The sequence below is a fragment of the Schistocerca gregaria genome, chromosome 1 (genome assembly GCF_023897955.1).
Source record: "Schistocerca gregaria isolate iqSchGreg1 chromosome 1, iqSchGreg1.2, whole genome shotgun sequence".
In the NCBI taxonomy this organism is placed as follows: Eukaryota; Metazoa; Arthropoda; class Insecta; order Orthoptera; family Acrididae; genus Schistocerca; species Schistocerca gregaria.
The window spans coordinates 627,226,373-628,151,270 of NC_064920.1; the positions used below are offsets into that span (position 1 = coordinate 627,226,373).

Sequence of the window (924,898 nt, forward strand, 5' to 3'; positions counted from 1 at the left end):
ATATAACATGTTGCTTTTGTCACGAGACGTCTATAATTTTCTTCCTGATTGTCTTTCATCTAAGTGACGTAGTGTTTTATGCAACACATTTTCCAACTTTTCAGAACAAAAGCAGTGACATCCCAGCGGTACGTGCATCTTATAAGATTGCATTTAACAAGAGCCGGAAAATATTAAAATTAAGTATTACAGTCTCGATAGCAACAGATGCTTATTATAGTTGGCGACTAGTTTCGTTATATGGTTTAGACCATCTTCAGGCCGTAGGTACCGTAAGGCAAAAAGCTACAATAATAAAACAAGACGCTATACCCAAGCTAGGGGCTGGTTGTGGTTGATGGAGCAAGATCCGCAAGAACACGAACGTCAACTGCTGAGTAAGGCAGCTTTTCTCGACACTATGTACTGTGAGCTCTGCCTATCGCGAGCGGCATTATAGCACAGGCAACCAACAATGTACTCATTACATGAGGTACGTTGCAGTAAATGGTATAGCTGGAAATTAGAAGTAAATTTGGTACGAGAATACATACAAAAACTACATACATAGTAGCTCACAACAAATCCTGTGCAATCTATTTAAAATAACGAAACGCAATAACAGACATAATTTGAACAGCTTTTTCGGTAGACTGCCCTCTATGGGCATATGTGTGAACTCGTTGCATATATAAATAAATTTTGTGAGAATTATCATAAAAATAAGGTCGTCCAGATGTTTCAAAATGAACAACACGAAGTATGAAAGCATTACTGCGTTTACTGGCGACAGAAAATCGTGTAATAAAAGCAGCACATTTAGTATAAGTAAAATCTGAGTCATTTACATAAGTACAAGAATAAATGACTCTTTCCCACGCCATTATTTATTGTATTAGAATTATTAAAATCCTAAATTATTTGGTTGAAAGGAATGAAAATCAAGGGGCCATCCATGGGTACATCGATGATACGATGACCCCAGTTATATGATTCTTAACTAGTATTGTTTGCCCCAGTGGTAAGTGACAATGTATGGAGCTCCTGATTTTTGTATCAAAGTGTAAGGAGCAGACTTCATCAGTCTTGCAGTAAATCAAAAAATAGTTCAAAGAAATAGATTTTAATGAATCTGTTCATTCAACAATGATAGAGGTTTATTTTCCAAATGTGCATAAATTTCCATCTTCTTAAGGCTGTTAAGTAGTAATCCCTTACGTGCATTGTGAAGAATTCTCTGCATGCTTGTTCTGTCTCAAATGTTGACATAATAGTGATTTGTTGTTCAAATGGCTCTGAGCACTATGGGACTTAACTTCTGAGGTCATCAGTCCCCTAGAACTAAGAACTACTTAAACTTAACTAACCTAAGGACATCACACACATCCATGCCCGAGGCAGGATTCGAACCTGCGACCGTAGCGATCGCGCGGTTCCAGACTGTAGCGCCTAGAGCCGCTCAGCCACACCGGCCGGCAGTGATTTGTTGCTAGAAACACCTGCTATTTTTTGGTCATCAGTCTACTGACTGGTTTGATGCGGCCCGCCACGAATTCCTTTCCTGTGCCAATCTCTTCATCTCAGAGTAGCACTTGCAACCTACGTCCTCAATTATTTGCTTGACGTATTCCAAGCTCTGTCTTCCTCTACTGTTTTTGCCCTCTACAGCTCCCTCTAGTACCATGGAAGTCATTCCCTCATGTCTTAGCAAATGTCCTATCATCCTGTCCCTTCTCCTTATCAGTGTTTTCCACATATTCCTTTCCTCTCCGATTCTGCGTAGAACCTTCTCATTCCTGACCTTATCAGTCCACCTAATTTTCAACATTCGTCTATAGCACCACATCTCAAATGCTTCGATTCTCTTCTGTTCCGGTTTTCCCACAGTCCATGTTTCACTACCATACAATGCTGTACTCCAGACGTACATCCTCAGAAATTTCTTCCTCAAATTAAGGCCGGTATTTGATATTAGTAGACTTCTCTTGGCCAGAAATGCCTTTTTTGCCATAGCGAGTGTGCTTTTGATGTCTTCCTTGCTCCGTCCGTCATTGGTTATTTTACTGCCTAGGTAGCAGAATTCCTTAACTTCATTGACTTCGTGACTATCAATCCTGATGTTAAGTTTCTCGCTGTTCTCATTTCTACTACTTCTCATTACCTTCGCCTTTCCCCGATTTACTCTCAAACCATACTGTGTACTCATTAGATTGTTCATTCCGTTCAGCAGATCATTTAATTCTTCTTCACTTTCACTCAGGATAGCAATGTCATCAGCGAATCGTATCATTGATATCCTTTCACCTTGTATATTAATTCCACTCCTGAACCTTTCTTTTATTTCCATCATTGCTTCCTCGATGTACAGATTGAAGAGTAGGGGCGAAAGGCTACAGCGTTGTCTTACACCCTTCTTAATACGAGCACTTCGTTCTTGATCGTCCACTCTTATTATTCTCTCTTGGTTGTTGTACATATTGTATATGACGCGTCTCTCCCTATAGCTTACCCCTACTTGTTTCAGAATCTCGAAGAGCTTGCACCATTTTATATTGTCTAATGCTTTTTCCAGGTCGACAAATCCTATGAACGTGTCTTAATTTTTCTTTAGCCTTGCTTAGATTATTAGCCCTAACGTCAGAATTGCCTCTCTCGTGCCTTTACTTTTCCTAAAGCCAAACTGATCGTCACCTAGCGCATTCTCAATTTTCTTTTCCATTCTTCTGTATATTATTCTTGTAAGCAGCTTCGATGCATGAGCTGTTAAGCTGATTGTGCGATAATTCTCGCACTTGTCAGCTCTTGCCGTCTTCGGAATTGTGTGGATGATGCTTTTCTGAAAGTCAGATGGTATGTCGCCAGAGTCATATATTCTACACACCAACGTGAATAGTCGTTTTGTTGCCACTTCCCCTAATGATTTTAGAAATTCTGATGGAATGTTATCTATCCCTTCTGCCTCATTTGACCGTAAGTCCTCCAAAGCTTCCTTCAATTCCAATTCTAATACTGGATCCCCTATCTCTTCTAAATCGACCCCTGTTACTTCTTCTACCACATCAGACAAATCTTCACCCTCATAGAGGCTTTCAATGCATTCTTTCCACCTATCTGCTCTCTCCTCTGCATTTAACAGTGGAATTCCCGTTGCACTCTTAATGTTACCACCGTTGCTTTTAATGTCACCAAAGGTTGTTTTGACTTTCCTGTATGCTGAGTCTGTCCTTCCGACAATCATATCTTTTTCGATGTCTTCACATTTTTCCTGCAGCCATTTCGTCTTAGCTTCCCTGCATTTCCTATTTATTTCATTCCTCAGCGACTTGTATTTCTGTATTCCTGATTTTCCCAGAACATGTTTGTACTTCCTCCTTTCATCAATCAACTGAAGTACTTCTTCTGTTACCCATGGTTTCTTCGCAGCTACCTTCTTTGTACCTATGTTTTCCTTCCCAACTTCTGTGATGGCCCTTTTTAGATATGTCCATTCCTCTTCAACTGTACTGCCTACTGCGCTATTCCTTATTGCTGTATCTATAGAGTTAGAGAACTTCAAACGTATCTCGTCATTCCTTAGAACTTCTGTATCCCACTTCTTAGCGTATTGATTCTTCCTGACTAATGTCTTGAACTTCAGCCTACTCTTCATCACTACTATATTGGGATCTGAGTCTATATCTGCTCCTGGGTACGCCTTACAATCCAATATCTGATTTCGGAATCTCTGTCTGACCATGATGTAATCTAATTGAAATCTTCCCGTATCTCCTTGCCTTTTCCAAGTATACCTCCTCCTCTTGTGATTCTTGAACAGGGTATTCGCTATTACTAGCTGAAACTTGTTACAGAACTCAATTAGCCTTTCTCCTCTCTCATTCCTTGTCCCAAGCCCATATTCTCCTGTAACCTTATCTTCTACTTCTTCCCCTACAACTGCACGTACTTCGATGCGAGATGCCTTTAATAGGTTCCACAACGAAACATTGTCTCGAAATTTGGTAGAAAATCCGAAGAAATTCTGGTCGTATGTAAAGTACACAAGCGGCAAGACGCAGTCAATACCTTCGCTGCGCAGTGCCGATGGTACTGTTATCGACGACTGTGCCGCTAAAGCGGAGTTATTGAACGCAGTTTTCCGAAATTCCTTCACCAGGGAAGACGAATGGAATATTCCAGAATTTGAAACACGAACATCTGCTAGCATGAGTGTCTTAGAAGTAGATACCTTAGGGGTCGCGAAGCAACTCAAATCGCTTGATACGGGCAAGTCTTCAGGTCCAGATTGTATACCGATTAGGTTCCTTTCAGATTACGCTGATACTATAGCTCCCTACTTAGCACTCATATACAACCGCTCGCTCACCGATAGATTTGTACCTACAGATTGGAAAATTGCGCAGGTCGCACCAGTGTTCAAGAAGGGTAGTAGGAGTAATCCATTTAACTACAGACCTATATCATTGACGTCGGTTTGCAGTAGGGTTTTGGAGCATATACTGTATTCAAACATTATGAATCACCTCGAAGGGAACGATCTATTGACACGTAATCAGCATGGCTTCAGAAAACATCGCTCTTGTGCAACGCAGCTAGCTCTTTATTCGCACGAAGTAATGGCCGCTATCGACAGGGGATGTCAAGTTGATTCCGTATTTCTAGATTTCCGGAAAGCTTTTGACACCGTTCCTCACAAGCGACTTCTAATCAAGCTGCGGAGCTATGGGGTATCTTCTCAGTTGTGCGACTGGATTCGTGATTTCCTGTCAGGAAGGTCGCAGTTCGTAGTAATAGACGGCAAATCATCGAGTAAAACTGAAGTGATATCAGGTGTTCCCCAGGGAAGCGTCCTGGGACCTCTACTGTTCCTGATCTATATAAATGACCTGGGTGACAATCTGAGCAGTTCTCTTAGGTTGTTCGCAGATGATGCTGTAATTTACCGTCTAGTAAGGTCATCCGAAGACCAGTATCAGCTGCAAAGCGATTTAGAAAAGATTGCTGTATGGTGTGTCAGGTGGCAGTTGACGCTAAATAACGAAAAGTGTGAGATGATCCACATGAGTTCCAAAAGAAATCCGTTGGAATTCGATTACTCGATAAATAGTACAATTCTCAAGGCTGTCAATTCAACTAAGTACCTGGGTGTTAAAATTACGAACAACTTCAGTTGGAAGGACCACATAGATAATATTGTCGGGAAGGCGAGCCAAGGGTTGCGTTTCATTGGCAGGACACTTAGAAGATGCAACAAGTCCACTAAAGAGACAGCTTACACTACACTCGTTCGTCCTCTGTTAGAATATTGCTGCGCGGTGTGGGATCCTTACCAGGTGGGATTGACGGAGGACATCGAAAGGGTGCAAAGAAGGGCAGCTCGTTTTGTATTATCGCGTTATAGGGGAGAGAGTGTGGCAGATATGATACACGAGTTGGGATGGAAGTCATTACAGCATAGACGTTTTTCGTCGCGGCGAGACCTTTTTACGAAATTTCAGTCACCAACTTTCTCTTCCGAATGCGAAAATATTTTGTTGAGCCCAACCTACATAGGTAGGAATGATCATCAAAATAAAATAAGAGAAATCAGAGCTCGAACAGAAAGGTTTAGGTGTTCGTTTTTCCCGCTCGCTGTTCGGGAGTGGAATAGTAGAGAGAGAGTATGATTGTGGTTCGATGAACCCTCTGCCAAGCACTTAAATGTGAATTGCAGAGTAGTCATGTAGATGTAGATGTAGATGCATTCCAGTCGCCCATGACTATTAAATTTTCATCCCCCTTTACATACTGCATTACCCTTTCAATATCCTCATACACTTTCTCTATCTGTTCATCTTGCGACGTCGGCATGTATACCTGAACTATCGTTGTCGGTGTTGGTCTGCTGTCTATTCTGATTAGAACAACCGGGTCACTGAATTGTTCACAGTAACACACCCTCTGCCCTACCTTCCTATTCATAACGAATCCTACACCTGTTATACCATTTTCTGCTGCTGTTGATATTACCCGATACTCATCTGACCAGAAATCCTTGTCTTCCTTCCACTTCACTTCACTGATCCCTACTATATCTAGATTGAGTCTTTGCATTTCCCTTTTCAGATTTTCTAGTTTCCCTACCAAGTTCAAGCTTTTGACATTCCACGCCCCGACTCGTAGAACGTTATCCTTTCGTTGATTATTCAGTCTTTTTCTCATGGTAACCTCCCCCTTGTCAGTCCCCTCCCGTAGATCCGAATGGGGGATTATTCCGGAATCTTTTGCCAATGGAGAGATCATCATGACACTTCTTCAACTACAGGCCACATGTCCTGTGGACACACGTTACGTTTCTTTAATGCAGTGGTTTCCATTGCCTTCTGCATCCTCATGTCGTTGATCATTGCTGATTCTTCCGCCTTTGGGGGCAATTTCCCACCCCTACGACAAGAGAGTGCCCTGAACGTCTATCCGCTCCTCCGCCCTCTTTGACAAGGCCGTTGGCAGAATGAGGCTGACGTCTTATGCCGGAAGCCTTCGGCCGCCAATGCTGATTATTTATCAAAATTTAGGCAGTGGCAGGGATCGAACCCGAGACCGAAGACGTATTTGATTATGAATCAAAGACGCTACCCCCTTTTTTTTTAAATCTCATTTTGTTCGCTTTTGTTCGTTGCATCTGCTCGGGGCGGACGTCGTAAGACATCCATTTATGTTCGTTGTTGATCGATTGACTCAGTTTTTTTATTACAGAGGGCGAGAAACCCTCTGACCGAACACGCTGAGCTACCGTGCCGGCTACCCATAGACTTGCTATATGTTCCTTAAACCGCAACTCGAAGTACATGAAATATAATCGAGATGCGAATAGGACAACCAGCGTGTGTGTTATGGAATGACGGAACTGAAAATTTTTTGCCGGACTGTAACTCGAACCCGCTTCTCCCGTTTATCGCGAGCGTATTGATCAGCCGACATAGGTGAAGCGACCTAAAATTAAAATGTCTCCCCTGTACAGTACGTACGTAATGGATTTACGAGTGTACGTTGTAGGCACATGGTTGGTGACATATGGAAGTTTGGGGCTGCCGTTGAAGCTAGCCTAATGGCAGCCGGTCCAATAACTCAGCGTATTCGGTCAGTGTGTGAGCTGCCCTCTGTGATAATAAAAAAAACTGAGTGAACGGATCAACGATGAACTTGAACAGGTGCCATAGGGCGCCCGCGCCAACCAAATGCCAGGAACAAAATGAGCGGTGTAGCCGAGCGGTGTGACCGAGCGGTTCTATGCTCTTCAGTCCGGAACGGCGCGACCGCTACGGTCACAGGTTCGAATCCTGCCTTGGGCATGGATGTGTGTGATGTCCTAAAGTTAGTTAGGTTTAAGTAGTTCTACGTTCTAGGGGACTGATGACCTCAGATGTTAAGTCCCATAGTGCTCAGAGCCATTTTTGAACAAAATGAGATAACAAAAAATGGGTAAGACTACCGCTCGCGATAAGCGAGAAATCCGGGGTCGAGTTCTGCAGAAATTTTCAGTGTCGTCATTCCGTTATACAGCTGATGGTTGTTTATATTCAAAACTACGGATACATTTCCTAACGGCTGTAGTCGCCGCAGTGACTGTTCCTTCGGGCATGTTTGCATGTCCGAAGGAACATTGCATCTTACTTCTGAACAACACAGACACTGCATTATCATAACGCAGAGTTTCTTCCTGTCTGGCCAAGATTGTAATATGCAATGTATTGGCCATACAGAAAGAATACGTTGCGGTACAAGGAACGTACAGTACATGTCTCTCGCAACAAATCACTGTATGGTCAGCGTTTGACGGAGAATAAGTATGCAAAATGTTACATTGAAAGTAATTTGAAAATTTTTCACTACATACTTAAGGGATTACTACTTAACAGTATTGAGAAGATGAAAATTTATGCACATTTGAAAAATAAACCACTATCGTTGTTAAATAAACATCTAGATTTTAGGGAAAGGTACTACTCTGAGCTGTTTTATGATTTACTGTAAGACTGCTGAAGTTTGCTCCTTACACTTTTATATAAAACTCAAGAGGTCCATTCATTATCACTTACTAATTGTACAAGTTACGAATCGTTTCGCCTACGTATTGTCATACAATAGTTATGCCCATTGATGGCCTCTTAATTTCGCTTTCTTTCAACAAAATATTTTAAGATTTTAATAATTTTAATAGAAATAATAATGGGGTGACAAATTGTTATCTTTAGCGGTAGCTTATTCTTGTACTTACGTCAATGAGTGTATTTTATGTATGCTAAATGTTTGCTTTCATTACACGATTTTGTGTCGTTAGTAAACGTGGTAATGCTTTCATATTCTGTATTCTTCATTTTGAAACATCTGGAAGACCTTACTTTTGTGATATTTCACACAAAATGTGCTTATAAGATCGTTATACTATTACATTATAGGAAACATCCTCCCCCCATGAACCATGGACGTTGCCGTTGGTGGGGAGGCTTGCGTGCCTCGGTGAAACAGATGGCCGTACTATAGGTGAAACCACAAAGGAGGGGTATCTGTTGAGAGGCCAGACAAACGTGTGGCTCCTGAAGAGGGACAGCAGCCTTTTCAGTAGTTGCACGGGCAACAGTCTGGATGACTGACTGATCTGGCCTTGTAACAATAACCAAAACGGCCTTGCTGTGCTGGTACTGAGAACAGTCGAAAGCAACGAGAAACTACGGCCGTAATTTTTCCCGAGGGCATGCAGCTTTACTGTATGGTTAAATGATGATGGCGTCCTCTTGGGTAAAATATTTCGGAGGTAAAATAGTCCCCCATTCGGATCTCCGGGTGGGGACTACTCAAGAGGACGTCATTATCATCATCATCATCATCATCATTTAAGACTGATTATGCCTTTCAGCGTTCAGTCTGGAGCATAGCCCCCCTTATAAAATTCTTCCATGATCCCCTATTCAGTGCTAACATTGGTGCCTCTTCTGATGTTAAACCTATTACTTCAAAATCATTCTTAACCGAATCCAGGTACCTTCTCCTTGGTCTGCCCCGACTCCTCCTACCCTCTACTGCTCAACCCATGGGTCTCTTGGGTAACCTTGCTTCCCTCATGCGTGTCACATGACCCCACCATCTAAGCCTGTTCGCCCTGACTGCTACATCTATAGAGTTCATTCCCAGTTTTTCTTTGATTTCCTCATTGTGGACACCCTCCTGCCATTGTTCCCATCTACTAGTGCCTGCAATCATCCTAGCTACTTTCATATCCGTAACCTCAACCTTGTTGATAAGGTAACCTGAATCCACCCAACCTTTGCTCCCATACAACAAAGTTGGTCGAAAGATTGAACGGTGCACAGATAACTTAGACTTGGTACTGACTTGCTTCTTGCAGAAGAGAGTAGATCGTAGCTGAGCGCTCACTGCATTAGCTTTGCTACACCTCGCTTCCAGTTCTTTCACTATGTTGCCATCCTGTGAGAATATGCCTCCTAAGTACTTGAAACTGTCCACCTGTTCTAACTTTGTTCCGCCTATTTGGCACTCAGTCCGTTTATATTTCTTTCCCACTGACATTACTTTCGTTTTGGAGATGCTAATCTTCATACCATAGTCCTTACATTTCTGATCTAGCTCTGAAATATTACTTTGCAAATTTTCAATCGACTCTGCCATCACAACTAAGTCATCCGCATATGCAAGACTGCTTATTTTGTGTTCACATATCTTAATCTCACCCAGCCAGTCTATTGTTTTCAACATATGATCCAAAAATAATATGAACAACAGTGGAGACAGGTTACAGGCTTGTCTTACCCCTGAAACTACTCTGAACCATGAACTCAATTTAACCGTAAAATAACTGCTGCCTGACTATCCATGTAAAGACCTTTAATTGCTTGCAAAAGTTTGCCTCCTATTCCATAATCTCGTAGAACAGACCATAACTTTGTCCTAGGAACCCGGTCATATGTCTTTTCTAGATCTATAAAGCATAGATACAATTCCCTGTTCCACTCATAACACTTCTCCATTATTTGCCGTAAGCTAAGGATCTGGTCCTGACAACCTCTAAGAGGCCTAAACCCACACTGATTTTCATCCAATGGGTCCTCAACTAATACTCGCACTTTCCTTTCAACAAAACCTGAGAAGATTTTAACCGCAACGCTGATTAAAGACATACCTCTGTAGTTGTTACAATCTTTCCTGTTTCCATGTTTAAAGATTGGTGTGATTACTGCTTTTGTCCAGTCTGGTAGAACCTGTCCCGACTCCCAGGCCATTTCAATTATCCTGTGTAGCCATTTAAGACCTGACGTTCCACTGTATTTGATGAGTTCTGACTTAATTTCATCCACCCCAGCTGCTTTATTGCACTGCAATCTATTGACCATTTTCTCCACTTCCTCAAATGTGATCTTATTTCCATCATCATTCCTATCCCATTCTACCTCGAAATCTGAAACATTACTGATCGCATTTTCACCTACGTTGAGCAACTCTTCAAAATATTCCCTCCATCTTCCCAAGGCATCCACAGGATTCACCATCAGTTTTCCTGACCTGTCTAAAATACTTGTCATTTCCTTCTTACCTCCTTTTCGAAGACTGCTAATTACACTCCAGAATGATTTTCCAGCAGCTTGACCCATAGTCTCCAACCTGTTTCCAAAGTCTTCCCAAGATTTCTTCTTGGATGCTGCAATTATCTGTTTGGCTTTGTTTCTTTCTTCAACATAACTTTCTCTGTCTACCTGAATTCTAGTATGTAGCCTTTTTTGATAGGCCTTCTTTTTTCTTTTACAGGCTGCCTTGACTGTGTCATTCCACCAAACTGTTTGCTTCATCCTACTTTTACACACTACTGTTCCAAGACATTCTTTAGCCACTTCTAGTACTGTGTCCCTGTACCTTGTCCATTCCATTTCCAATGACTGTAATTGACTACATTCAACTAACTGGTACCTTTCTGAGATCATTGTTATGTACTTGTGCCTGATTTCCTTATCCTGAAATTTCTCCACTCTTATCCTCCTACATATGGACTTGACCTCCTGCACTTTCGGCCTCACAATACCAATTTCGCTGCAGATTAAATAATGATCAGTGTCCTCAATACACGTGTGTCCCTCACAGCCTCCCTGAATTCCTGATCTTTTATTATATAGTCAATGACAGATCTGGATCCCCTGTCTTCCCGAGCATACCGGTGAATGTTCTTATGTTTAAAAAAGGAGTTTGTGATTACTAAGCCCATACTGGCACAGAAATCTGAGTTGTTTCCCGTTCCTGTTGGCCTCCATATCCTCTCCAAATTTACCCATAACCTTTTCATACCCTTCTGTTCGATTTCCAATCCTGGCGTTAAAATCACCCTTGAGCAGAACACTGTCCTTGTCTTTTACTCTAACAACTACATCACTGAGTTCCTCATAAAAACTATCCATCTTATCTTGATCTGTCCCTTCACAATGCGAATATACTGACACAATCCTAATTTTCTTGCTAGACACTGTCAAATCGATCCACATCAGTCGTTCGTTTACATACCCTATTGCAACTACGGTGGGTTCCATTTCTTTCCTGATGTAAAGCCCTACATCCCATTGGGCTATTCCTGCTTTGACTTCTGACAGGTAGACCTTGTATTCTCCCACTTCCTCTTCTTTCTCACCCCTTACCCGAATGTCCTAACAGCTAAAACGTCCAGCCCCATCTTACTTACAGCCTCTGCCAGCTCTACCTTCTTCCCAGAGTAGACCCCATTGATATTAATAGCTCCCCATCTCATTACCATTTCATTATCAGGAAAAAGAAAACTGGCGTTCTACGGATCGGAGCGTGGAATGTCAGGTCCCTTAATCAGGCAGGTAGGTTCGAAAATTTAAAAAGGGAAATGGATAGATTAAAGTTAGATATAGTGGGAATTAGTGAAGTTCGGTGGCAGGAGGAACAAGAATTTTGGTCAAGTGAATACAGGGTTATAAATACAAAATCAAATATGGGTAATGCATGAGTAGGTTTAACAATGAATAAAAAAATAGGAGTACGGATAAGCTACTACAAACAGCATAGTGAACGCATTATTGTGGCCAAGATAGACACGAAGCCCACGCCTATTACAGTAGTACAAGTTTACATGCCAACTAGCTCTGAAGATGATGAAGAAATTGATGAAATGTATGATGAGATAAACGAAATTATCCAGGTAGTGAAGGGAGACGAAAATTTAATAGTCATGGGTGACTGGAATTCAACAGTAGGAAAAGGGAGAGAAGGAAACATAGTAGGTGAATATGGACTGGGGCTAAGAAATGAAAGAGGAAGTCGTCTGTTAGAATTTTGCACAGAGTGCAACTTAATCATAGCTAACAGTTGGTGCAAGAATCATGCAAGAAGGTTGTATACATGGAAGAATCCAGGAGATACTAAAAGGTATCAGATTGATTATATAATGGTAAGACAGAGATTTAGGAACCAGGTTTTAAATTGTAAGACATTACTAGGGGCAGATGTGGACTCTGACCACAATCTATTGGTTATGAACTGTAGGTTAAAACTGAAGAAACTGCAAAAAGGTGGGAATTTAAGGAGATGGGACCTCGATAAACTGACTAAACCAGAGGTGGTACAGAGTTTCAGGGAGAGCATAAGGAAACAATTGACAGGAATGGGGGAACGAAGTACAGTAGAAGAAGAATGGGTAGCTCTGAGGGATGAAGTAGTGAAGGCAGCATAGGATCAAGTAGATAAAAAGACGAGTGCTAGCAGGAATCCTTGTTAACAGAAGAAATATTGAATTTAACTGATGAAATAAGAAAATATAAAAATGCAATAAATGAAGCAGGAAAAAAGGAATACAAACGTGTCAAAAATGAGATCGACATGAAGTACAAAATGGCTAAGCAGGCATGGCTAGAGGACAAATGTAAAGATGTAGAGGCTTAACTCACTATGGGTAAGATAGGTACTTCCTACCGGAAAATTAAAGAGACCTTTGGAGATAAGAGAACCACTTGTATGAATATCAAGAGCTCAGATGGAAACCCAGTTCTAAGCAAAGAAGGGAAAGCAGAAAGGTGGAAGGAGTATATAGAGGGTCTATACAAGGGCGATATACTTGAGGACAATATTATAGAAATGGAAGAGAATGTAGATGAAGATGAAATGGGAGATACGATACTGCGTGAAGAGTTAGACAGAGCACTGAAAGACCTAAGCCGAAACAAGCCCCGGGAGTAGACAACATTTCATTAGAACTACTGACAGCCTTGGGAGAGCCAGTCCTGACAAAATTCTACCATCTGGTGAGCAAGATGTATGAAACAGGCGAAATACCCTCAGACTTCAAGAAAAATATAATAGTTACAATCCCAAAGAAAGCAGGCGTTGACCGATGTGAAAATTACCGAACTATCAGTTTAATAAGTCACAGCTGCAAAATACTAACACGAATTCTTTACAGACGAATGGAAAAACTGATAGAAGCCGATCTCGGGGAAGATCAGTTTGGATTCCGTAGAAATATTGGAACACGTGAGGCAATACTGACCTTACGACTTATCTTAGAAGAAAGATTAAGGAAAGCCAAACCTACGTTTCTAGCATTTGTAGACTTAGAGAAATGTTTTGACGATGTTGACTGGAATATTCTCTTTGAAATTCTAAAGGTGGCAGGGGTAAAATACTGGGAGCGAAAGGCTATTTACAATTTGTACAGAAACCAGATTGCAGTTATAAGAGTTGAGGGGCATGAAAGGGAAGCAGTGGTTGGGAAGGGAGTGAGACAGGGTTGTAGCCGCTCCCCAATGTTATTCAATCTGTATATTGAGCAAGCAATAAAGGAAACAAAAGAAAAATTCGGAATAGGTATTAAAATCCATGGAAAAGAAATTAAAAAGTTTGAGGTTCGTTGATGACATTGTAATTCTATCAGAGACAGCAAATGGCTTGGAGGAGCAGTTGAATGGAATGGACAGTGTCTTGAAAAGAGGATATAAGATGAACATCAACAAATGCAAAACGAGGATAATGGAATGTAGTCGAATTAAGTCGGGTGATGTTGAGCGAATTAGATTAGGAAACGGGACACTTAAAGTAGTAAAGGAGTTTTGCTATTTGGGGAGAAAAGTAACTGATGATGGTCGAAGTAGAGAGGATATAAAATGTAGATTGGCAATGCCAAGGACAGCGTTTCTGAAGAAGAGAAATTTGTTAACATCGAGTATAGATTTAAGTGTCAGGAAGTCGTTTCTGAAAGTATTTGTATGGAGTGTAGCCATGTATGGAAGTGAAACATGGACAATAAATAGTTTGGACAAGAAGAGAATAGAAGCTTTCGAAATGTGGTGCTACAGAAAAATGCTGAAGATTAGATGGGTAGATGAAGTATTGAATAGAATTGGGGAGGAGTTTGTGGCACAACTAGACTAGACGAAGTGATAGGTTGGTAGGACATGATCTGAGGCATCAAGGGATCACAAATTTAGCATTGGAGGGCAGCATGGAGGGTAAAAATCGTAGAGGGAGTCCAAGAGATGAATACACTAAGCAGATTCAGAAGGATGTAGGTTGCAGTAGGTAGTGGGGGATAAAGAAGCTCGCACAGGATAGGGTAGCATGGAGAGCTGCATCAAACAAGTCTCAGCACTGAAGAGCACAACAACAACATCATCATATGAAACATTTTGTCTAATACTAAACAACACCTACAGATTTTGACCCCAGCACTTGTTCATGTTCTGTAATCAGATTCTTTGATAGTAGTGCGCAGTACTTGCGATCCATTGCTTCGGTTATTTCTTCTGGCCATTTGAGGCCGATTTGTGGCAGTTAGTTTCCGCAACTATAGCCTGTCAGAGCAGAAACAGGACGATGCAGTTCCAAGCCGTTGGATGGCCGCCTCCACAGCGTTCCGCCTCTGGTGGATCTCAGTGGAGCGTTTAATTATCGACACCGGCGAGTCTTTGCTGTGGTAACTAACACAACCGTCTCTGCTACGACTACTTTCAACGAGTTCGCACAGATGCCCGTAGAGTGCCGTCTACTCATGAAACAGTTCAAATCATGTCTGTTACTGAGTTTCCTTATCTTAAATAGATTGTCACTGAATTTGTTGAAAGCCATTATGTATGTATTTTCATATCAATTTTTCTTCTAAATTCCAACTATCCTCGAGTAATGGGGAGATAACTGGTTGTCAATGATTTAATGCTATACGCGATGGATGGAGCTTACAGTGTATATTCTCGGGTAATCTCGCCTTATTCAGCAGATTTCGGTCCGTCCACCGCCACCAGCCGCCATCTTGAATATAGCGTCTTATTTTGTTATTATTGTAGCTTTTATTTTAGATATTTTTGGCTATGTTAGCATCCCTCTGTATAGAAATTCCTCTGACTATGTATCATTACTGAATTGTAGTGCTTACAGCCTGAAGATGGTCTAAATCATAGACCGAAACTGGGCTACCTATAATAAACACCTGTTGCGATCGAGACTGCTTTACTGAATTTGAATATTTAATACCGATCGCTGTTAAATCTACAGCGAAAGAACGCTTTCTAAAATTTTAAGATGGAGAACAGTTTGCTGATGGTGAGTTCGTCAATCACGCTGCAGATCTTTTGTGCTCACTGAATCTGAATAGGTTTCGTGCAATGCGACTTTCTTGGCGAACTGCCCACCGTCGCACAAGTGCCAAGGCTGGTGGCGTTTACTAGCAACTAATAAGGAAAGTGCAGGACTTCATTGCACTTTCCATCGCACTTTATAAGTCTACAGATATATCAGATACTGCGCAGTTGGTTATTTATGTCCGAAGCGCGGACGCTGATCTGCATACAACTGAGGACATGATATCTTTAAACAGCACTACCACCGGCGCAGACATCACAAAAGTCGTGGAAGAAGCTTTCTGTTCTGTTGGTTTACACTGGGAACGTTTGGTGCCAGTCAAAAAAGGCTTTGACTACTATGGGACTTAACATCTGTGGTCATCAGTCCCCTAGAACTTAGAACTGCTTAAACCTAACTAACCGAAGGACATCACACACATCCATGCCCGAGGCAGGATTCGAACCTGCGACCGTAGCAGTCGCGCCGTTCCGAACTGAGCGCCTAGAACCGCTAGACCACCGCGGCCGGCCCAGTGACAACAGACGGAGCACCTGCAATGAAAGCGGAGCAAATGGGATTTGTTGGACTGGTTCGAAAGAACTTGCAGCGCACAGGAGAATCATTGCATAGCATTCACTGAATTTTGCACTAAGAGATACCTAGTGGAAATCAGCAAAATTATGGGATTTCATGCAAATGATTAGTCGGATAGTTAATTATTTGGGATCCCATGGTTCGACACATCGACAGTTCTACCATTTTTAGCTACATTTGGAAAGGAGTACGGCGACATACTATACCGCGGTGAAGTGCTCTGGCGTAGCTGCGGAAACGTACTGAAAATATTTGTTGAATTGAGAATGTCAGTAAATCAGCTTTTAAAGGACAAAAGAATGAGAAGATCCCACATTAGAAGATCCAGACTGGATTGCTGACCTTGCATTTTTAATGGATATTACGGGACATTTGAAAGCTTTGAATATTAGCCTGAAACGTAAAAATCAATCAGTGTGTGAAGTGGCTGAAAAAGTGCAAGCTTTCACGAGAAAATTTGTGCAGTGAAAAGGTCAACTTTCGTGAAAGAGCCAGAGCACTTCCCTATTCTGTTTTCTGTTCTTGAAAAGAATTACAAGGAGAACGTATCCCTAGTTCGTACAGTGAAAGATGAATTTTCTCAAGCGGTTAAGGGATGTATTAGAGCTATCTCAGCCTGTCGAATTTGTTTTCGAGATCATCTGCTACTTCTTTAGATAGTTGGCGAAAGACGCAACCAGCTGGTGCCAATGTAGTGAACGTTTCAGATAATCTCTTAACATAGCACAGTACGTCTTTTCACTCCCTGCCCAGAATGAAAACGTTGAAAGTGTTTCCAGCTTACTACAGTCGCAGCGGACAAGAAGAGGAACAGATTTACTACGAGGAGCGTTAGGTGTATTTTACTGACCTTTTTAAACTTCAGTAGGCCAACTGATGTCTCTAATACCTATTAAGCAAACCTGAGTTGCCGAGTGAAATTTCATCTTCAAAGAAATATGACGGCATAATGGAATCCAAAAGAACATAAATTCCTTATGTTCGTTCAAACCTTTTTTGTGTCATGATTGTTACTGCACGTCTTTCTACATTTTCTATTATGAATGTTACATTTCTTAATAAGTACATATCTGAAAACTTGAAATGTTCTTCGTTACAGTTTTGTAGAATTAAAAGCGATATTTTACGAAAGATTAAAAGCTGCCCCACTATCTGGCCAATAGAATGTATGCAAGTCCCACTTTTGTCCAAAGAAATTATGGTCACCTTAGATAAAAGCCCTAACGTATCTTAGTGTGATTAAATTTGTGTGAAGACAGCTCTCATACACGAGTAACATGACGAGATATGCAGATGTTTCTACATCTAGCACTCACTTCTAGGTCCGAGCCAGGTGACATGGACCTTGTCTCTTGCCCTTGCAGCCATCGTTTGTTTGTTCTGCTAACGCTTTGACCTGCGAGTCGATCTAATATCCGCATAGCCAAGCATCTCAAACCAACATTCCTCTCCTCGCTGCAGTCGGTTTCACTGACGGTTCGTCCCGAACTACATCCCTTGGTGGCCGTTGTCTCCAGCTTTGGGCGATTTAAATGACCTCTACGGGTCCACGCCTAAGGGGAACCAAAAAAGGCCATATTTCACTTTACGTCTTAATATCGTGTACGAAACGGACATGGAGCGTAAGTGATGACGCTCCAAAGATTCGGCCTGCCGGTGTTCCTTTATCTCCCACTAGCGACCCGTCCGGTATACCGATACGCGGTACAAAATATTAAATCGTGCGACGACAAGTCGGACACAAAACTAAGTAAAACGAACATTGTAAAACTTTAAATTATTGAAAATAACAAGCAGGGACTCTGAAAACGCGCGTGTAATTAACTGTCAGAACGGTAATATGTAATGAAACGAATTAATAACGAAGCACAAGGCACTACAGCTGTGCAGAATGTATGTAGCAATGTTACTGTTCTTTTAGTCGCTGTTGCAAGAAACCAAAAAGACTAGCGTTATTACATCACTCTCTGTTCTAGCCTTGAAGAAAAGCACACTACGGCGGCCATTTCGCATTGTAAGTTGTGAATTTTATAGAATACATTGTAATTTATGCTACCTGCGCATTTTTCTTTCATGTATGTAGTGACCTTCATGCAAAAGTAAAGATAAGGTTTATTTTTCAAGGTTTCCAGTACGCTGAATAAACAACAAGAACTGCCGTACAATCGACCATTCTTGGCAAACATCTTGCTTAGGCATAATTTCATTACAATTCGTTGCGTTCCGTCATCAACAGACGCTTTAAAAGATCCGCAATCATAACCAGCAAAGAAAAGAAAGTGCTTAAATTAATTTATTCATATTCAAGTAAAAACTAAAAACTTCCAGTTGAGTGTAGATATTGGCCGCTTCTCGGCAAAGCAAAAATTATTTCGTTTAAAAAGGGAATACCTTCTTTAATTCAAAGGTTTCTTTTAATTAATTTCACTACGGTAAAGATATCCTGCAGCAATATTTTAATGTGATAACACGAAATATAATCCCTGAGATGAAGTCTACGTTTTTGTCTCTATGGACGCTTCACGTATACATCAATTTTGCAACAGATTCTAAAAGTGCCTCACGCAATCTTATATTAACAAGGCGGTGAGTCGCGTCCTGTTAAATAATCAGAGCTCAGAAAACTATTTTATGAAAATTTAGATTCCGGTCCCCCATATTATCATCACTCTTTCTTGTGTCCGGTCCATCAAATAAGTGCTCTATTCACGCTCTTGTAGGGCGTAAATATCAATAAAGTTAGGCGGTAAGATTTTCTTACACCCTTTTCGTCATATTCGTTGAGGACACCGCAAGTATACTTGAGAAGCCGTCCGGACCTGGGCGGTAGCGGTACATCAGGCTTCGCACTTATCTGGCGTAGCGGTAATAAATATTGTCACAGACGAAGCTGAGTAGCACCGTGGTGTAGTGGTTATGATACAAAACTGGTGCATGGAGGGTAGTGACTACAAAACTCACCTGGACTGTACAATTTTAATTTCTATATTCGGTTCGAGTACTTTCTAGAAGTATTCACAAATGTCAACAATCATAGTACTGGTATGTTGTGTAGCCGTATATATACCGTATGTGTTCTGGCCGGAGGCAGGTCGCTCCGCGCTCTTGTATGTGCAAGTGCTGGATAAAGTTTCGTTATGCGAAGTTAGTGTTCGTCATCCATCTAATTACGCAATAAACTTTCGTTAAGCGAAGTTAGTGTTCGTCATCCATCTAATTACGCCTTCTTCTACGTGACATTATTCTGGTGGAGGCGCTGGGTACTGGAAGACAGAGCCGCCGTTTACGTGGGGAAAAACCGGAGTTCGAGCCATATTCAACAGATCGCAATCTATCGGAGGCAGAAGAAGGAGAGGACGTTAAGATGACAGCAACGGTGTGCCACCGCATAAGACATCCTTCCGGGTTATCTGGTGACAGTGGCCAACATCCAAACAAGTGGCTGAAGGTATATGTGTGTATAGCCAAATTTATGAAATGGGATGACACGGTGTGTTTGGCTAACGTATTTTTCTACTTAGAGGGCACTGCCACGCACTGGTATGAGAACAACGAGGAGAAGTCCACAAGCTGGGAAATATTCCAGGTGGAACTGCGCAGGTATTTCGACGACACACAATGACAGAAGTGCAAGGCTGAAGGTAAATTAAAGTGCAGGACACTGCGTCCAGGAGAAACTACAGCATCCTACATTCAAGACGTCTTGCAGCTGTGTAAAATAGTGGATCCTATAATGAAGGAGGAAAATAAGGTTGCACATCACATGAAGGATGTTGCTGAGGACATGTATCAAGCCGTTCTCCTGAAGGAGATTTCGACAGCAGAAGACTTCAAAAAAGAATTACACGCAAGAAGTTTGAACGGCTTCCAAACTACGTATCGATGTCTGTGATTTAGGAAGCAACTGATTTCGCAAGTGTTCTTCGTCAGATATTGAGAGAGGAAGTTCAGAAGGCACTTGCATTGCACGGAGAGCAAAATAGCGAGACGCTTCAAGAGATCATAAGGGAGGAAGTGGAACAGACATTGAACCCATTCTCCCGTCCTTCATTTCCCTTCAAAACGGTGAAGAAGTCGAGACCCAGGCGAAGTTACGTTCCTACAATGCCGAATGAGGAACCTGTTTGGGCACCAAGGAAGACTGACGTCTGGAGGACCCAGGATAACCAACCAGTATGTTTCCACTCTGGACGACAGGGACATGCGGTGCGCTATTGTAGAGAAAGGCGACGGATATTTGATGACACCAGCGCCAGAAGACAGCAGACCGATCTTAGCCGACGCCAACTCCGGGACGACGAAAATGAACAAGAAGATGTGGGTGCAGGGCGACGTAGGTCACCATCGCCGCAAGCTAGCCGCTGGAGAGCGCGCTCCCCAACCCGCCGATCAAGGTCTCCATCGCCGTTTAGAAGCTGCAGCCGATCACCTAGCCGCCGCAAGCTGGAAACCTAAAGGGTGCGACCTTCCTTGGAGGTGAGGCTACCGAAGATAAAAATCCTCCACCGTCGATCACTACAAAAATGAAAGGAAACTACGTCGCTACCCTCATGGATGGGTAACCAGCCCAAGCTCTTGTGGATTCTGGAGCATCCTATTCAGTCATTTCGGAGAAGTGCCGTTGCCAGTTGCAGAAAATGGTATTCATCGACAGCAAAACATCTCTGCTGAAGGTAGCTAATGGGAAATATGTAAAACCTACAGGAAGATGTACTATTCGTGTGGGTATAAGTGCCCATACACAGCCCTTGGAATTCATCGTCTTTCAAGAGTGTAGTCATGACGTCATTCTCGGATGGGACTTTTTGAGAGTTTCTCGGGCAATTATAGATTGTGGGCGCTCGAAGATTATGCTAGACGAGAGGAGATACTGTGGACAGGAAGACGCGCATCCGAGTGTGTGGAGACTGTGTGTGCTGCATGAAGTGATCATTCCTGCAGTCAGCCCTAGTAAGGTAACTGTCACGTGTCATGCCATGCATCAACCCATGGATCTTGTAGTGGAATGTGAGAGAAGCATACCACTGAAGAATAACTTGGTCATCCCAGCCTCTGACGTCTCATTTAAGAACGGCTTCAGTGAATTGTGGTTAGTTAACTGTTGCCCAGAACCGCAGATCCTTCCAAGACTCATGTGCGTAACAAACGCTGAGCCGTTAACTGAGGAAGCAGCTGAATGTCATAGAAACCTCCCATGACGAGTCTGTGGGCGAAATTAGCGCTACCACTACGACACAAGATCTTCTAGCTCGACTATCATCAGATCTCACTAAGGAATAACAGAAGAAGCTACTTGTCATTCATCAAGAGTTCTCTGAATGCTTCAATCCACAGGTGAAGAGCAAATTAGATAGATCAACGGTGAAGCACCGGATTAGCACTGGAGACCATCAACCTATAAGCCAGAGAGCATACCGTGTGTCAGCAACGGAACGTCGAATAATTCGCGACGAGGTATAGAAAAGATGACGAATGACATGATTCAGCCTTCGCAGAGCCCATGGTCGTCACCAGTGGTCCTTGTCAGGAAGAAGGATGGCAGTTCACTAGATTGTCTGAAGGGGGGTAAGTTTTTCTCAACCATGGACATGTACTCGGGATATTGGCAAATCGAAGTAGATGAGGCTGATCGTTATAAAACTGCACAAGGGCCTGTATGAATTTAAGGTAATGTCGTTTGGTTTGTGTAATGCACCAGCAACTTTTGAACGGATGATAGATAATCTTCTAAGGCACCTAAAGTGGACGATGTGTCTTTGTTATTTAGATGACATTATAGTGTTCTCAGAGACATTTGATGAACATATAAAAAGACTAAGGGCCGTTCTTAAGTGTCTCCAACAAGGCGGACTGAAACTTAATCCAAGAAAGTGTCTCTTTGAAGCAAAAGAAATGAAAATACTTCGACACCTTGCGTCAAACGAAGGTGTGGGGCCAGACCAGGAAAAGGTGAGATCTATAACGAAATTTCCTATTCCTAAAAATATTAGAGATGTGAGAAGCTTCCTCGTATTGTGTGCTTATTACCGTCGTTTTATCAAAGACTTTTGTATCAAAGCCAGGCCACTCCAATAGTTGTTAAAGCCGATGCTAAATTTATCTGGAGTGGTAATCAACAAGATCCTTTCGATGTGCTGCGAAAAGCTCTGACGACTGACCCTGTACTTAGTCTGTATGATGAGAGAGCAACTACAGAAGTACACACAAATTCCATTGGGTATGGGATCGGTCCTGTTCTGCTGCAAATTTTGGATGGAAAAGAGAAGGTTATAGTCAATGCTTCTAGGACACTTACAAAATCCAAGATAAAATACTCACCGACAGAAAGAGAATGTCTTGCTGTGATCTGGACCATGTGCAAATTTCGACAGTATCTCTATGGAAGGCCATTCACAGTTGTTACAGACCATCATTCACTCTGTTGGTTGACAGGTCTTAAGGATCCAACAGAACGACTCGCCAGGTTGGCACTACATATTCAAGAGTATGACATTATTATAGTGTACAAAAGTGGAAGAAAACACCAAGATGCCGACTGTCTCTCAAGAAACCCTGTGCAAGATCATCAAGACTTTGATGAAGACAGTGATTGTCTCGCTGCACCTTAGGATCTCTCTGCTGAGGAGAAGAAAGACGCGACGATATCTCAAATTATGCTTGCCTTAAATCGGTCAGAGTATGTGGAATGACAATTTAAGGTAGTTAATGGATTACTTTGCAAGAAAAATTTTGATCCGTTTGTAAAGAGGTGGCTACCAGTGATTCCTAAACACGTGCGTTTAGATGTTCTACAGAAATTCCATGACACACTTGAGGCTGGACATTTAAGATTTATTAAGAGATACGATAGAATCCGCACGCGTCTGCCTGTTAACGATCACAAACACTTTCCGTTAATTATGGAGTAAACTTCTGCCAAAATAAAGGAAAGTGGAGGAGGAAATTACGTCTGCAAGTAATACGTACTTTCACCAGATAGCACTTCCATCCACTTCCCTTCCGTCCAAAAAGTTTCAAGATTGTTTTAATAAAAAACAAAGTAAAGAAAAGATCATGTTTTCAGTACTTCAGGTGTTCCACACACTACAACGCACTGAATGCTCATACAGCCATATGAAACTGTTAGAAACGCCCTTCTTTAGGATGTTGCTCAACTTGGCTTGAATGTCAATTACGCCGTCGAAGTGTTGACCCTTCATGTTAATTTCACACTTTTTCTTTTCGTGGTAAATTCGTGTTGATAACTCCAAGTCGCATCATGCGCGATGATTTTTCTCAGAAAAGAGTAGTCCGCATTTTGTATTTCAATCGAATCGCTGCTATAGTTGACGCGTCGGTGCTATTGTTCGGGAGCGTGGCATGCAGGACAAACTTTAAACACAGTTTTGTCTTCTACAAGAAATTCTGGAACGTGTGTTGGCCACACCTGAGTTCGTGGTTGTTATTTTTATCATAAAAAACGTTGATACACTCAGCCGCTCGCCCATTACTTGGCAGTGCCTGTTCATAACTGTGTGGTCGAATGTTCATCTGTAGTTTATAGCTGTTTAGACTGCCACCGTAGTTCCTGTGTTGACGTCGCTTATAAGCCAGGAATAAAATTAACCTCGGAACTCCTTCGAAGGACAGTGTTTACAGCTCTACGCTCTCTTCTAAGAGTTCTCTCTGGTGTTTCGCTCAGATATTTGCAATTTCGTTTGTTCGTCCTGTGTTTTATGCAGTACCAGTGTCAAAAGAGAACGCCGGCTTCTTTCTCATTGGAATCAGTTTTTAAGAGTAACAACTTTTTAAGTATAATATTTCGTCACCTCTCCATTTAGCGGTTCAAATTAGTCTAGTGGAGTATGCGGTTTAACGATATGTATTAACAAGAACAGCAGTAGGCAGTGGTTAGCACACTAGACTCGCATTCGGGAGGACGACGGTTCAATCCCGCGTCCGGCCATCCTGATATAGGTTTTCCGTGATTTCCGTAAATCACTCCTGGCAAATACTGGTATGGTTCATTTGAAAGGGCACGGCCGACTTCCTTCCCTAATCCGATGAGACCGATGACCTCGCTGTTTGGTCTCTTCCCCCAAACAACCCAACCCAGCCCAAAAGCAGTAGGCGAAGAGTAATCAATAGTGAAGCAGCGACTGAGGAGCGCCGCTCTACGGCCGTGGCAACACAGGAAGTGGAGCGCGAGCTGACAGGCGTAACATCTTACGTCGTGAAATGAAGACATAGTGAATAAATGTTAATCGATCTTTCGTTCTCTTTTAGTTTTCGATTGTCTTAGAGAATGATCGAGAGTTTTCCGTATAGGTTCGGTACTAATATAACGTGGTACAGTACCACTTTCAATAAACTTTCATAGAAAGCGCAGGTTTTCCACTGTCCGCATGTCCACTTAACCCCGTCTCGTGTGCCTGCCCGTCAGTCGGCCACCGCCACGATGCGTCGCTACCCAATGGATGTTCTTCTTCGTCTTTGCTTTCATTTTTATTACATCTCGTTAAAACGAATATTACGCTGAAGTAATCGGGAGCACTCCATGGCAAAGGAGCATAATTTTTACTTGACAAAATATTTTGTGAGTAACGAAAAACAGACGGTCGTTTCTGTTAGATCTTAGTGTCGCGTCACGTAATGAGTAGTATCTGCATGGACTGACTGCATATACACATCGTAAGAACTAAATATGGAAAAATCTGACGAAACATCAAACAAAGTGCCCCTGTCGACTCGAGAGAAGATTGTCGACAGTATAGCTGGATTTCATTTCTGAAGCGATGCGAAAAGCTAACAACGGTGATGTTGGAGAAACGTTTAGAGATATTTGAGGAAACGATTAGAGACCTCGGAATCTGCCCAAAAGCATTTCAGATTCATGAGAAGTTAAAGGTGTGTGGAGCCAACGGCGTTGCCGCAGTGGTAACACCGGTTCCCGTCAGATCACCGAAGTTAAACGCTGTCAGGCTGGGCTATCACTTGGATGGGTGACCATCTGGTCTGCCGAGCGCTGTTGGCAAGCGGGGTGCACTCAAGCCTTGTGACACAAACTGAGGAGCTACTTGATTGAGAAGTAGCGGCTCCGGTCTCGGAAGCTGACATACTGCCGGGAGAGCAGTGTGCTGACCACATGCCCCTCCATATCCCCATCCAGTGACGCCTGTGGGCTGAGGATGGCACGGCGGCCGGTCGGTACCGTTGGGCCTTAATAGCCTGTTCGGGAGGAGTTTAGTTTAGTGAAGATGTGTGGTACACAGGTAATCTGTCATACGCCTGTCTTTCCTTGGCAGTCCTCATCTAATTGAGCTATGGGAGTGTGATTCGCAGCCTGAATGAAACTTACCACATTCATCTCTGCATTTGGTACCATTGAGGAAAGGAAATGGTACTGTGAACTTTCGAGTCGATGGAGAGGAGATAGTAAAGGAATGGAGATTTATGTCTGTCCATCCCAAAATGTGACAATAATAAGTGGAGGTAAAAATTAAAATATTTCGTCGTACTCACATAAAATACAAATTAACATGTGAGTAACACGTCGTAAGGAGGTACATTTTCTCAGACTTTCGCGAATTCATAAGCATTAGACACGTTTTAAGAGTAGGAATCGTTATTGTAACAGTTTCAAAAGAAAAGTAAGTAAAAAACCATCACGCACTGTCATTAAAAAGCACCTCAGATAATAATAATAATAATAATAATAATAATAATAATAATAATAATAATAATAATGCACACATCAAAAAAGTTTTGCATCACCTCGGATCAGAGAGTTCCGGAACCTTTACAGAAAAGTGGAATAGAGATCACCATAAATATCATTTCCGCCCTATTTATTCCTCATGAAAACCACTCATTACGTGTTGTACCACCATACAACGAGACTTTGAAAGGTGGTGGTCCAGATTTCTGTGCACACCGGTACCTCTAATGCCTAGTAGCATGTCCTCTTGCATTGATGCATGCCTGTATTCGCCGTGCCATACTATCCACAAGTTCATCAAGGCACTGTTGGTCCAGATTGTCCCACTCCTCAACGGTGATTCGGCGTAGATCCCTCAGAGTGGTTGGTGGGTCACTTCGTCCATCAAAAGCCCTTTTCAATCCATCCCAGGCATGTTCGATAGGGTTCATGTGTGGAGAACAAGCAGGCCACTCAATTCGAGCGATGTCGTTATCCTGAGGGAAGTCATTCACAAGATGTGCACGATGGGGGCGCGAATTGTCGTCCATGAAGACGAATGCCTCGCCAATATGCTGCCGATATGGTTGCACTATCGTTCGGAGGATGGCATTCACGTATCGTACAGCCATTACGGCGCCTTCCAAGATCGCCAGCGGCGTACGGCGACCCCACATAATGCCGCCCAAAAACAGCAGAGAACCTCCACCTTGCTGCACTCGCTGGACAGTGTGTCGAAGGCGTTAATCCTGACTGGGTTGCCTCGAAACACGTCTCCGATGATTGTATGGTTGAAGGCATATGCGACACTCATCGGTGAAGAGAAAGTGATGCCAATCCTGAGCATTCCATACGGCATGTTGGGCTCATCTGTACCACACTGCATGGTGTCGTGGTTGCAAAGATGGACCTCGTCATGGACGTCGGGAGTGACATTGCGCATCATGCAGCCTATTCCGCACAGTTTGAGTCATAACACGTCCTTCTGTAGCTTCAGGAAAAGCATTATCCAACATGGTGGCGTTGCTGTCAGGGTCCCCCGAGCCATAATCCTTAGGTAGCGGTCATCCACTGCAGTAGTAGCCCTTGGACGTCCTGAGCGAGGCATGTGATCGACAGTTCCTGTCTCTGTGTATCCCCTCCTTGTCCGAACAACATCACTTCGGTTCACTCCGAAACGTCTGGACACTACCCTTGTTGAGAGCCCTTCCTGGCACGAAGTAACAATGCGGACATGATCGAACTGCGGTATTGACCGTCTTGTTTTGGCTGAACTACAGACAACACGAGCCGTGCACTTCCTTCCTGGCTGAATGAGTGGAACTGATCAGCTGTCGGACTCCGACCTCTAATAGGCGCTGCTCATGCACGGTTGTTTACATCTTTGGGCGGGTTTGGTGACATCTGTGAACAGTCAAAGGGACTGTGTCTGTCATACAATATCCAGAGTCAACGTCTTTCTTCAGGAGTTCTGGCAACCAGGGTGATGCAAAACTTTTTTATGTGTGTAATATATTCACATTTAGCTATAGTATTCCAGTCTAAGACAGCATTATTAGCTGGAAATTACAGTTCATAAAATAACCACTTGTAATCTTCAAATCAGTCGCAAAACTAAACAGTTGTGCTAACAATGTATATGTTTTAACACTCGCAAAACGTATAAGCTGATAAACATAACCTAACTTATCTACAGTCATTTCTTTTTCAGTACAGTTACATTTTACAGCAAATAAAATGAACAAAGAGATGTTGGTAAAACAGCTTCGAAACACGTATGGCTAAAAGATAAAAAGAAGAAATTTTATTTTGCTGAAGACAGCGTTCTTCTGAATGAAATTATAGCAAAAATCAGTTAAATGATAAATTTATAATGACAATATACGACTGTTCTGAGGGGCCAAAACATTATGACCACTGCACACTACGAGATCGAATGCCGCCTAGTGCGGCTGCAGACACGTGATGCATAAGGAAAGTGTGTAAGTCGAGCAGAGACTCATTTTAGCAACGATACGAGCCGCAAATTGAGAAATTTGACGAAGGGCGGGCCTTTAAGGCCCAGGACCTGGGAGAGAGCATCTTGGAAACGGTGAGGTTGATCGGTTGGTTGGTTTATTCGGGGGAGGGGACCAAACAGCGAGATCATCGGCATCGGTCCCATTGGATTAGGGAAGGATTGGGTAGGAAGTCCGCTGTGCCCTATCGAAGGAACCACCTCTGAATTTGTCTGAAACTATTTAGGGAATTCACGGAAAACATAAATCAGGATGGCCGGACGGGGGTTTGAACCGTCGTCCTCGCGAATGCGAGTCCAGTGTGCTACCCATTAGTTCGCGTGGCTCTGTAATGAGCATCTACGTAAAGTGGGTGAAGGACGGTGAAACACCGAGGAGGCAAAAAGTTGCCGGATGTCCACGTTTCATGTCAGAACATACGGGTCGGAGGCGTGCCCGTTCTGTAAAGCACGACAGGCGGCGATCTGACGACACAGTACAATTTTAGTGCAGGCACAAGCGTTTCACAGCACATCGTTCTACATCTAAATCTACATGGATACACTGCAAATCTCATTTCAGTGCCTGGCTAGAGGGTTCATCGAACCACCTTCATAATTCTCTATTATTCCAATCTCGTGCAGCGAGGGGAAAGAATGAACACCTATATCATTCCGTGCGAGCTCTGATTTCCCTTATTTTATCGTGGTGATCGTTCCGCCCTATGTAGGTCGGTGTCAACAAAATATTTTCGCATTCGGAGGAGAAAGTTGGTGATTGGAATTTCGTGAGAAGATTCCGTCGCAACGAAAAACGCTTTTCTTTTAATGATATCCGGCACAAATCCTGCATCATTTCTGTGACACTCTCTTTTGTATCCCGCCTGGGAGGCGGGGCGTGGGTAAGAACGGAAAAAGGTAATACAAGTCGGTACTGCACGAAAGTGGTTTACTGGTGCAAACACAAGATGATAAACCATTACATCAGTTTGTACGTAGGTGCGATGCTGAAGCGAAGTGTCCTGGCTGGCTGCACCTGAAGAAATGGGCTCAAGCAGTCGCGGAGCTCCTAGACCTCGGCAGCACCTGCTAGAGGGCGCTGTCGTCGGTGTCTCTCGTAGTGCCAACTTGAGAAACTATTCTGTGGCGTCGTTGCTATCGATACCACACTCTCTCCCATATTTTGCGATAATACAAAACGTGCTGCCCTTCTCTGAACTTTTTCGATGTACTCCATCAGTCCTACCTGGTAAGGATCCCACACCGCGCAACAGTATTCTAAAAGAGGACGTACAAGCATAGTGTAGGCAGTCTCCTTAGTAGATCTGTTACATTTTCTAAGTGTCCTGCCAATAAAACGCAGCCTTTGGTTAGCCTTCCCCACGACATTTGCTATGTGTTCGTTCCAATTTAAGTTCTTCGCAATTGTAATACCTAGGTATTTAGTCGAATGTATGGCTTTTAGATTAGACTGAGTTATGGTGTAACGGAAGTTCAAAGAGTTCCTTTTAGCACTCATGTCAATGACCTCTCACTTTTCGTTATTTAGGGTCAACTGCCACTTTTTGCACCATTCAGATATCTTTTCTAAATCGTTTTGCAGTTTGTTTTGGTCTTCTGATGACTTTATTAGTCGATAAGCGACAGCGTCATCTGCAAACAACCGAAGAAGGCTGCTCCGATTGTCTCCCAAATCGTTTATATAGATCAGAAACAGCAAAGGGCCTACAGCACTACCTTGGGGAACTCCAGAAATCACTTCTGTTTTGCTCGATGACTTTCCGACAATTAATACGAATTGTGACCTCTCTGTCAGGATATCACAAATCCAGTCACATAACTGAGACGATATTCCATAATTTCAGTACGAGTCACTTGTGTGGTACAGTGTCAAAAGCCTTCCGGAAATCCAGAAATACGTTCTACGCACATTGCTGGAGCGCCATGTTGACCATCAGTAACGTCAGTTACGATTGTAGTTGGCGCAGAATCATCGAAACTGGACGGTGAATCCTATTTCTTTTTACAGTTGGTCGTTCGTCATGTCCAGCTACACCATCATTGAGGCGAAGGGTTTCTCGAAACATGTACCGCGTCGCTGAGTCAGGCCGGTGGGGACGTGCCGTGCTATAGCTACATTCATATCGGCTTCCATGAGACATAAGACAGTAATCGCAGGCAATACGACAGCTACAACACATGAACATTATTGCTGACCACATGCATCCTTTCATGTCTGATATCACCCTCGACGATGATGGCATCTTCCAGCAAGATAACGGTCCACGTCGAAAATCCAGAATCGTGTTATAGTGATTTGTGGAGCATGATAATAAACGCATGTTATCCTGGTCACCAAATTCGCCTTTTCCGATTCTGAAGGAGCACGTCTGGGTTGCTACAGCCCGCCAGCTTCGCGTCAACTAACCTCCGACCCGTAATCTGCGGGAATTTAGCGACCTATGCATGCACATTTGCCGCCACATACCTCTGGAAAGATACCGAGTACTTGAAGAATCCACGCCACGGAGAAAGGCTGCTGATATCTTCTCCTAAGATTGATAAACACGCTATTAAGCAGGCGATCATAACGTTTTGGCTCACCAGCGTATATTTTTTTCTATTACTTCTGAATTCTGTTATCCATTTCCCTTCCTGCATCATTGTATGACAGCGGAATCGATGAGATGGTAAACACGTACTCCCTCAAACTGTAATACAGTCGCAGCAAAGTTCACAATGATCCATGAAAGTGTTTAAGTCTTTATTCCACTTACGGACCACAATTTTACACAAAATACACTCCTGGAAATGGAAAAAGAACACATTGACACCGGTGTGTCAGACCCACCATACTTGCTCCGGACACTGCGAGAGGGCTGTACAAGCAATGATCACACGCACGGCACAGCGGACACACCAGGAACCGTCGGTGTTGACCGTCGAATGGCGCTAACTGCGCAGCATTTGTGCACCGCCGCCGTCAGTGTCAGCCAGTTTGCCGTGGCATACGGAGCTCCATCGCAGTCTTTAACACTGGTAGCATGCCGCGACAGCGTGGACGTGAACCGTATGTGCAGTTGACGGACTTTGAGCGAGGGCGTATAGTGGGCATGCGGGAGGCCGCGTAGACGTACCGCCGAATTGCTCAACACGTGGGGCGTGAGGTCTCCACAGTACATCGATGTTGTCGCCAGTGGTCGGCGGAAGGTGCACGTGCCCGTCGACCTGGGACCGGACCGCAGCGACGCACGAATGCACGCCAAGACCGTAGGATCCTACGCAGTGCCGTAGGGGACCGCACCGCCACTTCCCAGCAAATTAGGGACACTGTTGCTCCTGGGGTATCGGCGGGGACCATTCGCAACCGTCTCCATGAAGCTGGGCTACGGTTCCGCACACCGTTAGGTCGTCTTCCGCTCACGCCCCAACATCGTGCAGCCCGCCTCCAGTGGTGTCGCGACAGGCGTGAATGGAGGGACGAATGGAGACATGTCGTCTTCAGCGATGAGAGTCGCTTCTGCCTTGGTGCCAATGATGGTCGTATGCGTGTTTGGCGCCGTGCAGGTGAGCGCCACAATCAGGACTGCATACGACCGAGGCACACAGGGGCCAATACCCGGCATCATGGTGTGGGGAGCGATCTCCTACACTGGCCGTACACCTCTGGTGATCGTCGAGGGGACACTGAATAGTGCACGGTACATCCAAACAGTCATCGAACCCATCGTTCTACCATTCCTAGACCGGCAAGGGAACTTGCTGTTCCAACAGGACAATGCACGTCCGCATGTATTCCGTGCCACCCAACGTGCTCTAGAAGGTGTAAGTCAACTACCCTGGCCAGCAAGATCTCCGGATATGTCCCCCATTGAGCATGTTTGGGACTGGATGAAGCGTCGTCTCACGCGGTCTGCACGTCCAACACGAACGCTGGTCCAACTGAGGCGCCAGGTGGAAATGGCATGGCAAGCCGTTCCACAGGACTACATCCAGCATCTCTACGATCGTCTGCATGGGAGAATAGCAGCCTGCATTGCTGCGGAAGGTGGATATACACTGTACTAGTGCCGACATTGTGCATGCTCTGTTGCCTGTGTCTATGTGCCTGTGGTTCTGTCAGTGTGATCATATGATGTATCTGACCCCAGGAATGTGTCAGTAAAGTTTCCCCTTCCTGGGACAATGAATTCACGGTGTTCTTATTTCAATTTCCAGGAGTGTATAAGTAATTTCAATCTACGATGACCATATTCAGGACATGGGTACAAAGGCTTTTCTGTCAGTAACTCACTTTCGGATGTTGGCTGGATGTGTTCGAAAAGCGTTTGTACTGGGATATGGAAGAAATTAACTACCTGTTGTATAAAGCTGTGGTCTGAAAGTGGAATAAAGACATAAATACTCAAATTCCCGCTTCCTTCTAGCTCCTTATTGCGTATAATGATATTGCCTTATTGCGATTTATTCTACGAGAATATGTTCATGTTAGATGAAATGACTTCCACAGCCGGCACAAAACTCACCTCCACAAACTTCCATGTTTTATTGAAAGAATCCTCGTAAACCATTTTCGCAATATCAAAAATAAACTCACTTTCATGAATGTCAACTTTCTTACGACAAAAAGATCATCGAAAACGTACCGAACTCACTTCATCTGACTTATTAGACAAAGTATAGTTTGAAGTTTTCCACCTTGACTCATGCCCGAAGGCACTCTGCATCGTAACTCAGAATAACACAGGCACTTGCAAGATCGCCTTTATCCACCAACACCGGACAAGCGACTTTCAAGTGCAATGTCTCCCCTGTACGGGAATATACATAATGGATATGCGAGTAGACGTTGTAGACACGTCTTTGACGACATATAGAAGTTTGAGGCTGGTCGTGAGTCGTGCACGGATAGCCAAGTGGTAAGGCGACCGCTCGCGATATGCGAGAAATCCGGGCTCGAGTCCCGGTCCGGCACAAATTTTCGTTGTCCAGCTGATGCTTGTCCACATTCACAACTGCGAATACATTTAACGAATTAAATTCGAAAGATGCTGTCATAAAGCAAATGAAAACCAGTTTTCCGTACAAATAAGGTGAAACCTTATTCATAATGAGCGGCCCTGTAAATATATGTTTGCCACTTTCGGAGTGTATAAGCTTGCATGTATCGAGTGTAATATAGGTTACAGCGGTCATATGGAAAGGACCTTTAAAACTGGATTTCGAACATTTACTCACAAGGAGGCATGTAAAATATAATTCCGCCTTTGTTGAGCACCACAAATCTAGTGTCCACCAGCCACCCGTGCTCGGTCACTTAACGATTTTACACAGCGCTCCCAAAGGGAGGGGATTTGACCTTCTGAAAGAAATTGAAATCGTTAAGCACTCATATATTAGGAAGGATGTCTAGCTCGATTATCAATTTGACAGCAAAAATCAAGTTTTTTATGACTCTATGTTACTTATTTTTAAAGGCTTTTAGGTTCGGCAGTTACGTTTAATCAATAATGATTAATTAGGGTTTAGTTCTCTTTGTGCTTTTTACCTTAAAAAATTCTGGTTTTATAATTACATAATTGTCTATGGCTGGGCTTCCCAACGTGTGGTCAGCGGACCCCTTAGGGGTCCGCCGGCTCTTTCTGTGGGGTCCGCGGCCACCTTTAAACCAAATCGTGGAAAGTAATGAGTAAAATTATTGAATAAAAATGTGAAGATCAAATTCATCACTATTTTTTTCGTGTGAGAAACATGTCTACTTTTGCTTCATCTACATCTACATCTACATTTATACTCCGCAAGCCACCCAACAGTGTGTGGCGGAGGGCACTTTACGTGCCACTGTCATTACCTCCCTTTCTGTTCCAGTCGCGTATGATCGTATTCCCAAGCAGCCTTTGCGGCTCCTGAGTGAGAACGCAAACACAGTTTAGTGCCGGAGAATGCGGCTTCTCTGATCGACTCACGACGCTAGATGCGCTGAAACCTTTTCCTTTTACACATACGCGGAGCGACCTTTGTCGACCAGTCACAGTGCTCGCTGGCACGTATGCGGCCGCAGGCATCATTAAATGTCAAACTTGCTTTGTCAGTGCACTATCTATTTCAGAAGTCGATTTTTGGCCAGTTTATTACTTCTAACATGGATCGGTGGCTGAAGTCAGGATCGTTGAAGAAGGGTGCAGTTTTCCATCGCCTTCACAACAAGCGAAGTTTCCAGTTGAAATGAATGAGGAGGGAGGACGACCGAACAATCACAAGAAGCTCCACAGCCGGATTTATTATGTGAAAACACTGTAAGGTTGCAATATCCTGTAGTAGTGGAATAACCGAGAAGCGTAAGTACAACGAAAGCTATTTAGAAATTGGTTTTATGGAGACAAAGGAGGGTAAAGCTCAGTGTGCAATTTGTGCGCGAGTCCTTCCGGACACTTCAATGGTTCCAGTTAAACTGCGCCGTCGTTTAGAAGGTACTCACCAGAATTTCCAGGCTAAACATATCGATTTTTTTCAAAAGAAGAGTGCTGAGCTAGCTGCTGCTCAGCATTGCATGAAAACTCATGCAAAAACAATTAATGAAAATTCATTAAAAGCTTCTTTCTTGGTTAGTTATCGAGTGGCAAAAACAGGCAAAGTTCATACCATTGCAGAAAACCTCCTAAAGCCGTGTGTTAATGATATTGTTTCTTGCATGCTAGACGAAAAGGCAGTAAAGCTTGTATCTTCGGTGCCATTATCAAACAATACTGTCAAGAGACGCATTGTTGACATGTCAAATGATGTGAAAGACACTCTTGCTTCTCGCATCCAATACAATTCATTTTCTCTGCAGATAGACGAATCCACTGATGTTGCAGGATTAGCGATTTTTTTGGCTTTTGTCCGTTATGAATATTCTAGATGTTTTGAGGAGGACCTCTTATTGTGCAGACCACTACCTGCCAACACAACAGGTGCTGAAATATTCCGTCTATTGGATGATTTTGTAAGGACTAACGGAGATAGATGTGTGCACAGATGGTGCAAAAGCTATGACGGGTCCTATAGTCGGAGCAATAACGGCTTTATAAAAGCAGATTTCCATAATCGATTTTGAAGTGTTTACCTGACCAACCAAAAGCGGAACTGGGACATCGCCTTACGAAATCCGGTTTTGGAAACGCATTTAAGCTGAGTGAATGTATTCCCATACACATTGCACAACAGACCCCACTATAGTCCTTTAAAGGCAATTTCTTGGCCTCTTTTCTTTCGTGATGTGTTTGTATCCCGAATCATGGGTCTGCCTCTTTTCTTCACAGTCGCGCGGAATGGCCGCGCAGTCTAGGGCGCCATGTCGTCGTGGATTGCGCAGCCGCTCCCGCCGGAGGTTCGAGTCCTCCCTCGGGCGCAGCGCGCGCGCGTTTGTGTGTGTGTGTGTGTGTGTGTGTGTGTGTGTGTGTGTTGTCCTTAGCGGAAGTTAAACTTAGGTTAATGTGGTGTAAGACTAGGAACTGATGACTTCAGCAGTTAAGTCCCATAGACTTTACATACATTTGAACATTTTTCTTCGGATTTCACGAATCCGCCCGCCCCCTCCCCCCCCCCCCCCCCCCCACACACGACTGTTTCAAAATATGCATGCTCCTTACACAACAGTACCCAAACAGTAGAAGTGAACAGACCACAAGCGGCAGCTTGTCAACAGCGAACAGTTTGGACGTGACGTTGATATCTCTTGGAGGAAGGCAGTTCCAACGTGTAAAATGTCAATTACCAAGTAATCACGCTATAGTGTGTTCAACAAAGGGAGTAAATCCACTATTAAGTGTCTGGATACAGTGGGAATTCAAATTGGATTGTTAACTTCAAGTTCTTTTCATTCATCTGTAAACCAAAGACTATTGATACTTTGGGGGGGGGGGGGGGGGAAAGGGAGGGGAGGTCGTTGGGAACATGGCACTTGCATTAAGAAACTTTCAGTTCCCATGGGTTTCGCTCTGAAATTTAAAGTTACTGTGCTCTTGACTGACTAGCGGTCCGCCGTGGATTTTCGAATGAAGAAGGGGTCCGTTAGCTGAAAAGTTGGGAAGCCCTGGTCTATGGTATACTTGGGGTGTAGTTTGTCTTGTTTTATCCTGAAAGTTACTCCTATTCGCAGCAGTGTCTTATAGCAATTCTTATGCCTATATCTGCTTCACAGTCATAGTTTGTTTTGTTTCAAGCATGTTACTAATTGTAATGGTGTGCCCTCCCTTATGTGCCCTGTAACTCGTCATAACACTTTATTATGAATGTTGTTGTTGTTGTCTTCAGTCCTGAGACTGGTTTGATGCGATTATGAATGTACTGTTTTTAATTTTAATTTTAATTTTAATTTACATTGTTTGTTTTAGGTTTCTTTTGTGGTTTTTCCTTAAAAAATTATAATGTTCTAATTGCATTATGTATTTACGTTTTTGAATTTCACTTTTGAGCATAGTAGTAGTTCAGGATAGAACCACGCACGATTATTAATTATGTTCATTTTCTATTGTATTTCCAGATTACCTGATGTTGCCCTACCCGGGTTAAACGCGTCGTTTTTGTACCAATAAAGAACACTGGGCAGCCTGGCACTGTTTTTTTTTTAATATTAAACACTTTGTGAAAAACAGCCGAGACGGTAAACTTTAAAATATCCTATAACAAATATAGTGCTGTGGTACGCCACATGAAAAAAATTACGTATTAGACGCACGTATCAGTTCTACAGTATCTAGCTTACACATTTTAATTCATCAAGTTTAACCGTCAATAATGTGTTTAAACTTTTTCTTGCTTAAGGTTCTGCAACCACAATAAATTACTTTAAATAAATCATTGTCTACTTCTGGCCGTAAAATCTTCATTGTTCTGTACAGCTGCCTGGTTTCGACTAACGTATTTTTCAGGCGTGCCTCTTGAAATGCTTTAATGCATTGCATATTGCCATTTCATACATACTGCAGACGGAATTTGGTATAGTCATACTCTTGTCCAATCTTGCAAGCGACACAATACTTTACGACAACAAGCTTACACATGTCAGTGTGCATACTGAACTCCAATATGTTTGCCAGTACGTGAGCAAACATCGTACAAAAACTGGTCTCTTTGGGGTATTCTACTGTGCTGAATATGTTTTTGAATGATGTCTTTGAACTTTACACGCAACCGCTCAAACTTTCGCCCACCTACGTCAGCGGAAAGCCTTTAAACAACTCTCCTTGACATATCGTGACCTCTATTCATCCACCTCGCCTCCAGGCAACCAGTGAGTTATTTGTTTAGCCAAATAATATCTGAGGATTATTTCAAACCTTTAATCGTGGTGTAATTCTAGAGAAGTGACGGGTTTTAATTAAAAGACCTTGAGCGGCGATTGTCGGATCAATTACGGTATGTAACTAGGTCAGGCCGTCAAAGAGCGGAAGGATAATCGATTATCAGCTTGCACGCGCGTTCTGAATAATTCATTTTAAGGCTGACGGTATCTGTGGATGCTATCTCGGAAACGTGCTGATTATCAGCTACCTCGTAAAATTAAGTTGCTTGTTAACTCCCACCATTAGTTTGCTTCCGTTTCTTAAGCTAGAAAAATATAGCTCCTCCCGGGATGCGTTCATAAAATTCCACTACATTTCTCGATGCAAGAGTTTCTCGACTTCCGTTTGAGTTATTCTCATACCGTCTTCTTTTTCTTCTGTGTTCATTATACTCTCAGTTTCGTATTTACATTTTTTGTCATGAATATTTCGTATTTTTGCTGCTGTATATTCGATCCGAGTAATCCTCGGTTGACTACTGAATTATTCATACATCTACAGCGCTATCTGTTGTCTAACATACGGCAGTCACAACTGTGAAAAGAAAATTTGTAACGTAAATATTCTTCCCCCGAATTCCTCTTTCACTTAGACCTGCAGTCTGAATGACTGGTTTGAAATCACAGTTCAATACTCTACCAGTACTTCAAAATCATTGCTTAGACTGATATTATTAATGCGGTTTTTGAAGTATTTCCTAACGCAGTTTGGGTTTAGAAACTAAACTGAGCACCTACAGGATATTATTCTTGCGCTTATATGCTAGACAAATGCGTATCTGCTCACCTGCCCAGCTCTCAGACTTATCGAATATTTCAAACTTTTGGCACTGATTGGCTATAAGGAAAACATTATGCCGATATTACACAACACAATTTTGCACATTGTCCCATTCCCGAGTAAGTATTGATATAATTTTCTCTGATTTTTGCTGCACCCCCAGCTTTGTTGTATCTAGCTCACAGTTCTGACAAATGTTATCGTCGAAGGGGTCATTTATAGTATAAACAATCGAAGCCAAATTCTAAGCCCGGTGCGATCGAATAAGGTCTAAATTTCATCAGCTTCTTCTTTCACAGTCAGTTTTCGTTTGAACCTATACCACAGAAAAAAGATAGCCGCTCGTTTATTTTCACACCGCACGGCTAAAGTTCTGTTGTATGTCCTAGGAAAGGAACGTGAAAGTATGTGTTTTGACTTAGTCAATGATGTGTTCGATGTTTTGAATTCTAGAGTTCCCTTTGAGTATGGCAGACCTCTACGTAGTAGCTTCGGTCTGAATGTTCCAAGCCAAATGAACACTTTAAGAACGTTTCGAGACGTTTTCCTTGATATGCGCTTTGGAAACTGAAAGTGTTCGTTGCTGTTTCAAAAGGTTCTTATCAACTCCGTCACATACATTCTAAGACTGTTTGAAGAAATAAGAAAAGATAAAGAAAGGTATATTCTAATATCCCCACTAAATCAAAACTGTCTGGAAAATTATTTTTTCGAGAATTCGAGGACTTGGTGCTTTCTGTAACGACCCTGCCGCAGTGGACGTCAGGCACAGATTTCTGTTTCTTGTTTTGACGGGAAATGGAGACGATGTACCCTTATCAAGCACTGGATCGGTTGCTGATGATAGAATCATCACAGCTCTGCAGGCACCGCAAGACACTGTGAGGAACTCATGACATTCATTACCCGTCAGTTTCTATTGACGTGACAGAAGAAAACCAAGTGAAAGCTCAGTGTGCAAGCAGTTGTAACATTGCAGACAATATGGAAGGGGAAGAAGAATTCCTGAGAATAGTCCACGAAATACAGGGAAAAAATCTGATGCAGAAGGCGTTTCGCCTTACTCTGTTCATTGCATGGCAGGCTACCTTACACTGGTGTCGGGCCGCTGACAAATTCTTGGGATCACGAATGAAATGTGCTTAATTCCCGGAACAAGTTTTGGATCAAGGGTATCTACTGTTTCTCTAAGAGGGCTTTTACATCCCACAACAGACAGCGAAAGCAGTAAGAATGGTTCAAATAGTTCAAATGACTCTAAGCACTATGGGACTTAACATCTGAGGTCATCAGTCCCCTAGACTTAGAACTACTTAAACCTAACTAACCTAAGGACATCACACACATCCATGCCCGAAGCAGGATTCGAGCCTGCGATAGTAGCAGCAGCGCGGTTCCGGACTGAAGCGCCTATAACTGCTTGGGCCACACCGGCCGGCTCGCAGTAAGACAGTTCGAAATTATATCTTCTGGTTTTCACGGACATACCATTTCTAAGTGTGACGAAGTAGTCAAAATTCTGACATCGATTATTACAGCAAAGTTTCCTCTGGAGCAGAAAGATATAATTAGTTTGTATATAGAAACGAGAACATTTATCAGCGTTAGGCATTAGAATAAAGAAAACCAGTTGCACACATGGAAAAAGAACGCTGCAAGGAAAAGAATTGAATTTCCGTTTCCCTTCACCCAAAACAAGCGACTCATACATTTAAAAATTATAGGCTGCAGGTATTATAGTTTTCTGAAGAGTTGCATCTAGTGTGGAATTATTTTTAGTTATATATTTCTTAGTACCTATTTATATATTTCTGATTCCCGCAACTTTGTTTTCACACAGTGAGCTGCCTGGCCCGACAGGCGATGGTCTGTCTGCTGATGTCGCGCGAGAGCGACCAATATAGTCAGCTGCAGAGCTTACAATCACACTGCTTGCAATGTCAGATATCGGAGCCTAATCGACTGGGGGCCATAAGGAAATATTCCCTTGCATCTCATACAGCAAGTGCGCCGCAGTTTAATAGGGTTAGTGGGCGGGATAGCTGCGCGGTCTAGGGCGCCTTGTCACGGTCCATGCGGCTCTCCCTGACGGAGGTTCACGTCCTCCCTCGGACATGGGTGTGTGTGTGTATGTGTGTGTGTGTGTGTGTGTGTGTGTGTGTGTGTTGTCCATAGCGTAAGTTATAGATTAAGTAGTGTGAGTAGTGTGTAGGCTTAGGGACTGATGACCTCAGCAGTTTGGTTCCGTAAGACCTTACCACCAATTTCCAACAGGGTTAGTGAACAAGATCGTGATGTGATGAAGTATTGAGTGAAAGTGGATATTAGAATACTAGGAACTGAGAACGCATATTGGTTAACAACATGCACAAAGGGGCCTTCGTGTAATCATCTACCTTACATTAGGAAGAACTGAGGCATATGGCCGACCGCGGTGGCCGAGCGGTTCTAGGCTCTTCAGCCCGGAACCGCGCGACTGCTACGGTCGCAGGTTCGAATCCTGCCTCGGACATGGATGTGTGTGGTGTCCTTAGGTTAGTTAGGTTTAAGTAGTTCTGAGTTCTAGGGGACTGGTGACCTCAGATGTTAAGTCCCATAGTGCTCAGAGCCATTTGAGGCATATGACTGCACTGCCACTGGAAGAGCGTGCTCTCAGCCTCCTCGTGATCCCACTTAGGGAGCAACTTAACCGAGTAGTAGCAGCTCCAGGTCACTAAGCCTGGCAAAGGGCTGGAGAGCAGCGTGTCTGCATACCGCATCCAATGACGCCATTGGCAGAGGATGACAGGACGGTCGGTTGGTACCGATGGGCCCGCCAGGGTCTGTAACGGAGTTCACTTTACTACGCCCTGTGACACAGCAAAGTCGTTCTTGCCTCATTCTGAATGGCGCCCCATGTTTAAATAGACTGTTAATGTTGTGACCGTAGGGAGCAACACGTTTTGATTGATACGTCCAGATAGCAAAGAACAACAGCACGTTTATTGATGCTTAATAAACATAATACAACAACACTTAATTAGGACGCGAGTCAAATCCCACGAGGCAGTGTCACTACAAAATGACGTCTTGACTGCTCAAGGGTAGGTTGAAGACAGAGTGCAGCGAGGCAGTGATCGCATGTGAGCGATAGCTACACACGACATTTTGATTACTCGTGGAACGTAATGAAGACAGTCCAATGAGTCAGTGGTTCGTAGTGAGCAGAAGCTGCACATGAAGACGTCTTGGCTGCTTGAGGACTGCAAGATGTAGGCCCAGGAATGGCTCCGCAAACTGAATTGGCTTGCAAAGCCGCTAGTGTCCATTTACGTACACTACACTGACGGACACTTGCTCCACATCCAGGCGGACATATAATTGGTGAAAGCAAAATATTCTGCGACTGTACCACTGCCAGCAGCAATGCATGCGCAACAGGTGGTGATGCTGGCACTGCGAGTTTTCGTGGAGCTATCTGCAGACTAGCTTATAAACAGCTTGTTATATCAACGTGCGCACAATAACCGATGCATTTATTTACAAGTCATGTACGCCAGCTGGGAGACAACTATTAGTGTAGCAAGCGTTCTGCCTTAGTTGTACTGCCATGTAACAGTCTTCCTCGGACAACCATGGGAATTCAACACCCTCACCCCTGGGGCAGAGATTGTGGAGCTATCTCGATGCCAGATGAGGATACAGCATCCCTCCCCTCCTAAGGAACAGACGATGAAGCCACCTCAAAGCTGGGCGTAGACTGGTGTCAGTGGAGGTGTCCAATTGGATGAGGCAGCCCGGAGTTATCGTAGTCAACATCCATTGGTGCGATTGCCCTCGGCGGCCATGTCCTATCCCTGGAGTTGTGGTGAAGAGTCCATCGGTGATGCTGTATCCAGTTAGAACGTGTCTGTGAATACTGAGGTTGGGATAGATGGAAACCATGCAGAGCGGATCTGCAAATAGAAACATTGCAGAATATTTGTCACGGAAGACAAACTCGTCGCAGACGTCAGCAATGGATGTGCTTCATGGCGTAAGCCAGTGTTTTCGTTTGAATTTTCTGGAAGGAGCAATCAAAAATCTGGGGAAGTCCAGCTGATGGCCGTTGTAGGTCGTCCTGGTGAGCAACGGTAGCAACCCTGCAACAATGGGTCCCCATGGTCCACTGTATTGAATCTTGAGAGGTCGACCGTGGAGGTGTGTTTGCAGGGCGTGGACAACCGGATAGAGTTCTTACCTTGTCAGGGTACTGAGATCAATGGTTTTTTCATCGAGGATACTTGCAAAAGTTTTTCGAAGGTCCCGAAGGTGCATAGGATTAAATGGTGTCCACTCTGGAGCTACAGAGTTGTGGTGTGGCTAACTCGAGTGAACAGTAGAAGAGACATGGCTACAGACTGCAATGGCTTCTGTACTGTCACTGGTCAATGTGAATGTTTTACAAGCGCCGTTCCGACTTCGGTATAATTTGTTTACTTTGTTTGGCGATCCACTGGAGAGTATGTATATTTATTTCTTGGTTTTGTAGGGTGGTCTAGTTGGGCATTTGAACACATATCGAGGGAACTTGCCTAACAAGCTTCCTTTCAACGTGTTTTTCTATCTCGTCCGAAATGCAATCGGCGAGGTAGAGTTTTAACAGTTTCGTTGATTTTTGCTTGTTCAAAAGCTAAGAGGCTTCGGTCATCTGAGAGTTAATCATTTTTCCCTATATTTGAGTCTGTGGTGCTAAGCTTTTCAGCAATATAATCTACTGAAGTTAAACTTTACTGCAAGAGAATCTACTGTGCTTATCTTTTCTTTGACGCGCGTTGTTCTTCCCGCATACTGGTTTTGTACAGAAAACTCTGTTCTTGGTTCTTACGAGCAACAACACTTACGATTGACTAATTTTGCAACATGCCAGTCACTTTTTTCTTGCGCTATCCGTACTGATTTGCTTTCTAATGTAAATTCAAGTTCGAAAGCTAAACCATCATCGTCATCCGATGCAGTACAAATATGCAAATCCATGGTAAAATTGGTATACTAGTCAGTGTACAAACATAGCTGAAAAAATCTCTTTATAGTATTTAATGTACTGTACTTACAGGGTCTGAATGCCGTTAAACTGGTCCTAAATGCTAAGTGGAAGCAACAATGGCTGATCAATTTATTGAAACAGTCTCGTTGCGCTCTGGAGAACAATGAAATGTATACACTACCTACGCTCAATAATCTATTTCAATTCACAAAAAGGTGAAAATTTCTACAGATAATTAAATTCTGCACATTAAAGCTATTTCTAAATGTCAATGTAACAAGAAGGTTTCTGCTGTTACGACTCACTTGTCAGTGCTGAATTTGCTGCTGTTAAGTTTAAGATGAAAGGAAATTTTCTTTCAACTTGTATGCCGATTCCAGGCTTGGTCGTTGGATTTTACTGTCCCCGTTCAGATTTTTATACCTCTGGTCCTCGTCCGGATTCGTGTTGTCCGTATTACAAAATTTACAAAATGGACTAATTAGTTGTCCAACAATAAATTAAGCCATTCTTTAAACATGGAAACAGAAAAGATTGTAACAACTAGAGAGGTATATCTTTAATCAGCGTTGTGGGTAAAATCTTCTCAGGTATTGTTGAAAAGAAAGTGCGAGTATTAGTTGAGGACCAATTGGATGAAAATCAGTGTGGGTTTAGGCCTCTTAGAGGTTGTCAGGACCAGATCTTTAGCTTACGGCAAATAATGGAGAAGTGTTATGAGTGGAACAGGGAACTGTATCTATGCTTTATAGATGTAGAAAAGGCATATGATCGGGTTCCTAGGAGAAAGTTATTGTCTGTTCTACGAGATTATGGAATAGGAGGCAAACTTTTGCAAGCAATTAAAGGTCTTTACATGGATAGTCAGGCAGCAGTTAGAGTTGACGGTAAATTGAGTTCATGGTTCAGAGTAGTTTCAGGGGTAAGACAAGGCTGCAACCTGTCTCCACTGTTGTTCATATTATTTATGGATCATATGGTGAAAACAATAGACTGGCTGGCTGAGATCAAGATATGTGAACCCAAAATAAGCAGTCTTGCATATGCGGATGACTTAGTTGTGATGGCAGATTCGATTGAAAGTTTGCAAAGTAATATTTCAGAGCTAGATCAGACATGTAAGGACTATGGTATGAAGATTAGCATCTCCAAAACGAAAGTAATGTCAGTGGGAAAGAAATATAAACGGATTGAGTGCCAAATAGGAGGAACAAAGTTAGAACAGGTGGACAGTTTCAAGTACTTAGGAGGCATATTCTCACAGGATGGCAACATAGTGAAAGAACTGGAACCGAGGTGTAGCAAAGCTAATGCAGTGAGCGCTCAGCTACGATCTACTCTCTTCTGCAAGAAGGAAGTCAGTACCAAGACTAAGTTATCTGTGCACCGTTCAATCTTTCGACCGACTTTGTTGTATGGGAGCGAAAGCTGGGTGGATTCAGGTTACCTTATCAACAAGGTTGAGGTTACGGATATGAAAGTAGCTAGGATTATTGCAGGTACTAGTAGATGGGAACAATGGCAGGAGGGTGTCCACAATGAGGAAATCAAAGAAAAACTGGGAATGAACTCTATAGATGTAGCAGTCAGGATGAACAGGCTTAGATGGTGGGGTCATGTTACACGCATGGGAGAAGTAAGGTTACCCAAGAGACTCATGGGTTCAGCAGTAGAGGGTAGGAGGAGTCGGGGTAGACCAAGGAGAAGGTACCTGGATTCGGTTAAAAATGATTGTGAAGTAATAGGTTTAACATCAGAAGAGGCACCAATGTTAGCACTGAATAGGGGATCATGGAGGAATTTTATAAGGGGGCTATGCTCCAGACTGAACGCTGAAAGGCATAATCAGTCTTAAATGATGATGATGACAATAAATTAACTATAATGCAATTAACTAAAATTACAATAACAAATAAATGCTCTATGTACCAAGGTCCTCGGAACAGACCGTTTCTGTGCTGGGTGGTGGTAGAGGATACTGATACGTGTGGGTGAGCTCGCGGTAGAGGCTGTAACCGAGACACCAATTTTGTTTACGGTGGACAAGGACGTCCAGGAACGACAACGAACCGTCATTCTCTACTTGCTTCAAGAACTTTATATGGTCGTGGACTTTTTTGATGTGTTCCAGGAACTCTTTCAGTTTTCCATGTCTGCGAGGCCATATGACGAAGGTATTGTCCACGTAGCGATAAAAACAGCTAGTTTTTACAGAAGCCGTGTCCACGGCGATGTCCTCGAAATGCTCTATAAGAAGGTTGACTACAACTGGAGCAACTCGAGGCGGTTTGAAACAAGAGAATATTTCATTAACGGATATCGTCACGAGAGCATGCATGTGTAAACAATATACACCCTTGCAACAACGTCCACACTCTTGCTGAAGAATAAAAACTATTGCAGATAGTTCCCTTCGAGCTCACGCTCACTGATCTCAACGCTGGCCATACATCACTTAGTAGTCGGTTATTTAGAAAAAGCTTTCCTCCTCAAGTGCGTCTTCAACAGATCGAAATCACTAATATTCTCAATTTCTCGGAAACATTTAAATAGCAGGCCTGACATGCATTAAAATGTTTCTGTATTTTCAAGTACCCTAACGGTTCTATCTCGTCCGAAAGGAGTCCTGGTCTAATATTTGACCTCCCGTTTTTCGAAAACGCAAGCGTAATAACCGAAATCTTTTTGCAGGAGTTACTTTCGAGTGGCTCTCGACTAGTACGCCGAAGCTCGTCGAAATAGATTTGTCACAGCTGGTAAGATCTAATAATACAAATTATTTCTCACTTAAATTCACGTTCTATACACAGAGTTTTATTATTCGTCATAGTTCAGTGTTCCCAAACTTCGAATTTTTAGAGCTCGTGTATCTGCTTTGATATTTTTAACGCTAATGAGTTGGATAAAATCTTACTATGAATTTTTCAAGACGTATGATTTCCGTCGACGAAACGAAAATCTTGCTTTCACAGACTTGATTCTCTACTGCAGAATAACTCGCAAATCATTAGTGGTGTTTAAGGAATCCTCGGACAATTCCTCAGCTCGTAAAGGACCCCACACACGAGCGAGGTATCGCAACAGTCCATCGCCACGTCGCGTGATGCGTTCCTAGGTCTCACGTTATGGGCAAATCACAGCGATTGATCGCTACTTGCTCGTGACTCCCAAGTAATCTGATGAATTGAATGCGACGAATTGGTCGTGTGTGGCAGGATGACCCCGAGATGCGAGTGTTTGTCTAGTAATTAAGCCGTGGATGTGTAGTTTTGTTTCGTTTCACAATTCCCACGTGGAGTAAGGACTTCGCTTTAGAACCTACAGTTATTCAGAGAGCACAAATCACCCTGAAAAGTGAAGTTTACGGCGGAGTTGCGAGTTATATTAAGAAGGAGTCAAATCTGAGAATACTGGTAATTACCGGAATGAGTTTTGGCTTTGGAGCGGAGTGTACATTGATTTGAAATCACCTGGTAGACTGAATCGTGTGCACGGCCTGGGCTTGAACCTAGCACCTTTGCAGGAGGTATACCGACTGAGCTATCCAAGCACGGTTCACGACCTCACTCACAAACCTCTGTGAAATTCGGAAGATAGGAGAAGAGACACTGGCGATAGTAAAGCTGTGAGGTCTGGTCATTAGTTGTGCTTGGATAGCGCAGTCGGTGAGCACCTGCCCACGAAAGGCAAAGGTCCAAGATACGAAACTCGGTCCGGCACATATATTTAATCTGACAGAAGTTTCAATATAGACACTCTTAGATTTTGAAGCGAGGGGAATTTTGAACTTTGCTGCGTAAAAGTGGCAATTCGTGGGAAGTTCACAGTTATAGTGACGATTTAGATTTATTTATGAAACAACCAGGCTTATTATAAATGGATATTTAATTTAAATGTTTAGACACACCTATATCAACATTGAACTCCTTTGCTTTTTTATGTAACCTGACTCTTCCACATAGAATTTACAACAAGAGTTATGAAAACGGTACTGTACTGATGACATTTCTATAGACATAAATAAACTGCGAACCCACACGTACATACCTGAATTTAAACTATAAAGCTGAAAGACTTAGAAATGAAAAAGGAATTGAGAACCTTAAAGACATATTGGCGAAAGACAAATCAGAAAGATGTACACAATTAAGACTGTAATATAGCCTACAATTCCCGAGAAAAGCCTACTAAAACAAGTTTAAATAATTTAAATTCCTGTTCTTTTAAATTATTTTTGTAAGTTTTGTCGATGTACTGGCATCAGCTGGCAGTGGTCCTAGACATAGCAGGTTAAACAAACGACTATCGGTAATCAAAGATGTAGAAGCAAATCCCGAGACATAATATCTTTGAGCATTTCAAAATTTCAAGTTAGCCAAGAGCACCTATTTTCTCTTCTTATCATATCAGGTAAGTTACTATAAAGCACATACTGTACCTTGTGATACTCCGTCTTTTTGCAAATTGCTACATTGTGTATGTGGCGCTGGCAATGTCAGTTGAATGCTATCTATTTTCCGGCGAATGTATAATTTGTCGTACTTGCTAGATCGTACCGCCAGTGTTTGCCAGTAACATTTAACTGCTTATTGCATCTCGTGTTTTATTATTCCTTCTTGAGGGGGATTCAGTATGTGAAAATTAAATAATGCGGGAGTTACAAATAAAAGACACAGATGCAGCCCATATTTCTGAATTGGTTTAAGAACTGATATTGTTGCACACTTACTTTTTAAATGAGCCGAATTTTTACCACTGTGTACAATGCACATATTGCGTGTAAGGCAGACTAGGAGCGGTATCAATCGGTGGTCACTAGCTTTCCACGCGCCAAGGAATGGGCTGCGAGCGTCATACAGCTTACTTTCAGTAACAGTCTTGCAATAGTGTACAATCTAAAATACTTCATTCCTCTTTGCTTGTTGGATGAACCCTCGACAAAGAACTACAAACATTGTTAGTTACAATGCCAGACGTTTGTCTTCCTTATAGGTAGCTGTTTATAAAGAGAATTTGATTTCATGTCGCCCCATTACATTCCACATATTCGACTTCAATGCCATCTTCATACTAGTTTAATCATTATGAAGTAGACAAGAGACTACATTTCTTATTGGGTACACATTATCAGCTATATTTATCATCACACGTGAAGAAGACTACTAGCCCTTGAAAACAGGCCTTTGATAATTACAGCTGGTGAATTCATACGATCGTCTGTGGTGAATTCACACGATATAATCTGCGTCATCGTCTGGTGTCTGACAACTTCTTGTTGTTGCTGTCTTGACTTCGAAAATCGGTTTGATGCAGTTCTCCACACAACTCTATCCTGTGCAAACTTCATCTCCAACTAACTACTGCAGCCTCCATCCTTTTGAACCTGCTTACTGTATTCATCTTTTGGTCTGCCTCTACAATCCTTACCTCACAAACTGCCCTCCAACTTCAAACAGGCGATCCCTTGATGTCTCAGAATGAGCACTGTCAACCATTCCATTCTTGTAATCAAATTATGACAATTTTCTCTCCAATTCGATTCAGTACCTTTTTGTTAGTTACGCGATCTACCCATCTAATCTTCAGCATTCTTCTGCAGCATCACATTTCAAAAGCTTTCAATCTTTTCTTGTCTGAACTGTTTCACTACCATACAGCTACGATCCATACAGATACCTTCAGGAAAGACTTCTTAACTCCTAAATATATATTCGATGTTAACAAAATTCTTTCGATTGCCAATCTACATTTTATAACCTCTCTATTTCGGCCATCATCAGTTATTTTACTGCCCAAATTGTAAAACTCATCTACCATTTCTCGTATTACGTTTCCTAATCCAATTACCTCAGCATCGCTTGATTTAATTCTGCTACATTCCATTACTCTTGTTTTGCTTTTGTTAATGTCCATCTTATACTCTCGTTTGAGGATACCGTCCAATCCTTTCAACTGCACTTCCAAGTCCTTTGCTGCCTCTGCCAGAATTACAGTAACACCGACAAACCTCAAAGTTTTATTTCTTCTCCCTGAACTTTAATTCCTTCTCCAAATTTTTCTTTGGGTTCGTTTACTGATTGTGCAGTGTACAAATTGAACATCAGGGGTAGGCTACAACCTTCTCGCACTCCTCCCTTTCATACCCCTCGACTCTTACATGTACAATTGCTGTCTGGTCTCTGTGTATGTTGTCGTTAACGCACTCCTTGTATTGTACCCCTATTACCTTCATAATTTCAAAGGGTATGTTCCAGTCAACATTGTCAAAAGCTTCCTCTAAGTACAAAAGCTATATTTTTCACGAATCCAAAGTGCTCTTCCCCGAGGTCAGCTTCTATCAACTTTTCCATTCTTCTGTAAACAATTTGTGTTAGTGTTTTGCAGTCGTTAGTTATTAAACTGATAGTACGGTAATATTCACAGGTGTCAGCACCTGCTTTCTTTGGAGTTGAAGTTATTACAATCTTCTGAAGTCCGAGGTTATTTCGCCTGTCTCACATATCTTGCATACCATATTGAATAGTTTTGTTACGACTGGCTCTCCTACGCCTATCAATAGTTCTGAAGGATTGTCGTCTGCTGCAGCAGCCTGGTTTCGACTTAGATCTTTCAGTGCTCTATATAATCCTTCTCGCAATATCATATATCCCACCTGATCTTCATCTCCCCTTTCTTTGCCTTCAAGTTCATTTCCCTTGTATAGCCGCTCTACATGTTCCTTCAATCTTTCAGCTCTGCCTTCTTTGAGCGGGATGAGTGGAGAACGGAGTCGTTATTTATTTATGGATCCATCTAAAATATCTCTGTAAATATTTGTGGAAGCCGAGGAGAACCTGATCAACGATGATCGGACAGAGAATGGTATCAGCTCCTTCCAAGTGTGAAATCAATGCAAAGCTCACAGTCAGTTTTAGAAGAAAAGTCACAGTTTCAGATGTGTTAAAATGTAGTGTGACTAGGTACTAGGGCCTCCCGTCGGGTAGACCGTTCGCCGGGTGCAAGTCTTTCGATTTGACGCCACTTCGGAGACTTGCGCGTCGATGGGGATGAAATGATGATGATTAGGAGAACACAACACCCAGTCCCTGAGGGGAGAAAATCGTACCCGGGCCCTTAGGATTCACATTCTGTCGGGCTGGCCACTCAGCTACCGGGGGTGGACTTAAGATTTGTTTTGGAAGTTTTACTGTGTGGTTGCTGTTCCACCACCATGACTAACACAAAATGTACAAACTCTAGATCTCAGTATATAGCTGCTATGATTTTCCTTTCAGACATATTTCAGCAGATCATTTTTTATTTACTCTTGTACACTATTATTCTTTGGCAGCCCTCGTTGAATACATAATTTCAGAAAGTATATAGCATCGGGCAGAATAAGAAATATCTCTTAAAATTTTACAGATGCTGTGGTAACAACAATAATCTTAATCCTAGCTTTACAGTCAGTTCTAATGTCACACCAGACTTCGCGGTTTTCTCCTAGTTGTAAGGCGAAAGCCGGGACGTGACGCTATCAGCCAATAAGGAAATATTAATCCAAACTAAATGAAAAAAAGGACCTACAACTAAATCTTCAATTGCAAATAAGACCCAACAAAAGTCCATATTGTAGGCTGAAAAGGTGCTGTGCATCTCAGCAGTGGGCTCATCAAATATATACACTCCTGGAAATTGAAATAAGAACACCATAAATTCATTGTCCCAGGAAGGGGAAACTTTATTGACACATTCCTGGGGTCAGATACATCACATGATCACACTGACAGAACCACAGGCACATAGACGCAGGCAACAGAGCATGCACAATGTCGGCACTAGTACAGTGTATATCCACCTTTCGCAGCAATGCAGGCTGCTATTCTCCCATGGAGACGATCGTAGAGATGCTGGATGTAGTCCTGTGGAACGGCTTGCTATACCATTTCCACCTGGCGCCTAAGTTGGACCAGCGTTCGTGCTGGACGTGCAGACCGCGTGAGACGACGCTTCATCCAGTCCCAAACATGCTCAATGGGGGACAGATCCGGAGATCTTGCTGGCCAGGGTAGTTGACTTACACCTTCTAGAGCACGTTGGGTGGCACGGGATACATGCGGACGTGCATTGTCCTGTTGGAACAGCAAGTTCCCTTGCCGGTCTAGGAATGGTAGAACGATGGGTTCGATGCCGGTTTCGATGTACCGTGCACTATTCAGTGTCCCCTCGACGATCACCAGAGGTGTACGGCCAGTGTAGGAGATCGCTCCCCACACCATGATGCCGGGTGTTGGCCCTGTGTGCCTCGGTCGTATGCAGTCCTGATTGTGGCGCTCACCTGCACGGCGCCAAACACGCATACGACCATCATTGGCACCAAGGCAGAAGCGACTCTCATCGCTGAAGACGACACGTCTCCATTCGTCCCTCCATTCACGCCTGTCGCGACACCACTGGAGGCGGGCTGCACGATGTTGGGGCGTGAGCGGCAGACGGCCTAACGGTGTGCAGGACCGTAGCCCAGCTTCATGCAGACGGTTGCGAATGGTCCTCGCCGATACCCCAGGAGCAACAGTGTCCCTAATTTGCTGGGAAGTGGCGGTGCGGTTCCCTACGGCACTGCGTAGCATCCTACGGTCTTGGCGTGCATCCGTGCGTCGCTGCGGTCTGGTCCCAGGTCGACGGGCACGTGCACCTTCCGCCGACCACTGGCGACAACATCGATGTACTGTGGAGACCTCACGCCCCACGTGTTGAGCAATTCGGCGGTACGTCCACCCGGCCTCCCGCATGCCCACTATACGCCCTTGCTCAAAGTCCATCAACTGCACATACGGTTCACGTCCACACTGTCGCGACAAGCTACCAGTGTTAAAGACTGCGATGGAGCTCCGTATGCCACGGCAAACTGGCTGACACTGACGGCGGCGGTGCACAAATGCTGCGCAGCTAGCGCCATTCGACGGCCAACACCGCGGTTCCTGGTGTGTCCGCTGTGCCGTGCGTGTGATCATTGCTTGTACAGCCCTCTCGCAGTGTCCGGAGCAAGTATGGTGGGTCTGACACACCGGTCTCAATGTGTTCTTTTTTCCATTTCCAGGAGTGTATATGGTGTTTGTTTTAACTTAAAACAACTAAATATCTCGAAAAGATGCATCGTGTAAAAAAAGTAGTCTGTGAAAAGTTAATGTCAGTAATGGGGACATCTATCTGAGCTACGACTTGCCACCTACAAACAAGCGCTAATGCGTAGGCGGAGTCAGATTTGTATGTTCAGATGAAAATCCCTTATTTTTATTGAAACTTCGGAGTCTACGCCAAAAGATAAGTACAGTTTACTCATACCACTGTTTCCCACTCGTCGTAGATGGCGCTGTAATCGACATATATCAAGGGTGCCTCTTTTTGTACTTAAGAACCGACGAATTTGATTCTCCAGTTCATTTACGATTTAAATGTAAACCTTCGTGTTCTAATGGCTCAAACGTTACTTGAGTGTTGTAAATGTGATTGTACAGTACAAATAATGTGAATAGACATTGACACGTCTGAAAAATAAGCTAGTGTATGGTAACGTAGTTTTTTGTTCCCTGCAGGTTGACTGGTGGTGAGTCCCCAAACCACCGAAATATTCGATTTCGACGGCCACCCTCGAACCCCGCTATCAGTCACTGATTTCAGTGTGTGTTTCCTTCCAACCGACATTACTCTCGTGCTGGGCGCTACGCGGCTACCGGCTGAATACAAACCACAACCATTGTAATAACGTAAAATGTCCATGAAGTGATAGTGACAGACGCACCTGCCATGGATACTCAGCGAAATCAAGGACAACAATGGAGTGAGAGAAGGGGGCTCACCGACATCAAGCATTCTGATGGATTAGATTATTACTTGTCCCATAGATCATGAATACGACACTTCGTAATGATGTGGAACGTGTCAGGTTAATAGAAAGTGTCTATACAAGATATTACATTACACAAAATATTACACGACACTAAATATTTTTAATGTTTTTTTTGGGTGCTGGGGGGGGGGGGGGGTAGGGGAAATTACCTACTTATTATATCCAAAAGTTCATCTAATGAGTAGAAGCATAATTTACCCCCTTCTGAGCCAAAGTTAGATTTAACCTTGAGTAGTGAAGATCATTCTTTCTCCTAGTGTTGTAGCCATGTACACTGCTATTACTTTTGAATTCGTTCGGATTGTTATAACAAATTTCATAAGTGAATAAGATGGGAATATCTAGGTCGTTGTTTCGGATCACGCTAAATGTAGTTTCTAACCAGACATTGAAACGGCTAGCCATGTTGTACTGTACTATCAAATTGCAACACTGAAGTAAATTTAGAACATTAATATCAACAGTTAGAAGACAAAAGGTTACATTTACATTGTAAATGAAATGTAAAATCAGATACATCTTTTCTTAATCTCAAAAACCGGTACACTTGATATTTGTCGATTACAGCGTCATCTACCACGATTGGAAAATAATGATTTCAGTAAACTGTACGTATTTTTTGGCGTAGCATCCGAATATTCAAGAACAATATGGCGTTCCCATTTGAAAATAAAAAGCTTACCCCACCCATGCAGGAGGGTTGAATAGGAGGTGGCCAGCTGTAGCACAGACAGATGTCCCTTTTACCAGTATCAGCTTTTTACTTATAGCTTTTTCGTACGAGGCTTCATTTTCGAGATACTTAGTTGCTTCAAATTAAAACACACATCCTCTACATATACGCGTACATATACACCAGCTATCTTTTCTAAGACTCGTCAGACACATTTTCTCTGGTGTTAAGGCAGATATTTTCAGTTTCGCTTTTGCAGTGAGTACCTAGAGTCGGTCTAAAGAAATATTGCTCAAAATGTCTTTCAAGCGACACTCAGGGTCAGCGGAAAGCGTTGGTTTGTTCCGCGTTAAGAACAGATTTTTTTTCATGCGGAATTTTATGTACCCATTAGACAGTGCGATCCCACATCAGCCCTGTGGGATATTCGGTGTATGTGTATTAACAGTGACAGTAAAACGTGAAGAATAACCAGTTCCCCAACAGCGACTGTATATACCGCCTTGTCCCGTGCTTTCTGCCGCCGTCATGCATCAGCGCTAATCAGTTTCTATTGGAGTACTCGTTATTCTACGTATTTTTCTGTCCATGTTAACTCTTACAGATTAAGATTCAAAAAATATCGCACTAGACTTACTTGGGACGGCTTTAACGAATACACTCATGAAATTTTGCTACAAAAATGATTTTGTTCTTAACGAGAAACAATATCGACGCTTTCCGTTCCCATTGGACCTCATATGAAGCATGTGATGAGCAAATTTCTTTGGGCCGACTCTATCTACGCACTGAAAAAACGAAATTGCTAATGTCTGGTGACACACAGAGAAAATGCGTTTAACGACTATTACGAGAGATACACCTCATCTTTACGTAGTATGTATTTACCGATACGACTGCATTATTCCATTCAAACCAGAGTTTGAAACGTTGTTTGTATACTGATGTTTTCGTATGGCCGAAATCGTCTATTCGTCGATTAGTTAACTGTGTGTTTTGTTTTAAATGTTCACAGGACGCTCTTGTTCATTCTATACAGGATAATGAATTCTAATCAAGAAAAACTTTGTGAAGCGCTTGCACTTTCTTTTTATTCTGAAGTACGTTTTTCTATTCAGACGGAAATAACAAACCCAGAAGAAGCGAGCAGTTATTTTTACCTGTGTGAGAGCCGCATACTACCATTTTGTAGAACGTTCCAGAACTAAAATAGAATTAATTTTGACTTACTTTTAATATCTGTTGCTAACAACGATTTTTTAGATGTCTAGGATTAGCTAGTCTCTCAACCTCCATTGGTTCCATGTTTTTCAGATTTGATTACCTGCAGTAATTGTAAGAATGGGACACAACGATCCGGAGAAGTCAGACGCCGCAGAAGAAGTGACACCGTGTTCACATCCTCCAGAGCAAGAGTAAGTCTAAACATAAAAACTGGAAGATCTAATAGTTATTTGTCATTACAACTCTTTTGCTTCGTATCTTTAACGTAACTCGTGGTTCAGCTACACTTCATTTACAACTAACAGTCTTCACGTCGCAAAATTCTGTGATGTGTACACAAAAAGAGATCTGTATTCGTAATTAGTACTTGCTTTGCTCCAGTTACACAGTGTCTTGTAATCGAATAATTCTAATGTAAAATTTCACCGAATCGCTGTTCGAACATGGTGCCCCCAAACTCGTGAAAAATTTGAGCTGATAATTCATAAGCTTGTGCAACCGCCAGGATAGCCGTAAGCACTAACGCGCTGCTTCCTGGACTCGGGTAGGCGCGCCAGCCGCGGATCGAATCTGCCCGGCGGATTAACGCCGAGGACCAGTGTGCCGGCCAGCCTACATGTAGTTTTTAGGCGGTTTTCCACATCCCACTAGGTGAATACCGGGCTGGTCGCCACGTTCCGCCTCATTTACACGACTCGCAGACATCTGAACACATTCGCACTATTCCATGGATTACTCTAAACGCAGACAGTTGTAGTGCACTACTTCCTTTCCTCGGGGAGGGTGTGGGGGGGGGGGGGGGGGGGGGCAGGCGACAGGAAAGGCATCTGGCCACCCCTTAAAATTAAAATGCCACATCCGATTGACCAGCAGACCCCGCCAGTCGGGATTAATGCTTGGAAAGAGAGAGTGAGTTCATAAGCTTATGCAATTAGAAAATTATAGGGCGACATCTCACTATGAACAGGATGTAAATGATCACTTTGATTATGTACAGTATTGGCAGCGATGGAGTAGTTGTAGTCATGCTGATTCATATGTCTTCTTATGGTGTCATATGAAGTGTCCTCTTTCGGAGTGTCTAGACGGCATCAGGTTGCACCAAGTTGCCAGTCGCTGAGGTTTTATGTTCATATCATGGAATGACCCAATGCCTTCGACACTCGATAAATTTTTGTTACAGAGTCTATCGAGATAAATGTTTAGAACAACAGATTTCAAGAAAACATTCTGCGCAGTCTCCAGATAGGTGAAACTTTGCGACAGTTAAGGTGAGTGCCGAACTTTTTCTAACTAGCTTGGCCTTGTATTCGAGAGGATGGAGGCCCCAGTCTCCATTTGGGCATTCTTATTTAGGTTTCCCATGGTTTCACTAAGTTGTTCTTCAAGAAATTGCAGCAATGGGTCCAATTAAACCGCGAAACAAAGTTAAAGGATCATTTTTTCAAACCCCCGTGCTTGTCTCCCGTTCCGAAGCATAAGTTTGAAATTTGGCTCAAAGATGCCTGCAACCTTCCTCTGTAATGGTGGAAGAACGTGGCTCCCTGCGACGTCACCCTCGGACTCGGCGACGTTTCAAATTGCAAGGTGTCTACACGTTCAAAAAAAGGTCACAGCTAGGAAGTTCATGCGAATAGCAAGATGGGTTGATGACGTCACTTTGGCACCAAATTTCACCACAATTCTGACCAACTGCACCACATGCGTGTCAAAGGATGGTAACGTCGTCATACCCTCTCTTAACAATTTCACCCCTCCTTTTTAACACTGTACGAAGGAGGTCAGCCGGCCGCTGTGGCCGAGAGGTTCTAGACGCGCTGCTGCTACGGACGCAGGTTCGAATACTGCCTCGGGCATGGCTGTTTGTGCTGTCCTTAGGTTAGTTAGGTTTATGTAGTTCTAAGTCTAGGGGACAAATGACTTCTGATGTTAAGGCCCATAGTGCTCAGAGCCATTTGAACCATTTTTGATGGAGGTCAGAACCGCGACTCCCAGCGCTGGAATCACGCAGTTTTCTTGTGGATGGGCGAGGAAAACATTTCTGGCTCACATCCACTCAGAATCGACGCAAAAGCTTCTCAAGGGGTTGTATAAAGGGCGTCAATGAAACCACCTCTTCGCCTGGGGCTCTGATTCCCACACATTTCGCGCTCGAAAACGACAGCTCACTGTGTGACAACCAACAGGACGACGTTCTTGACAACGTTCTACACTGCTGCCACCCCCTGGGCGTTTCAGCCCCAGTCTATGAACGTCATTGGGCTGCAACCCCATTAAACATTATTTGACCCCTTTGGAACGTAGTGCGACTGCAATTTTTGTTCTGTCATTCAGGGTGTATCAACTAGAGACAGCTGAAAATCATTCGAAAAAATCTTAACATGATCCGAAGCAGAAATACGTTTTTCACCCATTCTTTTTCTCGCCCTACTATGGCAGTGATCACCGGGGAGAGGGGGTGGGGTGCAACATTAAGATTTGCTTGAATAAAAAGGCAAAGGGTCCCTTTTAGACCCCGTCAGTTCGACATCATCGGTGCAACCTACACACCTTAGTTGGATACATTAGGTATGTACCTGTCAGGACATTGGACACACATTCTGCCTTGTGGCTGCTCTGGCGCCTGAAGTCAAGCAAATTCCAGCTGAGGAGTGTCGAAAGGGTTGCCTAACCCATAGGCGCTAGAGTAGCCACGCGACTGATGTGTGTCGAAGTTTCTACGTAGTAGGTAAATTCGTGACGTGCCCAAATTGTGCTTAGATGGCACTGACAGGGTTGCCCAACGGAAGAGGGGGAGGGGGGGGGGGGGGGTCAAGATAGTCTGCATCCCCTCACCCCGCCTCCCCAAGACACTCCACAGTAGGGCGCAAAAAAGAAGGGATGGAAAAGCATAAAAAACTAATTTTCTGCTTCGGATCAACTTATTTAAATTTTACACGCATATGTTACTTGTACGAGTAGGATACCTTTGAATCTCTGTAACTGGGAATGGAATCAAAATATAAAAAAAAAAATGTAAAGGTTGTGTGAGATCGGGATCTTAGGAATATATCGTAAGAATTTCAGTCATTCGCTGTGCATAGCGGCTGGGTTGTGGTCCGCTGATAACGGCGAAAATATAGTAAAAATCCTTTTTTGGGGTTTTCGAAGAACCGCCCTCGAACTAATGGTTCCTCCATAAGTCCCATCAAGCCCACTGCAGACCACGCCAAGTGCAAAAAGAACCAACTGCTTTGCTCCATTTAACTACGCAGGAGGAAGTTGTAATGTTCGTACTTTGATCTTGTACTGTAGGATAGTGACACTAAGACGATCCTTCCGTTGGGTATATAAATGGTCGGTAGTGCAAGCTCTATCCAAAATACTCGCCATAGAAACCGAGTTATAAGCACAGGAAAATTCCTGCTTTATGCGTAGCTCTTTAGAACATACTGGTACGCATGCTGTCGCATGAATACCGATTATGTCGTTTTCTTTGTCCTTAAACACTAATATCATAACTTGTCCTACATCTAGGAATGATTATTATTATTATTATTACTACTACTGCTGCTGCTGCAATTACCACTATGACACAGAGTGAGGTGATGGAGTTGTTAAGACACTGGACTCTTATTCGGAAGGCGCACGAAAATTACCTGAGTCATCAGAAGGCAATGAACGGTTAAGTGGTATAGTTTGCACAAATCATCTGACACATATTTGCTTCAAGTATGACTGATTTCGACGTTACGATGGCTTCGTAGCTCATCTCATTTCTGTGTGATGGTGGTATACTAAATAAGTTTGTCCATACTGTTTACTTCCCTACAACTTTGTAATAACAATAGTGTGAATGTACATAACTGGCGCATACTCGTTTCATCAGCATAATCTTTACGAACTAGTACAAAAGTGGTTCAAATGGCTCTGAGCACTATGGGACTCAACTGCTGTGGTCATCAGTCCCCTAGAACTTAGAACTACTTAAACCTAACTAACCTAAGGACATCACACAAATCCATGCCCGAGGCAGGATTCGAACCTGCGACCGTAACAGTCGCATGGTTCCGGACTGCGCGCCTAGAACCGCGAAACCATCGCGGCCGGCGAACTAGTACACTGACCGCCGTTTTGGAGATTAGGATTATATGATAGGACCTAATGGACAGAAAGCTGTGTACTACAATACTCTGTACATATAGCTAACGGGAATGCAGCAGGGTGACTTCTTAGACAACCGCCGATTTTTGGGCAGGTGAACACCTTGTCATTTTCAAGACACAAATGCAAAGAGAGAGCGCTGTGCAGGGCTACACAGACCAGAAACCGAAATACATTCACTGTAAAACCAAAGATGATCAACGTCAGTAAAAGTAATGGGATAACTTCGTAATGACATACAGATGGTAGTAGTAACGCCTGCACAAGATATAAAAGGGCTGCATTGGTGGAGCTGTTATTTGTACTCAGGTGAATCATGTGAAAAGGCTTCCGACGTGATTCTGGCCGCACAGCAGTTATCAGACTTTGAACGCGGAATGGGAATTGTAGCCCGACGGGTGGGACATTTCGTTTCGGAAATTATTAGGGAATTTAATATTCCTGGACCTACAGTCTGAAGAGAGTGCCGAGAATACCAAACTTCAGACATCACCTCTCACCACGGACAACGCAGTGGCCGACGACCTTCACTTAACAACCGAAAGCAGTGGTGTTTGTGTAGACTTTCTAACATTCTGCGTGGTGCCTGTTGGTTCTATATCGTGTCTACCTACCACTTTCGCGCAACGACGCTCTGAGCGTGCTTTTTAGGGAATTGACTAGTTTGAACCTGGGACCTGTTGCTGGTAAGGAGACGCCAGACCACACATGACATGTAGAGTTCAGAAGAGTTCAGTGAGACTAGCGATGATTTAACCAAATACTTAATGATTTCAGCGTCAGCTCCACTGCACTCCAGCAACCGTTTGTTGCTTATCTAAGGGCTCCAGCGGCAACAATATTTTGATTTTTCAGTATTTCGGGTAGTTATTGAACGGATTTAAAATGCTATCATAATCTATTCATTAAGACGCATAGTCTTACGTTAAAAGTTAATCACGGTAAGAGAAGTATTACAGTTGGAAGCTGTGTGTTTGCCTTGTGGCAAGTAACCGAAGGCGCACAAATACCCGGATATTATTGTTTCAGTATTTGAGAATGAGAGCACTCAGCGTATTTCAACAAACTTTAAGTATAATTTCAAACCTTTTCTAAACTTTATCTCGCTTACGTGCTTAACGTGAAATATTTAACACATTAACTCATTTATAAAATAAACAGGCGTCGGAAACTGTTTTACCCAAGGGAGTTCGTTTCTTTAAAAAAAGGCTAAACAACAAAAGCATCGCCTACATACAGCAATCGGGTTAATATGCCGTCGGCTCCGGACGTTTCTCGAAACCTTCCATAAAGGGTTGGTAATAACAGATGACAAAAGACTGCCCATTGCACCCCCATCTATCTGTTCAAGAAACTAGTCATTGAATGAAAAGGCAAGTGGAAATAGACATATCACACCCCGCAAGGAAAGTGACATAGGTTAAAAAATTGCAGTTTTTGGTCTATGTCACTGAAAAAATACGTCTGACGTACCTTAAGATGCACGAAAAAGGTCGCGTCTCTAGCTCGCAATTTGTCTACTTCAACACAGTTGTGTCAGTTTCGTTGTAGGCTAGTTCATGATTCGCCAAGCCACGAACTGTGTCTCTTCAGCACTGCTACTGCCAGGTCAGCATAGTTAATTCAAGAAGAGCAGCACATTCTGAGTTGTGACACTTTTTGTGTATAAGGGAAGTTGAATGTAATTTTTAATATAATTGATTATTACAATATCTGTAGTTATAAAGTGTCTGTATTCAGCAGACATTCATGCATGTCTGAAGGAAGACACTGTTTTGCCGATTACAGCTGTTGTAAATATAACTATATTTCATGCGTTGCGGTGTACAAGAAAAAAATGGAAATTTCTGTTATAAACATGTTGAATATAATACTATTTATGTTTCTGTGTTTTCGTAAATAGTGCTCCTTACAATATTCCTAATTGACGTTCCTCATTAAATTCTATTGTCATAATCTGTCATTTTGTATTTTTATAATAAAACTATTTCAACATGTTTTTCATTTTTTTTGTTCTAACGTAAGTACTAATTTTACCTGACGAAGGTCCGAATGTCGTATAATGTTACAGTAAGTAAAAAATTAATATATGGTTTTTGGGTTGGAAACGTGGCAAACGTATCACATGAATGCTCATAACAAAAACAAAAAGTTTTTAGGAAAGCAAGAAAAGTGACAACTCACAGAACTAGTTAATAATTACCTGATAGAACCTCGCATTCGATTAGAGCAGACATTTCCATATTACAGTTGTATAAAATATAATGGAACGTAGTGGCAAAAATACTAGGAATTTAAAGGAAGCTTATACTATTTCAATCTAAGTGTAATAGAATTCTTTAAATCGATGGTAATCACTTATTGCAATTTTGAGTTGTCAGTGTTCTTGCTGGGATGTGATATGTCGAAATAGGTTCCTTGGTTCAACACCAAACTTGACCTCAATCGACTCCATTTAATCAGATAGAGGAATGAGAATGAAGGGAGAGACATCAAAACTCACTAAAATATCATAATCTTTCAAACGCAATCTCTTTAATCGACGAAAGAAATCCACCTAGTTCGTTGTGACGCACACACCAACCTATTAGTATGCTAAATAGAGCAACAAGGTGTTTTGCTACACGGTGTGTGCTGGTGCATTCCCATAAATTATTTGCACATTTCATACGGCGGGAAAAAATCTTACGTAAAATTTTGAACTCATAGCTCGGAGACACATTCAGAAATGATATTCTACGAATACATTGTTGTTACTCTATAAGAAAAGCGATCACTGTTGGGCAGTGTAGAAACACAACAGCGAATGTGGAAACAAGTAATAGCGCGATGTCACACTTCAGGATGCCTGATAAATGTTTGCAATATATATTATATTTTGACTGAATTTATCGAAACCAAGGGACTACATCTGCAATACTTAATGATTTTATTCGATATATATTAGTCGTACAACTCGTCACCCGATTACGTAAACACATGTGAACGTCATTTGTTCATTTCCAAATGTGGAAGCAAACAATACTGCATTAGCAAAAGTTGTGGGTTATGCTCTGCAGTCCTGCTGAGAAATTCCTGGTCACACACGATCTTGCACTACTTGCATATCTGTCAATATTCACTTTTGTTTGAAATAACAAAAAAAAAGCAAAGATAAAAACATGAGATTGCGCCCCAACGTTACCATATGACTTCTGTTCGCTTTAAACACAAATGGTAGCAGTCACACGCTGCCGTTATTGAGCGTTAAAATGGTTTATAAACCATCTTGTGTGGGACACATTTAATTTGACAACAGATCAGAGTATTCACCAAGCCCCGCCAGTAATATTTCAGCAAACTCCATCTTGCGGCCGCAGACTTCTAACTAAGGGTTTTAGAAGTATTGGAATGTTTTCAATGAAAAAGACTTTCATCAATGTGTTTCGAGCAGTATATAAGGATTTCTGTGGGCCGCTTATGGGCATACCTTTATCTTATCAGTGTTGCCGTATATTCTTAGTGTTGATGGCCTCGTTCAACATCAAAGAGAAATTCTTGAATAGAAAGAAATAAGTTGTCTTTTTTACAGAAAGAGCTGTAAATAATAGCATGTACATACTAGATGCGTTCTTCAGCTGACACGCTCCGCATCATAACGTTTATCACAGATACGATCAGTGGAACAAGTAACTAACTACCTCATTAACTCTGCAAATCCGTAACACTATCCTTTTTTTGTTTTGTTTTGGCATCTAGTGCACCATTAATTCCACGTTAATTCCTCCGTCACCTTTTCCACGCACCATAGATCCTTAAACCTCAAACAAGGTAGTTCATTGGCTTTCTCGAGCGCTTAGGAGCCATATTCATGCGAAAAGACATGAAAAAAGACGTCTCAAACAAAAGCGCACATATATGTTTTCAATGAAGTCTGTCAAACTATAAACAAACTGAAGTCATAGTAAGTTCAGTAATGACTTGTCAGGCGATCTGTAAAAGTCAGATTAGGGTTTACCATCCAGTCCACGATAAAGTCATTAGAGGCGGAGAAAGAGTTCAGACTGGGCAATACAAGGGAACGAAACCGGGCGCGTTCTTTCCAAAGGAATCATATCAGCATTTGCCGTAAGAAATTTAGAAAAACCACCGAATACCTAAGTCTGCATGGCCCGACGGGGATTCGAATGGCCATCCTTCCGATTGCGCTACCTTGCTCGGTAAATTCTTTGTAGTTTGGCAAACTCCTAGAGAGAAAAGTAAAAAGAATTAAAAGCATGCAGTCTCGGTGACTTTCAATGATAAATTATGGCGATATATCAGCCGAGTGATCGGGGTCGCTTCATGTTCGTCGGCTTGTTCTCTCTTGCTGAAGCATGGAAGAGTGTAAGGCTAGTCGCGACTTATTGTTTATACAGACCCGGGTCTATGAGGGTCAAACAGGGGTATTTGCGTGGGCGGCAATTTCAGGGGGCGCCAAATTCATATTCTTGAATGCCTAGCATTCAGCGCACGTTGGTCTATCGATTATTCATATGATTTTGAAACGTGTCCCAGTTTGTTTTTGAACATTTTTGAACACATTCTACGTTGATTTCTGAATGAATCATATGTTGATTATTGAATGCGTGCAATGTCTCTGCCAAGAGAATCTCTATTCCCGATTCCTGCATACGAAAGGGGATGAGGCTACACGAGCTGAGGCCGGCTGGTGTGACCGAGCGGTTGTAGGCGCTTCAGTTTGGAACCGCGCGACCGCTACGTCGCAAGTTCCAGTCCTGCCTCGGGCATGGATGTGTGTGCTGTCCTTAGGTTAGTTAGGCTTAAGTAGTTCTAAGTTCTAGGGGACTGATGACCTTAAATGTTAAGTCCCATAGTGCTCAGAGCCATTTGAACCATTTTATACGAGCTGAGCCAAATAAGCCGGAACGGGTGAATGCCAATCGCTGGTTATTTATGTGGTTGATTGGGTGTGCGAATGATCCATAGATTCAGACTACCAGAGTGGAAATAAACGTCTAACAGAAGTAACAGGTAAGAACGATTACATATTATCTTCCCAGTGTATCTAAGAAAATGAAATTTTGACAGAAAATTTTTGCCAGAACTCTACATTACTAAGGGCTAGTTGTACAGTCCTCGCTTAGCAACCGCTTAAGTTCTATTCTCGGAACAGCGCGGGAAACGCGTTGTACGAACATGACCGACGCCTAACCTGAGAATAAACGGGGGTAACTGAGCCAATGAGTCTGGCACGGATAATGAAGTTAACCGGAATAAATTTCGACGGTGGCAGGAATGGTTACAGAATTAGTGATGATAAGATTGTTTGTTAGAACGAGAAAGGAGAATAAATGGGGCCATCACACAAATTATGTGGAAGAATATGACGATTCCAAATTTATATAAAAATTTCGTACTACAGTAGAGCGTCGATTATCCGAACGTCGATCAACCGACCGCTTAAGCGAACTGTGTACTCGCTCGCACCTGTTACTCTCCCACCCTACCGCCCATCGTCCCCCTCACTCCCAAACCAAGTTTACCACAGTAGTCGCCGCACTGGGCCACCGCTGGCTGAACATTGCTTCTAATGGGGCCTTCACAAGGTGCTGCTGATCGGCCAAGCTGTCAGTCGCTGTGTTTCAACAATATGCACACTTCTGTCGGCTTGGCACTGGCAGTATCAAAAAAAGTATCAAAGCTGTTCACAGCAACAGAGGCGCCAGCTTAGAGTTGAAGCGTGCCACTCCGCGCAGTTTGAAGGATTGCGCGCCCCCAAGAAGAGCTTCTCAGTCACCTTCTGTTTTCTGTTACGACCACTTGTGTGCTGCTGCGTGAAGAAGTGAACTTGACGATACAAAATGCATAAACGTAAACGTGTTGTCCATTCTATGAGGGGCAAGTACGAGATTATTAAAAGGTTAGAAGAAGGTGAATCTGCAACCACTTAATCCAATTTTAATTTTGTATACTGTGTGTATTGTTCATGCAAAATGCGTGTGTAATATGTATATATTTTTGTTTAATAAACTGTGCCACATACTATATATTCCTACTGAAGTTGCCTTTGTACGTTACTTTGTAACACTAAAAGAGATGCCTGTTTTTATGAATAAATTTACTGTACAGTACTTCTTTTTGGCAAATAAACATGTACAGTTCGATTATCCGAACAAACCAGTTTTCCGAACACCCATGTCCCCCAATTACTTGGGATAATCGACGCTCTACTGTACTACATTTCGGTCTCATGCTTGAGAAACTGGAGTATATGAATGAAATGTGAAACAATTTCCTATCATAAAACTTTTTGCTCGTAGTACGCTTAATAGGCATTTGATATTGGTACTTCGTGAATTATATTCTGTCGTGTTATTTATGTAAATGAGGTATATAAAAATGACCATTTGTGCCAAAACAGACACGCTTATTTGGCGTGTGTTCCAATTGCTGCAATATTAGAAAGACGTAGTTCATTTTACCTAGCAGACAGTGACAAAATAGACGTAATCAAATCGATAAATGACACCAGTCTTGAATACTATATGTATTAACCGTTTTTTTCAGTATTACTCAACAACATGTAGCAACACGTTTAACGAACTTTCATGAGGAGGTAACAGATTCTTTGGCAGAAAAGAAAGCATGCCGTTTTAAGCTGTAGCAAGATTAGAGAGAAAAAAAATGCTGGGACCTAATGAATGAAGAAATGTGTACTGTTTTGCTTGTCTCTTGCTTTTACTGGTTTTATGTTTCGGCGTCACAGGACATTTTAATTTCCACTGTCCTGAATTTAGATTTGATGGCTTCCATTACAAAATATTCAGAGGGAAAAACAGTGACGTGCGATAGAAGGATTCTGTGTGAAGAGGCGTGAGACTGCAGTTTGGCACACCTAAGACAAAATAAAATGTCTTACATTTCCGCAAACATATTTGTTTTATATATCAAACTCTTCAGAAAGATGTGCGATACAAAATGGACATATTTTTATTGAGGTGCCACTATCAAGTTTTTTCCCTGGTTCGGAAATACCGTTGACCCGGAGCTGTGTTAGTACAGAAGGTCAGTGCTGAGAAGTAGCACTGACAAGGCAAAATGACCTATTGTCGGTATCATTTGGCCTTAAACCAAGCTGTGTTTTGTGAAACTGTAGAAGGTGTAAGACAAAAATTATTAATTGATGCGAAGCACACAATTGCAGGTGTGTTCCATTAAAGGAGCCGTGATACACGTTTCGTCCAGTGCAAACAAAATGGTTGTATTCTTGTTTATCCCATCTCCTCCCTGAGAAAACATGTGTTCTGCGTCAGACGAAAACTGGGCACAGAGCAAAGTCTTTGTTATATTCCTCCGATGAAAAAGTGCGCTATTTCTTTTATTCACTTTATCATTGAAACTTGTTTTTGTAAGCTAACAGCGAGTTGTATAACCGATCATTCATTTCTGTAATTTGTTTTAATAAATAATTACCATTTAGAGATTGCACTTCGTCCTCGTGTCATGTCTTCTGTGTGTGTGTGTGTGTGTGTGAGTGTGTGCGTGCAAACTGTAAGACATTCTCTGAATAAGTGTTAATCTACAGCATTCGGCAAAAGTTTTATCTTTGTACAAATATAACAATATTCACTAAAAACCCAGTCAGTCGTTTTATTCCTTCTGTCATTCAGGCACGTCGGCCATTTTGTGACATTTCAGCTCACACTTGAGAATGGGTACAAAGACGATATCATGGGCTAAAAGCAACTGTACTCTAACTTTATCCATTGCGTTTCTACCTCTGCAAATTCTTTAAAATTTCCTACAATGCTTTACTTAATTTGATGCAACACACTATGACGAATAACATAAAGAAATTCTGTTCTTTATCGAACAAAGATAACAAACTGTAAGACGTGCAAAAATCAAATTTTCACTGAATAGTTTTCTAAAAATCGGATCAAAAGTATTTCACAGCAGCCAGAATGCTGTCTCTGAGCACAGGTAGCAGTATTATGCGGCAGTACACTGACAGCAAAGCCTCTCTTAGCACAGGGTGTAGAAAACATGTTTGTAGCAGTCAAAGGGTTAAATTTTATAATTAATAGTTCCAAGGAACAAAATAAAATGGAAACAATTATGTTTGCAACATGAATCAAACCTGGACCAATAAATTCCCAGTCGGTGCACTTGGCCACTTTTTTTTTTTGTTAAATCCTCATTGTTGTTGGTGATCCAGTAACTCAGTTTTTTTTTTGTTACAGAGGGCAGGTTGCCCTCTGAGCGAACACGCTGACCTACCGTGCCGGCGCCACTGGACTATGGCACCAATATGTCAGTTACTCCTCCAAAATCCCTCATACTCTACGCTTGCACATTACTTTACATACAGTGCTCAAAGAAATATACTGACCTGCTGCTGCGAGCAACGTAACACCCTCAGTGGTGCCAGCGATGACATCACATCAAAGCACGCGCAGTTGAAAATAAGCAGTTACATCCCTTCACTGAGCTGATCATAGTGCAGCTGGCTCATTTCCCTCTAGTTACCAGTGAGAGAGTGCTACTAAACATATTTTCGTCCTTTTTATTAGCATACGAGCACGTACCGGAAGAGAACTGACATAACTTTATTGCGTTCACTGGCTCATATTCGAAGAGAAATGGCATAATTTTAGAGCGATACTTACTGTGTGCCGCAGCACATTAGCACACGATCATTGGCAGCCACTGGAATAAACGTCATACCATGGCATGACCTCTGCACAAACGGTAATACTTATCAAGACCACACCTTACATTTTCTAGAAACCTATTTTCACATTACCAGTGAAAATGAAAGAAGACTTTCTGCAATAAGTATTATAATCCAAATTACAGAAACAGTTCCCGTATTTAGGCTGTTTAACTACGAAAAAAGTGCACAATCTACAGGCACAGCTCTAAGTTTGGAAGTCTGTAACTTAATAAATGTTCGCCATTTCCTCATGCCTCATCCACCATTCTTGCTTATTTGCTTGTGCAAATATGAACTCTGATTAACAAGCCAATTCCAGTGCCATGTATGAGCAATTATCCACCCCACACTGTCTTTTATTTTCTTCTGTTCACGTTGCCCCTGATTTCTTATTTTTTCTGCCTTGAAAGCATTCTAAATTTAGTATTTTATTATTGAAGAAGTTATTTCTATTATTTGAAATTCAGTGATACCATATTGTTTCTTTTTAGTTCATTTCTTGTTTCTGCTTCATTAAATCACATTCTACATGATGAAGATGTCTCTGGCTTGTGACAGTATTGAAATAACATGCTGTCGCTGCCATCTGGCTGGAAACCCGTGAGCTTTGAATCCGTAGTACTGGTATATGCCATGAAAGTACAATCTACATTTACATGTATTTTTCATTTTTCAAAATTTGCGCCACATCCAGATTTCGCACCTATCATGAATGGTCATCTCAACCACCTCAGTCATCCCTGGATGTTCTCAGGACTGACCCAAACTTCCACATACACTGTCTGCACCCTTATATCACAGTCCTCTAGTCTGCTATGCATTATTAGTTATTACAATCTTGCGTCACTTCTTTCAAACTAGATAGAGCAATGCAGGTTATTGTAGGACTTTGTCCTTTGTAGCTAAATAACGCAACTGGTTGGGAGAGGGGCAGAGGGAATCCTAACTGGGAATCTTTGCAAACGGAGTTCCAGTTTGCCTGATGACCAAGGGAAACTTCTGGAAAACTTTGGTTGGAATTTAATTTATTTCTGGGACAATGTTTTTCATTGCCTCCGACAAAAATTAAAATGTTATGTGTACATGACAATGACATATCTATTGTCAAATGACTGTATTTGCTTTACATTTTTGATTAATATTTTGTAACAATCATTTGTTCTTAAAAACTCATATTGAATGTCATACATCACTAAATGAAACAAACAACCAGAAATAATTTGAATTAAGGTTATTGAGAATCTTGCTCTTTGCAAGATTGTCAATCTTGTGAACAAGATTGTAATTTAGTATTTATAAACTTGTTTTCTGACTTTTTTGGTCAAGTAGCATACTCAAACCTGGTCGCTTGACTGTGCTGGTTGTTGATGGGTAGTGGACATGTCACCATCCTTACACTGTAATGTTTCAGCAGATACCTGTGTTTATAGCCAAAATGAAAGGCAGACCATCTTTTGAAGACAAAGCAGGTAGTTCTATACGTTTTTGGCAGGGTAATGCATGATAAGCCCTCTTCATAACTTTCATTTGGGTTCCTGAAAAACTAAAAAAAAATTTATTCCTGGCAGCAGAAACATGGACTTGAAAATCAAAATATTTCTCAAGAATGTCTTTAATGGCACAATAGGAGAGGGTCACAAGTTCACATGTAGGTGACAAATTCTGCAAAAACTGAAATACAGTGGGGTCTGAATAAATGAGGAAAAAAGATATGCATTCCACATACTTGATGTTTGATGTGGGATGAAATGCTGCTCCATACACTGAATATAGTTGCTTCAGGTCTCAAGTTTCTAATCATTACCAATTTTCACTTCTCCTCATTACCATTGTTGGAATACTACTCTTAAACCATTTACCCTGACCATGTTGGAATGTTGTAACTGACTGTTGCTATCAATTCAGTTCAAAATCCACAGTAGCAGAAAGTGTACTTCCACTATAGTTCTAATTAAGGTGGCAGTATGCATGCTAGTAATATCTAATTATATACTTGCTTGATGGAAAGTCAAAAGAACAGAAAAGTGGCAACTCAATAAGAAATAATCTATAAAATTTATTAATAGTTGATGATGCATTGTTTTACTTAACTTTGGTAACAGTTTGAGGCATGGCATTTTATGTCCTACACCTAATACAATGACATTCAAAATAATTGTGCTCTCTCTTGACAGTCTATGATTTAGTCACTAAGACAAAGTATTATGCAGACATTCATAGTTGACTTTCCTATTGCCCTGTAAATGCAACTGCTGAGTTGGAACTGTAGACTTCTGAATGTAACTGCTATAATTTGCAAAACTCTGTAATGCAGGCAGTGTGGTATTGTAGGAACTGCAGGAAGTGGCAGACTGTTGGTGGTGCATCTTCTATTGTGCCTGTTGGCAGAAGGACCTCCATTAGTGTCAGTGTTAGCAGAAGCTAAATAGTCCACTGTTGACAGTGCTCTCTCAGGTGACTGGTAACACTATCAGTGGCTGAATGTGAAACAGTGATGGATGTTGCTGGAAGCAGAAGATAGTCTTTATTTGTTAGTGGTGCATACAGTGTCCAATCAGAACTAATAGCGTGTGTTGTGGCAGCCTCTTGTGGTATTGCTGTGTATCTCTTAAGCCATGTACACAGCAATGAACATGAACATACTGCCAGAACAGAACTGAAATCCGGGATAGTGTGTGCTGCTATTTATACAAACATCGATCATTCCACAATACACAAACATTATAAGCAAAGGAAATTTCAAGAACCTTCCAGAAATGATCAGTACTACATAAAAAATGCTGGTGGTGGTTGGGTTTCATATGTGAGCCAGGTGTCTTGCTATTTGATCCTAATGATGAGGTGCTTCACACAGTCATCTTCATGATCATCCAATTCAAACAGGAATAGTGTATCAATTCCTGTTTTATCCTCATGACCGTGAAGCAGGAAGAACAGTGTGAAGCTTGTGATGCCTTGTTTCACTGTGTTGCAAGCAAATGTCATTACAGGATGTACTGTGACCCAATCTCTCTGTTTAGCATCAATGCACATTGAGAGAATATCTGCCAATGTCTTGTTAAACCATTCAGAGGCCATACGTTTGTGGATGGTAGGCCATTGTCATTCTGTGGATGATGCCACAAAGTGAAATTACCTCTCGCGCTAATCCTGATTGGAAAACTTTTCCACAATCCTGAATCAACAAGTGGGGGGTTCCGTGCTTCAGAATGACATTGTCTACAAGGAACTTCGTGATTTATGGAGCCTTAGCACCAGAACAGCTTTGGTTGTAACATAGTGAGTGAGGAGACAATACAGTTATTAATCAATTTCCTTTTGTCGACTTCAGGGACCTCGCTAAGAGGTCAATTCCAATTCAGTGGAATGGCGCTGCAGGAGGCAGAATTGGTACCAGATGCCCAAGACTCATTTGTGGCACATGCTTCTGTCACTGGCATTCCTTACCATTACTATCATAGTGTCTAAAGAGTCAATAGAGACCTGGCCAGTGACAGGTATGTCTGATTCTGTCAGGAGACATCAGGAATTGTAGGTGTCCAGAAAAGAATAAGAAGAAAAGAAGAAGAAGAAGAATTGTTTTTTAAAAGCTATATATTTTCAAATGGTTTACAAAATGACCTTACCCCCTTCAAAATACTCTCCGTTACAACTAATACATTTGTCCCACTGCTGGTGCTTCCACTGTTTGATACATTTTTTGTAGTCATCTTTAGAAATAGCTGACACCTCCTACCACATGTTTTTCTTGACTTCTGTAGTGTTGTCAAATTGGTGTTCTTTCATGCCCCTTTCCACACACGGAAATAAGAAAAAGTCACACAGAGCCAGGTCAGGCAAGTATGATGCCCGGGCCGATAGAACCATGCCATTTTTTGCCAAAAACTGTCTAACAGATATGGCTGTGTGTGCAGGTGCGTTGTCATGGCAGAAGAACCAGTCTCCTGCCTGTCACAGATCAGGTCTGTTTTGATGAACAGTGTTGTGCAATCTTCTTAAAACTCCCAAATAAAAGGTTTAATTAGCAGTCTGACTGGGAGAAACAACCTCTGAATGAACTATACGTTTGGCATCAAAAAAGCAAATCAGCATTGTTTTGATGCTCGATTTGACTTGACGACACTTTTTTGGACAGGGTGATAATGATGTCGCCCAATAGCTTGATGGTTGCTTTGTTTCTGTGTCATAACCATAGGACCATGACTCATCACCAGTCATGAACTAGGACAGAAAATGTGTATCAGTTTCAAGTTGTTGTTTCAAAGAGCAACATGTTTCAACTCAATGTTCCTTTAGATTGTCAATCAGAGCCCGAGGAACAAACTTGGCAACAACCCTTTTCATTCCCAAATCTTCCTTTAAAATTCGCTGAACAGAGCTCCAAGATAACCCACTAATCTCTGACAGCTGACCAGCTGTCTGTCGATGGTCTGTGAGCATAAGCTCTCAAATTTTTCCAATATTTCTCGGTTCAAATTAATGATGATGTAAATAAAATAGAAAGAAACTTCCACATGGGAAAAATATATTAAAAACAAAGATTCCAAGACTTACCAAGCGGGAAAGTGCCAGTAGATAGGCACAATGAATAAAACACACAAACACACACACACAGAATTTAAGCTTTCGCAACCAGCGGCTGCTTCGTCAGGAAAGAGGGAAGGAAAAGGAAAGATGAAAGGATGTGGGTTTTAAGGGAGAGGGTAAGGAGTCATTCCAATCCCCGGAGCGCAAAGACTTACCTTAGGGGGAAAAAAGGATAGGTATATAATCGCGCACGCGCACACACACACACACACACACACACACACACACACACACACACACATCCATCCATACAGCACTGCTTGTGTCTGTGTATGTATGGATGGATATGCGTGTGCGTGTGTGTGTGTGTGTGTGTGTGTGTGTGTGTGTGTCCTAAGGTAAGTCTTTCCGCTCCCGGGATTGGAATGACTCCTTACCCTCTCCCTTAAAACCCACATCCTTTCATCTTTCCTTTTCCTTCCCTCTTTTTTGACGAAGCAGCCACCGGTTGCGAAAGCTCAAATTCTGTGTGTGTGTTTGTGTGTTTTATTCATTGTGCCTATCTACCGGCGCTTTCCCGCTTGGTAAGTCTTGGAATCTTTGTTTTTAATATATTTTTCCAATATTTCCTTTGATTCGAACAGTTGACGGACATCCAGAAGAGGTATGTCATCAATCAACATGTCGCCAATTTTCAATCAAGCAAACCACACATACACTTGAATTTTCCCATGGCATCATCTTGGTAAGCTGTTTTCAACGTTAAAACAATTTAAGTAGCATTTTTCTCAAGTAGAAAACAAAATTTGCCAAGTGCATGTTGTTCACTTAAACATGCCATCATAAAAAACAAAACAACAACAACTTAGCTTTAGCAAAAACAATCACTGCAGATGAACAGACCAAGTCAGGTTGACAATACAGGCAACACTGGACTGGTAATGAGTTGCGCTATAGGTTCATAGCAGCAGAAATGCATACCACACAAGCTCCACCCACGGCAGTGTTATTCCCTTTTTTTTTTTTTTTTTTGTTTTGGGGTGGAGGTTACCCCCTAGTATACATCATAGATGTTCAACACTTGTAGTCTCCAGAACCATATAGTTTCATTTGACATAGATTTCTTTAGTGAGCTTGAATAGCATGTTGCAATTTTCATTGATGACTGGAGCTCATGTTGTTTCTGACAGTGCAATAACAACATCCTCAATGGCAAAAAACTGACCAATACAATCTTTGTTATGTGTGCTTGTTGAAATAGCTTCATCAACCTGGAACTCTGACCTTCCACAGTCTTTGACTATTTGTAATGCCTGCAAGAAGCCACATTTGGGAATATTATTGCTACATTTTTCTAAAATGACAAATTCAGAGAGCTATGTTCTGTCATTGATAATTATTCTTGGAATACATATTCTTGTCAGTATTTCCAAATTGCATCCTTCAGCATAATAACTTTCATATAATGGAATATAGTCTTCTTTAGCTGATGGCAATAAGGAATTGACACTAAAGAAAACAAAGTCTATGAGTCAACTAGCACCCAGATAGGCTGGCCATCAGTGATGATTTCAGTTAAGTTTCCTGACATCTTGGTGACTGTTGTCCATGGAGGATTCTAATCTATGGTACCTTCTTTTCTATTGATGGTCACCTTACATTGTTTTCCTGAATTTAATAACTAGGTGACCAGCTGGTACCTTTGTTCGATGATAAGGGAAAGACTACATCAAGTTGTGGGAGTGATCTCATCCAGGGTAAGCTATGGGCTTTATCCCACAGGTTGACCATAATCACTTGTAGTCAACAGGAATGAATAGAACTTCTGTGATAGTTGGCATCTAGTGGCATAGTAATTGTTCAAAACTTTCCTTCTTTCTCAGAAATAATGTACCAGTGGAAACGCACTGGCTTATTGTCCTTTGAACTTTAAAACTGTGCTTTTGTACACAGCATTATATTTGGCAGAGGAACTGGTTACACATGCATGGATTGGGTGCTGGGTTGTCATTTGATGCCTGTGGCATAATTCTGAGTTGGTCAGGTCCATTTTACCTTGTGCATTCATTTGGTGGTGTAGGTTGGTGCCAAAAACTGATATATATATTCTTCAACATTCTCCATTACCTCCTGGCATATCGTATTTTCATTTGTGGCTAATGTTTCTTGCTTACTCAGGATATATCAAAAGAAGCAGCCCAATATTTGCTGATAGTGATTTAAGGAAAAAAGAAAAAGAAGGAAGATGAGAATTTAACTTTCTGTCAACAGTGTGGTTATCAAAAATGGTATTTGAGGGACAATCAGTAAATCTAATGATTATCTCTTAACTAGAAGTCTGTAAATGTATGTGTATACAAATTAGCTTATTTGAAATTGGTCTAAACTTGTAAATACTTTGATGTGTCCTATATCCTTGTAAAAAGAGATCTATGGATGAATAAAGCTGCTGCTACTGCTGCTGCTGCTGCTGCTACTACTACTACTACTACTACTACTACTACTACTACTACTCTGCGAACAATTTCCAGATGTTATTGTATATGTTGTAAAATAGTTGCATAGATATGTATCTTTTAAAATTATTAAGTATGGCAAAAACAAATCCTAGATGCACAACTCATTCAAGCAATGGGCATTTTAACACACATTCCAAAAGTGGGGTTGCTTTTTCATATACTGTATTTAAAACTAGTCGTAGTATACATAATATGTGTACAGACTGCAAGAAAACTATCATTACAATGAGTAATGATTTTGGGACATTCCATTGTTCAATGTGTTCGATTCTAAACAGCTGCTTTCATGATGCAGTAGTTATACAAGGTACACTGGTGCCTGAGGTTTTCCTCCTTGATTCTATTAAAGCAATATGATTATATCCACAGGCAGAGCACACTACCAAAGGTGGTGCATACTGAGACCACAAAAGGCGCAGACCCCACACACTGTGACTGCGAGACTTGCCGACATGAAGCCGTAAGTAGATCACGTGTTCTTCAACATGACACAGGGAATAACCCTGAAATTATTCCAAGTATCTTTAGTCCATACTGACAAACTTTCTGTATATTACTATTATACTGCTGCATAGTCACTTAGTTGGTTATCTTCCGAATTTTATTTCTGCTCTTACACACAATAATTATGAAGAATATGGACAAACTGTGGGAAAAGATCCATGACAGTATAAGCCTTGGAAGAGGTTGGTAATCAAGCAGCATTTATATAACAAATGTACTGTCAAGATCACACTTCATCTATCCACTTCAATTGTAATCTGTGCATTCAGCAGACGAATCAAATCTGTCTTACAATTGTGAAAAAAGGAATTAACATTTTTTAAACTGTCTACAGCTAAGGAGTCAAACTTCTTCATGAAGTATCAGAAACAGTGAAACAATATTTACCATAATAAAGAAGTAACCAATGCAGAAATAATCATCAAATTGTGTACTAAATATGTACTATAAGAAAGAAATGATCAACGCAGAATGTACCATAAAATTATATACTGAACTGCAACATATACAAGAGCAAATAGACTGTCAACATCACTGCAAAAATAAGGCCAAGCAATCAACCCACCCCTAACTGGTGCTCAAAATATACAAAAAGCACACACTACTTTTTAAAAGTGTTAATAGGCATAAATTGGTGTAAAATGATAAATTTCAGTGAACTTATAGTCTTACATGACACTTTCATATTTCAATTAACAACTCAGAGCACATCTATAAGGAAGAATTTACTAATATATAGTGTCCACTGTAACAATGGAATTTTCATTTGTCTACAGTTGCTTTCCTCTGTAGAACCATCATCAAAGTGTTTGAACTTCATATATACAATTTTTTTCCTGTTGTAATGACTTCTTCTCTATTAATGTTGGACTGTTTGTCTGACTGTTCTGTGCAAGCAAGCCTTGGATGTTATCTATTTCAGTGTTATCTTGGTATGAAAATCTTTTACTATGTTATCAATTTGGCTCCTTTCCTTCCTTCAAAATGATTCCTGATGTGATCTGCAGAATGAAGTCTCAACTTTCAATTGCTAATCTAGCTGGGTTTTTATGGTCATTTATGTATGATCTTCAGTAAAAAAAATTTTAAATATGAAAAAAACAGGTTAGTTGTACTGAGCTTGAGAGTTTGTTCTAATATGTTTCACCTTTAAAATTGTTCACTGGTCATTTTAACCTCAGTTGATAATGTTTGTGTGAACACTACATATCAGTAAATTCATCCGTATGGAAGTGCTTTAATTGTTAATTCAAGTATGGAAGTGCAGTTGTAACAGCATATGTTTAGTGAAAGGCGCATTTGTACATTTTGCATCATTTTGTACAATGAGAATGTATGAAACACAGTGAAGTGGTCTTTTAGATGTTCAGGTTTGTTGTTGTTGTTGTTGTTGTTGTTGTGGTGGTGGTGGTTTTCAGTCCAGAGACTGGTATGATGCAACTCTCCATGCTTCTCTATCCTGTGCAAGTTACTTCATCTCTGAGTAACTACTGCAATCCACAGCCTTCTGCAACAGTTTAGTATGATCATGCCTTGGTCTCCCTCTATGATTTTTACCCTCTGCTCTTCCCTCCACTACTAAAGTAATGATCCTTTTTTGTCTCCCACCTGGAAGGTGGCACATAGGTCTGCTACTGTAACTGAAGGATCGGCCGAATGTAGGAAGCTAGGAGAAGCAGGTGAGGTAGAACTCTTGGTACTGCAAATAAAAGTGGTTTTACTATATCACAACACAATAAGTTGAATACATAAATAGTAACTTAACTTTGGCTTAGATGAGCACATAGGTGTGAAGCTGTACATCAATCAAATCTAACATCAGCTAGAAGTTACAAAGGCAAAATCTGCAGTGGCTCGCCCACTAGGAAATAGAAACAATATTGCTTGGTCATCTACTCAGAATCAATTGGGCTGAATCTGGAGCATCACTCATAGAGCTGCACAGCACCAGCTAGAAGGCGCTGTTGTTGGTGTCTGTGTCGTAGTACCAACCTAAGAACTTGTACCTATGCCGTGGCATCGTAGCTATCGATACCACACCCCTCCCTCCTGAAGCAGCGTACCGTCATTGAGTAGGGCTTCCGACGGCAGGTGGAGGGACCCATGGGCGGTGCAACTGAGGGGGCAGACAGCAGAACTGCAGTGGTGTGCTGCCCACCCACAACCCTGAATTGCTCGTGAGGGGGCGAGGAAAACGCCCTGTGAAAAACCTGCCCAGGCTGTGCGCCACCACTGGGGATACTCTGATGAGGAGGCGGAGCAATGAGTTCCATGTGAGACAGCGGCAGCCAGAAAACAACCAGCGGCAGAAAACCAAGGACAGCACAAACAGATATGGTTCCGGTGTTGCCTGACAGTGCCAGAGGGACCAGAAATGACAAATAAGGCGAGGCCAAGCTGGCGAAGAATGCGCCCCTGCTCCCAGCACTGCCTGCCAGAGAAAACACAATAGAACACCCAATCATGCAGCGCCAAGCCAGAATGAGGTGAAGCAGTGGGAGCGCATGGCAGTGGGTGCAATAGCTGCAGGAGTGACCAATTGGCGTGGCCATGCAGCAATTTCACTGGGGAACAGGTGCTGCACGGCTGGGAGCGATATGAAGCAAGGAAAGTCCAGAGTGCACACTCATGAGAGTTCATGTTGCTCAACTTGCATATCTACGATTTAAATGTACACACAAAGCGCTCAGCCTCACCATTCGACTGGGGATGGAATGGGGCTCAGGTCACATGAAAAATGCCATTACCAGCACAGAATGCTTCAAACTCGGAGGACAAAAATTGTCGGAGACAAGAACTTCAGGAAGGCCCTCAATGCAAAAAATAGATGTCAAAGCCCAAATAGTACTGGCAGATGTAGTAGAAGACATAGGTACAACAAAAGGAAAGTTGCTGTATGCATCAATAACTATCAACCAGCAGGTGTCCCAGAAAGAACCCGCAAAATCAAGATGAACGTGCTGTCAACGCACAGTAGGAGTCGGCCACGCAAAGAAGCGCTGGTGGGGAGCAGAGTGATGCTCCATGCAAGAGCAACAATTAGCATGCAAATACTCAATTTGTTTATCAATGCTGACCCAAGTGAAGTGATAACGTGCTAATTGCTTAGTCTGCACTATACCGCAATGACCAGCATGCAGCAATTGGAGGGTTTCCGACTGCAACGAACGAGGTACAACCACACAAGACTGATCATTCTCAGTTCGTAACAAGATAACACTGTGATGTACAGACAAGTTGTGACGTTGCGCAAAATAATGTCGAACAAGTGGATCATGAATCTGCATAGCAGATGGAGGCCATTGAGTACAAATATACTGCAAAAGAATCTGCAAAGAAGCATCAGCGGCTGTCATGGAAGAAATGCAATGAAAATCGACAAGAAAACCATTAGCTAATTCCTTATCTTGTGAATCATTAAACATGCATGACAATTTGGAAGAATCAATTACTGTGTCAGGACCAATAGGTACATGAGACCAAGCATCAGCATTGCCATGCTGGGCCATAGGCCGAAACAAAATTTCGTAATTGTAGTTAGACAAAAACAAAGACCAACGTTGCAACTTTTCTGCAGTATGGGCCGGAACTGGCTTTGACAGGTGAAACAACGATGTCAAAAGCTTATGGTCGGTGACCAAAGAGAACTTGCATATACAATAGCTAAGGCTTCTTTCTTGATTTGAGAATAATTTTGCTGGGCAGAACCGAGCAACTTATATGCAAAAGTGATTGGGTGATTGACAGAATTAATGCGGTGCGAGAGAATCACTCTGATGCCGTGAGAAGACGCATCGACAGCCAAAACAACTGGTTTGGAGGAATCAAAAAGCAATCACTCAACAAAGCAGATCTGAGCTTGTGGGAAGCAGCGTCACATTCTGAAGAGCAAACAAAAGGAACATTCTTACGCCAAAGGCGATGCAAAGGTGCTGAAATCTGCTCTGCATTTGGTATAAACTGAATACAATATGTAATTTTGCCCAACACAGACTGAAGTTCTTTCAAGTTCCTGGGTGCTGACAAGTCTCTAATTGCACTGAGATGTGACAGCAAGGGGTGGATACCCTGTCCGTTAATCATATATCCTAAATAATGAATCTCACTTCAAAAAAATTTGCAATTGTCTCTGTTACACTTTAGTCCTCCATGCAAAAGTACAGTAAATAAGGCATCCAAATTCTGCAAATGTTCATCAGGGGTGCAACCTGATACAACTATATCATCCAGATAATTGGAACAACCAGGGACAGAGGCACACAACTGCTGCAAATAAGACTGAAAATTAGCAGGAGCCGAAGCACAACTGAACGGAAGGTGGCGAAACTTGAACAATCCAAAGTGGGTGTTGATCACAAAATAGTGCTGTGACTGTTCGTTGAGTGGAATCTGAAAGTATGTGTCCCACAAGTCAATTGTGGGAATGAATCTTCCCACACAAAGCTTATCAAAAATGTCTTCAGGACGCAGTAAGGGAAACGTAGCTACCACTGTCTGGGGATTTATTGTAGACTTAAAGTCTGCACAAATACAGAGAGAACCATTTGGTATCTTCACACACAGCAGAAACAGGTCCAATGTCAACACTGTCTTGCAAATGCGTAAGTTCAGCAGCTACAGCGTCGCGAAGTGCATGTGGTACTGGGCGTGAGCAGCGGAAAACAGGCATGGCATTGTCTTTAAGTACAACAAGGGCTGCATAGTCTGTGGCACAACCTAGGCCATCAGAAAAAGAGTTCAGCAAAATCATGTCCAGTAAATGCAGTCAGTGTGGAATGTGGATGATGAAGTGGGGGCGAACCAAGTAAGTCATATGTTGATATGTTCAGTAAAAAAAACTGAACACACCAGTGTCCAGCTGCATGAGAAACAGAACGTCCACAAATGTTCAGAGTCACAAAAAGTTTCCTCGCATCACTCGGAATTCAAGAGGAAGTGTCTGGTAAAACTTGTTTATCCACACGATGAGCTGTAGAGGCACATGGAGTAGAAGGCTTTGCATAAATGCCATTAATGTCCATAGGCTGATGGGAATCATGATCGCGGTGGTTTCTGTTGCGGTGACGCCCACGCAAGTCACACAAACAGGAGACTAGTTGTGAATTAGAGTTTCTCTTACTGCAGACAGCTTGTACAAGTCCTTTCTTATTACAAAAATAACACTGCACTTGATCGGATGGGCAACTGACCCGTAGGCGAGTATGAAAGCAGTTCGGACAAGATTTCAGTTTCTTAGTGGGTGCCTGGTTTGAAACTTGTTTAGTTGTGCATGAGCGGCACAGCAAGGCGTGCTGTTCTGGGGCTGGGTGGGAGGGCACCTGTTGTGCCGCGCTAACAGTACACACACCTGGTGTCACATCGAATGCGGGAATAGCCATGTCTAATGTATCTTGTCTGTCGAGCAAGTCCACTACTTCCTACAAAGATGGGTTTTTAAATTTGAGGATTTTCTCGTGGATGCGGTGATCCGCCACATTCTGTGCAGTAGCATCTCTAATCATTATATCAGCATATGAGTGTCCACATGAGCAATTTAAGTCACAATCAGATGTTAGTCCCTGAAGGTCCGATAACCATGATTTATTGAACTGGGTAGGGCTACGCCAGAGACAAAGGAATTTGTAGCATGCAGCTACCACATTTACACTGTCATGGAAGTGGGAGTTCGAAGCATCAATCACTCCATCGTAAGTTTTAGTTTCTGGGCGGGTGGTGGGAAACAATTTTACGGGCACACGTTATAACACAACACCCACCTTGACAATGAAATAAGCAACCCACTCTGTTCCTGGTATGTTGTATGCTGTGAAGTGTGCCTCGAGCTGGGCGAAGTATTCTGGCCAGTGTTCAACATTCGGGTTGAAGGCACAAAATTGTGGCACTGGAGGCATTGTTGGTGGTGGTACAGGTGGAGGTGCCATAGTAGCTGCAGTTTGTAGTGTGACTAGTCCATTTATGGCAGCAAGCAGCTGCATCATTTGCTGAACCTGAAAACATACAAGATCAGACAGTGAAGCCTGTTCCTGTGACGAAGCCATGGTTTACACAAATGAAAGTCTTCTAGCAAAAGGTGGGAGCACTCAGATACAGTCACACTGGGCAAGCACAAAAAGAAAGCAGTACCAAACACGAAAGACTCAACGCCAGTTTTTATATCCCACTTGGAAGGTGGCACGTGGGTCTGCTCCTGTAACTAAAGGGTAGGCCAAATGTAGGAAGCTAGGAGGAGCAGGTGAGGCAGAACTCTTGGTACTGCAATTAAAAGTGGTTTTGCTATATCACAACACTATATTGTGAATACATAAATTGTAACTTAACTTTGGTTGAGATGAGCATGTAGGTGCGAAGTTGTACATCAATCAAATGTAACATCAACTAGAAGTTACAAAGGCAGAATCTGTAGTGCCTTGTCCAGTAGGAAATAGAAACAGTGTTGCTTGGTCGTCTACTCAGAATCAAATGGGCTGAATCTGGAGCTGCACTTGTAGAGCTGCACAGTGCCAGCTAGAGGGTGCTGTTGTCGTCGTCTGTGTCGTAGAAGAACTTGTACCTACGCTATGGCATCGTAGCTATCAATACCACTCCCTTGATGCATCATAATGTATCCTATGAACCGATCCCTTCTTCTAGTCAAGTAGTGCCACAAATTCTTCTTCACCCCAATTCTATGTGATATCTCCTTATTAGTTACGTGATCTGCCCATCTAATCCTCATCGTTCTTCTGTAGCACCACATTTCGAAAGCTTCTATTCTCTTCTTTTCTAAACTATTTTATTGTCCATGTTTCACTTCCATACATGGCTACACCCCATTCAAATACTTTCAGAAAAGACTTCCTGACACTTAAATCTATACTCAATGTTCATAAATTTCTCTTATTCAGAAACGCTTTCCTTGCCATTGCCAGCCTACATTTTATGTCCTCTCTACTTTGACCATCATCAGTTATTTTGCTCCCCAAATACCAGAATTCATCTATTTCTTTAAGTGTCTAATTTCCTAATCTAATTCCTTGAGCATCACTTGATTTGATGTGACTACATCCCATTATCCTCGTTTTGCTTTTGTTGATGTTCATCTTATATTCTCTTTTCAAGACATTCTCCATTCTGTTCAGCTGCTCTTCCAGATCCTGTGCTCTCTCACACAGAATTACAACGTCATTGGCAAATCTCAAAGTTTTTATTTCTTCTCGATGGATTTTAAGTTCTACTCCAAATTTTTCTTTTGTTTCCTTGACTGTTTGCTCAATATACAGATTGAATAACATCTGAGGTAGGCTACAACCCTGTCTCACTCCCTTTCCAACCATAGCTTCCCTTTCATGCCTGTTGGCTCTTGTAACTGTCATATGGTTTCTGTACAAATTGTAAATAGCCTTTTGCTCATTTTATTTTACCCCTGCCACCTTCAGAATTTGAAAGAGAATATTTCAGTCAACATTTTCAAAAACTTACTCTAAGTCTACAAATGCTAGAAGCATAGGTTTGCCTTTCCTTAATCTATCTTCTAAGGTAAGTCATAGGCTCAGGTGTCCCAACATTTTTATGGAATCCAAACTAATCTTCCTGAGGTCAGCTTCTACCAGTTTTTCCATTCATCTGTACAGAATTCGTGTTGGTATTTTGCAGCCGTGACTTATTAAATTGATAGTTCAGTAATTTCTGCATCTGTCAATGCCTGCTTTCTTTGGAATTGGAATAATTAAATTCTTCTTGAAATATGAGGGTATTTCACCTGCCTCAAACATCTTTCTCACCAGATAGAAGAGTTTTGTCAGGGTTGGCTCTCCTAAGGCTATCAGTAGTTCTAATGGAATGTTGTCTACTCCTGGGGCCTTGATTCGACTAGGTCTTTCCATGCTCTGTCAAACTCTTCATGCAGTATCATATCTCCCATTTCATCTTTATGTACGTACTCTGGCCATATTAACTGTGTGTATTTGGGTGTTGTGAACAGTGAAAGTAAAGAACTGAAACTCAACTGTGCATCTGTCAGCTACATCACTTACAGTAGTCAGTATTGAACTTCCACCCCCCCCCCCCCCCCCCCCCGCCCACCAGTTTTCAGCCAGCATCACAACTTAGTACGTCAACACAGAGGACTATCAACGAAGAAATAAAGCAGGTGAACGTCACATATGGTGCCCCCGGTGAGGATTATTGTAGTTGGGCACAATAAACTAGGACTCGCGAACTTTGAACAGTGTACTCAAGAGTGGTTTATAGCACATTGATTTTAATAAAGGAGATGCAACAGCCACTCAGTGTTTGGGTTTCATGGTCACAGTAAGACAGCAGCCAATCAGTGAGCGGTTTCTATGGAAGCAGCCATTGAGTACAGGAGCAGCCAATCAGCATAGCCCGGATAAACAAGACGCTTCACTGAGAAACTTACAACTTGCAGTAGTTGCGCAGATGATGAATCAAGATGAGAACCACAGTAGCAGGAAGTCAGTGAATAAGAATAAGGTAATTTCATAGCAAAAGCTGTTTTACATTATTTATATTAAGTGATACATAATGAGTGGCCTTAATGAACAAGACAGTGTGGTGGGAGGCAATAGACAACAGGGGACTGGTTCTGTAGACGATAGTGTTTATAAGTCAGACATGAATGTAACTTTGAATGATGGGGACAAAACTCCTATTGTAAATTAGATGATAAAAGCATCATCTACATTGTATGGTGCTGTGAGTGAATTGGACAAAAAACAGTACTGAAGCAGGTGAAATCACTAACGTTAAGGAGGAGGAATCTAGTAGCAAAAGCCAGCAAGGGCAACAGTTTATGGCAGATGGAAAATTGGAAGCGATGTTAAGGCAAATTATGAGTAATATTTGTAATAAAGAAGACATTAGTAGCATGAAAAAAGACATTAGCACGCTGAAAAAGAAAACTGATAGCATTAGAACTGACATGGTTAGCTTAAAGGATGAACTGGAGAAAGAAATTAGAAGATTAAGGTAGTCAGCTCTAGTCTTTCAGAATTAAATAAGAAGGTTGGGGTGGTAGTTAAAGGTTGTGATGAGAAGTTGAAGAAAGTAGAGCAGAATAGTAATGAGAAATTAACATTAATAAGTAGTAAATGTGTAGAAGAGAGAAAGCAACTTTGTGATGACTATAGTAGGAGAGTGGCGGCTTCTGAAAAACAGTGTAAAGATAAATTCAAAGCAACCAGGAAATTTTGAACTGAAAATAGGGTTAAACTTAAGAGCAATAAGATTAAAAATGATTTTAAAATGGAGGTAGAAACAAAGTGTGCAGTAGTGGTAGAGGAAAAGCTGGTAAAAGTAAATAAAAATGTAGATTCAAAATTGGCTGAAACAGAGAAAAAGATGAAAGAGGTACAAAATCTAAAGTATAGAGTATGTAGTGTCCCAAACAGCCCTTCATTTGATAGTTGTCAGAAATTTTTAATAATTTTGAACCATATGGGGAAGTGCATACACTGGATTTCATTAGGGAATTTAATGATTTGTCTGAAACATGGAATTGTAGTGCCTCAAGAATTTCGGGGTAAATTCTAGAGACACTCAATTTTCCACCACTCAAACATGCATTATATTAAAGATGAGTATGTGAAAGTGAAACTGTGTCTACTGAATCACGATTATGTGTGTGCAAGACTGGTGTGGGCAGGTATCCACAGTGCACGCTTCGGAAGTTACACACCCAGTACAAGGAGCAAGCGTGCCATACTCCGCGATGGTGTGACATCAGTCGTTATTAGGAATGGTTGAAGTGTGTAAAAGAAAAGAAAAGACACTAACTATTACTCACTTACTTTCATGGGTAGCCGCTGTTGTACTTGCAGAAGTCAAGACGCATGTTCACGATTTTGGGAGAGAAGGAATGGTTGTTAAACCAGCTTTCTCATAAATGCTATTGAATGGGTCTCTGGAAGTTATATGTTTAAGTCAATGTAAAGAAACTTATTGTAATTTGAGTCAACTACATCGCTAATTGACAAGTATGTCAATAGTAAAGTTTGTATATGTGATCATCTGATTACAGAAAATAAGAAGATATTTTTGTTTGCCACACATGTCACAAAAAACCACCAGAATGTGGTGAGCGAAGTGATCAGGGCTCAAAAAATGGGAAGTTTTTGGAGAAAATTGAGATGGTAAAAAGTTTAGAGTTGCCATAGCAACCCTTAATAACAAGACAAAGAAATTGGTCCACAGAATTCGATTAAGAAGACTTGGGTGTGGGAAGGAAGCAATCCTCACACACACAGTAACCAGCCAACGCTGACGCAGTAACCAGCCGAAGCCGATGCAGTTATCAGCCACCAATGTCGACACAGTAACCAGCCGATGCAGTAACCAGCCACCAACATCGACATAGTAACCAGTTGCTGATGCTGATGCAGTAACCTGCCACCATTGCTGACTGCAACTGCTGCCATTTGAGTTGCTGACTCGCATCCACTCGCCCACGTCGATGCCGCGACCAACATTTGACGCTGCTAGCGACTGTGCTTTTCACTGGTGCCGATTCTACAAAACTCCATGCTGGGTGAGCTAAATACAATAACTATTTGACTGTAAAGTAGTGTGATCATTATTCTAAGAGGTGAATTTCTTAAATGATCACAAGGTCAAAAAAGATTAAAACTATGGAGCAGGAACAACAGAAACTGCAGAACCACCCATGGCTATAACAGTGATTTGTCTGAAGAAATAAATTTAATCAAGGCCCAGAGCATATAATTAAATGGTAGATTAGATGCAGATTTAGCTTCTTTAAGACAGGAACTCAGTGTTACATTAAGAAAGGAATTGGATGAAACCTTAAATGATAAAGGTCTTAAGTTAGATTCAATAAAAACACTACTGAACATCAGATTAGATGCTCAGAGTGAGGTTTTAAGTAGCCAAAGGGAAATCTTAAAACATCAAGCAACAAATATAAGTCTGCTGAAGATTGAATTTGACACTCTGAATATAAAGTCAAGAATCTGAAGGTAGATTTAAAGAGTGAACTATCCAGTTCATATCAATGAACTATTTACTGAATTTAACCAGACAGGAGGAGCAATTACAGAATATGACATGTGTAGGTTTGTTCCATGTCAAAATAGATGCTCAAAGCAAAGAATCTAGTAATCGATGTGAAGGCATAGTTACTTTGGAAACTGAATTTGATGCCAAATGTAATAATAAAGAACCCGATCTTAATGAAAAATTAGAATCTTGTGAAAATGTATGTAATTTTAAATTTAATTCTGTATGACAGGAAATTAATTCTTTGGAAGAGAACACAAATCAGCCTAAGGAATTAATATTGATTTATCAATCAAAAATTCCAATTGTTAGTATACGAGCTGTCAGTTTGCAAGTAAATAATGTAATGCAAAGTTTTAAAGAAAAATTAGCCAACATTGACTAGATAAAGGAAAGCAGTCTGGCAGAATCTTTTGAGATAATTATACATTGAGAAAGTTCTGAGAGTATAATCTCTGGAAACATTGTAACTGTTACTTTTTACAAACCTAATGATGCTAACAAGGTTATGGAGGAAGAATTCAAACTTTTCCACAACAGATTAGAACACATAATAACTTTACTTAATGTAAAATGGTAATTGTTTTGTTGTGGAGAGTCTTTCACACAAAATTTAATGAGAAGTACTGGTATGCACTTGCTCAAATGAGGTTAATATGAGATCCATGGGATCCGGGCGGAGTCACATCTATTCCCCAGGGACATTAACATTCTGTGTTGAGTGACGACTGTCTGTTTCCGAGTTGTTTTTCATCTTACTTCCACATTAGCTTTCCTACACTGAATTCCCTTCAAATCTTCAACTATTTTGTAATCTGTTCATAACCTCTTAAACTATCCTATCATGTTACTATTTAAGTGACTGAATATGACTACAAGATGGTGACTAATTTAAGAGAATCACAAATAAACAGAGATCTCTAAACATAAAATGGAACGAACAGAATAATATTCTGGTAGAAATTATAATATGATGGTGTTATATAAACAGAGTGACTTTAAGATGGAAGGAACAAAATAGAGTATTATATTTAAGAATAATGTAATATGAACTGACTGATTAATTAAATATTTGATTATAGTGTATAATTTTCTATTTTTATAGAATATTTTATACTTTTTGTGAGATATGATGTGAATGGGGAGGGGGCGCGCGCACGCGCGCGCACACACTCACACACACACACACACACACACACACACACACACACACACACACAAAAACCATTTTCCGTAGGAGTTGCTAAGATCTTTCTTCAAGGACAGTGAAGGTGAGAATCTCTGTTCTGCAGGAGACGTATAACATCATACCTCCCCCTGCTTCTCACTCAAGTAGTGGCGAATTAGGGATCCTGGGGAAGGCAGCTGGGAAGGATTTCCTGTCTTTGGGGCTATCTCCTTTCACTTCTTCGATCTTAGCAACCATTTCTATTTTTTCATTTCTTACTTCTCATCTGAGTACCAGTCTATCTTTCCCTCTGTCCATATGAATAAACTTCTATCACTGAAGTCCTTCTCAATTTCCAAGGTTTTCAATAACCTTCTACTTATTTTACATAAGCTGGCGAAAGAATCAGGCTGCATACACATATGCATACACACAATGAAACACAAAGACGCAAACAGAAAATATAATGTGAGAACCGTCATGTAATGAGGGGGAATGTTGTGCACATAATGATGGGTATGCACACATGGTTATTTGAGGTGATGGTGCTAGGGTATGGACTATGAAGCCTACTCAGGAAGGAGGAGGAGGGCGCACCCAGCATTTATTGAATGGAAAAAATGGCAGATAGGCAGACCAAAGAGAGGCTGACCTATACTGTGTGGACAAGGGCGCCATGAAGGGGATCAACCTGTACCATAGATTAGGAAGTTAAAAGGGGCATACCTACCAAAACAGGAGGAGAAAGGGTACGCCTAGGATCAACCCATATAAGCTATAGGTACTGTTCCTAAAGCGAAGGACAGTATCATGACAGAAGCCACACAATTTGATAGAGGTTATTCTGGTAAGTTTGAATTCTCTATTCCACTAACCTTGTCAGGTTTGCAAATGTCCAAGAAGGGAATACTCTTATTCTACCCAGAGTTCCTCCAGATTACACTACGTAATGATGAAGTACATACTGAGAAAAGGTAGAATGGGGAATGAGAACAAAGCAACACAATATTCATGAGTTATGTGCACCTAGTATTTATGATTGGAAAGGTCATGAATTTTAGATTTTTTAAAGAGCTAACTCCAACATTGATCAAAAGGTTCAAGTTTTATAGTTGTGGTAGATAGGAAAAAAAGGGGAGTTATATTAATTACACAATTGTTAAAAGGAATGTCATGCAAACTGATTGAAGCATAAATTAACGTTATATGTATACGATATTGATGTACATAGAGAACATGTACAGAATATCATGTGTTCGAACTAAGGGGAGGGATATGTAGTGCCTTGAGAATTTCAGGGTAAATTCTAGAGACACTCTTATTTCCACCGTCTTATTTTAAAGACGAGTGTGTGAAAGTGGAACTGTGTCTACTGTGCCATGATTATCTGTGAGCAGGACTGGAATGTACTGGGTGGTTGATCGGCACAGGCAGGTACCCACAACGCTTGCCCAGCACAAGGAGCAAGCGCACCGCACTCTGTGATGGTGCAACGTCAGTCATTATTAGGAACAGTTGAATTGTGAAAAAGAAAAGAAAAGACACTTACTTTTACTTACTTATTCACTTACTTTCATGAGGCCCGGATGGTGGACTAACAAGAACTTTGAAAGATTTATAATACTGTGTTTATGGTAAAGCTTATGTACTAGTATCTGAAGGACCAGAAATTGTTGAACTTACAAAAAAGATTCCTGTATGTGAAAACTGTTATGTGTTGTGAAAATATAGTGGGATTGAGTTCAAAGTATTTTGAGTGTACAGAGTTATTTTATGAGTACAGAAAATTCCTCCAAAACAGCATCTTATTTTCGGAGAAGAAGGAGGGCAGATCACCGCAGCCAGGTATCCTGAAAAGAATTGTGTTGATAAAGTGGAGAGAGTGAAGCACTCAGTGGAAGATTTTAGGAGGAATTTTGATGACAATAATCAATCGGGGAGAGAATTTCAGGTAAATAGGATGATCACAACTAATTATAGTAGAAAATAAGGAACAGTTGGGTGAAGGATAGCCAGAATGGACATGGAAATGGTAGGAGAAATTCAAGTAACAAAAATGGAAGAGATGATTTTAATTCTGTATCAAGCCATTTAAACTAGATACTGCTCCAGTTTTGGCTCGCACTAGAGCAGGTAGTGATGAAGAGCCACTTGTATATAAATGTGCTGTAATCACAGGTAAGAGCAATGTAAATGATAGTAGTAAGACGAGTGTAATTTCTAATTCTAGTGAGATAAGAAGTTTTGGTTTTGTACATGTGTAGGTTCTTAGCTGAAGTGCACATAAGGGATAGGATATATTGTGAGGTTATTGTTAATATTTTGTGTGTTTTAAAAAGATTTCTGCATGAATGAATCCTGTTAACTCCACTTATAATTCAAATTGCTCTTTTCTGAGTTACAAATACTTAATTTGCCATTGGTTGGTTACCCAAGAATATTAAGCCATAGGATAACAATGAATGAAAATAGCCAAAATAAGCAGCCTTAACAGCAACACTATTAGCAGTTGTTGCTATAATATGTAGAGCATAATTTTCTGAACTAAGTCTTTTTCTTAAGTCCAAAATACAGCAAGACCAATTTAATTTATTGTCAATGTGGAGGCCTAAAAATTTTGTTGAATAAACTTGATGTATATCTTGATGATTACAGCTTAGACTTATGTCATCGTCAACTTTGTGAGACCCATGGAAATGTATGAACTGTTTTTTTTTTTAAATTATTATTATTTTTTTTTTTTTAATTTAAAGTTAGGACGTTGCATCTGAACCACTTATGGAGGTCATGTAACATCATGTTGGCAGATGATGCAATATCATTTTCAGGTGTTTTTTTTCAATTACAAGAGATGTATCCTCTGCAAAAAGAGTAAATTTGATGGTAGCCTTAGATCAGTGAGGAAGGTCATTAATAAAAATAAGAAAGAGCAAAGGGCCAAGCACTGAAACTTGCGGCATGGCTACACGAACTGTTCCCCAGCCATATGAAGCTATTGAGCCATCTTCATGATTCAGTAATACCCTCTGCTCTCTGTTAGTCAGGTACGATCTGAGCCACATTCTCACTGTGTCTGTTAAACCATAATAGGCTGCTTTTGAAAGGAGGATTTCATGGCTCACACAGTCCAAGGCTTTGGTTAAGTTGCAAAAAAACCAACTAAAGCCAATTTATTGTCCAGTGCTTCTAGAACATTATTAGTAAAGGAGAATATGGCATCATCAGTTGACACGCCTGATTGGAAACCAAATTGGCACTGACTAAGAGCCTTGTGGAAATTCAGGTGTTCTACATTTCTCCTATGCATCAGGTTCTCAACAACTTTGGAGAAGCATGTTAAAAGGGATATAGGGCAGTAGTTAGAAGCATCAGTTTTTCCCCATTCTTGAACAGTGGTTTCACATTGGCATACTTCATTCTATCAGGGACAATACCTTGTCGAAGAGATTCATTAAATATATGGCAAAGTATTACACAAACAGCATTACGACAATGTTTGAGTACCTTAGTGGAGATATTAGCAAAGCTAGATGACATTTTGGTTTGCATTTTATTGATGATCCTTTTCAGTTCACTGACTGTGACTGGGATTATGAGCATTTGATTAATTTTGCACAGAGCAGATCCTTTCAGTAGGTCCATAGCCTCATTAACTGAACCCCTGCAGCTAGTTTTCTCAGAAGCTGTTAGAAAGTGCTCATTTAAGACTGTTGCAACTGCATTCATTTCTTTAATTAAATTACCGCACTGTCTTATTTCTATGCTGGATGCACTCTCCTCTTTTTTTTCTCAGCTCCCTTTTGATGACATCCCAGATGATGATTATTTTGTTGTTAGAGTTGTCTATTTCACTTTTAATATGTAAGGTTTTGGAGCACTTTATAATTCTTTTCAGGATTTTACAGTATAATCTGTAGTGTTCTTTTATTGCAGGACCTTCAGAACATGTTTGTGACATATATAACCATTTTTTTTAATGTAAATAAAATATAAAGAAACTTCCACATGGGAAAAATATATTAAAAACAAAGATTCCAAGACTTACCAAGCGGGAATGCGCCGGCAGACAGGCACATTAACAAAACACACAAACACACACACAGAATTACTAGCTTTCGCAACCGATGGTTGCTTCTTCAGGAAGGAGAGGGAAAGACGAAAGGATGTGGGTTTTAAGGGAGAGGGTAAGGAGTCATTCCAATCCCGGGAGCGGAAAGACTTCCCTTAGGGGAAAAAAAGGACAGGTGTACACTCGCACACACATACACACACATATCCATCCGCACATACACAGACACAAGCAGACATATTTAAAGGCAAAGAGTAAGGGCAGAGATGTCAGTCAAGGCGGAAGTACAGAGGTAAAGAAGTTGTTGAAAGACAGGTGAGGTATGAGCGGCGGCAACTTGAAATTAGCGGAGGTTGAGGCCTGGCGGATATCGAGAAGAGAGGATATACTGAAGGGCGAGTTCCCATCTCCGGAGTTCGGATAGGTTGGTGTTGGTGGGAAGTATCCAGATAACTCGGATGGTGTAACACTGTGCCAGGATGTGCTGGCCGTGCATCAAGGCATGTTTAGCCACAGGGTGATCCTCATTACCAACAAACACTGTCTGCCTGTGTCCATTCATGCGAATTGACAGTTTGTTGCTGGTCATTCCCACATAGAAAGCGTCACAGTGCAGGCAGGTCAGTTGGTAAATCACGTGGGTGCTTTCACACGTGGCTCTCCCTTTGATCGTGTACACCTTCCGGGTTACAGGACTGGAGTAGGTGGTGGTGGGAGGGTGCATGGGACAGGTTTTACACCGGGGGCGGTTGCAAGGGTAGGAGCCAGAGGGTAGGGAAGGTGGTTTGGGGATTTCATAGGGATGAACCAAGAGGTTACGAAGGTTAGGTGGACGGCGGAAAGACACTCTTGGTGGAGTGGGGAGGATTTCATGAAGGATGGATCTCATTTCGGGGCAGGATTTTAGGAAGTTGTATCCCTGCTGGAGAGCCACATTCAAGGTCTGATCCAGTCCCGGGAAGTATTCTGTCACAAGTGGGGCACTTTTGGGGTTCTTCTGTGAGAGGTTCTGGGTTTGAGGGGATGAGGAAGTAGCTCTGGTTATCTGCTTCTGTACCAGGTCGGGAGGGTAGTTGCGGGATGCGAAACCTGTTTTCAGGTTGTTGGTGTAATGGTCGAGGGATTCAGGATTGGAGCAGATTCGTTTGCCACGAAGGCCTAGGCTGTAGGGAAGGGACCGTTTGATATGGAATGGGTGGCAGCTGTTATAATGGAGGTACTGTTGCTTGTTGGTGGGTTTGATGTGGACGGATGTGTGCAGCTGTCCATTGGACAGATGGAGGTCAACGTCAAGGAAAGTGGCATGGGATTTGGAGTAGGACCAGGTGAATCTGATGGAACCAAAGGAGTTGTGGTTGGAGAGGAAATTCAGGAGTTGTTCTTCACTGTGAGTCCAGATCATGAAGATGTCATCAATAAATCTGTACCAAACTTTGGGTTGGCAGGCTTGGGTAACCAAGAAGGCTTCCTCTAAGCGACCCATAAATAGGTTGGCATACGAGGGGGCCATCCTGGTACCCATGGCTGTTCCCTTTAATTGTTGGTATGTCTGGCCTTCAAAAGTGAAGAAGTTGTGGGTCAGGATGAAGCTGGCTAAGGTGACGAGGAAAGAGGTTTTAGGTAGGGTGGCAGGTGATCGGCGTGAAAGGAAGTGCTCCATTGCAGTGAGGCCCTGGACGTGCGGGATATTCGTGTATAGGGAAGTGGCATCAATGGTTACAAGGATGGTTTCCGGGGGTAACAGACTGGGTATGGATTCCAGGCGTTTGAGAAAGTGGTTGGTGTCTTTGCTGAAGGATGGGAGACTGCATGTAATGGGTTGAATGTGTTGATCTACGTAGGCAGAGATACGTTCTGTGGGGGCTTGGTAACCAGCTACAATGGGGCGGCCAGGCTGTTTGGGTTTGTGAATTTTAGGAAGTAGGTAGAAGGTAGGAGTGCGAGGTGTCGGTGGGGTGAGGAGTTTGATTGAGTCAGGTGAAAGGTTTTGTAGGGGGCCTAAGGTTCTGAGGATTCCTTGAACCTCCGCCTGGACATCAGGAATGGGATTACCTTGGCAAACTTTGTATGTAGAGTTGTCTGAAAGCTGACGCAGTCCCTCAGCCACATACTCCCGACGATCAAGTACCACGGTCGTGGAACCCTTGTCAGCCGGAAGAATGATGATGGATCGGTCAGCTTTCAGATCACGGATAGCCTGGGCTTCGGCTGTGGTGATGTTGGGAGTAGGATTAAGGTTTTTCAAGAATGATTGAGAGGCAAGGCTGGAAGTGAGAAATTCCTGGAAGGTTTGGAGAGGGTGATTTTGAGGAAGAGGAGGTGGGTCCCGCTGTGATGGAGGACGGAACTGTTGCAGGCAGGGTTCAATTTGGATAGTGTCTTGGGGAGTTGGATCATTAGGAGTGGGATCAGGATTGTTTTTCTTCGTGGCAAAGTGATATTTCCAGCAGAGACTACGAGTGTAGGACAGTAAATCTTTGACAAGGGCAGTTTGGTTGAACCTGGGAGTGGGGCTGAAGGTGAGGCCTTTGGATAGGACAGAGGTTTCGGATTGGGAGAGGGGTTTGGAGGAAAGGTTAACTACTGAATTGGGGTGTTGTGGTTCCAGATTGTGTGTTTTGTTAATGTGCCTGTCTGCCGGCGCTTTCCCGCTTGGTAAGTCTTGGAATCTTTGTTTTTAATATATTTAACCATTTTTTTTGTATTACATGAAGTTTTTATCCCTTTTGTAATCCAGGGTTTGATTTTGCAATTCTGGGGGTTAATTTTAATAGTTTTCTTGTGAATTACTGCTTCAAAGAGGGACATGAATTCATCTGTGAATAGGTTGAGTTTAATATTGTCATATGATTTGGTACAGTAGCAGGATTATTACATTATTTTAGTCGTTAGTAATGGAATCATAACTGGGTGGAAAAATTATAGCGGTCTATGGTAAAAATCTATGAGATACAGTGTTTATTCTGGTTTTTAGGAAATATGATGAAAGTAAATTGGTGTCGCAGTTTAATAATTCCTTCAAAGAGGAAAGGAAAACAGAAAATGGAAAGTGTTAGCATACCTGGAGGAGAAGGTGCAGATTATCTGAAAACTATAACATCAGAAGTAATCAGCTCATGAGTGCAGCAGCAGAGGCAATATGCAGTAAAAACCATCTTCAATTCCAGGCCTTTAATATTAATTATGGTATAATAGAAGTGTCATGGTACAGCCTTTTCTAAAATTGAGGAACTACAACTTTAAACATAGTTGCCTGGAGTAATATGTGTGGAAAGAATAAGCAAGATCTGTGTTTTAAGGCTAGAATCTCAAGCAGTTTGACGCAGTACAGTGAAATAATAGTTCTTCTATGTGATAATTTTGTTAGATTAGTAATGACAGTTAAGTTTTCCTTAGTATAAGGATATGTTAGTGTGAAGTGTGTTTCAGTAGAATCAGTCTTGCTTTAGATAAGTAGAGCAGCTGTTTATTTATTAGATAATGAAACAATAATGAAATAATAAAATAATGAATAATCTTATAGTCTTAATGGTTACGGAGCCTGCCTCTGCAGTAGGGATTTTTTCGAGAATGCACTCCACTAGCTAATGAGGTAAGAAAGGTAAATAAAATAATGGTGCTAGCATACATGACCAAGTAATGAAAAAGATTACTGTATACAAACAAATGTGGTGTAACTGTATTGATGATATATTTGTGAACTAGGCAACCTTGGGCACTGTGTATATTGTGCAATTCATGACACTGCAGCTGGGAATCGGAGCTTAACAGAAAGACCAATATTTTAGTGATTTACAAGTTGCATTTTCAGATCTATAGGGTATCTGAAAACTTCTATTCGCATTCTGAGGAATTACAAGCTTATAGTGGTAAGATGAAGAAAGGAAATTTTGCTGTTTAACTGATAATGGTGGTGCCAGGGCGATGTGAAGGTTCTGACAGGTCAACAGTTTGGTGTTATTTTGTGAAGATTTAATTTTCTGGTTGAATGAGTGTAGTACTCAGAGATGAGTAGAGAAGTGGGACAATGAGTTGGTACAACTTCTATTCCCTTAATTTTGATTTGAGTGGTAATTAAGTTATCTGATGACGACCCTATTCTTTTTTCATACTGTAATGATTATTAAACCTATGCTACTGTACATCTTGAGTTTTTGCTAGAGTTAATGTACATATTTTAGACACTAAGGTGATATTTTGCAAATGGGAAAGACACAAAAGTCTTTCAAGTTTAACCAGTTTGAGACAAAGTTACGACTTAGAGTAATGCTTTGTAGTGTAATGTGCAATTGATTTTAAAATTTTACTAGTCCACACCTTTCGTACTATAGACAATTTTAGTGCTGATTATTGTGATTTTATGAGAATTGTGTATTGTATCTATTTATGGAGTACTGACTATCATTTTTAGTGTTAAACATTTTTCTTCAACTTAGAAGTAAAAGTAAGTGTACCAAAGAAGGGTAATTTTATCTAATTTTTTCATGTATTGTGGCAGAGGAGAACCCTCTCCAAGGGAACTGATACCAATGCATTAGCTTACTAACTGCCACTTGGGCCTGTTGAAGGCATGGACGACTTGGTGAGAAAAGTGTTAAAACTCATTCAAAAAGTGAAAGTGCTTGTGAAAAATACTGAACAATGAGCAAGTGAAATTTTCTGTCAAAAAAGTGAACTGCAATGCACAGTAATTTAACTTTTTGCAACCCATGAGGACCTTTTTTTTAAGCAAGACAGGATTTCCATAAAGTGATTTGTATCTTAGAATGTAGTCCTTGTTTACCAAAAAAGAACATCACTTATGATGAAGATGACTAAATTTTATTAATAGTATAACTTGTAGGTATTTTGTGCCATTGTACAATACACTGTATGTAAATATCAGCCACCATTTCCCTTCACCCTGGCCGTCCCGATCACCTGATCTTAATCCGTGTGACTTCTGGCTGTTGGGCTACCTGAAAGATGTTGCGTTCAGTGTTCCGATTGCAAATTTAGCTGCATTGAAGGCACGCATTGTGCAACACATTCTGAACATGACCCCGGAAACATATTGATCAGTTGTGGAACATGCTGTTTCTCGATTTCAACTTGTTGCAGAAAACTGTGGAGAGCACACTGAACATGTTTTGTGCCCGTCACATGGGAATTAATAATCCAATTTGATTCTGATTTATGCTTTTTATGCGTTTTTTGGCCTCAGGACAATTAAAACCAATGTGATTGATGCTTTTTATGCAATTTTTGGCCTCAGGACAATAAAAAACTGCTTTTTCCCATCCGATGTGATATGACCTTGCCATGGTGGATGGCCTAATGTAACTTACAGCATCACACCTGTACACCCATGCACACCTTAGGCATTGTTGTATGATTCATTTGCATTTGTAGTTGGCCACTGTTAAATTATGATGCTTACTGCACTATCTTAAGTACATAACAGTGATCTCAGAAAGGTAAAAGTTAGTTCAATGTAGTCAATTACAGTCATTGGAAAAGGAATGGACAAGGTACAGGGACACAGTACTAGAAGTGGCTAAAGAATGTCTTGGAACAGTAGTGTGTAAAAGTAGGATGAAGCAAACAGCTTGGTGGAATGACACAGTCAAGGCAGCCTGTAAAAGAAAAAAGAAGGCCTATCAAAAATGGCTACATACTAGAATTCAGCTAGACAGAGAAAGTTATGTTGAAGAAAGAAACGAAGCCAAACAGATAATTGCAGCATCCAAGAAGAAATCTTGGGAAGACTTTGGAAACAGGTTGGAGACTATGGGTCAAGCTGCTGGAAAATCATTCTGGAGTGTAATTAGCAGTCTTCGAAAGGGAGGTAAGAAGGAAATGACAAGTATTTTGGACAGGTCAGGAAAACTGATGGTGAATCCTGTGGATGCCTTGGGCAGATGAAGGGAATATTTTGAAGAGTTGCTCAATGTAGGTGAAAATACGATCAGTAATGTTTCAGATTTCGATGTACAATGGGATAGGAATGATGATGGAAATAAGATCACATTTAAGGAAGTGGAGAAAATGGTCAATAGATTGCAGTGCAATAAAGCAGCTGGGATGGATGAAATTAAGTCAGAACTCATGAAATACAGTGGAATGGCAGGTCTTAAATGGCTACACAGGATAATTGAAATGGTGTGGGAGTCGGGACAGGTTCCATCAGATTGGACAAAAGCAGTAATCACACCAATCTTTAAACATGGAAACAGGAAAGATTGTAACAACTACAGAGGTATCTCTTTAATCAGAGTAGCTGGTAAAATTTTCTCAGGTATTGTTGAAAGGAAAGTGCGAGTATTAGTTGAGGACCAATTGGATGAAAATCAGTGTGGGTTTAGGCCTCTTAGAGGTTGTCAGGACCAGATCCTTAGCTTATGACAAATAATGGAGAAGTGTTATGAGTGGAACAGGGAATTGTATCTATGCTTTATAGATGTAGAAAAGGCATATGACCGCGTTCCTAGGAGTAAGTTATTGTCTGTTCTACGAGATTATGGAATAGGAGGCAAACTTTTGCAAGCAATTAAAGGTCTTTACGTAGATAGTCAGGCAGCAGTTAGAGTTGACGGTAAATTGATTTCATTGTGCAGAGTAGTTTCAGGGATAAGACAAGGCTGCAACCTGTCTCCACTGTTGTTCATATTATTTATGGATTATATGTTGAAAACAATAGACTGGCTGGGTGAGATTAAGATATGTGAACACAGAATAAGCAGTCTTGCATATGCGGATGACTTAATTGTGATGGCAGATTCGATTGAAAGTTCGCAAAGTAATATTTCAGAGCTAGATCAGAAATGTAAGAACTATGGTATGAAGATTAGCATCTCCAAAACGAAAGTAATGTCAGTGGGAAAGAAATATAAACGGATTGAGTGCCAAATAGGAGGAACAAAGTTAGAACAGGTGGACAGTTTCAAGTACTTAGGAGGCATATTCTCACAGGATGGCAACATAGTGAAAGAACTGGAAGCGAGGTGTAGCAAAGCTAATGTAGTGAGCGCTCAGCTACGATCTACTCTCTTCTGCAAGAAGGAAGTCAGTACCAAGACTAAGTTATCTGTGCACCGTTCAATCTTTCGACCAACTTTGTTGTATGGGAGTGAAAGCTGGGTGGATTCAAGTTACCTTATCAACAAGGTTGAGGTTACGTATATGAAAGTAGCTAGGATTATTGCAGGTACTAGTAGATGGGTACAATGGCAGGAGGGTGTCCCCAATGAGGAAATCAAAGAAGGGGAATTAACTCTATAGATGTAGCAGTCAGGGCAAACAGGCTTAGATGGTGGGATCATGTTACACACACGGGAGAAGCAAGGTTACCCAAGAGACTCATGGGTTCAGCAGTAGATGGTAGGAGGAGTCGGGGTAGACCAAGGAGAAGGTACCTGGATTCGGTTAAGAATGATTTTGAAGTAATAGGCTTAACATCAGAAGAGGCACCAATGTTAGCACTGAATAGGGGATCATGGAGGAATTTTATAAGGGGGCCTATGCTCCAGACTGAACACTGAAAGGCATAATCAGTCTTTAATGATGAGGATGATGATGACTGCACTATCTATTACTACATTTTGTAACTATTTACTCTTCTTCTGACATATGTTTTTTTCCTTCTCCGATAATCTCTCTCTCTCTCTCTCTCTCTCTCTCTCTCTCTCTCTCTCTAATTTCTCAAAATTCTAGTCAACACAATCTGAAACCACAACACCCCAATTCAGTAGGTAACCTTTCCTCCAAACCTCTCTCCCAATCCGAAACCTCTGTCCTGTCCAAAGGCCTCACCTTCAGCCTCACTCCCCGGTTCAACCAAACTGCCCTTGTCAAAGATTTACTGTCCTACACTCGTAGTCTCTGCTGGAAATATCACTTTGCCATGAAGAAAAACAATCCTGATCCCACTCCTAATGATCCAACTCCCCAAGACACTATCCAAATTGAACCCTGCCTGGAACAGTTCCATCCTCCATCCTTGCCTCTCAGTCTTTCTTGAACAACCTTAATCCTACTCCCAACATCACCACAGCCGAAGCCCAGGCTATCCGTGATCTGAAAGCTGACCGATCCATCATCATTATTCCAGCTGACAAGGGTTCAACGACCGTGGTACTTGATCGTCGGGGGTATGTGGCTGAGGAACTGCGTCAGCTTTCAGACAACTCTACATACAAAGTTTGTCAAGGTAATCCCATTCCTGATGTCCAGGCGGAGCTTCAAGGAATCCTTAGAACCTTAGGCCCCCTACAAAACCTTACACCTGACTCCATCAAACTCCTGACCCCACCGACACCTCGCACTCCTACCTTCTACCTACTTCCTAAAATTCACAAACCCAAACATCCCGGCCGCCCCATTGTAGCTGGTTACCAAGTCCCCACAGAACATATCTCTGCCTACATAGATCAACACCTTCAACCTATTACATGCAGTCTCCCATCCTTCATCAAAGACACCAACCACTTTCTCGAACGCCTGGAATCCTTACCCAGTCTGTTACCCCTGGAAACCATCCTTGTAACCATTGATGCCACTTCCCTATACACAAATATCCCGCACGTTCAGGGCCTCGCTGCAATGGAACACTTCCTTTCACACTGATCACCTGCCACCCTACCTAAAACCTCTTTCCTCGTCACCTTAGCCAGCTTCATCCTGACCCACAACTTCTTCACTTTTGAAGGCCAGACATACCAACAATTAAAGGGAACAGCCATGGGTACCAGGATGGCCCCCTCGTATGCCAACCTATTTATGGGTCGCTTAGAGGAAGCCTTCTTGGTTACCCAAGCCTGCCAACCCAAAGTTTGGTATAGATTTATTAACGACATCTTCATGATCTAAACTCACAGTGAAGAACAACTCCTGAATTTCCTCTCCAACCTCAACTCCTTTGGTTCCATCAGATTCACCTGGTCCTACTCCAAATCCCATGCCACTTTCCTTGACGTTGACCTCCATCTGTCCAATGGCCAGCTTCACACATCAGTCCACATCAAACCCACCAACAAGCAACAGTACCTCCATTATGTCAGCTGCCACCCATTCCATATCAAACAGTCCCTTCCCTACAGCCTAGGCCTTCGTGGCAAACGAATCTGCTCCAGTCCTGAATCCCTGAACCATTACACCAACAACCTAAAAACAGGTTTCGCATCCCGCAACTACCCTCCCGACCTGGTACAGAAGCAGATAACCAGAGCCACTTCCTCATCCCCTCAAACCCAGAACCTCTCACAGAAGAGCCCTAAAAGTGCCCCACTTGTGACAGGATACTTCCTGGGACTGGATCAGACTCTGAATGTGGCTCTCCAGCAGGGATACAACTTCCTAAAATCCTGCCCTGAAATGAGATCCATCCTTCATGAAATCCTCACCACTCCACCAAGAGTGTCTTTGCGCCGTCCACCTAACCTTCGAAACCTCTTCGTTCATCCCTATGAAATCCCCAAACCACCTTCCCTACCCTCTGGCTCCTACCCTTGTTACCGCCCCCGGTGTAAAACCTGTCGTATGCACCCTCCCACCACCACCTACTCCAGTCCTGTAACCCGGAAGGTGTACACGATCAAAGGGAGAGCCACGTGTGAAAGCACCCACATGATTTACCAACTGACCTGCCTACACTGTGACACTTTCTATGTGGGAATGACCAGCAACAAACTGTCCATTCGCATGAATGGACACAGGCAGACAGTGTTTGTTGGTAATGAGGATCACCCTGTGGCTAAACATGCCTTGGTGCACGGCCAGCACATCTTGGCACAGTGTTACACCATCCGCATTATTTGGATACTTCCCACCAACACCAACCTATCCTAACTCTGGAGATGGGAACTTGCCCTTCAGTATATCCTCTCTTCTCGATATCCGCCAGGCCTCAACCTCCGCTAATTTCAAGTTGCCGCCGCTCATACCTCACCTGTCTTTCAACAACTTCTTTGCCTCTGTATTTCCACCTCGACTGACATCTCTGCCCTAACTCTTTGCCTTTACAAATGTCTGCTTGTGTCTGTGTATGTTCAGATGGATATGTGTGTGTGTTTGTGTGTGTGTGTGTGTGTGTGTGTGTGTGTGTGTGTGTCTGTGCGAGGGTACACCTGTCCTTTTTTCCCCCTAAGGTAAGTCTTTCCACTCCCGGGACTGGAATGACTCCTTACCCTCTCCCTTAAAACTCACATCCTTTCATCTTTCCTTTTCCTTCCCTCTTTCCTGACGAAGCAGCCGCCGGTTGCGAAAGTTCGAAATTCTGTGTGTGTGTTTGTGTGTTTTATTTATTGAGCCTATCTACCGGCGCTTTCCCGCTTGGTAAGTCTTGGAATCTTTGTTTTTAATATATATATAGACGATTTCAAACAAACAAAGTACTATAAATGACACAGAGAATAATAAAATTAATTATGACAGCAAAAACATATCAATACGAATTAAGACAAATATTTTGTATTGGATTTTCTTTGGTATTTTGGTCCGGACAGTCTCTGTACAAGTTCCAGCAGTAGTTGGCCATCACATGGTGAACCCCATAGTCTTAATAACTTTACTCCATAATCTTGATGTGCTGGTGCAACCAATCCCTTTGTTCTATGTTTTAATCATCCAAGTTGTCAGCAAATTTATCTAAATGACTGTGCAAACAGTGCAATTTGTTATTCATATTACCTCCTAGTTTTTTGAAATTTTGGAGCATTTTGTCTACTATTTCAGAATTTTCTTCAGCTTTGTGATTACTTAGTTACTTACTTTACATAATCCGTCCAATGGACTGCATGCTGCTTTGAGAGACTGCCCCCATTTCAGCCTGTCTTCAGCTCCTTTCTGTCATGCTTCTAGCAGTCCCACTCTCTGATGGTCTTTGGATACGCAGTCACTCCATCCAGTTCTAGGTCTCTTCCTATGGGCCCTCTGCTGGTTGGCTTGGTGTTGAGCACAGTTTTCGGCCATTGGTTGTCCTGCATTCAAGCAACATGCCCTCCCCACAGGAGTCATCATGTCTTCATTATAGCCACAATGTTTGGCTCTTTATAAATTTCATAGAACCCTGCACTCTGATAGAGCCTCCATTTTTCACTCTCACTCCAAAAATAATCTGAAGGACCTTCCTGTCTAATATCATCAGTCTGTTCAGGTTTTCCTTGGTTGTACTCCAGGTGGCACATCCATGTAGTATACTGGCTGTAGGAGTGTTTTGTAAATGTTTATTTTGAAATGTCTTGACAAATTTCTGGTTTTGAGGAGCGTATTAAAGCAGTGGTAATGGCAATTACCTGCCTGTAGTCTTGCCTGTATTTTCATTTTACCTGATGGTTCATCTCAGAATACTGCACCTAAGTATCTGAACTCCCTGACTTGGCAACAAGAACTTTCAGTTGTCTATAAGGGCGGAAGTGGTTCTTGAGTTTCATTATGTCTGTGGTGTAGAACCATGTATTCCATCTTGTCATGATTGATTTGAAGTCCAATTTTCCTCACTGTTGTTTCCAGAATGTCAGCCATTCCCCCTAATTCTTCTTGCCACCCAGATAGTAGCACTATATCATCAGCATATCTGAGGCACTTGATGTTCACATACCCGGTCTGGACTCCTCCGAAGTCATTAGATGACATCTCTCATATTACCTTCTCTAATCGAGATTGAAAAGAACAGGTGATAGTTCATTGCCCTGCCATAGTCCAGTTTTTATTTTGAATGCTTCAGTCACCTTATTTACAATTTTTGCCTTTGCTGTAGTATCCATCAGACAGGCCTTCATGAGCTTTACTAGTTTCTTGGCAAAACACCTCAGCATACTTTCCTGATGAATGCAATCATATGCTTTTTTGAAGTTGACCAATAGCATGTATAGTTCTTGACCAAACTCTCACCTTTTTTCTACGATGTGGCGTAGGACAAAGATTTGGTTGATAGTAGATCTCCCTTGTTGGAATCCTCCTTGATAGTCTTCAATAATGCAATAATGGTGTCTGCCAGCAGTTGGATTTGATCTAGAAGGCAGTTTGAGAAGATCTTATAACAAATATTGAACAGAGCAATACCACAATATTTTCACATGCCATTTGGTCATTCTTCTTGTGGATGGGATAGATTAGTGCATTTCTCCAGTCTTCTGGAATGTTTTCGGTGTTCCAAATGGTCTCTAATAATTTGTGAATCCTTGCGACAAGGTATTCAGCCCTTCCCTGAATTATTTCAGCATGGATGCCATCATCTCCTGGGCTTCTGTCCTTTTTAAGCTGTTTTACCTGCTTCTTCATCTCTTCCACAGTTGGCAGTAGGTATTCAGGTATGCTGTCTGTGGTAGGGGGAAGTTAAAAGAGTGTCGTTGGGTCTTCACAGTTTAACAAGTCACTGAAATATTCTTCCCATCTCTTCGCAATTTGATATTCATTTGTCAGCACCTCTCCTTTGACATTTTTATCAGTGGGTTCATAGGTTTTCCTCAGATAGTTGCCCTTTCTGTACATGTTCTTCATCCTCTTTCCCTGGAAGTCTTCTTCTGCTTCTGTAATAACCCTACTCATGAACTTACTATTTGTCTTGCAATACTACTTGTGTTTTTCTTTGGACTCTGTCAAATTCTGCCTGACTGCTGTGGCCAGTTGCTGATGATAACCACATGTCATGGGCTTCTTTTCTCCTGTTGTCCGCCTCTTCGCAGACTTCATTGAACCATTTCTTGTTCCTCACCGATCTTTTCTAATGACTGTTCCTGCAACCTTTGTAACCACATTTTTAATTTCTTCCCATTGCTGACTTACATCTGAGTCCTCTGTTACTGGTAGTACTGTAAAATGATTCCTGATCTCAACTTGAAGTTCATTTCTGGTTTCTTCCTTGCTCCTTTTTCTATTTCTAAATGTGTCACTTTCTTTAGTTTACTTCTTTGCTTTGGTTTCAGGGTGACTCTGAATTGACTTTTAACCAAGGATTGGTCGGAACCACACTCAGCCCCATCAGAATTTCTTACATCCATAGTCCAATTCCTGGCTTCTGTGTTAATTGCTATGTGGTTTATTTAGTTAACTGTCTTTCCAAAGATAATTAGCCTCATTCCGTTGTCATACTGTTTTCATGCAGACTATGAAGGCCTATTGTGGGAGGAAAGCTGGTCTCCTCTCCAATCTTGGCATTAAAATCGCTGATGAGAATTCTGCAGCTGTTTTTAGGGATGGAATCCATAACATCTTCCAGCTATGCACAGAATATATCCTTTACTTGATCTTCACTTTCCTCTGTTGGTGCATGACAGTTCACAAAGGTAAGTTGGTGGTTTCTCACTGATAAAGTTAGACTTGAGATTCTTGGGCTCACTGCAGTAAAATTCTTTATCTTTGGTACAATCTCTTTGTTAATTCAGAAACCAGTTCCTAAACTGTGCTTGATTGCTTCCCCATAGAAAATTGTGTAACTGTCTATGTCTATTGTCCCTATACCTTCCCATCACACTTCCTGCAGGGCAACCACCAATATTTTCTGCTTTTCCAATTCTCTAACTAAAGTTACTGCTGCCCCAGGTTTGTAAAGAAGCTGTACATTCCATGTACCAAATCACAGTCCTTTTCTATGCTTAGTTTGTTGTATTGGGCATCTGTTCTGTATCCGAGGCTTCTCGCTAGCTTTTGTAACACGACTGGTTTTACAAGGTGGGGTTGTTAGCCTTATGCCCAACACCCCGACTGGAGGACCAGGGTATCTCATTTAGTCTGGATCATCCCCTTTGACCTGTCTGGCTTGGGAGGCCTTACTGGTAGCTAAGCTACAACTGATACAAAGCTTTAACATGATTCCAATTCAACTTGAGACATGTGGTTTGTGAAATAATCATTGTTTATAAGGAACAAATTCCTGCTTTTCACTTTTCTATACTGAGACCAGGAAACAATTGACAATTATATTTGAAGCAAATGTCATTTCTATCTAAAGGTGCAACAAACTGTTTTATAAGCCCAAGTTCAATATGTAGGGGTGGAAGAATGATTTTTTTTCCCCAAATGACCAATTGTTCATAATGAAAGTATCTTTTCTTATAGTTAGGTTCAATCTCGGTCGCCAGTCTTTCCTGCTCCAATGTTCATTTTTCACATGACTGTTCCATAGGGATATTTAAGAAAACAGGGATATTTAATGTATTCATTTTGCTGACCCAATAAAATATTCACCATTTTTAAACCTGTACACACTGACCACTGATGATGATGAAATGAAATGGTTGCTAAATCAAGTTTAACATTTTAATATTCTTGCTCGAGAGTCATTCAATGAGCTATTAGGATTGAAGCTAATTTATTTCCTTTATGCAGTAAGACAGATTTAAAATTTTTTTTTCGAGCTGTCTAGGAAAAGTCACCAGTTTTTTGTTTGATGCAGCAAAAGACCCATTAAATTTAAAAGCCCAAATATATCACAAGAATGTAGAATATCTTTTATCTCATTAAACTATGGAAGAATGTTGTGCTCTCTAGATCAATAGGATGTTACTGACATGCCAGGCTGAAGGCAATGTTTTTCTTTTAGTCTTGACACAAGCTGCTCAGCTGATTTCTTAGATAAATTTAAATCTCAAATCAAGTCGTTTGGCTCTCCTGAGAAAAGCCTTGTAGCGTAGGACTGCATTCTTTGAATTAACTTTAACTATTGCTTTTACACTGGCTGTCTAAATGGATGCCCTTTTTGTCCTCCATGACTCCAATATCAAAGTGACTCCAAGCAAGTTTACAAACGAATTGTGGGGTCCAATGTTTATCTTGTCATCCAAGTTGTTTTACAAAATCATTTATATTCTATTGTTGCCTTTCTTGACAGTATTTACCACATATGTAGCAAAAATAGTCGGGGTTTGTGACGATGCTCGCCAGCTGTGTTTCTTCACTTGTTGTCCTTGGTTTTGATGTACTGGCTAAAAAAAGTGGGAGTGGAAGTGCAGTGCTGTGTACTACAAATGATGTAACCAACAGATGCACAGTTATGGCCGGTGCACTATTGTTTAACTTTCAATATGCTTCATTAATAGTTTTCAGGCAAACATCCACAATTGCTACAATAGTTTACTACAAGCAGTAAAAACCTAACCATAAAGTTCACAGTTTTTGGAGAATAGAAAGGTATGTGTGGAGCAGTCACTGCCATTGTTTATTAAAAGAAGACTTCCATCAAGAACTCATACTTTCTGGAACAAATGCCCAAATGTGGCAGCTGCATGACGTAACTGACACAGTATCACATTTGTAGAATAATTGTAACAAATGAGTACTGCAATAAGCTTACCTGCACAAAATAATAACAAATGAATGGCAAGCAACAAAAGATCATCTGTGAAATGACTGATAGTCATGGCATTCTGTGAGAAACAGAGATAGATAACATAGTTTTCCAAATGTGCATGAGGTGCCATCTGTTGGATACCTGTTATAGTTACCAAGGCAAAGGCACTAGGGCATATTGAGTTACAGGCCATTCTGAATCACAGGCCATACTGAGTCCCAGGCTACACTTAGTACAGCTACCTTACTTCAAAATACACACATCAATGAGAGTAGATTAGTAAAAAAAACGTGTACCTTTTAAAGAATGGTTTATCATGAGAGCCAGAGTATATTCAAACATAATAATTTATTGGCTAAGTACTTCATCATCATATGTATCTAAATATCCTCCATAAACTTATGCTGCAGAAAAAAAATTTCCTCTGTGTCATTTATTTTCAAATGTAATAAAATTTAGGTTTACTAGATAGGTATAGACAAATGTGTAATGCTTTATTAATTTAAGGCAAAATGTGTACCTAAATTTGAAAAATACAGCTCATGGGAAAATGTGAATGAAGGTAAGAGTCATCTTACAGTGACCCTCACAACATTTCTGGAGCATAGTCGTCATCCTGCTGCATTTCTTCATTGTCAAGCTTCCTCTTAGCATTCCTTTCAACGCTTCTGGCTTCTTTGGTGAATGTATATTGATGAAATTTATGTCCACAGAGTTCAGCAAAAGTATCTACCTGTATTAAAGTCCTATTTGTAAATGAGATTGTTAGTGAGATAAATGACCAATGTACATTATATTTTAGAGTTAAGATCATGTACAATGTCATACCTTGTTTGTGTCAAGTATAGAAAGCCATTAATATTTTGCAAAACTGTGAGAAAATCTTTGCTTACTGTAATTCTGTTGAATATATTTGTTTATGTTGGTAACATTGCTGGTTTCCAGCAACTGTAAATTACTGTCTTTGCTCTTGTTTATTTGGATTTTGTGATTTTTTTTCATCCTGTTGAAAGTTTGATGCTACAGATCATTGTTGGAAGTGCGTCTTTTCTTTAGTGTGCAATAAGTACTAAAAATACTACATATCAAGGAACTCAGTAAAAGAAAATTCAGGGGTAACGAGTTTCATTTGTAAACTACATACTATTGAGATACACCCATGTATCTGTTCTCCAGTGAAGAAAATCTCACATGGCTTGCCTCCTGATGTTTCAAATCTTCATGTTAACAGTGATGCTGTTAGTAGTGGATGCCAAACCCTTCCTACTACTCTGCTGTTCAGTTACTTCCTGCCAAATGACACCAGCACATTTTTTACATTTCGCCATTTCCTGTTTCAAAGAGGATGCTTCGATAATCAATTATGTCAGGACAACCCCCAGAATTTTATACATAGTGATAAATTAAGTTTACAGCTCTGTTGCTAGTCATATGTAATTTGTTTTAAGCAGATAGGCCTGTATATATTCATTTACGCAAATTTCATTTTTCTCCCTGGTAATGTCATGGTAAAAAAAAGGAATATTTTTGTGGAATACATGCACATTATTGTAATTAATATACATTCCCCAAAGAAGTAAGAAGTGCTTAAAGGAATGCCAAGAGGAAGCCTTAAGATGAAGAAATGCAACAAGATGAAGGCCATGCTTCATGAATATTGTGAGGGACACTATAATATTGTGACGTTCACTTGCTTTATTTCATCGTTGATTGTCCTCAGTTTCGACGTACTGTGTAGCTGTACTGGCTGAAAAATGAGGGTGGAACCTCAACATTGACAAGTTTAAATGATGTAGCTGGCAGGTGCACACTTGCATTTCACAGTGCTTTACTTTCACTGTTCACCACCCCCCGATATACACAGTTATATGGCCAGTGCACTATTGTTTAACTTTCAATAAGCCTCACTTATAGTTTGCAAGCAAACATCAGCATCCTGCTACAATATTTTACTGTTGAACATCTATGAGCAATAAAAACCTAATCCCACATTTCACAGTCTTTCAAATAAATTGAACAGAGACTGCCATTGCTTTAACAAATGGCCTATTGGCATACCACTTATTTAACCAAAACAGGTTCCTTGTCTGAAACTCAGCCATGGTCTGACTTATCTCAGAATCAAAAATCAAGCCCTTATATATCAGCAAAATAATAAGCACTGAAACTACACACTGTATGATGTTTAATTTACAGAAATTATAATTAAAACTTAACTCATTAAATTAATGGAATACATCAAAAAATTTGTTCCTTTTAATAGTTTCTACTACTACAAGGTTTAGGCTGAATTATTTGTTTAAATGATGAAATTAACAGATATAGTTATGCAAAAAATGCTCTGGACGAAACTGGTAATTACTTTGGAATTAATTAAGAGCTGCCTTTGCTAATATGTTTTTGAATATAGCCAAATAAATACTTTAATAATACTATTATTTATTCCTCCAAATTTTTATAATTATTATAGAATTTATATTTGTTTATAAGTCAACAATAGAAATTAGGTTACGAAACAATTGCTGATTTCAGCCTATGACAAAAAATGCTAACTAGGCATAGTCAAAATAAATTAGAAAATCAATTACATGCATAAAACTAAGCACAAAATTAGACCTGGTTTTATATTCTTTAAAGCTCAGGGCCAACCTTTCTCTTTTATGAAAATGCAGATCATACATATGTGAATGGTAACTAGTGGAGAAAGAAATGAACTTAAGGAGGCAGATGGCAAAACAAGAGGGGAAGTAAAAAATTTCCCAGATTGCTTAATCTCAATAGGGGCAGGAATTCCAGTGTCAACAGATGAACCATAATAAAAAATCCACACAGCCCCAATTAACGTAACTGTAAAACTGATGGAATAACTTTTAGCTACATCCTGGAACACTGGTTTTTTACACACCCTAGCTCGTGATAGTAACCTGAGAGACAAGAGATCATCAACAATCAAGGTGACAAAAAGGAGACATGAAAATAGTTTTGGAATGGCATTCACAATCGACAGAGAGGCAATTGTGTTACATATCACTCCAGAAGAATGGCGCGTAATCTTACATTTACTTTTCCAACGAATGATACGTGTGAACAATAAAACAACATAATAAATTATTAAATAGGTGAGTGTACTTGCTGCATGAATTTGTAATTTATTTTCATCTGGTGAATGCTTGTCTTCAGGGTGGGCTGGCGATCACAGTAACATCACAAGAAGACGTACGTGCAGCAACACAATACTGACATTCTGTGTATCACCAGCCCATATTGGAGAAGTGAGTCATCGCAGGTTACATACTGTGTTAAAACAATGACTACATAGACTTTGGAAGACATATCGAGATTGTATTGTAATTATTAGTCTGTGCTGTCAATCAGATCTGTCAAGTTAACACACCTAATTCTGATTTTGAACCTTGAGGTTGTAATAATGCCCTCAGTTCTATTATGAAGATGAAAGATTTTGTAATCGGAAGATTCTTGTATTGAAATGGAAGAATATATTTGCACAAATATAGGGTATCCCAGGAGTAATGGTCAATATTCAGGGATATGACACCAATGATCATTAGAAGCAAAATTGCCTAGAAAACATGAGCTCTAAAATGCATATCTTACAAGCTATGAGCACTTTTTCAGTAGAAGAGATGTGTTCCACAGTAGTGATGGTATGTCCGCAATATGCTTATTAAGCTACAGTTAGGAAAGCTATAAATTACCAAATTTACAATTAAAAAACTCCCTGCAGTTGAAGAAAATATATTTTTCTGTACAAGTTCATCAGAGGACACTTGTCAAAATTGACACAGATACAAAAAATGACATTTGTCTATCCAGGAATGAGCCCATTAGCTACATCTTTCTTATCTACACTCTGTCATTCCTGTTTTGTATTAAAGAGATCAGTAGTGGTACAGGTATAACCTGGTGAAGCTTCCATGATATGTGGGCAATGAAGAGGTAAGTCATCAATGAAGCTTTATTCCAATATTTTCCTATAAATAAATTCTATTGACTGAACATACTCAGTTCAGAAGCAGCAAATTTGCAAAACTTTTGAAAACTAATATTGCACTGCAATATGTAGGCATCTAATATCTGTATTTGGATAAGGAAATTTATTAAACTAGTTGAGGCACTGAGAATCATATGGGCCCAAAACACAGAAATGCCATTTTGAGAAAAATAAATGCTTGTAAAAGTCAAATTTATAGACAAACCACCAGACTCATGGGTCCAAACTGTTTTTTTTATCAGGTCTAAATATCCTACACTTCCTATGAAAAAGTAATATACTCAGTTTATTATAAAATGTTAATTAATATTTAAGATTATATTTATTATTATTGTTAACCCACAATATTTCCATATACAGGCTGGTGACAATAATGTTGTAAAGTTTATAATTAATAGGCAATTAGAATCAGAAAATTCTCCATGAGAAATGATCTCAAAAATTACTAATAAAGAACAGGTACTAAATACACCACACACATACTTATGACCTATTCGAACACTTCACAGTCCTCGTTATAATCATTTTCATTACGTACATTCTGTGGCTTCAGTTACAGATAAAACTGCCTCAGATTATGAGGTATAACTACTGCATACTTGATGTGTACATTAAATTATGTTATCTGACCAGTGCAGAGCAACAAAATTATTCTTTGTGGTTTGTACCCTTACAGAAATGAATATTTGACAAATTAGTTAGACAGCTTTTTGTGAATGTTCATATTCAAAATGTGGGGCTACAGCTGTAGCTAATTCACCACAAGATCAGGTGATTCATACATACTACAATCTCAAAATCAATGGTGATGTGCTTGAGGCCCCTATGGTTCTCACCATCTCATTTAATCCAAATTGGGTTCTTGTCTGCTACCCTACACTGCTCTGTACCATTGAGATTTCTTCCAAATCAATCAATATATTGTAAACCTGTTTCAGAAACGGAAAACACTGATAAACATCCAGCCTCCAACAGATGCCAACCGCATGGTGACAACTTGTCAAATAAGCTATGGGAAAGGTATGTGAGCAATCATAATGAAGGATTATAGGGTGTAAATAAATGCACTGAAGCACATAAGAAACTGGTACAGGCATGCATATTCAAATATTGAGGTCGGAAATGCATATATATGACAACGCAGTTGTTAGGTCAGTTATTGCTACTACAATGGCAGGCTATCAAGATTTAAGTGAGTTTGAATGTGGTGTTACAGTCAGCACATGAGTGATGAGACACAGCATCTTTGAGATAGCAAGGTAGTGGAGATTTTTCCATACGATCATTTCACGGGCGTACTGTGAATATCAGGAATCCAATAAAACCTCAAATCTCTGACATCACTGTGCCCTGAAAAGATCCTGTGAGAATGGGACCAACAATGACTGATGTGAATTGTTTAAGTGACAGAAGTATGACCCTGCTCCAGATATCAATGCTGTGGTGTCAACAAGTGTCAGCATGCAAACCAGTCAATGAAATATCATCAATATGGGCTTTTGGAGCTGAAGGCCAACTCACGTGCCCTTGATGACTGCATGACACAAAGCTTTGTGTCTCACCTGGGTCCATCTACATTGACATTGGACTGTTGATGACTGAAAACATGTTGCCTATTCGGATGAGTCTCATTTCAAACTGTATCGAGCAGATGTATATGTACAGGTATGAAGACAACCTCATGAATCAATGGACCCTGCTTGTCAGCAGGGGATTGTTCAAGCTGGTGGAGATTCTGTAATGGTGTGAGGCATGTGATATGGGACACCTGATATGTGTAGATACAAGTCTGACAGGTGACACATACATAAGCATCCTCTCTGATAACCTGCATCCATTCATGTCCATTGTGCATTACGATGGACTTGGGAAATTCCAGCAGGACAATGCGACACCCCACACATCCAGAATTGCTACAGAGTGGTTCCAGGAACAGTCTTCTGAGTTTAAACACTCCCGCTGGCCCCCAAACTCCCGAGACATGAACACTATTGAGTATATCTGGAATACCTGCAATGTACTGTTCAGAAGAAATCTCCACCCCTTCATACTCTTACAGTTTTATGGACAGCTCTGCAGGATTCATGGTGTCAGTTTCCTCCAGCAATACTTTAGACATTAGTCGAGTTGATGCCTTGTCATGTTGCGGCATTTCTGCATGCTCGTGGGGAACCTATACAAAATTAGTCAGGTGCACCAGTTCTTTGACTCTTCAGTGTAAAATACACTCCTGGAAATGGAAAAAAGAACACATTCACACCAGTGTGTCAGACCCACCATACTTGCTCTGGACACTGCGAGAGGGCTGTACAAGCAATGATCACACGCACAGCACAGCGGACACAACAGGAACCGCGGTGTTGGCCGTCGAATAGCGCTAGCTGCGCAGCATTTGTGCACTGCCACCGTCAGTGTCAGCCAGTTTGCCGTGGCATACGGAGCTCCATCGCAGTCTTTAACACTGGTAGCATGCCGCGACAGTGTGGACGTGAACCGTATGTGCAGTTGACGGACTTTGAGCGAGGGCGTATAGTGGGTATGCGGAAGGCCGGGTGGACGTACTGCCGAATTGCTCAACACGTGGGGCGTGAGGTCACCACAGTACATCGATGTTGTCGCCAGTGGTCAGCGGAAGGTGCACGTGCCCATCGACCTGGGACCGGACCGCAGCGACGCACGGATGCACGCCAAGACCGTAGGATCCTACGCAGTGCCATAGGGGACCGCACCGCCACTTCCTAGCAAATTAGGGACACTGTTGCTCCTGGGGTATCGGCGAGGACCATTCGCAACCGTCTCCATGAAGCTGGGCTACGGTCCCGCACACCGTTAGGCCATCTTCCGCTCACGCTGCAACATCGTGTAGCCCGCCTCCAGTGGTGTGGCGACAGGCGTGAATGGAGGGACGAATGGAGACGTGTCGTCTTCAGCGATGAGAGTCGCTTCTGCCTTGGTGCCAATGATGGTCGTATGCGTGTTTGGCGCCGTGCAGGTGAGCGCCACAATCAGGACTGCATACAACCGAGGCACACAGGGCCAACACCCGGCATCATGGTGTGGGGAGCGATCTCCTACACTGGCCGTACACCTCTGGTGATCATCGAGGGGACACTGAATAGTGCACGGTACATCCAAACCGTCATCGAACCCATCGTTCTACCATTCCTAGACCGGCAAGGGAACTTGCTGTTCCAACAGGACAATGCACGTCCGCATGTATCCCGTGCCACCCAACATGCTCTAGAAGGTGTAAGTCAACTACCCTGGCCAGCAAGATCTCCGGATCTGTCCCCCATTGAGCATGTTTGGGACTGGATGAAGCGCCATCTCACGCGGTCTGCACGTCCAGCACGAACACTGGTCCAACTGAGGCGCCAGGTGGAAATGGCATGGCAAGCCGTTCCACAGGACTACATCCAGCATCTCTACGATCGTCTCCATGGGAGAATAGCAGCCTGCATTGCTGCGAAAGATGGATATACACTGTACTAGTGCCGACATTGTGCATGCTCTCTTGCCTGTGTCTATGTGCCTGTGGTTCTGTCAGTATGATCATGTGATGTATCTGACCCCAGGAATGTGTCAATAAAGTATCCCCTTCCTGGGACAATGAATTCACGGTGTTCTTATTTCAATTTCCAGGAGTGTACCATCAAATCAATAGACTTTTAAAATTCTGCTGACAGTGTCTAATAACTGATATTGCAAGAAATCCTAAAGTAAACCATGTACAATAGCTGTTCAAAAATTCTATACAAGTCACGTGCTTTTATACACAGTCCTTTGGCTCATCACTACATTATTTATGAACCATATTTCTGTTTACAGTGGTGTATGTCTGTTTTATTTTATTTATTTATTTGTCTACATAAATCTCTTTTTCAGGACATGTATCATACATACGATATTGGACAGAAAACCCTTTTATCTATTGGTTTTTCAAACATCAAACATACACTATTTAAATTTTTATAACAAATTGGATCTAAACAGTTAATAACTACAATTTTTTTTAAAATTACTGTATATTTATCACTTATTTCTACAATTAAAGATACAAATTACATCTTTTCTTACATAAGATACTGTGAGATTGAATAGTAGCAGTTTTTCAGAAGGTAGGCTGTCACAGACTTTTCAAAGCTCTACAGTTCAGGAAAAGATTTTATATGTCTTGGTAATCTGTTATATAGTTTTGTTCCTGCATGATATAAACATTTTTGGCATAATGTGGTGTTATCAATGACTAACATGTGTGTCACTGTCTGACCTGGTACTGTAATCAGGGACGCTTTTGTTTTGAGAAGAAAGGTTCTCTTTTCTCAGTATACGTTTTTGATATACATGACTACTTCTGGTATATAAATGTAGGGAAGGAGTAAGGTATTTAAAGAAAGGTTTGCATGGTTTTGTGATGCTCACTTGTTTCATTATCTTTATAATTGCCTTTTGTTTCCTGAAAAATATTATGGCCTAGTGTACATTTCCCCAGAAAATGATACCATACTTCAATACTGAATGTACACGAGCAAAGTATACAGCCCTCACTATTTCTGCACTAGTACTGTTGCAAATAATTCTTACTACATAGCTCATTTTTGCTAGTTTTGAATTTAGGGACGTGATGTGAATGCTCCATTTAAGATTTTCATGGATATGAATCCCAATAAATATAGTTTCAGTGACAGCACTAATGTTTTGGTTATCCATACATTTTACAGGTTGTGCTCCATTTTTATTTTGATCTGTTTGGAAATTCATGAGTACTGTTCTTTGGGGATTAACTATTAGCCTGTTTCTGGTAAACCACATTTTTGTGTCAGGAGATAAACCAAGTTGTAAATGAAGTACGAGCACGCAGCAGCCTTGTCTTAAAAGACAGTCCCACAGAGCATGACTGTACACCTCCTTTTTTTAGAGAAAACAACATTACTGACAAAGGAAAGTTAGAAACCACATTAAGTGGAAACTGCAGCAGTCTAATTCATTCAGATAATTGTGAAACCCTAGATCATGTAGCGAAAATAAATGAATACAGAAGGTTCTGTGAAAGTATAATACCATTATGTAACAGTGACAGTTTCCTCCTCCTTCATATAAATGTACAATCTCTTATGTGTAAAATCAATGAATTACAATACTGGCTTGATAAAATCAACGGCAGTGTTCTATGCATCAATGAACACTGGATGAAAGACACTGAAATAGACTTGTGTGTTCCTCTTGGATATTCGCTAGTTACAAGCTACTGCAGAAAAAGTATTACACATGTTGGGATCGCAATATATGTCAAAAGTGACCTTCAATTGCATTACTCAGTTATAGACCTTAGTAGAATATGCCTTGAAGCTACAGCAGAAGTAGCCGGTGTGGTAATGCATGAACAGAAAACTGTAATTGTCTCAATCTATCGAATCCCAGGCTCTGATGAGATAGTATTTATAGAAAAAATTAATACTTTTATATTGTTGTTGTCAAAATATAAACATCATAGAATTGTAATTGTAGGTGATATTAACATAGATATAAGGGCAAAGAGAAAAAATGTAATTCGTATGATTAACACTCTGAAGTCATTAAACTATTACTGTCTCAATGAAAAACCCACTAGACTGAACGCATGCCTTGATAACATAATTAGCAATGTACAAAGAGACTCCATACAATGTGATGTGATAGAATTAGGAATATCAGATCATGCAGGGCTGTGGCTTCAAATAGAAAAGTCAGCCTTCAGTTCTACAGAGAGAGAAGTGACATATAGAATTCTAGGTGAATCCAATGTAAACAAAATGATAAACCAGTTAAAAGAAATGGATTGGACTCATATAATGGATAACAAGAAAACAATTAATAAATGTTTTTCCATTTTCCTGGCAGAGATCAAGCATATAGTAGAAATGACATGCCCCTTGGTAACCAAAAGGTACCAGAGTAATATTACTCGTAAGCAACAAAATATTAACAAGTGGTATACCCCACAACTTAACAAACTCAGAATACTACTGATGATTATGAAAGACAAATCTCATAACAGTGATAGGGACAAGGGAAATTACACTAAAATGAGAAACCTTTACAGATTAGAAATAAAAAATTATAAGTGCTGTGCAAATGATGAATATATTTTAAATTCTAAAAATAAATGTAAAGCTGCCTGGACTGTCATTAAAAGGGAAATAAATAATACCAATAAAGAAAGGAGTATCCCTACTGACTGCAATATTCTCAATGAATATTTTGTAAATAGCATCTCCACCCCACCCATCAATTCTGCCTCTGATGCAGAAGCATTGCTCACTTGCGCAAAACAGACAAGAAGTGAGAAGTTCACTTGGACCTGAATCACATTAAATGGTATTCATAAGTCAATAAACAAATTAAGTAATTCCAAAACAGAAGATTATTATGGACTCAGTAATCTCATCATTAAATGTATAGCAAAAGAAATTGAAATGCTACTTCTCTCACTATCAAACAGAGTACTTGATGAAGGAATATTTCCCGACTGTGTTAAGCTCACAGTTACATTGCCTGTGTATAAAAAAGGTGAAAGAAACCTCCCAAATAACTACAGACCCATTTCAATAGTGCCAATCATATCCAAGTTAGTAGAAAATTGTGTGCATAAGCAGATATACAGGTATTTTGAAACCAACAAAATTTTAAATGAACAACAGTTTGGCTTCAGGTCACACATATCAACTGTAAAAGCAGTAGAAGCTTTGGTAAGCAATGTTTATGAAGGGTATGAAAAAAAGAGTATCAATGTCTGGAACACTTATTGACCTAAGTAAAGCTTTTGACTCAGTGTCACATGACATACTCATCAAAAAGTTAAAATACTATGGCATTGAAGATGACACACTCCGACTAGTCAGATCTTATTTAAGCAATAGGTTACAACTTGTATATGCAAATAAGCAGAGGTCAGAAATACTCCCTATAGAAAGAGTAATACCCCAAGGCTCTGTTCTTGGACCTTTTCCATTCATTGTCTATGTTAATGACTTCTCGAATTACATGCCGTGTAAGAACATACTATATGTTGATGATATGACATTAATAAGTACAGGAGAGAACTTACAGAGTGTACTGGATAAAAATAGAGAAATGATGCAAATGGCTAATTACTGTTGTCAGGCTAACCAGCTGTGCATAAATCAAACAAAAACAGAAGAAATAATATTTCATCTCAAAGTAACTAAAAATGAAAACAAAACAGTGAAATTACTTGGACTAATCATAGACCAAAAGCTCTCATGGGGAGGACACACCAATTATCTATGTAGTAAACTAGCATGAGTACTTTTCTTATTGCACAAATTAAGAAACAGTGCGAGCAAGCAATTGCCATTCCTCTCATACTATGCTTTTTTTCATTCCCAACTGCAATATGGAATATTGCTTTGGGGTAACTCCCCAGGGGCTGAATGTATTTTCAGATGGCAGAAGAAAGCAATCAGGTGCATGGAGGGGTTAGCACCCAGAGAGTCCTGCAGAAATTATTTTAAATCTCTTGGCGTAATGACAGTGCCAAGCATGTACATATATAACTGTCTAATATATGTCAGAGAAAATCTGAAAAAATTGAACATAAGATGTGATGTGCATGCACACATTACAAGAAACAGTCACCTGCTGGACTTGCCTTCCACAAGACTTGCTGTAGTCCATAATAACTATAAGTATTTAAGCATAAAATTTTTAAATAAGTTACCATGCTCAGCCCGTACAGTACCACTAAATAAATATAAGAATACTTTGCAAACCTGGCTAAAAAACAACGAATTCTATACAGTTGAAGAATTCTTAGAAACTAACCATCAAAATATATATTTTACCTAAGTTATGAAGCAAATGTTGTGATACTATATAAGCTAGTTGTTTACTGTGATTCTTTTCTTATGTGTGTATTTAATTACTGTATAAAACATTGTTGTACAATGAAGAAAAGGTCTTTAGTTCCTTTTCTCCCCTTTCTGTAACTATTTGAATATCGTACTGAAACTAAAACTTTGATGAAGCCAATTGTATGAAAAATACTGAAAGGCCAATAAAAATATTCTATTCTATTCTACACTTCTTTTGTAATATCTTTTGCAGGATGCACTAATATTTTCTCCTTTATTTCCTTCAGTCAATAGACAGGTGTCATCTGCAAACAGTACTGGTTCAGAATCCGTAATGTGTGATGGGAAATCATTAATGTATACCAAAAATAAAAGAAAGGGACCTAAAACAGAGCCCTGTGGAACACCTGGACTTAGTCTACATGGTTCTGAAAGGTGTACCTGGAGTTGACTTCCTACCACGTACTTAATTTCAGATACCTGAGAGCGGTATTCCAAATAGGATTTAATCCACTGATTTGGCGCACCTAAAGTTTTTGTTAGGCTCAAGAATAAACTCGAGATTTTTCTGTGGTTGCCCACTGTATTTAAGACATGGTTTATCAGTTTGAAAGTAGCTGTTTCAGTGGATCGCTGTGATCTGAAGCCATGCTGACATCCAGAAATAATATTAGTCTTGTTGAAGAACATAGTTAGTTGTGAAAGGAACACTTTCTCAATAATTTTTGAAAACCCCGACAGTAGTTACGTATACATTGCTGATCAGCTTTTTTATATAGCAGTATTACTTTTGCCATTTTCAGTCACTGTTGGAAGACATCGCATAATAAGGATTAACTGCATATTTCTAATAAAGGAGAGAGAGTGTGTCTTGCTGTTATTTTTATTGTATAATCTGGAGTATCATCAATACCAGTTTGAATAAGTACTCTTCAGTGAATTAATGGTATTTAGGAGCTCTGTTGGGCTTATTAGACTGAGGAACATGGATATATTATTTATTGCAAGAGATGAAAGCTCTTTCAATGTTGCTTAAGGTGAACTACCAAATTTTTGGCTCACTAATTTTATAGAAACAGGTGCATAGTAAGAACTGAAGCTGTTTGCAACTGCCCTAGGGTCAGTGACATTCTAGCCATCATGTGATATCACAGCATTTTTGTGAGTTGTCTTCTTCCCATAAAATCCTGCATCGCTTTCCACATGGACTTAGTTTTATTGGATGACTTCATAATATATTTATCATTTTCCTTAATTTTTGCCTCTTTTTATGACACATTCCAAAACTAGATTTATTTTTTTTAAATAACTAAGAAATTCTGGACTGCTGTAAGTTTTTGACTCAAGAAAAAGTTCCTGCTTCCTTTTACAAAATAGTCTAATACCTAATGTAACCCAGTTTTTGGACTCTATCTGTGCTTCTGAAAATCACTTTCCTTTGCAGAAAAGCTATGTCAAAGTTATGCTTGAAAATGTTCAAAAAATTTTCCACATTTTCATTGGTAATAGTGGTATGACATACTTCTTTCCAAGATTATTTGCTGATTATATACTGGAAGTATTCAATATTTTTCTGACATTAACTCCTTTTACGGATAATATTTTGTACACTCGTCGAAATGTGATTTACAGGTATGGTTAGTAATTGCAGTCCATAGTTAAACATACCTGATGAAGGTGAGTGACACAAGTTTTTGTTACATGTTTTGGAGAGCTGACAGCCAGACAAAATATTTTAGGCTTTCATAAGTTTAAGAACTTCTCCATGTGAGGGCTATAGCTCAGGAAGTCAGTATTAAAATCTCCACACAGTACTACTGTTTTCCCAGTTGTCTTGAGTTTGCCTAAGGCAAGGTTGAGTTGTTTGAAGAAAACACTTACATTGCTAACAAGAGATCTATACACACACAAAATAATAGTTTTTTCAGACATTTACTCAACAGCTGAGATTTCAAAGTCTCTTTCACAACCTAATTTGCGAACAGATGCTGTACTCTTATAATCTACATTTTCTTTTACATGTATACAAGATCCGCCATGTTTTTATTCCATTCTACAAAAGCAGTTTGCAGGGTTAAAATGCAATATTTTTAAGTATTGATTTTGTAACCAGTGCTCATAAAAACATAAAACTGGAACATCTTTCTATTCACTATTAGGAGTATATTTATTTCATCATCTTTGTTTGTTAATGACTGTAGATTCTGTGTACAATCTTCAATGTGTATTTGCAATTTAGTTCTCCATCACATTTTTTTGTGAAACAATTACTTCTTTAAAAACTGTTTTTCGCCCTTTTGTAGAACATTTCATCCTTCTGTATGACCCATTTGTCTAAATTACTTTGGTCTGTTTCTATACTATGCCTATTGTGACTCAAATTTGCTAAACGGCAGATTTCTTCAACCAAAAATTGTTTCCCACTGTGATTTAAATGAAGACCATGGCTGGTATGCATGGATCTTACATTTATTAAGTTCACATACAGAAAGTTTTTGCATACTTCATCTGTCTCTTTGTTCACTCTTCCTATTAATTTATTTACACATGATCAAAGAGGTAGGCCGTGTCTGTGTGGTTGATTTACAACAGCTACATTTGTGTTGGCTAATTTGGGTGGCACACTTTCAACAACAGTGTTGAGTTCACTACCTTTATCTCTGGCAACATAATTTGCACCTGCATGAATTACGACAGTCTGCATCAATGTTTTCAGCACTGTTTTTGTCACTTCTGCAGTGCCAGATCATGGTTTGACAATGACCTGGACACTTGCTTTAGTTTTGTATCTGCCACCTTTTCTGCTATCTGGCACTCATGATTATGAGCACAAATTATGATGCAACATGCTCAAAAAGTTTACAGAGTATAGCTGTTGTTGTTGTTGTTTGTAATTATAATCTGGACTCTCATATTTCTGATGTTATAGCTATTTGATACACTTACTTTTATATTTCCAAGTTTTGTGCTGGCTTCCACTGTTGTTCTTCATTTGTTTCTATATTTATTTGAGGTTGAGTCGATGCTCTGTTTGTTGAGTTTAACAACCAAGATTTGGTAGCTATTTTTACAATAATACTACAGTCCTTTTAAGTTCATTGATTTCACTGGTTTTTTTTTTTTTTTTTTAATGACACGAAGAAAGTCATTGCAATGTTTACATATGGATGTCACTGAATTTACATTTGCCATAGTTTTTTCACTATATTTTCATCTTGTAATGATTTCATTTGCATTTTTTGCTTTAACTTCACAGCAGGAACATTTTCCAGGTTTAACCACGATACTTCTTTAGCAGAGAACACAGCTGGATTATAATTAATGTTAAAGTTTCAAAACGCTGTGGAAATAACACCATTGGTCAGAATGACATCAAATTACAATGGAATATTATTTGCAAAGGGGGATATCATATGGCAGAAGGAGAAAAATAGTGTGAAAATTGATCAGTAGATGTACATGTCACTATACATAAATGAAAACACTTGTCATGTGCACTGCACATTGAAGTTGGTATACACACTCTGTGTACATGGCTTTTCCTTCTTTCACATTTGCGATGTTCACCATGACAGTCTCAATGCAGGATTATGTTCTGCTTGTCTGCTTGGAAAATTTTAGTGCAAGAATGAAGACTGTGCACTCATCATTCTGCAGATGTTCCAGACACTGAAGGGTTTGAAAAAAAGGTCCAATGACTGCCATGGGTCTGGAGAAAATGATTAAGAAATATGAAAATACGGGTTCTTTTGGTATGCAACCTGCTACAGGGGTGAAATGAACTGATTCGACGTCAGTGGAAGCAGTGGCCACAGCAATGTAGGCAGAGACAAGTGGTGGTGTGCAAACACATAGCGCACAGAGAATTGCACGAACATTGGACATACCCGCGAACATAGTGCATAAAATCCTATGAAACATCCTTCTTTGCTATCATTCAAAATTACCCCTGTGCACAATTTGCTTCCTCTTGGCCTGCCAGTAAGAGAGACCTTTGCTTTAGAATTCTGTGCTCGCATGGAAGTGGACAATGATTGACCGTGGAAGATTTTGTGGACACATGAAATCCACTTCTATCTGACAGGATATATCAATACACAAAATGGTCAAAAATGGGCAATGTAAAATCCTCATGCAAATCAACCAGTACCACTTCATCCTGAAAAGGTCACTGTGTGGTGCTGGTTTATAGCATCTTTTATCATAGGGCGATATTTTTTCGAAGACACAGGTGTTTCCGGTCCTGTTACCTGTACCATCGCTGGTAAGTGCTATGAGTGTCTTTAGCGCAACCACATCATTCCAATTCTCCAACAGCATGGATATGTGGATGGGCTCATTATTATACAAGATGGCACACCTCTGAACATTGCAAATCCAGTTAAGTAGCTACTTAAGTGCCATTTCAGAAATGCTAGAATTATCAGTCACAATTTCGCTACTGCCTGGCTATCCCAATCACTTGATTTTAATCTGTGTGACTTCTGGCAGTGGGGCTGTCTGAAAGATGGTGTGCTCAGTGTTCCGATTGTAAACTTAGCTCCATTGATGGCACGCATTGTGCATCATATTCTGATCGTGACCCTGGAAACACTTCAGCCAGCTGTGCAACATGCTTTTTCTTAGTTTCAATTTGTTGCAGAAAATGGTGTACAGCATATTGAACATGTTTTGTACCATTCACACGGAAATTAATAATTTGATTTGATTTTATTGATGCTTTTTATGCAGGTTTTGGGCTCAGGACAATTAACAATAGATGTGATTGATGTTTTTAAGCAGTTTTTGGTCTCAGGGCAATTAAAATGCTTTTTATGTGGTTTCTGGCCTCATAACAATTAAAAACTGATTTTTCCCAACCAACATGATATGACCTTGCCATGGTTGATGGAGGTTACATAACTAAAAGTATCACACTTATACACCCATGCACACTGAGTAGTACAGTTTGTTTAATGTCAGATGTACACCTTACACATTATCGTAGGATTCATTTGTCATTTGTAGTCAACCACTATTAAATTATGATGCTTGCAGCACTATCTATTGCTACATTTTGTACCTATTTATTTTTCTTCTGCCATACATTTTCCCTCTTCTCTGATAATATTCTGTTGCACTTTGATGTCGTCCTGTCCAGTGGTGTTATTTCTACTGTGGTTTGAAAGTTTAACTTTAATTATAATCATCATGTACATAAACACTTAATTTTTTTTAACTCAAATTTAGTGTACCTTTTTCACTGCCATCTTCTTGATCCTTGAGCCTTGTATCTAAACATATCATTTATGCAATGAAATGAAACACTATTTCTCACTAAGTACCAGTATTAATATTAAAAAGAATTTGTTGTGAATAATGAATCTGAAAGAAATTCATAAGAGCTTGCTCAAGCCCTTATTTATTAGCAAGCTGCAGTTGTTAAGACAGTGGACTAGTACGTTGGAAGATGGCAGCTGAAATCCCATCTGACCATTCAGATAGAGGTTTTCCTTAGTTCTCTAAACAGCTTAGGATAAATGCTAGGAACAGTCTGTTGAATAAAATATTTTTGATTACCTTCCACACCCTTCTCCAGTTCCAGTTTGTGTTGTGCCTTTAATTACTTTGTTGTCAACAAAACATTTTCCTAATATTTATTCTTCACCTCCCAGGTGTGTTAAGCCAGTAATGACATCTTGGCTTCCTATTAGAAATATTCAAAATCTCTCTGACACAAAGAAATGATACCAACAAATACTGGAGGCATATCTTTGCCTTTGCTGAACACAACTGAAAATGCCTTTCACATTTTCATTGTTCAAGCGCAGTAGTCAGTCATTTCTGATCCAAAAATAAAGTAACATTTACAGTTTAGGTGAAACAAATTTTTCATCAACAAAAACCAAGAGCACTGCATAGAGTATAAAAATGTCTCACATATAACTATAATGGGAAAAAATACAGCCTCCTGCTGACATTTCTAGAGTTATTTTGAAGCTTACTATTTATTTGTAGTTCATCTGAAACATCCCCAACATTTTATAATTCTCATCTATCTGTGGGTGACAGCTTCTCATAAGTAATTGACTATATGATGCATTCATGTTTTGTTTAATCATTCTTTCTTGTGTTTAGCATTTCATTTCCAAGTATCCTGAATATTTTTTTTAAGTAGAATACAAACAAAGTCTTTCAGCTCTTTTAATGAAAGCTAATATGCAAAAGAGCCTCTTTTCCATGATTCACACTTTCTAGAAAGCAAGGGAAAGTCAGAGAATTTTACAGAAATCAGGGAATACATTACAAAATGCCAAGAGTAAGGGAAAATAGATAGCCCCCCCCCCCCTTTTAAGAAAAGTCAGGAAATATTTTAAGTTTGGTTGTTTGTGAGCTTTCAATTACATTAAGGTAAGAACTGTTGATAAATCTACCAATACCATATTAGGTCTCATTTTCATAATCAAGCATACTATTCTAAATTATATTAAAAACAAAGATTCCAAGACTTACCAAGCGGGAAAGTGCCGGTAGACAGGCACAATAAATAAAACACACAAACACTCACACAGAATTTCGAGCTTTCGCAACCGAAGGTTCCTTGTTCAGGAAAGTGGGAAGGAGAGGGAAAGACGAAAGGATGTGGGTTTTAAGGGAGAGGGTAAGAAGTCATTCCAATCCCGGGAGTGGAAAGACTTACCTTAGGGTAAAAAAGGACAGGTGTACACTCGCACACACGCAGATATCCATCCGCACATACTCAGACACAGACACAAGCAGACATTTGTAAAGGCAAAGAGTTAGGGGAGAGATGTCAGTCGAGGCAGAAGTACAGAGGCAAAGAAGTTGTTGAAAGACAGGTGAGGTATGAGCGGCGGCAACCTGAAATTAGCGGAGGTTGAGGTCTGGTGGATATCGAGAAGAGAGGATATACTGAAGGGCAAGTTCCCATCTCCGGAGTTCGGATAGGTTGGTGTTGGTGGGAAGTATCCAGATAACCCGGACGGTGTAACACTGTGCCAAGATGTGATGGCCGTGCACCAAGGCATGTTTAGCCACAGGGTGATCCTCATTACCAACAAACACTGTCTGCCTGTGTCCATTCATGCGAATGGACAGTTTGTTGCTGGTCATTCCCACATAGAAAGTGTCACAGTGTAGGCAGGTCAGTTGGTAAATCATGTGGGTGCTTTCACACGTGGCTCTGCCTTTGATCGTGTACAACTTCCGGGTTACAGGACTGGAGTAGGTGGTGGTGGGAGGGTGCATAGGACAGGTTTTACACCGGGGGCGGTAACAAGGATAGGAGCCAGAGGGTAGGGAAGGTGGTTTGGGGATTTCATAGGGATGAACGAAGAGGTTACGAAGGTTAGGTGGACGGCGGAAAGACACTCTTGGTGGTTCAGGGATTCAGGACTGGAGCAGATTCATTTGCCACGAAGGTCTAGGCTGTAGGGAAGGGACCGTTTGATATGGAATGGGTGGCAGCTGTCATAATGGAGGTAGTGTTGCTTGTTGGTGGGTTTGATGTGGACTGATGTGTGAAGCTGGCCATTGGACAGATGGAGGTCAACGTCAAGGAAAGTGGCATGGGATTTGGAGTAGGACCAGGTGAATCTGATGGAACCAAAGGAGTTGAGGCTGGAGAGGAAATTCAGAGTTGTTCTTCACTGTGAGTTCAGATCATGAAGATGTCGTCAATAAATCTGTACCAAACTTTGGGTTGGCAGGCTTGAGTAACCAAGAAGGCTTCCTCTAAGTGACCCATAAATAGGTTGGCATATAAGGGGGCCATCCTGGTACCCAAGGCTGTTCCTTTTAATTGTTGGTATGTCTGGCCTTCAAAAGTGAAGAAGTTGTGGGTCAGGATGAAGCTGGCTAAGGTGACGAGGAAAGAGATTTTAAGTAGGGTGGCAGGTGATCAGCGTGAAAGGAAGTGCTCCATTGCAGTGAGGCCCTGGACGTGCGGGATAATTGTGTATAGGGAAGTGGCATCAATGGTTACAAGGATGGTTTCCGGGGGTAACAGACTGGGTAAGGATTCCAGGCATTCGAGAAAGTGGTTGGTGTCTTTGATGAAGGGTGGGAGACTGCATGTAATGGGTTGAAGGTGTTGATCTACGTAGGCAGAGATACGTTCTGTGGGGGCTTGGTAACCAGCTACAATGGGGCGGCCGGGATGTTTGGGTTTGTGAATTTTAGGAAGTAGGTAGAAGGTAGGAGTGCGAGGTGTCGGTGGGGTCAGGAGTTTGATGGAGTCAGGCGTAAGGTTTTGTAGGGGGCCTAAGGTTCTAAGGATTCCTTGAAGCTCTGCCTGGACATCAGGAATGGGATTATCTTGGCAAACTTTGTATGTAGAGTTGTCTGAAAGGTGACACAGTCCCTCAGCCACATTCTCCCGACGATCAAGTACCATGGTCGTGGAACCCTTGTCAGCCGGAATAATGATGATGGATCGGTCAGCTTTCATATCACGGATAGCCTGGGCTTTGGCTGTGGTGAGGTTGGGAGTAGGATTAAGGTTTTTTAAGAAAGATTGAGAGGCACGGCTGGAAGTGAGAAATTCCTGGAAGGTTTGGAGAGGGTGATTTTGAGGAAGAGGAGGTGGGTCCCGCTGTGATGGAGGACGGAACTGTTCCAGGCAGGGTTCAATTTGGGTAGTGTCTTGGGGAGTTGGATCATTAAGATTGGGATCAGGATTATTTTTCTTCGTGGCAAAGTGATATTTCCAGCAGAGACTACGAGTGTAGGACAGTAAATCTTTGACAAGGGCAGTTTGGTTTAACCTGGAAGTGGGGCTGAAGGTGAGGCCTTTGGATAGGACAGAGGTTTCGGATTGGGAGAGAGGTTTGGAGGAAAGGTTAACTACTGAATTGGGGTGTTGTAGTTTTAGATTGTGTTGACTAGAATTTTGAGGTGTTGGGTGGAGTGGAGCTGGAAGTGGGAGATTGAGTAGTTGGGAGAGACTGAGTCTGTGTGCAATGAGAGAATGTTGAGGTTTGTTGGAAAGGTTGTGGAGGGTGAGTAAGTTGCATTTCTGGAGGTGGGAAACCAGGAGATTGGATAGTTTTTTGAGGTGGAGGGTGGCATGCTGTTCTAATTTGCGGTTGGCCTGTAGGAGGATGCTATGAACAGCCGGTGTGGATGTGGGAGAGGGAAGATTGAGGACTTTGATTTGGGATAGGAGTTGACGGGAGTGTTCATTGGCCGAGTCGATGTATAGGTGAAGGATTAGGCGGGTGAGGGCTATGGATTGTGCAGTTAGGAACTGGTATAAGGACTGATTCAAAGAAGGATTGCAGCCAGAGATGGGAACTTTAAGTGTGAGGCCTTTGGGGGTAATGCCAAATGTCAGACAAGCCTGAGTAAATAAAATGTGGGAATGTAATATGGCTAGGGTGAAGGCATGTTTGCAGAGGGAATGTAAATAAAATTTAATGGGGTCGTCGTAGGGATGTTGTGAGGTTGACATGGTATTAGAATGTGGAAAGGGTAATATGAGGTTAAAGTGAAAATAAATAGAAATATATATAGAGAGAGATAAAGGTGTGAAAAAAGTCGGAAAAGTGTTGGTTTGACATGAGCTTGTGCTGAACTTAGGTTGGTGAACAACAATGGGTGCAAAGGTTAGGTAGTTGTGTTGTCTCCAAAACACATTAAAGGGTGGGGAAATTCAGGAAAACAGAGACAACAATTACCTGCCACCCTACCTAAAGCCTCTTTCCTCGTCCCCTTAGCCAGCTTCATCCTGATCCACAACTTCTTCACTTTTGAAGGCCAGACATACCAACAATTAAAGGGAACAGCCATGGGTACCAGGATGGCCCCCTCGTATGCCAACCTATTTATGGGTCGCTTAGAGGAAGCCTTCTTGGTTACCCAAGCCTGCCAACCCAAAGTTTGGTACAGATTTATTGACGACATCTTCATGATCTGGATTCACAGTGAAGAAGAACTCCTGAATTTCCCCTCCAACCTCAACTCCTTTGGTTCCATCAGATTCACCTGGTCCTACTCCAAATCCCATGCCACTTTCCTTGACGTTGACCTCCATCTGTCCAATGGCCAGCTTCACACATCAGTCCACATCAAACCCACCAACAAGCAACAGTACCTCCATTATGACAGCTGCCACCCATTCCATATCAAACGGTCCCTTCCCTACAGCCTAGGCCTTCGTGGAAAATGAATCTGCTCCAGTCCTGAATCGCTGAACCATTACACCAACAACCTGAAAACAGCTTTCGCATCCCGCAACTACCCTCCCGACCTGGTACAGAAGCAAATAACCAGAGCGACTTCCTCATCCCCTCAAACCCAGATCCTCTCACTGAAGAACCCTAAAAGTGCCCCACTTGTGACAGGATACTTCCTGGGACTGGATCAGACTCTGAATGTGGCTCTCCAGCAGGGATACGACTTCCTAAAATCCTGCCCCGAAATGAGATCCATCCTTCATGAAATCCTCCCCACTCCACCAAGAGTGTCTTTCCGCCGTCCACCTAACCTTTGTAACCTCTTCATTCATCCCTATGAAATCCCCAAACCACCTTCCCTACCGTCTGGCTCCTACCCTTGTTACCACCCCCGGTGTAAAACCTGTCCTATGCACCCTCCCACCACCACCTACTCCAGTCCTGTAATCTGGAAGGCGTACACGATCAAAGGCAGAGCCACGTGTGAAAGCACCCACATGATTTACCAACTGACCTGCCTACACTGTGACACTTTCTATGTGGGAATGACCAGCAACAAACTGTCCATTCGCATGAATGGACACAGGCAGACAGTGTTGGTAATGAGGATCACCCTGTGGCTAAACATGCCTTGGTGCACGGCCAGCACATCTTGGCACAGTGTTACACCATCCGCATTATCTGGATACTTCCCACCAACACCAACCTATCTGAACTCCGGAGATGGGAACTTGCCCTTCAGTATATCCTCTCTTCTCGATATCCGCTAGGCCTCAACCTCCACTAATTTCAAGTTGCCACCGCTCATACCTCACCTGACTTTCAACAACTTCTTTGCCTCTGTACTTCCACCTTGACTGACATCTCTGCCCTAACTCTTTGCCTTTACAAATGTCTGCTTGTGTCTGTGTATGTGCAGATGGATATGCGCGTGTGTGCGAGTGTACACCTGTCCTTTTTTCCCCCTAAGGTAAGTCTTTCCACTCCCGGGATTGGAATGACTCCTTACCCTCTCCCTTAAAACCCACATCCTTTCGTCTTTCCCTCTCCTCCCCTCTTTCCTGAACAAGCAACCGTCGGTTGCGAAAGCTAGATATTCTGTGTGTGTGTTTGTGTGTTTTATTCATTGTGCCTGTCTACCGGCGCTTTCCCGCTTTGTAAGTCTTGGAATCTTTGTTTTTAATATATTTTTTTCCATGTGGAAGTTTCTTTCTATTTTATATACTATTCTAAATTGGTAGATAAATGTTCCTTTTCTAATTTTTTCCCATGTATATATGTTATGAAAATGTCATCTAAGAAAACTATTCTCAGTGAGCAATGGTTAGACTCTGAGGTTAACCCTCAATTTTTTGTCTATTAAGAAAAGTACCTATCAATGCAACATATGCAAAAAATATTTTGTTTTATTCGAATTGGGATGTCAGGCAGTAATATATCATTTATGTGTAGTAGGAGTGAAGTAAAAGTCCAGCCAGCCACTCAGTTCCAAGCAAGTATTAAAGTTTCCAACAAACCTGAGATTATTATTCAATGCCTTAACCTGCTTGTCAGTCAGCTGAATTATTTTGCCGTAGGGGCAGTGTTACAAAAGCCGAAGCAATATGGGGTTTGGAAGTTTTATGTAATACGCTTTCATTTAATTAATATTTATATGCTGTAAACACATTCAAATTGATGTTTCCAGGCAGCTGAGGAGCTTCTAACTTCAGATAGGTTCAACAAATTACAGATATATTATTAAATACCGCTTGCTTCCTATTTTTCTGATGAACTGAAAAATTAGCTATATTGGTGTGATGACTTTGTCTTATGTTTTGATGAGTTATTAAATAAATTGCACAGAGAGGTCAGATGGATATACGTTGTGCAACAGAATTAAAGGTTCAAACAATGAACACTTCAGGTGGGAATATCAACAATGTAGGAAAAGACAGATTGCTACTTACCACAAAGAAGATATGTCAAGTTGCAGACAGGCACAATTAAAAAGACACTTACATGAAGCTTTCAGCCACAACCCACATCAGTAAAAGAGTTGCCTGGTTGCAACTTGATAGGTCTCCTTGACGGTAAGAAAGAATTAAAGGGTCACTTTTTCGAAACCCATAATTTGCACCCATTGTGATGCTTATGTTTGACATTTGGCTCAAGGGTGTGTATAATCAAGGTGTTCATGCACGCAAAAACAAAAGGCCACAATTAAGAAGTTCATGTTAAGTAAATGACATCACATTGGCAGCCAATGTCACCACAGTTCTCCCAAATGCCACCATGGATGTATCACGTGACTGGAAGGTTGTCACAACCCCTCTTACCCAAATTTCATCCTTTCCTTTGACACCTGTGTGAAGGAGTTCAGAACCATGATGCACAGCACTTAAATTATGTGGTTCTCTTATAAGTGGCCAAGGAAAACATTCCGGACACACCACTGCTCAGAATTGGCACGAAAAGGCCACAGGTGGTGGCATAAAGGATGTCCATCAAAGGTCGCCTTTCCCTGGAGTATGGATTCCCAAATATTCCACAGTTGAAAATGACATCTTGAGGTGCAACAAGCAACAAGAAGATGTTCTTGATAATTTTTGACACTGTTGACACCCTTGGACACTTCAACCATTCTCTAAGGTAACTGCAGGGCTGCATCCCCATTAAATGTGGTACTACTCCTTTGCACCACAGCATGACTGGTGTACAGGTTGGAACAACTACAGAATGTTAAAATCATTCGACAAAATTTGAATGTGATCCAAAGCCAATAAGGGTGCTTATGCTTTTTCATCCCTCCTATTCCATCTCCTGCCATGGTGTGACAGGGAGGGTGAGAGGGCGGGTGAAACATTGACATTTGCATGGACAAAACTGCAAAGGGTCCTTATAAAACTGGCCAGTTCAGCAAAATCCTCGGTGCCATCCACCCACCTTTGTTGAGCACCTTAAAAATGTAGCTGTACAGCCAGAACCCATGACAAGAGTACAAGGTGTCTGCAGGCAAGGCACACGGCTGCTTATTTGTCACTACACTGCTGTTCTTGCACCTGAGAGTAGGCCATCCAGAAGTGGAGAGTGTTGAAGGAGTTTCTAGTCTATGAGTGCTGAGGACTTCATTATGGGTTCTGTCTGTACTGGTACATTTTTAAAATTCTCAGTGAAGGTGGGTGTGTGTCACCGAGGGTTTTGACAGACTGGGGGTCTTAGTGGGACCCTTTGCCAATTTATTCATGCATGTGTCAATGTCACATTCCCCATAATCATGGCACGGGAGGGTATGAAATAGAAGGGTTGGAAAAGCATAAGCGCCATTAGCTGCTTTGGATGATGTTCAGATTTCATCAAATGGTTTTGAACAGTCACTAGTGGTTCTAACTGTACACAAAAGCAAAAATTGCAGTCATGCTGCACTCCAAATACATGTCATCATGTTTGATGATACTTAACTAAATCAAAGCAAATGATTGTTGTAACCAAAAGTTCAGATGAAGTGTCAAAGCATGCTAATTAAACCAATTGAAAAGTTGTTAGAAAAGTGCCAGCAAACTACAAAACTGTTAAAGGTTTATTATCATTAGTCCCTAATATTATATTTAGCCTGGAAGAACAAAGAAAACTGTATTGTGAATTGTGGTTTATTAGTCTCATAACGTACATAATCTAAATCATTTGATTTAGGTACAGGAGACAAGTCAAAATTTTGGTAAAGTTTTATGATATACATACAACACCTGATTTTAACAAATGGTACCATAACAATAATACAATATAAAAATACACATACAATAAAAAACTAACAATTAATTACAACAACTTATTTTAACAAATGGTATAATAATAATAATACAATTTTGTTACAGATACAATAAAAGACTAACAATTAATTACCCCTTGCTCAAATTATCATGTCATCCTCTATGAATTCATCTACTGAATAGTAGCATTTATCCCACAGAATCTGCTGTAGCCTTATTTTTAGACACTCTGGCTTCATATTAAATATATTTTTGCCCATTATCTTTTTATATATTGTCATCCCCATCTACTGTGGAGTTCGTGCATATAATTTCAAATGGTGTGTGGGTAACATAAAATTATTTTTATTTCTTATGTTATATGTGTGGTTAAAATGATTTTCCTCAAATAATTTTGGTCTGCTGTGTACAAAGCTTATAATTTCATAAATGTATATGGAGGGAACTGTTAGAATTTGCAGGTTCCGAAATAATGGTCGACAAGATTCAGTTTGTTGTGCACTACACACGTATATTATTATTTTATTTTGCAGTTTCAGTATTCGAGATACACTTCTTGAATTTCCCCAAAAACTGATACCATACCTAATGACAGATTCAAAATAACTATGATATGCTACTTTTCGTGTACTCATGTCAGTAGTGTTTGCTAGTATTTGCATTGCAAATGCAAAGCTGCTTAGTTTATTCGATAGGAACTCAATGTGTGTACTCCAGTTTAAGTTGTTGTCCACATTTAGTCCTAGGAATTTGACTGTGTTAACTTCTTCCATAGGATGATTGTGATGATGTATTTTAAGATCCACACATTTCAAATGTTTGGTTTTGAAATTTACCATATTGGTTTTTTGCAATGTTCAGTTTCATGCCATTTAACTGGCACCAGTTTTCTAGATTACCCATCGTGCTCACAATGGAGCTCTGAATTTGTTCTGCATCATGTTCTATTAAAACAGAAGTGTCATCCACAAACAGAACTGACGGGGAATTTATATTATGGGCAAGTAATTTACATAGAATAGGAACAGGATTGGCCCCAAAATGGAGCCCTGAGGCACACCTTGTGATACTGTACTCCATTTAGAATAATAATTCATTGCATTTGATGTGACACTTACCCTTTGCTTTCTGTTGTGCAAGTATGATGCGAGCCATTTCAGAGCTTTGACCTTAATCCCATATTTGTTTAATTTGTAGATAAGCAAGTCATGGTTCACCGAGTCAAATGCTTTTGAAAGATCGCAGAAGATACCTGTGACTTTACTCCTCTGATCCAATGATTTGCATATCTTCTCAATAAAGTTATTTACTGCATCCAGTGTATTTTTTCCTTGTTGGAATCCAAATTGGTGACTTACAATAATATCATTTTTTACAATAAAATTTTTTATCTGATTTGCAGCTACTTTCTCTGACACTTTTGACAGGATTTGGAGAATAGAAATAGGGCAATAGTTTCCCATATCTTCCCTTGACCCTTTCTTGAACAGAGGTCTCACTTCGGCATATTTTAACACATCAGGAAAGCACCCCTGTTCAAAAGATTGGTTGATTATTTTAGCTAGCAGGGGTGCTATTATGTCATATACTGCTTTAATCACTTTACTTGGTGTCCCATCCCACCCAGCAGAATTTTTATTTTTTAATGACAATATGACATTTTTCACAACCTTTATTGTGACTTTTTTAAATCTGTGAGATACTCAGCTTCTTGGTCGAGTTCAAAGGGATTTACTTTACTCTGATATCCTGCTACATCAACTTCTGACTTGGCTACATCTATGAAGAATTCATTTAAACACTCTGATATTTGAGATGGGTTTACAACAACATTATCATCTACTTTAATCTTAGTTATTTCATTACTGCTGACTTTAACACCTAACTCCGATTTGACAACAGACCACACTGCCTTTGTCTTACTATTATTTTGTAAAATAAACTTATTGTTTGCCATTTGTTTTGCTGCCTTTACAACTTTTTTGAAGATGGCTTTATAATCTTTTACATACACAGCAAAATGTCTGTTTTTGTTATATTTCAGTTCATTATGTATCTGCCTCTTTCTGGCACTAGAAATTTTTATACCCTGAGTTATCCATTTAATCTTCCTAGTTGTTTTGTTACATTTGGCTTTAAGTGGAAAAGTTTCATTAAATATTTCAAGAAAGCTACCAAGAAATTTGTTAAAGTTAGTACTACTTGAGATACAGATGTCATAAGGCCATTCAACCTCTCTTAACTTATTGCTAAATATAGTTAGGTTTTTTTTCATTGAAGTTCCTTTTCATGTGGCTTTTGTTACATGAAATTTCTTTATAGAGTTTTGGTAGTTCAATGTATAATGCGGAGTGGTCATAGATTCCTAAATCCAAGCAAAATTTATTAACATCTTCAAACACATAATTTGTCAAAATATTATCAATACAGTTCGCTGACTGTGCATTTATTCTAGTGGGTTGCATGAAGTTTGCTTTGAAGCCAAAGTTTTTATTAAGTCATTGAATTTGAACACATCATTTCTGTCAGCTATGATATTAATATTGAAATCACCAGCTATTATAATATTTTTCCTTTTTTCTTTATTAAGATTTTCAAGAAGCCACTTAAATTTTAGCAGGAAAACTTCAATTGTAGTTTTGTCTGGTACTCTGTAAATAGAAACTACTAAGACATTTAGGTCCCTTAACTCGATACAACAACTTTAAAATATACATTCTTCATTCAAATGATTAAAATCGTTCCTTACTTCAAATTTCATGTCAGAGTGAGTAAGTATGCAAGAACCTCCACGTGATTTCTCTCTTCTACAAAAACTGTTAGCTAATTCGAAATTTTCGATTTTATTGAGAATTTTTATATTACCACATGTAAGCCAATGTTCATTGAGACAGATAACTTTAATATTTTTAAATTCTGAAAGAATAATTTGTAAGTCGTCAAGTTTATGATTTTTGTTTGAAAAGTTCGCACTGAGACCGTTTATATTCAAGTGCATTATACATGGACACACATTTTTATTTATGGGTTCAGGCATAGGCCTACTCTTTCTTGGGTACTGTTCCAGTCTCACCGTTTTTGTTAGCAAACACTGTTTCCCATCCCCATCATTACTTACAAGTTTCCCTTATTATTCAGAATTTTACATCTATCACTAGAATCATTTTACACTGCTCTGATATCATTGCTGAAAAAGCCAAAGCCAAGTACAGTAATCTTTGAAGTGAAGTATATACAAGTTTTGGACTAAATGTTCAAACTAATTTGGACAGTGAAAGTTCTCCAAGACTAAATGACTTATTCAGGTTTCATGATAGCTAACCAAAGATAACAGGAACTTCAGCTAGTTGTTAAACTGAGTTTAGTTTTTACAAATTGGAATGAAACAGTAGAGTGTGTTTTTTCAATTAATAAAAATTTACTAGTCAAAAACCAATGTGAACAAGGTTTAGCTGCTCAGAATACAGTAGAAAATGTGGCAAAAATTACGAAATAGTAAAAGTTTGTAACTTAATTTTGACTAACTTGAGCTTTTTGTAGTTCAAATCCCTTAATGGCACATTTTTTTGTGCTTCATCATCTATAAACATCTGTAGGCCCTAAGGTTACCACTGCAATTTGCCATATGAAATAGCTTTGCTTAAAAGCACTCTCAAATTGTAAAGTTTACCTCAAAAGTGTAAATAAGGTGTGACTTATACAGTAAAGTCAAAATATTTCGTTCAGTATTTGTATGTTGAATATTAATTGTGATGTTACTAATATTTCACAAGAAGGATGGAAATAAGGATAGAAAGTGCTGGTTTAGCATCAGATCAGTGACAAGTTTATTAGCGGGAGAGGAATGAAGAAGAGGTTATGAAATCCTGCCATGAAACATTACACATCACAGCAATATCCACAAATATATTTTATATCACCCTTAACTGAGATCCAGGGATTGTATTTACAATTGCTTCATATCCTTATACATATAGATACAGAAGCAAAATTTTGCATTATGTTACTCTTGGAGATATGATGGACCAGGAGATCCTGGTGTTACATTCATTGCAGCAGAATATATGCCTTTATGCCATATAATGACAGAACATGTGCCCTCAGAATGAAATAAAGATTCCATAATATGACTTTTGTAAACATTTTTTCTCCAACAGAAGAATCAGATGAGGATCTGGTGGACAGCTTTTATGAACAGATGCATGAAGTCTGGAAAGGATACCTGCACATGATTAAGAATAGTCCCGGGGGATTATAATGCAAAGCTTGGAAAAAAAGAACATTTCCACACCCTTTTTGGTAAGGAAAGCTTACATGAGGAAACGAGTACTAATTTTGCCTGTTTTGTGGTTGCCAGTGATCTTAAAGCAGTAAGCACATAAAGAAAAAAATATTTACCAAGGACCCTGGAAAATATCCTGAACAAATTATACACATCAAATTTACTCATATCCATGGGAACGTATTAAGAACAGTATTATAACTGTAGCAAAGGACACAACAGTGGGATACAGCAGACCTAGAAATGAGGCTTGCTAAGATGATACGGTAAATGTAGATAGATGATGCAACAGAAGAAAGGTGCAAGACTACAGTATCTCCAACAAAATATGAGAATTAACCATGAAACTTATAATGAAAAGAGGATGGAAGCAGCAAGGGTATGCAGAAGAAAAAAAAGAGAAGCCTGAAAAAAAAAAGAAGATAGAAGGCTTGAAAGAGCATTATAATAGGAATTAGAGCAGAAAGTTTTATACAAAGTTAAAAAAGGAAAACAAGGGTATAGACCTAAAATATTGGCTCCAAGGATAAAGATGAAAACTTGTTGACAGAAAAGAGGAAAGTGATGAACCGAAGCAGACAATATTTTATAGAAATGCTGGAGGGCAATTGTGACAATGGGAGGCAACTGATATATCATATAGTAGAACCAGAAGTAGAAGAATCTACCCCCACAGAAGTACAGAAGGTGGTGAATTGCCGAAAAAAATCAAAAATCTCCAGGAAATGATGAAACAACTGCCAAGCTGTTAAAGAGATGAGGCATTACATTACACAAATGGATATGTAAGGTTACCTGTTTAATGTGGAATCAAGAAAGAATTTCAGAAGAATGGACTATAGGTGTAATCCAGACCATACAAAAGGAAGGTGACAAAGCATGTTGCTCTAACTACAAAAGGATCGCCCTGTTGAATGTGGAATGTAAGGTTTCATCCATAATCCTACACAATAAACTAATCCTACATGTGGAAGATATATTGGGTGATTATCAATATAGATTTAGGCCTAATTGAGCAACTGTGGATCAAATATTCATACTGAGACAAATACAGGATAAAGCACATGAATGTAATATAGAACTCAATATTATGAGAAGTAAGTTGCTTCTCACTATATAGCAATGATGCTGAGTTGCTGATAGGCACAACAAAAAGATTCTGCAGTCATGTACGTGAGTTGATGATGGCCTTAATGGTTGAAAGCTATAATTGAGAGGATCTTTATGTTGTGCCTATCTGCAACTCTGCATCTCCACTGTATGGTGAGTAGCAACTTTCCTTCTCACAATATTGTTACATTTGATCCTGGATTTTCCATTGTTTGATTTAATATGCAACTCATTAACATTTACGTGGACTTCTAATAGAGCTTCAATAGTGTAAATAGGGAAATGATGTAAGATAATATAAAACTGCTTTGCATCTAAATATTAAGTTATTAAGGCAATCTTGGTAGGTTACAAGACAATGATGGGAGTGAATGGGGAATTAACCGACTGTTTCAATATCAACAAAGGAGCTAGACAAAGTGGTGCTCTCTCGACAATGCTTTCCTACTTGACCTTAGAAGCAGTTACATGAAAACTGCAAATATCTGGACACATAGGTGTTTGCTTTTGTTTTGGTATAGGGCCCAATAACAACTAGGTTCATAGGCACCCATGTCAGAACTATAGAACACAAAGACAATGTGAGGAGTTAAAAATGACTGCAAGTTAATCCCAAACGACAGAAGAGAAGACAGCTAAAAACAGGGACATGGAGAAATGTTTATAAAATATGCCATAGAGAAACAGAGGTCCTGAACTAAAAATTAAATGGCTATCATGGATAAGAAGTGCAAAGCAGTCGACAGTCTATACATCATTCACTATAATGAACAAAAACTCAGATGGCACACATAAACAAGAATGTAAGGAGTCAAAAGAAGGGTATTCAATCAGGAAATGGCGGCCTGCGAAGCTGAAGCACAGTGCTGCTCCACAGCATTTTCCGAATCTCATTATTAATCCACAGTGGATCTTTTCCATCCTTCATCCACTTACTAGAAACACAATTCTCCAGACTACATTTTACAATCTGCTTAAACTGTGTCCATAATTCCTGTTAGTCCATCTTACTGGAAATAAGTGATGTCATTTCATTGTCTAAGAGAGATGCTAACAACTGCTTATCAGCTCTCTCTAGCAAAACCACTTTCCTAGCTTTCTTAACTGATTTATTGTCTTTCATAACCATAGCTGCTACAGTGACATCGTGACAGTCATTTCATTGTCTAGAACTGTCACAGATGAATTGGGTGGCCAGTAAAAACATCCAACAATTAGCTTGCTTTCACTTAGACATGGCCAGATAACTTCGATGTCACACTCAGCTTTGACCTCAATAGAGACAGGCTCAATTTCAACCTTGACAGCACAATATTTTCATGACAGCAGTGAACACTACCCCCTCCTATGGCCTCTAATCTGTCTTCCTGATATATATTCCATGGCATGCTAAATATCTCAGAGCTTTCCACTTTGATTTTCAGCCAGTTATTGGTCTTGAGAATAATTCGAGCATGAGAACTTTCCTGGAGAGAAGTAAATTTGGGAGCTTTGTTACAAATACTTCAACAATTTACTGGTAAAATTTTGACAGTCAAAATGTGATTACTCTGAACATGGTCTGACTTTGCTTGCTGTGTATTGACTGATGAGCGTTTACCAGAGTACCTCAAACTACTGCCTAGCCTAAAAAGTCCTCATGTGCATTCCACAAGGCTCAGCTACCTGAGTAGCTGCTTCCTTGGTGTCTTACAAATCCCCAAATGATAATGCAGGTCTAGAAATCTGCAGGCAAGACCATCACAGAGTCAATGAAGCCTTTGGTTGAGACCCTTCACTGGGTTCCAGACTGAAGCCCCGGGTCAACTTTGAGTACAATTCTGCAAATTGTGAGCTCTGCTTGCACCCCATTCATGAGGCCAGCAGCCTTCACAGCTTCCACCAGCCACTTGTATGAACTGCAAATGGCCTCTGAAACCATGCAACATGTCATTTGTGCCAATGTGAGCCACAACTTGCAGACGACTGTACCCTGCATTCTCAATAGCTGCAAGAAAGGCCATTTCCAAATCTTGGATGGAGTCACCTGGCAGGCATATCGAGTGTGCATTGGCTTTCTTTCCAGCCCTGAACACTATGTCCCTAAGCGGCTCCATAAGTCACCTAATGTTGGAGCCCCTGATAACTAGTAAACACCTCCCCGCATACACCTGCTTGGACCCTGCTGAAGGAATGGTCACCTGTCTACTTATATGGTGAGTGGGTAAGGCCAAACGACCAGTCTCCACATTGGCCCTCCACCTGAAGCAGTTTGAACAAGTTACTACCTGCCGATCACTCTGCTGTGAGGGCAGATCCACCGTGTCGAGTACATTAGAACGTGCCACAGCAGCAGAGCCTGCAGGCAAAATAAGTGACACCATAGGTGTCCTGTGTGATGTGCCAGATTCTCCACCACTGCTATACCCCAAGGCAGTAGCTTGAAGGCAATTGACTGACTAGCCAAAAGCACATTCAGCTTTTTCTAAACTGTGGCCAGCTTCTCCTGTGTGCACACATTCTACTCATCCTAGCAGGGCTAACTGAAGAAATAAACCATAAAAGGAGACAGAATTCTAGATATGAAGCTTGTTACTCTCCTGATGTGTCGTCAATGTACGCTGATTCCTCAGTGAACAATGTAGCTGGCTGTTCAGAAGAAATGAAAACTGTGCTATAGACTTCCCATATTTACATTACAAGATGCAAGCTTAAACCTCTTGAACAGAAACATGCACAAAATTTAATAAATATACTATGAGGAAAAGACAGGAAAAGATACTCACTTAACTTACCACTCTGTAGATCTGTATCCCTGACTGGCTTACTAAGTGAATAGATGCTTGTATTAAAAACAAAACAAAAAAGCAATTACTGTGGTACAGACTGAATGAATTTACACAAGAAAAGTACTCAACTTGCCACTCCATATGTCTGTATCAGTTGAGATCTGGAGCTTCACTCTTGTTTCAAAAGAGAACATAGTGAAAATAGGTGTTATCATGCATTTAAAATGCTAATGCCATCTAGAGTGGTAAACTAACAGCTCAAAATGACTATAAGGTTATGAATTGGCCAGTGGTTAAATACGGATGCAAAGCATGAGTGCTAACCACCACTGATGAACAACAACTCAGAGTATTTGAACAAAGAATACTACAGAAAATTTGTGGAGAGATTCAAAATAATAATGGTACTTGGAAAGTATGGAACAATTATGACTTATCAGCTCATATAAGGAGCTGATATTGTAAGGCTAATTAAAAGTAAAAGATGCTACAAATAGAGCACCATTCTTATCCATCATCTATCAGAGATCATTGGAACACGGAACTGGAAGAAGGCCCAGGTCATAGCAATCTATAAAAAGGGTAGAAAATTGGATACACATAATTACCAGCCAATTTCACTGATATCGATTTGTTGTAGAATCATTGAACATATTCTGTGTTCAGACATAATGACCTTTCTAGACTCTGAGAAGCTCATCTGCAGAAACCAGCATGGTTCTAGCAAACAGCTGTCATGCGAGACACAACTGGCCCTCTTTGTGCATGATATACAACAGGCTCTAGATACTGGCTCCCAGGTTGATGCCATATTTCTTGACTTTCGAAAGGCGTTCGAATCAGTTCCGCACTGTCGTTAGCTACAAAAAGTGTGCACATATGGTCTATCCAATGACATATGCGGTTGGATAGAACATTTTCTAACAGACAGGGAGCAGTATGTCATCCTGAAGGGGGTGACTTCAACAAAAACAAGCGTAACTTCAGGTGTGCCCCAGGGCAGTTTAATAGGTCCTCTGCTTTTTACGATTTACATAAACAATCTGGTTGATGGTACTGACAGTGGCCTTAGACTGTTTGCCAATGATGCTGTAGTCTACAGGAAAGAAGTATCAAATGAAAGTTGTGAACAAATCAATGTGGTTTTGGAGACAATAAATGCATGGTGTAATAACTGGCAGTTATCTCTCAATATTAGTAAGTGTAACCTATTGCATATAACAAGGAAAAAATCCCCATTAATGTACAAGTACAAAATAAATGCCCAGTCTTTGGAAGCGGTAACGTCCATCAAGTTTCTGGGTGTGACAATTCGAAATGATCTCAAATGGAATGATCAGATTACACAAGTAACGGGTAAGGCAAACTCTAGATTTCGGTTTATTGGTAGAATCCTGAAGCGATGCAGTCCTTCAACAAAGGAAATTCCTTACAATACGTTAGTTCATCCAGTCTGGGAGTATTGTTTGTCTGTATGGGACCCCTACCAGTTGGGTCAGATTCAAAAGATTGAGAAGGTCCAAAGAAGAGTGGCAAGATTCGTGACTGGTGTATTTAGCCATTGCAAGAGCATTAGAAACCTCATAGAAAGTTTTAAGTGGGACACACTTGTAGATAGATGGTGTGTTAAACAGAAGGGGCTGCTCAATAAATTCCGAAATCCAATCTTCACCGGAGATGTGGAGCATATATTATTACCACCAACTTTCAAATTGCGTAATGATCACCATTCAAAGATAATGGAAATAAGAGTTCTGGTACTGAGCGATCCACGAGTGGAACAGAGGGGGGGGGGGGGGGGGGGGGGGGGGGAATATGACTTTGGCGCGAATTGTACCCTCTGCCACACACCGCTTGGTGGCTAGCGGAGCACTTATGTAGATGCAGATGTAGATGGCTGAGAAAAGTAAATGAGGTGGTAGAATGGAAGGAAATTCTTAAGAAGACAAAGACACATGCAGGGTTGTGAAACCACAAGAAGAAGAAGGAGAAGAAGGAGAGTATTATCACTATAGTTTTCCATGTGAAATAGCTTTATTTAATAACTTTCTCAGATTGTAATGTTGACATCAGCAGTGGAAATAAAGTGTGACCTGTACAGGAAACTCAAAATATTTTTAAAAAATATTTGTATGCTGAGCATTTCTTTTTATGTTTCTAATGTTTCACAATAATGAGGGAAATAAGGATGGAAGGTATTGGTCAACCCCAAATCAATGACAGGGTCATTAGAAGGAGATGGATGAAGAAGAGAATGTGGAACCTTGTCGTGAAACATAACTCATTACAGCAATATCCACAAATATATTTTATGTCATCTTTAACTGAGATCCAGAGACTGTTTTACAAATGTTTCAAGTCCTTATAAATTTTGCAGTAATTGGTTGGTTGGTTTAAAAAGGGGGGAGGGGGAAGGGACCAAAAAAATTTTCCAATGTGTCCCTGGTAAATGCCAGCAATCTAGAAAGAGACCTACACACAGCTCATAGTATACACATAAATAAAAGAGGCAAAAAGACTGTCAGAAATTAATTGTCAAGGAAATTAGACTAAATTCTCCACAAAGTGTTGTAAGTAAATGCACTGCCGTGGAATGGCAAAATCCACCAAATCAGAATCTGCCACACAAACAGCACTGCAGGCAAGCCTGGGAAACTTGTAAAGCCTGCTGGACAGTTTGGTAGTCCTAAATCATCCTGAATAGTCCAGCCAGAGAAACTCAGACTTAATGTCATATGGCAGAATGTTAGTAGCCTTAAAAACAAGCACAATGATCTGCATATTATTACATGTCTTGATAAACCTAATATTTTAGTCATAACTGTACATTGGTACACTGAAGACCTAATTATCATCAGTCAACCATTCTCCATGACATTTTGTTCTCCATTTAGTAGAAAAAACAAATCTGTGGGTGGTGGGTGGTGTAGAAGCCTCCATGGTTAAAGCAAGTAATATTATTGTTATTGACTTAAGTGCATTATGTGTTGAAGAAATCACAGAATTTGCTGCAATAAATCTAAACTGGGGTAGGGAAAATATAGCAATTATCAGTGTGTGTAGGCCACCTGGGACATGAATGGATACATTTTTCAAAAATATATTTGACTTGCTGATTTTATATACATGATGATGTAAATAAAACAGAAAGAAACTTCCACATGGGAAAAATATATTAAAAACAAAGATTCCAAGACTTACCAAGCGGGAAAGCGCCGGCAGACAGGCACATGAACGCTTTCCCGCTTGGTAAGTCTTGGAATCTTTGTTTTTAATATGATATATAAGTACATTTTCTGGGCTAAATGGCCTGTAAACACTATAATAATGGGGGATATAAATACATACTTATTAATCAATGATGTCAACACCAAAAAGCTACACCATCTACTTGATGAATTCAGTCTGATCCCTTTTATTCATAAGCCAACTAGAGAGATTGGTACCAGCAAAACATGTCTTGATAATATAACAACAAACATGACCCAGCTGTCCTACAGTATATCTGTTCTAAAACAAACCTTCTCCAATCAATATACAGTACAGTATCAATTGGAAGCAAATGAGATGTCCTTTGTCGCTAAAAAGTAACTATATTCAAGCAAAAGAATTATGTATAATGATAATATCAATTGAATGAACTGTGTGTTAGTACACATTCAGTGGTTTGGGAATGATAACTTTTCCTATGATAGCTTTGCTGCTGACTTCTAGTACTGTTTTAATGCCACATGCTCTGTGGTACCCCCAAAAGTTAAACTAAAAATATAAACAGAAGTATCTGGATCAATAATGACATCACTGAAGCAAGGGAAAAATTAAACTTATTCCATAGTGGAATGTTGAATAACAGACAAAATCTGAAGCTAGAGGAGGCCTTCAAAATATATAGAGAAGATTTATCGGTGCAGACCAGGAGCAACCACATTGCAAGCAAGCTTCAGGCTTCATACTGAGTCACTACTGATGTCTGGGGTGTGATAAACAGTTTTAGAACAGGCAGAGACAAATCCTGTATGGATTTTATTATTGGCCACATTGGGATGGTAGTAAAAGATCAACTTGAAATTGCTAATATATTTAATGAATATTTTTCTTCAGTAGGGGAAACTATCAATGACAAACATAATATCCTGCAGTATAATTTTAAAGGCAGTTCATCTGAGCATAGCATATATCTAGCCTCCACAACAGGAAATAAATAATTAACATCACTAGCTCTCTAGAATCTTCCAGTTCCACATGACATGATGGCCTCAGTATTAATGTGTTAAAGGTGTGCAGACAAAATGTCTCTGTACCTCTGCCTGTAGCAGTAAATATTATAATACAATCAGGCACCTTCCCAGACAGACTAAAATTAGCTCAGGTAACACATTCTTTAAAGAAGGAGACAAACTCAAAATTCAAAACTGCAGACCAACCTCAATAATTCCTGCGCTTTCCAAAATATTTTAAAAAAGTTATATACAGTGAAATTATAAGCTTTCTCCAGATGCACAATCTAATGTTTGAAAGTCAAAATGGCTTCTTAAAATATAAATCATCTAGCGCAGCAGCTGCTCAGTTAATTGAAGAGATAATAAGTGGCATCAAGAACAAGCAACATGTGCAGGTGTATAACTTGACCTTGAGAAACCTTTTGACTATGTGAGTGCCACAATCCTGCTAGAAAAGCAATGGAATACTGGCATCAGTGACACTGCTCATGACCTAATAAAACATTACATGAGTGACTGAAAACAGTTTGTACTGCTTAAAACTGAAATTACTGGAGGCAGATGATACATCTGTTTTGTGTAAAAAGGAATCATTTAATGAACTAGAGACCCAAAGTAATGACATGACAAATGAAATTGTTCAGTACTTTAATGAAAGCCAATTAAATGTTAGCAGTAGTAAAACATGTCTTGTGGAGTTTAACAACAGTAGTTTTAATGACGAAGTTAAACTATACATAGGCAATGAGTAGTAAAAAAATGAGCTTAGTGTAAAATTCCTCAGTTTAACAATTCAAAGCAATCGAAAATGGGATACACATGTTGACAGTCTAGCACATCAGTTGTCTAAGAATATATTTGCAATTAATATGATTACCAAGTTCGGCAAAGACACTGTTGTCCTAAAGACTGCATACCATGCTCTATTTTCCTCTCACTTGAAGTACGGAATATAAATTTGGGGAGCAACAACCAAAGCGAATCTAAATAAATCTAATAGATGGTGCACTGAATAAATCAGGTAGGTCAAAATCAGTAAGTAACACAGAAACTGTAGAGAAACAGACAGATTCATGACAATGTGAAAACAGCAACATACCAATTTTTTTCTTAAGAATTTCAGAATTTAATTAACTTGTTGACTTGGTCCACTTCCAGTACAATATGGAAACATTGCAATAAATGAATTGGTAAAATCTCTAAAAATCCAAGTACATTTACTCATATTAGTGGCATATTTAAAAAAAAGTGGAAACATCTGAAGATCACATTTGAAAAACCATTTGTGTGGAGCTCTGACAATAGGAAGGTAAGTCAGTGACTCAGAACTCCAAGCTGTGGACTGATTATGAAATGTATAATGAGTTAAAAACACTAAGTGTATAACAACTGAACCTGGCTTGCAGAAATAATAGTTTGATGTTGTAAGCATCAGAACAGAAGAGCACAAGTCATGCCATTCACTAAAATTCAGACAGATCATATAGTGGGCTCAAGGTGGACACTCTATCCCAATGATTTCCTAATGCACAGTTATGATGTGTGAACAGTATATTAACATTAGTGACAGTGTTGCAAAGCATTTCACATGCTTGTCATCCTACTTTTGGATGGTAACAGCACTCATATTCATATGTTGACTGTTGCATAAGAATATTCACTGCTGATTACACAGTGATTATGAAACAAGTGAGGACTCATGTTCCATACACTCTGTCAAGCTAGGACCATCAGGATCCATTTGTTGCAAACTGGGCTACATGGATTGGTGCCATTCAACAGGCTTCCTGTCAAATGTTATCACTGGGCAACATACCTCTAATACTGAAAAGAAAGATGAAGTTTTAGAGATGAACAGAGAAAAGATATTATTCATGACTAGAGTACACATTTACTTAATGTTGATGATGGTCACTAGTGAATGGTCTTGACTAGGAGAGCATCACCTGTGATAGTGTATCAAGCTGTGGAGAGCTATAACCATAAAGAGAGCATCAATGATGTTTCTAAGGAAACACTGAACAGTGACGTAACAGCATTCAGACCAGTCTCTTGTCACTCACAAGACATTAGGGAGTTGGGTTAGTGCAGAGGATGAGACGTACGCACACAGTTCTTGCATTACCCAGTGTGACTAAGATATTCAACTCGTCTAGCCACCACAGTTGCCAGATCTGTCCACCAATGAGCAGAGTGGACGTGATGGCATGATGTCTTGTCTGGTCTGAAATAGCAACACCAACTCTGGTAACAGTTGAATCTGCATGCAATACTATTTTTCACAATGACATCTGACATCTCTGTACCCCCTGTCCTTTCACAAGATTACAGGACTGCTTTGAAGGTAGGTGAAGCTATACCAAATAATGAAATTGTTGTCAGATACACATTGTTTATAGGTGTATGATCCTGCAATTATAATCATACATGGAGTAAAAACTATAAATTAGAATGGAACTTTATGGAAAACAATTGCTGTAAGGTGTTACTTTTCCATCAGCGAGAGTTGCACAATTCCGATACATGTTTTTCAATATATTTTACATGTAAGTGTTCTGTTGTATCATAGGTCATCCCCAGTACAGGTCACTGATGGCAGCTTTGACTGGGGCACCAGCAGAGGAGAGGGAAGGACTGGGGCCGGAGCCTCTGACATACCGCTTGGTGCGGGCACTCTGCCCCTCAGCACATCCTGGACAGGCCATCTGCTCTCCATACATCCCTTCTGTTTGTAAGCAGCCTGTCTTTCATTACTTTTCCCTTTGCTCACCCAAATAAGTTTTATGTGACAGTTTTGTTGTATGAGACAACTGAAATGGATAAAGGATGTAGAGAAATTAAATCTTTTTGTTAGATATTAATGATACCCTCAGACTTCAAGAAGAATATAATAATTCCAATCCCAAAGAAAGCAGGTGTTGACAGATGTGAAAATTACCGAACTATCAGTTTAATAAGTCACAGCTGCAAAATACTAACACAAATTCTTTACAGACAAATGGAAAAACTGGTAGAAGCGGACCTCGGTGAAGATCAGTTTGGATTCCGCAGAAATGTTGGAATGCGTGAGGCACTACTGACCCTACAACTTATCTTAGAAAATAGATTAAGGAAAGGCATACCCACATTTCTAGCATTTGTAGACATAGAGATAGCTTTTGACAATGTTGACTGGAATACTCTCTTTCAAATTCTGAAGGTGGTAGGGGTAAAATACAGGGAGCGAAAGGCTATTTACAATTTGTACAGAAACCAGATGGCAGTTATAAGAGTCGAGGGGCATGGAAGGGAAGCAATGGTTGGGAAGGGAGTGAGACAGGGTTGTAGCCTCTCCCCAATGTTATTAAATCTGTAGATTGAGCAAGCAGTAAAGGAAACAAAAGAAAAATTCGGAGTAGGTATTAAAGTCCATGGAGAAGAAATAAAAACGTTGAGGTTCGCCGATGACATTGTAATTCTGTCAGAGACAGCAAAGGACTTGGAAGAGCTGTTGAACAGAATGTACAGTCTCTTGATAGGAGGATATAAGGTGGACATCAACAAAAGCAAAATGAGGATAATGGAATGTAGTCGAATTAAGTCGGGTGATGCTGGGGGAATTAGATTAGGAAATGAGACACTTAAAGTAGTAAAGGAGTTTTGCTATTTGGGGAGCAAAATAACTGATGATGGTCAAAGTAGAGAGGATATAAAATGTAGACTGGCAATGCCAAGGAAAGCATTTCTGAAGAAGAGAAATTTGTTAACATCGAGTATAGATTTAAGTGTCAGGAAGTCATTTCTGAAAGTATTTGTATGGAGTGTAGCCATGTATGGAAGTGAAACATAGACAATAAATAGTTTGGACAAGAAGAGAATAGAAGCTTTCGAAATGTGGTGCTACAGAAGAATGCTGAAGATTAAATGGGTAGATCACGTAATTAATGAGGAGGTATTGAATAGAATTGGGGAGGAGTTTGAGGCACAACTTGACAAGAAGAAGGGACCGGTTGGTAAGACATGTTCTGAGGCATCAAGGGATCACAAATTTAGCATTGGAGGGCAGTGTGGAGGGTAAAAATTGTAGAGCGAGACCAAGAGATGAATACACTGAGCAGATTCAGAAGGATGTAGGTTGCAGTATGTACGGGGAGATGAAGAAGCTTGCACAGGATAGAGTAGCATGGAGAGCTGCATCATACCAGTCACAGGACTGAAGACAACAACAACAACAACAACATTAATGATTCACAAAGTTGTACATAATGGCCTGTTGTTTATCTTGCCCTTGTCATCATTGTCATTACTGTTCATGTTACCATTACCATTGTAACACTACCCTTAAGCATGCATTTTCACTGTGTAAAGGGTTTTCTTTGGTTGTATTTTATCTCCAAAGTTGGAGCAGATAATGCCTATGTGTAGGGTAAATTTATACTGTTCAACAGGCACCTGCTTAAGACATTTTTTGTTCATGTTGCATGTAAGTAACAAAATGGTTTTGTCTTTCTGTCATTGGTTTAATTCCTCCTCAGGCATACCAAAACTCTTCAAATTACATGTTTTGCAGTCATCAGTATAAAATACAGGTGATTTAAAAAAGGAAGAACAGATCTGAGTTGTTTATTACAGAAAATCTCTGAAAGATAGAAACACGTTGTGCATATCACTGGATAGAGGAAGGTTCAAAGTGTTACATTTGTGCCAACACTGTACTATACACATGACACAAGCACTAAGTGTTGCTCGAGGAACATCAGAACGGTTAATCATTTCATCCTACATGTGAATCAACAGGTCTCTTTTTATTGAATTGACAGCTTCAACAATTCAATTTCTCATCTGTTGAAGAGTAGCTTCCATACGTGGGATAAAGACTCTGTCTTTCATGTACCCCCACCAAAAAACTGCAACTTTTAAGGCTTCATATGCAGGTGTCATTTCAGAACATGCAGCACCATTGTTTGAGGAAGCTGAAGTTCCTGGCTTGCCCATCTTGTTGACTTTTGAGAACTTCATTTGGACCATCTCAGATACATTTGACGTCTTGACCAGATGTGCTTGGCTGATCAGTGTTCTTCAATTTGCACATGTAACCAGCTTCCAAGAATTTTGTATGCCAGTCATAAATCTGCTTGAATAGAGGTCTCCTCTTGTTGAATCAACAGCAGAATACATGTTGCACTTTAAGACTGGGTTGTTTTCACACAAACTCCCACACACAAAATTATTTCTTTTATGATATAGTTGTGATGTTGCTACAAACAAACAACAGTGCATCTATGCCGAAATTATGAACCTTTCTCTCTCCAGTGATATGCACAATGTGTTTATATCTTTTATAGTTTGTCTGTAATGAACAACTGAAACCCATTGTTCCTTTTGAATCATGCAGTATATTTTATTACCTGCCATGTATCATTCATTTGAACTGTTAATTACTCAGACTTTCTATTTTTTCTGTTTTCTTTATATTACACACCACAAAATCTGCAGTTTCATTAACTTCACCACTCATACTACTTCTGTCACTTACAACTATATGTGGTCTGTAGAAACCACTGATTTTTATTAGTCAAAACAAATCAGCCGCAATCCAGCAGATTGTGTTTGGTTTCCTGAACAGGAACAGAAGTGTCTTCGTAATTCAGCGATACATCCATGGAAAAGGCTGGGAGACATAGGAAGATTTCAGCTAGATTACATCATGGTCAGACAGAAATCAGATACTGGATTGTAGGGCATACCCAGAGGCAGATGTAGCCTCAGATTACAATTTAATAGTGATGAAGAGCAGATTGAAGTTTAAGTGGTTAGTCAGGAAGAATCGATATGCAAAGAAGTGAGATATGTAAGTACCAAGGAATGAAAATATATGCTTGAAGTTCTGTACGGTTCTAGATACTGCAGTAAGGAGTAGCTCAGTAGACAGTTCAGCTGAAGACGAATGGATGTCTCTAAAAAGGGCAATCACAGACATTTAAAAGAAAAAGATAGATGCAAAGAAGATAACTGTGAAGAAACCATGTGTAACAGATGAAATAGTTCAACTGATTGATGAAAGACGGAAGAACAAAAATGTTCAGAGAAATTCGTGGAATACAGAAATACAAGTCACTGAGGAATGAAATAAATGGGAAGTAAAGAGAAGCTAAGACAAAATAGCTGCCAGAAAAATGTGAAGAAATCAAAAAAGAAATTATTTTTGGAAGGACTGATTCAGCATATTGTAAAGTCAAAATAACCTTTGGTGAAATTAATACAAGGGTGGTAACATTAAAAGTACAATGGGAATTCTACTATTAAAAGCAGAAGAGAGAGTATATAGGTGGAAAGAGTACACTGAGGGCCTCTATGAGGGGTAAGATCAGTCTGATGTGATAGATGAAGAAACAGAAATCGATATTGGAGCGATAGGCGATCCAGTATTAGAATCAAACTTTAAGCGAACTTTGGAGGACATAAGATCAAATAAGGTTGAAGTGATAGATACCATTCCATCAGAATTTCTAAAATCATTGTGGGAAGTGGCAACAAAAGACTATTTTTGTTGGTATGTAGATTGCATAAGTCTGGGGATATACCATCAGACTTTTGGAAAAACGTCATCCACACAATTCCGAAGACTGCAGGAACTGGCAAGTGTGAGAATTATTGCACAATCAGCTTAACAGCTCATGCATCCAAGTCACTGCTGAGAATAATACAGATAAGACTGGAAAATGATGTGTTAGATGGTGATCTGTTTGGATTTAGAAAATGTAAAGGCACCAGAGAGGCAATTTTGGCATTGTAGTTGATAATGAAAGCAAGACTAAAGAAAAATCAAGACACATACATAGAATTTGGTGACCTGAAAAAAGTGTTCCATATTGTCAAATGGCGCAAAATGTTCAAAAACCTGAGAAAAGTAGGAGTACTGTATAGGGAGAGAGAGTTAATATACAACATGTACAACAGCCAAGAGGGAATAACAAAAGTGAGAGACCAATATCAAAGTGGTTGGATCAAAAAGAGTGTAAGACAGGGATGTAGTCTTTCACTCCTACTGTTCTATCCATACAGAAAAGAAGCAATAATGTATATAAAAGAAAGGTTCTAGAGTGGAATTAAATTCCAAGATGAAAGGATATAAATTTTAAGATCCACTGATGACATTGTTGTCTTCAGTGAAAGTGAAGAAGAATTACAGGGTCTGCTGGATGGAATGAACAGTATAATGAGTACAGAATGTAGACTGAGAGTAAATACAAGAAAAATGAAAGCAATGAGAAATAGCAGAAATGAGAACAGTGAGAAACTTTAACATCAGGCTTGATGGTCATGATGTAGATGAAGTTAAGGAATTCTACTACCTAGGAATCAAAATAACCAATGAAGGACCATGCAAGCATATCAAGGGCATTCATGGCCAAGAGAAGTCTACTAGCAGCAAACTTAGGCTTTATTTGAGGAAGAAATTTCTAAGAGTGTGTGTTTATAGCACAGCATTGTGTAGTGGTGATGCATGGAGTATGGGAAAACAGGAACAGAAGAGAATCAAAGAATGTTGAAAATCAGGTAAGGAGTAAGGAAGTTCTGTGCAGATTCAGAGAGGAAATGAATATATGGAAAACACTAACTAGAAGAAGGGACAGGATTATACAACATGTGTTATGTGGGAATAACTTCCTTGGTGCTAAGGAATTCATGGTGGGTCGCTTCAGACCAATCAGAAGACTGATGAGTTATGTCTGCCAAGAAATGCAGCTCCCTGAAGTATTTGTGCTCTTCTGGTTCACTTACTGACACTCATTTTCTGCATCTGTCAGTCACTTTTACCATCAGGTTGTAATTCTCACAGTTCAAAGTCATGATCAGCTTTTCTTGACTTGGCACGACATGTTTCATCCTCAAGGTAAAAAATGTTATTTGGAAAGCTCTGTAAAGAAGAATGATAGTTGACATACACTCCTGGAAATTGAAATAAGAACACCGTGAATTCATTGTCCCAGGAAGGGGAAACTTTATTGACACATTCCTGGGGTCAGATACATCACATGATCACACTGACAGAACCACAGGCACATAGACACAGGCAACAGAGCATGCATAATGTCGGCACTAGTACAGTTTATATCCACCTTTCGCAGCAGTGCAGGCTGTTATTCTCCCATGGAGACGATCGTAGAGATGCTGCATGTAGTCCTGTGGAACGGCTTGCCATGCCATTTCCACCTGGCGCCTCAGTTGGACCAGCGTTCATGCTGGACGTGCAGACCGCGTGAGACGACGCTTCATCCAGTCCCAAACATGCTTAATGGGGGACAGATCCGGAGATCTTGCTGGTGAGGGTAGTTGACTTACACCTTCTAGAGCACGTTGGGTGTCACGGGATACATGCGGACGTGCATTGTCCTGTTGGAACAGCAAGTTCCCTAGCCGGTCTAGGAATGGTAGAACGATGGGTTCAATGACGGTTTGGATGTACCGTGCACTATTCAGTGTCCCCTCGGCGATCACCAGAGGTGTACGGCCAGTGTAGGAGATCGCTCCCCACACCATGATGCCGGGTGTTGGCCCTGTGTGCCTCGGTCGTATGCAGTCCTGATTGTGGCACTCACGTGCACGGCGGCAAACACGCATATGACCATCATTGGCATCAAGGCAGAAGCGACTCTCATCGCTGAAGATGACACGTCTCCATTCGTCCCTCCATTCACGCCTGTCGCGACACCACTGGAGGCGAGTTGCACGATGTTGGGGCGTGAGCGGAAGACGGCTTAACGGTGTGCGGGACCGTAGCCCATCTTCATGGAGAAGGTTGCGAATGGTCCTCGCCAATACCCCAGGAGCAACAGTGTCCCTAATTTGCTGGGAAGTGGCGGTGCGGTCCCCTACGGCAGTGCGTAGGATCCTATGGTCTTGGCGTGCATCCGTGCGTCGCTGTGGTCTGGTCCCAGGTCGACGGGCACGTGCACCTTCCGCCGACCACTGGCAACAACATCGATGTACTGTGGAGACCTCACGCCCCATGTGTTGAGCAATTCGGCGGTACGCCCACCCGGCCTCCCGCATGCCCACTATACGCCCTCGCTCAAAGTCCGTCAACTGCACATACGGTTCACGTCCACGCTGTCGCGGCATGCTACCAGTGTTAAAGACTGCGATGGAGCACCGTATGCCACGGCAAACTGGCTGACACTGACAGTGGCGGTGCACAAATTCTGCGCAGCTAGCGCCATTCGACGGCCAACACCATGGTTCCTGGTGTGTCCGCTGTGCCGTGCGTGTGATCATTGCTTGTACAGCCCTCTCGCAGTGTCCGGAGCAAGTATGGTGGGTCTGACACACTGGTGTCAATGTGTTCTTTTTTCCATTTCCAGGAGTGTATTTTCTGTGCACAATATTTTTTACATGTTGTTCTCTCTTGCTCATTTGGCAGTTTAGCTTCCACAGTTGTGAGGACAAGTGAAATGTTGTCAGTCTCCATAACCTTCTTCATGAGTCCATCTTCACCTTCAAGAAACTTCTGTTTCATTTAATTTTTCAAACTCCTATAAACCTTAAAAATATTTTTATGTTGAGTACATTTGTCAATTTCATTCTGCATTTATCTGTAATTTTGTGATTTCATTTTTATTACTGTTAAAAATGGCTCATGTCTGGAATCTCAATGGCATACTGGTAGTATCAACACGTTTCCCTGTAATTATGAAGGGCAAATTTAGGTCAGTCATATATAAGAAATGTGTAATTTTCTTACTGGTTTAAAATTTTTGCATCTGTCAGTAGTGTTGATAAAGTATTTAAGCCAACTAATGAAGTCAATAATGAATATTCTTGAAACTAAGATGATAATTATGATTAGTGTTTTTGGATATTAATGATTGAGGTCATCGTTGTCCTTCCTGTAACTAAGAGCATACCCAATATCTGTGAGGAACAGCGCAGGTGAAGAGGAGTGGTGGGGGATGGGGGGGGGAAGGAAATTGGGAGGGTGGGAGCAACACTCACATCAGTTTCGTGATGAATGATGTAATTGTTTTGAAATGCTATGACAAGTGGCTATGGGTATATTTGCTGTTAGTAAATATCCATTATATGTTCTGGCTTTCCTCAAACTTATACTAAATTGCTTGCAAGATCAGTTCATCTTCCAATTTTTTTCGCCTAAGGAGGGGGTGGTAGCTGGCTTTCTCTGTCCCTCTTGCTGAGTATGCCTTGCCTGAAACATTCTGCTTTCTATAGGAATTTGATGATCTCATTTCTGAAGTAGAGATTTTTCCTCTGTATGTTCACAATTGTTTCCAGGCAGCTAAAAACCTTTGAACATATGCAGTAAATTCTGAATGTTTTAAGGAGCAAAACACAAGGAATGGAGTCAACAGCCCTGGTGTACGCAATATTAAAAGTATACAAATTCTAACCTGAATATGTTTCAAGATGGTAGAATCAATATAGAGTTCATATTTATAATCCCTGTGTACTCCAATCGACTTGGTCTGAAACACCATTTCACTTCTTTTCTTCTTGTCCTCCTCCAGTGACTGTAGATGCTGTCACATATTGCAGCTGTTATCAGTTTGTGCACAACAAGAGATACGTTATTAGTCAACAGTTATTAAAGTTCGCAGTAGTGCCATTTTTATCTGATAATTATGAATTACATTTGATTAAGTAATTTGATTTTGGAAGAACCTTTTATTGCTTCTGTGGGGCATTCCGCTAGTGCTATGGCTCCATATGACAATTTTGTATTTTACCTAGGTCTGGTGCCTTCCAGTTATGCAACCTTTTTGCTGCTTTTAAAGATATTAACAGTAGTGATTCTTCCAGTCATGTGCATCTGTCTGTCTGTCTACAATGATCTATGAATTATCTGTCCCAGCATCACATAATCTCTCCCATGGTATGTTGGAATGGTCTGAAGAATATTAAGATGCTCATGTAGTGCCCCATTCCTCAATTTCACCTGTCCTCAGTCTTACTGGCTACATCTGGAATGCTGAATGCCATCAAGCATGATGTTGGCTTCAACAAATCTCCTCAAGTTGTGGACCACAGTGAAGCAGTAATATCTCAGGATGTCTGCCATTAATTTTGGGGTCCATGGAATGACATTATGCCATTTTCTTCATGACAGGATGGGGTCCTACACTCCTCAAGGTTGGTGTCAATATGGTACAAAATTCAAGCAGCCTCTACAATATGACAAAACCTGTGACATCTTAATTTGATGGATGTTAGTTAAATACTGACATTGTAAAAGCAAGGGTAGCCACCACTGATTCACAATTCAGGTGTGCCAGCACAGTGGCAGAGATCCTTCTTCTCATGCTATTAAGTTGAAATAAGGAAGAATTTTAACCAGACACAGTGAATATGTCAAAATGATCATTTAAAAACTGCCTCATAAAATTAAGTAATACCAGTTTGATGTTCATTTGTAAATTCTCAGTGGATCATTTTATACCTGTTGATTAAGGGATTCATTCTGTACTTTTATTGGTGACTCTTACAGGCCACTGGGCAGAAATTCATCATTTGTAGCTTGGACTCAAATTGACTAGCAGCACTGAGTGAAATGCCTTGTAATGGTAGAGTGCAGAAAAAAGGGTAGCAGCATCTTATAGAAGCTTCTCCATGGACAGAGAGACTCTTATACACTTCCTTACCAGTAGATATACTCCCCAATTATATGTGTGATCAATGAATGGCAAGAGTGAAATCTGAAATTCACCAGCACAAACTAGAAGTAAAAAGAGTTACTGTATGTTCTATACCTCCATATCTAGGGCTCATAACAGGGTTTTATACTCTGGTGCAAAAGTCTGCAACAGGTCGCCAGTTGACTTCATATAGTAAACTGAATATTCCAGGTATTCAAAATCAGAGAAAAAATACCTTTTTTACCACTACGACTTACAAATTAATAACAATATTTGGTCTAAGGGATATATGACGTGCAAAACTATATTTTTGATATTAAACAGCTCTTAACTTTTCCAGTGTACAAAAAGCCAAAAGGAAGCTGTGTGTGTTACACAAATGCTTTGTTATAAGTCTTTAACATAACTAGCAGTTGAGTATTATAAGTAAAGAAGCAGTGGCTTTCTCCTAAGTGGGTGTTTTTTCTGGTAATTTAGAAATAATTTTCATAATTATCAATGTGAGCAATTAGTGCCAATAAGAATTTGTTGTCAGAATACTTTTTGTAATAGCCTGCTGTGGTTACTTCTGTCTGTTACTTCTTAACTTGACTTGTTCCACATCCCTGAAAGCTCTTCTTCATTACTGGGCTTATAGAATACAATTTGTAAATGAATGAATGCATGCATCTGTCACATTTTCAGTGTTGTCCATCATGTTTATTGATGACTGGCACGAGAAATACTACATCTATATCTATATCTACATTTAGATACATATTTTACATTCAAATTTTTAGGGAAAGCTTGCAACAGTTAGACTGGGATGAGGAGTACAGGGAACATGAAGCTAATTTGAAATTTAACCTATTTCATGATGCCTTTGTGAATATATTTTAAAACGGTTTCCCTGAGAAAACAGTGAAATATAATTTAAAGAAACCATGTAAAATGCCATGGCTTACTAAAGGGATAAAAATATCTTGTAAACAGAAAAGAGAAATGTATCTTATAGTTAGGAGGAGTAATGATCCCAAAACAGTAACAATTTGGAATATTGTTAAAAGGGAAACAGGGCAACTGAGAGCACAGGAAGATTGTGTTTCTGTCAAACACAATGAAAAGTTTGTTAAGAAGAAGTCAGAAGTAGAAAATATTTTTAATAACCATTTTTTAAATGTTGTAGAGAAAATAGGATCCAGCTATTCATTAGAAAACGCAAGGCAGTATAGGGAAGAGGCAGTACCTACGCAGTTTGATAAAATTGAAATTCAACCCACCTCTCCTACTGAAATTAGGAAAATAATAAATTCACTCAAAAGTAAAAGCTGACATAGAAGTGATGGCATTTCCAACAGAGTACTAAAAGCTTGTTCCCAAGAAATAAGTAGAATTCTCAGCCACATACGTAGTAGCTCACTGAAACAGGGCATTTTTCCAGATAGACTGAAATACGCTATAGTTAAACCATGTCATAAAAAAGGGGATAGATCTGATGCTAACAACTACTGCCCAGTCTCACTTCTGACAGTTTTAACCAAAATACTTCAAAAAGCAATGTATTCAATAGTAGTGTTACATATTTGTAAAAATGAAGTACTAACAAAATGTCAGTCGGGTTTTCAGAAAGGATTTTCAGCAGAAGATGCTCTATATGCTTTCACTGACCAAACATTAAATGCATTGAATAACTGAACATCACCCACCTGGATATTTTGTGTTTTCTCAAACGCTTTTGATTGTGTGAATGATGAAATTCTTCTAGATAAGCTTAAGTATTGTGGTATGAGTCAGACAGTGCACAAATGGCTTAATTCATACTTACCTGGAAGAATGTAGGAAGTTGAAATTAACAGTACACATAGTCTGCAAAAACCAGCGGAGTCATCTAACTGAAGAGATATCAAGAATGGTGTCCCACAGGGTTCAGTCTTGGGTCCCTTATTGTTCTTAATATATATGTTAACGACTTACCACTGTGTATTCACGAAGATGCAAAGCTAGTTCTTTTTTCTGATAATAAAAGTATAGTAATCACACCCAAAAAGCAAGAATCAGCTGAGGAAATTGCAAATAATGTCTTTCAGAAAATTATTAAGTGTTTCTGTGCAAATGGACTCTCACTAAATTTTGAAAAAACACATTTTATACAATTCTGTACTGTAAATGGCATAAAACCATTGATAAATATACACTACAAACATAAGTCTGTTGCTAAGGCAGAACACTCAGATGTTTTGGGTGTGTGCATTGATGAGAAATTGAATTGGAAGAAACACATCGATGATCTGCTGAAATGGCTAGGTTCAGCTACTTATGCTATTAGAGGTATTGCAAATTTTGGTGATAAACATATCAGTAAATTAACCTACTATGCCAATTTTCATTCTCTGCTTTCATATGGCATCATATTTCTGGGCCATTCTTCTTTAAGAGAAAAAGTATTCATTGCACAGAAGTGTGTAATCAGAATGACAGCTGAAGCCCACCCAAGATCACCTTGCAGACGTGTTTTTAAGTAACTTGGGATATTCACACTACCTCACAATACATATATTCACTTATGAAATTTGTCATTAATAACCCACCCCAATTCAAAAATTGACAGCGAAGCAAATAGATACAACACTAGAAGAAAGGATGATCTTCACTATTCTGGATTAAATCTCAGTTTGGAACAGAAAGGGGGTGAATTATGCTGCCACAAAAATCTTTGATCTTTTGCCAAATAGTATTGAAAGGATGACAGATAGTCAATAAACATCTAAAAGCAAATTAAAAGAATTTCTGAATGACAACTCCTTCTACTCAATAGATGAATTCTTAGATACGAAGTAGTAACTGTTACAAAAAAATTGTGTAAAGAAAACTTATGTTAAAGTGACACGTTCCACATCATTACAAAATGTTGTATTCATAATCTATGGAACAAGGATTACTGTATGTATTTATATAAGCCACTGCAAGGTGCAGGGCAGAAGGTACCTTTTGCCACTACTAGTCATTTTCCTTCTTGTTCCACTCACAAATGGAATGAGGAAAGAATGACTATCTATATGCCTCCATACATGTCTCTCCTAATTTCTGTTGTCTCATTTTCATGGTCCTTACATAAAATGTTCATTGGTGGCAATAGAATTGTGCTGCAGTCAGCTTCAAATGCGAATTCTCTACATTTTTTCCAATGGTATTTCACAAAAAGGAAATCATCTTCCATCCAGAGATTTCAATTTGATTTCAAGAAATATATCCATAATACTTGCATGTTGATTAGTAACAGATCTGGCAGCACATCTCCAAATTGCTTTGATGTCTTTCTTTAATCCGACGTAGTGGGGATTCCAAATACTCAAGCAGTACTCAAGAATCGGTTACATTAGAGTTCTACATGCAGTCTCCTTTATAGATGAGCTACACTTCCATGTAGTTCTTCCAAGAAACCAAATCCAACCAATTAGCTTCCCTACTATTTTCCTTGTCCTGTTTCATGCCACTTTGCAATGTTACAGCTAGGTATTTAATCATTGTGACTGTGTCAAGCACCACACTGTTAATGATGTATCAAACATTACAGGATTGCTTTAGCTTCTCATCCACATTAACTTACATTTTTCTCTGTTTACAGCAAGCTTCTATTCATCAAACTAATTAGAAATTCTGTCACAGTCTTCTTGGATCCTTCTACGGTCACTCACCAATGACACCTTCCCGTACACCACAGCATCATTAGTAAACTGCTGCTCACACCATATGTCAGACCATTTGTGTATATAGAGAACAGGAACAGTCCTGTCAACACTTCCCTGGGGCACTCTGGATGGCACCCTTGTCTTTGATGACTACTCACAAACAACAGCAACATACTGGTTTCTACTACTTAAGATGTCTTTGAGCTGTTCATATGCTATGTGGGAATCTAATCTGTACACTCAGAACTTTGTTAACTGTCAGCAGTTGAGCAATATGTCAAATACTTTCCAGAAATCTGTAAATAAGGAATTGGCCTGTTCATCCATGGTTTACAGGATACTATGTGAGAAAAGGGCAAGCTGAGTTTTGTACTAATGTTGCTTTTTAATTCCAAGCTGATTAGTGGACACAAGCAGTTCCAACTCAAGTTAATTTATTATATTCGAACCCAGAATATGAATGAATTCTACAGCAAACTGATGTTAAGTAAATTTGTCTGTAATTTTGCAGGTTCATTCCTTTACCTTTCTTATTTACAAGAGTCACCAGTGCTTTTTCCAGTCACTTTGGATGATGTGCTTGGTGAGAGATTCATGACAAATGCAAGCTATGTAAGGAGCCAATGCTGTAGAGCACTCTCTGTAAATCCGATTTGGGATTGCATCCAGACCTGATGCCTTAATCATTTTCAACTCTCTCATTTTTCTTTCTACAGCAGGGATTACCATTACTATCTCCTCCATAGGGAAGTATGTATGACTGTCAAATGGTACTATGTCTGTACAATCCTACTGTCTTAATGATTTCTAAGATTGTTGTTATTGTGGTCTTCAGTCCTGAGACTGGTTTGATGCAGCTCTCCATGCTACTCTATCCTGTGCAAGCTTCTTCATCTCCCAGTACTTGCTGCAACCTACATCCTGCTGAATCTGCTTAGTGTATTCATCTCTTGGTCTCCCTCTACGATTTTGACCCTCCACGCTGCCCTCCAATGCTAAATTTGTGATCCCTTGATACCTCAAAACATGTCCTACCAACCGGTCCCTTCTTTTTGTCAAGTTGTGCCACAAACTCCTCTTCTCCCCAATTCTATTCAATACCTCCTCATTAGTTATGTGATCTACCCATTTAATCTTCAGCATTCTTCTGTAGCACCACATTTCAAAAGCTTCTATTCTCTTCTTGTCCAAACTATTTATCGTCCATGTTTCACTTCCATACATGACTACACTCGATACAAATACTTTCAGAAACGACTTCCTGGCCATTAAATCTATACTCGATGTTAACAAATTTCTCTTCTTCAGAAACGTTTTCCTTGCCATTGCCAGTCTACATTTTATATCCTCTCTACTTCGGCCATCATCAGTTATTTTACTCCCTAAATAGCAAAACTCCTTTACTACTTTAAGTGTCTCATTTCCTAATCTAATACCCTCAACATCACCCGATTTAATTTGACTACATTCCATTACCCCCCCTCCCCCCTCCCCCTCCCCCTCCCCCTCCCCTCCCCCTTCCCCCCTCCCCCTCCCCCTTCCCCCCTCCCCCCCTCCCCCCTCTCCCCCCTCTCCCCCTCTCCCCCCTCTCCCTCTCTCCCTCTCACACACACACACACACCAATATGCAGGGTGACAACTGAGGAGGCTGGGGCAGGGAGGAGGACGGATAGTATGGTGGGAGTGGCGGACAGTGCAAGTTGCAGTTTAGACAGAGGGCAGGAGAGAAGGTGCGGAAGGGGGAGGGGGTAAGTAGCAGAAAGGAGAGAAGTAAAAAGAAATTAAAAGATGGGTGTGGTGGAGAAATGACGGCTGTGTAGTGCTGGAATGGGAACAGGGAGGGGGCTGGATGGCTGAGGACAGTGACTAACGAAGATTGAGGCCAGGAAGATTACAGAAACATAGGATGTATTGCAGGGAAAGTTCCCACCTGCACAATTCAGAAAAGCTGGTGTTGGTGGAAAGATCCATATGGCACAGGCTGTGAAGCAGTCATTGAGATGAAGGATATCATGTTTGGCAGCATGTTCAGAAACAGGGTGTTCCACTTGTATTTTGGCCACAGTTTGTCGGTGGCCTTTCATGTGGACAGGCAGCTTGTTTGTTATTATGCCTACATAGAATGCAGCACAGTGACTGCAGCTTAGCTTGTAAATCACATGACTGGTTTCACCAGTAACCCTGCCTTTAATGGGATAGGTGATGTTAGTGACCGGACTGGAGTAGGTGGTGGTAGGAGGATGTATGGGACAGGTCTTGCATCTAGGTATATTACAGGGGTATGAGCCATGAGGTGAGGGATTGGGAGCAGGGGTTGTGAGAGGATGGACGAGTATATTGTGTAGGTTCGGTAGACGGCGGAATACCATGGAAGGAGGGGTGGGAAGGGTAGTGGGCAGGACATTTCTCATTTCAGGGCACGGCGAGAGGTAATCAGACCCTGGTGGAGAATGTAATTCAGTTGCTCCAATCCCAGATGGTACTGGGTTACGAGGGGAATGCTCCTCTGTGGCTGGACTGTGGGACTTTTGGAGGTGGCAGGAGACTGAAAAGATAAGGCATGGGAGATTTGTTTTTGTACAAGGATGGTAGGATATTTATGGTCAGTGAAGGCTTCGGTGAGACCCTTGGTATACTTAGAGAGGGACTGCTCATCACTGCAGATGCGACAACCATGGGTGGCTGGTCTGTACGGAAGGCCTTTTTGGTATGGAATGGGTGGCAGCTGTCGAAGTGGAGGTATTACTGGTGGTTAGTAGGTCTGATATGGACAGAGGTACTGATGTAGCCATCTCTGAGGTGGAGGTCTCCATCTAGGAAGGTGGCTTGCTGGGTTGAGTAGGACCAGCTGAAGCAAATGTGGGAGAAGTTGTTGAGGTTCTGGAGGAATGTGAATAAGGTGTCCTCACCTTCAATCTAGATAGCAAAGACGTCATCAATGAATCTGAACCAGGTAAGGGATTTAGGATTCTGGGTTTTTAGCAAGGATTCCTCTAGATGGCCCGTGAATAGGTTAGCATAGGATGGTGCCATGTGTGTGCCCATAGCCGTACTGTAGATTTGTTTGTAGGTAATTCCTTCAAAGGAGAAGTAATTGTGGGTAATGATATAGTTGGTCACGGAGACTAGGAAGGAGGTCGTTGGTTTGGAATCCATAGGGCATCTGGAAAGTTAGTGTTCGATAGCAGTAAGGCCATGGGCATTAGGAATGTTAGTGTACAGGGGGGTGGCATCAATAGTGACAAGCAGGGCACCGTGTGGTAAAGGGACAGGAACTGTGGAGAGTCAGTCGAGGAAATGGTTGGTATCTTTTATATAGGAGGATAGGTTCCGGGTAATAGGTTGAAGACATTGGTCTATGAGAGCAGAGACTCTCTCAGTGGGTGCACAATAATTGGCTACAGTGGTGTGTCCTGGGTGGTTGGGTTTATGGAGTTTAGGAAGCATGCAGAAGGTGTGAGTGCAGGGAGTGGTAGGGGTAAGTAGAGATATGGACTCTGGAGAGAGGTTCTGGGATGGGCCTAAGGATTTGAGTAGTGACTGGAGATCCTGCTGGATTACTGGAATGGGATCACTGTGGCATGGTTGGTAGGTGTAAGTATCTGACATCTGATGGAGTCCTTCTGCCATGTAATCCTTGTGGTTCAAAACAATGATGGTGGAGCCTTTGTCTGCAGGTAGGATTAGAAGGTCAGGATCAGTTTTTAGGGGGTGGACTGCAGTTCTTTCTGCGGACGTAAGGTTAGTTTCCATGTTGAGGGTTTTGGGGAATGATGGTGAGGCAAGGTTTGAGGTTAAGAAATTCTGGAAAGTTAACAGGGGGGGGTTTGGAGGCAGTGGGGATGGATCATGGTTGGATGGAAGAGTGAGCTGAGTTAGGCAAGGTTCAATATTGGTCTCTGGTTGAGTCTGATTGGACGGGTTGGTGGCGTAAAAGTGTTTCCACTGTAGAGACCAGGAGAAGGAGAGGAGGTCTTAGGAAAGGTCTGATATTTCTGTGGAACTAAGGCTTCTGGAGAAAAGGTTCATAACTGTGTTTCGGGTCTGTGTATGTTCTGTGTGGTGGTGGGAAGGAGTTTTGGACAGTAAGGTAAGTGTAGTAGGTGTGCAAGACAGGGTTTGTCAGCTATGAGGGGGCGTGGGGGAGGTCTGGAGTTTGTTGTAGAAGTGGTGGACAGTGGCATTCCGAAGCGGGAGTAGGAAATGAGCAGGATTTCTCCAACACACCCAGTCTTTCAATTTCTTTTTATTTCTCTCCTTTCTGCTACTTACCCCCTCCCCCTTCTACACCTTCTCTCCTGCCCTCCGTCTAAATTGCAACACTTCACTGTCTGCCACTCCCTGTCCCAACCTCCTCCTTATCCCCACCCAGTTGCCACTCCTATCCTGCATTGGTGCTGCTGCTCACAGTGTGGTTTCAGTTCTCTGAGACTGTAGATGGGTGTGCATGTTGCATTTGTGTGTGTGTGTGCATTTGTGTATATGCGTGTACTGCTGACAAAGACCTTAATGGCCGAAAGCTATAATTGTGTGACTCTTTGTTGTGCCTATCACAACTTAGCATCTCCGCTATATGGTGAGTGGCAACTTTCCTTCTTTGCTATTGTTACATTCAATACTGGATTTTCCATTGTTTAAATATGTAACTAGTTACTCTTCTGTTGTGTCACCAGCAGAGGCTGGCACCTGACTGAGCTGTGTGCAGTCGTAGCTGGCCAATCAAAACAAATGATACCTGCACTACAGATTGCATGAATCTACACTTTAAAGTTACTTCACCCTTTAAACACAAAAATATGCAAGTAATTTAAGAATTAAACTACAAAGTCATGCAGAAAAAGCTTAAAGTGTAACTTACTGCTGAGGTATTGAAGCAACTGTCTCATTTTTAAATGGAATGAGGTACTACTTTTAATAACTTATTGTGGCTCATGAGAAGAGGCATTCAGGTATGTGGAACATGTCAATATTTGCAATACAACTCTTCATAAAATTAGCTGAAAAGTATGATTAAAAGGAAGTAGGACTAAAGCTACATTGTGCACACAAACTTTGGCATTACTGAATACTATCATTTTCCAAAAATATGAAATGTTATAAGGCAGAGGTAAGGGGGAGGGGAGACAGAAGAGACAGAAAATCCCTGTATTTTTCCCAAAATATTGCATCATATTCCACTGTTAAGATTGACACTTGGATACAGAAATGAGGTATGTTGCACACTGACACCTGCTGGGACATTTTCTTACAGGCCCAGGACCAGTAACTGAGCGATTTGGACCATTCCCAGGAGTTACAGAGTTCCAGGACACCATCAGCAGCAATGGCATGCACATATGGCTATCATCTCAACAGATCCGTGCTGCACGCCCACCCACTTGTGTTTGCTCTCCAGAGCCTCAAACTGGCAGCCAACCTGTGTGCTGCCAGCCTGAGGGCAAGCAAAGTGTTGCCTGTTAACAGAGGTCTCTAAAGGTTTTGTTTTGCATTTGGTTCTGATTATTTATAATTCTATGCTTTTCAGCACTGAGAAAAAAAGTAATTCCTAGAAATTCATTTTTCAGATATGTTTAATTATATAATAAGTATTATGTTTTAATTTATTCACTATTCATAAAATTTGAATGCTGTGATGTTGAACAGCATTTGCATAATAGCAATGATATCATTTTCTCACATAGCTCTATTTATATTATTATTATATTTGCAATAATTTAAATAGATCATAACAAAATCAGTAATTTTTATTGTCCTCAGAACTGCAGATATTATAGACAAAGTGATCTGAACTCAGTAATTATGTTTACTTAATATAATGTAATCTAATGATGGTCCCACAGGCAGGTTTTGCAGTAAAATTACATACTGTCTGTCTGTCATGTATAGAAATGGGTATGTGTCTCCATATTTGATTGCCTTCTTATGTGTGTAGTTTGGTTTACTCACACACATTTTATCATAATGAAGCTGTATGTAGGAAGAAATTACCCATTGAGATCTCAAATGGGAGCTCTGTGTACACAGCTGGATATTAATGCTACTTTTGTTGTAGTGTGAGATGATAATCTTTATTTGTTCCTGAATGAAGAAAACTAACAAAACTTTAATCAGAAGTTAAATAATCAATTTAGTTAATTTTTTTTTCCATGCACTTATGAGTAACATTAAAGACACAATTTCATACACCATAAAAATATACTGCTGCCAGAGATATTTGGTACATACAAAAAGTTCAAATGGATAGAATTTAGGTATTTCTATAATGAATTTTACAGTCTGCACTGAGGTATGAACAGTTTTGAAACTTCCTGGTTTACTAAAATTATGTGCTAGATGAAGGCTCAAACATGGAATTCACCTTCTGTGGGTTATGTTCTTATTAGCTGGACTATCCCTGCATATCTCACAATCTGTCCTCACTACTGCTGTCAAGTTTGGAAAGCATGATTAGCAAATTATGTATATCCATAATATCTTTATACAACAGGTACAATATGGTAGTGATTGGTGGAATTGTATCATGTAACCATAAAGTAGCATTATTATAGGCAAAGTGATACCATAGCAAACTCCATGCCAGCATAACTGCTGTGATGGTGTGAGCTACCATTGCCATGCATTGCAGTAAATATTTTAGTAACACGGTTTTGAGTATGATGTTGACTGACCACATAACCAAAGGTGATCAACATCAGAACCTAACCTAATCTATTAATATTGTCCCTCTATTTTTTGGCAAGGGTGAGAGTAGGATTCCTTGCAGAATTTAAGCAAAAACATCAATGTCTATTTATAAGGGCACCTGCCCATTTAATTTCAGTTGCTTCTGTAATGACACTTTCCCATTAGCTGGAAGTGCATGACAGAATCTCTCTGTTGTTATATTTCATAGGATGACCGGTGCCACTGAAATATTCCACAATACTTTATTTGCTCAGCTATTATAATAATGTGTGACACTTATGCTCATCACACTGGTCCTCAATGGTCTGATCAGTGAGTAACATTGCACAGCTGGAAGGAATACACTTCGACATCAATCTCAGATGTTGGTAAAAAAATGCATTTCACATCATATTCCTAAAGAATACAATCAATCCTGTTAGAAACGCGTCCTATTTAAGGCAAAAGGCTATCACCTTTGATATTTATCATCACTCACTGATTCATGGTTGGTTGATAGAACACCATGTGCTTCACTACAACCACTCTTATGATAGTCACTTCAAGATAGGCCAACTCAGCTGACAAACTTAAAGGGTCTGAGATGACATGGGCCCTGTGAACCAAGATACAAAGTGCCCCTTCATGTTGTATTGGATGGTGACAACTATTAGCCTGTAGATACAAATCAATGTGGGTTGGCTTCCTATAAATGACATGTCCCAGTGTACCATCAACATTTTTCCTGATGAACACATCAACAAAGGGAAGGCAGCCACCCTATTCCACCTCCACAGTGAAGTAAATATTTAAATTCTCACAACCATGAGGCCAAACAGTGAAAGTACCATCTATATATCTGAATAAACACACAGGTTTGAGTGGTATTGACTCCAAGGCACATTCCTCTAAATCTGTCATACATAAACTGGCAATGATGGATGACAACAAGCTCCCCATCACAAGTCCATCTGTCTGTTCATAGAATAAAAAGTAAGTGGAAGTCAACAAATGTTGACGTTAACAGTAATAAATCAGACAGGGAAATGTAAGTGGTGTGTGTGTGTGTGAGAGAGAGAGAGAGAGAGAGAGAGAGAGAGAGAGAGAGAGAGAGAGAGAGAGAGAGAGAGAGAGAGAGAGGCTACATCAAAACTTGCTAAAATATCAGTTATTAAAATGCAGTCCTTCCAATCAATGTAAGAAATCCATCAAGTTCTTAATATGATGCACACTTTGATCAATCAGCGGGCTCAACAAAGAAGCAAGGTGCTTTGCTAATAGTATGTTGGAACTCCAGTATTACTGAATTACTGACAATATATCTAAGATGTACCCCAACCTTGTGGAGCTTTGAAAGGCCATATAGTCTAGGGAGTACAGTGCAGTAAGAATTAAGACTCGTGATAGTCTTCTATGACAAGGAACTTATTTTAGGGAGGTTGTTAGTCTTCCTCTCAACACTTTATTGGGTGAGCATTGATACTGTGCCACACTGAACTGTAGTAAACATGGCCTCTTTTGAATGTCCTGGGCTGGTCAACCAACTCAGCAGTAGCATTGCCCTTGTCTGTGTGTAAAATAACAATATCAGAATCCACACTGAGTGAATGGGTAGCATCTCTCTCAGCTGCTTTTATATTACTCATAGGTTTACCTGCCCCAGTCAACATATCACATGCTCTCAGCAGCATCAGCAGATAGACTGAACACAGAAAATAGACACATGGTATTTGACCCCAAGCCACAGAAAAATTTGAACTTCACTGAATACCAGGCTTTTACAGAATAGAATTACCAGTCAGATTGCAACTAAGAAGCACATTCAGCCAATCTAAAAACATTTGCCAAAGTTAAGCATCATGTTAATTCTCTTGCCACTAATCACATCAAGCAATGTGCTGGTTCATAAAAGGATCTATTACATGCACCAAGAGATGAATTTTGTTTCTGAGATATTATTTTAGCTTTATTTAATGACTGCTTTGAAAATTCATACATTTTCTTGGGGTTGAGTGGGCTCTGTTTCTAGGATGCAGTCTGACTGGGAATTTCGTTCCATAAGTGCCCAACATTTGGTAACATTTGAACCTTTATGATGCTTTGAATCTAATACTGGTCTTAGATCATCAAAAACCCAAGCTGGTTGGAGGGCCCTACCCGTAATGCTCCAAATGCAGAACTGATGAGAGATATGGGGTAAGTGCTGGCCAAGACAGGGTTTGCCAAGTACAAAGAGAAGCGGTGGAAAGTCTTTCCATGTGTAGGCAGGCTTCAGTTTGCTGAAATGTAATTACAGGATGGCTTGCCCTCAAGGGCAACAAATCAGGGCATAGGATATATGAACATACCACTGTGGTGTAAGTGTCTCATGGATAGCAACCAAAGTGGTGCTGTTGTGAAAAGAAATGGCACTGCAGACCATCATCCATGGTGGGGTTGAGCCTTGTGGGATGTGACAGTCAGATCAATATACCACCACTATCCAAGGCATCCCCAGACACATCTACAGCCATGAATCTCATTGACTGGAAAAGAATTGTCTTCATTGATGATTTCTGCTTTGAATTGAGCCCTGATGACAAGCAAAGAAGTGTCTAGAGATGCCACAAACTGCAGTGGGAACCAGCTTGAATGGAGCCACCACATGGTCTGACAACCAGGAGTGACTAGCTTGGTTGCCACTTCTTTTCGTAGCAGGACCCCTTTAGTTGTCACCTATAGCACCCTTACAGCACACAGTGCATCAGAGTATTCTACATCCTGTTTTGTTGCTCTTCATGGTGAGCCAGCCTGGGCTTACAGTTCAAAAAGATAACAGTCACCCACACATGGCATGACTTTCCACTGCTTGTCTTGGTATTTGCCAAATCCTACCTTCACTATAAGACCACCGAGTCTGAGAATGTTTGGAGCATTATGGTCAGGGCCCTCCAAACATCTTGAGATTCTGACAATTTAACTGCCAATTGGAAATAAGTTGCCATGATATCCCTCAGGAGGGCAACAAACAACCCTCTCAATCAAAGCCAAGCTGAATAACTGCTTGTGTAAGAGCTATAGATGGACCAATGTGCTTAATTTGGGAAATTCATTCCATTTCTGAAATTGTAATTATTTGTTTGACTGTACATGTAAATGTACATCACATTTACCAATTTGTTCCACTTGAGAAATTCCTTCATGATGGATCAATTTTCTTGTATTAGAGAGTGTAACAGCAGCTGAAAGGGTTGCTTCGCATTCACTCAAAGTGGATCCTGATATTGTTATTTTATACTGAGGCAATGGCAATGCTATAGTTGTATTGGCCAAGCAAGATTACATTTAAAAGACGTCATGTGTACTCTCTGATTCTGTATGTCACAGGATCTGTGACTAACAAAAGTGTTGAGAGAAAGACTAACAACCTCCCAAAAAATAGTTCCTTATTGCAGAAAACTATCAAGCATCTTAATTCTTATTGCACTGTCCTCTTAGATTAATATGGCCCTCTGAAGATTCACAAGGTAAGGGTTCCTCTTAGAGTTATTGTCTGTAACGATGGTACTGTGACATACCATGTAGCAAAACACCTTGCTACATTGTTGAGTCCACTAGTAGATCTGTGTGTGCCTCATATTAAGAGCTTGGTGAATTTATTATGTTCATTAGATAGATCAAATTAGAACAACCGATATTTTAGTCAGCTTTGATGTGGTGTCTCTTCACTCACATCCCTCTGTATAGTGCTGAATTAGTGAAGTGATTTTGACATGTGTTGAATTCAACTAACTTTTTATTGAATGAAAAGTACTATGAACAGATAGATGAAGTTGTGACGGGTAGCCTGTTGTCACTTATTGCCAGTTCGTGTATGGAAGATTTCAACGAGCAGGACCTGGAGTCAAAGCCATTGAAAACTGCGTGTTTTTTTCAGATACGTTTTTTAGTATGTCTGAATTCAATCCACCCAAAAACTTGCCTCACTGTGAAAGTGGAAAAAAGGATGGCTGCCTTCCTTTCCTTCATGTGCTCATCAGGTGAAAGGTTGATGGTACATTGGGACATGCTATTAATAACAAGCCAATATATATTGACTTATATCTACATTCTAATAGCTGTCACTATCCAACTCAGCATGAAGGGATACTTCGTACCTTGGTTTTTAAGGCCCATGTCATCTTTCATCAGAACGGTTACAGTAAAGGTCAGGTACCTTGTATGCTATTGACCAACCATGAATTACGTGACTGACAATAACAACAGGGTGGCACCATGTCTACAGCATTTTTGCTTGCCTGGAAGCATTTCCCACAGGACTGGTTGTATTCTGTGCCAGTATGACAAGAAATGTCTATTTTGAGCAACATCTAAGATTATGGCTCGAGTAGGTCCATAAATGATGAGCTTCATTTGTGTTAGGTGGGCGTCTTCTATTTTCTTTCCAGTTGTAGAAGGTCATTCCTTGGTCATACCATCAGGACCATAAAGGACTGGTTTATTGACCATTAGACTCATATGTGTTTACAACAGCCAAGCAAATCAGCTATTGTAGAACATTTCCTTCACCCTGGTCATCCTACAGAATATAAGAACACAGAAATTCTGGCATGTACTTCCAACTAATGGGAAGTACTATTAAACTAGTAGTTTAGCAGTTGAGTTAAATGACTTTACCTTATAAATAGAGATTAATGTGTTTGCGGCCAGTACGAGTGTGTGTGTGTGTGTGTGTGTGTGTGTGTGTGTGTGTGTGTGTGTGTGTGTGTGCATGCAGACTCATTGAATTTGTACCTTAAAAATGGCAGGGTGTGCATCTCTTTAAGTATCGGCAGTTGTCGAAAATCCGCTTGGCTGCATTCTCGACAATTTTTTTGAACGTTTTGTACATTGAAAGAAACTCATTTAACATGTTGATTTATTCATTACCTTGTACAACATTTTGCTTTATGCAAGTTAATAATAACATAATCAATTCTGTCATTAAGTACGCATTAACATATATAACAGAAATTTTCGTTTCCCAATAACTGGAGGTAAGGTCAAATGAGTTTTATTTTATCTCTAGCTTTCAGAAATTCCTTGTGAGATTCTGATTTTCAGAGTTTTCAGAGCATTTATGATGATATAACTGTGTAATTATCAGAATGACCATATAATGGGGTAATTATCAGAATTTCTTTCACTGCGTGATACAAGATTCCTTGCAAGCCCTCAAGTGCTGTGTTTATGTAAAATATTGGCTTTTGCTAAAGATTCAATCATCTTCTCAGACAACAATAGATACATTGTTTACCAAAGGCCACAATCTGTTAAAATATTTACCTCTGTAGGTGTAGCATCTTTCCAAGTGGACTAATCATCCAAACTCTTATTTTGATGGGTATGTGCACTTTTCAATAGATCACCCAAACCACTGGGAGTATCTAACTTAAAAATTGTAGCCTCTGTGTGATTCCCATTAATAGCTGGGCATTTGTCTGTCCAGCCATCACCCCACTTCATTTGGACAATATAACAGCACAGAAGTGTGGCAGGTGCCCCAGAACTTTCCACTAGCAGCTGTTCTTCTTGACTTTTGTTCTTAGAGGTTTTTTCCAGATTCTTAAGTCAAGACATCCATTCCCTGTGACACAATGTTTTACACTACTGCATTGGAATCAAGTCAATGCAGTTTGCCTGGAGTATATGGCCACAGAAGACAAGTAGTGCTAACCAGTCCCCAGCCCAGGCACCCTAGGTTTACTTAATAGATAGACAGCCTAGACTTTGTGATTTTCTTGAGGTATTTGCCATCTGACATGGCTGAATGAGCCACACATGATTTGCCAAATGTCATGGACATGGTATTATTTTCAGATCTTTTTCTCTTCAGTGAATAATGCACATTCTCTGCTCCATACTAAATGTTTCCCATAGCTATGTATGCAACTGAGAAGATGATTTAGTATCCTAAGTTTTAACTGCATCTGTACACATTCTCTGGCTTATACACACCATGATGATAACTATCAAGTGAATGAAATCTACTGGAGTGTAGTTGGCTGATTTTGGTACACTGTAAGTAAAAATAAAGACTACCCCAGGGAAGCATGTTTGGACTCTGTTGTTCATATTGTGTATTAACAACTATGCAGACAATATTAACAGTAAAATCAGGCTTTTTGCAGATGATGCAGTTATCTATAATAAAGTAATATCTCTGCATAAATATTGTTGGGTCTTGATAAGAATTCAACATGGTGCAGAGGGCAACATGCTCTAAATATTCTTAAATGTAAAATTTTGCACTCCACAAAGCGGGAAAAAAAAAAAAAAAAAAAAAAAAACATGGTATCCTGTGACTATAATATCAATAAGCACTGTCGGAATTGGCCAAGTCACACAAATACGTGGGTGTAATAATTATAAGGGATATGAAATCGAATAATCACATAGGTTACAGGCATGAATAAAGCAGGTGGTAGACTTTGGTTTATTGGTAGAATAAAATCACTCACGAGACCGGTTCTAGAATGTTTCTCAAGTGTGTGGAACTAACGGGGGATATTGAATGTATACAGAGGAGGATAGCATGAATGGTTACAGGTTTGTTTAATCCATGGGAGAGTGTCACAGAGATAGTGAAGCAACTGGACTGGCAGACTCTTGAAGACAGATGTAAACCATTGCAAGGAAACTTATTAACAAAGTTTCAAGAACAGGCTTTAAATCATGACTCTAGGGATGTACTACAACACCTTGTCTACCACTCACATAGGGACTGTAATGATAAGATTAGAATAATTATTGCACACACAGAGCCAATCAAACAATCATTCCTATAATTTAAGATACTCCAGATACATGTGAAGATAGCATTCATAGTAAGCTAATAAGTAGTTCTGACTGAAGTGTTATATCTCATGTTAAAGCTCTTGTGCCCCTCTTCTCAATAAACAGCTTACTTTTCCCAAAAACCTCCTATTTCAAAAATTATTTATAATCAAAATACTATTTCTCCAGAATGCTCCATTTTCAGCTGGTGCTCATTTCCAAAATGCAGTTACATAGTTTTGCAGCACAAATTTTTATGATTAAAAAGTACCCTCTTGCACTAGGGAAACATGCTACTCTACTAATTATTCAATGAAAAGATTTCATATTTACCCCCTTTTTTTAGAGATTTGAATCCTCACAGGAGTATGCATTCCAGTTATCCTACCAACAGTTAAACCAGATTACACCTTGGTTTCTTGTATTTCCATATCAACCAATTTTGTTAGCTTTCCTATTATAAATTAAAACATAATAACAGAGTTTTGTTATTATTTGTGCATAAATCTTAAGTAGATGTGCAGTACAATTATTCAGTCAGTCTATAGTTTGTCCTCATCTCTTTAACATTATGTAGCAAGTCAGTCAGCACCCAGCAGCTGAACTGCAGATATCCATGTGTAAATCCTTTTGTGAACTAGTCTCAGTCAGTCCACTCCTTATAGCTTAATGGTTAACAACTTGCGGCCACTCCCAATCAAAAATATGTCATCAGTCAACTAAATGATACCATTTGAAGTTTACAAATCTGTTATGATTCTCTTTGCGATTACTTTGTGAACATCTGATACACACAGTGACTTTGGTACCAAGTTTGAAGACAAAACTGTTCAGTAAATATGCTGCTAATGTTAAGATTTGTTAACTGTATGTTAAGGCCTGCCCACAAAAAAAATGGTTCAAATGGCTCTGAGCACTATGGGACTTAACTTCTGAGGTCATCAGTCGCCTAGAACTTAGAACTACTTAAACCTAACTAACCTGAGGACATCACACACAGACATGCCTGAGGCAGGATTTGAACCTGCGACCGTAGCGGTTGTGCAGTTCCACATTGTAGCACCTAGAACTGCTCGGCCACCCCAGCCGGCTCTGCCCTGCATCTCACTATGGTTTGCCAAGTACAGTTGTAGATGTAAATGTGAATTATATAAGTAAATTAGAAGAAGCTAATCATGTCAAAGTGTTACATATCAATAGATATGAGAAGATATCAAGTTAATCTTTAAGTATGTTGAAGTTGCTAAGTGATATAATTTCAGGAAGACTGATATAAAAAAGAACAGCTACTGAGGGCCAGGAAACACAGGTAACTACTCTTAGAAGATAATATCAAGGATCTCTACAGGGAAAAATTACTTTGCAGTGTCAAGCTGCCACAGGAGCTACAAATCAGAAAATTAAGCTTCTTAGCTCTTTGACTGCTTCCTGCCAACAGGACCATTGTGCTGTGTTAGCATCAGCTGGCCTCTAGTGCCACTCAGTTCCTAGTCAGCCCATTGACTCCTAGCAGTATGCTTAGCCATCAGAGATGGATGTCCACTGTCGCTACACTGATACAAAGGTACATGGCTTGACACCAGGCTGTGTCACTAGACAAAGGCGGGAACCTACATCTGATCTAGCTGATGAACACTAAAGAATTTCCTTCCACTTGACAACTCATCAAGCCCACTACTTGGGAGCACTGAATATCATCCTGATAAACTCACAGAATGGCTTCTTTCCACTCACTGTTGAGATCAACACACCCAAGGCCTCTACAGATAGTATCAGCAACATGACTGAACATGACTGGCCGACATGACTGGCAGCTGAGCTCTTTTTTTTTTTTTTTTTTTTTTTACCAGTTTAAGATTGACTTGCCCATTCTTAAACCATACACTTAAAATGTATAATCAATTAAGTGCTTATAATATGGACGTGCCAACCATATGTAAATATTTCTCTATCACATGCACCTTGCAATTTTTAGGTGTGTTTCAGAATGGGCGAGTCAGTTCAAAACCAGTAACCACTGCAGCAACAATATTATATATTCATGCATTTGAGACAGACAAAATAAAAATTTAGCAAATGTTCCTCAATAATATACAGTTGCAGATGTACGAGGGTAATCCCTAAAGTAAGGTCTCCTATTTTTTTTTATAAGTATATAGTGTTTTTTTTTGCCTATGTCATATCAGCTCACCACCATGATGATCAGAAAGTTATGAACCTCTTCTTTCACCTCGTCGTTGGAGCTGAATTGCTTTCCGGCCAAATGTTCTTTTAACCTAGGGAACAGGAGATAGTCACTGGGTGCCAAGGTGGGTGGGTGATTATGTTCCACTGAAACTGTTGCAGGAGAGCAATGGTTTGCTCAGCAATGTGTGAACGAGCATTGTAATGGAGAATGTGTATGTCCTTGCTCAACATTCCTCTCTCCGGTTCTGAATTGCTCGTTTGAGTTTTTTCAAGAGTCTCAGAGTGCCTGTCAGCATTAATTGTGGTCCAAGTGATTCAGCTCCAACGAAGAGGTCAAAGAAGAGGTTCATAACTTTCTGAACAGAATGGCGGTGAGCTGGTGTGACATTGGCATACAAAAACTGCCACAATGCCTACAAAAATGCAACAGAAATGGCAATTATGTCGAAAAATAGCTAAATGTTCAAGCTATAAACTGACGTAAACCATTGTAGAAATAAACATGTCTATGTACTTATAAAAAAATAGGAGACCTTACTTTTGGGATTACCCTCATATCATCCTGAAGCAGCATGTAACGAATCAAGAAAGATGAACTACTATCATTGTCAATAGCATCGAGAGCAGCAGAATATGTGTTTTGCAGTACCTTGTAGGTTCCTTGACTGTATTGTTCTGTCTGTCTGTCTGTCTGTCTGTCTGTTTGTCTGTCTGTCCTCTTCGCTGTGGCCTATTGATATGTCATAATTATGGCAGGAATAGATGTGACTGTGGTACCAGGGAAGGGTCTAAGGAATGATCCTATGAAATCAGTTATATGTTCTCAGTGTAACCTGTCAGGTACTGTGGCTCGTGTATTAAATTGCATGATGTAGTACATTGGACATGCTAGCAAAGAGAGCTTTACTCCACATGATGTTGATAAAATTCATGGCTAAGATATGGCAAACTATTGATACTGAGAAAGTTTAGATGAGCATAAATGGTAAGAGAGTGTAGACTTAATTTATTGTTGTCCATTAAGTTATATGAGGGTTGTTCCGAAAGTAATGCCTCTTTTTTTGTGATGACTTTGGATGGCTGCACCAGATGTTAATAGTATAGTGCTAATCCTTGAACATTCCTCTTTCATTTGCAGGTGGTTCCATTGTTCTATAGTAGTTGACACCAGCAGAGGAGTGTTCCAAAATGGTGTCTGATATGGATGGGCATATAAACCAGCGATGTGCGATTGTATTCCTCCCTGCTGAAGAAATTGTGCCAACTGAAATCCATTGACGCATGTTAAGGGTGTATGGAGTTGACACAATAGATGTGAGCAATGTCAAGGTAGTGAAAAGTGTGTGCATGACAAGCCCTGGCCCAGTCAACCCTACACAACTGTCACCCCTCACAGTGAAGACTGTCTTGACCAACTCATCTGTGCTTATCAGTGGATGACAAACAGAGAATTGTGTGCAAAGCTGAATGTAGGCTGTAATACCTTCAAAACGATGTTGGAATATCTTGGTTATCACAAAGTCTGTGCAAAATGGGTCCTGTGGATGCTTACAGCAGAACAAAAAACTCATGAAATGGAAATTTGTCAGGACCTGCTGGACCAATATGAAGCTTAAAGTGACAATTTTCTGAACAGAATTATCACCAAAGATGAGACATGGCGTCACTACTACAATCCAGAATCCAAAAGACAGTCCATGAAATGGTGACATGCGAATTCTCCGTCAAAGAAGAAATTCAAGAGACATCCATCTGCAGGCAATGTGATGTGCACAATCTTCTGGGATAACCAGGGTGTGGTTCTTTTGGATGCCCTGTAGTCTGGATAAACTATCAATTCAGCGTGCTACAACACATCACTGACTAAGCTAAAAGCCCAAATTTCCAAGGTAGTGCCAGAAAAGAAGACCAAGTTTCACCTTCAACATGAAAACACCAGGACCCACACCAGTTTTGCGACCACAAAACTCACTGCAAAATTCGGCTGTACGGTCTTACCACATCCACCGTACAGTCCCAATTTCATGCCTTCAGTCCTCCATCTCTATGGGCCTCTGAAAGATGGACTGTGTGGCAAACATTTTCAAGAGTCAGACACTGTTGTCAAAGCTGTAAGGAGTGGTTAGCCTCAGCTGGTTCCAATATTTACAAGCACAGTATGTGGGCTCTGGTTCATCATTCACAAAAGTGAGTAATAAATAGAGGTGACTATGTGGAAAAATGACAGTCTGTAGCTGAAACATTGCCCTGTTTAGCTGTGCTGTTGTGATTTACGTATCTGCTGTAGTTTCTATGAATAAAAATATGAGGCATTATTTTCGGAACGATCCTCATAAATTTAGAGTCCTCCAGGGGTCTACACTAGCAGGTATGTAGTTTGATGTCCACAGTGCCCAAGTCATATGCAGAGGTCCTCTTTTCCTTTCCATTTCTGCACTGCATTCCTACTTCTCTGTTGATTCTACTCTGTTGTGAGAGAACTGAAACACACGGGCAGTGCTGACAAGAGAATAAAAAAATAGATCAGTGTTGCAGTAGTTTAGTATGTTTGAGATTTGTGTCTTATCATGGAATGCTGAGTCAAAACATAGTAATAGGGTACTAAGGTACCACAAAGGTGTGAAATGGGCCACTTGTCATAATGTCATCATTGTACTGCTTCTGGTCCCTTGAATTTCAGTTGGCATTATAGCAAAGAATCTACCAAAATAACTTTTGTTCTCACTGTAAAAAGCAATGGGAGTCATAGTGGAAGGAAACATCAAGTTTCGGGAAAATATCAGGAGAAAGTTTTAGTTGCACAATATGAGTTGAAAATAGGTTGTACAGGTTAAAGCTTGTAGGACAACTGTTGCTAAATAAATGTGTTAGTGGTATCACAGAGCTGATGAAGCACAATACACTGAATGGGTCTGTCTCAGATGACAGGGAAAGTTGTAAGATTTGAACCATAGTACTCCAGACATTATGATCAGTATTGTGACTTTAATAACTTTATCAAGAATCCATTCTTGTAAACATTTAATGTTTAAGATCATCTTGCAAATTCTTGTGCTTGTACTTTAAGTGGCAGATTTCACAACATAGTGATAAAACAAAACAGGCCAAGAGGATGATGTTTAACATGGGGGATAGGATGAATATGTTGGTGAAAACGAGTGATATGTTGATGAAGCTAGGTACAGATTTAAGGGGGATAAGCCATGGGAATGAGCAGGTATGTAAGTCTGTAATTTTAGATGGGTTAAGCAGAACTTTGGTGTGGAAATTATGTAATCATGAGAAACATCCCAGAATCCTAAGATCCTATCCCTAAGAGATGGTTTAAAACTTCTGCTGAAATGACAAGGAATGTAGTAGACTAAGTATTTTATGGACTAGGTTTGTCTCGAGATTGAATGAGAAACCCTAGTGAGTCCTGTATGAAGTGGTGTGTGGATTACATAAAAATGGACCCAAGTGTACTTACACTCTCAGAATGAAAGTGTAGCAAAATATGTTAGCTATCCTCATGTCTCTTCACAGGACTTGGCACAGTTTACAGAACTAGCCAGTAACTAAATTATACAAACAACAAAATACCAGATATTCCTAATTGTATCCATGTGTCTGTTCTAGCTAGCTTTTATCAGAGCAGCAGGGCCGAGCCAAATCCAAGGACTGAATTTCTCTGTAGAGAGGAGGTAGAGTGCAGTATGGATGAGGAATGATGGCACCTAGGAAATTCTAGATATGATGTTGCAATTACCATCCTGAAGGCATGCAGTTGATGTCACACCCAACATGCAAAACACCCACGTGTTATGACAACGTATGCTGATCAGCAGCGTGTTAGCCGCCAACCTGGTTTTCTCCAACCTAATTGCCTCCCCAGGAACATATCATACTGTTGTCTTGAAGCTAAAAATCTTGTTCAGTATTTGATGCTAATTGCTAAAATATCATAATAAAAAAATAAAACTAAAAATTAAAAAATGAGCACAACACTACAATTTTGGAGAACCTCTCAGATAAATTACTGAAGTACAAGTTAATGAAACAATGTCCCATAAATACTAACCACGTATCAGCTCATGCAGATCATACTTACTAAACATCACAGTTCACATTGAAGTACTATCTTGTAATAAGCCATCAAGTAAAAATACAATGCAAAAATTTACTTTGCTCACTCACTAATGAAAGTAACCATGCTCAACAATAGTTTGTTCGAATGACAATGACTGTCCGAACATCCTACCAACCATTCAGGCAAAATATTCATTAATTTTCATTACAGAAATCACTAGAAAGCTTTTAGAAATCAGTATTAATGAGTTTTTGTGGATACTGGTACATGTTTATCCAAATAACTTTCAAATAGTTACTGCGTGAGCAAATACTGGGAGCAGGCTCGACATAGATGTTACATGTTTGTTAGCTCGGCCAGGATTGGACACAGACCGCAGACTGCAAAGGGCACCTGACTATTTCTGGATAGGCATATGAACAAACTTACTCCAGAAACTCCACAATCATTTGCTGCTCAAAATGGGCAACAATTATTGACAAAAGCTTTTGCTTATGAAAAATAAGGCAAACCAGGAATTCTGAAAAAATTATGGAAATATTTATGCATCCACACTGGGAATACCTTACTTAATTAGTATAAGTGCCATACTGACATTTATTGTACATTATTCAAAAATCTTAATTAATGACTCAAACACTTAATGAAGTACATCCTCGAGTGGATAAAATTTAGCTTAACAAAAGTACAGTGGTAAAGGTCAGAATTTAGCAGCTACCAAAGCAAATTCTACAATGGAAAATTTAGCTACTTCAGAAACTAAATATTAATTATCCATCAAATTAATTAGTTTCACAAAATTTGCAATATGGTATTTAAAAGTTAAATTAGCAGGCTTTATAATTAGTGGCATCACTGTGTCCAGAAATACATATTACCTCACAATGTTTTTGTTATTACAACATATACTATAACCTTCATTTAGGAATATTTTGTAATTGACTGATTAATCAGTAAAACCAAGAGAAGCCTTAGACTGAGCATACCAAAAACCTTACTGCAAATAATAAAACTAAGTGGGAAAGGGTTTAATTGATGTTTTAAAATATTCAAACCCCTCCCACATGTAACACACTTAGAAAAAACATAAAATTTCATAAATGAGGCAAAAGGAAGAAATTAGTTATTTACAGGAATTTAAATCATAACAGATGGAACAGTTCCAACTTGCTGTGTCACATGTGCATGCCTTTGTTGCGAGACAGCCAAACCGTCACCACAACATTATTTATACACTGCAATCTAGCCACCAGGCAGGCTTCAGCTATTGATCATAACCAGAAAGCTTCTGGGCTGCTGGACCTCCCAGAATCCACTGGACAGACAAGTCCAGAGTTAGGGTCATCATGCCACCCCACCTTCTCATCACAGTCCTCACCTAACACCACCAGCTGTGAGAGGCACAATCACTACGGTCTGAAGAAATTAGATGTTAGACTCAGCTGGTTGGTGGTGCTGCGGGTCAGGGCCAGGGAACCAGGGGGCATGGAGGCCATCCCCCCCCCCCCCCCCCCCGTCCCCCCGACATCCATGGGAAAGAAAAGACTGTACTGTAGTCACAATTATTTCTTTCAAGAAAATGAGTTAAAAGTCAGGTTTTTAACAGAATCATAACTGGAACTTTTTCATGGCTACTTGCTAGTCACCATCTGTCCTCCAAAATATTAAAAATACACCATACCCTCAGGTCAACCATACCCCTCACCCCCTTCCCCACCACCATCAACACCACAAACTATTGAATGGATGCCCTTGTGAACAGGTGAGGATGTGCACCTATATCTGAACTAGCTAATGAACAATAAAGAGTTTTCCTGAACGTTATCTGTCCTGCTGGACTCAACATTACCTTCAACAGATTCCTGCAGATCCTCATCACACCACTGAATCCTCTGTGCCCAGATGAGGACAGCTGAATGCTATCCTGACAAACCCAAAGAATGGCTCTTCCATCACCCACCAAGACTGCTATAATAATACACCACAGCTAGATGCAGCAATAATGTCAGTGCTGTCCAAAGGGCTTAATTCTGCACCAACTCCAAGAACCATGCCACAACAAGAGATTGTTAGTGGTCTGGAAGAAGCCATTATTGGTCTGTCCAGAGAGTCAGTGAAAGAGAGAAAGCAAGAAATGTGCAGGATCAATAGCATGACAAAAACACTGAAAACAAACATCACAGCAGCACAACACAGAGCATGCTGCAAGAGGATAATGTCAGTATCATGCGTATAGGGAGCAATTTTATTATGTACCATTGAGTATCAACAGAAAATCTGCATTCTCCTTCAGGATGCAGCATAGGAGGTATTCATGAAGGCTGTATCAGCCATGAGGCACTTCTGAAGAAGGCTGATATGCCACTGGAAAGGATAAAAGCACTAAAATGTAAGGCACCAACATCACCACCTTTGTATGGACTGTCAAAAGTACGTAAGGAAGGAATGGCCCTTCCTCTGTTAGTAAAACCATTAGCTCATCAACGTATTGACTAGTCAAATATCTGGCAAAATTTTTGAAGCTTTTACTAGGGCTCTTTGTCCACCATGAGAAGTATTTGTTTGAATTTGTGAAATAGTTGAAGGTCATTCAACTAAAAATAAGATGATGTTATGGTGAAGTTTGATGTCATATCATGTCATGTAATGTCATGTCATTATTCACCCAACTACCCATGGTACAACATTCTGAGCCACAATGGAGAAACGTTTACAACATGCACCCACTACCAGTTATTTTCAGTTTGGCAAGCAGTTTTATGAGCAGGTGGTTGAAGGGGCTATGGGGTTTCCTCCTGGCATCAGGAATAGCCAATCTGTATATAGAATGCTTTGAGACAATGGCTCTAGAGACTACACTCTTCAAACCCAAACACTTCTGCAGAAATGTGAATGACAGATTCATTGTGTGGCCACAGAGGAGGGAAGCCATTGATGAATTTCTTGGACAAATCAGTGCTCTCTACACAGACGTGAGAAAGATGGTTTTTCTCCCATTTCTAGAGATTCAAGTATGGAAGAAACAAGAGGGCACATTAGGGTGGCTGAGTACAGGAAACCAAAGCACACATATCTGTATTTGCATGCATCTAACTGCCCCCACCCAGCCCAATACAGATTGTTTTGAGGAGTCTATTTCACAGGGCTTAAACCGTAAGTGACCAGGAGAACCTGACTACCCAAAAACACCTGATGGAAGTCTTCCAGAGGAATGGGTGTAGTGTCACACAAATTAAGAAGGCAATGCATACAATATGCAGCTCCAAAATAATGCAGCAAGAGGACAAGCAGCCATAGGTTGACTTCCAGCAGCAAATATCACAGATATCCAGAAGAATTATGATTTTAAAATAATCTTTAGGCCGTTGCACAAGATTTAAAGATCTAGTTGGCTTGACAAAAGATCCTGTGGAATTGCACACGCCTGGCATCTATAGTACCCAATGTGAATTTGGGCTGCAGTACACTGAGCAGTCACAATGCTGCATTCAGGAGCACTGCTTGGAGCATGGCAGATATGTCTTCCTGGAGCAGAAAGATGGATTGGCAGTTACTGAGCGCAGCTTGGTAGAAAGCCATTTTCTGAATTGATGAGAGTGCTGTATAGAGTCAATGGATTTTGGGACAGCATAATAAAGGAACCTATCAACATTAGGACCAAACAGAGATGATGACTACAAACTAAGTCCTTCCTGGGACACACACTGGCCACAAATTGCTGTGAGCTCTTCCAACCAAGAATCACACATATGGTACACAAGATGGAGACAAACCAACAACACCAGGACTTGAGTGTGGTTCTTTTCTCCACTCTGGGGTGAGAGAAAAGGGCAACCCACCAAAATGTAGTGCCTATATAAGGATAACAAAGACATGGCTCAGCACTTTGCCAGAAAATGAGTGGAGTGACACGCATCAAAATCTCGTGTCATTTCAACGAACTCGCTTAGCTGGAAATTATACAGGTTTAAAAATTTTTGAACCTACAAGATTAAATATAAATGTCAGTAACTGTCAAAGTTTGCATTGTTTACAATCTTGAGAGTGACAGCATTACAGTGGGTGTCACATATATACTTTGACACTGAAGAGTAGGGATGTTCCCATTTTTGGCACTTGATAAAAAGCATCTGCAATGTATTATTCTGTGTTCCTAAAATAAACTGTGCTAGTCAAAAATGCACTAGTATGTAAAATGAATCAAAGTATTGCAACAATATCATCTTAGAGGAGCCCTGCTAGAAGCATTCCATGGAGACATATGCGAGTAGTTTGAATAATAGTGCTGTACTTTTCGAGCCCAGTAATGGTTTAGAAAATTTTGAATGTTTTAAATGCCATTCTAAGTGTGTACTTGCCATTGCATCAACTACCATGCCATCTGAAATAGTAAGACACCTCTGTTCCTATCACAAGCATCCTCAAGGTATCACTTTGTGGGTGCAAAATAATTATCAAATCAGTAAGTTTCATGTGAGTCTTCACTGGCTCACCAAACCAGCAAATACTCCACTGCATAGTGAAAATTCATTCTGCAAACAGTCGCCTATACTGTGGCTGAGCTATTTCTCTGCAACATCTGTTCTTCCAGTGGTGACAACCCTATCAAATAAGCAAGAGAACTTCTATGAAGTATAGATGGTAGTAGAAGAGGTATTGGCAGAGATGAAACTATGATGGTTGGTTGTGAGTTGTCCTTGGATATCTCGATTGGGAAAGCATTTGCCCACAAAAGGCAAAGGTCCCAGATATGAGTCCCAGTCTGGCACATTGTTTTACTTCATCATCTAGTTTCAATAGAAGAGTTGTTTATATATTATGAACATGCCATTTCTGCTAGTTTTTGTATTGTCAATTGTTTGCCCTAGAGATAATTTCAGAGTTCAGTTAGCACAGCATTTGTTAACAGCTATAATAATTCTCAAGTACATGTACTTAAAGTAAAGGAATAATTTTCTGTCAGATGAATTTGTCATTGTTATGCTATATCCGTAAGTGTCAAAGGCATGAGCTTCAGTTAAGAAAGTAATTCAGATTACACTGTATGAAATTATCTAGTTTCAAGTCAAAAATTTGTTGAGTCATTTAAATACCATAAGATATTATAAATGATTGGTCATAAAGTGAAGACAAAATAATGCTAAATTTGACATATTTAACAATTCATTGTGCTAACAATTTCTCACAAATTTTAGTAGTATTCAGTATTTTTAATTTTTGAGACATGCCTCTATGGAGTAAAGCACTTTGTGATGTCCGGAATTAAAAAAAAAAAAGGGGAGGGTGGTAATTTTTTTTGTTTTTGTTTTGTTGAAAGGAAAGAAAGAAAAAAGGGGTGAATAAAGGTGAAGGGAAGTGGTTCTATTTTTACTGGAATGAACTTATTGATGGACATCACAAAAATTTATTTTACCTATATTTTTTTTTTTACTCATCGAAGAAGACAACACAACACATATAAAAGAAATCATCACACTAATATTATTCACAGAATGATCGTTTCACAAGACACTTTCTAGCTCGACTGACTCTTAAGACTGAACAAGACTCGACTGACTCTTAAGACTGAACAAGACTCGACTGACTCTACTCTCTCTCTGGACCACAGCCTCTTCACGTCCCTCTGGACCAGAGATTTCAACTGTGATTAGCACGCCGATTATTTAATTAATTGTACAGCCACTGGGCGCGCACTTGGCGCGTCATTTAAATGGGGTTAAACGCACACTGCGAGAGGCGTGGGCTAGCGGTGTCTTACAGGTATCGCCACAACTTTTCTTATTTCTTAAAAATGAATAAGAACAGTCACAACTGCAAAAAACTTTTTTTTAATATGAGTTTTCTGGTTTTGGCCTGTTTTAGACCATTTTCAGACCTTACACTGAAATATGTATGTAAAATAGAATTAGAGGTATGTATAGTATATAAAATACATTTTAATTAAGAAATAATGAAAAAAGAAAGTATACTCATGATGACAGATAGTGGCTGTGAATGGAGCAGGCACTATAACTCCACAAATGCTGAATGCTGAGGAGAATGATGCAACTATTGTTTAAATCCACAATGCTCCGCCCACTGCATATCAAATTACATCAGCAATAGCCAATCACGTTGTTACAATAAAGAATATACAAAATAGTCACACAAAATCTAACAACAGATGAAGAAATAGGTGGCACCTCCACTAGGATCTTGCCTAGTAATGCGGCACTGGTCTCCTGCGTCGCTCCCCTACGCTCTGTAAAGGAGTACGGGACACATTATCATCATCATCATCATCATCATCATCATCATCATCATATTCATCATCATAATACAGGGTGTTACTACTTTCAAGAAACATTCCTCACACACAAATAAAAAAAAGATGTTATTTGGTCATGTGTCCGGAAATACTTAATTTCCATGTTAGAGCTCATTTTAGTTTCGTCAGTATGTTCTTCCACCTACGCTCAATGAAGCACGTTATCATGATTTCATACATGACTCTCTACCTGTGCTGCTAGAACATGTGCCTTTGCAAGTACGACACAACATGTGGTTCATGCACGATGGAGCTCCTGCACAATTCAGTCTAAGTGTTCGTACGCTTCTCAACAACAGATTCGGTGACCGATGGATTGGTAGAGGCGGACCAATTCTATGGCCTCCACGCTCTCCTGACCTCAACGCTCTTGACTTTCATTTAAGAGGGCATTTGAAAGCTCTTGTCTACGGAACCCCATTTCCAAATGTAGAGACTCTTCGTGCTCGTATTGTAGACGGCTGTGATACAATAAGCCATTCTCCAGGGCTGCATCAGCGCATCAGGGATTCGATGCGACGGAGGGTGGATGCATGTATCCTTGCTAACAAAGGACATTTTGAACATTTCCTTTACCAAAGTGTTTGAAGTCCTGCTGGTACGTTCTGTTGCTGTGTGTTTCCATTCCATGACTAATGTGATTTGAAGAGAAGTAATAAAATGAGCTCTAACATGGAAAGTAAGCATTTCTGGACACATGCCCACATAACATATTTTCTTTCTTTGTGTATTAGGAATGTTTCCTGAAAGTTTGGCTGTACTCTTTTGTAGCACCCTGTATAATATAAAGTAACTGAGAACATCAAAAGCCATCTGTGGACATTTATTGTAAATTTGTAGACTGTGTGGCAGCAAATATTGTGGTTAGGCAATGCTAAAGGTTCCCATGGAGAGGGCATGGTCATATCAATATGTGCCATCCACCAGGAGAGAATATCAAATACGTACTGGCATGCAGGTTGACATTTTAGGAACACATGCGAGTGATTGTGTATTCCTCTTAGATTGTAATCCCAGTGGAATACTGCTTGACCGACACCGTTATTTATCATTGAAGCGGAATGCAGGTGACAATGTGCTCATTTCGCAGAAGTCAATTTCAAATGTGCGAGAGTGACTCTATGTTAGGAACTATCGGTATGCAAGCAGGATGACTGTTGTAATGAGTGTCAAACTCCCTGATGACATTAACCATGTAACTAACAAGATATCAAATAAAATATGATACCTAAAGCATTAAAAAGGAAAAAAAATATGTAAGTCACATCAAAAGAGGTACTGCACAAAGTCTCATTTACCCATCAAGGTCATAATAGACATAAAGCAATGGGCATAAGGAAACTGAAGTTTAAAAAACTGCATAGTTGTTTACAGTCATTCCATAAAATAGGCATACAAAATGCCTGATTTACAGAAATACAGGTTACAACAGTATGATACAATACATCATGGACCCATGTAAATAGTCGTAAACCGAAAACAATTGCATAAGCAGTCAAAAGTTAAATGATACCGTGACTGTAGTTGTTTACAATCACAAAAATATCAATAAGAATGAAGTTACGGTTATTATTTAGAGAAATAAATGAGGAATAAATTCACCTTTGCCGCCACACAGTTTAAGAGTTTATGATAAATGCCCACAGATGGCTTTCAATGTTCTCACAACAGATTTTTGTTGGTTCTCTCTTTTATATACATTTTTTTACAGATTGATGTAATGCTGTTTATAGCAGTTACTTTATATAACATAAGGCACCTATTTATTCATCTGTTATTAGCTTTTGTGTGACCATTTTGTAAATACTTTACTGTGACAACTGTTTGACATCCTGTATGCCTGACTGGCTATTGCTGATGTAATTCGGTGTGCAGAGGGCAGAGAATCACTTATTTAAGCAACAGCTGCATCACTGTCCTCAGTAGTCAGTGTTCATTCTGTTGAGCCTACTCCATTCGCCGCCATCATCTACCATCATGGATATAATTTCTTACGTAAGATTTATTTCATGTATTACTATATCCCTCTGATTCTACTCTACATAGATATTTCTGTGTAAGGTCTGAAGACGGTCTAAAACAGACAAACCAATAACCTCATACAAAAAGCAAGTTTATTGCAGTTATAACTGTTCATATTCATATTTATTTAATCTACTAACAAAGAGATAGAGGGGCTGGCCAGTACTTACCTCAGCTCAGTACAGCCGATAGAAACACAAAAAACAACCAAAAATTTAAGTTCCTATCTTTCGGAATAAATGTTCCTTCATCAGGGAGGAGAGAGGGGAAAGAAATGGAAGAAGGGAAAGTGGACTTAGTTACTCACAACCCAGGTTATGAAGCAACAGGGAAAGGAAAACAGGGAAGGTAGCAAGGATGGAGGCAATAAAGTGGATCTCTCTCCAGTGTTTCTCTGTGTGCTTAAAGGTATTAATTTTTTTTAATTTTTTTTTATTTTGCTGATATTGTTTGAAAGGCAGCTGAATAGGTAAATCCCCGTATTTGTTATAAGTTTCTCATAAAGACTTGTTATGTGTTGGATTGTTCTCAGTGTGTGACATTTTCTTGTTTTGATTTAATAAACCACCTCATTTTTCTCAAGATTACTAATCTTGTTCTTAGTGTGAATGAATATCTTATGTTTAAATATTTAGCAATATGAATTTTGTTCTGCAGGCTCATTTGTAGTTTTACAATGGTCATTAAGCATGAGCCATTTTCTGTGTGATGAGTACCTTCCTCATATTTACTGAGCTGCTCTGTAGTTTTATTCTATATGAAATTATGGATTCAAAGAGGGAAAAGTAAAACATTTTGAGTATTTCAATAGTAATGATTTGGCTAACTTTTGTAGTTCATAACAGCCTGAATTTAAGTTACTGCTTATGCTATTGAAGTGCTCTACCCATGTTAAATTACCACCAGGCTGGAGAATCAGAAATTTTACACAAGGTACTTGCTCAAGTTGCTCATCACAGATTTTTTGCACAAACTCATTATTCAGTCAACTGTTTTCAAAACCATTGATTTTCTTTAAATTTAATTTTAGTTTATTATTTCTAAACCAGTTACTTAATCTATGTAATACACTTCCAGCTTCCATGTTTAACTTCTTCTGGATGTGCCCCTTTAATTTAAATATTTGTGTTATCTGCAAATAGTATGGATTTCAGTTTGATTTGATCAGCAAGGTAATTAATATATTATAATCATAAGAACAGTGGTGGCCTAAGATGCTTTTCTTAGGCACTTTGTTTAGGATCTTCCCCATGTCTGAGTAGTATTTATTACTCTCCTCATCCAGTATATCTACTTTGAACATCTGGTCACTGAGTAGGATTTTATCAGACTCAATGCAATACCTCTCACTCCATAGAATCTTAGCTCTTTTCAGAGCTTTTATTGAATCAAAAGCTTTTGATAGATCTCAGTAAACATCCATTTATTGATTTTTCACATTCAAGTGTTTGTGGTATGTAGTACATAAGTTCTTGTGTTGCTGAGTAGCATATTATTATTAATTAGCCAAGATCACTTTATGTGATGTAGTTTATTTCATGACCAGTTTTGACTATAACTAGCTGTCATCCTCAGATTCTCAGATCTACAGTGTATGGATAAAATGACATTAATTTAATAATCTGAATGATCATGTAACAATCATATAGGAGGACCTATATTATCTGAATAACAAAAATTGCATAACTTCTAGAAAGGTAACTCCACATCAGCCTCCATCAATGTACTGTGGACATGATTCCTTCATAATAATAAAACCCAGTACTGGAATGAATTTTCGCTCTACAGCAGAGTGTGCACTGATATGAAACTTCCTGACAGATTAAAACTGTGTGCCGTACCGAGACTCGAACTTGGGACCTTTGCCTATCGTGGGCAAGTGCTCTACCAACTGAGCTAGCCAAGCACAACTCATGCTCTGTCCTCACAGATTTACTTCTGCCAGTACCTCATCTCCTACCTTCTAAACTTCATAGAAGCTCTTCTGTGAACCTTGCAGAACTAGCACTCCTGGAAGAAAGGATATTGCAGAGACATGGCTTAGCCACAGCCTGCTGGATATTTCCAGAATGAGATCTGCACTCTGCAGCAGAGTGTGCATTGATATTAAAGTTCCTGGCAGATTAAAACTGTGTGCTGGACTGAGACTCGGAGCTTCTGTGAACTTTGGAAGGTAGGAGACAAGGTACTTGCAGAAGTAAAGCTGTCAGGATGGGGTGCAAGTCATGCTTGAGTAGCTCGGATGGTAGAGCCTTGCCTGCGAAAGGCAAAGGTCCTGAGTTCGAGTCTTGGTCTGGCACACAGTTTTAATCTGCCAGGAAGTTTCAACCCAGTACTGGTTTGTCAAATAGGTAAAACTTGCTAAATAAAACGTCCATAGCACCAATTAGGAGTACAGAAGCAGAAACTGGTACTTCAGTAAAGATGTTGTGTCAACGACAACTCTGAGCTGAGCCATTGTGCATTGGAGCCCATGTTAAGTGGTTTCCAGGCACCATGCTATGGTAATGATGTGTCAAGATTATTTTGAAGATTGTAACAACCAACTATTTTACATAAAATTTGTTTAACTGTCTTACATAACACAACTATACACAGAAATGTAGTCCCATGTGGACAATAAACACTGAATGACTCACATCACAAAACAAGTACATAACCAGGCATAGGGTCAACTAGATTACAGATATCTGTGGTTACTATATATAGGTACTGGCAAACCTGGTGATGATTCCTAATTACTAAATATGTATGGGAATAGTATATATGCCCTGGTTGTTGTCTTTGTTCTCCCCCCCCCACCCCCCCCCCCCACCCCCCACCCCCGGGCCCGGTCTCCTTATGCCCATTTTCCTCCTCCTCCTCCTCCTCCTCCTCCTCCTCCTCTATTCATCTCCTCTTCCCTTCCTCCTCCGAACTTGAGCCTCGATTGGGATATGAGGTCACTTGAAGAAAATGGTTAAATCAGTTGGGATCATTAATCTAATGGGAACAAGAGAAACCGCTCCAAGTGCTGCATTTGAGAGAATAGTACTCTCAATGACATTTTTCCTCGTAATTTTAATCTGTGAATGAATAGGATTACAAAGTTTCGGAAGATTCAGATTTCATGGTAGTTTTCTAATTATCAGTTGACAAGTCATAAGTAAAACATTCCTCTTTCCTCTTAAAACTGACTGCACTGCAATGAAGAAAACAAAAGAGCACAATGTTGTGTATACAATTTTTACTTAACATAATGTATGAAGAGTAAGAATATATATGGGAAGAAACAGTTTGTCCAAAGGTTTACATTGCCTGATATAAAAGTTAAAACTGACAGTGAGAAATAAAATGTAACTGCACATTTTCCCCAGCACTATGTTTCTTTCTTGCAGTCTATCAGAAAATTTGTACACCATTGTTTAAAAGAAAATGTCTATGTCCATCTGAATGTTAGTAGAGTATCATGCAACAGATTGAAGTAAAACAGTCAAGAACTTTTCGAGACTTTTGCTAACAATGTTTTCCCTTTATATATTAAATACATGTTTCTACCTCTACATCATACTCTGCAAGCCACCTAATGGTGTGTGGCAGAGGGTTCTTTCATTACCACTATCTGATCCACTCTTAATAGTGCATGGGAAGAAAGTTTGTCGGTAAGCCTCTGTATTGGCTCTAATTTTTCGAATTTTCTCTTCGAGGTTAATACACAAGGGTCGTGTGTGTGTGTGTGTGTGTGTGTGTGTGTGTGTGTGTGTGTGTGTGTGTGTGTGGGCGCGCGCACTATATGTTCCCAAGATGAAACGCGCCCCTCTTCATTGGATCTTCTCCATCTCCTCTATCAGTTCTACTTGACAGGGATCCCATATAGATGAACAACAGTCACAAAAAGGGTGAACAAGTGCCTTATAAGCCACATCTTTCATGGATGTGTTACATTTCCTTAAGATTCTTCCAATGAACCTGAGTCTGGTGTCTGCTTTTCCCACTTCCTGTTTTATGGGGTCATTCCATTTAAGGTCACGCTACATAGTTACGCCTAGATACACTCCTGGAAATTGAAATAAGAACACCGTGAATTCATTGTCCCAGGAAGGGCAAACTTTATTGACACATTCCTGGGGTCAAATACATCACATGATCACACTGACAGAACCACAGGCACATACACACAGGCAACAGAGCATGCACAATGTCGGCACTGGTACAGTGTATATCCAGCTTTCGCAGCAATGCAGGCTGCTATTCTCCCATGGAGACGATCGTAGAGATGCTGGATGTAGTCCTGTCGAATGGCTTGCCATGCCATTTCCACCTGGCGCCTCAGTTGGACCAGCGTTCGTGCTGGACGTGCAGACCGCGTGAGACGACGCTTCATCCAGTCCCAAACATGCTCAATGGGGGACAGATCCGGAGATCTTGCTGGCCAGGGTAGTTGACTTACACCTTCTAGAGCACGTTGGGTGGCACGGGATACATGCGGACGTGCATTGTCCTGTTGGAACAGCAAGTTCCCTTGCCGGTCTAGGAATGGTAGAACGATGGGTTCGATGACGGTTTGGATGTACCGTGCACTATTCAGTGTCCCCTCGACGATCACCAGAGGTGTACGGCCGGTGTAGGAGATCGCTCCCCACACCATGATGCTGGGTGTTGGCCCTGTGTGCCTCGGTCGTATGCAGTCCTGATTGTGGCGCTCACCTGCACGGCGTCAAACACGCATACGACCATCATTGGCACCAAGGCAGAAGCGACTCTCGTCGCTGAAGACGACACGTCTCCATTCGTCCCTCCATTCACGCCTGTCGCGACACCACTGGAGGCGGGCTGCACGATGTTGGGGCGTGAGCGGAAGACGGCCTAACGGTGTGCGGGACTGTAGCCCAGCTTCATGGAGACGATTGCGAATGGTCCTCGCCGATACCCCAGGAGCAACAGTGTCCCTAATTTGCTGGGAAGTGGCGGTGCGGTCCCCTACGCCACTGCGTAGGATCCTACGGTCTTGGCGGGCATCCGTGTGTCGCTGCAGTCCGGTCTCAGATCGACGGGCACGTGCACCTTCCGCCGACCACTGGCGACAACATCAATGTACTGTGGAGACCTCACGCCCCACGTGTTGAGCAATTTGGCGGTACGTCCACCCGGCCTCCCGCATGCCCACTAAACGCCTTCGCTCAAAGTCCGTCAACTGCACATACGGTTCACGTCCACACTGTCGCGGCATGCTACCAGTGTTAAAGACTGCGATGGTGCTCCGTATGCCACGGCAAACTGGCTGACACTGGCGGCGGTGGTGCACAAATGCTGCGCAGCTAGCGCCATTCGACGGCCAACACCGCAGTTCCTGGTGTGTCCGCTGTGCCGTGCGTGTGATCATTGCTTGTACAGCCCTCTCGCAGTGTCCGGAGCAAGTATGGTGGGTCTGACACACTGGTGTGAATGTGTTCTTTTTTCCTTTTCCAGGAGTGTATTTTACGGCAGACACACTCCAGCTGTTTGTCATCCATAGTGTAACCGTTCGGTATTGGATTTCCTTTTCTTTTGTATGCACAGTATGTTACATTTATTTACTTTCAGGGTCAACTGCCAGAGCCTGCACTAATCATCACTTCTCTGCAGGTCATTCTGCAAATTCTTACTATCTTCTGGCATTGCTACTTGGGTATAGGCAACTGCATAATCTGCAAATAGCCTTACAGAGCATCTGAAGCTTTCTACTTTATCATTTATAAATAACAATGGTCCTATCACACTTCCCAGTGGTACTCCGGATATTACCTTTACATCTGTTGATTTAGTTCTGTTAAGAGCAACATGTTGAGTTCTACCTGCAAGAAAATCTTGAACCCATTCGCAAGCCTGCTCCGATACTCTCTAAGCTTTTTTTATTTTTTCCCCTTCATTAAATGGCAATGCAGGACGGTGTCAAATGCCTTACTGAAATCAAGGAACACAACCATACTGCCATTGTCCACTGCACTGTGGATCTCATGGAGGAACAGAGCAAGTTGTGCTTCGCAGGATGTCTGTTTGTGGAATCCATATTGATTTTTATAGATGAGATGTTCGTTTTTCTAAAATGTCATAATTCTTAAGCATAAAACATATTCCACAATTCTAAAACAGATCGACATCAACGATATAAGTCTGTAATTGTATGGTTCTGTCTTAAGCCTTTCTTAAAAACGGGAATGACCTGAACTTTTTTCTAGTCATTAGGTACCTTTCATCACTAAAGCAATGTACGATAAATTACTGCTGGAAGGGGAGCAAGTTCTTTTGTGTACTCTTTATAGAATCTTCTAGGTATCTCATCTGGTCCTAACACCTTTCCACTATTAAGTGATTGCAGCTGCTTTTCAATTCCACAATCAGTTGTATTCGGTGCCAGTATGGTTGCTGAGAGAATGAATAGATGATTTGACCCACTTGCTGATTTTACACATGACCAAAATCTCTTAGGGTTTTTACTCAGGTTGGCTGACATTGTCTTACTTTCAAAATCGATGAACACTTCTCTCATTGCTCTCCTTACACTCATTTCCACATTGTTCAGCTTTTGTTTGTCTGTCAGATAGGTTTTTACTTCTCTGTGATCTGAGATGAAATGCTCTTTGTTTACGTAGTGCTTTTCTAACACAGCTATTAAATCATGGGGGATCTTCCCCATCCCTTAAAACGTTACTCAGAACATACTTGTCTACATGTTTATATATTACATATATTTACAAAAATATATAGCCAATGTCTGTCTGAATAGTTGTTAGAGCAACATGAAAAAATTTGAAATAAATTGGTCAAGAACTTTCTGAGGTATTTACTAATAACATTTCCCCCTTGTGTATTACATACAGGGTGACTCAGGAGGAATCGCCCATAATTTGTGAGGTGATTCTACATGTGAAAATAAACCAAAAAAGCCCTACAAACGTGCATGATTTTTGATCATTACAGAACTGGAGCTCGTTCAATACTAGTATGAATATTACTTACCAAAATGCAGTGTAAGTGCTGTGGTAGACAGAATATTGGTAGGACAGGTGACTGATCCATCCTACAAGAGGTGTTCAGGAAGTCCCCCACCCAACTCAATGCACTTTCAACACATTGAAGGCTGGGCTGTGTTGCACATCAACCATCATCTTAGCAGGCTCTAATGCGGGCAGAAGTGTCAGTTATGCAAATAACAAATTCTTCATGAGTACTCTACTCACCTTCATAGCATATACATCCGCCTTTAACCATCCCCACAAACAGGTGTCTAATGGAGTTATGATGGGTGATATGGCAGGCCAGTTAATGGGTCCACCATGGTCAATCCACCATTGAGGAAATGTGTTATTCAGATATTGAGATACTTGTCTGGTACAGTGAATTGATGGTCCGTCATGCTGCAGGTACAGTTTTTGTTGTTGCTCTAATGTCATGCCTTCCAAAAGGGCATGTAGGTCTTCTGTTGAGGACATGTGCGTATGCTTCAGCTGTTGTGCAACTTTGTAATAACACAGGTCCTATCATGAGGACACCAATCATACCTCACCACAGTCTCACTGAGAATTGAACGCAGAATCTTGTTTCTCTACTGTCATGGGTTTTCCATCACCCAAATATGAGAATTGTGTGTATTCATGATTCCATTGTGTGTAAATGTAGTATCTTCAGTAAATGAAGTGCATTGCATGTCTCCTCTATGTTCAGCCAACCATTCACAAAATTGTTATCTGTTTACTGAGTCACCTGGATGCAGATGCTGCATGGACTGCATGTGAAATGGGCACAAGTTATCTGAATGTAACATATGCCACACTCACATTTGTAGAATATCAAGCTGGTGGCTAATTCACCACCTTCTGGTGGTGGGACTCCTTTGTACCTTTGCAATAATATCTTCCCTTTCCTGAAGTGACTGGACGGCCTTGTTTTGTAATGCTACGAGTATACTGAGTAGAGTTTCAGATACATGTAATGTTTGAAAAAACCTGGGAAATACACTGGCACAGGGGGTTTGCCAATTAAGGAAACCTCTCTGGTATTCTGCCACAGCCACATATGTACTACCATTACAGTACCCGTATGCAGACATGAGTATTCACAGATGCAACGGACTCACTTAATTAAACAATACTTGAGTATGACATGCACACAGGCCCATAACTGCTCACTGAACCAACCCACGGTTGCACACTAGGTATGCTTACAGCTGTTGCCTTGGTGTAACTTCACAGTGCTACCATCGGTTGGAGAATCCCCACACCTCTCATAGGATGGCTCAGTAATCTGTCCCACCATTATTCTGTGCACCACAGTGCCTATACATCATTTTGATAAGTAATATTCACACTTGTCTTCATATTCATTCGTGGATGTGTGTAGTCTTCCACCCATTCCAGTTCCATAACCTTTCAAAATTGCACATATGTTCATAGGATTTTTTTAGTTCACTTTCACCTATAGAATCACCTCACAAATTGTGGAATTTCTTCTGAACTACCCCATATATATTTACTTGCCACATATATTAAAACAATATAGCCTATGTCTGTCTGAATGTTTATTTGAGTAGTGTGTAAAAATCTGCAGTGAATCAGTTATAAACTTTTCGAAAATTGTGGTAACAATATTAAACTATAAGTTCTCTTCATATACCAGTATACATGATGGTTGGTTCATATCTAGAGCAAAAGAGACTTATGTTATGTAACTGACCTCCAGTAAATGGAAGCATATAAACATAGCTCGGTGCTGTGTAAATTCTTAGATACAACACGGGCACATAGCGTAGTGTAACAGTTATAATGGGGAAACTAATAAAACAACTGGACAAACCTAAAAACCAACACCCTGAGAATGGGGTGGGTGAGGGTAAATTAGAAAACAAAGTTAAAAGGACAAGTCAAATAATGAAATTACAGACAGGAGCAGAGTTCCAACTCAAAAATGAACATTGACATAGCTCAAAATATAACAAAAGTTGTCTAAAAAGTGGACATAGGGTCATGTGGATACAGAAATTATTACATTACATAATTGACAGCTAGTAAATCAAAACATATGAACATTCTTTAGTACTGAACATATTTTTAGATATATCGTAAGCATAGCAATTCACACAATACATTGAGAGCAAGAGTAATCTCTTTTGTTCTAGTTTGGAGCATATAATTATGTATATCTACATCTATATGACCCTACGTCTGTGGACACAAATGTTATATTTTGAGCTGTGTTGAAGTTCATCTTTCAGTTCGAACTCTGTTCATGTCTGTAGTTTTATTATGTCACTTGTTCTTATACATATTTTTTCTAACTTACTCTTTCCCCACCTCTCTCATATCCCTCCAGGATGTTGGTTTTTTATGTTATTTCTCATACAAAAGTACCATGTACCACTTACAATTTTCCTTATGAATCCACTCTTAGCTATCTGTTGTGTTAGTGTAATGGTTATAAAGTGCAAACTATGTTATGGCCCAAGTTGTATCCAATTGCGTTTCTAGTACCAAGCATTATTTTATATAGTACCTACATATGTACATGGGGTAGTAATCATAGATATCTGTAATATGGTTGACCCTATGCCTGGTTATGTACTTGTTTTGTGGCGAGGGCCAAGTCAATGTTTACCGTCCAATTGGAACTACGTTCTTCTTCATAGATTTGTTACGTAATATGGTTTAAGAAATTTATGTAAATAGTTGGCTAACACAATCTTTGAAATAATTATGAACACATTGTTGAGTTAGCAGCACAGTGGCACCGCCAGCTGACCAAGCTTGAAATTTCTTGACATGGGTGCTAAAGTGCACTGGCTCAGTCTTCCTGAGTTTTCAACATCATCATCTTTATTAATGTACTTGATTACACTCCTATACTTCTTACTAATGCAATGGATGTTTTATTTAGTAACTTTTACATATTTGATAAACCAGTATGGACCTTCATTATTATAATTGGATCATGCTCTCAGTATGTCAACGAGACTGATGTGTAGTTTTACTTCTGGGAGGTATGTAAAAATATGATTCCTTCTGTATACTTGTTATATGATCATCCAAATTACTACATTAACATTAGTCTATCTGTACATTGTAAATCTGAGAATGACAGCTACTTAATGTCGAAAATAATCACAAAATAAGCTATATCACATCAAACGACCTTGGTTTCTAACTATATAGAAGATGTTTAGTCGCATACAGATACAACAAAAAGACTGCTAAACAAGTTAAGTGTTTGGCCAAGAGGCATCCGCCTAAAGTAGACAGGACACACACACACACACACACACACACACACACACACACACACACACACACACACACACACACACACACACACACACACACACTCGAAGCACAACTCTCACACGCAGGCACCCAATGTCTCCGGCCACCGAGGCTGGACTGCAAGTAACTGCACATGATGGGAGAAGCAATTTTGATGATGGGGGTAAGGTAGAGGCCAGAGTGGGGAGGTGGAGGGATTGCAGGGTAGGGGTGGAAGATAACAAAGTGCTGCTTGTGAGAGTATACTGGGACATGGTGGGGACTGGGTAGAGCAGCTAGGTGCATTTTGGAAGATTGGTGTGCGAAGGACAGTGACTAACAAAGGCTGAGGCAAGGGGTTACAGGAATGTAGGCTATATTGCAGGGAGAATTCCCAGCTACACTGATGAAGAGTTGTGTTGGACATCATGCTCAGCGATTGGCGAGCCAGCTGTCTCTTGGCCACAATTTGCTGGTGAACATTCATGCAGACAGATGGCTTCTTTGCTGTCATGCAAACACAGAATGCTGCATTGTAGTTGCAGCTAGGTAGTAGATTGCATGACTGCTTTGATAGAATAGGTGATACTTGTGGCTGGACTGAAGTAAGTGGTGGCGGGAGGGTGTATGGGAGAGGTCTTGCATCTATGGATGTGAGCCATGGAGCAAGTGGTTTGGAGCAGGGGTGGAGTAGGGATGGACAAGGATATAGTGTAGGTTCAGTGGGAGGTGGAATACCACTATGGAAGGGGTGGGGAAGGATAGAGGGTAAGATATTCCTCATTTCAAGGCATGACGAGAGGTATTTGAAACCTGGGTGGAGAATATGATTCAGTTGCTCAAGTCCCTCATGGTACCAAGTCATATCCCCTCACAGCTGACAAATCCTGTCTTGCAGACGTATTACATTTAATACACCCTCAGAAACTAACTCCCATCACCACATAGAATCCAGAACCTGAACAGGTTTGAGACAGTGTCCTGAACGTTTCCTCCAAAAGCCTTAGTCCTGCAGAAGTCTTTGTCCTTTGCAAAGGTCTGACCTTTTGCCCCACTCCCAAATTCGATCATACTGTAGTTGTTAAAGACCTTCTTGCTTTCTCTCAGGCCCTTCAGTGTATACTCCTTTTTGTCACCAACAATACCAAAGAGACTCAACCCAAAACTAATATTAACCCCGTTCACTCCTCCATCCACCTGTAATCTACCTCCACTGCCCCAAATTACATCCTGTTAACATTCCAGAATTTAATTATCTCAAAGCTTGCCTCACCATTCTTCACCAAATTCCTTCACATGCAAGTTAACTTTACATTTGTAGAAATAACTGCACTCACCACCTAAAAACTGAAACTGATCTTATACTCCTACCTGCTGACAACGGCTCTACCACTGTCATTTTGAACTGTATGGATTACCTGGCAGAAGGCCTTTACCAGCTATTGAATTTGTTCATCTGTAAATCCTGCCACAGTGACTCCATTCCAGAAATGCAACAGGATCTCTAGTCTCTCCTCATATCCTTTGACCCATCTCAGAACCTATCCTGTGAGTACCTCTCCTCACAGCTGCCTTCTAGCCTTCTAAATGCTTCCTAATAAACCCAACCCCTTAGGACACCTCACTGTGGCCAGTTACTGTGCTGCCACTGAGAGAATCTCTGCTCTTGTAGACCAAAACCTTCAGCCTGTTACCCAAACCCTGCCCACCTACATGTTGTTCTTGTTGATGTTGCTGTTGTGGTCTTCAGTCCTGAGACTGGTTTGCTGCAGCTCTCCATGTTACTCTATCTTGTGCAAGCTGCTTCATCTCCCAGTACTTACTGCAACCTACATCGTTCTGATTGTGTTTGTGTATTCATCTCCTGGCCTCCCTCTACGATTTTTACCCTCCACACTGCCCTCCAATGCTAAATTTGTGATCCCTTGATGCCTCAAAACATGTCCTACCAACCAGTCCCTTCTTCTTGTCATGTTGTGCCATAAACTCCTCCCCAATTCTATTCAATACCTCCTCTTTAGTTATGTCATCTACCCATCTATCTTAAGCATTCTTCTGTAGCACCACATTTCGAAAGCTTCTATTCTCTTCTTGTTCAAACTATTTATCGTCCATGTTTCACTTCCATACATGGCTACACTGTATACAAATACTTTCAGAAACGACTTCCTGACACTTAAATCTATACTCAATGTTAACAAATTTCTCTTCTTCAAAAACGCTTTCCTTGCCATTGCTATTCTACATTTTATATCCTCTCTACTTCGACCATCATCAGTTTTTTGCTCCCCAAATAGCAAAACTCCTTTACTACTTTAAGCGTCTCATTTCCTAATCTAATTCCCTCAGCATCACCCGATTTAATTTGACTACATTCCATTATCCTCGTTTTGCTTTTGTTGATATTCATCTTATATCCTCTTTTCAAAACACTGTCCATTCCATTCAACAGCTCTTCCAAATCCTTTGCTGTCTCTGACAGAATTACAATGCCATTGGCGAATCTCAAAGTTTTTATTTCTTCTCCATGGATTTTAATACCTACTCTGAACTTTTCTTTTGTTTCCTTTACTACTTGCTCAATATACAGATTGAATAGCATTGGGGAGAGGCTACAACCCTGTCTCACTCCCTTCCCAACCACTGCTTCCCTTCCATGCCCCTCGACTCTTATAACTGCCATCTGGTTTCTGTACAAATTGTAAATAGCCTTTCGCTCCCTGTATTTTACCACTGCCACCTTCAGAATTTGAAAGAGAGAGTTCCAGTCAACATTATCAAAAGCTTTCTCTAAGTCTACAAATGCTAGAAACGTAGGTTTGCCTTTCCTTAATCTTTCTTCTAATATAAGTCGTAAGGTCAGTGTTGCCTCACATGTTCCAATATTTCTATGGAATCCAAACTGATCTTCCCCAAGTTCAGCTTCTACTAGTTTTTCCATTCGTCTGTAAAGAACTCGCGTTAGTATTTTGCAGCTGTGACTTATTAAACTGATAGTTCGGTAATTTTCACATCTGTCAACACCTGCTTTCTTTGGGATTGGAATTATTATATTCTTCTTGAAGTCTGAGGATATTTCACCTGTCTCATACACCTTGCTCACCAAATGGTAGTGTTTTGTCAGGACTGTCTCTCCCAAATCCGTCAGTAGTTCTAATGGAATGTTATCTACTCCCGGGGCCTTGTTTCAACTCAGGTCTTTCAGTGCCCTGTCAAACTCTTCACGCAGTATTGTACCTCCCATTTTGTCTTCATCTACATTCTCTTCCATTTCCAGAATATTGTCCACAAGTACGTCGCCCTTGCATAGACCCTCTATATTCTCCTTCCACCTTTCTGCTTTCCCTTCTTTGCTTAGAACTGGGTTTCCATCTGAGCTCTTGATATTTATACAAGTGGTTCTCTCTTCTCCAAAGGTCTCTTTAATTTTCCTGTAGGTACTATCTACCTTATCCCTAGTGAGATAAGCCTCTATATCCTTACATTTGGCCTCTAGCCATCCCGGCTTAGCCATTTTGGACTTCCTGTCGATCTCATTTTTGAGACTTTTGTATTCCTTTTTGCATGCTTCATTTACTGCATTTTTATATTTTCAACTTTCATCAATTAAATTCAATATTTCTTCTGTTAGCCAAGGATTTCCACTAGCCCTCTTCTTTTTAGCTACTTGATCCTCTGCTGCCTTCACTACTTCATCCCTCAGAGCTACCTATTCTTCTTCTACTCCTGTCAATTGTTCCCTTATACTCTCCCTGAAACTCTGTACAACCTCTGTTTTTTCAGTTTATCCAGGTCCCATCTCTTTAAAACTGAAGAAACTGCAAAAAGGTGGGAATTTAATCTACATTTCATAACCAATAGATTGTGGTCAGAGTCCACATCTGCCCCTGGAAATGTCTTACAATTTAATACCTGGTTTCTAAATCTCTGTCTTACCATTATATAATCTATCTGATACCTTCTAGTATTTCCAGGATTCTTCCATGTGTACAAATTCCTTTTATGATTCTTGAACCAAGTGTTAGCTATGATTAAGTTATGCTCTGTGCAAAATTCTACCAGATGGCTTCCTCTTTCATTTCGTACCCCCAATCCATACCCTTCACTACCTGAATAATTTCTTTTATCTCATCATACATTTTATCAATTTTTTCATGATCTGCAGAGCTAGCTGGCATATAAACTTTTACTACTGTAGTAGGTGTGGGCTTCGTGTCTATCTTGGCCACAATAATTCATTCACTATGCTGTTTATAGTAGCTTACCTGCACTCCTATTTTTTTTATTCATCATTAAACCTACTCCTGCATTACCCCTATTTGACTTTGTATTTATAACCCTGTATTCACCTGACCAAAAGTCTTGTTGCTCCTGCCACTGAACTTCACTAATTCCCACTATATCTAACTTTAACCTATCTGTTTCCCGTTTTAAGTTTTCTAACCTACCAGCCTGATTAAGGGATCTGACATTCCACGCTCCAATCCATAGAAAGCCAGTTTTCTTTCTCCTGATAACGATATCCTCCTGAGTAGTCCCCGCCCGGAGATCCGAATGGGGGACTATTTTACCTCCGGAATTTTTACCCAAGAGGATGTCATCATCATTTAACCATACAGTAAAGCTGCTTGCCCTCGGGAAAAATTACAGCTGTAGTTTCTCCTTGATTTCAGCCGTTCGCTGTACCAACACAGCGAGGCCATTTTGGTTAGTGTTACAAGGCCAGATCAGTCAATCATCCAGACTGTTGCCCCTGCAACTACTGAAAAGGCTGCTGCCTCTCTTCAGGAACTACACATTTGTCTGGCGTCTCAACAGATACCCCTCTATTGAGGTCGCACCTATGGTACGGCCATCTGCATCGCTGAGGCACGCCAGCCTCCCCACCAACGGCAAGATCCATGGTTCATGGGGGGCCCACCTACATAAAAGACACCAATTGCTTCCTCTATGAACCCTCCATGGGTCCTGTTCCTTTACTATATGGTGACCCTCTTGTCACTGTTGCTGCCACATCTCTTTACATTAACATCCCTAATGTTCATGGCCTTACCATTACTGAACACTACCTTTCTGTATGTCTGACTCCAAACCTACAACCTTCTTCGTAATCACCATGACCAACTACATCCTAACCCACAATTACTACATATTAAAACAATCACTCACAAAAAAATCTGTGGTATGGCAATGGGCACCTGCGTGGCACAATCTATTCATAGGCCATCTAGACAAATCCTTCCCAACCACCCAGAATCCCAAATACCTCACCTGCTTCACATCCATTGATGACATCTTTGAGATCTGGATTAAAGTTAAGGACACCCCATCTACATTCCTCCAGGACATAACACCTTCTCTCCCATTTATTTTACCTGGTCCCCATTTCTTTCACCCGGCCTCCCTCAACCCAAAAAGCCATCTTCCTTGATGTTGATCTCCACCTCGAACATGGCCACATCAATACCTCTGTCCATATCAAATTTAACAACCACCAGAATTACCTCCACTTTGATAGGTGGCACCTACTCCAGACCAAAAAGTCCTTTCCATACAGCCTAGCCACCTGTGGTCATTACACCTTCAGGACAAGCAGTCCCCTCTCTAAACATACCAAGGGTCTCACTGATGCCTTCACAGACTAAAATTATCAACCCAATGTTGTATAGAAACAAATCATCTCTCTGGTCACCCACCACCTCCTAAAGTTCCACCATCTGGCCATTTCCCTTGTGACTCAGTATCACCCAGAACTGGGGCAACTGAATCACATTCGCCATCAATGCTTCAACTACCTCTAATTGTGACCTGAAATAAGGAATGTCGTGTCTTACCCACTATCCTTTGTGATAGATCTTATTTTGGTTAAGCCACAAAGTACATGTCGCTTAATAAGTATATTGCTTCTTTGCCCTGCACCGTCTTCAAAGAAGCATGCCCATCCTAAAAGAGGAAAGGAACATATACCTCTATTAAAATGTTTCCTTAAGCCAATACAAAATTTTTCATTCTTCAACTCTCTGTCTCTTCCTATCTGTGATTCTGAGTGGACTTACTGCACATGTGTATGTGTGACAACAATATATATTTGTATAAAAGTTTTTCCAATGTATCATCTGGAAAGATAGGCAGCTACATTCATTTTTAAATTGCTTCATCCTGAAAATGATACCTGAAAATACCATAGCCTACGAGCTTCAAAAACTTGGCAACATTATGTATGAGTGTATTATACTGCACTCTTAATCATGGAGATGGATGGTTCAACTTTTTCTTCAAGAAATAAGATGAAAGTATCACTCTTCAAAGGAAAGTTAATATAAAAATCAATTTACATTGTTACAGCAGTAATCGTAGCGAGAGACTGTGGAGGTGCAAACTTAGATGTATGAACTGCTGCTGGTGAAAGTATCCTCTAGTCACACACCTTGAAATAATCCACATTATTTAGACCTCCTTATAGCACCAATACTTAAACACCAGTATACCTTCCCCCCTGTCCCAAACTGGTATCTGATGTCCATAACACACACACACACACACACACACACACACACACACTCACTCACTCACTCACTCACTCACTCACTCACTCACTCACTCACACACACTCACACACACACACACACACACACACACACACTCACACACTCACACACACTCACTCACACACACACTCACACACACTCACACTCACACACACTCACACCACTCACACCACCTATCTCATTGAAGCAGGGCTACCTGTGAAAGCAGTCACGTGATCATGTTTGTTTGTTTTGCCCTAAAAGGAAACAAACACACAATCTACAAGATAACCTGCAATCACTGTGCTGCTTTCTACATGGTCGTGACAAACAAGCTGTCTGTCAACGTGAATGGCCACCGGTGAACTGGCCACAAAACAGCTGGACCACCCAGCTGTTAAGCATGCCTTCCAACACAACTATCTTCACTTCAATGACTGCTTCACAGTCTGCACCACCTGAATCCTTCCTACCAACACCCACAGACTTTCTACTTATCTCCTCCTCTGCTCCTTGCCCTAACCTCTCCCCACTATGTACCTGTATGCTCCCACAAGCAGCAATTTTCATTCCCCAGCCCTAACGTGGTATTTAATGTTCATAAAATTTTGTTAGTGACTGTGTAAATGGCATTCTTAATAGACCAGTACTTCTGAAATCCAAACTGTGAATTACTGAGAATTTTACTGTTGCGCAGTTGAGACACTATTCTATAATGTATCACCTTTTCAAAAGTGTTGAAAAATAATGACAGTAGTGAAAAATGTTTGTAATTGTTGACATCTATCCTGTCACCTTTCTTACAGAGGGATTTAACAATGCTGGCCGAAGTGGCCGTGCAGTACTAGGCGCTACAGTCTGGAGCTGAGCAACCGTTACGGTTGCAGGTTCGAATCCTGCCTTGGGCATAGATGTGTGTGATGTCCTTAGGTTAGTTAGGTTTAGTTAGTTCTAAGTTCTAGGCAACTGATGACCTCAGGAGTTAAGTCCCATAGTGCTCAGAGCCATTTGGATTTAACAATAGCATATGTCAATCTCTGTGAAAAAGTGCCCTAAGTGATGCAATATACATTTCAGGTACAACGGGGCTTATTACAAGAGAACAAAACTTTAGCGCTATATTAGAAGTATCATCAGGTCCAGATGATGTTTTCTTTTTGAGAGAATGTGATTTTCTTCACTTCAGAAGGCAAAGTTGGTGACACAGTTATATGAATGAATTTTACATGAGTTACTACTTCAACTTACTGCTGCGATTTTACTGTCTTTGTCCCTATATTTTCTATTACATTTAAGGAATCATTTACAGCCTTTTCCTTCATTTAAATAGTGATGTGATTCTGTTTTGTGGCCAGCTGTCCTGCCCCTCATTTCACAACATTCATTACAGCCTTAAGTCTGTTGTTAAAGTTACTGATTTCTGACATCATATGCACGTTCCTTGATTTTTCTTAATAACTGTTCTTAGTAATTTTGAATAGTTTTTGCAGTGCCCAACTACTGATGGACCTATATCTGTTCTTGCCAAAAAGATACTTTAATCTCCCAAGGTTTTTTTACATGGCTGTTTAATGTCCTTCCTGATTAGCTTATATGTAAAGATATTTTCAAAGAATGATATGAATTTCTCAGAGAATGGCATGAATTTGTCATGGAATAGATAAAATTTTATATTAGCTTTTGGTTCACTATAAATTTCATTATAATCCATCTCTTGTAAACTATTCTTAAAAATGTTTGTCCCATAATCATTATTTACTCAAACTGATTTCCATACAGCAAAGTATTACGTTATTTCCCTAACAGTGCATCATGATCAGAGACAGAATTTGCTTCGAATTTTACCAAAGAAGACATTTATCCATACATTTTGGAGAAAGTTGATTTCTGAGATCAAATTTTAGGACCCAAATAAGGTTTCCAAATCATTTTTCCCAATCACAACCCTTTAGAAAATCTACACTGAAATGACTACAGACTACTAACAGCTTGTTGCTGTCTGGCATAGCATAATAAGGAATCCAAATTCCTCATTACAGTTCAAAATTTCCCCATTGGGAGCTATAAACAGTAGCAATTGAAAGTGCACTACTTTTTTAATTAGCAATTCATGAGCACACACAATCATGTGCTGATCACTACAAAATCTACATCAACATTTTTTAATTTTTGTTCGGTCATAATACATATGAAAACTCCTTTCCCCATACTGCTTCTATATCAGTAAAATGCTGGGGTGTAACATTTTGTACGTAACTTGTCTAACACGTTGCAGTTATGTGGTGCTCAGACAGGTGCAAGATGTCCATTTTTATTTAACATAATTATTGTTGAGAGTAGTTCAGGACAATTCATTTGTTAATATACATTACAGAAGTAGTCTGCTCTCCTTCATAATGGGGTTTATGGAACACTGCGTGGAGGGATGTTCCGCTATGATACTGCATGCTCACTGCCACAGCACATTTTGTATATAAAATAATAGCAATCTGCTCTTTTCACACAGCTATTGCTGAATGATAGCACATACAAAGACAAGGTAATATTTAAAATATTTTAATAAAATAAAAAACTGTACAAAATAGTTTTCTGTAGCAGCAGGAATAAACACATGTGTTTCAATGGGCAATATACAAGTCTGTGAGCCAACTGCACAAAAAATACTGAGTGCATCATTCCATGCCCACATGGCTGTTTCTCTTCATTCCTGTGGGACACATGAAATGAAAGCAAATATTTAGTGGCAAAGCACAAAACATTTGCACTTTTTCCACAGTTCTCTTAGAGAAGCAGAAGGAAATTCAAGTGAGTACATTTTAGGAATAAATAGTCTTCTCAACCCATTCTTCCAGTGAGAAAGTTGCACTGTTTGTTCCTTTGGGGTCTCTTTCACGGAACATATCTGTAAAACAAAAGAAATATGAAATCATTTTATGTACATATTTGAATATTTCAAAGTAAACCTTAATCAGTAATTAGTGCACAAACAATGAATTAGTGAAATAGAATCAGGAGTATTCAAACAGGAAACAAAGTGAAAGAGTACTGTCATAGCACAAGATTCTGTTTTGGTGAATAGTGGATTTCTCACACCTCACAGAAATTGTCAATAATTACTGATGCCAAAAGAAGATAATCCTCTTAGGAATACCAACACATAAAGAACATAAAATAACAGGAGTTTTTGGATGAAAAACAAACAAAAATGAGCAAAGGCAGTTACTCATCTGTAAATCATTGATGGGAGCAGGGCCAGTTTAAGGCACAAGTGGCACAAGCTGCTGCTTGGGGCACCAAGCTGAGAGGGGCATCAGAGGTGCCACAACCATTTCTATATGGGATATGCCACAATTAGTAACCCACCAGGTTAGCCAAGGGTGCTAATGCGCTGCTTCCTGGACTTGGGTACACGCACCGGCCCCAGATCGAATCCGCCCGGTGGATTAATGACGAGGGCCGGTGTGCCAGCAGGCCTCTAGGTGAATACTGGGCTGGTCCCTCTGTCCTGCCTCAGTTACAAGGCTGGCAGACATTTTAAAACATTCACACTATTTCATGGCTTATACTATGTGCAGACAGCTGGGGTGCACCACTTCTGTCCCGGGAGGGGGATAGTGTGTGGCGACAGGAAGGGCATCCGGCCACACTTCGACACTGACATCGCCAAATCCGTAGAAACAAGGCTGACCCCACATTGAAGCAGGACAAAGGCCCATGAAAATGATGATAGCGAGAATCTGATTGAATTATTAAGGTATGTAGGAGAGGTAAAATTGTGGCATTAATAGTAATGTTGAAGCCAAAGTTGAAAATAAGTCAAAGAAAAGTAAATGTATATATGCTGGGCTGATATGCAGGTCAGAGCAGACAAGGGGTCTCCCAGGGCCCTCATATGGCAAGAGAAACTTCAGCACATCTGACTCCTGCCAGCATGATTAAGTGCAAAGACAGTTACAGAGTCAAAAATGCCTTCTAACTGGGAGATTTGTGATAATACATGTAAAGAGACTGAAAATGCTATGTATGTCAGTTGGACTGACAATAATACAACAAGGTGAGAGAAACAGTAATATCAGCAAGTATATGGGACCAGGTGAATGCACGAGATAAGGGCCATCCTTTCCACAGGTGTCTCAACTGCGATCTGTCATAGTTAATTGTTGAAGATAGGAACAGCACTCACTATCTCAGAGGAAGCATAAAAACCTGTTCAGCTGTTCTTTCATCAGCAGCTAGTATCAAGAATAAGGAATTCTCGAAGTCGTGTAATGTAAAATACAGTAGGGCAGAAAAAAATTGCAAACCACATCCAAAAGCAATTAAAAGAGAATTCAAAGCAACTGGCAGAGGAGGTAAAGGCCAGGGGGCCCCATACCCAACATTGATGGTCCATCCATATGCAGTATGTGGCAGGAGATGCTCCAATTCCAACCATCCTGCCCCGCCCCAAAAGTAGCTCGAAACTTTACATTCAAGAGTAAAAACCACGAAGAGAAAGCTGAGAATCAGTTCAACCAACCATATGTCACACACCAAAACTGGAGACAATCTGGAAGATCATGCTTAGCATAGAGAGCCAGAAGGAGGGAGAGGGGAGGGGGCGGCAGCAACTCATTACATAACAGAACTACGGATTAATTTGGTATTATCAGTATGCAGGGAACACACAATGATGGATACATTCCAGGAGAAATGGATGGAATACAGTGGAACTTTGATTATACGTGCTCTGATTTTACATTTTTTACAGTTCTCCACCATAAACTCACAGCACCAGTAAAAAACCCTTAAGATCAATGGTAAAAACTCCCAGATTTTACATTTCTTCATGGTAAGGTTTACCTCGATTCTAAGTTCTTACTCGACATCTCGCTTGACTTCGTCCTGTTTTCTCCCTACTGACATTCGACGTGACTGAATGAGTTTAAGTGACAAAGGCCAGAAGGTTCATAGCACAGGTGGTTGCAGAGTTAAGGGAATATTTTAGGCAACTGTGGAAAATGGAGAGGGGAGATGTCAAGAGAAAATGTTGATGTAATCCACGACTGATGTTGCCAACACAATTTGCAACATTTTGCTTCACCACACAATGATGATACACCTACTGCTTGGTTGCAGTGGTGATGGAAAAACAATGTGTTTGACATGATGTGTTTGACATGATGTGTTTCAGACCAAGCCAATACATAATGAAGGGGCACAGGCAACACCTTTTCTTATGCAACTTATAACTGTATCTCATCGTTTTGCGTATATTTCCGATATACTGTATCCAGCAACAATGTCAATTATCAACCTTTTAAATTCAAACACTGAACCTTTAAGAATATGCTTGGCCATAACTGAGGAAATGTCATCCATTTCCAGCAAGTGAGCTCTTCTTGGCTGGTGACTTGTTAAGTTACCCAGCACAGCCATCACACCACACTAACACTGTAAAATGAGCTCGCCTACTGGATGTTTGGAGTGGGAGAATGGCCCTTCAATGACATGAATGGAGGTAGAAGTGAAAGCATTCTGTGAAGCGCTGAAAATATACTTTTAGTGCAGATTATGTGCTATGACAGATGTCACACAGATATAGATAGCACATTTTTAAGTATTTCCTGTTCAAATCTGACACGATGTAATCACAACAACTACATACACCAATCATGTATATACTTTGTTCCACAAACACTACACACTGTAGATTGTAACGACTGGAACAGTGATAGAGGGCATGAAGTGAAATTGTAGTACTTTAGCTTTTTTTCAAATTTACATTTTGAACACTATACATAAATCCACTAAGCCGATTTCTAATAGGCTTGTAACAACAGTTGGGGAAATAAACTCATTTTTTCACTTCTATGTTTCTCTCATCAAGCCTAAAATAATAAGTTAATGGTGGTGAGCATATGAATTGCAGCTTGTAAAAAAAGCACTAAACAGTAACTGCAGTGGTGAAAAATTTGTCATTAAGAAGATGTCTGCATTTATACTTATGGTTTAACCACTCAGCTGCAGTGATGTTTTTGGTTTAATTCAATATGTTAACCAATTTTTACTTTTCTCTGGGTGGGCACAAAGGATGATCTCTCAAAAATGTGTGTTTTTAACATGTAATTTGTGGTTGTAGCATGTCAGAAAATAGCCCGATTATCTTGCACCCAATACCAATTTCAATTTTTTGGCGAGTTTTCACTTGCTATTATACATCTGTGGTAATTTAAGAACTGATGAAATTCATTAGCACAAATTACTGTAAAAACATTGTACATTTAATTTCCTACGCTTAGGCAGATTTTATACAAAGTATTAGAGAGAATTGCAATTTTTAATAATTTATGCTAATTACATGTGATTTTGCTTGTCTTTTGGGGGTCTTAACATTTTTCTTGCTTCTACATTTTCCTCAATTTTGCATTTTTTAAGTCTAGACCACATGGAAACATAAAATAGGAGTTTCATTGTAGTGCCATACAGCATTAGTCTGCTCAACAGTGTGGAGTTCATTAAAAAGGACGGGCGAGTAACCAATTCTCTAACCAACTGTTCATTCCCAGGGATACTCATGGCTTTGGACCCACAAAAAGACAACTGGGCATACAATAATTAAGGGCAGATCAGTGAAGAATAGCGTATACCACAGTGAGACAAGAGTAACATCTATCAACTGCTCATGACAGTTATCCAATTGAAAACACAGTCAAGGATTGCATGTTTAATAAAAAGTAGAACTCCGTTAGTGATCATCATCGCGGGGTGTCGGGGGGGTGGGGCACAGAATAGCTATCATCAATGTGTATGAAGTGAGTCACGTACACTCAAAAGGCTTATAACCACACATTACATGACCTTAGCATGTACACAGCTGAATTCAAACTAATTAGTCTAATTAACCCCCAATTACTGTAGGCTGGCATTGATGGAGTAACATGTCAGGTACTGCCAACAGCCTGGCCGCAGTAGTGGCAAAAGTTGATATTGTGGAGACAGGATATAAACAGCTGTATTTTTTCTGAGCTTCAAAAGGAGAGGTGATTGGAGACAGTCTTGTATTTTGCATTTATTAATTAGGGTAGCACACACTGGGGATGACGGTCATTTCCACAACAGACACAGACAGATGCTACCACACACCTTATGAATGAATTTTCTTAAAGTGACTTGCCATAATCTCCATAAATAAGGTTGTATATATACACCAGGAGGGCACATGTCTGAAGTGCTGGCATTTAAAACACAGTACTGGAGGTCAGAAATAAAGCTTCACATTGCAGTGGTAAACCAAGTGCATCTGTGTGCAGCATTACACCCTGGTGAAAAATAAAATCCAGCACCATGTTTAGGTTCTTATGGCACCTTATGTTAACTTGTACATATCCAGGTTGTTTATGAGACATTAATGACCAGGACTGGGTAGAATTTGCTATCTTAATTGGAACCACTTTTTAACTTACTGTAGGGAGAAAGTTCACCAAAAAAATTTTCCAGTGAACAGATGGTGTGTTGTGGGGCGATCACTGGTTTTAAAATAATTGAAAAGCCACCACCACTTCAATATCATTTACTAGATGACTGGTTTCAGCACTCTGAAGGTGCCATCATCGGATCTGCAATGTGGATTAACATTTATAAAAACAGATTGTCTACCTCATGTGCCATGATGTCCATATGGTTTTATAAATGTTAATCCACATTTCAGATTCGATGATGGTACCTTCAGAGTGCTGAAACCAGTCATCTAGTAAACAATACTGAAGCGATCGTGGCTTTTCATTTATTTTAAAAACATTTTCAATATTTTTCACACAAAACACTGGCTTAGCAGAAGAAAGGACCCTCCGTCTGTTCGGTACAAACAAGGAACTGAGGGGAGTAAGTATCCTTGTTTCATTATCTTCCTATGGAGTGACCAAGGAGAGAAAGTTCTGAAGGTTATAATGATCTGCATTGAATTGCTATCTATCTGAAGAGACTACTGGAGCCTCACAGCCATCGGCTCATAACTGATCACTTCATTATACCAAATATCTGCTGTGGAACTGCATACTTCAAATAAGGCCTCTTCTCATGGCCAAGGGTACCATCCTGCCAGAGCAATACTCCCTGGAGCCTCTATCTCCCTAGATAGACAGGCACTTACTCCTCAGCATGGACAGGGATGTGGCAGCTTGGGCATCAATAGTACAATCCCTCCATGGTCAGCAGGCTACTAACATATGGGTACCTGATGACCTCCCACATGAACTGGCTACCTTGCTTGGTATTGGATGACCTTCCCCACATGGTTTACATTTATTTTTTTACAGAATTTGAAGAAGTGGAGGTGAAACCCAAGTACGGGGACCAAACAGAAGTTAATCATAACATGATGTCATGTACAAAACACTAACAATGAGATAAGCCAGAATCTACATCCTACAAGCAAGCTAGGTCATCAGCAGAGAATCTGACTTTGAGAATAAGTCTGAGAAAAGACATAGCCAGAGAATAAAATTACAACACAAGAAAGGAAGAAGTACTGCAAAAAGGAGGGGGTGGGGAGGGGAGGGGAGCGCAGGGTTCCTCACCACACAAAATCCTACAAGGGTTGTGAACCTTTTTGAGGCGCGGGGAGGTGGGGGGGGGGGGGGGGGGAGGGGCGAGGGGGTGAGGGGGGGAGACCAGGGGCAACAGGGAGAGTGAACGTAAACAAAGATTGCAATGTAAAGTATGGGACAGGAGAAGAATGGAATTGATATAGAATACAGCTTAGTATATTATTTCTCTTGTCTCTGTTCTACTATTCATGAAGTCTTCTGTGATGCAGTAACAGAGTTTGAAGCAACCAGAGAATGACATTAAGAGACCGGGAAGGTCCAGATATAGACATTAATGTGGCCCACTTCTGCAGCAAACAATATTGGTCAAAAAATACAAAACTATTTCCATATGCCAAAAATATGAAACTTGGTACACAAATAAAAAACACACACCAATTTCACCATATCAATATATGAGTGCAGCAACCTCAAGATGATCTCTGTCCTCTTAAAATTCTACAAGTTACACGCAATTAAATTTAATTATGTATTATTTTTAACATTCATATTTATACTCTGTAATGAAAAATCAAGGTTTAACAAATTTCTGGAGCCTAGTAAACAATACTAGTACCAAGAAAGGTCATAAGAATCGTTATGTTTCCTGAGATTCTTCTCCACTGCTACTTTTATCTTTCATTTTCAAATCACGAAAAACCAAGCCAGAAAGGAATAATGAGGCCGAAGAAATTAATGTAAATTAAGATCAAATGGGTGGCGGGAACTAAGGACATGTAACACCAGTTTCCACCTGTGGAGTTCTGAGGAACTGGTGTCTGGGGGAACACTCCAAATAGCCCAAATAGCATATGTGGTGAAACAGGCACCGAGGTCACGACTACGATGTTGTACAGGATGCTCTGCGACATGATACTGTTTGTTGCCAATGTACAATGTCTCCCTATTCCTATTCTTCCTAACTGGTAACTAAGCAGTAGTCATGCCAATGTAAAAGGCCAATGGTGTTTGCGTAACAGCTGGTACAAGACCTGTGTTTTTTCACAGGTGGCTCTCCCTTTGAAAGCAAATGTTCGCCAGTTACAGGGCTGGTAGGAAGGTGCAGAGATCAAGTCTTGCAGCAGGGACAGTCACAGGGTTAGTAGCCATAGGGTAAGGATATGGGTGTAGAATGAGCATAGGGTCTGACAAGGATATTGCGATAGTGATGAAAAGCTATTCTAGGTGTGGTGAGCAAAATGTCCAACACAGTGGATCTTATTTCAGGCCAAGATTTCAGGAAAACATAGCCTTGCTGAAGGAGCTGATTAATACGATCAGGCAAACTCATGAATTAATACACTAATCAGTTACTTTGAAAAGGCTAAGATCATATCCTAAAATGAGGTCCATCCTATCCAACATTTTATCACTAGACCTAGAATAGCTTTTCATCACCCTCTCAATCTCTGCAATATTCTAGTCAGAATCATTGCTTCTACACCTATTTCCCTACTCTATAGCTCCCTGTTGTGAGACTGCCCTTATGCACCCTCCTATCACCACATATATACCAGCACTGTAACTGGCAAAGTATATACCATTAAAGGGAGAGGTAACTGTGAAACAACACTTCTTGTACCAGCTGTCATCTAGGAACTATTGGGCCTTTTACATTGGCATGACTACCATCAAGTTATCAGTTAGCATGAAACATTATAGGCAGAGGGTGTGTATTGGCAACACACAAGATCCTGTTGCAGAGCATGATCTACAATGTGACAATTGTGGCCTTGGTGCTCATTTCACCAACATGCCATGTGGATTTCTCCCCCAGACACCAGTTTCTCAGAACTCTGCAAATGGGAGCTAGTGTTGCAACACGTCTTTGGTTCTCGCTACCCAACTCGCCTTAATTTGTGTTTACTTCTGCAGTGTCAGCAGTAATTTCTTCACTCCTTTTTAGCTTTCTATTCTTCCCACCTCTACCACACATAATGCACTTAGCTTTTCGCTCTTATTAACTCGTGCACATCATTTTGTGAGTAATCTCTGTCCAGTGTATTACCCTTTCTTCCACCTTTAAGTTCTCAGGTTTTCAAGTCTCATTCAGTGCAGTTCCCAAATCAATCAATCTTGCCTTCTTATCCCACGCCACAAGTCTCTTCCCCTCTGCGGCTCTGGCTGACTTCCCCGAATTCTCCCGATCCCCTAAACCTCATCAATCCTATTTGTTCACCCTCTTCCTTTCCTTTCCTTTCCTTTCAACCCTTCTGCCAGGAAGAGTATCCAGTAGCTCTAAAAGGTTGCTAATTTCAATATTTTTATACATGTTTTCTCCTTCCACTGCTTGGGGCGTTGTTTTTTTTATCCATGCAATTACATTTGAATTGTATAGTTTAGTTTTGAAAATCTCAGTAGTTAATGCCTGCTCTAAAATTTGTAAAAGTTGGTTTTTCAAAACCAGCATGAGACCTTTCACTATAATGAGCTTTTATTTCAGTTTTTACTCAGAAATTGTCTTTAACAGTATGCCCTTCAGAGATTTAAAACCAACCTGTAGTGTTATGGGTACATTTTTGTTTGTTGTTTCACTAATTCTGAACTTTGGGGTTGGATTCCTATACTAAAACAAGAGAAGTAGACCATAAAATATATATTCAAGAAAGACATTAGCTCTGCTTTCAAGAAGTGTTAATATGTGACTGCTGACTACATCCTCTAAAGTGCTATGTCATTTGGAATAATATACAGCCACATAAAATTTTTTGGATAACAAACACTAAAAAATAGTATAAAAATTGTATGGTATCTCAAACCACACAGAACATTGTTACCCTCATTATGTAACAAAATTTATGAAATACTTAACAGTGTGAAGTTCTTCTTACGGTATATAATTCATTTTCTCAACAGTATGTTTGTGTTTGATGTTGTCAGATAACATGGTGGACTACAAGAGAGTGGCAGTGATTTGAACAATGGGTTTATTCGTAACACTTAACTGAGAAAAAATGTTAATCAGAACTATTTGAAAATCAAATGATATATTTTTAGTCTCAACGAATATTAAAAATGAGTTGTAGCAGTGCCAAGAGAAGAAAAGAAGTATAGAAAATGATTATTAAATATTACACATGGTGTAATATTTAATAATCATTTTCCATACTTCTTTTCTTATCTTGGCACTGCTTCTGAAGTTAACATGTGCCACAATGGCTAACAATTAGCTATAAATGGTGAATTTGGTATTGCCGCAATCTTTGATGCATAATACAGACTTACTTAAAGAAAATTAAACAGTTTTTATATTTACAAATTGTTACTGTATCATCATTGTGGGTAGAACCTCCACCTGCTGCAACAGTGAAGGACCAACTCATGAACGAAACAAAGAAACTTAATTTGCTCTCCAAGAAGCCCCATATAGGTTACAGGATAGTAAATACACCATCCTATAACCTAAAAGGGAGTGACTTTGAAACAATAGTTCATAGTATGGTATGAGATTCCTGAGATAAGTTGCCTTATTTTTGCAGAATATGTCTCATGATATGAAGTTGACTAACATTTATTTACCAGGTGTATCTGTTTCACATAAATCAAAGTTTTAATATTACTCATACGAAAGTGGAATCATTAACCAATAAACTGGCTGTTGTAGAATATGTCAGAATCCTTTGAAATTAGGCAAGACAGACTTCTGCTACCTGGAAAAAGCCACGCATTACAAATACAAAACAGTAACTAGAAGTCAAGGCAGATGTGTGATCTATCTACAAAGGGATTAAGTTGGAAACCTTTGAGAAAGTAAATCATTTGACAGTTGAAATATTATGTGAAATGGCAGCAAATAGGACAACAGATTAAAATATCATGGCTCTGTAGTTATCAAATACAGAAGGGGCAGCATAACAGACAAGACTGCTAAGCAATGGAAATCCTAGGTTGGGTAGCTAAATGTTTAACTGTCTTTTCATTGTGCCTGTCTGCAACTCAGCATATCAGCTGTAAGATGAGTGTGTTAGTAAGTTAATTTTGTATGTTGAAGTAAATATAGATACAGGGTAATTATTTGTGGCATGTTTACTTTAAACTTCCAGTTGCTTACTAATTATAGCTCTTATGCAAATAGTTTATTCAGCTCTTTTGGGCTTTATGTTACAACTAGTAAAATGAAAAGGTTACAAGCCAGAGCCATACAGACGATACATTTGTCTCAATTGAATTAAAATATCTGAAGTTAGACATAAGCAAAGACTTATGTACCTTACAAGAAACATTAAAACTAATGTTCATCATGGAGAAAATACATATGGGAAATGAGCACATACATTTGTTCCATTTAGATGATAGTAAATGACTACAAATGCAATACCTGACAAAAAAAGTGAAGCATCCAGGAAACCCAGCTGAATGTGAATGTAACGTTTATAAATGAATAGAGTTGCAATTCTATATGACAGGTAGAACAGCCACCAGAGTGAATTACTGTTGTCCATGTTTTGTGTTGTTACCAGGCTTGGTATCATATACTGCAAAAGGGGCATGGACAGCATCACATGTTCAGCGATCACTGAAGAACATGGAGATATCACATAATTGTATGAGACAGCATTATCAACACCTGAAGGAATTTGAAAGGTGCCTCACTGTCTAGCTCCATTTGGCCATCTGGTTGAATCCTATTTGGCCAGCTTTCAAGCCCTGCAGCATTGAGATTTATGAGACACTTTGGATGTAACAGTGACTTTATGTTTGACTGCATAGGAGCATAGTGGTAGGTATATTCACATCAAGGTTCTGGTCAACCAAGTATGACCATCACAAGGGAGGGTCACTGTATTGTGTACCTAACACATCATAACCCATCATAAACCCTTCATGTCTGTATCTTTATCTGAGAAAAGGTGAGGGACTCTACACCATTCCATCTCATCCAGTACCAGTTGCTGAAGACTAGTAGTTGCTGGACTAGGGGATTAAGGTCTCATACGTAGCCTGTCAGTAACACCACAGCACAGATTGTTGGATTTGGGGTTGTGCTGTGATGGGGAAGCATGGGCTTCTGATGAATGGTGTCATTGTGTTCAGCAATTAATCGCAGTTCTGCACTATCCCAGATGACCACCCCATCGGGAAATATGGCAGTGACATGAGGAGATGTCCCATTCTCCCAGTGTTCTGGAGATAGACAGTGTTATTCCTGGCATGATAGTAGGATGCCGTTGGGTATGACTTCAGGTCACAACTGGTGGTGCTCAAGGGAACTCTGACAGCACAGTGGTATATCACATACATCTTGTCCTTGTGTGTTTTTCCTCTTATGCGACACTATTGTTGGGCCTTTTTTTTTCCAGCAGGACAATGCTCACTCATACGTGGTACATGACTATTAACTTTCTGTATGATGGTGAGATACCCCCATGGCAAGCAAGATCACCCAGATCTGTCTCAATATAACGGACAACCAGCTTACATGTCAGCTACATCCCAGTGGCCAGTATCCAGAATATTTTGGGCCAGTTACAATAGTTGTGGGATAGCTTGTCACAGGAAAGGATACAAAAGCTTTATAACACTCTTCCCAAACCGTGAATCAGTACATACATCAAGGACCGAGGCAGTGCAATGGGATACTGTTAAGCAGGATCATAATGCCAAGTTCTGACTTTATGATGTTATCACTGAAATAACATTGAATGCCCCTCAGCCCAAGAAGTTTCAGATCATTTCCCCTCTCCTCCTGGTTGCTTTGCTTTTCGTGTTAGGCGGTGTATAACAAGAACTTTCAGCTGATAAGAAATTCTATAATCTACTAGTCATTGTCTTCAAAATTGTTAACATATTCTTGCCTCATAAGATATCAAGTGAGAAGAAGACAAATAGATTCAATAAGGTGCACGTTGAAGACATGTTAAGGAGAGTCTTAATAGTATTATGATTTGTGTAGCTTTACCAGCTCTTATGTAATAAAAGGAATATATGTAAGCAAGTAGAAAAGATTCAGCAATGCCTTAAAACAAAACAAAAGTAAAAAGACCTATGCTATAACATCTATATTTGACAATAAGGTGCAAACCATCTGGAAGACAGACTGCAGTGAATGTAACAGCAAAAGGAGTATATGGAGAGAGAGTATTTTCTTTACTGATATGGCATAGGAAAAAATAAAGATCAACATCCACAATGATCAACACCCACAATGTAGTCACTGGCCTTAAGTATTTTTTGGGAAACACTACACAACCAGAAAGTTTGGACTGACTGAGGTGCAAAATGTGCTTGATGTGTTTAAAAAAAAATGAGCAGGTTCAGTAGGGAAATTTATGGATTGAATGTGACAATGTTAAAATGTGGACCAGATCATCTAGCAAAATTGATGACATGTAATGAATATATGCATCCTGGAAGCCTGGTTCAAAAGAACACTTAAGTATGCAAAAGATCCCAGGCTTGTTGCCATATTGATTGGACCACAGATGACTGGAAATCTGTGGCCTGGTCATATGAGTCCTGAGTTCAGTTGGTAAGAGCTGATGGTAGGGTTTGAGTGTGGCACAGCTCCCATGAATCCATGGACCCAGATTGTCAATAAGGCATTGTGCACATTGGCGGTGGCTCCATAATGGTGTTGTCTGTGTTTCCATGGAATGGACTGGGTGCTCTGGTCCAGTTGAACTGATCATCAACTGGGAATGGTTATGTTCAGCTACTTGGAGTCCATTTGCCACCAAAAAATGATGGAATTTTTATGGGTGACCGTGCACTATGTCACCAGGTCACAACTGTTCACAATTGGTTTGAAGAACATTTGGACAGTTAGAGTGAATGATTTAGTCATCCAGATTGCCCAGCATGAATCCCATTGAAAATTTATGGGACATAATCTAAAGGTCAGTTCGTGCACTAAATCCTAGCCTGGAAATACTTTCACAATTATGGACAGTATTATACAAGCAGAGTGGCTCAATATTTTTGCAAGGGACTTCCAACAACTCACTGAATCGATGCCACATCAGCTGCTGCATTGCATTGGGCAAAAGGAGGTCCAACATATTAGAAGGTATCTCATGACTCACCTCAATGTATTTCCCCTTAGGAAAGTATGTCTTTGTGTTGGTATTCCAATGCTGAAAGTTGTCAATTATGCCCCAATATATATTCATAGAGTGTATGGTACCACTTGAAAAGAGGGCAGTGGTGATAATATGTAGCATGATACCCAAAGCTCATTGTACACACAGCTTCAGAAAACTGAAGATTACACCTCTGTCACCCTTATGGAATTTGCAGTACGCAAGGCACATGAATGAGAACTAATAAGACATGTACTATAATTATAATACCAGGTACAAAGATCAGGTATCATTCCACTATGACTATAAAAAAACAACAGACGCATTCTGTAAACAAATCAACTACACACTTAAAAGTCATACCTCAGTGTATCAGAGAGCTGCCAGATCAATTCGAAAGAGAAATTCAACATTATCTACTACAACGAAGTACTTACAAAACTGATGAATTTACAGTTTAGAATAAGAAAATGGCATGATAATACTATATTTCTTATTACACTTTTAGTATTACGATATGATACATCAATGAACAGAAACATAGAGCATACTTATTTTAATGTTGGTATCAGTAATATATTGACATATTTAATGCCACAACAATTAATAATTTATTGTATATGTATGTATAGTAGCTGTAAAGACACGTAATGCATTGCATGACCTCTGCAGGTGTCTAACATAGTAAAAATTCAATTCAGTTTAGCAAGCTCCTTCTCACTCGAAAGCAATTTTAAATAATGAAAAATTCTATGTATTCAGTAATAATACTTACTCAAAACCTTGTGAAAGGTACTAACAATTACAAGATCAAATTATCTGAATACTCACCTATCATTGCTTTTAGCTTGACAGCACACATCATAAAATCATCAAATGTTATTTTCCCATCTACAGTTCCATACCTATGCATCAGTATGTTCAGTATGTGGTTGTTTAACCTGTAACCTGCAGCATTTAGTGCCTGTCTCAGCTCAAAAGCACTGAATACACCAGAGTTTTCTTTATCATGCATTTTGAATATGGTCTGCAAGAAAAAATTCAGTTCTGTTAATTAGCAATACCAAGTAAATTTTTAATTTTGAACAGTAGTCTATGTTTAAGCACATGGACATAATTCTAATAAATGCACGTATGATTTAGTGAAAAAAATACAAAATGGATTATATTAAGAATGAACATGTTAAGTGTCTAAGACTTTGCAGTAGCCACCAGACAGAACGTGGGAAACGCACATCAGCACGGCGCATCACGGACAGTAGTTGCTGCAAGTAAAGTCCCGCCCACCAGAGGGCATGCAAGAATTCGGCCACGCCCTCTGCCGGCGGAACAACAACTACTCAGGCAGCACGGGCCATGCCCAGCCAGTTCACATCAGGCATGCCTAGCAGACAGTCCCGGTCTACACTAGGTGAAGTGCGACGGAAACGTGAATTGTGTTACTACACAATTGGCGTGTTGCATCGTCGTTCTGGTTTCGCAGCAGACGGAGCTCATGGCAACCATGAAACAAGTGCTTCCGGCATTGCTCTCCCTGCAGTCTGCTCCAGCGCCGTTGCCTCCTCCCTTTAACCTGTATGACGAGATGGCGGAGGATTGGAACACACATGAACATCGCCTTTGGCAGCATTTCCAGGCGTGTCATGTTGCCAATGTCGAGGTATGTCGTGCTCTTTTCTTGTCTTGGATATCTCCCTTGCTGTATGAAGTTTTGCGGCAGCTAGCGCCGTTGCAGGAACCCTCGTCCTCCTCCCTATTATCACCACCGCATGCATGTTGTGGCAGCTAGGCTTGAGTTTTATCAATGCAAGAAACAGTCCCATCAGTCTTACCGGGTGTGGGCCGCTACACTGCACGGTCTTAGTCGGCTCTATACCTTGCAGGTGGGGGACCGGGAGGTACGTCATCACCAAAATCAGCTACGTCCACGTTTGGGCACCCACCATCTGACCCCTTGGTCGCCGGCATCCCCATTGCCGGCACCCGTGTTGTTTTCTCAGGAGACACTACCGCCCCTCCCACCTGTGACTCCGCCACACTGCAAGGGTTCTCAGCTTTGGCGGCCTCCAGTAGCTCCAGCACCGGCATCGCCATCATTAGAGATGCCACGGCGAGAGCTGGCTCCCCTCGCGGGCCCAGTTCACCTGTGGTCATCCCTTCTCCACCGTCCGCGCCATTGGGTCTTGCCCCTCCTGAGGTGGACTGGGATCCAGTGTTCAACATCTCGTCGCCCGTTCTGCCCCAGGCTCCGGTGGTGGGACGACTGGGGCCTCTTCGTGTGGGTCACTTCCAACCGTATTCGAAGGTTCCGGCTCGAGGGTTGGCAGATCCTCCTGACTCCAGCCTTCCAATGGACATGGAGGTCATCGCTACTGCATGACGCTCCACCGAAGGAGGAGGAGTGCAGTAGCCACCAGAAAGATTGCGGGATGCGCACATCGCCATGGCGCGTCACGGACAGTAGTTGCCGCAAGTGAAGTCCCGCCCACCAGAGGGCACGCAAGAATTCAGCCGCGCCCTCTGCCGGCAGAACAACAGCAATTCAGGCAGCACGGGCCATGCCCAGCCAGTTCACATTGGGCATGTCAAGCAGACAGTCCCGGTCTACACTAGGTGAAGTGCGACGAAAATGTGAATCGTGTTACTACAGACTTTTAGAGTGAAGTGCAATACACAGATTTAACTTGCCCCTGAAAAACATGCACACCATTATTTGTGATGAAATGTCAAATTCACTGAATATTCGGGTAGAGCTGATAAACTGATTCACACTTGTTTGTAAAGAGTGAATGGAGGAAAAATGGATGACAAAATGTCTGTTGCATGAATCTCAATTAACATAGGTCTTAGGAATATACATTATAAGTGCTTGTGTTGTATAGTTCAAACACAATACTTAGCATTGGATTGAAAAATTCTTAAGCAGCTACCCATAAAAGCCAAAGAAATAATCAAGGAAAATGTGTGCTGTATTGCTTAATCATGAGACATTCCAAAACGTTTAAGTGAAATCTACAATAAATGAAAAAAATAGTTATTGAAAAGTTGACTTTCACAGCCTTCCATTCCAACGAGTGAAATAAACATTAAGAAAAAAATTCAAAGAAATGAATACTCTAAAAGAATAAATTCTTACTCTCCAGTGCCTGATGTCTGTCCACAATGCTTTGAATTCTTCATACCCAAGCTTTCCTGATCTGTCTACATCCATCATGGCTATCATGCTGCGACAAGTATCTTTAGAGAAACCTTGCCGCTTGACATCTGTAGAGAAATTAAAGAAGGTATGTACAGTTAAGTATTAGCTCATAGTGGAGTATAAGTGAAATTAAGTTTTTCCTAGTGAAAACATAGTTCTCAGAATAGAATACATACTATCTCCAGAGAAAAATCAGGCTAGTACTGCAATACACTAGTCATAGCTTTATTGAAGAACTCGTGTAGATAAGAGCAAAGTAATCTAAGAAAACTGAGTAATAGACCTAATCACTTCCCACACCAATATTTGGCCCTTTTTTTCTATGAATTAGTTTCATGCCATTTTATTCTGCATTTTAAACAAAAGGAATCGTGCTGCTGTTGAGGACAATAATGATGATGATGATGACGACGATGATGATGGTGGTGGTGATGGTGGTGGTGGTGGTGGTGTTAGGAGGGGGAGGGGGAAGATGAAGCAGGTTCTTTGCAAGACCACCACCATTTTTATTTAGTTTTAGTTTGAAACAACATGTAAAGCATGTTTCATCCTATACTGAAGCATTTATCTATTATGAGCTTGCTGAAGGACATCTCAAATATCTGGGAAGAAATAGAATAGACAGGATGAACACTTTTCTGGTGCTGTTTAAGTACATTCACAATTTTCCTGAACTAATGACATAACATTTGCACAGCTGTATGCTATTTGTAATCACATACAGGTTTGCAAAAGTTATATATTTTTTGCAAGATTCTTGAAGCAGTATATTACTACCGCATCAGAACTAAATCCAATATTATTCTGACTGTTAAAGAAATTCAAATCATCATACCATGTTTTCCATCTGTCAATTACTTCTTTTATTTCTTCCTTTAAGCCAATGTCACTTAAGTAATACACATGTTGTGGCTCCTGATAAAACAGGGGAAATGAGTAGTCTGAAAAAGTTATAAGACTCTTGAACTGAGAGACTGAAGAGATTGCTAGCTTCTAGTCAAGTTTCTTGCATATGCAATCTATTAGGCAATGCTAAAAATTTTATTTCCTGGCGATACGAATGATTCTGATAACCTAACCTATGCTTCCTGAAGAGTTTCAGGGGTACCCACCCAGATAACTGACTGATTTAGCCTTTTAACATTAGCCAGCATGGTCTTGTTATGCTGTGAATGGCTGGAAATAAGGAGAAAGTATAGTCATTATATTCTCAGGACAGGTAACTCTATGTATGTCGTAATGAAGAAAAGAAAGGTTCAGGAGCGGGATTAAAACTCAAGGTGAAATGATATCAACAATATGATCGATGATGACATTCCTATCCTGAGTGAAAGTGAAGAAGAATTCCATGACATGCAGAATGAAATGAACAGTCTAATGAGTACAGAATAGTGATTGAGAGTAAATCGAAGAAAGACTAAAGTAATGAGAAGTAGCTGAAATGAGAACAGTGAGAAACTTATCAGGATTGATGGTCACAAAATAGATGAAGTTAAGGAATTCTGCTACCTAGGCAGTAAAATAACGAATGACAAATGGAGCAAGGAGAACATCAAAAGCAGACTAGCAATGGCAAAAAGGGCGTTCCAGGCCAAGACAAGTCTACTAATATCAAATATCAACCTTAATTTGAGGAAGAAATTTCTGAGAATGTATGTCTGGAGTACAGCATTGTATGGTAGTCAAATATGGACCGTGGGAAAAATGGAGCAGAAGAGAATCGAAGCAGCTGAGATGTGGTGAAAATTAGGTGCGCTGATAAGGTAAGGAATGAGGAGGTTCTGAGCAGAATTTGAGAGGAAAGGAACTTGTGGAAAACATTGATAAGGAGAAGGGACAGAATGATAGGACATCTTGTTATGACATGAGGGAATGACTTCTGTGGTACTAGAGGAAGCTGTAGAGGGCAGAATCTGTAGAGGAAGACTGAGATTGGAATACATCCATCAAATAATTGAGGACGTATATTGCAAGTGCTACTCTGAGATGAAGAGGTTAGCACAGGAGAGGAATTCGTGGCAGGCCACTTCAAACCAGTCAGAACACTGATGATGGGAAAAAAAGAAATTTAAAAAAAGTGAAGGTAGAATGAAAACTACAGAACAGAATCAGTACACTGCCTGCAGCATACTGAACTAAGCTCTGAAAACAAAAACATGGCTAGTTACTGATGCTGAAACCAAGTTTCAAGAGAAGTTCTGCAGTCCTGTGTTTGAACAGGTGACAGATTAAACTCACGGTAGGACTAACGACTGGCCATGAGGACCTTAAGAAACGCCTTTATATGATGGGTATCGAGAAAGGTGTATGTTGTGTGGTTAGAAGAATGAATGCACATCGGGCCTAATATTTCAATGTGCAAATCAATACTAAAGAAAAAAGAATGGATATATAGATGAGGTATGAATGGGAAATTAATATGAAGGCAATATTGTAGGAAGGGGAGGGGTGTGGATGAAGTTGAGATGGGAGACAATACCCCCCTGAGTAGACGACACTTCCTCAGAATTATTTAGCCTGTTTGGTGAACATAATCTCAGAACTATTTCAACTATAATGCAAGATATATCCTACAGCTGAAACAGCCTCAAACTTCAAGATAAATGTAGTAATTCCAGTTCCAAAAAAGGTATGTGCCGACAGAATGAAATATTACTAAACCAAGAGTTTAATAAGACACGATTGTAAAACAATGATTCAAATAACTCACAGAAAAAGGATAAAAACTGGCAGAAGCTGACTTCAGGGAAGATCAATTTAGGCTGCAGAGATATTTAGAAACACTTTTGGCAATACTTACGCTACAACTTCAAAGACAGTTTAAGAAGGACAGACTTATGTTTGTAGTGTTTTTAGATGACAATGTTGACTAAAAAACAGTTCTTGAAATTCTTTAGTTATCAAGGATATAATACACCAAGCAAAAGGTCATTTAAAACTTAGACAAAAGATTACAGTTATAAGAATCAAAGAACATGAAAGGGAAGCAGTAGGTGAGAAGAGAGAGAGGTTTGTAGTTGGGCCAACATTATTCAGTCTGTATATTGGGCAAGCTGTGAAGGAAAGTAAAGAAAATTTGGAAAGGGAATTAAAGTTCAGGTAGAAGAAATAAAAACTCTGCATTTTGCCAATGACATTGTATTTCATCAGAAATAATAGCAAATTACTTGGAAAATGAGTTTAATGGAATTGTTAGTGTCCTGAAAAGAAGTTGTAAGATGATCAAGTAAATTAAAATACGGTTAATGAAATTCTCAGGGAATTAGATAAGGAAATGAGGCACTAAATGTAGCAGATGGGTATTTTGCTTTTTGGACAGCAAAATAACTGATGACAGCAGAAGAAGATGTAAAATGCAGATGGGCAATATCAAAAAGAGCATGCCTGAAAAGCAGAAATTTGCTAACCATTTCACTTGTGCATTTTTTTGTAGCAACTCAGTGAAGATAAATTTTCTGCTTTCCTAATTGAATTGTGATCTACTGACTATTTATTTTTTGAAAATTTTATTTTTGTGATTTAGGACCATCACCATGGCATCTTTGTGAGGTATTAAAACTATAGTGGTAAATGGATTTCCCATTGCCCTTTTGTGAGCTGTTACGCATTGCCGTTACACTAAAAATATAATGAAGTGTTTACTGCTTTTATTTTATGTTTTCTTTTACTTTACCTAGAAAATAATTCTTACCGATATGAAACTTTACTTATCACAATGTGAAATAATCCTTGAAACTTTATCACACAATAAAGTATGAGGCAATAAAGGTATGAGCTGATACAGTTCACAATAATGTGCACTGCAGTAGCAAAGCTGTGTGTTCTGATCACAGTAATGATCCCATGACAAAAGAAATTGATTGCTGTAGCAGTTTTCATACACCTGGTGTAGCATGCTACTGCAAGATGTCAGGCATAGACAAAAGTGGTGAGACATATTCCCAAAAGCTTTGGCATATCCCTCATAAGCTGGTAAGCAAGCTTCCCAAGGAGCACAAATGCCAGATTGATTGTGTCGTAAGTGTACTTCCCAAGTCCCTTCCATAAACTACTTTAGTGACAACCATACTTCCCAATAATCATTAAAAGATCATTATTTGGTGGGATGTATACTCCCACAGTCCTGAAGGCTATATTTCACAACAAACAGAAAGTACAGCTGTTGCAGCAGACTGCCACTAGATGCCAGGAGCGTATCAAACTGGTAACATATATTTCCTTAAATGCTGTAAAGAGATACATTTGGTGGGAAGTATATCCCCCACTGCCCATGAAAGAGTTAACATGTAATGCACATTTATCTAAAACAGGAGTTATTGTAGTCTATTGACAACTTTTCAATCGTGATTACAGAGAGTGGACAAAATAATAGTTTTTAACTGTTTATGAACAATTTTCTTTATAAAGAAATTATATGTAATATGATAAATTATTTAACTCTGAAGCAGTCTGTCTAGTCATGACTGGTACACAATGAAGAACTAACAACAATAAAAATGTTCTCTGAAGCAATTTATTTGGAGGGTAGCCTGATGGGTGAGCTGAATAAGTGATCAGGAAATACTGAACCATATTTGTGGGGGGAGAAAAAAAAAATAAAAAAAATTACGGTTCAACTTGATTAAAACAAAGTATCAGTTGATAGGATACATGCTGAGGCATCAAGAAATCATCTGTTTGGTAATGAAGGAGGTAAAAACTGTAGAGGAAGACTAAGGCAACAGTAAACTAATTCACATATCATCATCATCATCATCATCATCATCATCATCATCATCATCATCGGGGGTGGTTGTGGTGCTGCTGCTACCACCACCACCACCACCACCACCACCACCACCCCTGCCGCTGCCGCCAGTGTTCTTACTGGTGTGGTTGCTTAAATTTGAATAAATGACTACTTTTCGAACTTTAGAAGGTATTATACATCACCTTACCCATCAGTAATGTGAAAGAATTTGCATTAAACTCCGAGTATTTGAAGTCAAAAAGCTTTTACTCTGCAAGTGAACTTCCCGAAAGACATACATGAACCTTTAAAGCTATGATACGCGTGTCTTTGGTGTGAATTTCTTGCTATAACTTCTTTGATGGATCAAAATCTGCATAAGAAAGTCTAATGAAGGGTATAAAATGGACGGTGTAGTAAGAAGACAACTCTTATTTCTTTTCTAATGACATTGTTTCATATCACTTTAACTGACCAATAGAAAAGATCTTAAAGTCTTCATTCCCATATGTGACAGCGTTATTTGTATTTGTAGTAGTAGTAGTAGTAGTAGTAGTAGTAGTAGTAGTAGAAGTAGTAGTAATAGAATTTGATTATTAGTAGCAGGAAGGGTGAACAATATAATCTTCATGGTGTGTTTTGTTTGTAAGAAACAATTACTATACAAGTCACACAACACACATTCTAAATCCAATACAAGCAGAATATTTAACCTACATTATGACCTACAGAACCTTAACATGCTGCAGGATGGCATGCATTGCACCAGCACGAAAGAGTTCAATATTCTCTCTTGTCACATTACATTTTCTGTCAGTGAAACATCAATACGTAAATAGTTTTTTTAAGCAGTTCCTAATACAAAAATATCCAAACCAATAGGAATATTCTCTCTAACTGTTGAAACATATGCAGCTCTATTGTCATCAGCAACCTATTGCTTAGGACTTTGTTTTCTGTCTGTATTAAGTGTAAGCAATCTGATACCAAAATAATTTTGACCATAATCTAGATAACTATTTAACACGATGTAATCTAGTTTTATCCAGCAGAATCTGAGAATTGTCAATGAATATTTTTGATCACTTATATTCTTTACTTTATAACAGCTTTATTTTCTTTTTAATCTCTCTTCATTTATCTTATTTGCTCATGTTCCACTCATTATTTTAGAAGAATTGTGATAAACTTCAGAAAATACAGCACTTGCTGTTGAATTAACAGTCATTTGTAAGTATTTCTTATATCTGATGTCTTTTAACAAATTTCGTATTAATCTTTATAGCCTTCTTTTTTTTATATATATCATCCATCACCGAAACAAATTATTAATCGTATCTACAAAATTCAAAATATAAAAATAAAACCATCCAAGAAATTGCTTGAATGGCAATTTTATGTTTCCTTTTCCCTAAACTCTTTTTCTCACAATTTGAATTTCTGGTATTTTAGTGGAAGCAAGAAACTGGTTTGTCTGATCACCTATCAGTCTGCTATTGGATGCATTCTTTAGGTCTCACACTTTTCAATAAAATGACATGCTAACTGCAATTAATAAACAATTTTAATAATTAATGAGATCTTACAAATTTTGCACACAGTCTCAAAGAATCAAATGAAACATCATGACAGCCAAAGTCGTGAAATATTTTCCTTTCATTTTTGATGCTATTTTGCTAGAAAGATCTGACTAAAACAAAATTTCAAAGAAAACTTCATATAACGGCAAATTGTTTACCTGTACTTGCTTTCATGGCATAGCCAAGATAAAGACACTTCGTGTACATGTATTTTTTATTGTACCTGGAAGTTATTAGCTTATGAAAGTCATGTTGATTGCTTTTGATTTATAGTTTTTTTACACTTCAGTGAGTTTATTTTTAATACAGAGAAATTTTGTAATAATGAACATTTTAAGAATGCATTTTAACCTTGCAACATTTCTGCATATTAGTTTTCTTGTCATCTCATGTTTCAATTCTAACTCAAAACTGTCTCAGCAATAGATCTCAGAAAATGTTATCCTAATGAATAATTTAGTAATGTTGTCTCTGACTTAAATAATTGCAAGAAACTTTCTCTAACAAAGCACATATTGAAATTTCATTAACTCTACCATGCCATAAACTTGAGCTGAAGCTATTCAAAGAACTATATTAAAAACCTCTAACCATGCACTTCATATATGTAATTTTGTACAATAACCATGCACTTACAAATATAATTCCATATCTACAAATGGCATGATTACTGGTGTGGTCATTATAACAGAATTTGAGAGTGGATCTTCCATTGAAAAGATGCTGCCCTCAAAATTTATTTATGGGTCGTTATCCTAATATTTCATTAAAACAACCACGTTGTCAACACAACTAAGCACATTATTATCAATTAAGTCACCTCTCATTATATTCTATTTAAAAAAAAAACCATTTCACAGTTATTTACTTTGGTCAATCAACATTTTATGAAAAGCATGGGAAGAAGCCACACTTAACCATCACCCTTAGGAGAACATAACATAAAATCAAAATTTGGCATATCAACCCTGTCCTGTAAACTGCTTACCAAATGCCTGAGCAAGTGGGGTGTCACGACACACTAATCCACACAGGAGTGAAAGTACTGTGGTGATGATATCCTGTGATTCTGAACTATCCCTAGGCATCTCTATTAACAATAAAGAGGAATTATGATCAGCATATTACAAAACAAAAAAACAAACAAAACATTATAAAATATTTGCAGACACAGCTCACAAATGTAAAAACAAAAACATGGTAAAGCAAAATGCAAAACTGCAGACTTTAAAACAAGCATTCCAGTTAACACATATCACTATTTTTTTCTTGAATACAGCTAAAACACATACATTAATCACAGTGTTACATTTAGCCACAGAGTTTGGGGCAGTTTCATGAGAATACAGTTTTAACTGCCTACCATTTAAGAACTTCACTATTCACAATATGTGTACTTTGTTAAATTACACAAGTTGTACAGTATGTGTATTTTTAACCATGCTCCCCAGTCAAAGGAAAAGGCAAAGTGTAGGTAACAGTTCATGATTATTAATGGAATGACATTTTATACTGTAGTGGAAACAAAATACGTTACAATTCTTCAGGGCAGTTGTATGTAATGTTTACACTGTGTTAACACATTTTTGAAAAATATGTACTGCCTTCAGTGGTTTTAAATACCACATTAGGTGGATTATGAAAAAAAAATAATACTGATTTTTTCTGTTATTTAAGAATGAAAAGATGTGAAAATAGATAAGTAGAAATTAGAGTGTTGTTTGTGCCTGCTCTTTATGTGTAGTAGTAGTAGTATTAGTAGTAGCAGTATATTTTAAGAAGAAGCAACTTACTTATCACATAATCATTTAAAGTGCTCATCAAAATTACTGTCAATACTACTTATACTCCACAGTTCACTTCCTTCAAAACTTCACCACAGTTCCTGTGTCATTACCACCAAGACTTCTTGCTGGTCACTGTAGATGCCATATCCTTGTACACCAACCTCTCCCATGCCAGTGTCCTTGTGTCCATGGAAAACTATCTTTTCCCTACATCATTCTGATGCCAAATCCACCAATTCTTTCCTAACCCTCCTAGCCAGCCACATCCTCATTCACTTTTGAAGGACAAATCCATAAATAAATTGGATGTGGTGCCACAGGTAATCACAGGGCACACTCCTATGCAAACTCATTTATGGGCCCTCTCGAGGAATTCTTCCTATCCACTGAACACCTAAAATCACACCAATGTTCAGGAGTTGCTTCCTGCTAACCTGCCAGCAAGACACATTCGCTCTGGAATTTCTCACTCACATGGAAGTGGACAATGAATGGCCATGGAACATTCTGTGGGCAGGTTAAGCACTTTTCCATCTCCAAGAACATGTCAAGTACGCAGGATTGCAGAATATGGGCAACGAAAAATCTGCACACACATCAACCAGTACCACTTCATTCTGCAAATTGTGAGAGTATACAATACCTAAAGCCATCCTAATGATTTTATTTATTTTGTTGCAACCAGTTTTGGCACTGCAATGTGCCATGTCCAGGTTGTAGTTTATGTGGAAGAGGTTGATACAATCCCTATATATATCACATCAGTAGCCAGCATAACTGGATATGCAGATAATCTGAAAACTTTGGTGTCAGTAAACCAACCATCAACTACCAACTGGCAGTTAAGAAACAGTGCCATCTATTGGTAAAATTTTCATTAATTTTCTTTTTCTACCCTGCATCAATAATACACTGCCTGAATTTGATATTTTGATCTGTAATTCTTTTTATAGAGTGTTTTGAAACTGCACCTTTAATCATGGACATCTTTTACATCTGTTCATATCAAATGTACCCACCTACAGAACTATCTTCTCTTAGACAACCGTTAACTGTACCATGTTAGAAAGTCTCGCCCTCATCACCTCACCACCCAAGGATGCAGCAGCAGGAGTTATTCAAATATACCAGAAACTTTACCAAAGCCTTCACTGATTGGCAGTATCCCACCTAGCTCATCTAACCAGATCTTCCTGTCATTTCCTCCTCCAACACCAATAAACTTGTTAACCAGCCACTGACCAGCTCTCATCTTATTGCCCAGTATCACTACGGGCTTGAAAAGCTCAAACCATATCTGTCACCAGGGCTTCGACTAACTCTCGCCATACCCTGAGATGAGGGTATCCAACCAAAATTCCTACCTCCATCACTCAAAGCAGTGTTCCATCACTCAGACACCTTATATGATATCATTGTTCTCCATATTCCAATCCTGCTACTGATCCTTCCCCCTGGGTCAGTCCCTTGTGGTCAGCACAGGTACAAGATCTGCCCCTTACACCACCCACCACCATCTACTTCAGTCTAGTCACACAGGCATTCCCTACTCAACAAAAGGCAGAGCCACATGTGAAATCAGGCAGATAATGTATCAGCTATGCTGCAACTAATGCACAGCATTCTATGAGGGCATGAGGAATAACCAATTTTCTTCTTGTATGAATGACCACTGCCAAACTGTTGCAAATCAAAACTTAGCATCCAGTTGCTGAACATAAATGACTCCAACAGCTGCTTCCATATGTTTGCCATTTGGATACTCCCTTTCAGCCCAAGTTTCTCTGGATTACACCTGTGATAATGCTCTCCAGTACATCCTACGCTCTTGCAATCTCCTGGCCTGAACCTCCACTAATTTGTTTTGCACTGTCTCACCTTTTCCATTCTCCCTTCTGTCCTCACCACTACTCCTCTATCCAGATTGTGTACTGCCTTCTCGCCTTCTCCTATCACTCTTAACACCCCCCCCCCCCCCCCCCTCTCCCGCAATCCCCCAACATACACCACATGTGGGCCCTCTCTCTCTCTCTCTCTCTCTCTCTCTCTCTCGTGTGTGTGTTTACCTAGTGGGATAGTGTTTCTGGTTATGTGTTTCTATGTTCCACACATCAGTTCATGAGTGGTTGCCTCTCTCTTATTCTATGTATCATTCCTATTTTTAAATTAGAAATAAAGCAGCATAATTCATGGCAGTTCTCCTCAAACACATCTTCAGTTGTTCTACATTGCACATAAAGGTCACTCAGCAATGCTTGAAAACAAAGATTTCCATGCATTCCATGGACCAGTCCTAATTTGGATGGGTGTCACAGGAATGCTCTTCTTGCTAATAAACAACACAGCACAACATACCATAGGCATGCAGTCTGTGACAAATTACAATATAAATATGTTGCTTTAGTAAGTGGATTTTTCATATTTTTAGAACAGCTCTTTAACTGAAGTGCCCCACAGTATATCACAAAGGCAATCTCTAAGTTACAGGTACCTGCTCATTCTGCACACGATTATTAATAAGAGGCTTAGTGACAGTATTCATTCATGGGAAGTGAAAAAGATGTGTCCTTGGTTAATTTTGTTTTATGGTTTCGATACCTTTGTGACATGTACTTTCCTTATAGCAGACACACCTGAGTCACAGATAGGCACAAAAAAGACTGTCACAGTAAGGCCTTTGTTGAAAATAGACGACACATGCACACAATGTGGCTTCAGCTGCCAGAGGCTGCAGTCACGTGTGTGTGTGTGTGTGTGTGTGTGTGTGTGTGTGTGTGTGTGTGTGTGTGTGTGTGTGCACGCGTGCAATTTTCAATAGAGGCCTTGTTGGCCGAGAGCTTATAGTCTTTCTATTGTGCCTATCTGCGACTCAGCATATCCACTATAAAGTAAGTGGCAACTTTCCTTTTCATAATATTGCTACATTACATCCTGGATATTCCATTGTTTGATACATACTTTCATTACACAGCAAAGCAACTCTTAGAATTTCTAAATTTTATGAAGGATACTAATTTTAATGTGAAGTTTGTTGGCAAAAATTTCAATTTTGAATGTACAGGTACTCAAAGCCTGAGAGAGAGAGAGAGAGAGAGAGAGAGAGAGAGAGAGAGAGGAGTGATCAAAACATTGGTGAATTGGGCTAAATTAATCTGAACCACATTAATTTTAGAGTGAGCTCTATCTTTTAATAACTGCTTCCAGAAGAAACAGTTACTATGACAAAGAGACATAGCCACTGTATTGTAAGAGATCTGGAGTTTCTAGTGAAAAAGAACTAACTTAAGGAAAAGTTTTCCTCTCATTCATAAAAACAGTCAGAGAGTGCATCAGAACATTCTAACACAAGATGGTATTGACACAGTGTTCAAACAAAAATGAAAGGGGGGTGAATATGTGAACCTTGTGAAAGACCTACACCCACCATTTACCACAGCAGGAGTGTACAAAATCCCTAGCACATGTGGTCAAGTGTATGCGGGAATTAGAAAAAGAAGCATTAACACACTGCTTAAGGTACACAAGAGCAACTGTTGTTTGGGAAATATTGATGAAATGGCAGTAGTATGACATGCACTGGAACCAGGGACCCCCAAATTTGTGTGTGTGATATGCATTAAGATTAAGATCCTACCACAACTATGCTATGATGTACAAAGAAGACAGACATTCAATAGCACAAAAACAATGTTGACCAAAAAGGAGGGGGACTGAAACTAGACAAGTTATGGTCTTTAATGCTAAATAAAGCAAACAATGCTACTTCTTCTCCACTGCACACTTTGTAACATACATCAATGTGAGCCCACTATCTCAGGCAACTGTCTGATGACATGGTGACTTGACAGTTGTGTGAGTAAGTGGAAACAGTTTGGCTTGCTAAGAAGTTTGAAACTGCTATCTAAGTCTTTATAGCCTCTGATGATTTCTCTGACATTAGGAGAAAAATATTAGGCACAGAAATACATGTTGCACCACAGCCTAATGCCTACGAGATGAAATTGACAAATGACAAATACCAGCTGTGAAAGCCTGCACTGAGTAAAAATGGTGTCTTACTATGTGCTGAACGTACTGTAGGAATTCATTCTCTCTTTGTGTGCTACAGTTTGCAAATCTGTAGAGAAGGAAACAACCTGAATTCTACAAGCTATTGGATTTCTAAGATATTGTATGAAGTACATGTGTCAAAGACATACAGATTGAATATGACAGAGTCCAAAAGAATTTTTTTGTTTAAGGTGAACCATGGCCAGTATGCTAAAAACATTTCTTTATTTAGCATTCAGGAATTGTGAACTCTTGAATTAGATCAGTTTTGGATTTTTGTACACTCAATCTCAGGTCTATTCTTGTTACAAAGCCACTTTTAAGTTTCAAAGCATAGTAGTAGTCAAGCAAATAGAGACCGAATACCCAGTAATATGAAACAACATTTAGAAAAAACGAGATACCACATTTCTATACAAATGTGTGATTTGTTTTTTTTTATTTTAATTTTTCATGTGATGGCAGTTTCAATATGCAATTGCACCATCAAAGCGGTCATGTTTAGAGTGTGTCATTAACGGTATGGGCAGCATTAACATTTCAGAAGAAATTTTTTTAACTACTCAGCAGTCATGTCACAAATCTGTGGGACTTACATGGTGTGTGTGTGTGTGTGTGAGAGAGAGAGAGAGAGAGAGAGAGAGAGAGAGAGAGAGAGAGAGACACCCATTGTAATATTTTATTCAACCTTGCACTGTCTGAACAATATGCAACAAGTAGCACTGTCTTCCAAGTGCTCTTTGCTTACAGCTGTACATTCATTATAAAAACACATACGCAAACAAGAACAACAAAGATTCATAAACATTAATAGAAAACTTAATTGGTAACTGTGAATACAAAGATTTCTTAAGAGTTAGTCTGAAAACATATACACAGAAGCATCACACATGTACACATAGAAGAAGCAAGTTTTTTTAGCCACAAAAAAGAGTATGTTAGGTCTCCATTGAGCTCTTTGGAACCCATTTCTTCCATAATGCTAAACTTGGATAGTATAACTGCTTCTTACTGCTTTAGTCATTTCAGTTGTTTTTTTTTGTCAGGAAACAGGTAAAGTATACTTTTTTCCACACAATACTTTGTTCCACAAATAACTCAAATCCAAAATGCATTATATATGTTAATACCAAACACTATGAATAAGTTATTTCAGGAAAAACAGATCTGTTTCCATGCGAAAAGGAAGATCAAACTAACTGCCCTCCATCCATATAGAGAGATTGCATTCTCAGTTGAGGGAATTGTACTTTTGTCTGACACAGTACCAGATGGTATTCAAGTAGTATTTTTCTGCTGTACATGATTCAGACACCACTTTGTACACTACACAGGTTCCTATCTAATTTATCAGTGTTCCTATCTTCTTTCTATGCTAAAGAGCTGTGTCACTATTCTGACAATATACTCTAGTAAATACAACATTATGTTATCTATTTGAAACCACTGGCTACCCTAATGCACCCTCATTAAACAACAGTGGAGTTAATTTTATCCTTGAGTCTCAAATTCTCCTAGATACAGTGAAAGTAGACTTTTGAGCTGTGATACAATTACATTTGGGTTGGTTTTTGTTTCTAATCTGGTTAAGCACCTGAAGGTTTCTGCTTATCTTTTGAGAGATTACAATTTGATCAAAGTATTACAAATTATATTAAGCATATCAGAATTAAAAATCCTTTTTTTTTGTATGGATATCTAGAATGGCTACACACATTTTGACACAAGTATCAGGAGTTTGAAGTACATTTCTACTGTAGTCACATCATTGTTTCTTTCCTTAAAGAGGAACTTATATTATTTCTACTTCTCACTGATATAAATCTTGCTAGACTGTGATGACACTTTTCAATCTGTTGCCATCTTTGTGTATATATATGTCACTTTGCTTTTTAATTTAAACAATCTCTCAGTGAAGTTCAACAATACAATATTATGATATTGCAGTGCCTTTGTTACTCCAAATTACAATTTAATGTCCCTTTGAACATACAGGCATGTCTGAAGCAACAGGCATTGCAGCAATTACAGCCATTATGAAATAGATGAAATGTATTAGCAATTGGGAATATGGACAATCAGCTGTATAACGGAATAATGGCAATGAAAATTTGTGCCTGTCTGGGACTCTAACCCAGAGTTTCCACTTCTCAGAAGCTGCCACCTTAACATATCATATATTTATCTGCCAACACTAGGCAAGCTACTTCCAAGTAAAATGTCTTCCCTGTACAGGAATATACGTAACTGATGTGCGAGTACAGGTTGTACGCACATGGTTCGTAACAGCGAAAATGCACATAAAATATCTTCTGCACCAACCAAAATTTTCACCTTTTAATACTCGTTGATAACTTTTACTGTACTTCTGATTCTGTAAGCCTTATTTCGAAATTATGTTTAATATGTAACTGATGTAATAATGTTTTATGATTCATTTATTTTCTCTCAAATTTCTGTGCCTTTGGAAAAGTGTGACAACCTTCAGTTGCCATGCCAGTGATTATTTGCTTAAATTTCTTTGCCATTGCCTTTTTTAAGATTCTGGAGAATTTATTACCCTGGCAGGCTGGTGACCATTTAATTATGCCCTTTTCAGCTTATCAATGTTTTCTTTATACTATCAGTAATTTTTGTAGTAAATATTAAATGGTACCCTTTTCTCCCCATGTGGTTCATGAGCGATCACAGTATATTCCAACCGTTTCAAAATTGTTATTAGTATTTAGTTTAGAGTAGATTATTACTTTGGAAGAGTCTGTTGTACACTTTCCTCCAACCTAGTGGTGTTATTTTCCTTTGGTAACAATAGCCTTACTCGCTGTAAAAATTTCATTAGGCATATGCGATCATGGTCAGTTATATTGAAATCCAGTAGGACAATTAGGAAGGGGGAGGTTACAGGAAGTTTGGGTCTGGGCACGACTCTTGCTCTGATAGCCTAATGGTAAGGCAACTGCTCACAATAGGTGGGAAATCTGGTTTCGAGGCCCACTCTGGCACAAATTTTCATTTTCATTTTTCCAGTCTACAGCTGACAGTTGTGCATATTCACAACTGTTAATATGTTTCATGTAGTTCAATAGTTTCAAACTTTCAGATTTTAGAACAAAAGCAATACAAATGAATCATATAATATACTATGCATGCTTGTTACTAGCAAAACTTACACTGCACACAATGTAGTGGAGTGTATGCTAATGTTAATCCTCTCATTTCACTACCAACAACAGCTTTCTATATTCATTCACAAGTATCATCTATTTACACTCTTGCTCATAAATTAAGGATAATTGCAGAATGTAGTGCCATAAAACTGGCTCTGATAGCATAGACATAGGGAACACACGACACGGATCTGTAAGTCCACAATATTGGTGATAAGTTGAGAAAACTGTCCCAAAACACGTGCTACAAAGCACCACTGTTTCCTGCACATGTACACCAACATCAATATGAGATATCACCACCACGTACACGTACACAGGTCACACAACGGGTTGGCATACTATGGATGAGGTGGTCAAGCAGTTGCTGGGGCACAGCCTCCCATTCTTGCACCAGTGCCTGTCGGATCTTTTGAAGTGTCCTAGGGGTTTGAATACATGCAGCGATACATCGACTGAGAGCATCCCAGATGTGCTTGATGGGGTTTAGGTCTGAAGAACAGGCAGGCCACTCCATTCGCTTGATATCTTCTGTTTCAATGTTTCTGTTTCGGTGGGTCTGTGCGTCGTCATCCACCAGGAGGAAGGTAGGACACACTGCACCCCTGAAAAGGTGGACATACTGGTGCAAAATGATGTCCCTATACACCTGACCTGTTACAGTTCCTCTGTCAAAGACATTCAGGGGTGTACGTGCACCGATCATAATGCCACCCCACACCATCAACCCAAGACCTCCATAAAGGTCCATTTCAAGAACATTAAGGGGTTGGTATCTGGCTCCTGGTTCATGCCAGATGAAAACCTGGCGAGAATCACTGTTCAGACTATACCTGGACTCATCCGTGCACATACCCTGAGACCACTGTTCCAATGACCATGTACTGTGTTCTTGACACCAGGCTTTACGGGCTCTCCTGTGACCAGTGGTCAGTGGAATACGCCTTGCAGGTCTCGGAGTGAATAAAGCATGTCTGTTCAGTCGTCTGTAGACTGTGTGTCTGGAGGCAACTGTTCCAGTGGCTGCGGTAAGGTCCCGAGCAAGGCTATACCTGCAGTACTCTGTGGCAGTCTGCGGGCACTGATGGTGAGATATCGGTCTTCTTGTTGTGTTGTACACTGTGGACGTCCTGTACTGTAGTGCCTGGACACATTTCTTGTGTACTGGAATTGTTGCCATGATCTTGAGATCACACTTTGTGGCACATGGAGGGCCCGTGCTATGACCTGCTGTGTTTGACTAGTCTTCAGTCACCCTAGTATTCTACTCCTCACAACATCATCAATGTACTCTTTGAGCCATTTTCAACACACAGTCACCATTAGCATGTCTGAAAACATCTGCACACTTACTCGCTGTACCATACTGACATGCACCAACACTCCTCTGTGTATGTGGACTGCTGCCAGCACCACTGTGCGACGAGTGCAGGTCAAATGCACCATATGGTCACACCCCGAGGTGATTTAAACTCACAAACCACCCACCAGAGCATTGTTCACCTGTATCAGCATTATCCTTAATTTATGAGCACGAGTGTAGTTCCGTGTCTCTTAATAACCAGAGTCAAAACACAAATCACAAACAAGTATTACTGACTGGAAATAATTGTTCTGAGTATTTACTAGGCACCAAAATAAGGAAGATGGAGATCTGTTATTGGCACATTGAACGAAATGTAGGCAAATATTTAAATTTTGAAATAAATTTATATTACACTGAAGTTCACTGATCAAAATATCATCATCTTGGTAGTACACTTGCTGCAACACGCTATTTCTGTGTTTTATCTATCCAATGTTGGAATTGTTTAAACATGATTTTGTATGTACAGGATTTATTTGTTAGTGAACAACATTTTATTTTGTCTAACACTCATCCCATCTCTTCAAGCTGCCCTAACAAAATTATCTGGGGAGAAAGGGTGCAGAACTCTTTTCATGCAAATCCTGTTCTCGAGACGCATGACAAGACACTATATAAATTTTGGAGACATTTGTGCAGAATGATTGATACCAGTATTATTCTGGACATTTGCTGTTACACATTTGGCAACGACAATTTATACCCTAAGTGAAGTTAACCTTAATTGCTCATGATAGGAAGCCATTGCTCCAAGTTGCTGACAGAGCACACATCTTGCTCGACTCACTTGCCGTAGTGGCCACATCCTCAACCTCTGTTCACTCCATCCCATACAAGCCTGATGTATCAATTCGATGCAACACTGCCTCTGTTCAAAGGCCACAGAGTGCTCCTGAGGTCTTACAAAAGCTCCATGCTACCATCAAGAGGCTCTCTCACCACCACAGTCTCTTAGTCACAATACCACTCATGCACATCCATATGATGCCTACAATTTAAGAGCAGCCTGCACTGTATGTCAAAAAGGCATTGTACGACTGCTGATCATACTGCATATTGTCTCACTGTCTCATGCTGCTAGCAAATAAGTGATCAAAACACTAGATCACAAAAACTGCCCTTCACCAACCACCATTCAAGCCTAGTCTTTTTAACTGACATGACAATGGATGTCCGCAAACTGCTGGGCACATTCCACCCATAGGTAAAACAACACAGTAAAGTGTCTCTAATTGCAGTTAAAGATTCCGTCATGTGCATATATGGTCACACGACTTTGGAGTTAGACATTGGTCTCACTGAGAACTGCAGTTGGACTTTCATGTTAACCCACATTGATCCACTTATTTTCAGCACTTATTTCCTCAAGCAGGTCCCTCTGACTGTGGGTTTACTAAATGACCGAATAGTACACACTGCTAACAGTCATACTACTCCTGGAGAAAAGGGTTGTTCAACAAAACATAACACACCCAGCAAGAATAATTAATTGCTATCACATCAAAGGAAGGCAAACTCCAAGCATCCTGCAAAACATTAGAACAGCTTAGAGTACCTCCAAAATATGACTGTGCTCCACACACAACAGTATCTGTGTGCAAACTGCAACCTGTAAAGCTACAGGGTATAGCCACATACAGTACAGTGCACCACAACTGAACCAGCTCTGGTCCTCCAGTTTCATCAAGCAACCATCAGATCATGCTGGAATAACTACCACCGACTTCTGGTGGCTACCCAATGACACCAGGTGAACCAATACCTCACACTCATCAACTGCTGTCTCCTACTCATGGCCACACTACCAAACCAGATGTGTCACTGCAGTTAAATGTCCCCCATGCCCAGCCACCAACATGGGGGCTAGGCACAACATCAAACTCAGATTCTATCTCATCTCCAGTGCTCCACACTTTATGAGGGGGAGGACTGTGTGGGAGTGACATAATTGACTAATCGATATGTGACAAGTGATGTGTGTTTACAGCTTCTCATATTCTTTATTGCTGACTGTTCTGCTTGTTTATTACTGTGTATCCAAGTTTTCTTGTATCTATTCACAATAAAGTGGAATTTATTACACCATTATTCCGTATGTGTCCTCCTTATGTAGGCATTAGTGTCCCTACACACACATTTTAGCATACAAAGTGATCATTTGTCACTTCTACAGCTGCATCAAACAGTTCATTAATAACATAAGCATAAATTATTGAAGCATGACTAACTAACTTTCCCAGAAAGCTGTAATATTTTGCTTAGCTCTATAGCAAATTGCAAGAGAATTTATCATGTGTAAATCGATCACTGAATAAAAAATAAATAAAAATAAATACAAAATTAAACTACTCTGTAAACTATTCTGTAAAATTGCTATTTATAGCAATGTAATTTTCTTCTTCACAATTGTTTATGTAACACATTTCACCCATAAGAAACTTCTGCCTATTAAGCGTAATTTTACCATGAAATTATGTAAAGGTTGTTATGAAAGTCATTAAATCAACATGCACAAGAAAATGTTGTCCTAAGTTTGCATCCAAACATTAAGTCAAACTATCCATCTGAAATAGTCACATACAAAAATTAAATCTTATTTTTATAGTACCATTGCGCAGTGCATAGTCAAGTACTTCTTTCAGTTCCATCCAGTCCACTTCCATGTCATCACCAGCAATTTGTTTAAAGTATTCCTTAATTTTGTCCTCAGACTTGTGCTCCTCTGGTACAGGCTCATTCTTTACCTAACAAAAATAAAAACACATGTACCAAATAAGTATGTATAATCTACCAAAATCAAACATTCCTAAAAATATTAAGACAACTGCTATTAGCCAACATATTTACAAACTTCTGACTTGACATAGCACACATCAAAAAATTTAATGTCCCTCTTCAAAGGTAACTTTAATTCCCACTAATATTAGTGCAAGCTATTATGCTACATGAGAAACTGTCATGACACAAACATATAACAGGCAAAAATCAAAAGCACGTTCATAAGACAACTGTACCTAATATTATAATTTCTGATTGAAAGATTTTACGCAAGTTGTTAGTGTGAAAATGTTAAGGGCTGTCATCAGAATGTCACACTGCATTACCATCACTGCTTTCTGATAGCCATCTGCAATGGCATATCCCAACAGCATTTGTGCAGTCACTAACCTGATATAAATTGTGCAAACCAAAGTGCTTCAATACACCTAATTCTAAAGTCTTAAATAATACACCAGGTAGCTCAATCCAGTGTATTAACAAAGATCATATCAGTACTTTATTTCTCAACTTATTTTAACAGATTTTGTTGGAACTGAATTAAATTATCTTCAAAATCCTGTTAAGCAAAATAACTACAACACTTTATCAGTATTATGAAACTGTTCTCCACCTTATAGAGTCTGTAAATTATTTTTTAAAGTTAATTTTGTATAACAATTCTTCTGCATGTATACTGAATCACAATTAAGTTTCTTGTTTCAGACTTACAATGCCTTTATAAATTTAATCTGTCATTACTTTCATAATGTCACTCTTTTCATCCTTAACAATCTAATTCACCTTGACAACACACGCATGATATTTCAAGTCCTGGAAGAATGTAAAACACACACACACACACACACACACACACACACACACACACACACACACACACACACACAAAATATCTGCAGCTAGTTCTGAACTACAGATGGCTTTTACTACAAAAGAGCCAGTACTGCATTCGTCACCTGAATTTCAACCTACAGTTTCAGTTTATTTTTTTAATACTTCAATTATCCACTTTAACATCTCATCTTCCTTCAGTTATCACAACAATGTCTATGTTTTAATGCCAGTGACAGTTATTCATTTTGAAAACTGTCTCTTAACCAGAATAATCAAATGTGTGACACTAATTTCTTGACCAAATCGACTATTACATTATCAGAGCAATAATTCATTTAATTTTTTTTAAATATTCCATTTCTGTAGAAGTTATTAGTAGAAGAAGAAATCAAAGTGGTTACTATGGCCTTTCACCAAAGTTTTCCTATCTAGTGATGTTGTTGTTGTTGTTGTTGTCGTCGTCTTCAGTCCTGAGACTGGTTTGATGCAGCTCTCCATGCTAATCTATCCTGTGCAAGCTCCATCTCCCAGTAACTACTGCAACCTACATCCTTCTGAATCTGCTTACTGTATTCATCTCTTGGTTTCCCTCTATGATTTTTACCCTCCACGCTGCCCCTCAAATGCTAAATTTGTGATCCCTTCATGCCTCAGGACATGTCCTACCAGCTGATCCCTTCTTCTAGTCAAGCTGTGCCACAAACTTCTCTTCTCCACAATCCTATTCAATACCTCCTTATTATCTACGCGATCTACCCACATAATTCTTCTGTAGCATCACATTTCAAAAGCTTCTATTCTCCTCTTGTCCAAACTATTTATTGTCCATGTTTCACTTCAATACATGGCTAATACTTTCAGAAACGACTTCCTGACACTTAAATCTATACTCAATGTTAACAAATTTCTCTTCTTCAAAAACGCTTTCCTTGCCATTGCTATTCTACATTTTATATCCTCTCTACTTCGACCATCATCAGTTTTTTGCTCCCCAAATAGCAAAACTCCTTTACTACTTTAAGTGTCTCATTTCCTAATCTAATACCCTCAGCATCACCCGACTTAATTTGACAACATTCCATTATCCTTGTTTTGCTTTTGTTGATATTCATCTTATATCCTCCTTTCAAGACACTGCCCATTCCATTCAACTGCTCTTCCAAGTCCTTGGCTGTCTCTGACAGAATTACAATGTCATCGGCGAACCTCAAAGTTTTTACTTCTTCTCCATGAATTTTAATACCTACTCCGAATTTTTTTTTTTCCTTTACTGCTTGCTCTATATACAGATTGAATAACATCGGGGATAGGCTACAACCCTGTCTCACTTCCTTCCCAACTACTGCTTCCCTTTCATGCCCCTCGACTCATTACTGCCATCTGGTTTCTGTACAAATTGTAAATAGCCTTTCACTCCCTGTATTTTACACCTGCCACCTTTAGAATTTGAAAGAGAGTATTCCAGTCAACATTGTCAAAAGCTTTCTCTAAGTCTACAAATGCTAGAAACGTAGGTTTGCCTTTCCTTAATCTTTCTTATAAGATAAGTCGTAGGGTCAGTATTGCCTCACATGTTCCAACATTTCTACGGAATCCAAACTGATCTTCCCCGAGGTTGGCTTCTATCAGTTTTTCCATTCGTCTGTAAATAATTTGAGTTAGAATTTTGCAGCTGTGACTTATTAAACTAATAGTTTGGTAATTTTCACATCTGAAAACACCTGCTTTCTTTGAGATTGGAATTATTACATTCTTCTTGAAGTCTGAGGGTATTTCGCCTGTCTCGTACATCTTGCTCACCAGATGGCAGAGTTTTGTCATGACTGGCTCTCCCAAGGCCGTCAGTAGTTCCAATGGAATGTTGTCTACTCCGGGGGCCTTGTTTCAACTCAGGTCTTTCAGTGCTCTGTCAAACTCTTCACGCAGTATCGTATCTCAATTTCATCTTCATCTACATCCTCTTCCATTTCCATAATATTGTCCTCAAGTACATCGCCCTTGGATAGACCCTCTATATACTCCTTCCACCTTTCCGCTTTCCCTTCTTTGCTTAGAACTGGGTTTCCATCTAAGCTCTCGATATTCATACAAGTGGTTCTCTTTTCTCCAAAGGCCTCTTTAATGTTCCTTTAGGCAGTATCTATCTTACCCCTAGTGAGATAAGCCTCTACATCCTTACATTTGTCCTCTAGCCATCCCTGCTTAGCCATTTTGCACTTCCTGTCGATCTCATTTTTGAGACATCAGTATTCCTTTTTCCTGCTTCATTTGCTGCATTTTTATATTTTCTCCTTTCATTAATTAAATTCAATATTTCTTCTGTTACCCAAGGATTTCTACTAGTCCTCGTCTTTTTACCTACTTGATCCTCTGCTGCCTTCACTACTTCATCCCTCAGAGCTACCCATTCTTCTTCTACTGTATTTCTTTCTCCCATTCCTGTCAATTGTTCCCTTATGCACTCCCTGAAACTCTGTACAACCTCTGGTTTAGTCAGTTTATCCAGGTCCTATCTCCTTAAATTCCCACCTTTTTGCAATTTCTTCGTTTTTCATCTACGGTTCATAACCAATAGATTGTACAGAGTCCACATCTGCCCCTGGAAATGTCTTACAATATAAAACCTGGTTCCTAAATCTCTGTCTTACCATTATATAATCTGTCTGATACCTTTTAGTATCTCCGGGAATCTTCGATGTATACAACCTTCTTGCATGATTCTTGAACCAACTGTTAGCTATGATTAAGTTGCGCTCTGTGCAAAATTCTAACAGACGACTTCCTCTTTCGTTTCTTAGCCCCAATCCATATTCACCTACTATGTTTCCTTCTCTCCCTTTTCCTACTGTTGAATTCCAGTCACTCATGACTATTAAATTTTCGTCTCCCTTCACTACCTGAATAATTTCTTTTATCTCACCATACATTTCTTCAATTTCTTCATCATCTGCAGAGCTAGTTGGCATATAAACTTGTACTACTGTAGTAGGCATGGGCTTCGTGTCTATCTTTGCCACCGAGCGAGGTGGCGCAGTGGTTAGCACACTGGACTCGCATTCGGGAGGACGATGGTTCAATCCCGTCTCCGGCCATCCTGATTTAGGTTTTCCGTGATTTCCCTAAATCGCTTCAGGCAAATGCCGGGATGATTCCTTTGAAAGGGCACGGCCGATTTCCTTCCCCATCCTTCCTTCACCCGACCTTGCGCTCCGTCTCTAATGACCTAATTGTCGACGGGACGATAAACACTATTTTCCTCCTCCTCTATCTTTGCCACAATAATGCGTTCACTATGCTGTTTGTAGTAGCTAACCCGCACTCCTATTTTTTTATTCATTATTAAACCTACTCCTGCATTACCCTTATTTGATTTTGTATTTATAACCCTGTATTCCCTGACCAGAAGTCTTGTTCCTCCTGGCACCAAACTTCACTAATTCCCACTATATCTAACTTTAAGCTATCCATTTCCCTTTTTAAATTTTCTAACCTACCTGCCCGATTCAGGGATCTGACATTCCACGCTCCCATCCGTAGAATGCCAGTTTTCTTTCTCCTGATAACGATGTCCTCTTGAGTAGTCCCCTTCTGTAGATCCGAATGGGGGACTATTTTACCTCCGGAATATTTTACCCAAGAGGACGCCATCATCATTTTACCATACAGTAAAGCTGCAAGCCCTCGGGAAAAATTACGGCTGTAGTTTCCCCTAGTTTCCCCTTGCTTTCAGCCGTTTGCAGTACCAGCACAGCAAGGCTGTTTTGGTAAGTGTTGCAAGGCCAGATCAGTTAATCATCCAGACTGTTGCCCCTGCAACTACTGAAAAGGCTGCTGCCCCTCTTCAGGAACCACATATTTCTCTGGCCTCTCAACAGATACCCCTCCGTTGTGGTTGCACCTACGGTACGGCTATCTGTATCGTTGAGGCACGCAAGCCTCCCCACCAACGGCAATGTTCATGGGGGGAGGTATATAGTGATATGAGGCTCAAAACCTGTGTCACAGAAGGTGTTAATGTTAATAGTTAGGGGTCACATATGGATAATTGTGACTATTGTGGAATAGCTTCCGCTCTCATTAATTACAAATAGTATCTCATTATTTAAATTACAACTGTCAAATAGCTGCAGAAATTGATACAAGATATAAATTAGGAAAATTAAAGCCTTTATTTCGTCATGAGACTTACTTTTTCATCTATTTCACCCATTCCAACTTCTTCATCATTTTCCCTGGAAGAAAAAAAGTAAATGTAAGACACATAAATTTTTATTATTTACTTTTGAACAGCACTACCCCCACACACTTTCAAAATGAGTGTGTAGCTACTTAACTTTGGCAAAATAAAAAAATGATATTGCAATGGCAACAATGATTATTAAATTGGTAAACACACATTTCATATATATTTGGTTCAATTAGGCATTAATTTCTTTTACTGCTCTACAAGTAGAACTAATTACAGGCACAATAAATTAAAGAAAGAGTTCTATGCAATGTCCATTTTCATTTACTTAAATACATTACATTTCCTACTGTGATGTGAACAGAATCAGTACCATTTAATACACACTCGAAAATACTTACTCCATATTGTTTTTGTTCTCTGAGAATACACGAAGAATAAATTCTCCTTCTTCATTTGGTTCAAAAGTTGATGGCACTATGCAGTAAACACCAGGAGGAAGCTTAAATCTACAACTCACTTCACGGAGATTGATGAATGAGGGTGACCTTGCAACTGATGCATTGAATTTGAAAAAGTCCATTCCAAGTGGTTTTGGTAGATTATCTGGATCTGGAAGCTGGAAGGGAACCATTTCATTTTAACCAATTTTATATACTTTATTAATACTCAACAAAACAAATCAGGTTGTATACACTACTTGATTATTTGAATATAATAGAAGGAAACATTCCACAGGGGAAAAATATATCTAAAAACAAAGATGATGGAACTTACCAAATGAGAGCGCTGGCATGTTGATAGACACACAAACATACACACAAAATTCAAGCTTTCACAACCATTTTCCTTTACAAATGGGCACGGGCGCGCGTCCTCTTTTCCCCTTAAGGTAAGTCTTTCCGCCTCCAGGATTGGAATGACTCCTTACCCTCTCCCTTAAAACCCACATCCTTTCGTCTTTCCCTCTCATTCCCTCTTTCCTGATGAAGCAACCGTTGGTTGCTACAGCTTGAATTTTGTGTGTATGTTTGTGTGTCTATCAACATGCCAGCACTTTCATTTGATAAGTTACATCATCTTTGTTTTCAGATCTACTTGATTATTTGTTAGATTACAAGGAATTTGTGTGTTTAGCACTATTCAGATAAGGTGTCAGAGTATAATTGCAGTCACTTAACTGATTTAAGTGTAATTTTTTAAAAAGTTTTACTACTGTTTCAATGAAGCACATGTGACAGTGCCAAAGCCACAACTTCACAAAATGTATGGTCTCTAACAAGTGAAAACTAATCTTAATAATTAACTACTTTGTTACATTTTTGAATTGTAGGTCCCTTCTAGAGGGGAGAAAATATGGAAGTTTGAAGGTGGCCGACTAAGGAGCAGGCACATCAATCAGAACCAAGCTTATGTGTGTGTGTGTGTGTGTGTGTGTGTGTGTGTGTGTGTGTGTGTAAGTAAGTCATTCAAAATGTTCATGTGAAATTTCCATTTTTTCAAAAATCTCTTTCTTTAAAATCTCACTGAACACAGATCACACTGCCAGTTCTGGAGTTGTTGTTGTTGTTGTTGTTGTTGTTTACAAATTTAAAACTATAGCAACATCACAACTTAATAGCTCTTAATACTCTGTTTCTAAAAACTTAAAAATATTACTCTCACATTCCTAGCCTTTCCCTTCAACTTTTCCTCCCTTCTCATTCATACAAACTGGATCCCCATTAGCATCTTTTTTTTACTTTCTCCCATAAAGGAGGAAAATGTGGTTCTCAGATGATGAGTATTATTCATTTTCTTCTGCTTGTACTCAGTATACTGAGAGTTGTGCCTCCTGAAGGTAAGTGATGGCTACCTTATCTGTGAAACAATCATCTGAATTGATTTTTTTTTTTTTTAATTTTTAATATATGACGCTTCATTTATGAAAAAGGTCTTTCAGATAATTAGATCTGCATCTCATTGGTTACATTTATTTTGAGATTTATCTGCTTAGCAGTCACTGGAAGAGATGCAAAATGCTCAGTTATTATTGTATTGACAAAAAATTAAAAGCTCAAGCTTAACCTATTTGTTTTGAACTGGCTTTAAAACTTCTTCAGCAAGAGCAAGAATGAGGCAGAAAATAAGAGTGATATATAGCAATATAACAAAAAGGGTAGAGTGCTACTCCCTATATAGAGGAAACTTAAGGGCCATAGACAGGCACAACATACATGTCAAAAGACCTTCTTAATTTCATTCACCACATGAGATGGTCCAGGAAAACCTGTGACTGACATTCATGACCTAAACAATGAAAACTTCACCAGTTACTTATTTCTTTAGACTTTGCACACATTTCGAGAATTTATTCTCATTTTGAAGGGCATTTGTGGACATGAATACATTTGGTGATGTTCGAACAGGTGATTTTCTGCCTCTCTCGTGTCTTTTTGAAACTCAAACTCTAACCTCAAACACTTGCAAGAGAGGCAGAAAATTACTCTTACAGACATCAGCAAACATATCCATATAAACAAATGCACTTGCAAGTGTGTGTGTGTGTGTGTGTGTGTGTGTGTGTGTGTGTGTGTGTGTTTCCTACTTTCGAACTTTCAAAGACACACTTCTGGCTGATAGCTAAAATGTGTATCAGTCCATTTGTTGTGTTTGTCTGCGACTCAGTGTCTCCTCATGTGGTGAGTAGCAATCTACCCTTTTCATAATATTATTATTATTATTGTTATTTCATCCTGGATTTTCCAGTGATGTATAGTAATGTCTACCTATATCAGAGGAAAACAAAAAACACTCCACGCCCTGATGGAATATAGATGCAGAGATGGAGACTGGGTGGGTGAGAAGTTGAAAATGTATTCAGAAATTTCATAGGACTTTGTGAATGCTACTATCAGGCCTGAGATGATGAAGTTGCTAGTCCTAAGCTACTGGAAATTTGCAAATTGACTCACTGACTTTGAGCACTGTGCTAGTTGTTGGTCTATGGAATGGGTCATACACTCATTTGCTTGCAACAAATTTGAGGCACATTTGCCACTGAAACTGAGGTAGTGTGATACACCTCACCACGTATGTCCTGTGCCAAAGTGAAACAAGTGCAGAAAAGTAGGCTTGTTAACTCTCAGCAGTTAAAACCTGCAGCAAATCATGGTACCCTTTTGGGAAACGGCAGCAAGATCACTCTATGTATGCCTGGGGAGTGATGGGAAGGGGGAGTGGCAAGGTGGGTGGGAGGGTCTTTCAACATGTTTAAACCTGCTGAAGGAGCTTGGAACTGTTCCAGAAGCCACTGATGGAAAACGGTGCAACCAGCTATAGACCGGAACAAAATATGTCCATCATTTGCAATCCAATGTCATACTTTGATGATTCCTGCAACTTGCAGAGATGGTTGAGAAGACCAGCTTTGCCAACAGAATTTCAGAAGCTTACAATCTGCAGCATTGCCCCCAGAACTTAGTGTAGCCCCCTGGTTCCAAGATGAAAGACTGAAAGGTTCTGTCATGAACTAGTCTGTGACTCCCTGAACTAGTGCCATACACAGTGAGAACTGCGTGGTATCCTTAACAGGGTCAGGGATGCACTGAACATCAGAGGCTGCTAGCCAAATAGCTGACTGTGGAGTACACCCAAGAGTTATTCAGGTTAGTCCAGACAATCATAGCTGTACAAGGCCTCAAGTATTAGTGTAAGAGCCACATACATACAACTCCACCATCTCCCCACAAAGGGAACTTCCTAATGACAACTGACAAAGGATTCACAACAAAGCCCAAGATCTATAAGTAATCTCAATAATGAATAGAGGCCACATATGTACAGAAAGCTAGTCAAAACCTGAAATTGACAGCAGAGAAATTTGGGTACATTTAAGAGCATGTCAAAAGGACTCGATAATGGATGACTGGGGTAGTGTATTCTTTGCAGTAGACAGGAAACTCAGGTCCACAGAGACAGAAACTAAAGTTGCCTGCAAAATAGTTTGTACAAGATTCAACATCAAGGGTAGGCACAAATTTATAACTGGATTTCTATCAACACTAGAATTACTTAAAAAACTTTAGAGAAATCCTCAGCTTGTTAATACTTATGCCCATCGTACTATCATGGAGGAGACCTTAATCACACAATTTGAGTAATTACAGTTTTGTTGGTACTAGACACAATGAAGAACCCTGAGAAACAATGCTAAGTTCTCTGTAACCTATTTGAATCAATCAGAAAGTCACCCATGACAAAAATATATATGATCCAATGGCAGTGAACAGATCTGACCCCTCTGAGAATGTTCAAAATAATACACGTGTAACAACACTGATTATTGAAGACAAAGGGCATTTAAAAGAAATAGGAAGTTTACATATTTAGAAAGTCATCCAAAGAGGTGGTGATTTCATTTTTCAAGGAGAAATCTAAACATGTAGTACAAAAGCAGGTACAGTAATTAGAATACTGCTTGACTGAACATAGGACAGAACTAAACATTTTGAAGGCCAAAGATGAAGTTCATCAGGCAGATGATATGCAGGGTGAAAAACCTGCTTGAAGTACAAACTTTTCACCAGTTATGCATGAATTATTGTGCACCATGAGCAGATACAACAACAAATAGATAAACATGTAATAATTAAAAATAATAAACAAATAAGCTAATGCAAGCAACAGCTCTTTGAAACAATGGATGACAACTGGTGGGTGACAATGGGGCCATTTCTTTGTGCACCACTCTGTATTTCTCAACATCTAAAAAGCGTCTAACTCGGTGCCATACCCAAAACTTTCAGTCATATGGGGTACCAAATAAAATTTGGGACAGGACTGAGGAGTTCTTGATAGGGAGGGGCAGATTATCTTTTAAGGAGAGTCATCAACAAATGTAGAAATAACTTGAGATGTGTCCCATGGCATTGTGTTGGGACTTTTGTTGTCCATGTTGTATGTTAATGATTACATGGAAAACAATAGTAATGGTAACCTCTGACAGCAAACATATATAGGCACAACTTTATAATTTTTTTTAAAGTAAGAAACTTGCTTTAAATGTAAAACTGTGCACTTTGTAAAATGAAGAGTAGTAGTATTTCATGACTATAATAGAAACAAGTCATAAAGGGAAAACTACAACATAAAAATTAAACCATAAGCTTATGTTACAATTTTTTAAATGTAAGTAACTTTTAACACTACACTTCTCAAAAATATAAGCCAAGCATGCTCAAGCACACAATGCAAATAAATTTTCCAATTTTAAAGCAAGATGCATGAACAGGCAAGGTAATTTTACATGGGTACAATTAGTGCTTCCTGACGACCTGAAATGTTACTTTCATGCCAAGTTACTTTGTATACTTTTATTCTTTGGCTTTTTAATATTTTTATTTTTTCAAAAGTTTTAGTTCTAATGACAACTCTGGTTAACTCTAATGTATCTATTACATGCAGTCAAGATGTCTGTGGATAAAAGATTCTTATAATTATAACAGTATATAGGCATTTAAGCAGTTGTTCTCATGCTCCATACAGGAAGAAACTAATGTGTGGTACAATTGGAAGTACCCCTGTGCCATGCACTTCACAGTGCTTCACAGAAATGAGCATCAATGTCAGAGGGTTGGAACTTTAATAGTGGCAACTATTTATTTACAGCTTGTACAAAATAGATAGGTGGTTCAAAGTTTTACTGACCTTCAAAGTAGTCACCAGCATTGTATATAACCTGTTGCCAGCAATGTGGAAGTCATAGTATACTCGTAGTAGTGCCAGTTGTGTTGACAGTTTGAACATCGTGGTCTACTGCGTGACAAATTTGTAGCAGTTCTGAAGCGTACGCCATGAAATGTTTCCTTCAGTTTAGAAATCTAGTTGAACTCAGAAGGGCTTAAGTCAGGGGAGTGCAGTAGGTGGTATAGCACTTAGCAGCCCCATCAGTCAAACAAATCAGTAAAAGCTTGCACTGTACGTGCTTGAGCGTGGTCCTGCAAAATGGTCAGATCCTGCAGAAAGTGTCATCACTTCTGTATCTAAGCTGGTTTCAGGTTGTGTTAAAAAAAATGAGCAGCATAGAGACAGAAATAATGACGCTTTCTGCAGGATCTGATAATCATTTTGTAGGACCATACTCAAGCATGTACAGTTCAAGCTGTTACTGATTTGTTTGACTGATAGGGTTGCTAAGTGCTATACCACCTACTGCACTCCCCTGACTTAAGCCCTCGTTAAGTTCAACTAGATTTCTAAACTGAAGGAAACACTTCACCGCATTTGCTTCAGAACTGCTACTCATTCATCAGGCAATAGACTGCGTCACTCAAACTGTCAACACAATTGGCACTGCTAAGAGTATTCTATGACTTCAACATTGCTGGCAATGGGTTATACACAATGCTGGTGACTACTTTGAAGGTCAGGAAAACTTTGAAATACGTATCTACACTCCTGGAAATGGAAAAAAGAACATTGACACCGGTGTGTCAGACCCACCATACTTGCTCCGGACACTGCGAGAGGGCTGTACAAGCAATGATCACACGCACGGCACAGCGGACACACCAGGAACTGCGGTGTTGGCCGTCGAATGGCGCTAGCTGCGCAGCATTTGTGCACCGCCGCCGTCAGTGTCAGCCAGTTTGCCGTGGCATACGGAGCTCCATCGCAGTCTTTAACACTGGTAGCATGCCGCGACAGCGTGGACGTGAACCGTATGTGCAGTTGACGGACTTTGAGCGAGGGCGTATAGTGGGCATGCGGGAGGCCGGGTGGACGTACCGCCAAATTGCTCAACACGTGGGGCGTGAGGTCTCCACAGTACATCGATGTTGTCGCCAGTGGTCGGCGGAAGGTGCACGTGCCCGTCGACCTGGGACCGGACCGCAGCGAAGCACGGATGCACGCCAAGACCGTAGGATCCTACGCAGTGCCGTAGGGGACCGCACCGCCACTTCCCAGCAAATTAGGGACACTGTTGCTCCTGGGGTATCGGCGAGGACCATTCGCAACCGTCTCCATGAAGCTGGGCTACCGTCCCGCACACCATTAGGCTGTCTTCCGCTCACGCCCCAACATCATGCAGCCCGCCTCCAGTGGTGTCGCGACAGGCGTGAATGCAGGGATGAATGGAGACGTGTCGTCTTCAGCGATGAGAGTCGCTTCTGCCTTGGTGCCAATGATGGTCGTATGCGTGTTGGGCGCCGTGCAGGTGAGCGCCACAATCAGGACTGCATACGACCGAGGCACACAGGGCCAACACCCGGCATCATGGTGTGGGGAGCGATCTCCTACACTGGCCGTACACCTCTGGTGATCGTCCAGGGGACACTGAATAGTGCACGGTACATCCAAACCGTCATCGAACCCATCGTTCTACCATTCCTAGACAGGCAAGGGAACTTGCTGTTCCAACAGGACAATGCACGTCCGCATGTATCCTGTGCCACCCAACATGCTCTAGAAGGTGTAAGTCAACTACTCTGGCCATCAAGATGTACGGATCTGTCCCCCATTGAGCATGTTTGGGACTGGATGAAGCGTCGTCTCACGCGGTCTGCACATCCAGCACGAACGCTGGTCCAACTGAGGTGCCAGGTGGAAATGGCATGGCAAGCCGTTCCACAGGACTACATCCAGCATCTCTACGATCGTCTCCATGGGAGAATAGCAGCCTGCATTGCTGCGAAAGGGGGATATACACTGTACTAGTGCCGACATTGTGCATGCTCTGTTGCCTGTGTCTATGTGCCTGTGGTTCTGTCAGTGTGATCATGTGATGTATCTGACCCCAGGAATGTGTCAATAAAGTTTCCCCTTCCTGGGACAATGAGTTCACGGTGTTCTTATTTCAATTTCCAGGAGTGTATTTTGTACAAGCTGTAAATAAATAGTTGCCACTATTAAAGTTCCAACCCTCATGGTTGTATATTTGTATCTACTAAAAAGCTGCATAGGGCAGCAAAAATTGAGGACACGGGGTTAGAGGGTAAGAAGCGCATGAGTTTTGCTGCATAACCGGCACAACACGATAAGACGCAATACACAAAATAAAGGGAAGGCAACCATTAGTCTATAATTGAGTGACATGTGACACACAAACACTAAACAGAAAACACTATTCACACTAGCTTTTCAGCTCTTTCACTTTTTCTAGAAAATGCACACACTAACCCAAAAACACAACCACACAGATACCTAAATGCACACACCCGCAGTCACAGCACAACTGTAGCTATGGATGTCAATGTGTGCATATTTTCTATTTTAGAAGAAGGCCTTTTGTCTGGAAGCTCAAATGTATAGTAATTTTTTTGTTGTGTGTGTCTGTGACTCAACGTCTCCTCCACATGGGGAATAGCAATCTATACTTTTCATAATATTGTCAAAATTTATCATATGTAATGGTTAAAGCAATGGCAGCTAATAAAAAGTCCAATGTCTAAGGTTATTAATAATAACGTCTTTGAGGCCATGAATATACAAATGAACAACGGGGGTCCCAATGCAGTTTCCTGGGGTATGCCTGGAGTGACTTCTACATCTGTCAATGACTTTCCATAGAAGATAACATGCTGCGTCCTTCCTACCACAATATCCTCAATTGAGTCACAAACTTTGATAGTGTAGACAATTATACTTTTGGTAATAAGTATATTTTCATGGTATGTCAAATGCTTTTTGGGAGTCAAGAAATAATGTATCTATATGGTTCAAATGGCTCTGAGCACTATAGGACTTAACTTCTGAGGTCATCAGTCGCCTAGAACTTGGAACTAATTATACCTAACCAACCTAAGGACATCACACACATACATGCCCGAGGCAGGATTCGAACCTGTGACCGTAGCAGTCGCTCGGTCCAGACTGTAGCGCCTAGAACTGCACGGCCACTCTGGGCGGCAATGCATCTATACAATTGCCTTGATCCATAACTTTCAGGATGCCATGTGAGAAAACTGCAGGTTTGATTTTGCATGATCAGTGTCCACAACATCTTTTCTGGTTTGCAAGGAGGGGGTCATTCTGTTTGAGACAGTAATTAAATTTGAGCTCAGAATAGGTTTTAAAATCCCACAGCCAATGGACATCAATGATAGTCAACAGTAATTTTGTTGACTTCTGCTATACTCCTTGTATGCTGTGAGACATGTGTTTTCTTCTATTTACTGGGCACAGATGATTTTTTTTTTTTTATTTTTTTTAATATATAGAGATCTGCTGTATACTATTGCCATAAGAGACGTCAACATTGTCACAGATTCTGATTTTGACTGCCACTGACACTAACATCTACACCACAAATCTTTACAGTGTGGCAATACTCCTGTATTGTCCTTTATAAAGGCACTTTTTAAAAACCATATTTTAATGGGATGACTTTTACAATTTTCTTGAAGGTTTAACTCAAAATCAGTACTTCAAATCTCTTCCTTCAATGTCTGGCAATCAATTATCTACAGAAAAACTGTCTACTATTATTTTGCAGAATTTTGTCATGCTGCTCCTTTCATCTGTGTTATATTTTGTGAAGGTTGACCAAAATTGATTGCTGTTATAGTACACATCAATTGTGTGTGGAAAATGACTGAAGGGAATGAGTTTTTGACTCCCTTTGGGATACAAACATTCTAATGCCTATCAAAGGTTGCAGTACATTAATTTTTGCATCAACTTTTTAACTGCAATAAAAATTTGTTCCTACAATACAACTGAGACTCAAAAATGAGTTCACATCAATTAGCGTAAGTAAATTTTCCAAAAATTTGACTGAAGAAATGAAAATCTGTATAAATCTGCATAGAACATCAAAATCAAAAACAAAATTGGGATCTTTTCATTGGAGATGGAGACTAAGGATCTCTCAGCTATTCAAGTATTCCAACAAGGTAAACCAAAATCAACAGAAATGGTTTGATCTCCGAGGACTTCTGAGAAAATTATCACATATTCCTTTAGTTACAGTGGACAAGTTGTGACCATTCCTTTAGAGCACTGAAGAACAATGAATGCTGAATGATAAGCTATAACTGGTCATCCACGGATCAGTGATGATGAAATCAAGAAAACTATTGAAAACATCAGATCACCCTTCTTCCTGACAGTGCCACTTGTCACAGTACTTATCAAACAATGAACTACCTGACACAGAAAAACGTCAGTTTAAAGTTTCATTACCTGTAGTCATCCAATTTATCCCTTATGTCAAACAAAACATGTATTTTCCACCAGTTCAACACAAAATCAATGGACATCAAGTTTCATCACCTCAAGAAGCTGTTGCATCCTCCCAATATCACAATTATGAGATATCAACAGCGTTTTCTAGAATCAGATAAAACACATGGAAAAATGTATAGATTTAAAGATCTATATTTTGAGAACCAAAAGAGTGAATTTTTTAACATTGTTTTTGTAAATCTCAAAAGAAGCCCCTTCTTCCTACTCTATTGTAACTTCTGCAAATGCTTTTAAAATGGGGAAGTCCATTAAACAGATGTAACCTGAATGAATGGCCAATGCTGACTGTGGCCAAGATCAAAGTTAACCATCCACTGGCAGAGCTTGCTGCTGACCACAACATGCTCAGTCATCAAACTTCAACAATTACTTTACAATCCATATCTTCCAGAAAAAGATAACGAGTTTACACCCTACCATATGCTTAATGTAATTTAGGGAAACTGCACATATCTGCATAGGAATTTGAAACTCTCTTCCAACTGTTTGTCAGTGTCCATTGCATCATATTTCAAGGTAAGTAACAGAGGAAGGAAATAAACACCACAGAAGTGCTGATGACAGGCCTGACCTTGCCTTATTGACTTTACTTTACTGGTTCCAAAGGTATGGCTGGTCTTTGCCGATATGCTTCAGTTTAAATATACCACAGAAATCATGACTGAGTAATGAAGAACTGGATAACACATGATACAGGCAACAAATTGATGATGAGATGCAAACTGGGTTGTTGATGACCTGTCATTATCTAAATCCTAAGTCTGAACTTCACACAGCTTGTGAATCAACAGCTTTATATTTACAGTCCTATTAAACATATTACCACTATATACTGTCAGTTGTATCACAGTTAATGCCTGTGAATGACTCAAGCTGATACCTAGTCACTGTCCACCCTCGTACATCAGCATAGTTAAACTAAACACATCATAAGAATGAATATGAATTGAGAGAGTGTATACAGTTAAGACTTGATATGTTCTCACACAATACGCTCTGCATAAAAGAAGTTATACTGCAGAACTTCTAAACTCAAAGTTTTTGTTTCTCACAACCCAGATCTTAACCTCCCCCCCCCCCCCCCCCCCCTCTCTCTCTCTCTCTCTCTCTCTCTCTCTCTCTCTCTCTCTCTCTCTCTCTCTCTCTCTCTCTCTCTCCCCCCCCCCCTTCCTTTTTTCATGTAATTCATTTTTTGTGACACCTGTTGTCTCCCCAAACTTTCCTCCCTCCCAGTATTTCTGACAAACATCAAATTCTTGAGTTTTTAATTTCATTACATCTCATTTGATTGTTTCCTTTTCACACTAGCTTGTTCTACTCCTTTATCTTGGTGACTTTCATGCCTAGTTCTGAACTGGCTTCGTTTCTCCCAACAGCTTAATCTCTTTGTAAATAAAATTGCATTTTTAGCCTCTGTTGATTTATCATGACTGAACAGCTCAACATGAAAATACATACATGGTACATTGCAAATCCAATTGTAAGACACTCAGCTCCCATTTTCCTTTGCAGTCTACGATTCTTTTGCATTAATCCAACAATTACTGTACACTTATTGTCCTCATCATCTTCATCTGGATCTTCCAATGTTATCCTGTACTGTGGATTGACCCAAAACGTCTCTGCAAAATAAAACGTGAAACTTTAATTATAAAAAAATCTTACAGCTCAGTACAAAGTTCTACAAATACGAAAATAAACAAAAATGTTTGTGTTTTCAGTTTGAAATAGGAATCTCAGGGGGAGAGGAAGGGATGGGGTGTCTCTTTGGAGGCTTTAGTACACTTTCAGCAAATACTGAGATGGACGCATATGACCTGGCATGGGTATCACAGTGAAATAGTGCAAAATGCTGTCACTGATGTCATACGCAAAGCATTGCATGTGCAGAGCCACTGACCTAGGTGTTTATCTGCTGGCAGCAATAGGCTTGGTCCAGCATTTCTCATCCAGATATCAACTACATGTGGGACCTGGCCTTCGCCTCACACCATGCTCTGTTTTCTGTGTGCTTAGTTTATTCTGTTGCTTGCACTGGGTTGTTTTGCTCCACACTCATCTCTACATTGTGTTCAGACACACTGCTCCCCTACACACTGACCCATACACTTAAGTTTAGTTCCCTCTTCCCAGTTCCTCGAGCCTGTTGTCGAACCACTGTGTAGTTATATTTTGTTTCAACAGGGGCAGATCACAGCCACCAACCTGCTTTTCCAGAAAACAGTTTCAGCAGTACAGATGAGATGTCCCAAATGCATTACTTCAGGAGCAGATTCTGTGTTGTGTATACTTTTTTGTGTTGTGGGATTAACTCAGTATTGTCCAAGATGTCCTCAAGCAGGCTAAGGAGGAGCAAAGCTGTCAACTGGCGGTCTCTCTGGCACTGCATCCTAGCATACTCCAGATGCTGCACGAGTTGCACAGGGATATTTTTCACATGAAGGCTTTAGTGCAGCTTTGTGTCTACTAGCCAACAATCAATTGTGACATGGAACAGCTTGTGCATGATTGCACAGCCATACACAGAACCAGGCTGTACTGCTGAGTTAGTTTTCCCCTCAGTCAGTTCTGGAGAACCCTTGGAAAAGTGTGCATGTTGACTTCGTGAGCACATTTTTGCGGAGCATCTGGCTGTTGGTGGTCAATACACTGCCAAACATGTGACCAAATTGTTCTCCATATTGATTGCAACTAATATTGCATTGTTGGTCATTTTTGCTATCAAGGACTTTACCCAGACCATTGTCTCATAAGATTCAGCAATTTTTGTCACAAGAGTTTGCAGACTTTTATATTCACAGTGATCTCAAGCATATGACTACCAGCTCACATTAAATGGCTTCTAACTCATGAGGTGGAGCAATTTGTATGAATGTTCAAAACCCAAATGAAGTTGATAACTGCCTCGTCCCATGATGATGCGCTATTTGGTTTTCCTGCCTCATACCAGGCAACACTGGTTAATGGTGTGCAATGTGGCAGAATGTTTGCATGGGCATCAACCACAGGATATTTTGGATCTGTTGCACCTTGAAACGCACATCCCAGACCATTGCAGCCTGCCAAGTTTCTCTCATGGGACTGCCATTTGGGCCCGATCGTCCAGACACCAGCAGGAGTGGCTACCGAGTGTCACGAAGGTTGGCAACTGTTTGTGGTGGATGTTGGTTGCAAGCAGCTGACCCTCCACTGTCCTCCCTTCAACTGAAGAATAAGGGGCCACTGATGGCAGCTCCTGTGATTACTGATGTGGAGCCAATGGGTTCTGAACTGCCACTCCCCTCCTTGCACTTTGGTTCTTACCCCAGCCTCTGCCATCTTTCAACCCTCCAGTGGAGCCTGTCTGCACTGTCTTCTTCAATGGTCAATCTGCTGCAAGCTCATGCCTACTCTGGATTTGCACCAGATGCCTTAGTATGAACCTGGTCATTTTTAGCTCTACTAGGCCTTTTGAAGGGGACAGAATATAGTATCCCCAGATATCAAATGGCTGCAGATGGGCTAGCATGAGTATCGTAGTGGAATAGTGCCGAATGCTGTCATATGTAAAGCACCGACAATGCAGAGAGAGAGAGAGAGAGAGAGAGAGAGAGAGAGATTGAGATTGAGAGAGAGAGAGAGAGAGAGAGAGAGAGAGGACGGACGGACGGACGGAGGGAGGGGGTCAAGGAACATTAGGTGGTAATGTCATCAGAAAAGGTGTAAAATGATGTTCAAACAGTGTTCATACAAAAGTAATCATCCAAGATAAAATTCAGTACATTTGTCTGCCGCGCATAACAAAGGAAATCAAGAAAAGACAGAGCTTATGCCTGCAATAATAATAGCAGCAGCCCTCTCCATAATGTCTAGTCCAATCATAGTAGCAAATAAACACTGTAACGGTGTGACTCAAGCAAAAATGTATATGTTGGATCTAAATAAATGCAATTTAGAAAAATTACCATGAGTATGTGTGTGTGTGTGTGTGTGTGTGTGTGTGTGTGTGTGTGTGTGTGTGTGTGTGTGTGTGCTTTACAGTTTTTTTGTAAAACTTGCTCATGAAAGTGAGTGCATTAAAGCAACTTCAGTAGTGCTTCTTGCCCAATTAGGTTCCATGTTGCAAAAGGTTAGTAAAATATTAAATCTTGGAGTGAGTGGGAAATCGTTAAGCAGGTACCAACATAGGTTCTTCATTGTCTCTACAGTGTACAAAGCCAACCATGATGTAGTTACTACAGTTTTCTTTGTTATGGAAGAAAATTATTTTTAATAAAAAAGGAAGATGCATATTTTAGTAAAGGATATACATATGTACCATAGAATTGGTTTACAAGTCCCAATGAACTCATACATTTAACTTCATATACCGAGATGATTTACTCCACTAGGTCTTACCCAGATAGTTTCTACAGCCACCGGCAGTAACACCTCTAACCCATTCTCCCTCAAACATACTCATTTCCCATCTTCTTTTCCCTTTTTCAGTTATGTCCTCTTCTGTCAATGAGTCTGGATTTAAATTGCAAATTTCAAGGCGGTGAAAATATGTCTTGAAATCATTATAGGACATCCAGAATTCTCCATCATCATCAAAGGTTAATCCAATTTCTTCTTTCTCACTATCAGGTATAAATCTCCATTCAGGGGACCTACAAATCAGAACAGAGAATTACTGTATTTTTCTTCTATAATGATAAACACCCAAAATGTTTTACGGACAATTTAAACAGGTAACCCAGCAAATAGTTGAGGTACGACACTTGCATGGCTAATTACACTGTGTTGGCACAGCACTTCAACTGGAGTGAAGGAGTTATGTGAGGTGTAATGAGTGTGGGAAGAATGGAGGTGGCAAATGGGAGGGAAAGTTGAGGAAGGTTGGAAACAGTGACAGGTAGGAATGCTGCACCCAAGAGCCCATTCTGGTTTCACATAGACAAATTGGACACAGTGCACAATGACATGGAGACACAGTCTGAGAGGGAGGTAGAACAGAGGAAGAGGATGATTGCAGCAATGAGGTTGTGAGTTCAGGATGAGTGAGGTCAGAGTTTCCATTTCAAGTTGTTTTATGTGAAACATTTGGCAAACAAACAGTATAACATCATGTTTATTTCTTTCAAACAATACTGCCAACCAAAACTGTGTGCAATTGTAGTCACTTGCCATTACAGTATGAGAAGTTTCATTTGTCTTACACTTATGTAATTTTAAAATAGGAACAGAAAAACGATGCCAAAAATATATTGTTTGAAACCAGAAGATGTAAAATGATGTAACAAGCATCCTTTTGATACTGAATCTAATATCCAACTTACTGTTTTCTTGACAGAAGCTTTAAAGTGAAAACTAACAGGACAGTTTACTAGTTAATTAACAATACATTAAATATTTGAACTATTTTTGGCAGAACATAATGAATGAATGAATATAAAACTAATATAGTATGACAGAAGCTAAACAAACTGCTTTACCAAAAGACTTAACATGTACAAAATTTCATTTATTTCTGCAACAGCAGCACTATTGATCAAAATGGAAAACAATAAGAAACGTGGAAAACGAATTAATGTTAAGGAGAGAGAAACAAAACCTTTAAGGTTTGCCTTTGATAATATCATTTTGTCAAGAGTATCAAGGGTCATGAATATCAACTGATAATGTTTTGAAACAAGGTTATAAATTTAACACAAAGCAGAGTAAAACAAGGATTATAGAATGCAGTCAAATTAAACCAGGTGAAATGAGGGAGTAGATCTGGAACTGAGACATTGAAACTAAGTTGGTTCTTATTTTTTGTGCAGCAAAATAAAGATGCTAATAAGCACTAAAAACTCAGGTGTTCCAAAGTCTTTACAGAAAGGATTTGAGTGGAGTGTGGCCTTATATGAACAATAAGCAATACAGCAATGTGAGAGTAAAGTACAGTACAGTACTACAGAAGAATATCGAAGACTAGATGAGTATGTTGGAAAGCTAATGGTAAGGTGCTCAATCTAAATGAGGAGAAATGAAATTTATGGCACAATCCAGTTAAAAGGACAGATTGATTGATATGACACATTCAGAAGTGATCTTCTAATTGATGGACCATGTAGAAGAACTGAGGCTCAAGTCTGGCAGTTTAATTGACCAAGCACTGGATCATGGTTACCACAAGTCTCCACATGTGACATTCCATGATATTTTCCTGATTTCCATGGAAGTTTTAGGATTTTTCCCTGACAAATTTTGAGATTTCAAGGGTAAGTCTTTGCAGGTATGGTACAAGAAACAGTAGTGCGAATTAGGAAATATTTAAAAAACTTGCAAGCTGATGGCGTTTCCTGATGTGAGAAGAAATCTTAAGTGCTAACATTAACATCTTATATGATGAACTGTCTTTAGATGGAGAAAGCAAGCCAAATGGTGTGTGTGTTTCATTAAGACCACTGGTGATGTTTTATTTCAATAAAACTAAACACATTTGGTGACAAAAATGTGCATTTCCTTGGAGTCACAAGACAAATTTAAAATATCTTCACTGGTTTCAGAAATAATCTCAGAAAAAAGTATGTCTGTTGAAAGAAGTGTATAAGGCAGGAAATAATTATGTAAACCAACACTATAGTGACCACTAATAAAATGTTAGTTCTACTGTTTGTTATTGTCAGTTATTACCCACCGAGTTATACCTATTATTTTACAGGTATTGTATGATTTGGCCATCGAGAAATATGTGAGTGCATAGTGTACAAACTGCCAGTGAGCGACACAATTTTCCCCTTCTTATCGTCCAATCTTCCTAACATATAAACTACTTTTGAAGTGTCAAAATGTACTAGAAAAAATAAAATGTCTATAAAACACCATCTGTACAATGTACTTGTGGTGAGAGAGTCACAACTCTTGAATTCCATAACCCATGGCCTGAGGAGCACGACAGTCCAGCCTTTTTTTTTTGTGTGTGGTTTTAGGGCGCACAACTAGAATGGTCATTAGCGCCCTAACTAATTTAGGAATGTACCGCGAGGCACAAGGTTAAAACAGCAATTAAAAGGAACAACACTATAAAAGACGTATTAACAGATATAGGATTAAAAAACTACAGCATGATCAAACGTCCTTAGACAGGTGTGTCAAGTTGATAAAACGAAGAAAACGAGCAGCAGCTCCTGGGTCATCCGCTAAAATGGCATCCAGAGTACATGGCAGGCCAAGATCAAGACGCAGCGTAGTAAAATCCGGACAGGACGTTAAAATGTGGCAGACCGTCAGCAATTGCCCACATGGACAGAACGGCGCCGGCGCTGCCGTCAGCAGATGGTGATGGCTGAACTGGCAGTGTCCAATTCGTAGCCGGGCCAAAACGACCTCCTCCCGCCGAGAAGGATGTGAGGAGGACGTCCAAGCTACGGGAAGAGGTTTCAAGGCCCGAAGCTTGTTGTCCCTAAGTGCAGCCCAATCGGCATGCCACAGCGATAAAATGCGCCGACAAATGATCGTGCTACAATCTGATGAAGGGACACAACAAGAAGCCGTTCGAGGCTGGAGGACCGCAGCCTTGGCCGCGGCATCTGCAGCTTCGTTCCCAGGGATACCGACATGGCCAGGAACCCACATAAAGCTAACTGGAGACCCGTCGTCCACAAGCTGCTGAAGACGGATCACTGAGGCTCTGGATAGTGATCAGAGAATCGGAGCAGATGACATAAGCAGAATGTTGATGGCGGCAGACGTAAAGAACAGCCTGGTAGAGGGCAAAGAGCTAAGCTGTGAAGATCGAACAATGGGCATGTAGCCGGTATTTGAAACTTTGTGCACCGACAATAAAAGAACACCCGACCCCGTCATTGGTCTTAGAGCCATCTGTATAAATGAAGGTCATATTAATGAACTTCAAACGAAGTTCGACAAAACAGGAGTGGTATACTGAACCGGGGGTAACATTCTTTGGGAGCGAGCGGAGGTCAAGGTGAACGCGAACCTGAGCCAGGAGCCAAGGTGGCGTGTGGCTCTCGTCCACTCTAAAGGTTGCAGGGAGTGAAAAATGAAGGTGTTGGAGGAGGCGACAAAGCGAACTCCAGGGGGTAGCAGGGCAGAGACATACAACCCGTATTGATGGTCGAGAGAGTCGTCAAAAAAGGAATGATACGATGGGTGGTCGGGCATTGACAGTAGCCGACAGGCGTAACGACAAAGCAGCATATCGCGCCGGTAGGTGAGTGGCAATTCACCGGCTTCAGCATGAAGACTCAACGGGACTAGTTTAAAACGCTCCGATCGCAAGACGTAAACCCCGATGTTGTATGGAGTTGATGCGGCGTAACATGGATGGACGGCCGTGCAGAGGAGTATACAAAGCACCCATAATCCAGCTTGGAGCGGACGATCGACCGATATAGGCGAAGTAGGATGGTTCGATCCGCTCCCCGCAACGTGCCACTGAGAACACGGAGGACATTTAGAGAACGGGTACTAAGGGCAGCCAAATATGACACATGTGGAGACCAACTAAGTTTCCTGTCAAATGTAAGACCTAAAAATGTTGTTGTCTCCACGAATGGGAGAGCAATGGGACCGAGTCGTAAGGACAGTGGGAGAAACTCTTTGTAGCGCCAGAAGTTAATACAGACCGTCTCCTCGGCAGAAAAACTGAAGCCATTGGTGACACTCCAGGAATAAAGACGGTGAAGAGAACGCTGAAGACAGCGCTCCAGGAAACATGTACGCTGGGCGCTGCAATAGATGGTAAAATCATCCAAGAAAAGGAAGCCTGATACATCAGCTGGGAGGCAATCCATTATTGGATTGATCGCTATGGCGAAGAGAGAGACGCTCAAGACTGAGCCCTGTGGCACCCCATTCACCTGGCGAAAGGTGTTGACAGGACAGAAGCCACACGTACCCTGAACTGTCGATCCATTAAAAAGAAACGAATAAAAAGAGGGAGGCGACCGCGAAAGCCCCATGTATGCATGGTGCAGAGAATGCCTGCTCTCCAACAGGTGTCGTAAGCATTCTCCAAATCAAAGAATACAGCCGTGGTCGGGCGCTTCCGCAAGAAGTTATTCATAATGAAGGTCGACAGGGTAACCAGATGGTCAACAGCAGAGCGGCGCCTACAGAATCCACATTGTACATTGGTAAGTAGGCATCGAGATTCGAGCAGCCAGACCAACCAAGAGTTAACCATTCGCTCCATCACCTTACAGACACAGCTGGTAAGCGAGATGAGTCGATAATTGGAAGGCAAGTGCTTGTCCTTCCCCAGCTTAGGAATTGGTACAACAATAGACTCGCGCCAGCATGCAGGAACATGTCCCTCAATCCAGATGCGATTGTAAGTACGAAGAAGAAAACCTTTACCCGCAGGAGAAAGGTTCCGCAGGAGAAAGGTTCTTCAGCATCTGAATATGAATAGAATCAGGCCCTGGAGCGGAGGACCGTGACCGGGCAAGTGCATTTTCGAGTTCCCGCATGGTGAATGGGGCATTGTAGTTTTCACAATTCGAGGAATGGAAATTAGGTGGCCGAGCCTCCTCTGCCTGTTTTCAGGGGAGGAAGGCAGGGGGATAATGAGCGGAGCTCTAAACCTCTGCGAAAAAGCGGCCAAAGGCATTGGAGACATCCTCAGGGGCCACAAGGACGTCATTCGCGACCATCAAGCCAGAAACTGGTGAGTGGACCTTAGTGCCAGATAGCCGGCGCAGGCTACCCCAGACAACAGAAGGAGTAAAACTGTTGAAGGTGCTTGTGAAAGCAGCCCAGCTGGCTTTCTTGCTTTCTTTAAAAATACGACGACACTGCGCACGTAATCGTTTATAATTGATACAATTCGCCACTGTAGGGTGGCGATTAAAGGTGCGTAAAGCACGTCGACGAGCACGTAAGGCGTCTCTACATGCTGCGGTCCACCAGGGGACCGGTACGCGGCGTGGAGAAGAAGTAGTGTGAGGGATGGAATATTCAGCAGCAGTGAGAATGACTTCCGTGAGGTGTGCGGCCTGACTATCGCAGCTTGTGAAGGTTTGATCCTGAAAGGTCGCCCTGGAAGTGAAGAGCCCCCAGTCTGCTTTGGAGATGTTCCAACTAGTTGAGCACGGAGAGGGGGTATGATGCAGGAGATGGATAACACACGGGAAGTGGTTGCTCGAATATGTATCAGAAAGTGCATACCACTCAAACCGGCGTGCAAGTTGGGTAGTACATACAGAGAGGTCTAAATGGGAACAGGTGTGAGAGGTGTCTGAAAGGAAAGTAGGGGCGCCAGTATTGAGGCAGACAAGATTGAGCTGGTTGAAAACGTCTGCTAACAGGGAGCCCCTCGGACAGGATGCTGGAGAGCCCCAAAGAGGATGGTGAGCATTGAAGTCTCCAGTTAACAAAAATGGTGCAGGGAGCTGAGCAATAATTTGTATCATGTCTGCCCTGGTAACAGCAGACGACGATGGAGTGTAAACGGTACAGATGGAAAATGTAAAAGTGGGGAGAGTAATGCGGACGGCAACTGCCTGCAGGCCGGTGTGCAATGTGATGGGATTATAGTAGATATCATCCCGGACCAGCAACATAATCCCTCCATGAGCTGGAATACCTGCCACAGGGGGTAGGTCAAAACGCACAGCGTTGTAGTGTGCCAAGGCAATTTGATCGCATGGGCGTAGCTTCGTTTCCTGGAGGGCTACGACGAGCTGACGGTGCGAGCGGAGCAGCAATTTCAAGTCATCTCGGTTGGAACGAATGCTGCGAATATTCTGGTGAATAAGTGCCATCGTGAGATGAAGAAGATGCAAGTCACCTCTAAGGCCGCTGAGGGACCGGCTTCGAGAATGCACTGCCGCCGCTAGCAGGAGGCGGACAGTCATCGTCCATTTGTTCTATAGGTTCATCGGCCATCTTGTGAAGATGGCCGGAAGGGGGAGCTTCCTCCGCTGGTGAATGTCCAGATGTTCGGCTACCAGCGGTGCGGCCAGGCGAAACGGATGACGTCCCGGGGCAGCAACCGCTGGGGAGCGCAGGAGGAGAAATGCGCTGTGGCGGGGAAGGATAACTGTGCTTCCTACGAGCCTTCTTGGAAGGCCGTTTTGTGGAAGGATTGGTCGATGGCTGAGGGTTCGAGGTACGTAGAAGGTCTGCACGAGACGGTTCTTTCTTGAAGGCCCGTGCTTCCGACTTCTGGGGCTTCGTCCTGGCAGAAGCTGATAAAAGTGCTTGTGTCGAAGGGGCGACAGGAGGAAGAGGAGACGTCGACCGGGCGATCTTAGCACTGGCCGAACGGACGACCGTAGTGCTCAAGGTCAGATCGCATGTCTGCGGCGCCACCTCCCTGGTAGTCAGAGGAGAGGCGAGGACAGTACTGCACTTCCCCGCTGGGAGCAACGTGGGCTTCCTCCTAGCGAATCGCTTGCGAGCAGCCGAGGTGGAGACTCTCTCTTTGACCCGAATTTCTTGGATACAGCGTTCTTCCTTGTAGACGAACAGTCGCGGGAGGGCGCTCCATGGTCACCGCGACAGTTCACACAACGAGGAGACGGAGGTGGACAGTCACCCTCATGGGCATCCCTGCCACAAGTCACACATGTAGCCGCATTGGAACAAGAATGGCGAGTGTGATTGAAACGCTGACACTGGTAGCAGCGCGTAGGTGTCGGGACATAGGGACGAACAGAAATAACCTCGTAGCTCGCTTTGATGCGCGACGGCAGCTGAACACTATCAAAGGTCAAGAAAAGTGTCCGGGTCGGTACAAGGTCATTGTTGACCTTGTTCATGACCCTATGGACAGCCGTCATGCCCTGCTCAGCGAGGAAAGATTGAATCTACTTGTCAGTCAGTCCGTCGAGTGATCTAGTATAGACCACTCCACGTGACGAATTCAAAGTGCGGTGAGCCTCCACCCGGACAGGGAATGTGTACAGGAGTGTGGCCCGAAGCAGTTTTTGTGCCTGAAAGGTGCTCTCAGTTTCTAGTAACAAGGTACCGTTACGCAACCTGGTACAAGACTTGACCGATCCGACTATGGCATCTACGCCCTTCTGGGTAACAAAAGGGTTGACAGAGGAAAAATCCTCAGATCGAGAAACTAAGAGGAACTGTGGGGCAGGCGGTAGTACTTTTGTCACTGGTGGCTGGTTAAGTTTCCGTTTGTGGGCAGAAGTCGAGAGAGAAGAAGAAGAGAAATCCATTGTGGAGGAATCCCCCATGATTGCCAGTGTCTCCGATGGCGCGCTCCTTCCTTATGGGGACCCTCTCAGAGGGCACTCCCGCCTTAGGTGATTGTTCACACCTCAGGTCACACCTCCCGAGAAACGGACGGAGGGACCAATCGGCATGGTCGGAAGGTGTCAGCTCAGGCAATCGCCCCTCCCTGGGTCTGGCCTTTACCAGGGGGTACGTGTGTGCCTTACTTGTCTACACAGGGCGGGGAATTACGCATTACCCCGTCACCGGCTACGCGTGCGAACATGTGGGTCGGCCTTCAGGCACGCACAGGGAGGACAGAACAAGAGGAAAAAGAAAGGAGAGGGAAAGAAAGGACATACTGTCTCAAACACCGAAGCGGAGACCAGAGGAGGAGGAGGAGGCGGCAAGGAGGAGAAGGAGGCAAGGAGAAGGAGGCAAGGAGAAGGAGGCAAGGAGGAGAAGGAGGCAAGGAGGAGAAGGAGGCAAGGAGAAGGAGGCAAGGAGAAGGAGGCAAGGAGAAGAGTAAGTAAGACAGTGAGATGGAGAAGAACAAAGAAAGGAACCAACCAAAGGAAGGAAGAAACCAGAAGAAGTGAAAAACCAAAATGAACGCAAATATAGGTCGTGAAACCGTCCATCTCTGGACGCAGGCACTAACTACCTCCTTCAGGGGGAGGGACTCCTTTTAGTCGCCTCTTACGACAGGCAGGAATACCTCGGGCCTATTCTAACCCCCGGACCTGCAGGGGGACCACAGTCCTGTGTCTATGGACAAACCAAGAAAATGGGCAGGGCCTGCACGTTAGTGGGAACCAAATGGCTTCAGATTGACAAGCCCCATCCATTTCAGATACCTGCAGAAACAGCTTGCGGTTTTGGCCCACTGTGGGTATCCACTCATGTGGCAAGCTATTCATGAGTCACAGACATCCTGTCAAAGACTGCTGTGATCAATCCATGCAACAGACAGCTTGTTCATGAAGATGACTGCTAAACTACAGACAGGAATGTAGAAAAAAACAGTCATCCTCTCACAACTAAATTTTCTGCCATAGCTTTTGTCAGAAAACGAGCCACACACATTCACACAGTAGCTGACACACAACTCGTGCACACACAACTACTGTCTAAGGCTGCTGTGTCTACAGTCTCTGAGAATCAGATCCAAACAAACCACTCCTCGTGCCTCCTGTTGGCAGCTGCTAGGCTAGTGACAAGAAGTGGTGGCAGCACTGACTGCAAGCTGAGGAGTGGTAAGAAGGGGAGTAGCAGTAGTAATGAGGAAGTAGGGAAGTGGCCTGCACCAAGCCAGTGACGATTTATGACACCCCAGTAATAAAACAATTTCATCTACTGAGACAAAAACGAGCTTTTTCCAGTATTTTTTTCCAAATTTCCATGATATTTCCCTAATTTTCCTGATGTGTTTGAAATTCCCTGATATTCCCTGATTTCCAGAACCTATATAATGTCACATACACTCTCAATCTGTGAAGTTTCCTCTCCTCCTCTCCTGGGGGATTCACTTCTCTTATGTCAAGTAATTTAAAAGCGTAAAGCTGTTCTCTAGTGCTGTTTATGAACTAAGTAAATTTTCACAATGAAGCTTCCAAGGTGTATGAAGCAGAATGTTAAAAATCGATATGTACCTTGTAATACAGTTTCTGATAAGAATGACACCACACTACATACTTCTAAAGCAGTGGTTCCTGATCCTGGATGAGATTGTGTGTCACGCAATACTGGAAACAATATTTAGGATCCAATGGAACATTAGATTGTAAAAGAAATTAATATTCCTATTTTCAAAGTGAAATAATTTATAATACCTAGTTAACATTCAAACAGTAAACTCAGGCTTTTAATACTCTTTTCACTAAATCAAAAAATTATGAGTCAATGAGGTGTTTGGTTAAGCTTATTTATAATAATTCCTTTTATATTTTGTTTGTCATCTGCCATGGAACATTGAAAGTAATATATCAGTTTCATTCAGATCTTCAATTGCCACCATATTCAAAAGTCATCTTTCACACCTGTAAGCCCTGGCAAATGGAAACAGTATTCTTAAGAGTTCTTCCAATAATAATAGCTGCTAAAGACAGACTATTCACTAGAACGATACCAGTTCTGATGTATGAACATCTGTTTATAATGTGTTTCTTTTTCAAGATCCAAGAAAATTTTATCTTTTCTCACTACCAGAAAATATTTTTTCATCCACTGAAACTGGTCTTATTACTCAGACCAAATTTTCAAATCTGAGAAGAAATGTACTATGAGAATTTTTCACTGAAGGCTAATGAATTCTACCATCGGATGGGCACAAAAGGCAATAAATACACTACCTAATAAAAAAAAGTGAAGCACCCAGGAAACATGGTTGGACATCAGTGTAACTTCGTACATTACACACCATTGGCAGGTATGTAAATTATCAGACTGCATTATCTCCGACAAGCTGAATGTATGCAAGAGTGCATTAGTGTCATTCATGTTGAGTTTTGTTAGCAGGTCTGGTATGGTATATAAAGGGCATGAACAGCATCATACATTCATTGGTCACTGTGAGTAACACACAGATGCCATGTACTTGTGTGATGCAGAATAATCAGCACCCAGTCGAATTTGAAAGACCCTCAGTGAGAGTCTGCACTTGGCAGACTGTTCTCCTTGTGTAACATCCAGACTTGTGGGGCATTTAGAAGTGACAGTGGCCCGCATATTTGTCGCAAGGTTCCAGCCATCTGCATCCGACCACCACTAAGAAAAATTGCTGCACTGTGCACAAAGCACACAATAACTCCTTCACATCAGCACCTGCCATCTGAGAACAAGGAACTGACTCCCTGCAACTTTCTGTCATCCTACACCATTGGTCAGTGACTAGCAGGACTAGGGGTTTACCGTTCTATCCATAGGCTGCCATTAATGCCAATACAAAAATGGCTTCATTCCAAGTGTTGGCATCACTGGGAAGTAATGGCTGCTGCTGAATGATGTGGCTCTGTATTTAACAATTAATCCTGGTTCTGCACTACTACAGATGAAAATCACCAGCAATAATGGTAGTGACATGGAAGAGTTCCAGTTCTTCAAAAGTTTTGGAAAGGCAATGCATTGTTGCTCCTGGATTCAGTGTTTGGGGAGCCAATTGGTACAACTTCAGGAAATTACTCATAGTGATTTAAGGATTTGTGATGGCACAACAGAACTTCATGAACATCCTACATCCTTGTTCATTACCTCTCATGCAACAGTATGATGGTGCCCACAACAATGCTCACCCACACATGGCACATGCCTATATGAACTATCTGCATGATGATCGGGTACTCCCATAGGCAGCAAGATCCAGATCTGTCCCTGATAGAACACACATGAGATCAGTTCAAACAACTCCAGCACACCTCCAGTATCTATGTTATCAAGTACCAGTGATAACAGTTGTTGGCCAGCTTCCCTCAGTAGAGGATACAATGGCTTTCCCAAACCCTTCCTCACCAAATCAATGCCTGCAGCATACAGGCCATAATGGATGCAATATGGTACAAATAAGTGAGGTCATACTGAAAAGGTCTTTGTAAATTTAACTATTTTTGTTCTCATTGAAATAATGTCACATACACTCTCAACCTGTGAAGTTTCCTCTCGTCCTCTCCTGGGGGATTCACTTCTCTTTTGTTAAGTAATTTAAAAGCGTAAAGCTGTTCTCTAGTGCTGTTTATGAAGTAAATAAATTTTCACAATGAAGCTTCCAAGGTGTATGAAGCAGAATGTTAAAAATAGATTTTTTATTAACTGTTTTGACTCATGAGAGAGAGAGAGAGAGAGAGAGAGGGAGAGAGGGTTTCTTCAAATACAGTGATCCCTATGAGAGTGGTGCATCTGGGGCTAAAGTATACTCATAGATTCCAAGTAGCATTCATCTTCAAGCACATATCAAATCAGATGTTTCGGCACCTCTGTGATGTTCTCTAGAGAGTCTAACAAATCTGTGACCATTTGTGGTGCCTTTTTATGTATGTCTTAAATATTGTATTTTACTCCTATTTGGTATGGCTGCTACAAACTTGAGCAATATTCTAGGGTGAGTAGCATGTCATTTTGTAGATTGCTTGCATTTTCATATCTTATCAGTGAACCATGGTCTCCCACCTGCTTTACTTAAGAGTGAATCTCTGTGATCATTCCCTTTCATATTCCAAAAAATTAATAAATACGGATATTTCTAAAAGTAGACCGATTCCAGTTGTGAACACTTCATTTCTTCATTTTGTGAGATGAACAATTTTACTGTTGGTCTTTGCAGCACTCTGAAATCTTATCAAGATCTGACTGAATATATGTTCAGCATTTTTTCAGGTAGTACTTCATTTTAGACAACTTCATCATCTCCAAAAGTACTATTAATATTGTCTGCCAGGTTATTTTACTAAAACATGGCCAAGAAGGGTTGAAATAAACTTTCTTGTGGTGTGTCTGAACCTGTGCCTATTTCTATTGAATACTTCTGGCCTCCATCTCTGCTAGCTTCATGCCCCACATCTATCCCTTTCCCCATCCCAAGAGCCTAACCACTCTCATCCTGCATGTACAACCTCTTACCCACAGTCTCCCCTTCTTGTGTTCTGTCTCCCCCTCTCAAATCCACTCCTTCACATCACTGCGATCAGGCATTGCATGAACTCACTTGTGCTGGTGTCCATGTCACATCCCTTCTCCATTCATCTACTGCCTCCCCCTCCCACATTCTTATCATATATACCTGCTGCCTCTCCTTCTCAGCTGGTGTTCAGTATATCATTGGGGGAAAGTGCAAGTTGGTCTTGGATGACCAATGTTGTAGGTATCCATGTCGTTTGGCATGCAGGAGGTCATTCTCTTTGTGGTACCTCATTATGTTTGCTCATGGAATATGTTCAGTGACTCTGCAACAGGTATCCAGGATATCGAACGATAATTTTATGGACCACTTCTGCTACACTTCTTGTAGACAGATGTGACATACTTTCTTCCAACTCCTGGGCGATAGTGTTTTGTTAAAGTTAGCTAAGTCCAATAGTGTGTAAAATCTGACAAGGCCTCAATCAAGTCCTTGAGCCTTATTATTTAGTAAAAACTCTACAGTAACTTCTCACAAATAATCTCGTTCTCAAAATTTCAGTAAATTGTGATGTAACCATCATCAGCCATTTGGTATCCACTTCTGGGTAATAACTGCCCCCAGATATTTCCATTAACTACAGTCTTAAGCAATGTGAATCAACATTGGCCCTACATGCCTTCTAATGTCATCTACCTACCTTCCATAAATTTGTCTTCTCCTATTTCTTGGAGTCCGAAGGGAACTTCCTTTTTCCAATCTATCCTCCATCTCTGTGAGTAATGCACAACTCACTTCCACCATTATTTCATCACTCCGTTATTTATGGCTCCCATTCCATAATCCTTTTTTCATTTATTTGCTCCCCCCCCCCCCCCCCCCCCGCCTCTCTCTCTCTCTCTCTCTCTCTCTCTCTCTCTCTCTCTCTCTCTCTCTCTCTCTCTCTCTCTCTCGAACATCACAGAGGTGCCGAAACATCTGATTTGATATGTGCTTGAAGATGAATGCTACTTGGAATCTATGAGTATACTTTAGCCCCAGATGCACCACTCTCATAGGGATCACTGTATTTGAAGAAACCCTAAATCTTCTTCCTTGTAATGTGTTAGTATATGTTTCATTTATAGCAGGCTGGCATTTCCTTCTCCATAGTATTTTTATTGATCATTAACTTATTTTTAAATCATGAAGGACAATGGCAGTACATAGTTCAAGGTCATACAAGAAGAGTGGTCTTACAATTTGAGCACATTTTTTCATTGTACAGATATGAGAAAAAGACATTGATGGTACGTTTATTGGTGAACCTAACTCTGCCATTCACCTAAAGTAAGTAAAAAAACTAAGGCAACTGACTCTATCCAAACATGATCAAAGGAGATTAATGTTCAACAGATCAATATTTTCAGTGTATCTCACTGCACTGTACAATTCTTGTTAGAGATATAAATTCAAGAAAATCTTGTTTTTCCTGGAGCTCTGCCACCTCTATGAAGTAGTCAGATGAGCCTTGTTGCATGCCATATCACTCATGTGGGAAATGAAATATTGCACAGATAGCAACATTGCAATGTATTGTGTTGTATAATTTACCACCCTGATGAGAAAAGCACTTTAAAAATTCAAAATATTATTAGCCTGATCATTATGCAGAAATATTTTCAGTTTCTTAAAGAAGACCCATGTCTTCCATTTCTGAAGTGTGTGTAGACGTTGTTCCAATTTGGTCAGTGAACTTCCAGTGTCACAAACAGTTTCTCTTATCTTACTATCTTGCCTTGATGTACAAGCAAAATCTATTTGTTTAATCTGATGTACTGTTACACATACCAGAGAATGGGAGAATGGTTTAGTCTTGTTCTAACCTACACTCTCACCTTCATTTTCAGGGACTTCAGACATACGTGGCTCAGGTATGTAAGTTCAAGATTCTGTCAGATATTTGATGCTCACAGTCAGCTCAACTGAGAATCTCCAAGTTTTCTTCCTCTGTACAACTGCAATGGCATGACATTTCTTCACAGAAACAAGTCTTAACCCAACACAAAGATGGAAACCTCAACTGAAGACCACAGAAGACCACAACAGCCAACATAGACAGGAATTCCCAACTGAGCAGACCAAGTGTGTAACAGCTACTAGAAGAACTGAGTACAAATACAACTCTACATGTTAACAGAGCTAGGGCAACTGGGGACAGGAGCGTTGCCACAATTTAACACACAATAAGCAGTCCAAGGGTTAGTGGAGACCTCAGTCAGAAGACAGATTCTGTTAGACAACTGCAAATAATGATGAAGACTGTGAAAGCAGAAGACAGTGAGACAATAACTTAGCTTTAATTTCAAATGAGTAGGAGATTTTGTCCTATTTGGGAATGATCCAGTTCAACCTGGGTTAGTAATAAGTATGATAAAGACATCTTCGTTTTGGTAAGAAGAAAAACAGGTTTTTTTTCATATTCAATTCTAAAGAAAAATTAAAGTTGATTTTTTATTACTGCACTAGTGGTAAACATTTTTAGATGATGGCTAGCATTCACCATCCTGTGGAACAATGAAATGAAAATGCTACAAGCATTCAAAAAAATGTAGTAAACCTTGAGCAACACTGAAAATAGAAACCAGAATCTTCACTTTTTAGCAAAAATAGCTGGTCTTGGAAGAGGTGTTTAATAAAAAACTAGGACAGTCATACAAAAGATAAGTTTTTCTGTCAATTCATTCTTTCCTGCATATATGTTGCTCTTAGCTGACTATTGCTTTTACTTTCACAGTTGTTCTGATTTTGTGTAGTCACCTTCTCACCTTCGCCCACATCTTTATCTCTTTTTCCTGCATCCCCAAAGTTCCCTTAATTTTTTTTCATTTACAAGTCTTATGTATTTATTAGGTATTTCTCTGGATTTTTCATTGGTCTTATTGTTTTTTAATAAAGAACTTTTATTTATAAGAGGACATTTAGTGGTAAAGGGTGAGACAAGATGGTTCAAAAATCATACATAGTACATACTTGTCACTCCATGGTCCATTCCACTCTGCTTCATTTCCCCATGGATTACGGAGACGTATGAGAGGAATTTTTCCTGTCATACGTGGAGTAGCTATGTCAAGATATTTAATTTTTGTTATGCTGTATGCATGGCCTTTCACCAGTCCTTCTGCAGTCTGTGCTTCTGTAATATTTGGATCTGGCTAAAACATAATATTCAATATTTGGTGACAGTTTTTTGAATAATACAAAAACACTAGTTAACAGAACACATTGATATTTTTAAGTATTAGATAAAAAATATAAATTAAAGTTCTTGCTACTGAAAATCACACACATGCAATAAGGGCATTTCAACATTAACTGCAAAATTTACTGTAAATTTTACATGACCATATAATTCGTTTACACAGATATGACAAGCTGTCTCTAGAATACTATGTCTGTCACAACATTACTCCATACTGTACAGAGCTGTTGGCAATGTAAATTACTTTGACTTTATCATTCAATATGTTAGCTGTAATAGCTGTTACTAGAATATTCTTCAAATGATTAAATACATATTAGATTTTAGGATTAATCTTTTGTGCCACTGTTAATATATGCTGTTGTGAAACTAGAAGTTGTTATCTCGCACAACATGCAGACTCTGGTCCAGAGAGCTCACTTCATCTCTTATCCTGGTAACAGCCCAATTGAATTTCAATATTTTGATGACAGTTTCCCCAATCAGTAAATCCATCATGCATTCCAACTGCAGTAAATCTTAACTGAGAAATATAATCTAGGAAATGAAGCACCTACCACCACAAATTATGGGAAGAGCTGTACAAAAATTGTAAACAACAAACATTTGTCTCACTGGTTTATCTTAAATGTGGTGGTTCATTAAGCAGCAAGGTTGTTTTATATGCCTAAGGACACACCTATACATATGCACTGTCTCATCAGATTATTTGGTAATTAACTCTATGGACTATCAAGTGGCATCCATTTAAAGGGGGAGGAAAGCACATAAAAACTGGCAAAAATATCAGTGTTGTGAAATTTGAAATGGCTATGTTGTTTTACTAATGCCCCCAAGTTATGAATAAAGTGTTCTTGTTAGTCTACATAAGTACTGAGAACATTTTTCAGATACTAGCTCAGATCATACATTCATTCAGTCTCCAGTGCTGTCAACAATGGGTTCCAGTAATATACCTTTACCAATCTTAGGAGGTACATATAATCTTGGTGGCACCAATTTTCATGTATATAATTTTATGAGAGAGACTACTGGCAGGCCAAAGGCTCTAGAAGTGTTAGCATTTCTTCATGTAACTCATTTTCGCTGTTCAGGGCCCTTGAAAAGCAGGATTAATAGAGGAGATCCAAATAGTAGGAGAAACTGTCAAGGGTTTGTTTAGTAAGCATGAGATCATTACGGAAACATTCATCCAACTCAAGCAGCAAATGCTACAGGATGGGCAAGATTTGTCACAAAGGTTTACCATTAACATTCCAAGGACCGTGCAACTTAGTACTTCCTCCCTCAGAAATCACACAAAATGGCTATGATGGTAGAATCACAGGAATGCTATCATTCCTTCTGGGCTCATTTGAAAATTTAATGGGAAAGTGGCAAAATGACAATGATACCCAAAGTATACTCCACCATGCGACATAAGGATATTTGTGCAGAACAAATGCACACAGCATGTTATCTTGGTTGCAGAGTCATCATAAGATAAACTAACTTCAGGTGTACCCCACGGAAGTGTGTCGGGACCCTTGCTGTTCATATCGTATATTAACAATCTTGCAGACAATATTAACAGATGAGACAGTTATCTATAATGAAGTACTATCAGAAACAATATCAACAGTAAAACCAAGATTTTTGCAGATGAGGCAGTTATCTATAATTAAGTACTATCAGAAAGAAGCTGCATAAATATGCAGTCAGATTTCAACATGGTGCAGAGATTGCCAACTTAATCTACGTGTTCAGAAATGTAAAAGTTTGCATTCTGAAAGTGAGAAAACGTAGTATCCTATGACTGTAATATCAATAAGTCACCACTGGTCCCAGTCACCACTGGTCCCAGTCACCACTGGTCCCAGTCACCACTGGTCCCAGTCACCACTGGTCCCAGTCACCACTGGAATCGGCCTGGGCGTACAAATTCTTTGGAATAACACTTTGTAGGGATATGAAATGGAATATGAGCAAAGCAGGTGGTAGACTTTGATTTATTGGTAGAATACTGGGGAAGTGCAATCAGTCTACAAATGAGAGGGCTTTCCAATCATTCATGCAACTGGTTCCAGAATATTGCGCAAGTGCTTGGGACATGTACCAGGTAAGACTAACGGGGGGATATTTAACATATACAGAGAGGTGCAGTATGGTCACAGGTTTGTTTAATCTGTGGGATTGTGTCACAGAAATACTGAAAGAACTGAACTGGAAGATTCTTTAAGATAGACAAACTATCCCAAGAAAGTCTGTTGAAGTATTAAGAACTAGCTTTAAATGATGACTCTAGGAATATACTACAAACCACTTGCGTATCACTCGCATAGGGATCATGAGGATAAGGTTAGCATAATTGCAGCACTATGCACAGATGCACTCAAACAGTCGTTCTTCCCATGTTCCACACGTGAATGGAACAGGAAGAAACCCTAGTAACTTGTACAGCAGAATGTATTCTCTACCATGCATCTCACAATGATTTGCAGAGTATAGATATAGATCTAGATAACTTCTGCAGACATGCCAGTTGAAACAGCTGCTCTGTGTATCTTGAACCGAGTGAAGATAGATTGTACTGTGGCTAATACTTAACGTAACTAGAGTTATTACTTTACTAGTGCCTGGTTAACAGCAGTGGGTACATTCTCCCTTAATCAGTCAGCATTCAGTAATTGCTAAAGATGTTCTTTACAGCAGTTTCTCAGACTTATGTGGCTAAGAGTTTTAGGTAAAGAAGAAAGATTAAGCTGTAGTATGCCATTGAAGATGAGATCATTGAAGTTAGAATGCAAGTTCAGGGTGGGCAAGGATCTGAGAGGAATTTGGTTATGTTCTTTTTGAGGTAACCATCATGACATTCAGCTTAAGCTACTTAATGGAACTAAGGAAAACTTAGATCTATTTGACCTTACAGTTGTTTGAATCCAAGTCATTCTGAATGTGATTTCAGTGCGTCACCAACTGTGTCACCTCACTCATCAGAGACACAAGTCCATCCTTAAATACAATGGGAAGTTCTCCATGACTTGGTGGACCATATGCAGGGTGCCATAAATGTTTTTATAAACTTTAATGGCTGATTCCTTGCACATAGGCGACAAAAAAGTATGTGTTCAAAAATCCTTACTATTTCTGTTATTAGTGAAAGAACAGAAAGTTGTAAGAAATGTTTAAAATACCCTCTGCTTGCCTCTTCTAGAATTTTGAAACCCTTTACAACACATGTGGACACTGTCATGTGTTTTGCATGGTTTCATGATACACTGCTAAATGTGCCTGCATTAGAAATTTCTGACGCATACACAGTTGTTTCCTGAGGTTCAGCAGATAATTCAAAGGATTGAGGATGGGAGTTGCACAGGCCATAGAACTCATCCTCCTGTACCTATACATCCATCATTGTAAAGATCATTCACTACATCTCAAACAATGTTACTTTTATGTGCCTGAGTTCCATCTTACATGAACACTGCTTGCTTCTTTGTGTATGTAAAGGCCCATCCTATAGCAAGTTCAGGAATGTTTTTCTTGAAAATTACATGTAAGACATTGATGAACAGCAAATAGTGGTATAGAAGTCTCTTACAATTGCAGGGCATATTTTAACAACAAATTTCTGCTAGTGTCAAGGATGCAATGGAAGCACCAAGAGATTGACTTGTAATAACAATATCACTTGATTATCTAACAAAATAAATTGTAATTGGTAGCTAGAAACTACACTAGTAGTTGGTCAATTTTAAGAGGTCAACATTAAGAAAAGAGCAAAAAGGGGCAAGGTGTGTGTATTGCAGTATCTTATTGTAGCTCATGTTTAACATTTTGAGAGCATTTAATAACAAATAGGTCAATAGGTTTTCATACTAGAACGAACTGTCTTACTTTTGTTACCTTAGGAGGATGGAGTGAAAGGAAATTGTGGGAGGGAGGATTGGGGTTGGTAAAGTGGGTGGAGTCTTTGAAACCTTGTACTTAGTACTCCCATGAGTATGTTAAATGAATATTTAGACTTCATAAGAAATTAAAAAAAAAAAAAGAAAAGAAAAAAAGAAAAAGGAATACAAACCTCAATTGAGCATGCCATTAAAGAGCTGCGTTCATAAGCTTTCAGCATGATTTTGTACAAATTTGGTGGAGCTTCTTTCAGCTCAAACATTTCTGTAACACCACCTGTAAAATCTTCCATTGCCTCACATGTTGTTCCACCTTTAAGTGCCTCATAAGAACCATGTAACCTACAAGAAAGAAAACTGCCACATGAAAGTTTTGAACATGACAGATTTAATTACCTGTAAGTAAAAGGAACAGTTAGCTCATTAAATCTGCTGATAAAAGGTGAATTGAGGTCTCACAAGCACAGACTCTGAATAAAAATTCTAGTTTATGATTGCTCCCATGCCTCAATATCAGAAGTTAACATTTACCTGCAAGACCCATTTTGTCATTCTAGTAATGAAGGCCTTTTTAAAAAATTATGCAGATAACATTGCCCACTTATGTGGACCTAATAAGACCAAATATAAAGATTACGAACTAACATACAGCTAATGTTTAGATCTGAATGACAGGACAGTGAATGATCACTGTATACTATTTCATGTCCCACTAAAACTGTTTAATTTTTGTCATTTACAGTTGCTTAGTATCTACTGCTAGTCTCCAGACTCTACCTTGGGTCTGAACCCAGTTCCTATACGCCAGTTGCTATAAAAGACCACAGTAGCATAACTGAGATAATATCCTATTCAAGCTGTGTTGCAGAAGAATCTATGAAAATACAAACATTGTGCAATGTTGCAGCTGCTCGAAGTAAAGTCTGTTTCTGCATGCATGCAAATCAATTTTTTCAAAAAGATGCAGTGATATTTTGGCACCAGGCTGTATAACAAGATAGCTACAGTAGACATAACTGTTATTTTTAGTGCCTCAAAAACATGACAAAATAGTTATCAAAAACTTCAGATTTTAGTAAAGAACTGTTTTGCCAGTGGCTATCTTGTGCGAGACTATCAAAATTTTGAGTGTGTTGAGCACTATAACTGTTACGTAAGGCCAATCACTATGTCATCAGGAGCCCATGAAAAATTCCTGACCAATGAGGAACATGACTAAATATATCTTATTTCCAGATGAAGCCTTGGGCCAGTTTAAAGTCCCATGGGACCTTTCTCACTATGAGCTGGAGGGTCTGTATTCAGCAATAAGAATTCATAAAATAATAAAATTTTATTTTACTAATTTGCTCTACTCTGATTTTTGAACCATTGTCTGACCAGCGTAATAAACATTAGTTGAGACACAAAAGCTAATGTCACAGTCTTTTACTGTCTCCTTTCACAAAAAAGCCTCATCTAGTACTAGCACCAACAGTCAGTCTTTCCTTCCCCTCTGGTACAATATGTCTCTCTTGACCCAGGGTTCACATGTCTTTCCCAATACATTTCTCATTTCCTAAAGTGCACTTGTCCTTTTCCATCATCCCTCTTCCTATCCCTTCAAACTGTTTGCTGGAAGAAAGAGCCGCTGGCTTCGAAATCTCATGTTTCCAAATCTTTTGAACGTTTCCTCCTGCCGCCAGTTGACAAGTAGTTTTTTTTTTTTTTTTATCAGTCCTTGTTATGTTTAGATGGGCAGTTATATGTCACCTAGGCACTGAGTCACTTCCCCATAAGAACATTGTTAATCTGCTGAGCTGGAAATTTCAGTAACACATCCCAAGACTGTCCAAGTGGAGGTGAGCGACGACTTGTCATTTTGAAGTGATTACTCTCACTAACCTAGGCACGTTATATGTCACCTAGGCACTGAGTCACTTCCCCATAAGAACATTGTTAATCTGCTGAGCTGGAAATTTCAGTAACACATCCCAAGACTATCTGAGTGGAGGCGAGCGACGACTTACTCTCACTAACCTAGGCACTGGTGGACAATCCAGTGTTTTTGTCCCAGTTATACTTTACACAAGCAGGAAGAATATGAAAATGCAACTGTTGTGCCAATGTGTGAAACATAAAATCTCATTTGGTGAAGTAGAATTATGCGATCTATTGTTTCCAGTACTTTGACCCTTAAGTACCACGGAATGTTTCTCAGATTACTATAATTTTCTCTTTCTGTTCCATACATCCCAGAAAAGTGAAATGAACTCTTCTGCATTACCTTCCTGTTGGATGGAAAGCTGCACATGCCAGAAATCTTGCACTGTTGCTGTGCTTTGTTTCTTAATTTTGGGCCTTCAGAGGTCTCACAAATGTACCACAGCATTTGTGTGCCGGGATTTTGTTTAATGTCAGTGTTTCTCCATGGCAGAAAAAGCTGTATGTTCTATGCAACATGTTTTATGCGAGACAGATGTGGATGTTCAATAATGACTTAGTGAAATCTCAGATGAAGACTGACTATATCGGTAATGACCCTGATTTCAAGATTTCAGTGATTGAGACCATGAGCCATGAAGCTTCCCCCAACTCAACCCAACCCGCCTTTCCCTTTAAAATATGGCAATTATTAGTTGTAATCAGAATGATATAAAATTTTGTCTATTGAACACTTACAATGACAGCTACATTGCGAAGTTTTGCAGCAGTGAGCAGTGACACTTTATCTACAAGTTGCAATATTGAGCTGAGCTTTGGATCTCTGCTTGTTACTAGTAAATGTCAATACACTTCATGTCAACTGTCTTGTGTTTATGACTGCTGCCCACTCTAGTGATCTAAACACTGTAGGACTTTAGTTGTGTGGCACACTCTTGTGTGTGACAAGTGAAAAATAAATAGCATAACGAGTGTGTTTCCACATGAACAACTCCATGATATGCTTTCACACAACCTTGTTACTCCCCTGTGTAATTTATATCAGCAGCTGCTGATTATCTGCAGGCAGGTATGCCATAAGTGACACCAGTGTTTAGTAGACAGATAAGGTTCTCACCCTTACATCCCTCCTCGACATGGGGAAAAAATTCTCCTTTCTACTTTTGCCACACACCATATTCCACTTATGTCGAAGCTTAACTTAGCACCAAAACTTAAATCAATTTTATGAATATCTATGGAGTATCGCATCAGATCACAAAAACTTGAAATGGAAGAAACATTACTTAAACAAGACAATGCTTACCAAATTCAACTCTTACAATGCTTTAGACATTAGAGTGTTTCACAATTTAATTTGTAGTGATTTAACAACAGCACACCCATAGGCATCAGCAAGTGAATGCAATAGTGGGTGCTTGCCAACAGCTCAGAGAAGACCTTTGCAAGGATCAATTAAATCATTTTTTCAGAGTAAAGTAGTAAAACTGGAATCACCCAAAGAAGACATTAATGAAGGTGGTGAAGATATGTCTGAAATACAGGAAGTATGCTCTAGTTTCACTTCATGTTCTCAGTCTGCACATTCAATACAGAAGATAGGTAAGTTTGTGTTAGTGTTTCCCTAAATTTCAACTCCAACTGCAAAAAATGACACTGCTTCATTTATTGACAGAAGCAACTTAAATTGATACTGACAGGGTTGAAATATTAGGCAATATATGAATAACTATGCTGAGAAAGAACCATTTGAAATTGGCTCTTGCTTAACATGCAGTTTACAGGCACCAAATGCTCATGATTTATAGAGCAGTTTACATGATCGGCAATAAACATTAGAGATGAACCAACTCACTCAACTTTGGAAAGCAATTCACTGGTGAGCATTCATTTTTGGAAAACAAGTTTTTACTTATTCACTGTTATCTAATTGTGGGCTATGCAGATATCAGATAAATTGCATGAAAAAGTATCAAGTATGCGCAAATATTACTGCTGCCTGATAAATTTGTTGATTTTCTTATGCAGATAGGTCGTTTACTTCAATTTCCTTAGCGGAATGTGTTCTCTAAGAACGCATCATATTAGTCAGGTGATGTAATGGCGAATAAGAAACACATCATGCAGAGAGAGCCAGGGCAAGCTGAAAAAAAAGTACAAATTATGGAATCTGTTTATGACCCAGTGTGGACAAACAGAATCATCATTAACTTTTGAGGGAGACTCACAGTTGTAGCAAGTACAACTCTGTTTTTAACTCTTTTACAGAAAATTACACACATGTGTGTTGGTGTTACATGCATGAAATAACATAATGCATTGGAGAGACCACCTGTAAACTCTAATGGCCGTGGTGATTTTGGAGGTCCACCAAGATATCTTCTGACAGTGTGATCCTGAAGAAGAGGGGATCACTGAGTCAGTTCCTGATACAATGGCTCCAGTTGTACTGTGGACAATTGCAAAGTGTGATGACTGTTGTGCAAGCATCCTAATCAGCTTTGAGCCCCTCGGGGTGAGCCCATCGCGGTGAGCCCATCGCGGTGAGCCCATCGCGGTGAGCCCATCGCGGTGAGCCCATCGCGGTGAGCCCATCGCGGTGAGCCCATCGCGGTGAGCCCATCGCGGTGAGCCCATCGCGGTGAGCCCATCGCGGTGAGCCCATCGCGGTGAGCCCATCGCGGTGAGCCCATCGCGGTGAGCCCATCGCGGTGAGCCCATCGCGGTGAGCCCATCGCGGTGAGCCCATCGCGGTGAGCCCATCGCGGTGAGCCCATCGCGGTGAGCCCATCGCGGTGAGCCCATCGCGGTGAGCCCATCGCGGTGAGCCCATCGCGGTGAGCACCCAGGCAAGTGAAACTGAGGGGTACTCCAAAACTGATCACTGTCACACATGTCATCATAGACAATCCAATGAAAGGATAGGAGAAGACCTGGGCTGAAAATTGGAAGGTCAATCGCCAAATAAGATCCCTATACCACAATGAAGTGTGTAAGAACAACAGTACTCAAAAAGTCGAGCTTTGCAAATAAGTTTTCAACTACTTCACCCTCAGCCTGTTGTACTTCCACCCGACTACAAGTTGTATGCCTTCAAACCACCCAATGTTATGAAATTAGGGGAGGGGGGAGGGGGGTGGGGGATGGGGGCAGGGGCGGGGGGGGGGGGGGTTGTGGGCCTTGAAATACCCAAGTTATGAAATTTGGGGGGGGGGGAGGGGGGGAGCTGAAAGAAACAGTGCAAACCAACTATTCTCAGACACTTAATTGTTGAGAGGGAGATACATTTTACAGATGGTAAATACCAGAAATACCTTCAAACAAACAGCTACAGCCTACAAAATTGTGTTGAGTGGAACATGTTTCCTGTAGACAGAGTCCAGAAACTACAGACAGCCACCACTCAACACTTCTTCACAGCCAGTGTGATTCTTAAAATAGTACCAATTGCCACAGAAGGTAGGGGTCCACATTGCTGGGAAACAAGTTTCCTGGAGGTTGAAGCAAGAAACAACAGAAGTGCACACATGATGTCACACCTGAGCCAAATTGTGGAAAAAACCACTACAGTTCCATACTATCAGTATTCTGTAAGGACATGAAGGGACAAAGTAGGCAAATCATATCTCAGAGCTGCCTGTTGCCAGTGGTGGTGAATATACATCATCAAAACACATTTATTCTGAGTCAGGGTGCAGGGTGTGTGTGTGTGTGTGTGTGTGTGTGTGTGTGTGTGTGTGTGTGTGTGTGTGTGTTTTTGGGGAGGGGGGGTGTAGATGGATAGTTGGGGGGGAGGGAGGGGGGGCGCATTCAGGGCCATAGGGGCCACCAGGAATGCTCCATCAGATACAGAGGCACAATATGGGAGGGTCTGGCAGCATGGGGGCCAACAAAATCTCTCTCCTTTTTGGAGTGCTACTTGTTGTCCTTGTTCTTAGACCATTTCAACTTCTGTGAGGGCTTGTCAGTTCCAGATTCTCAGACAGAGGAGTAATATACAGTCATATGATCCAGTTATATGTCCTGCAACCTGTGGCTCCTTCAGTGACTGGCTGGTATTTGGTAGCCCATCAGCAGAGTCCTGGAAAGGGAGTGTCCCGAGGGATCCGTGCCTGGTAAAGGATGCCAGAGGAGGGCTTTGCTTCTCTGGCTGGGGTTTGGAACTGACATCCGTGGGGGTTAGGGAACTGATGCTCTGGAAGGACTCAAGAGGGTCACAGGGAATCAGTAGAAGTTCCCCCCCACCCCCCACCCCTCCCCAGACAACCAGGGGAGCGTACGCAGTCAGGCAGCCCCAAAGGCCAGATATAGAAGACACAGGATGGCAGTACAGTCACTGAACAGTTTTTTTTCGCATTTGGAAGTGGTGCAGTCTAATAAATGGGGGGGGGGGGGGGCATTGTACTCCCCAAAGCTTATATAGAGATGGAGGGAGGGGCCCCAAGGAGCTTTTGTGTGCAACTGGTGGCCACAATCCCTAAAATGGTGCAGGCACTGGGTGGAGTAGTATATAGCTCTACATCACCATCACCTTGACCTTCTCATGAAATGAGTCCTTCGAAGGCCAAGATGAAGGCTCCAATATCCACTACCCACTCTATTGTCTTTCAGTCTCTGCTGGACAAAATTGACAAAATGCACACTTGGCCTCTCCAAATTAGCATGCAACTCATCACTAGTCTGTTATACAAGAGCTCAGTGCAAAATGACACCCTGTAACAGATTCATCACAGGCAAGCAGTGCCCATGACTGAGTGAGGGAGGGCATTTTAAGCCACTTTTTGTTTTTGGAATTGCTGCAAACTTCCTCAAACTTGTCCTCAAGATGTTAAACTAAGAACAAAGGCTTTGTAGTCAGAAGGGAATCCCCATCCATCCTAGAACAGAACAAGTACTGGGAGGGTTATTTCTCACCTTGTCTCTGTGGCATATGTTCCTCCCATGCAAAAGCCGTGAAATTTAATGTCCGAGAGTCATAACACTCTGCATTGTAATATGTCTCAACTTCAGAAAAGATTGCTGGGGCTATGCAAGTACTAGTAGAAGAAAGTTCAATTTGCTTCATGTGCAAATCTTCTACCACGGTACCACCCATTCTCTTCCCCAAGATGCCACCCAGCCACAGCAACAATCAGCTGGCTAGTAAATCATTTATCAGGAGCCTCTGTGCCCAGTCACAGCAGGCACATACTCCTTGGCTTGCATGGAGAGTTTCCAGCTCAAGCATGAACAGTGCGATCTCTGAAAGGTCAGGGGGCTACCACACAGGTACTTGACAACCTTCCTACCTCCGCAACCAAATGGCTACAATGCTGGGTTTTAGGCATAGTACCATTGCAAGAAAGAAGGGAGAAAAGCACAAAGGTGGAATATGTGTCATACTGGACGACCTTCCCTGCATGATCCACACTTATGTAAAATTTAGAAAAGTAGCAGCAGGTCAAACACCACAAGAGAACAATATAGTCGACAATTGAAAGTTGTAGAAAGATGGCAGATAAGAAAAAAAGTGTCCAAAACACATACTGGATCCAAGCACAATCCATATCAAGAAGACCATCCAGTGGTAAGGTAGAGAGGAAAAAAGAATAGTAGAAGGTTGGACTTGCAGCATGGAAAGAGAAGTAGCACTGGAATGGCTGGAGCCCCATGGTGGCCTAACACATACTCACAAAAGAGATGTGAGCCCTCTTGGAGAGGGGGGGGGGGGGGGGGCGTAAGAGTTGAGTGAGAATATCATCATAAGAATGCTAAACATAAAAGAAGAGCCTCAAATAAAACGAACTGTTTGAAACACTTGCCTTTGCTCCCCTCACTTGATGAGGGAAACAAGATATCTACATCAAAAGTGTGGTGTTCTGATATGTTTCTAGCACTGTAGGAAGGTTCGGATGAAATACATGAGGATGAAAGTGATAATGTATTATTTGGGGCCTCATAACGATACAAATTACTTTTTATTTCATCTTTAAAATAAAAATGTGGCAAAGTTTCTCCCTTTATGTAATTATGGACTGCAGTAGTCACCCTAGGGTGGAAAGACAATTATAAACTCTAAGCTGATTTCACGTACAATTTCTCTTAAATGAAATTGAGTCTTTCTGTATAATTATACTGTAAATCTGCATTATCATCTCCCTGATCTGTTATTTTAGCAAAAATTAAAATCAAAATATACTGTAAATATTGTGTTTTATTTATCCAAATGAGTTACATTCTGAATTGTTTAAAAAAAATTAAATTTGTGAGGTCTTTTGCAAGAAGGTTAATGAGTAACAGAAATCATGAAAATACATATTCATTAAAACAATGGTTTTATATGTAACAAAAAGGTGGTATGAGAACCCCTCCATAGCAATTACGTTCTTATCAACATCCACAGTACTTAAGGATTTGAAATGGAGGAGGAGGAAGAGATTAAGTGTTTAACATCCCATCAACATCAAGGTCATCAGAGATGGAGCACGAGCTCAGATGAGAGAAGGAAAATAGCTGTGCCCTTTTCAAGGAACCATCCCAGCATATGCATTAAAGAATTTATGGAAATCACAGAAAACCTAAATCATGATGGCCAAATGTGGAACCGTCGTCCTCACAAATGCGAGCCCAGTCAGTTTGAAATGTATAAATATATGATCGTTGGGGTACATATGACATTAAGTGTAGACCTCAGGAGTCAGGCTGCCACATTTACAGACTTATGTAAAATTTGAAACATTCTTATTACATGATTTTCTAAAACATATTGTTTGCAAACATATTTTGTAAATTTTGGTACTAAAAAGTAAGTAATCTTTTTATTCCAACATAAAAAGGAAAAATTACTATGTAATATTCTGCTCTCAGTTTGTGAATGCCAACATTATTTTGACAGTAATCGTCAAATATTCTGTCTGTAATAATGGATGACGAAACCTATAATTATCGAAACAATACATAAGCAGTGGCATAACAGCAATTGGGGGGGGGGGGGGGGGGGTCATCCATTTTATAACAGTTGTGTTTGAAACCTGTGCCAGCGTAAGCAATATTCTGTATATGTAATTGTAAAAGCTAAATTTAATGTAAACCTTATTATGTAAAATATCTCTTGGCATTGCCAATCATTAACTTTGTTGTGAAGAGCTCAGGAAGTGGCAGCAAATTTGGTGCAGCAGATACGCTTGGATTCATTTACAGCCACTGCAGCAAACAAGTGCTGCAAAAATGAATAGGAGTATTTTCTAGTAATTGTTAACACCCAGAAAAACAGTGCATTAACTTGAGACAAATCGAGATTGCACCTCCTTTGTCCAGTTTATTTCAGGTTAAAAATACTGTGTGACCATATGCATATAAACCATATAAAATATTATATTTTCAATTTCAAAAGACCCAGGCCTCACTGACCAACATCGATACCTCTCCTCAGTGCAGCACCCCATGAAGAATGGGCTGCCATTCCCCAAGAAACCTTCCAGCACCTGACTGGGAAATTACAATCATTTATAGATTGAGTGGAAGATGCTCACTAACAGAGCAAATTAAATTGGAACTGTATAATGATCATGTAGGTTCAGATCAAGAATGAATTTCATAAATTATGGTAGTCTGCAAGTACAGACTAACTCATGAATATGGGCACAAAGATGTGTCAAATATACAAGAATGAAAGTATTAAACACATCACAGGGATTAAAAGCTTAAAAAATTAGGGAATCCTTTTTCATAAGTAAGTACATGTAGTTTCTTCTGACACTCTTTCTATTCTATTATTAAGTTTACATGTGAGCTGCACGAGTTATTTGTGTGTGAAATGCATCTGCTACCAAATATTTGTAACAATGATCTTGATATGTTCTTCATCCAGAACTAGCTCAGCACTGTAAGTATATATGGAACATGTTTACAATAAACAAACAAAATAAAACTTAAATGAGTTACTGTGTAACAAAGTACCAACCTACAAGTTCTCATTGAAATGCTTTCAGAAGGCAGGCATGCAGGCTACCTGAAGGTTATTAGAATTATAAATTTTCTGGTTGAACTAAATGAAAAGTAGAGCAATGTTTGAGAATGGATATATTCCATGTTATTCACTTACTTTGCATATGCTTTTTCAAGCAAAGCACTCCAGAATTCATTACGTTCTGAGGAATGCAAAAACACAAGCTGCCCATAACAAGTAGGAAGTCTGTCATCTATAACAACATCCACCCAACGTCCATATTGCCAAAATCTGAAAAAGTGTAAAAGGTATCTCATTTTTATTTCTTAACATCCCTGAGGAAATTAGTCATTGCCACAAATACTCTTACTGCTTAATGCTAAAACATTTATTCAGATGCATGAAAAATTGTTTTTGCTAGATTACACAGGGCACTTTAAAGAGAATACCATTTACTTAGAGGAACTGCTGATCTTTAATGGAGATAGAGGCCGATTATTGCACTGCTCATCCCAAGTCCAAAATGGTTACATTCAGAATACAACAATAAAACTTAAATTATATGCAATGTTAGTGGGATATTTTACCCTGTTTAAAATAACTTCATGGTTGACATTTCAATGAGTGGTAGAGGTCACACAATCTTAGTTCTTTCGAGTCCCGTGTACTGATTGTTTTTCCACCCCCACCTCTTTTTTAACATGCTAAGCCATGTAAGGCATGGCTCACTGTTTAACAGTTGATTTTATTCCAGCTATAATGTTGTTTGTCCTGTTAAACTCAATAATGATGACACATTTCATCAATTGCTGGTTTCAAGACAAAGTTATGTGGTGTGGGGATGGTGTGTGGCAAGCAAGTAACTGTTAACAGTAGTTTGGCTTTGACAAAGTAGTTAAGATTTGAGATCAAACAAGAGAGCAACTGCTACTGAAATGTTTGTGGAGGCATTAAATTTCAATAACAAATTTGAGGCCTTATGAATGCTCCCGATGTATAAAATCAATGAAATAAGTTATGTAGAATGAGATTTCCAGAGAAACATTATCACATGCCCAATGAAATCACAGCAACACTGTAAGGAAACTATTGAGCTATCATCTATTTGCAAATTTATGCATATAAATCAATATCTGTAATTGCAAAAAGTGAATCTAATGAGATAGTAGTTAATAAGTAATGAAAGTACAGTTACGACGAAACTTATTTCACAAATTATTCTGATTTTATGCTAATAATTTCAAGAAAAGTATTTATAATGTAATTCTATTATGATGATGATGAACATTTCAGGAGGATGGGAATGTAATACAGAGCTTGACAATTGCAAACATGTTTAAATGGAACTATGGTTACTAAGTGGGCAGATACACAAAAATTTGAAAAACCTAGTAAATGGGACGAAAATTTTGCTTAATGAAAAACTAAACAAAATGAATGTAAAAAAAAGGGTAACAAAAATAAAATTGCCCTGAACTAAACATCGAAATTAAGCACAGGAGGAGAGAGAACATTTAAGAATTTTGCTAACTAGAAAAAAAAATTACACAAGTAAAGGATTACAAGGGGCAGTCTGTATGAGCCAAACAAGCTTTCAACAGAAATATTTGACAGTATCAAACAAAGCCATGACACTGAAGTAAGAAACCAAAAGTCAATATTTTAAACTAAAATGTGGAGAGTGAAATAATAGGGCACATAGATATGGGAGTATTTTAACTTTAGTGTTGCAGAAGGATGAAAAGAATGAAATGGACATATAGCATGAAGTAGTGTTGTGATCAGCACTTGAGAAAAAAAGACATTTGGTGAATGCTTGCCAAGCGAAGTGGCTGTCTGGTTGAACACATGCTTAATTGTCTTGGAATGATTACTTTGAGAATGGAAGGAGCTGTACATAAAAGTATATTCAGGTATGATACAAATTGGGTGACATGTACAATGACACCGGTGTAGCAAAAATCTACCTCCTGCTGGCCATCCAATATATGTTAATCATATGAGAAATTTATCATGACATTTTTTCTGATATGAGTGACAAGTTTGTCCAGACTGGATGACATATAACCAGTCTGATGAACTTATAACTATCTTACCGAAAATGGAAGATACCAGCATATTTATCTCCAAAATCTTGGTCTTCAGGAACAATCTGGGCAAACAAATTATGGTTTAGTGTAAGGTTGGCAACAGCAGCTAACAACCAGCAGTCACCTACAAATAATATTGAACAAATTAGAGTAGAAAACAAGTAACTGATTATTATACATCATTGTTAACTCATTCATTCATGTTCAATAGATTCCCTCAAGAAAGCAAATCTTCAGACATGTGGAAGAAGTCAGTGTATATGTATAGTAACAAAAGACAACAAAATCACAAAAAATTTTGAAGAATGTGCTGATGCAAGTACAAAGTAAGTTAGTAAATCTGAGATAAAGCTATTACTTTGAAAAACGCAGCTGCTTCCTCACCTGCATTATGTAACTTGTTTATCTTTTATTGGCACCTTAATATTTACTTGATAAGGTTTGTATTTTTTTGAAAGATAATAATCTACATTTCCAAAATAAATAACACAGAACTACTTTTGATTGAGTTTTGAAATGAACAGTTACATGTTACGTAGTCAAAAGGAATTTTCGGTTACTGAATTAGATTTTCAGACAGTCTATAAGAGTGATGGCTAATGAGAACTTTTTTCTCCAGTTTGTCTTCCCAGTTTCTTTCTTTATGTTAGATGTCAGCTTCCTGACTATCTTTGAAGGAGATGTCTATTTCCTTTCTGAATGCTACAAATGGAGACAAAGTTTACATGAAAATTATTTTTATGACCTGGTGACTTCACAAATTACAGTGTCACTAATACTGATTTTTTATTGGTAACAACAAAAAAAAAACATTAAGGAGTAACAGCATTCTGAAGTGAGTATAAGAATTCCAAGATGCTTTAAGATACCTCTGCAAGATGTACGATTATCTCCTTCATACAATATTCGTACTGATTGCTTCTACTTGATAAATACTTCATTTACTTCAGGTGCACTTCCTGAAGATAACATGGAGCAAAAACAGGCATTATCAGCTGACACACTTTTCTTTAAATCACATAGTGACATGCTTCTAAGAGCAAAAGAAAGTGATTAGCCATAGGAAACCTATCACCAAGGCAGCCATGCAGAAACAAATTCAAAGAATTACAAGTACTGACAGTGCCTGGTCTGTACACATATGAAGTTATTACGTTCTTAAAAATAAACTGCACAGATTTGATGACCAAAAGTATGTACAATTACAGTACAATTTACAGAGAAAACCACCACATATATACAAAAAGACTTAACTGACAAAGGACCTAAAATATTTTATAACACACTTCCAAGCAGTATAAAGACCTTAAAAAACACTGTCAAAAATTAAGGTGCAATTTGGTGTCAGCCTGTTTCAGTGTAAACAAGTTTATATGCAATTATACAAACTCCTTAGTAGGAGATTCTTCTATAAATTCTGAGTAAATAATGTGAGACATTGTGCTGGCCACAGTATATATGCTCAATTGTACATATTTTTCTTAACACCATCTGATACTACTCTGTAAATGTGCGTATAAGATTATTTATAATGGTGTAAACTATTAATCCTTTTTACACATGCCTGAGTAATTTGAATCTGCTTTTATGCAAATACCAAATACTTTGTAACACATCTAAATGTAACCTGGCATACCCAATATCACTACCAAAGTGATAAAAAGATGATTGATTAATTAATTAATTAAAGCCATACTGAACTTAACTTCTTTATTAACTTATCAGTGCATTTGCTCAATTTTAACTTGTTACCTAGTAGATCACCATGGCATTTTGCAACCAGTGCTTCATTCAATGTCTTACTACTAATGTCAACTATCCTGTGCAAGGTTCTTCATCTCCCAGTACCTACATCCTTCTGAATATGTTTAGTGTATTCATCTCTTCGTCTCCCTCTATGATTTTTACCCTCCACACTGCCCTCCAATACTAAATTGGTGATCCCTTGATGCCTTAGAATATGCCCTACCAACCGGTCCCTTCTTCTTGTCAAGTTGTGCCACAAACTTCTCTCCTCCCCAATCCTATTCAGCCCCTCCTCAGCATTCTTCTGTAGCACCACGTTTCGAAAGCTTCTATTCTCTTCTTGTCCAAACTATTTATCGTCCATGTTTCACTTCCATACACGGCTACAATCCATACAAATACTTTCAGAAACAACTCCCTGACACTTAATTCTACACTCGAAGTTAACAAATTTCTATTCTTCAGAAACACTTTCCTGGCCATTGCCAGTCTACATTTCATAACCTCTCTACTTCAGCCATCATGAGTTATTTTGCTCCTCAAATAGCAAAACTCATTTGCTACTTTAAGCATCTCATTTCCTAATCTAATTCCTACAGCATCACCCGATTTAATTAGACTACATTCCATTATCCTTGATTTGCTTTTGTTGATGTTCATCTTATATCCTCCTTTCAAGACACTGTCCATTCCGTTCAGTGCTCTTCCAGGTCCTTTGCTGTATCTGACAGAATTACAATGTCATCGGCGAACCACAAAGTATTTATTTCTTCTCCATGGATTTCTCTTATGTATGAGAAATTCCACTCATGCAAGAGGAATGTCATGCATGTCTTAACATCTTTGTTCATCCTATAGTACTCTGTGCCAAAGCTTAAACAATGTAATGTAATGTATCAAAGGACTTCATCTACAGAGACTTTTACAGCTTTCTCCTTGAACAGTCTTCTACAAAAGCCAGGCAAAGACAGTTAACAAACTGTTCTTATGTAATTAATTCATAATTCTACCATGTTAGGTTTGTAATATAAAGAGCAATTATCTTCAGTATTATAAATGAGTGAAAGAACACCCTGTATCAGTATCTTGGGTAACCTACCCCTAGTCTTTGATTGATTACATAGATTGCTTAAGGGTAGTGCTCTTAAATCAGTACAAAGTTTTAATACTCTGCTGGAAACACCAAGACAGTATTTAGAATTCTTACTTTTTGGTGATCTGGTGAATTTTTGTAATCTCCATACAGTTTGTCTGTTGATAGTGCATGTAGCATCAACACAAATAAATATAATGCATCTGTATTTGTTTGTTTCTTAATGATTGCAATGTTTTCTGTCACCATGAGGAAGTAATCATTGAATTTGCTGGCCAACGATTTGAATGTGTCAATTTCTTGCTTTGTTTACTGTTTCATTTGTACTGCCTTTTTGTGCTTCTCATATAATAATGTTCCACATTGTTTCTGTCCTGTTCTTGGATAATTTTATTTTTTATCATAGTATACAGGTCTTCCTTTTTGTCTTAACACACTTGAGAAATTTACAATATTATTCAGTCCCAGGTGTTAAGAATCTACTGTCTGAGTTTCTGTTTCAAAACACTGTAGAAAGAAAACAAGTGTTGTGAATGACATCAAGTTTGAACAGCATTTTATTGACACAAAGTGAATCACAAGGAGGGGACAGAAATGTGACCAGTAGATGGCACTGTGTCAGAATGTGCATATCAACATATGCATGACACACACACAGCTGTTCCTCAGTTTGCATATGAGAAACCCAACACCACTACCTCCACAGAGGACTATATGCTGCTGGTAAAGCTCTTTTGCAAGAATCTTAACTGTGCATCAGTAGCCCTGTAGAATTTTTTGTCACTCAAGGGTATGAATAAAGGCATTGGTCCAATGTCTGCTAAGGGCCTGGAGGTAATGATTACAAAATTTGAAAACACATGTGCTTTTCAAGTGGAATGTGGCAGAGGGAGGAAAGCAGTTGATCTGATGTCTGTCAAAGATGTGGGCACAGCACTGCAGTAGGGGTCGAGCAGTAGCGTGCAAACATACAGTGCAAGGTGCATAAAATGCTATGAAACAGCTTTCATTGTTATCCATACAAAATCACCCATGTTCAGGAGTTGGTTCCTGCTAACATGCCAGCAAGACAAACATTCACTCTGGAATTTCGTGCTCACATTAAAGTGGACAGTAAATGGCGACAGAACATTCTGTGGACATATGGAGCGCATTTCCATCACCAAGGGCATGTCAATAAGCAGAGTTTTAAGATATGGGCAATGTTAAATCTGTATACCGGGTGATCAAAAAGTCAGTATATTTTTGAAAACCAAATAAATCACAGTATAATGTAGATAGAGGGGTACAAATTGACACACATGCTTGGAATGACATGGGGTTTTATTAGAACAAAAAAATACAACAGTTCAAAAAATGTCTGACAGATGGCACTTCATCTGATCAGAATAGCAATAATTAGCATAACAAAGTACGAAAATGCAAAGACTATGTTCTTTACAGGAAATGCTCAACATGTCCACCATCATTCCTCAACAATAGCTGTAGTCGAGGAATAATGTTGTAAACAGCACTGTAAAGCATGTCCGGAGTTATGGTGAGGCATGGACGTCGGATGTTGTCTTTCAGCATCCCTAGAGATGTCGGTCGATCACGATACACTTGCGACTTCAGGTAACCTCAAAGCCAATAATCACACGGACTGAGATCTGGGGACTTGGGAGGCCAAGCATGACAAAAGTGGCGGCTATGCACACGATCATCACCAAACGACGCGCGCAAGAAATCTTTCTTGCGTCTAGCAATATAGGGTGGAGCGCCATCCTCCATAAACATCATACGTTCCAAGCAGGTATTTATCAGCCAATCTGGGGATGATGTGATTCTGTAACATATCGGCGTACCTCTCAACCGTCACGGAGCAGTTACAAAACCAGAATCACGTACTTCCTCAAAGAAAAAGGGCCCAATAACGGTAGATGTGGTAAATCCAACCCATACAATGATTTTCTCGTCGTGCAATGGAGTTTTCACGACAGTTCTAGGATTTTCACTAGCCCAAATTCTGCAGTTGTGAGCGTTGACAGACCCTCGGAGCGTGAAATGAGCTACGTCAGTCCACAATACGATACTCAACCAATCGTCATCTTCCGCCATCTTTTGAAACGCCCACACCGCTAATGCCTTCCGCTTCACTAAATCGCCAGGTAACAGTTCATGATGCCGATGGATTTTGTACGGATAGCATCGAAGGGTACGCCTCAGTGCCAACCAAACAATAGTGTATGGAATGCCGGTGTGACGTGCGACTTCACAAGCGCTGACTTCCCCGTGCATAGACGAACCCGCTAGAGTCTCCATTTCGTCCTGAACTGTCTCAGCAGCATTACGACTTTTGCTCGGTCGGCCACTATGGCGTCTATCGCCTAAACAACCCGTGGTTTCGAACTTCGAAATCATTCTCGCCAGAGCTGCATTTGTCGAGGGACCTTTACCCCGTGTCATTCCTAGCATGTGTGTCAATTTTTACCACTCTATCTACATTATTCCATGGTTTATTACATTTTCAAATTTATACTGACTTTTTGATCACCCGGTTCAGATCAACCAGTACCAATTCATTCTGCAAAGGTGATTGTATTGCGCATGAATGTGACAACCTCCCTCCCCCTCCACCTCCTGAGACACTTATGTCTTGTGGAATATACTGTTTCCCCAATTTCTACTTGTGGCAGAAAACAATGGACAGCATACTGAACATGTTTTGCACCAGTCTTACAACAATTAGACACAAATGTAATTTTGATTTTTGTGTGGTTTTTGCCGAGGACAATTAAAAATAGGTTTTTGGCATCCAATGTTGGATGACCTTGCCATAGAGGATGGGCTTCCCTAACAGTGCCACAACTGTTGACCGCTAAACTTGTGCAGTCACATACACCGAACAGTAGGGTTGGTGTAATGTGCAACTCAAACCATTGTTGTCATATTGCAATTCATCTGTCATTTGTGGCCAACTCCATTTACGTTAAATATGTTTGCAGTGTAATCTATGATAAGATCTTAGTTTTTTGTTTTTTTTTATTTTGTCCATGATATTTTCCCTTGTGTCAATAATATTCTGTTCAAACTTCACATCATTCTGAGCAGTGGTTCTCTTTTTACAGAGTTTTAAAACTGGCACTTGAATAATGGACAACCTGTATTTGTTTCAGAGGAAAACAACATTAAATACTGCAGAAATTTGTTTAAGAAAGAGTAACATCTCACAATGTCATATCATCTATGTCTCATCATCGAATTCCTACTTTAACACCTCACCCTTCATCCTCGTTTCCCCCCTTTCTCAAAACAGTTGGGTCCATCTTGTCCTACTATCTGAATGAATGGACCCACCTTTGTAAGGTGCCTCTTCTGTCCAGGCAAGGATCCAATTATTCCAAAAGTTGGAATAGGTTTTTTGCTCTGTTATGTGTTTCTATTGGCAGTATTCTGTATTATGTCCTCCTGGAGGTAACCATGTACCAGCCATTCTGTTTCCTTGGGATATTATTCTAATGTTAAATTATGATATCTATATTTTTTTAAAAAAATAATGTGAAAACGTAATTTGAAATTTACCAAGTTCTCCTTGTTGAACGTCAAATCTTGATGCACCCTCGACAAAGAGCTGGGGATCGGAAGCAATTTCCTGTTGAGAAGGAAGAGGCGAATTAATGCAGTACCACACGAAAAAAAAAAAAATTTAAAAAATTAAAAAAAATCCAGTCAACCTTGCATGGATTTATTCAAACAGTTTGGAATCTTCATCATGACACACCAATACTTATCTCATTGATGTCTTTCACTGTAGATATTGAAGAAAACAAAAAAATGGACAGAATGTATGACACCCATCATACACACAATAAACAAGACTTAACATAGAGGAGAAAACCTCAGCAAGATGCACAAAGAAGGACATAACTTAAGTATCAGGAGACATAATCCCTACAGTACCATGTCAAACATCTTAGTGGTGACCTATCCAAATTTTTACAAAAAATATGCAAAATATTATCTTTTAGTGCACACAATTTTTTGAAATCAAGAAATATTGCATCCTCATTTATGGTGTACTAGAAATGATCTGTATATTGTAATTTAAAATCTGTGAGTAATATTAAAGATAAATTCCTTCCATTTCTGTCTACGAGTACAGAATTTTTAGGTCCTTAAGCCACTGGTTCTGCTCAGCAAGAACCATCTTCATATCTGTTTTAAAACATGTCCTATTGCAATGAAGCCATATTGCCACCATCAAAAGACACACAGAAAAGCAGAATAGCACTGAATGTATCTTTCTATGATGTCACTATGGCTTCATTATATTAGGACACATTTTAAAACAGACCTGCAAATACTTATCTCTGACCAAAACCAGTAGTCAAGCGATCTAACAATTTTGTTATCATAGAAATAAAAGAATTTAATCTAAACTTTGTGGATCACATTCCCATCTATGTCGCAGCTTGTGTAATGTTAACAATATACACAACCAATTTTACATATTATGATAAACCACTAAAAACTAAGCCACATCTGAACAGGTCTCTCAAGACCCTACGGCACAAATCGAATGCTGTGTCATTCTCAGCTGACAGGCATCAATGGCTGCAGATATGGAGGAGCATGTGGTCAGCACACAGTTTTCCTGGCTGTTGTCAGGCCACAGCTCCTACTTCTCAACTAATCAACTCCTCAACTGGACCCACAAGGGCTGAGTGCACCCTGCTTGCCAACAGCACTCTGAAGCCCTGGACAGTCACTCATCCAAGTGCTAGCCAATCCTGACAGCACTTAACTTCAGTGATAAGACGGGAACTGATGCTACCACTGTGGTACAGCCATTGACAATGAACCACTTACTATCACTGTAATATCCTGTAGGTGAAAGAAATATCCCAGCTTTTGTATTATGATTTGAGAATTCAGCATACTGTTTAGTGAAAGTTCATAATTATTAGCATCAACAGAATATGAAATAAATAAATTAATAAAATAAAAAGGTCCTGACTACTACTCAAATCAGAACGAGATTTACACCCTGTAAGAGTGATAGAAAGGAAGGCAGTGGGAATGTAGATAACAAAAGCAACAAGTTTACCAAGGGTGAATGTTTCAAATGGCTTTCAAGATCATCCAGATTGATTGTATTTGTCACATTTGTTTCATGTCCTGGTATAGGTCATCAGCCACTCATTATGCCATCTGCTGCACTGCACTGATGAGAATTAGATGAAAATACATATCAGTACACATTGTAAAACAATGGGTAATTTTCATTGTTTACAATGTTCTGATTGTTATCAGTAAGTACCATTCCTGCCACGATTTCTACACTAACCAATCTAATATAATATCAATTTTCTCCATTCAAAAGTATTAAAGATGTTGCACAGTGCTGAAGTGTTCCAGTTTGGGTTGGGCTCAATGGTGGTTTGTTATACTTCACCTCATTCATCGAACACCTAAATAAGTTGTCCCTGAACACTCATTTTATATACAATGAATATTGTTTGCTGAATATTAGGTTGCCATTAATTACAGTTAGTCAGGGTCCAGTTAGTCTGTCCCCTTAATCCACATGGCTTCTTCCTCCAACTTGGCTCAGACTTTGCCTCCCTACAGGCTGCAGATAAAGATGCTCAAAATTAACTTCATTCTCATTCATTCCACCACATAATCAAGAGGTGAAACTCAATTCACCTTCTTATACTTTCTTAAAAATTAAAACTCAGTGCTTGATAAATGAGGACAGCTACCAACTCGTATCCTGCCTGTCTGTACCGCATACTTAACAAATTGATATTCAACGTCATAATTAACAATTACAATAAATTTATTATCTTTAACATGTTGCAGTCTTAGACTTCATTGAGCTCTTTCTTCTGCACCACCCACTCCATGGAACTCTCTTCTCTATTTCAACAGGTAGGGTCATCTGACTGCTACCCACTTCCGTATGGTCACTGGATAGTTAGTTCCCAACAGTCGGGTGCTCACCCCTTAACTACTCTCAGTCATGAACATCTTTTCCCTGACATATGTCTTTGGGGATGTGATACCTCTCACTCAAAGAATGGGATGTATCACTACCCTGCTTAGTTACAACTTAGGTACATCCTACATCTTCAGGTACTTATGCTCCAGAAAAGTTTCATTATTTTACTTCCACCCACAGTTCTTAACACTTGAACATATGGTAAATATTAACAAAGAGAGAGAGAGAGAGAGAGAGAGAGAGAGAGAGAGAGTGGGGGGCTGGCCAGTACTTACCTCAGTTCTACATCTACATCTACATCCGTACTCCGCAAGCCACCTGACAGTGTGTGGCGGAGGGTACCCTGAGTACCTCTATCGGTTCTCCCTTCTATTCCAGTCTCGTATTGTACGTGGAAAGAAGGATTGTCGGTATGCTTCTGTGTGGGCTCTAATCTCTCTGATTTTATCCTCATGGTCTCTTCGCGAGATATACGTAGGAGGGAGCAATATACTGCTTGACTCTTCGGTGAAGGTATGTTCTCGAAACTTTAACAAAAGCCCGTACCGAGCTATTGAGCGTCTCTCCTGCAGAGTCTTCCACTGGAGTTTATCTATCATCTCCGTAACGCTTTCGCAATTACTAAATGATCCTGTAACGAAGCGCGCTGCTCTCCGTTGGATCTTCTCTATCTCTTCTATCAACCCTACCTGGTGCGGATCCCACACTGCTGAGCAGTATTCAAGCATTGGGCGAACAAGTGTACTGTAACCTACTTCCTTTGTTGTCGGATTGCATTTCCTTAGGATTCTTCCAATGAATCTCAGTCTGGCATCTGCTTTACCGACGATCAACTTTATATGATCATTCCATTTTAAATCACTCCTAATGCGTACTCCCAGATAATTTATGGAATTAACTGCTTCCAGTTGCTGACCTGCTATTTTGTAGCTAAATGATAAGGGACCTATCTTTCTATGTATTCGCATCACATTACACTTCGCTACATTGAGATTCAATTGCCATTCCGTGCACCATGCGTCAAGTCGCTGCAGATCCTCCTGCATTTCAGTACAATTTTCCATTGTTGCAACCTCTCGATACACCACAGCATCATCTGCAAAAAGCCTCAGTGAACTTCCGATGTCATCCACCAGGTCATTTATGTATATTGTGAACAGCAACGGTCCTATGACACTCCCCTGCGGCACACCTGAAATCACTCTTACTTCGGAAGACTTCTCTCCATTGAGAATGACGTGCTGCGTTCTGTTATCTAGGAACTCCTCAATCCAATCACACAATTGATCTGATAGTCCGTATGCTCTTACTTTGTTCATTAAACGACTGTGGGGAACTGTGTCAAACGCCTTGCGGAAGTCAAGAAACACGGCATCCACCTGTGAACCCGTGTCTAAGGCCCTCTGAGTCTCGTGGACGAATAGCGCGAGCTGGGTTTCACACGATCGTCTTTTTCGAAACCCATGCTGATTCCTACAGAGTAGATTTCTAGTCTCCAGAAAAGACATTATACTCGAACATAATATGTGTTCCAAAATTCTACAACTGATCGACGTTAGAGATATAGGTCTATAGTTCTGCACATCTGTTCGACGTCTCTTCTTGAGAACGGGGATGACCTGTGCCCTTTTCCAATCCTTTGGAACGCTTCGCTCTTCTAGAGACCTACGGTACACCGCTGCAAGAAGGGGGGCAAGTTCCTTCGCGTACTCTGTGTAAAATCGAACTGGTATCCCATCAGGACCAGCGGCCTTTCCTCTTTTGAGCGATTTTAATTGTTTCTCTATCCCTCTGTCGTCTACTTCGATATCTACCATTTTGTCAACTGTGCGACAATCTAGAGAAGGAAGCACAGTGCAGTCTTCCTCTGTGAAACAGCTTTGGAAGAAGACATTTAGTAATTCGGCCTTTAGTCTGTCATCCTCTGTTTCAGTACCATTTTGGTCACAGAGTGTCTGGACATTTTGTTTTGATCCACCTACCGCTTTGACATAGGACCAAAATTTCTTAGGATTTTCTGCCAAGTCAGTACATAGAACTTTACTTTCGAATTCATTGAAAGCCTCTCGCATAGCCCTCCTCACACTACATTTCGCTTCGCGTAATTTTTGTGTGTCTACAAGGCTTTGGCTATGTCTAAGTTTGCTGTGAAGTTCCCTTTGCTTCCGCAGCAGTTTTCTAACTCGGTTGTTGTACCACGGTGGCTCTTTTCCATCTCTTACGATCTTGCTTGGCACATACTCATCTAACGCATATTGTACCATGGTCTTGAACTTTGTCCACTGATCCTCAACACTATCTGCACTTGAGACAAAACTTTTGTGTTGAGCCGTCAGGTACTCTGTAATCTGCTTTTTGTCACTTTTGCTAAACAGAAAAATCTTCCTACCTTTTTTAATATTTCTATTTACGGCTGAAATCATCGACGCAGTAACCGCTTTATGATCGCTGATTCCCTGTTCTGCATTAACTGATTCAAATAGTTCGGGTCTGTTTGTCACCAGAAGGTCTAATATATTATCGCCACGAGTCGGTTTTCTGTTTAACTGCTCAAGATAGTTTTCAGATAAAGCACTTAAAAACATTTCACTGGATTCTTTGTCCCTGCCACCCGTTATGAACGTTTGAGTCTCCCAGTCTATATCCGGCAAATTAAAATCTCCACCCAGAACTATAACATGGTGGGGAAATCTACTCGAAATATTTTCCAAATTATTCTTCAGGTGCTGATCCACAACAGCTGCTGAGCCCGGGGGCCTATAGAGACATCCAATTACCATGTCTGAGCCTGCTTTAACCGTGACCTTCACCCAAATCATTTCACAATTCGAATCTCCATCAATTTCCTTCGATACTATTGCACTTCTTATCGCTATAAACACGCCTCCCCCTTCACTGTCCATCCTATCTCTGCGGTATACATTCCAATCAGAGTTTAGGATTTCATTACTGTTTACGTCTGGTTTCAGCCAACTTTCTGTTCCTAGTACTATATGGGCGTTGTGACCGTTTATTAATGAGAGCAGTTCTGGGACCTTTCTATAGACGCTCCTGCAGTTTACTATTAGCACATTAATATTGTTATTCCTTGTTGCATTTTGCCTACTCCTGCCTTGCCGCGTCTCAGGAGGCGTCTTGTCGGGCCTAGGGAGGGAATTCTCTAACCTAAAAAAACCCCATGTGCACTCCACACGTACTCCGCTACCCTCGTAGCCGCTTCCGGCGTGTAGTGCACGCCTGACCTATTCAGGGGGACCCTACATTTCTCCACCCGATAGCGGAGGTCGAGAAATTTGCACCCCAGCTCTCCGCAGAATCGTCTGAGCCTCTGGTTTAAGCCTTCCACTCGGCTCCAAACCAGAGGACCGCGATCGGTTCTCGGAACGATACTACAAATAGTTAGCTCTGATTCCACCCCGCGAGCGAGGCTTTCCACCTTCACCAACTCCGCCAACCGCCTGTACGAACTGAGGATTACCTCTGAACCCAGACGGCAAGAGTCATTGGTGCCGACATGAGCAACAATTTGCAGTCGGGTGCACCCAGTGCTCTCTATCGCCGCCGGTAGGGCCTCCTCCACATCTCGGATGAGAGCCCCCGGCAAGCAGACAGAGTGAACACTGGCCTTCTTCCCCGACCTTTCCGCTATTTCCCTAAGGGGCTCCATCACCCGCCTAACGTTGGAGCTCCCAATAACTAATAAACCCCTCCCCCCGTGTGCCTGCTCGGACCTTGCTGAAGGAGCAGCCACATGTCCACTCACAGGCAGAGCGGGCGATGCCACACGGCCAGCCCCCACATTGACCCTCCGCCTCGTGCGCCGCGAACGCCGCTGAACCCGCCACTCCCCTTGGGGAGAGGGTGGCCCAAACGCGCCCGGTACCCGCGAAGATGTCTCGACAGCAGGGACAGTGGGTGAAGAATGTAACACCTGGGGTGTACCTTGCGACGCACCAGACTCCCCACTGCCGCTACACTCCGAGGCAGCAGCCTGAAGACGGCTGACCGCGGACATCAACACGCTCAGCTGTTCGCGAAGAGTGGCCAGCTCCTCCTGCGTCCGTACACAGCAGCCACACATCCTAGCCATCCTAAGAAATCAATTTACTATAGAGTGTTAATCAGCTTTTAACTAGACTGCTAATTCACTAAAGGCGGTTGATTATTGACTAAACTGTGATTGCTAACCACTTCTTGTAGAAACAAGGAAAATAGCACTACCTGTCTCTGGACGGTATTGAAAACAAACACTAGCACTACTAGCACTATGGCTGACTAAAGGGACTCTCTGACTGTATTCAAAACAAACACGAGATCTATGGAACACTTAATAGCACTCTACTATTAAAGCTTCCTAAAAGCAAAAACACGCAGAAGAAGTAGTGACAAGTAAGAAAAATACAGATAATACTTAAATTAAGGTAGCTCGCTGCACAGAAGACGTGAAGCAGACGGCGGTTAGGGCGAAAGATACACAAAACAGAACAGAAAATTTATGTAGCCTAGTTTTCAGAACTTTGTTCCTTCGTCAGGGAGGGGAGAGGGGGGGGGGGGGAAGGAGAAGGGAAAGTGGATTCAGTTACTCACAACCCAGGTTATGAAGCAACAGGGGAAAGGTAAACAGGGAGGGGTGGCAAAGATGAGTCATGGGTGTCCGAGGGAAGCCAAATATATTCTACTGTAAGTACTGTGCCAGCTTCAAACCAAAGAGGATGCATACAGAAGTAAAGAGGTATATAGTATAAAGATAAACACAACAATGTAGGATGAAAAGATGTGTGAATGGCTAAAGGGGAAAGGGGACAAGACTCAAGAGTAAATGGGAGTGAGGTTTGTTAACATAGGTTCAGTCCAGGGGTATGGCGGGATGAAAGGATGTGTTGAATGCAAGTTACAGTTCCAGGGGACTGATGTTGGGTGGGAGAAGCCAAATGGCATGTGTGCTGTAGCAGGTTCCTAGATCCCTAGAATCATGCTGGAAGGCATGCTCTGCTACTGGGTATTGGACTTCTCCTAGGCGGACAGTTTGTCTGTGCCCGTTCATCCGCTCAGCCAGTTTAGTTGTCATCATGCCAATGTAAAAGGCTGTGCAGTGCAGGCATGTCAGCTGATAAATGACGTGTTGTTTCAGATGTGGCCCTGCATTGAATTGTGTATGTTTTACCAGTAGCAGGGCTGGAGTAGGTGGTTGTGGGGGGGATGCATGGGGCAGGTTTTGCAGGGGGGTCCGTTACAGGGGTAGGAACTGCTGGGTAGAGAAGGTGGTCTGGGAATATTGTACGGTTTGACAAGGATGTTACGGAGGTTAGAGGGGCGACGAAAGGTAACTCTGGGTGGTGTGGGGAGAATATTCAAGGGATGATCTCATTTCAGGGCTTGACTTGAGAAAGTCATATCCCTGGCGATGTAGTTTGTTGATGTATTCGAGGCCAGGATAATATTGGGTGACAAGGGGGTTGCTTCTGTGTTGTTGGACGTGGAAGAATGTATTGCTCGGGAGATCTGTTTGTGGACAAGGTTTGCAGGATAGTTGCGGAAGAGGAAAACACTGGTCAGGTTATTGGTGTAATTGTTGAGGGATTCGTCACTGGAGCAGATATGTTTGCCATGAATACCTAGGCTGTAGGGAAGGGAGCGTTTGATGTGGAATGGATGGCAGCTGTCAAAGTGAAGGTACTGTTGTTTGTTTGTGGGTTTGATGTGGACAGAGGTGTGGATGTGAGCTTCAACAAGATGAAGGTCAACATTCAGGAAGGTTGCTTTGGTTTTGGAGAAGGAGATGGTGTTTGTTGTGTCATCATTTCATCATCATTCATGAATGTGGCGAGTTTGGACTGATCAAAGGTTGGGAATTTGTATGGGCGCTGATAACTGCGCAATTGAGCGCCCCACAAACCAGACATCATCAGCAGCAGCATGTATAGAAATTTTAGTAAATGCACGCTGCCGCGAGGGGTAGCTGTGCGGCTCTTGTGACTGGATTTGTGATTTCCTGTCAGAGGGATCACAGTTTGTAGTAATTGACAAAGTCATCGAGTGAAACAGAAGTGATTTTTGTCGTTCCCCAAGGTAGAGTTATAGGGTCTTTGCTGTTCCTTAACTACATAAACGATTTGGGAGACAATCTGAGCAGCCATCTTTGGTTATTTGTAGACAACACTGTCGTTTATCGACTAGAAGTCATCAGAAAACAATTAGAAAAAATATTTGAATGATGCGAAAAGTCACAGTTGACCCTAAATAACGGAAAGTCTGAGGTCATCCTCATGGGTGCTAAAATGAATCCATTGAACTTCGGTTACACTATAAATCAGTCAAATCAACTAAATACCTAGATATTACAATTACGAACAACTTAAATTGGAAGGAACACACAGAAAACATTGTGGAAAAGGCTAACCATAGACTGTGTTTTATTGGCAGGACACAGACCTACTACGGAGACTGCCTACACCACACTTGTCGGTCCTCTTCCAGAATACTGTTGCGTGGTGTGGGACCCTTGCCAGATAGGACTGCCGAAGTACACTGAAGAAGTTCAAAGCAAGGCAGCACGTTTTGTATTATCGCGAAATATGGGAGAGAGTGTCACAGAAATCATACAGGATTTGGGCTGAACATCATTAAAAGAAAGGCATTTTATGTTGAGACAGAATCTTCTCACGAAATTCGAATCACCAACTTTATTTATTTATTTATTTATTTATTTATACATTTATTTTACGTGGCAAGATTAGGGCCTTCAGGCCCTCTCTTACACCTAACCAGGCCTAACCAGGCATACTCAGATTGAGCGAGTTACAGTTTCTACAGAACATTAAGGACATATAATGTATTATGCAGTATTGATGTTAAAGAACAAAAATAGAGATTATAACAGTAGTACAATGATAACTATAACAATAAAAATAATTATAACAATCAAGAATAATAATAATAATGATAATAATAATAATAATAATAATAATAATAATAATAATAGTAATAATAGTAATGAGTATGTATATGAAAGTAAACATACTTTTCTTTTGTGAATGTCAGTCCTATTGTTAGTTGGGAATTTTTTCGTTATGTTCTTGCAGCTTGTGAGTTATTCTCATCGAGCAGACACATAAGACGATAGAATGAGGTAAAAGAGATATATAAGAGGTAGATAGGTTAGAGGAAGAGAAATAGAATGGGAAAATTCGAAGCTGTGATGGAGAGGAGAAAGAAAGAGATGAGAGGGGCACAACAATGGTGGCTATACCGTCCCTAATATATAAGTTTTGAGTTCCCTCTTGAATGTTGAGTAGTTCTGGATAAGACGCCGATCACAGGGGAGCGCGTTCCATAGTCGTATGGCAGAGATGGAGAATGACACGGAGAAAGATTTTGGGTTATGTAAAGGTAGAACCAAGATGCTAGACGTATCCGTTCCGTATTGCGATTGTGGAATGATGATAGGTGTTTAATTTGAGAAGATAAGTATTGTGGGCACCAGTGGCTAAGAAATCGATGAAGTAAGCACATCGTGTGGAGATCGCGTGCCTTATGTGGGCGTATCCAACCTAGCTGGGAGTATGAAGGACTGATATGATCATACAACCGAATATTGCACACGTATCTAACGCAAGCATTCATCACTAGCTCGAGGCATCTAAAATTTTCACTATTTGTGCCGTGTTGAACTACATCACAGTAGTAAAGATTAGGCAAGACTAGTGTTTTGACTAATTTTTGTTTAACATGGGTTGGGAATATTTTTCTAAATTTTTGAATTGCATGTAGGGAGGAGAGCGATTTCCGGCAAGCTGTGACTGTTTGTTCTTCCCAGTTTAGGTGTTCATCCAAGATTATTCCAAGGTCTTTTACTGTTTTTTGGTATGGTAGTTGGGTACCATTGAGGAGTATTTGAGGAACTGTTTCGCGAAAGTACCGGCTGATTAACTTTGGATGAGATATAAGTATGACCTGGGATTTCTTGGGGTTTAGTTTCAGACCTAGGTTCTGTGCCCATCGAGAAACAGAGCAAAGATCTGCATTCATACTCGCTACTGCGTCAGCAATGTTTTTGGGGCTTGCGCTTATGTACAGTTGGATGTCGTCGGCATAGAGATGGTAGTTGCAGGAGTGAATCACTGAAGAAATATCATTAGTAGTAGTAGTAGTAGTAGTAGTAGTTTTATTCATCCGTAGATCTCTTTTTACAAGGATATAGGACATGTCAAAGTATTTACAAGCTTAGATCAATTTACAATAAGCTAATTCGTATACACATATATTTACAGACTTCTAGTTAGAGACAATCATTAGATTTTACTCCTGGTATACAATAATTTATTTACAAATAACTCATTAAATAATGTAATGCCACACTATTCACTCATATTTCACTATCAGTCACTGCACACACTATACACACATTGTTTCATAACACTTCACTCACTACACACACACACACACACAAGTGATCCTTGGGCCATTTTCTGTACTGCAAGTTCCCATTTGCTATCCTGAAAAACTGAGTCAGCATCCCTTCATAATGAGTGAGAAGAGTAGTGGACCAAGGACGGAGCCTTTGGGAACTCCAGAGCGCACGTTTTTCCATGATGACTTTTCCGACCCACAAATGACTTGTTGACTTCTGTTTTTGAGGTAGCTGTCGAACCAGTGAATTGTGCTGTTTGAGAAATTCAGCTGTTTCATTTTAATTAGTAATATATCGAAGTCAATTGTGTCAAAAACCTTGCTAAAGTCAAGCAGTGTTAGGATAGTAGCTTCACGTCTGTCCACAACATGTTTAATGTCATCAGTTACTTTGATTAATGCAGTTGCTGTACTATGGTGCTTTCGAAAGCCTGACTGATATTCGTCATGGATGTTATGAGTTTTGAGGTAATCCGTCAGCTGTTCATGGACGATGTATTCTAGGGCTTTAGATATTGCAGGTAGTATGCTGATCGGCCTGTAGTCACCTGGCGACTTAGGGTTGTCAGTCTTGGGTATAGGTTGAATTAAACTTTGCTTCCACTCAGTAGGATATGTACTACTGACAAGAGAGAGGTTGAAGATGTCTGTGATAACTGGAATAATGGTGTCTACGACGTTCTTAATCATGCCAATGCTCACTCCATCATTTCCTACTGCCTCGGAAGAGATTTTCATAATTGCCTTGTGTACTGTGCCGGTAGTGACATGTTTTAGGAAAAACTTGTCTCTCAAGAGATTGATATCTTGGGGCTGGTAATTTGTCGCTGCGTGGCAGTTTACAGCTGTAGAGAAGAAATCGTTTAATTCTTCTGCAGACGCTTGATAAACAGCGTCGGATCTTCGCTTCCCTATACCAAAACTGCGCAGCTTTTTCCAGTGCAGCAGGTTTTGATATGCCGCATACGACAGAGAGGGAATGTCTGATTTTGGCATTCCTCACGCTTTGCTTGGTTCTGTTTCGGAGTTTCCTGTAAGCTTCGTACGCCTCGGGAGTTGGGTTACGCTTGAAGGCCCTATGTGCAGCATCACGTTTATTCATTAACTGGCGTAATGCAGTGGTGAGCCACGGAGCGGGAGCTCTCTTTACCTTGACAGTGCGTTGAGGAGCATGTTTATCGTACAGTGCAATAATTTTGCGACATAATTGCCGAATTTTTCCGTCTAAAGTCGGTTCATTGCTTATATCATGCCAAGGGATGTCTGAGCAATCCTTTTGAAGAGCGTCATGGTTAACATTTTTTAAGTTTCTGTAGGTTACCAGGTGAGATTTTTCTTTGGTAGTATGCATTGAGTAATTTAAGAATATCACGTCATGAGCAGAGAGTCCCGGAGCGGATGTCTGATTGGCGCGGATTATTTTATCTGGTCGCTTTGTTGCTATTATATCTATGAGTGTGTGGCTGTGTGGCGTGTGATGAGTTGGGTCCAGCGGTGTTAAACTCATATCATGGGAGTGGAACAGTCGCCTTAGTTTTTCGGCAGAGGGAGATTTTACCTGTAAGTCGATGTTTGTATCGCCCATAATGATTATGTGTTCATACTGTGTCACGAGTGAGGACAGGGCAGACTGAAAGGAGGACATGGCACCGACGTTTGGAGGTTTATAGATTACCCCAATTAGCAGTTTCTGGTTTGATGTATTTATTTCGAGAAACAAGAACTCTGCTTCTCCTTCGCCCTTGCATCCGATGTGCATAGTACAGTAGGTGTCAGATCAGAGCGAACATAGGCACCTACACCACCCCCGCGTCGTGTTTCGCGATCTGCCCTTAGGAGAGAGTAACCAGTGATTCGGATAGTGTCGGAAGAAATGTTTGGTTTCAACCAAGTTTCAGAGCCGAGGATAACATGGAACAGCGATTGGCAGAACAGGTCGCAGAACTCGTCGAAGTGGGCCCCCAACCGGTCCGTCCCATTGTGGCCTCCGAATACGAAAACATTTTGTTGACACCGACCTACACAGCGAGGAAGGTCACCACAATAAAATAAGGGAAATCAGAACTCGTACAGAAAGATATAGGCGTTCATTCTTCCCGCGCGCTATATGAGATTGGAATAACAGAGAATTGTGAAGGTGGTTCGATGAACCCTATGCCAGGCACTTAAATGTGATTTGCAGATTATCGATTTAGACGCAGTGGATTTGTGATTTAGAGAGAGTAACCAGTGATTCGGATAGTGTCGGAAGAAATGTTTGGTTTCAACCAAGTTTCAGAGCCGAGGATAACATGGAACAGCGATTGGCAGAACAGGTCGCAGAACTCGTCGAAGTGGGCCCCCAACCGGTCTGTAGTCAATATGTGATAAAATAAAGATCAACCACATTATGTCACTGTAACCATTTTTTTTTTCTAGCACAATTTATTTCTAGCTCTGGAGGAGGCATCTTAAGGGTTTGAAACACATCGAGCATTGAAATGAAATCATGTTTGTGACGGAAGATGATTGTCCGTTATTTTACAAGAGTCATCAAGTCACGTGAGAAACACCACAGCAACGGATAAAATTATGTCTACACATAATATTTTCATATGGGATACCACATTTATTTGTGTTGGGTTTTGCACAGGGCCACATATGGTATTCATAATTTTTTTTGTTACAATTTAATTTCCTTGCCAGTTCCTATTGCCCAATGACTTTTAGAGCCTTCTCTATGTTATCATTTGTAACAACAAAACCCATGTAACCAGCATGTGGCCAACTTACATTTTGAGCATTGATGTTTAGCGCTCTTAGCTACTGTGCCAGAGTGTCTAGCAGAGATTCTAATGGAATGGCAAACAAGGCCATTGACATTGGAGAGCCTTGCCCAACTGTACTACCACAATTGAATGTCCTCATTAGATGACCATTTATTAGAATTCTGGATGAACACCTGCTTAATATTCGATTATTACGGTGACAAAATATTGTCAACTTACTATTGCTTTCATTGTTTGGAATAAGTAATGATATTTTTCTCTGTCAAAAGTTGTTTGAAAGTCTAGTGACATTACAGCATATTTTGAGAACATCTGCAAGAACTATTACATCCCTATAACCACACACAGTCTGCGTAATCAATCTCTCCTTGGCCATGCTTGTTTTGTAAATGCCGGTTTTAACAAGCATTGTCTTTGAATTAGTAGATGGGATATAATGTTGTTATCACTATTTAGCGATGTTACGGATGCGAGGTTTTCAATGAACGCACTGCATGGGTTTTTGGATACTAAAACAACAATTCCTTTAACAAAATCTTTTAGGATTTCTGTGTAAGGGTTCAATAGTTCATTGTATATGCATAATAATTTGGTGTTCATCTCAAACTTCCTGGCAGATTAAAACTGTATGCTGGACCGAGACTCGAACTCGGGACCTTTGCCTTTCGCGGGCAAATGCTCTGGTTCTGCAAGGTTCGCAGAAGAGCTTCTGTAAAGTTTGGAAGGTAGGAGACGAGGTACTGGCAGAAGTAAAGCTGTGAGGGCGGGGCGTGAGTCGTGCTTGGGTAGCTCAGTTGGTAGAGCACTTGCCCGCGAAAGGCAAAGGTCCCGAGTTCGAGTCTCGGTCCGGCACACAGTTTTAATCTCTCAGGAAGTTTCATATCAGCGCACACTCCGCTGCAGAGTGAAAATCTCATTCTAGTGATCATTTGTTCATAAAAAAATCTGGAAATTTTAAGGGAATTCCATCAGAGTCTGACAATTTAGTTTTAGGCCACTATGCTATTACAGTTGCCATTTCTTCTTTGTTGATATCCAATTTGGGACTTTGTGTCAATACTGCCAAGTTTTCTTTTTAAAAGGTCTTTCTGTGCAATGTTTTCAACAAATTCAGCAGACATCGAAATAGTGAAGTGACAGTAGATGCCTGCCTTTATTTCACTGTGCCTCGACAGTCTTTTTCCATCTTTCCTTTTAATTTCTGCTAATAATTTCCTCTGTGCGCTCTTGTTTTTGTGTAGGATGTGATATACGAAGTTTCTTCATGGTGAACACTATCTTGCATCCTCGGCTGGATTTTATATCCAGGTAAATGCTTCCGTTTCAGTGCCGAAACTTGGAATTGTGCAGGTTAAGGGAGGAAAGAGACTGGGAACTGGGAAAAGGTAGCAATCAAAGGATTAAAAAGGGGAAACCGTTGAAAGAACTCCAGAAATTCAAATAGTAAATCAGTTTGGCTTGCTATCTGAAGTGGAGGAAGGGTCTCATCCAGATATAGTTTAAAGTAGATTGAAGCAGAATATTAGCTTAATGAAAAAAGGACAGGTCGGGATCAAACCAGAAGAGGAAAAGAAGAATTCTGTTAAAGCAGCAGTCATGGGAAGGGTGTGCGCCAGCAGCTTCAGGAGAAATTAGGTCCAGGGTACCACATCAGAAGTTTTGTGAAACCAAGTGCTAGGCTTAGCCAGGTGACAGAAAACTTAGGTCAGTTATTAAGGGACTTTTAAGACCAGGTAATTATAGTTCAGGGAGCAGGAAACAGCCTGGCTATGAATCCAAGATACAGTATTAGGAGTGACCTGGATAAAATAGGAGCAGAAACTAGGCACACAAATGTGGTGTTTGTGGAGGTCTTTCAGCGCCATGATCAGCCCAGGGTAAACACTGCTGTAAGGCATGTTAACACTGAGCTAAACAGGTTGCTCCAGACACAAGTAAAATCTCACATAAGTGTTGTTCCAGTTTGTGAATATTCTACTTTGTATGTTGTCTCTAATGTTTGTTGTATATATGATTCTTTCAAATGGTTCAAATGACTCTGAGCACTATGGGACTCAACTGCTGTGGTCATCAGTCCCCTAGAACTTAGAACTACTTAAACCTAACTAACCTAAGGACATCACACACATCCATGCCCGAGGCAGGATTCGAACCTGCGACCGTAGCGGTCGCGCGATTCCGGACTGAGCGCCTAGAACCGCTAGACCACCGCGGCCGGCTATGATTCTTTGGTAAATTACTTAAATATCTAGTCCTTAGGAATGCAATACAAACTGTATTATGTCTTGTAAAGACATAACCTTGTCCAATATCCTTGTATATATTCTATACACATAGGATTAGAAGAACTAAATAAATAAATACTATTGGTATGTGGGGATACACTACACATGGACTGCACCTGAATAGAAAGGGGGACACAGTCCACAAGGGGGTGATCCCTGTGGTTAATGGGTCCAGGCAGACAGTCTTTTTTTCTTTTTTCTTTTTTTCTAGCTTAATGCCAACAGCCAGACAGACAACAATCAAGATAAATAGAATAAAAGAAACTTCATATACAGTAAATAGGGGCAAAGCAAAGGGCAGCATCAACCGACTTCAGCAAAATATCAGGGGAATAAAAAATAAAGTAGGTGAGCTATTAGTGTGTTTAGATGAACTCAAAATTAAGAATGAGATTGATGTACTCTGTGTGTCTGAACACCGTGTAGTTGTGGGGATGGATAGTGTCAGTATCAATTGATATAATTTAGCATCTTACACTTGCAGATCTAGGATGGATAAAGGAGAAGTTTCCATTTTCTTAAAACAAGGGTATAAATACAAAACTATAGAAGCAAACAAATTTTGTATTGATCAGCACTTTGAGGTTTGTGCATGTGAACTTCAGCTTGATAATATAGTACTGATATTAGCAACAGTGTACAGGTCACCATTAGGAGACTGGGAGCTATTCATAAAAACGTTTGACTCCGTATTATGCTGTCTGTTATTTCAATTCAATTCAATCTCTCTATCTGTTAACAATATACATTCTATGGATGCAGTCAATTACAATATAGTTTCTTATATTTAATTTGTTTCAAAAACTTGGATAATAAATACAAATATTTTACATCAGTACATATAAATAATATTACTTTTCCATATTCAGATATTCTTCAATGTCATAAAAACTGCGTGTTGGTAAAAATTGTTTGAGATCTACTTTCAGTTTACATGATTCTTTAATTTTCGTTATTGTAAAACGCACTAAAAAGTATTTTGGGCTGGTAAGTGCTCCTTTGTTGGTGTGTCAAAATTATCCCTGTTCCATGTTCCATGGTTATGAACATGATTATTTAATGTTGAAAATTCCTGGTGAGTTTTCAGAAAGCATACACATTCATAGATGTATAAGCTAGGAAGAGTCATTATTTTAAATTCTTTAAATATTTCCTTGCATGACACACTGCAGGGAACCCCTTTGATTATTCTAATAGCCTTTTTTGAGGTTTGAAAGCTCGTTTTGCCATACTTGTATGGAGACTTTTTTCTATTTCTAAGAGTCAAAACGGCGGTCAAGAGACCATTTTCAAGCATAAGATGTCCAAAAAGCTGTGACGAGGGTCTTTGAGGATATTACAGATGATGAGTTCCAGAAATGTTACCACCAATGGCAGAAGCGCTGAAAAAGTGTGTGCAATCAGAAGGGAAGTACTTTGAAGGAGACAACACTAAACTTGATTAAAACGGTAAGCAACATTTTTTTTTCACATTAGTCTCATTGCTTTAGTGTCGCACATCGTATATTGCATTCACAACAAGCTATCGCTATACTTTCAGTACTAAGTAAATTTGAAACTTGAGGGACCAGAGAGTTCAAATAGCCAAGAGGGATGCAGGAAAAATTCAAACAAACGAAAATTTGATTTAAAGTAAACTTTAGTACATACATATGTTCATTCATCTTTATTTCAATAATGTGTAAGATAATGTATCATATATTTATACAGTACATACAGTATAAAGTATGTGAAAAACACACCAATGAGAATGTTATGTCATTTTAAAAATTAGTCACAGATTTTCTTTTGAGAGAGCGACTACCACCTAGAATTGTCCAGCGAATTTTCGATAGTGATGAGAGCTGAGGAGACATCACTCGCTACCATTCTGAGAACGGAGGAGTGTAAGAGATGGACAGATGACCTTGCCGCGCTCAATGTGACTGGAGCTGGCGATTGTAGTTCATTATCTTGCTCGTCCTTATCTTGACAGGCCAACAGTTCTGTTCCGGTTAGATCATGGATACCAACGTCATCGTCCACCTGAATGAAATCCCGAAGGATTTACTCACCACAACCGGGTAGAAGTCTCCACCTTGAGTCTGGTGGTATTGAATTCGTCAATTCTCGCGACTGACGGTTGTCCCCGTTAACCCCTTGCATTTCAAACCCGAACTTTCTGAGGCAGTTATATAGTGTGGTAGGGCTTATTAATCATGCCAACAGCAGTCAAAACTATTACATTATCTTTCCCACCTTTTTCACTGCTATCCAGCACAGATGAAATAATTGCTCTGCGTTAGAGTACTATACTTTAAAATTTTTGTTTTATATCCTGGTCTAATGATTGCGAATAACATTTTTGTTTTGTGTTTAGCGGCAACTTGTAGGAAGCGATTTCATTTCCTTAAAACAGATTGGTTTCGCATGTCTCCATTGTGTATGGTTTCAACCTCACAAAGTCCGTTATTCTGTCCTTTTGCTTCACAACACTGTCTTTGAATGCCAGGCTATGATATGTTGCATTTATTAACATCATTGCTACAAAAGATGTTCAAAATGATCCTGGTGATCCATGAATATTTGTGCTTGACTTATTACATTGAGATCCATCTGACGTAAAACTATCCCAACTCCGTTGATTTGTCATCGAACGTTCACCTTCAGGTCCTCAGCATTGTGGAGACTAGATGCATACTCTCTCCTTTGAGTGGCGCCAAAGGGGGAAAAAAAATCGCTACTACACAACTTTGGGAACGTGGAGGGCACACTTCACTACTGACAACTCTTTCATTTGTGAAACCTAAATGAATGCGATCCGGTGAAACGTTTGATGTTTGACACGTTGCTCTGTCTTGTTAGAACAAGATCTTACTTTTTATTATCAGTTAACTGTGTGTACAATTCATCGAAAAAATGAGATGAACTTGTGTATTGACACTACTGTCTAAAAAAAATATCTGTTATCGATTCACTATATGACTACCGGAAACGGCACACGGAACACCGATTTTCTCATCGTGAAGTAGACGCTCTAAAATCTTTTGAGGATTCGTCATCGAATACCTAGTGCAAAATAAACTGCACCATACCTTGTCCCACATGGAATACGACATCGGGGAACACTTGATATTTTCCCTTCAAACAATTGAGAACGAGCATAGGCCTGAATATGACATTTTACACAAGCACAACTACATTTTCAATACCACACTGCAATGAAACGTATATTTCACTAACACGTAAGCACCTGACAACCGGCAGCAACAATCTGTAGTAACACACAAATCCGCCTGTCGCGCTAGTTGCGCGAGAGACTGTCAGTGTGTGTGTGTGTGTGTGTGTGTGTGTGTGTGTGTGTGTGTGTGTGTGTGTCGGGTAAGGATTTTACTGACTTCGGTTTTATGTAGCTTACTCTGTATAGGGTATCTAGTGGAAGATAACACATAATGGGATGATATGTTCGAGAACATTTATAACTTGAGTTGGGGACATTTCACATTATTTTGCCCTTCAAAAATTACATTTGTATAAGCTGAAGAGCTTCTTTGAAGGGACCATATTTGCTGTGTTTACTGTCACACAGCTGTTAGCAATTTGAGTGTATTAGCGTAGATATGATCTAGATTAGGGCCTATTTTCATCTAGTCTTTTGTTAAATCTATACTTTTTATTTATGTTACAAATTTAAAACTATGTGATACTTTGGGATACTAACTGGCCGTGTGTGCGCTTTACGCATATCGCTACGCAAAAGTAGTTTACTTCTTTCTTAGATGTTTTTCCATTGTATTTCACTAGCTTTGTCGACCTAGTTGCATCTAGGTCTGACTCATTTTAGTGTTAGCATGATTCTCATTGTTGTAAATGTTGTTTCACAGAATAGTACTACTTTTCGTGCATTGACAGTATTGAAAGATGACGAAACTCTTGCAGCTCTTCTGAGATTTGCCAGAGAAAATAATGTTGCGGAAGTAGACGATGATGTAGTCTGTGTTGTTGAAGTAAGTGATGCTAATAGGCCTAATACTGCAACTTTAAGTTTTGACGACGTTTTAGAAAACTATTTATGTTTTGATTCAATTTTTAAAAGATATTTGATGCAATCAAGATCGAAATCAGTTTACCTGAAACTGTTGAGAAACGGAACAAACGAGATGTACTTGGTAACATGAAAAGCCTGGCAAAAGTAGAAAGGTACCTTAGTGCGAACGTGACAGAGTGGAGGAAACCGAGATGATTCATTTTCTTAAAAGGTAGAAATTCATTCAAACAATATAACCCAATGACACCTGTATAATGTGATTACAAACTGTTGTACTGCAGACCAGAAAGGCTACGTTTTTTGTTGTGTCACCGCCAGACACCACACTTGCTAGGTGGTAGCCTTTAAATCGGCAGCGGTCCGTTAGTATACGTCGGACCCGCGTGTCGCCACTATCAGTGATTGCAGACCGAGCGCCGCCAAACGGCAGGTCTTTATCTAGAGACACCCTAGCACTCGCCCCAGTTGTACAGCCGACTTTGCTAGCGATGGTTCACTGACTACATACGCTGTCATTTGCCGAGACGACAGTTTAGCATAGCCTTCAGCTACGTCATTTGCTACGACCTAGCAAGGCGCCATATTCAGTTACTATTCTGAACAGATAATATTGTGAATCATGTGCCGTCAAGAGCGACGTTCATCATTAATGGATTTAAGTTAAGTATCAAAGTAATTACGTCCGCTTTCTGAATTCTAATTCCCTGTCATGTTCCAGACCTCACATCAGTATAGTTCTTCCTTCACACGCCGGCCTGCGTAAGCTAAAACGCGTGTATTTCGGCCTTCCACTAGTAACACGGTGTTGGCTCTTCTGCCAACACAACATTTTTGCCCTTTACATTTAGAGTGAGAAATGAATCTCAGGAGAGGCGATTTCAAAAATTACACATTAGGAGAAAGTGTAGTATATGGTTCACAAAAGAAGCCTTAGGAACTGAACTTTGTTAACTTTTATTTACTTACTTTGCCCTGCCTCAAGGCTGAAAGTAGAGAAAATTTTTGGATTTTAGCATAATGGCTATAAACAGGAAAAGTTTCTAATTTGGCCTTTCACCTACAGAAATGAAAGAGTAGAGTTTGATTATAGGATGTCACCCTCTTAAATTCTGATATTTCTGTGGTAAGACTATAAAACTGTGTTTGCTTCCACTCACTATGGAACAGAAGTTATTGTGTGTAGAAAGCAGAAGCAGGATACTAAAATCAACAATCATTTCTCTTCTGTAGCAAAGGTCAAGAATTGTAATGTGGGAGGTGTGAACCGTGTTACTCTCTCACATCTGCTTTTGGACCGGGAAGAAGATCCAATGAGTGTAAATGCTTATGAACTGTGCGGTACAGTGTATTTCTCCACGCCTGGAGCTGATGAATAACGTTGCTGAGGGACTGACAAGTAAGATGAATGTAAAACATGCCAGTCCCAGCGCTTCCAAGGCCAATTTTACAGAAAGCAATAACAGGAAAAAATTTAGTCCCAAAGAATGTAAGTTCAGAAAATAAAGGTGATCGTTTCGTCACTTTTGCAGCAAAAGCAATAATACGAAGTATGTAGACGAAAAGATTCAATCTATACCAAACGCAAAATGTTTATTTGTTGGAGGATTTCTTAGCTGCAATAAAAACAAATATTTTTACTGAATTACATTTAGTAACAGTGTAATTATCTACCTGAAGTTCACCGTTTTTTAAGCCTTTGCGCATTCTGACACTTATTCATTCATTACTTAGGACGTGTGTGATACTGAGAACAGTTTGTCGCCTCAACACTGAAGAGTGTTATGGAACTAATCAGTAGTCCTATTTTCGTTACGTTTTGCACTTGATACATTAAGAATTTGCTCACCTGATAACATTTTTTTCTGAAATAACAATAATTTTAATTCCTGAGTGAACAAATAGTAAAACATTTTATTTATATCCAAACAGAAATTTATGGTCAAACGAATCTAACATAAGTATTATTAATTCAATTATTTTGCAAGTGACAATTATCTTTCGTATTTTTGATGTACTTCAAACTTACATTTCAAGTTATCGACGTTGGAAGTGTTAAATAGGAACTCTGAAAACAATATTGGAAAAATATTGTTAATACGTGCTTTCTTAAGTTAAAGTAGATAGGACGAGTTGGCTTGCTTGAGTTGCGAGTAGAATGTTGAAAGCATCGAATTGAAAGTAGTCTTATGACCTAGATGAATTGATTCCATTTATGCAATAAATGGGTTTATGAGTGAACTGAAAAACCTGCAACGTCTTAGTATCGACTTCAGTGTGTGAAATAAACACGCTTTGAAAACTTTTGAAGGCAGAAAAATAATTTGCTACAAGACTACTGTGCAACGATTTGAAGTAACTATTATGGACGTCGAGACAGAAGTTAAAATTAATATTTATACCATTTTACTGCGAACGAGCAGCTAATTGTCCTCCTCATCTTCAGATTTACTGAAGCTGGATAAAATTGATTCCAACGGAATCACAGTACATACATGCGAGATTTGGGAAGAATTTTAATTTGTAAAAATTACTTAGTAGAACTAGAGTAAGGGGGCTTGCAAGGACAAGATGGTACTTTAAAATACAACCTTTGTAATATGATGAAAAAATAAAATTAGTATTCCAAACAACATTCACTCTTATTTTGTTACTATTTACTACTGTGATCCATAGCAAAACTGGAAAATGTTGCCTAAACTTTCAAAAACACCCACAAAGGGTTATAGTCTGTTTAAATATGTTCGTATTTGTTTGGTTATACATGTAACGGCATCTGTGTGGCAGGGCTTATTTTTCGAGTAGTAAACACAAGCACCAAATTATTAAGTAGTGAACTGCCCATCTAATGATACGAAAGCAAACGACAGTAAAGCTCCTAATGGCCTGGGAGTTAACTTGGAACACAGGAAAATATGGCGCGAATTCTCATTTTTGATTTGCGAAATACATGAGTATTAGATGATATTTTTCGTTTATACTTTGTGTGGGTGTCCAAGTCAAAAGCAAAGTGCATGACTGGAAACGTTTTTGTGACATTCCGAAGTAATATATATGAGATGTCACAACTAAAAATTAAGACTAACTTCTCATTTAGCTGGGAGGCCGATACTCGTAAAATTTTGTAAATGACATCGTGATCACTTTTTACTGGAAAATAATTTGTCTGTAAAACCCAAAATTGTAATTTAGACTGTGCGGCCATTACTGTATAGAAATAATTACGCTTTAGCACACTTAAAAATCAAAAAATCATCTTACATGACATGGAAGCAGGTTTCATCGCACTGTGTCACTGATTACGCTTCTTGTCTGTACTGAACTCTTAATTGCATTTAAGTATGTTGCTCATATTCTGGTTTACTTTTGCACGGCATCCGTAATTTTGGGTGAAGTAAACGATTCCATATGTGGTTTTGTTTCATATAAAACAAACTTGTTTCGTCATATGGTCTTCTGTTGACTCATGAATACATGGTGTTTAAAAGGAGAATGTTAAGTATTGCAAAGTATTATGCTGTATAATTATCGATCGCTCCGCCGCAACTCTGTAATTGGGGGAACTAATAAATTTTCTAGTTCATATTTATTGCCCCTAGATATTTGTTGTCTTCTGTTTTCTTGGTTACCGTCACATGTTGGACCCGCAGCAGGAATCATCGTGTGTTCTCGAGTTTACGAAGTGTCATTACGTGATTATAGTGTAAAGATGTTTCAAGGTGAGGTACGAAACTGAACGGATGGTATAGACAGTCCGTAGGAGGAAAGACGAGTATGTCGCACTAATGTAAACCGCTTTCTAACGCAGTCCTGCAAAATAAACTGGTAGTGCCAATCGGAAGTTACAACTACCTACTAAAGCAATTTGTAGGGTTTTGAGAGGCGACTTTCCACCTCAGTGCGAAAGTAAACAAACACAATTCTCTAATTTGGGGCCTATTGAATGCTCACGCACACATTGAACTTTAAGGATACTCTACCGGGCCGTTGGATTGGTCGTCAAACAACCGGCGAATAAGCACTTCTCAGTTGGCCTCTACGGTCACCAGATTTGACGCGCTTTGACTTCTTCCTGTAGGGTTTCATTAAGGACAAAGTTTATGTAGCAACACCACCGCAGAATCCAGAGGAGTTGAAGAACCGGATCCATACTGCCATATCATCGACGATGGACATGCTTACGCGAATATAAGAGGAATTCGAGTATCAGCGTGACTTTTTCGTGTCTCTTGTGAAGGATGTATTAAACATAAGGGAACTTAACTGGCGCCCGGGGCACGACACTTTATTGGCGACCGTCACCATCGACTCCCAGAGTACAATACTTCCCTGTCGCAACCCCCCCCCCCCCCCCCCACCCACGCCCCGGCGCCCAGTGTACGACACTACACTTCATTGGCGCCCCTCCCTCCCTCCAGAAACGCACAATAATGCAATACATGGCATTTACTCTAATGATATGATATGTTGTTGTTGTCTTCAGTCCAGAGACTGGTTTGATGCAACTCTCCATGCTACCCTATCCTGTGCAAGCTTCTTTATCTCCCAGTACCAAATGCAACCTACATCCGTCAGAATCTGCTTAGTGTATTCATCGCTTCGTCTCCCTCTACGATTTTTACCCTCCACGCTGCCCTCCAATACTAAACTGGTGATCCCTCGATGTCTCCGAACATGTCCTACCAACCAATCCCTTCTTCTAGTCAAGTTGGGCCACAAACTCCTCTTCTCCCCAATTCCATTCAATACCTAATCATTAGTTACGTGATCTACCCATCTAATCTTCTGCAGTCTTCTGTAGCACCACATTTCGAAAGCTTCTATTCTCTTCTTGTCCAAACTATTTATCGTCCATGTTTCACTTTTATACATGGCTACATTCCATACAAATACTTTCAGGAACGACTTCGTGAGTTTCCGTAAAATCTTGCTCGTCTTGGTAACCATTTGGCGTTCTTCTGCCAGTGGCAAACAGGGCATGATAGGCCCACTTGATCCCCTCGCTACGCCAGTTTTTTAATAAGTGTGCGTGTGTGCGTGCGTGTTCATAATATGTATATTCTTTTTGAAACATCCTGTATTTGTTCCTGCTTAAGTATCCTTCAGTGAACCGGTCAATTTAAATGCACTGTAAGTATATTGCTTATGTTACTTTTTATGTTTACTCAATCCATTTTTTTATATTTCATCGCCTTTAATGGAGACTGAAATTTTCAATGAAGGGGATGATTCAAGTATATTGATTTCTACTAAATTGTAATGTTCGCAGTATCTGTTAAAAATATGTGAACATATTTGCATACTTACTGTTTACATTTCCAGTTATAAGGAAGCATGTTCTATTCACCAAGACAGCAATACACACTCAATGGCAAGAAATAACATTCGAAGCAGAATTACATAGTCATCCTGTAACAAGATGTAATAATGTTGAATACTAGTTTTCTCAAAAGCTGCTAACAAGGGATTCTCCATCAAACATGAAGTACAGAGAACAGATGCAAACAAAAAATGAAGAAGAATGTAATCAATATACTTACAATGCATTTAAATATAGCAGTGCACGAAGAGATTTATAAACCGGAACAAATGTAGATAAGTCCACGGAACACCTTGCAACGAAGCCATCTTCTGTTTTGTATGGAAACAACAGAACAAATATGGAATCCCACCAATTATTATGGATACGAGCAAAAATAAGCAGAAAGCGAGCGACATATTTACAATGCAATTACAAGAGTGCAATTAACACAAGTGGGCGTGATTGGGAACAATGCAATGAAACCAGTTTCTGTTTACTATGAAAGTGAAAAAATCATGGAAGATTATTAATCACCCAATAAGAAAACGACATGAATGGCCGATGAACTTTCAGCACTCCAAGTGGCCTGATAACGCACCAGGGTCATGGTTCTGGAGGTCTAGCATGAGTTTCTTAGAAGTAGATACCTTAGGGGTTGCGAAGAAACTCAAATCGCTTGATACGGGCAAGTCTTCAGGTCCAGATTGTATACCGATTAGGTTCCTTTCAGATTACGCTGATACTATAGCTCCCTACATAGCACTCATATACAACCGCTCGCTCACCGACAGATCTGTACCTACAGATTGGAAAATTGCGCAGGTCGCACCAGTGTTCAAGAAGGGTAGTAGGAGTAATCCATTTAACTACAGACCTATATCATTGACGTCGGTTTGCAGTAGGGTTTTGGAGCATATACTGTATTCAAACATTAGGAATCACCTCGAAGGGAACGATCTATTGACACGTAATCAGCATGGCTTCAGAAAACATCGCTCTTGTGCAACGCAGCTAGCTCTTTATTCGCACGAAGTAATGGCCGCTATCGACAGGGGATCTCAAGTTGATTCCGCATTTCTAGATTTCCGGAAAGCTTTTGACACCGTTCCTCACAAGCGACTTCTAATCAAGGTGCGGAGCTATGGGGTATCTTCTCAGTTGTGCGACTGGATTCGTGATTTCCTGTCAGGAAGGTCGCAGTTCGTAGTAATAGACGGCAAATCATCGAGTAAAACTGAAGTGATATCAGGTGTTCCCCAGGGAAGCGTCCTGGGATCTCTGCTGTTCCTGATCAATATAAATGACCTGGGTGACAATCTGAGCAGTTCTCTTAGATTGTTCGCAGATGATGCTGTAATTTACCGTCTAGTAAGGTCATCCGAAGACCAGTATCAGTTGCAAAGCGATTTAGAAAAGATTGCTGTATGGTGTGTCAGGTGGCAGTTGACGCTAAATAACGAAAAGTGTGAGATGATCCACATGAGTTCCAAAAGAAATCCGTTGGAATTCGATTACTCGATAAATAGTACAATTCTCAAGGCTGTCAATTCAACTAAGTACCTGGGTGTTAAAATTACGAACAACTTCAGTTGGAAAGACCACATAGATAATATTGTGGGGAAGGCGTGCCAGATGTTGCGTTTTATTGGCAGGACACTTAGAAGATGCAACAAGTCCACTAAAGTGACAGCTTACACTACGCTCGTTCATTCTCTGTTAGAATATTGCTGCGCGGTGTGGAATCCTTACCAGGTGGGATTGACGGAAGACATCGAAAGGGTGCAAAAAAGGGCAGCTCGTTTTGTATCATAGGGGAGAGAGTGTGGCAGATATGATACACGAGTTGGGATGGAAGTCATTACAGCATAGACGTTTTTCGTCGCGGCGAGACCTTTTTACGAAATTTCAGTCACCAACTTTCTCTTCCGAATGCGAAAATATTTTGTTGAGCCCAACCTACATAGGTAGGAATGATCATCAAAATAAAATAAGAGAAATCAGAGAAATCAGAGCTCGAACAGACAGGTTTAGGTGTTCGTTTTTCCCGCTCGCTGTTCGGGAGTGGAATAGTAGAGAGATAGTATGATTGTGGTTCGATGAACCCTCTGCCAAGCACTTAAATGTGAATTGCAGAGTAGTCATGTAGATGTAGATGTCTTTGTGTGGTTTAACCTACCCTGGTACTGAATAATGTTTGTATCATTTAGAATACCGAACAAATTATTGCCTAGGAATAATGTACTAAATAAATATAATGCTTCACAGTCACGAAACAGTAAGGGAATACTCTGATCGAAGTTTAGGGACTGGTAGTTGAGTCTCAAAAAATGGAAATGCGTTATACATACGGTTCCCATCCGCTCCGATGTTTCGGAACTGCCACCGTTAAGGACCTAAACCCAGTTTTCTCCAAATTTTGCAAAATATTGTTAAGAGCTTAGCTCGAGTACTGAAGTAACGCCATCTGTTAACGACACATTTAATGTAAATGCAGCCCCAGTTAGTCTTATTTATGTCAATAAATTTATGTTGACAAGGTCGTATCACAGAAGGGCGAAATCTTCAGAATAATATGGCGTACCAACTATCTGTACCGCAAAAAGTTCCATATAACTGTTTAAAATAAAAAGTAATTATATTAAATAGATTTTTTACTTCCTTTCTACACCTCCACCTCAGAGGGTCCAAACGAGCCCCCAGCTAGATTTGGCAACCGCAATTATACGTAAACAGGTCGAAAGGTGCATTACTAGATTACAAGTCTGAAAATTAAACACTGGAAATTGTACAAAGAAGCATCCAAGACGAAGTACTTAGCGTGACTTGACATGGGAATATAGCAAAATTACACTGGCGTGCAAACTCCAAAACGAAACTAATTTTCGTGTGATGGCTTATCGTCAATTAACATAGCTCGATGGAACTTTGACCATGTGTATAAGTGGCAGTCAGACGAAAACGAGAAAAAGTGAACCGTTTGTATTTCAGAAGTCATCGCCACAACTGTTAGTACATTTATCCCACAGTGAGACACGACGGTTAATGCCTTCATGGAAAAATTTTTGCGGTTGTCGGCGGAAGCATAAGTTTACACAGGGGCGGGTGGTGGGGGGGGGGGGGGGGGGAGGGGCTGCACATCTTCGTCCGAAGCACATGACGGCCACGAATTCCTTCGTTCACTGCTTCAAAAATATGGAAATCGCATGGGGGTGAGATCGGGACTGTATGTAGGATGTGTAAGGGCTTCCCAGCGAAACTTCTGCAGTCTAGTCCACATAAGAGATGACTTTTTTGACTGCAAGAGCCCTTCTCACGGACTTCCTGGAACACGGTGCCACTATTAAGGCACAGGGGTACGTGGTCACTTCGCAAAAATTGAAGCGCACCGTAAGTCCAAACGCCCAGGACTGTTGACAGACGATACAATTCTGTCGCAATATAATGGGCGTTCAGATGTTGCCGACGTTATTTATTGTACGCAGCAGAAGTTTCGCTGGGAATCCCTTATACATCCTCTAGACAGTCCCGATCTCTCCCCGTGCGATTTCCACACTTTTGGTGGGGTGAAATAAAGCATTCGTGGCCGTCTATTTGCTTCGGACGAAGATGAGGAAGCGTGCGTGCAATCGTGATTCTCCAGGCAACAGCAAAAATTTTTCCATGAGGGCAATGATTGTCTTGTTTCAGTTACAGCGATTACTTTAGAAGTACTAAACAGTTTACTTACCCTTAACCACCACCACCACCACCACCACCACCACCACCACCACCACCACCACCACCACCACCACCCCCCCCCCCCCCTGCTTCATTTACATTTGACTGTCCCTTATAGAAAGAACTGCTACAGTATAGCACAGAAGTTAACAAAGAAACACGCCATGAGACCAACAGAAATGACACTTATTGAAGAGCATTAGTTACACTCAACTCATCGCGTTTCATGATAGTGTCTGGACATTAAAAACGGCGGCACGTGCTTTAACAGGGTGTGCGATCACCGCGGACGGCAATGCATACTCTGAAAGTGCTCCCTTCCTCGTCATAAGGTTGGTAAGGAATTTACCATGTGAGCAATCATACCACGCAAAAACAACACCACGCTGTAAGATACTGGAAGCCACTGCACCATTCAGTACCTCTGCTGACCGTATTGCACGGGTTGCAGAAATGATTATGGGCGTAGGAACAACGTTACTGAGCTGTAGGTGTTATGTCGTGGATATGTTTATGTCTAAGATAGTTGCTTTATGGATATCTACGCTTTACGCATAACCTGGGCGCTTCGGACTGTATAGCAATAATTCTGAGCCCGTACTGAGTAGACCTACATTCGAGATGGCGTCAACGTATACACGTAAGCATATACTAAACAAAAGCACTTACCATTGGACGCTTCCATTCGAACGGCTTCGGCGGACTCTTGCTATAGAAGATGGACGAATCTTGAGCAGGAAATTCCGGATCCTCAAACAGCGAACCCTGGGCCAGACACTCCTCCCGTAGCTTGAAGAAGTCTTGTACCTCTCCCCGCGCTCGCAGGCCAGAGCCACGCTCCCCGAGCTGCAACAGGGAAGAAAACGAAACTTTAGAATCTTATGACTATCTACATCTAAATGGATGTTCTGCAAGTCACACTTCAGTGCCTGGCAGAGGGTCATCGAAACACCTTCAGAATAATGCTCTGTTATTCCAATCTCTGAGCTTTCAGAGGACTTTCCCTTACATTCTTTCCTTCCTCTCTAATATGTCTGCAGAGGATTGCATAAACATAAGCAAGCATTTAGTCGCAGGCTCGTCACGTTGGTTTGTCACAACCTTGTATACTTTCCAGCGGGACTGGTTTAGGGCCCTGTGTGGAAAAAAAACTTTCTCGAACCGGCCCTGCCTGCCTACCTACCTAAGGTCCACTGATTACTCTGACTTCTCTTTGGGAGGAATTAATCATTAGCTGTTTTGAGTTGAGTGCAATAAACAAAGTTTACGATTACTATTACGTGCACTTTGCTGTGAACAATTTTTAAAGCGCTGGAAGTGATACTTTTATGTTCGCACAATTTAAGAATATATTTAACGTAATTCTGTTTATTAAACCACATTTCATGTACTACGAATTTACACTACAGTTTTATTTCCATGTTCTGTTCCACTGTAGTCTGCTGTGTGATTACACTGATGATGAAGTACGCCTACAATTGATGCTGATATACCCCTTGTACTAACCATTGTAGTCCCCTCAGCGAAAACGGACCGAGAACCAGTAAACTCCCGAACTCTGACAACGTTCGTTTGAATTGAGAGATAACGACACTGGCTCATTTACAACTGTGAACATGGCCCTAATTGAACTTCCTTTCACCAATTCTGAATCCAGCCACAGAGCATCTTTACACTAACGGCTTTCTGTAAAATTTTCACGCTTTCTTCACTTTTTAACCCATTAAGATATGCCATTGTGCCCATTCTCTCCCGCCGAATATGGCAGTGTTGTTTCCAGCACATACCATTGAGGAAAACTTAAACTAGCCTCTTCCAACCAAACTGTCGCAACGTTTACTATATGACATAACTATCAAGTAAGTCACTGAAGTTTATTCCGGCCCGAACTGTAAACTTTACAGTTGTCCATTTCGCTCCCAGGTCTATGCCGATCCTTTGAAACGATGCTGAGAATGGCCGATCCGGTCATTTGGTTTGAAATTAGTGTGGTTGTACCGAACAATAAATTAAATTATTTTCCTCTGAAACTCATTGGTGACCGGGACACAATAGTCGTGGTCCAACAGACGATCATAAAAGCAAGAGCTGGAGAAAAAGAACTACTGGGGCATAGATTATATTCCAGGTAAAGAAATGCGGAACAAACAGAATACACTAGATCATCATGATTTCATATCACTCACACATTAAATCTACGTATAAAACAGCTCTACAACAGCTACGTTTATCACCACGCATAAACTATAGGCCAATGATATTTTTGTTGAGCTCCCTCTGGAAGTTAATTATGTTAGCAATTTATTATACTGTCCAACCTGAGTAGGTAATTTACAATCATCACAGTTGTTACTTACATATACTGTTACACTTGGGTGTGCCACTTGGGATCAGGAACGAAGAAAATGACTAAGTGTTCCAGCTGCGAGGCAATTATTTTGAATTGTAATTTCGCTTATTTCCACAAGATATTTAGGTTTTGGATCAGGACTTAGTGGAATTATGCTTTACAAAAACCTCGGTTTCGAGAAGAATTTTCATTCAATCACACATTACCCGTTGTATTAATTATCTCAGGGTCACCTTTCTGAGTGAGAGTTATTACTTTCAGGCAAACGTAACAATGGCAGTTCGACTGCTACAGAAATAGTTCAGCGCATGTCATTGTGTGGCGACAGCAGGGTCGGTAGCCAGAGCCGCTTGAAGGACACTTGCTAGTGAATCTACTTCAAGAATTCAAATTTGTCTTCAGTCTTAATATTTACAGTTTTGTGAACAAAATGGTAGTTAAATTAATTGCTTCGGACATCAGGAACATCTTTAAAAACAAATTTAAATATATGTCGGTAGGCGGCGGCGGCGTCGTTTCCGCGTCGGTCGGATGTCAAATGGCGTCATTATTTTGCCACTTCGGAAAGATACACTGCGTATTGGTTTTCCGAGTTGGCAGCCCTATTAGCATAACCGCTTTCCGATGCTCCTTTGTTTTCTTTTGTGTATCTATGGCTTTCGAGAGTTGTTTGTGTTCAAACTGTTGTACGTTGTTGAGTTGTTGGTGCTGTGTCATTCTCTCAAGTAGTTACGCCTCCAAAAAAGTGTTCTGAGCGGAAAAACTTAAGTTTTATGGTAATCGGTTTACTTCGTTGGAAAGTTGACACTGTGTAATTACATCCACAAACCAACTGGGTGTTATGTCGACTCCACCATGTGCCTCCAAGACAGAAGCTAAAATATTTGAGCACCCAGAGTGACATTTCTATAAAATATTATCCAAACACTGTAATGGAATGTGTTTCCATATTTGCTGAATTGAGTGCTTTATGTTCGCTTCCAAAGAAAGGTGTTTTGTTATTTCAGTGGGGGTGACTAAAACTGGGTATTCTTCTGGATTCTGCAAAGGAAGAGTTTATAATACAAATATAAGACTTCCATATGGAATGAGGTGTACTGGGAAAGGTAGAAAGGCAGCTCAGACATTTTGTGCTATCATGAATTTGCCCCCACCTAAAAGATTTGAGAAGTACACACAGTTACTTCTTGAAAGGCTTTGTCAAGTGACTTCTATGTCAACAAAGAAAGTAGTAGAAGAAACTGTGTCATGCAATGAAGGTGACACTGATATAGCTGCAGCCTTTGATGGGACATGGTAAAAGTGTGGTCACCTATCACTGAATGGTGTTGTCACCGCAACATCCCTAGAAAATTGAAAAGTGACTGACATAGAATTTATGATAAAGTACTGTTATGGTTGCACAGGAAATAACCAGAATCAAGTTTGTTTCAGAATTTTTATGGGTACAGTGGTGGAATGGAATCAGCTCTCAGAATATTTCGAAGGTCAGAAGAGAAAAATGGTGTACAGTATGTGAAGTACTTGGAATCGGAGACTCCAAAGGGTTTGCAAATGTGTCGGAAAATGTGCCTTGTGGAATAACTGGAAAAGTTGTAAAGTTAGAGCGCGTTGGTCATGTACAAAAGAGGATGGGCACACGTTTACATAAGCTAATAAAAGATAGGAAGGGGGGAGGGGGGGGAACTCAGTGATGGCAAACCAATTGGTGGTAGGGGGTCGACTTACTAAGGAAGAGGTGGACAAACTGCAGCTCTATTATGGTTTAGCGATAAGAAGGAATCGAGACAATATTGAGGCCATGAAGAAAGCAGTGTCTGCTACCTTTTACATAAAGCTTCTACGGATGACCATCCACAGCATGCTCTCTGCGACACTGGTGTAGACACATGGCGTGGATACAAAAAAAGCAATTGCAAATGGTGAGACTTAGGTACACAATCACTCCCTGCCATTTGAGGTATTTGAAGCAATTAACCCAATATTCAGGGAACTAAATGACACTAAACTATTGTCACAGTGCTTACATGGAAAGACACAAAAGTTAATGACTGTTTCAACTATGTGATATGGGAATGCTTGCTTAAAACTGTGTTTCTTAGTTTCAATACCATGCATTAAGCGTATTAGATGCAGTTGTTTGCTTTAATCATAGGACAGTTAGCAGAAGTGACGTTTTAGAGTTGTTGGGACCAACTCCTGGTTTCAATGAGACAAGCACAGATGGCAATTGATTCCTCTAAATGGCCGAAGGCGACAAATCGGTTCTTGAGGCAACTAAAGAAGCCAGAATAGCAAAGAGGGGCAAGAAAAGGAAGAGAGAAGATGAACACACAAACCATGAATATTACGCAACTTAATGGTTTTGAGAACAATAAAGGTGAGTAACAGATGAAATGAACCTTCGATCTGAATTTCCTGAGAATCAAATTTTGTGACGTTTATTTTATGCGGAAAAAAACTATTTGAGCTAGCGGTCTGAAATTTTATATGGTATTTGAGGCTTCCATTTGTACAAAAGTAGACTAGACACCAGCTTACTATCACCAAGAGGAAAAATACTCTTATTAATTATAAAAAATTAATTTTGATTGTCTAATTTATGTATTTATAGTATAAAAACTATTGATTGAAATTATTTGATTGCAGTTTACTTCTTAGATAGCAATGCCATAAATGTGTGCACAAAGTTTTAAGCATCTATGAAAAGTACCTAATAAGTCTATAGACTGGCAGAAATTTTTTTTAAATTACTGACCGACATAAATGTTTATATAATGAAGTTTATATCAAAGCTAATCTGATTATTCTTACACCAAAATCCTCATCCTTAAAACACTTTCATTGTCCTAAAATTTCTTCGTATTCAGAGTTCACATTATGTAGTTCGACCCTCATAAACTTTATGAAAATTCTTACTGTTTCTCCGACCGTTCACTGGAAAATTACCTTAAGACCCGCTGTTGTAAGATTTCTGTACAGGACGTATCACTATCAGCAGTGGCAGCTTGTGACTTACACCCCTGTCAGTTGCCACTATCGACTGTGATGCGCACTGGATACAACTCTTGCATTTGGAGGCCCGAGTCAGTTCGGCGCCCAAAGCGGCCGCTACCAATCGTGATACGTCCTGTATAGAAATCTTACAGATGTGGCCCAACAGGTGCGATTGTCAGCATGACGCCCCAAGAGGTGGCTTGTGTAGTTTGGGCCTTAAACTGGCCCTGCTTGTGGCATCTGATTTTAGAGATGACTGGTATCCGATAAGAGTAGTCTTAAAATAGAGTGTACCCCGTGGACAGTGCGGCAGTAGATTGAATGCGCGGTTGGGGCTTAGCTGGGTACTTCTATCTACAGCGTTTCTTGCGGGAGCCGAGCGAGTAGTGAGACAGCAGCACAAAAGCATTAGCGGTCGCTCCCGGTTACAACGGAAGAGATTTCAAATACTGTTCTGAAAGCTAAGTGTACTGGCAGACTTTGGCTAACTTAGATATACAGCGGAGAAAACAGGATAGACTAAGTACAAAGTTTCATCATTTGCACCTGGTTCATAATTGGGTTAGGCCTTGACAGTGTTCTTTTCCCCCTTTTAATGGACGTGGAATGAAATGTAAGTACTTGCGAGTAAAGAAAACTGGTGAGAGTAAAGAAGGTAGAAGGCTCTTATTCGAAAAGAGGCCACTGCAATTTGTCAACCCTGCGAGGATGAGCTATACTAGAATTGTGCTCACGTATGTGGGATCGCTATCAATATTAAAACATTTACAATGTAATAAGTTGTGTGCGCTATGCAGGTATAGAAGCAAGCCTGTCCCAAACAGCGCCCTTTAGTCTTATTTTGATTCAATTTGTTTTTCATTCTACTGACGATTTTTCAGTTTGTGTGGATCCCGGCCTTCTTTTGTACTTATGCGGATACAGTCAACGAACTGACTAGCCAAAACAACATGAGCATTGCCCAAAGAAGCACTGAATGCCGCAGCAGAGTCTAATGAGGAAATCCGCCGACATAAGCGACTTTGATAAACGGTCGGTTGCTGCGGGCCGGCGACTGGGAACGAGAGTCTCGCGAACAGCGAATCGTATGGTGCTGTCTTAAGAATCTATTGAAAGTTGCTTAAGGACGGTAAAGCCGGGATTGGTAATAGGGAGCAGCCTTGTGTCCACTGTTCAGTGGTCTACCTTTGGCAGCACCGGCAGTACGGACACGTCTAGTCTCGCGATCCGCGGCGATATTGCTGGCACAACAAACGACATCTTTACAGATATGTTCAAACTACGACAGGGTTCTTTACACGATAAATGCATATAGAGGAAAGCTGCTCAACAATATTTACAAGGGAAAGAATCGTGAAGATAGAACCACTGAAATTACGTTGTCAAATAGAGCTCACACAGTCAATCTTAATGGAATGGAAAGGGTGTAACTATCATGCTGATGTGAAAATACTTCCTCCCCAGCTACAACGGAGGATTGCTTCGTTAGGAAACAAAGACTGAGCTGCAGGAAGAGGGCAGAAATATACTTATGAGAGTATAGTCAACATTCTCCGCTATGGAATTTAAAGAGTAACTATATGCCTATGCAGACATTAACACTAACCCCGTAACTGCACAGAGGAATACAAGGCAGCTTGAACGGCAGTTGAGCAGTACATGAAGAGCACAAAGTTGTTGACTCAAATGTTACGAGCGAGCTCACCGTTGGTTTCACAGGCTCAGCTTTGTTTGCATAATGTCAGACTGACATTTAAACCCCTGTCCCCTCAGTCTTAACCGATACAATTACTAAGCGGCTTCTCGTTACTGAACAAAAGATAAATAGTAATAGCTACTTGTAGCTCACATTTCAAGTAGACCAAGCACTTAGTATGACATGCAGCAAGCTATCGAATTTAAAATGTTTGCTAATGCAACTGTAATGGTGTAGTACATTTAACTAAAGCATGGCACGAGGAAAAAGAAAGTCTTATAGGGTGCGACGAACGCACATGGAAATCACCGATGAGTGGTTCAAATGGTTCAAAGGGCTCTGAGCACTATGGGACTTAACATCTGAGGTCATCAGTCTCCTAGAACTTAGAACTACTTAAACCGAGCTAACCTAAGGACATCACACACATCCATGCCCGAGTCTGGATTCGAACCTGCGACCGTAGCGGTCGCGCGGTTCCAGACTGAAGGGCCTAGAACTGCTCTGCCATTTCGGCCCGGACCGAGGAGTGTCTCATATTCCTTCAACCAGACAATCGTCGGAGAAGTGTTAGGAGGCAACTCGCTCAGGCTGAACGCCTTAGACAAACTGCCCGGCGAGTGCAGCAAGGTGGATGTTCCCTGCTGTTTTGGGGTGGCATTATGTGGGGCTGATGTACGCCGCTGCTGGTGGTCACGGCAGACGCCGTAATGGCTGTACGATACATGTATGCCATCCTCCGACAAATAGTGCAACCATATCGGCAGCATATTGCGGAGGCATTCGTCTTCATGGGCGACAATTTGCGCGCCGCGCCTAAATTTCTCAGGACTTGCAACCTTCCTATTATCACTATATCACTGAAACATTTCACTGCATCTAGTACACCAACTTTTAATGTATTTAGTCCTACAAAAACATTCTTGGGTAATGTTTTCCATATGGAATGGTTGAAACTTTCATTTGTATTCTGAGTGCCCCATGCAGACATTTACTAAGCAGAACAAGGTCACTCACGACTCTAAAAATTAATTTTATTTCATGACAGGCTCAGGAAGAGAATGTTTATGTTGGTATATTTGACCACTTTCTTTTGCTTTTTGTAACTACACCGAGATTCTGCTCCTTTAGGGCGAACTCCAAGAACAGGGTGGTCATCTGTGGACAACTTATGAAAGTAGGTGGCCCATACAGCTTTTCTCATTGCTGTAGCACTATTCAGATGTGCAGTTCGTCTAATGGCCAGTCCACAATAATTCTGAAGCAGGTCTGTTTCAATTTGTCAATCTGCCTCGGCCAGACAGTTGCTATCTCATGGAAAATCATCTCTCTTCGTAGCTTCCTCAATCTAGCACCCATCCCCTTTTGCCCATGTCCACAACACTCCAGTTTTGTTACCAAAGAATCGCCATAAACATTTAACTCATTAATTTTATTGAAAGCTTTAGAGTCCCCAACGCCTAGGTACTTCGTATATCTAACGTCATAAACGGGCGCTGACCTCTGAAATATTTTCAGAGCTCCATCACACTCCATACTTCCACTGTAACCATCATAATTCTTAGAACACTGATGTTCAATATGTCCTCCAGTGTTACCGTGGTAGGTGTGGCAGTACTTAGATAAGCACTCAACATCAACAACTTTTCCATTCTCCAGGGAAGTAGCAGTTACAACACCATTCAATGAACGATGTCCTCGACGTTGCCATGTCCCACCAAGCGCAACAAAAATGTCCCTGATTCCACTAATATTTATAGTTTCGTCTACTACACGTTTCATAGATGATTTAGATACAAACCTGATGGCACCTAAAAGTATTTTTATGTACTTGTTGAACCTATGGGAGGAGGAGGAAGGTCCATCAAACCACAAAACGGTTGAGCAGCCTTTTTTTTCTTTTCCTATTGCACGCATTGTATACACTAACTTCAAATTCACATCATATGAATTATGCACAATATTAGAAGTCATTTTTGAGGTAGATTTATTGCTGGATCTACACCAAATAACTAATTTTGACGCTAAACCCTTCCTGCTACCTTGTTGTTCAGTTATTTCCAGACCCCCTACACCATCACATTGTTTACATTTTGCCACTTCCTTTATCAAAGATAAGATGTCCACGTTAACACAAAAATCTGCTATGTGGCAATTTCTTCCCTGAAGAACTGAGGCATAGGATACTTTCAACGGTGTGGCTTGCTTTGTTTGAACTGGTTACCACGGAATTTCCTTTTATTGAATTTCTTGATGTGTGGCATAGTTAGTATTTAATGCACACTAAAGGATATGTACTTCCACAAATATATGTAGCACTTGGGCAACAAACATTCAGTAGCACGCGAACAAACTGCTTCTGACAAACAAAAGGTAATCATTTACAGATATTAGAAATCTACAATGTTACCAACATATACAGTGTATCATACGTATAATCGCTGGAAACAAAGTTCAGTTCTTTTCAAAAAAAAAAAAATTATGGTTTCTGTAACAGAAACAAAGGAGACGTGGCGGCATACATGACCGTAACTTTAAAATTTGGTGTATATAGGTCATTTTTCATTTGAAACCCTATAATGTATATCAATGTAATCATGAAAGACTATTTTAATAAAGTCATAAAATATTTCGATTTTTCCGCAATTTATAAGTACCGTTTATCCCTAAGGGAATTTAGCGAAGGCATTTGTAACTGACTGCACAGCGAGTCCATTAGCAGCAAAGTGCATTTCGCTTCAGAACCACAGAGAAGATAAATCAGGACTTGCACGGAAACATATAGGCATTCTTTTTCTTATCTATCCATTTACGAGTGGAATAGGAAAGGAAATGTCTAGTAGTTGTAAATGGTATCCTCCACCATACACACTACAGTGGCCTATAGAGTATGGGTTTAGATGAAACTAGAAGTTTTAACGCTTACTTAAGTCTTTAATGGCGTGCGTCACACCACAATATACTTAATGTATAGTGGAGCTTGCTTGTAGTAAAGGTAACATCGCACATTGGTGCATCGTTTTACACTGGATACGTACGGCACTTTAATGATCGTTTCTCTAGCCGTCAAGGCAAGTCGTCTCACTATACAGACTAAGACTACAAATTTCGACCATGATTGTGATTGTGATTTGCTGTAGTAATTCGCTAAATGTCTGACAATTGTTTCGTCCGATGGTGTATATCATTTCATATACCTGTCGACTGAAATGTCAATGTCATCAAGTCAATGTTAAATTGGCAGGTAGTTCGCGTATCGTAGGAGTCTGACACTTCACTTCCACCTGCCCAGAAAAACTCGGAGTCGATAAAATCCAAATATTGCCTGATTCTCCGTAAACAGTGAAATAGCTACGTACATTTAATCATACATGGGTAGATTTACTGCCAAACCAGCTGCTTGGGGCCCCTTTCACCAATGCAAATACTTTGCGTGCAAAGGCAAGGATTAAATTCCTCATCTTGACAGAGGTGGTGAGTACATATATAAAACTTTGCTTTTGTTGTGATGGTCTGTATGGCGCAGAAATTCAAATCAAACGTCAACCTGATTTGTTTGCACAGATTCTTAAACTCTGTAGTCGCCAAACTATAAAACACTGTTTTGAACCTTTTACAAACAATCGAAATTAAGTTGAATTTTGTGGGAATTTATAAGGAGTCTGCTCCTTGGATGGAGAATTTCAACTTGGTCATACTGTTCCTGAAGACTTCACAGAAGAAGGAAGTCAATCGGAAGGTTTCAGGAAGTGCAGAAGACGGCATTGGAGATCAACGATCGGAAGAGTGTCTTCCTACGCGTATCAGAAGAAACAGAGAGGCTACTTAATTTTTTTTATAATCGCGAGAAAGTTTTCCAATATAAGTGGAGCATATTTTGAACGACAACCGACATAAAATGATACTAATTTCTCAACACTGATGTTTCGTTAATCCTACTTATTTTGTGCTCCGGTTTCATGCTGTGGATGAAACGCGGCTAGATACTCAACGCCGGAATGGAACAGCAATAGAAGAAATTGGTGGAAATAGGTGGGCTTGCTCCGAATTTCATCTGTCAGAAAGCCTATGACTAGTATTATCTGGGATGCAGAAAGGAATCTATTTATTGGGTACCTTACAAAGGGTAATACAAAACTGCCGGCCACAACGAAGTATTTTATTAACAAATAAGGCGAAAAGTTAGGCTTGTAAAAGGAAATAATCATCTTACATCAGAACAAAACTGCTTCGGCAATGCGGAAACTTCGGGATCTGAGTCGGAACCCCTATCAGAGCATATTTGGCGCCTTCTGAATAACAGCTTTTGATGCATCTGAAAAATCAATGTTTGGAAGACGCTTTGAACTCTTCGAAGGGCTTTAGCTAGCAGTAGATGTTGCATCCGTGGGTGTCTGTAGAATACCCTTCAGGGACACGTTCCATCCCTTTGAAGTGCACTGACCTAAAAAGTGACTACACAGAAAAACCGATTTTAGCTTGAAAACAGTGTCACTGTCAAGGTGACAACTTTTCAGCTACATGTCGCGCTAGTGGAGCTGCAGTGAGCGACGAGGGTGAGCGGAAGTGGGTCGGCGGTGAGCGTGGCAGGGTTCGTCGACCTCTGGGCGTCGGTGGGCGGCGCGCGTGGCCCTGTCTCCTTACAGGGAAGCCGTCCTTTCCGTTCTAAACGCGTCCGTGAGTGATAAAACAATGTCAGAATTTACCAGCTTTGTCAAATATTTGACAATGTGTGGCTTTGATTGACGTGTTTGTCAAACATGCACTATGTTTAAAATGTTAGAGAGAAAGTTTGATAGACAGCAAATCTGACAATATGACGGACGTGCATGTTTATTCTACACTTACCATACAAGCGGGTGAACAATACAATAAAAGTCTATCTGTACTTTATGTATATTGTATTACCATTAACACCATTGCACTCCTATCTAAGTAACTTATCCTTGATGCCACAGGAAATTAAAAAAATTGAAGGACCAAGTAGAGGAGAATACATACTTGTCTTATTTTTTCAATGCAAGGGCGAAATAACTAAGAAGTTGATGAAATCAGGTTTTGAGTGTAATATAACCTTTGTCAGATTTTCAAAGGCGTAGTTCTCATTTTCGACCATTCCCGGGACCAGCGCGTCATTTTCTTTTTTGTTTAAACACAATGCTGAAGTCAATGCAAGAAAGGCTATCTGAATCGGTAGCCATTCCCACTAGGGTCGAAATACACCGTGACACCAAGTGTCTTCAGAAGTGAGGTTAAACTAACAAACTTACATTGTTCAAAATTGTTCAAATGGCTCTGAGCACTATGGGACTTGACTTATGAGGTATCAGTCCCCTAGAAATTACAACTACTTAAACTTAACTAACCAAAGGACATCAAAAACATCCATGCCCGAGGCAGGATTCGAACCTGCGACCGTAGTGGTCGCGCGGTTCCAGACTGTAGCGCCTAGAACCGCTCGGCCATCCCGGCCGGCCTAGCAACAGCTGTCAAAGGTACCAAATGAAGTTGGCAGTACTCTATGACCTTACTTGTGTGGAACAGCCAACTCTATGACATCGATGCTTGTATGCTGTTTCATGATTGAATGCGCTGTTACACCTGCCTTTGCTGCAGAAGACGGTCTTAGGTATTGCTTTGACATACTGAACGTGTACCCGAAAGTCAGTTGGCCATCAACCTAGAACCATTTTCACAGTGAGACTGCATCATCGTGTTATCTACTTTATGTCAAACGGCTGCTGAGGAACTTCTGTGCATGTGACTGGTAGAGCTAACCGTGTTTAGCGATCTCCCACATCCACTGATCGCGCACACTTATTTATTTGCCTTGGAACTATGTTAAACATAACGTTTACACAACTTACTTCAGACATCGTTCTTCTGGGGTTCAGTGTCAACAACGCACCTTTACTTATGACACACTGTTTCGTATGTGAACTGTGTTACAATTTGTGTCAAGTATTAAAGTGCGACAAAATTTGTGGACCTGAGTTGGACTGAAGACAGTCCAGATGTTGAAAATGTGCTTTTGTGTTCTTCGAGTAAGTAGTGACAAAACATTGTCTTTTCATTTTCAAAATATTGTTTATTGACCATTAGGTAGTTTCCAACATGATGAACAGTATTATTACCTTTATGTTCTCACTTGCAGCCCACTCTGACACATGCAAACACTTTTAGAGGACTCTAATATTATTTCAACTAAGTATATCTTGAATATGGCACACTTTGTTAGCTTATGAGCTTGTGTCTCTGTTCCAATTGCCGTTATACCACATTATTAATATTTCGTCCATAAACGACGGCATTACGAGTGCTGTGACTGTTGACAAATACAAATGAAATATTTTTTCTGCGTCAGTAATTTATTTTGTCGCTAGGCATTGCGATGGTTGCTACCAATACCTTCAGGTGGAGAGTAGATTAGTTACATAGCTGGTGTTAGTGAAAAGCACTCACGTCTTGTCGCAGTAGCAGCAGCAGCAGCAGACCACAGGCAACGTACACTGATCAGCCAGAACATTGTGAACCCCTGCCTACTAGGCTGTATGTCCATATTTGGCGCAGTTAACAGCGGTCACGAACTGTGGCATGTAAGTAATGAGGCCTTGGTACGGCGCCGGCACCGTATCTGCACACACAAGTCACCCAATTCCAGTAAATTTCGGGAAGGGGGGCGATGAGCTGACGTTCACTCGCATCCCAGGTGTGTTCGATCCGATTCAGATCTGTTGGGGAGTTGCGAGAAGGGGGGTGGGGAGAGCACATCAATTGGAACTCTCCATCTCACTCCTGGCCTTGTGACATGGTTCGTTAGCTGGTTGAAAAATGCCACTGCCGTCGGCAAGCATTTTCGTCATGAAGGGGTGTACGTGGCATGCAACCAGCAGACGATTCTCATTGACGTCATGGTGACTTTGCACGAGCTCCACAGAACTGCTGGATGACCGCGCGATTGTTTCCCAGAGCATAATGGAGCCACCGAAAACTTGTCTCCGTCCTACAGTACAGGTTTCAGAGAGCTGTTTGCCTGGAAGATGACAGATTTGCGCCCTTCGATTGTCAGTATTCATCAGACCATGCAACGCTCTTCCACTGCTCCAACATCCAGTGTCCTTTCAGTCGTCGCCGATGTCGTGATTTTAACATTGACACGTTGATGGGTTGTCAGCTGCGGAGGCCCATCATTAGGAGTGTTCGGTGCACTGTGTGTGTTCACACACACACACACACACACACACCACACACACACACACACACACACACACACACACACACACACACTTGTACTCTGCCCAGCATTAAAGTCTGATGTTAGTCGCGCCATAGTTCACCGTCATACCTGTTTTACCCGTCTGCCCAGCCTACGACGTCCGACATCTGTAATGACGGGTGGCCACCCAGCCCCACGACGTCTGAATGTGGTTTCACCTTGGTTTCTTCTCTTGTTGGAGACACCACAGCACTCCTCGAACACCTGACACGTCGTGCAGTTTCCAGAAAGCTCGTGCCGAGCCTCAGGGTCATCGTAACCTGTCCAACGTCAAACTCGGATGGATCGCGTGTCTTCTCCTTTATACACACCGACAGCCGTTCACTGACATTGCATACACCGTATTTGTGTTTTGACGAGCAGTCATTCCTCGCCAGATGACGCTGCGGTCTCCTGGACGAGTTTACCGTAAATCGTAGGTCAGCTGTCATAACGTTCTGGCTGTTACGTCTTTTGAGGGGCAGTACAGCTACTAAAGGGTCTGCACACTGCTACTTGTTGCAGGTCCTTTCCACTGAACATTAAATTTACACTGTCTCTGAAACGACAGTGTAAGCATAACGTCCATCGGACAGTAGCAGAATGCCGAGTTTTTATAATTCTGCTGCCCCAAAAAAAGACGCAACATTGTTCTTGGTCTGCTGCTGGGAAAAGGCGTCAGTGCTCTTCACCAACACAAGCTATGTAACTAAATGACATTTCACCTGATGGTGGTGTGCACCACTGAAATGCATAGTGGCAAAATATAAATATATGACTACGCAGAAAACTTGTGTACCACATTGTACGCCAGGCTTCTGAACTTTCTGATGCCATTCTGTTAATACAGCTGTTGTAAAAAATACCTGTATTTGTGCCTGAATGCTTATCACACTCAGCCTGCTATCCTGCCTATGGTTTGCTTCGATTGTTTCGCCCAAGACCATGTGAAACGTCCCCTTTGAACAATTATACATGACTGTGCTTAAACTGACACACAATATTTTTTAGCGGAACGCAATCTCACTTTCAATAATAGGCTACAAAAGAATGGCCCTGACTAACATTAACCTATACCTTTCACAAATCACTTACCTCACAAAAATCTTCGTTACTCTAACTACAGCAATACAGCGAGCACCACTACTGCCAGCTAAATAAAAGATTCAAACTGATGAACGCATAGTTAGCAAATGAAAGATTTTGATAGAGAACGAACAATGTATTTACCTTAATAGTATTCAAAAGTCATTATATATATATAGCAGTTCATGACATCCAGTCTTACAAATTTCAAAACTCCGCCATCTCTCTCCCCACATCCACCACTGCTGGCCGCTCACCTCCAACTGCGCAACGGTACGCGCTGTTCACATCCAGCTGCCCAACACTACAATGGCGGACAACAATGCAAACTAGTCACAGACTGCACACAGCACAGCCAGTGATTTTCATACAGAGCGCTACGTGGCGTTACCAATATAAAAAACCTAAACAGCCTACTTACACATGACGCTGGCAGGAATGTACAGGGTTATTGAATAAAATGGGCCCAATTTAATTAATTTTTATTTCATGAAAGAACTGGATATGATCAATCTACTCACCACTGGTGAAGGGAAGATCTGAAGGTTGAACAGAAAATTTGATGTCCGATTATTTGTTGATCAGTCACTTCCTGAACTATGGACATATCGCAAGGGAAAAGAAGATCTGGCTCGTACGTCCTGGCCGCCGAGTTCTCCTTATCTTACATCACGTCAATTTTCTTTTCTGGGCTTCGTAAAAGACGCACTTCGCGCTCCAACTCCACCTGCTACTCTGGCAGGCCTGCGACATCTTATTACTGCTGTGATGAACTTAGTAACACAATTCTTCGCATGTGGGATGAGCACCGCTGTAAAGCTAGGCTGTTTGCCCCGCAGCAGGAGGGAGGGAGGAGAAGGAGATTAGTGTTTAACGTCCCGTTGACAACGAGGTCATTAGAGACGGAGCACAAGGATGGAAGGATGGAGAAGGAAATCGGACGTGCCATTTCAAAGGAACCACCTCGGCATTTGCCCGAAGTGATCTAGGGAAATGACGGAAAACCTAAATCAGGATGGCCGGACGCGGGATTGAACTGTCGACCTCCCGAATGAGAGTCCAGTGTGCTAACCACTGCGCCACCTCGCTCGGTGCAGCAGGAGGGGGCATATTCAACAACATTGGTAGCCAAGGGCGTTCATACGATGGTTTTTTTTTTTTGGGGGGGGGGGGGGGGGGGCGGCAGAGAGTCAAGACCTGTAAGGTATGGAGTATTTTTAATATTTTGGTAGACGAATGGCGACTTTTAAGTAGCCATATGAAAGTTCAGTTCAGACACTGTTAAAAATGAGTAATACCAACTTTTAAAATTTATTCTTGAGATAAAAACAATTGTCTAGTCTATTTTTTCCCTTTCCCTAAGCCGACCTCATCTGATTCCCCCTACCCCGGTACGGCTGCCCTTGTTTGTAATCTGTGTTTCTAAAGTTCGTAACTTCTTGTTTCCATCCGTATACAGAAAAATCCACCTAATTTATATTTCACGAAGTGAAAATTAATTGAATTGGGTCCGTCTTTTTTGAGAAATACCTGCTTTCTACCATTACGGCAAGAAAACTTTACAAGTTCCGACCATCTCTTTAAGTTTCATTATTATTACATCTTTACATCGTATGTGACTAAGCTTCAGGTTGGAGGCTCACGTATTGTTGCCTGAGTCATCTCTCGTGACAATGTATCCGTACCAAACAGCAGACGTAGTTTGCCGCTTGGGGCGCGAAGCTGTGGAGTGAAGTGGGGGGGGGGGGGGGGGGGGGCGCAAGAGGCGTCACAGCTTCCAGACTAGTACAGGCCGCATCACAGTATTACTAGTGGCTCTTGGGCACCGCTCTCAGCTTGGCGCCCCAAGTGCAGGATTTGTGTTCAGTGCGCACAATTAATAGCGAAAACTGATACGGGTCAAATTGTAGGAGGGAAATAGGGGGAGGGGGGGGGGATGACAAGTCGCTTGTACGTGAAAAATTTCTCGAACCGGTCCTGATGTCAAGTTTGCGTTTAGAAAGTACGCTTGGCATACTGTTGTAATTATTTATACTTGATATTTACGAACCGTAATACCCTTCCGCAAATATGACTAGACATCCTATCCGAAAAATTTACTTGTCAACCCAGAAGATGATACGGGATAAAAGCCAAGAAAAAATTATGAACAGCCGCTTCCCAGTGATCTCTCGCTATGAATATGTAAAACAGCTTTACTGACTGGGGGACATAAAAATATTACAACTATAGTCCGTGCAGTGTTCTAATTCGTTCCATATCAGAAATGGAACCAGATAGCTAGGAGCTTGTACATAACCTCTACTCTCTGCCAGAATGTGAAGTACTACGTATTTTCATTCAATTTCTTTCTGTTATTGTATTGAGCTTGTCCACAGTTCCCCTATCGAACCTGTTTTTAAATCGCAATTAAAATTAGAAAGCTACATTCTTCACTTCTTGATATACATGCAATGTGTACCCCCAGTTTATCCAGGCAAATACTGCAACGCTCATTTACCGGTCTTTCAACTCGAAAATTCGGCAGGTTCTAGTGAAGTTGATTAGGTGCTTGTAGTATTGCATCCGTCTTTCTACCAAGAGTAATTATCTACTAGCCCCCTAAGTGTAGCAACTACAGAAGTATTTCTACTAACCACAAGATTGAGAACCACTTGAAATTTGCGTAGAATACAGTCAGTCACGTCCGTAATTACTGTCTTCATTTCAAATGTATGGTTTAAAACAGTCATCTACGGCAGATGTTATATACGCAAATTAGTTCTTTGTCCGTTACAATCCTCTGTTGCCACTACAATTTATCTTACTCTGTATTACATTCAATGCTTCCCAAGATTGACATCTCAAAAGGAAAGATCCTGTTCCATGATTTAAAACAGTCTAAGTTCGCTTTTACTCCTTGGAACAACTGCAAAGCGCATCTAATAGCTTTTTCTGAAGGTCCACTGATACTATGGCAACGCGACTCATACGGTAACTGGACGGAAACCGTATCTGATTAAGAGGGGACTTACGTCCGAGTTACTGCTGCGACACCTTCACCGTGACAAGGCCGCAGCCGGCGAAACAATTATATGTTGCTGCAACTATTTTCGCGGGCGTGTTCGAGTACCTGTGTAGAACGCTGGCACGATGCAGCACCTGGCAAAACAGACCGAAATAACACTGTCCCGTGTGGCAACGGGAGGCATGACTCAGTGTTGGCGGACGACACAGAGCCCCACGTGCACGGCGCCCCGTGGTACTTACCCAGCTGATGTCGTAGTGGCCGAACCTGTACGGCATGCTGGCAGTCCTGCAACTAGTAACGCCTCCTTGCCTACCCCACCTACCACAGACCTCCGACCACGCGCCCCGGCTATCGATCCGGCGCAACGCGCCATCTCAGCACGCGACCTCTTCCCGCCAATCAACAACGCAGCGCGCGGAGTACGAAATGGGTCAGGGCGTGGACAGTCTCTCACTGTTCTAGCGACAAAAGGCAGCACTCACATCAAATACGTATTTCTGTCATTCACGGAATCTAAACTGAACAGTAAGAAATATTTTACTTTCAGGAGACTATGAAAATACTGACAGCTACAGGCTACAGCTGTAATACTTCAGTCATCCGATAAAGGCACCAGATACCGAAGAGAGAGCAGAATGGGGCGCTCCGAGGAACTCACGGACTTCTGACATGGTCAGCTGATTGGGTGTCACTTGTGGCATACGTCTGCGTACAAGATTTCCACACTCGTAAACATCCCTAAGTCCACTGTGTCCAATGTGATAGTGACGTGGAAACGTGAAGAGAGACCTACAGCACAAGAGCGTACAGGCTGACCTCGTCTGTTGACTGACAGAGACCGCCGACAGTTAAAGAGGGTCGTAATGGGTAGTACGCAGACATCTATCCATATCATTACACATGAATTCCAAACTGCATCAGGATCCACTGCAAGTACTATGACAGTTAGGCAGGAGGTGAGAAGGCTGATTTCATGGGCGACCGGCTTCTCATAAGCCACACATCACGCCGATAAATGCCAGATGACGCCTCGCTTGGTGTAAGGAGCTTAAACATTGGACAATTGAACAGTGGAAAAACGACGCGTGGAGTGACGAATCACGTACACAATGTGGAGATCTGATGGCAGGGTATGGGTATGGGTATGGCGAATGCCCGGTGAACATCTGCCAGCATGTGTAGACCAACAGTAAAATTCTGAGGCGGTGGTGTGGTTGTGTCCTTCATGGAGGGGGCTTGTACCCCTTGTTTTGCATGGAATCATCACAGCACAGGCCTACATTGATGTTTTAGGCGCCTTCTTGCTTCCCACAGTTGAAGAGCAATTGGGGGTGGCGATTGCATCTTTCAACACGGTCGAGCATCTGTTCACCATACACGGCCCGTGGCGGAGTGATTACGAATAACATCCCTGTAATGGACTGGCCTGCAGAGTGTTGGCCTGAGTCCTATAGAACATCTTTGGGATGTTTTGGAACGCCGACTTCGTGCCAGGACCTACCGACCGACATCGATACCTCTCCTCAGTGCACCACTCCGTGAAGAATGGGCTGCCATTCCCCAAGAAACCTTCCAGCATCTGACTGAACGTATGCCTGCGAGAGTGGAAGCAGTCATGAAGGCTAAGGGTGGGCCAACACCACGCCGAATTCCAGCATTACCGATGGAGGGCGCCACAAACTTTAAAGTAATTTTCAGCCAGGTGTCCGGATACTTCTGATCACACAGGGTACTTTTTCAGCGAACTTGCTCTGTTGTGACGAGGAGTTGTGTTCCCACATTTGTAAGACCTATATCTATGTAGAAGAAGAGTACATTTCATTTCATACGGTCATCCTCTAGTTGATTGCCCATCCTGTTGTTGCCTGACACTATTTCTTCACGCGCTGATTTCGACTTAGCGAACAGCTCTGCTTAATGCTCGAGTAATTCTTATTGTTTTCAAGGATGAATGAGGTGACGGCAGCTGCCGTGGCGTGTTGCTGCTTTCACATTGCTGGGAGTTGTCTGGAACCTGGCAGCGCCTCAAGTTTCTGCCAGTGAGTGTGGCGAGCAGTGGGGTCGCTCCACGGACATTGTCTGCCCGTTCGTGAGCAAAGGCTGCATACCACCACCGCAGCAGCATGATCAGTATGCTATCGATGGACTTCACTTGACAGGATATAACAGCCTCTCCTGTTAAAACGAGCACCCGCCTTACTGCTTACTGCCCTGACTGACCCAGCCATCAGGTTCCTCTCGTAAGGAGGAGGAGGTTAGTCCTAAACGTCCCGTCGACAACGAGGCCATTAGAGACTGAGCACAAAATCGATTTGGGGAGGGAAGGGGCCGTACCCTTTCGAAGAAACCATCCCGGCATTTGCCTTAAGCGACTAAGGAAAATCGCGGAAATCTGAATCGGGATGGCCGGACGCGGCTATGAAGTCAGCTTTCTATTTTAGTTGCATGCATATTTTACCTTACATGAATTTAATAGTGAAGATAGCAAGTGATCATCATAAAACGGGTAGTTAGAGTATACACCCACCTTTAAACCTGGAATGATAATATAAAATTGCACGGTGCACCAGACTGGATTACGTAAATGTATGTAATAAAAACGAGAGGTCAATTACATATCAATTATTGAAACATGTGTAATGTCAAGCAAACCATATTATGTACAGGAATATTAGTGGATCCAGTAATTTGTCGCCCATTCAGAGTTTTAAGCACACCAATCGACTGTGTGCGCTCGCGCAGGTCCACAATGGTAGAAATGGCAAGAAAACACACACAGTTACAATAAATAAAAACATGTAATAAACGTAATAAAATGCAACTAAACAGTGGACAGAAGAAATAATATCTACCTACATATTTGATTAACTTTAGTCTCCACTATAATTTTCATCAGACTACTAATAGAAATTAAGGGCATGTGGGGCATATTAAAAAGCTACGTGAATAAAGATCTTAGTCTCAGAAACATTCAATGAAACCCCAAGGTGCATATACAAAAATCCCCATCAGTTGATAGGGTAGCACTGAAACGTGTGCCGAGGTGCCTCTGAACGGCTTTGGCAACAAGAGAAAAATCACGCACAATAAATAGTGAAATAAAATTAGAAACGAAAGTGAGGAGGAGAGATTGTGTCAAACGAAGCTACGACGACTATACGCATTTTGGCATCATGTGGGCAACAGTATGACCAACTCAGAAGTTCTGGTGCAGTCCTACTTTCGAGATATCGTGGTAATATGTATTATCTAGTTATCGGGAAGAGTGAGCAACAAGATATTTAAAGGAATTGAGTCCTGAAAACAGGCAATCTTACGTAAAGCTTAGGAGCTTCAGCACTCAGGAACGCTGTTACAACACGGCGCCTAAACTGTTGGTATAAGTGGACCGGAGGCTAGTCCCAGTTAATAGATACGGACAAAACAGATACCGCTCCGTCGAACAGTCGCGTAAAATTTCGCTTTAAAAATAATTTTGTTTCCGACGGGAGACAAACCGAAGATTTCTGTCGACACTGCGCGTCGAATGAAAGACGTGATGAGCAGTGTTTGTTTGTGCTGACTCCAGCTATATAATGCAAAACCGAAACTGCAAATATCTGCTGAAACACCAGAGAAGATGCGCCTGACGAACTCTTAGCAGACGAAACTTGTGCATAAGAAGGACGTGAAATTGGCCCTTATTAATGAACAGCACAACTGCCCATCCCAGAAATGCTAGAACCATCTTTCCCATGCACCAACTGCTTGCTGTTACATGTCTGCGCATGCGCATCTCCCGCATGCTCTGACTCCAGTATCTCGCTGTGTCATTACGTCTGAGCGAGTAGGGCCGACTTGTTTAGTGACCAGTTGCATTAAACAGAAAATGGTGCTCACAAGGGAACAGCACGTGCCCATTGTGGAGTGTTATGTGAAGCACAATTCGCTGAATACGTGCGAATAACTATATGCGTAAGACTAAGAGTGTAAATGTTTTATCAAAACTACTGCAATGCAAAACTTGGTGGCAGAATGGTGTGAAACGGGTTCTGTAGCTACTAAAAATCTTGACTATCGGAAGAGAGTTCTAACAACAGAAAACATTGCTCGATTGAAGGAAAGCTTGAAAGGAAGTCCCATAAAATTGCAATGCAGTTTATCTGTCCAAGTGGGAATCAAGAAATCATCGTCCCGAAACATCAAAAAGGGCATCTGTATCATTATAAATTTGCTGTACGGCCCGAGTCATAGCTTCCAGACAACTTCCGCGAAGTGTGTTCTGCCAGTGGTTTCTGATTAACTAAACTCGTAGTATCCGATCCTGAGTTTGATTTCTTGAGATTCCTGAATTCAGCCAGGGTTTGAACTCGCAGAATGTGCGCCCTGATGCGTCAGGAACTCCCAATCAGTATTTTTTCAAGAAACGCTGCATAATCTCGAGACATGTGATTGGTACGTAATATCTCGCGGCCGCATCGTAACACGATTCCTTTAGCAAACTGTTAAGGGTAACCGATGGCCGGTCGTTGTGACCGAGCGGTTCTAGACCTTCAGCCCGGAACCGCGCTGCTGCTACAGTCGCAGGTTCGAATGCTGCCTCGGGCATGGATGTGTGTGATGTACTTAGGTTGGTTAGGTTTAAGTTCTAACTCTAGGGGACTGATGACCTCCGCTGTTAAGTCCCATAGTAGTTAGAGCAAACCGGTGTATCGAGAAACTGTTTAATCCACATGTGGATCAACTCACGGAAGATGATCGCCTGTATGAACATTTTCAGCAAGATTCAGCAAAATACGTACCACCTTGACTACCTCGACACGAGTGTATGTAGAGTTCGGTTAGGAGATGGCAGTTAGCAGAGGTAGTGCAATCTCCTGGCCGTCTCTCTCTCTCTCTCTCTCTCTCTCTCTCTCTCTCTCTCTCTCTATCTATCTATCTATCTATCTATCTCTATCCCCCCCCCCCCCCCCCATGCGACATTCACCCGCAAATTCAAAGGTCAGATGCATTCAAATAATTCTCAGACACTGAAGGAGCCACGGCAGTACGATGCGAAACGACATCAATCGTAGCTGTTTCCAGCATCTTGCGTGAAGTTTATTAAGAGGGTTCAATCCAGCGTCACTTTTTACAAATATCTGCCAAGTCTATTTTACTTTTCCCATCCTGCACATGTCATTAGACATTTACGTATCGTAAAATAACTCTTGAAACGATGCTGCGTTTGCCTACTTTTGATATGCGCTGAAGGGTGTCAGTCGTTGTGTCCAGCTGATAGTTTAAAGTTTGTTGATCACCTACACTGTAGAGCCGAAGAAAGAGGTACACCTATTTAATATCATGTAGGGCCCCCGCGAGCATACACAAGTGCCGCAACACGACATGGTATTGACTCGACTAATGTCTGAAGTGGTGCTGGAGCGAATTAACACAATGAATCCTGCAGGGCTGCCCATAAATCCGTAAGAGTGCGAGGGAGTGGAGATCTCTACTGAACAGCACGTTTCAAAGCAGCCAAGATAGGTTCAATAAATTTAATGTCTGGGTAGTTTGGTGGGCAGCGGAAGTGTTTAAACTCGGTAGAGTGTTCCTGGAGCTGCTGTTAAGCAGTACTGGACGTGTGAGGGTCGCATTGTCCTGCTGGAATTGCCCAAGTCCGCCGGAATGCACAATGGACATGAATGATTGCAGGTGATCAGACAGATTCTTACGTATACGTCACCTGCCAGATTCGTCTCTAGACGTATCAGGGGTCCCGTATCACTCCAACTGCACACGCCTCACACCATTACAGAGCCTCCACCTGTTTGAACTGTTCCCTGCTGATATGCAGAGTCTATGGATTCATTAGGTTGTCTCCAAACCCGTACACTTTCATCCGCTCGATACGCACTGAAACGAGACTCGTCCGACCAGGTAAAATGTTCCAAGTCATCAACAGTCCAATATCGGTGTTGACGGGTCTAGGCGAAGCATAAAGCTTTGTGCTGTAGAGTCATCAAGGGTACACGACTGAGCCTTCGGCTCAGAAAGCCCATATAGATGATGTTTCGTTGAATGGTTCGCACGCTGACACCTGTTGATGGCCCAGCATTGAAAAATTAAGCAATCTGAGGAAGTATTGCACTTATGTCACGTTGAATGATTCTCTTCAGCCGTCATTGGTCCCGTTCTTCCAGGATATTTTTGTAGCCGCGGCGATGTAGGGGTTTGATGTTTCACCGGATTCCTGATGTTCACGCTATACTCGTTGAATGGTCGCACGGGAAAATTCCCACTTCATCGCCACCTCTGAGATGCTCTGTTCCATCGCTCGTGCGCCGACTGTAACACGACGTTAAAAACTCACTCAGATCTTGATAATCTGCCATTGTTGCAGCAGTAACCGATCTAACAACTGCGCCAGACACTTATGTTGCATAGGCGTTGCCGACCGCCGCGCCGTATTCTGCCTGTTTACATATTTGAACACGCATACCTATACCACTTCCCTTGACGCAACAGTGTGTAAGACTATGAAAATTTTGTCTCTGGTACTTCTACTGAATGGAACTTCTGAACAAAATTGTTAATTTATAGTATTAGTCTGGAAGTATAGGATTAAATAAAATATTTTACCTTATATTAAATGAAGCTAAGTGCACTGTAGATCGCAGGGAGTCTGCCACTCGCAGCGCTGTCAAGCAGCATGCAGCATTTACGAAGCGACTGCTGAGACACCCTGCTCCTAAATCCACATTCAAGGTCTGCTGGGTTTTTCTTCGAATCAGACGAAGTGTTTATCTGCCGGAAGTTATTTTAGAAGTCAGAAATAGGCACCAAGGGCGCAGCGCACGCTTACGCTTACGCTTCAGCAAACGTGAACCAATTCGTATTCCATGGCCTCTCGTCTCATCAGGCAAAAATCAAACAGCCAGAACTCATAAAAAAATAACGCTGACAGCACGCCTAAGCATCTATGAAATGACGTAAGTCGCCATTTGTATTTCGTTTTGCTGTTATCTGTTCAAAATGGCTCTGAGCACTATGGGACTTAACTTCTGAGGTCATCAGTCCCCTAGAACTTAGAAGTACTTAAACCTTACTAAACTAAGGACGTAACACACATCCATGCCGGAGGTAGGATTCGAACCTGCGACCGTAGCGATCGCGTGGTTCCAGACTGTAGCGCCCAGAACAGCTCGGCCTCTCTGGCCAGCGCTGTAATCTGTCTTTAAAACTTATGTTTACCAATGATGACGACGAAATTTCGCAGCAAAAAAACGCTTCCAAGGTAAGTGGTAATGAAATCAGCAGTAGCGTTCTTGGAAAGCAGCTGAAACTCAAAGGTCGAAGCGCCCAGCGTAGTCCGTCATTTTCCTACAGATTTTGCAAATAGACTAGCTCCCCTCTTAATTTTCCGTGGCTTTCTTGAGTACAAACATGTTCCGAACGATTGGGAAAGAGCATAGGTCATATCCATTGACAAAAAATTGCCTAACAGTTGTGATGCACGTAAATGTTTTATTTAGTGAGTCACCTCCGTTTGCTACAGAAGTCTGTAACGTAATTCAGAGTTCAAACATAGGGAGTTTTGAATGAAGTAATTTGCATCGGATAGCTAACCAAGATTGCTACTGGACTGAAAAAAAAACTGACAAGCAGGATGCAATACAATCCTGGATGGACAGGATTTCTTAAGATCCACGAACGTTGCAATTCATCGTTTATCTTCTACAACTACACAATCTCTTATTAGGTTAGGAAGATCTTCCTCCACAATATACTATAATAATTAAATGTAAGTGCTGCAATATTCATTGTTGTCACTGGACTGTAAGCCCCCTTGTCTCATTTGCTTTGCGTACCTGTGAGCATCAATATCAGCAAGAAGGTACATGTACCGCTTACCAGCATCTATTTACTGTGTGGTCTGCGGTGTTTTGACAGGTTCTTAAATTTACGCGTGTCACACACAGTGTGATTTCCAGGTTTGTATGGTCTATCTCTACACATAAGTTTCAGGTGTTTCTGCATAAGCTCACGTTCAGTGAAGAAAACTGCACCAGAGTTCGCTTCGAGCACGTTCTTGGACTGCAGATCTACTCAGTTGCTATCAAGTCTTCGAATGAAGCACAATTGTAACGATTGAGTTCACGACATTTTCGTTCATTTGGAGAGATGCATTTGGGGCCTGAAGATGGCTTAGTGACGTGCTGAAACTGGTAGCCTTCAAAATAAAATAAGATCTTAAGATACACGGCTGTTGGTGAATGTCAGTAAGATTGACAACTGATATAATGATGTCGGGCGTTAAATTAATGACTGTTTGTAAGATTTCACATTGTAATTTGTAAGGGTTAACTTAACGAATACCGTTTACTCCTGTAGTAAATTATATTACATTCAAATAAAGCATCGAAGCGAGAGAAAAAAAGAGGAAAAAGAGGAAAAGTTGGAACGCCTTGCACTGCAGTCAAATGTGGCATAAAATTTACACGCAACTGAGAGGCAGGAATAAAAATGGGATCCACTGCTGGAGAGACTACTCCCCACACCTTAATAGATAAGCGTTCATCTCGATCTAGTATGTTTTCTAAGGTTATATGTCCATTAAGAGAGCTGCATCAAACCAGTCTCAGGACTGAAGACGACAACAACAACACGTCCATTAAATCATCATGTGTCAGTTCTCCTCTCCTAAAATACAATACAACAGCGCTGTTCCATCTACCGTCCATTCGCCTTTTTACACGGCCACCGCACTACATATTCTTATTACAGTCAAAATGATTTGTGCGATATCTCAGTTGATCCCGTAAGTGTTTGAACACCATTTCCCCTCTGGCAGCGATGTCAGACGACGATGATGGGACGCATTGCCTGATGGCCCGCCTGCTGGCACGCTACCCCGGGCTGGTGAAAGCACACCGGAGAGTGGCCGGGCCCCGCACCACGCTGGCAGCGGAAGTAGGGCGACAGTCGCGCTGCAGACGCGTCCCACACACTTCCTATACAATGAAGAGCAGCTCTGCCAACATTCTGAACACTAACGTCCTGATTGTCTCGCAAATCGTACTCAATGAAACGACGAATAAACAGAACAGCTTACCACTGTAGAAAGCTCTATAGTTGTCGTCGTCAAACTGAGGCCCGAGTCAAGTGTTCGCGCGGCCCGCGGTTCTCAGCCGAATTTTGCAATAACGCACTTAAGCAACCTACAGTGAAAGCCAGCAACGGCACCTAACGTTATGAGCTTCGTAAGAGTAATTTTTATGCTCAGTAACACACAAAAATATTTACATAGGCATTAATATTTTAAGAAGTGTTTCATTTTAACTGACTTCGGTAAATTCGGCGGCGAGCTAAGTTAAATTGGTCGCTTACCTGACATGCACACGAGTAAGCAGCTCGCCAGTTCGAGGTTAGAGGATGGGAGAGAGGGGGGGGGGGGGGGGGGGAGAGGGGGGGCGGGAAGTTTTTTTTTTCGTCGTCTCGTACTGACAACTCACGGGCGCCCATCACACTTACGGATCTGCTGCTATGCTCTACATTTTGACACAGAAGTAATACGCATTCGTGAATGCACATTACAAAAACGGTCATCTTCAAATGCGGTAGTTGTTTGTAGTAAGGAATATTAAATTAAGATTATCGTAATGCAACGTAACGATCAGAAGAAAAACGAAATTCAGAACATATAATAAATATATGAATAGTGGAAATGTGCAAGTTTCTTAGTACCGAAGCTAACATTTCTCAAGATAATCAGGAAACAATATAACTAATTTTTCATAACATCTTTGTGTCCACTTTATTATGCTGCTTCCTCAGAACTGAAAAAAAGAGAAAGTAAATAATTTATTAAGAACATTCTAGGAACCACAACGCAAACAAATTGATTCTAAGTGACAATAAAGTTTTTGTTGTAAGTGCCATTAATACAGAGGCAATAATATTTTAAACTAGTAGAAATGTAGTCACCCAAAATAATCTCATGTCTTAAGTTTTTGCAAGAGAATAACGCAATTAAATTCAAGAAAAAAATCACAGCTTTGACTTCTATTTCTTACCCCACTCGATTCTTTGGTTCAGACATTGCAAAGTTTAAAACACCCTACGCTTTTTTAAGAAATATGAAGTTCCTCGACAGATCTGTTTTGCAACAAGTCTAGGACATGCGGTATAGTGAAAGGAGGCTACACTGAGTCACAGCGCCAAAGATTATTAATTATTCCGCCGCCTCCACTGGGCAGTAGTAGTTCAGAGGATGTCGAGGGCAGTAGTTGTGTTGGGTGAGAGAGTAAACACTGTTCGGTTGGTGTAATGTATAGGTGGAAGAAGTTGCAATTGTCAGAATATTTTTGAGAAAGGAGGTGGGCTTTTGATTTATGATGCTGGTGTAATGGAATATTTTCGTCAATATATAATGAGGTAAAAAGGTAGTACAGTTTTCTTTAATGACAATCCCTCTTGCTCACAGGTACAGTCAACAAAGCATCTGGCTCGTGTTCATTTATTAGACTTATAATTCTGGTTTCTATGTGCAGTTATAGAATTTCTGGTTTTTCTATTAATTGTAAATGGCGTTTAAAATATTTTGTCGTATTGAGAAAGAACCGAGCCAGATATATGTACGTTGAGTCACACTACCACACACAGAACAGTTACACTTGTGCTTTGTTGTTTCGTAGCTTTTATAGCTGCACAGAACTTAATTGTGTTAACTACTAAAATTATTGCATTTATTCATTAATATTTCACCTTTTCTTTTTAATTAAGCCCCCATGCAATAGTACCGAGAACACAGTAGCACTAGAAAAGCGTATTGTGAAGAATGACATGTTTCCCATCTACATTCATCATTTGTTACCGTGTCTGACAATGCAGGATGCCTTTAAATATAAGTACAATTGAAGGGTGTCAGCAATCTTCAACAGAGGACAGTCGACACACTGCAAATTGTGGTTACTTTTAACGATCAGTACTCGGGCGCCACAGGTAACACGGTGGTGACGGTATAGGTAGTCAATTGAGGGCTCATAACACAGCAAAAACAGATACCGTTGATTACAATGTAAGAGAATGTATTATGCCATAATTTTTGCAATATATAGGCAGGTACAGACAAAATAGGCTGACTCTTAGTAAAGAGAAATGTAACTATGAAACTTCGCGAAAACCTGTTAGTCTACTATTAGCAGAACGATGAGTTAAACTGTGGTTACTACTAGGAATCTGATGGGAAATGATATACAGCCGCTTTGAAGCTGAGGTATTGATGTCTTGATGTCGGCCGTCGAACAAAAATAGTTCAGATTATTATACAGCACTTAGCTCGTAGCCAAAATTCTTGAACAGCTGCCTATTGCTAAGCGTAGGCACGTCTACGCAAGAGGGACTTTGGTATAAAAAGGTCATCGTGAATGGCTACAGCCTTGCATGCCTGGGCATAGAGTTTTGACAGAAATGCTGAAAATCATCAACTGATAAATTAAAAAATAGCTAAATTGGTCTGGACGAAGTTTTATTATGCTGTTCCCTGCATTTATTGTGATTCTTAGTGTGTTAGATGTAGTTGCAAACAATGGCATCTACTGAAGTTTCCAGATGACAGCAGAGACCGTAGGGCAACGGACCTTTCACATGAACGGCTGTGCTTACAGTGGTTATTTCTCTTCAAACAATGACTATCTACAAATCACATTGACTCGTGGTCTGCTTTAAGGTAAGCATTTAGTGTAGCCTTTATTAAGAGCCGCTGTTACGAACAAAAGAATTTGTCCGTCAGCCGATGATAATGAACTGCCTCGTTCTAACGTAGTTGACACGCCACCCACGAAAAATGTGTAATGGAATAAAATTTCTCGTCTGGTCCGACAAGTGAGACTGTTTATGTGAACCATCTCCTGGGCTGTAGCTAAGCCATTTCTCCGCTACGTCTTTTTTTGCTGCTGGTCTAGCAACGTGCGTAGGAAGTTGTCTACGTAATCTGGAAAGTATGAGAGGGGTAATGAGGAGAATGAAGCAGTGAAGTTGGGTCTCTTGTCTGAAAGGAAGGGTTCCCGCTTCGCATCCCAGTCTTCCATCTGACAGCTTCAAGAGCGATTGTATTCGCCAAACATACGCGATTATCCTATTACTAACAGAAACGTAGACGGAATAATAAACCTCAATCGATTACGGAATAAATTTGCACACACTATTTCGTTTGACAGGACCTTTGATACGACCACTGCGCCTCGGGTTTCTCAACTGTACCCTCTTTTCCCATTATTTTCTCACTTCGCAATTACAACTTCCTTCTAACGTAATAACAGCTACCACACTCCAGTCACCGAAACCATGTATAAACGACTTTAACTTCAACAAACGGTAACTAAATTGTGTCCATATACACTGAAGCGCCAAAGAAACTGGTATGGAAATGCATATGCAAACAAACAGAACACGGCGCTGCGGTCGGCAACGCCTATATAAAAGACAAGTGTCGGATGTAGTTAGATCTGTTACTGCTGCTACAATGGCAGGTTATCAAGATTTGAGTGCGTTTGAACGTGGTGTTATAGTCTGCGCACGAGCGATAGGACACAGTTTCTCCGAGGTGGCGATGAAGTTGGGATTTTCCAGCACGACCATTCAACCACTGTACTGTGAATACCAGGAATCCGGTAAATCATCAAATCTCCGGCATCGTTGCGGCCGGAAAAAGATCCTGGAAGAACGGGACCAACGACGACTGAAGAGAACGGTTCAGCGTGACAGAAGTACAACCCTTCCGCAAAATGCTGCATTTTTCAATGCTAGGCCTCAACACGTCAGCGTGTGAACCATTCAACGAAACCCTTGAAGACTGCACGACACTATGCTTTACCCCTCGCCTCGGCCGGTCAACACCGACGTTGGGCTGTTGATGACGAACCACGATGCCTGGTCGGACGAAACTCGTTTCAGTGTGTATCGAGCGGTTGAACGGGTATGGGTATGGAGACAACCTCATGAATCCATGGAGCTTCATGTCAGTAGGCGACTGTTCAAGCTGGTGGAGGCTCTGTAATGGTGTGGGGCGTGTGCAATTGGAGTGATACGGGATCCCTGATACGTGACAGGTGACGCATACGTAAGCATCCTGTCTGATCACCTGCATCCATTCATGTCCATTGTGCATTCCGAAGGACTTGGGCAATTCCAGCAGGACAATGCGACACCCCATACGTTCAAAATTGCTACAGAACAGCTCCAGAGACACTCTTCTATGTTTAAATACTTCCGGTGCCACCAAACTCCTCAGACATGAACATTATTTCACATATCGGGGATGCCTTACAACGTGCTGTTCAGAAGAGATCTCCACTCCCTCGTACTCTTACGGATTCATGGACAGCCCTGCAGGATTCACTGTGTCAGTTCTCTCCAGCACTACTTCAAACATTAGTAGAGTACATGCCACGCCGTGTTGCGGCACTTCTGCGTGCTCGCGGGGGAGGGTGGGGGTGCTACATATATTAGGCAGGTGTACAAGTTTCTTTGGCTCTTCAGTGCAGTTCCCTGTAGAAAACGACGTCTCCATCTACATCTTGCACTCCCAAGCACCAAAAACTGTAATATGAGCGTTAGCAACAGACAGGAGTTTTCGTTAAATTCGTCACAGGGGAGTTTTAATTACATTTTCAGAACACAAATTATTGTTTCCGTCGATGGTTTAGTCCCATCAATACACAGCACTTCGTGAATCATCTGTAGAGGACGAGGTGAATGACATATTGTTAGATGCTTTGTTATAATTGTAAGTAAGTAATGGCATCTTGAAGAAACACGTACAGAAAACGAAAAGTCTTTATCCTATCATCTTGACCCCTCTCCATTTACTCTCATTATGAATGGTGTACTCTAAAATTATTAAGAAAATATGAATACAGTACTTGCAAAATCAAACATTGGAAAATCCAGGATGGAATGTAACACACACACACAAAACTGCAGTCTCAAGCAACTGAAACCACACTTCCCCTGGTTTCAGTTGCCTGAGACTGCAGTTGTATGTGTGAGAGTTGCGAGTGTTTTTTTGTTTTGTGGTCAATTTTCGACAAACAGCATTGGCCGAAAAAGAGTGTGAAAATCTTTTTGTTGTGCTTATCTGCAACTCAGCATTTCTGCTATATGGTGGGTAGCAATTTTCCTTATAATATTGTACTTGCGAAACGTATGTTAGAAGAATAACAAAAACGCTTATTGCATTTTGCCTTCTACTCTTACTAATCTATGTTTTCCAAAATTGCAGTTAGGTCCAACGTATCACTCTCCTCATATTGTACAACGTAATATCCAGGCTTAATTTTTTATAATCTAGTGAGTACCTGACAAATAAAATTTAGTCGAGTACTGGTTTGACGTGACCTGTTTAAATTCTGGTACCTAAGTTTAAATCGTGCTCTTGCAGCCATCCTGTGACTTACCTCTAACTCAGCCTCCGTATGACGCACATCCTGGCACAAAAGCCACAAGGATCTTAGTCACAGAGAAAATCTACGACGGGAAAGAGGTCGCACTATTCAGCGAAGTGCATAATCGAGACAAGGGTTAGCACACAGATACGCAAACATTTGTTCCACCTCTGAGAAAAAGGCTGGTGAACGCAGGCCACTGTAGTTTCACATGACGCAAAGACTGCTGGTTCGAATCTAGATGATGGCAAAAAAGGTTAATCCGCAGAATTTGGTTTGTATAAGGAGGAGAAATTGAGATATATAGCTCACGAGCATCAGATTGAGCGTCTGTGCTGTAAGTTGAATTTCTGACATCTCATTGTTTCGCTGAGTCAGAGTGCGTGAATATGCTGATGGTGAACCACCTGATAGGGACTACGGAAGTCATCTTGGTGTTTTTTTGGGAAAACGCACTACTCTAACAAGTGCTACGTCGAAACGTAGAAGTGAAGGAAAGGAAAGGAAAGGAGATGAGATGAGAAGAGAACCGGACTTGCATATAAGAGTAGCTGCGCACTTGTGCAAACACTCATCACAGTGTAAACTTATCACACAGGCAGAAAACTCTAAAATAAGGAAATTATCACTTTATCAGAGAAAGCCAGAAAAATCAGATGGTCCAGTACCTTCACTGTACTGCGATTACTACTTCCAAAGAGCAGCTTCGTACTGATCCGTGAAAATTTCACAACCCATCTACAGAAAGCTCCTTGATGTCTTCGAGCGAGTACTTCCAGAAGCTAGTAAGATTTCAGAAACAAATGAGTGCAGTTCTTGCTTAAGTTCTCTCTTACCTCTTCGACTGACTAAAAACATCATCTGCTGTGGGCGAACGAACGGTTGATTAGTGGGGTTAAAAGGGACTAACCAGTGAAGTTCTCAATCCCCTTTTTCTTAAATAAATGAAGAGTACCGGATTCCACGAGGAGAAAAGAGCGGAAAGGTAATTTTATCTTCTGTGGTACTATCCGTGATAAAACAGCTAAGAGGCAAAAATCAAGACATATCAGTTTAGATGGCATCTAATGTTTTAAGTTGCGATGTTACCGCGACCAGTACTTTCTTCTCATATATCTCCGCGCCTGTAGAAAAAATATTAAATTTGAGTATAGTATGCTGTAGTGTCTTTAAGCAAGTTAAAAATGTTAATTAGAACCTGAGTCACGTTTTCTTCTTCTTTGAACTAGGGGAAACTTTCGCGGCCGGTAGAGTTTTCTACTATAATTGGCTGCAACGCAGTGGAAGACAACAACGGCAGGCTTACATCCGGGTACTGCAGGCGGAAGTGTCCTGCCTACTCTCCATCAAATGCCAGAATACGACCATAATCCTAAGTCTATTTCCGTAAACTAATGCTAGAGTAGCGGTAGAAGCCCGTTCGATGCTTCTAGTACGACAAATGAGATGCAGCCAACTCGTTAGTAGTGTTTTAGGAACTCAAAACTGATAGAAGATTGTTGCAAAGTATTAATTACTCCGATTTGACGTAGAAGTTATAACAACTTTGAGGGGAATGAATTTGAACAAGGGTGAGACCCGAAGACTATTTTCAGCAATGACCTTGGCTCAAAACAGTGCGCCAATACCAGGAAAGAGGCATGTAACGAACATCAAATAACAGACAACTCTGAAGGTGGGGGAACCACAGCTACGAGTATTTGTCTTTTAGCAGGGTTTTGTTTTGACAGACAACGAATGTTGGGATAGAGAGATTCCGTGCATTTCCGCGCTAATATTTAATCATATTTTCACCTGAACATGTGGCTTTCAGTGCCACGAAGCCGGTAGTGATCCAATAAATAATAAAGGACTAAATACAGCTGAAGCTGTTAACACCAGAGAAGAATCATCAAACAGGCATGAAGTGTAGTACACGTTGCGTATGAAAATGATTAACATTTTAGGGCAACCGTACAGAGCAGGTTGGATTAATATTAGATTTCTACGGAAAGATTAAGCAAAGAGTTTCTCATTCACAAATAGCTTTTGAATAGTTGTTGGCTGTGCTGGGAAGTGACATCAAAATGACGTCTCACTCGGTGCGACCACCAAACTCTACAACAGTCGCAGCGAACGACATTAGTTTTTCCCGCGTAAGAATTCCGAAAAAAGGGCTAAATGTTTCTGATAACCAAGAGTGTAAATGCGATTGCTGGTCGTTTCACTCGCAGCAATCGTATCTTTTGATTTTTTAATCCGAAGTCATAAAATCGAAGAAACTCAGTCCTGATTGACAGCGCTGTTACAAGTAGATAGCATCAATTGCCTTTTTCCTGAAACTCTACGTTGTCGTAAAACGGAAATTACAATTACGGAAACAACGAACTTCAATATGGCGTCTCCGAAGCACATTTCTCGTCACAGCTAGCCGTTGTGGCCGAGCGGTTCTAGGCGCTTCAGTCCGGAACTGCGCTGCTACTACGGTCGCAGGCTTGAATCCTGCCTCAGGCATTGATGTGTGTGTGATGTCCTTAGGTTAGGTAGGTTTAACAAATTCTAAGTCTAGGGGACTGATGACCTCAGATGTTAAGTCCCATAGTGCTCAGAGCCAGTTGAACCATTTATCGTCACATCGAGTGATACAGCATTTTGAAGTCACTTCCCGGTAGCCAGAGAGACATTAGCTTCTAGCATTCAGGTGAGCTTTGCCCAAGCCATGCGGGATATCAGTAGCCTTGCGCAGGATCGTGCGGCTATGTCCGGAGCGCCGCTGACAAGACAGTGACCGTTGCTGCAGCTTCCCTTGACGCGTCGTTCTTTCGGACGACTCCCGGTTCTACGTACATCACGATGGACGTGTCCACGTGTGAAGGCTCCGAGGCGAACAAACATGCCAGTGTACATTCGTCATCGTCGCATGGGCCCTGAATTAGAGGTGATGATGTAGAGTACCATTCGGTATACAATACGATCACCACCGATCGCACAGCCGGCAATTTTGGACAGCTGCCGTAACATACCTAGAATGTTAAAGGCAGTTCTAGATATACGTTAAGTTATCTTGCAGCAACATAAAAACATAATCGCATGTTGCCTATGCTGTCCTCACCTATTTCTACAACGAGGGTGTCTGACTTTCCATGGCCAGCACGTCCTCCAGATTCAACACCAACTGAAAACATCTGGTCGCAAGTTATTGGGAGACGCACGCCCCAACTAGCCAGCCCTGCGTTTGATGAACTTGTGAAGCCTCATGCATGGAACAACAGATCTGGATGTATCGTTCAAGCTCACATCGACTCTATGCACAGCCCGTTAGAATCATCATTTCTGCCAGAGGTCGAAGTTCTGTACTGACTATTGCACCCTATTCTGTTAGGAATTTAATTAAGATCTCTTCCTGTTTTACCGAATATGTATAATAATTAAAATTTCCTTATTTGCTTTCCTTCCTGGATTTGCAATTTTAATGGTCGGCAATGTAGTCTCCACTGCACCTTAATATTGGCCATTCTTGAAATAATTAAATGTAAAATAACGGAATTTCTTTTTGCACTGTATCATATGGCTAACTTTGCACAACAAGGGCGTAGCCATTTATTGAAGTGGTTACACTTTCATAGCCCCATAATCTACGAGCAACAAAATGATTGAATCCTTTTTCATACTCTTAAGTGCTTCATTCAATATAACTAAAGTTGCCTGAAACGAGTCTGGAGGCGTTTCAGGTCAATTCTACCAACTTCTTTATGATCGTCACATACTAAGTGGTAGAGAAATTGCTGCCATATAACCATGACATTTGAAATATGGTGTGTAAGTTGGAAACCCGTCACCGCTTAAATTTTGATTAATAATAAGCACTGGCGGCCGAAGGCTTCCGGCATACGAATTCTGCCAAAGGCCTTGTCAGGCGGGTGGAGGAACGAACAGAGTTTCAGGGCACTGTATTGTCGTCTGGGTGAGGACCTGCACCTACCGGCGGGAGAACGCAGAAGGCAATGGAAACTACCGCATCCACTGCATTAATAACTTGTATTCAGAGGACATGTGGCCTGTAACTGAAAAAGTGTCATGTATATCTGACTATTGGCAAGAGACTCCGGTACAGTCCCCCCTTCGGATCACCGGGAGGGCACTGCCATACGGGGAGGTGACCATGATAAAAAGAGTGAATAACCAACGAAATGATAACGTTCTACGAGTCGGGGCATGGAATGTCAGAAGCTTGAACGTAATAGGGAACCTAGAAAATCTGAAAAGGGAAATGCAATGGCTGAATGTAGATATAACAGGAAGTGAAGTGAAGTGAAAAGAAGACAAGGATTTCTGGTCAGATGAGTATAGGGTAATATCAACAGCAGCAGAAAATGGTGTAACTGGAGTATGATTCGTTTTGAATAGGAAGGTGTGGCAGAGAGCGTGTTACTGTGAACAGTTCAGTGTTAGCAAATCAACACCGACAACGATGGTTGAGGTATACATGCCGACGTCGCAAGCTGAAGATGAAGGGACAGAAATAGTATATGAGGATATTGAAAGGGTAATACAGTACGTAAAGGGAGATTAAAATCTAAAGGTCCTGGCTGACTGGAATGCAGCTGTAGGGGAAGGAGCAGAAGAAATGGTTACAGGATAATGTAGGCTTGGGACAAGGAATGAGAGACGAGAAATACTAATTGAGTTCTGTAACAAATTTCAGCTAGTAATAGCTAATACTCTGTTCGAGAATCACAAGAGGAAGAGGTGTTCTTGGAAAAGGCAGGGAAGATTTCAGTTAGTTTTCATCCGAAATCAGATACTGGATTGTAAGATATAGACTCAGATAACAACGTAGTAGCGATGAAGAGTAGGTTGAAGCTTAAGAGATTAATCAAGAGGAATCAATACGCAAAGATGTGGGATACGAGAGTACTAAAGAACGACGAGATGTGATTGAAGTGCTCGAAGGCTATAGCTGCAGCAATACGGAATAGCTCAGTAGGCAGTAGGAATGGACATCTCTACACAGGGAAATCACAGAAGCTGGAAAGAAAATCATAGGTACAAAGAAGGAAACTGCGAAGAAACGATGGGTAACGGAAGAAATACTTCAGTTAATCGATGAAAGGAATACAAAAATGATCAGGAAAATTCAGGAACACAGAAATACAAGTAATCGAGGAATAAAATAAATAGAAGGCGCAGTGAAGACGAAATAGTTGCATGGAAATTGTGAAGAAATCGAAAAATAAATGATTATCGGAACGCCTGACTCAGTCTATAGGAAAGTTAAAACAAACTTCGATGAAACTAAGAACAAGAGTACAGCAGCGAGAATTCCATTGTTAAATGCAGAGGAGAGTGTGTATAGGTACAAAGGGTACGCTGAAGGCCGCTATGAGGGGGAAGATTAGTCTGATGTGGAAGAAGAAAAAGAAGAAGAAGAAGAAGAAGAAGAAGAAGAAACAGGAGTCTATTTAGAAGAGATAGGAGAACCAGGTGTACCCGTGGTCTAGGGGTAGCGTCTTCGGTCCCGGGTTCTATCCCCGCCACTGCCTAAATTTTGATAAATGATAATCATTGGCGGCTGAAGACTTCCGGCATAAGAAGTCAGCCTCATTCTGCCAACGGCCTTGTCAAAGAGGACGGAGGAGCGGATAGAGGTTCAGGGCACTCTTGTCCTAGAGGCGGGAAATTGCCCCTAAAGGCGGAAGAATCAGCAATGATCAACGACATGAGGATGCAGAAGGCAATCGAAACCACTGCATTAAAGACACGCAACGTGTATCTACAGGACATGTGGCCTGTAGTTGAAGAAGTGTCATGATGATCTCCCCATTGGCAAAAGATTCCGGAATAGTCCCCCATTCGGATCTCCGGGAGGGGACTGCCAAGGGGGAGGTTACCATGAGAAAAAGATTGAATAATCAACGAAAGGATAATGTTCTACGAATCGGGGCGTGGAATGTCAGAAGCTTGAATGTGGTAGGGAAACTAGAAAATCTGAAAAGGGAAATGCAAAGGCTCAATCTAGATATAGTAGGGGTCAGTGAAGTTAAGTGGAAGGAAGACAAGGATTTCTAGTCAGATAAGTATCGAGTAATATCAACAGCAGCAGAAAATGGTATAACAGGTGTAGGATTCGTTATGAATAGGAAGGTAGGGCAGAGGGTGTGTTACTGTGAACAGTCAGTCCCGGGTTGTTCTAATCAGAATCGACAGCAGACCAACACCGACAACGATAGTTCAGGTATACATGCCGACGTCGCAAGCTGAAGATGAACAGATAGAGAAAGTGTATGAGGATATTGAAAGGGTAATGCAGTATGTAAAGGGGGATCTAATAGTCATGGGAGACTGGAATGCAGTTGTAGGGGAAGGAGTAGAAGAAAAGATTACAGGAGAATATGGGCTTGGGACAAGGAATGAAAGAGGGGAAAGACTAATTGAGTTTTGTAACAAGTTTCAGCTAGTAATAGCGAATACCCTGTTCAAGAATCACAAGAGGAGGAGGTATACTTGGAAAAGGCCGGGAGATACGGGAAGATTTCAATTTGATTACATCATGCAGAGATTCCGAAATCAGATACTGGATTCTAAGGCGTACCCAGGAGCAGATATAGACTCAGATCACAATACAGTAGTGATGAAAAGTAGGCTGAAGTTCGAGACATTAGTCAGGAAGAATCAATACGCAAAGAAGTGGGATACGGAAGTTCTAAGGAATGACGAGATACGTTTGAAGTTCTCTAACGCTATAGATACGGCAATAAGGAATAGCGCAGCAGGCAACACAGTTGAAGAGGAAAGGACGTCTCTAAAAAGGGCCATCACTGAAGTTGGGAAGGAAAACATGGGTACAAAGAAGGTAGCTGCGAAGAAACCATGGGTAACAGAAGAAATACTTCAGTTGATTGATGAAAGGAGGAAGTACAAACATGTTCCGGGAGAATCAGGAATACAGAAATACAAGTCGCTGACGAATGAAATAAATAGGAAGTGCAGGGAAGCTAAGACGAAATGGCTGCAGGAAAAATGTGAAGACATCGAAAAAGATATGACTGTCGAAAGGACAGACTCAGCATACGGGAAAGTCAAAACAACATTTGGTGACATTAAAAGCAACGGTGGTAACATTAAGAGTGCAACGGGAATTCTACTGTTAAATGCAGAGAAGAGAGCAGATAGGTGGCAAGAATACATTGAAAGCCTCTATGAGGGTGAAGATTTGTCTGATGTGATAGAAAAAGAAACAGGAGTCGATTTAGAAGAGATAGGGGATCCAGTATTAGAATCGGAATTTAAAAGAGCTTTGGAGGACTTACGGTCAAGTAAGGCAGAAGGGATAGATAACATTCCATCAGAATTTCTAAAATCATTATGGGAAGTGGCAACAAAATGACTATTCACGTTGGTGTGTAGAATATATGAGTCTGGCGACATACCATCTGACTTTCGGAAAAGCATCATCCACACAATTCCGAAGACGGCAAGAGCTGACAAGTGCGAGAATTATCGCACAATCAGCTTAACAGCTCATGCATCCTAGTTGGTGACAAGAATAATATACAGAAGAATGGAAAAGAAAATTGAGGACATGTTATGCGAGTAGTTTAGTTTTAGGAAAAGTAAAGGCACCAGGGAGGCTATTCTAACATTGCGATTGAACACGTCCATAGGATTTGTCGGCCTCGGAAAAGCGTTCGACAATGTGAAATGGTGCAAGATGTTCGAATTCTGAGAAAAATAGAAGCAATAGGGAGAGACGGATTAATTTACAGTATGTACAGGAGCCAAGAGGGAATAATAAGACTGGACGACCAAGAACTAAGTCCTCGGATTAAAAAGGGTGTAAGATAGGGATGTAGTCTTTCGCCCCTACGTCGAAGAAGCCATGATGGAAATAAAAGGGAGGTTCAGGAGTGGGATTAAAATTCGAGGTGCAATAATATCAACGATACGATTGCTTATGACATTCTACATCTACATACATACTCCGCAATCCAACATGCGGTGCGTGGCGGAGGGTACCTCGTACCACAACTAAAATCTTCTCTCCCTGTTCCACTCCCAAACAGAACGAGGGAAAAATGACTGCCTATATGCCTCTGTACGAGCCCTAATCACTCTTATCTTTGTGGTCTTTCCGCGAAATATAAGTTGGCGGCAGTGAACTTGTACTGCAGTCAGTCTCAAATGCTGGTTCTCTAAATTTACTCAGTAGCGATTCACGAAAAGGACGCCTCCTTTCCTCTAGAGACTCCCACCCGAGTTCCTGAAACATTTCCGCAACACTCACGTGATGATCAAACCTACCAGTAACAAATCTAGCAGCCCGCCTCTGAATTGCTTCTATGTCCTCCCTCAATCCGACCTGATAGGGATCCCAAACGCTCTAGCAGTACTCAAGAATAGGTCGTAGTGGTCGAGCACCACATCTCAAATGCTTTGGTTCTCTTCTGTTCCGTTTTTACCACAATTGATGTTTCACTACCATACAATGCTGTGGTCCAAACCTACATTCTAAGAAATTTATTCCTCAAATTAACGCCTGTGTTTGATACTAGTAATTTCACTTTACCAGGAATGCGCTTTTTGCCAGTGGTAGTCTGCTTTTGATGTCCTTGTTCCGTCCGTTTATGGTTATTTTGCTGCCTAGGTGGTAGAACTTCTAACTTCACCTACTTCATGACCATCAATCCCAATGTTAAGTTTCTCGCTGTTCTCATTTGTGCTACGTCTCATTACTTTAGTCTTTCTTCGACTTACTCTCAATATTCTGTACTCATTAGACTGTTCATTCCGTTCAGCACATCATGTAATTTTTCTTCTCTTTCATTCAGGATACTCAGTGTGCAACGTGTAACAATTGAAGCAGCAGGTCGTGAGTGGACGGCAGAAATACTTCAGCATGCTCATGGGGTACGGAGAATCTAGGAAGAATGCAGTCCGTTCTTGTACGGTGTATGCGGCAAGATATCCCAACGGACGTCAAAGATCTCGGCAATTATTTTGTCAAGCTCTTCAACTAGTTACGTGAAAGCGGTAGACAACGTAACGGAAAGAAACGAGTGACGACAGAATAGGAGAAAGTAATGTTCCTGTTGCTGCTGCTGTCTCAGTTGATCTGCACGTTAGCTTCCGCGCAGTCGCACGAGAAAGTGGCATGAGAAGTAAAGTGTCCTACACATTCTCCATCGACAAAGGTTCCATCCATATCATAGATCTCTCCATCAAGAGCTGCATGGAAACAATTATGAGAATCGTGTTAACTTCTGTACATGTATAGCATTACGACAGGATACTCCAGAGTTATCATGTACCTTGTTTAGTGATGATGTCAGGCCATGTACACCGCCAAAACATCCACTATTAGTGTGAGAGTCTTGATAATACCCGTCGGCTTCGTCAGGCGGAACGTCAGAATCCATGCAGTGGTACAGTTTGGCGTCGGATAGTGAACCATCAGCTCATAGGGCTGTTTTCCATAGGCGGGACACTGAACATGCAGAATTATCGCAGCCTCCTAACAGACCATCTTCCACGGATGCTGATATCAACACGATGGTTGTCCTGCCCATACTGCACGAAGTACTACAGCATATCTTCACGAATTGTTTCCAGTTGTTTTCAAATCGTTGGACTGGGCGCAAAGGACCTGTACATTGGGCGGTCCGTTCCCTGCATTTGACGCCTGTATACATTTTACTGTGGGGAAAGACGCCTCCTACAAAGACATACCACCTACACCTGGCGTGTAACAACGTATTACTGCAGCCTGCTAGGACATGTCCGCTGAAGTGCTAGCACGTGTGCAGCAGTCATTCTATACCAGATTGGAAGCGCGTATTGTCGCTGTCGTTAGCCATTTTGAACACAACCCAGCCGGCCGCGGTGGTCGTGCGGATCTAGGCACTGCAGTCCGGAACCGCGGGACTGCTAAGGTCGCAGGTTCGAATCCTGCCTCGGGCATGGATGTGTGTAATGTCCTTAGGTTAGTTAGGTTTAAGTAGTTCTAGGCGACTGATGTCCTAAGATGTTAAGTCCCATAGTGCTCAGCGCCATTTGAACCATTTTGAACACAACCTACGATAGTTGTCTCGTTACTCATCAGAATCCTAATTACAAATGTATGCACTTGTGTTGTTCTTTAGTGTGTGCTACCACAGATACTGTAAAAGCATCGGTGTGGCAACTTTTCAAAATACGATCTCGTGAACGACTCTCACTAGACTCCTGCAACAAACACCACAGAGATTCAAATTTACCCTACCTCTGGTTTGTTAATGGCAATAGGCATCGTCCCATCAAAGAAGTGTGTGTTTTCACAATAAATAAACTTACTAAGTATTATTACATTCTGTTGATTGGCTAACACTACTAGAACCTGACTACCAATCCATTCTGTGGAAACAGCATATCAATAGCGTTTTCCATTTCCGCAGTATATGCATTATAAGTTTTAGACCATTCACCTCAGTAGTAGACTTGCGACGAAATTCCGTTGTGAAAATATGTCTTCCATTTAGACCGATTCAACCGACCGTACCCTATTAGTTGCATTTGATCACTGTCTTATACTCTGGCCTTTTGCGTCATTCTCTGATTTGTGACGTCTGATACGCTGCTTCTGGAGAAGAAAAATTGAGAAAGAATGAATGTTGGTAATGTAGCGCAATATTTTACTGAGAGAGAGAAGGAAAGCATCCATAATCGATTATTTGTAGTAACCTTAAACTGTGACTCCTAACCCGGATACCCGCCCACAGGCACTGCACCACTATTTGTTCTACTTGAGCATACCTCATTGCAGACCGGAAGGCACCAGCACCCCCCCCCCCCCCCGTCACCACCACTAACACTACCACTATCAAATCTCAGTACACAGTTGCACAGCTTTCATTTGTCACAAATTTGATCCTAGCTTATATTCCGCCAACAGTAAGTGTTGTTATTCCATTACAACGTCGCACAGACCCGACACATTTGGAAGACCCGCCAAATAACTGACAGTGACATTGCTAGTGACAAACGATGTGTCTAGCTCGAATTTGATTATCTTAAGTGGCTGCAATGGCATTAGGCGGCAGGGTTGAAAGGCGCTGAAAACCTATGTGTTGGACGCTTTCCTATCAGATACCTAGTCACTGTCATTTTGCTAAGTCATAACAGTTACAATGACTAAACAGCAGGGGCGATTAACGAGAGTAAAACATGAAAGATGTCGCGGGACACATCAGGGAACGTAGTTCCTACAAGGGAACAGCGTTCAACAAAAACATACAATAACGAGTGAGGTGGAGCAGGGGACAACAGTTAATAATCACTATGTTGGTGTGCGTGAAGTTCTACCACCTTCTGCTGGCCTTTAACAACTACGTTAGTTCATTATTTTCAGTATTGCTGGAAAATTTCCGACGCTGGAGTGATTAACGTAATTACCTACAGGATTTTATTTAACATACTCAGGTACACCACGCAATACGGTAGTCGCTAATAGTGAATTCGTACGTAACTGATCGGAAGCATACGTCTCTATCAGCTGTTTTGGCAAATAGTCGGCCCACATGTAGGAAGTCTTTCGCCTGAGTTTACACTGCATCCAGTGACAGCTCCACATTATCAAAATTTAGTAAGAGACCAACTGATCTGTAACATCTCACCAGTTAGATCGAGATAAACGAACTTACTCCTTTCACTATGGATCAGCCAAGGCCGTTACGGTATCCACAGTTCATCTGAACGTTTAGTAATAAAGAAGAGAATTGAATGATAACTGTTCAGAATACTACGATCGCAGCATCTGATGCTTGGATGATCTATCGGGTCAAAACAATTGGTTTATCGGAAAGCAGCAGCAGACTTTGTGAAGTTACATCAAATACAGAAAAAAATACTTTTATATACAGTCTGGTTTATACATATGGAACTATAGATGTGGGAAATAACACCACCCTGAAGTAAACAACGAATCAAGATTTATTAACACATTACACAGCTTGTGTAGCTTAAATATTGTTAATCACTCTTAGCCCTATGGTTGAACCATCGTAGCTAGTTTCAATTTCTTTCACAGCATACTATAGCTACACTTCTTGGTTACGCTGCAAGCTTTGTGTGGAGATACAATTATGGAGATTGGTGTCATCGTTGGGTACAGTGTTCGGCACACCGCTCCCAGCTGCAGCAAAATGTCGCTGGTAACGATAACACTACCGGACGACATCCCATCATGTCTCAAACACGCTCAATGGGAGTACATGTACAGTTATATTAAGTTGGAGCATTGCTAATCAGACTGTTTAAGTTTACAACTCTAATATGATTCGTGTGGCAGTTTCCCTCCTCTTCTATTAATTACTAGAGGTTATACTGCACGCTGTCCCAGTCAACCGAAGATGGATCACGATATCGAGAATAGTAAGACTCCTTACTATATAAAACAATACTACAACATTACGTATGTGTTGTCCACAATTTTTGTGGCACTAAGAAGAATATGTAGAACTCAAAAAGCGAAGTGAATTGGTTTTATCATTATCTCAATGACATGAAAGATTGCGCTTCGCTTGGAGCTGTACGCTATGCTCTCTGAACAGTATTATTCCTCCTTTTCATACAGTGGTCATGTGACAAAAAATGAATACTGCACGACAGCTATCTTTCCACTTGGCTACATAGCTAGAAGCGACCGAGGCCTCAAAGTAAACCGAGGTGGAAACTATCTGACATAATATATTCTCTGAAATTGCTTCAATACCGAATGCTATAATACTGTAACAAGTTCCATCAAACCAATACAAAATTGTATGTTAAGTTACCCTTAAACGGCAACATAGGATAGTTTTAGTCACTGAAGTATACATCTGAAACGTGTTTGCCGAGTTTCTTTAATATGGTCAAAAGCTTCGAAAGATACGTAACACACTATTTCCTTGTTAAAGGACGGTATGTGGCATCATTTGGTACCATTCATCTCTAAACAGTGGTGGCGGTAGTTGTACTAGTTTGAAAACGAAATCGGACATTTTCCTGTAGTAGATCTTAACTCACTCTATAATTAAATGCAGCTCTACCTGAACGAAATTACTAGCGTGGATTAGGAAGCATTTGGACGCTTATTGGTGACTAGCCTCTGGCCACATCTATATCTACGTAATTACTCTGCTATTTACAATAACGTGCCTGGCAGAGGATTCAGTGAACCACCTTCAAGATGTCTCTCTACCGTTCCACTCTCGAATGGCATTCGGGAAAAAAACGAGTACTTAAACTTTTATGTGGGAGCCCTGATTTCTCTTATTTTATCATGATTATTTCTCGCTATGTAAGTGGGGGCCAACAGAATGTTTTCGCAATCGGAGGAGAAAACTGGTGATTGAAATCTCATGAGAAGATCCCGTCGCAACGAAAAACGCCTTTGTTTTAATGATTGACACTCCAGTTCACGTATCACGTCTTTGACACCATCTCCCGTACTTCGCGATAATACAAAACGAGCTGCCCTTCTTTGTACTTTTTCGATGTCATCCGCCAGTTCCACCTGATGCGGATCCCACACCGCACAGCAATACTCCAGAATAGGGCGGACAAGCGTGGTGTAAGTAAGCTGTTTAGTAGACCTGTTGCACCTCCAAAGTGTTCTACCAATGAAAAGGTCCAGGCAGAAGGAGGGCAGTGGGGAAGGGGGGTTGGCCTTGGGAATGTTTTCGTGGCATTCCCTGAGGGATCTCGTCAGTCTGGAAGGCTCAATGGATAAACGCAAGCAAGTAACTATCCTTGGGGGAACATGTCCATCTCCGTGCAGTTTGTTTTTCCTCGGCACGATGGCATCTACCAGCAGGATAATGCAGCGTGTTCCACAGCTTGCAGCGTACGTGTGTGTTTAGAGAAGCACCAGGATGAGTTAACCGCACTTCCCTGGCCAACAATATGCCCCGATTTAAACACAGTCGAGAATCTGTCGGACCAGCTCGATCGGATTGTTCGCGACACGGATCCTCAACTGAGAAACCTTGCTCAGCTGACCATGGCACTGGAGTCGTGACTCAAAGAGTCCCTATCGCTACCTTTCTACACGTCTCGCAGCGGCCCGTGCTGCAAAAGGTGATTATCTGAGCTTCTGACAGGTGGTCACTTTAATGTGACTGGACAGTGTGTGTGTGTGTGTGTGTGTGTGTGTGTGTGTGTGTGTCCTTAGGATAACTTAGGTTAAGCAGTGTGTAAGCTTAGGGACTGACGACCTCAGCAGTTAAGACCCATAAGATTTCACACACATTTGAACATTTTGAACTCTATGGGCACATCTGGTGGTGCACAACCGTGAGAGTTGAAGTGACTTACTGGTAACGTTACCAAATACGAAAAGTATGCTTCCGTAACTGTGATCAGGAAACTAAAAATGCGCTCTGTTAAAGGTAAAACAGTTTGTGAATCGACCGCCCACTCAGTGAGGTATGCAATTCGTTATTTTAACCTTTTGTTTATCAGCAACAAAAAATTTTATAATTACTAATTTCTTAAACATCGGTACAACGAAATACTCGTACATGAAAAATTAACGCAAGTACAAGTATTTTCAAAACGAATGTTTTAGGGCATTTTTATCGTATGTTGTTTCACTGATAACAACTGATAAATCAGGGATTGTTCACTTTGTGTTCCTCTGCAAAAATTTATTACTTAGAGTCCAGAACCACTTTCTGGTGCATCCCATTCGCACGATGAGTGGCACCTCGTTGTGCTGCAAAATGCACACTTCTTGTGTTCCTTTGGCAGGTATATGTTCTGCTTCGTTTACATGTTTGGATTATTGGATGTAGGGTTTGTAACAGCTGATGCGTAGCGATTTGTTTGCTATTGTTGGTGAACACTTTGATGCCGTCCTAAGTCCTGCGATGACAGCAACTCTGAGCTATTTCAAACTCGTTCTATCTTCTGCATAAATTTCGCTTAATATTATGCTGGCATTGCTTACAGTCACACCAGGAAAATGCCACATTTTGCAGTGCCACAATTCGTCACTACTTGGCAATTCGTCATGTAACGGATACAGCGTGATACTGGCAGATCAGCAACCCATGAATTCCGCGACTCCACAGCTGAGAAAGAGGGACTCGACTTTTAGTTAGAAACGGCTACAGACGAACAAACATAGGATTATCTTTTTTAGTACGAAAGTTGACGAAGTGAGACCTCGCAGTGAACAAAACAAATCTGAAGGCTGTCCAGTTACTTGGTGATTCATCCAACAGCTGATGTAACAACATACTGGCCAAGTCAGCAACCCTCTGCTACAGGTTACTGGCAAGTTTCGCGGTTCCGTTCCACACCAAGGTAAGCTAGACAATCGTCCAAAAAAAATGTTGTTACGCATAGTAACTATCGGTGAACAAAGGGTTAACTAGTGGTAAGTGTTACTGGTTCGTAATGGAGATCATTCTATCTTAAAACCTGATTCCTTAATCCATCACGGCTGTGTAGTGGTTCCGTGTGCCTCGCTCGACGTATAAAACGGTTGCGTCGGAAAGAGAAGAATTCTTTGTTGTTCCATCGTGAGATCTCATGTAGGCAAGCGAAGTCTGCTAGCACAGTGACACTTGAAAGGCGAGAAACAGAAAGTAAAGGTAGAATACAGTGATATCTTCCTCCTTATCAGCTGGCCATTTCCTTTGCTTCTGTTGCATCCTGCCCGAGATCCCCGTTCGAGATCGTCCTGCCAGATGCTACAGTTCCCTGTGACTTACTCTTCTTTGAACTAATTTAGACTCATGTGGGTCGAACTGCTAGCATAAATGCACGAGTTCCTTTGGTGTTACGTGTGCTCGCGTTCTGTCTCTGCCACGTACAGTGATACTGCTGAATTGGCCGACTCAGCGATTCCTTTCACCACATACATCAGTGACGCACTGCAGCATCTAGAGGAGTGGTTCCGACCCTGGGGTTAAATACCTCCTGAGGGGTAAAATTAAACGATTCGCTTATGTTTCAGTCATGAAACAAAATTATTTTCATAAGATCATTACGATTATCACTATTTTGTAAGACTCGAATACTGATTGTTATCAATAATTACTTTTTTCAATTAGCAGCATTAATGCGGTGGAGATTACAGGTTTCTCACATAGTCCACCCACTATACACTATGTACTTTGTGCCGTAGATCGCTGATAAAAGTGAGACTTACGTAACAAATGCTAAATCTCAGAAGAAAATCTCTTCTCCAACTTGTAGGTAGTACCTGCAGTAGTCCAGAAGTAGTTTCATTGCTCACTTCGAAACAGAAGAATGAACTGACAGCACGAGACAGCAGTAACAACGTAAGGGCTACTATAGTGCTGTACACAGTATTTACTACTACTACTACTACTACTACTACTACTACTACTACTTTGAGTGTGTGTGTTGTGTGACAGCATTAACGGCGTGAACTACAATTTCTGCCAGTTCAGAAGTAAGGAGTGCAGCAAAGAAGCTATTTACGAATACTAAGTACAGTGCACACATTTGAAATTGTTTGATTTTAAACGGGATTGCATTTTGCAAGTCAAGCTAGTGCCGCAATGTAGAGGAGTAATGCAGGGGCAGTATGTTTTGTAACAAGTGCGTAACCCTTGTGGATAGTTAGCTTTCTTTTATGAGAAGGAACTGTGGGTACCACTTGCGACGCACCATGAATTCCTTTCACACACACACACACACACACACACACACACACTATCATTCGTCTTTCATCATCTTAAAAATAAACGTCTTCCAAGACAAGCCTTTAATTCTATAGTTTATTTAATGTTAAAAGTTGGTGATAATGTGGGGGAAGGGACAACTGATGGCGGGGAGAGGGCGGAGGTACTAGCTAATGTCTGACTGCACCCAGGGGTAATAATCTAAGAAAGGTTGAGAACTACTAACCTAGAGACTTTCAAGCCACTGAGTTCGCAATGTTAAAGAGAAGGAACACTATTTAGACAGTTTCGCCATTCCTTCGGTGACAGTACAAATTCACAAGAAAGAAACGGAAAACACGAAAGAGATTCACTTCACGGGATATTCATTAACTTTAACAGAAATTAAGAAACGTGTTCGCTTAATATTGTAACAACTGCCACCGATTTTTAACGGACACCACAGTTTAAAAAGATAATACCAAACAGTCGTTTTAAACGTAATCATTGGCCCTGACAAACAAATTATTCGAATTGAAAACAGCTATCAAAAGGTCAATGAGACATTCTTTTAACGAATTTGAAAGCAATATTTTATCTGCAGGTTCTAAAAACAACCCAAAAAATTTTGGTCGTGCGTAACTCCATGAACACTACAAATAATTCAATACCTTCTCTTGCTGACAGTACGGGTAATGCAATGGATGATAAATAGAGGCCGAAATTCTAAACCTAGCTTTCAAAAACTCGTTTACGGAACAAGACTGCAGCACCATCCCCCTTTTCAATTATCTAACAAACGCAAGTATGGCGGACAGTGTTTATCTGGGATTGTGAAACAGTTAAGATCCTTAGACGCCAGGAAGGTTCAAATGGCTCTGAGCACTATGGGACTTAACATCGGAGGTCATCAGTCCCCTAGAACTTAGAACTACTTAAACCTAACTAAGGACATCACACACATCCATGCCCGAGGCAGGATTCGAACCTGGGACCGTAGCAGTCGCGCGGTTCCGGACAAGCGCCTAGAACCGCTCAGCCACCGCGGCCGGCCGACAGGAAGGCATCTGGCCCTGACGGTATCCGCGTAAGATTTTATATTGACTGTGCTACAAATATAGCACCATTCTCATCCATCATCTATCAGAGAACATTGGAACAGCGAAATGTTCCACGGGACTGGAAGAAGGCCTACGTCATAGCAATCTGCAAGGAGGATAGACAGTCAGATGCACATAATTACCGGCCAATTTTACTGACATCAATTTGTTGTAGAATCATGGAACATATTGTGTGTTTAGACATAATGACCTTTCTTGACTATAATAAGCTCATCTGCAGAAGCCATCAAGGCTTTAGGAAACAGCGGTCATACGAGACACAGCTGGCCCTCTTTGTAAATGTTATACAACGTGCTCTAAGATACCAGCTCCCAGGTTGATGCCATATTCCTCGACTTTCGATAGGCGTTCGACTCAGTTCCGCACTAGCGCTTGCGACAAAAAGTGCGCGCTTACGGTCTACGCGATGACCTATGCGGTTGGATAGACGAGAGAAGTATGTCGTCCTGAATGGGGAGACTTCAACAGAAACAAGCGGAGCATCAGGTGTGCCCCAGGGCAGCGTAATAGGTCCGATGCTTTTTACGATTTACGTAAACGATCTGGATAGTGGTATTGACAGCGGCATTGGACTTTTTGCTGATGCTGCTGTGGTCTACAGGACAGTAATATCACACAAAAGTTGTGAAAAAAATCAATGAGGTTTTACAGAAAATAAATGCATGGTGTAATGAGTGGCAGATATCTCTCAATATCAGTAAGTGTAACCAACTGCGTATAACAAAGCGAAAATCCCCATTAATGTAAGAGTACAAAATAAATGCTCAGTCTTTGGAAGCGGTAACATCCGTCAAGTATCTGTGTGTGACTATTCGAAATGATCTCAAATGGAATGATCATAGTACTCAAGTAACGGGCAAGAACTACTCTAGATTGCGGTTATTTGGTAGAGTCCTGAGGCGATGCAGTCCTTCAACAAAGGAAATTGCTTACAAGACTTTAGTTCGTGCAGTCTTAAGACTATTGTTCGTCTGTGTGGAACCCTTACCAGCTGGGTCTGATTCAAGATATTGAGAAGTTCCAAAGAAGAGCGGAAAGATTGGTGACTGGTATATTTAGCCATCGCGAGAGCATTACAAATCTCATAGAAAGTTTGAAGTGGGCTAGACTTGCAGATAGACGACGCAATAAACGAAAGGGGCTGCTCACTAAATTCCACTTAATTCCAAAAGCCGATCTTCGCCGAGTATGTAGAGCATATATTATTATTACCACTAACTTTTAAATCAAGCAATGATCACCATTAAAAAATAACAGAAATTGTAGCTCGTACTGAGGCGTTCAGACAGTCTTTTTTCCCTCGCGCGATATGCGAGTGGAAGGGGGGGGGGATATGACTTTGGCGCGATTAGTGCCCTACGCCACACACCGGTTGGTAGCTAGCGGAGTATATATGTAGATGTAGGAAACAGACGTAATCGCTTAAAATACTGCGAGTACAAAAGATACACGTCAATGGCAGTCGCGAAACGAAATTATCGATTTCCTGTCTACTAAAAGGCGCTCAATACCACCAGCAGAGTGCCAGATCGAGAGGGCAGCCAACAGTTTGGATTCTTGAGCAGACTTCTAGAAAGTCAAAGGCGGCTGCGGTCACCTCGGCTGCAATTAAGCGCAGACCGAAAGGCCGCCGCGCTGAGCTCACAGCCGGAAAATGAGATCACCACGCACTGCCGGCGCGGCGGATCAAACGTAGCGTGGAGTCTGCAGGCTGGCGGGTAACCGGCCGCCTCCTGTACGCTGAGATTCTTAACAATGATGGCCGAGGACGGCTGAATTTTAAGTAATTTGTGTAGGAGTACAGGACTGTTCGTGTCTTCACTAACCAATCATGATAAGGAGTCACTGACCGTAATTAGTACAACCAGCTGTGTAATGAACGTAGAAGCAGATATGCGTTGGAAGTACCTAGCAGGTTAAAATAAGTGTCCGGACCGAAGACTAACTCGATACCTTCGACTGTCGCGGGCCAGTGATCTACCGACTGAGCTAGCCGAGCACGACTCGGAACATAACCTGCCTTTTGTGAAGTTTCGATGGGAGAAGATGCACTGGCGGAAGTAAAGCTGCGAGGAGTAGTAGTGCGTGATGCTTGTGTAGCTCGCTCGGTAGAGTAGTTGCCCACGAAAGGCAAAGGTCTCGAGTTCTAGTGGCACACACTTTTAGTCAGTCAGGAACTTTTATATCAGCGTACACACACTGCGATCTGTGATTCCACCGAACACTGTGTGTCTCCAATCGTGAATGGGTCAGTGCGGCTTTTCCACACTGTTCAACCCGTCAACATCCTTCGAAGGTTCATTCACAGCTTTGACCGTTCGCATATATTCACCTTACCGCCGAGTAGTATTTTCAGCGTAGAACTCTGCCGGGATATCAGCGTCCACAACGGCACCGCGCCAACCCCGAGAACACCGTACTCCAGGAGGCTGGCACCAAGAACGGAATCGTCTGCGATATCTGCCGACATGGATCCAATTAAGTAGGACTGGAACCAGTTGAGACTTTCAAGGCGTCGTCACACGCTGGATGACGTCGCCGCCGAAGACACTGACAGTCTCGACTACCTGGGGGACGGCAGGCAAAGTTTTCAAAAATACTTCAGTGCACGGGCTGGTGGAACACCGTAGCGAATGTTTTTCAGCAGCACACTTATTTCAAATGTATGTACTTAGAAGCACTTTCGAAGAAACTGCTTTTATTTTGGTTGTTGAGTTTTCTTTATTTTACTGTTTTTCCCCTAGGGCTTACTTCTTCATTTCCCACTCTCCTTGAATCTAGGCTCACACACTTTCACAGACCTGTAGCAGGTGAATAAAATGCAGCAGTTTACATGTTCCTAAAATAGACCTCTTGGATCTCGTCCACTACATCTCCAGCACCAGGTGGAATACATTTTTTAAGTTTTATCCCTATCTTGAAACTTCCTTACAGTGTCTCATCATGGTCAGCAGTTTATCAAGTTTCATGAAAGATTTATTTCTCAATCATCTGGAAAGTAATTTCTTTAAAAAAAATAGTAGGCTCAAAAGTAGAATAGTATATTACTGGATGTATGTTGATAATATATTACTACTATGTGGTGGCACGACAGGAGAGACTGAGGAACTACTTGCAGCACTCAATTCTTTCCATAAAAAATATAAAATGGCAGAAGAGCATGAAGACAACGAAGGTATGGCATAAATTTCCTTGATCTTACGTTTACAGAGATAACAATGGCAAGTCATTGTGCCCACTATACACAAACATGCTGCCTTTAGGGCCATGCTACACATAGCACACACACTTCAATTTGAGGAAAATAGCCTTAGATACGGAACTGGACGCAATAGAAAGCTTTGCTATGAATAGTGGCGACGCAGTAGACACAATTGATAATTTGGACACACACAAATACAAAAAAGGCAACATAGCGCCACACTGAGAAAGAAAACTGGCGTTCTACGGATCGGAGCGTGGAATGTCAGATCCCTGAATCGGGCAGGTAGGTTAGAAAATTTAAAAAAGGAAATGGATAGGTTAAACTTAGATATAGTGGGAATTAGTGGAGTTCGGTGGCAGGAGAAACAAGACTTCTGGTCAGGTGACTACAGGGTTATAAACACAAAATCAAATAGAGGTCATGCAAGAGTAGGTTTACTAATGAATAAAACAATAGGAATGCGGGTAAGCTACTACAAACAGCATAGCGAACGCGTTTTGTGGCCAAGATAAATACGAAGCCCACACCTACTACAGTAGTACAAGTTTATATGCCAACTAGCTCTGCAGATGACGAAAAAATTGAAGAAATGTATGATAAAATAAAAGAAATTATTCAGATTGTGAAGAGTGACTAAAATTTAATAGTCATGGGTGACTGGAATTCGGTAGTAGGAAAAGGGAGAGAAGGAAACGTAGTAGGTGAATATGGACTGGGGCAAAGAAATGAAAGAGGATGCCACCTGGTAGAATTTTGCATAGAGCACAACTTAATCATAGATAACACTTTGTTCAAGAATCATAAAAGAAGGCTGTATACATGGAAGAAGCCTGGAGATACTGACAGGTTTCAGATAGATTATATAATGGTAAGACAGAGATTTAGGAACCAGGTTTTCAATTGTAAGACATTTCCAGGGGCAGATGTGGACTCTGACCAAAATCTATTGGTTATGAACTGTAGGTTAAAACTGAAGAAACTGCAAAAAGGTGGGAATTTAAGGAGATGGGACCTCGATAAACTAAAAGAACCAGAGGTTGTAAAGAGTTTCAGGGAGAGCATAAGGGAGCAATTGAAAGGAATGGGGGAAAGAAATACAGTGGAAGAAGAATGGGTAGCTTTGAGGGATGAAGTAGTGAAGGCAGCAGAGGATCAAGTAGGTAAAAAGACGAGGGCTAGTAGAAATCATTGGGTAACAGAAGAAATATTAAATTTGATTGATGAAAGGAGAAAATATAAAAATGCAGTAAATGAAGCTGGCAAAAAGGAATACAGACGTCTCAAAAATGAGATCGACAGGAAGTGCAAAATGGCTAAGCAGGCATGGCTAGAGGACAAATTTAAGGATGTAGAGGCTTATCTTACTAGGGGTAAGATAGATACTGCCTAAAGGAAAATTAAAGTGACCTTTGGAGATCAGAGAACCACTTGTATCAACATCAAGAGCTTAGATGGAAATCCAGTTCTAAGCAAAGAAGGGAAAGCAGAAAGGTGGAAGGAGTATAGGTGGTCTATACAACGGCGATGTACTTGAGGACAATATTATGGAAATGGAAGAGTATGTAGATGAAGATGAAGTGGGAGATACGATACTGCGTGAAGAGTTTGTCAGAGCACTGATAGACCTCAGTCGAAACAAGGCCCCGGGAGTAGACAACATTCCATTGGAACTACTGACGGCCTTGGGAGAGCCAGTCCTGACAAAACTCTTCCATCTGGTGAGCAAGATGTACGAGACAGGCGAAATACCCTCAGACTTCAAGAAGAATATAATAATTCCAATCCTAAAGAAAGCAGGTGTTGACAGATGTGAAAATTATCGAACTATCAGTTTAATAAGTCACAGCTGCAAAATACTAACGCGAATTCTTTACAGACGAATGGAAATACTGGTCGAAGCCGAACTCGGGGAAGATCAGTTTGGATTCCGTAGAAATGTTGGAACACGTGACGCAATACTGACCCTACGACGTATCTTAGAAGCTAGATTAAGGAAGGGCAAACATACGTTTCTAGCATTTCTAGACTTAGAGAAAGCTTTTGACAATGTTGACTGGAATATTCTCTTTCGAATTCTGAAGGTGGCAGGGGTAAAATACAGGGAGCGAAAGGCTATTTACAATTTGTACAGAAACCAGATGGCAGTTATGAGAGTCGAGGGACATGAAAGGGAAGCAGTGGTTGGGAAGGGAGTGAGACAGGTTTGTAGTCCCTCCCCGATGTTATTCAATCTGAATATTGAGCAAGCAGTGAAGGAAACAAAAGAAAAATTCGGAGTAGGTATTAAAATCCATGGAGAAGAAATAAAAACGTTGAGGTTCGACGATGACATCGTAATTCTGACAGAGACAGCAAAGGACTTGGAAGAACAGTTGAACGGAATGGACAGTGTCTTGAGAGGAGGATATAAGATGAACATCAACAAAAGCAAAACGAGGATAATGGAATGTATTCGAATTAAGTCGGGTGCTGCTGAGGGAATTAGATTAGGAAATGAGACACTTAAAGTAGTAAAGGAGTTTTGATATTTGGGGAGCAAAATACACTCCTGGAAATGGAAAAAAGAACACATTGACACCGGTGTGTCAGACCCACCATACTTGCTCCGGACACTGCAAGAGGGCTGTACAAGCAATGATCACAAGCACGGCACAGCGGACACACCAGGAACCGCGGTGTTGGCCGTCGAATGGCGCTAGCTGCGCAGCATTTGTGCACCGCCGCCGTCAGTGTCAGCCAGTTTGCCGTGGCATACGGAGCTCCATCGCAGTCTTTAACACTGGTAGCATGCCGCGACAGCGTGGACGTGAACCGTAAGTGCAGTTGACGGACTTTGAGCGAGGGCGTATAGTGGGCATGCGGGAGGCCGGGTGGACGTACCGCCGAATTGCTCAACACGTGGGGCGTGAGGTCTCCACAGTACATCGATGTTGTCGCCAGTGGTCGGCGGAAGGTGCACGTGCCCGTCGACCTGGGACCGGACCGCAGCGACGCACGGATGCACGCCAAGACCGTAGGAGCCTACGCAGTGCCGTAGGGGACCGCACCGCCACTTCCCAGCAAATTAGGGACACTGTTGCTCCTAGGGTATCGGCGAGGACCATTCGCAACAGTCTCCATGAAGCTGGGCTACGGTCCCACACACCGTTAGGCCGCCTTCCGCTCACCCCCCCAACATCGTTCAGCCCGCCTCCAGTGGTGTCGCGACAGGCGTGAATGGAGGGACGAATGGAGACGTGTCGTCTTCAGCGATGAGAGTCGCTTCTGCCTTGGTGCCAATGATGGTCGTATGCGTGTTTGACGCCGTGCAGGTGAGCGCCACAATCAGGACTGCATACGACCGAGGCACACAGGGCCAACACCCGGCATCATGGTGTGGGAAGCGATCTCCTACACTGGCCGTACACCTCTGGTGATCTTCGAGGGGACACTGAATAGTGCACGGTACATCCAAACCGTCATCGAACCCATCGTTCTACCATTCCTAGACCGGCAAGGGAACTTGCTGTTCCAACAGGACAATGCACGTCCGCATGTATCCCGTGCCACCCAACGTGCTCTAGAAGGTGTAAGTCAACTACCCTGGCCAGCAAGATCTCCGGATCTGTCCCCCATTGAGCATGTTTGGGACTGGATGAAGCGTCGTCTCACGCGGTCTGCACGTCCAGCACGAACGCTGGTCCAGCTGAGGCGCCAGGTGGAAATGGCATGGCAAGCCGTTCCACAGGACTACATCCAGCATCTCTACGATCGTCTCCATGGGAGACTAGCAGCCTGCATTGCTGCGAAAGGTGGATATACACTGTACTAGTGCCGACATTGTGCATGCTCTCTTGCCTGTGTCTATGTGCCTGTGGTTCTGTCAGTGTGATCATGTGATGTATCTGACCCCAGGAATGTGTCAATAAAGTTTCCCCTTTCTGGGACACTGAATTCACGTTGTTCTTATTTCAATTTCCAGGAGTGTAATTGATGCTCGTAGTAGAAAGGATATAAAACGCAGACTGGCAATGGCAAGGAAAGCGTTTCTGAAGAAGAGAAATTTGCTAACATCGAGTATAGATTTAATTGTCACGAAGTCATTTCTGAAAGTATTTGTATGGAGTGTAGCCATGTATGGAAGTGAAACATGGACGATAAGTAGTTTGGACAAGAAGAGAATAGAAGCTTTCGAAATGTGGTGCTACAGAAGAATGCTGAAGATTAGATGGGTAGATCACATAACTAATAAGGAAGTATTGAATAGGATTGGGGAGAAAAGAAGTTTGTGGCACAACTTGACCAGAAGAAGGGATCTGTTGGTAGGACATGTTCTGAGACATCGAGGGATCACCAATTTAGTATTGGAGGGCAGCGTGTAGGGTAAAAATCGTAGAGGGAGACCAAGAGATGAATACACTAAGCAGATTCAGTAGGACGTTGGTTGCAGTAAGTACTGGGAGATGAAGCTTGCACAGGATAGAGTAGCATGGAGAGCTGCATCAAACCAGCGCCCACACTAAGGGAAGAAAAACATATTTGCTAGCATCACATTTGCCAATTCAAGAGCAGTGGAGTGCGTGTACAATTATGTCCCAGTTGTCCTGCCTAATATGTGGGGAAAACAGGTAGAAATTTCAAAATCAATTTCCAGCAACACACAAATGTTTTTAGAATTAACCACTCTGAAAAATCAGTTTTTGAACAACATATGCTAGAAATCAAACCTCAACAAGACAGAAAACAATTTTGTAGTCTTACACTATCAACCCAATGCTAAGACCCTAAATCCGCTGGGACAATTGGAAATACATCGCCACAAAGTCCGAAAGCCTGAACCTATTTTAAACTAGCTAGCCACAGCTATTTAATAATTTTGAAGACTTATTGTCAATTTGTTCCCTGGATATATGAACTACTTAAAAACATCGGACACTATGTGATAAACATCTTTGATCACATCAGGTTAAACTACGTGTGCCGGTCAGGGAGGCCGAGCGGTTCTAGGCGCTTCAGTCTGGAGCCGCGCGACCGCTACGGTCGCTGGTTCGAATACTGCCTCGGGCATGGATGTGTGTGACGTCCTTAGGTTAGTTAGGTTTAAGTAGTTCTAAGTTCTAGGGGACTCATGAGCTCAGATGTTAAGTCCCTTAGTGCTCGGAGCTATTTGAACCATTTGAAACTACATGTGCAAAGTGTTTTAAAGAGTTGTAAACAAATGTGTGCCTTGAGTGAAGTGATGTGCGACGACAATGTGAATAAACCAACGTATGCCGACCTTAAACGGTTAAGGTGTTTTTCTTTGTTTGTTCAGAAAGTTTTTCACTGCTTTTTCAGCCGTTTTTCGGATATTTCAGCACTCAATTCACGAAATACGAAACCTAACACCCAACTTCTTCAGAACATGGAAAATGCAGTTCAAGTCACAAAGAGCAATTATTTAAAACACGAAAAAACTGACGCGAGGAGTTTTTATTCTAAATTCCTGTGTATGGAATAGTTTTGTCACACCATGTTCTCCTAAGAACCTCAATAATTCTGAGAGGATGTTACGTACTCTAGTCGCGTCGTTTCGCGTTGTGTGCTAATACACGCCGAAAGGGCTGCACCTGTCTCGGATAAAAGACATAACTAGAAATAATAATAATTCCACAGGCGGCAGAATCACAAGAAAGATATCCACGGGTCAGTTCGTTGCTACACAGGTGAGCACATCATTACTTCACTAGCTGGCTACACGTGTAAGGAAGGGTGTACGTGCCTTGAGTTGCCCGCCGTTTGTACTGCGCCTCACAACGCAGGTGTGATTCACGCTGGAACTTGCCAGTGGCTGCACCGCGGCATCCTCGCGATAAGCCGACCGTGTCGCGGCAGTGCCGGCAGCGCGCCAGCACACGCCGCCCACGCAACCCTGGCCACGTCTCGTCTTGTTGCCGATGCTCTACTCCAGAGCAGCGAGTAGCTGCCGGTCGGCCACCGCTTCTTTTGCGCACTCATTTGTCTGCCACCCTACAAACGTACAGCTGCTGCTTTTCTTTATTCTTTTTCACTTCATGGAGTAGGCTCTTAGCCTGTTCTGTATTCAATAAAGCTTTTAGCCTGTTCTGTGTTCACTGAAGCTACCAGATCCTCGGTCCTCCTACATCCCTCTTTCCTAGTGGTATATAGTTAGTTACTTGTCTAGCTGATCTTTCTTCCCCCCATCCTGATCGTTATTGTTCTGTATTTGATATCTGAGTTACAGCCTTCGACTTTCCTTAAAAATTTCAGTTTAGCCGACTATGTTCATTTTTTGACTTTCAAAGTTAATATCCAAGATTTGCTACCACATTTTCGAATGCGGGTAGCGATTACTGTGTACAGTTCCTTGAAACATGATTAATGACATTTTCATATTCATTGCTAACATCGTAGGCCAACAGCGTAAAATGTCACATGTTCTATTGATTGTTCATCTAGTATTATTTTGGAGCGTACTGAAAATTTCTCTTAGTAAGCCGTTAATTTGACAAATTTGTAAATGATACTCCTTACAGATTTTATTTAGGTTTTGTATTGTTGCTTGGGATCATTTTCTGCAACGAAGTATACCATATATAAGGCAATATCTTGAAACTGAATCGTCATGGCCCAACCCAAACCGCTATGGATAGAAACCTGAAATTTGAAGAGGATGTTGATCTTATGCTTTAGGTGTCGTTTCAGAAGCGATTTTTCGAAATTCCACTTTTTTGAAAATGTGTCGTTAAGCCAATTTTGAAGCTATAAGTGCGAAAATTGGTATTTGGTTTCTCAAACGGAAATTTAAAAAAAACTTGTTTCAGTGTTTTTGAAAATTCAACCACCTAAGGGAATGAAATAGGCGATGAAAAGCTTTGTGAAACTATTTCACTATGAATGTATTTTCAAAGATAAATCTATTAAAAAATACTTGGCTTCTCGGTTGGAAATAAAAAAAGTACTTGTTTTACCGTTTTTGGAAATTCAGTCCCCACGGAGGTAAAAGAGCATGAAAATCTTTGGGGAAATATTTTCTTATGAAAACGTTTTTTTAAGCTAATTGAATGAAAATTTGCATTTGGCTTCTCCGTTGGTAATAAAAACAGGTGTTTCACTGTTTTTGAAAATTCAACCCTTAATGGGGGTGAAATAGTGGATGAAATTTATGAAAATTTTCGTTATATTAAAACATTTTAAAGTTAAATCTGTGAAAACTGATTTGAGTCCTCGGTTAAAAATAAAGAAACGTGTATTGGGAGATGAAAGTTTCTTTGGAAATATCAGCAAAAGAACGCACGTCCCAAGTTTCGTAGTTATTACCTTCAAAATCAAATCATTCTTTGTTAAACACCCTGTGTATGGGACAAACATAAAAATAACCTTAACCATCTTTGAGCTTCAGCTGTGCTATACACAGCTAGCAGACTCGCTTTATGGTTAGAAGCACATTCGGAAAAGACCACGCTTCTGTGGCCTTAACTAGCGTGGAAAGTATGGAAGATGTCGCAGTTTATAAACAACATAAAAATTCGATTAAAGAGAAACAAAACAAATCTGAACAGATTATACACACGGTCTAAGCGAGTGAAGCAGATGGCGCTAAGCTAACATGTTAAGCTAGCTTAGCGCCTTCTGCTCCGCTAGCATGCCAGCGACCTTAGCAGTTATTAGGCATCGTGAGAGGGAGCAGATGGGACGCTCCGCGGAACTCGCGGACTTCGAACGTGGTCAGGTGATTGGGTGTCTCACATGTCGTGTCAGCGAGGTTTCTACACTCGCAAACATCCCTAGATCCACTGTTTACGATATGATACAGAAGTGGAAACATGAAGGGACACGTACAGCACAAAAGCGTACATGCCGACCTCGTCTGTTGACTGACAGAGACCGCCGACCGTTGAAGAGGGTCGTAATGTGTAATAGGCAGACATCTATCCAGACCATCACACAGGAATTCCAAACTGCATTAGGATCCACTGCAAGCGCTATGAAAGTTAGGCGGGAGGTGAGGAAACTTTAATTTCATGGTCGACCGGCTTCTCATAACACACATCACGCCGGTAAATGCCAAACGACGCCTCGCTTGGTGTAAGGACCGTTAACATTGGACGACTGAACAGTGGAAAAACGTTGAGTGGAGTGGCGAATCACGGCACACAATGCGGCGACCCGATGGCAGGGTGCGGGTATGGCGAATGCCCGGTGAACTTCATCTGCCAGAGTGTGTAGTGCGAACAGTAAAATTCGGAGGCGGTGGTGTTATGGTGGTCGTGTTTTTCATGGAGGGGGGGCTTGCACCTCTTGTTGTTTAGCGTGGAGCCTATCACAGCACAGGCCTACACTGATGTTTTAAGCACCTTTTTGGAGAGTTACATTTTAAATGCTTCCAGTTTTTTCTTCGCCGGATTTCCTTCTGGCTGCAGTTCACTTCTGCACATTGCTGTGTTCCAGATGAACACTTTCAGAAACTTCTTGGCTGATTCCATATCACAATTTTATGCCAGTACGACTCCTAATGAATGTATTCGTGTCCGAGTCAATGAAATTCTAAGCGTTCGTATTTTCAGTCCTATTAATTTGCTTCCTAAATAGAACTGTCTTTTCAGTGCAGTGTAACTCATATTTTATATTCGTTATCTAGTACACAACATTCATCTCCTGGCACGTGTAACCTTAAGCCAACTTCGGTCTAAGGATGTTGACTATTTCACTCAAGATGGGTTGTGTGTTACATGCTAAGTGTTTCTTACTTCAGGCCATAAGGTTTATAGCCTTGTAGATCCTAACTACGGTATCTGTTTTCCTTGCACTTACATTCATCTTGCGAAATATAGTTCCGCTTCCTTCAAGTTACGCGTTCAGCAACCAAGGTATCAAACTGTCATCTTAATAACCACACCTAGTTATTGCAGCTGTTTTAGTTTAACTGTTTGTGTCTGTACTTCAATCTGAAACGTCTCAAGTTCGCTAACGTTACATTCTGTCTTAAATTTTAGATGGTTACAGTTAAATACACAGAGTACATGAGAGGTATACTGATTTTTCTTGACTTTTCTTTCATTAGTAATCTAAGCCACAATTTTTTGGTAGTACGTGTTTCTTTTTATGAAAGCAATTTAAATTAAGATAGCGCAAGCAGAGCTGCATTTTGATATTACGATCTTGGTAACGACTACTTTTACATCGCCTTCTAGAAGTTTCTGTATAGGCTCTTGTGTTCCGTTAGTAATCTAACATTGCGGGGAAATTCTTGTGAGGACTGATTCATCTATATATTTTAGGAAAATTGTTACCGGAATGCTACACCGAGTTTCCTTTTGTCACAACTTTCGGAAATGAATACGTGTTGATTCTGGTTTCAGGAGTAACTAGTCCTTCGTGGCTTTCAAGCCATCGCTTGCGACCAAACACGGATAATGGTCTCTACTGTTCATGTTAATATTGTTCTGAACACATGAAAAGGTCTAACGGGAACTAACATTCTCGTTGAAACAGGTAAAGCAATATGAGCTATTGTCGATATTCATCCTCTCCGAGAATCCACCATACATTAATTGCCTTAGAGAACATGTCGGTCGCACAAACAGGAAAATACACGAGTCCAACGCATCGGGAATTCACCTACAGTTGCGACTTCCTTGAGGATAAGCTCGAGATCTGTATTCGAGCGACGTGAGAGATGCTTGCAAGGCGTGGGAAGCTGCCCACACCGCTACGAGACTGTGGCGTCAGCGCCGTGGGGCGCGTCTGGGAAACGAAAAGAAAAGTAGGGGCTCGCAGCGCTTGCAGACACTTCCAGCACTGCGCGTCAGCTGTACAGTGGGAGAAACAGGACTGTTTGGTTCAATCTGGAAACTCTAATTGGACCATGAAACAAGAAACCTGATGTCTACGAAATCTGGTGGTATATAAGCTACGTAACACGACAGTGTCATGGTAGAATCGCACGCAAGACCACATCTCTCACCGCTGCCTTATAATCCCGTCACTAGTTCCTGTGAAGAGCAAGCCGGACCAAGCGGCAGTCTCTCTTCGTAGCGGAGCCATGGAAATGTCAAGGTGAGCCGCATAGATGGGTCTGAGCGGCCGCTTTTGGATACATAACCATTATGGAAACTGTTCTCCGTGGCGGCCGAAGCTATATTTGAGGAACACGTAATCGTGCGAAGTACGTCTGTGAAAAAGCCACAGAGTGTGTGGACGCAAAGAGCTACTCGATACACTGTTCAGAAAACTCGTCTCTAAAAAAAAGTAGTGCTACTTTGGAAACAATCTTACGTCGATTTTGCACCTGAGAAATCCAGGGTATCTATTCATGACACGTTAAATATGTATTGCCCCTAGCTCTGTCTTTTACTTAAAAGCTTGAAGTTTATTTAGTGCAAAAGTGATACATAGTTACTCTTGCTGTAAAAGGAAAAAATTCTATTACGACCAGCATACAGTCATATCTAGAAACAAATTAAGTCCATAACGTACAAATTGAAGCGCTGTGCGTCACTGCCTCATGTTAGTAACTGACGTACTTGTTATGATAAAGTACTGAATATGGATTAGTGAACAGCGAAAGATATCCATTATATGTGGAAGGTATCTGATAACATTCCACGGCATAAGGTAACAATTTATCACGTAATCCCTAATGGGGTACGGGGATCTTCCTCTCATGGTGCGGCTGCTCCAGGAACACATTACTCAAACCTAAGAAAAAGAAAGGAAATAGTTATAGTTCTTGGTCAGATGTAAATGACTTGTGTCATTTCGAACTGAGGTGTGATCCCGGTCCATTCTCCACGGACAAATAATAATAATAATAATAATAATAATAATAATAATAATAATAACCACTTCTACAACCCTTTAGATCACACATTATCAACAGATACGAAGAAAGTAAATTGGAAAAAAACACTACATGGCAAGCACCCGTATCATCTAACACAGCCACACATCGATCAAGACGCATCGAACACATGGCTAAGAAAAGGCAATATATACAGTGAGACCGAAGGATTCATGATTGCAATACAGGATCGAACAATAAACACCAGATATTACAGCAAGCATATTATTAAAGATCCCAATAACACAACAGATAAATGCAGACTTTGCAAACAACAAATAGAAACAGTAGATCACATCACAAGCGGGTGTACAATACTATCAAATACACAATACTCCGGAATACATGACAATGTAGCAAAAATAATACATCAAAAACTTGCCATACAACATAAACTAATAAAACAACACGTTCGCACATACAAGTATGCACCACAAAATGTACTGGAGAATGATGAATACAAATTATACTGAAACAGAACCATTATAACAGATAAAACACCACCATATAATAAACCTGACATCATACTCACCAATAAAAAAGAAGAAATTAACACAACTAATCGAAATATCCATACCCAATACAACAAATATACAGAAGAAAACAGGAAAAAAATTGAAATATACATCCAACTGGCTGAGGAAGTCAAGGACATGTGGCATCAGGATAAAGTTGACATTGTACCAATTATACTACACAATATCCACCAGTAGATCAATGGAATACAGCTACATCCAAACTTATATATACAACTACAGAAATCCGTAATTATTGATACATGTTCAATTACCCGAAAGTTCTTAAATGCAATATAACATATACCGTACAGTTAAAAGGAAGTCACGCTTGATCAAGGCCGCGTCACTTTCTACTTTTGACCAGACATAACGTCTGAGATAAGAAAGAAACAATAATAATTATAATAACAACAACAATTCAGGGGGAAAGATATCATTCAAATAATTGGCGAATCACGTTTTAGAGATCTACACGATTTAAACTGAAAACAGAATCTCAGAAGGTTTTTAACAGTCTACAACTAATCTACACCCAACTACAATCTGAACTTTAATTAGCGGAAAATACCGTGGTAACTACACAGTTGAGGAACAGACATTTGACCAATTACACACAGATTCCTTCTCTCGATCCCTCCTCTATCACCCAAAACATCCAGTGATGTTATCAAGGAAAAGGCCACACTACGCTTAGAGAGTACCTGTTATAATTAAAGTTTCATTAAACTACCTGTCTGAAGTTATTGTTCTACTGTCTCCATTTACGTATTTTGCTCCCATAGATTTCCTATTTAACCAATAAGAAGAGGCTACTTCGTAGGAAAAAAGCTATGTGACAAATCCTGTTAAAAACTTGCTTATATTATTCATATTCTACCCTCTAGACAGTAGAATTATCTACTAGAAGTAAACAGAGTATCGTTGTAAAAAAATTTCTCTCTCTTCTACGCTTAATGTTCCCACTGACAACAGCATAAGACTTAACTATAACAATTTCGTCTCAACGTGTAACAACTTTAGTGCAACATTCCTCTGTAATGTTTTAACTTATTCGTGCTGCTTCTTGTTCAGCTTCATAGTAAAGCTGCCATCTCTCACCCTAATAGCATGTAATTGGTTTTTTGGGGTTCTATTTAATGTTGCTGTGGTGGTGTGTAAGTGTTATTGTAAAAGTATGAAAATGTAGCAGCAAGAATAACAGTAGTATTAGAAAGAAAGAAAGAAATAATCTCCGATAATTTTTATTTATGTGCTGCTGAGACCGACTATAATGAGTTTCAATAATTCTTTACGTGACTTTTAATGTCACGTACACAAATAATATATCACACCACAACCTCTACCCATAACAACACTAGTGTTGTGAATATTTTTATTTAAAGTCAATGATAAATTATTCAGAGAAAAATTAATCTTACGCACCAGCCATAAAAATTATTTCATAAACGTTAACTCTAAGATTGTTCTACTGAATGTTATTTTCACTGTTAAAATAGAAAAATAATAAATTTCTGTGGGTTCTTGTCCTTGGAGTTCAAATATTGTAATATCGATCGAAAGAATTAGTGTGATTATTTCTGCAGTTTGAAATTGTCGCTCCATACGGTCACGTAATGGCGGCAGACAAGCACAGTCTGGACTGCTGCGGACACAAAACATTAAGAGTTTGTTATCTAATTATAAATAAAAGTCCGTTCACTGGAATTCAGTTTGGTAAATTGTACTTTATATTTTTCTTTTGACCAGTTATGACTACCTTTCACAATATTCAAAAGAACAGACCTCCACTTATCTTCGATCTCATACGCTTCATTCATCATAGAAAACAGATGAAGGAAGATTTCACGGACCATACAATACCAATACATTCTTTTAGTGGTATTATATTTTGTTTGATTATTCTTTGCAGAAAACTGGTTATAAAAATAATAAAACGTTATTTCACAATGCAATAATACATCAGAATATAATAGTAGGTCTTTTCTTACTTCCTCTCATACAGGCTTAAAAGTCATTTCTGGAAAAATATTCGGTAAAATCTCGAGCACTGTCGCATACACTGGCGACACAAAATATTGACGTTGATATTACAAGCACCAACTAAACAGCACACTGCCTGCCTCTGCCGACTCATGCCATTTAACAACGACAAAACTGCAGTGCTGTACGGAATAAAAAAAAAGTGTGAAGTAACCGAATGTACAAAAAACGTACGTAAGACAGAATCGACAAGACTAATTTAAACTTTCAAAACATTACACGTAAAAATCTGTATTAGTCTTACAAGTACTATAGCAAAAAATTTCCACTCACAGTTAAGAACAGACTTTTCTATGATTTTGGAAGGTGTAATATTATTGCAGCTGCCTAAGACAGCTACCTTCAGTTATTATCCCTTACGAATTAATGAAAAATTTTGGGAGTTTGGTCTCTAATTTTCAGTTTATACTCTCTTGTATACGGTGGTTACTAAACGCGGATCTTTTAAGATATCAGGTGAAAAATTTCTGCTCTATTATCACTCTCAGAGACTGAGAAAATAACATTGTGATCACCACTTTGGCATGGAACCTATTAATAATTGCTTGTGGAACTACTATAGGTGTGTAATAGATAATCGTACAAGTCGTACGACAGACTAGGAGTGAATAATGGAAGTTGCATGTTCAAATCACCAGTAAAAGCCTGGTTTTAGCTTTCCGGCGGATTAGCATTGAATATCTCAAACTGTGAGACTCGTTAGACTGTCATTAGGGTCAATCGGAAGTTGGCCAGTGGCACAGATTACTGGAAGACAAAGAGTCTTCCGTTCCTCATCAATTCCAAGAACGTACAGGTCCGGGGCTTGCCTACTTGACACACCATACGTGACAGCAGTCTATGGCTAAATTAGCCGCACATCTTTGCAAACAACGCTACGCAGGTTTACTGTTTTCCCAACGTCGCTGTTCGTCCAAGTGCGGCGGCAATTTAACATTCTGAGTGAACGATGCGAACGAGTGGTCCAGTGAGATGAATCTCGCATAGTATATCACATAGTGGTTTGTGGCAGGGCATACCGTAAAACAGGAGACGGCTTTTCTGTTACTAGCCACCACAGGACGCTGGTGTTAGTTTTATATTTTGGGCCAAGTGTGTACTCACTCTCATCTATGAGGCGGATTGTATTCGTGTCGATGACTGGTCCCGAAATACAGCTACTGCATCAAAAAAATAAAAGTTTCCGCTCTGAGCCTGGCCTAAGGCATGTCATATGGTTTTCAACGTGGCGTTATTGAAACGAAGTGAATACATAATATGCCGTTAAAGTAAAACGATGGATACATATTTTTTAAGAGTGCCCCCCCCCCCCCCTCATCGACAAGAGGTTTCCCAGTAGGACAATTAATGTTACAAAGTGGAACTCTTCCTCCAGAATTACAAGCTGTCAGTTAAACTCTCACAATCGCCGGATATCAACCCTACAGCGCACATTCGAGCTGTTATCAAATGCCATAGCAGAGATAAATACGCAACTCTCTCTAATCCGCAAGAACTGTGTGCACATATATGGCCATCTACTTAGGAATGTATCGCAAACTTCTTATAACCCATACCAGCGTCGCTGACTATTGACTACATATTTTTCTTTGTTAGAAAGATTTCGAAAGGGAGCCACTCAGTCTCGTATAGCTAAGATTCGTGGGCCATATTAAGTATTAACTGCCGCTGCATTCCTTACATTATAAAATTAATAACGTAAAAACGAACGTGGGAAGACTAGGGATATGAAAGAGTTGATATCAAAATTTAAGAATATTTTGAAATATTGTAAGCCGTTGAGTGTTAACTGCCGTACTAACTATAGGGTGTTTCAAAAAGAATGACTTGATTTCAAAACTCTACATTTATTGATAAAATACTACGAACATGGTATAAATCGCAAAATACAAAATTTTAAAATTTTAGCCATGCTGTTACAAATACCTTGTGTGTTCCCCAGCAGCAGCACGAACGACATCTAGACGATAGCTGAATTACTCAGAAACTTTAAGCACTGTATCTGCTTTTACAGAAGTTGTGGCGGCTGTTATTCTGCACTTCTTTATGTCACGAAGTAAAAGGAAAATGAACACATTTTCTATTCTCACAAGAATAAAATCACATGGGGTCACATGTGAGCGATCTTTGAGGCCAAGAATGTAGGGCAGTACCTCGGAGTCCCGTGCACCCTATATAGCGCTGAGGCAGTGTGTCATTGAGGAACTCACGTGCGTTGTGTCAATGTGGTTAGCTCCAATCTGCTGGAAAATAAAGACATCCGAGTCCTCCTAAAACTGTGGAAAGAGCCAATTCTGCAGCATTCTAAGATAACTTATTAAAGTCACTGTTTTCCTCAAAGAAAAGAACGGTTCGTACACTTTTTCACGAGAAATGCCACAAGAAAAGAGAAACGTTCACTGTATATTAGTCTCTTTCGTGCTCAATAATGTCACGAGGGTTCTGGAGTCCCCATATACGAACGTTATGTCTGTTTACTTTGCAACTAACATGAAATATTGCTTCATCACTGAAAATTAACCGTGGGAAAAATGTATCCTTTTCCCTGTCCTTTAGCGGAGCTTTGCTGAAGTCAACCCATTTCCTTTTATCGCCAAGCCAAAGAGCTTGCACTAATTATTGTCGGTATGGTTTATAGACCAAGCGACGCCGTAACACTCAGCAGATAGTCTTATGAAGCATTGCCTGTTCTCTGCTTGCGTGATGAGTAGAGTTTCGTGGACTCCGCTCAACCATTTGCCGAATTTCTTCCACCATGTCATCAGAAGTGCATGGTCAAGCTGGACCTTTACACAAGCAACCTGTCTCTTCCAATTAACGACACCAAAGACGAATGTTTTCGGGTGCAGGCGGATCAGTGCCAAATCTCCAACGAAATGCACGCTGGATCAAAATCACCGACTCATTCTTTGCAAACTGCAGCACACAAAAAGTCATTTTACTTCTGACTGCCCACTGAGAAGACGAATTCACAGCCATCTAATGACGATTTTGTGAAACTCTAGGCCACGCCAATTCAAACGACACTCATTTCCTTGCCGGCACGTCCCATGTTTCATAGTTATTAACCTAAAAAATCAGACCATTCTTTCCGATACGCCCTATATATGGGACAAGCATAAAAATAACATTAACCTTCTTTAAGCGTCAGCTGTGCTATGTACATTGCTGGCGAAGTAAGATGCAGTATTCATTAAGCCTTCAAAACATCTAAAATCTTTAAAGGTTATGAAAATCAAAGCAAAAGAAAGCGTTCACTACATACCTTTTCAACTATAAATTATGGTAAACGAAATTTTAAGGTTATTATCGGCCTTGTGATACTGTCTGACAACTTAAGACTGTGTGCCGGACTAGTTCACGGACATCTGACTCTTCGCTGCAATCTTGTAACCCAGACAAACCCACGATGCCGCCTCGGTTGGTTCCGTTGACAGTATTTCTCCCTGAACAACGGAATAGCTCCAAAGATACATTCTGGGAACAAACCATAGCTTGTGGCTCAAGCATATTCTTTTTGCATGTAGTGGTGGACCTACGTGATATGCAAGAGAGAACCTTTGAGGTATTTGAAAGTAGATAAATAGCGTCTTGATGTGCATCTACATATACGCTCTGTAAGCCCATCGCATTACATAGTGGTGTCTACTTCGTACCCAACAAAGAGAGATTTTCTTATTTCTTTTGCGCGTAAGGAGAGAGGAAAATAGCAGTGTGTATGCTTCGGAGCCTGCTCTTATTCTCACTATTTTTTCTACATTTACTTACTTTAAATTCCCCTATCTCTGTTACACTTTGGTATGGATTGCACCTTCCTGTTGTGATCTTAGCAACGCCTCTATGAGCACTTCCGATGTCCGGAGAGACGCCTACTTGAAACGCTGGAGCAACCATATAGAATTCAACCTCGTGGAGTTTTGTACGGTGTTTCCTTTACAAATCCGTTTTAGTTCGCGGAAACCCTCCCAGCAAATCGTCCATTTGCCTTCCTTAATAATTATTTCAAGTGTCTAGGCTATTTTCAAATCTCTTTGTATTAAACAACGCAGGCTTCAAAAGCTTACAATATCACCGGTGTTCAGGTACTACCTGAGTGTCTGTCTCTCTCATGATTTTGCATCTACCGGATGTGAAGGACCGCAATTCAGTGCACCAAGCTGAAATGCTGGCCAAGAAATTCTGCACTTCATTACAAATTTCTAACTACAGTTTCCTTTAAGCATCAGCATCCTAACCGCACAATCTGTTACTGAATCTGATTGTCAAAAATCTTTTATGCACACTGGGAACAGTATCGGTCCTATCACGCACCTGACGTTACTTCGTGCCTGCTGTGTAAGACGGGAAACGTTTAACAGACTGTCTGTGAAATATTCGTCTGGCCAGTGTCTGAAGGTAGTCCAAATATCTTTGCTGTAAAGATAGGAAGAAAATAAAGGGTTCGGTCTCGAAGCCCAGTCAACTATCCAGTTTTAGCGAGCCAAGAAGTTTTCTAACAGCGCCTACTCCGTTGAAAAAGGGAAGATCCACTCTGGAGCCTTAGCCGTTCTTTTTCCCAGGTACATATTCAGTGTTAGCTACAGAGGGTTACCACAAAATGTAAGCTTCTCTATGATGTACACAAATACTACTACGCAGACACAAAAAAGCATGGTGAACAACGTTTTATAAACAGACTGAGTATCCTTCGGGAATGTCCTCTACAAGCGTCTAAATTTTGCCAAACATGTTCAAAAACCCGAACGAAAGAAGCTGCGAAAAACTCATTCTTTCAAGCAACACACAAATGGTTCAAATGGCTCTGAGCACTATGGGACTTAACTTCTGAGGTCATCAGTCCCCTAGAACTTAGAACTACTTAAACCTAACTAAGGACATCACACACATCCATGCCCGAGGCAGGATTCGAACCTGCGACCGTAGCGGTCGCGCGGTTCCAGACTCTAGCGCCTAGAACCGCTCGGCCACCCCGGCCGGCTCAAGCAACGTACAGTAATCGACTGAAGCATCAGTGAGAGAAACTCGGGCAGCGAAATAAGAAAATTGCAGCTGGTTTCCACCTGATTAGTTTGAAACAGAACAGAACGGAATACGTTAATAGCGCAAGAGCGTGTTGGTTGTCTGTAATTGTGGGTAAGAGAGAGAAACATGTTCTATTTCCGAAGGACCGGCGTCCGCGTGGATCAGCGGCTGGGTGTATGAATTGCTCGGGCTCGTAGCGAGAATTGGAGTTAAGTGAGATAATGGGCTTCTTTAGTGAACGAGACGCGGCTAAGCTGTCCGTGAACACGCCATACGACTGCGAGGCCACCTTAAAGTGGGGTAATTACGTCACAGCCAGATAACATTTCCCGCTCTGTCTTCGTCCATTTAGGCATGAAAGTTATACGCTTCCGTAATCCACTACGCGAAAGAGCATAGTCATACTGCCACTGTTCGAGGCGCTTGCTGTATCCAGATGATCGCAATACTAAATCAGCTGGATATAGTTTTTTCCTATTACAAAGTAATGTAAATGGAATCTTAATACTATCACAGGTGCAGTGGAATTTATTTGCAGATGCAGTGACTATTTGCCGAAACTTTTTCTGAGCCAGAATATTAAGCTATTCAGTTGTTTGCTTATTGTTACACTCTTTTCAAAGAGTGAAAATGTCCAGACCACTAAGATGACTAATTGCGCTGACGTTACGCAGAACGACAAATATGAAACATGAGATTTCAACGTTAACCTCCTTTTCAACGTAAACTGGATGCAAGTATTCATGCCCATTTGTGTATATGTATATTCTCAAAGCAGATGTCGTTACAGGCTGGAAAACAGCTTCTCTCCTGAATAAAAGTGTTTCGAGCAAACTTGAAGAACAATGGACTCATGACTGCTGACAGGAGCGCCTAATTGAGAAATTAGTTCAGTAGTACTCTGACGAAACTTCGTCCGTACGTTCTTTTGACATACACGAACAGCATCAGGATAGAGTGTGTGTACGGGCACAGTGAAACTTCATTTATCCGGACCAAGTGTCACTAGAGTTCATCTGGATTATCTAAAATATATATATTCGGAAAAAATTGACGTGACATTGGTAAACTACCATAAACATATGTATTACATTTGTTTCTGTGCAAACTCAGATTTTTTTCATGTACTGTGCCCCAAGATTAGTACATCTCCTGAAATAACCATTAAGTTTCTTTTGAGCCAAATTCGTGTTTCATTTACGTTCGTGCACCGTATCTATCTACAAGGACACTATCCAAATCACACTTAAGCGCCTGGTAGAGGGTTCATCGAACCACTTTCACATTAATTCTCTATTTATCCACTCTCGAACAGCGCGCGGAAAACTAACACCTGCATCTTTCCCTGATGGCTCTCATTTTCCTTATTTTATTATTATGATCTTTTTTTACTATGTAGGTCGGAGTCAACAAAATATTTACGCATTCTGAGGAAAATGTTGCTGACGAATTTCGTGAGAAGATTCCGCCGCAACGATGAGCGCGTTTGTTTTAATGGTGCCCATCCCAAATCCTGTATCATGTCCGTGACACACTGCCTTACCCCGCGATAGTAAAAAACATGCTTATTTTCGGTGAACTTTCTCGATGTACTCCGTTTGTCCTATCTGGTAATGATCCCAGACTGCGCAGTAATACTCCAAAAGAGGACGGACAAGAGTAGAGTAGGCAGTCTCTTTAGTAGATCTGAAACACTTCGTAAGCATTCTGCCAATAAAACGCGATCTTTGCCTTTCTTACAACATTTTCTGTGCGCTCTTTCCAATTTAAATTGTTAGTAATTATAATTCCTAGGTATTTAGTTGAATTTACAGCCTTTGGATTTGACTGATCTGTCATGTAACGTATGTGGGTGACCTCTCACTTTTCGTTGTTTAGGATCAATTGCCAATTTTTTATTACACAAATATCTTTTGTATATCTTTTTGCAATTTGTTTTGATTTCTGTTGACTTTACTAGTCGATAAACGACAACATCATCTGCAATCAACCTAAGATGGCTGCTCAGATTGTCTCCCAAATCGTGTGTATAGATAAGGAACAGCAAAGGACCTTTAACACAACCTTGGGGACAGCCATAAATCATTTCTGTTTTACTTTAAGACTTTCCGTCAATTACTACGAACTGTGACCTCTCTGACAGGAAATCGCGAATCCAGTCACATAACTGAGACGAAGTCCAAAGTAATCACGCCATTTCACTACAAGCCGCTTGTGTGGCACGGTATCAAAAGCTCCCGGAAATCCAGAAATATCAAATTCATTTGAAATCCCTTGTCAATAGCATTCTACATCTAAATTTATACTCCCAACGGTGTGTGGCGGAGGACACTTTACGTGCCACTGTCATTACCTCCCTTTCCTGTTCCAGTCGCGTATGGTTCGCGGGAAGAACGACTGTCTGAAAGCCTCCGTGCGCGCTCGAATCTCAAATTTTATATTCGTGATCTCCACGGGAGGTACAAGTAGGGGGAAGCAGTATATTCGATACCTCATCCAGAAACGCACCCTCTCGAAACCTGGCGAGCAAGCCACACCGCGATGCACAGCGCCTCTCTTGCAGAGTCTGCCACTTGAGTTTGTTAAACATCTCCGTAGCGCTATCACGGTTACCAAATAACCCTGTGACGAAAACGCGCCGCTCTTCTTTGGATCTTCTCTATCTCCTCCGTTAACCCGATCTGGTAAGGATCCCACACTGTTGAGCAATACTCAAGTACAGGTCGAACGAGTGTTTTGTAAGCCAACTTCTTTGTTGATGGACTACATTTTCTAATGAATCAACCTGGTACCCGCCTTACCAACAATTAATTTTATATGATCATTCCATTTCAAATCGTTCCGCACGCATACTCCCAGATATTTTACAGAAGTAACTGCTACCAGTGTTTGTTCCGCTCTCATATAATCATACAATAAAGGATCCTTCTTTCTATGAATTCCCAATACATTACATTTGTCTATGTTAAGGGTCAGTTGCCACTCGCTGCACCAAGTGCCCATCTGCTGCAGATCTTCCTGCATTTTGCTACAATTTTCTAATGCTGCAACTTCTCTGTATACTACAGCATCATCCGCGAAAAGCCGCATGGAACTTCCGACACTATCTACTAGGTCATTTATATATATTGTGAAAAGCAATGGTCCCATAACACTCGGCTGTGGCACGCCAGAGGTTACTTTAACGTCTGTAGTCGTCTCTCCATTGGTAGCAACATCCTGTGTTCTGTTTGCTAAAAACTCTTCAATCCAACCACACAGCTGGTCTGATATTCCGTAGGCTCTTACTTTGTTTATCAGGCGACAGTGCGGAACTGTATCGAACGCCTTCCGGAAGTCAAGAAAAATAGCATCTACCTGGGAGCCTGTATCTAATATTTTCTGGGTCTCATGAACAAATAAAGCGAGTTGGGTCTCATACGATCGCTGTTTCCGGAATCCATGTTGATTCCTACAAAGTAGATTCTGGGTTTCTAAAAACGACATGATACTCGAGCAAAAAACATGTTCTAAAAAAACACTTCGTGCGAGTAAAGAACTAGTTGTGTTTCACAAGAAAGATATTTTTCTTAAATCCGTGTTGGCTGAGTGTCAGTAGACCGTTTTCTTCGAGGCGTGCGCGTGTGCGCGCGTTAAACCGGGGACCTAGAAACAACGGAAAGGCTTCGTCCCACCCTACAAAAGGCCACAGCAGCCCAGCACCCCACCGCCGCCCCACTCCGAACTCAGGGCTGTTGTGCGACTGAAGTGTAATTTACGAAGTCGTCCTGGATTACTGGAACACAGGAAATAACCACTTTTGTTTGTAACTGTCGATGAATGGGTTGTTTGACGGATACATGTCAGGCTACACACCCAAAAATTCGATAGGTCCTGGACATTTTATCACGACGGTTACGGCCACCGCTGCTTCCTTCAACGCTTAATGCCACGTTCTACCGGTCTTCCGATAGCCATTTGTAACTATAGGTGCCCCCCTAATTTGAGTGAGCTGGTTAACAGGTGGAAGCACAGGAACGTCCGCCGCTTACAATACTACCACTCTTTTTGTTAATGATTACTTGGTTTGTTCCATTACTTTGACAGGATTAATTACAGGCGGAACTTCTCGCCTGAGTAACGGTAACACCAAAATTTCCGGTGCATTTTACACAAGGGAATCACATTAGTACGTTCGAATACCTCTTCTGCTCCTCTAAAGTAAATCGACGGTATTTTATTGGTATTCAATTGTTTCGAACAAGCCGTCTTCTTTTCCTCGCACACTGTGGCTTGCGATACCAGATAAAGCCTTGAAAGTTGAAAAAAAAATACATAGTAATGACCGCAAGTACTACTGTATCGTTTTTATAATACGACGACTTATTGAGCGACTACGTTCGAAAAGGGCCCAGGAAGACCAAACGGCACCGACCGACCGCCATGTCATCCCCAGCCGATAGGCATCGCTATATACTGATGTGGAGGGGCGTAAGGTCAGCACACAGCTCTCCCAGTCGATGTCAGTTCCTGACCTGATTTCATAAAGCGATATCCCGTAAAATTCCCGCTGTTTAGCTTGTTAGTGATTAGATATTTCCGTTTTTCGAACTTTCAGTACATGAGAGACTACTGATAACCTTCATTTTTACTGTTCAAACTTTCAAATAATTTCATGAAATGATAGTCAAGCTCCACACTATTTACCAACATTGCTTAGGGAGACGGAAGCCACAAGCTCTCAGTTCTGAAAAAGCCTTTCTTATCAAGTTTGTTCCTCTGGAAATGTTCTGGAGACTAACAACATGGTGCTTGTTTTAAAAAAATGGCTCTGAGCACTATGGGACGTAACATCTGAGGCCATGAGTCCCATAGAACTGAAAACTACTTAAACCTAACTAACCTAAGGACATCACACACACATCCATGCCCGAGACAGGATTCTAACCTGCGACCGTAGCGGTCGCGCCATTCCAGACTAAAGCGCCTAGAACCGCTCGTCCAGATGCTTGTTTATCGGTGTAGACACTACGCTAAAGTACTCCATATAAGAACGAGTAATCAGTACTCTGGAAAAAAATTACCATTGATGTAATGTAGAGGTATTATTCAAACATTTTATTGCTAGACCGTGAAGCGAAAGGTACCAACAGAATTAGCATTTTATGCTGCTTCATTGTCATTCATTGTCATGTCTGTGACAAAAAGTTTGTGAGATGTAAATAAGCGCCCTAGTAGTCGCTTGATTGGCTTAGGAAAGATAGATAAAAAAAAGGATAACTGCATCACGTTTCCCATTACAGTTCTCACGATTGTATACCCCGTTTTCCATTTCCATTACCTCTATTCCAATCGATGAAAACTTATGTTCTACGTTTTATCTGAATATTGTTTGTGATGTTAGAGACTAACATGTTACTGCCAGGAGAAACCGTTATACGACCTTTATTTATTTCTCGTACTACTTTCTTTAGAACTGCTCTGTGTTTATATAATAGGTATTTTAACATTTTTTTAAATCATTACACGTTTTGATTACAATGTTATATCTCAGGATAACTACAGAGCCACGGGGGATTAGCCGAGCGGTTTAACGCGCTGCAGTCATGGACTGTGCGGCTGGTCCCGGCGGAGGTTCGAGTCCTCCCTCGGGCGTGCGTGTGCGTGTGCGTGTGTGTGTGCGTGTGTGTCCTTAGGATAATTTAGGTTAAGTAGTGTGCAAGATTAGGGACTGATGACCTTAGCAGTTAAGTTCCATTAGATTTCACACATATTTGAACATAACTACAAAAGTAATAATGTTAACAATAACAGCAATAGCAATAAATAGTTAAGAAAAAGGAAAATGAATGAATGTATATGTAGCAGTACCAAATTAATTGAGACTTTAAATGGGTTGCGGAGCACCAAATGTAAAGTCACGTGTTGATGAGAGGATATACAACCAATCAGCAGTGAGTTTAAACCGGCAGTCAGTAAAACGTTACATGATCTTTTCGTACTCTCTTCGCTAGTTATGAATATGAAACACGGCTTTTGCTCATTAGTTAGAAGTAAGTTTGACATATTAATAAAGCCCTATTACTCAAAAATTTATTGGAATATGACAACCACAAAAACAAAAAAGACAACCACAAAAACAAAAAAGACAACCACAAAAACAAAAAAGACAACCACAAAAACAAAAAAGACAACCACAAAAACAAAAAAGACAACCACAAAAACAAAAAAGACAACCACAAAAACAAAAAAGACAACCACTAAAACAAAAAAGACAACCACTAAAACAAAAAAGACAACCACTAAAACAAAAAAGACAACCACTAAAACAAAAAAGACAACCACAAAAACAAAAAAGACAACCACAAAAACAAAAAGACAACCACAAAAACAAAAAGACAACCACAAAAACAAAAAGACAACCACAAAAACAAAAAGACAACCACAAAAACAAAAAGACAACCACAAAAACAAAAAGACAACCACAAAAACAAAAAGACAACCACAACACAAAAAGACAACCACAACACAAAAAGACAACCACAACACAAAAAGACAACCACAACACAAAAAGACAACCACAACACAAAAACAAACAGGAAAGCTACTTTGCGAGCTTTAGTAATCACAAAATCCCACACAATCTAATTTCAATACTACTTAAAGAAACGCCCAATAAAAAATGCGAGTCACAATTGTTTACAAGCCTGTTTCATAAACCGCATCTGTTTGTTGGCTGTGATCATATGTAAAATGAAACTACTTGTAGTGGCTTTGAGTACAAATTATTAATTAGCTTATTTACAGATTGTGCACTCAATCCCTGTCTTGAGCTGGTGCGCGGTTACGGTGTACCCACTGAGCCTCTACTCAGCAGTGTGCTGCTCCCGGGCTACTACGTTCGAAATTGTAACACCGTTGCACCATTTCCAGAAAGGCGACGTCCTCTTAGAGACGACTGTTTGACAGCACATCGTTAACGGGATTCGCGAGTACACATCCAAGGTCGTCGCCAGGAGTGTGTCCACAGCGGCTGTTCAACATTTGCCGAGGCACCCGTGCCGCGCCAGCTACAGGAAGCAGCCGCCAAGGCCGGACGGGCGAGCGAGCGCCAGTGACGTCATCACAGCCTAAGCCGTTGGGCACGAGTAGCGACGTCGTAACTGGCGCGTCGTACCTGAAGCAAACGTCTTGCGCGCAGACAGCCCCACAACCGGTACGGGCGTGGATTCTTAAGTTGCTTTGGTACAAATCAACACAGCGAATGGAGTGACACCCTTTTTTACAGGATGCGTTCAAATTTTCAGCATAATCTTGTCGTTCCAGGAAGACAGTCTGACGCCTCGTATGTAACATGGTCAGATTTCACTCTTTCCTTTCATTTTCAGAAGCTCAAAATTTGAATAAGAAGCACTTCCTGGGCCGATATGGTTAGGCAAGTTGGGGAGTTTTTCACCAGGTGGTACTTGATTCGAATCATGGTTATTAATAAAAATTTCTTATACTTACTGTAAGTGGAGGATCGTCATACTAACAAGGGAAGGACATCAAACACTGCCAAATCAAATAGGTTAATTTTTGACAGGTCGATGGTTTATTAACAAAGCGTGAGGACTAAGATATTTTGGCTCACTACCTCCCACATTCTTAGAAAATCGCCCAATTTGTTCATGACACTATATCGAACTCAGAATTATCTGGACCGATAGACAGATGTAAACTGAGCGACATTTATCGTTGCGTATGTTGGCCGAAAACGCGGATTTTCCGAGAAACCGATAAACCAAGAAAAGAAACTATTACGCCTGTCGCTTATACACACATGAAGGTAAAACTGCTTCAGGGAAAGCGGCGCTAGCCGAGTGATCACGACACCTGGTTCGTGAGCGGAGGTTCCGCGTTCGATTCCTCCATGGATGCTGCATTTTTTTGTTTTGCATACGTAACTTTCTCAGTTTCGGAACTGCTTTGAATTATAGGGTTCATAAGGTAAATAAATAGGGAGTGTAACTAATAAATATTTCGATCACTCCGATTATTGAGTAATTACAATTTTCATCCTAATCGTTTTGCGAACGCTCTTATGTTCAATGTTACATATACTCACAGTTGTTCGAGCAACTAGGTGGGTGGTACTTACCACACAAACATTCGAAGCAAATACATTCCCTGCACCAAGCACATCTAATGAATGTATTTTGAGAACAACTACTACATTTCTTCCCCAGATTCGGCAGAAAACTTGGTTAACATTAAAAAAAAGTCATGTTCAGAAAAATTGAATATCTTGAATCATTAGAGATAGGACGCTCATAGTCACGATTAGAATTTGAACCTTGACGGCCCGCGGGTTCAAGGCTAACTTCGATATCGCGGCGGAACACCACCTACCGGTAAAATACGCTTGTGGCTGTGGCTGCCTGCTTATTCTCATTCTTCGGCGACGTCGTCTAACAGATCGCCTCGTCGCACAAAATCGTGTATTCGAGTAAAATGTATGGTATTTTCTGGTGTGTTTTATTTGCTATTTGAATGTGTTCTTCGGTTATTATCGTGGAACACATGACGTGATCAGATCCTCTTCGGTCAAATGCTGTAAACATGAATCCAGCGCCGTCTTCGATCTTCGCTTCGACGCATCGCTGTGGAGGCCGTTATCTTCGGGCTCCTATTCTTTACCTATCGTTGTTACCATTTTCACTTTTGTCAGATATTTTCGATCTTTCCACAATATTTTCCTGCAGTGTTCGGTATAGTTGTTTTGTCTGCAATGATTGCGGTATTTCCCAAAATATTCTCGTACTAATCTCGTAATACTCACGTTACCCGGCCAAGAGCGAGCAGGTGAATGAGTTACCTGGATAGCGTTGTCCCTTAACTATTGTAAATCATTACAACAAGACGTTGTCTGACGATTAAGGTACACGTCAACGGCAAAGTTCACAACATGAACAGCGATACCAGTTCAAAGCACGGTCACAATAAGCGTGAAAATAACCATGTTTTGAGAGGGTATCCACGAGAGAGTGTCCGGTACTCCGAGCACAGCAATACAATCGGCAGCACATTGCGTGAACGGAACCTGAATGTATGGTGACGGATGATCTGTTGTGTAGTCGCGGCCTTTATACAGTTGCCCATCATTCGGGCTGCCCGGTTGGTGTTATTTGTGCAGACAGCGTCACCAAGGTCATATTCATCTCACTGTACACGATTATTCGTGTTTGCACCTTATGATCGTTCACAGCTCCAAGTTTGCAAGATAATGCACCTGTTTTAAAGATTGACGTTCCATGCTGGTGTTGTACACATAGAAATACAAAACAACCTATATGATGTTGCGGTTAATTGTGGCGTCAGTAGTGTACGCATTGCCAAGGAGCACAAAAGTATTTCCCGCTGGGCGGAGTCGAACCCGCGACCCTTTCAATACAAATCTGTTATCGTACCGCTTAGCCAAAAACCATTTCACACTGTCACAGCGACAATTGATAAGGTGCACATGGTCATAGATCCGTACGAAAGTTCGTTTTATTTCTTAAACGCTTGGCCATCTGAAGTTCCCACTTAGGGTACTATCTTGTCTCACCACGCCCTACATGTACCATGAATTTGGACGAATTCGGCGATGACGAGTAAGCGTCCTCTCCCTGTCAGTGGAAATTCCCACAGATGAACTTTGGAACCAGCATGGATGGCTGTACCACAGGGCACCACCCAAGTCTTATACGCGTCAACGCCATCACGCATGGAGCAAGTTATCACGGCCTTGGCTGGCCCTGTGCATTCTAGGCAACAGGACACATGATGAACCTAGGTGACTGAAATACTAATCATTTCTGCAGAACATACTAATGTACATGTCCTGTGAATATGAACACTCTGTCTCAAGTCATTCAATGTGTTCTTTTTTTTCTGAACGTGAGTGTATGATGGTGTGATTCCCGTTTGGTTTCCAGAGGCCGGTGGCAATTTTGAAGCACTGAAATGTTTTTAACTTTGCGATGAAAATAAACGTATCGGTGGTACATAAGTGTACCATCTGGTGGTATTACTTTTGCCGTGTAAGTCTGTTAACGCTTATCTACTGTAACTATGTGTCATACATAACAGTACTTGTTTGTGTACCAAACGTCCACAATATACCTTTTTAAAATCTCCGATATTTTTTATCACAGTGTTCGAGACGTATTTCGTAGCGTGCCTTTGACGAATTTTATACTCTGGTTTGGGATTCTTTGCCCAAGATAAAAAAAACAAAAATTGTAAAATCGTTGTTAGTCGTAAACTGAAGCGCTGCACCTGACCTGCAGCCCACTGCTGGAGCATTCTCGTTGCCACATAGTCTTAACGACGGCGAGATTTGACAAATCGATCGGATGTTTATTTATCGACTGGTATTTGTCGTACCTATTCCCTCTTTGTTAATGACCTCTTTTTCCACTATGTTTTTTTTTTTTCTGAGCCGTTGTTACTCCTTTCTTTTGCAGATTCCAATGTGGATGCTTCCGCTTTTACTTTAACTGCAAACAGTATTGTTACGTAGCTCCAACTGTTTAATTTCCAGCTCATAATTCTCATCCGCAACTGATGGAGCAAACCGTGACTTGAACGTCACTGAAATGTAACAAGTTTCAACATATTCCATTTAATCACTTTCAGCTTCGCGATACAGTTCTGCAGCATTAACAGAAGCCATTTGTTCTGCGGCTCCAAAAATCGCTCTACGATAGCCTCTCCTATTTGGAACGTCGAGAAACTAAATTACCATGGTCCACCTGCTTGTAATTCTTGCATAAGCCAAACCGTAGCTTCGGTCACTTCCCTCTTTTCTTCTGTGTCAAACTCTCAAATACTCATTTCAATGCTGGTCGAAGGCAGAGCGTCATCCACTACTACAATTGTGCAACTACACAATTATGGTAAATAATATATTACTACATAATGCAACACGGGATTTACTTACTGCACATTTATTACTTACGAAAGATCACTGTATTGTTTCACAAAAAGTATTGTATTCCGCGGAATGCAATAACTGTTCACTGCAAGTACGCTCGAGGCTTCCGACAGACTAACCATGGAAAGCAACTCCTTCATGTTGGAAATCCTTAATCTTCGTATCACAATCAATGACAAACAGGAAACAAGGGCAATGCACGTGGAGTCTTATCTGCGTGTACTCAATGTAGCTCCTCGAAATAAAGCGTCCCATGATAACTTGCTATAGTTCCTCCAAGAATTCACAGCAGTCCTTGTAGATCCGGTTTTCACACAATAAGGCTTATAAGGTTACTTCTCCACTATTCAAACTGCTTTGAGATAATTAATTCACTTAACCTCTTATTCCCTACTGATTCATTTACCTTATGAACCCTTTAATTCGAACCAATTCCGAAGTTTCATATGCAAAAACAAGGAAAGCATTTCCTTGTAGCATTCAACCGCGGGATCTCCGCTCACGAAGCAGATTTACCTGTGTGTGTGTGTGTGTGTGTGTGTGTGTGTGTGTGTGTGTGTGTGTGTGTGTGAGCGACAATCTTAAAAGTTTTACTTTATTTCTCAGACAACGTAAAAGATGAAAAATTCTCCGTTTACAACCAGCTATCGATTCGGTTAATTTGGGAGTCGATTTAGTGTCAAGAACTTTAAGGGCTGTTCTCTCAAGATGTGGGAGGTAGTGAGTCAAAACAAAACACAGTCTTTACCTTTCTTTCATACACAAGCGATCTGTGAAAAATGAACCTAATTGGTTGGCCGTGTCGGACGTCTTTCTCTTGTAAGTGCCAATGGTATAGCTTAAATCGCAGAATCTTTCCGGACTCTCTTATGGAGGAAAGCCAAGTGACACATTCAGATTCTATTGTTGTTATTATTGTTTCCATAGCGATAGAAGAGATCAGCTTGTTAAGCATTTCACGATGGAAAATAAAAAGATAAAAAATAAGCCAATAAATAAAATTTACGTCTAAATATCTATATTTATTTCCTCTTTAATTGCAACTGGTTCCAAAATCACAAAACTTCATGTTTAGTTACATGACTAAGTTATCTACACATTTGTATCCGAAAATTTTTCATGTCACCGCGAGGCACCACTACCTGTCAACGCTTATGGCTACATGGGAATATGCCGCCTTAGGGTTACATGGTAGATTTGCGGAATCAACGACTACGGCATTATGTGACAGAGAATGAAAACTTGTGACTTTGAACCCAATTGCAATTAAAGAGAAGAACGACAAATAAAGCGTTCTGGACCCGAAAGTATGAAAAGGAAATAAATAATAATTTTTGCGTCTGGAAACAGTAACATGCTGCTCATCGGATGGGAGCTTTGTGCTCGGTGTGGCTCTGTTCCTGAAAAGCATCCAAGGTACAACCACTGAGTTTCGCTCTCTTCCTAGCTTTCACAAAAATTGCGAGTCTGCAGTACTGTTGCTACGAGGCACCCGAGGCGTTATTCTAGCGCCAAACTGTAACGGCTTTCCTTGCCCCCATAAAATGGCAACTATCCTTCGCGAAGTGTGAATGCTTTATATCAAGTGTAAGTGTCTATTGTTGGTAATAGATGAGTCGAAGAAGACTTTTTGCGGAATGATGGTGACAGAGAAACCCACTGCCGGTAGATAGCCTACTGCTATCTAATAGCCGAAGGGGGCTGTGGAACTTCCGTCCTCATCCTACGGACATCTCCGTAAGCGGTGCCTCATGTCCTCATCTCATGAAACACTGCGGAGAGTTGCGGAATCTAACCCATGACAAGAGCACAGTATGGTGATGAGGATTCCTTAAGAATCCTAAATATGATCACTACTTCAATCTCATCCTCACAGATGTAAGCGAGTTGAGAGTTTAACATCCAGACCACGACGTCATGAGCTCGCTGGCAAGGGCGGGAAAGGGAAACATTCGTGCGACCTTGTTGAAGGAAACAACTTTGCTTTAAGTGATTGAGGGAAATCAGACGGAAAACATTCGACACAGGATGATTAGGGAATAAGATTCTAACCTTCGGATACCAGTAGGCAGCACAACTATTCGATAACATCAGTGCCGCTCGTGTTCGAAGTAATGTCTTGTTTGTGTAGTCTCGTCCAGAAATCGCGGTGCCACTCCGAAGTCGGCAACGCGAATCAATACCACAGACGTTGTCGACGTCTCACGGCAATCCGAAACGATGTATAGAAGGCCCTCCTGAAGACCACGCCTCCCAGCACCTTTACACTGACGTCAATAAAGTGTCGACCGTATGCAAGAGCTCAGCCTAGTTCGAGACCTCAGCTACAGCAGTCTACATCAACGTGTACGATAGTGAAAGTTTAATGTTTAAGATGAACTTGCACCGTTGTAAATGTCCAACATTGTACCTCAAGAGAACAGCTTATTACTTAGTGCATCAAGTGATGCTTTCATCACGAATGACAGTTGTAAATTACCCAATACTCCTGTGGCAAAGTAAATCTTTTATTCATTTATGTAATAAAGTTATCTATTATTACATCTGTTGTAGTTAAAAATGAACGATCTCCCAGAGCACTCAAAAAACCCACAGCTGTGGCCAGAGCATTGTTTCGTCTCGTCACACTTTGGACATCCTATAGGTGAACAAGCAACCATATGGCGCTTCGACTGTTGTGGTCTTCTGCGTTGAGTGTCTTCTATATCTAACTGCTTTCTACACACAGAATCGACATAAGCCTTTCAGTTTATGACGACTTGGCAACTGGGCTGTCAGTGGCATTAAAATATAACCAACTTGAGCCTAAGCAATCTGGAAGCCAATATCTCATCAACTCATTCAACATCTGATTCGATCTCTCAGCGTGTTTACTACCTGATTGTAGCCGATGGTAGGAATGCTGCTTATATGGCAATGCTTACGTCATTCTCATGTGAAATTCTCCCTTACGTTTCACCACTACCACCGTTTAACATTACTTTCAAAGTGACAAGCGCTTGGTGAAAAGGAAGAAGAGGTGCAGGCATGTGGAGGGAGCTGAGGTTTCAGTTTTTTATTATAAATTGTCCTCACATTTGGTCTAAGGTACTGGAAGCAGCGTCATCTAATAGATGGTATGTGTGCTAGCACGCAACTAGACAGCATTCGCTCGCAATCGGTACAACTAAGGATTCGAAAACTTGTGCGATACCTAGTACAGCAAGCAGAGAGCCACGAAGACGAGTCTGTCCGCTTTTCTCCACGGAGGTGGAGGGGCTGGGGAAGGAGGGGTTGAAGGTGGGGCTACGACAGACGAAGTGGGTGTCTACCGCACGTTGGGGGGGGTGTGGCGAGTTGAGGTGAGTGAGGTAGGTATGAGCAGTGTGGGCGGCTAATAACGGCTGCGCTGTGCCACGCAGCACAGCCCGCTGGAATTTCCGTTCACCGCCCTTGTAGCACTGCCTCCAAATTAACACGGCGTTCCATTCTGTCGGCTGTAAGCTTTGACTGACTTATTCTGAGCCTCATCCAGCAGCAGTCAATTTCCAGGTTCCGATAAGCCACACTCCTCCATCGTCATACTAAAAGATACGTTTGACCATGATGCTATTCCAAAAATCCATGTTCGATAAAGAAAACTAAACTACATTCCCGAGTGTATGACGCCACGCGGTATCGACGAAGCGCTGCCGTCACCCCTCTATTACCTCCTTCGATTTCATTATGGAGGACCATTCACCCTGCCATTTATGTTCGCTTTTCCTAGCCGAAGCAATCACTTCTCCTATAAGCGGTTCCTCACTTCTTGTCCCTTCTAAAGTATTGGGACCTTGAAGCGTCAGGTGTCAAATAATACTGTTACGGAGAAAAAAAATGATAGTCTATTTTTCCTCAGCTGAGTAACTTTTTAAATGGCTATCGATTTTGAAGCAGTTACGGCTTCTGTTTCACAGTGTTTCCAGATCGATAGCAAATAAATGAAAAAATAGATAGCTGAGTGGAGGCAAATAGCAAGACAATAGCCTTTGTTCTCCAAACAAAATGAAGTTCCTCGGCAGTCCCGGCGAAGACCGTGAGCACACTTTCGACAAAGAGTCCTTGGCTGTCGAGAGAGTAGAACCTTAGACCTCCACATGGCAGTCCGACACGCTAGCCGCTTTAATTAGGACGCTTACGTTGCTCAACTGCTTATTTAATGGAAGTTACTTCGATGTTTTATTTTTAAATTAAAAAATATTTCTCTTGTAATGACAATCTCATTCCGATCAGCTAGTTATCCAGGCTACGATCGACTCAACAGAACAACAGCCTTCTAAATAAATTAGCTGCAAGCATTAGCAGATCCACTTCTAATAAATTCGTTTTACCTAATAGTTTACCTGAGTCGAAACAAGGCCCCCGGAGTAGACAACATTCCATTAGAACTACTGACGGCCTTGGGAGAGCCAGTAATGACAAAACTCTACCAGCTGGTGAGCAAGATGTATGAGACAGGCGAAATACCCTCAGACTTCAAGAAGAATATAATAATTCCAATCCCAAAGAAAGCAGGTGCTGACAGATGTGAAAATTACCGAACTATCAGTTTAATAAGCCACGGCTGCAAAATACTAACGCGAATTCTTTACAGACGAATGGAAAAACTGATAGATGCAGACCTCGGGGAAGATCAGTTTGGATTCCGTAGAAATGTTGGAACACGTGAGGCAATACTGACCTTACGACTTATCTTAGAAGAAAGATTAAGAAAAGGCAAACCTACGTTTCTAGCATTTGTAGACTTAGAGAAAGCTTTTGACAATGTTGACTGGAATACTCTTTTTCAAATTCTAAAGGTGGCAGGGGTAAAATACAGGGAGCGAAAGGCTATTTATAATTTGTACAGAAACCAGATGGCAGTAATAAGAGTCGAGGGGCATGAAAGGGAAGCAGTGGTTGGGAAAGGAGTGAGACAGGGTTGTAGCCTCTCCCCGATGTTATTCAATCTGTATATTGAGCAAGCAGTAAAGGAAACAAAAGAAAAATTTGGAGTAGGTATTAAAATTCATGGAGACGAAGTAAAAACTTTGAGGTTCGCCGATGACATTGTAATTCTGTCAGAGACGGCAAAGGACTTGGAAGAGCAGTTGAACGGAATGGACAGTGTCTTGAAAGGAGGATATAAGATGAACATTAACAAAAGCAAAACGAGGATAATGGAATGTAGTCAAATTAAATCGGGTGATGCTGAGGGAATTAGATTAGGAAATGAGGCACTTAAAGTAGTAAAGGAGTTTTGCTATTTAGGAAGTAAAATAACTGATGATGGTCGAAGTAGAGAGGATATAAAATGTAGACTGGCAATGGCAAGGAAAGCGTTTCTGAAGAAGAGAAATTTGTTAACATCGAATATAGATTTATGTATCAGGAAGTCCTTTCTGAAAGTATTTGTTTGGAGTGTAGCCATGTATGGAAGTGAAACATGGACGATAACTAGTTTGGACAAGAAGAGAATAGAAGCTTTCGAAATGTGGTGCTACAGAAGAATACTGAAGATAAGGTGGATAGATCACGTAACTAATGAGGAGGTATTGAATAGGATTGGGGAGAAGAGAAGTTTGTGGCACAACTTGACTAGAAGAAGGGATCGGTTGGTAGGACATGTTTTGAGGCATCAAGGGATCACAAATTTAGCATTGGAGGGCAGCGTGGAGGGTAAAAATCGTAGAGGGAGACCGAGAGATGAGTACACCAAGCAGATTCAGAAGGATGTAGGTTGCAGTAGGTACTGGGAGATGAAGCAGCTTGCACAGGATAGAGTAGCATGGAGAGCTGCATCAAACCAGTCTCAGGACTGAAGACAACAACAACAACAACAACAACAACAATAGTTACGAGATAGTCAAACACGCAGAAGAAGACACCAGTAGCCCTACATATTTGTTACGATGGAATGATTAGTTTTAACGGCTTATTAGCTCGTAAAAAATCTTTTTGCCCGAAATTGGTTGACATTACTGAATGGATGAAGGACAAAGGCGAAAGTGAAAAAAGAACAGTAACAAGGCAGACAAACGTAAAGCTAAAACGGAAACGACACAGTAGAAGCGAACGAGCTCTATCAACGAAACATATTATTCCACATGAGCGTAGTAATGGAACTGCTACAATCTGATTGCCGAAGGAGAAGAATGTGCTTCAGACCAATGGCGGACAGTAGTGTCCGCGTGGTATGGTGTACTGTTACCCATAAAATCCAATGTTTGGGAACATCAAGTCCATGAATGGCTGTAAAGAGTCTCCAAGTAGCCCAGCGTAACCATTTCCAGCCAATTATCTGTTCAATTGCACCAGAGGTCCCAGTCCTTTGAATGTAAACACAGCTCACACCGTCCTGGAGCCACGGCCAGCTTGCACAGTGCCTTGTCGACAGCTTGGTTCAATGGCTTCATAGGGTCTACGCCGCACTCCAACCCTACCAACGGGTATAGGGGATCATCTGATTAGACCACTGTCTTCCAGGCATCTCGGGTCCAACCGACATGGTCACGGGGCCCGGAGAGACACTGCAGGCAATGTGCTGTTAGCAAAGGCACTCGCATCGGTCGTCTACCGTCATAGCCCATTAGCGCAGAATTTCTCCGTACTGTTCTAATGGATATGTTCGACGTACCCCGGACATTGATTTCTGCTGTTTTTTATGTAGCGTTGCTTGTCCTATTAACACTGACAACTCCAGGCAAGCGCCGCTACTCTCTGGCGTCAAGTGAAGCGTTGTCTGTGGTTAATGCCTAAAATTTGTTATTCTCGGCGTACTATTGACACAGTGGATCTCTGAATACTGAATAGCTCAACTATTTCCAAAATGGAATGTTCCATGCGTCTAGCTCCACATATCATTCCGCGTTCAAATTCTTAATTCCCGTCGTGCGGCCGTAATCATGTGCGAAACAGTTTCACATGAATCAGTTGAGTACAGATGACAGCTCCTTCAATGCACTGCCTTTTTATACCTTGTGCACGCGATACCACCGTCATCTGCAAACATCCATATCGTCATCCCATGACTTGTCACCTCACCTCAGTGTACATCGAGGATTGTACAATCAGTTCTGCAATGTTTACAGTGATTCTAGTGGAGAGTAGGAAACGGACGAGATCCCAAGTGGAAACTGAGGTGACTCATCACAGCGTCTGTCTGTTGCGTCCACGTGCCATGTCGCGTGGTAGCGTGGAAAGCGCTTTCACCCGCCGGGTCGTCGTACCTGAAAGCAACCACGGCCTCACGGGACACTTGTTGCTGGTGTTCTGGCGGCGACAGCTGGGGGGTCTGCGCGTTCTATTAATAAGCGGTGACGACGCGACCGAGGGGGAATGCTGCCAACCTGGAGGCGCCTACCCAACCTGCTGGCCCGCCCCACAACACGGCGCAGTACGAGGTGTCTACAGGTTCGTGTTCAGCGTCTTCTCACTCCCCTCTAGCTACAGCAGGAAACTCAAATCTTCATGAAGATACAGGGATTTGAAGCACTCTCTTCCTGAAAATGCATTCAGTGCACTAAGCATTGAACCATATCCTCTCAATTGGAGCTATAAAGTCTTACAAACGTGTTTATCAGCTTCTGAATATTGGCAGATGGGCGATAAATTCAGGGCCATGAGAAACAACTGAACGACGGTTATTATGCATTGGATTTCGAGTAAAAGCTCTTGTTTGTGGCGCTACAAATCATTGGTCAATAATGAACTTCTAAAATGCATATTGAACGATGAATCTATCACTCCCCAACTCTGAAAATTTATTGATAAACGACACCTAAACGGTTTATTTTAGTCTGATACAGAATTTCATTGGTCGCAGCAGGCACTTCAAAAAATGGTTCAAATGGCTCTGAGCACTAAGGGACTTAACATCTCTGGTCGTCAGTCCCCTAGAACTTCGGACTACTTAAACCTAACTAACCTAAGGACATCACACACATCCATGCCCGAGGCAGGATTCGAACCTGCGACCGTAGCAGTCGCGCACTTAACTTCAAAGACTTCGGCATCAAACAGGTATCTGACAGCTTTGAAGGAACTTAGAAACACTGCATGATGTCCATATGTTACCATGAAGAAAGAAAAACGGTATTTACTGTTCGCAATTTGATGATAACTGATAAACTGAAGTTCCTTCGGAGAATAAATCGACTGATATTTATCGTTCTCATTATGCAACATGAGTGTTTACATAGTGCAGGATTTCGCTATAGTCTCAAGACAAGCGGGCCATGGAAATGAAATAGGGAGTAATTAAGAGATTTTAAGTGCATAGGGGAATGAATGAGACAACACAGCTCATGTGTCAAGAAGGTATACACTATGTACGAACTCTAAACGTCTGCTACTAAAAATCGACTTGAAATTATGGAAGGGCAATCACTATAACAGCGTCAGACATCAGATCGTCATTAAGCTGACGAATCTGCCTCTCTGAACAGAAATGCCTACTGGCCTGGACCAGGCGAAATCTTACAAACATGGACAGCTGGGAACAGCAAGTAAGCGTACTGTAGTGAATGAATATATGGAGGACTTAACGGACTGACTTAACGAACGCTAAGGTTTACAAACTCCGACTAGCAGGAAATAAGCAGATAACTCGTCAAGAAGCCCACTGAAAAACTAAAAAAGTATTGGGCTGATCGAAGGAGTATTCTGAAACGTGAAGTGATTAGCAGCAGAAAAAGTTCCATATCAGCGTGTCCACTTTTCGTGGCGGATATATTGTACATATTATTGGGTGCCTAACTTTACTGGCAGTACGCAGAACAGAAGTGTATTTTATCTCTTCAGAAAGTAGGACTAAAGGCCTGCTGTAGGAACAACAGTTGGTCGTAACACTGAGGGATCCATAACAGTTAACAAGTCTAGCTTTATTACACGGGGAGTGCCAGAAAAGGTGGTGTGTCTTAACTAATCAGTCATTTCCATGTCATGTAAATATCATTGATAAACTTGGTCAAAAGAAACTGCCATATAGGGGCATAAGCACAATCAGCAGTAGAATAGAGCATGCGAAAACTGAGGTACTTCATGCGCTCAATACTACAGAACTTTTAAATCTTCATTAATACTCTTCAAACCAGTGTTAAGTACATGGTAGAGGTTACTCCCCAACATACAACACAGTATCTTTTCCCGTTCCATTCGCATACGGAGCAAGGAAATGTCTATCGCTTAAATGCTTCTCTCCGCTCTGTAATTAGTGTGATCTTGCCCTTGCGCTACGATGCATCAGAGAGCTGTTACATGTAACAGCTCAATGTAGGCTCCTGAAACTTTGCAAGTGGATTTTTTTTTCTAGCATTCAGATTGTTTGGCGTTACTGTGAACCTCTCTTGATAGTCATACTAACCTGTGATCATTCGTGATGTCCCTTTTAGGCGTTCCATATCCCTTGTTCGTCCTACTTTACAGTCGCTTTGACTCAAATTTTAGGGTGTATTAAGTACAACAACTTACTGGTCATAATGTTTGGATTAGCAAATATTTTGCTAAATGTGTTTCAATATCAGATCAGATCAACACGGCTACACCTCAGGAAACTTGAAGCAATCGTAAGTGAACTTCAGATTCAAGAAAATTACCCCATAAATTCCGAAAACAGACAATACATATAGGTGCTGGTTTATTCATGCGAACAGATACATCAGAATAGAGTTTAAATTCTCATTTTTATGAATTATCAAGAACGAATGTAATACTTACGGCAGGCTATTTACAGCTACTAGTTGCGAAGTGGGGTGGCTTGTAATTTTTCGGACTAACTAGACCGACTACGGGTATTAAACTAACGGAAAGGCAGACAACAGACTTGCTTCAAAACAGAGTGACTGGTAGCCGCTGTGTACCGCCCGTTTAGCGGTTTAAATACGAGCAGTGGGTGCTGGGCTGTGAATGGCGACCTGCCCACGCACGGAACTAGGAAGCGCTCCGGGTGATATGTGACGCAGTGGTGCGAACGTAAGCGAGATCAGGACTGTGCCACTTGCACACTGTAGTCGCCAGGGGCCAGTTAACGCAGCAGTTAGCGAAGCGCCCACTGGCGCCAGCCGGACGCATACGTAATCCACAACAATACTGGACGCGATAAAGATAGGAGGGCGCCACGCTTTCGTCAGGGCTAGCGGCACTACGAGTTTTCCAAAATTATGGAAGTACTGTTCTGCCTCGTGCAAACGAATTATTATTCTTTAATATGCAAACATCTTTCGATGAAGTTTCACCATGGTCAGTGGATTCATTTATTTTCTTGGTATCACATACTGACATTTATGTGGATATCTATTTCCAGTAGAGTTAATATTTTGCTCCAGTTTGTCATCTTTTGTTGTTGCCTTGTTTCAGTTTTCATGCCATTGCTTAAAATTTACTTTTCTAAGACGCACTGTGCCACTGTCTATTAGATATTCACGTGTTCTGTCATCCTGATGTGTTCTTAGTGCAATGATTAAAAGAAGATTTAAAACCTCGCCGCCAATGGCATGATATGGCACATACTCGTGTCGGCCAAGCAAGAGATCGGAATTCAGTGGCGCTAGTTCCAAAACCGCCATTGTGGCATTTCGGCTTAAATAGTTTAAATAAATCACAAAAGACAGATACGGATATTTTTGGGATTTGAACCCGTTCCTTAACTTCCGTTGATTGTTCCTTTGTATATCGACTCAGCCTGATCTTGTTTATGTATGAAAAAGAATTTCATGCTTCACTGAGGTTAGTTATTGCTTCCGATGCAGTTGAGGTTTTGGTATCTTTTTTAATGTTCAAAGCAGTAAATCAAGAGAGGCCTTTGATGAAAACATCAATGCCGTTGTTGCGTTAAACTTCAGTAGACTAGATATAAACACACTAAAAATCACCTGCACACAATACGAACAAAAATGGCTACAAAATATATACTCTGACGTAACGAAATTTTAATTTACTGCAACTATATAAAGTCGTTTATATCATATTTGTTAAACCGTGTAACGAACACTTAATGAAAGATAACGTAATTTGAGTTCAGTACTAAAGTAGTTAACTGCATTACTGACTTTAATAAAGACTAGAACGAAAGGCTACCTTAAAATGTTTGCTCGTACGGGAGAATTGCATTTATTGAAAATAGTGTCTATGAAAGACTTAGTAGTAGCGATTACATCAAGCCAAATTAGGAGCGGAAACACAAAGGGTCTTCGTAAAAAAGGAAATATATATGAGAGAGAGGTGGGGGGCGGAGGAGGGGGGGGGGGAGAGAATAATAACTGAATGATGTATCTGTGGATGTGATGAAAACGGCACTATACAGAAAAATTAAATAACCTTGTTTAACATTCCACGCAATCTCTACGTAACGAAATGGTCTGAGCAATATCTGGCTACCAGGCTTACATTATCAACATACTGCCCATAACGTAGCATGGGAAGGTAATACCAGCAAAGATGAAATAATATTTCGTAATGCGCGGTGGTCACTTTTAGGGGAAAATGGATGCGTGGGCGTGGTCTTATGCTGTCGGATGGCTCTCAGCGCTGCCCTGCGTGGGGCTCCGTCAGGGTGCGCAGCCGTACGCGAAAACCAAAACAACTGCACGCGGCCTGGGCTGGCTGGGAGCTGGCAACCACGCGCATCCTCCGATGAATCGCATTGCGCGCGCGTCACCCACATCGGGCCCGGCAAAACATGCGCCCTATCCGCTCACTATGTCGCTGCTAACTGTCTGACTGAGGGTGTTTTCGCATTACTACCTACTACTGGTTTTCCTTGCTATGCGCGGGATTTCATCAGAAATTCTATGCAATTCTCCCGCAATCCCGTTTCATTCCGTATTCGGATAGAAACAGGACAGTAATCGCATGTATCTTAACACTCTGTCACAGTACAGTGCATGGCGAAAGGTATCCCAGTAACGTTATCAATTTTATTTCCTAATCCATTCGCGTACTGAAGAGATAAATAGGGCTGTCTAAATGCCTCTGCACATGCACTAACATTTCTCATTACTATCATCCAACAACGATATTTTCCTGTATACGACAGCATCGCAAGTGAAGTCACATTGCTAATGATTTTTGCCAACCTTACGGATCCTATTACGCTTCCTATCTGTCGCATATTCTTTTTTCAGAAACTGTGCTGGGTTTTGTCAATCAGATATTCCTTGATTAAAGCATTTGCTACGATACTCCGTATGATCGTATCTCGATTACAAGCCAATGTCGCAAATCTAGGAAGACCGCACCCACCTGTTCAGCTGCATCTATCGTTTGCAAGAATTCGGTAACGAATAAGCAAGCTATCCACCGCGAGAGTGGTTTTCTCTCAATCAACGCACATCTGCATTTCTGGAAGTTACCCAAGTTATTTCTTTTACTGCTAGTAAATATCAACAGATCAGTGCTGATGAAACAGACAAATGACACTTTGTACTGATACGCTATCAGTCCGTTTAATCCCACATTATCCCCAAATTCCACCTCTTGCCCATTAATATTGCTTCCCGCACTTTATTTTTGAGCCAGGAAATTTAGTCGAAAATTGCTAAAATGTGTGGTTTTCACTCAAGATGTGAAAAATATGATTGCAGAACTATAGCTGCCCACAGCTGTCTAAAGACATGTTTCAGTTGAAGACTAAGTAACGTCAAGCCAATCTGACGAAATGGCGTGGTGGACAATGCAGTTTTGTTCTGGATTTCCTGCTAATTGACGCATCATAATGCGTTTCCATGTTTTGAAAAAAGCTGTCATCAAATTAAGTGCAATATCGTAATTTTAATTGTAGCACAAAAGCAATGAGCATTAAAACTACTCTCGTAAACGTATTACATGACTACCCCAGTATTTCAGGAGTGGGGCGATTATCAAATACACAGGTGGAGCTACGAATGGCAGGAGAACGATATAATTCCTAACTTTTTAGTTCCATTTCTTATTTGTGAAGTACTCTTCATTTTCGTAGGAAAATGGACACGCTTCCGCTATATTTGGTTGAGCACAAAAGTATATAGAAACATCGGCTGTTGACAAGTGAATTACAAGTTGTCACGAATCTTTTAAGATTTTACTTTCAAGATCGCGTGATGCAGAATCCAGTATTAAGCTTCGTTTGCTATATTAACAGAATACTTTAGTACTTTGGGTACCCATGAATGCAATCTGTCGAATGTTGTGTATCCTGTTACCCAATTTAAACAACAAACACAGAGAGACAGACACAGAGAGAGACAGACACATAACTTCAGAATATCTAGGATTGATATGTTTATTTTCATGGTTGTTAATAACACACTGTAACTTATCATAGAGAGTAACTATCTGTTTGGCTGGGATTGTAGATAAGAAATTCTCTATTTTTCTGTATTCCAGGTTACAGAAAAATAGAGAAAATTTCTAATCTGCAATCGCAGCCAAACAGGTAGTTATTCTCTATGATATAAGTTACAGTGTGTTATTAGCAACTACACAGATCCATATTTATCTATGAAACTGCTTAAGATGTGAAACCTCCATCAAAATATGGGGCCAGAGAGTCAGACATGGCATTTGACTAACCGCATTTTCGAGACAGGAAAAGACGCACGCTGTATACCCCAATTACGAGAACTAATATGTTCAGATTATGAGAAAACAGCGAATTGGCAACTTAGTTTTCCTTGATTTAGCTGTCAACAGAAACAACTTCTGAGTAGAGATGGAAAAATCTAACAGAAATGTAAGGTTTTAATTACGAGTGCCGAGAAGTTAAAAAACTAACAAACTTCAAGACAATCCGAATGATTAGTACGCCAAGTGCAAAATCAGAACTAATGACGACGAAGAGCCATATGAAGAACGTCAATGGAATATACTAATAAGCTCTTTGGGAAATCTAGCAATGAAACCGATTTATACCATCGTAAAAATCTCATCTGATCCTCATGTCCCTATCATTCGCCTGTAATCCCCTCCGAAATGCTTTAGCTCAATAATTTAGCAAAGCAACTGGACAAAAAGGACCATTCAGTAAATACTGCAGCCAAAATTTGGCCACCACATTCACCATTATAAACGAATTCATTACGAAGAAAGCTTTGTACTGGAACCTTGAAAGGAAGCTTCTTTATTCTAGCCTGCACTAAAATACAGTAAATGGTTACCAGTTTCAGGTGACCACGACCAGCTTCCGCTTCAGATCTCTGCAATGAACTAAGCTACCGTGAAAGTGCATTAAAATTATGCTGACGCGGCAAAGTCAGTCGACATAGCACCACAGCGACAATCTTCAAAGCCCACACAGCGTGTGCGCGTGAGTATTCTGGTGATATTTCAGAAAAAAAATTTAATGTGTTTTCGTTAGTGCATCTGAGTACACAGATCTGAAGGGGTCGTCATCGACCGAAACCTGTCGTCACTTACTGTAATTTCCAATCCAAAACTGGAATAGTTACACGGGCTGCAGATACTCAATCGCTAATTATGTACTGGTGTCACTACTTCCAGAGGAATGCAATAGCTTTACTTTACAAATTAGGTCAAGGATACCAGAAGAAAGGCCTTTCAAAGAACTGTTGTGAACATAACATGAAGACGTAAAAATATTTCAGGACCACGAAGGGACACCCTGTATTTTCAGCACAATAAGACTATTCCAGTCACTGCTGAGGGAAGCAGCCGTTGATTCTGGTCGTTTTCGTTAGATGCCATCTTTATTAGTTGCGTATCTACTAGCTATTGAATCTTCACCATCAATAGCTGCATCAACATTGAAACACTGATGATGGCCTCTATAGGCAGAGGCCGTCAACAGATCTGCATCATCTCCACCTGTGACATAAGTAATGCGTTTCAACCAATTAAAAGTTGCTCTGTCTCTAAGACAATACGTCCGTCATTATTCAATACAAATGCGTGCACCAATCATACGTAGAACCTCTGACCACAGTATCATTCTTTTCTTTCACACAGACAGCATTAAGGATTATTGTAGAGATCACTAATGTACTCTCCCTCGGTGGTTCTCGAAGGCATAATTTCGACACTTTCCATGATTCGAAGTTAATATCACCAAGTACATGGACGGCATGAGAGGTTTAAATGGTGGCGTTAAGTTCCCTATCGGCGAACAGTTCGCCAACACCCCAAGTGACGTTGTAGATGGTGCTTCATATGTAGAGTAAGTGCCCATCGATTCACACCACCGTTTATGGTGGGCGTTGCAGAGACTTTGCATCGCCATTATACTGCAATCTAAGCCACCTGTAGCAAATTGAGGAATCGCTCCTTTAGGCTAACTTCGAATTAAACTTCTCTCGACAAATCTAGTTTTAGGACTGAAGCTCCCTTCAAAAATTAGTTCAGATCGAGCAGTATCACAAAGGATAAGGGGTAGTCGACGGATTTGCCGAAGTAAGTTACGGTGTCAGTAATCCGTATAACGGTGATTTGTATGTCAAAACATGTCTAATGGCGTTCACTGATCCCACGAACTTGAAAATCAAACTATGCAGTACAATACAAAGCACCTCCGGGGAAAAAAAAAGCAGGAACATGTTTTGCTTGCTGTGAGTCTTATCCATCACTACTTCTGCTTTCAACAGAGAGAAACAAGGTAACTTAATTAGCCGGCTACTTTTTATGAACAACTTTTTGGGCCCTGCTCCATGTATAGGGGATGCGTGAATTTTTTTTTAATTAGCAAGGTGAGTGAAAGGACAACGCCAATTATTTTTCATTAACCGCGGAGGGATCAAAAGGCTCCAAAGCGCTTTTAGCTTCAGTAAAAAAAAAAAAAAAAAAAAAAAAAAAAAAAAAAAAAAAAAAAAAAAAAAGTGATTGGTTACAATTTCCTCACACTTCGTTGGCAGAGGATCTATTGAACCATGTAAAATTTGATTTGCCTTTTGTAACTACATACATTTCATGTAACGTTCAGAAACCGCGCCAGAGCCTTTCTGCAAATTGCTGGTGGCGTCCGACAACGCAGCGGAGATAGCATAGCAGCGGCGAACAGGTTTCTGGATAAGAACCGTGGCTGATTCTTTGTTCGCCACGCTTGTGCAGTAACTGTAACTAAATTTCGAGATGGTGTAAGAGTTAACACAGCTAATAAAGTAAAGACTCCTGTTAGAAACTTTACTTTAGAAGTTTATTTATTCAAACTTCTTAATCGTATTTCCTCGAAACTGTGATATCACGCAACTTTTTTCTTTTTTAATAATTATAACTTTACTTGTACGTGAAGACTGAATAAGAAATCATCTTTGGTACGAGTGTAATCTTGCAGCTAGATTAATTAGTGTATACATCGCATGAAATATATACGAATGGAATTAAACGTGATGACCGAATGAAACTATATTCAGGAAGTTACATTGCTAGCATTTTGACGTGTGTTTTTCTTCCTCGCGGAGCGTTAAATTCGTTGACCACAATATTTGCACGGAGAAACCTCGTACGAGGTGATTCCACATGTCAGTGGCAATACTCACCACTTTGAGCCTGGCGATCGACGGCAGCACCCTGGTGAGATCAGTCGCCTTGCGGATGAACGTGTCGAGGTTTTCGCGGATGCCGTTGAGGTCCCTCATCATGGGAAACGTGTCTTCGCCGCCGTTCTCGTAATCGCCCTCACCCATCTCCGCTGAGACGTGAGCACGAAACTTGTACAGCGACTGAGGAGCACAGCACAGTCGGCAAAAAGCAGTGACTCACAGCTTGGCAATGCCAAACTATGTGCAGATCAGCCTCTCAATCTTTCGCACAATCTCTGGTGCAAGAGCAGGATTAGGAGCAGCACACGGGGGGCCCGGGTCGCGCCACGTCCACGTCCTCTCTGCACACGAACGCGGCCGGAAGAGAAGACTGGCTCACCTCCTGCGGGCGTGACCGGCTGGTGCGCACTGCCACTGACTGCGAGCCGCCGCCGGCCGGCACCGCCGCAGCCGCAGACGCGGCGCGATGGAAGCGCTGCCGCCGCCGCCGCCGCCGCCGCCGGTGGCCTTGAACTGCCGCGGGGCGCGGCTAAGCTATCCGCCGCTATGGCATGAAGCCCTCTTAACGAATAACTATCTTGCGTCTATCTCACAAAAGGGAGGCCACGGTGTTCGTACCACGGATTTACTTCATACTTTGTACATTTTGAGTAGTGTACCAGGACAACGTAATGTACTCTACAACAAAGCACATTAGCTTTATCGCTAACCACATGACGGCCGCCAGCACGTGCTCAGGGTCGCAAAGCACCTGTACATCACTGTCGCATAAAACTTCTCTTGCAATTTGCTCGAAATGGCCCAAGTAGTATGCCTTACTACTTACAATTTATGTTGTCCCAAAGGACTACTACAAGTGTGCAAATTTTGAAGTAAATCCGTGATTTGAACGTCGTAGCCTCCTTTCGTCAGTTGACTACTAGTGGTAAATTAACTACTGCAGCGCCTTTGGCGTTTATTTCCCATACTGACCTCTTCTGTCACGAGTGGTCGTTTCCGTTCACATGTCAGCATCTATATCTGATGGCAATCAACAATTTCTTTGCTATTCTAATCTCTTGTCCTCCCCTAAAGTTTTTTTTTTAAATATTCTAACACTTGTCCAATTATGTTCCTTCTCATCAGAGTTTGCCACCATGGGCGTCAGCAAAACTTTACCCAAGAGGGAGCAAAACTCTAAAATTTTCTATTTTTTATGTTAAGCGACTATGACTATGAGAGCAACTAACTTTGACAAGAAGTACCAGAAACTTTATCTCAAACGTTTAATATTCACTGAACAATTTCTTATGCTAGATTACTTGGATACTTAAAAAGGTAACAATTTTTCACCAGTATATGCAAAGTACATAGTCCTTACATTAAGATCAATATCGCTGCTTACTCCTGGTATTTACCATTTGAAATTACGTCCTTATATTATTAAAATGAGTGCATCCATCGAGTGATGGTGGTTGTTGTCTTCAGTCCTGAGACTGGTTTGATGCAGCTCTCCATGCTACTCTATCCTGTGCAAGGTTCTTCCTCTCCCAGTACCTACTGCAACCTACATCCTTCCGAATCTGTTCAGTGTATTCATTTCTTGGTCTCCCTCTACGATTTTTACCCTCCACGCTGCCCTCAAATGCTACATTTGTGACCCCTTGATGCCTCAGAACATGTCCTACCAACCGGTCCCTCCTTGTCAACTTGTGCCACAAACTTTTTTCTCCCCAATTAGTTATGGGATCTACCCATCTAATCTTCAGCATTCTTCTCTAGCACCACATTTCGAAAGCTTCCATTCCCTTCTTGTCTAAACTATTTATCGTCGATGTTTCACTTCCACCCATGGCTACACTCCATACAAATAGTGTCAGAAACGACTTCCTGACACTTAAATCTACACTCAAAGTTAACAAATTTCCCTCCTTCAGAAACGCTTTCCTTGCCATTGCCAGTCTACATTTTATATCCTCTCTACTTCGACCATCATCAGTTATATTGCTCCCCTAATAGCAAAACTCATTTACTACTTTAAGTGTCTCATTTCCTAATCTAATTCCCTCAGCAGCACCCGACTTAATTCGACTACATTCCATTATCCTCGTTTTGCTTTTGTTGATGTTCATCTTATATCCTCCTTTCAAGAACTGTCCATTCCCTTCAACAGCTCTTCCATCGAGTTAGTAAATCAAAAATAATAAAAATATTTTGTGTATGATATGTTGGATTGAGACTGAAACTTAAAAATCTGCAACAGAAAAGGTCTGGTCGACTCACGAAATACTGTTAAGATATCAACTCGCAAAAAATGCCACTAATCAGTTCTCCGCAGAGCGAACAACTAGGGGACGTACTTTCATACCATCTTCAGAACTTCTTTCAAAACTTGCCATTTTGTCATGTTAACAGGCTGATGCATTATTTTCAGGTCTTCTATATGTTATTGCTGACTGTCGTAATAAAATCCGAACCAAAATGTGTTTTGAACATTACTTTTTGTTGTCGTTTTCATCGTCGTCGTTTTATGGTCAGTTTAACCTAGGACCAATATTCGATGAGATGAACGTGGAGAACCTCTCGAAACAACTCTTAAATTGGCCTACGCCTGAACCAAGGTCCAACACTCCCCACTTTGATGCTTATTGTGAAGCTTTGCTACATGATCTGCAGAATTTGGAACAATATGGCGGTATGTTGCACTGTGTGCACTCCGTAGACTTACGAATGTTCCAGTTCCTTCACATGTCACCTATTCCACTTTTAAGTTCAATTTTTTCCCAATCCTGTAGTGCAGAAAATCTTATTGCTCATTTTCGTTTGATTCATTTGGGTCCCTATATGGAGTATAAACAAACGATCCCACAATGCAGGATTGCAGTGTACTTTAGAGTCCATAATCACTCCGAAATGAATTTTCAGCATGTCTCGTCAGGTCGTCTTTATGGAAAGACAAATGGTAAATTATGCTTGTGATTAAGTTGTACAGCTAGGGAAGGTTGACTGAAGCCGTGTTTCCTTTCTGAAGGTTGTTTAACTGCCCTTTCCTGCAACTTGTTAAAGGATGTATGAGGAATCGACAGAGAACGCAGGGGATCTCATTACGGCAAATATTTACATGAAAGGTTCAAGGCCGTCATGCTTGAAAAAGAGCCGAAACCACCGCCAGGACAAGAAAACTGTATGATTTACCGTGAACGGCTGGACAACTGAACAAACTGAAGTTACTTAACGCTTGCTAAAGTCACAGTGATTCCAGATGCATTCGGTGATGCTATAAGAGATAGTCGAATCGCAGATTGCCATTTATTCCTTTTGTAAGCTTATACAGAGTGTAGCCCTTGAATCTCGAATCGGTGGATTTCTTTTATCAGACACTTCAATTAAATAAATTAATCTGGCTCTGTAACATTTGATTCAAGTAAATCACCAGTCAGGCTCTGTAAAATTTGATTGAAGTAAATCACCAGTCATCAAATCAATGATTAAGGAATGCAAATGACTGCTGTGTAAAACAATGGTCTCAGTAGATTCAGTTTATTACTCAAAAGAGGTCTAGGGGTAGCGTCTTTGATTAGTAATCAGACCGTCCTCGGTCCCGAGTATGAAACCCGCCATCGCTTAAATTTTGATTAATAATAAGCATTGGCGGCTGAAGACTTCCGGAATAAGAAATCGCCCTCATTCTGACAACGGCGTCCTCTAAGAGGGCGGAGGAGCGGCTAGAGGTTCAGGGCACTCTTGTCCTTGGGGGCGGAAAGTGCCCACGAAGGCATGAGGATTCAGACGGCAATGGAATCCACTGCATTTAAGACGCGAAGTGTATCCACATGACATGTGGCCTTAATTGGAAAGTGTCTGGCAGCATCGAGCCAGAATACTGGTGACTCAAAAAGAACTCAAATAATCAAATCTTACAACAAACGAATTCAAAAATAACTGAATTTGATAAACTAATGTCTTGACAAACTTTAAAAAGGATCTGGAATTGTAATTCAAAGTTAACGCGTATTAGAACAAAACATTTACGTTAGCGGCGGTTGCACCATGAGTGCTACAGTTCGGTGCATAGACAAAGATTGTGTGTGTGTGTGTGTGTGTGTGTGTGTGTGTGTGTGTGTGTGTGTGTGTCAACTACCGCCCCCCCCCCCCTCCCTTTTATAAGACAATCCGATACCAGGGCCGAACGCAAAGATGTTAAAGGAATTTACTTGTGTTTAATTCTAGTAAATCTCTTATCCTATTCTTCCCAAACTCCAATTATTATACAAATGTTTTAAATTACTTTATTTCAGACGTTCCAACTCACCAACGGTAAAGAACGTTGTCGCTAAAAGTGGTACAGCACTTAGCGAAACATTGTTTTTTGTCGTTTGTGGCATGTCGACGTGGCAGAGACACTCCAGCACACACAGAACTCAAGGTGACAGGCTGCTGATTATCGCGCTCAAAGCCCTAGGAATTTTCTCACGGGCTAGTTGCCACAATCCGGCCCGCCTTGACCTGTTTTGGCGCCGTCGGCTAAGAGGAGAGTTGCGTAAATTCAACTCGCGTCCAAATGTGGTGCTCGACTCAGCTGCTTTACATTCTATTCTGGGTGTTCTATCGGCAGTTTATCAAGCGTTTCTGCCTATCACTTTGAGCATAAGCAAGACCTCCAGCTCATCCGTGCGTCGACGGTCCACGGCGGTTACGGCATGAGGCAGCGCCTGGTGCGTCACCGTGTACTGCATACGTCACTGTAGTGACGCCATCTCTGGAAACGGACATTCTCCACACGAGCAGGCGGCAGTGGGGAAACTCCCGTAATCTCAAGTTCGGCCTCGGGCACCTTTCTAACGAGGCAACGCTCGACGCCCGCAAGCCGCTACGTGGAATTATTTCGAAGTTAATACTCGTGGCAGTTAAGATGCACGACAGCGCATTTTTTTTTTTAATTTACGTCCTATGGGTAGCGATGTAGGCACACGCTTAACACCTGATTCGCGCGTCTCAGCTTCCACGATATATTTGCTACACACTAATACCCAGTGGAATGAAACCAAGGCATCATTAGTCCCAAATGATATGAAACTACAAAATCGAAGATATACAAGGGACGATGTGCGAATCGTAGATATCACGATTAACCCTCGTAAATATTTGACAATGAGAACTACAGCGGAGTGATTTCTAACTTCCGACACAAAAGCTGCTGGTAGGATTTCCAGGGAACTGAGCACCCACAGGCGACTGCTAACTAATGTAACACGAGGCCAGACGCAGCTTTAATAAACATCCTGCCGACTTCGGTGGCCGAGCGGTTTTAGGCGCTTCAGTCTGGAACCGCGCGACCGCTACGGTCGCAGGTTCGAATCCTGCCTCGGGCATGGATGTGTGTGATGTCCTTAGGTTAGTTAGGTTTAAGTAGTTCTAGGGGACTGATGATCTCAGATGTTAAGTCCCATAGCGCTCAGAGCCATTTGAATAAACATCCTACCTACGTAATCATACGAGACTTGGCTGTGATACTAACGAAGATCTTGTCACACACTTAGTTTACATCTTCCTAAATATCTACAAAGTAATGTGATTTGCATATTTCTGCCAAAGTTGAAATTTTGTAACGAATTACACTTTTTGATCACTAAATACCACGGACGGTGTTCTGCAGTCGCTACTACAATTATTGTTAATTTTTATTGCTATTGAAAAGTCACAATTTATCGAAAGTTCCTGACAGATTAATACTTTTGTGCCGGACCGAGACTCGAACTCGGGACCTTTGCCTTTCGCGAGTAAGTGCTCCAGCATCTGAGCTACCCAAGCAAGATTGACGACCCGTTAGTTTCAATTCCACCAGTACCTACCTCGTCTCCTATCATTAGAAGTTCACAGAAGTTCTCCTGCGAACCTAGCATAACTAGCACTCCTGGAAGAAATGATATTGCGGAGGCATGGCTTTGCCACAGCCTGGGTGATATTTCCAGAACAAAAGATTCACTCTGCCAGCAAGTTTCGTATTAGCGCACACTCCGCTAAATTTCATTCTGGAAACACCCTCCAGGCTGTTTGCAAAGGCATGTCCGCCCCAATATCCTTCCCTCCAGGAGTGCTAGTTCTGCTTTGTTCGCTGGAGAGTTTCAGTGAAGTTTGGAAGGTAGGAGACGAGGTACTGGTGGAATTAAAGCTGTGAGGAAAGGTCGTGAGTTGTGCTTGGGTAGCTCCGATGGTAGATTACTTGCCCGCGAACGGCAAAGGTCCCGAGTTCGAGTCACTGTCGAGCGCACAGTTTTGATCTGCCAGGAAGATTCATATCAGCGCACACTTCGCTACAGAGTGAAAATTTCATTCTATCACAATTTATTCTTCACCTTTTTAACACGACATTATGCAATAACTTTTCGAAATTTATTATCAGAAAATAAAATAATTCATCTTGCACTCATCCGAATTCGTACTGTAACCGAAACAGTTCTACCATTCTGTAAAAGGAAAGTTGTTTAATGCAGTTATGATCTTCTGAGTTAAGGGTCAATTTTTAACAGTTCAACTACACAGCTGTAACCAATTATGCGAGTAGTATATTTGGAGGAGGAGGAGGGGGTTTAATGCACTGAATATTTAAACGGATCATTAGTACAGCCCCTTCACATTTTGTTGACAGAATATCTCTAGTCCTCAGAACTAGTATCACACGTCCTCAGGTGAACAGCCTATCTGCGCCACACGGGACATACGAGCAGCCACAACACCACTGCTCAAAATAATTTTTTGTGTGAAACGATGTCTATGATACGGCATTATACACCAAAAGCGTTTAAAAAATTATCCCATATTCGCACAGGAAATAGTACAACATTCCTGTCAACCCCTATGTCGGGAAATATTGAGACATGAACCACTGTCTTATGCTATCCATCTGTCGCTTGACTCCACACCCTCGCATTTGGTAATGTTCACACGTTGTCGGTAGGTGTGGAGTTCACCAGAGCCTTTAATCGTCGCCAGAAATTTAGGGGATTAAGGTCACGTGTACGGGGAAGCCATGCTACCGAGACATAGCTCATAAAACGTCGGAGTTTTGTACTGGGGCAGGAAGTGCGGTAGAGCTGCGTCGTGCATAAACCATGTGTGTTTTCTGCAAGGTTAACGCTTTCCAATAGCGCTAGTAATCAAGCATTTTCTGTGCCCGCACAATCTCAGAACTCTGTTTGTGGGATGGCTGTGTAGGAGACAGTTTTAAATGGTAAGCCTAAGAACAGTGTCGCAGTCAGAGAAGTAAGTACAGAGAGAGAACCAACAGACAGCAATGAACACCAACAAGAAGGCGGCCTACAACGCAGAGTACTGACCTTCCACAACGCAAGTGGTGTGGTCCATAACTCAATGAGCATTTATTAACGGTCTTAAGCGGGACTTGTTTTCTAGTTTTCAACCAGCACTGTCTCCAGTAAGAATTAGGGCACTTTTTTTAAAGATATTATCGTTAATCGACAACTATATGGAACATTTAAAAGAGGTTTACCTTTGTAGTTCAGTCCTCTTGTCGGTAACTAAATATGGAACCACAGCGAATTCCCACCAGTGTCCGCTTCTCGCAGCGTTCGCTTATCAGCTACCTCTTATTCAATTGCTCGCAACTGTGATCATGTTGAACTCTAAGGGATCTGCACTGGATGATTAGTAGATATCTGTAATAGGAGAGCCGGCCGGAGTGGCCGAGCGGTTCTCGGCGTTACAGTCTGGAACCGCGCGACCGCTACGGTCGCAGGTTCGAATCCTGCCTCGGGCATGGATGTGTGTGATGTCCTTAGGTTAGTTAGGTTTAATTAGTTCCAAGTGACTGATGACCTCAGAAGTTAAGTCCCATAGTGCTCAGTTTTTTTGTTAGAGGTCAGGATGGGACGTACATTAAGGCAATGGAAAGACAAGGATGAAAATTAAGAAACAACGTTAATCTATGTATCGTTGCCAATAGAAGGAAAACGACGATAGAACGAAAGATTTCAGCTAGGCCTTTTACATTTTTACCGGAAACACTCTTTCAGCAGTGAATTCGTAAATGTTTCATACGTCGAAATTCTTATGAAGGAGACCATCCCTCTCGCACAGGGTCACCTTGACCGACATGAATTACTGACGTTCTGTATGATAGGACAATACTTTGCTCTATGTTAAACCTACCTTGAAGACCCAGAGGAAATACTAAAAACCTTTCAGACCGTTCTACATGTTCTTTGAACAAAATTCCTGTCGTTCATGGTGTCTACGGAGTGAACCTGTACTACTATATACTCAAGAGTGCGTAGCTAGTTATCTAGTTCATTAGAACTTCAGTCTGGCAATGGTAATGCCTTGATGTCTAGATTAATCTGTCTCCCCTCTGCTCCCTTCTGGCAATCTTTGGCTTTCCGTAATACTTCCGCGAGTTAAATGTTCACAGAATACTGTCGCTGCAATGGATTTTCATTTGATTATTATTGCAACACCTGTAATTAATGTAGAAGCAGCTCTGGTCGCGGTTATATGTAAATGCTTCTCAAATCTTTAAGGTTCCCTACTCTCAACGTAAAGTAATGAACTCTATACAGTAATTCTGCTCTTAATACAGACCTTAGCACTCTACTAAAAACATGACGTTAATAAATAATTTTCACTACTCTTAGTGCTGATCTTAAATTACAATCCGCACAGTATGTACTGGCGATGACAAGCTTGATGTGGCTTCTTGCTGAGTGACAGCTACTGCTATGCGAAACCACAAACACACAATAACGAGGAAAATATTGCTCATTGCCTCAGGAAATACCGGGAGGTAACTGCGTGCCTTTTTTCCTCTATCTATACTGATAATTCATTACTCAAGAGAGATGAAGTAGGTATTCCGAAAATCGCAATACTGAGAGATGCATTACTAATGCCAATCAATCTTTACATATCAACGTAAGATTGTCAAGATAAGAGCAGATTTTCATGCAATCTCTGTTAAACTGAATAACGGCGCACCACGTTAAGAGGAAGTTGCGTATTAATCTAAGAAATAATACTCGCGTCCATAGCCGGTGTCACTAAGATTTAGAGGTAGTCAGCACTAATTCAAGCGGTGAAAGCAATTTCCATCACTGATTTGGCTGGTGAGAACAGGACAGGGGTGCACAGTTTTTGATCACGCGGCTGTGTGTTAATGTGTGGCCTAAAGGCCAGGATCCTTCGCAGTACCATCGTGTGAGAGCATGAGACACTGTTCATAACGATCCCTGAATTGGGTACACACATTAAGAGGCTCCTTTACTACCATCCGAGAAGAGTCGTGCATATGCCAGCTACATGTTTTCCACTATCTTTTCAATTTTTTTTAATGCCCCGTAACATATCACCCCCACAGAGTCATACATCATTGTCATCCACATAACAGATTAACGTTTCATACAACGCCGAGAACAGAAGTGCGATCCTACCCAGTGTTTCATACGTCCCAGAAACACGGAAGTAGGCAGTGTTCACGTTCACCGAGGTGACAAATGTCGGGATATCGATATGCACATGTCTATACGGCAGTAGCATCGCGTACACGGGATATGAAAGGGCAGTGCTCTGGTGCAGCTGACATTGGTACTCAGGTGTTAGTGTGTAATGATTCCCGACGTGATTATGGCCGCACGACGGATTTAACAGACGTAGAGCGCGGAATGGTAGTTGGAGCTAAATGCATCGGACATTCCATTTCGGAAATCGTTAGGGATTTCAGAGTTACTAGATCCACAGTGTCACGAGTGTTCCGAGAATATTACATTTCACCATGGACAACGCAGTGGCCGGCGGCCTTCACTCAACGACCGAGAGCGCAGAGTTGTCAGTGCTATCAGGCAAGTAAAACAAAGGTGAAATAACCGCAGAAATCAATGTGGGACGTACGTCGAACGTATCTGTTAGGATAGCTCGGCGAAATCTGACTTTAATGGGCTGTAGCAGCAGATGACCGACGCGAGCGCCTTTGCTAACAGCACATCGCTTGCAGCGCCTCTGCTAGACTCGTCACCATATCGTTTGGACCGTAGACGACTGGACAACCGTGGCTTGGTCAGACTAGTCTCGGTTTCAGGTGCTAAGAGCTGACGGTTGGGTTGGAGTATGCCGCAGACCCCACGAAGCCATGGGCCCAAGTTGTCAACAAGGCACTACGCAAGCTGGTGCTGGCCCCATAAAACTGTGCGCTGTGTCCTGTAATCCACCTGAACCGTTCATTGCCTGGAAATGGTTATGTTCGGCTATTTTGAGCCATTTGCAGTCATTCATGGACTTCACGTTCCCGAAAAACTACGGAATTTTTATATATAACAATGCGCCACAGTTGTTCGCAATTGGTTTGAAGGGCATTCTGAACAGTTCGAGCGAATGATACGGTCGCCGAGATCACCCGACATGAATCTCATTGGTCATTTATGGCACACAATCAAGATGGTTGGTTGATTGGGGTTGAAGGGACCCAACAGCAAGGTCATAAGTCCCTTGTTTCAAAGGTGGTCCATTCAGACGGATTTACATCTAGAAAAGAGTCATAACGAAAAAGGTAAAAGGTTAAAAAACGTAAAAGTGCAGTCGTGTTGTCAATGGCGAAAACATAAGGAGGGAAATCAGCATGTGGGAAACCCCAAAGCTACGCTAGAGGCAGGAGATATCCCACCTCCGATGCAATACAGGCAATACCACCAGCTATTCAAGAGCGTTCAACCGCTAGAATGTAAAAGCGCGTATTGTAGGAGGAGACTAACCAAATCTAAAAAGTGACAAAAACAGAGTAAAATGGAGAGAAAAAGAGGATCTTGGCCAGAGAGGGGAGTCAGGAATCTCCAAACACAGCTTACAGTGGGATACTCCTCGATCCTCACTGCCCTGCCCCTACTCCAGAGAGATTAAAAACCTTAGAACTGAAAATAAAAACCACTTTCACGGAGGAAACTGAGGACTAGTTCAACCATCCGGGAATTGTCAACCGTACTTACTACGCTGAGCCAAAAGAAGGGGGCATTTCACCAAAATGTGGACTACTGGCTGGAAGGACCCACAACCACAAAGTGGGGGTGGCTCATTACGCAAAAGAAAACCATGGGTCAGCCTGTCATGGCCGATGCGGAGACGACACAGGGTGGTCGAGTCGTTTCGGGAGAGGCGGAAAGAAGAACGCCACGGGACAGGTGTCACCTTAATCGCACGAAGTTTGTTAGACAGCGAGGTACCCTCCCAAGAGTTGGCTCGTGATTGTGCGAAATGGGATTTGATATGAAGCCGTAAATCCGCCGCAGGAGGGGTTGCAGAGAAGGGAGGTAAGTGACTGCTCCCCCAGCCAAACGATCAACAAGGGGTATCTGGGGTACCTACATGGCCAGGGAACCAAAGGAATGACCGAGACCATGGGATGGCGGGAAAAACATAAGTCAATAGCCTGAAGGCCACTCATTGAGTCCGTACATAACAAAACGCGGTTGAGTTGGGACCGTTTAATAAAGTTAAGGGCCTGGGAAATTGCCATCAATTCCGCAATAAACACCTCATATGCAGGTGGAAGGAGATGATTTTCCACGCCAACAGAGGACGTGAAAACATATCCCACACGATCAGCAGATTTAGAGCCATCGGAGCAAAAAACCAAAAACATTCCGAAACTCCCATAAAATTCTGCAGAGAAAACAACGGAACACCATCGGGGGAACAGAATCTTTCGGACCTCGGCGGAAATCCATCAGAAACCGGGGCCGAGGAACTATGGCGGGGGGGGGGGGGGGTGTTAGGGAGGGAACCTGGGAGACAGGACAAAGAAGGAAGCTCAAAATCACGGCGAAGAGACGCAAGGCGGAGCCCAGCCGGTAAACCCGCCCGAGGGCGAGACTCAGGTGTTGGTCCGGAAACAGGATAGAATAGGAAGGATGAGTGGGAGAGGAACGGACAGCGATTGAATAAGAAACCAGAAGCTGGGACTGCCGAAACGAAAGGGGGGAGGGGGTTCCCAGCTTCAGCCAGGCGACTATGAACAGGGCTAGTTGGGAAGGCAAACTGACACCACGATGGTGGACCGGATCCAGGAGGCGCAGTGTGGAAGGATAAGCCGAACCATGAACTTGACAACCATAGTCCAAGCGAGACAGCACTAAAGTCCGATAAAGGCGCAGAAGAGTGGAACGATCCGCACCCCAAGAGGTGTGGGCAAGGAACCGAAGGACACCGAGTTTACAGAAACATCCAATCTTCAGAAGTCTGATATGAGGCAGCCAAGTGAGCTTGCTGTAGAAAAGAAGACTCAGGAAACGGAACTGGGGTACCACAGGTAATCGTTGTGCATCGAGGTAGAGCTCCGGATGGGGTGGACTGTAGTACGGCGACAGAAGTGGACCACCCGCGATTCTAAAGGAGAAAATTAAAACCCGTGTGAGAGGGTCCATGCAGAGGCACGCCGTACAGCATCCTGGAGATGCAGCTCTGTAGAGGCCATCGAAGAGGAACCAACCCAAATGCATAAAGCATCCATACACAGAGCAGGGGTGACCAAAAAGACCGACGGAGGCCACAAGTCCATCCACAGCAATGAGGAAAAGCACTCAATACGGAACCCTGTGGGATGTCTTTCACCTGGGTCCGTGAAGAACTAAAAGCAGTACCAACCCGAACCCTGAACGATCGGTGGAACAGGAACTGGCGGATAAAAATCGGGAGTGGGCCCCAAAGACCCCACTCATGAAGTGCAAGTAAGATACGATGGCGCCAAGCCGTGTCATAGGCCTTGCGAAGATAAAAAAATACTGCAACCAAACGGCGGCGCCGAGAAAAAGCCTGCCGAAATGCGGTTTGCAGCCGAAGAAAACGATCGATCGGAGACAGTCCCTCTCGGAAGCCACACTGGTAAGGAAAGAATACGAGATCCCCAGATTCGAGGACCCAATTGAGCAGACGGGCTACCATCCTTTCAAGTAACTTGGAAACAACGTTTGTCAGACTAATTGGCCGATAGCTTTCGACAAACAGGGGGGTTCTTACCAGGCTTAACGACGGAAACCACGATGCTATTCCTCCGTTGAGAAGGGAAGTCACCCTGGAGCCAAATACGGTAAGGAACCGGGAAGATGTAGTAGTTGAGGAGCACTAAGATATTTAAGCAATTTGTTACGGATGGAGTCTGGGCCAGGGGCCGTATCATGAGAAGAGGAATATGCGTAAAGAAGTTCTCAATCAGTAAAAGGTTCGTTATAAGAGTCTGACTGACAAGGGGTAAAACGTAAGGCGGAAGCTTCCTGGTGAAGGAAAGCAGCCGGATAGGAGATTGGTGCTGATGCTATTGCAAAATGGGTCGCAAGATGTTCCGCGAGAATCATTGTGCCCGTGCAAAGCCCATCCAGGAGGGCAAGGCCCGGAGGGTAGACTGCCGATGGCAACCTTGGACAGAGCGAAGTCTAGCCCATACCCGTGACATAGGGACAGTAGAACAGAGGGAAGAAACAAAGCGATCCCAACACATCCGTTTGCTCCGTTTGATTAAGTAACGGAGTTTGGCGCGAAGGCGTTTAAAGGTAATAAGACTGGCAGCGGATGGGTGCCTCTTAAGGTGGCCGGACTCCATCACCGGACTTGCCGGCGGCGAAATGGTCCAGATGAGCGGGGGATAGCAAAGCTAGCAGCGCGAACAATCGCATCAGGCACGTCCGTAGGACGTAATTAATACAACCCGACAAAGAGGGAGAAAAAACGACCTGTGCAGTGTATATAGGCCAATCGACGTGTTGGAAAGACCAACAAGGAAACCTGTCCATGGGGTGCGGAAAGGGAGCGAGAGAACCGACGGGAAGTGGTTACTATCGAAAAGGTCGTCGTGTGGCGACCAGTGTAATGAAGGGGGGAGGGAGGGAGGGAGGGAGGGAGGGAGGGAGAAGAAAGAAAGATTAATAGCAGAAAATGTACCATGATCGGCACTGAAGTGGGTAGGGGAGCCATCATTAAGTAGGCACAAGTCGTGGTCTGCAAGAAACTGGTCTATGAGAAGACCCCGACGAGATGGAAATGCATTGCCCCACAAGGGACGATGAGCATTAAAATCCCCGAGAAGGAGGAAGGGAGGAGGAAGTTGGTGAAGGAGGGCAGTTAAGGCAGCAGGTGTAAGAGTCATGTCAGGAGGGAGATAAAGGTTGGAATCTGTGACTCAGAGTCCAGGTGGGCTCTAACAGCAAGGGCTTCCAATGTAGTTTGAAGAGGAATCCACGTGCTAGCAACGTCTGTACGGACCAACGTACAAACGCCACCAGAGGCCCGCAGGGGGCCGACCCGATTTCGACAGAAAGCACACGTAATCAAGAGGTCAGTTCGCGCACAATTGGGCAATTATGGACGGCTACAGAGGCAGCACGGCTCGGTACCTCTGCAGGGGACTTCCAACGACTTGAAGCGTCCGTGCCACCTAGAGCTGCTGCACTACCTGGGGAAGGAGGTATCCACGGCTTTTGTCACCTCAGTTTAAATGCTGGACTACATTAAGAGAAAGCCACCGACTTTTTAAAATAGTATGTTCCAAATTAAACCTGTGTGCTTTGTAATCTCAATTAAAGCTTGTAACAGCAGAACACACGTTACTGTGCCCCAGTTTCCCTTTATTACATGGCACTCATCATGATTATGTGAGCTCCACCTTGCACTGTGAAAGACTACACAAATTCTGTCTACTGTTGAAATGCTCAATTGTTAATATTACTTACAGCGAAAGGAAATTCTCTCTCTCTCTCTCTCTCTCTCTCTCTCTCTCTCTCTCTCTCTCTCTCTCTCTCTCTCTCTCGTTCCGTAACTATTACACCATCTTCAGTAAGCTGATTATGTAAGCCAATCATGTCTGGTCAGTAAATAGGCAGAAATGTGTGTTTAGTTGCAGATGGCTCACAACCGGACCATTGTTATTCAGTGAATACATAAGCAGAGTGAGAATATGAACACACTGTACTCTGCCCACTGCAGATAGACACAAATCTGCTACGTGGCGCAGTACGAGCTTCCGTGACCTCCCGACGTGAGTAACGCAGCGGCCGCCCCAACACGACGCCTTTTCAATCAACGTGAGCCACACCCACAACAAGCGAGCAAAGGACAGGTTCGGCGCCACAGACTGACGTCACATACAGCTGTTAACGAAGAGTAAATTTTCATGTAAAGATTTCTACCAGGTCCCAAGTAGTAGTCTAAGATCTACCTTTAAGTCATTACTTCCACGAAAAAAGTAAACAATAAGACGATCCTTAGTCTCGGGAATCAGGGTTACAATTTCTCATTCTTTGTGTCAACAAACATCCGTAAGTGTAGCTCGTACCTCAGTTAGTTCGAGCAGTACTCAAGAATGTGTCGCGTAAGTGTCCTGCACGTCGTCTCCCTTACAGATGAGTACACTTTCATAGAATTCGCCGAAGTTGACAGTTCTCTTCCTTCCCTACGTGCTCGTTCCATTTTATGTCACTTTGCAACGATACGCCTGTACTCCTATACTGCGTATTTCAAAATGAATATCGGGGTTTTAAGGCTTTTTATTACATCCAAACTGGCACCCGTGGTCTTTGATTCATAATCAAAAACGTCTTCGGTCCCGGGTTCGATCCCCGCCATTGCCTAAATTTTGATAAATAATCAGCATTGGCGGCCGAAGACTTCCGGCATAAGAAGTCAGCCTCATTCTGCCAACGGCCTTGTCAAAGAGGGCGGAGGAGCGGATAGAGGTTCAGGGCACACTCTTGTACTAGGGGTGAGAAATTGCCCCTAAAGGCGGAAGAATCAGCAATGATCAACGACATGAGGATGCAGAAGGCAATGGAAACCACTGCATTAAAGACACGTAACGTGTATGCACAGGACATGTGGCCTGTAGTTCAAGAAGTGTCATGATGATCTGTTCACTGGCAAAAGATTCCGGAATAGTCCCCCATTCGGATATCCGGGAGCGGACTGCCAATGGGAAGGTTACCGTGAGAAAAAGATTGAATAATCAACAAAAGGATAACGTTCTACGAGTCGGGGCGTGGAATGTCAGAAGCTCGAACGTGGTAGGGAAACTAGAAAATCTGAAAAGGGAAATGCAAAGGCTCAATCTAGATATAGTAGGCGTCAGTGAAGTGAAGTGGAAGGAAGACAAGGATTTCTAGTCAGATGAGTATCGAGTAATATCAACAGCAGCAGAAAATGGTATAACAGGTGTAGGATTCGTTATGAATAGGAAGGTAGGGCAGAGGGTGTGTTACTGTGAACAGTTCAGTGACCGGGTTGCTCTAATCAGAGTCGACAGCAGACCAACACCGACAACGATAGTTCAGGTATACATGCCGACGTCGCAAGCTGAGGATGAACAGATAGAGAAAGTGTATGAGGATATTCAAAGGGTAATGCAGTATGTAAAGGGGGACGAAAATCTATTAGTCATGGGCGACTGGAATGCAGTTGTGGGGGAAGGAAAGGTTACAGGAGAATATGGGCTTGGGACAAGGAATGAAATAGGAGAAAGACTAATTGAGTTCCGTAACAAGTTTCAGCTAGTAATAGCGAATACCCTGTTCAAGAATCACAAGAGGAGGAGGTATACTTGGAAAAGGCCGGGAGATGCGGGAAGATTTCAATTTGATTACATCATGCAGAGATTCCGAAATCAGATACTGGATTGTAAGGCGTACCCAGGAGCAGATATAGACTCAGATCACAATATAGTAGTGATGAAGAGTAGGCTGAAGTTCAAGACAGTCAGGAAGAATCAATACGCAAAGAAGTGGGATACGGAAGTTCTAAGGAATGACGAGATACGTTTGAAGTTCTCTAACGCTATAGATACAGCAATAAGGAATAGCGCAGCAGGCAGCACAGTTGAAGAGGAATCGACATCTCTAAAAAGGGCCATCACTGAAGTTGGGAAGGAAAACATAGGTACAAAGAAGGTAGCTGCGATGAAACCATTGGTAACAGAGGAAATACTTCAGTTGATTGATGAAAGGAGGAAGTACAAACATGTTCCGGGAAAATCAGGAATACAGAAATACAAGTCGCTGAGGAATGAAATAAATAGGAAGTGCAGGGAAGCTAAGACGAAATGGCTGCAGGAAAAATGTGAAGACATCGAAAAAGATATGATTGTCGAAAGGACAGACTCGGCATACGGGAAAGTCAAAACAACATTTGGTGACATTAAAAGCAACGGTGGTAACATTAAGAGTGCAACGGGAATTCCACTGTTAAATGCAAAGAAGAGATCAGATAGGTGGAAAGAACACATTGAAAGCCTCTATGAGGGTGAAGATTTGTCTGATGTGATAGAAGAAAAAACAGGAGTCGATTTAGAAGAGATAGGGGATCCAGTATTAGAATCGGAATTTAAAAGAGCTTTGGAGGACTTACGGTCAAATAATTGGTGTGTAGAATATACGAGTCTGGCGACATACCATCTGACTTTCGGAAAAGCATCATCCACACAATTCCGAAGACGGCAAGAGCTGACAAGTGCGAGAATTATCGCACAATCAGCTTAACAGCTCATGCATCGAAGCTGCTTACAAGAATAATATACAGAAGAATGGAAAAGAAAATTGAGAATGCGCTAGGTGACGATCAGTTTGGCTTTAGGAAAAGTAAAGGCACGAGAGAGGCAATTCTGACGTTACGGCTAATAATGGAAGCAAGGCTAAAGAAAAATCAAGACACGTTCATAGGATTTGTCGACCTGGAAAAAGTGTTAGACAATATAAAATGGTGCAAGCTGTTCAAGATTCTGAAAAAAGTAGGGGTAAGCTATAGGGAGAGACGGGTCATATACAATATGCACAACAACCAAGAGGGAATAATAAGAGTGGACGATCAAGAATGAAGTTCTCGTATTAAGAAGGGTGTAAGACAAGGCTGTAGCCTTTTGCCCCTACTCTTCAATCTGTACATCGAGGAAGCAATGATGGAAATAAAAGAAATGTTCAGGAGTGGAATTAAAATACAAGGCGAAAGGATATCAATGATACGATTCGCTGGTGACATTGCTATCCTGAGTGTAAGTGAAAAAGAATTAAATGATCTGCTGAACGGAATGAACAGTCTGATGAGTGCACAGTATGGTTTGAGAGTAAATCGGGGAAAGACGAAGGTAATGAGAAGTAGTAAAAATGAGAACAGCGAGAAACTTAACATCAGGATTGATGGACACGAAGTCAATTAAGTTAAGGAATTATGCTACCTAGGCAGTAAAATAACCAATGACGGACGGAGCAAGGAGGACATCAAAAGCAGACTCGCTATGGCAAAAAAGGCATTTCTGGCCAAGAGAAGTTTACTAATATCAAATACCGGCCTTAATTTGAGGAAGAAATTTCTGAGGACGTACGTCTGGAGTACAGCATTCTATGGTAGTGAAACATGGACTGTGGGAAAACCGGAACAGAAGAGAAACGAAGCATTTGAAATGTGGTGCTATAGACGAATGTTGAAAATTAGGTGGACTGATAAGGTAAGGAATGAGGAGGTTCTACGCAGAATCGGAGAGGAAAGGAATATGTGGAAAACACTGATATGGAGAAGGAAGAGGATGATAGGACATCTGCTAAGACATGAGGGAATGACTTCCATGATGCTAGAGGGAACTGTAGAGGGCAAAAACTGTAGAGGAAGACAGAGATTGAAATACGTCAAGCAAATAATTGAGGACGTAGGTTGCAAGTGCTACTCTGAGATGAAGAGGTTGGCACAGGAAAGGAATTCGTGGCGGGCCGCATCAAACCAGTCAGTGGACTGATAAAAATAAATAAATAAATAAATACATAAAATAAAAAAATAAAAAAATTACATCCAACTTGTAATTATAAATAATGTGTCAAATGAAACACCGTATTTCCTGCAAGTGTTAAAATGTCAGCTCCAGTCGTCACATGGCACACAGAGCCGATAGAGTTCTTAGTAGCATTATTCAGTGCGTCGTGTGTGTGTGTGTGTGTGTGTGTGTGTGTGTGTGTGTGTGTGTGTGTGTGTGTGTAGTAATTGTAGAATAACTGTTTCAATCCTGTTTCTCGAGTACGGTATATCAGCTGGTAGCGGAGGCACATAGACATGGTATTTTATAAGTCCCCAAAGGTAAAGTGATGATTTTACGTGAGAGGCGCTCAACATCATTGTCATCAGCGCCCTGACGAAAATTCAGCATGTCTGTCTCATAGGTGGGGACGAAACGGAGCAGTTTCTATTGCATTAAAGTCCGTCTCCCTTCCCCACCAGTTTAACAACGAGACCTGACAGTTCACAAAACATCACCACTGTTGTAACACTGGAATCAGTATCGGCGAGGATGGGGGGCAGATCCCCATCGAGACTGATGGCTGCCCTAATATCAGTATACAAGACACACGTTGCCAAAATATGCTGAACTGAAAGTGGCACACCATAAGTCTCAGAGTGTGAGATTCGCCCGCCAGAAGAGGAAGCCATGCGTTGAAGGCTATGTCCGATGCGCAGCATAGTAAGCAGAACCTCCTTCGAGCGCTAAGGCTGACATGAAGCCCGCTATGGGCGTGTGGTCATTTCGAGCGACTGCAGTTTGTTTTTGCCACCTTCAACCAGTCAGTGTCCCACTGACGGATGACGTGTCTATCAGAAAATGAGATGACGGCGTGCAACGGGATGGAACATTGACAGACAACACCATCCTGACATTCTTTCTTGGCCGCTTTGTCAGCCATCTTTTCTCTGTATCCCGATGTGGCCAGGTATCCTTGCCTCGGTGTTGGAGCGGCTGTAAGGAGTCAATGGATGAACTGAATCAACTGGTCTACTGCTTACATGTGAAGTGCTTGTAGTGCGCTAAGTGAAGTGCTTGAGGGCGAATTCCATAGAATTCTGGTGAAATCCCTGCGCATAGCAAGGAAAACCAGTAGTATGTAGTAACACAAACACCCTCTACCAGACAGTGAGCATGCAACTTTACGTTGGAATATGGAGGAAAAAAACGAACTCTTAACTGCAGCATCTTGTGAGGATCTGTTGACCCCCAGATGGCTCTGTGTGTGTTCACATTTCCACTTCGGAGAAATGTCGATTCACCACTGAAGGCGACCCGATCGGCAAAATCTTCCAAAGTTGGCATGTTAACTGTAGTCTGTAGGCTTTAGAGCTTATGACAAGTATACAAACAAAATTGAATTGCTCTTTCATTTGGTATAGCGCATTATTTATAATTTAAGTTTAATCTAGTAATTACTACGAAGCTTTAAAACCATGGTATTGATTTTGAAACACACTGTATTTAAACGACGTGACTGTATCAATCAGCACGCCAGTAACATTATGTTGGATCATTAAGAGGACTATTTTTCCTACTCGCTTGCATTAACTAACATTTTTTCACGTGGAGGGCAAGCTGCCTTTTCTCATACTAGATAGAAATTCTGTATAGGTTATCCTGTATCATCCTACAGTCACCCACCGACCACACTTTCCCGTTTACTGCTTTGCTTCATCAGCGAACAGTCGTAGGTTGTTGCTCACCCCATCAGATAGATCGATTTTGCATGTAAAGAACAAGAGCGGTCCTTTCACACTTGCCCAGATCACTTCTGACGATACCATTTCCTCTGATGAACACTAGCCATATGCAACAAAGTACTGTGTTCTGCTATTTAAAAGGTCTTCACGCCACTCACGTATCTGAGAACCTACTGTGTTCGCTCGTGACGTTCATTAACAGTCTGCATTGTGGCGCTCTGTCAAACACTTTCCGGAAATACAGGAAAATAACATTTCCCTGTTACCTTTCATGCATTGTTCGCTGGATACCGTGTGAGGAAAAAATCTTTCGTGAGAGCTATTCTTCCTAAATCGGTTCTGATTTGTGGATAGCTTCCCCCCCCCCCCCCCTCTCTCTCTCTCTCTCTCTCTCTCTCTCTCTCTCTCTCTCTCTCTCTCTCTGTAGTAAATTTACTATATCCAAACTTAGAACGTGCTCAAGAATTCTCGTTTCGCAGTCTTTATTAAAAATATGGGGTATGTATACATACGATTCTGCAGACCACATATTTATTCCTTAATTGCTACGTGACCATGAAATACTACGTAATACAAACTTCTTTTCTTTAAACTGCACGTCGCCAAAAACCAAATTTAGCGTTTAACGTAATTTTACCTGAGGAAGTGAGAAAATGTTTGCGCTCACGAAAAGTTTTCTGCGGAGGGTTTTCGCTAATAGGAAACGCTAGTAGTCCACTACCTAGTAATTACATAGCGTGCTGTGAACACAGGGTATAGTTAATGATACAGGGTGTTTCAAAAATGACCGGTATATTTGAAACGGCAATACAAACTAAACGAGCAGCGATAGAAATACACCGTTTGTTTGCAATATGCTTGGGACAACAGTACATTTTCAGGCAGACAAACTTTCGAAATTACAGTAGTTACAATTGTCAACAACAGATGGCGCTGCGGTCTGGGAAACTCTATAGTACGATATTTTCCACATATCCACCATGCGTAGCAATAATATGGCGTAGTCTCTGAATGAAATTACCCAAAACCTTTGACAACGTGTCTGGCGGAATGGCTTCACATGCAGATGACATGTACTGCTTCACCTGTTCAATTGTTTTTGGATTCTGGCGGTACACCTGGTCTTTCAAGTGTCCCCACAGAAAGAAGTCACAGGGGTTCATGTCTGGCAAATAGGGAGGCCAATCCACGCCGCCTCCTGTATGTTTCGGATAGCCCAAAGCAATCACATGATCATCGAAATATTCATTCAGGAAATTAAAGACGTCGGCCGTGCGATGTGGCCGGCCACCATCTTGCATAAACCACGAGGTGTTCGCAATGTCGTCTAATGCAGTTTGTACCGCCACAAATTCACGAAGAATGTCCAGATAGCGTGATGCAGTAATCGTTTCGGATCTGCAAAATGGGCCAATGATTCCTTTGGAAGAAATGGCGGCCCAGACCAGTACTTTTTGAGGATGCAGGGACGATGGGACTGCAACATGGGGCTTTCTGGTTCCCCATATGCGCCAGCTCTGTTTATTGACGAAGCCGTCCAGGTAAAAATAAGCTTCGTCAGTAAACCAAATGCTGCCCACATGCATATCGCCATCATCAATCATGTGCACTATATCGTTAGCGAATGTCTCTTGTGTAGCAATGGTAGCGGCGCTGAGGGGTTGCCGCATTTGAATTTTGTATGGATAGAGGTGTAAACTCTGGCGCATGAGACGATACGTGGACGTTGGCGTCATTTGGACCGCAGCTGCAACACGGCGAACGGAAACCCGAGGCCGCTGTTGGATCACTTGCTGCACTAGCTGCGCGTTGCCCTCTGTGGTTGCCGTACGCGGTCACCTTACCTTTCCAGCACGTTCATCCGTCACGTTCCCAGTCTGTTGAAATTTTTCAAACTGATCCTTTATTGTATCGCGTTTCGGTCCTTTGGTTACATTAAATCTCCGTTGAAAACTTCGTCTTGTTGCAACAACACTGTGTTCTAGGCGGTGGAATTCCAACACCATAAAAATCCTCTGTCCTAAGGAATAAACCATGTTGTCCACAGCACACTTGCACGTTGGGAACAGCACACGCTTACAGCAGAAAGACAACGTACAGAATGGCGCACCGACAGACTGCGTTGTCTTCTGTATCTTTCACATCACTTGCAGCGCCATCTGTTGTTGAAAATTGTAACTACTGTAATTTCGAAAGTTTGTCTGCCTGAAAATGTACTGTTGTCCCAAGCATATTGCAACAAACGGTGTATTTCTATCGCTGCTCGTTTAGTTTTTATTGCCGTTTCAAATATACCGGTCATTTTTGAAACACCCTGTATATAGTCAACGACGATACGAAGTATTCACGTTCATGAGATCATACTGTAAGGTGGCTATAACTTTGCACCTTACAAGCACTCATCTACATACTTTGCCGTGATTTACGATGGGAATTAGGTATCATTTGGTAGGTTGCACATCGTATATACGAATATTTAAACATTGTCACGTACACCTTGTCAATAATTGTTAACGATTATAGCATGATAGGTGACGGAGTGTCTTTATTATCAAAACGGCGTAATGATTGAGGTTGGAACGCCAGTGCAAATGAAACGGCAGGCGTAACCCAAGCCCTGGGTGCAAAAGCCCGCACAGGTGTGTTGGTCCTGCTTCACACAAGAAGTGCCAAGACGGACGGTCTGGGCACCTGAGCGCGGAAGCACAATACAATGGCGGCCGGCCGGTATTGTAGTGGGGTCGAAAGGATAACCGGATAATTCTTCGGAAACTCTGAAATCTTGGACGCAGCAGAGAGGAACTAGGGAGCGTTACCTCGTAAATCGCACGCTGCGTTATTTCCGAGGATTTTTTACTCGGAGAAGCATACCATTGTACGAGCACAGATATTTCCTCGCAAACTTCCCGCACTGGACAACAAAAGACTTAAAGATGGTTGGTCGGCGTTCGAAAGAATCTGTAGAGAGGCAGAATATTCCGCGGTTTCGAGAGTATGATTCGCCTTCTGAGTTAGGGGAGTCGAGCTTTGCTGGGAAGCCAGCAGTGGAGAGGTCTTCCGTTTTGAGCACCCAGTTTTGATGGTCGCTCAGTATCAGCTTGTTTGGTACAGAGGACTTGCTGTTTCTGCTCTCAGGAGATTTTATAGTTAGTACGGTTAGGCTCTATACTGTTGCGAGCTTATACGATTCAGAACTTCGCCTCCGGCGGTGTCGTCGTTGAGTACGCAGCGTTCAGTGATTGAAAGCACTTCTGCCAACACTCACGTTGACACGTTATCTGAACTCCGTCCTTGTGGCTGAGAGTTCGCGTTTCTCGTCTGTAGAATACAGAGAGGAGAAGACAGTATTATATTGTACCAATCAGAGAACCGTCTTGTGCCGTACTAGTGTTTGAATGAGTTTTTTATGTATATTTTGTGGCTGGAGTTCTTCCGTGGTCGAAGACGTGTGCAGAAGCATCACTCCGACGCACTGGACGCAACACGTAAGGTGATATTGCTGATTGCTTCAGCTTATTAGGGCTATGACGTAAATCAACTGTGATCACGTAAATTTTATTTCCACTGAGGCTGCACTCCCCTGTAGATCATCTTTGAAGGTAGTGTCTTCTAGTGTTTGGTATGTAGATGATGACAGTAGTCTCGCATTATTTGTATTAGATCGCGTAGCCGTAATAAGAAGCAGATTTGGGCAACTGATCAATCGAATTGGTAAGAAAATTCACTTATATCTATTTATGTCCATTGGACATTGGTATATCAACAAATGTAATATAAAGCGGTTTTAATCTACAATAAATGTATAAGCTGAAACAGCATTTATCATTTTATAGTTACTAGTTCCCTTAATAATCCATTTATGTCTATGTTGTAATTTATATGTTAAAGGGCAAGAAGGTGGAGATACATTCATTAAGAGCTCCTAAGATCTGCTTCAGGGGGTAGTCAGACAGGGCCACACCTTCATTTTAGCGTTCATTATTTTCCGTTGCGCACATTAATTTAACACCCGCCTGGAGTAGCATCTTGGAATAAACTTGCACAGGAGATCATCCTTAACATTTATTATATCTGGTTATATGTTACATTTATGGTATGTTCTTGGTGCAACAATCTTGAGCACAGAACTGAAAACATCAGCAGCATGCTTACTAGTGGAACAACACCGGATTTGGAAAAGGAGGATCAATGACTCATGCAGTTACTGAAAAGCAAGGAGAGTCTAACAAAGATACTTATTGATTTGTATATTTTAAGGAGACTTTTGATAAAGTTGTTAGAGAAAATTTATAGAGGATAATGCAGCACAGAGGTTATCCTTTACAGCTATTATCTATCAAAAATCCATATAAGAAAAATTAGTAATGTTAGATGTAGAAGGCGTTTGTAGAGTACACAAAGGAGTGAGACATAGCAGTAGCTTATCCCCTGGAGTACAACTCAACAATTCGATATAACTTAATTAGCTCTTACGCACTGATGATCTTGCAATGATTTTTTTCAAGGAAAATTATTTACAAAATGGCCTTTCATAAACTAAATAACATGTGCAGAATAGAAAAACATTTTAGCAAATCTAAGTAAAGTGCATTTGTGGAAACATTCAGTGATAAGAGTTAATGAACAACAGATTAAGTTGGGCAGATTTGAAAATCTCTGTGGAACAAGTAATAGAACTTTGAAACACAACATACGGAAAGAAACGACTGAAATTTATTTAACATGCGCACTGTCAACCCCATTATATGGAAATGAATCGTGAATATTGAATGAAAGATACGATGAACAAATAACAGGAATGTAAAGAGGTTCTAGAGCGATGAAGGGACGAGAAAGAACATATAATGTACGAAATTAAGATATTCGAAATGAGGGGAAACTTAGGAGTGTGGAAGAAAAACTGGATGAAAACAAAAAGGAATAGAATGAAAGTCTACAACGAATGGATCCAGAGAGACTGCAATGTCAGATGAAATTTAAACCAAAAGAAATGAGATCCTGACAAACCGAGAAAAAGATGGTAACCATAACCGGCCAGATATGACCTAATACGTTAAGTACAAAAGAAGAAGAAATATTGACGTTTGGTAACACTTCACTTCATCAGACTACTTGTCGAACCAACTAAGTTCAACACGAGGCCAAACTGCAACTTTATTGTAGCGGTAACCAATTTTCTCTTATTCCTGGAAGTTATGTATTTGTTACTATTCAAAATTTGTGACATATTGTGTGTGTATTTTCCCGAAGTGCCTCACTTTGTAATTTACATTTACCAGGTGTAGAAGTATGAATCTGGAATTTCTCTATAGATGGTGCTAGCCGTCAATGTAGGGCCCGTGAGACCGCGTCTGCAGCGCCATCTGCTTCCTGTACGGCTGACGACGAATGTCAACACACAGTAACCCAAGTTCCATACATCGGTATCTGTTTCAAACCCATAAACATGTCGAGTTTTGTGTCTACGTACTAACACTTGTGGACAGAATTGGTTTTCTGTTATCATGTGGAGAAAATTGCTGCAGAATCGCATCGTATGCTTGTCGAAGCTTTCGACGAAAATTTTCTTGGGAAAACAGTGTTTCAAGTGGTTCAAAAACTTCGAAAGTGTTGAGTTTGACGTGAGGAACGGCAAGTGCGGGAAACCACAGGAAAATTTCGAAGACAAGGAACAGGAGGCCTTATTGGATGAAGATGACAATTAAACTCAATAGAAACTCGCGGAACAATTGAATGTGACCAGAAAGCCTTTTCTCTTTAGTTGAAAGCTATGGGGAAGGTGCAGAAAGTGGGGAAAATGGGTCCCGCATGAACGGAATGAAAGATAACAAGTACTTGTGAAATGGTACTCGGCAGGTACAAAAGAAAGTCGTTTCTCGTTCGAATAGTGACGGTTATGAAAATTGATATATTTTGAGAATCCTAACCGTCGTAAATCATGGGTGAATCCAGGCAAACCATCGGCAACCACTGCAAGACCAAATCGTTTTGGAAAGAAGAGTGTTTTGTGTTTGGTGGAATCGGAAGGGCCTCTTCTATTATGAGCTGCTAAAACCTGGTTAATCGAATGAAAGAGCATTACGTGAAAAGCGACCGGAATTCGGAAAAGGTAACACAAAGTCATATTGCTCCGTGATAACGCCCCATCTCACACAGCACAACGGGCCAGGGAAACGATCGAGGCGTTCAGTTGGGAAATACTAGGGTATGCGGCTTATCCTCCAGACTTCGCTCCGTCCAATCGCCATCTGTTTGCATCACTGGGACACGCTCTCGCTGAACAACGATTCAATTGGTATGAAAATGTACGAAAGTGGCTCGCTGACTAGTTCGCTTCGAAAGAAGGACTGTCTTTTTGGCGCTACATTCATAGTCTGCCGGAGAGGAGGGAGAAATGTATAAATAGCAATAAAGATAATTTTTAATAGAATATTCTTTATCAATTTCAAACAACAAACGTGTAATTATTGCAACCAAATTCGGATTTCATACCTCTATACCTGATATAAGCAACAGATGGAGTGATTCGAAGCGTCTTAAATTTACAGCCTTTTCGGTCTGTTTGCTTCATCAGCCTGACCTTGGCTGGTTGTACCTCCAGGCCTCTAAGCGTACGCTGTTAAGACGGCGGTCATCCCACGTTGTGATCACCTAACAGTCCAATACTCTGGAATATAGCATGATGATATAGGGAAAAGAAGAGATATAGAGCTACTCATGCCGTCATTTGTGACGAGTTTGCTGATGCTACGGCTATTACGCAACTACCAGAGTTCTCCCCCCTCCCTCCCTTTATTCATCGTCTCACACCACTTTCGTCTCCTCTATCAAACATCCACAAATTCTTCTGAATCCAAACCCTCAATGTTAGATATTTCACTTTTTTTTTTTTTTTTTTTTTTTTTTTTTTGAGAAGATGTCTACCACTGCTGCTGCAAATTATCCGCTTAACTAAAATTAATCTTCATAGTGCAAATTTACTGCAGACTTATATTTTTACGTCTCCTATTCGTTCGTTACGAAGGCCACTTTTTCCTTTAATGTACCGAACACAGGAGATTTCGGCAGCAAAGTGGACACCGTTCAGTTTGCCTATATGTCATCGTTTTACGTTTGCTACGATACAGTGGCTCTGTGGTAATGTCAGATTACAAATCCGAAGGTCTCTACTCCTATCCCCGGTCTATCATTGGACTTTTGTCTGTTACATGCTACTACTACTTTATTTCTGGCAATATTCGCGGTTATGAAAAATGCCGAGTTGCTCCCTGGTTCGCAATCCACGTTAAACTATAGGTCCCCCTATAACTGGCTGGTCGAGTCTGTTCAGAGAAAGGCAACGGCATACAACGTTGAACAAATGGTACAAATGGCTCTGAGCACTATGGGACTTAACTTCTGAGGTCATCAGTCCCCTAGACGTAGAACTGCTTAAACCTAACTAACGTAAGGACATCACACACATCCATGCCCGAAGCAGGATTCGAACCTGCGATCGTGGCGGTCGCGTGGTTCCAGACTGTAGGGCCTAGAACCGCTCGGCCACTCCGCCCGGCTCAACGTCGAACAGGAGAAAGCCCAGGACAGCCCTACCTTCTGATTGGTGACCGCTTTACCCTTGTCAGTTTGTAGTTATGCATAATATCGCAGTGATCATGTCTTCCATTAGAGTGGCCCGCAAACTCTTGGCTGGAGTCAACCGTCTTCGCTCCCCTTCCCCTCAACAGTCCCACGCACCGCCCATTCATGCGCTTGAGTACTACAGCGATGTCATGTCTTCACTTTATGTTCAAGTTTCCGCTTCGAAAAGCGGAAGTTTATACGTATGGTAGAAATACAGCTCGTATTTGTCACTAAGATTAAAAAGTAAAGTTTGCTAACAAAAGCAAAAATAAGTAGTGTCAAAACAAGCTTGGAATTCAGGAAAAGAGAAGACTCATGATATTGTGCAGATCACTTCTAAAGTGAGTGTGAAATTTAGCATACACAGCTGCCACCTCTTGCAGTAGCAATGTCTCTATCCGGATGGCTGTCAATTCGAATTAAGCTTGGCTGACATAAGTGTATGCCGTTCCATGCTCCTTCAACTCTACGCCAGAGCTCGTCAATCTTAATTAGTGGATGACCAGTGTTGGTGTACTAGTCTATCAGCAATTTATGATCAAATTGTTTTCAGGATCTTGAGTACGTGGTGGACAGGACAACAGTAACCATTTCTGCACCAAGGCAGGTCAGGACAGCACGGGCAACATGCGGTATAACGTTATCTTTTTGAAATGCTATTATAAAATTACGGATACCTCGTAGGTGGGGCACCACCATCGGCCTTAAAGTATCAGGCATGACAGTATTGTGTACTCAATGACGTTTCGGAATACCACGCCAAGTGCTGAGCCCGTAGAGCGATGACGAATGCAATCTGGCAAGCCGTTTAACCCCTGAGCCTCCACACACTGGTATTTCAATTGTAATACTACAAATAGAACTCTGCCTGAAAATGCACTGTAGTTCCACTGCTTAGGAGTGCTGTCATTGGGCTGAAACTGTCGGTAAACCTATCTGGCTGTAAGGTCGTGGTCCACGAAACTCTTCTGCGCTGGAGACCTTCAAGAGGCGTTGCTCCTCCGTTGTTATCTGGTTTGTGAGGCGCTCAACTGCACGGTTATCGGCGCCCGTACAAATTCCCCATCTTTCCACAGCCCAGTCTCACAGCTTTTCCCGAATGATAATGAAATGACGAGGACAACGCAAAGGCCCAGTCTCCGGGTGGAGAAAATCCCCGACCCGACCGGAAATCGAACCCGGGACCCCGTGATCCGCAGGCAGCAACGCTAGCCAGTAGACCATGAGCTGCGGACTCCTCCGTTGAGTCTTGCTGATTCAAATGAAACCGCAGCAGTGGGGAAGGTTTTGGGGGGAAATACCATGCAGTAAAACTGGTAGGTCGGAAGTACCGCGGTACCTGGGCATCTACAAAGGGGCCTGAAACGGCAAGGTGCCACTCATACTTGTCTTTGGTATTGATCGCGTGGAGCCGTTGAGATTCTGCACAGAGTCGCGTATGGGCCTCCTGAATCCATCGATTCCATATTCCTGCGACAGCCGCAGGTTTCCGACCGACGGGCGCAGCAATGTTGTGGAATGATTAACATCAGTCCCTGCAAGCTACGATCGACTGTCGACTTCAGACCCTTGCTGACAGACTAGTCTCCACCTTATGCGAAGCATGGCTTCTGATAAACATCCAAAAGGAATTCCTGAATGAGAAACCTGCCGTATAACCTATCCCTATTTACAGTATGCAGATGGCGTTACTACTGCCACAGTTGTACGTTTCTGCTAAAACGTTGTAATTTGCATAGCCAAGCTTGTTTTACGCTTCTTGCCAATTCGACATTAGTTGGATGCAGTTTTCATGGTGTTGCAGTTTTTATGTCCAGCTTACACAATTCACTTCTGCAGTGGCGTGAGAATGTCTTATTTCTGCTATCTCAGTTCATAAATCTGAATACATGGTTTAAATAACTTTTCAGTTTTTACTTTTAACGCCATTATAAGATAGAGGTTAAAAGGTTTCAAATCCCGTCTGTGTCAGTGCAATTAGAACCGCTATAATTTGAGATTATTCTTTGGGCGCAAATCACAAAGCACGCTGACATTAGGCAGTTCTCGTCGACTGTGTTAACTGCATACCTGTCACTTCGTCTCCCCTAGCCCATAAATACAGTCCTTGTGTAACAGTTTTCCCTTGTCTGCTTCCTAGTATTAATAGTATTCGTTTACTCTGTCTTGGTTCTGGAACGAATGTCCTTTCTGAATGCCTGATACATGGCAGTACGTCATCTTCATCTGAACACCTTTGAATTTTGATTTCACGAAGAACGCACGCCTCTCGTGATAACTGTTTAGATTAAGGGAGCATGGCTGCTGTTACATAATACTACCCCACCTATTCCATCCCATACGAGCAGTACAGGGAAAGAGGTTGGTTGTCGTTCACAGAAGTGGTACATTATGCTAAAAATTCACTGTTGGGTACCATGTTACAGATACTTCCAATACAGAGTTTTTAGCACGTCTATCCAGACCTTACTTTTCCGCGTCAGGATTAAATTCTTGATCAGCTAGTATTTTATTATCAACAATGAATCTAAGATTTCGCTGAAGTTTCCATATGATGGCTCGTATAATGACTTGTGCCTCTGGCAGCCTGCATTTTGATCCGAACTATTTTTATTTCTGTATAGTTCAATCTTGTAGCACGTATTTCATATCTTCGGGTTATGCCTATCGATGAAAATTCTTTCAAATGACCAAAAATATAAATAGTGTATTTGGCACCCAAGCATTGTAAATACGATTAATTTTCTACAATATAGTAAAGTTAGTAACCTCCCAGCGAGATGTACATGCTGCGACCCGCATGCAGTGTCCTGTCTTCACTACAACTGTGTGTTCACGCGTGCTATTCTGAACGTGGTCTGTCCTTACGTGAAAGCGAAACACGACTGAGTCTTTCACTGAATTCTACAGATCTTCAGTCTGAGCATTCATGGTGGTAGTAGTCATTGTTGTGGTTAGCATATTACAATCGTCTCTGAACAGTATTATCGCGGCAATGCTTGAAAGTTATATACAGTGTATTTCCGCCTCAAGCATGTTTCTTGGCACAAAAATTGGAAAACAAACATTTGTCGAAAGAGATGTGGAGGTGGTTACCCGCCCAGACAGATGCTGATTTAAAATGTTTTATTCAGTAATGGATTAGAATCCGCGTGCGATAAATCAATGAAAATTGGCACAAAGGATAACATTCAAAAATATGTTACTAGACAACATGGCTTATCGAAATCGCCCCATCATGCGCAAACCATATGTTTGCACCCTGAAAATGTTCAGAGGTTTAAATTCTAAATGTGAAGCAAATTCGGTAGACGTGGAAAGAAGCAACACGGAAAACCAATAAAGTTCGATGTAGTATTAAACGCTAGTTTTCACCACTAGTGCAGAAAAATATCTTATGTGGAAGCGAGTAAGCAGTTGTTAGGGAGTTACTCAGCCAACACTACTGTCGCGCATTTCGTGTCAACTGATGGCCTGTATCATTTTTTTTCCTCTTTCTGTCATACCATGCAGCAGCGAGGTTGCTTGCTTGTTACAATAGTTTAAACAAAAGACTGTTATTCAGTAGCAGAAACATTGAGCGGAGCAACGAAGAACTAAAAAACATAAAACGCATATGCTAATGTGCAGCTCATATTTCGAGCATAAGCTGTAACCCAGTAATTTCTTGTATTTGCAACAATGTGAATAAACCGCTAATACTGTAAATAAGATTAGTTTCGCTTCGTCCAACCCGCACTACCACAAACTTTAAGAGATTGGCGCATTTGGACAAAAACTTCAACCAGTTTGTCGCTTTGTGTCTGCAGCGGTCACTGCCTGGGTGTTCGTTCACACGGCGTACGCAGCAGTAGTGTGGGCTGCCTAACTCCCAGGCAATTGTTTACCACTTCTAGCTAGAAAGTGCTGTGTTAACAGTGCGGCGTAATTTATGACAAAGGCCTTTTTAATTGTATGAATTCATGTTGTTTCCTAGAACTTCTTGTGAACTTCCCTCAGGTCCTGCGGCACAAACTTCTACATAATTACATGGTGCCAATCCCCGTTTAATTCTTTGTAATGCCGTGATGTGTGTTTTGAACGTCTGGCCGGAAGCCAATTTTTGTTGCCTTGTGGTAAGAGGTTTCCCATTTATTGTTGAACAACACATTTCAAGTCGGCACTTTTCCAGGGCGGTTAGTTCGCTCAAAATCTCTCTGGACCCTACACTGTAATAGCGTTTCCCGGTGTATTTATCTAAAAGTATCTGCTCATGGGGGGTTAGCATACGACAATGAACCCCCCTCCCCATGTACTCTGCATCCAAGAACGAATACGCTGTGTCTAAGTCTTCGATAGGTACTTACAATCGGGTGAGAGACAAATTTCTACTAAGTAAGTCTGCTTAAATCCGTTGCAGTACCAGTCAATCATGTGTGCAGCGACAACGTCTACAGGGAATAGGCAAAATAATGTGAGAAGTGGTATTAATGGGATGGTTGTGTTTGACGGTCAACAACGCAGGTAAGGCACGTGTCGCGCTGGAGTATGCGTGTTCAGTACGGCCCAGGAGTCAGTGCAGGTTGTTTAAGAGTAGTGTACACTTAGTACATGCATTCAGAGGCCGAAGTCGAGAGCAATGAAAGACCGAACATTTCTAAAGAAGGCATGTTGTGGAGTCCCGATTAGCTGGAGCATCAGTAACCAAGACAGCCAACTTACTGAAGGTTTCAAGAACAACTGTTTCACAGTCATGACAGCCTACACAAAACATGGAAAGACATCATCGTGTAAACGTAACAGAGGGAGCAAATCAAAACTAATTGACAGAGATCGTAGTACGCTAACACGAACTGTGTCAAAACAACGCAAAACTACGGCAAATGAAGTGACTGCAGAGCTAAGTCATCTTCGAGACCCCGCAACTATCGACAAAAAAACGTGAAATATCATACTTTGATAAAATGGTTGAGTTGAAAGGAACCGTGACGTGAGAAAACCGGCCACTTGACTGGTCTTGCTACGTTGCGTTATCTTTATAGAAAGAACGACTTTCTCTGAAAGACATGGACGCATTAGTGTGAAAAGCATCCTTCAGTTTGTCCATTGGCGGAGCGTAATACTCCAGGAAATGGCTATGCCTTTTGGATATAAGTGAGAGTCATACAGAACAATAGCTCCGTTTGACCTATTGACGCTGCCATTTATTATTCCTTCCTTGCAAATTACTCGCGTCGGCAGTTAGTCGAAGTTAGTATGGGAAGGACCGGTCGCTACCAACTGAAGCTACGATACTGTCACGTGTCAGCTTCCTTTTAGAAATGTTGGGCATTAACGCTACAACAGCTTTTGTGCTGTGAAAGCTTTCAGTGTCCGCTAATTTACCATGGGCACAACTGTGAAAGTCCTGAACCATGAGTCCAAGGCCGATTTCCAGCTTCCAATCAACAGGAGGGACCTTTATAGTCACAAGGACCTCCTGGCTCGCAACAGAAAACTGTATCACACACAAACCCCCTTGCGTAATATATGATGCAGATAGCCTGCCGAAATCTTCGTAATATATGATAATGTGGCTTCGCTATCGGCGATCGTTAAGAGGGCACTTAAATTTTTGCCTCAGCTTCACTAAACATGCTGAGCGATTATCTTTAATGAGTTCAGCAGTCGCAACCGAAGCAAAGAATGCAACACCTATGGATGTTAGACTAAGTTCTCAAAACACAGGAAATTCAGATTCCTGTCCCTTCTGCCAGACTTTTCAGTCTTCATTACATATTCAATTTTATACATTTTTCACGAAAATCCAAACATTTCATGGAAATTCCCCGGCAGGTTAAAATTGTGTACCAGACAGATTCGAAATGGGGACCGTCTTTCGCTGTCAAGTTCTCTACTAAGTGAACTATCGAACCTGGCGGAAATAAAGCAGTAAGAACGGGTCGTAAGTGTGTTTGGGTAGCTCAGTTGGTAGAGCGCTTGCCTGCGAAAGCAAAGGTGCCGAGTGCAAGCCTCGGTTAGGCACACAGTTTGAAAGTGCCACAAAATTTTATATGAGCACGGACTACTCTGCAGTGTGGAAATTTCATTATGTAAACATTTCATCGTTTACACGCTCTTCACAAACAAGTGACTAAATGATTAGCAGATGAAATATTTCGCATCGTCTTAGTATATTAAACCTGTAGCTTTTCTTCCGGCTTCAATTTTCAGTTTGTCCACGGACACACTGCAAACTGACCCTGCAAGGAACCAGTTTTTTTTTCTTTTTTAAGCTGTTATCCGTTCGTCTCTTCACACAGTAGTATTCTAAGCCATCTGTTCTAACCCTAAAACTTGTTAATGCCAGTTGCGAGGCCACACATTTTGATGAAATCTTATAAAAAAGAACTACTTTGTCTAGACAATTTTATAGAAAAATTGTCTGAAAAGGTTAGCAAAAAAAATCGCAAAACGTGGTATCACCTTATTTACTGAGACGCTAATGGCACTACTGATACAGTTTTTGTTTTGGAAATAGAAGTTTCTCACTAAATAAAACCATTCTTTTTAAGTTTCACTACTCACCCTTAAATACTGCACGTGGTGGGAGATTATGATTACTTTTATTTAGTTATATCAAAGAAATCCTACACTAAACTGGAAAGTGCTTGTGCTGTATCTTTTGTCAAAAAAGTACTCTAGAAAGTTTTTTTTCGTGTGAAATTTTAATGAGATAAAACATTACAGCATTTCATAGTTTGTGTTAGTAAATGTCTTTCATACAGTAGGTCCAATGCAAGTCAAAGTTCTCTGCGATTCTGGCTTGTAGAATTTAAACAAGATCCCTCAAAATATTTCACCGTGCCGCCTGTAAGGAAAATCATCCAATCTTTTTAACGTGATGTCGAAAACTGCAGACTGCTTTTTCAGGTATACAGAATGGTTAAATGTCTGAATCCGACAGAAGACTCTCCCACAAAAACCTCGCCTTTAACATGTGTCACTTGTGTCTCAATATTTATGAAATTAAGTTGTGACAGACTGCATAAATAACACAAATGATTCTGAATAACTCTTAGCTTTCAAATTCTGTTTTCAGCATACACTTTCATTAATTCAGCAATGAACAGCAATAAGGACTAAATCAGCACCGGAATGCTATGCGAATGAGAATGCAAGAGTCTACGTAAATCAATTGTGAAAAAATATTTTCGTCACGTTATGACGTAATTTGTATTATGTCTCTACGCTTTCGTTTCTCCTTGCCCTTTATATAATTTTATCCACTGTGCTTTAACGTTAACTATTGTTGTTTGTACGTAACTAAGAAACCATAGAAACTAACTGAAAACGCAAACTCAAGAAAAGGGGCGCACAATTTCCACAGAACATTTTTATTTCGTTTATTTAGAGTTCACTTTTCATAGTGGTTTCCAGTTGCAACGCCATTACCGCACATGAACAGTAATAACGCCAGATCCCAGTTCGACATACTGGTCGTACACAAGAAGGAGCGTTTGAGGATGGGTCTGTGACCCGGAACGAGGCGATAAATACCTTACGTACACCCGTGAAAAGCCCTTTTCCAAAAAGAATATATTATGATAAACGGGCCTGCAGATGGATTTCTTCTACGAAAATAACGGAGAAGATGATAACTACAGATTTTGTAAACAGAGTGAGCGAAGTCGGTTACCTTGTATATGGTGGCGGTGCTGATGCTAATCCGGAGGACCTTGCAGCCGTCCATGGGGCTGTCCTCGCGGTCTGCCTACCCACCCTTCCGGCTGTGGCTATGCCTGCAGGATCCGTTTGGCGCTGGCAGCGGCGCCCGACTGCCGGAGAGCGTCGCGTAGCGTCGCAGAGGAGCGCTCTGGCTCTGCCCTGGCGCTGCGTTAACGATCCCCTGACCCGGGACAACCGCATTTCAGCGGAACCGATGCGAGTCGGCCGGCCCCGTTACTCAGACCGGAGATGTATTGAATACTTATATGGTCAAAGAAACAATACCGCGTAACTCACTTTCCCAATTTTACGAATTACCGTCAGTTGCCGTGCTTTACTCGGCGACTGGGCGTCAGCAGAAATTCATCCAAGGGAGGGCAAGATCCTAAAATTACCATTTTTTAAACGATTGTGAACTTATACTGAACCAAGAACTAAATCTGGCTGGAATCATACAAAATTATTTGTATCGCAAGCGACTGATTGGTGTTCAATCTGAGCTTATAGCTTTCTTATTATTATAACGAAACGGTAAGCATACTTTAGTGTTACATATTTCAATAGCTTGAATACGGACATAAATACCTCCATTTTGCTTCAAAGATCTGAAATTGCATCCTCCGTAAGATTGTATTCAGGGTATTCAACGAGTTTGTGATAAATTTTTTCTTCATAAACGTATAATGCGAGGATTTTACTCAAACAGAAAATCTGAAATAGCGAGAATCGAAAGACTGAAAGGTCCTCTTGAATAACAAGAGAAAAAAATCAAGAAAACCGCCAAATTAATTCTTCTAAAAGTTGAGAAAGAGAAATTTCAAAAAATACAGTATTTCCTATCGCGCTCGGCGATGCTAAATCAGCAATTTTGTATTATCACAGAATTCAAATATATTTTAACAAGATGGTGCACAAGAACTCGTAAACGTTATAAAAAGCCACGACCCCCTGTCAAGTGGTGCTGATAAAACACTAAGACAACCAGTTTCGGTCCACAGACCATCAGACATCATAAAATAACACAGCAGTGACACAGTCATGAGGGGTATGCGACCATGTTGAAAAAATGTGTAATCTGCAAAATTAATTAGCAACATAGGCTTAAATATGGCATAAGATGAAAATCGTACTACAAAACATAAAAAGTGTAATGCTTAATATGTTCCAAATGAAACGCGGTGACAGTTAAGGTCCAGTGCCGATACGTGGGCTGAAGGGCATTATTCATTAAAGGTAATTACATTTAGTGTCGACATACTGACATACCACAGTGAAACAGTTTTTATAAGAGCTGCACACGCATAATAAGAGTAAGCGCCAAATGCTACCCGGCATTACAATTAAAATAGTTACTACATAAACACTATTTTAAAAGAAAATGATAGTAAAAATGACAAAATTACGTATCAAATCATGAAGGCTCCATAAAAAGAACCATTAGTTGTGATGGGGGTAGACATGGTTCAAATGGCTCTGAGCACTATGGGACTCAACTGCTGTGGTCATTAGTCCCCTAGAACTTAGAACTACTTAAACCCAACTAACCTAAGGACATCACACACATCCATTCCCGAGGCAGGATTCGAACCTGCGACCGTAGCAGTCGCACGGTTCCGGACTGCGCGCCTAGAACCGCGAGACCACCGCGGCCGGCCGGGGTAGACATGCCGATTGCAGAAAATAGAGGGGTGGGAGGTGGGAAAGACAATCACTAAAAGAGAAGAGACACATTGATGCAAGGAAGAGAGAAAACTATGAACTATCCAATAGGTCACTACAGATGTCAAAGAACCACTGGCGATTCGAGCTGATATTCCCGTTCGATCAACTCGAATGGCAGATGGTTGTTTAACGTCTTCATTAAGCTACAGGATAAATAATTTTTTACGTCTATATACAACATGATGTTCCAGAGCACGTGTATTAATGATTTGTAATAATTTTGATTGCCCGGTTATGTTGGTTTTGTACTTCAATTTTATTTCACATGCCATTACGTATTTTCTTTCTTTTCAAGAGCTATCTGATTATGGCGATGTACGTAACGCATGAATCGGAATAATAAAGTCAACTGGTTTCCAGTACACTTTCTCAGCGACCTATTCAGCATTTTGCAGACTACACATTTTCATCATATATTTGCAACAACATACAAAGCAAGATAAAATTGATGTATTATTTGACGTGATTGATTTTATATCTTCTCGACTTTTTCAAATCACGAAATTATCGAAGGAAGTGCGCGATAATTTTTTAAGAAAGTTGAAGTGCATAACAATAAGTTTCATGAAAAGGCAAGCGCTCCGTCTTGCCCCACCTTGCGGACGCCTGTGCCCAGCTGACACTTAACACCAGGAACGACTAATTTCCAATTTTCTACAATGGAAACTGAAACAATATTGCTTAGGTTAAAAAACAAAAATGGGAAGCTAAAGAGAATAAAATACAGCGTAGCTAGTGCGACGACGTTTGCCGACGATGGCGTTGATTACAGTATGGTTGCAACGCCAGAAGACTAGCGTAATGTAGGGAGATGGGCAGAGAATCTGCGATTGGGGGAATCTGCTAGTTTCAAATCAATTATTTCTATGTTGGTGAAAATATAGTCTTTTGAAATGCTGTCCAGTTTCCAACATATAGAGCCATGAAAACTGCTTTCAATCGAGGAAAGATAAGCAACAAACACTAGTAATTCGCTGTGGCTGCGCAGGCTTTCCGCATTTACGCGGCAAACCAACGAAAAGACGGTGGAGTATTATAGAGTATCGATTCAGATTATCAGCCATCGTATGTTCCTACGAGCACATAGTACTAACTGTCGCTTTCATACTGTCTCCAATGCTGTTGCACGAGACATCGCCGAACGTACAATATCTTCATTTGTAACGGTAAGCCACCGTACCGTTTAACATCACATCTTCACACTTTTGCTGGGAGAACATTCCCTTGAAAGGCTAATAGAGACATCTGGATCTGTTTGATTATCCATAGAATCTTTTTGGACGCGTCCGACAAAATGACACTTCGCTATTCGATATTAGCGCATGGTTCCTCGTCTATTTGGAGCGTCAGGTCTCCGTAGGAGATCATTCCTTGGACCTTAATGTAAGTTCTGTGCGGGAAATTGTCACCAGGACGCCACCTAGACGTTCACTTGCCTGAAGAGATGCACGTTTCGCAGAAGCGGCGGCTTTAATCAATACCATTCCATTGAGCATTTTTCCTGATGATTCAGCTTCTCCAAATTAATCTTCATTATGTTCCACAAGAAAGAGTAACGGCTTTGTCGCAATAAAAGCATCCCCAACAGTTCGAACACACACTAAGTACTGGATAAATCGTTTACCTCCCTGACTTCTGGGTCGTTTCTCTTCCCACTAGGTAGAAATGCTTCAAATGCCTCTAAGTACTATGGGACTTAACAACTGAAGTAATCAGTCACTTAGACAGAAAACTACTTAAACTTAGCTAACGTAAGGACCGTAGCAGCAAACTAGGTAGCCAGGGTAGGGAAAGAAGTAGTTTTACGACTGATCGCATTGAAATCACAGTATCTGATGAGACCACCGGATCAGAATGGCTATTGTTGTCGTGTAATTTGATACGTTTCATTTGGGAAATCTGCGCCCTGATGCCACTTACTCCGATCAAGGGCTCTCACCAGCCGCAAAGGAGGTTATGTGACACGATGGCTGTTTCCTCCAGGCCTGATGCCCCGGTAATTCTTTTTTTTTGTGGTTTTAGGGCGCACAACTACAATGGTCATTAGCACCCAGACTAAGTTAGGAATGCACCGCAAGGCACAAGGTTAAAACAGCAACTAAAAGGGACAACACTATAAAAGACATATTAACAGGCACAAAGAAAACGAGCAGCAGCTCCTGGGTCATCCGCTAAAATGGCATCCAGAGTACATGGCAGGCCAAGATCAAGACGCAGTGTAGTAAAATCCGGACAGGGCGTTAAAATGTGGCGGACCGTCAGCAATTGCCCACATGGACAGAACGGCGCCGGCGCAGCAGTCAGCAGATGGCGATGGCTGAACCGGCAGTGTCCAATTCGTAGCCGGGCCAAAACGACCTCCTCCAGACGAGAAGGACATGAGGAGGACGTCCAAGCCGCGGGAAGAGGTTTCAAGGTGCGAAGCTTGTTGTCCGTAAGTGCAGCCCAATCGGCATGCCACAGCGACAAAATGCGCCGACAAATGACCCTGCTACAAGCTGATGATGGGACACAACAAGAAGCCGTCAGAGGCTGGAAAAGCGCAGCCTTGGCCGTGACATCTGCAGCTTCGTTCCCAGGGATACCGACATGGCCAGGAACCCACATAAAGCTAACCGGAGAACCGTCGTCCACCAGCTGCTGTAGAGAGCGTTGGATCCGGTGCACGAAAGGGTGAACCGGATACGTATCACTGAGGCTCTGGATGACGCTCAGAGAATCGGAGCAGATGACATAAGCAGAACGTCGGTGGCGGCAGATGTAGAGAACAGCCTGGTAGAGGGCAAAGAGCTCAGCTGTGAAGACCGAACAATGGCCATGTAGCCGGTATTTGAAAGTTTGTGCCCCGACAATAAAAGAACACCCGACCCCGTCATTGATCTCATAGCCATCTGTATAAATGAAGGTCATATTAATGAACTTCGAACGAAGTTCGACAAAACGGGAGTGGTATACTGAACCGGGTGTAACCTCCTTTGGGAGCGAGCTGAGGTCAAGGTGAACGCGAACCTGAGCCTGGAGCCAAGGTGGCGTGTGGCTCTCTTCCACTCTAAAGGTTGCAGGGAGTGAAAAATGAAGGTGTTGGAGGAGGCGACAAAGCGAACTCCAGGGGGTAGCAGGGCAGAGACATACAACCCGTATTGACGGTCGAGAGAGTCGTCAAAAAAGGAACGATACGATGGGTGGTCGGGCATTGACAGTAGCCGACAGGTATAACAACAAAGCAGTATATCGCGCCGGTAGGTGAGTGGCAATTCACCGGTTTCAGCATGCAGACTCTCGACGGGACTAGTATAAAACGATCCGATCGCAAGACGTAAACCCCGATATTGTATGGAGTTGAGGCAGCACAAGATGGACGGCCGTGCAGAGGAGTATACGAAGCTCCCATAATCCAGCTTGGAGCGGACGATCGACCGATATAGGTGAAGTAGGACGGTTCGATCCGCTCCCCACGACATACCACTGAGAACACGGAGGACATTTAGAGAACAGGTACAACGGGCAGCCAAATATGATATGTGGAGACCAGCTAAGTTTCCTGTCAAATGTAAGACCTAAAAATTTTGTTGTCTCCACGAATGGGAGAGCAACGGGACCGAGTCGTAAGGACGGTGGGAGAAACTCTTTGTAGCGCCAGAAGTTAATACAGACCGTCTTCTCGGCAGAAAAATTGAAGCCATTGGCGACACTCCAGGAGTAAAGACGGTGAAGAGAACGCTGAAGACAGCGCTCCAGGAAACATGTACGCTGGGCGCTGCAATAGATGGTAAAATCATCCAAGAAAAGGAAGCCTGATACATCAGCTGGGAGGCAATCCATTATTGGATTGATCGCTATGGCGAAGAGAGAGACGCTCAAGACTGAGCCCTGTGGCACCCCATTCGCCTGGCGAAAGGTGCCTGAGAGGTCAGAACCCACACGTACCCTGAACTGTCGATCCATTAAAAAGGAACGAATAAAAAGAGGGAGGCGACCGTGAAAGCCCCATGTATGCATGGTGCGGAGAATGCCCGCTCTCCAACAGGTGTCGTAAGCCTTCTCCAAATCAAAGAACACAGCCGCGGTAGGGCGCTTCCGCAAGAAGTTATTCATAATGAAGGTCGACAAGGTAACCAGATGGTCAACACCAGAGCGGCGCCTACGAAATCCACATTGTACATTGGTAAGTAGGCGTCGAGATTCTAGCAGCCAAACCAACCGAGAGTTAACCATTCGCTCCATCACCTTACAGACACAGCTGGTAAGCGAGATGGGTCGATAACTGGAAGGCAAGTGCTTGTCCTTCCCGGCTTAGGAATCGGTACAACAATAGACTCGCGCCAGCATGCGGGAACATGTCCCTCAATCCAGATGCGATTTTAAGTACGAAGAAAGAAACCTTTACCCACAGGAGAAAGGTTCTTCAGCATCTGAATATGAATAGAATCAGGCCCTGGAGCGCAGGACCGTGACCGGGCAAGTGCATTTTCGAGTTCCCGCATGGTGAATGGGGCATTGTAACTTTCACGATTCGAGGAGCGGAAGTTAGGTGGCCTAGCCTCCTCTGCCTGTTTTCGGAGAAGGAAGGCAGGGTGGTAATGAGCGGAGCTCGAAACCTCTGCGAAAAAGCGGCCGAAGGCATTGGAGACGTCCTCAGGGGCCACAAGGACGTCATTCGCGACCGTGAAGCCAGATACTGGTGAGTGGACCTTAGTGCCAGATAGCCGGCGCAGGCTACCCCAGACAACAGATGGAGTAAAACTGTTGAAGGTGCTTGTGAAAGCAGCCCAGTTGGCTTTCTTGCTTTCTTTAATAATACGACGACACTGCCCACGTAATCGTTTGTAATTGATACAATTCGCCACTGTAGGGTGGCGTTTAAAGGTGCGTAAAGCACGTCGACGAGCACGTAAGGCGTCTCTACATGCTGCGGTCCACCAGGGGACCGGTACGCGACGTAGAGAAGAAGTAGTGTGAGGAATATTCAGCAGCAGTGAGAATGACTTCCGTGAGGTGTGCGGCCTGACTATCGCAGCTTGTCAAGGTTTATCCTGAAAGGTCGCCCTGGAAGAGAAGAGCCCCCACTCGGCTTTGGAGATGTTCCAACTAGTTGAGCACGGAGAGGGGGTATGATGCAGGAGATGGATAACACACGGGAAGTGGTCGCTCGAATATGTATCAGAAAGCGCATACCACTCAAACCGGCGTGCAAGTTGGGTAGTACATACAGAGAGGTCTAAATGGGAATAGGTGTGAGAGGTGTCTGAAAGGAAAGTAGGGGCGCCAGTATTGAGGTAGACAAGACTGAGCTGGTTGAAAACGTCTGCTAACAGGGAGCCCCTCGGACAGGATGCTGGAGAGCCCCAAAGAGGATGGTGAGCATTGAAGTCTCCAGTTAACAAAAATGGTGCAGGGAGCTGAGCAATAATTTGCATCATGTCTGCCCTGGTAACAGCAGACGACGATGGAGTGTAAACGGTACAGATGAAAAATGTAAAAGTGGGGAGAGTAATGCGGACGTTAACTGCCTTCAGGACGGTGTTCAATGTGATGGGATCATAGTAGATATCATCCCGGACCAGCAACATAACCCCTCCATCAGCCGGAATACCTGCCACAGGAGGTAGGTCAAAACGCACAGAGGTGTTGTGTGCCAAGGCAATGTGATCGCATGGGCGTAGCTTCGTTTCCTGGAGGGCTACGACGAGCGGACGGTGCGAGCGGAGCAGCAATTTCAAGTCCTCTCGGTTGGAGCGAATGCTGCGAATATTCCAGTGAATAAGTGCCATCGTGAGAAGGAGATGCAAGAAGGGGTCACCTCGAAGGCCGCTGAGGGCCCGTCTTCGAGTGAGCACTGCCGCGGCTAGCAATTAGGAAGGTGCTTGTGTCTGACGGGTGACGGGAGGAAGAGGAGACGTCGACCGGGCGATCTTAGCACTGGCCGAACGGACGACTGTAGTGCTCAAGGTCAGATCGCATGTCTGCGTCGCCACCTCCCTGGTAGTCAGAGGAGAGGCGAGGACAGTACTGTATTTCCCCGCTGGTAGCAGCGTGGGCTTCCTACTAGCAAATAGCTTGCGAGCAGCCGAGGTGGACACTTTCTCTTTGACCCGAATTTCTTTGATACAGCGTTCTTAGTTGTAGATGGGACAGTCGCGGGAGGACGCTGCATGGTCACCCTGACAGTTCACTCAACGAGGAGACGGAGGTGGACAGTCACCCTCATGGGCATCCCTGCCACAAGTGACACATTTAGCCGCATTGGAACAAGACTGGCGAGTGTAATTAAAACTCTGACACTGGTAGCAGCGCGTAGGTGTCGGGACATAGGGCCGAACAGAAATAACCTCGTAGCCCGCTTTGATGCGCGACGGCAGCTGAACACTATCAAAGGTCAAGAAAAGTGTCCGGGTCGGTACAAGGTCATTGTTGACCTTTTTCATGACCCTATGGACAGCCGTTACGCCCTGCTCAGCGAGGAAAGAATCTCCTCGTCAGTCAATCCGTCGAGTGATCTAGTATATACTACACCACGAGACGAATTCAAAGTGCTGTGAGCCTCCACCCGGACAGGGAACGTGTACAGGAGTGTGGTCCGAAGCAGTTTTTGTGCCTGAAAGGCGCTCTCAGTTTCTAGTAACAAGGTACCGTTACGCAACCTGGTACAAGACTTGACCGATCCGACTATGGCATCTACGCCCTTCTGGGTAACGAAAGGGTTGACAGAGGAAAAATCCTTTCCATACTCAGATCGAGAAACTACGAGGAACTGTGGGGCAGGCGGTAGTACTTTTGTCACTGGTGGCTGGTCAAGTTTCCGTTTGTGGGCAGAAGTCGAGAGAGAAGAAGAGAAATCCATTGCGGAGGAATAGCCCATGATTGCCAGTGTCTCCGATGGCGCGCTCCTTCCTTATGGGGACCCTCTCAGAGGGCACTCCCGCCTTAGGTGATTGTTCACACCTCAGGTCACACCTCCCGAGAAACGGACGGAGGGACCAATCGGCATGGTCGGAAGGTGTCAGCTCAGGCAATCACCCCTCCCTGGGCCTGGCCTTTACCAGGGGGTACGTGCGTGACTTACTTGTCTACCCAGGGCGGGGAATTACGCTTTACCCCGTCACCGGCTACGCGTGCAAACGCGTGGGTCGGCCATCAGGCACGCACAGGGAGGAAGGAAGAAGAGGAAAAAGAAAGGAGAGAGGGAAAGAAAGGACAGACTCTCTCAAACACCGAGGAGACCAGAGAAGGCAAGGGAAAGAAGGCAAGGGAAAGAAGGCAAGGGAAAGAAGGCAAGGGAAAGAAGGCAAGGGAAAGAGTAAGGAAGATAGTGAGATGGAGAAGAACAAAGAAAGGAACCAACCAAAGGAAGGAAGAAACCAGAAGAAATGAAAAACCAAAATGACCGCAAATATAGGTCGTGGAACCGTCCGTCTCCGGACGCAGGCGCTAACTACCCACTTGAGGGGGAGGGACTCCTTTCAGTCGCCTCTTACGACAGGCAGGAATACCTCGGGCCTATTCTAACCCCTGAACCCGTAGGGGGATGATGCCCCGGTAAGACAGTCATCTACTCCTCGGCGTGCGTGGGGAGTCAGCATCTCCGGCATCAAAAGTGTGACTCCTATGAAGTCAGGGGGCTCAACCGAAAAGATGCGTAACGACCCCACCACGTCGGATTGGGTACTGCGATGGCTTTGAAGTGCCTATAATAACCTACTCACGTATTTTGCGAAGATCATCACTGCATGCAGTAGGAGCTATTTAAGGTGTTTTTCTCCAATTGGTCCACACTATAGAAAACAAAATTGGAAAACTAATATCAAACCTAGGAGGGCACACAAATTACTTCAACCAAAAGACGACGAATGAAAGAATATTCCAAGAAAGGAAGGCAGGCAGGCAGAACCTAAGAAATAGTCACGTCGACATCATAGGCTGCCACCACGAGAAAGAGAACAAAAGAAGGAAGGATAATCAGAGATGAGAGATTGCAGCACAGGAAAAGATGTGTGCTGCCATAGCTGCTTCTTTACTAGAAAGTACCTGATATTTATATTCCATAAGCATATTCTTTTGCCATAGGTTGAAAATTCCGTTACAGTTGTAAGGTTCTTTTATTTAGAACACGACCGGTTTCAGTTGTACCGTAAATAGCAAGAGACCGGATATAATTTTTATATGCATCAATACACATGAAAAACAAAAAAATCATAAAAATGAACAAATTTAAAAATCACCGATCGGGCTAGGTGCTGTAAAACCTAACTCAATGCCTAAGTGACACCAGACAGTACCACATACTGCTGCCGTTGTAAAGAAATATGCAAAGAATACCAGGACACACTTGGTGCTGTGACTCCGAGAGCCGCGGTGGGCGAGTACAAGACGCTGTGTGCTACCAGCGAGCGCAGTGCGTGGAGTAGCGTTCACGAAGGAGGAAGCAAAGTGGTAAACCACGGTGCAAAAGTACTGCCATCTCTTGACGCGAAGAAGAGCGCGGGGCCACAAGTCCAGCCGTTCACAATTTGAATTAGTGATTTACATTTGAAATGAAAGTGTCCTGATAATCTTTGCATATTTTTTTACCCAGGCAGTCGTCAGCAGTACTGTCTGGTGTCACTTTTGCACTGAGTTAGGTTTTACAACACCTAGTCCAACCGATGGTTTTCAAATTTTATATGGAATCTATTCATTGTTTTTCATGTGTATTGCTGCGTGTAAAAATTATCTCCGGTCTCTTGCGATTTTCAGTGCGACACCTGAAGATGGGCGTATAACAGCCCGAAACAGAAGAACCTTACAATTGAAGCGGAATTTTCAACCTCTGGTATAATACACAGTTGTGGATGTTCTTCAGACAGGATTGCTTGTCATTTTTTTTATATATCATGCGATATTTTGAACTGGAACAGAGGTTAACGATTAGCATGGTTAACTGGAGTCTGAGGGGTAGCTTGAGCCGCCTACCTTTCAATATCAACCGCAGACATTGATATTACGTTGTCCTCAACCTTTCTTTCAGAAGAATAACGAGTATATTACGTTTTTAGCCCAGAGGAGTCGTCCAGAACGGACACAGCTGTCCAAATTTTGTAGAATTCTTTTAGAGACTTTCTTTCTTATTTGTCCTTCCTTTGCTTTACTTCTTATTTTGATTAAAATTCGTTACGAACAATTGCTGCTTGTCTGTTGAGTTTAATACCTCTCCGCCCCGAAAGAGCTCCACCATCATCACAAATAATTTATGCTCGCGTAAAAGGTACGCGCCGTCTAACGGCTTCACGCGTATTTACGATCTGAAATCACGTCTGGATGTCTAATTAAATACTTTTCAGCCGTCTAGTTTCCGAACTTATTTTGTTTGGCCACCAGTTTCAGCGTTTTACTAGGCCATCTTCAGGCGCCTGACCGACGTGTAGGAAGATTTTACCTAGGTTGTGATCAAAACAGGGGCCAGCAGTACTGATATCAGTAGATTTCTTGTTGCTATAGCGTCATCTGCCGAGTCGTCCCTGTTTTGATCAGAACCGAGGTAGAATCTTCCTAGACGTCTGTCAGGGGCCTGAACGTGGCCTAGTAAATCGCTGAAACTGGTAGCCAAGTGAAATAAGTTTGGAAAGTAGACGACTGAAATGTATTTTATTGACATCCAATATCGAACAGCCGAGTCCCGCAACCATCTCTAACAAGATGGACATATAGAGAAATCTTGTCTGTCTCTCTACCGATACATGTCACACCACATTACATACTCAGCGCCAAAGAAAAGAAAATGTAGATTCATGACAACACTAAGACTGGAACTTCAAATGACAAGCCTTCAAAAACGAATCCTAGAAGTGAAAACACTACTCAATGAGTAATTGACAAGTGTCAGGTATGTTAAATCAATTTACACACGAAGCAACGTAGACGGCGGTGTAGGGATGTGTCAGATTCTCAATGCATAGGCGTCAATCACGAGACTTGTTAGCTCCTCTTTCATGAGGTACCTGCCTTGGCTCAGAGTCATGGCCGGAGTCACGGACTACCGCCGGAACTTTGTGTTTTCCCCTTCCACAAAATCGGCTATGACCACGGGCATTTTAACTCATTTTACACAGTCCGTGAGTGTTCTAGATGTGCACAATCACATTAGATGTGCAATCGTTCTTAAGATAACGTCGTCACCACCTTTTTTCTCGCTAGCGTCATCTCTATGACAATAACTGGACAATGTACCGATGATATCCATCTATCACACGACTTACTTACTAGTTACCATTTTTTGGGTTGTCGCGCCCAAGATACATTTCTTCATCAGTTCCATTTTAACGTTTCCATTTCTCAAATTGTCCAGGCCAGATATTAGCAGCACTAATATTTGTAGCCACAGGTAATTTAGTAATACATTTTCTTCTAACGGACGTTATTGCTCTGCTATATTCTACGTCTGAGAAAATTTATCATAATAGTTTTAGCTTTTTGGGAGAAGGGGTTTGGCTCTTCGCTGAGAAAAAAATGCTCCTTTTTGATAGCATTTTACTATAAAGGACAGTCAAATAAAAACCGAACACCTGCTACAACGGGACAATGGAATGGTTCCAGTCAAAAGTAAACACTACTCGCCAGACATTTATCTCACTGGCAGACAAACGTGGTCGGCCGCTGAAGGATCCACAACTACAACCTCTCTTGCATTTCCTTGTCAGACAGACAGACAGACAGACATTCACGCACGTCTTTCTTCAGGTCTCCAAAGATGTGAAAATCACGCGGTGAAAGATCCGGGCTGTACGGAGGGTGTTTCATATTTGCCAACCAAAACGCTGAAGCGTAGCCGTTGTCCGATTGGTAATGTTTGGGCGGCTGTTGTCGTACAATAGAATAATCTGTTCGGCAGCATTCCTGGGCGTTTTGACTTTATGGCAAGTCGCAGTTTCTGCAAAGTGTCTTCATAACGCTGCCCATTGATTGTGGCTCCACGCTAGGTGAACTCGACGCACACAGCCCCTGGAGTCGAATATGGTGGTTATTATGACCTTAGGTCGGGCTACCATTTCGACCCCAAAGGCAAACGGCAAAGCCAGCACTAGAAACATCCACCATTTCCCCCACCAGATAAGTCCAAAGCTGATCACACATGTTCCAACAAGCTCGTGATAACTCCTTCCGTCGACTGCAAGAGTCCTCTGCACGTCGAGTCGCTCGATCGTGAAACCACACCAATGCACAGCGCTATGAAGACTGAAGAAACTGCGATGCGGCATTATCTGTTGCACGATAATGCCCGTCCCTAAACTGCCAATTTGACGAGGGCTAACTTCAATGACTTGGTCGGGAAACAATGCAACATCCTCCGTATAACCCTGATCTTTAACCGCGTGATTTTTAACACGTTTGGCGACCAAGAACGACGTGTCGACGCCGGTTTCATTCGCACGAGGCCGTCGATGAGTGCGTGTGGCTGGGGACACGTCAGCGGCCGACCGCATTCTACGAAACAAGAATTTATAGTCTCTTCTCCAAGTGGGATAAATGTCTTAAGGCGTTTGGTGATTGCTTTTTAATGGAACCATTCCATGGGTGATCGGTTTTCATTTGACTGCCCCTCGTAGATACTTTAACATCTACAGTTTCTGAGCAATCATCTTTCATACTATAAGCAGTGGGCAACATTTTTTGTCATTACGTTTTGTTCTTTAAAATTTAGAGTTATCGTTCTTGTTTCTTTCTGTCAAGATTTACTTAAACTTTTCCTCGGGAGAATTCCGGACACACACACACACACACACACAGTTGCTTCAGGCAAAAAGGAAACTTATTTATCACACTGTGTGTGAAAATTACATACGTTAATGCACTTTATCCAAGGAGTTATTCTTTCTCTGGGTTTGAATCAATGCGAGACACCAACGTGATCGCAGTTTGACACATTGTTCTAAAGCGTTTTCTTGCCCAGTAACATTAAGCTACTGACTGTTCCTGTTATTGCATCTGTATTCTGTCCAAAATTAATTGAACACATTAATTCATATAGAAGACATACTTAGTTTCATTTTAAAGGAGATGAAATTTTATCAGGGTCGAGAAAAATTACAGTCCGAAGCAGAGTCTTTGCTAGAGAAAAGTTTCAATTTCAGCCCCAACACATTTTTAGCTCGGCTTCCGTGTTCTAGTTTGACTTCTTCTTCTTCTTCTTCTTCCGCCGCCGCAGCCGCCTCTGTTGCGCATCGGCGCAGGGTCGGCACGGTTATTAACGGATCTGACAGTTTTACGGGGTAGCCGAGATGCACTTCCTGTCGCCGCCCATCACTCCCCGGAACGGAAAATGTGTACCCCGATTGTCTGGCGAAACTGAGCGAAAGTTGTCGAATCGTGTAACGGATGCGGGACTTCGGTACCAGCCCGGTATTCGTGTAGTGGAATGTGGGAAATCGCCTAAAAATCACTTCAACACTGGTCCGCACAGCGTCTGCCGTTGTTAATCCGGATGGCGGATTCGATCCGGAAGCGGCAGTAACAGGCACAGCTATACTGACACGTTCGGGGCCCTGCTTCACTTCTCCAATGGAACAGTACTTCTCGTGTTTTTAAATCATCAGTGGCGATGTCATTGGCTGCTGCGAATGACTGACAACGGTAACCACGTGGTTCTGTGTAGGACTCCGATAAACAGCCCAGTGGCAAGAAGGCAGAAAAATCGCGTTTTACGCCGTCCTGCCGGACAGTAGTTAATCGCAGACTGTTCAGATTTAGATACCGACTCAGACTAGTCTCCCTAAGAACATCGATGAACTGTTTGTTTGCAGTCTGCCGGTCTGGGAGCCTTTCAACATTTTATAGGACTAATATTTGGACTGCTTTTTTCACTGGTGTCTGCCTGACTTGTCCAAGAGCGCTGTAAGCTATTCGGTACTAAAAGTTGCACAGTTTGTTCCAACAACAGCAACGGCGCGTCGTACTAAAATGTTTAATGAGTATTTTTGTTTTACATGTAATACTTTTGTGCCAAAATAAATTTTACACTGAAACATGGTCAATAATAACCTAAATATATATCTACAAAATATTTGTTGCTCAGACGGCTTTTCGAAGTCGTCGTGTTATGTTTCCTTCTAGTGGATAAACTGACATGTCGTTCCGTCACAAATTCTTTGATTAAGGTAGTTTATCACTTAAGAAAATCCATCTAATGGAGTTGATGGGCTTTGTAGCAGAAGGTTCTTCGTTTCTAACAGTTCAGAAATGGCCGGCTGAATTCAGATATAGTCGTACTTATCTATAAGTTATTCAATGTGAAGGACGTCTCCAAACAGCAACTACATAAGAAGACTTTGGTAAGTGCACTAAAAATGTGAGAAAACGTACGGCGAAACTGTCAGAATACATTCTTCACAAACAGCACAAAGATTTTTATTATTTAGACAGGAGACCGAAAATCCTTTATTTACATCTTAGCATTCATTCTCTACAACTCCTCATAGTACATTAATCAAGGAAAAACTCGAGAAGGTTAAATTTGTCGTTTTCATTTTTGGTGCCGTTTGGCTACTAAATAATTACTCCCCGACACACTGATACAAAACTGAGATGCAGCAAATCCCTGGCCACCAAGTTCTCCGGACTTAAACCCATTACACTTAACTTATGGGACGTTAAGATTGTGTGTGTCGAACCTTGCTACAAGTTACAAGTGTCTTTGTGTCTATATTATGGAAGGCTGCGAAGTTACATGCACTACTCCAGGGTTACAGCCTCTTCATCTCTGAATAACTACAGGAAACTACATCCATTTAAACCCATCATATTCATCATCCCACGGTCAGTCTCTCTCTCTCTCTCTCTCTCTCTCTCTCTCTCTCTCTCTCTCTCTCTCTCCCCCATATACACCCCTGAATTCCCACAGCACAAACTTCTTTTTACATTTCAGTACCTCCTAATTAGTTATTCCATCTACACTTCTAATTTTCGTCATGCTTCTGTAACACCACAGAACTAAAGGTTCCATTCTATCATTCTAATCTTGTCGGAACTACTTAATATCCACATTTCAATTCCATAAAGGACAACAATCCTTACTAACAGCTTGACAAAAGTCTTCATTTTATATTCTCTCTACCTGTACCATTGTCAGTTGTATAGACGCCAAAATCGCTCAGCTTCTAGTTTCTCGTTTCCTAATTAATTCCCTAAGAATCACCTGTTGATTCATCGACATCCTATTGCCACTGTTTCACTTTTGCTGATGTTCCTATTAGTCTCTCTTTTCAAGACAGTGTTCATTCAGTTCATCTGCTCTTCCACTTCCTTTGCCGTCGGACAGAATTACAGTGTCTTCAGCAGATCTCACCGTTTCTGATTTCTTCTCCCTTATCTATAATTCACTCCCCAGGTTTCTCGTTGATTTCCTTTACTGTTTGTCCAGCGTACACTTTGAATAATATCGGGATAAGCTACAACCCCGTCTCATTCCCGTCTTATCCACTGCTTCCTTTGACGTCCTGCTCGTAACTGCAGTCTCGGTTCTGTTCAAGCTATATAGACTCTTTCGTTCCTTGTATTTTATCCCTGTTACCATCAAAATTTCAAAGAGAATAGTTCAGTCAATGTTGTTAAAAGAATTCTCTGCTGTAAATGTAGGTTTGCATTTTATCAACTTATCTTCCAAGGTAATTTGTATGCTCGGTATTGGCTAACATACGTTTCTCCGCAACCCAATCTCATGTTCGTGCGGGTCCGCTACCAGTTTTTCCATTCTTCAATTCGTGTCAGTATTTGCAACACTGACTTATCCAACTAGTAGTTCGGTAATACACACACCTGTTAGCATCTACTGTTTTGGTCTGGAATTATTACATTCTGCTTTAAGACTGGCAGCGTTTCGCCTGTCTCATTTTGCACGTGGTATGTATAAATGTTCTGTTCCTGTGTTTTCCATGATTAATGTCCATGAAGAGTAGTATAGAATTATTTCCTACAAAGAACTGAAACACTGCTCTGTTCGTATCCACGTAACATTTTGTTCTTCTAAGAGGCTTGCCCAGAAAAGTAATGCACCGCATTTTTTCTTCAATAATTATTTATTGAACAGAATGAGAATTACATACACAAAAGAATGGTGTTTCATCTCCACACCGTATTTCTCCACGTAATCTCCATCCCGTTCTATGGCCTTCCTCTAGCGCGAACCAAGGGCGTGTATGCCCTGTCAGTAACAACTGTACTTTCTGGCTACAACCGTTACATGGTTCTGGGCGATCGGCGGTTAAAGACGCACGAAATAACTGACGGTACATTCTATCGACAGCTCACTATATGACATGTTTGTACAAGGTGCGTGCCGCATTTAAGGTGAATACTGCCAAAAGCAAATGCTATACCTAGTTAGTAATGCGCGGTAGTTTTAAAAGCGTCGGTCAGGCTTCGTACGTCATTTCCGACGGGAGGAGACGTAAAGCACCTTACTCAGATTTCATTTTGTCAGCTTGTTGAAGTCTGACGCAGCATGCAGAGAGGCCGACATAGCGTCTGATTCTCTCAGTCGACCCGTGGTTTCTGTGGAGAACACAGGTGCATGGGCTGCTCCCCTGTTTTATCGAAAGACAAGAGAATCACAACTGCGCTGGTAATACTTTTACGCGTGCCCAATGCAATAAAAACTACGTATGCTCAAAATGACTTTAAACAAAACCAGATTAGTCATCTGACATCACTGAAAGAAAAAGGGGTGACAACTTTCGGAGTTATCCAGAGAATCTACTACGATAATTCCATTTCTGTATTTGATGACACCATTGACAGTGAAGCAGCACAGTGTCATGAGAGAAGCAGTTATGGATAAGACGGATTGACACTTCAAGATGTTTAATACTGGAAAGGATTTCATAGATCTAAAATACAGCACTAAAATTCATTTGCAGGTACCGTACTTTCGGAAACTTTTAGATACTATTTCTGTTAATAAAAACCAATGTTAATGTTCATCTTGTATATCTTTATCCGCTATGTTTTGCGATGCAATACTCATATTGTCAAGTTCCTTTTACACTGTTGCTGCAGTAGTATGGAGTTTCCTTCGTTTTTGCTGTCACCTGGTCAAGCACTCGGTTCTGTACATCATTATTGCAATATTATTCTCTGATTGGTCACTCACAGACTGACTGTTCTCTTCACATGAAAATGTTTTTTTATAATATACTGATTGAATCTGTTTGAGATGGGTATGAAAGAACTAAAAACATACAACACGAAAAATTACCACAAAGGGTCAATATAAGAGCTACACAATGTGGCTGGTGTACGTAACAAAAGATCTGATTCATAGATTACAAATCAGGATTCCTATCTTTCCAGCAAAACTATTTCGCAAATTATCGATATTTTAATGAACTGACTTAATGAAAACAGTCTTTTTCGATAAAAAGCAACATGTATCGTGGTATATCAACCTTTTCATCCACTGTGATACTTCAGCTGCTTCAAAATACTAACTTCACTCTACTAAGACATTCTTCAGATTTTCAATAAATGTTGGTAACGCTAGGGACAATTTCTAGAAGAAGAAAAAAATAGAACTTTAAATTCTATACTAGTACTAACAACAGCAATATGGTATCATTCGATGGGTATAAAATAAATGGCGAATATGACTAATAATTATTGAATTAAACGAGCAAGGTCTCAGAATAACAATGCTAAATCACTGGAAAATGGCGGTTTGAAAAAATACTGACAGTTAAATTAGGAACCTCTATAGATTTCGGTAAGAAATCCAAGAGGATTACAACGTGTTACTGGTGTAATGCTAGTTAGACTGGTGCTATTCGTGGCGACAGTTAACTGACTGCAGTGCCAGTTCGAAGAGATAGGAAGATATTCAGGTCAGTCAGCAAGAAGTCAAATAGGACTGCCAAAAAGAACCGATTATCGGTCATGAATCGACAAAGAATTTGAAAACCCAGGCGCCAAGTGGTGAGATGTTCTGAACAAGAAAAAGCGTACATAAAGAAGCATAAGGCTTTGGAATCTGTGGAGTCTAACTAATGGTTGCTTGTAAAAGTACCCTTAATTTTAAAAGGTCGCGATGCTAGATAGTGTTGATGTCCTGTAACACCACGAAACACGGAATCTGCTGTTCGTACAATAGAACGCTCTAATGAGATTGGAGTTTACTCTGAACTCCAGCCCCTACAACTGCATTTGGTACACATTACTATCCAGTGTATCAAACTGGCGACGGATATCGTGCTCTTATAGACTGCTATTGTTTCCACTACCTCATATAAATCACACCCAAAATCCTACCAAGATTCTGCTTTTCTGTGATCTTCAATCTGAAGCCTGATTTGATGCAGCTCACCATTCTACCCTATGCTGTGCAAGCCTCTTCATCTCCGAGTAACTATTGCAACCTAGTCCATCTGCATAAGCTTGCTGTGTTCATCTCTTTATCTCCCTCTACGATTTTTACCACTCACACTTCCGTCCAGTAATAAAATGACCCTTGACGTCTCAGAATGTGTCCTATCAAAATACTCTTATGCTTTGTTCTAGGCAGGTTGTGCCACATATTTCTTTTCTCCCCTATTCTATTCAGTACGTCCTTATTAGCTATGTGATCTACCCACCTAAATTTCAGCATCACACCTTTCAAAATCTTCTATTCTCTTTTTGTCCAAACTTGTTTATCATTCATGTTTCACTTCCATTATGGCTACGCTCCATACAAACATTATCAGAAAAGTCTTCCTGACGCTTAAATCTATATTCGATGTTAATAAATTTCTCTTTTTCAGAAACTTTTTTCTTGGCATCGAGAGTTCAAAATTTATATCCTCTCCACTTCGACCATCACTTATTTTTCTGTCCAAACATTGCAACTCATCTACTACTTTAAGTTTATCGTTTCCTATTGTAATTCCCTCAGTATCACCCGACTTGACTACATTCTATTACCTTTGTTTAGCTTTTGTTGACGATCACTTTATATCCTTTCAAGACACTGTACATTCCGTTCAACTGCCTTTCCAGGTCTGTCTGACATTTACAATTTCATCGGCAAACATCAAAGTTTTTATTGCTTCTCCCTGAATTTTAATTCCTACTCCAATCTTTTCTTTGGTTTCCTTCACTGCCTGCTCAATGTACAGACTGAATAACAATGGGGATAGGCTACAATCTTGTCTTACTCCCTTCTGAACCACTGCTTCCCTTTCATGCCTCCCGACTCATAACTGCCGTCTGGCTTCTGTACAAATTGTAAATAGCCCTTCGCTCCCTGTATTTTTCCCCCTGCTCTCTTCAGAATTTCAAAGAGAGTATTCCAATTGACATTGTCAAAAGCTTTTTCTAGGTCTACAAATAGTCCAGTCAAATAGTACATATACCTTGCAAAAAGTGGGGTAGAAGAGTTTATTTTTTCAACTCGTTCATATGGTTGGAAAGATTAGAAAACCGAGTTTTGCCAACAAAATTTCGCTTGGGAAAACTTTCTGCAGTCAAAAAACTTTGAAAACTTCGGACTTTTTTCAATTTTTTCTAACTATCGCAGTTTCATTTGCTCCTAACGCTTTAACGTCTATTTTCTTTTTTAAAGAGCACAAAATTCCCTACAAATTTGATTCTTGCCATTTTTTTCTACTCTCAATATCTAAGGCGCTACAGCGCCTCAAAAACTACCAAATTTTCAAATTTTGAGCATAGTGGCAATATACCTTATTTTTTAACACTACTTTTTAGTTTCTGTTTGTGTCGTATAAATACATTACTCATCATGTTATATGTTGGAATTTACCCCTTCACTTCCAGGTATTCAATTTTTCTGTATGCAACATGAAGATTGTTGGGCACAACTATTGTGATTCTTACATCACTACCAGAAGTTCGCTATGGGCCACTTCAGCCCTGGTATTTGTAAAGCTATAAATATAAAAATACATCATTAAGAATTTTGGTAAACATTTTTGGAACACAGTGGTCAATAGATTATTATATTTTAACTAAAGTTCAGTCTTGATCACAACATTTGTGTCTCAATAACATAAGTGACCGGCTTCGGTTATTTTTACAGAACCATCTTCAGACCCATGGCTTCCTTGGAGGATGGTAGGCGGAGCTCTCCTCAGCTGCTACAAAGTCAACTGATCAGTTGACTTTGTAGCAGCTGAGGAGAGCTCCGCCTACCATCCTCCAAGGAAGCCATGGGTCTGAAGATGGTTATGTAAAAATAACGGTAACCGGTGGCCTATGTTATCGAGACATAAGTGTTGTGATCAAGACTGAACTTTAGTTAAAATATAACATCATTAAGACTCACACACACACACACACACACACACACACACACACACACACACACACACACACACACAAAATAAATTCTCAGGAAACTGAACAATTATTAGCTGCAATAGGCAACCTAATTAGGTAGGTAATTATTCTTGTGTATAAAAGCCACACAGTTGACATTAAAAATAAGTAGCTTTATTACAATTAAAATGCGTTGCCAGTTACTAAAAAATGTTGACAGTTCTGGGTGTGTAACACTTGTAATATCGCACTTTAGCGCACTTGAGACGGATATGAGCATCATACAACGTTTTGATGGGCCAGGTTCCTCAGTGTCACCAGAAATACCTTGAGTTACTGATTCAGGATCTGTACATAGAGTTGATCCCAGATTGACCTCTTCTTTAAACAGCGAGTCAGCGTCAGCAAGTTCGTTGATTTCGTCAGCGGTTTCCTCAACATCCTCCATAACTTCATCTTCACTATCTTCATATAAAAATTTTGGCACGTTTTCACAGTTGACCCAAAACACATTTCTTGCAAATTGAAGAACATTTCAAACCCAGTTTTCTGCAGGAGCACGCTCCGCCACAGTTCAGCTTGCATGAACATGAAACAATGTGAAGAAGTGCTTCAGGTCCTGATCTTGGCTCATTATAAAGAATATTGGACCGTGGTCACTGTGATTCCAGCCGCATTTCTCAGGAGTTTCCAGTTTCCAATCCAACTTTGGACTTGGTGATAAGTCCGCAACGAATGATGTTGTGCAGCATCTTGTGTAAGTGGCAACCGTGCAAGATTCAGTTTGCTTTTTGTGGCAGAGTTTGGGAATAGCTGGTACCGCAAATGGTCTAGTGTGTGGGAACTGCTGACATCTCCACTATAAAATGCGATAGTAGCTTGTTCTCCTGCTGTTAATATTTCTTCACGGGTAGCATGTGGTTTATTGAACGTGCAAAGCGCTGAGGTTAGGTGTTCATTTTTCGCAACAATATTGCAGCACTTAATTTCCTTTGACCCAAAAAACAGGATGTTGTATCACATCCGCTAAAGGCATGAGTGAACAGAATATATTCACTGTCAAACTTGTAAGATGCAGTGGAAAACCACTTGTCTTCTGCATTTCCTCTTCCTGGCTTTAAGAAAAATAAGTTTTCAATGCCTTGCCCCAAACCGATCATGAGCACAAGCAGGTCAACATCTTCTCCTACAATGACAACACTTCCAAAATCTTTGGTTCTTGAAATGGCAGATGTTACAGTCATAACGTCAGCATCTTCTTGTGCCTGGTGCACTTCAATGCTACACTCCTGAAATTCCTTTTTAAGAAGTGTGATTAAACGCATCTTGTTTCGTTCTTTGTACAAGAACTTGTCCTGAGAGACTTTGTTCACCATCTCTGATTCAACCACAACGTCAACCGAAGAATGTTTTATGGACCTACGAATTTTCTCAGCACTCTTTTTGCTACATTTGTCTCCCTCACATGGTAACCCATCAAATACAATAGCAAACTGAGATCCAAAATAACGTTGCTGGTAAGAAACATAGCTTTCGGCTATTGACTTGAAGCAAACATTTAGAGTCCAAGTCACTTTGTGGATAAGGTACCCTCCATAGTGAACTTCAGGTAATGATGTAAGAATCAGAATAGTTGGGTGCCCAGCAATCCTCATGTTGCATACAGAGAAATTGAATACTTGAAAGTAAGGTGGTCAATTCCAACATATAACAAGATGTATAATGTATTTATACTACACAAACAAACTGAAAAAATAGTGTTCAAAAATAAGGTATCTTACCACTATGCTCAAAATTTGAAAAATTGGTATTTTTTGAAGAGCTATAGAGATTTAGATACTGGGAGTAGAAAAAATGGTAAGAATCAAATTTGTAGAGAATTTTGTGCTCTTTAAAAAAGAAAATAGACGTCAGAGCGATAGGAGCAAATGAAACAGATATTTTGAAAAAACTGAAAAATGTCCGAAATTTTAGAAGTTTTTTGACTGCAGAAAGTTTTCCCAAGAGAAATTTTGTTGGCAAAACTTCGTTTTCTAACCTTCCCAACAATATGAACGAGTTAAAAAAAATCAAATCTTCTACCCCACCTTTTGTAAGATTCAGGCTTTTTTTCTGAAAGTTTACTGGACTAAAATGCTGTAAGTGTAGGTTTGCCTTTCCTTAAAGTATCTTCTAAGTCAAGTCTTAGAGTCACGCATAGCCTCGCGTATGCCCACATTTCTCCGGAATCCAAACTGATCTTCCCCGAGGCTGGCTTTCACCAATTTATCTGTTCTAGGGTAAGGAATTCGTGTTAGTATGTTGCAACCATGATTTGTTAAACGGATGGTTCGGTAATTTTTACACCTGTCGGCAACTGCTTTCATTAGAATTAGAATTATTACATTTTTCATGAAGTCTGGCGATATTTCGCCTGTCTCAAACATCTTGCACACCAGATGGAAGAGTTTTGTCATGGATGGCTCTCCCAAGGCTATCAGCAGTTCTGACGGAATATTATTTACTCCCAGGGCGTTGTTTCGACTTAGATCTTTCAGAGCATTGTTAAATAACTCTCGCAGTAGATCTCCCATCTCATTTACATTTCTTCTATTTCTATAACATTGCCTTCAAGTGCAACCCTTGTATAGACCTCTACATACTCCTTCCACCTTTAAGGTTTCCCTTCTTTGCTTAGGACTAGTTTTTCGTCTGAGCTCTTGATGCTCATACGGCTGCTTGCCGTTTCTCCAAAGTTAATTTTTCTGTAGGAGGCATCTATTTTTCCTCTAGTGATGTATTCCCTAATGATATATACTTCCGAATCCTTGCATTTGTCCTCTAGCCATTCTTGCTTAGCCATTTTGAAGTTCCTGTCAATCTCACTTTTACACCTTCTCTCTTACATACTGCTTAGTATGCCTAATTTTTCCCCTCTACCTCTTCTTCCAGACGCAGATGTTTAAGCAGTGGTAATATTAACATACCCCATAAGCAGGTTAAAATGAAGCCAAAGCACGCACTAAGCGGCTGACATGGTCATGTGCACTTGTAGGCACGCTACACAGAACTGAGAGGTGACAAATGTGACAGCAAAGTGTGCCTCACACTGTACATCAATCATTTCCACCATGCAATGGCGCGGGATGCAGTCACTTGACGAAGCAGTTCGTCTACATCTACATGACTTCTCTGCAATTCACATTTAAGTGCTGGGCAGAGGGTTCATCGTATTTCTCGTTCAGAAAATTAGCAACCAAAAATTTTAAAGGAACATTGGAACCAAAGCATTTCCGTGTAGCCTGGCATGTTAAGTACTAGGGAAATGAAATTTTCTAGTTAAAAAAATTTCTCTTGAGGGGAACGGCAGTCTACCATACACGTCTACGTCTACAAGGATACTCTGCAAATTAAAATTAAGTGCCTGACAGAGGGTTCATCAAACCTCCATCACACTAGTTCTGTTATTCCATTTTCGAGCAGGGCGCCAGACAGTCCCTATCAAGACGCGGAAAAATCTAACACTTCACCTTTCCTTTATTTTTATTATGATGTTCGTTTCTCCCTATGTAGGTCGGAGTCAACAAAATATTTTTGCATTCTAAAGAGAAAGTTGGTGATAAAAATTTCGTGAGGAGACCCCGCCGCTAGTGGTTTGCCAATATAACGCGGTCTTTGTTTTTTCCTTCCCCACAAATATTTCTCTGTATTCTTTGCAATACAAGTTGTTCGTAATTACAGTTCCTAGGAATTTATCTGAGTTTACGAACTTTAGATTTTACTGATTGATCTTGCAACCGAAGTTTAACGGATTCCTTTTAGCACTCTTGTGTGGATGACCTCACCCTTTTCATTGTTTAGAGTCAGCTGCTAATTTTCGCACCATTCAAATACGTTTTTTGTATCGTTTTGCAATTTGTTTTGATCTTCTGATGAGTTTGCTAGACGATAAACGACAGCATCATTTGCAAACAACCTAAGAAGGCTGCTCAGATTGTTTCCTAAATCGTTTATATAGATAAACAGCCGAGGGCTTTTAACAGAACCTCGCGAACACCAGAAATCACTTCTGTTCTATGATATCCGTAAGCCACTACGAACCTCTGTGACAGGAAATCACGAATCCAGTCGCATAAATGAGACGATATTTCAGAAGCAACAATTTTATTACAAGCCGGTTGTGAAGTATGGTGTCAGATCTGGAACTCTAGAAATACGGAATCAATTTCAAATCCTTTGTGGATAACACTCAACACTTCTTGTGAGTAAAGAGCTAGTTGGGTTTCACAAGAACTATGTTTTCTAAATCTGTGTTGACTGTGCCAATTAACCGTTCTCTTCGAGTTGTTTCATAATGTTCGAACACAACATATGTTCCAGAATCCTGCTGCATATCGACGTTAATGCTATGTGCATGTAATTTAATGGATTACTCCTACTGCCTTTCCTGAATATTGGTGTGACCTCTGCCTTTCCTGAATATTGGTGTGACCTCTGCAACTTTCCAATTGTTGGGTACGGATCTTTTCTGATCAAACGACACGGCACTGCACTGCAGCCATATTCGGTTCCTTGACCAGAATGAATGTTCTTTACAATAGTTATCCCATCACTTTCACACACACTATTAGGTCTCTATTCTAAACGTTTTCCAAGTAGAAGAGCTTAAGTTTTACTAACAGAAATGCCGCGTGGGTTTAGCCTAGCGGTCTCAGGCGCTGCAGTCATGGACTGTGCGGCTGGCCCCGGCGGAGGTTAGAGTCCTCCCTCGGGCGTGTGTGTGTGTGTGTGTGTGTGTGTGTGTGTGTGTGTGTGTGTGTGTGTGTGTGTGTGTGTTTTTTGTCCTTAGGATAATTTAGGTTAAGTAGTGTGTAAGCTTAGGGACTGATGACCTAAGCAGGTAAGTCCCATAAGATTTCACACACACACACACACACACACACACACACACACACACACACACACGCACACACACACACGCGCGCGCGCGCACACACATACTACTAACAGAAATAAGTTCGATCACGCTGGGTCGGAACGGCTTGGCTATTATGGTACCATTGCCTAGCCCAATTAATCTTCTCAAGTTTTGTATCCAGCAGGAAGTCTTTTTTACCATGATGCGACTTTATGTCCCTTGCTTGGAGCCTGTGCTCTTAAGATAGTGCTGCTTGATCTTTCAATTGGTGATACACGTGTCATACTACACGTATTCATTGGAGACTAATGCAGGGCATCGAATGCTACACCTGGATGCTGCATTCACCACGCACAAATCTTCAGTCAAAGAAACATACTACTTTAATTTAGTTTTGTTCTAATAGGCTGGCGTCAGCTTACTGTGGATCGACGGTGCTGAGCTATTCCCCCCCCAATTTTGTACAGGAGTTCGATTACTGTACGTTCCCGCAGCTCGTCACCCGAAGTGGCTTACCTGGAACAAAAAGATACAAAAACTAGGTAAAGGTTGTGCTTCAAAGAAAAACTCCCGACAGCTTCAAAATTTAATTCCCGTAACCATATGAGCTACGGCGGACTGTGGATAAGTTTTTGAGCGTCTTCGATCACAGAGCAACACTTCAGCTGCTCATCTGCACAATAAAATTGTGCACTGTTTTGAAACTTCCTGTTAGATTAAAATTGTGTGCGACTCGTGCAAGGCATGCGAAATAACGTCCGGGAAGATTGGAAAGTAGGAGAGGGGCACACGAAGAAAGTCTCCTGTGAAGGCGGGTCGTCCGCTGTGCCTGGATAGCTCAGTCCGTAAGAGCTTTGTCCAAGAAACACAAGGTTTCGGTTTCTAGTCCAGTTACGATATGCAGTCTTGATCTGCAGTAAGTTTCAAAACAGTGCACACATCACTACAGACAGCAAGACAAATCTCATCCACGGCAATTCTCAAGCACCGTTCAAGAGCTCACTATGGAGCGCCACGTCCTTACTCGTCTCCTCCTACCCAGGAAAGCCACTGGTACCAAATACTGTGTAATATTCGCGATCACTTGGCCTTCATGGAACATTTAAGTTGAGTAACACGGCTTAAATCCAGCTAGGCAATGACTACGGTGTCGAGATCACGCGCCGAGTGCGAGGGTGATTACGTGAACGACCATGTTTCAGTCAATTAATTGTCCTTAAAAGGAAGCGTTGCCTCTGACTGGCTAGAAGTCGGGAACGGAGACTCCAGAATGGCTTGACACTAGATTGGTGGAGTCAGTTCAGACAATGAGATTGGTCTGAGCAGGAGAGTACACAGAGACAGACACACGCACGACGCGCTGAAGTGCAGGTTTATTCAAATTGGATTTTCTGTAAGTATTGCACTGTGACAGTGACAAAATGTAGCAACACCCATTGCTCCACGTCAATAAAAATACAGGGCGCACATAAAGTCCGGGTACACTTTCAATTATTTATTGCACAAGAACGAATCCTTGCACAGAAATCTTACATATGTCATTTTGAAGAGAAACCCTGAAAGTTTATTTTTTCTTCATGTATACTGCCACAGCGTAGTTCGGTAATTCGCCGATAGTCAACGCTAGTCGCAAACATGGCGCGTTCAGGTGCGGAGCGAGCGTTCTGTGTGTTGGAGTTCGACAAAACCAAGTGTGCTGCAGCTGTTCAACGGACGTTTAGAACCAAGTACGGTAAGAAGCACCAACAAGGGAGGCCATTTACCACTGGCACAAATAATTCGTTACGACCGGTTGCTTGTGCCCGGCAAAGAGAAGCGGACATCGCGGTGTGAGTGAAGTGAATGTGGAGCGCTTACGAGACATATTCATAAGAAGTCCAGAGAAATCGGTGCTTCGCGCATCCCGTGAAGTCTAAATGGCTCCAGTGACACTGTGGAAAGTCCTGCGACAGAAGCTATCTATGAAACCATTCAAACTGGAGTTAGTGCAGAAGCACAATGACGACGACTACGGTGCTACAGAGGGGACAGCTGTTTCGTGAAATGGCCTCCCCGATCACGAAATCTCACTCCATGTGACTTTTTGTTGGGACACATTAAAGATCTAGTGTATGTACCGCCTCTACCAAGCAGAGCTCCGGGAGAGAACACGGGAAGCGACTGCCACAGTCGACGATGCCATGCTGGGACGGGTACGGCAAGAATTCGATTGCCATATTAACGTCTGCCGGGTCGCTCATGGTTCGCATATCGAATTTTTGTAAAAAAAGTTTCGGAGTTTCTCTACGAAATGCACTATGTATGACATCTGTACAATGGTTAGTTCTTATGCAATAAATAATTGAAAGTGGTCCCGGACTTTATGTACACCCTGTATTGTGCCATCCCGAAAAATACAAAATCAGCCAGCAGATTCACAGAATCCTGGCTCTTCATTACTGCCACGGCAGGTACTATCAACGGACCTATGACTGCATTATGATCTGACAGTGGGACGACTATACAAGAGACAAGGTGAGTAGGCAACTTTTGCTTCATGTGAAAAATGTATGCGTTCAACAGCAATGCCCACAGCAAATGTCCGACAAGTGCCAGCGCACATCACACTTAAGTAATGTCGAGTGAAGATGTTTCAGTTTCATTTCTACTGGTCATTCGACTGACTATAATTAAACGAAGGTTGTGGCTCTTACATCGAACTTTTGGAACCTATTAATTTAGGAATTAATTGGGACAGTTGGTTCCAGTTGATCACATGGCATCCTGTTACTGGGGAACTTGGACTCTGTGTACCTGAAGTCTTGGTGAGATTCTACAGATCGAAGATAATCTGATATCAGTAAAATGAAGTTCCATCGCAGATGACACTGGGTCCAACGCATAGACCCACAGCACCGACTACGTGTGCATCCGCCACGTAATTACATAAAACAGTCAAATGGCGTTGTGTTCACTTAAAAATTAAGAAAATGAGCTCCGTGCACGTATGCCAGTACACATCCGGAGACTTTTTTTTAAATAAAATAATTTCTCAATTTACACGGCACTTTGGCCAGTTTCTTTGTTAAATATTTGACCAGCCGCTGTCCCACGTCCACAATGGATCAAAAGAGACATCTGGAGATGGTCGGAAGGTACTGCAACAAAATATAGTGGTAATTACTGATATCTGCCAGTTCTCTCACAATTGCATAGAACGACCTATACTCCATAAAGATAAAGTGTCTTAGCAATAAGAAAGGTTAGTTTTTATCGTCTCATCGACTGCTCATCACTTAAAACAGAGTACTGGTCAAGGTTAGGACAGGAAGTCTGCTGAAACCCCCATTCTAGGAACCATCGTTGCATACGCACGAAGTGATTCAAAAAAAAGTACAACCACATCGTAGGTTAGGAAGATGCTAGACAGATTCGTTGGAAGAGTTTTGATACAGACCACTCACAAAGGAGATAGCTTACATAATCCTCGTTCGACCAGTACTTTAACATTCCGAATCAGTCTGCGATCTGTACCAGACAAGATTATAAGGGAAATGAGAAGAATAGCAGGGCGTTTCACGACAGGTTCATTCTATAAGGGCGAAAACGTCTGAGACACTCGTCCAACTCAACGACAGACGCTCCAAACAAGGCTTTGTGCATCAGGGTGTCGTTTACTGTTGAAATTCTAAGGGCTTACTTTCCTCCAAGATTCAACAAACATATTACTTCCTCCAATATACCTTTAGCGAAAAGATCACAAAGGTAAGATGAGAGATTCGAATTCACGAACAGGCTTACCAATAATCATTCTTACCGTGGACCATTCGCGACAGGAGCAAGAAATGGGAGAAGTGACTGGTAAACAATGTAATTTAAGCCACACACACACACATATATATATATATATATATATATATATATATATATATATATATATATATATATATATACACGCCTTATAGTGCGTTTGCCGAGTATAGAAGTAGACGAAAACAAACCAAGTAAAACTTAATTCTGGTTGGCCAGACCGCGATATGAAGCATGCTCATCACCAGTACAGCGGTATATATCAACGAATGCGAGAGCTCGTTTGATATTCGTCAGTTACACACAGTCCTAAACGGACATCAGTCTTTTCTGTTAAGACCGTAGGTCATAAAAGTAAAATAACCGTCAAGAACACGTTTGAACACGAGTCATGTACAACGCATTTGCCCGTTTGAGGTTTTATCAACCTGCTACATTGCCACACGAAGCAGCTCAAACTATCAGCTGCAGGAATACGCAGCACGCGCAATAGTGTGAAATCCGAACGACGGGACAATTTGGCACATTTCTCGCAGTCAAAGCATTACCAGAAACAACCCAATTTTCATATGCTTACTTGAAGGGCAGCTGACGGCGAAAGATTCACTCTACTTCCAACCATAGTTATCAAATATTACCACACCGCCTCGCGAGTGGAGGATCTACACCTCCGTGCCTTGCATCTAAAAAGGTTCAAAGAATGTAATTTTTTAATTCAATTGAACAACTCTTCGCCGCACAATCCGAAGAAAATCGGAAACTTCTCGAAATGCTTAGAATGCATAGACAAAATAAGCAATTATTCTCGCATGGACATACTGTATTGTTTTGGTTGTGCGTCGCAGTATCAAAGATTTCGGTCCAGCACGTTCACTGTAGAGGAAACTAAAACGGCAGCTACGTACGCCAATTTTTAGTCTTCACTGCACCCTGCCAGACACCTGTACCCTGTTATGTCTTAGATGAATGTAGTGAGCTCTGTAGACAACAGACAATAAGTTCATCACTTCTCCCAGAGCAGTAAGGCCGTACCCTCCTCAAATGCTTATTATCCCATAATCTTTCTTAATGCAAAACTAAATTTTTAAAACGAGAATTACTTTTTCGGGTCGTGTTAAAATAGAGCTAAGTACAACCTAGAATGACTGATGACTTACTATCACTAGCTGCGGGAGCTCAGCCTGCAACCGAAAGCCCGAGTTAAATATGTAGCATTTTGTAATGATTTCACTCTCATCGCAACCTTGCATGGATGATGCTATGCGTGCTCTGCAAGCTATCATGAGCGGTCTTCCGCGATACTGCAACAAGAACTTCGGAGAGCCACATGGAGAGGGCAGCACCAGTCTGACAGAGCAGCGACAGTCAGTAGCGCGGAATGTGACGGAACTACTGGTTCAAATATCTGCATTTAAATAGTGTCTGCTGATGATACTTACCAATAAACGACTTGAAAACGTGAATTTCATCTTGATACAATATTAGAGAAGTAAATAGTGAAAAAGCAATTTCTGCCTGGTGAACCTAAGTGCCGCCTGCGGATGGGGCCAGTAAACTGTAGCTTTGGTCGTGTTTGCACATTAATAAGCTTGGTAATTCACACTATGGGAATGGCTCGTGATGGATAGTTTTTAAATAAAAGATACCTAACGATTGATAACTGTGCATTAATTTTTTGTGAAGCTTCCAATCCCCTCCGTTTCAGTTTATTCCATTGCTTTACAATTTGCATGTATAAGCAAGGCAAGGTGTAATGATACAATCTCGATTAAACAGCAAAGGAATCTTTGCCCGTTCATTTTCACTCGTCGAGACCGCAGGCTACGAACTTCTGAGGCACGCAATGTCATTGTCAGTCATTACGACTGCTCCCGGCAAAACGTCCATTAAATGTTGAAGGTAACAAAACCCCTTCTTCCGTGATTATCGTTGATCGTAGAATATTCTAAGAAAACCATGCCATAAAGAACAGACTATAATATCAAATCCTTGTCTCTTATGTTTGTCGTAACCTGATAGTAGAGATGAAACTGATATAAAACTAGCTAACGTCTTTAGCGCCTAAGTATTCTACGTATTCTGATTTGAATATGCGAATGAAACTGCATTTCATGAAGCAACCGTCTATCGTTGGTCGCTGGAGGAAAGACGCGATACAAGTGATTGGTTTTTCGTTTTCAGGGAATGTCATCTTTCTGGATACTAAAAATCTGTCCTGCAGGAACAAAGATTGCGCAAATGTGTGAAACCCAGTTCGCTCTCTTTGTTGACGATACTCAGAAGGCAACAGAAACAAACACCCTCAAACAGATTCACGCCGTGTCCCTTGGCTTCCAGTAGGCGTTCGATACAATTCCTCAACCATCTAATGAAACAAAAAAGGAGCGTATTATCAGACTAGCGTTGTAAATGGAACGCAGCACGTCAGTCTTACAAATTTCTTGACGTAAAAAAAAAAGACTTTCGGCATATTCCAAGGAAGGGTAACAGGACCATTAGTGTTCACAGATAATAAGTATTTAGTACACGTCGTCGGAAGCTCTATGAGGCTGATACTGTTGTATACAGAGCAGTCCAACGATAGAAAATTGTAGCGAAATGCAGGAAGACGTGTAGAGGTTCGACGCTTGATGCCGGGACTGGCAAGTGACCCCGAATGTTAACGACTGCGCGTAAATAGGCGGAATGGCCCGTCTTTGAATCACCCTACGATTGCCAATCACTGGAAACAATCATAATCATCAAACAACAGAGCAGGTGTACGGAGTGACCGAAAATAACGCAAATCATCGTTGGAAGAATCCTCAGGAAACGTAGTGTGTCCACGAAGGAAAAAGATTACAAAATCCTTGTTCGACCGGCACTTCAGTGTCGTTAATCAGTCTGGGACCTAACAAGACACGATTGATAAATGAAACAGTAGATACGAAGATCAGCGCGTTTCATTCCAGCTTCGTGTAGTAAGCACGAAAGCGCCACTGTGATGCTCACCGAACCTCGACGACACACGCTGCGTGAGGGGCGCCGTGCATCACGACGTGGTTTACTGTTGAAACTCCAAGGGAGCACTTTCCTAGAAGAGGCAGCCAATATGTCGCTTCGGCACTCTTATTTTTGCGAAATTACCACGAAGGCGCACTGCGGGTAAACTAAAAACAGTTTCAAAATGTTCCAACTTTGCCGACACTACAAGCATTTTTAAGGTTAGGCTTGTCGGTAGAGTGAAAACATTCTGAAAATTGAAGTGGGGAATGGAGGAAATTGTTCGCTTTTTCAACATTATGCTATACATAGGTGTTGTGAGATTTCAATGATGTTGGCTACAAAGCCAAGCAGTGACGTATGATGTGGCATTGTTGTACATAGGCAAGTGAAATGACACGGCGATCGTCTGAAACTGAATATTCTTTCTCTTATACTCTGTGGACCATGCTTTTGAAAGGACTTTATGAAATATGGCGTTAATAAAAAATGCATCACCACGAACTAAAACTACATCTTTTAGGAGGCCAGAAGTTATGGCTGGAAGAAGTATCACAACCAGATTCCCTTCCTGCTTCCTCTCTATCAACGAAAGAGAAAGAATAATTACCGTCTGGAACTGCGGTGGGAACAACGCTAAATTTGGCAATTGTTGATTTTGGAACATGATATACTCGTGGAGACGAGTTAAGCCCAATTATCAAGTACAATGATGTCGCCGCATCTACTTTCATGTATGAAAGCATTTCAGTGTAACTCGTTTCACACAACGATTGGTGCAATCCAATGTCGTGTAAATTAGTCTTTATTACCAACAGTTATTCTTTCGTAAAGCCATTCACAAGTCCTCCGGCCCCTCCCAAGCACGCACAATAAGTTGGCTGTGGCTTGCAGGGTATTGTATGGATGTGGAGAGATATCCATGGGTTTCCATGAGCACAGATAATTTCGTGTAGAAGTCATTTTTTCATTGTTGTATACGTATCGGAGTTATCTTTTATTGTTTGTCGTTGCCAAGAGAATAATTTTTATCTCCTGGAATATCACTAGTTCATATAAGCGTATTACCCTTTCGATTCCCGGTGCCGCCTCGGACTTTTTCTTTTTGGGAGAACTGGAACACTGTACACGCAGTCTCTTGGGGACAACTGAGGAGCTACTTAAAACGAGTGGTTATTATTTGAGAAAGTAATCATTAATCGTCGGGAAAGGGATGTGCTAAACACGTGCAGCTCTACACAGACTTCTAATGCCTTGAGGAGGGTGACACGGCGATAGGTCGATATTGTCTTGACGAGACCAAGTTGCCAAGTTGTTTACCACTACGCAACAGCCTGAGTTCCGTAATTCCATAAATGAAAATTTTCTTTAACTAGTTAGTAATCAGCCTTGTTCGCTAGAAATTTAAAAAAAATGCTAGAAGCAAGTACTATTACAGGTAACGTATGCAACCCCAATAAGAAAATTTGTGTTTTGCAAATTATTCTTTTCTGCCGAGTTCCTGGGCCTTAGAAGTCAGAAACATGGTTTAGTAAGCAGGGATGCATCATTATTTCAAATTTATCGACTGATAAGTGGAAGAAAATGAACGACAAACGAGAAAGCTCTCAAGATTAAACTACTACTAATCTTCCGATAATGTGACAAAGCTGAAAGATAATTATTATTATGTACGTCAGCCTGGTTAGGCAGATAAGTAGCCCATAAAGATGTGGCAACCAGAGCAAAGACTTTCCTGAGGAATGTGACGATGTAACGTGGTCGCCAGATGGTGGACGTGGACACACTATAATAGTGGTTGCTCCAGGAAACAGTCCGCCCCCCTTAGCTGAGTGCTCAGCACGTCTGACTGCCACACAGCGGACCTGGGTTAGATTTCCGGCCAGGTCGGAGCTTTCCTCCGTTAGGGGACAGTTATTTCATCGTCGCCGTCACGCAAGTCGCCCACAGTGGCAAAGTCTTGCAACTCGGCGGCCGAACATTCCCAGGTGCGGACTCCCGGCCATCAATGCCATACGATTTCCAGGAAACAGCTGCATCCAGACGTGGTTGCTGTCGTTGATCGAACACTACGCGAAGCGATCAATTAAAATATCGATGTTACACCCACATCCCTTTACTAGAAGATCCTGATAAAGGCAGCGTGTCCTTGCCTTTTCCCGGTACGTGAAACGGTGCACCGACAGTTACAGGGTGGATGGTGAACACAAATTACTATGTGGCTTAAAATTTTTAACATTGATGGCAGTCACAGAAGTGCCAGGATACATCTTAAGTCACGTCGAAGATGGAGCCTTGAACCTATCCAACATCGCTGAAGAATGTCCTTGTGGAGGTTAGATGTATGTTCTATGAGAAAGAACAGCTGTACATGAGTTTTCACTGCTGAGAAATCATTTATATTTACGCTTCTCGATTCACTACTGACATCTCGTTGAGATGGCAGTTACGTTCAAGTTCCTTGCACAAATGTCTTACACACTCCGTTCAAAAAGTTTCGAGACTTATTTTAGAAGCAACATCAGCGTGGCAACTCTAACTAGCAACTGTAAACAACAGAGGTGCAATCGACCAGTCTGTCACGAGCAGGCAGTATTAAGTAGTGGGCGCGCAGCAGTACTGAGTCAAATGTTTCGTCAGAAAGTCCAATAGAGCAACATCTCTGTACCAATTGTTCACTACATCAACAATTTTTTGAAGAAGGGAAAAGGATGTGCAATATTTGTGCGGCACACCTTGGTAATAGCAGGTGATGGGACTTTTTTTTGTAAAGTAGATAAACTTTTATTTACAAATTTTAACAAATACAGATGTGTACATGCAATTTTTTGCTATATTTAAGAGGAGGCACGTATAATCTCGTCCTTTTGTTTGTTGTCTTGTATTGTCTTTTGTTACAATCGAAGTCTATTATTCGTTATTTGTCCTTCGGTTGGTTTTTACGTAATATGTTAATGAATTTCGTAAACAGGCACTGCTTTGATTTGTTGTAATTTGAACGTAAGATTTTTTTGGTTTCATATCTATGCTGCAGAGTCACAGAATCTGCACATAGAAACATGTTCGCGATATGTGGTAAAGAGAGAAACATACATGTGAATAATATGAAGGCTGCTACTATACTAAATTTAGGTGAACGAAACAATACAGAATACTACTAAATGGACAACAAACCATACCACATTTGGGCACATGATGAACAGAAATTTACAAACGTATCACAGGAGCAAATACTTAATTGTTTTAGCCGGCCATGGTGGCCGAGCGGTTCTATGCGCTACAGTCAAACTGCGCTACCGCTACGGTCACAGGTTCGAATGCTGCCTCGGGCATGGATGTCTGATGTCCTTAGTTTAGTTAGGTTTAAGTAGTTCTAAGTTCTAGGGGACTGATGACCACAGATGTTAAGTCCCATAGCGCTCAGAGCCACTTGAACTTGATTGTTTTATGACAACCTTTTATTATTATGGGTGTGGAGACGCATGAAACAGAGATGGAGAGGAGAAAACGCGCGCGCGCGTGTGTGTGTGTGTGTGTGTGTGTGTGTGTGTGTGTGTGTGTGTGTGTGTGTGTGTGTGTGTGTGTGTGTGTGTGTGTGTGTGTGTGTGTGTGTGTGTGTGAGAGAGAGAGAGAGAGAGAGAGAGAGAGAGAGAGAGAGAGAGAGTGTAAGGTGTCAGGCAAATCCAACACCTTCCATGAAAACCCTGACATGATAAGCAAATCCAGTAGTATGTCACATAGCTCCGAATAAATCGTGACATTAAATTAACCAAAGTAATACGAGTAACGAGTGAGCAAATGGAATACCACAGACTAACACAAAAATGCCCAAATGCATGTCGTACCCTCCCACTGTGAGACCGACACAGTTCTGAGGGGAGAAACGAGAACATAAGCCGAGAGCAGAACCGTGTTAAGCTAGAAGGCCCTACGATAAGGGACGGACTGGACACCCACGTCGCTAGCCTACCTCTAAGACTATCTCCCGCACACTTTAGCGTGAGACTTTTTCACGTCTCTGTTATGTCTAGGACCATCCCCCAGCCCATGTTAAAAGCTAGAGCCCTCCAGAAGAACAGTATAGATCTTACAATAACGCTAAAAGGACCACACCAGCTGCAGGTTTTGGCGTGAGACTTTTTAGCGTCTCTGTTACGTTTGCAAACTTTAAAAACATTGCCCCACCACGAAAAGTATAACGTTTCTCATTGGGTAGACAGAATTTTTGTAGGCGGAGCTTAAGGTTATCATTGAGACCCTGATTGGTCAGATGAAAACACAGCCAGATAGTTTTTTTAAACCAACTTCGGTAAATTGTAGTAAGGAGAAGTTAGGAGAGAGTTGCTTCCGAGATGGCGAGGTGAGCGGAGCTGTGCTGCGCGGCCGCTGCCCTGACGCTGCCTATACACCGACAAGGTAATGAACGCACGCGATGCCGCATTTTTGAGCGCATAAGGCTTTACTCAGAACTGCAGAAGTCTCATCTGTTACACCCCCTTTTTGCGTAATACTAGTGTCGATCGTTAATTAAAACTCATGGTGTTCACATTTGCCACTTGAAGAACAGATCTGAAACGCGATGATTTTTCTTTTATATAGTTATTGAGAAGCCACATCAGCCACTGTAATTTACGACAAGTTAGATGAGTAATTAAAGATAATTGAGGGTCACTGTAGACCATTTTGATAGTTTTCTCTTTTGTGAAACTTAATTTGAAACTAGATTATAGATGTGATATGGCATAGGTCATCCTTCGATCCATTGTAGAACTTGGAAACCCACTGAGGGAATATTCGTTCACATTTTTGTTGAACGCAGTTGGTTTTTACCATCCTGTATTAAAACATTTCCTTTTATCAATAGTTCAATTTATAAACGATGTTTTGTGATTAGAATAAATTTCCAATGGTAAACTTAACTGCTTTTACGACGTTATTTTACCAGCTAACTAAAAATAGGAAAGCCTTGAACCCCTTCCACTAAATTTAGTTGGTATTAAGATTCTTTTACAGGGAGTGCAGTGGAGCTGACGCTGAGATCATTAAGTATTTGGTTATATCATCGCTAGGCTCATTGAACTCTTCTGAATTCTACATGTCATGTGTGGTCTGGCGTCTCCTTACCAGCAACAGGTCCCAGGTTCAAACTAATTAATTCCCTAAAAAACACGCTCAGAGCGTCGTTGCGCGAAAGTGGTAGGGAGACACGATATAGTACAATCAGACACCACCATGAATGTTTAGAAGAGAGAGAGTAGAACTAGAGATGCACATGTGGGAAACGCCTTGGAACTATGACACTAACACTTTTACACGTTTAAGCAGACACTTTGGCACACTGTCGGTCCTGGTGTGTGGAAGGCGTCTCTGAAGGCTGTGTCCAGCGGACGTGCAGGAAGCTCTGGAAGGTCTCGCAGTACTTGGTTTCTGGCCCTGTTCCACAAGTCCGTGAGGAACTCCGGACTAAATGATTTCAATACGGAACTACTGAAATGAAATGATCGTATGGCATTGACAGCCTGGAATTCCCACCTGTGGAAGTTCTGCCGCCAAGATGCAAGTGTTTTCAATTGACGCCACATAGGAATACATGTGTCAACGAAGTAATGACGAGGACAAAACAACATTCCGGAACGGAACCAGTGTCCGTGGCATGTCAAACGCGCTGACCACTAAGCTAAGAAGGCCCACAATGCAAACCTACAACAAAACGATCACGTGCAGAAATTCACATGGAGAGTCAACGGTTTGACGATTTAGCCGATATTGAAGCCAAAGTGACGAGCGTGTTTAACAACATCAACGACTTTTTTAGACTGCTTCACATGGCTGTGTGAACGTTCTGTGCGTTGTACTCAAATACTATATAGAACAATTGAAGCATTAAAACCAGCGTCTTTTCTGTATTTTTTACTGAACGGGTCTCGAAACTTCATGGACTCATGGGGTGCTGAGGAAGGGCCTCATGCCATTCACGGGCAGTGACCAAACAAAACATGCGTCTTCAAAGTTTCGGGTATATCTGCGAGACGTAATGGGGTGGCTACATTGAAAGAGCACTCACTCACTGCATGAGAGAGGTCCGGCCCACAATTTTAACTCGCCGCGAACAAATAAAAATTCAGTTAAAAAGGGGCTCTTGTTACAAATCAAGAACTACGGAGAGAGATCAGTTTTAATTTTTTTCTCTCTAAAGCATTCTCCTATACCTCCAACTATGACAGCACGAGCAAAACTGCATACGAAGTAAAATGAACTGGGATCCAACTGAAGGTGTCCAAGCATTAATTAATATACCTTTACTTATGAAATTTCTAGGCTGTCGGGATATTTGCTTCCGACCCACTTAAATTTGCAGTGAGAGCTAAAATCTACAATACTCATTCGGATATTTTAAAAGCCATTGAGAAGTATTGTTTTCTATGTACAATCATTGCAAAATTCTTCATTTTAAATAAATCAAATCAAACGTTGCAAAGAAATTCCGTAGCTCTTTTATATACACTACTGGCCATTAAAATTGCTACACCACGAAGATGACGTGCTACAGACGCGAAATTTAACCGCCAGGAAGAAAATGCTGTGATATGCAAATGATTAGCTTTTCAGAGCATTCACACAAGGTTGACGCCGGTGGCGACACCTACAACGTGCTGACATGAGGACTGTTTCCAACCAATTTCTCATACACGAACAGCAGTTGACCGGCGTTGCCTGGTAAAACGTTGTTGTTTTTGTTATGCCTCGTGTAAGGAGGAGAAATGCATACCACCACGTTTCCGACTTTGATAAAGGTCGGATTATAGCCAATCGCGATTGCGGTTTATTGTATTGCGACATTGCTGCTCGCGTTGGTCGAGTTCCAATGACTGTTAGCAGGATACTGAATCGGTGGGTTCAGGAGGGTAATACGGAACGCCGTGTTGGATCCCAACGGCCTCGTACCACTACCAGTCGAGATGACAGGCATCTTATCCGCATAGCTGTAACGGATCGTGCAGCCACGTCTCGATCCCTGAGTCAACAGATGGGGACGTTTGCAAGACAACAACCACCTGCACGAACAGTTCGACGACGTTTGCAGCAGCATGGACTATCAGCTCGGAGACTATAGCTGCGGTTACCCTTGACGTTGCATCACAGACAGGTGTACTCAACGACAAACCTGGGTGCACGAATGGCAAAACGTCATTTTTTCGGATGAATCCAGGTTCTGTTTACAGCATCATGATGGTCGCATCCGTGTTTGGAGACATCGCAGTGAACGCACATTGGAAGCGTGTATTCGTCATCGCCATACTGGCGTATCACCCGGCGTGATGGTATGGGGTGCCATTGGTTACACGTCTCGGTTACCTCTTGTTCGCATGGACAGCACATTGAACAGTGGACGTTACATTTCAGATGTGTTACGACCCGTGGCTCTACCCTTCATTCGATCCCTGCGAAACCCTACATTTCAGCAGGATATTGCACGACCGCATGTTGAAGGCCCTGCACGGGCCTTTCTGGTTACAGAAAATGTTCGACTGCTGTCCTGGCTAGCTTCATTCTCCATATCTCTCACCAATTGAAAACGTGTGGTGAATGGTGGGCGAGCAACTGGCTCGTCAAAATGTGCCCGACACTATTCTTTATGAACTGTGTTATAGTGTTGAAGCTGCATTGGCAGCTGTACCTGTACACGCCATCCACGCTCTGTTTGACTCAATGCCCAGGCGTATCAAGGCCGTTGTTACGGCCAGAAGTGGTTGTTCTTGGTACTGATTTCTCAGGATCCATGTACCCAAATTGCGTGAAAATGTAATCACATGTCAGTTCTAGTATAATATATTTTTTCAATGAATACCCGCTTATCATCTGCATTTCTTGTTGGTGTAGAAATTATAAAGTGGCTTCTATTTGACAGAATAAATATACAATTTTCTCACAGGTAGTTCTATTGGCGAGTTTTTTCCTGTGCCGATTTGCGTGGAATTTACAGTAAAGTACTAATTCAGTCGAAGCAGCTGAATTGTCCATATTTCACGGCATTTACAACACTCCATTCCAACATACGTGCAGGCGTGCAGGTAAAGATGGTGGTGGGTCATGAATGACCACTATCCCCCATGTTTCAGAAAAAGCGTTTATATTTATACATCTACATTCATAGTCCGCAAGCCACCCAACGGTGTGTGGCGGAGGGCACTTTACGTGCCACTGTCATTACCTCCCTTTCCTGTTCCAGTCGCGTATGGTTCGCGGGAAGAACGACTGTCTGAAAGCCTCCGTGCGCGCTCGAATCTCTCTAATTTTACATTCGTGATCTCCACGGGAGGTATAAGTAGGGGGAAGCAGTATATTCGATACCTCATCCAGAAACGCACCCTCTCGAAACCTGGCGAGCAAGCTACACCGCGATGCACAGCGCCTCTCTTGCAGAGTCTGCCACTTGAGTTTGTTAAACATCTCCGTAGCGCTATCACGGTTACCAAATAACCCTGTGACGAAAACGCGCCGCTCTTCTTTGGATCTTCTCTATCTCCTCCGTCAACCCGATCTGGTAAGGATCCCACACTGTTGAGCAATACTCAAGTACAGGTCGAACGAGTGTTTTATAAGCCACCTTCTTTGTTGATGGACTACATTTTCTAAGGACTCTCCCAATGAATCAACCTGGTACCCGCCTTACCAACAATTAATTTTATATGATCATTCCATTTCAAATCGTTCCGCACGCATACTCCCAGATATTTTACAGAAGTAACTGCTACCAGTGTTTGTTCCGCTATCATATAATCATACAATAAAGGATCCTTCTTTCTATGAATTCCCAATACATTACATTTGTCTATGTTAAGGGTCAGTTGCCACTCCCTGCACCAAGTGCCTATCTGCTGCAGATCTTCCTGTATTTCGCTACAATTTTCTAATGCTGCAACTTCTCTGTATACTACAGCATCATCCGCGAAAAGCCGCATGGAACTTCCGACACCATCTACTAGGTCATTTACGCATCCGGAATCCATGTTGATTCCTACAGAGAAGATTCTGGGTTTACAAAAACGACATGATACTCGAGCAAAAAACATGTTCTAAAATTCTACAACAGATCGACGTCACAGATATAGGTCTATAGTTTGCTCATCTGCTCGACGACCCTTTTTGAAGACTGACTACCTGTGCTCTTTTCCAATCATTTGGAACCTTCCGTTCCTCTAGAGACTTGCGGTACACGGCTGTTAGAAGGGGAGCAAGTTCTTTCGCGTACTATGTGTAGAATCGAATTGGTATTTCGTCAGGTCCAGTGGACTTTCCTCTGTTGAGTGATTTCAATTGCTTTTCTATTCCTTGGACACTTATTTCGATTTCTACAATGAAGATATCCAAATTTTTCAGCTGAGTTGAGAGAATATAGTAGTACGAAAACAGTTGATTGCCTGGGGGCTTGGAAATCTGATGAGCTTGTGGGTAGCAAGCAAGAAACCACAAAAAAACTTAACAGGAAGAAGGAGTTTCCCGAACGTAGGAAAACAAACAGCGTAACCTGCCTCCTCCAAACTGTTTATGTGCTCGCATATTCATACTCTGCAGCGCTTGTTTTCATCAGCTTCGTGCAAACGAAAATAATTGTGAGTGCAGATTTTAAGTTTATTCTTGACATCTGTAACACGTTTAAGTTTAGGGAGATAAGAAGTTCCATATGAGGGGAGAGTGGACGGTTGCGTTCAAACTATGACCGGCCCTCCTCTACTCCCAGAAGCGAAAATTGAATCGACGCCTGGGTAACCAGATACAGCATCTCACCGAATAGCCGAATATCCTACGTACTTCCACAAACACAAAAACTCCTCGCTCTACAGTAGCGCGAAGAAAGGTGGTTGTTTAACGCTCCATCAACTTCATATTGGGCACAGAATAATTTCGGCTGGATAAAGATGCAGAATGACGCAGACCTTTTTCAAAAGCAACAATCTCAGCATTCGCCATAACTGATTTAGCGAATCACGGGAAGTCTCAACGAACAAACGGTAGTTTGAACCCCGCCGCTCTCTAACGTAGATCTAGTGTCAATCCCCCTGATAGCTCTTTCCACAAACATCCTTATACGTTTTCAGAATAAAATGTGGGGCTGGGATTGTATTTAGTTCCTTAATGAGCAATCCATGTTCATTTTTCTTGGTCATTAAACTTCTTACAAGGGAACCTCCCCATCGCACCCCCCTCAGATTTAGTTATAAGTTGGCACAGTGGATAGATCTTTAAAAACTGAACACAGATCGATCGAGAAAACAGGAAGAAGTTGCGTGGAACTATGAAAAAATAAGCAAAATATACAAACTGAGTAGTCCATGCGCAAGATAGGCAACATCAAGGCTAATGTGAGCCCAGGGGCGCTGTGGTCCCGTGGTTAGCGTGAGCAACTGCGAAATGAACGGTACTTGGTTCAAGTCTTCCCTCGAATGAAAAGTTTATTTTTTTTATTTTCGCAAAGTTATGATCTGTCCGTTCGTCCACTGACGTCTCTGTTCACTGTAAGAAGTTTAGTGTGTGTTTTGCGACCGCACCGCAAAACCGTGCGATTAGTAGACGAAAGGACGTGCCTTTCCAATGGGAACCGAAAACATTTGATCGCAAGGTCATAGGTCAACCGATTCCTCCACAGGAAAACACGTCTGATGTATTCTATTCGACACTGGTGACGGCATGTGCGTCACATGACAGGAATATGTTGGCGACCCACCTAACTTGTACACTTGGCGAATAGGTAAAAAGATTCTTCTACCTTGCCCAACTTAGGTTTTCTTGTGGACGTGATAATCAATCCAAAAAAAAAGTGATCGTATCGGTCGGACAGATAATTGTCTGAAAATAAAAAAATTAAAGTTTTCACTCGAGGGAAGACTTGAACCAAGGACCTCTCGTTCGGCAGCCGCTCACGCTAACCGTGGGACCACGGCGCTCTGAGCTCACGATATCTTTGATGTTTGTCCAGTGCATCGACTACTCAGTTTGTGTATTTTTTTTTCATAGTTCCACACAACTTCTTCCTGTTTTCTCGATTGATCTGTGTTTAGTTTTACAAGGCCTGTCCACTGTGCCAACTAATAACTAAATCTGAGGGGGGTGCGATGGGGAGGTTACCCTGTTAGCACCGGAGTCGTCGCTCAACAACGCGCCTCTCTCCACTTGAACGACCTCACGTATAATGCGGCCATAGCAACGGCATGTTTCAAAGCGCCGCCGAGGCCTTGGAGACAATTGCTTGAATGCGAGACAGTTGAGATGCAGCAACACTTGTATGAGAACGCAACAGGGACCGCCCCTATTGCCGTCAATATTCCAGTCTATAAGTGGTCCACTTATTGGCTAAACTCTTGCTTCCTTAAGTAATCACGACTAACATTCAGCTTATTTGCTGCCGTTCTGATGCTTTGCGAAAGGTTCAATACTTGGGAAGCATATGAAACTGGCTCAAAACTGTACTTGCAACGCTTACATATTGACAGGCTTGTACCACCGAGACTACTCCCCCATTGGTTACAACAATTGACGAAGCTTCTGTCTGATATACATCGAAGCTATTTGTACGAGAAACAATTTTTTTCTATTTTTTTCATATAGTTTGTCTCGCTGTTTGTGTCTCACGTCAAGATCACACGAAAATTTGTCACAGTATCGTTGACCCATTCAGTATATGCTGCTTAACTTCATACTTCACATAAAAAATCCGATTAGCATAACCACCCTTAACACTGGAACAGAAATATTATCGAATACGAAAAATCATGCTTAATATAGTAACTTGTTCAGACCAAAGATGGTGCATCCATGCAAATTCTGTTAATGGTCGATTTTGTGGTGTTTTAGAATAATATTTACGCCCCATCTTAAACGCGATCCTATTCGTTTTCGCTTCATTTAGATTTTCATTTATCTTATTTTCAGCGGGTACACAGAATATCAGTTTTCGACTAACTTACGAAAATGCATCTTAACACGCGATTTAAAACATTTCAAAGAGCAAACAAGAAATATATAGTCAACATGCTGTACATACTGAGCACGTGCAGGTGCCGTTATCATTCGTAACTGCAGCTCTTGGTTCATGGGAGACTTGTTTAAACCTCACTGCAATCGTAGGTAGCTGGACGAAACATACGGCAAAAAAATTTTTACCCTCTTGCATCGTGTGACCAAACAGATTTACTATTCCCAGAAGAACTCTAGATCATTCTGCTCTATCTAAGAACTGGAACGTGCTGAAAACAAGGTCTAATCATTATTTATTAGGTCGCTGCAAGAGAAAAAAATTATGTAGCTATTTTCGCAACTTACATTGTATCCTGTAAAACCTTACATGTTATATTTTCTAGTAACTGATTGCTCCAATTTCGATAGAAAACGGAGTGTATGTCATTTGCAAAATAGATTGTGTTTTAGATACTAACAGTCTTACTTTAGGTTAAAATAATTTCAACCGAATGAAGTTATCTTACTCCTGTAATGTAAACACCCATTGCTGTTCCGCTAAATTTTTATGTAAATGAATTTTTATAAACATTACGATTACCTGCGTGTCCTGAAAGTCTTATGTAGCAGACTGATTAACTTTGTGTTGAACATTCAAATTTCTTTAACGTTCAGTTTCTTTTTGTAGCTCTGCCAGTCTTGATATGGATATCGTCACTTTCTCAGTATAAATCATTTGTGTGAAAGCAATACTGTGGTTGCTCGCATTTATTCTACCATCTTCTTGCTTTATACACTACTGTCTATTAGATTGCTGCACCATGAAGACGACGTGCTACAGACGCGAAATTTAACCGACACGAAGATGATGCTGTGATATGCAAATGATTACCTTTTCAGGGCATTCACACGAGGTTGGCGCCGGTGGCGACACCTACAACGTGCTGACATGAGGAAAGTTTCCAAGCAATTTCTCATACACGAACAGCAGTTGACCGGCGTTGCCTGGTAAAACGTTGTTGTTATGCCTCGTGTAAGGAGGAGAAATGTCTACCATCACGTTTCCGACTTTGATAAAGGTCGGATTGTACCCTATCGCGATTGCGGTTTATCGTATCGCGACATTGGTGCTCGCGTTGGTCGAGATCCAATGACTGTTAGCAGAATATGGAATCGGTGGGTTCAGGAGGGTAATACGGAACGCCGTGCTGCATCCCAAGAGCCTCGTACCACTACCAGTCGAGATGACAGGCATCTTATCCGCATGGCTGTAACGGATCGTGCAGCCACGTCTCGATCCCTGAGTCAACAGATGGGGACGTTTGCAAGACAACAACCACCTGCACGAACAGTTCGACGACGTTTGCAGCAGCATGGACTATCAGCTCGGAGACCATAGCTGCGGTTACCCTTGACGCTGCATCACAGACAGGAGCGCCTGCGATGGTGTACTCAACGACAAACCTGGGTGCACGAATGCACGTCATTTTTTCGGATGAGTCCAGGTTCTGTTTACAGCATCATGATGGTCGCATCCGTGTTTGGAGACATCGCAGTGAACGCACATTGGAAGTGTGTATTCGTCATTGCCATACTGGCGTATCACCCGGCGTGATGGTATGGGGTGCCATTGGTTACACGTCTCGGTCACCTCTTGTTCGCATGGACAGCACTTTGAACAGTGGACGTTACATTTCAGATGTGTTACGACCCGTGGCTCTACCCTTCATACGATCCCTGCGAAACCTTACATTTCAGCAGGATAATGCACGATCGCATGTTGTAGGTCCTGTACGGGCCGAGCAACTGGCTCATCACAATACGCCAGTCACTACTCTTTAAGAATAGTGGTATCGTGTTGAAGCTGCATGGGCAGCTGTACCTGTACACGCCATCCAAGCTCTGTTTGACTCAATGCCCAGGCGTATCGAGGCCGTTATTACGGCCAGAGGCGGTTGTTATGGGTACTGATTTCTCAGGATCTATGCACCCAAATTGCGTGAAAATGTAATCACATGTCAGTTCTAGTATAATATATTTGTCCAATGAATACCTGTTTATAATCTGCATTTCTTCTTGGTGTTGCAATTTTAATGGCCAGCAGTGCAAAAAGGTGGTCTTCCACTACGTAACTCATTAGCTGGTGCTTCTCCAAACATGGAAAACACTTACAGAAATCTACAGAATCACATAACACTTACTAGAAAATGTGGATTCAGTCTGCTCTTCATAGAGCATGTGCCTATCGAAACACATGTCAGCTTTTTTGTTCCCTAACAGAGATAAATCTGCTGTTGACATGTGAGACCTCTAAAAATGAACTAATTTCAAATACTGTAATATATTTCCGGCCGAAGGGGCCGAGCGGTTCTAGGCGCTTCAGTCTGGAATTGAGCGACCGCTACGGTTGCAGGTTGGAATCCTGTCTCGGGCATGGATGTGTGTGATGTCCTTAGGTTAGTTAGGTTTAAATAGTTCTAAGTTCTAGAGGACAGATGACCTCAGATGTTAAGTCCCATAGTGCTCAGAGCCATTTGAATTTTTTGTAATATATTTTTAACTTGCCAATTTCTCATGTTAAGCGTATGAGTTAATGGAAGTGAGCGAAATCATATGGGGTGTTATGAACGTCACATACGAGCTGTAGGTTGTCCCCGTAGACACCCACCTCCTCCTATTTCACAATTTCAAACAAGACCCTCCCTCCTCGCCCCTGATCTACGCAACAAAGTGTGACTGGATCGTCGCAATAGACGGAGATTGATAGCACTTGTTGAAAGCGCGCTGCGAGACATCACAGCAAGATATGGCTGAGGCGCAAGGAGAGCCATCTGGAGTGAAGACAGAGACGCGTGCGAGCGTCCGTGAGCCACTGGGCGCCGCTTTTTCTGGGGTCGGGCGTCTTGCGAAACTGGAGGCCGCCCGGCGTACGGCCTTGGCTCCACCCGCTATCGCCGCAGGGCTTCCGCACCAGCACGCAGTTCCTTATACGCTGTTTCGAGAGCCCATACTAGGGCCACAGTTTCGAGTTTCATTAGTGCACTACAGAACTGCCAAGAAGGTCACGTCTGACACCAACCAGTGTACTCATTGCAGTAGACTTGTTACAGTGCTCCACAAGCAGTTTATCAAGCTGAAACGGAAGCATTCCATTCCATGCGAAGCGTTTTAGCGTTTCGTATTGGTTTCAAACGGAGAATAAGTGATTAGCAAACACAGTGTCGCTTTCACATAAACGCTTCCTATTGAGAAAGTGACGGTAACTCTTTCCGTTTATGACTGTCGGAGAGCTATTAAAATTAACTGGACGTTAAAGGAATATTGATACTCAGCAGAATTAAAATTACTCAGCGCACTGCATAAACACTTTGAAAAGTTTCTGTAAGCTGGAATCAAAAACCCGAAACACTATTAACAGTGTACTTAACACAGTTACTGAATTTAATAATGTTGTAATAAAGATTCTTGAAGTTATCAGTTACTGTCAGTACGTGCAGAAAATGAATCCGTGGGTGAATTCGAACATATACTTGAGTTACCTGCATGGTAGGGTTGATTTGCTGTTGTTGCTGTAGAAAAGAAAAAATAAGTCCAAATCCTGCCTTAACTACGACTGACATAAGTGGAGAAAATGCTCACATTAATTCGTGTCACTTATGAATGAATTTCAACGTAAGTCATTCAAGTAATGAAACGAACCAAGGTACAAGTGAACGAACCGACACAGCGTGTGGCGTTAAGAATTTAATACATAATTACTAATCACTCGGCATGGAGGTCACCTCGAAATATTGAGCAAAGTTGAACTACAACAGTAGTCCTACACGGGCCTTATACAAACTTTGCTAAAATGGCGGCGGCTGTTAAAGCAGGAAACAAATACAACGAATTTTCACAATAGAAAATAAGTCTTGAAATAAAATGACATTACGCAGTATATGAATCGTGTTACAGAAGTCTCATTCACAATGAAAACATATGTAAATTTAACAATACATACTGCATTTTAGTGGATTACACGCAAAAAAATTAAATTTCTTCATAGCATGTTTCCTTGCTTCAATAAGAATGTACTTCATTTTAGTAATAAGACTATCTCGAGAAACAATTTACATTATCTCCAATTATTGCTCCTTTTAATTAAAGTAAGTACACTTCACACTTTCACTTTGCGATTACACAGACTCATTTTCAGTACATTACGTTATTAAGCCCCCCTCCCCCAATGAACCATGGACCTTGCCGTTCGTGGGAAGGCTTGCGTGCCTCAGCGATACAGATAGCCGTACCGTAGGTGCAACCACAACCGAGGGGTATCTGTTGAGAGGCCAGAAAAACGTGTGGTTCCTGAAGAGGGCAGCAGCATACTTTTCAGTAGTTGCAGGGGCAACAGTCTGGATGATTAACTGATCTGGCCTTGCAACAATAACCAAAATGGCCTTGATGTTGTGGTACTGCGAATGGCTGAAAGCAAGGGGAAAGCAAGGGGAAACTACAGCCGTAATATTTCCCGAGGGCATGCAGCCTCACTGTAAGGTTAGTGATGGCGTCCTCTTGGGTAAAATATTCCGGAGGTAAAATAGTCCCCCATTCGCATCTCCGGGCGGGGACTACTCAAGAGGACATCATTATAAGGAGAAAGAAAAAAGGCGTTCTACGGATCGGAGCGTAGAATGTCTGATCCCTTAATCGGGCAGGTCGGTTAGAAAATTTAAAAGGGGACATGGGTATGTTAAAGTTAGATATAGCGGGAATTAGTGAAGTTCGGTGGCAGGAGGAACAAGACTTCTGGTCAGGTGACTAGAGGGTTATAAATAATACAAAATCAAATAGGGGTAATGCAGGAGTAGCTTTAACAATGAATAGGAGAATAGGAGTGCGGGTAAGCTATTACAAACAGCAGAGTGAACGCATTATTGTGGCCAAGATAGGCACGAAGCCAATGCCTACTACAGTAGTACAAGTTTATATGTCAACTAGCTCTGCGGATCATGAAGAAATGTATGATGAGATAAAAGAAATTATTCAGATAGTGAAGGGAGACGAAAATTTAAAGGTCATGGGTGAATGGAATTCGAGTGTAGGAACAGGGAGAGAAGGAAACATAGTAGGTGAATATGGATTGGGGGGAAGAAATAAAAGAGGAAGCCGCCTGGTAGTATTTTGCACAGAGCTTAACTTAATCATAGCTAACACATGGTTCAAGAATCATGAAAAAAGGTTGTATACATGGAAGAGCTGGAGTTACTGACAGGTTTCAGATAGATTTATATAATGGTAAGACAGAGATTTAGGAACCAGGTTTTAAATTATAAGACATTTCCAGGAGCAGATGTGGACTATGACCAAAATCTATTGGTTATGAACTGTAGATTAAAAATGAAGAAACTGCAAAAGGTGGGAATTTAAGGAGATGGGACCTGGTTAAACTAAAAGAGCCAGAGGTAGTAGAGAGTTTCAGGGAGAGCATAAGGGAACAATTGACAGGAATGGGGGAAAGAAGTACAGTAGAAGAAGAATGGGTAGCTCTGAGGGATGAAATAGTGAAGGCAGCAGAGGATCAAGTAGGTAAAAAGACGAGGGCTAGTAGAACTCCTTGGGTAACAGAAGAAATATTGAATTTAATTGATGAAAGAAGAAAATATAAAAATGCAGTAAATAAAGCAGGCAAAAAGGAATACAAACGTCTCAAAAATGACATCGACAGGAAGTGCGAAATGGCTAAGCAGGGATGGCTATAGGACAAATGTAAGGCTGTAGAGGCTTTTCACACTAGGGGTAAGATAGATACTGCCTACAGGAAAATTAAAGTGACCTTTGGAGAAAAAAGAACCAATTGTATGAATATCAAGAGCTCAGATGGAAACCCAGTTCTAAGCAAAGAAGGGAAAGCAGAAAGGTGGAAGGAGTATATAGAGGGTCTATACATGGGCGATGTACTTGAGGACAATACTATGGGAACGGAAGAGGATGTAGATGAAATGGGAGATACGATACTGCGTGAATAGTTTGACAGAGCACTGAAAGACCTGAGTCGAAACAAGGCCCCGGGAGTAGACAACATTCCATTAGAACTACTGATGGCCTTGGGTGAGCCAGTCCTGACAAAACTCTACCATCTGGTGAGGAAGATGTATGGGACAAGCTAAATACCCTCAGACTTCAAGAACACTACAATAATTGCAATCCCAAAGAAAGCAGGTGTTGATAGATGTGAAAATTACAGAAGTATCCGTTTAATAAGTCACGGCTGCAAAATACTAACGCGAATTCTTTACAGACGAATGGAAAACTGGTCGAAGCCGACCTCGGATTCCGTAGAAATGTTGGAACATGTGAGGCAATACTGACCTTACGGCTTATCTTAGGAGGAGGATTAAGGAAAGGCAAACCTACGTTTCTAGAATTTATAACCGTAGAGAAAACTTTTGACAATGTTGACTGGAATACTCTCTTTCAAATTCTAAAGGTGCCAGGGGTAAAATACAGGGAGCGAAAGACTATTTCCAATTTGTACCGAAACCAGATGGCAGTTACAAGAGTCGACGGGCATGAAAGGGAATCAGTGGTTGGGAATGGAGTGAGACAGGGTTGTAGCCTGTCCCCGAGGTTATTCAATCTGTATATTGAGCAAGCAGTAAATGAAACAAAAGAAAAATTCGGAGTAGGTATTAAAATCCATGGAGAAGAAATAAAAACTTTGTGGTTCGCCGATGACATTGTAATTCTGTCACAGGCAGCAAAGGACCTGGAACGGCAGCTGGAACGGAATGGACAGTGTCTTGAAAGGAGGATCAACAAAAGCAAAACGAGGATAATGGAATGTAGTCGAATTAAGTCGGCGGATGCTGAGGGAATTAGATTAGGAAATGAGACACCTCAAGTTGTAGATGAGTTGGCTATTTGGGGAGCAAAGTAACTGATGATGGTCGAAGTAGAGAGGATATAAAATGTAGACTGGCAATGCAAGGAAAGCGTTTCTGAAGAAGAGAAATTTGTTAACATCGAGTATTGATTTAAGTGTTCGGAAGTCGTTTCTGAAAGTATTTGTATGGAGTGTAGCCATGTATGGAAGTGAAACATGGATGATAAATAGTCTGGACAAGAAGAGAATATAAGCTTTCGAAATGTGGTGCTACAGAAGAATGCTGAAGATTAGAGGGGTAGATCACATAACTTACGAGGAGGTGTTGAACAGAGTTGGGGCGAAGACAAATTTGTGGCACAACTTGACTAGAAGAAGGGATCGGTTGGTAGCACATGTTCTGAGGCATCAAGGGATCACAAATTTAGCATTATAGGGCAGTGCGGAGGGTAAAAATCGTAGAGGGAGACCAATCTAAGCAGATTCAGAAGGATGTAGGTTGCGTTAAGTACTGGGAGATGAAGAAGCTTGCACAGGATAGAGTAGCCTGGAGAGCTGTATGAAACCGGTCTCAGGACTGAAGACCACCACCACCACCACCACCACCACCACAAAACAACGTTATTTAGTTTCAAATAACTTCGTATTTCGATTAAGTGTCTTTAACAATGATCGTAAGTATTTTAGTGACTAAGTAAATAGTATGGTTTCACACATTCCTTCCGATTATTTTGTGTAAGGAATACTTTGTAGAGGTTTACTTCATCGTACAATTTCCGAAAGTATAGCCTTACTTATACTGCCCATATTTGGCTATGGTTAGGACTGCTGTTGACATATTAGCTTTTTAAGCTTTTCAATTAATATGAGAATCTGGTGGTAACGAACTTTAAAGAAGAGGAAAGGTTCTAGCTGTTACATTTCAACTTTCAGGATACAAAGTTAAGCTAACGTTGTATCTAACGGCAACAGCTATCGACGGTGAGGGTTGAACGTCCCGTCGCATATGAGGTCACCAGAGAGAAAGCACAGGCTCGGAAAGTGTAAAAGAATTAGACGTGCACCTTATACGATTTAAGGATTTTCTGTCCTATTCTGCAGAGGTAAAACATTTTTTACGGTCGCTCGAATTAGCGGTAACACGGAGACCAGTGGAATACACAGGTGACTCCTGACGTCGATGAGGGTGGAGCTTAGGAATTTAAGGGCTAACCAAAAACAAGTCCAGAGGGAAGCAAAGTCATCTTAAGCGCATATAACAGTCCAGTGAGCAATTCAAATCACGAAAGTGAAATAGACAAGACAAAAAACTCTCCTGTTAATGGTGCGTAAGTAAGGGCTTCGAAGACTAGCAAGACTGACTGGCAAGTGCTGGGTCACGCGTGTGCAAAGTCTCGTGTCACTTGACGGCTCCGCGTGACTCGGCAGCTGTGGCGACGGCACTTTGTGTGGAAGCCAGCTGCGGCTGGATGGAGGTGTAGTCAGAGACTCTGCCATGTTCACCATATTGATACTCTGCCTCGGCGGCAAATCCGAATCACTGTAGGATACTGGAAAGGTATCATGGAAACCCTAAACCTAGATGGCCGGACGGAGATTTTAACCTCCGTCGTCGCAAATACGAGTCCACGGTGCTCACCATTGCGGCCCTTTGCTCGTACCGATACCTAAGAAGTGGCCTTCAGTGTGTACAATTGAGGGCGACGACGGCTGTCTGTACTGCATCTACCAACACGACACACTACGCTTCAGGTTCCGTTCCATTCGCGAATGGTGGACAGAAAAAATGGAGTCCGTTGATAAGCTGCCACATTTATGATGAATTACTTCTAATATGTGTACATCCAGTATCCAGCAATACATGTTTATTTAGTGTAAACAATTGTCACCGTTCTTTAACAGTTTTTTTCTTAATTTGCCTTACTTTTGCCATTCCCCTACGATTCAATGACCGGGCTGCTGCTTCACATTAACATCCATGATACTCTGGCACACTGCAACACTCTTTGAAACTTTGTAGTTAGACATACACCAAAATTCTGACAATCCATAGAATTTATTGCTTCCTGCACTGCAGCAGTCTCATTCGTGAAAACAGCATTAACATTTCATGGTTTTCGGAGAACCAGATATTTCCTCCAATCGTCGCCCAATATAGATTTTGAAAACCATCTCGTGTCTTTTAGCAAACTGGTTTTGACAACTGCGCCTTGATAGAATCTCAGACGCGCTCTGTTTCTTGGCTGTCGACATGCTTGATACTTTATCCAACTCAAAGAAATTTTTTTTAACGTTGATCAGTGCAAACCGATTTTTTCCGTAAGCAGCTACGGGGATTAAAATTAGAGCCAGCCCAGTTAGTTTACAGCCTCATACAGCTGCTTAGCCGCACAGGCCCTTCACAGACTGCCCATTATATGGTTTGCCTCTATACACCTCTATTCCTAATCCCACACATGGTGATCTTCCCAACAGAGGTTTGTTCGATCTTCGTGATCCACGCTGACCTCGTTCCATAATTTATAAGGTTTAGGATGGAGGCGTCGCTTGCCCGCTGTGGCACTAGTATCTACCGTCTGTTAAACCTCTACTCAGCCACCGCTACCAGAGCTTCTTCAGATGTTTGCAATTTAGCAACAACCGACGGACACACATTACTCTGGGATATTTTCGCAATAAAAACTATCTACAGCCACACTATCTGAACCCAAGTATCAGGATACTACTACGTAAGGCAGAATTTACCACTAAATGTCATGAGAGGTGTATAGATTATGAAGGGGGACGGGGAGCAATGTGTTGTCTGCAGAGAGGCAATGACAGCAAAATGGGTCAGTCAGGAGAGCTCAGAGCTCTGCGACATCGAACGTGGGCTCGACACTGAATATCGCCCGAGCAGTAAATCCATTAGGAACATTTCAGCCCTTCTAAAGCTGCGTAAGTCGACTGTGGGCGGTCGATAACGAGGTCGAAATGCGGAGGATCAACCACAGCTAAATCGAAAGCACGCAGACCTCATGCACTGACGGACAGAAACCGTCAAACATTTTGGAGGATGGCTGGAAGAAATCGCATGAAATCAGCGAAAGGAATTACTGGTGAGCTATAAAGTGCTACCAGTAGCGCAGTGACTGTGCGTAGGGAGTTACAAAGAATGGCGTACAGCGGTCGAGCAGCTCAGCATAAGCCACGTTTCTGTAGTCTGTGCTGAGCGACGTCTGATCCAGTGTCAAGAGCGACGACACTGGACCGTGGATTCCGGTAAACGACCGCTTTGGACTGATAAACCACGCTATACGGTGTGGCTCTACATCTACATGGATACTCTGCAAATCACGTTTAAGTGCCTGGCAGAGGGTTCATCGAACCACCTTCAAAACTCTCTATTATGCCAATCTCGTATAGCGCGCGGAAAGAACGAACACCTGTATCTTTCCGTACGAGCTCTAATTGCCCTTATTTTATCGTGGTGATCGTTTCTCACTCTGTAGGTCGGTGTCAATAAAATATTTTCGCATTCGGAGGGCAAACTTGGTGACTGGAAGTTCGTGAGAAGATAGCTCCGAAACGGAAAACGGCGTTGTTTCAATGATGACCACCCCAAATCCTGTATCATTTCAGTGACACTCCCGTATTTCGCGATGATACAAAACGTTTTGTCCTCCTTTGAACTTTCTCGATGTACTCTGTCAAGTTCTACCTGATAATGATCCCACACCGCGCAGCAGTATTCTAAAAGAGGACGGACACACGTAGTGTAGGCAGTCTGCTTCGTAGGTCTGTTACACTTTCTAAGTGTCCTGCCAACAAAACGCAGTCTCTAATTAGCCTTCCCCACAACATTTTGTGTGTGTTCCTTCCAATTTCAGTTGTACGTAATTGTAATTTCTTTGTCTTTAGTTGAATTTACGGCCTATAGATTTGACTGATTTAAAGTGTAACCGAAGTTCAACGAATTCATTTTAGCTCTCTTGCGGATGACCTCACACTTTTCGTTATTTATTATCAACTGCCAATTTTCGCACCATTCACATTGTTTTTCTAAATCGTTTCGCAATTTATTTTGATCTCCTGATGACTTATTAGTTGACAAACAACAGCGTCATCTGCGAACAGTCTAAGACGGGAGCTCAGATTGTCTCCCAAATCTTTTATATAGATAAGGAAGAGCAAAGGGCGTAGAACACTATCTTGGGCAACGCCAGAAATCACTTCTGTTTTACTCGATGACTTTCCGTCAAATCATGCGAACTGTGACCTCTCTGGCAGGAAGTCAGTTGAAAGGGTTAGGGTTTGACGAACGCCTGCACAAGAACGTTGCCTGGCATCATGTGTAGTGCTAACAGTAAAGTACAGAAGTATTTTAGTTAGTGTGTAGTCCACTTACTGCGCTTAAAAATGCTAAATGTGGGAGGGTATGAACAAATTCTATACAATGAATACTGCGTACAGTGAAGGAACAGTTCGCCACGGTGATCGATTGTATCAGTTTGACAATGCATCCTATTATAGGGCAGCGTCGGTGAGGTAATGGTCTGTGGACAACATTCCTGAGAATTATTGGCCAACTCAAAGCCTCGACCTGAACCCAACGCAACACTTTTTTGCAATTATAAGTGGATGGGATGAGTTGGAACGTCGACTTCACGCCCCCAACATCAGAAGTCAAACTCACAACTGTTGAGCAAGAATGGGCTGTCATTCCTCCACAGATTTTCAGACTCCATCGAAAGTCTCCACTGCGGAGTTCAAGCCTCCATAAAGGTGACGGTGGACACACCCTTTATTTATTTCCACTAATAGATGTCCGAATACTTTTGATCAGATAGAAAACTCCATTTGCATCTAGAGCCATTCTAGAAATTACATTGAATGTATGACAGAGGGCGTTTTTCAATTTTATCGTGATTAAGGGTTTGTTTCCAATCGTATGGAAAGCAGGAAGTACATGCTAAGGGGGGGGGGGGGGGGGAGAAGAGATGAATCCGCCACACCACGAACTAATTAGCCGAGTGAGACTGAAATCGGTAGGTATGATGTGCATAAACAGAAAAACAAATGATTACAATTTCATAAAAATTGAATAGTTCATTCAGGAGGTAAGAGCTTCACAAATTGAGTAAGCCAATAACGCTTTGGTCCACCTTTGGCCCTTACGAAAGAGTTGCTCTATTTGGCATTAATAGTGTTGTTGGATGTCCTCCTGAGGGGTATAACGCCGAATTCTGTCGAACTGGCGAGTTAGATCGTCAAAACGTCGAGCTGGTTGGAGGGCTCTGCCCATGATGCTCCCAATGTTCTCAATTGGGTAGAGATCCGGCGACCATGCTCGCCAAGGTAGAGTTTGGCAAGCACTAAGGAAAACAGTAGAAACCTCTGATGTCTGCTGGCGGGCGTTACCTTACTGAAAAGTAAGTCCAGAATAGCTTGCCATGGAGGGCAACAAAACGTCTCGTTACGAAATGAAATAGCATCCCAGACCATCGCCCGCCATCGGGTCTCAGTTCGAAGAGGGGCTATAAGTGAAGACAATTCTACTCCGGTCGATGAGATTCCAGGTGAAACTGTGTGGAGACGCCCCAGACGGCGGTAGGATATCAACCCGATTGCCGCGCACCATACGGCCCGACAACCAGCCAGGTTTGGCATTTCTTTTCGTAACAGTACCGTTTTGGTTGTCATGCGTGACATCCCTATAGTACAGCGGTACGCCGACCATAAGGTACGCCTAGTTTTGTTGCCCTTCATGGCTAGCCATCCTGGACTTACGTTTCAGCAAGACAATGCCCGCCCATGCACTGCGAGAGTCTCTACTGCTTCTCTTCGTGCTTGCCAAACCCTACCTTGGCCAGCAAGGCCACCGAATCTGTACCCAATTGAGAACGTTTGGATTATTGTGGGTCGTGTCTTCCAACCGGCTTAGGCTTGCGGTGATCCAACGGCCCAGTTGTACAGAATTCGGCACGTCATCAATGCCAAACCGAATGATACTTAGATGAGGGCCAGAGGTGGACCAACACGTTACTGACTTGCTCAATTTGTGAAGCTGTTTCTCATGAACAAATCATCAAAATTTTCTGAAATTTTATTTTTTCCACTCTGTACATGTACATCACATCTGTTAATTTCCGCCTCCATTCGTGTTTCTTTGCTTATTTTGTCTCAGTGTGTGACAACCTAAATGCTTCCGCGTGCGCTGAATTTAGTGTAAGATGACCTTAGCAGTCCCTACGGGAAACTTTGGAACCAGTATACTCTACGTATATGTTCAAACGTCTGCCATTACACTTTTTTTTCAATATTTGCGTGACGCTCTTCGCCCTAAACCCGCGACCATCTGTGTCGCCCTTCTTTGTGTACGTTTAATATCATCTGTTAATATTTTTCGGCAACAAAACTACTATTCACGTTGGTGTTTAGAATATATGAGTCTCGTGACATTACCCTATGACTTTCAGAAAAATATCATGCACACAATTCCAAAGACTGCAAGAACTGACAAGTGCGAGAATTATTGCACAATCGGCTTAACAGTTCATACATCCAAGTTGCTGACATGAATAACATACAGAGGAATTGGAAAGAAAGTTGAGAATATGTTAGAGGATTAGTTTTCCTTTAGGAAAAGTAAAGGGACCAAAAAAGCAATTCTGACGTTGCGGTTGACAATGGAAAAACTGGTAAAGAAAAATCGAGACGTTCTTAGGATTCTTCGACCTGGAAAAAGGGTTTGACAACGTAAAATGGTGAAAGATATTCCAAATTCTGAGAAAAATATCGGTAAGCTGTAGGGAGGGACGGGTAATATATAATATGTACAAGAGCCATGAGGGAATAATAAGGGTGGATAACCAAGAACGAAGCGCTCGAATTAAAAAGGATGTAAAACAGGGATGTAGTCCCGTCCCGTCCCCCGTCCCCCCCCCCCCCCCCCCCCCCCCCCACTGTTCAATCGGTACGTCGAAGAAGCAATGATGAAAATAAAGGAAGGGATCAGTAGTGGAATTAGAATTCCAGGTGAAGGGATATCAATGATACGATTCGCTGATGACATTGCTATCCTGGGTGAAAGTGAAGAAGAATTACATGATCTGCTTTATGGAATGAACAATCTAATGAGAACAGAATGGAGACAAAGTAAATCGAAGGAAGACCAAAGTAATGAGAAGTGGTAAAAATGAGAACAGTGGGAACCTTACCAGGATTGATAGTCACTAAGTAGATTAAGTTAAGGAATTCAGCTCCCTAGGCAGCGAAATAACCAATCACGGACGAAGCAAGGGCAACATCAAAAGCAGACTAGCTCTAGCAAAAAGGGCATTCCCAGCAAAGAGAAGTCTTGTAAATCCAGCGAAACGCACGAGAACGAGGACATTTAGTGTTTAACGTCCCGTCGACAACGAGGTCATTAGAGACGGAGCACAAGCTCGGATTAGGGAAGGATGGGGAAGGAAGTCGGCCGTGCCCTTTCAAAGGAACCATCCCGGCATGTGCCTGGAGTGATACAGGGAAATCACGGAAAACCTAAATCAGGATGGCCGGACACGGGATTGAACCGTCGTCCTCCCGGGAACGCACGAGTGTTTCGTGAGCAGTCTCTTTTGTAGACTCATTGCATTTTCCTAGTATCTTACCAATTAACGGAAATCTGGCATTTATTCTACTAGCAAAAGCGCTCATTCCATTTAGTATTTTCATAAATTATTACAACTAGCTATCTGTATCGTGACATTGTTTCTAAGTAGTCATGAAGATGAGATCACAGTTCTGGTAATAGGTTGTAGTGATACAGTGTTTGAAATTCTTCCCATCTACTTACTGGCAATAATGTTCTATCTACCGAAACTAATATTCGGTCGCTTATATCCGGTAACCGTCTCAGGTATTTTAGCTGTTATTAGTATTGGCTGGTACCATTAACCGAAAATATAGAACAGAATTTTGGTATCTTTCCCCAATAAACACAAATCTTGTTAAGAGTGCAGCTTGATGTATACTGAATGTTGAGAATTTCATGGCTTTTGATAAGTATCGCAATCATGGTGAAGGTCAGACCACACAAAGCATTAAACTATGACAACTTATAACAATTCGGTCAGACAAATATGAAAACTGAAGAGCAGTACATCGTTGATTTAATTAATATTTGTCCTCGCTGTCTAGCAACCAAGGCTTTCACAGTAATTTCATGTATTCTTTCCGTTCGCTAAAACTAAGACGAAATAAAGCAACTTGGACTGCGAAAGAACCTAGAACTGTAGAATTGTAAAGGAGTGAAGTTTTACAGCTAAAAACCGAAACAGTATACTAAGTTTGCAAATCAAGAATTGGAGAAAACTGACAAGCTTGATTATCTATTAGATTAAATCTGTTAAAAATCTGCTGGTTTCTTTTTAGTACTTCACATATTCTAATACGAATCCTAGTTTCCCCTTGGTCTGCATATACAGAAAAGCATGTTGCAGGTTTATTATTCTGCTCTAAGAAAGAAAGGGAAACGACTGGCATTCCTATTTCCTATTATACCTGCAGCAAGAGCGAGTTCTTAGAGTGAAGTTGTGAAAGTCCTTACAAAACAGGCGGAACTTTAATCAGCCTGTGGTGTGTTAGCTTTGCAACGTCTGTCACAGCTGGCTTAAGAACTGCCTGCACAGCAAGTAAACCTACAGAATACTCAATAACTCTTCTAGTGTCTTCCAGACTCAAAGCTGACTTTCTGTTCGTGTGGCATTTTAATGCCGACCTGTACAAACCTACAACCAGGGTTATACGGTATATACTTTGGTTTAATATAGCGTTATATTCGTTGAAATCACCGCGTTCCAATTTGCCTTTTAAAGCCTCGTTTCCCGCAATATAGCGGTTTTTTTACATACATTTCCCAAATACTCGTAATTAAAATTGTGTTTACAATGTTTTCTTCTCGCTTTTGACGAAACATCTTTTGGAAGAAAGAAAGATTAAGGTTTAACGCTAACCTTTAAAGAATAACGTCTTCAACAAAAAGCTCAAGTTTTCTCAGGAAATGGAAAAATACCGATCCTAATGGCTTATTTGTATTCCACGTGTTTATCAAACATTGGACTGTTAGCTGCGCATCCTCTTAAATGAAATTTATCATTTACTCGGTATAGTTTCCACGCTTAGCGAAACAGTATTAACTTATCGCTTCCCGAGTCGACCTGCATCAACAAAAATGAATAAAGGAAAACGTCCCTTTTCATCAGCAGTGCAACACGGCGATAGATCACGTAGGTTCACCAAGAATCTATCGTACACATCGAACAACAATTTACTTATTGTGCATTAGTGGCAGTAGATTACTACCACACCTGATATAAATCTTTGACTTGGCTGTGCCACAGAAGCAACAATCAACATACAAACCAAGTCTTACAGTGCTACATTCAGTTACAAATAAAATTTTGAAAATTGCCTTGAAGAGTTCCAGCACTGAGAAACAATGTATAACGTGTATTTAGGAGAACAGAGCATTTGGGGGTAAGTAATATTGCTTTCACTGAATTTCATGTTCATACGGAAACGGGCAGTAGATGTTTTAGACGCATATTGTACTTAGTACAGCAAGGGTCGGGTTTACAGATTGTAAGCCCCAAAGCTAGAGACTATTGGCGAGTCCTCCCCCACCCACCGCCACCACACACTCGATGTTTCCGACTTTCGTAACACTCTTCGTGAAATCCCGCAAAGGCAGCTTATCTGCTGGTGTATCGGTCTCCATCTCAACAACAACTGGTGATCTTTGAAGTACATTTACATGATCCAATCTCAGAGAAATACATTTCTGAATGAAGCTGCCAAGAACTCTTTGTTGATATACAGAGACATGGATCCAAGAAGCCTGAAGAAGACAAAGTCGAATACGCCACATGTTGCACTACTTGCAGAATAATAAGCTTCAAGTTATATTTGACATTGTTAAAGAATTTACAATGCACTTCATAGGACTGCGCATTTGGATTCCCTCGCGCATGGGACTGTCTGTTGAAATTATGCATGAACTAGCAAATGACGTGATTCCCATCGGGCTCTAAGTGAAGTTTTAATCCCAGACGAAAAAACAGTACAAACGTGCAAAAGGGAACAACATTCTGTTTGTGTACGGAAAATTTTAAAACTGTCAAAAGTTTTTGCATTTCTCTTATTCAGCGTCAACATTAACTACCTACACGTCGACAGTAACTGATGGTCCCAACAGGCCAACAGAGAAGTCAGCGATTTCACAAGAACTAACGACGTCCCCGTCCAACTACAATAATTCATTGCTACTTATTTCTCAGGTAATATTTTTGAGGTTGCACAAGCCAAATGAGTATTCGAGCTCAAAAGAATTATTCTGAGCAAGATTTATTCTTGAGCTAGGTTGGTTAGGAGATTGGGGGAGGGAACCACAGAGCGAGATCATTGCTCCAATGATCTAAGATGGTAGAAACCAAGGGGAGTAGCACAAACAGTACTGCACAGTCAAGGGGAAGGGAAAACGGGCAACAAAGAGGTAAAAGGAAGTCAGGACAGCAGGAAAAGTAAAGGAGGGGGGTGGGAGAAGGAAGGTAAAGGCCGGGGTGCTCCAGACACTACGCCGCCGACAAGGACAACAGGGGAAGAAGACATAAGAAAAGGGGAAACAAATCGGTACAAAAGACCGGACAAGACACCTAGATGGTGTGGAGACAACACCAAGGCGACCTTAACCAACGCCAACGCTTACCGTGGGACTAATTCCAGAGGAAAATTGAGGTACTTAAACTTGGGACGACAAACGACTTCCGTGAAGAAAACTAAGGACAGGCATAACAATGCAAGCGTCGTCCGCTAACATTGGGACAATAAAGGTGGGAGAGCTTATTTAGCGAGAAGGTAGGGGCAGTCTGTCAAAATAGGGATCGCTGTGAGGTGCGCGCTGGAAATGGTGAGAGTCTCCTTGATTGCATGATGTTTGTTAGACGGAGGGGGGAGGGGTAGGTTGGTTGGGATAAGTGGCCTCTTCCCCAGCCAGAAAATCGGTAAGTTAATTACTTGGGATATCCTTGTGGTTAGGATCCCAAAGGAAATCAACCTAACAAGCAGCACTTCCGAGATCAGCGAGAGGATCGTGGATGGCAAAAAGCAAAAGGGTCACAGGAAAAACACAGAGAAATAGCCTGAAGGCCACTCAGTAAGTCCATACATAAAAAACTCTAGTGTGAGAGGACCATGATACAAAGCAGTGGGCCGAATAGATAGTCATCAGTTCCATAGTAAATACCTCACATGTGGCAGGCAAGAGATGATGATTTGTGCCAACAGAAGGTGTTGAAGCATATCCCACATGATCGATGGATTTAGAGCCATTGGTGTAAAAAAAAGAAGCATCCTGAAACTCTCAAAAGAGCAGGCAGAACAATAAACACCATGGAACCAACAGAGGCTTTCAGACCCCAGAAGAGATCCAGCCAAATCCAGGGCGAAGAACTAACCAAGGGGGGAGTAGTCAAGAGAGGACAAGCACAGGAGACGGAAATAGTAGGAGAGATAACCGAGCACAACCAGTCAACCCACACGAAGGCGAGCAACATCCCAAAGCCGCAAAAAAAAAAAAAAAAAAAAAAAAAAAAAAAAAAAAAAAAAAAGGAATGGCGGAGGTGAGCAGGGAAAGAGCGCATAGTGTTGCCATTCGAAACCAGAAGCTGGACTTCCAACCTGAAAGGCAAGGAATCCCAGCTTCAACCAGAAGATTACTGACTGGACTGGTGCTAAAGGCACCAGTGGCTAAAAGGATACCACATTGGTGAACTGGGTCCAAGAGGACTGAATGGAAGGGGCACCTGATCCATAAACTTGACAACCATAGCCCAGACAAGACAGAACTGATGCCCAATAAAGGTGGAGAAGAGTTGAACGATCCCTGCCCCAAGACATGTAGGCAAGAAAATGAAGGACACAGTTTACTTAAACAGCCAACCTACATATGACATACTGGGAACCAAGTAACTTTATTGTCAAAACGAAGACCCAAGAAATGAAACTGGGGGACCACTGTCAGGTGCTGGGCGTCAAGGTAAAATCCCAGCTCAGGATGAACCATAGCACAGCGACAGAAATGTACCGCCATCGACTTAAGGGAAGAGAACAGAAAACTGAGAGAATCCTTGCAGAAGTGTTCTGGATGATGATCTGGAGTTGTCACTCCAAACAGACCACTGAGTGGGAGCTAGCTCAAATACAGAAATCATCCACATAGAGAGAGCATAGGTGACCAATGGTTTGACTGAGGCCACAAGTCCATTAATAGCAATGAGGAGCCCTGTGGATCATTCTCCTGGATCTGCAGAGAGCTGAGAATGGTGCCAAACTGAACTCTGAACAGCCAGTGGGACAGGAACTAATGAATAAAAATTGTATGTAATGGCGCCAAGCTGTATCATAGGCCTTACTGAGTCATGACATCACATGTACGCTGGCCATCAGAAGCCAACCAATGTGAACTACAGTATCTGCAAACACTGAGAGGAGGGGCCAGCATGGCAGTAGGTGCAAATCACTTGTTACACCTCCCCTGTCTAGGAAGTCTACACAATACCAACATTCTCTCCAGCACTGACATAATGGACGTCAATGCTCAGTTTGACAGCTCGACTCCAAGGGACAGTGACTGTCGACGTCATAGTTACTTAAGTCTGCGAGAACCAGTGCAAAGATAGTTTACTGCTGAGTTGACAAGAGACTTATGTTATAAGTATAAGTAAATGTGTTCGATTATTCAATACTAGTACTGTCTATTCATTTTCTGTAGCATGTCCAGCTGCCCTGATCTGTCTCCTGCTTCCTAGTCTACAAATTACTGTTGTGACTAACCAACATACAACACTTATGTACATCAAAGAAAACTGCGACAAGATGGCGGCGTTGAGAAAAGGCCTGTCAACTTGATTTCCAGTCAGCACAGATGATCTATCGGAGACTGCCCTCCCGAAAGCTGCACACAAAAGATGAAAGATGCTGAGATTCGAGGACTCAACTGAGCTAACAAGCAACCATGTTCAAATAACTTGGGAGACTTTGGCTAGATTCACTTGTCGGTAACTGTCAAGGAACAACAGATACTTGCCTCTCCACTGAGGGGGAAAACGCCTTGGAGCCAAATACAGTTAAGGACCTGTAAGGGGATAATGTCATTGTGGAGGACTAAGGTATTGAAGCAACTGTTTATGGATGGAATCAGGGCCAAGAGTTGAATTGTGGGAAGAGATGGCCATACCCTGAAGTTCCATTCAGTAAAAGGTTCATTGTAGGGTCCTGCCTGAGAAAGGAGTAATAAGTAAGTGGGAAGCTTTAGCCTACTGTTTCTGGGAGATGAAGGCGACTGGATAGGGTTCTGACGCCCGATCATGAGTGGGACACTCATACAGCTTGGGAGGGGGAGGGAAGGGAGGATTAGGTGTGGATAAGGAGGAGGGTGGAGGAAGAAGGGCCGTAAGAGTCACAAGTGAGATGTCATCAGTACAGGATGAAGACAAGCCTCAGTGTAGGTTTAACGATCAAGCAACTCATACTTCTGTATCTCCTTTTTCTTCTTATAAATCAGGAAATCTGGCGAACGTGAAGCGTGCCGTTCATGACAATTAATACAAATAGGTGGCGGAACATGGGGTCTGGAGTGGGTATCCACATTCACCGTATGGAGGGGTCATCCATAGAGAGGAAAGCTATGCCCAAAACACAAACACCAAAAACACCTCATGGGTGGTGGGATGTATGGTTTCATGCCACACTGATAACACACATCCTTGATCTTCTCTGAAAGGTTATCTCCCTCGAAAACCAGAATAAAGGCACCAGTACTGAAGCAGTTGTCCTCATGACCTTTCTGAACAAGCAGAACAAAATGACCATCCTGCCAGTCCAGATTGGTCTGGGGTTTCTCATTAATGTGAAGGAAGAGGCCACTCAGAAAAATGACCACCTGAACCATATTCAAAGATTGGTGAAAAGTAATGGACACAAAGGGCTACAGACTGCATGGCAGTAGTAGTTTTGATCAATAGCAAACCCGACCGCATCTTACAGACTCTCCACTAACTTGTTTTCGATATTTTCCACGCAAACAAATCGGCTTGGTGGCGCTGAAAATGTCCTCATCAGTCCTAGTACAGAGCAGGTACTGGGGAAAGTGTTTACCCCACGCCAGTGAACGTGGCGCTGCCCCCCCCCCCCCTCCAGGGGGTAGCCCGGAAAGGTCACAGGGTCATAAGCAGCACCATTAAATGATCCATTGCCATGGCCACAGAAAAAGGCCAGTTTTTGCAGCTTAATACGTTTCACATGCAAAACATCCACTCTGATAATACCCACTGCGATAAGGGGCTCTCCTGATGGGCGCTACCCAGCTACACCAATGGGTGTCTGGCACAGTGGCCGTTGCTCGGAGTTCGAAAGCTCCAGAACGACAAGCAAACACTGAGAGGCATACATAAGGAGGCAACAGCTCACGCATCAGAAGGGTGATCCCTGTGTTGTTAGGGGGCTCAACCAGATGTGTACATAAAAGCCACGTATTGAGGACTGGCTACACTTTCTGGTGACCTAGCAGGTCGCGGGGATGGGAGTGGGTTGCTACAGCGAAGAAGGAAGAGGGGAAGGCGGGAGGGGGGGAGGAGGAATCCACGTCATAGGTGCTAGGGAAGGAGTTCTTCCCCAAATGGCTCATACTGCGGGAAGAAAATTTAGAAGTGAAGGTCAAAGTTCAAAGGGGAACCTAAAACACCACAAAGGATGAAAAAGAGAAGACAAGCGGAGCGAAACTGCAAGGAATACAAGAAGACAGATGGATAGCAAGGTGGACGTAAGTAAGAACACAGAGGAAGGAAGGGGCAGAGAGGGAGGAGCAAGGACAGGGAGGGACGGGCACGGAGAAGCAGCCCAGGACGAAAAAATGGTCCGCAATAGCTCGGGACCCTATGTGCGCCATCAAACGAACACGAAAGAGCCCTCTGGGGCTTTGTTTTAATTAGCGCTGGGATCAGCACTGTTGCTCGAAGCGTCATCAACGTCAGCCTGATGGTGCGTCATCTGAAGATTGCCAACTACTAGAAGCCGAAAGCGGTAATATTTTAATACATGATTGTGCAATCGAGCCATTTTTACGAACTACTTAACAGATTGCTGTTTCCCAATAATGCTGCCCAAAACTACACTCCTGGAAATTGAAATAAGAACACCGTGAATTCATTGACCCAGGAAGGGGAAACTTTATTGACACATTCCTGGGGTCAGATACATCACATGATCACACTGACAGAACCACAGGCACATAGACACAGGCAACAGAGCATGCACAATGTCGGCACTAGTACAGTGTATATCCACCTTTCGCAGCAATGCAGGCTGCTATTCTCCCATGGAGACGATCGTAGAGATGCTGGATGTAGTCCTGTGGAACGGCTTGCCATGCCATTTCCACCTGGCGCCTCAGTTGGACCAGCGTTCGTGCTGGACGTGCAGACCGCGTGAGACGACGCTTCATCCAGTCCCAAACATGCTCAATGGGGGACAGATCCGGAGATCTTGCTGGCCAGGGTAGTTGACTTACACCTTCTAGAGCACGTTGGGTGGCACGGGATACATGCGGACGTGCATTGTCCTGTTGGAACAGCAAGTTCCCTTGCCGATCTAGGAATGGTAGAACGATGGGTTCGATGACGGTTTGGATGTACCGTGCACTATTCAGTGTCCCCTCGACGATCACCAGAGGTGTACGGCCAGTGTAGGAGATCGCTCCCCACACCATGGTGCCGGGTATTGGCCCTGTGTGCCTAGGTCGTATGCAGTCCTGATTGTGGCGCTCACTTGCACGGCGCCAAACACGCATACGACCATCATTGGCACCAAGGCAGAAGCGACTCTCATCGCTGAAGACGACACGTCTCCATTCGCCCTCCATTCACGCCTGTCGCGTCACCACTGGAGGCGGGCTGCACGATGTTGGGGCGTGAGCGGAAGACGGCCTAACGGTGTGCGGGACCGCAGCCCAGCTTCATGGAGACGGTTGCGAATGGTCCTCGCTGATACCCCAGGAGCAACAGTGTCCCTAATTTGCTGGGAAGTGGCGGTGCGGTCCCCTACGGCACTGCATAGGATCCTACGGTCTTGGCGTGCATCCGTGCGTCGCTGCGGTCCGGTCCCAGGTCGACGGGCACGTGCACCTTCCGCCGACCACTGGCGACAACATCGATGTACTGTGGAGACCTCACGCCCCACGTGTTGAGCAATTCGGCGGTACGTCCACCCGGCCTCCCGCATGCACACTATACGCCCTCGCTCAAAGTCCGTCAACTGCACATACGGTTCACGTCCACGCTGTCGCGGCATGCTACCAGTGTTAAAGACTGCGATGGAGCTCCGTATGCCACGGCAAACTGGCTGACACTGACGGCGGCGGTGCACAAATGCTGCGCAGCTAGCGCCATTCGACGGCCAGCACCGCGGTTCCTGGTGTGTCCGCTGTGCCGTGCGTGTGATCATTGCTTGTACAGCCCTCTCGCAGTGTCCGGAGCAAGTATGGTGGGTCTGACACACCGTTGTCAATGTGTTCTTTTTTCCATTTCCAGGAGTGTACAAATAACTTAAGGTTTGTTAAGAAAACAAGCTGCAGTTGGGAGCAGCGGATGCTGTTTATCGTTGTTCCTGTATTGATACGCTCCACCTGCTTGCATATGCAACGCAGGAAGTTGTGGTTTCATTAGTTCATTAAGCAATGTACCCTTACTCAAAACTGCAGCCTGGTCATTAATTTTCACTCATAGGGCGCCGCCAAATTCGTGTAAGATTTCAAATCAACGCAGTTCGCCCCCTAAGTACTTAGAAGTTATATCTTTTTTTGCTGTAGTGACATAAAATATAAACTATGATTTTTCCGTTTCTCTCAGGGCGCTGCCCTGTTAACGGTTGTAATTCAGTTGCTGACACTTAATAGCGTGCTAGTGTTGTTCCTAATCTTCGCAGTCTTGACAAAATTTCAAAAATTTGAAGGGAACCACCTAGGAGCGACATCGCCTGCAATCAGTCGCTCGTTACGGACTCCCCTCCCCCCCTTCCCCTTTCCTATGCCACGCTAGCGATTTACCAGGCAATTTCAATCAGTATTATGAGTGTGTTGAGTAGTGAAGATCTGTTATGGAAAGCTAACTGTAATGCGTAGCATCAATGGCAATTGAGCCCTTACAAAATGGAACAAACTGGAATTGAAATTTATTTAAACATGTTTCTCCGAGACTGTAGGTTGCTTTCCACAATACATTAATATTTTCATTGACGCGAAGAGCGCTACGCACATCTATCCTCTGCGCTACATTTTACATTTATTAATCAATTCATTTTTCATTCATGAGTCTTGTAGTTTCAATTTAAGTATTTACGCAACGGCTTATCTCAATGTTTTGAAATGTTATCAGTAACAGCACAACTATCTGTTTTGTTTTAGAGCGCCAAAACAACTAGGGTGGAGAATATGAAGTCAAAGAGAGGAGTTAAAAATGACCACACGTTAATCCCAATCGACGGACGAGAAGACAGCTAAAAACAGGGACTTGGAGAAAGGTCTATAAAATAGCCTTAGAGAAACGGAGGTCCTGAGCGAAAAACTAAATAGCCTTCGTCATATCACAGCGACGAATAAAAGCTAAAACATGCTCGACAGCCCGCGCATAGTTCGCCAAAAACAGTAACAGCACAACTGATTTCAATAACCATTTATATTGCTTGAAAGACAATTCGGTTCCATTTACAGCAGAACCATCAAAATCCTGATCACTCCATATCTCAGAGTTAATGTTTTTATATTTTCAGCCCTTCTTAATATATATGGCAAATCTGGCTTCAACTTCGCTTCTCAGAGTGGTTCGTGTTCCCTGAATAACGACAAATTCTAAGGCAAAATTCTTAATGAACTTGAGTAAACCGAATCGAAATAAACAGCCGCGCGTGGTAACTAGAGAAGATTCACAGGCCAGCAGTGATAATGTCACACATCGCATTTGATTCAGAGTGCATGCAAATTCCAAGCGATCAGCGCTCGATCGCTACGACCTGCGGACGGTTCTCTGCGACCCGTCGCTCGTGTTTGGGGTCCCTAAGAGCAATGGAATTGTCGCATGACAAGGTGAGGCTATTTATCAAAGGGAAAGATCGTGTGTAGTGTGTAGTATCTGGTTCCGAATGTTTCCACTTCGCGGAATCAGTCTAGGGTACTGATTTTCATCTCGAAACTGAATAATTAATTTATTATGTCTGCCGCTGTCTCGTTTCAGAAACAAAAACTTTTGAACATGAAGACCATTTGGCAACAAAGTTAGTGATCACAGATATTATTAAGGATAAGAAACTAAGTTTTAAAATGAAATAAATTATGCAAATATCCCATATGTATGTAAAATTCCCATTTTATTTCGAAAAGTGAAACCTATACACTGAACTGACAAAAGTCAAGGAATACCTTCTAATATCGTGTCTGATCTCCTTTTGCCCGGTCTAGAGTAGCAACTCGCCGTGGCATGGACGCAACAAGTCTCTGAAAGTCTCCTGCAGAAATATTGAGCCATGCTGTCTCTATAGCTCTCCATAATTGCGAAAGTGTTACCAGTGCAGAATTTTGTGCACGACTCGACCCCTCGGTTATGTTTCATAAATGTTAGATTGCATCATATCGGGAGATCTGAGTGGCCAAATCATTCGCTCAAATTGTCCAGAATGTTCTTCAAACCAATCGTGAACAATTGTGGCCCGGTGTCAAGATGCATTGTCACTCCTAAAAATTCCATCATTGTTTGGCTGCAAATGGTCTTCAAGTAGCCGAACATAACCATTTCCAGTCAATGATCTATTCAGTTGGACCAGAGGACCCAGTCCTTTCCATGTAGAAACAGCCCACAGCACTATAGAGCCACCGCCGCATCGGATAGTGTCTTATTGACGACTTGGGTTCACGGCTTCGTGAGGTCTGCGCCGCGCTCTAACCCTGTCATAGGGTCTTGTAAACTGAAATCGGGACTCACCTGACAGGCCACGGTTTTCTACGTGTCTGGAGTCCAACCGACATGGGCACCGTCTCAGGAGAGGCGCTGCAGGCCATGTTGTGCTGTCAGCAGAGGCACTCGAGTCGGTCGGCTGCTGCCATAGCGCACTGTCCTCACGGATACGTTCGTCGTACGTCCCACATTGATGTCTGCGATTATTTCACGCAATGCTGCTTGGCTGCTAGCACTGACAACTCTACGCGCACGCCGCTGCTCTCTGTAGTTAAGTGAAGGCCGTCGACCACTGCGTTGATCGTGGTGAGAGGTAATGCCTGAAATCCGATGTTCTCAGCAGACTCTTCACACTGTCGATATCCGAATGCTGAATTCTCTAATGATTTCCGATATTAAATGCTCAATGCGTCTAGTTCCAACTACCTATCCGCGTTCGAAATCTTAATTCCCGTCGTGCAGCCATAATCACGTCGACGTCAAATAAGAGAAAGTGATTTCTTTAAGACATACAGATTTTAAAACTGATGAGGGACGTAAAGTGGTGCGTCTGAAAATTAAAGAAACTTCTTATTCAGTCGTTCATCTGTTTGGACACACTTCGTATACTCTAATTATTTTCGAAATTTAACACAAATATATTATTACCATATTGCGTGCCTCTTCAACAAATAGATGTGGTCGTGTCATATGCCGTTTCCTCGTGTTCAAATGGTTCAAATGGCTCTGAGCACTATGGGACTTAACTTCTGAGGTCATCAGTCCCCTAGAACTTGGAACTACTTAAACCTAACCAACCTAAGGACATCACACACCTCCATGCCCGAGGCAGGATTCGAACCTGCGACCGTAGCGTACGCGCTGTTCCAGACTGTAGCGCCTAGAACCGCTCGGCCATTTCGGCCGGCCGTTTCCTCGTGAAACTAACACAAATCACCCTATTTAAATACGGAACAACTTTGTTAGTGTGACAGCTACCGTGGCAAAGGAACACATGTAGGTATGTCCGAACCGTTTATGTTTATCTAAAGGACACCACCTCGTTTTGGTCTTGCGAAAAATCCATTTTCCAAGAAACCGGAGTAGGACCTCGTTTGCGTCAGTGTAATGCGTGCTGCACCACGTAGGCAGGAACTATCAATATAAGTATTAATAAAGGAATTATAATTAGAGGAAACAAACGATATCATACAAGTTATCTTCAGATGGGAGGAGAAACTACACAAAAAATTAGGAACGTATTGATATTTCTGAATAAAAGAACAATGTTCTGCTCAATCATAAAATATTGAAGGTTGTAACGTTGTTGCATTAATTTATTCTGCAAGCGATGCTGCTATTCAAGACCATAAAAGTGGGTTAAAAGCTTTGAGCTGTCTGGGGAAGTTAACCTTGCATTACTGAGCAGTCTAGCTTATAAAATTCCCAACCAAACTAACTTCAATTATAATCTTTTAATAGTCATACGACAACCGGTGAGATTATATATATATAAAGAGAATTTAAATAAAAAGAAATAAATCAGTCTATATTTGGAAATTTATTTTAACATTGATAATTGAAATTTCAGCATTAAACTTGATGCTTAACTAAACTGGTGCCTTATTTAGGATTGTCAAAATGTGAGTTTGTAATCTTACGGAGCACATCAAATGTGGAGCCAAGATTGAGAGACTGCATACAACACTGCATTCATAAAATAACACACGAAGAACGTTGAAACATAATCAAGAGGAAATTAACCACAACCAACAGATTCAATTTTCACCTAAAGAAGTTACGTTCGTAGCGCAATCATGTCCGTCATGTAATTACCCCATACTGGTATACTAAATTCATACTAACTCTCTGTGAAATCTTCCCGAAAAGAATAGCTAAGGGCTACTTTGATGATTACACCACATGCTTCACGTGGTCAACTTGGTTTACACAAAGAGTGTAACTCCACAATAATTCTGATAATTAAAATAAATTAGATCGAAAAGCAATTTACAAAAGAAAAACCTCGAACTGGTTACTATCGTCTTACTACTAACCTGATGGGTCAAACACCTGTATAAGCACGTGGTACTGGTCTCACAAAGTACACCCCACGTGGATTGAACATAAAGAAAAGTTGCTATATTGAAAAATATTGTCAAGACGAGACGTTATAATCTCACGCACATTCGCATTTAAGATTGATGATCTTAGTTAGAGTTACTGATCAACACATGGTTCCACTTTACTCACAAAGTAGTGACAAAGCAACTACGGTGTTCTTATTTCAATTTCCAGGAGTGTATATTCTGAACTTCACACTCGAATTGCAATGCGTAGCAATTTAAGATAACATTACATATTTTAGATCAAAACCTGAAATAAGGGTGATTAAATTTTCAGTTAGGCTGAAGTTAAGAAATCCATTGTCCTACGGACTTAGCAAAGACGCGCTCAGCCGGAGATCTTACCACTTCAGACGCTCGCCGCGGACAGACTTACCTGGTCCCTTCCTGAGGGTGCCTCACAAATACAAAGGGAAGTGACCAGAGAGGCAGCTCCCTATACCAACATGACAAGGGACGGACAGGACCATACCCAGAATAGAAACCTCTTTGCTTTTAGAAAGTGTAGCTACCTGTTCGGACGTTGGTCCTACTGTTCTCTAGCAGACATTTTTGTCTGCTACCACCAAGCATGCAACTAGAAATATATTTGCTCATTCATCCTCTCACACAGAAGGGAAGGGGGATGACAGTATCTTATCATATACTGTATATAAAAGAAAGCGGATGTAGGTTCCGTATGAGACTGTGTGACATGAATTACATATAAGCTGTGTTTTAAAGTGTAGTAGTGTGACAGATCGTTCTTGTTTATGTGTAAAAGTAACACGTTCCACTACTCAGTCTCCTCCCAGATAGTCAGAAACGCCACAGTAAATTTAGAAGAGGAATTTATGCCGTAAATGACAACAGATTTAAGAAATTAACATGAAAGGAATCCGACAGAGACCTTTCAAGGTAATCAGGACTCCGACGCCGCCAACTCTCCTGCTGTAAGAAATTTGATCTAGGATTCGAATCGGCTAGAATCGAGCGCAGTCGCACTGGCGGGCGTTAGATATCTCGGCTACAGAAGCAGCTTTTGCACAATAAGGGGGAGGCGGAATCAGCGACGTCCTTTTCAAAGGAACCATTTGCCTTAAGCGATGCAGATAAACCACAGAAAGCCTGAATCTGGATGGCTGGACAGTGATCTGAACCGACGTCCCCCCCTCCCGAATGTGAGTCCAGTGTGCTAACCACTGCGTCACCTCGCTTAATGTATTTGTGCTGGACGCTAATGTTAAAGATGAAATGGAAAAGTAGAAAGACAAGCCTAAACTTTTTTTGTGAATATGGAACATAGGCATACAATATATCGCATAGTGAACGAGGGACATGTCACATTATGCGCCACAGCCAGCTCGTTTTACGTATTGTAGCAGGAGTATTTCAGGAAAACAGCGATGAACGCAACACTTAAATAATTCAGCAAACTGTTAAGAAATTGTGGAAGTATCACATAATAGATACATTTATATTTCATAATTTGTAGACCTATATTCGAGCAGCATCTACACACTTACTTTTTAAGCTTCCCTCACCTCCGTAAACTGTTTCAGGGGAATGCCTATGAACCGATCTGTTCTGGATTCTTGTCTGACAGGCTGTGTGTCCCCTCCCGTCCCCACTCGTCTTGAAAGAGTTGCCTGTACGACGCTCTTCTGAATGCCGCAGAGGAAAGTCGCTAACCGCCCAGTGAGTCAGCTCTTCGTCCCTACATGTGAAGGTGCTTCCCAGACGCCGTTTACGTTCGTAGTGCCTGCTACACGGAAGCTTTCATTATATTCGATTAATGCGCGCTACATTTAAGTTGGTAGAATATAAATTTAAATAAGAAAATAGCCGAAGGTTGTTGACAGTATCCTATCGACAATAAGCTGCGTCATTTTGTTTCCCTAAAAACTATAGGCTACTTGTAATGTTAAAAGACGACGCTGTCTAATATTGAAAGAAATTTTTTTTCGAATTGGTACTAGACCTGGAAGCTTATTAAACACTTTTGTAAGAAAATACCTGATATACCTAACTCCGAAAGAGACGATTGTGCCTATGAATGTATTTCTTAAAGGGCTGCAGTATACGAAAAATGAATGACGAGCGAACCAGAGCTTCCCACATGAACGATAAGTGAAGAAGAACAGAATCGGTTACTTAATAAACCCCGTCTCTGGAACTACAGCTCATCCAATGACATTTCTCCAAGCTTCCCACAGAGTGTTTTCTACCTCATCCCTGCCTGCTCCAACTTCCTGGCTGATTAAAGCTGCATGACTGACAGGGACACGTTCCCGGAATCTTGGCTGTTGCCGGAAATGCTCTCACCGACTGAGCTAAAACATTCAGGAAACAGTCCGCTCTTGTGCGATATTGTCACACGTTTTTGCTGAAATCTATTTCTGCGTTACAGAAGGAATTACATAGTTTTAAATTTCCATTTGTGACAGTTTTAACAAATGGTCTATTTTATTTTATTAGTTCACTCATGTTGATTTCGAAGGGGGCAATCTGTAGTGATTACTTAGGAGAGGCAGAACTACGTAGCACAGGTCGCTATAAAAAACTTTATTGTAGATAACCGGTATGGGTAAAACGAAGTTACATCTTCGAATCTTCATAAAAGTTACTACAAACATCTTTTGCCAGCTACACACAACATCTTACCGTTGAATTTCCAGGTACATAAAAAAATGAGCGATGCTTTGGCACGTCAAAATTAAAATTACTATATACATCACAATTAGCCAAAACATCGTTCCCATGACATGACACGTCATGCCTTCCAGGGCGTCACAAGCATTGGCTATTGACAGTGTTGTGGCGCCCTGTTACGTATGATATGTTTTCAGAGGAACTATGTTTCGGCGATTTGTGATGTACACTGTAATCGTAATTTTGCCGTGCCAACGAATTGCCCATTTATTGCTTTATTTACCTGGAAATTCAACGGACAGATTTCTTGTATAGCTGATAGAAGATGCTGGTAGCAATGCTTATGAAGATCTGAAGATAGTAACTTAGCTTTACCAAAGCTGGTTATCTACAATAACGTTTTTTATAGCGATCTCGGCTAAGAAGTTCTTAGTCTCCTAAGTATTTCATATTATCCATTAAAAATTGTTGATGAAAGCCTGCGATCCATAAACTAATAAAGCCACAAACGGTCTAATTTTGGTCTCGAGTAATCTTTCTTTCGTTAACTTTACATTTATTCGTCGGAAAGTTTTAACCTTTTCTGATGTCTTTGTTTTATGAATAAAGATGTTTCTCGCTTGCAAATTGTTTGCTGTACAGATCATCTATATTTTATTTTCAAAAGTTCATCATCACCAGCTTGAAATCATCTTTAACCACCGCACTAGTTAGTACTTGTTTTCTGAGAGCGTTAATGAAATATACGGCAAGTAATAAAATGGCACATTAGCTTCAAACAGTACAAATAATTTCCTCCTCTCGTGGTTACTTTCAAAGGAGACTATATACAAAGCGCTAATGCGACCAATTCTAGAGTATTGTTCCAGCTTTGGAGTCCTTAGCCAGTATGCATGACAATAGGCGTCTAACGAATTCAGACACACGCTGTTATATTAGAAGGCATCCTCCTCCGAAGAGAACTATGTACGAGGGCGTTCAATAAGTAATATGACACATTTTTTGAAAGCATGTTGGTGTTATTTAGGATTGTCATGTACTATATTATTCCCTACTCTATTGGCTACAAAACCCTATTTTGCCAACAATCTCCGTTCAAAGCGATAGCCTAACGCCACCTGTCTGGGAGGGCCTGTATGCCCGCATGGTACCGCTTTACTGGTCGACGTCGGAGCCGACCGGGTTCGATTCCCAGCCAGATCGGGGATTTTCTCCACTAGGGGACTGGGTGTTTGTGTTGTCCGCATCGTTTCATACTCATTTGTGAATGGCGAGACTGAACTGTGTGAAGGTTGGGGAGTTGTACGGGCGCTGATAACAGTGCAGGTGGGCGCCCCACAAACCAAACATCATCGGAGCCTAACGTTTCGCTGCGTCCGTAACATCCTCGTCTTAACGCTTTATTGGGCTAAAGAGCTGGAAGGTGGAAGGTCCAATATTCGGGCTGTAGGGTGGATGCGGAAGAACAGTCCAATGAAGTATTGTCAGCTCCTCCCAGGCGCGCAGACTTGGATGAGGAACGGCGAGGTGTTTGATCAGTCGATCACCTCGAATGAGAGTGTCGACAAGTTCCAACACTGCAGGAGTCACCCTGTGAGCGGCCGGCCGGCACGCGGGAGGTCGGGGAAGTCTGCGCGACATTGTTGCGATGATGAGAGACGCCTCGCCCAACGACTCACCGTGCTGTTGTTCACTGCCAGGTCTCTGTAGACATTCTGCGAGCGACACTCAATATCTGCGATTCTCGGGATTTCCGCCGAAACAAAGTCAATGACAGCCCTCTGCTTGGAGCGTACTTCCGTAACAGCCGCCTTTCTGAAGGGAACATAAAGCGCGCCCACTCTCGGTACTTGATTGAACTGTCGAGACTAAAGCGGGTATATTCCACGGTGCCTAGCAGAAAATTCCGCATCTTTTTCAACCGAAATTGGCTGAGAAAAAATGTATTGTATTATTTTTGAACTTTCCTCCAAGCACTCGTGAAAGGTCAATTTAAACAACTTGCATCATATGCAGTGCGATCATTTTGCTGCCACCAACGTGTATCTACATCTACCTCATACTCCTTAAGCCACCTAATGCTGTGTGGCGGAGGCTACTATTCGTACCACTAACTGAGCCCTCCAACCCTGTTCTACTGGCAAATAGCGCTTGGGAAGAATGATTTCCGGTGAAACTTTGCATTGGCTCTAATTTTTCGAATTTTCTCCTCGTTGACATTACGCGAGACTTATGTTGGAAAAGGTAATATGTTGTCCGACTCTTCCGGGAATATGCTTTCTTGAAATTTCAAAAGTAAATCTCTGTGATGCACAACGCCTCTCTTGTAACGTCTGCAAATGGAGTTTGATGAGCATCTCCGTAACGCTCTCGCGTCGACTAAACGATCCCGTGGCGAAACGCTCTTCATTGGATCTTCTCTGTCTCTCCTATCAGTCCTATCTGGTAGGGATGTCATATTTATGAATAACACAAAAGAATAGTCAAGTGCGTTATAGCCCAAATGCTTCGTTAATGAGTTGCTTTTCTGTACGATTCTTCTTACAACTGATTCTGGAATTTGCTTTCCCCGTTATTTATTTTAAGTTGTCTTCCCACTTAAGGTCGCTCGTGAGAGTTACTCCTAGATATTTTACCGTAGATACTATTTCCATAGGTTTCTCATCAATAATGTAGCTGTACAACAGTCTGTTTCTTTTTCTTTGTATGTATTTCCGTTCAGTGTCAACTGACAGAGCCTGTGCCATTCATCAATTCTCTGGAGGTCATTCTGCAAATCGTTACTATCTTTCGGCGGTGCTCCTTTGTTATAGACAACGGCATCATCTGCATTGGGATCATGAGAACAAGAAAAGGCAGTGGGCCATGTCAGGTCATTTTTCCCTCAGTACAGGAATGGAAGACGACAGAGAATGGATAACAATGGCCTATGGAGTATAAGAGCATATGTAAATTCTCTACGGTAACCATGGAAGGAGGTATTGATTTACTCGTCCATTCACTAACTTGTTCACCAATTCCATCCCCCCCCCCCCCCCCCCCCTTTCTTCACGTGCCTTACAGGGCGAGGTGCGTATGTTCTGGTAGCCACAGAGAAAGGGCAGACACCGACAAAACACGGAGGTTTAACCGCCGCAAGAGCCTCTTATACCACTGCAGTAGTTGTTAAATTTTCGCCCTAAGCAGGTCTCAGTTTAGCATGAGTAAATCTGTGTAGAACATTGTAACTATCAAGTACCTAATCTGAATATTTACGTACTGCTGCTGTTATTTTAATTCGTTTTTCCAATTCCTTGAGGAAAATGCCTATAACGACGAGTAAAAGAAATTCTTGTGGCCTTTTACGAACAGTCTGTATGGCTTGTTATCCTGTCCTGATATTTAGCATGATTAAAGAAAATATCCAGAAGACTAGAAAGCCATCCTTTGGAATTAAGAGAGAAACTTTATGAAAGCAGCTAAGTAACTGAACCACAAACATGTACTGCTGCGCCGTTAATATTCGATTCACTAATTTTTCAGACATTTTTCTTGTTTTTAGTGATCTGAAACTTTAATAATATTTTGTATGATACGATAGTAAACTGAATGGCAGAAATATCAGAACGACTGACTTTACCTCCTTTGATTGTTTACCGCCCCAGATGAGCTCTTTGTTCGGCAATATACTTGCGACATCTTTGAACTGTGTTTGTCGTACCCTTTCGAAATAGTTTATATATGCCGCACGAATAAATTACTGTATGCTGAGTAAGCCCTACACCTGCAAGCATACTGACTACGATGCTGTATCAGTTGTGCGTTTAGTTCATCTCGACAGTAAGCCTCCCGTGACTTTTCCTTTTCCAGGAAGAATTTAAATGACGACTGCTCTAAAAAATGCAGAACACCGTACACGCAATTTATGACCAGGAAGACTCATACGTTAACTCCTGAAAATGAGGATACGAAGTCATTTCGAGCAACCAATATGACTGGGACAAAAACTTTGTACGTTTACACACATGAATCCGTGACTGTTTCGGTTTGTCCAATTTATGTTGACCGAATAAGGCATTAGTTTTAACAATGTTCACACCCTCACAAGGAAACAATGCGTCTGCAGAGAGAAACACGACCCTTTGAAGTGGCAACTGTAGTAAGTCTGGGAAATGAATAGGTGTTTGAGCTCGAGCAGTTGATTAACTGCAACAAGAAAAACATTAGCCGAGGAAAACAAGGTTGGATAAGTCGCGCCGCTGCCGAATCGGCGACCTTGGCAGCGGGCTCGGAGCGAGGACGTCTGTGGTGCCCCCCGGTCGCTCATTACGACGTTAACCATGCGGGCTGCGGCACACGGCTCGCGCACTTTCTTTCTACAGCCGCAGATAGCGACACTGGAGCGCGTATGTGCTACACTCAATGCACTTCCTACCAGACACCGTTGCGAAGGGTACACATTTTGTCCCAGCGTGTGTAGGATGAACAGAGAAACTACCCATGTCCCACGCAAAAATCAGTCAATGAATATATATATATATATATATATATATATATATATATATATATATATATATATATATATATATATATAATATGAGGACAGAGATCGAGTCATGTTCAGAAAATTTCAATCAATTAAAATTGTTATTTGATTCTATCAAACACCCAAAACAGGAAACATTTATCAGAAAGTGCAAACAAAATATCGTACTGAATATAACAAACTTCATGTGGCTCCAAGTTGCTCTGGCAGTCGAACCTAGAGAATGTGAGTTTTAATACCGCCAAGGACATATCTGATTTTAATCTGTACAGCTCTTGGTGTTTTCCTATATCCTCCTCCAGGCCCTGCCACCCGCCATTTTGCCAACATGATACTGAGCCACAAAAAACTGATGTCAAAGCAGGATAGGGGACATAGAATCGAGGGAAGTTTTCCAAATAACCGTAGATTGGAGATGCACCACTGTAGCAGTACAGCCATGAAACGACAGCCAGTCAGCGATAAGCATGGGGAAGGGTTTAATCAGTTGAGACTTCTCAAGTCTGAGACATCTATGACGTAGATGTCCAAACTGAAGCGACGAATGAAAATTTGTAGCAAGGCCGGGATTTGAACCCAGGTTTCCAGCTTACTAGGACAGTCTGCTGAGCCGTGAATGGAAATTTGGATTGAAGAGGGAGGCATGCTTGTGTAGTTTTTGCAGTTATGAAAAGCCAGTGTGTCAGGGCGGCGCAGTTGTTAGCGCGTCTGCATAGTGTTTGGGTTTGTCCAGTAGTGTCTTACTTCATAGACTGTTCTGCCATTCCGTAGCCTATCCATCGCTGGGATGAGACCACTACATTGGCGCCCCCTTTTGAAGTAAGAGCCGGTGCCGGGGCGCTGTACACCTCTCGCTGCTCCGGATCCGGCAGTTACTGAACGGCTGTATTTGTGAGAGTAAAACTTCATTCATACGTTGTGTATATGAGCAAAAATTTAAACATATACGCTTTAAATTTCGATATGAACAACTGTATACTACAGTACGTCTTGACAATTTTTGTGCAGTTCTGTTTCTGCAAATTAACGGCATTACGGTACTGTTAGCGAAGTTCACTTAAAAGTACAGCTTTATGCAGTAAACAGGAGCTTCCTGTCTAACGTAACAAACCGTGATTGGCAATTTAAAGTCTGCTTGCTTTGATTGTTCCACTGAAACCATTTTCTTCAACTAATCTAATAAGTGATATTTCCAGAAGGTGCTGCTCCACAGTTCGTAAATATTTGAAGAAGTCACGAAACCGTTAAGAGCTGATAAATTTTTTTTTCTTTTAACAACTACTTTCAGTCCATGGATCTTCATCGCGTTCATATAAATGCGTTTACAACATATTACCCGTTATAAAATCATTGGTGTTAGATAGTGAAATCCACGAATTCGTCACTTTTGTAACAAAGTAATATAGATTACATCGTGAATCAAACTGTGCGCCATCTGGAACAGGTTAGGGCTGACGATGTAATTTATATTACCATGTGACAAAAGTGGTCGGCCGAAGTGGCCGAGCGGATCTAGGCGCTACAGTCTGGAACTGCGCGACTACTACGGTCACAGGTTCGAATCCTGCCTCGGGCATGGATGTGTGTGATGTCTTTAGGTTAGTTAGGTTTACGTAGTTCTAAGTTCTAGGGGACTGATGACCACAGCAGTTAAGTCCCTTAGTGCTCAGAGCCATTTGAACCATTACTGACAAAAGTGACGAATTCATAGACTTCACAACCTGACACCTATGATTATATAACATCTAATATTATGATGTAAATGGTTTTATGAGCCTGATGACCTGCAGACCGAAACTGATTGTCAAACTAGCAGACCCTGACGGTTGTTTTGGCTATCGGCTGCACTGAATGATGATGAACAATTGTATAGTACGGTGAGGCGCAGAATTACTTACCATTTTACGCTGATAAAGCAGGAGTAATTAAGTTTTAACAAGAATCAAAGGAAAAAAAGGGGAAGGAAGGAAGCTTAGTGTTTGAAGTGTTATAGACAGCGAGGTCATTAGTGGCAACACAAGCTTGAAACATGATTGATGGGGAAGACATCGGCCGCGCCCTCTTCAAATAAACAGTTCCACATTTGCCTGGAGCGATTTAGCGAAATGACTGAAAACCTCAACGTGGATGGCCAGACACAAATTTGATCCATGGTCCTCCAGAAAGTGTTCAGTGTGGCACTCTGCTCGATAATGATGATGTCGCTCAGAGATTAACAATAACAGAAATTTCACTACAAAAACTATTTTCTATAAATAATTGGCAGTTCAATTCGGGAAATATCTCCCTTCCTGCCGATCTGTACTAGTTATCATTTGCACACAAATTCGACAGCAGCAGAACTTGAGCAAAGGACGATATCTTCAGTTTTGCGTGACATCTTAAGAACTTTAACTGGGCATTACGGATTACAGATCCACCAAGTTTTAAGCTCAGCAACTTTGCGTGTAATTGCTGATTTTTATGACAAAATCGTCGCAATATTAATTGAGTAATATTGGAAGAACAAACAGTTCAAGTAAATCAACATTTACGCTACTCACCGGGGGAAGAGAGCTACAATTATATACACAAACAAAAAATGCACCATGAAACAAATATACGCATGTGGCGGAAATTTGAAGATGTTGCGTATATGTACAGACAAACAAATGATTACAGATTCAGATAAAATGGATGATCTGAACAAGTCAATAACGCGTTGGGTCCCCCTGTGGCACTTACGCAGGTTGTTATTCGGTTTGGTATTGATTAATAGTATTGTTGGATAACTTCCTGAGGAATATCGTGCCAAATTCTGTCCAATTGGTGCGTTAGATAGTAAAAATCCAAGGCTGGTCATCGGAGCTCAATCTGAAGCCGGTATCATCACCAAAGACAATTCTACTCCAGTCAATGCGATTCCAGGTCGAAGACTTGTCTGTAGACACCCCGGACAGCTGTGGAGTACCAGTCTGACTGTCGCCTACCAAAAGACCCGACAACCAGGACTGATGGTCTGGGGGTGCCATTACATAACAGCACCCCGTTGGTTGTCATCTGCCGCATCCTTACAGCACAGCGGTACATCGACAATATTCTACACCCCGTTTTGTTGCCCTTCACGGCAACCGATCCTGGGCTTACATTCCAGCGAGATAATGCTCACCGGCACGCGGTGCGAGTTTCTACGGCTTGCCTTCGTGCCTGCCAAACCCTACCTTGCACGCACGGTTGCCACATCTCTCTCCCCCCCCCCCCCCCCCCCAAATGAGCCCGTTTCGAGCGTTAACGTAGGGATTTTGACGATCTAATACGTCAGTCTAACAGATTTTGGCACAATATCCCTCAAGAGGAAATCCAACACTATCAATCAATGCGAAACCGTAGAATAGCTTGCATAAGGGTCAGGGGTGAACCAGCACATTTAAGTCTTGCTCAATTTGTGAAGCTATTTCTCTTAAATAAATCATCCAGTTTTTCTGAAATTTTAAGCATTTGTTTATCTGTATATCACATCTGTCGGTTTCCGCCCGATTCGGATAATTCATTCGCGGTACGTCTCTTTTCTTAGAGTGCATATAGTGCACAAACATTTTGTAGACAGTTACGCAAGTAACTCCAAACACTAGGAACAGCTTCACAACGAAATTATTGTTATTAAGTTCATCGTTAAATACACTTAGTTTGAACACTACAGTGGTGATCGTAAGTTTGAGATGAGGAGTAAGACAGTACAACCCTGGTCTCGAAAGGCATTAATTATGCTCCGTAACAGTAGCAAACTGATGGGATGATTATTAGAATTGTTACATTGGCTCTGCAGAAATTGCAGAACTTGAAGGAAGTTCAGTGTTGTTCCGTGGTGGTATGCAGATATTCCGCAGATGACAGTTTCAGGCATGTGGAAAAGACACCTATCCACTCCAACAGGTAGAAAATTTAACAGCGAACGCAGGAATTTGTCACGTGTCCGCACCCGCGAGAGACTTAATGCTCTGGAGAAACCGCCTAGTCTACGGCGATGACACAGTGTTCGCAAAATTCCAGTTCGTTAGAAGGTTGTAGATTTCTAGAAACAGATTTAAAAAAAAATCTTGTGCTTAAGGCGAGGAAACACTATCCTATAGACAGAAGAAAGTGGAGTGCGAAGTGAAAAAATGGGAAACGAGTTCCTTGTGATTTGGAAGCGGATGAAAGGAGGCTCTCTGAAATTAGAACACAATGTAAAATTTCGGTGGACACACACACACACACACACACACACACACACACACACACACACACACACACACACCACGTGTGGCTGACCATCATTCCTGAAGCAACCTAAGACTTGGATTCACCATCAAGTTCAAGTAAACGTTCTGGCCGTTACACAGGGGAAAAAAAGCTTTTATGCTCATTACGCAAAGAAAAAAACCTTTATGCTCATAACTTAATTACTGCGACATCTTCTTCCGTTGTAAAGACCCTTATCAGGTCTATTTCATTGAGGAAATTTGTATCCGTCTAAGGTACACCCAATGTTTCCTTTATTGGCCAAACAAAAGCGCCAGAGGGGATGGAGTACGATATCTAGAGTGGAGTGCTTCTACATCAACCCTCCTTCCACCCCTCGCCTGCCCTTCCACACAAGCAGTGAACCCCAACAAATCATGAAGCTACCCTGCCGCCTGAAGTTCGCATTAACGCCGCAGCTGAAGCCTTCGAGCCAGATGCCAGATCTGCACGCCGCTGTCTCGTTTACCTGCTACAGTATTCACTGCTGCTCACGCTTGTTACTTTGGATTGTGACACATGCTTATCTTGACCCCACTACTGCGCCCAGTACTGCAACAGCCCTGCAACACTGCCGTATAACGTTCCACTCATCGCCTCGGACTTGGCTGTCCTAGTATCCGGAACTGTCAAATGTTTTTCAACAACTCTGCTATGGTTCCATCCTGTTCTTTTTGCGATTTTGTCCTGCGAGTACTTGACATGTCCACCGACAACAATACCAATGTAGTTTGACCTATTTTTTTTATAGCCCATGAAAATATTAGTATTCCATACATTGATTTACTGCGTTAATATTTAGCAAATGAATATTAAATTTCTATGTTACGTCAATTTAGCGAGAATGGCGTGCACAATGAAGGCAATTAAGCATGCTACACAATGAACATGAAAACAACTAATCGAAGCTAAGCAGGGAATATATTTATTTTTTGTTTCTTTTGTCAGGTTCCGCAAAACCATACGAGCCAAAGCTACTGGATTATGAAATGACTCAGAACACAGATTACAAAAATCGGATTAGAAAACGTATAAACGGAAGAACTAAATTAATAAAATACGAAAAAAGAGTATACGAGTAAACAATAAATTACAGGGAAAATATCTCAAATACTGCGACAAAGTGCTGAAGGAGTGTGTCTAAAGGAAACCTTTCAACTTAGCTTTCAAGACCTGTGGTTTATCACTATTTTGCCAGCTCTGCTGGATGTCTGTTGATAATGAAACCTGCTGAATAGTGCATACCTTTCTGTACAAGGCTTAAGGAAGTGTTATCCAAGTGGACTTCGTTTTTTCGGCTAGTGTTTCCAGGTTGAATCTAAGTTTTTTCTGAATGAGTCAGTATTGTCAACAACAAATCTCATAATGGAATACATGTATAGGAATGGCAGTTATAATTCCGAGACTGAGCCATGAGACCTGCAACATGTACAAGAGATTGCAACAAATACAAGAGAGACTGCCACAGATATGGTAAGAGATTTCGTGCTGGGGTTCTTTTCACGGAATTTTAATCATCTACTTTCTCCAAATGCCAAAATTTTGACTCCCACCTGCATAGTGAGTGGGCGTCTATTTTTTCCACGTGCCATCCGTAAGTGGAACGGCCGAGAAAGTCAAAATGTTTCTCCTCAACACCTGTGAAAAATTGAGATGTAATAATGTTGATGTGAGAATCTACAGCCCGGTCTCCATTGTGCAGTAGACAGTACCAGAACCACGGTGGGCCTAGGAAAAGGCATGTGGTTGGGAGCTCAGTATATTAGAGTCTTATCAAGCGTCATGAGAAGTATTTCCTCTGCTTATTTATTTATCGTGTCAAAAGTACAGAAATATAAAAAATGTATATATGTAAATGTTGACATAATTTTACACAACAGAAGAGCAAAAATTGGACACTTCAAGTGCATTTGGTGTAGCTCTTATAAGGTGCAGGTGGCTGCTGATGAACACTGAAGGAAATGGCTGTTAGTCTGCTCAACGCCACACTGGCAAAGAACTGAGTCCACAGAGAAAACCAAAGTCCGCATATTGGTCTTGCATCTCGCTGTGTTTAATAGTAATCTATTGATACCTCCATATTGACCACTTCTCCGAATGTCCAGGGGGAAGCTCTTGCTTTGGAGCCATCCATTCTCCCAAATACCGACATTTCTTCCGCCATCGCGAGATCTTTGCCGCACGTGGATTCTCGATGAGAGCCTCAGCAGTTGTCAAGAAGCTCTTTCTTGATTTCACCCTAGAATGTGCAGGCTTACGACCATATAGTGGATGAGCTTCCTTCGTTGTGACCTTACTTTTCTCATATCTCGCAGCAACCTCACGTCTGATTTCAGGAGGAGCTATACCAGCGAGGCAATTAAGTTTGCCCACAAAAGTAGGTCTTAAGCAACCCGCGATAATCCGACAAGACTCATTTAGAGCCGCATCTACGATCCTGGCATGACTGGACTTTTACCATACCGAACATGCACATTCAGCAGTGGAATAACATAAAGCAAGTGCGCTTGAGCGCATAGTGCATGGATTAGCACCCCATGACGTACCTACCAATGTTCGCTCTATGTTATTTCTGGCTGCTACATTCTGTTTGGTGTTTAGGCAATTGTTTTTATATATTAATGCACAATCCAGAGTTACTCCAAGAAAATTGGGAGTAGTATTATGTTCGAGCACGATGCCTCCCCAGGATATACACTCCTGGAAATGGAAAAAGGAACACATTGACACCGGTGTGTCAGACCCACCATACTTCCTCCGGACACTGCGAGAGGGCTGTACAAGCAATGATCACACGCACGGCACAGCGGACACACCAGGAACCGCGGTGTTGGCAGTCGAATGGCGCTAGCTGCGCAGCATTTATGCACCGCCTCCGTCATTGTCAGCCAGTTTGCCGTGGGATACGGAGCTCCATCGCAGTCTTTAAGACTGGTAGCATGCCGCGACAGCGTGGACGTGAACCCTATGTGCAGTTGACGGACTTTGAGCGAGGGCGTATAGTGGGCATGCGGGAGGCCGGGTGGACGTACCGCCGAATTGCTCAACACGTGGGGCGTGAGGTCTCCACAGTACATCGATGTTGTCGCCAGTGGTCGGCGGAAGGTGCACGTGCCCGTCGACCTGGGACCGGACCGCAGCGACGCACGGATGCACGCCAAGACCGTAGGATCCTACACAGTGGCGTAGGGGACAGCACCGCCACTTCCCAGCAAATTAGGGACACTGTTGCTCCTGGGGTATCGGCGAGGACCATTCGCAACCTTCTCCATGAAGCTGGGCTACGGTCCCGCACACCGTTAGGCCGTCTTCCGCTCACGCCCCAACATCGTGCAGCCCGCCTCCAGTGGTGTCGCGACAGGCGTGAATGGAGGGACGAATGGAGACGTGTCGTCTTCAGCGATGAGAGTCGCTTCTGCCTTGGTGCCAATGATGGTCGTATGCGTGTTTGGCTTCGTGCAGGTGAGCGCCACAATCAGGACTGCATACGACCGAGGCACACAGGGCCAACACCCGGCATCATGGTGTGGGGAGCGATCTCCTACACTGGCCGTACACCTCTGGTGATCGTCGAGGGGACACTGAATAGTGCACGGTACATCCAAACCGTCATCGAACCCATCGTTCTACCATTCCTAGACCGGCAAGGGAACTTGCTGTTCCAACAGGACAATGCACGTCCGCATGTATCCCGTGCCACCCAACGTGTTCTAGAAGGTGTAAGTCAACTACCCTGGCCAGCAAGATCTCCGGATCTGTCCCCCATTGAGCATGTTTGGGACTGGATGAAGCGTCGTCTCACGCGGTCTGCACGTCCAGCACGAACGCTGGTCCAACTGAGGCGCCAGGTGGAAATGGCATGGCAAGCCGTTCCACAGGACTACATCCATCATCTCTACGATCGTCTCCATGGGAGAATAGCAGCCTGCATAGCTGCGAAAGTTGGATATACACTGTACTAGTGCCGACATTGTGCATGCTCTGTTGCCTGTGTCTATGTGCCTGTGGTTCTGTCAGTGTGATCATGTGATGTATCTGACCCCAGGAATGTGTCAATAAAGTTTCCCCTTCCTGGGACAATGAATTCACGGTGTTCTTATTTCAATTTCCAGGAGTGTATTTAAGTATCTATTTGCCTGTTTATTCCTCAGGTGGAATGCGCAGGTCTGAGTCTTGGCAGGATTAAGTTTCAAGTAATTCCCATGATAGTAAACAGTGAATTCTTTCAAAGCTTTGGATAGCGTGTCTTCTACAGTCTCAAAATAGTCAGCGATAGCGCAGTCATCAGAATAAATAAAGCTTTGAGTTCCTTCAACGATGGGTTGATCGTTAGTATAGATGTTGAATAATAGCGGCGCAAGCACGCTGTCTTGTGGTAGCCCATTTTTCTGAGTTCTTTACCTACTTTCATTACCCTGATATTCCACAAAAAATCTGCGGTTCTGGAGGTTTGTAATATTGCTCATGAGTGTGAAGTCTTTAGCTATATCAAACTTTATTCAGAAGGAGCCGATGACTGATTGTATCGTAAGCCGCGGGTAGATCGATAAAGACAGCACCTGTAATGAGCTGTTTCTCATATCCATCTTCGCTATGTTGTGTTAAGTTTATTATTTGAGACGTGCAACTTTTTCCTTATCTGAAACCTGCTTGCTGTGGTATTAGAAGAGGCTCCATCGTTCTAATCATTCTCTGAAGAATGAGCCTCTCCAGTATTTTGTAGAGGTGAGAGAGTAAGGAGATAGTTCTATAATTTTGGGGATCTTTCCTATCCTTTCCTGGTTTCGGTACGGCAATTACTCTTGCTTTTCGCCATACTTTAGGGATCTTGCATTCTCGAATACAGTTGTTCATGAACTCCAGTAAACAAAGCATTGTAGCAGGATCAAAATTCTTGGTTTATTCAGCTCTAATCTCATGCAATCCTGCTGTTTTCCCCATTTACATTTATACAGGGCTGAATGCAATTCTTCAAGAGAGAAAGAAGTAGATAAGATACTATTCTCTTGATCCGTTTGCCTGAGTAATTGTTTCCTCTCTACATTTCTGGGTTTAGTTGATTTGCCATTAATGAGGAGTTGGTGAGCAATTTTGCGTGGTTTAATATTAACATGTGTTGACCTGGGTGTTATCGTTACTCAGGCGACGTAATAGCCTTCTGTCCTTTAGGCTACTTGTATTCATGTCACAGTCGGCCATTAATTGTATCCATTCTTCTCTCACAGCCTCAGATATTAAAGAGAGGACATTGTGTGCACGGCTCGATGTGACTTCACTGAAAGGATCTTCTTCACACTTCCTGTAGTATTTGTCAAGAAGAGTGGCGGTTTCAGGTGCTATACCACTGATATAGTTCATTCTCCATCCCCTTGGAATTGATGCTTGGGAGGAGGCATTAACCATGTTAACAAAATTCTCATACTGATCTATCACAGGATCTATAGTTACTATTTTCTCATCTAATGTTTTGAAAATTTCTGCCAATCAGGCTTTTTGAAGTTTTACCTTCGTTTGAAAGGGATTTCTTAAGGTCTTGTTTGTGGAAGAACTCTAAACATAATGGGTCGATGTTGTGTATTCGGTATGGACTTACAGATGGATTTAGTGCAGGTATGAAAAATACTTTCACTTACAAAAAGCAGATCCGGATTATAGCCACGTTCCCAGCGTCCACTGTAGAAAGAATGAAGTAGTTTGCTGTCACGAAGGAGGGAGAGATGGGAAGTTTCAGCCCATTGAAGGACAGCCTCACCATTCTGATCCTCTTGAGTGTACCCCCAAACATGGCTGTGACTGTTGAAATCACCTATCACAACAGAAGCTTTCCCTGTAATAAAATTTTCAGGTGGGGTGAAGGAAAAATTTGTTGCTGAAGTTTTATATACTGATGTCACTGTACAGTTACTTCACAGTAATAATTTCAATTTGTTATCTGATTGACAAACACTACAGACTTCAAGGTCAGGTCTTATAAAGATGGCGCTTCCATACTGTGCATGTGGTCTCTCAGCTACCAGTTTCATTCGAGGAACAGAAGGGCGTCTCTGCTGGGTATCACTATGTATTCCTTGAACACACAAAACCTCACAGTGCTTAGTGTGGCACATTTCTTAGAAGAGCTGTTGCTTGCAAGGGAGACATTCCTTCGATATTTCCTGAACTACGTTCCCATCTCGTTTGAACAGCTTTTGTTTGACGACAGCTACTCAGCCATCTGAAGTCACACATTGGCTGTCGGGGCCTGTGTTCTCGGTAGACACGAGATTATTCGGCTGAGTTCTATGAATGGCACGGCGAGGAACAGGGGTAGCCAGCGTGGCGAGTTGCTGCGGACCCGTGCTTCCAGGAACCCGCGTGCCGTTGCCTGCCAGTCCACGCCCCGAGCAGAGCCCTCCCGCCGACAGCTATCGCCTGCCGGCCGCCGTTCCGCTCGCACACGGCGGACGCTTTCGCTTCCGGCGGTGACATGTCAGCTGTTTTCTGAACTGCTAGATAAGGCGGCGCCCTAAACTCCCACCGTCTCATCGTCTCGCACCAGCTATCTCCTCTCTCTCTTCCTCCGCCAGCTGTAAACAAACTTATCTCCGTGCTTAGCCCACTTGCTGGGCTATATGACTAACTCGTTATGCGAGCGACGCAACTGAAGGCTGACCTCGTGCCCAAAAACATAGGTACTCTGCACATGTCATCGACTCTACTCTGCTATACTCAGGAACAACACACAGGCATTGGGGTGCCATATTATTTGAGAGATATTGTCTGAGAATTAACTTAAAAACAATTCCTATCCCCTGGTTCTGAACTAGACTTTCGGGAGGTTTCCCGTGGTTGTAAGGCAAATGCTGGAGTTGGAAACTGCCTTCCAAATGTTCTCAATTTTAAGTCCCTCTCCCCCCCACTATTATATCGCTAGGTAAGTGGCCGAAAAGTCTGACGCACATGGCTCATTAGGCGAACAGCGGACTCTACCTAAACTACAGACAAGCCCTCTGGCATGTTAAGCATCACACCAGGTTACTGAACAGTCCAATTACATTTTCAGTTATTTAGCAGTAGCCGTGTTTGTTTTTGATTCCACGAATTTGAACTAGGCTCATCGGTTTACGGCACTCGGAAAATAGACGTTTTAATCCCAGTACCCTTCACGTACAATTACAATATTGTTCGTATAGTTAACTTTACTCCTTGCTCATGTTCCACATTTTTATTTGTTCTCGCGGCAGTTGGATTCGGGAAACAGGAAAACTGTACGCAAGCTTTTCCTTGCTTGCCTGTACAACAATTTCGTCGTTTACAGTCATATTGAACACATTCTTTGATGCCATATAAGCAAATGCAAATCAAGGTAACGAGTTTGGGAACACTGATCATACAGTTTTACGATACTTCCAGTAGTGGCAGGTACCTAGAAATTTATCAATTTGCAAGCTCCAGGTTGGAAGCAGATTACGAATGTTGGCGTCAGTTCTTTGCATTGCCTTAAAACACGAGGGCAAAGATCGTTATCCAGCGCCACTTTTATCTGCCAGCTTCCACGGTAGTCGACTGAAGTCATGGATAGCATGGCTCAAATGGCTCTGAGCACTATGCGACTCAACTTCTGAGATCATTAGTCGCCTAGAACTTAGAACTACTTAACCTAACCAATCTAAGGACATCACACACATCCATGCCCGAGGCAGGATTCGAACCTGCGACCAGAGCGGTCGCTCGGTTCCAGACTGTAGCGCCTAGAACCGCACGGCCATTCCGGCCGGCCAAGGATAGCTCTGTCAGTCCGTGTAACCCAAAAAGAAACAATTCGCTAGTTGAAAATCTGTTCTTAAACGTGGAGTATTAACTTCCGTTGATGCTAATCATGTTAAAAGCGATGTTCTGACAGGTTAACCGTGTTCTTCGTTAAGTGACACGCTTTAATGTTTTACCCAGAGCGTTCACATCGATGACAATCCAGACGTATGGTAAAAACACAAGAGAAAAGACTTTTCAGTTTGTAACACATGCTATCCTCAAAGCGTTGTGGGAGATTAGAGTTAATTATCTTGCGACTGTATTATCGTTGTAGAGGCTCTATTTAACAAAAACTTTAAACTTTACCAGTGAGCATTTTAGGTTGGCCTTTACTGTGACCGTTATGAATGTCAACTGAAAATACAAATTACTGTAACGAGTCACGTTTATTCTTCGTGGCATAGCCGTGAAACTGAGGAGTGTACGTTAATCACCACGTTTATTTATATCAATTCTGTCGTCAGTGCCATGGGTTTTTTACATAAAATCTTAATTCAAATTTATTATTCAAATACAGTACTCTGTGCTTCAGAGGGACTTGTTAAGGGAACACCCTTACATTTGGAAACACTTCTGTTCTCTGCCATACATTTTATTTCAATGAGCAGAGTGACACTAAGGATACCAATCTACATTGAGAAGGAATTTATCCCCAAACTTTATGGAATACGATTCAAACATGAGATCTTTTACTGAGGTTATATGGAAGATGTCTCCTTTGAGCCTTTGTTAATACTAATGGCTGAGTTACAAGTTGTGCATCTAACAATATGGAAGTATTTTGCATTTTATATATCCTGTTGCACGTTATTCCATGTTTCCATTACAACTGTTTTGGAATGTTGATTGTTTTATAATCATTATTATTTATTTGTATAATAGTTTTTATCTAACCCCTACTCTGTTTTATCTTAGTAATCCTTCAATGTATACAATGTATTGCATAACAGGTACTTTTTAGCTGCCTTTTTAAATAAGTGTATTTTTGCTATTTCTTTAATCTCTTTTGGTAATTTATTGTGAAGTTTTAATCCTTGGTAGAAAATGCTGTTTCGAGTTTTATGTTTATTTTTCTTGGAAAATGTACGTTGAGTCTCTTGTTGCATGGTCATCGTCAGATCTGTTTGTGCAGTAATTACCAATGTTATTTTTGATGTGTACAACTGACTGGTAAATGTATTCACATGGAGCAGTTAAAATCCCCAGTGTTTTGAACAGATCTTTACAATGAACTCTACTAGTATTTTTGGTTAATATTCTTATGGCTCTTTTCTGGAGCTTGAAAATTATGTTCATATTTTGTGCATTTGTTCCCCATAAAAGAATGGAATAGCCAAGAACTGAGTGTACATATGAATAATATGTAACTAAAAGACACTGCATGTTACACACTCATGGCAGGACTCTAAAGGCATAACATGCTGATGACATTCTGTTTGCAAGTACTTTTGTGTGTTCATACCACTTCAACTAAGAATCAACACACATTTCTAGAAATTTTGCGTTTGTTAAACAGTCTATAAAGGTGCTATCTAATTTTAACTAACATTGTCATTTTTCCTCTTCAAACTGAAATTCATGGTATTAGTTTTCTTTATGTTGAATGTCACTTTATTGTTTATTGACCAATCATAAACTTCCTTGAGAGTTTCATTTGCTTTTTCGGCAAGGAGTTCTCTCGTTTTCTCAGTGACTATAATATTGCTTTCATCAGCGAAGGGAATTTTTTTTGCCATGAGTAACACTACTGGAAAAGTAATTGATGTCTATCAGGAACAGATTGGTCCTAATATGCTACCTTGCGGAACCCCTATATTAATGTATTTTGATTCTGATAAATATTTTACCAAACGTTTAGATCTATTTGAAGATTGTGTTATCTCTACTCTTTGAACCCTATCTGTTAGGTATGATCATACCCAGTAATTAGCTGCCCCTCTGCTTCTAATTTATATAATAGAATCTTGTGGTCGGTTGCATCAAACGCCTTAGAAAGATCCAAAAATATGCCTGTGACACATTCACTTTTATCAAGAGCACAAGTACAACTTTTGTGAATTCTACTATGGCCGACTCCGTATTTTTGCCACTTCGGAAACCAAACTGTAATAAGCTTAAAAGATTGTATTTATTCAGGTAGGTCATTACTCTGTCTTTCATAAATGCTTCTATTATTATTGAGAATGCTGACAGCAGGGAAATGTGCCGGTAATTTTCTATGTCTTCTCCATTACCTTTCTTAAGCAAAGGTACAACTCTTGCCTGTTTTAACTGCTCTGAAAATGTCCCTGATGTGAAGGATTCATTTATTATATTTGTTAAGGGGCCTTGTATAATCCGTATGCATTGTTTCAGTATACACATTGGTACTTCATCTAAGCTTACTGACTTCTTATTTTTTAGTTTTTGAACAGTTTTATTGACTTCATTCTCTGTGGTTGGAAGTAACATCATTGTATTTAGTGCAACATTATTTACAGGTGTTGTATTTGTTTGGGGGAATTTTTGCTGTAACTTCTCTGTAATACTTGGAAAGTGCTCGTTTACATAGTTTGCTAAGTGTTGTGGATCATTTATTACCTTATCCCCCTCCCTTACTAGTATGTTATTCTGCATTTGTTTGCCTCTCCCCATTTCCTTTCTTATAACATCCCAGACTGCTTTGCTTATATTCTCTGCATTATATATTATTTTGTCATTAAATGACTTTTTTGCTGCAATCAGCACCGTCCTACAGATATTTTTGTATCTATGGTAAAACTTTAAGAATTCTGGATCATTGCGAATCTTTATCATGGAAGTGAGTGCTTAAGTGATTGGGAGGACATCTTAATACCTGCTGTTATCCATCTGTTTTTGTGAGCTTTTGATACATATATGCATACTTTTGGAAATGCCTTTTCAGAGTTCAATTTAAACAATGTGGAGAATTTAGAGAATTTCATATGCACATTGGTTCCTTATAGGCTTCATCCCAGCTTTGTTTTTCTAGTTCTTTTGAAAAATCTTTTATTTTCATTTCTGCTAGATGTCGTTTTTAGACTTTTAGTTTAGGGAATGATTCGATGGCCGATTTTTCTGTTGTTACTTGACAGAGATGGCCTGATAGTCCGATATCTTTTACAGTTATATCACATTTCTCCCTGTCCGTATTTGTGGTCACATGATCAATTACTGATGCAGTCTCAGTAACCCTTTTTGTCCTATTGACCAATAGGAACATGCGAAAACTTTGAAGGATGTTTATGAAAGTGCTGCTGGATTCATTTATGATATTAGTGTTGATGATGTTAATGTCCCCGTACAGAATTGTTGACCTTTGTACTCGAGACTATATAGGACTTCTGTTAATTTACAGAAAAAAGTATTCACACTACTACTGGGAATTCTATAAACATACAAAATGATCAATTTCTTAGTGATCTCAAGCCCTGTTAATTCAATAGCTGATATTTCAAAGTGTGTCTTCGCTTACTGTACTGAGGTCATGTCTTGATTTGAACTGTTCCTTTTCTGATATAAGTGCATGATCCTCCACCCATTGATGTAGTTCTGCAGTAAGAGTTTACCTTTTCATACAATGAAAATACTACATGTCGGATTTCTGTGTCTACACCAGTGCTCAAAATACAAACTACTTTGCAGTTCAAGGGTTGGAGCTCTACTTCTAATAGTTTTATTTTATTTTTTATTGATTGCATGTTTCGATGGATTATTGTTAAGTCTGTGAAATGCCCCAAGTTACACTTTCCAATGGTTTTTTTTCTTTGTGACATCTGTTATATGTATTTAAGGTGTTAAAATTGTCTTGTGAGTGATTGTTTCAGTATTATCTAAACTGCTGGGGATACTCTTTAGGCAGGGGAACCTGTTGTCTGACTTTATCCTAAAAAAGACCTACTTTTCCTACCTATGACTACAGGTGTTTGACCATGTGTGGCCCGAGATCCACCCCCTATACTTTCATGACTCAGCTGTACCAATCTTCCATTCCCAATCTTGTTTAGGTGTAGGCCATGCCTAGTGAAACCTCATCTGTTTATTGTCCTAGCAGGCGTCAGAGAAACACGAACAAAATTGGCTGTCCTCAGAGCCATCCCTAACCCCACATTGATTCGCCTCACAGCTCCATCAAGGTGTGGTCGATCATGACGCCGGAACAGCTCAACAAAGTTGGTGCCATGAGTCAGGGAAGCTATCTTGTCATGTCACCACCTATGTTATATACCCCATTCCTGACCAAACTGTTTCCCGCCCCACCCACTATCACTACATAGTCCTCTTTTGTAAAATCCTTACATTTAGACCCTAGGTCCTCTATCATGCGACTTAGCCCTGCATTTGGCTTGAAGATACTGGTGGCCTGGTACGCTGCCCCTAAACTTTCCTGTAACTGAAGGCCTACACCTCGTCCATTACATTCCTAGGCTTCTTGTCCTCGGTCAAAGTAAGCTGCACATTTCCTGCTCCTAGTTCTACCTGATGCTCTGCTCCACTTAACTCTGGCAGAGGTAGATACCTGTTTTTGGTGTTGATGATAAAACTGTCAAATCGCGTCCTCTTTCTTCATATCCTCCTACCAGCAGCCAGTTCCCAACCACCCTCCTCCCCCCTATCTCCTTTGATCCTTATGGGTTCCTTCCTTGCTTCCTCCAACTCCGCCTGAAGGGGACATATTTTCCTTTCCTGTTTCCTAACCAAATGTTCCTACTGCATACTCTGCAGTTCCAGGAGAGAGCCTCTTCTGTTCTCGCAACGTTCTCCCCACTGCATCCCCCCCCTCCAGTGAAAATATTTCCTACAAGACTGGCAACAAATTACTCTACTCACTACCCTGTATAAACTCCCACATTTCTCACTCATGGTCAGTTTCTTGATAATAATCAAGTTTAAAGAATGTTTTCAATTTGTCACGGGCACGAGATCGGCAGTATGTAAACAAAAAACGACACAAAGGTTTTATGTGCGGTGGTGGTTGTTGTTTTTGTACTGATTTAGAGATACAGTGACAGAAGAATGAATTTGTAATTACTTTGCTTGTAGAGAATTTACGTTATCAGGCGCCTTTGGTCAGGTTTTTAAACGTTTGTAACATGGAAATCCAGGATAAACGAAAACCTTACAAGAGTAATCAGTTATGTGTGATAATGTAAGGACGTTAATTATAATTCTGTGGGAGTACCACATAAAGCAAAAAGTTAAACCCGTTCATTTCTTCCTAGTCGTACAGCACTTATTCGACTGACTTTAGTCTCCTGCGGTTCAACTTACTACCAGACTGTGTGCGCCAATAAATGCATCTATTATGTTTCACACAGTATAACACATCCATTTTATGAGTGATTTTTTGCTGATTGCCATTTGCTAGAACTAGCATGAACTTTATTCAATAGAACTGAATCGTGTCCGTTGTAACGGTATTTACTTACTCCATTTTCTCCCACCGTAGCTTCATACTTCGAATTGTTAAGAGATGAAAATTCACCGTAGCTACCTAAATGAAAGTGTAAAAGCTTTCCCTGCATACAAATTGGTCACAATTAATCCAATACCAGTTTTCTGGATGAATAAAAAAGCTGTATAACACTATGCAGTCCAGAAATGGACAGGAAAACTGCCAAGTACAGGAAATGAGAACTCTGTAGAGGTAATGACCGAAACATCGGAACCCCTACTAAGACTGAGGACAGTTAGCTTTCTTTGCCGAGAGCAACCGTGGAAGGCCTCGTGTTGGCCACAAGCTGCCTTATCACTCACAGTTCCAAAAACAGACAAAACGTTAATAGTGCAATCACTGTTGCACAGCTTTTCCGTTGCGTCACGCTGTTTCTCACGGTTCGCGCGGTGAATGATGGGAAGTGAACTCTATGTATTCCGAGTTTGATGTGGGTTGCAGTGACGTTGCTCATTCGTAACTTCCGATCATTTGTAAATGAAGTCAGTTGATATACTCGCAGCAATTTAAGTTGAGAAATTAGGTTCCAAACCAAACCCAACCTCAAAGTGTGACATATCAGGAAAAATGTCAAATACTTTTACGAACAGAGGTCATCAATTTTATTGCTGCAATTGAAAATTAGGTTCCAACCCTAACACAACCTCGGAAATCTTGAATATTCGAAAAAAAAAAACAGTTAAATATTTGTGACAACGAAGATAATACTGAGAGATGTTAATTGGCTACCGCATACTGTCATCTGATTGGCTAAGAAAGGCGATAACGAATTACCAACAGCAGTAGGCAACGGAAGAGGCGCGGCAAATGTGCAAAGAGCCGCCACAACGCAGCACAGGTAAATGGAACAGTAAAAAACAGCTGCTACATTCTTACTGTTCGTTTGCTAAGGTTGACAGTGAGCGGATAGAAATCATTAGTGTCAGAAAATTTTCTTAGTTTTATCAGTTGACAAGTAGAGTTAGCATGGGTTATGGTGAAGGTTTACAAATTGGATGTGTTCGTATGCAGAGTTCTAAATGCTTTAACTCTAGCTTTAAGAAGGAAAACATTTAATTATACAGGAAAACAAATACAGTATTGTATACGTTCTACATCATGGTCTTGGTTAACCGGTTTTGGGGTTACAAGACCACCATTATACTGAGGAACTATTGTCGTTAAAGAAGTTTCAATATTTATAAACATTCGGAAAATGTTACTCATCTAGACTGAAGCACGAACATACAAACGCAACCTTTGGCAGTGCTGCTACAATGCAATTAAGAGGGTAAAAAAAGTTTAATAGTAAATAAAGGTAAAGGCTGCAAAGCAGGGAAAAACATTAACGCCAAACTCTAAAAATAATGGCTACATAACAGTTTAAAAATCCCAATACAATAGAATTAATACTGGACAAGAATGACAGGGGTTACATATGGAAAGTGATACATAAAATAGAAGATGTAACTGACAATGTAACAACAGAATATATTAAGTATGTAGGCATTGACAATGAAATAGATACAGGAAAATTGAAGAACAGACAGGAACAGAGTGTAGCAAACATTTGGAAAACCGAGGCTTAAGGGAAGTTTGGAGGACGGAGAGTGTTGAATAATGCTTCAGTGTAGACGAGTAACATTTTCTCCAAAGTTGTTTGCAAAGACTAACTTATTTGACGACGCTAGTTTAAGTCTGATGATGGTCTTGTACGCCGAAAACTAGGTTAACTAAATTTAATATTGTAGAACAACCAGAATATTTTGTTTTTAATTTATAATTATGTTGTTCTCCCAAGAAGCAACGGAAGAATCAGTTACCATGAAAATGTTAAAGATCGACGTTCTCTTTGAAGCGATTATAGTCCAATCCACATGAACACACTAAGAATACGAAACATCCCTACAGCTTTGACCGGTGAAGACGACTACAACGTCATACAATCTCGCGTTCGCGTTCGCAGGGAGGCGCGTCGGGGTATATGAGAGCTTTAGGGTGGAACGTTTTTATTGTTAATGCTCTAAAAAATTAAATCTGACCACAGTAATAAAATAGAGGTTTGTACCTGGACGTAAGTATAAGTACGGAATGTACTATATACAGATTGTCCTGCCACATTTTTTGGCTCCGCCAACTATTTCTCCTTCTGTCTAAATCCACACTGCCGAATGCTTCACGGATTTGTCACCACAACAAAAAGGGTGCTGCTAGTAACGTCACTGGTCAAAGCAGAACAGCAAAAACAAGCTCTTAAATACACCCGACGTACACATTAAATTTAGTAAACAGGACTATATTTCCCCTGATTATTAATTTTTGAAGGTCAGTAATTAACTTTCGGTTATCTATAAATTTGTCAAATAGGCCTAATGAACGCATTCTTCCTCGTAAACAGAAAATGACAGTTCACTACGGTAATGAGTTACGACCCGAAACGGTCGCATTTTAGTGCACCAAACCAGTTGGACCAAATTCATTATTAAAAGTTCGGTGTCCACAGGCAGTTAAGTTGTGTAACTGTGGTAGAACAAATTATAATGTCACGAACGACTAATTTCAAATTCGCCGCCATGAAAAACTGACATTAGAATTGGAGCAGCCCGTCGTACCACCTCCTGTTTCCGGTAAAGGAGACAACTCAGCGACACTTCAACGCATGAGGAAGCCGACGACGAGGGATGTGTGTGCCGATGGACTTCTACAGTGATATTTCGCCACCACACACACTCCAGGCTTTAGCTGACAGCTGACAACCTTGGGAACTTAATTGCGGCCGTCTGTTTCAACCGAACCTCAAGTTTGCCGCCGGAAGCCAACACACCGTGAATCCTGTTCCCTGGGATCCCGAACTATTTTGCGGCGGTTCTTTCAACTAATTTCCGGAATGACGTTACACATTACAAGAAGCCAAACTACTTAGTTTCTGCACATAGGCAGAATTTGCTGCAGCCGACAAATATGTTTTAGTGCGTTGACAGCGTCAGTTGTGCAAACAGTGAGAAACCTACGTATTGGGCGGCAACGATTCTACATGAAGGAGTAGTTAAATTCCTATAAGTATTTAAAAGCGCAAACGAAATTTTTTATGTGTCGTAACACTGTCCAGATAAAAATCATTGGAATGATGACACACAATACAAAAGCAGCACTTCTCTCTTGGTTAATAGGAGAGCACCCCTAAAATTTCGGAACTTTTGAGTATACAAAAAGATGGTTTTCGTTAAAGAGTGATAAGCAAAATGGAATTACTTAGATAGATAATTAGTATTTAATTTTTATCTGAAGAGGTATTTCCCATAAATTAAAAATGCTGTAATTTTAACTTCATTCTACTGTGTGTGAAGAGGACACTAGCATGAAGGCCGTGTAATGAAACTCGAGCTAATAAGAAGGTAACTTACTAATTCCACTGCAGGGTAAACATCATGTAAGGGGGGCTGGAAATTTCACTAGTGTCAGCCTTTGTCAAGTATGGCAAACATCTTGCTTAATTGTGGAAGGTGTTCCACTATATGACGAGCGTCATGGTTGAAATGGCTCTAAGCACTATGGGACATAACATCCGAGGTCATCAGTCCCCTAAAACGTAGAACTACTTAAACCTAACTAACCTAAAGACATCACACACATCCATGCCCGTGGCAGGATTCGAACCTGCGACCTTAGCTGTCTCGCGGTTCCGGACTGAAGCGCCTAGATCCGCTTGTCCACCGCGGACGGCCACGAGCGTTATGTTACAGTCCTCTTTGCCTCCTCTATAATATTCAGTAACACTCATCGACATACACGATTTCGTTAATAAATTATGGTTTACAACAATATTCAGTGCTTGGCGTACTGCTCTTTACAGTTTTCGTAGTACATGTGCGATATATCTATACTACTATATAAAAACAAGTTGTTACGAAACCTCTAGAAACGTTCATCGATTTACTTCAAATTTTTGCACGTTACTCTATTAAACGTTCAGACTGGCGTGGCCAACTTTTTTTTCGACAATGTGCGGGACTTGCGTTAAAACCGACAGCGAGAAAGAGATTCCTGCGTGTGGCATGCTGTGAAAATGTGCGGCTGTGTTTCCTTTATCCCAGTTTTAACTACAACAGCAGGGCATTTGTCCCACTGGACCAATTGTTTCGCTTTGTTTTTGAACAAAAATCGTATACATAAAAATGCGCTGTTTTTCCCCCGTATGTACACGTTATTGGATTATGATCAGATTACTACTACAGAATCTGAATTTGAAACAACAATAAACAAGGCTCCAGGTAACAGAGTGGGGGGGGGGGGAGACAGAAATGGCAGGGGGGACAGGAAGGGGGGAGGGCGAAAGAACGTTAGGACGTATACCAATTCCGGGGTAAAAGTTACGTATTGGGACTGTTATGCATTTTTCAGTAAGGGGGCGTATGTAAACATTAGGCTGCGCGGACGTAAACATTATGCTTCGCTACACGTCATTTTGCTACCACAACCAATTTTTTCTTTCACATTCGTAGGCTTCGACAACTCACAACCAAATTATCAACTTCCATCCTATCATACACTTCGGTCTACGCTATAGATCAGACTGTCACCACAACCAAGATTTTACGGTGCGAGTGGGGAGGGGGGGGGGGGGGGGGACAATATCACACTCTTGATGGATACACTGTACAGGGTTCTTATTCCAATCGTATTTGTTAGGACTTCGATGTTTAGCAGTTTCGTCGAGTGTTCAGAAGATTTGTTCTCCGCAACCTAGAAATGATTCAGTAACATTTGTATCGCCTATAATCCGTTACTGTACAGGGGTTAAATATCATTTCAGTAACGACAACCTTCAGCACACAGCAGCATTTTCCTCGCGTGAACACTAAGTGGACAAAAATTTGTGTCAGCCCGCTTGGAGCACGGGAACGGCCGACCTCACCTGTAGAGTGGTCATCTCCCACGGCTGCTCGAAGTGCGGGCCGCCGTTGGAGAGCGCCGTGTCCGCCATGCTCCAGTTGCTGCTCGTGCTCGCACCGGCCGTGGCACTGGGGAACTACAGCCGCCGCCACCACAACGCCGCTCCAGGCCAGTCGCCGCCGGTCACGTGCCTCGCGCTCGCAACAATCTCCGGCGGTAGAGTGACGCGGGAAGCGCGTCGCGGGCCCCGGCTTTGTGGTCTGCCGCGCTTGAAGCGGGCCCGCGGAAGTGTGCTTGTCTCGCGCCCCGCTGCTCTGCTCTGACAGACTCCCTTTTCCGTAAAGGGGCCTACACACGCACGAACCGACCTACTCACGATCTGATGTGTGGAGGCGTTTTGAGCGACCGACGAACTTTCGTTGTCGAGCGGGTAGGACCATCCGATAGCCTCGTCCCCCACCCCCTCCCCCAACAAACTGAGCCGTGTGTTCTGCTCACATCCCAACTACCGACAAAAGTTCGTCTTTCGTCGCTGTGCGCGGGAGTGAATACTGCTCTATTAGATTGGTGCATAAGTTGGCAGGGTTTTTGTTTTGTGTGTTGTTACAGTTGCTGTGGGTTTATTTATCGATTGTCATTTTTATTTACGGTTGCTATTTGAGTTTATTTATTGTTATTTTGTCATTTGGACGTAGTGACTGGAGCTGTAGACGCTAGACAACAGAGTACCAAGTGGAGAAATCGAAACATTTCCTAGGTATTCTTCTATTTTGAGTTCAATAGCGGGGTCAAAGCAGCGGAGGCAGCCAGAAACATTTGCGCCGTATATGGAGACAATGCCACTGGACAGAGCACGGAAAGAAATTGTTTTCTTGTTTTAAGGAGGACCGATTTGACATTTGTGACTCACCACGTTTAGGAAGGCTTTCGGGATTTCATGATGATCGTTTAAACGCAATAATTCAAAATGACCCACGTCTGTAATTGAAAACTGGAAAATATGATCAACGGTGATCATTCCACCAACGTGCTCATTTGCATGCAGTGGGGAGGGTTAAGAAATCGGGTGTCTGCATACCGCATGGTCTAAACCAATATCACAAAAATCAGAGCGTGGCCATGTATACGGGGCGATCAAAAAGTCAGTATAAATTTGAAAACTTAATAAACCACGGAATAATGTAGATAGAGAGGTAAAAATTGACACACATGCTTGGATTGACATGGGGTTTTATTAGAAACAAAAAGAAAACAAAGTTCACAAAATGTCCGACAGATGGCGCTGGACAGCAAAACGTCGGTGACTGCGCATGATAATCGTGTATAAAAGGAGCTGTAATGAGAGAGAGAATATTGCCTTCCATGATGTTCCCCCTTTTTTATATGTTTACCGTATTCTCTCCTTTGTATATTTTTAACTGTCTTCTATTGTATGTTCTATGTCTTTTGGCTGAAGAGCAGCGCATATGCTGCTGCCAGCCCGCCCTGATGGGGAATTGAATTACAATAAAGAAAAAAAAAAAATGAGAGATGATCAGATGCGCCAGCAGTCGCAGCATGCGCCAGCAGTCGCAGCATTTTGACGTTACCTGAAAAGGCGCTTTTAGTGAAGCTGTATTATCAGAATGGGGAATGTGCTAGTTCAAGGGGAATTCGAACTGGTAAAGGTCCGTTGACAAATGCAGCTCTGGCGAGAATGATTTCGAAGTTCGATCCACGGGTTGTTTAGATGATAGACGCCGTAGTGGCCGACCGAGCACAAGTCGTAATGCTGCTGAGACAGTTCAGGAAGAAATGGAGACTCTAGCGGGTTCGTCTATGCACGGTGAAGTCAGCGTTCGTGAAGTCGCACGTCGACCCGGCATTCCATACACTGTTATTTGGTTGGCACTCAGGCGTACCCTCCGATGCTATCAGTACAAAATCCATCGGCATCATGAACTGTTACCTGGCGATTTAGTGAAGCGGAAGGCATTAGCGGTGTGGGCGTTTCAAAAAGATGGCGGAAGATGACGATAGGTTGAGTATCGTGTTGTGGACTGATGAAGCTCATTTCACGCTACGAGGGTGTGTCTACGCCAAAAAAAAAAAAAAAAAAAAAAAAAAAATGGTTCAAATGGCTCTGAGTACTATGGGACTTAACATCTATAGTCATCAGTCCCCTATAACTTAGAACTACTTAAACTTAACCAACCTAAGGACATCACACAACACCCAGCCATCACGAGGCAGAGAAAATCCCTGACCCCGCCGGGAATCGAACCCGGGCTTGGGAAGCGAGAACGCTACCGCACGACCACGAGACGCGGGCTGTCAACGCCCACAACTGCAGAATTTGAGCTACCGAAAATCTACCGTTATCGGGCTTTTTTTCTTCGAGGAAATACGTGATTCTGGTTTTGTAACTGCTACCGTGACGGGTGAGAGGTACGCCGATATTTTACAGAATCACATCATCCCCAGCTTGGCTGATAAATACCTGTTGGAACATAAGATGTTTATGCAGGATGGCGCTCCACCCCATATAGCTATACACTAGAAAGATTTCTTGCGCGCGTCGTTTGGTGACGATCGTGTGCACAGCCGCCACTTTTGTCATGCTTGGCCTCCCAGGTCCCCAGATCTCAGTCCGTGCGATTATTGGCTTTGGGGTTACCTGAAGTCGCAAGTGTATCGTGATCGACCGACATCTCTAGGGATGCTGAAAGACAACATCCGACGTCCATGCCTCACCATAACTCCGGACATGCTTTACAGTGCTGTTTACAACATTATTCCTCGACTACAGCTATTGTTGAGGAATGATGGTGGACATGTTGAGCATTTCCTGTAAAGAACATCATCTTTGCTTTGTCTTACTTTGTTATGCTAATTATTGCTATTCTGAACAGATGAAGCGCCATCTGTCGGACATTTTTGGAACTTTTGCATATTTTTTGTTCTAATAAAACCCCATGTCATTGCAAGCATGTGTGTCAATTTGTACCTCTCTATCCACATTATTCCGTGATTTATTCAGTTTCCAAATATATTCGTACTGACTTTTTGGTCACCCGGTACATCTCCGATCGCTTAACATCAATTGGCTTGTATACAACACCGGCCATTCCTATCCTTTCTCGTTACTGGTGTTGATAAATGGTGTCTTTATACTAACATAAGAAAAAGAAAGGAATGGTTGAGTCCAAACAAAGCAGCAACTTACCATACAAAGATCTGCTCGCATCTACATAAGATAATGGTACGCATCTGGTGGATCTACGCCGGTGTGGTGTACTACGAAATGCTTCCCCGAGGTGTAACCGTCACTGCTGACATTTACTGTCAACAAGTGAGACGTATTGCTGGTGCAGTCCAAGAACAGCGACCAGGAACAGTGCGTGAAGTGAAGCTACTCCAAGGTATTCTGCTAGACTGCGACCTCAGATTTTCGCCTTTGCCACACTCTGTCGAACAACTGCCCTTTCCGAATGAAAACAGGCTCCGAACAATGGCTCGATGAGCTCTTCCCCTCAAAGCCACTTGATTTCTACAGTCGCGGAACCGAAAAGTTACCGCATCGGTGGCAGACTATTGTAAATAGAAGGAGAATATGTAATTTATGACTAAAATTTCTGTCATGTGTCTCTGTTGTGTTTATCAAACTTACGGAAAAACGCTACGAACGTATGCACCAACCCAATAGTATACATGACTGGGTGCGAGGCGGACGAGACTCAGAGGATAGATTTTCTGGAGAAATTTAAAGACTCAGATGGAAAAATGCAGCACTTAACCATTCTTTAACGAAATCATAATGGTTTCGTGTAGCACATAGAAAGAATAAATGTGCAACGACCGTGCCTATTTCTGTTAATAGGTTTCAGATACTTATCGGAAAAACTCTAAAAACCGAACCATCGACTTTTAATGAATGTTAATTCATAAAATATACTTGCTTAATTGTTGAATAAGTCCATTCCCCATCGAAGACCTCTGCTATGAAGGGCAAAGAGCGTTTTTTTTTTTTTTTTTACCGTTCGAACAGTTGCTAAATGCTTCATTTCTTATTTATGTTGCTAAATGCTTCATTCCTCACGTACCTGTTGTATTTATTAGATGATGTGTGGCACCGTCATGTGTAGTCTTTCTTCTTTGAATCTGAAATGAGTTTCTTAAACTTAAAGGTTATCTTTTATGCTGTTTACATAAATAATTCCGTTGGTTTACATGAAAGTCTTTTGTTTTATTTATTTTACTTTACCATGATGTATTTCCTCAGTCAACTATTAATCACGTTGCAGGTTCCAGGAAGCAGTTTAGTTAGTAACTGTGAGTATACAACAACACTGTGTTTGAGGTTCTCTTACCTTCTGCCAGTGGCTAGAAATCGTAATGCAGATAACAGCCTCTCCTAGCAGCTTACGTCATCTCTCATGACTGTATCCTTTCTAGTAATGACGGTCTGACGATGTTCAGAAGCTCCGAAATGCATGATTCAGCCATTCTTAGATAATTACGGCAATCAGAGCTCCCAGCTACTTACATAAAAAAAAGAAAACTTGGGTGAACTTCTTTCCCAGCATTAGCCACTTCTTTAGCCACAGATATATTTCGACCTTCTTTGGCTAAGGCAGACCCCAATTTATTTCCGTGCAAAAGCAGGCGGTATCTCGTAGTACATCACTCAATGAGAAGATAAGTCACAACGATGATGCGGCGCTGCAATCGCTAAGTGCAGTCGGTCAGGATGTGTGAAGGCTGCCACAAACGTGGTCGGTCGGTTGGCAGGCCGATAAATTGGTGGGCGTATAGAGGCCTTAAAGGCGGGTAAACACGTAGCTGACAAGCACGTGTGCGTCAGCGTCTGTACTAAAATCTTGCACATGCATTTTGGTTGCACTTGCCGCCTGAAGCTCAGTCGATCAATTATGCATGCTTGTACCCTCCCCCCCCCCCCCCCCCCCCCCCACCCATGAACCATGGACCTTGCCGTTGGTGGGGAGGCTTGCGTGCCTCAGCGATACAGATAGCCGTACCGTAGGTGCAACCACAACGGAGGGGTATCTGTTGAGAAGCCAGACAAACGTGTGGTTCCTGAAGAGGGGCAGCAGCCTTTTCAGTAGTTGCAGGGGCAACAGTCTGGATGATTTACTGATCTGGCCTTGTAACACTAACCAAAACGGCCTTGGCTGAAAGCAAGGGGAAACTACAGCCGTCATTTTTCCCGAGGGCATGCAGCTTTACTGTATGGTTAAATGACGATGGCGCCTTCTTGGGTAAAATGTTTCAGAGGTAAAATAGTCCCCCATTCAGATCTCCGGGCAGAGACTACTCATGAGGACCTCGTTATCAGGAGAAAGAAAACTGGCATTCTACGGATCGGAGCCTGTAATGTCAGATCCCTTAATCGGGCAGGTAGGTTAGAAAATTTAAAAAGGGAAATGGATAGGTTAAAGTTAGATATAGTGGGAATTAGTGAAGTTCGGTGGCAGGAGGAACAAGACTTCTGGTCAGGTGACTACAGGGTTATAAACACAAAATCAAATAGGGGTAATGCAGGAGTAGCTTTAATAATGAATAAAAAAATAGGAGTGCAGGTAAGCTACTACAAACAACGTAGTGAACGCATTATTGTGGCCAAGATAGATACGAAGCCCACACCTACTACAGTAGTACAAGTTCATATGCCAACTAGCTCTGCAGATGACGAAGAAATTGAAGAAATGTATGATCAAATAAAAGAAATTATTCAGATAGTGAAGGGTGACGAAAATTTAATAGTCATGGGTGACTAGAATTCGGTAGTAGGAAAAGGGAGAGAAGGAAACGTAGTAGGTGAATATGGACTGGGGCAAAGAAATGAAAGAGGAAGCCGCCTGGTAGAATTTTGCACAGAGCACAACTTAATCATAGGTAACACTTTGTTCAAGAATCATAAAAGAAGGCTGTATACATGGAAGAAGCCTGGAGATACTGACAGGTTTCAGATAGATTATATAAAGGTACGACAGAGATTTAGGAACCAGGTTTTAAATTGTAAGACATTTCCAGGGGCACATGTGGACTCTGACCACAATCTGTTGGTTATGACCTGTAGATTAAAACTGAAGAAACTGCAAAAAGGTGGAAATTTAAGGAGATGGGACCTGGATAAACTAAAAGAACCAGAGGTTGTACGGAGTTTCAAGGAGAGCATAAGGGAGCAATTGACAGGAATGGGGGAAAGAAATGCAATAGAAGAAGAATGGGTAGCTTTGAGGGATGAAGTAGTGAAGGCAGCAGAGGATCAAGTAGGTAAAAAGACGAGGGCTAGTAGAAATCCTTGGGTAACATAGAATTATTGAATTTAATTGATGAAAGGAGAAAATATAAAAATGCAGTAAATGAAGCAGGCAAAACGTCTCAAAAATGACATCGACAGGAAGTGCAAAATGGCTAAGTAGGGATGGCTAGAGGACAAATGTAAGGATGTAGAGGCTTATCTCACTAGGGGTAAGATAGATACTGCCTACAGGAAAATTAAAGAGACCTTTGGAGAAAAGAGGACCACTTGTATGAATATTAAGAGCTGAGATGGAAACCCAGTTCTAACCAAAGAAGGGAAAGCAGAAAGGTGGAAGGAGTATATAGAGAGTCTATACAAGGGCGATGTACTTAAGGACAATATTATGGAAATGGAAGAGGATGTAGATGAAGATGAAATGGGAGATACGATACTGCGTGAAGAGTTTGACAGAGCACTGAAAGACCTGAGTCGAAACAAGGCCCCTGGAGTAGACAACATTCCATTGGAACTACTGACGGCCTTGGGAGAGCCAGTCCTAACAAAACTCTACCATCTGGTGAGCAAGATGTATGAGACAGGCGAAATACCCTCAGACTTCAAGAAGAATATAATAATTCCAATCCCAAAGAAAGCAGGTGTTGACAGATGTGAAAATTACTGAACTATCAGTTTAATAAGTCACAGCTGCAAAATACTAACGCGAGTTCTTTACAGACGAATGGAAAAACTAGTAGAAGCCGACCTCGGGGAAGATCGGTTTGGATTTCGTAGAAATGTTGGAACACGTGAGGCAATACTGACCCTACGACTTATCTTAGAAGCTAGATTAAGGAAGGGCAAACCTACGTTTCTAGCATTTGTAGACTTAGAGAAAGATTATGACAATGTTGACTGGAATACTCTCTTTCAAATTCTGAAGGTGGCAGGGGTAAAATACAGGGAGCGAAAGGCTATTTACAATTTGTACAGAAACCAGATGGCAGTTATAAGAGTCGAGGGACATGAAAGGGAAGCAGTGGTTGGGAAGGGAGTGAGACAGGGCTGTAGTCTATCCCCGATGTTATTCAATCTGTATATTGAGCAAGCAGTGAAGGAAACAAAAGAAAAATTCGGAGTAGGTATTAAAATCCATGGAGAAGAAATAAAAACTTTGAGGTTCGCCGATGACATCGTAATTCTGTCAGAGACAGCAAAGGACTTGAAAGAGCAGTTGAATGGAATGGACAGTGTCTTGAGAGGAGTATATAAGATGAACATCAACAAAAGCAAAACGAGGATAATAGAATGTAGTCGAATTAAGTCGGGTGATGCTGAGGGAATTAGATTAGGAAGTGAGACACTTAAAGTAGTAAAGGAGTTTTGCTATTTGGGGAGCAAAATAACTGATGATGGTCGAAGTAGAGATGATATAAAATGTAGACTGGCAATGGCAAGGAAAGCGTTTCTGAAGAAGAGAAGTTTGTTAACATCGAGTATAGATTTAAGTGTCAGGAAGTCATTTCTGAAAGTATTTGTATGGAGTGTAGCCATGTATGGAAGTGAATCATGGACGATAAATAGTTTGGACAAGAAGAGAATAGAAGCTTTCGAAATGTGGTGCTACAGAAGAATGCTGAAGATTAGATGGTAGATCACATAACTAATGAGGAAGTATTGAATCGGATTGGGGAGAAGAGAAGTTTGTGGCACAACCTGACCAGAAGAAGGGATCGGTTGGTAGGACATGTTCTGAGGCATCAAGGCATCACCAATTTAGTATTGGAGGGCAGCGTGGAGGGTAAAAATCGTAGAGGGAGACCAAGAGATGACTACACTAAGCAGATTCAGAAGGATGTAGGTTGCAGTAATTACTGGGAGATGAAGAAGCTTGCACAGGATAGAGTAGCACGGAGAGCTGCATCAAACCAGTTTCAGGACTGAAGACCACTACAACAACAACAGCATGCTTGTACGAGCTTAAGGCGCTAAAGACGGTCTAATTTGGCCGGTCCAACGAAGTCTGACGTGGCAATCAAACGGCTAGACGTAGAGTCTGATTTTCTCAGTAGGCTCTCTAGTTCTATGGAGAACAAACTCGCCAAATCTTCTGTTAGGTCGAAAGAGAAAAAAAAGGTATATGTGGGCTAAAAAAATTGTTGCTGTTTAGTCATCTGACGTTATTGAAAGACCTGGATGACGACCATTTTCGTCGAGAATGTAGTAGCAGCTGGGCGGTGTAGCCCCGCGGTCTTGGGCGTCTTGCCACGGTTCGCGCCGCTCCCCTATCGGAGGTTCGAGTTCTCCCTCGGACATGGGGGTGTGTGTTGTCCTTAGCGTAAGTCAGTTTAATTTAGATTAAGTAGTGCGTAAGCCTAAGGACCGATGGTCTCAGCAGTTTGGCCCCATAGGAACATACCAGAAAAAAAATTGCTAGCACAGTTTCCTTCCATTATTAAATTTTGCTGACTATCGATTGTGAATTAGGGACGGGAAAAATCTGGCGGTTAAAACTGATACCGATGTGTTAGTTATGAATAACCGGTAATTTTCGGTATTTCTTTGGTATCGGTTATAATACGTTTCTCCATGTTTTACTAATGACTGGGTAAAAAACCTGCATATCAGCTTGCCATGACAGCAGAGCTAAATTTTTTTGGTTTCTAAATAAAGCTTCTTTTAAAAAACTAGTAATGGTTACTGACATTTCCATTGCTTTGAAATATTTGGTTCTCGTAGAAAATGAGAAAAGCAACCAGTCTTGTTTTAACAACAGCGCTAGTAGAAACGAGCAACAGACATTTGAAATAAGAATCGGTAGACAACACTGCTAAGACAATGACATACCTGTTGCCGTGCGGCATAGCCAACTAGGCGAAACACTTGTGGTAGACATGTCCACACCTGGTCTGCACGGTTGTTTGAGACTGTCGTCCTCGAACACCGGTTGTACTGCAGAATGGTATCCGTCACTAGTTTGGAAGTTTTTCACGAAGTGTGGTAGCAGTGATGTACAGTGCCTCACTTGTTTTAAAAGATTAAAGACGAGTGGAAGGCACAAAAATTTACAGCATCCTACAAGGAGAAAACATTCACAACATTTCTTACAAGAGAAAGTAAGTTTGACTGATACATCTATAACGTATTATGGATCTGGGATTATGACCGAACCCTTAATTTTGTGGTCGCTTCAAGGTGAAAAGATTATGCCATCCAGAATTAATAATGCAGGAAAGTCATCATCGTGACCTTTCGCTCTTGCCGCTGCCATCTGTGCTGGAGACACTGAGGCCGATTTCTGCCGCAGCCTCAACCCCACATCGATCAAAATCTTCTACTCGTTCACCTTCGTTAAATTTTTGAACATTTGTCGGAATTCTACATTTATTACTGAAAATAACAGTAATAAAAAACCGAGACTCGATCTGAGAAATCGGACATTTTGACCGGTCTTAACATTCAGGTGACGCTGGAGACGGAAAAAAAACTATATGCGAGAACCTGTTGTTTCAGCGACAACCGCCATTCCTATTGTGAAGCAGAGCAGTGGCACACGAGAAGCAGTTAGTGCTGAAGAAAAACAGGTTGCCACTTCAAGTTTCTCGGCTACTGGATAGTAATATGCAGATCAAAATACAGCACTGCAATTCCTGCACAAACACTCTCAGAAACAATCACTAAAACTTGTAAACATTATTTCTGCCAGTAAACACCACTACTACTCGGCTAGCGACCAGCCCCAGCTTCGCACGGATAGGACAGAGTACCTACCGCCTGTCGAGGTGGGTTGGGCTGTTTGGGGAAGGAGACCAGACCAGACAGCGAGGTCATCGGTCTCCTCGGATTAGGGAAGGATGGGGAAGGAAGTCGGCCGTGACCTTTCAAAGGAACCATCCCGGCGTTTGCCTGGAGCGATTTAGGAAAATCACGGAAAACCTAAATCAGGATGGCCGGGCGCGGGATTGAACCGTCGTCCTCCCGAATGCTAGTCCAGTGTCTAACCACTGCGCCACCTCGCTCGGTTACAGCCTGTCGACTTGTATGGCATAGCGTTAATGTTACTTACAGACCACTAGAGTTGAGATTACAGTTCAGGGAACAACTTTAGGCAGATGGGTGACATCATTTTCATGTAAGTTAAACGATGGAATCAGTGCACGCCAGTTAAGTTCCCAGGAGGCACGAATGTGGTGTGTTCTATAGTGAATTGGCGTTCGGAGTGACATTTCGTGGCAATGATTCTAGGTGCGACCTACGGCGCCGTCTATTTCTCCCTGAACGTATCAATAGTGACAATCGTATGAACATTCCTACGATAATTCCTCAGATTATTCTTCACATACAGACAAAAATGCGATGGAAGAATTTAATGTATAAAATGTCCAGAAGCAGAAGATACGTCAGATGTATATAGTTATAACATTTTCGTGTGGTTTAACGCACGTCTCTGAATTGGATGGCACTTCATGTCCGTACTGAACAACATTGACTTTATTCATGAGAATGCGCTGGCAGCACAAAGTGCTCAAACTCCAGAACGGGACACGGCAATGGGTCACACAACCGCGATATGGGGGCGTGAGAGATGGCGGAGAATCGCCGACGCTGCAGTGAGCGGCGAAGATCAAACGGACGCTCCCGATCGCGCAGGAGCAGCACGCTCTGCCAGAGGCGTCATCATAATAACCAGAGAGACGAAAACTGAGGCATCGGCAATTACTCGCATTGTCCTTCAAATACTCGGTGACAGCTATGGGGCGGTGAAATTGTCGTGTTTTTTTCCAAATGCGTCTCTCCCAAACATCTGCAGAACTCTTTCGAAATCTAATGTAGTCATCCACAGAGAATTTATGAATTTCATTCCATTCTCTATTTTTAAGGTGTGAAGATCGTACCCATTTCTGTTTCCTGCTTTAAAAAACTCAAGAATCCACGAATATTTATGAGGAACATCAATCTGATAGTGTCCAAAGAAAAGATATGTGGATACGTTAAGGCACATCACCACTGAAGGCACCGCACTAGACGTGTCGTGTCTGTTACCGGTGCATGAGGGCTAGAGTCGCGCCGCACAGACCTATTCTCCAGTGAGTTCTGCCATTCAACAGGAATGACATCGTTTTCACAGTGGTGGCTGACTTTAATTCATGATAGTTCAACCAGTTTGCATAAAAAAAAACGCTCCTCGTAAATCAGTCTACCTATTAGCGAAAGCCGGCCGCAGTGGTCTAGCGGTTCTAGGCGCTCAGTTCGGAACCGTGCGACTGCTACGGTCGCAGGTTCGAATCCTGCCTCGGGGATGTGTGTGTGTGTGATGTCCTTAGGTTAGTTAGGTTTAAGTAGTTCTAAGTTCTAGGGGACTGATGACCACAGATGTTAAGTCCCATAGTGCTCAGAGCCATTTGAATTTTATTAGCGAAAACCTTAACAGCACGCCTAACGCAGTTCCTGACATTAGCCTGAACATACCGTCAGAAGCGAGCAGAGAACCTCAATTTATACGTGTAGAGATGCTCATTCTAGCTAATGTACAAAATTTAAGAGCGAAGATAACATTCACAGGACTTCATTGGCAAGTAACGCAGCTCGATGAAGCTTGAACCATACTCAGAAAGAACTGGTACAGTATAGTACAGAAGGTAATTGGAAGAAATAAGCAATTAGACGAACAGAAATGACAATTTTGTTCAAAGACAATTTATGATGGTCCTCTGGACATTACAAAAGGCGGGGCATGGTTTTTAGTAGGCTGCGTGACGTGTGATCACTTCGGACGGCAGTATGTTCTCTGGCCACAACGTTTGTAAGGAGCTCTTGTGGCAGGACGTCCGAGTCCTCCACCAGCGCAGTTGACAGCTGCTGAATGGTCGTTAGTGTACGTGGGCATGCTGTAAAACGTCTCTCCAACGTGTTCCATACCTGCTCGCTGGGATTTAAGTAGGGGGAACGGCCAGGCCAGTCCATTCGCCGAATATTCTCTCGTCCCAAGAGCTCCTCCACCTGCGCAGTTCGATGTGGTCGCGCATTGTCGTACATAAAACTTAAGTCGGGGCCGAATGCACACGTGGAAAGACCCACAGGAGGAAGGAGTAGAATGCCACAATAACGTTGACCAGTGAGTTTATGGCGTTCAGAGATTTGGAGGTCAGGACACCCTCACTACATTAGGATGATGATGATGTTTGGTTTGTGGGGCGCTCAACTGCGCGGTCATCAGCGCCTGTACAAAGTCTCAATTTTTACACAGTCCATAATGATGAAATGATGAGGACAACACAAACACCCAGTCTTCGGTTAGAGAAAATCTCCAACCCGGCCGGGAATCGAACTCAGCACCCCGTGATACAGAGGCAGCAACGCTAGCCCTTAGACCACAAGCTGCGGGCTCGCTACAGACCATAAAACCTGGACCTTCAAAACGTAATATTCGATAATGTTCCTATGTGCATTACGTGTTCCCACCTCTCTCCGTGTGAGAATCATTGAACATGATCTTTTTGGAGGTCCAGGTGTTATGGTAGAGCGAGGGACAATGTTACATTTGCGTACTGATCTCCAAACCTTTGAACACTATACACTCACCGATTAACATTGTTGTGACACTGCACTCCTTTCCCAGGTGTGTATTTTCGATGTCCATTCGGATCTGACTTCATTTCTATGGATGACAATGCACGACCGCTTCGAACAGCGCTAGTGGGGCGGCCGGTGTGGCCGAGCAGTTCTAGGCGCTTCAGTCTGGAACAGCGTGACCGCTACGGTCGCAGGTTCGAATCCTGCCTCGGGCATGGATGTATGTGATGTCCTTAGGTTAGTTAGGTTTAAGTAGTACTAAGTTCTAGAGGACTGATGACCTCCGATGTTAAGTTCCATAGTGCTCAGAGCCATTTGAGCACTAGTGGAGGTGCTCTTGGAACGAGAGGATATTCGGCGAATGGACTGTCCGGCCCTCCCTCCCCCCCCCCCCCCTCCCCGACTTAAACTCCGTTGAGCACATGTGGGACACATTGAAGAGAAGTATTTCAATGTGCCCACATGCACCAACAACCATCATGCAGATTTCAGCCGCACTGATAGAGAAATGGAACGCCCTACCACGAGTACTCCTTACCAGCCCTGTGACCAGAATGGCAGCAGTTGTAATGTACAGGGGACCATCGTATGTAGCGCTGACTTCAGTGTAATTATTGTCTTTGAATAAAAGTATCATTTCTGTTCGTCTCACTGAGTATTTATTTCAATACCCTCTGTGCTATACTGTAACAGTTCTTTCTTTGTACGGTCCAAGTTTCATCGAGCTATGTCTTTTGGTAGTGACACATAATATGAAAGTTAGTTTCGCCCTTACGTTTTGCACACCAGTGTACTTTTAACTTGTAGTCCTCGTGTTCTCTAATTATCTTTTTTGGTGTTGCTGAGTTAGCATGAGGTCCCACAAACGTGGGAGATCGTTATAGAGTTCCAATGCAATGAGGCGACGTTAAAGGCTCGCCACGAAGTTCACGCTCGTTCACTGTACAATTAATGAGCTGTCCGCCCCGCAACACTAACAGTGTGTCCGAAAATTCCTCAGCCCTCAGGCCAAAAACTGTATATTCTCTTCCGGACTGGTTATGTGTGTCCAGGGGATCTGTAAGTCCACCATCGTGCCTTACATAGACATCTCTGGGTCTCCATGTCCTTCCTGACGTATTCGGGAACATCTCAGGAGTATGCTTCGAAAGGCTTCCTCAACACATTTGCGTAACTCTTTATCAGTCTCGTACCGACATCGAACCACATGGGACTTTCTATTCCCCATATTGTTTCTCATAAGGCCCGACCTTAGTGGTGACAGTTTCAGTAGGGCTGCATTCTCGAAATTGGTCATCAAGGAACACACGCACGTGACTATCTAAGTCATCAAGGAACACACGCATCAAGTGTGCTGGAGATCCTTTCTGCTTAACCACGTATGATCGATGGTTATCTTACCTTCGAACTGAGGTTGTAGACATAAGGAACGCGTTTCGTCAGAAATATCAATGAAACAACTTTTTGTTTCCCGCATGGTAAAAACTGAAGAAGGCAAATCGGACGGCGCGGCCGTCAGGTAAAACCAACCAGCGTCCGACTAGAACCAATCGTTTTTATCGTCCTGTACCAGTATGTAAACGAGCACACCATCGACGTGCGGTCTTCTACAAGCAAAGATCAATTGACAGACAGCCTTCGTAGCGATCATGTCGAGCGATTTGAGCACATGAGTAGTGAATTCTTGGATAATTTTATTCGCACAAGTAAGCTTTGCGATTAGGACATGAGAGCAAAGTAGTTGGTTGGTTCTTTGGGGAAGGAGACCAGACAGAGAGGTCATCGGTCTCTTCGGATTAGGGAAGGACGGGGAAGGAAGTCGGCCGTGCCCTTTGAAAGGAACCATCCCGGCATTTGCCTAAAGCGATTTAGGGAAATCACGGAAAACCTAAATCAGGATGGCCGGACGCGGGATTGAACCGTCGTCCTCCCGAATGCGAGTCCAGTGTCTAACCACTGCGCCACCTCGCTCGGTAGAGCAAAGTAGTGTCACGATAAGATGAAGAGGAATGCAGCGCATAATATGGTTTTAACAAATCATGAAACAGTTGGTCCTACATCAGATAAGGATATAATAAATTAAACAAAAAATATTCTTGAAACCGTTCTGCCAGAGAGAAGAGAAAGCTTAAGTTCGCTATAAATTCGGGGGTGCTGCAGACGATCTCTCATGATTGCATCCTAATTTTTAATCAAAGAAGCCACGAATGACAATAGGGCTGAAATATGTTAATCACGTTCATACTGAAATACACTCCTGGAAATGGAAAAAAGAACACATTGACACCGGTGTGTCAGACCCACCATACTTGCTCCGGACACTGCGAGAGGGCTGTACAAGCAATGATCACACGCACGGCACAGCGGACACACCAGGAACCACGGTGCTGGCCGTCGAATGGCGCTAGCTGCGCAGCATTTGTGCACCGCCGCCGTCAGTATCAGCCAGTTTGCCGTGGCATACGGAGCTCCATCGCAGTCTTTAACACTGGTAGCATGCCGCGACAGCTTGGATGTGAACCGTATGTGCAGTTGACGGACTTTGAGCGAGGGCATGCGGGAGGCCGGGTGGACGTACCGCCGAATTGCTCAACACGTGGGGCGTGAGGTCTCCACAGTACATCGATGTTGTCGCCAGTGGTCGGCGGAAGGTGCACGTGCCCGTCGACCTGGGACCGGGCCGCAGCGACGTACGGATGCATGCCAAGACCGTAGGATCCTACGCAGTGCCGTAGGGGACCGCACGGCCACTTCCCAGCAAATTAGGGACACTGTTGCTCCTGGGGTATCGGCGAGGACCATTCGCAACCGTCTCCATGAAGCTGGGCTACGGTCCCACACACCGTTAGGCCGTCTTCCGCTCACGCCCCAACATCGTGCAGCCCGCCTCCAGTGGTGTCGCGACAGGCGTGAATGGAGGGACGAATGGAGACGTGTCGTCTTCAGCGATGAGAGTCGCTTCTGCCTTGGTGCCAATGATGGTCGTATGCGTGTTTGGCGCCGTGCAGGTGAGCGCCACAATCAGGACTGCATACGACCGAGGCACACAGGGCCAACACCCGGCATCATGGTGTGGGGAGCGATCTCCTACACCGGCCGTACACCTCTGGTGATCGTCGAGGGGACACTGAATAGTGCACAGTACATCCAAACCGTTATCGAACCCATCGTTCTACCATTCCTAGACCGGCAAGGGAACTTGCTGTTCCAACAGGACAATGCACGTCCGCATGTATCCCGTGCCACCCAACGTGCTCTAGAAGGTGTAAGTCAACTACCCTGGCCAGCAAGATCTCCGGATCTGTCCCCCATTGAGCATGTTTGGGACTGGATGAAGTGTCGTCTCACGCGGTCTGCACGTCCAGCACGAACGCTGGTCCAACTGAGGCGCCAGGTGGAAATGGCATGGCAAGCCGTTCCACAGGACTACATCCAGCATCTCTACGATCGTCTCCATGGGAGAATAGCAGCCTGCATTGCTGCGAAAGGTGGACATACACTGTACTAGTGCCGACATTGTGCATGCTCTGTTGCCTGTGTCTATGTGCCTGTGGTTCTGTCAGTGTGATCATGTGATGTATCTGACCCCAGGAATGTGTCAATAAAGTTTCCCCTTCCTGGGACAATGAATTCACGGTGTTCTTATTTCAATTTCCAGGAGTGTAATTATGACATTAACGTGGTTATATCGTCACATCTTCAGCTCACTGAATAAGTTACTGTGACGTAAGTGTTTCGTTTCGTTAACCATTCAAATATCACGTTTCCTCTTCGTTTTTTGCCGCTTTAAAGGGATGAGGCCTGTTAAAGGCATCGCCATCCGGGTTACAAGTATTACGTGCAAAAACGGATGCTTGTGAAAACATACATGAGCTGTTTGGAGGTGAAGAGGATTTGTGCATCCTTGGCCAAAATGTTTGATCACGCTCGTTTGTTAAGATTGCAGTTACGAAGGCAGCACCCTTTACTCAAGACTCAAGACTGGTTTAATGAAAGAGTTTGCTTTCATTTGATTCCTACCAACACATACTTCGCTATATCGTCACTACAGTGCCACTATGTAACGAGGTTCGATGACTTGTCCGCATCGTAAGAAGACTGATGTGTAAGAACTTATCGTCTGTACATTTCTTTAGAGACGGAACACATGCTTTGCTGGAGAAATGAGAAGGAAGACTACACTAAAATGGCTTAATGCAAGGATTTGAGCCCCACTATTCCAGAAAACAAAGCAAAAATCGAAGTTATAAGTTAGCATCTCGTCGAAAGCCAAGTCCATTCAGACAGTTCAGTACCTAAATCAGAGAAATACAGAGAAAATAATTGACCTTTGCCTTATTGTAGGAATAACACCAGTATTTACCAGAGATGATTTAAGTACACACATTGAAACCTTAATTACGACGGCTGGACGTGAATTTCAACCCTTCTTCTTCCTAGTAAATACCACTGTTTTAATGTGATCGTCACCTTGCTATTATTGCCAGCTAGGTTGCCATTTGGAGAAGGAGTATTAGCTTGGACGAAATAGAAGAATGTATCAAACTTGTCTGATTACACGACACATGAGGTGAATGAAGACGGAATTGAGCACCTATATTGGAAAGGTCGGAAAGATGTTTGAATCCGATTCGTCAGCATACTATTCATTTGCCTTAACCATTGCGCCAATACTTGGAGAAATCAGTTTGCCACTTCAAGTTTTTCTTTTCTTGCTTTTGTTTTCACTCTAATTATAAGTCCTACCATTCACCACCTGTGGACAACCATTTACCACCTGTGGACAACTGATTATGTACAGTTTAGCTGTTTTCCAATTCGATTCTTTCAGCAACTCTGCTTCGTTTTAATGCTCACTCCTTTTGCTGCCCTAATGAGGCCATGTAAATTTAACTTCGGAACGCCAGGACCATTAATCGTCCCTAACTGTTAACTACAATCACAATGATTAATGCGTCGTGCTCTCTCTCTCTCTCTCTCTCTCTCTTTCTCTCTCTCTCTCTCTCTCTCACACACACACACACACACACACACACACACACTATACAGTCTCTCATTATCTCTCTCTTTCTCTTTCTCTCTCACTCTCACTCCCTCTCTCTCTCTCTCTCTCTCTTTCTCTCTCTCTCTCTCTCTGTCTTATCGCTACGTTTCCCATCTGTCTCTCTATTCGTCTCCCTTCCTCTGGCTAACTCCATTGTTTTAAAACTGGATTAAAAAACAGTCTCGACCGCAAAAACATTTATTTCGGTGCTATCCGGCGTCGATCAGTGTTTGATCATCCTCAGACCCTCATACCATGACGGCAGGCGGTAGTGGTGAATAGAGCGAGTTTTGTAACTCAATGAACGTCTACTGTTTTCTAACCTATTTTAAAAGTACTTTGAGCCAGAGGGCTGTTTCTCCACCGAGAAATGTTCTAAAAAATTACTAACTCCATTGTGGTTTGAAAAGAAAGTACGAAATCATACTACTAACGATCTACCTGCACTGTGTATTTACGGGCGATTGTTTCTTGCTCTTGAACTGTGTTCTCTCGCCGTGACAAATTTCGACCTGTCCAATACACTCAGCAGCTGTAGCAGTAATTTACTACGGACGTGTTCCTATGTCCTGTCGTAAAATGCTTTGTTCGATATGTGTCACAAAAGAAACAAAAACGCTTTCTCTTGCTGTACTATATTTTATTTCTCGCAGACGCATCATCAGTGGGATCTAGAATGATCAAGGTTTTGTTTTGATATGTGTTATATGTGCATTATAATACATTTCACCTATGGTTTTTTATGTAATACGTGATTTATTATAGTTATTTGTGTTTTTAGTTGGCATCTGGTGTTCCCCTCATCTGGTTACCCGTTCGAAGGCGCATTACAGCTCAGTTTACGAAACGTAAGCATGTTTTTGTGTTACGAACTTTCTCCTTCCCACTTTTCATCTTGTTTGCCCTTTGTTGTGATGTGTTATCAGTCTTTTGTCACTATTTATAGGAATTTGATTGGAAACTTTAATTTAAGACGTAATTACTTTGAGGTCACAATATATGTCTTATCCTGTTTGGTTTGTTTATGTACTTAAGGAAGTACTCATTTCTGTGATGTGTGTGTGTGTGTGTGTGTGTGTGTGTGTGTGTGTGTGTGTGTGTGTGTGTGTGAGTGAGAGAGAGAGAGAGAGAGAGAGAGAGAGAGAGAGAGAGAGAGAGAAGGAGGGAGAGAGAAGCAGCCGCCTCATAATTAATTGTATTAAAAGTAAACACATCTTAGTAATAAACAGGATGTTATTATGACCTACGGTTTCATTTCGAAGTTCGATGAAACGCTTTTCTAATTATAAACATGTGGCATACGGTACCCATATTTAATGTTTATTTAGGCTACTCCAGTTGAAATTCAAATACTTATTAGTTTCCATAACAATTTGTCCATTTTATTTGGACTGTTGAGCTCCGTGGCCGTGGATAATGATATTTCACTGAAAAAATACGGCAACCAGCCACTCTTTAATGCGTTTTTTTATTTACGCCAATATGCATTTCGGGTTTGCACCCATCTTCAGCTGGCAAATTACATGGATCTTCAGTTACTACAGTAGTACAATCTCGACAGCAGTTTGGATGCTGCAGCAGGCCTGTGCAAAAGTAACGACTCCAATCATTTACTTCAATTTCGCGAGTTTCAAGTCACACACTATCAGCTGTTCATTTTACCTCAGATGGTGTTACATGTCCAGTGCCTCTCCTCCCTCACCTCCGTAGGAGATATTTCACGGGCAACAGCTCGTCCACAGGCCACAGTGTGGATAATGGAGAGTTCACCCAAAAAGCGAACATTCATCTACCGGAAGTATCCTTGTGTTTTTCATGTGTCGCAACACTGAATGAATACACTATCCACTCTTAGCTATAATCCCAGCGGGAATGGTCGAAATGATGGTAAGCAATCAGGACAGTATGCAGATTGTGGTTAACCCATTCAGCAAATGCAGAGTCGTGATAGTAGAGATTGCTTGTGGAATGTCTAATTCCTAGACCAAAACAGATCTGCTTAAACGCCCTGGACGTATTATCAGACACCAAGGTCTGGGATGGATGGAAAATGCTGAATATCTGCCTCAGGCAGTGCCTGTGCCGTCGCAGACCGCGTAGGAAAATAAATTTTACGTGTCCGCAGCATAGTCCTAATACCTGCGTCCATCCCTTTCCAGACCGACGCTTCTCTGATCCTCTCCCCCCCCCCCCCCCCCCGTCCCCCCTCCCCCAAGATGACCACCCTCTGGCAACTAAAGCTAATAGGCGAGCCACAAGGTAACAAACCGCGCTAGAACCACTATCCTAGTGTGGTGGCTCCCTCTAGTCATATAGTACAGGGTGATTCAAAAAGAATACCACAATTTTAGGAATTTAAAACTCTGCAACGACAAAAGGCAGAGCTAAGCACTATCTGTCGGCGAATTAAGGGAGCTATAAAGTTTCATTTAGTTGTACATTTGTTTGCTTGAGGCGCTGTTGACTAGGCGTCAGCGTCAGTTGATGCTAAGATGGCGACCGCTCAACAGAAAGCTTTTTGTGTTATTGAGTACGGCAGAAGTGAATCGACGACAGTTGTTCAGCGTGCATTTCGAACGAAGTATGGTGTTAAACCACCTGATAGGTAGTGTATTAAACGTTGGTATAAACAGTTTACAGAGAATGGATGTTTGTGCAAAGGGAAAAGTTCTGGATGGCCGAGAACGAGTGATGAAAATGTAGCACGCATTCAGCAAGCATTTGTACGCAGCCCAGGAAAATCGACTCGCAGAGCTAGCAGAGAGCTGCAAATTCCACAATCAACTGTATGGAGAGTCCTATGAAAAAGGTTAGTTATGAAACCTTATCATCTGAAATTGGTTCAAGCACTGTCTGCAGCTGATAAGATTAAAAGAATCGATTTCTGTGATTTTATCCTTGCTCAAATGGAAACAGATGAATCTTTCGTTTCAAAGATTGGTTTAGTGATGAAGCAACTTTCCACACTAACGGGAAAGTCAACCGTCACAATGTCTGTATATGGGGCACTGAGAATCCGCGGGAAACAACTCAGTATGAACCTGACTCGCCTAAGGTGAACGTTTTCTGTGCCATTTCAGCCAATAAAGTTTTTGGTCCCTTTTTCTTCGAAGGTGCTACTGTAACTGGACTACAGTATCTGGAGATGTTACAGAATTGGCTGTTCCCTCAGCTCGAACAAGAAGCACAACAATTCATATTTCAGCAGGATGGAGCGCCACCACATTGGCACTTATCTGTCCGTAAATACCAGAATGTCAACTACCCGAGGCGATGGATCGTCCGCCAGGCAGCCCGTGACAGAGCACTTCATCACTGGCCTCCAAGAAGCCCTGATCTTACCCCCTGAGATTTTTTCTTATGGGGGTATGTTAAGGATATGGTGTTTCGGCCACCTCTCCCAGCCACCATTGATTATTTGAAAAGAGAAATAACAGCAGCTATCCAAACTGTTACGCCTGATATGCTACAGAGAGTGTGGAACGAGTTGGAGTATCGGGTTGATATTGCTCGAGTGTCTGGAGGGGGCCATATTGAACATCTCTGAACTTGTTTTTGAGTGAAAAAAAACCTTTTTAAATACTCTTTGTAATGATGTATAACAGAAGGTTATATTATGTTTCTTTCATTAAATACACATTTTTAAAGTTGTGGTATTCTTTTTGAATCACCCTGTACACTATAAGCCAACCGTTCTTGAGGGTGTACGGTTTCGCCACCTCCCTCTTGCCAGCTATTCTCTATGAGACGCAAGAAATCATGCTATTCGTGATGCTTTGCATTGCCCTCAAACAATGCCGGGAAGACTAATATAGGAATAATGACCTGAGCCTCATTTCATTAATCTTCAGAGCCCTTTGAAATCTTCTCCGCAAGATCCTCTTGGTGCGTTCCTTCGATTAAAGAAACGCAACACCGCCAGCTGTTCCATTAGAAACGCTGTCCAACGTATCAGCCTTGGCCATCCATCCGACAGAATGCTTGCTTGCCTACCAAACGTTATCCTACTACATGTCTGCAACAGGCGACTCTCTCCCTGTAGGCTGCTAGTAGTGTTCCAACCGACTGCCTTCGCTCCTCTGCGGCCACCTGTCGCTGAGAGGTTGTGGGGCTCCGAACACTTACGACGCTTTGCTCGTAACCTGTCGCGTGTTTTGTCGTCAGATCGATTTGAACACGCACCGCCAGTGGCGGGAAAGTCGGATGTCTGCAATTCACGGCACAACTGAAGTGTTAGCATGTCTCTGCGGAAGGATTTTGTTTGTAGCATAATCTTCTACGCAAATGAAATGAGGACGTAAACAGCTCGGAGAAGAAGAGAATAGAAGCGTTTGAAACTTTGATGCTGCACCGGAATGCTGAGGATGAGGTGGGTAGGTAAGATGAGGTACTGGAATGAAACGGGGGAAAAAAGAAAATTATTATACAAGGTGATAAGAAGGGATTGGTTGTAGGACACGTCATGATGCATCAAGAAACTATGTACCACGCACATGAACAAGAACGAGATCTTGGTGGTTTTCTGTACTCAAAAATTTGAAGCCTAATTATCAGATTTTTCCTTTATCATCCATTAAGTCTTCTCCAAGGAATAGAAGTAGATGACGATTTAACGTCCCACATTCATTATGGCACCAACCTAAAACTATAGAATCATTTTCGCTACAGAAGAAAGGACAACGAAAACTGTTGAAGGACTAAATTATTGTAAGTGCATTCTGTTCCGAAGATAATTTTGTTGTTGATATTGTTGTTGCTGTTGTTGTTGGGGCACCTATTTCCAGCATTTGTAGTTCTGCACTTTTAAACTAAGGAGCTTTTAAGAGGGATAATCATAAAATTTTAATTTAATTTTATCCATATTTTGCAGCTTAATCGTCGCGTAGAAAAAATAGTCACGTGATTATTTTTTCGTTTATATCTTCTCTATACATCGAAGTAGATTGGTGAAAACGCAGCAATTATTACAATAACAAGAAATAGAATAGTCTCAGGCTGCAAGGATGGTTTTATAACTTTTTTACCACGGTCGTTTTCGAGGCTTCGTGTCTCATTTTCGTACGTACTTTAGTACTCATCCAATCCATGTTAAGTATCAATATCCCGGGTTACAGCAGGCTGTCAACTGAATTGCAGATGTGTACACTTTACGTCTGCAATACCACACAAAGCGGCACCTCACCTGTTCATTGTGTATAAAGTTTGTTACCCTTCGGAGAGGTGTCACTTTGTGTGGTATTGCGGATGTAGAGCGTGAACATCTGCAATTCGGTTGAAATCCTGCTGTGATCTGGAAAATTAATGCTTAACCTCGATTAGATGTGTACTATGGTACAACCTGAAGATGAGACGTGGAGTTTCGAAGTTGATCACGGAATAAAAATGTTATAGAACCATCATTGCAACCTGAGGCTATTTTATTTATTGATATTAATTTTTTATTTGTTTGGAAGCACTTGACCGCAAGCCTGATACACACTGAAATCCTCGTGCCACAGTACCATAGCACGACGCTAGAGGAGCTAAAACGACATGGCGTAGCGCATTGATGAAGCGGACTATCGAGCGTTAATTAGTTTTCAGCAGCAACGGAAATGTTGGAGCTCAGTCAGTTCAACCACATGAGGGGGGTGGACCTGTCTGATGACGTGATAGAAGAAGGAACGGGAGTTGATAGGGAAGAGATGCGGAATCCCGTATTAGAATCAGAATTCAAAAGAGCTTTGGAAGACTTAGCAGCAAATAAGGCAGAAGGGATAGAAAACATGCCATCCAAATTTTTAAAATCATTGGGGAAGTGGCAGCCATACACTATTAACGTTGGTGGTTAGAACGTATGAGGCTGGAGATATACATTCTGACTTTTGGAAAACCATCATCCCCACAATTATGAAGAGCCGACAAGTTCGAGAACTATCTCACAATCATCTGATGCATCCAAGCTGCTGACAAGAACAATGCACAGAAGAATAGAAAATAAAATTGAGGATCTGTTAAATGACTATCAACTTGGCTTTAGAAGGGGAAAGGCAGCAGAGAAGCAGTTCTCACGTTGCACTAGATAATGGAAGCAAGCCTGAAGAAAAATCAAGACACTTTCACAGGATTTGTCGGCCTATAAAAAGTGTTCGACAATGTAAAATGGTGCAAGGCGATCGAAATTCTCAGAAAAGTAGGATTATATGAAAATGGTATCTGGTCCCGAAAGAACATACCATTGATGACCGTGCAGCTTCTCTAGAATGAAATGATAATTAAATCGAAACCCTTAGCTGCCGACAAGTGTTGTTGATATACACCAAAGGGGACAGCTGAAAATGTGTGCCCTGACCGGGACTCGAACGCGGGATCTCCTGCTTACTTGGCAGACACACTATCCATCTGAGCCACCGAGGGCATAGAGGATAGTACGACTGCAGGGACTTATCCCTTGCACGCCACCCACGAGACCCACATTCCCAACCGTCCACAACCTACATTCGTAATACTCCTAATAGATATTTGCCCAGTCAGTCATTACTGGCGCCAGACTAAGCTGACGAGTCCCGAAAGGGACTGTCCCTGCACTAGCTCTATCTTCCGTGCCCTCGGTGGCTCAAATTGATGGTGCGTCTGCCATCTAAGCAGGAGATCCAGGGTTCGATTCCTGGTCGGGACATACATGTTCAGCTGTCCCCATTGATGTATATCAACACCACCTGTCGGCAGCTAAGGGTTTCGATTTAATCATCATTTCAAAATAGGATTAAGTTATATGGATGGCAGGTTATATGTACAAGAACCAAGGTGGAACAATAATACTGGATTAACAAGAACGAAGTGCTCGGATTAAAAATGTGTAAGACAGGAATGTAGTAGTTTTCCGCTCCTATTGTTCCATCTACACATCGAAGAAGCAGTGACGGAAATAATAGAAAGGTTCAAAACTGAGATGAAAATTTTGTGTGAAAGGGTATCGATTTTAAGATTCGTTAATGAAATTTCTATCCTAAGTGAAAGTGAAGAAGAGTTACAGGAGTTTTGAAAGAAATGAATAGTCTAATGAGTACCGAATATGGACTGAGACTAAATCGAAGGAGGACGAAAATAATGAGAAATAACAGAACTGAGAACAGCGAGAAACTTAACATCGGAGTAGGTTATCGTGAAGTAAATGAAGTTACGGAATTCTACTATTAAGGCAGCAAAATAATGGACGGAGGAAGGAGGACAGAAAAGCAGAGTAGCAATGGCAAAAAGGGCATTCCTGGCCAACAGAAGACTACAAATACCAAATGTAGGCCTTAATGTCAGGGAGAAATTTCTCAGCATATACTTTTGGAGTACAGCGTTTAATGGTAGTGACACAGTGGGAACAGAAGGGAATCGAAGCATTTCAGATTGTTATTCTACAGAAGAACGTTGATCAGGTTGACTGATAACGTAAGGAAGAGCAGGTTCTCCGCAGAATCAGCAAGGAAAGGAATATGTGGAAGAAGAAGGAAGAGGATGATAGACATCTGTTAAGACTTCAGGGAATAACTTCCGTGGGACTAGAGGGAACTGTACTGGGTTAAAACTGTAGAGGAAGACAGAGATTGCTATACATCCAGCGAATAATTGAGGACATCGGTTGCAATTGCTGCTCTGAGCTGAAAAGTTTGGCACAGGGGAGGAATTCGTAGGGGACCACATAATGCCAGTCATAAAACGGATGACCCAGCAAAATAAAAGAAAGAAAAGAACTCATTTGGATTAATTTGACGAAACCAGAAACCTCCTCCACCTACGTCAACGATGCATGCTGGCAAGCTGGATGCATTCGACACCCAGAAGCCATTTTGATCTCTGTAACCTGTAACGTGCAGTGAGCAACCCACATGTATGGGGATTATTTCTTATATACCCCATAGGAAATTATAGTGGATGTAACGTCGCTCATTGGTTGCTGTTGTTGAACATTAATTGGAAGTGAATTTTTATGCTGAGGTCCATCTGTCCAAGATTCAATAAGCTATAGTCAAGGGCGATCCAAGTCATGTACCGATTACGCCAGTTCTTTCTTCTGAGGTCAATTTTCTCCGAGAACAAATACGGTATACCCGTACCGAAGTCGTAAGCTTTCTACATCGAAAAAAAGCCTATGACATACTTATGATTTACCAGCACTTTTGTCCTTAGTACTGAGGTAGCTTACCCGGTTTTGAAAATCAAGGCGTGGAGAAACAGTATTCATTGACTGAGGCGCTAGCACCAAACACGTCTTGGTGTGAGGTCCCCTGGAGGAACTGACCCACTAGGTTGAAAGGGCTGCCATCACTGTGACAGAGGATCTCTACGTACTCGCTGTTCAGGGCACCCGGCACCTGAGCTCACGTCAACGTGTTTTGTTTCCCGCCGCGCCACACAAAGAGCGGTAATCCTCACGGCGCTATTCGGTGCAGCCTTCCGCCGCTCGCGTTCTCAGATAACGTTTTAGCTCTCCTTTATTACGGAAGTCAGTCTTCCGCCTCGGAGGAGTGTTTCAAAATTGTACTATAATAAATGCAATGAAGATCTGAAAGAACACTTAGGAACTGAGTCTCAGACTTCACAGCAGATGTTTCGTCGCGACGCCCTAAGGACACGGATCTAAACGTTAACTCCAATACATGCTAGACAAAGAACAGCTGCAATGAGATCCCGTGCTCAAAGAAACTGACGGTATCTCAAAGGCACCTAACATCCAAGGAGAACTGTTGATTCTCTAGCTGCTCTATTAAAGAGCAATTGCTTGCAGCTGTTAAGATCTGGTAACACGCTTCTTTTTTGTCTCTAGCATAAATTGGAGGCGCGAAACTCGCCTCTCTGCCAAAGTCTCTAGACTCCTGAAGGGTTGGCCTCCACTATAGAGGAAACCTGACTGACTTCACAGCAGATGCTTCATCGCGACGCCCTAAAGACACGGATCTAAACGTTAACTCCAATACATGCTATACAAAGAATAGCTGCAATGAGATCCCGTGCTCAAAGAAACTGACGGTATCTCAAAGGCACCTAACATCCACGGAGAACTGTTGATTCTCTAGATGTTCTATTAACGAGCAATTGCTTGCAGCTGTTAAGATCTGGTAACACGCTTCTTTTTTGTCTCTAGCATAAATTGGAGGCGCGAAACTCGCCTCTCTGCGTAAAGTCTCTAGACTCCTGAAGGGTTGGCCTCCACTATAGAGGAAACCTGTCTGAAAGGCAAGTGAGCAAGAAAATTTACTGAATTTGAACGATGAGAAAAAATAGGGTGCAATTTCTTCTCTCCAGATCGTGGGCCAGAGAGGTTTCCGTTCGTATTTCAAACCTTGCTGCAGTAATTTCCGTTCTGTTCGCTATTAGAAAACATAAAAGACATAGCGGCTATTTCATTAAGCCCACTTCTGCTGTAGGATTTTGTCTAGACTTTACTTGAGCTTGTCGAATTGATTAGATAATATGTATCTTGAGAGCTATTTCAAGCCAAAAGCGCAATATAAGTTTGCGCTGTAGGTACTCGAAACGTAGGTACTCGAAACGCATTGTTAAATATTCGTGTGAATTATTTGCTTGTCCTTCTCACTGAAATATTTAAGGCAGAAAAGGGATAATCTAGAAAAGTTGTATAAGCGTAAATTTCATGTGCAGTTTCGTGATGCTATCTAGAAGGCAGAATTTCATAGTCGCTACTCAGACTAAATTTTATTTTGATGGTACAGGAAAATGCTACACGCGTCGAATATTAAAGCCTACGATAATTAGAAGTTTTTTCAGTGCCAACTGCCGCCTGACAAGCCGAGTGTTATTGTTGTAATGAATACTAACACTCGGAAACAAGACACAGGTGTCGTTACTCTCGTGGTAGACGAAATTTTATAATAGTACCTGGCAAGGGCTGTACCAACGTTGAATATCCCGAAGGAGAGTGGGGAGACGTCTTGAAACTACAAATGTGACTGAAACCTGGTTTAGGGGAAACTTAAATGATTATTTAATCTCAGTACACACACAGAGATAGCGAATTCTGTGAACGTGCCGTGCTTTTGTGTAGGAAGATTGTCGTTTTCACTCAGATTCAAGTACACAATATACTGCTGAATCACGGCTTCAAAAGGAAAAAGCGAAGTGAGTACTGTGACTGAGATGACGTAAAATGATTTCTGAATTAATTAGAATAACTTTTATGCACTTCTAAAGATTATTCTAATTAATTTAGAAATCATTCATTAGAATTCGATTTTCACCTGCCTCGAGATGACTGGGTGTTGTTATGTCGTCTTAATCATCATCATCATTCATCCCCATTACGGGCGGAGGAAGGCAATGGCGAACGACCCCCAGTAGGACCTTGCCTAGTACGGCGGCGCGGGTCTCCGGCGTCGTTCCCCTACGCTCTGTAAAGGAGTATGGGACTACATCATCGTCATTATACACTTACTGTTTTCCAGCTAACACTGGTACGCTTGGAGCAATTACAAAAAAGCTTGTTTGTTCCACATCTGACGTACTACTAGCAGACAACATACTCCCAGCACCCCTAAGGGAAAATGGTGACGTTAAGCAGTCATCAGTTTCACCCGAACTTTTAGATGTATTAGTCATTGTCTGTAAAACCATGCTCTTGGGGTCAAAGACACCAAAAAACCTTGGAGAGGAAGATTAGGGGTTTACGTGACGTCTACGACGATGTCGTTAGAGACGGAGCAAGAGCTCGGATTAGGGAAGGACTGGAAAAGAAATCGGAACCGTCCATAAATTTAAGATTTAGAGAAACCACAGAAAATGTAAACCTGGACGGTCGGAGGGGATTTGAACCGCCGTACTCCCGGATGAGAGTCCAGTGTTCGGATGCGAGTCCAATGTGTTACCACCAGAGCGCGCGCGCGCGCGCGCGCGCGCGTGTGTGTGTTTGTGTGTGTGTGTGTGTGATGGAGTTGCTACGTCAAAATCGGAATCGGACTGAATTAGTATTGGGGGTACTGGACTGATTGATGGTAGTCCCGATGATATCTGATCTCTAGAGGTGGCGGTGGCTGTAGGAAGGCGTGGCTGTAAGACATAACTCTGGAACGTATGGAGAAATTTGCACCTAAATGAGAACACATACGGCTTTTTATCTAAGAACAAGGCTGTTAGGATCTGGATTTGAACTCTGAAATTGCCATGAACCTTGACACTTATATGACCTTGACACTTGTATGATCTCCTTTCTGAAAAAGAAAAAACATTATTTGGATAGGACAACATACAACACTTGGGGTTGGGTGTGGATATCAAGGGAGTGAAAAGCAAAAATTTTCGAAAACGAACAACAGACGTATTTAATTCCATTTCCCAACTAGTATATGATCGGTACAAACAAGTAACACCAGGCAACACCAGTTTATCCTTGTCTTGACGCGTCTAATACCATTTTATAAACTGATCCAAAGTCAAATTAATATTATTACTACCACCATAAAAACGGCCATTAAACTACCAAGCGGATTCGATCTGAGGACGACTCAACAATCCTTCTCTCTATATATTTATCTCATATGGCTCAATTTTTCAATGTTCCAATGCTTTTTCGTTGAGCCATTACCAAATAACTACAGCACTTCAGTGTATCTCACTGCAAGCAATAACTAGATTACAAAAGCACCCCGTGATGTTAGTTTAGGACACGCGATTCTGAAAGATATAGAGAAACGAAGTCAATACAAACAAGAGTCTAAATGTCAACCAACTTACCCGCATAACGTTTTTGTCATGTCGATATTTTGATAACGAAACCGGCCACGCGATAACGGGAAGCGCGTTTGGCGGAAGTTGCCGGCACTTTTTGACATTCACAGCAGAGTTATCACTGAGAGCAAACTTCAAGATATAGCCGCCAAAAATTGTAGGGGAAGACTGACGGCTATGAGCAGTCGGTGTTTAATTTGTTTGTATAAGGGATCCTGTAACGAATTTCAACCAGTACAAAACACTAGCAAACAGAGCAGTTATTTACACTTAACATTCATTTTCACCAGTTAATAATAGCGAAGATACAAGCTACTGATGTTACGCTGTGTTTCTGAATCGAAAGATATATTGTAGGGGTGGATTTGACAATTGAGGAGAGTGTGGAGAGTAAAAACCATAGAGTTGGCCAACGCTGGACCACGGTTAGCATGTTCAAAGGGATGTGGGTTATGTGGAGATGAAGAGATTCACACATTTTACTAAGGATTGAAGCTCCTCTTTTTGTTCTTCCGTCTTTGCGATTTAAAAACTTTTTTTTAAAGTCAGCCTTATGCAAACAAAATTAGTTTATTTTTATATTTCCCCAGTCATGTTTCGACACCAATGTGTCATCTTCTGTGGGTCAAATTTTAATTTTTTGTAAAGTACAATCTTTTGGCTACTTGTTCTGTAGGTGACTTGCTGTTTACATTGACTTTTACAAAACCAGGGATTCAATGTAAACAGCAAGTCACCTGCAGCACAAGTAACCAAAAGATTGTACTTTACAGAAATAAAAATTTTACCCACAGAAGATGACACATTGATGTCAAAACATGTCTGGATAAATATAAAAATAAACTAATGTGTTTGCAAATGGCTGATTTTCAAAACAACCCAGATTCACACATGATAGACAGCATATAGACTGCCTCGAATCAGACTGAAGATCACGACAACAGCAAGTCATACAATAACTGTCATTAAATAATCCTCAAAGAGGCATCACACAACTCAACAACTTAAACGTCCATAATCTGTTTATTTAAATTTTTGTCATTTAGACTCACTGGCACTGAATGTACTGCTATGCCACTAAAACTATATTTTGTTTGGGTAGGCTGAACGCAATCGTTTTATAGATGGAGTATAATAAACGTAAAAATGCTCCATAATAGGCTGTAATGCGCTTTTTGTTTAATCGTGCGATTAGCTAATTTCGACTACGCGTCATTGTCAAGCATATTTGTAACATCTGTACTTCATGTCATTTTCAAATCACTCTTAATCACAAATAAAATGCAGACAAATAATTAAAAGTGATTTGCTAATGACATGGAGTACAATTGTTACAAATGTACTTGAGAATGACGCGTAGTCGGAATTAGCTAATCGCACGATTAAATAAAACTCGCTTTATAACCTATTCCGTGCCATGTTTCTGTTTATTAAACATCTGGAGGTTGTGGAACGCCACAAATCCAAAATTTTATAGACAGTACGTTCCTTCATATCTTACATGTAAAGGGCTGCTCACATAAGCGAGACAGAAATCAGACAGCAGCCATCGGCCACAGACTCCCGATAGCAGTCACTAGAGACGGATGGGAGGAAACCGCTGTTGTGGAGATTCAGGATGCCCCAACAGCAGACAGAGCAACAGAATACGAGACCTCTTCCTAGAAAATTCATTTCCTCTATATATCATACGCAAATATATTTTAGCAGCGATGCCAGTAATTAATTTAGTTCATGAAATTATGTAATTTGGCATTTACTTTTTAATTTTATTTACTGATTTGCACGGTTCAAGCGGAAATACTGTTAAATTTTCTTCTTGTGTTAATCGTAATAAAAACAACCTTTATAATATCCCACAAATGAAAAATTGGAAATAGTGATACGTTCTTGCATATTTTAGAAACACAACCATTTGTCATGAAAGTAGACAGCTTTCCCCATTTGTTCATGATTTATCTACTTGTTGTTTGATTTTATTAATAATTTAAAATTTATGCTAATAATTTAGTTTATAACTAGAAATGCTGTTTATTTTTGTTGTGCATTTAAGAATGTTAGGTGTACTATCAATCAACTAATGAAAATATACGACTGGCACCAGTGAAAAATTTTGACCTGGTTTAGGAACTAGAACGGAGGTTACAAAAAATAAAAAAATAAAACACGAATAAAGCAAATAACGAAATAAAGTCTTGTATATCAGTGTAGCGAAAATCTTCCACAAATAAAATACCAGAACCTAAAGTAACAGTCTTTGTTAGATTTTTTTTAATGGTTCAAATGGCTCTGAGCACTATGGGACTTAACACGTATGGTCATCAGTCCCCTAGAACTTAGAACTACTTAAACCTAACTAACCTAAGGACAGCACACAACACTCAGCCATCACGAGGCACACGAGGCAGAGAAAATCCCTAACCCCGCCGGGAATCGAACCCGGGAACCAAGGCGTGGGAAGCGAGAACGCTACCGCACGATCACGAGATGCGGGCTGTTATAATTTTCACAAGAAAGTTAATGTAGATATAAGACGCGTATGTACAAAGAACTTGCATTGTACTAAGAAAATTGCTGAAGGTACTATGCGTAACTGGTGTTTATTAAATTCTGTAAATACGCAACAGAAAGATAATTCTTTGAACTACGTGCACGACCTCTTGTGCTCGGAAAAAGCGAGTGTCTATGAGAGATACATGAGGAGAATGTTATCAAAATGTTTTCGTTTATATGAGTCACTGAGTGCTTTTCTGACGCAGATAAAGTTGTGTAATAAACGGGAATACCAGCTTTTGTTGTCATCAGTTGTAGAGCCGATTTGAAGTTCTCCAGCTCAGCCTGTATTCTGGATATTTGCTACATCGAATGTTCACAGTTTTGTCTTCATATTTTCCTCATTTTCTTTCACTGCCCCATCTTATAGTGCTCTAACTTGTTCCTTCTTCTGTTCATTGTGTAGCCTCTCTTCAGATTTTCATTCGTTTCGTTTGTACATTATTCTGGTTAGTAATTTTGCGCCAATTTTATCGTATCAAAGGTGTCCTTCTAGCGTTCTTTTCCATTTTTTAGCTAGTGTTAGGATAATGTCTTTCTGAAAATCGGGAGGTAAACTTCCTATTTGTCACGCAAAATACTTTACGATTTTTTATTTTCAAATTCTCCTTTGTCTTAAGTTTTCTGACTGTATTTCACGCAATGATTGATTTTTTCCTGCTGTAGATTTCTTGCCCCTTTGTGTAGAATTTCGTGCTTACTTCGTTATCTGTCATCCGCACTCATTAGTGGCTTCCAACACTTAATTCTACCACCAACACCTTCACCATCGATATGCCAAAATTCCATTGCATATTCCTACACACTTCATTTTTAATTCCTCTCGGACACGCGCTTTTGCCTAATTCCACTCTTTCTTCTTTTATTTCTCAACTACGTGTACAGCTGACGCCCTTCCGCATCATATCAGGTGTTTCTTCCACCTATAATCTTTTCCTTGCGTATTACTCTTGACCTTTATATCTGTTGTGTTTCCTTCAATTCTCGGTTGTTCCCTTCTATGTCGTTTCCAATTACTGTTCCAACTTAGCGTACTCCTCCAAACGAAGCATCTAAAATATTGAGTTTATCTCATCATTTCTTAGCTTCTAGCTGTCTGACTTCTTAGTATATCTTTCGTGTCTTCCTTTTTAGAGTTTCGCATCTCAGTCGGTAAAAATGGAATCCTTACAGTACCACTTTGTTGTGCGTATGTTGTCCGACTGTTAAGAACCCTTTTGCTCAGAACGAGTGGAAATATCAAGCTGAAATTTATGCCACATCTTGGTTCCTTGGCGATGTAAAACACTTCCGATTCTGTGTCAATGCAATGAAAACATACAGCCATTTATACCACATATTCTGATAGTCGGGAACTCACTCATTAAAAGCTATATGGTATCTCCTGTTGACGCAGAATCATGAAATTTGGTAAGAAGCAGTGCTTTTCAGTACAGTTAAACTAAGAAATGACCCATGATTGTGACCTGTGGAGAGTAAAATAAAATTAATTTGTCTATTCCAGCCTTCGGCTGTAGTACATCAGAAACAGCTTGGTGGATGCGTCCAGTTGCCTCTCATGCAAAACAATAGACGTCTGGCATTGCTGGTAGTGCAAAGAGCAGGGCCGAACGTGGCATCACTCGAATGCCACTGTCAGCAGCCTCTGTCTCCAGCTGCGACCGTGATGACAATGCGGCGGCGCAGCCGACCAGTGCCGTCATCTCCCTCCACTGATCCGGAGGAAGCTCTCTTGTGACTTAGGGCAGGCTGTCCTGTCCCATGGTCGAACAGAAGATCCCATATTCAGGAACGTTGCTCTGGGTGTCACAGACCCATTGTGAAGTCTGTGATACTGAGACGAGAATAATGGCTGAGAATGGTTCAATGTGATGTTCGTTGAGGGCTTAGGACATGTAATCCAAACACTTTCGCGGTGGCAAGTGAAGAAAGGCTTCCGTCTTTCCCCTAGTGTCAGTTGTTGCTCTATAGCGCCCAGCTGGCTCTGGTGGGCAGCACCTATCAGTCCTGTTTTGCTTTGCAATGTGCCTGCCTGCAGCTGACTCTTTTGCAACGCTCTTCCGACGTGGCTTATTTTTTTGACCACATTACAAAACGAAAATATATGAAAATGACTGATTTGTAAATATACCACTCAAAAAATATATTTTTGTCATGATATACGAATGTGTCTGACCGTCTGTTAAGATCCTTTTTCTCAGAAAGATGTATCAAGTTGAAATTTATGTTTCAAACTAAAGTCTACAGTCCCTAGGTGGTGTGCAAAATTTAATCTTCTACGTCAATGCAATCAAAAAATACGGCGATTTATGTCACATATTTTGTAGCTTGGCAGTACTGATATCGATAACAGGCAAAAGTCGTCGATGTCTCGAGTACCAGGACGGATACACTCCTGGAAATGGAAAAAAGAGCACATTGACACCGGTGTGTCAGACCCACCATACTTGCTCCGGACACTGCGAGAGGGCTGTACAAGCAATGATCACACGCACGGCACAGCGGACACACCAGGAACCGCGGTGTTGGCCGTCGAATGGCGCTAGCTGCGCAGCATTTGTGCACCACCGCCGTCAGTGTCAGCCAGTTTGCCGTGGCATACGGAGCTCCATCGCAGTCTTTCACACTGGTAGCATGCCGCGACAGCGTGCACGTGAACCGTATGTGCAGTTGACGGACTTTGAGCGAGGGCGTATAGTGGGCATGCGGGAGGCCGGGTGGACGTATCGCCGAATTGCTCAACACGTGGGGCGTGAGGTCTCCACAGTACATCGATGTTGTCGCCAGTGGTCGGCGGAAGGTGCACGTGCCCGTCGACCAGGGACCGGACCGCAGCGACGCACGGATGCACGCCAAGACCGTAGGATCCTACGCAGTGCCGTAGGGGACCGCACCGCCACTTCCCAGCAAATTAGAGACACTGTTGCTCCTGGGGTATCGGCGAGGACCATTCGCAACCGTCTCCATGAAGCTGGGCTACGGTCCCGCACACCGTTAGGCCGTCTTCTGCTCACGCCCCAACATCGTGCAGCCCGCCTCCGTGGTGTCGCGACAGGCGTGAATGGAGGGACGAATGGAGACGTGTCGTCTTCAGCGATGAGAGTCGCTTCTGCCTTGGTGCCAATGATGGTCGTATGCGTGTTTGGCGCCGTGCAAGTGAGCGCCACAATCAGGACTGCATACGACAGAGGCACACAGGGCCAACACCCGGCATCATGGTGTGGGGAGCGATCTCCTACACTGGCCGTACACCTCTGGTGATCGTCGAGGGGACACTGAATAGTGCACGGTACATCCAAACCGTCATCGAACCCATCGTTCTACCATTCCTAGACCGGCAAGGGAACTTGCTGTTCCAACAGGACAATGCACGTCCGCATGTATCCCATGCCACCCAACGTGCTCTAGAAGGTGTAAGTCAACTACCCTGGTCAGCAAGATCTCCGGATCTGTCTCCCATTGAGCATGTTTGGGACTGGATGAAGCGTCGTCTCACGCGGTCTGCACGTCCAGCACGAACGCTGGTCCACCTGAAGCGCCAGGTGGAAATGGCATAGCAGGCTGTTCCACAGGACTACATCCAGCATCTCTACGATTGTCTCCATGGGAGAATAGCAGCCTGCATTGCTGCGAAAGGTGGATCTACACTGTACTAGTACCGACATTGTGCATGCTCTGTTGCCTGTGTCTATGTGTCTGTGGTTCTGTCAGTGTGATCATGTGATGTATCTGACCCCAGGAACGGTGTTCTTATTTCAATTTCCAGGAATATATATATAACCTTCGGTGTGCTAATCATACTTGCAATTATCTGGATTTATTTTGTCTTCTTTTTGAGCAATTGGGATCACATATTAACTTGAATTCTTTTTAAAGTAAATTCAAATGGCTCTGAGCACTATGGGACTTAACATCTATGGTGATCAGTCCTCTAGAACTTAGAATCATTAAATCTAAGGACATTTCACAACACCCAGTCATCACGAGGTTTTAAAGTAAGCCAAGTAAACATTACTCACTGATCAGGTTGTTTCCAATTACCCGACTGCTTCTTACAAGACAGTATGAGGAGCGATCTATGATAATGGGACACGTGACCAGCATGTCGCCAAGCTCTCCAGACGTTATTGCCAGTAGATGAAAATCTGGGGATGCCGCTCCTTCTTTATTCAAGCAACTCCTCATTTGTCCTCACAAAGGGGTGCGTGGACCTCGTACCAGATCTCTGTACCACAGAATATATCTAAGAAGGTACTGGCACACGAAACCAGGTACTGCCGCACCGAAGGCAGCGATGTTAACCGTTGCCTTCTATTGCTTCACTGTAGCTTCACTTCTCCCATCTTTCTCCCTTCATTTTTCTTCCTTTACTGTTTTACTTTTATACTTCAGAATTACATGTGCGCAAGTGTATACGAGTATCGGTCCGGTATCTGGTTGCTTAATATTTTATGAACATAATGAAACTCAATGTTAAATTCTCTTACATTCTTTGCATTCTTTGTTTTGTGGTCTTCTGCAAATACTTTTAAGAATTGTCATACGTATATTTGATCGAAACACACCCGACAACATCGAGATGCTCCTCAAACTTCCGCAAGAACGAAAAAGGCACTGTGCAGCTTATTTAAAGCAGTGTTTGATATTACACTCTCACCTTAATAAAGGTTTTGTTAATGTGTGTGGACCGGACGGAAACTTTCTCTCTGCAGCAGTGTGTCGGCCGTTTTACTTCCTGGCAGAACAAAGTGTCGGACCCGCATTCTGATCTTCCCAGGCATGACTCACAGTACGCCCGCCACTGCTGCAATTCCTCCAGTACCCCTCTACTAGTTTAGTCATATCGTTAAGTCGACCATCGATTGCTCTGTCAGTGAGAGCTATGTCCGCCGTTGGCGTTGTTTCAGCTTCGAACTCCTATTCGAAGTTTCAACGTTAATAAAATTACAGGGCCACTAAAAATTCAAATGACCGAAATGAATTTTATATCACAGATTTGGTACATGACATCTGAGCTCGACTTTTCATCATGGTTTCATACCTCCACGAACTGCAATCAGAACCTCTATATACCGTGGCATGGAACAAAGGGGGTCTGGACATTTTCCTAAGAAAAGTTTCTCATTGCGAATTGACAAGATGTCTTGAGAATTATCTTTTAACAGCAGCATATTTGTTACTACTTCAGTTTGTCTTTTCTATCGTAAAGGAAAGAACTGAGAAGAAGAAAATCTCTCAACGAAGAGTAAGGATCTACTTCAGACAGAATGTGGCTTAACAATGAACAAAACGGAAAAGAAAGTCAGAGGAGAAGCAGGAGTAGAAAACAGAGAAATGAAAAGTTAACATGCACAAGCGAATCAAAAATAAATATGCAAGAAAAAATTATCAAGACAACTATAGCTAGCGAAACGTAATAAGTCGACAAGTAAAAGTGAGGAAAGTGTTATTTTAAGCTATACAAGGCTTTTCAAAATAATAACAGAACATTTAAGTATGATAGGAATAAAGAGACATCAGGAACGCATGACTTTATAGTGAAACGAACATTTTGGTTCGTTTCTACACAAGGAGATATACACACATTAAAAAAAGTTTTCCATCACCTCGGTTCCGAGAGTTACGGATCCTGTACAGAAAACTGGAACAGAGATCAACATAAACATCATTTTCGCTCTTTTTATTGCATTGCCTGTTGTACTACCATACAGCGAGACCTACAGAGGTGGTGGTCCATATTGCTGTACACACCGGTACAATGCCCAGTAGCACGTCCTCTTGCATTGATGAATGTCTGTATTTGTCGTGGCATACTTTCAACAAGTTCATCGAAGCGCTGTTGGTCCAGATTGTCTCACTCTTCAACGGCGATTTGGTGTAGATCCCTAAGAGTGGTTGGTGGGTCACATCGTCCATAAACAGCCATTTTCAGTCTACCCCAGGCATGTTCGATAGGGTTCATGTCTAGAGAACATGCTTGCCACTCTAGTCGAGCGATGTCGTTATCCTGAAAGAAGTCTTCCACAAGACATGCATCATGGGGACACGAATCGTCGCCCATGAAGACGAATGCCTCGCAAATATCCTGCCGATATGGTTGCACTATCGGTCGGAGGGTGGCATGTGCGGTAGTATAGCCGTTACGACGCCTTCCAAGACCACCAGCGGCGTACATCGGCCCCACATAATGCCACCCCAAAAGAGCAGGGAACCTCCACTTTGCTGCACCCGCTGAACAGTGTGTCTAAGGCGTTCAGCCTGATCGGGTTGCCTCCAAATATGTCTCCGACGATTGTCTGGTTGAAGGGATATGCGACACTCATCGGTGAAGAGAACGTGATGCCAATCCTGAGCAGTCCATTCTGCATGTTCTCGGGCGCATCTGTACCGCGCTGCATGGTGTCGTGGTTGTAAAGATGGACCTCGTCACGGACGTCGGGAGTGAAGTCGCGCATCGTGCAGCCTATTACGCACAGTTTGAGTCGTAACACGACGTCCCGTGGCTGCACGAAAAGCGTTATTCAACATGGTGGCGTTGGCACGAAAAGCATTATTCAACATGGTGGCGTTGGTGTCAGGCTTCCTCCAAGCCGTAATCCGTAAGTAGCGGTCATCCACTGCAGTAGTAACCCTTGGGCGGCCTGAGCGAGGCCTGCCATCGACAGTTCCTCTCTCTCTGTATCTCCTCCATGTCCGAGCAACATCGGTTTGGTTCACTCCGAGATGCCTGGCACAAAGTAACAATGCAGACGCGATCAAACCATGGTATTTGCCATATAGGCATGGTTGAACTACACACAACATGAGCCATGTACCTCCTTCCTGGTGGAATGATTGGAACTGATCGGCTGTCGAACCGCCTCTGTCTATCAAGCGCTGCTCATGCAAAAATGTTTACAAATTTGTGCAGGTTTAGTGACACCTCTGATCAGTGAAAGGGACTGTGTCTGTCTGATACAACATCCACAGTCAACGTCCATTTTCAGGAGTTCTGGTAACCTGGGTGATGCAAAACTTTTTTTGATGTGTGTATTTTAGTGAGGGGGCGCTATTTGTTTATAGCTAAATTTCTTGAAGTTATTTGTAATCAAGTAATTGGTTCAAATGGTTCAAATGGCTTTGAGCACTATGGGACTTACTTCTGAGGTCATAAGTTCCCTAGAACTTAGAACTAGTTAAACCTAACTAACCTAAGGACATCACACACATCCCTGCCCGAGGCGGGATTCGAACCTGCGACCGTAGCGGTCATGTGGTTCCAGACTGTATAGCCTAGAACCGCCCGGCCACTTCGGCCGGCTCAAGTAATTGAATTGAATTGGCATACACCTGGAAATAAACATTAATTATACTCGAAGACGGACCAAAACTATGCACCAGGAAGGAATTATCCGGATGGGAAACAAATCGGTAGATGTTACGTACATGCAAAGACAAACAAATGATTACAATCTAAGAAAAAGTGGAGGGTTTATCCAAGAGAAAGAGCTTCAGAAATTGAGCAAGTCAATAGGCATCATACCGGCCGGTGTGGCTGAGCGGTTCTGGCGCTTCAGTCTGGAACTGCGCGACCGCTACTGTCGCAGGTTCGAATCCTGCCTCGGGCATGGATATGTGTGACGTCCTTAGGTTAGTTAGGCTTAAGTAGTTCTAAGTTCTAGGGGACTAATGACCTCAGATGTTAAGTCACATAGTGCTCAGAGCCATTTGAACCATTTGAATAGGCATTGGTCCACTTCTGGCCCCTTTGCAAGCAGCTATTCAGGTTGGCATTGATTGACAGAGCTGTTGGATGTCTTCCTGAGGAATATCGAGCCAGGTTCTGCCACACTGGCGCGTTACATCCTCAAAATCCCGAGCTGCTTACAGGGCCCTGCCCATAATGCTTCAAACTTTCTCAACTGGGGAGAGATCCGGCGACCTTCCCGGTCAAGGTATGGTTTGGGAAGCATGAAGACAAGCATTAGAAAATCCAGCGATGTCCGGAACTGTAAGAGACGGATGGCTTGCCATGAAGCATAACGAAATGGGTGTAGAATATCGTCGACGTACCGCTGTGCTAAGAGTGCCGCGGACGACAAACAAAGGAGTCCTGCCATAAAATGACGTGGCACCTTAGAGCATCACTTCTGGCTGCCGGGATATATGGCAGGCAACAGTCAGGTTGGTATAACACCGCTAACCGAGGCGTCTCCAGAAACGCCGCCGCTGGTCATCGGAGATCATTTAGAAGCAGGAGTCATCACTGAAGACAAGTCTACTCCATTCAGTTAGATACTAGATCAAAGACGTGTCTGGAAACACCATGGGGATACCGAACTGATTGTCACCCGCCATACGGCTGTTAGTCTGGTGTGCTATTTTACTTTATAGCATAACCTCTTTGGTTGTCATCCGCGGCACCCTTACTGCACAGTGGCACATCGACGATATTCTACAGGGAATGAAGACGAGGTCGTTATATTTAAACCACGAAGATGAAAATGGCTTCAATCGCAGGTGTCGACCTTACCGGGAAACCCAAGAGAGACAAGGTTTCCTGTCATTCCTGTGTTAAGAGCGGAGGAGGAGCGTGCCCGCAGATACCAATTGGGTTGCCAGCATTAGACTGCAGCAGTCTTTCTGAAGATAACCGACGAAAGAGAAGTCAGTGGCTCACGATACTGAACAGAAGGTCAATTCTAGACGGTCTGTATGAAAGGCACAAGTGTGTCATAACGATTGTCTCCATGAAAGCTGAAAGAATCGGGTCTTCGAACGCATGGCAATTACTATTCAGTCATTCTACCATGACGTGTCGTGAAATTGTCATTCGCACTCACTGGCATTCTGTAGCATACGCAGCGCGTCTGACTCTGAAGTCCACGTATCACAGTGGTTCACGTAGATGTCAGAATCCATATTGCATTCTGCAAGTAATCTCACCGTGCCTAGAAAAACGCCGTCGTGATTTTTCTTTTGCATTATCTCGTGTTCAGCGGAAATAATGGAGTGTGGCACTGCGCAATCTCTGATAAAGTATGCAGCGTTCAACCGCCACTTACAGTCACGTTTCCGATTGTCATTTACAAAGCACTGCTTACTATTGTGCCAATATCTTAGTGTTATAAAACATCAGCTAACAGAGCTAATAACGATGACATGTCATCGAATAGCATCCTACAGTGCAACGGAATTTTGTGTCCTTTTTTACCTCATCTTGTTAATGCAATGTGAAATTCATTAGCAATATACACAATTTTAACGAGGTTTCCTGTGTTAACAACTTCTTGCCCCTGACCAACCCAAGCAACAGATCATGGATTGGTTCGCAACCCAATTTCTAGCTCTGGAATCGAGTCTTGGTCATAATACAGCTATTCAACCTTGTGATTAAGACTGAACAAGCGCTCCTTGATCCTGAGCATTTGTGTAGGTAATAATTCGATTAGTGTGAGGTTTCGGGAGGTAACATTATCTGGCGACCGTCTGTCATTACTTTATTTCAGCACGACGCCCACACACAATTAGTCAATGAAATTAATGAGGATCACACTGTTGATTAAACTAAACATGAGATCGACGGGAGGACACTATGTATCCTATAACTAACTAAGGTTCGAACTACAAATATACTCGCTTGCAGCCCACACACGCATACATATTCTAAAGGCTAATGCCTTGTCGAATTAACTACTGTCTTCTGTTCTTTTGACTGTCTTCTTCCTTTCTTTCCCTTCAAGAATGTTAGTGATTAAAGTATTGTGTCTGATGATTTGTTCAATAAATTTTATTTTTCTCCTTTCCATTTGCTTAAGGAATCTTTTCTCTTCGTTGACTTCCCTTGAAACTTCCAGGTTGGTTTGTATTTTCGTCCATTTCGTTCTTGTCATTTTTTCGCCATATTCACTTTTCAGTAGCTTCAAGCTAATTCCTTTCCAACCACTCCAACTTTCACTTCCATAGAATCCATATGATTTTGCAAAGAATATTCTGACATCTTTATACACTGTTTGTTGATTAGAATGTTTTTCTTAGTTATACATTCTTGTTTTAACAATGTAGTCCTTCTTTTACATTTAGAACTTATTCTCCTCTGCGATTATACTACTGACATAACAAATATGTTCCACCTTATCTATTCGGACGTCAATAATTTTTATATTGGTTTTAATTTCTTCCGAATTTTTCCACGCTGCCATCTTTTTCGTTTTCTTTTTGTTTACATTTAATTTTTATAGTTTAAGGGTGTGTGATACGACTTGCACCATTCTACCGGTTTTTTTCTTTTCGGAGTTGCAGCTATTACGACGTCATCGTCCCATACGCATGTTAAAATAATGCTTTTGAGGAACAATGATATCTGGGATATCTTGTAAGTGGAACACTGAAAACGATTTCTTTTACCGCTAAACTGTTCCGTCGTCTAATCAAGAAATATCTCTGCAATATTACGGCTGAAAACTTGATTACTTTTGATAGACTAAATAAAGTGTTCCCACTAAGAGTGAAACAGTTAGCTTGCAATCAACGTATTTACCACTTTCAAATTATGGCAGTGAGGTATGGACTTTTAATGCGAAAAACATGTTAAAACTAAGGTTGTTCAACGAGAAACGGAGAGGCTCAGCTTGAATAGTAGTAAGAAAGAAAGGAAAATATACAAATGGATTGGGGAACAAACTGAAAAGGGAGAAGTAATGATTAGTGCAGTGAAAATGAAATGGAGATAGGTGGGACAGGTAGTGAAGCAAATAGTTTGCAAGCAGAATCAGAAACTCCTTTGCGGTATTCTGGTAAATAAACCGACAAGAGGACCTAATAGAAGGCGCGAAGATAAAATAATGAAAAAAACGTAGAGGAACAACATGAATGTATATAGCTGCAGTCATTGTATTCCCCTGTAGAAAATACTATTCTGTGTGATTCGTTTAATTTTAGGTTAGTTCCGGATAGGAAAGAAATCTCGATGCCACAGTTACTAACTTTTGAATAATAAAATCATATTACGTGCATTTGATCGGTATCTTTTTTAATTAGAAAGCTAGTAACAGACAGCGACTCTCCAAAACCGCACTGAAATTTGTCGGCATTTACAAGGCACTGCTTCATAACTTCGTGGTGCATTTTAATGATAGGCCACGTAGAATTACCGAAATTTCTTTTTTTAAATAAGATTTATATCTTCATCGACAGCAAGTTTAACCAACGTTTATTCTAAATTAAATGTTCATCTACAGCAGATTTAACTAATGGTTCACGAAGAAAGAAGACGCGAATATTATGCTGTATTAATGTGTGAAATTATGAAGTACGCTGAAAGTAAAATCGAAGCGTATTGTCACTATAGAATTAATCAGACGTTTACTCAGCCAGTTACAATAGGAAGTAACATTTCTTCAGCAAAACAGTCTCGGTGAAAATTCAGTGTAGGCATTTATCCAGCAGTTTCAAATTTCTTCTGGTAATGACCACTGACAAAGCCTAAAATAAAAAGGCAAAGAAATGAGGTTAGCAAATAAAGTAAAATCAGTTCTATGAAACGAATAAAACAAAATTAGCTTTCAGGTAAAAACCACAATGCCAAAGAAAAGAATGTCCTGCTTTCTTCGCTCATAAGCTGTAGAAGTACAGGTCGATTCTTGCAGAGAAGAAAACTGCAATCATCCATCTTTAATAATGTTATTTATTCACATAAAATAGCGCCGTAACCGGTTTCTGAAAGACAGGTTCATCTTCAGGCAGCTGTTTACGTTAAGATACGCAGATGGCTGTTGATAGCGGAGCCCAGGTTGCCGCCATGCCGGTTGATTTCCGGGAAGCTTTGTTAGCGTTGCTCATCGTTGTCTAGAAAAAAAAAATTGCTTCTGTAGTATCAGAAAAGGTATGCAAAGTTATGTAAATGATTTACAGACAACGTTTATACTACCATAATGCTGCTTGGAAGCTGCGTAGTTGGATTAGGGATGGTATGTAATGGAGGAAGATTTAATGATATTCAGCTATGGGTGCACAAACTAACAGCAGACCTTCCGCATAAATAATGGGAGTCAATAGACGAAAATACTTGACATCATTTGACTACAAGAACGTTGGTCAATTACTAGAAAAACAGTCACAATGGGGAAGCATCTTGGGGTAAGTAGCCACAGAGATTTAAGATGGAACCACCAGATAAAGGCGAAGGGTGGACACACCGTATACTAATGTCCACTAATAGGCGTCTAGATATTTTTGACGTAGGCGGTTTCCACAGTAAGAGTTGTCAGGATAATTTTAAGGAAGTCACACACGGAGGAGACCATTTAGCTACCTCATCAAAAGTGTTCGGACACTAGCCCGCCCGGCTAGCCACGCTGTCTAACGCTCTGCTTCCCGATCGGGAAGGCGTGCCGGTCCCCGGTACGAATCCGCCCGGCGGAATAGTGTCGAGGTCCCGTGTGCTGGCCAGTTTGTGGACGATTTTTAAGGCGGTTTTCCATCTGCTTCGGCGAATGCGGGCTGGTTTCCTTTATTCCGCCTCATATACCATACGTCCACTGGGGCCGAACCGCACAATAACCCTGGGTTCAGTGTGTGGCGGCGGTGGGGTGAGTGGACTGCTGTAGCCTGTTGTGGGGTTGTGAACCACTGAAGGCTACGGTGGGGACGAAGCCTCTCCGTCGTTTCTAGGTCCCTAGCTACATACAGTACAGTACAATACAATACGACAACTCCATCAGTAATATTTCAACCTTTCTGAAACTGCCCAGGTCGAGTGACGTGATTGTGAAGTGGAAACGTGTGGAGCAACCGCAGACAATGCAAGACTGGGCAGACCTCATGCACTTTCGGCGGGCAGAGGCCGTCGAGTACTGAAGATGGCGGTTGTAAAAAATGGCATGAAGTTAGAGGATGGAATCACACGTTAGCTCTCAGATGCTTCCAGCAGTGCGGCTAGCAGAATACGCGTAGGAAGTTAGAAAGAATGCGGTGCAGTGGTAGAACAACTCGTCGTAAATGACACATTTCTGTACTCAATTGTAGGTAACACCTGAATTGGCCTAAAGAACGACGCCACTGAAAAGTGTGTGAATGGAAACGAATGATTTGGATTGGTGAATGAAGCTGTACACTGTAGCAATCCGGTGGATGGGTTTGGATCTGGCGAATGCCTGGTGAATATTTCCTGGCCCCGCGTGTAGTGCCAAGGTGAAGTACGGCGGAGTTGATGTTATGGTATGGGAATGCTCTTGTTGCGCTTAAGACAACTCTAAATTCAGAAGGAAGTGACGACGAAGTCATCAGAGATGGAGCACAACGTCGGGTTGGGGAAGGAAGCAGTCCGACCATCCAGGCATTCGCTTTAAGCGTTTTAGGGAAATCACGGTAAATCTAAATTTGGATGATCAGACGGAGATTTCAACTGCCGTCCTCCAGAATACGAGTCCAGTACGCTAACCACTGCGCCACGACACAAAGAAGACCTGTGCGCTTTGTCGCAGATATGCTTGGTCAGTAAGAAAGCGTTGCAGAAACAGTGATCAAACTTTAGTTGGAGACGCTACAATGGTTTAACGTCCTGTCGGTGATAAGATCGTTAGAGCCAGAGCACAACGTGGGATAGGACAAAGACCGGTACAGAGATCTGTAGTGGCGTTCTCAAAAGAAAGAAACGTCCCAACGTTTGCTTTCACCAATTAAACACCCAAATCTGAATAATTGGACTGGGAATCTGAAAAGCGCTACTCTCCAATGGGATCCAGTGCCTCGACCGCTGCTGCACTTTGCACAGTAGGAACTACAAGAAGTATCTGTGTATCGCCTAGGGTCTTACTGAGGAGTTCAGTAGCTCACGTACCATTACGAGTCAACAAACAAGTCACTTGCGGCAACTGATAATCAGTTAACTGATTAATGATCAAGAGGGCAAAGTTAGCGAAATTCGGGCTTTGTAGAAAACTATACCGATGATTTGTATTCTCAGTGGAATAGTGTGATTGTGGTAAACCAAGAGCCCTCCTTCATGTACTGTACAATGGTTGCAAAATACAGTATATGTTGATTGTTTTGCAACTGAGGACTCTTGCAGCACGTATTAACAACATCAGTAGATGATATGGACGATATGACCTATCTGACAAGCTCCAGACTATTTACGAGATACTGTAGTGCTGCGGCATACCGTTTGGGCTGCTGTAACGCCGTTAGACTAGTAGTACAGTACTGTAGCAAGAGTCTTTCAGTGCATACCAGAACTGTAAACACGCAAAAATTAATTAATGTAGAACTCAAAAGTCATAATTAAAACTTTACGACTATTCTTGTGTATAAAATGAAAAAGTACGTCATGATGGTACTAGGCAAGGCGAATGGTCGACTTTGTTTTACTAGGAGAATTTTGGGAAAGTGCAGCTATCTATAAAGGAGACGGCGTATAGAACGCTAGCGCGACTCATCCTTGAGTACTCCTTGAGTGTTTGGGATACCCACCAGGTTGGATTAAAGGAAGACATCGAAGCAATCGACAGGTGGGCTGTTAGATTTGTGACCGGTAAGTTCGATCAGCACGGAGGTGTTTCGCGAACTCTGATGGGAATCCGTGGAGGGAAGACAACGCTCTTTCCGCAAGGCACTACTGCGGAGATTTAGAGAATCGGCCATTGAGGTCGATTGCAGGTCGATTTTACGGCCGCCAAGGTACATTTCGCGTAAGGACCACAAACATAAGATAGAGACTAAGGCTCCTGCGGAGGCTTATAGATAGTCCTTTTTCACTCGTTCTATTTGCGAGTGGGACAGGAAAGGATATGAGTAGTAGCGGTACCCTCCGACATGCACCGTACGGAGGAGGCCACCCGAGTGTATGGAGATGTAGATGTAGAACTGAAAATAAACTGTAATGAGCGCCCTATTTAGTGCTGATTACTAGCAAAAATATTCTTAAATGCCTTGTTGAATTCTCGAAAACAACAATTCGACATCCCTGCCGATCGGCAACCTGTACGACTCAGTGCCGTCTGGTGGCATTCGAGAATTTTGAGCGGAGAGCGCGCGAGTGTTCCGACAGAAGGTCGAGGCGAATGTAGAACCGCGGACGCGACCTCCAAGGCCAGCCGGCTGGCGCCCGGACAAAGGAACGCCGCGCGTCTGTGCTCTGGAGGGTTGCTGCAGCTGTCCACAGGCACTGCTGCAGCTTATGGGCACGTGGGAACTCTGCCAGCTAGCCAATATACTGCACCAAGGGGTGACATCAGCTCACAGGCCATACTGCCGTCACTTCTGCAGTTTTGGCCGTGGTGAACGCCGAATATTTTTCACTGTTACAAAAAACAATTTTAATCTTCATACTAGTTAAATTATGCCCCCCCTTCACCCTTTTTAAAATTTTTTTGCCTCTGTCCCTTCCATTTAACCTAAAGACAACAATGTGGTTTTTGTCCTTATCATGTGCTGCGCTTGAAGAATTACTTTCTCTGTGTCATAAGCTATAACCAATACTGAGGGAATATTTAATGACGAAGTCTATCTCTGAATTACGTATTATTGTGCTGCAACTTCTTGTCATTGTCCCCATGGTAGTTACTCACGCTATAACACTTTGATTAATGTCATTGTGTTTGTGTAGTTTTGCACAGTTTGATATGACTTTTTGAACCTGGTATTTGTATGAAGGCCCTGTATGACTATTGATTATGTTTGATTTTTTTAGATTATTTCACATTTAAATGTGTTATGTTGCGTCCATTGTTGCCTTATATTGTTCATGCCTCATTGTAAATGCTATAAGTCAATAAGACTGTTTTCAATTCTGATTGTTTTTCTGAATGCCCATTTATAGATTTGAATAGTGGCAACTTATGTTGTTAAGATGGTATTTACACATAAAGTTACAGTTGTGCCCCATTTTACTTACAACTTGCGTGTTTGACAACTTATATCGTTGTCTTTGTTTTACTCTTTTTATGTAAGGATATCACTGACTTACGTCTATTCTCGTCTTTCTAAAATATTTGTTAAGATCCATAACAATGTAGTTCATGTTCCTGTGACCTGTGGTACTGCTGACTGGCTACAAAAGTTGCCATAAATGGAACATGTTCGCTGCATACACTTAAAACTTGTGTTTTTGTATTTGTTTGTCACATTTTATACATCGCGGCCAACTGGTGTAATAATTATCGAAATTTTGTTTGTAGATATGAATGTCTTTACATTCTTTTATATACACTCCTGGAAATTGAAATAAGAACACCGTGAATTCATTGCCCCAGGAAGGGGAAACTTTATTGACACATTACTGGGGTCAGATACATCACATGATCACACTGACAGAACCACAGGCACATAGACACAGGCAACAGAGCATGCACAATGTCGGCACTAGTACAGTGTATATCCACCTTTCGCAGCAGTGCAGGCTGCTATTCTCCCATGGAGACGATCGTAGAGATGCTGGATGTAGTCCTGTGGAACGGCTTGCCATGCCATTTCCACCTGGCGCCTCAGTTGGACCAGCGGTCGTGCTCGACGTGCAGACCGCGTGAGACGACGCTTCATCCAGTCCCAAACATGCTCAATGGGGGACAGATCCGGAGATCTTGCTGGCCAGGGTAGTTGACTTACACCTTCTAGAGCACGTTGGGTGGCACGGGATACATGCGGACGTGCATTGTCCTGTTGGAACAGCAAGTTCCCTTGCCGGTCTAGGAATGGTAGAACGATGGGTTCGATGACGGTTTGGATGTACCGTGCACTATTCAGTGTCCCCTCGACGATCACCAGAGGTGTACGGCCAGTGTAGGAGATCGCTCCCCACACCATGATGCCGGGTGTTGGCCCTGTGTGCCTCGGTCGTATGCAGTCCTGGTTGTGGCGCTCACCTGCACGGCACCAAACACGCATACGACCATCATTGGCACCAAGGCAGAAGCGACTCTCATCGCTGAAGACGACACGTCTCCATTCGTCCCTCCATTCACGCCTGTCGCGACACCACTGGAGGCGGGCTGCACGATGTTGGGGCGTGAGCGGAAGACGGCCTAACGGTGTGCGGGACCGTAGCCCATCTTCATGGAGACGGTTGCGAATGGTCCTCGCCGATAGCCCAGGAGCAACAGTGTCCCTAATTTGCTGGCAAGTGGCGGTGCGGTCCCCTACGGCACTGCATAGGATCCTACGGTCTTGGCGTGCATCCGTGCGTCGCTGCGGTCCGGTCCCAGGTCGACGGGCACGTGCACCTTCCGCCGACCACTGGCGACAACATCTATGTACTGTGGAGACCTCACGCCCCACGTGTTGAGCAATTCGGCGGTACGTCCACCCGGCCTCCCGCATGTCCACTATACGCCCTCGCTCAAAGTCCGTCAACTGCTCATACGGTTCACGTGCACGCTGTCGCGGCATGCTACCAGTGTTAAAGACTGCGATGGAGCTCCGTATGCCACGGCAAACTGGCTGACACTGACGGCGGTGGTGCACAAATGCTGCGCAGCTAGCGCCATTCGACGGCCACACCGCGGTTCCTGGTGTGTCCGCTGTGCCGTGCGTGTGATCACTGCTTGTACAGCCCTCTCGCAGTGTCCGGAGCAAGTATGGTGGGTCTGCCACACCGGTGTCAATGTGTTCTTTTTTCCATTTCCAGGAGTGTATTAAGGGAACTTTTTTCAGTTTTAGTCTTCCCAATATTTTATATACGATATATTCGTTACAAGCAGCGTGCTGTTATTGAATTATTGTGTACAGAAAATGAAACCGTGATGAACATCCTTAAACGGTCGTGTGCAGTTTATGGCGATGCTGCATTTGATAGGTGATGGATAAAGAAAGTTACAGCCTCAGGAAATGCAGAAACATAGCTCCACGATCAGCCAAGCTCGGGATGTCCTGTCACAGCCACTGCTCCAGACATGCTGAATCGTGTGGATGCCATTGTTCGTGCCGACCGGCGCATCACAACACGACAATTGGCTATACAGTTGTCGGTCAGCATTGGAAATGCGTCTGCAATAATAGAGATCTGCAATGATCGAGACTCTCCCATATTCAAAGAAGTGCTCACGATGGGTTCCACGAATGCTCACTGTGTACCACAAGATTCAAAGAACGGCCATTTCACCTGAATTTTTTTAGCTTTTTCAGGCCGAGAGAGAGGCCTCTCTATCACAGATCGTTACGGGGGACGAAAGCTGGGTGCACCACTTTGCACTGGAAACAAAAAGGCAGTCCGTGGAGTGACATCATCCTCATTCACTACAAAAGAAGAAATTCAAGACAGCCCCCTCTGCCAGAACAGTCATGGTGACAGTCTTCTGGGATTGTGATGGCGTCAGACTCGTGGTTGTGATGCCAAGAGGGTCAACCATCAATTCAGAGGCATACACGAAAACACTGAATAAACTCAAGAACCGTTTCCGACGTTTCTATCGGACAAGAATCCAGCAGAAATCTCGCTCCAACATAATAATGCACGCTCAGACTCGAGTATGAGAACCCAGGAACACATCGCTAAATTGGTTGGACATCATTGCCTCATCCACCCTACAGTCCACCCTCGGACTTTCATCTCTTTGGGCCGTTTAAAGATTCTCTAAGGGGAACATACTTTGAAGATGACGAGACCGTCAGTCACGCAGTGAAAACATGGCTACGCCTGCAGGTTAAGAGCTTTACCTGCAGGAAATGCGTGCCCGTCCACACTGTTGGCGTATGACCGTAGAACATGATTGAGACTACGTAGAAAAATGGGACACGGACAGTACAAGTTGATGTATATTGTCACCAAATTCTGACTCTTAACAATAGGTAAGTTCTGAGGAAAAAAAAGTGGGGCATTACTTATTGAACAATCCTCATATTATTTTGTAAAGGATTTAAAGAACATGTGTTTTACCATTGGACTTAGCATGTTTAATTTCTTCATTTGTAAGCCATGTGCAATATCTTTTGATTTCATGGTTTTTGGTCATGATGTTAGTGAATATATTTGATACTGTTTTTGGCTTTCCTGAGCCGGTTTATTGTCTTTGTTTGAAATGATCAGAGCATGCTTCTACACAGTTATTGTGTACTGAATCTGTTTGAAATTAAGTATGTGTCTTGCATTTTCGTAAGATGTATGTCATGTAGTGTCTGATTTGTAATGTTACATCCTAATTTTATTTCATTTGTGTTTTGCATACCCCATACTAACTGAAAACGGTTGGTGAGTAAAATACAAGTCAGCATTCGTGTCATGCATCTTGTGAAATATATAAGTGCTGATGTCCGCCTAGGAAAGATGCTTACGGTTTTATTAGGTTAGCAGCAACTACTCACATGTGTACCAAGAACTGTATGTTATAAACGTAATACGAAGGTTGCCCAGAAAGTAATGCGATGCATTTTTTCTTCAAAAACTCTTTATTGAACGCAATGATAACTATACACACCAAAGAACGGTGTTTTACCAACACACCCTATTTTTCCACGTAATCTCCATCCCATTTTATGGCCTTCCTCCAGCGCGAAACATGGGCGTGTATGCCCCGTCGGTAGCAATCCTTGTCCTGATGGCGGAACCAGTGCTTCACTGTGTGAACTTCCTTTGCTGGTTGACAGATGCAGCGCCAACTGCCGAGTTGTAATGCGTCTGTCCTCGCGAATGACATCAGCTCGCTGCAACGTGTCAGGTGTGGCAGCCGTGGATGATCTCTTCGACCGCTGAAAATCGTGTAGCTCCGCCGAACCGCCGCCTGTGCTCAGCGACTAACTGTATTTCTGCCGACAGCAGAGGCTCCATAGATTTTGCACAAGTGTTTATGAATATTCCCCACAGTTTCTTTCTCTGCAGTGAGAAATTCAATGACGGCACGTTGCTTGTAGCGTACATCATACAGACGCCATTTTGAAACTGTCCTGCATCTACGCTATTTGTCCGGGGGAAACTTGGCGTTCTCACTCAGGAGACTTTAAATAATACATACGTAACTTTTCGCATTCGTAGCATTGTTTTCGACTGAGAAAAAAAATGCGGTGCATTACTTTCTGGGCAACCCTCGTATTTAAGCATTTCTTTTCCTATCCACATGGTTTCCAGTACAGTGGTTTTTTTTCTATGATGATGAGCTAAAACATTGATCGTTGTCCATTGGGAGATTGAATGATGCCTATGGCTTTGCGGACACGTGATGTGATAAGGGAAGTATGTAAACGAAGTTATTACTAACAGTAATGGGCAGCCCGGGTGGCTGACTAGCGGGATAAAGATATCATGTAGAACAAAGCGAGAATTGTATCAAAATGTTAGAAGTAGTCATAATCAAGCTACAGTAGCCCATTACAAACAGTACCGTAAGGTGCTTAAAAATGTTATTAGGAAGGCAAAGAGTATGTGACACGCAAATAGAATAGCTAATTTACAGGATAAAATTAAAACAATATGGTCAGTTGCGAAGGAAATTCTGGTCAGCAGTACAAGGTCGCGATACAAAGTCAGTTTGCAGTAAAAATATTTCTGTTACTGATAAATCAGATGTATGTACGGTATTTAAAAATCATTTTCTGAGCATTGCCGGTGAATCAAATAAAAATTTAGATTCTACAGGAAATCATACGTCTTTATTGGCAAATGCCTTTCCGAGATTGATGTATGAAATACTCCTCTGTGATACAGACAAGAGGAAGATTGAGTCAATAATTAAATAACTGAAGACTAAGGACTCTCATGGTTATGATGGTGTATCTAGCAGAATATTAAAGTACTGTGCTGCACTTGTTAGTCCTGTATTTAGCCATATTTGCAATTTTTCGTTTAGGAGTGGTCAGTTTCCTGAGCGATTAAAGTACTCAGTTGTAAAGCCGCTTCATAAAAAGGGAGAAAGGGATCATGTAGATAACTTTAGATCTATTTCTATGCCATCAGTGTTTGCAAACGTTATTGAAAACGCTATATATGTAAGGATAATTGATCATTTTAGACCACACTATTTGCTGTCAAACGTACAGTTCAGCTTTAGAAGTCGTTTAAAAACTGAAAATGCTATATTCTCTTTCCTCTGCGAGGTACTGGATGGACTAGATAAAAAGTTTTTTACGCTTGGCGAATTTTTTGATTTAACTAAGGCATTTGATCACAAATATTGATCCAGAAGTTGGACCATTACGGAATACGGGGAGTAGCTGATGATTGGTTCAGCTCTTGCTTTAGCGACAGGCAGCAAAAGGCCATTATTCACAATGTTGATAACGGCTGTGATGTGGGATCTGAGTGGAGTACTGTCAAGTGGGGGGGAGGGGGTTGCCCCAGGGATCAGTGCTGAGGCCACTTCTGTTCCTCATTTACATAAATGATATGCCCTCTAGTGTTACAGGTAACTCTAAAATATTTATGTTTGCTGATGACACTAGCTTGGTAGTAAAGGATGTTGTGTGCAACATTGGCTCGGTTTCAAATAGTGCAGTACATGACCTCAGTTCATGGCTTGTAGAAAATAAACTAACGTTAAATTACAGTAAGACTCAGTTTATACAATTTCTAACACACAATTCAACAAAACATGAAGTTTTAATTTCACACAACGGGCATATGATTAGTGAAACTTAACAGTTCAAATTTATAGGTGTTCAGATAGATAGTAAGCTGTCGTGGAAAGTCCACGTTCAGGATCTTGTTCAAAGACTTAATACTGCCATTTTTACTATTCGAACGGTATCAGAAGTGAGTGATACTTCGACACGAAAATTAGTCTACTTAGCTTATTTTCATTCGTTTATGTAGTATGGTATTATATTTTGGGGTAACTCTCCGCATTCTACAAGGATATTTTTGGCTCAGAAACGGGCGGTTCGGGCAAAAAGCGGTGTGAGTTCACGAACCTCTTGTCGACCTCTGTTCACGAGTCTGGGTGATTTGAAATTGGCCTCTCAATATGTACATTCCTTATCGTCGTATCTTGTTACCAATATTAGTATATTCCCAAGAATCAGCAGCTTTCACTCGGTTAATACTCGGCAGTAATCAAACCTACATTTGGATCGGACTTCCCTAACTCTAGTGCAAAAAGGTGGGCAGTATATTGCTGCATCTATTTTCAATAAGCTGCCACTCGAATTCAAAAATCTTAGCAGTAACCCACTCGCTTTCAAATCGAAACTGAAGATTTTCCTCATGGGTCACTCCTTCTATTCTGTCGAGGAGTTCCTTGAAATTTAAGCTGATTCTTATTGTATTACTGATAGCGTTTGCTTAAACTTCTGTAATGACTTTTTTCAGGTTCATGAACATTTATTTTTATCTGTTATTACTTTTATGTTGTAATTTCATGGACTGACACGTTGCATGACGTTGGAGAGTTGCTCCTCAATTTGGTCCTACGGAACATGAGGTGTAAATAAAAATATAAAAATAGAAGTATTATGGGTTGATACGGCCGGAAATGAGCAATTCCACTGTCAGGCAGGCGAAAGGCAGATTAATGTGGCCCAGCGCCTTGGAACTGAGCGTCTTGGAAACGGTGAAGCTGCAGCTGTCGTGAGCACTTGTTAAAAGTTGTTGAAAGACGGCGAAGCCACGAGTAGGCAACAAAGTGTTGGACGTCGAAGCCTGATCACAGACTGTGCATGTCAGATACTTCCCCGCTCTGTTAACAGGATAAACGGCGCTCTCTTGCCTAAGCTGAGGGTAGTGTACAATGCATGTGTAGGCACAAGTGTTTTGGGGCACATCGTAAGAGCTTCAAGTAGCAAGACGAAAATAAAACACAGCCTCGCGTGTAACAATAAGACTGTAGAAAATGGCGAAACCTGCTTATGGCGGTGTCTACTGAGCATTCTTTCACATCGCCCTAAAATCAGTCGCTAGAATGAAGTAGCCCTACCCACCAAAAACATCGAGAATTGCTAAGTAAAATATCCTCTGGGTACAACGCTCTCCCTCACATAATTTATACATTTTGTTTTTTAAATTTATGGGTCATTCACATCTCTGCAGAATTTTGGTCACTCAAATGACATTTCCATTAGTCAGGTGAGAAAAAGTAAATAAACAACAATGCAGTACATCACAGATCTCTGAACGTCGGTGTGCCGGAGTACGTTCCGCCGCTGGCTGGCAAGGCCGACCGTGCCTACATAGAAAGCATTACGAAAGAGGAATCCGTGTCCCACTGTCATCGACTCAGCGCTCGACACGTCAGATCCACGTCATCAGTACTACGCGTGTGTGTGTGTGTGTATGTGTATGTGCGCCCGCCGGCTAAACTGTACGCGCGTCACGTTGCCTCACAGGAGCCGCCGATGTCCTTGTGTTTCTGACAGAAAGCCGCCGGTTGTCAGAAACCACATCCAACGAAGATACTTGAAATAAAACAAGAGATGTAGTGAAGTAGTTAGGTGGTTGACACAATGGAGCCACATTTGATAAAGTGAATCTCTGAACTCCATCACAGCAAATGTGGTAAATGTTCTTTCAAAAAGGACACGAATCATTTACTTTCCCACATTTGCCTTATCCGAGTGCAATGATTTCATTAGTTGCGAGAGAGAGATTCTTTCTGTCAGGTCCAGTGGTAATCCCGGACGCCTTAAGACTAAATATGTTGGTCGAATGAACAACTATGTACGAATTTTAATGCAGTTGTAAAGAACTTTTTAATACACCCTGGATTTTAACAGACACAACAAAGTTATTGTTATTCAACTTGTTGGTTATAAAGATAAGTTTCCACTAGCTCAATTTACAATAACAATTCTGGCGCCATTACTATCTATTTTCTTTTTAAGTATAACGTTTCTCAGCCACTGCAATAACAGTACTATATTACATGAACTTCGACGTCCTTAAATTTTGCAATCACTGTTTGTGAATCGTACTGACGGAGCTCCACTGTATAAAAGTAATTCTGCAAAACTGAATTGCAACCACAGTCAGTTTTCTTACAGCACACCCATTCAGAGCAGGTAGCTCACTGGTTGTGAATATACCTGCAGCTACTTGCAGACACGAAACTAGTTCTTTGTTCTTACTGACGCAGCTGCACTTTTCGAGAGATTCTAGTTCGTATACCTGGCAGTACGTGAAAAAGAGAGATCTGATGAAAGAAAAAAAGTACTATTTGTGATTTCTGGTGGCAGCTTCTTTCAAGTGCTGGAGGTGAGTTTCTGTAATCGAACGGGTGGAAAGACAGGGGTTGCGTTGCGTTTTAACTACTTCTGTGAGACGCAAGAAGCAGATCCAGTGATAAATTGCTATACTGTAGAAATAATGGGAAGTTAGCACTGTCTTAACAACATGCAGTGTCTTCTACAGTATGTGAGTCCTACACATATGTGCATTACTAGCAAATGAAAAAAAAACACGCCACATATAGCCTTAGATCTCTGTACTGATAGTTCTCTACGAAGACTATTAAACGCCTGTCCGACATTCCATCTGAACTGATGCAATCGTTTATTGCACACTGTTCGTGTTTGTTTTTGCATGTTATCTTCCGCAGTAGCTCTTTCAAAAGAAGTTATTATTATTATTATGATTATTTTCTTTTACGCTTACTGCAATTGAAGCACCTTCAGTGAACACTGGTGTTTATTCGACTTTTTTACATGTTCTGAAGTCGGAAATTTTTTCTCTCGTTAGCTGAAGACGCTATGTAAATAAAATTGAGCGCGTCTCGTGAAACATACTCTTCAATTACTGTAATTTTAAGGCGGAAAAAACAGATAATAATTCAGTCTATACCATTATATAAGAACAAGTTGTTATCCGAAATCTATTTGACCAATTTATTTCATATTTTTGCACGATACTCTAATAAACGTTCGGACGGGCACAGACTGCATTTTTTTTATTGTATACGGTGTACAGGTACACATATACCATCTAAAGAGGTAAGGTTTCAGCAATAAACTCTAAAACTTCTAGACCTATGTACTTCAGATTTTTACACAATACTCTACTAAATCTTTGGACGGATATAGGCTACATACTTTTAAATATATATGGCATATAAATTTGCATTTAAAATCTGTACTATTATACAAAGATAAGTCGATGCCCAAGGTTGTTACCAGAAAATTCGAAAAGTTCTTGACCAATCTACTTCAAATTTCTACATTTTCCTAAAAGTTCGGACGGACATTGGCTACAATTTTTTATATTATGAAGGGATAACGTTGTTAGCAAAAATCTCGGAAGTTCTTAATTGATTTGCATCAGATTTTCACACGATGCTGTAATCAACTTTCGTGTGGGCATAAGCTAAATATTTTTAATGTCTATGGTATATAAATATATATTTAAAATATATACTACTACATAAAAACAAGTCGATGTTTAACGTTGTTACCAAATACCTCGAAAACTCTTGACCGATCTACGTGAAATTCTTACATGATTATTTATCATTTGGCCGGAGATAGGCTATATATTTTTAATATATATAATATGAAAATGTATACGTAATATAAAAAATTTGGAAAATTTCTTGACCGATTTACTTCAAATTTTTGCACAGTACTCCAGTACCATTCGGAAGGACATAGGCTATAATTTTTTAAACTACGACGTACAGGTTTTCTCTGAAAACCAACTACGAGGAAGAAAATGTGGTCGTGAGCGATGAAGATTTGCGGTTTAGATTTCTTTCTCACAGTAAGTTTCAACAACGATATGATGCCATGTAAACCCTTGGCCAAATTGCTTCTCCCATATTATTCCTTACAAATACTCTTCTTTATATATATTGTCAAAAAATTGTATGCACAACAATGTGTTAATTGTTTTCGTCCTCGCCGTCAGTTTTACAGAAAACATGAAAGTTTCTTATCAGCTTATGATTAGAATACTACTACGGAATCTGAATCGTCCGAAACTTTGTAATGCTGCCTGTTCGAAGATTAAAATCGTGGAAAATACTGTCGTTGAAGCTATTATTCTCGCAGACACAACAGGTAAAGAGATATTCCTTATACATTGTATACCTATGATCCCAGCCGATTTACCCATTTAAGCGACTTCAATTCCTAATCAAGGTTTCGTTGGCAATAACAATAAACAAGGCTAAAGATCAGGTAGAAGGGTAAGAAGACAGAGATTGAGATTTGGGGGCAGAAAGTAGGAGGGGATGGACAAAGAGGGGGAAGGAGATCAGAGGGGAAGAAGTTTAGGATGTATAACGAATTTCCATACCCCCTTGCGATGTCAGGGGCTAGAATAGATCCGCGGCCATTCTTTGCCTCTCGTAAGAGGCGATTAATAGGAGTCTCTTTACTTGGCCATGTTTTTACTTTGATATTTTGACTAATCTTTGGACTTCCGAAGGTTTTCGCTCGTTTCCCTTTTTTAACGCTTTTCCCTCACCTTTTTTGACTTTTTAAATTCTGGTTAACCATTTTAGGTTACACGTCAACTTTCCAAATTTTACAGAAGAGCAGATCATTTGGGGAAGAACGCCGTACTGTGGTTCCTTAACTTCCCACTGTGCGCTGTTATCTTTTGCATCTACCAGTCAAGTGGAACTGTCTTTGCACCCGAAATCCAGAGTGGTAGCCAGTCCGTCGTGGTGGGGTTGTCATGTGCCTTCTCGGTGGCAGCCCCTTGACAATGCAGGGATCTCATTGCCGATACCTGAGCTGTAACCTCCCCGTGTCGATCAAGGAACAGGTACCTATCCACGTTAAGGTAGAAGGACTTCGGGCAACGGCTAATGTGCCACACGCCCTTCACCGTGGCAGGATGGAGCCAAAGGGGAGAGTCACTGATCAGAGTGAATGGCGTCGGAGTAGATGATCCGCAATGAAATGGATCAAACTTAATGGCGGAAGTGCTAACACTGCCATCTCAACAGTCAGGAACAGTGATTTTAATGCAGAGCTTTACAATACTATGGCATTTCCGTCTTTGACCATGCCTCAAGACGAGAGCGACTAAGTAGAAATGGAAGTGGACAGTTTGTCGAGTTCTTGGTTCGTTCCTCAGGCGGATATTTTGCTACAATGAAGTCACTGTTTTTCGTTGAAAAGATTGAAGGTAGGTTCCTCAAACATCACTCGCCAACCAGTCACAGGCACTTCATGCCTGTTCAAGATAGCACATATACCAGTCACCATTTCTCCTCATAACAAGCTCAGTAGAATTCAAGGTCTTATCTTCCATCGTAATCTAACGCTGTAAACTGATGAAGAGCTGAGTACTAATCTGGTGCTGAATGGAGTCCCATCTGTTATCCGAATCCATTAGGGACCATGGATAATGGCCTCTGAAGGCAACATTTTGCCTCCTCAGGTTAAGGTCATGGTTTACAGATATGACGTCAGGCCATATTTTCTTCCTCTGATGAGATGTTTTATGTGCCAAATGTTCGGACACAAGTCCTCCCACTGATCTAATGAGGCTACCCCTGTAGGGTATGTGGACGGGTGACCAACCCTCAATGTGTTAACTGTCCAGAACCGTACCCCACTCGGTCAACGCAATGCTCAGTGTTCAAGAGGGAGAAGAAAATTCAAGAGTATAAAACACATGACAAAATGCAAAAAAAAGTTAGAAAGACTTCATCCGACTTATATAGTCCTAAATTTTGCGACTGGTGTGTCACATTCCATACCTCACGCGATGACGAGGTCTCGCACGACCCTACTCGCCTTGGTAGTATTGCAGGGCCTCCCCTGCAGTAGGGAGAGGGGATTTCAGCTCACTCGTTTTCTACATCTATAGCACCGGTGGTTCCCACACCATCGGTGCGCCTAGAGAAGCCTAGACATCCTCCGGTGTCGTCGGGGACGAGTACAGCTGTCAAGGTGCCCCCATCTCAAGACAAGGACCAGTAGCCACGCTGTGGGCCAAAGAAAACTGCAGTGCTCTTCACTCCCGGAAGATAAAATGGGGAAATCTTCATAGAAATCGAAGTCTCACAAGGATAAGAAGGTTAAGCAGAAAAGTGTTCCGCTTACCATCCCTGCAGAGATCGAGCCTACGCACGCCGATGACGGACGATAGATTTACACGATCTGGTAGCAAAGTAATCACACCCATCTTCTCCATTCGCCTCTTTCTCAGACCTGACCTTAACGCTTCTTCAATGGAACTGTAACGGCTACTTCCGCCATCTGACGGAACTCTGTCATTTAATGGTTGCTTAATCTGTAATCATCACAGCACTTCATGAAACACAATTTACGCCAACACACCTCCCTGAACTGAAAAACTACAAAACCTACTGTATCAATAGCGTTACTGTTGAGAGAGTGCCGGTGAGGCCTGTACTGCTGTCATTACACCATTGCGTGCGTTCGCCCTGGATTTCGGTCATCTTCCTGTCACTGGCGGACTACGTGTTGCGCCATACGAGCAGCTCATCCCAACTGCTGGAACAATGTGGACACTACTGCCTCTCACACAATCTGACAGTCAAACCTGTGAAACAACATTCTTTTATGTTATGAAGAGTCCAGGTACTTGTAGCAGGATATATGTTTGCATCAGACTTCATTCAATGGACAATAAAACAGACATGAGCGAAAATAGGTAACAAGTGCAGTCAAATAGGTGGTGAAGTTTTTTGGCGGAATATTGAAAATTACAAGTTTTAAACTTTCTCTTTATTTGTGTTTCGAGCACAGTTTTTTTTTTTAAACGGAGCATTTCGATGTAAATTCGTATGAAATTGTTTGTCACAATTTCTAGAATTATTTTGAGCAAAGTGGCTAGAACAGGATCCACCTGTCAAGATCAATTTCTTGTATTTTTGCATGTGTCCTGATTACGTTACACATTAAATTTTCGTCTTCATTATACGCAACAATGCAAACCAAACGACATCAAGGAGAATGAAGTTATCTTAGTGTCCCATTTTTCACCGTTTGTACCGAAATACACTGGGAAGCACTCTTTTAATACGTATTACGCAAGAAGGTCAGAAATACACTTTGAGTCAGACACTTAAAACAAAATGGAGCGGTGTAAACCGATGGAGAGTTAACAGGATCCAGGACAACTGGAGAAGTGCCAGCAGCTCCGCCTCAGGCTGCCGCCTCACGCAAAGGGAAACTGTCTGACACTTCCGCTAGAGACCGCTGTCTTCTGGAACCGATGGGTAACGTGTAACAGAAAAATCACCATACATGCTGACACGCATTAATCGTCCACATGATTACATTCAAGAAAAATGTTAATCACTGAATGTTTGTAACTTCGAGAACCACCGCTAGCTTTCTTTCATATACGAAGCTTTGTACTCTTGCTCCGGGAACAGCTTCATGTGGTTGTCTTCAATTTACGACCATTATACCTGACACGTCGGTATTCGTCTGAAGTGATTTACAGAAACTATATAAAACCTAAATTCGGATGGTAGACCAACTGAACATTAGTCCAGTATTTAGTCACGATCGATGGAAGGAAAACAGTAGGAGTCTGCCTACCTTCGCACTTGTTGTGTCTGCTATTCTGATTTTAACAACAAGCGAGTTTCATGCGACCAGGCGACACGTTTCCATTCATCCACAGCATGCTGTGCCCATTACAATCGTAACGTAACTGTAGATGGGTCAACATGGGACCACCCAGGGAAATTAGGCTGCGGAACCCCACTGCAGACTCTTAACTAAGGTACGAGCATATGGGATTGGTTCCCAAATATGTGAGTGGCTCGAAGACTTTTTAAGTAATAGAACACAGTACGTTGTCCTCGATGGTGAGTGTTCATCGGAGGTGAGGGTATCATCTGGAGTGCCCCAGGGCAGTGTGGTAGGTCCGCTGTTGTTTTCTATCTACATAAATGATCTTTTGGATAGGGTGGATAGCAATGTGCGGCTGTTTGATGATGATGCTGTGGTGTACGGGAAGGTGTCGTCGTTGAGGATACAAGACGACTTGGACAGGAGTTGACATTGGTGTAAAGAATGGCAGCTAACTCTAAATATAGATAAATGTAAATTAATGTAGATGAATAGGAGAAAGAATACCTTAATGTTTGAATACTCCATTAGTAGTGTAGCGCTTGACACAGTCACGTCAATTAAATATTAGGACAAAACATTGCAGAGCGATATGAAGTGGGACAAGCATGTAATGGCAGTTGTGGGGAAGGCGGATAGTCGTCTTCGGTTCATTGGTAGAATTTTGGGAAGATGTGGTTCGTCTGTAAAGGAGAGCGCTTATAAAACACTAATACGACCTATTCTTGTGTACTGCTCGAGCGTTAGGTCCGATTGAGGGAGGACATAGAAGCAATTCAGAGGCGGGCTGCTAGATTGTTACTGCTAGATTTGATCATCGCGCGACTGTTACAGAACTCGAGTGGGAGTCTCTAGAGGAAAGGAGGCGTTCTTTTCGTGAATCGTTACTGAGGAAATTTAGAGAACCAGCATTTGAGGCTGACTGCAGTACAATTTTACTGCCGCCAACTTACATTTCGCGGAAAAACCAGAAAGATAATATAAGAGAGATTAGGGCTCGTACAGAGGCATATAAGCAGTCATTTTTTCCTCGTTCTGTTTGGGAGTGGAACAGGGAGAGAAGATGCTAGTTGTGGTACGAGGTACCCTCCGCCACGCACCGTATGGTGGATTGCGGAGTATGTATGTAGATGTAGATGTTCAAAAGTGTGTACTGATCTTCACTAGCATTGTACCCTGTTCAAGTCTACCGTAGACGGTCGTATAATCGCCTTTGCAGAGCGTCCAAGGTTCAGATCTTTACGTTCTGTGATAAGGCGTGGGCGACCGTCATCTTGTCACTTACTCGGGGTTTAACCGCCCTACAACCACTTTCTATAGATTTTCACAGCAGTACCAAACCGGTTTCGGTGTTTCAGAGATGTTCGTCCCCAGGCGCCCGGCCATAACAATCTGCCCTTTACCAAAGTGGTTTATATCCGTGCACTTCCCCGCTTGTGGCCAGTATCGTCGCTAGAATGATTCCCTGTTCGTCTCTGCTTCGCTTATACGCTTTCCTTACTGCACCACGTGACCGCATCACTTCGAGGCGGTGTTCAGTCTCCCGGTGGGGTAGTGTTTCATTCTGACCAGCGTTCAATCCTGAAAGAGTGTCGAGAGGAATATAAGAAATGCGGGGTATTAGCAATGAGACGTTAGCGTTGCTGTGTACGTGCATTTGACACATTTCAAGTAAAGATAAGCAAAGGGACAAAATCTTTACGATAAATGACTAACAAAGAAAATAAATTAGCTTTAATTTTATTATCTTTGATTATTTTAATTGGTAGTTTTAATATGTTTGATTTTATAAATTTTGACCGGCTGCTCTCTGAGAGTAAGATTCCTGGACGACATATGTGTTATCGGCTTAGAAGTTGGTTAGAAGTTCGTGTCTACGACTGGTCGAAACTTAAGAAACTTAAGGGCTGCCACCGCTCGTACCGTACGATGTTTCGCGGAGCAGAAGCTGAAGACGACACGAGCTTCTGTACTGGAAACTCTCTATCTTCAGTCTCCTTGCGTGGTTTTATGTGTGTTCCTGACGTATGGCTGTCAGTACTTGTAGCAAGTATGGTGGAGTCTATTGCTGTTACCTAAGTAGCGATGAGCAGAAGCCGATAGTGGCGAATTATAGTGCGGCGACCGGTATAGTCAGCGTGTAATTGCGTCCTCACATCTCGGAACATGAGGAATGCATGTAGTGGCAGGCACTGGCAAGGCTACCATCTGCAAGCAGCAGCCGCGAGTGAACAGACGCCGATCCAGGGTTCACTAGGAGGCGAGGGGCGGGGACGGTGCACAGTTCACATCCCAAATGTAACTTACCGTCAAACCCAGTTTCAACGAATCACAGATGCATAAGAGCTTCATAATATCAACAATAAAATATCTGTAAAACGTCTTAACATAATAGTTTGCTTTTATCAGCGCTTAGTAGGCTAAATCTCTCTAGGATAACTTCGAAGATGTAGCTGTTCAGAGAAATATATCATTCGAAAATCTTTTATTCGAAAATCTGAGAAGTATGTGTCATGAAATTGCTATAACAGCAAAAAACTCGACCACTTTCACGACATTATCATCCACACAGTATGCAGTCGAAGTGTGTTCTGACCATTATCAACATTTCATTAAGCTCTACGGTCATGAACACAGGTCTGCAGGCTAAGGCTATGCGAGCTTGTAAAAAGAGAAAATTTTGTTTTGTCTGTCTTTCTGTGGTTTTCCGGACCTACATGAGATCTCATGAAATATGTTAGGTTTGGTGTTCTAACAGGCAACCTATCTAGCCGTCAGTCTAGATGCTAGCACAACAAACGGCCCTGCACCACAAAAAGTTAAACAAAAATAATGTTTTAAACCTCTTATAGTCGTAAAAGACGTAGACGTAATTATATTTCACCAGCTGACAGCAAAAGCGAAGCACCCGGGAAACATGGTTGGATCTCAATGTAACTTTGTACACGTACACAACACCGACGGGTATGTAAATGATTAGAGTTGCAATTCTCTAGGAAAAGAAGAATGGCCACCAGAGTGCAGTAGAGTTGTTCGTGTTTAGTGATGTTACTAGGTGTGGTAAAGTATATAAGGGGCGTGAAGAGCGTCGAAGGTTGAGTGGTCAGTGTGAAGGACAAGGAGATGCCGCATACTCGTGTGAGACAGTTATAGCATCTGACATAGTTTGAAATTGACCTCATTGTGGATCTCCGTTTGGCCAGCTACTAGAAAGTGCAATATCCGTATTTGTGGGTCATATGGACGTGAAAGCGGCTCGACGTTGGACTGCATGGGAACGTGAGGGCAGACAATCTGTCCTCAAAGGTCCAGTCGACCACGTCTCACCACCACAAAGGAGAATCGCTGTGTTGTGCATCACACACATCGCAACCTCTTAAAATCTGCTCCTGCCATCCGAGAACAAGAAGTGGACTGGAAAATGTAAACTTTCACTGTCGGATATACCACACATACCAAAATATTCTGGGCTATTATGCCGCGATCGGATGAATGTCGCACTGAAACACCACATGTCGTCCTCATCTGTGAAGAAGGGTTTGGCTTCATTGAAAGCTCGAAGTGCACCCCGCTAACTACTAACTATCGGACCTTCAAAGAAGCTACAACCCTCTTGACGATGTCCTCCACAGATGTGGACGAAACGTTGGGTTTCAATACGGAATTCATGCGACCACGGCACAGAAGTCTGGAATATTTTAATATGTGTGAGTAATGGACCCCTGCAAAATTCTGTGTTCCCCCACCATTGGTCGGAGACTGGTAGCACCGGAGCGTTCCGTGCACAGGTTGACATTATACCACAGACGGCTGCGTTTAGTGTGGTATCGTGATCTGGAAGCATGGACTGCTGATGATTAGTGACGCATTGCCTTCGGTGATGAATCGCAGTTCTGCACTGCCCCGGATCATCATCGTCAACGAGTACGGCCGCAACCTAGAGAAAGTTCCCATTCTTCCAGTGTTTTCGATAGGCATAGTATGTTACTTCTGTAAGGGTGGCTATTGAGTGTGACTCAGGTCAGGGGTGGTACTGATCTCTAAAGTGTACATCAGGGACATGCTGCATCCTCATGAGTTACTTTTCATGTGAAAATGGTCTCATTTCTCAGCAGGGCAATGCTTGTCAACGCATGGAACATGTGTCTATGAACTGTCTGTGTGATACTGACGTACTCTTGTGACTAGCAAGATCCCGGTATCCATTCCCGATAGAAAGTGTGTGGGACCAGCTCGAGCGTCAAAAAAGTCCCTCTGCCAGTTTCTAGGATATTAAGGACCACTTACAACAGTTGTGGGCCAGCTTGCATCAGGAAAGGACACAACTTCTTTGTAAATTTGTAATCTCTGGACTAACATCACATCCCTCTCAATCCGTGAAGTTTCATTTCTCTTCCTACTACCCTACTATGTACTTCTCCCTCCCTCTTTTTGTCTTGCTGTGTACATGGGCTCATCCATCTCAATTTTTCTGTGAGTATCAGTCACCTCTCAAACACTGCGTCCCTCGCGCCCAATTCCCTATGGCGCTTGGTCCAATGTGTGGTGTTTCAGTTGGTAAAATAAAAAACGACTTTCAAAAGAATGATTAACGAGACTTTGGCAGTTTAAAGTGAGTTTAGTTTCGCGGAAAGCAGATTTATTCCATACTCATTTCATCCAAACCCGAGCCTAGAAAATGTATTATTTTCTGTCCGCAGGAGCAGATTGTTGAGCTCTTGGGTTTGGGGAAAACCGTTTTAGAATAACTTTACTCCTTAACAACATACTCCACAAAGTGTACAAGATGTCTTAAGATCCATAGCGTCAGATAGATAGCTTAATGACTCAAGACATCTAAACAAGGTTACATGACAATCACGAGAGTTTTAGCAGGGGATTCAAAGGTCAAGGAAATACGTTTCTATTTCTACAAAAATTGTTTTTGTCTTAATGATGATATTAGTACTAAGTGGTTATGGCTACGATATGACACTTTTAAAACTCAAATACTGATTTTTGCATGAACATGAATCCCAGAGTTTTGTTCTGCTTTTTTGTCAGTGTTAATAAATCCTCTTCAATATCTGAATGATTTCATGTTGTCACATTGAAATATCGTTGCACGTTTCTCTTCCCTACCGCACAACCAGTCGCACCTATAAGGGTCAGGTGCTCTAGTCTCTCCAGAGGGTATGTTTGGCAGCGAGAGGGCAGGGGAAGCAAAACAGAGCAGTTGGGAGTTGGAAGCACGGAGCTGAACCAAGGGCGTCATCTGGAAGCCAGCGCTGCGGTCGCAATGTGGAGCGGCTGAAAATTTGTCAGTGCATCAGAGGTTTTTTGAAATTGGTTGGCCGGCCCAGGATGTGCTGGGTCCGAGTGAGGTTGCAGCAAGGGGCGGAAGTGGAATTTTTTTCAGCCAGTGTCAAAGGCCACTGTGGGTAGCAGCTTTCAAGTCGTAGGGTGGCTCTGGACCTTATATAGCATGCTGGGCGGACTTGTTTTACTTTGGCGTGGCTGGCCCAAGGAGTTGCCGCAGAATGCATAGAAGAGTCATCGACGGCCACGAAGAAAAACATACCCTGCGGAAGCAAAGTGTCCTGGAGCCGACAGCTATGTGGAAGCAGCAGCAGCGGACTGCAACTGTGATGTTGGGCGTGGCGGGCACTACTGAGTTGTGGTAATTGACACGCCTTTCTTCCGGCGTTCAGAAGACGATGGAAGCTCATAAGTAGGGAAGGAGGACGATGGAAAGTTTCGTTTATGGAAGTACAGTGCAGAACATAAAGTGCAGGTGCTTCTGTGCGTGTCATAACTGCAGTCGACAGGGGTTGGTAGTTGTCAAAGTTTTGACTAACGGAAATACAATCGGGTGGAGTACTCCAGGCTCAGTGAAATCGGTATGGTATCTTTTGTTGGTGCGAAGGAGCATGGCGAGACCGAGTGAATTTAATTGTCGTATAACTCTATTTAACTGTATTTGCAAAGTGTCTGTGTTGTTATTTGATGTACCGTTATTGTTTTAAATTTGAAAACACGGCGGCCGCCATCACTGTTTTCTCGTAGGTTCTATAGTAGGCTGTGTAAGTAGAATCCAAGCTAGTGAATTGAAATTTCTGTGAAGCGTGATAGGGAACACGACGAGAGACCGATTGAGAAATGAAGATATTAGGAAAGAAATTGGAGTTGAAAAGTTGAATCATAGAACACAAAAGACTAGGTTAAACTTTTTTGGACGTCTAAAGAGAACGGAAGACAGTAAATACGAAGGCAAAGGGGCGAAAGGGAGATCCTAAGCAAGTAGGAATGACTCGATCAAGGCGAGTTTAAGAGGAAGGAATCTTGGTTGGAACAAAACGTTATAGAAGAAGAATGACAGGTAAGAAGAAAGACAGGGAAAGTAGAAAACTACCACAAATGCCTCAAACCGGCCTATTGCTGAATAAAAGGGGAACGAAGACGACGACAAGTTATCACAAAATATGTCTGGTAGGGTCGCAGCACAAGCTCAGCCTAATGCTGCCCAGGTTGGCAGCTGGTGCAGTCAGTCTGGAAGTGGGTGCCTGGAACGCACTTTTGAGCTCTTGAAGTCTTCGGAATTGTGTAGAAGACATTTTTCCGGAAGTCAGATGATATACAGCCAGACTCATACATTCTGTACCCCAACCTGAATAGTCGTTTTGTTGCCACTTCCCCTAATGCTTTTAGAAATTCTGGTGGAATGTTATCGATCCCTTCTGTCTTATTTTATCTTAAATCCTCCGAAGTATTTTAAATTATGATTATAATACTGGATCCCCTGTCTCTTCTAAATGACTCCTGTTTCTTCTTCTATCACATGAGGCAGACATTCGCCCTCATAGAGGCCTTCAATGTACTCTTTCCACCTATCCGCTCTCTCCCCTGCATTTAAGAATGTAATTCCGATTGCACTCTTAATGTTACTACCTTTCCTATATGCTGAGTCAGTCTTTCCGACTATCATTTCTTTTTCGATTTCTTCACATTTTTCATGCAGCCATTTCGTCTCAGCTTCCCTGCACTTCCTATTTATTTCATTCCTCGGCGACTTATATTTCTGTTTTCCTGACTTTCCTTAAACAATTTTGTACTTCCTCCTTTCATCGATCAGCTGAAGTATTCCTTCTGTTACCCATGGTTTCTTTGCAGTTACTTTCTTAGTACCTATGTTTCTCTTTCCAGCTTCTGTATTTGCCTTATTTAGAGATATCCATTCCTCTTGAACTGTTCTGCCTACTGGACTATTCTTTCTTGCTGAATCTATAGCTTCCGAGCACTTCAAATGTATCTCGTCATTCTTTTGCGAATTGATTCTTCCTGACTAATCTCTTGAACTTTAGCCTACTCCTCATCACTACTACATTGTGGTCTGAGTCTATATTGCTCCTGGGTACGCCTTACAATCCACAATCTGATTTCGGAATCTCTGTCTGATCATGATGCAATCTAACTTAAATATTCCCGTATCACACGGCCTTTTGCAAGTATATCTTCTCCTCTTGTGATTCTTGAACAGAGTATTCGCTATTACTAGCTGAAACAGTAACACACTCCTGCCGAGCCTTTCTATTCATCACGTATCCCACTCCCGTTATACCATTTTTTGCTGCTGTTGATATTACCCTACACTTACCTGACCATAAATCCTTGTCTTCTTTCCATTTCACTTCACTGACCCCTACTATATCTGGATTGAGCATTTCTCTTTTCAGATTTTCTGGCTTCCATACTACATTCAAGCGTCAGACATTCCACCCCCCAACTCGTTGAACATAATCCTTTCGTTGATTATTCAGTATTTTTATCACGGTCACCTCCCCCTTGGCAGTCCCTCCCGGAGATCCGAATGTGGGATTGTTGCGGAATATTTTGCCAATGGAGAGATCATCATGACACTTTTTCGATTACAGGCCACATGTCATGTGGATATACGTTATGTGTCTTTAATGCAGTGGTTTCTATTCCCCTCTGCATACTCATGCCGTTGATCATTGCTGATTGTTCCGCCTTTAGGGGCAGTTTCCCACCCAAAGACAAGACAATGCCCTGAACTTCTGTGGCTCCTCCGCGCCAATCCACAAGGCCTTTGGCAGAATGAGGGTGACTTCTTATGCCGGAAGTCTTCGGCCACCAGTGCCGATTATTAATCAAAATTTAAGCTCTCTGGATCTGAGCGCTGTACGACTTAACATCTGAGGTCATCAGTCCCCTGGAACTTAGAACTACTTGAACGTAACTAACCTAAGGACTTCACACACATCGATGCCCGAGGCAGGATTCGAACCTGCGACAGTAGCAGTCGCGCGGTTCCAGAATGAAGCGCCTAGAACCGCTCGGCCACAACGGCAGGCAAAATTTAAGCGGTGACGGGTTTGAACTCGGGATCGAAGATGCTTTGATTAGTAATCCAAAGCGCTGCCCCTGCAGTTTCTTTCTATTGTATTTTTTCGTTATTGTTGGTGGTATATTTGTTCGCAACGGACGTCCGATGACATCCGTTGAAGTTGAAACTTCCTGTCAGATTAAAACAGTGTGCTCGACCGAGACTCGAACTGGCAAGTGCTCTACTAACTGAGCTACCCAAGCACGACTCACGCCCAGTTCTCACAGCTTTACTTCTGCCAATACCTCGTCTCCTACCTTACAAACTTAACAGAAACTCTCCTGCGAAACTTGTAGAACTAGCACTCCTGAAAGAAAGGATATTCCGGAGACATGGGTTAGCCACAGCCTAGGGGATGTTTCCAGAACGAGATTTTCACTCTGCTGCGGAGTGTGCGCTGATATGGAACTTCCTGGCAGATTAAAACTGTGAGCCGGACAGAGACTCGAACTCGGGATCTTTGCCTTTCGTGGGTAAGTATTCTGCCTACTGAGCTACCCAAGCACGACTCACGCCCCGTCCCGAGTTCGAGTCTCGGTCCGGCACACAGTTTTAATCTGCCAGGAAGTTTCATATCAGCGCACACTCCGCTGCTGAGTGAAAATCTCAATCTGGAAATATCCGTTGAAATTCGTTGTTGATCCTTTCACTCAGTTTTTTTTATTACATAGAGCAGCCAGCTCTCTGCCTAACACGCTGAGCCACCGTGTCGATGCCCTAGTCCACGGGTCTATGTAATAATAATCTGCCCTTTGTGGAAGTCGCTTATCTCAATGGAATTCCCCATTAGCAGCCCATATCTTTGCTAGGATTTTCTCCCCACCGTGTCTGCTCTGTTTATATATTTTTGCTACTGCGTCACGTGTCCGCAACGCTACCAGGCATCTAACGTCGCGGTGGGCAGTGGTCATATTGTTTTGGCTGATGAGCAATACAGCACATACAAAAATGTATCATACCGGTAATGACACTGGTGTATGAGCGCCACGGAAGATAGCATACCGTGCGATCATACGATACGCTATTTCAGAGAAGAAAGAGGAGAGGTCATCAGAGACAAGCTCGGGATGTTTCAAGAATGGGGAAGGAACTCGGCCTTTCCCTTTTTGCTCGTGATGTTGACGTGGAACAGAGGCGTCAAATAACACAGTTAAATCATCTGATCTCCGTGAAGAACAACAAATGCAGGTACGCATTGCCAAGAACAAAAATTTATATTGATTTCCCAAGAGATCCAAGAGAAATCACACTTCCTTATGAGCAGACGTTTATGTGTGTGTGTCTGTGTGTGTGTGTGTGTGTGAGAGAGAGAGAGAGAGAGAGAGAGAGAGAGAGAGAATCATGGCGAAAGACGCAAAGTTATTCGTGTGTCGCATAACTCTCGATAGACATTATTTTATGTTTTGGGTACCAACGAGGAGGGCGGGGAGTGGGGCATAAGAACGCAAGGAAAAATGGCGGCACCTGTGACTACCTCATGATTCAACGAGCAGCGGTTAGCATTCCGTTCTGATCGATACGTCGAAAGCTTCAGTATGGCATTGAAAGCGCGCTTAGATAAGCTAAACAGCGTGTAAGCTCCAGTTATCAACGTCTGTAATCAGTGGTCTGCGTGAGCTACTGAAAACGTCTGCAACTGGTTAAAGGTATCCTAATTAGATAAAACTGTTATGGACGTTTGTAGACTACAATCGAATTCATTTTGTTCAGGAAAATGCCGAATTGAAAAAAGTAAAGAATAAAGCTTCTGAAGTACCTATTAGGATATTATTCGTACCGAATTAACCCAAAAATTTACTCGCGCAATGTTAAGAGTCAGGAATGTTTCTTAGATGAGTATACCAAATTAAATCATACCATTCGATGAAAGTGTTGTATGACCTACATTACACAATGTGTTGAGTGCCTCATAGAGTAATATGAGGTTGGTGGCAATTCCTTTAGGGAGAAGAAAGGAGCGTTAGGAGAGCTTAAGTAACGCAGGAAAGGACACTGAACAAGAGAATGGTTAGGTAACATACTTTGCTCACACCCATTTTCATCGACTACAGCCTTGTAGACAACTCTTAACTCTTTTGAGTAAAGCTTTACTTTATACAGTGATGCTTGGAAAAGGTGAAACTCCAAGATCGAGGGATGTGATCACAATGAAATTTATTCCACCGACTAGGGATGTGGTTAGCATTACAGACCTGTACAGACACTCTGGTTGTGGAAATTCGGTACGGAGTAGCGCTACCATGCGCTGCAAAAAAATGGTTCCAATGGCTCTGAGCACTATGGGACTCAACTGCTATGGTCATTAGTCCCCTAGAACTTAGAACTACTTAAACCTAACTAACCTAAGGACATCACATACATCCATGCCCGAGGCAGGATTCGAACCTGCGACCGTAGCAGTCGCACGGTTCCGGACTGCGCGCCTAGAACCGCGAGACCACCGCGGCCGGCCCATGCGCTGCAGTCAGGGCCAGTTTACGTAGTGGCATGGAATCAAAGAGCGCCTAAACGTGGTGCTGGGAAATACTCCGCCACTTGTAAGTACGCCCACAAAGCATCAACTGTGGCTGCGGGAGGACCTGAACGAATAAGTTGCCGACCGACCATGTCCCACACATGTTCAATGGACGATATGTTACGAAAACGGACATTCCAGGGAAGCAGTGGTTCCCGTCGTCCTTCGAAGAAAACTTGCACATTCCTCGCCACATACTGACGTGGATTGTCCTGCTGAAATAGAGCACGTGAATTGGCCTGCACGAAAGCCAATGCCTCGGGGTGCGAAATCTCCTTGATATAGCAATAGCTATTTAAATTACCCTCAAGGCGAGACTGCGTATTATACACAATGGAGTCCCAAATTACGCTAGCGTTTGTCCGCTGTACCGCTCAACAGTGCAGTCTGCCCGATTGTGTTCACCAGTACCGCGTTGCAAGCGTATGAGACCATCGCTGTGGGACCGGTTGAAGGCCCCCCCCCCCCCCCCCCAAAAAAAAAAAAAACACTACAATTTGCCACTCAGCAGGGCAGTGTCTGTGTTCACGTTCCCATTGCATTCTGGGTGTCCGTCGTTTCTGGTCAATGGGAGCCGGCGTCATGCTGTCCATCGCACCGGTATAGCCCGCAGAAGACGGTCTCGAATCGTCGAAGCAGACATATCCAAACTCACTGCAGCACTCCAACGGCGTGCCAACACTTGCGAACGGAGCTGTTCTATCCGTTACGGTTAACGGACAAGATGGTGGTCATGTCACGCTGTGGTAACACTGTGTCGTCCAGTACTCTGTTCACTGAGCACTATGCGACTTAACTTCTGAGGTCATCAGTCGCCTAGAACTTAGAACTAATTAAACCTAAGTAACCTAAGGACAACACACACATCCATGCCCGAGGCAGAATTCGAACGTGCGACCGGAGCGGTCGCTCGGCTCCAGACTGCAGCGCCTAGAACCGCACGGCCACTCCGGCCGGCCCAGTACTCTGTCAGCGCTGTTTGCTGCCTTCTTCTCTCCGCTGGTGCCGCATGCGCCTCCCTGTTGAAGCAGAGTGCCCTGTACGAGCCGCGGTGTCACGGAACCACAGACCCGCCTCCCGGAGACCAATCGTTCTGCCCCATTCGAACGCACTCATATGCCAATATTACTTCCAGTGATGTAGGCGAGGCGTAGGGCATTTGGTGAACGTTTCCACTACGTATGACGGCTCTGCACAAACTGAGCACTGTGTAACAGTGACTTCTTCGGTCACACAGAAGACGGCGGTGTGGAGCCTACGTGTACGCTACCTCTCTACCATTGAAATCACTTATTACCGTTGTCCTTATCATGTCATGTTGCAGACCATTACATCTGAGAGTATCACTTTTTTTCGAACAAGAGCGTAGAAATTTCTCTCATGAAATATGTTATCAAATAACGATGTAATAATTAGAACACTGCCAACGGCCTTGCAGTAGTGGGAACATCGGTTCACGCTAGATCACAGAAATTAGGTGCTGTTGGGCTTGGCTAGCACTTAGATGGGTGATCGTCCTGTCTGCCGACCGCTTTTGGCAGATGGAGAGCATTCAGCCCTTGTGAGAACAATTTACGAGCTACTTGACCGAGAAGTAGCGAATCCGATCTCGTAACCTGACAACGGCCGGGAGAGCGGTGTGCTGACCACATGCCCCTCCAAATCCATATCCAGTGATGCCTGTAGGCTAAGGATGACACGGCGGTCGTTCAGTATCGTTGCGCCTTCCGAGGCCTATTCGGCCGGTTTTTTTTAAGTAGAACACTAGATTAAAATGATCTTCATTACTTTGAATTAAAACTCACTTTAGCTCAGGAAGGATTAAATTATGCCACTACCAAGATATTGGATTACTTGATGATGGTAGAAAGTGTCTGACCAATAGGAAAGCAAAATTCAAAAGTAAAGCGAGAAAGATTCTTCAAGGCACACGAGACACATATCTGAATAATTGCAGCACTTGACGCAGTTAAGTCTTTCTGCCACAGTGAGAAAATTTGTTAGTGTGTCAATCATGGGTACTGTTACAATTAGTAAAAACTTAAGACAGAAAGAAAAGAAAATATTTCCCTAGGATGACTTTCTATTTGAACAGATACAGGAAGTTGCTTTAAGACGTTTCTTGTTGAATGATTCCTGCATTACCAAGTGTACAATAACTGTAATCTATAGGTGTCTCATGTTCGATGCGTTTCTAAAAATCAACATTTGTTACTTCTGATAATGTGTGAATATTCAAAGGTATTTAGTATTGTAAGTAGGCTGGTTAGGTTTTTATGTTGGTAACGTCACGTAACGCTCCGTATGAAAATCATTGACTGTGCTGTGTGCAGTTTGTGACTGGTTTCCATTGTTGCACTATTCGCCATTGTAGTGTTGGGCAGTTGGCTGTTAACAGCGCGTAGCGCTGCACAGTTGTAGAGATGGGTCGAACTCGTTCATTACCGTGAACTATTTCATTCATTTCACTCTTTGCCGTGAAGCGTTCAAATGAAGTAGTTCATTCATGAAGTACGGAAGCCTGGCGAAGTTGCTCAGTTCGCCGCTCAGCTGCGGCTACGCTCGCTTCGCTTCGCCTCGTTCGTACAATAAAGCTTCGTAATACTTCATAATTTTACCAACAGATGGCCGAACTATGCAGTAATGTGCACGCAACGTTTTGCGCTCTTATAGCGTTTTAGTTAAATAGAGCATGGTCAAAGGGGAAAAAGGAAAGATAAACAGAGAATGGCTCTGAGCACTATGGGACTCAACTGCTGTGGTCATTAGTCCCCTAGAACTTAGAACTACTTAAACCTAACTAACCTAAGGACATCACACACATCCATGCCCGAGGCAGGATTCGAACCTGCGACCGTAGCAGTCGCACGGTTCCGGACTGCGCGCCTAGAACCGCGAGACGATAAACAGAGAAGCCTGTCACATATAAAGAAAGTATTACATTTAATTTTGCTCGACATTTTCTCATGAAGAGCCCAAGAAAGCCTTTATCTGCCAAATGAAACATTATTTGTTGTATTAATGGACTGAAAACTAAGACTACCAACGAAAGGCAGTCCAATTTTATGTTCCTTTTAAAATTTAATCCAAAATAGAATGAGTATGTTTACCACTGTCATAAAGTGTATATACCTACGTTAAGTAATTATTCAGAAGTTTTCCTGTAGATTTTATTTTTGTTGAGAATAATAACCCTCCAGATTGAAAGCGTAAACTGTCATCTGTAGTCATTGGTACGGTTTCAGGTAAAATCCCTCTTTCAGTGTTATTAACAAACAGCTAGCCTCTTCGTTTGTATCTTTAATATTCATTTATCTGCAAGCGCTGCCAACGGTAGGCTTTCCGTAGAAGCGTCGATGTAATGGGTGAGGGAGAGGGGAAGAGAGCAACTAGAAAAAAGTGTGGAGTGTGCCATCTGTGAAGAGTTTGAACTACCAGTTCATTGGAAATGAGTGGTTAGTTCACACTGCACTGGAATGAAGCGTTCATTTGAACGACTCATTCACGAGCTCCCCATCACTACACAGTCGGAGGTGAGCCGCCAGCAGTGGTGGATGTGGAGAGAGAGATGGCGGAATTTTGAGAGCGGACGATCAGAAAGAGTAAATTTGTAATTTTGGATGCCATGAACTGCTATATGTATTATGACTTTTGAACACTATTAAGGTAAATACATTGTTTGTTCTCTATCAAAATCTTTCATTTGCTAACTATGCCTATCAGTAGTTAGTGCCTTCAGTAGTTAGAATCTTTTATTTAGCTGGCGGTAGTGGCGCTCACTGTATTGCAGTAGTTCGAGTAACGAAGATTTTTGTGAGGTAAGTGATTTGTGAAAGGTATAGGTTATGTTAGTCAGGGCCATTCTTTTGTAGGGATTTTTGAAAGTCAGATTGCATTGCGCTAAAAATATTGTGTGTCACTTTAGTGAATGTCTGAGTACGTTCACTTTTGCCCAGCTATTTGAAAATCAAATAATGTAAGAGGTTTATCTGTAAAGTAATTCATAAATTTTTCTAAGGGAGCGTCTCAGTATCACCTCAAGAACTATCGTAATTGAAGACTCACTGGAGACTCCTCCTAATTACAGAAAAATGTAAAATTTTCGCTTTCAGTAAGACGAAGTACTCTTTAAATACGGTGCACAGAGCCAAACGCGACTTTACCACGAAATAAAAAACTTTTGTGATGATGGCCAGATGAAGATATGAACCTCATTACCTCCGAGCGAAAGTACAGCGACTTCGTCATATCACCCGCCACGAATGTCGCCGTAAAAAATAGCCGGGCCTGTGGGTGACTGACGTATGAAGAGAACGATTGCATACACGAGGTTCGGGATACTGCACTGAAGTGGGGCACCAGTTCGTCTTCCCATTGGGGGATCTACGCCGTATTTCCCAACAACGGAAGCAAACGATTTGTAAATGTGAATAATACGCACAAAGGAATTAACCAGTTAATGAAAGTAAGTTAAATTCTGTCCGGCAGAATCAACACCACAATTTTGCTTAGACCTGGCTTTAGACGTCCTACGTTCCTAATCTCAGAACGTCTAATAGAGCATTCACAAGTGGCTTTTATTAATCAGTCTGTACACAAGCCTGGGTTGTTATAGTTCCTACAGTTTTGTCCCGAAGATGCTTCTCCAGTTCTGAGACGTCTTAACAAACGAAATAAGGATGAAACAAGAATTAAATTTTCACTCTGCAGCGGAGTGTACGCTGTTAAGAAACTTCCTGACAGATTGAAACTGTGTGCCGGACCGAGACTCGAACTCGTGACCTTTGCCTTTCGCGGGCATCTACCTCTGAGCTACCCAAGCACGACTCCCGACCCGTCCTCACAGATAGGACACGAAGGTACTGGAGGAAGTACAGCTGTGCGGAGGAGTCCTGAGTTGTGCTTGGGTAGCTCAGATGGTAGGGCACTTGTACGCGAAAGGCAAAGGTCCCGAGTTCGAGTCTCGGTCAGGCACACAGTATTAATCTGCCAGGAAATTTCGAGGATGAAACAATCTTGTTTTATGACGCTCCTGAGGGAAAAAAAGTTTCTCACCAAAAATCACTGTGCAGCTGATCCCGGCGGAGGTTCGAATCCTCCCTCGGGCATGGGTGTGTGTGTTTGTCCTTAGGATAATTTAGGGTAAGTAGTGTGTAAGCTTGGGGACTGATGACCTTAGCACTTAAGTCCCATAAGATTTCACCAACATCTGAACATTTTTTCCCAAAAATCATGAAAAGTTCGGGAAGAAATATTCGTGCTACACACTGCAGTTTTCTCGCATATCACACGGTCCAGTCACGTTCACGTGAGCACCACCTGCGTTCGACATCAACGTGAAATAATCACTCCCAGACGGTAGATTGCAGCAGTAGCAGTGGAGGGTACACAAAGCGTCTCGGGCAGGGATACGGATAACAGAGCAGCCGTTGTAATCCGGAAACGGAGCGATCTAGCTGAAGTCCAAGGCATGATTATTAGCTTTCGGACCAACGGTGAAAGAATTTCCGAAACGGCTAAGTCTGTAAACTATTCGCGTGGCGCCGTGGTTGATGTTCACCGTGTAAGGCAACTGTGGTACACCACAGACCATAGATGACAGGTGTGAACGACGACTGCGAACAGACGTGCAGCTGTTGAGCATGTGACCGCTCAGGTGAACTGAAGGGCTTCCAACAGTGTCTCCTCAACGAACGTCCCGTGAGCGTTGCTCTGTACGGGACTCCGCAGCATGCGCCTGGTTCATGCAACCATGCTGACTGCTATTCATAGCCGGCGAAAAATGGAATTTTCACGCCAATACCGCAACTGGATGTCCACTGAGTGAATCAAATTTTATGCTCCATCGAAGAGATGGCCGTTGGCGGGCAACCGTGAAATGTCTGAAAGCAAAAAGCCCAAGCCGGGGGAGGAAGAGTTATGATCTGGTGAATGTTTTCGGGGCGTCTCCCTGGGTAATCTAGTCATACTGGATGCCACAATGGATCAACGTAAGTATACACCTGCCCTTGGGGACCATGTCCACCCCCACATGCAGTGGACTTTTCCTCATCACGATGGCATCTACCAGCTGCACAATGCAACGTGTCAAACAGCTCGCTGTGTACATACCTGGTTCGAAGAGCATCTCGGTGAGTTGACCGTACTCCCCTGGCTACCAAACTGCCCAGGCTTAAATCCAATCGTGAATCTGTGGGACCATCTCCACTGGGCTGTTCGCTCCATGGATCCTCACTGAGAAAACTAGTGCAGCTGGCCACTGCACTGGAGTCGGCATTTCTCCGCATCCCTCTTGGTACCTTCAAGAACCTCATTAACTCTCTTCCCGCACGTCTCGCGGCGGTCCGCTATGCAAAAGGTTTTGACAGGTAGTCACATTAATGTTACTGGACAGCGTACTTCCCAAATAGTTGAGGCAGTGAACAGATGGATCCCGTCTCCGTAGATCCCATCTTCCTAGGTTTATTCCACACAATATCACTATTTCGACAGCTGAACTAGAGATGATCATTCGAATTCCTAAAACTCAACACTCTGTATTTACCGGCTATTGTTCGACAGAAACGAAAGAGTCGACAGGTGGGACGCAAACATGCGCCGTAGGACAGCTATCGTTCTAAACATAATGAAACGATGGCCGTGACAGAGCCGGTAGCACACTCAGACTGTTCGCCGACGGTTCCGTTGCCCACAGGAGACGAATGCAGAATCGCCAAGTCAGTATCCCGAGATAGTGTACTAATTGCCAGCGGATAAACGGAAGATAATGCTTTATCAAAGTGATAGAATGTTATTCTATGAAACTACAAAATTGGTGGTTCACTTCTGGAGCGTGAGCATCGTTTACGTATCAAACGGTAACATTACTAAGCAGTATGAAGTAGGACGGACACATTACATCAGTGGTAAGGAAAGCAGACGGGTGGCACCCATTTGTTGGGAGTTTTCTGGGAAAGAACGTTGTTTCTGTACAAGGCGCTAGTGCGACTATTTTTAAAGACAACTCCTCTAGTGTTTAGAATCTTTATCAAGTTGTTGTTGTTGTGGTCTTCAGTCCTGAGACTGGTTTGATGCAGCTCTCCATGCTACTCTATCCTGTGCAAGCTTCTTCATCTCCCAGTACCTACTGCAACCTACATCCTTCTGAATCTGCTTAGTGTATTCATCTCTTGGTCTCCATGTACGATTTTTACCCTCCACGCTGCCCTCCAATACTAAATTGGTGATCCCTTGATGCCTCAGAACATGTCCTACCAACCGATCCCTTCTTCTGGTCAAGTTGTGCCACAAACTTCTCTTCTCCCCAATCCTATTCAATACTTCCTCATTAGTTATGTGATCTACCCATCTAATCTTCAGCATTCTTCTGTAGCACCACATTTCGAAAGCTTCTATTCTCTTCTGGTCCAAACTATTTATCGTCCATGTTTCACTTCCATACGTGGCTACAATCCATACAAATTCTTTCAGAAATGACTTCCTGACACTTAAATCTATACTCAATGTTAACAAATTTCTCTTCTTCAGAAACGCTTTCCTTGCCATTGCCAGTCTACATTTTATATCCTCTCTACTTCGACAATCATTAGTTATTTTGCTGCGCAAATAGCAAAACTCCTCTACTACATTTCCTAATCTAATTCCCGCAGCATCACCCGACTTCATTCGACTACATTCCATTATCCTCGTTTTGCTTTTGTTGATGTTCATCTTATATCCTCCTTTCAAGATACTGTCCATTTCATTCAACTGCGCTTCCAAGTCCTTTGCTGTCTCTCACAGAATTACAATGTCATCGGCGAACCTCGAAGTTTTTATTTCAATATAGAGATTGAATAACATCGGGGAGAGGCTACAACCCTGTCTTACTCCCTTCCCAACCACTGCTTCCCTTTCATGTCCCTCGACCCTTATAACTGACATCTGCTTTCTGTACAAATTGTAAATAGCCTTTCGCTCCCTGTATTTTACCCCTGCCACCATTAGAATTTGAAAGAGAGTATTCCAGTCAACATTGTCAAAAGCTTTCTCTAAGTCTACAAATGCTAGAAACGTAGGTTTCCCTTTCCTTAATATTTCTTCTAAGATAAGTCGTAAGGTCAGTATTGCCTCACGTGTTCCATTATTTCTACGGAATCCAAACTGATCTTCCCCGAGGTCGGCTTCTGCTAGTTTTTCCTTTCGTCTGTAAAGAATTCGTGTTAGTATTTTGCGGCTGTGGCTTATTAAACTGATAGTTCGGCAATTTTCACATCTGTCAAAACCTGCTTTTTTTGGGATTGGAATTATTATATTCTTCTTGAAGTCTGAGGGAATTTCTCTCGTTTCATACATCTTGCTCACCAGACGGTAGAGTTTTGTCAGGACTGGCTCTCCCAAGGCCGTTAGTAGATCCAATGGAATGTTGTCTACTCCGGGGGCCTTGTTTCGACTCAGGTCTTTCAGTGCTCTGTCAAACTCTTCACGCAGTATCAAATCTCCGATTTCATCTTCATCTACGTCCTGTTCCATTTCCATAATATTGTCCTCAAGTACATCGCCCTTGTATAGACCCTCTATATACTTCTTCCACCTTTCTGCTTTCCCTTCTTTGCTTAGAACTGGGTTTCCATCTGAGCTCTTGATGTTCATACAAGTGGTATCTATCTTAACACTAGTGAGATAACCCTCTACATCCTTACATTTGTCCTCTAGCCATCCCTGCTTAGCCATTTTGCACTTCCTGTCGATCTCATTTTTGAGACGTTTGTATTCCTTTCTGCCTGATTCATTTACTGCATTTTTATATTTTCTCCTTTCATCAATTAAATTCAATATTTCTTCTGTTACCCAAGGGTTTCTACTAGCCCTCATCTTTTTTCCTACTTGATCCTCTGCTGCCTTCACTATTTCATCTCTCAAAGCTAACCATTCTTCTCCTATTGTATTTCTTTAGCCGGCCGCGGTGGTCTCGCGGCTCTAGGCGCGCAGTCCGGATCCTTGCGAATGCTACGGTCGCAGGTTCGAATCCTGCCTCCGGCATGGATGTGTGTGATGTCCTTAGGTTAGTTAGGTTTAAGTAGTTCTAAGTTCTAGGAGACCGATGACCACATCTGTTGAGTCCCATAGTGCTCAGAGCGATTTTTTTGCATTTCTTTCCCCTTTCCTGTCAATTGTTCCCTTATGCTCTCCCTGAAACTCTGTACAGCCTCTGTTTTTTTTTCAGTTTGTCCAGGTCCCATCTCCTTAAATTCCCACCTTTTTGCAGTTTCTTCAGTTTTAATCTACTTGTCATAACCAATAGATTGTGGTCAGAGTCCACATCTGTCCCTGGAAATGTCTTACAATTTAAAACCTGATTCCTAAATCTCTGTCTTACTATTATATAATCTATCTGATACCTTTTAGTATCTCCAGGGTTCTTCCATGTATACAACCTTCTTTCATGATTCTTAAACCAAGTGTTAGCTATGATTAAGTTGTGCTCTGTGCAAAATTCTACCAGGCGGCTTCCTCTTTCATTTCTTAGCCCCAATTCATATTCACCTACTACGTTTCCTTCTCTCCCTTTTCCTACACTCACCCATGACTATTAAATTTTCGCCTGGTCCTGCAATACGGGAAGGCAGAAGGAACATCAATCAGCTGCTTGCCATGCAGACATTCCGATGACTTCACAAGGAGGAGAATCATCGGGAAACTGGAAGAAGGACGAAATGTAACGACTGCAGCACTAGAGTTTGGTATTGCTCACAAAATTGTTCCACGTGCTTGGAGACCGTTCCAAACCACAGGTACTACTGCCTGAAGGGGAGGAAATGGTCAACCACGGTCAACTACAGCAACAGTCGACCGCTACGTTGTGCAACAGGCAAAAAGGGACCCACGTCAAATACCGGGTGCAGTTGCAACCACATTTAACTGCACTCCAAGGCACAGAATCGCACGCTCCACAGGATACGGTGACGCCTTTGGGGGTGGTCCCTTTGCCTGACGACCAGTGTGTTCCGTTCCGTTGACAATAGCATATCGGCGGCACTGTTCGCGTTTGTCGTGACGCTCAGGTATTTCAGTGCGCCATCCCTGTACATATTGTCGCCTCGCTATTGAGGCACAGAGCCATGCGTCGATAGGAAGAAGAATGGGTGGAAGTGGAAGTGAAGCCACAATGAAGTCGTGGTGTACCTCCTTCCAACCACACAGGCGGTATGAGTTCCTCCTCACTCTTCTTCGCATAGACCGCACCCCCACTATGCACGACTTTTTGCTCTGGCGAGGGACCCTTTAGTGTGTCGTGCTTGTGACGTACAGATCACAGTGCGCCACAATTTACTAGACTGTCTTTTATTTTCAGACCAAAGTGCAGTAGCTCATTTGCCGACACATTTGCCTTATATTAGTTGACACAAACATATATAGTACGGCTTTTAAAGTTTTAGGAATTGTCCGATTTGTTCCCTAAAATTTTAGGGTGGCATTTTTAATGTGTATCAGGGCGGCTGGCTCTTTCATGTTTTTTTGTAAGTGATCAAGCAATCACACATTCCTGTGAATCTATTTAAGATTTCCTCTTGTTTTACTTAGATTTACTTAAAAGTTTTAGAATGTTTGAACAATTTTAACGCTATCCTCCCTGTGATGTGAGCTGGTGTAATTGTGTAATTGTGCGGGTGATCACATGTGAGATTGGCAGGTAGTGGTCTGATTTTACATCAGTTTAGTTTTTATCTCTTTTCTCGCATTTTCTCCGGGTTAACCACACTAATTTCGTATGGGCGCTGATAACTTCTTCGTTGAGCGTTCCTAACCCACAAACGCACACAGACACCCACGCATACACATACATACACACACACACACACACACACACACACAGAGAGAGAGAGAGAGAGAGAGAGAGAGAGAGAGAGAGAGAGAGATTCTGCATAGAGGCTGGACCAATGAGGAAAGGGGTCGGTGTCCTTCTCGGATGATAGCAAATTCAGTTTGAGCAATGATTCTGGGCGTGTCTTGGCGACAGGTGGGAGCACATGATATCACCAGGAACATTGTCGATCGCGATCGATTTCGTGGTACAGGTGTTATGGTATGGAGAGGCATAATGTTTCATGGATGCAGTGATCTTCAAATCTCTGAACACAGTACACTCCCAAGAAATGGTTCAAATGGCTCTGAGCACCGTGGGACTCAACATCTGAGGTCATCAGTCCCCAAGAACTTAGAACTACTTAAACCTAACTAAGCTAAGGACATCACACACATCCATGCCAGAGGCAGGATTCGAACCTGCGACCGTAGCAGCAGTGTGGTTCTGAACTGAAGCGCCTATAACCGCTCGGCCACAACGGCAGGCAGTACACTCACAGGTCAACGCTATTGTGACACACTACTCCTTTCCCATGTGAGTCTTTTCTAGTGTGGATTACAGTGGGGACCGCATCGAACTGCGCAGGTGGAGGAGTTGATGGAACGAGAGGATATTCGGCAAACGAACTGGCCTGGCTGTTCCCCCGAACTAAATTTCATCGAGCACGAGTGGAACACAACATACCCACATGCACCGACGACCAAACAGCACTTATCAACCGTGCTGGTGGAGAACTGGAACGCACTGCCACAAGAGCTGTGTTACAGCCTTGTGGTCACGAAGGCAGCGCGTTGCGGAACATGCATTACCGTCCGTGGTGATCACAAGCCCTATTTAGAAGCATGTTCCGCATTTTGTGATTTTAGGGGGACCATCAATATCATGGTGAGTTTAGCGCAAATATTGTCTTTGAATAATAGTGTCATTTCTGTTCGTGTCATTACGCACTTTTTTCGGTCATCGTATGTACTTCACTGAAGCGTGATCCAAGTTTCACGCTTGCCAGTGACACATCAAGAGATAGTTATTTTTGTCTTTAACTTCTGCACACCATTGTATATTTTGAGAAAGCATTTAACTCATTTTCGACTAAATCTACAACATCAGCCTTTGAGACAAAATATATTGAGGCAATATATGTATATGCAATAACGTTTTACAGCTTCCATTTGGCAACAGCAGAATGGTGAGAATTTTAAAATCAGGCAAAAAGATACAATACCACTTCAAATATTTTTAGTTACTAGTAGTACATAGTGACTTAGCGGACGCTATGTAGCCTACACAATTTGTCGTAAAGAGTTTGGTCGAGTCATACCTACTACGCAACAACGCCTGTTGAATCTGAAGCCGCAAAGCGAATCGTTACTGGTAGAAAAAAATTGTTCTGAGCACTATGGGACTTAACATCTGAAGTTATCAGTATCCTAGAACTTAGAACTACTTCAACCTAACTAACCTAAGGACATCACACACATCCATACGCGAGGCACTATTCGAACCTGCGACCGTAGCAGTCGCGCGGTTCCAGACTGAAGCGCCTAGAACCGTACGGCCACCGCGGCAGCCTCACTGATAGAGAATCCAGCATTTGTATGTGGGAAACTAACTTGCGTTTTTTGACATGCACAGTTATAGATGATATAGGAGTAAACGAAAGGAAACAGAGGGAAGAACAAAAAAAGGGAGGAAAGGAAAAGAAAGAAAAGAAAAGGTAAGAGATACGATAAGTAAAGGGAAGGAAATAAAAGGTGCCGCAGGAAAGAGTCAAATGGGACGCGGTAGCCATCATACAGCAAGTTTTGTGGAAAGGATGTTTAAATTTGCCCTCCTCATATTCTCCTGGTGTGCAGGACACCGTTCGCCTTTCGTTTGTCCGCTCGTTTGCTGTGCTACCCAAACCGGACTGTGAGTCGCCCGTGGGAAGTAGCTGTGGGCCGTGTGTTCTGAGAAAAATTGCTTATCCGTCGAAGCTTGCGTTTGTTTTACTGAACTTGAAAAGACAGCCGCCAGGCAAAGCGGTGAGGGAAGTATGAGGTGAATCACGCGTCAGACGCAGTTTACGCAACAGACAGCCGCAGCGCAACACTGGTGACGCTGTGTGCGAGCGTGCGTTTCCTCCTTCGAGTGACGAGGTCGCATTCTGCCGCCGCTTTGCCGAGAAAAGAACCTGCGTTCAGAATCAACAGTTCTGTACATTTACTGTCTAGTGCTCTGGTTTAGTCTACCTCGTAGGTGTTTTTAACTTTGGAAGACTCACGCAGATGAGCACAGCCACAAGGCGCCCAACTGAAGGACTTGCACTATGTCGTGGGCGTTACGGCATTGTGAAGACGGTGAAGATACGGCTCTTCGGAAGCCTAGGGTACTCCTGGCAGAAGAATTGCCGTAAAATCAACGAATGTAGATCTCGAACAGCAAATAAAGGAAATATTCACAATAGAATTTCCCTATAAGGGTTAGTGAAATGAAAACGAGACATACGGAAAAAAGTAAGTAAACTGTTTATTATTTCAAAATTAATCGCAATAACTATTAACACAAGAGACAAGACGGTCAATGCCTTCATGCAGAAATGTTTGCGGTTGCCTACGGAACCATGATTGTACACAGGCCTGCACCTTTTCGACCCAAGCAAATCGACGGTCAAGAACGTCTTTCTTCAGGGCTCCAGAAATTTGGAAATCACATAGGGGAGATGTGTAAGGGCTTTTCAGCGAAACTTTTGCAGTGCAGTCGAGACAACATTGTCAACACGTGGGCGGCCATTTTGTTGGCAGGTTGTTTCGACTACGCTGCAGAAGTAACACAGTCTCCATTGAGACGACGCGATTCTCATATTTTTGGAGCCCTGGAGACAGACGTTCGATTTGCTTCGGACGCCTGGGTACAATCGTGGTCCCGTAGGCGGCCGCCAATATTGCTCCATGAAACCATTGACAGTCCTCTCTCACAGTGGAATAAAGGTATTAACAGTTATGGCAATTACTTTTGAAGTAATAAAGAGTTTGCCCATTTTTTCACCTATATAATTTTCATTTGAATGGATCATGTACTTACTTACGTTCACCGTTAAGATAGCACTAGAAAAAGTGCAAGCTTGTGGAACTATTGTTGCTTCCGAGATTTCCCGTAGAAGAAAGGTAATTGCTGTCTTACATTCGAGACTAATATTTCGTAAACAGTTCTAGATGTGATGATAAGGTTCCCGACATGTAATAAAACCTAAAAGAGTTAGTACCTCATCGTTTTCCAATAACACAGAACGTTGAAGAAACAAGTTTTTATGCAGAGAAAAGTCGAGAAACTTGTTACATAAGAAAGCTGAGAATATCAGCAGAGTGCAGTATCCGACCCATTACGAGCTGACGAGACGGTAACGAAGACGATACGGCTGGAGCCGCAGTATAAGGGCACTTGCCGTCTGTTCCGTGTAGGAGATCCTTTTCTAGCACTAGCAAGCATTATATCACTCAATCCTTTTTTTTCTATAGGGACTACCAAATTTAGTTAAAAATAAAACGTTTCCCCAATTCAAAACACAGTTTCTTCAAGGTCTCGGTAGATAAAAATGTTAAGAATATAACTCCTAATAACTGCCACTTCTCAGCAGTCTTCCTACGACGCGTTGAACTGTGTATGAAAAATCAGAGGCACTCGCGTTACGTCAGACACCAGTCTGTCGGACATTTGCGGAATGTTAAAAATATGTGCCGCATCGGGACTTGAGTGCGTATCTTGGTCTTTAACAGACAGCACGCTCCCAATTACACTGTTCCGGAATATTGATTCAAATTTTTAATACTTGTCTCTCTCCATATAAATGACAAGTTAAAACATTGACTCGGCCCGTGAAGAGTGTACATGTACAGCAATTGATGGCACATCGTCTGCGAATGGCAGCGATGCTGGATACAATCCTGGTTCGGTACAAATTTAATTTTTTTGCTAATGTCAGCACTGCGTGTACTGTGCAAAAAATTGAAAACTTTCCCATCAATGTATTGGCTTATTCGAACGTTAAGTTGTATCTGAGTATAATATGGACAGATAAAAAAAAGAATATCATAATCTAACATAATTGAATTGTATATTCGTTAAGCTATAGAAGAGTAAGAATCACGGATACTATTAATTGCCCGAGAACACAGACTCCGAATACAAATCTCAATTCCTTTCTACTTGATTTTCGATAAAAGGTATTGCCTCAACTTTATGCCATAAGTATGAATGGTGAACAGATGAATATGCATTCAGTGTTGCATAATAGTCTTCATAGCTAATCCCGCTAGCGTCCTAATGTTAGATTCATTGGCTCGTAGCCTGATGGTGAAAGATATTTTTGTCACAAATATTTGCCCGCGAAGGTATGACAGATGACCAACTGTCACAGACTACTGGACTGCGACTACACTGGTTAAACCCCGCACGTCTCCGCAGTGTTTCTTGTGACGCTGGTTTTGGCGAGTTAAGTGGTGTCTCTGATGCTGTTCGAGAAAAGTAGACAATGAAGTAATACCACTTCTCGCTTCCAACTTTCATTTCATACACTGTATCCATGATCTACATCTACATCTACATCTACATGACTACTCTGCAAATCACATTTAAGTGCTTGGCAAAGGGTTTATCGAACCACAATCATACTATCTCTCTACTATTCCACTCCCGAACAGCGAGCGGGAAAAACGAACACCTAAACCTTTCTGTTCGAGCTCTGATTTCTCTTATTTTATTTTGATGATCATTCCTACCTATGTAGGTTGGGCTCAACAAAATATTTTCGCATTCGGAAGAGAAAGTTGGTGACTGAAATTTCGTAAAAAGGTCTCGCCGCGACGAAAAACGTCTATGCTGTAATGACTTCCATCCCAACTCGTGTATCATATCTGCCACACTCTCTCCCCTATAACGTGATAATACAAAACGAGCTGCCCTTTTTTGCACCCTTTCGATGTCCTCCGTCAATCCCACCTGGTAAGGATCCCACACCGCGCAGCAATATTCTAACACAGGACGAACGAGTGTAGTGTAAGCTGTCTCTTTAGTGGACTTGTTGCATCTTCTAAGTGTCCTGCCAATGAAACGCAACCTTTGGCTCGCCTTCCCGACAATATTATCTATGTGGTCCTTCCAACTGAAGTTGTTCGTAATTTTAACACCCAGGTACTTAGTTGAATTGACAGCCTTGAGAATTGTGCTATTTAGCGAGTAATCGAATTCCAACGGATTTCTTTTGGAACTCATGTGGATCATCATACACTTTTCGTTATTTAGCGTCAACTGCCACCTGACACACCATACAGCAATCTTTTCTAAATCGCTTTGCAACTGATACTGGTCTTCGGATGACCTTACTAGACGGTAAATTACAGCATCATCTGCGAACAGTCTAAGAGAACTGCTCAGATTGTCACCCAGGTCATTTATATAGATCAGGAACAGTAGAGGTCCCAGGACGCTTCCCTGGGGAACACCTGATATCACTTCAGTTTTACTCGATGATTTGCCGTCTATTACTATGAACTGCGACCTTCCTGACAGGAAATCACGAATCCAGTCGCACAACTGAGACGATACCCCATAGTTCCGCGGCTTGATTAGAAGTCGCTTGTGAGGAACGGTGTCAAAAGCTTTCCGGAAATCTAGAAATACGGAATCAACTTGAGATCCCCTGTCGATAGCGGCCATTACTTCGTGCGAATAAAGAGCTAGCTGCGTTGCACAAGAGCGATGTTTTCTGAAGCCATGCTCATTACGTGTCAATAGATCGTTCCCCTCGAGGTGATTCATAATGTTTTAATACAGTATATGCTCCAAAACTCTACTGCAAACCGACGTCAATGATATAGGTCTGTAGTTAAATGGATTACTCCTACTACCCTTCTTGAACACTGGTGCGACCTGCGCAATTTTCCAATCTGTAGGTACAGATCTATCGGTGAGCGAGCGGTTGTATATGAGTGCTAAGTATGTTTTCAAATTGGTAATAGTATGTTTTCAAATTGGTAATAGTAAAAAAATTATTCGTGCTCTCAAATTATATAACGCAACACTACACAAATTGTCGTTACGAACAGGCACATGATTTAGAGCCACGTTTCAATAATACATGGGAGGGGAACATCGCAAAGACTCTGCTGAAGATCAGTGTGACGTTTTAACTCTTTTCCAAGCAGTTTGCGAAAAGTAAACTTCTTTTATAATATAACACACACCAAAAAAAGTTTTACATTAACTCGGTTCCGAGAGTTCCGGTACCTATACAGAAAATTGTAATAGAGATTATCATAAACATCATTTCTGCTCTTTTTGTTGTTGTGGTATTCAGACCTGAGACTGGTTTGATGCAGCTCTCCATGCTACTCTATCCTGTGCAAGCTTCTTCATCTCCCAGTACCTACTGCAGCCTACATCCTTCTGAATCTGCTTAGTGTAGTCATCTCTCGGTCTCCCTCTACGATTTCTACCCTCCAAGCTTCCCTCCAGTTCCAAATTGGTGATCCCTTGATGCCTCAGAACATGTCCTACCAACCGATCCCTTCTTATAGCCAAGTTGTGCCACAAACTCCTCCCCAATTCTATTCAATACCTCCTCATTATTTATGTGACCTACCCAAATAATTTTCAGCATTCTTCTGTAGCACCACATCTCGAAAGCTTCTATTCTCTTCTTGTCCCAACTATTTATCGTCCATGTTTCACTTCCATACGTGGCTACACTCCTTACAAATACTTTCAGAAACGACTTCCTCACACTTAAATCAATACTCGATGTTAACAATTTCTCTTCTTCAGAAACGCTTTCCTTACCATTGCCAGTCTACATTTTATATCCTCTCTACTTCGACCATCATCAGTTATTTTGCTCCCCAAATAGCAAAACTCCTTTACTACTTTAAGTGTCTCATTTCCTAATCTAATTCCCTCAGCATCACCCGACTTAATTCGACTACATTCCATTATCCTCGTTTTGCTTTTGTTGATATTCATCTTATATCCTCCTTTCAAGACTCTGTCCATTCCGTTCAACTGCTCTTCCAAGTCCTTTGTTGTCTCTGACAGAATTACAATGCCATCGGCGAACCTTAAAGTTTCTATTTCTTCTCCATGGATTTTAATACCTACTCCGAATTTTTCTTTTGTTTCTTTTACTGCTTGCTCAATATACAGATTGAACAGCATCGGGGAGAGGCTACAACCCTGTCTCACTCCTTTCCCAACCACTGCTTCCCTTTCATGTCCTTCGACTCTTATAACTGCCATCTGTACGAATTGTAAATAGCTTTTCGTTCCCTGTATTTTACACCTGCCACCTTTAGAATTTGAAAGAGAGTATTCCAATCAACATTGTCAAAAGCTTTCTCTAAGTCTACAAATGCTAGAAACGAAGGTTTGCCTTTTCTTAATCTAGCTTCTAAAATAAGTCGTAGGGTCAGTATTGCCTCTCGTGTTCCCATATTTCTACGGAATCCAAACTGGTCTTCCCCGAGGCCGCCTTCTACCAGTTTTTCCATTCGTCTGTAAAGAATTCGCATTAGTTTTTGCAGCCGTGACTTATTAAACTGATAGTTCGGCAATTTTCACATCTGTCAACACCTGCTTTCTTTGGGATTGGAATTACTATATTCTTCTTGAAGTCTGAGGGAATTTCGAGTGTCTCATACATCTTGCTCACCAGATGGTAGAGCTTTGTTAGGCCTATCTCTCCCAAGGCCGTCAGTAGTTCTAATGGAACGCTGTCTACTCCCGGGGCCTTGTTTCGACTTTCAGTGCTCTGTCAAACTCTTCTCGATCATATCTCCCATTTCATCTTCATCTACCTCCTCTTCCATTTCCGTAATACTGTCCTCAAGAACATCGCCCCTGTGTAGTCCCTCTATATACTCCTTCCACCTTTCTGCTTTCCCTTCTTTGCTTAGGACTGGGTTTCCATCTGAGCTCTTGATATTCATGCAAGTGGTTTTCTTTTCTCCAAAGGTCTCTTTAATTTTCCTGTAGGCAGTATCTATGTTACCCCTCGTGAGATAAGCCTCTACATCCTTACATTTGTCCTCTAGCCATCCTTGCTTAGCCATTTTGCACTTCCTGTCGATCTCATTTGCATGGTGTACCACCATACAGCGAGACCTTCAGAGGTGGTGGTCCAGATTACTGTACACACCGGTACCTCTAATGCCCAATAGCACGTCTTCTTGCATTGATGCATGCCTGTATTCGTTGTGGCATAATATCCACAAGTTCATCAAGGCACTTTTGGTCCAGATTGTTCCTCTTCTCAACGGCGATTCGGCGTAGGTCCTTCAAAGTGGTTGGTGGGTCACGTAGTCCATAAACAGCCCTTTTCAATCTGTCCCTGGCATGTTCGATAGTGTTCATGTGTGGAGAACATGCTGGCGGCTGTAGTCGGGCGATGTCGTTATCCTGAAGGAAGTCATTCACCAGACATGCATCATGCGGTTACGAATTGTTGTTCATGAAGACAAATGCCTCGCCAATATTCTGCCGATATGGTTGCACTATCGGTCAGAGCTTGGCATTCACGTACCGTACAGCCGTTAGGGCGCCTTCCACGACCAATAGGGGCGTACATCGGCCCCAAATAATGCCACCCCAAAACAGCAGGAAACATCCACCTTGCTGCACTCGTTGGACAATGTGTCTAAGGCCATCCGCCTGACCGGGTTGCCTCCAAACACGTCGCCGACGATTGTCACGTTGAAGGCATATGAGACACCCATCGGTAAAGAGAACGTGATGCCAATCCTGAGCGGTCTATTCGACATGCTGTTGGGCCAAACTATACAACGCTGCATGGTGTCGTGCTTGCAAAGAAGGACCTCGCCATGGACGTCGGGAGTGAAGTTGCATATCATGCAGCCTATTGCGCACAGTTTGAGTCAACGTCCTGTGGCTGCACGAAAAGCGTTATTCAACACGGTAGCGTTGCGTCAGGGATCCTCCGAGCCGTAATCCGTAGGTAGCGGTCATCCACTGCAGTAGTAGCCCTTGGGCGGCCTGAGCGAGGCACGTCATCGACTGTTCCTGTCTCTCTGTAGCTCCTCCATGTCCGAACAACATCGCTTTGGTTCACTCTGAGACGCCTGGACACTTGTCTTGTTGAGAGCCCTTTCTGGCACAAAGTAACACTGCGGACGCGAGCGAACCGTGGTATTGACCCTCTAGGGATGGTTGAACTACAGACAACATGAGCCGTGTACCTTCTTCCTTGTGGAATGACTGGAACTGACCTGCTGTCGGATCCCTTCCGTCTAATAGGTGCTACTCATGCTTGTTTGTTTACATCTTTGGGCGAGTTTAGTGACAACTCTGAACAGTCAAAGGGACTGTGTCTGTCATACAATATCCACAATCAACGGGTATCTTCAGGCGTTCTGAGAAACGGGGTGATGCAAACCTTTTTTTGATGTGTGTAGTTTGTAAGTGATAACTGTTAATAGTGGCACAATACTACTTTTAGAACTGCAGTTGCTACGAAATCCCCTGCATCTGCGCACCGAGAGAAACAGCAAAATAAACAAAATAAATAACGAAATATAGTTTTCAAAAAAAATGGTTCAAATGGCTCTGAGTACTATGGGACTCAACTGCTGTGGTCATTAGTCCCCTAGAACTTAGAACTACTTAAACCTAACTAACCTAAGGACATCACACACATCCATGCCCGAGGCAGGATTCGAACCTGCGACCGTAGCAGTCCCACGGTTCCGGCCTGCGCGCCTAGAATCGCGAGACCACCGCAAATATTGTTTTCCCTGTTTCACTAGCACACTGGCATTGGCATGTTAATAAGGTTAACAAGAGAATGCGTGGAATATTTTTCTACACTCCTGTTGACTGCTCACCATATCTTATCTAATTGATTATAAAGGTTCTTATAGAAAAGCGGTAGTTCTAAAGTATAAGTCCAGATTTTCTGAGAGATGGCACGTCCCTTTCTCACTTTAACAACATTGTCAGTCAGATTAACGTTCATATTTTCCGTCATACTCACTACAACATTTGCTATTCGTGGTTAATGACTTTTTCTACATGAGAAATTTGAGCGCAGAATGTTCTTGTAGCTGCATGTGTAACCTGTACAGAGCTTGTATCAGGGATGCCGTAGTGGAGGCGACCGAGAACATGCTACGAGTTGAATTGGACGCTATAAATGTTTAGGTCAGCGACCTGCCCCTGCAAGCAATTCTGGGAAATAGTGTTCAGTGCTCTTACCTGCTGAGGGACCTCCGACCAAAGCTGTCTCCTCCTTCTGCTTAGTGTAGAACAGAAGGGCACTTGTTCGCAAAACATTTTACCTAGACCGGGAACCAGTCCATAGCACAAGACGGCTGGATGCCTGGAAGTCGTGAAGGAAGCCGTGAAGGAAGACAGATGCTGTAAACCGAGCTTTTGTGCAAACGGTGGAGTCACAAAACTCCTTGCATTCTCATGTTAGAAGCTGGGATGATATTGGCAGAGTGGCTGGTGTACGTATCTAGTGGAAGTAGGACTGTAACCCCCCTTTCCCCCTGATGCCAGGTTCTTTTAGTGAACGGCAAAAACATGTAATTCATGGGAACTACTGTCTGGGAAGATTAACAGCCTTCCTTCAGAAATTGGAAATAGTCCTCCCGGAGAGAATAGATTGTGGTCCCATCAAGGTCGATGTTTTTTTCCAAAACATGGCCATGCTTACGGTGAGAAAGACGCTTCTCTAGACTTTCTTTTTTCATACAAGAGAGATTTGGAGTTGGTGATTGGCTCCTATCAGTACACATGAAGGAGAGGCTGGCTCTTCAGCGTGGGAACACTGGTGCTATGTATGGATTGGCAACCAGGCCAGCAGATTCAATGAGTAGAGCAAAGTTTGATTGGTTTTTGCAGTGTGGGGGTGGTTTCGTTTTGATAATTCCACTCCTGTACCAGGGCTTGGTGGAAAGTGGTTGGGACTCTACAATGGACTTCGTCTTATGGTCTTCCCCTTGTGCAGAACTTCAGATCTTTCCCTAGAGTGTAAGACTAGAGGTCTGCATCTTGTGGTAGACTAACAGGCTGTGGCAGCTTCCAACTGTACCAACAGTGGAATGCAAATCATCTCGGATGTCGTGAGGGTGAACTTATTTGTCCTGAGTCGCCCGTCTGACGTTTGACAAATCCAGCATGCATCCTCGCACCTGTGAGTCAAATTGGTATGCCCAGACCAGCGCACGGGTACACGTCACATTAAAATCTGCCGTGATTTCAGGGCTTTGAGAGGGAAGTTTTCTGCGTTGTGATAATCAGAACGCCAGTCTGCGTAGTTTCCATATTTTCGCGGGCGCATCAGAAAATCACAGCTGCCGCATCAAGGTGAAAGGGTAAAGCACTGCTGCACTGGCGTACGGTTGTTATATGATTTTCAAAGCTTCCTGTGAAACATAGTTTGTGGTATAGCTGATCGTAGTTGATTCCACTTGAATAGAGTTGGGGCTCACAGTGGATACATGTAAACAAAGTCAGATTGCGTTGTAAAAGGGATTTATTCAGGGAAGAATTTGTACAGCTGCCACTCCAATGTATGCTTTGCCTATCAAATACCCTTCCTTAACTGAGTGGTGTTTGTCATTTTGACATGCGATATATCAGCTGGTTGTCCAGGAAGTTGTGGCTACTAAAAGTTTAATAAAACTTGTCATTATTTTGCAAACTTAAATACGCCACTGTTCTCATTCAAATTATCTCTACTATTCACTGTTTTCATTTTATTGTGCTGGTACAGGAGTACACGAGCAATTTAAGGTAGAGTATTATTAAATTAGTTAATTTGTTTAATAATTTTACTTCTGAAAGTGATTACATGCATAGTGCAACAAAAGTGTCCTGAGTAGATTCACTGATTCATATGGAAGACTCATGTGAGTAGCACATGATTTTGAGGTTATTGCCAAGATAATATTTTTCTTTACGTAAAGGTAATAACATTTAGCTTTACTCAGACATATATTTATAAATTTTTCTTTACGTAAAGGTAATAACATTTAGCTTTACTCAGACATATATTTATGATTAAAGAAAGCGACGGCTTGCAATTCACCTTATAAGTCAATGATAATTAGTATGAGTGATAGTCTGCAGCCTCAATGTTCACTATCTATATACTTGTTATGTATGAGTGCCAAGGGTACGCATCTGTGATTACACAGTGTTATGCGAAAATTAACAGTTTAGTCTGATCAGTATACTTAAGTATAGTTTATGACTACTATGAACGAAAATTTCTTTTGCTTCGACAAGTTCAGATATTGTCCTTTGCCGCATGTTGTGCTGGATCACCGCATGTGCAGCAGAGTATATGCAGCAAAAATTTACATTCCTTTCGTCTCATAACCATCAAAGACTCGACGTTCCCGTGAAGCTTCCTCGAATCAACAACCAATGTTGCACTGAATCTTAGACGGTATTTGTTATTTGTCGGGGGATAGTTACAGTCGCGTAATGCATATTTCTTGGCAGTTCTTTTGTGTTGCGTGTATGAAATGGAAATGAGGAAGCAGCTTGTTATTCGTCAAAATGATTTCGAAAATGCGTCCTAGTCACATTCTGAACTAGTCAGTACATCAGATAATTAATCATCAAATTAGTGCACGTTGTTGGATTACTGACCGATTTATGATAAAAACTATCTGAGTGTTTAGGCCTGCCCGGGTATGCATTTATTCCAATTCTGTTAGTCCCTCTCCTCCCCCGCCCTTTCTCTGTCCACTCGTCCTTTTTTCCTTTCTCTGTCCATTTTCGCATCCTCTCTCCTTGTCCGTCTCCTAATCTCCCATGTCCGTGTCCATCTCTTATTTCCCTGTCTCTACCTGCTCACCTCTTCCTCCCCGCTGCTCTCTCCACATATAGACGGTTCTTACCCCTACAGTATTTCTTTGCATATAGTAAGTAATATGTGTATCAACTTCGGTTGAAATCGATCCAGGACTTTAGAAGGAACTTTTTACTTGCTTTTTTCCCCACATCGCATACTTCACATATATTTCACGTATACGATTATATAACACATGTTACACACTTTTGTTCACGCGTTTCATCTGTATCAAGAGAACGCTCTGCGTTGTGGCTAGGGCAGCAGTGGAACACACACTGTCACGACAGAACGGGCAACATCCAGTCTTGCGTTAACTTGTTGAGACGTCGAAGTAGGGGACGAGCCACCGCCCTTTAAATTTCAGAAAGGTACTGCTGCTGTCCAAATACCAGCTATGCGAAACAGAGGTGGTCGTTTAACGTACCGAATGAAATACCACCCCATCACGCCAGGTGCTAACTACATCTGCGTGATTACGCTGCTATTCACAATAGAGTGCCTGGCAGAGGGTTCAATGAACCACCTTCAAGCTGTCTCTCTACCGTTCCACTCCCGAACGGCGCGCGGGGAAAACGAACACTTAAATTTTTCTGTGCAAGCCCTGATTTCTCTTATTTTATTGTGATGATCATTTCTCCCTATGTACGTGGGCGCCAACAAATTGTTTTCGCAATCGGAGGAGAAAATTGGTGATTGAAATTTCATGAGAATATCCCGTCGCAAAGCGTTTTTACGCTTTGTTTTAGTGATTGCTACTCCAATTCAGGTATCATGTCTGTGGCACTATCTCCCATATTTCGGGATAATAAAAATGAGCTGCCCTTCTTTGTACTTTTCGATGTCATCCGTCAATCCCATCTCATGAGGATCCCACACCGCACAGCAATACTCCAGAATAGGTCGCACAAGCGTGATGTAAGCAGTCTTTTTAGTATACCTCTTGCACCTTCTAAGTGTTCTGCCAGTGAATCGCAGTCTTTGGTTTGCTCTACCTACAATATTATCTATGTCATCGTTCCAATTTAAGTTATTTGTAATCGTAATCCCTAAGTACTTAGTGAAATTTGCAGCATTAAGATTTGTGTGAATTATCGTGTAATCGAAATTTAGCGGACTTCTTTTACTATGCATGTGAATAACTTCATACTTCTCTTTATTCAGGGTCAATTGCCACTTTTCGCACCATACCTATTAAATCATTAATTTGAAATTTGTTTTGGTCATCTGATGACTTTAGAAGACGGTAAATGACAGCATCATCTGCAAACAGTCCAAAAGTGCTACTCAGATTGTCTCATACGTCATTAATATAGATCAGGAGCAACACATGGCCTACAACAATTCCATATGGAACGCCGGGGCTTACGTGTTACTCGATGACTTTCCGCCCATTGCTACCTTTCTGGCAGGAAATCACGAATCCAGTCGTACAACTGAGACGATGTTCCATAGGCACGGAGTTTGGTTAGAAGACACTTGTGAGGAACGACGTCGAAAGCCTTCTGGAAATCTAAAAACATGGAATCAATTTGACATCCCCTGTAGCCAGCACTCATTACTTCATGACTACAAACAGCTAGTTGTGTTTCATAAGAACGATGTTTTCCGAATCCGTGCTGACTATGTGTCGTTTTCTTCGTTTTCTTCGAGGTACTTCATAATGTTCGAGCACAGTATATGTTCCAAAACCCTGCTACAAATAGACGTTAGTGATACGGGCCTGTAATTCAGCGTATTACTGTATGTATGGCGATGACGAATTCTATCTGCCAAAGGAAGTTCACCTTGTAGCCTTCACAAACAGATCGTCCAGCATTATGCTCTACGCAGAAACGGGATTTGTCTGAAAAGAGGGCGTGGCGGCCCCGCTGTGTCCAGCATTGCAAAAATGGTTCAAATGGCTCTGAGCACTACGGGACTTAACTGCTGCGGTCATCAGTCCCCTAGAACTTAGAACTACTTAAACCTAACTAACCTAAGGACATCACACACATCCATGCGCGAGGCAGGATTGGAACCTGCGACCGTAGCGGCAGCGCTGTTCTAGACTGTAGGGCCTAGAACCGCTCGGCCACTCCGGCCGGCCCAGCGTTGCAGTTGGCCGCACCACTGTCCACACGGATCCCCTCTGCTGGCGGACCACGTCGAGGGAAGCCGAGGCGGTTTCCGCGCTGGCAGTCTGCAGACATCGCCACACTGCTCGTGTGGATACTCACCAGCTCCTATTTCTGTTTCATAAGGAGACCTCACCGTGTCAGCTTCATCTACACCATCCATTAGTTCATTATAATCTTGTGCAACTGTCAGTGTCCCCACTGCAATCTCAGTTCCATTTCTCTGGATTCTGGATACCCTGCGTACTCCTTTTCCATGATAATTTGAAAGAAAGTGAACTGCACGATTGTCGACGGATATCCTGTGAAGTACTAGCACATACTTGAAGAGATACAATTTGAACATATTCTACCTCTCCCAAATTAGCACTTAGTTCAGTTGTGTAATATTTTGTGAAGTACTAGCCCGCCTGGAGTGTTTTCGCGTTATTATTCTGCGGAGTACTACGCATCATTTCATCTTCGCTGGCATCGCTACATCAGATGATGTATCAAAATAATCTGGAAAATTTCCTAGTTGAGTACGAATTTCTTCCTGTAAGAGCACTTCTGTAATACGTAGCCATAGGTTGAAACAAAACAAAATCTTACTGCTTCCACTAATGTTTTACAAGACATACTCATTATTTCTACTGTTTTTCTAAAACGAAATACTATATTTGCTTAAGAAGAATATCTTCTTATTTACAAAAGGTCTTGAAAAGTGCAAATGTCAAGGCAATACGTTATAATTGAATATTGCAAAGGGTACTGTGTTGATGTTTTATCAGAATTAATGTTAATATGTATAAAGGCAACGGCATAGAAATTATCACACGTCTCAGTTCGTATATGAAGCTTACTTTTATTTACGAAACCTTGCAGCGTTGTTCACACACCAAGCAGTCATTTGCAGTACAGCTCTTCACAGTAGCCGGCCGCAGTGGCCAAGCGGTTCTAGGCGCTTCAGTCTGGAACCGCTCGACCGCTACGGTCGCAGGTTCGAATCCTGCCTCGGGCATGGATATGTGTGATGTCCTTAGGTGATGACCTTAGATGTTAAGTCCCACAGTGCTCAGAGCCATTTGAACCATGTTCACAGTACAGGCTGATGCTTAGTCTTCGGAATGACGTGCAGGCTGGGCTGACATTCAGCGTAGGAATCACAAACTCTATGGAGTAGGTACCTTTCAGTCCCTACACGTCTAACGGGCTGTTGTATTACATGCTCCCACACAGAATCTGCCGGGACTCCTAAGCCCCGCCAGTAAATGAAGGTTAACAAACCGACAGATTGCAGTGGTTTTCTTTTAAGAAAGAAATTAGTATACAAAAGGAAAACTGCCTGTCAGTCAATCGAATTTACTGAACTAAAATTCATTGTGAGTCTGTTCAGTAGCTGAGCGGTCAGCGCATCTAACTGCCATGCGGTGGACTCTGCTTGAATTCGCGGTGATGCCGGGGAATTCTTCTTGGTGGAAGGACTGGTACTGGCTGCCTCAGGCTCGTGAAGACAACTGAACGGAAGGGGCGGCTTCAAGGCCTGGGAAACTGACAACGAGAGAGAGAGCAGTGCGATGACACAATCACTTATTGCATTCATTCAGTTAAATGATGGAGTAGCAATTAACAGTGCTAACTACTGTTACAGTAAGGAAACAGAATGCGGACAAACAGTGTCACATGTGTTATAGGAATGTGGAACAGGTAGCAACACTGAACATCTAAACTTTCGCTGTATTCCAGATCACCTTAGGGCTACCTAGGTAATAACTTTTTAACGTTCGTTTGTGTGACAAATGGAAAGCGAGACTATTTCGATTCGACCTTTAATTATGATTCTCCTCTACCGTCCCTCACTTCCACCTTGCTTAACAACTTAATAAGCAAGTTTTCAGATCGAAAGAAGTGAAAAGCAAAGCTTCCTCTATAGAACTACGCCAAGCAAAACACTGCAGTCTTCAAACTTATCTCTTAGCCTGCGATTACTGTTCTCCCACATCCCCCTCCTGAGTAACTTCCGTTTTTTTTTCGGGGTAGGTCTTCAATGCATAAATCCTGTCTTTCTGTACTGCAAGGGCGAGCTGAAAAGTAATGTTTCCGAATTTTTTACGTGAAAACTCTTAAAGCTTTTTGAATAAAGCAAACGTTATTAACATTCTACATTTTTGCTCTTCATGTCTACATATTTATTTCTTAACACAGTCACCCTGACGATGAATACATTTCTCCCAACAAGAAATTAATTTGTACATACCGTCACTGTAGAATTTATGACTTCATTGACAGAGTCACACCCTCATCTCTGCTTGCACCACTTCATCACAGTAAAAGTGAAGTGCTCGAAGGTGTTCTTTAAGTTGAGGAAAGGCATGAAAATCGGATGGGGCCATATCGGGACTATATGGAGGATGATTGGTGACAGTGAGCCCAGAGCTCATGCGTGGTCCACCACTGTCATTATGAAGGAGAGGGCGCTCCATTTGTGAACGGAAACTTCCGATCCGTTATCTGAGGGTTTCTCATGCACCGACATACTCTATGTGATCAAAAGTATCCGAACATCTGGCTGAAAATGACTTACAAGTCCGTGGCGCCCTCCATCGGTAATGCTGGAATTCAATATGGTATTGGCCCACCCTTAGCCTTGATGACAGCTTCCACTCTCGCAAGCATACGTTCAATCAGGTGCTGGAAGGTTTCTTTACTAATGGCTGCTCATTCTTCATGGAATGCTGCACTGAGGAGAGGTACCGAGGTCGGTCGGTGAGGCCTGACACGAAGTCGGCGTTTCAGAACATCCCAAAGGTGTTCTACAGGATTCAGGTAAGGACTCTGCGCAGGCCAGTCCATTACAGGGATGTTATTGTTGTGTAATGACTCCGCCACAGGCCGTGCATTATGAATATGTGCTCGATCGAGTTGGAAGATGCAATCGCCATTCCCGAATTGCTTTTCAACAGTAGGAAGCAAGAAGTTGCTTAAAACATCGATGTAGGCCTGTGCTGTGATAGTGCCGCGCAAAACAACAAGGGTTGTAAACCCCATCCATGAAGAAACGACCACACCATAATACTATCGCCTCCGAATTTTACTGTTGGCACTACACACGCTGGCAGAAGATGTTCAACGGGCATTCGCCATACCCACACTCTGCCATTGGATCGCCACATTGTGTCCCATGATTCGTCACTCCACACAACGTTTTCTACTGTTCAATCGTCCAATGTTTACGCTCCTTTAACCAAGTGAAGCGTCGTTTGGCATTTACCGGTGTGATGTGTGGCTTATGAGCAGCCGCTCGAGCATGAAATCCAAGTTTTGTCACCTCCCACCTAACTGTCATAGTACTTGCAGTGGATCCTGATGCAGTTTGGAATTCCTGTATGATGGTCTGGATAGATGTCTGCCTATTGCACATTACGGCGCTCTTCCACTGTTGGCAGTCTCTGTCAGTCAAGAGACAAGGTCGGCCTTTTGTGCTGTTCGTGTCCCTTCACGTTTCCACTTCACTATCACATCGGAAATAGTGGACCTAGTGACGTTTAGGAGTGTGGCAATCTCGCGAACAGTCGTATAACACAAGTGACACCCAATCACCTGACCACATTCTAAGTCTGTGAGTCCCGCGGAGTGCCCGATTCCGCTATCTTCCGATGTCTGATGACTACTGAGGTCGCTGATTTGGAGTACCTGGCTGTAGTTGGCAGCACAATACACCTAATACGAAAACCGTATGTTTTTGAGGGTGTCCGGATACTTTTGATCACATACTGTAGTTACGTTACACACTGTCGCGTTACACGCTACGATTCGGAGTCCTCTAGCAGCTCAGGGCTACAAATATCTAAACATGAAAAAGAAAGGTGTAGAATATTAATAATGTTTCATTTATTTAAAAACTTTTAAGAGTCTTCATATAAAAAATTCGGAGATTTTACATTTCAGCACGCCCTCATATTCATAACGAAAATATATTTCCCATGGTGTTTTTCCTCAGTTCCTCGACCTAGGCGATTGAAACGGGTTCACGTGTCGCAAAATCATGAAACGTATGCCCACATTCGTTACTTTCTCTGTTCCATTAAAATTACTACCATTTTCTTGGTCTGCTAAACGGAAAAAGCTATTGCAGGGAACTGTGCAGAATATAACACTGTTCTTCAATTGTGCCACAAAACTGATGATATTTCAGGACGTCACCACAAGGATATCCGTCAGGACGACGATCTGTTCCTGGTGTTATCTGTGTCTGACTGTCGAAGAGTTCTTTTACTGTAACACTTCAACATGGTTTTTCGGTTATCTCTTTCTACAGTGTATGCACTTGTCAAGGCCCTCTCGACTTTTGGAACAAAACGAAAATATTATACAACGACATACCACATCAAAAGCTTGTCCATTTTGTTTGTACAAAGGATACCTTTCGGCCTGTGAGGTGGCGCGACTGAATTTTCTTATAAAAAAGCATACCTGAGTCGGTGATTAGGAGAAGTTCATTATTCTATTATTGTTAAATAATACACTTCCTGACCATTCCATGGTGCTTGTTTTTCGAGGAATGATGTAACGAGAGTCCAAGCAATTATACATTAATTACATTCTTAACAAAGAGAACGAGGAGACTGGTAATAACACAGTAATGAAGTAGCTTCAAATAAATATTGTCACCTACTTAAATATTGATACAATGTTGACTAACGATATTTTCTAAAGAAGTGACACTAATTACTCATTTCTAAGATCTTCGAAGGTATGAGAGACTGTGTCACTGCCACGATTATGTCAGTGAATTTTCTTTTAGGTGTTACAAAGTTGGAAAAATTATTATCCTCATTAAATATGCAGCACTCAAAAATGGCTCTGAGCACTATGGGACTTAACATCTTAGGTCATCAGTCCCCTAGAACTTAGATCTACTTAAACCTAACTAACCTAAGGATATCACACACATCCATGCCCGAGGTAGGATTCGAACCTGCGACCGTAGCAGTCCCGCGGTTCCGAACTGAAGCGCCTAGAACCGCACGGCCACCGCGGCCGGCATGCAACACTCACCATTCTCTTTTCTCAGTCCCCTGACAGCAGTTTACATTGGTTTATAATGACAGAAAAATGAAACTACCTTTGTAGTGGTCAGGCTGAATGGTTCTTCGAGTAAAGTTTGGATGTACAAGGGCATGCTGAAATGTAAAGTCTCCGAATATTTTTGAGAAACCTCTTACCATTTTTTAAATAAAATAAACTTTATTAACATTCTACACCTCCATTTTTCTTGTCTACATATTTATTTCTTAGTACAGTCACCCTGGCGACGAACACGTTGCTCCCAACGAGAGGCCAGTTTGTTCACATCGTTACTGTAGAATGTTTGACTTTGTTGACGGAACCACAGCCTCACCGCTGCTTGCACCGCTTCATCGCTATCAAAGTGAAATCCTCTTTAACTTTTAGGCCAAGATGGGAATATGTAGAGGGTGATCGAAGACAGCGAATCCAAGGCGTCGAATCGTTGCAGATGTCGCCACACTCGTGTGTGGCCTAGCATTGTCATTCTCAAGGACAGGGTGCTCCATTTGTGAACGAGCTCTTAGAATTGCAAATTTGATTTCAGCATGCTGATCCTCATGCACCGACATAGTTAAGTTACACATCGCCATGTTACATTTTGGGTCCGTCTACGGGCAGAGGGATGCAAATATGTAGACATTAAGAGTAAAGATGTAGGGTGTTAATAACGTTTATTTTATTTGAAAAGTTTTAAGAATTTTCAGCATGCCCATGTACAAATTAAATGTTAGTTAACTAGTAACTACTAACGCGAATTCTTTACAGACGAATGGAAAAACTAGAAGAAGCCGAGCTCGGGGAAGATCAGTTTGGATTCCGTAGAAATATCGGAACACGTGAGGCAATACTGACCCTACGACTTATCTTAGAAGCTAGATTAAGGAAAGGCAAACCTACGATTCTAGCATTTGTAGACTTAGAGAAAGCTTTTGACAATGTTGACTGGAATACTCTCTTTCAAATTCTGAAGGTGGCAGGGGTAAAATACAGGGAGCGAAAAGCTATTTACAATTTGTACAGAAACCAGACGGCAGTTATAAGAGTCGAGGGACATCAAAGGGAAGCAGTGGTTGGGAAAGGAGTGAGACAGTGTTGTAGCCTCTCCCCGATGTTATTCAATCTCTATATTGAGCAAGCAGTGAAGGAAACAAAAGAAAAATTCGGAGTAGGTATTAAAATCCGTGGAGACGAAATAAAAACTTTGAGGTTCATCGATGACATTGTAATTCTGTCAGAGACAGCAAAGGACCTGCAAGAGCAGTTGCACGGAATGGACAGAGTCTTGAAAGGAGGATATAAGATGAATATCAACAAAAGCAAAACGAGGATAATGGAATGTAGTCGAATTAAGTCGGGTGATGCTGAGGGAATTAGATTAGGAAGTGAGACACTTAAAGTAGTAAAGGAGTTTTGCTATTTGGGGAACAAAATAACGGATGACGGTCGAAGTAGAGAGGATATAAAATGTAGACTGGCAATGGCAAGGAAAGCATTTCTGAAGAAGAGAAATTTGTTAACATCGAGTATAGATTTAAGAGTCAGGAAGTCGTTTCTGAAAGTATTTGTATGGAGTGTAGCCATGTATGGAAGTGAAACATGGACGATAAATATTTTTAACAAGAAGAGAATAGACTCTTTCGAAATGTGGTGCTACAGAAGAATGCTGAAGATTAGATGGGTAGATCACATAACTAATGAAGAAGTGTTGAATAGGCTTGGGGAGAAGAGTAGTTTGTGGCACAACTTGACAAGAAGAAGGGATCGGTCGGCAGAACATGTTCTGAGGCATCAAGGGATCACCAGTTTAGCATTGGAGGGCAGTGTGGAGGGTAAAAATCGTAGAGGGAGACCAAGAGATGAATACACTAAGCAGATTCAGAAGGATGTAGGTTGCAGTAGGTACCGGGAGATGAAGAAGCTTGCACAGGATAGAGCAGCATGGAGAGCTGCAGCAAACCATTCTCAGGACTGAAGACCACAACAACAACAACTAGTAATTAAAGGCCTAATCTTAAATGCAAATAAATATGGGTAAGGGAAACGTCATCTGTTGGAATGGAAGGGTTTTATTGCCACAAGAATAATGTGAGGGCACGAATAAATTTTATTATTATTACCTGTTTGGAAACATCCCCATCAACCTACAAAGCGTTTAAAAACGTGAAACATTTTCATAACAGGTTCAAATTTAATGAAATCGTGCCCATTCTACTTATGATATAGTGGTCGCTTTGCCTGCATGTGAAATCTTTACGGCATGGAGACTAACTAAGAACAATGGCAGGGATTCTCAGGTGCACGAGTGCATTTTGCTATCGGCTGGTGTTTTTACATTTTCCAAATATTTTGATACAACATCTGATGTAATGACGTCAGTGAAGATGGTATGATGCGTAGTACTCCGCAGAATAATAACGCGGAAGCCCTTCAGGTGTGTTAATACGTCACAAAATGTTACAGAATCTGAACTAAGTGCTAATTAGGAAGTAGCAGAAAATGCTCGAACTGTACCTCTTCAGGTATGTGCTGTTACTTAGCAGAATATCGATGGAAAATCGTGCAGTTCACTTTCTTTCAAATTATCATGGGAAAGAAGTACGCAAGGACCAGAACCCAGAAAGTTGGAAAACAGATTGAAGTGGGGGCAGTGGCATTTGCCCAAGATTATAACGAACACGTGGTTGACGTAGATAAAGCTGACATGGTGAGGTCTCTCTATGAAATAGAAAATCAAGAAAGTTGATACAGACTGTTTTATGCAAAGGAGGAAATGACCCTTGCGAAATTTCATACTGTGACGTAAATTCGTTGATTTCGAACATAGAACCCCAATTGGTTTCCACACACTTGGAAAGCAAATGTCCAAAGGACGGGGAAGGCTCAAAAAGGTTAAAAATTCTCCTCTTTCAACTCCAAGGAGAAGAAAGACAGATTTTTCGGTACCAAACGATGTAAGTTTTCAGAGTGCAGGATCTTATTGGTCAACTTTTGTCAATTGTAATGTGTCAATTGCACATGTGGATTTTGTTCATCTAGCAACTTGCAGCCTAGCTTCCATTTCAAGCGTTCAGAGCGTAATATTTTTTTGTGTGTTAGCTAAAAAAAAGAACTGTTTATAAGTATCACCACAGACACTAATCCTAGCTGTATGATTCTTTTGGGACACAGTAGTCAGTCACATAATATTGTATACAGACAAGTCTATATAAAACGTAAATGGAACAGTATTCTGCCAAATGTTATCCACGTATTGCAAAGTTCAGCATTCACACACTGGTGAAGCTGGCGGGGGCAGCGCTTCGATCTTCCCGGGAGCTGTTAAATATGTAGTCGGACAGCACATTGATTCCACGCCAGAGCCACAGCCACCTGCAGACACGTTGAATCCAAGGGATGATCTCTGTGCACACAGTCGGCTAGCCTAGTGCGTGATATGACTTTACTCATTTTCTGTTGAAACGCTGATGAAAACATCAGTTAATGTTCGGTGGGCCAGAAGACAAATTATCGCATGTTTAGAGTTTTTTGCGTAGAGCGTCAGAAATAATACACAGTTTCAAGCCTGCGGATGTTGCTGATATCGTTATCAGGGTCTGGCACCTGTTACCCGTAATATTTGTTTCATATTTCAACTGTTAATTAAAGTTCGTTTCTTTTCTGGAAGACTTGTCTAGCGTCAACAAGGTATGCAACATTCCTTCTGGCAAAGAACATAGATTACAGCAGAAATTGTAAAGCAAATTAGATCCGAAATCACAGTGCTACTACGATTTGTGTTTATTTTTTTGCATGCGAAGATGTTTGGAAATCGATATGTATGCTATACCTACTTACTTTTCTTCCCAAGACAAGCGTCTAAGATCTACTACATGTATTGCTGTTTCGCATACATTTTATTAGAAACATTGTATCAGAAAGCAGTTTCCTGGCAGATTAAAGCTGTTTGTCGTATCGTGACTGGAACTCTAATTTTTACGTTTTGGGAAAAAGGCTGCCGCCAGCTCAGTCATCAGCACGCGATTTAGGGGATAACTCAAAACTTAAATATGCGAATACCTCTCTCATACACTAAGAGATGTAATTTCAAAATCAGTAGGCGGGTACTAACACTCCGGTAGTTTTATTTTGTGACATGAGCTCAGTTTCTACGAAACTTAAATCCTTTGTGTATTAGACAGGGTGTCCCAGGAGGAATGGTTAATACTCAGAGACTTGATACAACCGACTATTCGATGTAAAAAAGTCTAGTAAACAGGAATTCTAAAATGTGTAACTGAAGGGCTATGAGCACTTGTTCATCTTCAATACTATGAAACAAATCTCTTATCCTACAAGCTCTTTGCTTTCCATATTTTGAGAGGTGATAGTAGGAAAAAAAATGGGCCCTAAAGTGCATACGTCAAGAGTTATGAGGCCTTGTTCATCTTTGCTACTGTGAAGCAAATCTCTTCCGCGAACCAAGTGGTCGTAGCTCTTAAGGCACACATATTAGAGCCTTAGAGCCAACGTTTACTGGAAAATTTTATCTTTCTTTGGTCCATACCACTTCCTCCCAAAATATGGAAAGCAAAGGGTTTGTAGTATAAAAAGTTTGCTTACTGTATCGAAGACAAGGAAGTACTCATACCTTTAAAGATATGCATTTTGATCTCATGTTTATTGGACATTTTTGCTTCCAATGATCGTTCCTATAATATCCCAGAATATTGACTATTGCTCATGGGACACCTTTATACTCTCTTTTTCACTGTTGTTCAGGCAAATTGTTTCCACTGCTGGAAGTATTGTTTGTCGTTGTTGCTTTCAGATATGCAGTCCATCACCAGTAACGAAATGCAAGGGTGTACATGACAAGCTCTGCAAGAAGACAACAATTACCTGGCAAGAGGACTAATACGTTCAGAGCGTAACTACTTCGCATGTGAGGCGTGTAGTGTGCATATAAATTGATGAGCAAAAACTTTATAGCCGGCCGGTGGTGGCCGAGCGGTTCTAGGCGCTTCAGTCTGGAACCTCGCGACCGCTACGGTTGCAGGGTCGAATCCTGCCTCGGGCATGGATGTGTGTGATGTTCTTAGGTTAGTTAGGTTTAAGAAGTTCTAAGTTCTAGGGGACTTATGACCTGAGATGTTAAGTCCCATAGTGCTCAGAGCTATCTGAACCATTTTTTTAATAACTTTATAATGCTGCCATGTGGCGTTGAGGGAACACAGTGTGATAAAGGAAGTTTGTATAGCCGGAGAAGATACGACTGCGGAATCATTCTAGCGACATATCGGTCGGACATGCGGCTGTCCACTGACACAATCGATTCTTGACAAACAGATGAAATCGTGAGTAGCCAGCAGGAGGTTGATGCCCACACCCAATCACAGAACGTAGAGGTTAGAGGCTAGACAGCGATTTGTGGCAAACCTCACAACAGAATGCAGTCCTCGAATAGGCACAAGAGTGTAACAGCATACCGTTCAGTACCCTTTCTACCATGATATGGGCTTCGGCAGCAAGTGACGCCTAGTTCTTGACGTGATGACCCAACGAGATAGACTGTTACGGTTGCAATGGGCGCGGCATCATCGAGGCTGGACCGCTGGAACTATGTCACTTGGTAGGATGAATTCAAATGGTTCACACGGCTCTAAGCACTATGGGACTTGACATCTGAGGTCATCAGTCCCCTGGACTTAGAACTACTTAAACCTAACGAACCTAAGGACATCACACACATCCATGCCCGAGGCAGGATTCGAACCTGCGACCGTAGCAGCAGCGCGGTTCCAGACTGAAGCGCCCAGAACCGCTCGGCCACTCCGGCCGGCTCGGGTGAATTACGTCTCTCGTTATAACAGGTCGGCGGTCATGTCCGGATACACAGTGTTCCTGGAGAGCGTCTGCTCGATTCATGCAGAACACTGCTGACGCTGGCCGGTGTATTACGGGGTCGTTCACCTGCTCTTCCACTGGACCTACGATAGTAATGGGAGTCACCACGAGAGCTGTGCTGTGGACTATGTGAATGCCTTTTCGGGCATCCTCGCTTGATGTCTTCCGCTACTGTGGTGTTGTCTTCCAGCAGCATAACTGTCCGTGTCACAAGGACAGAATAGTGCTACAGTGGTTTGAGAAGCAAGATGGAGAAGTCATGTTGATGTCTTGATTCGCCTGAAGTGAACCCGACGAAACGCATCTGGGGCGCTAGCGGCTGCCAGATCCACGCCCACAAACCGCCAGCCCGTAGTATACGGGAATGTGTGACCTGTGCGTGGACGCCTGGTGGCACATCCCTCCGGAAGTCTACCAACGACTGGTCGAAAGCTTGCCGTTCAGAATCGCCGCTGCATTGCGTTCCAAAGCTGGTGCAACACGCTGTTAAGCGGGTGGTCACCGTGCTTTGGCTCATCAGTGTACATGAATAACGTGCTGCCACTTTGTCAAATAGAAACTGTGCCTTTCTGTAAATATGACAATAGGAGCTTAAAATTGAAACAAATTCGGTTGAATCTTTGTTAGATTTATAAGGATCAGTGGTAAAAGGTAAATTAAGGCGCTATTATTTTATGTTTTCTGACTGACTATGGAAAAATATTTTATCAGTTAGCCAATAAAGTCTAGAAACCTTAAAATTAATAGATATAGTGTGAAGAAAAATGCTCTCGTACTTCCATCATGTTAATGATGATGATGGAGGAGGATGATGATGATGGTGATGTTTGGTTTTTGGGGCGCTCAATAGAGCGCTCAACTGCGCGGTCATCAGCGCCCGTACAAAGTCCCAATTTTTTCACAGTCCAATTTTTTTATACAGTCCAAGTGAGCCCTGTCACGAATGATGATGATGGGGAGGAGGAGGATGATGATGAAATGGTGATGACAACACACACACTCAGTCCCCAGGCAGAGATGATCTCCAACCTGGTCAGCAATCGAATGCGGGACCCGTGATCCAGAGGTAGCAACGCTAAGGGAGGAGGAGATTAGTGTTTAACATTCATTCGACAACGAGATCATTAGAGATGGAGCCCAAGCTCGGATTAGGGAAGTATGGGGAAGGAAATGGGCAGTGCCCTTTCAAAGGAACCATTCCAGCATTTGTCTGGAACGATTTAGGGAAAACCTAAACCTGGATGGCCGGATGCGGTTTTGAACTGTTGTCCTTCCGAATGCGAATCCAGTGTGCTACCCACTGCCCCACCTCGCTCGGTTTTGATAACTGAGGTATACATAACTCTGAAGTGCAATGAATTCTTCTGCAGTGATGAGTCACATACAGTTGAGGGTAATGTTCTTGGCAGAAACAAATAGTACTGAATGCTAATAAAGTCAAATAAGTTCCTGACAAGTGCTAATGCTTAGTACCGTCGTGATACATTGAGGTAATTTCTCACTGCAGTCTCCCGTACTAACTGTGATACAAGTCTGAAGATCCACTTAACCTGGGTGCGAAGCTCTGAGTGCAGCTGCTCAAAAAGACGCGCCGACCCAGCAGAGTCGCAGGCAGCGATGCCATGCGAGATCGGCGTCCCCTTGTGGTGTGTGTGCTTGGTACCATCCATCGGAGACAGCGAGCGGGAGGTTTAAACTTGCCGTCTCCCGCACAGTAGCTGTGTGCGACGCAGTGCATGCATGCACGTCCGAAGAATGCATGTTCCTCCGGACATATTTGCATGTTTGAAGGAGTTTTCCACCGTACTTCGCAACAACGCGAATATCGTATTTATCCGCCGACATTGGGCAAGTGACTTCGTTTGAAATGTCTCTCCTGTACAGGCATATACACAATGGATGTCTGGACACGTGTTGTAGACACGTGGCTGACGACATGTGCACTTTTGGATCTGGCCGGGAAGCGTGCTCTGATAGCCTAATGGTAAGGCGACCGCTCACGGTAAGCAGCAATCCGGTTCCGAGTCCCGGTCCAGCACAAAATTTCATTGTCGTCATTCCATTATACAGCCGACTCTCGTCCATACTCGCAGCTGCGAATACATTTCACTTGCATGATAATAAGATCAGAACAGAATACGGGACAGTGCATAGAGCGATATTTTCCAAATAACCATAGATTGGAAATGGACCGTTGTGGAGCGACGGCAGTAAAACGCCAGCTAATCAACGACTAGGGCGCGCACGTTTCTCCGGTAAGCAAACGTGTTTTGGAGTGTTTAGCACGGGGCTTTGTCTAAGCTAATGCTATGTCATACTCACTTTAGTTGCTACTGTGCGCTGTACCGCCCCGGAGTCAAAATAAACAGGTCCACCAACAACAAGCTAGCCGACATTCACATCGGTTACGGAGCAGTAGGATGTAGTGCTATGGGCACGAGAGGATTGTATGCTGACCATTTCTCAAACATAGTTTGAGGGAAACAGGCATGTTTGTACCCAAAAACTCTGAATCAGGGCGTCGAATAACAGCGAGCGACTCGGGAATTTCATGTAGAGGTACTCCAGTTTTTCGAAATAATGCCTTCATTCAGCGTCAGAGCGACACCTCACGAATGCGGTGTCATTCATCTACTTGTTTATAATCTCGCAAAGGAGAATTTTTCACGTCCTTACCTTGTACAAAACTTCCACGCTGTGAAACTAGAAGATTATCCAAAGTGACCAGATTTTTATGTCTGGACGTTAAGCCAGTGCCAGCGTCCCTAGGCTAATGTAAATTTCCATTACATTCAAGTACATTGTCGCCAGGAAACGTGATTGGCCACTGAAAAATGTCTTCTTTTATCAGCCATCTTTAATATGTTTCATTTATTTACATGTCGATTATTGACACGCCCTTTCGCTTTTGTATCGGTAACAAATTGCTCGAGTTCCGCCTTTTATTCTACTATATCGGCTAACTTAGGTCTTTGCCTGTGGTTCTTCTGGCGAGTATGGCTCAGCCAATGAACACTGAGGGCGTGGTCGCCCTATCTGGGCAGGCTAGTTTCGAAACGAGGAAGCGGCAGCTGGAGAGTTGCAGTCAGTTGGAGTGCTGGTCGCGAAGTGGTTACTAGCAGCTGTATGTGATGGTCAGGCAGTTGTCTGATGTATTCTGTTTCGGCACTGCTGTGGATAGAAGGTGTGACATTGGTATGAAGCGGTAACGGGCGCTGCTGCAAGAAGATGCACTGAAAGGGAGAGAGAGCTATGCATGAGCGCAGAAATAAGTTGGTATTGAGGACCTGACAAAACAAGCACATACCGCTCCTCTCTATTTGTCTGCTCAGCAATACTAGGTAATGTGAACTTTCTCTTTACGGCTTAGCACGTTACATTGGAGCAGTTTGGTTGCTTAGGTCTACTTGTCGAATGTGTAACAGAAGCACTAACGGCTATCAATGTGTGGCGGTTCCTGCCCTGTTTATGAACTGAATTTAAAAACTAACCCACAATTTCAACACCGCATGCTTTAACTATCGGTATACACACAAAAATTCCTTGAAAAGTGAGTAATGTGTTACCAGCAGTCAGTCATAATGGAAGCTAATAGATGGATATTAACAACAAAGCCGCCCATACTGTCGTAAGCCAGTACCCAACATAACACCGCCATACTGTTCGTGTAGACACTCATCAATTCCTACTTCTATTTCTTAAATAGACCTCACCATGTCAGCTTTATCTACGTCATCCATGTGTTCATTATAATCTTTTACAATTTTCAGTGTCCCCACTGCAAACTCTGTTCCATCTTTCTGGGGTCTGGATACCCTGCTTACTTCTTTTCCATGATTATTTGAAAGAAAGTGAACTGCACGATTGTCGACGGATATTCTGTGAAGTATTAGCACATACTTGAAGCGATACAATTTGAACATTTTCTACCTCTCCCTAATTAGCACTTAGTTCAGGTTGTGTAATATTTTGTGAAGTACTAACACACATGGAGTGTTTTCGCGTTATTATTCTGCGGAGTACTACGCATCATTTCATCTTCGCTGGCATCGCTACATCAGATGGTGTATCAAAATAATAATCTGGAAAATTTCCTCTTTGAGTACGAATTTTTACCTGTAAGAGCACTTCTCTAATACGTAGCCACAGGTTGAAACAAAACAAAATCTTACTGCTTCCACTAATGTTTTACAAGACGTACACATTATTTCAACTGTTTTTGTAAAAGGAAATTACATATTGTGCTTAACAAGAATATATTCTTATTTACAAAAGGTTTTGGAAGCAGAAAAAGTACAAACTTCAAAACAATACGTTATAATTGAATATTACAAGGGTATTGTATTGAGGTTTTATAAAAATTAATGTTAATTTGTATAAAGATAATGCCATATAAATTATTGCTCATCTTAGTTTGTATGTTAAGCTTACTTTTATTTACGTAGCCTTGCAGCGTTGTTCACAATTAGGCGCGCGTTCTAAGGCGCTACATTGATGGACTGTGCGGCTGGTCCCGGCGGAGGTTCGAGTCCTCCCTCGGGCATGGGTGTGTGTGTTTGTCCTTAGGATAATTTAGGTTAAGTAGTGTGTAAGCTTAGGGGCTGATGACCTTAGCAGTTAAGTCCCATAAGATTTCACACACATTTTAACATTTCTTCGTTGTTCACACACCAAGCAGCCATTTGCAATACAGCTCTTCACAGTTCAGGCTGATGTTTTTTTAGTCTTCGGATTGGCGTGCAGGCTGTGCTGACATTCGGCGTAGGAAGCACAAACAGTAGGAGTGGTACTTTTCAGTCCCTACACGCCTAATGGGAGGTTGTGTTACACACTTCTACCCAGAATCTGCCGGAACTCCCGAGCCCCGCCAATAAATAAAAGTTGACACACCGACAGATTGCAGTGGTAACCCTGTTAAGTATCTTTTAAGAAAGGAACTTGAATCCAAAATGAAAACTGCCTTTCACTCAACCGAATTTACTGAACTAAATGTTTACAAATGTTTAAGAACCCGTGACTGTTTATTCAATATAAATACAGAAAACCGCAACAATTATGAGTCCTTCCCTGCACCATCTCAAGATGAGCCTCAAAAGGTTCGGAAACCGGTTTAGGGAATAAATAACTATTTAAAAAAGTATCTAGTTGCGGTTTTCTGTATTTCTGTATTGAAGAAACACTCATGGGTTCCTAAACTTTTGTAATGGATAAGCTTAATCTGATACATTTTTAGATTGCTAGCACGGCATTGACACCGTTCCTCATAAGAGGCTTCTAATCAAAACTTTCTGGCAGATTAAAACTGTGTGCCGCAAAGGGAGTCGGCTGCGGGCTACTGCTCAAACAGCTGAGCTACCCGATCACGACTCATGACTCGTCCTCACGGCTTTGGTTTCACCAGTCCCCATCTCCTACGTTCACCCTTCACAAAAGTTCTTTTACGTATCTTCCGCAAATTACACAGCAGAACTTCTTTTCTGGGTCTACCTCTCCTACGAGAATGGATATTCCGGAGACATGGCTTAGCCACAGCCTGGGTGATTGTTTCCAGAAAGAATTTTCGCTCCGCAGCGGAGTGTGTGCTGAAACGAAACTTCCTGGCAGATTAAAACTGTGTGCCGGACTAACACTCGAATCCGACACCTTTGCCTTTCTCGGGCAAATTCTCTACCAATTTTTTCTTAATTACTAAAAACATTTATCTGCATTTTAGGATATTTACATATGATGCGCTTTTACTTCATAAAACTTTTACAGACACAAGAAACGACCATAGAACAAGTGCTTACTTTTATACTCTTAATTTTATGCCTCTTTTGGAATCAGGATCATAAAAATGTACCGTGTGCAATCAAACACTTGCACCCATAAAACATCTCAGTTTAGCTACTCAGCAAATAAACGTTTTGCAAGAAAGGTTATTCGTGTCACATCTAACCCTTAAATGTTCACATCGTTATCTGTAAGCACATCCAAACGACGTGGCATTCTTAGGTTGCACACTAGTACATGACAAAATGTAAACTGGAGAACAACCTTTTCCTTTTTGCAATTAACAGAAACATTCAGGCCATGGAATTGCCAAGTCCTGTCCTAGCATAACATAGACTCTTGGGAATTAAAAGAAATTAGTTTAGCAGTCAGGAACAATAGAACACACTTGACTTTAGCTTATTCACAAAAGAGCGCCTTACAGACAATCTGATATTTGTGGAACAATTCATTACCCACACTTCTATTCGTTACTGAAGTTGTCACAGTAAATGCAAAAGTTGTGTTGTATTACACGTGTTTACTTAAGTTCCACTGGTCTCTGTCCATAACACAAGTCATTTCAACATCATCCATACGATTTGTGTCAAAGTATCAATACTTTCAAATGCACTGTCGGAGATGGGAACCATCCGGTGGGCTCGGTGGTTCGCCTGTCCTGGATGCTACGTTTCGCTCCTCAGCTTCGTGCAGCTTATGAAATTCTTTGACAAGCATAACACAGATTGGCGGATTTCACTGTTATTCTTTTCCCTTTTATGTTTTTTTTTATATTCTTCGCTGCTTGCCGCATCTGTTTGAACAAGTTTGTGTTTTCGCAATGCAGGTTTTGAAGACTGTCGCAGTGGAGAAGAGGTTTTGGTACCGTGTCCCTTTTCCACGCATTTTGCCCGGATGTTGCCTTCATCGGTCATAGATTCGTCGTCGCATTTGTCTTCTGCGTGTTCGGAATTTGCCATCTGCATATCCTCTTCCACTTCCATAGGCTCATTCTGGAGTTCCTCGTCATGTGTGTCATCAGTGACGCTGATGACATCCTTTACTTGTAGTCTGTTATCAGTTTTACTGATATCCATTCTGTCCTCTTGCTTGCCAGAGATGGATTCTGTAACTTCCTCATTCACATTTTTCCCCCAGCCCGGCACCCATAGTGGGGTTATTCTTCCTTGAGAGAACAGTTGCATATATCACGGATGCTGGTTGACTTTTTTCAATAGCCAGTTGTTCAGGGCATCTACGGTTACAATTTTCTCTCAGATGTTCAGCGGAACTGCACATGCAGTAAGTGCTGGTTTGGTATGCATACACAAAATATACGTCGTATGACTGCACACAGTCACTTAGGAGGGTATGTACTTTTGTTATTGTACTTTGGCTATTTGATTGCCATTGAGCTACCCATGCCAAGTGTTTTCTGACCACATTTCTTCATTGATACCGTAAACTGCCCCTTACAAACAAAGCTCTTCTATGGTGTTTAAAAAGTGGTAGTGTGAACGGCAAACTATAGACTCTCACAAGTCGCAACCAAGACCTGCGTATGATGTTTATGCTGTGCTGACAGAACCACCCTTGTCCTTAAATTTAACGTTAACGTTGGTGTTCCTGACTATTCCCTCACAAACATAGTTAGTTATGCATTTTGCCTACACGCTATTCACAGCATTACCAATCAGAATACCTATCAGATCCTCACCAAGCAGCTTTGTAACTAAAGTGTTTAGGTTTTTATGTTGGTAACGCCACGTAGCGCTCTGTATGAAAATCACTGACTATGCTGTGTGCAGTCTGTGGCTGGTTGGACTCATTGTTGGAATATTCGCTTGTGTAGTGTTGGGCAGTTGGATGTGAACAGCACATAGCGTTGGGCAGTTGGAGGTGAGCTGCCAGCAGCGGTGGATGTGGAGAGAGAGATGGCAGAGTTCTGAGAGGTCACTATAAGCGGACGATCTGGACACGTGTCCGTCAGAAAAACGAAATTTGTAAGACTGGATGTCATGAACTGACTTTTGAATATTATTAAGGTAAACACATTGTTTGTTCTATAGCAAAATCTTTCATTTGCTAATTATGCCTATCAGTAGTTAGTGCCTTCAGTAGTTAGAATCTTTTATTTAGCTGGCAGTTTTGGCGCTCGCTTTATTGCAGTAGTTCGAGTAACGAAGATTTTTGTGAGGTAAGTTATTCATGAAAGCTATAAGTTATTGTTAGTCAGGGCCATTCTTTTGTAGGGCTTATTGAGAGTAAGATTGCGTTGCGCTAAAAATATTGTGTCAGTTTAGTGATGATCAGAATAAGTGAAGAGAAAACTGTTTGACTACGTTGAGTTTTACTCAGCTATATCTGTATCAAATAACGTAGAAGTCTACGAGTACAGTCATTCATAATTTTTGTAAGGCGACGTTTCAGCTTTTCATAACTAATTATCCATTTCCGAATAGCAAGAGGGGTAGGAGATTTGGTGTGCCATACAATCGCAGATTTCAAGGTTTCTCTCCTCAAGGAAGGCATGATACACTGTCCAGTAACGTTAATGTGGCCACCTGTCAAAAACCTGAACAACCATTTTTTTCTGGAACCTACCGACATGGATGCGGAGCAGCGCCGACTTCAGTGCCGTGACCAGGTGCACCAAGTTTCTCGGTTTAGGATCCACTGCGCGAACAGCCTCCTAGAGGTGGTCCCACAGAACTACACACGAACACTGCGAGCTGTGTGACACGTTGCATTCTCCTGCTGTTAGGTGCCACTGTGCTGAGGAAAAACAAACTGCATGCAGGAGTGGACATGGTCCCCAAAGATAAAAGCATACCATTGTGCCTTCCAAAATGCCATTTGGCCTGAACCCTTTCGAAGATTGTTGCAGTGTGTTTGCTTTAAGACATGTCGCACTGCACACTCCTATGGCCATGTGTCTGATGGAGGATAAAATGTAATTCATCTGGAAAGGTCGCCTGTGGATCCGCAGATGTCCAGTTGCGGCATTGGCGTGCAAATTCAGCCTTCGTCACCGATGAACAGCAGTCAGCATTGGTGCATGAGCCAGGTGCCGGTTGTAGAGGTCCATACGCAGCAATGTTTGCGGAACGGTCATTGAGGAGACACTGTTGACAGCCGCTTGGTTCATCTGGGCGGCCAGTTGCTCTGGTGTTGACACTTCTATTTGCCTGTACACATCTGTGCAGTCATCCTTCTCCCCTGTCGTCTACAGCCCGTATTGTACTCGGTGCCAGTTTTGGATGGTCAATATTGTCATGCACGGTATTCTTTAACCACGGCGGCAGGAGAACAGTTCACAAACTTAGCCAATTCAGAAATTCTTCTACTCTTGTCACTAAAGCCAATTATCATGCCTCTTTTGTCGTCAGTTAAATCCCTCCATTTTCGCGTAACGACAAGATTGCACTGTTTTCCGCCCCCCCCCCCTCCATTGCTAGTGCTGCCATCTCCCGTCTGTCGGTGGTTATAGCATGCTCCTCACGTGAACGCAGGCGATGATCGCATTGATGTGACTGGGCCGTATATTTACAGTTCAGTGGACACTTCCCAGCAGCATAAACAACACTCGGCAGTAAACAAGCGCTCAGCAGCACTCCGACGCAGCGTACTTCCGCACGCCGAGGTGGTCAGACACTGACTGTGTCAACTGAGCTACCCGAGCACAACACAGCTTTACTTCCACCAGTACATTACCCCGTACCCACCAGACTGGCTACGGGTCATGAACTGTGCGCCAGTGCGTCCCCTCTGGGGCTCGCCTCCTTCTGGAATAAAAAACTGATAAAATTTTCATCAATAAACTTTGATAGACGTCATGTAACATCTGTACAGAACCGATCTCCCCAAAGAAGAAAGATGGCGAAAAAACAAACAGAAGAAAATAAATTAATGGTAGGGCACTTGCCTGCGAAAGGCAAAGGTTCTAGGTTCGAGTCCCGGTCTGGCACACAGTTTTAATCAAAGCACTCGCCGCTGCAGAACGAAAACTCATTATGGAGCATCTAATCAAATTGCGTGTACCTGGAGTATCGTATCAGTTGTGCCACTGGATTAGTGATTTCATGACAGAATGGTCACAGTCCGCAGTAACCGACAAAAAGTCATCGAATAAAATATAAGTGATTTCTGGTGTTCCCCAAACTACTGTTATATGCCAATTATAGTGCCTAATCTACATAAACAACCTAAGCAGCCCTCTTCGATTGTTTGCAGATGATGCTGTCGTTTAGTAGTTTGGAAAGTCATCGGAAGATTAAAACCAGCTGCAAAATGATTTAGACAAGATGTCTCTTTGGTGAATAAATGACAGTTGATCTAAACAATAAAAACTGTGAGGTTTCCGTTAATTTTCGGCTACACTATAATTGAGAAAGATCTAAAGGCTACCATTTCAATTAAGTACCTAAGGATTACAATTACGAACAACTTCTTCTTCTTCTTCTTTTCTTCAGGTACTAGGCAAAATTGCCTGTTACGACAGTCACCGTTGCCAGGGTCTTCCTCTATCTCGTCTTCCTTTGCACTTATAATTTGTAGTCTTTAAGGGGAGTCTGTCACTTTTCATTCTTTCTAGGTGTTCGTTCGTTCCATTTTCTCTTATATTCTATTCATTTTCTATTCTTATATTCTATTCTTATATTCTATTCTTATATTCTATTCATTTTCTCTTATATTCTACAATTCTACAATTTTATCTACAATTCTACAATTTTATCATTTAGACTAAAATATTTTAGTTCTTGTCTAATACCTAGATTCCCTAGTCTGAGTTATTGTACAATCCTTGACTGGACTCAGGAATTTCATTTCTTATACCTGAATACGGCTTTCTCGCTTTTTGCTAACCACGCAGGACTCACTTCCGTAAGAGGAGTGCGGAGACTGCAACAGTTTTGTACAAATGATTGGAGCATCATTCCTAGTTTTGTTTTTAAGGTTTCTATTAATTGTTCCACATACTCTGCTAAATTTACTAAACTTTGTTGTAGCCTTTGTTGTAGCCATGTGTCACTTCACATACTAGGTAAGTGAAGTAGATTACTTGCTCCAAAATCTTTTGATCTACCATTATTTTGGTTCTAATGTGTTCTCTCCCCATGAAGGCCATTGTATTTGTTTTTCTATTGATATCTGGATGCCAAATATCGCGCTTATTTGTTTAACTAAATAAATTCCTTGGTAGGATCGCTGCATCGTCAGCATATAGTTGTTGTTGTGGTCGTCTTCAGTCCGGAGACTGGTTTGATGCAGCTCTCCATGCTACTCTATCCTGTGCAAGCTTCTTCATCTCACAGTACCTACTGTAACCTATATCCTTCTGAATCTGCTTAGTGTATTCATTTCTTGGTCTCCCTCTAAGATTTTTACCCTCCACGCTGCCCTCCAATACTAAATTGGTGATCCCTCAGAACATGTCCTACCAACCGATCCCTTCTTCTAGTCAAGTTGTGCCACAAACTCCTCTTCTCCCCAATTCTATGCAATACCTCCTCATTAGTTATGTGATCTACCCATCTAATCTTCAGGATTCTTGTGTAGCACCACATTTAGAAAGCTTCTATTCTCTTCTTGTCCCAACTATTTATCGTCCATGTTTCACTTCCATACACGGCTACACTCCATACAAATACTTTCAGAAACGACTTCCTGACACTTAAATATATACTTGATGTTAACAAATTTCTCTTCCTCAGAAAAGCTTTCCTTGCCATTGCCAGTCTACACTTTATATCCTCTGTATTCCGACCATCATCAGTTATTTTGCTCCCCAAATAGCAAAACTAATCTACTACTTTAAGTGTCTCATTTCCTAATCTAATTCTCTCAGCATCATCCGACTTAATTCGACTACATTCCATTATCCTCGTTTTTCTTTTGTTGATGCTTATCTTATATACTGCTTTCAAGACACTGTCCATTCCGTTCAACTGCTCTTCCAAGTCCTATACTGTCTCTGACAGAATTACAATGTCATCGGTGAACCTCAAAGTTTTTATTTCTTCTCCATGGATTTTAATTCTTACTCCGAATTTTTCTTTTGTTTCCTTTACTGCTCGCTCAATATACAGATTGAATTACATCTGGGATAGACTACAACCCTGTCTTACTCCCTTCCCAACCACTGCTTCCCTTTCATACCCCTCGACTCTTATTACTGCAATCTGGTTTCTGTACAAATTGTAAATAGCCTTTCGCTCCCTGTATTTTACCCCTGCCACCTTCAGAATTTGAAAGAGAGTATTCCAGTCAACATTGTCAAAAGCTTTCTCTAAGTCTACAAATGCTATAAACGTAGGTTTGCCTTTCCTTATTATTTATTCTAAGATAAGTCGTAAGGTCAGTATTGCGTCACGTGTTCCAGTATTTCTACGGAATCCAAACTGATCTTCCCCGAGGTCGGCTTCTGCTGGTTTTTCCATTCGTCTGTAAAGAATTCGCGTTAGTATTTTGCAGCTGTGGCTTATTAAGCTGATAGTTCGGTAATTTTCACATCTGTCAACACCTGCCTTCTTTGGGATTGGCATTATTATATTCTTCTTGAAGTCTGAGGGTATTTCGCTTGTCTCATACATCTTGCTCACCGGATGGTAAAGTTCTGTCATGACTGGCTCTCCCAAGGCTGTCAGTAGTTCTAATGGAATGTTGTCTACTCCGGAGGCCTTGTTTCGACGCAGGTCTTTCAGTGCTGTGTCAAACTCTTCACGCAGTATCATATCTCCCATTTCATCTTCATCTACGTCCTCTTCCATTTCCATAATATTACCCTCAAGTACATCGCCCTTGTATAGACCCTCTATATACTCCTTCCATCTTTTTGCTTTCCCTTCTTTATTAGAACTGGTTTCCATCTGAGCTCTTCATATTCATACAAGTGGTTCTCTTTTCTCCAAAGGTCTCTTTAATTTTCCTGTAGGCAGTATCTATCTTACCTCTAGTGAGATAAGCCTCTACATCCTTACATTTGTGCTCTAGCCATCCCTGCTTAGCCATTTTGCACTTCCTGTCTTCCTATTTTTGAGCCGTTTGTATTCCTTTTTGCCTGCTTCATTTACTGCATTTTTGTATTTTCTCCTTTCATCAATTAAATTCAATATTTCTTCTGTTACCCATGGATTTCTACCAGCCCTCGTCTGTTTACCTACTTGATCCTCTGCTGCCTTCACTACTTCATCCCTCAAAGCTACCCATTCTTCTTTTACTGTATTTCTTTCCCCCATTCCTGCCAATTGTTCCCTTATGCTCTTCTCTGAAACTCTGCACAACCTCTGGTTTAGTCAGTTTATCCATGTTTCATCTCTTTAAATCCCCACCTTTTTGCAGTTTCTTCAGTTTTAATCTACAGTTCATAACCAATAGATTGCGGTCAGAGTCCACATCTGCCCCTGGAAATGTCTTACAATTTAAAACCTGGTTCCTAAATCTCTGTCTTACTATTATATAATATATCTGATACCTTCTAGTATCTCCAGGCTTCTTCCATGTATACAACCTTCTTTTATGATTCTTGAACCAAGTGTTAGCTATGATCAGGTTCTGCTCTGTGCAAAATTCTACCAGGCGGCTTCCTCTTTCATTTCTTACCCCCAATCCATATTCACCTACTATGTTTCCTTCTCTCCCTTTTCCTACACTCGAATTCCAGTCACCCATGACTATTAAATTTTCGTCTCCCTTCACTATCTGAATAATTTCTTCTATCTCCTCATACATTTCTTCAATTTCTTCATCATCCGCAGAGCTAGTTGGCATATAAACATGTACTACTGTAGTAGGCATTGGCTTTGTGCCTATCTTGGCCACAATAATGCGTTCACTATGCTGTTTGTAGTAGCTTACCCGCACTCCTATTCTCCTATTCATCGTTAAAGCTACTCCTGCATTACCCCTATTTGATTTTGTATTTATAACTCTGTAGTCACCTGACCAGTAGTCTTGTTCCTCCTGCCGCCGAACTTCACTAATCCCCACTATATCTAACTTTAACCTATCCATTTCCCTTTTTAAATTTTCTAACCTACCTGCCCGATTAAGGGATCTGACATTCCACGCTCCGACCCATAGAACGTCAGTTTTCTTTCTCCTGATAACGACGTCCTCTTGAGTAGTCCCCGCTCGGAGACCCGAATGGGGGACTATTTTACCTCCGGAATATTTTTGCCAAGGGGACGCCATCATCATTAACCATACAGTAAAGCTGCATGCCCTCGGGAAATATTACGGCTGTAGTTTCCCATTGCTTTCAGCCGTTCGCAGAACCAGCACAGCAAGGCCGATTTGGTTAATATTACAAGGCCAGATCAGTCAATCATCCAGACTGTTGCCCCTGCAACTACTGAAAAGGCTGCTACCCCTCTTCAGGAACCACACGTTTGTCTGGCCTCTCAACAGATACCCCTCCGTTGTGGTTGCACCTACGGTACGGCTATCTGTATCGCCGAGGCACGCAAGCCTCCCCACCAACGGCAAGGTCCATAGTCCATGGGAGGTGGGGGGCAGCATACAGTTAGTGATTTAAAACACTCGTCCTGTCTACGTATATAACTTTCTGAAATCCATACATGCATTATTTCAAATATGGAAATCTTAAACAAAGTTCGGGAGATACAGAAGCCTTGGACTTCTTCGTGAATTGGTATCTCATTAGTCATTTTTCCGTTGAGACCTAGGGTGATGGTCGTGTTCTGATACATACTTTTAATCGCATTTATTAGATATTTTGGATATCCGCGATTTGTCATTATCTTTCAAAGTTTCTGTGTATTGATCTTGTCAAAAGCTTTTTTTAATCGATAAAAGCAATTTCTTTCTTCATTATATTCTGTGCGTTTCTGTATTATCTGTTGTAAAATAAAAACTGCATCCATCACCTAGGTTCCTTTGCTAAAACGCATTTTCTCCTCATGCAGTAGTGCTTCCGTTATGTTTTTAAGTCTTGTGATTAAAATCTGAGGATATATCTTGCATGCTGAGTCTAGTAAACTTATTCTTGCAAAGGCTTCTGTCTCATTTTCTAAAACCTGATATCACTCAAGCATTCTTCCCATATTTGGGGATACTTTCCCTCTTCCAACATTCATTTAAAAGATGTAATAGTCATAGATGTAGCAATATTTCTGTTTTGAAGAGGTGTTAAGGCAGATGTTATTTCGTCAGGCTGTGTTTGATCTAATGTCTTGTCATCTATTGTTTCAGTTTCCTGTGCTGCATCAATGCTTTTTAATCGTTTGCCCACTGTTCTTCTTCAATATTATTTATTTGTACCTTCTCTTTCTCTGTCGTGTTTAAAGTTTTTAAAACCTCACATGACATTTTCTGCCTCTCGTGAACATAGTTCTATATATTAGTAAAAAACCTATCCCAATGATCTTGGTGTACCTTTCTTACTACACATTAAACAATATTTCTTCTCTCCTTACAAGACTGCTGCTTTTTAGCCATGGGATTTTACATATGCATCCATCTTTTCTTTAACAGCTTTTCTTATACGCTCATTCCAAATTTTTAGGTTCTTTCTTTCCTTTATCATTTTTTTTTAAAAAACGAGAGCTTCTCCTACTACTCTTTATTCCACGTTCTTTAGATGTTGCCTTCTTCTTCTATATTATCTTTAGTTTGCAAGTTTGCTAGCTCTTTATTCAGTCTGCTTTGGTAAAGATGATTGATGCTGTCCTCTTCCAGGAAGTGTACTTTATAAATGCTTTGATCTTGTTGGTTACTTATTTGTTTTGTCATTTTCCTCCATTTCTCAAAAAGATCTATTCTGGAGATTCGTAGAAAATGATCTGATCCTATATCTTGTCCCCTATAAACTTTTGTATCCCTTACTTGACCCGCTAGCTTATTATTTACTAAAATGTAGTCAATTATTGATCTTTGACCTCTGCTGGTCCAAGTATACTTACCTACATCTCTTCTCTTGAAAAGTGAGTTTGTTATTTTTAGATTACTGCAAGCGGCAAAAATCACTTAGTATTTTTCCATTTTCATTATATACTGATTCTCCAAAACGTCCTATGATATTCGTTACTAGGATATTTCTTATTCTGGCGTTGAACTCACCTACCATAATAATCTGAAAGGTAGCACTGTATTTATTCAGAGTCTTCTGTTGTTCTTTACAGAAGGTTCTAGTCTCAACTTCTTTTGCTTCTTCTGGTACATGTATACCTATAACGATAGCGTTGCCTCTTCTCAGTTTCAGCCTGACTATGAGTATTCTTTCGCTTATGTATGTACAATCTTTGATATTTTCTCCCATCTCTTACGCAGGAATAATGTCACAGCTTTGCTGCTGTCTCGTTTTGTTCGACACCACTACAGAACATAATGTAGTCGCCTACATATTTATTACCTCTCATTTTCATTTTCGTTGCTACTTTGATATATCTGTTGATCCATTTTCGTTTGTCCAGTTTCATAGATTTGTCATTGAACTTTGAGACCATCCTGTTGCCGACGCTCCTTGGGGACCAGGAGTAGTGAGTATTTTCCAGGAGTTGGTTACCAGCCATCTACTCAATCCCTTTCTAGGAGAGCCAGGATTTTATTTCGGGGTTATCTCAGCCAATACGTTCTGGTTATTTAAAGGCGCCAAGAAACTCGCCTTTTATTCTCTCCCGTCGACTACATAACGTACAGCCACTGTATGCCCTGTATGAGCAGAGCTCGCCATTCCTGGACGTAGGAGTTGGGTTTGCTGGTAGAGATGCCTTGAATTCTACTAGGTCTGATTCATTCATAAAACTTCAGTGGACGTTTCTCAGAGTTCTGATTCTGAACAGGTATCGGCAGCCAGAACATACTGAGGTCCTTTGCCAACCTTTGACCATTAGAAATAGAAAAGGAAACTGAAAAACACTTTCAAGTCTCGAAACCTAATATCTTAGGGGTCGAAAAAACAAGAGATGGCAAAGGGAGGCCAACAGAAAAAAAAGCAGAAGATACCTGACTCATGTAAGTGGAAGTAATGTCAGACTTAGCTAAGGGCCCACGTGGTAGCCACCCACGTACTCCCACGAAAGGAATCTTACCAACTTTAATTGTAACGATTACATAGATGATGCTGTGGGGAAGGCGAGCCAAAGACTGCGTTTTATTGACGGAACACTTGGGAAATGCAGCAGATCTGTTAACGAGACTGCTTACAATACGCTTGTCCTCCCTCTTCTGGTATATTGGTGGGATACTTAACAGGTAGGATTCACGGAGGACATTGAAAAGTCCAGGAAGGGCAGCTTAATTTCTATTATCGTGAATTAGGGGAGAGAATGTCACGGATGTATACGCTAGTTGGGGGTCCCAATCGTTAATGAAAAAGGCGTTTATCGTAGCAGCAAGATCTTTACACGAATTTCAATGACCGACTTTCTCCTCCGAATGCGAAAATATTTTGTTGACCTCCACCTATACAGAAAAAAATCATCATAGTAATAAAATAAGAAAAATCAGGGCTCGCAAGGAAATATTTAAGTGTTCATTTCTCTCGTAGAGCGGAACGATAGAGAATTAATCTGAAGATGGTTCCATGAATCCTCTGCCAAGTATTTAAATCTGAATTGCAGATAAGCCATGTAGAACCAGAAGTGATATCTGCAAACCGGTTACCGAGAAAACGGAATTGGGCGGCCATGTAAATGTAGCACATAGGGAGGCGCAGCTGTCGCAGAACCGTCATATGCAGCCACTGATAGACTTAATCATTTCTAAAGCCGATACAAGATGGCCAGCTCTGTCTGCTGACTAGATAACGAGCACCCATTGTGCGCAAGCGTTAGTTATAAGAAAAGACAACGAAATGTGCATTTTGCTGGTCAGTCAAAATGGACATAAAACCTGGAAAATTGCGAAGTTCAATACAAAAAAGGGGGATTCAGAAGAACACCACTGTCGTTATTGTGGCAGAAGCAGACTTCAACGAGACGAAGCGCCTGAGTTACAGACACTTCGGCTCCAATAGAGAATTAACTGCCAGCGTCCGTCCTTGGTAGGCAAACAGTGGCTGCTCGCCAGCCTATTCCGGTGCCGACGCAGTTACTCAACGTGGGGCACGTCCCATCTCCTGAGGGCGGCCTGCTTTCACTCTCGCTTCCAGAGCGCTGTTCTTAATGTAAAGTGTCCTGTGACACTGGCAATCAGTTATCTCCAGACGAATAAAATTCACTTAAAGAGCGCCGAAAAACCTCCTACATTACTAAAGAAGATTGAACATGGTGAAGTGGTGCTGAACACTTGACTCGTGTTCCTGAAGGGGTGATTTAAATTCTTGTAGCTCCTCCAGATTAATCGAGATGCATGTCACGATAGTTTTCTCAAGGGCTGTACATATTCTTCTTTTTCTGCATCAACACTCCGCAAGACACCTTGGGGTGTGTGGCGGAGGGAACTACCTGTTCCCCTCTGCCCCGTCCATTCGCGAATAGCGCGTGGAAAGAATGGTCGTCGGTACGACACCGTATACCTCTAATTTCTCGGATGATCAGTTTACAAGACGTAATTAATATGCTGCCCAGAACGTACTCTCTCGAAATTTCAGTAGTAAACCTCTCCTTGATGCACAACACCTCCCTTGTAGTGCCTGGCATGGAGTTTGTTGAGCAGCTCCGTAACGCTCTCGCGTCGACTAAATTACCCGGTGCCGAAACTCGCCGATTCTTTTCTACCTCTTCTGTTGATCCTACTTGAAAGGGATTCCAGACTAACGAGAAATACCCAAGAAAAGGTCCAAAAGTGTTTTGTAGGCCACTTCTTTCATGAATGAATTACATTTCCTTAAGATTCTTCTTATGAGAATGTCAGAGCGGCGTCTACTTTTACTACAGTTTGTTTCGTGACGTGATTCCACTTTAGGTCGCTCCTTGATACTTTATGTTAGTTTGTAATGTTGCTGCATTAATTTGTTCTGAAAGCGGTGCTGATATTCAAGACAATAAAAGAGGGTTAAAAGCTGTGAGCTATCTGGGGAAGTTAATCTTGCATTAGTGAGCAACTGTTTTACCAGATATCCAGTCTAGCTTACCAAATTCCCAACCAGACTAACATTAATTATAATCTTTTAGTACTCATCTTACGATAACCGGTGAATATATATATAAAGACAATTTAAAATATATATAAATACAATTTAAATAAAACGAAATAAATCAGTTTATATTTGAACATTGAACATTTATTTTAACATTGATCATTGTTCCGTTAAAATTTCATCATATTAAACTTGATTCATAACTAAACTGGTGCCTTATTTAGGACTGTGAAAATGTGAGTTTGTAAGCTTATGGAACACATCAAATATGGAGCCAAGATTTGGAGACTGCATACAACACTGCATTCATAAAATAACACACAAAGAACGTTGAAACATATACAAGATGAAATTAACCACAAACAAGCGATTCAATTTTCACCCAAAGAAGTTACGTTCGTAGCGCAATCCTGTCCGTCATGAAATTACCACACACTGGTATACTAAATTCATACTAACTCTCTGTGAAATCTTCCCGAAAAGAATAGCTGAGGGCTACTTTGATGATTACACTACATGCTTCACGTGGTCAACTTGGTTTACGCAAAGAGTGTAACTCGACAATAATTTTGATAATTAAAATAAATTACATCGAAACACAAATTACAAAAGAAAAACCTCGAACTGGTTACTATCGTCTTACTATTAACCTGATGGGTCAAACAATTGTATAAGCACATGGTACTGTTCTCACAAAGTACACCCCACGTGGGTTGAACATAAAGAAAAGTTGCTATATTAAAAAATATTGTCAAGACAAGACGTTATAATCTCAAGCACATTCGCATTTAAGATTGATGATCTTAGTTATAGTTACGGATCATCCACAAGTGGTTCCACTTTACTCACGAAGTAGTGACAAAGCAACTACTGGAAGACATTCTGAACTTCACACTCGAATTACACTGCGTTGTAATTTAAGATAACATTAGATATTTTAGATCTAAACCTGAAATAAAGGTGATTAAATTTTCAGTTAGATTGAACTTAAGAAATCTATTGTCCTTCGGACTTAGTAAAGATGCGCTTAGCCAGAGGTCTTACCACTTCAGACGCTCGCCGCGGACAGACTGCCGTGGGAGCCCTCCTGAGGGTGCCTCACAGATACAAACGGAAGTGACCAGAGAGGCAGCTTCCTATACCAACATGACAAGGGACGGACAGGACCATACCAAGAATAGAAACCTCTTTACTTTTAGAAAGTGTAGCTACAGAAGGGAAGGGGGATGACAGTATCTTATCATATATAATATATAAAAGAAAGAGGATGTAGGTTCCGTATGAGACTGTGTGACATGAATTACATATAAGCTGTGTTTTAAATTGTAGTAGTGTGACAGATCGTTCTTGATTATGTCTAAAAGTAACACGTTCCATTGCTCAGTCTCCTCCCAGATGGAGTCAGAAACATCACAGTACATTCAGAAGTGGAATGTATACCGTAAATGAGAACAGATTTAAGAAATTAACATGAAAGGAATCCAACAGAGACCTTGAAGTTGCTGTTCCCAGTTATCCGTCACCAATAGTGTAATTTGACAATAATGGAATTCGTAGCCTGATTATGCCACGCATGTTACATTTATTTATGAATTCCAAGTTCCTGCACCAATCGTAAATCATCTGCAGGTCTCCCTGCAGTGGGCCCGTCTACTGGCGTTGCTACCTTTTGATAGACAAACTCATCAACTGCAATCAGCCTCAAAGAGCTTCCGACGTTATCCGCTAGGTTATTCGTACAGTGTGTTAGGGTATAAGTCCAGATATTTTTGTTGGTGACTGAGGACAGTCTACTGAACTACATTAAGGTAGTATTTACTTCATTTGCAGGCTAATAATTGTAGTGATTAGGAGTATTATGTTTTTGGTTGATTAGTACCTTCACTCTCTTTCAAATTCTAAAGGTGGCAGGGGGAAAATACAGGGACAGAAAGGCTATTTACAATTTGTACAGAAACCAAATGGCGGTTATAAGAGTCGAGGGGCATGAAAGGGAAGCAGTGGTTGGGAAGTGAGTGAGACAGGGTTGTAGCCTCTCCCCGATGTTATTCAATCTGTATATTGAGCATGCAGTAAAGGAAACAAAAGAAAAATTCGGAGTAAGTATTAAAATCCAGGGAGAAGAAATAAAAACTTTTAGGTTCGCCGATGACGTTGTAATTCTGTCAGAGACAGCAAAGGACTTGGAAGAGCAGTTGAATGGAATGGACAGTGTCTTGAAAGGAGGATATAAGATGAACATCAACAAAAGAAAAACGAGGATAATGGAATGTAGTCGAATTAAGTCGAGTGATCCTGAGGGAATTAGATTAGGAAATGAGACACTTATAGTAGTAAAGGAGTTTTGCTATTTGGGGAGCCAAATAACTGATGATGGTCGGAATACAGAGGATATAAAGTGTAGACTGGCAATGGCAAGAAAAGCGTTTCTGAAGAAGAGAAATTTGTTAACATCGAGTATAGATTTAAGTGTCAGGAAGTCGCTTCTGAAAGTATTTGTATGGAGTGTACCCATGTATGGAAGTGAAACATGGACGATAAATAGTTTGGACAAGAGGAAAATAGAAGCTTTCGAAATGTGGTGCTACAGAAGAAGATTGAAGATTAGGTGGGTAGATCACGTAACTAATAAGAAGGTATTGAATAGGATTGGGGAGAAGAGAAGTTTGTGGCACAACTTGACTAGAAGAAGGGATCGGTTGGTAGGACATGCCCTAAGGCATCAAGGGATCACAAATTTAGCATTGGAGGGCAGCGTGGAGGGTAAAAAGCGTAGAGGGAGACCAAGAGATGAATACACTAAGCAGATTCAGAAGGATGTAGGTTGCAGTAGGTACTAGAGATGAAGGAGCTTGCACAGGATAGATTAGCATGGAGAGCTGCATCAAACCAGTCTCAGGACTGAAGACCACAACAACAACAACAACAATAGTACCTGCAAGTACATGTGGCAAGAACAAGCCATTAACACTTTTTACCCATGGGCAGCACGCCAGATGTTGAAGTGTAAACGCGCAGACGCAAAACGGCTAGTCCATATTGACAGGCGTAGTTGATATAATTGTGCAGTTACGACAGTGCAGAAACCATCAGATGGTAAAGAATGTGACGTGTATGTGGGGAGAATGTTAGCCACAGAGGAAAAACAGCTAGCACCTTGAAGTGGGTACGTATTAAGGCACCAACGATCACAATGTCTGTGATGTGTAGAGTTTTGTACGTAAGAAAGTGGTAGAGGGTGACCAGATGCCCTTCTCCTTTAGTAATGACGTTCCAGTTTTCTTCGCTGTACTCAGCCTTTCAGTTGTTAAAATTAGGAAAAAAAAGCAGAATATCTTGAACGGTTAGCGATAAGACGTTCATATTCACAGGACATTTACACTAGTATATTCTGCATAAATGATTAGCATTTGAACCATGTCGTCCCGCTGGTTCAAGGTCAACAGCGATATCAAATGGATCAAATGGCTCTGAACACTATGGGACTTAACTTCTGTGGTCATCAGCCCCCTAGAACTTAGAACTACTTAAACCTAACTAACCTAAGGACATAACACACATCCATGCCCAAGGCAGGATTCGTACCTGTGACCGTAGCAGTCGCGCGGCTCCGGACTGAGCGCCTAGAACCGCTAGACCACCGCGGCCGGCAACAGCGATATCGCTGCGCAGTACCACCTGCAATTAACATGTGCCTGCTGCTCTCGTTGTCGCTGTAAACCAAAAGTAATGGATCAGTGTGACTTGAGCAAATGTGCAGGATGCCTCATGTATGCGTGAACTGTGCCGTCAACTCAGTGAGTTTGAAAGAGGGTGCATTATTGGCATGAGAGAAAAAAGTTGCTGGTCGTGAGAGACGAAGTGCTTCGTTCACGGAAGGCCGTAGAACATGACGAGATGACGAGACGGGTCACGTCGCACCAACCTCCGAGAAGATCGACATCTAATCCGGATGACACTGCAGGACAGATATACGTCGCAGACTGCATTTGCACAAGACATGCGCCAACTCAAGGCCTTATGGTGTGGGGTGCTAGCGTGTACAACCTCATATCACAGTTGGTGCCTGTCCAGTGCACTGTGACCAGTGTGACCTACGTGACCTGTAGCCATACACTTTCTGCACAACACCACAGACGCCATTTTTCAGCAAGACAACGCACGAGCACATATTGCTGCACGAGAACGTCAGTATGTCAACCTTTTTCCCTGGTCCGCCACGTCACCAGATTTTTCGCTAGTCGAAAATGTGTAGGATATAGTGGAAAGACGAGTGAGCGCTGTAACCCAATGCTAACCACAACAGGTGAACTCTGGAACCAGGTGAAAGCTGCCTAGATGGCTATATTACAGGACGTCATTCGCGCCTTTAACGCGTCGATGTTACCTCGCATGGAACAAGTTATCAGGGTCCATGGCGGACCCCGTGTCCACTAGGCAAAAGGACACATGCTGAACCGAGTTGACTGAAATACTAATCATTTCTACAGAACATACTAACGTAATTATCTGTTTCTTTCTGAACATGAGTGTACGTTGCAAGAAAAGCAAGGTAAAATATTAGTTCCTTCCGCATGTATGTCGCGAAATGATCATAACGCCAAAAAATGAGAGTAATTCTTTATCCAGCACTTCATATAGTGCTTGTCGATAAAGACGAGGCGTCAACTGCAATTCCTAATATCATTCGACTGTTGTGCGCAAGGCAGCTATCGACGCGAATAAATGTTCAATCCTCGGATGTTGATAGAATTTATCACCTCATATTTAATATCCAGGATGATTAGCCAAGGTCCACATATGCGGCGACGGCCGACATCAGTAGGTACGCACTTCTCCGCCTCAAGTACCACCTGTCATGTAGCGAACGGCAGGTTTCTTGCTCGTGAGGAGTACGTAAAGGTGTATTTAGACAGGCAATATTTTACAGAAACATTTGGCGGGAACATCGCTGCAGTTTAGCTCAGTAGACGGCAATTTTAGGGTAGGGCTGGGCAATTTTGCTGGTGTTGCAGGTTGTTGCAGGTAGCTTTCGACGCTTCACTAATGGGTTGACGTTGATGTCCACCAAGAGTGGAAAATATTTCGTATTTCAGGGCAGTATCCAACTCTATCCCTATCTGTAAATGCCTCCTCTTCCCCTCACCTTTGTTTTTTTTTTTGTTTTTTTTTTTTTTTCAATCACCGAAAACGCTGCAGTCACGTGCCTAAGCGAAAACAATATCGTTTAGCTTTTGTTCGAATGTTTGCGCTCGCAGACGTAGCCAAATCTGTTGCAGTAGTTTTTTGTGCACAGCAGTGGAGAAGTGGACAAACGAGAGAACCATGAATTTTGTAAATGCGATTCATCTACGACGGGAGCTATGAAGCCTATACAAAGTCCTTATCTGAAAAAGTGGAACAGGTGGCAAGCTGTTGCCGATGAACTCGAACTACGGCTTTATGAGGCAAAAAAAATTAAAAAGTCTTCGAAGCTTTGGCAAATGCGAAGCAATAAAGTTGCATGAGAAGAGTGGAAGGCAGGTGGCTCTTCATCCGTGCGGTTTGCATTTGATGTCATGAGTGTCATACAATCTCCCGATGTACCTGAAGCAGGAATTGATAGTGTAAATAATGGTGTGTGCTAGTGAAAAAAATAAAGTAAAAATTGTATTCTTATTTGAAACTTACCTCAATGAAATCTTTAAGTCCTACTACAAAAGCCGGCCGCTGTGGCCTAGTGGTTCTAGGCGCTTCAGTTCGGAACCGCCTGCCTGCCTCGGGCATGGATGTGTGTGATGTCCCTAGGTTAGTTAGGTTTAAGTAGTTCTAAGGTCTAGGGGACGGATGACCTAATATGTTAAGTACCATAGTTCTCAGAGCGATTTGGACCATTTTTTTCCTACTACAAAAGCATTGTCTACTTCTGGCGCCATGAGGGTTAGTGGTGATTACTGATTAGTAAATGCTAAACAGGTATATTAAACTTCTGCACGAATAGCCAATGGCTAAAAACCGAAGTGTGATCGCCAATCGGGCTGTAATTGGTATACACTCTCATATTTGTATCGGTTTTGCACTTCTCGGATAAATTGCTGCACGAGATATCCGAATTGTTTTTTTTTTTTTGACATTCTGGTAAAATTCTGGAGCAAGTTTGCGTCCAGCAACAATTTACTAGTTACATTTTATGAAGTATTCCGCTTACTTAAAGAACGCGTCCACAAAGCCCGATTTTTCTTATTCTTTCTAACTTGATTCCTCGTCTGATGTATAAGGGATATTCCGAATATAAGTTTTGTCGTTGATTTTCAAACAGAAACTTTATTGCCAAAGATAAATACGCCATGGTATCATGAACTATACAATCTGCACTATTTTTCGACGTACTCGCCACCGACGCTGAGACGTTCGTCGCAGCGTGCAATCAGTTTGAAGAATCTACTCCGGAAAAACTCGATACCACGAGTTGTCGCACAGCCTGTTCCACCTCATCATTGGTTTGGAAATGACGTGCCGAGAGGGGAGAGACGCACTCTTGAATCCTCATTCTCCAAACTCTGCCTTCCTTCTCTGAACATGCAACACCGGCGACCAACCACTTGATGAGACATGACCTTTTCGCTATACACGGTCTGAAGGTGTACATGAATGACAGATACACAACTGGCACGTGCCCGTTGATACAGGATAACAGCACGTACTCCCATTGGCGACCACTTTATCATTAAACGTCCGTCTGCCGTCGTTATGTGTACTCAAATAACCTCGTGCACGCCGGTCTTCTAATTCTCTCTCTTCGGCGCTCTGCGCATGTGTCATTCCTCTTCCGCTGACTTCCATTCCCTCGTTGAACCAGCAACTTGAGTAGATTCATATGGCCTCTGTTTGTGTCACCTGATGTACCACGCGCTCTTCCGAAAACGAGACTTACTTTCGAAACGTCCCTAGTAAAAGCAGTAACAGCCGCACTCACTTCCACCCGCTCGCGTTCGTCCATTTTCCGCCCCTTGTAAAAACTTATGGGTTGGAAATATATTGCCATAAACATTGCTGGAAAGTAGGGGCCGGTAATGTTAATAGTACGTGTGGCTGCAACTCGTGCGTTTGCAATGTTGCCAGACAACATTGTAGGGATATGTTGTCGGCAATGTGCAATTTTTATGGCCCATGTAAATGTACCTCAACAGCCACGTCTGGCGAACATAGGAGGAAGCCACTGATCGCACCTACCACTGGACTTAAGGTTAGTGGCGAATCGTTCTCTTCACAAATGAATTCCGGGTTAGCTTGCGGACTGGCAGCTGATCAGCCAGTTATGGAACAGCGTATCTTGAAACACTGGTGCAAATCCTGCAGGTCTTTGCACATGGAACTGTGATCATGTCTTTAAGATGGGTCCTTGCCGTTCATTTTTGTCATCCTGTTAGTGCAAAGTGACGATGATTTTAATCTAAACGTTTGCGCTGCTCGACAGTACAATTCCGATTTCCGAAAAGTAGCTTCAACAATGAACAGTTCTGAGTCTCTCCCACTTGAATTCTACAGAATGCGTTTCAATTGTTTTCCACAATCTTTTTGCTTCTCGCTGCTTTCCTCTGTAGTCCGTTGACGCACTCGAATCTCTGGAAGAAGAATAGCACCCTAATTCTACAAGCCTGCAGAAAATCACTTCCGGGTGCCATATTGTTTTTCGGGAAATCACATCTGCACTGACATTCCTGATAATATAGTAATCGCTAACTGACACATCCATTTTGTTAGTTTCAGACAAGTGGCTAGTAGCGAGTGAGGCGTCTCAGTGGTTAAGAAACTGGTCTCGCATTCGGAAAGATGCCGGTTCAAATCCTCGCCTGGTCGTCCGTGGGTTCCCTAAATCGCCAAGCTGAATACCGAGGCGGTTCCTTTGATCCTGCCGATATCGTTCTTTAAATTTCCCAAATAGGATCTTGCATTCGTCCTTTAATGACATCGTCATCGACAAGGCTGAAAACTCTAATGTCCCTTCCAGCACGTGACTAGTTTGAAAATAAGTTGTTTGGTTCTATATCTTCTTTCGTGATCTATGTTTCACGCTTTGATTAAGTTTTATCACATTCAACAATTAACTTCGTAAGTTGTCATAATTGCGAACTTTTATTTTTTTAAATGTAAATCTGTGTGTTATTCACAATATCATTCAGAACTTCTACATTACGCATGTCCGATCTCAATGGTACACTGGTGTGCAAAACTTAAGGACGAAAGCAACTTTCTCATGATGTGTCACTGCCAAGTAACAGACCTGGATGGATCTGGGGCCATATGTAGAAAAAAATGGTACTGCTACTGAAAGAAATATGCAATGAGACAATCAGAAACAATAATTACACAGAAGTCACTGCGATTTAAGGTGGTCCCCTGGACATTACAAAAAGCGGGACTGGTTATTAATAGGATGTGTGATCACTAGGGACTGCAGCGCATGCTCTGCAACCTGCTTTCATGCTAGTCACAAGGAGGAGGTCTTGTGATAGGGCAGTCCATTTCTCCACCAACGAGTCTGACAAATGCTGAATGGTCGTTGGTGCATGTAGACGTGCTGCGCTACGTCTCCCCAACGCATGCCACCTATGCTCGATGGAATTCATGTCGGGTAAACGAGCAGGCCAGTCCATTCGCACCTCCATCAGCGTTGTCATCCATAAATACGAAGTCAGGGCCGAATACACTCCTGAAGAGACACGCTTGCGAACGCCAATGTTCGGGTATCAACGGAACATAACATACTGGTCGTCGGGCAGAGAGATCACCTCCATGCCAGCCATCGTGCCAATGTTGTGCGTCAGACTGTGTGCATTGCAGCCGTGTTAAATATGGTTGCAATTGCACCTTCTATTTTACGCAGGTCCCTTTTTGCCTGCTGCACACTGTAGTGCTCATCTGCTGCAACAATTGACCGGCATCGGTCACCTCCTTTTCGTCTGGCAGTACTGCCTGTGGCTCAGAACACTGACCATGCACGTGAACAGTGCTGTGAGCAATGCCGAACTGCTGGACTACACTCGCCACACTTAGTCCTTCTTCCAGTTCGCTATGTGACGTTCAGCCTTCCGTGTAAGACTGGGAGACACTGGCGACATGCTCCAGAACTTTCATTCATTTCCACCGAATTGTTAATACATTAGGTTACGTCTCATCCTTACGTTTTGCATAGCAGTGTAGTGGCCGCAGAACAGTTTCTACAAGATTCATATAGTATTCACTTCCATTTTGCGAGAATGTTGTATCATTTATCAAGGCACAAAAGAATTAAAAACATAAGTTGCCAGTGAGTTGTGATTTATATCAGTGGGACAAGTTCAAAATTTGTGATGGACTGGGATTCGAACCCGCGTCTCCTGCTTCCTGGGCAGATGCTCTGACCACTACACCATCCTTTTTTTAAATTTTTGTTCGTTGTATTTGGTCGTAGGGGACGTCGCATTACATCCGTTGAAGTTCGTTGTTGATCCCTTCACTCAGTTTTTTTTATTACAGAGACCAGCCAGCTCTCTGACAGAACACACTGAGCTACCGTGCAGGCAGCCATCCAGACACCGAGGTCACCACAACCGCACGGGCTATCCTAACACGGCTCTCGTCAGAGCCAAATTTTCAACATACACCACACACTACTTATGTAGTGACCCTGCTCATTACGTTCACTTCTCGCTGCATTTCGCCAATTTCCGTAAGAGTTTGAGCCTGGCGTGGATCTGAACTGAAGGCGTCATTGGCCATAAAAAAGTCAGAACAAATTTGAAAACTGAATAAATCACGGAATAATGTAGATAGAGAGATAAAAATTGACACAAATGCTTGGAATGACATGGGGTTTTATTAAAACCAAAAAATACAAAACTTCAAAAAATGTCCGACTTATGGCGCTTCATCTGATCTGAATAGGAATAATTAGCATAACAAAGTAAGACAAAGCAAAGATGATGTTCTTTACAGAAAATGCTCAATATGTCCACCATCATTCCTTAACAATAGCTGTAGTCGAGGAATAATGTTGTGAACAGCACTGTAAAGCATGTCCGGAGTTATGGTAAGGCATAGGCGTCGGATGTTGTCTTTCAGCATCCCTAGAGATGTCTCAGTCGATCACGATACACTTGCGACTTCAGGTGAACCCAAAGCCAATAATCGCACGGACTGAGGTCTGGGAACCTGGGAGGCCAAGCATGACGAAAGTGGCGGCTGAGCACACGATCATCACCAAACGACGCTCACAAGAGATCTTTCAAGCGTCTAGCAATATGGGGTGGAGCGCCATCCTACATAAACATCTTACGTTCCAGCAGGTGTTTACCAGCCAGGCTGGGGATGATGCGATTCTGTAACATATCGGTGTACCTCTCACCCGTCACTGTAGCAGTTACAAAACCAGAATCACGCGTTTCCTCGAAGTAAAAAGGCCCGATAACGGTAGATGTGGTAAATCCAACCCATACCGTGACTTTTTCGTCGTGCAAAGGAGTTTCCACGACAGTTCTAGGATTTTCGGTAGCCCAAATTCTGCAGTTGTGGGCGTTGACGGACTCTCGGAGCGTGAAATGAGCTTCGTCGGCCCACAACACGTTACTCAACCAATCGTCATCTTCCGACATCTTTTGAAACGCCCACACCGCAAATGCCCTCTGCTTCACTAAGTCGCCAGGTAACAGTTCATGATACCGATGGATTTTGTATGGATAGCATCAGAGGGTACACCTCAGTGCCAACCAAACAGTAGTGTATGGAATGCCGGTGCGACGTGCGACTGCACGAGCGCTGACTTCCCCGTGCATAGACAAACCCGCTACAGCCTCCATTTCTTCCTGAACTGTCTAACCAGCATTACGCCTTGTGCTCGGTCAGCCACTACGGGGTCTATCGTCTAAACAAGCCGTGGCTTCGAACTTCGAAATCATTCTCGCCACAGCTGCATTTGTCAACGGACCTTTACCCGTTCGAATCCCCTTCCTATGGCGATAGGATGGTAACGCTGAACTAGCACATTCCTCATTCTGATCATACAGCTTCACTAAAAGCGCCTTTTTAAGGTAACGTCAACATGCTGCGACTGCTGGCGCATCTGTTTCTCATTCCAGCTCCTTTTATACACGGTTGTCATGCGCAGTCACTGACGTTCTGCTGTCCAGCGCCATCTGTCGGAAATTTTTTGAACTTTTGTATTCTTTTGGTTCTAATAAAACCCCATGTCATTCCAAGCATGTGTGTCAATTTGTTTTCAAATTTATACTCATTTTTTGATCACCCGGTATACCCGAAAGAACAGACACCACATATGTATAACTTATATTTGTCGCTCTTACACTCAACGGTACATCCTCTTTACCGAAACAGCGGCGGAGCTGCTGTGTGTTCATGCAGTCTGTGCGTTAGGCATTTGTCGTGCGACCAAACTAGTGTGTTATCACCTGCTTTATGTAAATGTGCCAGAGCTGTGAGTGAACTTGTAGCCCGTCTCACAGATTGTTTTACACATTTTCTGCGCTGACCTGTTTCCCGGCCTTACCTGGACACACGGCAGACTCACAACTTGAGACTGTGGCACAGGATACTGTTGTAGCAAGAAGTAGCGCCCCGCGCAGCTGTGTATACAGTCTTCTCCCGCGCGCCCACGTGGTATTTATGGACACGCCTGTCCGGTACAGGCGTCCTGCCGGCAACGCGGAGCTGTTCACCTAAGACAACGGCCGTATTCCTACTGCTGGAAGACGTCCCTCTCCGTGCACAAAAGCGTCAAAGTGCAGATTTCCCAGAGAGAAATGCTGAACCGTATCCGGTGGTCCAGGTTCACTTACACCACAACTTAGAACAAGTGTCTAAACATCGGAGGCATTTTAAAAAGTTTACAAGGACAGCCAAGGTACCGGAAGATAGTTGATGAAGGTAGCATTATTAATGCGGTATCTACACTACTACAATAATAATGTCTTTGTTTAACGTTATTAGCAAAAATCTCGAAAAGTTCTTGACTGATTTACTTCGAATTTTTACACGATTCTCTAAAGAATATTCAGACGGACATAGGCAATATAATTTTTAAACGACAATGTAGAGGTTTTCAGTTAAGAAAGAAAATGCTGTGCTGTGAAAAGCTGTGGTTTCGACTTCTTTCTCGCAGTGTTTTAACTACCATAAGAGGGCATGTCAACCATTACACAAATTGTTTCTGCCTTCTATATTCTTCCTCCTTACATATATTTTCAAACAAAGATTCTACACACAGCAATGTGCTGTTTTGTTTTCTTCCCTGCTGAGGTTTTACAAAAAATGCGAAAGATGTATTTATGGCTTACGACTAGAATACTACTGCGAAATATGAGTCGTACGAAACTTTGTAATCCTGCCTAACTACAAATTAAAAATATGTGAAATACTATCATTGAAGCTACCATCCTCACAGATACAGCAGTTGGAGACGTGTCTCTTATAACCTGTGTACCAATGATCCCAACCGATTTACCCATTCATTTTAAGTGACTTCGCTTCTCAATCAAGGTTTCATTTGCAATGACACTAACAAAGCTCAAAGTTAGAGGGAGGGGAGAGGCGACAGAGAGGGAGGAGGGGAATGGACATGGAGAGGAGGAGGTGAACAGAGAGAGGGAGAAGAAGTAAGACACAGAGAGAAGAGGAGAAGGCAGAAAGGAGTTGGGGAAGGACTGAGGATGTAGATACAATTGCTATATGTACTCAGCAATTGCGAAATTTTGCCGGATTTACTAGTTACGCAAGAAAATCATTTATTCCTTCAAATCTGCTTCAAGAATCCAACAAAAAAGTTTTTTCGAAGGATGAAGTTAAACGTACGTAAGAACTGTGTTCAGGTGAAAAACTGGATGTATTCTGGTTTATTACTTTATCAAGGCGTATTTTGTCTCAAAAGGGTGCTAAGGAATTTCATTTCTGTCTTAATGACAGCTACAGAATAACTGACACTGCCATTGTTTTGGACATCTTCAGCTGTGTTTCGGTCTGTGCTATTTTCAGTGGCTGCGCGCGGTTAGCCGAGCGGTCTGGGGCGCTGCAGTAATGGACTGTGCGGCTGGTCCCGGCGAAGATTCGAATCCTCCCTCGGGCATGGGTGTGTGTGTGTGTTTGTCCTTAGGATAATTTAGGTTAAGTCGTGTGTAAGCTTAGGGACTGACGACCTTAGCAGTTAAGTCCCATAAAATTTCACACATTTTTGAACATATTTTCAGTGTTCTTCGAATAGTTCACACCTTGTCTGGTATCGTCCTAATTTATTATTTACATCTCCATCGTAATTATACAAGATTTCACAGTTTAAATAATTGAACTGTTGAACCTGTTCTAAAATTCTTCCATCGAAAATAATCTTTGTTCTTACTGGGGCCTTACCCTGGAATGCCCTGATTACTCATTTTGAGGCAGAAATTTTAAAGTTGTATGCAGTAAAAATTTTGTGTAACACCTAAATAGCTCTTTGAAGATTATCTTCAGTGTATTGGGCAATTAATAAGTCTTCAGAGTTCCAAAAATATGTAAAGAGATGGGGAGAGATCGGGAGTGTATGGAGAATGTGTAAGGGCTTCCCAGTGAAACTGCTGCAGCGTACTAGAAACAACCTAGGCACGCCTGAGTATAATCATGGTTCCGTAGGCATCGTAAAGATGAAGCTTGAAACTTCCTGGCAGATTAAAACTGTGTGCCGGACCGAGACTCGAACTCGGGACCTTTGCCTTTCGCGGGCAAGTGCTCTACCAGCTGAGCTACCCAAGGACAAGTCACGCCCCGTCCTCACAGCTTTACTTCTGCCAGTACCTCGTCTCCCACCTTCCAAACTTTACACAAGCTCTCCTGCGAAACTTGCAGAACTAGCACTCCTGAAAGAAAGGATACTGTGGAGACATGGCTTAGCCACAGCCTGGGGGATGTTTCCAGAATGAGATTTTCACTCTGAAGCGGAGTGTGCGCTGATATGAAACTTCCTGGCAGGTTAAAACTGTGTGCCGGACCGAGACTCGAACTCGGGGCCTTTGCCCGCGAAAGGCAATGGTGTGCAAAAAGCTGTGCTGTGCAATATGTGAGAAATTTATAGTTTTGTAGAGAAACTAAAAATTAGACTATCTGGACGTAGATGGTCTTACATATAATATGCACAACTTATTACAATGAATGCTGATGAGCTGTTTGTGCTGTAAGTAAATCATACACAAAAACTGAGCAACCATCTATAGCAATATGACCCAGAACTTGATAATAAGTAGTACACCATCTCATATCAAAATGCGCTTAAGCCCATCCACGTAGTGGAAAGAAATCATCTGGATTATCGAAGTCCAGCTATCTTGTCTTTACAGTGGCTACATTTGGCCAATTCAGTCATAATGTCGATGAAGCCCTAAAACAGACGGACGAAGTGACTATAGACAAACAGAGTGTTCTGTGAACGTCGGTTACAGTATCATTTCCATCAAAGAATTCAACATACTGTCGTGTGTCCTTCCGCTCTATGTAGGAATTTATGTTGGGCGGACACAAGGAAGCCAGTATATCTCCTAGACTTTGTACTGAGACAGTGCTGCTTCAGTGGGTATTCGACCTGACTGTGCTACACCTCGAAGTATGAGAACCAGAAACGCTTTGGCGGTATGACTACGCGGACGAAAATGTATTAAAACTATTTACAGATGTTTGAATGCCTGCTGTGAGCTGAAACAGAGATGGTGGTAAACGCAGCCTACGCAATTTTTTCTTTTTTCATTTGGACATGGGAATCGCCTTGCGCAAAACACAGATGAGGCTTCTTTCCTCCCCTCAAACAAGTTTCGCCATTGCTTTGCCATCTTCATTGGTTTATTCATTGTTTAACCCGTAATAAACAATAATATAATCATTACACTATGTATGTCATTAAAATGGTATAACTGCTCTTATCGATTGTGTTACTGTACGTTGTAGGAGGTACATGCTTGTAAATGACCAGCGTACACAAAGTAATTCTATATCATGGGTGGGCAACCTTTTAGTTTACTGGGCCACACTGGAGAAAAACAGCATTTTTGGGCCGCATATAATATGCTTAACAGTCCTAAGAATAAGTGCTGAGGGGGGAAAACAGGATGGTTCAGTGAGAAAATAGTATCGTGTGGCGGAGTTTCAGACTGAAAATTTTATTTTTGTCATAACTTTACATAAATGGAATTGTATAGAATTTTTTTTCCTGTCGTTTGATAGATGCTCACTGCTTAGGCCTCTCTGATACTTGCTTTGGGCCGCACGGCCGCAGGTTGGAGACGCCCGTAATAGTGGGCAGGAGCCCACAGAATGACCTATACGATAGTAGTCTGACGTACTCCACAAAGGCCTGAAGTTGTACGAGTGTATGATGAAAAGTTACTGACATAATAGTGAAAAAAATATTCTTTTTTCAGATATTAAAATGCCATTATTATTCGACAGAGTTTCTTAAAAAGTCAAAGCGTTTAATATAACTTTTTCCTGGAAAGTCCACCCCTGAAATGTGATTCTTAAAGGTCTGTGCAGGAACCCAAATGCCTGCAGTTACATTTCATTGTTCACAAGATGTTTCCCATCCACATTTTTTTCAGATGTGAGAAGAAGTATAAGTCAGAACTGGCCATGGCTTCTGAAAGCGACAGCTCCGTTTTGCCGTTCTGTCAAGGCGCCATGGCGACCGCTCTTTCTGCGCTAATTGCGTACAATACACTGGCACATACGTACTACTTGACTGCCGCACTAGTCAGGGATCTTGACACACATCGTGATATTAGGAGAAGCCGACTCGTGGAGGGAAAGGCAATAGTGAGTGTTTTGACAGTACGCGGTGGTTAGCCGACCTGCCGAGGAAAGCACGCAGGCTGCAGACCAGCACTGGCAGAGGAGACGAGGGGGGGGGGGGGGGGGGGGGGGGGGTGTTCCCCGAGGTTGGGGATTTAAACATGATACAGAAAAACCAACTACACCAGTAAACTCGTGTGAAGGAACGAGATCATTGCAACGTCAAACATAATTATAGGATAAATATTAAGTGACCGGAATTGATTTAGTTATGGTAGATTATAAAATTTAATCAGAACTTAACCACTGGAGCTATATGATCATATGAAGAAGGTACATAATGAAAACTGGTGACACCAGCGAAGAAACCAGAAGCTTAGTTTCAAATAATGCATGTTTTAAAGAATTACAGGTGAGTTTATTAAAAGCTGAAAGTCTCTTGTGCCAGTTGTATAAATCTTTTACGGTTACGCAAAGTATGAAGCTTGAGTTTCCCAGAATCATAGCTAATATACAGTAGTGGATGCGTATCAACAATTTACCATTTCAAATGTATTTATTATTTTAAATACTTTATGTCACAATGTAAAATCAGATGTACCCATGCTTGGTTCCTAACTTGATCGATGCTATGTTATTTTTCTAATAAGAGGTTGTCAAATGCTCACAATGATTTTATCTGTTTTCTAAGGTCTCACATGTATGTGCAGTTAGCTTTAAATTTGAATGGCGGTTATGATAACAGTCTGGCAAAAGATATTTTCTGATCCACGGATCGATCCTATAAGTTGCAATTTAACACTTGTAGTGAAACTTGCCAGTCATTACCAGTCTTAATACCATTTTAGTATACTAGTGTAATTGTAAATCTCTGACCTGTTTAATTCTCATACTCCATTGCACGTGACATAGAATTCTCAATGGAGATACAATTATCTGTGGCATGATGTCAGTGCCTTGTGAATGATAACTTGGAAACGACGTTCTACAGGATACCTATCTGTGACCCCAAAATTATACATCCCAAGTCCATTGGAAGTGAACTGGTTATCATTCAGGTGATGGTCAGCGCTTGGGTAGCTCGCCGGCTGTTGGTGCCACCAGCAGTGTGTAAAGCATTCCCTTCCGTATCTGGTGTTTCTGACAAGGAGGTAGATTGGTTGGTTGATTTGGGGGAGAGGACCAAACAGTGAGGTCATCGGTCCCAGTGACAAGGAGGGATAGTTATCCCTTTGCGTACACAACCTGCATCTGGAAACATTTTTAAGCAAGTTATATGTCGTTGGCATGGAAATGAGCAAGAGTCAGGATAAAAGGATAAGAGTAAATGAATGGATCAGTAACGAATCAGCTTCTAATATACACTCCTGGAAATTGAAATAAGAACACCATGAATTCATTGTGCCAGGAAGGGGAAACTTTATTGACACATTCCTGGGGTCAGATACATCACATGATCACACTGACAGAACCACAGGCACATACACACAGGCAACAGAGCATGCACAATGTCGGCACTAGTACAGTGTATATCCACCTTTCGCAGCAATGCAGGCTGCTATTCTCCCATGGAGACGATCGTAGAGATGCTGGATGTAGTCCTGTGGAACGGCTTGCCATGCCATTTCCACCTGGCGCCTCAGTTGGACCAGCGTTCGTGCTGGACGTGCAGACCGCGTGAGACGACGCTTCATCCAGTCCCAAACATGCTCAATGGGGGACAGATCCGGAGATCTTGGTGGCCAGGGTAGTTGACTTACACCTTCTAGAGCACGTTGGGTGGCACGGGATACATGCGGACGTGCATTGTCCTGTTGGAACAGCAAGTTCCCTTACCGGTCTAGGAATGGTAGAACGATGGGTTCGATGACTGTTTGGATGTACCGTGCACTATTCAGTGTCCCCTCGACGATCACCAGAGGTGTACGGCCAGTGTAGGAGATCGCTCCCCACACCATGATGCCGGGTGTTGGCCCTGTGTGCCTCGGTCGTATGCAGTCCTGATTGCGGCGCTCACCTGCACGGCGCCAAACACGCATACGACCATCATTGGCACCAAGGCAGAAGCGACTCTCATCGCTGAAGACGACACGTCTCCATTCGCCCCTCCATTCACGCCTGTCGCGACACCACTGGAGGCGGGCTGCAGGATGTTGGGGCGTGAGCGGAAGACGGCATAACGGTGTGCGGGACCGCAGCCCAGCTTCATGGAGACGGTTGCGAATGGTCCTCGCCGATACCCCAGGAACAACAGTGTCCCTAATTTGCTGCGAAGTGGCGGTGCGGTCCCCTACGGCACTGCGTAGGATCCTACGGTCTTGGCGTGCATCCGTGCGTCGATGCGGTCCGGTCCCAGGTCGACGGGCACGTGCACCTTCCGCCGACCACTGGCGACATCATCGATGTACTGTGGAGACCTCACGCCCCACGTGTTGAGCAATTCGGCGGTACGTCCACCCGCCCTCCCGCATGCCCACTATACGCCCTCGCTCAAAGTCCGTCAACTGCACATACGGTTCACGTCCACGCTGTCGCGGCATGCTACCGGTGTTAAAGACTGCGATGGAGCTCCGTATGCCACGGCAAACTGGCTGACACTGACGCTGGCGGTGCACAAATGCTGCGCAGCTAGCGCCATTCGACGGCCAACACCGCGGTTCCTGGTGTGTCCACTGTGCCGTGCGTATGATCATTGCTTGTACAGCCCTCTCGCAGTGTCCGGAGCAAGTATGGTGGGTCTGACACACCGGTGTCAATGTGTTCTTTTTTCCATTTCCAGGAGTGTATATTTGTATTATAATTAAAGTCTGTTACAATGATGGTTATGTAATAAATGGCGCTGCACAATAACACCAAGTTCCATAGATAAATGTTTCAATGACTTTTGGAAATAAAATATTAAGCATCTAATGCTGTACAGTACCAGGGAGTATGAGTGGATGGTGTACCTCACACTGCTATAATTACATTATTTCGTCTCTGTTTCTCTACATATTTAGAATACGAGCACGTCTATTTAGTTTTTACTTAAATATGACGTCCAACTGGCTGATCAGAAGAGAGTTGCTGAATAAATCGTCTGCGCGAATTGATTTCAACGGCGCGTGTACGCCGTCAGCCAAGGCTGCCACGGTCTAAGAGGCTGGCTTATAATGTCTCTCTCACAGATAGATCGGCTTCCGAGCAGCGTACATCGCGACCACGCTCTCCCCTGTGCTAGTTTAGTAACAGTTACCTCCCATGAACCGTGGACCTTGTCGTTGGTGGGGAGGCTTGCGTGCCTCAGCGATACAGATGGCCATACCGTAGGGTGCAACCACAACGGAGGAGTATCTGTTGAGAGGCCAGACAAACGTGTGGTTCCTAAAGAGGGGCAGCAGCCTTTTCAGTAGTTGCAGGGGCAACAGTCTGAATGATTGACTGATCTGGCCTTGTAACACTAACCAAAACGGCCTTGCTGTGCTGGTACTGAGAACGGCTGAAAGCAAGGGGAAACTACGGCCGTAATTTTTCCCGAGGGCATGCAGCTTTGCTGTATAGTTAAATGATGATGGCGTCCTCTTGGGTAAAATATTCCGGAGGTAATTCCCCATTCAGATCTCCGGGTGGGGACTACTCAAGAGGACGTCGTTATCAGGAGAAAGAAAACTGACGTTCTATGGGTCGGAGCGTGGAATGTCAGATCCCTTAATCGGGCAGGTAGGTTAGAAAATTTAAAAAGGGAAATGTATAGGTTAAAGTTAGATATAGTGGGAATTAGTGAAGTTCGGTGGCAGGAGGAACAAGACTTTTGGTCAGGTGAATACAGGGTTATAAATACAAAATCAAATAGTGGTAATGCAGGAGTAGGTTTATTAATGAATAAAAAAATAGGAGTGTGGGTAAGCTACTACAAACAGCATAGTGAACGCATTATTGTGGCCAAGATAGACACGAAGCTCAGGCCTACCACAGCAGTACAAGTTTATACGCAAACTAGGTCTGCAGATGATGAAGAAATTGATTAAATGCATGATGAGATAAAAGAAATTATTCAGGTATTGAAGGGAGACGAAAATTTAATAATCATGGGTGACTGGAATTCGAGAGTAGGAAAAGGGATAAAAGGAAACATAGTAGGTGAATATGGATTGGGGCTAAGAAATGAAATAGGAAGCCGCCTGGTAGAATTTTGCACAGAGGATAACTTAATCATAGCTAACACTTGGTTCAAGAATCATAAAAGAAGGTTGTATACATGGAAGAATCCTGGAGATACTAGAAGGTATCAGATAGATTATATAATGGTAAGACAGAGATTTACGAACCAGGTTTTAAATTGTAAGACATTTCCAGGGGCAGATGTGGACTCTGATCACAATCTATTCGTTATGAAATGTCGATTAAATTCCCACCTTTTTGCAGTTTCTTCAGTTTTAAAGAGATGGGACCTGGATAAACTGAAAAAACAGAGGTTGTACAGGGTTTCAGGGAAAGTATAAGGGAACAATTGACAGGAATGGGGGAAAGAAGTACAGTAGAAGAAGAATGGGTAGCTCTGAGGGATGAAGTAGTGAAGGCAGCAGAGGATCACGTAGGTAAAAAGATGAGGGCTAATAGAAATCCTTGGGTAACAGAAAAATATTGAATTTAGTTGCTGAAAGGCCAAAATATAAAAATGCCGTAAATGAAGTAGGCAAAAAGGAATACAAACGTCTCAAAAATAAGATCGACAGGAAGTGCAAAATGGCTAAGCAGGGATGGCTAGAGGACAAATGTAAGGCTGTAGAGGCTTATCTCACTAGGGGTAAGATAGATACTGCCTACAGGAAAATTAAAGAGACCTTTGTAGAAAAGAGAACCACTTGTATTAATATCAAGAGCTCAGATGGAAACCCAGTTCTAAGCAAAGAAGGGAAAGCAGAAAGGTGGAAGGATTATATAGAGGGTCTATCCAAGGGTGATGTACTTGAGGACAATATTATGGAAATGGATGACGATGTAGAGGAAGATGAAATGAGAGATACGATACTGCGTGAAGAGTTTGACAGGGCACTGAAAGACCTAAGTCGAAACAAGGCCCCGGGAGTAGGCAACATTCCATTAGAACTGCAGACGGCCTTGGGAGGGCCAGTCCTGACAAAACCATCTGGTGAGCAAGATGTACGAGACAGGCGAAATACCCTGAGATGTCAAGAAGAATATAATAATTCCAATCGCAAAGAAAGCAGGTGTTGACAGATGTGAAAATTACCGAACTATCAGATTAATAAGCCACTGCTGCAAAATACTAACACGAATTATTTACAGACGAATGGAAAACCTGGTAGAAGCCGACCTAGGGGAAGATCAGTTTAGATTCCGTAGAAATATTCGAACACGTGAGGCAATACTGTCCTTAGGACTTATCTTAGAAGCTAGATAAAGGAGAGGCAAATCTACGTTTCTAGCATTTGTAGACTTAGAGAAAGCTTTAGACAATGTTGACTGGAATACTCTCTTTCACATTCTGACGGTGGCAGGGGTAAAATACAGTACAATTTGTACAGAAACCAGATAGCAGTTATAAGAATCAAGGGGCATGAAAGGGAAGCAGTGGTTGGGAAGGTAGTGAGACAGGGTTGTAGCCTCTCCTCGATGTTATTCAATCTGTATATTGAGCAAGCAGTAAAGGAAACAAAAGAAAAATTCGGAGTAGGTATTAAAATCCACGAAGAAGAAATAAAAACTTTGTGGTTCGCCGATGACATTGTAATTCTGTCAGAGACAGCAAAGGACTTGGAAGAGCAGTTGAACGGAATGGACAGTGTCTTGAAAGGGGGATATAAGATGAACATCAACAAAAGCAAAACGAGGATAATGGAATGTAGTCGAATTAAGTCGGGTGATTCTGAGGGAATTAGATTAGGAAATGAGACACTTAAAGTAGTAAAGGAGTTTTGCTATTTGGGGAGCAAAATAACTGATGATGGTCGAAGTAGAGAGAATATAAAATGTAGACTGGCAATGGCAAGGAAAGCGTTTCTGAAGAAGAGAAATTTGTTAACATCGAGTATTGATTTAAGTGTGAGAAAGTCGTTCTGAAAGTATTTGTATGGAGTATAGCCATGTATGGAAGTGAAACATGGACGATTAATAGTTTGGACAAGAAGAGAATAGAAGCTTTCTAAATGTGGTGCTACAGAAGAATGCTGAAGATTGGATGGGTTAGCGTGGAGGGTAAAAATCGTAGAGGGAGACCAAGAGATGAATACACTAAGCAGATTCAGAAGGATGTAGGTTGCAGTAGGTACTGGGAGATGAAGAAGCTTGCACAGGATAGAGTAGCATGGAGAGCTGCATCAAACCAGTCTCTGGACTGAAGACCACAACAACAAACAACAACCCTCCTTCTCTTCGTAGCCAGAGCAAGAAAATTTTGTGCTAAGGTATATTTTTTCGTCTAATTTTTCAATACACACATGATGATTGTCTTGCAGGGCAGATATATCTCCAGTTTTGGTGCCGCACAATACAGTGACTCTTTGGTAAGTAGCAACAGTTTGTGGATCTCTAACATACTTCCTAGGCCACATCATAGTTCCAAAATTACGGAGACAGTCCAGTGGCTTTGTACCTAAATGACAATATACTACACATTTCGAACATAATCTCGACACTCATCAAAATTCTTTTTAAAAGTGTATTCTGAATTTTTATGGCGCATGAGTTCTGTAAGACCATACCACATATTTTTTAAAAATCTATACACATACACCACCAAAGACACTCATTCACAGACTTACAGGTGAGTGGAATCCTCTGTAATCCAGTTGATAGGTGTGAATAACCTAAAACTTTAAACGCAAATATTGCAGAAATGGAAACTGCTGTTGATGCGCGGTTTTCACAGAATGGATTGGTAATCAGAGGCTCATATTGTTAGCCAATCAACAGATAGTAATAATACTTAGAAAATTTATTTTTTTGCAAACATATAATTTAAAAATAAAACAATGCTTGTTGACATTATAAAACTAAAATGAGGGTAAATTAGAATGTCAATGGGGTTTTACTGGGAGTTGCTTACGAGATATCTTGTCAAAAAGTTTCCACACCAACACTTGTTTGTGCCATTCAACCTCCGTCGTTGCTAGGTACAATGTTGTTATGGTGGTGTACAGTGTGCTTGTGTGTTCCTTAAGTGCATTGCGACTTTCTAATCAGTGTTGTAACGGACTCGTAATTATTATAAAAGATGTTTGGACATATGTGTGTGACATTGCGTCTCTGACAGTAATCGTATACTGATTGCGTACAAGTAAAAAAAAGAAGTTACAGATGAAAGTGAGTTACTTCTCCCACGAATTATAAACAACTCAATTGTCACCCATCTGACAGCGAGTTTTAAAATATCCTCTACCGTCTCCTAGCAACTGTTCAGCAATGCTCCTGTACGCAACAGACAGCTTACCTCGTCTTGTCGCTGCAGCTGTGTGATCAACACCATGCTAAAATATTTCAAAAAGCAGTACTGCGATCCATGCAGAGTGCAATGCATTGACTAACTGCAACAATTACTGCCATACTTTTATACATAGAAATTGAATGATCAGGAGGGGTTTGGTCAACTAATCTTAAACGATGTAAAGAAAAATGAAAGAAACCAATAAAAACTTTTAATTTACTATATTTAGAAAACTGGTGATTTAAATGCTGACAAACTTTACACGACTTTCAATTATTCCACAATGTCTACACTCAATAACACATTTCTGGCCACAACAAAGATACGGATATTATTCTGAGAGTATCCATACACAAATCTGACAAAATCCCTCCAGTGCGCAAGCAGCCAACAACTACGTGCAGCTAAAAGGCAAATTAACAAAAGTCCTCAACTAATACCAAAGTCTCCTCCGGCGCTCCTAGCACTGTGACAGCAGGCTGCGACCTCTCACGTCTTGCTCCTTTTCTCCACCTCACCCTGCGTCCGGCCACTTTCGAATCCCCTCGACAACTGCTCGCTCGCTACTGCTAGTGACAGTAATATCTCAGACTCAGAGTTTGTGTACTCACACAGCAGAAACATAGACATCCAACTTTCAATGTGTGAAAGTCGAAGCAGTAAGTCGCGAGTGGACGATGGTATTTACCAATGCAGAAAAGCCGACATTCTCATGGTGTATGGAGAGTGTAGAAAGAATTCAATTCGTTCTTGTACGGTGTATGAGGCAAGATATTCTAATAGACGCCAATCATCTCGGTAATTATTGATTATTCTTCTGAACTAGTAGTGTAACACCCATACAACGAACAGAAGGAAACAAGTGACGGCAGATGAGGGGGAAATTAATGTTTTTGCTGCCGTTGCAGTTAATCCGCACGTTAGGTGCCACGCAATCACACGAGGCCACCTTTCTCCATCACAACCTGCATGGACATGATTATGAGAATCGTGTTAACTTTTGACAATCCACGTCGGCCTCATCAGGAGGAACATCAGCTTCCATATAGTGTAAACATGTGACATGGGATAGTGAATCATCAACTCACAGGCCCATTTTTCGTAGACAGAACACTGAACGTGCACAACGATCACAGCCTCCAGCAGACCATCTTCCACGGATGCTGGAAGACGTTCCTCTGCAGACTAGGAGGAACCTGTGGTACCAACATAATGGATGTCCAGACTGTAGTATATGAAGTAATACAATATGTCCTCGCGAATTGTTTCCAAATCGCTAGCTTGAATGCAGAGGACCTTTACCTTGTCCTGCCTGTTCCCTGTTCCTGTAGACTTTTTTTCTGTGGGGAAAGCAGAAAGACGCTCTCTACAGGGATGTAACAACCACTCGTGATGATTTGCAACGATGTATTACTGCACCCTCGTCGGACATCTCCATTAAAATGCTAGCATGTATGCAATATATATTCCATACCAGACTGGAAGTGTGTATTACCTCTACTGGTGATTATTTTGAACATAATCTTCGCTCGTTGATCTTCTCGTTACTCATCTGAATCCATAAGTATGACCTTGTGTTGTTCTTTAGTGTCTGCTGCCACATGTATTGTACATTAGTTTGTTAATGTCAAAAGGGATTGTTCAATATAAAGAAAGTATATGTCTGCACAAAAATAGACTTTCTAAGTAGCATTGCAATCTGTTGATTGGCTAACAGTACGATTCCCTGACTACCAATCCATTCTGTGGAAACGGCACATCAATAGCACTTTCCTTTTCCGCAATAATTACTGTGCAAGTTTTAGTTGCCGCGGCAGCTGCTGTGTAAGCGGATTTGTTGATTATTTTTCTCTGAATGCTGTTAAACGTAACATAGATGCGGAAATCTGAAATACATGGTACTAAATTACCACGGTAGGTATTACTACTCCTCTAGACTTCGTGAAACTTTGCATCAGGGTAGCGGGAACATCTTCAGTTGCGCACATTTGAAGGAGTTTTTGCGTGTGTGGAACTGGAGTGACGTCATTGCCTTATGGGTCAAATACATAGGGAGCTGATGAACAGTGTGCACGGTTCACGGTGTGCACAGCTAGCCCTTACCAACTCAACTAAAAATTTACATCTGTGCCACTAGGTGGTAGAACACTGCAGCAGACTTTTATCCCCGTTCACTTGCTATAAATCGCATTAGACAGTAGCACTCTACTCAGATATGCCAGCTCACTCGCTCTATACTAAATTAGATTGGACATCAGTATGTGTTATAGTGATATAGTATATTAAGTTTTGGATTTTATCTTACACTAATCCTTTTGAGGCGATGAGAGCCATAAGGGCCCAAAGCACATCGGTATCGATTGTGGGACTGTAGCATTTATTCATGCTTCTGACATCTGTTGATCATATAATGAGTCAGGTTTATCTGTGCTGTAGGCCTACATAGTATGTATAAACATTCAGACAAAGCTGTCTCACCAGTTTCTCTTACATTCTCTTAAAAAGGAGCCGACGACGGTATGATTTAGGCCTTTATTGTTCTCAGCGCCTCATTTGTATTCTAGTCAAGTGAAATGTTGGTGTACACTACTACTTGAATTTAATCGTTTCCACAAACGGCAGCTTGTTTTCGGAGTAGGTTGTTTACAGTGTAGGAATCGGCTTTCGCATGCAGATCAACATGAACTCTGTTGAATCTGTTTTTAAGTACGTCTTCATCTACATCTACATATATACTCCACAAGCCACCCAACGGTGTGTAGCGGAGGGCACTTTACGTGTCATTGTTATTACCTCCCTTTTCTGTTCCAGTCGCGTATGGTTCGCGAGAAGAACGACTGCCGGAAAGCCTCCGTATGCGCTCGAATCTTTCTAATTTTACATTCGTGATCTCCTCGGGAGATACAAATAGGGGGAAGAAATATATTCGATACCTCATCCAGAAACGCACCCTCTCGAAACCTGGACAGCAAGCTACACCGCGATGCAGAGTGCCTCTCTTGCAAAGTCTGCCACTTGAGTTTGCTAAACATCTCCGTAACGCTATCATGCTTACCAACTAACCCTGTGACGAAACGCACCGCTCTTCTTTGGATCTTCTCTATCTCATCCATCAACCCGATCTGGTACGGATCCCACACTTAAGAGCAATACTCAAGTATAGGTCGAATGAGTGTTTTGTAAGCCACCTCCTTTGTTGATAGACTACATTTTCTAAGGACGCTCCCAATGAATCTTAACCTGCCACCCGCCTTACCAACAATTAATTTTATATGATCATTCCACTTCATATCGTTCCGCACGCATACTCCCAGATATTTTAGAGAAGTAACTGCTACCAGTGTTTGTTTCGCTATCATACAATCATACAATAAAGGATGCTTCTTTCTATGTATCCGCAATACACTACATTTGTCTATGTTAAGGGTCAGTTGCCACTCCCTGCACCAAGTGCCTATCCGCTGCAGAGCTTCCTGCATTTCACTACAATTTTCTAATGCTGAAACTTCTCTGTATACTACAGCATCATCCGCGAAAAGCCGCATGGAACTTCCGATACTAACAGAAAAGTAAATTACCAGGAGAAGTTAGCGCAAAGGAACTAGGACCTCCCAGACCGGATTCATTGATTGAGAAAAAAACGAAATCAAATAAGCGTCAGTACAAGTGAACATTTAACAAAGAAGTGTATAACAGCGTAAAATGTTGTGACGGTGCAACGTAAGTATGTCTGAATTTCAGCCCAGAAGTTAATTTGTGAACTAATATATGTGTTCCAGATCTTACATATTTGTTAAAAAAAAACAAAAAAATATCACGAAAACTCCCACTTTCATAGAAATTCGAACCGGAGAGTAGCGAAAGCTTCCCCATTATTTCGTTCCTTGGTACTTAATTATGTACCAAACAATAACTGATGCATATTATTATCATTGACAATGCATAAACTAGTTGATAAGCATAACTGTTATACAGTAGATGTTATTAACTACACACACTCAAATTTATCTGAATCTAAAAATTTGTGAACACCCAGAATGTATACTCATGAGCTGCCACTGTTTAGTAGATTCACCCTGTATATATCTACCCACTGTTCTCGGGTAGCCGTCAACATGCACTGTGCAGTTATATGATAACGCGTGAGACGTTTGATCATTGAACGTTGAAGTACTGGAAAAAACTTTAGCGTAATCGAATATATTAATACTAATAACAATAATAGTATTAGCTGATGGATAAATAATTACTTTCAGTCTTCTTCTGCCTTTTGGGTGATCCCTGCTGATAGCGGTTCATGACGATCCCTTCACTACTACATTCAGAACTCAACGATCCCTTTTGGATGAGAGCAATGTGGTGTATGGGAGGCGAGGTAAGGAAAGGGCAGGGGGAGAGTAAAGAGAGGAGTAGAGGTGATCTTGAATATGATATGCGCAATAAATTGTGGCAACTGTAATATGACACGAAAGGTCATTTGATTGTCGGCAAGTTCTCTTCCTGATACCCTGCTAGTGACGTCACAGAAAGTACTTAGGAGGAGAGATAGGTCTCGTTTGCTCTTTGTGTGTTGGTCGGATGTTGTTGGTGAGCCCGAGCTGCCGTGTATGTTACATACTCCAAACTGAAATAATTTTGGTGAGTGCAATTAAATACTTCAAATTTCCCTTGGATAACTTGTGAAAGCGATTTACAGACTTGCTTTTCACCAGGCTTCGATTATTGTACTGAGTTATCGACAGCATCAAGAGTGTGCCGAAATTACCAAATTACAGGCATTACCTCTCACCACGGACGACATAGTGGGTGACTTAACCACCGAGAACAGCGACGTTTGTGTAGATTTGTCAGTGCTAACAGACTAGCAACACTGAGTGAAATAACATCAAAAATCAATGTGGGGCGTACGACGAATGCACCCGTTAGGGCATGGCGTTAATGGGCTCTCCTTGGACCCCAGACGACTGGAAGACCCTGGCCTGTCCCGATTTCAGTTAGGAAGTGCTGACGGTTGGGTTCACAGAGTGTGGCACAGACCCGACGAGGCCGTTGATCGAAGTTGTCAACAAGCCGTTGCGCAAGCTGGTGGGAGCTCCATCGTGGTGTGGGTTGGTCCAAGTGAATGGCTATGTTCGCGACGGCGAAGTACTATGACAGACAAGAAAAGAGTGTGGTGGCGACTCCTAGTGGCATCAAATGCTGACTTCAGCGTAATCCTTGCAGCAGCAGTCGCTTTCTGTCAGCTACCTATCGAGACTTCTCCGACAGAAAGTGTCGAAACGGAGACTTTCGCGATCGGTGTGACGCAAGCGGCAGGTGGTTTTTGCGCGGCGGGCGATCGCGCCTCGCTCGGCGACGATAAGATGCGATCGCGCCAGCACGGCAGGCCGGCGCCTTATCGAGGCAGCTGGACGGCCCGGCCCCTCAGTGTGACATGGCGCGCCGTCCGCGGCAGGATGCAGCGGCGGGCCCGCTCTCGGTGAGTTCCCCGTTACTGTGCCTGAGGCTGCACGGGAGCTTCTTTAACGCAACTGTCGTGCGGTAAATAGCGTAAGAAATACGGACCCAGTGGTGTGGTGTGAGACGTGGCTACAAAGTACGGTAATTAATGCCCGTTGTCGAAGGACAGGTCCGTTCTCAAGGTAGTATCGCAGACAGATGGGCCTGAGACAACTTCTTTTTTGTGTCAAAAGACGTGATAGCGGTTACACGTGCGCAAACCCTCGTAATACCAAGAGGGGGAGGAGAGGAGTGTTCGTAATGCCTTCCTATTGAAAATATTGTAATCTAGTTAGTTCTTTATATTTCAAAATTTTTCAACAAATATATATTGTTTTTAATGATTTATTCCACCAGATTCCACACATTTGTTACATTTTTAAGTTAAACAATCCAAAAATGTAAATCTCAGTTCTAGGGCAACCCAAAAATCTAAATCTCAGTTCTAGGCGTCACTGTCTCCAACGAATGTAGTATTCAATATTTCCAAATTCAGTGCCTTACTTACAGATCACTATCTCTTTAAAAAGTATATCGACAGTAAAAGTCGACAACAATGAATGAAATTTGCATTTTTTAAATTCTTTGCAGTGGTCATAAACTCAGTAACACATCTTATCGAAAGTTCGTTGCTATTTTTGAGAGTATACTAAATGATATTTTCAGCTTCCGAACCCTCCTTACACACCACTAGCTCTTAAAAAATTATGTTGTTAATATAATTCAGCAACAATTAACAAATTTTGTTTCTTAAAGTTTTTTTTTTAGGTTGGCAATAAAGTACTCTCTCACCCCCCCCCCCCCCTCTTTTCCCCCGCTAATGAGCGTCATGTAAAATGCCTCGGTATTGCTAAGGTTACATAACGCAGTGTTCTGACCAACAGCTACTTCTGATAACGATTGTTGAGGTTTCCTCAACATTCCCCTTAGTACGCGTGCGTTGCGCGACACTCACAATGGAGTTTACTGACAGTGAAGTGCTTATAATGGAGGGTCAAAAGCACAAATATTTATACGATATTTGCGACCCTGATTATAAAAATCGTTATAAGAAACAATTTGCATAGATGAATGTCTGTGAAGTAGTTGTCAGATATCGATGGGGAAAGTATACAATGAATTGAAGTGTACTCTCAGGATATTAGATTTTTTGGTCAATATTATAAAATTTCTTGGCATCTGCATAATAAGTAGCGATACAGCTGTGTTACAGTAGGGTCAGTTGCTTATTATTATTATTATTATTATTATTATTATTATTATTATTATTATTATGCGTGAATAACACTTACAGTAATGTGACTAATAACTTTTTCGCAGCTCCTATACTATCTTGCATACTGGCATCTCAGCGTGCAAGTTTTTCACGTACTTTACAAATGGGATACTCAAATGATTGTATTGACATACTATAATAATCAAGAAATAAGTTTAGAAAATTTTTCAGTCTTTCGAGTATATTTACGTACTTAGCGAGTTTGATCTACAATATTATTGAATGTAGCGACCACACTTACAGTAATGTAACTAATAACTTTTTCGCAGCTCCTATACTATCTTGCATACTGGCATCTCAGCGTGCAAGTTTTTCACGTACTTTACAAATGGGATACTCAAATGATTGTATTGACATACTATAATAATCAAGAAATAAATTTAGAAAATTTTTCAGTCTTTCGAGTATATTTACGTACTTAGCGAGTTTGATCTACAATATTATTGAATGTAGCGACCACTCTGATTTTTCTTTCTGTTTCCGTCGGCTGACAACCAGTAAGGAAATAATCGCTTTTGATGTGATGTTACGCCCATTTCTGTCGCTATACTTCTCAATTCTCGAAAGACGTACTTCACTCTGGCCGGAGCGTAATGAACCGTGCTGGAAAGGAAACTACGTTAACAATTCATCGTGTAGCCAGCGTGCTCCCAAACCTGTGTCAGTTAGCTCATAAAACTTTGCACTACTTAACATGTTGCATGGCCATGTGTTTGCGCTAACAAAATGTTGCGGTAATTTCTGTGAAAATTGTTGCGTTTAAAAAACGCCCGTGTAGCCTCAGCCTTAAGACAACTGAGCCTGCGTCAGCCACAGACCTGTCACTGTTGCAGCCGCTGCCGCCACACTTCGGTTCACTGAATAGGGGAGTACCCAGTGGCAGAATACGAGGATCAGGGAGTCTAGTAGACACCAACTTCACAGATATGCATGCTGTCATACGCTGCTGGTCAATGAAATTGCAGCATCATGAAGGCGATATGCAGATAACGTCAAATTGACGGGATGTGTACTACATGCTTGGATATTCAAGTGATCAATATTTCAGCACAAGCATACAAAGTACCGGGAGTATCGGCATCTACTTTCTTTATACAAAGAAAGATTACGCAAAGGGACTCTCATTCAAAAATCGCTTTTGAATGTTGGTTGTAAGTGCTTGTATCTCAAGCTGGCGGAATGGACTGCGGGCACACTAATAAAGATATCTTTCTCAAATTTGGCTGAATTGCTCCTCGGGCATGTCCGCAAGGGATAATACTCTATCTTTTTATTTTAATCCATTCATTAGCTATTCCAAAAAACGTGACCAAAAACACGCGACACAGCTACATCTTTGTCTGCAACTTTTAAATCTCAGTCTGCAACTTCCGCCGTTTTATTATTTTGTCAAATGTCGGCTACTTCTCCGTGAGCAACATCCTTTAGATTAAGAAATTGTTTATTTTTTGAGTTCAGATAAGGTTTGCAGACTGCAGTAGTTCCGTCGCGGATATACCTCATTTTGGACAGAACAACATTAGTTCCTCTTATTTGGGTCTTGATGATGACCGAATTTCTTAACAAAATCAGAAAATGTTGTCCAAGAATCAAAAAATAAAATGCAAAAAAGAATCACCTCGGTTGCTTCGTTAGTTTTTCAAACGGAGTCGTATAATATCGCTCATTTTATAGGCTAAAGAGGAGAACGGACCCTTAAGGCAAGACCGCATGTTGCTCGTGCTGTCCTAACCTACTCCGATATAGAGGGTGTTCTACTGCTGGCCTGGCCATGTGCCACCCACTGAAAACATCTGCTTCTGAACTGCCGAGGCACCGGCACGCCATCATTCGCCAGCCACTACGTTTGGTGTACTCTGGCACAGCGCTTAAACTCTATGTTATAACATACCCGTATTTATCATCAGAGCTCAATTCGGGTCGATGCCTAACTGGGTTAATGGGTTAAGCTCATTGCTGCGGTGACAGCTCTCAGTACTAATCACCTTCAAATTTAAGCATATATTCTTCATGCTGTACTATATCCGCATAATAAGCGAAAGTTTGAGATTTGCTATCCTCCCTAGTTTTGGATGTTTAACGGCCAGCCAGGCACTTCATGCTATACAACTCGGGCACTGTGGGTCTAACCTCAGGTGTAATTCGCGCTTTATATTAGTATCTTTGGTCCCCAGTGAGACGAATTCGTGGAGAAGTTCGTCCTTATTACGAAAACGTTAGGTAGTTAAGTTCGTGAAATGCGAGCAAAGAAATAGGAATAAACTGGAGAGGAAAACGATTCATTATTTCAATTTAACGCTGAAGAATACTCTGTCATTTTGAATATTATGTGATTTTTCCATCGTCTTCGGTATCTCACTACCCTCTTTGTTTCGCTTTCTGTGATTCGCGCTTCACAAAAGGTATTGCTCAACCAAATAGTAACAGCGACCAACTTGTTAACAAATTTATCTCACACAAAAAAGAGAAATAATGTAAAAAAGCAAATTATTCTTGAGGATGAACACACGTTTTCCAAAATTCGGAATCTAAAATTAGATCTACAACTTAGATTCCGCTGTTTTTTCTTTCTCGATGTTTGAGACTTTATCGCGAAAAACGAAAAATTTAAAATTCGAAGTACTTGCCTTCGCTGGCCACTACTTTATCCCATCTTCAGTGCAGCGTACTAATCCTGCAGCAGAAGAACAGGGCTTCTTTTGAGGAGATCCATGAATCGATCCAATGTTGCACTTTCTCATATAACCGGAAGTGCTTGTCAGGCAGGTCGTGTGCCGTTGATTGCAAAAAGTGATCGGTACAGGGATCAACGGCTGGAGAATAGGACGGCTGTGAGGGGATCCTCATTTCAACGTTTCCAAGTATGCTTTGACGGGTACTGAGCATGGGATCCACCACTGTCTAACTGCAAAGCAGCTTTTCATGTCTACCGCTATATTGTGGCCGTTTGTCTTTCAGTGCTCGCCTCGAACGCATTAACTGCTTTCGACAACGATCTCCTGTGATTGTTTTTGACGGTTTCAGTTCCTTCGGAAACCTTCTCTCTTCCACCGTCATGACGGTAATAGACGTCAAAATCACCGTCCTTGAAGGGTAAAACCATTCTCAGCACATTCTTTCGTTAATTGGTGCCTCATCACAGATCTTATCCAGCATATTAATAGCCTCAGCAGCAGATTTCTTCATTTTAGCAGAAAATTAAAACTTCCAGCAAATGACGAAAATTGGGTTAATAAGTTAACATACCGAATCCTTTATATGCAATCACAAATCGATTAATATGTTGATGGCGTTACGTTTACAGAGGCCAAAGCTTAAAATGACACTTTAACGACCTATCACCCATACCACCACTCACCGCTACTGCCATCGATTGCAAAACGACTTTGGAAAAGTTGTAGACCTAATATACTGAAGCATTAATTTTGTGTCTGGATGCGGCGTTTAGTACACTTCCTGTGTGGCTAATACGATCACATCTGCAACCACGACTTTTGTATAAAACTGAAGCAAAATAATCGTCGAAATAACTAATTGTGAAAATCTTTTATATGTTTGGGACACGGTGACTCTTTACATATGTGTTCAACAAATTGTTAAGCTTATGAAGTCGTCAGACAAACAAAGCAATTAGTTTCTGTAACTGAAGATCAAACCATTTGCCGGTAATTAAATTGTAAAACAAAGTCTCTGTACCGATATGACCTGCTGACCATCGTTGTAATGCAGCCAGATCACAAACGCACAGCGTGAAAATGAATGTCAGTCAAGAATGCAGGTTCAGCCTGGCGAGTGAAGTAAGGTTTACGCGTATTTAATACCTGATTAAATTTTGTTGTTCTGTCCAATATGCATGCGAACATAGGCATATCTCTTTTGCAGCGTATGTGTTCAGCTATCAGCTCCTGAAAGCGTCATCTTCTGTCCGAAAAGACGTACTTTCGGGCAGCTCTGAGACTAAAAACTGTTCTATTGTTTTAATCATTTGCAAGAAAGGCTTGATTAAAGCCAACAGTTTCGTGTAATGTGCAAGAACAAGAAACGACAGGTGCCTGTTCACACATGATAGTACTGTTAGTGGGTAAGTGGTACGCCACGAAATATTACTACTCTCGTTCGCACATTAGACGTGAGCGGAAAAAAAGCTTGATGATTAACAAGAGAATGAAGGGCAAAATACGTCAAAACATACCAACATCTTGTGTATATCTTTTGAGCATCGTGTGGTTACTGGATACCTCAGACGTGCCTTCCTGTTGCTGACGAGCGGAATGCTGTGCTTACGTTCAGTCATTGTGAGCGGTGTTGAGGGCTGCACAGCTTACTCTGTGAGGCTTGCTGGACATAAGCTCTCTGTCTTGGTCCACTAGTTAATTAGTAGCCGTAGTAGTGGTAGAATCCTACCACATTAGATTTAAAAGTTACATAACATCTTCTGTAGGTAACACTTAGGTATCCCTGTACAATTATGTACTGTATGCCCGCCTTCGCGGTTTCAGTCATGATTTATTCGCGGTAACAGTGCACTCATTTTGGGTCTTAAAATCAGAAGTCCTTTAATTTTACACAGCAAACTGATTTCCAGACAACGACAAGGTAGGACTTTGCGAAGCAGCAGGGACGACGATTCTACGAGACAGATTGCTTTCGTGGTATATTTCACTTGGCAGTTAATATTGCCTATATCACATATATAGAAAAAAATACCCTATTTTGTTGGCAGGTGACGTTGTCATCGCTATTATAGCAACCTACTAATGAGGGGCCACATGTTCTAGAGCTGTAAGATAAGAATACTTCATCAGAATAATCATATGTCCTAGTACTATCTTCTGTTTAGGTTTGAAAGCCTAATAACATTTGTCTTTCGACGTTCCTAAGCTATCTGCTGTCTAAACCACTAAAGCTGACTTAAACAATTGAATGGAGAAATTGTGTAAGTTTTCTTGAAAGTCAGAATTTATTGCCTCTATTTACTTATGGAAAGCTAATTTAATTAGCGTCTATGAATAAGCAAAGACATTCAAACCGTTCAGCTTGTTAGTAGCAAGTATAAAAAAACAGAAGTGATTGGAGGCAGCCGATGTAACTGCACCTCCATATCATAGAAGTACCATCGAGACAGAAAGGAACACATTGTTCTCTAACTAAAAGAAGAATTGTATGAAATAATTAGCAATGCGCGGTGGTGAAACGCATTTCAAAATAACGTGGTTTGATTTTCTGGATGAAATAGACAACCGGTTGGGTGCAAAATAAATTCACTAAGAAAAGCAACACCAGCTGTCCAATGTATGTCAGTAAATATATAAATATCCCTCCAACAGTGTGTCAAGATGTAGGGGAACACATCCCCGACACCGTAGTCGGTACAACCGGAAGCACGGCGAATGGACGGATATCCAAACCTAAATGAAAACCACTGTTACAAATGTGTGTGTACGTACACGCATGCAAAAACGTGTCGAATACCGGCACGTAGACTGAAACACGCTAAGCTGAAGCAGAGTTCCCTGTTGCAGCCATTCGTATGTTCAGTGGAAAGACACGTGTTTTAGACAATAGATCAACGCTTGATTATCACGTTGTTTTTACAAATAGTGAGAAACGGCGGTCGAGAGACATTCTACGTAGGTGTAAATCCGCCGATTAGACACCGAGATAGAACATTTCTTGGAAACTGGTTCAAACACTTTAAAAAAGGAAAGGAAACAATTGACACTGAGCCTAGTTCGGGACAGCAGTTATAAAGCATAACACCCGCTGACACAAAATCTGCGACCGTCGCTGGGATGGATATTCATGGGACTGGGGATTAGCAAGCACATTGTTAACTCCATCAGTCGCAAAGATTTTCGTTGTCGATGTAATATGTCGAGGAAACAGGAGGCAATCATTTCTCGGTCTGCTGCAACATGATCCATCGAAAATTCGTACCTGAAAATCAAATTTATGATCGTCAGATTCCGCGATGCAGCTCCGAAAGGGCTGCTGCTTCCACATCCGGTGTGTGTGGACAATTTTTGCGGTAATGCCGTACAATGGCCGTACAATTGCCGCCCATATGTTGTGATGCGTGTCTGAAAACTCTTGGCTAATCGCTGTCGGAACTTTTCTCAGACTTCAAGGATATTCCCTAGAGTGACTCATGTGTCCTTATGATTCCATTCGCTTCTCCCTTCCCCTTATAAGGGAAGCCTGAAAGCTATTCGTTTTTTAAACACACAAGGTGGCATCAATACTCCGATAAATTTCGAAACTCGTTTGAAACACGTTTTCAACGGCTGCATAAGGGTTGTCAAAAGAGTAAAACGCGTTTTATAATAGCTGCCAATAACACGTTTAATTCTGTTTTTTCTTATCATGATCTGTTTGCAACATTTTATTCATCATCGAATTTAAAGGCCAGATGTTGAATGTTTGCAGTGCCGTGCCATCCTACAGTAAAAAGCACATCTGAATTGAGAGATATTCAAAACAAAAATGGAAATCGAAGATAAATTTATATTGAAAACAACAATATAAATGTATGGCTCATGTACTTATAATAAAAATGTTCGAGTTACTTCTGCTATACGGTGAACAAAATGTCCGAAACTGATAATGGCAAAAACCAATAAAATATTTTTAAAATACATAATAAATTTAGTGGGTGGCAGGTGTTGAAAAAGTCTTTTGCTATACAACCATGGAATCCTTAAAAAGTCATCCACTAACTAAAAATAAAATGTCGAAAGTGTAGCCTGGTCAACATTGAGTACTTTGACGGCTAGTAAAGTTATCTACTTTTTTCTCAATTTGATTACGCAGTTCGCCTAACTTTTCACTCATCTTGTAGAATACATTGCTTTATTCGCTGTTAATTACATGATTAGCATCTTTGTGTCAAACGGTAAAGGCTCTCCAGAGATTTCTGACGACGTAGTATACAGTGTGAACCAGAACTCTACCGACAAACTTTCAGAGGTGATACAAAACAAGACAAACATGTTCAGTAAATTTGGGATCTAAAAGCGTTCCTTAAGAGCTATGAGCCCTTGTTCCGCAGAAGAGTTGCATTTGACAAAAGCAAAGATGAGCAAGTACTCATAGCTCTTAAGGTATGCATTTTAGAGCCTATGTTTACTTGACACCTTTTTTATTGTTTTTCTCCACACTACCACCTCTCTATGTTTGTCGGTGGACTTCTGTTTCACCCGGTATATGCCCTTAAAGCCTTCTATGACGGCAGGAAGCGTTATCTGCTACACTTGTAAGAATTAATATGCATGGAGCTATTCATTGCAAGCGTTATTGTGTTCATTTTACGGATGAATTACGTAATTCCTTTCTCATTACTTCGAGTGCAGATCTAAAATACCTCAGACCTAATGAGTTACAGCAGAAACGACTACGCTGTCAATCGTTTTAGCATCTCACGTCTTTTCTTGCCAGCATAGCCTAAAAGAGAAGAGAAAATCGCTAGCGTCGAGTTCCTGCAACAGGAAGTGAAACAGACGGGGGGGCTACAATCACATTGCCCTCCTCCATCTCATGCCTGACTGAACGCCTTAGAAGCGAAATCGGGACTTTCGATATGGTTTTTGTGAACCCGCTAGCTGGCACATCGTTGAAATGTAGGATGGAAAAGAACAGATGGATGAAGCGGAAGGGGGGTGAGGAGAGGAAGATTGGGATATACAGTCCCGTCGACATCAGGGTCATTAAAGACGGAGCACAAGTTCGGAATGATTCAAGGACAGTGAAGGAAATGTGCCATGCTCTTTCAAAGAATCATCGCGGCATTTGCCTAGGAGATTTGGAGAAATCACAAAAACCTAATTCTGGACGGTCGAACCCGGATTTGAACCGTCGCCCTGCCGAATGCCGGTCCAGTGTGCTACTGCGCCGCGGCGCTCGGTCAAAAGCGGTTTTGTGTGTGTGGGATTTGATTTTTGGGGGGGGGGGGGGGGAGGAGTAGACGGTGTGGGAGTTGGCACACGGCTGATGTGTGATGGATAACGAAGTGATTCATTCTGGTTATCTATCACACATGGCGCTGATCGCTTTGTAAGACACGTTTGACGCAGTGCTTAGTAGCTTTCCCTACACCAGTTGTCGGGGAAAGGAAAACCACATTCCATAAAAATCTAGTAGAGAGTAAAAACATGAACACACGACTTTCATGTAAACTTGACATTTAAGCTTATCGACAACTTATTGTGATGCTCACTTCAAAAGGCTAGAATGCACTTCCCTCTTTATTTTACTTTAAAGTTTGATTTCGTTACAAAACCCCAATGAAGACTGTCTTGTTACCGACATAAAACATCGACGTTAACCCTAATTTTAGTGTGTAGGAAAATTGTGTGTAGTTACTTTTGCCTTGTGTAGCAGTAGACGATTCAGTGATAAATGGTAAATTTGCTTATCATTCGAATGAATGTTGTAGAACAAAACACAGATCGTATTTTTGGGTATCTAATCACTATTCAAACTGAAAGTACTGTTATATATTAGTTTACAAGAATGCTATAGTTTCAGCCTCTTTTCAGTTGCAGACGTCCTAAATTGTTGTTGCATCATTAACCCAATTATCTTGCGCAGTACTCAGATCCAATAAAAGACGAGCATGCTTACCTGTGAATATTTTTAACTGAAGTGTGTGTATAGAGATAGACTGCAATATATGTGATCTTTGGTGAATAATTCCCGAGCTATGGCCCAGTGTAAACTGTACAAGCTGCCACAGAAAGGGCAACCCTTTTTTAACACGGCACACTATTCCCTAAGTAGAAGTCGTTTCTGTTATTGTACTTACAGCAAACTGAACAGATAATTGCGCTGTCAGTATCGTCAGCAGATGATTTCTTTAAAAGATAGCCTCTTTGACAGCTCATAACTGCTTTACAACTGTGACAGCTAAAAAAGGCATGACGGACGCCATCCACGTTCCTTCGCCAACAGTGTCCATACGAGTCAAATAGCTGGCTACAACCGGGAGATCTTACAGGGTGACAATCATGAAACTGTATGGAATAAAATCTTCATGCTGGCCGCTGTGGCTGAGCGGTTCTAGGCGCTTCTGTCCGGAACCGCGCTGCTGCTACGGTCGCAGGTTCGAATCCTACCTCGGGCATGGTTGTGTGTGATGTCCTTAGGTTAGTTAGGTTTAAGTAGTTCTAAGTTCTAGGGGACTGATGACCTCAGATGTTACGTTCCGTAGTGCTCAGAGCCATTTGAACCATTTTTGAAACCTAACTTCTGAACGGTTTGCGTTAGAACATTAAAACTGCACGGTTGGTCGCGGGGCAAGGTGGGAACTGGTATGTGCTTACGTATTTGGTTTAGCGACGAAGCCCACTTTCATCTGGATGGGTTGGTCAATAAGCAAAATTGGCGCGTTTGGGGGACCGAGAATACGCATTTCGCGAACGAGAAGTCTCTTCACCCTCCATGGGTGACTTTGTGGTGTGCAATGTCCAGTCACGGAATAATCGGTGCGATATTCCTTGATGGTATGGTGACTACTGAGCAGTACGTGAAGCTTTTGGAAGATGATTTCATCACCATTATCTAAAGTGACCCTGATTTCGACAAGATGTGATCTTGAAAGACGGAGCAGAAGAGATTTTGATGTCCTGGAGGAGCACTTGAGGGACCGCATTCTGGCTCTGGGGTACCCGGAGGCCACTGGCATGGGCCTCGATTGGCTACCATATTCTCCGGATCTGAACACCTGCTACTTCTTTTTGTGGGTTTAAATGAAAGACAAGGTGTACAGCAATAACCCCAAAACCATTGTTGAGCTGAAAACAGCCATTCAGGTGGTCATTGACAGCATCGATGTTCCGGCACTTCGTCGGGTCATGCAGAATTTCGTTATTCGTTTGCGCCACATCATCGCAATTGATGGCAGGCATATCGAAGATGTCATAACCTAATCCAAATATCTGTATGGAGGTTTACATGTTAAATAATGTGTGTGCTTGCCGTGGTTTGTAACTAGTTTACGTTTTTTCATATAGTTCATATAGTTCAATAATTGTTACCCTGTATGTCGTTTGTAGAACGAGTTCTACCTATACATGTACATCTATACTCTGCAAACTCAGTTATTAGAGTTTCTTTCCATCCCGTTCATGTATGGAGCGCGGGAAAATGATTGTTGGTACGCCTCTACATGCTGTAATTATTCTAATCTTGTCCTCGCGGTCCCTGTGTGAGCAATGCGTAGGGGACTGTAGTATATTCCTAGAGTCATCATTTGAAGCCAGTTCTTCAAACTTCGTTAGTAGACTTTCTCGTGACAGTAATTTCGTGGAGAACAGCGGCTTTTCTTAGTTCTTTAAAATGAGCATAAACAGTCTCGACTGCAAGAAACCTTAATTTTTGTGGTTACCGGTTTCGGTCAGTTGCTGACCAACTTCAGACCTCATACTGAAATATTAACATAGAATGGATGTAGAGGGATATCTGAAAATAGTAGTACTATATAAAATACATCATAGATAACAAAGAATGAAAGAACAAGCTGTACCCATGATGATAGATGGTGGCGGAGAACGAAGCAGGCGTTACGAATTGCAACTGTCTTGTGATAATTTACGTCTATGTTCAAGAGTCTGCTAGTTAAGCTTCTTCACTATATCTGTAACCCTCTCCCACGGGTCAAACAAACCTGCGACCATTCGTGCTGCGCTTTTCTGTATATGTTCAATATCCTCTGCTAGTTCTATTTGGCAAGGTCCCCACACACACACATCAGAAATATTCTAGAATGGGCCGCACTAGTGATTTGTAAGCAATCTCCTTTGTAGACTGATTGCACTTCCCTGTTATTGTTCCATTAAACCGAAGTCTACCACTTGCTTTACTCACAACTTGGCCTATCCGACTGAAAGGTTCTTCATTTGAAGTATTGGTTGCAAATACATTGTTACCCCAACCGATACTTCTCTGGGCTTCTGCCTCCTAAATGCTTGAAGTTTCTCCGCATATTTCACGTCCGCTTTTGTTTCAGGATTTTTCCCCTGGTTCTCCCCCCCCCCCCCCCTCCCCCCCTTGTTTATCACAATTTATTGGGTCCCATCATCCTTATCGCCAGGTGTCTGCCGAACTTTAATATAGGTATTAGAGGAAAAGACCGTAAAACCACACCCATAATGCGCTGTATACCGTTTCCGTCGTTACCGAAGCAGGCCGGCACCGATGTGCCATAATGGTTCAACCAATTAACTTGCATTCAGCGAGAGCGGTGTCCAAATCTCCGTGCGAGCATACAGACATGCAGTATGCTTTTGCGGGATTGGGATGGTTCCATTAAACTGAAAACGGTCCGCTTCCAAACCAAACCTTGACAAATTCTTCTTCTTACTTCGTTTTGCCCACATACGAAGCTCGTTTAAACCTGGAAGTTGGTGTGATGGTTTCTACCTTCTTATCCTTCCAGAATCTCTCAGTGATTTCATTGTGTCTTTTTCTTTCGTTCATCTGTTTGTTGCCAGACGTCTGTTCAGGTTCCTCCGCGAAACTAAGTTTTGTTACTATTGTTCCAAAGGCTACATGATTTCTTATTTTTTCTGCTATGATGTTAACGACTTGTAAGTTTTCCTTAGTTTCTTCTAAGAAGCTAATTTTGATTTTCTTTGAGTTAATAACGTTGAGCAGTCCTTCGGTGAATCTATTGTTGTCATTCAATAAATGTGAACTTTGGTGGTGATATCTATTTTCTTACGTGACACCACGGATTTTCCTAAACCTTTTCCGCTCCTGTTTTCGAGTTTCTACAACTTTGTACTGGCCTCGGCATTTCTGATCTTTGATGCACGTGTGCTTCCGGTAAACTGTCTTGTATTGTCACAATTTCGCTTAGCACGATATAACTTTTTTTACCGTTTCAGTGTGATTCTGAGTGCATTTGAACTTTCATGAAACTTTCTAGCTTTGCGATGCTGTCCAACCCTGACGTCAGTATAATCCGTCCGAGGCCTGTGGAAAAGGATGCCGGTGAAACCGTCCAATACTCAATCTTTAGTGGAACTTTTCTGCTGTCCTCGTGCAAATTTTCCACGTAGTGCGATTTCTCGTATATGGAGACTTGCCTCTACCGCTATCTTGTGTAGTTTTCCTGTGCGATTTATTGTTTAGTCTTCGCGATCCTGTTAAATTATTCAGTGCTGTGTTTTGTTTCTAACGCTTTTAATGACCCCCGCGTCGAATGGACCTTGAATCCTTGTTTGGCTTCCAGGACGCCCTTATGGTGCACCGCTCCAGTCTAGAAGCAAACACTGGACTTACAAAATAAGGAAAATGTTCCCTTTTCATCATTGCCACATTCTCTCAGATACTGACAGAGAGTGCACTTAATGTCAGACAACGAAGTAATGACCATTTCCTAATTTGTCATAAGGTATCTAATTTGAAGAGCAAAAAAGTCTATCGTTTATTTTAAGTGATAGATATATGCAGACTGAAGCCACAAATGAAACTTTGTACCAAGGCCGGGATTCGAACTGTGGTCTGCTGCTCACTAGGCAGATACACCATACTGCCACAGTAGCTTTGCACAACTTAACGGAATACCCTAGCACACCTACATAGGTGCTTTAATCAAATGAAACTACATGGTTCCAGAGGCATTTCCAACTCTCAGATATCTATGGTGTAATCATGCAGACTGAAGCGACAAATGAGAATTTAAACCAAGGCCAGGAATCGAACCCATGTCTCCCGCCCACTAGGCAGTTGCGCTATCCACCACACCGCCCTGGAACAGTGGCTTTGCACAACTTCATGGACTACTCTGAACGCCTCTCTCTTCCCTCAGTCAAACGCAGAGGGAAGGAAGGTTGCAATTTAACGTACCACCAATACCTAGGACTCTAGACTCGTGAGTCTGGCTGCATCACTGAGAATTCACCGTGCCTTACTGCTACATGGAGGTACCGTGATTAATCTCTCGCCGCTCCAGAGATTTATTTTTATTTTTAAGTCCAACTATGAACTGGAGAACCACATGAGGAAGTAAGAGTGAGTCTCGGTCTCAACGGGCAGGAGAACTGAGTGCCGCCATGCAACTTTCTAATACTTCTGTTCCACGAATTAAGAAGAGCATGGCACAGCAATCGGTTGCAGAGCAAACATTCTGTACGCCGATAGTAGCGAAGTTTCCGTTACACACATAACAGTGTGTGAGGCCAGATGAGGGTTGCTAAAATAATTTGGCAACTCTTCACTGAGAAAGAAGGAATTCATTGCTAGGAAAAAAATTAATTCTCACAATACGTAGTGCCTAGGCTAAGAGAAGCAAAGATAACGGAGCGTACATTACGGATATTACACTACTGGCAATTAAAATTTCTACACCACGAAGATGACGTGCTACAGACGCGAAATTTAATCGACAGGAAGAAGATGCTGTGATATGCAAATGATTAGCTTTTCTGGGCATTCACACAACGTTAGCGCCGGTGACGATACCTACAACGTGCTGATATGAAGAGAGTTTCCAACCGATTTCTCATACACAAACAGCAGTTGACCGGCGTTGCCTGGTGAAACGTTTTGTGATGCCTCGTGTAACGAGAAGGAATGCGCACTATCACGTTTCCGACTTTGATAAAGGTCGGATTGTAGCCTATCGCGATTGCCGTTTATCGAATCGCGACATTGCTGCTCGCGTTGGTCGATATCCAATGACTGTTAGCAGAATATTGAATCGGTGGGTTCAGGAAGGTAATACGTTACGCCGTGCTGGACCCCAATGGCCTCGTATCACTAGCAGTCGAGATGACAGGCATCTTATCCACATGCCTGTAACGGATCGAGCAGCCACGTCTCGATCCCTGAGTTAACAGAGACAACCACTATCTGGACGAACAGTTCGACGACGTTTGCAGCAGCATGGACTATCAGCTCGGTGACCATGGCTGCGGTTACCCTTGACGTTGCATCACAGACAGGAGTGCCTGCGATGGTGTACTAAACGACGAACTTGGGTGCACGAATGGCAAAACGTCATTTTTTCGGATGAATCCAAGTTCTGTTTACAGCATCATGATGGTCGCATCCGTGTTTGGAGACATCGCGGTGAACGCACATTAGAAGCGTGCATTCGTCATCGCCATACCGGCGTATCACGGCGTGATGGTATGGGGTACCACTGGTTACGCGTCTCCGTCACCTTTTGTTCTCATTGACGGCACTTTGAACAGTGGACGTTACATTTCAGATGTGTTACGACCCGTGGCCCTACCTTTCATTCGATCTCTGCGAAACCCTACATTTCAGCAGGATAATGCACGACCGCATGTTGCAGGTCGTGTACGGGCCTTTCTGGATACAGAAAATGTTCGCCTATTGCCCTGGCCAGCACATTCTCCAGATCTCTCACCAATTGAAAACGTCTGGTCAATGGTGGCCGAGCAACTGGCTCGTCACAAAACGCCAGTCACTACTCTTGATGAACTGTGGTATCGTGTTGAAGCTGCATTGGCAGCTGTACCTGAACACACCATCCAAGCTCTGTTTGACTCAATGCCCAAGCGTATCAAGGCCGTTATTACGGCCAGAGGTGGTTGTTCTGGGTACTGATTTCTCAGTATCTATGCACCGAAATTGCGTGAAAATGTAATCACATATCACTTCTAGTGTAACATATTTGTTCAATGAATACCCATTTATCATCTGCATTTCTTGTTGGTGTAGCAATTTTAATTGCCAGTAGTGTAGATGACGCAGAAAAAAATGAGGCATGCAGTCATAAGAATAACTGACGATTGTGCACACGGGTATTCAAAGGTGTAACACACAATAAATATAGTTTGAAGGGAAATTAGTACCACTTCATACAAGAATTTTCTAGCAGGTAGTGCAACATGGTCACATAATTTCATAAGCTCTTGAAGATATGAAACTCGGCTTTCGACAAATGGCTGTACGCGATGGTATGACTGTATCGATGTGTGCTGAATGCAGTTAAGTTTTTAACAACGAAGTATTGAAATAAAAACATCTTTTGCATTGAATGGCGGCATTAGCTAGGCGTTAGAAGAAGAAAATTTTGTAATATAACGTTTGCTAATATTTGTTGAGAAACTTTTCTTACAAACAGCCACCAATTACTTTTAAATTTTATTCCAAGGCGTCGGTCTGAGTTCCGTTACACGAAGTTCATGTGCTGATGTAAGATAAACAAGGCTGCCACATTTCAACTTTTCATTTAGAGGAGCTCTCAGCTACCGTCAAAAAAGTAAATTAAATCGTTTTTACTGCAGCCAGACACCAAATACGTTTGTGCATAGCTATTCCGCTCACTCTAATATAAATCACCTTCTCGCTGGATCACCTTTTCTGAAAGACGGTAGGCTATCGGATAATTCCTGTAAATAGGCGAAGCAGGTAGTAGCGCCTTGTGTGTGTGTGTGTGTGTGTGTGTGGGAGGAGGGGGGGGGGGGAGGGAGGGAGCGGTGGAAGCCGCTTTCCTCATGGGCAAGCGGAGACTCATGGGAACAAAAATCAGTCTAAGGAACATACTGTACAAATGCGTGCTCTCATGTCCTCATTGTTCAAGCAGTCTCCTTTGCATCCACTTCTTTTCTCGGCAATTTGTACTGTGTTAATTGCACTGAAAGGCGACAGTAAAAAAAACACGACTATGGGTAAAACAATATCTGAGTAACAGAGGCACTACACGCGAGAAACGCCGGTTTGCTGTAGAACTGTTGTTCATATTTTGATTTCGAATATAATAAATTCCTTGAGACAGAAAAACTTCTTTCATAACCAAGAAGGGATTTAGAAAGCATTGTTCGTACGAAACAGCTAGCCCTTTTCCTGCGAATCATTGATGGACAACACGCAGATTCCATATTCCTAGTTTTCCAGAACGCAGTTGACACATTGTCTCACTTCCTACTGTTGACGAAGTTCGAGCTTACGGAATAGGTTCTCAGATGTGTGATTGCGTCGAAAACTTCTTAAGTAGTAGAACCCAGTACCTTGCTCCGGACGGTGAGTATTCATCAGAGACAAAGTGTATTTTCAAAAATATACCAGGGAAGTGTGATAGGACCGCTGTTGTTCACTATACATGTAAGTGATCTGAGGAGTAGAATGAAGTTCGCAACTCGTGGTCCACTTGCTAGCGTTGCTGCCTCTGAAACAAGTGCTCCCGTGTTCGATTCCCGTCCGGGTCGGGGATTTTCTCCGCCAGGCGACTGGGTTTTAGAGTTGTCCTTATCGTGTCATCATCATTCGCGAACTTGGTGAAACTGGACAGTGGGAATATTGGGAATTTGTACGGGCGTTGATAACTGCACAATTGAGCGCCCCACAAACCAAATATCATCATCAAGTAGAGGGCGAACAGCAGTCTGCGACTATTTGCTGGTGATGCTGTATTGATCGGGAAAGAGTCGTCGTTGACTGACTGTAGGGTGATACAGGATGTCTTGGACAGAACTTCCATTTGGTGTGACAAATAGTAGCTTGCCTAAATGTAGAAAAACGGAAGTTAACGCAGATGATAAGGAAAAACAATACTTACCTTTGCCTGTAATTATAAATTGCAGCGTGCTTTTTTTGGAGTAAACAGCATAATTGCATGTACATCACCTTAAAGCATAACAACAACACATACGCAACGAAACACACATGAGCACCAGCTGCATGTGGTCTGCCAAACTGCGCAAGAGAGTCGCATCAAACCCGACTTGCAATGTGCTATGGCGTAACACTCCATTTCGGTTGTGCATGCGTGCGTACACTGTTGGAACTGTAGAGCGCACGAGCCGCGTTGAGCAGACACAAAGCCATCGTGTGGGCGCACTTGAGGACTACTAAACAGGCGACGAACACATTCGACACTAACGGGGAACTCTTTGAGTGCGAGGTCGCAAGTTCAATCTTTAGTCAGGCTCATTTGGAAGTGCTGCGTTAACAATTGTAACAGGGAAAATATTAGCTGCTAATGAGTCACCATGTGCATCAGGAGGGCGACAGAGAATGAATGTGCGGGAGGTGCAAAGATCAACCTTCTGTGGGACTTACGTATTACACTTCCCAAAATGGACATCATCGACAACCAAGAAATGTCCGAAACATACGCCGCGTGGCATTAGCCGAGCGGTCTAGGGCGCTGCAGTCATGGACTGTGCAGCTGATCCCGGCGGAGGTACGAGTCCTCCCTCGGGTATGGGTGTGTGTGTTTGTCCTTACGATAATTTAGGTTAAGTAGTGTGTAACCTTAGGGGCTGATGAACTTAGCAGTTAAGTCCCATAAGATTTCACACACATTTGAACATTTTTCTAAACAAGTCATTAACTTGCACTATCAACGCCATTTGAAAAATGGCACGCCACAGTGATCACAAAGGTTCACGCCATGAAGATGAAGGTTCACGCCAAGACGAACTCCTCTGTAGTTACAAACCGTGCAGAACGTTCGGCTAGGCATCCACTCTAAAAAATGCATATAGAACGGTATTGGTGTAACGGGGTGATGAGAAGTGATGGAATGTGGTGAATTGCAACCGAATGCGAAACCATCTGTCGTAGAGCTTATTGTGAAACTGGATACCCTTTAAGGTGTAGCTGCAGACTGTGGGATAATAGGTTTTATAGTCACGGAAAAAACAAAGACCTAGAGGCTGAATTAGTCTAGTCGTTCCAGGTGGTATGAACTGCAACGTCCACACTTTCCAGGAAGAATAGTTTGCTCTAGAGGAGTGTGATTTTACTACGCGGACTAGGAACCAAGCAAAAGCAAGTTATTTTGACCAGTTGTTGGTCAAAAGCAGTGCTCATACCATAGTTGCAGTTCCCTTACGCCCATTTTTCCAGTCTTGTTTACTGTGGCGTAAATATTCCCTACTGCCCATGCAAGATCGAATTGTAGGGTGTAGAGCATCTCGAATTTCTCGCAGTAGAATTAATAACTTTCTAGCCAATTTAGCATCCAGATTAACAGTCGGCGTAATTGCAAACGAATGCGTTAAGGCATTGATTTTAGTTGATCTTGATACAATTCTCTTGGTACCTGTAATTTCCAGAGTTCCTTTCATACACATTTCCTCTTCAAATCCCGACTGGTCGGTTACTGAACAATGGTACAGGTTTATTTACTTCGTCTACAGATTTTCGGGCGGATTTCGCAGTTTGCTGTACATCGTCAAGTTGGCTCTTTGTCTGAAATTTCGTTATCTTACGCCTTTCAATTCTGTGGCACTATTTGAAGTTATGCAGCCATCCACTGCTTCCCCCGAAATCAATGTAATCTATGTCGCGCGCAATTTGGTGTGCTTTCGTAGTAGGTCACTGTCATGCACATCCTGCAAATTGTATCGAGCATCCTTGAAGCCTGCAAACACCATTTTTTGCAAAAAGAGTGCCTTGTTCTCCCTGTAATGTCCGTAGTTTTTCTTGTGCACTACATGGTCACATTGTTCTGAATTATTCGAAAATTATCCATAATTGTTTTTTTTTATTATGCTGCAGATGATCTTCCGCGTACGTAATTATTTCAAGTACCCGCTGCTTGGACAACGATGGTCCTTTACTACGTTTAACTAGAGATGGGGTTTGTAGCTCATTGTCCGACAAGGATGAACTACGAGGCTCGACACTTGTTACAATATCGCTTTCACTTGTTAAGCACGTATCGTCATTATACTCCGCATGTACGTTGTCCGCACAGTCGAACGTATACGACACCACATATTCTCCTCACTCATCTTGCAAAAACACTAATATTTCATGTGCCACTTCTTTCTCACTCTGCGAAATTCTTTGTCTTCATTTCTGACGAAATGTAAACTTCGGCAACAGTTATTGCAGATACAATGCAATGTTTGCTTATTTATCGTTGCCATTGCTCTGCTTTGTATTATTAACATTAGCACAGTAGCACTGTTGTGAATTACGGGTCGACTAAGCAGTTCGGTTACGCTCCGTAGCCTCGTGCTGTGCTCACCACTGGATACCTCCAGTCCCGCCCCCTGTTGCCATTAGCAGCCAATATGGTGGTTGCACGGTAGACAGTATGTGAGACCGTGAATGTCCATGGGCTTTTGCGACCATGCCCTCGCAGAGTTCCTTGTAAGCGAATACGAATGAATGAAAAGTAAGATGGAAACGGTGAAGAGTAAGCGTCGGTGGGGCACAGTACTCACCCTGAAGATGGAGAGCGCCGGGTGGTAGTAGGAGGGCTGGGTGCGGCCCGGCCAGCCGTGCAGGACGCGATTCAGCAGGTGGTAGCGCCCGCGGATGTCCTCCCTGTGGCACACGCACACACACACGTCACACCTGTACCATTACACCACTTAAAGAGCTGGCGCAGCTTTCTGTCCACCATCACCTCACACTTTTTTTTTTTTTTTTTTTCGAAATAAGCACACCGGAAAAAATGAGTCACCCCAACTGAAGACATCGTGTTAATACAATGTGACAACGCCTCTGCTCTTGATAATGGCCTGATTTAGGCAAGAAAAACCACTGAAGCCACTCACTGTCAGATCCCATAGCGCGTAGAGCTACCAGAGCGATGGCGAGGTAGTCCTACGCCTTTGACAGGCCTGCCAAAGCTGCGCCTCGCCCCTCTCCCCGTAAAACTACCTTCCTGCAATTTCTTCTGGAATTTTCTCACACTGAACACGGCACAATATCGGAATCGCGTATTTGCAGTCGCCGACAAGAAATGCAAACGCACATACGAACGACAGTTTCGAATGGGCAGGACTGACATGCACATCGAAAACGTCTCTCCAGTGAGATTTGATTCAGGAACTAGAGTACGAGGGTTAAAAGTTTAGCACAGTGGTCAGAAAAGAAACGTAAGTTTAAATACTTTAGCGTGTGTCAGCGTTGCATTCGCGCTACAATCGCAAAAATAATCTACACATAAAAAGCCGTACTTCCAGCGGTCTTGAGACACCGGATGCTCGATAAGTGCGCTTCATGACAAACGGAAGACCACGCATTTGTTCATGCTGCCTGTAACCACAACTACTAACAATTCCCAACAACTTCGCTGCCACAGGAGGTTTATTCTTGATTCCTTTTCTTTACTAATACAGCTTACTGTACCAGCCGACACAGCAAAAGCAGCGCTAGTGTTAAAAATCGACACTTGATCGATTCAGCGAAACTGCACCAGGCTGTGCTCGACCGCGTTACCGCCCTGACTCAACGACTGATTAACGTTCCTTTCTCCTCCCAGAGAACTACAGCTTGGTGGAGGATTTACAACTTTCGCCATAGTGACAACCAAGATCTCCTACCTAAACTCTGAAACGCAGGGAAAGTATGCCAAAGCTTCTACACTCTCGCTTACAGGAGGTTGGTACACTGTATGTGCTGTGTAGTCAATCATTGGTTCAGACATTTACGCTACAGCGCCTATGCCGACGACTCTTTTGACTGGCTGACACCATCTGGACAGTTAGGTTCTGGAATTTTCCCACACTGAACACGGCACAATATCGGCGTCGCGTATTTGCAGTCGCCGACAAGAAATGCAAATTCGTTGTACCAAAAATGTTCAGGGGACTTGAAGTGGCCCAGCTGTCTTTCAAGACCGCGCCGCCTCACGGACACCGGAAACCGGGCAGCGTGCAGCTGAAACATTTCTGCAAACCAGCGGCCCAGAAGGGGAAAACTTGAGATGTCCCACATTCATTGCACTGCGACCACTCAGGTCCGTCACTGTACCTTCTCAGGCCTGCCTCAGCGAACAGCGAACGTAAATTCACGCTATAAGCCACTAAATCTTTGTTTCTCCACAGCACAGTTAAGAACATTAATCTGCCAAATTTACTTATAATCCCAAAGAGATATGTGTGATGCCACCGTCACGAATTAGTGGCTGGAGGACAAGTAAATTACATATATCCTCCACTATAATATCTCACACCACTCTTCAGTCGGCAGAAATCGGCAAAAATTGGAAACCTTCGATCAAATAGCATATTTGCTTCAGCACCTGCTCGCCGACCTTCGACATCGTAGAATACCGTAGCGAAGTCCATAGTTGAACAACATCACATATGTAGAGACCTGTGAATGTTGCGGTTTTCATCTTTGAAGACAGAGGGTGAACAGCATACTTATCATGAAGATGTAGAAGAAAAGGCAACGCTTGCTCACCGAAAATAGTGATATACGAACCTGATTCTTCTCCACGGTAACCCGAATAAGTGGACCAAAGTCTTGGTACGAAAGATACCACATAACATGTCAGAACGATCTCCGGCCTGAGCTATAGCATCCGCATGCGTCTCATTGGGTCGTTACGTCATTTAAAACGATGTGAGATGGCGACTTATGCCTGACACGGTCTGTCTGGGGGCGATCTGCAGTGATGGTAACTCAAAGAAACTTCACAAGCCCAGATCGCCAAAAAAGCAATTTACTGGATGACCAGTTTCGACGGAGCTACGCTATCGTCATCAGATCTTATGCTTTTGAATTTTTGGAACATATCATCCATCCATGTTACAAGTAATTTTTTTTCCTTTATTGGATTTTGATTCCCCCAAAGAGGGCGGGCTGGCAGCAGCTTAGTACGCCGCTCTTCAGCCTACAGATTTTTTTGAACATAAGAAGACAAGAAAACAATAAAAACAGACAAGAAAACGGTGATGTAAAATGTAACTAGGCAGAAAATTGTGGAAAGTTAAAACATAAAACTGATGATGAGCGATGATAATAAAATACAAAAAAAGCAGACAGGGAAAAAGTAGACAGACAATTAAAAAACACAGTGACAGTCTGGATTCTGTTAGAAAGAGACATATGAAAAGAAACCACACCCTGCGACAGCATGATGTCCGTTCGCAACACTTCGGAAAGACGCACAACACTTTACAATCACTAGACACACTGCACTAAAAGGTCAGCACGGAGATGACACTCCACAGGCAAGGGCAGATGGGAGGGGGGACATGGACAGGGGAGGGGGAAGGAAAAAGGGGGAAGGAGAGGAAAAAACGAAAGGCGGGGGGAAGGGGGGGAAAACGAAGGCAGAGGACTCAGAAGGGGGCAGAGGGAATGGGGAAAGGCAGAAGAAGGAAACCGCAAAAGGACTCAGGGGAGAGAAGGAAGACAGAGACAGGGTAGGTGGGAAAAAACAGAATGGAGGGGGGAGGGGAAGAGGGAGCCTGGTAAAAGGACAAAGAAAGGAGGGGGTGAGGATCACAGTTGATAGGAGGGATAAATGGAGGGAGAGAGGGCATCATCTGGGAGGGAGAGTTGAAAGAAGCCACATTGGGAAAGGAGACGAAGGGTGTAGAGATGGAGGGTAGGGGGGACACAACAGTGAAAGCGTGGCAGAGGGTGGGGGTTGGAGAGGAGAGGAGTAACCAGGGGGTGAGGGGATCAAGGCGGCGGGAGGTGTAGAGTAAGGGGATATGTTCGAGGAATAGGAGCAGATGGGGAGTTACAAGTAGCTTCACAATGCATGTGTACATTCCACTACCATGAAGATGTCAAATGTAAAAGTATCATGTACAACGAAATTATAGCTATACTGCGCCGATTGCAAGTGTTCATGTTTACTACAAGCTGGCAGTGAACTTGAACACTTGCAATCGGTGCAGTATACACTGTCAGAAAAGAATAGTACACGTGGAAAGACGGCGTCGATTTTGATCAGATGAAGGCATGGGGTAGTAGATATACCGATAATACACTCCTGGAAATGGAAAAAAGAACACATTGACACCGGTGTGTCAGACCCACCATACTTGCTCCGGACACTGCGAGGGGGCTGTACAAGCAATGATCACACGCACGGCACAGCGGACACACTAAGAACCGCGGTGTTGGCCGTCGAATGGCGCTAGCTGCGCAGCATTTGTGCACCGCCGCCGTCAGTGTCAGCCAGTTTGCCGTGGCATACGGAGCTCCATCGCAGTCTTTAACACTGGTAGCATGCCGCGACAGCATGGACGTGAACCGTATGTGCAGTTGACGGACTTTGAGCGAGGGCGTATATTGGGCATGCGGGAGGCCGGGTGGACGTACCGCCGAATTGCTCAACACGTGGGGCGTGAGGTCTCCACAGTACATCGATGTTGTCGCCAGTGGTCGGCGGAAGGTGCACGTGCCCGTCGACCGGGGACCGGACCGCAGCGACGCACGGATGCACGCCAAGACCGTAGGATCCTACGCAGTGCCGTAGGGGACCGCACCGCCACTTCCCAGCAAATTAGGGACACTGTTGCTCCTGGGGTATCGGCGAGGACCATTCGCAACAATCTCCATGAAGATGGGCTACGGTCCCGCACACCGTTAGGCCGTCTTCCGCTCACGCCCCAACATCGTGCAGCCCGCCTCCAGTGGTGTCGCGACAGGCGTGAATGGAGGGACGAATGGAGACGTGTCGTCTTCAGCGATGAGAGTCGCTTCTGCCTTGGTGCCAATGATGGTCGTATGCGTGTTTGGCGCCGTTCAGGTGAGCGCCACAATCAGGACTCCAAACGACCGAGGCACACAGGGCCAACACCCGGCATCATGGTGTGGGGAGCGATCTCCTACATTGGCCGTACACCTCTGGTGATCGTCGAGGGGACACTGAATAGTGCACGGTACATCCATTCCTAGACCGGCAAGGGAACTTGCTGTTCCAACAGGACAATGCACGTCCGCATGTATCCCGTGCCACCCAACGTGCTCTAGAAGGTTAAGTCAACTACCCTGGCCAGCAAGATCTCCGGATCTGTCCCCCATTGAGCATGTTTGGGACTGGATGAAGCGTCGTCTCACGAGGTCTGCAGGTCCAGCACGAACGCTAGTCCAACTGAGGCGCAAGGTGGAAATGGCATGGCAAGCCGTTCCACAGGACTACATCCAGCATCTCTACGATCGTCTCCATGGGAGAATAGCAGCCAGCATTGCTGCGAAAGGTGGATATACACTGTACTAGTGCCGACATTGTGCATGCTCTGTTGCCTGTGTCTATGTGCCTGTGGTTCTGTCAGTGTGATCATGTGATGTATCTGACCCCAGGAATGTGTCAATAAAGTTTCCCCTTCCTGGGACAATGAATTCACGGTGTTCTTCTTTCAATTTCCAGGAGTGTAATTTCAGTGTCTCCTTCCAACACATAGCGCAGTGGCACAGCTACCAGTGGGCCATCTTGTCTACCCTTTAATGGGAAAGGCTTACAGTCAGAAGGCTCAGTGCAGTGCAAGCATGGAAGCAAGCCATCAACCGTGCCACAGAGACGCACTCTTGCTTCCTACAGCCAACTGAGCGAGTCTGAAAGCGGTCAAGTTGCAGGCTTCCGAGTGGCGGGATGGCCCTTTCGGAGAATTGCCACACAAGTTGGATATGCTGCGTCAGCCGTGCAACGACGCTGGTATCAGCCGTCACGTGAACATTCTCACACTCGTAGACGAGGTTTTGACGTCCAGGCAACACAGATGCCCGCTAGGATCGTCGTACTGTAAGGGCAGCCGTGGCACATCATACAGTTAGCACATCACAGATAAGAGGGCCTGTGAGCTCATACGTGTCAACAGGAACTGTTACGACCCGCTTATTAGCAGTGGGACTACGGGCACGCACACCTCCCGCCCGTCTTCCACTCACGCCACAGCATTCGTTGTACGCGGCTCGAGTGGTGCCGTCACAGGATTACGTGGAAGATGAAATGACGCGCCGTAGACTTCAGCGATCAAAGCAGGTTCTGCTTACACGCAAGTGATGGTCGTTTACCTGTATGACGTAGACCTGGTGAGCGCTGTCTCGTAGAGCGCATTCGACCAAGACAAATGGGCCTTATCGTCTGTGGTGCAGTGAACTACAACTCTCGTTTACCTTTGATGTCTCTAGCGAGGACGTTAAACAGCGCTAAGTACCTGCAGAATGTTGTTAGACACGTTATTTTGCCGTTCTTGCAAGACGAAGGTGATGTGTTGTTCCAAAAAGATAGTGCTGGCCCACGTACTGTCTGTGAAACTCATCGCGCTCTGCAAAACGTGCAGCAGCTTCCCTTGCAAGCACGATCTCCGGACTTGTCCCCAATCGGGCACGTGTGGGATATGACGGGACGAAAAGTGACTAGTGCTACTCGTCAGCCAACAACTCTTGCTGAACTACATGAACAGGTCGAGCAAGGGTGGCATAACGTATCCTAAAACAGTATTTGCTACCTGCTCGATCGTCTGGATGCCGTAGTCATCGACGGCATTGCCTCCCGTGGAGGCTACATGGATGGTTCAGCATGGGTCGATACCTGGTAACTCAGAACCGGTTGCGCTATTGATCTGTAAATGTATTCTATATGTAGTGTTGCAACAGTAAATCTCGAGTGAACTGGAAACCTCTAAAAGTGTGTAATAATTTTTTTCCGGCAGTGTAGTTATGTTTATGTTTGTATGTAATACCTTTACATTTGACGTGCTGATGTGTACTGTATCTTAGTGATGGTGGGGTACACATATGCAGTGTGAAGCAACTTGTAATACTGATGGACAATATGTTGTAAAAATTCAAAACCTTAAAATTCGATTTAGACAGCATAGCTCTGTCCGGTCATCCAATAAAATGCTTTTTTAAATATCTTGACTTGAGAAGTTTTCTTCAGTTACCATTAAATGGCAACTCCTCGGACTACACTACTGGCCATTAAAATTGCTACACCACGAAGATGACGTGCTACAGACGTGAAATTTGACCGTCAGGAAGAAGATGCTGTGATATGGAAATGATTAGCTTTTCAGAGCATTCATACAAGGTTGGCGCGGTGGCGACACCTACAACGTGCTGACTTGAGGAAAGTTTCCAACCGATTTCACGACAGCAATGGACCGGCGTTAGCAGAATATGGAATCGGTGGATTCAGGAGGGTAATACGGAACGCCGTGCTGGATCCCAGCGGCCTCGTATCACTAGCAGTCGAGATGACAGGCATATTGTCCACATGGCTGTAACGGATCGTGCAGCCACGTCTCGATTCCTGAGTCAACAGATGGGGACCTTTACAAGACAACAACGACCTGCACGAACAGTTCGACGACGTTTGCAGCAGCATGGACTATCAGCTCGGAGACCAAGGCTGGGTTACTCTTGATGTTGCATCACAGACAGGAGCGCCTGTGATGGTGTACTCAGCGACGAACCTTGGTGCACGAATGGCAAAACGTCATTGTTTCGGATGAATCCATGTTCTGTTTACAGCACCATGATGGTCGCATCCGTGTTTGGCGACATCGCGGTAAACGCACATTGGAAGCGTGTATTCGTCATCGCCATACTGGCGTATCACCCGGCGTGATGGTATGGGGTGCCATTGCTTACACGTCTCGGTCACCTCTTGTTCGCATTGACGGCACTTTGAACAGTGGACGTTACATTTCAGATGTGTTACGACCCGTGGTTCTACCCTTCATTCGATCCCAGCGAAACCCTACATTTCAGCAGGATAATGCACGACCGCATGTATCAGGTCCTGTACGGACCTGTACGGGCCTTTCTGAATACAGAAAATGTTCGACTGGTGCCCTGGCCAGCACATTCTCCATATCTCTCACCAATTGAAAACGTCTGGTCAATAGTGGCCGAGCAACTGGCTCGTCACAATATGCCAGTCACTACTCTTGATGAACTGTGGTATCGTGTTGAAGCTGCATGGGCAGCTGTACCTGTACACGCCATCCAAGCTCTGTTTGACTTAATGCTCAGGCGTATCTAGGCCGTTATTACGGCCACAGTTGGTTGTTCTGGGTACTCATTTCTCAGGATCTATGCACCCAAATTGGGTGAAAATGTAGTCACATGTCAGTTCTAGTATAAAATATTTATCATCTACATTTCTTCTAGGTGTAGCAATTTTAATGGCCAGTACTGTACATTACACACCTCCAGTCAGCTACTGTGTTGTTTGGCCCAGCTCTTTACCCGAGTCGAAACGTCCATTGTATTTACTTCCCTTTGCAACAATCATTCGGCAACTGGCTGAGATGGATCTCCATTCACTGTCAGCAGCAATTCTTGTCGCGTTTGAAAGCGACTGTCGTCGACAAAACGTGGCTCTCCTCTCCGGTCCTTGTCCGTTGAGGTCTTCCTACGACGACTGTTTTTGCGCAGTGTCGAATCACTGTGAGTGGTAAGCGTGTGCAGCCAGTGTCGACACTCCGAAAAATCGTCCAATTTTGGGCACAGCGGGGTCCTCGGCACGTCTAAACACGACAGCCATTCTGTCACGTCCCCACATCGACCCACGTATCTGCGCTGATTCCGTATAACCGACTCGCACGTCCGTACTTCACTGCCATGACTTACATTAGCGGTGAGACGACTTTGGTGAAACAGTATGCGGAACAGTACAACGAATTCTCAATTTTTGCACTTAGTGGCTAACAGAAAAGCATATACGACAACGGATGCATGTATAAGTGATAGATGCTGCAACTGATAATATTTCTGTACTTGACGCGATGGAACCTTCCTCTACCCCGGTGGTCGTCAAACTTTTTGTTCAGGAGCCACTACTGACATTGTGTGGCGGCTTCCCGGGCCACATATGTACCAACCTTATTATTAATTGCTCAGGTACATAAATTAGTATGTTATGAGCCCCAATCGACACTTGTTTCAGATTCCGGTCACCCTTAGCGACCCCAAAGTTGTGACACTGCAGTGGTCTGACGAAGAGTTGCATTGTCTGAGGAAATGACTAATTGATTAATAACAGTAATTATATCTGAATACTTTATGCAATATGAGACATTATCACAAATGTTTACTAAATGTTCTGAATGTCAGTTTTCATCTAGTCATTACGTTGTGTTACAACAGACTCAATTTGACTTTATACACCTTGCTGCAAATACAGGGTGATTTCGTGATGATGTTCTAAATTTTCAGGGATGCTGGAGAAGCGTGACTGTATATGTCTGAAGCAAGGGATCCTGGTCTGGAATCCACCAACTCGAAAGTTATAAGCGAAAATAATTCTGATATGTCTGACAGTGTACCGGTAATGTTGTTGCTAAGACTGAGGGATGGGCAACTTTCAGAATAAGAAAACTTTCAAAATAAGAAAAATAAACATGGACTCAATAATGAACACCGTAAGAACTGTGAGCACTTGCTCACCTTCGTTACTGTGAAACGCATCCTTTCTACTAAAGAACTGCCCATAACTCTTGAGGTATACATTTTAGAGCCCATGTTTACTAAAATTTTTTATTGTTTTGGTTCATACAAGTACCTCTGAGAGTTGCCTTTCCCTAAAACCTTATCAGCAACAGTACAGGTACAGTGCATACATTCGACTGTCAGAAGAACCAAAGCGATTTCCGCTTACAACTTTCGACTTTGCTGTTCCCAGACCAGCGTTCCTTACCTCAAACTGATACATGTACCCTTCTCCATCATTCCTGAGAGTTTGAATCATCGTCACAGAATCACCCTATACATCTGAATGCTTGTCTTTATAACGTGCATTCACGAATCCATGTTATTTCATTTTGAAATATATACCATACCAGCTGATCGGTGCCAGTCGCTCATGACCGTGAGTTTTCAGTATTGGAAGTCAGACAATAAAACATTGTCCCTCTCACTTCACCTAACCCCGTACTGTCCGCGCCACGTCCTCCAGTATCCCTCATGTAAGTAACTGAATTCAGCGACGCCAACTGAAATTAAATGCATCTCAAAATATTATTGTCTCTGTAAGTATTTGTATTTGTTACTGAGCAGGAAAACTACACTATTAACGATAGCTGACGTTTTTGGATTCGGCTGTTACTTGCCGCCGCCGGCGGTGGGCTCGCGGTTCTAGGCGCGCAGTCCGGAACCGTGCGACTGCTACGGTCGCAGGTTCGAATCCTGCCTCGGGTATGGATGTGTGTGATGTCCTTAGGTTAGTTAGGTTTAAGTAGTTCTAAGTTCTAGGGGACTGATGACCACAGCAGTTGAGTCCCATAGTGCTCAGAGCCATTTGAACAATTTTTTTTGTTACTTGCCAGAGTCATATTATTACTAAACACGGCACAGATCCTTGGGCCGCAAGAATACTTGATTCTGGCGGCATGCGGCCCGCGGGCCGCTGCTCTAACCGAATGTAATGACTTAACGATGGTTGCTTGACCGAAACTTGTCCATGCGTTAGCTTTCAGTGGTTTCATGAAGCCGCTCTTTAAGTACACTGAAGTAGTGCAGCACTGATACAGAAAATGTTTTGGACCTTTAAGCATTTCTTGACAGTAAATGAGGTGATGGTTTATAGTCACTTTAACAATATTAAACAGCTGTGGCAGCGCAATGCGGTACATGTGTAACTTGAAAATCCTAAGTGAGACATTTTAACAAGTAAATGAATTTAAGTAGCTGAGGCACTTTTTCAGTACAGATAATAAAGTAATTACGAAATCACAATTAGATCCAAAACCCAGATAAAACGCAAAATATTTGAGCAGGTGAACATCTGCAGCTGAGGAGCGTATTTGTATGATAAAAAGATCTGATTAATTTGCCAGTACTGGCAGACTGGACAATACACTGGTATGCAAAACTTAATGACGAATGTAATTTTCGCACGATGTGTTACTATCAAGTAAAATAACTCGATGAGACTTGTACCATACATAGAAAGAACTGTTACAGTACAGTACCGAAGTAAAATTAAAGAAATACGCAAAGAGACCAAAAGAAATGATACTTTTATTCAAAGACAATAACTACACTGATCTGACCACGATTAATGGTGGCCTCCTGGACATGGTTCTCAACAGGGTGTGTGATCACCAATGACGACAATGCTCTGCAACATGCTCCCATGCTGACAAGTTTGGAAGGACTTCTCGTGGTAGGGCGTTCCGCCTGATGGATGGTAATTGGTGGACGGAGATGTGCTACAAACGTCTCCGCAACTCATCCTATACGTGTACTGTGTGATCTGAGTCGGGGGAACGGGCAGGCTCTCCATATCCTCTTGTTCCAAGTGCTCCTCCACCTGCACTGTCTTCTATAAAAGTGAAGTCAGGGCCGAATACACCTACGAAAAGCCGCACGTGCGGAAGGAGTAGTGTCGCAACGACGTTGACCGGTAAGAGTTCCGTGTTCAAAGATTTGGAGGTCATTACACCGACACAATATTGTGCCTCCCCACACCGTAACACCTGGGCCATCAAAAGCATCACGTTCGACAATGTTGCTGGGTGCATTACATGTTTCCACCTCTACGCCCAGCTCTGTGGAATATGGTCTTTTTGATGGTCGAGTTGTGAAGATGTGGGGAGCCATAATGTTGCACGACCGTACTGACCTTCAAGTCTTTGAGCACGGTACTCTTATCGGTCAACGTCGTTGCGACATTGTACTCCTTACACAGGGCTTTCGGCCCTGACTTTATTTTCACGAATGACAATGCGCGACCGCACTGAAGAGTGCAGATGGAGGAGCACTTGCAAGAAGAGGATATTCGGCGAATGGGCTGCCCGCTCCTTCCCCCGACTCAGATCACATAGAACACGTGTAGGATGTACTGGGGATACACAGCACATTCATATTCACCAACGACCTTCCAGTAGTAATCAGCCACGCTGGTGAATATCTGGAACGCCATATCGTTAGAACCCCCTACCAAACTTGTCAGCATGGGAGCACGTTTCAAAACATGCGTTATCCTCCGCGGTGATTATACGCCCTATTGAGAAGCGTGTTCTTCCTTCTGTAATGTCCAGGGGGTCATCATAAATCGCAGCAACTTCAATGTAAATACTGTCTGTGAACAAAAGTGTCATATCAATCGTCTCATTAAGTATTTCTTTCAGTTACCTTACGTTCTGTAGTCTAGCAGTTATTTCTATACGTGGACCAAATTTCATCGAGCTATATTACTTGGCAGTGTTACATAATGTGGAAGTTATATTCGTCCTTAACTTTTGCACACCAGTGAACTATGAAGAATGTATGGAGCAGTGAATAATCTTGTCAATGGAGAATAGCGAATTCGAAATAACATAAAACTATACGACCTATTCAAAGAACTTGACAGTGAACCAATCATAAAAGGGAAATGATTCTGTGGACTTACCATGCAATGAGGTCACAGGAAGGTAGATTCATTATGATTTTGGAGGAAGAATTCCGAGAAGGAAGAAAAAATCAAGCAGGACGGCTCAGAATCAAATTTTTAGATAATGTCGCCCTACGATTGCGAAAATTACGAACTGGACATAACATTCTAGGAACACACAAGTTTCTTAATTCAGTAGCAAAGACCTTACACAGCTTTGAACTGCTGAGCAGTGATAATAGCAATACTAATGTAGGTTAGGAGAGAAGATAAATTTCAAGAGCACGGTACTGAGGAGGAAAACATCTTGGATAGGACATGTATTACATAGGAATTACCTACTTCAGAGAATCATGGAGGGAAAAGTAAAAGGAAATAGAGGGCGAGAAATGAGAAGATTTGGCCTGCTAACAAAAGTAAAAAGAAGAAGAAGTTTGACTCACAGAGAGGTATGGAGGACGTTCAATTGATTCCCGTCAGAAGACAGATTTACTGAAAGAAGAGGAAGAAGAATGTTCTCATGTGGCATACGCTCATGAAAAGTGTTCTGCACGTAATATTGTACACTTCATATTGTAGCTACATCCATACTCTACGAACTTCAGTCAAGTGCATTACAGAAGGTACGTTTCCGATATTCGTACAAAGATCACTTTCACGGCCGTTGCTTGCGTCCGTGGCGATTTTCATGCTATGACCATTAGGCTTGCAGAGATTGTTTGAGATTCCAACTGCCATTTGAGTAGTTATAGTCTCTATTGATGCCTCCAGTACGGGAGAACGAAACGTTTGGCAACGAAATATGCGTCGGTTCACGGTCCAATGCCCATAAAACAAGAAACATCAAGGACGCTTCCCATTATTGTGCCAAGTATTGTTTCTGCTCCTTCTTTTCTATTCCATGTCAAACAAAGCTGCCACCATTAATGTTGCCTTCACTGTATCCGTTCAGAATGCCCTCTTTATCATATCTGGTTCGGGTCTCACACATACTTTATCAGTATTCTAGGATGAGTAGCAAAAGAATTTTCTGAACAATATCCTTTGTACTCTGATTGAATTTTAGCAGTATCCTACCAACAAACCAAAGCCTGTCGCCTGTTTTACCAGCGACTAGACATGTATGATAACTCCATTTGATATCCTCACCTACAGTTACAGGTAGGTATTTATGTGAGATAAGTAATCATTAGGCTGGTGCATAAGTTCGAAGCATTTTTGTTTTGTATGTTGTTATTCCCATTGCTACGGATTTATTTATCGCTTGTCATTTTTTACTTGTAGTTCACTGCTGTTATGTGAGTTTACATATTGTCATTTTGTCTTTGGAGACAGTGAGTGGAGCTGTAGAAGCTAGAAAATGGCGTGCTGAGTGGAGAAATCAGAACGTTTACGACATATTCTTATGTTTGAGTTCAACAGAGGGGTGACGGCGGCGGGGCAGCCAGTAACATTTGCGCCTTGTGTAAGGTAACGCCACTGGACAGCGCACGGCAAGAAAATGCTTTTCTCGTTTTAAAGAGTGTCGTTTTGTCATTAGTAGATCTCCGCGTTCAGGAAGTCCTTCGGGATTTGATGAAGATCGTTTAAACGCATTAATCCTCAACGACCCACGTCAGTGTACTCGAGAACTGTCAAATGTGTTGAACTGTGATCATTCGGCCATAGTGCAACATTTTGCAATGGGGAAGGTTCAAAAATCGGGAGTGTGGGTATCGCATCCTCTAGGCCAATCACAAAAATCAGCGGGTGGCCACATGTGCATCTCTGCTTGCCCGTCATCAGTTGGCTTTTGAACAAACCGACCATTCCTTTGCTGTATCGTTACTGGTGACGAGAAATGATGTCTCTATGCTAACACAAGGAAAAGAACGGAATGGTTGAGCCGAGATAAGGCAGCAACTCCCTGTGGAAAGACTTGCGCTCATCCACAAAAGATAATGTTATGCATCTGGTGGAACAACGACGGTGTAATGTACTACCAATTGCACCCTCTAGGTGTAACCATCACTGCTGACATTTATTGTCAGCAACTGAGACGACTTGCAGACACAGTCCAAGAATAACGAACAGGAAAACTGCGTGAAGTGATGCTACTCCACGATAATGCTCGCTCGCACTCTGCAAGATTGACAAAAAACACTGTTCGGCAGTTGGATTGGGAAGTCATTCCGTACCTACCTTACTGACCTAGTTTAACGCCCTCAGATTTTCACCTTCTCCGCTCTCTATCGAACAATCTTCAGGAAACTTCCTGTCCAGATGAAAATGCGCTCAGATCATGGCTCGACGATATAAAAGTTTTCTGGGTGTGGTTCCGCGTCATAATGTATAAAACTACTGCTGTTGGTTTTTCTCCAGCAGCAGTAGTTTTACACATTATGACGCGGAACCACACCCAGAAAACTTTTATGTCCACTGACTCTGGCCGCGGAGGCGCACGCAATTATAATGACTCGACGAGTTCTTCGCCTCAAAATAATGTGATTTCTACATTCACGGAATGTAAAAGTTAAAACTGCGTTGGCAGATTGTTGTAAACAGTGAAAGAGACTATATTATTGATCACTAAAGTCTCTGTTGTGTGACTGTTGTGTTTATTATTCACCTTATGGAAAAACGCTAGGAACTTATGCACCAACCCAATATGATTATGGCTCACTGATATTGTAGTCATAGGATACTAACGTGAAGTGCACAATTTTACATTTCTGTGCATTTAAAGCAATGTGTCAGACTTTAGAAAACTTTGAAATCTCGCAAAGATCTGCTTGGATATTGGTGCAGCATTCTTCAGGCAGTATTTCATTACAGATAATTGCACTCGGAAACGTATAATGTAATTATTAATATTGTCTTCCAGATGGGTAATATACAACGTGGACAGCAGACGTTCCAGTACAACTGCCTGGCACACGATCAAAGTTTCTTCAACTTCGGTCGATCACTCTCCATGCAAAATAAGGCACTACGTCCTCCAGCAAACAAACCCTCAATTCGATCGCAAATTTAGTTTTATACCCAATATTATTCTACTTTTTTCAAAAATCATTGACGTGGTATTGCGTATAATACTTTTGGCTATCAAGTTATACTGTTTCCTGCTGATTATATCGATTAATGTATTTTAAGATGTAATCGGGGGAAAGCGCGATTTGTGTGTCGCATGACTGACGTTTTCGGAATCCGTGCTGGTTGACGTGAAGTACGCCATTCTGTTCGAAATACCTCATTGCGTATGACCTCAGAATACACTCCTGGAAATGGAAAAAAGAACACATTGACACCGGTGTGTCAGACCCACCATACTTGCTCCGGACACTGCGAGAGGGCTGTACAAGCAATGATCACACGCACAGCACAGCGGACACACCAGGAACCGCGGTGTTGGCCGTCGAATGGCGCTAGCTGCGCAGCATTTGTGCACCGCCAGCGTCAGTGTCAGCCAGTTTGCCATAGCATACGGAGCTCCATCGCAGTCTTTAACACTGGTAGCATGCCGCGACAGCGTGGACGTAAACCGTATGTGCAGTTGACGGACTTTGAGCGAGGGCGTATAGTGGGCATGCGGGAGGCCGGGTGGACGTACCGCCGAATTGCTCAACACGTGGGGTGTGAGGTCTCCACAGTACATCGATGTTGTCGCCAGTGGTCGGCGGAAGGTGCACGTGCCCGTCGACCTGGGACCGGACCGCAGCGACGCACGGATGCACGCCAAGACCGTGGGATCCTACGCAGTGCCGTAGGGGACCGCACCGCCACTTCCCAGCAAATTAGGGACACTGTTGCTCCTGGGGTATCGGCGAGGACCATTCGCAACCGTCTCCATGAAGCTGGGCTACGGTCCCGCACACCGTTAGGCCGTCTTCCGCTCACGCCCCAACATCGTGCAGCCCGCCTCCAGTGGTGTCGCGACAGGCGTGAATGGAGGGACGAATGGAGACGTGTCGTCTTCAGCGATGAGAGTCGCTTCTGCCTTGGTGCCAATGATGGTCGTATGCGTGTTTGGCGCCGTGCAGGTGAGCGCCACAATCAGGACTGCATACGACCGAGGCACACAGGGCCAACACCCGGCATCATGGTGTCGGGAGCGATCTCCTACACTGGCCGTACACCTCTGGTGATCGTCGAGGGGACACTGAATAGTGCACGGTACATCCAAACCGTCATCGATCCCATCGTTCTACCATTCCTAGACCGGCAAGGGAACTTGCTGTTCCAACAGGACAATGCACGTCCGCATGTATCCCGTGCCACCCAACGTGCTCTAGAAGGTGTAAGTCAACTACCCTGGCCAGCAAGATCTCCGGATCTGTCCCCCATTGAGCATGTTTGGGACTGGATGAAGCGTCGTCTCACGCGGTCTGCACGTCCAGCACGAACGCTGGTCCAACTGAGGCGCCAGGTGGAAATGGCATGGCAAGCCGTTCCACAGGACTACATCCAGCATCTCTACGATCGTCTCCATGGGAGAATAGCAGCCTGCATTGCTGCGAAAGGTGGATATACACTGTACTAGTGCCGACATTGTGCATGCTCTGTTGCCTGTGTGTATGTGCCTGTGGTTCTGTCAGTGTGATCATGTGATGTATCTGACCCCAGGAAAGTGTCAATAAAGTTTCCCCTTCCTGGGACAATGAATTCACGGTGTTCTTATTTCAATTTCCAGGAGTGTATGTTCTAAGATCCCACAGCAGACGGATGCCAGTGATATCAGACTGTAGTTTTGTGGATTTCATCTGCCATCCCCCTTGTAAAGGGCTCCGAGGCCTTGTTCATTTTCAGCGGTTTTCGCTGTTTCGGAACGACACTCTCATATTGCGACATTCAGGTCCAAAATGGTTCGCCGTAAGATCATACTCTGAGCGCCAGTGGCACAACTCCTGAAAGCATCTCCGCCACCCTCTTGGGATTTGCGTCCGCCGATAAACTGGGCGGTACATTCACGCCGTGCCCTCACTCGAACAGCTGGCACGGCCGTTCTCCACGCGAACAGAGGCTCCGGCCGCACCACCACGGAAAAGTTTAGCGTGTACTTCCTCTGTTTAGGTACAACATCGTTTCCATGTAATTGATTGTTCTAAGAGGATGTGAAAAGAGCAAGCTCTTGCAATCGTCTCTTTAGCCGAATGATTAGTGTTGCTGCATTTGGTGCGAAATGACGAGACCTCGATTCCCTGTAACTCTTCAGATTTTTTTCTGAGGTAGAGCCTATGGTAGCCAAATGCGAAGCTGCTTGAATAAAGAAGCAGCTGCATCCCCAGATTTTCACCTACTGGCAATAATGTCTGGAGGGCTTGGCGACATGCTGGTCACGTGTCCCACCGTCACAGATCGCTCCTCGAACTGCCTTCTGGGCAACGGCCGTAACAAGCCTAAACCGTGAGTGCTATTTACGTTATCATGATATTACGCTCAGCGCAACATCACCGAGCATGTTTGTGGTAAAGTAGTAAGTTCTTCGTTCTCTGCACGCTAGCTGATATCGAGAATCATTCTACGGACTGAATAAGGACTCATCTGAGAACTTAATCTGGTTCCACTACCGTTGTTGGACGCGCGGCTGTAGTCTGGCACATAGTTAAAAAGTTTATTAAATTAAATTAAAAGATTATTAGATTAAATCTAAAACCTTAATGAAAATAATAAAATAGTTATAAAATCAAATTCTAAACCAACGAAAAAATTCTATCTTACAGATAGCTGTCAGTTACTTATCTGTTTGTCTTCACCGACCGATACTATTTATCAGAGAAATTAGAATGACTGTCGATAGGCAAAGATGAGTTTAGCAATAAGTAGCGCATCACAATCTCGCTCAAATGGCTCGCTGTCAGCTGTTTTTTCCTTCGCGGTTGTGACATACGGCTTGCGCGATAATTCCTAGAATTACTTTAAAAACTGCATTGTCCGTTGGTCGGATTTACTGTGTTATCTCATATACGTAAAATACATTCCGATAAAATACCTTGTCATAACTCTTGTTATCGCAAGTTAAGCTGATAATGAAGCACCCAGTAACAGGGAAAATCTCTCACTCCTTGTTGGCGCAAACCATCTGTCAGTGACTTTGTCTCAGGAAGTTACAGATAATAGTCGAGGTCTCAAGCTGGTTCCTGATGTTTTAACATTCTGTTGCACGATTCGTTGCCAGTTACTTCATATTCATTCGAATCACTGTTCGTCGTCTTTGATGGAGTGATTTCAGAGTTAAGACTGCAACTTGCAGCAGTTAAGCGGTAGAATTCAAACGACAGATACGGTATAACTGCATAGAATATCAAGAACAAGGCACCTGTTTCATTACACTTACCTATTTTGCTGTTCACACTATGTAAAAACAAAATAATGCTGCCTCGCGCTCTCATAGAGAGAAAAGTATGGGTTTAAATTTTCCATACTTTCTCCATATTGTTACTCTGAAAACAATTTCGTTCCCCATCCCTGTCCAGATCGCGTTTGAACTTCTTCTGTAATATCCTCGTCGTCCACAGAATCTTAATTCCTCATCTTCGTTTTTGCAATTTTGTATTCTAAGAACCGCGTTTTTTCGTATGACCCATACTTCTAGTTGACAGGCCATTTTCTAGTACTATAACATGCAACCAAGGCTGTAAACATGGCCCCCATGAATGCTATCGAAAAGTTGCATCAGTGGCATTAGTGCAATATCTCACAAAGTACTCACGATGAAACAATTTAAATGTTCGAAATATCTCTCTACAGATTCATTCTATGCTACTTTTAATGGAATACCTTCACTTGCATTCAGTGCTTTCCAATTTACTCCCGCTAGTCGTGAGCGAATTCAAATATGGAACTTACTTTGTTTCACAGACAACGTTCTAACCATTGTATTGGTCGAAAACACTGCCTGACAAAAAGTGGAGCACCCAAAACACATGGTCGGAAGTCATTGTACAGGTGCGCACCATCTGCGGGCATGTAAATGACCAGAGTTGCTGTTCTCTGAGAGGGACAAATAGTTCAAATGGCTCTGAGCACTATGGGACTTAACTACTGAGGTCATCAGTTCCCTAGAACTTAGAACTACTTATACCTAACTAACCTACGGACATCACACACATCCATGCCCGAGGCAGGATCCGAACCTGCGACCGTAGCGGTCGCGCGGTTCCATACTGTAACGCCTAGAACCGCTCGGCCACCCTGGCCGGCTAAGAGGGACAGAACGGCCACCAGAGTGCATTAGCGTTGTTCGTGTCGAGTCTTGTTACTATGATGATGATGATGATAATGATGATGATGACTGGTTTGTGGGGCGCTCAACTGCGCGGCCGTCGAAAGTCCCAATTTTTAACACAGTCGATTTTTTTTTACACAGTCCAATCTAGCCACTATCACGAATGATGATGATGAAATGACGAGGACAACACAAATACCCACTCTCTGGGCAAAGAAAATCCCCAACCCGGTCGGGAATCGAACTCGGGATGCCGTGATACAGAGGCAGCAACGCTAGCCAGTAAACAACGAGCTGCGGACGTGTTGTTACGAAGCCTGGCAGAGTGTATAAGAGGCCAAAACAGCGTCACATTTGGGGGGTCCACTGAGAAGGACACGGAGATGCCGTGTACTCGTGTGAGAGAGCGTTTTAACGTCTTGACAGAGTTTGGAAGGGCCTCATTGTGGGTCGTCATTAGGGCAGTGGTCGAATCATGCAGTACGTGCAATATCCGGATTTGTGGGGCATTCGCTTGTGACAGTGGCCCAATGTTGGATTGTATGGAACGTGAATGCAGGCATACTCGTTGTCATGTTTCCGGTCGACCACCAGAAGGGAGGATCGCACCATGGATATCGCAAACCTTTTACATCTGCACCTGCCATCCGAGAACAAGTAACGGCTTGTCTGCAACTTTCTGTCATCCCGCAACATTAGTATGAGACTAACAGAAGCCGAAATAAGGAATAACCGTCCCAGGCTGCATAACACAAACGGCTGCCGTCACCGGGAAGCACGAAACGCTGATGAGTTGCCGGGCACTGTTTTCAGGGACGAGTCGCAGTTCTGCGCAACACCGAATGACCATCGTCGACGAGCATGGCGGTGATATGGGGAAAAGATCCATTTTTCCAGTGTGTGGGAGAGGAACAGTGGTGTTACTTCTCGCGTCAAGATGCGGAAATATATCGGTTACGATTTCAGGTCACGGCTGGTGCTTATTAAGGGAACTCTGGCGGCACAACATTATGTCGGCTGCAGCCTGTGTCCTTCTGTGTTAGTTCTCATGCGACAGTACTATCGTGCCATTATTCGACAGGATGATGCTCGCCCACCTATCGTACGTGTCTCTATGAACTCTATGAGTGGTATACTCACACGGCCAACAAGATAAACAGATCTGCCTCCGAAGCATGTGTGGGGTCATATCGGTTGTCAACTCCGTATCAAGTCTAGTATCCAGGATAACAAAGAGCAATTACAACAATTATGGGCCAGCTTGCCTTAGTAGATGATTAGTGCATGAATCCAGGCCAGGAGGTATACAACGTCATAACTGGGTTCATACTGCCAAATTCTCTCTAAATTTGCCGCGATTTTGTAATAACTGAAATATCATCACATGCCCCCTCCATCCACGAAGTTTCATTTCGTTTGCTCCTTCCATTCTGGGTGCTTCACTGTTTTTGTCAGACTTGGCATTTTGACAGTCGTGGTGATTTAATAATCTTAGTTAGCCCAAATACACGGTCCAGTCACAATAATGTGATCACCGCCTATGTTCGACATCAACGGGCATGATTCCGAAATCAGACACTGAATTGTAAGACATACCCAGGAGCAGACATAGACTCAGATCACAATATAAGAGTGATGAACAGTAGGCTGAAGTTTAAGACATCAGTCAGGAAGAATCAATACGCAAAGAAGTGGGATACAGAAGCACTAAGGAATGACTTGGTACGCTTGAAGTTCTCTAAGGCTACAGATACAGCAATAAGGAATAGCTCAGTAGGCAGTACAGTTGAAGAGGAATGGACATCTCTAAAAAGAGCCATCTCAGAAGTTGGGAAGGAAAACGTAAGTACAAAGAAGGTAGCAGCGAAGAAACCGTGGGTAACAGAAGAAATACTTCAATTGATTGATGAAAGGAGGAAGTACAAAAATATTCTGGGAAACTCAGGAATACAGAAATACAAGTCGCTGAGGAATGAAATAAATAGAAAGTGCAGGGAAGCTAAGACGAAATGGCTGCAGGAAAAAAGTAAAGACACTGAAAAAGAAATGATTGTCGGACTCAGCATACAGGAAAGACAAAACAAACTTCGGTGACATTAAAAACAAGGGTGATAACATAGAGTGCAACTGGAATTCCACTGTTAAATGCAGAGGAGAGAGCGGATAGATGGATGCAAAGAATACATTGGAAGCCTCTATGAGGGGGAAGATTTGTCTGATGTGATAGAAGAACAAACAGGAGTCGATTAAGAAGAGATAGGGGATCCAGTATTAGGATCCGAATTTATAAGAGCTTTGAAGGACTTAAGATCAAATAAGGCAGAATGGATAGATAACATTTCATCAGAATTTCTAAAATCATTTGGGGGAAGTGGCAACAAAACGACTATTCACGTTGGTGTGTAGAATGTATGAGTCTGGAGACATATCATGTGACTTTCGGAAAAGCATCATCCACACAATTCGGAAGACGGAAAGAGCTGACAAGTGCGAAAATTAACGCACAATCAGCCTAAAAGCTCATGCATCCAAGTTGCTTCCAAGAATAATATACAGAAGAATGGAAAAGAAAATTGAGGGTGCGCTAGATGACGATTAGTTGGGCTTCAGAAAAGGTAAAGGCTCAAGAGAGGTAATTCTGACGTTGCGGTTAATAATGGAAACAAGCCCAAAGAAAAATCAAGACACGTTCATAGGATTTGTCGACCTGAAAAAAGCGTTCGACAATGTACAATGATGCAAGATGTTCGAAATTCTGAGAAAAGTAGCTGTAAGCTATAGGGAGAGACGGGTCATATACAAGATGTACAACAGCCGAGAGGGAATAATAAGAGCGGACGACCAAGAACGAAGTGCTCGTATTAAAAAGGGTGTAAGACAAGGATCTAGCATTTCGCCCCTACTGTTCAATCTGTACCTCGAGGAAGCAATGGTGAAAATAAAAGAAAGGTTCAGGAGTGGAATTCAAATTCAAGGTGAAAGAATATCAATGATACGATTCGATGATGACATTGCTATCTTGAGTGGAAGTACAGAAGAATTACATAATCTGCTGAACAGAATGAACAGTCTAATGAGTACAGAGCATGCACTGATAGTAAATCGAAGGAAGACGAAGGTAATGAGAAGTAGTAGAAATGAGAACAGTGAGAAACTTAACATCAGTATTGATGGTCACGAAGTAGATGAAGTTAAGGAATTCTGCTACTTAGGCAGTAAAATAACCAATGACGGACGGAGCAAGGAGGACACCAAAAGCAGACTAGCAATGACAAAAAGGGCATTCCTGTCCAAGAGAAGTCTACTAATATCAAATATCGGCCTTAATGTGAGGAAGAAACTTCTGAGAATGACGTCTGGAGTACAGGATTGTATGGCAGTGAAACATCTGAGAGTAGCACTTGCAACCTACGTCCTCAATTATTTGCTGGATGTATTCCAATCTCTGTCTTCTTCATCTGAAGAGGAATTCGTGGCGGGATGAATTCAACTAGTCGGAAGACTGACTGAAAAAAACGCACCTGGATGTCCGCTGAGTGGTTGCAGGTGCAGGTGACCTTTTGAGATAAATCACTTTTAATGCTCCATCGAACAGAAGGCCGTTGGCGTGTACTGTGTGAAACGTCTGAAAGCAAATACGCTGCAACAATCGTCGAAGAGTCGAGGCCAGGGTAGGGAGAGTTATGGCATTCCCGCGGTTATCGCGTTATTGTGGAAGGCACACTCGATCAACACAAGCATGCTTCTGCCCATGGGGACCTTACCCACCTCTCTGTGCAGTTTATTTTTGTTCAGCACAATGGCAGCTATAGCAGGACAACACAATGTGTCACACAGCTCGCAATGTACGTAAGTGGTTGTAAGGGCATCAGGCTGAGTTTATCGTACTCCCCTAGCCACCACACTTGCCGGATTTAAACCCAATCTGTGGGACCACATCCCTTTCGACACCTTCCAGTGTCTCGTTGACTCTCTTCCTGCACGTCTCACAGCGGTCCCCGCTGCAAAAGATAGTTATTCAGGCTTCTGACGGGTGCTCATGTTAATGGGACTGGACAGGGAAACACATTTAACAGTTCTTAAGAGTGCCAGCATTACAAGTGTTGTTACAAATAATAATATCGTCATCTACATTTACATGCCAGTATACTGTAGAGGATGTTAAACAACTGTTGAATGTTTTGAGAGGTCGTAGCACTCATCGAAACAAAGAAAACTAAGTATGACTCTGGAAACGCAAACTGTCTAAGGTTTGATGTTGGTAGGAGGTCTGAAACACGTGTGGTTGTGGATGTGAGCACAGCCATTATAGTAACGCTCCATCAGCGTGGTCCTCACGATGTTTTGACGTCTTTCTGTACAACGGCCCTCTAGGTGCACATTAGTCTTCAGTCAGAAGTGCGGTTCTAGTTGCTTTTCTGTTTGAGGGTGTTATTGTGCAGCAAATTTTCACATAGTCGGGAACGTATACCGGTAAAGTAACGTACATTCGTATGGCATGATTATCTGTGGTTCCTCAAGACGGACATTCAGCCAGTTCTTTCAACGGACGCCACTTCGATCACTTGCTCTCTGTTAAACTACTCCAGTAATCTTAATGGCTTAACGTGGATTCCGAATCATGTGTCGTTCCTGGCGTTTCTTCACATAATTGAGAGATAGACTCTAGTGTAAGGGCAGACTGAAAAATTCCAGTGTCTGATCGAGATTCGATCCCGTGACCATACGGGCTCAGGTTTACAATTTAGCGCTAGACCACCAAGCCTGATGTTGTATAATGGCGTCTTTACTGTCATTATCCCGCTTGTACAAACGAATGGCTTAGTACATTGTCTTTTTCTCTTTCCACCACGTTTAGCAGTGGAAGCTTACTGCTCCACTATTGATCTCCTATAGGATTTTCTGCTAAGATTTAGCAAATAGAAATAGCTTGCAAACTCATGCCCCGTACGTTACAAAATACCCATGCTGCAGAATACCAACTAATAAGCAGTTCATTATACTTTTTCAGCGTCTTAGGAGCACATATTCTCCAGAAACCCCAAAGACAGTGGAAGGCTGTGAGCAAGTCTGGGAGAAGAGCAGAGTGTGTTATATTTAGTCGAAAAACATCCCGGAATCAGTGTGCGACGATAAGCAGCAATGCAGTGTCTTGGCTGGGCGGTACATTGTGAACAATTGCTGTTCTGTATCCATACCATCTTCAGCTTGTCCAAACCCGAAGGCCACAAGAGCTTCGTGGCCCTTTGCAGTTCTGTCAGCGGCCTTTAAAAAAGTTATTTACTAACGAAGTGTTCACAAGAGGTGGTATTGCGGATTTTCATTATCAGCATGTGTGAGCTGATGCAAATTTCCATTCAGTCGTAGAAAGAGGGCATCACCGTATGGGATGGCGTTCTTGGCGTCAGATTAATAGAACCGTACTGGCTACCGAAGACAATGTGTGGCTCGTTATGAGGACTTTTTCTTCAACGCATTGCCTACTTAGTTGTAGGGTGCGCAATGACAGTAAAAACTACAGATGAGGTTCGTGCAACAGCACATTTTCGCAGCAATGAGTATCTCACGCTGTCATTTCAGAACTACCACACTGGTCTCCTTGTTCCCTAGACCTCACTTCCTTAAACTTTCGGTTATGAGAACATTTAAAGGAATTAATCTAGGCGACTCCGGTCAACGATGTGCAGACGCTACAGATAGCCGTTTCGGTGCGTCTCAACAAGTACAATAATCGCGTGATCATCAAAGAGACCATGATTACTTACCATACGTCGAAGGGCAGGGGGATTCAATGTCATGGGCGTCCCGTTGAGCACCTCCATAAACAGTTGTTATGAATGGAAGTCACGGTGAGCATCTACTACGAACGAGCATTAATATCTCATATACATTTCTGGACCCATGTTTTCCGCACTTTATTTCCTTGTTTCGATGAATACTACCAACTCTCAAAGTACACAACACTTTTTGTTAACGTCCTAGGTACACTCCGCAAGTTATTAATTGTCTCTCCTACTCCACTCGCATATGGCACAAGGGAAACATAACACTGTGTCTAATATCTCTGATTCTCAAGGTCTTTAGGCGAGATATACTTTGGAGACAATACAATTGTAGCCCAGACTTGAGGAAAGTACGGGTATATGTTCTCCAAGTTTACCCAACAGAATTTCAGAAGAACAACGTCGCCATTCTTCCAAGCATTCTCGATGTAGTGACCTGCACAATGTTGCACTTTCATATGGCTGGACGTTTTACTGTCCTAGAAGCGCATCTCTGAATTCGTTCGATGTCGCCTGTCTATAGGGACTCTAAAGAAACAGTGACATTGAACAGGTCGGCATAGAAGAATTGAAGACAATCGTCATTGGTTAGTAAGACATGACATCATCCGGTGACGGAGACAAACAACATTTTTATAAAAAGTTATACATTTTAAGACTCATCCAGATCGCAGTAATACATTACTTTATAACTGTATACTAGCTTTTGTTGCAATATAACCACCTTCAGATCGCTCATGCTAGAGTTTCTGCGTCGATGTACACTGTAAGCTACAATGCCAACATCGGAAAGTATATCTCGGCACAAGCATACTAATGAACGAAGCTTTCAATGCGCTGTTGGTTATATCAGCGAGGTTATAGAGTACAGTTCTGCACCATGTTTATTAAAAAGTGTACCTGAGTGCAACGTTGCATATGGCGATGATAAAAATACATGCTCATAAATTAAGGATAATGCTGATACATGGTGAAACAATGCTCTGATGGAAGATTTGCGGGTTTAAATCACCTCGGCGTATGACCATGCGGTGCATTTGACGTGCGCTCGTCGCACAGTGGCGCTGGCAGCAGTCCTCATACGCAGAGGTGTGTTGGTGCATGTCAGAGTACGGTGCAGCGAGTAAGTGTGCAGACGTTTCAGACGTGCTTATGGTGACTGTGTGTTGAACATGGCTCGAAGAACACATATTGATGACGTTATGAGGGATAGAATACTAGGGCGACTAGAGGCTGGTCAAACACAGCAGGTCGTAGCATGGGTCATCCGTGTGCCACAAAGTGTGATCTCAAGATTATGGCAGCGATTCCAACAGACAGGAAACGTGACCAGGCGCTACAGTACGGGACGTCCACAGTGTACAACACCACAACAGACCGATATATCACCATCAGTGTCCCCAGACGGCCACGGAGTATTGCAGGTAGCCTTGCTCCGGACTTTACCGCAGCCACTGGAACAGTTGTCTCCAGACACACAGTCTACAAACGACTGAACAGACATGGTTTATTCGCCTGGAGACCTGCAAGGTACACTCCACTGACCCCTCGTCACAGGAGAGCCCGTGAAGCCCGGTGTCAAGAACACAGTACATGGTCATTGAAACAGTGGTCTCAGGGTATGTTCACGGATGAGTCCAGGTATGGTCTGAACAGTGATTATCGCCAGGTTTTCATTTGGCTTGAACCAGGAACCAGATACCAACCCCTTTTGTCCTTGAAAGGGATCTGTATGGAGGTCGTGGCTTGATGTGTGGCGCGGGATTATGATAGGTGCACGTACCCCCCTGCATGTCTTTGACAGAGGAACTGTAACAGGTCAGGTGTAACGGGACGTCATTTTGCGCCTTTTCAGGGGTGCAGTGGGTCCCACCTTCCTCCTGATGGATGATAACGTACGGCACCACCCAGCTGCCATCGTAGAGGAGTACCTTGAAACGGAAGATATCAGGCGACCCATAGAGCACGTCTTGAATGCTGTCGGTCGGCGTATCGCTTCACGTCTTCAAACCCCTCCGACACTTCAGGAGCTCCAACAGGCACTGATGCAAGAATGGGAGGCTATTCCCCAGCAGCTGGTCGATCACCTGATCCAGAGTATCCCACCCCGTTGTGCGGCCTGTCTACGTGTGCATGGTGATCATATCCCATATTGGTGTCGGGGTACATGCGCAGGAAACAATGGCGTTTTGTAGCACTTGTGTTTCGCGACGGTTTTCTCAACTTATCACCAATACCCTGGACTTACAGATCTGTGTCTCGTGTGTTCCCTATGTGCCTATGCTATTTAGTGCCAGTTTTGTGTTGTGCCACGTTGTGTGGCACCACATTCTGCAATTATCCTTCATTTATGAGCATTAGGGTATGACAGTTAAATATTAGTCAAAGCATTTTGTCACCGTTTGGTTCAAATGGCTCTAAGCACTATGGGACTTAACATATGAGGTCATCAGTCCCCTAGACTTAGATCTACTTAAACCTAACTAACCTAAGGACATCACACACAACCATGCCCGAGGTGGGATTCGAACCTGCGACCGTAGCAGCAACGCGGTTCCGGACTGAAGGTCACCGTTTGAAAACGTCAGAACACTACCCCTTGTATAATTAACATGTACTGAAAGCTTGCCTCATTAGTGAGCTAGTGCCGAGATGACTTGCAGACGTTGGCGTTGTAGTCTGCAGCGTACGTAAACACAAAACCTCTAGCATGTTTGATCTCAGGACAATCGTCTACCAACCGAAACTAGTAATCAGGTGTAAAGTAGTATGTTACTGCGTTCATATGACTGAACTTCAGAGCAACAAAAGTTGCCTTATATTTTACATTAACGTCATAACTCGAGAACAATTGAGTACTTCGTTGGGAGGCAGTGGCGGGGACGTATCTTAACTTTATTTTTGTTATATAAGAATCTAAATATTTAAAGGAAAATATAATAAATAAGAAGGTTGCGTTGTATGTTTTATTTATGCCTATGTTAGAAAATGAAGCGGTCGTGTACAAACTTAAGCCAGCCATTATTACTACCAGCTGTTTTGCTTCCTTTTTTAATCATCTCACTTCAAGGCTATTATTATTATTATTAGACAACAGAATCTTCACTGGCTGTTCGTTCTAGTGTTTACACGGGCTAAGAGTTACAGTTCCTTTTCATAGTGTATCGTCAAATACTCTAAAGTAATTTTCATTCCGCATTCGCTCCTTCAGATGGTACAGTAGTCACACACCACGTGAGATGATGATAAATACGAAACATTTGTTTATGTAACACTTCTTTTACGTGCAACCCGGAAAAATATTCACTTTTCGCAGCACAAATACTCATATACTTCACTACTTAGCTGTTTGCATTTATACCGAGCCGCTTCAAACCATGGATACAGATGTAGTACTTCACTCCGGCCACTGAGAAAACCATGCTGGCTATGTAATTTTCACGGCTGTTGGAGGAAGTACTACATCTGTCTCCATGATCTGAAGGTGGCTGGTGACGGCGGTAACCGGTGATTTCTTTCTGAAATAGTGAGTGATTGTGCCGAACTGAACAGTCACCGACGTCTCCAGTACGATCGACATTCTTTCCACGTCGAGGAGTCTGTGACGCCCGCCTATCCTATCCTGTGGAGATGACCGGGAAACTTACTGCGATGGAAGTGCATCGTTATGATGAACGGGGGACCCGCGGGAAATACAGGTACCGCAACGAACTTGTGACGTCACACTAGTCGGCTTGTCCTTTCTTCACGAACGCTCGACTCCTTGCATGACCCACGGGAAATCAATGTGTGATTGGAAAGGTACCCCCTAAAGGACATAATTATATCGTGCAATGTCGACAGCTTGCATGCTTTTAAACGCGCAGTCAAGAATTATTGAACTTGTCTGAAATAGTTACTTGCTCCGCACCGGAAACGGCTGCTGGTACTCGTTAAGACCTACAGTGTCACGTGCTGTGACTTACGCGCCACGCCCTATGTTTGCCGTGGTCCTCTGACGAACGTTAAGGTGCCACCACCCGCGTATCCAGTCCGAAAAGTTCGGGGAGAAGCGGCCGGGGGTGAGGTAGGGGAGGGGTACACTGCACAGTTTTAACGAGAATATGGTCGTTGTTCAATACGGTCAGATGTGGAAAATAAGCTGATCGTTTTTGTCGCCTTCACTTTGCAGCGAAATCACAAGTTTCCTCGAAAGATAACGCCCCTCTATTCGCCCACTTAAATATCTGACGTTAATTGTTCTCCTGTTCTGCTTCCGAGTGCTTTGAGATAAACGGCTCTTTGGGTATCGTCGGGATTTCGCAAGTTTCGCGCGATGAGAGAGATATATCCTCTTAGTTGTTGGTGCAGTTTCGACTCAGCTAATACACAGGTTGTCGGCTCCGTCGCTTTCTAAGAATGATAAATTTCCTCTGCAGAAATTAAGATGAATTACCTCATTTAAAAGTTACTTTTGGGATAAATGACTTAATCACTTTCTGTTCACGAATCAGACGAAAAAGTCGGGAGCTTCTGATTCCTAATATGGACGTGTGGGCATGCGAGAATTCTCGCGTAACAAGAGTACAAGCATATCAGTATTCTTTAGCAGTAAATCTGGCCGGCCGGTAGGGCCATGCGGTTCTAGGCGCTTCAGTCTGGAACCGCGTGACCGCTACGGTCGCAGGTTCGAATCCTGCCTCGGGCATGGATGTGTGTGATGTCCTTAGGTTAGTTAGGTTTCATTAGTTCTAAATTCTAGGCTACTGATGACCTCAGAAGTTAAGTCGCATAGTGTTCAGACATTTTGAACCTTTGGCAGTAAACATTTGGTGCTTCTAGTGGACAGTCAGTTGCTCGTGCCGCACGTTCCACATAGCCTGACTGGCAGATTGCATCGACGATTTTTGGAACATGAATTGGTTGGTCTCCTTGATGAAGTCCCACTCGCTTCACGAACCATCTTACGGTTTATACATGACGGTGGCCCTGCACATTTCAGTCGGGAGGCAAGAGAGTATCTCAGTGTTGTGTATCCCGATAAGCGATAGGCCGTGCAAGGCAAGTTGCTTGGCCCGCCAAATCTCTAGATCTTTAGCCCCGCCGGACTTCTACCTTTGTGCCCGTCTCATGGAGCTCGCGTATGGTGTTGCGACTGATAATGCAGCACAACTACAGCAGCGAACTGAAAATGACAACAGAAAATGACTTTGCAACCGTGCAGAATGAGATGAACGGAGCCTGCAGCATTGTGACAGCGGTAACTTGTCGAGTATGTCACTATCTTTATCTACAAGAGCATCGTTTTGAACATGTTCTGGGGTAAATGACAGTACATAGTTGGCCTGAATTTCGGAGCCCTTCGTGTCGTTTCTTTCCATAACTCTGAATTAAAGTAATTAGACACAAAACTTTATTTAACATTTTATTCTTATTTTGATTCAAACATTACACTCACGAACTGTGTACATTTACTTTTAAATCGCTAAGAATTAATTTCGTCTTATTTTTGTTGCGCTCCTGAACCCTACTCTACTGCATATCTCGGAAATAAAGCAATTTCAGATAACATGTTTTTTAACATTTTAGTCTTTTTTGATGCATTCACTACACCCACGAAGTGTGTAAGTTACTTTTCAATAACCCTGTATGAGACATGCATGGTAATAGAAGATCAAAGCATAGTTCTCCAAATGCTCGCTTCTTAGAAGGCTCTGGATTGGGAGCCCAGTCGTGTGACTGGACACACCTGTGTTTCGTTAAGGAATTCTTTCTCTTTGCTAGGGTGGTGTGCCGACATTTTGACGCCGCTCCACGAGGGGTGAACAGCTTCACGTATAGAAAATAACGGAAAGAGGTTTCATTGGGTAATCTGAAAACAATTACGGAGTGTGGCAGGCAGGACGCCACTTCTCAGAATGTTGACTGCGTGAGCTCAGCATATGGGCTGGGGTATTGAAGACTTAACTGAAGAGGAGGAGGTTTGCACTAATTTGCTTTTAAACAGTATGTGGGAAAGGCAGGAAAGGAAGGTACACTAAAATATTGTTGAAAAAATTTTATTATTAACGAATCAAATAATTTTTTGTACCTGCTATTTTAGAATTTATCACATTTTGTAGAAAATTCTTCTTCCATAGGCTTTAGTAATAAGTTTTCAATGTCTCTCCGATAAATTTAACACCTATCCTACAAAACGAAAATAATTATAAAATAAACTGAGCATAATGTGAAAGAGTCTTCTTCCTTTGAAAGAACTAAGGTACATTAATTATGAACTTTTTTAAATGTAGCTACTGTGATTTATGCCGTTAGCATAATACATCCTTATTAGGCAAGTCCAGTAGCACATTTTTCCTTTCATTCCCTATCATTGTCCAATCAAATATCTTTTCTTTCTCTGATGACCTTAAACTGTAATCTACCTTCCTTTCTTTCTTCTTGACGTTCAGCTGGGTGAAAGCAATCCAACAGCATCCTCATATGAGAAGTCTGTTGACATGAGAAGTCTGTTGACGCAAACCTGCTACATGTTTCGTCCAGTTCATATCTTTACACCCACCTATATTTTCACCTTTCACTATTTCTCAGATAATTCCAGTTTCTCAGTATTAAGTGGATTACGGAACTTATTGGTTTTGCAGAAAATATAAAAATCAATACTCTTGGATAGCAACATAGTCGACCGTACTTGAAAGAAGTATTTTTGTAGTCCAAACTACACCAATGTGAATGTATCTCACGAGATTCCTTCGTAGATGCGTCAGACTAAAGAAATACCGACGGTACACAAAAAGTCGTTTATCTCAAAAGCACTCGAAAACGAAACAGCACGTCTGTTACTATCAGATACTTAACTTAAGCCACATAAATAAACAAGGAGGGCTTATCTTTCTCGAGAACTTGTAATTTCGTTGCCAAAGTGAAGAAAAACTGTAAACTTAATTTTTGCATTATACCTCTTCCACCTGTATGACTGTCAAGAGCTCAGATGGTAAACCAGTCCTAAGCAATGAAGGGAAAGCCGAAATGTGGAGGGAGTATATAGAAGACCTATACGAGAGTGATGTATTTGAGGGCAGTATTATGGAAATGGAAGAGGACGTAGATGAAGATGAGATGGGAGATATGATACTACGTTCAGAATCTGACAGAACAGTGAAAGTCCTAAGTTGAAACACGGCCCCGACAGTAGACAACATTCCGTTAGAACTACTGATAGCCTTGGAAGAGCCAGCCATGACAAAACTCTTTCATCTGGTGGGCGAGATGTATTAGACAGGCGGAATACCCCCATACTTCAAGAAGAATATAATAATTCCAATTCTAAATGAAGCAGGTACTGACAGGTGTGAAAATTAACGATCTATAACTTCATAAGTCATGGTTGCAAAATACTAACACGAATTCCTTACAATGAATGGCAAAACTGGTGGAAGCCGACCTCGGGGAAGATCAGTTTGGATTCCATAGAAATGTAGAAATACACGAGGCAATACTGATCATACGACATATCTTAGAAACTAGTTTAAGGAAAGGCAAACCTACGTTTCTAGCATTTGTAGACTTAGGGAAAGTTTTTAACGATGGTGACTTGAACACTCTCTTTCAAATTCTGAAGGTGGCATGGGTAAAATACAGGGAGCGAAAGGCTATTTACAATTTTTACAGAAACCAGAGGGCAGTTATAAGAGTCAAGGGGCACGAAAGGGAAGCAGTGGTTGAGAATGGAGTGAGACATGGTTGTAGCCTATCCCCGATTTTATTCAATATGTGCATTGAACAAGCAGTAAAGGAAACAAAAGAAAAATTTGGAGTAGGAATTAAAATCCAAAGAGAATAAATAAAAACCTTAAGGTTTGCCGATGGCATTGTAATTCTGTCAGAGACAGCAAAGGACTTTGAAGAACACTTAAACGGAATGGACACTGTCTTAAAAGGAGGATACACGACGAACATCGACAAAAGCAAAACGAGGATACTGAAAAGTAGTCGAATTAAATCAGGTGATTGTGAGGGAATAAGATTGGGAAATGCGACACTTGACGTAGTAGATGAGTTTTGTTATTTGAGCAGCAAAATAACTGATTATTGTCGAATTAGAGAGGATATAAAATGTAGACCGGCGATGGCAAGGAAAGCGTTTCTGAAGAAGAGAAATTTGTTAAGATCGAGTATAGATTTAAGTGTCAGGAAGAAAGTATTTGTATGGAGTGTAGCCATGTATGAATGTGAAACATGGACGATCAACTGTTTAGACAAGAACAGAATAGAAGTTTTGGAAATGTGGTGTTTCAGAAGAATACTGAAGATTAGATGGTTGGATCATGATACTGAATAGAATTGGGGAGAAGAGGAATTTGTGGCACAAGTTGACTAGAAGAAGGGATCGGTTCGTAGGACATGTTCTGAGGCATCAAGGAGTCATCAATTTAGTGCCGGAGGGAAGCGAAGAGGGTACAAATCGTAGAAGAAGACCAAGAGATAAATACGCTAAGCAGATTCAGAAGGATGTAGGTTGCAGTAGTTACTCGGTTATGAAGAGGCTTGAACAGAATTGAGTAGCATGGGGAACTGCATCAAACCAGTCTTTGGACTAGACATCACGACAACAAAACAAAATGTGCCTCTTAAAGAAAAGCAATAATTTTGTTTAAATCTATTTATTCACATAGCCACTCTTTCCTGAACGTACTTGAACAGAATTCACTAATGAACTTTCTGTTATTGAGCTTTTGTACTTTCTGCCGAATCTCATACGTCTTATTCTGATAGTTGGGACCATCAGAATCATTCGCTAAACAATTCGCCAACGGACTTTCTATGACTGAAAAACTTTCTTAGGATCTGACTGCCTTCTTCTTTCTCGCTCGATCTCTTTCGCTTTGGCTAATCAAACTTAGAAAGAGGCTATTGACGAAAGACACTCAAAACTTGATCGGACTAGAGTTTCATCTCCTTCGCATATGAAGTACACATCCCTACCATCCTCGCATTGAATCTCTATCTGACAACTGCTTCATTGCTTGATTTGTGTGATAATATCTCCTTAAATGTCGCCAGATGAATAATACTTGTTTAACGCTTGTGATTCGTTCATCTGACTGACTAAGTGATGACGACGGAATCAAACAATAGCGGACCTTTCCGCCTATTTGAATGTTTTACGTTAAATTTAATCAGTATACGGATGTTTGAATACAGTTGTGGCTACAAAATAAGTATTGCCCAGCCACATGAGACCTTAAGCGGACAGACGTTCTTAGTAATAACGACACTATTTTAGTCAGTTGGCCATGAAAGATCTGACATTCCGCTTATGTTATTTGCGCTCAAAACCCCGGCACTGAAAGAATGAAAACTGATGAGCGAGTGTATCTGTTAAACTTTTGAGACTGGCTGCTTGTCTGTTTGGTCTAAAGTTATATGAATGCCATGATGTAACAGCGTCTGAGAACCGCATTTGATGTTATTAACTATTTAGTAGTCGCCTATAATGCACTCCACTGGTTAATCTATTCTCTGAAACTAGTCGAAATGAAGAGTAAAATTCTTGTCAAGCCTCCCTGTGCGTTAGTAATTTAGATAGTGGGTATATTTGCAGTAATACAACGCTTGTGTAATAGCATCTACCAGATTTTTATGCAAACAACGCTGCGAACTCTTATTTATTTAAAATTTAAATAAGCTGTTCTTTGCTGATTTTTATTGATAATGTGTGAATGTTTAAGTTTGTTTATTACGATCACGATGAAATGATAAGTACGAGAAATATTCTTTCTCGCTTCTAGCTACGTGAATTGCGGGGTTTCGCAACAGGATTAGTAATGTCAACATCCTAAGCGTTCCCTCATCAAGGCTAAAATTTACAAGGGAGGAGAGCTTTCTCTGACGTAAATGCTGGTAGTATTCTCTGCATGTACAGTGTCAAGAAGCATGGCCGAGTCCGTATTATGAGACTACAAGATTTCCCGCTGAAACCCTGATACTTGGCCTCTACGAGAAAGAGATCTTCGCTTTTCTGACAGCAAACCAAGAACATCTGCTTATTCACCAGTCTCTTTCAACGTATCGCTCTCGCCTTACAGCCCACTGTTGCAAACTGTGTTCATAAATGAAGGTAGTACGGTGTAGACAGATACCGTACAAACTCTTACCTCACGTCCGTAGTTCTGGGAAAGAACTGTAACAAAGCAACATACAGGATTTCCTTCACTGTCATCTCCTAAAATCATCTGTTTACAAATCGAGAGTCACGTTACCAGTAAATTTTAGACTAATGAATTAAAAATGCAATGGCTCTCTAAGAAATCATCTTGCGTTATTTGAGTCAGAGAACTACAGATGCGGCACGGTTGGTAATTGGTGTTTACTGAGAGGTCCCCTCATCTTTATGTATGGTCTCTGTGATTTTCCTAATGCTCTACGAAGGTCTGTCAAAGTGTGGTACCGGCAGTGCAGAGTTAGACAGAAATAACGACGTACAAGAAGTGGAAATGTCGTAGAGTAGAAAAGCTGAAATTAGCAATAAATCGTGAAGTTTGTGACACATATATTTAAAATGATCTCACGTGCTCACATCCTTCAGCAGCATCTAATCCAGAAGACTTACATCACAGCTGAGAGAAAGAAATGTGGTAATGCAACAGAATGTTGTCTGTTGCTGGTAAACTGTAACTGAAGGATCATAAAGCCTAGTTTGGTGACATATCGCTACAGTTTTATTGAATTCCTGTTTATAAGTCTGTCACAAAATATTGTGTTCTTCGTTTCTACTCATCATGTCCCCGTATCAAAATATCCAGTTGGGTCTGGATGGGGTATAGTACCTTCGAATCTTATAATGAGCAGTCGTTAGCGTAAAGTCGTTAGCGTACGTATGCTCTGGTGTGCAAGATGGTGAAATAGTTTCGAATGCGAAATTAGATAAATACTACTTTTGTTCCATAGATACGCAGTGAGGACGCACTCAAGGATATAGGAAATGTCATAAAAGAAGAGTACATAATATATGTGCGAGAGTAGACTTTTCCGGCGTATAATACTGAAGAAAAGCTCTCGGATCTCCTGCCGGATGCCAGGGTTAAGATAACGCGACGTTCCAACGAGTGTCATACTCACCATCTTCTGGCAAAATTCGAAGCTAAAAATGATGAGTATAACACTAGTCGAAACGTTACGACACCCTAACGCTGCCGTCCGGCTGGAAACCAGAGAACTTTTGTCTGTATATTATACATATACGAAAAAATATGCTAATATCCCTTTCCCAGATCCTAAGTGAAATGGTTCTCACTGACGTGGAATAAATCAAAAAATATTAAACAAATTTTCATTTAAGAGATAACAATAAACTCGTCAAAAGTCGTGTAAATAAACAGTATATTAACGTGCATGTATTGAGTCTTAGGCTAGCATCAAACAGAAAAATTAGTTTACAACACTTACTTTCATTGTGTACTGAAAATGTGCTAAAGTCAGATTTTATGTAACACTTATTTGATATTGTTAATGACATATACATCAATCGGTTTAGTAAGAAGCTCGTCAGTGGAGTAAAAGAAGTTGGCTACCATTAATTTCTTTAGGCTCCTCTAAAATTGAACTTTATTAGTAACTGAACTTTTTACGACTGCTGGCAAGTTATTGAAAACGCGTGTTTCTGAATAACGGGCACATTTCCGGACCAAAGTAAGTGACTTACATCTTTATGAAGATTATTCTTATTTAGAGTACTGATTTAGTGTGTGTGTTGTTGGTTTGGAAAAAAGGAATATATTAATCATGACAAACTTCATAAAGGAATAAACGTATTGGAAAGTAGCAGAGAACCTTAAACAAGCCTATGCAGGACGTTCTCGAGCTGACCAGCAAAGAATTCGTATTAGACTCTTTTGGACTCGGAAATGTTAGTTTGGATTCATGCATTACCTCAGAAATTGATCCCGCACGACATTACGGAATGAAAGTAGGCGAAGTATTCTAACTTTTTTGATTTTATATTATTTAATAGGAAGTGAACAGATATTTTTGTTACTTTGTGAAAATTATGTGCCCCAAAGTTGCCCTGCTACTACGCTGAAGAAGCGGTCGTAGAATCTAGTCTAGTTTTCTGGTAATGTGTGCTGTTATGATTAAGCATTACCGACATAATGGGATGCTACGGTGTGTGGGTAGAAGGTTTGCAGTGCAGCGGAAGCACACACCTGCTCCGGCGGAAGTGGTCGAGGTGGTTGCGGATGAGGTCCGCGGGCGAGTCGTGGAAGTAGTGGTGGTAGTAGTGTCCCGAGCCCGGCATGGCGGCAGATGTGGCGGCTGAGCAGGCGCGCCGACCACTGAACACTTTTAGACACGGCGCCGCTGCCGCTGCCGGCGCCGCCGCCGCCGACGACGACGACGCTACGCTGGCAGAGCGGCGCTGAGAGCTGGTCGTCGCCGCAGGGTCGCCTGCGGGGGTCGCCACAGCGGCTGTGAGCACTCCAGCCAGAACACATTTTGTTAGGACTTTTCAATGAAATTTTGTTCTTGTGAATTTGGTACGAATTATACGCCCTCCTTTTTCTTGTACCTTTGTCTCACATCAGTGGGGGTCGGCATGGGTACCAACGCATCTCGCAAAGTTAATTAAAGAGGTAGTGGTTACCCTTCCTGTCGGCACCCCCATTACTTCCTGGGATGGAATGTGTGCACCCCAACGGTCTGCAATTAGTCTGTTTCATGTGAAAGTGTGTGAGAGTTTTCTTAATGTTTGCGAAGCTTGTAACTCAGGCGGGACTTGGGTATCAGCCCGGTATTCACCTAGTCTGACGTGGAAAAGCGCCTAAAAACCGCATGCAGGCTGGCCAGCACACCAGTTATTTTCGTTTATCCCCCTGGAAGATTCGATCCCGCGCCGGCACAACTCCCCGGAAGAGCCGCTTTAACACGCAGTACTATCTGGGCGATTTAAATTGGTACGAGGTACACAATAACAGAGAAACTTTCCATTGTTATTGGTTGTTCTTCTCGTTCCAGTCGCGTATGGGGCGCGAGAAAAGTGACCTGTCAAATTCCTCTGTATGTGCTGTAACTAGTCTAAGCTTCAATCATGTCTTGGCCGTCCCTGAGGGAGATGTAAGTATCTGTAGCACATTCCTAGATTCCTTAAAGCTGGTCCTTGAAACTTTGTAAGTAGACTTCAAGGGGATGGTCTGCATCTATTATTGAAGCGTCTACCAGTACAGTTTTTTCAGCATCCCCGTGACACTCTCCTGTCCACACAAACCTGTTGTCATTCATGCTTCCCTTTTTTGTATACCCTGAATATCCCTTGTTAGTCTGATTTGGAGCGGGTCACTCACATCTGAGCGATATTCTAAGATGGGTGTTTCAAAAACGTTCATCCTATTTCACAGGACTACATTTTCCACACGAATTAAGTCAGAAACTTCAGGTAAATGTTAACTTCCGCATAGGACTAAAAAATTTTTATTTTCAAAAGGACGGTCCGATTTTATTAGGGTATGTATCTCTCTCATGCATGCACATATTGTCTCTGGGTACTTTTTATAGTTAAGTTTAGGGTCTAAGTTTTCATTTACCATTGAGACATGTCCCATCGATGAGGCAACTCATAATACAGAAATGCCCTTACATGGAGGTGTTCCTGAATTGCACGTCTTGAAACGGAGAACGCAAGACGCCTTTCGTTGTTGTGTTCTTGCCATCTCGACTTGACGCTCATTGGATACCAAACGAGCGCTCGAGTGAGATAGCTGCAGCAGCTACCTGAACCGACAACTTACAACTGACACCACAGTAAGCTTTTCATTTCAGTGCGTAATCTGTCTTTTCGATATACGTTCCAAGCCTTGCTAAATATTTCCGTATAATGTGAAATTAAGATTTTCCCGGCGAACTAAATATTCAAAAAGATTTCGGGCTTGCAGCCGGTCGTCGTTCGCTTCCATATCGTGGATGAAGCTGACGACCGGCTGCAAGCCCGAAATCTTTTTGAATATTTCCGTATAGCTTACACCTATTTTTCTGCGAATTTCGAACACCTTGTACCATTTTACGCCGTCTAACACTTTCTCTAGGTCTAGAAGTCCTATGAACGCTTTATCTTCTACATTTAACACCGGACTTCTTCTTACACTTTTAATGTTGACACCTTTTCTTTTAACTTCACTGAAGATGTTTTTCACTTTGCTGTATGTGGGACGGAAAGAGAAAAGGGACCTCTTGCTACAAAAAATGTTCTATAGTGTCTAAAATAGCCATTTTCGTTGGTTTTTTTTGTATTACGATGGTTTACTTCATTCCGCACACGCCATTATCTATTTGAAGTTTGTTTGAATATAACAGAAGTCAATAATATCATTAAAAGTGGACGATATCGGTCTTCTGAAAGCGAACCTCTTGTAATTATGGGGAAATAACACTGACCTGACAAAAGGCTCCTTTTCAATATCTCGCAGCTGTGAATGCGGTGCTTCAGAAAATAGCGTCTCCTATATTTTAGAGGCATTTTAAGGAACTCAGAGTTGTTTTGTATAAAAGAAGTAGATTTTGTTGTTACAATAAAGCCAAACAAGACAACTGGAGCTTTTTATGTTAGAGTTATAAATACCTACGGATGTTGCCAATTTGAAGTTGGTCATGATATCGAATAAAATTACCAATACTTCACAAAAAGGGAACTTCACAGGGTTCACTAATTTCTCTCAAGTTGGGGCCAATTTACTTGGTTTTAAACTGAAGTACACTGCAATGTTCTGTAGATCTGAAGCGTGTAACAACATAATATGTCGTGTCAACTTAAAAAAGCTTGTACCATTAGGCAAAGGACATTTTAAGGGTAATATATACGCAGAATTTGTTTCCTAAGTAAGTCCAATTAAACAATGGTAATAAAGTGAAACTTAAAAGCTCATTATGTCACAACACGTCTTTTCCATCACAAATATTCAGCTTGTCATAACTCACTCAAAGTTAGAGATAGAAATCTATTTTTAAAAATAACTTTTTGAGAATTCAGTGCTGAACTTAAAAATTACAGTAACCTAAAATCCAAAATTTTCTACGAGAGGTCCCTTTCCGCTTTTCGTCTCACATATGCTGAATCAGTCCTTCCAGTGACCATTTCTTGTAAGCTTCTTCAGAGATTTCCTGTAGTCATTTTGCTTTAGTTTTCCGGCACTTTCTGTTTATTTCATTCCTCAGTGACAATAAGTTGCTGTGTTCTTGTCTGCTACCGAGCATTTTTGTGCTTCTCCCATCGATCTACTGAAGTATTTCTTCTGTTGCCCAAGGTTTCTTCGCAGTTACCTTCGCTGTACTTATATTTGTTTGTGATTACCCATTTTAAAGATGTCCATTTTTCTTCAACTGGAATGTGTATTGTGGTACTCATTATGGAGGAGGAGGAGGAGATTAGTGTTTAACGTCCCGTCGACAACGAGGTCATTAGAGACGGAGCGCAAGCTCGGGTGAGGGAAGGATGGGGAAGGAAATCGGCCGTGCCCTTTCAAAGGAACCATCCCGACATTTGCCTGAAACGATTTAGGGAAATCACGGAAAACCTAAATCAGGATGGCCGGAGACGGGATTGAACCGTCGTCCTCCCGAATGCGAGTCCAGTGTGCTAACCACTGCGCCACCTCGCTCGGTACTCATTATGGCAGAAGCTACACCCTCAGTGTCAGTATTCATAAATCTGCAATCTTCGTGTGAAATTCACATGTGGCAAATACTTTTTGATGTGTGTGTGTGTGTGTGTGTGTGTGTGTGTGTGTGTGTATGGTGCTTTGCACAATATGGTGACGTGCAAATTATGTAAGTGCTGCATATATTTTGGAATATTTGAAAAATACAATCCTGCAACTTCGCAACAAAATCGCGCGGCATTCTCGATGGCACCAACACACCAAGAATATTTCGCCACAGTGGGAGATTAAAAATCGAAAACTGACGAAGATGTAAAGTTTATCTTGCAGATCATGTGAACAGCCATCTGATGATGAACTTGTCAGTTCGAAGCCGGTTACGGCCTATTTACTTAAATAAATAGCAGTATTAATAGTGGCTGGTTGCTGTCTTCTCCTTTGTAAGAATCAGCCTGCATTAATTGTACACAGCCACGGTCTGACTCGGTCAGTATTAGATAAAATAGGGAAGCGACTTCAGTTAAAATGTCTTCCTTGTGCGGGAATAAGCATAATTTATATAGGAGTGCAGTTAGTAGACACATGGTTCACGATGAATGGGAGTTTGGGTTTAGCCGTGAAACGAACTCGGATAGACTAAGTACAATGCGACTGCTCGCAAAAAGCGAGAAATCAGCGTTCGAGTCCCAGTCTAGCATAAATTTGCATTGTCGTCATTCCGTTATACAACAGATGATTGTCTATAATCGCAACTGCGAATACATTTAATGTATTATCATAACGCCTGTAGTCGCCACATGCCTGCTCCTTCGAACATTCATACATGTCTCTCAGATTGCATGGTACTTCTGAACAGCACAAGCACTGCAATATACTATCCAAATGCAAAGATATACAGTTTCGAACAAACTGCTTGTATTTGGTTATTGTTATGGTTCTATTTCACAGTAAAGTTATTTTTCGTTCTTCGTATTTTTTGAGATTTACCCTTCCATTTCCTTCAACGGTTGAATGTAATCTTAGACACGTTTGCAGGTGTTTAAGTGGTACGAACCTACAAAACTTTTTTGAACCATTTATGTTGTAGCACCTATAGTAAGAAATCGAATCCAGGTGGGAAGTCCTCCAATCGTTAATGGTAGTCACAATGAACCTTTAAACACTATAATATAAAACAAATGTAAAAAAACCATAACTTGAAAAATACTAGAAGTAGAGCATGTTGGTTTGTTACAAAACTTTTAAAGCTACATTTACACCTACAATGATATTCCGTAAGCCACTGCAGGGTGCGTGGCGAAGGGCACCCTATACCACAACTAGTTATTTCCTTTCCTGTTCCATACGCAAATAGAACGAGGGAAAAACGAGTTTCTGTGTGGCTGCGTATGAGCAATAATTTCTCGTATCGTATCTTCGTAATCTTTACGTACAATGTATGATGGCGACAGTAGAATCGTTTGACAGTCAGCTTCAAATGCCGGTTATCCAAATTTTCTCAGTAGTGTTTCTCGAAAAGAACGTCACCTTCCCTCCAGGAATTCCCATTTGTGTTCCCGAAGCATCTCTGTAACACTTACGTATTGTTCGAATCTACCGGTAACAAATCTAGCCGCCCGCCTCTGAACTGATTCGATATCTTCCGTCAACCCGATCTGGAATGGATACCAAACACTCGAACAGTACTCAAGAATAGGTCTCACCAGCGTCATATATGCTCTCTCCTTCTTTCCGAAAATGTTCCCAATAAACCAAAATCGACCGTTCGGCATCCCTACTACAACTCTCACATGCACGTTCCATTTCATATCGCTTTGCAACATTACGCCCAGATATGTGAATGAAGTGACGGTGTCAAGCAGGACACTAGTAAAGCTGTAGTCAAACATTACAGCTTTGTTAATCCTTCTCATCAGCATTAACTTATATTGTTCGGCATTTAGAGCTAGCTGCCATTGTTCTGAGTCGTCTTGTTCTTACAATCGCTCAACTTTGACATCTTACCATACACCACAGCATTATCAGCAAACAGCCGCAGATTGCTGCCCACCCTGTCCTCCAAATCGTTTATGTATCCAGAGAACAACAGCGGTCCCATCACACTTCCCTGGGGCTCTCCTGGCGGTACCCTTGTCTTTGATGAACACTCGCCGTCGCGTACAACAATCGGGTTCTATTTTTAAGAAGTCTTTGAGCCACTTGTAACGGTACTTTCGCGTTCTCGTCAATACGGTACCAGAACGTTTAAGTTCTCCCACTGTAAAGACGGGAGATCCGCGATTCGGAATGTCGGCACTGTGCAGTAAGCAGCGGCAGGAACACCACCACAAAATCACGCAGCACTAACACTCCAAACCATCGACTCTCGGAGAGAGATTTTAACCGTGTTCAACCCAATGGTAATGTATCCAACTATTTTTCTCCGAATCATACAGTTTGGAGGAAAAGCAGTTAGAATAATTACTTTTGGAAACCATTTATCAGACAAAGCCAGTTATAACAATAAACTGCTTCGCTTAATAAAATGGCCGCCAGGCCAATTTGAGCACAGTGTCTACACAAAAAGATGAAGTCAATTTTCGGCACTGAATAAATAACCACTTTCACTTACTACGTAATTTAAACACAACCATTTTACTTTCATTTAATACGGTCACTTGGCAGTAAGTACTATTAATTCCACTTTCTGTTACTTATGGAATTTATTACTGTACTTCAGTAATTATTTCAAGAAGACACACATACGTTTGAAAAAGGATACAAAAAAATTATTAAACTTATAGCTATCATTCATATGACCAAACTATTATTTAACACTACTAAATTTGATTTATTTAGTATTGTTATTTGTTAACGTTTTACTAACACCAATATTTGTCTGGCTTTCTTTGACATGGAGAAGCAACATGGACAATTACTGTTAAGATTGTTGCAGTTAACCAATTATGTAACTTTACTTTCTGAAATGCTATTGAATACTTATTCTCATGGCCGTGCAAAGCGATGGCCCTTAAACTGATACTTGCAAACTTTAGTATTTAACAATGATCCTCAGAATTTACTACCAAAACAATACTATTGCCAGTAATTTACTACAGGGTGTTTCAAAAATGACCGGTATATTTGAAACGGCAATAAAAACTAAACGAGCAGCGATAGAAATACACCGTTTGTTGCAATATGCTTGGTCCCAAGCAACAGTACATTTTCAGGCGGACAAACTTTCGAAATTACAGTAGTTACAATTTTCAACAACAGATGGCGCTGCCAGTGATGTGAAAGATATAGAAGACAACGCAGTCTGTGGGTGCGCCATTCTGTACATCGTCTTTCTGCTGTAAGCGTGTGCTGTTCACAACGTGCAAGTGTGCTGTGGACAACATGGTTTATTCCTTAGAACAGAGGATTTTTCTGGTGTTGGAATTCCACCGCCTAGAACACAGTGTTGTTGCAACAAGACGAAGTTTTCAACGGAGGTTTAATGAAACCAAAGGACCGAAAAGCAGTACAATAAAGGATCTGTTTGAAAAATTTCAACGGACTGGGAATATGACGGATGGACATGCTGGAAAGGTAGGGCGACTGCATACGGCAACCACAGAGGGCAACGCGCAGCTAGTGCAGCAGGTGATCCAACAGCGGCCTCGGGTTTCCGTTCGCCGTGTTGCAGCTGCTGTCCAAATGACGCCAACGTCCACGTATCGTCTCATGCGCCAGAGTTTACCCCTCTATCCATACAAAATTCAAACACGGCAACCCCTCAGAGCCGCTACCATTGCTGCACGAGAGACATTCGCTAACGATATAGTGCACAGGATTGATGACGGCGATATGCATGTGGGTAGCATTTGGTTTACTGACGAAGCTTATTTTTACCTGGATGGCTTCGTCAATAAACAGAACTGGCGCATATGGGGAACCGAAAAGCCCCATGTTGCAGTCCCATCGTCCCTGCACCCTCAAAAAGTACTGGTCTGGGCCGCCATTTCTTCCAAAGGAATCATTGGCCCATTTTTCAGATCCGAAACGATTACTGCATCACGCTATCTGAACATTCTTCGTGAATTTGTGGCGGTACAAACTGCCTTAGACGACACTGCGAACACCTCGTGGTTTATGCAAGATGGTGCCCGGCCACATCGCAAGGCCGACGTCTTTAATTTCCTGAATGAATATTTCGATGATCGTGTGACTGCTTTGGGCTATACGAAACATACAGGAGGCGGCGTGGATTGGCCTCCCTATTCGCCAGACATGAACCCCTGTGACTTCTTTCTGTGGGGACACTTGAAAGACCAGGTGTACCGCCAGAATCCAGAAACAATTGAACAGCTGAAGCAGTACATCTCATCTGCATGTGAAGCCATTCCGCCAGACACGTTGTTAAAGGTTTCGGGTAATTTCATTCAGAGACTACGCCATATTATTGCTACGCATGGTGGTTATGTGGAAAATATCGTACTATAGAGTTTCCCATACCGCAGCGCCATCTGTTGTTGACAATTGTAACTATTGTAATTTCGAAAGTTTGTCTGCCTGAAAATGTACTGTTGTCCCAAGCATATTGCAACAAACGGTGTATTTCTATCGCTATTTGTATTGCCGTTTCAGATATACCGGTCATTTTTGAAACACCCTGTATTATTCAAGCTTCAATAAACATCAGGATACTCGGAATAAATTCGTTTAGGTAAGGACCCTACTGGGGTGAATGACTCAGGAAAATCACGGTTTAACACAAAGGTACATTTAACACTTATATTCCACTGATTGAAGGTGGATGGTTCACACTGTGATACACTTCTAAATAAAGTACTTTACCTGTTACTGATGTAGAAGGTGGCGCGAGGCGGTGCTGCGTAGTAACATTGCGCAGGTACGGCTCTTGATGTACATATCTGTCTTCCTCTTGGTGGCGACGATAAAATTGCAAATTTATGACCTATTAATTTATTGCCGTACTACGCCAATCATGTAGAACACGTCCGAGGCCAAAACCCAGTCTTGCAGGTAAATACGGGGCCTCTAGTGCTTGACCAACGTAATGCGTGTTCACTACTTGCTGTACGGCTACCGACTGTGTTAGCCACTTATGCTCCAAATCTCACTCGCGCGCCCCACCACCTTTCCCATTCCGCCACAGAACAGAGTTCCGTTCTACCTATGATTCCTACACCTTTTCAATTTACACTTCTGCTTACAAAAACCCTAAGTATGAACCATCTACCATTGCATGGCATACACATACAAAATTGACATAATTATAGTTGTACTTGAAATATTACATAATTATTTACAAAAATGTTTTAATACATTATTCCACCTACGTCAAAGAGGTTATTTTAAATAGATAAACTACACTTAACGGAAGCTTGCTCTCGTTATAGTATTTGCTTAATTTTTCAAAATTATTATGGAACAAAAAAAATTTAAAATATACAGATTAATGGCAGTATTATATTTACAATAGCATTACACACTCACATATTCGTGAATTTATTCCATATGCTTGTCAAGCAACAACTGAAAGATCTGAAAGCAAATAAATCACCAGGTCCGGACGGAATCGGAGTCCGTTTTACAAAGGGTACTCTATGGTATTGCCCCCTTACTTAGTCTGCATTTATCGTGAATCTCTAGCCCACCACGAAGTCCCAAGCAACCGGAAGAAAGCGCAGGTGACTCCAGTACATAAGAAGGGTAAAAGAACGGACATGCAAAGTTACAGACCAATACCCCTAACTTCGATTTGCTGCAGAATCCCTGAACATATTCTCAGTTCAAATATATATTAAACTTTCTTGTGACTGAGAAGATTATGTCTATGAATCATCACGGTTTTAGAAAGCATCGCACGTGCAAAATTCAGCTTGCCCTGTCATCGCATGGTATACTGCGAAATGAAGGGTAACAGACAGATTCCATATTTCTAGATTTCCAGAAAGCATTTGATACATTGTCCCATTGCAGGCATGCGTGCCGTACCCCCTGCTCGTAGAACATCACGACGATGTTCGAGCTCTACCCTTGTTCGGGTCAGCATTGCAGAATCAACACTTCAGATTGTTTTACAGATTCGTGTACCTAGGGTACCAATTTCAAATGCGAAAATTTTAGGTTAGGCTTTAATGTGACTGATACTGACATCGAATGAAACAACAAGTTTACCGTTGCCAGTCACTATGAAGTCACTGACAGATGTTGTGTGCATGTGATCCTTCATGTAACCGCACAAAAAGGAATCAAGTTGTGTGACATAGGTCGTGGGGATCATGCGATGGGACCACCATGACCCATCTACCACTCAGCATATAATTCACGCAGCACATGGTCAAACTTCAATGTTGCGTTGTACCGTCATGCTGGAAGATGATGGACGGCTGCAGCTTTTTGCTCTGTGGTCGTAGGAACTGTTCGTGTGTGTCGAAATAAATATTTCCGATTATGATTTTCTCTGTGATGAGAAATGGGACTATCACACTACCAAGCATTAAACTTCGGATTATCACGAATGGTTCACGCTTGTTGTGTGCGTTTTCGGCGCCTAAATCCTAACGTTGTAGCGATTCACATGTTCAGGAATTTGAAATGTGATTTCATATGCAAAAGGCACTTTTTCAGATTGTTATTGTCTGCATCTAAGGAGGTCAGCATGGAACATGAAAATGCATGCTGCAGAGAACAGTCGTATTGCTGCAAAGCTTGGACCATTTGCACTTTCTGTGCAAAAAGGTGTAAGTGGTTACATAACACTTATGAGCAGTTGATCTTAATACTGGAATAAAGCTGAAGTCAGCATCGTCTGCGATATTGCCAAAGTTATTCAAGATGGCCGTACTTCCTGTGCGGTCCATCCACCTCTTCTCTGTGGTGGTGGTGGTGGATAGGGGGGGGGGGGTTTACATGTGGCAATGCCACATTATTAACGTCCCCACCACCGCTCCTCCTCCCTTCCCCACTTCCCCTTCCCCACCTGCCCTTTCCCTCTTTCCCTCCCCCCACCACGTAAACTGATGGGAAAAACCCTCAGTCTGTGCTGAAGTGCTAGAGAGAGGAAGGACATAAGGTACTATCCTGAGAACTGTTCGCACTGCTGTGTGTGTTATCCTGCTGGAACAATTTTCTAAATTTGGAGAGGGAAACCCATTAATGGTTAACCTACAGCCTTGGTGCTTTAAATTCAAATAAACACAACTACGAAAAATCGGTGGGACAATGGAAAAACGTTTTCGTGAAAAACGTATCTAATAACATGAAATGGGTGCTAAGTTCGAGTAATATATTGTTAATTTATTTAAAATTAATTAAGTTAATCAATTAAATTGATGGAAAATGTGTTCAGTTGACGAGACGTTGGTGTTGGACATGGAAGAGTTTAATAACTGTATTATCTGTAAGCATACAACTGAGCACTCTGTCCATAGTTTCATATTTGTTGTTGTAAAGATGAACGTAGGGGAGCGTAGGGGAATACTTTTCAGAAGAGCCGGCCACAGTGGCCGTGCGGTTTTGGCGCTGCAGTTCGGAACCGCGAGACTGCTATGGTCGCAGGTTCGAATCCTGCCTCGGGCATGAGTGTGTGTGATGTCCTTAGGTTAGTTAGATTTAAGTAGTTCTAAGTTCTACGGGACTTATGACCTAAGATGTTGAGTCCCATAGTGCTCAGAGCCATTTTTTTTCAGAAGATAATGGTGAGGCAGCAGGATGGAGTGAGAATGCATTTCACAATTCAAAGAGACCATTGCCTGTGCTGGAACTGTTCATTTTTTTATGTTTCCAGTCAGTCCACAGTGCAGATGATGCTATAATCATTACACAGTATAGTACCTGTATGGGCTGTTGTTTCCCCTTACTTTTTGCCAAAGTACCAACATATTAACACCCTGTTGGATAATATTGCAAGGAAGAATTAGGCAGATGTCCATATTGTTTCCTATGTAATGACTGAAAAGCTCCTGGTCCTTTTGACCAACCATATGTTAGTCCTCCCTCCCGACAGATACCATTTTGCTGTGGTCGCACCCACCGTTAGAGATCTAGCGATACTTTGTTTTCAATGACATTAATACAAGCCCCCACTAGTAATGTGGGATTCTAAACTGCCAACTCCGGCTGGATATACCTACCGTGTTGTCGTTGGTTGTTCAGGGTAGCAAGTCCACATTCCTATATGTGTTTTATTTGACTATTTTATTTTACTATTCAACTTCCTGCACCGAATGAACCAGGGGTGCTTGTCTTGGTGTGTGGGGCTCGACTGAGAATGCTTGAAGTGGGTTCTGGATCGCGTGTTTTTGTACAGGTGCCGTGTGCCCTAGTCCACAATATGATTCGAAATTAGTGGGAAACCGTCGTACAGTTGCTACTGGAAGAACTGCCTCCTATACCTACTGAGGAGCTTGTACACACGTGCATGGTAAGAAGCTATAGGAGAACAAATTGTCACTGAAGCGTAGGAAGAGTTGCCTCCTAACGATCTACAAGTGAAACATCTGCTGAGGAAGTTGTACACACATACATGCATGGTAAGAAGGGACAGACAGCAAACTATCACTGAAGTGTAGGAAGAGTTGCCTCCTAACGATCTACAGGTGAAATAGCTGCTGAGGAACTTGTACACACATACACTTATATGGTAAGAAGGGGCAGGGCAGGAAGCTGTCACTGCAGTATGGGAAGGCAATACACTCTACTCACAACTGACAGAAAATGCTTCACTGCTCTAATTACATATCGAAATTGTCATGCAAGAACCATCACCATAATTGTACAGCGGAGCACCTGAAACCTCTATTAGATAACCTTCAGACAGTTTACCTGATGAAGTGGGGTAAATACAAGCGATGACGACTTATAACCGCACGCAGTGGCGGAGGCTAGCGAGTGTGGGCACAGCTCTCTACCTGTCACGAGCAGACCGGGCAGATCGACGCACAGCGGGAGAGCTAGTATAAAGATCTGTGTGTATCTCATTTACACAGGACGTATTCTTTCAATGTTTTCCCTACTTGAGACTGATTTTATTTAGCGAAGGACCACTTTCAGACAGTGCTTGCACATCCAAAACATTTGGAAGCATACCGCTGTTGACCGTCCAGTCCTTCAGCCATGACGAATAGTCAGGTATTTCACTGTTGTTCCAGGGGGGGGGGGGGGCAGTCTTTCTGAGAAATACATTTGACGTCTTGTAGAAAGCATCCTGTTCTTGAGTGTTTTGTCCATCTGTGACTGATTTCTGCAGATCATAAATGGTCTACACTGCCAGCAGATGGCTCTCTCTGTGTACCATCGACGACTGATTAGAATACGCCTATCGGCGGAGGAGAGGGAGAGAAGAGAGAAGATAGCAGCCAAGGAAAGATTGGTTCTAAGCTGATTAGTCTGTATCCACACATTGAGGTGAACACACATGTACTGCCACCACTCTCTCTTGGCGACATCTCTTGGGGTTGGTTTCTGCAGTAGTTCTATAAATACAACGATTTTTCTCAATTCCCAGTGCGAATGTCGCATTATGATCGGCTGTTTACCTGTGATGGTTTTTTCATGACAATTTCGACCTGTAATTAGAGCAGTGAAGCATTTTCCATCCTGTGAGATAGCGTGTATTGGCCTTCCTACACTTCAGTGATTGTTGGCTGCCCTGCCCCTCCTTATCATGTATATACGTGTATGCGTACAAGTTCCCCAGCAGCTGTACACTTGTAGATCATTAGGGGGCAGCTCATCCCATACTTCAGTGATACTTTTCTGCCCTGTCCATTCTTTCCATGTATGTGTGTGTGTGTGTGTGTGTGTGTGTACAAGTTCCTCAACAGCTATACACTTGTATATCGGTAGCAGGCAACTCTTCCTACAGTTTGCTGTCCTAATCCCTTCTTACCATGTACCTGTGTACATGTTCCTCAGCAAGTATGCACTTGCAGATCGGTAGGAAGCAATTCTTCCAGAGGCAGCTGTACGGTAGTTCCCACCGACTTCGAGTGGTATTCTGGACTAGGGCACTCTACACGCAATATACACCCTTTTCAAGCACCCTCAGTTGAGCCCCATACACCAAGGCGAGCACCCATGGTGCTGTATGGTGCGAAAATTGGCAAGTGACCCTAAATAACAAAAAGTGTGAGGTCATACACATGAGTACTAAAAGGAATCCGTTATACTTCGGTTACACTGTAAATCAGTCAAATCTAAAGGCCGTTAATTCAACTAAATACCTAGGAACTACAAGTACGAACAACTTAAACTGCAAGGAACACATAGAAAATGTAGCGGGGAAGGCTAACCAAAGTCTGCGTTTTATTGGCAGGACACTTAGAAAATATAACAGATGCTAAGGAGACTGCCTAAACTACGCTTGTCTGTCCTCTTTTAGAGTATTGCTGCACGGTCTGAGATTATTACCAGATAAGGTTGACGGAGTACATCGTAAAAGTTCAAAGAAGGGCAGCACGTTTTGTATTATCGCGAAATAGAGGAGAAAGAGTCATTGAAATGATACAGAATTTAGGATGGACATCATTAAAACAAAGCAATGGAGTCTTCTCATGAAATTCCAATCACAAACTTTCTCCTCCGAATGCGAAAATATTTTGTTAACATCGACCTACTTAGCGAGAAACCATCACCATGATAAAATAAGGGAAATCAGAGCTCGTACGGAAAGAAATAGGGGTTCGTTCTTTCCGTGCGCTATACGAGATTTGAATAATAGAGAATTGTGAAGGTGGTTCGTTGAACCCTCTGCCAGGCATTTAAATGTGATTTGCAGAGTATCCGTGCAGAAGTAGATTCGGTCTTGGGTAGTTGAAAAGGACGTAGTTGTCTCCTGCACTGTGAATTGAGGGGCCACTTCAAAAAACACGAACAGCTCAAGCACAGGCAGTAGTCTCTATGAGCTGTGAAATCTATCCTCAGTCCATCCTGCTGCCTCACCTTTATTCGCTGAAAAGTTTTCTCCCTACGCTCATCAATTATCTCATCTTTATAACCATCAAGTATGAAGCTATGGACACAGTCTTCACCTGTATGCTTACAGATAATACACTCATTAAACTTCTCTGAGACCAACGCCAACATCTCATCAACTGAACACGTTTCCCAGCAATTTAATTAATTACTTCAATTAATGTTTAAATAAATAAAGATACATTTCTCGAATTCACCACTCATTTCATGTTGAGAGATCCGTTTTTTCACGAGAGTGTTTTTCTATCATGCTGCCAATTTTAAGCAGTTGTATCTACTCGAATTTCAAGCATCAAAGCTGTAGGATAACTGGAATTTCCCCACCAAAAATTAGAAAATTGTTCCAGCAGGATAATACACATATAAGTAAATGAACACAATTCTCTAGACAGTACCTTATGTTCTTCCTCACCAACACCTTAGCACAGATTGAGTCTTTCTGCCACCAATTTACAAATGGTGGAGGGAGGGAAAGTGGGGGAGGGAAGGGGTAAATGAGGGAAGAGGCAAGAGTGAGGGTGATGATGTCAACAATGTAACATTGCCACATCTATCCCTCATGGGGGGGGGGGGGGGGAAGCCCCAGGAACTGCCACCATTTTGACTAAATTTGGCAGCTATGCAGACTGAACTGATTTCAGCTTTGTGCCACTACTGATCAAGCTTCCTGCAAATTTTATGATGCATGAAGAACTGACTTCTGTGGACTGTGTTGAAATGCAGCTTGCACTCTGTCAATATGTTCCACAGACACAGGGGAAAGCCCTCTCTGACATGGGCTTTTGGCGCAGCCTGTCTAAAGTTTTTGAACCACCGCTATACGCTGTTTTTTTTTCTGGTGCTGCCTCACATATTGGCATCGATAATTGTGCAGTACTGTTGTCACAGTTTTGATTCTGACACATTGCACATTTTCCTGATCATCGCCATTTAGATATAGTCTGAGTCAAATGTGTAGCAAAGCACAAAGAGTAATAACATTGAGAGCTGCTAAACGTTTGAAACGTCCCCTTCAAAAATTGTACATGACTGTGCTTAAACTAAGACACAATTTTTTTTTAGCGCAAAGCAATCTGACTTTCAAAAATTCCTACAAAAGAATGGCCCTGACTAACATTAAGCTATACCTTTCACAAATCACTTAACTCACCAAAAATCTTCGTTACTCGAACTACTGCAATACAGAGAGCGCCACTACTGCTAACTAAACAAAAGATTCAACCTACTGAAGGCACTAGCTACTGATAGGCATAGTTAGCAAATGAAAGATCTTAATAGAGAACAAACAATGTATTTACCTTAATAGTCATAATATATATAGCAGTTCATGACATCCAGTCTTACAAATTTCAAAACTCCGCCATCTCTCTCCCCACATCCACCACTTCTGGCGGCTCACCTCCAACTGTGCAACTCTACGCGCTGTTAGCATCCAGCTGCCGCTGCCCAACACTACAATGGCAGACAACAATGCAAACCAGCCACAGACTGCACACGGCACAGCCAATGATTTTCATACAGAGCGCTACGTGGCGGTGGCGTTACTAATAAAAAAACCTAAACAGCCTACTTACATAGCCCCATGCTCCCCACAAAAAAATTTACAAATTGTTTTGGGCAGTGGCCAATACAGATTTGAATTTTTTTCATAATTATGATTACAATAACAAAGAAATCAAATGCACACACTTATTGATACAATGTTGGTCAAAAGCTAAAATTTTCTCACAGTCCATATAGACTGTCCTGATCATTCATCACAGTAAAATAGCAGTGTTTTTTTCAAAGAATGAGTAATAAAAGAAAATGCACACGGAAGTAGTGGATTTCCATGCAGTCTTGAAGAAGTAGTGATGTCCTTACAATGGAAAGACAGTGCTGACTCTTGACATGCAGACAGGTAATGGGCCACAACAGAGCAAACCCACAGCAGAGTCAGTCGAAGTTTTGAAGAATATTGGTAGGTAGGTCAACACAGAGTAGACCCATTGTGGTCCTGGTAGAGATTACGGTATTGGTGGGCCACCAGAGGTGCAGACCCACTGCAGTCCTTGTAGAAATAATGGTATTGGTGAGTCATCAAAGGTGTAGACCCATTGTAGTCCTTGTAGAGACTGCCAGCAGCCATCTGTTGCAACTGTGCAGGTGTACAATCACCATTGAAGAGTCTTGCAGAGAATACAGCAAGTCCATAAACCACCACTTGTCCACTAACAAAGAATTTGTTTGAAATGTCCTTAGAACCAGCAATGCTGTTATCCAGTCCTTTGCTGAATTATTAACACACGTGCAAACACTATCAGTCCCTGCTTCTCACATATTGTCCATATACTATGACCAACAGAAACGTGTGCAGTGAAATGTAATTTACAAGTTACTTAATTTGATGAACTGGTTTCCATTACAATTTTATAACATGAGAATACAATAACAAAGGTACAAAATACATCATTAAAGAACATAATAGTACAGATAACATTTGCAGTCATACAGGCTTTACAAAACAATCGAAATAAACATGCACATCCGTGTTACAAAAATTATGACATAAGTACATACATAAAGATCAGAATAACTTTTGAAACATCAACTTCACACATGAGCATTAAAACAAAACAGAATAAATCATTTCTAAACATATTTACAAAGAAAACGACATATTATTAATGCAAATTATATTTGAGGATAAGAGTATTCCTCATCATAGTGAATGTAGCTGAGTATTAGAAAATTCTACAACATAAATCTTATCAGATGAACATATAAAGACAGGAAGAACGTAAATACACAAGGGTACACAAACACATAGTGGGATAACACAAAAGGAAAGGACGGGTTTGTTTTCAGTGTAACATTTGGTACTGCAGTCCAACCCAAAACTTCATTCCATAGATCTTTCGTCTTATTTCAACATTTGTTTCCACCAAAAAAATCCTGTCAAAGAATGCTTTTTGTATTTATATGTTCACCTATTTCTTGCCTCATTATATATTTTCCAGTATCTTACCTCATCATTTATTTCCAAGAAAATCCTACCTATACCTGCTTTCTGTACATTTTTTGTATAGCCTCTCAGTGCCTTTCTTCCAATTCATCATAGTTAGTTTCTTATATAGTAGACCCCCTCTTAAGCTAACTTAAAATCTACTGAGCTCAGATGTTAAACTAAGGGACGAGGCAATGCAGCAGCACAAAACAAGTAATACAAACAGCAATGAAGAAAATGGAAGTTGTCAAAGTAAGCAGCAATATTAAAACTAATATAAGGCAATATAACTTATACCTAAACATGACAAAGCTCAAGCAGAAAAAATAGTACACTAAAGACAACAATGCAGATAAGGGAAATGTATATTCACATCTTAATGTCTATATAATTAAAGTGGTGCACCACAAAAACTTATTGTAAAAAAAATATTACCATGTACTTGAAAAGAAAATTCTGTATGCAATTCTTGTGAAGGGAAATGTCTTTTTGAGCTCCTTCGTTTTTTTTAAGTACATCATAAAGTTATTATTTACTGGATCTGTAGGCATAAAATATTTATATTAGTACATCCATTAAATTTTATAGTAACCAATGATGCAGTGCAGCTAGAAACTAGGTATTAAACAAAATAGGCAAAGCAAGGCGTGAAACGTCCTTCACTAGCCATATGGCGTTTCATAATACAGTAAACAATCTTTCAACTAGCAAGACAATAGACGTGAAATGTTTCTCGTCGTTTCATTGGGCATTTTAATAAATATCATCAATTAATATCTCCACAGTATAATCAAATGTTTTCAAGTTTGAGCGTGTCGTATTTGCGATGCTTTCTACAAAGGAATGAATGTCAATAGCGAGGATAATGGCCTCTTTTTTTTCACCTACTTATCTTTCTTACTGAAATAATTACGACAGCAGTTTCCGCTACAGTGACAGTCTCATATAAAAAAATTTCACAGGTTGAGAATTTGCGTTACAAATGTGTAGAAACAAAATCCTATAAATATAACAGAGTTCAAAAAATTTTCGACAGCATTGTAATACATTCACACATGTACACACATTTCATAATTCTTAAAGTGCGATTCTTGGTTTCCAACATCCTTTTCCACAAATCAGAGTCCCTAACCACTACTCATTATTCCTTACTTTATTACACATATACATATTCGTAGACACTTCTTCAATATTTCATCATAATAAACACGTAACATAATCAAATAACTCACATAGCATCAGCTTATTGATCATAAACATACCGCAACAGCGTAATACACATCGTCATCATAACATCATAAAACCTCAGCCAAATCTCAAAATCGTCGTAGCTTCCTCCAATAATTTCAAAACCTAAAAAAATTCTCTGCTCATGTGAAAAGTGTAATCTACCTCAAATGTACTTTAAAAATCATGATCCCATGCCAAATACATCATTCAGAGCTCTCATAGTATCACAATGGTTCTGAAAAATATGAACATTTCACAAAATACAGACAAAATAAAATTTCATAAGTGTGAAGTTATCCAACTGTGTAATTGCGTAAACATCTGTCACTGACGTAGCAAAAAAAAAAAAGTTAGTTTCTCTGTTAAATAATCAGATAGCTGTGTAATTCTGTGTTAGAGAAATATGGTACCGATGTGTAAAATTGTATAAGCAAATACCATATTAGCTAGGGCTCCTTGTGCTTGCCAGACACATGGTACACAAAGTAAGCGTGTCGTACCCCCATGAGGATTAATGTAATTACATCCTCAAGTGTTACAGATTACAGCAATGGAATGAAATGTATCACGGAAAACCTTTTTATCATTGTACTTCAAATATCTTTAAAAATAAATGTTATAAATAAATGTTTTAAGTACAAAATTAATCACTCAAATACGTGTACTGTAGCGCTAAACTGTGCGTCTTGTTGTAAGATAATCTCTGTAGAAGTGTCGTAGTTATCGTCCTCCGAAAGCTAAGTTCTGCAGAAGTCAATGTACTTACCTCACGATAAACAAAAGTGAAATGCTTTGCGTATAGATATCGTAGTTAATACGCTTATTGCCGTGATGAAGTAAGTACTGTACTGTAACCTATTGTTGTGCTACAGAAAAGGCTGTCTCATTGTAGCTATACCACAAAGTTACTACTAAAACATGTTTTCCTTTCCAGAAGAAGTCAGAAAAACTGTGCATATATATAACAGATACACCGCAAAAGCACAATGTAAATTGTGTCACACATTAGCAGCGTCGTGATACAATCGTGTAGCTATCAAAGAAACCAAATGCTAAGTCATCTTTAATCTCACAGAAAGTACTTCAAATAAAGAATGTCTTTTCAACTAAACCAAAATGTTGCATTAAATTCTCATTAACAGTATATGTTCTAAGTATGTAAGTCTTATAGTCGTTACGTAATCGTGCAACTAACAAGCAATAATGTACAAATAACAACACTGTGTCATCTGTTCACTATAACAATGCATTCGTAATTTCTGTTTAAAAATGTTCCCTAAGTTCTAGACTGGATAGTTAACTTCAAAACATTGTTGCATGTTAACAGTTTCTCAGAGTGACAAAGCATACTAGAAATGTGAAGTGAAATGTTTATGGCAAAGACAAAGTTAAAAAGCAGATTATCTTTCAATAAACGGTTTTACATGTGAAATGTGGTGTAAACCTTTACTCTTCCTAGTACGCAGAGTTTCAACTTCAACGCAATTATCATGTGGTATACGTCGGAAAGGAATGGTAAAATTTTTCTCAAGCTTAGCGTCTGTTATTTTTCTCTGAGCCAGCCGGCGCACGTGGCTGCCTGCGGTGCAAGTCATTGTCTGTTTCTTTGTTGGCGTGCGTCGTTATTGGGATTAGGAGACCTAACTTCTACAAATTCACCTTGCCGAGAGGGTACAGCTCTGTTTGAATCGCGCCAGTTCTGATGAAATTCCGGTCTGTCGTTATGATTATATCGTCTGTCGTCATGTCAGTAGTTCCTGTAGTTTCTTTCTTGTCGGTTAAGTGGTGGAGAATTTCTCCCTGAATTATCACTGCGTGGTGGACCCTTGCGTTTGAAATTATTCTGTCTCCCGTGATAATAATACTTCTGGTTGCCATATTGTCTGTTTCTATGATTGTCTATGTAATATTCACTACTACGGAAATGCGATCTTTCTCTGCAACTATTATTCTGCCAGTGGTTGTCATACGGGTGGTGTCTGTTTTGGTCACGATTTGTGTTGTGAGAAGAGCCTTGTCGTGTCCAGTTATTATTTCTTTCATTGCGGAATTGTGACGGGTGTGACCTGTAATTGTTGTGCTCCTGTTTTCGCGTTCCGCGATTGTCAGCGTCAATTTCTAATTATTGTTATTGTCCCTGAAAAGCTTCAATGTCGTCTTTGCAACGTCCTGCCAAAATAATATGCCGTAAATAATCAGGTAATTTGATTAAGCAAATGCGGATGAGTTCTGAGGGGCTGTATGGGTTTGAAAGATACTGATTCTTGTGCAACATGTCTTCAAAATATTTCACAAGACTGGAAAATTCAGATTTTTCGAAATGTTTCATCATTATGATGCTATGTCGAGCTCGGTCTTGTGTGGCTTGAAACCAATATGCTGAGAGGAAGGCATGATAAAATTCTCCTTCACTGTGACAATCGTGAATGACCGATCGCATTCTTACAGCTGGTTCATTCTCTAAATAGCGACACATAAATTCTAATCTGTGCTCTAATGACCAGTTGGGAGGAAAACAATGAGAGAATTGATGGAGCCACGCTTGTGGATGAATGTCGTTGCCAGAATTCTTAAATGTTTTGAATTTACGTGCTGTAATGAACAGCTTACAGTCAAAATCATCGTGTCGGCGGGTAACATATCTGTCATTGTTACGTCATGTCGGCGGTTCCATCTCAAAATTCGGTGCACCTTGCCAATTTCTTTCATAATTTCCGAAATGCCCTGTGTTATTATTTTGTGGCTTTTTCGTATTTCTAAGTCCCTCTTCCCGTGTTGGAGCGCGAGTGTCCTCTGAAATACGTAATTCTTGTATTACCTGTGTCAGCTGATCTTGCGCTTCCCGGATTTCTCTTTGGTGTTGTGGATTAATTTGATTCTGATTTTGTTTGAATTTCCTAATTTGTTCGCACTCTTCTGTATCATTCAGATCATTATCTACCTTTGCAGATAAGTTAATGAACTGATCCGAAAGTTCAGCTACTTTCTCCGATAGTGTACTTATTTCCACAGTGTGTTTTTCTGAACCAAATTTCAGAGTGTCCATTTGCGTTGAAATCGTATCTACTGTGTCCTTTAAGTTTTCCTGAGTTTTTGCAAGTTGCGTAACCGAATCGGTACATGCAACTGAGTCAATTTTAGCTTGCAACGTCTCATGATTTTCATGAACAATATTTTGCAGTTCTTTTATGGCTGATTCGTGATTCTGTAATGTATTTTCATGCCGCGAAAAAATAGGTTGGAAATGCTCACAAATTTGTGTTTTTACGTCATTGCAGACTTTTTGACATTTAGATTCGATTTTATGCAACTCAGTAGTTAAATCTTCACGTGTTTGTTCAAGCGTATGTTCCACTGAGTCTAACTTTTGAAGCTTTTGTTCCATTGTGTCTAACTTTTGAAGATTTTGTCCCATTTGTTTCTGATTTTGTTCAAGCGTTGTGTCTAACTTTTGAAGCTTTTGCTGTGTTTGTCTCTGATTTTGTTCCATTGTGTCTAACTTTTGAAGATTTTGTCCCATTTGTTTCTGATTTTGTTCAAGCGTTGTGTCTAACTTTTGTAGCCTTTGTCCCATTTGTTGCATTAACTGTAATAACAGTGCACTGGTGTCTGAAACATGTTCCTCAGTGCTATTCGGCAGTGCATTTGAACCGGCAATATTCGCATTTTGAAAAGCAGAAAATGTGTCTTGATTTATTTGAGAAAAAGGTGAGGACGCAATATACGAATCTACAGTATTTGCAAGATTGTGTCCTGTCATTTCAGAATCCTGAGGCGAGCTGTTGCCGACCGATCGATCGATAATGCTTCCCTGTTCACTAATTGTTTCACTGCCTACACCATTATTTGCAGCCCGCTCCATTTCAGTATGCACTATTACCAAATTACTACTTTGAACATTAGTTAATTCATTACATGGTGGCGCTAACATACTGCTTTCGTCTTCACTGTCATTTCGCAGTTTACTTTGGAGCCTAGTATTACGTTTTCCACACGCCATTATTGTCACAATATTTCACACGACAACACAGAAAAGCACAATTTGAAAAGCAAAATAAGAAAACACATTAACATAGCATTGAAAACAAAATGAAATGTCGTGTGACGAGGGCCTCCCGTCGAATAATATCTCGTTAATTGCAAGCGCAGCTGCGAAGTACTTGGTGCAAATCTACATACATGCCACAACTGTTTTACTGTACAGGAATGAAAAACTAAAACTACAAAGGAAATACTCTACAATTACGCGCTAGCAATAAACTAAGGCTACACTAACTACACAAAATACAAGAAATAATCAGAAGATTCCAGTGAGGTATCCTCGGCTAAGGGTCGACACATGAAACGTCCCCTTCAAAAACTGTACATGACTGTGCTTAAACTAAGACACAATTTTTTTTTTAGCGCAACGCAATCTGACTTTCAAAAATCCCTACAAAAGAATGGCTCTGACTAACATTAAGCTATACCTTTCACAAATCACTTACCTCACCAAAAATCTTCGTTACTCGAACTACTGCAATACAGAGAGCGCCACTACTGCCAACTAAATAAAAGATTGAACCTACTGAAGGCACTAGCTACTGATAGACATAGTTAGCAAATGAAAGATTTTAATACAGAACAAACAATGTATTTACCTTAATAGTCATAATATATATAGCAGTTCATGACATCCAGTCTTATAAATTTCAAAACTCCGCCATCTCTCTCCCCACATCCACCACTTCTGGCGGCTCACCTCCAACTGCGTAACGCTACGCGCTGTTAGCATCCAGCTGCCGCTGCCCAACACTACAATTGCAGACAACAATGCAAACTAGCCACAGACTGCACACGGCACAGCCAGTGATTTTCATACAGAGCGCTACGTGGCGGCGGCGTTACTAATAAAAAAAACCTAAACAGCCTACTTACACGTTTACGTCAAAGCACAGTGCTCAATCTGTAGCCGTCGGAATACCAATTGGGAGGAGGACGAGGGGTGCTTTATGCCCCATCTTTTAAAAATATTAAAATCTAATCAGTTACGCAACAGACGTCCACCCTGCATTCCAATGAGCTCTCGCTTTACACGACTGAAGTCGCAAATAGCGGTGGTTTGTGGTCAGTGAAATGCACGCTACAGCGCGTCTGGCTCGGGGTTATCCGTGAAGTAAGCAATTTGTAACAGTTTGCTGTATCACTGTGGTGCCCTCTGCTGCTCGAATTGCTGCTGCAGACGCAGTACGGTGAGCCAGAGCCATGCGCCTAACATGATGGTCTTCCCTCTCGGCAGTGTCACGTCGCCGCTCGGAGCCCGGTCTTCTTGCGACCGTACATTCTCATGATCACCACTACCTGCAGCCATGTACAGTGGCTACATTCCTACCCAGTCTTTATGCGGTATCGCAGCAGAAACATCCAGCTTCTCGTAGTCCTCAACTCTTTGAGGTCATGAGACCCAGAAAATATTAGATACAGGCTCCCAGGTAGATGCCATTTTCCTTGACTTCCGGAAGGCGTTCGGTACAGTTCCGCACTGTCTCCTGATAAACAAAGTAAGTGCCTACGGAATATCAGACCAGCTGTGTGCTGGATTGAAGAGTTTTTAGCAAACAGAACACAGCATGTTGTTCTCAATGGAGAGACATCTATAGACGTTAAAGTAACCTCTGGCGTGTCACAGGGGAGTTTTATGGGACCATTGCTTTTCACAATATATATGAATGACCTAGTAGATAGTGTCGGAAGTTCCATGGGGCTTTTCGCGGATGATGCTGTGGTGTACAGAGAAGTTGCAGCATTAGAAAATTGCAGCGAAATGGAGGAAGATCTGCAGCGGATAGGCACTTGGTGCAGGGAGTGGCAACTGACCCTTAACATAGACAAATGTAATGTATTGCGAATACATAGAAAGAAGGATCCTTTATTGTATGATAGTGAAACAAACACTGGTAGCAGTTAGTTCTCTAAAGTATCTGGTAGTATGCGTGCGGAACCATATGAAGTGGAATGATCATATAAAATTACAAGTTTGTTTGCGTGGCCATCTTCCGCAACAAGCATATAAATACTTGTTTTGTAAAAAGGCAGTTTAATTTACAAAACAAGTATATAAAATTAATTGTTGGTAAGACGGGTGCCAGGTTGAGATTCATTGGGAGCGTCCTTAGAAAAAGTAGTCCATCAACAAAGGAGGTGGCTTACAAAACACTCGTTCGACCTGTACTTGAGTATTGCTCATCAGTGTGGGATCCGTACCAGGTCGGGTTGACAGAGGAGATAGAGAAGATCCAAAGAAGAGCGGTGCGTTTCGTCACAGGGTTATTTGGTAAGCGTGATAGCGTTACGGAGATGTTTAACAGACTCTGGTAGAGAGGAACTCCGCATCGTGGTGTAGCTTGCTGTCCAGGTTTCGAGAGGGTGCGTTTCTCGATGAGGTATCGAATATATTGCTTATACCTCCCGAGGAGATCACGAATGTAAAATTAGAGAGATTCGAGCGCGCACGGAGGCTTTCCGGCAGCCGTTCTTTCCGGGAACTATACACGACTGGAACAGCAAATGGAGGTAATGACAGTGGCACGTAAAATGTCCTCCGAAACACACCATTGGGTGGCTTACGGAGTACAAATGTAGATGTAGATGCTACTTAACCTATGTATTAAATTTTAAAAATTTTCCAAATTATGTTTTTTGAAGTGATATTAGGACTCTATGGACACCTTGTACATCCGATTGCAAAGTGTTACACTCTTACTGAAGCGCCGTTTTAAAACGAATTGAGAAGCTGCGCTAGTTTGCGGGACGAGTCGGCCTCGTTCGGAATTAGAAGCGGTAGACGTTAATGGAGTTAACGCAGCTTTCACTTGCGGCGACGCACGTAAGAGGCGGTGAGGAGGCCGCGCGCCAGCAGTCGAGCGGGCATGGAGGGCGGCGAGTGCGCCGAGCAGCTGCAGCTGCTGGGCCCGGCGGTGCAGCGGTGGCGCGCCTGCTGCGCCTACCGCCTGCTGCAGAGAGCGCAGGGCGTGCGCTACCAGCGATACCTGTCCTGCCGCAGCCTCCGCGGCCGCCAGCGCTGCGCCGCGCTCGTGCAGATACTGGTGGGCAAGCGGCCGGCCAGGCGCCGCCTGCGCGACGCCGACGTGAGTACGGACCGCCTGCTGCACTCGGCTCTCTGCGTCAGGGTGTCACCAACCCGTCCTCACGGCGTTAGTAGACGAGTAGCTGGTCGACTTTTGTCGTACCACAACGTGCACTGCGCATTGTGGAAGTACTACACGGGAACTACTCTCGAGTGACGAGGCCTGTGGGGTACCTCCTAATATCGTGTCGAACCTCCTTTTGCCCGGCGTTGTGTCGCAACTCAACAAGTCACTCGAAGTCCCCTGCACAGATATTGAGTCGTGCAGACTCTATATAATTGCGAAAGTGTTGCCGGTGCAGGATGTTCGATGAGATTCGTGTCGGGCGATCTAGTTGACCAAACCGTTCGCTCGAACTGTTCTGGATGTTCTTCGAACCAGCCATGGTCTCTGCATGGACGAACTTCTGTCATTCATGTTCCTTGTTTAGGACGCAAAACTGACAGTTAATTGTAACCCTCCCACCTTTCTAATGACGATAGAACACACAATTTGTGTCACGATTCAATACATCAGTCTCTAGCCGACTTCTCTCCGAGGGTCTAACGATACCTCGGTCACCGGATGGACGTTCTCTTCGGAGTCAGGTTTCTTGTATCCGACGCAAACCTGACAGATAAGTGTAAACCTCCCACCCTCGTAATGAAGATGGAACACACAAATTGCGTCGCAATCAGTCTCTAGCCGACTTTTCTCCAAGGGTCTAATGCTGCCACAGTCACCGGATGGACGTTCTCCTGGGAGTAAAGTTTCTTGTTTCCGACGCAAAACTGACAGTTAATTCTTAACGTCCGACCCTAGTATTGACGATGGAACACACAATTTGCGTCGAGATTCAATACATCAGCCTCCAGCCGATTATTATCGAAGGGTAGAGACAGTAGCGAACAACTGTGGCTCGGTGACACAGCGCGTTGTCATCCATTAAAGCCGTCGGCGGTGGCCATGCGGTTCTAGGCGCTTCAGTACGGAACAGCGCGACTGCTACGGTCGCAGGTTCGAATCCTGCCTCGGGTATGGATGTGTGTGGTGTCCTTAGGTTAGTTAGGTTTAAGTACTTCCAAGTTCTAGGGGACTGATCACCTCAGATGTTAAGTCCCATAGTGCTCAGAGCCATTCTTCATCCATTAAAATTCCTTTGTCATTTGAGAACATGACTTCCATGAATGGCTGCAAAACGGTCTCCAACTAGACGAACACCAAGAAGACGCTGCCCATTCCATGTAAACGTAGCCCACACCATTATCGCGTCACCACCAGCTTGCACAGTGCCTTGTTGACAACTTGATGCATGACTTCGTGGGATCTGCACCATTCTCGTACCCTACCAATCACCTCCTATCAACTGAAACCGGGACTCACATGACCAGGCTACGGTTTCCAGTCGCCTAAGATCCAGCCGATAGGGTCACGAGCCCAGGGACGGCGCTGGAGGCGTGTTCTTAATGAAGGCACTCCCTTCGGTCGTCGATTGACGTTAGCCCATTTCAGGCAGGCCATTTCAGGCAGTGTTGCGTGCTTATTAGCACTGAAAACCAAGCAAACGCCAATGCTCTCAATTGTAAAGTGTAGGCTGTCGGCCACTGCGTTGTCCGTGGTGACAGATAATGTCTGAAATTTCGTATGCTCGGCACACTTTCGACATTATGGATCTCGGAATGCTGAATTTCATGACTATTTTCGAAATGATGTATTCCATGCGTCTAGCTCCAACTACCACTCCGCGTTCGAAGCCTAATTTCCATCGTCCCGCCTTACTCACGCAGGAAATCTTTTCACATCAATCACCTGAGTACTAACGACAGCTCCGCCAACGCATTGTTCTTTTATACCTTGCGTACGCGATACTACCACCGTCTGTATATCGGCATATCGCTATCCCATGACTTTCGTCACCTCGGTTTATAACTTGGCACGTGGGCATCCCAGTTCTGACGCAAAGATCGATCCTAAATACATAATTAGTCACAAAGATCGGGTCTAATTACACAATCATATGCATAGCGCTACACAAGGATGGCATAAAAGTGCAATACAGCTCAAAAACCGACGATACCATGTAACTGGTTTTATCCTGCTAGGAAAAAAAAATTGGCAATACCACTCGAAACTAACGACAGAGGCCGGCCGCGGTGGTCTCGCGGTTCTAGGCGCGCAGTCCGGAACCGTGCGACTGCTACGGTCGCAGGTTCGAATCCTGCCTCGGGCATGGATGTGTGTGATGTCCTTAGGTTAGTTAGGTTTAAGTAGTTCTAAGTTCTAGGGGACTAATGACCACAGCAGTTGAGTCCCATAGTGCTCAGAGCCATTTTTTAACGACAGAGACACTCGTAATGAATGGGTCATAATGCAGCTCATGCTATGGGGAAAATCGTCGTCCTAAAAGACTGCAGAGGGATCGGTAGTTGAACGTGTGTTCTCCTCAATAGGCGTCCACGAACTGCTGGAAATCGAGGCCCTCTTCCTCCCTCCTTCCATCCACCTATGGGAGGGACACAGGCTTCTTGAAATGGCCAGCTGCTCCACCCAGCATCTCACAGTTTCTCTGTACCCTCACTGCCCATCCTTTGCTGCTATCCTTTGCAATTACTGGCTGCACTCGGTTTTCCACCATCTGCTAGTGTCTGTCGCTAGTTTTGAGTGGTATTGCAAATTTTTTTCCCCAGCAGGATAACGCCAGTCATGTGGTACCGTCAGTTTTTGAGCTGTATTGCACTTTTATGCCGTCCTTGTGTAGCGCTATGCATATGGCTGTGTAATTAGGCCTGATCTTCGTGATTAATTATGTGTTTAGGGTCGATCTTCGCGTCAGTTTCCCGACCAGAATAAGTAAAGTACAGTAACCCAACCTTCCTCTCCTGCATCTGGACAGTTTCCATGTGTTGGGGGTGCACTTGGACTTTCCACCTACGAGAACAAGAGTTCGAGTCCCAGTACGGTTACTGCCAATTTTAAATTTACCCTCAATTCCAAGTGCCCCTGGGGGTTTAATTGTGTCAGGGGGGTGCAATTGGGCTTTCTATCCAGGAGGACCAGAGTTCGAGTCCCAGAAAGGGTACTGCCGTTTTTAATTTCCTTTCAATTCCAAGTGCCTCTGGTGGTTAATTGCCTTAGGGCGGGGGGGGGGGGGGGGGGGACAGTTGGGCTTTCCGCCTAGGAGGAACATGGTTCAAGTCCCAGAAAGAGTACCGCCAATTTTAATTTCCCGCCAATTCTGGGTGGGGGTGAAATACCAGCACAGCCCAGGGACAAGGAAATTCCCTCCAAAATTCTAAATTCTCGCCAGAATTAAAAATTTCCGCTTATAGGGTAGGCTCTGGGAGGGGAGTGGTAGGGGAGGGGAGGGGGAGGGTGTGGGGCACACGTGCAGCTGAGAAAAATAAGTGGCGTCATCCGGTGCAGGGGTGGGCGTGGTAAGGGGCGGGGGTGGGCGGGGATGGGGGTGATTAATTGATCAATTTAATTAATTTGCATATCAATGTGACATCGAAAGTGGAGTGACGCCGCCACTATACTATTACTCACGTCTGGCGTTCTTGTGAATGAGAAAAACGTCTCTTGTGAGGAAACATTAGATATCCTACACAGGGCGTTTCAGGAGGAGTAGAAAATGTGTAGGAGTTGAGAGCATAGACTAATTACATGTAACACGTGTTTATCTTATTTTATTTAAAAGAAAAAAAGAGATACTGCTAGTTACGGAGATAAGTTGCATTGCCACTCCAGTTACAATGGTTTGTCTTTTTTGTTTCAGAGTTCAAATTGTCATGTCGTACTTGATTTTTCATAACTGATTTTTTTAACTGTGATAGCGATTATGATCTGTCAACCAATTCTGCTGTATGATTTAAGCATTCCGGACGTATTTACAAATGCTGAGTATGCTGATATGCTATTTGTTTACGGTTTCTGTAAAGGAAACGATGCGCTGCTTGTAGAGAATACGTTAGATGAGTTCCTAGTCTCAGAGTACCAGATTCAAATGTTCACTCCTGTTTTCGCTTAACTACTTGGCACTGGTGCAGTATCAAGCAGTTGTATTTCATCTGATCACGCAAATGAATAGACTCTGGATGAAACTGAAAACATAACTCAGTTGGTAGAACGTAGCATTTCAACAAGCACCCACGAATTTCTACACGTATCGGTGCTCCACATGCAAAAACATAGCGGACATTACTTGTGCTAAGGTCTCTATACTTCTAACTGACAGCGATTCAATACTTTCGAGAAGGAGATGAAGGTAGATGTTTATAATTATGTCGTTGAATAATTGCAAGTCCCAGTAACGCCGTTTACTGATGACGCCTCTTTCACTCGTGATGCTTTCAAAAACATTCTTGGCTCACATCGATGATCTGACGATAACCCACACACTTTCAAAAATGATTATCTGTAAATGTGTTGTTTGGTATGACACTCTGTTGATTCGTCCTGTCGTGTAACCGCATAGTCTTAGAGGGAATCCTTCTTCAAAACGACGTTGCAGCATTATTCGAAGACGTTCCCTTCGCTAGAAGCGGGGGCATGTTCTTCCAGCAAGACGGAGCCCCTGCATATTCTACTCACCAGGTGACCGCATCATCTAAATCTTCCTCGGAAGATATAGCAGAAATTGGCAGAAATTGTCACATTTCACGGCCACCAAGGTCTGCAGAACCTGTCCCTTTAGTTTATTGCCTTTGGGGATGATTTGAAAGTGAAGTCTACAAAGAAAATGTAAACACAAAGGACGAATTGATCGTTCGGATTATTAATGATACCAAGGCGACCTCAGAAGAGGTCTACGGGAAGTCGTCAAAAGAATTCGAAAACGTATTGCAGTCATAAGCATAATTTATGAAAATCAACTTTCAATTCAATCGTCGACGATTCTCGTGGAAGTTTCGGCAGTGCCGTAACGCTATTAACACGTTTTGTTATTTTTCTCTCATCACCTCATTTCAAATTGTTTGTGCTTGTTTCGAAATTCTTACTCGGAAATGACACAAGACTACTCACGGGTACAGACGGTTTCGAGGTCAAATGCGTGTTACGAGGAGCATTCAGTAACTAATGTAACTCTTTCTTTTTCTCGGCCATTTTCGGGTGAAAAAAATGAGGAATTTTTGTTGGACGTCGTGGTATATTCCCGCTTCAATCCCTATAGTTTCATGAATTTACGACAGGTGGGGGCGCTGTAAGTGGCCTTCAAAATGGCGCCTGTAGCAGAGTTGTGTTCCAAGCGGAGAGCTGTCACTGAGTTTCTTTTAGCGGAAAACCAGTGCATTTACATAGACGATTGCAGAATATCCACGGAGACATGGAAGTGAACAAAACCACGGTGAGTCGTTGGGCAAGACACATCACAACAGGGTCATATAAACATGTCGGATCTACCGCATCCAACAGCTGGGGTACTGAAAGGTGTATGCCCGCTGGGTTCTCCGTCGCCCAGCAGAATACAACAAAAATGCAAACCAACTTCTTCTTCTCCAGGACAACACAAAGCCTCACACAAGTCCGTACACCCAAGAGGAGATCACAATACTCTATTGGACTGTTCTTCCTCGTCCACTCTACAGCCCGGATCTCGCACCTTCCTATTTCTATCTGTCTGGGTCAATGAAGGATGCACTCCGCGGGAAGCAGTACATGGATGATGGAGAGGTTATTGACTCAACAAGATGTTGGCTCCAACGTCGACCAGTAAAGATGTATTGTGCGGGCATACAGTCCCTCCCAGTTAGGTGGTGTAAGGCCGTCGCATTTAATATAATTTATTATGAAAAATAGCCAAAAAGAATGGGAAATTATATAGGGCATTGGAACCATGAATAAAACCAACCTGCTTTCAGAAACAGACAGTGCTGCAGACATCCTTTACAGAGCTTCGTTCACCTCGGTCTGGATCACAGGTCCCGCATTGCTGAGGTAGCACTCCAGCAGCCTGCGCAACACACTGTGTCGAGCCAGCCTTGTATGGCAGCTGCAGAGATCCAATTACGTCAGGATGGCTGGGCCAGCAGCCAGTGTTGCATTACTTATTGAACGCCCCTTGTATACGTTATTACTTTGTAACTTTTAGGCAAACTCCTTATGTAGCTACCTCTCGTTTTCATTGCAAGGAACATTCAGTGCAAGCTAATACTGGTAGACGTGTACTACTTGCGAATTTTTAGGTGTATTTCAGTCATAACGACGGATTTAATAGTTCCTCTCCCATAGCCTACGTGATAAATCGTCGTGTTGCTAACTTTGCCTTTCGTGTATCGAAATTTGCTGACACTGACAGTAGCAGCCACATAGTTCTCGCACCCCTGTGTCAGATCACTTGCAAAATAGGAACTTGTGGAATACTGTTGGTTTAATGCGTATTACATCAGTTTCGATCAAATTACTTTCTTCGATAATCGACCTATGAAACTCGAAAGCAAAAGCTTTATTTGTGTCTCTAAGGAATAAGCACTGCATCTAATAAGCTTGTTTGTAGCTGGCAGTTTATGGGGGAGTTGCCGAGGCGAATACGGCAACTGGTTGCTGGAATGGTAAAGGACTCCACCTATAAACTGCCAACGTCTACAATGTTAGAAGTTTGTGTAGATAGTGAGTCTTAATAATTCTGAAAGTTTATTGTCTTTAAATCAATTGGCTTTAATCTGTCAGAACCAGGATTTTAGATGATTTCCTGGGGTAAAACGCTACAATGTGTTGTATAGAAATCAACTGTTACCGATAAAACTGTTGGAAATCTAGAAACTTACTGATAGTATCTTATACCTTTGGCCTATTAATGTGGCACCCATGATTGTTGGAGAGGATAGAAAGAAATTGCCGATAATCGATGAATTTCTCATTGTAGTTTCCATGCCATTGTTTGATAATAATACGAGTAGTTGCCAAAATAAAAAAATGGAATTAAATGCTGTAGAAAATAATTAAGATTGAAACAACTGTCTGTTAAATATACAAGAAAACGGCTCATTGCTCTCTTGTGATGTTTCCGTTTTTAGAACATATTTGGCCAGTAACAACTTTTATTTTGAGGAAACATTACCGATATCTGAGAGACGATCAGCGATTCAAAGTAACTAATTTGAGAACATCTTACTAAACACACAAAAAAAGGGAATGATATCTTCATAACAGAATGTACACTACTGGCAATTAAAATTGATACATCAAGAAGAAATGCAGATGACAAACGCGTATTCATTGGACAAATATATTATACTAGAAATGACATGTGATTACATTTTCACGAAATTTGGGTACATAGATCCTGAGAAATCAGTGCCCAGAACAACCACTTCTGGCGGTAATAATGGCCTTGATACGCCTGGGCATTGAGTCAAACGGAGCTTGGATGACGTGTACAGGTACAGCTGCCCATACAGCTTCAACACGATACCACAGTTAATCAAGAGTAGTGACTGGCGTATTGTGACGAGCCAGTTGCTCGGCCGCCATTGACCAGATGTTTTCAGTTGGTGAGAGATCTGGAGAATGTGCTGGCCAGGGCACCAGTCGTACATTTTCTGTATCCAGAAAGGTCCGTACAGGACATGCAATATGCGGTCGGGCATTATCTTGCTGGAATGTAGGGTTTCGCAGGAATCCAATGAGGGGTAGAGCCACGGCTCGCAACACATCTGAAATGTAACGTCCGCTGTTCAAAGTGCCGTCAATGCGAACAAGAGCTGACGGAGACGTGTAACCAATGGCACTTCATACCATCACACGGATGATACGCCAGTATGGCGATGACGAATACACGTTTCCAATGTGCTTTCACCGTGATGTCGCCAAACACGGATGCGACCATCATGATGCTGTAAACAGAACCTGGATTCATCCGAAAAAATGACGTTTTGCTATTCGTGCACCCAGGTTCGTCGTTGAGTACACCATCGCAGGCGCTCCTGTCTGTGATGCAGCGTCAATGATAACCGCAGCCATGGTATCCGAGCTGATAGTCCCTTCTGCTGCAAACGTCGTCGAACTGTTCGTGCAGATGGCTGTTGTCTTGCAAACGTCTTCCTCTCTTGACTCAGGGATCGAGACGTGGCTGCACAATCCGTTACAGTCATGCGGATAAGATGCCTGTCATCTCGACTGCTAGTGATACGGTGCCGTTGGGATCCAGCACGGCGTTCCGTATTACCCTCCTGAACCCACCGATTCCATATTCTGCTAATAGTCATTGGATCTCGAACAACGCGAGCAGCAATGTCGCGATAAGATAAACGGCAATCGCGATAGGCTACAATCCGACCTTTATCGGAAACGTGATGGTACGCATTTCTTCTCCTTACACGAGGCATCACAACAACGTTTTACCAGGCAACGCCGGTCAACTGCTGTTTGTTTATGAGAAATCGGATGGAAACTTTCCTCATGCCAGCGCGTTCTACGTGTCGCCACCGGCGCCAACCTTGTGTGAATGCTCTGAAAAGCTAATCATTTGCATATCACAGCATCTTCTTCCTGTCGGTTAAATTTGGCGTCTGTAGCACGTCATCTTCGTGGTAGCAATTTTAATGGCCATTAGTGTAATATATATTTCGGAGAAATCGAATAACAAAGTTGAATAACACTACCGGTTGCACTAAACACTTGGATGACCTATAGAGTTCATAATTTTCACTGTTGCAAATGAGATCCAAATGGACAAATGTGGAGATATAAAAATGCTACATTTTCATAAAAGATCACGTCATCTGAAATGGAATGGCATTCTGGAGTGGCATTCTTATAGGACAGTAAGTATCCCAAATGCGCTGGCAGTATAGTGGTAGTCTAATGCGGTGAGTTACATATCTCTCTCTAAGGACATCATTTCCATTGCAGTACAGGTTCAAGTTCTGATACCTTCACTATCTTTTTTTAAGTCCAGTCGCTTTATTCATGTGGCATGCGTCATAGTCAACAGGCTACCTGTGACCGACATTACTCTCAAGCACAGTGCACTTGATAAATACTATTCCGAGGTCAGTATATACGGATCGGCTCCATTTTTCGAAGGTCACCTTACAAAGAAAACATGCATCTTCAAACAAAAGGAATGAAATGATGGTATAACATTACTGGTCGGGAGACCGCATGTGGTGGTGATCGGCCGCCTGTTGCAAGTCTTTCTATTTTACGCAACTTCAGTGACTGGCACTTTAATGAAGGCGAGATGGAATGATTAGAACATACAGACACTCTGTCCCCAAGCGAAGAAAATCTCCAACCTGACCAGGAATTGAATCCAAGACTTCATGATCTAGAGGCAGCGACACTAACAACTAGACCATAAGTTGTGGACTATCAATCAAAAATAGGCTACATGATGAGCTCAACTCTAATGGTTGTCATCAATTATCTATCTACTCCCACTGGATGTCTCTCACTGTCGTAAGGGGATGGCCTAGAAAGGACAGAGAAAATAATTAATAACAGAATTGGAAACAAAATCCACCTGAAACGCTGGAGAGTGGACGCTATGCAGAGGGACAGAGCTATATCTGACAAGTTCTGCCGACAGCTCAAAATCTTCCAAAACACCAGGAAAGGATCATAAACAAATATTTAGGTACAGTCCGCATCCACATCTACATAGTTGGAATCAAATGAAATATAGGATTTTAATGCCCTGGGCAGAATTCAGAATGTTAGATATGCTTTTTCAGACAGTATTGTGGAGTGCATTAATAGTATTGTAGCCGGTCGTTGTGGCCGAGCGGTTCTAGGCGCTTCAGTCGGGAACCGCGCATCTGCTACCGTCTCAGGTTAGAATCCTGCCTCGGGCATGGATATGTGTGATGTCCTTAGGTTACTTAGGTTTAAGTAGATGACCGCCACACACCGTCAGGTGGCTTGCGGAGTATAGATGTAGATGTAGACCTCAGATGTTAAGTACCATAGTGCTTAGAGCCATTTGAACCAATTTTTGAATTGTATTGTAGATCCTAAATTCAGAATTTTTCACTGTGTGACTTCGTTGAACTCAAAGTCAACGAGAAGCGCCGATAATTGTGCGTACATCTACATCAACATCTACTTAGATACTCCGCAACTCACTGTGTGGCACATGGCGGATGGTGTCCTCTACCACTACTTGTAATTTCTTTTCCTGTCCCACTCGCAAATAGAGCGAGAAAGAAACGACTGTCTATAGGCCTCCAAATGAGCTCTAATTTCTTGTCTTAACTTCGTGGTCCTTACGCGCAGTCTATGTTGGCAGAAGTAGAATCGTTCTGCCGTCAGCTTCAGATGCTGGTCCTCTAAATTTCCTCAATAGTGCTCCTCGAAAAGAACGCCGCCTTCCCTCCCGGGATTCCCATTTCAGTTCCCAAAGTTCTTCTTAACACTTCTGTATGTTCGAACCTACTAGTAACAAATCTAGCAGCCCACCCCTGTATTGCTTCGCTGTCTTTCTTCAATCTGACCCGGTACAGATCCAAAACACTCGAGCATTATTCAAGAGCAGATCGCACTAGCGTCCTGTATGCATCCTTCTTTACAGATAAACCACACTTTCCTAAAATTCTCTCAATAAACCGAAGTCGACCATTCGGCTCCCTACCACTGTCCTCACATGCTCGTTCCATTTCATATCGTTGCGTTCAAATGTTTAAACGACGAGACAGAGTCAAGCAGTACACTACTAATGTTGTATCCCAACACTACTGGTTTGTTTTTGCTATTCATCCGCATTATATTTAGAGCTAGCTGCTATTCATCACACAAACTAAGGGTTTTGTCTAATTGTAAGTCATCCTGTGTCTTCCTACAGTCACTCAACTTCGGCACCTTACTGTTCACCACAGCATCATCAGCGAACAACCACAGATTAGATTGCTGCCCCCCCCCCCCCCCCACCCTTCCGCCTCACACGTCCCTAGTGGGGCACTCCTGACGATACCCTTGTCTGTGATGAACACTCACTGTCGACGACAACGTACTGAGTTCTACACCTTAAGAAGCCTTCGAGTCTTTCACGTATATGTAAACCTATTCCATATACTTGTACTTTCGTCAACAGCTTGCAGTGGGGCACCATGTCAAATACTTTCTGGAAATCTAGAAATACAGAAGCTGCCCCTTGCCCTTCATCCATAATTCACAACATATCGTGTGAGAATAGGGCAAGCTGACATACTAGTGATACTTTCTTAAACAATGCTGATTCGTGGAAATAAGCTTCTCAGTCTCATGTAAATTTATTGTATTCGAACTGAGAATATGTTCAAGGCTTCTGGAGCAAAGCATTGTTAGGAATATAGGGCTAAGGAATATTGGCCTTACAAATATTGGCTTTTACTACTGCAGATCCGTGCTTTTGCCCTTCTTACATACACTGAAGAGTGAAAGGAACTGGTACACCTGCGTCCATAAGAGTACGAGAAAGTGGAGATCTCATCTGAAGAGCACATTGCAAGGCATCCCAGATATACTCAATAATATTCATATCTGGGGAGTTTGGTGGCCAGCGGAAGTGTTTAAATCCAGAAGAGTGTTCCTGGCGCCACTCTGTAGAAATTCTGGACGATTGAGGTCCTGCTGGAATTCTCCAAGTCAATCGTAATGCACAATGGAGATGGATGGATGCAGGTGATCAGACGATATGCTTGTGTACGTGTCACCTATCAAAAGTCATATCTAGACGTATCAGGAGTCCCATATCACTCCAACTGTACACGACCCACAACATTACAGAGCCTCTATCAGCTTGAACAGTCCCCTGCTGACATGCAGGGTATATGGATTCGTCAGGCTGTCTTCAAACCCATTCACGTTCATTCGCTCGATACAATTTGAAAAGAGGCTCGTCCGATCAGGCAACATGTTTCCAGTCATCAACAGTCCAATCTCGGTGATGACGGGCCCAGGTGAGGCGTAAGGCATTGTGTCGTGCAGTCATCAAGGGTAAACGAGTGGACCTTCGGCTCTGAAAGCCCATATCGAAGATGTTTCTTTGAATGGTTCGTACGCTGACACTCACTGATGGCCGAGTATTGAAATCTGCAGCAATTTGTAGAAGGGCTGCAAATCTGTCACGTTTAACGAATCTCTTCAGTCGTCGTTGGTACCGTTCTTCCAGGATCCTTTTCCGGCAGCAGCGATGTTGGACATTTGATGATTTCCCGCATTCCTGATATTCACGGTACATTTGTGAAATGGTTGTACTGGAAAATCCCCACTTCATTGTTAAGTAGTACTGTATGTCAATATGCTGGTCAACTTTAAATAGCGTGTGCAGTTGTGTTGGCTGCATGGAATGTTGTAGCATTGTCTGAGTAAACAGTGAGAGGTAGGCTTCTAGATCGGCATGGCGTGGCATGGTCGTCAGAAATATATTGGTGACAAAATGGTTCAAACGGCTCTGAGCATTAAGGGACTTAACTTCTAAGGCCATCAGTCCCCTACACCTTAGAACTGCGTAAACCTAAATAACCTAAGGACATCACACACATTCATGTCCGAGGGAGGATTCGAACCTGCGACCGTAGCGGTCGCGCGGTTGCAGGCTGTAGCGCCTAGAACCGCTCGACCACTCCAGCCAGTGGTGAGAAGTGCAAAATGAATAGCATGTATTGTGGAACCTGTGAATAGGACTATGCAGGATTTATTGGTTTGTTGTCCAATTCTGATACATAACGGCTCAGCCCCCCCCCCCCCCCTCCCCCATGAACCATGGACCTTGCCATTGGTGGGGACGCTTGCTTGCCTCAGTGATCCAGATAGCCGCACCGTAGGCGCAACCACAACAGAGCGGTATCTGTTGAGAGGCCAGATAAATGTGTGGTTCCTGAAATGGGGCAGCAGCCTTTTCAGTAGTTGCAGGGGCAACAGTATGGATGATTTACTGATCTGGCCTTGTAACATTAACCAAAACGACCTTGCTGTACTGATACTGCAAACGGCTGCAGCTTTACTGTATGGTTAAAATATTCCGGAGGTAAAATAGTCCCCCATTCGGATCTCCGAGCGGGGACTAATCAGGAGAAACAAAACTGGCCATTCTACGGATCAGAGCGTGGAATGTCAGATCCCTTAATCGAGCAGGTAGGTTAGCAAATTTAAAAAGGGGAGGGGATAGGTTAAAGTTAGATATAGTGGGAATTGGTGAGGTTCGGTGGCAGAAGGAACATGACTTCTGGTCGGGTGAGTACAGGGTTATAAATACAAAATCAAATAGGGGTAATGCAGCAGTAGGTTTAATAATGAATAAAAAATTGGAGTGCAGGTGAGCTACTATGAACATCATAGTGAATACATTATTGTTGCCAAAATGGACACGAAGCCCACGACTACCACGGTAGTACAACTTGATATGTCAACTAGATCCGCAGATGACGAAGAGATTGAACAAATGTATTATGAGATAAAAGAAATTATTCAGATAGTGAAGGGAGACTAAAATTTAATAGTCATGGGTGATTGGAATTCGGTAGTAGGAAAAGGAAGAGAAGGAAAAGCATTAGGCGAATATGGATTAGGGCTAAGAAGTGAAAGAGGAAGCCGCCTGGTAGAGTTTTGCACAACAGAGCATAACTTAATCATAGCGAACACTTGGTTTAAGAATCATGAAAGAAGATGTATACATGGAAGAGGCCTGGAGACACCAGAAAGTTTCACGTAGATTATATAATGGTAGGACAGAGATTTAGGAACCTTGTTTAAAACTGTACGAAATTTCCAGGGGTAGATGTGGGCTCTGGCCACAATCTATTGGTTATGAACTGTAGATTAAAACTGAAGAAACTGCAAAAAGGTGGGAATTTAAGGAGATGGGACCTGGATAAACTGAAAGAACCAGAGTTTGTACAGAGTTTCAGGGACAGCATAAGGGAACAATTGACAGGAATGGGGGAAAGAAATACAGTAGAAGAAGAATGGGTAGCTTTGAAGAATGAAATAGTGAAGGCAGCAGAGGATCAAGTAGGTAAAAAGACGAGGACTAGTAGAAATACTTGGGTAATAGAAGAGATACTGAATTTAAAGGATGAAAGGAGAAAAAACAAAAATGCAGTAAGTGAAGCAGGCAAAAAGGAATACAAACGTCTCAAAAATGAGATCGACAGGAAGTGCAAAATGGCTAAGCAGGGATGGCTAGAGGACAAATGTAAGGATGTAGAGGCTTATCTCACTAGGGGTAAGATACATACTGCCTACAGGAAAATTAAAGAGACCTTTGGAGAAAAGAGAACCACTTGTATGAATATCAAGAGCTCAGATGGAAACCCAGTGACGGGACGTGGATAAACTGAAAGAACCAGAGGTTGTAGAGAGCGTAAGGGAGAGCATTAGGGAACGATTGATAAGAACGGGGGAAAGAAATATTGTAGAAGAAGGATGGTCAGCTTTGAAAGATGAAATAGTTAAGGCAGGAGCGGATCAAGTAGGTAGAAAGAAGAGGGCTAGTAGAAATCCTTGGGTAACGAAAAAGATATTGAATTTAATTTATCAAAGGAGAAAATGTAAAAATGCAGTAAATGATGCAGGCAAAAAGGAATACAAATGTCGCAAAAATGAGATCGACAGGAAGTGCAAAATGGCTGAGCACAGGTGGCTAGAGGACAAATGTAAGGAAGTAGAAGCATATATCACTTGGGATGAGATAGATACTGCCTACAGGAAAATTAAAGAGACCTTTGGAGAAAGAAAACGACTTGTATGTATATCAAGAGCTCAGACGGTAAACCAGTTCTAAGCAAAGAAGGGAAAGCAGAAAGGTGGAAGGAGTATATAGAGGGTCTATACAAGAGCGATGTACCTGAGGGCAATATTATGGAAATGGATGAAGATTAACTGGGAGATGTGATACAGCTTGAACAATCTGACAGAGCACTGAAAGACCCCAGGAAGAGAAAACATTCCATTAGAACTGCTAATAGCCTTGGGAGAGCCTGCCCTGACAAATCTCTACCATCTGGTGAGCAAGATGTATGAGACAGGTGAAATTCCCTCAACTTCAAGAAGAATATAATAGCCCCAATCCCAAAGAAAGCAGGTGTTGACATGTGTGAAAACTACGGAACTATCAGTTTAATAAGTCACGGGTGCAAAATACTAACACGAATTCTTTAAAAACTAATGGAGAAACTTGTAGAAGCCGACCTCTTGGAAGATCAGTTTGGATTACGTAGGAATGCAGGAACACGCGAGGCAATAGTGATCCAACGAATAATCTTAGAAGGTAGATTAAGGAAAGGCAAACCTACGTTTCTAGCATTTGTAGACTTAGAGAAAGCCCCCATGAACCATGGACCTTGCCGCTGGTGGGGAGGCTTGCGTGCCTCAGCGATACAGATAGCCGTACCGTAGGTGCAACGACAACGGAGGGGTATCTGTTGAGAGGCCAGACAAACGTGTGGTTCCTGAAGAGGGGCAGCAGCCTTTTCAGTAGTTGCAGGGGCAACAGTCTGGATGATTGACTGATCTGGCCTTGTAACAATAACCAAAACAGCCTTGCTGTGCTGGTACTGCGAACGGCTGAAAGCAAGGGGAAACTACAGCCGTAATTTTTCCCGAGGGCATGCAGCTTTACTGTATGATTAAATGATGATGGCATCCTCTTGGGTAAAATATTCCGGAGGTAAAATAGTCCCCCATTCGGATCTCCGGGCGGGGACTACTCAAGAGGATGTCGTTATCAGGAGAAAGAAAACTGGCGTTCTACGGGTCGGAGCGTGGAATGTCAGATCCCTTAATCGGGCAGGTAGGTTAGAAAATTTAAAAAGGGAAATGGATAGGTTAAAGTTAGATATAGTGGGAATTAGTGAAGTTCGGTGGCAAGAGGAACAAGACTTCTGGTCAGGTGACAACAGGGTTATAAACACAAAATCAAATAGGGGTATTGCAGGAGTAGGTTTAATAATGAATAGGAAAATAGGAATGCGGGTAAGCTACTACAAACAGCATAGTGAACGCATTATTGTGGCCAAGATAGACACGAAGCTCAGGCCTACCACAGCAGTACAAGTTTATATGCAAACTAGCTCTGCAGATGATGAAGAAATTGATGAAATGCATGATGAGATAAAAGAAATTATTCAGGTATTGAAGGGAGACGAAAATTTAATAGTCATGGGTGACTGGAATTCGGTAGTAGGAAAAGGGAGAGAAGGAAACGTAGTAGGTCAATATGGACTGGGGCAAAGAAATGAAAGAGGAAGCCGCCTGGTAGAATTTTGCACAGAGCACAACTTAATCATAGGTAACACTTGGTTCAAGAATCATAAAAGAAGGCTGTATACATGGAAGAAGCCTGGAGATACTGACAGATTTCAGATGGATTATATAATGATACGACAGAGATTTAGGAACCAGGTTTTAAATTGTAAGACCTTCCCAGGGGCAGATGTGGACTTTGACCACAATCTATTGGTTATGACCTGTAGATTAAAACTGAAGAACTGCAAAAAGGTGGGGATTTAAGGAGATGGGACCTGGATAAACTAAAAGAACCAGAGGTTGTACGGAGTTTCAAGGAGAGCATAAGGGAGCAATTGACAGGAATGGGGGAAAGAAATACAATAGAAGAAGAATGGGTAGCTTTGAGATATGAAGTAGTGAAGGCAGCAGAGGATCAAGTAGGTAAAAAGACTAGGGCTAGTAGAAATCCTTGGGTAACAGAAGAAATATTGAATTTAATTGACGAAATGAGAAAATATAAAAATGCAGTAAATGAAGCAGGCAAAAAGGAATACAAACGTCTCAAAAATGAGATCGACAGGAAGTGCAAAATGGCTAAGCAGGGATGGCTAGAGGACAAATGTAAGGATGTAGAGGCTTATCTCACTAGAGGTAAGATAGATACTGCCTACAGGAAAATTAAAGAGACCTTTGGAGAAAAGAGAACCACTTGTATGAATATTAAGAGCTCAGATGGAAACCCAGTTCTAACCAAAGAAGGGAAAGCAAAAAGGTGGAAGGAGTATATAGAGGGTCTATACAAGGGCGATGTACTTGAGGACAATATTATGGAAATGGAAGAGGATGTAGATGAAGATGAAATGGGAGATACGATACTGCGTGAAGAGTTTGACAGAGCACTGAAAGACCTGAGTCGAAACAAGGCCCCCGGAGTCGACAACATTCCATTGGAACTACTGACGGCCTTGGGAGAGCCAGTCCTGACAAAACTCTACCATCTGGTGAGCAAAATATATGACACAGGTGAAATACCCTCAGACTTCAGGAAGAATGTAATAATTTCAATCCCAAAGAAAGCAGGTGTTGACAGATGTGAAAATTACCGAACTATCAGTTTAATAAGTCACAGCTGTAAAATACTAACGCGAGTTCTTTACAGACGAATGGAAAAACTGGTAGAAGCCGACCTCGGGGAAGATCAGTTTGGATTCCGTAGAAATGTTGGAACACGTGAGGCAATACTGACTCTACGGCTTAGAAGCTAGATAAAGGAGAGGCAAATCTACGTTTCTAGCATTTGTAGACTTAGAGAAAGCTTTTGACAATGTTGACTGGAATACTCTTTTTTGAAGGTGGCAGGGGTAAAATACAGGGAGCGAAAGGCTATTTACAATTTGTCAGAAACCAGATGGCAGTTATAAGAGTCGAGGGGCATGAAAGGGAAGCAGTGGTGGGGAAGGGAGTAAGACAGGCTTGTAGCCTATCCCCGATGTTATTCAATCTGTATACTGAGCAAGCAGTAAAGGAAACAAAAGAAAAATTCGGAGTAGGTATTAAAATCCATGGAGTAGAAATAAAAACTTTGAGGTTCGCCGATGACATCGTAATTCTGTCAGAGACAGCAAAGGACTTGGAAGAGCAGTTGAACGGAATGGATTGTGTCTTGAAAGGAGGATATAAGATGAGCATCAACAAAAGCAAAACGAGGATAATGGAATGTAGTCGAATTAAGTCGGGTGATGCTGAGGGAATTAGATTAGGAAGTGAGACACTTAAAGTAGTAAAGGAGTTTTGCTATTTGGGGAGCAAAATAACTGATGATGGTCGAAGTAGAGAGGATATAAAATGTAGACTGGCAATGGCAAGAAAAGTGTTTCTGCAGAAGAGAAGTTTGTTAACATGGAGTATAGATTTAAGTGTCAGGAAGTCATTTCTGAAAGTATTAGTATGGAGTGTAGCCATGTATGGAAGTGAATCATGGACTATAAATAGTTTGGACAAGAAGAGAATAGAAGCTTTCGAAATGTGGTGCCACAGAAGAATGCTGAAGATTAGATGGGTAGATCACATAACTAATGAGGAAGTATTGAATCGGATTGGGGAGAAGAGAAGTTTGTGGCACAACTTGAGCAGAAGAAGGGATCGGTTGGTAGGACATTTTCTGAGGCATCAAGGGATCACCAATTTAGTATTGGAGGGCAGCGTGGAGCGTAAAAATTGTAGAGGGAGACCAAGATATGACTACACTAAGCAGATTCAGAAGGACGTAGGTTGCAGTAGGTACTGGGAGATGAAGAAGCTTGCACAGGATAGAGTAGCATGGAGAGCTGCATCAAACCAGTTTCAGGACTGAAGACCACAACAACAACAACAACAGAGAAAGGTTTTGACAATGGTGACTGGAATACTCTCTTTCAAATTCTGAAGGTGTCAGGGGTAAAATACAGAGAGCAAAAGGCTATTTGCAATTAGTACAGAAACCAGATGTCAGTTATAAGAGTCGAGGGGCATGAAAGGGAAGCAGTGGGTGGGAAGGGAGTGAGACAGGGTTGTAGCCTATCCCCGATGTTATTCAATCTGTATATTGAGCAAGCAGTAGTAAATAAGTAGTAAATGAGTTTTTCTATTTGGGAATCAAAATAACTGATGATGGTCGAGGTAGAGAGGATATAAAATGTAGTCTGGCAATGCCAAGGAAAATGTTTCTGGAGTAGAGAAATTTGTTAACACCGAGTATAGATTTATGCGACGGGAAGTCTTTTTGAAAATATTTGTCTGCAGTGTTGCAATGTATGGAAGTGAAACATGGATGATAAACAGTTTAGATAAGAAGAAAATAGAAGCTTTCGAAATGTGGTGCTACAGAAGAATGCTGAAGATTAGATGGGTAAATCACATAACTAATAAGGAGGCACTGAACAGAATTGGGGAGAAGAGGAATTTGTGGCACAAATTGACTAGAAGAAGGGATTGGTTGGTAGGACATGTTCCGTGGCATCAAGGGATCACCAATTTAGTATTGGAGGGCATTGTGGAGGGTAAAAATCGTAGAGGGAGACCAAGAGATGAATACACGAAACATATTCACAAGGAAGTAGGTTGTAGTAGTAACTTGGAGATGAAAAAGTTTGCACAGGATAGAGTAGCACGGAGAGCTGCAGAAAGTCAGTCTATAGACCACAACAACAACAATTATGGCACAGCAAAATCAATGCCTGTTGTTGCAAATGGTCTTGAAAGTTGAACTCCATCCAGTGCTAAGTAGAAGAGTAAAGAGAGAACGAGGACACTTTTGATATCAAATTAATATGCAAATTGATTAATTAATTACTGTCACTCCCTGATGACTTCATGGATTTTCCTTGGTTGGCATATGTTCCTTTCTATACCACACCTCCCCCATTCCTATGATGTCACCCATCCCCCATAACCCCTCCTGCTCCTGGAAAAGGTGGGAAAACTCGTTCAATCTACACTCCTGGAAATGGAAAAAAGAACACATTGACACCGGTGTGTAAGACCCACCATACTTGCTCTGGACACTGCGAGAGGGCTGTACAAGCAATGATCACACGCACGTCACAGCGGACACACCAGGAACCGCGGTGTTGGCCGTCGAATGGCGCTAGCTGCGCAGCATTTCTGCACCGCCGCCGTCAGTGCCAGCCAGTTTGCCGTGGAATACGGAGCTCCATCGCAGTCTTTAACACTGGTAGCATGCCGCGACAGCGTGGACGTGAACCGTATGTGCAGTTGACGGACTTTGAGCGAGGGCGTATAGTGGGCATGCGGGAGGCCGGGTGGACGTACCGCCGAATTGCTCAACACGTGAGGCGTGAGGACTCCACAGTACACCGATGTTGTCGCCAGTGGTCGGCGGAAGGTGCACGTGCCCGTCGACCTGGGACCGGACCGCAGCGACGCACGGATGCACGCCAAGACCGTAGGATCCTACGCATTGCCGTAGGGGACCGCACCGCCACCCTCCCAGCAAATTAGGGACACTGTTGCTCCTGGGGTATCGGCGAGGACCATTCGCAACCGTCTCCATGAAGCTGGGCTACAGTCCCGCACACCGTTAGGCCGTCTTCCGCTCACGCCCCAACATCGTGCAGCCCGCCTCCAGTGGTGTCGCCACAGGCGTGAATGAAGGGACGAATGGAGACGTGTCGTCTTCAGCGATGAGAGTCGCTTCTGCCTTGGTGCCAATGATGGTCGTATGCGTGTTTGGCGCCGTGCAGGTGAGCGCCACAATCAGGATTGCATACGACCGAGGCACACAGGGCCAACACCCGGCATTATGGTGTGGGGAGCGATCTCCTACACTGGCCGTACACCTCTGGTGTTCGTCGATGGGACACTGAATAGTGCACGGTACATCCAAACAGTCATCGAACCCATCGTTCTACCATTCCTAGACCGGCAAGGGAACTTGCTGTTCCAACAGGACAATGCACGTCCGCATGTATCCCGTGCCACCCAACGTGGTCTAGAAGGTGTAAGTCAACTACCCTGGCGAGCAAGATCTCCGGATCTGTCCCCCATTGAGCATGTTTGGGACTGGATGAAGCGTCGTCTCACGCGGTCTGCACGTCCAGCACGAACGCTGGTCCAACTGAGGCGCCAGGTGGAAATGGCATGGCAAGCCGTTCCACAGGACTACATCCAGCATCTCTACGATCGTCTCCATGGGAGAATAGCAGCCTGCATTGCTGCGAAAAGTGGATATACACTGTACTAGTGGCGACATTGTGCATGCTCTGTTGCCTGTGTCTATGTGCCTGTGGTTCTGTCAGTGTGATCATGTGATGTATCTGACCCCAGGAATGTGTCAATAAAGTTTCCCCTTCCTGGGACAATGAATTCACGGTGTTCTTATTTCAATTTCCAGGAGTGTATATGGTGTTTTGGACTGGGAGGATCTCACTATGTTAAGCTGATATACGTTGCATAAGGCATTGTTTAAACAATTTCTTTAGGAATAGTTTTTGTAAATAATCCCATAATTTATGGGACTGAGAATTCTTGGGTGATTCTTAAAATTCGGGCCGAATTTTTCTAAAAGAGCGTAGGGGAACAATGCGAGAGAGCCGCAACGCCGTACTGGTTTGCCATTGCTTTCCTCCAACTGTAATGGAATGAATGACGACGACACAACAGTACCCAGTCATTTCGAGGCTGGTGAAAATCCCTGGCCCGCCCGGATTCGAACCTGGGACCCCGTGCTTAGGAAACGATAACGCTACTGCGAAACCACAAGAGGCGGACGGCGTGTTATGGATCACCCTGTATCAGGCAGCTGGCCACAGAATTTCATAACTGCGAGACCTTGTTCAGTTTGTGTTCCTTGCTGGAGCGTCAGCAAGCGTGATACGAAATGACAGCTTTTCATCGCGTTAGCAGGTCAGGCGGAAAGCAGGACACCGGCGCTTTGCGCGAACTGGGTAGCTAGCATCAGCAGAAGCTTAGAAAAGTAATATGACTGAGAAGTATCACGTCACCTTGTTACATGAAGTAAGATGCCACGTCGCTAATGCAAGAAGGCGTACTGAATATTGTTACAGACCAGTCTGTTGGTATAACAAATGTGTTAAGCAAATATGGCGCCATATGAATCACTGGTACATTTGGATTAGGAAAGCCTATGTGGTCATTACAAGTGACCAGCCAATATTTCACACAGTAAATACTCCAGCACTTGAGTTCAGATGGGAGGTGGTCAGTAGGATCGATGGGGTACAGGGCACGTGTACTCGATTCCCTAACACGGTTTAACGCTGAGTATAAATCTGTTGTAGATTTCCTCCTCATACTCAACACCGCCAACAGCCGCTGGAGAGATGTCTTCCTCTCCGTAAGCACCAGTCACGAGTTCGGAACTGCTGAAAGCTTCCAACGCAGATGGGAAGGCTTGGTGGTCTTTCGTGTCGACTTGGGCCAGGACACCAGTGTTCCTGACACACTTCAGCGTTGCCACTGGGCACTGGGCCTACCTGCAAGGCGGGCGAGGATCAGCGCACTTCTCGACCACACGACAACCATCCTCACGGTTCAGAGAGCAAAGATGAGCCACAGTTATGGGAGGGGTTCGAGGACTCCTAGGCAGGCACGTGTGGGCCACATATGCACAAGCCACCTTCTTCGATTGCGGAGGGTGGAGATGCAGCATCCACTTCCTGAATAGCTGCTGATCACTCGTGGTGCACCCGGACAAGCAGTGGCATAGGACTGCCTTAGCATTGCTAAGAAATGAATGGTTTGAAGTCACTCTTCCTTTACTGCGCCCACCGGCGTACACAGGTTACAACCACCTTCTGTTCCCCGAGGAACTGGCAAGTGGTAAACTGGGAGATTGCCTCCTGACACACTATCCATCTGCCACACCTTCCAATAGTCGTCACCTGCAATAGCATTTTAATGGTCTTGACTACAAGAAACACTTAGTGACTCTGACGAAACAGTCCTCATCGACAGTGCTCAGAAAGTAAATGTTCTTGTAACCCTAGAGTCTGAAGATGATCGGAGCTCATTGCAGAAACCATGGCAGTAAGCAGGCCAGAGCCGAAACATACCGTTAACGGACGTCTTTGTGCCTAGGGGGCCAGCCTGGGCTTTGTACACCGGTTTGAAGAGTGGCTGCTGTCCGTGGAGTACGCTCTGATCGCGCATTAGGCCAGTGTGTGAAGGTGCAGTTGCCTCCTGACCGTTGGCCCCTTTGGATGACCAACCGACCTCACGGGAATATCAACTGCTGCGACTATATGCGATGCATGTGCTTATGTTTTTTGGGACCAGTCTGTCTTTGTGGTATATGTATGAGTGCCTGGCGGTCGATAGCCATATGTAGGATTTAGAACTGATGATTTTGCTTGGAGCAGGATACGAATTGTGCTTACTACAACGATTTGGTATGTTGCTTAATCTTTTGTGGTGATATAGCCTGGTTGGATATCGGTTTCATGGTGAAAAATTCAAGCTTTCCTTGACAGTAGCAGAGCAGTGTAATTGACGAAGTGTCTTTAGCTATAATTACCGTATTTCATGACCTGTTGACCACTTTTTCAATGTTTAACAGTCACTTCAATATGACTGCTGTGGTTTTCGCTTGGTACAAAATAGTTTGCCACTGAAATTTTCGTAATTTGTCTGACTGCAGAAAGTGGTGGACGATGCTCCCACACCGGCAGCAGCAATTTGGCGGGTAAATTCAGTAAGAACCAATCAGAATGCTCCATTCACAGGGGGTTCCATGGCATTAGAGAGTCACAAGACGTTCTTTGTAGGGATAGGAGTCTATTCAGACTGGTTCGAACAAGACTGGCGCAGAGCAAAGTATCTACAGAATGTTCCATGTCAGACAGTCAAGTGACATCTTCTTTGTTCGAGTGTGCAGAGACAAGTCCAGGCAGACCAGCCTCCTCTGGTTCAGACACGTGCGATGCCGTCCCCTGCCCGTCATTGTGATTTTAAAACATCTCCAGATCATCAGCTATGGGGCATCGAAAATTCTAGTCAGCTTTCTCTTCTGTAGGAGCGTGCTTCGAATTCTAGGTGGATCTTTTAGACATCTGATCTGCTCTGAGTATGTGTTTCTTTACCTTTTTCTCCACAATCTGTTATGGGTATCAAAATATGTCAAGAACTTTTAGATCTGATTTTCTCGTCTGTGGTTAGAGACGAATATGTATTTCCTATTGTGGAACTGCGCTTAGACATATTTGTAATTACCTCTCTTAGATGTGTGATTCTCAGATATATTTAGTGGCGGTTGTAGGCAGGTTTTCGTGATCTTTTTAATTAGTAGTGTTGAAACGTCCCCTTAGAATTAATGAATTACTGTGCTGATAAACCTCTTACACTATTTGAATTTCAAACAGCTGAGCAGAACTGAACGTACTCAGACATTTCGCTCTTTACCTATTCTGATCAACACTAAACTGACAGCCAATATTTATAGCGCAACGCAATCTGACTTTCAATAATCCCTACAAAAGAATGGCCTTGACTAACATTAACCTATACCTCTCACAAATCACTTACCTCACAAAAATCTTCCTTACTCAAGCTACTGCAATACAGCGAGCGCCACTACTGCCATCTAAATAAAAGATTCAGACTACTGAAGGCACTAACTACTGATAGGCATTGTTAGCAAATGAAAGATTTTGATAGAGAACAAACAATGTATTTACCTTAATAGTATTCAAAAGTCATTTATATATATAGCAGTTCATGACATCCAGTGTTACAAATTTCAAAACTCCGCCATCTCTCTACCCACGTCCACCACTGCTGGCGGCTCACCTCCAACTGCCCAACGCTACGCACTATTAACATCCAGCTGCCCAACACTACAATGGCCAACAACAACGCAAACCAGCCACAGACAGCACACAGCACAGCCAGTGATTTTCATACAGAGCGCTACGTGGCGTTACCAATATAAAAACCTAAACAGCCTACTTACAGTGTCTTTATACGATTTTTACATGATATATTTAGATATATTTCTTAGAGTGTCTCTTGATGTAATTTGACTTTTAGCCGATGGAGAGATACTTATTTCGACTTGTAAGCGAAATGAGCGTCCTATTTAGAATTTCAGAGATATTTATTTCGACTTCCTAATATCGTCGTTTTGGCGTATAAAATTGTATATTACAGCTGATATCGGTTTCAGGATCGGTAAATTAATTCGTGATTAACGAATAATTTCTCACTGCCATAGCTTAGAAAGTAAATATTCATGTAATTCCAGAGTCTGGAGATGATTGTAACTCCAACTACAGCTCTCACAGCGTTTTTTGTGTGCAAGTGTGTTTCAAGTAGTAAAAAAATAGCTCTAATCACTATGGGACTTAACTACTGTGGTCATTAGTCCCCTAGAACTTAGAACTACTTAAACCTAACTAACCTAAGGACATCACACACATCCATGCCCGAGGCAGGATTCGAACCTGCGACCGTAGCGGTCGCTCGGTTCCAGACTGTAGCGCCTAGAACCGCTCGACCACCCCGGCCGGCCTTCAAGTAGTAGTTTTGTGATATATTCAATTTGTGAAGCGATTTGTATAATTAATGTTTCCTGTGGAAAATCTTCTGAAGCAGTAGCATTTGCGAAGTTTTGTGACATCTTCAAGTGACGTGTGTGACACATTGCTTAAACACCAGATTTAAGAACTTCTGAAGCAGTTCATGTGCAACGACAAGAGTATCCGTGTGCTACAAAGAAAGATAGTGGGCCAGGGAGGAGGAAGGTGGGGCATTTCCCGTGCGACATGAAGTGCTTAGCGCAACACTGCGGTTGCCACTTCTCGAAGCCTGCCCGGTGCCGCGAACCCAGTGCATGGCTCCTTCCAGAGGCCATGACTCCAGTGGACGGAGCGTGCATGAGAAAGTCTTTCAGATATGTTTAGTGTGACAGTATAACTAAGTGGATCCTTTCGCTATGTGAAAGTCTTCCCCTGCTATGTCACAATTCGTTCCGTTAGCCAATAACCCACTAAGCTGTAATTTTATTTTCGTCATTCCTGAAAAAGCTTTGTTCTCATAACAGTTCATCTCTACCGTTTGCGGTTTATACACAGAATAAATTTAATGGTTCCCAACTCGTTGAAAATACGTTTGTGGCTTCGTAATAACTTTTTTACAATATGGTGTATTCATGTTCGCCGTTGGTATCCTATGCTGTGTGACTGTTGTAGCCGGTAACACTCTCTGTGTGTTGAACAAATCCCTGTACCTCACCAACAATGTTTCCATCAATGATCTGTCCTCACACTTCATGTGCTTCACCTTCTCTCGTATCGCAAACAAATCGACGGTTCGTTCTGTATCACTATGAAACCCGTAATCCTCCATACGCTCATCCTCATAAACTTCTAACATGGCTGCAAGCAACCCCTTTGAGAGAGTAACTTCGTATTCCCCAAAATTATCCAGGTACGGGCACCATAACCTGACCTCTAATGTCCATTGTACGCGTAATACGCCTACGTGCAAAACATTGTTGCTCATCTAACACATCATTACTCACTAGTGCTTCTACCAAACACACTACATCTTGTGGAACGTTAATATCAACTGGTACCCGGATTAGTTTTCGTGTACCTGTTGGTACTTTGTCATGCAAATCCATCTTTGATGCACTTATACACAGTTTATCTGACGCTACCTTTGCAACAGGCGCATCTTGTGATACAGAAACATTTGCAACTGTAGTCCTCAACGGAAATATCTTACCGTCGAGTTCAACCTTTCGTTGCCAAAGATCGATTCTAGCGCGATGCCTAACCAGAAAGTCTAACCCCAGTGTCGAAGCAACACCTTGTCCCACAATCGGAAACACCTGCATTTGCTCAACCTTTCGTTTCCAATCTTAAAACCGAGCCGTGTTGTTCCAATTGCATCTACTGCATTGTCGCCCACTGCGCGCAATGTAATCTCGGCTCTTATAGTCTGCTCTCATCCACGAGATCCAGACTCACAACCGATATACGTGCCCCTGTGTCCACCAAAACTCACACTATTTCCCGTTTAGCCACGCCAATAACGAGCAATTCGTCTCTGTGTGCTGTTTACGTGCACTTCTCTTTACTAGGAATGCTTCCCGACGGTTGGAAGACTCCCGTTGCCGTTTAACGGTTTCTTTTCCCCTTTATAGTCATTCCTCGTCCCCTACCCAAACGCGTTTTATGCCCAAACCGTTGACAATTAAAACATTGCGATTGACGACACTAAGTTTTGACCCTTTCGACCACAGCGGTGGCATACTTTACTTAACGTAAACAATCTCTGCTTACTTCGAGGCCTAGTATCACTATCTACCTCTTGCAGATGCGTAGCTATTCCCATTGCCCCAGCTACATCCTGTGGAAAACTCTGGAGAAATCCCCCCTTAGGAACACATATTGTGCCCTCCCCTCCACTTCTTGCAATAATGCCATGTCCGCATCCTGTTTGCCAGTCAACTCGTAAGTTTGCCCATTCAATTTGCGTATTCTATCCGAAAACGCTTCCACTGTCTCATTCGACATCTGCCTCAAATGACTCAATTTTTCACGAAAGAACCGCGCACTATTCTATTTTCTGTGCCGATGTCTTAACCCGTCTGCTAATTCTGTAAATGCAGTAACCTTACCCAAAACCTCATGATACATAACGTACGTCTTAGCCTCACCTAACAAATGCAATTTGGCCATCTGCAATGACGTCTGCTCAGACCAGTTGCACAAACAAGCTGTGGATAACACGTCCTGTATAAAAATAGTGACATCTTCCGATGATCTGCCAGAAAAATTGGGAATAAGGCCAGCGGCTGTAGGGTCTACACATGGTAATGGAACTTGTACTTCTGCTTTAGACATACCAGACCCAGACTCTATCGAATCAACCGTTACATTACGCAATTCTTGAGCCATCTGCTCATTCTGCTTCTGCAGTAATATAACCTGCTCCATTAGAGCGGAAATTGCATCTGCGGTAGGAGCTGCTCGCGTTTGCGCCATATTTGCGAAATTCCTTCTCAAAATAAGCTCTACTTGCTACTCACGACTACACAGAACATATAAAAAATTACTTATTACTCCATCTCCTTGCCAACCAACACTTATTACACTCCTCTTTCGCATGACCATAGTTCCTGCACGTGGAACACACGACAGGAACATATGTATTACAAGGCACACCACGGCCAGACAAGTTACACATTGTACACATTACTGGTACTAAGTACACTTCCCTACAATTTCCCTTAAACTCAGGCACGTTGTCAGTTCTCTATGTTTCACCTAAGTTACTTTCAAATGACTGTGTTCTAACCCGGACGTGATCACAACAGAACAAATATTGTTTTTGCAAGAAAGTTGTGCAGCAAGTCACCGCGCAACAGCTACTACTGCTGCCAGGCTCTGGTACGAAACAGTCGTACAGGCCCCCGACACCAATGTGGTAGGCGTCACAAGAAATACTTCTGACACCACTTTTGCAGGTGGCGACTATTGGGAGGCGTGGGAGGTGGATGGTGTGTCGGAAAGCACTCTCCCAGTTGGCCACTTGCCGGTGGTGATTGTAACCTGTGTACGCCAGTGGGCGCAGTAAAAGAAGAGTGACTTCTAACCATTTACTTCTGCATATACATCTCTCCTCTAGCGACGCTACGGTGGTCCTCTGCCGCTGCTTGTCCGGATGCGCCGCGAGCGCCCACCAGCTACTCAGGAAGTCGATGCTGCGTCTCCATCCTCTGCACTCGAAGGAGGTGGCGCGTGCATCTGTGGCTTACACACGCCGGCCTAGGAGATCCTCGATCCCCTCCCGCAGCTGTGGCTCATCTCTGCTCTCTCAACCACCATGACGTTTGTCGTGTGGTTAAGAAGTGCGCCGACCCTGGCCTGCCATGCAGGTAGGCCCTGTGGCTCTGCTGAAGTGTCAGGAACGCCGGGATCCTGGCCCAAGTCGACACGGAAGACCCCCAGGCCTTGCCATCTGCGTTGAAAGCTGTTAGCAGTGCCGAACTCGTGACTGGCGCTTACGGAAAGGAAGACATCTCTCCGGCGGCTGTTGGCGATGTTGAGTATGAGCAGGAAATCTACTACAGACTAATATCCAGCGTTAATACCGTGCCAGAGAATCGAGTACATGCGTCCTTTGCCCCATCGATCCTTCTGACCAATTCACCTCTGAACTCAAATGCTGGAGTGTTTATAGTGTGAAATATCGGCTGGTGTTGATCCAACGTCACTTGTAATGAGCGCATAGGCTCTCCTAATACGAATGTATCAGTGATTCATATCGCGCCGTATTTGCTTAACACATTTGTTATACCAACAGACTGGTCCGTAACAATATTCAATATGCTTTCTTGCGTCAATGATGCAGCTTCTTACTTCACGTAACAAGGAGACGTCATACTTCTCAGTCATATTAATTTACTAAGCTTCTGCTGAGGCTTCTTCTGATGAAACGCTGTCATTTCGTGTGGCGCTTGTTGAGACTCCCGCAAGGTACACAAAGTGAACGAGGTCTTGCAATTATCCAATTCTGAGGCCAGCCGCCTGATACAGGGTTGGTACATAACACTACTGACACCTATGCATAGAACTGAAACCCAAAAAGCGGTCAATTTCCTCCGTTTGCCACTTCATATTTCGGTTTGTTTACTCTCTACCAACACACCTCACATCAAACTGCTGCAACTACTGTCACCAAAGTTGGAACAAGCCGAAAATGTTTAAGCCTAGTTTACATGACGACATTCGGTTTCAGGCAACTCGTCTGGGTAACTAAACATTTTCGTATTTAAATCATAAACATATTCGGCTTGTTAGAACTTTGGCGAAAATAGTTGCATGTTCTCTGTATAAAGGTTCTGTGTGTGGGTAAAGAGTAAACAACCTGAAATATGGAGAGACGAATGGAGGAATTTGTTCACTTTTGGTGTATTGGTGCTATGCTTAGGTGTTTCTTGGATTTTAATGGTGTTGATCACAAGAAACAAGCAGCGACTTGTTGCTGCGCTTGGGCTGTCATCGATCTGAACATGAATTCGTAGACAATATCTGAGCTTTAACGGAAAATCCATTCAGTTAAATCTATAGGAGTACATAGGCAAGCTAACATCTGGCTGTGGAACTGCTCACGTCTACAAGACTAAAATCTGGTGTTCAACAAGGTTTCAGGGCTGCAGCTAGATCATGTCGACGTATTGCCACAGTATTTCGACTGTCAATCGTCCAGCCACCTTCAGGTGAGTGGCCTCCACTGGACACTGCAAGTTTCTTTTTCCTTTATTGCTTTTCGATTCCCCCCACCTGGGGAGGGTCGGGCTGACAGAAGCTTAATACGCTGCTCTACAGCTGAGAGAAAAGTTAAACAAACAATGGTGAGAGAACAAACAACATAAAAAGGCAATAAAATGGCGGAAAGTTGCGGAACTTAAAATACAAAAACATGGTGTTGACGATGCAGATGAAGACACACAGGAAGGAGACATGCACAATTAAAAAACACGGCCACGGTCTGGTTTCTGTTTGCAGGAGATAAAAAAAGCAACTAGTGGCAGTATGGTGGCTGTTTGCAACACTGATGGGACGCACAACACTGAACACTCACTTAAAACAGCACTGTAGAGGCAATCTGGCGGCAGATGGGGTGGTGGGGGGAAGGACCTGGACCGATGAAGCGGGAAAAAGGGCGAGCCGATGGAGGGAGGGGACTTAGAAAAAAAGGGGGCTGTGTGGAAGCGAGAAGAAATGGAGAAGGAAGTGAAAGGGAGAGCAGAAGGACAGGGGGGAGAGAAGGAAGGCAGAGAGAGGGTAGGCGGCGAAAAAGCAGGATGGAAGGAGGGGGGGAGGGAGCTCAGGAAAAGGACAGAGGAAGGGAGAGGCAGGTGAGGATTAGAGTTTATGGGAGAAATAAATGGAGGTAGAGAAGGCATCATCTGGGAGGGGGAGTCAGCAGAAGCCACGTTGGGAACACTCTTTCGTCCTCTGTTAGAATATTGCTGCGCGGTGTGGGATCCTTACCAGGTGGAATTGACGGAGGACATCGAAAGGGTGCAAAAAAGGGCAGCTCGTTTTGTATTATCGCGTTATAGGGGAGAGAGTGTGGCAGATATGATACACGAGTTGGGATGGAAGTCATTACAGCATAGACGTTTTTCGTCGCGGCGAGACCTTTTTACGAAATTTCAGTCACCAACTTTCTCTTCCGAATGCGAAAATATTTTGTTGAGCCCAACCTACTTAGGTAGGAATGATTATCAAAATAAAATAAGAGAAATCAGAGCTCGAACAGAAAGGTTTAGGTGTTCGTTTTTCCCGCTCGCTGTTCGGGAGTGGATTAGTAGAGAGATAGTATGATTGTGGTTCGATGAACCCTCTGCCAAGCACTTAAATGTGAATTGCAGAGTAGTCATGTAGATGTAGATGTAGAGGTGGAGGGTAGGGGGGACACAACGGTGAAGGCGCAGCAGAGGGCCCAAGGCCCTTGAAGGATCTTATGGTCCCTACCAACAACAGGCTCATTAGCCTTCTGAATACCATGGCAAAGGTTCTAGAATCTTTGATCCTCCACTGCATTTCCCAGCCTCTGGCAGTAGCTGGGACAATATGTCTGGAACAGTTGGCTGAACTCCAAATCCTTAGAGTCACAGAACATGTCAGCAAAGGCTTTAAATCCACTATGTCGTCGCCAGTGCTTTTCTAGGATCTACAAAATGCTAATGACATCTATGTCAAGATCGTGGATAACTTCCTCCACGGTAGGATCTTCTTGGTTACTCAGCAAGGTCACCACTCCAGCTTATGTCACATGTCGATGGGTACCCCTCAAGGCCCTGTGTTGTCTCCCATACTCTTTAAATTGATGTGAATGATATGCCAGTCATCCCACACTGTTACCTGGGGCAATACGCTGATGATACAGCGCTCTATACAACTAGCCGTAACACAAACCAGCTCATTGTTCATCTCCAGAAGCAGGTGTACAAAATGATGACCTGATGTCGTTCAAACAAGATTGCCTCCAATGCCGCCAAAACTACAGCAGTCTATTTCACTAAACAGTGTCCCATCCTCCATCACAACATCACTATAGCAGGCGTCCAGATCCCATGGTCCTCTTATATCAAATATCGATGTGGATAAAAAACTGGTCTTCCATCGACATGTAGAATACATCACGCAAAAAGGGCACAAGCTGGTAAAGGCGTTGTACCCAATGTTCAACAGCACAGAACTGAACCTCAAGCTCAGACTGTACCAGATTGTTGTCCATTCTTCCCTCAAGTATGGCTCCACTCTGTGTGCTACAATTAGTGCCTCCCAGATGCAGACCCTCCAGCTCCTGCAGAATAAAGTGCTTCAGTGGAGCCTACATGCCCCTTCCCTCAGAAGTGTAGTTACCCATCACGAGGAGATGGACATGGTCACTCTGAAGATGTTCATGTGAGAGAAGGCAAGGCGCCTCTATGACAAAGTGGAAGCCTGATATGACATGGTCGCAGGCTTATAAACCAATGGCACAACAACTCCCTGGCACTGGCATACTGGCATTGCCACCCCATTCCTCTCACCATCCTTGAGGAATCAGATTACGACCATGGCTAACGATAATCCTGGTACAGCCACTAATGAAGTGTCAGTATTGAATTGACCACTCAGTGGGTGTCGACCATTGTAAACCACCAATGTTGGTACCTAATCTAGTTAGTAGTTATGTTACCTACTGACTGCAACTTGAACTTCCATCGTTGGACGGTGGTATGGAACTTCAGTGTGCAACCCAGTTATGTCTTTGGAATGACAACATTGTAGAATGGAACACTTTTACCATCCACCAAGACAGTAAGACCAAGATCCACTGGTGACACTGTATTGAAACCTGAAACCACCACAGAAATAAAAAGAAAAGAAAAAAATTGCAGTCTCAAGTGGCGGACATTCATCTGAAGATGGCTGGACGATTGCCAGCCGAAATATTGTGGCAAGAACTCGATATGATCTGGCTTCAATCTCGAAACCTCATCAAATATTTAGTAAGCTGGGAAAACTTCAAGAATCGCATAAAATCTGGTGGTTTGAGTTGGCCAATTCTTTTTTAAGGAAAATAGTTGGCAGGGGAAAAGGCTAAATAAATATAGAAAGGTGAATTCTGTATTCCATATTAATCTATTTAAAACGTTACAGCAGTGCTTTCTATTCACAAGTTGTAATACAGATGATGAAAATAGCTTATAAGATCTTCCAGTATAGTTCCTTTCAGCAATGTCACTGAGCAACCAAGCTAATATGTTTCTTATTTTTTTCTTGTCATTTGTCTTATGCAGCGATTTCATATAAACAAGCATTAACTATACCACAACTTGTACAGCTGCCGAAACTTTCAGTTTACACATGACTATGGTACCCACAAAACAACGAAACTTAAGTGTACATTGGTGGCACCATGTCTACACACATTACAAAACCTTTTCCTTGAAACTATTAATTAACCTAATTCACTAAATAACAAGTTACAAGCAGCAGGTTTTTCTGTGATTTGTCAAAGACATTCGATTGTGTAAACCACAACATCCTTTTAAATACATTAGAATTCTATGGTGTCATGGGCAGTGCTGCAAAATGGTCAAGTCATACCTCGCGAAACAGGAAACAAAGGGTGTCAGTGCAAGGGACTAGTGAATTAAGTCATCAGTCATCATCAGAATGGGAAGAAATTACATGTGGTGTCCCACAAGGATCCATCTTAGGGCCATTGCTTTTTCTTTTGTACAATAATGATCTCTCATCAGTTACACTGCCAGAAGCAGAGTTCTTTTTGTTTGCAGATGACACAAGTATTGCAATAAATAGTATGTCGAGTGTAGCTGTAGAAAGATCTGCTAATGATATTTTCATGGATATTAATAAATGGTTTAAAGCCAACTCACTGACATTAAACTTCGAAAAGACTCACTATATGCAATTCAGAACCTGTAAGAGGTTTCCACCCAGCATATGCATAAAGTACGAAGAAGAGCAGATAGAAGAGGTTGACAGTCTTAAATTCCTGGGATTACAACTTGATAATAAATTCAGTTGGGAGGAGCACACCACAGAACTGCAGAAACGCCTTAACAAATCTGTATTTCCAATTCGAGTGTTAGCAGACATAGGCGACATAAAAGTGAAAAAGCTTGCATGCTTTGCCTACTTTCATTCCATGATGTCATATGGTATAATATTTTGGGGTAACTCTTCAAATCAAATAAAAGTTTTCAGAGTCCAAAAGCGTGTAATACGTATTATTTGTGGAGTAAACTCATGGACGTCTTGTCGAAACCTCTGCAAAGAACTGGGTATACTAACTACTGCCTCTCAGTATATTTACTCATTAATGAAAATAATATATCTCTTTTTCCAACAAACAGCTCAGTTCATACATACAATACCAGGAACAAAAATGATCTGCACAAGGACTTAAAAGCACTTACTTTAGTTCAAAAAGGGGTCCACATCTCCGGAACACTCATCTTCAATAATTTGCCAGCAAACACAAAAAATTTAGTTACAAATAAAGATCAGTTTAAAAGGAGCCTGAAAGACTTACTAGTGGCCAATCCCTTCTACTCCATTGACGATTTTTTTAATAGAAACAAATGATGTGTTGTATATATTCATGCTATTAGTATTGTTATTTCAGCTTAAATAAAAGTGACATGTTCCACATCTACGAGGATCTCCTCAACACGGACCTATGGAACAAAAAACTAATCTAATCTAAACTAATCTAATCTGTAATATGCAACCAGCGGAGCAAACCAGTGTTGTCATGTAAACTAGGATGCAAGCTCATTGCCTTGTGTGGGAAAGTTTGTTTCTTCATTCCATCGATCCTATCTTCAACTTTTGAAGTTATTGGTCTTGTCACTGCTGCATATTTATTTGTAGCGCATTGGGTTTTGATACAACATGCTAACATATTCTGTACTGGTACTGTACCAGATTTACCATAAACCAGGAAACTTCATTTGCCTTGTGCCATTGTACAGTAACCAAACGCTAATATGCAGGGCACTATGCTAAGCTAACTGTCTCTTAGGTGAGAAAGGCTTTCCAAACCTTGTTATTTTTTGCTTTTGAGTGCAAGTTTATCTGTAGTGTAAAACTAAGGGCCAATTGTATAAAACATTTAACCTTATGTTAAAGCTTAGTTTACACGACGACACTAGGTTGCAGGCAACTGCGCTACCGGCAATTGCGCATGCATGACGCGCGTTTGCGCAACTCGTTGGTGAAACAAAACACTTTCGGCGTGTTCCAACTTTGGCGACACTAGTTGCATGAGTGTTGAGGTTATGTGTGTTGGTAGAGTGTAGACAAACTGAAATATTAAGTGAGGAACGTAGACTAATGTTCGCTTTTTGGATATCTATGCTTTGCATAGGTGTTTTCTGGATTTCAGTGATGCTGATTACAAAAATAAGCAACATATTGCTGCCACTGACACCGTCATGTGCGATCATAACATATATGATTTGACAATATCTGAGCTGCAGGGCAAAATTTATTGTGTTAGAAGCATATATACAGCTGAATTAAGAAAAATACAAGCAAGTGTAATTCTAGCTGAGGCAATGCTCTCATCTACAAGACTAAAATCCCATCGTTCGAGTTGGCCAACTCTTTGTTAAGGAATATTGTTGACAGGAGGGAAGGTTATACAAATTCAAGAAGCTGCATTCATTATTCAATATTAATCTATTTAAAACATCGGTGCAGTGCTCTCCGTTCCCATATGTTAGAATTTTTAAATATTGCCACTGTACAGATGTGTCTTCAAAAGAGTAGTTTGCAAACCATTCTCTTCTTATTGCGGCCTCCTTCGAATAATTATTATTGCTAATGTTAATAATTATCACTGTTAATGTTAATAATTATTAGTGTTAATGGAATAGCATAATCACCAACTAAAACCGTATCTTATAGCATGCCAAGTGATCTTGATTGTAATGCACGCAATATGATATATAATTTCAATTCTGGCGACAGTATTGCATTCATTACAGTAATTTTTTTCCTTATCACATAATTAACTATATTTACATCTACATCTACATCTACATGACTACTCTGCAATTCACAATTAAGTGCTTGGCAGAGGGTTCATCGAACCACAATCATACTATCTCTCTACTAATCTACTCCCGAACAGCGAGCGGGAAAAACGAACACCTAAACCTTTCTGTTCGAGCTCTGATTTCTCTTATTTTATTTTGATGCTCATTCCTACCTATGTAGGTTGGGCTCAACAAAATATTTTCGCATTCGGAAGAGAAAGTTGGTGACTGAAATTTCGTAAAAAGGTCTCGCCGCGACGAAAAACGTCTATGCTGTAATGACTTCCATCCCAACTCGTGTATCATATCTGCCACACTCTCTCCCCTATAACGCGATAATACAAAACGAGCTGCCCTTCTTTGCACCCTCTCGGTGTCCTCCGTCAATCCCACCTGGTAAGGATCCCACACTGCGCAGCAATATTCTAAGAGAGGACAAACGAGTGTAGTGTAAGCTGTCTCTTTAGTGAACTTGTTGCATCTTCTAAGTGTCCTGCCAATGAAACGCAACCTTTGGCTCGCCTTCCCGACAATATTATCTATGTGGTCCTTCCAACTGAAGTTGTTCGTAATTTTAACACCTAGGTACTTAGTTGAATTGACAGCCTTGAGAATTGTACTATTTATCGAGTAATCGAATTCCAACGGATTTCTTTTGGAACTCATGTGGATCATCTCACACTTTTCGTTATTTAGCGTCAACTGCCACCTGACACACCATACAGCAATCTTTTCTAAATCGCTTTGCAGCTGATACTGGTCTTTGGATGACCTTACTAGACGGTAAATTACAGCATCATCTGTAAACAGTCTAAGAGAACTGCTCAGATTGTCACCCAGGTCATTTATATAGATCAGGAACAGTAGAGGTCCCAGGACGCTTCCCTGGGGAACACCTGATATCACTTCAGTTTTACTCGATGATTTGCCGTCTATTACTACGAACTGCGACCTTCCTGACAGGAAATCATGAATCCAGTCGCACAACTGAGACGATACCCCATAGCTCCGCAGCTTGATTAGAAGTCGCTTGTGAGAAACGGTGTCAAAAGCTTTCCGGAAATCTAGAAATACGGAATCAACTTGAGATCCCCTGTCGATAGCGGCCATTACTTCGTGCGAATAAAGAGCTAGCTGCGTTGCACAAGAGCGATGTTTTCTGAAGCCATGCTGATTACGTGTCAATAGATCGTTCCCTTCGAGGTGATTCATAATGTTTGAATACAGTATATGCTCCAAAACCCTACTGCAAACCGACGTCAATGATATAGGTCTGTAGTTAAATGGATTACTCCTACTACCCTTCTTGAACACTGGTGCGACCTGCGCAATTTTCCAATCTGTAGGTACAGATCTATCGCTGAGCGAGCGGTTGTATATGAGTGCTAAGTAGGGAGCTATAGTATCAGCGTAATCTGAAAGGAACCTAATCGGTATACAATCTGGACCTGAAGACTTGCCCGTATCAAGCGATTTGAGTTGCTTCGTAACCCCTAAGGTATCTACTTCTAAGAAACTCATGCTAGCAGATGTTCGTGTTTCAAATTCTGGAATATTCCATTCGTCTTCCCTGGTGCAGGAATTTCGGAAAAGAAGAAACTTGAACAATTCTGGTGGCATTCTAAGATAATTAAAATAACTTCTGGGATCTTCTGTTATAAATTATCTCAGCAAGGGTGCTGAGCAACCGAAGTGACGTCTTTTCTTCATCCAGTCACGAATCGAAACACGTTTCTTATTTTTTTCTTATGCACCAATTCCATTCAACAAACTTTAACTCATCACATCTCGTGCGATGTGCATCTGTCAAAACTTCCGTTTCAGACACGACTCAGGGACCCACAGAAAGACGAAACTGAAGTATACACTGGTTTCGCCATGTCTACAGTCAAATATAAAGCCATTTGCGTGCAACTCATTCCATGCAACAAGTGGCGCAACCCAATGTCATCATGTAAACTAGTCTTAAGACAGAAAATGACCTTAAATCAAGCTTATCCTGGAAATCTGTGTTGCATAAACTTTAATCTTAGATCATATCACCATGAAGGCGGATCATATTTAAGTGACGAAAATTTGCATTTCAAAGTGAGGTTCAGCTCTAATCGTCAGTTTATGTGTAGTGGCACTACGATTCATTGCTTTTGTTTTTACAGACATCAACTGAAAAAATAAAAAAAAGTTGTTATTAACACAAAAAATTCCAAGTAAATATGTGACTACGCCATTTCCACGCTACTGATGCTCAGAATACTGTTTATCGATCAGGAAGGTTAAGTTAAGGAAACTAATGGTTTCTGTATACTTAATGATCAGTCTCATAACAAGTCTTGGGAGACGATTCATAAAAGGTGTTTCACAGACACAGCAGAGAAAGAAAGTAAAATTCTAAATATTTGCAGCGAAGAGTTAAGTGTGGGAATTTGACAGCAGCCAATAACGATTCAGCATCACTTATACATGTTCTCTTTCGGTTCAAGTAGCAGTAACTATGCCATTTGTATTAAGTTTTTAGCTACCAAACATGTCTGTAAACTGATATGACAATTCGGCATGAATTGAGAAGTAGAACAGAAGCAAGTATTATGAGATATATTCGCCGTTCCAGAAGAACAGTGACAAAACTGTCAAAATGCATAGTTTACAGGAGAGGCAGAAGACCAAACGACATTTTTTTAAAAAATTTCGTGAATCAACAGTAAAATTATCTATGGAATTGAAAGTTGGCCTAACTCTGACACTAAGTAATCTTTACAAAGTACAAAACATAATTTCCCATTCAAGCCCTTGCACCCTTTACGTAAATGTGTCATTGTTCTTCAGACATTTTTATCGTAATTTAACAAATATGACTAAAGGTGTGTGAGGAAAAAAGAAATACATCTCTAAACCATAATTTTTTGTTCACTTTTGCAGTTTCATTGTTTTATTATCATTTTTATTATTTGCATCTTATTACTGACATAAAATAAAATATTAAGTCAAATAAAGGACTTCCAAAAGACATAAAAGCAACAAATTACATTTACGTGGAAAGGGAATAGTAGAAGGCCTTGTAATATTTAGGAATGATATTGCTGTAAACCAAATTGTTTAAATCTTGAATTTTGTTTCCTTAGAGGGTAATTTTTGCAGTATAAGCAGGTTTCAGATCCAAATTACTCCCATCTAAATTTCCTGTTAAACGCCTCTTTCTGCCTTTGAACTGAACCCGTCCCCACTCGGACTGTTTGCAACTGTTCTTATACTGAAACACATCACTTCCCTTTTCACATCGAAATAATTTAATTTCGGACACTTTGAAAATACTCCTGTCAACGTGCTTTGCCATGTAAAGATCCATCTCATCATGCAAAGCTTTAATGTCATTGAAATTTGAAAAACCCATTTCTCTAAGATGTAGCACATTTCCCTTCTTTTTTGCATTTCAGATGACTGATATGTACTGATTGAGTACATAAATTGGCCCTGACCTCTTATCACTCTTAACAGCTCTCTCAATGAACTGTGTCTCCTTTGTTCTGGGTGTGACCACGAATCAAATTCTTGTGCATAATGGACTGAATATCCAGCATTTGTACTGCATACAAATACATTGCAATCATGTGTCTGAAATAGAAGAGAATATGCCTTTTACAATAGAAACTTTTTGTTACATGATTACTGCGAATCACAGACTGAGTTTACGGTTCTTAGTTGTTTTTCTGTTGCCCTCCGCAGTTGTCGGGGTAAAATACTACATCCATCCCAGGAAGGTTCTTGGATAATTCTTCAAGATATTGTAAGACATAAGTTGCTGTTTCTACCACGCCGCTGTTTCCAGTGCCCTTGTGGGAAAAAATGTAGTTTTGTCGTGTCCAATCTCAGTGATCTGCAACAAACAACAAAAATCAGTAGAACAGACTTCAAGAGTAATAATAGATAGTGAAAAAAGGTATGTATGGCCACTTACTGTGAAATTGTAACAGTTGACCCTTGACTTGAAAAAAAGGCAGATGTTTTTCCCATTGGTACCAGAAGACAGCTTGTAAATCACAAACAGCTAGTTGTATCTTCTTATTTTGAGCCAATTCTTTATCCAAGATTTTTTTTTTCTATGCGACTCAATTCTTTTTTTTTCCTGATGTTCTTGAAATGCTTCTTGCAGCTTTGCTGTGTCTTCATCTGCAGCGTTTTTGTAAGCTTCACATTGGTCGCATTGACCCTTCTTTAGAACAAAAAATCTGATGTTAAATTCGGAATTGAATATATGCGCGTAGGCGTCATAATTTGCAGCTGCCAGGTTAGCGGAGGATCAGTCTGAAGAGCAATTTCTGTGCATTTCTGCGACGCATAAGCCACCATCGATGAATACTCTTGTTGTGTCACTTCTTACATAGTGACTCTCAATATGGGAAATTGAGTTTATGTTAATCCTAATTGACTCAAGATTTCTAGATCAGTCTTATGGTGTTTTTCCATGTTGTCCCCTTTTGTCCACAGGTGACATCCCAGTACCAGTCCTTTTCACTTCAATAACAGTACGGATTTTCCTTTCAGTTATTCCCAAAGCGTTTACCAAGAATGTTTTGCACACACGAATCTTCTGCTTATCTTTCACCAAGTAGAAAACGCAATTTGGCTTTCTAGGTTCTTGGGCAGTAATGCGACGATATATGAGAACGAGCATTTAAATGTATGTATTTAGAAAATCCCATTGTCTTCGTAACAATCCCAGTGCTCAGAAATTTGTGAACAGCTGACATCTATAGTCTTCTGTTACTTTCTTTGTACAAGAGAGGATACATTTATCAGTATACGCAGCATTTTACGAGCCTTGACAATTTTACTCGTTGTTGTTGTTGTGGTCTTCAGTCCAGAGACTGGTTTGATGCAGCTCTCCCTGCTACTATATCCTGTGCAAGCTTCTTCATCTCTGTACTGCAGTCTTCATCCTTCTGAATCTGCTTAGTGTATTCATCACTTGGTCTCCATCTACGATTTTTACCCTCCACACTGCCCTCCAATACTAAATTGGTGATACCTTGATGTCTCAGAACATGTCCTACCAACTGATTACTTCTTCTAGTCAAGTTATGCCACAAACTCCTCTTCTCCTCCATCCTATTGAATACCTCTTCATTAGTTATGTGATCTACCCATCTAATCTTCAGCATTCTTCTGTAGCGCCACATTTCGGAAGCTTCTATTCTCTTCTTGTCCAAACTATTTATTGACCATGTTTCACTTCCATACATAGCTACACTCCATACAAATACTTTCAGAAACGACTTCCTGACACTTAAATCTATACTCGATGTTAACAAATTTCTCTTCTTCAGAAACGCTTTCCTCGCCATTGCCAGTCTACATTTTGTATCCTCTCTACTTCGACCATCATCAGTTATTTTGCTTCCTAAATAGCAAAACTCATTTACTACTACAAGTGTCTCATTTCCTAATGTAATTCCCTCAGGATCATCTCATTTAATTTGACTCCATTCCATTATACTCGTTTTGCTTTTATTGATATTCCTTTTATATCCTCCTTTCAAGACACTGTCTATTTCATTCATCTGCTCTTCCAGGTCCTTTGCTGTCTCTGGTAGAATTACAATGTCATTGGTGAACCTCAAAGTTTTTATTTCTTCTCCACGGATTTTAATTCCTACTCCGAATTTTTCTTTTGTTTCTTTTTCTGCTTACTCAATATACAGATTGAATAACATCGGGAATAGGCTACAACCCTGTCTCACTCCCTTTCCAACCACTGCTTCCCTTTCATGGCCCTCGACTCTTATAACTGCCATCTGGTTTCTGTACAAATTGTAAATTGCCTTTCGCTCCCTGTATTTTACCCCTGCCACCTTCAGAATTTGAAAGAGAGTATTCCAGTCAACATTGTCAAAAGCAAAAGCAAATCGCATAGTCTTTGCACGGTCGCTCATTTTTACCCCTATAAAATGGAAATGAAATTGACCTACATGTATTAAAAAGCCATTTTGTTCACATCAACATTGACGCGAAGAATAGTTATGACAAAAAAGTTATTTAAAAGTTGAGGAAACAAAGACGCTATGAACAATTACGAGGCACAAGTTATTCATATATCGGGAAAATAAGACACAATTTACACTTACTTCGTTATTTTACCAACGATTTTAGTAGAAACGATTCTCAGTCCGCAGTATTCGTAACTTCTGTCGTCATTTCACTGGATACGTTACTACACTCACCAAACTGAAACACGCAACTGACAATTACGACAATGTTCTTCCCAAACCAAGTCGCAACAATCGATATTTCCACAAAGACGCAACTACCCCCTAGCGGCACCATGTATAACTACAGTTCTGACGATCTTTCACTGGATCCGTTACCTTTTTATGAGAGGACTGGTGCAATAATCTCGATTTGATGAATTTTGCAGTTGTGTCATTGTTCTTCCGGAAAAGCGTATTAACCACATAAATTTGTTTCATTCATTTCGGTGGCTGAGAATTTGGGTTGTGTACTGAAGTGCAGAAGATCACATGTTCGAACCCATGTCAGTTATTTATTTTTTCCATTTGTTACTACTTTCTGCATATGATTGGTCGTAAAGACAATTATAACAACATTACTGTGCCATTGAACTCATACTATACCGAACTGACCGTTTTCTGAACGTACTGGACCATTGTTGGGCAAAATTCTGTGTGCAGTAACCCTAAGTTGTGTCTGTTACATTGTTTCCTTCCGTTTACTTTACAAATATCTGAGCATTCAGATGTGTGCACAGAGGACGACGATGACGAGACCTAATGAACTCCCCACACGTTCTGTGAAAGGGTGAACCCGCCCGTGGAGTTAAATGACAAGTCATTTAAAATGAAGTTTGGTTTGGAGAAAAGTATTGTAGAGCAGTTGGAACTAAGGCTCAGAGACTATCTAATGAAATCAGCCAAAAGAATCCAGCCACTGACTGCAATGTGCATGTTGCTGTTAATCTCAAGATTTTCCGCCGCGCGAACCTATCAAATAGTAGTTGGTGATGTGTTTAAAGTAGACACAGCAACAGCTTGCAGAGGTGTTCATAAGGTATCAGCCTTATAAGAAAATTAAAGTGACTTCATCTTTTTATCAAACAATTATATCTTTACACTAGTTTAACACAATTTCCAGCAGCAGATCATTCTCGTATCGCGAGAAATTTGGCGATAGACCCTTTTTCTGTTTACTTGCTCAATGATAAATACTGCGTGTCTACGACGATAAAGATCTGCGGTTGAATCGCAATAATCGTGCCGACAGCTAATTTTTGCCGTGTTGCGAAGCATGTTACGTGCTACCTGAGATCACATTTGAACCTCTGATATATCTGAGCTCTGAACCTACTTCGAGGATCCAAGTTTACAGTAGAGCCACATTATGGTAGAGCTGAGTTCTGAACGTTGCTCACTTTCAGATCTAATGTCAAATTTGATCTCCAGTCAGTGATATTTATGCAATTGGCCATGAATTTCTGTTATTTCTGCGAGGAAAAAGCAGATTTCCGACTTCAATTGAAGACATGCATTCAAGCACAGACCCATCTCCAACCTATATGATTGGAATCATTTGTTGGGACTGTGTGTCTCAGATCCGAAAATTTTAAAATTGATTTTACCGTTAAAAATAAACCTCTTTCGTAAATCGCTGGCGTGATTTCGGTTTTCAGTTGTAAATGCCTCTAATTTTTTCTATTTTTCTTCCGTAATCTAGGTCTTCCTCATAGCTACACATCCAGAATGGCATTTGGTTTATACACGTTTCTTTGTATCTGTACAGGCTGGAATCTAGCCTACTTGGGCTCTAAAATAAATAAATTGTTCGTTTCCACTTTTCTTATAAATAAGCACAAAAGATACGTTATGACTCTGTACATTGTTGTATTAATTTCGCACCATTTCACATATATAAGACTAGTATAATCTCACACTGTATAATATAAACCCTTAGAGAGCAATCTATGACTATTTTTAATTCTACCACTCGAAAATATATAGGCATACTTTTTCTATTATCTTCCGTGTATCTTCTTTGGACTCGGTAAACGCCCATTAGTTTTGACAGCTATGGAATCTGTGTGTTGTTTGGGGTGCATGTATTTTTTGTTTGATGGAAGGATGTCATCTCACCACATGAGTCTGTTTGGACCGATCGCTTTAACCATTAGCTCCTTTTTATGCAGTCATTCCAGTGACAAATTTTGAGGTAAAGGATCGTTATCTGTAGTTGTAGTTTCGGAATAAAAAAATACCGTGCGTGGAATTAGATATTCGTATGGTGTAGTTTATTTAAATCCATAGCGTTTGCTGTTGATTTTTATGTGACTGTTTCTTAAAATAACGCTACAGTGAAGCCCGAAGTATATACAGTATAATTGTTTCCGCTAGGTAACTGTTAAGTAAATTAAATTTATGAACACAATTGGTCAAATGTGTTTCATCTACATAGAGTGTAAAAGCAATATATTTTCATTAACCACCATATTATTAATACCTTTGATCAATGAAGGTACAGTATGAATATAAAATACCAAGGATGGATGACAGCATATATGCGTGAAATTGTATACGTAAGTCTCTCACTGTAGTAACAAGCATTTAAAAAGAATGCCACTATGCATATTAGTGATAAAAAAACTTATTTTACTCTGGCAGTCATGAAATTTAACAACCTGCAGCATATACTTTGAACTGTAGCAGTTACTTAGACAATTTGTAAATGAACATATTTTTACATTACTTTAATACAGAATCCTCAAATACGTTACTTTGCAGATTCTTGGTATTTGAGGACTTAATTATTATGCTCTGTTAAAAAAGGCTAGGCAGTGCGTAACAGTGTTTAGGTTTTTCTCCCCAAAAATATGTGCCAAGGCAAATAACTGTATTGTATATATGTATACAGTTTATGTAGGCTGAGCTGTAGTTGTATATTGTTCTCCTGCCCACAAAAAAATGTTAATTACGGTTACAGACTGGTCTGCAGCCCAGCCCGACATCTGTGTTAGGTTGCAAAGTGATAGTTTGGGTTGAGGTGATGAAACCAACAAATGTGAAAGCAGGAAATCTGGTTGTGGTAACATATTGAGTGGTAGTGAAGCCTGATTTGTCTGCATCATACTCAAAAATTCAGGGGTGGTGCATATGTAGCTTTACTGTAGCCTTGTTGTAACAAATCATACAGTCTGATTTTTTTGCGTTGTATTTACTTAGGTCCCATAATTGGGACTGATGTTCAAATTTTGTTGATATGAATGAGTTGTTATGCAGCAATGTAGGATAATTTCAGAAGCTGTGGCTGTAATGATTAAGTGGCCATTGGAGCACCTGATAGTTGAGGCAGTCTGATTAAATTCAGAGGTACACAATATTACTACAATAAATAGGTATTGCAGTATTGTGTGGCATGCTGATTAGTAAATAAGTAAGTCTTTTTCTCTGCCTTCTACTGTCAGGAGGCACAGTAGTTGGCATACTGGACTTGCATTTGGGAGGCTGGAAGTTCAAATCGGTCTACAGCCATCCAGACTTTGATTTTCCTTCGTTTCCCTAAGTCCTTTGAAAACCGAGAACTGATTTCCTTTCCCCCAACCCATACGTGTGCTTTTTCTCTTATGGTATCTGACACTGAGCACCTGTAATCTCCAAATACACACTCTCTTATGGCATCAGCATCTAAGAGACATTAAGCTCTTCCTTTGTGTTGTGATCTTCTGGTTAATTTGACTGAAGTCCACTTATAAGCTATGGAATATTCCTTTTGTACCTGTTTACCATTAAGCTTTAAATGTAAACAGTTTCACTCATGTATCTGACGATTGTTCAGTTGATTCTCTTCCCTTGCCTTGTGGAAGCCTATATTTGAAAAACTTGTGAACCAGTGATTCAAGTTGGCTCTGCAAGTAGGTGCCCTGAGTTAGCACAGCAATGAAATACTTGATTCATACTGGAGAGCAATATATTACAGTCCCATTCTAATGTAAGCCTTTGCAGCCTTGTAAAAGCAACTTTACATTGGGTAGTCCCCACTCAGATAGTGTGTGATAATGCCTATCTCCCCACTACTGCCACCACCACCACCACCACCACCACCACCACCACCACCACCACTACTACTACTACTGCCACCAACCAACCAACCCAACCTATTTACCTTCCTACGTTGCAGGAACTATCACTCTTCTTCTTTTTAACCAGGAAAAATTGTATGATGCCAGTCCGCAGCTTCTGGTCGTGTGGTAGCGTTCTCGCTTCCCACGCTCGGGTTCCCAGGTTTGATTCCGGTGGGGTCAGGGGGTTTCTCTCCCTCGTGATGGCTGGGTGTTGTGTGATGTCCTTAGGTTAGTTAGGTTTAAGTAGTTCTAAGTTCTAGGGGACTGATGACCGTAGATGTTAAGTCCCATAGTGCTCAGACCCGTTTTTTGTATGATGCCACATGGAGATACAACATCCTTCACCAGCTTCATGGATCTGGAAGCATGGATGTCCACCATTCTTCTTCTTTTTTTTCAGTTCTTTTTCAGGAAGAGATGCTTTCACTATCAAGTTGGTGAAAATTATTTATACGGATGGATTCCAGCAAGGGAATGCAGTCAGTTGTTTATCTCGTTTCCCAGTTAGGGCTTTCTGAGAACACCTTCCGGAACAATTTACAAATTATGATGTGGAGTCCTTGAGGCACTGGAGCAGATACAAAAGCATAACAGTACGAAGTTTCTTGTCTGTTCTGACTTGCTCAGTGTGTTACAAGCAGTACATCAAATGTAGCCAGTAGAGAAGATGATTCAGACCATGCATGACACCTTACAACAGATCCAACACAAGGTAAGGAAGTGAAACAGTCAACAAAGCAATCAAAGAAGCATGTAGGGATGGTGATGTACTTCAGTGTGCTGTCATCTCACTATCTGGCAGAATAATCATGGGAAATGGAATGGCTGGAAGTTTGCAAACAACAAACTACAGTCAATCAAATCAATCATACTGACATGGTGGACTTCATACGAGTCACACCGAAGAAGGAAGTGCTGCTCACCAGACTGTGAATAGGACACTGCCCAATAACATCCTATTTCCTCCTCCAGTGGGAAGTCCACCACCCAGCGTCCAGTAGGAAGTCCACCACTCAGCGAGTTTGTAGTTTACCAATTTCGGTCTCAGAGTTTTCAGCTGTGTGTTTTATATATTGACATAAGGGCAACACCTCAGTTTGGCTGGAGATCTGCCCACCATCCTAGCCACTGCCAACATGGGTTTTGAAATTGTGTGAAACTTCAGACCTTGTTTCTGGTGTTCAGAAAGGGGTCAGCATGCTCTGAATCTGTAGCTCATTAGGGCAGTTTAGCATTTTTATTTATCAATTTTAAGTGTAATAATTAAGGGTAACAGGAAGACAGATTTTACAATTGTTAAGAGGATTTCAACATATCATAAGCAACTTTGCTGTGGGTGTCCCCCCCCCCCCCCCCCCCCCCACACACACACACACTGACACCTTGAAACAGTGGTGATGACCACCATTCTGAGTGCCCCCCATTCATCATCATCGAATATTTGACTCCTTAATGCCTTCATGTCTTTAAAATCATCACCTTTGTCTTCTGTTCCGTTGAATGACAGTTCCTCCGCCCTCATCCTGAATATCTATATGCTTCTTTGGCCTCTTTGATAAGACCATTGCCAGAATGAGGATGACTCATTGTATTGAAATTCTTCAGCTATCATTGCAGATTATTTTTATTCAAAATCTAAGCAGATATTAATGATTGCTGAAAGATGCTGCACGTAGACCACGCTAATGGTTCTTACCAACTGTGGAGCCTGCTTTTATAAATCTCTTGGAATCTGTACAAAGCACAACCTTGGGGAACTTACTGTACACCAAATCTCAGCTGTTACAAAGAGGGAAAAGGGAGTGGGGGTCAGTGTCATGTCAAAGACTCCTCTGCCTATTAAGAGACTGATAGATTGTTAATAAGTTTTAATTGAGATGACATAGGCCTATTTAAATTATTATTTTATAACTTTTTAAAATATTAACTGCAATATTAATGTAATGTACATGAATTATAGCTGTTGTTTGTTGTTCCTCAGGTCATGATGTCAAGGAGCACTCTCTGAATGAATTCACCATCAACCATCCTTAGTCCCATACAATCCGTGGACACTGAAGTAGATTAAGGTCCATTTACACTATGAAATTAATCGCTTCTCATGAGTCTTTGAGTATACTTCAAGCCAGGTTATACATGAATCCAGTAACAAAAGATGTCTGGCCTTACTAGAACTCACTTCTCCACTCAAAAATGTTAGGAAAGGATTTCATTGTTCTATGTAATAATACAGGTGACAGTACACAAAAATGATATAGTGGATGTCTTGAAACATACTGAGGGACTCTGTTCTTTATACACACAGTATTGATCCCTCTGTAGAGGCACTAGGTCATGCAAAATGAAAGTTAGTAACTGGGTGTAAGGGATAAAAAGCTTCAGTCAAATGAAGTCAACAGTCTAGCAGTGGTGCACCTCCTTTCATCCAGTTATCTCAAATGAAGTGCTATTAATCCTCCTCTGTAAAGGACTCTGTCCTTAAAATATGGGTTCCTTCACTGATGATATTGTCCTCTAGCACAAAGTAGTTTTGGTGTGCATATATTAATTACCTCATCTCAGCTACTAGCACATGTAGCACAATTATTGGTGTAGGGCCCAGCAAATAGAAAACCCTAATCTTGTGTGCGAGAGAGAGAGATTTTTTGGAGTTTCTTGACCTCTCACAGTTTTTACTTCCTGCGCCTGAAATAAAACTGTATTCCAGCTGCATTGGTGCAGATCTGTTAAATTGCAGTCTTGAGTATGCAGGAATTGAAATCTTTGTCGGGTATGGAACTGTCGGGAATAAACATGAAGATTTTTGTATAACAGTCTCTGTATATTATTTCATTAAGTGTAATAACTTCTTCGAAACACAGCTTTGCCACATAGGGAACATCACATAAGACTATATACATCAGTTTGACAGTTTGTTACATGAATTAGAATTGACTATGTTTCTTTTGTTTATGTATGTGTTTCTCCCAGTATTGTTACACTGCAGGTGTTTACTCTGGGCTTGCCCAATTACTCTAGCGTGGAATGACGCTGCATTGAGAGTACACAAATGCCCTCACAGGTACACACGGTTTCATGCTCGCAGCTACTGAATCACTATATCACATATGATACATGAGTATCATTCGTCGTCTAGATAGACATAGGGCAACACAACACTCTTCCAGAGTTATATGTAACACCACAGATTTCACTGAAGTTCTGCAGTTGCAACCCTGGATGGACAGTCATCAGTTATGTTAACCAGGAGCTGTCTGGCAACACAACACTCTTCCAGAGTTATATGTAACACCACAGATTTCACTGAAGTTCTGCAGTTGCAACCCTGGATGGACAAAGTCATCAGTTATGTTAACCAGGAGCTGTCTGGATTGGTATTGACTTTGCCATTAGCTGTTGTTTTAATAGTGGGTTACACAAGACATGTCCTACATTTAAACAGGGGAGGAAAGGTACATTAGTAGAATTGATAGCTGAAAATATAAGGAGGGAATGGGGCGGGGATTAGGGACACAGGTACCAATGGTAAAATTCTTGTGATTATGGAAGTAGAAGGTGGGTTGTTTTTATGCTAAATACCTCATTCATACAGGGTGTTTTGAATGAAGTTAAGCTAAACAAGGTTCCACATGCAAAAGAAACTTATGTGGGTAAGCTGACAGTAATGCATCAGAATGTTGGAGGAACTTCTCTTTTGCTTAGAAGAGCTTGAAAGTTATAATGAGAGTTGATATGTTACGTCTATTAGCATCATGTAAATACAGGAATTAATATGTTAAACATAGAGGACTAAGATTTAGCACCCTGTTTCTGTAGGGAAAACATGGAATAAAGAGGAGTTTTCATGTGTAGTTACAAGCTTTTTTAATCACTGTACTTCTGATTTCAAACTTCAGGGAAGCAGGAAACTGTACATATTTGTGTACAAACCAGCAATGAATTACTATTGAAGATAAGTAAAGCTGGCATCAACACAAAGATTGTTCTGAACATTACAGTGCTTTACTGGGTGTTATCCTATTGGAGGTGGTATGCTGTAGCCTTCCTCAGACCTTTGAACTGATTTACTAGCCAGTTATAACGAAATCTACAGTTTAACATAGACTCCGAGCCATGGTGCAACTACCAGAGCTAAAAATATGCCAAATGACAAAGAATCCTGAGTAGATGCGAGTTGCTCTGTGTGTATGGTAGCATTATCTCTTTTGAAACAATTGGCCATTTTAAAAATTTCTATGGTTCTGGCATCTCTCCCTCCCTCCCCTCCCCTCCCCTCCCTTCCCCTCCCCTCCCCTCCCCTCCCCTCCCTTCCACCTCTGTTTGTTTATATACCTGTCTTTGTAAGTAAGTGCTAAGCTTTTCATGTTGTTAGCAGGCTATTACAGTGCATTTCACACATTAAACTGAGTATGTGACTGGATGATGAGAAGTGTTATTAAGAATTTGTAAGTTGTTTGTAATGCTCATTGACAGTGCAAATATAGGTATGAACTACATCACAGACTGGGAAGTTATTCCTGCACTTTCATTGTTGTGGCACTTGTAAATTTCATTTAATGAGAGTGTATGTTTTCCTTTTATCTTCATTTCATGTAAATTCCAATAACGACTAATAAAATATTCATTTCCTTAACTGTCTTAATTTTATTTTCAGGTAGAGATGTCAGGCGGTGAACGCAAAAAACGTGTGTCTCGTGGGCAGGGCTGGGAGGAAGCGGGCTCTGAATTTTATCAAGAAAGTTATCCAGCTGATGTGGACCTTGAAGCACTACAGCGTGATCCATCACACATTGCCACATTACTTCCAAGCAAACAGTCCCGTGCAGGTATTTTAATATTTTTAAAATGTATTAGGACTAAAGTTTACTAAAGGCTATTGGTGTGCTGCACTTGTGTGCAAAAGAACAGATGATGGCTATGTGTCATCATGTGAAATTGGATGAAGCCAATGGAAAGGATGATATGGAGCAACTGGTAACAAACTCTTAAACAGATAACATGTATATGACAGAAAATTGCTTGCATTGTGTGGCTGTCCCTTCCTTCAGTCATTTTGACTCTTCTTCTTCTTCTTCCCTTTTATATATATATATATATATATATATATATATATATATATATATATATATATATATATATATATATAAAAGTGCTTTGCCACTTAGCTGTCATGTTAAGATGGCTATTAAAGATTTTTACTTAAAATACAAGGTTTTGGAGACAGACTGACAGATCTATAGTGTAACTTATGGTATATAGTGTTTGTAAGATGGCAGTTTGGGTGTGAGATGGCAAATCAGATAATTGTGGATATGATGTATTGGTTGTGATGACAGATAGTTGAAACCCCCTCCCACCAAAGAAAGAAAGAAAAAGGGGGCTTTACCAAGACTTGCGTACCTCAACAGTACAAAAAACCAAACTTTAGGTGCGACCACATCAGAGGGGTATCTTTGGAGAGTGCGGGGGTTCAGTTAATTTATGAATCTTTTTTTGCTAGTTTTCAGCTCCTAGAAGTCTGCAACCCCCCCCCCCCCCCCCCAAGCTCATCAATAATTCCTCTTATGTCTGTAAAAGAGCTCAACTTCTACCAAAACCATGACTCATTAATTATGATTTATAGAAAGGCTTTTATTGTGCCTTTAACCTGTAATTACGAAATGTGATCAGAGGTTAATCGCCTGGTTACAACTCATTTGAACTTCAGGGTAGGGAGTGGAGGTGGGGAATGGGAAGAGTTTCTGTACATCAATATATACATTATTGTTATAATCTTCTGGTTGTTGATATTCCTTGACCTGAAGGTTCACACAGAAGATTCTTTGTCACCTTCGATTACTTTGCATGTTATGATGCCAAGTACAGCAGTAACACTCTTGGGACAGCACAGAGCTTACGTGGAATACTTTGCACAAATAATAGCATACACCAAACGAGACTTGCTTTTTAATAAATCCTCTTACATAATAATTAAATGTTTAAGTTTGCAAAACGTTTTTTGGGTAGCAAATGAAGAGACCACCTCCTAATAAAACTTGTTCATTTATATTCAGAATTAGTTCGAGATTTCATTCTCACCAAATTCAGGATCAGGCGAATGTAATTTCTATGCGATTCCATTTTTGGAACTTAATGTATAGGCCTATTGTAGATTGTGCTATGAATTTTCAAGCACTTATCTCTTTGAAGCATTCACCACTGCCTAAGTTCTGAAGAGCCTGTCTGATACCATTCACCATGCACAAACAAATTACGGTAGAACTAGACATATTTCAGAATCTAGGCATTATCTCTCCAGTCTTGGCTAGCTAGTGAGTGACACCTGTGGTTATTGTACAAAAATCTAATGGGTCACTTTGGAGCTGTGGTGATTTTAAGTATACCATTGATGCCTACGCAAATGTTGATTTGTGCCCAATCCATAGGCAAGAGGATTTTTTGGCTAAATTGGCTGGAGGTCAGTAGTTTTCAAAAGTTGAGCTCACTGATGTATATTTCCAGTTGCCTGTTGATGAGCCCTCAAAACAGTTTCAAGTGATTAACACACCATTCAGCACGCTCAGATATAAAATATTGCCATTTGACGTCACTGATACTGCTGCAAATTTTCAGAGGTGTATAGAACAGCTGATTCAGGGCATCCCTAATTGTGTCAATTATTTGGATGATTTGTTAGTTAACAGAGGACACGCAGGAGCTGCACTTGCACAGTTTACAACTGTTGTTTGAGTGACTGCAATCCAGTGGCCTACATTGTCGTTTCGCCAAGTATAGTTTCTTCCAACACAGTCAGGTAATTGGGCCACATAGTAAGTAAAGATGAGCTTACACCCACACAAGACCATTTGACCACCATTATTAATTTGATGGTACTTAAGAATCTTAAAAGAACTGCTATCTTTTCTGGGCAGAATGTGCAGCTTAAAAAGTGTCTTAGGTTGGCCCCTTGTTTGTCGACATTACAACTGGGTGAACGGCTAATACTGATTACAGATGCATCAGATTGTGATGTTGGTGCTGTCCTCTCATATAAATTTGTTGATGATGTGAGACAACTTATCACGTTTGCATCTAAGATGTTGAACTCGGTACAGTGAAATTATTCACAGATTGAAAGAGAGGCTGTGGCCTCCATTTATGGTGTCTTGAAGTTCCATGTCTACCTCTGTGGTACCAATTGTCATCTGATTATGGACTAGAAGGCCCTGTTGTCATTGTTTGGTCCCCATGCAAAACTTACGGACAAAACTGTGCAACGGTTTCAGCAGTGGGTGTTGTTTCTTAGCAACTACATTTACGGCATCCATTACAGAACTGTCATGCAGCACTCTTATGCTGTTGGCCTGTCTCATTTGCCATGTGGATCTGATGTCGATTTTGAGAGACATGAAACATTGTGTTTTGCCTTGGACGTGAACCAGTGGCACATTCTAGACAAGTTTCCTATTACAGCGGGCAATATTGCAGCAGAGACAAGCTGTGACCTGCTTCTTTATGGGGTGTAGTCCACAGTGTGGCAGGTGTAGCTTGAACTCAGCTCCAGAGTGGTGCACATATTTTTCTCTCAGGCACAGCCTTTGTTACAGAAAAAGTCATTTGGTTAGCTACAGATGTTGCAGAATGTTGGGTCGTTGTCCCTGCTGCAATCCGCCACTGTATATTGCAACTCCTCCTTACTGCACATTGGGGAATGTGCCAAAAGTGTACTATCCACAACTGCTACACCTGTGCACATAACCAGTTGGCTCCAGTATAGTGATTTAACTTGTGGCCCAACCGTGATCACCAATGCTTAGGTGTACATGTAAATTTCACTGGCCCTTTCCATGGAGCAGTGTGGTTGTAGGTTGTTGACCTCCTTCCAAATTTCACATATGTATTATGGATGTCTACAACATTCTCTGGGCCTTATCTACTACCTTCTACTATAGAAGGGCCCCCAGCTACAATAGTTTTCGACAATTTCACATAAGTATTGTGGATGTCTACAACATTCTCTGGGCCTTATCTACTACCTTCTACTATAGAAGGGACCCCCAGCTACAATAGTTTTCCACAACAGCCCACAGGTTAAGGCTTTGGTTTTTCGGGACTTTTGTAGACAAATTGGTATCGAGCACTTGACTTCCACCTCTGACAGCAAACTCAAGTGGTGCACTTAATAGCTTTCTGGCCACATACCAATCAACACCTGTCGTTGAATGTAGCTTGGCTGAAATTTTGCACTGGTGCCTGTCTGCCTGCTTAGCTGAGTGGTAATGTGTTTGGCTGCCGTGCAGAGGGCCCGTGTTCAATTTCCAGCTGGATTGGTGATTTTCTCCGCTTGTGGACTGCATGTTGTGTTGTCCTCATCATTCTTTCACCACCACTGATGCGCAAGTCGCCCAATGTGGCGTAACCTGAAATAAGACTTGCAACCCGGCGGCCAAACTTCCCTGAACGGGGCCTCCCAGCCATTAATACTACATGATCATTTCATTTTCATGTACCCTGTTTGACATCATGTGCCATTCCTGGTGGCAACTGAATGCTACTGAAATGTGGCCTGGGCTTCCCGCACAGCTTATTCCTTACTATACTTGGTAGCTTTTTGTATTGCGCCACTACACAGCCACGTTGATATAGTTTGTTTCCAGTCTCTAGTTGTTACTGGTATGGAACTGGTGTATTGCTATGCTGAGTGTACTACATCCTGGAATTGTTAGTGCTCCAGTCACTTAGTGAACTCAGTCTGTTGTGGACTTACAGGAATGAGTGTTTGGCCCCGTGTGTTGCAGTGTACGCACGGAGCAAGTGAAAATAAACAATTTCTACCCATGCCAAGCAGGACGGAAAAAACTTCACGGAGTAAAAATACTGGCACGTAAATAAGCATAACTAAAAGTTGTTGTGTACGTGGAAAAGCACTGGAGACTTCAGTAGACTTCAAATAGGCTCTATGAAACGAAATGATGGTGTGGCATTGGTGGCTGGGAGACCCCGTGTGGGGACGTTTGGCTGTCGGGTGCATGTCTTATTTCAGGTGACACCACATTGGCCGACTTGCATGTCGGTGGTGATGAAATGATGAGGCCAACACAATGCCCATTCCACGGGCAGAGAAAATCTCCAACCCAGGCCCGCGGCATGGTAGGCAAGCTTGTTACCACTGAGCTAAGCAGGCAGACTTTTCTGTAGAATGATAAGACATAAATTTAGAAAGCGGATTTTACATTACAAATTCTCTCCAGCAGTGGACGTGGACTCTGCCATAATTTATAAGTTATGAACTGAAGATTAAAAGTGAAGAAATCATAGGAAAGTAAAAAATTAAGTAAATGACACCTGAATAAATTGAAAGGAAAAGAAGTTTTTGAGTGTTTCAAAGTAAGTATTAGACAATGATTGAATGAAACAAGGAAAAGGAATATAACAGAGAGAAACAGTGGAAAGAAACACAGAATAAGACAAATTGATAGTTTTGAGAGATAAAATAGTGAAGGCAGCAGAGGATCAAAAAGGACAAGACCCAGTATAAATCCTTTGATAGTACACAAGATATTGAATGTAATCGACGAAAGGAGAAAATATGAAAATGCAACAAATGAAGCAGGCATAAGGGAATGCAAATGCCTACAAAAATGAGAAATTAGAAATTGAAAAATGGTGGAGGAGGAATGATTTGTGAAGGAATGCAAAGCTGTACAAGTATATATGACAATGGGTAAGACAGATTTTTGTGTATAGAAAAATTAAAGTAACCTTTGATGAAAAGACAAACAGCTTTATGAATATCAAGATCTCTGGTGGTAAACTAATACTAAACAAATAAGGGAATGCCAAAAGGTGGAAGGGATTTATAGAAGACCTATAAAAAGGGTACAAACTTAAAAACAATATCATGAAAAGAGAAGAAGAAATAGATGAAAATGAGTTGGAGGTGGAATACTATGAGAAGAATCTGATAGAACACTGTTGGCAGTAAGTCAGCAATTCACTTGAAGTAGATGACATTCCCTCAGAATTATTGAAATCCTTGGGAGAAAATACCATGCCAAAGTTATCCACATAATATAAATTAGGCAACATATCCTCTGACTTTAAGAATACTGTAATAATTCCAATCCCAAAGTGGGCAGGTGCTGACAGGTGCCACAAAACTGCTTAATAAGTCATTGTTGTAAATTACTGACACATTCTTGAATGAGGAATTGAAAGACAATAGAACCTGGCCTTCAGGACAACCATTTCGGTTCAGGTGAAATGAAGGGACACATGAGGCATTACTGACCCAACAACTTATCTTAGAAGATGGAGTGAAGAAATGCAAACCTACATTTACAACATTCGGAAATTTAGAAAAAGACATTAGACATTGCTGGGTGGAGTAAACTCTTTTAAATTCCCAAGAAAGCAGGCATAAAATACAGTTAAGTGAAAAAGTTGTTTGGAACCGATACCGAAACCAGACTGCAGATACAAGTGTCAGAGGACACGAAAGCCAAGCAGTAGTTTAGAAAGAGGTGAGACAGTGTTGCAGCTTATCCTAACGTTACTCAATCTGTACATTACAAGCAGGGATGGAAACAAAGGAGAAATTTTGAGACAGACTAAGGAGCAGTTGAATGGAATGGATAAGGTCTTGAAAAGAGATTATAAGATGAACATTAAGAAAATAAAACAAAGTAATGGAATGTAGCCAAAATTAGATAAAACTGAGGGAATTAGATTAGGAATTGAGACAATAGTAGTAATAAATTAGTTCTGCCATTCAAGGGCACGTGCGAGAGAATCGGTATAAATACCGCGACTGCACCTGGGCTCTTCAGTAGTTGTGTACTCACCTGATGATGGCCGGACATCTCTGGGCCGAAATATCGTGGCAGAATGTCGACGGGATCCGGCTGCATACCCGGAAATTATTAGAAGAAAGTTGATGCTTGATAGAGAAGCAGCTCTACTTGATTGAGTAGTAGTGGCTCCAGTAACAAAAATTGTCAATGACTGGGAGAGTGGTGTGCTGACCACATGCCCCTCCACATCTTAATCCAGTGTTACTTATTGGCTGAGGATGACGTTTTTTTAATGTTATCTGTTGTAAATGTAAAAGTTGCAAAATTATTGTCCTTGTTGTAACCAAATGAAGACATTACTTAGGAAAGGCAACATAGAACATAGGTCATTTAATGGTTACGACACAATTCAGAAGCATATACTCATTTACTTGTGACACAATACAGTAGGTTTTTGTTGTACTGTACTTTGTAATAAACCAGCAGAGACCATGACATCGGTAAATAAAATAATAAATCTTACCCCAATATAGGCGGACAGTTGTTTAACATAATGACAAAAATAATGCCTGCCAGATGCCCAAAGCCTCACATGCTAAATTTGTGCACTTGGGCCCAGAGCCACACCGAGGTGAATACTTGACTTAGGTTGGGATGATTAGGTGTGACAGACCAGTAGACTCAACTAATGCATGTATGGTGAGGTCCACCATGTGGTGGCATTTGTCATTCACTTTTGGGGCATTTCCTGACAATCAACCCTATGTGTTTTAAATTACTTGTCTCAGCATCATCAGTGTCACTTTGGGTTTTTTTAAACGTTAATAAGAATCACCCTGTATATGTCAGACATATGATTGAAAAATAGCAATCAGGTAGTACTTACCTGTAGACAGCTACAGTGTTAATTTATTCTACATCTCACACAGCTGGCTATCTTATCCCAGTAACATATCGCCACTGCTTGCCTGAAATTCCACGTGCTTCAGAACGATCAGACTCGCAACTAACACATCACCAAGTCATCTTAGCATTTGCACATTGCATTAAATGATAGCACAAAATTATTTTACTCTCTGCTCAAAACATAAAGAAGTTTACACACTGAATATGAAACACTATGATTCTGAACATACGAAATCCCTAAACTATCACCGGCCTACTTGCACCATTATTCTCATCTTCATCACAACCCATTATTTCAAATCCACTTCAGAATTCTCACATAAGTACAGTACAGCATGTAGGTTAGGTTTGCAACATTTCTTTACATGTGTGATCTGACAAGTAAGTTGTTCCTGAAGTGAAAATTTATTCATAACTGCCACAGGGATATTTTAAAATAAAAATAAAAATAATAATAATTAAAAAATAAAAACAAGGTTAACACAGTTAGCAAAAACATAACTCTCCACTTTCAACAGAATTTCTCATTGTTTCCTGAGATGTTTCCGCAGTTGTCATACCTACAGCTGGCTACGCCCACAATGTTGCACTAAAATACCAATAAGGCTGACATCCTATCTTTTAACAAATAATTCTAAATTACTCAGAACAAATACAGATTCCTTTGTTTACAAATATGCAATATTTCAGCAAAACTAGTCACATTTTTTTTTTTTTTAAACAGCACAAATATACCAGCATACCTGATATTTCATCTACATCACATCATTTTTGAAATGAAGCAGACATGTCATCTGTACATAAAACCTGTATATAAATAATCTTTTTTCAAATGAAGATAATAAGAAACAAATTCCTTTTTCCAAAAATACCTCAAAATTTCTCATCAAGCAAATACAAAAGTAAATGAATTTTTTCTTGTACTGTGGAATTACACTTTAATTCTAACAAAAACAATTCCTAACTGATGGGTAGAAGAGAGTTTCACAGTGGAAGAAAAGATGAGTGGAACAAGACGTGCAGCATGCAAGTATGAAAATCGCCAAATTTGTACAGAAAGCAGATTGCAGTTACTAGAGTCGAGGGGTGTGAAAGGGAAGCAGTGGTTGGGAAGGGAGTGAGACAGGGTTGTAGCCTATCCCCAATGTTATTCAATCTGTATAGTAAAGGAAACAAAAGAAAAGTTTGGAGTAGGTATTAAAATCAATGGAGAAGAAATAAAAGAATTGAAGTTCGCTGATGACATTGTGATTCTGTCAGAGACAGTAAAGGACTTGAAAGAGCAGTTGAATGGAATGGACAGTGTCTTGAAAGGAGGGTATAAGATGAACATCAACAAAAGCAAAATGAGGATAATGGAATGTAGTGGAATAAGTCAGGTGATGCTGAGGGAATTAGATTAGGAAATGAGACGCTTAAAGTAGTAAAGGAGTTTTGCTATTTGGGGAGCAAAATAACTGATGATGGTCGAAGTAGAGAGGATATAAAATGTAGACTGGCAATGGCAAAGGAAAGCATTTCTGAAGAAGAAAAATTTGTTGACACTGAGTATAGATTTAAATGTCAGGATGTTATTTTTGAAAGTATTTGTATGGAGTGTAGCCATGTATGGAATTGAAACATGGATGATAAATAGTTTAGACAAGAAGAGAATAGAAGCTTTCGAAATGTGGTGCTACAGAAGAATGCTGAAGATTAGTTGGGTAGACCACATAACTAATGAGGAGGTATTGAGTAGATTTGGGGAGAAGAGGAGCTTGTGGCACAACTTGACTAGAAGAAGGGATCAGTTGGTCGGACATGTTTTGAGGCATCAAGAGATCACACATTTAACATTGGAGGTCAGCGTGGAGGGTAAAAATCGTAGAGGGAGACCAAGAGATGAATACACAAAGCAGATTCAGAAGGATGTAGGCTGCAGTAGGTACTGGGAGATGAAGAAGCTTGCACAGGATCGAGTAGCATGGAGAGCTGCATCAAACCAGTCTCAGGACTGAAGACCATAACAACAAAAGTACTACATTGGCTCTAGGTCATGGTTTTGCCATACCCAAATCACAAATTGAGTTGTGATCCTCTGGGGACAGAAATGTTAGTGTTCCTGATCCTCATCGCTGTTTTCTACAACACTGACTTCAACAACTGTCACCTTCCTGCCTGTAAGTTTATTACAGCTCTCTGGTACACAATTTTTAGCAAAGTTATACCACTGATGCAGAGAATAATTTCCCCTCAGCAAAGTTCCCTGTAACATTCCAAATAAGTGTCACTTACAGTCTTCATGCCAAAGTCAACAACCTTATCAATCTTCTGACAAAACAGCAATTCTCTAAAACAATTAAGTCATTCATTAATATGTTGTTACAGTATCTTGTCAAAATCTTGAAACTATCTTCATCTTCATCACAAATACTTTTAGTAAGTACTGTAACTCTGCAAGCTCCTCACTCTTGGTTTCTTGGTTTAGTGCATGTTCTTTGAGACTATTTTCTTAAATCTTCCTAATATTTGCCATTTTGAGCTACTAGCAGGTCCACATTTGTTAAAATGTCAGAATTAGTATTGTTTACCTCTGTCATACAGTCCGAAATTTTATCTTTGTAGCAAGGTCATCATTGATTTCCTAAACTGAACCTTCTCCTTCAACAAGAAGGCTACTTCGTCGTTACTGTACCGACCTTTTCATTATTGAATCCAGTTTCAGTGCACACTTTCAGATCTAAGATTTTCTCACTGTAGATTTCAAGTTGAATTCTAATTTTGTTGAGTCTTTCACTATTCTTCTGCATTAAACAAATGCAATCATCCAACAATTTGTTTATTGTTTTCTTCAAGTTTTGAATCAAATGTTTGCCAGTATTTTGCACTAACGTTACCTCTAGTTATTCTGATTGTTCACTTTCTTATCATTGTTTTCTTTCAATTGTAACTTGAACTGTTCACTAATTTGAGTAGAGATCACTTTCAACAACAATATGCATTTCTCACTTCTTGATTTGCTCTCTTAATTTGCTGTTGAGGCAAACACTGTTTTTTTTGTTACAGGTATTTAAGTTTGAGGTGTGGGTGAAGAGTCTATAGTTTGTGTATTTACTGTTGTTCAAAGCACTGCCCCCTCTACCCAGGACACTCATAGATTTCATGGATCCATTTATGAGGATTCCCAAGTCTTCTCAGCCTGTAGGAGCTAACCATCACTAATATTGATTCATTAATATACTGTTTTACACTGAGCAGTAAATATATGCTGCCTACAGTGCCCTGCAGTTAATTTATTCATTAATTGAATGCACCGTATTTGAATAGATACAAATATTAGTACACACACACACACACACACACACACACACACACACACACACACACACACACAAACAGCAACAGCAACAACAACAACAATAATAATAAAGAACAAAAAGGCTGCTGCAAAGGAGCACGAGGATGTAAAGAGCAACTGATAATAGATGCAGAGGTGACACATCAAACTAAAACTAAACAAAGGTCACTACACTACACATACATTGATTACCAAAAAGCTTTTGATAGTGTACTCCACTCAGGGTTACTACAAATATTGGAAATATACAAAGTAGATCCTAAATTGATACAGTTCCTAAACATAGTAATGAAAAATTGGAAAACCACACTTAATATCCAAGCAAATTCAAATAATATCACATCACTGCCAATACAGATTAAGCGTGGAATATACCAAGGAGACTCATTAAGTCCGTTCTGGTCCTGCCTTTCTTTGAAACCACTATCCAACATGCTAAATAATACAAATTATGGATTACTGGAACATACCAACACAGAATCACTTATTTGCTATACATGGATGATCTAAAACTACTGGCAGCAAAAACTCAACCAATTACTAAAGATAACAGAAGTATTCACCAATGATATAAATATGGCTTTTGGAACAGACAAATGTAAGAAAAATATCATAGTCAAGGGAAAACACACTAAACAAGAAGATTACATATTGGATAACCACAGCGACTGCATAGAAGCGATGGAAAAACAGATGCCTATAAATATCTAGGATACAGACAAAAAATAGGAATAGATAAAACAAATATTAAAGAAGAACTAAAAGAAAAATATAGACAAAGACTAACAAAAATACTGAAAACAGAATTGACAGCAAGAAACAAGAGAAAAGCTATAAATATGTATGCTATACCAATATTGACCTACTCATGTGGAGTATTGAAATGGAGTAACACAGACCTAGAAGCACTCAATACACTTACACAATCAAAATGCCACAAATATAGAATACATCACATACATTCAGCAATAGAAAGATTCACATTAAGCAGAAAGGAAAGAGGAAGGGGATTTATCGACATAAAAAGGCCACATTATGGACAGGTAGACAATTTAAGAAAATTCTTTATAGAACGAGCAAAATACACAAAGCAATCACTCATATATATACATCGGCTACACCACTGCAATTTCATAGCCACTTCTACAACCCTTTAGATCACATAACATCAACAGATACAAAGAAAGTAAATTGGAAAAAGAAAACACTAAATGGCAAGCACCCATATCATGTAACACAGCCACACATCGATCAAGACGCATCCAACACATGGCTGAGAAAAGGCGATATATACAGTGAGATAGAAGGATTCATAATTGCAATACAGGATCAAACAATAACACCAAATATTACAGCAAGCATTTTATTAAAGATCCCAATACCACAACAGATAAATGCAGACTTTGCAAACAACAAATAGAAAGAGTATATCACATCACAAGCGGATGTACAATACTAGCAAATGCAGAATACACCAGAAAACATGACAATGTAGCAAAAATAATACATCAACAACTTGCCATACAACATAAACTAATAAAACAACATGTTCCCACATACAAGTATGCACCATAAAATGTACTGGAGAATGTTGAATACAAATTTTACTGGAACAGAACCATAAGAACAGAGATAAAACAACACCAAATAACAAACCTGACATCATACTCACCAATAAAAAGAAGAAAATAACACAACTAATCGAAATATCCATACCCAATACAACAAATATACAGAAGAAAATAGGAGAAAATATTGAAAAATGCATCCAACTGGTTGAGGAAGTCAAGGACATGTGGCATCAGGATAAAGTTGACACTATACCAATTATACTATCAATTATAAGAGTCATACCAAATAATATCTACCAGTACATCAATGCAATACAGCTACATCCAAACGTATATATACAACTACAGAAATCTGTAACTATTGATACATGTTCAGTTACCCGAAAGTTCCTAAATGCAATGTAACATATACCGTACAGTTAACAGGAAGTCACGCTTGATCAAGGTCTGAGTCACTTTCCATTTTTAACCAGACATAACGTTTGAGAAAGGAAAGAAATAATAATAATAGCTACTAAAGGAAACAAACCCACCATTTAGCACATACTTCATTATCTTGACTTAAAAAGTCTGGTTGAAACTGTTAGTGTCAGCTGAACAGTTTCAGACAGTTGTAGATGAAACACTGAATCTTCCATGCTTGCAGCTGATGTAGTTAACCATTACATCACTAAAGCTTATTTAGAAGGAAGTTCATACTCTATCGATTCTAGTGCTATATGATAAGTTTCTCTTGGCCGAAAGCTTATCTTAAATGATTTTTTATTAATGCTGATTTGCTAAATCCGCTCTTTCCTGAAGCAACAGTAACTATTGGGGGTAAGTGTAGTGCAAAGTTAAGGAAACACAAATTGAAACCTGAATTTATGAATTTAATTTAGAAGAAGAAATGTAATCCCTTTGTTTTTTGTTGCCTTTGTCAAATCTGGAAAAGTAGCTGCACCCACTGACTTAAGCATATGTATATCTTTGTCAAGATTATAAATGTGATCTTCAGGAGAAGTTGTAATTTATATATTTACTCTGAGAATGGCTTCAAAACTTGCACAAATATTTCTCATTTCTTCTTACTGAAAATCCATCTAAGAAACTGTCTTGCCTGTGATTACATCCAAAACCACTTATTTAAAAGTGTTGTTTTACAGTTTCATCTGAGAGCAGGTCAGATGCTCCACTACCACCTCAAACAGATTCATCAATGAAAATCTTCCTCCCTTGCTCTCTTCTGTGAAAAAACTGCCCCATTCCCAATTTCAGAAGACCCCCTTTTTTAGCTCTGCTGAAGAGAGCTCTTACATCCTTATCTTTGGTGACCATTAGAAGATTTAACAGTTTTCATTTCAGTATCAAGGGAAATATCTTTCAAGTGCAGAATCAAACTTGTTACATGTATGTGGTCTAAAGTGCCTTTCCAGTCATTCAAGAGAATCAGTGTTTCAGATTGGAGAAATAACTGATAATGCCCTTTACTTCTGCTACCCTATCATGAGACAAACTGTGTTGACTTTTTGCTAATTTTAAAGCTTCTGTTGCTTCTGGTAGCTTCTCTGCTATAGACTCCACTGCCTCAACTTGGGGTCCATCTTGTTTCAGACAGGCCACAAAGAGATCAACTGCCAGTATATTTTAAAAACCATTCTCATTTTGTGTCAGCTTGTACAGAAGAAATTGTACACTTTGTTCAGATATTTGGAGAATGTACAGACTATTTCATTGCCTCTTGTTAGCATGTAATCCTACTAAGTTCCAAGTTGAGCTGCACAAGGAGAAAATGTTACCAGTGAATAAATGTGTCTAATTTTTGCTTGCACACCTTTTATTTGTCCCACTATGTTTGATCTATTGTCAAAGCAGTGACCATGACAGTGCTGTAAATCAATTTCAAGCTTGTTAAATGCATCTATCACAGCATTACTAATTGCATCATCTGTGTTTTTCTGCAAATCAAAATATTCCAGAAATCTCTTGTGAATATCTCATTTATTTTCCTCTTTGTTAAAACACATACCTTAAAACTAGAATACTATGTTTGGTCTTAGATACAACTCCAGTTGCATCAAAAGAAGAAGAAGAAGAAAAAAAGATAAACACTCACTATGTGCTCTTCAAAATAAAAAGTGCAGTATCTCTTTATCTTTCTCTTGACAGGTTTTGACATAATTTGTATATTGTCTTAAAAATGAGTCATATTTAGTCAATAATTCAATTAAACCCCAAGAAGTCTCCATCATCTGGCTCTCCTAATTTCTTGAAGCTAAAAAGATAGTAACATCCAAAATTCTTTTTAAAGGCTTATGTAAAAAGTCTTAAACACTATATGGAACATGGATGCACACTGCTACCTACTAGGCTTTGTTCAAAACATCTCCATTTTTGTACAAAAAACTGTTTTGGGGTACTCAACTTCTTTCTCTATTTTTGATAACCTAGATGTAACAGGCCTTTTGGGATCGTTCTGAAATAATAAGCATGGCCAATAGAAGAGGATTTTTTTTCCACGCTAACCAATGTCTTTTTTTTTTTTTTTTTTTTAATACTTCAGATATATTGTTAGAACATTTGAAATGCAAGTGATGTGTGGTAAATTTTCTACTATGCTTTTCTATAAACTGTTGAACTGTTTGATGGTCAATGTTTGAAATGCCCTTCCAAACAATTGTTTCCATCACTGTTATTAAATGGATAGGAGCATTGCCCAGGATCACTTGGGTTCCAGTCACAGTCACTACATCCATCAGGCTCAGACTTTCATTCACTTACCTGTACCTCATGAGGTAGCAAAATGCCTACATCAGATGCTGCTAGTTTAGGTTTTTGCTCAGAACATATTTCTGCTTCTGCTGATGTTAAACCGTTACATTTGACACTACTTTTCCACAATTTTTCAGTGTGTTTATGTTTTTCTTCTCACTGCTGTACGCTAGATTTATGTGCATAACCTGACATTATCCTGGAAATAAATAATTAAAATGCCTATTAAAAATGTTTACATGGAAAAGGAAAGCTGTAATAGCTCTTCTAAGTTCTGCAGTTTGCCTCCTAATTAAAAATTTCACTTCCCTTTCTTGTATCCAACACCAATCACATCTTAATAAAATTTCCTCCAGCTTGACTTTCATCTTTGCATAATGGAGAGATTACTACCATCTTTCTTTTTATTTGTTGTTCTGTATTATCTTGCTATTCCACTCATTGCTTGTTTCTGACGAAGCCATTTCTAGTAATCTTGGTGTACCTACACTAATCAACTGAAATAGGGCAAATCCTTACAATTTTATTTGCTCACATTTTTGATCTGTAATTTTCCCATTAGATTTTGATCTGTGGAGAATTCGTCTTTTTTATTCTTATTGTATCATGTCCATGGTTTATTTCTGCAGTATTTACTTCAGACTAGTCTATTCTGAATACACAGTTGATGCTATCATGGCACCACTAAGGCCTCATCTTAATATTCTTCTTCTTCTTCTTATTCGTTCAGGGTCACCCAGCATGATGTTGCATCTGCTTGCTTCATGTGCCAATAGCTCTTGCTATCTCCAGTCATCTTGTGGAGAAAATTGGATACTTTGTCCTTGCTGCAGAAGCTTATCTTGGACCTTGTTTGCTGACAACTTCAAAGTATTACACAAAGCCTATTCCGTTATGTTAAGAATACATACGGCTTTTTCCTCGAGCCCTTCACTGTGTTTGGCCCCTCTCCACCTCACATGCTGCTTTTAAATGTTGATACCACTTTCCTTTACACTGTTACTCCCTATACCCATGGTTTTGTTGCCAGTGAACACTGCCTTTTCCAATGACCAACTGACTCATTTATGCCAACCATAACCCACTGCATCTTCATCTGCAACTTAAATGTTGAAGAAATTATCTACAGCAAAAATTGCAGCACTTACATTTGGACACCATACTTTGCCATTGTGTTCTCGGATCATCTAGTGGAATCCTCTCTAATCTCCCAGAATCCTAAACCCATCACATGGTTAGGGTAACTGTTGGTTGATATTAGTTCTCCACATTTTCTCTTGCATTTGATGCCTTACATAGTGCTCTTTGGCTCATGAGTTTTATTTCTGGGTGTTGGTCTCCACATCATTGACAGGCTCATAAGAACCATGTTCACATGAAAAGTGCCAAGCACTAGCAATAGCTCCACTTTGACAGGTGCCACCTTCTCTGCACGAAAAGATCATCTTCTCTGCACCAAAAGACTTCATTTGTTTTGTGGATACCATTATATACCACTTCTGAAATTACAAGCATGCACTCTCCAGGTTTTGTCGAGGCTTGGACAGGATATCACTTTCTCTAGAAACAGATCTCAGGCGCCTTACCTCAACAAAAGCCCATGACTCCTCACACATCAGCTAATCAATCATAAAGGAATACCCATTTCATTACTAAATAACACCTAAAAACAAAATGATTGAACTGTGTTCTCCACGAAGGTATCGAACCATTGATACAGACAAATCCACACCAGTTGTAGAGATCCTGCATGATGACCACATGGTGTATGAATCTGTACAATATCTCAATACCTTGTAGTTGTAGCTATGTCTCATGCCATTGTCACTTTACTGTGGAACAGTACAGATTGATTTGACTTTAATTCAGTTCTCTAATTGAATTTGCTTGTATTTGGTTTTACATGTTTGTATTCAATTAATTCTACTTTTCAGTCGGTGATCTACGATCTCTTACTTGGTTTTATGATTGGAAAGATTAAAATCCATTAAAACTGTTAACTAACACAGTAATCACCACATTACTCAGCTTCTGTGGCAATACAAAATTCATGCAAGACCAGGATTCAGACCTGGATTTTCTGCAAGCAGCCACAATAAATCACATAAATTGATCATGGTACAATCAAATGATTCTCACAAATCTTTAATGTCATAATAGTTGAATAGTCTTGCAGTGATTGTTTTAGTGAATGGCTTTCATTATTTCTAAGGATCGTAACGCCCCTCAGTCTGCGATACAGCCCAGCCCCTCTGTCATACCTATTAACTCAATGATGCTGTTCCCACATACTCTGTGAGAGAAACCTTTGGTTGTGGTGGTTCAAAATAATAGGAAAGAAACATCAATGACATTGGAAAATTGAATTACTTTTGGAGGAGTTCACAGACGTCATAATTGAGTAAGGTGGTTGCTCCTCATGAGTGAGAGAATCAGATTTGAACTTAAATTGTACACAAATTTTCAGTTGTGTCATGATGAATTAATTCTATTTGATTGTTGTAGTTTAGTTATTCTTTAAGTTTGTTCAGTACATTATAGCATAAAACAAGAAACCAGTACAAGTAAGTTGAGAACTATATTGAGCCCACAGAAATAAAAAATTTGCTATACATACAATTAAAAACAGGAAGAAGATAAGTACGATTAAAAACAATTAAAAATGAAACTTCCATTTTGCGAAGCCTGGATGTTTGCTGTCTGAATACTGCCATCACATATAACTTGGTACTTGAACCTCAGTCCACCAGCACATACAAGGCACAAGAAACAACTCAGAAATGAACCTGAGACAGCTCAGTATTAGAAATGGAAAACAATTGTACCTTCAGTTAGTGGTAGGAGCTACTGGTGGTGCAGCCGATCAGTATAGCTGTAACACTAATCATAACATACAAAATCTAACAAGCCAACTGTTCACCGACAACATACAATTCTTCAGAGTCTGTAAAATTATACATCAAACATTAAGTACTGTGAACTATTAGTTGAGTAAATCAATTATTAACACAGTCTCAGTGCATGGCATGTAAGTAGTTGTTAGATAACAGTAGTTGTAGTATCCATCTGATTACAGACCTGCTCAGAATTGAATGTTGCTTTCAATGATCAATCACGCACATGCCGTGGCCACAACATAACTCCTTGTGTCTGGAATCCATGGAACAGAGACTCATTATCAGCAAATCCTTAAGCCACAGGTTGCAGTACCTCAAGACTGCTCTGGTCTGCAGGCCCACAATAACTCCATGCAGTCAGACGGCTTTGTATCAGCAAGCCAACTCACAGCCTGGGCACCGAGTAACTGTGTTGTCCTCCTGGCTCTGCTCACTGCCCCCTGTGCACAGTGCATGGCTAGCTAAACACTTCCAAACCAGAGAGACAAGCTGCATGCATCAGTGGCAAAGTACCAGAAGTGCTTCCAAACTAAAAGACCAAGTTGAAATAGTGCCACACACGGCACACAGGGAATTTTAAATGTATACAAAGAAGGATACAAGTAGTAATAGGTTTGTTTCACCCACAGGAGTGCATCCCAGACATGCTGAAAAACGAACAGGAAGACACTTAAAGATAGTCACAAACTATCCCGAGAAATCCCATTTGCAAAGTTTCAGGAACTAGCATTAAGCGAGGAATCTAGGACTTTGCCACAGCTCCCTACATATTGGTCTTGTAGGCACTATAAAGACAAGATGAAATTGATTACCACATGTACAGAGGCATTTAAGCTGGCATTCTTCCCAAGTTCCGTATGGGAAGTATCCAATACCATGCACTTCACAGTGGTTTTCAGAGTATGGACGTAGCTTAATAAACATTATAAATAATCATAGGTTTAACAATGTTGTCATTTTGTTAGTTCAGCAGTAGTGTGGAGCCAATCCATAGGAAAGTGATACAACAGAGCTTGAACATTACAGGAATCTGTCCAATATTGTCTTCATTTCCAAAGTATCTGTTGTTACATAACAGTCTGGTGCCACATTGTTAGTTGCCTGATTCATGATGTGGCAGCCCCTTGTTGACTGTGCACACAATGAGACAATGTTTTGTCAGACTAGACGAGAGTGCCAGAGGAGTTATAGATGACTCATGACATGTAACATTAACTTGTGCCCACAAAAAAACACACATCTGAATAATAATTCTTAATAATCTGGTTACATGTATCTTTCATTGTCTGGGATCGAGCACTACCATGTTTCGCTTCATCTGTTCTTACATCACATTAAAATGATTACTTTATATTGTAATTTTTAGGCTCCCTATTATATCACAGTATCATAACTATGGTATGATATAACAATATCTGCTTTAAGCAAATGTTTTTTATCCTCCAATCACATATAATAGAAATTGTACATACCAGTTACCATGCTATTAGTTGTAAATGTATTCTAACAGTGATCGTGGTATATTGACAGAAGAATGAAATAAACTAACTGTAAATGGCAGTTGTTGGGAATAAAATTGTCATACTTCATTTGAATGTGTTTTAATACCACATAATTGAAGGAAAGAAGACACTTCCTTCACTTACATCCTCTCAAGGAAATCACATTTTGTCTTCCATGTCACAAAAAATTCTAGAGAGCAATATGCTGTAATTTGATCAATTAAGGGAGCAGCACATTCTGAACACATGAAAAATAGATGGTGATCATGAGTTTTTTTTTTTCAGGTAATGTAAAAAGTAATGCTAAATTTGATTGATATTCCTTACACTTTTATCTTAAAGAAATCATTTTTCTGTCCATGTCAGTCGCTCCCTCCAACTGCTGCACAAGGTTGAAAAACATTGGTCATCCGTGGGAATTCCCAAAGCCCTGCTATTGGACCTGTAACAAACTAATTTTTATAACTGGTTTTCAATGTGTTTTCGATCAGCATACATAGGATAATTGATAAAATAGTAAGTTCTAACAAATTGTTGACATGGTGAAACAGATGTCATATTTTTACCAAAAACATTGAGACAAAAGCGTGCCCCGAAAACAGACTTTTGAAGATATGGGAAAACAGCTACATACACTGACAGAGAATTCAATCTAGATTGCTGGAATCAAATTTCAATCAAAATTACATGGAATATTCTCAAGTTATGTTTCCTGCTAATAAAAAAAATATTTTTAGAAAACCATGCTTAAAGTTTTGGGTTACAGTTTTTGTAATTAATTTAAACATACCTCTAGTCGGCAATCCTTGGACAACACAGAAATCCTTCCAAATCAAGGAGGTGGTTCTCCTTATTTTCAACATGCCCATGGTGGTCCAATGGGCCTCTTTTCCAGCTTTTGCCATCCACTGCTCTGCTCGCTCGATACTATTTTCATCTGCTTTTGTGCAGAACGTGTAACACGGTGGTCCATTCTCAATTTGGAGCATATTTGTAATTTCCATACTGCCTGTTAGACCATTTTTAAAATTACACGCTGCCACATTGGCTGCAATGTCAAAAAAAATTTCCCCCCCTGTGAATCACTTTGCAGCACAATAACATAGAGTTTCTGACAATCTTGGAATGAACAGTACAATAAAATAGGCATCTTAGATCACATTTCAGGCAAAAAAGAAAATATCAGTTTTATGAAATATTTGGAAGAGGAGTACCCATTAAGTACAGAACAATAGTTACAGCTTTACATGTGCACAGCTTCTCATGTCCTTACATATTCATTCACTTCTAAAGTTGCTTACAATGTGATACTGTCACAAACTATGCGAAACAGTTTCATGGTGATAAATTGTAGACAGCTCAATAATTTGTTCCAGTACTTCATGGTAGATACTTTCTGCAGTACTACAGTAGGCTCATCTTAAAAGTAAACATAATATTTCTCCAACTTACAGTAGGCGTATTGCCTAAGGGGAACACAGTGACATGTAAACAATTTTTTTTTTTTTTTCCAGCCATGGGCGTCTTGCTTACTATCATATCTGACTTTGACTTCTTACAATATCATAATCAGAAAGAAAAAATAGTTAAAATACTATGAAAATAAACTACAAACTGAAAATGACTTCTGTATACAAATAAGCTTACGCTGGAATACATTACATAGTAATTTGTCAAAGTGCAACTGAATAGCCCAGGAGAGGTGCTCACAGTGTGTAAACGTAGCTGACCTCTCATTGGTGGGACTGAATGCAGAAGCTAACTGTGTAGCATTTATAGAGTTTGTAACTACTGAATTGCAAATATACCACTAAAAATGTTCACAAAAAAGTGATTGTACGGGATATTTTTTTTAAAAAAAAAAAAGAAGCACAAATTGGCATTCATTAGAAGTGGGTTACGCAGTACCTCCTACAGATGTGATCTGTAATTGGTGAACTTATCACCTGTGGTCACAGGTGTACACTTAACAGCCAGTATGAAACATGTTGAATCAAGCTATTTCTAAACCAGTTCTATTTTTACTTAGTTTTACCGAGCAGAACATCAACATGAAACTGAATAATAAATATTCAAGTACAGTTGGGTCACTTTATTAGTTTCAAAAGACAAGTTCTCCTGAAACAAAAAATTGTATGTTGTAAAATACAAGAAAACACATGCGAGTAACATTCAGTAATCAACTAGTCACATCTTTAACTCAGTCTCAGTGGGTTGAACTCTACTGTGTACTGCTTGATCTTTTCTTTGATTCTTTCTAGATAATGTATTTTTTTAAATTTAGAGATGAATGAAATTTCTAATCTCGCTATAAACTACTCATTACTGAGTATGAATGTTACTCGCGTGTGTTTTCTTGTATTTTACAACATACTGTTCTGTCAATTCAGTCCACATATCAGAATGAAATTTTCACTCTGCAACGGAGTGCGCGCTGATATGAAACTTCCCGGCAGATTAAAACTGTGCCGGACCAAGACTTGAACTCGGGACCTTTGCCTTTTGCGGGAAAGTGCCCTACCAACTGAGCTAACCAAGCACGACTCATGACCCATCCTCACAGCTTTAATTCTGCCAGTACCTCATCTTGTACCTTCCAAATTTCACAGAAGCTCTCCTGCAGACCTTGCAGAACTACCATTCCTGGAAAAAAGGATATTACAGAGACATGGCTTATCCAGTGTGTGGGATGTTTCCAGAATGAAATTTTCGTTCTGCAGCGGAGTATGCGCTGATATGAAAGTTCTTGACAGATTAAAACTGTGTGCCGGACTGAGACTCAAACTCAGGACCTTTGCCTTTCACAGGCAAGTGCTCTACCAACTGAGCTACCCAAGCACTTGGTGGTAGAGCACTTGCCCACAACATACAAAGGTTCCAAGTTCAAGTCCCAGTCCGGCACACAGTTTTAATCTACCAGGAAGTTTCAAGTCCACATATCCATCACCATTACACCAGTGTGCCCTGTGCATGCTAAAACATCACAGCACAACACTACTACTTCCTAGAGACTGATCCTTCTTCACAATTCATCCCACTAACATGCTGATATTGTTTCATTTAAAATTTGTAGATGGTCCTGTGTCTGCTTAGGGTGAGATTTAGATAATGTAAGTGATGCAAGTGGTCTTGGGGATTATTATTATTTGTTGCATTAGAGATGATTTGCAGCACTGTCTTTAGGTCAGAGGATTGAGTACACATTGGAATATGATTTTGTGAGAGTTGGGATGAAATTACATGGTGAGTACAATGAAAGATTGTAAAATCCATGGTTGAGAAGGTGATTTAGTAGTTCATATCAGAGATGGTATTGTATGGTAAAAATATAATGTGTGCTGCTTTGCCAGTGGCCAACATGTATGTGTGAGTAGTGTTGCTTGTTTGTATAATGAGACACAGGAGATACATCTCTGGACAAGAGGTGGAGAGTGGCAGTCTCAGATGACTTTAGAAAGATATACAGCATAATTGTAACTTCAAATGCAATGTCAATAGTTGGTCAGATGGTATGAGATGTGCATTTTCCTCTGAAATAGTTGACATCTGTCAACATGAAAATATTGTTGGGGGTGGTGGGTGTTTTATGAAATAAGAGTTTTATGGAACTAAGGTACTGAGGTTTTAGAGGAAAGAGGACAGGATGCCATGCTTTGAGGCTGGACCACAAAAGTAAACTAGGTGAACGATTACTTATCCATCCACCTCTGAAGTGCAGCAGTAAATTACTGATAATAATTTCTGTCTGTTGCATAATACAAGCTGGTTGTACTTATTCATTACTAATTACTCCTTGATGCTATCTTCCCTGTAGAGCTTGGCCCCTCTAATGATCACAGTCTGATCTTGACCATCTTCTGCTTGTTCCCTCCATCTTCTTACTCCCTCCTTTGTCAAGCTATTCTCCACATCATCCAACCACTGTTTCAGTGGCCCCTTTGCAGCTTCCGCCACCTGGGTTTCTTCTGTAGACCTTCTTGACAGATCTATCCTCTGACACTCACTCTACATGCCCCAACCATTTTAATCTGTTGCTCTTGGTTGGCATAACGGTATAATTCTTCGTTTTTTTTCTGTATTCTCCATTGTCCTGCCTCACTCACTGCTCCAAAAAATCTTTTTTAATATTTTCTTCTCCCATTTCCTCAGGAACTCCTCTTTTGCCACATCCTTGTCCATGTTTCTGAGCTGTATATTACCACTGGCCTTATAACCATTCAATAGACAGCCACCTTTGATTTTCTGCTCAGGCTACGTGACTGAATAACCATTAATCAAAAATCAGTTAGCTTTATTTCCCACAGTTATCCTTGCTTTTATTTCTTCTCGTATGCTGTTACCGTTGGTTACTCCACTCCCAAGCACTGAAACTTGTCACATCTCTCATAGTTGGCTCCATTTAACATGAGGTATTTCTTTTTAAAAGCAGCATTTATTTTGGAAGCAAAGAGATACTGTGTTTTGGTGTCGTTTACTCGAAGCCCTAACTCTTCCGCCTGCTTTTCTAGTTTACCATATCCTTCTCTCAACTCCTTCAAACTTCTAGACAGCATGCAAATGTCATCGATATGTGCTAGGTTAAACAGTATACTACCTGGGTTATTGATCTTCACCTTGCTTATCACTCTCTCTGAAACCATGTTGAAAAGTAGTGCGGATAACATCCCCCTGTTGTCACTCTTGGTTAACTTCAAATTCTTTAGCGAAGCACAATAAGAATTTACTTTTCCACTAGCCAATGGTGTTTTATGCCATGAAACAGCTGCACAATCTTAAGTGATGGTGTACATTTGCAAATAAAAGTTTAAACAGTTTGAAACATTATGGTGAAGTAACATATTCCATTCTGTGCAGTTTCCTTTCACCAAGTCATGTTTAAGCATATGAAAATAAGAGCTTTATTAGTATAAGGCATTGTGCAGTTATCTTAGATATGTTATCAGAATAAACAGGCAGCAAAGTTACTGAAAAACTGAATACTTAAGGATAAAGGAATTGACAAAAAAGAATGACGGGTTTGAAAAATGTCTACAAGCCATTTAGTGATCTTTCTATTTCAGTGTAACAGCTTACATGGGAAACACATATATGAACTTAAGACCCATTTTTTAAAAGTATTAGTCCATACAGTGAAGAAACTTAAAACAATTTGAGGAAATGAGTTTGATTATATTTTGTGCTCAACATTGACTGGTTTATTTTAAACATTATAGCAACTGCAAAACGCGTAAGAGGAGATGCAAAGCCAACATTGCGCCGACGAACATCTACACGCAGTCGATGCCACAGCACTGCACGTCGTACATCTGCAGCTGTTGACACACATGTTGCGATGCTGCCTGACCTATCAGGTAGATGAAAATAAATCCAATTTTTTATGTTGTTTATGGACCATATCTCCACATATAACCAGAGAAACTAAACCATCCTGCCCAGAGTCCTTTCCACACCTCGCTAAGAAATATTCAACTGCCCACCCAATTGGTGCAATATCCTCATACCTCCAACTCCTCATACGTGGGGCCAGAATGAGCTCAGTGATGGCGCCACTTTTCTATCCCAATCACCAGCTGCCCCTCCCTCCCAGCTCTCAGAGCCATCCTTGTCCAACCCTCGTCCCACTGCCTTGCTCCCCTTGCACACTCCATGCAAGACAATCCTCACCCTAACTGAGCTGCTGTGTCGGCACAATGTATTCACTAAAAGTAAGTTTGTGTGTGTGTGTGTGTGTGTGTGTGTGTGTGTGTGTGTGTGTGTGTGTGTGTGTGTGTGTGTGTGTGGTGGGGGGGGGGGGGGGGGGGGCATGCATATCTAAATGTATGTTTACTTTATAGCTAAGAAAAAGGATTTGTATGAAAGCTAACAGAATTCTCAGCCTTGTTCATGTGCCTTTTGATGATTCTACAATCCGATGAGGTGGTACCTTTACTCCTTAAATTATTTGAACTATCATAATGAGAATGTTACACTGTTGACTAGCTTATATAAGTATCTTTCCTGATAAGACATCCTACAGCAATGTACTTTATGTTCTGATAAAGTTGCCGTTTGGTCCTTTAAACAGAAATCAAGTCAAATGAGGAAAGAACATGGGAGGAAATCATGCAGATTAAAGCAATGCCTGTGAGCATGTCACAGAAGAAGGAGCTCAAATCCAAACTGCAGGTATGGTGTAAGTTTTGTGTGTGTGTGTGTGTGTGTGTGTGTGTGTGTGTGTGTGTGTGTGTGTGTGTGTGTGTTTTGGCATGTCTACTTCTTTACAAAAAATTAAATGTAAATTATGAAAGAGACTTTTTATATTTTCTTTTTTCTTTATTTGTTTGTGCCAAGTACAAATAATTAATGAGAAAACACGGATTATTGATCTTAGTGATGTAATTATCAATTCAAAAGTAACTTCATATTATGACATTTTACAGATATTGTACAGTATGTGACAAACCTAAACCTCTTCATAATTCAAAGTAGATACAAATCTAGAAAGAATCAGACTTGTCTGCAAGGAAAGCAGAACTCTAGATTATGATTATATATGATGAGGTACAACAGATTAATTCAAATAACAAGCCACAGCTTAGAAAATTAAGATGAAGAGACATAGATGAAAGCTGCAATTATTTAATAAAGGTACTTAAACACACAGCAGAGGAAAACCAAAGCACAGATGGAATAAGGCAGCTAATAGTGAGTTTCGAACAAATGGTAATAGGAACAAAATAGAATACGTTGAATTAAACAAAACTATTTTTAAATGTCTTCAAGAGGTTTTGAGAAGATACAAAACATATTCTATGTTAATTGTAACAAAAGAAAAACAGAACTTTTAAATTACCCAGAGACAGAACAACTGGCCAGTACTTAGCCTCTAGGGGGTGAAATTCATAGTACTGCCAATACACACAAATAAAAGTAAAAACAAACTTCCTGACTATTAGTTCCTCTTTCAGGGTGGAAAGAATATTACAGTAGGGGTTGTTTGGAAAGGAGGTGTAGGCCACTTGGGCCCTAGTTGAGAGGGACCCATTTGTTGTCAGGAAGATCGGAGACAGAGTTTTGAGAAGGGTTTGATGGAATTTTAAAGTGGGTCCTTTAGTAATGAAGACCAAACAGGATTGAAGCAAAAGTATGTAGGACTGTTGTGTGAATATGGCAAGGGCATGTTTGCATGAGGGGTGTTTGTATTCAGGTATGCAATTAGGGAACATTGTGAAGTCCATGAAAACATGAGAGATGATTTAGACTAGTGAAGGTTACATTGTAACAGAAATGAGCTGGAAAAGGTGAAGAGTTTCTGTAAGAAGGCAAAGTGTCCACATGAAGAACGTACAGAAAATAATGGTCAGTAAATTAATATCAAAACTGGAGATACTTTTACATTGTGAAGATCACTGAAAACAAATAATACTACAATGAAAGCAGGTTATCAGAAGTTGGTGAGAGGCGCTCATCATCAGTCAGTGAGAAGAGATAACTAAATAACAAATGACAAAATCAAAAGATTAAAATTATATACCAACTATCAAAAGACATAAACAGTAAATAAAAACATCAATCTCCATCAACAAAAACAAAATCAGTCATTATGACTTCAAGTGCTCTAGCCAGCAGAATGAATTTGCTTTACTCCAAGTATGATAAATTGTGAGAATACAGGAAAAAGGTGAACTCCTTCAAAAAAAAAAAAAAAAAAAAAAAATCCAATGGGGAATTGGAACAACAAATAACTAAAACTTTCAGACACAATTTGAAAAAAAAAAAAAAAAAAAAAAAACCTTTCAGTGGAGGAAAGTGTACTATCTAAACATATATTCCAATACTTCAACAGCAACAACAAAAACTGGATTAGCGTAGGTCAAAGAGGCCTCTTGTAGATGGATGGATGTTTTTGGAGCTGATATCCAAAACAGAGAGCATTTCAGAACTAAAATTGATAACTTTGAAGATTTTCAAGAAGAAGAAGAAAACATGGATGCATGAGTATTCTCCAAAGAACGGAAAAAACAGCAGAGTGAATGTGTAAAGAAATATTTGAAAGAGGAGAAACACTACCGGAAATAAGAAATCACAAGTTATTGTTGTATGGGATTGACATTGTTAACACTGAAGGAAGATCACCAAATATAGAAAAAATTGCTGGGTACCGAAACAAGATAACAACACAAAGGAAAAAGATTAACAAGCAGGTAAGAAAACAGTAGCAATGGAAAAAATATTTTGATACAGAATAGACATTGCCAAATCACAAATGTGGGATTACAGACAAGAATTACAGGTAAAACACTGGAAAAAAAAGATGATGAATGCCAGAAAGGTGGTTAATTGTGTCAAAAGCAAAATTCACTAGGGAATAGTATAAAATTCCAAGGTGACAAAATAGCCCAGTATGTACCTTCAAAGGGCACAAAATTCTTAGTACTGCCAGTATACATACAAAAGTGAAAACAACTGTTATAACCTCCAAAACGGTTAGTTACTTACTCACAGAGGGAAGACAGAAAGATTGAGAAAGATTAGAACAGATGGGTAGGTTACTGGGTCCTGAAACTTCCTGTGTATGCAATCTCATGAACAGTTTTCAGTTTTTCTCAACGTTCCGTCACAGCAAATGTAAATTTTTCTCCTTGTTCTTGGGGAAAGAAGCACTACAAGAAAGGAGGCCCCAGATTGATAATGAGAGGAAACAAATATCTTTATATTACAAATCCATCTGTCAAACAAGACTGTGAGAAGAGAATTGACTCATCAAAATTCCAAATACTAACTCAAGATTTATGGTAAGAGCTTGAGCTTCATATGCTTCGCAGAGATGATGTCTCTGTGTGGATTTAGTGGCCAAACCACCAATCTTATGAATCAGTTTTCTTCCTAATATTTTCTTATTAATGTACTAATGCTACACAGGATGAAAGCTCTGAATAATTTAAATGCAAGATGGACCGTTGAAGGGTAGTTCTGCAATGTTCCATGAGTGGAAAAGTAGCATGTTTTGTGTTAATTAAGACAGTGTCAGTATACCCAGCATGCTGAGAACTATTGTGGTTTTCACACTGACAACATTGAACATAAGTTGAAAGTGAACAATGGGTGAGAGATTTTCATGTACGAGATTACATAGTTTGTTGTGTGTGTCAGAAAATAAAAAAATGTTAAGTCCCGGATGGAATAACAATAATATGGAAAGGACAGATCACTACTCATCACATTGAGGAGGCACTTGGTTGCAGACAGGCACAAGGGAAAAAAGCTCAAATATTTTTTGCGTTCTTTTTCATTGTGACTGACTGTGACTTAAGGGCTCCTTGTGTGCATTTTGTTCTGTGAGTGTGGAATCGCTAATATTTGCTCAAAAACCCTACTGCAAATAAACATTCGTGGTATGGGCCTGTAATTCACGGATTAATCCTATTTCCTTTTTGGGTATTGGCGTGACTTGAGCAATTTTCCAGTCTTTACGTGCAGATCTTTCTGTGGATCTTCCTGTGAGTGAGTGGATGTATATATAAATTCTACATATGGAGCTATTGTATCAGCATACTCTGAAAGGAACCTGACTGGTATGCAATTCGGACCAGAGGCCTTGCCTTATTAAGTGATTTAAGCTGCTTTGCTACACTGAGGATATCTGCTTCTATGTTTCTCATCTTGGCAGTTGTTCTTCATTGGAATTTAGGAATATTTACTTCATCTTCTGTGGTGAAGGAGTTTCATAAAACTGTGTTTAATAACCCTGCCATCCATGACTTCACTGTTGATATCATGCAGTAAAGGTATTGATTGCGTCTTGCCACTGCTGTGCCTTATGTACGGCCAGAATCTATTTGGGTTTTCTGCCAGATTCCAAGACAAAGTGTCATTTTGGAAATTGTTATAAGCATTTCGCATTGAAGTATGCACCGTCTTCAAAACATTGAGAGTCATGCGGATTTTTCGTTCTCTTAATTTTGGCATGCTTTTTTCGTTGCTTCTGCAACAGTGATCTGACCGGTTTGTGTACCATGAGGGATCAGTAACATCACTTATTAATTTATGTGGTACATATCTCTCAAATGCCATCAATACCATCTCTTTGAAATCATTCCACATCTATTCTACACTTACATGATCAGATCGGAAGTAGTGGAGACTGTCTCTTAAAAAGGTGTTAAGAAATTTTTATCAGCTTTTTTAAATAGACGTACTTTGCATTTCTTTTTGATCGTTATGGGTGTTGTGGTATTCAGCCTAGCAGCAACTGCCTTGTGGTCGCTAATCCCTATATCCGCCATGATACTCCCTATTTGTCCAGAATTATTTGTTGTTATGAGGTCAAGTACTTTGGCAGCCATTTATGCTTTAAGTGGGCTTATGAACTAACTGTTCAAAATAATTTTCTGAGAAAGCATTCAGCATGACATTTTATGCCTGCTACTGGCTTTAAACATATAATTTTTCCAGCATATCAAGGCTAGATTGAAGTCACCACCGACTATAATCATATGATTAGGGTACCTATTTGAAATGAGACTCAAGTTTTCTTTGAACTTTTCAGCAACTATTCTTCCGAATCAGGGGGTCAGTAAAATGATCCAATTAATAGTTTAGACCGATTGTCAAGTATAACCTCTACCAATACTATTTCGCAGGAACTAGGACAACGGTTCAATCCCGCGTCCGGCCATCCTGATTTAGGTTTTCCGTGATTTCCCTAAATCACTCCCGGCAAATGCCGGGATGGTTCCTCTGAAAGGACACGGCCGACTTCCTTCCCTAATCCGATGAGACCGATGACCACGCTGTCTGGTCTCCTTCCCCAAACAACCAAACCAAACCTCCACTCGGCTCCGCACCAAAAGACCACAGTTGAACATTATGAATTACCTCAAAGAAATTTGTTTATTGACACATAATCAGCATGTATTCAGAAAATATTGTTATTGTGAAACCCAGCGAGCTCTTTATACTAATGAAGTAATGAGTGCTATCGACAGGGGATGTCAAATTGATTCCATATTTTAGATTTCCAGAAGGTTTTCGACACCTTTCCTCACAAGTGTCTTCTAACCAAACTGCATGCCTATGAAATATTGCCCGAGTTGTGTGACTGGATTTGCAATTTCCTGTCAGAAAGGTCACAGTTTGTAATAATAGATGGAAACTCATCGAGTAAAACAAGAGTAGTATCCAATGTTCCCCAAGAAAGTGTATTAGGCCTCTATTGTTCCTGATCTATATTAACGACATAGGAGACAATCTGAGTAGCCCTCTGAAATTGTTTGCAGATGATGCTGTCATTTACCATCTACATCTACATCCATACTCCGCAAGCCACGTGACGGTGTGTGGCGGAGGGTACCCTGAGTACCTCTATCGGTTCTCCCTTCCATTCCAGTCTCGTATTGTACGTAGAAAGAAGGATTGTCGGTATGCTTCTGTGTGGGCTCTAATCTCTCTGATTTTATCCTCATGGTCTCTTCGCGAGATATACGTAGGAGGGAGCAATATACTGCTTGACTCTTCGGTGAAGGTATTTTCTCGAAACTTTAACAAAAGCCCGTACCGAGCTACTGAGCGTCTCTCCTGCAGAGTCTTCCACTGGAGTTTGTCTATCATCTCCGTAACGCTTTCGCAATTACTAAATAATCCTGTAACGAAGCACGCTGCTCTCCATTGGATCTTCTCTATCTCTTCTATCAACCCTACCTGGTGCGGATCCCACACCGCTGAGCAGCACTCAAGCACTGGGCGAACAAGCGTACTGTAACCTACTTCCTTTGTTGTCGGATTGCATTTCCTTAGGATTCTTCCAATGAATCTCAGTCTGGCATCTGCTTTACCGACGATCAACTTTATATGATCATTCCATTTTAAATCGCTCCTAATGCGTACTTCCAGATAATTTATGGAATTAACTGCTTCCAGTTGCTGACCTGCTATTTTGTAGCTAAATGATAAGGGACCTATCTTTCTATGTATTCGCATCACATTACACTTGTCTACATTGAGATTCAATTGCCATTCCGTGCACCATGCGTCAATTCGCTGCAGATCCTCTTGTAAAGTAATCAGACAATCAAAATGAATTGCAAAATGATTTAATAAGATATCTGTATGGTGTGAAAAGTGGCAATTGTCCCTGAATAAAGAGAAGTGTGAAGTTATTCACATGAGTACTAAAAGAAATCTGCTAAATTTTTTATTATGTGGTAAGTCACATAAACCTGAAGGCTGTAAATTCAACTAAATACTTACAGGTTGCAATTACAAGTAACCTAAATTGGAACAATCACATAGATAACGTTGTGGGTCGAGCAAACCAAAGACTGCAATTCATTTGCAGGGCACTTAAAAGGTGCAACAGGTCTACTAAAGAGACCACTTACAAGTCACTTGTCCGCCCTCTTCTGGAGTATTGCTGTGTGGTGTGGGATCTGGATTAGGTGGGACTGACGTATGACATTGAGAAAGTTAAAAGAAGGGCAGCTCATTTTGTATTATCGCAAAATAGGGGAGATAGTGCCACAAACATGATACGTGAATTGGAGTGTCAATCATTAAAACAAAGGCATTTTTTTGTTGTGGTAGAATCTTCACGTGAAATTTCAGTCACCAGTTTTCTCCTTTGATTCTGCTGGCAGTCACCTACATATGGAGAAATGGTCATCAGGATAAAATAAGAGAAATCAGGGCTTGCACAGGAAAATTTAAGTGCTCATTTTTTTTCTGCTTGCCGTTTGAGAGTGGAACGCTAGAGAGACAGCTTGAAGGTGGTTCATTGAAACCTCTGCCAGGCACCTTATTGTGAATAGAAGAGTAATCATGTAGATGGTGGTTAAAATGGGCACATGATTGTCCGTAGGTTTTATTTATTAACATAAAAGAGAAAGAAGCTTTTTGGATATAATAGGATTTATTAGCCAGTTACAGTACATGTTTATGCTTCGTGAGCGGTGCATCTGTCACTCATATAGAAAACTAATTTTAGGATATAAAGACAGGTTGTCAGGCTTGTGGTTCATTTTCTGTTTTAAGAAAACATTTTATTTGCTTTCTAGGCAGTTAGTTGTGATAAATTAAAATATTTGAATGCATCTTAAACATATCTGTTCATTTCACAGACTAGTTGTAGCTTTTTTTATGGTTAATATTGCTATAAAAAATATGAGTTAACATTAAATTTCACTGTTCATTTCACAGACTAGGTGTAGCTTTTTTAATAGTTAATATTGCTATAAACATATGAGTTAACATTAAATTTCACTTAGTTGCCTTCACAAATTGTATTAGTCAGCTTCTGTTTTCCATTGCCCAGTTAATCTCTTACTAAAATTTGTCATCATCTCATTTCTGATTTATTCTGTTCCACATTGCAATAGTTCTAGTTAATTAAACCTCTCAAATATGTGCACCTACAACTCATTAGATGGCTTATTGTTCATATAATGTATGTGTTCTTTAGAATGCAGATAAGCTGAGGCTACAAGGCTATGAACAATTCAAGTGGCAAAGAAGAAAGTTCTGGCAACATTTCAAGAATCGATGGAAGGAAACTTACTCAAAGCTTGAACTGTGGCGACACAGTCTGAAGAAGATTGAAGGAAACTTTGGCACCGGAGTAGTTTCATATTTTCTCTTTGTGAAGTGGCTTATGTTTTTGAATTGTGTTATTTTCTTTTTTTTATTTTGTTTTGTTGTGCTTCCACAATTGCTCGTGAGACCTGAAGACACAAGTAACTGTGATGGCTACAACAGTTCTAGTAGCTTTAATGTTAGCACAAGTGAAGCAAGTGTCAATGTCTTAGACATCATTCAGGGAACAGGGTGGATGGAAAAAACTTTGATGTTCTATGGTTTTTATTCTAATGGGACTTTAGGAGGAAGTGACACATCATATTTGTATTATAATTTGCCTCTTGCATATATAGCAGTTACATTAGTCTGCTTTTTGATGAGTTTGTCAGCTATTGTCAAATCTGCAGCTCATGGCTTTAAAGACAGGTTGATGGAAGGTGAGGGACAGTTCTACCAGTATTGTAATATAGTATTTGGAGGGTGGGACTACTGCATACATAATGAAAAGTCTGCCACTATTAAGCATAAAGCTATATTTAATGAGATAAAGGGATGTCTCGAGGCAGAGAGACTGGAAGAAGAGAGGCAAAGTAGGTCAAGAGATGAAAAAGTGAGACTGTATCTTTTACGTTTTGCAATAAATTTGATGGTTCTTCTCGTCTTGGCTGGGGGAGGGTTCCTAATTTATTTTGTTTTCAAGTCCTCACACACTGCTCTGGATGATTACAAGAGAGATACAGAAGATTTTGGAACTATAGAAAACATGTATGTTTTGCTGCTGGAATACTTGCCATCTATAACAATAGTGGGGCTTAACTTAATTGTACCAAATATATTTATGTATCTAGTCACTTTAGAAAAGTATTCACCACTCTTTGTAGTTAGAATAACATTGATGAGAACAGTACTGCTGCGACTGGCATCCTTAGCAATTCTCCTAGTCTCATTTTATAATGTTATAAAGTGTGATAACTGCAATCCTCCAAGATGCTGGGAAACGTATGTTGGTCAGCAGTTGTACAAACTAGTTGTTATGGATTTTGTCACTCACATTGCCACTACATTTTTGATCAATTTTCCACGCATGTTAATTGCTAAGCATTTTAAAAGTAAGATTGCCAAACTGATAGGAGTACAGGAATTTGAGTTACCACAACATGTCTTGGATATCATATATAGCCAGACATTATGCTGGTTAGGAAGCTTTTATGCACCAATTCTCCCCTTTCTTGCTACAGTTGAATGTTTCCTTCTTTTTTACATCAAGAAGTTTTCTTGCCTTGTTAATAGTACACCATCATCCACTGTCTATAGGGCATCCCGTTCTAATTCTATGTTTATGTTTGTTCTTTTAATATCATTCTTATTGGCAGTTGTGCCAGTGGCCTATTCAATAGCTGAAATTACTCCATCTGAATGTTGCGGCCCATTTAGAGGTCATTTTTCAGTGTGGTCTTTTGTCATTTACACATTTGAACAATTTCCATCGTGGATTAGAAGTGTGCTATTTTTCTTCTCAACTGCAGGATTTGCCGTCCCAGCCTTTATAGTTCTAGCACTGTGCTTGTATTATTTTCATGCAGTGTCTTGTGCTAATAAACAAATGGTAATGGTACTAAAAAACCAGCTAGTTTTAGAGGGCCATGACAAACAGTTCCTTCTAAACAGGCTGAGTGCAATTATCAAGCAGCAGCAACAACAACAACAAGAACATCATAAAGCAATGCGCCAAGCAGAAATGTCCAATGTCGAAGGAATTTCAAATGCCAGTTAAACATACCCTGATGCTGCTACACACATGTATAAAAAGTGGAAGTCCTTCTGCAAAGCATTTTTACCAAATTTTATATAAATTTAAACTTTTGATATTCTTCTTTAGAATAATTTTATACAGATGAGATTTGAATACTTGCAAGAGCTTTCCTTTTTCATTAACTGTGGTCTTTAACAAGCTAGCATTCACTGTAGTGCTCACCAATTTGTCAAATTGCCGGGAGTTCCTTATAGGCAAATGTTATTGAGATAATGTAAAAAAAAAAAAAAAAAAAAAGTTACATTACTGGCTGTGACTGATGTAACATTAGTGAATTCTAGATGTTTTTTCGTGTGAAGTAGTATTTATATGTTTTAGTACCACAAAATGAAGTCACTGTTGCTCTAAAATATTTGGTTGGAAATATGAGACTGATTCTCTTCAGATTTTTTGTTACAAGAAATAGCAAGGAAAGAAACGTGTGTGATTGGATCAATTGTTTTTAACGTATTTTTAATGTACCACCAGACGTGTAATGATTGTTATCTAGTCATTATGTATCTGTTCAGTTCTAGTTACCACAAAGAGCATTCCTTGTGTATTTATAATGCTGCTGCTCTTTCTTTTTTCTGTTTTAAAAGCTCGAAGAAACTTTGTATATTCTTCATTGTCTATTCATATTCTTATATTGTACAAAACTGAATTACAGATCAGTTTGAATAAGTAATTAGTGTTATTTGCCAGTTTCAGTGCACTGGACAATTTAAACGCATGTGCTGTGAATTTGATTGAGCATCCTGTTGTGTATTAAAGATGAAATGGACTAGAGTTAGAGAAATAACTGTTCTTTTAATTACTTGCCCCCAAAGAGACTTTCTCATGTATTAGGGGCCAAAATGTTTGTAATAAACAAAATGTGATGTAAAAGTCTCATCATAATGTACATAATTCCATGTGAGTTTTTCATTTTGTGTGTGTGTGTGTGTGTGTGTGTGTGTGTGTGCGCGACATTGTTAAAAAAAAAAAAAAAAAAAAACTCCTGGCTTGTTTAGTTAAGGAGTGATGATTTACTTTTTGCTCTGATCATTTCTGCTGTGTTAAAGTAATTTTTTCCTCTTACTTTGCTTTTGACTGACATGTTAAGGGATGTAGGAAGTGAAACGGGCCGACTTGGAGCAGGAGAGGCACCACAGGACATTTTAATTTACACTGTCTCTACTTTTACAAATAAATTCATAAAACTTTGTTAGCATGACCAGGAAGGATTCAGGATTCACACTCAAACCATAGGAAGTTCAAAAACATAACAAAACAAATTGTTTTAAATGTGAAGTTTCATTATTTTTTTCACTTGGTATTAGCTGTATTTGTTGCTGTAGGTACACTTTTCTTCATAAGTGAGAGAGATTCTTCAATGAATTTTGCACAGCATACAAACCATATCTACAGGAGTATGAAACTCTAGAATTTCCCAAATCTGTTAAAAACTGTGGTAAAAATTGAGACAATTAACTATAAAATTCGAGTTTTCTCTAAACACACAGTTTAGAATGTAACAGCCCATTCATTTTTCCATAGATTAAATAAATTCTAGAGTTTCATACACCTGTGAGTATGGTTTGTAAGCTGTGCAAAATTCATCAAAGAATCTCTCTACTTATGAAGAAAAGTGTACCTATAGGAACAAATGCAGCCAACAGTAAGGGGAAAAATCATGAAATTTCGCATTTAAAAAAATTATTTGTTTTGTGTTTTTGAACTTCCACTGCTATGAGTGTGAATCCTGAATCCTTTCTGGTCATACTAACAAAGTTTTATGAATTTATTTGTAAAAATATAGACAGTGTAAATTAAAATGTCCTGTGGTGCCTCTCCTCGAAGTTGGCCCATTTGACGTCCTACCCCCCTTAAAGCACTACATCATTTTGTTTTCAAACAAATTCTGCAAGATCACAGACTGGTTGGCTGTATCTGCTTTGAGCTCATTACTATGGATAGTGCAGTTAAAGCAAAATCACTATTTTACTGATTGGCACAGAGAAATGAAAGGTAAGAAAATCCAGGAGGGGAAGAAAGGGGCTAATAAATTATCAATGAGTGAATGAAATCAAACAGAAAAGTGGAGGAACAGCTTATGAGAGAAAAGAGGAAATAATAATTTATGTACATTGGATCCTGGTGAATCAGAAAACAAGCCTTTGGATGATTATATCGCTTATAGATTTTGTAGAGAGATTCCAGAATGAATTGAGTGGTACTCATATTCTTGATGTTATGAAATAGAGCTTGCTTAGTAAAGGGGTTATTTCAATGAAGATAATGTTTTTACTGTTTTCTCTGATAATTTAGTGAGTCATGCCAAAGTATAAGACTGGGTCTCATAATTTGTTTTACCAACAGTTGTGTGTTTTTGTTGTGGCGAGGCTGCAATATGTGGAACAAAGAAATGCATTGGGCACATTTAACTCAGTTGAATTGTACAGTAACAACATTAAGAAGGAAAATGTGTTTAATTGTATCATAATGCCGGTATAATGTTCCCCAATGTTGATGAATAATTTGCATGTGAGCTGTAATTACTAGCTATTATTTAGCTCACCTTCATATTTCTTCATGAACAAGGATACTGTGAAGGTCAGGCTTCTACTTCACATTCAGCAGTAACACTGAAAGTATAGAACTTACAAGGAGACCACACGACAATCAGGTTTCTGTAATTTCTTATATTTAAGGTACGCGAAGTTCAAAGCTCATGTATCAGCCTTCCCAAGCAGTCCCATACAACTCATAAAAATGCGCAAAAAATCAGCTTTCAAGTTTTTCAAGCATCTTTAAATTCCCCCCCCCCCCCCCCCCTTTCTAATAATTTCCGGGTATGCAGCCGGATCCCGTCGACATTCTGCCACGATATTTCGGCCCAGAGACGTCCGGCCATCATCAGGTGAGTACACAACCACTGAAGAGCCCAGTTGCAGTCGCGGTATTTATACCGATTCTCGCGCATGTGTTGACATGCGCGGCATAGCCGAGTTGTACGTGCTGCCCTCGGTGGTGAAAGTAAAAGATCATCTAGTCATTGAGTATCGAATGACGCTGTCTATTCCGCTGTGAATGTATAATTTTAATAACAGGATTCCAAGTTTTATCCAGTTGAAAGCCGTTGTCACGATTTATAAGATTATCGGCAAGACGTATTTCCACTGATTCCTTGATTACGGAATCCCAAAATCCGGAAACCAGAGCTAAAATTTTTGTTCCATTGTATTCCATTGAATGTCCCAATGAAATACAGTGCTCTGCTACTGCCGATTTTGACGGTTGCCGCAGACGGGTGTATCTTTCATGTTCTGTACATCGTTCATGGACAGTTCTTGTCGTCTGGCCAATATATGCAGAGCCACATTCACAGGGAATTTTGTAGACGCCTGCTTTCTTCAGTTGTAAATCGTCTTTAACGGATCCAACCAGGGCCCAGTTCTTTGCTGGTGGACGGAAGATAACCTTGATTTTATTCTTCTTCAGTAGTCGGCCTATTTTCGACGACACATTCCCGGCGTATGGAAGAAACGCAGTTGATTTAAAGTCGTCATCAGCGTCCTCATTGCGCTGCTTCTTGTTATGACAGTTGCGCATGGCCTTTCTTATTTGGCGTGAAGTGTAGCCATTCTCTTTAAAAACCTTTTCCAAGTGTTCTAATTCTGCGTGGAGGTTTTCATCGTCCGATATTACATGCGCTCGATGTATTAAGGTACTGAGAATACCGGCTGTTTGTGCTGGGTGGTGGCAGCTTGACGCCTGGAGATACAGATTTGTGTGAGTCGGTTTCCTGTACACAGAATGTCCTAATGACCCATCATTTTTACGGCATACTAGCACGTCTAGAAATGGTAAAGTGCCATATTTTTCAGTCTCCATCGAGAATTTGATGTTCTCATGTAAAGAGTTTAAATGATGAAGGAATTTCTCCAGTTCCTGTCTGCCATGAGGCCATACAACAAAACTATCATCTACGTACCGCCAGAAGACCGTAGGCTTTAAGACAGCAGACTAAAGTGCTTTCTCCTCAAAGTCCTCCATAAAGAGATTAGCTACCACAGGGGACAAAGGGCTCCCCATGGCGACGCCGTCTGTTTGTTCAAAGAATTCGTCATTGAATAGAAAGTACGTTAAGGAGAGTATATGTTCAAACAAGGCCGTCATTTCTGCACTGAATAAGTTACCAATAAGATGTAACAATTCCATTAAAGGCACTTTGGTAAACAGTGAGACCACATCAAAGCTGACTAATAAATCCGAGCTGCTAAGCTTAACTTCCTTCAAGCGACTGACAAAATCCTCGAAATTACGTATATGGTGGCAACACTTACCCACATACGGCTTTAGTAATGAGGCCAGATATATTGCTGTAGAATAGGTGGCAGCACCAATATTACTCACTATTAATCGTAGTGGGGCACCATCCTTGTGTATCTTGGGAAGACCGTAGAGTCTTGGTGGTACTGCATTGTGTGGTCTCAATCTCTTGATAATTTGTTCAGGTAGAGAACAGTCGTTCAAAAGGGTAGCAGTTTTCCTTGATATTCGGCTTGTTGGGTCCTTTTCAATTCTGCGGTACGTGGAATCATTTAGCTGGCAATATATCTTCTCGTTGTAGGCTTCCCTTGTCAGAAGAACTGTGGCATTACCCTTATCCGCAGGCAGTACGACTGTGCTAGTATCTTCTCTGAGGCTGCGGAGAGCAGCTCTTTCAGCTGGCGAGATGTTACTCCGTTGTGGCGCACATTTCAGCAACGTTCGGCAAGATTCACGTCGAATTTCGTCTGCATTATCCGCAGGGAGACGTCTAATGGCTTCCTCAATGGAACTGATGAAATCCGTTAAAGGCAGTGAAACAGGAGTAGGGGCGAAGTTTAAACCTTTCGCAAGCACTGACATTGTCGCATCGTCAAATGATTTCTCCGTATTTTTATTTATTTATTTTATTTATTTATCCATCCGTTGACAATCAGGATTGTATGGATGTTGTCAACATGAGTATATACAATAGGTACACAAATTTATAATTGTCACAATCGGAATTCATGAATATTATAACAAGATGCATTTTTAAACCACTTTATGACACAGTTGCTAATTTTTACCTATTTCTATGCATTCACATCATCTCAAGTAATCATTGACAGTATAAAAGCACTTTTCCGAGAGATATTTTTTTAGCGATTTCCTCAGGTTATCTATTTTGCTTATGTCTTTGATCCCTTGTGGAAGTTTATTGTATAATTTAATTCCATTATATAACATGCTATTTTGAGTTTTTGATTTGTTTTTCCTATAGAGGTGTAAGTGTTGTCTGTGTCTGGTGTCATGTGCATGTATGGAACTGTTTATCGGGAACTGGTCAATGTGTCTTTTTATGTATATTACTGTCTGCAAAATGTATTCACACGGAACTGTCAATATACCCAAAGATTTAAATAACTCTGTGCAATGGGATCTACTGCTACTTTTTGTTATGATTCGTACGGCCCGTTTTTGCAACTTAAATATTGTTTGTCTGTTCTGCTCTGTTGATCCCCAGAAGGTTATGCCATAACTAATTATAGAGTGGACATACGCAAAATATGCAGTTCTAGTACACCGGCTACTACACACTGAATTTATAATCCTAAGTGCATAGCATGCTGAAGCTATTCGCTTTCCAAGTACCACAGTGTGCTTGGTCCAATTTAGTTGAGAGTCGACATGCATGCCTAAAAATTTTGTTGTGGTACACATTCTATGTGCTCGTCATTAACTTTTAGCTTGCTACTGTTCGGTTTTCTGTTTAAGTGGAAGCTAATACTGTTGGTTTTTTTTACATTTAGGGTTAATTTATTAGTCTCTATCCATTGGCATACATGCTTAAGTTTCCTCAGCTTTTTCATTGAGTGCACTTGGGGACTCAGCTTTGATTAGGATGTTACTGTCATCAGCAAACAGTACTGATTCACCATGTTTGACACTTTGTGGAAAATCGTTTATGTATATTAAAAAGAGGATTGGGCCCAGCACACTTCCTTGGGGACTCCTATGTTGATGTATTCTGGGTTTGAAAGGTGTGATTGGAGTTGGTTTGAGTGATCTCCACCTGTTGGACCCTGTTTTGCAGGTATGAATGAAACCACTTGTTTGTTACTCCTCTTACTCCTAGTGCATTTAGTTTGTTTAGCAAAATTGTGTGGTCTACCGTGTCAAATGCTTTGGTCAAATCAAGGAAGATCCCTGTTATGTGGTCTCCTTTGTCTAGTGCTTCGAGGATAACATTTGAGAAGTGAGCTACAGCTGAATTTGTGCTTTTGCCAGCCCAGAAACCAAATTGCTCTTTACTCAGAAGATTGAACTTTGTTAAGTACCCCATGAGCCTGTTTTTCATTATGGTCTCTATGACTTTTGAAAAGGATGACAGTAATGAGATTGGTCTGTAGTTTTCTATGATTTCTGGGTCACCTTTCTTATATATAGGTAGGATTTTTGCATGCTTTAGTATTTCTGGGAAGCAACCCATGGAGAAAGATTCATTGATGATGTGCACTAATGGGTCTTTGATGTTGTCTATGCAGTCCTTCAGTAAGCACACAGGTAATTCATCTATGCCTGCTGAATTTTTACATTTTAGGTTACTCACAACATTGGATACTTCTTCTGCTGTGGTTGGTCGTAGCATCATTGTGTGTGCTATTTTGTTCAGAGTTTGTGATTGCTTTGTTTTGTTGAATTTCTGTTGCAGTCTGGTAGCTATGTTACTGAAATATTGATTGGCAATGTTTGCTAGTTTTTTGGGATCATTTATTTTGGTATCATTGTGCTGAAACTGTATGTTTACTGGCTTTAATTTTTTCCTATTAGTTTCTTGTTTGGTGATTTTCCATGCTGCTTTGATTTTATTACTGGCTTTTTCTATAAATTTGTCATTTTGGTACCTTTTAGCCACTAACAATACTTTTCTATAGATCTTTCTGTATCTATGATAATAGTTATGAAATGCTGAATCATTACGGTAGTTTTTCATTGAGCTGAGGTGCTTGAGCATTTCAGCAGATTTCCTTATCCCATTGGTTACCCAGCTGTTGTTGTTGCATGATTTAGTGATTCTCAGAACTTTAGGGAACACTTCTTCAAACCTGAATTTAAATACTGACAGTAACTTTGAAAACTTCCCATTTATAGTAGGTTCTCTGTACACTTCCTCCCATGTTTCACTGTTAAGTAGTGCAGCAAATAGAGCTCTTTTTGACTTAGATAAAACCCTACTGTACTTGTGTATTTTAGTGTTATTACCTAATTCTATACCCAATTTTAATAACTGACTGGAATGGTCTGCGATGCCAAGGTCATCTATGACAACGTCACATCTATCTTTCTCTATGTCTGTTAGCATATGGTCAATACTTGAAACTGAATGTCTGGTTATCCTAGTGGCAGTGTTAATTAATGGTGATACACCATAGGCATACATAATGTTCAGAAAATTATTGTACAACATATCTGGGTTCATCATGTTAATGTTTAGATCTCCACAAATGATAATTTTGCCTTTTGGGGCTGGAGACCATATCTAATGCTTGGGTTAACTTTGTAGTGAATGTGTCCATGTCACCACTGGGAGCACGATAAATACATAGTACTGTTAGTCTTTGGAATACATCTAGGTTTTTTATATCTAAAGCAGATATTTCTATGTGTTTATCTTCACTTAATGCCATGACGTCATTCCTAATTTTATACATAATCCCCTCTTTCACGTATATGCATGATCCACCACATTTCATAGTGTTTCTACTGTAATGACAGGCTAGAATGTATGAATGTAGTGCTACATTTGATAATTCTGAACCGTTACACCAATGTTCTGTTAAGCAAACAAGTGAGCTGTCAATAGACTGCAGTTCCACTTCTAATTGTTGCACTTTGTTTCTTATGCATTGCATATTTTGGTGGAAGACTGAGAAGCACTGAGTACTGCTTACCTTGTAGTCTTTACGTTTCTCTTGCCTTGGTCTAAAAAATCCTTTTGGTGATGGGGTGTTATGGTTATCCTACTGATTGATGGACTGGCCACTGTTTCTTCCGTTGGATCCTCACATTTTCTCGCTGTTTTTGTTGAAGATGATTCTTGTTCAAGTGATGATCCTGGCTGCACTGATGCTGTGGCTGCGACTGACTTACTAGTTATGCAGCTGTTAAGGTGTTTTCGTATTTCCTTGATAGAAACTGGCTGTATTGCAATTGTATTTCTTACAGCGTGGTCGTCTTTTTGTATTAGCTTTGTCAGCATTTTGCTAATGCACGACTTCCCAGCGCTGTTATAGTGTTGACCATGTTTCGTGAACAGTTCTCTTGAATTGGGAAGCTCAAAGAATGTTACGTTTTGATAATACTTGCATATTTTACGAAATTGTCTATTTATTTTTGTAAGCTCCAAATTTACGATTGAGTTGTCCTGCAGGTCGTTTCTATGAGGCATGCTTGTGACTATGATATTCGGCACTTTGAGGTTCAGAAGTGTTGTTTTTAGACATTGTGTAGCAAATTTACCCTCGTTTCGGTATACATCGTTGCTTCCACCCATGATTATGATCGTGTCATTCTTAGATAACTCATTTAGTGAATTACTGTTTTTCGTTATCTCGGTCAAAGGCGCGCTTGGCTTAGTTAATCCTGCGGCCGTAAATGATGAACTGTATTCATTCATTTTCTCGGCGATTCTCTTGGTGTGACTATCTCCAAGCACAAGAACTCGTTTTTTGTAGTTCCTTGTTTTATTAGTTGTAAAAATTTTCCTTACTGTGCACTTTATTGGATATTTAGTCACTGATTCTGGTTCATCCCTATTTGCTGTTAATACTCCAAAGTAGATTATTTCCCAATCAATGCAAGATTTTAGACAAAAACACGTATTCTTTGAGCATTTCCGTGATGTGTATACATAAAGATGAAAAAAAAAAACTGGTAGCACTCAAGGATGGTAATGGCTGGATTGCTGGTTACAGTCTCTTTTCGGTCGTTTTTTTTTCAGTTTTTCTGATTTAGTGTGACAAAATATGTTATTTAAGTGTAAAATTCATCAAATATATGCTAATTAACACACATCTAATTGTCATTTAACTATGAAAAATGCAAGTTTTCTTATTTCTAATTACATATTACACACAAAAAGCCAGTTTCCATTAAAAATGTAAATTCTTCCTCACCAATAGTTCATAAAAGGTTGTGAATAAAGATTGTTAAATGTAAATAATTATTACAAACTTTTTTTTAAATTTTTTTTGTGTATTTTAGGCTTCACGGAAATGTTCATAAAATGAGCACTGATTAAGAATTTTCCTTGGCTGTAAATCAAACCCGGGTCACCCACATGGCCTGCTGAAATAATGACTTTGCTTTAGGATATTAAAGATGCCCAGAAAACTTCAAAAGATATTTTCTCAAGAATTTATGAGAGTTGTATCGAACGTCTTTGGAAGATTGATGTTGGTGCTTTAAAAAATTCAAAAATTCAATCACCACATGGTCTCCTTGCTAGCATTAATAAATATGACACTTCTCCAATTGGTGTGATGTATATTCTTGCAATATTGTACAGTTCTCTTTGTGATGAACAGTACTTTTTTTTTAGGAACATTATAATAATTAGCTGACTCAATCTCAACATAAATATCAAGTTGGCAGATTGAAATATGACAACAGAATAATGAGTTTTTGACAGATCTCTATGCATCTCTTGTTCACTATGTCATCATTAGCATTGTCATGGCATGCTTTTTACTTGGCTCACCCCAGTTCTCCAAACCAAACACAGTACCAGCAGCCACTGCAATTCATGGAAATACTGCAGTTGTTGTTCAATTTTGAAGACAAGTGGCATCTGTTTATCCTGTTCACATACAGAAACGACGACAAAAAAATTGAACCGCTTTTGATTCCAAACTATTAAACTAATAAAAATGGAAAATCCAGGATGGAATGTAACAATACCAGAGAAGGAAAGTTGCTACTCACCATATAGTGGAAATGCTAACTAATAAATGGTTGCACCTATAGCTATTACCTTTTGTCAGCTGGAAAGACATTGGGTAACAAATCACTCTATGAGAGAGGTGTATTAACCCCAAATTCCGGCAAATGATGTTGCAACAGATATGCATCATAAATAAATAAATATGTATCTATTATTAAAGTTTTTGCTCTTCATACAATTACATAACACACACAAATGAATAAATGCTTGATCTTTCTTTTTTTTTCAAAATAGAATCACAGTAATATCTATTAATTACTTTTATTATGTCCACATTAGATTACATCCTCCAGGAGTTACTTTACTGTTGCTTCCTCTCTTACTTGGTATTAAATTATTTTAAGTCTGTCAGGATAGGCAATTAGCTCAACTACTTATACCAAGTTAAGCAAACCTTTCTTATGAAATTCTTCATAAAACCAGCAATGGAACTCAGTCAAAGTAATACAGAATCCAGAATGAGATTTTCACTCTGCAGCGGAGTGTGCGCTGATATGAAACTTCCTGGCAGATTAAAACTGTGTGCCCGACCGAGACTCGAACTCGGGACCTTTGCCTTTCGCGGGCAAGTGCTCTACTAACTGAGCTACCGAAGCACGACTCACGTCCGGTACTCACAGCTTCACTTCTGCCAGTATCCGTCTCCTACCTTCCAAACTTTACAGAAGCTCTTCTGCGAACCTTGCAGAACTAGCACTCCTGAAAGAAAGGATACTGCGGAGACATGGCTTAGCCACAGCCTGGGGGATGTTTCCAGAATGAGATTTTCACTCTGCAACGGAGTGTGCGCTGATATGAAACTTCCTGGCAGATTAAAACTGTGTGCCCGACCGAGACTCGAACTCGGGACCTTTGCCTTTCGCGGGCAAGTGCTCTACCAACTGAGCTACCGAAGCACGACTCACGTCCGGTACTCACAGCTTCACTTCTGCCAGTATCCGTCTCCTACCTTCCAAACTTTACAGAAGCTCTTCTGCGAACCTTGCAGAACTAGCACTCCTGAAAGAAAGGATACTGCGGAGACATGGCTTAGCCACAGCCTGGGGGATGTTTCCAGAATGAGATTTTCACTCTGCAGCGGAGTGTGCGCTGATATGAAACTTCCTGGCAGATTAAAACTGTGTGCCCGACCGAGAGGGTAAAAATCATAGAGGGAGACCAAGAGATGAATACACTCAGCAGATTCAGAAGGATGTAGGTTGCAGTAGGTACTGGGAGATGATGAAGCTTGCACTGGATAGAGTAGCATGAAGAGCTGCATCAAACCAGTCTCAGGACTGAAGACCACAACAACAACAACAACAACAACTATAGCAGATCGTTGACACTGCCTTAAAACATCTGGTAATAATACTACTAGTTATGAACACCCAACTTCTGTAGTAACTCGGTATATCAGCATGTCACTGCACCCAGTGACAAATGGCTACATGTGACTGGAATTATGAGATAGGTGTACTGAAATTTTGAAAATACATGTACTCATTAACACTAAAAACTCTCATTTATGAACACTTTATAAGTTCATTTTTTAAAATGGTATGGTATCCTTTTAATTATTAAGGGCAAAAAAGTATTTTGGGATGATGTATTGCCGTTTTGTGATACTAGGATTTCTGAAGTACTTCTCCACAAAAGTCATTTCTGTGTTTTGTTGGACAGTCATGGAACTCACTGTTCAAATAAGAAAACTGAAATGAGGTTTCAAAAAGCACATCCTTTCATAGATATAAGTAGGTAGGTCATAACTTTAAATAACTTGACAATTTCCCAACAGGGCTCCCTACGTGCAGCCTGTCATTAATCTTATTGCTTATTTTTTAACAGTAAATGGCTTGTTTATGTGCAATAAATTATGATGATGAAATGAGTGTTTGCAATACTTGAATTACCCCAAAATAAGACAGCATCTTGCAATAGACTAGGCATAAATGCATTTGTTTACTACAGGAGTTTTTATAAATTCTAAATACATACCAGCATTTAATTAACTTTTTATTGAGAATTTCTCGTCTATCTCTGTTTAGATGCTCATCTAACCAAATTCCTAAAAAATTTGTATTTGAAGTTTGTAATATCTTTTGTTTGCCAGACTTCACAAATATATTGGGCTTTACATTAGTCAATATGTGGCTGTAACTCATCCATAATATTTTTTTTTTTTCCCTCATTCACAAATTTATTTATTTATTCATTCGTATGGCTCGTATGGCTCCCCCCTATGAACCATGGACCTTGCCATTGGTGGAGAGGCTTGCTGCGGGCCTCAGAGATACAGATAGCCATACCGTAGGTGCAACCACATCAGAGGGGTATCTGTTGAGAGGCCAGACAAATGTGTGGTTCCTGAAGAGGGGCAGCAGCCTTTTCAGTAGTTGCAGGGGCAACAGTCTGGATGATTGACTGATCTGGCCTTGTAACAATAACCACAACGGCCTTGCTGTGCTGGTACTGCGAACGGCTGAAAGCAAGGGGAAACTACGGCTGTAATTTCTCCCGAGGGCATGCAGCTTTACTGTATGATTAAATGATGATGGCGTCCTCTTGGGTAAAATGTTCTGGAGGTAAAATAGTCCCCCATTCGGATCTCCGGGCGGGGACTACTCAAGAGGATGTCGTTATCAGGAGAAAGAAAACTGGTGTTCTACGAATCGGAGTGTGGAATGTTAGATCCATTAATCGGGCAGGTAGGTTAGAAAATTTAAAAAGAGAAATGGATAGGTTAAAGTTAGATATAGTGGGAATTAGTGAAGTTCGGTGGCAGGAGCAACAAGACTTTTGGTCAGGTGACTACAGGGTTATAAACACAAAATCAAATAAGGGTAATGCAGGAGTAGGTTTAATAATGAATAGGAAAATAGGAATGCGGGTAAGCTACTACAAACAGCATCGTGAACGCATTATTGTGGCCAAGATAGATACGAAGCCCACACCTACTACAGTAGCACAAGTTTATATGCCAACTAGCTCTGCAGATGACGAAGAAATTGAAGAAGTATATGATCAAATAAAAGGAATTATTCAGATAGTGAAGGGTGACGAAAATGTAGTAGTCTTGGGTGACTGGAATTCGGTAGTGGGAAAAGGGAGAGAAGGATACGTAGTAGGTGAATATGGACTGGGGCAAAGAAATGAAAGAGGAAGCCTCCAGGTAGAATTTTGCACAGAGCACAACTTAATCATAGATAACACTTGGTTCAAGAATCATAAAAGAAGGCTGTATACATGGAAGAAGCCTGGAGATACCGACAGGTTTCAGATAGATTATATAATGGTAAGACAGAGATTTAGGAACCAGGTTTTAAATTGTAAGACCTTCCCAGGGGCAGATGTGGACTCTGACCACAATCTATTGGTTATGACCTGTAGATTAAAACTGAAGAACTGCAAAAAGGTGGGGATTTAAGGAGATGGGACCTGGATAAACTAAAAGAACCAGAGGTTGTACGGAGTTTCAAGGAGAGCATAAGGGAGCAATTGACAGGAATGGGGGAAAGAAATACAATAGAAGAAGAATGGGTAGCTTTGAGGGATGAAGTAGTGAAGGCAGCAGAGGATCAAGTAGGTAAAAAGACTAGGGCTAGTAGAAATCCTTGGGTAACAGAAGAAATATTGAATTTAATTGATGAAAGGAGAAAATATAACAATGCAGTAAATGAAGCAGGAAAAAGGAATACAGACGTCTCAAAAATGAGATCGACAGGAAGTGCAAAATGGCTAAGCAGGGATGGCTAGAGGACAAATGTAAGGATGTAGAGGCTTATCTCACTAGGGGTAAGATAGATACGGCCTAAAGGAAAATTAAAGTGACCTTTGGAGAGAAGAGAACCACTTGTATGAACATCAAGAGCTTAGATGGAAACCCAGTTCTAAGCAAAGAAGGGAAAGCAGAAAGGTGGAAAGAGTATATAGAGGGTCTATACAAGGGCGATGTACCTGAGGACAATATTATGGAAATGGAAGAGTATGTAGATGAAGTGGGAGATACTATACTGCGTGAAGAGTTTGACAGAGCACTGAAAGACCTAAGTTGAAACAAGGCCCCCGGAGTAGACAACATTCCATTGGAACTACTGACGGCCTTGGGAGAGCCAGTCCTGACAAAACTCTACCATCTGGTGAGCAAGATGTATGAGACAGGCGAAATACCCTCAGACTTCAAGAAGAATATAATAATTCCAATCCCAAAGAAAGCAGGTGTTGACAGATGTGAAAACTACCGAACTATCAGTTTAATAAGTCACAGCTGCAAAATACTAACGCGAATTCTTTACAGACAAATGGAAAAACTAGTAGAAGCCAACCTCGGGGAAGATCAGTTTGGATTCCGTAGAAATGTTGGATCACGTGAGGCAATACTGTCCATACGACTTACCTTAGAAGCTAGATTAAGGAAGGGCAAACCTACAGTTCTAGCATTTGTAGACTTAGAGAAAGCTTTTGACAATGTTGATTGGAATACTCTCTTTCAAATTCTGAAGATAGCAGGGGTAAAATACAGGGAGCGAAAGGCTATTTACAATTTGTACAGAAACCAGATGGCAGTTATAAGAGTCGAGGGGCATGAAAGGAAAGCAGTGGTTGGAAAGGGAGTGTGACAGGGTTGTAGTCTCTCCCCGATGTTATTCAATCTGTATATTGAGCAAGCAGTGAAGGAAACAAAAGAAAAATTCGGAGTAGGTATTAAAATCCATGGAGAAGAAATAAAAATGTTGAGGTTCGCCGATGACATCGTAATTCTGTCAGAGACAGCAAAGGACTTGGAAGAGCAGTTGAACGGAGTGGATAGTGTCTTGAAAGGAGGATATAAGATGAACATTAACAAAAGCAAAACGAGGATAATGGAATGTAGTCGAGTTAAGTCGGGTGATGCTGAGGGAATTAGATTAGGAAATGACACACTTAAAGTAGTAAAGGAGTTTTGCTATTTGGGGAGCAAAATAACTGATGACGGTCGAAGGAGAGAGGATATAAAATGTAGACTGCCAATGGCAAGGAAAGCGTTTCTGAAGAAGAGAAATTTGTTAACATCGAGTATAGATTTAAGTGTCAGGAAGTCATTTCTGAAAGTATTTGTATGGAGTGTAGCCATGTATGGAAGTGAAACATGGACGATAAATAGTTTGGACAAGAAGAGAATAGAAGCCTTTGAAATGTGGTGCTACAAAAGAATGCTGAAGATTAGATGGGTAGATCACATAACTAATGAGGAAGTATTGAATAGGATCGGGGAGAAGAGAAGTTTGTGGCACAACTTGACCAGAAGAAGGGATCAGTTGGTAGGACACGTTCTGAGGCATCAAGGGATCACCAATTTAGTATTGGAGGGCAGCGTGGAGGGTAAAAATCGTAGAGGGAGACCAAGATATGACTAAACTAAGCAGATTCAAAAGGATGTGGGTTGCAGTAGGTACTGGGAGATGAAGAAGCTTGCACAGGATAGAGTAGCATGGAGAGCTGCATCAAACCAGTCTCAGGACTGAAGACCACAACAATAACATGGCTCACACACAGTTTAAAATTACACATATATAACATTAATAATACTATATATATAACAGGAATATGAAAATACAAAACTACATATAAAAACTAACTAAATGTCAATATCTAGGTTCCTAATCCATATAATAGCTGTATCATTAGCTTTGATGACGTCGTTCCAACTCCCCTGGTAGGAACGCAAGGGGCTTTCATCTATAATGCACTTGATTGTCCTGTTCATAGCCCCACAGTCACAAACCGGAGACTATGTGGCACCCCATTTGTAAGGAGTGTCTGCTCTGTTCTATTTTGGCCCACAGTTTCCTGTTGAGTTCTGTGCCAGCAGTATCACAGTTATACTTTAGGAATCACTCACACTCTTCAGGATTTTCACTAAGTTGACAGGTCTGGTCCCACAGGTCTCTCACCCCAGTATTACTGGCATCTAGCTGTTCTGTTTGTTGTAATGATCGGTTTCTTCAACTGAGTCTGTTTCGTCATAAACTTGGTATGTCTTCCTGTATGGGTAGTTCCGGGTCCTCCTGTAGCTTGCGGTATTCCTTAAGCAAGGCCTCTCTTCCGCGGATGGATAGATGTTGCTCAACACAGGAAGTCAATAAATCGCTGTTGGTCAGATTGCCCCAGTTATTAACCACATAATGTGGTTCAACTTGGCATCAATCAAGTTGGTGTGGCAGCTGTTTAGGCACACTGGGGCACAATACTCGGCTGCTGAGGAGACCAGCGCATTGGAGGATGTGCTCAGGGTATCTGCTGAAACTCCCCATGTCCATATCTATTACTATATCTGTTGTTTATCATGGTGTTGATGAGACTTACAGTTTTTTGGCACTGGATGTTTTTAGTAATTTGTAGATTATCTCTTCTCTCCAGACTGTCATATGCCATGCTTAGATCTATATCTATGAATGTGGCAGTAGTCTTCACATTTTCTTGGAAACCAACCTCTATTAATGTTGTTAGGACCAGCACCCGGTTGCAGCAACTTCTCTGTGGCCTGAAATCCACTTGTTCAGCTGGGGTAAGTTCCAGAATGAAGTCAGTGATTCTATTACAGATGAGCGCTCCAAGAGTTTATAAGTACAGCTCAAAAGGGAAATTGGTCTGAAACTTTGAGGGTGGTTTACCTGGTTTCAGAATTGCCACCATTTTTGTTCTCTTTAGGTCGTTGGGCAGTGATCCACTATATAGGATGTTGGAGAAGAAGTGGACCAGCCATTTTTGTCCACCATTACCCATGTTTACCAGAAATTACAGATGTATGTTATCCAGACCAAATAGACAGCCATACCAGATATTGAATTTCCTGGCAACGAACATGCAGACAAATTATTAAAAAATGAACATTTATCTCTGAATCATTTACCCGCTTCTTCAGTTGTTATATCTATTTTTTGTACAAGTCAGTCTCATTCTGAGCTTTAGTAAAGAGAGATATTAGCAGCAAATGGTACATTCGCTTGTGTTAAATAGCCTTGTAAGTCATTTATGAATATTGAGAACAAACGGATCCCTTTGGGTACTGCATAACTAAATTTCTTACATCCAGAAATGTACCAGTTTCCTTCATGAGCTATCAGTTCTGCTTTCTGGTATCTGCCGGATAAATATGATTTAAACCACCTTTCAGCAGTACCATGGACTCCAAAGCAGTAAAGTTTTTTGAGCAACAGTTCGTGATCAATAACATTCAATGCCTTGGATAAATCTCAAAACGCCCCACAATTTATTTCATTATATTATATGCAATTTAGAACATGTTTTAGGAAATTATTTATAGCTGTTACAGCTTTGAATTCTATTTTTAAGTGGTATGTTTACTGTCTGTCTTATTGTGAAGGTATGCTTTCCCGGCATATGCAGCTGGCGAAGAGTTCTCGGGCTTCCAGCCTGGTGGCGGTGTCTTCAAACTGCGACATTTCGACGAGTGACATACTCGTCATCTTCTGGCGAAGTGCCTAGACTTTGCGGATGCCGGTCCCTTTATACCTGCGGCGTGCCCCCCACCACCTGGCCGCGGGACGCTGGATCAAGAGGAGCCAGTAGGCGGGGTGGAGGGGGAAGCAGGTGCGCCATTCGTGTCTCCGTCAGAGCATTCCAGTCGCGTCTCCTGAGCTGGACAGTTCTTCGTGCGTTCCTGGCGTATTGCGCCTAATGCTGGATTCCAGGCTGCACTCAGTTGATAACCTTTGTCCCTGTTCACGAGATTCTCTTGGACCCGTATTTCTATTGACTCTTTAATGACGCTGTCCCAATAGCTCCCGGCTTGGCACAGCACCCTGGTGTTCTCGAAATCAAAGGTGTGGCTTTCTTTGATGCTACGTTGAGCTATAGCAGATTTCTCTATCTGTCCAAATTGGACATTCCTGGTGTGTCCCTCGCACCTTTTTGAGATGCAGCGCCGCGTTTGTCCAATGTACTGTACACCACATTCGCAGGCAATGCTGTATATAACAGGTGTGATTGCAAATGGTACATTCGCTTGTGTTAAATAGCCTTGTAAGTCATTTATGAATATTGAGAACAAACGGATCCCTTTGGGTACTGCATAACTAAATTTCTTACATCCAGAAATGTACCAGTTTCCTTCATGAGCTATCAGTTCTGCTTTCTGGTATCTGCCGGATAAATATGATTTAAACCACCTTTCAGCAGTACCATGGACTCCAAAGCAGTAAAGTTTTTTGAGCAACAGTTCGTGATCAATAACATTCAATGCCTTGGATAAATCTCAAAACGCCCCACAATTTATTTCATTATATTATATGCAATTTAGAACATGTTTTAGGAAATTATTTATAGCTGTTACAGCTTTGAATTCTATTTTTAAGTGGTATGTTTACTGTCTGTCTTATTGTGAAGGTATGCTTTCCCGGCATATGCAGCTGGCGAAGAGTTCTCGGGCTTCCAGCCTGGTGGCGGTGTCTTCAAACTGCGACATTTCGACGAGTGACATACTCGTCATCTTCTGGCGAAGTGCCTAGACTTTGCGGATGCCGGTCCCTTTATACCTGCGGCGTGCCCCCCACCACCTGGCCGCGGGACGCTGGATCAAGAGGAGCCAGTAGGCGGGGTGGAGGGGGAAGCAGGTGCGCCATTCGTGTCTCCGTCAGAGCATTCCAGTCGCGTCTCCTGAGCTGGACAGTTCTTCGTGCGTTCCTGGCGTATTGCGCCTAATGCTGGATTCCAGGCTGCACTCAGTTGATAACCTTTGTCCCTGTTCACGAGATTCTCTTGGACCCGTATTTCTATTGACTCTTTAATGACGCTGTCCCAATAGCTCCCGGCTTGGCACAGCACCCTGGTGTTCTCGAAATCAAAGGTGTGGCTTTCTTTGATGCTACGTTGAGCTATAGCAGATTTCTCTATCTGTCCAAATTGGACATTCCTGGTGTGTCCCTCGCACCTTTTTGAGATGCAGCGCCGCGTTTGTCCAATGTACTGTACACCACATTCGCAGGCAATGCTGTATATAACAGGTGTGTTGAGTTTGAGTGGGTCTTTATCTGAGCCCAGCAGCTCTTTCGTCTTCGGCGGTGGTCGGAAGAGGGTATTTATGTTTGATTTTCTCAGTAGCCTCCAGATTTTGGCTGATATGGGCCCCAAATATGGAAGAAAGACGAGTCTATTGTTAACTTCCTCTTCCTGAAATTTGTCAGCCTGTCTCCTCTTGAAGGCCCTACCAATCCAAGAACTCTTCGCCAGCTGTACATGCTGGGAAAGCATACATTCACATTTACGACACCTCTATGGGGTGGAGATGCTCTGCAGCTTCAAGCTGCTGCAGAAAGAACGCGACACGAAAGCCAAATTTCTCAGCTCATTGGCTTTCTTCCAACGTTGCTGAGACAAGAACATCTTGCCACAATATGCGGAATTAAGACATCCTGTAAAAACGTAGAAAACCGAACGTATTTTAAGGCGAGCAGGAATGGCCATTGTCAGGAAACGCATTCACTACACACGGCAAGAACTGGACAAGAATGCACGCATCCTGATTGCATGTCACCTGAAAATGGCAGAAGCATTGCCAGCACACACTTTAGAGTGGGTTGACTGCAGCTCTCATGCTGACAGTGAGGTGCAGAAACGGCATGTTGCTGCAAAACAGATAAACAAATTCGACAGACACTCTGGAGCTCAGTCGACCCAGAAGGTGACAAATAGCACCAGAGCTATTGTATATTTGACATATAAGGTGCTAGATGCAGCTACAACTTCTGTCCTCACGAAAGGGTTGAACTTTGCACCTGTACCAAGGACCATACCAAAATGGGACATCATCAGCAGTGTAGAGAAAGCAATTCGGGGCCTACCCAAGGAGGAAGATGAGCAGATATGAAGGCTTTAAACATTTCCTCCATTTTCATGGTTCTTATTGGCATATGATTAAAGTGATATTCACTTTAAAACCAGTCTTCTCCAACTAACTAATGTCATGGCAGTGGAGATACCTTCCTTAAAAAAAGAAGTTATTCTGCGCACAAAATTAATTTACATTTTAACTTCTCCACAAGAATATATTCGACTTCAACACTGCACATGAATGTTCACTGCTTGGTTCACACCACCGCGATGGTGACAGGAAACCAGATCACAGTCCTTGATCAATTGTGCTGCTATTGTTAGTTGGACAGTTAACATTATTCTGCTAGTTGTTGCATCATAGATATGGACCAGATGAAACAGCAGTAGCCCTATGTGGTCTTGGCCACCAATCTTACAAAGTCATAGACATTAATTATTGTGTCTCACAATTGTTGTTGATTAATTTTGGTAGTGTTCAAAGATAAACTATTTCTTCTCAAATTACTTTACCTGTAGTGCTTATAATTAATTACCTGTGTGGACTTTATCATAATATTTGGCTGTTGACTCAGTGGTCAACAACAACAGCAATAATTTCCAGTAACTGTTGAAGAAAAAATAACAAATCTTTAATAGTTCTATTTTCTGCTTATAATTTTTTTATTTGTCAAGTGCATTCAGTTCCAAGCAGTAATTGTTCTGGGTCCTTTTATTAGGGTATCAGATTGTGACATTTCTCGATTTTGCAAGATAATTTGTTTGTGATCTGTAGTTACTGTCATATCCATGACAGTGGATACTAAAAAGCTCTGCAGTAGACGCTGGAAGTATATAACTCAGCATAACATGTAATGGCATAAGTAAACATGACATTTCTCCAATTGATGTGATGTATATTCTTGCAATATTATAAAATTCCCTTTGTGACAGACAGTACTTTCACAAGGAACATTACAATAATAAGTTGACTCTCAGTCTCAACATAAACATCAAGTCGAGAGATTGAAATACAACCACAGAATAAACAGTTTTTGACAGATCTCTCTGCACATCTTTCATTCACTGTGCCACCATTAGTAGTGCAACAGCGTGCTCTTTACTTGGCAGCACACACTGCTTCTACAAGCTGGGACGTTGAAGCATGGAACAAATGGAATGTGCAGCAGGTACTACAACTTGTGATAACAGTGCAGTCACTATTCCACCTTGAAGATACATGGTTCACATGCAAAGACAATGACAAAAACTTCCAAACAATTTTTGGTTCCAAACTATTTGAATAAGAAATGGTTCCAACTATCGCAATCATCATTCGTCAGCTAGGTAGATGCTGGACTTTATGCAGAATCAGCGACAAGTGAAAATGTGTGTCGGACCAGAATTCGAACCCAGGATCGCCTACTTACTAGGCAAGTGCGTTTATCTAATACACAACCCGGACACAGTATTTATTGCAACTACGCGGATTATCTTGGTACGCCTCTCAGCTGACACATACTTCCACCTAGCACTACTTATCTGCAGTCCCTGTCCCTTTCCTCCATGCTCGCTACTCTGAGATTCCTGCGGGAGGTCAGACATATTTGTGCATCTACATTAAAGAAGGTGGATTCATTGCCTATCGGGGCAAATCAGTTACATGAGTAAGTGGTGTCTGTTCTTTCAGACATGTCCGAAAAAATAAACATCACGCATTCATATAACTGTTGAAAATGATTATGAGATTTCATGTCTTGAGGAAAATTGAACTTCAGTGTAGAAACTGAGTCAACATAGTTCATTTTATAAAGTAATGTTTTAAACTTGGAACTGTGCATTTGTATATGGTATTGACAAGCAGCATATCCATGAATGTGACTGTTAAATAATACTGTAGAAGTATCTCAATGGATAAACTAAGAGCTTAAATAATTTATTTTCTGAAAATAATTATTAAAGATAATTATTACTCTGGAGAGAAGAATATTTGTGTCCAATATTGTAAACTAATAGGCTGTAGGACACAGCATTGTGAAGTGACATGAGCCTAACTATGGCAGGTACCTAAAAAATGTAGAGCAGGAAATGTTTACTGTGTAAGGGAAACTCTTAAGATATCTACAGATAAAAAGAAAAAGCACTTGCAATATTGGTTAGTGGAAATGTAGTTGTAGATATACTTAAATTCATTGCACCTGAGGAGATAAATTGCTTTCTGCCAAAATAACCTTAAATCTGACTGAAAAGTAGCCTAATGGTATGGCATATGAACAAGCAGTTGCCTTGTGTGTCTATTCTACAAAGACTATTTTAGTCAAATGTAAACTTCATAATACAACCAGTGATTTGAATGTTTTTACATTTTTTGGGTAACATTATATTCTATATGGATTGAAAGAAGACAAAACAGAACCTAAGGAAAAGAGTAATCAGTTTTGTTGCTTGAGATTACTTCTTCTAAATAGTTTCAGCTCTGTGCACATATTTATTTTACAGTATACAAAGTTTGGTAATTAAAATGAATTATTCTGGCAGCAGCATGAAAAAGAAAGGGAGATTAGCGATTAACACTCTTTCAATCATGTTGTTAGAGATGGAGCACTAGGATACAGAAGATAGTTAGCCATGTCCCTCCCAAACAAACCATCCCAGCATTTGCATCATCAATCTAGGCACACCACAAACAATGTAAATCTGTATGGTAGGACATGGATTTGAACCATGCTCCTCCCAAATGCAAATCCAGTGTTTCAACCACTAAGCCACCTTTCTCGGTGGCAGGAAAGGGGGAACAACTATTCGTCATTGTTGTCGTCATCATCATCATCATCAACAGTAAATCAGTATACTAAGAAGTATCTCGAAGAACAATATGGTATGAAATCAGCTACAACTTTGGTAAAAAACAACAACAACAACCACAGAAAACCAACACTTGGATTAATGGATGGGGATTTTAACAACCTGAATGAAAGTCTAGCAAAATAACTGTGGTACCACTTCAAAGGATGTGAATGACAAAGTGTGTTATTTCATATGTACGTATCACAAAGCACTTCTTGGAAATAATACGCTCAGAAGAAACTATAGAAAAACTGTACTAGCCAGTTTTCAAGAAATTACTTTAGGGCAGGAAAACAATAAACGTTACTGACCCCAAATTATTGTTACACCACAGTTAGCCATTGAAGGTATCCTCCAGGTTGTGAAGAAGACACAAGGCTCAGGAAATTCCACAGGCAGTAGAACAAAAAAAATTCTTATTTTTAGAGTTAATCTTGAATACTGAAAGGCTTCTAAAGATAATAAAGAAGGGACTAACATTATAGGGGAAAATATCTGTCATATGGATTTGACGGAAATGTGGGGGCACTTGACCAGACCATTAGATCAAAATGGAATGTAGAGAGCTTAGAAAGAGCTTGGAGATAGCACCTTAGTTGATGAAACAATATCACCAGCCAAATGGTTAGATTCGCATTCCTGGAGGGTATAATGCTCACCACATCTCTGGCATTCAGTAAGTTGCATATGCTTCATGGTTGATGTCAATGTTGGAAACTTCAGGGAGGTCAATCTTTGTTGGCTGGGTATTGGTTTGGTGAACACTGGGTTACTGAACTGGAAACTGGTGAATACCACCAATCTTCTTTTAACTGTAAACTCTGTGCATGCTTCAGTGGAATGTTGCATCACCAGGAAAGCTTATCTTGGCTTAAATTCCAGGATGGTACAAACCTATTTATTAAGAATACTCAACCTTAAAGTTTGACATATGTTGCTGGTTAGAACCTGTTGCACAGCACTAGTGCAAGCCTTCCCCAGGCACATAGGGGCTCCTTCTGGCTGACTACTTTCCCAACTGCTTGTGGTATGCAAATGGATCTTACAGCAACTTCAAACACTCCCATCTGTTTATGTGGTCTGTTGGGAAGTATCACTACATGGCCCACATAGGGACCTTCTGTAGTTAATCCATCTGGGACGTCTGTCAGTGACAGAGAAACTACTGTCAGTAACTGGCCGCATCACATTGTGCATAATGTTTTCATAGTTATTAAATGCACATTTGAGAAACTGTCACCTTTCTGCATTCATAAAACACTAGAGGGACTACAGTTCTGGTACAATATGGTGAAAAACTGTAACCTGTTTTTATTTCTGATAGTTACAAAAACAGACTGGGAATATAAAAAGTATTTTTCATGGAATGGAGCATTTTCCTCTCCAGTACAAGAAGCGTGAAGCGTATGTATTATTCTATCCTTTTAAGAATGTCTGAAAAACTTTATTTTTTACTATAGGCACGTAAGGGAAGCAGAAAGTATGCGAACACTTGTTAAGGACACAAGTATTCTTCACCATTACACAGACATTTTACGTAACATGAGCAGGGTGTCCATTGGCACTGTAAGTATCTCAACATAAATTGGGTCAACTACAAATGACAAATGAATTATAATACAACAGCTATGGTTTGAATTGCACATTACACCACCTGTACTGTTCAATGCACATGATTGGACAAGTTTGGCAATCAACAGTTGTGTCACTGCTTGTTAGGTAAGCCCATCCACCCTGGGATTGGAATAATCGGTTTTTAATTTTCCTGAGACCAAAATCCACATAAGAAGCAAAATTATATTGGTTTTTAATTGTCCTGGGACCAAAAATTGCACACAAAGCAAAGAGGCATTGGTTTCTAATTGTTGTGAGACTAGTGCAATATATGCTCCTTATGCTGTCCTAAAAGAAATGACTCTGTCAACCCACACCACAGAGTCACCTTTGCAGAATGAAGTGGTACTGGTTGATGTGCATGTGGATTTTCCCTTGCCCATATTCTGCAGTTCCGTGTATTGACATGTGCTTGGAGATGGAAATGGGCATCATCTGTCCACAGAATGTTCCAAGGCCATTCATTGTCCATTTCCATGTGAGCAAGAAATCCAGAGTGAACATCTGTCTTGCTGCTGGTCAGCAGGAAGCAACCCCTGAACATGGGTTATTACGTATGGGTAGCAATGCAGGCTGTTTCGTAGGATTTTTGTGCACCACGCTCATAAGCATGTCCAGCACTCGGGCAATTCTCCGTGCACTGCTTGTTCATACGCCACCATTTGACCCTTCCTGCAATGCTGCAGCCACATCTGCAATAGACGTCGGATCAATTGCTTTCCTCCTCTTCCACACTGCATTTCCAGAAGTTTAGCAGAGATAAGACCAAAGCCTTGTTTCATACCATTGAGTGTCTGGAACTTGTGCATGGCTACTATTGCACAGTCACTGTTCTTGTAAGAGAGCCCTACCAGCAGAGCACGCTCCTTCATGGATACAGTCCTGTTGGGAATCTCAGATGCACACTGAGAAGCAGCAGTGCGCTGCCCATCTGTTGGTGTACATATTCTGATGCTTACACCACCATCAATCTGGTCAAATTTTCGTTAATTTTTGTTTTTGTTCCATTATGTTTCACCCTACACTAACAATAAGCTTTTCAAATCTGATGTCATTCTACGTAGTGGTTCTCGTTCTCCAGTGTTTTGAAACTGGAACTTCAATTATGGCCACCCTGTGTATATACTTAATTCTCCTTTGCAAAAGTATTGTCAAAAGACTAATAATTGATGATACAGGCTGTCATTTAATTCCAAACTCTGAAGCCAGGACATGCAATGCAGCTTTTCAGCATACTTGTTTGGGACATGCCCCAAATCATGGATGCACAATAGCCAGGTCTTTAGCATCCATAATAAAATATTTCAGGTGCTTATTGTTGTAAAATTAACAATAAATAAAGTTGAAAGAGTTCATCCTCTGTTCTCACCCAGGTACATGTGCTAGAGGTACCTCTACTGTTACTCTGCCTGTCCCCGAAATCAGTTTGTTGTGGGATATCTCCTCCCTCTTCTTCATTAGACAAGTATTGGTTCCTAGGCCTTACTAAGGTTGTAGTCTCTATCACAGCTGATCAGCAGTCCTGTGATGGTACATTTTTTTGACAGTATGCACCACAATGATTTGCAAATTCTGCGGCTACCTGCACTGTCCGAAGAGCATAAGTCTGGAGCTAACATCTGGGCTGCCATTAATGCCTGGAGAAGGGTTTTGGTGTGACAGCATTATTCTCTTCGTGCGTAGAAGTGAATGAATAAACACTGCTGGTGACTAAAGAGGTCACAAAAGGCAGCTCGGCAAGCAGCGAGAAGCTGTTGACGTCATCAGCTGCGCTGTCAGCCACCAAGAAGTTTTCTCTTGCGGTCGGTTTAGTATGCTGGCTCGTGTGCAAGCAAGCAGCCACTGACAGTCATGTGTGGGGGGTGCTGCTGTTTTGAGCTCAAAGGGTAGTGGGTGTTATGAATAGCTGCTGTTGTACAGAATACTAAGAATATCTTGTTTACATATAGCACACCTCTCTTGATAGTAATTGACCAAATTTGTTATTTATTGTGGGGCTGCTGTATTCCTATTTGTACTGTATACCTTGTCACAGCGCCCTCCAGTTGTGCTCGCTTCCATGTGCTGTTTATTTAGGACATGGGGCAGTAACCTTTAGTGGAGTCAAGTACCAATTGGTAGTGGTATGAGCTTTGGGTGTTATTCTGACACTAGAGCTTGACTAGCTTTTCTGCTTTAGAGTTAATTCTTGACTGATTCTAGTTAATTAGACTTTCACTTGAGAATTTTGGTATGCACATTAAGTGCCATTCAAGTGATAATTGAAGCTTGACCAGCATTTGGCTCAGTGGGCTAAACCTTGTCTTGATTTATGAGTGCTGTAAATGATGAGCCTGTGCCTTGTGTAATCTCATAAGCGACTGTTGACTTTTTTTTTGTGAATAGCGTTACTGCTATATTTTAGATTACAAGGGTGGTTACACCCATACTGTGGAAAAATTGTGAGTATAATTGGAACTGGAATCTCACCCTCTTGAAGTGAGAATGTCTATTAGCGATATAAAGATCATTTTAAAATGTGTACATGTCTCTCAACTCAGCACCACTGTTCCCCAATGACCAGTTCTACTACATGCTCCCTTACTTAAATCTTGATAGATTCTTTAATGACACAGTCCCAGAAGTTAGATGTCTATGTCAGAATGTCTGTATGGTCGTAATTCCGTCTGTATAATTCTGAGAGGCAATGTTCTGCGACTATTGACTTGTTAAGCTGCTGCAATGTGGTGTGCCATTGGTATTCTCGGCAACGATCTTTGACAGTATGCACCACCTGACCTATATATATCTTGGTACATTGGCAGGGTATATGACAGACCTCTTCCATAATCTGAGTTCATCTTTGACAGTACTAAGCTGGTGGACAGAAGACTGTCTTCACTTGGTGATTCCACAGAATTTGTTCTATATTTGTAGACAATGCACCACAAAAGGGAAAAAACACAATCACCACATCCTCCTGTGACTCCTCTTTTGTTTCTGCCTGTTGTACAGTGGGTGTAGGACATTTGGTTCACCAAATTTACCACTCTGTGTAGTCCTCCTTCCAGAACACTGTCCCAGATGTTGAATTTCTTGGTCGAGTCTTTTACTGCTAGTGATGGTGTGAGCTGTATGTACCAATGTTTCGAGCACCTCATTCCTCTGCATCAGGTGGTGACACATCTTTGCAGACAGGTAATGGTCAGTGTGTGTCTTCTTCCAACACATACTGTGGCCCAATATGCTGTCTGCTCTTCTTTTTACAAGGATATCCAGAAGTGCTTCAGCTTCCACAGTAAAACTGATGTTCTGTTTGAGGAAGTCATTTAGCTTGTCTCCTCCCTGAGGTCATATAACAAAGGTGACAGTAACATACTGGAAAAAAGTGGATTTCCTTTGGGCTGATTCCAGGGCTCCCTCTTCAGAATATTCCATACACATGTAGACAACAACTGGCAAAAGCCGACTCCCATGACTATCCCTTCTGTCTGCTCAATAGTAGCCACCATTTGAAAGGACAGTATGTCAATGCTTACATCAAGACATGCCTAAAGTGTAACAAGTCCCTAACACAGACATGTGCACGCGTGTCCATCCACGCACCCACACTACAACAAAGTTTACAATTAGCTCTAAGACTTGCACGAAGGAATTCCTTGGAAAGATCCAAAATAGCACAACAGATAAATGTGGTGCCCGATCACTGGATAGAAAAAAAAGATAAAAGGAAGAGCTATACACTCTGTCACAGATGAAAACCTTAGACTGGAGTCAATATATTACACAACACTTTAGAAGTTTTATTGCACTTGCCTTATCATGAGCTAAAAATAGAGGACATGACACTGTATGAATTTGTCTACTGTGCATCTTGTCCAAATATGAAATGCACTCAGTTAAAATGTGGCACACAGCGATTTGCATACCACAGCAATCAGACGGGAAGATCTACCTGTGGGGATAAGGGCAGTGTCCTGTTCAGTGGCAGGTCAGGTAAATCATTTCATTTTAGTGGCTGGTAGGAGACTTGCCACAGCCAAACGGTTGGCTTATTGTCCCTCAGAGTCAGTCAGTCAGTTCTCCTCCCTAAGTTGCATGTGTGTCTGACTCAGGAGTGAGGTAGGCTATTGGCAAAGGAACATTGTGCCAGTGTTTCCTGCACGTCTCATTGGGTGCTTCGCCTACTTTCTCTTCAGAGTCCCATGTGCCTGGATACACAGCAGAAAAATACAAGTTGAATACAGAAGACATTACAAATTTAAAAATGTATTCACGCATGAGGATATTGCCGTACAAATATTTGACCACCACAAATGAGAGATATCAATAATAAAGCCCCAGTACTGGAAAATGATTAAGAACAGTTAAAGCAAACAAGGCATTTGTTACATTTTACATTGAATGCACTGCAGAATTACTTAGGGAGAGAGAGAATTTCAGACCAATATTATTTATGTAAAGCTGTTGTTTTATCTTTGAGCCTATTCTAAGTTCAAACATTGTTGTTTTGGGGGAAAGCAGGTTTCTCTCAATCAGCACAGATTCAGAAAAAAATGCTTGAGTGAAAAACAGCTTGCTTTATTCATACACATCATCTTCCAAACAGTAGATGCAAGTAAACATGTAGATTTCATCTTCCTAGATTTATGATAAATGTTCGATACTGTACCACATTTTCAACTCTAACCAAGATAAGATCATATGAAGTATCTCTGCAAATATGTTATTGACTTGATGAACATTTGGCTAATAGATCCAGTATGTTATTCTGGATGGCCAGCGTACCTTAGAAATGAGGGAAAAAACATTATTTTTCCCCCAAAAAAGTAAGAAAGGACCTACAATGTTCGTAATATACATAAATGATTTACTGTATAGGATTGGCAGCACTATAAGATTGATTGTTGACGATTCTGTTCTCTAGAGGAAAGTACTGCCATTGGACGTTTGTAAGAAAATGGGGAAATACTTGTACACAGGTCCCAGTTGTTGTAATGAATGGCAGTTCTCTGGGAATGTAGATAATTTTAAGATAATCTCTATAATGAAGAGAAAGAATCCCACAGTGTCCAATCACAATATTAATGGCAAACAATTCCAGCATTTATGAATAATGCTATGAAGTGGGATTGTTATTTAAAATCATTATTAGGTAAGACGAGTGGAAGACATAGATTTGTTAGAAGGGTTCAGTGAAAATGCAGTAAGTCTGTAAAGGAGATAATAAAACATTTTCCAGTGCAATCAATATCAGAGTATTTTTCTAGTTTTTGGAGTCCTTATCATGTAGGTATGACAACAGACATCTCATTAATACAGATAAGTGCTGCTAGGATTGTAAAACATCAGTATAGTCCATATGTAAGTTTAACAGAAATGCCTGGGGAAGTTTAATGAGAATCCTTGGAAGAAAGACAACGTAGCTCTCACAACACTCTGTTGGGCAAATTTAGGCAACCTGTATTCAAAGAACACTGAACGGCCATTACACTGCCGCCATTGTATACCTCACATAGGGATACTGATTTTAAGACAGAGAGGTTAGGGCACATGCAACAAAGATAGGTAGTGGTTCAACATGGAGATGGAATAGGAAAGAAAAGGGATAAAATTGGTATGATGTATACTCACAGTCTCACATTGTATAATGGGTTGTGGAGTATATATGTCAAAGTAGATGTGTTTCCTGTACCGTCTGCTTGGTAAATTTGCTGCAGTGTCTGTAGGACACTAATAAAACTGCAGCAGATAAACTTTTTGCTTTCAAGACCTCATCTGCTCATTATCTTCAGGATCATTTGCAATTATACATTAAATACTATGTATTCATTGGGGAAGGCAAATCCTGATGACACAGTCAAATTAAAGCTGGTATGCACACCTTCTCAAAATTTATCAAAGCTGAAATAATGTTGGATCTCTTTAGGACTCAGGGTAAAGATCCAATGCAAATTTTAAAATCAGTCACGAGCATATCTAAATGCCTTAGACACACTGTCCAGTGAGTGCACCAAGGTGGGGGTTCCCTGCTGTTTTGGGGTGGCATTATGTGGGGCCGACGTACGCCACTGGTGGTCATGGAAGGAGCCGTAACGGTTGTACGATACGTTATTGCTATCCTCCGACTGATAGTGCAACCATATCGGCAGCATATTGTTGAGGCATTCGTCTTCATGGACAACAATTTGTGCTCCCATCGTGCACATCTTGTGAATGACTTCCTTCAGGATGACGACATCGCTCGACTAGAGTGGCTAGCATGTTCTCCAGACATGAACCCTATCAAACAAGCCTGGGATAGATTAAAAAGGGCTATTTATGGACGACGTGACCGACCACTCTGAGGGATCTACGTTGAATCACCATTGAGGAGTGGACAATCTGGACCAATAGTGCCTTGATGATCTTCTGGATAGTATGCCATTACACTTATAGGCATGCATTAATACAAGAGGATGTGTTACTGAGCACTAGAGGTACCAGCGTGTACAGCAATCTGGACTACCACCTCTGAAGGTCTCACTTTGTGGTGGTACAATATCCAATGTGTGGTTTTCATGAGCAATAAAAGAGGGCAGAAATGATGTTTATGTTGATTTCTATTCCAATTTTCTGTATATGTTCCGAACCAAGGTGACGCAAAACTTTGTTTTTGGTGTGTGTAGTATGCAGGTGTCTGTGGTGTGGATATTATTTTACAGGCTTGCCGCACCACAAGGATTCCCCACCCAATATTAAGTGGCAGCTCACCATCTTCAATACATAAGCCTGATACAGGGCTGGTTCTAAAGGCTCTGGCGGCTAGCCTAAATACCTTGAGATGGACTGTGTCCCATATTTTTAAATAGGAGTCTTTCAGACCTGTAAACCATTCACCCATAATACGGCTGAGATTGCACAAATCTCTGTACAACTGGAGAGCATACACTTTGCCTGCACCCCGTGAACTACACCCAACATAAAAACTTAACTAAACTCCACCTGAACAGGTCATGAATGCCCAACAATATCGACTGGCCACTGTGTCATCCTCAGCCCACAGATATCACTGATGCTGATATGGAGGGGCATGTGGCCAGCACACTGCTCTCCAGGCTGTAGTTCAGTTTACAAGACTGGAGTCGCTACTTCTCCATCAAGTAGCTCCTCAGTTTGCCTCACAAGGGCTGCGTGCACCCTGCTTGCCAACAGTGTTCAGCAGACTGCCTGGTCACACATCCAAGTGCTAGCCAAACCTGGCAGCGCTAAACTTTGGTGATCTGATGGGAACTGGTGTTACCATTACAGCAAGGCTGTTGGCCCTACATCCAACATATCTCCAAATATTTAACGATTTGAGAAACTGTTTTCATGTCCATAAGGTGTAGCAACCAAGTGAAGTGACGTGACCTTAAAATCAAATACGAGGCTGAGTAACCAGACACACAAGCACACCCACACACGCAAGCGCCCGCCCGCCCGCCCGCCCGCCCACACACACACACACACACACACACACACACACACACACACACACACAGAGAGAGAGAGAGAGAGAGAGAGAGAGAGAGAGAGAGAGAGAGAGAGAGAGAGAGAGAGAGAGAGAGATCTGTCAGTTGAAAAACTAAACCCTTTTTTCTTCCAACCATTCTTCCTGCCTTCTAATTGTCGGATGCAGGTGATGAGTAGTTGTTGCAATGGAGAAGGAACAAGCAAAACTTTGGGTGGGACTTTTTATTGTCACTGTTACAGTGTTAATAGCATGGCCACAATCACACTTGAAACACTACCTTGAAGGACACCATCCTCCTGTTCAGGTTTGTCAGAGGACAGCTGACTCAATATTTCCAATAATGTGGGGTGATGAAGGAGACATAAATAAGGGAAAATAACCTTGAGAGCCTCATTCATGGAGTGATCTGAGGAGATTATGCCTGCAAATAGTGTCAAATTCCTTCTCTCTGTCAAATATACCTATTGTATGAAAGCGTGTTGCATAGTAGCTTCTGGGAATCATATTACAAAGGTGGAGTGATACTTTAATTTGTCAAAAGTCATAGAATTTTACTTTCAAATTTTCTGTTGTTTGAGTGAAGTCAAGAGTAATACTTTATTCAAAGCTACAGCTGAAAACATACCAGATTGTTTTTCGTCTGCATCTATGTAGTATTTTTATACAGTTCTATTGTCCCCATTAGATTTTGTCACAAAAGTTACCTGTTTTCTGTGTAAAGATATAATACATTTTAGCTTATTTCAACCACACAATAGTTTTATTATTAACAAACTGCATAGTAATAAGATTATGAATCTTGAAAGGCCTTGCAGCTTTAAAATATAAATGAACGGTGGGATCATGGTTTTGAATCATCACTACATGAGCATTTCGTCTACTGAATGGCTTCCACACCATATTGCTAATACAAAAACATGTTACAGAATCAGAGTAATTTCACTAAGACCTTCTCATCATTTGTTTGTTCTTTTACTTAAAAATCTGCCACATTCATTCTTACTGGGCTCCAATTCACACACAGTCCATTTAACTGCAGTTTGCCCTACCAACTGACACATTACACTGGCCTAAACACTTAAATACATTTAATGCATTATGCCCCCATTCATTTACACATTTTCCCATGTTCAGACACTGGATTCACATTGGAATACAGCCTGTACATTTTTATTTCCTTTTGCCGAGTCTAGTTTACTGCATTTCAAAGCTGACCTTTTCAACAATAAATTGTTCAGTTTGATGATGGTTATTAGTGCATTGTCACTCGTATGGGAATGACAAAGTGGATCAAAAAGCACAATGT

The 924,898-nt window shown here is 41.7% G+C and overlaps 3 protein-coding genes and 1 pseudogene across 7 annotated transcripts; 3 read left to right on the forward strand and 1 right to left on the reverse strand.

Annotated features, from left to right (window-relative positions):
* The first annotated feature begins 25,077 nt into the window (after positions 1–25,077).
* Positions 25,078–25,195, forward strand: LOC126291025 (5S ribosomal RNA; annotated as a pseudogene).
* Positions 25,196–47,298: 22,103 nt separating this feature from the next.
* On the forward strand, positions 47,299–277,624 carry LOC126359728 (uncharacterized). The gene is made up of 7 exons (XM_050007654.1): positions 47,299–47,375; positions 54,842–54,942; positions 75,008–75,098; positions 111,608–111,689; positions 147,396–147,557; positions 165,376–165,589; positions 277,076–277,624. The coding sequence occupies exons 2-6, from the start codon at positions 54,869–54,871 to the stop codon at positions 165,582–165,584; spliced, it is 618 nt and encodes a 205-aa protein (XP_049863611.1). The 5' UTR covers positions 47,299–47,375; positions 54,842–54,868; the 3' UTR covers positions 165,585–165,589; positions 277,076–277,624.
* On the reverse strand, positions 207,485–781,303 carry LOC126359655 (calpain-A). 4 transcript variants are annotated; one of them, XM_050007648.1, is made up of 17 exons: positions 781,181–781,303; positions 744,151–744,253; positions 330,251–330,427; positions 300,655–300,724; positions 294,261–294,378; positions 292,321–292,455; positions 282,488–282,656; positions 278,199–278,380; positions 262,811–263,064; positions 259,892–260,055; positions 248,608–248,825; positions 248,210–248,252; positions 243,017–243,152; positions 231,027–231,128; positions 223,667–223,794; positions 221,362–221,557; positions 207,485–207,846 (listed from the first exon to the last, which is right to left on the reverse strand). In XM_050007648.1, exons 1-17 carry the CDS (start codon positions 781,270–781,272, stop codon positions 207,761–207,763), a joined length of 2,373 nt encoding a protein of 790 aa, XP_049863605.1. In that variant the 5' UTR covers positions 781,273–781,303; the 3' UTR covers positions 207,485–207,760. The 4 variants fall into 4 exon arrangements, with proteins under 4 accessions (XP_049863605.1, XP_049863607.1, XP_049863606.1 ...); XM_050007650.1 differs by lacking the exons at positions 744,151–744,253; positions 781,181–781,303 and adding an exon at positions 567,091–567,293; XM_050007649.1 differs by lacking the exons at positions 744,151–744,253; positions 781,181–781,303 and adding an exon at positions 429,136–429,598.
* On the forward strand, positions 723,621–892,759 carry LOC126359702 (transmembrane channel-like protein 7). 2 transcript variants are annotated; one of them, XM_050007652.1, is made up of 5 exons: positions 723,621–723,703; positions 857,429–857,600; positions 881,724–881,861; positions 882,575–882,675; positions 889,946–892,759. In XM_050007652.1, the coding sequence occupies exons 1-5, from the start codon at positions 723,659–723,661 to the stop codon at positions 891,830–891,832; spliced, it is 2,343 nt and encodes a 780-aa protein (XP_049863609.1). In that variant the 5' UTR covers positions 723,621–723,658; the 3' UTR covers positions 891,833–892,759. The 2 variants fall into 2 exon arrangements, with proteins under 2 accessions (XP_049863609.1, XP_049863610.1); XM_050007653.1 differs by lacking the exon at positions 723,621–723,703 and adding an exon at positions 850,854–850,868.
* The last annotated feature ends 32,139 nt before the right edge of the window (positions 892,760–924,898 follow it).

Coding starts and splice junctions, on each gene's coding strand:
- LOC126359728 (XM_050007654.1), top strand. CDS start 54,869: ATGGGACACAACGATCCGGAGAAGTCAGACGCCGCAGAAGAAGTGACA. Junction 75,099..111,607: donor AGACTTGCCGACATGAAGCC/GTAAGTAGATCA, acceptor AACCTGTTTCAG/AAACGGAAAACACTGATAAA. Junction 147,558..165,375: donor TCCATACATCCCTTCTGTTT/GTAAGCAGCCTG, acceptor ATTTTCTTACAG/GCCCAGGACCAGTAACTGAG.
- LOC126359702 (XM_050007652.1), top strand. CDS start 723,659: ATGGCGCGCCGTCCGCGGCAGGATGCAGCGGCGGGCCCGCTCTCG. Junction 857,601..881,723: donor AAGCAAACAGTCCCGTGCAG/GTATTTTAATAT, acceptor TAAACATTATAG/CAACTGCAAAACGCGTAAGA. Junction 882,676..889,945: donor AGCTCAAATCCAAACTGCAG/GTATGGTGTAAG, acceptor TGTGTTCTTTAG/AATGCAGATAAGCTGAGGCT.
- LOC126359655 (XM_050007648.1), bottom strand. CDS start 781,272: ATGCCGGGCTCGGGACACTACTACCACCACTACTTCCACGACTCGCCC. Junction 282,657..292,320: donor CTTGAAAAAGCATATGCAAA/GTAAGTGAATAA, acceptor TCTTTCTTGTAG/GTTACATGGTTCTTATGAGG. Junction 278,381..282,487: donor TAATGGCATGCTCAATTGAG/GTTTGTATTCCT, acceptor ATTATGTTTTAG/CCAGATCCAAATATTACAGA.